The 1,153,433-nt window shown below is 33.6% G+C and overlaps 1 protein-coding gene across 4 annotated transcripts; it reads right to left on the bottom strand.

The window, feature by feature from the left end:
• Positions 1-226,057: 226,057 nt before the first annotated feature.
• LOC149415283 (uncharacterized) lies at positions 226,058-731,544 on the bottom strand. 4 transcript variants are annotated; one of them, XM_089642255.1, is made up of 5 exons: positions 545,251-545,311; positions 442,184-442,245; positions 388,754-388,813; positions 269,176-269,250; positions 226,058-229,431 (listed from the first exon to the last, which is right to left on the bottom strand). In XM_089642255.1, the coding sequence occupies exons 1-5, from the start codon at positions 545,252-545,254 to the stop codon at positions 228,298-228,300; spliced, it is 1,335 nt and encodes a 444-aa protein (XP_089498381.1). In that variant the 5' UTR covers positions 545,255-545,311; the 3' UTR covers positions 226,058-228,297. The 4 variants fall into 4 exon arrangements, with proteins under 4 accessions (XP_089498381.1, XP_089498380.1, XP_089498383.1 ...); XM_089642254.1 differs by lacking the exons at positions 442,184-442,245; positions 545,251-545,311 and adding an exon at positions 730,882-731,544; XM_089642257.1 differs by lacking the exons at positions 442,184-442,245; positions 545,251-545,311 and adding an exon at positions 513,616-513,655.
• Between the last annotated feature and the right edge of the window lie 421,889 nt (positions 731,545-1,153,433).

The following is a 1,153,433-nucleotide window of genomic DNA, read 5'->3' as shown; positions in this document are numbered from 1 at the left end:
ATATGAGTTGTGGACTGGCTCCAAACCGGATATAAGTCATATCAGAGTTTTCGGTAGCACTGTGATGGTCCATGTAGCTAAAGAAAAGCGAAAGAAGTGGGATAAGAAAACAACCAAATGTATTCTCATAGGATATCCAGATAATATAAAAGGATATAGGGTCTTCAATCCAAAAACAAGGAATGTAACGACTAGTAGAGATGTGATCATCATTGAGAAGGAATCAAAATCTGAAAATTTAATGGAAGTGCAAGGTCAGAATATTGATTCAGTGGGGGATAGTAAGGAACTTGATGATACAGAACAATGTGGTCAGAATGTTGATTCAGTGGGGGATAGTAAGGAACTTGATGATACAGAACAATGTGAAATTGAACCTGTGCCTAGTCAAGAACACTCAAGTTTCATGGACAGTTTTATAGATAATGATGAAACATATGTTCCCAGTGATTATGAAGATGCAGACAGTGAGAAAGAAAGCCCGCAGTGCCGACCTAACCGGGAGAGGAAGATTCCAGAGAGGTATGGGTTATCAAATCTGTGCGTTGACAGTGAAACATATGATAATGCGGCTGGTTTGTCTCTGCATGACGCTTTAAATGGACCAGAAAAAGAACAGTGGGAGTTGGCTATAACAGAAGAGTTGCAGTGTTTCAAAGACAATGATGCGTGGGAGATAAGTGATGCTCCAAAAGATGGAAGAGTTGTACAGTGCAAGTGGGTGCTTCGTAAAAAGTATGATAGTGAAAATAAAGTCCGCTTTCGTGCACGTTTAGTGGCAAAAGGTTTTTCACAAGTTGAAGGTGTGGACTTTACAGAAACATTTTCTCCCGTAGTGAGACATACTACATTAAGATTACTTTTTGCATTGTCAGTACAACTAAATTTGAAAACAACACATCTTGATGTAACAACGGCTTTCTTGAATGGTACACTTAAGGAAACTGTTTACATGAAAATACCAAAAGGTTTTTCTGAAAAAACACAAAATGGTCAAGTACTTAAATTAAAAAAGGCCATTTACGGGCTTAAACAATCATCAAGAGCTTGGTATAAAAAAGTAGATGAATGTTTGTTAAGCATAGGTTATATTAGATCTAAAATAGAACCATGTATGTATACAAAAATGAAAGATCAGTTTAAAACTATTGTCGCATTGTTTGTAGATGACTTTTTTGTTTTTTCAAATGATACTAATGAAACTAAGCATTTAAAGGATGTCTTAACAAGTCATTTCAAAATAAAAGATTTAGGAGAAATAAAGAAATGTCTGGGTGTTAACATAACTGTTAACAAATCTAAGCAAACAATAATATTAAGTCAGAAAGATTATATTGATCAGCTGTTGCATAAGTTTAATATGAGCCAAAGTAAACCTGCACAGACTCCAATGGAAACAAAGTTAAATGTGTCAAAAAATGAACATTGTGTTGGTAATTTTCCATATCAACAAATAATTGGATGTCTTATGTATTTAGCGGTTCTAACCAGACCGGACATTGCATATACGGTTGGTTTTTTAAGCCAATTTAATAATTGTTATTCCAAAGAACATTGTTCTTATGTAAAAAGGTTATTGAGATACCTAAAATGTACTAAAGATTATGGTTTAAAGTATTCCGCTAGTGGAAGCTCAATATTAAAAGGGTTTGTAGATGCTGATTGGGGCGGAAACATTATAGATAGGAGGTCATACACTGGAATTTGTTTTACTTTATCCGGTTGTGTTATATCTTGGGAAACAAAAAAACAGAATACTGTTGCACTATCTAGTAGTGAGGCTGAATATATGGCCATCACCGAAGCCTGCAAAGAAGCAATTTATTTGAGAAATTTACAATATGAAATAACTCAAAAAATGTATACTATTGATATTTTCAATGACAATCAGAGTGCGCAAAAGTTAACAGCAAATCCAGTTTTTCATAAGCGCACCAAACATATTGATATTAAATATCATTTTTGTAGAGAATGTGTAGCAAATAATATTGTAAATGTTAAGTATTTGCCAACAGCTGAAATGCCTGCTGATTTGTTCACCAAAAGTTTGGGTTCCACAAAACATTATGAATTTTTGGATAAACTAGGTGTGCAAATTGTTTAATTTAATTGTATTTATATTGTTAGTTATAGTGGGGGTGTTGAAATGATAACAACAATATAAGACTAGTGCTGCCATCTATGTATTTAATATGTAAACTTATATGAAATAAATGACAGTCTATTCTCCATCTTTGATCAAACAGCGTTTCATTACAAAAACATCAACTAGAGAGTTCACCTGCATCCAAACTATTTCTCACGAATTGACGAGATTCTAGTAGTAATCCTGTACCAGTTAGCAACATGACGAAGATAAATATCCTCAAGTCGAGCTTAAAAGGCAAATGAAATACCGTCTTTAAGAGTTAGAAAGTAACAACAAATATTAAATGTACCTACTATTTATTATTTATATACCATCATCGTGTTTCAATTTAAAACCATTCAAACCAAAATGCGCAGCATCCTCCATTTGCGTCTACAGTTTCTAGTAAGGCTGTATTCCTCTCTTGTTATGTGCTGCTGGTAGGTACCTAATAAATAAGATATTATTCGTTGACTGCACAGAGGCTTTGTCAAAGATGACAAAATGCCGAGGAATTCCAAAACAAGATAATCACGTGCTTGGTCAATAAATGTTTTCTAATTTATCCATACCAAACTAAAATATCTAACTAGGTATTATGGCAAACCGAAGGGATAAACCGATAGAAATGTGTTGTGGGCGTACCCGTGTGCCGAAGTTACTTCAATATTTCTTTACTTCTGCTGAAAATGATCAAACACTTTTAAATATCGAAGTTATTTCCTGAACTGAGTGCAAGATACTCACTGTATCGCCCGGTGAAAGAACACCATACAGAATCGAAAAGTTTGGTGACCAGATTGGAATAGCCAGGTACTGCCCAACCTTCCTCTTCCCCGTGTCTTTTCCTTCCCCGCTACCTTCAGCCTCACAACATACCGCAATAGGATATGTTCACAGTCAGAATTTTATGGTCGAAACAAGTAACGATATTGATGACATTTTTATGCTGATGAATAAATTTACAATGAGCCATTTTTTAATTTGTCGCCAAAATGGAATTTATGTAAATTTGACATTGTTGACGTCACGCCGACCGGCGTCGATGACAGACGTCTTACCAGCCAGTAGGTTTAACTACGTCATAATGACGTTGTAGCCAGTAAACCCTAGGAAATGCCTAGGAATGTGCGGTTTCAGATCGTTTTTAACATCAATATTTATGAATGAAAATAATTAAATTAACTACACATTTTTACTTCGATGATCAGAAACAGAACATTATCTTTGAGTCTTCTCACACATCCATTGTATATGAAAATACCCTTGACTCTTGTGATCGCGATGGTTTTCATTTAAAAAAGGAACAGATAATTCATATAATTGATGAGGCCGTTCCTTTGTTTCAAATCTACATAGATCAAATCTCTAGGAATATTATTTGTTCAGTGTTGCGGGTAGGTACTTAGTTGATTTCGAAGAGTTGCGATGTAACTTCTCTTTCTGTTACGTTGGTCATTTATGAGAGAGAGGGAGGTGTGACAAAGGATGTATCAGCGGAATTTGTGTACAGAGGAACAGTTCCTTATAACAAGGTGTGAAATATGAAGGTATTTCTTATGTCACGAAGCACACAATTAAACGATCCATCTTCTAACTCAAACCCTTCTCAGGAATAATTAATAACAGATAGAATTTTATATTCTCTTGGAAAAAGTGTCAACCAGACAACTATATAATTTTTGAATTATGGCGGAATGTGGCGACATTTAGTGGAAGGTTTTATCATCTTACTCTATTCCTGAAGTTGTAATATTTTTTGATGTTATTGGATAAATTTAAGGAAGTATATAAGATTTATCATTATACATGGTGTCTGGAAACTAGTGGTACAAACCGGAAAATGGTGAATCTACGTCATAATATTTGGAGTCGATTTTGTGGTAGATTTTTTTTTTATTTGAGTTTTTGTTTTCGAGTAAATCGGGCCCGAATTTATTTTTTTAGGTTAATTAAAAACGGTCACATAATGTCAGCTGTTTATTGTTTTTTTTTAATGCGGCTAAGCCAGACCCGGATCCAAAATTTTTTTGACTCTTTATTTGCTGAAAAAAAGAAGAAAGTAATTTTAAAAATTAAAATGATTAGGTAGGGTGAAATAATTGTAGTACCGACTATTTGAGGAAATCAAATATTTGGGCATTATAATAGACAATCGATTCAAATTTAACTCTAACTAATAATAAAATGGCAAAAATGGTTAATTTTTTAAGAAGAATAAGGAATCAATAAGATGTAAATAAAAGTAAATTAGTTAATAATAGTATGGTAACATCTCATTTAAATTACTGCTCTAGTGTCCTTTTCTTGTGCAATCAAACACAGATAAAGAAATTGCAAATAATTTAAAATAGAGGTATGCGAGCAGTATTGAATTGTAGTAGCTATTCTAAGATAATTATTATGCAGACAAAACTAGGAATGTTATGTGTGAGACAGCGAATAATTTACAATACTATAATATTTATATATAAGCTAAAAAATAAGATGCTCCCGAAATACATGATTAAGAATGTCAATTTTAATTTAGGAATACATGGCTACCCCACGAGAAACTGTGGAGATTTCAGACTTCCAAAAAAAATTTGTCGGGAACCCAAAATAATGTCCATTTTAAAGGTAAGTTTTTTAGATTCTCACGGCCAAAAGCATTTTTGTTGTTTGTTTTTGGGGTGTTATGCCGTGTTGCGCTAACTCCTTCTTTAGCCGACGTTTCGGACAGCGTTGCAGTGTCCATCATCAGGGCAGATCCGGTAGATCTTTTACATCTTCGGATCTACCGGATCTGCCCTGATGATGGATACTGCAACGCTATCCGAAACGTCGGCTAAAGAAGGAGTTAGCGCAACACGGCATAACACCCCAAAAACAAACAACAAAAATCCATTTTTAAGGATTTAATTTTTTTAACGATTTACCGATAGATGTTAAAGAAGCTAAAAGCCTTGCTGCTTTTTGTGGGTTATGCCTCAATACGATAAAGAATAAGTTTTACATGTACTGTAAAATGTCCTTAATTTTTTATTTTTATTTAAGTACATAAAACAGGCATGGTGCCCAAAAATTACATACATGGATGTTTAAATACATATTAATAACAAAATGAATAAGCTAAATATGCAGAAGTAAATAACAAATAAGAATGGGTAAAAGGTAAATACAAATATGTTCATAAACGATTTGTTTGTCATACCTGTACTGGTGAGACACTGATTAGGTAGGTACAATGTTACTTCTCTTTAAATAAAGGGCTTCATCACAATATCAGCTTAATATGATTAAAGGTAATACGTTTTTTTAAGTGTTTAAATTGGTTTAAATGTAATAGAAATAAGTTAAAAGTTTTATACTAGATATAAAAATGTTAATTTTTTTATATCTTACACTCTATAAAAACACACAAAAACATGCCTTATTAACAAAACTTAAATTTATCATGACGATACAATGAATTATCGTTGTAATGCAAAAATATTCGAATTTTCATGAACACGTGTTCCGACATCATGATAATATATTCGTAATTTACTAAAAGTTTATCAGGAAATCTGAAGGCTTTCAATCCCGTTTTCAACCGAAATTTATAATAATTTGAAGAGATTCTTAGTATATTAGCAATATTCATTTTTCTCCGTGTAGACATCTACTTTTGTAACAGAAGTGGCTTAAACAATTGCCAGCTTTTAATTGAAAACTGTCGTTTTACATACCTTCGATGTCCATTATATTTAAAAATATACCTATTATTAATGTATGTCTATTAGTCTGCATCAATTTTATGTTTATTTCCTTTAAAATGAAGAATGAAGTGATTTCTTAAAAAAGTTTAATAATTTAAACAGGTTATATAAAACTATATAACGGAGTTAAACCGGGACTAAGTTGCATTCAGTCAAATAGTTGTAAGTACCTACCTACGTCAAATTTTATTTTGATGTTTTCTTTCTTTCTAAAATTTGCATACCTGCTCATGCCCTCCCAGCCCGCTTGGTCCTCTCCGCGAGGATCAGAAAAATGGCCCATCAACTTCTTAATTGAATTCCTGTATCGATGGGCTAATTCAGCCCCAACCAAATCCTTACCAAGATGAATATCCGACCATTTGATACAGTCAAAAGAGCGCTATCTCTTCAATACATTGCGTTTAAATCCTTTGGATGCGACACTTATTAATTGAAGTATTAACTTGGACAGCGTGGGTCGGCCAGGGCTGTAATATCATGTATCAGAGTAGAAGGTACACTCAGTATCGCCCTGGTGAAGACCATTATTCAAGCGAGACGTTTCTTGAAATAACGTGTTTGATGACCAGATTTGAACAGCAAGATCCTTCCCCAACTTTCGCTTTTCTTTCCTTTCCTCACTTCCTCCAACGTGACAATACACCCCAGTAAATTGGGGATTTCATAATCTCACTGGCTTCAGGCAGATGGGAGCAGTACAGATGAAAAAATCATAAAACGAGCTTACAAAATATTGATTGTTTCAACCTTAATACTCATGTTAGTACAGATCATATTTGAAAATCTACAAAATATGAATTTTGCGCCTTTTTTAGTAACTACGGAAAAATAAACCCTTTTGATAATCGAGGCGAGATTGTATTGCGAAAATTCATTGAAAAAACTCCTCGAGTATTTCCATTTTGCAATAAAATCCAAATAAATGGAATATTACTGAACGTATCCGAAAATTTTTAACTGCTTTTGAAAGGTGATGTAATGCGTTTTCAGATTTTATTATAATTTTTAAAACATTAAAATAATGGTTGTAAACATGAAAATAAAATGGCTACGTTTATACGTTTTTTAATAAAGGCATGGCCGGCCCTATGCGGGCGCAATTGGAGCAGTCCGCTCCGGGCGCCGAATTGCCAAGGCGCTCATAATACCAAACACCTAACAGTCCTAACCAAAGATAATAGAATGTCCTTTCACATCGTCCTTGAGATTATTTTTCATAAAAACGGAGCTACACAGAAATACAAATCATCCGAAAATTATTGATTACAGTTATTACCAACCTAGGCGTCTAACAAGGGGCGGCAACAATTTCATCTTAAATATTATTTATCTTCTGAAAAGGATACAATTTAAGAGAAATTTCTTTAAAAATATATAAAAAAAATAATCTTGTATGATAATTGAATATATGTTGAAGTAATTCTGTCTCTTTTCTTTTAGTTATATTTTCTTCACCAGTCCCTATTGATAATCGTCTTGAAAATATTACCGGTAGATCCGTATAGTTAAAAACTTGGCTATTTACCACAGCCAAGGTATTAAACCGTTCTTAAGATCGGCATAACTATACTGACGCTGAACTGGCACATAAAAATATAATAATTGAGTGTAAAATATTGTTTGTGAGGCCCTGCAGTGGTAGGGTTTCAATTAGAATCGCAGATCATTGGAGAGATTTTATCTGGCGGGTCGCACTTAGTAACGCAGCTTCCCTCCTGCCTAAATCCCTCGCTGCTTGCGTTAAGATATACTGATAAGCGAAACGGTCATCCAATTCTAATCCAAAAACTAGCTGCATTTTTCACTCACAAATAATTTTTTCTTTGCAAGTGTCCTCGCTGTTCTTTTATTAAAAAAATCATTTTCGTGTCAATCAGTCAAATGGTGTACATATACAATACAATGATTTCAATATTTTGAAAAAATATTTTAAAGATAAATTATCAAAAAAATGAAAAGTAAATATTCTACTTAAGAAGCAATTTCTTCTCCAAATATAGTATAGGTACATAAGGGTGTATCGGCACTAACCCGACAAACTTTAACCAGCTATTCCTTAGCACATTTGGAGTAAAAAATGTTATGGGCACTTTGCTGTCCGGTAGCATTTTTTTTTTAAAACAAAAAAATTTAAAATTTCCACACTACATCACTGTCATTGGCATTGCGTTTCGTGTTCAACAGTTGTTATAAGCAAGTATGTCAAAAAGTTGTGATTGTAAGTGTGCGCCAATATAGGTACATACGTGCATTATTCAACGGAATTCGAATAAAATATTTGCCAGATGGGTTTTCAAATTTTGACAAAGGATAAAAGATAAAACAGTAGGTGGTGAAAATATGAATAGTAAATTTTTTATTAAAAAAACGTTACCGGACAGCAAAGTGCACATAAGATTTTTTACTCCAAATATGCTAAGGAATAGCTGATTAAAGTTTGTCGGGTACGTGCCGATACACCCTGTATTAATAAAAAATAATACTAATTGTCTTTATCCCATAAACTAATAACATCATATTTTTATTTATATATTATAGCTACTAGTAGTTAATTTTACTTACAATATTTTTTTCCTACTTCTCTTGATTCTATATGTATATCTACAATAACATAATGTACACTCCTCTTCCAACCACAAGCGAATGCTTCTCTGGAAGAGTAGTATTGAAGATTGTTATTGTAAATCGTAAACTTTATCACTTACATGTACTTTTTCCTTTAATAAAAAAAATAAAATAAAAAAATGGTGTCATTTGATTTCAAAATCAACGGGTTCCCCAAAAAAAATCTCTCAATGTACACAACCCACAGCCTATAACTATGTATAATAAAAAATCTCAATAATAATACTTCGGTATTTACTGTAACCAGTCTTTCCCGATCCGGCCCACCACGTAGTAGGTGGGCAAACGAATCCGCCGCCAAGACCTAGACAAACCTCACCCCATAAACCCGGGCACCCCTGATAAGTCACCAAACGTAGCGAACCATTTGGGGTTACCTATAGCAGAGGTGTTGGTTATCCAATAAATGGTTCCCGGGAGGCGGTACCCATACCCGCCTCACAACTTGAAAATAATGTTGATTTTGATTAATATGTTGCGTAATATTGCTTTAATATGCACCATAATAGTTTTATCGAAATAGTGTCAAATTTACATGTTTGTTTGTGTGTTGCTAAAATACGTACACAGAACACGTTAACTTCATAACATTATCCACTTAACATTGGCATGAAGTTCCACCACATTCCACCACAAACAATTTCACTGAGAACCTTTCCTTTACCACTCTTCCTACGACACGAACTAATTTAACATTGTTTAATATTCAAAATATCGTTATTTTTGCAAGAAAATCAAACACGTTAAGTGAATTAAGACCCTCAAAGGCGCGTGACAACACTCCCCTCGCGACTTTAAACACAAAAACATAATTCGTCAAAATTTTGGGAAAATTGGCCAAATTGAAATTTGTCAAGTTGACGTTGATTTGACGGCCTGATAGGAGTAATGTATGAGGATGTCAGTTGTCTCTAGGCCTGAGATTAATATATTCGTAATAGTTCAAATATTCGATACCGCCAGATACCAGCTGATATATCGATACCGAATCCACAATTTAAATAAATTTAAGAGACCAACGCCCCGGGAACCATTTATTGGATAACCAACACGCCTGCCTTAGGTCGCCCCACGTGGTTTGCTACGTTTGGTGACTTAGCAGGGGTGCCCGGGTTCATGGGGTGAGGTGTGTCTAGTTCTTCGAAGCGGATGTCCTCCACTCAGCATCCCCAAAGTTGGCATAGGCCCTGAGGTTTTTTCCCTCAGAGCCTAATGAAAAAAAAAACTTTATTAGTATTCCGATATATTCAATGTTCAGGGCGCCCGGAACACTCGTTCCGAAGCGTACGTGTATCAATTTAATTAATTAATGAAATTACCAAATAAAAATAATATTTTTTTATATCAACTGTCGGTAATTACATAGAGCCGAGGAACTCGTAATAAATTTTACAGCGCCTTTGAGGTGACAAAAAATATTGCGGCACTATACAAAGTATGCAATTATTATTATTATCGCTATATTGCTTCTAGTTCCAACGCCTGTTGCACCCCACGCTCTGAAATCTGATATTGTTCGGTATTATATTGATATTAATTTTGACCTATTTAAAATTCAGAGAGTAAAAAAGTAATCACGGGAGACCTTTTGAAGAATTGTACAAATAATCGGTGATAGTAAATAATAATACTCATAATTGGATGATTTACACAGCCCCGTTTTTGTTAAAATCACAACTACAAATTATTAAATTATTTTTGTTGGTATTAAGAAATTATTGAATCAAAAAAATATATTGTATCTAAAAACAATTATATCACTACAACAAGTAGGTACTGACGACGCTACATAACCGTTTTGATTAACATGTTTAGTTCAAAGCGTCGACAAAAACATATCTAATATCTGGAAACGGTGAATATATCATAATACCGGCAGACAAATAGTATATCAGTATTAGGCGATATCGCAAAAGAACAGGTCAACCCAGGTCTAGTGGTCTCGAGGGGTGTTTTAACTGTTTAGCCCTGACACATTATTTTTCCATGCTCGTATGTAATGTGCTTTTACCAAGTTGATCGTTTTTAATGAACCTTTTACATAAAATTAAAGGAAGTTCATTCTAAGCGATGAAGAGACAAGTTTCTAAAGTTTTGAACATATCATGTTATTAAATACTCATGTATTTTGTAAAAATTTATTATCCATGTTATCAATACATTTTTATCTATCTTCAAAATAACAGAAGTATAATGTAACTACGAGTATCTAATTGAATACCTACGATGATCTGAGCGTATCCAAATGTATCCGACACGTCTTTTGATTCCCTATTAATTTGAATTTTTTTAAAAGAAATTAAATTCTTTTTAAAATTTCAAGTGTTTTATTTAAAAAAGCACCGCTTCAAAAGGTGATAATTACCCGTAGCGAGCACTTTTAACTAGATGTTAAAATCTGTCTATTATTTAATAAGTGGCCCAAAAATACTCGTACTTCGTTTAATGACATTTAGAGCTCAGGTTTGAACATGTGACAGGTTACCTACATAGCGGGTTTTGTTTTCTGAGCGTGTTCAAGAAGTCAAATTTTTATTTACTCTGTGTAAGAAATATCCACTTGAACGTCTCTGGATATTACGATCTTACAAAACGTCAATTTGTAAATAGGGTACACACTGAAGACGAGCGACAAACGACAAAACCGGTGGATTTTTAAAAGCATTTAAAGTGTTATTTTTTTAATTTAAAAGAAATATACGTATTTCACTTTCTTAACTTAAAACACACAACTTTTTTCTATTATCTCTCACATCAGAGTATGTTTTCTGTGGCCATCGATTCAAAATTAAATGTGTTGAAAGTAATAAGGTTTTGTAGGTACTTATTTGAAAATTTTGTGAAAATGGATGGAATAAGTAGAAAAAAGTCATAGTGAAGGTTTTACATTAATTTTAGTATCAAAATAACCCAAACCCCTTCAATAATTTTAAAGTAACTTTGTGGGGCCATTTGAATTAAATTATAAAAACAAAATTTTGAAATCACAATATACACCTTAAATGTTTCAAAACCAATGTTTCTTTCTTTCACTATATATTTTTATAAGTTTGTGTATGCTCATTTGTCCATCTAATATTACGTTACTAGGTACCATAAGTTTATAAACATGTTGATATGTATTATCAAACAGTGGTTTAAACAATGTAAGTTATTATCATTTGACACCACATCTATCAATTTTATTCAATAAATACATTAACTCCTATTGTGGCTATTTTGAAATTGTTCGGATGATATTATTATTAGTGTTGTGAAAAAATCAATCTGTAATCTTCACTTGCCTTGACACGGGGATATCCCTAGCATGGCAGGTGAAACAATTTAAAAGTTTTTACTGTACAATTTTTTTGCATGAAATAAAAAAAGTCTGTTGTTTCATAATTGCACGATATTTTCATAAAATAATATGCAAAACTTTAATAATAATAATAACATGGCATTTATATAGCGCAGTTTAGTGTCATTTCACTTCAAGTGCGCTTAACTACTCGTATAACAAACTAAAAAAATGGTAATTCAGTATTAGTGGTTCTTAAAATTATTCCTACAGTGTGCCTTACCCAATACAGATCTAATATTATAACACTAAATATACTGTTTATACAAAGTGATGACAAAACTTAGAATAACAATAACAGCAGGACAGGACAAAACAATAATATTAAAACTAAAACATAATATAAAACAGGAGGCAGTTTGTGCTCAGAAATGAGAATTTTCTTGTGGGTAACATTAAAAATTAAGCACACGGAGAAAACTTGGATATATGTCCTCTCCGTGCATGGATAATGGATATATGTTTATTTTTTTATTAAAAAAATTGTACAATAATATACAATCAAATCATTTACCGTTCATCTCACTGGATCACTTCTGTATCTGGATTAGGTAGGTATTATTTTACCACATAAATGTTATGTAAATATATTATGTAGGTATAGTATTTCCATAACAGGGGAGATAGTTAAATTTGTATAAATAAACAGTTATTGTAATAGAAAATTTTAATATGTCCATATTTGAAAGTGTTGATTCGTTGTGGAATCCATTGTTATATTGTGGGTTAAAACGGTATATTATAAAATAAGTTTTTCAAATTGTTTATTTATTCTTGTATTTTACGCTGCGGGTGATGTGCTATTTGGTACCTACAAGAATATGCACAAAAAAAGCTACCCACTTTTTATTTGTTGTCATTACCTCTGATCGGTCAATAAATTACAAATTTGAAATAAATTCGCTTCTCAATCAGTTTCCTTTGAAAGTGGCCTGAGCAAATACGATTGTATTAGTTCGGAAATAACGTATTATGATTGTATTATTTAAAAATATTTTAGTTATATCTTTCAAGAATATTTCATAAATTGCGTTTGCAGCTTTATCGGTATATCCGTAATTTTAATCTTTATTCCGCCATCATCTGTAGTTTTTGATGGATTATTTATCTCTCGTACATCGACTGTATCGAGACAATCTGTCTTCTACGTGTTCCTTATTCAAAGAATACATTTCTGTTGGGAGGCTGGTGTGGATTCTGACGCCTCGAAAACCATTAATTGGATAACCAATACCTCTGCCATGGGTCACACCAGGTGGATTACTACGTTTGGTGACTTAGCAGGGGCGCCGGGGTTAATGGCGTGAGTTTTACAGGGCTGTCCACCATGTGCGTGACGGCTGAATCGGGAAAGGCCGGTTGACGTAGATCTTTTAACCTGCCCAGCCGAACTCTCTCGACCCATCGCCTTGCACTGCAGTGGGAGGGATGAATGCATACGTCCGTCACTCCTGGATACACTCATTGGGGATTCCTATCTGCCAATCGTACTTTTTTCCTTCCCGGAACTTACTCTCCTTCCTTTCCTTTAAAAGATCATCCACACAGCGTTCCCAAAGATAACAGTCAAGAATTAATATAAAAAGGAACCTTGTTAATGTGCTTCACTTTATCTTTTATAAATGTACATATAAAGGGTTTTCCAATGTTTGATTTTAGCTAAAGAACATTGTTAACGAAAACTTATTTAAATCTATTGTTAAATTGATTTATTCTACAGGGTTTTCCAATAAGAGGTGTTATTTTGAATAGCCCGCTATTTCGGTAGATGTTACTTTTGAAGCTGTATTTTTTTTACATTTGACAAGTAGAAACTACGCCATTAATAAAAATGTAACGATACACGCTTCAACAACGCATTGAAATTATTAAAATTCACTATAAAAATGGTGAAAATTTGGCAGAGACTTGCCATCTGATTGATCTGAAAAGTTTCCGGACCGTGTTATCTCTCGAAGAGGTGATCACAATTGGTCACCGAGATCTTGTGATTTAACACCTTGCGACTTCTTCCTTTGGAGACACGTGAAAGAGAAGGTCTACGCCAACATCCCAGCGTCGATTCAAGACCTCAAAGATGGAATTCGTAAGGTTATCGAGGACATAAGGCAGCCACTTTGCGAATTGGTTATGGAAAATTTCATGAAAAGGATATGGTCCTCTAGGCGTGGTCGTGGTGGTCATTTGACTGATTTTATTTTTCACTATTAACGGCATACCTTCTTCTTTATAATGAAATAAACATTCAATCATTTATATTAAAAAATGGCATTTTTCTTTGAATATCAAAATAAAACCTCTTATTGGAAAACCCTGTATATTTACATACATTTATCTTTTAAGTAATAATATATAATTATAAATTGGTATGTACCTACATAAGTGCTTCCATCTTACATTTATTCATCTTACTAATCTTAATAATGTAAAAAGGTATTTCTGCTTACGCCCAAAGATTAAGCTTTGGAACAATCCTAAAAATAACACGCTTTATTATTCAATCGGGTATAGATAGACCCCGCAAAAAGTAAAGAAAATACAAAGCAGTGGACTTGAACATAAAGCAAACACGTCGGGTAAAAACTAAATTGACTAAATCTGAACAAATATTAATAATTCTTACGAAATGACTCCTTGAAGACATGTGCGTGTTTACCATGCCATTTGGTTCACCATCTGTGGGTACGATGATAGTACAATATTTACAAGAGGCGATACCGTCAACGGTCAACAACCGTCAACTACAGTCAACTTAACGGCTGACGGTCAAACGGGACAAACTGTGTCGGGAACACCTCAAACATAAATATCCAAAACGGAAAGGGACTTCAAAGTCGGCGGTAAAACAATAAACGCGTGGTAATAAAAATAAAAATGTCACATTGACGACTTATTACAGGTAATAATTCACACGCGCGATTTAATGTCAGGCCAGGTTAAGAAAACATGGTCAAGAGGTGAGATTTATAAAAAATAAACAGAAAACACAACATAAAAGAGGTTATTTTAAATCTCAGATTACTTAGTACTCCACTGCACTCTTCTATTAGAAGCTTTCGGTTGTATCTAAGAGTTTGTACATCAATCATTGCAATGTAAAATATTATAGGTAATGACTAATGACTAATGATAATATTGAAGAGTATCTTTTATGACAGTTTTTTTAAAAATATTGTGGGCATACTGGGCATCATGACGTTTATGGAATGTTCACCACCAAGTATTCAGATAATATATTGTCACAATTAAATATTTGTTTTGCATGGAGAATACAGCAGCGCTGTATAATTTTCCAAAGTCTGATAATAATTCGCCAATTCAAAGGCTACGCAAACTTTTAATAATACAGTTCAATCGATGTTTTGTTTTGTTCCGCCACCACTCAAGTGTCTTTTTTAAATTTTTTTTTATTTATTCAGTGAATTTTATGAATTACAATTTTTGTGTACTTAATAACTCCCACACTAGGCTTATGCCCGTGTTATGGTAGTCATAATGCTATAAATTACAATAAAACCATATGTTGTAGTAAGAAAAAATAAAACATAATATAGAAGAAAAAAAAACATATTTAAGGAAAATATAAAACAAAATATATGTTTGTTATACATGCAAACATACATACATACACATATATAGATGCTCAGATATATATACATATACATACATACATAGACATACATATATGCATACATAAATACATTCATATATAAAAATATATATTTTTTATAATATTAATATATATTATTAATATATTTTTTATATACACATACATACATACACTGACATACATGCATGCATATATAAATACATTCATACACATCTATATATGAACACACACAAACGTAATGTGTATTCACATATATACATAAATATACAGATACATGGTTAATTTTATTATAATGGTTTAAAAGTTAGGAACTCATGTATTCTTTAAAAAAGGCTCGTCCCCTTTCAAATATCCAGTTTTGGACACGTATAATAAAAAGGGATATAGTATTAGTTGATTTTATGTCCCTGTCCAACGCGTTGTATATTTTAGGGGCACACTTTTTACGAGAGCGGACGTGTTTTAACCGCTCCAGTTTGTTTAATCCTTTCAGAAGGTTTCCCTTGTTAAGAGATCGCTGAAAAATGTTCAGCATCCGTGTTTTATATAGTGCTTACCTTCTTATTTCACGAAATGCGCGTAACTTCTACCGTTTAGCCGGAATTTGCAATTATTATAGCATTTTAAACCGATTAAATTTTTAAAGTGAACCTAGAACAAAGATTCTCAGTGCAGTCGAAGATTTTATACCTGACTCAAGTGTCAAGTGGTGTCGGGATTTACGGGACCTTTTCAACTGAGGATGTCTGCCTGGAGGACAGATAAGCATTATTTGGTTTAAAGTTTTTGTTTTTATTTTCTGTTTTTGTTTATGTATTTTGTTACAGATGACACACATAAACTTCACTTTGACTTTGGTTCAAGATTTTGCTTATGATAACCTGCGATAAGCGAGCCCTAAGGGTCTGAGACAGAGGTGTGAAATCGTCGGATCACGACAATAGAAAGAATTTTATTTTTTTATTTTTTTTGCTGGATTTTATTTAGGTATTGGAGCCAGGAAGGAGTCTGAAAGGGTCGAGAGGATGCACTAGGTGGCATGAAAGGCTGGGAGGTGACTGGAGAGACTAGGGTAGACTAGGATGAGGTGATTTTGCACAGCGGTGCTGCTAAGGTCTGTTATCTATGTGAGGATGTTGTGTCGGCGCTCTTTATTGGCAGCAGACACATGTCAGCGCTATATTAGCGGCGGACACATGCCTGAGCGGATGACGAGCCTCGTGCTGGCACAGTTGGTGGACGGGGTAGTCTCTCTCCCTGCAGCAGCTGGTACAGTTCCTTCGCTACCTAGGACTCTTGCAGCAGAGTCTCCATCTTCTGTCTTTGTCGAGCGTCACAGCGGTGCTGCCAAGGTTTGTTGTCTATGTGAGGATGTTGTGTCAGCGCTCTTTATTGGCAGCAGACACATGTCAGCGCTATATTGGCGGCAGACACATGCCTGAACGGATGACGAACCTCGTGCTGGCACAGTTGGTCTAAATAACAAATGTAGATCCTAGGAAATAAATTGTACAGCGCCCTTGAGGTGATTTTTCACAAAAACGGCGCTCTACAAATTATCCAATTATTATTATTATTATTATGATGAACCAGAATTGTCTTTGAGCGAATGTGGTTCTAGTTTTTGGGACCACGCATCGCAGATTTGATGAAAAGCGGGTGTTAACTTGGTGTTGAGGAGCCACTAGCAAGTCATTTTTTCGTATGTAGCATAAGCTTGTCTTAATGAATAGCTGGCGAATATCTAAGACCCTAATTTTAGTAAATAATATAATATAATTCTATTTTTTTTTCTTCATGTGCACATTTTATCTGTATTTTTATTTTTCTATAATCTGTAAATCACCCAATTGGGCATAATAAACGTTTTCTTAAGAGGAAGCTACAAGCCAAAAATGTGTATATTCTTGGTAAACCTTATATAGTAGGTATTAGGCATTAAAATCGCTTGACAAACGGAGTCTAGAAACGTTTGATTTCAAGTACAAAACTGGTTTTTATTTATTTTGTAAATAATTTAATATGAAAGCAAAAAAGTTAATCAACTGAAACTGTCAGAGATAATCTTTGCTATAATACTGTGTGTTATAAAAGTTGTTTCCTTTATGCGTTCATACATTTCTATTGAAAAAAATCTTTTTGTGATTTACATTTATATTTTTAGTTAAGTAATTTATTTTTTTTATTTGTATTGTACTCAAGCGAAACGATTGGAAAACTTTCAATTTATTTAAAGGATATTTTTGATATTCATAATGTACACCAATTCGTTATAAATATTAATCAAAATAGTGATTTGGCTTCGCCTTAATACAAACATGCTTTACAACAAACTACACATGCTTATTTATATAAATTCCTGTAACTACTTACATAGTACCTTATTTTGTACTTTTGTTATTATATGCAATTATTGAACTTCTTTGTACAACAGAGCTCTCTATGATAACTTGTATTGTACCTGCTTACATTGTTCATACTCAGTTTACTATGTTATGTACTATACACTTATTATTGTACTTCTGAAGTACTTATCTATAACAATGTAGACATATAAAAGCCTTCAAGACGTGAATAAATAAATAAATAAATAGATAACACCTACACTTTATATTAGCCGGGCGATTTTATCGGTCCTTAGTTTGTAATATTTCAATTTTTGATACCTACTGTCAATTCGTGGTGGAATTTTACAGTATGAAGTGATATACTGAAACAATTTAAAACTTTTTTCCACTTATTTTATTTGTTGACCGTTACCGGTTTCAGTTTATTATGGCTTCAGAATTATCTTCAGACTTGTACAATCATTCTTTAAACTATGGTTTATATACGCAAAATTTGAGCGAGGGGGTGGGACTTAACACAGATGGTATTCAACGATTTTATTACAGAAGATGGGAAAATCCATATAATTTTAATAAAATCATTGTATACAATCTCTGTGAACCCCCATCCCTTTCTCCAAATATTGTGTATATAAACCATAGTTTAAGGAATAATTGTACCAGTCTGAAGATGGCTATAACAAAGCTGAAACCGGTAACGATTAAAAAATAAAATAAATGGAAAAACTTTTAAATTGGTTCAGTATATCATTTCAATACATAGTTGTTTTTGTATTAAAGTATTAATTTCATTAGACGTTTCAATTATAATTAGTAGTTTTGTGAACCGTAGACCTAGCGTCCAAAAAATTATATTTCTATTTTTCTCTTATTTAATAAATCTAAACCAAAATTTCCTAGTGTTGTGTTCTCACAAACAGTTCTTCAACTCGTCGTGGAAGGAGATTATAAATAAATGGTTCTTTGTGATAAATCAGGGATTTATTGATACTTCGCGTATTACAATGGTGACTCGATACTCGACCTAACTAGAAGCTGGCTAATTGAGATCTGAAACAGTAAGTTTGTCTGGGAGCATTCTCTCTGGCCCTGGCGACTACTGGCCACTGGCTGCCATCTTGCGGACTTCCACGCAAGCTCTATGCACTGCCCTCTATGAGTGCATTTGTGAAGCTCTTACTTCCCAACACCTAGGAAATCATAAAATTTGTAAGTACGTACTTAAATACATACCTGCTGATAAACCACAAATATTTTTTTTTTCAGAATAGGAATATTTAAAATATTGTCCAAAAAACGTCACTATCTCAATGACAATAATAATATTTTTTCAGACAGTAGCAGCAGTAACACATGTGAAATATGGCGCTTACTCTATTTTTTCCATGCAATATATATTATATTTCCATATAAGAATATTTATTTTATTGCATACTTTTTTTTCTAGTTCTAATTCTTTTGAGTAAAACGAAAGAATTTTGAGAAAAAATATTATTTCATTTATACTGGCAGGTAGAATTAATCCCCGAAGTTAGCGCACTTAACCCTCGGACACGTATGTACGGACTATAAAGGGGGTGACAAATCACGTTTTAAGTTCAAAGAGTTTTATATAACTCGCATATGTTGCTCGCCCAAATTATGCGCGCATAATATAGCGTAATGTGTCTAAAGCTTAAAATTTGTCGAGCGATGAGAGATGTTGATGTGGATGATACTAATTGATAATATAATCAATCTAAAATAGACAAATAGTCTGGTTAGGTATTAAAAGAGGGATTTTTCAACCTCAGAAGGTCAGGACAGTTATTTTAGGCGGTTTAGTAAAATTTGTATCCTCGCATATAGAACTACGCTGATTGAAATGGGTAACTTTATCACAAATCAACTCCTAAATCAACACCGCTTGAAACATTTGATATTTTAAAAGATTCAAATGTTCGCGATGACATTAGTCAGCATAGATATACCACTCGTAGTTTGTTTTTAAAAAGAAAAAAGAAACACGTTGCTTTATTATAATCATAGACAATACCATATTGCTGACATTTAGGCTTACGACCTATACCTATACCAGCGATGGGCACAATCGATGAATCATCGGTGATTTACTCGATCTTTTTGACCATCGACATATTTCGGTTCATTGTCACGGACAAATCGATTCTTACAAAAATCATCAAACAGTCCAACACAATCGTTTTGAAACGTCATCGAACAAGGAATCGATTCTGTCAAAAATCATTCGAAACCACAGCCGTCACTTCATTGGTCAGAATTCATCGATTTAAAAGCAGTCATGTCATTGGTCAGAATTCTACGATTCCCAAATTCGAGATAACCCCCCTCCCCCACCTGAGACAAAAAACGCTGCCTCTGTCCGTAGCCACTGCTCCCGCTGAACTCCGAGTGATTAAATCGATTAATCATTCAATTCTTTTGATGTTTCGATTAAAATATTTCGATCATGTAAATCTAAATATCCTGCCCATCACTACTATATATACGGATTACGTTCCAAACCGCGCTTAGCCTGACATGCCAACCAAGCAGAGCTTAAAATTAACTGATTTACCTAAAATATATTATGAACCTAATTGTACTTTACATCGATAAAATTCACCCACGCAAGAATAACGAAGTATTTATATTAATTGTTAGCATAAGTTTCATGGTTTCCTGACAAGAGTCTTGTTCGGAATAGTTCTAGGTCTATATCTGGGTCTCCTGCTATCTCCGGGTCACGGTTTGGTACCGATCATAAGAGATTCCAGCCTCCCATAATATAATTTTGTTACTTCTTTAGTTACAGCAATTATTCTGCTTTCAACGGGGCATTGTTTGTTTTTGTGCTGCGGACTGACAGGCGCACGCCCCGGCAGGAGAGTTCAAGCGGATTAAATAATGTTAACTTTTCTCCAAGCCGAATTATTTTAATTTCATATTTAGGGATTTGTAGTGTGTAGTTTTTAAACTGGGAAGTTTTTATTGTGGCATCTGGGGAATGTGCGCAATATTAAGTCTTAAGAAATTTAATTCAGAAGGTGGTTTATTATAGGTTATAAATATACAAAGTTTTAAGAGATGACTCTGACTTACAACCAGTGATACTAACATTGTTTCGAAATGAGAATAGAATTTTGGTCTATGTTTGAAGAAAAATGTTTTTGTTGGTTGATCTCATCACGATATCCCGAACGTAAATCGTTTGGTTTGTTTAAGCTTAAACTCTTCAATTATACAATGCACCACTAACACAATTACCTGGAGCCAGATTACATGGAGATGAATAATGGACTTGCCGAACGTCACAGCGGTGCTGTCAAGGTCTGTTATCTATGTGAGGATATTGTGTCAGCACCTAATTAGCAGCAGACACATACCTGGACGGATGACGAACCTCGTGCTGGAACTGTTGGTGGACTCGGTGCACTCTTTCGCTACAGCAGCTGGTCCAGTTTTCTCACCACCTAGGATTTTTGCTGCAGAGTCTTCATCTTCTATCTTCGTGTCACCTGTTCCTGCACTTCATCATCTGTTCCTGTACTTCATTTTATTTAACTTTATTTTTGTAATATTTATGTTTTTTGCAATACCTGCATCAACTGTAAAGCGCCCCTGAGGTGATTTCCCACAAAAGCAGAGCTATAAGTAAATAAATATATGTGTCATTTTAAAGAAAAAGAACATTTTTCTTTCTATAAGACACTATAGAGTGATGTGAAGTAAAAAAAAAAACATTTTGTGGATAAAAAATTTATGTGAAATTTTTATAAACTACAACATACCAGAAGTTCATCATAAATTTTAATTGTTTTGTAGAATTGTGTGTTTATTGTTTTTAAATAAAAAATATTATTACAATTAGGGTTTTTATTTCGTTGTTGGTATAAAAAATTGCTGTCTCGATAACTTCTTGTATTATCTTTTATTTTATTTTTTTAAATATTTATGAATTTTTTTTTGTAACAGACTGTGTGTCCATTTACAATACATATGTAACATACATTACGTATTAATAAAAATAGAAACATACAATAATATTATAATTGGTAATGTATGGGATAATCATAATCTTCGACTTATTGATATGATTTATATTGTCAATTTTTGACTTAATTTATTGTAACTAGGTGTTTTTTAGGTATTTATTTTCTAGGTAATAATTCGAATATTTTTACAGTAATCGAAATAATTCGAATATTATTTTAGTAATCGCAATAATTCGAATATTTTCACAGTAATCGTAATAATTCGAATATTTTTACATTAATCGAAATAATTCGAATATTTTTACAGTAATCGTAATAATTCGAATATTATTTCAGTAATCGCAATAATTCGAATATTTTCACAGCCTTATATTTTCACAGACTAAAAATACAAGGCCAATTGAGTTAATTTAACTAATAGAATCCATATTGTTCTTCCCTGTGAAGTCGTCTTCTCCTGTCCAATAAACCGCCCTAAGCTCATGATGAAATCAAACATGAACAGGTTCAAAGAAAATACTATGCTGTTTCATCTTTCTTAATCTCTGACAACTTTAAATGCATTTGCTTAAGTTAAGACTTACGTAATTCAATACTTTGTTTGTATGAAAGCACTATGAAACAATACATGATTTACTATTATTTACACCGTTTGTTTTCATGAAACTTTATCTTTGATTCATTCTACACATGGTAGGAATACTGTCGGTTTTTCGTTTTGTTTTTTTAACATCAACTCAACACAGGAGGCCCAGAGGAATTTCATTAGGGCATAATGTCATCTCTGGGGGAGCTGTGTGGAGGGTCTTTTTGAGGAGAGGAAGGAGTTAACATGGTCTTTAAGAGACCCATGTTGGGAGGGAGGGAACGCAGATGCTGTTGAACTCAAGAACGAATCGTAGAAGCTACCGTGTACAAATGTTGGGCGCGCGTTTTGCGTGTTTCCCGATTATGCACCGGTGCCGAAGGGATCAATGACCCTAGTTACTTGGAGCATCTTCCATTGTAATACCGGTAGAACAAGGTCAACATAACAACCTGACGTCTGTCTTCTAAAGATTGCCTGTTAAGATAGGGTAATCTATCAAACGGACCGTACGTTTAAGTACTTGGCTTTTTAAGGTATAAAGGGAATCTATAATCTATAATTTAACACTTGATTAAGTTTACTTGACTTGTGTTAAAAATAAAACACGCTTGTGTTAACAAAAGAGATATTTTCAACGTTCATTTTTCCCAATTGTTTGTTGTATTTCATGGACAAAAAGTTAGATAATAATTTAGCTATAACGCCCGAAGCGAAGTAAAGTGAATCACGTCATTGTAGTGAAATTAGAGTTTGTTATTCGGTTTTGATATTATTGTAAATATAGAGTGCATTGTATTGCCACAGTAACCGTAAATTTCACTTGTATTATTCTGTATTCTGTACAATTAGTTACGGGGCTACCTATTTAGCTTTATTCGGAAACGAATTGACTCATTCATGGGAAAGAATTTAACGAAAAACATTATTGTGTCTATCTAGGAAATAGGTATGTATTATTTGGGTGAGACGAAAATATGGTCTAGATACCTTTGGCTTTAAATTATTTTTATGGTGAGATAAAAAGAAGTTCGAAAAAATACAACATAATAATATTGACTACTACAATATTATTTACTACTTACATACTAAAATTTGGACTTCACAACATTGAGACATAATCCACAAAAAACTGCAAGACTTTTAGTTTCCTTAACAATTACCGGGAGTTCATTGAACATTTTTAAACCTTTATAATAAATATTGTTTTGTGTTCCCGATAAATGTGTTTTAGGAAGCCTAAAATCGTTGTAGTTTCTCGTAGAATATAAATGAACTGTACTATTAATTCTAACATTCTTTGACATATAGTCAGGTAACATTTTATTTTTTAACTTATAAATAAACACTAAGGTATTATAAACTAATCGTTGCCACACACTTAAAAGATTGAGTGGTCGTTGCATGGTTTTTATTCTGGTGTACCTGCTACAACACAGTATTGACCTCAAGAGCAACAAAACAAACAAAAAAGGTTTTCTGAAGTTAATTAATTGTAAGGAACTAAATTTTAAAACAGTACCGGAATATTTTAATATTATATCATTAACTTTACTGCCTACTTTGCTAAAAATTTGGAAAGCTGCAGATTTTTTTTGCCATTCTTCTAATTATTTCATCGAATCTCTTCTTCTACTGTTCGGCTCTGGAACTCATCGCCTCGTCAACGCGTCTCCTCGTGTCCCTGGCATGGGTATCTAACACGGTCGATCCATAGCTGTAATTTTAATTTAATTAGCATAACACATTTAATTTCTTATCAGCAAATCAATAAAAGATGTTGAATTGTCTACTAATTTGTGTATAAGCTGCTTTCTAGTAACGTAGGTGCATATATAAGTTGCTATATTATACCTTTCTCTGGATTTTTTTATAATTTTGAAACAATCAAAAATGTAACTGGAAAACCAAGAAAGAAAACCGCTCTCGAGTTCTTAAAGTAATTATTTTGTATTCTTTTTTGTGACTAGCAGGCTGCACTGAAAATGCTCACTCAGGCCGCAAGTTCCCCACCCTGATGTAGAGAGTAGAGAAACGAAAGTTGTTCAAATATCACTAGTTTTTTGTTATGATTAGAGACCTTATTGACTAATTCACACCCTTGTTTTTGGCAAAAAGTAAATTCAAACTGCCAATGTATGACAAAGTTATTATTTCAATTTGAAATCTATTTGGTAAATATTTATGCTGCCCTTTAATGTTTAGGAATCGATAGTTTATGGATCTGCCAGTGTTGCTGTCGTATCACGATTTCCTATTTATTTCATATCAATTTAAGTTTGGATATCAACAGCGCAACTGTACAAAGAATTTCAATATAAAAGTTAAGCATATCGTTCCTATATTGATAAATTATCAATTTAAGAGGATTAATATTTAAAAGTTACAAAACCTACGATGTAAATAAAGTCGCGAGGTGAAAATAGTTGTGTTTATCCAGAATTTCCAGACAAATCTGTGAACATATCATAACGTCAGTTTATTACTATTAACTAAACAGTATAGCAGAAGGATATCTAATAATAAATCCACACTGCATTGACTATCCAAAAGCCGATTTCTTAGGACGGTGCTGAACAATTATTATTTGCAAGCCCTTGAAAAGTCGCTGCAGGACATATAAGCTCTTTATCATTAATAATTTAAGAATTGGGTTTAAATTATAAATTGTATATTTCAGTAACAATGTGAAAGCTTATGTGAACAGGCGTAGGCGAAAGCTCCGGAACAATATTTAGTAATGGTTCTGCTGGTGCACGTGGCAGTAGAGGGATAAACCCTTTAACCTTTGAATACGTGGGGAGATACGCACCCACTCAGATGTGCCAATCAAAGGCTTGCTTGAATCTCTTCATGGAATACTGTGGGGGTAATTAAGAAAATATAGAAGGTAAGACGATCATGCGATAGAAGTGGCTATATTATGCAAAAGTTGTAAAAAAATCTTTTATTATGGTATTTAAATAGTCTGGTGGTAAAGTGAAGTAACTTCGTGAGGTGATTCTACTAACAAAGTAATTCTACAAAACTCTGCATCGTACCTGATAAATTTGCCGAAGTGAAGAGTGGCAAAAGTCTGATTTAAAACATGTTATTTATTCCATTTACTGGAGGATAAAGATTCTGATATGAGTTTGACAAAATGATAACATGTTATCAGGTGTCTAGATTAATTTTTCCTTGGTTCGATTCCCAGTTGCAAACGCAAACTTTTTATTTTCTGTGTCTTGTTCCATTCCATGTTCCATAGTGTTCTAGAGTAGAAGATACTCTCAGTATCGCCTCGGTGTAAGACCACCATTCAGAATTGAGACGTGGCTTGAAATGGCTTTGGTCGTGTTTGATTACCAGATCTGAATAGCCAATACTTTCCCACATTCCTCTTTCCCCATCTCCTCTCCTTCCCCACTATCTTCATCCTCACAACACACCCCAATTGGGGATGCCATACTCTCACTTGGCAGTTGAGATAAATAATTGTCTTTAGATTTAAAATATATTATGTAATTTATCTCTACTGCTATCATGTGTAGAATTACCTCCCGAAGTAACTGCACTTTACCCCGGAACTTACATATAAAACTTTTTTATGTGAGTACGTTTTCAATATTATACAGTGGCTAATAAGTCTAATGACTAATGACTAATGAAATAACAACAGCTACCACCGACGCGTGACGTTTCAAATACGTATTATCTTTCTCAAAGCAAGTCCATTTCGTTAATTCCTAAGTCACTATGACAAGATAAAAGGCCACGTGCATGTTATAATATGAGATATCCTATTTCGCTACTTCATAGTTAACCAGCTTAGGTTTTTTCATCAAACAAATGGAGGAATTTACAGCTCGTAACTAAAATAGACTAGATACGTTGTATTATTACATACATACCTAGTTGTACAATTTAAAGTATTTCAAAGAGATCGCAACGAAATGAAATATAAATGGAAATATTATTGATGGAGAAATGCTTTGTTATAAAAACCATCTACGAAAAGGACAAAGACAACAAAAAAATTATGTAAAAACCATGTACGAAAAGGAAAATGACAGCAAAAATACCAAATTAATAAGTGTTTAATTAAGCATCGCAGTAAGGTTATAAAACCTTTTCGTCTCAAATTTCATACTGCTGCTCATATGGGCTTGACGAATTTCTGAAAAGTAGAAATATAAGAATAAGAAATTTCAAATAAAAGACTGCGTGAACTAAATTTGCACTTGTATTGAAAAACCCATATTTCATCGAGATGCGTAGCGAAAAGCGAACATTTGCGAATGGAGTCATATTTTCCTTCCTGTTTGTCTGCGGATTTTGGCTGAAAACATAATGTGAATAGTTGAACTTTTAGTTGAAATTGACCACACGCTGTCTAATTGTAATTAATCATCATTTATTCCTTATTAGAACAATACACCATCCAAAAAGATTTTTCAGAGTATTGGATACTCTCAGTATTTTTATTTTTATTTTCTAGATTCTTATTTGTCATGAAGTGGTGAATCATTTAAAATTATTGAATTTAAAGTTTTGACTAAACTAAACTAACTGGTATTTATAAAAACAGAACGGCGTCAATGCTCCTCACAATTTTTACCTCATATGGGTGTTTAAAATATAACCTGGCTATCATAGACTTAGAGGCCTTGTATTTTCTCGGTAGGAAAAAATATGTTACCTAAAAACCTTTCTAAAATTGCACGTCTTTCATCATCATATTCTTCATCCTCTGCACCACCAGCAACTGCGGTGATATACTACACACTTGTCTATTTGTGTTGTTAAGTTATGTTGGGATCGGGACTACTATTTAGAATCAAAACATTGCTTGAAATGGCTTCAACTGTGTGTGGTGACCAGATCTTAATAGCCAAGTACTTCCCAACCTAACTCCTCCCCATGTACCGAACCCAATTCCTAAAAACAAATTCCAATTAGGAAGGTTGAAAAAAAGGCAATTAAGTCTGCCTTAATCCACTACCGCAATGGATTGTGTAAATCTTTTAAATTAAATTTACAAACAAAATAATATAAATGATACAGGTAGGTATTGTAAACATATTACACGACTAAGAATTATTGAATTTTTAATTATCTGCCGTTAGTTTCATAAAAAATCATGGATAAAATATTAACCGGAGAGAGATTTGCATACATTTCAAAGATGACATGACGTGAAGTATAATGAAGTCTTCACGTGAATAAACAGTCATGAATATTAAAAATCTTTCAGGCAATTTTATATTTGTGAATACGATTATTTAAATATAATTATGTTTACAGTACGGATTATTTTTCGATTAATCTTAGGTGGTCCCGTATTTAAATACACACGATAATAATAACATTGACAGGTGAGCCTTTGAAGTCATTAATCATCATTTAGCATCAATCATGAAACGAAGTCAATAGAACTTCACACTTTTTGATGGCTTTTAGTAAGCACTTGATTTAACTTCGGATTCAGAAATATATTAACTATACTCGTAATGTATTCATTTGAAAAATTATTCACGATGAAGGGATTTTAATTGGTAATTGATTGTTTTTCTGACATATTAAGAATTAAAATGTAGTTACAAATACCCAAGCCAGAGTTTGCATAGCAGAGTACTCACAAATATGTATTCCTTGCAAACAGCATGTTTAAAACTGGTTTTTCATCAATGAAAAAAGTTCAATTTTAATTGAAAAGAGCACACTGTTAAAATTTAAAAATAAATTAACAATAATATAACCTTACAAAATCTTTTGTCCCCTTCTTGCTAAAGACAATAAGTAGACGTAAGCAAGACAATATGCTGTTTCTCAGTGACGTATCGCGAGCAACCCTATTAATTGACTTAACCAAGACACACAATCAAGTGTGTTTTCTTTGGGTAAACTCTATTTGTCCTAATTCAAAAATACTAATTTCGGTTGTGCATGACAATGTGTCCTGGGGAATACAGATATGTTTTGAATTTAAGTGTCATTTTCATAATTGGAACTGATTATTTAAACAAATCAGACAAGCGATAAAGTACCTACTTGTTATAATATTTTAACAGAAAATTATTTTAATTGTATTTTCAAAATTGGAGCTGATTTGTAAAGAAATCAGACTATCCCGTGATTTTTAAATACATAAAATGATAAGCGTAAAGCTTTAATTAGTTCATTTTATTTAAAAAATGCATTTGACCTTTCAGATTACTTTGCACTGATGAATAATACTGTTATTGTAATGCAGACTGCAGAGAGCACATGTTTCAATTTCCACGAGTCAGGATGATTGCGGTTGTATTATGTTGTGACTCGTGACCCTTGTCAGGATCATGACACGTGTAAACATTGCTTAAGTTCTTACAAATTAAGCCAATCTTTTTAAAACATGAAACAGTATAAGAAATACAAACATCGCTTGCATTTATAATTGTGGCTAAATAATACGTGCAAACTTCCAGCATGCTAGCAAAATTTTGATAGGTATGTAAAATTAAAATAAAGTTAATAAATATGTTAATATGTACAGGTAAATCATTTTGATGAGACACTTACTTTGATATAATGAATGGGTAAATTATATTTATTTATTAATAAGATAATTTTTGTTAGGAAGAATCATCCCGTAAAAACAAAGTTAACTATAATTCAACTGTTGCGTACCGATCGATTGGTACTTGACGAATGGACTTAATTTATAAAGAAACAATAATATTGAACAATCGTGTTTATCACAAGGAAAATAGGAGTGGGAAAAGGAGGCCTTTACCTTGTGAATGATCTTGCTTCTATTGGAAGTTCTGATGTAGGTCGTGAATGTTCTGTGGGCACTAAGTTTGTAAATGTACATTTAGTATTGTTTCAAAACACGAAATGTTTTTTGATCACTTACGATTATATTTATTCAATGTATGATGATTGGGGCTGATATGTACTGTTGTACGATAGTTATTATGAGCGGGCGACAAACATGCAATTAAATACAATAAAGACGAAAATAACATAAAAAACTAATGACACTTGCTTTTGGCATCTATTTTTTTAAATCTTCTTGCTTGCGTTTTTCTGAAATGGAATAAAAACAAGGGAGAGGGCAATTTAGGTAGGAACCATATATGGGATAACCATAAAAGTGTTTCAATAAAACAACTATTCTCAATTTTCGACCTAATTGCGCCATATCTTGGGCTGGTTAGAAACCAATTTCAAAGATTTTTTTGGTTTGACTGAGGATTGAACCTTCATCCCTAGGGACTGGCTCTTACACTGCTGTGAACATATTTTAAAACAAAATATCTTTTAAAACAAAAACATTGGATATCATATAAAAGTATACATTAGGTATCTACCTAACCAACAATATAATAAACCTTTATCGTTTGGCTGAATTCTTCACACCTTCAGTTTTAATGTTTAAAATTTGAGTTCATTGAACCATATTTCACCCATGACTAACTCTGAGCATAGGCAACCGATATTATAATGTTTAAAGTAATATTACCCACATAAATATTTAAACTTTTAGATTTCACAAAAGTAAAAATCTTGAAAACAAGAGTTTACACAAATTTCTGATGGAAACTAATATTATTTTTTAAACGTTGATAAAACTCGATACAATTTATCATTCTACGCTATTTAGGGTGTTTTCTTTGTTTGTTTTGTAAAAAAATTATAAATTTAGCAAATGCTCATGAAAATACCATCAATAAATAAAAAAATTAAACCATACACAAACGACGTTTTGACGACATATTAATATGATTCTATTTTACCCCCTCCTAAGTTAAAATGATTTATTACCGGTTAAACCAATTTACTGATAAAAATAAATGTGACAATAAATTTCATATTCTGTGTTTCAATCTATTGTCACAGTTATTTTTATCAGTAAATTGGTTTAACCGGTAATAAATCATTTTAACTTGGGAGGGGGTAAAATAGAATCATATTAATAAGTCGTCAAAACGTGGCTTAACCACAGTTTGAAAATGGCCTTGAAAGCCGAAACAGCTGTAACAATAACAAAACGAATAAAACACAAAAACAATAAATACATACACAGACGAACCCGAAATGTAACCTACGTGTGGCACATCGGATCATTCATAAATAAAATCAAAACCCTACAATACCCAATAACTTAAACAAAACTTCCATGTATTAGAGGGATATTTTTTTCATTTTCCTAATTGAATCACTGTACGAGCTTTCGTTTTATCAATGTCGGTAAGTATTATCAATCTTCCCGTTGTAAATCAATCAAAGTAATTCAGAAACTGCCGAAGTCTCGTCATCATTCCGTGGCTCAAAGCCCGGGTTCTTTCCCTACCCATTTTATGACTGCGCCACGGAGCCGTAAATAAATCAGACGTAAATGTCACTATTTAGTGTTTTTGGGCTGTGGGACGTTATCCCTTAGCTGGGAGGAACAATTACAACTTGTGGAGCTTTGAAGTAAATTGCACGAGATTGAAATACGCTGTAACGAACATGACCCTGTTATTTAATTCTATGAAAACATGTTGAGCGACCACCAATCAGAGACCAAAATTCGTTTCTTTTACTTAAACATTCTGTTTTCTGAAGCAATGTAAACTTTAAGTTCACCCTGACAATGTGAAATATTCCCACGAACAAAGTAATATTTCCTGGTCGACAACATACAACTATTTTTAGCTAGTCACTTATTTTTCATCCATGATGTCATGGTACTATTAAATTTTCGTGCAAAGTGGAAAACAATACAAGATGAACATAAAAATAACTGTGAACAATCACGGGTTACTATTATAATTCTAGGATTTGTGAAGATGAAAGTAAAAAAAAAATCCAAATAAATACACATTAATATTGTACCTACTTAATCGCGTGTCTAAATTGTTCCCAAAATCAATTTAAATTTTGAAAATTACTGTAAATCTCCCATTGAACCGGATTTACACACATACACAGAGACACACCACCGAATTTATTATTAAAACAATTAAATCAAAATCTTGTTTATCCCTTGAGCCTTTCTTTGCTGCCAGTGATACGAACAGAGATGTATTAACAATACAAGATCGTAGAGCTATTGTTTCTGTTACGAAATATGTTTATAATGTGTGAACGTTGAATGCCAGTATTTACGATTATTTCTAGGAGACTCCATTAAAGGGTTCAGCAAAAATGTGCACAAATCGTTGGCTTGTGACAAGAGCCACGAGGCATTATTTTGTAAAGGAGGCCATGCGATGATAATGACAATGGCAATGGATCAAAAATGACGAATTTTTAATTTGTAATAAATTTCATTATGTATAATTCAATAATAATAAAAACATTGTTTTCTTATTAAAAATAAAAAGACTTGTTTCCTTCCATTTTTACTTCCTTTAATAAAAATCAATTTTTCAGGATTCCCGTGACGGCTATTTATGTATATTTTTTTTAATTTTCCATAATTAACGATAATTCTCTGAAAAATTCCACCATATGAGAGACAGTAGACTTTTACGATCACACGACGTTGTTCATGTTTGTGGAAATGTAGCATTCTGATCTATAGAATCCTTTATTACCTTGCCTAACCTAACCACACTACCGTATGAAAAGAAAGAACACTAGTTAGTTCCTACGTTCGGTGACATTGAATGGTTCGCTGCGTTTGATGAGTTAGCAGGGGTGCAGGGTTCGCGGGGTGAGGTTAGTCTAGGTCTTGAAGGCGGATGCGTCTGCCCACTAGCTGCGTCTTTGGTCAGATCAAGGCTGGTTGAGGGAGACCCTTTGAACTCTCCAGCCAGACTCTACCGACCCATCGCTTTGCAAGCCACTCCTGGCCTTTACTGACCCTCAGATTTCTACCTTTTAATACCTCTTTCCCTCCCAGAACCTCCTCTCCTGTCTTTATATAAATACCCTCTACTCAGAGTCCCCAAATACGACATAAGCCCTGAGGGAAATTATTTTACTTTGTTGATTTTTCCCATTTAACCTATGTGGAGTTAATGTAAAAAAAGTTCCATAAAAACAAATTGGCAGAATGATTAACAAAGATAGTGGTTTTCAGAGTAATATTTTCTTATTTCTAAAAATTTTGGTCACAATTCTTTTCAATCTAAAATACGTCAGAAGGGAGTTTCCGATAAAAACAAAAACTGTGTAAGTTCATTTATTAACATTAGTAAAAAGAAGGTCGGTTAACGTGATCTCGATAGTTGAATACAATAATGAGACCATCCGAAATAAAAACAGACAAAACTGATCCTACCAATTCGAACATCCCCTGTTATCAAATGTCGAAGGATTCGATGAAACGAAGTGCAGTCAAATACTGTACGAAAGCTATTATCAAAAGTAAACCACTCACTAGATCCATATCTTCGGGATTTTTGAATAAAACAAATTGGACCAAAACAACTATAGATATGCCTATTGTACTGTATATTTTCTCCATAAATAGTTAAGTAATAACATAGATCACTGTAGAAATGTATTATAAGTTTGTACAGCGCCCTTGAGGTGTTTTTGCACAAAAACGGCGCTATACAAGTCATCCAATTATTATTATTATTATTATTATTAATATGACAGAAAACTTCTCATTCTATTATACTATACACCAATGAAAAACTATTAAAGTTTCTTCAATGGATTTTCAGAGTTTTTCATTGGTGGATATAGTTAGGCAATCATATGACGTCACAATATTCTGGTTCCAATTTTCAACTGCTAAAAGCAAAATAGACTAGGATTAGAACAGGACGGGAGGATTGGAGGCGAATGGTGAAGGACATTATTTTGTAAAGGAGGCCATGCGATGATAATGACAATGGCAATGGATCAAAAATGACGAATTTTTAATTTGTAATAAATTTCATTATGTATAATTCAATAATAATAAAAACATTGTTTTCTTATTAAAAATAAAAAGACTTGTTTCCTTCCATTTTTACTTCCTTTAATAAAAATCAATTTTTCAGGATTCCCGTGACGGCTATTTATGTATATTTTTTTTTAATTTTCCATAATTTGGGGGCTTCTCTGGTATTTTCTTTGTCTGCGACTGGGCCACAAGTGGTAGTGTTTTGCGGGGCTCTGGTTCCATAAAAATACAACCGTGGCTATACGCTAAGAAAAATACATGAATAATGGATAATGCATCAATCGTCGGTGCAGGGCTCTTGGAAAAAACACTGCCGTGTTCTGCACTTTTACTGCTGCAGTTAAGGACTAGCGCACTTGTTGGAATTAAACCCGAAGGCATTCTTTCTATTACCCCACTGAACAGATCAACCGACAGAAGCAGGTTGTGGGCATGTCCGTGTGTTATTTTTAAGCTAAATTTTTCCTTACTTTTCTAGTGAAATCGATAAAAATAGTTAGCAACCCAAACTCTCATCCCCTGACAGTTGATCCCTCGATAGTCGATCTCCCGGACAATTGATCCCCTGGATAGTTGATCCCCCAGATATTATCCCTTAAACACTTGATCACTTAGATAAAATATGGATTTGTATGTATTGAGTGTCCCTGCATAAAGCGTGTGTTAGTACATATACATATTTACACTCAATAACAAATATACAGTACATAACCAAAAAAAATAATTTCTCCTCGTTATTGCCGGATCTAAAGAGAAACAAAAGTAAAAGTTTATAATTAAATTTATACATATTCAATACCAACTTGGCAAGTTTTGTGGATCATTTAAAACATTTATTTCAACAATACTCCTAAACACATCATGTAAACCAACAAATAGCTGTAATTTTCTGTTTTTGTTTCTTGTGTTTGTATGACTTGTTGCATAGCTTTTATCAAATGTAATTTTATTCTTATTTTTTATGTTTGAAAGTATTTGTCAAATTAAAATTATACTACCAACCATGTAAAAGCCCTCTGGGCGTTAAATAAATAAAAAAAAAAAATTAAATAAATAAAAATATATGCACATTTTAAACAATAAAAATATATCTATGCAGTTTAATTCACTATCACAGAAGAAGAGGGACGAAACGCCCGAAGACTCTAAGGTAAATGTAGTGATTCTCGGTCCACTGGAATAAAACACCAGTTAAAATAATGAAATTAATTCATAACAGAGGCATGCGGTCTATATTGTGCTGTAGCAGATATACTAGGATACAAACAATGCAACGCCATCTCAATATGCTAAGTTTGGTGCAACGTTTAGTCTGTAATACCCTGGTATTTATTTATAAGTTAAAGAATAAGGATTTGTTTACAACGGTTATTTTAGTAGGTAATAGAATATTATTACAATAGTTATAGACTAGATATAAAATGTAAAAAAATTACAACCAAACAAACTCGGGGTATCAACTTTCTGGGGATCAACTGTCAGGGGATCAATTGTCGTGTTATATATTCGCGTGCCCTACTATAATTTTAAATATTGAAATTCTCATTGAACAGATAAATTATTTCCTTAATCTGCGTCACAAGGTCGATTATAACCTTGCGACATCAGTTATCTAATAAATCTTTGTATTATATCACATCTCTAGGGAAATTCCGCTCGGTGTTTTTACCCATTACTAACAGGACCAATTATAGCGGAAGACGCAAAATCCACGCAAGTTTACAATAAGCATATTAAATTTTTATCCTTTATAAAAGAGCTTTTGTAAGGAATCTATTTCTGTCTTATCAAAAACATGTTTCTCATTAGTAGAAGAAAATTAAAATATTTTACAAACTTGAATTGCAAATAGCAATTTTGAGCAGAAGACTAATATAAAGAACGTGAACTTTTTGTCTTTGATATTTTTATAATCCTGACATTATATGGGTTGACTTTTAACGAATATTTCAATATTATTAAACCAAGATCTCACGGTGCTAGAAAATCCCTCCAGCTCTCCGGTGCTGTGTACTCAGTAGATACACAGGGTACACATTTAGAATTTCATAATTTTTAAGACGAGACAATACCCTAAAAGAAACCCAGAATCGCAACGACGTAATTATGCGATACGTGGTGTAGTGTTTTGGACAGACCTGCGGTTGAATTTGCCCCATCAAATTTCTAAAATAAAGTGGGAATCTTAATGACATAAGTGATGAACTGGATGGACCTACGGTTGACTTTGCCCTAGCAGGTCTTAAAAATCGATCTTTCAGTGGGGTTTATTTCAATTTTTTGTGATGAACGTATTACTAAAACCTCAAATTTTTCTAGATGGAACCCTCGGGAAGTTACTAATACATAGTGTAAACAAAATTAAATCTGGTGCTTACCGTTAATTTTATAGTTTTAACACAGTTTTAAATGAAATATTTTAATGGTAAGGTCCTGTTTTAATACATCATAACAATAAAAATTAACTTACATCCGTAGGGATCCCTCTAGAAACATTTGAGATTTTAGTAATACGTTCATCAGAAGTAAATAAAATGTAAGCGTCGATCAAACCCCTCATTATTAGAGTCTTATGTCTCCTTAAGTTACGATACGATTGTACCACCCCATCCAGGCGCACTCCTGTCCCGGTGAGACCGGTACACGAGGGAGCACTGTTTTATTATGACTTGGAACGTGTGCTTTGAAGATTGAAAGGAGGTTGTAGTTTCATCGAACGGTATGCATGGCAACCTAATAAGGCAGAATGGAATATAGGATGGGTAGGAATAAAGAATTAATTGAGCGTTGGTTTTTGTTTCTGGCTTCCCATTTTTTTTTGCTACGAATTTCTGATTTTTTTAAATCATTTTCTTTCCTTTTAGATACTCTCAGTATCGCCTTGGTGTAAGACCACCATTCAGAATTGAAACGTTGCTAGAAATGGCTTTAGCCGTGTTTGATGACCCGATCGGATTAGTCAGGCACTTCCCCACCTTCCTCTTGTCATTTCCTTCCCCTCCCCACTACCTTCAGCCTCACAACATACCCCGATTTGGGATGCCATAGGCCATCTAACTTGCTCCAGATGGTTTGGAGCAGTTGGGACTCTTAACCCTTAATGATTCTTCTTTGTTCTTTGTGCTTCTTTTTACATCTTTTTGGCTCTTGGATTCTTTTCCTTTTTTTTCTTATTGCCTCTTTGTGCTTCTTCTGGTATCTTCCTGTTTATTATATTAAAAGTTGTAGTTTTTTTAGTTTATGTGTACCTACTAAAAAAACAAAATGGTTCCGACGAAAGATTATTTTTTATTTATTAAAATGTTTAACTGGTCGGGGCTATTCGGACTCCCCCTAATAAAATAAAAGAAAAATGAGGGTGGAAACATAAAAGCCGGAAAATCATTGAATAATTATTTCAGCACATTTTAACAGGTCCTACAGCTAGTTACGAGTTAAAACTAGGTTACTGTGTATTTACCAATTAAACTATGGTTCGTTAGTAACACAATTAAATTAGCCGACCGGTGAAGAATTTAAATAACAACTGTTCTCGGGATAGAACAAATATTACCTACCAGCAAATTAAAAAAAATTGCACATTTCAACATATCCTATTATTCTCATATTCTCGTGAAACTAATGGTCGTTTTCAATCTTAACGATTTCCGAAAAAAAAGACAAAACCTTCCTCACTTTAGCTGACCTATAAAGTATATGACTGAATATTGATAATAAATAGCCCAACAATTAATAAAAATATTTGAACACTTGCTTTATAAATTAAAAATACTTTATTTTCGGCTTTGACCGAGTTTCAAAACCATTTTATCTTTTAGAACAATTTGATAAATATAAAATACTAATAGTTCCATAAACAGTAGACCTTATAGAAACCAGTTGGAATTTAACTTAACCATTTGGAATGCATTTTATAATATAATACGTTGTCCTGCTACAGACCGCCTTCTACGTAGAGAAGTTAAAATTTGTGGTTGAATATATTTTTGGATGAGAAATCTGAAAAAAAAAACTCATAGACAATTTTATTTTTTTATCAGTTTAAAACTCTCCAATATTTCAAGCTGAAATCAACCATAAACATTCACAAAATTTCATTGAAATCGGTTGGGCGATTTCGGAGATTAGCGTGTACGAACACAGTGACACTTGATTTTTATATATTAAGATAAAACAAACAATTTTTTATTTGACTTGGGTATCCTAAAAATGCCTATCAAAACTTTGACATTGAGAGCTGAAAACATCGTTTACGTTGACTTAGAAAAGAATACAGAAAAAATAGCATTTTTCTCTGTTTCCCTCATTGCTCGAGAATTTTTTTATGATTCAGATTTTTTGTTTTAACGTTACCTACCTACCTACCTATTTCGGTACACATTTTTTAGAAATAATTTGTATGGCAAAAGCTTTAAGACTTCATAGGTCGCCAGTTCCTGCTAATATTAGAAAACTTTTTCGGGTTTGAGAAGCACTGAACTATTTATGGTGATTACAACCAATCGAAGAGTTTATTTCACAGTTGCGACAAATTGAGATTTAAGGGTGGTGAACTTTACTTTTCCAGGAAGAGCTAATTTGCAATAAACCCATGTTGATTAATTGTCTGCAGTACAAAAAATGTATTTTTTTACCTACTTATTAATATTTCTATTTTTGATTCCGACAGTTTGTTTCGATGTGTAAAAGCGTTCATCTAAAAATTCCCGTCTCTAAAGTAAAAATATCACAAGGCCAGAGCTATCAGTTGTTTTTTTAATAAGTTGGATTTATTTATAATAAACACATCAGATAGAGGATCAACATAAAACATTAGAAATAAATAACAACCGGCTCATAACGGTGTATAACAATATGTTTGAACAAAACTATGTATGTAAAACAACAAAAAAAACTAGAGACAATAAAGTTTGGGTCAAAACTGGAAAATACAGATACTTTTTTATGTCCACTTTAAAAAAATATATTTTTAAAAGAATTAGATGTCTGGATCTAATAATTAATTTGGTTCCATTTATTTTGATTTTTTTGCAAAGCGGTAATACTCCGACCTCAAGTCAAAATATGGCAGAGGCCTGAGGAGCTAGACTTCATAATTTCTTAATCTACTGACTACTAAAAGTTCAGTTCCTCTGATTAGAAGATTGCGCAGAAGTAAAGATTGCCACGATGATGGCCAACCTCCGGTTGGAGAAGGCACCAGGAAAAGAAGAAGCCGTGGATAATCGATATCGTAGATAGTCGAGTTGCATCTTCCAAAGTCCCGCCACCCGAGTTTATTATGTGGTGTTATGTGATGCAGTTTTGATTTAACGATGCAATAAATACGAGGCGGAGAGCGGTGCACTGGAAGCAGGCGATTGTTTCGATTATTCGTCTAATTAACGGCGGACCAGCTCGGGATGTATTAATGTGCCCATAAAATATACTCTCGTGTTTCTTAGCTAAACGACTGAGAACTGAAAACTGCATACGTGTAGTAATAATGTTATGTATGAGACTTGTAGCTAAACCATAAAACGGTGAGATTTTTTTACAGGTAATTGTGTTGCTTTTAACGGCTTTGGTTAAAGCATTAAATTTGTAATTATTATTGTTTTGTGAAAACCAACATCTCCTTCCAATGTTCTATTTGTGTTCGAGACCCAGTACCTCCGGGCGTCCCTGGTCTCTGCTACTTCAGTGGCCTCCGTCCACTGCAGGCTCAGACAAGGAAATAAAATTTATGAATAACCACGAACCAATAGAAAGTGTTTATCAATAAAAAATATTTGGATTGAACTTGGATTAATGACAAAGACATATTTAATGAAGCAAGGGTTTGCATGATGGCCAAGAATGCTCTTATTGAGATTAAAGAAACTTCTGTAAACGTGCAATTTAAAATATAGAATTCCTTTTTCTTCTGTATAGCATGTAAACCTAAAAACTAAATCGAACATTAACATTGAAAATAGAATCCTTTGACATGTAGAAGTTTAGGCGCATCCTCAATATTAGGTAACCAATTTGGAAGTATTTCATCGGTAGACCAACAATTGAAAAAGGAGGAACATTGCCATTTAATGTGGGGAAAACAGACTTCAAAATTCCATAAATCACAGAACTTAATAATAATATTTCATTTATATTAATTTTTGCAATAAACTTAATCTATGGAGATTCTTACGACCCATGGTCAATGTTCCATGATATTCGTGCACTGCATCCAGCAGCGGAAAACGTTCCCTCTGCTTCCCTTCCACACCACTTTGTTGGTTGCACATGAAAGTGGTAGGAAGTCGTCATTATTTTGCAATTTCGTATGCAAATCAATTGAAGGGATCAAATATTGCTGATATCCCCCGGGAATGTGAGACGCGGGACTGCGGGATTGAGAATCCAATAAGCGGTGTCATTCCTTCACTTATTTTAATAAATTAAGTATCATCGTTTGCCCGAATAATAAGCCGCCAACATAATTCCCTTTTTCAGATTCTGGTTAGCTGTTGTACAGGTAGGTCACCTTCCTCGCTAAAATGTGTAATTCTTCCCAGGGCATCCGGGAAGCAAAGCCTCGAGGAGATAAACGAATAAATGAGCCAGAATCAATCTGCCCAAAGAAAGGGCGGTGTATGAACGTCAGGACCTTTGAGTCTGCACTTAACTCGTCACTCACACAAAGCCAATTATTAGCGAGATTCCTTCAAAACTGGCCGGAGATTTATTACTCGGTCTGTACAGATCTTTAAACAAATGGCCCACCTCGGCATGAGGCAATTTAACGAGACGAGAGTAAATTGATTGTTATGATAAATAACGCCCACTACTCCTCGAGGTGATCATTCTTACAGTGTTAGCTCTCAAGCGAGAAGCGGTTTACCTAGGAGCTTACTTAGCGAGTTTAGTGAGGCTGTTACGTCTTGGAATAATTGCGTTGGCTTAGGTAATGGTGTCCCTTTTTAAAACGTTATAAAATAGATTCTTGAGTAAATGCAGTTTTTCTATCAAACAAGTAAATGTTGTAAAATTGTAGCTTTTCTTCTGTAGTTATTAATTATTATCGGTCACCATTTCAGATACCCGCTGGTCTTAGCGATATTACAAATTGGGATTTCCATATTCCCACTGACTTTGGGTAGTTGGAACTCTTGTGTCATAATCACATTTAAAAAAAAAAACTGAATAAATTAAATCATTCCAACCGTTATTTACTCTAAGGCCCAGTTGTTTCGCAGAAATTCACGTATGACAAAAATATCAAATGAAAGTTGAAAGGTTCCCGTTAAATGTCGATTCTAAGTTCGTTTCAGCTATTGAAAAAATTTTTAACAGCAGACGAGGGAATTTTTTTTTTTACATTAATTCCACTCAGGTCCATTTTTAGGGATGCTGTGTGGAGGGTCTTTTTAAAGAAAGGAAGTTGTGGGAAGGAACAAGGCATGTGGGTGGATCTAGGTATCGTTGTGTCCTGGAATGCCCATACATATTTTCCTCCAGCTGCGGCGCCAGGTGATAGGTCGAGAGTCCAGTTGGAGAGGTCAAAGTGCCCTAACCAGCCTCTCCTGATACGGCACGCCACACAGCTGGTAGGCACGCGCACCCTGAACAAAACTCACCTGTTGAACCCGGGAACCCCTGCTAAAAAACCAAACGTTGCGAACCACTTCACTGTAATGAGGTGACCTGTGGCAGAGGTGTTGGCCACTCAATAAACGATTCCCGGAGCGGCTGTACCCAAATCCACCTCCCAAATATATACTGTTAACATTGTCAGCTAATTACTATTGATATAAATGCGCATAAAATCGACGTTTAACGGAGACTTTCCAAATGTAAAAATAAACAAAATGGCGCTGAATGTCCATTTGATAACAATGTCACTTTTGAATTTCTGTAATGAGCTGGGCCTTAAAGTTATTTGCTGAATAGAGTAGCAATAATATTACTATTTGTATTTCTTCATGAAGATCATTTTTTTTTAATAATAGCGAGATGACGAAGAATGAAAGCAAAATGTAATCTTGTTCTCTGCTTCGATTTTCTACAAAGACATTAAAAACATAAAACTGTCCTTTCTCATAGCGCCATTTTAAGAGAAGAAACTTGCTAAAAGATTTCAAATATAATAACAATAATACTTAGTGAAGATTTAAAACGATATTACGAGATCTGATTTGTACCATACGAGACTTATATTATTTGATATATCTACCTATATTTCTCTACAAAAACAATTTGTCTAATAATATACAAGTTATTTACTCTTGACCGGACTCGCCGCAGGCTCTTTGCACAAAGAGGCAGGCAGGGCGTGCAATATGTACATTTCCCCCCACGCATTTCAACTAGTGCCAGCGAATGTAATGTGTGCTAAGTGAAAAATGAGCGATTGCAGAGAAAATACTTCATTTGAACATATGCATGGATTGCAGTTGGATGAATTCAGAAAGAAGGTTGTTAAAAATCACAAAATACCTAATTAAGACTCGATGATAAACGAAAATTCATAAAAAATACCAGTTATAAAGTGAAGGTGAACTGAGAAAAATAGCATTTATAAAATTAAGGTGGACTGTGAAAAGTATTATGACTTCATCTATCTAATATCTATATAAATAAATATTTAAATGTTCTAAAAGCCGTTAGACATTAGCGAAAAGTTTAGACGTTTCGTTTACTTTTGTTGCTTATGGAATTTTATTCAACTGGTGGATTTAATCATAAAGAACGAGCAGTATCGTGTCTTATCCGATTATTTTGCAGTAAAGCGGACATGTTATTTTATTCCTTTCATTTTCTAATAGTATATACCTTTCTAATATCTTTTATTTTATTTTTTACAAACTCTTAATGCCTTTTAGACATTTTATAAGCACTTCATTCTTCCTTATACTACTTTATTGTATATTATTACATATAATTTCTTACTTTGACTTAATACTATACTACAGATTGCTACTTATATTATATTTATATCTCTTTTTTTCATACTTTACATCACATATTTATATAACTTTAGATCACATATTTTTTGGTTGTCCCTCTCTAAACAAATATCCTCTCTTCTATCAAGCCTTATCTAAAATTGCCTCCCCTCCATTCAACATCTCATCTCTTCTAAGTCTGAACTCGACTCCAATTTTCATTATAATTTTGAAATTTGCCAATTTAAATAAAATTAATATTTAAATTCACCTTTCATTTCTCAATAATTTTAAATGATGGCCAAGAACACCCTTGAAGGGTGAAAGCCAGAAATAATAAGAAGAAAAAAAAACCTTACTACTATCTACTGATTATACCATTATACTTACATTTATATTGTTGCACTCCTTATGTTGGTGTACTATTCTCTGTAATTTGGTATGTGAATGGCACATGTTGTGCCGTATATGTGAAAATAAATAAATGTTTCAAAGGTATAGCTACCCATATAAATGACGTGTGAAAGGTATTTGCATTCACAGAAATTCAAGAGAGAAAAAGCTTTACAGATTTTTTAATTTGTGTTTTGTCCTTACATAACTGCTTCCAAACAATCAGATTTCTTCATTAAAGTTCATAGGTTTATTTTATCTTTTATAAAATGGTAGGAAAATTCTGGAGATAAGACAATAGAATTTTCAGGAAAATAAGTTCAGAACTTCAGTATTAATTATAAAGGTGGTAGTTACCGACAATCCAATGGAACTTTAATGTAAAAAACTTTCAAAAGCATTAATTTAATTTGTTTAAAAAAAGTAATAAATTTACATTCTTGTTCCAGTGGAGCGGTTCGCAAAAGAAGCCTGGTCTAGTGTCACAGGGTTGAAACGCATTCTCAAGTAAATGAAAACGTCACAATAATTTATATGAAAGTGGCCCGCCCCGCCCCGCTAGGCGCGAGGGTAGGCGGAGAACCCAGATTAAACACGCCATTAGTCCTGGAATGGTGGTCGTTAAAACAAGAAAGTGAGTAGATCATCGAGACGTTTTTTATGCTGATTCTAATTTCAGTTTTACAAGCTTATGTTTTTAAGGGATGCTAACTTTTACAGACAGATAATAGAAACAAAGAGGACGGGCATATGTATGATTATACATATGAAACGGTGTAATAGTGTTAAGGGACTTACTCTACTTACTCAAACCAGTGATTCCTGAAATTATTTGGAGTGAAAAAAGAAAATTAAATTTTAGTCTCCAGTGAATAAAAATTAATTTTTCATTTTTTTTTCAAAAACAAATTTTTATAAATCTACCACATATCGATCCTAGCTATCCAACACCTACTGATTTTTATGATTTTAGATGAAAAAAACTGTTAAAATTGACAACGGAGACTAACATTCAATTTCTACTATAAATAATATAAGAAATCACTGGTTAAAGTAAGTCAAGCACATACTTTAACACCCTGTATAGTGTCGCAAATATCGTTCACCTCTTAATAGATAATATATTCTGGAAGTTCCTTCCATATAGATTTTAATGTAAACCAATGTTGCCACTGATTTATTACCATTTGATTCTAGGCCATTTAGTACGCGTTCTGTCTCTCTTCTTGCCTGATATCGTATATCGTCATCCCATTTGAATTTCATAATGAAATACAATTCTGTACATGAAAACAGCAAAAAACGGCCAGAAGCACGTTCACGTTGAATTTCATATGTCGTATGTATTATTTTCATAATTAATTTCCTTAGTATTACTTACTTTCTGACCAGCGCTTCATCCACGCATCATGACCACCACGAGGACACGCAGCATCCTCACTGGTCTACGCAGCTCCCGCCCAACCGCCTACAAGGTCCGCCGCACCTTCGGCCTTCCCGTCAGCACTGGAGTATTGATTCCCTAGATCGCCAGTGCCTGACAGTCATCGAGTCCCGGTCACCAGCGCCCGGCGTCGACTCACTGACCCGCGCTTGACCAGCTACACAGCCAGCATCCGGTGAATACATCTGTCCAGCGTCAACTCTCGTTACGGCTACTCTGACTCAAATAAACACTGTGACCTTCACGACACCGCCTTTTATTTTGTGCCTCTCACCATTGATCCCCAAATGTTTAATACTTTTTGTACATTTCATACTTTTTACATTCTATACTTATTGCTTTGTAATTTCTATATGTTGTTGTACTTTCACTATTCATACATGTTAATGGCCCACGTTGTATAATAAATTTTTAAAAAGCATTTGCACATAGCGGCAGCTCTTTGTTTTTACCTGCACACCAAACGCATAACTTTCATTGGCTCCGCCGCGCCACCGCTCCGCTTTGATATTCGGAGCAATTTGCTTGTAGCTCGGAGACAGTCTGCACACTTTCATTCCACATCTCCCTTTGTTTCTCTTATCTAGGCATTTATCTTTGCTATAAATGTAAAAAATAAATTTCAAAATTCACACAACATAGGTTTTTATTAACGTTATTATCGGTAATTTGTCGACTTTGGTAACACACCCGCACCGAAAAATACATTAGCTTCTTTAAAGATATACTGTGAGTTTATTCATACCTAAAACATATTAAATAACAGAAAAAAAGTGTTTTCAATAATTTTTGGAGCAAACTTTGCGATTTTTCTATCGAGGCAATTTCATGTATTTACCGTTTCGTTATAGTATAGATATTATCTTAAAACATAACAATTTTTTTGGAACTTTAAAACTTAGACGCGGTAGAAATTGGGGATGCGGCGGCTTAAACAGCGCAAGTTGTGTTAGTGACATTGTGAAACTAACGGCGACAGTTTGTCGTATCGATTCTGCTTAGTTGTCGATATGACTGTGTTAGGCCACCAGGTTCGAGATATAGTTTGTAAGAATGTTAAACATCAACCGTTCCTTTCCGACACTGTAAAAGCCTGTCAACCAGCAAGGATTGGTTACGTATTATTTTTATCTTAGCGAAAGAGAACATAGCTATTTGAACTGTGCAAAAAAGGCAAGCCACCTGGTAACAGGACTTAATAAATATTAATATTACATACGGGAGTGATTCATACAGCGTTCAATAGTTTGGAAATTATTTCGTAAGGTGAAACTGCTGTCCTGAATACAACATTTGTATTGATATTTCATGCCTTTGTTTTCTATTAGCGAAGCCTATATTATTTCAAAGCACTTTTTAATATAATAACCTTCAGTTTCCCTGTGCTCTCAATGATACAACCAATAGTATTATTGATTTTAATTGCGGTAGTTTTGTTTGTCTGATAAAAACAAGATAAAAACGTAAGGACCTAATATTAAATATCTAATATCAGTTCTAAACAACTATAAAATGTAGGTTCTATTTGATTTACAAAGTTGTTTATAAATTTACAAGGCTCTCAATTTTTACACTAATTACAAGGATAATTAATAAATGAGTAAAATTGTAAGAAGGTTTTTAGACTACACAAATCATACAATATTAAATACATCGTTAAATTAACAGCTACTCATTAGTAATAAAACAGTGTAGATTAAATACGTTCCTAAGGAAGAACTTGGCAACGTTTTCATGATGCATTTTGCTATCGAGATAGTGCTGAATATTAAATTAGAACTTCTATAAATAATACAAATATTTTTCGTTTATTTATTTAAGAAACAAACAATCGTACAATAAAGATTCTTATAATCTAGACCAATAAAATTCCATTAAGTTAATTTATCGATTTAGTATTTGTATCTACACTATATATTACAAACCAAAAAATTAACATTATAAAAAAATAAATAATATTATAAACACGTAAAGAAATACAGTTTTCGCATGATGATACTCTTCAAAACCATAAAATAAACTACGGATTTCTAGTGATACTATAGTTTTCAATAAATAAGAGTATTTCAAGTTATTTTTATTTATTTATGAACGTTCGGGAAATCGACAGTTTACATTTATTTCAGTTTGTGCATAAGTATTATATGGAAAATAAACAATTATGGATTTCCTAATTGTGACTTTGCCTCTACTGAGACAGAATTATAAGGAATAAGTAAATTAAATTTGTAAGAAAGGAAAATGAATTCAAAAATTTATACAAAACCAAAGATTATATAAAACGAAAAATTTGCAAAGCAAAACATTTATCAATACATATGTAGCCATAGAGAGAGGTTATAGATAGACATCAAATCATAATAGAAATAGAGACATAACGTTATTCACAAACCATCAGAGAAATATTCTTTTATGGTCCTCTTGTATTTGGTAAGTACGCAACTGAAAATATCCACCTTGGATAATACGCTTTTGTAATTATTGTCTGTTCAGGCAGGAATTCTGCTCGTTTCAGTTCGTTTTGCATTGATCTACCCTGAACAGGACAGAGCGTGAAGAGCACGTTGTACGCGCAGATACATTGAATTGAATCTTATTTAGCAACTCTGGGCATTGAATATTATGTAAGTTACTTTATACAGGAATAGTGCATCCTTATGATGCCTCCGTACACTCAGTGAATCAATTTTAAAGTATGAAGTTGCCTCTGCATAATTATTAAATCTTACAAATGACTTGTAACAAAGATATTTTAGGAATTAGTTTTAAATTGCTTCGATTTTGTTTATGTGGATTTTGTAAAATGGAGACCAAACAACTGATGTAAACTCCAGATGACTTCGTACATAGACAAAGTAGAGTGGCTTAATGATATCGATGCTATTAACTATAAATAAGTCGTCCAATCTTTTGTTGTGTTCGGGGCAATTAAATGCAATATTTTCTAACAGATATGATGAATCAACAAGACAGTTCCCGATTTTGTATAAGAATAAGGCGTCAGAGATTTTTCTGCGTTTATATAAAGCTGTAGGGTCAAACCGATGATCACTAAAGCGATACGATATGTGTTTTATAAAATTGTTTTGGATATTTTAAAAACTATCAATGTATGTTTGATATTGAGGAATCCAAATAACCGAGACGAACTACAATTGTGACTTGTGACCTTACATATGACATATATAGCAGTATTAGTGTGTTTGCTACAGTGAAAGGCTTTGTAAAGCATATAATAATGCCCGATTGCTTATAATCTTTTTTTAATATTTTCAATATGAAACTTTTAAAAATTTAGAATCTAGTGGTACCTACTCCAAAATCTCTGATTGTTTACACTTATTGTAATGTCGTGACTCGTCGTGGATTAATTTTTAAGTAAAATTAATTTAATTATTTTTTACGTATAATGGTAATTACATAAAATTTGTCTGTATTTATATAAAGCTGATTGTTTTTGCAATATTGCCTAGTGTCGTAATTTAGTTGCTAGTCAATAAATTTATATAATTGAACAAAAGTAAAATAGGAAACAATAATGACTGATAACACGTTTCATGTCATTTAAATATAAAATACACAAGAGAGACCCTAGATGAGAGCTTTGTGGTACCCCTGAGGTGTCCCTAAAGGAGCAATTCTAATTTGTGACATGTAACCTTTTAAGGCAACAGCTTGATTTGTATTTTTGACATAAAAACAATAATATATACAAGCCCAGCTGGACGTGAAATTAAAAATAAATAAATAAGCAATAATATAATACATCAATGAAAAAACTCTTTTGAACGTATGCACGTTAGAAAGACAAATAGGTAAAAAGGTTTAGATTCAATCGGGATAAAAAATTGTTCTTCATTGGAGACGAATTCAGAAAAGAAATGTTGTTTACTTAGTACGCAGATCTCATTAGTTATCTCTAATTACTTCTGAGCTTCTCCAACTTGCCAAGTACAAGATTTTGTTATCTATTCAGCATAGAACAATCTTTTCTCTGTTAATTGATAGAAGTAATAGTAAGCGAAGATATTTGTTGCAAACATGAGTTAATAAACTTAATTCAGGAAATATTCTGTTTTTTTGTCTCAACATCCCCACTACTACACAGGCATTGGCGTGCGAATTTTAAGTGTCATCTGATCAAGTCAGTGCCATCGAGCAACGAAATTTTGAAAATAACAACACACAACTGATTTGCATAAGAATATTAAATAAAGAGAGTGATTAGACTATTTTAAACATTAACGATTATTTAACGACAGCACCGGCAAATTGGCGGTCGTGCGCCCAGGCCAGTTTTCTAGTCGGCCTTGTGTTGAAGTACCTTCTCCATAAAATTTTCAGTATGAATAAATATTTCGAAAAAAATAGGATTTTCAGCGCTTACCCAGGTAGTACCAGTAAATGTATATGTCTCATTTGAATATTTCGTTGAAATGTGGTTTGATAACCAATTCTTCAGAAATTTTCCTCAATAAAGTATTCCATCGCGAGTCACAAGATAAACACAATCTAAATATTAATTAGAATTTCTAGAAAAATATTTGAATTACATCCAAGGTAAATGCCGCCTATCCCGATTGCCCCGATTGCCCCGGGCGAGAGAGGGGCTGTATTTACAATATTTTCATTGGTCGTACTTTTGCCCGGGCTTACCCCTGTCTCCCCTATTTCTGACAATGTAAATAATTATATAATTTAGGCCTAATAGCTTTGCCAAAGGGGAGAGGCGGAAAAATCGAAAGGTGGACGACGACGGTAATCATAACTTTTTCACATTTAAACGATTTTAAATTTGACTTTCATTGCCGTTTCGCAAATCTCGCCGAACGGGAGGGGATGTTTATTTGAATTATTTCAAGGCCTATTATTTTAATTACGGAGATTCTTTGAACATTCCTTACAGTAATTTCGGAATGTTTAATTTCCAGAAATCGTTAAAATTTTCACAGCGATTTTAATTATGTGCCCTAGAGCTATGGAATGTTAATGACTGATTTTTAGAAAAATTGTACAGCAGCTTGGAGTTATTATTTTTCACGGCTGAAGAACATTTCAATAGCTTTTGAAATGGACACCTTTTATGTAAAATTCCATGCGAAGCTCATTACCACTGAAACAATTTATTGGTATGTTTCGTGATAATTCATTCAAACAAAATTTTTAATACTTTTGTAAATCGATGTTGGTGCTACTGTTTTCTATGATTCCACTTCGTCCAGCTTTGGACATAAACCTCCACCAACGCCCTGTTTTGTCAATGCTTAGCGTCATAAACTATCTGTAACTATCACTGAACACTCGAATCTCTACCTTAGAGAAAATTTAAAGGTAACCGATAGCATTCTTGTATAAAATCCTAAATATTGAAATAGACTTTCCTGTTAAACTTTATTACACCATCTAAATGTACCCGCCACACCAACTTATTTAACGCATTAAACAACAAAACAAACACTGCAGCAAGCTCACCAATTTCCCGTTTACTCCAAACATTCAATAATTCTTGCCCCAACTCAAATCTCAACACTTTTTTTGACTCCACACCATCATTTAAGAAAAAATACTAATAACTTAATCACTGCGCACTCATAATTCTCCATTACTTGACACAATTAAGACACAAGTTCATGTACACGTACAAATACACTTATACAACTCATAATTTAAAACAACGTTTATCTTTAGGTACCTCAAATCATTCCTTAGCTTGTTTAAACCTCTCCCGATAAAATGTATATTATCACTAAACAGATATTTCTTAGAGACATGTAATTGGTACCGATCATTGTAATTATTTCTAAAACCTTGTAAACTCTTTACCACTCAGTTCGTTCTCGGTACCTACTGTTTGATTCTAACATAAAACATAGTTTAAAAAAGTAAAATAAATTCATGAATCATCTCTTGGATATTCTCAATTTGCATACATTAATCATTCTTACATTACCTTTATTCGCCTTTTCCTTCCGGCTTGGCACATCACTTTCGAAACGCACAGTTTTTTTTAAAATTATTTATAACCAATAAATTAACATACATTTTTTTGGTATATTCCACCTCACTAGGCTGAGCCTGTTCCGTGGTGGCGGGAGTTTGATCTAATTTTAGATAATGCGAATTTATATAGAATCACAGATATAAAAAAAAAGATATATAGAAAAGATAAATAATTGGATAGATAAAAATTAAAAATAAAACATAAGAAATAATGCAGATACAAATAAATGAATGAGAACAAAAGAGAAAAATTCAGGCGTGGAGTGTGCTATAATTTATGGTATTGTAGATGTTATCTGTTCGCAGTATACAATGCCTTTGTTGACTATCCATGTGTGGATTTTGTGTCTTATATTTACACTTGTTGCCAGGTCTTTAATATCTTTTTCCATTAAGTTGAAAATTTTTGGGGGCAGATTATGAAAATGTCCTTGTCCATAGGTGGTATTTATCTTCGGGGTCATGTGTTGATGTCTGTTTCTTGTTCCGTAATTGTGTTGTATAGTATGATGGTTAAGTTTGTCTTTTTGGTAATATAGAGTTATAATTTTTATGTATAGTTGCTGTATGTTCAGTACGGTGAAGTCCTTAAATAACTGTATTTTCGAGAATCTGTAAGGTTTTTTTGTGATATTTATATTGCAGTTTTATTAGTACAACATTGTTGTTGTACCGTGACTCTTTTCTCTTTTTTTGATTTTATGAAGCATATCTCAATTTTATTCGGATTTAAAAAACCAAAAAATAAAACGCTTTTGTATGGAAAATGAGAAGTGATTTATAGTGTGTCGGCATGTAACTAATTTATTAATTTATTTAATATCAACGGTATAAATATACCATAAACAATGATAACATGTCACAGTTAAAAACGTAGAAATATTAAAAAAAAAAGAATTACAAATATATGTGGCATTTGATTGTGAAATGACATTAGAGAGTAAGTAAACAAGAGATACAAGTACATAAGTTTCTATAGTGCAAATAAGGTAGAATTAATTTAAATTAATATTGATTGAAAAGATTTGATAGCATAGCCCTCTTGTACCTACCTTGCGTGCAGTTAAATAGATCTGCCACATCTGCGTATCTATTACTAACTTCATGCAACCTAGGTACAAGCGAGTGTTTGGAATACTCAGTCCTGATATTGTTGCATTTAAACAATTTAATACCCGATGACGGAAATAGCTAGGCTTTCTAGAAGAAATCTCTAAAATTTAAAACTTCGTTTGTATTATCTCTTCCATCAAAGAATGTCTAACATCCCTTTGCCCCCATATTTATAAATTCTTTCTGTATTTTGAACTTGGTTCGAACGAAGAGTATTTTATACGTCATGGGTGATTCCACCCTGAAAACGCGACCTGTACAAACAGCGTGCGTCTCGTCGTATGAGGCAAGAGGAATAGCATGAAACAGATGAAGCATTTCACGATTACAATGTGTTCTGCGTTGGTCGCTCCGGGCATACGTCGTCAGACACTTGAGAAATGATCGTGCACGATTATAAAACTGGAAAAAACTTTAAAAAAAAATTCGTATTCAACATTCACACCATTTTTTTAATGAACAGTATCGGTAATTCGTCGAATTTTGTCAGCGCAGTTTGACATTTCAATGAATGTTGTCTTCGACTTACAGCTATTAAGTATAAAACCCAGCATAAAGCGGTTAATAATTTTAAATAAATATTGTACTTTTTTATGGAAAAAGAGGAGTGATTTGTACCTAGTGTGTTGGCAGGCAACTAATATTGCCCATTATTATTATTATTATTTAAAAAAAAACTGTTAGCAAATGCCTGAAATAATTCATTAAACCAGCAGAACCAACTCATTTGAATTTGACGTTTTCAAACTACAAACAATGTATATCTAATAGTATTATTGTCCCAGCGTCTGGACGATGTAGGCCCTGTGATTGGTCAAATTCAAATTGTGTTTAAATAAGACTTTAAAGATTAAGACACGATTTCATACTGAAATAGAATCGCCACATGTAATACGATATTTCTTCAAAAATATCGTTTTTGCTCATACTATTTTTGGATAATATCGAAGAAAATATGTTTCAGAAAGTTCATGATCCATTGGATTAATTACATTACAGTGAAAATTATCCACAATTACGTGATTACGTTTGACGTTTGACGAAAAAAGCACGCGTTCATTCAACATGGCCGATACGCGCCGCGTCAATAGATAGCCGACAGAGCGCTCCTCTGGCGGTGAAAGAACAAACCAAGGGGCTGGCGCGAATGTTTAAATATGCAAAATAAAAATATTTCTTCTGGAAGTTTATTTAAACTTTGCAATGGCATCTATAATATTATTATGCGATCGTCTGGACGGTCTGGGCCCTCTGATTTTTCGAATTCAAATAATTTGTTTTGGTTAAATTCCGCTAACTTGAAAATTAAGACCCAATTTCATACTAAAATAGGATCACCAGATTTCTTCAAAAACATCGTTTCTGCTCATATAATTTTTGGATAATATCGAAGAAAATATGTTTTAGAAAGTTCACAATCCATTGGATTAATTACGTCACAGTAAAAATTATCCACATTTACATTTTATATATTTGAAGAATCAAACATTCCAAGGTTCCTTAAAAGTGTCAATCACTCCTTTACCGGCCGCTGGGGTAGTTTCTCTATTGGCCGACAGAGCGCATAAGAGCGATATACAAATACGTACAACTTCATTTATTGAAACAACGGTAATTATTTACGTGAAACTACCGTTTTAATACGCATTTACAAATAAAACAAACATTTGATTCAACTTAATGACAATAAACAACAACTCTTTGCATGTACGATTTTGAAAAATATTGATATTTAATATTATTTACGTAAATAATAATTTCGCATTATTTTGACAGAACACCGATATGATATACGCGAAAGTATAGGCACTGCCAACCCAATAAAATAACATGAAAGACAATCGGAAGATAGAAACGCTTCGTTGATTGTAAAATTAGCCAACAAATCTCTAATCTGACATGTACTTATATGTATAATAAAACAATCATTTTGCCAGGTATAAATATTTATATAATATATATTAAGGTATTATTCGGAAACGCTGGACAAGGATAATACGAAATATTTTAAAGTAAAACCTTCGGATTTACCTTAATTAATATAGAAGGAATCTGAATGCATTCGGGAATTTTTGAATTTTAGCATTTTAATTTTTAATTACGTAAAATTAAAATTTGCTTTCGTTGTATTGGATGACAGCCGGAATAATTTCTATTGATGACATTTTATTTTTTTGGTATTCCTGATATGAGTGTCTAGAATTTTTACCATAATTTACTCTATGCAAATATTATTTTGGTATTTTGGTTTCTTTTACAAGTAAGGAAATATTTAAAAAAAGGTTATTATAGGTTAGGATAGGTTAGGTTGGGTTATGCTAGGTTAGGTTGGATTAGTATAGTTCAAGTTAGTTTATAGGTAAGGTTAGATTAAGTTGGATTATTATAGGTTAGGATAAGTCAGGTTATGTTAGGTTAGGTAACGTTAGTTTGGGTTATTATGGGTTAGGTTAGGTTGGGTTATTATAGGTTAGGTTGGATTTGTATAGGTTAGGTTAGGTTAGGATAGGTTAGGTTAGGATTGGTTCGGTTAGGTTAGGTTAGGTTAGGCTAGATTGGATTATTATAGGTTAGGTTAGGATATAGGTTAGGTTAGGTTGGATTATTATAGGTGAGGTAAGCTTAGGTCAGGTTAGATTATTATAGGTTAGGATAGGATATAGGTTAGGTTGGATTATTTTAGGTTAGGTTAGGACATAGGTTAGGTTGGATTATTATAGGTTAGACTGGATTATTATAGGTTAGGTTAGGTTATTATAGGTGAGGTTAAATAAAATAATAGTCAAATAAATCATTTGTGCTAAGTAGGCACTATTTTGCCGGAATATTGTATTACATTATATTTTTTTAATTTACGTTTTTCAATTGTCTCTAGCCGCTCATTTCAGGAATACCGACAAAAGAAAATGTTATCAACAGAAATTATTCAGGCTGTCATCCCATACAGCGAAAGCGAATTTTCATTTTAAGTAATTAAAAATTAAAAATTAAAAAGCTAAAATTAAAATTTTCCCAAATGCTGTTCGATTCCTTTTAAAGTAATTAAGGTAAATCAGAAGGTATTATTTAAAAATATTTCCTATTTTCCGTGTCCAGCGATTCCGAATATTTACCTATACTAATTTACCTTTAGCCATTTAGGCAATTATTCGGGAAAGGTAAAGTTTTACCCGAACAACTGTCATTCTTATTATGCCTAAACGCCTTCCTGTTCCGTGTTTTAACAATATATACTCACCCTCTCTCTGTGAATGACCTAATATCTACCTATTAATTGTAACTGTTGTTAGTATCACTTAAACTGGGCGAAGCCCAACCAGGTACCGCCCGCAGGGCCTAGCAGAAAAAAACCCGCGGAGCGGGTTTTTAACTGCTAGTTTATAGATAATACGCGCCAGTATTAAAATCGTGGAGTATTTTTTCCGGCTCCGGGCATGCCAGAGATATTGATAAACTACGGTTAACAACAAAGTTTGTCGTGTCTATTCTGCTTAGTTCTAAATATGGCCGTTATAGGCCCGGTAGTACACTTTACCTACAGGGTAACTCTTGTGAGATGCCCCATAAAACAAACAAAACAAGTAGACATATCCTCCATATTTCGTTCAGTCTCTCATTCTCGTCATACTCCGACGGAGCTTGGGTTTCACGTTAAACAAATATATTTAAAAAAAAACATCTGACAGCATAATTAACCCGTTCGCATTCAGCGGCGGCCACCTGCGCGCTTGCAATTGATAATTTGCATAAGCCTTTAACTGCGATGGGTCCATAGCCATAGACACTGCACCTACTCTACCTGCTACCTAGTATCTACCTTCTATCTATTTAATTTGTTTTAGTCTATGGTCGGGTCCGTATTGACTGTATTAGAGCGACCTGGGTAAATTAACTCTGGCTAAAAAAACTCGGATAACTTTGTGGTGAGGTTTATAAAATGTCAGAGCCGTACTGTGAAGCGTTTCCCTGTGTTATTTCATGTTTTATTTTTTGTGAATACTGTTCAAGAGTTCCAATTTAACGAAGCCAGCGGGACTATGGTATTCCCGAATAGGGTATGTTGTAGAACTGAAGGGAGTGGGGAATGCGAAGGTTGGGAAGAGTACCTGGCTGTTCAAATTTTGTCACCAAATACGGTGAAAGTCACGTCTAACTACGTTCAATTTCTAATAGTTCACCAGGGCGCACTCCGGTGATCGATTACTTTTATGTATTTATAGAAATACCTAACCTAGGTCTATATTTAGTTTATTTTTCTGCATTTGTTTACAACATGTTCTATGGTGAACGATTAGAATGTAAGCGAATAGAGCGATATCCTCACAATTAACAACATGTTCTATGGTGAACGATTAGAATACAAGCGAATCGAGCGATATTCTCACACTTCACAACATGTTCTATGGTTAACGATTAGAATACAAGCGAATCGAGCGATATTCTTACAACTTTTTACGGTTGGGTAAAATATTTAAACTAATTTAAAAGTATTATATCCGTTAAATCAATATTAAGTTTACATTCCGTAAACCAAAAAATAACTATAAATAAAACTATCGTGGTCAAAAACAAATTTATGTGTTTTAATTATAAATTATGATGAGCCACAAAGTGAATGCTTTTTACAATTACGCAAAAAATAACGATTTATTAAATGATTTTCAACACTTATGACTAATAGGTCATATTAAAATTAATTTTTTTTCCCCTGTAAAATGTCCTCCAAATCGTAAATGAACTCCTAGCCTGGATAACATAATACATTTATTTTGTAAAATAGTAATTGAAAAAAAAATTAAATGAAATTCCACCACGAAATATCATTATCAAAAATTTTAATGAACAAAAATATGACGTGATTAATGATTTTGATAACTTTTGGATACGATTTGAGATTTTCACGACCAAAAGTATTATAGTGATTTATTTTTATTAACACGGCATAATACCCTAAAAATAAATCACCATTGACAATTTTTTGTTTGTGAACAATGAATGATATACGGTGCCTTGGTGGTATTCCTCTTTCTAACCCACAGAAAGGACGAAATCCTGCATCAGCTACGGATTCCAGGTTTATGTATTCTGCCCCATAATTAAGGGTCGAGCGTGCCGTGGAATAATGTCCCGGTGTGGAAGGTGCAAGGGCGCCACTGGGAAGCTTGAGGCTTGGAGATTGATGCTTGAGGCTTGAAGCTTGAGGTTTGGATGCTCACCTTATTTTGTCCTAAGACTAAACTAGGCCAGGAAATATCAAGTTTTAAAGATCTTTTGAAAGCGTTCTTGGAAGTAAATACGTAATGGCGAAATATTCTTTGAAAAGGCAATATTTGACAGCAAAAAGGACGAATTGTGTCTCTATCTTTGTTGAAGGCAATTTTTTTTTCCAAATATAAATTAGTTATAAAATTTCTTTTTCCTTTTTTATGGCGACGAATAAAGCTAAAAAAAATATTTAAATAAACAGATACAGTTAAATAATGAATTAAGAATTTAGGGCACGACATAAAAATGTTAAGGTTAGTAGTATTTTCGACAGTGACAATAAAGAATAAGTAAAAACGATAGAAGATACTCAATAAGACATTATTTATGTATGCCCGTTTGTACGCATTTATATATCTTCTACGTCTGTCTCGTCACATCATAGGCATCGAAAAAACTCTTATAATTAAATATGAATAAATAAACATAATTAATTGAACTTTTAAAGTGGAAGATGAAAGTGTTAAATTATTTTGTAAAGTTCCTACCTAATGACATAGGAGTAACTCTGAAAATATGGTTTTAATTATATTTATTTATTAACTTTACAAAATACGGGTTTCGCTATAAATCTGTATAAATATTTTTTTTAATATTCATTGGTTCAAACTCTTAAATGTGTGAAAGTAAAATGATTGCATTGAAATTTTGACATAACATAACATAAAATTGCATACTCGTGTGTTTGTACGAGTATATACCTATATTATATAAATGTGACAGGTAAAAACATGATTTTTTTAATAACAGCGCAACCTGTTGGACTAACGTGCTTTAAAAAAAACGCCATCTGTTAGACGTAAAAGCAACGCGATTTTTTCTTTATCTGCACTCTGAGCTAGATATACTGTACCACAGTTAAGCGTGGCGGGGTACAGCTAGTTATGAATAGATTTTTGAATGCCAACATAGTTATAATGAGCCCGTTATTTATTTTTTAATTGAGATTTTTTTTGATACAATTAGGACCTTATCATAATAATAATAACACTAAATGTGAATTAATTTCGACGGCCTCCGTAGTCGAATGGTAAGAATCTTGACTTGAAATATGGAGGTCGCAGGTTTAAGCCAAGTCGTGTGCTAGTAAATTTTATTTAATTGATTTGTGTTATTTCACACATCACTCATTTAAAATAATATATTGTATATTTGTGGCACGTTCCAGAGTGGAAGGTACTTTCAGTATCGCCCTGGTATACGACCACCATTGTGAATTGAAACGTTGCTTGAAATGGCTTTGGCCGTGTTTGTATGGTGACCAGATCTGAACAACCAAGTAATTCCATACCTTCATCTTCCCTATCCAATTCCCCTCCTCACTAACTTCAGCCTCACAGCATATCCCAACTGGGGATGCCATATATCACTGGCTCCAGACGGTTGGGAGCAGTTGGGACTCTTGTGCGGTTTGACATAAAAAAAATAACAAAATAAATACAGTCAAGTAAATAAAACTATTAGATGGTGATATCAATAAAGCCAATGAAACGGCAGTGTCAGTTAGATAGAAAATGTAAAGGGTGCTTGAATAAGTCCCAGCTAGTTATAGAAATACGAAATTATTTGATCATTGAAGCGTATTTTAATTACTAATTTTTTTCAATCGATTGGTTCCCACAGTTTTTAACGGTTTGCATTTATAAACAAGCTTAAGAAATAAAACATCCTTAAAAGGTCTTGAATATAAATTGAAAATATCAGGGTTGCATAAACGAGCAGACGATAGTGCTGAATTAATATTACGGAGGGATAGAGAGCTCATTAGTGCCGAGATGACTAATGGGCCATTTCGCGATGAATAAAATATTTAAGTGGTGGAAAACTGGCCGTACATAACCGGGAGAGCAGATTCGGTGGGAGGTGGATATGATTAATGTAGTGCCGGTGATTCGTCCGGAAAAATAATAGGTTTTCACCGGCCGGGGCGGAAATGAAAGGAGGGAAATTGACCCGAAGGCACCCGATAAGCAAAGGCATGTCGGACGTTTGACCGTTCATAATGAAACCGATAATATGCCGGGATTATTTATTGATTCCCCCTCCGTGATGGTGCCCATATTGCCTTTGCTGGCTGTGACTGGAAGGTTTGAAGGGAGGTATATGCGTGTGAGTTGTGTAATGGATTGCTTATAACTCCGACCGATTCTTCTATAATAATAAAAAGAAATATTTTTCTAACTTTGCTGTAGAATATCGTAGTGCACTGTATGTACTGTAATCTCTAGCAGGACATACGTCAGTTCCATAAGAAGTTATGAGTTATTCTAATGGACGCAACTGGAAGGGAGCTCCCTACCCAGAAATCGGCTACCATCGGCTGCACTCGGAATCATTCGAGTACAACCGACATGCTATCTCTATCAAATGTGCAAGTACCGCCATCTTCCCTTAAATATTCATTAAATTGAAAATAATAACTTAGATCTACAAACTCTCGAAACTACAACTAAATAACACGATAAACGATTATTTCATAAATATAATATATTTATTATACTGTCACACTTTTGACTGAAGCCAGTGGACAATGGCATCCCCAATCGGGGTATTTTGTGATGCTGAAGCATATAAAAAAGAAGAACACAAGAGATTCCATGTTGACGTATTACTTGATCAAAAATTCATCATTCATTCGATCATTCTTTGCCTAAATTTCATATGCAGAGCTGTTTTGCATCATCGTTATGAAATTTAAATGGGATGACGATATACGAAGTCAAGCAAGTGTAAGAAAGACAGAACGTGTGCTAAATGGGTGATAACCAAAAGATACTTAGTAACGAATTAGTTTCCACTCAAATCTATATGGAAGGCATTTCTAGTGTGTATTATTTATTCAGTGGGCTGAAAAGAGTGGAAACAGGAGGAGATGGGCAAGAGAAAGGTTATTGACATGGTGTTTATTGGCTGTTTCGAGTCTCAATGGTAGTATCTTCCACCAGGGCAATACTCCGATTATCGCTATGGTGAGGAAAATAACGTTGAACACTAGAACGTTTAGCGACCGGATCTGAATAACCAGATGCTCTTCCTGGCCTTCCTTCAATCAAGCAATCTTTGAAAATTACGATACCAAGTTCCAATAGCAATATGTTTAAAAATAATACTTTTTTCTATGTAAAATTATTAGCGATAATATATTAATTAAATCAATGAACAATCCTCTTGACAGACTCCGTGGTCGAGGGGTAAGACAGAGTTTGCAGGTTCAAATCCCTGCGTGCGAAAGTTAATTTTATTTAGTTAATAATTAATTCATTAAAATATATATGATATATTTGAGACACATTCCACTGTGGAAAATACCGATGCTTGGTATGAATTTAGCCGTGTTTGATTACCAGATCTGAATAAACAGGTACTTTCCCATCTTCTTCCCATATTCACTAAATTGAGCCTTACAATATACCCCAATTGGGGATGCAATATTCTAATTAGCTTCAGATGGTTGGGAGCTGTTGCGAGTCATGTGCCATATTCACATTTCTAAAAAACTTGAAATTTATAGCCTGGATCTCCGAACGAAACGTATGACGGGCTGTCTCACAGAACTTTACCAATTCATCAAATTTCAAGGTTAATTTTCAAGTTCCGTGAAAGTTCTATTCAAGTTCTGTTATTATATCATTTATGTTGGCCATTTGGTTCACATAACTCAAATAAGAACAGAACTTCAATTACTATTCAATGAGCAATCAGCATTCTGCTTTTACGATCATATCTGATTCCAAAATAAGTTTAACAGTAATTGAGTTGTTTTGAATTTAAAATAAGTTCCTTTCTTCTCTCCAAATAAGAATCCAATTGAACTTTAAATTGGTTTATACAGGTATTAGTAGAATCGACGACACGTTTTGGAAGTTTTTTTTCCATGAATCCAATAAGTTCTTTTTCAAAGTATTTTTTTAAAAATCTTTTCTTTACTCTCTCTATTCGATCTATATTTATTATTTATAGATTTGTATAGCGTATTCCAGGAGAGGTCACTTGAATAGAACTTTAACCGAACTCGAATTGTTCAAATTCTGTCAAACAACCCATCCCCGTCCTTAGAGTGCAACTTTTACGCATTTTTTCTCAAATAGAGAGGGAACTATTACGAATTACGGTACAATAGTCATTTTTAAATAATTTTCAAATAACATCCAAGTCCAAAGACTCGCACGACCCCCTGTCACACTTACTCATTCATTTGTAAGTGCAACTTATTCATTAATATGCATTTTATCTCATGAATATGCAAAGTGTTCTCAAACATTTTTGTATAATTTCAATTTAAACGCTGGAGGGTTTTACCTGAAGCGCGGGGGCAGACGATCATTAATATTACCGATTCATTATTACAAAAAGGATGGCAAATATAAAAAGGCTCATTTTTTATTGAGATTTAAAATTATTATTTAGGTGGTTAAAATATATTATCTTTATTGCTTTAAGTGGGTGGCCCTTGGAAATTTCATTATTATAGTATATGCACAATATATCAAATTATGTAAACTAATAAATCGATGTATATTATTTATGATCTTCTGTTTATGGTGCTCTGATCTATTCCTACACGGTGTCCGATTATTCATAGTTAAAGCGGAAAACTGGAGATTTTACAATATCTACATCACAAAGAGATCCCAAAAAATATTTTTTTTATTATTTGAGTATTTAGATTTTTTTTCTTTTTTTTGGCAACTGAAGGGCTTCAAAATACTCGGAGTCGGATTTCGACGCATTTTAAAATATATGTTTTCGTTATGGTTATTTGTTACTGGTATTTAAGCAAATTTAAAAGAAAATTTGTAATGTGGGTATCACTGGGTGCTTACCCGTGCTGAGGTCCCAATTTACAATTTAAAAAAATACAATTTAATATGTTTCTTTTTGTAACATCTCATGTGTGCAAATAAAAATAATAATAAAAAAATAAAAATAATTATAGGCTGGTTAACCCCTAGCGATCTATTTTTTTCTAATTTGGCATAAAAATTTCCAACTTCGGTCTCGATTAACTTGAAAAGGAAAGATCAAACCAAAAAAGTTGTTCCACAAGTATAAGTTCTGAGAAACTCTGACTCATAGAAATCACGCCGTTTTAAAGCCACGGGAAAGGTGTCTTTCTCTACTAGATATCTTCCATCATCTCCTCCTGAATCAATTGAGTAATCAGTAATCATTTATTTACGTTGCTGAAATATTGTCCATTCTTTTACATGATGCATAACAACATTATAATTTTTTATCAAAACGCACGTGGCCTCCGATCCAAGACTAAAGAATTCTATCAAAACGTCCTGATCAACGAATTCGACATAATATTAATTAGCGAGACGTGGTTAGTTGACAGCATATCCGATGATGAGCTGTTTGATTGCCGGTATAACGTATATAGAAATGACAGAGATACTAATCGAACGGGTAAAACTAAAGGGGGTGGCGTTGTTATAGGTATAAAAAAAGACTTTAAAGTTCGATCTCAAAAGTCATGGACATCAGAAGCCGAGGATATTTGGATCTCACTATTACTAAGAAATTCAAAACATTGCATTTCAAATATTCATATTTGTTGCTCATACTTACCAGAAGTTAGTCCTAAGTTGTCTAATGCACAGCGTTTCTCTATTATCAATAGTCATACAACTACTATATCTGACTTAACTACTGAATTTCCAAATGACATTTTTCTAGTAATAGGCGATTATAATATGCCAAATGTGAGCTGGAACTCTACGTATCAGCCACGTAGTATTGACTTCTGTACCTCTACCCTCCTTAGTTGCCTTTCGTTTTCCAATTTAACACAGTATAACGAAATTTATAATACTCACGGACGCATTTTAGATCTCGTGCTTTGTAACACTGCAGTCATTGTCTCCGCGGCTGACTTGCCACTAGTAATCGAAGATGCACATCATAAATCTATTATAGTTGAACTAAATATTCCTCTCCCTGCTACCACCCTAAGACCCCAGACAGTCAAAATGTTCAATAAAGTTAACTACGAGGTAGTTAATGATGCTCTCAGAAACAATGATTGGTCCTCTGTCGTTAATGCACAGGACTTAGATGCTGCAGTGCATTATTTTTATGGTATTATTGATGCCCTGATAGATGATCTGGTTCCAAATAAAGTAATCAAATCAACCAAATTCCCAACATGGTATTCGGTGGCTTTAATTAACATAACTAAAGAAAAATTAAAGTTTTTTCGTGCCTGGAAACGGTACAAGAATCCTCTAGATTACCTATCTTTCTCAATACTTCGCAAAAGACAAAAGAAAATTTCTAGTCATACTCATAACGCCTACATTGCTCGATTGGAATCAGATATACAAAATAATGTTAAAAAAATATGGAATTATGTTAAGACGCAAAGAAAATCTCCGACTATACCAGAACATATGACCTATCATTCGACAACGGCACACGATAGCAAAGAAGTTACAGACTTATTCGCTGATTACTTCTCAACGGTCTTTAGAAATGAATTTCCAACACTCAATGATAATAATAAGGAAGATCCTCTGAACAACACATTAATATCCTCAATAAAAATAAATGAAGAAATCACCTAGAAATACCTTTCAAACATAGATATTAAAAAAGGACCAGGAATTGATAGGCTACCCGGAGTTTTTATACGCAACTGTAGTAAATATATCTGTCTTTCGGTTTGCGCCATCGATAAAAAATCATTGACAGAAGGAACGTTTCCCCTCAAGTGGAAATCAGCAGTAATCACACCCATCTATAAAACCGGTGATAAGCATGACGTTAAAAACTACCGTCCAATTTCCCAACTTCCTATTTTAAGCAAAGTTCTAGAAAAAATTGTCTTTGATCAATTATACTCGGCTATTTCCACAATAATTACACCGAATCAGCACGGATTCATGAGAGGTCGATCTACGACATCCAACCTGACCCTTTTCATTAACTTCTTGCATAGCAAGATGGATGACAAAGAGCAGGTTGATACTATGTATACAGACTTTTCTAAGGCTTTCGATCGCGTAATACACTCAATTCTTTTGAAAAAGCTTGTCTTATTTGGTATACACGGTGACCTATTTAGATGGATCAAATCTTACATTAGTAACCGTAATCAAGTAATCTTAATCAACGGCGTCTTCTCAAAATCTATCGAGGTAAAATCTGGTGTCCCCCAAGGGTCCCACCTAGGTCCGCTAATGTTCAACATTTATATAAATGACATTGGATCATGTTTTCGAAATTCCAATTATGTACTTTATGCCGATGATATGAAAATATTCAAAGTTATTCGTTCTCGGTGTGCGTTCGTTGCGTTAAGCGTTACAGAGTGACCTAGATAGGCTTTGCAAGTATTGTAAAGTTAACTGTCTAGATATAAACGTTTCTAAATGTCACACTATGACATTCACCAGATATAAACTCGTAATTAAGTACTCATATTCACTCAACAATGAACCTGTCATCTCTAAAACGGAATGTAAAGACCTCGGCGTTTACCTTGATAGCAAACTTATATTTAATAAGCACATTGACTCAATCGTTAATAGGTCATATAAAATGCTTGGTTTCGTGCTACGTGTAAGTAAAATATTCAGTAATCCGCGTACAATTGTAATGTTATATTTCGCATTAGTCAGAAGTACACTGGAATATGCATCGCCTATTTGGAATCCGCAATATAAACTTTACATAGATAGTATAGAACGAATCCAAAACAAATTTATAAAATATATTACCCACAGATTCAACAATAATTTTGAGTGTACATTTGAAACTTTGCAGCGAAGACGAGCAGTAGCTGACTCAATATTTATACACAGAATTTTAAACAATGAGATTGACTGTTCTGAACTTTTGTCCCTTATTAACTTTAACATACCTTTGAGACGTACACGGCATACAGTACTATTCCACACGCTAAATTATAAAACAAATGCAGCATCTAATTCGACAATTAACCGAGCTCTTCATACTCTAAATAATATTTGTATTAACTCTAACATTGACATTTTTTCGGATTCACTGCCCAAATTCAAACGTGGCATCATGTCAATAATTTAAAGAATTCAATGCGCATAGATACAGACACACACTCACAAACACTCACACACACATTACACACGTCACACACACACCTATAAACTACACAAGTCACCTGGTAATTAAGGAATAAACATACCACTTAGCAGACATTACAAGGAAACATATCATAGGTACACAACATGAAGTATCTTATTCTTGTATATTGTTTCATCTCTGTAAATTATGTACTGTTTGTTTCAATAATATAAAAAAAAAAAAAAAAATTCAAAATAATGGAAAGAAAACAGAAATGACAGCCAAAGGAAAACTCATTACACATGAGTAGAACACTGACAAAATATCGGAAGCAAAAATGTAAATATGTAATATATTGAAGATAATTTCAAGTCAAGGCTTGAACAAGGCTACATTTTAATAAATAATCTTTACTCACTTGAAAAATTTTATAAAACAAAAAATATTTTTGAGAGTTTTATGGAATCCATAGGTCATTTTTTTAAAGTGTTCACAAGTTTAGACTGTTTTTTGTATTTATATTTTTATAGTTAAGACTAGCGAAAATGTCCAAAATTAAGTGATATTTGTATGCAAGACAAGTAGCAGAGGCTCAATGGTGTTTGTAGAAGTTTGATCTTCCAATACGTTCCGGGAGGTATTGGTAATCAGGCACGTATCATGTAGTAACTAGTAACTAGGAACTAGCAGCTAGGTGTATTCTCAAAATTAGGGAAACTTGTGTCTGCACGTGACGCCACGCCGAAGTGTATTAGGTATTGGGCGGCACCTGGATCTAATTTCGAAGGTGTATAATGTAATCACCTGCTTCCAAAAAGAACGTGCGGAGACGTCGCAGGTTGCTGGGGATGTCAGCAGTGATCTGGAATATTGATCTCTAGCAAATTGGAGATTCTGCGTCACTTGAGACGTACTCTACAAGGTGTCAGAGGGAGCAACTTCGCGAGGTGATTCTACACGATAGTTCAACCATAAACGATCAATGAATTTTTTATAAATTCAAACCCTTTATAATACTTTTCGGGTTAAAAATATTTTCGTGCAATGTAAAAACTCTCGTTGATTATTATTGTATGTATGCAGTATTCATTGATACTGATCAGACAGTCGAGGGGTAAGGTTCTCAACTAGCTAGCTAGATGTCGCAGGTTAAAAACCCGGCGTGCGGTAAATTTTAAGAAACTTAATTGATCTGGAAATTCCATAGTGGAAGATACGTTCAGTATCGCCTTGGAGTAAGACCACGATTCAGAAATGAAACGTTGCTTGAAATGGCTTCGGTCGTGTTTGGTGACCAGATATGAATAGACAGGTACTTAGCCACCTTCTTTTTCCTTGTCTCATTCCCCTCCCAACTACCTTCAGCCTCACGACATACCCCAAGCGGGTATGCCATAGCCTTACTAGCTCCAAACGGTTGGGAGCAGTTGGGACTCTTGTGCGGTTTCACTTAACTTTTTTTTAGCACAATGGCGCCCTTCTCAGCATCCCCAAACACGCAGCAGGATATCTAGAAATCTTCAGGGCCTCGTGTGTGGAGTTGGTAAAAAAATAAGGGGTAAAAATAACTTTTTCAAAAAAGATATTTTATTGTTAGTTGTTTACAAAATATCGGACTATAAAAAACATAAATATATCTTTTTTTATAACATGTTAAAACTGAATTGAGAACTTTCTTGGCCGAGAGTACCTTTTCGCACCGATAAAACAAATTGTAAAACTTTTGTATGTGCCAGTCTTTCGAACTATAGTTTTGCTGTTACCTAAAAGTATTTAAACTCAATTGAGAAGTGTAATAAAAATATTGTTTGGAAATATAAAGAAACAACCAATAAATGTATTTCTTGTTTCGGATATAACCCTTAAGTGGTTATTTTTCTTTCTTTTATTAATAATTCATCCTTAATACAGATCTTCAGCTCTTAAATAAAAGAAAGATATGGATAGGGAATTATATCGACCCACCATAAATAATAAATACAAACATAATTCGAACAATAAACCAGTCGAATTCTCGAAACAATTCTTCATCCTAAAGCTCTAGTCACACTATCACGATTTTTTTTACATCTCAAGGGCATTAAAGAAAAATTATGTTCAATTACTTAATTGACGGCCTCTGCTAAAATCGTTGGTTAGAAACCCGGAGATCTAGATTAATTTGTGTCATTTCACAATTTATTAATTAAAATAATATATTATAATGTATTAGCCACACGTTCAAGAGTGAAAGATACTCTCGGTATTGCCCCGGTGAAAAATCATCATTCCGAATTGAAATCTTTCTTAAAATGCTTGGTGACCAGTTTTGAATAGCCAGGTTCTTCCCTTCCCCACTACCGTCAGGCTAACAAAGTACGCTAATTGGGGATGCTAAGGTGTGTGTCATGTGGTATTATCATGTTTGAAAATACATGTGACAATACAAGTATTTATTGTATTATGTCTAATCATAAATATAGTGGTACCGAGTATTAATGATAAAGGTAAGGTAAACATATATATAAAGATGTATTAAAAAAATCCTTTTGTATTAAGATTTTCTAGGCATTATGAATTAATTAAGGAATTTTTTATTTATTTAATTATTTTGCTCTTTTATGTATTTATTATACGCCCTAGTGGGCTTTTACACAATAATTTAGAAGCTATTTGTTTCAATGTAAATACTTAAAAATTAAAACAATAAATAAATTACAAATATAATGAAAAAAAATAAGTTGCGACAAAAACATAAAACAAAATACACATTTTGACCGAAAATAATAATCTTCACACGGGTAATTGAATTTGAAAGATTCAAAACAAAAAAAGAGTAGAAAATATGTACTTACGAGTACATGGGTCTAGAAAAATAAAAGTGGTGGAATAAACAACGTTTGTATTGACTAGTTTTAAAATAAAATAAAATATACTCGTACAAAGAATATTTATTTCCGAGGTAAAGTCTATGAATCGTGGTATTTTGATAAGCCAGGGTCCTGGTGTTGTTTAAATAGATTTTTTGGGTACATAGATATTGATTAATTGAAGCAATTAAGTGCTCAATTCAATGCTCCCACGGGGCTTTTACGTTGGGTACATGAAATAGTTTTTTTTTTTTGTACAAATTTTTACAAATAAACAATGGTTGCAAAAAATAAATACTTACATTACAATGGTTTACAATTAGATTTATTTGAATTATCAGAAATAATTTTGTGAGACTAAAAAAGTGTTTAGGCACGTTTTAAACTCCAAATTAATTACATGTTAAAAATGTCGATATTATTGTTTGTGTAATAATTGTTTGCTTAACTATGTAGGCGAGGAATTAGCGAGTTTGCTTCATAATTTGTTTGTGAACGGTGATATTGAAAAATATCCCTTTGCTTATTGAGTCCAATTGGTACTCTTATGTTGATTAGACTCAAGAGTTCGTAACAGTCGAGCTCCAAAGATACATGTTTTAGATATTATGTACGGGGGTAGACGGAGAGGGTGGAATGCCAGAATAAATGGCATATTATATTATAGACCTTCTTACTTCTTACTTAAAGTATGTTTGCATTACTGTGCATATTTTCTTAACGCCTCTACTTTCTGAAGAGATGAGACGAATAATGTTGAATTGGCTAGTTGAGTTATTATAAATACAATGTACACACAGCGAAGGGAGAGTGCAATTCAAATTTAAATATAGCTTATATTTAAGTTAAAAACTCACGAACAATCCTGGTAGGTACCCGTACCTGTTTATTGTGTTCCCTGAGTTGGTACAATGGGCAGGTACCTACCTGTGCTCCTAGCTCCTAGTAAAAGCAGTGATCTTATTTTTCAACGCGGGCAGCACTGAGCACCTCCGCGGCGCGGGAAGAGAGGTAAGTCTCTCGGCGGGAGAGCCATCTGTCAGGCGGATAGGAAATTAGATTGGGCCGCCATGTTGAAAACGGACGTAGGTCGTGTACTAATTTGTCATCACCGAGGGCGGCCCGGCGGGAATTCTACTCTGGGTACTGATAAGCCCAATCCAGACCAACAAAAAACCATCAAGCACAAAGACACATAGTAAAAAAGTTCACTCAATTCAACTGGAAATAATAACACAACCAATTGAGGCATTATTCCTTTTTTACTTGGGATATAAAATTAGGGGTGCGCTTTCTTATTGTCCAGATTGAGTTGCGCTATCAAAGTTGCATCGCAATTCCAAACTCAAAATGTAATCCCGGTTGGTTCTTTTCGTTGATTTTTTGTGGCGAATTAAGACATTTAAATGACTAGATCATTTGTGAAGTGTCAAGAAACGTAGCGGGAATTTGTGTGAAAACAACCCATCAAAAGGTTTATGTTTTTAATTTAATATTGTTATCTTTCTATATAGATTAAAATGTAAATGTACGTTGCATTCGAATACGCTTGTGTATTTATATATTGATGACACCTGTTACATGCTTTTAAATTTCACCTATGACAGGTACCTATTGTTGGAATTGTTGATATTGTTTTTCTTTCTGCACACACAGACTGAATCACAGCAACGCATGGAGGGGTACAGCTAGTAAGTAATATTATTTATGGAACTAAACAAATGTTTTGTACTTTAGGGGCCAATTTATTGATCGATGGCAAAATCATTAATCGGTATTTTTGTGCAGCAGAAATATATAATCTAGTTTAGTAGTTTTAGTTTAGAAGTCTGGCATTGAATTAATATAAAAATGAAAAGTTTCGTTACAATCTCGACAGATTGATGCACTCTCTCAGTAACGCCCTGAAATAGTTTCAGATGTGGTTTTTACCAGATCTGATTATCAAACCGTTTCAAGTGCGATTTTAAAATGACAACATGTCTGTTTGGCGAAGAATCCGAAGCTTGAGAATTTCAAGAAAAATAATTTTTGTGTTTTCTGGTGCATGTCGGGTAAAAGTTTTCATATTCTAAATTTTCTCAGAATGTATCAAAATTTCCGAATATTCAAAATTTACCCAGAATTTTACCTAATTTGGTAAAAGTATCAAATTTTCTTTAGATTCTTGTGCTTTTTCTCTTTTCCGTAAAATATATTTATCTCACTATTTTGTATTAAAAAAGGATCTAGATTATTTGAAAAAAACAATTCAATTTAGATCTATATCTAGGTCTAAAGAAGCTGAGTTGACAACACTGCTTATAAACTGTTTTGGTTATGACCGTTTTACATGACACATTTTTTCATCCAGTTTGTCAAATAGAGATGAAAAAAGGGACGTGTTCTATTTTGGTAGTTGGTATCGTAAGTGATGTGTGTTAGTCTTACCGATTTTCGTACAGTTTAAGATGGCAGACATTATTTGACGTCTGCCACCTATCACTGTTTTACGTAACTATATTATGTGAAAATGTTACATGTTTATTCAGTTTATATTTGATGATTTGACATTTTGTTTTGAGGAAACAAAATTTTGAACGTGTAAATCGAAACTTTTTCGTGTGGGTCCTGATATGGGTATTAATATAAAAAAAATATGGCTTATAGGGTGACCGGATAAATCATCACATCAAATAGGTTTAATTTTTTTTTCATCGTTTCTAATGACTTTATATCACTTTTTAAAAGTGTGTTGAATTGTCGCTGAGTTGAGTTATCATGGAACCGGGGCTAACTCCATACAGTCATAACATTCGTGTTTCCTTCCACTAGTCCCACAACACCCCACCGACGGGGACGCCATAGTCCCACTGCCTTTGGGCGATGTCAGACGCTATCAGATCTAGTAATTTACCATTAAACCAGTGCGAACAATGTTACCATTCTAAACGGCCATCTTTAAGTGTCACATTGAGAATAACATCCATTCGAGGACGAAGACGATTTGTAGTTAATGACTAAGGAGGTTGTTTCGCATAATCTGGCCTGTTAATGTGTCACATTAAAATGTGTAGTTCAGATTGTACTGTCATTCTGCGCTAAGTGTAGCCCTGAAACAGGGCTGTGAAACTTAAATACGGCTCTAACACCGAAGAGATATTTCCTAGAATTGCGATCTATGCCAATTTAAAAATAAATAAACAAAAACAATTTGCGTATTCGACCCCGAGGCCCCGAACAAACAAATGGAGTTGGTCATCTGATCTAGAAAGTATATCCATATTTGAAAATGTTTTACCAATTTCACACTTCTATCGGTTTACTGTACAGTAGTGTACAGTGGCTCTGACGCATAACTAAGAATATATATTATGGGGATCTATAAAAGCGAGTCGTGCCTATGAATATTAAACAGAAATAAAGCGGCATCTGTTTTATTTTGCCGAAGCAAATTTCCCTTTGCGATAGAACACTCTCGCGCTTTATGCGCTATATTCAGATCATTCTACTTATTTGCTCGACAATGAACGCGATAAATTTTCTCTAGTGTGTACGAGCCACCCCTGATTCTGCGATGCGTAGTATGTATCAGCTTTACGACCCGGTTTCGAAGGAATTTTAATATAAAATAATGTTAAATCAATCCGGCAACTTTCATTCATTGCTGAAGATCGTCACCCCCACTCCAATAAGGTTGCATCGTAATTTTTATTTTTATTTTATTGGAATGTAGCTGACGTGTACCTGGCATTGCTGTGGGTTATCAGTAAAAAAATATTTTTATAAAATTATAGGGTTACATTATTCAAACAAAAGACTTGTTGCAGGTTGTTCATTACTAATTTCAGATTGTTATTCCACTAACGTGTGTATCTACTATCTACACATACTTTTAACAAAATAATATGAGATATTTGTTTAGCTGTTTAGTTACAGATTGGTGGCGTAAAACAAAAATAACAATAATTTATTTAAGTGGAGATAAGAAATTTGTGTAATCGTACTTTATTATATTATTTATAATGTTATTACTTGTAAAATTTCGTTTAACTCAAATTATACTACACTTACAATTAAATAGTCGGATAAAACAAAATGTTTATGGCAAATACGAGATTTTTTTATCAGATTTTGTTTATTTCTTTTCATAGCCACAATCCACACGTGCAGACGCTCTCCAGGAGCAAAACGGAACAATAAAATATATTAAAAAAATTAAAAAACTTTTTTTTTAAAACTTCGTCACTGCATAGAAATATATAAACATTGACAGCTGGCAGGACTGATTCGAGCATTTCAGATTACCTGCCATTCTAGCAATATAAATCATTGAAAACCTGTTCGCTAAACCTATCATTGAGATGGATGATAGCTAACCTCCAATAGGGTCACCAGAAGATGGCTTTATTGAAAACTTTTTTTTTCTCTCCTGTCCCATTAAAATGTTAGTATTTTTTATGTTGCCCAATTTAGCCCTGCACTAGGAACCCCGTAGAGTTGGTAAATAGTAATTCTCGACATAGTACTTAACCCGTTGATTTTATTTGTTCATTTTGTTGTAGATCCTCCGAAGCTAGAGAATTAATTCTAAATGAGGCATGGCCTCCGCGGTGGATGAACCCTTTTCGTTTGTCTTAGACGAGTCCCAATATGCCACAGGTGTGGTAAATAATAATGCTCCAAAGTTAACTCATAATATTATATGTTAACCGACGATGGATACAGTTGAAATAAATACATTATTTTTTAAGATTTTGTATTCAGAGCAGTTGGTAGATGTACATGCTATGAGGAGACTAAAATATACAAATACAAGCCTTTTGTTGTTATAGTGTGACTGATGGAAAAGAGGAAACAAAGGAGATGGGAAGAGAAGGGTTTTTGTTCATTTAACTAACTAACTAACCATCACGCCGTTTCCCCGCAGGGGTAGGCAGAGAGGACGGACCGCCAAACAACTCGGTCTTTGCACACACTTCTTGCCTCATTCACATTCATACATCGTCTCATACATACTCTTCTATTATTCTGACTCTTGACATGGCCCGACTCGAGTATCTGATTCACTTGATCGTGCCATGTCTTCCTCGAGCGTCCCCGACTTCTGCTACCATTCGCATTTGCATCATATATAATTGCAAGCCATTAAACTATTATACGTATCTCTAGTAACAAGTCTAATTGAATATAACTCAGTAGTTTGGTCTCCATCTTATACAATTCACATTAACAACATTGAGCGAATACAAAAAAAATTTCTACGTTTTATAAATTTTAAATTAAATATCCCTGTCGAAGACTTAAAATACAATTTCTTATTAAATACTCTAAAAATACATACATTAGAAGATAGACGTAAAATAAACGATTTAACTTTCTTATTCAAAATACTTAACTCTAAATTCGACTGTTGTGAACTCCTGCAACTTATAAACATACATACACCCACAATAACAACACGACAAAATACAATATTCTACAGCAGCACACATAAGCGTAACTACATTGCCCACTCTCCGATACAACGACTTCACACCATGGGAAATCATTACTTGGGTGATGTTGACATATTCAATACCAACTTGGCAAGTTTTGTGGATCATTTAAAACATTTATTTCAACAATACTCCTAAACACATCATGTAAACCAACAAATAGCTGTAATTTTATGTTTTTGTTTTTTGTGTTTGTATAACTTGTTACATAGCTTTTATCAAATGTAATTTTATTCTTATTTTTTATGTTTGAAAGTATTTGTCAAATTAAAATTATACTACCAACCATGTAAAAGCCCTCTGGGCGTTAAATAAATAAATAAATAAAATATATCCTCCTTACACTCCTATCTTCGCTCATTCGCTCTACATGCCCAAACCATCTAAGCGTCCCTTTCTTAATCTTACTCATTACGCTTACATCAGCCTTGCACTCTTTGCGGATCTCCACATTCCTCACACGATCAAACATGGTTTTACCACACATACGCCTCAGGGATCTCATTTCAACAGCATTTAATCTACTTTCATCCTTTCTTTGCCAGTTCCATGCCTCACTTCCATACATCAAGGTAGGTACCAGCACTCCGTTGTGGACTGCTAACTTCGCTTCTTTGGACAATTTTATGTTAGCGCCAACGGCGTTCAGTCCTCTATTAACGGAATTACCTGCATTTACCTTTCTTTCAATATCTCTGTCAGCCTTCCCATCTCTCGTAAACATACTTCCTAAATACACAAACTCATCCACCTGCTCCAAGTATTCCTCATTCACAATTATATTGCACACTGTTTTCGTACTCTCTCTTTCAAACACCATTACTTTAGACTTACTTACATTCATCATTAACTCATTCTTCATGCATACTTCGTTCATCCTAGACACGAGAGACACGAGAGAACACGGATAAATTAATTTCGTCCAACACTTTAATTCTGAACTGTGATCCCTCATCAGAGCGATGCAAGATAAATAAGATAAAAAAATTTATGTTCCATCAACACGTAAGTCATTTCTGGTTCAGGCTGAAGACGCCAACTTCTTGAATGTCGCTTGGAAGGTCGAAACTAATATGCGAACAGCATGTTTGTGACAAAGGCAGAAAACCTGTTGGAATCTCTAAATTGGCCCAAAAACTTAGGCAGAGTTAAGATCTGAAGATTGTGCGTGAGAAGTCTTCGAAAATTTATTTGGTAAAGGTTAAACGTTTAGTCGTGGAATCCATACAGGACCGAAATGTATCGAACTCACCTAGTTAATAAATATCTCTTATTTCTAGTGTTGATCCAGATGATTGTCTTCGTTATATTGCCTTCACCAACAACTTTTTTCATAGACTAGTCAAAAATATAAGTATGGATATCAATTCAATTTGTTACGAGTGAATTCAGTCTGGAAGCGAATTCAAGCGAATGCAATCTCTGGTGTTCAATAATTTTACATTCGGTATCCTTGGGTCCTTTGGATCATAACTCAGTATCAAATCATAATAAATAAATAAATACCGTGAGGTTCAGAAGGAAACTTCTTTTCAGAGTTGGACTGGGGTTCAAAATTATCCATGAAAACAGCTCACTTCGGAATGCAAATACTAGCAACCTAGATGATTGTAAGTCATTGCCGGGGTCTAATGGGCTGTTTTTCGGGGCCAAGAACACCTGATTTAAATATAGGAAAGGGGTTTGGTTGCAATCAGTAATCAGTCAATGTAAACTGTAACATAGGAACATCGAAAAAACCGGGATCAAACGAAATACTAATCAATGAGACCAACGTTCTGTAAAAATTAGGAAACCTTCAAGGTGGTCAGTAAACACGTGCTGCAAATGAATGTGTGTTCCAAGGGTTCATTTATCTACAGTTCGTTTAGTATCAATTTGAGAAGCGGGTATGAGTACCGCCGACCCGGGAACTATTTATTGTATAACACCTAGCCCCAAGTGGTTCGCTGCGTTTGGCGACTTAGTAGGGGTGCCCGAGGTTCGTCCAGCTTTTTCCTCTCTGTTATTTTATCGTAACTACTATGTCGCAATCATTTTACGTAATGTCTTATGTCTTAAAACAAAGAAAAAATATCGGCGGAAGAATGACGCCAGATGCAGAAAATATGTCTATATTTTGGGAAATTCTGTAGTTCCATGGGAATTTCCGAATCGTGGTAAATTCTCATCACTGGGGGATTTTTGCAGTAGCCTATCGGGGCTAGTCCGCTCCTGTACGTAAACACCGCCAATGTGTCAGATGCGGCGTATTGTTACGCGGTAGGTACACCCACGCATTTGATTGGTTGGAGATTGGCTGTTCACGGTAGCCGAAGGCGCTGATTGAACAGTGAAGCAGTAAACACGGACCACGGACGGATGACTTTTGATAATAGCAAGCTATCTCGATACACACGAAAACTTGATTTATACAATATTTCGCCTGTCTGATAATTGTCTCTGGATGTTTTTTTTCTAATAACTAGGCAAGACCACGTTGTACCCAATTAGTTACATTTTATTTTGGTTTTTAATCAAATTATTCGTCTTCTTCCATTCAAGCACAATCACAAATGGTTAAAAACAGAACATCTAGGCTTATCTTGCCTTCCTTTTGCGAGAGCTTTTACTGTGCACACAGCCTTTCTTTTACTATGTGTTTGTTCTTTTAAATTTAGCTTTTAAGCAATCTCTAAAAAATGGTGGTTAAAACATTTGATTTTTCTCATGGTTTGCCTGAAGTATATTAAGCATGTGGTTTTACGGTTGATCAAATAAAAAAAAATACATTCGCAGAGCGCCTAGTAGATGTGAAAACTTTATTGAAGGAAGTGAAAATGAAAGTAACAAGTCTTTGTGTTTTTGATAATAAAACAATTATTTGATTATAATTAAAATATACACAAAGAAATATTTTATAAATTAAAAAAATCGTTATCATCAAAGATCCAATTCCAATTTTAATGAAATAGAACCAAGAATACCGCACAGAGTTTTGGCGGCCGGCGGAAAGACCCGAATAGTCACGAGGCTGGCCGAAAGAAGCATCCTCCCGTTTCACATCAAAATTACACAACAACTTAAGTAAAACCATGTTGTTGAAGTCTTATTTGTGGCAAATTATTAAGTTCGTGATTTTTCAACCTTATGCTTTCCCCAAGGAAAGACCAGTCGTTTCAATGATTTTATAAACTTTTCGCTCGGTAACCCGTAGGATATTGTGCGATAGAATAAATAATATACAAGATCCAGTCAGAAAACTGCACGGGTCTTTGAAACTTTTTACTTTGGAAGATGCCATCAACCTGAATTCTTAAAAATACAAATAATACAAACAAAATGGCATTTCAACAAAACAGCCAATGTGAAGTTAGCCACCAATGAGCTCACTTACAACTTATAATTGATGCATTTCCGGCCGAGGCGGTTATCTTGGAAACTTCCGGGATCAAGTTTGAACCGGAAGTTAGCGACTTATGATCGCAATTATTTACAGTGCACTCAGACCCGAAGAATGTTCTGGAAATAAAAGTTTTCAGTGCATCGCGAATCGATGAAACTTTTCGAATAATATGATTTTCAATACGCGAAAGGTGAAATACTACTGTTCAAATATGCAGCTGAAACTTTTTGCTATCTTCGTAAGACAATAACTACCGGTGTATCAGATTTTAACTGTCTTCAAAACTTCAAAATCATTTCAATTTAAAAATAACACTTTGACAGTTTTTTTGTGAAGTTTGTGTTGTTTGGCTAAAGTACAAAGGTTATCCATATAAAAACTGTTCTCTGTTTCTTCTCTGCGAATTTTTATTTCAACGATTTGTTAACAGGTTTCGAATTGAAATGAGGATCTACTCTATTTCAACTCAGTTTCAGAATACTTATTGAGGGAAATAATTATACCGAGTCAGTGAGATCTTTAATATATCACTTAAAAGATACAAAAGATTTTTGATAAGACAGTTCAGTTATGAATAGTAAATATATATATATATATATTTTTTTATTTTTTTTATTTTTTATTAATGCCCTTTTTCGGGGCTTTTACATGAGAATATTAAGAAATATACATTATTTATCGTACATAACTGAATTGCTTCATTAACAACATTTTATATTTGTTAAAAGATAAATTGAAGATGTCCACTAACTTGATGCAAATGTGAATGGTAGCAGAAGTCGGGGACGCCCGAGGAAGACATGGCACGACCAAGTGAATCAGATACTTGAGTCGGGCCATGTCAAGAGTCAGAACAATAGAAGAGTATGTATGAGACGATGTATGAATGTGAATGAGGCAAGGAGTGTGTGCCGACCGAGTTGTTTGGCGGTCCGTCCTCTCTGCCTACCCCTGCGAGGAAACGGCGTGATGGTTAGTTAGTTAGTCCACTAACTTGGTATAATTGTTTCCCTCCATTAGTAGTATTCTGGGCAAAGAGGAAAACATATGGTAGTTAGTCCCAGAATTTCTGCACTGAAATAGATCCCGACTTCTAGTATTATGTTGTGGAATCCAAAAGCTTTTCAATTCTAGCAATACCGGACTATCAACTAAATCATTTAGAATTTTATATAGAAATGCCAAGTCAGTAAAAATTCTTCTGTCTGACAATTCGAGCATATTCATATAATTTAACAGAGTGTTGTAGTTCAACATTGGACAACAGCTGGAATACCCATTTTAAAATTTATAAAACTTAAGAATTTGTTTTGTATTCTTTCAACAGCTTGTACATGTATATTATAATGTGGGTTCCAGACAGGAGAATTGTACTCAAGTTGACTTCTTACATAGGCAAAATATAACAATTTAATACACTTTATATTGTTAAAATTTCTGGTTAGCCTAGTTTTAAATCCCAACAATTTTAAGCCCTTATTAGAGATTTCTGTTATGTGGTTAACAAATGAAAGATTTGATTGTAAAGTGATGCCTAAGTCTTTGATTTGTGTTGATGTCTCAAGAGCATTGTTATCAATGTTGCAATCAAAAATCATTGGATTTTTTATTCAATAAAATCTAACTATTTGAAATTTTGAGATATTTAAGTAAAGTCTATTTTCATTACACCAAATTAATAATTTGTTGATATTGTCTTGAAGAATGTTGCAATGGTAAGTATTTTGAAAATGTACCTACTGTATTAACATATATTTTTTACGATTCACATAGTAAAAGAAAAAAAAGTGTTCAAAATACATGGAACCAGCCATAGATATCCAAATATCTATAGAACCCGTGGAATTTTGGCATCCGACTTGAAGCACATATTATTAACCAGGTACCTACGAATTATATTATTAGTAGGTGAAATAAAATACCAATAAATAAAATAAATATTAAGTTAAAGAACATACCAGTGAATAAATGTGATAATTTTTTTAATGTGTGATTTAGAAAAAAAACCTTGTAATAAATAATAAAAAAAAATTCCGGAGAATTTTTTTTTACCTCAAATGAGTTCAAGAATCGCTGGTTAGGTTTGTCCGATAACACCCTGAATACAAAAATATCGTGTTGTGCTTGGTCAAATAAAATAATTTTCAACGCCACTGACAAATTTCTTTTGACGCGTGTCTCAAAATAGTAAAACTGCCCCCTATTACCTTGTGATTTTCTCGGTAATGAATTGGTGCTTTACCGTTTTATGGATAAATAAATATTTATTTAACTTAAAATTTGATGGCTGGAACTAACCGCACACACAAAGCTTCTGGATTTATTGTATTCCAGTCCTACAAGCGGTTGCGTTGGCGGACCAGATCAAATAATGTTCGCGGGCCTTATAGGGTTCGCGGGTCGGATGTTCCCCGCCGCTGGACCCCAGTCGTCCTAAAAGGTGATAAATTATTTATTATTAAGATAAATTGGTTCTCAATTTTAATAATCATCTTATAGGCGGCATTTGCGCGGCCTTCTTCATACAAAACTGAAAAGTGGATTTTAGGACAAAATACCCAACCAAACATATTTAAATACCGGTAAGTTTTTAGATTCTCACGGCCAAAAGCATTTTTGTTAGATCCTGATTTTGTCCGGTAGATCCGAAGATGTGTCTTCGGATCTGCCCTGATGATGGACACTGCAACGCTGTCCGAAACGTCGGCTAAAGAAGGAGTTAGCGCAACACGGCATAACACCCCAAAAACAAACAACAAAAATATTTAAATACCTATTACGAATATAAATGCTATATTATTTACTTGTGATTTAAATTCTGAAATATAGGTGATAAAATAATTCTATTACAAAAGGTAATTTTGTATTAATTGTAAATATTAAAAGAATAATCTTCCACTAGCAGTTAAAAACCCGCTCCGCGGGTTTTTGTTGCTAGGCCCTGCGGGCGGCACTTCTTGCACGGCACTGATATTAACTGTTATGGTACCTAATATAATTTGCTCATAGGAGACTTGCAGTGCTTAAATACGTGTTACAACCGTCAATGTCTATAAGTTGAATCAATATCGTATAGTTTGTCACAACAATCAAAGATAGTTTATAACAAAGTTGACTGAAATAATAGATTATTACATATTGATTAATTGTACCCGTGTTTATGGATAAAAGGAGGGTAATTGTACGATGAGATTAACAGTCGGTTTAATTAAAAGGTGTAAATTTTACTCCAACTGGTGGTAATTCTTTACCAAAAACTTTTACTGTCTCTAATAAAGTTTAAAGTTAGAATATATATACACCTTCATCAGGAGAGTAAAAATCTATATATAATATAGCGCCCCTGAGGTGATATCTCACAAAAGCGGCGCTATGCAAATTGTCCAATTAATAAATAAATATAATGTTTACATTTTATTATGTACGTATGCATTGATATACAATGGAAATAGATAAAATAATGTTATCCTATTAAACTTTATTTTATTAAAAAACAAATAACTTTTTTAACATCACTTTATTATATACAACCAATACATGTTTCATGAACGAAGTATACACCGAAGTCAAAAATTAAATATAGATTACAATTGGAAAAAAGAAGTGGAAGGAGGGGGGAGGGGTAAGAGTAGGCTGGGTTTATAAGAATTAGGAATTACAATATGAAAGACCAGTTAAGTGGGAAAATATTTAAAAGAGAGTTTATAAAAAAAATTCTTGTTAATTATATCTACTTTTATAAACATGTTCTCTTATTTCTAAAATTTCGAAATTATTTATTTGTGATGCTTTATATGCTGTGTGAAGCATTTTAAGACCTGAAAAAAAAATTGCATAAAACAATATATTCATAAGACAAATAACATTTAATAACGGTTATTCTAATAAATTGAAAGTTGAAATACTAAATAAAAAATTAAACATATTCTCTTCAAACGGTATTTTTACCCTATTTCTTAAGATATAAATAAACAATCAGGATTAAAGCATCGCAAATAAATAATTTTTAAATTTTAGAAATTATAAAACATGTCAATATAAAATCAGATATAATTAATAAGCAAAAAAAATTATAAATAATAATGAAAAATGCCATTGCAAAGTTTAAATAAACTTCCAGAAGAAATCTTCTTATGAAACGCTTAATGGTCAAGTAATTATGCATATTTAAATATTCACGCCAGTTATTTGGTTAGTTTTTACACCGCCAGAGGTGCGTTCTGTGTCGGCCAGCTATTGCCGGCCATATTGAATGAACGCGTGCTTTTTTCGTCAAACGTCAAACGTAATCACGTAATTGTGGATAATTTTCACTGTAATTTAATTAATCCAATGGATTATAAACTTTCTAAAACATATTTTCTTCGATATTATCCAAAAATTATATGAGGAGAAACGATATTTTTGAAGAAATATCGTATTACATGTGGCGATTCTTTTTCAGTATGAAATCGTGTCTTAATTTTTAATGTCTTATTTTTTTTGTATCCAGTCGCCTGCAAACCGAAATGAACCTTACGGTTGCTTAAAATTGAGGGGCAGAATGGTATTTTTTGCCTGCAGACCCCCAATGCAGAATTTATCCGAATCACATAATATGAATTTGACCAATCAGAGGGCCTACATCGTCCAGACGCTGGGACAATAATACTATCAGATTACCTAAAGCTGGGTCCAGACATGTTCTTTTGTCCGTACCGTACCTCCGTTTCGTACCAGCGTCGCGATTCAAAAACTCTGGACGCATCATCTTTTGTCCGTACCGTACCTCCGTTTCGTATCCGCGTCGCGATCAAGAGCATCCATCTTCTTCTTCATATCGTCGACACCGCACTCCATTTCGAAAGACAGTTCCTCCCATGCATCTTGCTTTATATTTTTATTGTAATAATTCCTGTTTCCGGGATCCCACAGAACTTCCCTGGCCCTATATCCATCGATAAGCTTCACAATATTATAGTTATCCCACTGCATTTTTCACGCTGATTCGGGTAGTGACAGAGAACACGACCAATGCACGCCGCGAACACGTCCAGACTGGCGCAGACCCGTACCGTATCGCCTTTGAACGGGTCGAAAAACCGACTCGCGATGGATCGGAGCGTACCTCTATCCGTATCGAGACGCCGTACCACCGTACCGTACCGAACGGGCGTCCAAACTAGCGTTCTTGATCGCGACGCTGATACGAAACGGAGGTACGGTACGGAGAAAAGAACATGTCTGGACCCAGCTTAACGTTCGAAAATAATGAATAATAATATTAAAAATAAAACATAAAAAAAGATAATTTTTTTTAATTTATATTAGATAAATTCGTGTTCCAACGTTAATCGATTGTTTGTAATTTAAACATACGCTCATCAACATGTTTTTTTGAATAATTTTAGATATATTCTGTTTTTAAAATCCATGTAAAAGCCCGGCTGGGCGTGAAAACCGAATAAAATAAAACGAAATTGAATATTATTTTTTTAAATTAAAAAAATAGTTATTAGAGATGTTTCTAAAAATATTTATCATTAACTTCAAATAAGTTCCAAAGTTGCCTTTAAAATCTTGAAAAATGTAATCATTTAATGGACTCTATTTTATAATTTAAAACACAAATAAATAAAATAACACATATCCGTACTAGATGTTTGCAATGCGTTTGGATATTAAGAATATTTTTTAGTTTGGTTTTTGGTTCTGTATTTTGTCCTCAAATGCAAATTAATTTTTTTACGAAAAGGCCGTCCACTCCCTTACCCATGCATACCTTCAATACTTGAACCATTAACTTATACACAAGGATAGATTTCATTAAAGTCTGTAAACATTTGATGCAATGGTTTCATAATAACTCAACACAGTGACAATTCAACACATTTTTAAAAAGTGATATAAAGTCATTAGAAACGGTGAAATTTTTTTTTTTAACCTAACGTACTTAACCCAGTTAATAAAGTTTTTGTTTCATCACTTTCCATGACTTTATATAACTTTTTAAAGGTGTGATGAATTATCATTGTGATGATTTATCCGGTCACCGAATTTTATAACGTTCATTTATTTAGTTGGCCACACCTGTTAGCCATAGATAGATGGTAAAAATCTGATTTTGAAATAGCCAATGTATTTTATTTTGATTTTGGGTTGGTAGAAAGTTATAAAACTTATGTGGGGCACAATTAAAAAAAAAATAACAAATTGTTGGACTCTACCTGCCAGGACAGCTATAGACCGATGTCAATTGCCACCACCATCGCACGATTATTCGAACGTCTATTACTAAACAGGATCGGACCCAGTTTGGAAACTTATGACAACCAAATGGCACTCAAAAAGCAAACTGCTACGGATACTGCTATATTTACGGTAAAAAGAACCTTGGAATACTACAGGAATAAAAATACCACCTCATATGCATGTTTTTTAGACCTGAGCAAGGCCTTCGACAGGGTTCCTCAGCCATGGGCTAAACTCAGAGAAAGAGGCATATCATCGGAGGTCATATATATATTATATTCAGTAAACAAAACATAGTGACACAGAAAGCACATTCAATTTTACGCTCAACATTATTCTTCAGTTAAAAGTGTATTTAACAAGTGAAACTTACAATATAACAAGACATTAGGTGGATACAAGTTCTAATACAAATTTACAAGTTTTTAAAACTAAAACTAATCGAACATTGTTAATATTAATACTAGTTTGAAATTGATTTAAATTATTGTCGCCCAAGCTATTACCTACCGCGCGATTCGGCTGCTAGTACCAAGTACTTCAATTTAACTCTACCATAAATCCAGGCTGACCCATCTTCCACTTTTAAAAAAAAAAATTATATTTATATATAAACATTAAATATTATCATGGATTCTCAGGATTACATAAGTCTAGCGAGAAACGCAGTAGAGGCTTTAACAGAATTAATAATTGACCCAAGTACCAAACTAAACAAGGAGCAAATTGCCAAAATGGTTCCCAAAACCAACGCCATTCTAGGAACCATTGCACAGATGGCTGCTAAAATGGCTACTCTTGAGGGTGAACTCACAGCCAATAAAACATTAATAAACAAACCAAACTTTGAGTTCAATTCAATAGTTTCTACATGTGAAGCGGCCGACGAGCTCGAAGAGAGAAAAAACAGAGCTAAAAACCTTATAATAATAAATGTACCAGAAAGCTCAAAAGCAAACCAAATTGATAAAATCAAGGATGATAATCTACAAATAACTAAAATTCTGAACAAAATAGATAACAACATTGAATCAAACTCCATTAACACTTTCCGTCTTGGAGCACTGAGGCCTGATAAATCAAGACCCATAAAAGTTATCTTAAGAAGTTCGTCAGAGGCAATGAATATTCTCCGTAAAAAAAACTTTTGTTTAACCAACTCCCCTATCAAAATTTTTTCCGATCAAACACCAAACCAAAGGAAATACTTGTCGGACCTACGCCAAACAATGGAAAGTCGGATACAGGAGGGTGAAGTCGGGCTAACAATAAAATTTATCAATAACAAGCCGACATTAGTGAAGATTTATCCAAAAAACTCAAACCCATCAAAGGATACGGCCAAAACATCAGAGGCTGCCGTACCAAACTCTTAGAATTGCAAACTACTCTTCCATTACTCCAAAACATTGATGTATTTCTTCTAACTGAAACCTGGCTTGATCCTGATATTCATACTGAGGAACTTGGATTTTCATCTTACAACACCTACCGCCTTGATAGAAATCCAGCAACTAGTACCAAAACCAGAGGAGGAGGAGTTCTCATATCCATTTCAAAATCAATGCCATCCACTCGATTACTATGTAAACATTTAGACGTGGAACAGGTATTCGTATTATTAAAAAATAAATCAAGTAAAATTCTTCTGGGATGTGTCTACATTCCTCCTGGATCCAACATTACAGTCTACAGAAACCACATTGATGACGTCGAAACCTTTAAAAATAAATATCCGGATGCCAGAACAATTTTATTTGGCGACTATAATACCCCTAGCATTGATTGGACGAATAAAGACTCTTGTAACAACTTTAGCCTGCCAGAAAACGCTCGCGAATTAATTGATATGACAAACTTACTCTCGCTACATCAAGTCAATAAAGTCTACAATAACAATAATCGACTGTTGGATTTAGTGTTCTCCAGTGATCTCTCAATTCATGTTGATAAATCAGTTGACGAGCTCCTCCCCCTAGACTGCCACCACCCCGCTGTAAGCATAAACATTATGACAAGTAACTCACTAGACGACACAACTATTCTGCCTAACCTTACTTATAATTTTTCTAAGGCTGACTATCCTAACATGAAACATTATCTTGCTAATGAAGACTGGTCATTTCTTCACCTCAACAATAACAATAATATTAATCACAATATGGAATTGTTTTACACAATTATTAATAGGGCCATTGAAAAATATGTACCACTTTCACACTTCAAAGAAGCAAAGTTCCCAAAATGGTTCACTGGAGAGTTAATTAACTTAGTAATATGTAAAAAAATTGCCCACAAAAACTTTAAAGAATCGAAATCCCTAAGCGACTACAAGATATTTCAGAACTATAGATCTCAATGTAAAAAAATGTCTAAAATATCGTATATTAAATACATAAATGGAATCGAAAATTCTATACCTTCCAACATTCAGAACTTTTTTAATCATGTTAACTCTCTAAGAAAAAACAAACAAGGCTTACCCATCTCAATGCATTTCAAAGAACAGAGTAGTACTGATATGAAAGTAAAGGTTAACTATTTTGCTGACTATTTCAAAAGTGTTTATGACGAAGATATCCCAGACAATTACATCCCACCTTCATCCATTAACGAGACCATACATATCCCTGCCATACATATCAATATAAACGACGTTAAAACTAAGATTAAATCCCTAGACAAAAACAAGAAGGCCGGACCTGATAATGTGCATCCCAGTATCCTTATAAATTGTATTGATTTACTGGCTGAGCCGATTTGCTTATTGTTTAATCATTCCCTTGATACAGGTTGCTTCCCTAACATTTGGAAACGTTGTTATCTGACACCTATATTCAAAAAGGGCAATAAATGTGATATAACCAACTATAGACCAATATGTAAGCTATCCGTAATACCGAAACTTTTTGAAAAACTATTACTTGATAAAATTTCACCTTATATTAACCACCTCATTGTTCCGAATCAACATGGATTTTTGTCGGGCAGATCAACTTTGACAAATCTCTCATTATATGAAAACTATATATCCAACGCATTAGCTAATAGAACTCAAGTCGATTCCATATATACGGACTTTATTAAGGCATTTGACAAAGTTTGCCATAAAATTCTCCTCGTCAAACTATGTAAGCTCGGTATCGATGGAAAACTTTTAGACTGGTTCGCAAGCTATCTAACTGATAGAGTTCTACTAGTAAAAATCAATTCATTCCTTTCCAACCAATTTATAGCTACAAGTGGTGTACCGCAGGGGTCTCATTTAGGCCCAATATTGTTTTTACTGTTTATAAACGATATTGTTAATATATTTGATAACGATATAAATGTATTACTTTTTGCAGACGATTTAAAAATATTTAAAAAAGTAAAAACCGTAGAAGATTGTATCAGTCTACAAAATAACTTAAACAGGTTAGTTAATTGGTGCACTCTAAATAAACTATATCTCAATATAAATAAGTGCCATTCAATAAGATTTTACAAAATAAGTCAACCAATTATTTATTCATATGAACTTAATAACTCAACCCTTACCTTTGTTGAAGAAATTAATGACCTGGGCATCATTTTCGACTCTAAGTTAAACTTTATATCTCACATAAACTCAATTAACAATAAGGGAATGAAAATGCTTGGATTCATTCTTCGAAACTCCAGAGGCTTCAGAAATATTTCAACCTTGAAAATTTTGTATACATCTTTAGTTCGAAGTCAAGTCGAATATAACTCCTCGATCTGGTCCCCACATTATAAAATACATTCAGATTCAATAGAAAAAATTCAACACAAATTCCTAAGACACATTAACTTTAAACTCGGTATTCCCATTGAAATTATAAACTATAATTACTTAATGAAAAAATTAAATTTATTAAAACTCTCAGATCGAAGAATTATATCCGACTTAATATTTATGTTCAAAATTGTAAATGGTAGTGTAGACAGCCTTGATTTAATTAACCTCATTGAATTTCATGTACCCATAAGAGCTACTCGCTCTAAAACCCTCTTTAATTGTAACAATTCTAAGACTGAACATTTCAAACACTCGCTTGTACCTAGATTACATGAAATTAGTAATAGGTACGCAGATGTAGCGGATCTGTTTAACTGCACAGAAGCTAGGTACAAAAAAGTCTTAATATCATATCTTTTAAATCATGGCCAATAAAATGTAAGTCTACTCATACTTACGTAAAAAGTCAAATAAATATGTATATAAATGAACTGTCTGGGGCAACTGAGGAAACTTGGGTCAATAAAAATAGTCAATAAGGTGAACCAACGGCTTGATTGGCACTTAACTACTTTCAACCAAAACCTGAATATAAATGCAAACATTTTAGCTATTGTAATATATTATATCATGTATCTATACTATCATATATTTCAATCAATACTAATCTAACCTAGTCTACCTATAAGTTTTGCATGTACTTGTGTCTCTAACTTTTTATATCCATCTAGAGTTTCTGTTAATTGTATATTTTCTGATGTCACTGTTTATAATCTACTGTATATGGTATATTTTATACCGTTGATATTAAAATAAATAAATAAATAAATAAATAAATATATTCGACTCGTGGCACAGACAGCAGGAAAACCTAGTAAGATGGAAGGATGGTTTTTCCGAACCTTTCCTCCTAAAGAGTGGCGTCTTGCAGGGAAGATGCATATCACCGATACTGTTCAGTCTGTACATGGACAAACTGACTGAAAGGCTAAACAATGCAGGAGTAGGCTGCAACATTGGAGGACCGTGTCTGAATAACGTCAGTTATACGGAAGACATGGTCCTGATGGCACTTTCTATAAGGGGACTGCACATTCTTCTAAAAATCTTTGAGGAGTATGCTGAAGAAACAAATATTTTGTATAACCCCACTAAAACAGCTCTATTGGTCATAAGAAATGGGCAAGGCCCGAAAAAATATTCCTCCAGGAACGGTCTGAACTAACAGCTACCCTGAACGGTCTGAAATTGTAGGTGACCGAAGGAACTAAATACCTTAGATACATAATCACCAGTAATCTGATGGACAATGATGATATCGATAGACAAAGACGAGCTCTCAGCGTTAAAGCAAACATGCTCAGTAGAAGATTTCGCCTTTGCAGTACTGCTGTAAAAAGGACGCTCTTCCTTTCCTTCTGCGCAACGTTGTACACGTGCGAACTATGGGCAAACTACAAAAAGAGTAGTATAGAAAGACTACGGGTCCAATACAATAACGCTTTCCGCACAATGTTTTGTCTCCCCAGATACTGCAGCGCTTCCCCTATGTTCACGGAGGGGTTAGTTCCCGGATATGCAGCCCTTATTATATCCAGGGTGGCAAGAATGAGAGAAAGGGTAAGCAGCTCTGGAAATATCCTCACCATGGAAGTCCGTCTCACTCCATCCTCCAGCAATGACGCACACTGGAGAAAAATACTAGCGCCTAATATAGTCATGTCTCCCTAAAGGCTTCAAATTTCTATTATTTTTATCATTTTTATCTGTTTTATGTTCAATTCATCTGTTGTTTTGTTTTTTTCTTTTTCTGTTCTATTTTTTGTTTTTAATCTAATTTTTTGTATCTGTATATCGATTTTGTGGGTCTGCACTAACCTCCCCACATGAACAAAAATATATTATAGTGTACTTATAAGCACAAGCCCAAAGTAGGAATTTATAAATAAAAAAACAATACATGGTAGAAAGCTTATGTACAGGGTATTAAAGAACGTTCTGGACTATATACTTTGTTGATTCCTCACATTAATAAGAATATTCTGACAAATTAATGTTTTCTTATTTTTTTTTCAAAAACAAATAAGCAATTTCTTACACATGTCGTCACTCGCCAACTAACCCCCAAATCCTCACCGCAACCCCAACTGTCCAATACCTACAGATTTTTAAATTTTATTTGTTAAAAAAATTAAAATGTCGCCGGATACCACAATTTAATTTACATTTTTTACTCCAAAAATTTTCAAGAATCACTGGTTAAAGTACAACCTACCTTTGCACGGAGAAAAAAAAGTATTGCTAATTTATTAAGAATCTCTTTTAAATAATTGATAATCCGGTTAAAAACGGGATTGTAGGCCTTAATCAATGAATTAACAGGTTTCCTGATAAACTTTTACGTTACGTAGTACGTAAATTATCACGATCTTGGAACACGTATTCATGAAAATCCGAATACTGTACACAATACTCACAACAACAGATGCTATAGTTCCACGACCTATGACTATTGAGCGTTGTTAGCTTCGTTCAGACACACAACGGAACAAAAGAGAAAAACAAAGTGGACGAAATCATTTGAGACTATGTATTCGAGCCTTACCATCCAATGTACAAGAACACGGAGAAAAATGAGTAAGGCTTTTGTATCAAGATACTGTTAAAAATATGACTGCATGACCATTTCCTACTAAAATATTAGTCATTCGAATAAATATAATGGATGCGAAAATATTTTTATTTTGAAGAACACGTGTTCCGACTTCCTCAAAACATATTCGTGCTTTATTGATAGTTTATTATGAAATTTGTCAAATCATTCGTTATAGGCCTCAAGTCCCGTTTTTAACAGAAAAATTAATATTTTGACACAACTTTTTAATAAATTAACAATATTTCATTTCGGTAAGTTTTCACCGTGTATTTCTTTTTTACTCCTTGTGAACTCACTTTAATTTTTTTAAAGTTGTCTGAAAACGTCAGTCTTTTGAATAGTAAAGACCATTGTATTTAGTTACGAAACTGTTATTACCCTTATCAATTCGCGTGTACCGGTTGCAGATGCTGTCAATTCTTTCCAATGTCGCTGAGAAAAGGTGATGTAAATTTTTTTAAATCTGTAGTTCAGGGTGGCTCAATTTTCCGTCCTCTCAGTCTCCAAATCAGATTAAACGAGGGCTTTGAACGTCATGGCCGTAAATTTAATGAACTCAGCCAGGATACGGGTTACATTGTCGCCATTTTAGTGTGCCCGTTCCGTTCATACTTGATTACTCATTTGAGCTTTCGGTACCGCAGGGGCGCGCTGGAAAGCCTCCGGTGGAGTGAATATTAAATTTTAAACCTGAAAGTTACGTCGTTGAATGAAATGGGTTCATTATGACGTCACTAGTGTTAATTTTGTGGGAATTTTATGGAGAAAGCAGATAGTGTTCCTCGCCGCAAAACCGCGACGTGTGGGTATTACAGTTTGCACAGAGTTTCTTAACCGGTGTTCCGAGGAATAGTAGAGTTTCACTAAATAATTTACACGACAAGAATGTGAAAAATTTAAGAAAAGAAACAGTTTGGGTTTTTTTTACTAATTTACTGTTAAACAATATAAGTCCTGGATATGTGAAAACGGTTCATGATCGTTGATCTGTGTACAAAGACAAGAGCTGATATATAAAAGAGGTTAAGAACAAAGAGAACACAGCTTTTCACAATGCTGTCACACTTGTGTGTACCATTGAAAATCGCGGTACTGTTTTTTCTCGTTCTCTAATTCATGGTTGTTCCGTATTTTTGCATTTCTCCTATAGGAGTTTTGCCATCATCAGGGCGATATTCCCAATGGAGACTACACGGAGAAAACGAAATAATGTGAAATATTGTAAATTTATTAAAAATCTTGTTAAATTATTCGTTTTTCTGTTAAAAACGGGACTGGAGGCTTATAACGAATGATTTTAAAATCTCATAACAAACTCTAAGCAAAGGACGAATATGTTATGAGGATGTCGGAACACGCGTTCTTCCAAATAATAATAGCTTCGCATCTCGTCCATTATATTTATTCGGACAAGGATACCTGCGTGAACACGTGTTCAGATGTATTCTGTTTGAGTAATATTTTATTGGAAAATGATCATGCAATCCCATTTTAACACTATCTTGAAAAAAACTCATTTTTCTTCGTGTTTTCTTCAGTTCAACCGCCACGTCCAGTTTCGTAATGTTTGAACGAAGAGAAAAGTGCGGCGTCTTTCTCAACTATGGGTTCAATTAATGTAAAAATAACTCAAATAAATAAATAAAGTTTAAATAACTTAATCCTCCCCTTAATAGAGTATTTTCACCATTTTATTTTCCATTCTCGAAAAACATACGATAACGAAGGCATTTTTATGCTGAGAATAAATTTTTTAATAATTTAATATCAATTTAATTTTATTATTATGCCATTTTTAATTTGTCGCTAAAACAACATGTTCATTTTTGTTTTTGAATATGGCTTTGTTGACGTCACACGTCAACAAAGGCCAACGTCAGTGACTGTCGTCTCACCAGCCAGTAGCGTTTTCTAAGTAACAATGATTTTGTAGCCAGTTGGATCCGTTTCGGAATGTGTGGTCTTAGATCGTTTTTAAAATCAACGATTGTGAATGAAAATAATAAAAGCAGAAATTTTTAATTTTTAAAACTTTAAATATTCCGCACATTTTTATAGTTTCTGAAAATCCGCCATTACAATAAATTTGTTACACCTCAACATATTTTTCCAAGACGTTGAAGATTTTAGCTTGTGTTTATGTAAATTTGTACATACATCATATCAAATTTTGGCAATTTGATATATTGAATAGCATTACGTCATAATAACTAAAAAAAGTTATTGTCATTACTGTCTAGTATTTAATACGTTAAGTGAAATAACACGGAATTTCAAAAAAGTTACATTTTTTTATCAAAAGTATACGAATTTGAATGCACGCCCCTGAGCTTTCGCTGCCCGAAAGTTCAACCTTAAATTGTCGTGAACGATTTAACATCGTCTTTAGTGTCAGTGTTGTGTCACATTATTTTTTCCCGAGGATCGGGAGCCCGTAGCAGCCTCTCGCGGTTTAAGGATCTTATTTAAACTTTAAATACAAGGCATGTTTGCATGTGTAAGGCCGGGTATCCTCGTCCAACAAGGGGAATGCGCCAAACATTCGTCGAATATATTCGTCCATTGTTTGTCCGCTCGTACGGCGACGAAACATGGAAAAGTCAGTGGGAGAAATGTTAAAAGTGGAGGTTAAGTGAACAGAATGACTGAGTTAAGAACCAAAGTATAGTTTTTTCTTTATTTCACGTTTTTATTGTTGCCAGGAATGCTGCTAACTGCTAACGCGGCCAACTGTTACCGTTTTTACTGCATTCGGTTCGCTTTGGATACATTCTAGTCATCTTACGCTTTTTTCAACGCAATATTGAATTAAGTAGTCTTATATGCATAATGAGAAATTGCTGCATAATTTCAAGGTTTATAGAGCAAGACATCATTAAGCCTGCCACCCTACTGAGGTTTAACTTCATGTGTTTTATCTATCTCTGTCGCTTTGCATAAACATTCTTGCATTCCATGTACTATAAATATTTTGTTTGTCCTTAGTACGCATTCCCAAAATAACGCTTCTACTCTCGGGTTGATTGACTCTACATCTAGTCTAAAGTCATAAGATCTGTTTCATATAATTAAATAACAAGACATAAGAAAAATATATTTCTTGGTTGGGTAGCGTCAGGTAGAACAATTTTAGATCCGCTTGTGAAGGCCCAGAAATCCTTTATTAGAGTCATTTTGCATAAACCCTATAGTTACTAGCTCTACATAAAGTTTAATGTACTTTATGTTCGTCAAAATTAGGTAAAAAGGGTTATTATTCACGTACACAAAAATCTAGAAAATCTTGATAAAATTGATCATGATTCATGATTCACAAGAAATCACACCCGAAGGGATCTCGTGATCCCAGGTAGCAATACGCCAAAGTATCAAAAGTCGTTTATATATCTGGGACCGAAAGTATATAATAAAATCCCCCAAGAATTAAATATTAAAACATGCAAAATGTCCTTCATCGGTTCAATAATAACTAAATGGCTGATTGGCTTAGGGAGGGCGGAGTCTGAAAAACTATTAAATAACGTCACATAAAATTTTATATGGTTACTTATTAATTATTATAATATTATTTGGTCGGCTCATTTAGTAAAAACTTAAAAAAATATTCAATTTGGATAAAAACAAAATAATAAAAAAACGCTTTAATTTTACAGAATAAGTTTTTAGCAATTTTAACAGCATTTGGTTCCTTAGAATGGGCAATCTGCCCAGTTAGGAACTATTCATAATAACATCTGTACTTATTTTTAATATACCTATACAGTTATTGCAATGTGATTATTTTGTCATTTTTACTATATACATGTATCTAATGTAATGTAATAAATAAATAATAAAAAAAATACTTGGCTCGAGAATATTAGTTGTATATCTCACATCTTGAAAAATATCTATGCATCGTCATATTGAACATGATCATCACCATCATCATGGCGGTCATTAAATCCGGCGAAGATTTGCGTTCTGGATTTGTCCTCAGTCTTTCCCATCTGCTCCAATCCTCTTTTGCTCAGTCAGTATACAGGATGTTCCTAGCATACTTTAACAAATCACTATTTTCCACATAAAAAATAGTAGATATTTAACAGTTCAGGTCGGGCAGAGGGTTGACCGGTTACTCGGTTGAGTGACCAGTGATGAAATTGAAAGATTTTTAAACATTTTTTTAAATTCATCTTCGAAATTCCATTTAGGTTTATTTTTTATTGATCAGATACATCTCTTAAAAATCTTTGCACCTACCATTATTTTTTTATTAAAGTACTGTTTATTTTTTATTGTAGAATCCCAGATACAGACAGTAACTAATTATCAAGACAATGTAAAAAATTAAATGGAAAAATTTCCTGCATCCTAATTATTTCTCACAGATTAACATGAATGCACAAATAAATAATAAATGTTTAGAAATATTTTTTACATACACCGAGAAAAAATTTACAAATATTAGAAAATTGATTTACACGAAAACATGAGAGAAAGTGCACAATATCCATAATTAAACATTTACAAATTATTTTTGGGAAATCGAGAAAAAACATTGCCGTTACACAGAGAAACGACATGTACATAGTCTATAAGCTAAGTATGTCAAATTTGTTATTTTTTATGTATCAAAAAATATGACGGAATCCTTCAGGTTTTGATTTTGATTAAACAGTTCGCATATTTTACTGATTGGATCCCTAAAACCATCATTTGTGCGCGTCGGGCATTCCCCATAGGGGTATGTTAAGAGGTTGAAGAAGTGGGGAGGCGTATGAGATGGTGAAGAGGAATGTAGGAAAGAATGTAGAGACCCAATCCTGTCTGATTACGTCTAAAATGGATCCAAATGATAATCTAGTCTCCTTCAACGGAAGCAATCTTCCGAACAGGCCTTCCATTGATATGCTTGGTGTAACTATAAGTGACCAGCTCAGGTACGGGGGCTCCATCGAAGCCAGAGTAATGTTGGCCTCTCAGAAGCTGGGCGTACTGTACAGGGCCCGCAGATACTTTAATAGTACACAACTGCTCACCCTGTACAAATCGCAAGTGCGCCCTACTCTCGAATTTGGCAGCCATCTCTGGTCTGGAGCCCCAAAATACCTGAAAAAAACCCTTGACTCTGTGCAGAAACGGGCGGTCCGTTTGATAGATTCCCCAATCTTAACAAACGGACTGCAATCTTTAGAGCACAGGCGTCAGGTAGGTATGCTGTCCTTGTTCTATCGGTATTACAATGGAAGATGCTCTGAGGAACTAGCGTCATTGATCCCTTCGGCACCGGTGCGTAGTCGGGATACACGCCAAACGCGCGCCCAACATTTGTACACAGTTGACACTTGTCACATGAGAACGGGTCGCTTCTACGATTCGTTCTTAAGTTCAACAGCTCGGCTGTGGAACGAACTGCCGGCCTCTGTGTTTCCTCCCTCCTACAACATGGGACTCTTCAAGACCCATGTTCACTCCTTCCTCTCCAAAAAAGACCCTCCACACAGCATCCCCAAAGATGACCATAGGCCCCGAGGGAAATTATTTTCTTCAGGGCCTCCTGTGTGGAGTAAATATAAAAAAAAAGGAAAGTACCTGGTTATTCAGATCTGGTCACCAAAGACGGCTAAAACCATTTAAAGCAACGATTGGATTCTTGATAGTGGTCTTTCTCCAGGGCGATAATAATTACCACTACCGCTCTGAATGTCCTGCAAATATAATTTAACATGAATAAATTGTGAAATTTAATAAAACACAATTTAATAAATTTACTTGCGCACCTACCACCTCCGATTTTGTAGCCAAGGATCTTAACAACTCAACCACGGAGGCTGTTGAATAAGATACATAATGTAATGATGAACATGGCGCCCCTTGAGAGTGGTGTTATTTTTTTATCAGTGCCATTAGCTGAAACACTTTTATTTACAGCTTATTATTTTTTGGCGCATTAAAGCCATAAATCACCATAAAATACCAACTTTTAATACCTCTTGTTAAGTACCAGGAAGCAAACTAACTACATCGTACAAAACATGTCCCATTACACACGAGATGAGTACAGTTACTACCCCTGCTGCGAGCTTAGGGGATGATAAGAGGATTGGGAATGTTGGATATAAGATGCTGATAAGATGAGCTAAAAACTTATACAAAGGCCTTCATATTATTTTTAAAATGTAATAATTTCTTTTAGTGATATATTTTTGAAAGCATTATTTTTTGTATTGGTTTCACTAGATAAGTTCATACATTTATTTAAATTTACTAGCGATGGCGGTTGTAATGAAAATCCAGCAAGCACGGCGTCTTTTTATTAGATTGAAATGTATTCGAAACTTACTAAAAGTTTATCAGAAAACCTGATAGTCCATTCGTTAAAAGCTAGCAATCCCGTTTGTAACCAGATCACCAATAATACGAAGAGATTCTTTATAAATTGCAGTTCTCATTTTTCTCCACGTATAATGGCGACAATTTTACTGGACTAAAGTAATGAGGCTAATGTAAGTTCTTTAATAATGTAAAAGTTTTTCTGACCTTGAGATAGCCTCATGTGCCTATTTCAACTAGAAAACTAGCAATCTACTTCACCGACTAGTTCGCAGTAAGCAAGATCTCAAATGGCCACATTTCCTTTCGTTCAAATAGAATTTTTCTTAATGATATATTGAAACAAATTTTAAAACTTTTTTCCACTTATTTTAAATCTACATAATTAAAATAAAATTATTGTACACCATTCCTGTTAATCTTCACTCCTTCCCCCAAATGTTACGTATTTAAAATATAGTTAAAGAAATAATTGCACCAGTTTGAAGATGGCTACAAAAAGCTGAAACCGGTCACGGTCAAAAAATAAAATAAGTGGAAAAAAGTTTTAAATTTGTTTCAAAATATCATTATGATAAAATTCCACCACGAATTTTCAGTATCAATAGTAGAAGTTTTTTATTTACCAATTTATCGTTGAATACGATTAAATTCGTTTTTGATGTGTAAAAAAACGCTGGCTGTTTCGATAATGTATTTTATAATTATGATACATCATAGTTCTTTCGTATTTTGATGTATCAATTTTTTTTTATCTTCCCTTTTTCTTTTAACCATAAATCATGCATACATATGTAATCACACAAACCTTACTTTATTATGGTGGTACAACTTATATAAAAATAGATAATTACTCTATTTTGTGTAAATTATGTAATATTATTTTTTAATAAACATTTTTAAAAAATCAATGTCTGTTTTTTTGTGCGAAAGCAGCAAAAACGAATAATTTCACTGAAGTCATGGAATTTACGCAAATTGTTTATTCGGTGAAAATCAATTCAAATCTCGAGCAATTCTAATACATCTTTATTCAAAGCAATTAATTATATTAACATAAAGATGTTTTCTCTTATATGTGATTTAAATAAATTAATTAACCTTCGGATTGAGCGAACACACACATGAATTAATACCGTTCTCAGACGAGTATGTTTCTTTTGTCAGATCCATATTCCGTTCCCCTTCCAGTTTCATGCTCTATGGATGAAAGCAGTGTTAATTATCCTAAAATTGTCGTTAATTATAAACATAACGAGTCCTTGTAATATTCTGAAATAACTTTCATCGTATAGAATGCTTTAGTTAGTCTGGCGGAGAACTAAGCGAGTCCTTTAAGGCTGTATAACGTACCGATTTAGTAATGCCTGAGAGTTTCACCCAGGGAATTCGAGTACAGCCTTGTTTTTCAATCCAATCTTGGGATGTATGGAGAATTATTATTAAAATATATAATATTTTATATTCGCGAACTGTTTTACGTACATATTTTTGTTTTTTATTTTTATAATGGCTAATGTTAAACCAATTCCGCCTTTACAAAAGACCCAAATACTGACAGCCAAGATGGCCGCCAATTTAGTAAAAAATACTCATTTTGATAAAAGATATGCATTGTATCAGAAGCTACAATATCTACAATTGTGACGTCACCGACTGCACGTAGATATACATTTTTATATGTCCTAAATAGAGCAATGAGAATAATACTTAGGCGAAATACACTTTTAAAAGTAACTAAAATGTTAAAGGAACTGAATTTGCTAACAGTGAAAAAGATGCTGAATGCGATGATGTTAATACATGAAATAATAAATAACCTATTACCAAAATATTTTTCAAACAAAATTACATAGAACGAGGACATTCACCGACGTAACACAAGAACAATGAAATTAAGCTAGTAAAAAAGAACAAAGTCAATACACAAAACAGTTTACTGTACGAAGGAGTGCAATGTTATATAAGTCTGCATCAATTGATAGATTCAAGCTGGATTGTAGAAGTCATATTAATCAAAATAAAATGTAATAATTGTTAAAAAATGTAATCATTTATTGTAAACTCTGGCTAAAATAAAATTATTAAATAAAATATATATTTTATTTTGATACATGGCGATCCAATGATTTTTATAACTCATTTTGGATAACTTTCGTTTTCACTCTTAATATATTTTCACATGTTTGAAAAGTTATAATAATACACCTTCTCAGTGAGTACGAGAAGGTATTTTTTTAATTCGGTACCGACTTTTTTTTAAAATACAAAGATAAGTAGTTTATTAACAGTCCTCTTCACTAGGTATTCCTGTTCCGAGGCGGACTGTAGGCTGTTGTATGGGTGTTACATCATGTTTTCCTCATCTTCATGTATATTGATTACCACAAAATAATAACTCTTTGTTGATTGTAAGTTTTGCTGGTGTTACTTTTTTATGTGAATACCACAAAAGATTCAAACCGCTGCCAACCGTACAGTGGTATGGTATCCCCAATTGAGACTATGGTATCCCCAATTGAGACTATGGTATCCCCAATTGAGACTATGGTATCCCCAATTGAGACTATGTTATCCCCAATTGGGGAATTTTATGAGGCTGAAGGTAGTGGTGAGTAGAGGGAGATGGGGAGAGGAAGGTGGGGAGTACCTAGACATACAAATCTGGTCAACAAACATCGCCAAAGCTATTTCAAGCAACTTTTCATTTCTGAATGAAATATATCAACAGAAACGAATTGACAACCCCACCCTTCAGGAATACACTTAGTTTTATGATGTCGTGTTTACAACTGCTTACCTTTAAGTTAAGAATATTAAGAGCGGGTCTTATTAAAACATTCGCCTCGATGCGAATTTCCCCTTTTAAGCGAACAAATACGATTTTGTTCGAGAACATTCTCCGTTAAGTACAGAGTTTAGTCAGCGGGAAACTTAATGTGGGCGAGATGGGTCAGGAGTTGCGAAGGCCAAGACCTGCGAGTCTAATGGGATTTAACCAGAAACTCTTAGAAATTATTAAATATGTACATTCATCTAATTGATGAAGTAGATAATACTAACAAATCTAAACAAAACATGAAACAGAACAAGGCATAGAAATACAAAAAGGTAACGACCTCAACTGGGAAGCAAACCCAGGATCTCACGTCTTACCGGGACATTGTGATCTATTTATTAAACGTCATATTTGTCAATGTCATAATTCAAATTCAGAAATAACAATATTGTCTTGCAACTGTTTTTTCCATATTTTTAGCTGGTATATTTTTGAATGATTACAAAGTTGTAAAGAATTTGTTTGTAATCTAGATAGTGCCTCGGATAAAGATTACGATTTTTATTTATATGGGAGAAATTAGTTGAGGATAACATGGTGAATTCTTAATTTTAAATATGGGATCGACAAAAATGCCAAAAAATAATTAAGTCCCTGTTGACTTGAGTTGGTTAGAGTTACTTATTGCGTAGGAGATTGGAACAGGACGAGAGGGATCGTATCTGGACTCATAATGATGAAGGACCAAAGCTGATGGAAAGCATTTGTGGAAGAAGCCACATCTTAACCTGGGACTTACGAGTAGTACCCTAATAAGGAGTGTTTTGATAATTTATAACTGAAAACAGTAGATGCTGAAATGGAAGCTTTCTACAGGAAGATTCGGTTATAAATTATACACGAAAAAAATGAAAGCATGACATAAATAAACTAGATATGAAACAAAATTAATAAAACATGTAAAAAAAACATTAAATAAAATAGAAACTAAAACAATACCACATACATGACAAAAAATACATTACCAACACCACTAAAATAATTTGTAGAATTCAACAATTACTGGTGAAAATTATGCTTTATTCTATAAATGGACTCAGTAAGTATATCAATAGTACACCCAAACGTGTTTCCCAGATCATGCATCCTATTAATTAGTGAGTGTGTCTGTTAGCTGGTTGTGTATGTATTGCAGAAGAATGTTATATTTTGTCTTATGTTCCTAATCGGTAAGTGTAAAATTGATGACGATGGCAGGGCTGTCAATTAAGTTGTTAATGACTTAAGTTGATTGTATAATACTACAGGGTCTGACATAAAGAAAGAAGAGGACTTGAGTAAGATGGTAAAACACGAAGTTACGAATAGCAAAGGACATTATTAGCACCGTTCGTGGAGAAAGCCCAATCCCAACGAAGAATGTCTTGATTAATGTTTGATAGTGTTTTGAAAACGTCTTCATTAATCGTAACCCTACGAAACGTTTAGCTTTCCTGCCAATAGACTACCCGGGTACCCGGAGCACAGAAGCGGGTGCGGGTGGCGGGCTCATTCATTCTATTCCCGGGCGGCCCCGTCTCGCGAGTCACATTTTCAGCAAACATATTTTAAATTCTTAATTGATTTCTCGACTCGAACCAAGTTCTGCGACTTCATACGGGGTGGCCCATTCACACAGGAGTAATTAAAACAGGCGAAGTATATCCGAAAGTGCCCGTCACGTAAGTGTTCCGGAGATTTCGGCACGCCAAGTACCACGACGGAGTTTGACGAGAATTAAGAATTTTGTTAAATTGAAGACCTTTCGAGTGGAAGAAGGCACTCTTAAATAATTATTCGTTTGTCCTGGATTAATTAAAAAACATATTTAAAGCACATTTAAAAGGTGCACGCTTAAAGCTAACAAAGAAAAATCTAATCTTTGAACAGTGAAATAAAATCTTTTTTTGAGACGTGAACGGATATTTTGTGAGTGCTTTGGTTATATATTGAGACTTACGTAGACGTAGGAATTTTCTTTCCCTGCTACACATAGTCAGGTTTTGCTATTTTTTTGTTTGTTTTATCTGACATCTCACAAGAACGCCCCTGTCTGTACAGTGTAAAGGCAGGGTGACTATGTCGCCACCTGGTTGTGCAGCGTTGTGAGCCGGATTAAGGTAGGGGCTGTATAAATGGATTTATTACTGCGGGTATTGAAGGGGCCCGGATTATATGAAGGAGGAAAACAGATGCCTGTTAATCGTTCCACATACGAGCCGTTGTTCACAAAAACAAGTCGAAGAATCGGCCCATCCTCATAAAGCCAACATCAGCTCCTTATAGCAGGCTCCATTAAAATACCTGTATAACAGACTCAGCATACCCACAGTGCATTGGAGATGGCAATCGGTCTGTTAACAATGGATTGTCAATCATACGGACCGCCCTCCTTTGGACAGAATCATGTAGGTTTATCAAGTTTTGTGGGGCTCCAGCCCAGAGGTGGCTCCCAAATTCAATTATTGGGTGTACTTGAGATTTGTATAGGGTTAGCGGCTGATTACTACTGAATAATCTTTTAGCCCTATACAAGACAGATTTAATATGGAAATCATTGTTAAAGCGATGCACTACGTCGTGTAATATTTTGAATCGAGCCGCTATCAATAACACACCTTACGTAGATAGCGATACGGCTTAAATTCCCGCTTCACACCATCCGCCTGTTTTGATTTATGCAAGAAAAAAACATGGTCAAAAAGTGTCTTTTATTTTATTTTGTGGATGTTCAGGCACAAATATTTCAATGTTTTTCGATCATATTTAGAAATAACTTAATTTGCCACATTATACAAGAAAACCATAACCGAAAATGGGTTCGTAAGTAGGAGATTTCGAACTTTAAAGCAGTTTTCATAGGTCTATACACTATTTTTTTCTGGGCTTATAAAAAGACTTATCTAAAAAATACTCGATTATTTCAAAGGCCTGGATGTATTCTACTCGCAGTATTTCATTAAAGCATCTGAAACATTTCTAGGCGAACAAATTTTCAAACCAAAAACACATGATTTTAAATTACTACGTAGTGCATCGCCTTAACACATATTTATCACGACCGATTGTAAGCTATTTTTAAGGTTCATCTAACGTAACAATGAACATAGAAATCTAGACTTGGAAACACCAAACATATTTGAATTAATGCACTCCCGTTAATGCCTGCAAATTTGTAAGTTTCTACAAATATCTATATTTGTACAGCGCTATTGAGATGATTTTTCACGAAAACGTCGCTATATAAATTAGCCAAATATTATTTTTATAAAAGGTGTTTTTACTCTCCAAAGTCAAATGCAAGACGAGGTTATTGCTTGATCTCTCCGAAACAAACACTCTTATCCTAATGGTTTACCTAAAAAAATATTAAAAGCCACACAAAAATAAGTTTAAATTAGTAGAAAAATCATAAATAAGCTACATGGTTAAATGCTGTGCTTCTGAGAATTTGTTCTTTTTAAACTAAACTTAAAATTTTTTTTAAACTTAATAAACACAAAGCAAATAGTAGCTTTAGTTCACAGTTACCAGGGTTGCATTCGGGTCAGGAGAGTTAACTTCATAATTGAGTTCAGATATTAATTCTTGTAAATGCACAGCTTTAAGCCAAAACTTAAATACAGCTTCACTTCGTTAGCTGGAGCCGGTGATGCAACGAAGGCGTTGAAATTTATAGAATATACAATAACTAAGGAAATTCATTGTACAAACACAAATTTACCACTGGCACAATTTTCTGTGATAATTGTTTTGTGATTAAGTGTAAGAACAATGGATTATACTAGCACATTATGCAAAGTGACAACTCCGGAATCTAATCCGAAAAATAACCAATAATACTAATAAAAATAATTGGATAATTTACATATGTAGTAAGTAATAACTAACAAACTAACTATCTAACCGACACCACTTTCACGGAAAGGTAGGCAGAGAGAATGAACTGCCATACACCTCTATCCTGCCACATGCTCCTTACATCAGCTTTCCACATCATCGCATCCATACTCTACTGTTATTCCTAGTCTGAAATAACCCGATTCAAATATTATTTGCGTCATTTGGTAATAATATAATGCAAACAAGTTTTTTTAATGTTATAACCGCACAAGAGTCTTAACTGCTCCCAACTGTCCGAGCTAGTGAGAGTGATGGAAGAATAGCACCCCCGATTGGGGTATGTTGCGAGGCTGAAGGAATTGGGGAGGGGAAGGGGATGAGGATGTGAAAGGTGGAGAAATACCTGGCAATTCAGATCTGGTTACCAAACACGAGTGATAGAATGACGAATGTGATTAATGGTTGTCTATCACTAGGGCCATTGTAAGAGTTTATTCCCCTATTATGTACTTCAAATACACCACAAATTAAAAAATAATAATTTACCTACGCCGGGAATGTACCCGCGACCTCTAGATTTGTCATCGAGAGCCCTGTCAGAATAAATATAAATACGAGTTGATGAATTTATTACCAATGCTTTTTAAAGTTTAAGTAACCGGAATTATAAATTTTAAAGATAAATTATTTATTTAGTACAGTAAATTACATTACAAAGAACTTTTTTATCTTTTAAAGTTCTCAAAGAAATTCACAACTTAAACAAACAAAACAAAAGCATTAAAAAAAGTTCATCAGAATAATCAACAGACTACATTATAATCACATTACAAGTTCAGACAAAGCAAAGGATTTTCAAGTAAACGGTATTCCAGCAAGCCTTTTGGGCAAAGATAATAGTGTTTTATTCTGCTACTCAAATAAGTTTGTCTGGTAAAATGGTCTGCATCTTAAGACAAGGACCTGTACAAAAGCCCTCTCTGCGGAATAAATTATTTTTTTGATTTATAAAGTATACACAAAGGGTCTAATGATAAACATTCCGGCGGGAGAATTAACATTTTACCCAATGGGGTGTCGGGCATTTCGTTCCCGAAGGATATTTAACAGTATTTCATATATTGCTCCACCGTAAAGGATGCAGCGCAATGTTTAATAAAGTTAATTATATTAAAAAGGAGGAACCTGGAGTAAAGAACTCCAGTGAAAAAACTTATGACTCAAAAATATATATTCATACAGATCAACAAACGTCGATTCTGAATACATAAGTTTTATTATATATTATAATACGATGTATTTATAACGAATAAATTACAATCACATTAAAACGCATCGTTTGGTTGGTACAACTGAATCTGTTGATTCATCCCAAACAGTCAACGTGAATAATATATCTATGGTCTACGATATCCACACCAGGGTTGCCAATTCATTGAATTTACCAAAATTGCGGGGAATTTCTAAGATCTTTCAAGAATTGTTTTAATGCGGGGATTCCGGGAATCTCTTAATTATTCAACAATATTGAAAAATAATATTTACAACATTTGTGACAACGTACTATATTCGTTTACTTTGGCAAAAAATTTAAAAAAAGTCTATTTTTTTAGTGTTCTTAAATGTTAAGCGCGGGTTATCTTAAGAGTTAAAAATGTCTCCACGCCCATACAAAATACAGCGCCGGTTGATAAAAACGTAACCTTTTTGAGACTAGTGACTGATAACATCACTAGTCACGTCCATAGATTTGATGCGTTTTCCTGGAGACCCAAAAAATTAGAATTTTGAAAATCATTAAAAATAAATCTAACAATAAAAAATATATACCGGTAAATATAATCTGGTGAGGCGATGGAGTGTCAAAAACCTTCCCTTCAAGTGTCTCTGTGTTTTCTTACATATCTAATCTATCAATTGTCACACGTCCTCTATCTCTTTCCCCACGACATTATTTACACAAACGCTAAAGTGATTATATTTTATAACAAGTGAGCGCTATGATTGATGAAATGAATCAATTTTTGCCGTATAAAACGCCCTTCAGTTAATCTTTTTTTTACATAAACAACCTTGATTAATCTGAGGACATTATTCAATTCCTCCGGCACTTATTATATTCATACGTCAAGGCTGTCGAGTATTATACCCCGTCGTTACCTTGATCGACTTTTCTCGAGATCGATTACCCGAGAAGGTACTTTTTACAGGTCGATATTACTCCAACGGCACCTGTGATTGGAGAACTAAAGGTGGGAAATAAGTGGGTTATTGAATTACTCCAGCCACTGAAGTAACAAACATATAGAAGTGTATTGTAGGCTCGTCTCTTGTAGATGAAGTATAAGATTTTTGTTTCTTCGGCTGATATTGACCGTAAACTTCGAACTTCTAACTCAATTCTTTTTTTAAATAATTCTTTCGTGACATAGGTAATTCTTTTTGAAAAAATTCTATCTGGAAATAATCTGGAAGGTTTTGAAATAATTCTTACATGTAATAATAATTCTTCCTTGAAATAATTCTCTCTTGAAATAATGCTTTCTTGAAACAATGAAAAATAATTCTGTATCGAAATCTTTCTTTAAACAACTATCTGTTAAATAATTATTTCTTTAAATTATATAAAATAATAGGAGTCGAGAAAAATTCTGTGAACATCAGTATTCTTTAAAATCAATACGGATCACACTTCTTACAAATGTTTGAGCGCTGCAATTTTGATAAAGTTTGATTAGCTGGTGTGGTCTTAATAAAATTGAAACTATAAATTAGTATAACTATATATCATGTAATCTTTTTTTGTATAGCTAGTAGGGGGGTTGAGCCCACTAAGCCTAGGTATACCCGATGAATTTGTCCTTTCAGCTACTAACACTATCACTTCATCTCCTCTTCACCACATTCAGCCAAGCAACATTTCCTAAAATTGGAGTACCATAGTCCCAACGGCTCCATTTTATAAGACATGTTTTTTTGTTGTTGTATTTCTTCGTAATATAATTTTCTAAATATTCATTGAAAAAACTTGGGAACGTTTCCAAGACTTGTGATTAAAGACATTTTTGCTTTGGGTCTGGATATTAATAAAAGGTTTCATGGAAAAGGTTGGTATAGGACAATCTACCATGAACAATTAAATTAAAATACTTTGTCGGTCGGTAAACACAGGTTTTTATCGAGGTAAAGGGGCATTTAGCGAGAAATTTACTGCAGATATTAAAGGCATTATTAAAAACGTAATTATTTTTCGATACCGTAATATTGTTTAATATGCTGCTTCGAAATAAAGTTTGGCATATTTATGTCGTCCCAAAGACATTAGGTTTGTCAACACTGTGCAATTTGGATGCAAAACGTCATTAAACGCAGCTATTAAAAGCTCTGTGCCTCACGCAACCAGGTGAGGTAAATTTAAGTTAAAAAATACAAAGTTATGAAAATTATTCATATTCAAACTTTTTTCGAATAATTTCCACAGAAAAATATGGAAATGAATTATCATTTAATGCACATATCGTAACCATTACGTTACTAATGTTGTATTAAAGCCTTTTTGAAAAAGCTTTCACTCATTCCTCAGCAATACTTTATTTCTAAATATTAGAGGCATATTTTAAGGCAATGTGTATTATTGAACACAGTTTTTTTTAAATAAATTTATTCATTACAATGCCTGCATATTGTGTAGTTACTGCCAAAAGTTGGTAACTGAATTGTTTAGTTTTTGGAGTTAGCCTTGATTTTAGTGCTCATATTTGGGTTTCCTCTTATGTCGTTAAGTAGGTTTTTAGCTACTAATTTTTAAAAATAAAACTAATTAACTTTTTATAATTATTACTAAAAAAATATAGTAAAAGCACTTACAAATAAAGCGATTTTTGTTTTAAAAAAATAACATTCTAATGATTTATTTAAAATTAACATTAACATTGTTTCCCAAAATTTCGACTTAATGATAAAGATCAAACTTTAAAAATTGAATTTACTGCAAAATATGTTTTTGTAAGTTACCAACTTTTGGCAGTGACCCCACGATATGATTTACAGAGATGAAACATAATTTCTTGCATTGCCAGCTCAACGTTTTTAAGCATGCACCGTCTCGAGTCATGGAGCATTAAAATATTCATTTAAAACTTAAATAAAATCAAGACCTCATAATATTATTGTGTGATCCTATTGATGTACTTTATTTTTTTCAATGGAAAGTAAAAGTGTTGAAATCTTGGACAAAACCGGTGTGTAAAACTATTTAATTATCAAACAATATAATTTTGGTTGCATATACGAAAAATTCAAAAATACATTATTTATTCTGATTATAAATAGTACATATTATTCTTAAAATAGTTGGCGGTGTAATAATGGTCAGCATAGTTGCCGTTAAAGCAGTGTAATTTTTTTTGCTGCGCTAGTTGTACGTGAACCCGGCGTTGCTCGGTTTGAAGTAAAGTTTTGAAGTTATGAATTCTAGTGTACCTGAAAACTGTGTCTATTTTGAAGGTGGATATAATATTTTCTAAAGAATTGAAAAATTTACTTTTATAAGTTTTCTTTCGTTTTTGTCCAATTCTACCAATTACTACTATACACCACACTGTTAAAATTTAAAGCTACATTATATGGACTTTTATTCGACTTCATATCTTATTCCAATGCAGAGATAATGCGAGGTCAGCCTGGGCGTCCCCGATTTTTTTTACCATTCAAATCACTTTCTAAAAACTCCTGGCAATAATAAAAACTAACTTAGAAATTCTCAGCGTAATAGGGCCAGTAGTTTTTGAGTCTATAAGGGACAAACGAATAAACAAAAAAAAATATGTATGTATATAGAAGAGAGATTGTACTTGTATTGATTGTTACTATACTAAAGACGTGTTGTTTCCGAGAGTTTGAACATTTCTTCAAATTTCAAAGTTAATTTTCAAGTTGTGTTATTATATCAGTTATTTCAAATAACTGACCTATAATGATATATTAACATAACTTGAATAGGACATTCACAGAACCCGAAAATGAACGTTGAAATTTGATGAATTGTTCAAATTCTATGAAACAACCTATCCTAACAGTTCCTCAAGCTGGCCACATGACCTGAGATGGAGTGATAATAATTATTTGTATGGACTAACAATAAAGTTTCAATTTCCATGGTGAAACATGAACAATAAAAAATATGTGTAATCCTTTCTCTAATAGATATGAATATAATATACCCAAACGATAAATTTACATATTTTTTCGCATTTACGTACATGGCTTTGAGGTGATTTTGTACAAAAACGGCGCTATACAAATCGTCAAAATATTATTATTATTATTATATTTACTCTCATAAATCAAAAAATAAAAACCCAGAGTTCTTCGACCACAACGCCACGAAGGTCGCTTATTAATAATTTGTTAAATTCCATTAACGACTATCGTTTCCACCCGGGCAGCAGAAGGTGAAGGGGTAAGAGGAACACAAAATAAAATGAACTTTTATTATGTTCATTAACTTGGGCCACTTAAATGTCTGTAAGTTACTGAGCAGGGCATAACGAGCCCTAATTAACTCGGGACGGACGGGACAGGTCCTTTAACCGAGTGCTAGGGACCCGAGACACATGAAGTGAAGGAGATGCGACCATAATATAATGCACAATACAGGGACTGAAAGTATACCGGTAATATTCTCCAGACAGTAAAATATAGCATTCTAGAATAATTTTGTTGAATACGTAAGAAAAAGATCTGCTATAAACTCGACGAACTCGAGCAACTCTAATTTTTCTATGTGGAATTTTTAATATATAAAAATTCTGCCAGCGTATGTTTGTGCTCGCAAAACTCGAAAAGTAGTCAAACGATATCGTTTAGACTTTCAAAACTTTTTATTAGTGTCAGGAGTGTTTAGAGAGTGGTTTGAATGCTAGAAGAAGTCGGGGACGCCCGAGGAATACTTAACGCAATATCTCTCCACCGGAATGAGTTACGAAGTCGAATAAAAGTCGATATAATGTAGTTTTTTAACAGCATCATTTTGGTATACAGTAGTGAATGGTGGAAGAAGTTGGAGACGCCCGAGAAAAACATTAGCAATAGCATCATTGCGAGGTCCGCTAGAATGTTTATAAAGTTTGATTTGGCTTTGCCTCGTGAAAACTAGCCCAATTTGAAGTGTAAAGAGCTATCTGATTTTAAACCAAGACCGCCGACTACAGTACAGGCCTTAACGATTATTGAAGATACTTGTAGTGATGCTGATTTATATACCTTGTCAAAGATTCCCTATGAAGTTTTTCACACTGCTCAAAATAGTATCGGTTATCATTTTTATTGAAATTGTGGAGTTTCTGAAAATGACACTAGAAAATAAGCATTTAACCACTATGTGCTTTATGAATTTACTTTGAGAAGAAAATAATCGTCCTTAATAAACACCGAAAATAGTAAATATTACCCAGTAAAAAAATAAGTAAAGAGTAACTGAACATATGTGTCCCCCATATTAAATAAGTTAAGAGTAACTGTCCATATGTATGTACGGTATTAAATAAGTTAACAATCCATATGTGCGTATCATATTAAATAAGTTAAGAGTAACTGTCCATATGTATGTAAGGTATTAAATAAGTTAAGAGTAACTGTCCATATGTGTGTACGATATTAAATAAGTTAAGAGTAACTGTCCATTTTTATGTACGGTATTAAATAAGTTTAGAGTAACTGTCCATATGTATATACGATATTAAATAAGTTAAGAGTAACTGTCCATATGTGTGTACAATATTAAATAAGTTATGAGTAACTGTCCATTTTTATGTACGGTATTAAATAAGTTTAGAGTAACTGTCCATATGTATATACGATATTAAATAAGTTAAGAGTAACTGTCCATATGTATGTGGAGAATAACAATTTCGTTTGGATTTTGTTTCGAGAAATAGCAATGCAATCAAAAATAAACAACTGGACACAATTAGAGGCTGTCCGATTCTAAATTACATAAAAATGTATGCCTAGTCTGAAAAGCATTAAGTTTACATGCAAATGTTCCCGTTTATAGTGAATTTTATAAACTAGGACACATTCGTCAGGCAGGATAGGACGATTAGTAACGATGGAACAAGACCACCAAAGAGGCTTCTCTATAATAAGCCAACCAGCGAAGGAGTGGTGCTACCTAAACATAAGGTGGCTGGACATGTGGAGTCGAACCCATATCTTTGAGGCACAAGGAACCAAAGTGACAGCAGGAGACATGCAGAATGCAAAACTGCAGAACCTAGAGTGACCACGTTTATTTAGGGGCTTTAGGACCGGTGATTGAACACGATAAGTGGCGGTTCTGTTCTCATTGGGAGTTCAATCGAAAATCAAAAGAGAGGTGAAAAATTCCCTTCGACGTTGGTCTTTTCGACCTAGCAACAAAATAAGATTCGGCAATTCAACGTCTGTGCCTAAAAAATATAATGTCGTAAAAAAAAAGTTTTAATTGTGAAAATCAAAATTTACACAAGAAATTGTTATTTTTTCACAGAAAAATGTGTAACAGCAATTAAATTATTATATTAACTGCATGAAATATAATAATCGAACACTTGATAATCGATTAATAACATGAACGCAATGATATTTATACAAGTAAAATAATAAGCAACCTATTAACAAAACACTTTTCCAACAACTCTATATGCAACAAGGACATTCACTGCAGACATAAAACGAGGACGTACATTAAAATCGCGCTCAATAAAAAGGACACACAGTTTATTCTAAAGTATTAAATATGGAAACCACAAAAACTACAACAATTAAATAATTCCAAATAGATTGTAAGTAAGTTATATTTATTAATTTGTAAACATAAATGTACAAATAACTAAAATAGGCGGCAAGAAGTGTGTGCCAAGACTGAGTTGTTTGGCGGTCCGTCTTCTCTGCCTACCCTTGCGGTAAACGGCGTGATAGTTAGTTAGTTAGTGATGATGATGATAATTTTATCGTTCCTGCTGCAAAATTATGCTTTTTTATAATTATGAAGTGGAATGTTTTGAATACAATTTAAATTTAGTTCTATGGAAAACGGTTCCAATTAACGTAGGCGTACGCAGACGTAACGCGTTGAAATCAATTTGCTCGTTACGAGCAATTTCCCCGTCACGCGGTGACGCTCGACGTATTTTAGATTCCACGTAAAAACAAAGCTTTTGTAAACCAACCGCAAACCGTGAAGGGACAAGTAAATAATACCTTTTTACTCATTCATACAACATTAGTGCACTATTTTATTTATTTAATGAGAATGTAGCCATAAATAATGAACGTTTTTATTGACGTTAATTCCTTGGGCAGGATGTTTCGTAGGTTTTTTAACTATGCGTCGGCACTGAGAGCAAACAAACAAGCGAACATTTCGTGTTAATAAATCACTATAATGATATGCCCTCTGACGCCTGTATTTGTAAATTAAAAAGGGAAGCCGTAAAGGAACAGTCCATTATGATTGCTGGGCCGCTGGCGAGGGTCGTCATTTCAACAAACAATGGAAATAATATCTTCATCTTGTTGTTATTCTTCTTCAAACGAGGATTTTAGTAAGTTTATTCAATTTATCAAATCGGTGCTGCAGAAGTAATTTATCACAAAGACGGCTTTGTTTAAAGCTATCAAAATAGCCTCCGAGGGAGAAGAATGAGGCTGTACGGGGTAACAAATACACCATGAGAAATATTAATTAAGTGAATACGACTATATACAAATGTAGCGGAATTATAAGGGGACTTTTTTCTGTAACTTTTGTATTTCATTATAAGCCTAAGCCTAGTTTTGAACCCATGAAATTTTATTACAAAATCAAGTAGCTGTATAGTACGTTAGTGAACTGTATTTGCTGTTTAAGGTAACCTCTTCCGGTTAGCTTTTAGTCCGCGAAAAGCTTTTCAAGACTGTTGCAAAGCATCATTTGAAGAATCACAGTGGGCATCCAACGAATAAAAATTGTATTTAAGAATTTTATTATGTACAAAATATAAGGAACACCCAGGAAAGAATAATAAAACTGCAGGTATTTTCAATTCATTCGATCGTTTACTTGTTGGTTGTTCGAAGTTTTAATATGCGCAATATTGCGCAATATTAAACCATTTATTTCCTTTTTACGGCTGCTAAGTTATGATATTTATTATTCCCGGTAACTTGAACAAATACATCCATCGTTAAAGTATAATTTCTCACCCTCCAAGTAGATTGTTAAATGCCAGAAGAATAAAAAGAGACTTTAGAAGAATAATAAGCTAGTACCATATATTTCACGGGTAGATCAAACCAGGAGCTCAGCTGGATGGGAGGATAAACCGAGTCATTTCCGGCATACGTCACTTGTCGCCGGGCGAATTGCCCTTTCTGCGGGAATATTTGGATTCCGAGTAAGGCTGTCCATACAAATACAAAAACACCCCCTGCCCCTTATGCTCTCCCGGCAGCACTGGCTCTCCGGGATTATCGTATTTCCTCTTTTATCGAATTTTGTCGAATCCTCCGAGTCGGATGCTGGGGGAATGATTCATTGCCCCGCCGTGATTTATATCTGAGTGCTTTTTATAACACATTTATTTCACGGCTTCTGCTTTCCTAATACGTCAGTTTCAGAGTGGGTATAATGGAACGAAAAAATCAACTGAATAGAAAAAGTCTCTTTCATTACAGTCAGCGATATATTAAGGCAATACCCATTAAAACTAGATGGTTTCGTTCCCCGATTGTATTATGTTAAATTTACGATGAATTCATTCACGCAAAATCGAAAATGGACAAATGGAAGACAAAAGGAGCATTTTAGCTTAGCGAAATCAACTGTGTGTGACAAGGTTTAAGTATAGACAAGGTTTTTCTACATAACGTTGATATATCTGATGTAATCAAGTGTAAGTTCAACTAATGAAAACACTCACCCATATAACTTATAACATTCTGTTCGGTTCTGTCTATAATAGAGAATTAGTGTTATGTGGAAGTAGTTTTATTGGAAGAAGAAACGAGAAGCATGTTTTCTCATCTGAGTTGTGTGGTGGTCCATCACATCTGCCTACCGCTGCGACGTAATGGTGTGTGATTTGGTTAGATAATTTTGTCAGAATTTTAACTTAAGGCGATGCACTACGTAGTAATGCAAAATCATGTGTTTTTGATTTGAAAATTTGGTCGCCTAGAAATGTTTCAGATGCTTTAATTAAATAATGCGAGTAGAATAATATAATAATCGAGTATTTTTTAGATAAGTCTTTTTATAAGCCCAGAAAAAATAATTTATAAGGCCTATGAAAACTGCTTTAAACTTCAAAATCTCCTACTTACGAACCCATTTTCGGTTATGATTTTATTGTATAATGTGGCAAATTAAGTTATTTATAAAATTATCGAAAAACATTTAAATATTTATGCCTGAACATCCACAAAATAAAATAAAAGGCACTTTTTGGTCATGTTTTTTTCTTGCAAAAATCAAAACAGGTGGATGGTGTTAATTTAAACCTTATCGCCATCTACGCAAGGTGTGTTATTGATAGCGGCTCGATTCAAAATATTAAACGACGTAGTGCATCGCCTTAACCTAGATTTCATCGGGACCAATCATCGTCACAGTTTCTACAAGCAAAAGTATTTAATCATAAGAAATGGACACTTTTAAGAAAATTTGTCGAGTGAAAAATACTTTTAGAATTCAATTAGATCGAAAAATATATTAAAAAAATTATAAGTATGAATGTAAAATAAATTATTCATCTGTTTATCTTCTCACCCAATTGTTACCAGCCACGAAGTACAATTTAAACTATACCCATAACAAAGGCATAAAACATGTGCTTCTATTAAAATTCAACGCCCGGAGTGAGTTCAGGGCTGTGTAATATATGGCCGTAATTTTCTCAATGCCAGTGAAAATGCACAAAGAATTCCAATCCCTTTCCCGGCGCACAGGGTCCCACGAATGCAAAGGACTGCGTCAGCAAGTCGGGATGCTGTTTGGTGTTTTCTGCTTTCGGTCGTTCATCTTGTTGGATGTCATTTGTTTTTTTATCCATCCCCTCTGACGTCATTTCTGCCCTAGCCCCTTGATCCCTCCCCCACCGCACCTCCACTGCCTTCTCCTACTCGCCCCAACTTTCAGCATATTTCATGGCTGATACGACAAATCAGATTCTATAACTTATGGGAGGTTGACACACGAGTAAGATGGCACGAAGTCAAGATTGACGGTTCGCAGAAAAGTTTTCGGGTAAATATTATTATTAATTTGACAGGTGTTTTGAACGAACGGATTAAGATATTGTATTAAGTATCAGACATCCATAAAACACGTTTAACCATCAAAAATAAAATATTTTTTTATGTAACACCGAACAAGAATCTCATATTCTGGAGCCGGTTGTACTATGGCATCACAATTTCGGGAATTGTTACGAGGATCAAGTACCTGGCTATTCAGGTCTGGTGTCTAAATAGAGTTGGTCTTTATACATTTTCAGCAAATATACGTTCTGTATAAATTCTGAATGGTGCAGTGGTCGGAAAACAAGCTGATTCAGAAAAAAATACACTTTAGTTGGTAATCTACTTAGCTTCATTATATAAATTTTGAAAGTCAAACAATAAAATTTAAAGTTAATTATTTTTTTAGTTAATTAAATAAAATTTAAAGGTAAATTAAATAAAATTTAAAAGTTGTTTTAGTAAAATTAAAAGGTAAATAAAATAAAATAAATAATTAATAAAATTAAAGGTAAATGAAATAAAATTTTAAAGTTAACATAATAAATTTAAAAATTAACTAAATACATTTAAAAGTTAATTTTAAAAATATTTCAATATTCTGTAAGAATTTTAAAAAAGCTTATGTGTTCCCTCTATCTGTATCAAAGAATATTCCCGTTTTTCATGGAGGTTTTTTCAATCCGTCATATGAAACCCTTCACCACAGGGGTGGCTAAAGGGCTCTACTCATGGCGAGACATATTGCACGCATTTAGAAAGAAAACAAATTGATGAACTCTGGGTTTTATCAATTAATCAACCCAACCCAACCCTGGGAGATCTTAACTAGGGAGATAATAAAATAGGTGCGCAAGTTAAAACATTATAACAAAATGAACACTGTAGAAAAATTTACCCATAAATTAAAAAAAAAATGTTTGAAGTAAAATAACACTTATTTGTATGTTTTACTAACTTTGGTAAATACAATTTTTTTGGTATACTCGTATATAAAGAATACGAGTAGTTCTGAAAGTAGTAATCCTAGTGTCTAAAAAAGCATGTTTCTGATCTGCTTTTATTTAATAAATCAAAACCAATATTTCACCTAAAATCATAAGTTTTCTAAGTAGATACCTACTTAAAAAGGCTATGTACTTAATTAAAAACCATATATTTTACCTAACATTTGAATTTAATATATTTAATGTAACATTTAAATTTCATATATTTTATGTAATATTGGAATTTCATATATTTTATGTAACATTTGAATTTCATATAAGGAATTACACAATTTGTCAAGAGTAACGTCATCACCTTTTTTATTTATTTACTTTTATTCATTTTTTATTTGTTTTTTTTTCATTAACTCCACATAACATATGGAAAATAATTTCCACCAGGGCCTTTGTCATCTTTGGAGATGCTATGTGAGGGCTATTTTTGTGGGAAGGAAGGAGTTTTTTTTTGACATTTGTTCCAGGGCCTATGTCATCTTTGGATGTGCTATCTTGGGTCTTTTTAGGGAAAGAAGAAGTTCTGGAAAGGAAAAAGGTATAAGGGGTGGGTAGGGATCTTGGGTCCATGTGTCTAGGAGTGACAGATGTATGAATTCGTCCCTCCCACAGTGGTGCATGTGTCGAGTCGAGAGAGTCCGCCTTGAGAGGTCAAAAGGTCTTGCTGAACCAGGCTCTCCCAATGTGGCCCGCCACGTCGTAGGTGGGCAGATGCGTCCGCCGCCAAGACCTAGACGAACACTACTCCACGAACCCGGGTAGCCCTGATAAGTCACCAAACGTAGCGAACCACTTGGGGTGACCTATGGCAGAGGTGTTGGTTATCTAATAAATGGTTTCAGGGCGACGGTACCCATAGCCGTCTCACAAATTGAAACCAAGTGAAAAAGTGAACCTGGGTCTTAAAGAGACCCATGTTATAAGAGGGAGGAAACACAGAGGCCGCAAATCGTTCACCGTCAAACTGTTGAATTCAAGAACAAAACGTAGAAACAACTCTTCTCAATGACACTTTTGTTTTCAAATTCACGCAGGAAAAAATGTGACGATTTAACTTTTGAAAAGAAGAATCTTTACTGAACCACTAAAACGGCCACCATCTTGAATCAGAAACCATACGAAAAAACAAATTAACGGACAGACGAAATGCCAAACGGACGAGATAAAACAAGGTCTTCGCTGTGCTCAGTCAGTTAATATTTGATCAAATCTTTATTACTTTAATGAACAATCATTTACCTACTTTTAAGTCAATATAATAATTATAAAAAATGTTCGTGATTTCAGGTGTTCTCGTTTCCATTTGATGGAAATATTCATTTTGTAGTATTTATCCGGTTCAGTTTTCACAAGGAAACGGGTCATCATCAATATCCGCCAGTTTATTTATAATCATTTTTTCATTCGGAAAAAAAAACAAATAAATCAAATATTGCCAGGAATTCATTACAAAACTGTCACCGCCGACAGCAAAATATCATCGATTCATTCAATGTACAGTTTTATGAATTTTAAATCATTTGAAAAATAAGAATTATGGTTAATTCGGTTGAACATTCCATCATAATTATTTAAATCAGCTTTATTCACTTAAAATGTATTCAACAAACAGAGTTTATTTACGTATTTCCGGTTTTCGTGGTTAATTCGAAATTGGCTTAACAGGTGTCCCAACAAGAGCGCTAGATTTACATTTTTTTATGATAAATTTGTTTGCAATAAACAATTTATTTGCTGTCATCTGTTTCATATGTTCTGATTTTTTGAAACAGATCATTAACTATATTTTCGGAAATTTATTTATTGTTTTTCTTCTTCGGAAAAAATTACAGAACTTTTTTCCAAATCTTTCGGAAATTTAGGAATGTTTCTTTTATGAAAATTTCCTGGTAGTGTAATTACAAATGAGGATCAGAATTCAGCAGCAAGATCGTGTGATTTATCACCAAGTAACATCTGTGTATAATCATTTGTCGAATAAGTAATATGCTTAATTGAAAAATTTAATCATTTATAAAAATCTTTATTGGAATTTTTTACTTAATCTCTCAGTTAGTGTACACTTAACCTTGACAAACCTTCTTAACCAAGAATATACGTAATTACATGAAGTATCCAATTATTAATCAGGATTATATATTTTTCATTTATATCCCTTTTTATTGAGTGTCCAGACATAGGACTGAGACTTGCTGGAGATGTCCCACTAAGTACCGTCTCGTCTCGTTTGTTTGGACGCTCAGAGGTCACCCCAGACACTGGGGTCAACCGATTCCCAAAACGGTATCCAATAAGAGTGAAACGAGCCATTTGTAAATCGAACACCATTGAGAGGACCAGCACTGTTCACTTTTCACATAATTGACATATTTTTTGTTCTGGCTAATGATAAGAGAGGTAAATTATTACGGTTATTTGAGAATTGGTTATGTGTTTATACTAGAGTTTGCGAATTCCGCATCTATTTCAAATCCCTCGGGATAGAATTTAAAAATTTCTTGATCCCGCGGGATTTTTCAAGGGATATTAGATTAAAATAATGCTAGTATTTCACAAAAAAATTTCTTATCAATATTATTTGGTACCAGTAATATTATAAAAATATATTGAAAACAAAATCAGTAATTTAAGAATAAAAAATATAGAATATTCTTACTTATTACGTGAATCTATATATGCTCTATGGGATGTGTGGGATTCCGTAATATTATTATAATTATTATTATAACTGTCGTTGACAGGACTCTCCGCAGTCATTTAGTCATTCTAGATCAAGCACATAAGTCCAGCAGCGGAAACGCTCACTCTGCTTCCAAACGAGATTTTTTTTTAAAATTTTGTATTTATTTATTGAGTTAGTTTAAATTAAATTTTAGTTTGTGACGATGTAGATTTATCATGTTTTTAAAACTAATATTTTGCACACTACTAGTGACGTTAATTGGAAACTATAATTTGGTGGGACTGTCACTAAGAAGGTGTGTGCTAACTGAAAATATCTTCCTCTGATTCCCTCGTTCTCAAAAAGGGATATATTTTTCTTCAAAATCGATTACAGATATAATAATAATAATAATATTTGGATGATTTTCATAGCGCCGTTTTTGTGCAAAATCACCTCAAGAGCGATGTACAAGTATATAATACATTTCAACTATGATCTATGTTATTACTAACTATATATGGAGATAATACACAGTACAATACTTACCTGGTACCTACCACTTGAGATTAACACTTAATTAACATTAACTAATTGTTTATTAGCGAAATTTAGATACAGGATTTAGGACAAAATTGAATATAACTGGACTTCCTCTCAGGAATGGTATATTTAATTTAAGGGTATGACAGTTTAAAAAGGTAAGTTTTTAGTTTAGACCTGAATTCTGTTGGACTTGTTATGGATCTTAGTTCTGGAGGGAGTTTATTCCAAGCCATCGGTCCAGATACTCCGAAAGCGCGATCACCAAACTTGGTATTTGGCTTGCACTTAGGTTCCATCAGTCTGCCTACAGCTGATGATGTTGCTAATCTCAGACCAGTGTTTTCCGGGACGCATAGTTCAGAGATATTGGGTGGGGCTATCTTCTTTTCTTATCATCATTTTATATAAAAAGCACGTTTTTGATGTTAATTTTTAATTTTATCAATCACGCACATGAAAATCCCTACATTTCCGCGGGATTAAATACTTCTGATATTCCGCGGGATTGAGAGATGCGGGATTTGCGAGATTAAAATCCCCAATTAAGACGTAATGGCTTATTTGAGAATCAAGTTTCGTAAATTTATTTTAATGTGAGATACTGCACTTGTATAAGAGTTCAAACTGCGCAAAGTCAGTGGAACTACGTTTTTTTAAATGTGTGTACCGCACAAGAGACCCAACAGCTCTCAACATACTAGAGTCAGTGATTCTATGGCATTCTCAATTAAAGTATGTTGGGGATAAATGTAGCTGGGTGGGGAAGTACCTGACTACTCAAATTTAGTCCCCAAACATTTCAAGCAACTTTTCAATTCCGAATGGAGGTAAAAAACGAACTTCAACTACGAACGGTCCGCTATACACTATATTTGTGTGATTTTTAATTAAGTAATTGCTAAACAAGCACCTAATTAAAGCCATAGTAATAGTATTTGCTTCCCGACATTCGCCAGAGTTTCGACCAAATTAAAAATAAATTGAACAATAAATTGGATCAAACGGTGTGAAATCTTGAGAAGCGTGAATATTTCAACGGTTCATAGTTGGTGTTTTTTGCATTTTCGTTATCATTACAAAGATTTTGAACTTGAAATCTAAAATAAAAAAATATTAATATTACATCATTTTAATGAATATTTCACATTAATGATAACATTTTAATAAATGCTCCCTGGAAGGGATAGGAAAAACCGTAACATATTTCTTCACATCGGTATTTTCTATACAGTCTTTTAGCCTTAAAAATACTACGCGATAAAAAGAAATATCTGTTATATTTCACAATAATTGGAAAAATCACTCTGCCTTAATGGCGTTGTTGTGGCGAAAGCCTGGATTTCTGTAGATTTTCCTAATACAAAGAGATGAGCAATTTCCTATAAAAGATTAAATTAATATTAGTCTTTAGAAACGAGTATTGTTACCTACCATTTCTTCCGAGCGAGTGATTATTCGAACAGATGGGCGAGCTCGGACAAAACCACCTCAAGCTAGGCCAGGACAATGAATTTCTGTAAGATCCTGCCGTATTTGCTATTAATTAATTTTAAATAAACATATTTGAATTTCACTTCCCGACATCCTATTGAGCTGAAACTCGTTGTCGATGACAATTCATTCTATCGTGGTGGCAATCACGTACACACTCGTGGAGATGTGCGTATTTCTCTGAAATAGGGTGATATTACTGCAGTTAAGGCGATGCACTACGTCGTGTAATATTTTGAATCCAGCCGTCATCAATGACACTCCTTATGTAGATGGCGATAAGGCTTAAATTCCCGCTTAACACCATCAAGCTGTTTTGATTTAGGCAAGAAAAAAACATTGCCAAAAAGTGCCTTTTATTTTATTTTGTGGATGTTCAGGCATAAATACTAAAATGTTTTCCGAAAATTTTATAAAAAACTTAATTTTCCATATTATACAATAAAAACATAACCGAAAATGGGTTCGTAAGTAGGAAATTTTGAACTTTAAAGGAGTTTTCATATGCCTTATAAATTATTTTTTTCAGGGCTTATAAAAAGACTTATGTTTAAAATACTCGATTATTTCAAAGGCCAAGATGTATTATACTCGCGTTATTTATTTAAAGCATCTAAAACATTTCTAGGCGACCAAATTTTCAAACCAAAAACATATGATTTTACATTACCACGTATTGCATCGCCTTAATATACGAAAAAGTCAGTCCTACCTGATCGGCATTTGGCGAGGTTGGTTTGTTTGTTGGTTTATTTGGTTGGAGTTGTCAACTCCAGTTTATTTGTAAGTAGGTTTAATCCTCACCTCAAACATTTATTTTAAAATAGTTGTATTGTAATAGAAAATGTTTATTTTTACCGATTGATTTTTAAAAAATTTAAATATTTTTGTTAACAGAGCATGCAGAGAGAATATACCCGCTGAATAACAAAAGACAACGTACGGCAGGAAACAGGTATAAAAAAAAAAACCTTTTGGGTCAACTGTCCGGGGTATCAAGCGTCATTGAATGCTCTTCTCATATTGATGATGGGGGAGTTGTGACTTAACTCTGAAATGTTTAAAATCCATTCATTAACATTCCGAATTTTTTATTTTCATCCTACCTCTTTAACATTGACTTTAATAAAAATAATAAGAGTTTTTTCCAGAATTTGCAGGGTTAGTGCAATGTAATAAATTCCATATTTGAAAATAACAAACAAATAATAATAATAAGAATACACAGATAGGCCATACGGAATAGAAGTGAAAAATGTGTGCAAGAAGCCGTTTATGGGGGATATTTGAACATCTGGAATCATGGAATGAATCATCATGGAATCCATCCACGCAACCATGGCAGTGATGATAGTGTTATTTCATGGCCGTAGTCTGCGCCATAAGCTTTCCATATGGTGGCGGAGAAGCGCTCTGAAAGGGTGCACTCGTCCCTACAAGAACATTTCCGTAGCGCTGCAGTATCTCGGTAGGCGGAATAGTTGGCGATAAGCATTATTGTAAGCGACTTTTAGCTTATGCCTTTGGATGCAGGGTAATCTACCCACAATTCTGACGTGTACAGTGAATGCAGAATAGCTGCTATGACAGATATTGCTCTTCTTTGTTTTTCCACTTCCTCGATGTCTTTCAGGTCGTCTGTGATAATATATACTTTGACACAACTTCAGGTGAAAATCTGCCTCAACCTTTTATTAGTAATGATTGTTGCTTTGACATTTAGCTTTACTTCCGTTTTTCTACCTTCGGGCGATGGAAATAATACTTCTTGTTTCGAACTGTAGAAGACCGATAATAATAAAATATATTTCAAAGGATTAGTTCAAGAGTCACTCAAGTGAGAAAATGCTTTCATTTCTATTATTGTTATTATTATGACGAAGTTGAAATTCGGGATGTTTTTGGAATTCGGATAAGTTCGTGGAATTGAACTTTATTTGATCGTTTCTTTGAACTTTGAATAGATTTATTATTATTGTTAGATGATCTCAAATCTGACAAAGTGATATAACTTCGACAGTAGGAAATATTTTTTTTACACTTTGACGGGTGCGACTCTTTGATAACGACTTTGATAAACCAGAAGTTGCTTTACATTTTTATTTATTTTATTCACCGTTTACCGTGCTCATACCGCGCTATACGAAAACTTTACCGTAAGTTATTTTTTAATTAGTGCCCAAATAAAAAAGTTATGATATAATTCTTATTTTTGTATTGTTCACAAACCGTTCCGATAATCAATAACTTAATTTTTTTTTCTTTAACAATATTTTTAATTATTATTTTTTCCTACTGGGTCAGCTGTTCTATTAAAGATGTGATATCTGAGGGCGGCCATATTATTATTCGAACCCCTGCATTCCTCACAAAACTAAAGTTACAATTTTTTGGTAGTTTGCACCGATTTTTCAGAAAACTTTATCGGAATTTTTTTTTTCCTTCGATTATCACGAATAACGATTTAATGTTTCGCGATATGAGCGTGGAACATGCTGCATACACACTTTATTGCATTTATACGTCCATTTGGTCTTCAAACTTGAAAAAAGGCTAGAGGAAGATTGGAAACTATCTAACTATTCAGATCACTAACATAGCTAAAGTCATCTCTCAATTATTAAGTTCCTTCGCCGATTATGAACTTGCGAACTGCAGTTCGAGAGCTTAACGCTTTACTACGGTCCATCAACGTCATCGTATATCATAATTAGATATATTTTCTACGAGAACAACTTTACTAATTAGAATCACCTTTACTCCACTACATTATCATTTGAATGAACAATTTGATATTAGGAGGGACCTGAAAAATGAGTGCTATTTTTCTTACGGAAATCGCATTATTTTTGTGAAAAGTATTTTGCCCCAAAAGTGAAGTTTATGTTATCGTTTTGGTAAATTGCAGTAAAAAAAGGCAGAATGGCTTTTATAAAGTCTAAAGTTGATTCACATTTAATGACTATTCAAGCTCATCAAAACGTACAAATTAATATTTTTAATGCTTGATATTATTTTTTGCTTTGAAATGCCAATTTACCGTTTTGCCAATTTTATTCGTTACTATTTTTCTATTTTCTTCCTATTATTTGTAGTAATGTGTGAATTAATTCCTCTCGAAGAAGAATAGCGAAGCAGACGTATAGTGGGCAATACGAAGAAGAACCTGATTTATTTATCAGCTGGTAAACTCACATTACCTTATCGAGGAGGCCCCTAAATATAAATGGCCAGTCCACAATCTTTGAAGATGAAGTTGATTCAATTTCTCATCTGTACTTCATCATTTGCCGGCTGGAAACAATGTCGTTTGAAGAACTGAAATACGAAAAGATTCCAGAAGATAATGTGACGTGTATTGACTCTCAAATCTGTCTCGGTTAAACGGAATAAAACAGAAAACTCCGAGATATTATAATATTATAAAGACTATTGATAACGTTTTACATTCCTTGCTGAATGGGAAAGCGGGCACTTAATTCAATGAGGGTCTGCTTAACCCTTGATTACCAACCTTCTTTGTCAATTCGTCTTCTCGTTAAAGAATACTGATAAATATATGAATCCGACTAGATATTGCAAAAAATGTATATTTGGTATTTGATTATGGTATTCAATTTTACATACCGTTATAAGTGACAATTGATTACTCTTTCAATGAGTAATACAAGCTACAATGACTCGAATTTGTTCTGAACGAAGCCAAATTTATGTAAATACGACTCTAGACCCTGAAGTGTCCTTGCACAGCACAGTCCTTGTAATTATGAAGAATTAGTATTTATACACCAGTGAACATTAACGAAATTTCAGCAGAAAAAAAACTTCACTTCTGTTGAAACTTCAGGTTTTCACTTTTTGCTATGTAGGTAGTAAAGACACGAGATATATAAAAAATAAGTACACTAGTAATGCTAATGCCTTCCACGTAGATTTGAATGGAACCAATGGAGCCACTGACTAGTACTGTTTGGTTCTAGCGCATTTCTCTCTTAGATTTGCACTTTATACATAGTGCATCGTCATCCCATTTGAATTTCATAATAATGATGAAACAATGTTTTGTATTAAAAACTTAAGCAAGGAATAGACTCTGTGTCTCCTCCCTCCTACAACGTGGATTTCTACAAGACCCGTTTTCGCTCCTTTCTGTCATCAAAAAGACACCCCACATAGCATCCCCAAAGATGACATAGGTCCTAAGTGAAATTATTTTCCACAGGGTCTTCTGTGTGGATTTAATGTTTAAAAACTTAACCAACCATAACACAACCCAATAGAAAAATGCATGCATGAAAATTGAGGTCTTCATCTTATCATCTTATTTATTTATATACAGTTAATCCGATGTCCTAAAAAGGTGGACCAATATTAAGTAATGAGCACTAAATGAGGTTACAAAAAATTTATATAAACTGTCAATACATGAAGACAAATCCATAATAATTATTGTGTTTCGTTTCAGTGTAGTCGATTCGACGAGAATTTGTAAACTAGGGTTAAAATGAAGAAGTTATTGAAATATGTAGATATATTCAGTCGTGAAGCGGAGATTTAATAATATATATGTAATATATGCATTACACTCTAATATTTCAGAACATTCTTTGATTTTATGTATCGCCGACTCATTTTCCCGAGAGAATTACGCTCTTTACATTTCCGTAATAATGTTTATTCAGCGTTTAAAATAAACTATTTTATCAACCACACTATGGTCTTATATCTTACAAACAAGATATCGTCTATCTTTTATACAGATTCTTATCTTGTAGATAAACGAGATTCTCCGGCTTCTGCATCTCTCATACCACATTCTTACTCCGGGATAAATAATTTGCTAGATGGAGATTAACGTAGGTACCTATTCAAGCAGTTAGTTGCTTTGTTGGTAGGATATTCCTCGATAGCGTTAACACATGCAAATAGTATGTTTGCATTATTAAGTAAATATACAATAAATAAATAAACAGTGTAGACAGCGAATGTTGGGACGAGCACAATACTTTCACAGAAGAATTGCTTGCATTCAGCTTTCAAAGTTGTTATTCGGCTTCAGAAAAAATTAAATATTTTTTAATACAGTGAATCTAACACACTGTGAAAATCTTCACCATATAAATTGGCCCTACTTGCCCTTTCTCGGTAAAAATAATAAGTTTGCGTTAGCAAAATGCTATTTCTCAGTGGCATTGGGCGTGAGCTAGACAAAATTTTCAAAACTCACCTATTCAAAGACTTCACATACTCGGTAATAAGTATAGCTCAATTGATGTTTATCATCACCAATCAGTATACAAACTAAAATACAGTATACTAGAATGTTTGTAACAGATTCATATTTTTTTTTCAAACGCATATTTTATTGTTTCATTAACTAAGGTTTGTTTTGTAAAATTCCCAATCGGGCAAAATAAAGATTGATGATTACAAAGATGGTTTACAACAAACTGTAGTGTTTATCTTTATAATAATAATAACAAACTTACTTGTCTTGTGTGTATTACCTACTTACATTATTGTACTCTTGTAACTACACTATATTTATATAAACTTATCGAACTCATTGTCCAAATTCCAATAACACCGTAACTATATACTTGAATTGTATCTACTTAAGTACCTACCTATATCTGTTATATTTTTCTCAAGTTTATGTATTAGTTTAACCTATGTTCTGTAAAATATTCAACCGACGTACTTTGTACAATAAACTTTGCTTGCTTATGTTTACAAAATAACAACACCATAACAATAACCCTACACATTGTTATGTAAGCTCATACTCAATTTATTATGCTATGTAATTAAAATATTTTATAATGCTACTGAACAACAAAACCCATAATATGTATATGTAAAAGCCTTCTAGGCGTTAATAAAATGAAATAAATAAAATGCTATTTCTCAATGGTATTTGGCGTGAGCTAGACAAAATGTTATTTCTCAGTGGCATTGGGAGTGAGCTAGACAAAATGCTATTTCTCAATGGTATTTGGCGTGAGCTAGACAAAATGCTATTTTTCAATGGCATTTGAAGTGAGCTGGACAAATTGCTATTTTTCAGTGGCATTGGGCGTGAGCTAAACAAAATACTATTTCTCAATGGCATTTGGCGTTAGCTAGACAAAATGCTGTTTCTCAGTGACATTTAGCATGAGCTACACGAAATGTTATTTCTCAATGTCATTTGATATGAGGACATCACAGTAAGAAGTTTATTCATATGCACCAGTATGCAGAATCCAAATAACGCGTTATTTGATTCAACTCTGATTGAGTGACGTATACTAATATTGAGTGAATTGGACGAATAACGAATTCCTAATTCAAACGTGTGATGACGAAAAAATTAATTACTATTAAAAATTATTTTAATAGTAATAAGTAAAGGTGTTCTGACTGTCACACACATCTTACTTAGTTGTATTTTGTGCCCAAACCCACTCAATCGAATCAAATAATTAGGTAATTAGTGAAGCAAGTATGACATATGGCTGATGCAAATTTACAGCATATCTAATTAAAATAGAATTGAATGAAAATGAACTATATAAAGCACACATACGTTTATTCAAGCAAGTGCGAGAGGCGGTCAGAGAAGCATTATTTCTTTCGTGTACGTTAACACAGAGCAATTTCTCTATCTGTTCGGCTGAAATAAGATGTTCCATAAAGATGAGATCAAAGACGCGTTGAATTAAACATCTGAATTGAATGTGCACTTGTCTACATGTCTGCATGTAGCGGGTACACTAGTAGGAACTTTGTGTACTATTAGGTTGGCGAAGCGTTTTTTTGTTCGTTTGTTTTCTACTAAAGATGAAGCAGAATAATTAATTGCATTACTGCTTCTGTGAAAAATGTTATTAAATTTACTAACGGTGATAAAGCTGTGTTCGATGCTTGATAATTAACTTTAACTCCGTTTGAGAATTGTAATGAGTAGACATCGGAATAAAGGTTACACGTAAGAACAAAAAGGTTACACGTAAGACCAAAAAGGTTACACGTAAGACAAAAAGGTTACACGTAAGTATATATAGCATAAACGATTGATAGTACTTCGTGCTTAAAGATGATGAAGGACATGTGAAAAATATCCACGTTTAGTGCGAGGCATTTGACCCAGTAAGCCTTCGCAGGGTAATTATTTTTATAACTTAACCTTCTTAGGGGCGTCAGCATCGGTAAATCATTTCTGGACCTGGGAAGAAAATTAAGCCTGTTTTGGCGACCTTACAATTTTTGTTGCATAAAGAGTTTGTAACAAGGTGTTTGGATCCTTCTTCATTCTACATATATCATATATATACATATACGTAGCACCGAATTCAGCATTTATGCATTGATCATTGTGCAGTGGCCAGATTGCCACACGTACAACTTTTTGAGTCATATTTGTTGACAAACCTGCGATCTAATCACAAAACCTGAGAGTTAAAATCGGAGGAACAAACCATTTTTTTGCTCAGCAGCCCAGAGCAGTGTGCATATCACTCGGCTGAGGACCGACGAATCCGCTTGCTAGTTTCGTATCATATCTTTTTAAAATCTGGAGTATTCATTATTGAACCTTGAAAATCTAAACACGTCTTCCGATCCTGGACTTTTACTCACCTTAGTATTGTGGACAACATTCACAAAGCCATTCCAAAAGATGACGAATAATTTTAAAAATCAAGCTGAGATGATTTGCTGCCGGACTTCATCAACAACCTACGACTCATGCATCAAACAGAGGCACATTACATTTTCGTTGTAATATTTTTCATTATAAATCTTAAGCGGGTAACGCTTCTTTCATTCTGTGTACAAATCCCTGACCTTTACAGATAGATGCCAATATTTTGCATTGGAGTACAGATGGCTTTAATTTTTCTAAACTAAACAAAATACGCAGAACATTGGTTTGTATTTTCCATATAATTTTATTTTAAATTGTTGCCTCCTAATTCCACGGTAACGTGTTTGCTAGCAGTAGTAATAAAAATAACTATTTTCTAGTGTGCAGTAAAAGCTTGTGGGGAGTTTATAGCATTCTAGTAGTTCATATCGCCTTCTCGTAAGGTTGTAAAATTTTACGTTTTCTAAGATGAGATAAGGGGCAGTTGATATCTTTAATTGCAAATGGTCCAAAAATCTAACCATTTATCTGTGCTATTCCATTGGCGTTGAGATTTGAACAAATACTGCATTTTTGCGATGCATTCAAAATGGATTTTACGTTTCCCGACTCTTTTGTCTGAATCTTCATTTTTTTCCACAAAACTTTTGCGTTTATCATAGTTTAAAACATATGAGTCTAAACTACCCGGAGCCAATGGGACTATGACATCCCCAGATGGTGATATTGTGAGACTGAAAGTAACAGGTAGAAAAAGTAGATGGGGTAGGGGAAGGTTGGAAAGTGCCTGTATATTCAGATCTGGTGGATAAACACGACTAAATCCATTGATGTTGGTGATATTACACCAGGACTTAAGCTCTAAATACCTTTGAAGCTTTTGTTAATGAAAGATTTTTGATAGTTGAATTACTTTTACCAACAGTAAAAATTAATTTGGGCACATGGAGAAGCCCACAACATACTTCCATCAGTTCATTTGGTCAATGGTTCAGATCGATGCGCGTATTTTTAGCCAGCGTAGGTACTGAATAAATCATCCCGCAGGTATCAATCAGGCTCCGTTGATATATTGATAGTGGTAGGGTGTACATTGGTTGGTTTAATGAACAGGGGTGCATCCTGAATCGGTTCCTACCCTAACGAAGACGTGTTTTGTGTGGTTGCATTCACGCGAGATGGAGGCAGCTGTGCGTGTCGGTCTGATTGCTACACGAGATGAATGTGTGGGAGCATGGGTGTGCGGATGTATGTGTTAAGAACTACCTACCCTTACAACGTTGTTGGTAGGTAGTTATTTATACATTGCTAGCTAGCCACCTTTACATTTCATGAAGGTTCCCAGCAGTGCGACGAATTTATTGGTTTAGGTATCGCAACAAGAGTTGAGCAACCAAAGTACTCGCACATTTGCATTTAAATCCATCACAAACACATCATTCGTAAGCACTGGGCGGTATTATCAACTGGACACGAGTATTATTGATTATGTATAAGTAGATGTATAAAATACATACAGGTGTATCTCAAACTGATCGCATTCGCTTGCAATTGCTAATACCTACTTTTTTGATGACCGTTGTCATTCGCGGCAATCTCCTTGTGACTTTGATTAGTCTATGATAGTTGAAAACAATACTCACAATCACTGGCGGCTCGTGACTTTTTGTGTATTAGATTGCTTATATTACAATGTTTTTGTAGCTGAAAACGATGTATTTTTTCGGTTTAATTCGGTTTTTTGTGTTAAGATTTTCAGGAAATCTATGCGGCGCACGGTAAAACTGAAATTTTCCTGAAAATCTTCATACAAAATTTGGAATTTTCGAAAAAATTAAAAATTGATTTGGACTAAACAACATCAATGATGTCGAATTTTTCAAACTTAGAACTTTGTCATACTCAAAAGGCATGAGCTGCTACTGCTCACAATACCTCACCAACATGTCTATACCGTCCTCATACAGCGAAATTTCAGAGCGTTCAATTGAATTAAAAAAATAATAAATGTTTTTTCCATTGAAAATCCAAAAAAGTTATTATTTATTATCCGTGGCCTATTTCTATATTGAGACATTTTTTTGTACCATGACATTTTTGGAACGATGTTTTTATGTCGAGATTGTGATTTTCAAATATTTCATTGAAAATACAAACTTAACACAATATCAGCGTATTTCTATAAAATTCTTTTTCCTCGTCAAATGAGACAATATTTGAGTTGTTTATTTATGTAAATAGATGAAGAGCACAATAATTATTTTGACATGTCTCCGTGTATTAATAGACCATCGTTGTGATGGTTACAACTTAAGATAATCAATTGGTTGATTTTAAGATTTACCAAAAAAATCTCAGATTACACTAAAAATCTTTTTTATCTGTGCAAACGGGCTAGCGTCATTCTAACAGTGGCCAGTGTAGGGACTGACCTAAGTCACACTACAAGACAAAGTATCAAAAGATACATTTATATATGTACAATAATCTGTTAATAATATGACATTATTCAGGGTTCGGAAATGAAAAAACGTGCTTGGCTAGGCTGTCAAAACGGAAAGGTTTTATTATATATCATAGACAAGATAAGTACCTAAAGACATGGTATTTTGAGCATATGTATAACATTGAATCCAAATAGTAACAACTGATATTGTAAAGAAAGCAAAGCTTAAAATATTAAAGTAAGTACTTGTATATTTTATTATATATCATAGACAAGTTAAGTACCTAAAGACATGGTATTTTGAGCATATGTATAACATCGAATGTTTGCAAGCCACCCAGTGAGGCCTACATTACTGGAAAACTTAAAATGTAAAAAATATTGTACCAAATAAATAAATATAATTATTATTTTGTATTAGATTAGTCAGGGATGCCGTGGAACACGGGCACGATAAACTAAATCAATTTTTTGAATGCAGCCATTTAAAATAATCGTAATGAACCCGACGATGTATGAATGTAAATCAGTTTAAACAAATATCAAAAAAGATTATATTAATTTATTTTAGATATGATTGGTGAAAATCACGAATTTGCCTGACATGAGTTAGATTATTTCTATTCGGAACGGTCTGCATATTTAGTTCAAATGTTCCAAAACCAATCATTAATTTAACCATTGCTGTTGTTTATATCAAGAACTGATCTCATATGTTTATTTGCTGGAACTATATCATTTCATGATTAAATTGCACTATATCTGCATGCAAACTGACGTATCTATGCAATTTCTATAAATTACGTAATTAAAGTTCAATTTTGCATATATTTAAATCGACGCGTAGCGTATCGACCATTAAAATTCGGGAATAATGCAATGTTTTTATTTAAAGAAAAAAGCTAATTACGTTTCCGAGCAAAGCGAGTAATAATTTAATGCACACACACACAGTGTAATTACAGTCCGTTCAGCGACAATCAGGTAACAACGTGTTTTTCGGCCCGTGATTTAAATGATCCAGATCAGGTCTTGTTGCAAATCGGCAAACACACCAGGCGCGCATACATTTATATGAGATAAAAGTTTGAATTAATGATCGTAAATGCGCAGGTATGGTCATACAAGAGCGAATTCCCCATCTGGAAATTACTTTTGAATTTGCATACTAATGTCCAAGCAAGACATCGCGTGTCTCCTCGAACGGTCCAATCTCCGGGTAGGCTTTTGGACGTGTCATTATATCTTTTTATGCTAATACTTGGTTCGGCGTGGGCTTGCGCGTTGGATTAAAAATCGAGTGAGCATTTCGAATGATAGATTGATTTGGTTCGGGTTTTCACTCGTGTACTTCCCTTTTCAAACATCGTGAAATTAGGTATGTTTGAATAAGGTGATGAATCTGGGTTTGGGCGCCAACTTCATATCGTTTTTTGTTTATCCAAATATGTTAATATTGTGTTTGGTTATCCCTGACAAGCACTTTGTTTCATTTCCGAACCCTGAATATTGTCATATTATTAACAGATTATTGTACATATATCCATGTATCTTTTGATACTGAAATACTGTAATTAAGTGACAATTTCCTTGTAAAAGCCCAATGAATAATCAGTGGCATAGCTATGGTATTCACAAAGGGGGGGGGGTTCAAAGATAAGGAGGTGGGTGAGGTCGACGGCGGCAAGGGAAAAGGGGAGGGCGTGGAAAATGTAATGGAAGGTTGTTTGAGTCCTCTACTTACAACAACTTATCTTTTACATTACATTGATAAAATATAAAGTAATGTACCAATATCTACTATTTTCTTTTTTTCTTACACAATACCGAGGCCGATGGGAGAGGTGGTTGATCTCCATAAACCCCCGCTCACTTCGCCGTCTTGTCATATTATAATCTCCCGTTTCCCGATTCCCGATACGCCTTTCTCCGTCATCCGATGAAGGAACTTGTTTGTACTATCTTAATCAATCAAAAATACTAATTTCGGTTGTCTGTGCGTTAGTCTGGTTCAGTGAACATAAATTTGCTTTGGATTTAATTGTAATTTCTGAAATTGGAACTGACCTTGTGAAAAATTCACCTACCTATAATGCACATCATTATTAAGAAACATTTTTTTCTATTATATGTATATTTGAAATGTGTAATTCTTTTGTTTAAGTTTTTTACGGTTAATCTTGACATGTGAAGTCAGATTTCATGATTTTTAATGGGTCTACGCTTAAAGCATTATTTACTATTTAATTTGAGGTGCTCACTTGAAAGTTAAATTTCTGTTCGTCAAGCAAAATTATAATTTATTATATTACAAAGAATATTTAGAACTTTTTATTTTTTGTTATTTTTTTATTATTTATGAAGTTTAATTTGTAAGTATTTTGTTAATAAATTGAATAAAAATATTATTGAATATATTTCCTCTGTTTTTGAAAGGCGTTAGTTCTGAGACAAATATTTTATAAATAACACCTTCACAAATCCTATAATAATACACGGTGTCCGGAAACTCGTAGTACAAGCGGGAAACTGGAGAATCTACACCACATGGGGAACCCAAAAAAACATAAAGTTTTTTGATTTGAGCATTTTCAAAAAAAAAAAAAACCAAAAAAAAAATATTTTTCGGCTATTTTAGGGTTAAAGTTTTTTCTGGTGTTTAGGGTTGAATAACAGATGTTTTAACCCTGCAGAGCAGAAATATTTTATGATTACACCGGGTTAAATGAAGGGTGATTTCAAAATAATGCTTCAAATCCGAGTTTCTTCATTTGTTTTACTTTCAAATAGTTTTAATTAGTTAGGTACTTTGATCTTCAGTAATAATTTATAAGAATTTGATTAAAAAAAGAAAAAAAAAAAAAAAAAATCAACTTCAAACTCGATTTACTCGATAACGAAAGCTCAAATAAAAAAAAATATACTACAACATCGACTCCAAATGTGATGTAGATTCACCAGTTTCCCGCTTGTACTACGAGTTTCCGGACACCCTGTATAATTATAATGTTTTATATAATCCTGTATTTAACATTTATGTTATGACCTGACATTTATTTGTAATACTAAGATATCTTGTCTTAATATGACATCTTCAATTACACCAGAGCAAATTTTATAAAATAAAAAAATTCTAACTTGTAACGAGATTTTTTTTTGCTTTTATTTAAGTTTATTTAAAATTTATTTATTTTTTATTGTGTTTTCTCATTAGTGGTAAAGCTTAAAAGAGGAAACCCATAATTGGCTTTATTTTGAATTTATTAAACATGTAAAAACGGATAAAATGTGATCTGTCGATTTCCAAAAAATTTATAAATAAATTATATAATTATGATATCCCGTAATTTTTCACTGGTCTGCGCTAATATTTATAATAATCATAACGAATCTACCCTTATGGATATATATTCGCACTTCCTTGCTAGTATTATGGTTTTAAGTGGTTTTATATGGTTTCGCCACACATGCGTCTCAGGGATCTTATCACTACTACATTCAGTTTACTCATCTCTTACCATTTCTATTATACTCATCACGTATAATCTCACTCTTCTTACATGATGGTTTCAGTGCTTTCAAAAATTGTAAATTAGTATAAATACATAGTTTTTAATAAGGGGGAACCGTTAAAATGGCATCACGCACAAAGCAGATAATAAACCCATTCCTGCATTTGTAATTCCAAAAAATACGTTTGCAAATTATTAAAATCCGTGAAAATCTGAGAATCTCTAGCCGCAAAATCGCCATGTGATTGCATAAAGCCCTTTCGGTCAAGAAAGCTCTCCAGTCCGTGATCGTCGGTTAGGTTAGTTTAGGTTAGGTTAGGTTAGGTTGGGTCGTTGGGCGGCGACCACATCAGCGCAGCGTGAAACCACCTTCATTCACTTCCTACCTGTGGTATCGATTTCGGTTATTACTATTCTGCATAAAGGACGATCAGAACAGCTACCTGCTGACATATTGCAGCACGAGAAGAAAAACGGCACAAATCAAAATATCATTTTTTTAGGAAATTTTTGTTAACAATTAACATGACAACATTGGTATCTACTTTTGGTGCAGATACCATAATTACTTATATCAATAAACTTTTCTATAAAACATTCCTCCCAATATTTCTTCTAGAATTTAGAAGTTTTAGATTAACTTGGTTTTTATTTTAAATTTGATGTGATAATTTTTTTGTCATATTTCTAATTGGTCTGATTTTCAAAAAAAAAGAAATTTAGATGTACGCATATGTTTCCTTTTTCATTTTGACATCCGTTGTAAAATGTGACAATTTTTTTGACAACCACTGCCTTCGGTGGTAATCGATTGTACCGATAAATGCAATGACTAAATAAAATATCTCTCTTCAATTGATAAATGTTTGTAGTGAGATTCTAAGCCGAAAGAAACCTGATGTCACCAAACATAAGACTGACTGATGGAGAAACTGGTTAAAGGAGGCTCTTTGAACTCCATCGACCCATCGCCTTGTAAAGGATACGTCTTTCATACGTCCGTCACTCTTGGACACACTAATCTCCAGATTCCTACCAACCCCTCAAAAATGTTTCTTACATAGAACTTCCTCCACTTCCTTTCCTTAAAACAAACTACCACACAGCATCCCCATTTTATCAGGGACTCCTGAGCGGAGGCTAATGTAAAAACATCAAAGGTATTGAAGGAATTTCCTTCTTGTCTCTTTGGGTGTGACAACTTAGTGAACTATTATCGTCATGCAAAAAATACATAAATCTTCTTCTAATCTGCCAACCGCGAGTTGAACTAGATACTTTTTTTTCAAACAAGTATTTTTATAGTTACAGTATCAATAACTCAATTTTATTTTTTACTTACTCCGTTTTTCTTCCGAACCATACGATAATACAATACGTTTCAATATATCTATTGGTAATGGTAATTTGGTTAAGAACTTGAAGCTTGTGGTAGGTTATTAAATCCACCCCCGCCAAATTGTATATCTATTCAGAATCCGACCGGCTCACTGTAATCGACAGTTCTAACAGATTAGTTAATTCTGCGATTCAGATTTGTTACCGGTATTATGCTGATTACAATATGCATCATGGTTAGGTACTTTTTTTACTAAACACTAAATACCACAATATTTTTATAATCAAAAGTACGAAATGTATTTAGTAAGTTTCAAAAGGTAGTTTAACACTTTCATTTTGTATAATAAAATCCAATTTGTTTATGATTTTACATAAAACTTTGACTATAATTAACTCAAAATATTGATTATATTTTTTTCTGGAATGTGGCTAGGTAGACGCAATCCCACACATACCATAGAGAGTGTAAGTACATAATTTATAGGGTGATAAGGGACATATTTCACATACTTTAACCAGTGATTCTTGACATTATTTGCAGTACAAAAGTAAATGAAATTTTGGTCTCTGGTGACATTTTTTTGTTTTTTTAAAAAACAAAAAAAAACATCAAAACAGTCACCGGAGACCAATATTTTATTTACACTTTTCTCCAAAGAATGTCAAGTATTACTGGATAAAGTCAGTCAAGTACGTCCCTTAACAACCTTAGGTAAAACGCTTTATTACGATACCATTTCAAAAGTACCCAAAGGTGAGAGCTTAAGAAAATCAGAAGAGTAGAAATATTTCTGATAAAAAAACAGCAACACTTTAATTTTTATTGGAACAAATTTTTTGGTGATACTTTAATTTAGATTGCGGAAACATGGACACCAAGTATCAGAGTAAGAAGGGAATTAACGTCGTCGTTGAGGTATGTCGCATTAGGGAAGAATGTTTATGAAATCATGAAAAAGGAGTAGTACCAATCTATTGATTCTATAGAGCTTGTGGTCGTTAATGTAATTATCTATGTTCTTTGATGTTTTGGACAATTCGATCGACAAAACGGAAATTAAACCTAAAGATCTTGTGATTACTGCCAAAGGGGAAAGATCGCTGATTGGATGAACTAATCAAGTTTCGCCAATATCCGGAGTATTAGCGTCCAAAAGAATGTAAGAAAGAGCCTGGTTCATTGAGGAAATTTGTATTGCAATCACATCCTCAAATACAAGAGAACAACTACAGAAAATTTACAAAAAACAGTAGGAATGTAATCAACTGTGACGCAAGTAACTTTTTTAATTTTTATTTCATTGATGACCATTAAAGATATATGGTATAAAAGTGTATGTGTTTATTGATTTCCCAATCTTCATGTTTTTCGACTGTAGGATGTTGTTGGTGGTTACTTTATCATTTGTATGATTTTCTCATCTTCAAGTTAACTGAGCCATATTATTATTTTTTTTTCAATATATTTATCTCGGTGATATTTTTAATTTCATATGGAAAAGCATTATGTAATTTTTCAGCATGGACTTACTTAGTTTTTTTTGAAAATAAAAAAATTCGGATGTTAAGTAGATTTGAGTTTTTTTTTCTAGGAGTGTAGGTTTGTTGGTCAGTAAGATACTCATTTTTTCCCTTTAATGTTGAATAAAGCATTTTATTGGCAAAGTTTTATAATTCAGAAAACTTGGAGGTACAAAAAAATCATTTTAATCGATTTTATATGGTTTTTCTATTTTTCTTTTAGGATTATTTTTTTAAACATTGAAAACATACCATAATCTTAATTCGCAAGCACAAGCATGATGCCAAGTTGTAATATACCTTCTCAAAAAGACTAAGAACTAAAACAGATAATACATAATACTGGAAGAATTGCTGTTTATGGAGATTTTTTTTTAAATCATGAAATTTGGTAAGTCATTTGAATAATAGTAAAACTAGACAATGAAATTTTTAAGGTATTCGGATGCATAATCTTCTTTGTCATTCACTAAAATTTGGTCTAAACAATGACGCTCACGAGACATAAATACAATAAATTTATAACACGAAAGGCAACGTATCAAATAACAATGTGGGTTTTACAAAAATCCAGCGGTGGGGTAAACGAATTAAAAGGGATGAAAGATGGTAACGATACGGTTATAAAAAAAACATGCTCCGGATCGCCCACACATCTTGAGATGCATCTCCAGCTGAGATTTTTATAGGCCAGACATGCTGCTACAAGCAATGTGAAATAATGAAACCATATTTTTTTATAAAATACACCCATGCAGCGGTGCCCACACTACCAACTACCTTCCCATTCCGTACACGCATCGAGAATTTATAGCTCGAGGGTGTACTTTAACAAATAATATCTGAGGGCATGATACTAGTTGGTAGTCGTCTCCAAACACTTCGGTGTTATATTCAAAACTTCTGTTACCATGAGTAATCAGATTTCTCTTATTGCGAAGTATTTTGTACTTAGAAGTTAGACTTACCATTGATGAACTCAAAATATTGTAGTAAATACGGAGTACCTATATGCTTTTTTTAGTAGATTTTCACATTTGTTTTTATATTTGAAAAATGTTCTTCAAAAGCAAAGTAAAGTAATACAGCACCTTTGAGGTGATTTTTCACAAAACGGCGTTATACAAGTTATTAATTTATTATTATTATAAAGAAATAGAAAGAATTGTTGTTGATTCAAATTTAGAATAATGACGCGTTGTGGAAATGAGATTATATTGGAACTTTGGCTTTTTCATTTTTGGGGGATTGTTGTATTTATAAAACAACTATTAATTACATTATTATGCTAAAATTTAAATAATATTATTGGAATTAATCCCAGCTACATGAATGGGATGTGCAATTCAATTTATTCATATTGGCAGTAGAAAAAAAGGAACGCATAAAAAGGCCTACACAGTAAACAGCCAAAATCAATATCAAAAGAAAAAAAATAAATAGTGTGTAAAAATTAACAGATTATCAAATACATTAATTTAATTTTTCCGTGACGATGTGCGTGATGTGAAATATTCCTGAACAGTGTAATATATTGTAATGCGTAAAATTACTCATTACAATTTTCAAAATTGAAACCCATTGTGGGTACCAAACATTGAGGGATTATCAACGGTGCCAAGCGATAAAGTAGGCACTAAAATTATTTTATTTTAATGTTTATTACACTACGCGAAATGTGTATTTATTTCGTTTAAACTTTTTGACAAATCTAAATCTGAATCACCAATTATTTTTAATATTTACTAAAAGTGTTCATTCGAAAGGTTAATTTCAGGGCCTAAATCTTGAGGAAATATTTTATAAATAATTTCAGCTTTACAAACTCTACAATCCTTGTATATTAGCAAAATGTTAGAAATTTAGAGTTTAAATTTAAATACAGAATTAATGAAAATATGGAATAGGGAATAAAAGAGGTAATTTGTAGTTTTTTTCCTACAAATTAACAAAGAACAACTCTGGAAGACTCGTGTTAGGATTTGGTGCTCGGAACGTTATAAGCTTTGTTGTCGGGTGCATCCATTCAGCCATTGAGCCATTTAATAATTTGGTTAGGCAGCAAAGAGAAACTTGTAAAATCTTTTACTGTTTTTAAAATAACATTAAAAAACTTTAATTGTCACTTTATTATATTATAACGTGCAGGACAAATGTTAGAATTTCACAATAATTAGATAAGAATGGGTAGAAGAATATGGGAGATAGGATGGAGAGCAGGATATCTGTAAATTTTCTGGCTATTCCAGATCTTGTCATTAAATTTATTTCATACAATATTTGATGCAAAGCTAATATTTTTTTCCTTTTACGTAAGTTTGAAAGTAATCCATTTGGTCTTTGCCAAAAATCTTATGATTTTACATTTATTTTGACTTTTTTAAACCCACCTGTAATTTGAATTACCATTCTGCAACTAGGTGGCTAAAATAAGTGTAGTTACAGGAAAATATTCCGGAGAAAAAGTAATTACATGGAATTGTGTCAATTAATCAAAACAAACCGGTGTATTCCAAGCATGCAAATATAACGTTTATTTAATTTGGGCATTGCGAAAAACCCAATTTATCAAATGTTGATCTCCGCAATTTGTTTCGAATGTCATAAAAATAACTAAATATTCAAGAGGCCATTCATATGATTCGGTTCACCCAGAAATGCGCGCACGTTAAAATAATATTTTATATGACCCTCGTTTATCAAACAGATGAAAAGATAACTTTTACTCACCGGTAGCTGGTTACTTTAACTGGGGTACATAAGTACCCCACGCTGGAAAGTTAATATTAGAGGCAGGCGTGAAACGACGAAATGACTTCCGTCAAAACTGTCAGCGACTACTGTGGATTTAGAATCAGAAGAAAGTTTAGGATTTCAAGGAACTTTTAAGACGGTGGTGCACAACTTTTTTTAGGATTAGGGACAATAATTTCTCTATTAACCGCTTGTTCGCGGAACGCAACAGTCCTCCTCTGTGGCAGAGGGTTTTTTTAATTTTATTTTAAAGTGAAACTGCACAAGAGTCCCAACTGCTTCCAACCGTCTGGAGCCAGTGAGACTATGGAGTCCCCAATTAGGTTATGTTGTGAGACTGAAGGAAGTGGGGAAGGGAAGAAGATGGGGAAGGAGAGGGTGGGGAAGTACCTGACTATTCAGAACCAGCCCGCCACAAACAGACACTCTCCCTTATGTATTAGAAGAAGAAGATCACTGTACATTATCACATAGCAAAATTTCATCCCTTGTTGGTTGGGACTGTTATATACAAGAATTATGGATTTAATGGGAATAAAATAGAAGATTTCAGATAAGTAAGATTTTCGTTAGTCGTGCAGTCCAAAGCGTCGGGGTTCCCACCCTGTCATCGTTAGTTCAAGTTACGCTAATAATGATTATACGGGACGTGTTTACCTGTACAATAAAATACTGTAAATAATAAGCACCAGCACACATCAGTCCTCAACCTGGGTAATGATTTAAGTAAAACACCGTGAGGTGTTCCATCGAAACCATCATAATAAAAAGACGATTCAAATCAAAATTCACATTTTAATTACACGTATTTTACTGGTATACAGAACGTACAAAGGGATGTAGCTTATAGGTACTTCCTATTTCTTACAGCCAACCCAATTCACAAGAAATAGTTTTAGATGATCAGCATGATTGGCTAATTCAGTCGGTAACCAGGGAAAATTGGCCAGCCTCTAGGTTGTGAGCATCAATGGCTAATTCAGTTGGTAGCTAGGAAAAATTGGCCAGCCTCTAGGTTGTCAGCATCAACGGTTAATTCAGTTGGCAACCAGGAAAAATTGGCCGACCTCTAGGTTGTCAGCATCAATGGCTAATTCAGTCTGTAGCCAGGAGGAATTGGACAGCTTCTACGTTGTCAGCATCAGTGACCAGCAATCGGCAGCAGCAGAAATTGGTCAGTCTTTAGGCGATCAACAGCGGTGGCCAGTTCAGTCGGTAGCCAGCAGGAATTCAGCGGCGGCATGGTAATTTGATTATAAGGGCCGGCACACGGAGACGCCCCATTATTGTAATGATGACAGAAACGTCTGGCTCAGCTGATAGAGTGCTGGCAGTAAACAGCTCGTTGCACATAGTTGTAATTTTTTAAATGATTGTGCCTTGATAGAGGAACAGAAGCGAATACAGATTTCAATTGACACTCAGAAATTGTAAGAACAGATCGCGTTGTTACCGGCGGTTTCGCTATTCCTAGTTTTAAAACTTGAATGCTCCAATATTTTGATTTAATGGGCTATTTATAATATCTTCTACAAGCGTTTGTGTGACGTCAGCTTACAAAAACATGTTTTCGTTTTCAAAATGCATGTATTGTGGTGCGAATAATATTTCGCCAAGCAACAACTTTCGGCTTTGTCAATATTTTAATTTCGTTTTAGAAAATAGAGTTATTGAACTGTTTCATGTTCGATCTAGTCGATTTTGCGCCTGGTAACAGATTGATGCATTTTCCAACTGGTAAAATTTATGATTTGTAAAAAGGGGTTATCAAACTTGCAGGTGTACAACTTTAGCCGCAATTGATATTAAATGCAATAAAATCATTTTTCATGTTTGATATAAATGATGGTAGTGAAATATTATCAGCGGAGTGATAGAAATCTTTATTTTTTTTATTTAGTCAGTCAAGCATAGGAAATTAAAATAAGTTGCAAATTCTACAAAATAGAGCAAAGAGAACAAATACATGCGCGAACTAGATTAACAAAATTAATAAATAATCCTCTGCCAAAATACTTTTCAAACAAAATTATCTACAAAAAGGACCTTTACAAACATAATACATGAAAGTGCAACGAAATTAAGCTACCAAATAAAAGACATAGCCAACACACAAAATAGTTTAGTGAAACATAAAGTCTGCACCAATTGATAGATAAAAACTGAATTACAGGAGCCATATTTATAAATAATAAAAATGTTATAATGTATAAATATTATTAATAATTAAATTTTTATCGAATTTGTAAAATTCGATAAACGGAGGACTGAAAAAATAAATAAAATGAAAACAGGTTGCGCACCCCTATTTCAAGAAATAATCTGCTGACTTCTCCAAGGGGAAGTCTTGTTAATCTCATCGGCGTCGATCCCCTTTCTGACACTTTGACGGGAAGTTTGATCCCTGATGTATTCGATACTTCAGACTGGAAAAAATTAACTGTTTTATGAGGCCATGATTTAATTCAGCTGCCTGCGCTCGGAAGATGAATGATTACACGTGACAAATTATTTATTCTTGGTCTTCCTGCCTTACGCAGTGCGCACGTTGACGATTTTGGGTGGCGCATAATCAATTATTTAAATCACGGAGACTTTTTCGAATGATTTCTTGGAATGTGATTATTTTTTAACCAAACCGTGTATATAATTTTTTTATGCTTGAAATCTTGACGTGATGTAAATAATCATTGCAGGAAATTTCCCCTTTTAAGGCGATATAAAAGACTCTTATAACGGGGGTTTACTCGACGCTCACATTTTAATTATGTCTGATATACACGCTACAAGGTTCACAGAAAACTTATTAATCCCAAAAGCAAACAAAACTATATTTCAAAAAGGACGACACTACATGGCCATTAAAGAATATAACAACCTTCCACGTAGCATCAAACAAATAACCGACATACTTAAATTTAAATCATCACTAAAAACATTTCTTTTAAACAAATGTCACTACACCTTAAATGAATACCTTACATTAATTAAATATCTCTGTTTTTTATTTATTATTTACAAACATTTGTTAACATGTAATTGTTGGGTTATGTAAGATAATGTGTATTTGTTGGGTTAGCTGAAAGAAATATGATGTAACCTATAAGCTATACCCTTTGTACTCTTTGTACCCTTGTTTTTGTGCAATAAATATTTGATACATAAGGTATTACTAAAATTACAAATGTTTCTAGATGGATCCCCATGGATGTAAGTTCTTTATAATTAAGATTAATAAAAACAGTACCTTACTTAAAATTAGAACATTTTATGTAAAACGGTTTGAAAATTTTATAAAACGTTTTTCAACATAAAATTAGCGGTATTTTTTAGATGATGAATTAATAACTTCCCGAGGGATCCCTCTAGAAAAATTTGAGATTTTAGTTATACGTTTATCATATATAATTATAATAAAACCCACGGAATCATCGATTTTATTTGACTTGATAGGGCAAAGTTAACCGTAGGTCGGTCCATTACGCCGAGATATTATTTTTCCAAAACTTCATCACTTATGTTGTTAAGATTCCCATTTTATTTTTGAGATTTGATAGAGCAAATTCAACCCTAGGTCCGTCCAATACACCAGGGCCGCGCGTCGTATATTTTTATGCACGGCTGCTTCACTTACGTCGTTAAGATTCTGGCTTTATTTTAGGGTAATAATATCTGGTTTTAATTTGAATGAATGAATGTTAAATGCCTTATTATTTGGAAATTGACCTAGCAATGGAACGGTTAGTAGCAAAACAAAGTGGCAGTACAATTTTAAAAAAAATAGCACATAAACTGCCAAAAAATGTGCATAAAGATAATGTCGGTGGTACTAACGTAAGTTAAGTAAAATGGAGGAAGTTTTACACAGTAGAAAATAAAGGAAGTTGATGCGACAAAATTAGCTCAGTGGTCAGAGCAATGACCCTGCAACCTGCAAGGTACAAAAAAATTCAGAAAAATTAGTATTGCTATTTTATTGAGAATCTCTTAAAATTTTTGGTAATCCAGTTAAAAAGGGGATTGTAGGCCTCACGAATTAACAGGTTTCCTGATAAAATTCTAGTAAAATAAGAATATATTATCACAATTCTGGAAAACGTGTTCGTTAAAATCCAAATATTTTCTTCATTTTGACATGGTATAGATATTCTTTATTTACTAAAAGTTTATCACAAAACCTGCTAATTTATTCGTGGGGCCTGAATTAACAATAATTTAAAAAATACTTAATACATTATCCATACATATGTATATATCCATGAATCATTTTGTCTTTTGTGTTTTCACATTTTCCGTTTGAGAGTAATTAATATTGTTTTGAATTATTTAAAAAATGAGTTTATTGTGTTACTTCAATTGCATAAGTGATTCAGAAAGGGAAGCTTGGATGATTTGGGTATTTAGAGCGGATGCACGGTGAAAGGAGTGTCGGAGGAATTTTGGGGACGATCCTTGGATTGGGTTAGGTTCTATTCTGAATTGGTTATTAAATATGTTTCAATACTGTTTGGCGATTTCTCGCCTAGACAACACTGAAAGCATTTATATATATATATAAATTTTTAAAATTACATGGACATGAAAAAACCAAAATGTATTATTTATTTCTCTGACATTTGGTTTTTAAAATCTGCAACTCCTGGGAAGAGTCGAAAAAACTAATTGCTCTGCCATACCATATTTCTTTATAATCTGCTATACCCTACTGTGATAATAACCCCATGCTAAATCAGTTTTCTCTAAAAATAAATTATTTAGCCAGGTAAAATTGGTCGACTACTATTTTTGAAAGGGTGGGAGTAGTGGAAGGTTATATAGTACTTGGATATTTAGATCTAGTAACCAAATATAGATAAAGCCATTTCAAGCAACGTTTCAATGGTGGTCTTCCACGAGGGTAACACTGAGAGTATCAACCAAGTAGGTATCTTTCGTTTAAAACTACACCTAAGGATAAGCTTGTACAACTGGAAAGAAGATATTATAGTTTGACGATCCTATTTTTTTGCGTTTCCAAAAGTGACAAGTCGTAAGAGATATTCAGCGTTGCAACGGTAAGAATGATTTAATTTATGGTTAAATATTTTTTTTATATTCTGAATAAATTTTTTTGACAGGGTTTTACGTCAAGCTCGCTGCAGGAAGCCAAACAATCATTTGCATAACATAACGCAATACATGACAAATCATACCAATGCATTTGAATATATTCCATAAATCACCCACATTCAACAAATGTGTCTTGTTATTTGTTATTAGTACAAGTTAAACAGATAATAGATAGACCAGATCTCTTCATCATTTCTACGCTCCTGGCAATCTGTGATACCTTATAAGGGCGCTGCATGATTTTGGGATGAACGTAGGTGGTCTCTAACATTCAACTACAAATATGGGCGCCATGCCATGACTCTACTAAGTAATATAATACGATTTCCTTTGTTTATGGGATGCCACTGTGTAAAAGAAAAGTTATTCATTGCTCGTAAATAAAGAATTGATTACAGATTTCATGGATTACTCATAAATATGAAATAAATAAACTTTCACGTGGGAGGCTCTAATAATACAATAATATCTTTCGATAATGTTTGGGTGACAGCGTTTATTATTATGGCAATTGAACAGACATACAAGATGATTTTAACGATCAGAATTATGCGAGAGCCTTTGTGTTCTATGCTATCATTTACACGGATATAAATCTTTATCGTCGTAAATTCTTTTAAAACGTTATCGTAAAATGTGTGTCACGTGTAACGTACATAATATTATATCGACACACGGAATTTTAAGGCCTTCACACAACAAGGGGGTAACACATAAAACGTTCAAACAATTTGTTCGTTGAAATAATATATGGAGATATTTCGACTTGGGTGATCGTTTTGTTTAAGAGTGACTATAAACTAATAAAGTAATGATTGAAACAGTGTTGTTAAAAGAAAACATCTAAAGTCACACTTATAAAAACGAATAAATTCTTACCAAAAAACATTGATTTATTTATGTTGCTAATATCGCGCACACGTTGGAAGACGACTATTATATTTGCGGAGTTTATTGTGGAACCTGAAGTCATCGTCAAACATCTAATGATAATCCTGGTGACTTCAAAGGCACGGCTAATTAATGTTAAAATAATATGGTGAAATACAGGAGATACTTATAGTATCACAATGGAATTAGACCGTAGGTTCTGATTATACTTACAAGAAGAAGCTATGCAGATTATCTAAGTTTCAATTAAAAAAAATAGCACATAATAATAAACGTTTACACATGGCAGGTTTGAAGGTCAGTTACAATAGCTTAGTTACTATGATTAACATAATTGTGGGGTTTTATAATTCATTTGATTTGATTATAATGAATATTTTATATTACAAAAATATTTTAACATATCTAATCATTTTGTTAAACCCTTCAGGCTTCGGAAGGACATTACTAGCTACAAACATCATTTTGCATTAGAGGCTCTGAAGGACAGATCTGACCGTGGCGTCCATACATGTAAAAGTATTTTTTTTATCTTTAAAACGTTTTCTCTTCTAAAATGTATAAATACTTGATTTTTTCGTCAGTGGAAAGATAAAAACAAATCTTCTCAGTTTGTAGCGGATATTTAAAAATTAGTACGTGGATGAAATAAAAAAAAAATAATTGTAGGTTGAAAAAATATTTATAATTTTTTATTTAATAAACGACATAAAAGTGAGGTGACAGTTTTCTTACTAATTACCCACACAAAAGGAATCTGATTTATAAATATAGAATTCTCTCAAAATTATGGACGTTCCGAGTAATAATGTTCTTGTAAGTTTTTTGTTAACATTTTCGTGTTTGATATTAAAATTTTATTTTTTAGAAACATCAATGTTTATTTCAAATACAAAACCTTCTAAGATAATTTAATTTAGTTTCTAAAATGGTATCTTTTTAACGACAACTTCAAAAATAAGTAATGTAGCACATTTTAGATAACTCGGGAGCATTTCGAAATTCTATGAAATTTCACCATTTCGTTGGGACTTGTAGGTAAACATATTTGAAATCTTGAAGGGTTAAACTAAAAGAATTTATAAACTATATACAACACAAAATTCTTCCAAAACAAAATGACGTTAAATTGTTAAGGATCAAGAAATATATCAACGAATAATCATATACTTTTTCTATGCCTACTTGGCATAGAAAAACTATGCATATTTTGCCATATAATAGCAGTTAAAATAAATATTTGTTAAGGTCCATGAATCGCAAGACCCCAAGACGCAGAATCCAAGAACACTCCAGTGTTTTATTGCAATTAAACACCCCGTATAAGAGAAGTTCCTACACCTCGGAGTAATTTGCGATTCTGCCAACGATCGCACATGTGCAATAAATAAACAATAAGCAAAACCAAAGGAGAGCGGCTTTGTTTTGTTAAGCATTTGCACCTAAGTACTAAGTACCAGTCTGTGTTTCAACTGGACCTGATTGCACCGAGGTGTGGGCTTGTTCCTGGCGCTGGATGCATTGAACAATGTATCTACCTACATAATGTGCAGTTTGCAGTACTATGTGTCTCGAGTGCAGAGGTATCTTTGTATCCACAGTGCTTATATTAAGTGCAACAAAAAGCTCAGAGATCGTGAAGAGAAGTATCATGATTGTAACGAGATTATTTAATAAATTCAATTCAATTTCATGAATTTTGGTGCTTGTTTGGATGTGTATCAATTGGTTCGAGACTGGAACATACTCTTAGAATAGGTATACTTAATAGTACACTAGAATCATATTATCAAATCAGAGATTTCGGAAATACATTGTTCATCAATGAACAAACCAATAATCCTTAATGCAAGACACAATAATATTAAAAATTATCCCGCAAAAATAATGTTTTTTTTTTAACTCTAAATACATCAACTTTCAAATGTTTCTTAAAAATAAAAATAAGTATGACTGGGGATTGAACCCTCTTACCCAGAAATTGATTTCGACAACTCCACAAACCGAGCCAAATCTCGATTGGATAAGACCCACGTTTATTGCGTGTATTAACTGCTGTAATCTCATCTAATTTTAGAGAAATGCCTATATGTTCGCGTGTGTGCGTGATTTTATTTAATTTATTTATTTATCGTTTCTTTACATTGTATCTTTTTTTTAAAGTTAGAATTTTAATTTTTATTGCCATTAAAATAATTTTAATTTTGATTGCCACTATAATACTGAATGCATTGTTATCGACGAGTCTAACTGCCAAGTTTTAGCTCAATCGGATGGAGAAAAGTGGGTTAATTTACACTTCCAAGATTGGCATTAATTTATGAAAACAAAAGTTAAATTCAAATAGATGTAGGTTTTTAAAAACAAACAAGTTACAATACGAAGTGGGTGCAGTGAAAGAAGCTCTACATTATATAATATCATAAGACGATTATATATGATTATATACAACGATATTTATATATACTGCTAAATGAATATACTGGCGTAGCGTAAATATTGATTTTATTTCGACGTCGCTGTGACATAATATTAAAACGAATTGATCATTAATATTTTAGTTGAGACAGCAGTATCAAATAATAATTTTAGGTTAATAATGTTTTCTAACATTAATAATAGTATTCTGTGCATTGTTTGACAGTTTAAAAATGCTTTTGAAAGGTAAAATAGCTCCGACGTACTACACAAATAAAAATATTTAAAAATATTAAAAAGAGGATATTTGTTTAAAGAAGGACAACCAAAAAACATGTGGTCGAAATTTAAAATTGTGTTTTATAAATTAATTTGTTTTGTAGTATAATGCTATGTTTGATCAAATTTTATTATTTTAATGAGAAGCACTACAATTTTATGCAAAATAGTGTGCTTTTGGTTTAAAAAAATGTTGGCTTATAATGTATCAAGCCTATAAAAACTGCTAGAGTTCAAAATATCTTACTTGCGGTTATGGCTTTATTGTACGGTTACTATCGGTTATGGTTGTATTCAATAATGTGGCAAATTAAGTTCTTTAGAAAATGGTGGCGAAATATTTAAACATATTTGTAATAAGCATTTACTTTGTGGCTCGTCATAATTTACAATAAAAGATATAAATTTGTTTTAGACCACTTTAATTTTAATTGTACTCTACCGGTTTCGGAAGCACCCTTCCTTCGTCAGGAGAATATTAAAACTGATAGTTACACCGGTAGAGTACAATTAAAATTAAAGTGGTCTAAAACAAATTTATATCTTTTATAGTAAAATATTTAAACATTTGTGCCTGAACTTCCGTCAGTAAAATATAACACACTTTTTGGCGATTTTTTTTTCCATAAATAAAAACAGGCGGCTGATGTAAAGCGGGATTTCAAACCTTATCGCCATCGTTAGCGGCCCGTTTCCAAATGTGGTGCATCGCCTTAATATAAAGTTTTGTTATCGATGAAGATCGGTTCAGGAAGGCGTGGACGGAAGAAGAATTGAGAAGAGTGTAGGATACTGCAATCTGCAATCACCGAGCTCTCTAGCAATAATTGAAATGTAAATTACCCAAGTGTGAATCACAGCCAAGGGGTCCGTCGCGTGGGAGGCTGCTGGGAGATAAATGTCTCCGGTTCGAGGACTACGTATGATCAATGGCATCTAATTATCGGGTGTATCTAACGGTTAACGCTTGTTCAAAATGCCTCAAGCCTAGGTATTCGTATATCTCGACGGCACGGAGAAAATTGCCAAGTTGATTGTACATTAAATGGTTTCCCAAAGAACACAGAAATTTTAAGAGCAACAATATCAGAAAACACGCTTGCAGTGTACACTGGACAATGTGTACCTAAAGAAGAGATGCAGTTATAAGATATTTATTGAAAATAACTAGAGAGATGGTTACCGTCAAATATTCGTTTCTTCCACAAGCCTTCTGTATTTCTGCTTTATAAATAAAACAGTTTTTTTCGATACTTGAAATCTCTGTCGATCTCAAAACAGCTGCGTCAGCCCGTCTCATCTGTGGATCACTTCTGTTTCTCTTTACCAACGAAAAACACCGAAATACCAGAAACACATGTTTAACGTTGCGTCGTAAACGGAGAAAACTTTCTGATATGAAATCTCGTTAATTTATCAGAAATCTGGTCAAATTATTCGTTTCCCTGTTAAAAACGGTACTGTAGGCCTATAACGAAACGTTAATTTCATTACACACAATCATTAAAGCACGAATATGTCACGAGGAATTAGAAACACTTATTTTTAAAAATTATAAATTTTTTGCATCTCGTCCAACTATTTGTTCGGACAAGGCGACCTGCGTGGCAACTAGGAAATGGTCATGCAGTCATATTTTTAACAGTATCTTAATATAAAGCCGTACCTACTAATTTTTCTCCATCCATGTTAAAATATGATCTCTTTCGTCTATGCTCTATGCTAATGAGAATCGTTTGGATAGCAATTTTTCGCATAGTATTATCTGATTTGAATTCGAATAAAGATATGGCATTAATTTACCGTTTGGTATGCAAATAATAGAAATGTTGGATTCTGTATAAAATTTGCGTGTCATCTCTACAATGCCTTCAATAGTTTTTTTGTAATATTCATTAAAAAACGGTTTCAAACGTAAATATTAATGGGATTACCACATTTTTCACTTTATTTTCGTTCACGGATTCTACTTAATTAATGTCTTATTTATTAGTAAATTAAAATTTTTAACCATGTCAAAAAAATGTTTTCGAAATGAATTTTTGGCCCAATAAATGCTCAGTACTTTTTAATTGCGCTTTACTGAATACATAATATTAACAACTCGCAAACGAAAAAATTAAAATACTATCGAGCTCATACACAGTTCTCACAACCTTGTTGGGAACAACGCTCTTCCAATTGCACTACTGATACATAGATATGATTTGAGATTTTCACGGCCAAAATTATTAAAGTGATTTATTCTCCTTCATTAGCCAAAATTTCGGACAGCATTACAGTATCCATGTTATCCACTTAAATTTATTACCTATTAAAATTCTATCGTTTATATTCTTCTCACATTTATATTTATCAATTATTAACGCTATTCTTATAATGATTTTTCCATATTTTTTTTACAATGATTTCAAAATTCTTATTTGATTATATTTCTTATAAATTATATTTTTAATCTAGATTGTGTCTCAGATTACATCTTTTGACTTATCTAAAACCCAAGTATATTAAATTATTTTCCCGGTTCTAGACAGTTGTCAATATAACTATCGATGATTAAATAATATTAAAATGAGGTTTAATCGTAAATAACTTAATCCTGATAATTGAATTTGTTTGTTTACTTCCAAGCAGAACAAACAATTCTATCCGAAAGCGGTTGACATTAGGATCAAGTATAATACCTAGTACATTAAATAATATTTGTTATTTTCAACAATCGTTAATATTCCATTCGAACCCTCCTTTGCTTTCTGTTTCCCTTGTTCCTCATACATTGACTTTAAATAACATTGCACTTGAATTTTTTATTTAATTTTACTTACAATGCAGTAATTAAATCTTATTTGAAGAATAAAGATAACATATAAGTGACATTATTAGATAATCTCACTATGTCCTCTAAATCCAATTTAATAATTAATAAAAATCATATAATTTTTATTTTTTCAATAATTTATGCTAGACAAAAATTGTTCGCACATGCGGTGTTTGAAGTTACAATGCTTTCATTATTGTCAAATACATCAGATCATTTAAATAATTGTTACGTAAAGTAAATTTTGTATTCGGGAATACAAACTATAGTTGGAATGAGATGTATATTTATGCATAAAATATTGATGTTTGTCTAGTTGTTCGTGTAGGTACATGTAGATTTATTAAATGCAGGAGTTCACAACAATCGAATTTAGAGTTTAACAATTTTAATAAAACGTTAAGGTGGTTTAATATAATTTAAACAATTCATAAAATTTCATTATATCATTACAGGCCAGTTACTTGACAAAACTGAAATAATAACAGAACATGAAAAGAACTTTCACAGAACTTACAAATTAACTACGAAATTTGAAGAATTGTTCATATTCTATGAAACAACTCGTATTTTGTTTTTCGTCTGTTCTCTAAAGATGGAATATTTAAAATGTAGGTTATTTATATGATCTAAAAAGACGTATTCTATCTTATGAGTGTGTATTTTGTAGAAGTGCGACCAAACTATGGAGTTATGTTCTATTAGGCTTCTAACTAGAGATAGGTTCAACATATAATATTTTGTTGTTATTCGTTAACTGTCGACCTCTAAAATCTTTCACAAAATAATAACTAAGTATTTTAAACAGTTACTATGCCACGCTTCAATTTTAACGATCTAAGCAGTGCAATTGAATTTTTCGTCAGCTGTCATAGTTTCCTGGAGGAGTTGAAATCGTAGGGGCGGATTATAGGGCGGTCCTCGTGCTCTACTTACTCCGCTTTGTCCGCCCACCTTGCTGGAGTGAGAGGTAAAAAATATCTGAACTTAGATGGGCTGAAGACTCGAAGGTTGTGTATACTTTATGTATGTAGGTACTAACTTTAGGTAGGTACGGGTTGCATAGGTACTTACTTAGGTAGGTACCGGTTGAGTAGGTACTTACTTAGGTAGGTACCTGTTGAGTTAGTACTTACTTATGTAGGAATTTATTTAAGGTAGGTACCGGTTGCGTAAGTATTTATTTCAGGTAGGTATCGGTTGAGAAGGTACTTACTTTAGGTAGGTACAGGTTGAGTAGGTACTTACTTAAGTAGACATTTAATAGGTTGAGCTAAACGCTGTTAGGTATGTATACTATTAAATACCGTCATAACTAGGGCTCACAGTGATAAATGAACCGCATTTTTTTAACAAACCGTTTTTAGTCATTTTTCTAATAAAAAAAAACTGATTGATATAGATGTATATACACGGTGTCTAAAAACTCGTAGTCTAAGCGGGAAACTGGTAATTCTACATCTCCTAGTTTTTTTTACGATTTGAGCATTTAATTTTTTTCATTGTTTTGGCAAGTAAAAACCTTTTGGAGCCGGGGTCCTACAATTTTCCTTTTCATATGGGTCCAGATATAGTTCTCTTATGGGGATTGGTATGAAAAAAAACATCGTTTTTATAACACACATAAGAGAGTGGGGGAGGCGAAGGAGATTGGTATGAGGAAGGTTCTAAAATAATTGACTATTCAGATCTGGTCACAAAATACACTGCACGAAATGGCTTTAATATAAATTCAAACCATGTCAAGCAATGCTTCGATTCTAATTAGTGGACTTTCACCAGGGCGATACTTATAATCGGTTTTCGTTTATTTTGGTTTTGATCAAATAACCGAAAATCGGTTTCGGTTTTGGCAGCCCTAGTTATAATATGACTGTTACATGACTGTGCTAACGCTAAATTAAACCGAATTACTATTCATTATGAGCTATTAAGTTATATTATGTGAGATCATATTAGTACGAATAATAATAGCATACAGTTTTAAATAATGTTGAATTAGCATTGATATTTGAGGAACGGCGATTAACGGCAGTTTTACTGGTTCATTGATTCTTTGGGTTGTTTGTTATTTGTTGCCAAATTTCCCTCACACCGTTCTGCTGTCAATCAAATACATGTATATTGCTTTCAGAACAGTTTACACCTGGTGAGGTGGGTAATGCAAAACATACAATTAAATGATATAGAAAATTAATTATGGTGACTACAAACATGGTTTCTTCTATAGTTGCCAAATTCGTTGCGTCATTTTAATTGTATGAAAATAAAATACTTTGTATAAATAAATAAATTTATCAATTTTAATCAATAATAATCTACATGTTTCAAAGCCAATGGTTTTTTCGTCAGAACAATGAAAATTAATTATTTGTTAGTTACGTAATACATAACATAGAACTTTTCGTAATTTTGAGTCAATCAAAACTACTTTACTGCTCCCTTGTGAGATCGCAATAGAATATGCATCTCCTGTACGATGTATTCTATTTATACTTTTAACATATACCGCATGGAGAGAGTACAAAGGAAGTTTGGTAGATGTTAGAAGGTTAAGTTGAGACAATCTATAATTGATATTTTTTAATAAACATAAAAACATTTTTTTCGCAAAATTAAGTCTGTTACCGATGATCTACTGCTTCAAAAGGTTCTCAATACACTTAATAACTGGTGTACTGTCAATGATATGCACTTAAATGTTGAAACATTTTAAACTTCACTCGAAGTAAAGTTATAAAGAATTTGTCCTATGTCATTAATAACTAAAGTGTCTTCTATAAGAGATCTAGGAATTACTCTTGATTCTAAATTCATATTTGATTTACCCATTGATGAAATTAAGTCCAGATCACTTAAAATGATGGGATTTATTCACAGAATACGTAAACATTTCAAAGATCCTGTATCAATTCTAACCCTTTACTATGCCATTAGAAGTACGCTTGAATATGGAAGCACTATTTAGAATCCACACGATTGCAAGTATGAAAACATTATAGAATCGGTTAAAAAAATGCAAAGGCTATTATTATCTTTCAAATGTGGACTACATGACCATCTTAGATCATACGACGCACGTCGTGAATACTTTACGATTAATACACTTAAAATTAGAAGGCAATTGACTGACCTAATATGTTTGCATACAATTATTCACGGCCATCTTAATGCCTCATTATGTCTTAGCAATATTGAAACAAATGTCCCCAATTTCCCTTGTTTCCATTGTTTAAGACACCATAGCATTTTTCACCTGAATACATTCAAAAATAATATCGCCTATTTTAGCCCTCTGACCCAAATGTGTCGGCTGTATAATAAGATTGAGTGTGCTGAAGTAGATATTTTCGTCGATAATCTATGCAGATTCAAAAAAAATATTCTGCTGCTAAATAATATGATTGGATAATTATATTATGTATCACTGTAACTCTCGTGTCTCTCCTAGTATTATTTATCATTTTACTGAGCTTATGTTTTTATTAATGTTCCGACTTTATGTCCGGGTTAAATCTTCCCCAAAGGAAAAACTAAACCGTTGCACACACTTTTTCACAACTGATCATCTAGTCAATCTACATTATGTAAGTGCATTATATTAGCACAATAAATACAAAACAATACAAGAACAACACGTCAACTCACCAGAGATCAAATGGGAAAATAATTCACCGACCACAGATATTTTCATATCAGAGTGTTCGGCTCGGTAGAACTCCTAACTGGACCTATAAATCCTACTGACCCCTCAACATAAATATTTAAAAATCTTTCGTAATCCTAAATTATTTAAAATGACTGATTTTTGAATTTTTATATATAAATTCTTTGACAGATCTAATACGCCTAAATTTTGAATGATAGAGCTGGGTATAATAACAGGCAACATTTTCCGCTTACTGCGGTGGTACTAGGAGATTTTTAAATATTGTCAAGTTATTCGTAACCCGGGAATGTTTATCTTTCTTTAAAAACATATTTTATATATTTGGATGATTTGTATAACGCCGTTTTTGTGCAAAATCACCCCAAGGGAGCTGTAGTAATATATAATATATGTTATCACTTACTATAAGAATATAACGAGAAGCTATATTTCGTAACTGACCTATTGCAGATGGAATAATAAGATTTAATTCAAAACCCATAAATAAACCACAACACAAGATATGTTTTTTTTTTTTTTTTTTTTTTTTTTTTTTTTATATTTACTCCACACAGGAGGCCCTGAAGAAAATAATTTCCCTCGGGGCCTATGTCATCTTTGGGGATGCTGTGTGGAGTGTCTTTTTTTGGAGAGGAAGGAGTGAACATGGGTCTTGAAGAGTCCCATGTTGTAGGAGGGAGGAAACACAGAGGCCGGCAGTTCGTTCCACAGCCGAGCTGTTGAACTTAAGAACGAATCGTAGAAGCGACCCGTTCTCATGTGACAAGTGTCAACTGTGTACAAATGTTGGGCGCGCGTTTGGCGTGTATCCCGACTACGCACCGGTGCCGAAGGGATCAATGACGCTAGTTCCTCAGAGCATCTTCCATTGTAATACCGATATAACAAGGACAGCATACCTACTTGACGCCTGTGCTCTAAAGATTGCAGTCCGTTTGTTAAGATTGGGGAATCTATCAAACGGACCGCCCGTTTCTGCATAGAGTCAAGGGTTTTTTTCAGGTATTTTGGGGCTCCAGACCAGAGATGGCTGCCAAATTCGACAGTAGGGCGCACTTGCGATTTGTACAAGGTGAGCAGTTGTGTACTATTAAAGTATCTGCGGGCCCTGTACAGTACGCCCAGCTTCTGAGAGGCCAACTTTACTCTGGCTTCGATGGAGCCCCCGTACCTGAGCTGGTCACTTATAGTTACACCAAGCATATCAATGGAAGGCCTGTTCGGAAGATTGCTTCCGTTGAAGGAGACTAGATTATCATTTGGATCCCTTTTAGACGTAATCAGACAGGATTGGGTCTTTGAAACATTAAATTCGACGAGATTATTTTTACCCCAGGAGGAAATACTCTCGAGATAACCGTCCATTCTCTGCTTCAAAGCCCTCCGAGCCGTTGGAGTTTGTGTGCCCTTTGGGGGCTTGTCAAACAAAAAGCTATCATGAACTGTACTGTCATCCGCGTAACAATGAATCGGTGCACATGTCAAAAGGTCATTGATGTGCAACAAAAACAAAGTCGGAGACAGAACCGATCCCTGTGGGACGCCAGCATTTATGGAGTGCGAGGAAGAGGTGAAACCGTCAGCAACCGCCTGAATCGACCTATCCCTTAAAAAGTCAGCAATCCACGTACACAGGGATGCGGGAAGTCCGTAAGAATGCAATTTGTTGACAAGTCCTCGGTGCCAGACCCGGTCAAAGGCCTTGGATATGTCTAGTGCGACCGTTTGGGTCTCACCGTGACGTTCCAGGCACCGCCCCCGAACATGCGTCACATACGCGAGAAGATCACCGCACGAGCGGTTCCGCCGGAATCCGTATTGACGGTCGTTGATAATTTTGTTCTTCTCGAGGTATGTGAGCAGTTTGTCGTTTATCACACGTTCCATCACTTTGGACAGAACTGATGTGATCGCTATGGGGCGGTAGTTGGCCGGGTTGGAGCGGTCACCTTTCTTGGGAATAGGGTGAATGACCGCTTTTTTCCAACCAGAGGGCACAGTGCCACACTTCAGGGACATTTTGAAGAGCTTTGTCAAAACTGGAACTATTTCCGCAGCACACCTCTGCAATACCAGGGCAGGTATTCCATCAGGTCCACTAGCTTTGTTAACATCGAGCCCCCGTATGACGTGGAGTACATCCCGATGCCGGATCCTCAGCTTTTTCATATAGAAGCCGCAGTGAGGAACCGACGGCGGAACAGCACCCCCGTCGTCGAGGGTCGAGTTTTCCGCAAACATTTTCCCGAATAAGTTAGCCTTTTCGGTGGCGGTGTTTGCTAGTGAGCCGTCAGGTCTGGTAAGAGGTGGCAAACTGGGTTTGCAAAAATTTCGACCTATCTAGCCCGCAAGCGACCAGAATGCTCTGCTGCCATGCGGGCAGGCAGCCAGCTTTTTGCTGATCTGCAGGTCGTGTTCGAATTTTGACCTATTGATGATTCTCTTGCATTCCTTTGCCGATTTGTTGTATGCTGATCTGCTTTCGGGCGTTCGAGATGTGTTGTAGGCTCGGTAAGCCGCGTTTTTTCGTCGGACTGCTTCGGAGCATTGTCGACTGAACCACGGCTTTGAGCCCACACCAGTTTCTTTAGTAGTCGATTGTATGAAGCCATCCATCGCCGATTTGATGACTTCACCAATCTCCTGGGCACATCTTGAAGGGTCCGAAGTCCGAAAACAAACAGCTGACCACGGAAAAGCGTTGAAATGGGCCCGCATACCGAACCAATCTGCTGACCTATAGTGCCACACTTTTCTCCTCAGCCTCTCATTGGTTGGTCTGAGGCTAACGGGGATTGATGTCGTCACTAGGCAGTGGTCAGATGATCCCAGAGGCGCTGTGACGTCAATCTTATAACCGTGTGGCACAGTAGTTAAGAATAGGTCTAACAGATTGGAGCGGTGAGTCTGGACATCAGGAACCCTTGTAGGCTCCTGAACCAATTGCTCTAATCCGTAGCAAATGGCAAAGGATTCCGCCTGTCGGCCAGCCGAGTCCGTTGGGCCTGAGAACTTCAACCATGGTTCGTTATGAACGTTGAAGTCCCCCAGAACAATAAACTCGGCCGAAGGGTAGCGGGGCAAGAGATCATCAATAGTATCGCTCAAATGTTTGAAGAGCTCGGAAGTGTCTGATTCGCTATGGTTCGGTGAGCGGTATAGACATGCGTAGAATCTTGCCGTACTGGCAAGATTGACGCGCACCCACATTACGTCGAATCTGGAGTTTTCCAGACTCAATAGTCGCACACAGTTGACGTCAGCTCGACTATAGAGGCAGACTCCTCCTTTCAGTCGGAATTTGCTTGCGAGGGTAAAGCCCGGGCAGTCCAGATAGGAGGAGTCTGGCGGCTCGGCTATCTGAGTTTCGGATAGGAAAAGAAGGTTGGGACGTTGGGACAAAAGATGGTGATGGACGGAATTTAAATTTGTGTGCAGGCCGCGAATGTTGGCAAAATTTACCAACAGTTTTGGCCCGCACCGGGGACGCCTGCTACTCGCCGCTGTAACGATGTTAAAATTGTTGTGTTGTATGTTCATGAATTTTTTTTTTTTTTTTTATAAGGGTAGGAGGTGAAAGGAAAGGTCTGGAAAGGAAAGGTATGAGGGGTGGGTAGGAATCTGGGTTTCAGGCTGTCCAGGAGTGATGAGCGTTTGGTTCCAGCCCACCCACTGTGTTTTACGTTTACTCAAAAAATTTATGGGAAATTTAATGGAGCTTTGAGATATTTAGAAAAGGGTGAAATCCATTTTGTTATCTACCTATAACAGGCGGTTAAGAAGAATGAGATTTTATTACTCAAGAGCCTGAATTTATTTTTAATTTTTAAGGGTATTACGAATAAAATTATGGATAACAGGTGTTTAATATTGAAACAGTATATGATTATTCAACATGTTACGGGCAACTTGTGTGACTAATTTTAAATTTGGGAATGAAGGTGTTACAAATTCAAAACCAATGTTTTCAATCGCAATAAAAAAATTGTAATAAAAGATAACTATGTTACACTTAGAACACCCTACATCCTAATTCTGTAACTTTAAGAATGGAAGGCTGACAGAGATATTGAAAGAAGGGTAAATGCAGGTAATTCCGTTAATGGAGGACTGAACGCCGTTGGCGCTAACAAAAAATTGTCCAAAGAAGCGAAGTTAGCAGTCCACAACGGAGTGCTGGTACCTACCTTGATGTATGGAAGTGAGGCATGGAACTGGCAAAGAAAGGATGAAAGTAGATTAAATGCTGTTGAAATGAGATCCCTGAGGCGTATGTGTGGTGAAACCATGTTTGATCGTGTGAGGAATGTGGAAATCCGCAAAGAATGCAAGGCTGATGTAAGCGTAATGAGTAAGATTAAGAAAGGGACGCTTAGATGGTTTGGGCATGTAGAGTGAATGAGCGAAGATAGGAGTGTAAGGAGGATATATGATGCAAATGCGAATGGTAGCAGAAGTCGGGGACGCCCGAGGAAACATGGCACGATCAAGTGAATCAGATACTCGAGTCGGGCCATGTCAAGAGTCAGAATAATAGAAGAGTATGTATGAGACGATGTATTAATGTGAATGAGGCAAGAAGTGTGTGCCAAGACCGAGTTGTTTGGCGGTCCGTCCTCTCTGCCTACCCCTGCGGGGAAACGGCGTGATGGTTAGTTAGTTAGTTAGTTAAGAATGGGGGGCTGTTCTTGTCACTTCTAGCAGGATCGGTCCAACAATCCTTCGAGATCCAATCGATTCTTCTCCAATGTTTCATGTTCACGAACATGTGGTGATGCAACAGTCATTATTTCAGGCTTTTAACATATGACCTTGGCGATGTTTGATCCAAGATCAAGACGGAGAAATGACCTTCCACGTCCCAAAGCAGCATGGCATTCTTGAAATCCCACTTTCACAAAATGTTGGAAAAGAAATGAAAATACGACCTTTGTATTATGGATTGATGATTACCCAATCATTCCGGGTAGAATTTAACTCACCAGGCTATATAATACTCCGATTACTTCAGATTATGATTGTTCTTCCCAGGTGAACTGTCTTATGTCTTGTAAAAGATTTCGTTTTCTTTCTCACTGACATCTCCATAGATAAACTGGTGATACCAGTGCGTAAAAACACAAAGACAATTTACTGCCTGTGCATGTAGGTACCCTACATGGTTGCATAATTTATATGTAACAAACATTAAATGTCATGTTCAAATTATCATTTCCTTAGTTTAATCTTCTTCCAAAAAGTCTTAGCCGTAATGAAACAAGAACGAAAGAAAAAAGACATGGCAGAGATATTCAATTGTTATTAACACACATATGTCATTTGTTTTTTTTTATTCGTAATATTGTCGTCGTTGATAGTGCATCTTAAATTCAATCGTTTTAAATCTCATCCCCAAATTCAATATTGTTGTGAGTTGAATTTAGACAGAGTCGTGTTGAGGAAAAATAACATTGTGATTTTTACCTATAAACTGTAAGAAAATCCCATGCGATGAAAGAAAGCAACGGGACTCAAAAGAAACAGATATCATGAGGTAATGCTTACTTTCATCCCTCCTCGTGTTCCTAATGATTAACACAATTGAATGCACTTCTTTTTTTCATTCACATACAGTCCTTTCAAAAGCCATTTGGCATCAAACAACAGGGATTATGAAAAATCCGCCAGATGATGCTAATAACATTTGTTTCATTTCCTTGTTAATTTGAGTTGTGTTTCTTCAGGACATTCTTCCTCGTTAACATCCCCATCTATTCTCGGAATAAGAATGGAATGCGTGGAATTCCCAGCACATCTGTGCAGTTTTTATGTTGTGAAATATGATATTCAAGGATCTGCAGTCCCGTTGGAGACGTGGCTGGAGTATCGGATAATCCTCGCACCTTTGCGGTTATTTGTAGGTTGGGTTTAAATAACAAAAAAAGATTGAAGCATTAGCGTCATCTCTGTGCTAGTGAAATCTCAAATTTGATAGTTCTGTTGAAATGTTTTTTTTCTGTTCATTTTAAATAATTTATGGGTAACATGCGGCTGGAAAAATCAATATATCTCTGACAAAAAATTGTGAATATGATATATTTCTTCACATACCCAATGCCAAAGGAAGTTATGTGTCATTTGTCAACATAATAATATAATTATATTATCGAAGAAAGCAAACACTTTGTGGCTTGACATTATACAAAATGAAAAAGTTTTTTTGTTTTAAATGACTTTATTTTATTATATATGTCAGTATAATAAAATAGAGACGTATATAATAAAATAAAGTGGTTTAAAACAAAAAAACTTTTTCATTTTGTATTATAATTATATTTTTGAATTTTTTTACTGTGGAAACAAACAGTACATAATTAAATAGAGGACAATAGTTACAAAATTATACGAGTTAATACAATAGGTCGGTGGCCGAGTTGACAACGCGTTTGGGTCCCACCCAAGCGTAGTATGTTCAATTCCTCGGCTGGCTAAGTCCTCCATCACAACACAAGCAACATTTTAAGCTTACTGTTTAAGCAGGAGATTTTCAAATATTGTCAGGTTATTCGTAACCCGGGAATGTTTGTCTGTCTTTAAAAAAAATGGTATTAACGACATGTCGCTGACAAATGTATTTATTTGCAGCGGTCACAGTATGATGCAATTTGGGGTTATTAGTGGTTTTTTCTTCGTAATCTGACGGTCGAGGGGTAAGACACTCCACTAACAATCTGAAGGTCGCGGGATCAAATCCCGGTACGCGCAAGCAAATTTTATTTTATGTACTTGTTTACTTACACAATTTATTCATTTTAAATAAAATATAGCTTACTAACGGCACTTTCCAGAGTGGAAAATACAAAAAGACCACCATTCAGAATTGCTACTTTGCCTGAAATGGCTTTATCCGTGTTTGGTGACCAGATCTGAATAGCCAGGTTCTACCCCACCTTTTCCGTCTACTACCTCTCTTCACTCACTTCAGCCTCACACATATCTCAATCGGAGATGCCATAGTCTCACTGTCTGCAGATGATTCAGACTCTTGTGCGATATTCACATACATTTTTTTAAATTGAGGAGCCTTGGGATTGGAGCATTTTAGCATTATCGAAGTGATAGGTGTAAGAAATAAGGTCATTACCTTACTAAGTGGGACGAAGAAAACGTTAATTAATTTCTGGTAATATTTCCAGATTTCCCAATTGTCAGGTAGGTACGAAAAAAATGGAGTCTGCCTTAGTACACAATATAATAAAATCTTATGATTGTTAATTCTTATTTATGACTAACTATTTATAAGATGATTATTTCGGATCACATAAGAAAATTAAGCTTGGGACGATGAAGTGAAAATTAATATTTCTTATATTATTTTACTTTGTAATGAAACTTTCGCAGATAGAAAAAAATTACAAAGCAACATTATTATATTAAAATCAAAGTTGAGACGAAAAATTCTTGGACATCGTTCTTAATATTATTAATTTCATATTGATGAAAATAAATACTTACCAATTTCATATCAATTTTATTGACTCACCCATTGTCATGGGACAATGGGAGATATCTTTTGTTTGTGTGAAATTGTCTGTCTCCAGTTTCTTTCTAAATTTATAGAGGTAAAAAAAAGATGGAACGTTTTAAAAATCTTAATTGAAAAAAAAACAGCTTGCTTATGTTTGCGCTCGCAAAACTCTAAAACTACTCGATCAATATTGCTGATAATTTGTTTTTGTTAATCCCAGAAGTGTAGAGAGTGGTTCAAATTGTAGAAGATGTCTCGTGAATACCTAACGTAATATCTCTTCATCGGAATGAGTTATGGGGTCGAATTGAAGTCCATGTAATGTAGTTTTTTAACGGTAACATCGTAATTTACAATGGTGAAAGAAGGAGGAGACGCCGAAAGACATAAGCAATAGCGAAGCATTGCGCGGTTCACTAGTAACATATACTCGTACATTTTGGGGAAATAAACTGAAGGAAAAGGCAGCGGGCTGGACGAATTAATTTCAAATTTATTCTACCATTCGAGAGGGCTCCTGAGACAGCTCAATCCAAAGGCGCTATGGTTGCACTTTGAAGAAAATAGTAAAACATTTATAGTGGTGTGTCGGAATTTCAAGGGTTTTCTGATTACATTAGCGAAGAAAAGTTCTGAACTCTGTATCAGGAGGATTACATAGATGGGGGCATGAACCTTGCTCAAAGCTTGTAATTTATACCTGTTATGTCTGCCTTTACTTATTCAGACTTCCGAGTGTTGGGAACTCTTTAAAACAGTAAAAGGTTATTATTTTTTAATGATAAACTTAACGTTTATAAGACAAGGTTTTATGCATAGCATAAAGGATAACAAATAATACCACAAAAATAAAGTTGGTTGTTTACAGGTGAGAAAAAAAATAATAATCAGTAATTGTTGATTGAGGTACTAGTACATATTGAATAATTTGGCGGGTTGGAAATAAGCCGACATAGCTCAGTGGATACAGAGTACCTTACCGGACATCAGAAGGCACGGGTTCAATTCCCGTTGGCGGCATTTATTTTTACTCGGGAGATATTTTCAATTTGTATTAGTATTTCGGATGACTAATTATTGCTTATAATTTTTTGTTATCCTTTATAGTAAAAGGTTCTTTATATAAATGTGTTCATTTACGATACCTATCTGGATAGCTAGAACTGATCGTTACCCGAGGGTAGGTAAATCTCTGCTCCCCAGGAGCTTGCTCTCTGATAATATAATATCGCAAGTACCTGTTACACCCTAGCGACATCTTACGGACTCTGGCGTAAGCTTTATACATACCGCCATCTATCGATTAAGTACGCAAAAATCCTCCATATTTTATTGGAAAAGTCGAAAATAAGTTACGATCACTTCGAAAAAACAGCGTTAAATCCTAAATTGTTTAATAGACCTAACTGAATAGCGTTCAAAAAAATATCGCACTAAATTTTGCTGGACTCCCGAACCCTCTCGCTGTAAAGTTGACAACTCTGGGCGATTAAAACCATCGATTTTGTAATATTTTTTGCGCATAACCGTAATTCACGAAGGAATTCGGAAAGCGAACATTCCCGCTGAATGCTTTGTCACGAAACAGCAGTTGTTATCAACACGAGACCAATAAAATGCGAACGAAGCTTCCTGAAATTTTGTAAAAAGGTATCAACCATTCGTACAACCGATAAAACAAAACATTATAAAATAGAACAATGATATAACGCTTTCGGGACAAAACAGAATAGTTATGAAACAGCACAGTCATAAAATAGAACAGTGAAAAACAGAACAGTTATAAAACAGAACAGCGATAAACAGAACAGTGATAAACAAAACGGTGACAATTAAGAACAGTGATAAAACAACACAGTGGCAAAATCAAATCATCGATTTTGTTATATTTACATTAACACACAGGACGCCCTGAAAAATAATTCCCTCAGGACCTATTCCATCTTTGGGGATGTTGTATGAAGGGACTTTTTAGAGAAATAAAGTTCTGAGAAGGAAAAAGGTATGTGGGTGGGTAGGCGGGTAGGAATCTAAGGGTCAATGCTTCCAGGAGTGACGGAAGTATGAATCCATCCCTCCCACTTCGATACAAGGCGATAGGCCGAGAGAGAGCCCAGCTAGAAAAAACATAATAAATAACAGCTTTAAATTAGCACGGTGATAAAACAGAACACTGAAAGAAAGAAACTCTTAAGAACTGGAAAATGAATTGTTAGATTAGATATATCGAGCCACACAAACTAACTAAAACTGAACTTAAAAGTTTTATCGCTGTTCTGTTTTACCACTGTTTTGTTGATCTTGTTCTGTTTTATCGTGTTTCGGTTACCCAACCATTAATGTAAGTTATAAGTGATGGAAGTCGTACTCATGATCTTTTTACTCGTTTAACGATATGTTGCATCAACTTTTTATTAAATTTATGGCCTGTGAATCATGGTAAACTTGTACCCTTCGCCTTTGATTGCAGCAGTCGGTCGTTAAAACTATTGTTAAATCCGGTGAGTCTTGAAAATTAAATGAAAGTATTAAAGGATGTTGGGATACGCCATGTTTTCATTGGAGGTCGATACGCGGGTAAATTATAAGCGGGAAAATTATAAATTGCCGCGTAAACAAATAAACGCGCAGATCGCTATCGGAAGGGAACGCAATCAATTGTCGTTATTTATTGTTCAATAAGTGCATATTAATATTTCTGTGTTGGTGCGATATGAACGATTTATAGTCGTTTGTTGCCTTCATTACAATACATTATTATATACGCACATAATATAATGTTGATGTGATTTAAATTTTTTGTAGGCAGTGTTCAAGCTATTTTGCATATTACTGTTTTTTTGTGATGTAAGTAAATGAATTGTATTTTTCTTTAATCTTTAATCATAAGCTAGTAGGTAAGTACTTGCAAATACCATAGTATCTCTTGCAGGGATCTAATGCACTCCCGATGTAGAGCATAGATAGTTTAACCAAATCTTCATATCTATAAGAATATTTTACCATATTTAAGTACGTATTTAACGAAATTTAACTATATTCAACAATATTGAAGTATATTTAACTTTTCAGGCTAATTTGTTCGCTTTTGAAAACAGCTCATGGTATAGTAGAAATCGTTGTTCTGCCTTACTTTCAAGGTAAGAAATATGATCTAAACGGTGTTAGAAAGAAAACACACCACGCGCGGTATTAAAAAGTTAACCACAAAAAATTAAAACGAACACCTCTATCAAACCAAACGATAATGTTTATAATATAGTCTAATGAAATATGTGTTTTAAATCAGTAATTTTAATTCAGTGTCAAAACGTAAGATGGGACATTTTTTAGTTTTTGTATACGTTTAGAATTATTCCATTTATTTGGATCTCATTGCAAAGCGGAAACAGGTTTTAGGAGTTAACCATATTTTAGATCATACTAATATTTGGACAATATTTTGTACAAATATTAGTATATTTGTCAATTTGGACAATACTGTGTTAACTTGTATAACAACATTTTGTCCTATTTGTTTCATTTGGTTGAAATTTTTTTCCAATCAGACATCATTTTGTCTGTTTGGTCAATTTTAGGGGAAGTTTTCCGGCATTGCATTTTACCAAATGATTTTACCTTTGATCATATTTGACAATGTATACGGAAATTTTACTATACAATCAATTACCTGTGTCTACATTGGTTACGCACTGTTATTTGTAATTTGGGAGGCGTTTATGGGTACCGCCGCATCGGGAACCATTTATTGGATTACCAACAATAATAATAATAATAATTGGATAATTTGTAGAGCGCCGTTTTTGTGAAAAATCACCTCAAGGGCTCTGTACAATTTATTAACGTCTTCAATAATTAAATATTACAATTTGAGGTTTTACTCAATAAAGTTATTCCGAAAAATAAATATTCATTCTAGACTTGCAGAAAAGTCAATAGATGTCGCACATTAAAAAACAAAAAAAAATAAGATTAGGTTTATCTAAAAAGACGCTGTCTAGATTGCATTTAGTTCGGGTTGAATCTTGCGATCATACATAAAGATAGTTGCCAGTAAAAATGTGCGGTGAAAAAATGAAGACAATGTTGGTAGTTCTTATTCGAAGTGTGATACAGTTAAAAGTGACCGAGGGGGATAGGGTCCCATTAGCTCAGTGGTAGAGCGGTGTCCCGGCAAGACAAGGGTCCTGGGTTTGAGTCCTAGATGTGACCGTATCCTATTCTGATTTTTCTGTTTCAGATTTTCGTTTAGAAATCGCTAATATTGTCTTCAATAATTAAATATTACAATTTGAGGTTTTACTCAATAAAGTTATTCCGAAAAAAAAAAAAAAAAACAATTACTAATTTATTTATGTACTATTTCGGCTACAACTATTTTCCTCAACCTCTAATTTTATTCATTCAATCTCAAATAGTATTTCATTAAACACAATTATATAGTGGTAATGATGTGAAGCCAAAAAAAAATATTGTTTGATTTTCCTACTGAACACACGGTACGGTGAATATATACTGCAGCTGTTCTTCTTGCATATATTAAAAATGCCTTTCGATGCTGTCACATTTCCGTAATATTCAACATGTAAATGAAATATTCTCAAAATGTGGCCATAAATACATAAACGTTCGCAGGAGACAAACGGACTGGCAACACAATCGAAAATGCTTCAGTTTAACGTTATTTATTCTCTCTAATGGAGCCTGACTTATTGGCGGAAAAAATGCCACATGCAAGCCGGGATGGTAGTGAACCATAGACATATGAATATTAGTAGACCTGCCCTAAGTGATTAAAAGCGTATTATCCCCACTCCCCATACCGGTTCCATTGGAGCCGGCTGTGCTCGCGTATGGCCTCAAGTGAAATTTGAAAACGTGACGTCATCATTCTTGTGCGAACTATGGTCGAGGCATCATCGGTTCATTTTACGAAATAACGCGGCAAAATGTTGACTTGTACTATGAAAACTTGTAAAAATAGATGTGAAAAAGAGAATAAACCCTATTGTCGTATTACATTCCATATATAAGCATTATTTTACTTTATTTTAAGCATATTCACATCGTATAATATGAATCAGTTGTTACTATCACATCGAGAAACGTCTGGACGCGAAACACAAAGCTGGTTGGTTGCTGGGAAGTAAATTATGAACATTTATAAAAGTGTCTTAACTAAATACTTAAACGAAATATTCGACTCTGAAAATGAACCGAATTTTTTTGCCGAATTTGGACTTCGCAAATTTGTTCATAACGTGGCGAGTAATTTGCGCTCCCATGTAAAAATGTCTATTCATTCAAAAGCAGATTTTACTTTTAAGAAGTAAATGGTGATATTATAATGCGAGATGCCTATTTACTGTCAGATTGATTTATTGACGAATCACAGTCAGCTTCACTCCCTTCGTTCTTCAACAGTTGATTTTACCCCTCGCCATTATCTTCTCGTCTATTAATTCCTATGTCTGTGTAGTGAACAGAATATCATCATAAATATAGTATTATTGATAATAATATCATGAACTTAACGTACACCTACAGCCACCCTGGCCGGGATAAGAATGTGTATAGTATAGCATTTCCTAACATTGAATGTGGTATAATAAAAAGCTTGGTTAATTATTAATGTTGTGATACACTTTCTATGAGTGTCTTTTGAAAAATTAGTTAAATTTCGCTATTAGAATTGATATCGAAGAATCTCTTCAAATTATTGGTAATCCGGTTAAAAATGGGATTGCAGGCCGTTTTGTGTTCATGCACCAGCATTTGTGTGAATAATACATAATTATGAAATTAAACAATGCCAATGCTTTTCATTAAAACGTGTTTCGACATCGAGTTGATACATTGGTATTTTATTAAAAACTTATCAGGCAACCTGTAAATTCATTCTTTAAGGGCCTGCAATCCCGTTTTTAACCGGATAGTGAATAATTTAAAGAAATTCTTAATAACTTAGTGATAGGTACATGTTTTTCTCTGTACAGCGCTCGATAAAAGCGATGTTTAAGAGGAAGCTACAAGCCAAAAATGTGTATATTCTTGGTATTTATTTATTTATTTATTTGTTAAGACATACACAGTACAATTAGATACAATTAGATATTTTTAGTTATTACATAGTTGTAGTACCTATTACGTATGTCCATAAAATATCATTACGTAATTTCGCCTGAGATTGTTATAAAAGGAAGGAAGTGTGTGGATAAAAATAAAAATAATAAATAATAAATGAATTGAAAACAAGAATTATAATAAGCTCACGAATTGTAATTGACTGTTAATAAATAGGAGTTTTGAAAAATGATGTGAAAATATTTTTGAAATATGTCATGCTAAGAAATTTAATAAGTTAGTTTTGTATGTTAGAAAGGAATCACGAAAGATGTCTAAATGTAGTAATTTTTCGTAATGGGTGTATGTTGTGATTGCGCGAGTAATAACTGAATTGTTTGCTGCATTGGTATTGTTGGCTTCAATATGAAATAGTGTAGTGTGCCTGGTACGCCTCGTTGGAACATTTAAACCAATTACGGATAGCAATTCGGGACAATCTATTTTATTATTTAGCAGATTATGTAGAAACAACAGGTCTGACAATGTGCGTCTTTTTTGTAAAGTTAACATATTATTTGTAGTATTGTTGTATTTCTTGAGTAAATGTTTCGAAAATTTATTCTGTATACTTTCTACTAAATCTATGTATACCTTATATTGAGGATTCCATATTGTGGAAGCATACTCCAGTGGACTTCTGACCAATGAACAAAACAACATTTTCAGAGTTTTAGCACTTTTGAAAACTTTGCATATTCTTAATAAGAAACCTAGCATTCTGTAGGATTTTGAAATAATGTGTTCAATGTGCTTGTCAAAAATTAATTTGCTATCTAAGTAAACACCTAGATCTTTACACGTAGACATAGGTTGTAAAGGTTTGTTATTCAAGTTGTATGGATAGATGATTTTGTTTTTATTTCTAGTAAATTTAATCGAGTGACACTTAGATATGTTTAAGGACAATAAATTTGATTCACAGTATATGCACAAATTATCAAGATCGCTTTGCAATTCCATACAATCGGATAAACACTGTATAGCTTTATAAATTTTCATGTCATCCGCGTATAAAACAAAGTAACTATTTTTAAAGCAAACGTAAATGTCATTTATATAAATATTAAATAAGAGTGGTCCAAGATGCGACCCCTGGGGCACACCTGAGACGATTTCCGTTAAGCAAGATGCAAAACCATTGACAACCGTGATTTGGTGCCGATTATTGACGTATGATGCGATCCATCTATAGAGGTCACCGTGAATTCCTAGACCTAATAACTTTTGTAAAAGAATATAATGATTAACACGGTCAAATGCTTTAGAATAATCCGTATAAATGGCATCTACCTGGCATCGCATATCCATTTGAGCATGAAGAAAATTTGTAAAAAATGCCAGATTTGAAGTTGTGGAGCGATTTTTGATGAAGCCGTGTTGATTATTTAAGAGTGAGGGTGAGATAGTTGAATATAATTGATCGTAAACAATTTTTTCCAATACTTTACTTAGTATTGGTAATTTGGATATAGGTCGATAGTTCGAGACATCATTTTTACTGCCATTTTTATATATTGGGGTAATCAAGGCTGTTTTCCACTTGTCGGGAAATGTTCCTTCAGTTAACGACAGTTTGAAAATAGCAAAAATGGGGGGTGTCAATTGTTTACTACAATAATTTATGAAGATCCCTGGAAGTTGATCATCCCCTGGTCCCTTTTTGATATCAATGGACTTAAGGTATTTGAATGTGATGTCTTCATTGATCTCGATTGAGTTGATTATGTTATTTGAATTAGAGCAAAAACTGGCATTGCTTGTATGTGCAGGTTGAGCATTAGAAAATACAGATCCAAAATACTCAGAAAATAAGTTGGCTACTCCTCTACTGTCATTAGCAGTTTTTTCACCGTAAATCATATGATCAGGGATGGCAGGAGATTTTCTTTGAGAATTGACGTAGGACCATATTTTTTTAACATTATGCTGTATACCGGATTCTATCGTAGAAATGTAGGTTTTGTAAGCTGCTGAAGCGACTGTTTTTTGCCTTTTGCGAAGCAATGAAAATGAAAGATAATCAAGGGGGTTCCGATGGCGCTTCCATTTTCTAAAGAATTTTAATTTTTCGTTTGTTATTTTTATTAAGGCTGCCGTGTACCATAGTGGGTATTTTCCAGATTTTACAACTTTCTTAGGAATAAACACTTCGATAATCTGTTCAATTATAGCATAAAACGAATTTAACGCTGTATTTACATCCGGTGCATTTATAACGGTTGACCAGTCGGTTTCTTTCAGTCTCTCATTGATCTCTGCATAATCTGCTTTATGGAATAATTTTATTGTTCGAGGAGTTGAGAGGGTTGCAATAGTGGATGGAAATTCTAGTTCTACAATCAATGATTTATGATGAGCATCTTCTTTAACTAATGGGTGGTCGGCAAGCGACACATTAACTGAAGTGTTACAGAAGACGAGGTCCAGAATTCGACCGAATTTGTTAGGTAAATGGTTAAATTGGGTTAAATTCGCAAAAGATAAGCAGTTAAGTAACGCGAGTGCACATTGATCTCTATTACTTGGCATTTGTTGATTATTCCATTCGATATTGGGCATGTTATAGTCGTCAATGATTAAAAACTTGTCATTGGGAAAACGGATTGTTAAGTCAGAAATAGTATTGGTATGACTAGTAAATAATGCTAATCTTTCTGATGATGTTAATTTTGGACCGACGCTAGGTAAATACACGCAGCACATATGAATATTATAACAATGACGATTCGATTTTGATGTATTGACAGTTATCCAGATATCCTCAGCGTCTGATTTCCAAGAGCGGGGGGTAACAAAAAAATCTTTTTTAATTCCTATGAGTACGCCTCCGCCAGTTGATTTACTAGTGCGGTGTATATCTCTATCATTTCTGTAAACAGAATAGCGATTATCAAATAATTCCTCATCTCGGATACTATCAACCAACCAACTTTCCGTAATGAAGATCAAGTCATAATTATTGAGCAGTATATTTTGATGAAATTCCTGTGTTTTCGAGCGCAAACCTCTTGTATTTTGATAAAAAATTATTAATGAATCATGCATTGCGAATTTTCGGTAATTACATTATTATGTTCGGTTTCTGTAGAATATATTTGAAGAATATTATATTCTAGAGTTATGTTATTAGTCATGAGTCCACTGGGCTTAGCAAAGCACAACACACTATTATTATGAATTAAAGTGAGTGAGTATATTATAGAATGTAGTAGTGAGCAGTTAGTGTAATTATTAGCATGTGGGGTTAATGTAAAAAGGGTGATATTGAAAAAAATATGAAAAAAAATACGAAAAAAATAGTAGTTATCAGAGGATAGGTGGTTTAACATTGCAATGGTAGTTAGACAAGGTTTTTTAGCTGTAATTCGCATGAGACGTGTATGGGTGGTGATGTTTCGTTTTTCCGTAGGTAGATTTTTGCACTTCTTATCCATAAAAACTGATAGTTGTGTTCGTTTTTAAATGCTTTAGCGCACCTCAATATAGATTTATTCTTCCGCGTGAGATGGTCGTTGATGAAGATCCTCTGGTCAGCTCCAACCATCCCGATGGCCTTGGTAGTGATTCCTTTTCTTTTTTTGATGGCTGCGACGAATTCGTCCTTCTTCTTGCGGGAGGTGAATTTGGCGATTATGTTGCCCGAACGTCCATCTGTCGTGGCTTGTGTACGATATACGATGTACGTATACCTTATATCGTAGGTAATAGGCATTGAAATCGCTTGGCAAAAGGAGTCTAAAAACGTTCGAATTTAATCATTTTGTAAATAATTTTATAAGAAAGCAAAAAAGTTAATCAAGTGAAACTGTCTTGATAATCTTGGCCATAAAACTGTATTTTTTTTAAGTTGTTTCCTTTACGCGTTCATACATTTATTTTGAAAAAAATTGAAGCTTGCATTTATATTTTTTAATGAATAATTTATTTTTTATTTGTATTCTACTCAAGCGAAACGATAGGAAAACCTTCAATTTATCTAAAGCATATTTATTGGTATTCATAATGTACATCAATTCGTTGTAAAGATTAATCAATATAGTGATTTGGTATTAAGCTTCGCCTTAACGTGTAATATATACATTTTTGAAGTAATGGAGATTAGGAAAGAGAAAGAAAAATATTGTGCTTTCATTTAAGATGTCCCCTCTCCCTCTTATATGTTTCTTATGCCCTGCAATTATTTTAATATTTTGTTTTACGAAACCCTAAGGAAGATTGAGGCAGAACCGAAACAGGTTGAGTTATAAATTGATGTTTAGGCTCAAAAATGCGGTGTGCAAACAAAGTTATTAAAAATATACAACATTTTAAAGTTATATTTGACATTGTACCGTGTTCGGGGTGACATTTCACAAAAATTGCATTGAAAAATGTAACCAAACATTTTTATTACGTTCAGCAAGTTTAATTTGTGCAAAAATTACTTTCTCACATAAAACTCCAACAACCGTACAAAATTGAAACATCTCAGATGGTTGATTGAATTGAGATGTAATAAATATCAAACATTGATTCTTTAAAATTCTAACTGTTTCGATACATTCATGCAGAAGTAAGCAAACTACTTGGTAATCTTGATTTTCAGCATCATTACGCTTGACAGAATGTTGCGAGTTTTTCGCATTTCTCATTGAATTTATGCAAGGAAAGACGTATGCAAACAATGGCACAATGGTAGAACGAAAGCATCGATAATAATGTGTTTTAAATGATAATAAAGTAATATTCTTTGGCAATAAGGCTTTAATAAATAAATATGCTTAAGGCAGTTGTTTATCTTCGTTTAATTGGTTAAATGAGTTGATTGGCACTTAGAAATACCTTCCCGTCTAAAGAGATTTATGCTTAAGAACCTGTACCTACTAACTAATTTCTTCGTCATTTGTTACTCCTCGTTCTGTGGGTGATCTTTTACAGCTGGCAGAAAACAGCGGGATATTCGTGTTGACTATTTAAAACAAAAAAAGCAATTTGATGAATTTCGTATTTACAGGAGTTAATTTAATTTGATTCATTTTAATTTGTAATGTTATTTCAATCCTCCAACGCATATTTCAATCATCTAGATCTATTTTAGAAGATCATTATTAACACTGGGTACTTGTATGACCTGCAAAATAGACCCTCGTACCAGAAAATATTATACAATATTAAAAATTCGTATACTGCCAACAAAACTGTTTCACAAAATGACAAAAACAATATATTTGTGGCATAAATCTTTGGTAACAAAACATATTTGTAGGTACCATAGAATAAAAAAGAACTGAATCAATGAGATGGGGTATGTTTCGTGATTCAAAATTCTGGCAAATCTGGCCTTACATTTCCAATACAAAACTGTGTTACATCATCATTTTGAAATTCAAATGGGGTGGCGGTATGCGATGTCAGGCAAGAGAGACAGAGCGCGTGCTGAATAGGCTAGAACCAAAATGTGTTAAGCCACATTGGTTTCTAGTGTGTAATACATAATACTATTCAGTGTGGAAAAATAAAATCAAACATGTAAAACTTTTGATGTATTTTCATTAAATCGAGATTATTGTATACCTAGGCATTATCGGCAGATATTATGTTGGTTTCGAACATTATTTTTTAAAATTATTTATTTTTATGAATCATATCGTCGCCCTAGTTCTTAATTGTCGAAACGATCAAGTAGAAAATTGTTCAATTTCCAATATAAAAATTAAAATATAGAACCAAAAACGATAATTAGTCACTTTATTAAGAATTACACAAACTAATGTAACCTTTACTTTTACGAAAATGGTTTCATCTTAAACACCTTTTATAATTTATAATCATTAATTCAATGTTTGATACCCCTGATTTATTATATGTAATCTCTTTTCATACTCCAAGCAGGTCGGTTACAAGACAGTACCTACCATATTATGGTAGCAATTCTACATCAACGTCCCAATATCACACTCCTATGCGACGGATTCAACAGCTAGGAAACAAATACTACGATGTTGTTGATATATTTAGTACATATTTTATTTATAAATTATTTAAATGGCCTCCGTGTGGGGTTTAAGTTGCGAAAAAATTTTTGGCCGTAAAAATATCAAAACATATTCTTCCCCTGTAAAATTTGTCAATTGGTTGTTTGGACAAATATGAACTAGGGCGATGATAAGACGTTAAGAAGAATATTCCAATGCCATCATACATTTCTACATATGCCTAGTTTGATGGGTCGCAATTAGTGTTTTATCTTTTTTCTTACAAAAAAAAAATTAAAAAACTACGTTTTCTACGAAAATGTTATGTACCAATTACGTTAAATTTCACTACGTTATGTACGTAACCAGAAAGCGCCATTTCAATTGATACTATTCGTAATTCAAAAAACCAAGATAAAACCATTTAAAGTTTCTATTCCAGGACTATGAAAGGCGAGAGAACTGGCAGCAAAAATGTCGTTTTATTCCTGGGGACATGGATTTACATAAATATTTGTGGGTAAGAATGCAGCCCAATGATATGCATTTATGGTAATGGTCATGGGACATACGTACGAGCTTTGGAACGAAATACATGCTATGGGATATACAATAATAGTCCGTGTACATGCTTTGGGACTGACCTAACATGCGGGCGAAGGCGAGATTTTTCTATGCAAATCAGCCGGTGACTAGGCGAGATTGGTATAGTGACGAGAGGACATAGAGTACCCGGTTATATGACTGTATAACTCTGTTGACATATGGTTATATGAAGCATGTAACATACCCACCACAGACATAGGAATTAATAGACGAGAAGATAATGGCGAGGGGTAAAATCAACTGTTGAAGAACGAAGGGAGTAAGGCTGACTGTGATTCGTCAATAAATCAATCTGACAGTAAATAGGCATCTCGCATTATAATATCACCATTTACTTCTTAAAAGTAAAATCTGCTTTTGAATGAATAGACATTTTTACATGGGAGCGCAAATTACTCGCCACGTTATGAACAAATTTGCGAAGTCCAAATTCGGCAAAAAAATTCGGTTCTATTTTCAGAATCGAATATTTCGTTTAAGTATTTAGTTAAGACACTTTTATAAATGCTCATAATTTACTTCCCAGCAACCAACCAGCTTTGTGTTTCGCGTCCAGACGTTTCTCGATGTGATAGTATATGTTTCTAAAACTGATCTATATTATACGATGTGAATATGCTTAAAATAAAGTAAAATAATGCTTATATATGGAATGTAATACGACAATTGGGTTTATTCTCTTTTTCACATCTATTTTTACAAGTTTTCATAGTACAAGTCAACATTTTGCCATGTTATTTCGTAAAATGAACCGATGATGCCTCGACCATAGTTTGCACAAGAATGATGACGTCACGTTTTCAAATTTCACTTGAGGCCATACGCGAGTACAGCCGGCTCCAATGGAACCGATATGGGGAGTGGGGATAATACGCTTTTAATCACTTAGGGCAGGTCTACTAATATTCATATGTCTATGATACCCACAGACAGCGAGTCTTGACAATGTGAAATCATACTTGTATGTACATTGTGAAATGAAGACTAGTCAACCTCTCAAATCTCTGGACCAGTGTTCCAGTGTTTCTCAAACTTACATCATTCTCGTATCGCTTTTACAATAATATTTATTATTTAAATTAAAATAAAATAAATAACTTTCTACACAACACTGTTTAATTGAAATGTTTCAAAACCAATGGTTTCTTCGTTAGGATAAACATAATTTGCATCATGTGTTTATTTTGACGAAGAAACTATTGGTTTCGAAACCAGTCGATTATTTTGATTAAATAGTGGTGTATAAGTTATTAGTATTTTTTAAGTCAAAGGAAATATACACAATTCGTATATTTAAAATATCTTAATATTCTTGATTACTACTTATAGTTCAAGCGATGACCGTAAAAATCCCATCCCATAGGCCACATGAACCAAATTAATACTGGGCTTTAACCCCAAATAAGATTAGTTAAAAAAACGCATTCTTCCAGATTTCGGCCCGGGAGGAGTCCTGGAAAGCGACGACTTCCGGTGTCATTTTTGGGATGAAAATATCCGACGTGCCACATTACCAAAACTAACGGCAAAAGTTGAAGATACGAAGGTAAGTGATTGGTCATCCGTCATTTTCCTTACTTCCATACCTCATTTATTCCTACTCATTTTATCACCCAATTCCAGCAAAAATATCAATTCGATTTAATTATTTACAGTTCGTTTTTAAGTGCATCTGAAGCTGTAATTCGAAAGCAGTTGCCGATGCAACACACTAAAATTAAACAGAAAAAGTCGAGATTCAAACCCGCAACCCTTGAATCCGGCCAGAAGGATATGAATGATCCGAAACCACCGGACAAAAGAAAGGTATTGATAACTAATCAATTTATTCACAATTTGATTGTACATGTTTTTTTAACTAATCATTTCTGGTCTCAGAGATAAAGATCGTGTCATTTAAACAATCTATTAATTAAATCTATCGATTTTGACTCTCGTTCCATTACACTGTTTTGTGTTCTTTTTTAAAAGTGACCTCGTTTACCGCATCATTACCATTCGTAATTCAAATGAGCGAGGTATTGCTTTCGATTGTGTGCACCCAGCAAAAACATACTTCGGTTTTGTCTTGTGTCACGTTAGAGGCCACAACCCACTTTATGTTAGGTTACATATAATAATTTCTCACCTCCTCGGTATTACACACATCTGTGCACAAAATGCAACACGCAAGTTAACAGACATGTTGAGATCGTGGAACAAATGTACCTTTTGTTTCGGTTAAATGCGTGGGTAATGTTGCTCAGTGAGCCCACAAGGAACGCTCCTGTTCTGAAGTTTATGACTCAAGGTATTTTTTTTCTCGTGTTCACAAATTGTGTGTCAGGCTTAGAAATATACATGTATACACGCACAGATACGTACGATAAATCGATGTTCAGTAGTTCGACACGCCCAATAATATTTTTTTACCACTTTAAGCAATTATTACGTACAATAGAAACACTAGATCTCATGGTCAAAAACTTATCCAACAAATAACTACTAATACAACTTTTGGGCAAAAAAGCTTCTTATATCGTAGTATTAAACTCTACAATAAAATACCACTCTCACTCAAAAACCTCAACATTATAACATTTAAATCTCAAATAAAAAGCTGGATACTTAATATAGGGAGATCTGAAATAGAAAATATACTGATAGCAAACACAGACTAAAACAGAATCAACTGAACTATACCAAAAAAACACTATCTTACTTATTTTAAAATTATTCTAAAAAAAAAATTATACTTCATGATATATGTTCATAATTAAATTCATATGTAACTTTGTTGTGATATTAATTTTCTTATAATTAAATTATACATAATATGTAAATGAAATCCTCAGCACGGGAGATCCCAGTGAGGAGATCATTATATCTATTTTTTACAAAAAAATGATAATAAAACACTTATTATTATTATTAATTTAAACATGAATGTAACACTGAAATTATCAAAATATATCTGTCTGGCATTAATACTAACAGTACCACTGTTACGTTCAACAGCAGCCCAACATCATTTTGTATATTATAAAGGTATAAAATAATGATTATTTTAAAAATAATCTTCAAGACTCGCATTAATAAATCCCTTCCTACAGCCCTTTCCTTAACCTGCCTCATAACGCTGCCCAACCTCTAATACATCTGACTTTGCACTGTACAAACAGGGTAAAGGCACAAAGATATTTTTAATGATCATGCATATGCTTGTATATATTTATAGAACACTTATTCCAGTAAAATTATTCACAAATTTTTGTATTTTTCAAAATTGTTATTCGTGTTTCTCGTTTTATTATAGGTTTCCTTATATATCCTTCCTTAGATATTACTTTTAATTTATATTTTTTTCCATAAGCAATTACTTATGGAAAAAAATTACTAATAACGAGTTAATTAACAAACTCATTTAGTTATTATTTATATCCTGACGAAGTTTGATCTAAGCGAAACCGGTCGCTGTGAAAAATAATAAAAATTCATAGTTAAAACAAAGTGATTTAATTAAAAAAAAAAAAAATTTATAATTTTTATATTTATTATAATATTTGGTGTCACTCTATAATTATTCTAAAATATTAACGAGCACTCGTTTTCTGAGCACAAGCACCAGCTCATATTAGGAAAGAAGAATATTGCACAAAACTGTACATTGAAAACTGTTATTTTTGTGAAATATGTAATAAACATATTATTAACTGATGAAAATTAAAAAATATATATTTTAAGGCGTTTTTCCTGTAAAAATGTCACACATTTTTACTTCTGAAGTAGGTAGATACATAAAGCACAACCTCACATCTGAGTGTGCCGTAATTGTTTTAAAAATGGGTTTTGTCTTACAACATACTTAAAATTTCTACATATTATTATTTTCATTTTTTTATTTTTATTTACTTATTTCTGTAATATTTATGTTTTTAACAATAAATATACAATGTTTACAAGTGATACTGTTTTAATTTATACTACACTTCCATTAAAAGCACATTAAAGTCAAGCAGACATTACAAGGAAACATATCATAGGTACACAACTTAACAAGTATCTTATTCCTGTGTATTGTTTCAACTCTGTAAATCATGTACTGTTTGTTTTTATAATATAAAATAAAATAAAAGAAAACATTTGCTTGTGGATGGAAGAGGAAATGAACGAAAAAATGATATAACTAGGTTACAAAGTAAAAAAAAATACAAAATTAAAATCCATACAAATTATTGTATTTCAAAGGATTATGGAGGATGAATAGAGTATATTAGGATAATATGAGAGATTTTCAAGCGAAACTAATTATTTTATTGTTAACTCTATATATTATTTTTTCAACAATAAAAAAATATTTTTTGATATCTTATGACATCCTTTTGTATACCCAAATGATTTACCGATATGGATTAGATCAATAATGCTTGGTGCAATTAATATGAATTTCCAAACGTATTCTAAAAAAGTTATTTGATTTGTATTATATATCATTTAAGTGAGTTTTTAAAATTGAGTGATTTTATGTAGACATTTATGTGTTCTCTGAATATTTGTAATTTTATGTATCATCTATGTTTCAATAACTGTATTTTTGTAACGGTGTGGTTCTAACGTTAGTATATATAAATAAATAAAATGTATTAGGACCTCCTCAAATTATCTAATGTTGCGTATAAACAGGACAAAATTTGTGCCGAAATTATGTTTGTTTAAACGCACCTAATAGCTCGTTTTTTGTGGGTATCTGTGGTTGAAGACATGAAGTTAAGTCGAGTTATTATTGAAGTTGAAACTTAGAGTTGGTCAAAAGTAGCTTTTAACATAAGAAGCTTTTTGCATGAAAACATCATATATGAGTAACTTTCTTGGATAACTCTATAAAATTAAATCCGAATAACTAGATAATATTAACACCCTTCATGTATGTCATAGAACTTAGAAGAAGACAAACTAATTTAAAATTTTTTATGTATTATATTTTAAAGGGTTATTATTTATTATTGGAAAATATATACATAACGTTATAATAAATATTATTATTTCTTAAACCTCCCGTACACAACATGGTCAATGACGTAACTTAGCTTCTTTAGTATTTCTGTAATCTTTAAAATCATGGAAATAAGTTTTTACAACAGAATCATTAATTAAAAGAATATGTGCATTTTTAAACTAAAACATATTTCCAGGTTACGGAGAATCCGACAACATTTGATTTTCTCTTACCGCCATCATTATGGGCGGAAAATGTGGCTTGAGCAATGATGAACGATTTAACTGCGACACCTCGTATTTTGAAATGTCATCATTATTTGTTTTTGCAAATAACCCTAAAAAATTACATATAAAGCTAATGGCATTGCGACAGACATATACTTAGTTATTTATTTTTATTCATTTATTTATACAACCAAATAGTATAACACAATAAAATCATACGTCGTTCATCTCACTAGGCCATTCCTGCATTGAGATGCGCAGTTTTACAATCATAGTAAATAAAAAAATACTTAAAAAAAAATATTTTTCCTAAACTATTTGAAGGGTCACGCGTAAATAACTCAAATATTGCGGCAACGCTGGCGTGTTTTCTTGGGGTGGAAGGAATATTTCAGTCTTAGTAATGGGAAAGTTAACACCGAGGAGAGGTAACAGTGAAATTTTCAAGCTACAATAAATCTTTTCTCATTTATACAGTCTTGTTTAAAAATGGATTTTAGCCCGAAATACAACAAGACAGAGTTGTTCATGTTCAATGTTCAGTGATTTGCCAGTTTCTGAGTTAGCGAGTTACCATCTGTCACCAAGTCGGGGGAAATATGATGGGAGCGACATGACCTAACAATACCCGACCTGGTGCCGACATTGATTCTACTTTATTTATATCAAAAGTTATTCCAGAACAGCCCCATTTCAAATCGCAGACTATAAATGTCTTCAGGATGTAGCGCAGCGATGAAATTTATATAAATGAATTACGTTTTTTTTTAATCATTGACACCACTGAAGAGATATAGCGATAAAAGTGTGTTATGGACGTTTTGCCAATGAGAGGTTAGAAAATATCAAAATAAAATATTATATAAAATAGACTATACTCGTAGTAAAGAAATCTGTTAACAAGTCAGAAAAAGTTAAAAGAAGTGAGGTGGGCTGTACACAATGGAATAGCAATACTTTTATATCCTTGATATTAATGTATGAGCTCACCCATAGATGGCACTAGATGAGTCTATTAGGTTACCCATAGATGACGTTAGCTGTCGAGTATTGTAGAGACCGGATGAATAATAAATAACGTAGGAACCTCAAGGTCGGGGTCCATATTATTCCAATCGCATGCTAGTTAAAATATCAGAACCCATTGTTTTGTTGAAGCCGGAGTATTATTGAATAAGATCGTTTATGAGAAACCCCGGGGACAAAACAGATACCGACCCTGATCTATGTCAGTGCAGCATGGATCTGGCAAGTAGACTGAATGCTGAGGAAGGAAGAAAGTAGACTGAATGCTGCATAAAGGAATACCTGAAGCCTGTGTGTATAAAACCATGAAATCACAATTTTGGAGGAAAAAGCAGTACTAAAGTAATCAGTAGGTACATGGAGAAAACTTATTTTTTTTCCTGTCAAAAATAGGACTGCGGGCTATAACAAATGATTTGAAAGAGTTCCTAACAAAATATCAGTCAAAAGGAAATGTTTTGTGAGGACGGCGGAACACGTGTTCATACAAATACTGGCATTGATACTAACATACTTACATCAAAGCGTTCCGTCACGATATCTATAAGGAAAATAACACGTGTTCTCGATATATTCTGAATCACTAATATTTTATCAGGAGTTGGCATGCTGTCACTTTGATGTTTCACCACCTGTTTTAACAGAATAATTTTTCTCCGTGTACTCACCAATATATTGGTATTTTGTTAATTTATGTATGTCTATACAAATGAGTAAAAACAGAATTAAGTAATACAATTGTGATAAATTCTTTATTCTACGAAAAAAAACATTTTCAGATTTTACTAACCTTTGAATTTTCTCACCATCAACATTAAAGCACTTGTTTCCATAATTATTGCATTAATTAGTTTCGTGAAAAAGATCGCAATGAAAAGTTCAACAAGTTCTCTAAAGCTCTATTGGTTTTCCTGAATGTTTAAATCCGTGTATTTGTAGTCGACTTTGTCATAACTGGGTTTTGTCCAAACAGAGTCCGAGTAGGTTATTTGTTATAGTGATTCCAAGTTATGACTACCTTCAGTGAAAACTTGACGTCAAGAGTTATAATTTGAGGCCATCGGTAAATGCTTTTGAAACCATACTTTAAAAAATCTTAACAAGTTGGTTCATTCTAAACGATTTTTGTTTTATTTATAATGAACTCAACAGACAAAGGTAAACACAAACAAAAACTGCAAATAACAGACTAATAAAATAATACAATACCTAACCTTCTTACTAATAATCTCATGGGTTATATATAAGTTGTGTAAAATTGATTAAAAACACATTTATTAGTAAGGCTCTAAGCATGTAAAACAATACCTACAACTACAAAAATAAGAGACAGATTAAAAATTCTGGGTGCTATCGCTGAATATGTACGGTTTCTTGCCACTATGTTACCTACAGTGGACACATTCGCAAAAGAGTTTGAGAGAAGGTTAAGTGAGTTCTTTGGTAAGGAATATGGAAAGTTTCGGGGTTTCTTAGTAGACGGTGATGGACGTTTTGTTTTAAATTATTTAATTATTTAAAAAAGAAAATAACTAATATAAAAAACGGGAAAAGAGCCAATAAACTGCTTTTTAGTAGTTTGTCAAGGAATGCTTTTAACATTGAATAAAACGTATTTTACTTAGTTAGTTTTTAAGCGCGATATGTAGATAAACATTATAACTTATAAAATAAGTATACACACATATTATGCAATTCAAACAAATACATAATGACGTACACATAAACGCACATTATAAAACAATTATGTTAATTATTTTGATTGAGGCCTACATGGTTACCTATATTTCTTTAAATAAATTTGATCTCATTTTTGTCACGACGCACATAGGAGTATTTCGATGTGAAATCCGGTAAAAACTATTTTATGGTCGTTTTTATAATAAAACAACGTATTATTATATAATACAGTCTTTAATTAAATAAAAAAGTTCAAATATTTACTATAAAGCAATTTTTGATTATTTTCTTCAGTTTCAAAAACTCAAATTAAAAATATTTAATCGTACTCGTCATCTTCATCCTCTTCCTCCATATTTTCTAGGCTAACATCATCTTCTACATCTTCATCCTCTTCCTCCATATTTTCTAGGCTAACATCATCTTCTACATCTTCATCCTCTTCCTCCATATTTTCTAGGCTAACATCATCTTCTACATCTTCATCCTCTTCCTCCATATTTTCTAGGCTAACGTCATCTTCTTCATCATTTAATGTAGAAGGCAAAGATGACGGTGCAATCGCGACCATCAGTTTAAGCGCTTCACTCGAAAATGCTTTTTTCTTGGTTTGACTCTTGGGTCTAATGGAGCTCAAATAAGGATCGGAGCTTAGCAACAATCTATTAATAATGTCTCTATTATAGGTTTCTCTAGAAATTTTTCTTGCAAAATTAAGCCTATATCTTCTAGCCTTCTGATAATTGACCAATTGGTAAAATTGCATGGCTTATAACTTGGGACCCATGAACTAAAACTTTGTGAGTTGTAGGTGACATAGGGTGCCATATAATTCTACATACAATTTTGCAGTTTTGTTGGCATAGGTAGCAAACTTTTCGGTATCTATGCTAATTCCACTAGAAATCACTTCAAGGATTGTTCTGAATCGCTTGATGAGTTCTAAATTGATACTGGTTATTTGAGAAGATGTATCAGGGTCAGCAAAAAACCTTCGTGCTGTATTGCCATCATTAGTATTTCCAAATCCTGCTTTAGACACGTCTACGAGCAGTCCCATTCGTTCTCTGAAATCTTTTTGCACTCTTTCTTTCGTCTCTTTGACAGTTTTTTTTTGTTCTGGTGTACGCGCCTGCCATTTCTTTAGGGGGATTTTATAGGCGAGGTGGAGAAGGGACTCAAAAAATCGTATTCTGGCGTGGAGAACAGATAGTCCAAACTGCAAGGCTTCGACATTTACTTCTTGTACTTCCTTCAGCTTATTAAAATCTTTTGAAGTCTGTCCACAAATATAGCAGCGTATAGTTGAAAATGTGTCAGTAGCAGCATTGCATACCTTGCCATCAACCATTGTAAATAGTAGCTTATGATTTATTTTCACCAATCCACTGGAAGGTATATATATTTCTGTTTGTGACAATTTTTTTAATTGGTGATTAACATAAGCTATCTCCTCCTTAGTGAAATCTTTGGATTCACTTATAAATCTTATCCGAATCGGTCTACAGAATCGAACTGAAGATGGCGTCGGATTTTGCCAAATTAATTTCGTTTCGCCATTTACATTTACATTCAGTCGCAGAGGTACGAGGGAACTTTGAAATATATTAGCGTCACTATCTGAGCTATTTTGAAATCTCTGCTTAAACTGCGACTGCTGTGATCCATCACATCCCCATTTTGATATAAGTTCCAGGTTTTCTTTTTCATCGTTTCTTAATAACTCTATTACCTCCGCAAGGTACTTATATAGGCGAGATGCCGTATGATCCAGTAAACCTTGAACCTGAATTTCCATACACGTTTCAGTCACACGTATTGTTTCTTCCTTGGGGTATCTGTCCTTTTTTGCTTTTTGGATTAATGAGTAACATGGGTAGATACTCTTATTAGCATTATAAATTATTTCCCATCGCCTCCTCGTAAAGTCGCCTTCTACAAATATTGCCAATGCCTCTTGTGGTGTGTGCTTTTTCACATTTATTTGATTTTGGGATATAGAATAAGATTTGAGAATTTTTGATGTTCTTGTTGGCGTTGCTACAATCTCTTTTATCAATACTGAAGCATCAGTATTTCCAATAATGCGTTGACTGACTCCAGCTGCATAAACAAGTTCTTCAGGAGGTATTTGCTTCCGTATCTCACTGGTTTTTCGTCGTTTACTACGCTCACTTAAGTTTTCAAAAGATTTTGTTGGCCGATCCGTTTTAGGTCTACTTTCCTCGTTGAACTTTTCCAACTGAATAGAAGATGTGAGCCATGTATCATTTTTACGTAAAAAGCGCTCTTTATTCCGACCTGCTGCTTCCCATCTTTGCTTAAATTCAGTCTTAAAATATCTCAGGCTGCGACTCAAAATAAATCTTTTATCCTCAGGGCACTGGGTTATTTCAACTAACTTTGTTTCCAAAAACACTAACATTTCTTTAATTTTATTTGCTTTGCAGGCACACATGATGTCATGTAGACTCTTCTACTAAAATTAATGGTTGATCCAATATTATCTGAAAATAAAAAATAAAATTCATTAAAGCAAAATTTACCCACATTTTACTTTACCACTTTCAAATGATCGAAAACAAAAATGGTGCAAATATAAGCAGAATTTTTTTTTTGTATTCATTAGAGAATATCCTAGTAAACATATTAATCATAAAATAAAAGTTTGACAAGCCTCGACACATAATCAAAAACGTGATTATCTTAATATTTTTATACAATTCTTTTAATGTTTTCGGTTAATTTTGCTTAATTTTTTAAAACACTTTAATTCTACATAGAGTAGAAAATTGGCATGATAAAACATTCTACGTACCTTCTACTTCCATATTCGTAATAATTTTTTTCCACAATTTAGCACACCAAATCACAACTGCGACTACAAAATAATGAAAATAACGAATGCCGAGAACAAAGACGCGCGGTCCGCACAACGACTGGGTTCCGACTGCCTGCGCGAGAAAGGACGGCTAACTGAGTAACTAATGTATCACTCATTCATTGACCCGGTTATTAAGCTACAAAAAAGAGCGACTTTAATAGGTTTTTATTTAACTTCGTAAAATCGACTTTTGACCGGAGTTTTAATGAAAATACTCCTATCGCGACGTTCAGTTGAACTTTATAATATATATAGTCTTCTTATATATTAGTACTTCAGAATCCAACTGATGTGTGATACGCTTTTATTTTTGATTATTATGTTATTTATGTTTCGTAATCAGATCTATCACCTCTCGATGGTGCCACAGTCCCTGGTGCTCTGGTTAGTGAGGGTGATCACAAATTGTGTTCTAAATTAAATATTAAAGGTATATCTAATCTAAGATTCATATTATAAGGGGCACGCCACGTTTTTCTAGAAGGATAATTTTTTTTTAAATATTTTTAGAATATTTTATTATAATTTGATATAGAAGCAATTATTATTTTTTCAAACATTCGATCGTACTTGTATTTTAATTGAGTGTGGATTTGATATTATTTGTTGAGCACATTTGTTCTAAGAAATCTTGAATTCAGAATTTAAACTGATTCAATTTAGAAGTAGCTCTCTCTGACTGGCTGGATGTTGAATTGCGAGAGTTCAGAACCAGGAGAGCAGCGAACCGAACAGGCCAGCGCCTTGTGATGCCATATGTCGTCCGGGCAGAAATGTAACGCCTGAATAATTAATTATACTCGCCTTATTCGAAGTAGCAACTCATCCACCTGAAGTCGGAAAAGTCTTTGGCAAACATTGAATCAAATACCCACCGCTGGGTATGTGCTCCTGGAACTACTACTAACTATAATTCTATCTATATATGTTTTTATTGAAATCGAAACTCCTTTTCACCTTATATTAACATTCTCATGATAAATCCGTTACAAATTTTATTTATTTATTAAACGCCATAAAAGGCTTTTACAATAATGTGATACATGAGATTATAAGTACACAGTGAATAGGCGAATTACATTACATTGAATAACACAACAATATTTTAGTTAAAAGTTGTAACGATTTTGTGTAAACATTTATTTTTCTACACACTGTTGAATGATTTTCTCTTCCTCTCTTAAGCGTTATAAATTTACAAAGTTTTTATTTGTTTTTATATTCATGATTATTTTATCAGTAGGCATAGTTTTTTAAGGTGGTAATGGTTAAAATTATTTTTAAAAGCTTTAAGAACAGATATATTTTTTTAACTTAATAGTTAACTTAATGGTTGATGTTATCTGAAATAAATTAGCTTTACTCACATCGAATTGTGCGTACAAATTTTGTCTTAAAGTACCCATGTCTCTTTAATGGATTATTTATTAATTTCTAATAAAAATTTTAAAATCAAATATTGTGAAGTTGCGGTTAACAGCAATGTAATCAAAAAAATCGTGCCTAAATAGTAGTTTAACATTAAATTAAATCGTGTTTTAGACGAACGTCGTATCTTTTTGATATTAAAATTATTACTCGGCCGTTTTCTAAAGTAAATTGAATAAATCTCGATAATTTCGAATGAAGGTCATAAACTATGAAAGATTTGAATAGATAAATAAGAACGAAGGCCGAAAATTTGAGATGTCTTTGGAAGCAACGTTTAAAAAGTTTTCAATGATTTAAATCCTCGAGCCTGAAACCCACCACTATAAAGCTCCGCCACTATAAAGATCAAACAATCCGGATTTCATCAAGAATCTGACAAATACTTAATCTCAGAAGGGTCCCTTTAAGTTTGACAGAGCCAGATAGTTCACGAACTCACGGCTTTTGGAATGATGCCTAAAAGTGTTTGATCGGTGGTTGTGACAGCTCGTAAAGTTTACAGAAAGGAAAGGGGCTGGTTTTATACTATTTGCCATCTAAACTCTAAACGGAGACACTCGCCACGCAGTTGAATGCCAATTATCAAGGTTTTATTGTTACAACTTTCCAACTTTGGTAGCAGATAATTATCCTGCCAAAGCGAACCTTTAAGTGGGCCAAAGATCTGAAGCGCGCGAAAGACAAAAGTCCTAGAATTTGAATGAGTTAAGATTCACTTTGATCAATGAACATGTCTCGTTTGAAACAAAAACAATATCGCACCTAACCCGTTAAATACAGAAGTAAATGACGAAAATTGTATTAGATTTTTTTCGTGTAAACGAAACATCATCTCAGGCCTGCGATTCTGGAGTTAAACGATCAATCGTTTTCGTATGCGCCGTCTTCGAGTGAAAAACTACTAGTCGTCGCGACTAATTTTTTCGAATGTTTCAATTTTACGTATTCTTGAGCGTCGAACGGTCGAAGTTGGTAGAATAGATGATTATATTGGCACCCCTGTGAATATTGTCTATGTTCCTGATGTTTTTGGGATTTCTATGGTGTGACTGTCAAACAGACAACAGTTATTCATTATTCAAAACAGAAATGGCTGCGGGACATATTACAAATTGCCAAAAGCAACTCTTAATTGAGCTTGTAAGCTCTGATAAAGACTTAGTAAGTGGGAAATTTTCACCCACTTTTACATTTGCGGAATCCGTGCGGTAAAACAAAAATTGACAGCTAGACTAGATTTTGACAGCCAATTCCATAGAAACGCCAACAACCTACCACTCGCTGCCCTGTTTCTACTGGTTATACCCAGTAGTTGTTTTGTGGAATGACTTTTGACGTTTGGCGTTGAAGTATGTACCTTCGACCAATTTCGGGAATAGCAACGACGACCAACGTACGTACTTTCGACGGCGATTACGAGCGCCCTCGATTCAGGAATAGAGCCCCAGGGGCTAAGAATGAAAGCATAAAACTTATGCTGAAAGAGAAGATGAATGTAATCGATATCTGAATGTTCCCATTTGAATGAAGAATCGATACGCGCTATGGTATTCGAAATCGATCCGCCCTACGGCTATTTGAGATCGAAACGAATTCGCACCTACCTTTTCAAAAACAGAAGTAATAGGTAAACGTGTCATTTAAAATACTATTAACTTTTAGAATAATATTAAATAATATCATCTTACGAAGAAGATATATAGATATGTGCTGAAAAAGGGGTACATCGGTAATACAGACGGATTCGATTACCTGGCCAAAAAAATGAATAACGTTAAAAGTGATATTTATATCGATTAAAAAGATAACTGTCTCAAGAAAATGAAAGTTTTTTTTTAATTTTTGATGAGTTAAACAAGATAAAAATAATCTTACTGCGGACTCACAAACGTAGCGCATTTTTGCCAACAACATTTACTACATTAGGAATTGCGAGTTCTTGATGTATGTGTGAAATAGGTATTAAAATATATTGCACACACAAAAACAGCGCTACAACTACCCATCCATAGACTACTATTATGACATCCATCACTCTAGAAGTAATCTATTAGTTTCACTTACAGACAACCATGGCATCCCTTCCTCAAAGGAAATTTTCATACAGATATCCAAAATTTTTCAACATCATATGGAAATCGAAAAGTTCAAATTCTCTACTTAAATAAGTCAATGATTAACTCCTTGAATTAAAGAGAGTCAAAAGTGATATTCGATGGTCCAGTATTAAATTGAAAAAAGTCCAAATCTGTTGTTTTGGGATAATCAATATTTAATCAAAAATGCAAAATTCCAACTGTTTTTACTGAAATTTCTATATTTTATTGAAATGCACGGACACAATCGTCAATTTTAAACGGAGACAATTCGAAATAGATTTGTTTAAAACTGAGTACATACAAATATTTGGATATTTTAAAACAGGTTGGAGTCAAACATTCTTATTTATTTTGATGCTGTTTAAAACTGGGAAGGGCTGTGTTTGTTAAATCTTTTGATATCCATATCATAGTTTATGACTAACACTGGGCCATTGATTTGTTGACTGGTAGATAAATAATATTTTATTAATCACTTTATATATATACATACCAATCCATACTTGACGGCCTCGAGGCGATCCGGAGTTCACGGGTTCAAATCACACAATTGAATTGTAATTGATTAATTTGTGTTATTTTACAGTTTATTCGTTTAAAAAATAATAAATAGCATATTTGCGGCACGTTCCAGTGTGCAAGATACTCTCGGTATCGCCCTGGTGTAAGGCTGCCATTCAGAATAGAAACGCTGCAAGAAATGGCTTTAATCGTGTTTGATGACCATGTTTGTACAGCCAGGTACTTCTCCACCTACCTCTTCTCCATCTCCTTTGCCTCCTCGGTAACTTCAGCCTCACAACATACCCCAAATGGGAGTCTCACTGGCTGTATTCACACAAAATAAAATATATTTCGTTAATAGTATCATTAACCCTAAAAATATATCATTTCAAATTGTACTTTCTAAATTATTGTGACTTAGCCTTGCCAATATGACGAGTGTAAAACGAGAATTCTTCATAGTTGGACAGTCTTCGGTCATTAGGGTTTATTGAAGGAATAAATAAATAAAAAATATTAAATGAAAAGAAATCCGAGTATACCTCCAAATTCCTTTAGCAAAATCGATTATTTTAAATGAGAGCCTAGAAGTCGGTAGAGAGCAATCAGTGAGAATGATTGAGAAGAGAATTAAACGTATATGCTTCCAAGAACAGGGCAGCTCCGCACAATGACTGTCATCATTCATCCTCCCCTGGATTTAGCGGCGGAGCCTTCGCCCCCTAAGTGCACAAAGTCGTTTTCTTTAATTTCCTGACTGGCAAGTGCTTTCCCATCACCCTTATGTTTTATTGGCGCCTTTAAGCCCGGCGGAATAGGGGAGGTAATGGACGCGGCAAGGGTTAAAAGAGCGAAGTGTTAAAACACGGTTAAGATCGGGCTCCTTTATTATATGACTTCCTTATTACCAGCCAGCATGTGACTTGGAAGTCCCAGTAAAACAGCTACATAATATTTTTTTTGTTATTTGAATGTCAATTAATTATGTAAAATAAAAAATAAATCAGTTCCAACCCAAATCAACTCAAAATGCAATGCAAAGGCCAAACTTGAAGGCATTTACAACATCGGGGAATACGAGTCAAAATCGAAAGATTTGAAATTGTCGAGTGCGTGTTCAGGGTCGGACATTTTGGAATAATAATATAATTTGATCACACCTGTTGAGTGCAACCGGCAAAAAGCTAGTTCTATTTTAATTTATAGTTTAAAAATACCTACCATATTTGTTGTTTGTTTTTGGCGTGAAAATCTAAAAACTTACCTACCATATTAATCATTAATTAAACAACACTCAATTTGGGCGGCGGGTATGGGTACCGTCGCCCTCAAGGACAAAGACAATGAATGCCAAAACCGCTGAATAATATGGCGTGCGTCACTTTCACAGACTTTCCCACTTATATATATCGCTTGTAAGATCATAAAAACAAAAACAATTAAGTACAATTAATTAAACCCAAATGAAAAAAAATTGACGGCCGTATTACGAACAACATGTTTACCTTCTGGCCGGCTGCAAAGTTATCTGTGTCAAATTATACGTGGTACGAGAAAAAAATTTCGCATTCAAAATGTAATAATGAGTTCTCCCTCCATTGTCAAAGAAGCAGTATAACAAGTGAATTTAGCGCTAACATATTATTCTTATCATCCAATTACGCACAAGTCCACCTAGTTGCGTTGCTATTCCTAATGGTTTCGCAAAAATGCTGACATTTCAAACTAACGACACACATTTCAGGAGCGTTCTCTTTCATGTCGAGTAATTTGGTAGTTTTTACGCTGACTTTTATGCTCATCATACAAAAACCGGTATGATGTAATGAATATGAAAATTCAGAGACAGAGCGCCGCCCTAGGGAATTTAAAGCTTCGCTAAACTAGGCGCCTTGGGGCTGGCGTGCTAAACTTGAAGTGGAATAAATTACCGGAAAAAATATGCATCAATCACACTGTACACAAAGTATATACAACTTATTAAAATTTAACAAAAGATAGGATACATAACTCTTATCACTTTGTACATGAATTTCTATTTATTCGTGTATAATATGTAATTATAAAAATTATATTTTGGTTATGTTTGGTTTGAAATTATAATCTTTTGAATAAAGTAAATATCTTGATTTTTTATCCAGGCTACGATATGTTTTTTGAGAAAAATTGTAGATGGATTGATCAGTCAGTAATGGGCATACTGTTAAAAAGTTTGGTTGCGTAGTATTGAAAGTGTCTTTGTCCGTGTGTGGTATGTGTCATCGGAATTTTCAGTGTTTTATTTGTCGAGGACCTGGTTTTTATTATGGCTTTTGGTTTATTTTTGTAATATGAAGATTATTATGGATGAGGTGTAGGAGAGCAGTTTTGACGTAAAGTTGTCTTATTGACATGACGTCTAGTGTTTTGAAGATTTTGGTTTAGTCTGTGTAGAATGGTACTTGCAGTATGAGTTTTATAATTGCCTTTTGAACTTTTTGAATTGGGTCAATTGTTGTGTTTGTAGCGCTTCCCCAAGCTAATATTCCATAAGTGGCAATGGATTGACACAGTGCAAAATATATTGACCTGAGTATTGTTAGTGGGAAAATCTTTTAAACGGATTTTATTAGGTGCAAGACTCGTTTTAGTTTATTAGTGATGAAAGTAATGTGTTCAGTCCATTGTAAGTATGTATCAATAATAACTTCTAGGTATTTTATTGGTTTTACCCTTTCGATGTGTTCGCATTGATAATTGGATGATGTTTGTTTAAAGTCATGCAATCATGTAATGCAAAAACAGGTCTAAGTTAGAAGGAGGTTGACCTATGTAATTCTATGTGTTATGTATTTTGTTTTGACTGTGTTAACGGTAAGAGTATTTCTGTTTAGCCATTTTTTGACAATTGACAATCTTTTTTCAGCTGTTATGAATAAATCTTTCCATGTGGCTGCTTGACACAGAAGAACTGTATCATCAGCGAAGGTTTGGTGGTATCTTTTGTTTATATCCAGACAGAAACATTATATTTGATCATACTCATTATTTATTGTATTGATTTCTTGAATTCTATTTGAATCAAATATTTTCTTGATAAGAGTATAGTAGGTAGATAGTCAAATTTGATAGAAAAATAAATGTTAAAAAGGTTCCTCAAAGATAAGAACAATTATTTTTAGTGTGTATAGTTTAATTTTGGTACCCACAACTTATTTAGCTTCAAATTTGAGTTTGAATCGCGCACTAGTAACTAGTGCAGACATGAATAGTGTAGACGTGAATAGTGTAGACGTGAATAGTGTAGACATTAAAAGTGTAGACGTGAATAGTGTAGATGTGAATATTGTGGATGTGAATAGTGTAGATGCGAATAGTGTAAACGTGAATACTGTAGACGTAAATAGTGTAGACGCGAATAGTGTAGACGTGAATAGTTCAGACTTGAATAGTTTAGACGTCTAGTTTGAGAATACTAATAAATCAGTGGAATTAAAAAAAAATCACACGTTCATTGGGTCTCCTTTGATCTACTGCAAAATTAAAGGTGTCATTGTGTATACTATTTTTTTTTAAATGGGTATTGCCTGATTTTTCTTTGGTGTTGTGCAATAAATATTTTTATATAAAAAAAAACAGTAATGCACTAACTTAAAAGAATTCCGATGGCGTTTTTAGCTCTTCAAAAAATGATTCTGGCTTTCATAAATGTATCTACTTGCTCTTTTGCATAAATTTCAGCATTACGTTGAGCTGAAATAGCCTGAAAAAAACTCAATCTCATTCGTAGTGAGCGGAAATAGGCTCGCAGCTTTATGGGTAATTCTACCACCTCCCGTCGCTGAGGAGTTCGCTTGTTTTACTTGGAATTATTATGAGAGCAATAAAAATATTTCTAAATGGCAAATTCGCTGTGCGGTTCCCTCCCGCGACACTTTGAATATTAAATGTAAATGTTAAAGAGGAACGACTAATTTCTGGGTAATTTTAAAGTAGAGAGAAAGAAATAAGTTTTACTTGTCACCCTAGGGAGACTTTACTATTCCAAGATTTGTTTTCGAGGAGCAAGGAATTTTTTGATGCTCGTTTTGAAGTATAATCCTTTCTTGAGAACACAATTTATTCTTTTCGTGAAAATATTTTTGATTTTTTCGCGACTTTTGTCAGAATGTTATAGGCTTACCTTTTATTCTCAGTAGTAATATTACATTTAGATTACAATAAATGACAAATTATTTGTCTGAAGCGACAAAAACTTTCCACGGGTATGCTTCGTGAATTCTAGATTGGTTTTTCTTTCGGGAATCTAGATCAATGCAACTTTTTCACGTTGTAATAGGTTTCCCATTATAATACCCCTTATAGACCACTCAATTTGGTTGGTTCAACCGTTGTGGGTCAACCGCTGAGCGATGCATATAGACGTCGCAATGGTTATTTTAATTTTTTCAGTGGTTTCTCTGGGGAACACACGCAACATTCCTCCGACTTTATAAAAAATATTTACGAAAAATTGCGATCTCTCTATTAGAATCGTGAACTATTAATACAAAAAGAGAGAGACAAACGCGGGACACGAAAAGGCCTATAGGATCAGTCACGTTGCGCTACTAAACAAATTAAAATTTAACTTTTTACGGCTTTGTGAAAATGTCCAAAATTCTGCCAAAACTTCGCGTTCATTGGTAATGCATGGATTTTTATTCGTTAATGTACGCTCACAAACAACTGTGCACAACAACTCCCTAGGCAGACTGAGCAGATTCAACTCAACCAGATTGACAAAACCGCTCAACCAAATTGAATGGTCTGTAGGGAACATTACATAATATGAACTTCTAAAGCTCAATTAACTTCCCATAATTTACAGGTGTGATTTAAGAAGATTTGAATCTTAAAACCATTCTATGATTACTGAAAAACAACTGTTCAATACGATAAATCTAATGAGACTTTGATGAATTGATAGTTTTGTTATATTTTTGCTCGAAAGCATAAAGACACGCTTTGTCTGCCATCCTAATAAATACTACGAATGATTTATATTTAAAATCTAAACGGGTGGTAAAATTTATACTCATGACAAATTTCTTAGACTATAAGTCTCTTTAAAATTATCTCCACACATGAGGCCCTCCAGAAAACATTTCCATCATAACCTACGACATCTTTGGGGATGTCACTGGAGGTTCTTTTAAAAAAATAAAGGTGAATAAGTTTTGGGAAGGAAACTGGTGTAGGTAGGAATCTAGGGATCAGTATATCAAGGAGTGACGTACGGATGAATCTATTTCTCTTTCTGCGGTGCAAGGCGATTTGTTGATAGCGTTCTTTTGTACAGGTCAAAGGTTCTCCCTCAACCAGTATTTATCTATCCGGCCTGTCGTGGAGTAGGTGGGCAGGCGCATCCGTCGCCACAACCTTGACTCACCTCTGAACCCGGGCACCCCTGCTAAGTCTCCATACGTAGCAAACCAATTCGGATGACGTATGGCAGAGGTGTTGGTTATCCAATAAATGGTTCCTTGGCCGGCGTTACGTCATTATGTCCGCCTCCCAAAATTGATAACACGTCAAGTTCTATCAATAAAATGTACTGGAATTTTAAAGATTAAAGTGTTGGGCTTTTTGTCACTGAAAACCTTAATAATTTCCTAACACTTTTACACATAAAAATATTATTTGTATTGCTTGAGTTAGCAGACTACAAAGTGTTGTTTAGGGCCATTGTTAAGTGCTGGTCCTTAAGGCAACGCAGAAAGCGTTCAAAAATGGTTTGAAAGGGAGAAATGTAAATACGAATATTAGAGGGAGGGCATTAATATTAAAAAACGATAATAATTAAGCGAAAATAGTAAAAATATTTAATAAATAGAGCAAAAATCTCTCGAAAAATGCTTTGGTTGCGTTTAAAGATACAGAGTGATTTTTTTCATGCCTATAACATATTAAATAACAGAACAAAATGAGTTTTTAATAATTTTTGGATTTTAATTTTTCTCGAAAGTATTTCATATAATTAACGTTTCGGCATAACAAATGTATAGATATTATCTTCGAAAATAACATATATATTTTTCATGGAACTTAAAGTTTAAATAACTAAGCCTTGCAAAGACTCCATCACTCACATTCACATTAATGTATCGTCTCAATAATGAAACGTGAAATAATAATCTTCTTAAGAAATATGAAAATCATGAATCCTAAGCAAGGACTATTCTGAGTTGTAAACTAAAAGGGAATGTTTTAAAAGAACAATGTTTTGAAAAATAAAAATAAATTCTTACATAAGAGGAAGCTACAAGTCAAAAATGTGTTTATTCTTGGTATTCCTTATATTGTAGGTAATAGGCATTAAAATCGCTTAACAAACGGAGTCTAGAAACGTGCGATTTCAAGCACAAAACTGGTCTTTATTTATTTTGTAAATAATTTTATAAGAAAGGAAAAAAGTTGATCAAGTGAAACTGTCACAGATAATCTTAGCTATAATACTGTATATTTTAAAAGTGGTTTCCTTTACGCGTTCATACATTTCTATTGAAAAAAATCTTTTTTAGTTGTTAACAATTATATTTTCAATTGAGTAATTTATTTTTTTATTTGTATTCTACTCAAGCGAAACGATGGGAAAACGTTCAATTTATCTAAAACATATTTTTTGGTATTCACGATGTAAACCAATTCGTCATAAAAATGAATCAAAATAGTGATTTAGCATAAGCTTTCCCTTAATATAGAACATTTAGACCGTATTCTCTTAGATACTTTGGAGGATGGTATTTGAGGTTTACAAGTCATGTTTTATAAGTGGAAAGATTAGACTAGAAAAGGAGAAATGTGTTTATTGTTAGAGTTCGTTGGTGGTCACAGTGTGATCTCGGTCTCTTTAACCTTTAATACTCGTACTTCAGGTGGGAATGTATCTGAAACATTAATGAATAAGACGTCTGTCCTCTGTACCTTGTATACGCTCTATATAGTAACTGGCTACCTACTGTATCTCAGATCTGAGGACGGATTCTGTGTACATAATGTACTGGCTAAAAGCTTTTCTGTGAGAACGAAACAGAGAAACTTGAAAGAATAATGCTACCTTCAAGAGTAATGTTAGAAGGTGAAGTGTTTTAATATAAAGAACATATATTATTACAAAGTGAAAGATGAACCATATTATACATTTTATGTGAATATCGTTCTAGAGTGATTTCGAATGAAAGTGTATAAAAATTAACTAGTTTTCAAATAGTTATTTTCTCCCTGCAGATCACTTGATTGGAATATATGCTGAGAATGATAAGGATAAAAAAATTTCAATAAAATTAAAAAAAGGTTTCATGGAGAACAAAATTTAGTCGAAGAATTTCTGTTTCCTTTGAAAGATTTCAATCATTATTTTGCCCATCTGATAAATACACGAAGGAAAGAGATTATGTTAAGAGAGACTGACATTAATAATAAATATGAAAGAAAAGCATCTAGATTGAAAACATCTTGAGTTTTCTAATCAATGAAAAGAATTTTGTAAGAATAAATAATAAAAAAAATGTAATCGTATCTCCGCTATTTTTAAGGCATTCAAGAGCTAAAAGAGAACCGTACTTCAAATATACAACGTAACAGAAGAAATACGTAAGCTGGCTTGCCGACTAAATTACTGGCTTGCCTTTTGGCTAACTAACGATCTAATTAAATAAAATTGAAAACTTGTTTTTGCTTTGATATTTTGCTTGCAGTTTGGTCGTGGCTCGGCGACTATCAGCATGCTTCCATTCCATATCTCTCTATGCTTCTATTATCTATAATCGCAACGAAAATACAAAATTTAGACCCGTATTGTAAGCGTTCTCCCAAATAATTCGCATTTATCACCAGTTTTCATGACTCATTAAAATGAAGTAGACTAATTCATTAACGAATGTAACTTTAGATCAAGAATTCCTAACACCAGAAATGTTCCGAATCGAGAAGTTTGTGATACATTCGTCTGCAATAAACGTCATGCACGTATGCTCGTATGAGAACTGTTTTAATTAATCATGAAATTTACCGAAATTGCTCTGGACGGATGGATTCGCCCGAAGACGTGAAGCTAGAACCACGTTCAAACTTGCGGTTTATCCCGGGGATGTCAAACCTTGGCTCATGAGAGCGGCATCTCGCAAAGATTCGATCTCGTACCGCGGAGACGGGTTTAAGCGCATCACGGTGACTTGACTGATTGACCTCGATCTACATTGGTCTTACATGAGTTTCCTTGTACTAATTTACATACATATTAGCTTCATGTTCTGTTACAAGGGACACTTCGAAGACAAACAAGAACTTTCGTGTATCGTAGATTTTATTTATCGGATTTAAAATCTCGGATGCGGGCAGAGGTTAGATTGTTTGATTTGGTCTTTAATGTACAAATTATTTCGTTACAGCCTTGTGGAGTTTTAATTGTATTTACCATTTGGTCTAAATTAATAAAGTACCTTTTTAAAATGGTTATCACCTACTATTGCTATTAACATTAATGAAATGCAACGTCAAAGTAACGAAATGTATTTAAGTTCAAATAGTTTGTTGATATGTATTTTTTGATATGGACTTTTTTACATTAAATTATTTATCGCATGGTTTGTGAAGTTTTAGTTGTACATTTTCTAAATAAAGTACCTATTTCAAATGGTTGATAACAAGATACAATACCTGTTAAGACAAGTTACAATAAAACTTACTCTCAGGGAATCGATCATGGCACCTCCATGATTATGTCTTGTAAAATCATTTAAAAAAAATTGTTACTAGGGCAGTTCAGTTATGTGTAATTTTAGTAGTACAAATAAATAAGAATTTATACTTACTTCTGATGAGGTGAACTTTGTTCATGAAGCATGTAGAGGTTACATATATATTAAAGTGATGCAAACAAAGTTATTTGTGTTCTAATATATAAATAATGCCATCACAAAGTGATAAGCTTTCAGAAGAAATTGTCTTCGAAAAATTAATAAGAATGTCAGAAATGCCTTCCATGTAGATTATAATAGAAACTGATATCGCCACTAACTCGGTTCCTTTTGATTCTAGCCAGTTGTGCATGCGCTCTGTCTCTTTTACGTTTCCCTGATATTGTATATGATGAAATTCAGTTATGTATCTGTAATTTAAGCAAAGTATGGTCAGACTTTTGGATCTCGAAGCATCTTGACCGTCTAGTTATATTATATATAACTATTATTGTAATCAGGTATGGACTGGTGATGTCCTTCTTACCATCCTGCCACCTTATCTTAGGTCTCCCAACACTCTTTCCTCCTGTTTAAAATGAAAAAAACCTTATGGGGGTAAGCTTTATTATTCTGACCATAACTGCGTATTAATTTTTTTGTAGAATAAAACTCTTAATGAAAAAGTTCTTAGGCCATAAAAATAAACATAAAATGGTGTATGAAAGAAACTACTTTGCCTGTAAAACAACAGTAAACTCGCGTAATGTTATGTGGCGCAAAGAAAAGGAACGTTAGTACAGTAGAACATCGATATAACGGACTAGTGCGGGTTAGGGGAGTGTCCGTTAAACCCGAAATTTCGTTTCATTTCGAATTCTTATTAAACTAAGCAAATAAACCGCATATGAGACCAGTGAATTTTCTTTAAATGGATTGGAAGTTTTAATGAGATTCGAAAACTCAATTTTTTTCTAAAAATACGAGTACACTGCGTGTAAACAAAATCCTGTTTTTTTTTCTTTTGATATTCAGACACCCATTGAAGAGAGATGTTAAGTCCGATGTCGACACGTTTGCTTTCCGTAGTAAATACTGCCTGATATTTTTGGAACATTAACGAAGATTTATTTGAACATATATAATAATTAATACTTTTTTAAATGTTAACACTTGACCGGATATTTTGTCTGATATATCCGCAATCCGTTAAATCGAGGTTTCTTCTATCGATGTTTCACTGTACTCGTGAGTCCCCCGGGTGGTTAAGAGAAATTACTTACTTTTTTACAACCCTGCAAAGTGTAACTAATTATAAAAGCAAGCGTACACGCGTTTTAATTAAAAAATACGGTTATAAAGTCTAATTTTAGGAACTCGTATATAACACTTCTATGTTCCAGCAATTCAAAATTTGCTAATAGCCGTTGGCACTACGCCATATAATAATAATAATAATGTTATTACTTGATGATAATTTCGAGTTAACTTTGATTGTTGATGTACACGATACAACTTTTTGCAGGTTTAAAAATGGAGTTGTTTAATTTTATTTAAAAAAAAACTCTTGACCTTACCCGATTCAATCTTTACATACGATTCAAATGTCTTCCTGGGAAATCCCCGACTGCTCCTTATATAGACTTGTTGGTAATTAACCTGATCTACGTATACAAATAATCTAAGGGTTCATTTTTGTTTCGTTTCGCATGAATCAGTCTTACATTTACATCTGTATGTGGTTTTACCCCATACAAACTAAATCATTATTTATTGCTGTATATATATAAAACAATGATTTTTCATATAAGTCCTGACGTTGTCAGGACTTATATGAAAAATCATTGCTTTATCTAACGGCAACCATCTGCATTAATTGACAGTTACCATTAAAGAAAATAGCAAAGTCTTAAACTTAACCATATATCACTTGAAAGCATTTGCCTTTATTATTTCCGTCAATAATTATCAAAAATATATTTTATGTAAAATATTCTTAATTTAATGTAAAACAAAATAAACATGCAATATTTCCACCTAATTTAGTTACGTAAAACAATGTACCTAACACCATTCAGAAACAATACTCCTTTATATTCATGAATACAAAATAGTGTAAAAAACAATTAACGTTGATTAGGAACATTAAATCTCAAGGTGAAAACATATCCAACAAGCAACTATAAATACAAAATTTTGGAAAAAAAGCTTTGGTATACTGTGGTTCTACACTCTACAAAACAATCCCACACTCATTCAATACTCACAATAATATTATAATATTTAAATCTGAAATATACTGACACTAAATACAGAGAGAAACCGAAACCATTCAACTGCACTAAAACACTGTGTAATTTATTTACAATTACTTCAAAAACAAACACTATATAGTATACTTATAATAACTTCATATTATTCTTACTACCAAATTTTGCAGTTATCAATATAAGTGCAGTAAGACAAGGCATAATTAAAAAAAATATAAACCAGTGTAACAATAGTTGAACTAATTTATACTAGGCTTGTATAAGACCTGTCATAAATCGAAGGTGTCTATGATAATAGTCAGTAGTGAGTTTATTTTTACCAACTAAATTCTGAATTGTACTTGGAACAGCTGAGTAGGCATCGCAACTTGGCATTAAAAATTCTGGGCTGTCAGCGATTCAATGATACTTATGGTTAAGAAATAATAATTGTGACTTCCTCATTACATATTCGTGTTTTACTGATAGCTTTTTATGAAATTTTTCAGTTATAAGCTTTCAGTCCCTGTTTTAACAGGAAAAATAATAATTTGACCCGATTTTAAATAAATTAATAATATTTTATATCAATTAGTTTTCTATTTGTATTTTATCTGGCTGAAGAAAAATGGTTAATTAATTAGTGAAATCAGTATATTATCTAGCTTGCAAAAAATCATTTTCTGAAATCAATTATAGTCTTCTGATTTTTTTTTATAGTGAATACCTCACAAGAGTCCCAACTGCTCCCGTCTGGAGCCAGTGAGACTATGGCATCCCCAATTGGGGGATGTTGTGAGGCTGAAGGTAAGTGGGGAAAGGAAAGAGGAAGGTGGGGAAGTACCTGGCTATTCAGATCTAGTCACTAAACACGGCTAAAGCCATTTGGAGCAACGTTTCAATTCTGAATGGTGGTCTTACACCAGGGCGATACTGGTAGTATCTTCCACTCTGGAACGTGCCGCAAATATACTATAAATTATTTTAATTAATTAATTGTGAAATAACACAAATTAATCAAATAAAATTTATTTGCGCACGGCCGGGTTCGAACCCGCGACCTTCGGAATGGCAGTCCAATGCGTTACCACTGGACTATGCCGGCCGTCAAATGATGTCAATGATGTCAATCTATAATTATTATTTTTTTACAGTAGACAATAGACTGGCTTCAGATGTAAAAATAAATATTATACATAATATTCGTAAATTTTATAAATATTTTGTTTAATTATTTAATACATAATTTATAAGTACAGTGAGATATTAATAAATATCTCCTAAGCTCGTGCCTATATAAATACGTGTGTACGGTGGGTAAACGCAAACAGGTTGTGTTTTTATAATTTTATTGTTTGAATGCCTTTATGAAAAGCCTTAAGTAGGTTATTACCACAATAGGAACAGGAATTATGCAAACAGTATTCAATTTCATCAAAAATAATGTGTGCATGAAGCTATCTCTACAATAAAAAATATCATTTCGGATGAGAGAACTTAGCATTTTAAAATTCGAATACGCCATTTCTATATTTTCAATTCATGTATGAATTTATGTCGCCGTTCTTACAATAGTTGTTGATGAATGGTCAGAATAGTTGAGTTCCAAGCAGTTGATCAAAGTTCCTTTCTTGACCGTATCACCTTAAAAAAATATATTTATATATTAAGGTTTTCAATTTGAGAGGCGGGATTATAAAATAATAATTCCTCAAATATGAAAAGAAAACCAAAAATACCAATTCATCGTAGAAAATTGTATCAAATTTAATTTCGTGTACCTTATTAATACCTCATTAGTATAAAACCATATATTACACAAACCAAGTAATAAAATTATTCAAAAACCTAACTGGATAATTGAACAAATAATGGACATTAGAAAAATAACATATACTAACGAACTCTCAAATGCAACGCAAAAAAACACTTCAAAATTAATGTAAAAAGATATTAATATCATGCAAAAATCAACATTATCCAAAATTATCATGTGAACATTTCGAAAAATACCCTTTTCATGTATTAATTACATATAATGTGTACAATCCGCTACTCTACACAAAGAATGCTTAAAAGAGAAGCGCAATATTTCAATTGAATAATGTAATGTAAGTATCAATATTAAAACATACCTTTATTAAAAATACATCCACGGAGACTCGAGTGAGACGGAGTGGTTTATCCGACACAAATTTCTATCCTCTAGAAACTTTTCAGTTATATCTCCATGGCTTAGTTGAGAAAGATACCTGTGAATGTCTCTAAATGGTAAGAAACGATTGTATAATTAGGTTTCATGCCTTTGTTTACAATGGCCTATCTGCAGACTTATAATAGAAGGCTTAAGTGTGCAGTGATCGTGATATGAAGGTAAATAACTAACCAGATAGGATACTGAATATTTGAGATGCAATTTTCCCGTGACCGGAAGGGTGTTTGCGCGGACTTTTCTAAAAGCCCCTAATTTTGGGGGTGTCAGGGCTGAACTGGGGTACTAAATATTTTCCATCAATTTATCGAATACCGTAATTTAAAATAGCCCATAATGTGATGAATGGGTACATCACGTGACTATTTGAAATTAAGTGCACACTTTTATGATATTTTTTAATAATTATTTTACAATTTTAGCATTTTAAGAAGATTTGTAAAATATAAATATAAAAACTGATACATAATATTTTATTATTTCAAAACTAGGAGATCTTGTGCCAAGGAGAACCAGGTTTAGGATACAGGGCTTTCAGTGACGTTTTACTCTATCCGGGATACTGTACTACCACTGAACTGTTTTAACCAATCAAGTCATTTTATCAATCTTATACTTCTTGAAAACTATTTAATTTCCTTTTTTGATATTGGTATCCATCTTAAAAATAGTAAGCAAAGTTCCATTCGTAAACAAAATTTAAAAAACATGTATGGCGTCATGTTTCTTTTTTCTAAAGATTATAACATTATACTCGAGTAGCTAGTAATTTGTACATAATGTTTGTGTGTATAACTACTCACTGCGCCCGTGTTCAGCAAAGGGAATAACTGAGCACTGTTGGTAACACTGCTTCTTGTCATTTTGGTAAGCCTGCTAAACGCCATTTTATTCCTCGCCAATGTGCGCTATGGGCGGGAAAGAGAATATTTAAATACCCCTATTAGAACACCGTTTGTTTGGGGCGAGAGGTAATTTTCAATTATTCGCTTTAGATAGCAACACTATTCAGAGCACAGCTGGGATTAACTCCTTCCTTTGAACTCAAACACTCAACAAATGCTTTTTGAAATGTCTGTTTTTCGTTGAGTGAAAGGTACAACAATTACAACTCCGAGACGATAAGTAAATTGTTTATAAACTATAAATGGTACTCGTACAATGAAAAGAGGGCGACGATTACGCATACCGACCTTTTGTACGTCGGTTCGCGTCGTACATTCATCAAAGACTTACCATTATTTCATAGTCTTCGACCTACGTTCATTACATCTACTTGTACGACATTATTCTACAAAAATTCCAAAATAATATAAACTAAAACTCAAAATATATGTTTAAAATAGACAATAATCACAGAAAAAGGGTCAATATTACACATGTTCGGTATCCTTGAGGGAGGAGTAAATAAATCTCGAGTCTTGGGTTCACAACTGAAATCTGAAAAATCACCATACGTTACTCATCATCGTATTGTTCAAATAACGTTATTGCTTACAGTTAAAAACACTAAACAAAGTCAATAGAAGTGTGATGTATACTGATTTTTAATTAAACTGATGTCAAAAATTGACACGAGACATTACGAATCCTAGACCTCAGACTTGTATATTTTAAGATATTTGATCAATTGATTTTGAGATGACATTGACCTTTCTTCGGGCACACATATACTCAACACACTTTGTCAGTTTACTTTTTCAGTGGTTGCAAAATATAGAAAATATAAATAATAAATTAACATAATACTATAAATATAAAAGTATAGCATGTATCGGGATTATCCCCAATCGTTAACCTTTATTTTTCTACCTTTCCCTTTTACCTTCTTAATAAAACTAATATTTTTAACTGTGTATATTTAGATCAAGAAACTTTTTTGGCTTAACATTATTATTAACCTATATCCTTGTATTATAAAAATGTTTGACATATTAGGTATTTGTCAATAATACATCGAAACACTATTAAACTACATTTTGATTAAAAGAACAAATTTCAACGACAACAAACTTTCATTAATAGACCAGTTGGACAAGCATACAAAAAAAACGTAAAAACTCCGACGTTAAATACAAGCTTTGGATAAAGACACCACAAATACACATATAAAAGCATTCAACAAACTTTCACTCGATACAAAAATGAGGGAAACAAAAACATTTCAGATACAAAATTAAAAGATGAATTTAAGAATAAATACTACAAATATTTTGTAGCGTAAAATAACAAAACATGTGAACTTATACACAGTACACATATCATTATTTACAACCATAATTTATAAAATAGGATGTCCCGGGATAAAGTGCACAACTTAAGGATGTGGTTTTTTTAAATTTATTTTTTATTTTATGTAAAAAAAAAATAATTTTCACTTATTTAACTAGAAATAACTAATACATTACTGATTTATACATTGCATAATGATATTACTCACTTTCATTGTTTTGTTGACTAAACATAAAAGTGAACATTTTTTATGGTTCTACATAATAGTGCGTGAAAATGGTTCAAAATTTGGAAAAAAATTTCAACGTATTATGATAGTTTTCAGGTACAAAAGTTGAATTTTTTGTATGGAAAATATTATATTCTTCCATGGAAAAATATTTGTGTTTGGTAAAAAAACAATTGAATTTCTAAAAAGTTATAATTTTTTTACCTCTACCATCATGTAATCCTCCCGAAGTTTGTGTGCTCATATCAGTTTTATATTTCTTTATTTAAGTCTAACATTTTATATTTACTTTTTATAAAACATCATTAAATTGTAAAATGAAAGCCTCTGCACGGGTAAAACACCCAGTTAAGCCCACATAATCAAATAATGTTTTAAAATATGGACAGTTACTATTTATAATAAATATAATTTTAAAAGCTGTTCCTTACAAGCAAAAAAATAAATATTAGGTCGGAAAAAATAATTATTATCTGTCATAATATTATTAGTCGGGTTTTATTCATAAGTCACGGGTAAAAAGATTAAATTTCATATCTTTAATTTTATTTGGGTTATCTGACTAAATGTAAGGCGCTTCTCAGGTGGTTTTCACAAAGCAACAAAAAAGATGACCAGCCTTTCATTATTCTTATTGTGTGAGAGTTTAAATATGTAACACAATATCTGAATCGCGCTTTGAAGTATACAACATATCCAGTACTGTAAGTTTATGGAAATTCGCGAGCAATGCAAATAAAGCAGCAAGCCTGAAAAACACACGAGTGCTATAAACAATTTACTCCCAGTAATTAATAACATGTCAGGCTCCCCACTTACGTTATATTGAAGACATGACTGGCTTTGTTGTATGACGTATTTGATATATAACGGCCTTATGTTTTATATATTACACTGTAGGCAGTTGTCAGTAGGGATTGCAAATCCGGACACGTTCTGAAAAATCCGGATTTTAGCTTTTCTTGAAACTCGAAATCGGGATTAATCATTAATTTAATAAATTAAAATAGATTTTTTTCCATATTAGTACCTAGTAGAACACAATTTAGGGAACTCCCTTCAAATTTCACCATGCAATCTAATTAGGGTGCATAATCAAATTTGTTACTATATTTAGTTTAAATCAAAAGCCAAGAAGATACAAGTAGAGTCAAGAATAGACAAGAAGAGGAGAAAACAAACAAGAAATTATGAGAGGAGACAAAAAGAGGCGAGAAGAAGGAAACATAAAGATGAAATAAAAAACAATGCTCAAACGACTCCTTTATTCCTGCCCATCTTTAATTCCAATACCGGCTGATTAGTTTACCATGTATACCGATCGATACACCTCTAATCTCCTTTCCATCCTTACAGGACGTTATTCAAGTCCTAACAAATTAGTGTCCCGTGGCGTAACGGTCGCACCGGGACTAGAGTGTTCCTGGCTTGGTGGTAAAATCGTATCATATCGTATCCATAGAGCTACACAATTAGGGGCGCTATTGCGTACTATCTGGTCGAAAGGTATTCCACTAGTGGTACTCGTGACACACTGCGCGTAGACCGGATTTTGTAGTTTCCTGTCGGTCGGCGAGCAGTTGATCGGTAGATCATTGAGAGCGTTGAAGGATAAATTGTACTAATTGGACCGACAAAATTGAAACCCATTTTTCACTTTATGCCTAATCTAAATATAATACGTCAATGAACGTATCATATATTTAGTTTAACCCTTGATTTACAGGGTGACTTCATACATACACAATTTACCTGGTGGAGTCCCCAGGACTCCTGTAAATAAAATCGTTATTTTACATGAAATAAAACACCTTTTTAAATTAAATACTAGTTAAATTTGTTTATTATATATTTGGTTTTACAATGGCATAGGTTTTTACTTAAAATTATAGAATCACTGCCTTTTATTAAGGCGATGCACTACGTCGTGTAGTATTTTAAATTGAGCCGCTATCAATAACAACCCTTACGTAGATGGCGATAAGGTTTAAATTCCCGCTTAACACCATCTGCCTGTTTTGATTTATGCAAGAAAAAAACATGGCCAAAAAGTGCCTTTTATTTTATTTTGTGGATGTTCAGACATAAATATTTAAATTTTTTTCCATTATTTTATAAATAACTTAATTTGCCACATTATACAATAAAATCATAACCGAAAATGGGTTCGTAAGTAGGAGATTTTAAACTTTAAAGCAGTTTTCATAGGCCTTTACATAATTTTTTTCTGCGCTTATAAAAAGACTTTTCTGAAAAATACTCGATTGTTTCAAAAGCCAAGATATATTCTACTCGCAGTATTTAATTAAAGCATCTGAAACATTTCTAGGCGACCAAATTTTCAAAAAAAATGTGCAAGACCTTCCAGTCACGGTTGGTGACACAGTCATTGCTTATTTTTTTGTACAGCCAAGCACACAGGCTTAGTACAACTATGGCAAATATATACAGTTTTCCTTTTTAGACGCGGTGGACACAGGTGACAATACTTTCTCTCATTCCGGGGAAAAAAAAATACACTGCATAAAATACCGTAAATAGGCTAAAAATGTAACATTACTACCCCGGTGGAGTCCCACGAACTCTACTAGCGTGATTACTCACCTATCGGAGCCATGCACATCGACGTCCGCTCTCCTTCGCGTTTAGCGCACAACTTGTAATTCCAAAAACGTACGGTTTTATGAGCGCTGAAAGTGTTCAATGGAGTCCCAAGTCCCAAGGACCTACCGGGCAAATCAAGGGTTAAAACAAAACTATATTTTGTTATATTCCTTAATTAATATTCTTTGTCTTTCTTGGATTCCAATTTTTTCTGGCTAAATAATAAGCACGCGTACTAAATCTTGTATTTGTGCATCATATGAACATTAATTTGAATACCGGGTTACAGTTGTATCATAATGAATTTATTTTGAAATGAACGCTTGTTGAATATAACATGCTTATTTCCAACGTGCGTTGGATGTGATATTTCGCAGAGCATTGCTTTGCGTATGTATATATAATTTTAATTGCCAGAATATGAAAAATCTGGAATTCATACCTGAAAATTCGAATCCTGATTCAAATTGAAATTATTCCATTATCCGAATTTTTTGAAATTCGCACTATCCGAATTTCAAACTTTAGTGGCCAGTTGTGCAAGGCGGTACATTGCGTGCACAGAGAAACGAATTCAAAGGAAAACGCAGCTGGTAATTCGTCAGAGATGGTTGAAATGTGTACTTCAAAAACATGGATCTACCTTTCCAGTCTTACACGGAGGTTGCTCCTGGAGAATTGAGGCTTTGTTTTAAGGTTGTAGATCAGTCATATTGTACCTCGTGTGGTTTTGTGGTTAATGAAGAAGGCAACAACGTCTTTACAACGGTTTAAATTAACTTTAACGGTTAACTCATATTTCATTATGAATGCAGTACGTGATATGGCGAAATGATAAATGAAATCATAATGGACACACAATAAACAAAGACTTGAACAAAACTGGTAAGTATAGCAATACATTTACGGATTTATAATTACTTTAATCTAGGTACATCATAATGTGAACTTTGTGTAAGACACTGAAGAGATAAACCTATATAAATACGTTCTGAGTGTGTTGGTGTGCCCGAAGCAGGGAAAATTATTGTATTGCAAATGCTTGAAATTATTAAAATGAATTGATTCATCTATCGAAAATCTTTCTGAAAAAATTAATCACTTTAATTGAAATATCTGGTGCTCGAAAATAAAATCAGCTTACTAACTACTAGTCCTTTTTACAATAGTGCGCAAATTGTAGCCAGCAATTGTAACATTGTATTTGTTTCCAAAATATAATTTTTTTGCACTTCTAAGTGAGATACTTTTACAAATATGTTATAATTTACCCACCTCACTCATTTTTGTCGTCACTACGCCATGCAATTAAAAAACGAACATTCAGATCCTGCGTATAAAAGCCCTCCAATGTACATTGCCGCAAACCTTTGCCTTACTTTAGCGAACTTTGCTTTTCTGCACAGAGTCTAGTTATTTCTTTATGCGCTTTTCGGCGGTCAATATACCACTGATGTAGTAGTTTATTTACGTGGTTTGCCTCCAGCTCGTCGAAATGATATCCAGATTTCGCGTAAGGGAAGATACTTTCAGTGTCACTCTGTTGAACAGCCATTATTCAGAATCGACACGTTGCTTCAAATTATGTTGATTTGCAATTATGTATTGAACTATTACAAAAAGATTACATTGAACTTTTGAAATGGTCTCACGACTCTGGTTTAATTATAAATGCCAAAAAAACTAAATTGATACATATTAGATCACCCAATGCTAAGGCAAATATTATTACACCTGAAATAAAGACACACACTTCAAATTGCTTACATGTTGGTATTCCTGCAATATGTACATGTGAAAATATTGAGCTGGTCACAGAGTATGTATATTTAGGTATTATTATTGATTGTTTTTTCAAATGGGACTTACAAATAAATAAAGTATGTGAACGTCTGAGATCTATTGTTAATAGATTATATAAATTAAAATTCTATGTTCCAATACTTACACTTAGAGTAATTTATTTATCACTAGCTGAATCTATTATAAGGTATGGAATCACAGCTTGGGGGCTTTCATGTAAAACAAATATAAACCATGTTCAATCAGTTCAAAATTCACTAGTTAAATTATTAGCTCATAAAAGTTTATACGAACAAAGGCATAATGTTCCATACCTTTATCAGAATCTTAAAATTTTCTCAGTAAGATCAATTCTGTGGTATAAAATTATATTTCAGCATATGAATAGCCCTATATACATAAATAGACTGGACCACACTTACAATACTCGTTTTACGCTAAATGAAGGACTAATTGTACCTAAGCATTTAAACAAATATGGACAAAGAACACTGGACTACATGGTACCTAGTTGCTTAAATATGTTACCTGCTGAAATAAAAAAATGTACAAATGTAAAAACAAATATTATGTTGAAAAATTGGCTCGCTGAAAGAAATAGTTTGTATTAGAGTCTAATACAAACTATAGGTAGATACTATCACTGTTGTGTATATGTTTTTATATTTTTAAAACAAATTGTTATTTTTATTGTTATCACTGTTGTCATTAAGTAAAATAAGTTTTTATCTTTTTTAAATATGTTTTATGTGAAAAGTTGCCATCGACAAACTACTGAAAAGTAGTTTATTGGAACTTTTCTATTTTTTTCTGTATTTTTATTTTATTATTTACTGTAATATGTATTTTTTGTCTTGCTTTCTTTAAATAAAAAAAAAATAAAAATAAAAAAATGGCTTTATCTATGTTTAGCAACCAGATCTAAATTGATTCGTACTTCTTCATTTTGTTCTTCGCCATCTCCTTCCTCTCCCCACAATGTCCAGTCTCGCAACATACCGCAATTGGTAGGGCCGGCGCCTTGCGCGAATAAAATTTTGATGTGAAAACCAGTAGACGCCCAGGTAGGTAATTTGACTGTAATCAATAACATTCGGATGATTTGTATTAACGTGTAGTTCAGTTTATGCTAAAAAAACTTCTCAAGGGCTATGTTTTAGGAATGTTAGGTGTTGGGTATTATCAGCGCTTTGGCGCCTTGATAATTCGGCGCCCGGAGCAAACTGCACCAGGATATGACCGGCCCTGGCAATTGGGGATGCCATAGCCTCACTGGCTCCAGACGGTTGGAAGCAGTTGGGACTCTAAAAAATGAAGCCTATGATGTTAAATTTAGCTTCATTAACAAAATCGAATCCGTTACATACCTTTTCCCCGTCCGGTTTGAAAATTCCTGACAAGCCTCCGAGTAAAATGTTTTTCAAGGAAGAGGTAATAGAAAGAACAGACCGTCCTTACTTACACTTGTCACTTCGCTTCATTACCTGCCGAACCAAAAGTGTTACATATCCTTAAATTCACAGTTCGTGAGAAGTTTTCGGTTAGTCGAAAGTAAAGTTGTCGACCTCTACTCCTGTTATCATCACCTGTTTCACATCGTTAATTATTTTACAGCTGGATACTTATCGATGATATTTTGCGTCTCTTGGAAGCATAAAGCATTTTCTACATTTATGTTTCAGCATTACAGACTTTAAAAGAATCACCATATGCTGAAACTTGTGCCTGGTTCACACAATTGAAATTTTGATGTGATATTTGTATTCACAATAAACGAAAAGAAAACACGTTTAAATTAAAATTAATCGAAAAAGAATAACTATACTTGTAGTTTTGTGAACAGTTGTGGACCTCGCTTCAAAAAAAGAATGTTATAAATTTTCTCAGTCGCAACCAAAATTTTGTCTATTGTTTTGAAGGGCCGGTACATCCCGTGTTGTGGTTGTAGGAATCTAGGGGTCTCACTATGACGGGAGGGTCGTGCCGTTTTCGGTCGCTACCGGCGGGCCTTCCGGCCTCAATTTGCGACCTCTTAATGTGGGGCTACTCGAAGGAAAATGTTTTTAAACATCAGCCTCATACCTCAAGGATCAAATTCGGGAGGCAATCGCCGCTATACCCGTCGAGATCTGCCAAAATGCGGCTAAAAACCGCCTTTATCAATGTATCGTTGCTGGGGTCATAATCTTTCTGATATCATCTTCAGGATTTGATGCATAAAACGGCATAAAATAAAATAAATCCCATTTTTGTAAGTTTTTCCGTTTTTTTCATGTATCTGTAGAATACTGTAATTACCATATAATAATGTCTTTTTTGTACTAACTTCAGTAAAGTTCATAAGTTTTTTTTTACTTTCACATAATTATATGTATTTTATTTTTTTTCTTTGTTCATTTTTCATTTTTAGTGTTTAGTAAATGTAATATTCATGTTTTTGAAATAATGAATTGTTCAACGTCATCGTCATACTATTATCATTTAGACGCTATTTTATATGTGTACTTGCTTAAATATTATTACAATAACATTTCTGTGTTCTCTGTAATTAAAGAAATGTTTTTAAGAAACTAAGTTATAGAACAAACTCTACTATTAAAACTAGACTACAGTTTACATATGGCTTAGATCTGAAACTATTTTTCTTTTAAATTTCATTTAATGAATTATAAAATTCGTCCAAAGAAACGTCACTATCTGAACGACAATTTTTTTCTTAAACTTTATTCAAGAAGGAAAGAAGCATACGATTTCACATTTAAAAAAATAACCTTTATTGAATCATAGATAAAGTAAACCATCTTAACCAGTCATTCCCAATGTGGTCTATTATTATTGGGTAATTAGTGTCTTCTCTGAAATTCTCTTGTAGGCAAGCAGGTCTACCCTAAAATGAATGTGGTCTACGGGAAAAAGTTTGAGGACCTCTGATCTAGTTGAAGTAGGGCTTGTTTGAATTATAAAGTGAATGTAGCTGATTTTCTAAAATGGAAACGGAACGTACAAATACATTTACAGACAGACGAAATGCAAAACGGTCAGTTTAAAACAATTATTAAAAATCATCGTTTGGGGTTAAAAAGGGGACCTGAAGATGATGCGTGGGTCCTCAAATACTATATCAAGAGATATAGCGTATAATGTAGAAATCATCACCTATTTTTCTTGTTAAATACATAATCGAGCTAATTCAACTGTATGCAAATTTATATTATATATTATATGTGGGCTGTTAATGTGGTTTTCATAAATTCCATGCACGTCGTCTATCTGATTTTAAGGAAAACATATACATGGTATCCGGAAACCAGTGGTATAAGCTGGAAATTGGTGAATCTACAACACAAAGAGAACCCGAAAAGAATTTTTCGAATGCAGTATTTGTATATTAACTAAAGAGATATACAACTTTTGAAGCTGGGTTTACACTTCCACGCTATTTAATATACACTACACATCTGATATTACGAACCATTTTTATCGATAATTCGAACTAAAAAATCTAATATTTTTTTTAGAAACGTAAAGTGTTGTGGAAAATCGCTTTGTTAATATATCGATTCACGTGCAAGCGAAATAAATTAAATTAAATAATCCCAATCTAATAGAAAAAATAACGTTAAACGAGTCGATCGATTTTCAAATAAAAAACGGACTCACCCTTGAACCGACTAAAGTAAGCGCGTCGATCAACTTCATTGGCCCAACTAAAAAGTCAATCAACTTTATACAGAGAATATTCGTTTATATTTTTACTCCCATTCAACAATTGAACAACAAAAATCACGCCTCGTGAAAACGAGGCTTTACACAGCATAAAACATTGTACAATTTATGAAGGTACGGCAGTAAAAAGCTCATTTTGATTACATTTTTACGGGTAATATTATTTTCCGCCAACGCCTGTGACATTGAACCGGAGTGAAAAGTTGGGCACCCCTAATTCAGTTTGGAAAAACCTAATAACAAACAGTCTAAAGTAAAATATTGTATTATCCAGCTCAGGTTCCAGTGTAATTTAACTTTGCTGGAAAGCTGCTAGGGTAGCAGGAAAGATTAATTGTCCAAATTTTCAGGTGATTAATCCTGTAACCTAAACCCTTTCGACACCAACATTTATTTTTTCAGCAACACAGAGCCCTTGAATTGAATCCATCTCTGTCTTGCAGATTAAATTCAGCCTCCAAAGATTTTTAGATCTTTCGGGGTGTTTATTTTTATAGGAAATTGAGAAGCTGTAAAAACTAAGGTTTACTTTCGAAAATGAAAATGTACTTTTTCATACTTATTTTTTAAATTGGAAAATAAGATTAAGGGCAGGTTTTTATAAAAATGATTGTGTTACATAGACACTTCAAATACTTTTTAGCTTTCTCCAAATGTAAAGTAAACGTATTACCTAGTAATCTAAAACTTTCAGTTACCAACAACATTGAAATTCTTTAGCAGCTTCATTAACTAGTGACAATCTTTATTTGTAACTCTCTATCTCCATATATATCTTTTACAATGTATCTAAAATAATATTTTTTCATTAACTGTAAAATGAGTATTGTTGATTTACTAAAACTGATTAAAAACGGGATTGCAGGCCGATTCCTGTTAAACTTTCAGTTCATTCCTAATATATTGGAACACGTGTTCAAGCAGCTACATTTGTCTTGATACTATTCATTGAACACATGTGAAAATATTACTATTATTATAAACATGTGTTCCGACATCGCGATTAACTGAAAAATTATAAATCCTCGTCAAAGGCCTGCAATCCAGTGTTCAATTGGATTACGATTTATTTGAAGAGATTCTTAATATATTAGCAAAATTTATATAACAGTATTTTTTCTCCGTGTATCTAGTGTCTAATATGTTTAAAAACCTATCTACATTCTTCATTGAACTACCTTTCATATATTTTTTTCTTGCTAGAGCAATCCCAATGAGTTATTCATTCTAGGACGAGAGGAACTTACAATAAATACATAGATGGGAGTTAGTAGGTAAAATTTTACATGGGTATTTTGATATCAAAATTATAAGTTTCACATAAGAAACAGTACAAACATAGAAATATATCATAATTATAAGTTTCACATACAAAACAGTATACACATAGAAAAAGGGAGACAAAGTAGAAAAAAAATCATTTTAATTTTGCCATGTTGTCTTTCCCGAAACTAGTTTTATGAAACTCACTGGTAATAATATATTATAAATATATTAACATTTAAAAAACATGATAAAAAATTGTGAGTATAAAATATTTGAAAATCGCCCCTGAAATGTATGTAAAAATAATGATTTCAGGCAAAACTCAGAAAAAAAAAAATAGAAAACCAGATACATAAACGAATTTTATTTTAATAATGTAAATTACGTAAATTATTTTGTTATTATTGTTTTGGAACACGGAGAACTTCATGTGGCTTACAGCATCGATAATTATTTTCCTTATAAATATCTTCACACAGCATCCCCAAAGATAACAAAGAATAAAAAGTTAGCCTTAGACTATCTTAGGGTGTGATTATTGAATATTAAAGGGCGTACTAAAAATAAAAAAATGTCAATCAGCAAATCCTAATACCTACTGAAAATAGCTTCAAACTTAGCAATAATGCTGCTATAAAATAACGCCTGAAAATCCAAAAAATTCAGCGGGCCGAATTTATTCATTATAAAAACAAATATTTTGTTTGCGAGAAAATTGTAATTTTTTTGGGACAAGTTGCGATGAAGGATTGGCCTTAATCTAATTCGGTAAATGCTATATGACCTGACATGATGGATTATGCTTCCTCGGGCGAGCAATTATTGTGCCAGTAGGCTATAAGGCAAGGCAACACACCAGGAAGGAAGGATGTAAGAACATATATATTATGTGCATGGCTAAGGAAGCAGAGATCAATCTAGTGGAACGTGGAGAAATAATATGAAATTTGTTATTATGCCAAAATGAGATTTGGCTCATTGCGAGTGATTTAAGGAACGGCTGTACGTCCTTTAACTTACAAAACTTAATTTTGAATTTGAGTTCAAAATACCCAAACAAACTATTATTATTATTATGAACAGCAAATTTGGTTTTGGAGTCCCAAGTGCTCCCAACCGTATGAAAGCCGTGAGACTATGGCATCCACAATTGGGGCATGTTGTGATGCTGAAAGTATTGGCGAGGGGAAGGAGATAGGGAAAAAGAAGGCGGGGAAGAGGAAAGTAGGGAAGTGTCTATTCAGATCTGGTCACCAAATACGGCCAAAGCCATTTTCAATTCAGAATGACTATCTTACACCAGCGCCATACTTTGTCCACTCCGGATTATATCTAGTACTACTTTGGATATTGTGAGGTACTTTATTTATGTGTTTTTAATTATAAAATACAGACCACAAAAGAATTTGTTTTTTTATGATTTTAGGGGAATTTTGGCAATTATTTCATGTCAAGAACAATTACCGAAAAATAATATTACTCTACCTACTGTTTTAATAATGAAAAATAAAGCGTCGTAAAAAAAGACGTGTTTTTACTGAATTTTCAATTTATGTGCCTACTTACAGCAGATTTGTTTTCCGTAAATTGGTGGTTTGAAATTTAATTTTAGCTTACAAAAAACTTTATTTTTTATAATAATAATAATATTCGGATGATTTTTACAACTCCGTTTTTGTGCAAAATCATTTCATTTAATATTTTATATTTATATAATGCTAAGGATTTTTTTTAATAAATATCTTTAACACACAAAATAAATGCAAAAATAACTTGAAATATAGAACAATATTGCGAAATAGAATCTTTTAATGGCCTATGTGTATAAATGAAAAAATAAATAATTGAATTAGCTAATATCTGTGCTAACAGCTTTAGATTTTAAAAATTATCGTCCTAATAGGCCTCTGTGGTCGAGGTGTAAGGCTCTCGACTAGCAAGGTTTATTAAAATCAAAATTTATTATTTCACAAATTACTCATTAAAAAATATATGGTATATTTGTGGTACGTTCCAGAGTGGAAGATACTCTCAGTATTGCCCTGGTGTAAGACCACCATTCAGAATTGAAACTTTGCTTGAAATGGCTTTGGCCGTGTTTGGTGACCAGATCTAAATAGCCAGCTACTTCCCCATTTTTCTCTTCTCCTACCCACTACTTTCACCTCCACAACATACCCCAATTGGGGATGCCACAGTCAAATACTGCAATAGTTTCAATACGGTTCAAAAGTTAAAATGAGTATTTCTAATTCATTAAGAATCTCTTCAATTTTTTTGTAATCCGGTTTAAAAAGGGGTTGCAAGTTGCAAGCCCAGGTGTTCGGACACGTGTTCGGACATCGTGATAATATATTCTAAATTTACTAAAAGTTTATCAGAAAACCTGTTAATTCATTCGTTAAACGCCTGCAATCCCTTTTTAACCGGGTTACCAATAATTTTTAGAGATTCTTGAAAAATTTGCAGTATTCATTTTTCTCGTGTAGGTAGTAACTCCTTTATCGCTTGTCTGAATTTTTCACACAATCAGTGGAAATTTTGAAAATCCTGTACAGAAAAGTACAGACACCCAACCAAAATTAGTTGTTTATCATTCCTAAGGTGCACTTATCGATAGGTAGGTACACCAGGTAATAAAAATAGCTGCAGATGACTTTGACATGTGTATTTAAGCTTTAAGCTATAACCACCAGAGGCTACAAACACATTTCCAAATTAAACTCAGCTTAGACGAAAATCACCTCAATATTCTGAGACGAATCTTGACTTTGGTTGGACAGGGTTCTAACTTCACTTTAACTTGATCTGAGATATGAGGTGGAAAAGTTTGCGCATACAATTTCTCATAATCCAAAGCTACCAATCTCTGATTTTGAATTTTGTGTAAAGAATTTTAATTTATTTTATTTTAAAGGAATTTATTTAAATAAGATAACCATTTTAGAAAATACCTAAACGTGCAGAAGAACAATATATATATAAATATATATATTTATTTATATATATTTTTTTTAAATTTCTTTTATTTTCTAGATTTTTAAACATTAAAATTTTCAACTACCATACTAGACTAATGCCCGTGTTATGGTAGCCATACAAATTATACAACGTGAAAAAAAAATAGCAAAAAGTTTTAAAATAATATAAAGGTGGAAGATACAATATACATAAATATATATTTTAATTATTTTTTTTATATAGTTTTAGGAAGTCTTTAGAAATTCTTTAAAGAATTCTCGCCCCTTTCAAATATCCAACGATGAACACTATTTTTATATGCACCTAGCTAGGATATACTTTATTGCATAAGGTTCCTACTGCTTTTTTTGTTGTTTGTTTTTGGGGTGTTATGCCGTGTTGCGCTAACTCCTTTAGCCGACGTTTCGGACAGCGTTGCAGTGTCCATCATCAGGGCAGATCCGGTAGATCCGAAGATGTTCTAAAAACTAACCTAAAAACTTACCAGGTTCCTACTGCATTTTCCCAAATCCATTCCAAGTTAGGACCACGTCATATTTAAATATTTTCTTTTAAATTATGTTAAACTAAAAATTATGTTTAAATTCAACCTCAAAATATATATTTTTTAAATAGATCATTTTAAATCTTCTTTGGAAACATTGACACCGCAGAACATTGTAAGGCGAAATGCTATCTGCAACCCTATCCAACTAAAGTGACGAACTACACTACACCTCGTAACAACGATCAACTATCAGATACAACCAAAATAAGAATTGCAAAAGGTGATGTTAGAACCTTGTAAAATAAATGGAAGATTTAAAAATTAATGTTAGAACTGCGTCATGCAAGTATCTATGGAAGTACAAAACTGAAAAATATTTTGTTTGTAGAAATGAGCAAAATAAATGGTTTTACATCCAAAGGTTATTTTCGAAAAAAAAAATAGATAGTTGGAACCTTGTCCAACCATTGTGACGGAATGGCCCAAGCCATGCATACAAATTGACGTTTATTGAAAAATAATGATCTATTTCATTTGACCACCCACGCGTCAGAAACGTTTAACATTATGGCCACCATTAAAGAGATGAATCGCGGTCCAAAAAACCTTATTACTAGAGTTGAGAAGGCTGCTCATAATTATTATTAACTAGCTGACGTGTACCGGCGTTGCTCGGGGTTATGAGAGGCTTGTAGTAAAGTTTTGACGTTGTGAAGTATTGTGTACCTGAAAACTCGATCTATTCTTAAGGAGAAAGTAATATTATTCTAAAAAAATTAAAAGTTTACTTTTTATGATTTCTTGTTTCACTTAATCGTGCCACGTCTTTCTCGGGCGTACTCGACTTCCACCATTCACTACTGTATACCACATTGTTACTATTAAAAAAAACTACATTATACTATTTTTTCGACTCTGTATCTCATTCATTATACCACTGAAAACACTCTCGAAACACTCCTGACACTAATAAGAACCAACTTTGAAATTTTCAGTGAAATCTGTCCAGTAGTTTTTTATTAGATACGGAACAAACAAACAAGAATTTTTATATATAGACTAGAGAATTAACCTGGGCCTACATATTGTAGATAAACAATAAGAACCTATTCATATTAATGAGACGAGATAATAAATATAATTGATTACATTTTTAGGTACCTCTGCATAGGGACTCAAAGAGTTAAACCCTCAATAGTTAAGCAGGTACTTATGTTTATCTCGTAGGATATAGTTTTATTTTATTGGTTAACAATAAAACATGTAATAAGAAAGTTCTTATTGTCGGGTCTCTCGTATAACATTCTCAGTCCGTTTTCAACGATTACAAAACGAAATTATAATACCAAAAGACGGTAGTAAAAATAAAGCGCCATAGCATATGAAATAATAATGGCCGGTAAGGGAATATTTATTTGTTAACAAATCAATTTTTGAATAATTTCGTTGCCAATAATGTTTTTTAACTAAAACAAATAGCTATATACAACATATAAGAGAAGTTCTTTAATAAAATACTAACAAGGTGACATTATGTTTATACCTACTGTACCTAACAAAACCATTTTGTTTAATTTATTAAGAAAATATTTTATTTTAATTTAATGGAGAATTTAGATACAATTTAAAAATTAAAAATTTACAATGTGTTTTTCATAATCTGTTCTGCTCGATAAGATTGCCGAAAACATTTTTTAATGTGAAAACCGCATACGGAATTACTCCAACTGATCCCGACCATCTGGAGGCAGTGAGGTCAGCTGCTCTAAAACACTAAGCTACGTCGGCTTATTCCAAAAATTTCAAATAATTCAATAAGTACTACTATTTCGTTCTTCAATTTTTGCTTCTAACATTTTCAATTCAATTCCCATCGGCGGCATTTATTTTTAATCTGTATGGGAATTTCAGGCGAATAATTATTGCTTATAATAATTTGTTTGTCTTTGTGCGATACACAAAAAAAAACTTGTCTTATTCATCATCTACATAAATGTATAGTAAACATCTATTTTTATCTATCTACATCTATCAATATCTATATATTTCTCTCTATATCTATCTATATCGATCTATACCTATATGTGTCTATCTATATATATATATAAATAAAAATGTTCGATGTTCAAAATCTAAAGTCTCCCAAAGTTCTGACTAAAGACTGTCCGAAGCCTCTAGGACTATGGAATCTCCGATTGGGGTACGTTAGACTGAAGGAGAGGTAAAAAGAAAGGTTAGATAAAGGTCGGGAAGTTTTTCAGATTTGGTCACCAAATACGGCCAATGCCATTTCAAGCAGTTACTCGATTCGTAATAGTGGTAACCATTTGAGCGATACTGAGAGTATCTACCACACTGAAAATACTGTCAACATTGTCAACACTGTCAACACGGCAAATCACGCACGGTCACATTAAACCCCCAACGAAGTTTCTTGTTAAATTATTGGGTATCCATCACACACACTTCAAAAATGCCAATTTGTAATAACTATAGCTTACTACTGTATCTGAGGTTGGTAGGTAGGTTTCTGTAAATAAGTTCCCGACAAAAACCTTTCAATGCTTTTCTCCTGAAGAGTAATTGAACAGTGAACAGGCTGTTGTAATAACTAATAACGTATAGTGGTTTACTTTTGCTATGTTCGGCTGCCCTGGTAGAGAAACCCAGCTGATATTGGATTCGCTTGTCAGTTTCCTTCTTCAACTTTCAATCATTCCCACCCTACCGTCAACACAACCAACCAACCCTTCTTTCTCTTCCCCTCCTCCATCTCCCTTTTCTCTCTCTCTCCCTGTTCACACGTTTCTTAAATGCTTTGGTATATTCTAAAATAGGTTGTTTTACTGACAAGAGATTAATCGACAAAATTCACATGGTATGGAACGTTGGTATGGAATTTCTTGGAAACAGTAATGAAAAACTATAAAATAAATACGACAAGAAAGACTAAATTACTTTAAAACGTTATTTATTTTGCTTGCACTGCTGTTAAGGTTGTTTAACCGCCCGTCAAACTAGTGACCTAACTCTCATATTAAATCTTCGATTAAATCATAGATTGCGTAGAATAAAATAGTAAATCATAGAACACTTATACGTTTTCCTTCACCTTACAACATACCCTAAATCTGGGATTCCATAGCCCCACCGGCTCCGGGAATCTTCACCTGACCTTCCCCGGTATCCGGAGGGCAGAAGTCGGCAGGGTAAAGTGCCAACAGAACATTGAATTTAAATTAAATTTTGTTGTAAATTACATGAACCTAAAAAGTCCAGGATTTTGTATAAATGGCATTAAAGCCTTAACGTGAGGTGAAATTGCCCGGCAGCCAACTTGTATGACAAACTTTTGAAATGATTTATATGCAATGTGGTATTCTTGTAACTATTTTATTTCTTATTTGTAATAAAATTATAACACCTTAAAATTATATTAAGGTATTTGATAAGACAGTGAATAGGATGTTATTAAAAAAATTATGTAAATTTTGGCAAATTTCATAAGCCTCCCCCCTCACTCCGCTGCTTTAAAATTTATTCAAATAGAGTTCCGTCCGGGGTTATTAGGTCCATGCTAAATTAATTAATATTAGTAAATTACTAATATGACTTCTGCGCTTCTGATACCAATATAGTATGTAAGATTATTTGTATAAAAAAAGTATTTGCCAATAAAAATAAATTGTTTTTTATCATTACTGTGACAACTTTGCCTTCAAGCTCCTGTGTTCCTGTTAGATTGATTAAAGTATGAATGTATTCTAAGAAGAAATAAGATTTGGTATTTTATTTCTTATTTTTTATTTGATCGGTAAGTAGTGATTTATTTTTGACAGCCAGAAATCTCGTTTCTCAAACTAACTTGTTATTTTTTTTAATAATGTTGGTAGGTAGGTACTGAATCCAAGATTTAAAAAGCATTATATTTTCAGCTAACAGTATTGAAAGTTTTGCCCAAAAATATGCTAGACTTTACTGTACTCCTTTGAAACTAAAATAATTATTTCTCGAACTTAAAACAGTTCTAACCCTTTGACTGAAGTTTGAATACTTGGAAATAAAATATAGTTGTTTTCAGTAGATTCAAGATGAAAATTAAGTGTGACAAATTATATAAAATTATAACTGGAGCTTTAGGGAAGAAAAATCACTTGATTGTGTGGTTGTTCTCTTGGGGTGTTTGTTGTGACGCAACTATTAATCTTCCTTTAACATTGTCATTGCATTTTTCCCATCCTATTTTTACCTACAAGTAGCTATCATTGTCTGACTATACCCACGTGTGTGTGACATTTTACAACAGTAAAAGTGACTGTCAAACCAGTTTATTAATATCAATTAAGGGTAGAAGGCCTGTGCAGTGAACATATTCGGTTCCCTCAGTGTCTTTCGTATCCAACCTGGATGTTATGGAAGCTTTTGCGTGAAATCATACCATCATCATCTTTGAAGAACATCAAATGGGTAAGTCGGATTCCTTCCTTACTCCATGTTCCACCATCTCCAACCATAGTTGTATCAACTTCAAAGTTCACAATTAATATTTTACAGACTACTCTTGATTCGCCTATTGCGATCACATGGGGTATACCCGACTTCTACTTCCACTCGCTTGGGAATCATTATATCCCAACCAACTAAGCGTCCCTCACCATATTATCTCATCATATTTTTTAAAAGATTATGGAAATAATATTAGAGTAGTACATGTAATTCATAAAACGTTTATATATAAATAGTGTTGGTGAGTAGGTTCCTATGTATACAGGTTGTCCGGGGGTAAAGTGCGCTAACTATTCTTCGAAATTTGTATTTTCCCGTAAAAATATTTTTCCCTAGAAGAATATTTTTTTCCCATATTTGAATTGAAATTTTGAAAAAAAAACTTAAACGTATATTTAATTGCATGTAGAATCATACCCCGAAGTTAGAGCACTTTACTCCTAAACACCCTGTACATTGCCAATGTAATATTTACACTTTATCACTTGTATCAACCAACCAGCCTAATAAAATGATTGTTTTTTTAACAGTGGCTTAAACTTTTGGTGACTTAACAGGGGTGCCCACCAACAACATCGTTTTGGGAGGAATGTTTTCATACGTGCGTCGGTCGGTCACTCCTGGACACACCGACACCCTTTTTCCTATTCGTACCTTTTTCCTGTCTGAACTTCCTCTCCTTCCTTAAAAAACCCTCCACACAGAATCACAAAAGATGGCGGAAATTATTTGTATATCTCATATGTAAAAAAATATATTTTGATACCAATTTGATTGTTTTAATAATAATAATAGTGATATTATTCATTACAACAGAATTATAAAACAGATTTATTGCAGGTAGAGATATTCCTGTACCTTGGTTGTTATAGGGTTAAAGTTCTAAGCTTGAGCATTTCTTCCGCAAGGATGTTTCTCGCAAAGCATATTAAAAATGCTCGAGATATATTTCCTAAGAGTTTTATAACAAATTGCAGCTTTGTGGCCGTCTGGCGGTTCTCTTTGATCCCTCATCCCTCAAAATGTATGTGGGGTTCGTTCCGCAGCCCTCGTGGAATAAACCCGAGCTGACCAGCGGAGAGGGTCCTTAATCGAAACCATTTCTCAAATTAGTTTAGCCGAGTACGGCACTAGAGATCAAGATCAAACGGTAATCTTCGGTGGGACGAAGAAGGTATTGGATTTTTTAAAGATATATTCAATAAAACTCAATTGAGCGTGAATATAACGTCGGATCGGGGATTTTTTACCAAATTTAATTTGTAATCTCGAGTTAAGTCGGAAGGAAACAATACCTATTCACATTGATAGGGTCTTTCCCGAAGGGAAGTTTTTTAATCAGTTGAACAGATTACACATTTCAAAGATTCTGAAAATATATATTTTTCGATGCTTTCAAATATTGTCTTAAACTTATATGTACAGTTGCGTAAAATGAAAAGAAAAACGTTTTTTTCAAATGAGCTTCAATAACAAAAGGGGATCTTTCTAATAAGAGATGTTATTATTTCAACTTATTACTTACTTAGCTGACGTGTACCCGGCGTTGTTTGGGGTTATTAATGGTTCGGAGTACAGTTCTGAGGTTGTAAATTCTAATGGCGCGAATACATTCGCAGGCCGAAACCGCGAGCCGAGCGTTTCCGAATTGTGGGAAAGAAGCGAAGCAACAGCAAATGGTGCGGAATACCAAGTATTTATTTCACTGGATCGTACCATGTCTCTCCGACTTCTTGTAGCATTCACGTCCACGTCATACATTATCCTTTCCACTTTTCTTAGTTCATCACGTAACGCCTCGTTTTACCACAAATAATTATAGATTCATGTCTTCCTCGGCGTCCCCGACTTTTTTCTCCCATTCACTTCATATAGTATCATGATATCCACATTGTTACTGTTAAAAAAACTACACCATACAAATATATATATTCAATTCCACTGCCCTATTTCATTCCAGTGTAGAGACACAGAGTCTTCCTCGGGCGTCCCCGACTTCTTCTACAATTCAAACAATTATCTAAATTCCACTCTCCTGGCACTGATAAAAAAAAAAAAATTGAGAGTAGACGGTCCAGTAGTTTTTGAATCCATAAGGCACACCCGTAAGGATATAGGGCACACCCGTACGGACATGGAGCACACCCGGACGGACATAGGGCACACCCGTACGGACAATTAGCACACCCGTATGGACATAGGGCACACCCGCAAGGACATTGCCTTTTATTGGGTGCATGGGTTCGCTGCTTTGATGCGCCACAGAATAGCCGGGACGAGTCAGCGCTACCAGAGATCGGACAACACTCTTGTCCAGGCCGTTGCCCAGTGGCAGGGAGCGCCTCTACACCAGAGATGGAGAATTTCACTCAAGCCACCATAAAGTCATAATGTGCTCATCAATGTATTGATTTTTTATTTATTTTTTATTTCTTTATTCATTTTATTTTTAGGTATTAACTTAAATGTAAACTTTTATGGCAGGCAGAGCATTGCACACACCGCTCTGTCCAGCTGAAATAAACATTATAATAATTATTATTATTTATATAGATTTCTTTCTTCTCACTTTAAGTCGTTACGATTATTACAAATATTAATTAAGACAAGTGCCAATTCAGTTAATTAATCCGAAATGATGTAATTAAGGGATCTTGATGGGTACATTTCTCAATCCGAGATCCTTTCTTCTTCTGTACTTTCACCCTTTCTTTGTATTCCAGAGGAGTGTTTTGTCCACTGGATATAAATAAGGCCATTCTCTGAAGTTCTCACGGGTTCTTTGAAGGGGAATAAGAGGGGTTAGAAATATAGGACAATCTTTGAACACGGTCATTGGCTCAGAGTAAATTTGAATATTCAAATGAATGTTTTGTTTACGACGATTAGGTGAAATCCTCCAGGTAATTAAAAGGCGCCTCGTTGGCATCGTTAGGACATTAAAAATAATTCATCTCATAAAGGGCAATATTGTCATCCTTAGTCCCTCGGCTCTTTAAAAATATATACCTTCGGTTTCAACATTTCAGCTATCAATAATTATTTATGTGGTACTAGGATTTAAGAGTTCCACGTACATAATAAATGAATTATTATTATTAACCTACTCGTACCCTACATAAATTATTACAGTCGGTAAAGCTTCAGTTTTTTTATTCAACTCTCTTCTCTCTTTCCCCTGCATCACGAATCATGATATAATTTCGTAGGACCTACTTGTATCATTGGTTTTTCTTGGGTATGAAATATTCTTTATTAATGTTTAACCTTAGCATTGTGCCACTTAATAAGTAGGTACAAGAATAATAATGATTTACAAATAAAATACCAAACAATGCTCCATATAATTATGTGCAAACAGATACACTTAACTGACAAACCACTTCAGATAACCACTGTTTTATTACATACAATTTTTTCAATTTTATAATTTATAAAATAACAAAAATTAAACACATTCAATTTTCTTGAACACGCCGGGATTTTAACCGGCGACCTTCGATTTGCTATCGATTATGTTCATTTATATATCTGTGTAAGGTTTATGATTTTTCGTAAAGCAGTAGCTCGATGCATTTGAATACAGTGTATGAATTAATTTACATTTTTAGTATTTTTTATCTCTTCACATCTGTAAACGGTAATTACCGGCTAGCCCTTAACTAACCTAACCATTTACAGATGTGTGAAAAAGTGAAGAATACTTAAAAGTATCCATATAAAACGTTCTCGGGTTATTATTAAATAGATTATTACACTTTAAAATATTAAACCATTGTTGGCTTCGCCAATATTATTTATTGATCGATAAAACCGTTAAAGGAACTACTAATATGGTGTACTTTTCTAACTTGGATGATGGTCTGAAAACAACACAAAGGTACCAACTGCCCGAAGCGGATGGCACTAATGCGTTCCCAATTCTGGTGTTTTGTGGGGCGGAAGGTATTGAGAGGGGAAGGAGATAGGTACGGGGAAAATTGTAAAGTAATTGGCTAATCAGATCTGGTCACTAAACATGGCTAAAGCCATTTCTAGCAACATTTCGATTCTGAATGGCGGTCTTTCACCAGGCGATACTAAAAGTATCTACCACCCTGGACAAGTTGGTGTCCGTTACTAGTTCATTAGGTGGCTGTATGTACAGGGTTTTCCAATAAGAGGTGTTATTTTGATATTCAATCGTAAAAGATCAATGGTTTTGTTGCTTGTGTGGCACGTAGCGCCGTCTTGTTAAAAGTAAACGTTATCCAGATCAATACCATTCAATTTCAGCCATAAAAAATCATTAATCATCTCTCGATAGCGCAATCCATTCACCGTAACTGTTGCTCCAGCCTCATTTTCGAAAAATTAAGGTCCAATGACTCTGCCAAACCATAAACCGCACCAAACAGTCACACATTGAGGATAGAGAGGCTTCTCAACAATAACTCTTGGGTTTTCCGAGCCCCAGATGCGATAATTTTGCCTGTTGACGAAGCCACCGAGGTGGAAATGGGCCTCATCACTCAAGATGATTTGCATTTGATTCACTCAAGTGAATTTTAATAATTTCAATGCGTTGTTGAAGCGTGTATCGTTCCATTTTTATTAATGGCGTATTTTCTTCTTGTCAAATGTCAAAAAAACAGCTTCAAAAGTAACATCTACCGAAATAGCGGGCTATTCAAAATAACACCTCTTATTGGAAAATCCTGTACGTGGGTGTGTGTTTCTGAGTGTGTGTGTGTGTGTGTGTGAGGGTGTGTGTGTGTGTGTCAATGTGTGCGAGTGTGTGTGTGAGTGTGTGTGAAGGGTTTAGTCTTTCTCTTCCGTACTTCTCAATAAACATCGTCGAGTTTAATAAATTGTTAGGAAATGGAAATGAACATTGAAATGAAAAAGAAGTAATAATTTACCACTGATATATTGTAATTTATTCGTTACATTATTTGCAGTATTATCTTCCACGTAGCATTAAACTATATGTACAGTCACCCAACTTTAGATACAATACACTTAAACTATCATTAAATTATTAATTTTTAAGTCAAAAATATTAAATACATCCATCTCTGAAACATACAGAATGCAAATGAAAAAAGAATACAATTAAGCATTCAATTTGGAAATTTTAATAATCTTACTGTCTACTATTAAATTTGTAAGTAATTATTTTCAACACTCACGAAACCAGAAAAAACTTGATTTAATAAAGGTAAAATGATTAAAAAAACAATATTGTTGAAATAAATAATAAAAAAAAATACAAAAAATTTTCAAGATCATTATTAACTAAAAAAAATTATAAATACGAGTGAATACCTTCGTAACGCAGAAAAAATAGTTATGGAAGCAAATAATTGATTTGTTAAAAAATACTGTACATTCATTAATTAATGTATGAAAAATAGAGATATATTATGAAGCGAGCGTTCACACAATATTTTAGGTACAGATTTAATATATTTTTACTACGACTATACATACATTTATCAAAAAAGAAACGCATGCGTTTAATCATGCTTTTCCTAAAGGATTGACAGATAATCTACCAAAAAAGATTGATTGAATCGTATGATTAATAACGTTTAAAATGCTGGAAATTCTAAACAAATAGTTCAACAAATAATAATTTATAATCAATGATCATTTATTTGTTTTTATTTAAAGAATACATAATTTTTCAATGTCACTATCCTAAAAGAAAAAAAAATATATTAAATAATACGTAACAGGTTTAGCTATTAGACTAGTATTCTTTATACAAAACATTTACACGTGAAAATTAAAAGAAAACGTTGTAATTATGTGAAAAAAATATTTACATTAGGTCGAAAAATTAATATTTTTTAGCTTATTAATTTCTCTTGTGGTTTGATAGGGTTGTAATATAACCCATACAAACAGAAATTGTTGTTAAGCTGTTGAAATTCTAATAATATATTATTCAAGTTGTTCAAATAAAAAGAAAAAACAAAAAAATTTCTCTATTTCAAAAACCGTCAATTCTTTTCAACCATTAACACACTTGCAATTTTAAGAAATTAATGTTTAAATAACAACAGCACAAGTTGAATATGCACAGCAATGCATTTTAAAAGTTTAACAATATTAATTGTCGGGAGGCTTTTATTAAATTTGGAATGAAATGTACATATGTAGAACATCATTTTAAAACTAGTGCAGAGTTGTGTAGAGAAAACAGAAAAATAATCGCATGCTTTGTTATATTCTTTAAATGCATTAACAAATTTATTAAAAATGCAATATATTTTATTGAAATTTCACAAAAGCAAGTAAGCTTCCATAAATACAAATTTTCTCATTTATATCCTTAGCTTATTCTTTCAAATATTACAAAACTAATCAATACAAAGATTTGAAAATATTTTTACACAGCGACACGGGGTCCGACTCCTCCGATTTGATCTTAAAATATGGTAATATCACCTGTTACAAGTTCAAATTATTTTTCGCAACTTGTTGCAAACAAAAACATCACTTCACTTTAAAATTGTATTATTACTTAAATTATTTCGGGTCACTCAAAACCTTCAAATAATGTGAATGTATACGACTTGAGATAGGTAAATCATTTTACAAGCAGGGACGGTAATTTTTTCCTGTTTCCCGTTTATAAAATCTCGTTTATCCCACAAACTTATTTGTATTTATTTCTAGTCAAATTTGATCGTTCATTTTCAATTAGGTTGAAACACATTTTTTATATATTTTTTGGCTTGAATTGTTTCCATCTTTATAAAAGATGACCATCTTTCACTATGACGAAACATTGTACCTAATGCTTTAGTTCAAGTTATTCGTAAACAGTGTTTGAGTTACAAGCTTAATATTAAATAAAAACATTTATTTAAATAAACGAGCAGAATCGTTTTGTTTGGTCGTATATTTAAACTTCAATGTCAATTATACCACTTGTATAGACGAATGTTTCAGTCATTAAGGATAGTTCATTTTGGCTAAACAGAACGTGTTTTTGTTGGTTTTATCACTTTTTTTATAAAATAATGTTTATCTTTCTGAAGTTGGCTAACAACATATTAACTGCTTCACACGCGTGGCACGCGAACATTGTTTGTCCTTCCATTAGACCAAATGACAAAGTACCCACGCACGACGAATTGATGAAGAATACAAATGAACTTAAGAGCGTTTAGGAACTTTACACTGCCACATCATCCCTGTCGTCAAATAGCATCAGTGAACCATAGCTATGGCGTCAAACCTGAACCTCGGGGCGGCGCTCCTGGCGGGAGGGGTGCACCGGGCTCGTGGAGGCCGAGCACACTCCCCGGGACTTGTTGGGCATGTCCGACACCATGGTCAGGATGGGCTGGAACCCTTGCACCGGCAGGAAGTCCTCCACCAGCTTCCGACTCCGGATGCTCGTGTCTCCCACGTACACGTTCGTGCCGGGGAAAGTCCCCTGGCGCTTGCATCGGAAGGCCAAGAACACCAGAACTGCGACAAACAGCACGATAGCCGTGATGCATCCTAATATGAGCTCCATGTTTTGTCTGCTGCCGGCAATGTGTTCTCCTCTCATAGAGCTGACGATCACAGAATACAGATGATCCACCGTATCTTGGTCTTCCGCAGACCTCTTCCCTGAATCAGGAATAATTTTAACGTCCTCCATGCTTTCTGTAGAAACCTTCAGAGCTCTTCCAGTATCGAGGGTCATCATTTCAGATTTCTCGTTTTCGATGCCTGGCCTTCGAGATACGAGTTCAACTTGAATGTGGTAAATAGTGTCCGGCCACAGAGATAAAGTAACACAGGTAGAATCGGTGAAGAGGTTTCCTTTGAGTCCACCGCCATCGACCTCCCACGTGACTAGGTATACGCCCTTGTTGGTTCTTGGTTCCCAAGCAATTTCTCCAATCACAAGTACCTTCTGGTGAATCAAGGAAACTTCCTTTAGAGTCCACAACTGGTCGGCAGGATCTGTGATGAAGGTTTCGGGAGTAGTAGCCTTAATTTCAGTGTTGATCTTCTTCTTTTTCTTGAGAGAGAAGTCTTGTTTGTTGTAACTTTCGTCGGGGCTGTAGATGGTGACAAGACCTTGCGGATCAACCACGAGAACCCGGAGGAGAGCGCCACCACTGTTAGCGGGAACTCGGGTAGCCAGGTCGATGGTTTGGATGATTTGCCTCCAGGGGCCGTTGGCGGAGCGGCGCATGACAACGTAAACGAGGGGAGTGCGGGGTTGGGTGGCCGGTGGTGGCCAGCGAGCGAGGGCACCGGATACCCGAACCACCCCTTCCCCCTTGGTGTGGATGACAGGCTGGGACTGCTGTGCTCGGGTAGAAGCCTCCGCGTGGAATCGGCAGGCTTCTTGGCATCCAGGAAACTGTAAACAAGGAAATATAAAATATTAATATTTTGTAAAAAATACATACCTAAATTCAACCCGTTACAATGTATCAGGAACAAGATGTAAAAAGCGAGTAACTATCTGATAACGGGAACAAAAACCTTTAATTTTACATGAATTCCAAGAAGCGCAGTGATTTCATTCTTTCCGACAGTTGCTGTTTACGATCTCAGACGCGTTTAACACCACCCATTCAATTTAACGCGCGAATCGGGTGAAGAGCAATAAAACGGCGCTAAACAGAGGCGATAAAAGAGAGGAATCGGCTGCATACCAAGAAGAATCTGCAGCAGCATGACCGGACGATCTCCACTAGAATTGGAAATCAATATCACTTAATTGTTCGCTGCATGATGTAAACCTGGTAATAACCAAGCTGTAATACAACAGAAAACCATTTGGAAACAACACTCAAATTGAGATATTATTCCATAGAATTCTCTTTTATATTCCGTGATGTTAAAAACAGAAAAGAAAATCACCAATCACTTTTTATTCGTTACAAAATGTGAATACTTCACTGTTTAAGAGCTGCATTCAAAGCAGAGAAATCTAAGCTTTTACATTTCGAGAACCGTAGTTAATGTCTTCCTTATGAAAATATGAATAGGGCAACATAGAAAGTATCAGCAAAACACGTAAATGAAGCGTCCTACCGTTTTGAAAAGGTACAATTACGAGGCAAGAACTAAAGTATTAACCACAAGCACAATATATATACGTTCACCATTACACTAATTGCATTTAACCGCAACAATTTTCGGGCGATAAAGACGCAAAGGGACAAAATAATAATAACATCTCGCGCAATTTCATCGATATAATTGCCTTAATTATTCATAAACGCGCAGCGCAACTTACTTTCCTTTCGTCTTTCGGAATAATAATTTATCGTTAGCATGCAACGCTATGGTCGCGGGTTCGCCAGGCCCGGGGGCTAAATACCTTTTTTGATAATAATTACGGCTTCCAAGAGTACCTACCCTCTCAATGAAGCTGATCCCGCATGATGTTAAAATAATATTTTTTATTTTAAAATATAAAAAGCAAAAATAATTTTTTTTTAGAGATTTTGTAATTCCAACACAACTTTTTGATTTTGTAATTAAAATTCAATGTCTAATGTAATTTTTCTGCAGTGTTCATAGTTTGAGACGAAACACAACGTGGTAATGCAAATTCATCTGTTTTTGGTTTGAAAATTTGATGGCTAAGGACGGGTTGTTTCGGAGAATTTGAACAATTCATCAAATTTCAACGTTCATTTTCGGGTTCTGTGAAAGACTTATTCAAGTTCTGTTTTTATATCATTGTAGGCTAGTTGCTTGACAAAACTGAAATAAAAAAAATAACTTGAAAAAATCTTTCACAGAACTTGAAAATGAACGTTGAAATTTGATGAATTGTTGAGATTCTCCGAAACAACCCGTCCTTAGAAATATTTGAAAGTATCAGGCCTATACAAACTGCTTTAAATTTCAAAATGTCCTACTTATTAACCCATTTTCAGTTAAAATGTGGCAAATTTAGTTAGTTAAAAAATTATCGTAAAACATTTGAATCATAATTTAAGCCTGAACTTCGCAAAATAAAGTAAAAAGCACTGATGTTTTTTTCTGGCATAAAACAAAACTGGCGGCAGGTGTTAGCGGGAATTTAATCCTTATCGCCATCTACATAAGGAGTGTTATTGTTAACTAACCGATTCCAAATGTTACATGACGTTGTGCATCGCCATAAACAACGTTTAAATTAAATTGGCACAGTGTGAACATTATTGTCGTCGCGTATTCGCGTATTTTTAGGCGGAGTGTAGCGATAACGTCATATGTTTTCAAATCAGTTTATATTTTATATGGCGTGGGTTTCGATGAGGTTAGAATCACGTATATATGTGATTGGTTGATACTAAAAGATAATTAAAAAAATAAAATATGTATAAAGATTGTATTAAAAACCACAAATAAATAAATAATAATCATCCGGTCAATCAAAACGTTTAGATGTTTTGGTGATTAAATATTTTTTGAAGAACGTTACATTATTTTGTTTTCAAAAATGATGAGATTCATTTTATACAAAAAGGTGCCGATTTGAGGATTATCAGTTGTCATTATAATTACTGCCATAGCTAGTGACGTGGGTTCTGTTAACAGTATACAAATAAAAAATACGTACATAATATACAATATTCGCAGTCGGCGTTCTATAATATAGTTAGAAACATTTTTAAATAAATGTATTAATTTTTCAAATTTTATTATTTCATGAAATGATTTATTTTGTCGTTGTCAAAGCCCTGAAACGAATGCTTCCACATAGGATATATAATATAAGTTTGCGTTTTAAAAGTTAGCAAGTCACCACTGGTTACTGGAAGCACAAAAGTCTCGAATACCTTATAGATTAGTTTCAGTTCCTTTTATGTCTCAGACTCCTTGAGAATTTCATTCTGTCGCGGAAGTATGCAAGTATGGAGCAGTGAGATTACGCTTGAGAACTGTTAGACTCGTGGCTTTGCAAAAGGAGAAATCGTTTCTATTAATAGTGGAGGATGGGTTTAGGTATTTGATTTTGAAAGTTATTCGTTTTTGAAAAATTTGAGGAATCTCAAATTTGTAACTCAAAGGGAATTTTCTAGAACGATTTGATCTATTATGATATTATATAGGAGAAATGGGATATTGGAGAGAACCCTAGAGATTATGTTGTTACAAAAAGTTGACTCAAGAAAATACAATTTTTTTTTTTTTTATCACTAGTCATAATACCCTTTGTTCGAAATTTCGACACATTTCAGTTTGTATAGAACGCTAGACAAAATCTGTCTTATTTTTCAACAGTTAAATTGCTTTTAAAAGATTTAAAGCTCATGATGAAAAAGATGCTGCGAGCTGAAAATGTATGTGTTAACCTGTGTTCATCTGTATTTTAAAAATCAAATTTACAGTTAATTAAGAAAAGTTGTAAGAATTTCAAATCCCCATAGCTTATACTCAAAGAAAGACAAAGTAATTTTCCACTGTAAATAGTTATATAGATGATAAACCGAAACTTTATATGTAATAAAATGCCAACAGGCACAGCCGTGCTTGAGAAAGAAACTCAATAACGTTTCCCCACAAATTTACTAATTCCCAAAAGATTGGGTTTTGGTGCTTTTGTGATAAAAGAGAAAATTAATAAAATAAAGTCACTATTTCGTTATCCTCCCGGTAGCGGGTTTCGATACGCTCGGGGCGCAGGAGCGTGCAGAGGTTCAGTAATGACTACCCACGCTCTACACTCTGCTCGGAGCGCGCTGCCGGGGTTGTGCGGCGAGATACGGGAATACCTCCCACTGGACTTGGGCTCCTGGTGGCTCTCGTCCCAAAAATGTACCCGCAATTTGCTCGCGCAGGGGCGAGAAGAATACATCAGATAACGGGGATACATGAATAATTCGGAACAAATACTTAATTATTTCGTATCTTGATCGACCGATTTTAAACACACTCTTAATGCAGTTTAATAAATTTGTAAAGAAAATCTTGTTTGGAAAATAGACCCACCATTCAGCATCAAAACTTTGGTTGAAATGGCATCACACTATACCCAGCGAGACATCGTACGTAACGTCATCGTTCTAGCATCTTCTGACATTTTTTTTCAAACAAGACGCGTGAGAAGGAAAAGGACGAACGTCGGTGACGTTCGAACGAGCTCTGGTTAGGTCTAGTTTAGTTGTATTTTGTGACAAGCTTAATACTTCCCAGCCTTCCTATTCAAATTCAATAAAATATTTATTGCACAAAAATACGGAGTACAGAGGTTATAGCTTATAGGTTACATCCAATTTCTTCCAGCTAACCCAACAAATACACATTATATTACATAACCCAACAATTACATGTTAACAAATAAATGTAAATAAAAAATAAAAAAACAGAAGTATTTAATTTATGTAAGGTATTCATTTAAGATGTAGTGACATTTGTTTAAAAGAAATGTTTTTAGTGATGATTTAAATTTAAGTATGTCGGTTATTTGTTTGATGCTACGTGGAAGGTTATTATATACTTTAATGACCATTTAGTGTGGTCCTTTTTGAAATAAAGTTTTGTTTGCTTTTGGGATTAATAAGTTTTCTGTGAACCTTGTAGCGTGTTTATGTGTTAAGTTTTTTTGTGGGAACTTTTCTGGAGATGATCGAACTAACAGGCATAACTCCATTATATATATATGTCCGTCACTGTCAGAAGTTGGTCTAATTCTAATCTAATTCCTCATCTTTTTCCCCCCAACTCTGATTTCAGCCTTACAAAATACAACTATAGAGATGCATTTAAAAACATGACAGCAAGATATAATAGATACTGAGTCTATTCAAAAATACATAAAAACTAAAACTCTGAACCTGAGTTAACCATTTCGTAGCAACGGAGGAAATCTTAATCATATCGGACTAAATCGGATAACACGATTACGCTGTGTAATCTCTCGTCTCGGCAGTGTAACGTGTAACTAGGCCACCTTAACTCATATTCGCACTTTAACAAAATAATCGGGTTCGTTAAGAAGTCTTGTTTCAGACAGGCGAGATGCCCGGGATGTGGCACGGTACCCCGGGATACACCGGGATACCCCGAGAATCCCGGCATTTCAGGACCCAGGTGAGGCAGGCGAAGTAAGCCGGGCACACTTAACGAGAAAACTTTTGCTATTATTCCCCGACAAGGTGTGTTTGAATAAGGGTATCCCGCTGACACACTTTTTTTCAACCGCATCTTGTCCCGCCAAAGTTACACGAATGGATTATGCATTACGAAACTTTGATTAAAGAGAACTGGAAACTTTGTCCGTAGGTAATGCTCTTTTACAATATAAAATGAAACTGTCCAAGAATGGAGAGATTTTTCTAGCGAAATGAAACAATACAATTTAACAGGCAATAAAGATACTTATAATCGCGGTGTAAATATCGCGCGGCGCGTAAAGTTGGAATAATGAAAACCTTGACTTGTTACCACGGAATAGGTACGAGTCGTAGGCCAATAGCTCACGGGTGAACATGTCAGCGTCTTAATATCATTATACGATTTTAACCTTTTTGCTTTGAGAAATGTATACAAGACAAAATCAGAATTGCTTGACGTTGTTCAACTTTAGATTCCACTTAACTGCTCTGCCTTTCAAGCCTTAAACCGGGTTAGAGCCGGCTTAACTATACCAACACTATCCCCAATTAGAGTATGTTGTGATGCTGAATGGAGTGTGGGGAAGGGAAGGAAGATGCAGAGGAAGAAGGTTGGCAAGTACCTCGCTATTCAGATCTGGTCACTAAACATGACTAAATACACTTAAAGCGATGGTGGACTTTAATTTGGATATTGAGAGTATCTAGTTTCTACTTTAATTTAACATGATTGACAAATTTTCAATATACAATTTTGTGGAATGCTTTATAAATTCCTAACGTAAACTAATTTTTGTGGACAGGGATAGAGTTCTCGTTAAAATGGAAATAAAAAATTGTGCAAAGAAAAAAATGTTTAAACTAAGGAAGGATAAGTACACAGAAACATGAATAACAATTTTTAAATATTAAATTCTTAAATAATAAAATGAGAGTTTTGTAGATATTATTTTTTTATAAGATTATTACAAAATAGTTTTTTCTTGAATACTGCGTAATTTATCTCTGTGATGAGGATGATCATTGAATATTTTTATATACAACATTATGTTGGGCTACTAACTGCTGTGCATAACTGTGGTACCGTTAGTCCTCCAAATGGTGTTATTTCTAACACTAGTTTTTTTTATTTATGAATATAATGGTGGATTCTGAACTCTTCTCGAACGTCTCCGACTTCTTCCACAGTCCACTACTATACTATACAATATATACTATGTTACTATTGAAAATCTAAATTATATCACCTTTAATTCGACTCCGTATCTCATTCCAGTGCAGAGATACTGTATTAAGTATTCCTCGGGCGTCCCCGACTTCTTATACCATTCAAACCACTCTCTAAACACTCCTAGCACTAATAAAACAAACTTTGAAATTTTTTGCGATATCGGTAGACTACTTTTCGAGTTTCGCGAGCACAAACATATGCAGGCTGGATATTTATATATTAAGATATTGTAACTGAGATATTTGGAGTATTCAGTAATTTATAATTATATTATTACTTCCCATGCAATTCCCATGGAATGGGTGAATATCGTAAGTAATTTAGAATATTAGCAAAGCCTACCGCCGCTTGCCGCTCTGAGCAGGTTACGGGAGGCTTACGGGGAGACTTTGGCTACACAGGAAACCGGAAAGTGTGTCGGAAAATTAGCGCTAACCTAAACACAGCCACCGTTAACTGCTAACAAGGCTTTCGGAGCTCCCAGCTGAGAACATTGAGGAAATTAATAACCTCGCTGTACGAGATTACTATACATTCGGGGATGAGACACCGATGCAGAAATGTCACCTAGATAACCGTATAAATCAAAGCAGTATACATATTTCCTTTTCCGTATTCAATAAAAGGCAGTACTGCCTTGAAGCATGTACGAGTTTGTTACACCGATTCTCTTTCTAAACTCGTGTTCAATTCAAAGAGCGCTTCTTCCAATCGTGTACGGGTGTATAATTACCATGCGCAATGATTGAGCGCTTTACGGTTGGCATTGCAAACCCTTGGAATTGCAAATTCCTCACGATTGGAGGAGGCGCGCACGAGAATTGAACACGAGTTTAGAAAGAGAATTAGCGTAACAAACCCGTGCGTGTTTCAATACAGTTGCCTCCTATTGAACACGGAAAAGGAAATATGCAAGCAGTATCGTTAAAATTTAGATATTTGATCGATATTTAAATCCTTGTACCTAAACAAACTAATATCATGTCATCAAAAGATTCCCGTTTAAAGCCATTTATAGCAACAGTTCAATTCTGAATGGTGGTTTTACATTAGGGCGATACTGAGAGTACCTTCCACGTGAACTTGGAACGTGCCGCAAATATATTATTTTAAATGAGTAATTTTTAAAATACCATAGAATTTACCTGTGCACACCGGGAACCCGCAACCTCCAGCTTGCTAGTCGAGAACTTTACCCATTGACCACGGAGCCGTCATGATTTTTTGTGTCCGTGTATCCAAGTATATAAGTAAGTTGATTTTTTATTAGTTCCATTGAAATTAATCTCAAATCGGTAAAGATCACACTTCTAATTACTACGTGTTCAGTTGTGTGGGTGTTGCGGAATGCGTTTAAAAAAATAATTAAAGTTCCCTTTGTAATCTGCCTTTATCTTTGCCTTTATCTTTGCCTATAAGAAGTGCGTAGGTACTTATTATGAACGTAAGACGTTAATATTGATAAACTGAACAGTGAACAGTGCCTATAAAAGATGGCAGTTTCCGCCTTTACATTTTCACTTTAATATTACTCCCGACCGTAAAGATATTTCCAGAAATGATAATCCCAAATTAGCAACGTGCCTCGGGTTTTTAAGCGCCTTAAGGTATAATCTTGATATTTTTACGTCTTCTCGCTTTTTCGTCAATTCCGAAACAATGTTCCGTGAAATGGAAACGCCTAATTGAGTAAGCACGTATCCTAGAATCACCAAGTCCCACGAATATTTTTTGGCTTTTTCATGGATAATTATTTTTAATAGGCCACTTTTTCGAGTCCTGCGCTGTAGCTTTTTCAACCATAAAACCTTGGATGCTTTATTTAATTATCTCAGCGGTTCTTTCTATTATTACAGAAACACTCAACGGCCGAGTGACGTTCGAGCATTGTCTCTGTGAACTCAATTTAATTCACCGCAGAAAATTTTTATTCACATAATTAGGTACCAAGGTAAAAGTGAATGTGGGTAAATCTTCCAATATTCATGATAAAAGAACACCGAAAACAAAGCCAATCAAAGCTGGCTTACTTAATGAACACGATAAGATGGCTACTTCTATTCTTAGAATATGTACATATAATGAATTCATAGTATATTTGGGGCACGTTCCAGAGTCGATGACACACTCAGTATCCTCCCAGTGAAAGACCAAAATTCCGTTAGTTCTGATTTTTTTGGTGAGATGTTTATCATGTTGGCCCAATTAATGATCCAAGTTTCCGACCTCAAGTGTCGAACGTAACATCGTTAAAAATCGAAAAACCTCGAAATGTTATACCTTTCTTCGGTTTCTTCTTCAGGATCTTTAGCGATTTTAATCCTAAAGGAATAGTTTTTGATTTTTTTTTTTTATTTATTTATTAAATCTAAAAAATTACAGAATATATAATATATCATTAGTAAGTTTTTTCTAAGCGCCCTTGGGGTGATTTTCTCACGAAAACGGCGCTATATAAATAATCCAATCTTTATTATTATAAGTTGTATAGTTATATGTCAGTTAGAAACAACGAAATTTTTGAAAGAATAATGTTACAATAATACAGCAGTTTCTAATATAAGAAAAAAGTAGATATGAATATAAGAGTTTCATATAGAAATGGCATAATATACTATATTTTAGGTTGTGCATAACCTGCCTCACTAGGCAAACCTGTATTGAGGCAGAATTTTTAGTTAATTATTTCTCCATTTTGTCTATGGTTTGCTTATAAATGTTTAATATGGGTTCCCATACAGCAATCCATTATTTTAGGTAACATTATTGTTTACATATTGAATATACAAATACAGCAAGTTTAAGCACAATACATACTATAATAACTATGATACGATTATAACTATGTCACGTTTTCAAAGTAAACTAAATTTTCTAAAATTTGGGTTCATAACCATCTCTGTAGACCCATTTGTTTCCAAAACACAGCTTTTAAAAATTTACACATTTTTTCGAACTTAGAAATTTTTTGTGATGATTGGTACTGCCCATCCCTTTTTTTGGCAAATCTGTCCCCGCCCTATTCCTTTCATCATCACAGCATACCCCAATTGGGGATGCATTAGTCCCAATGACTCCAATAATTTGCGATGGTAAAAAAAATGTTTGAATATCAGAGAAACAAAAAAAGAGGAAAACTTAAACATTATACAGCTAACACTAAAATTAATTTACTAATATTGTCTTGGCAATCTCAACATATAAAAAATTGTACCTACCCAATAGATAGTTTTTAAGAAAACAAAAAAATGGCCAATTAAAAATAATAACTGCCCATAATCTTTTTACGGTGTTAATTAAGAAGTGATTATAAATTCTAGAATAGTAGAAACATAGTAAAAACTCGTTGCATTTAACACAAAATAGAATTGGAAATTACGCAGATACTTATTCTTTGTTATGTGCCGCGGGTTATTTAGGTGTGCATTCCTTTGAAAAAAGGCATTTTCAAACTCACGAGATTTCAAACAACATTAAAAATAATTTAGTTCGAACATGCGAATGGTAATAACTTCTGCACTAATTGACTTGAAAAATTTGTTTCTTTTACAAATTAGGTAGGTCTACTGCATAAAAGATGTTAAAAATTTACATGGGTTTCTTTTGAAATGCTTTAAAAATGCACTTACTGTAGGTACCTATACCATTTACTCGACTGAACGTGGAAAAGAATGCATTATAATATATTTAATATCGTTATGAACTTTAATTAGGAACAGGAAAATATTTATTATAAATTAATAACACACATATCGTTAAATAATATTAATATGTACATGGAGATTTCTAAAATATGACTAATTTATTATGAACTAGTGGACCCCACACTGCTTCGTTATTGGTAATGTCTAGTGGTTCGCTACGTTTGGTGACTAAGGAGACATTTGACCTCTCTAGCCGGACTCTCTCTCGACCTATCGCCTTGTACCGCAGTGGGAGGCGATAGGTCGAGACACATTGACTCCCCAGATTCTTACCCCTCATACCTTTTCCTTCACCCAACTTTCCCTGCTTTCTTTCCCTGAAAAGACCCTCCACACAGCATGCCTAAGGATGACATAGGCCCCGAGGGATTTTTCCTCAGGGCGTCCTGTGTATAGCAAATGTAAAAATATATATGATGTCATGAGTTATTTCTGTAGGATTATTAAATGTACCACAACATTATGCAAGTAAAATAAAAAAAATAACTTCTAACAGAGTTATAAAATGGCAAAATCAATATAACCATAATTCTTCAAACGCTTTCTTTGACACGTCAATGTAAAATGTACAAGTCCCGAAGCTTGTAGCAAACTAACACGTTGTGAATCGACTTCACGTAAATTCATAATAAAATAAGTGAGAAAGGTGTGGAAAATGTCAGGTTGGTGGAGGGACTCAATACACATCATTCACTTTGATGGATAACCCCCTGAACTGCATCGCACACTCCGCTGACTGGAACTTTCAGACGAAAATGTAATACTGAAAGGCGTGTTTCTAAATCGCTCCATCATACAGGTGTGACGCTTTTGGTTTCAGGATTAAAAACTTGACTGAAAGGATGGAAATTAATACCAGGCCTCTGCGCAAAATGATTTTAATGACAAATTTAAGAATTTTAAACAGAGATTCAGAATAATTTATGCTGAAATAATCATTTAAAACTGAAGAATTAAAACATGTTCTTAATGGTAATTTAATTATAGTCAGTAAAGAGTGCCGACGGGATGTTTTATTTTATCGCGAACAAGCTTTTACTGAAATGTGAGAGACGTTCGCAAGTATCGATAAAAATTCTACCAGGAGAGCATTATAAATGAGGAGGTGTTATATGCGCCTGGACCGAGCTGAGTGGTAAGAGAAACAAAAGGAAACGCTAGAAACTGCTGACGCGTGTGATTTAGGAAGCCAGGGCGCCGTCTGCAAGCCAGGCGATATATCGTACCGTAATATACACGTAGAACCGACCTCAGTCGGTACCTTTACAGCTGATCTATCGTTTACGATAACTATCAAGATGAATTAGTCATTCAACAGTTGAGCTATTAAATCGAAATGGAGATAGTAATTCCTTCATATTGATTCTGACTCAAGATTGCGTCAAAGCGAATGTGGAAAAGGAGAGGCAATTTATAAGAATCCATTTTCGAAAAACCCATTTCCTTCTTGAGTTTATTTTCAAATCTCACTCAAGGGGGACGAAAGGAGAAACGTGTAAAAAATTGCGCAATAAAATCCATTCTCCCCGTGATGGCTCTAGTATATAAACGATTGGAGAAAAATGTCTTCCCCTAGCAGTTAGTAGCTGCTGCACGGATGCAGTAAAGAAAGGGTAACTTTTATTGTGAAAAATAAATAATCTTCCAATGAATCAATCTCAGAGACTTTAACAAGGAAACGGGAGGAAAGTAACTGCACTCCCGCTGATCTTTTAAGCTCCCAACCTCCGTTTATTTGATCCCTCGCAGAATGTGGGAAATGGTGAAATGGGACGAATATTAAATACAAAAGTTACAGCTTTCCATAACGTATTACAACGGTTGCAATAAAGAAAATGCGAACTGAATACATTTCCATGCGGCCGAGGTAATAAAATATCAATTTATTGTTATTTTCGGAATGTTCTAGCCAGAAAAAATATGATAAGTCATTATTTTGTTCGAGTTTCTCTTCGCATTTAGTAAACCAAATAACACATTGGAAGCTCGGCTCAGTCGTCTGCAAGTCTAAGATTCGAATGAGTAGTGTCTTAGGCACGAATGTAAATAATAGATTGAATCCTGTGCTTTATTTTATCCGCTAAATGGCTACCAGCTCATTCGAAAGCTCTGCAAATACCACCATTCATCTGAGCCCGTTATTGTGCAATCTGAACTCAGCTGCACTCGCCAGCAGCACTTGCGCGAACGTCAGGGTGAAACATTTTCCGTGTATTATTCCAGCCCATTTTTCTTAGGAGTTCTCGACTGTAGAAGGTGTTTGCCGCAAAAAGGCACCGCCCACACACGAGGTTGTTTGCTGAATTTAAATCGAAAAGACTAGACTGTTTTTCTAGATTATTCCAAGTCATTTCCCGTCTATCCGATGATACACGACTACCGTTATACGCCCATAATGGAGATTCCAGTGCGAGTGGGTAGGATCGAAAATGTCGAATCGCATGGATTTTGTTTTATTTTATTTCACTAGCTCAACGTAAATAATGTTTGAGATCTTTTAATATCTACATGTTTTTATCTATTTAGGAAAACCAACAGATATTTTAAATATCAAACAATACAAGTAAAATCTAATGACAGATTTCCACATAAACATCAAATTATAACAAGAAACTAAAGGTGTATTTGCAAAAAATCAAAATTTTAAATATTAGATAAATAGTAAAATAAGATATGAGAACAAAAATACACTACACTAACAACAGCAATAATCACTAAATAATACGTACAACTAAACTGAACGAATCCTTATAAAATTGATGGTATGCAACTGATCAGGATTCGTAGCAACTACATGATAACTTGCGTATGTTATTAAAAATGATTTGATGTTAGCTAAGATATATTTTCTAAATGTTCTTGAATTACACGAAAATCAATGTTCTTAAATTACACGAAAATATGTCAATATTATAAAAGTTCTTATTAAATAACTTACGTGCTGTGATTATAAAAGCGTTTTGTTTGTTATTAGTAGAGCATTTATAAAGATGAAACATTGATTTATTTCTAGTTCTCGAGCTTGGGACTGAATCTAGACAAAATGGGCGAACAATCAATAAACCCATTGATAAATTAATGGAGATATATTATAATCTCACTTAATTATTCGCATATAGAACAAGATTCGGTAGGGAGGATAAGTTCGTAATTTTAGACATTGCCGACAAAACATGGGGAGTATTTTATTGTTTTATTTTTTATGTGACACCTCACAAGAGTGCCCCTGTATATACAGTGTAAAAGCAGAGGAGCTATATCGCCACCTGTTTAGGCAGCGTTGCGAGGCGGGTTAAGATAGGGGCAATAGGAACGGATTTGTTAATGCGGGTCTTAAAGAGGCCCGGATTATATCTCGTTCCATATACGAGAAAAATCAGAGTTATATTTATAAAAATGTGTTTCCCACTGTATTAGTGTATTTAGTATACTTAGTATTTTATTTGCACAATGTAGCCATGAGTAAGCAGTTCAAATGGACAAAGATAATATGAGTAGCAAGATGTCACGACTGGCCTTATGGAGGTACCGGCACGAGAAGCGGTAGTATTGGATACCAGGATGACACAGGGCAAAGAGTTAAAGCAAAGGTAAACAAAGCGGCACAGTACTAGTTAAACGAGGTATTAATTATCGAGGGCAGACACGGAGCCCATTGTACGGGAGAATGGAGAAATAACAACATTTCCGTGCACGCGGCTTCTCTGATAAAGATGCTCTCCTGTGAGTATGTAATATCTATTAAAAGCAAACAATTAAAAATTCAGATACCAAGATAATAAAATGATCGCCGAAGAAAAACTAATGATGACATTATATTTCTTTGATAACGAATTCGTAAAAAAAACAGACAATTCTTTCAAATTTGGTATTTGAATGCCATTCGATTCGTAGAAATTTTCTCCTAGTGTGTGGTTCATCCTCAGAATGTCGTATAGTTTTTTAAATGTTAGTTTTTGGACGGTATGTAACACCGCATCCAATGACAATACCGCGTACCTTAAGTATTGTGTCTTAAACAATTTATTTCATGTAATGTTTGCGGTATTGTATATTGAGCGGCGATGGACATGTACGCAGTTTCGAAAAATAATCTATTGAAATAACAACACCGCAAAAATTATGAATTCAGCAGAAATTCCAAGATATCGGAAACCTTGTGGCCAATAAAATAATAATATTGAATAAATGAACGGCTCTGCCATGAATTGAGTTGAGAAAATTTTCTCATCGCTTGCATCGCCTTATTAAATTAAACAGAAGCCCGCGAGAGTAGATACGCGGCGGATGCTGAAAACGAGTTTGAGATGAAATAATAGGGACTTATTGAATTGAGACATAAATATTCCTGTCGCAGGGGCAGAGGATTTACTGGACGCCATTGCGTGGATTGTGAATTGTTGGCTGAGCTTCGAACAATTAAACCTCTCCATCGCAACAGCTGCGGCAGATACCCAGAGCCTAGTGCTATCTGCAAGATGTCTAAACGGGTGTGTTACGTCTTGGTTGAGGAAGACCGCCGAGACATTATGCAAACCTGGTAGATCGATTTGCTTTGCAGGTTGATAAAAAAAATTATTAATTAAAAGTTATAAAACCGCGCAATTTATAAGAAACTGACGAGAGATAATTAAAAATTCGATTCGAAACTTCACTAATGAAATTTCTGAAAGTTTGCAAAGAATTTGCAATGGATCAGGAATTTATATTGATGTTTAATAGGAGGGCTTGGCGTGCCTGTTTCATTTCAAAACCGACTCCCCCCAATTCTGTCCATTAATGATGTTCGTCTTTATTGAATTCGTCAGAAAACACAGCTCTCTCAGAAAAATATTATATTTAATGAAAGTAAAAATGGGGAGCAAGCCAAGTTCTGTATACCAGACTTGCAACATTTTAATTTAATAAAAAGTGTCATAATTTGACGATTAAAAAAATTATATGATGAAACGTTTTAAAAATAATTGAGTGAATATAAATATTATTGGACAATTCTAACACAGCCGTTTAGTAAAAAAAACACAAAAAAACTTCACTTACTGAGAACTTCAATAGTTTTATCAATTTACTTTAAATTTAAAAAAAAAAATCAATATTTAATTTAAATTTTTAAAAAAATTCAATAGCTTGGGTATTGAATGTATAGCAAATATATGCAAAATTATACTATTTAAAAATTCGGAATCATCTCTAAGACCATCTTACTAGATATAAAACCACATTCGGATAAAGAGACTAGACTTATTTTGCAATAAAAACCCACAATATTCTTCCCTCAAATATAAAACGAATAGAAAAATTTTGCGATTCCAAATAAAGAATTAAAATCTGGCTGAAAGAGGTCAATGAAGAAACGACATAGAAGACAATTAAATATCTTGTCCGCCTCAGCGATGGACCCCCTAGTGAGGAGGACTAAGAAATACCACTACTCTACTTAAATACACTATAACATATTGAACGTACAATGTTTTATAAAGTCCCTAAAATAAAATAACTGAAGCCAACAATAATCGACAAAACTTTCAATATGTTCTGTTCCTTTAACACGCAAACAAATGAAGCATATAAAAATACGCCTTGCAGTTACAAAACGCACAGAAAAAAACCTTAAATGTTTTGAAATACCTTTACTATTTAATGCAGAACTTAATACAGTAAAAGCGAAAACAAATTAAGACTGCTACCTTTTGATACTTGATCAAGTTTTAATGAAGGAATATACATGTATTTAACAAAGTTTAGAATAAAGCAAGTCGAGTTACAGCTTAAGACAAAGCATCACACTTTCAGCACGAGTTGACTCTTCAAAAGAGGAAGCGAGTATTTATAGTCTCTGGGAGCTCTCAATTAGGAGTGGCCAATAAAGAATATAATAATTTATTGGCTAATTATAAATGGCTTTATTACGGCAGAGTTAGGGCAGGGGTCAGGACTAGGTCAGGAAAGATCACGACTGGGGACCCTTTAGTAAGGAAGGTATTTGTTTTGTATTCTATGGAAGTATAGAATATTGGCTTAACAAGTACGCACGTATAAAATATATTAAAGGATTATATTGCTTTTTACAAGGTTTTTAATTAAGCTAATAAAGTCAAATTAGCGACTTTCTGTTTATTGTTTTACTTTCGAAACAGTATCTATCATTTCAGCCGAGATGTAACATTCCAGTGCGACTCCAAGACGGGCCTATTAAATTGATCCTTTGTTCAAGAAAGAATTTCGACATTTCAAAAAGTTTGATCATATTCATAAGTTAGGAAAAATATGACATGCTTCGGGAACACGGACACGCCCACAGCACACTTCTACCGGCTTATCTTTTCAAATAATCTATTTGAATTTCGATATTGTATTCTTGAATTAACGAATAAATAAATGAATTAAATGGAATCTTTGAAGTGGAAATTAGCCCACTTTCCGACATCAGATCGAGCTAAAACTCGTCAGATAGACTCGTTGTTGATGATAATGCATTCTATCAACTTTTTGTGGCACTCACGGACAAACACGCACACACACGTGCATTTCTTTGAAATTGTATGACATCATACAAATTTTTACTGTAAATTTACGAAATAAATCTCGGTAGCATCCAATTAGGTAACAGAGCAGTTCACTCATTTTAGTGAGTCCCTGGGGAGAAAGGTTTAATCCTCAGTTAAAACAAAATTAAAAAGTGTATTTTTAAATACATCTAATAATAAAAATAGATATATTGTTGTAAAAAACAATATTTTTTAATGGTTATTTTTTTAATTAGCGAAGAATTTTGTTATTTCTGGATAAAATTTTAATAAAGAGTAGTAATGCCGCATGCTAAATTTGATACATTTAAGGCCTATACTAAGAAAAGCAATCTGGAAAGCAGAGCTCGGGAGGGTTATTAAATATGCAATGTAACCTCTGTTTTCCTTTATGAAAAGCCACGACCATTGTCTAGGAAACAGTATTTCGAAGTGGCCCGAAGCCTTCTGAAGTCCTGCCACAATGAAATACTGAACTAAGACTGAGAGCCTCAGACAAGGGCCACTGGACGGGTTAATGTTGAGGCGCTTTAGAAAGATCTTTTCTCAAAACTGGGAGCATTACCTAACCTACCTGGGGAAGTAAATACGTACCTAAGTTCAGGCCCACATACATAATAGATATACTTGCCTCTTGAACTAGCGAAGAACTTTAATAATTGTAAACATTATGAATAGCTGCTGGTCTTTCTTAAAAATTCAAAACGTGATGGAAAAAACTTGATATTTTCTTAAACACAATATTTTGTATCTAAGCATTGCTCGGTAAGTTCTGGCGTCATATTGCACAGCTTTTTCTGCCAGAAAATTCTAGCTCAATCAAATTATCTTTAGCTCACAGCTTAATTTTCATACGTGAAGCCTTGACATACCGATTAAAGTCAACAAAAATAAGTTCCATATTATTAATTCTCCACTACGAAATTTAGGTTTATGTTATAACTAAGAGGACTGAACTCGGGTTGACAAGCTGTGGACCAACCTAACCTTATTTTAAATATCTGAAGTTGGTAAATATTTTGCCGATCAATAGTGGCGGTGATAGAAAAAAGCGAAAATGGAAAAATTCCTCTGGGTGTGTAAAGCACGACGTTACCAGGAGTACATAGGTAAGGGAAGTAAAAATATTTAAATTCCTTTCACACGCCAGGATGTTGGGCCGTAGTAATTTAGCCCCGAGAGGTTGGCACCATCGAAAATTTATTGAGTATTCATCAAGTTACCGCGTGAACAGAAATTCCATCAGTAGTCCCGCCGAAAGTTTATCAAATTAAATATCTTTTGGCACTTCGGGGGAAGTTAGGAAGTAAGGAAGGGAAGAAGGTGGGTTTGGAAGACAATGGATTGATCATACATCACGTTGATTCGGAAAATACTTCGATAACTTCCGTAATATGCTGAAATAAGCGTAATACGCGAACGAGTGTTGTTGAGGCTGAAAGGAGTTATAGGGGAAGGATGTGCGGTAGAGGAAGGTGGGAAAGGTCACAAAACATAGCGAAAGTCATTTCAAGCGAAGTATCGATTATAAATTGTGGTCTTTCTGATAATGTCTACCATCACCACCAAAAATCACAAATTAAATTTCACTTCGGACGGGTTTTTTCGGAGAATTTGAACAATTCATCAAATTAGTACGTTCATTTTCGGGTTACATGAAAGTCCTATTCGAGTTATGTTATTAAATCATTATAGGCTAGTTGCTTGACAGAACTTAAATAATAACAGATCTTTCAGAGAATTTGAAAATTAACTTAAAAATTTGTAGAATTGTTCAAATTCTCCAAAACAAACCGTCCTAAAACTTGCTTAAAATCACCTACGTTCACTCTTAGTAGATTTTAACACCAGCTTGCGATTGAATTTTCATTTGTATTTTTTAACAATTGCAAACTATAAAAGATAAAAAATAGAGCCTTTTCTTATAATATTTCAAGCAAAATGGATATTGAAAAGCTTTGGAGCGATTGATGGCGGAAATTAAGCTACGAGCTGGAAAAAAATGTATTGACCAACGAATTTCATATTTTTTGCTTGGGATAAAAAAGAGTTTTCATTTAAAAGCCAAATAATAAAAAAGCAAAATAGTCAACTTTAAACCTTGTGACTTAATTCTTCGATTACCTAAGAAATCTCAAAATAAACACTTCTAAATAGATCTTCATAATTTGTGAGCATCGTACACGATGTGTTATTCGAAATACTCCATAAATGTTCCCAAGGACTCCCAATTCTGCCCCACGAAGGGTGGCGCGAAACGCGAAGAGGTGGATGAAAATTTCACAAGGAATGTTCATTCAATTCCGAGGGAAGAAAGTTAATTTAATTAATGCCCCCGCAGAGGTGTGGCGGAAGGCTTTGCAGAATGAATACCATTCTACAAGCCACCAGCTACAGGGAACCAGGGGCAAATATCAATTTAAGAGGTTCCGCACCGCTATTCACGTAGCAAATTGGAAAATTTCAATGTCGTGATAGCGCTAGCGAGCAATTAAAGCTTTGATTTATAACAAGGAAATTGAGTGTCAAAAAAGAGATATGTGAAAACGCGCCTGAATAAAGCTGTTTCAAGAGATATACTAATTTTAATAACAAAATTTAATTAATACATCTATACATCTTCAAGTCAAAGAAAAGAAAGAACAGAAAGGAAATTGTAAAGTAGTGGTTTTCACGTTTTGTAATTTATGTGATGTTTTATTGTAACAATTCCACATTGAATGCTTCAAATGTATGGAGAGCACACATAATATTTTTTTACTTCGAAATACTTTTGAACATTCTACCTTTTGAGATGCTCTAACTTCGATAAACGACGTAGTATGAAAAATAAATATCTAACATCCCTTCAATAAAAGGCTCCATAAATAACTCATCTTCATAAAAAAGTGAACAACCGACCTTTAACTTTCTAGGGACAGAAATAGATTAATGTCTACACTTTCATTGTAATGATAATCGATTGTTGAAAAATAAGAAAAGAACATATTATAAGAATTTTCGTCTAAAAACTGAATTAAAATTAAAAACAACAAAAAAACATATTTTATTAAACAAATGGTATTATTTCGACATTACTGTCACCCAACGTTTTTTGTCATTTAATATAAAAAAAAATTATAAATTGACAAGTTTCAAATTTTTTTTTCAAATTGCGGTTGAAACCTTTGGTTTCATAGAGATGGACATTTTAATTATTTTGTTATTTTAGATTTGAATACAAAGCGTGGTGTTTTCTCTTTCTAACGCCCTTTAAATCATGTTTCTCACCTTGACAGTAAGAGAGATATAAAGATTTCTATAAGAATATGAAAATACGCTTTGAAGTCTTGTTGTAATTATTTTTATTACAGATGTTTCTTTTTTGGCTATGTTATTACTTAATTGATTTCAAAAATGACTCCCTTTGCACAAAAATGACTCCCTTTGCAGATGTTACTAAATTGATTTAAAAAAATGACTCCCTTTGCACAAAAATGACTTCCTTAGGTCGATATTTGATAGTTCAGCATGGTAAGATAATATATACTTTTCATAAAAAAAAATTGTATATTTTCCGTTCGGTAATGATAGAGAAAAAATACAGCAAAATTGAGTGAAACGGAAAGGAATTGCAAGTTGATCTAGCGGAAGAAAGTCCGGGATAAAGAAAAAATAAAAATTTGAACAAAATTCGTAAAAGTTAAGTAAACAAGCTCTTTTAATCTTCAGATTAAAACTTCCGTCAAACGGAATCGGTGGGAAGGGAAAAGATTCCCTGTTTATGATAAATAGCCGAGAAAAATATTTGTACATTATTTGTCAATTTATTGTGGTAAATAAGTCCTATTTTGTTGCTTATAAAAACATATTAATGCTATCGAGATTTTGTAATCTAAACTATGAAAATATGACGGAATGTTAGTGTAAATTTTAAAAAATTCTATATAGTTGCCATTTACAACAAGGTTTTATTGCCATGGTATTGGGATGATGGAATAATGGCCACGACAGGTGAATTGCAGGACAACTATACAAACTCTTTATGTTTACCCACAGTAAGGTTATCTCGCTTTTATATCGTCTCTCTCATACAAAACTTCAGTCGAACGTTCATTACGTAAAATATTTTCCATGGATTACCAATCTGTAATATAATTTTGGCACATCAAGGTTTCAGTAAAGTTCAATATCTTAATCATATATTATTTGCCATTAACTCGGTGTAATGTTCCCATTAAGTTTTAAAGCGCGATGGTGTGAAATGTCTTACTTAAAATTAATGAAGAAATATATTAACAAGAACGGTCGGGGAAATGTTCTTACAATATTAGATACGGTTAATAGCGAAGGGAACTGTAATCTTGGCTCATATTATAACGTTTCGCATTTCTTAAAAAAATTATAATAATCCTTTTACCGAGAATTTATTTAATCAAAATATTACAAAACTTTTCATAATCATAATATGTTTTAGCCCTTTATGTAATGGCCTTATACATTTAAATGTAAATGTATCTGTGATCTTGGGATGGCGGGATAACAGTCAACACAACGTACATTGACACAATGTAGATGACATGTGATAAGAAGCTGGACACTGGACATCCTTACACGCTCATATACATGCATTGTTGTATCTCTATCATGTCGTCTCTTTCGTTACAATAATGAAAGAAAAGATTATACGACACTATTTTTACAGTAAGCAAATAAGGAGTAATTTTAAATGATTAGGGAGAGGAAAACGCGTGTTTGTTCGGTCTATGGAGCAATGTTCTACAGGTCTTCCTGGAATTAAATAATGCAGCTACTTGAGCTGCAATTTTTCTACTGAGCGTACAGAGGAAGGATTGATATTTGTTTTCTCAAGCCGTTTACCGGACAACTTATGGGTCCCATTACCGGTTCCGTTGTGAATCCGGGAAATGGAAACTACTCCGAGATTAGATCAATGCAGCGGAATACAGAATTATCTCTCATCATTAAATAGAATAAATACTTCAATGACCGCAGACATTCCTAGACTAGACATTGTTAATAATTACCATTTAAATAAATAGTTAAGTCACTAGGCATCTCTCATAATAGAGCCAATTTGAACGACGAAGAAATGCGTTGTAATAACTTATGAAAGATTTCTATTTTCCAAAGGTATTAAAGGAGACGTAAAACTATCAATCATTGCCACACCTTCCAACTGCTGAAATTCATCGGTGTCAAAATGTGTATGTTGTACAGATTGCAAAAGCGTCAAAAAACCCTTCACTCCTTTGTACGCTTAATAATGTTAAGGAAAGGTATCAGGAGACCAGCGGATTACGAGGGTGCGAGCGTACCGGTATCTCCGCAAGTACAATAACAATCCGGTTCATCAAACAGCTGAATCAATTCTGACATCCCTCGTCTCGCGCGGTGGCTTGTATAATGTACACCCACTCGAGGGTTCTGCGTTCCCGTTACTCAACATAATAAAATTGTATGAAAAATGGATTAATTTCCGCCTAGAGCTGAAAAGGTAGCGACATTTAAAGACGTTATACTGTGTGGCTATAAAATTTTTGTGGTTGGAATGGAACTACTCTTAACTTGGTGAAATTATTATTTATACATTGTATAATTAGCGTTTAAACCTACACATTATTGCGTTAATTTCTAATAAATGGCTGCAGAAAATGAAAGCCCCGCATTAAAGCATTTTATGAGCACTTCGTCATTTTGATAAAAAGGGCTATAAAACAGCATTTATCTTAACGGACCGTCCATTAGACCCGAGCGAACGTGTACGAATACAAAATGTAGTTCATTTCCATAAAGATAAAGCAGACGACACCATAACGGGCACTATTGGGGGATGAAATGTGCCCGGACGGCGGGGGGAGAGGGGTGGTGGCACCGTACAATACAAACACTTGTCGGCAACAATAAGACCAAGAAGAGAACTGATTGTGTTCAGGAGGGCTAACCACCTACCCAACCCTAGTTCCCAGTCCCCAGTGCCAGTACCTACCCTGGGGATCAAATTATCAGCGCTTCAACAGTACAACCCCAGTCGTAATGGAACAAGTAATGCTGTCATTCTAAGCATTCCTACGTCGGATGTTGGGCTACTGAAATATTATCATGTAGTCAAGTATGTGTCAAGTAGCCGCCGGAGTTAATATTAAGGTTTAATATGGGAATGGAAAGGAAGTTAGCACGGTGATTGGATTTATTCAATTAATCGAAACGACAAGTGAGCAGTGAGCAATGAGCGCTGCAGATTCTTGGCAGCTTTAGCAAGCTTTGGAAGTGAATTGATTATGAACCAATAAATTGGAAAGAAAATCCGACGCTGTAAAAAGGAATTTGAACTTCATTTTTTCTTCGCTTTTCCGATGGTAAAATGCCTTATCTCTCTCCGAAAGTCCTGACTAAGCTCTAGTGGGGTTGAAAAAATTTACATTCCAAGTTTTATTCAGTATCTCTATTGGGGCGTGGATTTTCGGAACGACACACCATTTTATTGCGAGAAAGAGATTTTATAAAGGATCAGACAAAACTTATCAGCCATCGAAGCCTTGATGGATTTGATAATGGTTCGAAAAGACAGCTTAGCTCCTTTATTTATGGTATCACTGACGTAGCTAAAATGGAAAATGGGATACAACTTGTTATATACCTTGTACGAGCTGCGAAAGAGGTTTAAATGGGATACAAATATGTCAGGGTGAGAGCTTAGTTCTATTGACCGCAAATGAGAATCTAATACCTAGAATATTGCGGATTATATTGAATTTAGGGAGAACGCTTTAAGGCGAATGATCCATCAATTCTCTGTGTAATCTTAGAGGATTTCATTCTTGAACATAAAATATACGATATAAAAGGTTTTATTTCGTATCTTTAATGTGTATCAGTACTTGTATTAAGGTTTATAAATAGGTGTTTTTAAAATCTTTGAATAATGTTTTTATGGGCGACGTTAAACTTTTCTAGCAGAATTTCTCGGAAACCGAAAAACCGGAGATAAAATGAAAGTCAATGGGATTCCTCCGAAAAGTTCAAGACGACCGTCACTAGGCATAATTAGTTTTAGTATGAAATATTTATGAAGCGGCTAAGAACGGCCGCCTTTCTTAGATTCGGCTACCTCTTCGAAATGAATTGTAAATATGCTCTCGGAATCTTCGGAATAAAGATGGCTTGAATTTTCACACAAAGGTTGTAAAATTAAATATACGAGACAAGGGTTGCAGAAAGCAGAAGGGAGCGGAGATGTGTCAATACAAGTAACCTGCTTCAGCAGCAAGAGAACAGTGTCAGACGATTACCCTTTACATTTTTTGTTACGTCGGAATTCTCTCTTACCTCGGAATATTTACTTTAAGAAGAGAATTTTCATAAAGCGCAAAGTGGTGTGAAAATTGGTTTTGTAAAATAAATATAAGAAAAAAATATGGCGACGCGGTAAAGCGTCTCAAATAATCACAGGGATTTTAGATTAAGAATTAACGCTGTATTAATTAAAAAGTACCTTTCATACATAAAACCCATTTTTACTACGAACATTTAGCTATACAACTCTGATGAACGTTTTGCAAGAAACTTTATTGGTACAGATTCCATATGGGTTGTCTTTCGTATTGATTTGTTATCGTGTCCAATTTTCATACCAATTTTCATCCAGATTGGCGCGCAATATCTGACAGCTGTCATTGTTTTGCTTAACTATTATTTTACGTTGGTTATCATATCATATGGAAATGTTTGCGTTTATTTCTTAATACATTTAGTTTTTAAACATTTTGTGAGAGATGCTTCCATATGATTTGTGGTTATGTATTTAAAGGAAATTTTTATGTCATTTAGACACTATTCCTGTGCCTAAATATCACTGTTATTATTATATTTTATCCTCTCGTGATCGCTTTTCATTTGGGGTTATTATATTACTTGATCTGTATTGTGTAAGGCGAATTTATGATAAAATTATTATTTATAGTATATTTCAGTTCGTTATAGTAAAGCACACTTAAAATGAAATAACACAAAACTGCGCCAATAAGAAAAAAAATTCTGATTTTATGACCGGGTTAAATCTTCCCCACAGGAAAAACTAAACCCTTCAACACACTTTTCCACAAATGATCATCTAGTCAATCTACATTATAAGCATAATAAATACAAAATAAAACAAAAACAACACGTCAAATCACCAGAGATCAATTATATAATATGATTGATCATATTATATAATTGATTATTATTATTATTAGGTACAGTTCCAAATTATTGACCGAATACTGTAATACAATTTTTTTTATTAATAATTGTGTAAGATTCTTGAGTCAGATCATATCAGAGTAACAGAAGAGAGTGTATGATTTGATATGTATGTATTTATATTTCATAAAATGACCTCATTACACTTTAAAAAAGTTTAAGGATTTGTGTGAAAGAGCAGCAGGGAAACATGAGGCGAGAGCGGTGTGTCAACAGGGGTGACCCGCTTCCGCCATCCAATGCGGAACTCGACACTAAGTGATGAAACTAGATTTGTTTACCTCCGCGAAAGAAAAATACTGCCTACTTACCCTCCGTAGAGTCAACACGAGACGCGGCAAACAGGACAAAGTCAGTAATGCGAAAGTTTCTATTTTGAGATTCAAAGTTAGAGATTTAAAGATTTTTACTCCACTTGATAACCCTATTTTACGTTGAAGGCAGTGGTTTTAATGGGATTTTATACTTCGCGTTGAAGACTGGTGATGTTATTTTTTGTTTTATGTGACTATTGCACGAGGACCCAACTGTCAAGGGCCAGTGGGACTATCGCATCCCGACTTGGGTTATATTGTGGGGATAAAGGGAGTGAAAATGGGAAGGATATGGGGGAGGGGAAGGTTGGAAAGTTCGCGGCTGTTCAGATCTGGTAAATTTATATATTGTAGATATTGGTGTTCTTTCTCCAGAGTGGTACTTAAGAATATCTAGAACTCTAAATGACATTCAGTAAAAAGGAAAAATATGTTTAAAATAATTAGAATAAAAATAACCCTTAATTATTGAATTGTCTTCAATAATTAAATATTACAATTTGGGGTTTTACTCAATAAAATTATTCCAAAAAATTAAAATAACCCTGTTCAGGAAGAAACGAAACCGGTTGGTTTTATATATTAAAAATATATACAAGAAAGTGGTATTAAAAAAAACTAACTTTCTTCAAATTGTCAGAATTATGTTTGTTACAAAGTGTTTGCCAGATGTGAGAAAATATAAATATGTTTATATGGTGTGGTGCAAGTAATGTTGGCGGTAGTTAGTCTGGTGGGTAAAACGACTAGCAGCCGAATGGAATGAGTTCGATACTCACGGGGCGAAAAGTTGGTACTAACATACTCCCTTTTCAGAAGAAAATATTCCATTGAAAATGTCTGTGCATGGGGTAATGATTCTATTGACTTAATTTTGAAATTGAAATGAGAATCACGATGGATAAAGCAAATAAACGAAAATCACAATGGATAATACTCAGAAATTGTATGTTTTATTAGAAAATCATACCAGGAAGTAAAATACTAGCGTTCACTGTAAAACTTTCCAAGAAGATATTAAAGTCATTCTAAGAACAACTTCCATTCGAGAACTTTGCATAAGAACCTCGATTAATTTTGAGAGATAGAATGCGATTTAAAATAAACAGTTAAACGGGGAAATTCACATAATGATGATGGTAACTACCAACTACAGCACTTCATGGGATTTAATACAGAGCCATGATAGACAATAAAGCAACTTAACTTCGCATTTTGATTACGACAATCATCATCAATGATTATACGTAATTCTATAAGACTATAAAATAAGCTGAAAAGCTATTCATACAAGTAGAACTAACCTTATTAAGGGACTATTATTTGATTTCCATTCACCGAATTACCACTGCAAAAAATCTTTGTATTTTTCAGCATATTCAAATAATTTCCCATAATTCAAAAATTTCGCAAGTCACACCAGCTTTCAGCTTTTGAACAAAGTATTCCCAAGCGATAAATCAACTTATCAAGTAGTAGCTTTCTGAAAATATCAATTTATATCGCATTGTTATATTACTAAACAACGTCTAAAATGATCGCATGCCTCCCGCAAAGTGTTAAGTGATTTTTTAAGGGAACTATTTCACCACTTCTTTTAATAAAAGAATTTCCGTCAACACTTTCCCTCCCGTTTCCGAGGAAATTCAGTACATTTGGAATTAATACATATTTATAAATACATTACAATAATAGAGTTTCGAGTGGAGAAGGGAGTGGGGAAGGTCCCGGGGCCGGAAGACGCAGTAGTAACGAGGCGGTTGTAATTTGGTATATTAAAATTCAAAGCGGCGCACCCCAAACTGACTTTCATTCCCCCCCTCCTTGAGAAAATCATTCGAAGGAAAAGAAAACAGAGTGCTGCAATGGATTCGAAGATTCCGAAAGTAACTCGATAAAAAGAACCCTAAAATTATTAGCATTAAAAAAAACTTTTTTTGTGACTAAAACGGGGTGTTTCGGGGGGTGCACTGTACTTTAATATGAATATTTTATTATATTTCAATACGAAATTGAGTCAAAAAAAAAAACTTTTTTTATGGTGGGACTATGGCATCCTATTTGGGTTAATTATTCTATTATTATTATATACTATTATTCTATTTTGAGGGGGTTAAAGCGGGAATAAATAAAGAGGAAGTTTCAAAGAACCTAGCAGAATAGATCTGATCACAAAACACGGCTAAATCTATTTCAATCTACTATTCGGTTTTGAATGATGATCTTCCACCAGGGAGAAAGCGAGAGCATTCACCACTTTTATATAATGAACTCGACCGCTGAAACAGCTGTGATGATTGTCATAATACAAAACTTAAGAATTAAAAACGTTGACAATAAATACATTAAATACACATTTACAAAAAGGGACGTGGGGAAGATGAATGAATAATAATTATTGTTTCATAAATTTTTAATTTTTTTAGTATTACAGCATCTTTTGTTTGTTTATTAGAGCAAAAAGTCTCAGGAAAAAGAAACTTTTTGATTCGCTCCTTTCATCCAATTTGCATTCACTTCAACAGTCACTCAGTCACTCGGTAGGGGTGCCGTTCCCATCCCTTTTATCCCCGAGCCTTCGAAACATAAAGGGGTGGTCCGCGCCGGCCCCTAGTCAAAAGAAAATGTTTTCGATATTATTTCTTAAGTAGATTCGAGCACTTTCGCCTTTTGAAGTGGTATCGAAAGATTATAAAGTTTTATGGGTGAACTTGATTTAGGGGACGTGAAATGGTTCCATTCAAACATAGGATATTTGGTCGCGATCGTGTTTAACATGCAAGACCATAGTCTTTCTGGGCAAGTTATTTTTTCACACTTCGGAAATCTTTAAAGTTTTTTTTAGCAACATTATGAATATGTGTATACATTTATAAGTCCGGTCTATCGAGTCGGCATCGCGTTTAGGTACCACAGTCGTGAGTTCAATTTCTCGGCTGACTATTCATCACGATACAAGCAACATTTTCCGTTATTGTGATGGTAGTCGGAGATTTTCAAATATTGTCAGGTTATTTGTAATTCATAAATACAATCTTCATCGCAAAAGATTTTTTAAAGTTATCCTAAAAATAAATCCTATTTTGGAAACCAGACAAAATTATCTCTGATATGTTTGGAGTTGAAATAAATACGAATATATCTAAATAATGTAATTTTATTATGAAACATAAAAGTACTGGCAAAAAAAATTACCGAAACATTTTGACTCAAAACGTCCATAATTTCGATATTTAGAAAACATATTTCTTTTCTGTGGGGAATCGATAAGATAACTGTCAGTATTTTTTTCATGACAAAATATAAATAATCTTTTAACTTTTAACCATCGACGAAAAAATCCCGCCAATTTGTAAACTTGGTCCATTTGTAGGATTTTATCCACGAAATCACATATCTATGCAAAAAAGATTTTTTTTTGCAATGGACGCTCCCATCCAGATCTGTCCTTCAGAGCCTCTAATGGAATAAGATGTTTGTGGCTAGTAATGTCCTTCCGAGGCTTGATGGGTTAAAAACACAGCACATTGGACGTTGTATGACTATGAAATTGCTTTTATTTTATTCCTCTTTACTCTTGATATTACATTTATTATACGATTAATAGCTTTAACATACACATATTTTATAGTAAAAGAGGGATATCTCTGCACCAAGGGTAGTAGTGTAGCTTACTTTGTGATGAATTGGAAGGCTTGCAATCTAGACAGCAAATCGAGGGTAGATCCGTAGCGGGAGCACAGAAGAGGGGAAGGGTAAACCACCCCACAGTTACAATACTGAAATGGTAGCTCCCATGTAGTCTGTTTATTAACTGCTTGGGATATTGGATGCATAAATTAGGTGACATGCTGTAAGCTATCGCGACATCGCGCTAGCACACCTTTGTTAGGCGAAATTCAAGCAAACTTGCTTCAATTAAAGGTTATATAACGGCTTTGATATGACCTTCAGCTCATAAAAGACAAAAAAAGTTGTCGAAACAAAAAATAAATAAAACGTGGTTTGGCATGCAAAACTGAGAATGTGACAAGTGAACAGATTCTTGAGGAGAGGTGTATCGGGCAGTAGATAGATGTACCTGAATAATAATTGAAATAATTTAGGAAATGAATATTTATCTGTTGTCACACATTTTTCGATGACGAAACAAATAAATTAAGAAACAACTGGCTGAATCAGGCCGTTATCCGACGACATTCGTGAAGTCTGTTTTTCATTTAGCAAATCCTTACCTAAGGTACCCCCAAAGAGGGAGCCAGCATTTAGTGTCCAGTATGTTACCAAAAGTATTTGGCATTCTGTGGATCGAATAATATTAAAACGAATATGGTAAAAAATATATAATATTGTCAAAGTTGTTGCAGAATTCGTTTTATTGAATGCGTGGGTAACTTACGAAATACAAAAGAAGTTGATGTTATTATTTTGGGACGAACGTAACAAAAAATAATTTGACACGTGTGTTATAATAGTACCCGTGTCCATAAAAAAGGTAGAATGACCTCCGTAACAAATGAAATATTTCTTAGGGTTGAAGGTTGTAAAGGGGAGAAGAGAGCGAGGGTGCATTGCAGAGTATAAAAGACATCGCAGTAGGAACAAAATAAGACAAACTGGAAAAAAGCTTAGATAGTGAAGATAAATAACGTATTACTTTCGATTTTAAATATACATTTCGCAGTACAGTAACATTTTTCAACTTTATTAAGGGTTTTTTTAACCCTCAGGCCTCTGTTATGTGTTTGTTTGGCTTCTCAATAAAATGCAAATAAATAGGATATTTCCGAAAACTAAAAACTGTTTTAGAAATGTGACGAAATATGAATTCAAATTTTATTATTAGAAATAAATAATTTAAAAAAATTTTAAATTAAAAGTTTTTTTAAATAAAACACACATTTTTGAAAATGGCTCACCTTAAGTCTTTTCATCTAAACACTGAACTGAAATTACTGACAAAGAAAAAAAATATTTTGTTAGACAAATGTATTATAAACATTAGTGCCACATGAATTTTTACGTAAAAATAAATAGTAAAAAATTCACAATGTTTCATATTTTTTCTCAAATTGCTGTCGAAACCTTTAATTTCATAGCAGAGTACATTTTAATTATTCTGTGGTTAATTTTTATATTTTAATATTTGGTGTTTTTTTCCTTTCTAACAACGTAAAGCAAACAAATTGACTTGACGGGTAGTAGTCGTTTGTTCCCAAAACCGAACAAATTAGCACGAGGAGTTAGGGAATACAAATATCGTCAGGCTATTGACTATTCGTAACCAGGAAAAAAAATTATTAGGCAAAGATAAAATTTGCAGCCATATACAATAGGAAAACCATTTTACTGTGTACGATCATTAAAAATCACAAGTAGTAATAAGTTAATCGTTAATTATTATTGTAATAAAAAGAAAATCATCAAAAGTGAAAGTAAATACTGAAAGGATTAATAGTTATCTCTGAGCGAGAATAGGAAATTCCTGAAGAGAATTGAAAGCTGAATAAAACAAAAATTAGTATAATCAAACAAAATCCAAGTGTAATAAAGGCAGACTAAAACTAATTAACAGATAACTTATAATTTATCGCTGCCAGGGGGTGGCGTAACATAATCTTTCAGCGGGGGAGAAATTCAAAAACCGCTTGATATATTTGAAATTCGAGCTGCCATTACTTCTTAGCAGCTGAAAGTATCTGAGCGGAGGGGTAGTCAATTTCCAAACATCCCCCAATTAATTTGAAGGGCGTTTTCTCGACGCCTCTTAGTGTCTAATTAGGCGTACCGAACATAGGAAGGGGTTGATTATTTTTTGAAGGCAATTCAAAGACAAAACTAGTATTGGCCGGATTTACTCGGCTCCGAGAACGAACGGTCTGGTGGATTTTTGGCCGCCTTTCGGCGCGATTCCGTAATTTTATTGTTTCGCTAAACACGTCTGCAGGTGGTTTTGGGAATTAATAATTTTAATGGTCATAAATATCGTGATTTATAAACGTAATCTGAAAACGAGATTAAGGCAAAAAAAAAGATATTTCAAATTTATCTAAAATTGTTATTCAATTCTTTAAAAAAATAGTTGTACTTGTTAATATAGAACGAAGATTTGTTTTCAGACGCTTCGTAATGGGGTGGGGGAACTAAAGTAAAACCACGAAACACACGGGAATCATTGCTTAATTTAAAACACTTTTAATTAAACGAACCGTTAAACGCGGAAGCTGTCGTTCGACATGAGAAGTGTTTTTTGTACTTTCATACTAAAGCTCGTCGATTTAGTTCGAGCCGTGAAGGAATTTCGCCCGGCATCAATTATGGGCGCTTTTTACTTGGCGGGCCTCCTTTCCTAATTAAGGCAGACGGTGAATTTCTCACATTCCATGTTCTAGCACCATCCCGGGTAATGGCGTTCTTCCATTGATCTGAACAGGAGAACTGCGGAGGGGGAGGGAGGGGGAGTGGGAGAGCGTGTTAACGTGTAATAGATGGCGCTAGATAAATTGCGAAGAAGGGTAGAAACAATTGTTGAGAGAAGGGACGATTAAGTAACGCCGCGCGATTAAAGTCGATTTGTTGGAGAATACAGATGAACTGCGAGGAATATGTGTTGTACGGATTTAGTGGTAGCATAATGAAGTGAAGGAGATAAATCCTGGACGATGTTCTTTAAAACACATTAAGTATTACACACTGAAAGGGTTTCGGAAAAGCTTGTAAGTTTAGAAAGCACCTAGTGAAAAGGATTCGGATCTAACGATAGCAAACACAATGAATATAGATAAAGAAAGGATTTTCATGGAAAAGAGTAAAGGAAACTTTCAGCGTGGGTACTTCTCAAATCAACGAATAAAGGAGGGGAGTTTTGAAGAGTTTTCCGAAGCTCGACTCTCAGGAGTCTAGGAAACACAGCCGATGAAAAAGTTGCGCTGCGTCTACTTTCTCTTGGCAAATACGATGCTGTCTCCTGTGTCCGTATAGAGATAGCTTGTTCAGTCCTTCAAATGGGAATAATAATTCAGCGTGACTGCCTTACAATTTAAATGGCGCCGGGCAGCCCAATTCATTCAGGTTCAATGGAATTCCTAATGGAGCGTTGACGCCATTACCGTTACCGGGCCAAGCTATCAGCTACAGCTACCAACTACCAGACGCCATCTATCGCCTGCCGCATTCATTTATTCCATTCGCTTTAATTTAAACATTGTAAATCTTACTTCTGTTCTGTTTCTTACTCGTCTCCTAAAGGACGGCTCTGAATATGGAATTTTCATAATGTAATTAAAAGGACCGGGCGTCTGCGCCGCCCGCAAACCCCGCTATAGGGAGAAAGCAATCTTTAAAACAAATAGCACAGCGAAAACCGTTTTTGAATATGAATGTTTATTTGATTCCGCAATTAAGATGGCGACGGGATGAAGATTTCAAAATTAAACTTGATTCATCAAAATCAAGCGAAGACTCAAACGCAATTCTCGCCCTGCAAATGAGCAGCCGGCCCAATGAGACACATTTATTCCGGTTGATTGATGCGTTTCAAAATGGACACAGACTTTCGAGAAAGCTTCGAAATTAATCAGAGTTGTTGGAAATTCTCAATTGCAAAGATTAATGAATTTCTCAAACAAAATTATTAAAAAAACTTTAAGAAGAAAGTCTGACATTTTATAGCTATCTACAGCGGTAAAAACAAAAAGAAACACTTTTATATGTGAATGCGGCAAAACAGCTCAAAACTGCTTCCAACTATCGGAAGCTCACGAGACTATGGCATCCCCAATTGGGGTACGATATAAGGAAGTATAAAAAGAAAGGTGATTTATTTTACATTAACTCCACACAGGAGGCACTAAGGAATATAATTTTACAAAATAATTTCATCTTTGGGGATGCTGTGCAAATTATCTTTTTGAGGAGAGAAAGAGTGAAGGGAGGGAATAAACGCATAAGCGGGCAAACCGCTCCACAACCGAGCTGTTGATCTCAAAAACTAGTTGTCGAAACGACAAATGTCAAACGTGTACAAATGGTCGCGTATTTGGTGTGTTTCCCAAATATGTACCAGTGCCGAAGGGTTCAATGGCGCTAGATCCTCGGAGCATAGTCCATTGAAATATCAGTAGGACACGGGCAGCACACCCACCTAATGCACGTGCTCTAAAGATTGGAATCCGTTTGTTAAGTTAGGGAAATCTATCAAACGAACCGCCCTTTTCTGCATAGTCAAGAGTTGACAAGTATTTTGTGACTCCTTACCATAGGTGACTGCCCAACTCAACAATGGGGTGGACTTATGATTTGTGCAGGGTCAGCAGTTGTGTACTAATAAAGTATCTGCGGGCCCTGTACAGTACGCCCAGCTTCTGACAGGCTAACCTGACTGTTCGATGCAGCCCACGTGTCTGAACTGGTCACTAAGAGTTACACCAAGCATATCAATGGAAGACATGATGGGATGATTGCTTCCGTTCTTTCCATCGGGGGAAGAGTATCTAAGTATTCGGGGCTGATAACTCAACACGGCTCAAGTAACGTTTCGATTCTGTATAGTGATCTTTGACGAGGGCGATACTGAGAGTATTTACCACTCTCGATGTTGAAAGATCATGAATTCATTAAGTACGTTATAATCCATTCGCTTTAAATACATCGTACTTAAGTAAACTAACAAAGGAACTGGAGTTGTTAAATCATTTACGGAATCCTGAATTTCATTTATGAAGGGAAAATCTGAGGAATTAGTGATGCTCGTCACTCCTTCATTGTATGTGAATATTCGCCGAAGAGATTTCTCCTCAAAGTGTTGGAATCTTAATTTTTAATGGGGAGATCTCTCAGTTTGTACATTCCCGCGTGGGCGTACTAGCGGGTTCACGAAGTGTTAACTTACTACTGTAAACGCTTTCCAAAACTGACAAAATGTTTTTAAGGGTTGGTTATCAGAAAAAAACAAATAATAAACTAAAAAATTTCTCAATATTAATTCAAATCGAAGTACATTTTAGTACTATTTTCGCAGAAACGATAATGATACGATTCGTGCAATAAAAAAAAACTATTGTCAAAGCTATTTCAGCTGAGAGATTTTCTAAAAATACGTCTCCGTGTTCTGATTCCCTATTAAAAATAAGCACTTGATTAAATTCTACAGAAAAAAACAATTTAATCAGAGCCGGAAAACTTTTCGTTTTAAATTCTGATAAATTTTAAATAGGGAAAATTTAATTTAACTTATTGGTACACGAAATATTAAAAAAATATTATGAAAGGAAATTACCAAGAATACATTTATGACACATTTATAATTATAAAAAAACTAATTTCGACTGTACTCATTCTATGATTCGCTTTAAATTTAAGTTTCATTTTCAAAATAGAAAATGCTTGTTTGAACAAACTTATTTAACTGTATTTTTCAAAATCATAATTATGAAATCCGTGATTTTTCATGGATATGCGCTAGCGTATAGATGATTTGTGATATTCAGTTTAAATGATTACTTTGGTTTTTACGTTCGGTTTTTCTAAAATGTTAATATGGCATAAAAGTTCCAATTGGTCCCTATTGTCCAGTGGGACTATGGCATCCTATTGTGAGGCTGGAGGTAGTGGGAAGGAAAGGAGACGAGGAGGAGGAAGCTTGGGAAGTTCCTGCCTATTCAGATTTGGTCACTAAATTTTACAGCTTCGTTCCGATTTTGAAAGGTGGGCGTTCACCAGGGCGATTCCGACAGTATCTACCAATTTTTCTCTCATACACCTATAAATAGACTACATCATTTTGGTAATAAATTTGGGAATATTGTAGACATGCTTAAAGATTCCGTATTAGTTATAAAAAGAAATCTTTTTAATCATTTTACTGAGATGTATGAATTCACAACTCCATAGAGAATACACTTTTGTTTTTATATGTATATGTTCCTTAATACGTATTTAGCTTTCCGTAATCCACACTATTAATTTGAATTTACCTTAATTTAATCAAAAATCATAATTTATTGTAAACTATGTAACACAACTGCATTACTTGTTAACTACGTTTGTAAAAGCCCATTAGGGCGTAAATAAATAAATAAATACATTTACGTATGTAAGTATATGATAAAGCCCAGGGATATTAAAATAACGGATATAGTAGAAATGTCGGTATAATAAATGAAGTTAGAAAACCAGAATTAAGAAACAAACGTGTTATTGAATGCTTTGCCGATGCCCACTTTCTTGAGCAAATACGAAAACCATCATTACTCAGATTCTTGGTCCTTTGAGAGCCCTGTGAGTTGAGCTAGAGAAATAATGTTTGAAGGATTAAATTGAACAAGTTCAGAAATAACAATGAAGCACTTGTTACGCTGAAATAAAACCATTTAACCTTGAACGCAGGAGGATCGGTTTAGGGTTTGGGGCGAGGAGGTACGGGTTGTTAATTTCGGAAATGGTGAAAATGTCGGGAGTGTGTTGTAATAACCCACATTGTGTTGGGTAAGGTTTGGTTTGTAGTATTAATCAGCGCTTTCAGACTTAATTTATTCAGGACAAGCTCTAAAATTCTCAGTCAGTTTACTACACACGAGTTCAGAGATATTATATTATTTTACATGACGTTCGGCTTCTTAAATAATTTACTTGTGAGCAATCTGTATAAGAGTTCCACCGACAGTTTGAGAATTTATAATAGAATAATAAAACGTGTCTAAATTTTATAGCATGTTTTGTAAAATATCTCCTCAAAGAACCCGTACATACACATAAAATAACAGAAAACTATTAGTGTAAGAACCTTAAAACAATGGGTATAATAGCCGGATAAAAAATAACAGAGGGTATAATAATGATTTTTAGGGTATTACACCTAAAAAATAAATCACTATAATACTTTTAGCCGTGAAAATCCCAAATCATATCGAACAGAAGATACATATATATTTTTTTAATATTTTCAGCTCATGTGGAAGTTAATTCAAAATTTAGGATTTGTTTCACCGAAAGCTTTTAACTAAATAATAATGATTGGATGATTTGTACAGCGCCGTTTTTGTGAAAATCGCCTCAAGGGCGATGTGCAAATATGTATATGGTTTGCTGTATCTTATTACTAACTATAAATTAGACGAACTATTATGAGAACTTACGACTGACAGATTTCATTCACCGGTGCGTCGATCGCTAGTGCAAAACTATATCGACGCCGTAAAGGCAAAAGGGTGTAAGCGACAATTTGGTAAAAAAAAGAGTTAATCATACAGTTTTGATTAGAATTTTTGTCTAATCAAAACTGTACGTTTAACTCATTTTTGACTAAATTGTCGCTTACGCCCTTTTGCCTTTCTGGCGTCGATATGTACAACGCCTTTGACCAATGAACGTGATGCTACATCAAATTGCACTATTATTTATTTATATTTTGTACGGGCAGATAATATACAGACCCATATTTACCTGGCAGGTCACTTGAGATTAACTTAGTACCTGGACTTGGTTTTGGTTCCATCAACGCTCCGATATCTGATTATTGTGATAATGTTCCAGATCTACGAGTTAATTAATATTATAACGTATCACAAACATGTAAAAATTTAGTGTTTTTGTAATTAATTAATATGTTTTAACCGTTGATAATCTATTTTTACAAGTCACAACAGTAGGACAATATCATTGGTTGTTAAATAGTGTAAGCCAGTGTTCCGCAAAGTGTGCTCCGCGGCACACTGGTGTGCCGTGGCCATTTGTAAGTGTGCCGCGAGTCCCGCGTCACTTCTCACAAAGTGCTCTGTAAATCGGTCTTTACTTTTCTGTGCGGCGCGGCGGCCGGAGGTGGCGTGGGTGGGACTCGATCGCTGCGAAGTGGCCGTGTGCTACGCCGCTACGCTACATTATCACGTGTGCTACACTACATAAGTGGGGTGCTATTGCTACATTATCACGTGATAGCGCACGAGCTATCGGGGTGCATGCGCGTGACAACATAACATTACGAATTACGACGGCGACGTTGCGCCCGCTTGTTTAGTAGTCATTCGTTAATGCTAGTGTTTGGTTGTGTCGTCGCCTGAGGACGATCGACGAAGAGATGCGAGCAGCGTTATCAACGATTGTTCCAAATTTTGATCGTCTGTGTTTAGTTAAACAGACTCACATTTCGCATTAAACATCTTTTCATGTTATATTGATTTTAATAATAAATATTAATAAAATATTGTTTTTGGTAAATTTTGGTTCGGAGTGGCCACGCTTACTACGAATAATTTTTAGAAAAAAACTTAAGATATGCCGTAATTACTATAAAAGGAAACTTTTTGGCTTGGTGGCGGCGGAAAAAGATGCATTTTAATTATCAATTGCGTAAAATTAAAATTCACTTCTCGAACCGATTTGGTGACAGTTCGCGGTCATTCTGTCACTGTTATGTGATAAATATCAATCATAATTACACAAACCCGGCTAGACAAACCCTGCTTTGCCAAACCCTGCTTTGCCAAACAAACCATTCAAAACCTGGGATGTTTTTTAAAATTATGATGACATGCAGCATTCGTAGTTTATCCTCAAAGTTCGCCGTTATTCGTAATAAGCCTAGCCAATCCTATCCAAAATTTACCTTGTTTTTTTTTCTTTGGTGTACCGGTAAAATTTCTTGATTAGTTAGGTGTACCGTGAACATAAAAAGTTTGCGGAACACTGGTGTAAGCTTACACAAGTAGTTTCACTTTCAAGCCAAAAGCAAATGCAAGAAACTTAGAGGCACAAACATTCAGCTGCAACAATGGTTTTGCGTATTCCTTTCAAATTGTTTCTTTTACAATATTTTGCATTGTTGAGTTCATGTTACTTGGCGTTGCAACAGCTATCCCTTGGCCAAAATGGTGTGACAACAAACATCCTTGGTACTGCTTGCTATTTTGTTTTGTTCGCCTTATAAGTCTCCAGTTGTAACATCGGAGACAGTAAGAAATAACACATATTTACAACACGAAGAGCTCTTAAGAGCCGACCGCGACATACGCAACGTTTCAATTAGAATTAATTGAAATATACATTAATAATTAAAGGAAACATGCCATTTGAATTGTACAAAGACGATTGTGTTACTGTCAATAGGAGCGCTTGCAAAATAAACATTTCAGTCCATAACAGCAATACAATTAGAAAATAAATAAAACTATGGATTGATTATTAACGGGAACACACTGAAAAAAAATTGCGAGATTTGTTGCGTAATAATGATTTGTGAAACTCGATAACTGTACAAATCAACACGATGACATTCTACACACCTTTAAAATTGATGTAAATTCATGAAAAGTGGTAAAAAAAAAACTAGATTAAATATATTAGATTTATAGGTTAGTTTTTTCATGACATTTAATGATTTTATATCACTTTTTGAAGGTGTCTTGAATTGTTATATGTTCAGTTAACCGTGAAACTCGCGTATCCCAGGTTGAAAGATACTCTCGATAGTCTCAGTATCGTCCTAGTGATAGAACACCATTCAGATTAGAGACTTAGCTTTAAAATAGCATAAGCTGGGTTTATTAACTGTAGTAGTACCTTACTGTTTTACTTGTTGTACTTCTTTTTCAGATAATTAGTGGAAGATCTATGAGTATTATTAATAATGGGTAGACTAATATAATAGAGTGTAGGTAGAAGATTGACACTGTTATACACGTTACGAGAAGGAAGTTTAAAAAAGCAGACAAACCCTTTTATACGCCGGCATAATCATGTTTCTCTTTCACAAACGAATTTTATACATTTAGACTCACGTTCATTACAGTAACCAATTCCAAATCTTCATCTTAACTATCTCTTACCCTTCCCCACTCACTCACAGCCTCACAACATACACCGATTGGGGATGCCGTGACTCTTGCCAGTTTGCACTTCACATAAGAAATATAATTTTTATGTTATCATTATTTTACACAATTAAACCGATTTAAAAATACAAAACAGTGAATTTATCCACGGAATTGTTCCAAGGGAAGTGCGCTGAACTTTAATTATTCAATACAATATTTGTACAAGTCTTCGTGTACCAACGAGCTTCGAGATTCTCATTAATATTACTTTAAAACTTCTTCTGTATAAAGCTCAATTTAAATGGGTCCGTTGATTGCATGGAATATCGCATGGGAAACCGAAGGAGATATATTATAATTTGGTAGATATATAACTGTGTTCGAATTATTTCAAACTACATTTGAATGGCCATCAAATTCCGTGTTAAATATGAAATTTAAGTTAAGCGCCGATTCTCGGCCCAATTCAGCGTTTGATCAAATTTTAAATACCATACAAACATGAAAGTTATACTTGAAAGACACGGAGAAAAATGAGTATTGCTATATTATAAAGAATTTCTTTAAAATATATGTAATCCCGTAAAAAAGGGATTGCAGGCCGTTTAATGATAAACTTTTAAGAAATTTCTAATATATCAGACACGTGATCATGCACCTGCATTTCCCTTGATACTATATGATTGCGAAAATATTCAGATTTTTATGAACAATAATACTATTTTCGTATTTTACTAAAAGTTTGTCAGGAAAACTATCAATTCATTCGTTAAGGACCTGCAATAACGTTTTCAACCGGATTACTAATAACTTGAAGAGATTATGAATATATTAGCAATACTAATTTTTCTCCGTGTAATTTGATCAAAGGTTGAAAGGGGCTGAGAATTTGAGTATAACGGGACCATTAAAGTGTCAAAAATCTAAAAAAAATTGAGATCGACGGGCAGTTCAACTCAAGTTATAAAATATTATGTTTTCATAAATGTTTTTGAGATTTGAGCAAAAGGTTGTCTGTACTCGTACACATATAAATTGCACTCTCGGTTTTCTTATTTACTATTTACCTGCTTTAAGATACTTTGATAATTAGGAATATAAATTTAAGCGAAAAACCGAGGAAAGTAAAGTAAACCTGTCGTAAATTGTGCTTCCCCAGCTACGTTGAAATGGCCATCTTAAATCTTAATTTAGAAGAATAATTAAGAGGAACTTACACAAATATCCTTTTCTTGGCACATCGAGCCCCACACTTGGAAGTTGGATTGCAGAAGTTCACAGTTCTCCCAACACTGAAAAGAAAAAAAATATTAACAACAAATAATCTACAATATACAATTTACTATCAAACAGAAAGAATCACAATTTGTGAGCAGCGCGCGGTAGATACGAGTGATGGATTCAGTCAGAAATACAATTCGAAATAATCGATTCAAATCTATTCGAATGAATTAGTAAGTTAATAGATTGGGGTTACTTTTCAGAATATTAAGATTCAAACAAAGATATTCAAAATACAATAAATAGGGTATGATTTGAGATTTTCACAGCCAAACGTACTACAGCGATTTATTTTTGGGGAATTATGCTGTGTTGTACTACCTCCTTCTTTAGCAAACGTTTCAGACAGCACTAGGCAAATGTGTAAAAAAAAGGTCGCAAAGGTCGTTATTGACTGAGCATAGCGAAGTCCTGTTTTAAATCAACGATTTGACATTTCATCTGTTTGTTATTTTTTTTGTTACGTTGCGGTTCCGGTTTAAGATAGGTACCAGTATCCGATAGGTACGACCAAAAGAAATAATAACTCTGAATAAAAAATGTAATTCTAAGGGAAATACTTATGTTAGATCATATCCTATTTTTATAAAAAAATATACAAACACATTATCTGGTAAGACGGTAAAATTTACAAAGACATAATTTTGTAAAAAACAAGTAAATTATTACGAAAATAAAATCAGCTGGCGTACGGCGTAAATTTTGTGTAAACAGGTAGTAAAATTTTGAGGAAATTTTGGTTTAGATTGAAAATAAGGGGAAAAAACATACTTTTTAAATGCGAGGTCAACTGTTCACAGAACTACTAGTATTAGAAATATATTAGGAAACAAATGTTTGGTGTGTACATACAACGAAAATTGAAAATTTATCGATTAAATTAGTAATAATTAATAATCGAATGAATCGAAATATTCGTAATTTTTGGCAGTCGCTATTGGGAGGGCTAAGGATATCTTTCAAATACGATAAATTTACAGGGGGGGGGGGGAAATCAAATTATTATTCTCAGAAACATCATTTGAATATCAGCACGCAAGGAGTTCAGAAGACAAACAGGGTAGATAACGGCTACCTTCTGCTTTTCGCTCATGGCGACACTAACGAGTGCTCCATATAAACTAGTATGTGCAGTATAAGTTCTCAAGATGGAGCTTCAACTCGTTTGTTCGGTTGAAACAAATTACATAATGGCGAACATAACTCGCGGCAATACTAATTTGTGAGCCCAATCTAGGCACAGAACAACGTACGCATGCAAATAAGATATTTGCAAACATAGAAAAGATCAACGTACAAAAAAAAGTTTTTTTGACTATAGATTTATTTTTATTATTAAATGAATTTGAAAATACATTTTGTTTTTGATTTGACTGAATCTCCCTTCTCGTGACTGGCTGCTAACAGATGTGAACTTTTAAAATAAATTTTAATACTGAAATTTTTTTTGGTTTGACCGAGGAGAGCTAAGACCGACATTTATTTCGTGTATTAACTGCTCTAATGCCACCCAACATCATAAAAATGCGTGTTTGTCCGCGTTTTCATGCGTAATTGCCACCAAAAGTTGATAGAATGCATTGTCGTGACATTATTATTACAATTTGATAAAAAGCTGAAACTCACCTATACAATCGGCGTTTAACGGGGAGCTATTATTAATTGTTTCAATAAAAGGTAAATTTACAATTCATTTTTGAAAATATGTTTTATTAAAAAAACTACATAAAATAGTTTCAAGAATCGATTTCCGATAATCCAGAGTATTAGGAGACGAGAAGTCGTTAGGAGGTAAGCCGGTGTTCTCTCGCAAATATAATTACCGGCTAACGGAAACCCAAGCCAGCGAGTACGAGGTACAAGGTACAAGCAGTATCCAAGGAGAGTAGGAGAGCAGCAAGTGATTGAGATTGAATTACGCAGTACAGGGTACAGTGTAAGGGCGAGCCACTAACTGTTTCTTGTTAACGAGCTAAACAAAAATAAGAGGAAAACAAAATGAATTAGACGTGGAAAATGTGTACTTTACACCGTGCACAGAGAACATGCGTCGAATTTATTAATGTAATGGGAAATTTATATCAATATATTCTGTTGTTTAAATCATAATTTACTGTCACTTAATAATGAAAAGACATTTGTAATTCCATTTGCAATCCATACAAATGATACTCCTAAAAATTTTAACATTGTCATACATAATAATACTAAAATTCACAGCCAAAACTATTGCAAATCAAACTGTACAGTACTAAAAACAACAAATAAAATTAAATATCTAGGAGTAATTATTGATAAAAATCTGAAATGGAAGGAACAAATATGTCAAGTAGTAAACAAAATTAGAAAATTAATATATATTTTTTTAAGAATTAGAAACTTTCTGTCGATAAAAAATCTATATTTAATTTACTATGCCTTAGTTCAATCCACTTTACAATACGCTATTATTAGTTGAGGATCCGCGTATAAATGTAACCTTCTTCCAATTGAAATTATACAAAGAACAATTATTAAAATTATATTAAAAAAACCCTTTGACTACCCAACAGAACGCCTGTTTGAAGAATTTCAAGTACCTACATTTAAAGACCTATATATTAAAAACTCACTAATCCAAATTATAAAAGAAAAAGATAAATATCAATTTTTAAATGAAAACAGAACGCGACTTAGACATGTTTTTCTATGCCCAAAACTAAATACGTCTTTTGCACAACATCATTATACTTACCAGGGAAGAACCTTTTTCAATCGTCTACCAGAAGAAATCAGAAGCATTAATGATAAAACCCAAATACTGCTCTCTGTAAAGAGACATTTTAAAAATATTCTGAAAAAAAAAACTACTGTCACTTAATTAATCTCACAAATATCCTTAGTTTTCCATAACTTCCTTTCTTTTTTTAAATTTATTATATTCATATATTATTATCCTTCACTATTATCAAAAAAAAATACTACAGCAAACATACATTTATGTACAATGAACTATTTAAGTATTAACTAACAACAACATTTATGTACACTCCCCTTCCATACACAAGCAAATGCTTTCAATGGAAGAGTAGTAAAAACACCCAAGATGTAAAAAAAAAAAAATATATATATATATTATACTATCCACTAACCATCGGGACATCTAATCAAAATCATTATATTGCTAAGTATTATTTATGTTAAGTAACCCGATCTGAATAGCGAGGTTCTTCCGATACAATGCACGTTCCCACATTCTCCTCACACATATTCTATAATGCCATCAGTATGTTAATAACCAAAAAATCTTTAAATAAAAAAATATTATTAAACTTTACACCTACTACATTGATCGTTCAAAAACACAATTCTTTCGAGATGCAACTGCTCGTTCATAGATGGCGCTAATTTAATTACATTAAAGTGTTTTTTCCTAAAATAATTTAATTTCAGCTATGAACGACCGCAGTTAAATAGCTGGGCTATGTAACGATTTTCCGGCATCTATGTAAGGGACTTATATTCCTTCTTACGGGACTTACTTCCTCTCCTCAAAAAGACCCTTTACACAGCATCCTCGAAATTATTTTCCGCATAGAATTAATATAACACAATTGTTAATGGACAATAAGTACAAAAACTGCGTAAACCGTGAATAATCTACATAAATTAAAATGTATGTCCATTTGTTTAAAATCTTAAATCTCCTAAAATTCTTTACCGATTGCTTAGAAATTTTAACACCACGTTGTACTCGAATATGCGTATATTTTTATGTACCTATATTATATAGATATCACCTGTCAAAAAAACAGCGTCATCTGTTTGACGTAAAAGCAACACGCGACGCAGCGACACACAGCGACGCGTGGCGGGGCACAGCTAGTTAAGGTAATATGTTTTCACTATGAAAAGTACATGTGTTTTGGACCACCCTGTATCAGGAACCCATGGCATAAGTTAAGAGGTAGCGCAATAACGGTTATCTTCGTTTTATTGAAAGTTGATGGATTGGAAAACGCCACTTTACAATCTGCGAAGTTACAAAATTAATGGTATGGCCGCTAGAATATGGCTACTGATTATATTCTTCTGGTCATAGGAAAGTAGCAGAGGTAATGTATTATTTTGCAGTGGCGTTCAAAAACATCACAAGTCAAAAAATGGTTATTGTGTTAAATACCAACCATTGAACGAAAAAATCAGTAACACAACACAGTGTCAGAAAAATGGTGAATCTAAATCACACAGAGAACCCAAAAACCATTTAATTTTCGATAAGAGCATTTTTTGGCTTTTTCCATATTTTTCAGCAATAAAGTGTTAAAAATATATTGAAGCTGGTCTACTCTTAGACGCATTTTGAAAAACATTAAAAATATCAATTTTGGACTCGAATTACTCGAAAGAGCTTTTTTTATATTTACTCCACACAGGAGGCCCTGAAGAAAATAATTTCCCTCGGGGCCTATGTCATCTTTGGGGATGCTGTGGAGAGCTCCAATCAAACAAAAATTACTCTCCGAAATCAACTCCAAATGTGATGCACATTTCCGGCCACAATACGTAATTTATTTATTTATTTATTGGACAATTTGTATAGCGCCGCTTTTGTGAGATATCACCTCAGGGGCGCTTTACAGTTGATGCAGGTATTACAAAAATATAAATATTACAAAAATAAACTGAATTTAAGTTAAGTAAAATGAAGTACAGAAGCAGGTGACACGAAGATAGAAGATGGAGACTCTGCAGCAAGAATCCCAGGTGGTTATAATGTTATATTTAGTAAACTTCAAAAAAATAGATGTTGAACAAGTGGCGAAAAATCTCTAAAAAGCTAGTGCACGCCACACACAGATGGAGAGAAATAATTTGTAGGTAAGTAGTCAATTTCCCTAAAATTTCCTTTTTTTAATATTGATTATTGGTATTTTTTTTAAATTTCTATAGCCTTAAATTTATTTTTATGGCAGCAGACAGGTTAGAAACCGGGTGGTCCGATGCGTCGGATTCCCACAAAGGGGTCGCGGATTCTTCTGCTTCTAACTAAGTGAGACATTGGCATCCCCAATTGGGCTGTGAATGTTGTGAGTCTGAATAAAATCGCGAAGAGATCTAGTCATCAAACACAGAATGGTATTATTTCACCGGGGCGATACTGACAGTATGTAACTACTACTGTATACATGTATATTATTCAGTATTTACTTTATATATGTATTACATTGTTAAGAATAAATATATACAGACAGGAATTGTTTTTAAAATTTATTTTCTGTAAATTTTTATTTTTGCAATAGCGACACTCGCGACACTCCCTCCTTATAGACGAGTTAATCTCAATTAGGGACCTCCCTAATTAATTAACAACTTGGAACATATATTATATACTTACCCTTATGCAGATCATTTGAAATAACATACTGCTGTACACTGTCATTGGACGATTGGTATATATACTTTTTGTATCAAATATACCAATCCTAAGAGAAAGTCCAGTTATATTCAATTTTTCAATTAAGTCCTAAACCCTGTATCTAAATTTCGCCAATAAACAAATAGATAATATTAATTAAGTGTTAATCTCAAGTGACCTACCAGGTAAGTATTGTACTGTATATTTTCTCCATAAATAGTTAAGTAATAACACTGTAGAAATGTATTATAAGTTTGTACAGCGCCCTTGAGGAGTTTTTGCACAAAAACGGCGCTATAAAAGTCATCCAGGTATTATTATTATTATTAATTTGTAATTTCCTTAATATTAACCCTCTGCCTGCTGTACACTTACTTATGTGCTTACTTACTTATATCAATATGTATTATTTGTTATCACTCTGTTAATAACAAAAAAAAATATATATACATATATGCAAATTCGGAGTTGGTATAATTTGGCGGGTAAAGATAGGGAAGAATATTGATTTCCGAGAGCGTAAGCCAAAATTTAAAAGGGTTTTGGCTGTCCGAGTAACACCGTTTATAACTGTTTGTTGTTTTTTAATGCCAGGGTTATTTAATCTTGCGATGTGAGCCAATCAAAACCGTAGATTTCACGCAGATAGAAGTGAAATTTAAATGTTTATGAGTCGAAATGTGTTATTATAAAGAGGAAATAAGTCACGGCACTAAATAAGTAAATCATAATTCCGCTGGCGTTAATAACAAGCCGTGAGTCAGAAGAAAAACAAAAGCTCTGGGTTTATGATATACCTGCCGCCGATAAATAACATCAGATGGAATAAATAGCGACGATGTGTTGTTGCTTTGAAAACTGAATTTTAACAAAACTAAAAAATATATTAAAAAAATTATAGTATCTCCACATAGGAGGCCCCGAGGAAAATAATTTCCTGTGTGTAAGGTCTTTTTGAGGATAGCAAGTAATGAATGCGGGTCTTGAAGAGTCCCATGTTGTAGGAGGGAGGAAACACAGAGGCCTGCAAATCGTTCCACAGCCAAGTTGTTGAACTCAAGAAAGAGTCGTAGAGGCAACCCGTTCTCGTGTGACAATTTTGTACATATGTCAGGCGCGTGTTTGGCGTGTTGCCAGACTATGAACCGGTGCTGAAGGGATACATAACGCTAGTTCTTTGGAGCATCTTCAATTGTAATACCGGTAGAACAAAGCAAACGCATGTGATAAATCTGTTTGATATGATAGGGGATCAATCAAACGGACGGACCGTTTCGGCACAGAGTTTCTTTCATGTATTTTGGGGCTCCAGAACGGAGGTTGCAGCTAAATTCAACAGTGGGCGCACTTGCAATTTTTAAAGGGTCAGCAGTTACGTATAAACCGTGTTCCACGCTCATTCCGCAAAACTTTAGGGTTATTGTTTATTTTATCTAAGAAATTTGTGTTTTGGTTATATTGTGAGGGTGGAATAGCAAAGGAGATGGGCTAGAGGAAGATTGGGTAGTAATTACCCTGAGGGCCTGTGACATTTTTTCGGCTACCGTGTGAAGGGTCTTTTTGAGGAAAAGGAGGAGTGAACAAGAAGAGACCCACGTTGTAGGAGGGATGAAACACAGCGACCGGAAAATCGTTCCATAGTCGATCTGTTGGACTTAAGGACGTTGTAGAAACGAACCGTTCTCACGCGATTAATGTCAACAACGACAAATTCCGTACGGTGGTTTTTTTACCGTGGGTATACTGAAAGCATCCAACTTGGTCCAAACTTACTATTTTCAGCTTAATTACTGTATCTGTGAAACAAACCACATGGCATAATAAACTATTTTTATTTGTGCACACCGGGTTGCCCAGAGAAAGCATAAAATACACTGTATTTTATTCGGCAACAACCAAATATGGTATCAAAAAGTTACCTCAAGGGCGCTTTTAAGAGAAAAAACAATATTGTTAAGTAAAGAAAGATTATAGAGTCATCTCAGACATTATTTTATATGGCCAATTATTCTGCTTCCTCTTCATTAATTCATCCTCACTAAATTACTAGGCGCGGACTAAAATTAATAACAAATGCGAAGAAGTAATAAATGGCGACCAGGCGGTAGGTGCGGGGAGAGGGGCAGAGGAAGGTTGATAAATATAATTGCAGTGCCGCGGCCCGCTAGATAAACTGCAACAGTGCGCGTCCGGGCAACGCCGGGCGGCATTAATCGAACGTAAACTTTGCATCGATAAAACAAACAGCGATGCATTTAACGCCCTTATGGGACCTATCATAATAACGTTTAACACTTTACCGAGGATGAGCCAACATTTTAAACATCGTTGCAAAATACACATAAATAAATTCGTGAAACTGAGCATTCAAATAATCGTATTCTTTATTAACTTGACTGTACATTTTAGAATTGTGTATACGAAAGTGGCGCCATCTGTTATTTTCAGAAAGTACTGTTTTTGAAATTAAATTTCTGAAGTTTTCGAACCGCGGCAGCGGGTTTTTTTATCTGCTAGTAAAAAATATTACATGTGATATACCTACAATTAGTCACTAAAGAGAGTGAAAATTGGAATTGTATTGTGGGCGTATCTAGTGTGTCCGAATAATATGTAAATTGGTGACATAAAATGACTTTCAAATCGGCATAGAACACACTTCCATGGTGTCTCTGTTTAGTTGTGGTAAAGTGGGAATGGCATTTTAAACTGAACCTATTTCATGTATTACGATACGATTGTACCTCCCCAGTCAGAAGCACTCCTGTCCCGGTGCGAAAGGTACACCAGGGGGCACTGATTTGTTAGGAATTGGAACACGTGCTCTGAGGATGGGAAAGAGTTTGGCTTTCAATCAGCCGGTATCTATGGCAACCTAATATGTGGAATTTATGATGAGATCCTGGTTTATCGTATCTTCATGTCTCTTTTAATCTCTTATAGTCTCTTCTTGGCTCTCTTTGCATCTTTTCGCCCCTTTATGGTCGTCTTGGCTCTTCTTGGCTCTTCTTGCATCTTATCGCCCCATATGGTCTTCTAGGCTCTTCTTGTTCTTCTAGTCTCTTCTAGTCATTCTTGTCTCTTTTAACTTATTTTGGGAATAATATTTAAAAAAAAAAACGATTGTTTAAACCCTTTCACAGTCTCCTCTTACCCCGCAAATGCCCGAAGGTACTGTGTGCGTTTTTAGACTCATGATTCAATTTGACAATAAACTTTTTGTGTTTTTTGTTTCATTCATCAGCATTCTATAACAAAAACAAAAAAAAATATTAAAACAGTCTCAGTAAGAGATCGTACGTGACGTCATTGTTCCAGAATATTTTGTATTTTTCGTTATCGTCATCTACATAAGGAATGTTATCGTTAGCGGCCCGCTTCCAAATGTTACAAGACGTGGTGCATCGCTTTAATGTGACTTCAAACGTGTCCAAGAGTGCCTTCTCGAAATCTGCGGACAATGTATTATCCAAATGGGTTGAAACGAAAGGGTTAAGTCCCGCCTGAGAATAAGGAACTATAAATATCTATAATGAAACGTTAGGGTGGGTTAGGAACGCAAGAGATAAATCTTTGTATCCTACGTGTTGGAGGCTGCGCAATGTCCCGCGATGGAAACTGCATATTATTATATCTTAACGTTTTCACTTTAAAACTTTACCGACGACATCGTACGAAGAAACTCGATTTGTTCTTGTAATTAATAATACATTTACAGGCCGCTATGTATCGGGAACACATCGGGGCTTAATTTAATTCTTCAAGCACGAGAAATAAGACGAAATTAACTAGTAGGTACGCGTATTGATTAGTAATGGTATTGAGTGTTTATGGCACCCAATTTAGAAAATAATTATGATTGCTGGTTACCTATCTGATGAACTTAGACTTAAGACGATAAACATCGAGTAACGATAATTGCGACACAACGAATAAATTGAATTAATTTCTAGGCAAAACCTATAATTACCTGGAATGTGATACTATTGTGTATCGAATTATTGTTTGCACATAGTGAAATATCTTCAGCAAATGTCGCCTGCATGTTATTAAAACGTGGATTTACGAATCTAAATTGCCGAGCTTAAACAATGATTTCCGACCGGGAAAACATAAACCATGTCAGATATGTTTTTAGTTCGAGATTCCGTCAAGTTCGTCGTGGAATCATCTTAAATTGTACGCGTGCGAAATACCAGGGAAACATTATGGAAGGTAAAAATAATAAACGGTTCGTGAGATGCAATTTGTTCGGCGTTCCTCATCCAGCGATCTTCGTGAAAGTCTGGTATTAGCCGTAACAAGTACCCGGGCAGCAGAAGGCCGGTAGAGGTAATATCATACCGCGGTGAGTTATTTGTTTGCGCTGAGAGATTTTATGCACTCCTGATCGGATAAGCGCGGTGGGAGGTGCGTAGATCTCCAAGAAGATCGCTAATTTGATAACGAGAAGAAAATTAAAATGTTAGAACGAATTAATTCAATTTAATAATGTTTGGAAAGGGTTTCTCCATGATTCAAATATATTTTCCGTGGTGTGATTATAATAATACCCAATAATGTGACAAATTACTTACACCTACTACGATAAGTAGATTGACATCTACTCTTTTTCATTTACTACGATACATAGATTCACATCTACTCCTTTTCCACGATCCGACAATAATGTTTATACCTATTTATATGATACTCATTGGTTTTTTTAATTTTAAATATGAAATGCTGTTTTTCTCTTTTTTGTATTGAGTGAAATGTCTGATATTTATGTTTTTGTCAAAAGGCTTATTGTTAATTGTTGCACACATTCGCACAAAGGGTTGGGAGAAGATTAAGATGATTCTTTGGAAAGGAATATGTGAAATTTCAGGGGTTCAGTAGAAGATGATAAATATCGAATTTGATTGTGGGCAAGAGGGAAGATTCTACATGGTTATTAATAATTTTGAAAATAAATATGATGTCATTGTTGTCACGACGTTAATTTTTAATGTTTCTAATTTGAAATATTCTAGAAGTTTATTACAGTCGGTAAAGCAGTGAGTAAAATCAAGTTATAAAGGATAATGCCAGAGTCTCGGGAGAGTTGTGTGTCAAACGATGTAAGACTGTGAATGAAACAAGAAAAGTGTGTCAAAACCAAATTCGCGGCGTTCCACTGTCTCTGCAACTGCGATGAAATTTCACGTGAGTCAGGTAAGTAGTTAATATTCTTATTTTTTTAAATTCTGTACAATATTATGGACGACCCTTTTGTAAAAATAAGTGGAAAATATTAAAAAGAAATACAAAAGTTTTTTAATGTAATATTCACATCAACGGGCTTATTTAAATTGAACTGTAATTTATCTGCCTACTCAAGGAGCAAGATAAATGGTACGTTTTTAATTATAATTTCAGTCAGAAATTGATACTAGAACGTTCACGTGGGCATGTAATGTACCATCTTATGCAGCAAGCAGGAAATTAAAAATAAATATCTAATTAATATGAACGCTGTTTGCTCATCATAAATTTTGAATTAATAAAGTATTTGACATCGAATGATAAATGTTATCGATTCTATCTCATTTTTCAAATGAAATGATATTCACGCAACGGCTATAAATCATTAGATGTTCCAATTATAAAAATAATGAGGTGGGATGAAGTCATAGATAAAATTGGCGGTAGACATGAAGAACAAAGGCGAGATTTACATCTCATTATAAATTAATAACAACCCGAATCAAGTACTTGTCCGTGTTCGTAAGTAAATATTACTAATCTAAAGCCGATTCAAATATAAAAGTGTCACCGGGATGTTAATCACTGTGACGGAGATCTGAAGACGATAACCGGTGACATTTTAAAAGAACTGATTAAAAAGAGAACCACACAACCCAAAAGGATTAAGAATAATTAATTTGAATATTTTAATTATTATGAGACATCTCTAAAAAGGCGAAGACATGAGTAAAAGGAAGCGGTCAAATAATTCAAATGCTAATATCTGTTCTGGTGTAATTTGCACAGCTTATAATCAACTAAACACAATTGCATAACGAGTTAATGAGCTTTAAAATGTTAACTTTACTTCTTTATCCTACATTTTTCTAAAGTCAGCGTTTCGTAAAAAAAGAGTACGTATCCATCTAAACTTTGTATAAATTATAACATATACCTAGAAGTTGTGTTTTGGATATCTAATAACATATTTAGTAGTGCACGTTGATGAGACAAACGTGGCATTATTTTGATAAATTTCCTCATACGATTGCATCATCAGTCATGTAGCCACACGGTGACTGTTTATTTCCAAGTTCATTACATGTAACTGGATCAAACTTCTTAGAATACATCAACTCTAATGGCCGTAGCTATGCTCCTATCTCTCATTTTAATCTGTCAACCGTCGGGGAGTTATTTGTTAATATTTTGTTATTATTAATGCATCTTCATAGATAACCTATGGCTTAAAGCCGCATACAAGCAGGTACCAGCTATGAGTCTATGTGAGAAAAGAATTCTCCCCTCAGGGATCAAGTATGTTTATAGGTTAAACAAATAACTGTAGGATAGAATGTCAGTCGGGCGACATTATTTACTGTGGGCAGAATGGAAAATGTGATCGATTTTAAAGACCCGACATTAAATGTTGTTGGTTAGTCATATGATCAACATTTCAGATTACCGAATGAACAGATATAGGTGTACCCGTATCCGCAACAATGAACAGTAATTAATAATATAAAAAAACGACAATTTGTAAAATTGACAGATCTACATAACAATCTAAGAAAAATACCGCTATACGATTGCCGAAACTTTTTTAGTACGCTCAATAAACTTTTGCGAGCTTTTTTGGAGAGAGTTTTTCGATTATTCTCTCAATTCTGTTCTTCTTATTTCTTACCAATGTTTTTTTTTATTGTGTAACGCACATCTCTTGAGGCTAGTTTTATACAAGTTTCAAATCAAATTCTGTCTTGAATGTTATTTCATTCTGACTGTCAACCGTGACAGTAACAGGCAGACATACGAGTTGTCAAACCGAGTGTCACAGACATCGAAGAATGTCAATCTATTGCTAGGAGATCTACTGGCGGGGAACAGGAGCACATGCGTCGGAGAAGATCGCCTTATAAAGAAATTATCATACATCTTTAATATATTTGGCATTTCGTTAATCTTATCCGGTAGCGGCTCGGCGTGAGTGGAAATCGGAGACACCGCGGAGGCGACCTTATTAGAATTTGAACTAGAAAAACACAATCAACGTCTTGAAGATTAACGTTATATAAAGTGGCTGTATGGACAGCTAAATTACAAACATAATAGCTTTACAAGCGTGTAGATACACATCTCTGTAAGTATTACGGTAAAACTACAACACAACATTACTTTATGGTACCATACTAACATTAAGTTATACTTTCGAAGCGCAAGTATTCTCGAGATAAAGTATTAAACGTAATTATTTCGTAAATTGTAAAGTGTAGCTTGATTAAAAGCATTAAATACTCGCATCTTCGCTGAAGAGCAAGTTGTTTCGAGGTTGGACCACTAAACATATTACATGCGCTTTCTTCACAGACAAACTTTACAACGTGAAGTTCCCATCTCAACCTGAACGTATCTAATAGGTATACAAGTTGGTTTATTCAAGTTCCTAAACTTTGATAGCTAACCATCATAAACAATTTAGTTCGCGCATGTGTATGACCGCGTCTAATTAAACCATTAATCTAAAGTGATGAATGGCTTTGCGCAGTCGAGGCTCGAAACGATTGCCTTGGCAGAATCTACCAACGTACAAGTACAGCCTACCTACCACCACCTACCTTCTGCGTTCCTATCCCAAACTATCAAAACGGGTAGTTTTTCTAATATTTTATAACATATTAGAGAGATTACCATCCCGTTTGTTTCAAATTAAACGCCGTTATAAGTTTTGGTTTGTAAGAATTCGAGAATTAAATAAATAATACGGATAATTTGCCAGTTCTAAAGAAATGCGTCTAAAAAAGCTTACCAACTCAATCGAATTAAACCTGATTTATTCATTAGGTGACTCGCAAATCAAGGTTTAAAAAAACATATCTTTTACTTCTTATGCACTTAAAATATTATAAATTTTAATTGATAATAATTTTAAAGCCATCGGATTAAATACATAAGGTGTCTATTATGCATATTGGGAAAAGGTAGGGATGTACCTACAACGGGAGACTTAAAAGTTAAAAGCTAATGGTTTATTTAAATTAATGAGATGGGAATGATAAAATAGTAATGTAACCAGAATAGAGCCAAATATATCCGTACAAAAAACCAGTCACCGCGGATTAGAGAATAAATAAAAAAAAAAAACGAAAACCAAATTAGATAAATGTCACCCGAGCAATGCAAGTCGAGCGTATATTAGGATACTAGACATGTTAGATTGTATTATAACGATAAGAGAGATACGAAGTTTTTTCAGTTCAAGTTTTCTTACTAGGCCATCTTAGTAAAACAGGCCCAGCCACAAAATGAGAAACAAATCTAAATGCATCTTTTAATCTGATCATATCAAATTACAAACTAGAAGAGTTTTGTCTCAATCCGAATAAAAGAGCAAAACCATGAACGATGTTTTAATTTAAAACAGAAAAAAACAGGTAGGTGAAAAAATAAAGCACTTTAAAACGTGATAACTTTAATCATTCAATAACAATAAATAGTTATTTTTCTTACGTAAATACCGCACAAGAGTCGCAACTTCTCACGACCTCTGTGGAATTATTGCATCTCCAATTCGGGTATTTTGTGAGATTGAAAAGAGTGGTGAAGAGAAGGTGATGGGGAAGAAGAAGGCTGAGAAATACCTGACGATTTGTCATCGACAAGGGTAAAACTCAAAAAACTACACACAAATTTTTTTTTTCAGACAATGATATTTTCCATTAAATGGTATCCATTAAATGACAATTTACAAAAAGCATAATAGAAAAAAAATAAAAAAAAATAATTCCCCACCCCTGATGTGCGACAGATCTTAAGTTATTTTTCTTATATTCATTATGTTGTTTATTTTTTATTATTTTGTTTACCTACATTAATAATTACATGTTATATACATCTTATATGGTTTGATTTTACCTTATCTATGTACCTACAGCTCTATATTTTCACAAGTCTTTTTAATGATTTTTCCTCTAAATTCCACAATCAATAGTGAAAATTTTCTTATTACAATTTCTTATAATTTTTTTTTGTAAAATATATTTTATGTGGAAACTTCAATGATTTACGCAACTACGAAAATATAAAATCTATCTAGTTGCGGGCGGGCGGCGTGGTTTTGATTTTTATGCAAATCTACAGTTATCAAATTTTGCAAACTAAAAATAAAAAGAAAAAACACAATATCTCGGGCCTGTATTCGAAAAATTCCGCGTAAGGCCCGATATTTGTTTTAAAACAAGTTTTAATTAGAAAAATGTACATAGAACTGTTTGTTTACCAAATAAAAAAAGGCCTAAGCCATTTCAAGCGAACGTATCGATAATGAAATGTGTTCTTTCACCAAGGTGATACTGAAAGTCTCTACCACCCTGGTATAATAAATAAATAGCAATAAAAAGGTTTAAAAAACACTGATGAAATTTGGTATTATATAACGGCTGTGTAAACAATGTTTTATCTTTGGATAATAAAATTGCATTTAAATTATTTTAAGCAACATGCAAATATGAACATAAAATTTAACGACGAAATAAAAAAGAGCTTTTCGAAAAATATCTATTTTGAAATTAATGCTCTCAAAGCATAGTTTTTGTCATTGACGTGTTCGATAGTCTGAATTATTGAAGACGGTGGTAAATTATTTTATTTGAATTGATAAACTTTATTGGACTTATAATTTGTCGATCTCCTCCGACATTGAGTTATAGTATCAAGGTTCAAAAAATCTGGAAGCCAACTATATTTTTTAATTCTAGCGGCGATATTTAATTAATCTTTTTAGTTGTATAATCCAAGTTTGGCGAAGCGAAATCTTTGGTCGCGATCAATACGTGACAAACGAAACGCTACCATAATAAATACATATTATTATTTGGATGCGAGGTATGAGATATAAATGATAGTTAAATCATTCTTATCTAACTAGTAGCGGATCGAAGATTAAAAGAATTTAAAGTATTTAATTATTTCCAATCCCAAAGACTAACTTCGTAGGTTGAGCTTAAGATATAATATGATTAAAGAGGATTTAATTTTGATTTTTTTTATTTATTTTATTTAATTTATTTATTTAACGCCCAGAGGGCTTTTACATGGTTGGTAGTATAATTTTAATTTGACAGATACTTTGAAACATAAAAAATAAGAATAAAATTACATTTGGTAAAAGCTATGCAACAAGTCATACAAACACAAGAAACAAAAAAAGAAAATTACAGCTATTTGTAGGTTTACATGATGTGTTTAGGAGTATTGTTGAAATAAATGTTTTAAATGATTCACAAAACTTGCCAAGTTCGTATTGAATATGTCAACATCACCCAAGTAATGATTTCACATGGTGTGAAGTCGTTGTATCGGAGAGTGGTCAATGTAATTACGCTTATGTGTGTTGCTGCAGAATATTGTATTTTGTCGTGTTGTTACTCTGGGTGTATGTATGTTTATAAGTTGCAGGAGTTCACAACAGTCGAATTTAAAGTTAAGTATTTTGAATAAGAACGTTAAATCGTTTATTTTACGTCTATCTTCTAATGTATGTATTTTTAGAGTATTTAATAAGAAATTGTATTTTAAGTCTTCGACAGGGATATTTAATTTAAAATTTATAAAACGTAGAAATTTTTTTTGTATTCGCTCAATGTTGTTAATGTGAATTTTGTAAGATGGAGACCAAACTACTGAGTTATATTCAATTAGACTTCTTACTAGAGATACGTATAATAGTTTAATGGCTTGAACATTTTATACATTTATTTTTCATGTTCATTCAAAAACGCAAAGATACATAATTTACAAAAAAATGTTGCAATGATTACTATGATGACATACTGATTTCATATAATATATAAGATGTTAGACGTTTTAGACCGGTCAGTGGTTGAGTGGGCATAGCGCTTGGGTCTCACCCGAGCGTCGCGTGTTCGATTCCTCGGCTGGCTAAGTCCTCCATCACAACACAAGCAACATTTTCGGCTTTCTGTGGTGGCAGTAGGAGATTTTCAAACATTGTTGGGTTATTCGTAACCCGGGAATGTTTGTCTTTCTTTAAAAAAAATTTAAAAAAAAAAAAAAATTAAAAAAATGTACCCTCATAAAATAGCTAAGCTTATATGTATGGGGATGTGTATTTTGTGTTTTTAGTGTGAAATTTAAAACCTTTTACACATTTGTAAAAAGCATTAACTTTATGGCTCGTCATAATTTATAATAAAAAAACATAAATTTGTTTTGACCACATTAAGTAACTTCATCGGGAGAATATTAAAAACGCAATTTTTAATATTCTCCTGATGATGGAAGGGGTCTTACGAAACAGGTAGAGTTTAAATAAATAAAAGTTGTATTTTAAATTGTTATAATCTTTCTTTATGGTGATGAACTAAATAAATTGACTCCAATATGTTCATAATTGAATTGCCAGTTATTCTGACATCGTCCATGAGTCCCAACTGCACGAAGCTAGTGGGACTTTGTGCACCCCCAATTGAAGGTGTTGAGGAAGGGAAGGAGATCGGGAAGAGGAAGGTGGGGAAAGTACCTGGGTATTCAGATCTGGTCACAAAAAACGGCCAAAGCTATTTGAAGCAATGTTTCAATTCTTAACGGTAGATTATTGTATACTGGATTATTCTTATAGCACCGTTTTCGCGAGAAAATCACATAAAGGGCTCTTTACAACTTAAAACCAATTTCCGCCTTTTTGCCAGGTGTGAGTGTGTGTATCTACGATCCAGGTTAGTTAGATAGCTAACAAAATAAGGAGTATTTTCATCTAATCATTTGCTTTTTACCTGTACCAATATTTTACCCTAGCACTGAAAATCTACCAGGAGCACACACGGATGAAGAGGTTTCACATAACCGATTAACCCACTCGTCTCTCGTCTCCCATCACTTGCGCTTGGAAGTCGTGAGCAGAGGAGAGAGATAATTTTACAGCCGCAAACCGCGGTGTATTGACATGTCAGTGGCAAGCACTTCCCTTCCTTAGATATTTCCTGTACACTGTACACGGGTTTCTGTGTGCATTGATTAATCTCAACATGTTTTCCTGGTACATTCGCGGTTTAAATTGGCAAGGATTAATTCAATTTGCGTTTAATGTACTATTTATTCAAATACGTAAGCTCTTCTCGCCGTACGAAACTCCAACCACATCCAATCTCATTCACATCATCGTTTAGAGTATAAAACAATCTTCTTTTCTCTGACTCTCGTCATAACCCGATTTAAGCATTCGATCTACTTGATAGTTCATTACTCATTACGCTTACATTGGCCTTTTATTCAATTCGTATTCCTTATTCGTAATCAATCGTAAACGATTTTTTAAAAAAAGGAGCAATAATGAAGGAGAAGGGGAAAATTAAGTTGTTATTTTGCAATTTCCATGTGGTATTTACAAGAGGAGAGGCGTATTTATCGTATCCATTAAAAGTACCGGGCATTTTCGTGCGATACTTGTGACAAATCTCCAAAATACCTGGTTCCAAAATACTCGCAAGCATTTTATACTAGGACTAAGTATTTATAACTTACAGGTATTTTCGATAGGCATTTTTAATAGGTACTTTTAACGGGTATTTTTAGTAGGTATTTTTAAAATAAAAAAATGTGGGGAATCTGTCGACAGGGAATTTTGTAGCCACAGCCCTCCCCGTGGATTTAAAAAATTACTGTGGAGAATCACATATTGAAATGTTTTTGTGCTGAATAACTTTTCACAGTAGAAATCCCCCCCCATGGATTTGAATAATTATTAGGGGAATCGTTGTGGACAGAAATTATCTGAGTACAGTTTAAAAAATTACTAATAATATTTATCTTCAGGTCGGTATAAAATATAAAATAGAGTATAAAATAAAATGAGTGTTTTGTAACCGGTACTTTTTTGTACTTGTACTCACTGTACACAGTAACGATAAGTACTCACAGGACCCACCTCTAGTATTTTGTAGTGAATATAATGATTGTCGGTTAGAATTCGAAGTAGAAGTCAGAATTCAATTCGCAGCCAGTTCTGCATTCTTCCCCAGACCGCAGTTCGTTAGTACGAAAAAAGGCCGCTGCAGCGCATGACATATCCACGTCCACGTGTCAGTTTCACGTGACATGTCATCCCGCCATGTTGGGTGGCTGCCACAGCCACGCCACGCGGAGTGGCAGGGCTCCACATCGAAACCAAAATTGGGTTCAATTTTAGAATTTCAAGCCGTTTTTGAGATGTAATAAAAATGATTTGGTTTTTGAGATGTAATAAAAAAGATTTGGTGACCGAAAATAAAACAGCACAGATGTAAAGGAACTGTCTTTCTTGTGCTTTCTTGGACAGTGCTTCTTCATAGTCTGATGTCCTCGACCATCGGGGGTTGACCATCATCAGGGCAATCTAGAGTGTAGCCCGGAACTGTACTCGTACTAATAATACATGATTCGAAATGTACTACGTTTCATATCAATCTTCCCAGGGAATATCAGTTTATCAATCTCATTTTATATATTTTTTGTAGGCGTATATGGGTACCGCCGCCTTGGGAATCATTTATTTGATAACCAACACTTCTGCCATAGATCAATTTGGAAGGCGGGTATATGTACCGCCGCCCCACGAACCATTTATTGGATAACCAACACCCTCGTCATAGGTCACCCCAACTGGTTTGCTGACTTTTTGTGAGGTTTTTGTGCGTCTGCCCACCAACTGCGTAGCGGGCCGGATAGGGAGAGACTGGTTGAGGGAGGCCTTTCGACCTCTTCAGCAGGACTCTCTATACCCATAGCCTTGCACCGCAGTTGAAAGGATGGAGTCATATATCCGTCACTCCTAGACACATTGACCACAAGATTCCTACCCACTCCTCATAACTTTGTTCATCTCAAAAATTCCCCCCTTCTTTTCACTAAAAAGACGCTCCACACAACATCCTTAAAGATGATACTTGATTCACTCAGGAAAACCATTTTCCTCAGGGCCTGTTGTTTGAATTTGACAGCCCTGATTTCGGGCGTCAGTGGTGCAGAACCGCACTAGCATTGCCTGCAATTTACTCTCATCCCGAAACCAACACCCCCCTTCCTGTATTAGCGAGCGGGTTTGCGCGCCCCTGTCCCCTGTCCCATCCCGTCACGTGGTCATCCGTGATGGTGTGACGTCACATGCATGGGCAGCGAGTTACGTCACGCGGGCCGGTGACGTCACTATGACCCAATGCATCCGACTGGCGCGGACAGTTATTATCTATATTCTATAATATATGCTGGAGAAATTGCAAAGTGTCCAATAATGACTAGACAGTAACTCTTCGCTTGTTTACAATAGGATTGCAATAATGAATAATTGAAAATGTGCCGCACTCTGAATTTATTAATACTGTCTGATTGTCTGATAGATATTTCCTAATGTAGATACCTATATTAAGTTCCATAGGGCGTTAATAAATAATAAATAAATAATGATAAAAATAAAATCAGACAAATCAAAACACTTTTAAAAATTGATATAAAGTCGTTAAAAGTTAAAAGTGTTGAAAAAAACTAGGTTAGGTTAGGATAAGTTGTTAGGCTAGTTTTTTTTCATCACTTTTAATTGCCTTATATTATGTTTTCTGGTTTGTTATGGAACCAATTCTAAAAATGGAAATATTAGATTATTAGTTTAAAAAACGTTAGTCTCCGGCCTTCTCAACATACTAATAAGTAATCAGAACCAGAACGGGTCGTTTTTAAGACTCGTTATTGTGTTCATAGCAGTGGAATGATACGTCAACCTCTGTGTTTCCTCCCTATAACAATATTGCCCCGTTTAAGACCAGGTTCACTCTTTCGTTTCCACTAAAGGATCCCACGAACAGCATGCCCAATGAAATGATTTGGATAAAGGCCTCATTAGTAGAGCTAACATAATGAAAAATAAAAAACCATTATTTATGCTGCATCATTACGTACATTTTAATAAAATTGGCTAGTCAAGTTTAGCAAGTATCAAAACCCACAATCAAACATGAGTTTTAATCAATATCCAGTCACTAAATTTATTCTTTCATTTTATCCTTCTTTATTTTTCCCGTCGGGGGTATGATGTCATAAACAAATTCCAAATCAACTGTAATATTGATTACCGTCTCCAGGTGAAACGAGTTCACCACAGAAGCTGCACGATATAGCTACCGATGTTTTTTTATCCAATCAATCAATACTTCAAGAGGATAAGCAGCGATGACGAAATAAAACATGAACTCATTTCACGATGCCCGGTGAGTTTGTAATGACTTATCAACATACATCAACTCGGGGTCAAATTGCTCGGATTTCAGGTATTTCATTATGAGTTTTTGTTCATAAATGCCTTCACAGAAGCTGAGAGCAAATTGGGAGACATTGAACGTTAGTGGAACTTTTTTAATAAACAGAACTTCAACAAATTAGTATTGCTTTTTTAAGCCGCCCATGTTGGATAATATTATCGTTTATGTTATGAGCGCTGTTGGACAGATGGCGCTAGTTCCCATAAAGTCACGAATAAACAAATTAATAATAAAAACTGAAACATAGCGATTTTCCTACGTTTTATTTTTTGTGAATACCGCACAACAGTCTCAGATATGATGTAGAAGAGAATGGAGTAGCTAAGGAGGTAGGAAAGGGGAAGTTTGGGAAGTATCTGGCTATTCAGATATGCAAAAGCTATTTCAAGCAAAGTTTCAATTATGAATGGTGATCTTAAACCAGGGCGATATTGAAAGTACATTTCTACCACGCTGAAGCTCTCTTTAAAGATAAGTAGCCAATCTGAATATAATTTCATTACAGGGCGAAATTTTTTAACCATTGCCACGTTATATTACTTAGATGAGACATGAAGTGAGAAAATAGGTTATTATATAACTTTTGTCCGTCCAATTAGACCGATTTGGCCTCTAATGCTCCCAACGCTCTACCGACCGACTGCTCGCCGATCGACAGGAAACTACAAAATCTGGACTACGTGTAGTGCGCACCGATTATCGCTTATAGTGCACGTTTTGACAAGATATTAGTATGTAATAGCTCCTCTAATTGTATAGCTCTACCGTTTTAAACTCTAAGCATTTGCCGATTGCGAAAAGCTAGCGATAAAAAAGTAAGCAATAATAGTAGTCTACAAATGTTATCAAAACAACAAATTAATGTAAGTTCCGAGTTACACGCAAAGCTTAGCGTAGGCGAGACAAAGCTCTACACGTTTCTTCTTGAAATCATTCCTGAAGATGGTTTTGCAATCCAAAGTCTGTTTCAGACGGGACAATAGGCTGGATCGATGAGGTTCGTGCGACTTTGTGATGTGAGCTTTCGCATTGTTCAGAGGGAAGGAAGAATACGCCACATTGTTCCAGAGGGAAGCTGGAGAAAGAATTGTTCTGGGAAAATGCATTGTTTCCTGAAATTGTGTGTACCCAATGACAATTCGAGTCGCCATTGTCACTATTTTTAGCTCCGATAAATAACATAAAAATCTGTTGACGCTGATGCAATCTCGCTCCGTCTGTTTTATACAGAAGGTGAATGAATGCAGATAAAGCAGAGTCTGTATAGAAATAGTAATAAAACGCTAAAACCACCGAAGAAAAAATCCAAAAAGTTAAATCTATGTCTGTCTAAATTAAAGAAAAAATAATTTCGTCAGTACACATAAGACCTTTTAATTCATTGCTCACAAAAATACCGGTGAATTGAACGAAGGAGAAAACTTACTGATATGAAACACTATTAATTTATTATAAATCTGATCAAATTATTCGTTTTCTTGTTAAAAATGGGACTGCGGGCCTAACGAAAGAATTGAGAGAGTTCGCAACAAAGTCTCAACCAAAAGCAAATTTAAAATACTTATATTGTAGCATTCCGTCAAAAATATCTATTTGGAAAAGAACATGTATTCTCGATATATTCTTAATTACTAATACCTTTTCAGGAAGTGAGTTGAGGAAAGAATATTTTTTTTAATTCGGGCAAACTGACACGCTCACAAATCACTTTTATTGATTTATCTCTTCAGTTACTAAAATTATCTGATATCCAGCTATCCCAAACGCAAAAGAGGAGAATTTTATTATTTGTAAAATATACCGCTAAAGTTTTTCACAGGTTGAATAAAAATAATTTGACGATATAATGTACAATTTATTTGGCAGATTTATATTCTATATCTAGCGCAGACCCGTGAAACATCACGGGATAGCGTGAATTCTTAAAAAATCAGTTCAAATTAAGAAAATAGCAAAAAAATATTATATGATATGTAGGGAGGTACTTCATCGCTTGTCTGAATTCTTCACACAATGTGTTCCAATTTTAGAAATGACACTTAAATTCAAAGAAAATTTTAATTACATAAGACAGTACACAACAAAATTAGTATATTTGATAATTTGATTATTTCGGAAAATCAAAATGCATTTTTGACCTTCAAAAGTATGACATGTGTCTGTTTCTTACTAGTATCTAAAATGTAAAGGTTTCAATAAATATAAATTAATAACAACATCAATTGAGACGAAATGTGACAGTCGATTTTGTTCTAATTTTGTACTTTTTTCTTTCGGGTCATATTTTTACAAAATTTTCACTGAACAACACGAGGAATGACCATACGCTTTGACTATGTAAACGCAATAACGCGGGTTACGGGTTCCTTGCGAATTAAAACTACGCTAAATAAATCTTAGTCCGTCGATGATCGTTCTTCAAAGCATTTTATAAATTCTATGATCTGAGGGTTCAACAAACAAACGAAACTTTGTGATTATGAAAATAAATATATTTTTTATGGTGGAATAACAAAATGAGCAAAACCTCAAATGAAATATTTAATCACTGAAGATTCAAACAAAAACCACGGAAAAATATTCAAACGCATCTAGAAATTAAACCCATAACCTCTTCCTTGCCGGAGAAGTGCTACGACCACAGAGCTAATTCGACCATATCAAACTGGGTTCAATTTCCAGATGCGAATGAATCTTTTTTCGTCTTTCCTGTTTCACACATTTTGTTTGAGAGCACAATATTGCCACAATGATTACAATTTTTTTAATTTTTTTATTCGTATTTGCATTCAATATGTATTTAAAAACTGAAATCGTCGCGTTAATTTAAGTCTGAAGAAGATAATAAACATCAATAATTTATTATGATATAAAAAGTTGGTCTATTTCTGTACCTTGTCCTTTCATCGTACACTAAATCTTTCTCTCGAGTCTTGAAAATACTCCACGTGTAAACCGATTTATTTACCTCCGAGAATAATTATTTAACAGTCCATTTCCATCAAGCTCGCGTCTCTAAATAATATAAATGAATTAATTTAATGTATATCCATAATGAACGAGTTACCCTTCCATTTCGCCTTTCAATTCCACAAATAAACACATATAAACCTGTCACCACCCTTATTTAAACTACACCAATAATTCACATAACTGTACGACTACTAAAAAGACTACGTATCTGAGAAGTTGTATAGGGTATATCTGTACGGTCAAGTTTTGTATACTAGTGTGAGAGGGTATTATAAATAATAATTTCTTCATATTATAATATGCAAACATCGGGAGGGTAGACTCGTGGCGCCAAGTAAGTGGAAGATTTGAGGAAGAAAAATGTTAATATCCCTCATATTGCTAACACTATTATATTTTCTTGTCAAATAGCAGGAGCGCAGAATATATCAGGGTAAAGAAAATCATATTTATTATGTTGAATAAAAAATGTTATTCTTCATTTGATAGGTGGACTTTTCTATTTATTTAAGGCAAATAATAATATTATACTTGAAAGTTTGTTATATATTTATTTGGTAATATAGAAACAAACGGTAGATATTGACAGTGATCAAACAAATTACAGATATTAAATATTTCAAGGTGGGTAAATATGATATATTTCCTTGTAATGTCTTATGTGTAGTATGTATATTCAGTAATTACCAGGTGACGGGTAGTGTATAGGTATTTGTGTGAGTATATGTGAGTGAGTGTGTGTATTTATGCGCATTGAACAGTTTATATTATTGACATGATGATACTTTTAAATTTGGGCAGTGAATCCGAAAAAATTACGATGTTAGAGTTTAGACAAATATTATTGAATGTATGAAAAGCGCGGTTAATTGGGAAATTAGATACTGCATTTGTTTTTTTGTATTGTTCACATAAGTTGAAGACGGTAGAAATTAAATAATATAATATTTTGTAAAAGGATTGAGAACAAAGTGAAAAAACTAAATAGATTTTAACCATTCAGAAAAATTAAAAGCTATTTTTTACTTGCGGTTTGCTGAAAAGTAATTTATGAAATGGATTGAGTTGATATTTTTATGCAATAAGTTCATCATTCATTAACTTGATTACGAATTCAAGGACTTCTTAATCAAGGTATTTTATTTTTGGGGTATTATGTCGTGTTGCGCTTACTCCTTCTTTAGCCAACGTTTCGGACTTACTATACCTAATTCTTTTGGCTGTGAAAATCTCAAATCATATCAGATATTAAGGTAATGATATATTAATATAATGAGATTTGGACGAGTTAATATTATAAAAAATTAAATTTTTCAAAACCTAAAACGGAATTTATTTTTTATTGAATCTTCTTACTTTGTAATTACATCTTCATTTTCAAAAGCGGATCTATAAAAAGCAATTGTGATTTTTTTATATAGTTTTACTTAAAATAGAACTATTACCTAAGGGCATGGTCATGGTAACTGCTTCTGATCTGTATTTCTATTTTATTTGAATTGTCATGGAAGAACCCGCTCCAGAATTAAAGCGCGTAATTTATTATAAATAACCAAAACATATCAAATTATTATCATTGTGTATTTGGGTGAATCCCCGCAGTCGGGTTTATTCGGGTCGCGCTTTAATATTAGTTAGTTCCACCCGGGAAGAGCGACACAATTAGATTTCCAATCCAGTTTACACCCTAAGCTCCTAATCCGTTTATTCAAATATAAATAGGAACCGGACCCCCCGATGCAAGATGGGATGCGGCACTCCTAATACATACCCCCTGCACCGGGCAAAGCGAATTTTACCAAAATAACATCAGTTATACTACTTTGTATGCATAACATAACACTATCAACCGTGCATAAAATTACTGTGATAGTTCGAGCTACAAGACATAGATTGCTATAGTGTAGATAGATCTTAAAGGTTATAGACGTATCCGACAGATGTCGGTAGTATAGGGTCGCCCCTCCATGATAGATACCGAGGTATCTTTCAGGTTTATTTAAAAAATCAGAGAGGTATTGAGAGCCTTATAAAGACGACGTTGGCCTCCAGGCGGTCCTGCACACCCGTTCTTGTTTATAAATGTTTTAAGTATAAAATAAAATACGGTGTTTAGTTGTAATGATTCATTCTCAACATTACGTGTTGTCTTGTCCCTAAAAACTCCGTTTCTTCCTTTCGATATTTCTCATAAACGACGCATGTAGGAGAAGAGAGTTTTGGAGAGAAAATTTCCGAGAGATATGCCTTTAAGTGTGCAAAATAAAATGCATGTTATTTTGAATGTGTGCGAGTGAGTGTATTAATTAACCTACTTTTAGGATTAAGTAACGAGAAGAAGATGTTAAGAATACATGTAATATTAAAGAAAAGATCATCGGATTATAATATACAACCGTTTTGTTTAAGATTAAAGGTATTTCTACATACTAGGAAAAGCTGAAATATACAGCTTGATACCAAGCTAGAGAAGTTGATTCAATCTGTTAGCCATAAGTTGATAATAGTTTGCCCAGTCTTTAGTTAGTAATAAGACAGAAGAGTGTAGAAATATATTTCATATTTTTACAGGTGATTATTCACAAAAACGGGGCTATACAAATCATCCAAATATTATTATTATTAAATTAGAAAATAAGAACGTGGAGAAAGTCACCGCTTGAACTGAGCGATTTGATTGCCTTCCAGATTTGAAACTCTATTTATAAATGCTGATCTTATTATGAATATAAATGAATAATTCTTCTCTGAAATAACATTAATATAACTGGAGTCATACAAAGTAGCATTCTATTAATACGCTATAGCAGACAGTTAAACCCAATTCTAATAATATTTAGAGCTAACCGAAGCCTTTGGAAATTCAAATTGAGGGCCACTGAGTCAACAAACGGATCGGATAGAAGAGGAGCCCGTTCAAATCCCTGGGAAGGAATTTATCGACTCGCGCACCATTAATATGCAAATCAGGGTCAGGACAAACCCATTTTGTACAAATGCTATTCAAAGTTTAAGTAAACACAAATCGAATAAGTAAGTAGGTGTTGGTCTACGCAGGATTGAATCAACTAGACGCCGAATTTACGAGCATTATACTGATTAAAATATTATGATTTCAGTCGTGCATACGTAAAAGTGGTACCGTTTGAATGCAGCTTGCTCGTTAGAAGTGATAATATGTTTTGTCTCAACTACGCGTTTATTAGAGTAACTTCCAATGACGACAAATAGTTAAAAACCTAAACGTTCGTAAGTGATATTTTTTCAAATTTAGAGCCGTGAGAAAATCGCATGTCAATCATATTAATTTGCAACAAATTAGCCACGTTTTCGATTTGATGGACGTTGATTGGGTTCCGCTATATATATCAAACTCTAAGGCGTTACCAAAACACCCAATTTCCAACCCTTAATCACAGGGGATGACACAATGAACGATGGGGTAAAAAACACGGCGCATTGAAAACCGGTGATCAACAAAACATCTGTACAAATAACATGGAGCTTTATCCGGACACGATCTGGTAACCCTGGTAAAAGTGCCTCAGGTTATGTAAGGGTATTATAGAAACGGTTGGACGCCCAACAAAAATACTTCCTCGCCTTTCTGTATCCCTGTTACAATCGCCTTTGACATCTGCCGAAAAAGCTGAGTCCCAAAAATTAACCCTTATTTATTTTAAAAGCTACTCTCCTAAAATACACCGCTCATAAACAATATTATTAAAATAACATCTTCAATAACTGCAAAATCACTTTATGTCATCATTTTAATTTTAATTAAATAAATAACTTGTAAACACCACCATATAATCAAAAAGGAACGACGTGTTTCGAAATCCATGGTTTCTTCGTCAGAATAAACGAACAAATTTATAATACGTCTATCGTGAGGAAGAAACCATAGGATTTAAAACAACCGAGAAATTAAAGCAGAATAGTTTAACTAGTCTTAGCTAGTAATAAAAAATCATTGTAGAAATAAGTTATATATTTATACAGCGCCCGTGATTTTTGAAATAGTGGAAATATTATTATTACTAAGCGTTGAAAGAAAAAAAATGCATCATACAGAGAAGAATCATTCCAACAAAAATAGCAAATTATAGAAGACGTATTGTAGACTTTATATTATAACGCCAATAACTTGAATAAAAAACTTTTTCTGTGTATTTTTAGACGTGCTTTCACTTTGATGATTTATTATCGTGAAAACATCATAGTTGTCATAATAGAGAGCTCACATGCGTCAAGTTGTTATACTTGCTAGTTAGAAGCTAATCAAAAACACTTTTAAAATTCAATATGCCAACTAAGCCTTCACACAAAAGAGTTCATGTGATTTTATTCTATTCAGTCCGTTATCGCCCGATACTATCGTTTATTTAATTCTACGAAGGGGAGAGCGTTCATTCAATCTCGAATAGAAACGTAAAAAATGAAATGTTAAATCCCTTCAATGCATTCAGTGAATGAGATTGCTGGTATTCTGGTAATAAGGCCTGGTGTATTGTAAAAATATCTCTTCATCATTTATGTGATCCTAATACTTCACTGACTTTGCATAACAAATAAAGAATATTAGGAAAATAATTAGGGATTTTACAAATCATATTTGTTCTATTATGAAGAGAAGAATCATTTTACTGTTACCCAGTTTTGTAGTGTTCGCCGTAATAATGTTATAACGGATAAAAATATAAAGATATTTTTAATATAAACTGCAAACTACATTATCGGATTTAATTCAAAAAACGGTTTGTTTATTTCGAAAACACATTATCGGATTTAATATATTCCTACTCAGCAGCGATTCGAAAAGTTTCATTGTCGCTTGAATAAAGGCGCAAGCTTACTGAAGCTTAGCAAAAAGAAACCTCGGACGAAAATTAACTTTGAAAATCTTTCGAAAGTTGCTCGCGAACAGCAGCACCCTCAAAGCAAAATGAGATTACACTTCTTTACAATTTAGGGGTGTATTTCATATTTTAGAAGGGTTAATTTGAACCGGGAACAATGTGGGGATTAAACCATTCTTATCTCCAACACGCGGCAAGCTTTTTGAATTTAAACAGCTTCAAACAAACGCAAAATGACCTGCAGATGACAGCCGAAAAATAATAAGAGTCGATGGAAAACGGGCAATGATTGATTTTATGAATATTGACAGGGTGCCCCAATACAGAATTTAAAAAAAAAATGTTGATCAAAAGCATTTTTAGACCACAGTACACAAAATTCCAATTTAAAACTTATGGATTTGGAACGAAAAAATCGTTTGTATTTGAAATTAGTTCTAGGTGGGAAACAAATGAATGGATGAACGAAAATAAATAATAAGAAGAATAAACCTGCGATGGTCACGTGGTGGCAGTATATTAATAAACAGAACCCAGCCCGGTACAGGGTCAAGCAGACGGCTTATGTGCTTCACTGGTCTGTATCAATTCATCAAAACAAACTGTGTAGATCCATCCATCACTGATAGACATATTTTTTGTAGACGTGAAAGAGCGTCGGTTTGTTTAGGTAATATGTTAATTCACAGACTTTTTCTCCTACCAAAGGCCAACATAATTTATAACGTACGTAAATAGTATTATACCTACTACATTACAAACAAAAAAGCGTATTACTTAACAAGACAGGAATGCCCATTTTCAATCTAATCACAATTCAAACTTTTATGTTTTTTTTTCGCCTTTCGGTTAAGTTATAATTGATTTTGTTTAAAGCTTTAATACACTCGTTCAACCAGGTTTAAAAGAAATCATCTGTTGTACAGATAAAATAAGGAAGCCAAATGATAAGCAAATCTTAAATCTTTAGAGTGCTACTCAAAACAAGACTTTGAGATAAAAACCACTTACCATAATATTGCAGGTTTATCACTGTAGATTTTAATTTGAAACAGTCTGAACGGATAAATGAATACAAATGGAAGAGATAAGAATATGATCCCATTAATGAGAGTTGATATATTTGCTTGGCAATACGTGTGACAGGTTGCTAATTAAAAATATGAATCTATGTTTGTTTGATTTATAGGTTTGTCGGATTCCCTTAGCTCAGCTTAAAATTTAGCATAGGCCATTTGTTATTTTACTCGTAGATGTTATTTCCTCGGGCAATGTTTTAATTGCAAAAGCTGTGTAAGGAAAAGGCAATAAACATTATTATTAGTAGCCCCAATACGAGAACATTACAACTAGAGCGTAGGTTTTTATTCTGTTTCCTATATTCCTCGAGACGAGGCGAAAAGATAAAGTATTTGAAGTAGAATTGTTCCCGTTAATCAGGAGAGCAGTCGGGCCGTGTCGGTATTCAATTTAACGATGCGCGGGTTAATGAGTTTCACTCACCGAATGGGGTTGATGATTTACAACGTCTTCTGCCCTGTTACCACAGTATTATTGACCGACGAACCTTTAATATTTGTTTATGCCCGCGAGCCAGGTACCATTATTAAAACATTCTGACGCGAGAACAGAATAGATAATTCACGAAATGAAGACACATAGTCCCTATGCAAAACAGGGTACAATTTTCACCTATCGGGAAAACAGAACTTGACAAGAGGATCTTAGAATAAGCTTTTGTAAATAGAATCGGGAGCAGGTAAGCACACAACACAACAATTTCCACTAAAGCGTTTCACCCCACGAGAGCGTTTAGGCAAAGGCGGCACCCAGGAGCTACCGGGAGCGCATAATATCGAGTTTCTGCAATACCTTCAGAGATAACGTAAGACGTCTTGATCAGTTTGGCGAATTCCAGACTAAGCTTAAGTAGCATTAGAATCTCTAAGGAAGTGCACAAATAGGGGAAACGAAGGTAGATACCAGGTTTACTCGGTTCAATAGTAAGGCACGGGGGATTACAATTGATTATAGCCGTATGCGCTATGTTAAAGGAATTTAACTAGAGTTATTTGTAACGGTACAAACATCTTAATTAGGCTCGATATACCTTTCTGAAGTGGGCTAAATTTGTAGATTAAGTACTCATACTAACAAAGATCATCCAAATGAGGAACTGTATCACAACAATAGTTAATTTAATTAAGTATTTATAAAATAGTTTTAAATGTTGTTGAATAGCATAGCAAACCTTCTAAGAAGAAAATATTTAAAAAAAAATACTAATAAGGCTTGTTACAAACTCAACACTTACGAGTACAACAACAACAACAACACGTTTCAATTGTTTTGTCCCTGGCGTATTGAAAAAGACACAACTTTAAGGCCTAATGGGCAAAAAGCCAGAACTACGAATGTGTAAATAAGGCGCTAATGATGTAGAATGCTTCCTGAAGACACCTACATTAAACAAGCAGTAAAATATGGCTTACCTTCCATAAATCGTTAACGTGGATGAAATCGCGCACTAACTTAGAAACAGCTAAGTCAAAGTTAATACATATTAGATGAAATATGTAGTATAATAACGTATTAACCCTTCAAGATCAACAAGTCAAGTAGGAGTAAGGTTGGCCCCATCGAACTGAGAAGATCCAGTTTAGTTTTACCCCAGGAATCTCTGAGGACGGTGCGGGGTAAAAGGGGAACCATTGTTCGGGGTTGTATTGGAAGGGTGGCGGAGGTAGGGATTATTAATTCCCTTTGTAAGTGGAGACGTTCATTTGATGTCCCGGTGCGGTGATTAATTATTACATTACCATCTCAGGCCGGCGGCTGTGACGTCAGATCGCGGGCGCAGGCATCAGAGGGTGACGGCTGGATTTAGGAATACGGCCACTTTATTGGGTAAGCGGGTTCTCTTGCTGTGAGCATGTTGAGATAGGTTATTTGCTAATTTAATTTTAGAAAATTCTGTGCGGGTTTAAATTTAAACTCACACTTTTAGGGGTAATCTTTGTCGTCATAAAGAGCAAATAAATATGTAATTTCTAAGCATTACAAATCAATAAATCCCTTTTATAGAAATTAAAGCTGAATCCATAACCGATTAAATTGATCGCAAAATTTTGATATGTTCCCAGTAAGCCACTTAACTGTTTTGTCTCCTTGAGATATACCTACATGATTACATTATACCTACTGAAATTAATAACACATTTATTTTGTTGAGATATACCTCCACGATTACATTATTACTACAGTAATTACTTACACATGTATTGTGTTTTATTTTACTTATAAGATTTATTTATTTTATTGATACGTTATTTAGAGAGTATATGTGGTTTTTTGTGATATTTCACCCTCCATGCTAGGGATGACCCTGTGTTATGGCGGGTGAATTTTACAGTTTGCGGACATAGAATCTATAATTACTATAATATAAAAAAGGAAAATAAGAAAAATGATGTATAGATAATTTGGGTTGCAAGAAGAGGATGGAGAAGTTAGAAAATTAATTATAAGAAGATGAAAAATTTGAGAAATTATTAGTAAATAGATCACACTAATTAATTATGTACATACACAATATACATGTACAATATCAACACGTATTTTATATATATTTATTAATAAAAGGCCTAGAATTTTCTGTGATATAAATCTTGAAAACATTGTAATTAGTTTGCAACAAAACCAGAATTCACTAGAATTCACAAGTCAATCTCAAGTCACACTTATGTATAGAAGATTACAGATACCATGATTAACAAATTAGTAGCAATATTCTTTTGATAGTAGATCCATTGAATGTACAAGCCGAGAGAATGACTTGAGGAATCCTAACAAAAGTGTTTGTTTAATTATGACTAGCAATGACTAGTAGCAATTATCTCAATCAAATTTGAGATGGCAAAGAAAATAATAATTGATAGTCGAGGCCGTTGAATGATATTATCAATAGATCCTATTGGGCTATTGGTTCAGCAGATTGAATGAGACATGGAGGCTGACTGCAGGTTAGATCGTGATAAAACACAAATGTAACTTATTGATTTTAAAGGTTGTAATAACAATGGTACAGTTAGTAATGGAATAACGATACTGCCGTGTTCTCGAGCGCGTTGCTTGGTCTCAGATTAGATGAGTAATCTCAAAAACAGGTAAGAACAATATATTTATTTAAATAGACTAAGTTACATTTTTTATCCGGTTTCGCCCAATTTTATTTTCCTTTATTGTTTATTGAATAAGTGATTGCAACACGAAGAAAAGTTATGTTACTAATTTATTGAGAATCTCTTCAAAATATTCGTAATCCTGTTAAAAACAGGACTGCAGGCCCTTAACGAATGAATTGATAGGTTTCATGTTAAACTTTGGAAATAAAAAAATAAGAATTTTCAAGGAAACGCAGGTGCATGAACACATGTTTCGATATACTCGGAAAGTACTCAAATTTAATAAGAAAACGGCATGATATCCCGTTTTTAACAGGATTGTAATAAATCAGCAATACCCATTTTTCACCGTAAAGCAATTATGACAGTCAAGTGGCCATTTCAGAACGTCGAACTCGAAATTTCAGGCACAAGATGACGTGCAAATTTCAGGTCGCCAGAGATCGCCGTTCGACAGTTTTTTGCTGCTTCAGACATCAGACAAATATTTTTTCTGCATAGTTAAAATGTAAATTGATGTAAACCACGGACTGAAAGGGTTAACTCCTTTATTTTCTATACTTTGCTGTGTTCTCATAAGGGCTCTATATTACTTACGCAATTCTCATTAAAAACATTTTATCTATTATCTAGCTACCCATAAGCATTTACTATGTACCTCATCTTCAACTTAAGGTAGTTACGTATATTTATACAAAATTATATATATATACATATTTTGTTAGCATTTCAATATTGAATTACGTTATACATGATTTCGTCGTTTAGTTTGTTATTCACACTTATTCTTAACTTCTATTTACGATACTTTGTTGTTTTACACGATAGTAAGGGCTCTTTATTACTTATGCAATTAACATTTCTCATATTACAGCTTGGATATTATAAGTTATACAATGTGAAAGCCGTAATGCGTTAATAATACAAAAAAATAAATAAATATAATAATAACATGGCATTTATATAGCGCAGTTTAGTGTCATTTCACTTCAAGTGCGCTTAACTACTCGTATAACAAACTTTAAAAAATGGTAATTCAGTATTAATAGTTCTTAAAATTAATCCTACAGTGTGCCTTACCCAATACAGATCTAATATTATAACACTAAATACACTGTTTAAACAAAATGATGACAAAACTTAGAATAACAATAACAGCAGGACAGGACAGAACACGAATATTAAAACTAAAACATAACATAAAACAGGAGTTAGTTTGTGCTCAGAAATGAGAATTTTCTGAGCAGACACTTTAAAAAATATAATTTAACGTATTATTAAAAAAGTACCTATATATGTTTTTGAAAACGAAAATACGAGTAGTAGATAAAACGCAAACATCACGTCCGTTTTTGCAATGCATCATTTAAAGTTCTGATTTATTTGCAGTCGAAAAATATGTACCCACGTTCATATCGCCAAACGGTTTCTAGCATCATTGTGAATTTAAAATAGGATTTCCCCAGATTATGGTTGGGGTTGCGATGGACCGATATCAGCGTGACGAGATAAATCCTTCCATCCGCGGAAGCCAAACCGAAAAATAAACTATTGTAAATAGAATTACTAACGATGACAATGACAACGCATGCGTGGGCGGAGAAATTCCACAAAAATCCCAAAATGGACAGATGTGGGAATATTTTATACCCGACAACAATAAACAACCGATCATCCATTAATAGTGACTAAACTGCAAACTTTTGAATGCGTTTTAAACACGGAGCGTGACTGTGAAATGTGCATTCATGCTTTTGTGTCAGTGTCTATTCATCCGATTCTCTGTAACTGGTAATTTGTCGTATTTTGTGTCAAATTACAAACAGGCGACTGACCGCCAATAATATGTGGAACTCCCGGCGAGCTCTGGGCGCCTCGGTAAATATGAATTATTGCGCATAGCGGATGATTTGATTATTCCAATGGGCAGATTAGTAGGTTTAACTTAGCACTTAATACGTACACAAAAGTAAGTTTGCTTGAGCAGAAATCTGTTTGTCAAAAGTAGCAAAAACTCACGAACGGTGTGATGTAGCTTTACGAAATTACGACAGAAATTTCTAGATGAACGCGATTATTTTTAGCTCGCTACGTCATTTATTTCAAGTTATTGCGATTTGAAGAATTAATTTAACTGTCAGGAAACTGGTTTAATATTATTCAATTAAAATGTTCAAAAGCTAAGTAGTAAATCTAAGTAAAAACATATAAAAACGGTTAATATATCGATAATCTCGCCTACTATAATAAAAAAAAAGATAATTCGGTAAAAATCTAAGATCATCAAATAAATAAAACTCTTATCTGAAAGCTTGTTTTCAAACCATTCAAAATGCACTAGGAGAAAGGGGATGTTTCTAATAAATCCCCAAAGAAACAAAATCCCTAAGATGCATTTGATTGAACGAAAGGGGAAAAGATAAAAATGTTCGAAAGCCAAAATAAGCCCTCAAATCAGATTCACAATCCTTTCATAGAAGGAATCATTTTAACCCGCTTAGTGTTTGATCAGTCAGGATAAAAATATAGAATATGATCACTAAATCAAAATGGAAACTGTTTAATAAAAGCATTTTTTCAATTTTGAAAGAATAATATACCATTTCAGAGACCCATAAGTAGGTAATAGATACTATTCTTAAGTTCAAAACTTTCCTACAATTCGTAACTGTTACACATCTCCTGTAAATATTTAAATACAAATTTTACTTTGTTTCATAGACATTGCTTAATCTAAGGGAATGGCAAATTTTAATGTAAATATAACTATAATCATAAGACGTTTTTGGGCTAAAATGGCTATTTAAAAAAATAACTTTTTATAGTGAATAGAAAAAGGTATTCTGCTACTGTTTATTTCGATACGCTTTTAAAAGAGAAATTTATTATATTCATACACACTAGTGAATACAATCTTTAACAAAACGAGTCTTATAAAATAATAGAAAACAAGCGACGACCCTTTCAATGGATACAGGATTTTGTTACATATTCTAAAATACACGAATACGTGTGATAATGTGCGAATATGTCGGCTGTGAATTTTGTAGAATTGTTAATTTTGGAGGATTGGAGCCGACTGAAAGTAATCATTCGCAGCCTGTTATGTGGGAATATCCTTGTATTATTTTTGTAAAACACAATTAGTGAGCCTAATTATTTAACCCAAAAGGATAAAGAGAGAACAAATTAAAACCTTAATTGCGGTGGGTGTTAGAATATTATACCGTGTTTTTTTGAGCTTGGTGAAAAAAATCGAAAAATTAAATACATGAATAAAATCTATAATTATTACAGACAAGCATGTATGTACATGCCATAAGGAATATACAGTCCTCATACAATAATTGGTAGGTATTAGGTAGAACCTATATACAAATAGTGTAAAAACACAAAGAGCTTTCATGTGCGGGCGACACAACGACCAGGCAACCAGGTGTTTAAGGGAGATATCGAAAAAAGCCGACAGAATTAATAGTCCCAACCCCCAACCCTCCTCCCTCAGCAGCGGGCGACTAGGGAGCTTTTATGTACGCCATTTCTACTGTACAAAGGGAATTATATTTATTTATGTTACTCTTAATTTTGGGATATTGGACTGCATTTGAAAGAAGAATATCAACAAATTAACGAAGGCATTATTTTTTCTAAAGTACAAGGATTATGGTTATGGTGGATTTTTATGAATCTTCTATGAAAGTTGTAGGTTCGATATAAACATAAGTACAATAATATTAATGAGTCTAGTTTTTGCACTGTTAATTCGTGGTGGAATTCCATTGTAATAGAATTAAAATTTAAAAAAAAAAAAAAAAAACTTTTTCACTTTGAACATACTCTTAAATTAACAATTTCACTTTAAACTTTTTAAAAGCAGCAAACACAGCAACACTGAAGAGACTATACAAGAAACTCAATCTGAAGCGACGGATGGCGACACAACACCTTTGGTTCAATCGTGAGTGTAAAAAACGAGGACTTTTACCAAAATACATCAACATCAAAACGAACACGAATAGCAGAGCAGCCACACTTGCAGTTGCAGCAGCCCAGAGGACTTGGACCACACAGGAGATGAAGAAGTGGTACAGCATCCGGGATAATGTCAGTACGTACTTATTTTACATACACACTGCTCTCACATCAAAATTACATCCAATAGAATTTGATTGCCTTTTTAACGAAACTACCCTTATGGTAAATAATAAAATACATGCAACATATCAGAAACAAATCGAAAAATTAAAGTATTGGACACAAAAACAATTAAAATCACCGACTAATGTTAATATAGAATTACCTCAAACAACTTTTTACGAAAAAGTAGTAAACACGTCCAAGGTACAGTTTAATGTAGATGAAATAAAAATGCTAGATAAAGGATTAAAACATTGCCCTGACTTACCAATTCACATAAAAGATTACGAGAATTTTGCATTAGACGTAGACATTGCAATTCCATCAGATTACGGTAAAAAATATTTATGTTCAAAAATAATAAAAAACGCTATAACTAATAGTAAGTTTTCAAGCGAAGCTCGTATAATAAAATCAATTAAAAATAAAATTAAAGAAAATAACTTAATTATTTCAAAAGCTGATAAGGGGAATAGCACTGTAATTCTACCAAAAAATATTTATATTGAAAAAGTCCAAAATGTGCTGGACTCTAGTGATGTAATTTTATTAAAAAAAGATCCCACCCCAAAATTTACCGCAGAAATAAATTCAATTCTTAGTACATGCCAAACACTCATTAAAGATAAATTCCAAAAATCCAACCTCACTGTCATGAACCCCCAATGCCCGCGGCTATATGGACAACCTAAAGTTCACAAATTAGATATACCAGTGAGACCAGTCGTAGGATATAACTCAGCACCAGCCTATAAGTTAGCAAAATACGCAAATAGAATCATTAAAAACACTTTAAATTTCAAACCAAAATATGGAATAAAAAATTCTTTGCAATTAATAGACCTCATCAAGGATATACATATACCAAACAACGCCTCTCTGGTGTCATTTGATGTTGTTAGTCTATTTACAAGCGTACCCACAGATGAATTAAAAATAATAATCAATAATTACATGGAGAAAATCAATTTAAATATAATAAAAAAGAGAGAAATTAATCAAGTAATAAATACGTGCATTGAACAAAACTATTTTAGATTTGATAATAAATTCTATTTACAATCAAAAGGGTTGGCCATGGGCAGTCCTATCTCACCAATATTAGCAGAGTTCATGATGGACCACTTAGAAGAAACCATCGAAAAGTTAAAATCATTTAAAAATGTTATTTTCTATCGGAGATATGTAGACGACATTTTGATCATATGGACCGGTACGCAGAGACAACTAGATATCTTCATCAAAGAAATAAATCAAATCAATAAGTCAATTCAATTCACGATGGAGATAGGAGGAGATAAAATCAACTTTTTAGATATAGGAATGAATATAGTTAATAACAAATTAGAATTTTCGATATACAGGAAACCGACATATAGCGATAATATTATTCACAGCTCCTCAAGACACCATATTTCACATAAATTGTCGGTATTCCATTCTTTAATCCATAGACTATTACATGTACCACTAAACGACATAAATTACAATAATGAATTAAAAGTTATCAAAACTATTGCAGAAAATAATGGTTACGATAGCATAATGATTGATAATCTAATAAAGAAGAAGAATAAAAAACTCACAGTAGCTTCAATTACATATGGCCTTACGCCGGACAAGGAAATAGAAACAAAACAATGGACTAAAATACCGTACCTTGGCAAAATATCAAATAAAATTTCAAAATTAATAGACAGTGATAAAAAATGTAAGACAGCCTTTTATAATGTAAATTCTTTGGGTAAAATATTTATAAACAATAAAGATAAAAGAGGTAATCTGGAAAACTCTGGAGTCTACCAGGTGAACTGCTCGAATTGCCCCGCGTATTACGTAGGACAAACAGGAAGAGCAGTATCAACCCGTATAAAAGAACATTTCGCTAGTTGGGTTAATCAAAAAGGAGATTTATCGAACGTTGCCTTGCATCTACTAGAAAACCAACATACCTTTGACAAAGATAGAGATGTAAAAATCCTTCATGTTTGCAACAAAGGACAAAAATTAGACAGATTAGAGTCACTAGAAATCAATCGCTTAACGAAGAAAATAGATCGTAAATATGTTATGAATAAACAGTTGGAACATAATGCTCAATCACCATTAATTTACCCATTATAATTCACTTAGAATAATTTTACTTCAGAGAGCAGTGGTATAATTTAAGTATGCAATTTAAAGATGTAATAACCCAAATATGTGGGGAACCCTAATAATAATTATTTAAGTGCTATCAATATTTGACAATAAGCCCTAAGCAACAAGGAGGGAATATCCCAACATTACAAAAATAAAATATCAGAAATCACAAACCTTTTTAATTATATAAATTCTTTTATATTCATATGAACTATAAATATCTACTTGCTTTGTAACATCATTCATAATTTGTAAAAATAAACTTTATAATTACCTAATGTACCCTAAATTAACAAAATAACTCATAATACCTACCTCAAATTAACAAAATAGAATCATTCATTATATATAAACAATGTTGTATACCCCTGCCTAAGTTTGTATAAAATCAGTAGCATAAGAGTTTCAACTACCAGTCTGAAAATGTCCGTAGTAGGATGAAACCGGTCCTGGTAATAATAAATAAGTGGAACAAAGTGAAAAGGTTTTTTTTTTAATTTTAATTCTATTACAATAATATTACATTGTAATATAGCCTATATACCAGGACACGAGCCTAGTATGGTGGTCGATAAAATCAAAATGATTTGAAATGTGAATTGCCAGCCTGAAGATGTCCATAATAGGACGAAACCGGTACTGATAAAATAAACAAGTGGAAATAAGTTAAAAAATGTTTTATTTTCTATTTTAATATATTTATTAGTTAAAATTTATTTCGGCATGCAAAAATTTGAACCTGTGACCTCTGGACTAGATTTTGGATCTTAACGACTCGAGCACTGAGTTCCACTGCCGCAAATATGAACATATATACTTTAATTTTAAATAATAATTATTACAATATTTTTTTCATAATTTAGTTTAACTACTAAAAATGACCAAACACCCGGTTTTTGTAAAATAATCAATTCAATCCATTCGCATTCATTAATATCCGTTTCAAATTAGACACTTTAATTTGTATTGTGTATTTTTCTTTTTTTAATGAATTCGTCTTTATCACCTTTAATAATCACTCAATGTAAAAAATACTGTTATTTTAAATAATTAATGGCATGTAAAAAACAAGGGGAAACAAATCAACTATTTGAATGTGCAGAAAACCGAGCAAACTATGCAAGAAGCTACCAGGATGGCATAAACACAAAGGATGACATAAAGCAGTTTACGTGAGCAAGTTAACATCTAATAGATCGGCTCGTAAATTACGCTTAGACCGACACGCCTCATGCGCACTGTCCCGCAGTCCGCAATCCCAGTCAGAAATCAGACACATATCTCGGATTATGTCGTCAGTTTCCGTGTCGGACAATTATTGTACGGCGCGATAGTGTATTAGGGCAGCGTAAAGTGGGATTTAGTTGCAGGTGTCCCCGCCACTGACGTCATGAAGGGCTGTAATTGTTGAGTTGCGAGCGACGTTAACGACCGGCAAACACGGCGGCATGCAAATCCCGCCAGCCCGTGTAAACAGGGCGCCTCAAAAACTAAACTGTGCCGAGTACCTTGCAGAATTGTGTGCTTGAATTTAGTCAAAAGCTTTATTCGTCTTTTCACGATAAGTAAGCTCGTGAATTAAGCTTAAAAAAGGCGAAGATTACATAATTTTCCCCGGGAGGAGAGCGGACGGACAGCCACATCACTTTGTCTTGGTAAACGGACAGTGCATCATTCATATTCATACATCGTCCCATACATGCTCGTCTATTATTTTGACTCTCTTCATTTCAAAAATAGATTGCATTTCCGTAAGAAATAAAATAAATAAATAATAAATACACTAGAGCTATTCAAAGGCTCTTTATTAAAAAAAAACTGTGTCAATAGATACTTTAATAGCTCAGCTGTAATCTCTCCCCCCTTTCGATATCAGAAAGATATGTTAAAAATTAACTTTCAGCAGTAGGACAATATCATCATATCACATGAAAGTTCTGAACTAAGAAGCATCGTTAATATCTAACTTGTTCCGTACTGTAGCCGACAGTGTTAAGATTGCTGATATTCAACCTCCGATAGAAAGAAAAAGATAAAAATAAATTAACAATGTAACCACTAGCATATTTATATTATATTGCATCGAATGTTGAGAGTAACCCTGCTAGACGCACGCCACGCTCATTTAAAGCCTCATACATGTCATCATCACTGTATCATTGCGGATAATAAAAAATATACACACTCAACGTTACAGAGTTCCTACGCTGCAGATGCTAAGGAAGGCACTTTCTCCAAAAGAGTGAATTGATCTACCTAACACAATGTTACTTAAGCAGCAATCTTAAGTACATAAATCTTCCTTAAAACACTAAAATTAGACATAAAAGTACCTTAACCATTGCGGCTATAAATAAAGAAGTTTCAAAAGGGTTGAGGGAGGTTATATACTGACAGGAGAGCAGACTGAGAGAGGGTCTCCCGCAGGGCGTTATTTGTCACTCCTGTTAAATGTTGTGCAATAATTCAAAGATTTATCGGGATCCCGGTAAGAAAGACCTCCTCGAGTTTTATGTGATCCTGTTCCTTACATCTTGGAAATATATTTAGTGCGCTCACAGGGAAGGTGAAAGGGCTCTCAAAAGATACTTAATGGGTGAAAAATAAATAAATAAACAAGTGATCGCCTAATATGATAAAACATTGAGGTAATAGAATGTTTATTTTTTCCGTAGAAAGCAATCGCATGTATGAATGTTGGATATTAAAAATAAAATAAGCGAAAACATGAGTTTTAAACATGTTTTGATAAAATTAAATGTTAAATAGATGAAGGATTATTTGAATATTAAGTTTTATTATTAATATTAGGTAAATAAAAGAACAGTTTAATTTTAAACAAGTTCTAACGGGATTATTAATGTCTATTGAACCAGCTATCATGCGTAATAACAATCACGGCAGAACTTGTTTATAAATATGCATTTTTTTTTAAATTCATAAATAAAATTATAAATATATAAACATAACAAAAAGTTAAAATTTAAATGGAGTTTTACAAAAGAAACTTAAAAACAATAAATAATGCATGTTTTTTTCTGTTTGAAATATATCCCAACCAACCTAGAAATGAGTAGGTACCCGTGATAAAATAACAAACAAAACCTCGAGAAAAATACGTAATAATATTAAAACTAGTATTATTTTAGATAATTTAAACATTTACCAGAAGTCGATAAGCAAGATGTAACTAATTATTTATTTACAAAGGTCGAACAAAACATCCGAAAAACAATACAGAAATTTACTTAAACATAAAAGTTTTAGTAAATTGAGTTTAAAGTCTGCGTAAGAAAGTATTATCAAAACTCAAAGCCATCCACTCGGAGCCTTAAACGATATCCAATCAATCATTGCGCTTGAAAGCAATTTGTCTCTGCTAAATGACTTAGCCCTCTATAGAAACGAGAGGAAATTTTAAATAAATTGTCGGTCGTCAAGGGAAATTCACTTTCGTTAATAGGCACAACGAGATACTGTATTGGATTAACTTACTAAAAGCCAAATGTACACAATTCAATATTTTTGAATGCTAATATATATATATATATATATATATATATATATACACTTTTTATTCTACTCTACTAACCAATCATCACGCCGTGGTGACGCAGGGATAGGCGTAGAGGGTGCTCCATGCTTCTCATTTATACAACGTATGGTTTTGAAATAAAGTCCAATAAGAGAAGTAAATTGAATAAACTGCGTGGGATGATTCCTGATATCTACTTATAGAATTGGTTAACAGTTAGTAACTGTCAAATTATAAAAAAAATATCTTTGGTTCAATTTAAAGCAGTAATTTATTACGTCAGCCATTTGAAGAAGCAATTAGGATATATTGGGCGATAAAATTGTCAAGATACGAGCTTCATATCAATAAAGTTATGTCATTTTTATTTTATTGCTCATCAAAATCGTCCATTACAGCAATAAAGTTTCGAATGACGGGGGGAATAAAAAATATCAACCTACGCCTATTTATACGATGTTGTCAACTTATTTGCATGCTTCATTAAAAAATGTTTTGTTAAAATTTTATACGCCGGTGATAAAAAGTGTAACTGTTAAATTTTGACAAACTTTCAGCACCTCAAATATGAAATTTCTTTTCTCAATTTTCTCATGATGAGTGACGTGGCAAATTCGTCATAGAGGCTTATTACGTAGAGTTCTAGTCCTAGTCGGTAGGTAAAAATAATCCCTTAAAATGTGAAATAAATTTGTGTAAATCGTTAAGATTGATTTTTACTAGACGCCTTTCGGAAATGTGCAAATACCTTTCATCTTTTCGATGAATCGCTCGAGCGTTAGAATCGCTTTGGTCGCAGGATCAAAGAGTTCCTCCCGCGGACGCGGGTCACATAATGGAAGAAAAGAAAGATAGTACAAACGTTAGTGGAAGGTAACGACCATAAACAGGCGCGGAGGTGTCGCCGGGGGTCATTGTTAAAAACAAGCCGGTCGGAAAATTTCTAGGGTGAATTACACGCACGCGTGCACCCTCCTGCGATCCTGGGATTTTCTTCAGACTCCAAGGCTTAGCACGGAATGGCTTAGACAGATAAGGTAGCCAAGCCACCCCAATCTGAGATTGTTGACTTTGTCTCGAACGCTACTCCAAGCTCAGCCTATTTGTGTGTTCATTAATAAATAGTCGTAAAATTTAATCAATTATTTCCGGGAATTTAAATAATTTATAAATTTGGTTAGATGATATGTCTTAACTTATGTACGCTTTCGGTAATCCTCAGAATCCCACGTTCATGGCGATATGAAACTTACCTGTAACAAAGAAAACAAAATATATTAGCTTAAGTATTCAAAGTGAGTAATTTAAAAATGATAAACACAAATTATATTGGTACACTGAACAGTAAATCAAGGCAGAAACTTTACTAGCCTACAGGAAACGCCGATGATTTAAATATACACGGAAAGAAAGAGTGTGGCTGATTTATTAAAATACGGTTAAAACGTGATTGCAATCGATTTCCTAGTAAAATATTAGTTAACTCAGAATATATCGGAATATGTGTTCACTCAGCTGTGCTTTTCCTGATAAATATAATGACGAAATGCGACAGTATTATATTTTTTTATGAACACGTGTTCTGCATCCTAATAACACATTCGTGTTTTACCGACAGTTTGTTAGGAAACCTGTCAATTCATTAGTTAAAGGCCTGCAGTCCCGTTTAGGGACCAGGAATACGAATAATTTTACAAGTTTTTTTTTAATAAATTACCTTTATTTTATAACCCGGGAGATGAAATTTTCCTTTAGATACGGAAAGTAAATGAGAATTTTTGCCTTTTTGTATCATTTTTGCTCTTTGTAGTATTATGAAAATTAAAATTCAGCTTTTTTTTATGCTCAAAAAGATTATTATTTTATTTTTAATATAATAACGGTATCAGGTCTTCAAACATATGCGAGTGCATAATCCACTATGCATATTATAACAAAGTCCAATTTGAATGTGTCCGAAGTCCGAATCTCATAAAGCTGGGTGTTCGCTTGCTTACCGTAAACTAAAGTAGGTGAGTGTGGATGTACGGTAGATAGTGGAGGTAGTATTATGGTAGGTATAAGCTCTGGGGAAATTGGTTGTGCGCCGGTGATTAGGGGATGGAGGGAGGGGGATGAAGAGATGAACAACCCGAACAAGCGGTCTGACACCCAACGCCAACGCAGGGATTATTGCAACATAAGTAACTATGTACTAATAATGCAGTATTTATGTATCTTTCTACTAATGTATACAAATGTGAACGCCTAATTGGGGTTTTATGTGTTTCACATGAGTTTCAAGCAGGTGGAAACATGTGGTTGTTCATCCAGAGAGGAAATGTGATGAGTGGAAGAAAAATAGGAAGTACCTGGGTATTAGGATGTTAGGGTAGCTAAATCCAACAACAAGCAAAGTATCGATTTTGAATTTTTATCAGTGTGATAATTTACTCGGGCGAGACCTCCTCTCAGTGCAACGAAATGCAAATACTTATTTAATATTTTAAAAATATTTATTTACACTTCGGCAAATGGTGTAAGGTATATTAATGAAATTTGTGGGTAGGTATTAGAAATACCAGGTGACTCTGTCTGTAAATCTTTTTTAATAAACTCTAGAACTTTTACTTTGAATTTAAGTGTTACTTTCAAAATGGCAAATAATTATTTGGAGAATTCATATAAGCGATTAAGTACCTTCCTATAGTAAAATATTTGGAATAGAAAATTATTTTGATTGCCATTTTCAAAATTGCAACTGATTTGTCAAGTATTCGAACTACCTGCGCTAGTATTACACTAAAAAGCATTAAAAACTTCAAACAGAAATGTATCAAACTCCTGAAAACTTCAAAATAATAATTAAATCTAGTTCTTTATCTAGTCAAGCGAAATTACTTCAAAGTGATAATATATTTTGAATAAAAAACGTATTAAATAGTAATTATAGAATGCGATTTGAAATGCCAGGACGTTTAAGTGGATAAAATACCAACAATGGAGAAGATTTCATTGCCTTTCGCATACAATTAGTCGCTGTAAGAAAGTTCCCATTTCATCTATGGAGCCAATCCCTCCCACAAAGGGCTGAGCCAGTGGGGCGGTGAGGAGATAATTATTTCCGAAATGAAAACTGAATTCACCCGCTATCAAAACAGTGAACCGCCCTCACAAAGGGTGCATCCGGAGTGATTCAGGCCCGCTGGAGCGTGGCGGGGAGGGTTATTGCTAAGGGAGGACGTTCCCGAGGTGGCTGCTACCCTGTTCCCTGTGCCCTGTGCCCTGTAGCCTATACCCTTACACTACCCTGTTCCTTTACCTACCAGTTGGCACCCGGCCGAAGGTCTAAGAAAGGGTTGCGGGATTTAGTTTACAGAAGCTCCAGTGTAAAGGGGATGCTAAGTTGGAGGTGACAGCGAAGCGATTACGTGAGATCAATCAAAGCATACAACTGAGAAAATTGAATCCTTTCAGACGAATTCCTGCATTTCCACGACTTCATTTTTTTTTCAACGAGAAGCTCTAGATATTTTCTAGTATTACTACTCAACGTTTTCTAGTAATATTATTTTACGGTATTTTCTACACAAAAATATTAAACGCTTTTATTACAAATAGGAGAATTCGTGTCGACTTCTGACTTCTTGATCTTATAGAATCATAGACCCGGATAGCTTTGCATTAAGAAAACCTCCGTTTAATTCACTTTTATTTGTTTAGAACTTTGCAAATGGAAAATTCACCTCTTATAATTAATAAGCTATTCGCCCAGGGTAGGGGGATAGGGGGGCGAGTTGGTAGCGCCATGAACTAGTGAGAGAAATGATTAAACAAAATCGCCAAGAAAGTCGTCGTTTTTCCTACAAAAGCAAACTTGCTAGCGCTATACCCTCTGAAACTCCGACCCGGGGCACTGCTTGAATTCTCCGAGAAAATTATTAATGTTAACCGAAATTGGTTTCTTTAAAAGAAATAAATTTCAAGAATTCGAGTAAGCAAGTACTAGTAGGGGAAAAAATAAATTGATATCGACTGAGCCAGAGGCAATATTACGACCGCCGAGGAATTAAGTTTCGTAAGTTCCAATAATCATTTTTAGTTGGACGGATGTCAAATTAAATGAACAATAAAGTAGAAAAACCGCACTCAGAGAGATTCAATTGCTTCTGAAGTTTAACGAGTGTAAAAATCTAATATTTCTACTAAAAACGGAATGTACACTTAATTAGAATCGCCGAATAAAGTACCAAACATTAATTTAACATAGAAACTTGTAGTCTTACAATTCAGACGCAGTCATTTAACACAAGTAAATGTATTATCTACCCTATTGAAGATAGTGCAAACGTTTTCCGTGGTAATTTTAATGGAAGACTTCCCAGCGCAACAGTACAACTACGCTACTATCTTGAATTTCCAATTTTCCGGTGTAGGAGATATTCACATTGGAAGTCAATTTTAGCGAACAATGATAGCGTAACGTACCCTCGAGACATATTTGAATAGCTCCATGTACTTTTGTAGGCCTGGTAGTTTCCTAAACTTTCGCTTGCTTCCGTAGCTTTGTCGATTTATATATATATTTAAACTGAAACAATATCTGCGAGTACGCAAAGCACTTAACGTAATTGGTTGCTCTCAATACTGTCTGTAATGATATTAAAACGTATACAGCCTTTGATACCAATCTAAAAAAATCGTATTATTTTTTGCAAGAAAAAAAACTCCAGACGTCAGGTGTTTTCCCCTTATGCATAAAAGAACATAGCCATGTGAGAGAAAAATCGGTTCCGAAAGCGATACAATAGTCAAAGAACATTCGTTTTTACGGTAACGTTTAAGTGAAAAAGGCAAAGAAGGTACTTTCGTTTGAGCTATTGGATGAAACTTGAACATAGTTTCCGTAATATATTCCGTATTGGAAACGGAAAATGGGAGATTTGAAACGATTCAAGGAAAACTGATGTGACAATACATATTTAAAAAATACCAGATGGTCTACAGTGAAGATTACTTACTATTCAGTATTTGTAAAGAGAAAAACATATTATACCTAAAATTTGAAAGCAAACTAAAGGGTAACTTTCGAAAACTGACTGAATTTTAAAAATAAATAATAATTAGTTTTTAAGCAACATGAACTTATTAAAAAAATATATTTGACGGAATAAATAAATTGAATTATAAATTCGAAGTAATAATTGAAAGTAATAATTGAAGTAATAATTTGTAAAGTAAGGACGCAAGGAACAGACATCAAGTTATGCAATTGTACCGTGATAAAGTAGCAGGAGAGCAGAAGGTAGTGGGGTTATGCCAAGTAGCTGCGAACCCTAGGGCCCTTGATCAAACATACGCGTGTGGTAACGACAGAGCCGGGGATAAAGATCTTCTGTGGAGTATGCGCTCCTGGTACTGATGTGTCTTATTAAGAGATCTTTAGGTAAGGACGCTTGGAAATGGAATACAATTATTATTTAAATCGAACACTCATTGTGCGGTTTAAATTCATTTGAAAGTTATAATAATAACGAAATTATACTGGAGATAACAATAATGTACACTACTTTTAACAAATGTACCGTAGGCAGTACACCTAGATGTAAAGATTTCTATAGCATATCTATCTACTAAACTGCTACTAAAGGTAAACTTGTTATTCTTGAAATGTAATAAGTGTATGAAAAACGTGTGCTGAAGGCATTTGCAGGCAAAATGTGAACATTCAAAAGGTCGCACCGGAAACAAAAAATTGCTTTCAGTTTGCATAATATTAAATATCACGAATCAAAAAGGAAGAACATTTTATATTATCTACATGTTCGGTGTTTGTGCATTTCACGCAAGAATAAAATGTCTTTAAAATCTGTGTTCAAAGAAATGTATACAGGGTGTATCGGCACTAACCCGACAAACTTTAACCAGCTATTCCTTAGCACATTTGGAGTAAAAAATGTTATGTACACTTTGCTGTCCGGTAACATTTTTTTTCTTTTAAAAACAAAAAATAAATAAAATTTCCACACTCCGCTACTGCCCACAGTATAGGGGTAAAATAATTGGCAACGCCGCGCTACTGTCATCTCTTTCACACATATTCTGTCTCAAGTCCCGTGTGGTTCCCGCCACCCCGTCTCGTATCAGTGGTCAGTGCTGTTTTGGGAGTTCGCATGTCATCAAGTTTCTAGTTTCGTTTTTGTTTTGTTATCTAAGTTTTTACTGTTGAAATATGCCCCTCAATTATCCACCTGCCGAGCAAGCAGATATTGTTTTTGTTTATGGATTTTGCAATGGAAATTCACGAGCAGCCGTAAGGGAGTATCGCATGAGGTTTCCTGGAAGACGCGTCCCACACCATGCTACCTTTGTCCAGGTTTGTACCCTATCAATTGTTTATTGAAACTATTTACATTCATTGATAATGCCAAAAAGCGCTTTTGAAATTTAAACTGGGAACATTAAAAACATAACAAGGGGCCACCAACTTTAAAAATGTAAATTGTACTTTAGGTGATTTGTGTTCAGTGGTCACTAAACGGCGTTTTAAAAAGTTAATTAATTTTAATCTCTAATAAATGCATCATTCACTGCAATTGAATTCACTCCCTTTCTCACCATGGGATTATTTAAATTACTTGAATTCAATTTCACCCCTGTGAATCCAAGATATCAACCGTACCTAGTTAAGAAAATTATAATTTAAAACACTTTGTTATACATTTTACTATAAAAAAATGAAATAAATGAAGAGAAAACGTAAGTTTTCTGATATGTGCCTAAAATAAGTGTTCTTTAAAAATAAAATGAGTGAAAAAGCCCGCGATTGTTTATTTGACATTATTACTGAGCTGAATAATAAAAGCAGTTGTTATTTGTTGTTTTGTTTCAGATGTATCAACAATTGCGTGACTGTGGCATCGGACGGATTGAAGGCGCCGGCGGAGGACACAACATCGTTCCTGTGGCAGTTGAGGAGAGAATCCTGAACTTAATTACCGAAGACCCCACGCTGTCCGTGCGTCGGGTCGCTCTGATGATAGGACACAGGGAACACATGGCGGTATGGAGAGTTCTGAAGAAGCACGGGCTCAAACCTTTTCACTATAGGCGCTGCCAAGGCCTCATGGAGAATGACCACTTTTCCAGAGTCGTGTACTGCAGAAGAATGCTGCATAATGTCATAAGAGATGCAGACTTCATGAAAAACATATTGTTTACCGACGAAGCACAGTTCACTAAAACAGGAGTGCTAAATGTGCACAACTTGCACCATTGGGCTGAACAAAACCCCAAGCTTGTTCGGGAGTCGTCGAGCCAGGACAGATTTTCCATCAACATGTGGGCAGGAATCCTGGGAAATCAAATACTCGGTCCAATCGAGTTGCCTCCCAGACTAAATGGACCGATGTATTTGGAGTTCTTACAAGTGCAACTGGGCGAGATTCTGGAAGATGTGAACCTCGAATTACTACGGAGAATGTGGTTCCAGCACGATGGAGCCCCACCACACTATTCGATTGCCGTGCGGAACTACTTGGATGTCGAGTTTCCTGGTCGTTGGATAGGCCGTGGAAGTCCGGCCATTGCTTGGCCACCAAGATCACCCGACCTGACCCCCCTGGATTACTACCTGTGGGGGGCTCTCAAGGAAAAAGTGTATGCTAAGCCAATAGCCTCAAGAGAGCAACTGCTCGAACGAGTGATGGAAGCCGCTGCAGAAATTAAAGCAAATCCTGCAAACTTAAATAATCAAAATATAACAAGACTACACGCTTGCATCGAAAATAATGGTAGTCACTTCGAACAAATGCTCCAATAAAAAAATTAACATAAACTACATGTCCGCATTTTCATTTATTATTTATTGGTAAAATTCTCACAATGTCATTCATTTACACATCAATATTACCTACATATCAATATTTAATAAAATCTGTAGAAGAGTATGCCCGTCGGCATTCAACAAGTTTTTCGACAAGTGTGTCGAAAAGCGTCTTCTCTCTTTCCTACACACTAAATATTAATGGTTAAAAATGAGACGACTGATGCTTGTAAGCGCGCCAATACGTAAAAACAACGAAACTCGAATAAGAATTGCCAGGTGGGTTTTTTAATCGCTTTAATCTGACTTTAAACAATAATTAAACACGTAAAAATTATTTAATATAATATTACAGTACAGTACTTTGAACCTTCGCAATAAATTTATTTGATTTTAAGTTTAGTTTGTAGAACTCCATTTCAATTTAGAGATTTTTTTTATTTTAACAGTCTTATTAAAAAATTTATAAAAACAGTGTGTTTATAAACAAGTTCTGCTAGTTGTAATTATTATTACGCGTGACAGCTGTTTCACCTTCTGACGGCATTATCAAACTTTGGTAAAGCCACTTACAGACGACGTAAGTGATAACTTTCTTTTTTTATTATTCTGGCTTTATTGATTTCCGAGTAAATTGTCGTAAATTATTATTTGCTAATCCCAATATTATTTGCTAATGCTAATAATTAAGTGAAATTTTAAACAATGCAATAATAGGATTATTGCATTGTTAATTTCACTTAATGTCGTTGGTATTTCCAACTGATGACTCAGGGGTTTATTTCCCTGAATAATTAAGTATTTTGGGGTCTAATTATTATGCATTTCATTACATCCGATAATTTAAACAATTTTTATGTTGAATTGGGGTAAGTTTTATGGCTAAGGGAAGGAGTGGAAGGTGAGGAAGTACCTGGATATTCAGATCTGGTCACCAAATACGGCTAGTCATTTCAAGCAACGTTTAAATTCTAAACCTGGATATTCAGATCTGGTCACCAAATACGGCTAGTCATTTCAAGCAACGTTTAAATTCTGAACCTGGATATTCAGATCTGGTCACCAAATACGGCTAGTCATTTCAAGTAACGTTTAAATTCTAAACCTGGATATTCAGATCTGGTCACCAAATACGGCTAGTCATTTCAAGCAACGTTTAAATTCTGAACCTGGATATTCAGATCTGGTCACCAAATACGGCTAGTCATTTCAAGCAACGTTTAAATTCTAAACCTGGATATTCAGATCTGGTCACCAAATACGGCTAGTCATTTCAAGCAACGTTTAAATTCTGAACCTGGATATTCAGATCTGGTCACCAAATACGGCTAGTCATTTCAAGCAACGTTTAAATTCTAAACCTGGATATTCAGATCTGGTCACCAAATACGGCTAGTCATTTCAAGCAACGTTTAAATTCTGAACCTGGATATTCAGATCTGGTCACCAAATACGGCTAGTCATTTCAAGCAACGTTTAAATTCTGAATTAATTAATCAATTTCGAAAAAGCGTGGGGTTAAGAATATTTTTTTTAAATTATAGTTGTAATTTATTGTCGATTTTTTAAAAAAATTGCGATATTTTAAATAAAATTTAATAATTATTGTTTAAATAAATTAGCAATCTGGCAGCATTCATTTGCAGGTGGTCAATCCAATGCAGTCATGACGTTTGTGTGAGTGCTTTCCTTTGTCTCAGTGTGTTGCGCAGCAGTTTTATATGAACCGTTTTTTGATTCATCGGGATTGTTTTTAAAACTATACATTCTTTGTACCTTCAAATTAGTGGAAATAAACTTAAGTGTGTCAAGCTGCTCGTTATATTCCGGTAATTCTGGAAGGCTTTTAACATAAGCAATAATATTCATAAATCACATTCCGCGAAGTTGTAAATAACTAAATTTATTAAAAAATATACGTTGTAGGATAGCCTAGCAAGTAACATTTTGACAGAGCACTTACGGTGATTTAAAAAACAACGGCGCTGTTCAAATAATCCAATTATTATTATTGATAAGTACCTAAGTGAGGAAAATTGTTTTTAAAAGTGCTCAGAATTATTGGACTTCGATTATAAATTCAGGAAATCTACTAATTAGTTTCTTAGTTTCAAAATTAGACTATTTAATACGTGAAACGCGTAAGAGGTGAAACCAAAGCATTCCAGAGGTGAAACAATTTAGATACAAAAATAAAACTGATGTGTACAATACAAGAAGACAATCAGTGATTCGCATACGAAAAATGTGAATAATCATTATTGTTAAATAAAATATTTCTTTTCTGGTACTGGATTATGTAATACGGGCTTCGTTCGCAGCAACACGCGAGAGTTGCGATGTTGCTTTCAAATTTTGACAAAGGATAAAACAGTGGTGACATGTGGTGAAAATATGTTTAATTAATTTTTTATTAAAAAAAAACGTTACCGGACAGCAAAGTGCACATAACATTTTTTACTCCAAATGTGCTAAGGAATAGCTGGTTAAAGTTTGTCGGGTTAGTGCCGATACACCCTGTATTGCCGAGAGCGAAATAATACTTCGCAAAGATAAAGATGACACCCAATTACACAAAAAGCTCCTGCCGAAAGAATATAGGACGAGAATTCAAGGAATCCAATTGAATTAATCGAGCCATTTCGGTGGAAAACATTGAAGACGTCCCAACCCTAACGTTTTCCAATCCAAGAAAATTGTGTTAATAACATGTGGGGTGCGTACCTACTTCGTCAGGTTAGGAGTGGGGTTATAGGGAGGGACGCTGAATGGTCTTTAAGTAAGGGAAAGTGGATTCGGTATCGGAAAGACATAGAAAGGATTCGATTAAATGTTTAAACGAGACGTTTTTGTTTACGAATGAATTGAAGGAAAGCCATTATACCGAGAGGCTCAAAATGATAGCCATTTATTTTTATTTATTGATCTGTGCTGAAAAATAGAAGAACGAAATATCGAGATATTTCTCAAGGAGAGAAAATGTCCGCATTGAACGACGGAGATATAGGTAATAAATAATCAGAGATCTTTAGTTTAAGGCAATAAAACCTTGAAGATCTTTTACATTACGTATTTTTAATATAAGTCAGTGGGAACATGGCAACCCCAATTATATACAACTCGACTATTGCTCCACATTTTAACTACTGCTCAATATTCTTTTCTTATGTAACATCAGACAGGAAAATAATTGTAAATCCCCAAAACAGAGAAATGAGAATAATACTTAGTAATAATAAAGACCAAACCTTGAAAGCGATGATATTTAAACATAAAATAAAAAAACAACCTATTACCAAAACACTTTTGACACAAAATGTATATACAAAAAGGACATTCACAAAGATAACGTAAGAACTTTTAATGAAATTTGGCTAACAAAAAGGGGCAAAGCCAATACACTAAACTTTTTACTGTAAAAAGAAATGCAATATTATAAGGCGCAACAAATATTGAAAGTCTTCAACAATTAATAGATTTAAGCTGGATTGTAGGAGCCATATTAATCAAAAGAAAATGTAATAAATAATGTAAGCATTAAAGTTAAAATAAATTAGAGCAATACTGTTTTGCTTACAAAATCTGTTCTGTCCCTGGAAAATGGGGAAATGCAATCCGACAGACACTCAATTACGAAAAGGCGTTAAATATTACTTGTGTTCTGATGGCCCGGATTTACCTTTAAAGGCTTTTGAATCGCAGAGCAGACAGGCAGGAGAATTTACGATCTTGTTGAAAACTCGACGCCTTGATTCGATCGGAAAAACTCCATCTTCCAAATTAAGATCTGGCGATATCGGGCGAAATAAATAGGGCAGCATAATCTCTCGGTCTACGGGCGCGGTTAGACCAAAGTAGTGGAAGATGGTAGAAAGTGGAGAAGGGGTAGGAAAAGCAAGAATGGAAAGGGGAAGTGGGGAATAGGGAGTATCGGAAGAGCAGAGTGAGATGAAGGAGGGAGGCAGAGGATCGGGGATAATCTCAGTTCAGCTAAATTTATTGCCTTTCTTTGTGATCGCAACAAGATGTTGTGTGGGTGGTTACTAACATACACATTATAATGTTATATTATGTTAAAGAGTTAAGACTAAATTATTTAATTATTGAAGAAAATATTAGCGATTCTTAAACGAAAATTTGAAACTGAAAAATCTGAAAAAAAACTACGGGCGCATCTTGGGTGTGAGCAGAGATGTGCAAAATGGGTACCCAAAACCATTTGAAATGCAAAATGGAAATGGGTCAAAACTTTTCCATTTGAAAATGCAAAATGCAAAATGGTTTTTAGAAAAGCATTTCAAATGCAAAATGCAAAATACCTATTTTCAAAATGCATTGAAAATGCAAAATGGTTTCTCAGGTTAAACAATCAAAATAATTTATAGAATTTTGAAACAATTTTGTCATTTAATAATGGACATCAATGTAGAACAAACATATTACATGATGGTAAATCCAAAAACACCACGACTACAGATTATGAAACCACAAAAAATTTGCGCGGGACTAATGTTGCCAATGTAAAAACATAGAAACTGCTATCTAACATTTAATATTACAGCTTCATGGCCCCATGTTCAGTATTTGAATCAGTATTTTTTGTAATGGTTTCACTCAATTGCCAGGGCTCCTACCAGGGAGCAACTTGACAAATGTAAATTATCTCTCGTAGCGAGGTTGAGGACCGACTGATATTTGGGGCTTATGAATAAAAGATGAGTGGAGATAGTAGGAAGAATGTTGCAAAAAAGCATTTAAAATGGAAAATGCATTGAGAAAAGCATTTAAAATGCAAAATGCAAAATGATTTTTAGAAAAGCATTTAAAATGCAAAATGGAAAATACCCATTTTGCATTTTGCATTTCCATTTGAAATGGATTTATTTGAAATAAAGCACATCTCTAGGTGTGAGGTATTATTTTCAATACTCATTAGATATTCCAAATATATTAAAATAAAATGTTCATCCCAGACTTTCAGAAAAAAGTCAATAGATGTCGCATATTGAAATTAAAATAGGATCTGAAAATACGAGTTGAATCTTGCGACCATACATAAAGATAGCAGCCAATAAAAAATGCGCGGTAAGAAAATAAAGATAATGTTGATAGTTATTATTCGAAGTATGATTCAGTAAAATATAACAGATTAGGACAGTTGGTAGAGCACTGTCCCGGCAAGACGAAGGTCCTGGGTTATGTCCCAGATGCGCCCGTATTTGTTTCAGATTTTTCTGTTTCAAATTTTTGTTTGAGAATCGTTAATATTATCTTCAGTAATAAAATATTACAATTTGAGGTTATACTCAATAAGGTATTTGAAAAAAAAAATTATATATTATTTTTAGTTCATCAAAAAATGGAAAATAATTTGGCCTAAATAAAATAATTGCAGTTGACATAGTTTTAGGACTGGTCCTTCGAGTGTGTTGCATACAGTGGAGTTGCAGTTTCGCGACACAATTTTTCGGTCCTTCAAGCCGGATGGTATATTATAGTTTTGAATAAGTTTGAAAAAAAAAAAATCACTGATGAAAATTACTGAAGGGATAAACCGGCATTGCTAAGTTAATGTTCATCTTATATTGATTGAAATTATTAATACATATAAAAACGGAATACGTTCTTCATGAATATTGGCGACACCAGTTTTCTTTGAAATCGGCATAGATCAAACTTTTGTGTATTTTTTTAAATTCAAATAATCACAAAAATGGTCAGGATGATAAGTTCGCAAAATTAAATATCTAAGTGAAAAAAATAAAAGAGCAAAGTAATTCACTTATAAAGCATATAATGTGAGATACAAAAATAGAATATTTATGTACATTTCTGGGAGACTTTCGAATGAGACAACATTTTCCACCCATTACCTTCGTTTCCCGCCGCAGAGTCTATGGGCTGCCGTTTGAATTAAGTACAAAAAATGGCCATAAATCACTTGGCCTACCCCCCCCCCCCCGAACCTACTAGATAGGAAGACCTAATAGATACGCCACTGAACTCACCGATAGGACCACGAGTGTATGTGCGGGGACGAATATATACATATATGAGCATTTATTTACTGTTTACATTTATTAAAGCATAAGCTACAGTATTCAAGAACTATATTTACATTGCATTACCGATATGTGAAGAGGGAGAACCTAGATAACTTGTGAAGAAGAACTGTGATAGACAAGAAAATAAACGAAAATAATAATAAATTAAAATAAAAATAAAAACTTTGTTTAATGTTGATAACGATAGCACACAAACGAGATGTTTCTCGAAATGATCGTTTCGTGAAACAAGCTACCGGCAAACCTCCTTCATTTAATCCACACGTCTGGAATATTATATTATATTCAAATGCATTCGAAAACTCCCTTTCTTAACCCGCCTCGTAATGTCTTCGACCTGGTGGGGATATCTGCGTAAAGACAAATTTAACTCAAAAGTTACATTTTTCAATAAATCGTAGATTCGCATCGAAAATTGTTTGACCAACACTAAAAGCATTGCAATAAACTTCTGGTAATGAACACAATAATATGTCGAACTTTCAGTTCTGTATTGGGGATGTACATTATGTACAATATTGAACACTGTACATTGCACAGGGAACGTATGTTCTTTATCGAATATTCGTTTTACTTTTGTGGGGCGGAAAAATGTCAAAGTGATTTACTTCGCCCAGCGAAGTTGCATTTACTAGAATAAGAAAATCGAGTGAAAAATATTATGGCTTGCAAAACACATATTCGTATATTCTGGAAATACAATTTTTATTACATTATTTTACGTATGATTAAAAAAAACCGTCATTTAAAAATGAATAAAATCTTATGCGATATAAACGCCCTGTGATTGGTTCTGACAAATCTTACACCGCTAGCTCACGGATCGGTGGGCCGCGTGCATTAGAATGCGGACAATTTTGTGTTAAGTTGAGTATAAGTCTGTTTCAATATTTTAAATAAACTCAAATAAAAGAATTACTGGAATTCCTTATTGGAAAAACTTTTTGACAAGATTTTGAAAAATAAAATAAAACGTGCTAAATCGAAAATCTACGGCGTAAATAAATCAGTTGGTTTAGTAATGCCCTTAATAATGACGAGATTGATGAAATTGTCAAAAAATGGTTTTACCCGTGTTTGGAGACAAGATCTAAATAGCCAGGTAGGTACTTCCAAACCTTCCTCCTCCCCATCTCCTTCTCTTCCCCTCTTCCTACAGCCTTTCAAAATATCCAAATCGGTGACGCTATAGAAGTGTTGTATTGGTAATTGCGTGTGGTATTCAAATCAAACAGAGAACTTAGAGAAGAGAAAAGACAGCAATATTCAAAAACGAAGACTTTGGTGAAATATAAAATGATTTTGTTTTGTATTTTACAACTCTTTTTAAAATAAGAATTATTAAATGATTAAAGAGCAACGATCGGCATATTTCTCAGAGCTTGTAGAAAATAAAGACAAATAAAAAAATATTCAAAATTACAAACAATAACTTTGGCTGAGATTTACGAATTTCTTTGTAAAGCTTATTTGAGCTTTATGTGGTTAAAGCTTTGTTTATCTCTCAATTATAATCAACATTGCACAGTCTCGGCTTGTTATATTTTCTTCCTTCATCTTTATTTGTATAGCTTATTATTGTGAGTCAGAACAATATAATGCAGGTGAATCAACGTACAGTTTTATGTTATGAATGCGAGGCAGGCGGGCATCAAAATAATACGCATGCACGTTATGGCATATGAAATTACAAGGTCGGGAGGTCGCGGACGGCGGTTGTTTAAATAAAGTCGAAACGAGGCAGGAAAATCCCTTAACCGTGAGAAGGCAGGGCCATCTTTTACAGAGCAAAAAACCTGTTTCTTTGCATCTGGAAAAACACCCAAAAGGTGAGTTTTTGTGTCGTGCAAGTATACGGCTTTTTCTTAGCTATGAAGCTTTTATGATTTTGTCACCCCAGCCAGTAGCGCTCCTACCCCGGTGAGACCAGTACACCAGGGGGAATTGTTTGGTTAAGACTTTTGTGCTCTGAGGATTGAATGGAGGTTGTAGTTTAATCGACCAATATACACGGGAACCTAATAAGCCACTATTGGAATTTAGGATGTGTAGGAATACAATAAATTGATTGAGCGTTGGTTTTGTTTCTCTCTTTCCGCTTCTTCTTGCTTCGAGTTTATGAAATTTTCTTCCCATTTTTTACTTATCTGGTCTTTTCTGGAGTATGCTTGGATATTTCTTCACTGTTTCAAACTTTTCTTGCTTTTTCCTACTCCTTCGCGATTCTTCTTAGTTCTCCTAAGTTTTTTTTGGCTTGTTGTCGCCTTTTTACCTCTTCTTGTTTTATCTTGTTTGTTATTTCTCATTTATTCATTGCTCTTCGTGTTACTTATCGGATTTTGTGTTGTTTTCTTGCATCAAAAAAATTAAAAGCTGTTTTGATGGCAATACCATTTTTTTCTATTGAATGTGTAACTTGTACAATATAAAAAAAAGTGTTGCAAAAAATAATTCTGATATTTTAAATCTACTGCTAGTGCTAATTGCAAACAGTAAATATTAAAAAAAGGTTATACGACTTCTGAATTATTTATTATAAATATTTTTTATTTTGACCAAAAATCGGAAAGCAGATAGTTGAATCAACATTTTGTTTAAAATGTGCTCTTTATGCGTACGAGGAAGTCAATGAAATTTTAATTAACCCTATCTCTAGGCTTTAAGAAATCACAATTTTTAGGAAATTAATTATTTGCAGGCAATATAAAGGGTTAAACCGCGGTCGGATTTTGAGAACCAAAGTAAGATAAGAGTTTTATAATTCGTTCGAAATAATCGATTAATAAAATTTACCATTGTCTTACTTCGTTGTAACGGTAAAACGTGTTTTATTCTACAACGTTGATAACGATGTTCAAAAATCTTCGTACATCTGTTCCAAGTACAGTGTCGCAGGTTTTCTGATTATAATAATTACAATTTTAAAGTACCTACAAGGCACGAAAACAGTAGGCAAAATAATTTCTTCTCAAAATAAGCAGCAATTTATTTTGTTATCAACATAAAGAAACATTATTTTCAATCTCATTGCTTTGTGGGAAGCGGAACTTGCCAACAGATAATAATAATAATAATTTTATATAAATACGAGGAAGGTATGAAAGATCAAACAAAACAGAACCTTTGTGAATCCGTTGGAATGAACGAAGACCACACAATATGCCTTTGTTACGGCATGCCAGATAATCCCTGAATTTTTAACCTAAATATTTAGTATCGTAAAAATTTATTTATCAATTTGCAGGTAATGATCGGATTATACCGGAAAATCTGCCTCCGTTCCACAACTCAAAGACACGAACGAGTCAAAAGGTCAAATCAAATACATGGGATGTTAAGTAAAAGGGTTGATTTATTTGTCTTTATTTACCAAGAGATTTCATATTGCCTGTGAGTTATGGGTAAATGTTCAAGACGGTAAAGCCAGGTTTTGATTGACGGATCACTCGCAAACCTCCGCAATTTCTTGTTGTCCTGGTAGTTATTTGGATTTTTATCGCTCGAAATTGCAATTGCATCGTTAAACCAATACTACTTCTTCTGACTGTTTGTGCATCATCCTGCATGTACTGGACTGCTAAAGATCAGCAATCAGCTGAGATAATTGCGTTTCGAGATTAAGCTCGAGATGATCGCTAACGGCATAATTTTTAAAATACGAGCATCAATTGGGAGTTAATTAAGCAGTTAGGCCAATTAAATAACAACGTTTAATTTGCTGATAAAATATATCATCGGTTATCGGATCGATCTTTAAAACGCCTAATTTTGGACAACACATATTTCTTGTGTTGGAGATTTAGTATCTAAACTTGTTTTCTGAACTTCAGAATTCTCCCCACTATTATTAGATATAAAAATGCCAAGCCATTCTGTGAAATGAGTATGGAATAAATTCAAACACGTTTTAGAGTTGCAATTATTAAAATAGAATCGGAATTTAGTCACTTTTTTAGGTCGATTCATAAGTGCGTAAAGTTTTTATTTTCTGAATAGCCAGGTTCATCCTAACCTTCACATTTTCCACCTCCTTGCCCTCCCATCTCCCTTCAGCTTCACAACATATATTGGGGCAAAGTTGACTCTTGTGGGACACCAATATAAAAAATATATATTTATATCTGGGTACAGGTAAATCAAATAAATTCTTGCTTGTGTAGGTGTACTGGATGGATCACAAAATAATAATATTTACCTATATAATGGGGAAATTCAAAATAAAAAATCATCACCGTACAAATAAAACATAAAATAAAAAGGTACCTACAATTGTCCTATGTTTTACAGCTAACCCAATTTTAAAAGTTATATCTTAATTTTATCGAGAAGCCGTGGACGTATTGAAAATTGACTTTGAACTATTTTTAAACATTTTAAAGAGATACACTTTTCCCAAGAGAAAAGTTTAATTATTAGTTTAGAAAAAAAAAAGATTTTTTACTAGAATACATCCCTTTTAAAATGCTTTCTAAAACTTAAAAAATATGTAGTTTCACTGATGATTGTACCTTCCTTCTCAGTAACTGGAATCAACAGCGCCAATTAACTGCGGTGATGTCATACGAATATCTCCGCATGTGGGTAGGTATTTATTCATTCTCGAAAACAAAAACTCCAATAGATGTATTAAAAAAAACTTTAATATTACATTATAGAAATAAATCAGGAGTCAACATTTAAGGCGATGTCATACGTAGTAATGCAAAATCATGCGTTTTTGGTTTGAAAATTTGGTCGCCTAGAAATGTTTCAGATGCTTTAATTAAATACTGCCAGTAGAATACATCTTGGCCTTTGAAATAAACGAGTGTTTTTTAGATAAGTCTTTTTAGAAGCCCGGAAAAAATAATGTATAAGGTCTATGAAAACTGCTTTAAAGTTCAAAATCTCCTACTTACGAACCCATTTTCGGTTATGATTTTATTGTATAATGTGGCAAATTAAGTTATTTATAAAATTATAGGAAAAAAAATAAATATCTATTCGTGAACATCCACAAAATAAAATAAAAGGCACTTTTTGGCCATGTTATTTTCTTGCATAAATCAAAACAGGAGGATGGTGTTAAGCGGTAATTTAAACCTTATCGCCATCTACGTAAGGGTTATTATTAATAGCGGCTCAATTTAAAATTTTACACGACGTAGTGCATCGCTTTAAATAAAATACTATGTACTTAGGTACTTGATTCAGGTGAAAATAATAATTTTCAATTTAATTATTATTTTATTGATAAATATAATAATTATTGATAAACGCAGTTATGTCCCCAGTATCTTTGGTGTGCATAAAAAACATAGGAACGCGCGTTCTGTAAAGATTTGTCTGTAAATATATCAACAAATTCTCGTAGATATGGTGTTGTGACGCTCTATAGCGGGATTAAAATATAAATATTATACTGGGAACGATGTAAAAGAAAATTACACCCGCTTTTCCACATCCCTTTCATAAAAATTAATGCGCGCTGTAACTTTTCCACATGAATGTTAAATTAAGTAGGCATCTCCTCAAATGACGGAAGGGAAAAACCTACATTATGTAGAGCGTACGTTTCGTTAAACTGTCCCAGATTTAGATACAATACTATTTTTGAGTCATAATTTAAAGGCCTACCATATTTTTATATTTATCTTTTTAAATTAAGAATTCTTTATTTTAAGATTGAAAAACTAGCATTATTGATATTTGAAGGATCTACAGATCATAGAATTGTTCACCTACACGGAGAGAAGTCGATGTTTGCCATCACGACAAATTAACAGGCCTTATTAATAAAACACCAATTTACCTTAATAATATATCAACGAAAAGAATTTTCGTAGTAATGCAAACATATTAGGATTTTCATGAACACGTGTTTCGATATGATAATATATTCTCAATTTACTAAAAGTTTATCAGGAAACCTGTTAATCCATTCGTAATTCCTACAATCCCTTTTTTAACCGGATGACAAATAATTTGAAGAGATTTTTAATAAATTAGCAATAGTCATTTTTCGCCGTGTAGAAATATCACAAAAAATAGCAGTAGTACACACCGCGTCTGGGTGGGACCCAAACGCGATGCCAACTTACGATGCCATCCTACGAGAAACTGCAACGATTTTAGGCTTCCTAAAACACACTTATCAGAAACACAAAACAATATTTATTATAAAGGTTTTAAAATGTTCAATGAACTCCCGGTAATTGTTAAGGAAGCTAAAAGTCTTGCAGTTTTTCGTGGATTATTTATTTATTTATTTATTATTATTATTACACGCCCTAATGGGCTTTTACACACCACAAAGTTTAATAGTAGAGTATCATAGTTATTATAGATTCTACAAAATTAAAACAATAAAGGAAGCATAATACAACGAAAAAAGAAAAAATATTAAATGTTACAACAAAAGCATATAATAAAATAAGATACATTAGTAAAAATGATAAGAAGTCTCACATAAATAGATATTCAAAATAAAATAATAATATAATATATTGCGGAAATTATAGATGTCTATTTTTGTCTATTATGTCTATTTATGTCTCAATGTTGTGAAATCTAAATTTTAGTATGTAAGAAGTAAATAATATTGTAGTAGTCATAGTAAATAATATATTAGGTATAAGATGTAAACTCTTATAACTAAATAAAATATACATTAGAAAAAAAAAACTTAACCACGACCGTTTTTTTTTATTTGGTACAATATTTTTTACATTTTAAGTTTTCCAGTAATGTAGGCCTCACTGGGTGGCTTGCCCGTGCTAAGGCCTTCATTTTATAATATGAAAATATAATATACATAATACATTTAAAGAGAAAATAATACATTTAAAATTTAAATTACATAATAATAAATTTAAAATAAAAAAATAATACATTGAAAATAATCTTGTGTGTTTGTGAGTGATGTGTGTTTATATTGGTTTTGTGTGTTACGTGTAGGTTTTATTTTTATTTTATGCTATGACATTTTGGTAATATTGTCTTTTTTGTTCTTTAATCCATTTTGTAATTTTGTGTGTGAATATATTTTTATCTTCCTCAATTTTAATTTCAAGTTTTACACTGTTGAAAGCTTTTATAGCATGGTATTGGTAGTGTCTTTGTCCAAAGCTTGAATTTACTGTCGGAGTTTTTATGTTTTCCTTGTACGCTTGTCTAACTGGTCTGTTAGTGTTATTTTGTGTACCTATGTTGAAATTAAATTTTTTTGTCAAAAATGTAGTTTAGTAGTGTTTTAACGTATAATTGGCGTATATCTAGTACGCTGTTGAATATTTGGTCTGTATCAGTCAGTCTATATTTTTTTAGTATTACCTTTAAGATCGTTTTCTGTGCGGTTTCTATGTAATTGATAGCCAAGTTTGTTGCCTCTCCCCAAGCAATAATTCCATATTCTATTATTGATTGGCAAAGTGCAAAATATATTGTTTTCAATTGTTTTATTTTATATATGTTTCTTATGTTTACGAAAATGTGTATTGTTTTGAGAAGTTTATTCGTGATTTGTTTGATGTGAGGTATCTTGATTGGATAGACATATCGTTTTGTTTCCGCAATTATTGAAATTTAAAAAAAAAAATTACGATTTATTTAGTTTCGTACGAAAGACCGTGTCTGCTTTCCGATTGCTCCTCCAAGAAAAAAAATAGAGCGAAAAAATAATCTGGCGAAATTTAACGATTTAATTGCCGTGTCGTAAAGTATGCAAATTTTAATGGCTTTTTTTTACCCGCCGCGACTCTTTCTGGTTATAATTTACTAGGGGGTATGTATTATATTTTTCGTACTTTTTTATGCCTGCCGCGGGTCGGTCTAGTTAAAAGGAGATTGTCACATCGTAAAAATGCGCAGAATATTATTAGGGAATTGTACGGGACGTACTACAACGTATGTGGCAGGCTTTTTATTTACACCCAGAAAATATGAAACGTGAAAATAAAGCTCGTTTTCGTACTTTTGCAATAATAATAATAATAACAATATGCAAAGGACAATTAAGTCGCTCCGCAAAAATACGAGTATATATTGTTAAAACAGAATAATTTTTTGAAAGCCAAGATTTTGAATGTAATATCCACAGGAGGCTCTGAAGTATCCCTCGTAGCATGCTTCCCAATCTTCCTCTCCCCATCTCCTTCCCACTCTCACCCTCATCAGCCTTAAATAATATAATGTCCAATTGGGGATACTATAGTTCCATTGGCTTCGCTCCGGACAGTTGGGACAGTTTTATGGTACTCTTACAGTAAAATATTATGCCATCTTTGAACATGCTGTGTGGAGTGTACTTTTACGGAATTTGTAGTGAACCAGGTCTTTAAATATGCCCATAATGAAGGAGGGAGCTAACAAATTACTCTGCAGCCACACTGAGAAAAATGACTATTGTGCTATTAAGAACTTATTCAAATTATTATTTGTATTCCGGTTGAAAAAGAGATTGCTGGCTTGAGAAACGAATTAACAGGTATCTCTTTTTAAAATTTTTAATATTTCGTCATCATACAAATGCGAATGCATTCGAGGCAAATGCGCGCGTATTTGCCTTCGTCATACAATTTTTTTAGGATTTTCGTTAACACGTGTTCCGACATTGTGATAATTTATTCGTAATTTGTTAAAACTTTATCGGGAAACCTGTTAATTCATCCGTAATTCTTGCGTTCCCGTTTTTAACTGGATTTCAAATAATTTAAAGAGGTTCGTAAGAAATTAGCAATGCTCATTTTTCTACGTGCAGGCTATTGAGCACAAAAACGAATTGTAAAATTGACCCGATTTTAAAATGGCTAAAGTTGAGCGTCTATAATGTATGTTGTGAGCACTTTCTATGGAATAAGCACAAAATTTTCACCTAAGAACGCAATGTAGATTATTTTATGTAAAAAAATTGGTTTTTCAGAAGGGAAACAAATTTGCCAAGCAGCTAATTGTAAAGTGAATGATAATTTGACTTTTAACATTTCAAACATTTTCCTCCCAATTTAAAAGCAGGCACTATAATTCAACGAAAATTTATTACCAAGTGATTCACTGCTTATTAAAATGCTCATCCGCGCAACAAATAAGCTGACGAATTTACAAGGCTCCTTAAAATAAATGTTTCTTATTACCCCGATAAAGCTCACGATTTGATCGCACTAAATCAATCACTTATTAACGACGAAATGTTCAGTTAAGAGTTTCGATATAAAAGGACAAAGTATTCACGACTCGAACTGCTCGTTAACAGTTCTACCAAGAAGGCTCCGTGATTCACATTCTGTTTACCACGAAAAGGCTAATATCATGCCAATTAAACGAAGTTCAAACCAAACGTGGAATTTCCTCCATTCTTTGATTTATGTGTATAACATTTTATAATTCTTAGAAACATCGAGTCAATCAGCTAGCATACTTTCAAGCATGAGCATTTTAACATCGCAGGTATTTTAACGACGATTAAAATACTCCTACTTAGCACTAAATCAAATTTGATTTAGTGTTCGTGATTCATTCCTCGAACAAAAGCCAACTTATTTGAGTAAGATCAATTTATTTTTCTGTGAAAAATAGATTAATCTGAAAAGGAAACATTCTCGAAACTAAATTGATTGATGTAACAAATATCAGGACGGGAGAACATGAATAAATATTCTAAGGATTATGGAGGTTCAACTGTTGAACAATATACGTAATATTTTGACTAAGAGGAATTTCAACAAAACAATCGAGCATTCCTTGGGGTAGCAAACAGGAAGCAAAATAAGCTCCTAAACTTGTATTTCCAAAAATATTTAGGTATACTTACCTATTTAAGATTATCCCCAGTCAGTAAACAAACGTGAACGGAGAAAAATGAGTAATGACGATTTACTAATAAAATATTAGTCATTCAGAATATATCTGCACAAGTGTTCACGCAGGTGGCCTTGTCCTAATAAATATAATGTACAAAAAATATATAATTTTAAAGAGCACGTGTTCCGACATCCTCTTAACATATTCGTGCTTTACTGATAGTGTGTTATGAAATCTTCCAATTCATTCGTTTAAGACCTACAGTCCCGTTTTTGACAGGAAACCAAATAAGGGATTTTTAATAAATTACCAATATTTTATATCAGTAAGTTTTCTCCGTCTACCTTATTCAGTGCCAGTACGTATTACAAAACATCAATACATCTCATGATATTCTGAAGGGGAAGGCAGAGTGGATGGAATGTCCTTAAGCGTAATTGTACCAGTTGTCATACATAGAATAAAGAAGAAAACTAGAAGTGCTTTTGATGTAAATTTGAATTGAGACAAATGTCATTGAATTAGTACCTTTTGGTTCTAGACCATTTAGCACGTAGTGTGTCTCTCTTACACTTGCCTGAAATTGTATATCGCCATCCCGTTTGAATTTCGTAATAATGGTGAAAAACAGTTTAGCATGGAAATGTACGCTTAAATTAGGCTTGTATTTGGATCACGAAACGCGCCCACAAATAACTTCCTGTGTTATTCTTTATTCTGTGTTGTCGTACGTCTCACGCACACAGTTCTGTTACCAGGACTCTTTAGTGCCTCAACCAACGATATTGATTTGCATCAACGTGCAATTTTATCCAGAGGCAACTCCGACTTATTTCGTCCACTTGCGCATCACATATTCTTCTTACACTCTGACATTTATAGCTCTAAATATCCTCACTATCAAAGCGCCCTTTCCTAATCTTGCAGTTCCAATAAGCTGGAAGTATAGGACAGAGCGTTTACCAATACGTAGATATTAATTTTTGGGGTAAATATTTGAAATAAATTACAATGCGTTTACGAAAGACAAGTGGATCACTTTGATGACATAATCTTGTGTAAGTAATGACTATGAAAATCCTTTTCGTTTTGAATAGGAATGAATTTGTGCTTAATTTAAAATGCAATATTTTATAAATTCCTGGCCATAAAAGTGGACACATCGCCGACCCGTGAAACATCAACAGTTTTGTGACCATGAAATGCCCTTTTAGATTTAAGATGCCATTATGGTTTTGTTTTTTTTTCTCCGGACGCACGGCGATTAAAACGTTCCCCTTTAAAATCAGCCAAGTGACGCAAGGACACACTGCCCTGACGAATTGGCCATTCGTCATACATGCTCTGGGTTCTTGATTATCGTTCTGCATACCTTATTTCTTATAAAAAGAACCTTATTATTTTATTTTTATACTTTCCGACACATTATTTGTTGATGTCAAAGTTTTTGAAAACAAATTTAACTGTTTTGAAAATAAAAATGGATCCATGTAAAAGACCTTGAGGAATACAAAGGGGATTATGTCATATTTGTGGAGGTTGTGTGGAGGATATTTTAAGTAAAATAAGGATTGAAACCTACATGTTGAAGAGATCGGTTGTAGGAGGAGGGAGGGACTAAAAAAGCCGGAAAATCATACTACGGTCGAACTGCTGAGCCTGAGCACTTTGCATTGAAAAGCTGGTAGAACAAACCTAGCATTTCCACCTGAGGTCTATATTATAAACACTATAATTCGTCCGCTCCAACAGAGGAATCCATTAAACGGATTGCTCGTTTCTGCAAAGAGCTAATCAGTGTAAGGATCAGAAAACAATTGTATATTAACATTATTATCAAACATCATTGCAAATGTATATGAAGTTATTATACACACGGATTTAATGTATTTTCACTTCATCAGAGATCAGCTTAAGCACGAGCTCGCTTTAAAGGAACATGTTTATAAAACAAAATCTTGCCATCTATTCATAGCTCCACGGACATTAAAATGGCGACGAATTGCCTATAAATCCCATTATAACAGTACGGTTTTATTTACGCAGGCGGCAATGCATCACAGGAGCGCCGATCGAACGGGGAGATAGCCCTAAAAGCTCGTACGTGAATACGGTCTCGAAAATTACACAAACAATGTCTAGGAATAACGAAAAAACAACCCACGAACAAAAAATAAACTAATTTTAATTTAAACGCAATACAACTAGGTTCACCTTTTAACTAAGTGTCAAAACTCACCACAAAATACTAGACATGTTAGGTGAACGTGTTATAAATTGGGTGATTTCTTGGAGTGAAGGTATTTTTATGGGTCCCCAGTGGGTTCAACCGCAGTGCAAGGGGAAATATTGTCACCCGGTATCTCTACGGCAGGGACCATAAAGAATAATTATGGGATCTCATTGATAAATTGAGAATGCCTGTAGATAGCATCGTTTTCCCCTTTCCGGGATATTACACAACATTGATAATAATTACAGGCTGGGCGCTCCTATGGTATTTCCTGACTAAAAGTTTGAGGAAGTGTTGCATTCGTACAGAATTCGGAAACCACAGAAATAGTCTGATGTCTATCTATCATTTCCAGGGAACATAAGGCATGCGGATCCAGATATAATTCTAAACGGAAACTAAAGGATGACGCAGCCAAATGCCGCGTAAATAAATCTCACAATGGAAGAAGCATGTATGAAACACATGCAGTTTTGAGACATTGTAGATAGATTTCATTGGAGTATAATTACTTAAAATAGTGACAAGTCTTCCGACTAACACGGCAGTTCTTGCGACGCGAGTGCCATTGGAAACTATTCATCATTGTCGGTTCCAATTTATCCTCGTGCTCCTTAGAAAATTCAATTTTTCACTCAGCGGGCACGCACAAAAACAAGACAAAACGAGACAATTGACAAATGATTCCATTTTTGAAAGTCTCGTTCCGACGCATCGGCTTAACGGTATTACCTACCGAAAACTATGGTCCTGCCACTGACAGTTTCTTTATAATGTCTCTTTCTGTTACACGCGTCGCTTAAAAGAAAGAGGGAGAGGTTACAATGGATCTACCAGCGGCAGCACGCTTCACAGTGTTGAACCGAGCTTTAAAGGATTTAAAGCGTCTCCATCTCTTTCCTGGTCGGTGGTCGGTGAGGTGACTAAAGAGAGAGGTGACAACATTTCCTTCAAGAATCTTCGAGTGGTTCGGATTTGGTGACTGGCGTTAATTTATTTACGAAAGGGCACACAGCTTTGGGCGGGAAGCACGAAGTCGAGACAAATTGCTGTGAATAATATAATGGCTAATCACTGAGAGACAAATGTTCCCTTCAAAGTGCAGTTAAAAATGTGAGTGGGGAGCAATGATCCTCTGATTCAGGGGCTAAGCCCAGATTTGTACAAACTGACGACAGAAAGTATATTTATGGATATGCTGTTCTCCGGGTAAACAAATTTCAACAAATCAAGCATAGCTTAGAGAAGCCGAAAGATAACTTGAAGAAGCCACGTTAAAAATAACACTTAGAAATTATGGTTTATTATGTAATTGATTGCACAATGAAGTTAACCCGACTGCAGGTAGAGTGTTAGAAGTTATGGTTTATTATGTAATTGATTGCACAATGAAGTTAACTCGACTGCAGGTAGAGTGTTAGAAACCATAAAACTGTTTTGTTTTAATCTATTGTCATTTCAATCTTTTATAGGTTTTCGTAATAATTAGCATAACGATTTATTTTCATTCTCCATAAATTAAATCTAATGAGAAGTAGTTGGGAAACAAATTGTATTTATATGTATTGTTAGAGGTTCAAATGGAATGCAAATTGACAGAAACAAACTCATATATTATCAGCTGCCCACAGTTCTGTCACAAATAAATAATGAACACGTCAGCAAAGTTGGATTTTAACAAAATAATTCACACAGAGAATTCGTGTTATCCTGATTCAGAGGCAGAAAAAACAATGAAACGGACCAAAACTGTTCGAAAAAATATAATATTATATTATTATACAAATAATATAATAATACGAAAAATGTGTAATTGTCGCCTTAAATAAAGAGTGATCATTCATGTTTAATATTTTATCTTAACGGCTTTGCAGGGGGAGCAAATGGAGGCCGATAAAAAACGATCCGAAATTTTAATTGGAAAATATAAGCCATGTGCATTGGAGATAGTGGAGGGAATGTAACTTAATGCAACATCTGTTTAGTATACTTGTCAAGTTATCATAAAAGATTCTCTGGAGTCATATTATGATAAATAGCAACATAAATAATATTACAACGACAAAGCTCATTAATATGTTTTTTATTAAATACTTAGAGTTTTAATCTTAAAAAAGACAAACGTTTTAAAGCCATTGTAAAAGAACTTTCAATTTATATCGAAAAGTAATTTTTGTTTGTATAAAATATTTTGACTACACTATCAAAACACAAATGGGTGTATGTAAATTTGGAGACACCTCACAAAATGTACCAGACTTTTTATTAGTTCTAAACAGTAGGTGTATCCTAAAGAGTGTGAACTTTCGTAGAAGCAAGCCCGCTGGCGAGAATACTCGGACGAGCCAAAATAGAACTTAAGTCAAAAAGAAAACGAAGTGTCTCATCTCTCTGGGAGATATAAATTTAATCAGTGTTGCAAAGTTTCACGGCGATTAAAACTTTGCGTCAGCTTCTGCGGAGAAATAATGTTAACAAGAAGTTATGTTTGTTTGGGGAGAGGAAAAAATGCGGAGAAAAGATAATTCTAAAAGTCCAGCCGTCACGTTCCTCCCAGCCGCCTCGGATTATCTCAAGCGGCGTCAAATGTTGCGTAAGATTAAATATTTATCAGACCGTACTACAAAAAATTACAAGCACAAGGAATTTGAAAAACAATGTACATATCAAAAGTAAATACAAAAAGGAATACTAACTATCATACGTTCCTCATTGCCCAGAATACCCATGGAAGAAAATAATAATACCGAGTCAGTGGACATCTTTAATATGGATTTTTTTTAAAAAGAAAGCAATCCACTTTGCTATAAACAACATAATCCTAAGAGAAAAATTAATGATGCAAACTCGTGAAAAGTTCTACATTACTTCAATGAATTCTACTGACAGCCCGGGAAAGAATTTCACAAAGGAGCGGACCTTTGGAAGTGAAAACTTTAAAATTTTGAAGTGTAAAAATTGTGATGACCAGAACGGAAAAGTGGCTATCATTTGGGATCACGCCTAAACTCCTCGACGGCGAGGAATTAACCTGACAGCTCTGGAAGTGGAGATTAATTTAACTTAACTGTTTGTCCCGCAGATTATCTCGGTCGGATGGGGGCGATCTGTCATTTCTTAGGTGATTAATTCACTTTTTAAAGAAAACTCCCGACTTTGAAAGGAGAGATTAAGAAGAATCCTTTGTCACTGGAAGTAGATGGCAGTTTTTGATCCCATAAATCAAGATTGATAATGGCCGGTGTGTTACTATTCCTCATTTTTTTTTCTTAAAAAACGCAAATGTCAATAATATAGAGTTATCTACATTTATTTAATATCCGTTAAAGGATATATTTTCTAAATCACAGTACGTGTGAGTATGCAATGCAAATCAAATATTGGAAACACACGAGAGAATTACACAGATTAACTGTCATTGAATATTTTGTAGGCAATCATTTATTTTTATTACTAAAATGTCAAATATGGACCGCTAGTATATCCCTAATGAATTCGTTTCCAGAATCATAAAATTACAAACAGAGAACCAACTCTCAAATCAAGTACATTTTAACATTTGTACAGGGAAATCAGTGATGTAAATAAATAATGTAAAACCACGAAAATGATAGGACCGGCCGAGTTTTTGGAATTGGCCACAAAAAAAATCTAATTTTTGACTCCAATCGTTCCAAAACATTTTTTTATTATCAATAGCAAAATGATACTTTGAATAAATGCGCAATGAAGCGAAAGGCACCATTCTTATCACCAATGAATTTGGTGAATTATTTCTGGATTTCAGGGTGATTTATACATGAATTAAAATATATTTATATATTTCGGCAGGGCTTCAGTACCATAAGGTCACGAACTGTCGCCCGGATAGGGCTAATCAATGTCGGTGCGCGAACATTGGGTACCTACGCAGTCTACAATGCGCATAAATTATTAATGACAAAAGGGGTCGCCGGAATAATCAGTTAATGGCCACATGCTGTGTTTGGATTGCCACTCCGGCCATTTTGTTTCACTCGTTCGCATTGTTCAATTACACTATGGTGCCATTGAATAAATAAAACGAACACGGGTCGATACAAAAGAGAGAATCGTAAAAATAATGGGCTATTAAAAAAGGAAAATCCTTCTTAGTTAATTTCCGAACACTTTATGCATTCTTATTCGAACAATTTTGAATAAATGAGAAAAACAAGGTGCACGTTCAGGGACCGAGATCGATAAGGGTGGTGATAATAATGCTTCATTGAATAATAATAAATTTTGATAACAAAATATCACCCCTTGGTTGCTGAAATACATTTAACTTACAGCGAATATGGTGCCGGATTTCAACATTTCACAAAATGCGACACTCTACCCCTAGGGTAAATGTATATTGCACATTGAACACACTGCAGTTAGGGGTGGCCATTTTGTATCAAATGGTGGCAGTGCACTTTGTTAATTACCCTGTCATAAGTACTTAAAAAGGTGTCATAGAAATTGATGAGGTTAAAACACACACTCCGCTTAATGCACTTTTCTTGTTAACTGCGTAATAACCGCGCTTTGGGGATGTGACGTCATCATAATGGATGCTGCAATATGAATTATCATAATGATTCGGCCCTGTAATGAGATTAGCACTGCACAATGAACCGAAGTAACACAAAATATTGCACATAATGCGCGTGAATTACGAGCTGTTATAATTTACACAAGCACGCAAAATTTCGATCACAATGAAAAGCTATCCCATTGAAAACTAGAAAGTTTTATTATATTATAGTCATTTGCTAGTATGGCAGCTAAATAAATCAAAACAACAACGCATTATTTTTGAGCATATTTATACTCTAGCGAAACTCGTAAAAGTAAAAAAAAAAACAGATTTCTGTCCAAGTGTCATATTTTCTTATTAGACTTCCAGGCCCCAAAAAGCAAATGAAGTTATGTGTTTACAAAGAATTTCGATATTAGAAAAATTTCAAACCATTTCATCTGAAGTAAGTGAGGTCCACACAGGTCCACAATACTGCGGGATTTAATCCAAATATACTTATATTTTTAAATTTATTTATTTGTCTATATAGAGTTTGATTATAAGTGCTTTTTCGATGTCTGTCTCAGTGGGAAATACCTGTGTCGAGACTGATGTTGCAGGTTTATAAATTAATAAAAAAATAATACTTAAATACAGTGGTAAATGTATTTTTACATTATTTTTTTATGGTTGATAGAATATTTTTTCCAATAAAAACAAAACAAACGGGAAATGTTAGTTCATCCAAAAATGCGAATAATATTATATTAGATTATTAATAATACTAGATACTAAGCATATAATCTAGTTTTTACGACTACATGACTCGATTTTATTGCATACTGGATTGAATCACTTAACTTAAAATAAATGGTATTTGCGGAAAACATATTTATAAATAATTTCTGTTGACCTATAGGTAAATAATTTCAATTGGTATTTCTTTCATCTAGATTTGAAGCGACTGTCGTTAGAGGTCTCAACTTGACCTTACCTCCCTTTAGTTTTATTTAGGTATAGTAATATATTATAAAACCCCACAACGACAGTAAAACCAGCTTAGTTTACGGCCAAACAAAAAAAAACGATTCATTGTTTTATACACGCAATAAATTAACGAAAAAGCTACACGGACCTTCGAGTTTACCTACTTGGCCAGTCTGGATACTTGAATCTAAATCTTTTAGATTGGATTAATTACATAAAAAAAAAAATTCGGATAACCTGTCAAATTGAAAACAATAGTTAAAGATATAAGCCGTACTAAAAAAAGTGGTGAAAATTTTATTCAATTCATAAACGACCGTGTATGTGAAAATCTTACCAATATAGAAACTAATATGATAGTTAATGTAAATATAATACACATTGGTTATCCAGCCAAAGAGGGTTGTTTATCAGTTGTATATAATTGAAATAAAAATAATTACTCGTCGAATTTCTGAACTTTTCCAATGTATTTTAAATATTCTATATATTTCTTAATTTTGAAGATGTCGTAAAAACAAAAATAATTTTCGAAACTAGGTAAAATCACCTTTTAGATTTTTGTATTTGAAATATATTTTAATATTTATAAATTGGAATATTTTAATTTCAAAGACGAAAAAAGGTGAAAAAAAAACCGGATATATTTTTACTCTCAACTTACTAAAATTGCAAATAATGCGAAATTTTGAAAACACATTCATTTTATTTAGGTAATCTGCAAGAAAACTGTCTAGTCACTTTTATTTCTTTTGTACAATAAAAAATAAAAATAAAAGATTGTAATAATTCCCAGAGAATAAACTAAAAAAAATGACATTTTGGATTCATTGTTTGAGCATAATAAGCGTTGATTTCTTTGATTTATATTTACCTACACATGCATAAGGCATTGATGTTATTAAAAAACATCACTTTCAAGGAATTCTTGTTAAATTCATGCGGTAGTAGTCAATTAAAAAATAATGTGACAGAAATAACTGAACTTTTTCAAGACGGGAGCCTCGTGACTCACTCAGCCAAAATGTAACGTCGCCAGTAAGTTAAAGACATTTTTTATTAGTAATAGTTCGAAACAGAAATTGTATAGTCTTAATTTAAAACACCGTTTAATGGTTGGGAAGTGCTTTTTATTAGTAAGGCTGAATATGATTATTACCGTTACAGTTTTACGTTGGCTGAACATCTTTTGAAGTTATTTATTATAGGTGTTCTATTACTAAAATGTCGATTTGTGATTCTTTTATTGGCGAGTTTTATAAATAATTTGAATACCCAAGTCCCCAAATAAATCACTTAAATAAAATGAAGATACAACGCAATGATTTATGCTAGGATTAAGGCTCGCTTGGGTCCCGTGTCAAACCCTTAAGTCAATGACAAATTTGTTCAGGTTCGTATAATTTAGGCAACACATATATTTATACCACCCACGAAATCAGATTTAGTAGAGCAATAATTTCAGTAAATAGTCCTAAAAACACGGGATGGTACAAATAATAATAATATTACCCCAAAGTAGATTTCACAATAAGTATCATACTTATTGTGAAATCCCTGGTGAAAGGCAACTATGATTTAAAATGTGGTTTGAAAAGGCTTTCGATATGTTTAGTGACACATCTGAGAAGCCATTTACAGGTACTATATCGAAACATTATTTTCGCTTCATTACTTCCTTCAGCCTTACAGTTATCCCCTAAACGTCGATGTCATAGTCAAACAGAATCCTGATAGCTGGGACTGAATTCTATTAATCATACATCTGCACTGCTATTGTAGTTAGCACAGTTAAGGTTTAGAAAAACAATAGTTATTAAAAATAAACATTATTGAACGCTTAAAAGCTTACATAGGAGAGGGACACTGGGATTAATTGTACCACTACCTATTAAACATTACAGTGCACCGAAGGAAAGCTTAATTTTTCTGTACTACAATTGTAGCTGTGTACAGTCAATGGGTTAAAAAAATTGAAATTAAAGAGAACCTTTTGATTAGAATGTTTTAAAGGAAGATTTAAGAAGTTTTCGTATTTCAAATTAAAATTTAATCACCGTAAAGGTTCTGATTATCGACAAAGGTAAAAATTAGAGGATGGTTCGGATCATTTCAAAACAAACCAGAAGCCTGCGGATAAAATATACAACAGGGGAGTTTTTTCATCAAGCACCTGTCGTAAAAAATGCAAATAAATCACATTTCTAACATGTCACTGACTTATCTGCATTCGCAAAGCCGGCGGTAACGGTTGTTTGTGCAGGAAAAAAGACGTCATAAAGGGTGAACAAGTCCGCCGCCGCCACTGTTGCGAATAATCCCTCAGTCGCGGCAAATCTATGAATATTTATTAAAGCTTCGGCGGGAACAGTTCTGTTTAATGGAACAATAATAATGGAAAGGATACTTTGCGGCGTTGGGATAAGGCCGTGACACGCCAAAGGGGTGCTAAATCTACCGTGCTATCAGAAAAGATATATTACTCTTTTAAAAAAAGAAAATTGACAGCAGCACGAAACAAAAAATTATCGAGTAGGCACAAAATATATATTTTTTTAAATTTGGGCAGCTTTATTGTGTTAGGTAAGCTTATTTTTGAGTGAGATTTTCAATGTGTTAATGCGAGGAGAGGCTACGCCTGCAGTGAACGGAAATTGCTGAATTAGCACAGGTTAGAAGGCTTCTCGAAGCAATGCTTCTCCGATCCTATTAGGACAAGGGAAGAAGATGATGGTCTTAATCGAATGTTGGAGGAGAGTTGACAGATGTCAAAACGGGATGTTAAGATTTTTCAGCCAGGGGTGACTTAATTTAACACAAATATGCCTTCGAGAAACTGGTAGTGGACGCTATTCTACGATATTAAGAACTCTTTGCCACCTCTTACCAGACCTGACGGCTCACTAGCAAACACCGCCACCGAAAAGGCAAACCTTTTAGGGAAAATGTTTGCGGAAAACTCGACCCTCGACGACGGGGGTGCTGTTCCGCCGTCGGTTCCTCACTGCGGCTTCTATATGAAAAAGCTGAGGATCCGGCATCGGGATGTACTCCACGTCATACGGGGGCTCGATGTTAACAAAGCTAGTGGACCTGATGGAATACCTGCCCTGGTATTGAAGAGGTGTGCTGCGGAAATAGTTCCAGTTTTGACAAAGCTCTTCAAAATGTCCCTGAAGTGTGGCACTGTGCCCTCTGGTTGGAAAAAAGCGGTAATTCACCCTATTCCCAAGAAAGGTGACCGCTCCAACCCGGCCAACTACCGCCCCATAGCGATCACATCAGTTCTGTCCAAAGTGATGGAACGTGTGATCAACGACAAACTGCTCACATACCTCGAGAAGAACAAAATTATCAACGACCGTCAATACGGATTCCGGCGGAACCGCTCGTGCGGTGATCTTCTCGCGTATGTGACGCATGTTCGCCAAACGGTCGCACTAGACATATCCAAGGCCTTTGACCGGGTCTGGCACCGAGGACTAGTCAACAAATTGCATTCTTACGGACTTCCCGCATCCCTGTGTACGTGGATTGCTGACTTTTTAAGGGATAGGTCGATTCAGGCGGTTGCTGACGGTTTCACCTCTTCCTCGCACTCCATAAATGCTGGCGTCCCACAGGGATCGGTTCTGTCTCCAACTTTGTTTTTGTTGCACATCAATGACCTTTTGACATGTGCACCGATTCATTGTTACGCGGATGACAGTACAGTTCATGATAGCTTTTTGTTTGACAAGCCCCCAAAGGGCACACAAACTCCAACGGCTCGGAGGGCTTTGAAGCAGAGAATGGACGGTTATCTCGAGAGTATTTCCTCCTGGGGTAAAAATAATCTCGTCGAATTTAATGTTTCAAAGACCCAATCCTGTCTGATTACGTCTAAAAGGGATCCAAATGATAATCTAGTCTCCTTCAACGGAAGCAATCTTCCGAACAGGCCTTCCATTGATATGCTTGGTGTAACTATAAGTGACCAGCTCAGGTACGGGGGCTCCATCGAAGCTAGAGTAAAGTTGGCCTCTCAGAAGCTGGGCGTACTGTACAGGGCCCGCAGATACTTTAATAGTACACAACTGCTCACCCTGTACAAATCGCAAGTGCGCCCTACTGTCGAATTTGGCAGCCATCTCTGGTCTGGAGCCCCAAAATACCTGAAAAAAACCCTTGACTCTGTGCAGAAACGGGCGGTCCGTTTGATAGATTCCCCAATCTTAACAAACGGACTGCAATCTTTAGAGCACAGGCGTCAGGTAGGTATGCTGTCCTTGTTCTATCGGTATTACAATGGAAGATGCTCTGAAGAACTAGCGTCATTGATCCCTTTGGCACCGGTGCGTAGTCGGGATACACGCCAAACGCGCGCCCAACATTTGTACACAGTTGACACTTGTCACATGAGAACGGGTCGCTTCTACGATTCGTTCTTAAGTTCAACAGCTCGGCTGTGGAACGAACTGCCGGCCTCTGTGTTTCCTCCCTCCTACAACATGGGACTCTTCAAGACCCATGTTCACTCCTTCCTCTCCACAAAAAGACCCTCCACACAGCATCCCCAAAGATGACATAGGCCCTGAGGGAAATTATTTTCTTCAGGGCCTCCTGTGTGGAGTAAATATAAAAAAAAAAAATAAAAAAAAAACTCATTTGTGCATAATGATATTAAAAGAAATAGCCAAATAAAATTTAGTTAACTGTCAAAAAAATATACTGCGTATTATGTGAAAAAGATACAGGGAATGGTGGAAACAATGGATAGACAAAATTGATTCCCATAAAGAAAGGTAAGACTTTGGTAACCAAAAATGTAGAATAGCGAAAAAAGTTAACATAGAAAACAAAAGTGAACATAGTATTGTTTAGTTGAGAAATAGAATTTCCAAGACAGTGATCATATCTGTGTTTTGTGAAATACGTATGTTATCGATTATCCTAGTAAAAATTCGTAAGCATGAAGTGCGTACGACGTTTTTTATACCTGTGATGCTCGAGCGGCCGTCTGAGGAAAGTTGCATATCACGTGACCACCTGTCACTCATGTCGGTTTTAAAAATCAAGTGACACTTTTATGAGGGCGTTCCTTTTGTCCCCCGCTGCAGGTTTAGTACCGGGGTGATTGTGCATTTATTGGGAGTTATCAATCATCCACAGGAAACAAGCACACACAATATATCGAGGCCTATTTAAAAGCCATTAAGCCTGAAACATGCAACGCACGTCGGTCAAACATATTCAATTGTTATGACTACAATAAATTGAAAGCTAAACGTAAATCTTTAAATCACCAAGTAATACACAAGTTAAAACAATGTACGGACGACGTGTTCGCGGACAAATCGTGATGTGAGTGGTTTTATTATAATCTAATAGTATAATGCAAAAGCTACTTCTTCTATCTAAATAAAAAATTAAACAGTGATCTCAAGCTTCAAGAATTGAAAAAAAAATCTTTTGTTTATTTTACCTTAACTTTGTCCGTTTGGATATTCTTTTTGAAAATAATTCAATTTTGTCCATTTCAATAAAATTTTGTTTACTTGCGAATATATTTCGTCCTTTGAGAAATCCGTGAATTTGGTAAAATTTTCTTCATCCGGACAAAACTTTATTGACTTGTAGAATTTACTTTGTCCTTTGGACATAATACCTACCTTTATTCCTACTTTCATCGATTTTTGGGAAAATTTTGTAAAAATTTTTGTCATAGTTGAAAAAATTTTCTCAACTGCCAAAATTAAATAAGCTATAATTTTGTAAAATTTTTGCCATAATTTAATGTAATAATTTAATATGGTTGTAAACAGTTAAAATAGGGACCTATGCTAAAATAATACTTAAATATTTCACAAAACGACGAAAATATTGAGCGGAGTAAATCCGTGTCACATTGGGTAGCATAAGTAATTCACGTGTTAACACACATAAATGGAGGCAAAACAAAGACAATTAAAACGAAAACAGTCATTACAAAGTTTAAATAAACGCTTCTAATGGCTTTCATTGAAATAAATTTAATTGGGGTCTGTCGAGAACCTACTGGCTCGCCCATTAAAACACATTTACAATAATTAATAAATGTTAAATTGTACTTAAATATCATGAGCTGGGAAACAAGGGATGCTTTGGCCGAATTCCGGGATAATTTCACGCTAATGTCAGCGTTTCGGGAATTTGGTCGGTAAAAATATTCGGATCTGGGTTATTTTATCCCGAATCAACACAGTTTTAAAATAACAACACGTGCGATGTATTATTTTCACTTAGAAATGTGCTAATAAAACAAAATGATGATTGGATGATTCTAAATCGTATGTACAGGGTTCATATTTAATTAATTTGGATCAAATTGTAGGAGATGGGAAACAATTAAGAAATATCGATAGCGAAGAAGTGGAATGTGGGCATGTCTCTTATGCCCGAGGTAAGGTCAATTTTATATCTTACTTTCTGTGAAATTCAAAACATTTTCAAATGTAAAAATAATCAATTTAATTTGCATGTCGGTGGCCACCAGTCGTAACTGTGTAATCCATTTTTCAATCAATCCAAACATGACTTAGTGAAATCAAAGAAGAGGAATTAAATAACATTATGGAAACAAACAAAAAAACGTTGTAGGAGCTTAGACAAGCAGTATTTATTTAAAACTTGTCCGCCTCAGCACAAGCAAATCTAGGAAGGAGGACTTAAGTATTAAGAATATCTTTTAACCTTATAAATCAAAACTCACCTTTTTTGACAGTCCTACATTTCATCATCGCAGTCTGCGACATTGTAAATAACTAAATGTGTAAAACAAATAAACAACTAAGTATTTGTAAGCTTTTTAAGCTCATTTCATAAAAATTTCAAGAGTCGTAAATTCTTCAGTCTTTTAAAAGAAACATCAATTCTACTTAAGCCAATAATCTTCTAATAAATTTAATAATAATATTAATGGAGGGCGAAACTAGCAAATTAAAAATGAATGTTAAGTGTTTTTACGTCATCTGCGTGCAAAGTAGTAAAATTTTAAATAAAAGTATGTTTATCCGAAGTGACCTGCCATGCAAATATGTTTTGCTGTATCTGTTTGTTTATAACAATGATGTTTTTTCTGAATCGGATTGAAGACAATAACATTAGACATAGTCTAGGAACTCTAGTAAATTGTCCAAATGTGATTTTCCACAAAAACGGGGCTATGTAAATTATCCAAATTATTGTTATTATTATAATTTGTTATTACATTAAAAAAATCACATCGCTAATATAGAAAACACTTTTGTGTATTTTCTGTTCAGTGGGAAATTGGTATTTTGAAATTGTGTCGAAGTAAATAAAACAACTCAAACCAAGTAAATCTAACATTTCGCAAAAGGGCCGAAATAAAGGAGATTTAAAGGGTTCATTTTACCTAAGGAATTATTGAGAACATTTAATCCCATACGAAATCTCTTTAGAAAGGGTCTTAGTTATCCTCTGGCCCGCGCGTACACTTTCATTATTTTTATTAGGCTAGTGGATTTATTTATGCTAATGTTGTGAAAATAATTCCGATGTACGCCCGGGGCTCCGCTAATTTCACGCAAGGGCGGGCCGCTGTTTTATTCAACAAAGGGGGGTTAAATAATGTTGATTCTGGACTACCCCTTCTCAAGGGTTGGGGCAGGCAACCCGGCCAGCCTGTACGCCACTGGAATGGCCACCTCACGTGCCCTGATAATACGAGAGACCACCTTTATCCTTTATGGAGATGTAATACAAACATGATAAAACACCGTTTAATTTCAGCAAGCGCAAAGGAAAGAGAAGCTCGCACGATTCGCAAAGATACCGAAGTTCCTAGCAGCAAAATGTGAATTTCAAGCCCCTTTCAATGAAGCTTTTTCACCACGATTATTATTATATTTTGCTCCCTGTGAGAATCAATGTTTTCGCAAAATAATTACATGCATAAATAACTAACTAACGAATAAATACTATGCCACTTAATTCAATATGAACACGGTCCTTGCTTCAATATCGCACACAATAATACGTACATTCTTCTTCATATGGTGGAGGTAAAAGAAGGATGATTAGGTTGTTCACTTATTCAGCTAGTCAACGGCATCGAAAGTCAATAGATTCAGAACCGATTTATCTATCTCCGAGAAACTGGTGAAGGGGACATTCTAATTTTTTTTTTTTTTTTTTTTTTTTTTTTTTTTTTAATTAATTAATTAATCTCACTTCATAAATATTCTTCGGTCATATACATAGAAAAATGAGAATTACTAATTTATTGGTAATCCGGTTAAAATGGGATTGCAGGCCTTTACCGAATGAATTAACAGGATTCCTTTTTTAGTACATTAAGAATATATTATCACGATGTCGGAACACGTATTCAAACCTCTTTAAATTATTGGTAATCTGGTAAAAAACAGGATTGCAGGCCGTTTGTGATAAACTTTTAGTAAATTTGTGTTATATATAGTGACGATATGCGGAAAAATTTGCATTTTTATGAACACGTGTTACGACATCGTGATAATTAATTCTTAATGTACTAAAAAAAGTAATCCTGTTAATTCATTTGTTATAGGCCTGCAATCCCGTTTTTAACCAGATTACCAGTAATTTGAAGATATTCTTAATAAATTAGCAATAATCATTTTTCTCCGTGTGTGAAAGCATTTTTTAGATGTGACTTCAATGTAATTGTATAATGAAATTCAGAAGATTTGTATTGTCCTCTAACTCTTAATTTGTGAGAAAAGCACAAAGGGCTTAAGTGAATGAGGAAAACTTGTGACGAAAAGCTACTAACGTACCGTTCCACCACCCGCCCACCTACCGGTCCTAGAGCTGAAATTCATGTACCATACGTTATATGGAATAAAGAAAAGCACGAGTTTATGTCTAAGTAAAGGAGCATTTACGCTCTAAAAGTCTATAACGGAAAGCTATTTTCTGTTTCCTTGCAAAGCGCCATTTTCACGACACATTTCCAGTTACTTTACAGATGAAAGAATTGAACATCTTCTCTTCATTTTAATACGCTTTAGGACTTGATGTGTAACTCGTTTCTCACGCGACAGCCCATGCTGCTTAGAACACATTTACTAAGAAATATTATTTATTGTTTTTGTTTTTATATGGAACAGTGCATGTCAATGAGGCGAAATTTCATAATAGATTGCCAGTTAATAGGATTCTTTTTAGTGTCAGAGTAGTTTTTTAAGCTATGGGAGATTTGAGACATCATTAAAAAGAAGAAAATTAAATTAAATTTACAAAAAACATCGTTTATTTCGACTGAGCATTTGACGTACTTGTTACATTTTAAACTATAAAAAATCCGTTGAATATACTGCATCTACGAAAGCAGTATGTAATGAAATGTCAATGAAAGTTGTTGGTTGGATATTTCTTGAAGACATGGCGAGATCAAGTCTATCAAATACTTGGTAATTCAGTTCATTTTAAGATTAAATTAATAGTATCAGAAACATGTAAAACATTAATAAAGATGTCGCGACCTGTCAATCTGTCACACGGAGAAAGACAAGTATTGCTAATCTCTTCGAATAATTGGAAATTCGGTCAAAAACGGGATTGCAGGCCATTTCCTGATAAAATTTTAGTAAAATACCAATGTTTTATCACGATCTCAAATTCATTCGTTAGGAGCCTGCAAACCCGTTTTAATTGAATTACCAATAATTTGAAGAGATTAGCAATAAATTGGCAATATATATTACGAAACAATATATCAGGATTTTTTCTCCGTGCAAATACTTCAAATTTGAGAGACAAACTGTTAAGTATTAAAAAATAAAGGAATGTAAATTCACACAGTGGATTGAACACAAACATAAAATCTGAAACATTGAATATTAAGTATTAAAATTCGTAATGTTAATGTCATTTTGGTTCATTTAACTTGACGTCTTTTGATGTGGATGTTCATACTGGTGTAACTACAATGATGGCGCCTCGACTTTTAAAGCATGTGCTTTCAAGATGAAGTTATTAAGAAATATAACATTTTTACGACCGAGTTACTCTGGAGCAAAAAACACCTCCCACAATGCTGGAAAAGATTTGTAAACTTGTTTTATTATATTGCGAGTATTTTTATATTTATATAAATAGTTTAGTACCAAATTATAAAAATGCTATTAAAAGATTTTACAAAAATAAAGTTACAGTTATATAGGAATTTAAGAAACGGACTTTTAGATGGTTTAAGACCGAGTTGTTTGGCGGTCCGTTTTCTCTGCCTACCTTTGCGGGGAAACGGCGTGATGGTTAGTTAGTTAGTTGGTTACACATACGTGCTAATATGCTATGTGGTCACATATTAGTGTACTAAGCTTGTAACTTACACTGTTTACAAAGGAAGTTACATAGATATATTCATTACAAGTTAAAATCAGTGATCGATAATATCTACCACAAAACATTAACGTAAAAACTGAAACTTAAAAAAAAAAAAAAAATACTTAATACTTAATAACTAAAATACTTTCTACCCGGAGAACGATTAATGATTCTTGTACTTTTTAAATTACTGAATAACTAACTTCATCGACTGCCCTCAAATGTGACGTGTTATAAATATTCATGTTCCTGTTAAATCTACTCGACTCCACCATATCGAGCCATAATCGGCAGAACAGCGTAAGCGACGTTTTTTGTCAAATTACGATTTTTAACGAAAGCCGTTCAATTTTACCTAATACGTATGCTACAAAAATATAACAGTTCTATCTTACGCCTGACGCTTTTTTGGTACCTGTGCCTTTTAGCGTATGAACTTCCTTACAAATCTTGTAGACGAGCAAAACAGCGCAACCGACGTCATTTGATAGCGTAAGCGACAATATGGTCGGTTACGTTCTTACGCCGAACGGTAGAGAATGTTCCAGTTTTGTCAGTTAGCGTCCATCGGATGACCGGAAAATCTGTTTAATTTAACGTTACGTATTTAAATATTAGCATAATTAGTTATATAATATTAATGTAATTACGTAGTAAAATGTCATTGTGTTATGAAGTAAACTAATACAAAATACTTTTCTTGTGCAGATGGCTCCAAAAACTCCAACGCGTAAGATGGTAGAAATAGCATTACAGTCTATAGCCAATACCTCTTCAGGTTCACCGATTATTCTGCCAAAGATAGATAGTGATTCAAGAAAGTCACCTACATTACCGAAACCTTTGACTACTGTTCGTCTAGTAGATTACACTGATAGCGAAAGTGATTCGATGGACATTCTGGAACCCACCGATAATAATTTAAGAACAATTTTATGTATTGACGAGGAGCCCCATAATCAGAAAATAGATGTTTGTGATGGGAACACTTCAGCAACAGCACATTTAAGTCCAATTGTTCAATTCTCCGATACTGAATTATGTTTAGATTTCGAACCATCTGAAGAGTCTTGGAAGCCTGATTCAGATGATGCAGATGCAGAAATGAGCGATGAAAGCTTACTTATTGGGAGTGTTAGTGATCCACATTTATCTGTTGGATATGCTGGGTTAAGGAAATCAAAATTAGTCCCAAAGAAAGTGCGAAGGAGAGGAGAAAAATGTACTGGACACCACAAAAGTGTTAAACCAAATCCGTGTCTAAATAAAAAAAATGTGGCAACAATTGTGCCATTCAATTCAGTGAAGAAGATCGCCTTAACATACATGCATTTTATTGGGGCATGGCCAGCAACCAGCGGCAGAAGGACTGGCTTCTTTTGTGTATAAACAAACAGCCAATCAAAAGAAAAAGGGCTAAAAATGATAGCAGAAGAAACACATCATATAAATATTTCATAAATTGGAACAAGAAAAGAGTTCAAGTCTGTCAGCAATTTATTTTGACAACTCTTGACATCGGGCAAATGACTATCAGGCATGCATGCAATAATATTTTAGAAAATAATTTTTCTAAAACCGATATGAGAGGAAAGCACGAACCATCCAATAAAACGGACCAAGAAAAAAAGGACATGGTAATAAAGTTTATTACACAATTGCCCGCTGTTCCATCTCACTACTGTCGAAATAAATCTTCGAAAAGATATCTTCCTGCCGATTTGCGTAATGTGAAAACTGTGTATAAAATATACATTGAAAATGTTAATTCATTAGATGAATCTGGGCATAGTAACATTGTGAGTCTGAATATTTTTAGAAAAATATTTAATACGAATTTCAACTTGGGTTTTCATTTACCTAAAAAGGACAAGTGTTCTTTATGTGAGAAAGTGAAAAATTTGTCCGGTGACGAGAAGCTTCAGCAAACTGAAATGGATATTTACAAAAGTCACCTCAGCGAAAAGGAAAAATGCAAAAAGATCTTCATTAATGATCAGGCTAAAAGCAAAAATGATAATGATATTTTGTGCGCAAGTTTTGACCTCGAGAAGGTGCTAACCACTCCCCATGGAGAAAGCGTAAATTTGTATTATAGTCGAAAATACGGAGATCAAGTATAGGGATCTTAAAGGTCTCTGCGAGAAAGGTATTATTCCTGAGAGGATGAGGCATGAATTTTTGGAACTGCCACATGGATACACAGTGGAAGATACCTTACCTGAATCCGACCAGGAAGACATGTGAATAGTTTTGAAAAATGTGGCTCAAACCAACAAACTTTTTCAAAAATTGCCGATATAAGTGCTATTATTAAAAAAATATATACGATGTATCTATTATGTTTATTATTTGTTAAAATATTTTTGTTTTATTTTTATAGTTTTTATAAAATAATATTTTTTCTTAATTTTCCCTGTAAAGTACAAGCAAGATAATTGAAAAAATATTACTTAAAAAATATATATGTTTTTTATTAGTAGTTACTTATGGCATATTGCATGATAAAAAATTTTTAAAAATCTACTCCAAATAGCGTAAGCGACATTTCAGAGGGAAAAAAATCTGTTAGGGTTACAGGCAAAACAGCGTTACCGCCACTATCTCGACAACTGGAGGCATTTAAATAAAAAGTATTTTGATTTCATACAGGCAGTAACCAAAGATTATTAATCTTGATTAACCTAAATCCTTTTTGGAATCAATTAAGAGAGTTAATTAAAAAAAACCTTCTCCTGTATAATTTACAAATTGTCGCTTACGCTGTTCTGCCGATTATGGCTCGATATTTTCCTCTGTGACAACCATAACACTAACTATTCATATCACTGCGATTTCACCGAACTGCTATGGTATTTAAAATAACACATTAAACTTTATACATTACACTCGCCACAGCGGCGGTGTGTGGACGTATACGTAAATACTTTCGTCTTTACAATATTAGAGTATTGTTACACCGTTACTAGAATTTTGCCGCGAGTGAGGTGACTGCGGTCACTAAACCCAACCCATTATGGATGTGCTACAAATAATTGAACATATTAAACTAGAAATCTCAAATATTTCTACCAAACAGGACTCCAAGGCCAAAACTAATCTGGAAACAAACATCAAACTTCTAGAAGAAAAATGGATGCACGAAAAAACTTCATTTCAAAACGAGATTGTTTCTCTGCAAACCAAACTTATAGAAAAATTAGAAAAAAAAATTGAAAATTCAAGTTATATGGAAAAAAAAACCTATGCAAGTCGACTAAAAGAAATCCCGGAATCGAAATATTCATTGATTATTAAAAGTGAAAATTCAAATATGACATCAGACGCAATAAAAGAACAAATTGTCAAAAAAATAAAAATAGCAAATTTAGGCATTGCAGTAAATGGAGTTCGTAAAGCCGCCCAAAATAAACTGATAATATCTTGCCCTACTAAAGTCCACGCAGAAAAATTGACGGATGAAATTAACAAAACGCTCAAAAAAAATATGGTTGCGGAAGAACTAAAAAAGAAAAACCCAAAAATTTTCATAAGAAATCTACAGGCAGATCTCACAGAAGAAGATATAATCGAGGCTTTAAAAACCCAAAATGAAGGTATCAAAGATATAATGGAAAATGATACAAAAAACACTGTAAAACTAATAAAAATGTTTAAACCTAAAGTACAAAATGGACTCACGAACTATATACTAGAAACCAGCGGAGCACTGAGGTCCTACCTCATTGAAAAGGAAAAAATCAATATAGGATTCAGCAGAGTACGAGTGGAAGATGCAAACCCCATGACGCAGTGCTACCACTGCTTGAAATTTGGACACACTGCACTGAAATGTTTGAGCAAAGACAAAAGCGCGACCTGCTTACATTGTGCTAAGGATCACGAATGGAAGGAATGCCCAAACAAAAACTCGGAAGAAACATGTAGCAACTGTATTTACCAAAACAATACTTTTAAGATGACCCTTAACACTAATCATAAAGCAAACAACACAAACTGCACTTACTTTAAAAAGATGATGCATGTTATGTTTGCACAAAGCTTGCAAGAGCTAACTGCAAAGTTAAGTATATGCTCACGCGTTGCCGGAATTCGATCATACACCCAGAGCGTGTAAACACACTAGTATATACGCATCTCGGCATGTCTACAATCGGGTGAACACCAATACATACACGTACATCCGCGATGTCTCCGACCTGATATTGGTCACGTAGGCCTATAAGTACCTACAACCAATCATATGGCTAAGATGCAAAACGTATCCTTATATGGGCATCGGCCAGGCACCTAAAATAGAGGTGGAAGGGACAAGCTTCCCCCCGCAAGCCGGCCCACGCTTCAGTTCCCCGACAGACGCGTAGCAACCAACATGTTCGAGACGAGTTCGTAATTAGCATTTTACCGCCAAAAGGCGCCCATAATATGGACCGGCGTGCATTCGTTTTATAATGTGCCGCGTCACTAGATTCAGTTTATCAATGTCAGGACAATCTTCAGCCAACCACACCGGCATGGATATGATTGTGTCATATCCGTGGGCCGCGGCCCGTGCTCTCACGGCCGCCCTTCGCAATGAGCCGCCCACGTGTTTCCAACAATGCTCCAGGCCGCCTCAGGCCGCTCCAGGCTGCTTCAGTGCCGCCCTTTGCCATGAGCCGCCCACCACTGCTCCAGGCTGCTTCTGTGCCGCCCTTTGCCATGAGCCGCCCACCACTGCTCCAGGCTGCTTCTGTGCCGCCCTTTGCCATGAGCCGCCCACCACTGCTCCAGGCTGCTTCTGTGCCGCCCTTCGCCATGAGCCGCCCACGTGTTTCCAACCATGCTCCAGGCCGCCTCAGGCCGCCCCAGGCCGCCTCTGTGCCCTCGTTTGCCGCCCTTTCGCCGTCAGCCGCCCACGCCGCTTATGCGCCGCCCTGTAGGAGTCGTATTCCCGCTCTTCATCAGCCTAGGCATTCCGCCTATGGCATCAGCATCATCGTTCACCGCATCCACCGTAAAGTACACGTGAGCTAATATTATACCTTTGTCAATCAGAGCCCTTAGAGTCAATAGATTGCTAGAAACAAGTCAGGCCTTAAAGAGCTATGTACCTTTTGTAGATCTGTTTGATAACCTGTATTACCTGTATTACCTGTACAATAAAAACTCATATCAAGAGACTTGTTTCATTTGGGAAATTGACTATATATAAATCCACACCCTGAAGATTGGAGTACAAGCTCAGCTTGTGTACTCACTCATATATAGCATATTACTTGGCTGGAATGCTAATGTAACAACTTATAACTATAAGTTACGTTAACAGGGCTAATGTAACATGCATATCGCGCAAAGTCGCATAGACTATGATTAGGTATGTTTATATGTATTATTATTCTAAAAAATCAATGCTTCTAACCAAAACTTTATTTAAATACTTAACATCTTCTTCTGATAAGCACAATAATGTATATCTTTTACTTCCGAAATATGAGTATCTCATATCTTTGATATTTTTTTCTTCTTTAAATATATTATATTCTAATTTATTGTCCGGTATCTATAGTGTTAACACGGGAGTATTGAAATGTATATTGATGTTAGTTTATCCTAGGTATACTCATACATGTAGAAAAAATATTTATTGTTGTCAATTATTTAACCAAAAACTTCTGAACAAAGCAAAAATCTAACTAGGAATATATTGGTAATGTTTACTTCCGTAAAAATATTTATACAATTTATTTGCCTTGATAAATCTTCACACTTGTTTATATACTATTGCCGCCTATTAAAATATTATTCAATATGGGTGATTTGAACGTAGATTTTGACACCTCTGAAATCGCTTATGAACGCACACAATGTTTTGAGAACTGGATTATCAAAAAACATGTTTCGGGAAATAATAATTTAACTGCAATCAACTTAAACATTCGATCCTTATCAAAATATTGGGATACGTTTCTTGTCGTTATCTCTAGCTCTCTAACTAATATTGATATAATCACGCTTTGTGAAACGTCGATTAATGAAAATAATATACATCTATACAAAATATTGGGTTTTACTTCTCATTACTTTTGTCGAAAAAACAAATCGGGAGGCGGGATTATTTTATATGTGAAAGATCACCTAACGTTTGAACAAATTAACATAATGCCAACTAAATTTGAATGTGTCTACGGAACTATTTCGGTCAAAAAACATAAACGTCTACATATATTGGCAATATACAGACCACCTAATTCAAATAAAAAAATATTTCTCGAAGAGCTAGATGTAATATTGGGAAATATTGAAATTAAAGAATCCGTTATGGTACTTGGGGATACGAACATAAACTTATTAAATCATCAGGAACCAATTGTAATGCAATATGAAAACATTATGGCTAAATTTGGATTTTTAAAATGTATTAATGACGTGACCCGTGAAGCCATACTGACTAACTATGTCACGGCTACATGTCTAGACCATATCTATGTAAGAGAGAGAGAGACAAATGAAATCAGCTCATGTGTATGTGAAACTATAATAGCGGATCACTACCTTATTGCAACAACGATGCGTTTCTCTACCTATGAGGCAGGTACCACCAATAAATCGCACCATACAAAATATACTGTAATATCGGAAAAAAAAGTCGACCTACTTATTGAAATCACTGATTGGAATGAAATACTAAACATAACGGAACCTTACTTAATTTATGAAGAAATTAAATCGAAATTCAAATATATTTACGAAAAAAGTACTGAAACAAAATCAAATACAAATAAACAGCGTAATAACCAAAAGGGCTGGATAAATTATAATCTCATTGAAAATATACAACTACGTGACACATTATGGAGGAAATGGAAAAACACGCCTAACAATAAAATATATGAAATCGAATTCAAGAAATACAGAAATAAACTAAATAAAAAAATATTAAACACAAAAAAAATATACTATTATAACAAATTTAAACATTGTTTCAAGGACATTAAAAAAACATGGAATGAAGTAAATCAAGTATTGGGTAGGAAAAATAAATCCGATTGTGATGAAGTAATATCTAAATATTTCTTAAATTCCCAAACTGCGGATGTGGTGGCAGAAAACTTTGCAAAATTCTTTGACGAAGGTGTAAATCAGTTATTGCACGAATGCAATGTTCGAGCGTCTGAGTTGAAGCAAGAACATTTGCAACATTCAATGTACCTACCAAGAGCTAATACAGAACAAACTGAATGCATTATCGGAAGAATGAAAAATTCAAAGACACCGGGCGTCGATCTAATTCGCAAGTATGATCTAAAAAAACATGTTAAATTATTTAGTCCTATAATTACTCACCTAATTAACAGAATTATTGACACAAGTCACATTCCAGCTGAACTAAAATGCAGCATCATAAGGCCCATTTTTAAAAATGGAGATCACACCGTAATAAATAATTATAGGCCTATTTCCTTATTACCCGCATTAGAAAAAATATTAGAAAAATATATATCTATAAATTTGGATAAATATTTAAATAATTTGGGCATTATTGATGAATGTCAGTATGGCTTCCAAAAACAAAAAAGCTGTGATAAACTGCTCGAAAAATTTTCCAATTATATAAATTCAGAGCTTAACTCAAAAAAACATGTACTAGTATTATTTATTGATTTCTCAAAAGCTTTCGATACACTCAGCCATACACAATTAATCAAGGTACTCGAAATCATAGGAATCCGTAGTAAACTCCTATCATTTTTCAAAAACTATTTAACAAATAGAAAAATGTATGTAAAGATTTTGAATGTAATTAGTAATTTTAGATTTATTAAATCAGGGGTGCCACAAGGGTCAATTTTAGGACCAAAATTATACATTATATATGTAATTGCCATGTCTAAACTTTTTAAAATAGCCCGTAGATTTATTTTTGCTGATGATACTGCATTAGTTGTCTCTAATGAAAACCCTGAAATAGCTATTCAAGAATTACAAATTGACTTTAACGAGCTACTTAAATAGTCTCATGATGTAGGATTAATTATTAATGTCAAAAAAACTAAATGCATGTATATAAGATCACCGAGCTTGAAAATGTGGAACTTACCTAAAATAACTGCACATAATTTTGATTGTATACATAAAAAAATGGATAATATTTGCTGCTGTGAAAAAATTGATTTTGCAAACGAATATACTTACCTTGGCATAATCGTAGACAATAACTTTAAATGGGACAAAAGTGTGATCAAAATTTGTAACCAACTCCGATGTTTGGCGAGTAATTTTTATAAATTAATATTTGTATTGCCTCGATGTACTCTCAAACTTATATATCATTCTATGGTCGAATCAATACTTAGATATGGAATTCGAACTTGGGGACACTCGAGTAATATTAATATTAAATACATTCAAAATCTTCAAACTGCTATAATTAAAAAAATTGTTAAACCTAGCATTTACAAACAAAGAAACAACTTAAAATTACTGTATGGCTCTGAGGGCCTACTCCCAATTAAAGGGCTTCTCTGGTTTATTATAATTATGGATAATGCGGGAGAAAATGCGTACAAAAAGCCATTGGTGCATAGTCACAAAACAAGATTTACTGAAAAAAAAGGCCTAAAAATTCCACTAATATCAAATAAGTATGGTAGCAGAACACTTGACTATTTGATACCTGTGATTTATAACAAATTTAACGAAAACTTTAACTTGAAAAATAATGAGGAACCTTGCCCTAAACTGACAAAAAAGTGGTTAATAAATGAACAAAACGTTTATCTATCCTAAACATTATATTTGGTATTTATATTTAAACTTAAGCTAATGTGTATTATGTTATAACATTAAATGGTAGAACCTACAGACAAGCTGATTGTCACAGCTTTGTGGGACTACCCATATCTTATATTGTATAAAATGTAACTATATTAAATTTAATAAATAAATAAAAAAATAAAAATAAAAAAAAATAAAAAAAAATTACATGAATTGAAAATTACACTTTCCATATTAATTATTAAACATTTTCCTCTTAGTTCAAATTAAATCTATAAAAGTGATTAATTAACAAGAAGAATAATATAATATATATGACAAGTAGAAGAATTATTAGAATTAATGATCAAGTGATTAAAATACTTTAGTGACATCGTGTCAAGAATCCGCATAACAGAAGAGTAAGTATGAATGTGAATAAAAAGGGACTATGTGCCTTTAGAAAGAGGGTTATTCGAGTCATGTTCTTTACCAATCCTGCGAAGAAATAGTGAGATGTAAAAATCTAAGATAATTAATCATGTTCACAAAAAATAACACCAAAAATTGGCAATCAAAAACAAATAAAAATATTTACTTGAAATATTTTCGCGCAAAGAATAATATGAAAATCATGTCGGGGTGGGTGGCAAAAACAAAGGCTGATTTAATTATAATCAGTAAATCTGCTGTTAATAAAATACGGGGAAAGAAAATAAAATATCACGTTATAATGACGCTGCAAAATTGTCTCAGAAATGTTCACGATGACAGAATAGTAAATACACCATACAATCTTGGAGGAGTTGACATATTTATTTTACCGAATACATGACTATGATGAATGAGGGATCGCACACTGCGACACAAGGAGTGTATTGCCACTGTGCCACCGTGCCAACTCGGAATTCTGTGTTGTGTTTATTTAAATGACACATTTCATGTGGTGGCAAATGAGAAAAATAAAAATAATATCCAATTCTCATAAATCTTGAAAAGATATTCTGCTATTAATTATGTTTGTTTTTCATTTGTAACGAGTAATGAGAAACTTCTGCGAAAAATATAATGACTTTAAACAAAATTGCACGATTCATTTTATTTAGTTTTAAGAGCTACAATATAATAGCTATGTACATGTAAATCATTGGATTACTGGATGGATTAAAAAATAATACAGTTTTTGTTAGGAAGCTGAAGAATGAAACAAAAGAAAAGAATAATTAAATTCTAAATTTAAATGGAATTGATAAACTTCTCTACGCGCCCTGTATCTTTGAGTATTTCCAGGTTAAGAGGGGACTGCAAACAGCTGTATCAAACAAGTTGCAATTATTATTTCTTTCAATACTATCTACGCTATCGGTATATATCGGTGTGCAAAAATTCATTCAAACATGTGTCCACTTTAAAATGATTTGCACGTACTCGTACATGTAAACAAAATTCGAACAATTGAACAATAGAAATTTGGGTAAAAATACTTAAGTTTGTGTATTGTAGTAAAAATGTTAGTCTGAGATATGGTATTTGTTCTTTTAAAAGTATACTGTGGAACGTTGTACGTAAAAGATACAATGTAATGTTTGAAGGACCTTAAGAAACAGATTTCCGAGTGTGGTATTGGTAGCAGTAGGATTCATGGGCAATAACCGGAACCGTTAACCGTCAAACTCATAATAGGCCTAATTCGGTCATCAAAGTAACGCTTCCATCGATATCTGCTAGTTCAAGGGTTCCCAAACTTTGTTTCATCACGACCTTTTACAATTTCAGTATTAAGTTCATTTAAATTTTTTTGTTTACATTTTACCCTCTCCTCCCAGAGATGCAGTGTTTTACTTAGGCAGTCTCTAACCGCCCGTGAAACACACAACATCTAAAATACATAACCTAACTTTATGATAGTGACTTAGGCTCGTAATAAACACTCACGTAAGTACCATGCAGCATTTATTTCGTATTTACCTCTTTTACCATCGTGAAAGTCCACCATTCAGAATCCAAACGTTGCTTGAAATGGCTTTATGAATTGGAAGGTACTATCTCTACTTCCTCTTCCTTATCTCCAACCACTCTCATCCTCACAACATACCCCAATTGACGATGCTATAGTCTCACTGGCTCTAGTTAGAAGGAAGCAGTTGGGAAAAATAAAAAATAAGTTTTAAGCATAAGTTCGATTTGGCCTTAAGGCGATGCACTAAGACGTGTAATATTTTAAATTGAGCCGCTATCAATAACAATCCTTACGTAGATGGCGATAAAGTTTAAATTCCCGCTTAACACCATCCGCTTGTTTTGATTTATGCAAGAAAATAACATGGCCAAAAAGTGCCTTTTATTTTATTTTGTGGATGTTCAGGCATAAACATTTAATTTTTTTCCTATCATTTTATAAATAATATAATTTTCCACATTATACAATAAAATTATAAGCGAAAATGGGTTCGTAAGTAGGAGATTTTGAACTTAAAAGCAGTTTTCATAGGCCTATACATTATTTTTTTCTGGGCTTATAAAAAGACTTATATAAAAAAATACTCGATTGTTTCAAAGGTCAAGATGTATTCTACTAGCAGTATTTAATTAAAGCATCTGACACATTTCTATCACATTTCTACCAAATTTTCAAACCAAAAACACATGATTTTGCATTACTACGTATGGCATCGCCTTAAACGCTCACCGACCGACAGCAAACTGAAAATTTGCTCTTCGGGCAGTGCGCACCGACTATTGTTAGTGGAACCAGGATTGAGTAAGCAATAGCGCCTCTAATTGTTAACTCTATGGTTTCAAATTGAAATACTTTCTGCGAATAAACGTTGGTCTCCTCAGATTGGGTGGCACCGAGCTAGGCAATATCTATCGTCCTAGGCCATAGGTATTTGCGTCACGTGTTTAAATTGGGACAAAGTTCCAATCGGCAAAGTGCCGGCCAGGAGAGCATATCAATAAGGCAAAATGGACGGAGAAAGAAACAAAAGATCCGCCAGATCCCAAGCGGGTCGCAAATCCGGACAACGGGCGCCGTATAAAAACGGCTGATTAATTCCGCGGCCTGCGGGCAATTTGACCGGGGAAAACGAAACGAAAAAACAAAAGTCGGCCGTGAATAAGATGAGGGAACGACACAGCAAACGGAACTGGCCAATTTGTTTTCGGCATCATAAAAATAAATCATAGCTGGCCAAGGCGTAAATCTCCTGGGTGGGAATAAAAAAAACAGGCCGCGTGATCGCGTTATGGTCTCACAGTCATTTCAATCATTCTCGGCGTGAAATTTAAATTAAAATTAATCCAAAGAGTGAAAATAGTAATACCGGACAAAATGGTCGTAAATGATAGTTTAAACATCTCTACAGTACAAACGGCGACATAAGAAGCCTAACAAGCGAACAACAGGTGTGTCAGTGAACTAAATCTGGAGAACTGCATTAACAATACTAACTTCGGTTGTCTGTGAAGATGTGCGTTAGTTATTCACACGTGAAATTTTTCACGTTCAATGAACTCAAATGTGATTTAAATTTATTTTTTTGTATTTCCTAATTGTTTCTGATTGTTCAGAAAAGCGATAAAGCAGGTAGGTAGCTACCTATTATCAGAAGTATTTAATTTATAGATATTAATTAATAATGATACATTTGAAATGTGGATATCTTCTATATTTTCTATTGATATGACTTAAATCATAAATTCCATTAAAACCTTGTCTAAGATTTGCATTTTTTATTTTAAAATTTTTGTTACCGTTATAACAGTTAATAAATACTAGTTAATAAAATAAATTTAAAAAAAACAAAAAATATTAAAAAAAGTGTAAAAAAAAATTCCACCAAGGCAAAGCCTGGGGGTGGGTGTTATAATAATTATTAACACACTTCTATGATTTAAGAATATTATACATGTTATTTTTAGTTATCCACAAATTCTAAATTTTCTAGAAAGAATAACATAAAACGGAATTTTAAGCTAGATAAAAATAAAAGATATAATTTTGTGTAGGAGTAAATACTGTGTTACATATGGTGACCGGATAACTCACCAAAGTGACAATTCAACAAACCTATAAAAAGTGTTATAAAGTCATTCAAAGTGATGAAACAAAAACTATGTTAAATGGGTTACATATTTTCATTCCATTGTAAGAATATTATGTAGGTACTTACTAAATACACAATTTGGCTGTCCTTAAACGGGAATCCTTCCCAGTTGGACAGACAAAGGTTCATTTTGTTTTGTATTGTTTGCAATTTATTTTTAAAATAAATAAATAAATTTAACTATTTAACCTAGTTTTTGTTTCATCACTTTTCATAACTTTATAACACTTTTTGTGTGTTGAATTGTCACTTCTACGAGTTATCATGGAACCATTACAGATATAGAGTAAAATAGATAATGCCCTCCATCATAACACAAACAATATTTTCTGCTTACTGTGGTGGTAGATTTTCAAATATTTTCAGGTTATTCGTAACCCCCGGTCTTTGATTTTAAGGAAAAAAAATCTTAAAAATATTATTTTTTCCAGTTGTCATTATTTCTTCTATTCCCTTTCTATCAACAAGCTGGATTCCCCGGCGTTGCCCGAGCCTCACGCATAATGATCATTCTCATTTTGAAGGTCAAGTGTTTAAAATTTCATTAACCTCGGAATAAAACTTCAAATCAAATCCACGCCGCCCGCAACAAACAGACACTATCCTTTATTTATTAGAAAAAAAAAATCATTTCATGTAACGTCCAAAAACAAATTAAATAAATATGGTTGTAAGTTGTAATATGGTTCAAATTGGCGCAACGGCATTACCTACCTACACACAAACACATAATTTACAAAACGAGAGCAACAACACGGCAAGGAGATACAAAATGGCCAATTCCACTTGTTTCGCCTTTCCGCCATACATACATAGGTACGAGCTTTTATTCCAAATTTATAACCCAACTGTTCTCAGTTGGGGCGGTCGGCACTTAGATTCAAACGGCTAAGTTTAATAGCCAGTACGGCCACCACAGGTTAAAACATCTCCTGTATACTAATGTTATCCTGGTATCCAAACATTTCTTTAATGGTTTCATTTTCGATATTTACAGCAGTAATTAAATTAATTACCTAAATTACATGGTACGAACACCAGAAAACATGTATGCACTGTAATTTCTTTGAGTCTTTTATGATGGCCTTTTATATTATGATATTACTATAATATTGGGATGACGGAATAATAGTCAAAAGATTGTAATGAACACAAAATGACAGGTGAAGAGCAACTGGACAACCTTTCACGCTCTTTTATACACACGGCGGTGGAAACTCGAAGTACAAGCGGGAAACTGGTGAAACTAGATCACTTTTGGAGTCAATTTCGTGGTATAACTTTTTTAATTGAGCTTTCGTTTTCGATTAAATCGAGTACGAAGTTGGAATTATATTCGAATCAAATTTGAAAAAATCGGTGGCTAGGGGTTAATATTAGCTGTTGAATGTCTTTTAAAATAGGTCATAAACCAATAACATTTTATAAAATGTGTTTTAAGATTCATTAATATCTCAGAGTGGTAATTCGAGTAGATGTGGGTGGTTGGTAGGTGGATGTAGGGAGGTTAGGGGGATGTAGGTGGTAGTCCCCGCCCACTGGATCTATAGCATGTTTCCTGCCGACAACCGAAATGCACTCGCACTTTGTCGGTCTACAAGACGTTAACATAAAATACACTTGATATGTGCTCTGAGAAAATGCACTCCGGAGAAATTACCACATACTTCGCGCGGTGCATTTTCTTAAAGAGCTAAGTTGCATTTAACGGCTTACAGTGCATCGGAAAATGGTCTCGTTGAAACTTCCACAAACTTAAGAGGTAGAGGACAAAACACTTAAATTTACAACTTCACTCAGTTTGAAACAATTTACGTGCATTCGTAAATGTACTTGCGCAGAATTTAATTTTAAGTTTTAGTTATAAAAGGAACATTAATTTAATATAACCCAACAGCAGCGACAACTAATCACTGGAAGTATTAGTTTTATGAGGCTCTCGTATCGCATATTGATTTGATCGCCGAGCGCATATAAGGCAAAAGGTAGAAAAAGAAGAGATGCAAAGGGCTTCGGGGTGAAATGAGAGTAAAAAGCTATCTATGTACGGTAAGGTAATGCGGATCTTACCAGGAGATAAGACGATGAGAGGAGGTACACACTACATAGTACACAAGTATCTGATGCGCCGTGGGAGGCGCGCCGGCCCGGCCAGGCCACATATCAGGGAGCATCGCGTTAGTCGGCAGAAGCTGCATTAGAGATCAATCTTTCCTATGGAATCTCTGCTATCCTGGTACCACACGAGAATAGAATGCAACTAGCATACCGTGAATAACTTCAAATGATAAATGGCTATTGATAATACAACTAAGTAGGTACGCATACAATATGTAGACCATAAACAACAAAGTTTAAAGCGATGTCATTTGTTTATCTTATTAATTAACAAAGTAATAACGAGGACTGAATCAAGCGATCAGCAGATAAGAATCTCAGCATCCGTTGAATGCCCTGAATATCCAGATAATTTTGATAAAACCTGATTTTTTGCATAAACCATGCAAATGCGCTTTTCGTGATCTCATTAATATCCATAAAACACGAAACGACCCGCCGTATTTACAAATGAAAATCAAAATGATCAGGAGCGCATAATTTCCATTCAATTAAATAAGGCAAACGGGCGATTACAGTCCACCGCGGCCGTCCACGGGTCCGAGATATTATGTACAACGTACAGTGTACACTACACCGACCAGTAGCAGTAGCCGATTGCGTAAAAATATATTACGCAAGCCAACGAGCTCGGCGGCGATATCTGGTAAATCACGATTTCCCTAGAATAAATTCGCATTTTAGCTCACAACTATTACAGCGGTTCCGAGTAATGCTGAGGAACTCCACAATCCAGATCTCGGTAATTTAAAATTGCAGGCCACGATGCTTGGAGCGAGTCCGCACACGATTTTGATATCGAAAATAAAAGCGCGGAGATTATGTATCGCCTCGGCTGTGTCCGCATAGGGAAGCACCTTCTTATTGGAGTGTTATTGAAAACACGAGCGGTCGTGTTATCAATGATAACCCCTCATGTATGCGAAGTGGCTCCACGAGGGCATTCGGAGTCCGAGCCAAAAGATCAGCCAAGCGCGGCGTGCACTTTACAATACAACTCTAGTACATTTGGTGAACACAGATAACGTGGCAAAAATGTAATCCCTTTGATTCCATTCTTTCATTCTAAGATTCGGGAACAAAGTTTCCATACTTCAGATGATGAATCCTAATTGTGTAGTAGGGAATGACACAAAAACATGATTGAGTATTTCACATAAGCGTGAAGACTGCAATTTATTACGACAGTAAAAGCGTGTGTTCGAGGCACTGATTGAATTCAAATGCAGTCGAGAGTTTTAGTTCAAGTTCAACTTTCCTTAAGCGTATTTCAAGCGTCTAGCTTCCTATAAATAAATCGATAAGAACTATGTATTTAGAACACAACATGGCATCAGCAGTTGGTTGCTTGAGGAATCGTGGTGGATATAAAACATGCGGCTGATTTCTGGATTTGATTAGAGATCATAGTTAAGAGAATACAACTTCCTCGTATCGCTGTCGTGATGTGTATTATCATGAATTGACAGTTATAATACCCGGACTTTTTCTAAAGTATTTATTGACAGATGGATAATGTGTCTTCGTGCTGCGATGAGACACTCTTAAGATCATCTGTGCTGAGATAAAACTAGAAAACATCTATCTGCATTATGAATCATGGATATTGATTTTTTACTTATATCAATGGATCTACCTAAGTATCGTATAAAAACTTGCAGTTATTTATGTATAAAATATATATTATATTTACAGACTTAATAAATGAAAATAGTGACTTACAAATCTGAAGTATTCTTGAACTTGTAAGGATGGGAGAACTTACCTGAAACAAATAAAAGAAAAATACATTAGTTAATAAGAAATAAAATTACTACAGGAAAACATGTACATAATACTTTGAAGGCCTCCGTGGTTGAGATCGCAGGTTCAAATCCGGCGTGCGCAAGTAAATCTTATTGGATAATTTGTGTTACGTCACAATTTTTTCATAAATAGTACATTTGCGGCACGTTCCAGGGAGGTAGTTCAGGTACCAGGTACTTCCCCATTACCGCTTCTTCATCTGCTTCCTCTCGCTACTACCTCCAGCTTCACAACATACACCACTTGGGGATTCCGTAGTCTCACTGACAGGGGGGGGGGCAGTAGGGGGATTGTTGTGCGGTACTCAGATTTAAAAAATATATATTTAAAACGACGTAACAGAATGATGATTTGACGGAATTAATTTTATGGGGAGATTCAAACATTTGTGGGGATTAAAAAAATAATAACGAAACAATTTGTTTGGAAATGGACTTAATCTAAGCGGGTGGCTGGCATCTCTGAGCCACCCCGCTAATCTGTAAATGCTATAAGTGGCATTTTTTCCAGATTTACAGCCTGCGAGATTACAGTTGTTTAGGGTGGTGACGAATAATATAAGATGATGAGGGCCTCCCCGCGTAAACGAAACATTTTTCAGGGAATATTCCGTTGACATGAATATAAATTCATGGTGCCGCCGACAAATTTTAAAAGGCATTATTTTGTTGAGAAAATGCGAAGAAGTTTTTGAGACAGCGGTGTATTATTGTATGTTCCTACCTTCGTTACTTATCCCTGTATTATTTAGTGTGTCGCGGGTTTCATTCTCTTATTAAACTGAACCAACCCGAGGCTTACCATGGTACATAATACGAATATTAGTTGATAAAGAAGGTATTCCGTATAATGATTGTAAATTACATTGTGAGAAGTGTTAACTTTAAGGATTTAAATTACAGTTGAAATAATGTAGTGTGAACAATGTGAACTATAGAAAAAACCTATCATCATTTAAGAAAAAACATTACAGGTAACTTTATCAATGCGCACTCACAATGCTCCACTACTGACCACAATTCGGACAGATAGGTTCACAGAGAGACTTGTCAAATCATCCTTTATCATTTACTAACTCCGCGCGGTAAAATGTATGTAATCACTCATATATTTAATAGAGACACGGTCATTGTAACAGATCCTTGTAATTATTTTTAAAACCCTGTAAATGTGTGATGTTTGTTTCTAAATAATTTTAGAAAAAAACCCGCAAATTGAAGCACTAACTACCACTCACACCCAAGTCCTCTATAACCCAGTATTATTAAAGTTCAAGAAAAAGCTCTGAATGAAAGAGTTCCATTAAATACTATTATCATTTTAAATATAAGTTAAGAAAACATTATTAGCCCAAAGTGGACGGCTCGGAATAGCGCCATTATCATTAAAGCATCAGGCGATTTGATACACAAGAATTCAGAATATAAACACGTTTGTGAATTTCTTGGTCTTCTCGTTCCACATTTTCGGCATTTTTACACCCATTTCACGCAGCGGCCGTATTTTTTTTATCTCTGGCGTATCTTTTTATCTTTTTGCCATTCTATTACTTCCCGCATTTCGCGGCGGTTTAATTCGGGATATTTATGATGAATTTTGCATTTTGGGGCTAATACGCCGCGGTGGCGCTCCAAAGGTTATTTTGTTATTTCCTCGGCTACTCCCCCGTCATAAGGAAAGGGCGAAAGAAAGTATAAATTAACGCTTTACGACTGGAGCACGAACAATATCTCGGGGAACTTTGTACTTCGTGGACGCAACGCCCAACGACTGTTAAACGAAATTCTCTTCTAAATGTGGAAACATTTTTTAAACACTTATTTTAGGGACAAAATATGATAAGCTAAGATATTTTTAAGCTCAAGGTGTACGAAGGGATCCAGCCATTGTTGGCAGGTCGGTTTTTTATGAATAAAAAATCTTAATGAAGGTTCGCATTACCATCACAATTATACTCATTCAACCGAAAGTCACCTTCAATATGCATAAAGACCTCTGACTTAGTAGGAATGCGTACAATCTGTAAAATAAACCTTTCCACCATTTTTAATATTATCCATGTCTGAAAAGATTGAGAGACATAACGTTTTGCGAACTATTTGTACTGAATCATTAAACATAAAAAGTTAATCAAGTATTATAATTGTATTTTAAAATAAGTAGAAGTAATTATTAATAAATTGCGCAATTTCATCAACCGCAATTTGAACATCAGTAACGAAATAAATTGCCCATACAGTTCTTGTTTTTAATCAAGCCTTAAAAACATAAAATGACGTAATTACAGGAAAATCTTTCCTCAAACGCCCTTTCGGTTAAAGTACCTACGTTGATGCAAAAAATCAGAAAAAAAATCGTTGCAACAACGCTGTTTGTGTACTGAGAACATAAGGCAGTTCTTATCAAATACGCAAAAATGAACATCGCTTCGGCGCTAAAAGGAGGTAAGAGCATTGAAGAAATATGGGGGTTGAGTCTTGCTGTTTGTTGCGATTTAATTATTTGTTGTTTTGCACTTAGTCTGGTTTTTAGTCATGACCATCGCGTGACACGGCGGGCATCATGAAGTGGTAGCAACCCAACCTACTACCACCGTACAATAACCAGGGGCACAAAGCACAGCACGGCGGTACCCGATACCCATACAACCACCCACACCATCACGTGCAGACACGTATCAAGTCAACTTGGTCGGTGTGAGAAGTCGTTGGTGGTCACCATGTGCCAGGAGCGAAGAAATGAGTCGGATAAAGAGGAATCGACGGGAATAACTAATGAAGAATAATTACTATTTTGCAACTCGTGCTGAAGGGTGACAACTTGCAAGTCACCTGTACAGAATATTGATAATCACTTTCTTGAGTCATGATAAATTAGCAACTAAATTAGATAGCTAAGCCAAACCTTTCAAAGAATAATTAATACCTAGTCCTTCTTTCTGCAATCCTGATATTAAATTTTTGTTATTCTCGTCTTGTCGGCTCTTCTTTAGTACATTTAAGATGCCTTAAATAATAAATTAATTCTTGATAGGTATGCGTAATAATATCATTCTTATCCCCAAATTTCAACACATAAATATTTAAAAATGCATAGTCTCATCTCTAATAAGCCTATTAAGTAAATAAAATGTGTGAGAATTTTCTCATCGGAGATTTCAACTGAAATTTGAATAATAAAGTGATCATTTGATACGTTGATCTCAGCCGGGGTTATTACAGCTATTAAACAAGAATTTGCATTTTGAAAGAGTTAATATAATCCACATAATTGACCATGAGCTTATCTGATTGTAATATTCTCTTTTTAATACGTTTGCAATAATAAATATGTATCAGAAATCTAAGAATAATTATTATTAAAATTGCTTTAACTATCAAGCTTTATTTTTTCTAGGTGTGATGTTGTTTTCTTGAAGAAATGCCAAGAATTGACTTCAAAAGATCAACTGATTGGGGTCTTGGAATGGAATAATAGAATATTTTTTTACATTGAGTGATTATTAAAGGTGATAAAGTCGTATTCATTAAATAAAGAAAAATACACAATAAAAATTAAAGTGTCTAGTTTGAAACGGATATCAATGAATGCGAATATTTTACAAAAACCGGGTGTTTGGTCATTTTTAGTTAAACTAAATTATCTGAATAAAATATTGTAATAATTATTATTTAAAATTAAAGTATATATGTTCATATTTGCGACAGTGGAACTCGAGTGCTCGAGTCGTTAAGATACAAAATCTAGTCTAGAGGTCACAGGTTCAAATTTTTTCATGCCGAAATAAATTTTAACTAATAAATATATGTTATTTTATATTCGTTTGCGAAATGACGACAACCGTGTTTGGTGGCTAAATCTGAACAGCTAGGTAGGTACTACCTACCCTATACTATATAATAACCAAACCTATACTAATAACTAAGGATGGGTTGTTTCATAGCATTTGAAAAATTCATCAAATTTCAACATTAATTATCCGGTTCTGTGAATGTCCTATTCAAGTTCTGTTATGCTACCACTATAGGCCAGTCACTTGACAGAACTGAAATAGTAACAGAACTTTAAAATTCACTTTGAAATTTGAAGAATTGTTCAAATTCTCTCAAACAACACGTCCTTTATATATAAGTTAAAAAAATAAAACGTTACAAGATTTACTATTGTTTGTACTGTTGTTCGTGGCTATCATACATGAAGATTTTACGATTTTAGGTTTCCTAATACAAATTTATACGAAACACAAAACAATATTTATAATAAAGGTTTTGAAATGTTCAATAAACTAACTTCCTTTAAATGTTAAGAATGCTAAAAGATTTGTAGTTTTTTGTGGTCGTTGTCTCAATGTTGTGTAGTTCAATTTTTTTCGTGTAATTTACATACTATAAGACATACATCATTTTACATATTATTATAGTTGTTTCAGAATGCTATATACAAATCATCCAAATATTATTATTATTAAGATGTACTGTACACTAGATATAAAATGTTACAATTTTAACATTTAAAATTAAAGCTAATAGACCCATAATCTACCCACTGGCTCCGGACAGCCAGAAGCAGTTTGTTGGTATCATTTAAAAAATAATTAAATGGCTCGAATTTGTGATAAATAATTTATGAATTTTAAAAAATGGCAAGGATACCCATATTTCAAAACAGACTTACTTGATCGTTCACAAATATGATCATTACTGGTTTTAGTGGATTCGTACCAAAAAATAAGAAACGGGAGTTCAGAACGAGCGAGGAGGTGTTTTTTGCAATCGCCCTAGCGCACACCACCGAAGACTTAGTTTTATTTTCTTTTTGCTGTGACTCTAGTACTAGTATGGTGCGCACCGAGCTTGTAAATCCGCTTTTTTCCTCGGGTACAAACCCATTGGTTTTTTAGCAATTACTGCCTCGGTTCCAGGGCTTTTTGGCTTGCTTAGTTTTAATGAACACTTGGACCGAATATGCCACCGAGCGGTCATGAATTTACCATCGCTATTATTACATGTTTGGTCTTTTTTACGAATAAGACCGATATTACGAGAGTCGATCAAAATGCAATGATGAAATAGTTGCGGTTCAGTCGTACAGACAAAAAGCTTAAATAAACAAAACCACATAGGTAAGCATATCATTTCATATCTACGCTGGCAAGTGCATGATTGGGTATCAGCAATATGCAAAATAATAATTGGATAAATTGTACAGCGCCGTTTAGTGAAAAATTACCTCAATAGGTGTAGAAAGGTACTTACCTACCAAAAGACTATATTTTTGGGAAAGGAAAATACTGTGATTACCTACTTTAGATTTTTCCACTTAACAATATTCAGTTTTGTAAGACAATTTTATAGTACAGTTGTGAAAAAAAAATTTAGCAAACGTTTTTGCCTAAGAATAAGAATAAAACTAGCAGGAAATTAAAGTTTTCCCCGGGAGTGTGTTAAGTAGGGTTTGACCCAGGGTACAAATAATAATAATTGTATAAACTTTGTTCGGTAGAACGCGCCAATCTAGGTTAGAATTAATCATCTAGAATGTTTATACTCAATAATCTCAGGTGTGAAAGTTCGCAACCAAGGTCGCGTGTCAGCATCATGATAGTTTCTTTTGATTTAGGATGGTATCTCAATGTACATAAATAAAAGGCGGTGCATAGATAGATATTACATGTATTAGAAACCTTTTGGACATTTTGCTGATGAGCCCTAGCTCAACAGATTAACATAATTATATAATTTTGACTTACCCCAAAGACCGACCAGTTTTTAGCTATCTGTATCTAAAACTATGGGAGAAGCGACGGAACGTCCCGCACACCCATTCGGCGGCGGACGTAACTCCGTAGAAGCGTGATCCGTCTTCTGGAAAGGTGGATATACTCCTCCTGGCCACATCCATGAACTCCAGCTATCTATAAGCGCGTAGCCGTTCCTGGGGATGCTGCAACCCATACATAGGGCTCTTTCTCGGCCCGTCGAACACGTGCGATGTCGGGATTCAAACTCCAGAAATCAAAAAGAACGAAGTTCCCGATTGACAGCCCTGCATGGCACAAAATATAAATCGCCTATGATCCAATCCTACGCAGGATTGGCCGTTACTTTACGGATTCCCGTTCAATCGTTTAACGGCGGTCGCGTGGTCCGTCCGTAACAACTTCCGTCCAGCGAGATCACTATTACCCACTTCGGGAATGGTTATTTTACGGTCACAAAAACGTTTACCGCCGTGCCCGTAAGCAAAATCGCACTCATCGGCGACAAAAAATAAGGAATTACATTCCGTACAATTAATTATTCAAAAACGAAAAGCACTGCGACCATCGTCTGTACAGTCTACGAACCCACCCGTTGACTGTCCAGCCAAGAAGTGTTTTGTTTTTCTGTTTCCGCCCGGTACAGATTTTAAATTTTAAATTATGATTCGAAATTTTACCAAAACCAATACCAGCGACAATCGCCCAGTTCCTAACTAGGTTAGAGAATCGGCGAGGATAAATGTGATGATGCAGAATAAATTAATGAATAAAATATTAAAACAAAAGGAGTCTAGCCCTGCATCATAACAAGTGGAAATAAAAATGATAAATATTATTTCATGTTATAGGTACAAGTATTTCAATTATTTGATATTGCACCCAATGCTCTAACATTGAACATAATATTGTTTGTATAGACGTGCTAGTTATGTTGATTACTTAGTTAAGAATAATAAGCATGATATGGAAAAATGACACGTAATTTTGGATGTACGTTGCCATACGTAGTTATCAGTTACTACTGACGGATTACATAATTCATATTTCTTCCATAAAGCATAAAATAAACGGCATGTAAAAATAGTCAACCAGAAATGTTGTCAAACAAAAATACACCAACGGTAATGGCGGATAAACAACGAAGATCTTGCTCCTAGGAGAAACATGTTTACCCCGACGAGATTAAAGGGGAATCATTTCACTCATCAAATATTGAAACAGTCACGGTGAGTGTATCGTTTACACAGAGAAAAGAAACCAATTTATTATTTACAGAGCAAAAAAAGGAATTAAATAAACACCGCCACGGAGAACTCTGTGATAGAGAGTAAATATTTTCAACTCTCAATTTTTGTTAGGGAAATTTTCCGGCGTGGAAAACCTCAATCATTTTGGGCGGTACCAACGGAAATTCACGGAATGAGTCGAACAGCCCACTCCCGTTAATATTCCGGTCGTTCCACTGGATTCCGGCCGCCCCAGACAGTTCCGGCCTAAACCGGACCATTCCGCAGTATTTGAGCCTATCCTGGACTGTTTTAGCCTATCTCGACTATGTTATTACCGCTGCGACCGCTTAGAAATGATAAGTCAAAAGGGATAAAAAAAATACTGTAATTGAAAAGTTGCGTCTGAAAATGAGGGGTGATTGATACAGAAGCGAGGGGAGTGGCAATGGAAATTCAAGAAATTATTAATGAAAACAGTACAAAGGCTTTGATAAATAAATACGCTTATTTAGTCACATTGCGAAAGAGGGAACAAAAAACGTAAAAAATGATAATTTGAACATCGAAATCATGATTTTTCTGGGGGTATTTACTGCTTGGCAAAGAGAGGTAGTTTTGATTATTAAAACGCAAATGTCTTGTACGTATTATTTATTTTCATCTTTATTATAAAACGTTTAATTTGAAATACGTATTATCTTCTATTTAACGATGCTTCACAGACTGTTGACATTTTCAACGTCACAAACCAATAGACAGTTTGTCTTGACGTTTATAGAGACTATTTTTTATGTATGTCGGAAAATAGCTCCTTAAATATATCCACGACTGCCTTTTGTTCATTTTCTGCAATTAATTCTACTATTTTATGATCTATAACTTATATTATCATCTGTCTATTTATAAAAAAGAAGAGCTTCTGCGAGTTTTTTTAATACAAATCTACAGTTTTATTCTAAGATTGATGACATTTTGCATAATTTAACTTCAAAACAAGAGGAAGGACACGGTACATGACATTTAGAAAAATCACCTCCATTTTCACACTTTTACCACCCTCTTAACGCAGAATTTTGACTTAATGAAAGAAAAATTACTGTCAACACATAATTTATAAAAAAAATAAATCCGGGACTTCATCTGGTAAAAGTATAAAATATGGAATTGAAATTGTAAAAAAATTTATAAGATCTAAATTATAAAATTTGAAAAAATTATTTTAGCTGACTTTAAAAAAACATTTGAATAAGCAACAAAAGCCTGGGATTCCAATCAGTTTTCAATTCTGATTCGTTTGTTGGATGTAGAAGGAGATCAAACGTCTCTTTCAATAACCTGCCAATAATTCTTGGTGCCATCCCCCACCCCCACCCCCACCCCCACCCCCACCCCCACCCCCACCCCCACCCCCACCCCCACACCCGCCACCACCACCCCTAACCCCACGAGAACCTGAAGATCCGCCCGATGAAGCCTCCCTCCTTAAAATGTAAAGGCAATTTTCACCTCCGTTGAGCGCGGTAATGATTTCTCGTGTCACCGACATAGCGCTGGCGGTCTTTTATGGCAATAGTGCTCGTCTCATCAAATATTATATGACATTATTGGGATAACTACAAAGTTGAGGTGCTGAGATGAGTTTTGAAAGCGCCTGAGACTGACTCCTCCAAGAAAATCTTTTGTAGATTTTTAAAGTTTGAATTGGTTGTCTCATTATAACTTCGAAGTGGATAGTATCATTCGCTACACAAATGCTACTTTCAGGTTAGTTTCACGTATTTTAATTTTTTTTATAGAATAAACGAATCCAGGGAAAGACACCAAAATGAAAGCTTAAAGTAAAAAAAATAAAACAAAAGAAGAAAAACTAAAAATAAATTAAAAAGTGAGTAGAAGAAAAAAAGGAATAGAAGAAGAAGAATGTCACGTAAAAGAGAATATCAATCAAATATGTATTTATTTAGTAACTATCGCCTTTCGCAGATTCGTGAAAAATCACGGGATATTTTAATTTCAATTTTGAAACAGACATTTAAAATAATTTTCTGTTAAAATATTAAATTGCTAAAGCAGTACCCGTGAAAAATCACAATACAGTTCCAATTTTTAAAATGATACTTAAATTCAAAGCAAACTTGATGAGACAGTAACGCACATTACAAACAACCTAAATTAGTGTGTCAGATAATAGGAAAGTATTAAAATTCTTTTCGGATTTTTTTCGGGTGCCTTATTATTATTTGCCCCGGGAAAATTTTTTAGTCACGTGACCATGCTTATTACTAAAATCTGAATACATATTATTAGTTTGATAAAATGTTTTGAATCATTGCAAAAATCTAGTCTTTTACATTTCTTAAGATACTACGCTATCGCACAGACGCTGCCAGAATACGTAACTTTAACATGCAGAGTGAATATTTCTAAGAGTGATTTTACGATTATCCCAGGTATATTACGAAAATCACACTTCGAGCCACCTCAGGAATTTTAATATTTTTTGAGGTAAATTTCCCGCGATTCTGACTGGCGTATTTTTTCCCTAAATAAAAAAAAAATACCAGAGATAATATTATTTTTTGCCATGAATGAAAATAAACGGGATAAAAAAATTGTATGTCATGTTGATATTTGGCTTGAAACATGATTTGCAAGAAAATAGGGTAGTAAAAACGACGTATTTAACTCGATAATGTTTATCTCACCACGTGACATCAGGAAGAAAGAGAAAAAGAATCATATTTCGTTTCACCTTTTAGTTTATGTTTGTGACAGATTTGTTGAACACTACCGGGGATATAATTTATATACACCTGTCCGCAAAACAAATGCAGTAATTGGGGGAAGAAGAAAAAGCCGGAGAAATGGCGGAAAAAAAGCAAAGGGAACATTCTCCCCATCTTTTTTTATTATATTTTTATTTTATATTTCCCCGAATCATTTTATCTGATCGTTAAATTAGCAGGCGCAGTGTTTTTGACAGTTTTCCTTAACGGTGTCTAGCGGCCGTTACAACGGGAGTTCTTTTTCTCGTCGTAACGACGTCGTTTTTCATGCAAGTCGCGATAAGTCATAGAATGATATCGTGGAGTTCTTCACTGTGAGATTCTTATCCATTTACATCACTCTTCTGATGGCTCGTGCTTCTTTCCGCTAAGGAGACATTTTCTGTTTTCATATTTCAGGGATATAAATGTACTATATTATGTGGAACATGGAGGCTTTCGACATTAATCAGCCCAATTCGCAAATGGGAGGCCGTCGATAAAGAGGGATGCAAGATTAAGAGCACTGTCTCGGGAACGTGCAAGGAATTCAAAATGAGCATATTTCAGCAATTTATCAGAGAAATGCGGTCAAAACAAAAAACATTTTTACATTGAGAGTTTTCGGGATATTTGTCAAAACGAATGAAGTGAGATAACGTCATATTCCGAATTCTATTCAAGATTTTTAGAAGAGAGAAAAACATCCATAATTTGATTTTTTACAACACATTCTGTGGATTAAACATCTTCTTCTTCTTTATGTGCCGTATCAGGTCCCCCCGACGTTGGCGATCACTCTAGAAAATGTCTCTTTGCCTTGCGCTGCTCGGAATAGCTCCTCCACACTTCTAATGCCGGTCCACTCTCGTATATTTCGCAGCCAAGACATTTGTCTCCTACCTTTTGGATTAAACATAAGCTTCCTAAATTAATATGAACTTAATGACCGCTTCTATCGTAGGCATTCTGAGAGTTAGGTTATATTATCAGATTAACAATATAATAGTGAGAGTGAGAAGGTTTTTTATTTAATTATTTTTTACATTAGCTACACTCTGAGGAAAATGATTTCACTAAGGGCCTATGCCATCTGTAAGGATGTTGTGTGGGTTTTTTTTAGGAAAGGGAGGAGAAAGGAAAAGAAGATCTGAAAAGGAAACTGATATGAGGGGTGGATAGGAATATGGGGGTTAGAGTGTCCAAGAGTAACGGACTTATGAAACTATTTCTCTAACTGCGGTGCAAGTCTCCCTCAAACACTGTCCATCAAATGTGGAAATTCGCAAAGAGTGCAAGGCTGATGTAAGCGTAGTGAGAGATTAAGAAAGGGACGCTTATATGGTTAAAGCATGTAGAGGGAATGAGCAAAGGAAGGAGTGTAAGGAGAATATATGCAAATGTGAATGGTAGGAGAAGTCGGGGACGCCCGAAGAAGACATGGCACGATCAAGTGAATCGATACTTGAGTCGGGTCATGTCAAGAGTCAGAGTAATAGAAGAGTATGTATGAATGTGAATGAGGCAAGAATTATGTGCCAAGACCGAGTTGTTTGGCGGTCCGTCCTCTCTGCCTACCTCTGCTGTGAAACGGTATGATGTAGTTAGTTAACAGTATCTCCCTTCGAAGGCATTATCAAAATGTAAAAATAAAAAATACCTAAATTAATTAGAACAAAAACGTATTACTGATAAATCTAAACGAAACATGAAAGTTAACGTTCGCATCTGGGAATCGAACCCAGGATCTCTGTCTTAACGCCTCAACCCACTCGACCATTGTGACATATTTTTTTTAGTCATTTTTGTGATCTCAATTTTTTTGTATGATTTGGATAGCGCCATTTTTGTGCAAAATCACCTCAAGGGCGCTGTACAAATATATAATACCTTTCTGCAGTGATCTAAGTAAGATCTTGTTCTATTTCGTGTTTCTTTTTATTATCTTCGTCTTCAATGATTAATATTAAAATGACGGATATAAACTTCAAAAGCTATAGTTTTTGGATACGTTTAGAAATATTCCATTTATTTTAATTTTATTGAGAAGCGGAACACACAAATTCTCTGACTATAGGAAAGCATCTTTAAGATAACAGTGAATAAGCCAGAGGTTTGAAGGGTTAAAAAAGTTATTCAAACAAAATCAATAAGATATTTTAGTCCAATATTTGACTCAACTCGTTTGTACGTCGTTTAAAAATGCTTGAACTACAAAGAAGAGTGACACGCTTGATTATAAGGTAGTAGTTAAATAACTTACAAATACAAAGGGTTATGACTTTGACGATCAACTAATTGGATATTACACAGCTGAGATATTTTAGAACTGGAATGTTTAGTGGCAGATATTTTCGAGACGGGGAACGAAATGGCCTGTTGCTATTCAAAGAGATGATGTCCCTGTCGTAAACTAGCGTGGTAGTTATTAAGTAATAATTTAGAAACGTGTTATTTGAAAGATGTCTGGAGATGTGACGTGAACTTTCTAACAAGTTGAATAGCTACAAGACACAAGACATATCATAGACCAATCATTCTTCATCTGGTGACCTCTCCAGACGGAGGTTGGTAATCATCATTGCACTCTTTTGATTCAATAAGTGTGGCTTCAATCACTACTATAATATCTTCCAATAATCCTCAGTTAGTTAATCACCTATTTCTAGCTACTCGTGATTTCGAATTATTAACTTTTGTATCAAGTATAATTTGTCTCATTTTGGCCAATCGATCAAGAATGGATCTCCGAATTCACCTATCCGGGGTATTTTGAGGACACGCCAATGTAACGTGCAACATTTGGAATCGAGCAGCTAACAATAACACTCCTTATATAGATGGCGATAAGGTTTAAATTCCTCCTCAACACCAGCCGCCTGTTTTGATTTATGCAAGAAAAACACATTGCCAAAAAGTGTGTTTTATTTTATTTTGCTTCGTCTTAATATAGACAGGTGAATAAATAAACCATTCTACAGCATTCTAATCATTCAGTCGCAATTTATTATTTTCACACGTCAATCGTTTGGCCTTTCTAGTGTTCTGATGGTGAGTGCATTGCTTGTAATTACATAAAGTGCTCCATGAAAATAGCACTGTTGATCACGCGAGACAGATACGAGATTATCTGCCATTGATTGACAACGTGAACGTTTCTCTTCTTGATTTATTTGAATTGGATTGACCCGAGGTGAACGAATATAATACCATTCAGTAGTACCTGCAGTGATTGCAAAAAAGGTAAACTAAACCTCAAAATAGATTTCTACTATCTAAAGAGGTAATGTCGGTGTTATCAGATTAAAAAAATAAAGTGCCGACTGTAAACTAGTGATGTACATAATCAGAAAACTGATTCAATTACGAAGTCATTCGAACGAATTTATTGTAAGATGCAATTAGAGAATATTGCATATAAAACTGGACAACTTTATCAAATTTAACGTATGCTACCATTCCAGATTTAGCTTCTCCCCCATACTATTGACCAATCCCATCTACTTAGACAACATTCAAATCCTCATTAACTTAAGCCCCCGCATTCCAAATTTCTACCGATTTATGACATAGGTAATTCTCTTGAACACTGTTTTTAAGTTCCTGAAAAAAATATCTGTTGTTTTTTAAGATAATCTCTATACATCTGTAGAGCCGAAACGGTAATTAAGTGAAATTACCTCAATTGAAAAAAATCGTCAAATTTTCTCCGAAAATTATTAAAACACATTTTGTTCTGTTATTTGACATGGTATATATATATATGAAAAAATCATAGAGTGTATTTAAATACAACTTAGGCATTTGTCAAGAAAGTTTTGATCTATTTTAAACGAGAAGCGTTTTATTAAATATTTTCACAATTTTCATTTAAATATTATCGTTTTTTAATATTAACTTAACATAAGTATTTAAATTTCACCCTTTCAAGTCATCTTCTTCTTCTTTTTGAAACCTGACTACGGAGCCTTAGTGACCCTTAAGTTACCTTAGTTCATTCTGAAAACTACTAAAAATAATAATAAATTTGCAACTACACAAGTTGCGTTATTATAAAATTGGTCGTTGTTTTTATGCAATCGCAAGGTAGACAACACAAATTTTAAAACGCCATTAATATTTAATTAATCATACTTTAAAGAAAAACGTTCGATTTGTTCTTCACAGTCCACAAACGAGAGTACAGTAGTTTAACAGTGTCGATTTTAATCGATCATTTTTGTAATCTCAAGCAGCGCGCGTGCACATTTCGAAAGCTAAATAATTTAACATGAAATCCTCACGAATATAGCATTAAGCATGCGCATTTAACATTCCCGGCTGTAAAGAGCATGCTAGCGGCTGGTTTTGCCATAAGGAGATGGTAGGTTCTGCAGGTTATGTACACACGTACATGTGTATCGGAATACCGCGAGACTTGTCGCACCTGAGAAGACAAATTCTTATGCCGCTCTCACGAGCTTTTGAATCTAGGCAAGCGAATAATATACTTTACACACGGTACATTGATATCTACAAATGGAGTGAACTTTTACGGATTTTTCTGAAAGAAAAGTTTTAAGGTGGATTTTCAAGTTTGGAACTTTTTTTCCAGGATATACTAACAAAACAACTCTACACTTTCTTTTGCTCTTCCTCCAATTATTTTTTCTTCAATTTTGGGAGTGCAATAGTCTCTCCGGCTCCGGGTAGTTCGCTGACTGACTAAATTAAGACGAGTCATTTCGTCCTTAAACCACGATCTCGTCAAATTTCATTTTTTTACTGTGGTATTTTATGCAATCGTCATACATATACCCCTCAATTATAAATTCCATGTACCTTAAATAAATAGTTGCGAATCAGCTGTGTAAAATTTAAAACACGTTTATTACTAAGGTCATAATTACTTTTTAAAAAATTAAAAATTTTAAGAAAATACTACTTTTGTAATTTAAGTTTAAATTTGTTACCATTTTCTTCTTATTTTATTTTATTTGTAATTCTCCAAAACAACTTCATTACTCCGTAAGTCAACTTTTATCTTTCTTTTTAAATGCTGTTTGGAATGCTTATCTTAGTTTTAAATGTTGGAAATGGATGCTAAATGTAAATATGTCTCAACGAAAGATGACAGAATACAAATAGTATTGTATTATCTTTGATCTCAACGATCGAAAGATGAAACAACCCGATCTATGAATACCTTACCTTAGAGGCTTCCAGGTAATAATCAGGTACTATATAATTAGTAGATTGAACGTAATAACGTCCAGTTTGTAGTCATCTCTATTTAAAGTCAGTTATGCTCGTAAGTATCCTTTCTCCGTCGATCGGAACATTGCAATACCGGCTTTAGAAGTCGGTGACAAATTGCCCTTCACAAAGCAATGCGAGGCGACCTAAGAATAGCAATTGGACTTTCACTGAATGAGCCTTGTCATAGCGAATTAAGATTGTTCAGAGGCGCTCAGATGTTAAGAGAACTCGCTTCTTGCCATGCCGTTTGACAGTTTAGTAATAGAGATATATGGTAGCAGACTGGAGACAATATATTGTTCTTTGGATAACAGGGATGGTTACTCAGAGGCAAGGAATTAAATCCGTCGGCAGCGGAATGCAATGAAGAACAGACATTTTAGATTCTAATAGCTTTGTAAATAATTCTAAGTTCAAAAATTCTCACAAATCTAAAACTAGATACGATACAATCGGTAAATTGGAAAGCGCATTTCTTAAATTACTATACTGATTTTTAAGTTCACCGCCCCAGCTTCAAAATTCCAGCCACAGTAATAATTATTCAATACTAGATGACGTTGCTCGACTTTCTCTACTTTCAATAAATATAATATCCATGAATATCCACCTTCCGGAAGAAACTCTCTCAATGATAGTGAAAACCCCATCAAACTCCGTTGCAAAGTAAAGAAGAACTAAGCGCATGAACAGACTTTATTTTATACTATTTAGAGATAACAATGTATTGTCACGATCACGAATTTACTATAAGTTTATCAGGAAACGGCCTGTAATCCCGTTTTTAGTTCATTATTATCTGGGATGATCCCGAACGATCCAGACTATTTCCGAACATTTCACAACATTCCATAATGTTCCAGGATGTTCTGGAATGTTGCGGGATGCTCTTGAATGTTCTGGACTGTTTTAGAAATTTCTAGAGGGCAAAACTTCCAGCCCTTATATCTTCAAATAAAAACGGGAACTTTTTTAATGGATGGGGGATAGAGGGCTGCCACACCATATAACTTACCCCTTGATCGTACTGGGACTCGTTTCTGAGTTTTAGCGGCACGCACATTGTACACTTAGCATAATTTAAATTGTGTGAAAAGCTTCACCTGAATTTTGTACGATATTAATCATGGTTAAAATATGTTTGCTGCTTTTATAAAATAAAATAAAAAGGAGTATTAATTTTGATTTTACTCCTAATTTTGTATGGTAAGGTTAAAAAACACCAAAGCACTGCTTAATATCTGAACAAGTAGTTGGCGTAAAAGTGCATACAAGGGAATATTAGCAATCAAAGACTTACTCTTCTAAATTCTTAAAACAATAAAGTATAGATCATAAAAAGAGGCCTTGCTTTCGCTTCGGCAGAAAAATCTTGTTATATAAATAAAAGTATGAAAGCTACTTATATGTAAAGACGTTCAGATGAGTCTAAACGTACCGGAGTTATTATTATTTTCTCTGAATATAACTTGTCACAATGGCACAGGCAACTAAAATAAAGGTGTTGTCATTCAGACTAGGAGACGAGATACGCAAAAGGAAAGATTGTCTACAAGAATCTGTGAATTCTGACAGGAAACAAAACATATTTCATAAATTAAACTGTAAATAGAATTTAAAAACACACATCGATGTATTAAATCCAGGCAAGAGGAATATTAAAAGCATGAAAGGTTTTAACCGCATTGTAATTAACATATAATAACAATATTTGGCTAATTTCCATTTTCTTGAAAAATCACCACAAGGGCGCTGTACAAATATATTTTAGATAATAAATACTGCTGGCTTATAACTAAGACTTATTTCTAGTAACTTAGACTAAGGCGCATAACTACTTACTTAAAACCAGTGACTTACATCTAAGACTTTTATCTGGTGACTTACGACTAAGGCCTATAACTACTGTCTTAATGACATATCTAAAGATATCCCACTATGCATTGGTAAACGCTCTTTCATTTGTGATATAATATACAAAGATAATAAGGAATTACAAATATCAGAGTAACTTCTTCGTAATAAACTATAATTGATTCGATTACTAAAATGTCACTGGAGTTACTCTTACATGTTTGCTACCTATAATGAGATTAAGCCTTTATTTTTGCTTCATGCAATACAAGACTCGTTCGCAAGAATATCATATTATATTGTGAAATGTGAGGGAATCATTACACCTGCTCTTACAATCTCGATTCGCAGAATATATTCGATAAAAGAAAAAAACAAATAAAAAGCAAAATAATGAGACGTTATGACGTTGGTTTCTGAGAGCAAATGTCTCCCAATTTTTCTTCAGATTGCAGTGGTACAAAAAATGTTTTTTTGCACAAGATAGGGGAATTTTTAGGGGTTAGAGGTGGGGATGGTGGAGGGAAAAGGTTGGAACATGTGGCCCAGGGCTGATAACGTATCATTTATATTCGGAGGGAAGAACTGCAATAAAAATGTTTTAGAGACAAACTGTGCTGTTGGGAGCAATGAAAATAACAAATGGATATCAGCGATAATAAAGAGATGGCACGTTTGATTTTTACAGCGGGTAACAACATACTGCATACACTCGTATCTTGCCTTCTAACAACATGCATATTGTATACTCTACGTTTCAAAATTAATTTTACCACGTGCAGGATTGCCATGAATAGCCTTATGAAGCATGAAGCATGAAGCCAGTTATCAATAAACTTCATATACAATACTGTAGGTTTATATGGACCGTAGAAAAAACATCAAAGCGATATCTAGTCGTTAGAAAGAAACTCTTGTAAAACGATTATGTTCGTTTTATTCAAACACTGAGCGTCCGAACATATTAAACGATTGAAAGGGAAACGATTAGTTTTTTTATATCTCGTCTTGTTAACAGATTTACACATCTGATTCAAATGAGTTTTAAAAATCAATGTATAACGCATAGTGCACGATAAACATAACTTGACAACAAGAGTGAATAAGTTAGAATGTTTATGGAGCAGGTTTTAAATTGTAGGTTCAACATGGAATAACAGATTGAAAGAATTTAAATCGTTCTATTCAAACTTGATAAAGTGCAAGGTAAATAAATAAACAACTCTTTGAGTGAGTGAGAAAAAGCGCAATAAAACTTTTTTATACTGGAGTATCATTGATTAGGAAGCCAGGGGTTCACGAGAGAACATAGGTACAATTCAAGGGAGGTTTTCACTCTACAAAAATAATAAATAAATCCACTCGGCAAACTACAGCGCAGAAAGCGGTCATCATCATATAAAGCGGATGTACTCACCATGAAACAGTCAGGCCCCTGCAGGCACATGGACTCCCCGCTGGGTCCGTCGTTGGAGAACTGAAACACCAGGAGACCAGAGGTTTATACGGGGAAACATTCACTTAAGTGCGAGGTTAGATAATGGTTGCGTAATGGAAATAACACAAGGAGACAGCGCAGCTTTTACCTCCTCAGATAACATGCTACCCGAGCATCGTGGCATCGTGGGCGTAACCATATAAAAAATAATCAAGCAGTGCAAAATAATAAAAAAAAGCAAGGTTAAGGGAAACGAATACAAATAATGCACCCTACGGTCTGGCAATTTAATTAATTAAGTATTAATTGTCATCATGAATGAATTGATAAATTATTCTGGCAATATAATTTGAGTGGAAACAGAGGAGTGTAAAAAGTGTGTGTGTTTCAGGTTGCATTGCTGTGATGTAACATTCAGAAGATTAAAGTAAGACGATACAAAGTTGATAAGACTAAAAGCAAAATACGTAACTCTGAAATCATGCAGCAATCGTTAATATCACTGGACTTACCATCATCCCCGGCACGTATGCATTGTAAATTGTTACCTAACCTTGTTGTGGGTAATTTATAGCCCGTTGTATAACTTGGCCTATAAACTCAATACATAAAATGCCTAGAATAATAAAATAAGTTTTGATACCGCAGGCGCCCCGGCCTTGGTAAATATATTTACATTCATTATAACAATAACAGAGAGAAGAGAGTTTCGCCCTTAATCCTTAATTTCATCGTAAAGGAGACCTATCCCACATTCGTGGACAGATAAATTTCCTTCCAGCGGCGAGGGTATTCCACATTAAATATCCTGCTGACACGTGGAGCCATGTTAATTACACATAAAAACACAAAACAAACACATTCTTACAAACGGCCGAAAGGGGCTCACTTGATTAAGTATTAACCACGCAGATGTATGGAATAATATTCCTTCTCGGCGATGAAATTTAATGATTCGTGTAAATGATTCATAAGAACTAATAACCCTCCACCATTATACTTCGTTTCTCTCAAAACATTTTTATCCTTCACTAATTAGTAGTCATATCTACAAGTTATGGCAGTCAGATGATGTTTAATGTGATTTATAAGATAGCTAAGTAGAAAAAGGCGTGAATGAATACATTTCCGATTGCGAAGCTATTTTTCCGCGAATAAATTAAACTGACCGTTATAAAACCGTATAATTTGAAAGCAATTAGAATTCAATAAGGCTTACGTAATTTGAAATGGGGGTGTGCAATAAGTGCCTGTCAAATGTAAAGCCAACGGATTTAATCACAGATTGATTTCTCAAAACAAACATTTGCCAATAAATTCGTTAATTTTGATGATATTGCACTGAAGAGTATAAGTGTATAAGAGGAGTACCTTTACGGAAGAGAGGTAAACTAGGTTTATTTATTTACCCGGTTCGGAATCCGACAAGGGCAAATAAAAGTTTAATTAACATAATTAATTGGGTACTTAATATAAAAAAACCTTGTGGACAATATTCCACGTTTGTCTTGGTGATATTTAAACGTGGTTTTAAACGACCATGTGCAAGAAGTGGCGGATATTTTTGTTATTATGCCATATTTCGCTTTCTCCTTTTATAACAAACATTTCGGACTCGTCACAAAAATTAGTTAAAATAATAATTTGGGCCGTGAAAATCTCAAATCTTTATCGAATTTAGCCACGTTTGATGACTAGATATGAATAGAGGGGTACTTCCTAACCTTCCTCTTCGCTTCTCTGTCCTCTCCTTAACTTCATTCAGCCTCACAAATTGGGATGTTTTATTTTTCCTATCTTCGTAATAAAAATAATTGTGCTTTTGTGTAAAAATCCCTCAAGGACGCTGTAAAATTAATTATGAGTTACTAGATTCTATTTAATTTTATTATTTACAAACAGATTCAGAAAACATATTTACCTGGCAGGTTAATTTAGATAAACACACTTATTTAACAGTTTACGACTTTGCACGCAAAGGAGACCATAGTAAAAACACTGGATATTGTTTTCATATTTGCTATTTAACCCTCCATTGTAATTGATATTACGTTTATTAGAAGATTAGTGGCAAAAGTACAATTGATATTTATTTTAAAAGACAGTGGATATGCAGTGGATTAGCAGTGGACCCCATATCATTTTTACAAATTACTCCTCGGCGGAAGATCGCGTGTTTATTGAGGAGGATGTCGATTTAATTTTTCCGTGTTGTGAATTACAGGCACTCTCGGCGCTTTACGTTGCCCATACACAGGCTATATCTAACTGGTAACTAACTAGGCACTAACTACCCATAAAGAACTGTACGAGCCAAAGCTTCAGCGAGCCGAGTCGCCGGGACTTAATTCATGTCCATGTTAAGATACGAATAATAGGCGTTACACCCTACATATTGTAAATAATGCACCTATACAGTTGGTACTAGCACGCACACGAAGGATTTTAACCAGCGATTCCTGGGCATATTTGGAGAAAAAATGTACAAGTCATTTCGCTGTTCGATGATATTATTTATTCTCAAATAAAAACAAAAAATATTTTTTTCCTTCACACATCGCCACTGGGTAGAGCCCCGCGGGTAACGTGATTCGCACTCCGTCTCGTTCCAGTAGCACAGTAACATACGGGACAAAGTTAGTATCACGTGATCCATTGGGCCGTATCAGTGCCGACGTGTGTCAGAAAAAATAATTTATTGTTTTTAATTGGAAAAAAAAACACGGAGACCAATGCCATCTACATTTTTACTCCAAATAAATTCTGGACTCACTGGTTTGTCTGTCGTGTACGTTCTGATACACCCTGTATAAAAATAATACCCGAAGATAACTAAATCTGGATACTAGTAAGCGCCTGCTTACGGATATAGAGAGTAAAACCCGATAATTTGTTAAGAGCTTAATATCGTTTTATCGCGTACTAAATAAAATAATCTGAGAAATATATTATCCGCGGCTGTAGATCATTAAGATTGTATGTAAAGGTAACAAGCTACAGTCATAGGCGAGGTAAACAATCACCATTGTTCAAAGTTCATACAGTTTTTGTTAATGTTATATCGCACAAGTGTCCCAACAGCTGGTGGGACTACGAAATCTAGTTTTTGTGATCTTTTTTAAGTTGGAAGGAACTGGGGAAGAGGTGGAAGTTGGAAACAACCTGGCTGTTCATAACTAGGCACCAAACATAGATAAAGCCGTTTCAAGTAACGCCTAGCACATTGATAGTATCTACCAATGTGGAGTAATGTGAAACAGAAGTCGTCAAATATTTTTTTTGTGTAAAAAAAAACTGAGTACAATATTTTGACTACCCATGACATAACGAACGTGTTTAATCAATAATAAACCCGATACAAACAGAAATAGACTACATTATTTGTTTTCATACCCAACCTTTCAAATAATGACGTTGATTGGCCTGATTTTGGAACCTCAAACCAATAAAGTTCACGCTCTAGTTAATCGAGATCGTGGGGAAGGGGGACATGGCCCTTTATTTTCTTTCAATTATCCCATCATTAGCATTGACGTATCAAAAACAAATAATAAAATTGAAATTGAATTGCAGTAACCGCTTGTTAAAATACCAACACACACGGATACCCCTCCCCATACCATGTCAATGCCCCCCTTAAGCACCGACTTGATTAAATAATATTGATTTCAATTTAAACAAATAAAAGGGAATTTTTCTGAAACATTTTAAAGGCTTTAGCAGTCCGTGCTAAATTCAAATGTAATTTTAAAAAAGTTTTCAGTTTGAGTCGTATTAGTCGCGCAAGTTAATTATTTCGTATATTTTAGCTGTGCATGAACGTTTATTTTAATTTATAAAAGTTTGAAATATTATTTAAAACACATCAAATTTTGTGAATTTGTTGCAGATTAAATATACAACAGCCGGTGAATTTGAGATTTCGGTGTAATATTTCAATTCGCCTTATTTAAAGAAACCTTTGTTTTTATTTAGCAACAACATAATCATACAATGTAACCTTAAACTTGCATATATTTAAATGTGTTAGGTTCCCTTAAACCCATTATAAAGTACAAGTAGTGTATAATTGAAGATGATGATACTAATAAATCTAAACGAAACATGAAACAGAACAAGACACAGAAAAATAAAATGGTAACAGTCTCAACTTGTTAACTCAAGTGTTAACTATTTTTTCCCGTATTTTTGGCGACTATCTTTTTAATGATCACAAATTTCTAAAGATTTGTTAGTAACCTAGATAGTGTCTCAGTTTAACATGTCCGATTTTGATATATATGGGAGACTTTTTGACTTTTTGTAAAAGTCTAAATAAATATTAATTTTTTTATTGGAACAATTTTTATTTAATAACTCTTAAAGTGTTATGTTCCAAATTATTTTCAGAAAATTTCTCGCTTCATTCGTGATCAATTTATGTTGTATCAGTCACTGTTGAATCGTTATTTGAATTTAAATACATTCAGAAAAAACTTTCTACAAGCTTCTCCCTGTAAAATGTATTTTTTAATAATATTCCGTTCCCTAAAGAAAAAGCTGAAGGATTTTAATTAAAATTGTAATGGGATTCATAATTTAAAAAGTTGTCATTGTAACAGATGGTTTACAGTTTACACAGAAGTTGGTGTTGAAACATGCAAGCAAGCACACGGTACACAGTTAGCGGGTGCAGGGCTATGAAGTTCGTGTTATGATCTTTCGTAAACAGCCCAAACTACCGTGTGTTATGTTCCTCGCACAGTGTGAATCGCACACGAGTGCCACCCAAGTGAATAAAGTGTTCCACAAACACTTCTCCCGAAAGCTTACTCTATCGCACATCTCCACAATGCGGTGCATATTTCTCAGTCGGTGTTGAAAGCTCGCAGATTCCGAACGATGCGCGATGGGAGATAATGCCGTAATCTCTCTTAGTTACGGTCTGGATATAATATTAACACGTGACAATGTGTCTATAGTCAGGATGCTGGGTGCTACTCCACACTCTACACACCACTACTGGTTCAGTTGGTAGTGGTAGTGGTAGTCGTCTGAGTTCCGCGAGTCACGTATCCTGGATACGTCATACGAGCAGCTGCAGAACACTCTAATTCGGATTTATATCCGAAGCAGCGTTGGAATTGAAATGTACATTTGTAGATTCTGGAGTATTCGTGCATTCGCAAGTGGAGCAACTAATTTTTTACAAGATTGATAATGTATCTTCACATTTGTTTTATCAAAAGTTGAATAAAACAAATTGATGCTCGAAAAATGTATTTATCCTCGAGTACCGTTCTAGTAGCGTTCCCTAAGAACGTAATATAAATTTTAATTATCATTATTTTGCCTACAAACGCGGGAGAACTTATCTGGAAGTTAATGTTTATATTCATATTAGTGAAATAGCCGAGCTGGAACATACACTCTCTACTTTACAGATAAGAAGCAGATAGGTACGCTTTATTTATTTCAGAAATAGCGGCAGGCTTTGCTTGTAATATTCCCTCCTAAAATATTCATAGTCCCGAGATAAATACAATTGATAAAGGAGTAAAACCGTTTCCATTAGTCTACGGAAGTATAAATGCGATTAGTTTTATAGAAAATAATTGGCTCCAATCAGAGAGCGCTATAGTAATCAAGTTTCCAATGGGAGTCGAGCGTAGACAAGAAAAGCGATCAGTGAATAATTTAAGTCATTGCCGGTCGGCTGGAGACGTCAACCGTAATTGGCTATTTTTCTAACTTCTAATTTCACCTAACGAAGTAAGTTTATTTCCCATTTCCCATGTAGATTCCAGATTGGGACTAGCTGAAAGCGAGTTTTAATTAGATGACATTTAGCCCCGAACGCAGCGCAAACTCGGGAACGAATCACATCACGAAGCGCATTATCATTAAGAGCGATGACGCTTTATGCCCGCCAAATACACTGTACCAGGTAAACTGTACTACTGCGGAATAGAGGCATCAGTGGTATTGACTAATGCCGCGAAATGACACGAATGTTCCCAACCAACTAGTACGGGAAACTTCACTCAGCTATGTTAATTTGTCCCGTTTGTGGGTGGGTGGGTGGATTCACTTAACGAAACCGGGCCCCAATTCATCACGAAAGCAACCGAACTCAGATGTATATATCTAATTACCAAACAAAACGACGTCCTCCGTGGTGGGGCTGTTAAGATCTTTGCTATGAATCCGGAGTGCGCGGGATATTTTATTTATTTTTAGTGTTATTGCAGATTTAATTCGTTACAAATAATATGTAGTGGATTTCATCATACTTTATAAAGTAACTAATAGAAAAAGACGGGGACGCCTGGGGAAGACATGAATCAAATGATCATTTGTAGTAAAATGAGGCGTACGAGATGAACGAAGAAAAAGGGATGTAAGGAGAATGTATGACGTAGAAGAGAATGGTAGAATATGTCGGGGTCTTCTTCATGCCTGATGAAGACATGGTACGATCAAGGGAAAAAACCTTCAAAGTAAGTAAGTTATTCAAATCTTTACAATAATATTATTTCAACCTTTACAATGCACACAGTTTTCAGATACAACAGACTTCACAAAACTTTACTCCGAACAATAATGTAGAGCAACACAGGGTTCACGTCAGCTAGTATTTGATAAAACGAAATTTATATTAAAAGAGTCTCCATAAAAGACTAATATCATATCATAAAAGAGAAAATTTTCGTAAAGCTTGACTCGGATGCTCACCCCCAGCATTGATTAAGGCTTGTAGGATTTTTCGTAAGCCCTCCGGCAAACAAAGGAGTAATCGTCGAGTGCGAGTTGCTCTTGTAAACAATGGGTAGAGCCGTGAGAAGGTGTGCAGATGACGAGGATTATGAGGGGAACAAGGAGGATGACCAGAATGTATTAGGAGCGCAGAATGTATTAGTGGAGAAGCACCATACTGCAAGCGGAGACAGACACAAGCACTAAATCAGCGGAATAAATCAAATGAATTATTGCAAATTTGTCAGAAAGGTACTATGTAGATAGAAGAAAGTCATGTTTCAGTCTGGATCAAAACAAAAGATACAATTTGTCAAAAACTTAAACACCATTTACATTACAAACAAAAATACTAATTTCGGTTGTGTCTGTCCTACGTAACTCTGTTAAAATGAAATAAGAATCATTTTCAAAATTGGAACTGTTTGTTTGAAGAATTCGGACAAGCGATAAAGTACTTACTTGTAATATGATATTTTAAACAGAATTTTATTAGAATTGTCATTTTCAAAATATGAACTGTTTTTTTAGGATTTGTCAGAACATCCCGTGATTTTTCATGGATCTGCGATAAAATAGCCTAATTACAATAAACATTACCAATACTTCAGCAAAGGTTAGTGAAGGAAACGACAAAGGATAAAAACCATTCACAGCGGGTAGCATAAATTCTTCACTCTACAATCCAAATATATACCATAATCTTTCGTGTATTATTCTTGCATTTCTGAAAACTTAATAGAAATAAATCAATGTAGTTTAAAACCAGATACAAATAGATTTAGCTAACTCAGTATTTATTCATAATGAATCTGTGAGTGACGAATATAAAAAAAAAACAAATGTGTGAAAGTAAGCAAAGTATGCAAATGTATGCAAGTTTTCTGGTATAGATAATCATGCATCGTTAGTTATATCATTAGTAGTGTGAAATAAAAAAAAATATAATTACTGTAGATATTATGGGCATCAATTATAATTATAAAAATAATCTTTTCAAATTCAGGCAAGCGGTGTAGTACATATTGAAATAAAAACAATTTATTTAATCTATATTTAAAAATTGTTAATTTTTTAGATTCTGTGGAAACGAAATTTGAAACGGTAGCAACAACTTGTAATACAATAATTTTACTAAGTTTTGGATGAATTCAGAAATAGACTATAACATTGTTCGTGTTATGCTACGTACCTATGTCACCAACTGCCGAACTAAACCTTAACATTTGGGAAAGGAACGAGATAACGACAAATGGCGTGAAACGCCTCTTTCAGTTGCTTCGTTCCTTTCCCGTAATTCGTGCCTCGGTTCGCGTTTCGGTTCGCAAATGTATACGTACTAAAAATAAACGAGACCTTTACAATGTGTCGACGGAATTAGGGATGTGTGTTGAAGGTTGTATAGTACGTGCTCAAAACGGCTTAAAGCAATCAATATTAAAATCATTGATTTGCAATAATTAGATCACAAGAAGTAGAAAGCATTAGCGCAATTTCCAATCTGATCGTTAACTAACACAATAATTCACAGGCATTAATATCCAGACCATATCTTCGTGATTAATGCTGAGTCATTAACTGCTAATTTCATACATTAAATCTCAATTTCAGATATTCCGCTAGGCGCCCATAAAAGGGTCACCGGAATTATCGTTTCCATAAACACGTCGCACTCGAAGCCATCAATGTTTTGACGCTTATTAATTTATCGCCGATGTGTTTCGATTAATCGCACGAAAATATTAACGAAACGGTCGGAAATACATTACCGAATCGATAATATACAATTGCCGGCCGTAAAATAACAATTACCTCAAAAACATACTGGCGGTGAATCTATCAATCAATCTGCATGTACATATTGGGTCAGTAAAATAATAATTACCTAAAAAATATTGGTTTTCAATCAAACAAACACGAAGAATGGACATATAATATAAAATCACAATTACCTAAATAATATTGGCGGTGAACAGTTAATGTAAATGTTTGTTTCGAATCACTAAATAATAATTACCTTAAACACGTCGATTGTGAATCAATCAATCGGATCAGTAAATTAACAACTTGGTTCGTCATCAATATTTTATTGCGAATCAATCGATCAAGACATTTGCATCGAGTCTGTAAAAAATGACAATTATATATATTTTAAATGGTTGCGAATCAATGAAATCCGTGCGGCTAGGATCTGTAATGGATATTTGCTTCATTCATTCCAGAAAAACAAAAATTACAAACAAAATGTCTGTGGTGAATCAATCAATAAGGATTTAAGAACCGGATCGGATCAGTAAAATAACGCATTCTTCTGGTACCCCTTCCTATCGGAGGTTATATATAATCAGGGCAGTTCTTTTGTGCTACATAAATTAACAAATATCTTTAAATTATTGGGGACGAACCAATTAATATCGGATCGGTAAAATAACAATTATCCAAAAAAGATCGGTGGTGAATCAATCAATCTGGATATATGGATCGGATGCATAACGCAGGCGGGAAACCCAGCGTACGGATGTTGATCCGGGAATACACGCGGTCGATCCGGGAATATACGAGGGCGTTCTGGAGTTGAAGATACTCTCAGCATCGCCCTGGTGTAAAACCACCATTCAGAATTGAAATGGCTTTAACCGTGTTTGGAGACCAGATCTGAAAACCGGGTACTCCCGAACCGTCCTCTTCCCCATCTCCTTCCTCTCCCCATCACTTTCAGCCTCAAAACTTACCCCAACTGGGGATGCCATAGTCTCACTGGCTCCAGAGGGGTTGGGAGCAGTTGGGGCTCTTGAGCCGTATTCACAATAAAAAAATAAGTTTGTGTTATTTAGGACAAGTCTAATTTCGTTCACTCAACACTCACAAATACATAGGAAACGATTAAGAACAAAGAATTACTTCACCGCACGCCTTTTTGACGTGTGCGTGTACACAGACCTTAAAATAATTACAAATCACTGAACAGATAATAAACAAACACCTTCTCTTTGAAACACAACTTTTAAAATTATCTTTGAAAAAAATCTTAAAAACTGAGAAGAATTTTGAAAAACTTTAAAAATAATATTCATAAATTATTTTAGAGAAACATTATTTCTTACATTGTTGTATTGAATCTGGCATTGTGGAATGATATAGCTTAAATGATAAAATTATATATAATATAACATTGGTATACCTACGCCCATGCAAAGCCACATCGCATGGTCTGGCTGCATTAAAAATGTCAGAATCGAAAATTATTATGACAAAGACCATCAATAACAATAAATAACATAATACGGGCGTCCCAGAACAATGGACGCGCTGTATCTATGTATCTCTCATATGACAATCGATATTATTTGATTTTAAAAATAAAACGCCATGCGGGAGGAAGAAGTTTGCGATATTTATTATATATTACGCACTGTTCGGATTTTTTTTTAACTTTAAGGGAAAGAAATATTTTTGGTTTAAAGCTTTAAAACACTGATGATATTAACGGATAAAATGTATATAGTATCAGACATCGAAAATCTTTCTTGATCAGATTATCAATTTGATTCGGCGACGACTGTTTGGGTTTACCAGTTTTTTTTTTTCAAATCATAATATAATATTTTTATTACAAAACATAGATATTAAAATAATTTCAACAGTAACAAAAAAATTTGTTTTCCAAAGCTACAAAATGGTTTAATAAATTATTTTTAAAAACACGTATATACACCAGCGGGTTTTATTTTTAGGATTTTTCTAGTTGAACAAAAGTAGTTTTATTTTGCAGCAATGAAAAATAGTATCCCATTGTTTAGAGCTCAAACCGCGACTATAAATTAAACCTCGATTGACGTAAATATAACAAGTGCATCAGGGATGTAGTGTGACATTTATACAATATAAAAATAAAACAATGCCTTTTAATCCGTGAAATGAGATACCCTTAACTTGTTAAACTTAATCTTTCCTTTGAGACTTTCAAACATTGTGTGAAACTGTGCCATAAACAACGGTGAATTTTATTGTAAGCCATACAGTATTAGTTGTCTATGTTTAAACTTTAAAATTGTTGGCAATCTGTCATTAAACCGGTGCAACTACCGACTGTAAAAATCCGGTTCAAATATTTGCCGAGTTTGGATAGATTTCCACCGGTTGGGTACATAACTTTTTTGCCTGTTTCCCCGTCCATCTTTTGTTCATCGTTCCACATTCGTGGTCCAATTTTTCCGCTTCCGAAATTACGCCGTGCAAGCCGGGAGGGAACTTTTTGAAATGATCGCTGTAAACTTTCGGCATCGGTAAGCAATTTGAAAAAAAATATAATAACCGCGATGTTACGTAATGTAAACCATGCGATTTATAAAATAATAAAGATATTAGGATAAAGACAAATACAATTAGAAAAATGCGTAGCGATTCATTTACCAAAGTAAAGGTTAATAACCAAGTGGAAAAGTTTTCAGATTCAATCCGTGTTAGGTTATTGATTCAACACGGCACAAGAAACATTTTCCGCTAATAATGATGGTAGTAGAAGGAGTTGAAATATTGTCAGGTTATTCGTAACATGGAAATATTTGGCTTTTTTTGTTACAAAATTGATGTAAAACCTGCTACTACTAAAACTGGTGTTGCTTAAAGGTCGTCCGAAGAGTAAATGGGCGACCAATTGGCGATCGTCCCACGACTTTGATTGATTTTTCATATTTGCATAATATAAAATATTTGAATGTTATATATTTTTAACAATTGAATTTAATAATTTACTTAATGAAGTCAGTTAATCACAACTGTAGAACCTGTATATTTTTTAATCAATTATTTATATCAAAAGGAAGCGTGTTTTTACCATAACCAATCTCTACAAACAATTAAACTAATGAAAAAGTCTGATTGCGTAATTAATTTTAGATGTGTAAGATTAATTGTTTGGTTTCATAAATAGCTTGCATAATATAAATTTGGAAAATATACATTTGGACCAAAAAATCACGTACCACATTTCTGGTATAGAAACCGTTAGTTCTATTCCGTGACTACATATATATTTCAATACAGGATGAGTTTGTAAAATTATAAACAATTATATAACTACTGTTAAGTTTAAAATATAATATAACTGAATTGCACCAGCAACATTTTTTGTATTTATTAAGTGATAAATTAAAGATGTCGACTGAAGAATCCACGTTATTACTATCCATTAGGATTGTGGGCAACGAGGAGTAGATACCATGGAAGTAAATCCTAGAATTTTTGCACTGAAAAAAATCCCGACTTTAATCTAGTTTTGGTCAAAACTTAAAAGTAACGGAATGGAAAGTTGAAATAACATTTTTGTGAAAATGCCCAAATCAACTATTTATTAAATAAGTTAAGCAAAATCCGTTTGGTCGTTATGAATTGAGGGCATGGAAATTGAGATCAAATTATCAATGCGTGGATCCCATGTATTAATCATATCAATGACAGATACATGATCGTGAGGTCTTTCCCATGAGAATATTATTAAAGTTAATTATTTTAACCCCGGTGTTATGATTCTCCTTTTAATCAAATGCAAGCGGCATCTACAAATAGAACATACCACATATAATATAACGCGGTTACAAATACTAATTACAGGGTAAATAAAATTTGAATAAAATGATACACTTAACTTTCCTCACAATGAAAAGCTGCGACAATGAATATTAAAACCCACTCATATACATTTCCACCTCACTTCAAACACTCGTTCTTTCATTAACGATTATTACGAAAGTATAAATGTGTACCTACGATTGTTCATATTCGATGATTCACCCGAACGACCACACAAATAAATATGTTTCACCTTAGAACAATAGCAAATTAAAATTGTAATTTATCGTTTTTAACTGACAGAACTGTGGTGAAATGCAGCCTTAAATCTGTGATTGTTTTGTGTAGAAGGTTATTTTGAAATGGATTCGTGTTGATCGTAAAACATAATTGTTTGGCGTGTATTATTCTAAAATAAAATGTAATCCTTCGTCCTAAATTGATAATCATTTCCATACATATTTAAAATTAATGTATTTTACCAACCCAAAAACAATGCTCAATTTAACGACAAGATCATTAAAGAATAACGTATTAGTTATTTACTAGTTACTACAAGGAGGAAACTTACTGATATAAAATCTTGCTAATTTATTAAAAATCTCTTCAAATTCTTTGCATTCCTGTTAAAAACGGAGACTGCAGGCCTTAAACCAATGAATTGATAAGTTTATTTTTAAACAGGTGCATGAACATGTGTTTCGATACATTCGTAAATTACTTACATTTTATTAGGAAGCGGATTGCTGTACCATTATTAACAAGATTTTAATAAATCAGCAATACTATTCTTTTCCGTATTCCTGGCCCGTGTTTAAAATGCACACATGGCGTCTGATTTTATTGTGAATTTCCCATTTCGAAGTTTCATAACTCTTGATGAAAGTAAATATTACGAGCAAAAAATGGTTGCTTTAAGGTAAATTTCATGACGATTCATTCAGGGGTTTTAATTTTTAGAGTCACGAATAATGTTGTATGGGTGTTTATTTGGTATGGATAATTGTTGATTTTAATTTAAAGTTGATGAAGTGGTTGAATCCACAAATAAATAAATAAAAGTTTTACGTAAACAGTATCCATTTGGAAAATTATGTAACGCCGACGTGATTTTCAATTACCAAATTGAAACACAAATTGAGTGGATCACTTTCAGGTACGTTGATAATTAAAATGCCACGGATTGGTGCAAAAATCTACATATTAAATGATATGCAACAGCAGATTCATTAAAATTAACCGACGAATTTAAATCAAAAATACTCACGACCTGATAAAAATACTAAAAAGTACAACAAATTATTATAAGCAATAATTAATCACCTGAAATACCAACATAAATTAAAAATATCTCCCGAGCAAAAATAAATGCCGCCGACGAGGATTGAACTCGCACCTTTCTGATTATCGGTCAGGTGCTCTAAAAAACTAAGCTACGTCAGCTCATTCCCAACCCGCCAAATAATAAAATATTTACTAGGATTTTATTCAACAATTATTGCTTATTACATTTGTTGACAAGTCAAAATATTTCACGAAGAAATCTAGATTTATTATGTCTCGACGCCATCTGTTTTCAATTAAAAACTAACAAAGCTTTCGTACAAAAAAAAACGGTGGTTTACAGGTGAAAAGGGGGAGTATCTAACACTCTGGAACGTACATAATTATTTTACATTAATTAAATGTGAAATAACACAATTTAATTTAAGACATTTTAGTACGAAAAATTGACTTATTCTTCCAAATTGGTAGATATGGATCACATTAGGGATTTTATACTGATTTTTTTTAGTTAGCAGTTAGCACAATATTGATTTGTGACAGCAATATTGATGTGGGTAAGCAAAATCTCGGCGCAAGTACAAATGTCCACGAGTCCAACGTCCAATGTTCCTATAAAACCTGCGCGGTGTGTTCACACTACCGCGTTACTTCGGATACACAAAAGACTTTGAGCGTGTCATACGGGAGGGAGACGTACTCTCATTTTGGGAGCAATCCGGCACAAACAAAGACCACTGTGTGTACTCAATGAACTATATTCTGTACTTATAGTACTCTCTACTCTGTATAGTGATCTCTATCCTGCACGTACCTCGCAGCGCGGATTCAAATGAATTTTTGTGGTATTTTGTGTGAAACCGTGCTCTTTTTTACACGAAGTTAGGAGAATTTAATGAACATTGCTGCTATTGCTGTAATGGCGGCCATTTTCATTCTTTTACTAGTAACGGACGCTGTTTTTGTTGTTGTTTGGCCACAATTCATTTCAAATGAAAATACTATGAATACTTAATCCCTCAGGCTTTTGGGAACAGCTAAAATAGTCTCATATAAATCGTTGTGTCTCCCTTCCTTGCATGATGAGAAATATTATATAAACAGTTTTAGAAAGAGAAAACACCACGCTTTATATTCAAATCAAAATAAAGAAGCCTGGTGAATTTTTTTGTTTATACGAAACTAATTAATAATTGTTTTTATATGAAACTAAAAAAAATGAGGTGACAGTAATATTTATAAAACATTTGTCTAATTAAATGTGTGTATGTTTTTTGCACTATCCGAATTTCAGATCAGTGTTTAGGCGAAAAAGAGTACCATTTATAAAACTTTTATGTTTGCATAACAAAAAATCATATTTAAATACCTATTAATAAAATTTGAAAGCGAATTTTATTACCTTTCAAAAAAAGTTTTTGTTTCAGAAATATTCTTATTATTTTGATTTTATTGCAACGTGAAAATACGCACAAATTCTGACAAAATAGGCCAGAGGCCTGAGGGGTTAATGGGTAATATTCGGAATAGTTTTAAGCCGGTAAAAAAGCTTTCATTGCAAGAATTATACAGGTTTTTTACCCGTTTAATGATCAGGTTCTTTCACACCTTCCTTTGTCCTATCTTTTTCCACCATCCACTCACTTCAGCGTTACATCAAACCCAAATAAATTATAACACCTTTCCATTAAATATTATTATTCAAATAATTATTGTTTATTTTTTATGAGAAAACATAGATACAGATATTAATTAAAAATACAACATAAAACATCAACTGGGGAACACGCCTGCATCACAAACATTTCTCCAATATATATTTTAAGAGATAAATATGCTATGCATAAAAAACCTTGCCTTATAAACATTAGTTTATCATAAAAAAAATAATGGTTATAAGAACATCTACAAATATTTTTTTTTATGGATAAATTTTAAAATAAAAAAATGTACAATGTTTATAAATAGAAGTTGACAAATAATTTTTAGAAAAAAAATCAAAAATTCAAAATTTTAAAAAGTATATACGAAGTATGTCAACGATTTTTTTTTAATATTTATATAAAGGGAAACAGCCATACTCTTTATCTTCCTGTTTGTATGAGCAAATTATTTACTTGTGTCGTATCACTACATCTAATATGTAACAGCTCATTAGGTCATTTGCAAAAAAATAAATATTACCGTCGAAAATTTCAACACTGTGTAAAACAATAAGTTTAAAAAACATTGTAACATTACATTAAGCATGTCGTTGTAGATGAGGTTTTGAAATAATTAAACCATTTTTTTTTAAATTGCGTTTTCAGATCTGAGCGGGCCCGCGTCAATTTCATGAACGCTTTTTCATAGCCACAAAAGTTCGATGAATAAAAATACATGCATATAAATGAGTTTTATTATTGGATTTCACCCATTCGAACAAAAAGAGGGGGATGAATACAAATTGGATCCGTCTCGAATTCAAGGGTGACAGTAAAGGGTAGAAATCTTCTCTGGACATTGGAAGTTAACAGACGTGTTGGACAGGGGGCGAGGGGCGATTGAAGGGGGGTCGGGGCGGGTGGTTTGGGCGAGGGTGAATTCGACAGGTTGGAGAGGGGCATTAATTGGAAAATGGATTAAATGGCCGATCATGCGGTTGAAAAGCTATTGACATTTTATATTAACAAAGGAGGTATGGATTGACAAATATTTGATTCACATACAAACATTGATAATCATCATAATAAAGGCTTAATAACATAAATAAATAACGTAATGTAATAAAACGAATTCGCAGAAAATACTGGCGGCAATTCCAGAAGAAAGGCACCCGCGATATATAAAAAGCTAACGCTATTAAAATCATCCATTTATTGTTATAGCATCCAGGAAAAGTTAGGATAGCGAGGCTGTGCTACGAGAGACTAGGCCTGCTATGCACGGAGGACTCTAAATTACGAAGACATGGACTACAGGAGGTGTCTTTTGATGAGTTCCCGTCCCGAAGGGGAAATAAATGGATGATGATGATGATGACGTAATGTCATCACACAAATATTTGTATATTAAATAATATAACAACATTACAGGTTACATAAAGTTGAATGATTTATGCAGCACAGCATATAAACTGCTGTTTGTAATTCGCAATCCTCGGTTATTCAAAACTCACTAAAATAAAAAATAATCTGGAATTAAAAAATATAACGTATTGATATTTATATCCCTCTTATTTCTGGTATATTCTCGTATAAAATATCGAGATTCTGGTATAAATAAACCTATTTGTGCCGGAGTCTCATATATTAATAGAGGTATTTATAATCGTATTTACAAACTCTTGTTAAGGGATATAAAAACAATCCATTCAAAACAAGCATTCAATATCAAAGTTTTTTTTTATCCAAGGGGTTGGCATTTTATCATTTGAATCAATCAACCCTTTCGGGCTGATTGCGTATGCGGAGTATATTTTCGGTTTCAAAATGCCCAATAAAGGTTTTCGCGGCAGTAAGTTAGCGCAAAGGCCTCTAATATTATACATGTTTACGTAGAAGGCTTCGAAAAGCGTCATACATCGACATAAGCTTTTAAACATTACTGCACTTAGCCTGGGAAAATGCTTTCAGCAGAAATAGGGTATTGCAGTAAATAAAAAAACGCATCTGGTAAATGGAGAAAATTCATTTTTGGAAACAGAATCGAAGTTGAAATTTGTGAATTATTGTACACGGCTTGAGACACCGAAATGGAGTAAAAAAGTGCAATGCAGATATTAATGTACCATACTGAGGTCGGGTTGTTTTACAGAATATAAACAATTCATCAATTATTTAAAGATTCTATTTAAGTACTGTTATTATATAATTATTGGTCAGTTGTTTCACAAAAGTGAAATAATAACAGAACTTCAAATCACCTTTGAATTTGATGAATTGTTCAAATTCTGTGAAACAACCCGTCCTTGATATTTTGTTGAATTCTTTTGCTTGAATTCTGGAGTCATGAAATTAGCACAACTTTTCTATCTGAGATTTTTTTGGTCAATGCAACCATTTTCAGCGCACCTCGTCATTATCATCATGATTTATGAAGCTTTGAAAATAATGTAAACAGGCAAGTTAAAACTCTGCAAATATTGAAAAAAATCCTATATTATTGTGAAATTTGAAAAATATTCAATTGTAAAAAAATTACTAAAACTCGAGGGAAGACGGATATTATCGAATTATTTAGGATACTTTTTTTCGCGAAAAAAATAACAATTCATAAATAACAGTCCAAAGGATTTTTGGATTTGAGCTGAATTCAGACTTTTCATGTCGAAAAGCTAATTCAAATCTTATTTTTGAGTATCTATTGCAAAATTTTCCCAGATCAGCAAGAACGTCCATAATCTGTTCCACAAGCAGCAACAAAGTTTTTTTTTCTTCCATATTGCAGTAAGTAATACGCCTCTACATCATTCAAAAAACAAACCGGATTTTGTTGAAAATCACCCAATCATAAAGTTGATTTCTTCTGGGAACCGAAATGTTATTTAAATTGATATCCGAAATGCGGTCTCTGCTTGCCGCAGCACAAGTAGCGACTTAATAACTCCAGACTCTCACAGACAGGTTCGAGAATCAACTATCGATATTTATATATTCAAATTATAAGATAAACACGTCGAATCTCCAAGACATCCTGATGTCTCGCTACTTAAAAGTAATTTGTCAGGTAGAAACCTACACCCGTACGCTAAACATCTTTAAATACGCGACTATTTATTCTAATTGGAATCGAGTGAAGATTTCAATAAAATATCGTTATAAATTGATTGTTTATGGTTATAACCATCGTTTTAAAATAGGCAAAGTTTAGTATTACAACATTAACGCAAAACCTTTCCGCAATCATTTTACTTCTTTATATAAATCACAAAATAAATTACAAACAGTTTTAAAACGTGGTAATTTAAAGATATTTAACCCTTCAGGCTCTAAAGGACATTACTAGCCACAAAAATCATATTCCATTATAACCTCTGAAGGACAAATCTGACCGGGCGTCAATACTTTATAAAAGTATTTTTATTTTTTTTTCTATAATGCGTCGATATGTGATATGTTCGTCATAGGAAAGATAAATAATTATTCTTTACAGTTTGTATCGAATATTCATACATTATTACATGAATATATATTTTTTGAATTGTCAAAGTGCATGATTACGAATTGGCGGCATTTTGAAAGTCAAGTAAATATTTTTATTTTTTTATTGTATAAACGGAATAAAAAGTGAAGAGAGTTTTAAAATAGTATTTATTTTAAGGACAACTTCAAAAATAAGTAAAATGTAGCACATTTTAGATATTTCGGGAGCATTCCGAAATTCTAAGAAAATTCACCATGTCGTTGGGACTTGTTGGTAAAAATATTTAAAATCCTGAAGGGTTAATTATACATTACTTTTAAACTAGGTGGTTTATACCGAAAGCGTTATAATTAATGACGTTGAAATCATTTAAATATAATTTTGTTTTGCAAATTGGAAAAACGTTAGTTAATAATGAAACATGATACGTCCAAGCACTAACACTTGTAGTGTTACTAATGAACCAAATAACAATAAATTTACAGAATGTTATAATATAACTTTGCCACCCAAGTGGTAATGGAAATGCTGACATTAAATAGTATATTTACAATGGACAAAAATGAATGTACATACCTCTACGTTAATGATATGCTATCATAAATAATTACACTTGTCTATGTCCACCCCAGCTACGGTTGAATGCGATAATGAAATGCAAACCGTTCAAATTGATGGGAAATCCCCCAGAGAAATCAAATATTCAAAACGGAATACGCTGTGAGCGCCGGAAGATTTTTTTTGTCTGTTTATATTTAGAGGCTATCATATAAATTTCTACCTACTTCTGTCTGAGGTATAGATCCTGCGTTTAAGGCTTTAGGGGTAGTCAGCGGGGTGAAAAATCTAGTAGGTACTATATTTTTTTTGCGACTAGTTCAATTTGTGATATAAAACAAATAATACAAAGTTATTAAACTATGTGTTAAATTTATTTGACAAAATTTTAAATATATATATTTACTGTAGATCAAATAATCGACACATTGAAAATCATAGTTACATGGTACTGACCTTACGGGCCGCGTAATATTTACACAACAGTAACACTGTAAGTTTAAACAGTCTAAACCCGATTGTTGTGGAAGCGATTTTAGGAAAGAAAAACAATTCATTGAGTTTCTAAACAAGGAGAGAAATAATACTTAATTGCTCTTCACCTGTATATTTTATGTTATTACGTTATATTAATAATGTTATTATATTGAGCTGTATTTATTATTTAGTAAATATATTTGTACAGCGCCCTTGGGTGATTTTTCACAAAAACGGGGCTATACAAATTAGCCAAATATTAAATATTATTATTATTGTTACACCCAATTACAAACATTGTGTAACAAACTATTTAGTTAAACACTGATCAGTTGCATTGTCTGTCACAAAATTGTATGGTAAAATTTAAATATAATAAATTTCGTATATAGTATTTAGACGTGCAAGTTCTAAATACTATAACACAAAGCCGCTATCCGCGTCTGTCTGTGCGCTTAGTTCTTCAAAACTACGCAACGGATTTTGGTAGGGTTTGCACTTTCATTTAGATAATTTATTCCGGATGGTTTGTATATATAATACATGTATATTATATCCATACAAAGTAGAGAAAAGTCGATGTTTTCTAATCAAGTCGTAAAAAAAATATTTTCGGGCACTTACATTCCTAACGCTGACTAAGGGGGTATTTCACTATGTCGGGCTAAATATCTGACTAGCTATCCGTTGGCTGGCTTTAAAGATCAGAATAACTTCGTTATTCAACGGCGACCGTTTCACCATTGTTTCCGAGCTTCCGGATAGATAACACTCGAAATAGTCTGGCAACATCGCAAAATGTTTGCAGTTACTCCATCTACTGCCACGGCTGTCATGCGTCACAGTCCGCACACCGCAAAGTGTGCATTTTTATGGTTATGTTATGTTGATTATCAGGTCATTTTAGATAGATTCGTGTCGAATTAATACATTGTTTCTTATTTTGAACACAATCAAATAATTCAGGATGGATCATACAAGCATTCAAATTCATTCAACAAAATTCGACTCACTTCTCCGCTGTCAAACTCGGAATGTTTTGACGCCATCTTTGATTCGAGGAATAGCGCCTAACGTGAGGTTCGAGCACTGATTAGTCAAATCGAACTTTAACCCGAGCGTTAGCGTTATTCAGATATAGTGAAAACGAAAAAATGACTAATCCGCGGATTAGTGCTTAGTCAGAACATAATCAGAGATAGTGAAATACCCCCTAAAAAACCTTATGAGATACATCAAAATAATGTACTACGGAATTGTATATCTTAAATAAGCTTACAGGTCCGAGATGGAATATGTGTATCTAAGGATAACCCCCAGCAAAGCCTCGTACACTTCAGCTAGTATTATCGTCTGATGTATATTAGTAGTTCGTCCGCGGGTCCCTTGCAAACAGCGCACTTTGGGTCTTATTCAGGCATTCTGAGTTAACATGCAAAATGCGAAATGGCGGGTGTGTCAACAGAAATGATTTCCGCATCAGCGGTTCTGAATTACTTTAGTAATGTTTCACAATGTGAAATATTTCGAGGGAGTGTTCTCTCTCCGCTCCCTGGCCGGTCCGCAAGGAATTGATTTCCACTTCGAATGTGTACGGAAATTTATATTATTTCGGCAGAGTCCTTTGTCAGTGTGAAGTGAGACATGTGAGTATGTGCGAAATAAGGACGCTACGAAATCCACGAGAAGATCAATTGCCTATTATTGGTAAGACTTATATAATAATAGAATCAAAATACTCACATTCCATGAGTAACTAAGAGTAGATCAAAATTTAGAAAAACATATTTTATAGAATACAGAAGAAAGAAGGTCTTTTGTATATTTTGTATACGCACTAGAACACTGAACAATACACGAAACTATCGGAAAAAGTATTTGAACCGTAACATTATTTTATTTATCTTGTATTCCCGAACAAAATAAATGTATATTTATTGGAGTATCCGACATTATCTACCTGATATCGTATCGGGTAGAAATGTTTATTGAAATGCGGGGATATATTCCACGTCTGCTCTATTACACAAAAGCAAATTGAGATATTTGGTAAATTTCCCGAAATAAGACAGCGGGAAAAAAAGTATAACGATATATTTGTAGAGCAGTTACAGAAGCCACTGTTCGTGAAACAAAAGGCATACGAGTGAAATACGCGTAAAAGCAACGCCTTCGTAAGATTTACGCGGCTCCCTTATTTCCAAAAGCAATGATGTCGATCTCCGTGGCCGCGATACTCGGTAAACTCGAGAAATAAGAAAATACGGGGAAGTGGAACAGTTCGCAGACTTCGGGAAGTGGGGAATTATTCCGGAGGGTGGAATAGAGCGAGGATACGCTCACCTTGATCCTGGCCCATAAAAAATCTCATCTGTACAGAAGAAATATAAAAAATGTAAACGGTCCTATATACTCGCCATGCTACCCTCACAAGCACGGGTCAGAGTGTTATAGCCAAAATCAACATTGTCAGATGCTTTTACGTGTTTAGTTCAAATGTTACTAATGTAATGACTGACTAAACTCTGTAAATCATCACCTCACTATTAAATTAAGAACTTGTAGGTAGGGTGAACAAATATCGAGAGAAATATTATTAAACGTTGTAAAAACTTGAGTTAAAAGAAAACTCAACCCTTCAGACCTCTGGCATATTCTGTCAGAAAGTCCACTTCAATAAAATCCACATAAACAGAATATTTTTGGACGTATCCGAAAACTTACAACTGTTTTTAAAGGTGATCAAATAAACATTCAAGTTTTGTTATTAGAAAGTAACATATAAGATTTGAAATGTTAAAAAATTTTGAGCGCAAAACTTATATTTTGATTTTATGTGTCTTGTTCTGTTTCGTTTAGGTTTATTCGTATTTTCTTTTTATTCAATGGTATATTACATTGATGGGTATAACCTTCAAAGTAAGTTAAAGAAAAAAAAAATCAAAAATCACAATCTTTTTTATAATCGCGATCGGAAACTTTGGTTTCACGGAGGAGTACATATTCATTTTTCTGTGGATAACTTTTCCTATACAGGCTTCCGTTTTCTCTCACAACACCATTTCTCACCCTGGTAGTAAGGGAGATACAACGACTTTTATGAGATCTTTATGAGCTGTTCCCAAAAGCGAACAAATTCGCGTGAGGGGTTAATAGTAAAGCGTCGATATAGCTATTGATATCAGAGCACAATTGTTTTATTTATCTAAGCTTCCCTGTGTGGCATTTAATCAGAATATTAATAAGGAATGGCATCATGGTTAGAGCGACATTCAAGAATTAGAATTATGATAATATTACCAATATATCTGTTTACGTAATATTACTCCCCAATCAATACATCTCTGTTAGTTGATTGAGAATAACCGGATTACGGACTAACATATCACAGAAGCAAACGATCTATGGATATATCTGCTATCTTGCCACAAAGCAAGATTAATAACACTATTCGGAATTAACATTTTCAATTTATAAGTTCTGATAGCAAACACTTTAGATGACAAAATTGTTAATTATCCCGCAGTAAAATAAATCCAGTTCAAACGGATTATATCATAGTATTTATTCGAATACATTATTCATAAAGTGGAGAGGTAGAACTGGTGCTATTATGACTCGATTACCATAAACAAATAATATTATTTAACTGGAAACTGGAAACAGGAAACTTGTCAAAGTGGAATCTGACGTGACTGGCACCGAATGGTCGCCGTCGTTAATATTACACGCAGAAACTACATTTGTGATAGTAATTAAAATGCTTAAATAAATAATGGATATTAACATTTAATCAAAATTTTGGTAAATTTTAGATCACTGACACAACTTCCCAACCAAAACAAATATCATTATTTAAATTGTGACGCTTCAAGTTTTCAGAAGACTATATTTTTGGGTGTATGGTTTCCATATATATATATTAATCGCTTGAAATTTTTCTGAAGTAGAATAAAGGGAAAATTAAACCTACAAAAAGACAAGAATATTGGTCTCCAACACCACTGTAGCATCCCACCTGAATTACTAAAAAGTATAATTTTTCTGAGCAGTAAAACAAGTTAAAAGAATAGAAATAATTCACAGCAGAGGCGTGAGTAATAAAATACAACACCGACTCAATAATCTAATTCTGTGGCAACGTTTAGTTTATAAAACCTTAGTACTTATTTATGAGTCAAAAAGTGCAGTCAGTGGATAGTTTTAGAATAGATACACAGTAGATATAAAATGAGAAATTTTATAACTACATAAAAAAAGAAGAAAAAATCTGGGGTGTCTGCTAGATGTTCTTTAAAATAAGGGCAATTTGCAGGTAAAAAATGTCCACATATCTCTAAATATTTAGCAGACTGTATAAGGCAGCCCATATCTAATAGCTAGGTGTAGGTATGTAGGTACTTTCGCTTCTGCACCGCGATATAAGCACTTAAAGCTTTCAACTTAAATAATTTATTCTCTCCGACGAAAGAACTTTTAATGCCTTCATTTTGAACACTTCAGCAGGCGTCACTTCCGAAGGGCCGTAGATTTATATAGTTCCGCCATTGTGTTTGAAAGCAGTTATGACTGCTATTTTAAAAATGCTAACTAAATAATAAACAATTATGAGAGCAATTAATGATCTGTAAACCGAGTTTATAAACAGTACAAATTCAAAAAATAAATGCCGCCGACGGAAATTGAACACGCAGCCTTCTGATTACCGGTCAGCTGCTTTATCATTGCGCTACGTTGGCGTATTCTTAACCCGTAAAATAATTTAATATGTACTAGAATTTTTCATTAGAAAATTATTGCTTATTAGATTTTTCACCTGAAAACAACCAGTTTTATTTTGGAGGAAAGGCTTTGTTAGTGCTGAATTTCCCTCTAGATGGCGTCGAGATATATTATACCCAAACAAAGATTTTTTTCAATTTTTATGGGTGATTCATGGTATTATGTATTGCTTTTCGTAAGTTGTTATCTTTTGTGCTATGCGTAAAAGCGTTGTCTATAAATATTAGTTTATCATTAAAATAAATAAATAAACTAATTTTGATATTATTGTGTCGTGGATACATTTCTTCCACAAGATACCGTGCGCTGCTTTGGTGATTTTTCTATACTTTTGAATTAGTTTCCGCCGTTTTTGTCTTTGACGACCAATTGCACATCTTCCCTCTGGAATTTGCGATTGCAAATTGTTCTACAGCCGTTCCACTGGGATCTTGAGCACATGTCCAACTCACTTTATGTGGAAATTTTCTAAAAAAAGTGGCAGGGTTTCAAAGCAGACCGCTTCTGATAGGGGAGATTCTAACATGGTTCCGTGGTGTAAATACCGCCACCCCTTATAAGAATGCCTGTACATGGATAAAGTCACGTAATTATAAAATACTAAAATGGTAGCAAATACCAAATACCCTGTAATATTAATAATATCTCAAATTTCTGACATTTTCCATATATTCTGATGCCAACATAATACACTAGCGCCTCCTAGCAGCATGTATTGTGCGCCTTCATTTTTTCATACATTTTAATGGATTTTATATGAAATATATTCTTTATTTTACGTAAATAAATTATGGAAATCAAAAAAGATTAAATAACCCACATTCACATACGACCTTTTTTTGCTCATATGTATGTAAAAAATATTAAAGCGGATATTAATTCTGTCTTTGCTGGTTCAGAAAAGTAATAAAACACTTATATAATTGTGAGATAATACATATGTATTGATAATACATTGTATAATAAATTTTTAACATGTAAAAATGTATTATATATCAATATATTTATTATATTGAATAATAAATTCAGAACATCAACATTGACCACGATTTATAACTTCAACTTGACTATAGAATTGCATAACAACTGAATTTACAGTAAAACTTTTATAATTGTATTTTTCATGGTATAATCCACTATTTACGTGATATATAACATTTTATTTGCTAGGATTTAACGAACTTGTATTAAATTTCACCAACTAACCAGTTAAATTTTTGGGACATTTTTCATCAAAAAATCATTGCCACCAATTACTAAATAAATTCAATTTGCCGCCATTGAAAGGAATGTCAAAGTCAATATGCCCCGCTATCTCCCTGTAGCGGCTAGAGTTGTTGATATTGCTACTATTTCACTGGAGTTGGGACACATTATTAATATTATAGGGTATTTTCAAATACCCACTTTTTTATTATTAGTGGTTTTACCAGAGCTTTAAAAAGAGCGTGATAAAAATACTAAGTTGATTCCCGAAGATTAGAATAAAATTTATGAATGAGGGAGTCACAGGGGGCATTGCTGTTGAATTCAGATTCTCGTTTGAGTTATATAATATGCTGCCCTCTAGTGATGGGAAATACCAAAATAATGTTTTCTATTTGTTCGATATTGGCCGAATATAATCGTTATTAAAAGTGGAAAGTTCTAATATCTTTATAACTCAGCGTTAGAAAAACGTATTATTTGTTTATAATTTATAATATTTTTTGATTAACAACACATAAATCATCTAAACTTTGCATTAAAAATAACTGTTGTCGCGACGTGCTTTAACATATCCTTAACAAATCTGACATCAGGGTATTTTCACTGTTTTTCTTTTGTTCTCGAAAAAAAAATTACGATACTGAAGGCAAATTTTATTTTATTTCTCGGTTGACTAAAATTTTTCCAATAACGATTTAAAGTGTGCCATTTTCGATTTGCCGCATGTTATTTTTATTTGTGAATTGAAACAACATGTTATTTTTATTTGTGAATTCGGCGGCGTTGACTTTACGCCGGGGGACATTGATGACAGTTGTCTTACCGGACAGCGTTTTCTATGTAAATGTTAAAATTACATATTTTTAGTACAATAATCATATTCAGAAAAAAAACACTAAATTTTCCACACATTTTGAACGGTATTTATAGTTAAATTACACCATTAATATTAGGGTAGCAACTGAATTCTTCTCTAGAAACTTCCAATGAACATGCAACCCAAATTCAAGGGGCTGTATTTCAATTTTATAACAGATATTGTTTTTAAAATAGAGCACTTTTGTGCGGCTACACAAGCACACATCGCGGCAATGGAGTGGAGATAGAAGTAAATTGCATGAGGTTGAATTAAATTACCAGAAATATAATAAATGCACCTAATAAAATAAGCTTGCCAAGGAATGTGAAGGGAAAATTTATTAACTTCATAGCCATTTCGTTATTGCAAATAGACGCAGTTGTGTTAACACAGATTTTTACTTCGGAGATTATTTATAGAAACTTAATATTAATTAAATAATGCAATAGCTATAAGAAAATTTGTTCGTATTGTTTTTACTCAAGGCAAGGTTCTAGGGTAGCAAGAAAATAATCATCATCATCAAACATACTAATTTCGGTTGTCTGTGCGTGCGTTAGTTAGTCCTGCGTGAAATCTAGTTTTTATTATTTTTTATTTTATTTATTAAAAGTATACAATACAGAATATAGTATATTATATAAAGCATTGTACTCCCAGGAGTTAATAAACTCATTGCGGGAATGATACGCATTACATGAAACATATAGCTGTATGTATTAAATGGACATATGATGGGACATACACAAAATTATTATTATTATTATTAGTTCATAAATTTGCTTTGAATTTAAGCATCATTTTCAATATTGGAATCGGTAGTGTAAAGAATTCAGACAAGCGATAAAGTACCTACTAAAAAAACAATATTATATTATTTAAAAAATTGGAACTGATTTGTCAAAAATCAAAAAAATTTGCTCATTTTTCACGGATTTACGCTTGTTGTTACCCTAGAGCTAAAATAAATAAAATAAAATTGTACTTAATAAAAGTAAATAAAAAAACTCTGTAAAGTAAATTAAAAATTTTTTGAAAAAAAGTTTCTTATTTAGTTTACACAATGATGTGAGCTAACTCAATATTAATACGTAAAAATGAATAAATTTCTTTCTGAACAAATTAAATACAGACCACAAAACGCATAACGTCCCTTAGCTTACAACACCGCTCAAGTCGAAAATTGGCGGTTTTCACATTTTAATGCCGATAGATAGAGCTGCTCATTGCGCGTCTAACCATTGGTCACATGATATAGATTTCAGTCAATTAGAAGCCTTCATTCAAAAACTAGTAACAGCGCGCAAGTCGGTTAGCCTCTCAACACCGCACAAGTCGTTAGTCTGTCATACATTTCTCGTAAGAGTACTTCGCGCTCCGTGATTATTATATTTTTATGTGAGTTTTATCGCTGAAAGGTATTTGCAAGATGTTTTAATAGAAGATTAAGAGGTAAGCTATATAATACAGTAATGTTTATTGATTATCACATAATATTCATATAGAAAGAAATCATTATTGAATATCTTCATTTACTTAAGCGGTGTTTACTAACCAGCTTTTTTAACTTGGGCGGTGTTTCAAAATGTATTTTATTTCTTTGAGGAAGCTCAATAATTGAAATACACTATGGATGGAGAAGAAATTGATTCATGGAGTTCAGGTGATGATGGTGTTTTGCAAGAAATCTAAACTCAGATCATGTGACAACATAACGAACAAAAGCGGCAATATTTATTTGAAAATTTCTGGAAGAACATGAACTGGGAGCAGCAAAGATCATTTATAATTTCTCGTGTTAATAAAGTACCAAAGAAAATTACAAAAAATCCAGAAATCATCCAAAAGAACTGATAGTCGAACTTACGTTTTCACGATTGATAATGTACGTCACCAAGTCTGTAAAAAAATGTTCTTGGCCACTCTTGATTGGCGCATTAAAGATTCGTTTATAAGATATTGGCTGACAAAAACAGACTGTGCCATGCCTCCAGATTTGTCTACTTCAACCAGTAACCGCAGAAATCCAGAGAAAATTGAAGACCACAAATATGTTGAAAAGTTTTCAGCAGGTCTTCCAAAGATGCCGTCGCATTACTGTCGTGCTAAAACATCACGAGAATACTTAGAACCAATTTTCTCGAACATGACACAGCTCTACCACACATATCAAGAGAATTGTGAGTTAGAGGGTGGAGAATGCCTTGGACGTAAATTATTTGACAAATTATTTTTGAAACTCAATCTGAGCCTATTCTACCCGAAGAAAGATCAATGTAACGATTGTTGCAGTCATAAAACTGGAAACATTACGGATGAAGAATACGCGCAACATGTTTTGAAGAAAGATCGAGCCAGGAGAGAGAAAGATACTGACAAAGATATTGCACAGTCCGGAGCTTGTCATGTATTCACACAGGATGTTGAATCGGTAAAATTGGCTCCGTATCTTCAAGCTAATGCAATTTATTATAAAACTAAATTATGCATCCATAATTTTACATTATACAATTTAGCAACTAAAGAAGTAATGTGTTATTGGTTCGACGAGACAAATAGCACACTTGAAGCCTTTGTTTTTGCTTCATGCTTAGTAGACTATCTAGAGAAAGTTTTGAGCCAGAAATTATTGCCTGTGATTTTATATTCCGATGGCTGTTGTGCTCAAAATCGCTATGTTACCTTAAGCAATGCTTTATTACGTTTAGCAAATTGAAAAAAATATTGTAATTACTCAAAAGTACCTGGTAAAAGGCCATACCCACATGGAATGTGATTCCGTACACAGTGCAATAGAGTGTAAATTAAAAGGTAAAGAAATTTACCTTCCACAACAATACATGGCTATTACTAAAACCGCTAGGAGTGATCCTATGCCTTACGAAGCTCGTTATTTGGACTATACCTTTTTTACCGTCTTTTCGAAAGAATTAATTTATAAATCTATACGGCCTTGTAAAAAAGCAGGTGACCCAGCCGTCACAGATTTACGTATGCTAGAATACAGACCAAATAGCACAATTTGGTATAAAATTGGTTTTGATGACGAGCTTCAGCCGTTACCACATCGTCCCACGCCAATTAAACAAATTAAACAAATAAATCACCTGCAGAAATTGTATGCAGCTAGAATACCAATTACAAATCGGAAGTATAAAGATTTGCAAGACCTAAAAAGTGTATTACCATCTAGTTGCCACTCTTTTTATGATGACCTTCCGCACAGCAATCGCTAAAGACTGCAACTAACTATTAGACTGGAGATTTCGAGTATATTTTTTTTATTTTTATAATTTTATTACTATTATATCTTGTTTAGTTGGAGTTTATTAAAGACTATGTTTTAAATATTTTCATGGTAAAATAAAAAAAGAAATAATAATAATTACACTTAAGTACGCTCTAAAGGTTCGTGTGTCAACAAATAACTTTAAGCAATTGATCTCAACAATGTAATTCTTAAGATTTAGGTTATAAATACCTATTTATAACGATTGTTAATTATTTTTGAAATATTTCTTGGTAAAAACTTTTCTTTGTAAATCATCTTTAATACCTTATTCCATAACATTTCCGCAAGCAACACCGCCTAAATCTAATAAAATATCAGTCAACACAGCTCAAGTCATAAAATAAAAGTTAAAATAAAGTAAAGTGTCAAAGTAAGTATAAATAATTATTTCTTAACCTCTAACTAGGGTATTTATTAAGTAATAACAGAAAAAATCCACCGATTTTTTAAAATAAACAGTTTTTTTCGTCTCCTGTAAAGTTGGTAAAAATGACTTATGCGGTGTTGTTAGCTAAGGGACGATAAGGTACCTACAAACTTAAAGCTGCTTTAATGAAAATGTACCGACATATTATATAGAAAAAAGGGGAATTTTCTTTTCTGTTCACCATTCATAAAACTAATATGCAAGTATTAGGAGAACATAAACTGCGGGGAGATTTAGACCTTCTTTATACGGTATTCTAAGTATTTATAGGGAGAAGAATGGGGCGAATTGCTCGCCCAAATCAAAGTAAAAATGTGCCTACTAAACGTTTAGCGTATTCTCAGAAGGTTAGTTTGTTTACCACCCTTTTGGCGTAGTTGCGTAAAATTATAATATTGTTCCTCGAGTTTCTTGACCGGTAAAGTTGTGGGGTTACTTAATGTGGTAAGTATGCAGTGGAATGTAATATGGACTACTACCGTAGTACCTCCTCCCAGTTTCTCTAAAATTGATATTTATGATAATGGTCGGAGCTTCTTTCTTCGGGAGGGAGTCGAGGGGTTGGGGTGGGCTACGGATAATATTGTCGGTGGCATTTCATTTTCACACTCGGTGGGGTACATTACGAGGGGTAATCCGATGGAGATACAAATTAAACTCGTATTGTGAGCAAGACGAAAATTATTGTGCGATGAAAACTGTAAAAATATATTAGGCTTGGAATACACGATCTGCAATTTATAAGCAGTGAATACTCGAAGTACACGGGGTGCTGTGTTGTTTTGAGATATGTGTTTCTAGTGTAGGAGAACTATAGAATCGCCAGTTAATAAATCAATTTCTCGTACTAGTTCGTGTATTCCTGTAAGACTTTTTTGCAGTGGGTATTTACTTAATTGACTGAGAGTAGCGAAGTCCTGTTTTGTCATTTCATCTCTCTTTCAATTTGTTTGTTTGTTGCGTGTACGGTATATCCTGTCAAGATGGTAGTTGTGGTGATAGCACCTTTTTATTCCGTCAAAGCGCACGAGCGTTGCGAGCTGTCAAGTCGGAGTAATCACCAATCCAAAAACGGCTTTTTAATCACTATAATGTTAAAATATGACTAAATGATCATTTCGTAGTAAAATATTAGTCATTCAGAATATATCTGTGGCGTAAGACGTATGACCGAATAAATAATCGGACGAGATGCGAACTTATTATTTTTTTAAGAACACGTATTCCGACTCCCTCATAACACATTCGTGCTGTACTGTTATTTTGTAATGAAATTCGTCAATTCAATCGTAACAGGCCTATAGTCACGTTTTTAAAAGGAAAACGAATATTTTTTCCAGATTTCACATCAGTAAGTTTTCTCTGTGCAGAACTTCTAGGATTTCAAGATAAAAAGTATGTAGGTACTCGAAAAGTAAGTGACCTTGAAAATCCAAAACTAGAATATAATAAACACTGTAACGGTTATTTATTTAATATAAGATGCTATTTATTTTCATACACCCGAATAAAATCACCATAATTTATTGCGTATTTAACCTTTTCATGAGATTCAAAGGAAGAACCATTAAATATTCATCAAAATATGGAAACCTTTCTCAACTTTGATCCCTCAGGGAAAGGGATTCAATAAAATATTTATTTGGACAAATAAGGTTGTACTGAATACATTAATAATGTAAGTCCTTCGCTAAATGTTACAGTCGGAGTAATTTCGTAAACACGTAGAAACTTAATGCTGATAACCGAATACACACTTACGGTTAGTAGATTCTACTCGGTGAATCTAGCGAATATTGTGACGAAATTTTACCTGAAACAAATAGAAAATATACATTAATGATAAGTTAGGGTAGTTCAGATAGAAAAAAAACATATGAAGAAATTGAAGGTTGATGATTAATTAAGATTAAGATTTAAAACTAACACTTTTTAGTTCTAAGATACCACCAAACTCTGGTGGAGTCTATCTATCACACTACGCGGGCTGCGTAGTGTGATAGATGATGGGTAAGTTAGATGCATTATTATCCCCGCAAATAACAAACTAAATAATGATAGCACAGACCCGAGAAAAATAGCGGGATATTAAAACTGTTTAATTTGTGAAACTTAAAGTTTATGTAAATAAAAAATCAGAAAAAGGAGAATCAATTCTGAAATTACAATAATCTTGTGTATTATCGACTCGGTGGTGGCCGAATATTATATTAGTTACTGTCTTATGGGTGAGGTTTTCGAAAGAAAGAGGCCCGTCAAGTATGGACATGTTTTAAATTAATTTAATTTTAAACATGTTTTGGGGAGGTAAAAGAGGTTACAGACCACCGGGACATGATTAATGCATGGTGGTTACATCAAATTTAATATAATCATCAAGGAAATGTTAACAACAAGACGTGTTTGCAAAGCACTAACATGTGATTCGTGCTGAAAACACCACCTTTATTTTGTACTCAGGATGTGATGTCAAAGCATGCAATATTGCTACTTTACAACCACACCTCGGCATACATCCATGCTACCATAGGCTTGGTTTCCAATGTTCAAGCACAAACACTTCTTTACTATTTTTATGCCGTGAGCTATTTGTGGTTCGACCTTCATATGAAGGTATCATTTCAACTAGTTGAGGATAGCGCTCGTCATCATAGAGCCTAGACATTCTAATCCTTATTAAATATCTACCATAAAACACATAAATAAATCGTTAACGTGGATAGCTTAATCAAATAGTCGTTAGTATCAGTAGATATTGGTTAGATACATTAACTCAGTTTCCCACCCGGCATGCCGCTTGAAGTCCCGAAAGCCCTTCTGGGCGGAAGAAGAGAGGTTCCTCTGATTACCTCTCACCCCAGAAGATAGGTGGAAATTTGAGTGGCTATCGGCCAACGTGGGGAATGCCCATCTCATACAGGATCCCACCGAGAGACAGCCTGGGTTCTCATTGCCTCGCAAAACCTGGTCCGCCATCAATAGGTTAAGGTGCTCCCATAGCCGCTGTGCCCACATGATGCACAGATGGGGCCTTAAAGAGTCGGCGATGTGTGAATGTGGTGCGGTGCAGACCACCGAACATGTGGTCAACTAATGCCCGCTCCATTCATTCCCCGGCGGGATTGATGAGGTTCACATGACGACGCCTGAGGCCCTAGAATGACTCGCAGACCTAGATATCCCCTTATGACCCCCCCCACCATACGAAAGAAGAAGAAGATAAAATAACTGATAATCGTTACTTTTGGATAATATCTAAGAATTCTAATTATCTATGCCCTCTAACTATCTACAGAAAAAAATGAGGAAATCATCAACGCGAAGATGAGGCCCACAAACATGAAGATGGAGAAATTATAAAAATGATGAAGTAAGTAATTATGAAGTAAGCACGACAAAAATAGTAAAATCTGTAATAAAACCGCGTCACGAGTGATAATAATAAACAAGAGATTCGTTGTCAAACATACATATCATCGATCACATTCCCCGCAGAGTCATTGCTCTCAGTCAGTTCAATATTATTCCGAACATAAAAAAATGATGTCAAACGCGTTACCGGCTCTTTTGTTATCCACTCATCTGACGTTGGTGTCAATAATATTGCGTTTACCATACAATGCCCTATGGGGCCACTCCTTCCCTTGGTGTTGGGCTCATGGGCGGGTACAAGGTTCGAAACAGCCTCGAAGGAAGGTAATGACTGCATCGTCTTGGAGCTGAATTCATTATGTTTGTGATGGGACCCTTTCGTAAGGGATTCAAAAATATATACACTCCATGAAATGTATTATTTACAAAACATTAAAGTAAACATGCTTTCAGGGGTTTTAACGCAGTAAAGTACATGTAATTACGTCACATACATTTCATGTATAATTATTGATAATTGTCGACCTCACAGACGATTTACAAAAGTAAAAAACTACATAACAAAGTTATGGCGAAGCTTAATGCTAAATCACAATTTTATAACGAATTGGTGTACTCCTGCAACTTATAAACATACATACACCCACAGTAACAACACGACAAAATACAATATTCTACAGCAGCACACATAAGCGTAACTACATTGCCCACTCTCCGATACAACAACTTCACACCATGGGAAATCATTACTTGGGTGATGTTGACATATTCAATACCAACTTGGCAAGTTTTGTGGATCATTTAAAACATTTATTTCAACAATACTTCTAAACACATCATGTAAACCTACAAATAGCTGTAATTTTCTGTTTTTGTTTCTTGTGTTTGTATGACTTGTTGCATAGCTTTTATCAAATGTAATTTTATTCTTATTTTTTATGTTTCAAAGTATCTGTCAAATTAAAATTATACTATCAACCATGTAAAAGCCTAAATTACATAAATTTATTTTAATTTAAATAAATTTAAATTAAATAAATAAATAAATTATGAATATCAAAAATATGTTTTAGATAAAATGAAGGTTTTCCTATCGTTTCACTTGAGTATAAATACAAATAATAAATAAATTACTCAATAAAAATGTTAATGTAAGCTACTAAAAAAATATTCTTTCAATAGAAATAGATGAACGTGTAAAAGAAACAACTTTTAAAAATACAGTATTATAGCTAAGATTATCTGTGACAGTTTCACTCGATTAACTTTTTTGCTTTCTTATAAAATTATTTACAAAATAAATAAAAACCAGTTTTGTGCTTGAAATCGAACATTTCTAGACTCCGTTTGTCAAGAGATTTTAATGTAGCTTCCTCTTGAAAAATCTTCACAAGGAATCGGTTTACATTTTGAATACCAAAAATGTGCTTTGGATAAATCAACGCATTTCCTATCGTTTCCTCTGGGTAGAATTAAAATAAAATTATTAATTACTTTATTCAAAATATAAGTGTAAGCTACCAAGAAAGCATTTTTTTCAATAGTTTCAAAATTTTTTTGAGTGCTTATGATTATCGAGCGTTTCTAGACTACATTTGCTATGAGATTATTTAAAGGCACACTGAGAATATACACATTTTTGGCATGTTGCTTCCCCTAAAATAATTTTTTGAATGATTCTGGTTTTCACCTTTACTGCAGCCTTCCAAAATACCGCAATGGAAGATACCGTAAACCCGCTGGCTACAGAGAGTTAACACAGAAAAACCATAAAATAATCCAGGTGTTTTACTAGAATTACAGAAAGTTGGATGCTATTACTATAAAGCTGTCTAAAACCCAAGTGATATATAGGTAATTTTGGAATAGACGCGTCATCATCGCATGTGTCCATTATCGAGTCATAATTTATCAAGAGCACTAAGCCAAGCGGTCCAGAAACCCAAGTACATAATTCCGCATAATCCGAGCACCGCTGCACTTGTGCACTCTGACAAGATGCACACCACATGCACTTATAGCGCATGCTCATGGCAGCAAGCAGCTAGCACCGCCCGAGCCAAATTTGCAAGAGCATGGCAGTAAACAATTTGGGAGATCTGGCACCCTGCCCTGGTTGTCAAGGGGCATCATAATTGCGGCTCTAACTCTTGACTTGCAACTAAAAGCCTTGCCTGAGAGGTCAAATAATAATAATAGTAATGAAGGTATGCACACGAAGAAACATGATAATTGCCGATTTATTAAAATCCTGTCAAAAACGTGATTGCAGTACATATGAATATCCTAATGAAATATTAGTACACATATCCATACCTAATGAAATATTGGTAGATATCCTAATGAAATATTAGTAGGTACATTCAGAATATATCGGAATACGTGTTCACGCCGCTGCGCTTATCCTGATAAATAAATTGACAAGATACGAAAATATTAGAGTTTTTATGAACACGTAATTCGAAATCCTTATAACAAATAAGTACTTTACTGATAGTTTTTTAGGATATCTGTCAATTCATTAGTTAAAGGCCTGCAGTTCCATTTTGACATGAGTACGAATAATTTGAAAAAATCTTTAATGAATTAACAATATTTTATATCAGTAAGTTTTCTCCGTGCAGTGGCAGTTCAATTCCATGTATTACTTAAATGACAATAATAACAACACATAAAATAAAATACAAGATTAAAGTATGCGAAATAACAAAAAGCCATTGGAAAACAATAGTTTATGTAGGATATTTGATGGCCTCCTGTCGTCTCCAGAGGGGGGAGGGCATCAAGGGGGACTATTTGCAGGCTGCCATTGCAGTAATGAGGGTATTCTTGGATTGGCGTATTCTTCTCAACTTCCCTTGCGGAGAAGCGCTAGGCTTCTCTGAAAGAGTGCACTCGTCCCAACGGAAACATTTTCGTAGCGCTGTAGTATTTCGGTAGGCGGAATAGTTGGCGATAGCATTAGTGTAGGTGCATTTAGCTTACGCTATTGAAATGGAGATTAATCTACGGTTCTGACGTAATAAAGTGACAATACTTATTTTGACGTTAGTGCTACAAAAGTGAAAACGCTTTGACAGCATAAAGGACTGCTAAAAAGGATATCGCTCGTATCTGTCTCTCTATATACTCAATGTCTTTGGGGTCGTATCTGTCTCACCATATTCTCAATGTCTTTCAGGTCTTATCTGTCTCTCCATATTCTCAATATCTTTCAGGTCTATCTGTCTCTCCATATTCTCAATATCTTTCAGGTCTATCTGTCTCTCCATATTCTCAATATCTTTCAGGTCTATCTGTCTCTCCATATTCTCAATATCTTTCAGGTCTTATCTGTCTCTCCATATTCTCAATATCTTTCAGGTCTATCTGTCTCTCCATATTCTCAATATCTTTCAGTTCGTTGATAATGATAATGTGGCTCAGGTATTTTACTCTATGAATCACATTCATTTTCTATACATCTAGATTATCCGATAATGCAATAAAATAAGGAATAATCAGTGCTGGTTTATGAGGAGGCGGTTAACAGTTTTATGTTTAATGACTCCGCAGCGCTTGCCAGTGATGTTGACGTTTAAAAGCTCTGATGGGATTTTTAATGTCTTCGTGCAGAGTTAAAATAACAGCTATGCAAAAACGCTATAAAAGTGCACCGTTCAATGCAAATAAAAATTTTGCATGCCAAGATTAAAAATAAGGTTGTAAAATCTTTTCGAAAAAATTTAGATGGAGAAATGAGACCAACTCTAAACTTTAAAGATATGATGGAATATTATGTAGATTATTGTTTTATGCTCATACCGCGAAATTTCTTTGGGAACCTAATATGTGATTATTAATTGAAATGTAAGTTGCAACGTATTTTTTATTGTTACCCCAACTTGTGACCGCGTGTCTTGCGCGTGACCTTAGTAAAGGCAAAAGGTAAGTACCTGATGCTATACTTTTAAATCAACATGACTGGTACGAAGGCAGTTCCGCGAAGTTTTTCTTGATTGCAGGCGATCTGCGAGTTAACAGGTCGGCACCTAATAAAGGAGAGGCGTTCCTAGAATCTATGCAGAATGTTGCCAACGCCAATACCTGCCTAAGTACCAATATAGATAGGTTGGTACTGCGCTAGTCAAACACGTGAACCAAGGCAGCCTGCTTGGGACGGGACATTCGGAAAGAACAATAATGCAAGTTAACAGAATAAATTTACATGCAAGTGGATTCCAAATAAAAATCGTACCAATAGGTGTATTTATACGACTATAGCGAATGTACGTAGGAACCTTTCTGAATTCATTGTAGAAGAAAATCAACCCGCAAACAAAGTTTTTTCTATAATTTATCAATTTTAAAACATCTTTTAAAACACGAAAAAAAAATGATTGACTGAGGATAGAACATTCCTACCCGATATCTATACCAACCTCCTGTAGGTTATTATTCACCATTTTCTTGTAATTGTTCCAAATTTCAAATAGTTTTCCAGGAAGTTGATGATTACGAAGAAGTAGGTACTGGATAAATTACATTCCGATAGAAACGAAGCATATTCTCATTTCAAGACCAAACACTTCCCCAAACTAGATATTCCACAGTTCCACTTGCTCCGTGCAGTTTAGACTCTTGCCTCATTTGATCAACGAATGATAGACTACGCACATTCGTCTTGATATTTTCATATAAATTGGTCAATATAAAGTTATGGCCCATACGTCAACGCCAGTGGTAATACCATTAAGATAACATTGTTAGCGGGACATTTGTTGGTTTGATAAGTCCTAGTTATTTATTGCGCTTAAATATTTAACATCACACCAGGCTGGCGGCAGGGAAGAACTCCTAATGAGTCATTGTTCGGGGCTGTCACTTCAGAAAGATACATTACAGGGTAAAACCTAAAAGCAAACATTGCAGGTTGCCGAAAATAGGGGTGGCGTGCACCCCCTCGGGCTGGGTACTGTTTGAACTGCGCGATTCTACATTTTCTTTTCAAACTTTTTTGCCTCATCTGTTTTATCTCAGTGAAAGATGGTAGCCTAACCTCTGACCTTTAACCTTTAATAATAAAAACTCTTTACCCTGTGTATAAAACGGGTCAGACTCTAATAAACATCCCTATCGCAAAGGATGGATTGAAATCTACGGTTAAATGTGGTAAAAGCATGTTTAAATATTGCAAAAAACGCACGATGATTTGAGGTAAATTTGATTATGTTTTCGTAAATTTTTCCAAAGTTTGGTTTATTTTGGAAATTGTTTGTCTATTTCGACAATATTTGAGGATATTTAAATATAATTTATACTTTAAAAAATATATATTACTATGAAGCTCTCAGATAGACAACTCGGCATTAGAACGACTTGCGGCTTTTGTATTTCAATCCTCGTTCATTGTTTCTTGAACACCCTGATTAACTCCATCATTTCCTTAAAATAACCAATGAGACAGCAATAAAATGCATTGAAATTATCAAAAGAATTCTAAAACCATAGGCATAAAAAAATACTGATTTGAAATACTACTTAAGGCTAACGACCTTCTAAAAAGATTACTTTTGTAAGGGTTATCGATAAAAACTTAGTACGTGTATATTTGAAATGGGCTTAATATTTTCTATTGATAAGGAAACATAATATCTAGCTTATCAACACAGAATAATTAAAATCCCAAGAAGTTTAATTTAGGCAAAGTGTTAAATTAACTTGAATGGATTGAAACATCGCTGCCTGAAATCTAATAACAGAACCATTGTAGGTTGGTGGGTCTTATTATTTGAAAAGTTTTGGAATCATAAAGGGGGAGTGGGGCTTTTTAGATCGGAGATCCACCCCAAATAGCTAATAAAAAGGAATTACACCGAGGGTGTTCCGCAAGGGTGTTCCGTAAGGCCTGTGCTATGTGTATGGATAGTGCCAATTGTACCCCGAAACACGTGCGCGTGTTTGATACGCTTACTTTTAGTACGGAAAGGATCCCCTATGTAAAAATATTAATATACCCAATGGCAAATAACACGCTTTTATTTATTGCAGCGATTTTTCTGCGTGCTTGAAGAAGTGGGTATAGCGCGAGCGTTTAAATTATTGATGATTGGCTAATGCGACATAAAAAATCTATGGTTGTTGCCAACGTGCTTCTAATAAAAAATAATTTATTATACCACACTAGCAGTAGAAAATTTTACGGCTTTTATTGAACAACTAGCGCAGATCAGTGAAAATAATTGGAAAATTAAAAAAAAAGGAAAGTAAAAAATTTATACACCAAAAAAAATTAAAATAAAAAAAAAATTGCCACGGCTGAGAATCGAATCCCGATCAACTGCTTGTAATGCAACTATGGCTGACCATTACACGAGCAAATAGTTTAAGAACGGCGGCATAAATTCATTATACATAATCTGTGGCAGTCAACTCTTAGATCAGCAACATCAGCAGCTGTAGGCAGACTGATGGAACCCAAGCGCAAGCCAAATACGTTTTATATATATTAAGTTTGGTGATTGCGCTTTCGGAGTATCTGGGCCGAAGGCTTGGAATAAACACCCTCCGGAACTAAGATCCATAACAAGTCCAACAGAATTCAGGTCTAAACTTAAAACTACCTTTTTGAGCTGTCCATACCCTTAAATTAAATATACCATTCCCGAGAGAAAGTCCAGTTATATCCAATTATCCAATTACGTCCTAAATCCTGTATCTGAATTTTGCAAATAAACAATTAGTTAATGTTTTAATTTAAGTTTTAAGTTTCTTTATTCATTGAATTGTTTGTTACATGCATTGAGGATTTTTCAACCACATTGCTAGGCACATGCCCGTTTTATGTTAATTAAGTAATAATCTCAATTGACCTACCAGATAAGTATTGTAGTATATAATATCTCCATATATAGTTAGTAATAACATAGATCATTGTAGAAATATATTATTTATTTGTACAGCGCCCTTGAGGTGATTTTGCACAAAAACGGCACGGTAAAAATCATCCAAATATTATTAGTATTATTATGTACTGAAATAACGATAAGAATTTATTTTCGAATTTTAGACTGTTAACGTACGTACCCACATCACAACCGAAATCATATGGTTTAATCTAATCAAAAGTAAGAAACAAACATATGTATATTTCTAAGCTTAATAGAAATGAACTTATGATCTTATATAATTGAGTTGACCAAGAAAACCACACAGTTGCATAAATTTCATGGCGCATGAGCTCACCGTTCTGATTTTTTTGCAGCACGGGAATATATATGTAAGATGACATATTTTGCAGGTACGCTAGTAAATAAAGTAAATTTCAATTGAATAATGTTTTATAGTAAATATTTATGAACAAAATATTTACTAGAGAATGAAGATATTATATAGAATATATTATTATTAATGTGATATAGTAAACCACTTGGAAATCGTTGGTTGCTGTTGTTTGGCAAAGTAGTTCAATAAAACCATCGACCTTGAACTAGATGTTATGAAATATGGCCGGATTTTCAAAACAAACTTTTGAAATCTGTATAAATGGATGTTATTGAAACATCCATAATCACGACTCACAAAAGCGCCACGGAGGAGAGATAGGATCGATCCTTTCAACTGAGGGAAGATTGACTTTATATCTTATGTACCGGGAGCACAGAAAGATCAAAGGGTAGGTACAGCAGGTGAAAATTGAAAAGCGTCCTGATTCGTATAGGCTTTGATGGCAACATTGTTTGTGTTTTCATCGCTTTACCGTAATAAATGCCAACAGCCACGAGAACACATTTAGATGTCGGGATTTCTAAACATAATAGGAGCCACGTGTAATAATTAATATTGTAATAAGAATATACTACTTAACTAATGTTTAAATGAAGATTGTTTAAAATAACAGGTGTCAGATGCTTAAATATAGGTAATACATTGGCACGTACTGAAGACAATGTAAAGTTTAAGGAAAGAATATCATGAAGTAAGGTATACAGAAAACAATGTATCTACAGTTTGAAATGAGGGAAGTTTGGAAATATTATTACAATAGATTCTAATTTGTCACGCAACATTAGAAGCACTAAGTATGAGTCGATCCAGGTAGGACATTTAAGGTGCCTCAGGACCCATTCAGCCGGCAGGGGTGAGCAAAGTTATGTAGCACCATTAGGCGGGAATTAGCCCCCACATCTTTCCGAGACCTTCTGCTGGATTCTGTTCCCCTAATACTGTGCGCCCGAAGCCTACTAAGGAGTCTAGAAGGAGCTTTCCTGTATTTACCATCGTGAAACTTAACTAAGCGGTAGCTTTTGCATTAATACACGCACAGAATAGCGTTACACAACTAAATTCATTAATTACAATTAATTTAATTTCAACCCCCCCGATTCTACTAAGAAGTTTCGTACGTGCGACAAAAAGACGATATTTTTACTACGGTGGCTTTCAGCATTAGCTGAGAGTCGTAAATAGTAATTAATTAAAGTAAGGAATAACTTCAACGATGCTTACCTACTGCCTCGTAATAAAACCTTTCATTTAACGGAAATAATTAACAACGCAGTTATTTGCAAAGTTTATGTTGCAAATAAGAAAATGCTTTTTTTTAAAGAAGTTTAGAGAAACTCCTTTCGGTATGAAGAATAACATGAAAATCAAAATTAAAATATACGTAACACCCATTACGGTGCGTTTTATGTTTTCTGAGGTTGTAATTATATCATTTGCGAGTAATAATTATGTAAATTGCGTAATAAACTTTGAAAGATATGGTTATCGCACTGTCTAGAAACAAACACGTTATATTAAAATTCTTTATTGGGGTTATAAATACTTTTATGAGATCTCATTACCTCTGCGTTAGGTGCGAAGTATATTTTACAAGCGATATTCTTACTCAATAATAACGTTATAACAAATAACCATAATGAAATGAAAATCCCCAGTACAGAAGGTTAAATCGTAATTCAAAGGAAAATTATTTTTATAGCTTAATGAATTATGATATTAATTATTGAAAGAATACATTTTAATTCCACACTACTCAATAGTAAAAAAATTTCAATAAAATCTCAAATATTTTTTGTTTCATTATCTATTTTTTTTTCCTCTCATTTATACGCCCAAATATTGAAAAAAAAATTGAAAACCATCACAAATAATAATTTGAGATGAAAAAAATATTTAGATATATTTTAAACATCAAATTTACCATATTAAATTATAATTTGTATATTCGTATGCTAAAGTACGCTGGAGATTTTGCTTCAAAATTTGATGACATACAAATAGGTTCTTATGCCTAGTAAATTAGTGTGTCAAGCAGGTACTCTTACATTGACGAGTCTCAAGAGTTCGCAATAGTCATGTTCCGAATTCACAATTTAAAAAAAATAAGCATAGGTCGCACGAAGACATCACGCAAAATTGGTTGAAACCGTGTTGGTAATTTTCAATAAAAATATTTTTAATGTGAATAGTGTACAAGAGTTCCAACTGCTCGTAGCCAGTGGGATTATGGCGTATCTACTGAAAATATAATACACCCAAAGGTGATGTAAATTCATGAAAAGTAAATAATAAAAAAATGGTTATTTATCAGGCTTTTAGGCTAGTTTTCGACAATATTATTTTCAGTTATCAATTTTATTGACTTGAATCACTTTTCAAAATAGTTTTGATTTATCATAGAATAGTAAGTATTACATTTTAAAAGGCTGCACAGCAATAATTTTAACAAAGTGTTTCTGAATAATTTCTCCTTGCAGATATACGAAAGTGACTCAGACTGGCTTGGAGTCTAAAAGATACTTATCACTGTCCAGCACCACAATAAATTCTACTTTTTTAGACATACATACCATCACACTACGTAAGAGGTGACCTATGATTCTTCAACATGAAAAAAGAAATAAATAAAAACTTTCGAATTTAACATTAACTATTTTAGATTAAAAAACTTAAATTGCGCCAGTCATGTATGCCAAGCATTCGCATTTATAATTTATCGCATTCCAATTTTACTTTTAATTCTTCTTTCTTAATTGAGGTCATCTAAGAGCCTGCAGAGATTTAATCGATTAATAACAATTGTAAATTATTATGAATTTGTGGACCTGAGCATTTAAGATATATTAAAGCATCATTTAAATGCCAAGGATAATGACAGGTCCGCAAAACATTCAGGTGATTTCGACTACATAATATAATTGACTATCAGAATGTAGATGGATTAAATATGCATTTTTGTATTACCTCAATCTCATCCATTGCGTTTGCCATTATAGAGGCATCAAGCGAGGCTACAATCAAACTGCACGGACTATTAAACCGTTTAAATTATCCGTGCGGTGTGAAAGTAGAAAAAAGCGATTTATTTATTTCTATGCACGTACATATTTACAGGTAAATCGATGATAAGTGCAAGTAATACAAAAAATGTTCTTAGTATAAAATATTGTATACAATGTAAAATAATCAGTAACTGTATGTAAATGGTTAAGTAGTAATGTTTTGTGAACACCTCACTAGGAAAACCTGTGGTGAGATGTTCGCATGTTGTAGATGACGGCCTCCGGGTCGAGGGTTGAGGGTTCAAATCCTGGCGTGCGCAAGTAAACTTTATTTTTGATAAAATTGTGTTATTTCATAATTTATTCATTTAAAATAATATATAGTATATTTATGGCACCTTCCAGAGTGGAAGATACTCTCGGTATTGCCTTGGTGTTTGTTTGACCACTATTCAGAATTGATACGTTGTTTGAAATGCTTCCTCTTCCCATCTCCTCTACTACATTCATCCTCACAACATACCCCAATTGGGGATGCCATATTCTCTCTGACTCCAGACGGTTTGGAGCAGTTGGGATCCTTGTGCGGTATTCAAATAATAAACTTGTACAGCGCCCTTGAGGTGATTTTGCACAAAAATGGCGCTATAAAAATCGTCAACATATTATTATTATTATTAAAGATAAAGCGCTATTAAATGTTATGGTAGTAGCGGTGACCGGATAAATCATCAAAATGATAATTCATCACATCTTTAAAAAGTTATATAAAGTCATGGAAAGTGATGAAACAAAAACTTTTTTTAACTGGGTTAAGTAGGTTAGGTTAGGTTAAAAAAAAAAATTTCATCGTTTTTAATGACTTTATAGCACTTTTTAAAGGTGTGTTGAATATCACTGTATTGAGTTATCATGGAACCGGTAGTAGCAGTAAAGTTAATAGCATATAGACGTAACAATTTTGCAAAAAGAAACGGATTTGCAGTACTGTTTGTCAACAGTGTCAACTTTATCAAACCTTTTAGTCAATATTATCAAACCAAACATAAGATGTAAAAGTGTGTAACAAACTAATAATCTATTGATAAATGAATGTTTTCGATGACGGGGGCGTAGAGAATAATTACCTAGTTTTTTAATTGAGTCTTAACGTGAGAACCGATGGAGGGACAAATCTGATCATTAAAACGGTTCTGAAAAGTGATGATGACTTTCGTATGCACAGCTTCGCACTAATATTTATTCATTGCCGATTTTACTTGTTTCTGTCATGGTTTCTTACAGATTAAAGGCGATGCATGGATGTTTGAGAAGCGAGTGTATTGTGTCGTGGCTAGGGGCGTGTGGCAAGATGGTAAAGACAAACCCACACGGTAACGACAATTCAATATGTTGGCAAATGGCTGACTTGGAATGCATTATTACCGCCGCAGTGACGGATAAATCGCTGCATGAGACAATAAATACCACGCGACCCGGAGCCAAGTAGACTAAAATAAAACAAAAGATTTAACCACTTTGAATCTAAACAGCTGTTTGACACGCGCACGAACTGACTTTGGCCTGATTTTTCTACTAATATGGCTGGCTGCATGGGGATTTTGAAATTCGTAGGTTTTGTGATATCAGAGGCAGAAATAGTCTTACAACTATGCTCAGTGTCACCCTGATGGAAGACCGCGATTCAGAAAGAATGAAAATGAGAAAGATTTGAATATCTTAGATGGGTTGGGTATGTAGGGGATGGACGAAATTTGGGAGGAATTTATTTATTGAATAATCAAAACCACTGTCATAGGTCATCCCAAGTAGTTCGCTGCGTTTGGTGACTTAGAAGGGGTTGCCACTTTCAGAGGGTAAGGTTTGTCTAGGTCTAGGCGGCGGATACGTTGAGGGAGGCCTGTTGACCTATCCAGTCCAGTGGGAGGGATGGGTTCGTACTTCCGTCACTCCTGGACACACTGACCCCCAGATTTCGACCCAGAACTTCCTCTCCTTCCTTTCCATAAAAAGAACCTCCACACAGAATCCCCAAAGAGGAAATTAAGCATTTTTTCCCTCAGGGCCTCCTGTGTGGATATAATGTAAAAAAAGTAAGGCATGACTTTGACAAGTGGATCAAATACTTCAGTCGGGTCATTTTGAGATTTAATACAACAGAATAGTACGTGTAAATCTAAATTAAGCAAAATTGAGTGTTGTACTACTGTTAGCATTTGTAACAGTGATCTGTCTATATTGTAAAATAGCGCGATGCTAATTATTATCTCCCACAATAACGGTAGTTTGCTCATATAAAATGTATTTGTATCTGAATGTATTTCACATCAAAGTCGCTGTGAATTTTAATGCGATCTCGTCAGGTGGTAATTACACATTATCGCTAAATAGCAATAAAAAAATCATTTTCATATTAAGTATCCGCCCACGCTCACCTGATAAGTCATCTGATCGAGCCAGCCCACCCACGGTATACTTCACTTCCCAATTAGCAGATTATTTTATATGGAGATAACATTCTCTGCGTTCACTGACCACTTGCGACACTCTGCAGGAATTTAATTAGAAATGGTGGCAATATACAATATTCTTATGTACATGTATATTTATAGATATGTGAGGTCTTTCCGCGGTACCAAACTGTAAGACTGTACCATCTCAGCCAAGAGCACTTCTGTTCGGATGCTACCGGTAAACTAGGGGACAGCAATTTGTTAGGAATTGAGATTGAGACAGGTGTATAAGCAATCTTGGACCAATATAGGAATAAAGAACCGAGATGGAAATTATTAACGGATTACATTAGCATTATTACCCAAGCAGTGTTTTTTCTTTTTTCTTTTAACATATTGGTTTCTCTGCTTCGTTCAAATAGACACATAATATAAAATTGGTTACGATATAGTCCAATACTATTATCAATATTCATTAATGGGTTATTATGCTATGCGGCGCTTCCTCCTTTTTTAGCCAAAGTTTCGCACAGCGTTACAGTGTTCAGCGTCCGTCATCATATAATTAAGGAGGCAATTGAAATTCACAAAAACCTCATTAATATCTTAATTGTTCTTGGTGTACGGTACTCGACGGTTACACTTAAACTAAACGCCGAAAACCACATTAATTTCACTGACACTGAAAATACTTACATACTAAAAACTCGGCTAAAAGAGGATTAATGCTTGCAGCACTATCACTTCTACAAACGTAAACAAACACTTAACCACAATCTACACATTTGCCCCGATGATGGACACTGTAACGCTGTCCGAAACGTTGGCTACAGATGGAGGAAGCGCAACACGGCAATTAATAACGATAAAATATTAAAATGATCCAAAATATTTTTACAAAACGGAGAAAACTTACTGATATGATATAATGTTAATTTGTTAAAAATCTAGTCAAATTATTCGTGTTCCAGATAAAAATGGGACTGCAGGCTTATAACTAACGAATTGAAAGAGTTCCTAACAAAGTATCAGTAAAAAGCGATTTTTTTATGAGGACGGCGGAACACGCGTCCATACAAATACTGATATTGTCGAATTCGGTCATGATATGACATGTGGAAGGAAAAGAACGCGTGTTCTCGATATATTCTGACTGACTAATATTTTATCAGGAAGTCGGCATGCTGTCACTCTTTTAACAGGATCATTTTTCTCCATACAGCAAAAGTCATTTCAAGCATCGTTTCCATTGTGAACGGTTGTCTTCCTCCAGGGCAATTCTAAGAGTATCTACCACAACTGATGTAAAATTATAATTCACAATGCGCCCTGTCTCTCATATGAAGATAATGATAATGACAGGTCTGAGCGGAGACAGCTTCGCCAATAGTGGGTGGAAGGACGGTTGTACGACAAAATGTTTACCGACATAATTACAGGTCGTGCATGCAAAGAGGGGTTAACGACTCGTGTGTTTATGGCCTTTTAAATTATAATTGAATAGTAATACTGCAATTTAAAATACTATGCAAGACTCGGATGATGACATAAATATACCAAAAACGGTAATGGGTTTGTGAATGTTAAGGCGTAGGTAAACATTGAGTAATTTTTAGTTGGTTTTGAGGTTAATGTTCAAAGTTGCACTGCAATTTCATATCTTGGTTCATACGTTGGTTTATAACGCTCACTTCAAAATCAAACAAATCGAGAACAGAAGGAAGAAATTACTCATCCGATTGGAACTTATTTTAGCATTTACATAATATGAGATCAGAAATAGAAAATAGTGACCGGATAACTCATAAAAAGGACATTTCAACACACCTTTAAAAAGTGATATAAAGTTTTGAAAAGTGATGTAACAAAAACGAGCTTAAATAGGTTACGTAGGTTAGGTTTATAGATTAGTTTTGTCATCGCTTTTAAGATGTCATGGAACATCGTTCCTTCATTCCCCCACACAACCTGTTGTCTGTCCATTACCTATCACTGTCTGATTTATTTATTGGACAATTTGTATAGCGCCGCTTTTGTCAGATATCCCCTCAGGGGCGCTTTACACTTGATGCTGGTATTACAAAAAAAAATAATATTACAAAAATAAATTTAAGTTAAAATGAAGTACAGGAAAAGGTGACAAAAAGATAGAAGATAGAGACTCTGCAGCAAGAATCCTAGGTGATAAAGAAACTCGACCAGATACTGGAGCAAGAGAGTCCACCGCGTCCACCAACAGTGCCAGCTGTTGCTAAAAGGAGCTGACACAATATCCTCCCATAGATAACAGACCTTGGCAGAACCGCTGATAGTGTGGAGTTCATTCCAGAGTGACCTTTTTTTACAATTGTATTAGTCAGTTTATAACGGAAACTTGTGCAGTGATCTACCAAATGCCATAATATTGATTCCTACAAAAAAGTGCAGTGAAAAAAGGGTAAGTCAGATTATCTCCCAATTTCAATGTTTACGGGGCTATTCTCGTAGTTGTGTCACTCTTTGATTAGTCAACCTTACGTATAAAAAAATATTGCGACCACAGAAATAATATTTGAAACCTTTAATAGAGAACTTCAAAGGCTATGTTACACGTGAGTTGACCTCGGCGTATTAAGCTGGAAGACTGGAAAATATTTTACCTAAAAATAGCGAGAAAGTGACCTTGAGGTTGAAAGGGTTGAAAAAACTGATAAAGTATGCCAAAAGTAGGCAAGTCATTAGTTAAAAGTTTAAGTGAATTGGGTTTATAATAACATGAAACTGATGCATTTAGCTCGGGTATTTGAACCTTTGCCTTTTGATCCCTAAAACAAGAATGCGGCACATTTCCGCGAAAGGGTTCATTATAATAACATTATCTAAGATTAATCATTCTAACTGGAATAATAGTACGCGATATGAATGAAGGCGGGTTATTATTAATAATATTAGACCAGGCATCATTAATTACACGCTAATTGAGAGGTTTTAAATGTATGTATTAAAATTATTTAGTAACATGTCACGGAGAACCAATGTACGTTTTGACGTTATTCACACACACATCAAAACATGGCTCTTCGAAGTTTCTTCCGTGTGTTTTTGCTTAGAAACTTTTCCATTGAAATGGCACAAACTAGTGATAATTAATTATGTTGGCCTTTCAGAAAGCGTTGCGTCGCCATGGTGGGATTTATTTTATTATTGGTCTTGGATGACTAGTTGCTAGTTGATTACATTTCCCTTTGATTGTGCCGATTAGTTTTGAAGATATCGTTAAATATGTTACGTAATGAATTGTCGGAAAAAAACGCGGATTAAAAGCCTTGTGAACAATAATTCAACACGTAACGAAATTGGGTACAAATCAAATTGCGTCTACATTTTTCTCCGTATGTCTACAATGCAAAGGTGTGACTAATCAAAGTACACAATCATCTAATGATTTTTTTGACCCGCATCCTATGGGATTTGGAGCGATTGAGAAATATATTCAATCATTAAATTTTTCACAAATAAGAATCAGATTTGTGCATTATCATTTCAATTTAAACATCGATGATGTGATTCTTCCTTAATAATAGTATGGCTTTAGAAAAACTAAATACGTATTATTATAATATATTAGATACCGTGTTGGTCTAAGATTAAACATTTAATCCAGATAAGATGCTTGCTCTATCTTATACATACAACAAAGATTGTTTTTCGTGGATCAAGAACTGTCGCTTCTATAAAATAACAGAAAATATTTCTGTTATTTTATAGAAGGATGACGGTAATTTATTTCTCCAGAAACAGTGTTTTATAAACAAGAGATTTTGCCTGAGGACCATAAGACATTGTGGTTCTACCGCTGAGAGCTTCGTTGTAATCTCTCCTCCTGTTAAATGCTTCTTTCGCTAGAAATATGGATAGGTTTCTGCAGAACTATTAGCGAAATGCCTTTGCCTGTTCAAAGAATTCAAAGCAATCAGCAAGCGTGTTCGACGATAATATATTTCACAGAGGCAAAACGTTGTCAGAATTGGACGGGATTTTCGACGATTTGTCTTTACCTACGCCCGCGGGGTCACGACATTCAGGATACACTTTACAAACAGGTACGTATGACTGTGCACCTGATTAACCTATAAAGTAAGGTCGTGTAAAGTGGAAACACAAATCCCGCACTGAGTAATTCATTCACAGGAGGGCATAATTCAGAACGGGTCATGCCCGACCTTCATCCAAACTTTCGTTTGTGATACAATAACATTGATACAGCGTAATTTTGATCGATGGGCAACGCCAAACAATCCTCGCGGCTGTCGACTGGCTTTTTCACAGTCGGGTCAGAGGTCGCGTTAGAAAGCCGACACGAGAAATATTATCGTGTGTGAATTATACTCGCCTTTTTTGTTTTATGTTCCGACAAGTTTGAAAGTAAACGGGCATGTTTGCGAATGGCGAGGTGACTAGCCAATAATCAACATGTTGAAATTGAGAGCTAAATTTTTTACGTTGTGAAATACTTTACGCGATTTCGAAATGTTTGCGGGATTCGTGTGAACATCGCGAGGCGATACAAATTAATTGTAGCTGGATCGTTATTGGAAATGAATCAAATATTTACAAAAAAATATAATTTACAAATATTATGAAATAGGCAGCAATGTGAAGCATTGGGTAACCTCACGTAAACCACTAATCGAATAAAGTTACTTCATACAAATGACCTATTCAGCAAAAGCAAGATCTTCCACATTTTTATTTTAGTTAATATCGTTATAAATAATTGATTTTAATGATTCCAACATAATTTAATTGTTGAAGCCTTAATACACGGAGAAAAATTACTAATATTGAATATTGCTTATTTATGAAAAAATCTATTCAAATTATTTGTAATCCATAATCCATGATGTCAGTATATATACGTGTTCATAAAGATTCTATTGTTTTCGTATTTCATCATTGCATATTATCAAGGCAAAATGCAGGTAAAAATACGTTTTTCGATATTTTAAGAAATTACTAAAAGTTTCTCAGGAAACGGCCTGCAAGCCTGTTTATACCGGATTACCAATAATTTGAAGAGATTTCAATTAATTAACCATACTCCTTTTTCTCAGTGTAAACAATTTTGAGAAGTCAAAGTGATAAATATGTTAATAAAATTAATCATTGCTCATTACTATTGACCAACAACTGCAGTTCATTAAATGTCTATGCTTATTATATTAGTGTGATAACATAATCATGCACACCTAATTGAAATATCGCTAGAAATTTACCAATAATACCTTTCACCAGCTCTCATACTATTAATTATATTGTAACATCAGATATAAAATGTATTAGTTAATTGTGAGTGCGTCCATGTAAACAAGCCAATACAATTAAATTAAATAACACGAATGATTGATTGATGTTTGACGAAAGTTTATGATGAAGTATTATAACAAAACGAAAACATTAAACACTACATTTGGACAGCATAATCAACTATTTGAAACAATATCTACTTAATTATTTAATTTGATGTTAATCAAACACCAAGGTGTGGGTACTGTCGTTATTACGTTGAAGGCTCATTAAAAGCCTTATTTAATACAAATAAAATAACATTAATCACAAAGAGGGCGTTTATAACAGCGATGAATTTATACTGAAATCAAAATTAGAATTAGGGAATCACTATTCAATTAAAAGTTTCAACGTACACTCGGATTAACGAGAAGTGTGTTATAATGAGATATTTATAACAAGTTTGTATTATTAATGGTTACATTGTTTAAAATAATATATTATAATAAAATATTGTTTAACATCGTTTCGAAAGGAGTGTTGGTGTAATAAATATAATAGCCAAGGTTGTTTTATTGATTAAAGGCAGGTTTCAACTCCCCTGTCATTTTTTATAATAATCGTGACTTCATAAACACACCATACTTTTCATAACCAACAGTTCTTCGAACAATGATACGATCTTTCAGCATTAAAATCATTAATGTGATTCTTTCCAAATAGCACCTCGTTAAACAAACGCAAATACCAGGTGATTAATATATATACCCAATACCTAAGAGTGTTTTATGATGGAAGTGGTTACAGCTGGAGCGACCAGGCAAACATAAAACATTTAGGTGAATGATTGCAGTCACGATCTGCGTCAATCATTTATGCAATGCTTCTGTAACGTACAAATTATATAGCTTTTTTATATTTCGAAAGTATGAATGTGCCTTCACTAAGTCAGAGGTTAGCCAATGTTTAGAGATTTGATCGGCACATGAATAGAACACATTACCAAATATAATAACATATCGGGTAAATAAAAATTAAATGCTTTCATAAGTTCATTCATGGATTGTTTCAGATATTTCAAATTAAATTAGTAATATTATTATTCATTGTTGAGATAAAACAAATTGATTTGGTGATATTTTTACAAATAAACAAGTGAGATCCACGATGCAGGTAAAAAACAATGCAATGCTCAAAAACAATGCATCATGAATATACAATAAAATGAATAAATTACAAATGCACATGGAAAGTTTTATAGAACGGGACCTTATCAAGGGCCCATAAAGCATAAAGAGCCTTTAAAGTAGAGATGGTCGTTACCAGATTGCTAAACGCGAACTTTAAGTAGAGCAGAAAGGCAGTGAAAAAGGCACTAGGAACATATGTTTACGCAGGAGAGAGCGGGGAAAAAAGGCCTACATTAATTCAAATAGACCAAGCGCTAGAGATAAGCCGAAGAATTACACACCAGGAATTAAAATAAAATGGTCTTCGCATACTATAATAACGCACGGGGAGCAGAAACGAGCTAGAGCTCTATAAATGGTTATCTATGGATCTCGGAGACCAAAGCACCGACCACAACACAGAACGGCGATATTCTATAGGGAATGTGTTCAGACGCTTATAAACCGTGTAAAATTACGACCATGTGAAGGAAATTTGCATTTGAGCATTCGTGATAATATGCTTAGATTGTTTCCAGTGATATATTATGTATTACTTACTTTCAAGTGCGCCACTTCGAGATCTGCCCTGTACTTATTTGTTATTATTAACTGGATCATACCTGTAACAAAAGAAAAATAAATTAGCAACGTTTACATTACTTTGAGCAACGAATCACCTGGGTGAATCGTCTATTTAATGAAATGAAGAGGATTGATTCAGAACAACAACAGTTAATAGGTAGATTGTATAATATTGGTATCCATATATTTAATGCATTAATCATGATTATTTGTGTCTCGGTCTGTAACACGATGGAGCCTCCCGCTACCAGGCAAACATGTCAATGGGAAGATGACAGATGCAGGATGCAACAGCGCGTATTCGGACGGTATCTGCGGCTAGGAGGGGGGAGGGGGGAATCGGGGGGCAGAGCGGGTACGGGCTGCCGGGTGGGACGCGAAATCGCGGTTAACTAAACGTACGACCTACTTCCTCTCATTAGTTCCCGGGAACATAGAATCCATTTGTTTTGCATTTACAAAATGACTCGAAATACTAATTCGCATCATAATTAATTAACTCTTCGGTTAGATTCTCTGTGATCATCATTAATACAGCAACTATTTTGGATGTCGCATTATTATAGAATTCATTGTTTTAGAATTTTAGTCCGATCGAATTGATGCTAATGTTAATTATTAATTAATCTGAATACATTCTGGTAATGACCGCATTAACAGACTTCATTACGCAAATAGCGAAAAGCTAATTATCCTGCCAAATTATTAGGGGTCTTGAATTATGGAGCTCGTTTGCAACAAATGCTCGAAGGATAGTGTTCCCGATAAACACAAAAAGCGTCCTGTCTGAACTGCCACCCGCTGCAGTAAATAACCAGATGACAACTCAGATAAAAAGTGTCACACAATCACCAAAAATCTCAAACTGCTTTCATACTCCAACAGCTATCGAATTCGGCAGCGCGCGTTTTATATTGCCGCATTATACGTGGAAGTCGCAATTGCTTTGTTCTTATTTTCAGCCACAATAAATATGGGATAGTAGCATTATTCCCGTACGAGAGAAGAAAGAAGAAGCGGCCAAAAGATTTCGGAGCCGACTTATGTTTGTTTATATGCGCGGGAAATAAAATATAAGTGACCGGGGCCAGAGAGCCGACATGCCACTGAAATAAACACTAAATGTCTCCCATTGAATGTAAATCAGGCATTCGGGTATTTATTTATATTATGTATGATACGGGAGCAACAACGTAAGTCGGCACTAAGCTCTAAATGCAATGGAAAGCTTCGGCACCCCGGACAAAATCGCTATTTCATTTCAAACTAATTCCCGAAACAAAACTTGAAACAAACATTTTTAGGAATTTATTTCTTATAAATGCAAATAAAAATGTACATGTCTAATATTTTAGGAACACAGTGAAATTTTTTTTTAACAAACTAAACATCTGTTTACTAATCATAGTTATTCAGGTAGGGGAGTAAGGTACCTACGTTTTTATTAGTGAGATACGTAAAGTTGAACACAGTAGAAACAGCTGTCACAGTGTAATTGCCTGAAGAGTTTACAAGATTACTTTTTTAATTCAAAATTTCCATTACTGTGTTCTATATTTTATACAGTTGATGTTTGATTTTAACCTGCTATACGAACAGACAGGTGAACTGACAATCATAATTACGATACCCGTTTAATATTATTTTGAAACAAAATGCCGTAAGCGGCTTATTGTACTGGGCACAGAAAGTTGCAGTAGTTTTACGTTCTGAAACCAAATGTTGATGTCGTTACAAAAGACCTAGTATCAAAAAGGGTTAATAAATTCTATTTCTGCGAAATACAAACCCATAGAAATATCTCCCACAGTACTGTGCGCATTGGTTCCGAAGCGAAATCTCCCAGCATTAAAGCCCTTGTCGCCAAAAGGGCTTTCGGAGAGAGCAATACAGATTGGTCCACGGTGGCAGCGTCACACCGGCCGGCCATTTGTGGTCGAAACCACCCAAATGAACGAACATCAGGCTATCCCATCCCTAATATTCAAGCAGCTTAAATCCTCGCACACATATCCGCTAAATAATTCAAACCAGTAGAAATATGCATGCTGATTCACAGAGACAAACGTTGGGACTATCTAATAATTGAACCTTTCTACTGTTCAGTAAAATCATCCAAGTTTTATTGTTAAGTAATTCTCTTTCACGAAAGCCTACCAACTTGAATTATTGTACGCCGCAAAAGGTTCCTCGTTCAAAAAGCGAATTGCGAAACAGTACCGAATTAGAGGACGCAATCAGTCAGAGCTTAACATACTCTCAAATTTATCGACATACGAATAAACTGTTAGTAAATTAAATAATGTTAGTTGATGAATAATTAACAACGGAATTCAAATTACATTATGGCGCTTTATAATGTTTGTTTAAAAGCTCAAAGCTTTCATTTTCGTCGGTAGTAAAACCAGGAGCGCAAAAACGGTAGGTTGAAATGTTTATTTGAATGCCACTGGACGCTCGCTTACTGTCGAACTGATAGATAAGTACTGCCACTGCCAGAAATGGTCAAGGGTTTCCGCATAATACCAAGTATCACGCCAGCCTACCATATTATACTGAATAATGTTTAATGATGTAAGTATGTTGCCCTGATACCTAATTCTGACATAATATAATATTCATAATGCTATCAACATCTGAAAGAGAAGATTTGTGTTATAAGGAGCGAGATAAGAATAAATTTCATGTATTAATGATTAAATGACATTCATTACGTAGAAAAGTATGTGTACAATACCAATGAATTTATAAAGAAGAAGCCTTAATGAAAAGATTTCTTGATAAGGGAACATAATGAAGAAAAAAGGAATGGTTTTTCGCGTTAATTTTCCTCAGCCTTTCATGTAATTCTGCGTTAGAGATAAAGGCGAAGGCCAACATTAACTGAAATGTTCATAGGGTTTGGGCTATTTCTCAAAGATAAACAAAAGGTGTGGTTAATCTAACGCGAGTGGGCGATAAAAAATCTTGAAATATACATGAAGAAGGTAGAAGGTCTACAAGGGAGGAAAAAGGTGAAAGCGGGGAAAAGTTCTAACGACGGCGGTAATGGAAATGAAAGAGATTAAGGATAGAGTAATTACTTCTTTTGTGGCGGGAACGCTTTTGTCCAAAATACGATGACAAAAATTGGGTCTGATCTTGACTGACTTTCATAATTTCGGAGACGCTAATTTTAAGTAACTACGTGCCTACCCAAAGGAAACTGTTCAGAAAAATGAAGCGTTTATTTCAGCTAAATTTATTTATAGTAAATCTTATGTTTCCATTTACGAAGGTACTAAGACGTTTTCATTTTCCACGGTTGTCACCGTGGAAAATGAAAACTAAGGTCTAAGGTGAAAATTAAGGTCTTAGTCGGACCTGTCAGAACATAAAGATTCATATGTAGGTACATATTTAAACACCCTTACGTGATAATCTACCTATCATTAATTATTTATTATAATCTTTAACACGATCGATTAAGATCTTAATATAGGGTGCAAAAATGAAAAATTTCCCAGAGAAGTAGAAAATGCTGAAATCACATTCCTGCTAGGGAGTCAACGTGGACACAAGTATCAGGAAATAAGAGGATAATAGGAAATGTAATACAAAGGATATCGCGTGGAAAGTCTCTATCGCAGGCATCACCGCCAGATGTCGCAAAAAACCAGAGTGGCTTTCGATGAGCCATTCCGAGCTAGCCACTTGAAAATGCAGCGCCACTTAAACGATCTCAAAATCCACCGGCATTTGTGCAGAGAATGGCCAGTGTATTATTATTTGTAAAGATGGTCCCCGAATGCAGTGGGAAAGTTTGGAGTGCGGTGACCACTGGAGCCCAAAATCTAGGCTAGGTAGAACCGGAGAAGAGTGGACGGCAGTACCGTGGTGAAGTGACTGCATGCACTATTAGAGTAAAGTGCAGCCATTATTGTCCGTGTCTCTGGCGATTAGCGTTACAGGCAAATGTGTTTGTGCAGGAGGATCAGCGGGAGGAAAAACAAGCTATATCCACCCATCAAAAGTAGTGCAATACATTATTAGCAAAGAGGAAGAAAAAACAATACAAGCTCGTGAAAATAAGATACATTGTATCTATTTTACCGTAATTAGAATGCTTTAAAACAGTCGATAGAGGAGAAATAATGAACAAAGAATTTGTTATAGTAGGTACACACCATCTTAATGTTAGTATAGTAGTAAAGTGAATAGTAAATGAATATAGGTAAACCATAATATTAGGATTCTGTAACCTTCTCAAATTATAGTAAATACTACGTATTTCGAAGATGATAACTTATTTCATAACTTCCGAAGGAATGTATCAGAATTAAATTAATAATTTAGTACAGTAGTTAACGTGTTCCTAAGTTCGGTGTAACGCAGGGACTCGGTACACTGCTAGTTAGTTGGTAAGATCTTACTCTGAACAAATATGAGATTCCCGTCGAATTTTGTATTCCGCCCTGCAAATCGAATTAGCTAATTATTCCCATGTTAACTGACAAAAGTGGCGCGTTCCCAACAAACAAATCAGTTAATTAATTAAACATAAGTAATTGAGTATTCAAGTGGCATACACGAGCGATCATACCGCGGGAGTTGCGTAGGCCGTTGATTATAAACAACGCGCAGACGTTATTTTGTTTAACAATAAATTACACAGGATCGCTTTAGATATACTACAACTCGGTTGAAACGATACATTTTCATGTATTTATTGCTGCTGAGAATGAATAGCATTATGTTTCACGTCGAGTGACTATCAGAACAAAACGTTATGTCAACTCCGTCTCCAAAGGGTGATAGATAGGCAATACTCCGAGCGGATTGGAGATGGAACTGTGTTTCTCGGTGTCGTCTTTTACTTGTATTTTGATATGATGTCTGTTCTTTGTTCCCACTTTATAATTTATCTGGATACGAGAGGAAAGAACGAAGATAGAACTTCGTGTAAAATGATACTTGAACATTTTGTAACAACAATAAAAAATACTTCGTCCCAAGAATGTGACATGACCTGTTGGCCTACACACGCAGACCTTTCGAGAGAATTCTTAAGTGCCCTTCCAAAAGTTGAAACTTTAAGAAAAGCAAACTTGCTGCGTTAAACTCTCAACGTAGCTTTTTAAAATTGGACAGGTGCCAATAAACATAAGGGGGGTTTTAGGACTAAGGCGATATTCTCGTTTTACTTGTCGTAAAATTTCAACTCCAGCAATCGATAAATCAGACGCAAGCAACACTCCAATTAACTTAACATTATATTTTAAAACAACTCTTCATCAACTTTGATCACTTCATCGGTTAATCTTTATCAACCTGCGCATGTTATTCAATTTTGATAATATGAAAATGAACACCGTAATGTAATATTTTTCCGTGCTGAGGATACCCGTTGTAAGCGATTCCGGTTCGGTCAATAATGATCATTGTGATATTTTTAGTAAAATATTGATTCAAAGGTACTTAACATCGAGACATACTTTATATACGACACGCCTTTATTCCGCACGTGAGCAAATAGCAAGAAACGAACAAAACAATAAATTGTAAGCTCGGATGCATACATAAAAGACAGTGCGATATTCTTTCGTTTTAACGAGCAAAGGGTTATGTCAACGCAACATCTGAACAAGGGTACTGTCCTCAAAAATTCCGCCGCATTGCGCCCGCATGAAAAATGTGTTATGTATATTGTCCCGGGTCCAGCTGAGGGCATAAATAACAATTCAAGTTGCATTGTTGGACCTCTGACTTATTCTCCGATGATTACATATAAAATATTGTGACTTGTGGCGTCACAGGCTCTACGGATGCGCGTGGTTCGGATTATTTATGTTGGCCCCTTGATTGAGAACACTTTATGTGATAGGTGTTGGGGATTACTTGTTCATACAATGCCAGGAGAGAAACAGCAAACTGCCGGCCGATGAAGTGTGGAGATGGGAGAAAAATTGCGCTAAAATGATTCACAGGAAAACCTAAAGAGTTATTTTGGTTTATGATTTTAATAACAGCAGTTGTCTAATTTTCTTGAAATATTAACACCAAGGCGTTTTACAACATCTTTGGTGTTCACATGCTGGATGGTGTTTAGAGCTATCAACGAAATGGCGCCACCGTATATTACTGAGCTATGCATTCCGGAAAATACTGGTCTAAGGCAGTCAAGTCTTAGATCAGCGAAATCATCTGCAATTGGAAGGTTGAAAGAGCCTAAGCGAAATCCGAACACTAAGTTTGGTGATCGTGCATTCGGAGTATCCGGCCCTAAGGCATGGAATAAACTTCCTATGGAATTGAGATGTATAACCAGCCCAACAGAATTTAGATCCAAACTAAAAACTCACTTTTTCAGACACTCATTTCCATAAATCCGTCATTCTATACAAATATTTTTTTTTTCATTTTTTATACTGTAATTGTTACATTATCTAGCGATTCCGTTTATTCAATTTTTCTATTAACTTGCCTACCAATGGACAATGGACAATATCAGCGGGAACATAACAAGTCAATCGGTTTAATTGTTGGCAGATGAATCATCTAAATGCGTTTAAGATTGACGATTGATTTTATTCATTAATTTCATTCATTTAACATATATATCCAGCTAACCATAAAACACCCTAATATAATGGAACTTCCTTCTTCTTCTGGCGTTAGTAAAATTAGATTGTTAATATTAATTTTGGTTGTAAGTTGCTAAATATGTAAATACTCGTATATATGTCGTTAAGATAGTAGTTATAGGCCTTAGTCGTAAGTCACTAGATATAAGTCTTAGAGATAAGTCAGTAGTTCTAGTATTAACTATTTAAGAAATATATTTGTACAGCGCCCTTGAGGTGATTTCTCACGAAAACGGCGCTATATAAATTAGCCAAATATTATTATTATTATTATTATCTTTGAACTAAAAATAAAATGTCTTTAAACACACACGGAGAAAACTTACTGATATAAAATACTGTTAATTTATTAAAAATCTATTCAAATTATTCGAACTAATATTAAAAACGGGAGTCCAGGCTTGTAACGAATGAATAGACTTAGTTCCTAACAAAGTATCAGTCAAAAGCGAATGTATTATGATGGCGGAACACGTGTCCATACAAATACCAATATTGTCGCATTCCATCACGGTATTTATTAGGAAAAAAATACTTATTTCAAAATATTCTGTATGATTAATATTTTATCAGGAAATTGGCATGCTATAATTTTTTTAACAGGATCATTTTTCTCCGTAATTAAGCTAATTTATTAAGAATCTTTTCACATTATTGTGAAATACACAAAAATTGAATTAACAGGTTTCCTGATAAACTTTTAGTAAATTGCGAATGGATCATGATGTCAGAAAACGGGCGAAAATCCGAATATTTTTGCATATCAACGAAATTTTTTTTTATCGACATGATATTTTACCAACGCACATCTATAAAACATTCTTAAAATTTTGTTTTATTTATTTATTTATTTATTAATCTTAAGTGATCTCACATCTTCGTGTGTGCTAATAGTTTTATAAACATATAAACATGTACATTGTTTGGCAAACATAATCTTTCTTTAAATATTTCACTAAAGTCACAAAAAAAAGAAACATTAATAATTGAGATAGACATATTTTCTTAATTCATTTTTGAACTTATTGATATTTTCTATCACAGCAATTTCCTTCGGGATTTTGTTATAGAGTTGAACGGCCTGGTACATCAGAGATTTTTGGGTGCTTGTTTTTTTTCTTGTTGGCAATCTAATTTGCTTAGAATTTCTCGTCCCGTGTCCGTGTATCTCGTTATTGTAATTTATTTTTCTTTTCAGTTCCTTAGACATTCCTTATTAATAAGGCCTGTTAATTTATCGTGGCGACAAACATTATTTCTCTCCGTGCAGCGTATCTACTATTCGGACATAAACGATAGGTAATCGGTATTCATATATTGGTGAACGTCGCGGACTGTAAAAATGTTCAGAATTGCGGCATTAACTTTTTTATTATTATTTTATTTATTGAGTTAGTCTATACAATATTTGAATATAAACAAGATAATATTTATTCAAATATTTTTACAATAAACATAACATTTCTTTTTAAAAAAAAACATTCTTCAGATTTCAGGCATTTCATCACACATCTTTAGTCCTTTGTACATTAGGCAGTTCTGTGATTTTGATTTCTTCATATGTGGCAAACTAATTTTATTTACATTTCTGGTTTTCATGCTGAAAATATTTTGGCTTTTGGTTGTTTATGGCTTAATGCACAAAAGCGGCGCTATAAAAATTATCCAATATTATTATTATTATTATTAAATAACAGTCTTCTTTTATTGGAATTCAATTTAGCTGCTCTCTCATTTGATTAATGCTTGCGTATTTGCCTTTTCCCAGTATACATCTCATTACTGCAACGGCATTTATGCCAGCCTTCCAAAATATCAAATTGACAAACTTCAATCAGTGTTTAATGCAGCAGCAAGGCTCATAACCGGGTTTCAAAATATTTGCACATTTCAGAACACCTTTGTAACCTTCACTGGCTCAAGTGAACTGAAAGAATCCAGTACAAACTGTGCTGGATGGTGTGTAAATCCATCAATGAAATGGCCCCACCCTACATCTCTGAACTATGCGTCCCGGATAACACTGGTCTGAGGCAGTCAACTCTTAGATCAGCAACATCATCAGCTGTAGACAGACTGATAGAACCTATGCGCAAGCCAAATACTTAGTTTGGGGATCGCGCTTTCCGAGTATCTGGGCCGAAGACTTGGAATAAACTCCCTCCGGAACTATCCATAACAAGGCCAACAGAATTCAGGTCTAAACTAAAAACTTACCCTTTTAAGCTGTCGTACCCTTAAATTAAATATACCATTCCTAAGAGAAAGTCCAGTTATATTCAATTTTCCAATTATGTCCTAAATCCTGTATCTAAATTTTGCCATTAAACAAATAGATAATGTTAATTAAGTGTTAATCCCAAGTGACCTACCAGGTAAGTATTGTACTGTATATTATCTCCATAAATAGTTAAGTAATAACATAGATCACTGTAAAAAGGTATTATAAGTTTGTACAGCGTCCTTGAGGTGATTTTGCACAAAAACGGTACTATACAAGTTATCCAATTATTATTATTATTATTATAGCTCTATTCTGTATAACATCTAGTTTGTTCAAATTTTCTTCACTGGCCAAATATAACATAGTAGAGCAATAATCTAAATGTGTAGCAACTATAGTTTTATAAACAAAATTTTAAAAGACTGAATGATCAAAATCTCAGGAAAAATTATATTATTTCATTTAGAAAGGTGAAGTGCTGATTTAACGTCGGCGAATCTATTAGCTATACTACTCTCTTTATTTAAAGTTAGGCTTTTTGAAGAATTGGGTTCTGAACTTCGCTGCGAATTGAGTACTTATTTAACAAGTTCACGTGGGTTGTTGTTTATTTTCTTTGAATCGTAAAATAACACTGAATAGGAAATAAAACTAATTAAATTGATTGACAGCATTGTTACAAAGCTATCGTACTTTGATATCTTGGCGTAACTGCGTGACTTGTAAAGCGTATTGTATCGTCGATGGCACGGCGGAAAGTGGTGACATTAATATGACGTTCGCATTGTTGGTTTGGACGTCGCCGAATAAATAACCCAACACGTTAAATTATTGTGGCCATTTCGTATCTATTGTCAAAGACTTTCCCGCTTTATTGTGGGAATTCGTGCACCAAAACCTACTGCAAGGATCGTGACAATAAAAGCATATGAACTCCTGCCTGTACTGCAAACAATAGAGGTGTCAAAAATAAGGATCGACGTAATTCTGACAAAAAAAACATTTGTAGTGGGCGTGATGTCTACTTACAAATACATCGCCACTACATTAACTATTTGGAATCACTTGAGTTTATTACGTAATTATAAATGTTCGATACAAGAATTATTCAGAAGGACTTTATGAGGAATTGAGAACTAGCAACACCATGTCCACCTAATAGATCGCTCAGCCTGAATGAATCTAGTTTCTGTGCGGGCAAGTGATTGGAGTCCGATGTGACATGTAAAGCGGTGTTGCCAGGAAATGAATGTTGCATGCGAGAAAAAATAAATTTAGTCGATTTATGTGGTTCTTTCTCAATTCCCTATACCTTTTTTTCATCCCTGTACGAAAATAAATACTTTCTACAAATAGGAAGAAATAATCACTCCTACGGGAAACAATAACATACTCAAAGAGCAGAATAAAAAGAACCCAATAACCTCCTCACAACCTGTAATAATAGCGCCGTTTTTGTGCGAAATCGCCTCAAAGGCGTTGTACAAATATATAACACATTTCTACAATGATCTATGTTATTACTAACTATAGACTAGTCAAACAATTATCAATTTATGTATGTCCAGATTGCATCCACCGGTTCGTCGATCACAAATACACAGCACAATGAATTTGATTGATGGACATGATGCTAGAATGTAAATTTGTTATTATTCTCATTTATTTCTATTTTGTACAGGCAGATAATATATTACCAACCTACAAACCTTAGTGTAAAACAATATACATTGTAACTCTAAGCTACAGACCTAAATTAAATAAATTTTAAGATATCATAGATTCAAAGTCTTAGAGCTCGTGATATTTATTACTACGAATAATTGGTTTATATGGAGAAAAATAAGTATTGTTAATTTATTAAGAATCTCTTCAAGTTATAAATTATCCGGTTAAAATGAGATTTCAGGCCCGAATAACAAATTAAAAAATGAATTAATAAGTTTCCGGATATACTTTTAGTAAAATGAGTTTATTTTATCACGTGTTCATAAAAATCCTTATATTTTCGTATATTGCATTAAATGTTATCAAGGCAAATGCAGCTGCATGAACACGAGTTCTGATATGAGGAATTTACTAAAAGGTTATCAGGAAACGGCCTGCAATCCCTTTTTAACCGGATTACCAATAATTTGAAGAGATTTTTAATCATAGCAATAAAAAATTTTCTCCGTGTATTTCACAAACCATATTTGTTTTCATTTTTACCTCTGTGAACAGCCCTGGAAGAGATATTTTATAAAAAGATTTTTTTTTTTTAATCTGAATTAAATAGGTGTTTTATATTTCAGAAGCCTAAATTAACCTTAATAAGTTTTTGGGGCATGTTTATCATCTGCAGGTAAAATTATGCGAAGCTGAAATGAAAACCAGAAAGTGTAAGGCTGTTAATAATTCCGCTCCCGGGTGAACACAAAGAAATCACACGTGAGCCTCCGACACAAAAACAAACCAAAGAAGTAGAAGCAAAAAACAATCGACAGGCGGAGACCAATCGAAAATCGTACCAAGTCGAGATTCCAGAACGCGCTAACAACGCTGATGAATTACTGTGATCACATTCTCTTCGCAACTTCTGAACAGAATCCTGTAAGCTTGGCGATGAGGGCGGTCTCGAATTTTTGGTCCAAAGATTCGTGAATACCACAGAGAGCTGCACACGTGATGGGATGAAATAAACGTAGCCGAGATAATTGGAAATTCAATAAAACTACTTCTAGAATATCTTACTACGACTACGATGTATTAACTCCGGTTGGTCGATGACTGGGCATTATTCTGTTATACAGTACGAATGTCGTATAGTGAGTTAGTAATGGCAATAAGTTTACTCTCGAAAATAGCATTGGAACGTTATTACAGAAAAATTGTCGACGCCAGTCAAAATGAAATACACTGCACACAAAATGACAAGTCGACCAAATACGTTTCTAAGGATTACTCCAGTTATGTCCTTAAGTGCATGCCGACACTGAAGTGTATCGAAGATTGTGCACCGTGTTGAAGTAAGTTCATGTACTTATATATAGGATATATGAAAACTGCAGAGAACGCTCAATTTAAAACAATTGACGTTACATCCAGGACTCACGACACTTTATCGTCGGTCCTTTTAGCGGGAGACATACCTTTGTTATTCGGAGACCGGCCATATCAACACTGTAAGGTATTTACAACGGTTTTCATCATTATAAATGCAATTCCGTACAGAAAAATAAACCTCCGTTCTTCAATGTGAGAATATTGAGCATTATTCACGTTCAAGTGTTTGAAATAACAAACACAATGTTTCAATTATAAATTCCAGCGCGACGACTCTATAAGAACTCTCGACGAATAGAATTCCCGCGAGAAATAATATTTTGATATCACACTCGAGAGAGCATTTAAGTGACCGAAACAAAAATATAGACGCACTCAGTTAAAAGTCAAGAGTCAAAATGAAAATTTAAAGAAAACAAACGACGGCACGTAGTGATGGATGATAAATAAATGGAGTGTCACTTGATAATCAGATATAAGTCTGATGTTTATATTAGCGTTACAGCTCTCATATGAAGATTCTTCTGAGAATTCGTCTTCGATTGGTCTTCTTAATAACTACTTCACTAACGAAGTGAGTAACCGTCTGCCGAGACAAGTGCCTAAATAACCAGGGACAAAGGCAACCACAAAACGTTCCGGATTCAAGTGGCCGCGGTTCAAAGATAGCGAACAAAGTCAGATGATTTTTTATTCCGTCTGTGGGTCCAAGTCCCAATAGAATAAATTAAACAATTTGTACGTATATTAAAAAGTTTGTTGACGTCTTGATGTCTTCGACATTCAAAACATGGGTTTTTGTGACAGTCGCCGAGTTAAGCAAGTTTTAGAAATGGTAAACATGTTGAACTTACTCGAAGAAAAAATAACTTTTAACAAACAACTTTTTGTCGGCTACAACCGGAAAATAATAATAATTGTTTATAATAAATCAATTCAATATCAAGAAAAACTAAAATAAATTAAACATTTCTCAAGTTTCAATACCAATCACAAGCTTTTTTTAAGATTTCAGACCGAGAAGGCAAAAGGTCTAACAGGATGCTTTATTCAAATTCGGTCGTGCTAACGCTCAAACAATTAAATGTTTGAATGTTTCGAAAGATTTGTATCTCCAGTTTGTATTTCAACCATTACGTCCAATCAATACATCAATCAAAAGATCAATCGAATGTAGAGTGACTTTATAGCAGCATTCCCATGCACAGTGGGCCCTGGGTGATTATGCATATATTGGACGAGACAAGAATTTAAAACTGTTTTAAAGCTTACGTGTTTATATGCAATGAAATCGTTTTTTATTAGACCATAAACGTTTAGAGTATTGTTGTAAGGTTAGAAAGATAAAATGTTTTCTTGTAACAACGAAATGCTTTAAATCATTAACTATTTCTTAACAGAGTTTTTTTACCCACAGTTAGTAGATAGGCGTTTAATAAAACTTTGCAACATGTTTTTTTTATCTACCTTTAAGATTTTTAAATAAAATCGTAGGCAGTTAACAAATTTCGAGTACTAACGGATTAATAAAAGAAAACTAACGCTTGCAATCATCCTACAAAGTTAGCGTTAATTATGGTTAGGTGGCACTTAGCTAATGTAAAAGTCCTCTGGGTTTTAAATAAATAAATAACATATTAAAAAAAAGTGATTTTGGGTTAGAATATATAGTTATAGTTAGTTATATTTAAAAAAGATGTGCGGTAGTAGATAAGTAACAAGTGATTTGTAATAGATGTAGGTATATGTTACAGTGGAAAACGGTTTTCAGTTATAATTAATAGTAAAATAGTTATATTATAACTAGATATTACTAGTAAAATCTAGTTTTAACTAGAGAAAAAGCTTTCTACAACATATGCAGGGCGTCCGAGGGTAAAGTGCGCTAAGTTCGGGAGATGATTCTAAATGATAGTAGAAGTAAAAAAGAAAAGTAACTTTTTTCGAAATTCCAACTTTTATTTTCCCATACAAACAATTTCACTTTTTTACGTAAATTGTATCGGAACAATCCCATTAAAGAATATTATCTATCCAAGAACAAATATATATTCTGAAGAAAAATGATAAATCGAAGGTAGCACTTGCTTTAATGTAAAGGTACAGATTCATTTGGCAGCGGCCGGAAGAGCGCCTTATTAGAGATCGCATTGAATTTTTAATAAGATCTCTTTGTAATATTCCAAAGGAACGCAAATATCGAGAAGCACGTTTGTCCGATCAACTCAAGAACAAACATATAGCTTATCAACTGGGCTTTATTTGAAAAAAATGAATGTATTGATGGATAAAAAGAAAAGAACACATTTCCGCGACAAAAAACTAAAAAAAAAAAAATGTATTTTACAAAATTATTTTAACCGTCTCGGATTGTTGGGCATCTGACATATTTTTTCCCGTTGTAAGAATAATAACAAAAAAAACGTCTGATAGACCTCCCCGCAAAGAAATATGTACCTACATGGACCCGAGAGATTTATCGAGCAGTTGATTCGCGAGTTCCCTCTGCTTTAACTTTTCGGATTTATTCGAAATCAATCTCAGTCACAATATTTTTTATGTCGTTTATTATTATTTATCTGAAATGCTTACTGGACGTACTAAAATATTGCATAAAATACATTTGCTACATAGAAAAGGATGCGCAAGTTTCATTAATAACTGAACAGGCTCATGGCTTGAGAGTTTTAACAACTGCAGCTTTAACAATTACAGCTATTAGACAAAAATGAATGTAACCTTACCTCAGGCTAATTTGTTCGCTTTTGGGCACAGCTCATATTTTTTCACATAGATCATTGTGTCTCCCTTACTCTCATGGTAAGAAATATGAACTAAGCGGCGTTAGACATACAAAACTTAGTGAATTTTTAATTCATCATTTTTATATGAAACTAACACAAAGTGATGTGAAATGATAATTATGTTTATGATACATTTATTTGTCTAATAAAAATAACATGTTTTCCAGTAATTTTAGTTCGGTAAAAATGTAAGGTAAGGCATTTTAAAAACTTTTTTATGATTTAACATTTAAATTTTTTTATTATTAATTTTGAAAGCGTATTAGCCCACATTTTAAAAACTATTGTTAGTTTTTGGATATATTTAGAATATTCAATTTTTTGGATTTTATTGCGAAGCGGAAATACTGACAACCTGACAATATATGCAAGAGCCGTGAGGGGTTTAGCTGTTATACCATACTGCCAATAAAGTAAATTTAGCATATACGTGAAAAAAAAGTTGCTATAATAGTTCAACTTCAAAGGCAGTCATCATATTTAATCAATAATAATAATTACTGCCGATGTTGATTGGAAGAGATTACACACTTTAAGTGTATGTTTATATTGAAGAAAGCTTTGAAGCATTTCAACGCCTACAAAATAATTAGTGAAGCTCATCCCGGATACAAAGCTTAACGCTGCTTTTGAATGTATAATTTATTTATATTGTAGTTTGAGTACTTAGCTCGTAATGAAGTCCGCTTCAAAGCCACAAATCAAATTAGTAAATACTGGTTTGTGTACATTATAGATGTTTGTTACTCCTGTCAAATCAGATAGATATTGAAAATGTTGTTTTCAATGCGGATTTATAATGCTTCCAGTTTCATATCACCAAGTTATTATCCCACGCTTTGGCAATGGTTGCATTTCACAATAATACTGTGCTCATTTAACTGAATATATTACTATTAATATTGTGGGTATTTAGCAATAGGTTTGAGATATGTATCTAATACTATAATACTAATGATCTAAAACGAGAATAATTTATGAGGTCGTTTAACTTTGCAGAACGTTTTAAACAGGTAGGTACAATACTAAGGTGTACAAATAATTTTCTGCAATTGGTTTCCGTTCTAGTTTTGCATACATTCAACTAAAAAACAGTATTGCAGAAATAATGCAACCGCGTACACAGTAATTTCATTTAAATAAATCAAGTATGCAAGAGGTTAATAAATAAGTTATTAATTGATTCATACATTGTTCAACAAAAGTATTAAGAAGAGGAAATCCATTAATAATAATAAATAACCAATTACACTTTACAAATAGTTTTACTCCATTTACTGTTAATAGTTAGTTTAACCTGGCATATGAAGAGTTCTGCTGAAAACGTTAGAACGTTTAGAAAATAATTATTAAATGATGAGCACATTGAAAAATAAAGACACGATTGGCCTTTATAAAGATATTAAATCCAAAAAATTCGGTATAAGTTAAAGCAAATAAAACTACTTAATACTAAAATACAATATGTTCAATGTGCTTTAAAATCATCAGACGTATGTATTTAAGTAAGTTATCTCTCCCAGGAAAAACAGAAAGCACTCAAGGCATAACCGTAAACATCGAGATCAAAAAATTGACATCATTATAGAATCCGATATAAAATACAATTAAGCGTCACTTTTTGGGAAGCTTGTGGTCAAGCACCCGTCCGAGAAGTCATCGAATTTAAAATAATGGATATTTGGATGGAAGTAGCGGCAGAATCGAGACTTCGGGGGTACCACAAGGCACAGTGTTGGGACTGGGTTTAACGTTCGGCAAATCGGGAAAGACCGGAGGCTGCTTTCGGAGTTATAAGATAAATATGTTCCATTAAATTTATTTATCACATTCCGCCCGCTGACCGCATTAGCATTTTACGCTTTTCTCTTCGGCCATTGTGAGATCAAGAAAAGGAAGGGAAATGTTAAATGCTTTTTTAAACTAATTTAATACAATTTGTTGGTTGTCGATATCACGATGATGAAGCAACCTTTTTTTTATTAAAATTTTAAAAAACGAGGTACTACACAGGTACAGGGATTTTGTAATAAAAATAACAATTGGATAATTGTTTGTAAAAAATCACCTCAAGGGCTCTGTACAGTATATTACAAGTTCTTGGTCTCGATCTAATGCTATTATTTACAAACAGATTCAGCAGAACATACTTACCTGGCAGGTTATTTCAGATAAATATTAAGATTTTTTGACAAAATCGCACCTCCTTCCACTATGGAAGGCACTCTGTTTTTTCGATAATTCTGAATTGAAATGTTGCTTGATATAGTGTCCATTTCTGTATAGCCAGCTAATGCTCAACTTGCCTCTTCCTTTTATTCTTCTCCAACTTATTAAAGCGTCACAACTCGCAACATCTCCAGAACAGAAAAGTCGCTCAACTGGCTCAGTTTCTTGCGTCATGTTTGGAACAAGCTAAAATTTGTATATATTTACTATATTGAAAATAAATCTCAGTTATATTCGTTAAATGGGATCATTATGATACAGACATCAAACTGTCAGAAACTTTAAATGAATTTACGTTAAATTCTAAACAATGAGTTACGATAATGAAAAGAGATTTCCAAGCAAAGAGTAATTACCCAGGTCTGGCAGAAAAGGTCCGTCCATCGTTAGAAATCCATTTTATCAATTGAAATGCCCCGTCACAGGGGAGAGAACCGGTTTCTCAATAAGCGAATTGTCGTTTACCCTTTGGTTGCAACTTGCAACTGCAGCTGATGCGATGAAAGAACCTGGACAGAACGCAGACGGAGACACACATTGTGAAACACGCAGGAAGAGCAATCTAATCAACGTAATCGCCGAGACGTGAAACGGTCGAAATATTAAAAATCTCCGAGGATCGAATAAAATGTCCCAGAAGGCAGTAATTCAGTAATTACCGTACTGCACTTATTGTTAAAAAGTTGAATTAATTACTCGATTCATCTATCTTGCCTCAAGGTTGCTGTGTCGTTTAAAAAACATATTTGTTATAATAATTTTTTTATCTTTATCAAAATTCAGTAATATTCAGTTTTTACAAAAAATCATATTTTCAATACGATTCACAGTATGTAGACAGGAATTATTTAAAAAATATATTAACCTCCTACATATTATATATTCATAGTAGGTGCTCCAAGTTTTCAAAATGATGTGTCTCATCTCTATTCGATAGCGGAATATCAGTCGCACCGGGATAACTGTAGGTACTCCTGACTGGATGGCACCATTGTAACGTACCGTAAATCACCTTTTGAAGAGTCGACCAAGCTGAAGGAAGATGGCTATTAGTTTTAAAAATAGATATTACTTTTTTTCATTGTTAATGGTTGAAAGCGTAGAGCAGTCTCGGCATTTCAATTACAGAAGATACAGAAATGCGGTTGGACATTCTGTGGTCAGAGGGTTAAGAGCGGCGACTCCCAACAAAGAAGCTCTGAAGTAAGAAGAGACCGTCCCTGCGGTACTGAGGGCAAACCACACGACAAAAAATATAATGGAAGCATGGAATAAAATAAAGAGTAGAGCCGAATGACAAGATTGAGACGTTCGGACAAGTTCGGCGGGCCCCGAGTCGCGGGTGATCCCATTGGCCGAGCCCCTGACATTCTTAGCCAATCGTAGATTTAATTAATTGACGGATAATCGCCATTAATCAAGGAGAAAACGCGGTTTGATTATTGATCGGACCGTAGTGGGTATATGCGACGTCGATCTCCAAGTGTTTGGCGGGTGATTGATTGTGAATGCGCACCGGAGACGTGTATATAAATTACAACGACAAAGGGAGAATTGAAAAACGGCGGCTAAATACAGAACGCTTTCAAACATATTGACCTATAATTAATTGAAAGGAAAATACAAAGCTCAGTCAAGGCAATCAACCACTGAGTGATGAATTGATTATTTTATGTATTTATTGTTCCAACAGCTACTACGGAGCGCGTAAAATATTATGTAGCGAACCAGAAAACACAAATGCCAAAAGCATTCTCGAGACCTTCATAAATCTCCCAGACTCACGAAATATAATAATTTCTTAATTGTGTAAACAGCTCATGATATTGAAACTGAATTGTATCAATCATAATCAAATTCCACATACTATCCTAATTCGTAGCAGTTTTCGGCAGCGGCCAGAGCCTAAAGTCGTGTGCACTGAACACGACAGGCGCTCCGCAAGGTCGACTGTTGGGTCTTATTCAATACTAAATAAAATAGAATTCAGTCATTCAATGACATACAGAATACCTCATGGACCACATATTATGACCAGATCACGAATTCGGTCAGGGAACCGGGACTGTTCTTTGAACCTTCATACTATATCATGACTTCACCGTTTAGAGTTTATAGAGTTTATAGAGCTTATCAGTTGGATGCTTTTCACTCTTTTGCAGCATAAGAGATCATCAAACTACGATGAATAAGAGGATGGAACTCGTTTAACACATGAATAAATTACATCTTTTAAACAGATGCAGTTAGATACATGAATATGCTGGAAGATGCCACATATTATATTACGTGCAATGAAGCCGATAGTTAGAGTAAGTCAAAGCAGAATAAAAATGGTACATGATATAATTTTGGGCCGCAGAATGGCATATGAAAATCCTATGCAATTATCCTGATGGAATGACTGAGTATTAACTGTATGGAGACTTCAGAGACTTTCCCTTTGAGTGCCCAACAAAGCTGTTATATTTTTTACATGAACAGACATAAAAAATGTTTATTTTAGTATCCTAGATATATCAACAAACAAGAAGATATAATTACTTTGAATTTGAATTTGTCAAACTTTTACGAAAGCCGATGATTTTTGACTGAACGTAGCGCAGTCCTGTTTTAATTCGACTATTTGGCAAATCATCAGTCTCTAAATGTGTTTGTTATGTTACGGTTTCGGTTGATGATGGGGTCCGGGTTGGATACTACATTATTTTATCCCGCTAAAATTCGCATGGTCATGGTTCCTACTACTGACAGGAATAGATTAAATGCATAAATTAAGTTGTTAAGCGCCCTTGAGGTGATTTTCTCACGAAAACGGGGCTATACAAATAATCCAATAATTATTATTATTAACGAATTATCAAATCGAAATAATCAATATTATGGTACCTACCGCCCTGAAGAAAGACTGACAAAGAATTGTCATTGCGATAGTGATCTTTCTTTGAAAAAATTGTATAATTCATTATTAGAAATTAAAAAAATTTAACTTAATATATGTATGGTTTATAATTAAGTAGGTGGATATTTAAGTACCTACGTATAAATCTTATGATTTCAGAGGAAATTTTAAATATGATTTATTAAATACGAGAAAATAGTAAACCAATACAACCACAGAAATAGTAATTAAAAATACACCAGGTTTACTACCGAGTTAATCGTTATATGAAAATGGTCGAATTCCTTCGAACGGTTTCCGCTTTTTTACTGCATAATCAAAATAATTAAGGTCTAAATCTAAAATAATCCAACTGTTAACTGAAAACTTGGCCGGGTCGTTGATTTGTCTACAACTGGCATCCTAGACAGCCAATCACGGTGGCTCCAATGTAATTTTATAAACTGCAGACAAGATAATAATGAGGCGACACGAGAAGTCGATGGGTATACTTGATGGTCGGGACTTTGTACGATTTAGCCTTATTTGAATTCTCTTATCCAAATAGGGGAACATTTTATACCCTGCTTAATTGTGGTAGATCACAAAGTAATGATTGTATACTGACCCTGACAATAGGCAATCGTGAAAGACTGCGAGAGAAACGATTTTAACATAATGAACTTTGTAAGAAAATAGATATTACTCACTGATAGAATGAAAACTGATAACAGCACATAACCAACCTTCTGAACTAACATTGCTGTATTCCTGATATACTACAAACATTTGAGTTTTATGCTACCGACAATTTAACAAGTGCGCGCAAGCACAGGACTTTAGCTGTTCCGATATGCAGAACTAACCTACCATTGGTAAGGCATGCCGCCCAGAAAAACAATTCTACTAGAAAATTACTTGTCCCATGGTACAGATAATGTTGAAATTTTTTTTTTTTTAAATTAAAAAAATCTTATTAATATCTTACTAAGTATAATATATGTCAATTATTGGTAAATATTTTTGTAAATGTATATTTAAAAATATATATTTCAAGCAGGATAGCAAGCTACAATGCCAGCGTTCTCTCCTGGCAAAATCCTGGCTTGGTGCAAGCTAAAGCGGTTTACACGATGCTAAGACATTTTAAGCCAGTATCATTGTAATAACAATAAGTAACAATAAGTCCTTTGGGAAAAAACACACTACATTAGCCTATCATGCACTAGTTTCGTAAACACAAATCAAGGATAGTAACTTTTATAATGGGGCACGCTACCTGCTCTCATAATAGACCCCATTCTATTAAACTATCCTGGCTTGAGATATTAGCCTATTGAATGCCTCACTAGTTTACTATGTTAAAAACAAAGCTAGTTACTAGCTTGCTAGATTACTTGTAAAGCTTGATGTCCTGGATTTAAATACTAGCATCGCGGGGCTCGGGCATTGCTTCTCCTGGTGTAAAATAAAGCAGAGTAATACTTAAGTTTTAAGTCGAGTGTGCATCACGGCATTAAAAGTTTTCAGTGAATAACCTTAGAAAAAGTAAAACTTTTATAGCATTACCTTTTCTTCGCGAATATCCCGGACGTTAAGCGCAAAATTAAAACGACCATTAAAAGAAGAAATGTATATTGCACAGAGTTTATCTGCTGTAGCAACAACAGTAAAGATGAGATAAAAGTTTAATAACAAGCTGCACATACAGAATGCAGTTAAATGGCTCCTCCGCACGTTAATCGCAATTAGAGTTAACGATGGGCAATGAACCGAGGTTCTTGATATGCAAGACATAGCATGGCTGTTTGCTGCTATGGTCTCTGGATATTTATGATTGCGCAGGATAGGTCTACATTGAGACCTGAGCACACGTGTACACGCATTTATCACACCTTCACTACGGCAGAAAACTATTCAGGCTCGGTATTTGTATGTATTAAATGAGCACTGTGGAAACCAGGTTTTAATTAATAAACGCGTAGTTAAACGGGCAAATTAAATACCAGCGCTGAGAATGAGAAACATTGTTATTATTTCAAAGAGTACGGAAATTGTTTATTAATAACTTCAGCAGATATTATTTGGAAGAGACTCTTGATGGGGCTATTTCCATGACTTGCTTAAATTCTTCAGTCAGTCATTTCTTTGAGGTTCATAACGGATTAGTTTTTACCTTGCCTTTAAATAAGGTGTACAGAGAGTGTTATATAAAGGCCAAATAGTGCAGCAATTTGTGTTTTAATGATCGCTGACGGTCTCTACGGGTTTTAATGAAATCTATAATTATCCATGAAATATCTTTAATACATTCTAATCAAAGCGTAAATCAATATCTGACATCATAAAGGAAAGTCAGATAAAAGGATAACGTTCTTGAATACTGTTCGCAGAATTATTTATTATTTTACCCAAAATAAGAACGATCTAGAGGAAATATATTATTCATTTAGAAAGGATCACATCCGTAGTCAGATTTCAAATAACGCCTAAGTGATTCGTTGTTTTTTTTTTTTAAATCAAATGTTGATATACTAGACGTTCAACTAATACATACAAGTCGTGAACGAAGATAGAAAGCCTTGAAAAATGTTTGTAAGGTCATCAAAAGATACTTTTGAATTTCCAAAAGGTCATGGATACAAATTCTTAACTTTCTGAATTAACCACAACCTATGAGCACAGTTTAGAGATAAGACAATTGACTACAACCTAGACCTTTAGAATACGATTGGAATACAAAATAACATTATCCTGTAAACGATGTTTGTAGCTGAGACGTTACCCACGAAACACTAGACTGTTCTCAGTATTGATCGTTATTTTAGATCGAGCAAGTTTAATCGGCAGGTGACTCAATACAACGGACTTCGGAACTCAAAGCATTTCAATTACAACAAAAATAAACAAAGGCAAATACAAGTTGATAATCACTCATCACAAAAATCAAAACAAAACTTCCGAACTAAGAGCGTCGGATGATCAATCTACATATTATTCTTGACTGGACACAATATTAAGCAATTAAAAAATAGTAATGAACTGTTAAAAATCAAACAACCAGAAAAGAGCATTCTCACCACAATTCTGCGGATTTTGTTTGTTTATTGACACTATAAAACGTAGTGTTTGTAGTGCAACGTTTTTCAAACTCTTTGTTATTGTTATTTTTTTTATTTATTTTAGAAAATACAGATAAACAAGACAATAAAAAACATAAATTGGAGAACTCTCCTGCATCCTAAATATTTCTCACGGATTAACATAACAGCTGTTAAAAATAATAATAATAAGCCTTTAAGTTAAATATATTTTACATACATTTAAGAGAAAACAAAACATTTAAATTTACAAATAAGAAAATTATCTTACGTGAACAAATGTGCGAAAGTACACAATAAGCGCACCTGAGGTGATATCTCACAAAAGCGGCGCTATACAAATTGTCCAATAAATAAATGTATTCATAAATTTTTATAAATGATTTTTAGAGAATAGAGGGAATATAATCAATTAATTCGTAAATACTACCTTCATACTCTAAGTAACGCCATTCGGTGAGTTTGAACACTTCTTGGGACACAATTGTGTCTTCGCCGGGGTAGTGAGTAATAAAATAGCTGTCTACGAAAGAGCTAGAATTTGTCTAAATATAAAAGTTAATATCTTTATCATATTTGTTAAATGCTTTTTCGTGGATCAAAAGTCAAACGAATTGAGGAAAAGGGCCGCGGTTAGAAGTCGATCCAAAAACAATAAAGCTTTTTCTTGAGTGCTCAAACAAACGTTTTATAATGAACGCCGTTTTTAAAAGGGGTCAGAAAAGGTTGACGGAATACAAGCGCTGCATCGTTTGCTTAAGACTAAACTAGAAAATAGTTGGAAATCTGTCTCAGGTTTCACAACAAAACATTTTACATGTGTTCTTCGAAGCAAGCGGAAACAAAGTTAAAAGTATTTTCATCTCTCGTACACATGTCATGCTCAAGTTCCAAACCGAATTAAACTGCAATTTAACAGTGCATAAAACGTTTGATATATAAAGGAAAATAACGTTGAATAATACAACATGTAGAATTTGTAACAAATAAACCCTTAAATTCTGAACGTTACTTGTAGGTCATTTGTCGGAGTAAAATAATACATTCGATGCTAACCTATGATTTTGTTGATTCTCCAATAAACCACCATAGAACTACATTAATTTTTAAACTGTCATTATTTAGATCAATAACTTTCATATCAGCTGTCGATCGCAGTTAGCTTTAAAGGCGATCTAAATTTGTCGATTACACTGCAAACTAATTTCAAATAAAGTACACTTCAGTAAAGTACACAGCCGAGCTTCTAAAAGCTTTAAATGGGTAAATGTCAAAGTGAGCAATAAAGTGTTATTATATTATAAGGCAAAGCGGTACAATGACGTCTTAGTTGTAAATAATGACGAAAACTTTGGCTAATAACAAGACTCGGTAAATTAATTCAATTAATACAATGATCAGGTAATTTCAAAGAAGCTTCTCTTTTAATGATGTTTGGCAAGAAATGGCAAACATTGTTCTAACATGGAGCCAAGTAAAGAGTTTGCATAAAGACAGTCAGATTTTGAAAATAAAATTTGAAGGTATAAAAATTTTGTAAAAAAGGTTTTCATTCATCGGTTGGTAACTATAACTATGTCCTTGCCTTTTGAAGGATGTTTACAAGAAATCGCTGAACCCTTAATGCAAGATATTTATAAAATGATTCAGCCACGTAAAAATGAAATAGGTGCGATCAAGAAAATGATGAATAAGATTAACAGGTAATTTTGTATAGAAACCATTTGGCTTGATCCTTTTGGAACATTGTCTAGCTACTTGATGCATTCCATGCCAGAATGGTATGGTAATCGCGCGCATTGATATATTTTTTGGAGTAATTTAATAAACAGCCTTGAAAGAGTAAATTCATAAGTAGGAAATAATAATTATTGATTGAAATGACGAACACAATACACTAACTTTTTTGTTCGTAATTTATTAAAAGCTTTCATTGGCATTTTGTTGAAATCTTTTTTAAATGAATTATTAAGATATTACATGTCCCTTTTGATATGGTTGAATGGGATAACAGACACGCAAATGGTATGCGGCAGCATGCACTTGTATTGAGTAGGTTCCGTAGAAGGCCGTGTTTTGTGCGGTGCTTCATGTAGCTTAGGGAACTCAATGGCCCAGAGAAAGGTATTCAAACGGGATGGACGTCACTTGTTGAATGTCCGGCAAACTCAAAGGAATATTAAACAGGCCATACTAACAATCATAAACACAACACCGACTCTTGCATTTAGCTTCAAATAATATATCCATAAAGAACATCACCCAACAAACCACAAGTAAAATAGCACAAGGAATACATTACCTCGATAGGCTTTCTTTGAAAACCACCGATAAGATCGCGACGCGTAATTAAAACGTGTAATTATGCTAATACAGCGCAGATTAAAATTTCAAATGCCGATTTTGCGGGGGGTAGGTATACAAATGCTAATGTCGTACGTGTCATATTAACACAAGCGGAGACAAACACGGGGGTACAGCGAGCTCTCAAAAATAACCGATTCCAGGAAACCAGGAGAGCGTAAGAGGCTGCGGGTCTCAGAAGATTGTCTAAATCTCATTTCGCCGAGCTTCCGACACTCATTAGAGAAACAACCGAAAGGTGTTGTTTAGAGGCGCGCGGTCCCGTTGGAATTAAGCTTTCACTCTGACTTGTATATAAAGCACTCCTGAACGTGATGCTATTCCAACCGGCCCGTTGCTGTAATGTATAATGCAACAAACAGCCGACACCTACACGTGGCAAGAGATTTCCGCACAAATAAAGGAACCTATTTATTGTGTCATTCAATTAACTTTTACGTGATAAAAACTTTAATATATTCTAAGCTAAAGGAGTAAACAATACTTTGTACTACGCGGGTGTCTCATTTGAACCCCTTATCTTGTCCAATGAAGAAGCCAAATAAGACGCCGAAGAAGAAAAACAATTTAAAGGTGAGAAAACACAAAATCTACATTAGGCAAACGCAATCAGCTGTCGGGATTAGTCGCGACTCTGAGTAGGTTTGTGTGTCAAAATATTCCTTAAGTAACACCAACTTATAGTATCCATATTACGGGTTACGGGACGCTTTAACATGTATTAAGTCTACACAGTACTGAAGGCTGAGAATCAAACTAAGCCGAAACATATTTTCATAGAACCTCGCGTTGAAGGCAGAATACAATAGAGACGCGTGCTCCACATACAAAATGGCTATTGGTAAAAGCAAGTACGTACTTAAACCTAACAGAATTTGGTTAACAAACTCAGAACACATTACGTTTAATTCCCCTGAATAATATATTGTAGCATCGAAAGGTTATATACAATAAGGAGGAAAACCACAACATATATTCTGTACGAAATCTGTTTTTCGATGTCAAATGTGTCGCATAAAACTGCGTGCAAAAAAGGGTACAATGCCGAGAGAAACCAAAGGATCAAGTGGTATGCTCTATGTTTTCTGGCCCTTTGTTGAGAAATAGGGGTTATCCTTAAATTATAGAATAAACAAACTTTTATATTTCACACGACACATGCGTGCCGCGTCATAGAAAAACTATCGCAATATCTGAAAGGGTTGGAAAAACTTTGATATTTTCTACGGAGTTTTGATATAACATAAAACAACGTCCGTACCCGATAGCTCGGTACGGGGTATAAAGAAATCTGTTACCCTAATAACTTTAAACGAAAAGCATCATTTATCAGGACAACATAAAATGAAAGGGGTCCCGGGGGGTAACGGTAGCGTGGCCTCCATTAGGGTTTATCGAAGCTTTTCAGGGGGCAGGCACGCGATGCGTGTCTTATGCCAGGCGCAACGAGTCCCATACTTCCCTGATTCATCTGGGGTCTTGCTTGAATAAATGAACATTATATTACCAGAAAAGTACTCAACAACTTCACATGTCGAAATTTTCTCACAGAGTACGAGGTACGCGAATCAGTGGATGTGCTTCATGAGCAGAAATTGAAATGTGGAGAGTTATAACGAAAACGTACGTGTGAAAACGTTCGTTTTCAATCGTGAGTGGTTGCGAATTGTCCACTCGTAACAACTTGTACTAAGCGAAATTATAAAATGTTACGAGGGTTAAATATGCTTTTAATACCAGGAAAGCATATAACGTAAGATGGTATCTTAAACAAAATACCTCGTGAACATTATTAAATAAAGCCCCGCGACATGTTGCTGACGGATGGTAGTCGAGGAATATTTATACATTTTTTTTGGTTCTACAACTCAAATATTGAAAGGAAAAAAGGCTACAAAAAGCACTACTACCGTACATAAAATGCTGAGTCAAGTCAAAGCTCCATGCTTGGGTTTTTTATCGGATCAAGCTAATTGATTCCATTACATACAAACCTCTCATCGAATAAAAACCCCAAAGGATGTTTGGGGTATATAATGTTTTGCTCGCTTTATTTGGAGTGGATTTAAGATAGATATATTACAGTGAAGGTAATATATATATATAAATAAAGATACGTATACTTTTCATTAAAATGCTTGAATTATAAAAAGCTCCTGGCTTCGTATCTTTTATTTGATATTTCGCAAACGCGCTTAAGTAATTTCTCTTCAAAAGCTTAATTTCTCCAACTTTATTATTTTCTCTCGTTCTTACTTTTGTGTTTGCTTTAAACGGCATTGTTCTTCAGGTATGAATTTCAAGAACAATGAGTCATATGAAACAATGAGAGCAATTATTAAATCAAGATGTGCCATTATTTAAATTACAATGGTGATCTGGGATAAAAATGTTACTCGTTAAACTTTATGGAGACTTAGAAACTTTCATTTATTCCCGCATTGAATTATAATGAAAATAGGCTTGATACAATGAAATTTATATTTAACAAAGATAGGTACTGGAAAAATGAAAGTCGAATCTCTGAACAAATGTCAGCACGCACCAAAAATGTATTTTCGGCAGCGAAACAAACGTTGTCAATGAAAAGAAACACCCTATAAATTTGTTTTCAATCTGAGAGGGACCCGACTTAGCTTAGTCCTTAGTTCCAAATTGCCAAAGGTCTGCGATACCCAAGTCTGAGTGAAGCTTATCGGGAGGTTGTTATCTTAGGTGCTTTTTACAGAAGGACCTGTAATTAGGCGAGTTTTCTTTGACTGCGGAGTGCGGAGTCTTGAAGCCTTGAAGTCCCCATAGTCAGCCGCCGTTTGATCTCCAGACCTCGTCAAGAATATAAACGAACTTAAGACCTCTCAACATGTGAAATACGATATAACGCTAAGTGGAATGGCGGGTTTGGCAATGTAAATGTTGGTCCTCAAGATTGGTACGGAACGATTGTCAAATCCGAATTCAAAAAAATACTAATATGCTACTGATAAAAAGCACTAAACTTAATTCATACAATAAAGTTTATTAAAGAGAAAATGTTATTGCTCTTGAAGGGAATTTAAATGAAATTGAAACAAAAACCAACCTTAAAGGTCTAGACAAGAAACCCGTACCAGTTTCTTCATTGTACGGAATTGATTGGGTATATTATCAGTTCCCAAGTGAAATGTTCGATACAGCCCATCCGGATGAAAAAACAGTATCTCATAGGAAATGATGAGACCGTAGATCCATCATAGTACACTGCCGATAATTATGCGATCAGTATCCAAGACGAGGAGAAATCGTTCCGATACGCCGGCCGTTCAGTTTCTCTGTCCACAGTCTCCATTGTAAATGACCACCGTTTTTCTGTACGGCTTCCGAACATGTCGGCGTACACACAAAGGCCCGAGATGACTCGACTTTATTCCAAATTCTAGATTCCCAACGCCTTGACGATAATTATTATTGAATTAGTGCTAGTGATACGCAGTATTCGGGGAATCCGACCAAATCAACTGGTACATTTTCATAGATGTTCGCGCTTCGAGTTATATTTTCTGCAAGTCAACAGATAAACTCCCGAGAACCCATCTGTTGAGTAATAATACAATGGAGGCAATTTTAATTAACGTTCTCACTTTAATGTACAATTTTATCGTACATTAAAGTTCTCACTTTATTGCAACAGTATACATAACTAGGTAGTATGGGTACTGAAGAAAAGTATTGCGTTTCTCACTCATCGAATTGGTCATGTTCATTATTGCGTACACAGTTTTATTTTAATTTAATTTAGAAGAATCCAGAAGTAGCTACTTTAGGGTAGTAATAAAATACAATCAGATGATAATGATTTCATAAATTGAATAAAGAATCAGAATCAAAGCATATGCAAATCCATTACGATCCCCAGAACCGAATAGAACCTATATTTATGAAGGAGTAGCAGTGAGCAAAAACAAAATGAGCATTGACGTGATTATTTAGCACTTAACAGATATTAAAAAATACTCCGGTATAATGAAACATAATAAACGAACCGCACGTATATTTGATATCATTAAATGCTTATTGGGAATTATACGTTGTACGTACTACGTGCATAATACCCAAGGGTAAGGTAATTAATAAGTAAATAAATAGGTATTCTACTGAAATTGACTCGGATTTACAAGTTCGTGTAAAATTGAGCTTTTATGATCGCCGTCGTCCAATGAATGGTCGTTCAATAAAAACAAGCGAAATAAATATTGAAATTTATTTTGAAAGCAAACAAAAACAGGAGCTCCTAAAGGGATAGGTATACAGAAAAAACAAGTAGGAGGGCATGTTTTTATGGCGCGCTTATCTCGCAAACAGAAGGAGTCAGTTGTCACTCGGAGTCACGACCCACGACCCGAGCAAAGGCGTCCGTGTGATATGGAGCTGACGTATATCCTCGCTCTCCTTTCGCCCTGGTATTTCGCTTTTTGTGCTTACATTATATTGCCTTATTTGGTTCACTTCACCCACTCTGTGTGGGGAATGAGAAATAGCGTTTCCCTTGTTCTCGTTGTAGTTGCGTAACGACACACATGATTTTATTCGTATAATATTATGTTACGGAAAAAACTGATTTTGTTTACAAAAGAATTCTATAAAATCCAACACAAAAGTGCATTGATAATGTCATGACTGAATTTATAAAGTCTGGGTTTGTTTATTCTCAAAACGAATAAAAAATGTAATACTCTGTTCGATTCTTCCGTACCATTAGACCGCAACTCCCACAGTTTCAGGTTTGTTTGCAGTGACTCATGTGGTGAAAACTGATATCGCAATGTTATTTGATACAGATTTATTTAATTCATCGAAAGAACTGAGCAAGATCTATTGAGCAGGGCTTGCTGATTCTAAACGCGATAGCTGTAATGATTTTGAAATGTTGTTGAAATTAATACTTCCCGATACCTCGATTTTGACGCTGGAATGGAAACTGCGTATTTATGGACATAGGCTACGAACGTAATAATGAAAGGATATTATGAACATACGTACCATTTACCATGAAACCAATTTTATTTAAATTGTCTTCGGAAAGGTTGGCATTTCTACGATATACCTAGTATAATTATAATGCGTTGAGTAATTTCAGCATTAATAGCGTAATGCTCAACCTAGCTAAGAGCGAATCTGGCATGAAATACTTGTTGCAAAAAGTTGATTGATAGCTTCTGCACATTTGCAACTGGACTTAAACATTCGCAATTTTCCTTTGGTCTTCATTCTTATTTCGCTCATTATCTTCTGACGGCAAATGTCTGGATGGTATCACGACACCATAAAAAGAGGCCAACACGATGGAGGCAGGGATGAAAAACCCTAAGAGAAAGTCTGTAAAAAGTGTCGTAAATCATTTTTAAAAATGTACCCAGAGAATAAATATTTTAGTTTGGTAGATGAAAAAACTAACTTGAACTCAACAAGATTTTGTTTGACAAAAGTGTGATTGGTGGCAACAGGTTATGTCAACTCACAGGTAAGCATGAACAGCAGAAGTAAATAAAATAACTTTGCTACAGTGAGAATCCTCGGACGCGGCAAAGTTTGCGGCGGACACAAGTTGTTCTTTGGGAATGTGAGAAGTTGGCAATCTCTGGACCAAGGAATCATTATAGTTCATTACTTCTTACTACGACACGGTGGCCAAAGATATCCCAACTATTTGACGCGGGACTTCTCACAAAGAACTTGCTGTCTTGGGATAATCAAAGACCTGCTTTCATTGGGTATTCGCGGGCACACCGACATGTTTCCTAAGCGCTAAAAAGCAATGATTGCGGAGTGATTAACTTTTTATATATATTTGATTCAGCGATCGTTACAATTAAATTCTCCATTCATTGTTTACCTGAAGAACTTGGGAATACTCAATGGCGCAAAGCTAAGAACTTACATAATGACATAACCTAATATTAAATAACGTAGACTATTTAATCTCTGACACTAAGGACATTGAATTCGATAGTTGAAAATAAAGCATGGTAGTAAATAAAGGGTCAAATTCCTGGCAGCTTTAATCAAATCCTTCTATGGCGGCACTTGATATTCTGAACCGAAAAAAGGGGTCCACACGCGATGTAATTTAAAAGTCGAAATATGTATACGGTTGACACCCTGGCGTATGTGACAAATTGTAAACATGGTCCCAATACGTCTTTGAGTCCGGGATTAAATCCTTTGTGATGCAAATCTCTTGCAGAGCCTTCAGACAGGGGCTTTTAATCACGATCAGTCTGGTTTCCTACAAAAATGCCCGCCTGTCCCCTGCCGCTGTATCCAAATATTATCACTTCAACCATTTTACATACTTGCACGTGATTGATTATAGGATATCAGTTGGTTAACTGGCATGATGATGTCGGCAATCTTTAAAATAATCAGGCGATTACTTATTCCTGACTTATCTTTATTTCAGAAGAATTACACGACCGTTGTTCAAGCCGACTCTGTTTCAATAGCAAAGTTAAAAATGTACTACGAAATATCCCCTATTTATGACATTCTCAAATTATCGTAACTACTTTGATTTGTAGGAGAAATAACCTTCTCGCGAGTTCTATGTTAAAATGGTACTAATAACAAATAATAGAATAGATAAAGTGGCATAAGGGTAAGAGTATGGTACCGAGTTAATTCCCCACAAAATCTACAAACAAAAACACACAATCCGTAGGTCGTGGGTTCAAATACCGGCGTGCGAAAGTAAATTTTATTTGTAGAATTTGTGTTATTTCACAATTTATCAATTCAAAGTGACATAGTATACTTGCGGTACGTTATAGAGTGGAAGACATTAATACCATTCAGAATTGAAACCTTGCTTGAAACGGCTTTAGCCTTGTTTGGTGACCAGATCTGAATTGCCTGGTATTTCATTAATTTCCTCTTCCCCATGACTTTCCCCTCCACACTACCTTCAGCATCACAACATATCCCAGTTGGGGATGCTATAGTCTCACTGGCTCCAGACGGTGAGGAGCAGTCGGAACTCTTGCGCGTAATTCACATTTAAAAAAATCAACAAATTCTCAAGAGCAAAGACGAACCAACTAAATGAAATCTAGATATAAATGTACTTCCTAATTTGTGCCTACCTAGAACGATTTGTGCAGGTTGATATTAGTGATATTCGAGGTAAGTAGATACTTACCAACTGATTTAAGATTACAATATGTTTGTTTATGATGTGTATTCAATTATAATATGTAATTTATTGTATTTGTTAATAAGAAAAATGTTAATTGTGTATTGCCAAGATCACCCCTAATGGGTGAAAGCCAAAATGAAGAATAATAAAATAAAAATTACAATATGTTGTTTTTTCAAGTATAAATTTGTTTGCTTTTGGTATTACACCTAGCTGGGCTTATACACTATTATTATGTTGTTAAAGTAGAACCTCGTAATACTAGAACCATCACACTTCACAGAGCATTTCACACTTGAGTGCAAGCATTCCAATTATCAGTCCTACATTAAAATAACGTAACCTATTTTTTCCGATGCATAATATTAATACCTATGCAAATGAAATAAAATCCAATATGCGGAAACCGAGTTAGCGTAGCGGACTTTGGCATGTAATGAAAAAATATGACTGTATGAACAAGCAACAGCGAGAAATGGAGTTAATTAATAATAGAAATAAATTATTTTAGATTCACATTGCTGATTATTTAGTAGACACCATAAAATATATAGACAAGCGAATCTAACATAGAAAACAACAACACATTGAGAAATTATTATTTTTTATTTTTATTTTATGTTATTTTATAGAAACAAACAGTACATGATTTACAGAGATGAAACAATATACAGGAATAAGATACTTCATGTTGTGTAACTATGATAGGTTTCCTTGTAATGTCTGCTAAGTGGTATGTTTATTCCTTAATTACCGGGTGACTTGTGTAGTTTATAGGTGTGTGTGACGTGTGTAATGTATGTGTGAGTGTTTGTGTGTGTCTGTATGTATGCGCATTGAATAGTTTAAATTATTGACATGATGCCACGTTTGAATTTGGGCAGTGAATCCGATAAAATGTCAATGTTAGAATTAAGATAAATATTATTTAGAGTATGAAGAGCTCGGTTAATTGTCGAATTAATGATAAACTAATGTTAAACTAATATTTACTAATGATATCAGCGGGAACACAACAAGTCGATCGGTTTAATTGTTGGCATATGAATCATCTAGATGCGTTTAAGATTGACGATTGATTTTATTCATTAATTCAACATATATATCCAGCTTACAATAAAAACACCATAATATAATAGAACTTCCTTCTTCTTCTGGCGTTAGTAAGATTAGATTGTTAATATTAATTTTAGTTGTAAGTTGCTAAATATGTAAATACTCGTATATATGTCCTTAAGTAGTAGTTATAGGCCTTAGTCGTAAGTTACTAGATATAAGTATTAGAGATAAGTCAGTAGTTCTAGTTTTAACTATTTAAGAAATATATTTGTACAGCGCCCTTGAGGTGATTTCTCACGAAAACGGCGCTATATAAATTAGCCAAATATTATTATTATATACTAATGTTTATAAGACTAGATTTTTTATGCATAGCACAAAGGGAAAAAAATATTATAAGCAATAATTTGTTATACATTGAAAGATGATTGTTATTTAAGTGTGTAATTATTACACAAGATATTACGGTTATTAGTTGACGGCCTCCGTGGACGGTGGGTAAGGCTATCGACTACCAAGCTGCATGTCGCGGATTCAAATCCCGACGTGTGCAACGTAATTTTATTTGATTCATTTGTCCAGAGAGGACGGACCTACAAACTACTCGGTCTTGGTACACACTTTCGTCATTCACATTTATACATACTCTTCTATTATTCTAACTCTTGACATGGCCCGACTCAAGTACCTGATTCATTTGATCGTGACATGTCTTCCTCGGGCGTCCCCGACTTCTGCTACCGTTCAGAATTGAAACGTTGCTTGAAATGGCTCTAGCCGTGTTTGGTGACCAGATCTGAATAGTAAGGTACTTACCTACTTCATCTTCCCCACCTCCTTCCCCTCTCGTTTTTATTAAATTAAATATTAAATTACCTTTTTAAGTTTGTTATTATAAAGCGCACTTGAAGTGAACTGACACTAAACTGCTCTATACAAAAGCTATGTTATTATTATTTTGTAAGAACGATATTTCTTGTAGAATTTCACGCCTGCTGAATGCAATATTATTTATTTAATTCTAACCTTTGTGAATTTATTACTTCCGTGATAATTATCATTACTCACCTGTGAATTAACAAATCGGTCCGCTTTTTAATTTCCTTGTAACAAGTGCCTTAGACAAACACGCGTGGAGTTGTTACAAATGAAACGGAGGAAAATAATCCGTCGGTTGCTTCATGACGTTAAAATGAAACTTGTGAATCAAACACTTAAACCTGTCCAGAGAAGCGTAAGAATTAGACTAGATAAAAACGGTCAAGTGATTGAAACCGGTTTTAAAGAATACATTCAAAATTACTCAATTTGAATTTCACAATACGTTGAAGAACTCTGGTCTCAGAGGGACATTACTAGCCACAAACATCATATTCCATTATAGCCGCTGAAGGACAGATCTGACCGGGGCGTCAATACATTATACAAGTATTTTTTTAATTTTTTTTTATAATGCTTAGATGTTTGATATGCTCGTCCTTGGAAAGATAAATAATTATTCTTTAAAGTTTGTATTAAATATTTATACATTATTATATGGATACAATTTTAAAAAAAATTGTCCAAATTGCATGATTACGATTTTCGGCATTTTTTCATTGACAGTTGAAGTTATATTTTTTTATTGTATAAACGGTATAAAAAATGAAGTGACAGTTTTATTAGTTATTACCTACACAAAAGGAACATGTTTTATAAATATAAAATTATTTCAAAATTATGGAATTTCCGAGTCAAAATGTCCTGCTAAGTTTTTTTGTTCGTGTTCATGTTTGATATTAAAAAAAATATTGTTTAGAAAGATAATTTTTTTTTTAAATGCAAATATTTCAAAGATAATTTTGTCTAGTTTCTAAAATAGTATTTATTTTAACGACAACTTCAACAATAAGTAGCATATTTTAGGTACCTAGGGATACATTCCGAAATTAAAAGAAAATTCACCATGTCATTGGGGCTCGTTAAAAATATTTAAAAACCTGAAGGGTTAAAAGCGATTGAAAAAATAAAATATAAACCTATCCTTCGTAACTTTTTATACAAGTTTTTATTTTATCACTTTTCATGACTTTATATCACTTTGTGAAGGTGTTCTGAATTATCATTTTGGTGTTATCCGGTCACCCAATAATACAGTGCTTCCGGTTGTTGCTTCCTGTATTTTTTATTTACTGTTATAAAACTTATTTTTTAAATTCGGTGACGTAAATTGAAAACACTCCAAGGAAAAAAATAACACTTTTCATAAAAGATTTTTTTAAAGTAGATCGGTAAGTTATGCTAACAGGTTTCAGAGTAAATGTACTAAAGGTTCTCGACGTGTAATATCACTAAATTAGTCAATGTAAGCTTCATGTTATTTTTTTATTATTAAACAATTATCGTGTATTTAGGAACCTACGTGATTCTTGCGCTGGACAAATGGTGCTAGAAATCAATGTTCCCAATTCAGTCTGACATATTTATGACCGGCAAATTGGAGAAAGTTTGAATAAGTCCATGAAAATTAAACAACTTTGGAATCTCGCGATGGCATTGAAGCTACATTATCGTGTTATCCAATGAAGAGACGTGTAAATAAAATGAGTCCAGTCGTCTGTTACAGACCCATAAATATCAATTACCATCGAAGGCAGGCATTTCGGAATGAAATATGACACCCCTAATTCAACCATAATATATACTTATTTATAGCTGGGTAGCCAGTGGAATCAATCAGGATGATTTGTGAGCGGAAGATGGGACAATGACCTTGGAGATTGAATAAGGTCCTCGGAGATTGAATACGTCTTCCATTACTGGTACGTAGAGAAAATACTATAAAATTAAGCATTAATGTTTTAGAATCTAAAAGTTGATTTAAACGGCTTTAGTTATTGCTAGGCACTTGGTAACCTAACCTAACGTTACGTAACTAAACCTTCAGATTTCTCTACTCTTTCCTCTCCCTTATTGCCTTTAGTTCCACAAAGTTCCCCAAATGGGGGAGCCGTAATTGTTGTAGAAGTATTATATATTACGGTATTATACCAAAAAACAAGGTCCACTGAAACTAGATTCATGAGATCCTTGAATGCATCTTGAGGAGGTGTTCATCTTTCACAGAAAATAGTAAATATAAATACAGTCCTTCATACTGAAACAGGGGAGCAGTGCAAGGATTCTTGACTGCACAAAGAGACACTTTAATAGCATCGCCAGCCACGAGTATCTGCGGATAACTACGAATACACAATGCAATAATACATACTCCTTAAGCTGAGGAGCGTTTAGCAAGTAGCTGCCAGCGGAACCACACACGTCGGCGATTGATAAAGGTCTGGATTAAGATGTCGCCGCTAGCGATTGATTTGAACACCAGACTTCCTCGTATAACAGCAGAATGCAATAATGGAGCTATCTAGAGTGAAAGACCAAGTCGAATTTTGAAAGCAACAACACCGCAAGTCGGGAGATTTGCTCGATGTCTTCCGGCATCTACTCCATATTATTAAAACACTATAAAAGGATTATTGAGGTTACCAACATAGAAGGAATGATCTAAATAACAATGAAGGTTCAAGTTTAGTTTGAAAGCGTTCAAGATAGATTTAAGATCTTAAGTCTTGTAAATAAGCAACCTCGCTCTCGGTACTTAATCGTATATGACTTCATTCTCTGAATCAACACACGGATTTATTCGTTTCACCACGCAACGCCTGGGTCGTCGGAATTCTTCTCAACCTTTAGTGATTGGCCAATGAGATTTATTAACTTTGTGGGGCTTTTTTGTGTAACTCCATTATCCCTCATTATTTACCCGCCTTAGCGGCGAATCAAAGAAAATGTAAGGATATTAATAAAAAAAATCAAGTCATACCCTATGCCCACACAATAAAACGAGTTTGAATCGTTTCAACAGTGGAGATATTACCGAGACATTAACATGAAATTACCCGGATAGCATAAACTGAAGTAGCTAATCTTCGTGTGCATGATTTGAAGGTGCGTGAGGGTTGGAGAAGTCAAAAGGTAACGCGAGGTTGCGTCATATTTCTAGGAAAGCAGGAGAATGCAGTGTATGCACTTTGAAAACTGCGCACTGAAAAGAAGCCAAAACGTGGTAATGTTTGCACTAGGTACACTCACCCGGAAGGCAAATGACGTGTCAGTACATTTATAATGTAATAAACGTAAGACGGCACACTTAGCACAGCGGGAAGCAAACCTGAACCAGAAGCCAACATTCTAATGACAGCTTTTAAACCAACAAACCTGATGAACAACAGCACGATATTCTAACTGATTGTCGATAATGGGATTACGTGTATGAAGAAGCAGACACTCTTAAGTGAGCATATCAATAAATAACCGTTCAGATAATAGGCCATCCTCTGTTCTGGGTTATTTATTCCCATCTTCATTAGTGCAACAGATAACAGCGACAAAACCACTCCAGCCAATTGGACTTCAAACACAAGCCAGATGGTGAAATTCACCCCCTTGTAAAAGAGACAGCACAATCTCTCAAAGCTTTAGAAATATTTTTAATTTACAAGAGCAGCCTTTTTACAAAAATACATAAACCATTGAAAATATCTGTCGCTAGCATGACGACAGACATTATAATAATAAAAAATACTCGTATATGCATTAAGGCTTTAAGTCAGAAATGTTACTAAACATCATTAAGAGGCACATCCAGCAAAAGAGAAGAATTTAGTGTAAAATTTAATTTTTTTAATGTAGCAACATGTTTGGTCGTTTCTGTGGGGTGCCGCATTTTTCCATTTTTGCTTGGCAATCCACTTGACGATTTTCAAGCTTTAGTGTCTGAAAGAAGCCGACGGAGTGGCGAAGAGAGATAGGTAAATCGATTTTTTTTGTACTACAACTGTAAGGGTTATGAAATAAGTTCCAAGGAGACGAGGCTTTTAGGACGATGGTATGTGTAGGCACGTACTCTTCAATTGATTGGAAAAAGTTCACAAACTTCGATACGTTACTTTTTATGAGTGAAAAGCGGTAAACTAAATATGTGATAAATAAGTTTTCTTCGCTTATTGTAGCTTCAAACAGAAAGCTATTTTTATCCTTCTAAAGTTATCTTTTTAACATCACTCAGTAAAATAGCTATTCTAAACTTTTAACAAACGTATATTAATCAATTGTAAGAGCATCCCGAGTCCAGAACGGGAGTCTTTTGCGAGAGATGACCTTAAATCACCTCGATATATTTCAGGTTTATTATTTAATTCAGGTTTGGAGTGCGTTCAGGGCTAATGTAAGTAATTAGTCAAATGGGTAGAAGATACCAGGCAGATATCCTGCGCCGACATCTCAATATGCGCTCCTGGTAACGGCAGCATTCTTAATATGGTGCTCCTTAATGGAGTCACTTAATCAACGGTGTTTTACGCACTCTCGTCTTCGGATAATATATTTGTCAATGTTTTTACATGTAAATGCAATTAAGAATCGGGAACAATGATAGGAAACCAAACTTACTGACTTCATTAACACTGTCAACTATTTAAAAATACATTATTAGATTTAGAAAACGCATTAAGTTTATTCATGAAGCAATTAACGTTGACCACGATTTATTGTTCATATTGAAATTTCAAGATATTTTACGGCTGTTCTTTAGATATTTAAGATATAAGTAAAACAAACGCCTATAATGTAAAAACGTCGTACATAAATCCATCTGAAAGACGGGAATTACTAGTGAAGCAACATTAAAATAATAGACTGAATTCCGATGCATAGAAAAAATCCCATCCCGATCATAAAAAACAAGGGACGAAGCGTCGCGAATCGATCTTAATTTGCAAGTCGTGAGCGTGCTTCAAGTTTGAGCATTCTGAATTTGAAGTGTAATTAACCCTAATAAAGAAATGTGAATATAAACATCATGGCAGACATGACGTCCGTGTCAAATGAATACAAATGGAAGAGAGTGCCATCATATAAGAAAGATTTATTGAGACGAGATATCAAAATGTTCTCCCAGAAGTAAGTGCCTAAGCGGACGGCTGACCACGACTCGGGGCTCGAGATTGACTTGGTTTCAAGCAAATTAACAAAAAAACCAAAGCTAATTGTGTTTGTTCCTTGAAGGCTGCTGGAAGAATCACAATGAAATACATGCACCATATTTATATATAGTTATCAAATCCATGTAGTTATCTTTATACACTGTATGGTGTGATTAGACACTTAGATTTTATCAGTTCTCTCGTGGCAAAACTAGCAAGCACATTGCCGTGTTTTTCTTTTAATCCCAGCAAAAAAGCTAACAATTATCGAGTAATATAGAATAGTAATGGATCAATTTACATGTGGTCGGCTAGCGGTATAGTTATGTACCGGGTCCATTTTACTATTGGCAAAATCACCATGTCGCTTTAGCGTCCATAAAAATATTCAAATTCACATTTAAAATGCCGGTGAATTAAAATCATAATATGGAAATGAATAACAAGCACATGTATTCAATCATTTTAAGTGTTTTTCAATTAACTTATTCCGACGGCTATAAAAGCATAAATATGCTACGAAATAAATCATAGAACCATTCCCGAAAAATACGGCGGTGAACGGAAAAACATAATATACTGTCAATTTAATAGTAACATATATCACAAATAATGATATAGTACACCACTCGATTGCTATTCTTGCTTTGTAGGGAAAAATTGAAGAGTCGTTAGTTCGAGCGCCTGAAGGTGATGCGACTAGAGGGAGCCGGGCAATAACTTAATGACCGCCCCGGTAATATGATTGCCTGATACATCCATCAGGTGTACTCACACGAGGAACGGTTACATTAAAACAGACAACAACTTAGATTATCGAAGATAGAAAAATCTCACCAAATTGGCTGCACAGCGCATTCCGCCGACACCTGACTTAGTGATAGTGAAGTTCTTACCTGTAACAAAACAAAACATAGGTTAGAAGTGATTGATTGCTTGCATATTATAACGATTTCGATAAAAGCAAACAGATAATATGAATACCATTAACCGAGATGATTATTTCAACCAGTTTTGCACAGTTCCTTAAGCGGTTCAGTCAATTATTAATACGCCGGGAAACTTGAAAAGCTATCATCAAGCTGATGAGTTTTGCTTCCTCTTACGTTTGTGTGCGTCATCATTATCAGTAAAAGGTTAATAATGCAAATAAAGATACCTTGCGCATGTCCAAAGAGCATTGGACGGAGTGTTATCTTAACGCATTGCTGGCTGCTTCCCTGGGAGGCCATTTATTTAGAAGTCACTTCTACAGAGAAGATAGACATACCGCTCTGCACTATAAATAAATGTAGATTGTCGCTAGTAAAATGCAATGGTTATGGAAGGATTTAGTTACTCAAGGCACAGTGCAGGACGTGAATTAATAATGGATCAACTCGAAGATAAAACAAGTATTCTCATTAGGATACAATTTTCTGCATTTTAATCAAGTGAAACATTAACGGTAGACACTTCAATGCATTCGCGGAGCTTTGCTGATTACATGTGTAATTTAATTGAATTACATATAATATCTTTGTACTTTTGTTGTTGAAGCTAGAAATATTTAATTCCAAAGAAGCAATTTAACATAACCATTAAAATCATACCAGAATTACCCAATTATACTATAATATCTTGCGAGACGAATGTGTTTTTGCGGTAATTTTTTTCGGAGCTCATTGAACTTTTCTGGATATCATTTCACCGGAGAGCATACAACAGAGGAGCAGAGTACGGACCGAGGTGAGATCTAAAATCAGAACCGGTTCGCGCTCGGTATGTGTAACGTTTTGCGATTATTTTATTATATTATGTTCAATTGCGCCTCGAATGCCCTCAATAGTAAACATCGATACATCTCGCTGTCTGAAATTGCAACGCATGCAATAAAATCACTCGAACATAAAACGAGCTCATAACGGTACGGGTGTTTCCTTATGAATTGATCGGCCGAACAATTTAGAGGCAAAATAGATATTGCTGATTGATAGTTGGTAGTTTGTAGCCCCTTTGAGGTTATGCTGAGTGCAGTCAAGTGCACATTTACATGGCTGTTGATTCAACAGGAAGGTTATTGAAATGATATGCAATAACTTGCTGCAGATCATACGATGATAATGCAGAATGATTACTCCAATGACAGTTTGATGCAACGACTTGGGTAAATCGCCGCTGATGGAAAATCAATGATGATATATATAGAACCTTACAGCTATACAAAATTAAACTCAAATTGCAAACTTTATTCCAAACAGTACTTACAATTGATTGCCAATAATAGGCTATGATTGCTTGATTACCTTTACAAGCGATGTGCTCGTTCTGATAAGTACTAATTCCAAGCATACGGAATGTCAGAAAAAAAAACTTTTACAATAAAGTAATAATTTTAGGGCGCCTTTGTGGGTGAAAAACCATATAAACTTAAAAATCCACAAAGGTTTAACTAAGAATTTTAATGACTTGCAATAAATCTATATATAGTAGGAAACGGCGCTCTACAAATTATCCAATTATTATTATTATTATTATTATATTATTGTGCCAAATTGTTGTTTCCTTCTTACATGGGTATCTTTAAGACCCATACACACTCCTTCCTTTCACACAGCATCCCCAAAGATGAAATAAACAATGAGAAAAAAATATCATGGCCTATGTAAGCCTAATCAAACATACTAATTTCAATTGACAGTAGCTATGAAATTTTTCTGAAATTTTTGAAATCTTGTTCAATGAACTCAAATTTGATTTAAATTTAAGTGTCATTACTTTCCATTCGTTCTGCGCTAGTAGAATATTTTAGTAAATGGCATCAATTCATTCATTTTTCGCTAGCAATCTGCACGTATGAGTCTTACCTACAAAGTAACAGCATTAAATGAAACAAATAAAAACTAAGATGTGCCTAGGTAGTAGGTAAGTATAGAGCTTGCGGTAGGCTCACAGAGATTATAAGTATAATTCTTAATTTCTTGGCGCATAAAGCCCATTTTTGTTTGCGCCTTGTAATGAGATGCCTAGGGCAGTCACAGTTGCAGCCAGGCTGTGCGCACTGCGCCCAATAAGCCAAATTGGTTTTTATGCCTGAAATTACTGTCGCTTGTGACTAACTAGTTATATTTAGTTCACTTAATATGCTCTCCGGCACTAAATGCAGTAAATGCACGTCCTACTGGCATATTATTATTATGATTTTGGCCCGATGTGTGGTTTGGTTTATGCACCCAACTGGGGCATAGTGTTTAGTTGTTTTATAAGAGCAGAAATCATTATTCTGTACGAGCATTTAGTTAAGCGCAATGTATTCCACAGAACATTGCAGTAGTACACCGCTGGGATTTAAAACCATATGAAATTTCTGGTGAAAATGTAATAATAATTTAACATTAAATTTAAATCTCATTCAAAAAATATAAATGTATAAAATACAAATAAATAAGAATAGTAACATATGTACATTCTAGCATCACGTTCATCAATCAAATGCATTGTACATATAGCTTTGTATTAGTGATCGATGAACCGGTGGATGCAATCTGCCATAAATTGATATTATTATATCACTAGTAAGGAGTCATGTAGAATACAATTCCACGGTTTGGTCCCCAAATTATGAGGTTCATTCACATGCGATTGAAAGAATCCAAAATAAATTTTTAAGATATGTAAATTTTAAAATGGGCATTTCTAGAGAAAACCTAAATTACGATAACGTACTTTGTTCATTAAATTTAATAAAATTATCTGATCGCAGAATCATTTCCGATTTAACCTGTTTGTATAAAATCATTAATTCAATGTTTGATACCCCTGATTTATTATATGTAATCTCTTTTCATACTCGAAGCAGGTCGGTTACAAGACAGTACCTACCATATTATTGTAATAATTCTATATCAAAGTCCCAATATCACACTCCTATGCGACGGATTCAACAGCTAGGAAACAAATACTCCGTTGTTGATATATTTAGTACATCAATTTCATTATATAAGCATACCTTATTGAAGTTTTTTGCATCAAGTAGGGGAATATTTTGATAAAGCTATTTAAATTGACAGTATTTTGCACGTTAACAGTATTTTATCGGCTGAAAGATAAAAAATATTTTGGATTTTTTATATTTATATTTTGTACACAGTATGTAACTGTGTGGATCAAATTCAACAATATTTTTTTATACATATATGTATTTTAAACAGTCATTTCCTGCACTATTTATGAGTATAATTTCTTAAATATTGTTATATATGTATGTAAAAGCCTTAATAGGCGTAAATAAATAAATATTAAAATATATTTTTACAGGGCCCTTGAGGTGATTCTTCACAAGATTAGCGCTGTACAATTCATCCAAATATAATAATAAAAATAGCATTTTATATATGTATCATATATTTTGTACAAATATATAATACATTTCTACAATTAGTTTTAAGTCACTACTTACAGGTGTAAATCTCTAGTTAATTGAACCATATTCGTAAGCCAGCCATATTTATTACTCAATACATATATTTGTACAGCAAATCTGGACTAAATTGAATTGAATGAATTATCGGAAAAAAAATTGATTAGATTTTTTTAAATTCGTCATAAAAGTAAATAAAAATACTCTGCACAAACCTTGAAGTTACAGAAAACATTATTATCTCCTAGTGAGGAGGGCTAAGAAAAAATCTATTATTTTTGTATTGATATGTTGTCTTCATAAAATGTCAAAATATGTAGTAATTAAAAAAAAATTTAAAAGTCATAAAGATAGCAATACCTAAGCCCAGATAAGAAATATCACTCCAAGGCCTATTGAGGATAATAAATGCAAGGAAATATGTTTGGCAAATGCTGTCTTGACAAAAAATATTAGAGCAATTGAAAGAAAATTATTATCCTATTATTTCTAAATCTCGATAAAAAGTCCTTCTTGCACAGGGCGGGAGCATCATCTGTTTAGAATAAACACGTAAATCATATCCTTTTTTTGATCACGACGGGATCTCGTTTCGGGTAGAAAAAACAGGCGGTTTTGTGTGAAGGGTCGTAATCATGTCAGGAGAGAGGTTATCACCACCAAAAGGATCCCGAGAAGGATAAAGGGTCTCTATTTCAAAAGTAAACGTGCTCCCAGCCCTAAAAAAATCATCTCGAAGATGCTCAACGTATCCTTAAAACAGGTATAAATTATTTAAGAGATTCATTTCTAAAATATTTATTAACAAAAGGCTCGACAAACATATCACTTGAGATCGAACAGGCACAAAACAAAATGTTAAACGAACACTTATTTGTATTTTTATGATGGGGCTTTTATATTTTTTATATTTACGATACATTTTTGTGTGGCCTTAATAATAAGACCATGGAGCGATTCACATTTAAATATTCAAAAAAATATTTACAAATTTACATAATTTGTTTATATTTTTACTTTAGGTAATATAGTACCATTAACATAGGTAATATAGTATTTAGGTAATATAGTAGCATTTAGGTAATATAGTACCATAAATATAGTACCATTAACATAGACGTAAAATAAATTAAATACAAATTGTATAGTGTGTAAATAAAGCGTATAAATATAACGAGGTTCGTGTTATGTCGGTTTCTCTTTACAGAAACATGCATGTTTGTCTTTCATTTGTGTATCACATTGAAGTCTGGCTCGATTTAACTCCAGAAATAATAATTAATGTCGCGTTAAATAACTTGGTATGTTAATGTTATGGCTAAGGGGCCCATAATTTTTCTAAGAGCGATAAATAGGGTTTACAAGTTTTTTAGTGAAGGACTCATACACAGCTCTCGTCTACGTATGCGCTCCTAATACCTTTTTAAAGAAACCGCTTCAAAAATTAAACATCCATATGAAGTGATGTTGGAGCCAAGGAGTATATAGCACCATATCTAGGTGTAATCAGCATAATATGGATTAATAGAATTTTTTATTTGAAACCGCAGACGAGTCCCAAATGCTCCCAACCGTCTGGAGACAGTAATACTATAGCATCTACAATAAGGGACAACTGAAGGTGGTGGGGAGGGGAAGGAGATAGGGTAGAGGAAGGTGGAGAAGTACCTGGAAATTCAGATCTGGTCACCAAACACGGGCAAAGCCATTTCAAGAAACGTTTCAGTTCTGAATGGCAGTCTTACACCAGTGCGATACTAAGAGTATCTTCCACTCTGGAACGTGTCACAAATATACTATATATTATTTTAAATGAGTAAATTGTGAAATAACACAAATTAATCAAATCCATTTTATTTAAGCACGCCGGGATTTGAACCCGGGACATCGAGAGCCTAACCCTCGACCTCGGAGGCCGTCAGAATGTATTATTAATTTTATAATGGGTTCATTATACAAATTGTTTTAAAAATAGTCCATTAAAATTTCTTCGAAAACCGTAATTTACTATGGAAAAATAACAATTTTGAAAGCTGAATAAACCGATGGCAAAATTTTTATCATTATCGACATATTTTCATAGAACGAAAGTTTTAAACATTGTGAATAAATTTAAAATGTATGTTTTTATGATAATAAAACCACGCTCGTGAAAAATCCCACGCTAAAACATCGATCAAAAGCCAATGTTTATTCAATTAAATTAAGTAAATAATGGTAAAAAAAACTAGTTTCACATCAACGTAGCCGGGTAAAAAATTAACAAAATCATTAATCAAATAAGCGATTTTACTTTGTATTAGATAAGAAAACTGTTTACAATACTTTTTTTGTTCGTTTTCGTTATTCATATAACTCATAATATATCTTTTTTTTTAAACATGATTTTTCACTACAAACTAAGCCCGTTTTATGATAGTCGAGTACATCCTAAGTATTCAATATATAGCATGTTGCTTTGTTAGTTAGTTCCCTAGCAAGGGAATAGCGAAGTTCGTTCCTGATATACGTCCTGGTTAACAACATTGCACCAATTGAAAATCTCCCTGTGAACCATTTGCAGGCACCGTCATGTTTTCCTAGTACATTTCCTAATAGAATAACGACCTTTCCTCGCCAACTTTAAAACAAATAAATCAACAGACAACTAACTTCTAGGAAACGCTTCCTTCGTACTTGTACTTGTACCAACAGTGAAACATCCCGTAGTATACCAGAGACCAGGGCTGCAATAGGATGAATCAGTATGATAAAAAAATGACTTAAAAAAAACACACTAACGAAATTTGTAGACTTTAGCAAACCTTTTAGACAAATGAGTAGATTAAGTGCAAGATATAGGTTTCCGACATTTCCATAAAATTTAAATACGGTGACCAGATAAATCATCAAAATGGTAATTCATCACAACTTTAAAAAGTTATATAAAGTCATGGAAAGTGATGAAACAAAAACTTCATTAACTGGGTTAAGAAGGTTAGGTTAGGTTGTGTTAAGTTAAAAAAAATAATTTCATCGTTTGACCTTAGAACGGGGTACCCCAGTAAGGACACATTATCTTATATTAAAAAAATTGTTAAATAAAAAAATAAAAATAAATAAAAATAAAAAAATGACTTTATATCACTTTTTAAAGGTGTGTTGAATTGTCATTGTGTTGAGTTATCATGGAACCTATAAATACATAAATGAGACAATGTTGGCATTTAATCGCACGTTGGAATTAAACTACTATCGGGCGGCTTCCTTGGTCGGTTGGGAAATGAAACAGAGGTCAAACACATATTTAAAGGACTTAAAAATAACTGCCAGCTATTCGAAGGAATTGCAGGGAGGCGTTTGTTAAATCTAGACTGAAGAAAGATGCAAAACCGATAAAACAGACAACAGATTTCAGACGAGCTAAAACATTGGTATTCTGGTAATTGCTTTAAATTAACTACAATCATCTCATCATAAATAGAAAGATTAATTTGAATTCAAGAAGTAAATTGAGAAGAAACAATAATCGAACTTCGGTTACATTTAATGAATGCATGTTAATACATGGAGTATGAATTTCCGCCCCGTGGTTGATGAGTGACGATGCTACCCTGTTGGTCTCTGATTTCTCATCTAATAATCGTGCAATGTTTGCCACTTGGACTACGTAGCGTAAAATATATAAATGGTTTGTTCCACGATTGCACATATTTCGCTACAAATCCTCCGACCGTGTCGGGTCACGACCGGAGCTAAAGGTGTCCGCGCTGGGACCAGCGAACACAGTTCGAGACCAAGTAAGGACATAAAGCAAAGCAATGCCATCTGCACTCTACGGGCCTACAAATGGCAAGCTTTGATCCTTACAGCGGGCGGACTTATGCCCCTCCATACTGCCTGTGCCTAGTGCTAGTGACTCCTTACAGGATTTATTGAATGCACGCTTTCAATTGGGATCCGACCTCCGACGTTATTAGATAAGGAGTCGCCAGGTTTAGGGGTGAGAGAGGGTATATTTGCTACTGGCGAAGTCCTAGCAAATTGACTTTCTATTTTAAGACGAGGAATGATCTTATTTGTGTATATGCTTGTGCATCGTAACGTTAACAACAGACAACTAGAATAGAAAATTATAAATAAAATGGCTTACATCGTTGTGGAGCAAGGTAAGCGTGGGTTTGTATTAATTTAAGTGATAAGGTATGCAAAGTTTTGCTACACATTCATTAGAATAACACGTACTGAAATGTTCAAGCAGTGTTCAAGACCCATAGAGAACTTTTCTTAAATCAATGACTTATATATAGATATAAGTGAAATAATTCTATATCTAGGTGCAACGTTGGATATTCGAAAGAGGACGAGTTTTTTCTAAAGAATACGTCGAGTTCCTAACAATTTTTTAAAAATTAAAAGTATTTCCGTATTGCCTTATGTTTTGTTATTTGTTTCCATAAAATATTATTTTCCTAGAGCACATAATAATCTGAATCATGTAAGACGGGCATGAGTTTAGTACGGTGATTGAGAAAATCATAAAAATTGTAATTTATAAAAAATAAAATAACAATATATTATGTAAAGAAGTGTGTCCATGGCGGCGTGGTTTTGTTTTTTAGACAAATCTACTGTTTTATTCTGATATTAATGCAATTTACGACTTTTTACGTGCGATTTCTAAAACACCACCCCACCCCCTTTACCCTCCCCACAAAGAAGAATTTTGAAACCCCGTATTATTAATAAATATGAGGAAAATTACAGCCTACATTAGTAAAGCACAGCAACGCCGGGTACTTCAGCTAGTATTTATATAATGATTGGTTAGGTTAGGTTAGGTGCTTTTTTGTCACGGTTTTACTTCATCACCGTTGTGTTTTATCACTGTTATGCTTTTTAATGTTATGTTTTATCACCGTAGAGCCCTGTAAATCTCTCCAAATAAATAACTACATCGAATCGCGATAAAAAACATTTCCATTCAGTACGAATCAACCTCCGTTTGAAGAACGCCGGTACAGTACTTCCTTATACAAAATTTGTTTTTCAAAACCTTTTCAAGACGGTACTACAAGAAAATGATGTGTTAGGAAAGGACAGTGAGTTTAAAGAGTATATACAGTTATGCATGAGGGAGACTAACTACAGAGTTCACTAAAGGGATTTAAAGAGAATGAAAGAAATAAAAGCGGTCCTTATCGTTTCCTGTCATCACCTTGTCATTGCTCCTCCGGTCGCGTGAGTGATGCAAAAGAAAAAAAGAAAAACACTCCCGACAAAATGCAGGTCCGACACGCAAATATGTCGTCTCTTACAACATCTTCTGTCAGTGTTACGCTTGTATCGGTCGCTCGAATCGCGCAGTCGCGGGACGGCCGATAAGTCCACTGGTCCGATCGGATTGACGTCTCATTTAAAAAATTCCCATCATCCTGTCAATCGGCAGACGGCGTCATTATTCAAATGTGCCCTTTCTGCATTGATGCATTGTCACGATGTCGCATCGCGTGTCGTGTATCGCTCACGTGGATTGAACCTAAAGTGCAACACGGCTGGTTATGTTATGAATGGGTATTGGTCACCAGTCTTGTTTTATTTTCTCAGTCTATTTGCCATCATGTTGCATTATTGTCGATGCGGTATATTCTCACGGACGTACATTGTCTCGGAGACAAACGTCCAATTTGAAATGACATGTTAATGCAAGTCTGTCGATTTATGTGAAGTTCTTGTACCATTTCTCAACAAAACCTTATTTCTTTAACATGCCACTTCTCAATCTGAATATAACAGTTGTGGTGGCTGGAGACATAGACAATGAAAAAATATATGAGTAATATTTAAATGGAAAAATGAAGTCATCATTGTGGTATAGGAGCGAACATTGCATTTGTCTTATTTATTTAGAGACATAAATAAAATATTTTATAAGCAGCGAGTAGGAAGTTACTGCACCGGAATACTGTTCAGTCTCGGGACATAAATCCTTTTAAAAACAACTTCAAATATTATTTGCATATTTATCTTTCATGGACATCCGTCTTGTAACCGTATTACACGGCACCCGTTTGCGAATTTATGCAAACGTATGCGATATCATGCATAGTGCTAAACGAATTCCTTTGCCGTTCTTTAAGTGCTGTTAATGTTAAACTGCTTTAAGTTTCCTTTCAAATGAGTTATTTCAATTGTGATTTATGTATATTTTACTTTACGTATATTATTATCGATTAGTTCTGGTTGCAAGGTGGCTGCAAACACCTGAGACTTGTAGACATAACAAATACAAGCACACAAAAACATGGAAATACTTGGTTGTTCCAACATAATCTTTGGTAAGATATGGCTTGATCGCGGTAACAACATTATCGTAACGACAAGGTCGAAATGTTCGGCTCAGGCAGTCCTTGAAACGCACCGTAATTTCACATTTATGTACACAATGTTCCAAACAGCCATCAGAAACTTGGAATGGAATCGAATCTTTTTAGTTCCCGGGTATTTTATTAAAGTCGCAAGAACCGATCACTTCGAGACGCCATTTATTCAACTCCAGCTTTTATGCTGCTCATCTGGTATAACCAAATACACGAGGGAGAGCCAGGCGAAAATAACGTTTATTGAGCGGGGAACAATGGCCGATTTTGTTTGGTGAACGTTCGGTTACTTAGGATTCACCCACTAAAAAGAAAAAAGTATCCCATTGCGGGTCCCAGTTGGACCAAGACGGCAGTTGTATGAGCAATACATAACCCACTTTTTCCCAGAGGAGAAATATGTGGATAACGCAGACATGTGTTCAAATATAACGGGATGTTGTACACAAATCGTAAAAAAATAACACCAAACTGTTGAAATAATAGACAGTACGTTTTGCTCTTTGGATGCTTTCATATTCTGGAAATATCTACACATTATTTTATTACACGAACGCTACGAATATGTATCGTTCTTACCTTTACAGAAATAACATTAAAATGTAATTTTTATTCATAGAATTTGATTACGGCGCTTTCGGGTTCCTCTCAAACTACGCTTCATTGCAGAATTGACAATTGATTGAGTTATTCATAAATTCAATTATTAATTGTATCTTAAGTTTTTCGGAATAACTTTATTGAGTAAAACCTCAAATTGTAATATTTAAATATTGAAGACAATATTAGTGATTTTTAAACGAAAATCTGAAACAGAAAAATCAGAAAAGGAAACGGTCACATCTGGGACTCGAACCCAGGACCCTTGTCTTTCCGGGACAATGCTCTACCAACTGCGCTAATGGGACCCTATCCTACTCGGTCACTTTTAACTGTATCATACTTCGAATAAGAACTACCAACATTGTCTTCATTTTTTCACCGCACATTTTTATTGGCAACTATCTTTATGTATGATCGCAAGATTCAACCCGAACTAAATGCAATCCAGACAGCGTCTTTTTAGATAAACCTATCTTATTTTTTATTTTTAATGTGCGACATCTGTTGACTTTTCTGCAAGTCTAGAATGAATATTAAGTTTTTCGGAATAACTTTATTGAGTAAAACCTCAAATTGTAATATTTAAATATTGAAGACAATATTAGTGTTTATTTATTAATTGTATCTTTCATATTGCAATATTCACATGGATAGTAAAATATTTTAAAAAGGCAAAGAATAGAAAATCTTATCTAATAATGATGTTAGTACTTACTGAATACGTAATGCCCATGTCTACGTAAAATATAATACATAATAATCTGAAAATAGAAATTACAAGTCTTGTTTCATCATTGAAAGGAAAGGGGGAAGCGAAGTAATATTGGCTTTCTTCTCTGGGAAAAGTCCGCGAGAGATAGCATCCCGGAGTATCAGGGGAACATAAATAAACAAGGATCTCACGTAAAGACTTTTCGTAAGAAAATGCGAGCCGGGCTAACATCTGTTACGGGTGGGCCCCTGGGCGTAGGGTTAATGTATAACCCTCCGCAGTAACTACACACACATAGAACACTAAGGTTGGAAGCTAAGTATCGATTAGTCTTTAACACCAACATTTTCACTTTGTTTTATTAGGCTTTACAAACACAATCCGATTCTCTTCAGGCCGATTTATCGGTGAACTATTCACACACTTTTCGTATGTAAGTGGCGTATTGATTTATATAAACTTGGCTTATAAATAGACGGTTAGGTGGAAGTTTACCTTCATGAAGGCAATAAAATGCTTTTTTGTTGTTATAAAACCAACCGGAAAACCGACAAAATAAAGTGGAACAAATTAGTTTCTGATAGTGCCTTATTTCACGGAAAAAATGAAAAGGTTTTTTTTGTTACCTACCTTTAGTTTCGTAGTCTGAATGGCATGTTTGCAAATACGGTTAATTTAAAAAATTCTTTCGGTGAGAAATGAAACCATTATAATCAGATAAAGAAGCGAGGGGAGCATAAATACAAGGCGGTTGTTAAAAAATTATATTGTTTCATTGAATTTAATATGCGATCAGGTTTTAATAGTATAATTATCTTTATTAACGAGCCCTGGTGAACGTAATAATATCAGGATAGCAGAAAAGGTAGAGCGGTCAGGCCATGTATGCAATTTCCAGTATCTTTCAAGTGGATAATGCATGGAGTATCGACCGAGGTCGGGCACCACACGAGTACCTACCCAGCTTCTATACACAGCACACAGAACACAGAACATCAGGAATTAATGTTTAGCGGACAGGAGTATTATAGTATGGCGTGAGTCTTCCATATTTCATGTGCTTTCTCACTCCTTCAAAACGTGGAAAGAAATAGTATAAGTGTGCCGTTAAAATTCTAAAACAGTCAAAATATTCACAACTGGAACATGCGATCCTGATAACTATTTCACTTAAATATCTATTTTAAATGACTTTTACAGCCATGAATAGCTTTCGTAACGTGGTAGTTTTATGGTTTTTTGCTGAAAAAGGTTAAAACTGACACTGAAACTAAGATTAACTACTCACAAATGAACTAAACACTATACAATTTCATCGCAAAATTTGTTAGAGAGGATGGGACGTCAAATAATAATAATAATAATAATACTTGGATGACTTGTATAGCGCCGTTTTTGTGCAAAAACACCTCAAGGGCGCTGTGCCATGTCTTGATACGCACGCGGTACTCATTCGCATTTAAGAAAATCTTAAGTTATTACGACCCTTTATTCAATTAAGTTGTTGATTTGGAATAGTGGTGTATTCTTCCGACTCCGACTTCCCCCATTCAGTTACACGTCAAATATTCCTCCAAACATCCTTTTCTCCGCCAATCCTAATTAGAAAGATTAATATACGATTAAGAAAAAAAAATTGCAGATAATCATCGATCTGTAGGTAATGTCTATAAACCAGCCATATTTAATGGCTTACATTGAATACTGAGCTAAATAATAAAGGGTCAATGATAGTACAAAAAAATAAAAATATCATAACGCAGAAAATTGCAGTTTGCTTACTAATGTGCAAAAAGCGGGGCTATATTCATTTGAGAGAGAGTTCCATTTGCGAGGTAAATAATAGCCGTCTGAGTATAATATTTTTTCATCAATCACTGCAAGTTCGCTATTATCGTTGCGTACTACGATCGGGGAATCACAACGTAAGTAGGCAGTTCCTACCTGCTTAATAGTATAACATCCACGTAATGACTAAATAAATGCAAGCACTGAACTTTCCCAGAAATAAAGAAGTATGGAGTCAGCAATGGTTAAAGGTTTTTGTAATTACTCGGATGGCCATTAACTTCAATGCAGGCATACTTTGATCACAATGTATTATTGGTAATACATTTGATCGCAATGTATTACCAATAATACATTGTAATCAAAGTATGCCTGCATTAACTTCAATGTAGGCATACTTTGATCACAAATTACTATCTGTAATACATGGTATTACCAATAATTGTGATTAAAGTGTGCCTGCATTAACTTCAATGTAGGCATACTTTGATCACAATGTATTATTTGAACTTTCTTTTATCCACTCAGGCTAATTTATTCGCTTTTAGAAATAACTCATATGGTCTCCCAGAAAAAGTTGTCTCCCTTACTGCCATGGTGAGAAATATAATCTAAACGATGGAAAGAGAAAAGAGAGAATTTTTTAAATATTTTTTTTTTATATGAAACGACAAAAAAGTGAGCTAGCTGAAAATAACGTTTGTAATACATTTGTCTAGTAAAATTCTTGTATGTTTCATATATTTCTTCTAAATAAGTAATTTTAGTTACAAAAAAACGTGAGTTAGGCCATTTTTAATATTTTTAGGTTTGCTTTATCAAAAAGTAACGCTGTTAGTTTGTGGACATTCTTTAATTCATAACAATGCACCTAGTACCTACTAGTATTGGCACAACTGTGTCTGGGACAAAATAAACTAATTTAGATTATGAACAGTGTTGGAAAGTGCAGTAAACATTTATTGACAAAATATCTTACCTCACGAAGACACAGTTGTATCGAAACGGTTTGGCGTATTGCGTGTTGATATAAATCAAAATGATGTACACAACGTTATAGTGTTTAGTAGTTAATTAAATTTAAAAGAAAGTTAATTCGAAACAGCAAAATAAATTGCTTTATTTTACTTGGAAGCAATGACTTTTACCAACGATACCTTAATAACGAAATAATGTCCGATTCGCGTCGGATATTAAGGTTTATCGTGTCGATTCAAGAGTTTTCCGATGGCGTGGCAAATCGGACACTTCCTACTGCGTGATATAATTAAAACTATTAACAGGTAGGTCAGGTGAGATGATCCAACAGGAGATCAGACGGGGGAACAGACTGCGCGGAAAATCGCTTCAATAAAACCCAGCGGGCGGTTCGCCTCAGAAACTCTAATACTTTTTGCCAACTTGATTTACTATTAATGATCCGCGCTGCAACCGTGGAATATTGAAACAATGGAGCTTTTTTACGAAATGCAATAAGCTTTTATAGACCGTCGAAGATGACGTTCATATTATCACTATAAGGCACACTTTATTAACAAGAAAAACCCTTTGTAAGCGTGAGCACCCATTGCGTATGTGAGCTGAATAAGAAATGTTGCATATTACCATCGGTGGATTATATGTAGACGAGATATGAAGCGATAAAAAAGGTGCCGCTTTTTTACCTCCAATTGACCTCCAACTCTCCCAAAGCTCTAACTAAAACTACCGAATCGGGTTTACGCGCACCGCTTATCGTGTTCTAATAGTGGAAGGAGTTTCGACGAGATATTAATTAATTGTAGCTCTACCTTATTTTTATTTTTATAAAAAATATTCTTTATCAAAAGCATTTTGTAATAGAAATAATATTTGGATGATTTTTATAGCGCCTTTTTTGTGCAAATCCACATCAATGGCGCTGTACAAAAATATGATACATTTCTAAAATGATCTATGTTATTGCTAAGTATGTATAGAGATAATATACAGTACCATACTTACCTGGTAGGTCACTTGAGATTAACAGTGTTTATTGTTTATTAGCGAAATTTAGATACGATTCGCACGCACAACACATAATTGGAAAATTGGTCATGATTGGACTTTCCAGTATTTATTTAAATAATATATATTTTATGTTTTTAAATGAGCGTGTTTAGGAAAGGAGAAGAAAATAATATGGTAAAGGCATATTTTCATACACTTTTAATAGCAAATTTACTAAACCTTCTTTGATTAAAAACTTACTACAGACGAGAAAGCTTGGCAAAAAACGCACACAAATAAAATACATTTTTGTATTAATAATAATATTATGTAGATAGGTACTTAGCCATGTCCTTACTAACCCTAAATGTATATTGTAACAAAGCTCCCAGAGAAAACTTTATTTAACTGCCATCAGAGTTCAGAATAAAGAAGGTAAAAGGAAGTAATGAAAAAAATAACACAATAAACACGCTCCAGGGAACAAATGGGTGAAGTCAAAGGCTGTCCTATTTCAAAAGTTCACGGGGACTTTTAAATTACAGGGAAAATATCGCGGCCGCTATAATTTGAAGTTTTACAAGGAACGATGTTAAAATACCCCGACTGTGTGGAAACACTGTAAAAATACTCCAAGAAACAAATAAAAAACCACATTTTTATTCAGATATACATGAATTTACGTTTATTATCAAGGGATAGCATTAAACACATTGAAAAAATGTTCAAATAATTAAATTATTATTATGTTTTTATTGTATAGTTTATAAGTCTTGAATATTTTTTCTCATCCCATGAATTTGTTATACAGAGGACTGCAAAATTATAGGACTCCTTTTACGGATGCCATTAAGTACTGTCCCTGAAAGTTTAGTGAGCAGAGGCGATTACAAGGCAGTATGTCATTACAATGCCCCAAGAACGGAAGGTGATCTTTGCTAAATAATAGACTTTATGCAATCGCCGACAACCAGGTTGTTCTTTAACTGAACCAATGGGTAATGGGTCGCTAGTTATAGGAGAACATGACAACCGATAATATGGAAAATTCGTAAACACTTTTTATTCTGTTATTCTATTTATGGGACTTCCGCCTTTTGTGACGATTTATTTCATAAAGGAAATCGTATTCAATCAATATACCGAAATTTAAACATTAATTTTTTTTTTAAATTTTTACACTGTACTTATATTTACAAAGAAGCTTTATTGAATAACTTATTGGACACCTCATACAAGCGAGATTGTAAATAAATTTAAAAAGGACAAACAAAAGGGAGCAATTTTATCGTTTTTCTTTTCTTTCTAGCTGGTTTTGAAAAGGATTTTTTTTACGTTTGTAATTTTTTTTATCGTTTTCTGAAAAAAAAATATGACAGGTTACTATGACTTTGCAAGCGTAATCTTGGAGGCACATGGAAAGGGTTGGTGACGGCAAGCAATGCATAAACTGACATACATGCTCGATGAACGAATACAAAAAGGAATGAACCAGTATGTAAAAAAGCTGACCATATCGTGATCAGTGATCAGCAAAACGAAACAATTATGGAACATTTTTAATAAGTGCCTAAAAGCTTTGCCGAATTCTTGACCGCAACGGGACGAGATTATTGTTCAGACTGGAATAAGAGCTTTAACAGGCAAATAACTTTTTTACACACAAGCTAATGATAATAAAAAATTGAGTAATTATACTGCTCTGTTTAAGAGATAAATTTAAGGTTTTACTCTTAATCAGACAGTGAGCAAACTAATACAAAAACTAACAAATTACGCAAATTCAAAAATAAAGCAATAAACCACAAAGATCATCGAAAATATTTTGTTTCTTGTGTCAATAACAAGAGTTTCATATTTGGTAAATTGTCCTGATTCGCAAGGAGGGTAAGGATCATAATATTCGCCGAATCCAAAATGTATTACTAGAAATCTTACGTGAAGATAAGCACAGAAATTTAGACACTGGCGATATCGCTGTGTGTTAAATATTGAAATAATTTAAGTTTTTTCCTCTGTTTAATTACCCTTCAAACTAACTAAGAAAATATATAATAGATAACACAAGTTATTTCAAAATATTATAATAAAATTTCAAACCTCGCCATCGACATTGAAAAGATTATATTATTGTTTTTTTTATTTTAAATTGTTCAAATTTAAAATCTCAAAACTACATAGTATTTTGACTTGTCTTGGTAGTGCATATTGTATAAATTCAGCGATGTCTTCGTCTCCACATGCGATGAAAGTGTTCGTTTCACACAACAAACACACACGTAACGTGTCTAAAAGTCCAGCGTGCATTAGAGTCTGTTTCCCTGACGGCACCAAGCGCAATGCATCTTGCATCGGACGTGCGAACTGCATTCACAGGCAGGTACCAGGCGCATCCAGTCCTAGGAGCGCAGGATGGGAAGGAGATACAGAGATACAGCCAGATAGGCTTGTATCAGATGCTTTCCCCAGATAGGTTATGAGATATAACCCGAGGCTGCTAAGCAGCGGATGTACGTCGGCCGTGTCTTAACGAATTTACGGGCGCTAAACGGACGAGGGAAGACAGAAAGGAATTAGCGGGGAATTTACGCGCATAGTTAAATAGAAGAAACGGGGATGTATGCAAAACACCTGACTTTGATTAATGATACCTTAACCCCTAGTGTGCCAAGAAATCAACCGTTTATTTGCTAGTAGCTCACAGCACCTTTCATCGAATCTATGCTATTTTGAACTTTAAAATATGCTCCGAGCATACTAAAATACGGTTTATTCGCTCGACAAGGAAATAATGTATCTTAATATCATTTTAGCTAGTCGTTTCGTCACTTGGAAAAGATGTTTGATTTATCTGTTAAAAAGCGCGTCGCAAAATCCCATGTCAAATGTCATAGTTCCGATTTTCAACAGTCGTAGTATTGTATTTCGTTAGGAAAAAAGCCTCATATGGAAAACGTAATAAAACTAAATAATATTTTCGGATGTCCTCATTGTGTATAATACAGAGTATCCTGACATACATACGATAGATATATTTTTTTTATAAATACATAAACATATTATCTGGTAAGATGGTAAAATTTACAAAAACATAATTTTACGAAAAACAAGTAAGTTATTACGAAAATAGTTTCAGCCATCGTACTGTGAGCGGGCGATTGGAATTTTACCCTTTCATTTTATTTTATTTTTTTATTAATTTTATTTTTTATTTTTTTATTTTTTATTAGGTACAATATTTTTTACAATTCAGGTTTTCCAGTAATGTAGGCCTCACTGGGTGGCTTGCCCGTGCTGAGGCCTTCATTTTATAATATGAAATATAAACTACATAATACATTTAATGAGAAAAATTTTACATTTAAAATTAAAAATACATAATAATATATTTAAAATTTAAAAAAAATAGTACATTGAAAATAATCTTGTGTGTTTGTGAGTAATGTGTGTTTATATTGGTTTTGTGTGTTACGTGAAGGTTTTATTTGTATTTTATGCTATGAAATTTTGGTAAAAAAATTTAAAAAATTCGAAGAGTTAAACAAGAAAGCAGCGAAAGGGATGATCCGTTTAACATTCACTATTCACTGAAGTATAATGGAATGTATTCCAGTTTATAAACTCTCACAGAAGAAGCAAGAAACGCTGATGGTGTTGAAATAATTGAACGGCATTTAACGATGGGGTGAGGTGGGGAGTGCTGCTACTAAAGATCGATAAAATTTGAGATATTTAGAATGGTCGAAATCAAATCGGGATGCAAGGTAAATTAATCACGTTTTAAGTATGGTAAAAAATTCAAAGGACAATGAACAAGTTGAATCACAGCATATCTTCACATCCTAATTACCCGGGACATTATGTGAGTGAACCTAAAATATGTCAAAACATTCCGCGTTTCTTCAGCCACGTTGGTAGATGCGTACACGAAAATATTTATAAGATCTGCAAAATGAACTGTTTATGAGAGATGGACAAATATCACAACGGAACATGCCAGGTTAGTTTGCTACGGCAAAGACGGTTCTAACACACTTGTATTCTATTTTTGTCAACTATTCAACTAAAGTATCGTCACTGCATATACAAGATGTTAAGGGACGTACTTGACTTACTTTAACCAGTGATTCCTGACATTATTTGAAGTAAAAATATCATTTTTTGAACCATAGAAAGTCAGTAGGAATTGAACAGCTAGGATCGATGTGAGGGGTTTGGCGGTTACACGGCTAAGTTACCATTGAGGACACGTGGACGGTTAAAAAAAACTATTAAAAAATAAGAATATGAAAATATTTTGAAAACAAAAACTGAAAACTTAAACATCGAGTCAGTAATCACCGCATACTATGGATACTCAATGATAAAATAAGGAATAGTTTTTTTTTGAGAAACTCAGTAAACGCCAAAGATGTTTTTCTCATCCAAAAGAGGTGCCTACGAAAAATTACAAACTCTGATCACCGGGATTCATGAGGACCAATTTTAAAAATTCTCAATCTTATGACAGTGACGGACATATATATAATGGAGTTATGCCTGTTAGGTCTATCATCTCCAGAAAAGTTGGCACAAATAAACACATAAACACGCTACAAGGTTCACAGAAAACTTATTAATCCCAAAAGCAAACAAAACTATATTTCAAAAAGGACCACACTACATGGCCATTAAAGTATATAACAACCTTCCACGTATCATCAAACAAATAACCGACATACTTAAATTTAAATCATCACTAAAAACGTTTCTTTTAAACAAATGTCACTACACCTTATGAAATGTCACTACACCTTATAATGTCACTACACCTTACATAAATTAAGTACCTCTGTTTTTTTTTATTATATTTTATTTACATACATTTGTTAACATGTAATTGTTGGGTTATGTAATATAATGCGTATTTGTTGGGTTAGCTGGAAGAAATAGGATGTAACCTAAAATCTATACCCTTTTTGCTCTGTATTTTTGTGCAGTAAATTTTTTATGAATTTTGAATTTTGAAAACTCACCAGAGACCAAAATTTCATTTACATTCTTTACTCAAAATAATATCAGGAATCACTGGTTGAAGTAAATTATGTACCTCCATATATAATGTAACCAATGTAACATTTTTAACATTCTGAGACAATCGAAAAGGTTTTAAAAAATAAACGCATTGGCTAGAATGATTTTTGTATTAATAATTATTACGAAAACTATTCTTTTTAGCACATATCCTTTTTTATATTAAAAAATAACATTATCTAATGTTTTTTGCACATATTTGTTTTATATTGACGTCAATAATCGAAAAATGTCATTTAAAAAATAATTGCGAAGTTCAGGAATTATAGCTATTTTTAATGATTAATGGGCGTATTATGCATCTTAAAAATATATAATTATGAAATTATTTTATGAAAATATTATATTGTTTCGTGTTTTGTTTAAAAAACGTAAATTAGTCAATTAAGTGTAGATTTTTCAACTAAATGCAGTTTTACGACATAACATATGGTATACCTTCACATGAATCAAACCCTCAAAACGGGAACCGATGCCTTATATTATCTAGGACCCGAAATGAAGAGCCCTTCAGTTATTAAATTCATAATCGAAACCTTGCTATGTCTCACGACAAACCAAATGGGGGGTGCAATATTTTAAAATATTTTAACGCGCAACTGCTGTCAACCACCCAGAGGCTGGCTTTGGGTCGCTGAGCGGTCGAGAGCAGTTAGTTGTGACTTTGTGCAGTTTTTACATTTAAATAATTTAACAAACCTAAAAAAATAAGTAAAAATGCAATTGATTGCATTTGCAGTGTTAGTAGGTAGCGTTAGTAAGTAAACTAGTGGGTCCTGTACATGATAAGACCTGTCATGCGAGGATTTAGAGGCACATTTTAATGAAATCGCCTTAACGACTGTGTTTTTCGATCCGACTTGGCATTCTACGGCCTAATTTAAGCCGGGGATATGCGACAGGAGCACAGAAGTCGACCCGGGGTTGAGCCAAATACCATTACGTAATTACATCGGTAAACGTCCGTTTTGTGCAAAAACACGGCGGCATTCCGCCGGGGAAGCTGCGCTCCGGAGAGGAATTATTGTACCGGGATTCGTCAAACGGAGGCTGATCCGTACTGAATGAAATTTTTTTAAAGCGATTAAATTGTAGTTACTTGTTTGTAGTTTTCCACGATAAAACAGAACGGTGGCGAAACAAAAGAGACGAAAAGCACCTAACCTAACCAATCGCTATATAACTACCAGCTGAAGTCCCCGGTGTTGCTCAGGAGTTACAGAGTTTTACGAAATCAAGTGTAGACAGTAATTTCCCTTACCCCGGCAAGGCCCTGGGTTCAAGTTCTAAATGAGAACATATCGTTTTCTGTTTCAAATTGTCTTCAATAATTAAATAGTAATTTTCGACTTATATTGAAAGTCAAGTGTGCAGAATTTCCTCAATCTCGGAGTAAAAATGTTGATGTTTTTCAAAAAACCAATCCACACCGGGACACTCTTTTTTATATAAATAAAGATTTTATATATGCTTTTTGTTTGGTGTTTTATTGGTGAAGTTGCACACAACATTGAACATACCTGTAATTTTGTATTAGTGATCGACGAACCGTTAATAATAGTTTGACTAGTCTATAGTTAGTAATAAGATAAATCATTGTAGAAATGTATTATATATTTGTACAGCTTCCTCGAGTTGATTTTGCACAAAAACGGTGCTGTAGAAAGAATCCATATTATTTTTTTCGTCTGTGTATCTATATTATTACAGGTTTTCCATGAAACTTATAGCAACATAAAGGGGTTGAAATGAATTAGATCGAGAAAACTTAAGAATTTGCATTCTGTATCTGAAGTTAGTTCCAAAGATAGTTTCGACTTTTGAATTTCGCAGTAAATGCACTCGAGTGTACGAGAATGCATGTAGAAGTTAGCCAAATGCAGTTTTCAGGCGCACGGGTATTGTAACCTTTGCGAGGAACGATTTGGGAACTACGTAAAGCAAAATAATTATGGCGGATATGTCTGTGTATTATTTTATAAGTCGTAGTTTGTTCTTTTAGGCAGATTTATACTTATGCCAATTACACAAGGTTAAACAATAAATTTGCCATATATTAATAGTTCAGCTGTGAAATGATTTGTCGGATTTTGAACTTCCTGCCTGCTGTCTCTTAAAAATCTAAGTTCACTCCTTCCCTTCCTTCAAAAATTTCTTAGAATATGAAATGCCGGCTGCTCGGAGTTATAAAATATTAATTACTTGGTTAAAAAAAATATAATTTAATCTTAAATTTGTGTATATCAAAAGAAAATAGAGTGTATTTATTAACATAGGTAAATACCTAATTTAATTTTTTTATATATTACGTCTAATGGAATTTTAAATAACGTACCAACCAGAAGTAGTATAGCAATTGAAGTAGTATAAAAGACGTGCAAAAACATGAGACAGATAAACACACTATGGGTTCAATCCTCCACTAGATAAGTACTCCAATGACGGAGGTTTAAGAAATTTTAATATTTTTATGTTATTATGAACCCGGGAATATTTGTCTTTTTAAAATTAGAAAAAGTAATACATACAAGATACAAGTATGTTGAGATTGTTGAGAAAGATAAGACAGAAAAAAGTGTGGCCATCTTTGAAGATGTTGTGGTTGCATTCCTTCATTGTTGTGTTGGTTTTCTAAAGTTGTTTGATCTTTGTTAAGGAGAGAGGGGACGCTGGGAATTTGTGTCGGAGCAGAGGACAGAGGGGAAAACGAAATAAGAATTCCGCCACAAAGTTTTATGCAAAACCGAGGTAAATAATCCAATACTAAATCGTTTGTATTGTTCTGTTTGAGGCGGGGTAAATGCAATCCAATTTCGCAAAGGTAGGGGATTCCTGAAGAACATTCCAATAACTTGCTAAAAGCTATCTACAAATCGAAACCCTTTCAAAATGTACAGCAAAAGAGATATAACTCGTTTTATAGTTTCGTCGGCACGATTCAAAAACGGATTTTTATGAAAAAATGTTGTAAAGTGCAAATTTGTTCAAATTATATACCAACAACCTTTAAAACATAGCAGAAATCTGATTAGCTAAAGCTGAAAAAGCTCTCAAATTTGGTTTCATGAAATTTGCACAGCTTTATCTGCGTGCAATTTATAGAGCAACATGACTATTTTAAGAACCCTACCCTATTTCCATCGTGAGATATTGAACTTAGAAACAAAATTAATTAATTCGCTTCATTTTTCAATAATGATTGTTTTAAAAGGGATGGAACAATTTTTTTTTTCGAAAGAAGCAAATACTTTCGAATGTGACATTATATATTAAATGAATTCCCTTCCATTTCATATCCCTCCTTTACTGTTTTGACTCCCTCTTTTCTATTTGTATCTTTTCTGTCACAAACTAGATGTCTTCTTATATATTTGTCTCTTTCTGCCATTGTATTTTCCTATGTATATAATATATATATATCTGTATGTAATGATATTTTATTTTTATTTATCAACATAAAGTTTTTTACGTGTATTTTTCGACATCTGTCTCACTGGGGTACACCTGTGTCGAGACAGACGTATTCAGATACTTAAAGAATATTTACAGGCATAACTAAATCAAAACACAAATTACAAAGTTGTATACAATTTAAACCACGGAGACAATAGATAGATAATAGAAAGTGTGGGTACAGGGACGACAATATTATAAATTTAAATGGAAAATAAATGCATTTAGTTAGAGGACGTACTTACAAAGGGGCTTTGTATATTATAATCTTTAAATAGTGTAGAAATAAAGTCGCTTTTGTGCCTTTAGTTCTTCTAAACTACGCTTGGGATTTTGATAGCGTTTTCACTATCATTTAGAGAATTTCTTCCGGAAGGTTTATACGAGTATATATGGAATATATGCATATTAGAAAGTAGAGAAAAGTCGCTGTTTTATAATCAAGTAGTAAAAAAATATTTACGGGCTCTTAAATTGCTAACGCTGACTAAACCTCATGAGATACATCAAAATAATGTACTACGGAATTGTGTATCATAAAAAGGACTACAGAAAAGTATGGGATGGTATATGTCTATCTTCTAAGGACAACTCCTAGCAACGCCAGGTACATGTCAGCTAGTTAGTTAATATAATAGCCCTGATGAAGCTTGAGTTAAGCGAAGCCTGGTTGGCTATCCGTTATTAATTCAATAAAAAAAGGATGTATTACAAAGTGTGGAATAAATAATGTTTAAACTAGAGCGAAACCGGCTTGTGGAGGTAGCAAATATAAAAAAAGGTTTCCTCTCGGAATAATGGGAGAGCAAACTACAAGAAAGTAGGTTCATGCACCACCACAACTATTCTATGAATGTTTTAGAATTTCCAGTAATTTAGAAAGCGCCTTGGAAATTTTGGGTCTTTACAGGAAGCCTACCTCTGGAAGAACCACTTTGTGGTTTTGGCAACTTGCAAAAGGAGTGACGGCATTAGATTATGAAGAGAGATTCACAAGACAGACAGCCTGCGGTAAAGGTGTAACGAGTTGAAACTACTCGCCCCGTTGTCAAGCGCTTGGAAGAACTAATTAACACAAGAAGCGTGCATTTGTGAACACAGCGACGGCCGGGTACATATTCATAGACCTCAGAGATTGCAAGCCAGTTCTAGGGGAATCGGACAACAGTCAGGAGGTGCGTCACGGAACGGATTCCAGAGAGATTTGCGCCATTAAAAACGTGAGCGATTGTCATCATGCTAATTAGATTTTACAAAATGGTTTACTTTAAATAATATAAATTTGTTCTTCACAAGATATTTGGGAAGAGCTGGCGCCCTACATAATCAAGCGGGTTTAATATTTGAGATGTGAAACTTATCCTTTTAATTTTTACTACCCGCAGATTAACATTTTAGTATTGTATCTTCGCATCACTAGTCAGATTTTGTTTAACGATCTGAACATGCCCTGATCTTAATAATGAACGTAGAGTCTCTTGCTATTTAACTTGATATTAATGTAATTTAATAGATGAGTATTTTGATAATTAAACTCAATAAATTTTGTACTCAGCATTCACGCAATTCTTTGATTTCTGATTCCCTTATTTAATATTGTGCAACACATGAGTTTTATGTTTACACACTTTTCAGAAATTACACACCAATAAATCTCGGTACATTTGACGCCCAACGGTACATTTGGCCTCCCAACGTGGTTTAAACCTAGTGATGTGTTATTTTGTGGGTAGGATGTAAATTTGTGCTCAATGTTTTTTAGTGTAGTTAAAAATCTCAAGTGTTAATCTTGCTAATTTGTGAATTTATGATGACAGTCGCTCGCGGTTTTGATGCTCCGGGGATCTGTTTCGTGATGATATTCCATTAAATAATCATTCTACAAGTTTTTTATATTTGAATGTCCCCTCTAGAACTCAAGCGCTCTGCGTTTTTCACTGTTTATTGACTTACAGTACGCTGTAGTCAAATTTTTTTTTTTGGTACGAGGCAAGATTATTGTCGTCGTGTATATTTGGTACATGTGCTAATTATTTATTTCATACCTACATAGCATAGTTTCTTCACGTCATGTCGGAACCGCAAATTGTTACGAGGAGTCATGCCAAGATTCAGGATTCTGTGACAATGCTGAATAAAAATGAAGCTTCGCCGGAGGGACAGGCGGAAACGCAATCCTCTTCCTACAAGTCATTCCCCGTGCACAAATGGAATCTGGTTTTTGACGGATCAACATGCGTACGCAATTTCATAGAACGTGTAGAAGAACTAGCAGATTCTCGTGGTGTAAGTACCAATAGTCTATTTTCTAGCGCGATTGAATTTTTCACAGGCGATGCTTTGAACTGGTTCAGGGTGAACCGTTTTACTTTTAATTCATGGGCAGAGATTGTTGCGGGTTTGAAGGAGGAGTTCGAACTCTTGGACCATGAGAAACGTCTAGTAGCTCAGTTAAGAACTACATGTCAAAAACCCAAAGAAAACTTGAGTCCATTTATAACTACAGTCTTACTATTGAATAATCGCCTCTGTAAGAAATTGCCGAAAGAGGAAATATTAGAAATTCTAATGTGTAACATGTTGCCAAGATACATAAATAAACTTTCTCTTACAGTAATAACTATTATAATCCTATATATGTAATCCTATGCAATAATAACTATTATAATCCTATTGTCAAAGAAATTAAAGGTATTTCATAACAACAATCAAAGCGCTCAAAACGTGAATTTCAGAGAACCAGTGAGATGTTTCCGCTGTGGTCAACCTGGTGTAAAGGCTCCTGACTGCAGATGCAAGTAACCGAAAGAAAACTAGCAGCCCGGGTTACCTGTGCAGTGGGCGAGGAGACGTCTTCTCTACTGTGCCGTGTGACTCCGGAGTGGTCTAATTGGCTTGCTGTCGTGGAGAAATTCTACCAGAACCTTAAATTTTGTTTGGGTAGGTCTTAACGTTTGATTTTCAATTTAAAATATAAAAATATTAGCCTGTATCTTACAGTGGGAATGTCACTTCATGCTTGGGAAGCCTCTGAAAGTGAATTTTTCTTTTACATTGCACATGTTTTTTAAATAAAACCGCTGAGGCTTTGTACAGCTCGTAAGGGTTGACTGTAAGGGTGGGGTTGATGTACATATTTACATCTTATGTCCATGGGGCATAGAGGGCCTGTAGCGTGTAGAAGTTTTTGCCTACATGAGACAGGGGAACTATGTGCTATGTGATATAGTGAAAGCAATTAGCTTTTGTTGCAATTTTTCTCGGGAGAAAAGTACTACATGCTTTTTAGCCTCTGAGAGTACATTTTCTTAAATGCCGCCATGCTTGTATAAGCCTCTGAGTGTGCACCTGATGAAATAGTAGATTGTGTTTGGCACTTTTTTTTTTTTGGAAGGTGATAATTTTTTAAAAATGGAAAATCATAACGTTAATTTCCTTGTGAGAGCGTGTTTTTGTTTTGTGTTTTCTTTTGTTTTTTTTAAAGTAAAGGATTAAATTGTCGTAAATTCAGTAATTCATACTATTTCCAGAATATAGAGGATTTGTTGGAAACTCATAAACAGTGTTTTTTATGGTTAGTTGTCCATTGATTTGATTTTTTTATAAATTTGGACTATTTTGGTCATTTCCCTTCTCTATTATAGAGGATTTATAGGAAACTTTCTTTTTGGATATCAAAGCAAAAATTTCTTCTCAATAAATTTAATAATGTAATATGCTTGCAGGTGCGTATTTTAATAATTTTATATATTTTTGTTTCCACTATGCGCAATAATGGAAGCGATTAAAAGATTCCATTTAACGTGAGAGCATGACTAAAACTTATGTTCTCACATTGAATGCAATTTTATATTTGTTTATGATGTTATTTTGTTTGTCCGTGTCCAGGTATTACTAATATATGTATTTTGCTATTTTTATACTTGTTCAGTGTGCAAGGGTGACCTACCCTTACCCTTACGCATTGAATGTGTGCATATGAATGTACATAATACTAAATTTTGTAAAATTATATATTCAAGTCATCAAATATTAAGTTTGGATGTGTATGAGTACATTGTACATCCGTTTGGGATTTTGATGATTTTCATATGTACTTTTATAATATTCATTTTGAAATGGTTATGTAATTAACTGTTTTCAAGATGCGCTTGCTAGTCCGAAATGGTGGGCGTATCTTCAAGATAGTTTATAGTAGAATACAGTTGGGTATTATGTTTCGTTGTCTTGTTCTGTTTCTTTGTCTTGTTCTGTTTCATTATGCTATTATTAATAAGTTTTTTATGCCCTTTGGGGATGTTACATACTATAAGCTGGAGAAATAGTGCATTTTCAATTGCATGTGGTACAATACCGTGCCTATATTTATCAAATTATTAATGTTAATTTGGGTTATCCCATTCATTAATCTATAGTATCAAATGAGTATGTATATTCCTTGCAGGATCTGCTGGATATTGGTTACAATTTTCTTATAATAGATTTAATGATTTATACTTAGTACTATTTATTATGTTGCTTTGAGTTAGAAGGCAAACCGAAGAGTTCATTAAGAATCTTTGGCATTGGGTTACTATTTTCATCACATGATAGCAATCAGATGCTTAGAATATCTATTTAGTAACTTTAGGAAGTTATGAAACCCAGCCAACGGTTTTCTATGTAATTTCTTTTGGTAGTGCTTATTTTATCCATTTGGGTTTTTTTTTTTTCTTTTTGGATTCACATTTTATGTTGTTTTTTTATCTCTACAAATTAGAATAAAGATAATTATAAATTAATTAAATAGAGAGATTTGAAATCCTCAACACAAAAAAAATGCATGTGGCATATGCCAACGTCGGTTTACTTTTAATTTTATTTTAAAGATAATAAAGCTTCCTTCTTCGGGTTGCGGGGGCCATTCTTGAGCTCGGAATGACCTCAACAAGTCGAACTAGCATTCGATAATTCAATCAATACCTTGTTCTTGATCGAATCATGGAATGTTAATTGGTTCTTTATTCTTAGAGATTTAAAAAATAGAATAAGAATAATTCAATTTTACTGCTAACTTCATCATCGGATTACATTTTAACTGAAAATTTAAATTTTGATTTATACTATACTACAATGGGGTATTACAGAATTTGTTTATTCACAAGCTAATTTATTTCTCAAATTTTATCAATATCAAAGACAAAACATATTTTCACTCAGATCTATGGGAAGGATAATAATGTTCATCTTCATATAGAAATCTTAATATCTATTTCATAGTTAAAAGCTTAAATTTTTAAACTTTGAAATAACTTGTTAGTAAAATTATAATAAAATTTATTTATAAAGATATTTAAAATATCATTCTATTTTAGAGGAGTGACATCTAGGTGGGCTGTTTTGAAACTTCAATTTATAACTTTATAACTAAACAATCAGTTCTAACTTAATTTTTTTTCTAATTTTCATCAGTAAACCATTTTATAGTATAGCTTAGTCTTCGCAACATCAAGAATTAACATCAACGTTAAATCGCAATCATCACTACAATTTCAAGACCTTAACATATACTGCCCGGTGGAATTCATTGCTGCTTTTGGCCAAAACAATTACAATCTACATGGAAGGAAGAACTTCATATTCATATGGACATCTTTATACAAAATGGACCTGTCATCTGCACTGGACAATATCAAGAAGACTATCAAAATTGAACTTCAACTTTCTTCTTCTACATTGATCTTCGGCTTTCATCTGTACACTCTTTGGATGCTCATCCCAGCAGTTTCAAAATTCATCATGGCCAGATTAGGAGGAGGAGTTTCGCCTTCATACAATCACCAAACAAACCTCTAAGCTGATAATCACCACTTCTGCCTTCAAGACCTGGACCCTGTACGTGACCTTCATATTGGATACAAATTACCTGGTTTCAAGGATACATTCTGAAATCAATTCTTCCAGAGCATATCACCTATTGGCATGATCAGCAAGCTTCCTGTCTTGAAATGTGTAAAGGCGCCAGGAGGGCCTCAAATTTCCTTGGAAATTTTTTTTTGGAGGGAAGGGAGTAATGTAACGAGTTGAAACTACTCGCCCCGTTGTCAAGCGCTTGGAAGAACTAATTAACACAAGAAGCGTGCATTTGTGAACACAGCGACGGCCGGGTACATATTCATAGACCTCAGAGATTGCAAGCCAGTTCTAGGGGAATCGGACAACAGTCAGGAGGTGCGTCACGGAACGGATTCCAGAGAGATTTGCGCCATTAAAAACGTGAGCGATTGTCATCATGCTAATTAGATTTTACAAAATGGTTTACTTTAAATAATATAAATTTGTTCTTCACAAGATATTTGGGAAGAGCTGGCGCCCTACATAATCAAGCGGGTTTAATATTTGAGATGTGAAACTTATCCTTTTAATTTTTACTACCCGCAGATTAACATTTTAGTATTGTATCTTCGCATCACTAGTCAGATTTTGTTTAACGATCTGAACATGCCCTGATCTTAATAATGAACGTAGAGTCTCTTGCTATTTAACTTGATATTAATGTAATTTAATAGATGAGTATTTTGATAATTAAACTCAATAAATTTTGTACTCAGCATTCACGCAATTCTTTGATTTCTGATTCCCTTATTTAATATTGTGCAACACATGAGTTTTATGTTTACACACTTTTCAGAAATTACACACCAATAAATCTCGGTACATTTGACGCCCAACGGTACAAAGGAGACCAAAGTGCACAAAGATGAAACCATCACAAAACTGGGCCAGATAAATTCACTGTAATAATTTAACCAAAGGCGATCAAAAATTACACTCAATACCAACTTAAAAATAGTAGAACCATAAATATACACCTATTCCTAAGTTTTTTTCCATGAAGGCGTGAAAGACCAAAGTGCACAAAGATGAAACCATCACAAAACTGGGCCAGATAAATTCACTGTAATAATTTAACCAAAGGCGATCAAAAATTACACTTAATACCAACTTAAAAATAGTAGAACCATAAATATACACCTATTCCTAAGTTTTTTTCCATGAAGGCGTCGTTAAGGCCCCGTAGTAAGCGTTCAAAAATAGTTTGAAAGAGAGATATGTAAAGACGAATGTTAGAGGCAGCGCGCTAATATAAAAAAAACGATAATAATTAAGCGAAAATGGTTAAAATATTAAATAAAACGCGACTCGTTTGAAATAGAGCAAAACTCTCGACAAATGCTTGATTTGCATTGAAAGATACACTGTGATTTTCTTTCATATCAATAACATATTAAATAACAGAACAAAACGTGTTTTCAATAATTTTCGGAGCTAACTCTGCGTTTTTTTTCTATCGAGAGAATTTCATATAATTAACGTTTCGGCATAACAAATGTATGGATTTTATCTTCAAAAATAGTTTTATTCTTATTTAAATTCTAAAACTTAAAGAGTTAACAAGAAACTCGATTGGTAGAAATTGGGTAAGCGGGTGCTTAATACCTACTTTCATTTGTGATTCGGATCTTAACATTTGTAATACGGTAATACATACCTACTCGCGGGGGCTTAATCATGATGGTGAAGTGAAGTATAGTGATTCAGGTATCCCCATAAGAGAAATTGTCTTTTACCTGAAAAAAAACCAAAGAAACACATTAAAATTTGGATGAAATGAATTAATATTCAGGAACTTAAGTTATTATTTATTTTTACGTATCTTTACCTTAGTTAGATGGGGTTCCAACTCCACTTTACCTTGTTCTGAAATATTAGGTGTCAAAGTTTGCAAAGACGATTTTTAATAATTTATTTACCGATTTTTGATTTTGGTGTTGAATCTTGAGTAAAGTATTTTAGTTTAATATTTTTTAGTAAAATATTTAAAATGGATATAGGTAGGATCTAACTACATTAACTACCATTTTAAAAACAGGGCCATGTTAATGTTAAATATTTTCCTTTAAAATATGTTAAATTAAAATCCTTTACATAAGAATGAACCTCAAAATTAGAAAATGTTAAACACATTATGATAAATTGCCTTTGCAAACACCTAAGAACATGGTAAGGCGAAGTTAGAACCCTTTCGAACTAACGTAACAAACTACACTGCGCCTCGTAAAAACGATCAACTGTCGGATCCAAACAAAATGGCAATTGCAAAAGGTTGAAAGTTATGTCAGAACTTTGTAAAATTAATGAAAGCTTTAAAAACTTGGTGTTAGAACTTCGTTATAAATATGTACGGAAATACAACACAGAGAGCTCTGATAGTTATTTTCGTTATAAATATGGTTAAATGAAATGGTTTTGCATTCAAAGGTTGAAACAATATGTCAGATAGAAACTTGTCTAGCTGAGGTGCCGATAACATATGCCATATGAACAAAAAGCATAAAAAACATTAGTTTAAAAATCACCTACAGACTTACCTACCTACTGTGCCGACAACAAATAGAAGTCACATGCATTAAACTAGTAGTTCTGTGAACAGTAGACCTTGCGTTCCAAAAACATGTTTCTAATTTTATTTTATTTAATAAATGAAAAACAAAATTACAACAATTTACTTAAATACCTACCAAATTAATTAATAAACAAGATATTCGAAGATCAATCACAATTGAACAAATAATATTTACTGAACCATTAAAACGACCTATCTTTAACCGAAACTTAACAAACATTTTCAGGAAGACGAAATGCAAACCACTAGTTAAATAGGCTAAATGTTCAGTCAACTAATTTCAAAATGTAGAAATAAATAAAAAAAAGCGCACAGATTATAAAAATACGAACCTAAATTTACCGACATAAATTGTTTCATCGAAAATAGATTATTTTTAGAAAAGTCTGGTATACAAAACAATAATTATTAAAAACATTCTACAAACCTATAGAATTATTTAGGTACTTTATTGATCACTTAATTATTGTTGGGCATTAAATTACTACAAAATCCCCAGGCATACGTTACACGAAAATAGCCGCTTTAAAACTAAAAACACTGATTTAATCCTAGGGAATTGTACGTTTTTAGCATTTTAGCATTACAAGTAATAGATACAGTACCGGACCGAGGTAGGATAATCGCATAAATTAGCGCGCCCTGGCGCGGGGTCATAAAATACACACGGAGAATTAAACAATACATCAAGGGACAAGACTGGAAACTCCATTACATGGAGAGACAATAAAGATCGAATATAGAGACACGCGAGTCGAGAGATGTGAGAGAGAATGGAGCGCGGACCCAGTGGGAAAACTTTAAACTTGTTGACGAAGAGAATATAATAAGCGAGATACAAGAGAATACGAGTATTCTCCATTAAAATTAGAAAGCAACTGACTGATCTATAATATTATATATTTGTATATTTTTTTCAATGTTCAATTCCCGTCGGTGGCAATTATTTTTACTTGGGAGATATTTTCAATTTGTATTGATATTACAGGCGACTAATTATTTCTTACAATAATTTATTAGGCAAAACTTGTTTAGTTTTAATAGCGTCACTGTTTATGAGTTGATTACTCCACATTGTCAATGCTATCACCTACTTGTCTTTACTGTCGATGTAATACCGCTTTAGGAATTTAGGTACAGCCAGACCAAACGGTCTAATAAATATCTTTGCCATTATGTCGTTTATTTTTTTTTACATAAATACAAAATTGTTCTATATATTCTATACCCGCTGTAAAATCTAGAACAATTCGAGGCTATTCATAAACATATGCAGAAGGTCGGAACAAAATTAAAGTATGTAAATATAAAAATGGAGCCTGACACAAAATGAAAAGCATTTGCAATTACTCTACGAAGGCCGAATATCTAATATTCTAATATGAAAGGTTTTTTCAGAAATCTTTTAATATTGTGAAGTAGTTTCGCCGAAGTCTTTCAGACAAGTTAATATTCATAAAATTTATTCTGCTTACGTAGGAATATACTTAAGAGTATTAAATAATAAATTTTTTAAAACTGGTCTCGTTTTTCTTTCACATTTATTTTACAAAAATAATGTGTTTCTTTTACTAGTATTCTGGACAGAAGTCGACAAATCATTAATATGTTAATTATCACATTGAATAAATAGTTCTATATGCTATTTGATGGGTTGGTGACGACCATGAATTAACATAATCATTACATAATAATTATTATTTAAAGTATGCATACACACAAGGACATAAATATGCATGATCATATTTATATCAGTCGTAGTTTTCATTTACTCCTAAATACCGTTTACGATGTTTAAGTAGACTCAAAAAAGAAAGACAGCAAGAATTGTTAAAATCAAACAATAAATTGAATGTTTTAATTTTATATAAAAATAATTATTGGATTAGGATCGTCTCTTAAAATAGGTGACTGAAAAACTCAAATAACTAATGAAAACGATTTTTTTAAATGAGATACTTCATGAATATATAATCTTACCGATATAAAAGTTATAATAATACTTTTATCCAACAGTGCGAAAGCTGCTCAAGTTATGTCTGTAAGCTTTAACTATCTTTTAGCATTTCGTATGCACAAGCTATAAAAGTCTTTAGAAGAAATAAGTAAAGGGTTGTTTAAATTAAGCAATAACTAGTTTCAGTCGAATAATGATAATTTTATGAATAGATCGTAGAAAGCGTGACCGATCGAACAGTTATTTTGATACTGAAACAGTGAACAGTGTGAACCTCGGTTAAGTCCCTTCGCTTCGCCCTCGCCCGGCCACGGCTAGTCTGACACGCCGTTTGTCTCGCGGTGTCACTTAGTGATTTACCGGCCGCGCAGAGCGGAGGGCTCAGGGCACCCCGGTACCGGGCGCCCAGATAGGGGCACGACAGTAAAGTGCTCGAACCGGCCCTGTTATACCTGCTGGATCACTAAAGCCGGACATGAAGTTTACGAATTTTGGTGAAATTGTTGCGTTACTTACAGAAAATTATTGTAAAATAGCTGATCACATTTTATGTGAAATTTATGAGCACGATCTCTCTTTCGAATACAGGACATAACAAATTTAATAGCTTAATTTTTATGCTTAATGAAGATACACAGCGTTTTTTGTGCTGCTAGGGGTAGGTACATTTAGGTATGCATAGAGTATGAAACTGTGTATACCCAAGAAAAGAAAATACATAAAATATTTTATGAAACCAATATAAGTAAATGTTTCATTGAACTTCGTTTGACTTACTTCACATTCATTGCGCAGATTTACAATATTTAATGATTTCTCTTCCTCATGAGTTAACTATTTCTAACAAGAGAGTTTTTAAAATCATATTATAACTTCTGCAGGTTCTAGAGGGTTAAAATCAAGAAGTAAATAATAACTTAGGGTACCTAAGTTCGTATACACAGTCTTGCAGATCTGTGATATGCACCAGTGAGTAAATAGTCCTCTTCCTGGACGATCCATTACGCTAGAAACAAGGAGAGCATCCGCGGTGAGGAGATAAATCAGGCGAGGGTCTTGTCAGGGCAGCGAGATGTCTCAGTTACCTGTCCAGTATATTTAACTCCTGTACTTCTGTACTCCTGTCCCTCGCTACCTTTGGCGTTAGAACTGTCAATTCCCTACACCATGGAACAAGATTTACGTGATCGGCTGAGGTTCACTTGAAAATGTACACAGAAACCAGTATTTCTATATTTGTGAGAAGCAAGAATAATTAACAATGTGGGGCGGTTGCTCGAATAAAGTCGGAAATTTACAAAACGTACGAAAATCATTAAATTGTTATTTTGGGGAAATCAATTATTTTGTTGATGCTGCGGCTAAACTCAGTACTGAAACCTCTCTTTCTGTTACATGCATCATTTATGAAAATTATGAGTGTAGTTTTGCTATAATTATTTATGAAAATACGAATTGATAACTCCATGCTTCAAAATCTGAGAGTCAACGATTCGAGTTTTACAAAATATATGCGAATTCTGAAGCGACCACTGAATTGAATATCCTCTAGCCAGTCAGTCCAGTCGGTTTGCATGAGAGTATTACCCTTATAAGGATCACGGTATTTGCACAGTTATTTAATGGAAATAGACTCAAGAATTCCAGTTTTCCCTCGGCCACCCCGAAACGGTCGTGGCGACCGTTTCCCTTACCTTTGACTCTAGAACAATGTATAAATTTCCGCAAACGGACCGATTTACCCCCGTCATTTGCCTTCAAAAAGGTTTCCGGGGATTGAAAGTGCGGGTCGGACCAAGATTTACTGTCCATTGCGTTCTTTGTTTTAAATCGGTTGACCCCTTGTCCAATTGCTTTGGAATCGCGTAATAATTAAATTTAAAAATGATGTATGCTCTACGTAACAGTGTCTTTATAGCATGAACGAGAGTTAAGTATTCACAGTATTGGCTAGAACTTTACCTTTGTGACATTAGGAAGAAGCAAAGACCTCATTCTAGACACATAAAAGATGGCCCACTCCATAACTGTCTCCTGCTTCTCGGTACCCCGTCATGATATTTATTAAATAAATTGTTTTGAGTGAAACCCAACGGGGGATCCTGGTAAAAACTAACAGCGTTGTAATAACATATACAACCATTTAATATGCTCAACACCGAGAATCGAATGTAGGTATATTTGTTTTTCAATTAGTTGATTGCGTAAGCGTGTCGATTAAATTTATCTCCTCAAGCGTCTGTTCTCTTTGATTCGGAATACCAGGAGAAGTGACTCGGCGAGGAGGTGAATGAGTTAAAAAATTGTCAGAGACGGAACATTTTCGGCTGAAAGACTATAAATCTCCTTCGACGTAGGAGGTAAAGGTGAAAAACTAAGATGCGTCATGGTTGCCGTAATTGGCTTATTCGTCAATAGCTCCCATGTGTGCACGGAGTACAAGGAATAGTTCTGAAGGGGCAATTAATTGATCCGCCGAGGATTGTTCGTCGGACGTCACTGGACGTGATTCAACTAAAATAATTAAAAGACATTGATGAATTCAAGTCAATGATTTTTATTCAATGCACCTTCACGTTTTTGCGCTTTATCGCTAAATAACAACATAATAATAATAACATTTTGATAAATGTTATAATTATTATAGCCCAATTGTCATCAAGAGTGCATCACAGACATCGATTTATAATTATGTAGGTGTAGTTTGCTGTGAAAAGTTTCTGACCAGTGTGATAAACTCTCCATATATTTGAAAAATTAGAAAATTCAAAATAAAACTTCTTCAAAAGTTGTAAAATTACTTTGTGGCGTCATTTTGATTATATATATATTTTTAACGGCAATATAAAGTAAAGTAAAAAAGATACAATACTAAGTAAAATAAAAATATAAAGTGATGTAGTTTGTTCTCAGTCCTCCTCAATAGGTATTCCTGTTCCGAGGCGGACTAGGGTTATTGTATTTGTGTTGATCATGATTTCCACATCTTCTAATTAGTTGGTTCCCACAAAATATAAAATAAACTAAGCAAAAAGTATTTATGTTTGTGGTCTGTAGGTTGCGTTGGGGTTACTTCATAAATTTAATGATTTCCTCATCTTCATGTTTAGTTAGCCATAATTTGATGTCTTTTTTAAACTTTTCTACATCCATGGTGTTTTTGATTTCAATAGGAAGGGCATTATATGATTTTATAGCATGGAAATAGTGGTTTTTCTGGCCGAAAGATGTATTTAATTTTGGAATGTTTAGTAGATTTGAGGATTTCGCCCTTGTAGTGTAGGTGTGTTGTTCAGCAAGGTACTCATATTTGAATGATAATAATAATAATATTTGGCTAATTTATATAGCGCCGTTTTCGTGAGAAATCACCTCAAGGGCGCTGTACAAATATATTTCTTAAATAGTTAATACTAGAACTACTGACTGATCTCTAAGACTTATATCTAGTGACTTATGACTAAGGCCTATAACTACTATCTTAACGACATATATACGAGTATTTACATATTTAGCAACTTACAACTAAAATTAATATTAATAATCTAATCTTACTAACGCCAAAAGAAGAAGGAAGTTCCATTATATTAGGGTGTTTTTATTGTTAGCTGGATATATATGTTAAATGAATGAAATTAATGAATAAAATCAATCGTCAATCTTAAACGCATTTAAATGAAACATTTTGTTTACACCACTTTTAATTAATAATAATCTACATGTTTCAAAGCCAATGGCTTCTCCTTCAGGATTAGTTAATTTGAATCATCATTATTATAAATTAAAATAGGTGTAAACAAAGTCTTTCATTTATATTTATAATCAAAATAAAACATTTAATATTATTGGATTTCGTTTCCATGGACTAGCTATAAAAAACAATGCATTCAACCCTATTACCTATTTACGGATAGCCAACTATCTGAATATGTGCATTTTGAGTTACGCTCGAAACATCATTGAATCAAAAAACCAATTTATACTCGTATCTAATATTTCTCTGGTAACGCGATCCACAATACAAAGTAAAACGTCATTACAAAATAAATACAAATTAACCGTGAAAGAGACAGGAGGAAAAATAATACACGGCGATTAATTTACATTTGATAAAGTGTTTTTCACCTTGCGAGGATAATCAATCACCGAGGAGCTCTCGATCAGACCACGGCACATATTATGAACAGCACGTACCAGGTACCAAGGAACTACGTTCAGCGGGAGGTAAGAAATGTTCCCGGGGCAGTCGGGTCCAACCGGAATCTCCACTGTTAAATACACTTAATCAATATTCCTAGCCGAACTTACCTATAACTCTCGCCTGAAGGATGGCATTAAAAATGCGTTTAAACACGCAATATAATTGGATATACGCCGTGTATTCTCTTAAACGGGCTAAATTAGTTTCTTGCAGCTTCGGTTAAGGTTTTAATTTAGTTTCGATATCGAGTATGTAAAGCACGTGGCACGACTTTAAAGCAGAGGGCGTGATCAAATTGGAAAAATAGCATCAAGACGAATCTATAACCCACTTGGATACGGAATGATTTAATAAGGAATGAATTATGTTCTCTTTGGCCTTCTATATACGCTATTAAAGTGTGTTGATGCCACCAGCACATTATAGATGCTAACAATGGAAAGAAATTGACAAATATTCTTAATGATAACTGCCCCATGAAGTTTATCCATTTTGGTGTTTACTGATAATTTTTTTTATTTAAATTTATTATTTAACCTGAAGGTCAAACCCTTTTTGAGGAAAATCAATCAATCAATCAATCAAAAATTTACTCTAAAGTGTTTCAAGTGCAAGCGATTCTGTTAGAAAAAATATGCTTTTTTCATGGCATACGGTTTTAATCGCATATCATAAAAATTCAATGCCAGCAGCGCATCAGCGGTTGTTGTGTCAATATTAACTTGGTCGTGAAAATCAGAAATTCCACACGGAGAAAACGTTCTGATATGAAATACTGCTAATTTATTAAAAATCTGGTAAATTTTTTTTCCGGTTAAAAATGGGACTGCAGACCTATAACGTTTGAATTGAAGGGTTCCCAACAAAATATCAGTCAAAAGCGAATGTTTTATGAGGACGGCGAAAAAAGTATTCATACAAATACAGATATTGCTATTGACATACTCACTCCGTCATGATATATATTAGGAAACGAACACATGTTCTCGATATATTCTATATATTTAGAAATTTGATATGCTGTCACTTTTGTAACACGATCATTTTTTCTCCATGCACGAGTAGGTACAAATAAAAACAAAAACATTATTTAAAAAAAAATATATATTATTTGTTGGATGAGAAAAGCCCTGATTTCGTAATTCACAACATCACAAAGAAGGACGTAAAATCAATATATTTTCAATCGAATCAGCCCAATCAACCGAAAGATACAAATGAAAAGACAACACGGCATAAAAGAAGTAAAGAAAGTTGAAAAGCTTACGCAGCTACCGCGAAATCTCCGTCGATAAATAATAAAATCGTAACAATCTCGTGCCGAGAATGGGGAAGGCCCTTTCAGGGAATCATTGAGGCAATCCATCACCGCAAATCTCCGATAGACATCTTTTTTCAAATCATTGAGCGTCGGATTTGCGTGCGGGTGTTTGCACGGTCGTCAAGGCTTTACATGCTGACTTATCCCTCTCAATGCGTTTTCTTAGAAGTCTGACTCCTAATAACAAGTACGCAGAAAGGATATCAAGGATCGCTTTCAAAACATTTTGGGGAAATAAGAAATGTAGGTAAATAAGAATGAATCTGTAGGTACCTCGCAAAGGGCCACAACAGATTATTATATCAAAATAAAAAATTTCCTCATAACTGAAGAACCATGGGCAGAAATTAAAATAAAGCTTTTTGCTTATTATTACTAATTTGCAAGATGTAGATGAGATTATTAAAAATCTGTCAAAATATAAAAATTATATTCCTTCATCACAAACGAAAATCCTAAATTTGAAAGATAATCTAAGATTGATTTAATGGCTTTCGTCACGAAATAGTTATATTTCCAGTGTGGGATTTTTCCTCGAGGTTATCTTGGCCTGTATTCGCGTGTTGACAATTCAGAAATGTTTATTATTCATTCCAATTCACCCTTATTTCTATAAAAGTCCCTCGAGGGTCTATCTTATACCGAGAAGGAGATTTATTATTACTGTACGTTTGTAAAATAAAGAAAACTTTTGAAAAATCGAAAAGCGAAACTTCGGAAGACAAATAACTAGAATTTATCATTTCCCTTCATTCATTCTTTCACTTTGGTAGGAATTTAAATATAGGACGCTACATTCCCTTTATTCCGTGTTTGATCAGTCGGGTCCATATTATGTTTGACATGTCGGACAAGGGAACGTCTTCTTTTCATTATATATTTGGGAATTATCTTTTACGATCCATTCTTTAGACCACTTAGAATATAGGGAGATACAATAATTTCACTTTTACGGCCGTAAGTAAATTTATCCCGGAATTATAACAATCACGAGCCTAACAGCATCCCAACCAACGAGATGTGAATACACAAAGGCTTGATTACAAGAAAGCCTCTTATTATTCTCTTTGGACGTAAAAAGCGATGATTTGAAATTTTCTGGACATAACGGCTTCGCAAAAAAGGGTTTATTAGCAATAAAGACGAAAAGTGGTCTCGATTCCAAAGCGTCAGAGCGATTATAGCCCTATGCGATATGTGCAATAAAATTACCATACAATCCACTTTGCGCCGTATTATTTCACTCGCATGGTGAACAATCAAACCAAATTAACGAAACACATTAAATAATGGCGAAAAATCTCCGCGCGTGCTAAGCCCCGGGCAACAATGGAGATTGTTGTCACGAAATAAAGCCTCGGAGAATGAAATAGGCCTGAAAGCTCCTTCCACGTAACACGGCCCACTGTTCACTGTTCACAGTTCACTGTTCACTGTTCAGTTCGGAGCAAGCCTCATTGTTTCAATAACAAGTGGCGGGCCATTAACCATAAAGTTTACTTTTTGCCAGGCCACACACTGGTCACAGTAGGACACGGTTATTTAATTAAATTGTAGTTTGACACCACATGTGCACGGGCTGGGCGGAACATCTTCGTAGCAAAACCTTTAGAACAAATTGGTGTTTTCTTACTGCTAATTGGGAAGCAATTTTAATTGGTAATTGATTAACTGGTGAAGGTTTTTATTCTGAAATTAATTAAAACCACACTCAAGATATAATGATAAAAAAATGTTTATATGCATTCCAAAAGGAGATGATAAGTTATACATAAAGAACAAGAATGATTTTCTCCATTATGTTCGTTTATTTGACAAAATGTAATAATACTACGATCCCGAAAATCAAACGTTTCTTGAAACAATGTGACACGAGCTAGATAAGTTGCAGGCAAGGAGCACAGAACAGAAGAAGAGGTACAGACAATAGAAGTGGCAGTCGCTTCATTAAAACTTGCAGTGATCCGCCTGCAAATTGTTTAAACAACATACTTTGTGAAGCGCACTTCCAAGCGCTGAGAAGATTCGGAACTGCATTAATGATGGCCGGTCAAAGTTAAAGTGGGTTCAAATTACAAAGGAAAGCGAGAGCCAAATATTTATAAAGTTTTGGAAAATGGAATACTTTATAAATCTAAATCGCGGTAGGTCCTGTTATTGAATCAACAATGAAATGAGAAAGTCGGAAAACGAAAAACACAATTCTGATGAAAAACAAAGATCGTAACCAAAACCAACAACATTTTAATTCCACAAAGAAAACGAAACATCGCCGAAAAAACACTGCCTCTGAATATGATATATTGTATAATTTCATCGCTGATGTAACAAAGATAAATTTATTTGCCCCGGGCAAATTTGCTCCCCGATTTGGCAAAAGGAAAATTATGATTTTTAAAGAAAGGCAATTTTCAAAATTTTTTATAAAATTTCGTGCGAATTAACGAACTCAATGAAAACTTTCTCATAGAAGATATATCCTCACGGGAATCGTTATTTTTTTGAAACCAATACCTGTGTAAATATTTGCTTAATTTTGTGTACATTATGTGAAAAACAAAGTTTATTGCCAGAAATACGATTAATTATTAAGCTTTAAGTAATTTTGAATTGAATAGTACATTTTGTAAATTGAATAACATAGGTAGGTAGTTACGCACGGCTAAATAGGCGTCAGAATTAAGTAATAAATAATTTATTACATGTATTTGAGAGCCTAATTTTACTTACATCAAAAATATGTTTTTATAAGTTGCTGAAGTTTCTTAAAAATGTGGTTCAAAAATGTTTTAAAAATACAGTACATACCTATTATATGAAGCCGTACAATGAATTCTTTATGTGGCTTTTTTGCCCGACCGGAAAATATGAAGGCTTACAGAATATTTCGTCAAACATCTTTCGAGTGTGTACACAGACCCGTAGGAAAAGCAGTTTTCAGGAACCTTCCCATTTCCTGACTCCTCCATCTTCTAGTATACTTCTGTGACCCCGGCAACTTGTGCCAGGGACATCGGGAGAGAACCATTTTTTGCTGCAAAATCCACTTTCGTGGATTCTCCAAGAAAGGAATAGTGTATTATTGTACTAGAAAAGTGTTCCCATTGTCTGGCGGAAATGAAATTTATATTTCTTTGTAAGACAGCCCGAGATATTCAATTATCTCCATGAAGGAAAATAAAACCTGAGGATCATACTAGGCACTTGTGTAAAATTAGGCTTAAATTTTTTTGTAATTACATGTACGTCACGTTATAGTAGGATTTCCGTCCGCAATGTAAGGTTTCAATTTATTAAAATGTCGTTTATTCATATTCTATCCGGTTAAAAACATATTGAAGTAGGTACAAAATACTTTAATATAAAGTACAAGAAAACAATATATTCCAAAGCTAGGGTTGCAGACAATAGTTGATTTATACGATTTTAACTAGATCGGACGTTGACCGGCACATTAGCTTGCCATTTGTCCAGCGGGGGTTGCCAGTTCGGTGGGCAAAACGCAGAAAATGTTGGTTCGTGGATACAAGCAGAACATCACGGGCCGGAAGATGGGGGAGCCGGCTCATCTCTTCCGGCAGCGGCGATATATCATCCGACGAAAAGGTCTCCTTTTATTATTATTGTCCGCACACAACCAACCGAGCACTCTCTCACACTGACTCTCGCTGTCGCCGTACACGTACAGTACAGTATACTCACAAAAAATACGTAAAAAGGCAAGTAAATTTCTGAAAGAATATTGCAGTGGCGACCAAAGACGGATTGCCGAGTGAATTTGGGTCACAACGTTGAGCACAAAGTTAAGCACATAATAATGAAACTAGAGAGCTGGATTGGGACATAGATATCAAACAGTGTCACGCGTACGTCGGTTGCGTGCGTGGATCACTTGCAGTAATATGTAGGTGAATAAATGAAGAGATGCAGTGCCACGCACTGCGTACGAGGATCATCGGTCCAGCTCGTCGGCGCTATGTTTTTGATCGACCAACGGTGCGCGTGACACTATGTGCAGCCTATGTGTTTTTTTTTTGTTTCATACTCCGAACATAATTGTGTAGCGTTTTCACGCTTATTATGCTACGACGCGTGTAAATGTCAGCGGCAGGACATTTCAACAACAGTTGAAGAGGTTCATTCAATATGCATGAATTACCATTACCCTCCCTGGTACGAGATACAAATGTATACATTGTATATTCTGCTCCCCGTCATGCTCAACCCATACTTTGTGTATCAGAACCACATAAGCGAGCGGCTGCCAGTCCGAAAGTCAATTCCCAATTCCCAGGATCGAAATCATTTTCGACATCCGATTTCGATAGAAAAAATACAACGCACGGCGACTCGGGTCGCAGAACAAATAATGATTAACACGAGATATTCCCATGTGAATCACTGGACACGAAACCAGAGATTCCGTTACGTGTTTAATGGATTATTTCATGATAATATCAAGTTTAGACCTTGAAAAGATTAAACAAAATAAGGTTAGATACGAAAATAAATTTAAAAGTATTAATTTCCCGATCGTGAAATGTAGTAATGAATAAATTCGAAAAAATGTACGTAGGAGTTTCTGATAAAAATAAAAAATAAAATTCCATTCAGACTGACATGAAACCGGAATTGGGATGTTTCGTGGTGAATTTTGTCAGGCAAACATACAAAAAAAATGTAGGTAGTATGTAGTCGGGTGGATGTGGTGGAATATTAAGAGCTTTGGGACCTTCATATTATTTATCTTTACGCGAGTAGGTATGCCTCCGAATGACTACCATTATGAAATTATGGAAGAATTTTGAAAATAAGTTTATGACATTTCCCTGAAACCAACAATTTACCTAATTTAAATCCTATTTATCTTTGGGTGGTGTTAGAAATGTATTGACTTAGTAGTCATATATGATGATGAAGTCAACTTAAATTTGTATAAATTAAAAATAAAAATAGCAAGTTAAAAATAATAATTAATATTTGTTTTTGGTACTGACAATTCGTGGTGGAATGCCACTATTATGATATAATGATTGGTTTATTTATATAGTGCCATTTTCTTGAGAAAATTACCTTACATACATATAACGAGGGTATACATACCCAATTTTCGGGTAGGGGTATGAGGGGTGCCTCACCAAAATTGTGTGTATATACACACCTTAGTTCAATAAAAATATATTTGGATGATTTGCATAGCGCCGTTTTTTTTTTAAATATCCTTAAGGGCGCTGTACAAAAATAAAAATCAGCGCTTTGAAGGTGATTTTCACAAAAACGGCTCTATATAAATTATTTAATTATTATAGTATATATAAATAATGCTCTCATTTTTAACTACAGACTAGACAAAATATCATCGTGTAATAATTAAGATGGCGAATGAAATCGGTAAAGGTCAATAATAGAAAAGTGGATAAAAGTTTTAAATTGTTGTCATAAAAAATTCTAATTAATATTTGTACTGAATTTTCTATCCAGTCATTTCAATTAGATGAATAAGGATATTCAATTAATTATTATTATTTGCAGTCATTAAAGATATGTTTTAGGGGAGTTGAAGGAAAGTTTAGGGGGAATTCCGAGGCGCTCATAGCGTGCAGGAGATGTGTGAATAATCCCGGTGCAGATAACGGGTTGGTTGCCTTTATCGAATTGCAAGTGCAATTATTCCTAGTCCCTGGAGGCGAGGGAGGCATAGGTGGATGTCGGATAGGTGAGGCAGGCTGGGCGGGTGTGAATCGATTATGCGAGCGCTTCGAGCATTTCCCCGATCGGATGTGAAACACAAAAGGTTTTCAATGCGACATCAAACCATTTTCCGAGGGCGGAATAACGGACGGCGCATCGGGGAATAGCGCGCGCAACTTTAACTGGGAAAAAAACGTTTGTTTTTTCCCCCGCTTTTTTCCGTGCGATATTTTTCCCGCGGATCGGGCGAAAGCTACCGAGTAATGGCTGGTCTCACTAAACGACATTTTGGGGTTTACTTTACTGAATTTCGCGCACTCCGACCTGTGAGTTTATTGCGTGTATTTAAAAAAATAAAAAACCTCCGCCCGATAAATGGAATGACCATTATTACGAGGGGGGGGATATGCTGATAAAAATGGGATTGAGATGATACCATAATAAGTTTGTTTAACATCCCTCGCAGTAAAGAACCACTCACTGGCGCTTAAGGCGATGCACCACATAGTGTCAAATTTTTAATCGAGCAATAACACACCTTACGTAGATGGCGATAAGGTTTAAATTCCCACTTAACATCATCCGCTTGTTTTGATTTATCCAAGAAGAAAACATCGCCAAAAAGAAGCGTTTATTTTATTTTGACGACGTTCAGGCACAAATATTTAAATGTATTAGGATAATTTAATAAATTACTTAATTTTCCACATTATGCGATAAAATTATAACCGAAAATGGTTTCGTACGTTGGAGACTTTTAACTTCAAAGCTTTTTTTATAGGCCTGAAACATTATTTTTTTCAGCGTTTATAAAAAGACTTATAAAAAAACACTCGATTATTTCAAAGACCAAGATGTGTTCTACTCGCATTATTTAATTAAAGCATCTAAAATATTTCTAAGCGATCAAATTTTCAACACAAATACACGTCTTTTTACATTGCTACGTAGTGCATCGCCCTTAACGATATTTGCCAATCGCGCGAAACTAAAATAGGTATTTATTATCTACTCTTTGTTGTGAAGGTAATACCGCAAGAATCACGTTGAAAACGATAAAGTGTGGACTAAAGTTTATGGAGATATAGTAAACATTTCGCCAATTTGTTTACCGCTGCAGACAATAATAATAATGGGCACATCATAACAGTTATTATTTACAGCCATACCAATAACTTCCTCGCAATGGTAAATAAAAGCAGGAGCGATCGTACAAAATTATTACCTATTACTATTATTGCACCGTATAATATATGCGAAGTAAGGTCGTTATTCTGAACTGTATTTTTATTAAAAGTAGGTAACAACAAAAATACGGCAAAGTTGAAAATACCATCATTTTACAAATATGTACTGCAATGCGAGCAAATAGAAAAGATTTTTTTTTCACTGGTGAAACCTATGAATATGTATATAGTAAAGTAAATTTAAATTAAGCTAAAAATATTGGATTTATTTTAAGATTTTTTTTTTAATATTACAACTTAAATAAAATTATACTCGTAGGTACATAAAATATACAATGACACACAAATAAAATAATACATTTCTAAGAAAAAAAAGCGCGGAGAATAATGATTAGGTATTGCGAATTCTCTTGGTAATCCGGTTAAAAACGTGATTGCAGGCCGTTTCCTGATAAACTTTTAGTAAATTTCTAATATACCTTTATCTAATATAACACATGTTCATGCCCGTGCACTTGCTTTAATAATATATAATGAAAAATGCGGAAGTATTTTCATGAACAAGTGTTCCGACATCGTGATAATATAGTTGTCATTTACTAAAAGTTTATCAGGAAATCAGGATTAATTCGTTAAGGCCTACATTACCGTTTTTAATTGAAAAAATATAAAACCAAAATCACTGCGGCTTTATGATAATATTCTGTTAGAAAGCTAAAATAATATTTGAGGAAATTATGAGCATTGGAAAACTTGTGAGCAATATACATTAATGTATATATTTATGTACAATATTATACATAAGATTATTGTATATATTTATGTACAATATTAAACATAAAATTAATGTATATATGTATGTACAATATGAAACGTAAGACCATACAATAAACAAACAAACAAGTTAATAAGAAAGGTTCGGGGAATCGCTCAAAAATATTCGCCTGAAGTTTAAGGAATAGTGTTGCCAACCAATCTGTATAAATTACGAATGATTTAATCTTTAATAATCCGAAAATGAATAACGTGTCAACACGTTAGGGCTGTGGGAAATATTTATTTGACACTATTTTATGAGATATTGCAAATTAGCGTTTGCACGCGTCTTGGAAGCGGAGGGATGGAATGTGAACTAAATACGCTCGAATACATACATCATTGCGTAATATATCGGCCGGTCAAAATTGAAATACAAATGGGTTTCCTGTGAAATGGAACTTTTAGGGTAAGGGACAATCAAAAGGGAGGAATCACAAAGGGCGTATGATCGAAGGAAAAAAGATAAATGGAACGAAAGATAAATTGGACAATATAACGCATCTGTCAATACACTGCGCAGGAATATCTGAACGGTAGGGTAATAATGCTTTGTGCAGCCCTAGATTTATATTATAAATCGCTTTTGGCAAATAATCGAACAGCGAAGGTTCGTTACATTTAGAAATACCCGTTCACATCACATTGGAACATATTGGAGGGGTGGGAAATTTTTTGAAAATATTTGACAAACAATCACGAAGCTGAAGTAATATTTCAATTTTTTTAATATTATATATGCTTTTAAAGTTATCTCCATTCTTTCCCTCGGGGTCTGCTTCATATTTGGGGATACAGTTTTATAATTGTGGATAATATTTTGGTCAACTACTTCACATGGCGCCTTTTTGTGATAAAAAAGCACGCCTAACGCGCGCCCAACGTATGTACACGGTTGACATTCTTCACTTCAACAGCTCGGCTGTTCCTCTCTCCTGTAACAATCCTTCATCTTCTCAAAAAGACCTCACCACACAGCATCTCCACAGATGACATAGGCCCTGAGGGAAATTATGTATGGCCTCCTGTGTGGAGTTAGTGTAAAAATAAATCAGCTGAATAAAACCATATTGTAGAAGAGAGGAAACACAGATGACTGAAACTCACGACTGACAAATATCAAGCGCGAATTATTACAAATCATCCAAATGGATAAAACTTTGTCTTACAATATTTTATCGTTATCATATTGTTATGCAATATTTTATCGTTATCATATTGTTATGCAAAATATTATCGTTATCATATTGTTATGCAATATTTTATCGTTATCATATTGTTATGCAAAATATTATCGTTATCATATTGTTATGCAATATTTTATCTTTATCATATTGTTATGCAAAAAAATATCGTTATCATATTTCTATGCAATATATTACCATATTTTTACAGATTTAACCATATTTCATCAAAATTTGAATGAACCTTTAAATTTGAGTTTATCAGAATTAAAATAGTACCTATCTAGAATTCAACTACCTAAAACAAAACGTGTGAGTTAATTGGCGTTACGTTAGTGTGTAGTGAAAAACCTGCGTTCATTTGAAAAAAAAGAGAATAATTTTTGGCGCTTTTCCGCTGCATCGTAATACCATTAGTAATGTCAATAAAAGGCCTTGCAAAAGAACAGCACTGCTTTTTCACCTGTTCCCGAAGCGTTAGCCGATAAAAGTTTACCATCAAACCACCGATGGAAATGTGTGTAGGTATCAATTGAAATAAAGGGATTCATTTTTTAGAACCATTATTGAGTAAACAAAGAGGATTTTTTCAAAATAATAGTGTTGATAATTCCAATGTCACACCTTCAGTATTTTTCATCTACGTAATGAAGCTATCAGAAGGCAGTTTTTTCACAAACTAACAAAAGCGTTTAAATATGTGGAATATTTAAGGTTTATTTTTCTGATTATGATTATCGTACAAAAGTAAGTAATTTTTATATTTATATTAATTATTATCGATTTCAAAACAAAACCTAAAAACGCACATTCCGATACGGTTCCAACTGGCTACTACGTCATTATGGCATAGAAACTGCCAATGGGGATGCCACTGTTCCATTGCTTCAGGACGGCTGGCGGCAGTTGGGACTCTTGTACAGTATTCACATAACCAAGATACCATGAACCATATAAGAAATGAAGCTATAACGTGAAGAAATGTGACGTGTAAAATTACGCCTAAGACGTAAGTTATAAGAAGAAAAAGGGAAATCCAATTTATTATTGATAGTCTCGCCTCATTCACCGATTTCAAACCCTGTCTGCTATTGTTTTTAACTATTCAGATGGTCAATCTTTGTAATCTTTAATCTTTACATCTTACATATTATTTCTTATTTGGATTAAACTAAATTGTTTTTGAATATAAAAAACATACACTTAGTAAGACACCACTTTATTTTTGAATTAATAACAATAGCCAACCGGGTTTCGCTTGTCCCAAGCTTCATCAGGACTAAATATCAACTAAAGCAAATTAGATACAGGCACATATAAATATAGGTAAATGAAAACAATGAGTGAAAGAGATACAAAACAGATAGAAAGAGATGCAAATAGAAAATGTGGAGACAAATTATTAAGGATGATGAGGAGGGTGGGGGGGAAGGAAATAACAGTTTCAGCGGCGGAATAAATTTAATATGGGACTATCAGATAAATTAATTTGGTTATTTATTATATTTAAATTATTATTAACTGCTTTTTTTATTTCAAGGGCTTCTAAGTTGTTTAATCTAATTCCAGATCCATTTTTATGCAATATTTTAGTTCCCGAGATTTTATCGAATGAATGATTAGATTCTATTAAATGATTTGCGAATTCTGAAAAGGCATTATTGTTTAAACATCGTAAATGTTCTTTTACTCTTAAGTTGACATTCCGGGCCGTTTTTCCGATATAAAAAGCAGAACAATCATTACAATTAAGTTTATATATGCCCGAGTGGCTTAGTTTGTCGTCTTTATCTTTAGTATTAATTAAGTATTTACCTAAATTATTATTAGTGTAAAAAGCGGGTTTTATTTCAGATGGGAATTTTTTAACGCTTAAAGAAGAAAAGTTATTTGTATACAGAACTCTACGCCATTGGAATGTTTGATTTATATTTATATTATTAGGGTTATAAGATTTGTTAAATAGGAATTTATTTGATGCTATTTGTTTCAATTTTTTATTAAGAATATTGTCTATTAATTTTGTATCATACCCGTTGTTTAAAGCGATTTGTTTAATGATGGATAATTCGTTGCAAAAATTATTATTATTCAACGGAACGGTAACCAATCTATGAATCATGGAGTGAAATGCTGAATGTTTGTGGGATATAGGATGGTTGGATGAATTGTGAATTGTAATATCAGTATACGTGGGCTTACGATAGATATTAAATTCAAATTTATTGTTAATTATACTTAAAGTTAGGTCTAGAAAATTCAAGGTTAAGTTTGTACCTAATTCTAAAGTGAATTGAATTTGGTTGTGAAAGGAGTTTAATATTTTAATATTTGTATGTTTTTTTCATTCAATATGTCACACCCCAAAGTATTTGCTTCCTTCGAAAATAAATTGTTTTTATAAGTACAAAGAAAACAAAATAAAAAAATCATATTTTAATTTTTGTCATTTCACCGTGGCAAAGTTGTCAAATAAAAGTGGTCACAATAATACAAAATAAAATGCTTGCAGAATTTATGTTTTTATATAACATTAAAAAATAATATAATAAAATAAATAATTAAGGTTCTGAGAATTAAACTTATTATTATTATCACTAAATAAATCTTTTTGTATGTCCCATATTCTAAAAAACATAAAAATAAGTGTTTTCTAAAATTGTACATGACCTACAATAATTGCATAAACATCATAAAACAGTCCCAAAGCGCAAAAGCTTTGCAGCGTTTGAAATTAACAATTTGTCACCTTTGACAACACAAAATTGTGCCTGGTATTTATTTCACTGTAGGCAGTGGAAAAACTGCGCCCGCGTAGAGAGCATAGAGTAGAGGGCAGAGGGTAAATGATAGAGAGTACGGGGTAGTTGTGCTAGTGCCGGAGTAGCAGGGGGTGAAGAGAGGACGCGTTGGCCGCTCAAACGCATTTGAGTTGGTAATGGGAAAAAATGCAAATAGCCTGCGAGGGCGCGGAATCCATCCCTCAGAGCAAATTGCGCTAACATTTTGATGTTTATTCGATAACCCAGCCCCGCTACACAAAACACGCCCGGCCCGTACCTACGGAGTGTTCCAAAGTTCCAATATTGGGAGGAATAGACATACCCATTATTAAGAGATGTTTTCAAACTTGTATATTGAAGGTAGAGAATGATGTTAGTTACAGAATTAACAAAAATTTGATAATAAGTTTAACAATAAATTGAAGGAAATTATATATCTAAGTTTTTTTAATATTTAATTTATTACGTAATATTGTGGATTGGGCCCTTCTACCTATCGTGATTTTTATTTTGAATGCATATTAGCAAATAAATTCGTGCGTAAAAACACGTTATAATAATGCATCGATGTATGTATACGAGAGTTTTAAATTTTACGATGTTTAAAAAATTTTACAATGTTTAGGAAATTTTGCAATACATTTTGAAAGGCAAGACGAAGTACAATTAATAGTACTTACTTTAAAAGATCATAACCAAAAACTAACCCTGTAAGTTGAAATATTAAAATAAGGTTTTTAGTTAATCAAAGAACTGTTTCTTTTAATTTTAACACGAAACTAGTAGTTTATTTCTCAACCATAATTATTTTGACGATAATTCTAGAGAAGTACTGCTGATCAGCCTTTTTTCATACAAAACTATATTAAAATGAGCAGGAATAGCCATGCTCTTACTATCCGCCATTTTGTAGAAAAGTCACGAAGAAATCTAAACGAAGGGAAATAACTAAAAAATTAAAAATAATTTTATGGGACACCCTGTAACGTTTAGGATCTCGTATGAGACAAATGTGTGTTTGTGTGGCCAGTGTTGGATAATGCTCTATTAACCAGAAAATTGCGCGTTTGATAGGAAAATAATTTCATATCTGACAGCAAAAATATACGGAGATTTTGAATATGGGAAATTTAATTAGGCCCGAAGCGATACTGCACCAGAAATATAAACAGGCTTTGATTGATTATTAAAACAGTATCTCCTGTTAAATGCCATTTAATGACCAATTGTTAAACCTGGAGTTCGTAATTGATTCCGAGATTATTTGACAAAATGACAATTCAACACACCTTTAAAAAGTGACACAGTCATTTAAAGTCATGGAATAACTAACCGACGTAAGTTATTGTTTCATCACTTTTCATGACTTTATATCACTTTTTAAAGGTGTGTTTTAATTATTTACTAATTCTTCATTAATTATTTTATTTTTTCCACGGTTTTGTTTTTCGCTAAACTTATCCTAACCGTGGAAAAAAAATAAATGAATGCAAACACTAACATTTTATAAATTGTATTGTGTAATTTGTAATCGTATGTTTTTAACAAACAACAAAAAATATTTATTCGCAAAACGCCAGTGAAAAAATAATTATGGGTGTCAAAATATTAAAAGATAATTTCTTTATCGAGAAATAGGTGCGTGATCAAACGTAATAAGCCTTATAATTTATTTATATTACCAAATATGAAAAAATCTTGAACGGCATAGAAAAGAAAACATTAACGTAATTATTATTGAATAATATATACTAAAATTAATTATTAATTAATAATTATTGAATAATATATAATAAATATATATAAAAGATTTTATCTATTTAAATAAAAAATGAATTTTTGTTTGTTTGTTTGCCCCAATAAACTCGAAAACTATTGGTCAGATTTAGCTGAAATTTTTAAAGTTTGTTCTTATTAGTGTCGGGAGTTTGAATGGAAGAGGAAGTCGGGACGCCTGTGGAACACTTAAAACATTATCTCCGCACAGGAATGAGTTATGGAGTCGAATAAAAGACGGTATAATGTAGTTTTTAACAGTAACAATATGGTATATAGTAGCGAATGGTAGAAAATGACCTAAACGCCCGAGGAAGACTAAAAACGCTTAATCTCTGCGCTGAAATGAGATACGTAGTCCATACAATGTAGTTTTTTAACAGTAACAATATGGTACAGAGAAGTGAACGATAAAAAGAGTCGGGGACGCCCGAAGAAGACATGAATTAGCTAATTATTTGTGGTAAAATTAGACGTGAATAATGAATGAAGAATGAGGTGTAAAGAGAATATATGACATGGATGTAATGGTTAAAGAAATCAAGAACAGCCGAGAGAGACATGGCACGATCAGGTGAATCCAATACTTATGTGTGGTAAAATGTGGCATTTGTGATGAATAAAGAAAGGGGTGTAAGGAAAATACATGACGTGGAAGTGAATGGCAGGAGAAGTCGAAGATGCCCGACGAAGACATCAGATGTTCAAGTGAAACATTAGTTCCTAAGAACGTTTTAAAAAAAGTTTTAACTTTATCATTTATTTAGTTTTATCTTCATTATGATTTCTAATATGGTTTCTATAATGATATGCATTTTTTAAATTGTTGTTTTACCATAATAATTTCCTTTTCTGTTATTATTACATAAATCATGTATGACTACCAATATACGGGCATGAACCTAGTATGGTAGTCGAGAAAATCACCAAAATTGTAATTTTTTTAGTTAATCAAATAAATTAAAAATAAAATTATTTTTTAGAATACAATAATGTTATTTCCACATTGAAAATGCTCCCAGTTTTCAGGTTTTCAAGAATTCACTACGGTTTACTACAAACGCAGGGTAGACGTCAGCTATAAATAAATTAGCATATTAAGTAAATCGAATTAACTAATCCTTTGGTTATTTGTCTTGAGGAAGGCATTATAATATTATGCGCCAATCAATATAGTTTATTTATATATTCATTGAAAAGGTCAGGTCTTTCAAAACTGCCTCAATAATAAATAATATATTTTAACAGGGGTTGATTTTTGATATAAGAATTCGTCAAACTTGAGACAGCGTTAATACCATTAACATTTGCAACATCGTTCCATCCCCTGAGACCTGTGGCAGGAGGGTGGTTCGGTTCTTCGAAATATCGGCGTGGCTAAAGTTCCGATATACTATATATATTTACAATATATATAAGGGTTGACTCGTGACATTGATTTATTCCTTCATCTAGCTGAATTTTCTGCACAGACTGCCAAATGAACTAGATACAATATCAGCCCCCTCGGTCCGATATTATTTATTCCCAATTGTTGCAGTTCTCCCTCATTGAATCGTGTGGACAAATCCCATTCAAGCGTATTTACGGGTCACCGTGTTCATACGATACTGTCGCATTGTTATTGGGGAGATATTGAAGTCGTTATTGTTGATTTTTATTTATTTTTAAGGGCGCCTACTGATTCCAGCATTTGATGATTTTTGGGTTTTTCTTCAGAGGGTTGTGATCCCATCACAGATGTTGCAATATAAATATGTTAATGAATTGGTCTCATAGGAAATCGCGAGCTTTGTTTACCATTGTTACTAACGAAACTAAATAACAAACCATAACGCCCTTTCTACGCAGGGGTAGGCAGAGAGGACGGACCGCCAAACAACTCTCTATTGACACACACTCCTTGCTTCATTCACATTTGCACATCGTCTTTTACATATTATTCTAATATTCTAACTCTTTCCATGACCCAACACAAGTTTCTGATTCACTTGATCACGCCATGTTTTCCTCTAGCGTCCTCGACTTCTTCCACCAGTATGTCCGTCATATTACACTCCTTTCTTCGTTCATTCGCTCTACAAGCCCAAACCATCTAAACGTCCCTTTCTTAATCTTATTCATTAAAATTACATCAGGCTAGCATTTGCAGACCTCCACATTTCTCACACGATCATACATGGTTTTACCAAACATACGCCTCAGGGGATCTTATTTCTACAGCATTCAGTCTTATACCATTTTGCGATATCATGACATATGATAATTACTTTAAAAAAAAATATTTATCAGAGTACATTATTTGGGGAATATCACAGTTTTCAGGAATTCGATATATGAGATAAATATTCTTTTGAAAGCAGGTTGAATCTGATTTATTGCCTCGTTATACAATACCCGAACCGCACAGATATTTGCTCCGCGTAAACCTAAACGGCAAGAATTTCGTGAAATCCCAAATGAAAAACGATCATAAAATACTTTTCATGTTGGCGACCAAAAAACAACCCAGTCCTCAAAGCTCGTCCCGTCATTGTCATAAAAGAGAATAATATGAAAAATCCTCAAATCCCCGAAAAACAGAATTTAAATTCGCTGCAAAAAAACGGAAGGAGATAATGTATGCATATTACGTATTCTTTATTTGAGGATATCAAAACATGTCAAATAAAAAATATAACTTACATTATTTTACGTTGCCAAATCTGATTAATGTTTCGTGAAGTTGTAGGATATTTGAGGGAACGTCATATCTGCGAAATTCCGGGAAATCTCGCGGGGAAATAATCGGATTCTGTTTTCTCGGCAACATGTTTAACGTCTTGGGAAAAGGAAAGGAAAAGGAGGCAGCGACCGAATGTTTTAATCAGTGGATTCCTCGTATCCTCCTTCCAACTCCCACACATCCCATTGAGAATTGATCCCTTAATCTTCATAGGCATTATTCACTGTTTGGCGTATTGTTAAGAAGATAAATGTTTTGTTTGGTTTGAAAGAGCCTTCATACGAATATAATCCCTGTGTGTAGGTTTGTCTCCCATTTTTATATAAGTCTGTTTTAGAATACTGAGGGGTATTCTTTAACATTTCGATAGTAAATGATAGCGGAAAGAACCGATTTAAGCGTAAATTATCCACGTCGCTCACTTCTATTTACTCTTATAAAACCAATCGAGTTTCCCGCTGTACTAAAACCCCTAAATAACCGGCTGAAAAGCCCGAACCTCGTTAGTGGACCCCAGACAGTTTTTGAAAGTTACATATGTATGCGTGGTACAGCGTGCCCGTCGGGGATTCGAACCCCAGCCCAGCATCGGAGCGGCTGGCGACTAACCCAATTACTCCCACGCCAAGCCAGTGGGGTCGCGCAAACCCCCCGGGGGTTGTTTGGCCACGTCCGAAACACCCCCAACACAGAGTCTACCGATGGATCCACTGAACATTCTGATGGAGCGTTCATACACGTTCAACTGGATTTGGCGGTATTACGAACACTGGAAAGGTTCCACAGATTTTTAAGCACTCCATTAGAAATGTTATTAATTTATTTGTAACTCGATATGAAGGAAAACGACCGAGGAAACTTTAAAGGGTAAAGGGGTAGAATTCGACTGGCAATGCAAAATTGATTATAATTAAAAGACACATAAGTAAAACTGTGAAATTTCCTAGTCACAGAATAGTAACTTACATAAAGAGAAAAATTAATACGATGTCATAAATCCGAACTTGTTTTCTTTAGACGCATTAACAGGATTAACCAAAATTAGTGATTGTAGTACATAATAAAAAAGAGCCCGTTCGCGTTGATTAAAGTCCCCCTGTGCTGCTTTGCCCCACACCGACAGGCTTCGGGCTCCGGGCTCCGGGCTGTGAGCTCTAGGCGCTCAGATGAACCGAATGACAGCGCACTGAGGTGCGTGCTGAATTTTAAACGGGGAATTAAGCGATGCCTACGACCGTATTGATTGGTTTGATTTCCCCTGTCGCTCCAGGGTTAACTTCCTAGTGGGGTGGGGTTTTTTTGTACAAGAATCTTTCCAGTAATCTAAAAAAAAACCGACGTAAGAGACATTGATGTAAATACGTCCCCAGCTTGACATACAAATCGCTGATCGCTGTACCCGAAGTCGTAAAGACCTGGATTTAATAATATATGTAAGTAAATCGATCCAGAAAAACTAGGGAATCAGAAACATCTACATAAATAATTCCATGAGTGATGTTATCTGTTTTATTTAAAGAAAAAAATCTCATCTTATGATGCGGCAATAAAGGGAACGATAAGTCAGAAAAGCGATCCACAGACTTCGCTACATTAATCATTTTCCACCGAAAATAAGACGATCTCAAATCGACTGTGAGATTGACGGGGAAAAGAGATTTATGATACGTAAATGTCTCATTACAGTCATTGAATTATCCTACTGAATTTGAAGGCATGAAAAGTATGAAATCATACGCTCGATTTTCCCATAATGGATACGCGTACACGAGTCTCTAGCAGAAACGGGCTCCCATGTTATATTCTCTGGTTTGGTTGAACACGTAGTGTGGGCGTAGTTATTGAGAAATATCATTTGTAACTAGGCCTCGCGAGATTATTGAAAATGACAGCCACTGGGCGCTGCTGCTAAGTAAGTGTTGTAGTTAATGGAATCTACAGAACTTTCACATTTAGGTCGAGAATTTAATTACAAATTCTAATTAACAAACATATTTCTCTTCAGTGAACAATACTTTTGTTTTCGAGTAACTATGAATCAAATATGACTTTCACTGTAGCACACAAAAACCAATTCTGCTATATATATGTATAATCATAAGTAAGTTCACAATTTGAGTGCGCGTCAGTCATTTTGGAATCCTCAATATCAAAGATACATTGATCTATTGAAAATATTCAAAACATGTTTTATAGAAATCTCTGATGCCTTATTCTTATACACAGTTGTGAACTTGTTGATTAATCATATCTGTTCGAAAAGATAGCATTTTTTCGCCCTGAATACAACATCAGATTGAACGACTTATTTAGAACACCACACTGTTAAACCAAATATGCGCGAAACTCTTTAATAGGACTTATCTGTAAAACTCACAATGCCGTACGAGATGTACACATTTTCAGCTGTAACTTGAAATCATATGAAAATCAGCTCACTAAACTGATAACATAAAAAACTTTTATTTTGTGAAAATCATACTATCATCATCCGTAGTTTATTTTATTGTTTTGAGCAGTATAATCTTACGAAAACTGTATTTTTTTAATAGTCAAAAATAATAATGTTTTATCTTTTTTCATTTGTTTTATATTTTGTATACATATGTAGGTACAAATACTAAATCAACATTTAACTTAATGGTCTAGACTCTAGAACATCGAATGCTTATTTTATATACTTTAATGTACGACTGTTTATTTTATTAATAAATTAAAAATAAGTGAGAAATTATTTTACCTTTTAAGTCCCAGTAACCCAACAACTTTCTGCCGAACAAGTCTTAGGAGTATTATTTTTGAAATTCGGCTCACCTGAAACAAGAAGAAAATACATAATTAAAATCACTGAAAGGGAGCAATCCGTTGATATATGCTTTTGGATCGCAGTATTTGAACAGGGCGGGAAATAAAAAAAAGAACCTACAGTCTGTTTTCCTATCAGATTCGTAGCTCCCTGCTGGAGGTTTAAAATCAGCTTCCATCTGGCGCCTAACTTACACGTTATAAATTTGCGATTCAAATTGCTGGATACTACCGAGAACTGTAAGCGATATGAAATTCAACGTAATATTTTTATTTGTGTTTGCCTTCGTGGAAAGCGCTCGGCAAAAATGTATAGCAAAACAAGAGACTCGAATTCTGTCCACGGACGAAGTTACTAACACAAGCTGTCCCTTTTTGGGAGAGAAAGCGAACAAACAAGAATAATTTACTCCCGCTACCCCTCCACAACCCGGGTAGCAGCAGTTTGCGAGGGTATGCCAATAATTAAGCGTGAGCGAAAAAATGCCGCTTAAAAATATTAAAATTATTAAACGGTTTGAAAATTTGTGGATAACAAACAAGCGATTCTTTCGTGAATAATACTTTTAGAGTTATGAGCTGTTTGGAACTCACTTATCAACATTAAAACTCTAGAAGTTGGAACCAAAAAGGTGCATGATTGGTTATTTATAAGAAATTAAAGAATATAATATATAAAGTAAATCAGTATTGAAATACTTGTTTTATTTTTACGAGTACAAAGGAGATTTTGTTTAATTTGAAATAGTGTTCATTAGATTTATTTCTTTTTTATTATAAACTGAGGAATGCCATGAAAAAACGAAACACAAATTTACCACCGATTGAGACGCGAGCAAAAGCCACCACTTTTAGTGGAGTTTCTTTTTTTACGAGAGCTTTAATCACCTCGCTTGCCCGAGAGCCAAGAGTGAATTCGAGAGGGCCCGACAAGCTCCCTCCTTGTTCAAAAATGTCGTAAACAAGGCAACGCCCGCGATTATCGCCCAGCTATATATTTGAATAAGCAAACAAAACCCTTTTCAGCTCTGCCTAATAAACAATAAGTTAGTTTAGCGATTCGGCCAGGAGCACAGCGGGCGACAAGAGGTTTGCCCAGTCGTTGTCCATAACGCTGCCACATGATAAATTTGCGATGCAAATTGATTCACACCACCCGGCGCAAAATGGACTAAAACTTCCGCGGATTCTAAATATCACAAGCTCAAATCGACTGAATGCCATTTGGCTATCCTACATGAAACAATTTTGAATAAATTTAACAATTTAATATATCTCTTCCGTTTGATTTATGATCGCGGTCAAAAAGCAAACGCCTTTTTTCAGTTCTGATATTTTTTTATCAGGAAAACAGGTTGAATGAGAAGATTAATATTGACATTGAATTAAATCCACGTAATATTAATGACTTTTTACGGGAGACACGAAATTGAATTTGCTGGCCCCAGATTTCAGTATCTCAGTTTGTTACGCCAAACAGAATCTTCCATGGTAAATATTTGCGATCCCAAATACGACTCGGAATAATAATAAATCACAATAGCGTTCGTAGCGGGACAGGGACTCGGTGCTGAGATTGTGTTCCTGTTGTTTGACACACAAAGAACGGTTCTAATGCGGCAAATTAATTATGGATAACGTGAAAACAGGCACCCAGAGAGGTATTTTTAACTTCAGCGAGAAGCCAGAACGCTTCAACGGATGGGACAAAGTATTTATTTACTCGAATGAAAACAAGATTCGCAAAATTTAACGCGGCACTTTTAAGGCTCCGTAGGAAGCGTTCACAATGAAGAAGAAGATTGTTTGAAAGGGAAATATGTAAATACGATTGTTAGAGTGTTAATAATAAAAAACGATGATAATTAAACGGAGATTGTAAAAATATTTAATGACACATTACTCGTTTAAAGTATAGCAAAAATTACGCGACAAATGCTTGTTCTCTCGACCAAAATATCGACAAGTTGTGTTTAAAATACACTATAAATTTTTTCATACCTTTAAAATATTAAATAACAGAACAAAATATGTTTTTAATAATTTTCGGATTGTACGATTTTTTTGTACGGAGGGAATCTCATGTAATTACCGTTTCAGTTTTACAAACACATTTTCGTTTCTTTATATTTGTCAAGCTATTTTTAATGCCTATTACCTATATTAGTGACGATATAATGGGGCGGACAGATTACGCTATACGCATCATGGCTTGGCCTATTTCAGCATATCGCTCGCCATACATTCCCATTGGGAATGTATGGCGATATGTGATTTGATTATGGGATTATGCGATTTCAGCGATATGTTGAAATAGGAATGGGAATCGACCAAGCCACGATAGTGTATCACGCTTATAGCGTGGTCTGTTACAGGCTTAAGGCACACTAAGAATATACCCATTTTTGGTTTGTGGTCTCAACTCTCAACAACAAGTATACCTAAGAAAGGTTTTTATAATATATTTTAGACTACGCTACAGAATTCATAAAAAAAACATAATAATTAAAGCGATTTAAAGACTTGATGGAGACGTGGTAACATACCATTGTATTTTTAAGAGGGAACCATTTAAATAATTATCTTCACCCGATCTACATATATTCTGGTTATTATTTGATGTGCGCGTACGAAAACAAAGGAATACACTAAAATATTTTCTCATCGCACCACATTTATTATTATGATGATTTTGACGAACGTAATGCCTCATTTGCATACAGGAATTACGATGTTCAAACATTAATTATCATAATCGCCGGATTCATCGGGATCATGTTATCATCATCATCATATGAGGGAATGCTAAATAGTTCATTTGATTATTTTTAAGCAGGTGGTTTAGAGCTAAACAGGGAAAAGTGCTTAACCTCTTGTCGACCGGAAATTCAGTTGATGTTTTTTATAAAGTCTACTTGATTAACATAAGTATCACAGTTCAACAAACTTACCGAGACGAATTAATCAGTCAAGCAACGTGTGGCCATACCATGAATGAACCATAACATTATAACATCCTTTCAGAATACTAGCAAGGACAATCATTTATGGTCCAATTTTAAGCCTTTATTGAGAATAATAATGAATTACATATTTCCATTAATATAACCAACTGAATTAAGACTAGATTTGAACATAAAATTCGTAGAATAGTGATCTGTACCGATTCGAAAGAAACTTGGCATCGCCAATAAAATATTTACACTAAACCTTTCGACTTTTATGGGCCTTCTTCCTGATACCTTGTCTAATCGAATGTTGGCTATCATCAGGGTACTATTTCCCTGAAGACTGCAGCCCGGAACAACGGAGGAACTGCATTAGTACTAGTCAGTTAAGTATCGAAGCCACTAGGCGTGACGTGACGTCTTTCATTTTACGTCTTCCATCATTGTTTAAATGTTCAGCGAAATAAATCATGCGGGTATATAATGTTCGGGGAGTCACGCAGTCAAGTAACATCAATCCTTTCTTTTTTCATGTTTTTCTGACACGTCACGTGTAAGATCGAATTTAGGGTCCCTAAACGTGCATAGACGTTATCGAACAAAACTCAGAGTGGAAAATATTGACAAGACTGAATAAGAACACGTAAAAAAGCACTATTAAACTACGATGTAAATTAATATACCATGCATAAGATGTAGACTGGACGTTATAGAAATTAATGAGATCCTGAGGTGAAGTTACGAGTGATAAAACCATGAATTACCGTGTTACAAATGAGAAGATCCGCATCATAAATGCAAGTAGGTATTAAGCACCTGAATACCCAATTTCTACCGATTTATAACAAGTTTCTTGTTAACTCTTCAAGTTTTTAAGTTCCATAAAAATATATGTAATTTTGTAAGATAATATATATACATTTATTATGCCGAAACGTTAATTATATGAAATTCCCTCGCTAGAAAAAAATCGCATAGTAAGCTCCGAAAATTATTTAAAACACGTTTTGTTCTGTTAATTAATATGTTATAGGCATGCAAAAAAATCACAATGTACTTTAAGTGCAACTTAAGTATTTGAATAAGGAGTCGCGAAACTGGGACTCCACTATATGAGTTGGTGTTAGAAGGTACTGCTGGGATAAGCTATACGCAACACACTCGAAGGACCAGTCCCAAAACTATGTCTGCTGCAATTATAATACAGGGGACAGTAAAATTTCTTCGCATCCGTGGAACTCGATGGACAGTATTCCTCAATATTTTAAATCTGGGCTTCTGGAACATGAGATAAGCCCAGATTGGAGGATACTAGAAAACAATAACTCACCCATCGCAGTTGGGGCCACAAAATATGCCAGCTTCCAGATGAATCACTAGTAATATGAATGATAAATTCACAAAAATACTCCGCGGTTACTTTACATTACATTACAATCCTTTTTGTCTGGGGTATTAATTTACACTGAGCTACAGTGAGCATACTGTCACCTTGAAATATATGTTTGACGTGTTCTTCTTCTTGCAACAATTATTCCGGTAGTGGTGACAATTAAGGATGCGTAAATTGGGTAGGTAGGACAATTGCGGGATTTGATATTGAGGTTTCCTATCTATAAAGGCTTTGCGAATACATGCCTACCTACACCCATATATACTGCCCGAACACCATGTATAGCTTTCATGAATAAACAAACTATGGTTAATAGCAGTTCTTGCAACCTTTCAAATGCTAAATTGATTTTCTTGTGTGCGGAGTTCAGTGGATAAACATTTTCAGACAGTAAACAACGCACAAGGCAGAGTACGGCAGACTGAATGGAAAATATTTGCACTACACTTTGAACATCATCAGGTTTAATCACCCGAAGTACACATTATAACGTTTTGATTGATTCAGAATTGATTACTCGGTATATTGGCGTACAAACTACAGTAATACAATCACTGCAGTTTGTACGCCAATATACATAATTGATTACTTGGTATATTGGCGTACAAACTACAGTAATACAATCACTGCAGTTTGTACGCCAATATACAGAATTGATTACTTGGTATATTGGCGTACAAATTACAGTAATACAATCACTGCAGTTTGTACGCCAATATACAGAATTGATTACTCGGTATATTGGCGTACAAACTGCAGTAATTTTGAAAAAGTCGCAAAATGAAAATTTTACAGGAGACGATAGAAAAATATATTTACAAATTCGTAAAATTAATTTTAAAAAATCTTTAAGTTTATGTAAGTGTGTTAATGATTTTTTTTTAAATTTTGATGTGTAAGGGATTGCAGTTGTATCATTATGAGAGATTTTATGTTTGAGCAATTTCATAAACGGACATAAACATAAGTTTATTAAAAAACAAAAAGTAATAATACAAATAATCCCATAAGAATTACATTAAAATAATTTTTGCAGTATTATAAAACTTTACTAAAAAAATGCTCTACTGAAATTTAAAGGAAAAAATTAATACCCTACTGATCAGCACACCAACACTACTAAGTGAATAAATTATTGTTCATTGCATTTCAGCGCCCTTGAGGTGATTTCTCACGAAAACGGCGCTATATAAATTAGCCAAATATTATTGCGGTTATAATTGTTCAATGTAAATATACTCTTACTGTGATGTGCGTTATGTCTCATCAAACCCATTACATCTTGTCGAAGTGATACGGCGGTCGACATCGACAAGTTAGTGGAAGGATCCTTATAGAAATGTTAATTAGCTTCGTTCAGAAACGTGTTTTGAATCCGCGTCAGCATATTTCGGCCGGTAAAAAACCTGTTACGAATTAATAAATCTCTTAGTTTTAATTTGAGATCAATCAAATGCGTTTAGTTCGGTTTTTGCGAGTGCATTAAATCAAATTGTTGCTGGTAGGATGATGGGTGGTTGGGACAACATCAAATGCTACCTGCTATAATATACAAGGTATCTGGAAACTCGTAGTACAACTGCTGAATCAACATCGCATTTGTAGTCGATTTTGTAATACTTTTTTTTTTAAATTTGAACATCGTTTTAGAGTAAATCAAGTTCTAAGTAGGATTTTTTTAAGTCAAATTGAAAAAAAAACGGTCACTACGTGGTTAATTAATATCGGCTGTATATACTCTTAACCAGAACATTCTAATATGATCGTTATTAGAAAAAAATGCGATGCGATTAATGCTTCAAAAAATATGTGAAAAAAAATCTGCATCGTATGAGTTAATAAAACTCTAGGTTCCAATAATATTTTTCTGTTTTATGCTCCGGCCTTCAACAGTTTAATGTGTTTTAAAATGCGTCGAAACGTAGATCCTGAACCAATAGTTTTTATTCCTTTAGTAGCGGAAAAAAAAGGAATACAAAAAAAAATGTCATCTCCACGTGGTGTAGATTCAACAGTTTTCTATGTGTGAAACGTGTTTCTGGACACCATGTATAAAAAAAAGTTATTCTTAGTTCTTGGCTAATTTAATCTCATCGGGGTACGCAGAGAGGATGATCCGCAACACAACACCGTCTTTGAACGCATTATTTATCTATATCATACATACTTTTTTACATTCATATACTCTTCTTTCTTCCTCCATACCCTGATCACAACTTAATTTTTCTTACAAATTTACTAGTCAATATTTGAAAGTTTCCTACTAACACACCAGTAAGCGGAAAATGTTGCTTGTGTCGTGATGGAGGACTTGGCCAGTCGAGGAATTGAATGTACGACACCTGGGTGGGACCCAAACGCGGTGCCAACTCAGCCACTGACCGGTCTGTACGGTACCTGTTGTTAAAGTTACGTAAGTCTTGTATTATGTTCATATATACACTACACCTCAGGAATCTCATTTCAGTTGCAATTCAAGTAAGAAGAAAGAAACACAGATGCCGGCAAATCGTTGCACAGCCGTGCTGTTAATGTTAAGAACGGGTCGTAAAAACAACCCGTTGTCAACTACATTTGAGTCTCAAATTATTGAATTTCTTAAATTTACCCATATTTATCTCATACTGAAATAACACGACTTTTACAAAATATTGTCTTTTATATTCATAATTCCTAATTTGTTAAGAGAATTATCATTCATACCAGCGCGCGGCGCATGTTTACATTGTACAGCCTGCAGGTTAAAATATCCGTGAATAGACACGGTGCGGCATGAGTATATAATCATCTTATGTGTTGCATGCTCCCTGTTTTGAAAGGTCGCTTATTATTTCTATGTTTGGATCAACGTCAATACAGTTTCTATATCAATTAATCACAGTGGGTTCGCGGAATAACCGTCTGCCAGCATCGGCGTAATCATTTACGTACGTAGAAAATAATCAAACTGACAAACATCGCCGAGACAGGCAGTGTCGAAGATCAGCGTGAGAATAAATTACCTCCTCGCTACTTATGTACTCCTGTCCTCTGCTTACCTTTCCTGGGAGATGGCGAATGAATGTCGAAATCCAAATAATAAATTACTGTCAATTTTAATAACTGATCAAGATTGGTTTGTTCTGATATTCTGTTATATCATTCATTGAATTCCATTTTTTTCACAGTTGCCCAAAAAAATGCCCAACAATATTAAGATGCACGCTGCATCCGCAATGGAAGATTTATGTAAACCAAACAACGTAATTAATTAATTCAAGGCATCACTGTATAATATGAAAATTCGTTTGCCCCCCTACCCACAGAATAACACAAACTCCCGCACTAACAATCGTTTAAATGAAAAAAGTTTTCCCAAACCCACTTTATAATTTTTTATTTCTTTTTAATGGATTACGTCTTTCTTCTCGCAGCGCTACATCAAACAAACGATAAAAAGTTCTTTCATCAAATACTCTGGCATTCTTTATGTTTCTTGTTCACCAAATGCGCCCCAAGAAAAGCATTCCATTCGGATATAAACAATTCATCATATTTCCCAAGATTTCTCAGAGAGTAATTATAGAATATTTAATGGAAGACAATTCAAATTAAAGCGGTCTTTGTTTAAACTAACTCAAGCTGAAATAATTGAAGAATAACTGGAGGCTCCATTTTCAGCCGCTGTTTAAACTTATTTATCTTTTGAAGAAGAAAGAGAAGCGCGTAAGCTCGCAGTCTGCACCGCTATTTACGCTCCATCGTTACATTTTTACCTCGGGAAATTATTCTTTCAGGGGAGCAAGTGCGTCGGGGTTCTTTTTGGAGTCGAGTTATGTCTTCTCTTTCTAATCTCCTCGCGCCGTGTCTCGTCTGCCCTCGCCCGTCTCGAGGGAGGGCTAATTCAGAGAGGGGATGAAAACACCCCAAACCCGCTATTCCTTCCAGGCATTTGTTCCAGCCGCATACTGCGTAGTCTCTTTCCCTCCGCCTAGAGAGTTGGATCTGCCGTCTTCCTTGAAGACATCGCCAAATTATAACTTCAAATTTGCGAGACCCGCAGAGTCTGAGCGGAATGCCGTATAAGCCACATCCCGTCTGCGGGAACTGCTGCCGAATTTCCGCCGATATTTTTTTATTTAACTTTTCAGGGGTGGAGCGTGAGTCATACTACACAGCGTATGAATCGGGAGGACCGAGCATTTCGGAATTCTTACTTTTGTGGAAGAATGCGTTTGATCTCTGGTAACGCAATACTTTAGAAATATTTTACTAAATACTTTCCCATTTCCACTAAGTCGAACCCTCTAACGTGATGCGGCCTAAGTGCAGTACGAACGAAGTTATACAACAGGAAACTTAAAATGGCTTTTAACAGAATCCCCACAATATCAAATTGATTTATATTCGCTTCCTGTGGGGTATTTCGTAGGAACTACGTTGAATGAAGACACAAGGAGTTAATTCGATCAAGTATGGATGTTTGATGGATCCCCGGAGACATCTTTAACTAATGAAAACGGCGAGGAGTTAACAGGAATACTAAATACATTTATCATCGGGAGGCCCAGAAACTCGTAAATATTCTAGTGAGGAGTGTTACAATCTAATATTCCACATTTAACATTGGCTGAGAGGGTTAGTGGAATATAATTGAGCGACTTATTTTTAATAAGTTAACTCATCTTTATATTATCGGGGTCAAATAATAAGTTGACAACTAAAGAGATAAGTTTTTTGGGGTAACCTCACAATAAAATATCAGTTTATTAAATTGTTTATAAAATAATATCGATAAACTAACGTAAAAGTTTTTTTACCACGGTACATCTATTTTAAAATGTATTTAAAAACATGAACAAATTGTTATGACTAAGATTTGAACGTTCCTACCCAGGAACTAGAGTCAACAACTCTATCAACCTCGCCAAATGCCGATCGGATAGGATCGACATTTATTTCTCAGAAAAATGCGTATATGTCCGAGTGTACCTAATTGCCGTAAACATTATACGTGAATATATTATAACTATATTACAAGGAAGAAATCCTCAAAACTATTGAACATCCCAAAATTAAATACGTCTTTTGGCCAGAAAAATCATCATTTCCATGCTACAAAACTATATAATGCCCTGCCAATTGAACTCAAAAACACAACGGAGACACAAAAATATAAAAACAACATCAAATTATGGCTAAGTAAACATGAAGATGAGGAAATCAATAAAATTATGAACTGAACAAATGTGAAGACAATTTTTTAAATTTTTTTTGTAGAAATTAACAAGGAAATCACGATCTACACCTATACAAAAACCTACAGTCCGCCTCGGAACAGGAATACCTAGTGAGGAGGACTGCGAATAATATACTTATCTTTGTAATTATAATTGTCGTTAATAAAAAAAAAAAAAAAAAAAAAAAAAAAAGAATGATTAGAATGCATTGTCATCGAGAACGAGTCTATCTCCGAGTTTTCGATATATATATATATCACCGAAAACAAAAGTGATAATTAAAATAGAGGAAATTAAAATTCCAAAAACGAACACATTGAAATGTGGTATATTCTTCTGAAAGGCCCCTTTAATTTGTAAAACAAACATAAACAATGTTTTATGGGAAAAAAACATGTTACCAAACGATTTACAACAAATCAATACTAAAAAAACACTATCCAACGAGGAGAACACCTGCCGCACTCCCGGAAACAATAACCATTCAAAAAAGGACAATAGTTTTATACCTAAATGGACACATACACCGGAAAAAACATTGGATAATAAAAAAACGAATTTAGCTTGGCAATTGGATTTAGTGTCGTAAACGACGGCCTCCGTGAATGAGTGGTTACAATCGTCGTCTTTGATTCCGGAGGTCGTGGGTTCAAATCGATACTCCCAGTATCGCCCTGCTGAACGACCACCATTCAGAATAGATAATTCTTGAAATGGTTTTAGCCGTGTTTGTGAGAAAAATGATTTATTAAAATCCTGTTGAAAACGGGATGGCACGATTTTTCCTCATAAATATAATAACGAAATGTGAATATATTAGAATTTTTGTGAACAGTTGTTCCGAAATCGTTGCAACACGTTTTTCACTTTTTATTTATGTGTGAAACCGCTCAAGAGTCTCAACTGCTCTCAAACGTCTGGAGCCAGTGACACTATGGCATCCCGAATTGGGGTATATTGTGAAGCTGAAGGTGGTGGGAAGGGAAGGAATAAATGTTCTAAAATAAATTTAAAAAATCAGATAATCTAATCAAGAAACTAGGCAAAGTATATTATTCTGCAACAATACTTCCGGGTCTAACTACCACACACATGCACCCATTTCTCGCATTATAAACTTTGAAACAAAATCAAAGTTTACCAGTATTTAAAAGACACATGTTTTTATGTAGCATGATATTATTTAAAAGCATCTCATAGGAGCAACATATTTTTTTTATATTCTACGTGTTAACTTGTAAATTATGTATTTTGAACCTGTATTATTATTTTGTATTATTTTAATGCAATCTGCAATTTTAAAACTGGTTTCTGATAAATAATGAAGATGTAAATGTCACTTTGTATCTACTATGTATTATGAAAAGTTTTTTCTTATTTAAACATTAAAATACTCATCATTTTCTCACTGTCTCATGCAGTAAAATATCTATAATGTAAAAACCTATCGGGCGTTTATAATAAATAAATAATTAAAAAGTAAAAAAAAATATTAACGACGACCTAATTGGAAAAGGAAGAAATAAATAGAAAATAATACATTTCAAAGCAAAGTAGGTAGAAACGAGATCCACTATCAGGATGAAACGGAACCAATTTGCTGCTAAACTAACTTTTGTGCTGAAAATTAAGTTATTTAATTAAATATTAGTTGTGTACGTTGTAAACAAAGATAACCACAACAAACAACAAAGTAGCTAGTCCAAGATCAACACCTGGTAAAGATCAGGACTGTATTGACTTGAATTATAAAATTCTATCCCAGCAGTGAGCCCTTGCGAATTTGAAGTACATAACAGAAACTATTTAGTTGGTCGGAACTTTGTACAAACACTTCGTCAACATTGGACCGGGAAGCAAACAATCAAACTTTCATCGCTTTGTAGAAGAAAAGCAAGCCCTTTCAAAATTAATGTTTTATGGTAAAATATATTTTAATTTTAGGAAATTATTATTATTTAATTTTTCGAAGAAAACTTCTTCTGACTGCTTTTCACTTTGTGATGGCATTATTTATTTTTTATTAAAACACAAATAACATTGTTTACATCACTTTATTTCGATAGATACACTTTATTGAGATTTTGTATCGAAATAAAGTGATGTAAACAATGTTATTTGTGTTTTAATAAAAAATATTATTATTTTATTCAATCACGCATCAAATTATTAATATGCTAGTCGTAGATACTTTCAGTAGCAGAGTGGTAGATACTTTCAGCAACAGAGTGATAAATACTTTCAGTAGCAGAGTGGTAGATACTTTCAGCAACAGAGTGATAAATACTTTCAGTAGCAGAGTGGTAGATGCTTTCAGCAACAGAGTGATAAATACTTTCAGTAGCAGAGTGGTAGATACTTTCAGCAAGAGAGTGATAAATACTTTCAGTAGCAGAGTGGTAGATACTTTAGCAACAGAGTGATAAATACTTTCAGTAGCAGAGTGGTAGATACTTTCAGCAACAGAGTGATAAATACTTTCAGTAGCAGAGTGGTAGATACTTTCAGCAACAGAGTGATAAATACTTTCAGTAGCAGAGTGGTAGATACTTTCAGCAACAGAGTGATAAATACTTTCAGTAGCAGAGTGGTAGATACTTTCAGCAACAGAGTGATAAATACTTTCAGTAGCAGAGTGGTAGATACTTTCAGCAACAGAGTGATAAATACTTTTAGTAGCAGAGTGGTAGATACTTTCAGCAACAGAGTGATAAATACTTTCAGTAGCAGAGTGGTAGATACTTTCAGCAACAGAGTGATAAATACTTTCAGTAGCAGAGTGGTAGATACTTTCAGCAACAGAGTGATAAATACTAAGACCACCATTCAGAATCGAAATGTTGCTTGAAATGGCTTAGCCGTGTTGTTGCTCAATATGTTGCCGCGATGGGTCCAATAATAATATGGGTTAACAATACATGTATTGGGTATTGATCATATAATACTAAATTATTGTTTTTAAGTTTGTTATAGTAAAGCGCACTTGAAGTGAAAGGACACTAATTTGCGCTTTATAAATGCCATGTTATAATTATTGTAGAAAATTTTAATTTCTCGCAACTCGCCGGAGAATCAGTAAAAATGAATATATTTAATTATTGAAGACAATATTAGCGATTCTTAAACGAAAACTTGAAATAAAAAAATCAGAAAAATATACTGGCACCGCTGCCCCGGCAGGGCGAGGGTTCTGGGTACAAGTCCTACATGTGACTATAATAATTAAATATTACAATTTGAGATTTTACTCACTAAGTTATTCCTAAAATAAATAATACAATACAATTTGAGGGATACCTTGTCTTGAAGCTGGACATCGTTTTACATAGTATATATACATTTATAATGAGATAATATTTGAGTAAGCTGTTTCATAAAAAAACGTGAACTCTAACCGAAATCAAATTTCTGTCCTCAAGAAAAATATTCCACGATTCTCGGAAAAAAAGTAACCAAAAAGAGTATGTGTAGGAAGCAAAATGGTTCTTTGCAATGAAAAAATTAGTGCTCGAGGCATATTCAGCCTTTTGTGCGTAAATATTTAATATGTAAGCATATTTTGTATTATACAAGCTTAGAAATCATCAAATTTGTAAACATTGTTAGAACGAGACTGTGATTTTTAATCTTAAAAATATTTTCAATTTAATGAACAGGTTTTTTTGAGATTTTCTAATCTTGGCTACATTTATCTTCAATTGAAGTTGGAAGAACAAGTGCCGGGGGCATAGTTAATGTTCAGATATTAAAATGTGTTTTCATTGCCGACAAAGGTATAAAATCTATGCGCTCCTCCACTTTTATAAAAGCTTTAGGCTGTTTATTGTACACTTTACGTCAAAAATGAGTGCGTATTTGAAAAAAGATCTCGAAGAAATTAGTGAAACAGTGTAGTGAAGAAATCACTTGTAGAATTCCTACTAACTGACAAGCACCGTAGGTCGTAGCTCGTAGCATCGTAATGCCCCAGCCGTATGATACTCCAGCGTATGGGCTACGATACGGTCACAGCGTGTATTGGGCTAAAGGCATACAGCGGGGGTTGATGGGTAAGCCGGGTGTAGGTGGGGTAGGTTCATTTTCCGGGCCGATACCTCCACAGGAATAATGGTTCTTCCGCCAATTATCACGAATCATTTGCTCTCGCGAGAGAGATGTACAGCACAGTGTGAAGGGTACAATGTATCGCAGCTACGAGGGGGGTACTCACTCGTGTCTATCCGTGGTACAAATGGCCCTGATAGTTAAAAAACATCAGTTCGTCCTTGTCAAAGCAATCTTTGGAAAAAAAGGAACTACGAAAAAACAAGTAAAGTGAATGCAATTTATTATTTTATATTCATTTGTGAATGGTGTAGTATGAAATATAATAACAATAATTATTACTGACAGCGCTATCGTGTTTAGCGTTTAATTTTCAATTTTATAAATGTTTACATATGTCGATCTAAGTAGAGTACTCCGTTCTAAAGCCAATTGTACATGGTTTTGTGTGTGAATTTAAAATTAATTCAGGTTTTTTTTCGTAACCATGTTTTTTTTCCTTAAATAATTTATTTACTCTTTTTTTACGCCCATGTGACTTTTACATTGGGTTATCAGAAATAATATATTGAAGCAAAGAAACAATGTTCATCATATTGGTATATTCATTTGCTAAAATATGTAGGCAAGGAATTGGAGAGATTGTTACATAATTTGTTTTTGAATGTTGACATTGAAATACAGTCTGCCTAGTTTGTCGAGTAGGTACGACCACACACGAGGCAAATCTACGGAGTCAATTCAAACGTCATTATTTTAAGTGTAAAATATATTTTTTGAAAAAAAAATCATAATATTAAATAGACTTGATGTAAATGATTATAGATTTGATTGAAATAAATCGAACCTCAGATAATTTCAAGGGCGCAACAAATTGATTGAGAGACACTGATCTTGTAATATTATATATAAAGATAGAGATAATGAATTATAATACGTCCGTTCTAAGCAGTAAATGAATAAACCATCCTAACATAAATGTCTATTTTTAACGCAGGCATCCGAGGGAACCAATTATTGAGTTAGGTGATTCCCGCATTGAGTGATATATTAGTGAGAGTTTAGTCGGGGCAATGAAGAAGTGTAATAAAAGCACATAGTTATATTTAAGTTATCGCGCTTCTTTATCAAGTTGAAGAATCTCACACATTAGTCGAGGCGCTGAAACCAGTTCTGTAATAATTAATTAAAGATATCTTATTACAACACCCCAATATAACCGCCGGTGTCGGAGGAATAAAACCATAACTTATAGAGGAATAGCCGCTACCTTATACGACTCTGGCTTCAATGAAAATTTCACACCCGCTGTCAGTTATTCAACTAACAATCGCAAACAACGCCAGGGAAGTTTATATATCTTATTTAATAAACTTTACAACGAATATCTTATCTGATCGTGTTGCTAATGTAACAATAGCATTGATATTTTAGACATTGTAAGGAGTAAGTGCTTATCAATTTAGGTATCGCCGCCCCGGGAACCATTGACCATAGTTCACGTAGTTCGGTACGTTTGGTGGTTTACCAGGGGTGTTTTCGGGATGCGCCTGCCCACCAACTGTGGGGGGTGCCAGATCGGGAGAGGCTGTTTTGGGGAGATCCTTTGATCGTCTCTCAGTACACTGATCCCTAGATTCTATACTTCCTCTCCTTCCTTCCTTTCCTTAAAAAATACTCTCTACACAACATTCCAAAAGATGAAATAGGCCCAGAGGAAAATCTCTTCATGTGGATTAATGTAAAAAAAAAGAGATGGAATGTTTAATAATAAAATAACACCATATGGATAAGTCTAGTAGTTAGGGATTGTGAATTTATTGAATAAGCAAAAAAAATGTTCGTTTGCAATCTTCAAAGGTACTTCCTCTCCTTCCTTTACTTAAAAAATACTCTCTACACAACATTCCAAAAGATGAAATAGGCCCAGAGGAAAATCTCTTCATGTGGATTAATGTAAAAAAAGAGATGGAATGTTTAATAATAAAATAACACCATATGGATAAGTCTAGTAGTTAGGGATTGTGAATTTGTTGAATAAGCATAAAAATGTTCGTTTGCAATCTTCAAAGGTGTTCTTGTATTCAGTTCTCAAGTAACCTGACAACCCATCAAGTATGAAAACGAGACTACTCAGTCCTACTGAAGGAACTTTAACTATTTTTTTTCATTAACTCTACAAATAATTTCTCTCAGGCCCTATGTCATTTGTGAAAATAGTATTTTTAAGGAGATGAAGTAGTAATCATGGGTCTTGAAGAGACCCATGTTGTAGGAGGGAGGAAACACACCAAATCGGCCGGCAAATCGTTCACCATCTAAAAACCATTCACTGATTTAAAAATGAATTTGTCAGTTATAATGTATGTTAATTGATAGTTCCTTGACTTCATAATTTGAACTGGTTTTCATTTAGGTAGAAAATATACTTACAAATTAATTCTTTTCATTATTTTCTAATTCAATGGTTATTAATTTTACAAGCAAAGGCGAATCAGTGCAATAAAATATAATGAGGATTCCACATACCACTGAATTTTATTATGAAGAAGTGTATCTCAACTCTAGTGGCAAAAAAAATGATACGTGGGAAGGTGGTAGGACATGTTTTCAACAAGTAGCGTGGTTATGTTATAGTGAGAAATAAAATCGTTATAAAGCCATGTACACTTATCCACATTATAAAGTTATATACACTTGTTCACATGAACACTCACACGTGCTTCTGATTAACAACATTTCATTTTGGCAATTAGTTCTATATTTCAGGAGAAGCAATAAGAGTATTTTATACAGTAGGCACTTCAAAGCTCAATTAACTGACAGTATTATTTTGTTACACCATTTAACTTAACAAGGGTGCCGGGTTCATCGGGTGAAGAGTGTTCAATTCTTGGGGGGATGCGCCTGCCCATCAGCTGCGTCGTACGTCCATCACTCCTTCGATTCCTAGATTCCTACCTAATCCTCATACCTTTTCCTTCAGAACTTCCTCGTTTTTCTTTAAAAGACCCTCCTCACAGCATTCCCAAATATGGGATATTTATTCCCATTGCCTGGGAAAAATATATTGCTCATGGGCCTCCTGTGTAGGGTTAATGTAAAAAAATTTTTTTAATAATAATTGCCCGCACGTTTTAATAATAATAACACCACAACGTAACCTTTATTTTTAATTCTTTCAATTTTGATATTTTGCTTAATCTTTCACAACATCTAACTAACTAACTAACCTTCATGCCATTTCCCCGCAGGGGTAGGCATAAAGGAAGGACCTCTAAACAACTGAGACTTGGCTCACGCTCAATAAACATAAAAACGGCCATAGAAATATAAATAATACTTTACGTCCTTTCGTATCCAAAACAAATTTATAAAATATATTACCTACAAATTCAATAATTAAAAAAAATTAAATTGACTGTACCGAACTTCTTTCTGTCCCTTATTAACTTAAACATACCTTTGAGACGTGCACGACATACAGTGCTATTCCACAAGCTTAATTATTAAATAAATGCAGCATCTAATTCGCCAATTAACCGAGCTCTTCATACTCTAAATAATATTTGTCTTAACTCTAACATTGACATTTTTTCGGATTCACTGCCCAAATTCAAACGTGGCATCATGTCAATAATTTAAACTATTCAATGCCACTACATACAGACACACACACACACACACACACACACAAACACTCAAACATACATTACACACGTCACACACACACTTATAAACTACACACATCACCTGGTAATTAAGGAATAAACATACCACTTAGCAGACGTTACAAGAAAACAAATCATAGGTACCCAACATGAAATATCTTATTCCTGTATATTGTTTCATATCTGTAAATCATTTGAGGTTTGTTTCTATAATAAAAAATAAAATAAAAATAAAAGAGTGCTTTTTTAAGATATTTTCTTCATAAAGCGTCCTTGTGATGCTACTTTTTTACTGTTCTGAATAATATGATATTATAAAACTTAGATGGGCGTTTGAAACAAGGAATACTTAAACAGAAGTAACAACTCAGTAAAGAAGCAATTTTAACATCATGGTAGAATTATTCAAGTCTATGTTAATATTATGTTATTGCAAGAGCACTGTATTATCTAATAACAGTTTTTTTGCATAACATGTTCTATTGCGACTGGTAGCGTATTATTATAAATAATAGAGATAATGTTTACAAACTGTCATTAGAATGACAGAACATATCAATTATAGAACATAAACCGAAATGGCCTAACCACAATATAATCGTAATGTGGTCGACATGTGAACTCAAATCATCCTTCTCTGATGTTTTCATGTACCAATTTTTTTATTATTAATATTAGACCCGATGATACTCTCAGTATCGCCCTGGTGTAAGACCACCATTCAGGCTTGAAACGTTGCTTTAAATGGCTTTAGCCGTGTTTGGTGACCAGATCTGAATAGCCAGGTACTCCATAACCTTCCTCTTCCCCGTCTCATTACCCTCCCACTACCTCCGCCTCACAACTTACCCCAATTGGGGATGCCAATAGAAGTGTATTATTCACATAAAAATATATATGCAGCTTAACAGATTCTTTATTTGGCTTTAAAATGAACTTAGATCAAAACAGGAAGGCTAACGATAAGGGTGAGTGTAACTAACTAACCATCACGCCTTTTTTCTGCAACGATAGGCATTTAAAAGACTAACACTCCTAACTTCATGCACAATTAATGATACTGTCACACCACGCTACACGCATAGAGCATTTTTTGATCGTGGCCTAAATCACCACATCGCTCGTCATAAAATCCCATACGGACCTGTCACACCAGACAGATGATGTTTTATAAGTGTGGGTGTGGCAATTATGAAATGTAGATATCTGCTAGCCAGATGATATTTAAAATTGATGCGATCAGTTATGAAGCTGCTGTGGTCGAGGCTGTCAGCTGTCAAGGAGACCGATCCCGTACAAATGTATAATATTCCGCGGCAGCTCCCTGATTGATCTCAACCCCTCTCCTGCTGTACGGCTAGCTTCGTGTGACACTACAACATATAATCTGTAAGGTCACGCCCAAAAAACACTTGATGAATAATGAATACGATTAATTATTCTTATCTCTAAAGAGAAATGCATGAATTTGGAGAGACACATTAATTTTTTAAATGCGTCACCTCACCGAAAATTGTTTTGTCGTGCGATTAATTCAATCTACAAAGGATACATGAAACATTTGTGGTGGTAAGAACCTTATCAAAGATGAGTCATCGTAGAAATATGTGAGAAAAGATAAACGCTTATTTCAATATTATAAAATTTTAGTTAAAAGCCTTTGCAATGCGATACAGACAGAAATATTAAAATTAAATTATAATACTACCCCGCAATGATTCGCTCTTGCAATCTTACTGTTGAAAAACTAAATTACATCGACTTTCATTCGACTCCGTATCTTATTCCAGTGTAGAGATATTGCGCAAAGTATTCCTCGGAAGTCCCCGACTTTTTTTACCAATCAAACCACTCTCTGAACACTCTTGGCACTAAAAAGAACAAACTTTGAAATTCTCAGCGATATCGGTCGACTTCTGTTCGTATTTTGCGAGCGCAAAAATACACAAGTTGAATTTTTATATATAAATTAATAATATAATCCGATATTTTAAAATAATAAATATATATTCATCGTGTCGTCTAACAGGCCGCAAAAATAGAATCGATTGGTCACAAAAAACCACCCCCGCAGAACAATACACAAATTCACATATAAGCTCAGTGGAAAAAACGAAACTCGTAAGGAATAATAGGAAAGGAGCTTCGTCATAAAGCTCTCGACTTGTTATAACGCAATTCCACATAACAAAGGCGTTTCGACGCCCGTTCGGGAAAGCGCGAACGAAACACACTAACGATAATAATCTGCCCGGAAAATAGGCCGCTGTAAGCCTTTTTGAGTGTGAAACTTCACAACAAAAATGAAAAACTTGAAAATCACAAACACACCGACATTATAATGCGTACAACCTTACAAGTGCGACGTTGTATTATTATTTCAGTTTTGCAACAGGGCATTATTTTATAATTATAAAAATAGATATTACTTAAGATTCTAAGGAGAAAAGTGCACCGAGCTTTGAGTTATTTATGAAAGTTTTTTTTGCAAATTTTTTAATTTTATTTAAAATAACCCATTTTATATTGTTATTATTTATTTCTGCAAGTATTTATTTTCAATTATTTCAATTTTTGTTTCGGTGTTCAAGGCCAGTTTAATCAAATCAGATTAATCAAATTATTTGATTTGACAGTTGGATATTGCCCCTAAACTTTTAAATATCTAAAATGGTTACTTGCAGATTTTAATATTTAAAATATTAAATTCTATTTACTTAACAATAATTTCTATTTTTAAAGATTTCATTAAGAGAGGGTCTGGTATCGCAACCAAAGTTGAATTGTACACAGATGTAACAAAAAATTTTAGCAGCACATTTAAACGTTGTATTTCTAATGAAAAATAAAAAATTGGACCAACTGTAAAAGTTTTTCAATACAATATGTAATACTTGTGGGGTTTTCTCGTTATTAACATTACCTTAGTAGATGGAAAAGGAGTGTTTCTTAGTGACGTTTCGTAATTGTCGGAAGTATAGTAATTTAAATAAATTTCGATTACTGTGTAATAATGACTAGCCATTTAATAAATAAAGATTCGAAATTTTAAAATTGGAAATTCATGTGTCATACGGCATATATTCTGGTCTAGTAATGTGTAATTTCTATCACCTAAGAAATTCTAAATATAAAGTACTATAGGATTAATATGTCTTATACTGATTTATAAATGTGGAAATTCTAACTATACAATTGTAAATGTTCTCCAAAATGCCCTGGAAAGGATCTCAGACTTGATGTCGTGATGTCCCGGAAGAAACCATTCATCTGTTCTGAATGCAAGTACTAATGTTATCCAAATTGACCCTGGTAATAAATTACATCTTTGCGATTCTTTCAAGGATAAAGAAACCATCCTGTCACTTCGAATTCAATCAACAATGTTCTCAAAATTTGTTTTGAAAGCATCGCCATTCCATTGTAAGAATATTATGTACTAAACACACAATTTGGCTGTCCTGAAACAGGAATCCTTCCCAGTTGGACAGACAAAAGTTCATTTTGTTTTGTATTGTTTGTGATTTATATATACGAGTATATAAAATAAATTTAAAAAAATGCTAAACACACAATCTTAAATCAGTGTTATTTAAGTTAAAATATTCAAATGAAAAAGTTTCACGCGACATATAAAATTAAATATCTTGATAATTACTTTATCAATTGAAAATCGGGCCAATCTCAATAACAACCCTCTGAGATTCGTATCAGGAGACCATGAAGGCGAGACATGTTAATTAACAGAGATCCGAATATGAAATAATTAGGGAACCTTCATCATTTAATGAATACTTGAGGCAAAATAGAAAGCTATTAATTACACGGTATAAACTGCATGTTCTCATCCTTGCAAAAGGAAGTATGGGTTTATTCAGTTTACTGTATATTATACAGTCGATCGGGTCAGCTTAAATTGTTGCAATTAAATCGAATGTTGGGTTAACACCATAAAAGTGAAGAAAACTAGTTAAATTTTATCATTGACGTAAACCTCTGTGTTTCCTCCCCCCTACAAAGTGGGTCTCTTCAAGACCCATGTTCACTCCTTCCTCTCCTTAAAAAGACCCTCCACACAGCCCCAGATATGCCATATGCGTGGAGTTAATGCAACAAAATTAACGTTATTTTGACGATCTTATTTTTCAAATTCAGAATTAACAATATTATCCTCAACGAATTTTTCCAATATTTTTGGCTGCTATCTTTTTGAATGGTTACAAAGTTGCAATGGTTACAAAAATGGTAACGTAGGTGGTATCTCGGGGCAATGTATCCGATTTGTATTTAGTATGGTACAACTAATGACTTTTTCTAAAAGTTTTATTGGAATAACTTTTGAAGGTTATGCCAATCAATGTAATATGTCATTGAAGAAGAAGATAATACTAATAATTCTAAGTGATTCATGAAACAGAAGGTAAGAGTCTTAACTGGGAATCGAACCCAGGATCTATGTATATAACATTGATGGGTTCTTCAATGTTTTTCCAGTTAAAATTAAGTATTATATATTTTATATACCTTAGTTTGTTTTTGAATATAAGAAAACAAATAATTCGAATTAGTTTTAACGCCAAGTCTCCGGAAGCCGTGAGCAATCGCAATTCAACAGATTTTGAAGAGATACTCCAAATTACGTGCGGCATTCCTCCGCAGTAATAAATAAACGTGAAAAGTTATGAAAATTCTTGGGAAGAACTAACTTTTGTAGCACGTTTTGGATGAAATATCACGGTGATTACACAAAAGCATGGAATAAAATTTACTTCAATCCGCTTTACATTCGTGTTAAGCATTTTCGGGCGTAATTCGTCCGTCATTATTTATATTTTTAATCTGTAACGGACCACGTGACACATGTTCGTTTTACAGTGTTGGTTATGCGATGGTAAGCGGAGCACATAACATATAACGGGTATTGCTAGATTGCTAGCTTCTAGCTTCTACACTCGCTGAGGCATAGCGTTACTAGGCTTACGCACGCGAATATAATATGCGGCAATAAGCGCACATGGTATGGCGGAATGAAGTTATAAATGTTGGCAGCGAGACTTTGACATCATAATCGCAATACGAAACTGTAGAAAATTGCCGGGGGATAACCGATTGAGACCCAAAACCCAGATACGGCTGCTTAAGTGTCGGGTACTGCAATTATTACAGGCAATAATGCGAAGGTTTTTCCTATATTGCTGCATATTCCCCTATAATGACGTTTCTACCAACTCCATTCCGATTCTAGCAATTGTAGCAAATGTAGCAGTTCTCTAGCACTTTTGGTTGGTGGGCGGGATTGAACCGGAATGATTTAAATATCCCGTGTTACATCCGCGCGATAATGGCGGACATAATGGGGTATTAGTACCTACACGATACCAAACACATGTTTGGTATTATTGTTATTATTACGAACACAGGATAAACAATGGAGAAAACCCGGGCACTAGATGTAAGTAATGGCGTATATTACAAAGCTTTGGGTGCTCCACATGAAGTGCGCATTCTCTTTTACAGCGAGAAATTCAACCAACCCTAGTTATTAAAATAAATTTTGAAAAAAACAGTTAATTTTTATGAAGGTTGCGATAAATTATGGAATTACAACATCATTTTATATCATTTTAACATTATTTTAAAAGTTGTTTGTTCAGAATAAAAACTACGTGGAAGGATCATTATTTTTTTAAATGGCTAAAACATATTTTGTCCGTGTAGCACACCAACATACGAGTGTTATAAAATTTTGTGAATTGAATTTGAAAAGCTTAACAATTTTACGTGTTATCTATTTCATTTTGTTTGGGCTGGAAAAGCCTTCTGAGAAGATATGTACCCCACCGGCACGTGATGTGACCATTAGCGATTGTATTTACAAGGGTGGCATGTTGTGTTAATGACAGAACCAGGAATTACTTTCAGGTTTTCTATTTGGGAAAGTATCATTTACTTCAATTTCAAACAGAACTAGGACGTTTTATTTGTCCTGATTGAATTCGACACGAGTTTCACGAAACCCAAAGGCTTAATAAGCATATTTGTAATGTTAATGCAATGCTGTTATAAAACCAGGCTTTAATTTATACAAAAATGCCTATTTTATAAAGGAAAACAAATACTAGAAATATATTGAAGATTTTTTTTTTATAAATGCAAAGGCTTCACTAATTAACTGAAGTCTGGATTAAAATAAATCTTACGTGGGTAGACGCTTATAGTCTACAAAGGAGATTTAATTTTACAATTTAATATCAGACTGTCTGCAAATAACTATTAAATATTAATCCATTTATTTAATCCATCTCTGGGGCGTGCGGGAGGCGTGGATTTTATTTTTATATAAATCTATAGTTTTAATCGGATATCGACGAAATTTTGCGTACTTGACTTTCAAAACGAGACGAAGGTCCCTGCCTAGATTTCTAAAACCTCTAAGTAAAGCCCTGGCAACACCGGGGACTTCGTCTAGTATAATATAATAAAACAATTGAAGAGGTTTGACTAAATTATTAATACTTTCAAAAGGTCACGATAGTTTTATTGGTCTTGCTTAGCATTTTGTTACAAAGGACAACACCTGGTTCACCCGCAGGGTTGTTATTTTTAATTTAAACCCTTTGTCCGTAGATAGGACCGCATTGAATTATCAAGTTAGTTCCCAAAACAATATTCGCTGAATTCATTCTTATTATTGCGGCAATAAATTTCTTCACCACGGTACGGACGGTAACATATTGTTATATCAACTTCGGATAGTTGAACAAAGTGTTTTAAGGCGATGCCATACGTAGTAATGCAAAATCATGTGTTTTTGGTTTGAAAATTTGAAATGTTTCAGATGCTTTAATTAAATACTGCGAGTAGAATACATCTTGGCCTTTGAAATAATCGAGTATTTTTTATATAAGTCTTTTTATAAGCCCAGAAAAAAATAATGTATAGGCCTATGAACACTGCTTTAAAGTTCAAAATCTCCTACTTACGAACCCATTTTCGGTTATGATTTTATTGTGTAATGTGGCAAATTAAGTTATTTATAAAATGATCGGAAAAAAATTAAATATTTATGCCTGAACATCGACAAAATAAAATAAAAGGCACTTTTTGGCCATGTTTTTATCTTGCATAAATCAAAACAGGCGGATGATGTTAAGCGGGAATTTAAACCTTATCGCCATCTACGTAAGGGTTGTTATTGATAGCGGCTCAATTTAAAATATTACATGACGTATTGCATCGCCTTAAAATAGTTTATTTAACCAGTTATTAAAGCTGTCATTAATTGCAGGTATGTCTTATTAGTGATCATTTTTTTATGTAGGTATAAAAAAAATTTCACCACGATCAGACGTTTATATATGTATTTAGTCAAAAAATAGTATAATACAATAAAATCATAGGCCGCTCATCTCAATGGGGAATTCCCCTTGTAGAGATGTGCACCTTTACGATAGTTAAAGTATATTTAAAAGAATACATACAAAAGGTATAAAATATAATTGAAAATATAAACCTACAAAAATAAACAATAGTGTTATTCGAACTAAAATTACAGCAGTACGTTTAAAATTGGTTCTTCCATTGTAAACTAAATAAGTATTACAAAGTATCTGTGGTGGCTTATCAGCCACAATCACATGAAATAAATACAACGTAATACAAGGAAAGTTGTATGCGTTTTAGGATCTTACCCGATAATACAGAACAGTGACAAAACAGAAAATTATTAAATAATAAGTTAGATTATTGATTCGTTTGTTCGTTTTACTCAATTTTCTTCTGTTCTGTTTTATAATGGAACTATTGGTTTAATTTTAGACATCTTTTATCTTGAAACATTTCTAATAAATAATTGATTAATAATTAATGAATCTTTAGATAGTATAAAACAACGCAGTCGCTATCCGCGACTGTCTGTTTGTGCGCTTAGTTCTTCTTAGCAACGAAACGTATTTTAATAGAGTTTTCACTATCATATATAATACATGAATATTATTTTTAAAGAAATTAGAGAAAAGTCGATGTTTTGTAATAAGTTGTAAAAATATATTTTTGGGCGCTTACATTAATAACGCTGGCTAAACCTTATGAGATACATCAAAATAGGAATTGAATATCTTGAAAATACCTCAAAACGTTACCCCAAACCATTTATAAGTCCCCGAGCAACGCGGCGTATACGTCAGCTAGTTCATAATGAGAATGATAAGATAGTTGAAGGTACAAGCAAATAGGAGATGAATAAACTTAAAAAAATGATAAAAAAGGAATAACGAATCAAAAGATGTGAGATTTTTCCACTTGATCTGAGGTGTTGACGGCCCTCCTCTACTCCTCTCAGCTCTCAGTATCGAGTGTTTGGAGTAACTCCATTCCGGGCAATCTATCCCCATTCCGGAGGGAACTTCAAATGGGCGGATTAATTAAAGTATAGGCGGGCGTCCAAGGGCGCCGCCCATTCTATCCGCCTAATAAATGATGATCCTCTGCGGGTGGAATATGAAATTAAGCTTTTATCAAATGTTAACTTTGTCTGCTCTTTAGGTTAAGCCATAATTTCCTATTTCAGAAGTATTTTAATGCCAACATAGTGTGATCATTTACGTCTCAAACCTAAGTCGGGAAGTGTAAAAGGGGTGGTTAAAATAAAACAAAATATTTAATTTCATAGACTTAAGTGTTCTGATTTTCTTTGTAAAATTTGAAGACTCCTACTAACATTTCATTTCAGTTCTATTATAGCCGTCAGTAGTTCGGAAGATATTATTAGTCGCCCTTTTGATTAAAAATAATAAAAAAATAAATATTTTTAACACCTACCAACGGCTAGGACAAAACATTATTATTTATGTAATGAAAATATTCGATTCTGTAATAAATAAACAGATTCGGAAGATTTTTTATGGAGTGAGAATTATAACGAAATTACAATTCTTCGAATGCTCGTACGTTTTGATTTCAATTATTTGGGAGCGTCGCGTCGGACCTCGGAGGCATAAAAAGGGAGATAATGATATGAAATAATAGGAGTTAAATCCATCAAAGGGTAACGCGAGATAGCCGAAAGGAATTTTTCGATAAGGTTGTCAGATATCTCTTCCCAAATACTTGTGTCGAGAGAAGAGCTTATGTACACATACATCGGGGATCCATGATCCGAAAGAGATTTCATTCTACATTTATAATTCTAAGGGAATGTGACAAAAAAGGGTCGGGTAATAAATTGACGTCTTCAAATGGGCAAGAGCCGACGAAAGTTTTTGGCGCTCAAAGATTCACGTCAAACTAGGGCAGCCCTTTCTCGGCTGCGTGAATTATCTCCAGGGTACGAAAGAAAGAGTGTAATTGAAATTCCAGCCTTATAAAATATAGCATTATAAATCTTTTAAAACATAGTAAATGTACGGGCATACTATAAAGTTAGATGGCTTTCTAAATAATGAAAAAATCCACATAATGTTCACATTTCACAGACATTTGAGCAGATTTAATATGCGAGAGGAATTTAGCGTATCGAAACTGTTTGACAAAAATAAAGGAATATTATAAATTCCTCATTTCAGTGCTCTGTTATAACTTCTTTCACTTTTTCAAAAGATACAGAAAGAGAGGTTACAGTGGAGTTTTCACCGTTAAGACAACACTCGAATTTAGATAGCTTGAAGTTGAATAACGAATTTAGGGCATCAAGATTTTAAAGAAATCATTATTTTCAGCTCATTCATTCAGTCTAGTTGAAATGTCAGAAAATGTATCGGCAACGAGAGCACATAAAATTAATCAAGTATTCCCACCATAAAGATATTTAACATGAGCTTTCAAGACAATTTATATATGCTTTGAAAGTTCATCAAAATCAATTTATATATATCACTTAGAGATTTGAGAAACATCAATTGGTTATGGGGAGTGAAAGAGTGTCCAATAATATATCGGATATCGAGAGCGCATAAAGTTAATCAGGTATTCCCACCGGCCGTCAGCGGCACGCAGCGCAGTAAGAGGCTAACCGCGATACGGTCCGGCCGGGCCGGGCATGTCGCGGACAGCCGCCCACCCGATTAACCAGCCCGCCGCAACTTCTGCTACCCTAGTAGGCCAAGCCTTATCTCATCTCCAATGTTCCACATCATTTATCTAAACAGAACAGTTGGTGAAACAGCGCATTTGGGAACGTTCCAAATAGGGAACAATACTCCAGACCCGCACACTCGGCTGGTTTTTTTAGATAAGAAATGAAAATAAGATTGAAAATATTGTGATTACTTCCGTATGTGATTCTGGCGGGAAATATGTGCAATCTCTCGAAAACTCGAAATGCTATAACTGAATGTTTTTTGTTCAATGTAATTTCGTCTATTTTACGTGCTAGCGTAAATAATGCAAGAAGGATCTTAGTGAAATGAACAAGATTAAGAAAAGGACAAATGGGTTGTCAAGATCCGAACAAAACATAAGAGTACAATTATGTATTTATTTAAAATTAACGGCATGTTAGTTATTCAGTCAGACGAACAGTTGATAGAACAATATAGAAATCAGAAAGAAAAGAAGAAAAAATGAAATTATAAGTACCTAAGTCAAAAAAAAAAACATACGTAAAAACGAGTTAGTGAAAGAAATGATTAGCAAAAACAGTTATGCAGTGACCTCGTTTAAATATGCATTGCTAAAATGTTTAAATAGTACAGCTTTATACTTCAATAGATGCATATTGAAAACATCAGCTAACAAAGCATAAGAGTTACCAATGTTGTGTAACCTATTTATAACAGAATTGTAGACTGAATCCGTAGTATAATTATCACAATAATACATACTGCGGATTTAGGGAACCTTGATCTAATGGTAGGAGCGTGAACGTGAATTATCATTGATATAACAGGGCTATCCAATTGATAAATTAGACTTTTATATGAAGATATATTATACCACAAAATTATCACTTAACTTCAACAATTTCAATGAACGTAATAAAAAATCATAATCTATTGATTCTAAAGGAATTTCAAGTAATAATTCGAATAGATCTAAAAAATTATATTGGACTCTTTCAGTGATATAAACGTGATTATAGACAGGTAATATTAATATATTAATGAAGTTGCATAATGGTGTAAGTACAAAAATAAATAAAATAGGGTAGTTCAATTCTTTTACCTTGATCATTGGTAGGTTTCTTTGTAACTGTAGAATCAAATTTACCTGAAACAGAAGGAAGGAAAAAAAGTTATATAAATATCGTGAGAAAGGTGACTAATATCATCATGGTAACATCGAACATTTCCAGGTGCATTCATCGAAAACCCCTAGCAATTTCGAAGTGTCTCGATAATTAAAATTCTTCGGTTCCCTCTAACCACCCTAATCTTAAGCCACCCAGTAGCATTATATCCTGTGAAAATCGAATGGTGATAGAAATTCTAACTCCACCCTGTAGCCGGTAGCTACCCTTCTCTCATTAGACCGAAATATCGTTGAGGTATTTTTATAGCCACCCAATAAAAGCAATCTTTAGGGGGTTAATTACTTCAATACTTTTAAAAGGTTAAATATCTAGCTTGGGAAAGGTACTGATAATTTATAATTGAACAGAAGGAATATGTATGAAGGTTGGAAGTTGTATTTCAAAATGCTGGTTCTCGGTAACAAAGTTAAGGTTTTAGGAGGGTGGTATTTTGCACTTCTTCTTCTTCTTTACATGTGCCCTTTTGAAATTGAAAATGTTTAAGTATATAGAATAACAAATATTGTACGAAATTGATCTATTTTTGGTAGAATTAGAGAGGAATCAAAAGGATTGGAAGAAAAGTTACAAAATTTACAATCAAGTTTTATTGTTTTATTTTTGATTACAAAATTGTTATATGCATTTTGTACTAACCTATATACGCGTTAGACGGTGACCGGATAAATCATCACAATGATAATTCATCACATCTTTAAAAAAATATATAAAGTCATGGAAAGTAATGAGACAAAAACTTTATTAACTGCGTTAAGTAGGTTAGGTTAGGTTAGGTTAAAAAAAATTCATCGTTTCTAATGACTTTATATCACTTTTTAAAAGTGTGTTGAATTGTCACTGTGTTGAGTTATCATGGAACCGTGTGAGACATGGTGTCACTACCGAACTTGCTCGTTGGAACGACTCCGAATCCAATACAATAACGCCTGTAGAGTTATATTTGGATACAGAATAAACAGCAGTGCATCGACAATGTTTACGGAACTAGGACTGAATGGATTAAATGGCCAGATGAGACACCAGGTCACTGGAGCCAGGATGCGGCTAATGGCCCCGACAACACGGTGGTGACAGCAGTCTAACAATACCAAGTGCCACTCCTGAGCCATCGCTGAGCCCGAGCTCACTGAAGACCACGTCCTATACAGGGTGTCCGGGGGTAAAGTGCGCTAACTTTGGGATTTTATCATATATGATGGTAGAAGTAAAAAAAATAAACAACTTTTTTTTCATTTCCAATGTATATTTTCACACAGAAGAACTCTCAGAACTTCCACCGGACAACCTGTACAATTATTCATTTATTTTTCTTTTTAGATTTACTTGTATTTCTTCAAATTCATTGTATTCACATATCTATTATGCAATCAGTACCTATGTATGACTATATGAGATATGTGGGATTGCATTAACCTCCCCACAAATTGGAATAAAAATTATTATTATCAAGATAATAACATAGGTATATTGATAGAAAGTGTTAATAATTAAATAAATAATATGCATTAGTTGCTATCGAGATTAGAATTTTCTATATTATTATAGAATATTCTCGTAAAAGAAAATCGCTTTCAATTTAACTAAATACACGATAAAAAAATAGGAATATTATGGAAAAATCTCATTAATGAGACACGATCACAGCTGTGATATTGTTTATATTTAATTTCTAAATGTGTAATTCCGAACAAAGAAGAAAGCAAATGAAGAAAGAAGAATAACAACTAGACAACGAAACAAGAAGAAAGAAGAAACGAGATTGGTTATTGTTCGGAGGGCACGTCCTAGCTACTGAGGCGGACGCGCGGTCGGCAGTAATGGCTGATCCCGACCCTTTCCAGCAATCACACCAGTAAGCAAACGAATAAAAAGCTATCAAGCCAGTGATACGTTAATCAGAATCTCCTGATAAATGTTTGTATCTTTTCTGCGTGTTGGTGTGTCTCACCAGCGATGGCTGCGCTCTACGTGACTTAATGATGCCGCTTGTCCGGCTGTACATACAATCATAAGAACGTCTACCCCCTCAGCCTTCTGCCACCATGGTGCCTGATACTCCTCTGTAATCATCCAGCGAGGATGCGACCACGTATGGCCGCCCAAATGTTATCAAACGAATTTCAGAAAGCCCGAATAACGTCCATTCTCGGAGAATTGTGGAATTTTGGGATACTAGCAATACCTATGTGATGTGAAATTTTGGAGATCAATTTCTATGTTCAAACAACAGATTTTATGTTACTTACAAGCGCGAACCCGTGAAAAAATACGGCATAGTCTGAATTCTTGATACCTGACGGCTCAGTTCCAATTTATTGACAGATCTATTAAGTACTCATCGCTTGTCTGAATTCTTCAAACAGCTGATTTTAAAAATAACACGTTAATTCAAAGCAAATTTGTAAACTAGATTTCATGCACGACTAACTAACGCACATCACATACGACCGAAATTAGTGTATTTGACCAGTAAAAAATCACGGAATAGTCTGAATTATAGACAAAATCAGTTCCAATTTTGAAAAAGGAGAAAAAATATTATATTTTAGGCAAGGCGAAATTTGAGAAAAAGATTTTAAATAATAGATTTCACGCGGGAATAATTTACGCAAGGAATAACTAACGCACACCACATACAAACCGAAATGATGATAACTTATTCCGTATTCCATCGAAAAAATGCAACATCAATATTGAAAACATATTTTTTTGTATAATGTAACCTCAAGAATGAGAATTAAATAATACTGTGGAAAAGAGAGTTACTATTTCCTACGGCGTTTTGCCTCAAATCTCATGGTATAAATGATGGGACAAGCTGGAAGTAATTGCTTTGATCTAGAAAAAAAAAACAGAAAAAGCCGTGCAAATTTCAAGATGCCAGATTCACCGTTCATGGGTGCTATAAAAATAATTTCTGATTTAAAGTTAAGATTGCCTTTAAAACTATTAGATTTTATACCCTCGTTGTATGAAATTAAACGAGGCGTTATAATATTCACTTCCAAACCAAAATATTAAGTTAATTAATAGTTATTTAAATTGAAAGGCTTAGAAGAAAAGCATTTGGCCGTGAAAAGCTTTAGTTTGTGGAGTAAAATATAATAAAAATTAAAAGATTAAAAATATTATATTCCGTTTTGTCTGCGCAATACAAAATACAGGATATCATTTTTTATGAAGTAAAATAATTTTGTTGTAGATCTGTGGAATTGGATATACGGATCGATATTTGAAATTTGTTTATTTTAATGGTCTCTGTAAAACATATATACACCAATATATTACAGAGTTAGAATTGTAACATTTAAAGGTTGAATGAGAAATGTATTTTAGATAAGGTAGTTACAATTCATATTCAGTGTAGTATATAGACTTCTAAATGTGTTGTTCATTGGTCAGAAGCCCGCTTGAGTATTCTTCCCACAGACATAGGAATTAATAGACGAGAAGATAATGGCGAGGGGTAAAATCAACTGTTGAAGAACGAAGGGGGTAAGGCTGGCTGTGATTCGTCAATAAATCAATCTGACAGTAAATAGGCATTTCGCATTATAATATCACCATTTACTTCTTAAAAGTTAAATCTGCTTTTGAATGAATAGACATTTTTACATGGGAGCGCAAATTACTCGCCACGTTATGAACAAATTTGCGAAGTCCAAATTCAGCAAAAAAATTCGGTTGTATTTTCAGAGTCGAATATTTCGTTTAAGTATTTAGTTAAGACACTTTTATAAATGTTCATAATTTACTTCCCAGTAACCAACCAGCTTTGTGTTTCGCGTCCAGACATGTTTCTACAACTGATCCATATAATACGGTGTGAATAAGCTTAAAATAAAGTAAAAAATGCTTATATATGGAATGTAATACGACAATTGGGTTTATTCTCTTTTTCACATCTATTTTTACAAGTTTTCATATCACAAGTCAACATTTTGCTGTGTTATTTCGTAAAATGAACCGATGATGCCTCGACCATAGTTCGCACAAGAATGATGACGTCACGTTTTCAAAATTCACTTGAGGCCATACGCGAGCACAGCCGGCTCCAATGGAACCGGTATGGGGAGTGGGGATAATACGCTTTTAATCACTTAGGGCAGGTCTACTAATATTCATATGTCTATGATTCTTCCACAGTTTGAAATCCTCAATTTAAGGTAAAAAGAATACTGATTTCATTTTCGCAACATTTACCCAAGAAATACAACAAAACTACAAATAATAATAGGTAAACTTTACAAAGATGTACATTTTCAGATATATTGTGTCTACAAAATATGCTAAATTTATTTAAATAAAATGTAAAATATTCGAGAATTCTTCACCGATTGCTTTGAAATTTTGAAACAACGTTGCATTCGAATGCGCGTATTACTATATTTCAAAATTCAAAAAATATTTAGTGCACAAAAATACAAAGTGTATAAGCTTATAGGTTACATCCTATTTCTTCCAGCTAACCCAACAAATACACATTATATTACATAACACAACAATTACATGTTGATAAATGTATGTAAATAAAAAAATAAAAAACAGAGGTATTTAATTTATGTAAGGTATTCATTTAAGGTGTAGTACATTTGTTTAAATGAAATGTTTTTAGTTATGATTTAAATTTAAGTATGTCGGTTATTTGTTTGATGCTACATGGAAGGTTGAAATTTAATGACCATTTAGTGTTGTCCGTTTTGAAATATAGTTTTGTTTACTTTTGGGATTAATAAGTTTTCTGTGAACCTATTATAAATATTAATCTATCATATATTATGTGAATATATTATAAATATGTCAACTGTGGCGGTTTTAAAAACATCCCCATCTGTTGGACGAAAAAGCAAGACGCGCAATCATTTCTCTATCGCAATTGAATTTCTATCCGTCATTGGTTTAAATGTTCCAGGCACACTACACTTTAATGCAGCAAATAACTAACCAATTACCTTTTTGCTAAAATGCAAAACTAATTCATTCGTTTTTTTGGCGTGAAATAAAACTGTTTGCACTTAAATTAAAATTAATATTTTATTTGTGAGCTTCGCGTATTAAATGTTTTTTTTCTTTCTCAGCACAAATTCTTCCTATTAAGTATGTTTTTATTATTATTACTCATAAATATGTCATTAATAAAATACAATTATCTACTTATAATTGAAATACCTAACAGGTACATTTTATACGTATAATTTAATATTTCGTACCTTATAACTATACTGTTAATGTCCAAATAAAAAATAAATAAATAAGCAACATTAAAGGTGCGTTTCCGCTTATGACAACTTTGGCCTGTCCAAAGGTAGGTATCGTTTCTCCAAAGTTCTGTCCAGTGTCCAGAAGTCTTGACTGATGCGGAATGAATATAAATTAATCACCTTCGCGCTTCGGGGAATTCATCCGCCTAACCGTAGTTTCCAATCACGGACGGTACCAATTTACTACAGCCAATCACTTTTGGACCACGTTGACATTTTGATTCTAAGCCACTGTCATTTAAATATCACGATGTCAATTTGGCATTGTCATAATTGTATTAGGGTTGTCAATTAAATAAGAATCGATGAGTCTGACAACACGCCAATGCTAAATAAGCAGTGAAAAATCAACATTTCAATATAATATAATAACGCTTTAAATGAAGGGAAACACTTGGTAAAATCTTAGTGCATTCTCGCATAGTTTTAAGTAGCAGCCTGCAGAGTGAATATTAGCCTGATGATAGCCAACCATCGATAGGGCAACAGAGAAGAGAAATGAATTGTGTTATTTGATGTGCCATGAAACTATCACAACTTTCTCTGTCTGGATTTCTAGGTTAGGTTAGGTACCATTTTATCTCGTACGTCATTTTCATCATAAATTTCCAATTCATGGTGTCCGGAGACAAGTGGTACAAGCGGGAAACTGATAAATCTACACCATATTTGGGATCTGTTTTGAGGCATACATATTTTTAGTTTTAGCTTTCATTTACGAGAAAATCGAGTCCGAAGTTACAATTTTTCAGGTGAATTTGAAAAAAAAAAACTATTGCTACGGGGTTAAAATATACGGGGTTTTCCAATAAGATGTGTTATTTTGAATAGCCCGCTATTTCGGTAGATGTTACTTTTGAAGCTGTCATTTTTTGACATTTGACAAGTAGAAACTACGCCATTAATAAAAATGGAACGATACACGCTTCAACAACGCATTGAAATCATTGAAATTCACTTGAATGAATCAAATGCAAATCATCTTGAGTGATGAGGCCCATTTCCACCTCGCTGGCTTCGTCAACAAGCAAAATTGTCGCATCCGGGGCTCGGAAAACCCAAGAGTTATTGATGAAAAGCCTCTCTATCTTCAACGTGTGACTGTTTGGTGCGGTTTATGGTTCGGCGGAGTCATTGGACCTTACTTTTTCGAAAATGAGTCTGGAGCAACAGTAACGGCGAATGGATCGCAATCGAGAGATGATTAATGATTTTTTATGGCCGGAATTGGATGGTATTGATCTGAACAACGTTTACTTTCAACAAGACGGCGCTACGTGCCACAAAAGCAACGAAACCATTGATCTTTTACGATTGAATATCAAAATAACACCTCTTATTGGAAAACCCTGTACTATCAGTTGTATATTGTCTTTTAAAATGCGTCAAAGCATATATCGGTCTCTAATAGTATACACTGTAGATTTCTCAGTTGATCGCTTGTACCATTAGTTTCCGGACACCGCGTATAATGTAAAAAAAAGATAAATGCTCAGTATTCTTAAATTCATGTCGGGCGAAGCCGAATAGTAACTACAGCTAGTAATATATCGTATGAAGTTCTCACGAACTTGAAATATTTAAAAATAATTGAAACCATCTCGCGTAGGTACCGTGCGGAGATCTCCTTCGTAACACATTTTGACGGCGTAATTTCAATAAATTTGAATAAACAATACTCCAACCGAATGTGAAAGTGGGATGCTTTCGATGGGAAACTGGAGGCTTAAAGAATACTACCTTTTGAGATATAAAGCGACATAAGACGATGATTAAAAATTCAGTTCGGACCGAATATCCCCCTGGGTTCGGCTCGTATATCAAATGGACTGTGGCTCCATTTCGTAGGAGATGCAATAAACCAACCCACAGGCCGTGGCCCGAGCCCGGGGGCTTCTCTAATGTTTCTGTTTTATAGTTGGGGACGTAGCCACAAAAATTTGGGTTATGTTTATGTCCCTTAAATAAAACGGAGTATGGTGTCACTCCAAAGGCCTCTGAGGTCGCCCAGTTTCACTTTGTTAGAAAGTAGTATTGATTTCAGAAATAGGGAACATTTCACAAATACTGGAAAATTACATCAAAATGAAATGAAATAAGGTTTCGTTCGAACAAACAATAAGTGGTGTTCCTATTATATTAATGATATATGTACATTTATTATTCGTTTTTACTTTCGTAGATGGTTAAATGTTTAACAAAAAGTCATATTAATCTTTAAAACATATATTTTGTGTGCACAATCTAAAAATCTTGATCAGCGAAATATATATTTTCAAGGTGAGTAAAGATGTGTTTATCTAAAAACCCACAAGAAATAACGAAAAGTAAAACGGGATACAGAAAGTACACGCTGTGATTTATTCCAGTTTTTATATTTTTCTCGTACAAATAACACAGAAAACACAAAACAACGCTTTCATTTGATTAAAACAAAATAAAGCCCCTGATTTATAGTACGCAATAAAATGATCTAAGTTAACGGAAATATTACACGAGAAAAATAAATATAAGAAAATCCCTCGATAAATCCTGCCTCAGACAAAATAACGTATATGTTTTGAGATAAATAATATCTTGCAAACTTGCATCCCTTAAAAATATCCTTCACCTTTTCCTTTTTAGATTCGATACAGTATTTACGTGCCCCAGACTCAGCAAAAAGGTAGGAATACAACAGAAAGGGGAGAGACTCCAGAAAAAGTAACGCGAGGGTGAAAGGCTCGTTACTGGAAACAAGAAATATTTTGCTTTTAGGTGCTAAATTCGGAGGCTTTCCTCCCCTCGGAAGACGTCTAAACAAAGGCGCTAACTTAGTTATGCATATGAATTTTATTATGGTATTATGGCGGGGGAAACGGGTAACAATTTGGGCGCTTTCCATAATGTATATGTTTAGTCAGCGAGTGTTGGGCGGAGAAATAAGAATTCGCGAGGGGATCCCCTTTGAAGGCTGTTCCTACGTACCTACGTCCCACGCCTTACATGCCCTACACGCCCCGCACCGCTCAAAGGCGATGCTCGACGCCCGACGCTCTACGTTCTACGTCTCCGGATAAAGTTTAGCTCTAAAAGCCCTCTCCACTGGATTGTCTGATGATGAATAAAATGGGATACGATAGATAAATCATTTGTGATTTCCGAGGAATTTTACTCATACATTCGCTAAATTAATGGCAAAAAATGTTGGAGCAGCAAGAACATAAAATCTAACGATGAAATTAATAGATTTATATAAGTACAAGAAAACTTATTTATATTTTATTAGCATGCGAAAAATCATGGGATATTATAAATGTAGGATTTGTGAAGCTTAAAGTAATTATAAAAAATATATTTGACTATCTTGTGAAGAAATTTAAATGATATTACAAAAATACAAGACACGTTACACTGCTTAAGGATAGTCATTCAAAGAATATGTGTGTAGAATTGAAATAGTTATATGAACGGCTTGCTAAGGTATTATACATTTAAAAAAACAAGACATTTACAATAAAATATTATTAATTAATAAAATAATTTTGGTACCTAGTATATTGCTTAATGACTTAATGCTTTTCAGTTCCGATTTTGATAAAAAAAATACGGATTACGTAGAAAAAAGTAGGAGTATTTCACATTACGCATGGCACCGACAGCGGAATTTTTTATATTTAATTAAAAGAATCGATAAACTCTCCAGGCGAATCTGTTATAATTAGATAAAATCATTTTTAGTCATTAACCTGCTTTGATTAATCAGAAAGACCTTCCTTAATGAAGGCTGGGTATAATTGTGACACCTATTTTTTTCCGATGATCAAATATCTGTAAGGATTACTTCAAAGAAAGTGATGAAAGTCTCGTGCAAAAGAAAAATGTTTCAGAAATCTTACAATTTTCTCTGACTAAAGGCCATGCAATTAACGCCGGAGGTCGGGCCGGTTTGTTCATGTAAGTTCTGCTAAAGAGATGGTCTTACCAGGTATTTTTCATAGAAGAAGAAGATTGAACAAAATATTTTCGGTCGTATTAAAACAGTCTGAACCCTTTGAGACCTAATACCAATTCAAATGAATATTTCGTTACTACTAATCTTGTATTTTTTTAATTTTTTTTATTTATTTATCTATATAAAGTTTTTTATAAGTGGTTTTTCGATGCCTGTCTCACTAGGGTAAACCTGTGTCGAGACAGACATAAAAATCTTGATAAAAATGTATATACGTTATGTAACTGTAATGTATTTATTTTGTGTTATTATTATCTTTAAAAGATATTAATAACTGCACAATTAAGATAGTTTTGAGAGTTAGTCATAGATGGCGGTGCTTGCACTGTTGGGTCCCGAATGGTTCCGACTGCACCCGAGGGTAGCCGATCATAGGTCGGAAGCTCATACTGAACTGACTCTTACTGAACGGACCTGTATCTGGTAAGAATTTTATTGGGCTTATCTACCACAGTTAAAACCTCCTGTAATCTTGACCCAATCAATAAATTATTGGAGACTCTCATACTCAATATATTAAAAACGGAGTGAGAACACTTACACTAGTCATCCTAGACATTACAGTGATCAAGAAATACATTTTTTTTTTTTTTTTTTTTTTAGTTTTTTTTATTAGTAAAAAAAAAAGATACACGAATTACATAATATTACAATTACATAATATAATTACACAATATAGTAGGTTATTAATTACATAATATAAGTATTCGATGTACCCCCATAAATAAGCAGGGCTTGTGTGTATGGGGGTGTTGTTATATTTGTTTATATTTGGTACGATTCAGTTCAACTGTTCGGAATACTTTTCAAGGTGGCTTTTGAATTCGTTTATATTTGCATTCATGTTTCTAATTTTTTCTGGTAATGAGTTAAAAAATTTAACTCCGAGATATTCATGGTTGAACTGTCCTATTGTTTTTTTACATTTAGGAGTAGGAAGTATTGACGTTTGTCTAAGATTTCTGTTATTTTTAAAGGGTGCAATTTTATTTTGAATACAGTTTTTATAAATTTGTAATGTTGCATGGTAGAAGTATAATGCACTTAATTTTCTGACCTTAAATTGTTTGAATAAAAGTTCGGACGAATATGAATAGGGTTTTTTTAATATGGTTTTTATTATTAGTTTTTGTGATATGTAAATTGTTTGTGTTTGATTTTTATATGTACCGCCCCAGCCTATAATGCCGTATTGTATAATTGATTGACAGAAAGCGAAGTATATGGTTCTAAGTAATTTTTCGTTTAAAATATTTCTTAAACATCTAAATATATATGTTAGTTTCCTTATTCTGTTGTTCAGAATATTTATATGTGGGGACCATTTTAAACGCTGGTCTATTGTTATGCCTAGGTACTTAATATCGGTCTTGCTTTCTATGTTTGTGCATAACATATTGCATTTGTGGTTTTCTGTATTTTTCACAGAGTGGATAATTATGTTTATTTCTTTAGGTGTTTCTTGTTTTTTAATGAAAAATGGTAAATAATAAGTTTTTTTAGAGTTTAAAGTCAACAGGTTTTCATCAAACCATAATTTTAGTTCATTGATATCTGGATTTGCCATGTTATTTAGTTCTGACCAGGTGTTTGCTTTTAGTAGTAGGACTGTATCGTCAGCGTAAGAGACAATGTCTCCATATTTGGAAATATTGAATATATCATTGACATATATAATAAATAACAATGGTCCCAAAACCGTGCCTTGGGGTATTGAAAAGTCGCTATATTTTGAATCGCTGACTTGATTGAGTAATTTTACTTGTTGAGGTCTTTTATATAAATAACTAGTTATCCATGCTAAGACTTTTCCACTAATCCCTACTGATTTTAATTTACTTATTAATTTTTTATGTGATATGCTGTCGAAAGCTTTTTTGAGGTCTATAAATATGCCAAGACATTTTTTATCGGAATCTAGGGCCGTATATAAATAGTTGGTTATTTTTGCTATCGCGTCGTGAGTACTTGTATTTTTTTTGAATCCGAATTGGTTATAATTAATTATTTTATTTTCTTCTAAGAATGTCCAAATTTGTTTTTTTACAATTTTTTCATATATTTTTGATATATTCGAGAGAAGTGAAATCGGGCGATAATTTTGTGGATCTTTACGACAGTCTGTTTTATAAATGGGGGTTATAATTGCTCTTTTATAGTTATTGGGAAATTCGCCATTTGCTAGACTTAGGTTTATTATATGTGTTATGGGGTGAATTAAGTATTCTTTCATCGATTTTATTGTTTTAGTATCTATGTTATCAAAGCCGGGGGCAGAATCTCCTTTTAGTTTCGAAATAGTTCTGTCAATGTCGATTTCTGTGACTGGGTGAAATTTATTAATTTGACATTGTGTTATTTGTTGTGGATTAGATATATTGGTCTTATTTATGGATTTTGCTAGGTTTTTTCCCACGTTATTAAAATAGTTATTTAAAATATTACAACATTTTTTTGTGTCATTTTGTACGTTATATATTATTTCCCCATCTGAGATTTCTGATATGTGCTTATATTTTTTCTTTTTATTTATTATTTCATTTATTGTTGACCATATTTTTTTATTATTGTCTTTAGCTTCTGTTATAATTTTTGAGTAGTAGTCGTTTTTCGTTTTCCTTATTAGTGTAGTTAGTATATTTTTATACTTTTTATAGTATAATACAATTTTATTGTTAACTAGTGGCCTTTGTGTTATTTTATAAAGTTTATTTTTTTTCCTAGTGGCTTTTATTAATCCTAGAGTAATCCAAGGTTTAATTTTTCTTGTTTTTGAGTTGGGGACGATTTGTTTTTTTTTTGTTGATTCTAAAACGTGTTTATTTTAAGTGTTTTCAAACAGTAATGCACTTTGGTTGGCGCATTTATTTATTAAAATTTCTTCCCATTTTTCAGTTTTTAGTGATTTTTCTAATAATTTGTAGTCTATTTGAGAATATGGAAGATATAATTTGGGTTTTGTATTTAGTTTTCTATTTGTATCATGTAGTATAAGACACGCGTAGTGATCAGTTATATTAGTTTTCCACACAGTAGATTTAATATTTTTTATTTCATTCAAATGTATATTACACCAGATGTGATCTATGCATGATGGCGTTTGGTTTTTAATTTGTCTAGTGTTATTATTAATAAAAGATTTAAAATTGAGGTGTGTCATCATGTTTATGAAATTATTTTTTTCAATTGAGTGATGGTTTGCAGAAATATTTATATTGAAATCACCACAAACAAAAGTAAGTATTCTCGGTAATTTGCTAAGATATTCACATAGTTCGTATGTAAAGTTGATTATGTTTGATTTGTGCGTTCTGTACACTGTTAAAATTCTGTATAGTTTATTTTTTAATTTTATATCTATTTTTAGACAGTTTACATATTGTATATAAATTTCTTCAATGTCAGTAATTTCACACTCATCATTAACAAATATAATTAATCCACTATTTTTGTTAATCGGTCTTGTTGTAGCGATGCCTTTGTAGTTTGGTAGCGCATTTATGTATTGATTGTCATTACAGTGCGTTTCCGTTCACACTATGCAGGTGGGTGATGTATGCAGATCATTAATATTTATCAAGAATTCATCTAGGTTTTTTGCTATGCTTCGGATGTTCATATGTAATATTAAGAATGGGTTATTGTTTGTAATACACCATTTATTGACTTCCGTAATATTTTGACATATTTCTTCGGTTATTTTGTATTTTTCGTCAATTTGTTTTATTATTAAATCGGCCATTTTTAATTGTAATCAATTTTTTCTTGAGCGAAGGCAAGCATTTTCATCCTGTGTTTACATTTTTCGCTATTTGATTTGTGGTCTGTTGTATTTGAGGTTTTGAATTTTAAATTAAGTTCTGTGCAATTTATGCATTTTGGTGTTTCGTTTTTACTGTTGCAGTCTTTAATGTTGTGCTCACCCGCACAATGAAGGCATTTTGGTTTGTTGGGAAGTTGAAGACAACGCACTGCTGTGTGCCCATATTTTTGGCAATGGTAACACTGCATTAGAGCACTAGAGAGCATTAGAGATATTGCACATATCCGGAAAGAAAAATAATATCAACCATAAAAATAATTGGCAATGAGATTAAATCCAATTTGACTACTATTTCTGGTAATTAAAATAAAAAACTTCTCTTTTATATTCAAATGTAAAATAAAGCAAACCATCAACAAGAATCTGTGAACATAGTGTTATTGCGGATTGGATCGACTGTGACTTAATCAAATAAGCAATTCACAACGTTTTCGTAGAACTAATAATGTCACAAGCGTTAATAAGAAAGGAAAGTGTGTGAACACAATCCTAAGAGCCGCGATAGAAAATATACGATTTATTTCATCCACTTTTCTTCTTCCCCTGAAGACGAATTGAGGTTTTATTTAATATATATTTCTCGTCGCTTATTCTCGGATCGACTTCTACTATAAATAAAACTACGACTAAAAGTACTGTACAAACTGAATACGTTTCGCCGTGAAAGTCTGGTAAACTGTAGTTACAAAATTGTTGAAATATATTTACGTAGAATTTGCATCAAACGCATTACGTTCCTGAGATATGAAACACACAGAGAGCAAGACGTTCACATTTCAAGGGAATATCGGCTCAAATGCTCCAAAGTTCGTCGTTTAACCTGATAAAACAAACTCAACATGCTTTCTTAATCTAATCTCGGGGAAAATTTAATATCCAGAATTAGCGAACACTCTAAGCCAGCATCGTGTTAGTTACCTATATTATATATTTACTTTGTTATATCGCAGAGTAGCTTGGCAGACTCAGGAAGAAACTTCTCTTTGAACCGAACACGGGCGTAGAATCAATTTATAACGAGACTTACCTTCTTGCTCGCTAATTTATTCTTGTTTTAATCTGTGTCTTAGTTTCCAGATGGTCCGTTGCATAACGGAAAAACACATTTCTCATCTCGGAATATGGACGGACGATTATGTTTACAACTTTTAGTAATATAAATCGTATTCTGCTTTCATAATATCATATATTTTCCATTATGTAAAGGGTGCCGCGCAGATAAGACAGCCGTGTCATGAAATGGCGACTTATGTAATTTAACGAATTCAATTCTAAAACTTTGGAATACTACATTATATTATGTAATCCTTGTAAAAAACTTAATGCGTAGGTACATTTAAACCAAGAAATTACTTTCACAATTTCCGCATTAACGGGAGTTGGGCAAGAACGTGGAGAAAAATGAGTATTGCTGATTTATTAAAAATCTCTTCAAGTTATTCCCAATCAAGTTAAAAACGGGATTGCGGGCCCTTAAGGAATGAATTGATAGGTTTCCTAGTAAAATACGAATGTATTATCACGATGTCGGTCACGTGTTCATAAAAATCCTAATATTTTCATCATTATATATTATCATATGTAGGTGTATGAACATGTGTTCCGATATATTAGGAATTTATTAAAAAAAATTCAGGAAATGGCCTGCAATCCCATTTTTTACCGGATTACCAATAATTTGAAGGTTTTTTTTAATAAATTGGCAATACTCACCATTCTCTGTGTAGCACGACTGACCATTCGATTAATAGGATTCCAATATTATAGAATGGAATCTGTGGTTGGGAAAAATAAACAGATGGCATGCTCAAATGAGATGGATTTACGGCCTAAAAAAAGAACAGAAGAGAAGAATCGAAGAACACTAGAGACATACAAGTGAGGTCTACTTAAAAAGCTAGACGCCAAAAGACTTACAAGAATATGATGTCAATCCGACCACTTAAATAAATATATCGCTAACTTAATTTATTAAATAAATTAGGAAGAAAGATATTCACAGCACGTCACTGGACGTGAGGGGTATCTTGTATCAAAGTAGATACATATTCTCAACTCAGCAAAACACCGGGGTTTACTCAAATCTCTAGGTGCCGTGGCACGTAGGCACTAGGCAACAGGCATTATAGGCGGTAGCCACCTACCCCTATTTCATTTTCTCTACCAATTTACAGAAAACTTAATTCCAAGTTTCTGAACGTAGTAATCAACGGATAATATAGTGCCGTTTTAGTGAAAAATCACCTCAAGGGCGTTCCACAATTAGTCAAATGCCCAAAGAAAGTTAAAAGCTAAGAAATTAAATCCAAAAATAATCAATCTTACAAACTACCAGCTTAATCTAGGAACTAATAATTTAGAACTTGTGACTTACAACTAATGACTTAAATACGTAGAAACTAAAAGCTTCGCTTTTAACGTATTAATCAACTTAGCTAAGTTCATGAATATGTTTTACACCTGATAACTTAGGTATAACTATTAGATTTGAACTATTGCTATTAAGTCAAAGCTTATTTATTCGTACATTACTAAGGTACATTAACATAGGAAATAAAATAACAGGAAGTACATAGTTATTGTATAATAACTATTGACAATTGAGAATATTTATAACAACTGTAAATATTTAAAATATGAGATGTTTAAGTGATATTAAGTCTAGTTAGGTCGATATTAGTTCCTAGAGATAACCCGTTCCGAGGAACCAAATGATCCAGTTATGCACTGTGTATTATTATTATGAACAATTTAAGTATCACTATTTAAAAAAAAAATCAGACTCCCTTCTACCCAAGCCAACTAACCACTTTGTTATAAATAAACCGATGTATTATGTTTTGCAGCAATTAATGATTATTTTTGGTGTGATTCTGTTTTATATTTTAGATCCCAGATACGTCTTTTGATACTTTGCCGGATAACTTTTCGAGTCCGGGAGAACCTCCCGGCGTGACTTCCTGTGACGCATTTATTTAAGATCTATTTTCAAAGGTTTGTGTAGGTTTTAACACATTGCTTAAAAGGTACAAGTATAATGTTTTACACCCTTAATATTAATGATTTCCGCAGTAATTCTAGCTTCGTTCATACAAGTTCGTTTGAAAAGAGGCTTGAAATAAAAATATGGTAACTCCATAAAATCTGATGAAATAAGTTGATATTCTTGATAATCTGAAACCCCGGAGAAAAAGACCACGAACCGCCACCGTTCATCTAATAATTTATTAATAAGTAAGTAGTATATTAAAATACGTGCTTATTTTAATGATAATACTATCAAAGAGGTCTCACTTAGATTTTAAATGTAAACTGAAGAGGATTTATATTCAAAAACGACAATATTAAAGAATGTGACCTCGCAAAAAAAATGATGTGGGCTCTTTTAGTAATAAATTTTAATTATGGCAACAAAAATCATCAAAAACACATTTGAAAAATGAGTAACTTATTATTTTTTCATTAAATTATTCTAAAATTGGTAAAATATATATGCTACCAGGTATAATTAATACAAGCAGAGGAGTATCTATATATATATATATATATATATAAGAAGCTGTTTATTTTCGTGAAGGTTACTAAGACCTACCATCGTACCATTAATACATTTCAGGATTTTACATTAAAAAATATCTTTCTTCAACTCCCGCTGGTTGAATTAATTACGCGAGCATCAATGCTTTAAGTTCTTGATATTTTAAGTACTATAACAAGAAGATGTGAAGTATGTTTAATGTCTCTTAGCTGCTGTAAATAACAACCAATAAAATGAGTGCTAATTAATAGTGGTTTGTTTAGATCATTTTCACTCCAATACAAAAAAACAAACAATATTACACAAGAAAACGTGAACAAAATGTAATCAAATTATTATGTATATGAAAATGAAATATTTTGTATTCACCACTTTTAATCAATAATAGTTTACATGTTTCAAAGTCAGAGGCTTCTTGGTCAGGATAATGAAAATTAACCAATTTAAAAGTGGTGTATACAAAGTATTTCATTTTCATATAAATAAATACTCGTACTTTGTACACACCACTTTTAAATTCGTCAATTTTCATTATCCTGGCGAAGAATCCATTGACTATGAAACATGTAAATTATTATTGATTAAAAGTCGTGTATACAAAGTATTTAATTTTCATATAATTAAAATGACGCCACAAATTAATTTTGCAACTATTGAAGAAATTGTGATTATGTAATCATTGATTAATAACAAAATTACCTATATCGATCCAAATTCTCGATGTGTAGATTATATAATGCCGTAGATTGTGATGATATAGACATATTTATAAACAAACCTCGTATATTTAAAAAAAAGTGCTAATTGTATTAGCTTTAAGCTAATATGATTGTAATGGAAAATATTATGTCATGGTAAATAGAAGTATTTAAATGAAAATTATGTAATTGCATTATTTTTTTCTTTCTTTCTTCTCTTTCTCGGTACTATAATACTTAATATGTTTTACTTGTAAATCGTGATTAAGTGTTCATTATCAGTATGACATCTGCTCTGATGATGGACAATGTTGGCTAAAGAATGAGGACGTCCAAAACGGCACACAAAACCAAGAATCAATCACGACAGTTTATGTTTGTTCCTAATAAATCAGGTATATTTTAGCAGCGTAAATAATTGCGGGTACCTAAACGGGCGTGATAAAAACGAGAAAATTATACGTTTGCTGGAAATTGGGGAAAATACCTAAAAGAAACCCTGGTAAATTGTGAATGGGAAAACAGAGAAAAGCAAAACAAAGGAGATACAAGAGTACGCGCCGTCTGAATCAATTTTATATGCGATTATTTTCATTACCTCTCATCTAAATTTTTGTGGTAGATCCGGAGAACAGAAAATAAAGGAGATCGACCGATAAATAAAACGACACTTTCGGAATACGCACGACTCGATATCAGCGAGGAAACCGTAATGGATGGCTGTGCGTAATAAAGTTTCAACCCAATCTCACTCATGGCTAGTGATGTGCACCCGGGAATATTTCAGGAGATTCTCTACAAATTCTGGAATTTATTTATTTTACTAAGAACGTTATTCTAAGTGACGTTAGACGAGACATAGTACAATCCATTATTGGAATGGCAGTAATTCAGTGCCTTTCATTGTATTTAACCGTGATATCATCACTAATCGGCCGGCTGCAAATATTAAATTTTTGACAACTTACAATATCTTCGATACTCTTCAATCTTAAAGTTCTATACTCAGTTCGCTCTACTTAATACGATACAATTGTAAATAACAAGAAATTTCGCCGTGAGACAACTTCACTAGGTATTTGACATTTAGCGAAAAAAAATCGGGAATTTTGGGAAAATTTCCTGGAATTTACCCATCACTACTCATAGCGTTTCCCTACAAGATGGAACTTTATTCGACGAAGAAACAAAATTATAAAAATAGAAAGAAAAATCTAAAGGAATTGTTTAACCGGACACATAAAATAATATATGGCTTGTTATTCAAATACTAGCTGTGTCCCTGGAATGGTAAACCCATAAAAATATCTTATTACATTTGAGTCAGAAACTAAATCACATGGTTCTAGCAAAGCCCGTACAGGAATATCGCACACTTTATCTGTTTCGTTTTATATTCCCCTGATCGAAAATTTTCTTCTTAGTGTAGTTTATACATCGCGTATTTTGCCTATCCGGTGAGACGCCATAAAAATATTGGCATACTCAAAAATATGCATAAAAAGGTCTCGCGATAAGACGCCAAAGCTTTCGTTACGATTTCCCGTTATTGGCATGAACGAAATTTATTTTCGCAACGTCGAATAAGGACGATAAAAATATTTTTACTACCATGGTTCCTATTTCAATTAAATTACATTATTTTCCGTTATCGCCGCGCGGAAGGGTGTAAAATATTTCGTTTTATCACCTGCGAATTTCAGGGGAACGATTAAATTAAAATTCAAAAGTAATTAATTTAATGAGGAACTACCGAAACGGGTGTTTATTTTAATATGTTCCTGTTAGTGTTATGTCTTCCTGAAAACAAATTTTGCTATTAAATTAGTAGGTATATTCGAGGTGGTTATGTATTTGTATTCAATACATGTACCTAATTATCTTAAATTAGAACATTACTTTATAAAAGCATAAAATTATTCCAATTCTACCATTAATATTCATAGGGCGATACAAAGCCATTCGGCGCACCATGCTTTCGAGTCACGCCATGCTGGTTTGCTAAAACAGTTCATATAGTGGGAAACAGAAGACATGCAATAGCACAACAGATAACGACAATGTATTAAACATTAACTTCGGTACTTATATTTAAACAAAACTGATATAAAGATTGTATGCGTAGATTGATAAATAATTTAATTAGAAAAACAATCTTGCTAACCGTAATTTTGGATAATAATCTGAAATCACATTGCCTTTTAGTAAATATGTATAAAAGTCTGCCGTCAGTAAAATAATGTAAGAAAGAAGTTCAGGGGAAAGGGTTACCCTCGAAGTTTTGCATGTAAAGTTAAGTCATTAAAATAAGCGGGCTTCTTTGGGGCCGTTACCAGTTAAATTCGGGCAATTTGAGTATCACATCAAAGATTTACCACAATTTTACTTGTATTTTAAAATCAGTGCACGTGTTGAATCATAACCAAAAAAAAACTAAATAAAAAAATTTCAAAATGCGGCACTGAAAAATGAGACATAAAATACGGAGGTTTATAAAGTTTAAAATAATAATTAACACTACAATGAGCAATTGATGAAATTCTCAAAGGAAGGATGATAAAAGATAATATAAAGTTTTTAAAGGGGATCAACTGAGCGTCTTAAGTTAACCCATCGGCTTTTGTTCTCCCGTAATCACAATGAAGAAAGCTTTGGGAAGAAAATTCTCCCATGAAAGACTTCGGTTAATGTTAAACATTGATAACATTGACAAAAGCTCGCGAAAGCGACGGCTTCTTTGTGATAAAAGGCTCAACTTTATTGCATTTTATATTCGGTCTTGTATTAATAATTTATTGCGAACTTTATTATGAAAAAAAAATTGTTTGAATAATAAATAAAATTTGTAAATGAAAATCTTTACTATACGTAAATTAAACACTTTATTTACACCCCTTTAATTAATAATAATTTACATGTTTCAAAGTCAACGGTTCTTCGTCAGTATAATTAAAATTAACGAATTTTAAAAATAGATAATTATAGACAAATAATAAGTAGTCAAAATGACGCAACAAAGTAATTTTACAACTATTGAAGAAAAGCTTCATTTCTTACCAAATTCAAGTATTTTCAGCGAGATTTTTTCACTTACCTGAAACAAGATAAAAAAACATGTTAGGAAATGAAAACAGTGTACAAAAATAATACATACCTATATATTAATAAAGATTTATTACATCTTAAACATAACATACGTTTCATTTATGTTTATGTTAGCGAGGCTGATTTATTATACAGGTAGGAATGTCATTTTCAAAGATACTTTTAAAAACATTTAAGAATTGTGAAAATAAATTGTTATTAATGCTTTCTACAAATATATTTTTGAGCACAAATATATTTTTGAGCACAAATTATTAATTGGTGTGTTGTTATCTTCTCTCCGAGGCCACAAATCACTATTGGATGTATTGTTATGGAAATTTAAGCATTAATCCTGAAAATGTATTCAATGCGGAAATCTTATTATGTGATGTAGGTAAATTAGCAACGATGTTGACAATTCGTTTAGGTTTTTGTGATACCTTAGTAAAATTTATAAGCATAAATTTAGTGTCATGAATACAAAATTTAATGACATTAATCATGTACGAATAGTTTTTTTTTGATATGTTACGACACGAATAACACGAATTAAATAATTTTACATAGGTACATCAAATTATATTACATTGTAAACATTGAAAACGGTAAGATTTTGTATTCCACAGACCACAGCGGTTGTCATATTTCATATTTTTTTAATGTGAAACAATAGTTTGAACTTCTTGGAGTCAGTGCAACTATGGCAAATACCATTTGGGGAATGTAGTGAGGCTGAAGTAAGTATCAATTGAGTTCCTAAGAAAAATTGAAAACCTGCAGCACACGCGTGAAACGAGGAAAATAAATCAAATAAAACAGCACCCCCTCAGAAAAAAAAAACCAAGTCAAAAGTCATTGATGAACGAAACAATGAAGATGTTTGGCAAATTAGCGAAGAAATTAAAATAGATGATTAAATTAGATTAAAATTAAAATTACGAAATTGTGTTATTAATTAATACAAATTTAGTGTTTTATATAAATTTATAATGATTGTATTAGGACATAATTAATTATGTATATATTTAAAAACCATAAATAAATTATGATTATGGTTCGTGAATGGATAGGTATGTCTGCTGACAAAGTTACATATAAACACGAAGTCCACGCTCGGCAGACGTGAAAATTATAAGAACCAAAAAATAACACCCAAAATGACGATTGCATGAAAAAAAGAAACACTTTGAGCAAATTTTTGCAATAAAAAACGAATGGAACAAAAAAGAGAGTTGAAAACCGAGTTGTGTCAGTGGCAGGACCAAATCTGTATTTCGGTGGGAATCAAATTATACGAATCCTGTCAAAATATCATCAAATGTCCATCTCCGTCCTCATTCAGACGCGAAGACGAATGGCGAAGGATATTACAAACAGATACATTTGTCCCGCGTCTTAATCCCGTAATTTGTTTCTTTTGCTAACGATAATTGTGCCCCTCGTGAGGCCGTTAGCGTTCCCTCTGATAGCCGCATTAGCCTCTTCCATGTCCTGCTTATAATACAAGTTAACTCGAATGTAATACGTAGTTACGCGTTTATTTCCTCGCGTGATGAATTACGGCTAACCGTGACAAATAATGTCGGAGGGCTCAAAACGGCCCGCTTTACTTTGTCAGAAGCTCGAATCTTTTTTCTTCTCGTCATTTATCTTCTACTGGTACAACCGATTCGGACGTTACAAAATATTTAGGCATCAAAAGCAGAGGTTTTATTTGTAAGCCTAATTGGGTGTTCTTTTTCAAATGAAAGTGCTACTTAAGACTGGTCCAAAACAACAGCGTCGACACGACTCTCGGCGGCAAAATTTTGGTTTGATTTGTCTGTATTTGTCAAAACAGAACTTAAAAATATCGTTTTCACAATACTGTGGCTTTAGATCTACATAATACGAAACGTGTTAAATACATATCTCAGAAGACTAGTTGGAAAACTTTTTAAAATGAATCCCTGCATAACGAAAAACTAAGAATTATCATAGGTAAATTACACGAAATGGTAAAAATTGAATACTTAGCCCATAATTACAAATTCAACACGTAGGTATCATATTATGACTCAAGATCGCAGAATATAATCAGGGACAAAACCAGCAAAAACATTGTGCACTTTAATCATTCTCGTCCTTCTTTCTTCGTCCATGTGAAGGGAAATTATTATAATAATAAGCTTTGTATTATCAGCAAGCAGCTTGTACGGTTAGACTTAATAGGCAATAGACACAAGAACGTTCCCAGGAAGACAGAAAATGACGGGACGATTAAACCGACAACACAGCCTAAGAGGAAGCCACTGTCGTTTGTCACGATAGTTGCTGCCTCGTAATGAGTGGGAAATAAGAGGCGGTATTGTAAAACGAAGCATTAACGTTGTATTAATCTGTTTTTTCATGTTCTCCTGATGACCCAGACGGACTTTGTGATCAAATGAGTACAAAAAATCGTCAAATCATCTCCGCCATTGTTGTCATATCTTTTATGATCTAACATCTAAATTGTCAAATCGTGAGAAGGCAATAAAACAGTATTCTATTTTACACGGTGCCGATTTAACCTTAAAAGAGATACGGTGATGAACAACTAGATGTAGAGATTTGATATAAAATGGAATCCGGACTTTTGAGCGTGAAGAATAAATAATGTGGCTTATTAAAATTAATATTTTACTTTTCCCAAGAAGGTCTCATTACTGCGGTTTGCTTCCGACACAGATGGTGGATTTACTCGTTAAAATATTCACAATGTGTTGAGCGAAAATACAATAAATTCAATATTACTTGCCTAAATTGAGTAGCGCCGTTTTTGTGAATAAATATCTTATTAAAACGAAGCACAAAATAAATTATTATAATAGTAAGAATGGAAAGAAACTACAATTATTGGTATTATCATATTATATCAACACACACTTTGTATTAACCACTTATATTGTATACGCCATATTTTAAACAAAATATTTAAGGTAAATTGTTTTCTATCGTGTTAATTTCCAGCACCGTCAAAATTCCAAGTATTGGGTGCTGGGGTATATGAAATAATAATTGTTCCCGGGCTCCACTACGATAGATTTCAAGGATGCTACAAAGTTAGCAAATTTTGGAGCACATTGTCAATTATTTTCTATCACCTGCTACACAGCACAGCTCGCGTCTAATGGGAATTTAATGGAATACTTCGAAAAACATTTGCGGGTGGCCGTCGTTATAAAAACTTTATGGATCAAAGAAGAAATATTAAAAGGCAGTTTCACCAACTTTTTAATAGTATAGAAGATTTACAGAATTTCATGTCTAGTATGGACGAAGTATGTTATAATATGCATAAAAGTAGTGCAAAGTTATGGTGTTTGCAATAATTCAAGAGATATAGTACCTACATACAAAATCACCACCATTTTCACCATTCACAAATGCATTTGTGAATGGTGAAAACTTGGAGAAATTGGATGAGTTTGTGTATCTGGGAAGAATGTTGGATATTGGAAGAGCGAACTCAGAAAACTCCATTAATGGAGGACTGAACGCTTTAGGCGCCAATAAAACGTTGTGCAAAGAAGCGAGGCTAGCAGTCCACAAAGGAGTGCTGATACCAGCCCTGAAGTATTACAATGAGGCAAGGAACTATTTCTTAAAGTGAATAAAAATCTAAATAACTCTAGGTATAACATATCTTCTCAGATCTGCAGATCTACACAGAAGCGCACGAGGTTATTATTATGTAAGCATTTCGTTAATAAAGTGATGGGTCTATCAGCGAAGGCCTCCGGCTATATCTACAATGATTCCAAGCCAGTTGCTATATAATTATTTGTAGTAATTTAAATAATTGTTCTTCTTTCAAAGATATCATTAATAACGCGCAGTAAAATTGTACTTACCTTGCCTTTGAAAATAATCAAGTAAAGATTTACAGCTCAGTAATTGGAAATATTTTCATTTTATTATTTCGTGGTAGGATGGTGGTAATGAAAAGATTATCCCAAGACGAAGCAAATCTTAACATTTTGTACTGACATCAATAATTTATTGATAAATTTGGGTAAATGTTTAACTTACATTTGACGATGTTAAAGATAGATTAAATCAGGTTTGATTAGGTTAGTTATATGTTCAGATATATTATTAAATTTTCTAAAATAGTCTGCGATCACCATGTTCGTTGTTCGATGTTCGTTGTTGACCTATTTTGAGGATCTAAATATAAACATGATATGTATCAGGATCACATAATGGTAGGCAATCATACCCGATTTATAATAATAACAGGGTGTCCTATAATAGTTTGTATTTCCACCCAAGAGGGAATTTGCGAATCTGAACGTTTATACCGACGATCCATGTAATTTTGAATCGCCGCACACTTATGATCCTTGTTTTTCGGGGCAATCACTTGCCAGGTATCTCATCAATCGATACGTTTTATAATAAAATTTACAAATTATTTGATAATGGTGGGCAACCAAGAATTTAGTTAGGTTTATCTTAAGATATACAAATCCAGCCTGAGTATGTTTGCGCTCGCAAAACTCAAAAAGTAGTCGACCAATAACGCTGAAAATTTCAAAGTTTGTTGATATTAGTACCAGGAGTGTTGAGAGAGCGGTTAGAGGGGTAGAAAAAGTCGGGGACGCCCGAGGAATACATAATCAATATCTCTGCACCGGAATGAGATACAGAGTCGAATTAAAGTCAATTTAATGTAGTTTTTTAACGATAACATTGTGGTATATACAGTAGTGAATGGTGGTAGAAGTCGAGGATGCCCGAGAGAGACATTAGCAATAACGAAGCATTGCGGGGTTCACTAGTTTTATATAAAATTCTTTCGTCTCGTCATTATACTCTACGAAATTTTTACTATTAATTAAAAAAAAGCTACAAATGCTCTTGAACGATGAGCTCTGGCACCATAAAATGAAAATATTTTAAGCATGTAATTTCAATCCTATCACGAGCTACGGAGCATTAAAATATCATATCAATATGGCTACGTGAAAAATGACAAATGTTCATGTATTATTGTGTTCTTTTTTTCGTGCATTTTATTCAATTATGTCATACGAAAAAGAGAGTGCTACGCTCCGGCAAAGTCGGACTGTAAAGCTATAACAATATTAAATCAAACTAATGAAAGTCATTGCTTTTTTACAAAGAGTTAGTAATCCAAGATACGAAAAAATTCAAAGGAATTTAAAAATTAAAGGCTCATAAATATATTTAATTTGGGTGCTAGAAACTTAAAACCTACCCCCGTAAATGATCATCGTGCCTATCCAAAAGAAACCCTGGATGAAGCCAGACGTTTATTGCAATTAGTCCTTTTGTAGACCAAATTTGTCCGTTTTTATTTTTCAGTGTGGCGACGCTTAAAAAACGCTTACGGCAGCCACATTAATGGGACGACTGTTTTTTGTCATAATTATCGAGGAATTAGATTCGAACGAAAATGGGGGAATTTTTGTGATAAAAGCGTACGAACCCGACGGCGGTTTTTCTAAACTGTTAAAAAGCAAAAAAAATAATTACATGAAATTGACATACATACACCAGTAAGCTTCATGATTACACCTAGTATTGCATTGAATGTTCTATTTTTTTTACAAGTACAAAAACAGCGCTATAACATGATCATAAATAACGGAGATATACTTTATGAAATCACATGTAATTTTCGCACTAACCCGCAATACGTCAGTATTTTGCCTCATTAACTGTTTCCTTGTTGTGTATCGTACAACCGAGATATAATGAGGTCATTACAAGAGTGATACATACTCCAGTATCACCCTAATGAAACGCAAAAATTCAGAAATTAAACGTTTGTTATAGCCTTGTTTAGTCACAAGATCTGAATAGTCAGGTACTTCCAAACCTTCCTCTTACTCATCTCCTTCCATTCCCCACTCTCTTCAGCCTCAAAACTTACCCCACTTAAGAATGCCGTAGTCCCAGTGGCTCCTGACAGGGTATAGCAGCAATTGGAACATTACTGTATTCGCATAAAAATTAAAATAAATCGAGATTGCGCAATAAACGTTTTGTAATGTACAGGCACATTATTTGAGGACACTTTTAAAATTTACATATTTGTGAACAACCATAGAATCGAAAACAAGTTTGGAACACTCGCCCGCAGTCCGCTCTTACCCTGCAAATGCCTAAAGTACTGGGTACATTGCGACTTTTGTCAATTCCATTTAAATTTACACTCGCTATTCAATTCGACCACATTATTTTTAAGTTTTTCTATTTCATTCTTCAGGCTTCCAAACGAAAGATTATTAAATTAAATCAAGATTATCCACTACACCACCATAAAAGCATGTGCATCATTATAATGATTCACTTGTTCCTTGCATTTTGTGTTCCAATTATGTCCGCTTCTAAATTTCTCTAATAAACAGTGTTAATCTCAAATGACCTCTCAGGTCAGTATAGTACTGTATATTATAAGAATAGAAATAATAATATATATATACTCGTACATTCTAACGTAGCACCACGTTCATTGGTCAAGTGCATTGTATATATAGTTTTGTATAAGTATCGACAAACCGGTGGATGCAATCTATTATCTTTTATTTTCGAAGGAAGCAAATACTTTGGGGTGTGACATATTGAATGAAAAAAACATACACTTAGTAAGACACCACTTTATTTTTGAATCAATAACGGTAGCCAACCGGGTTTCGCTTCTCCCAAGCTTCATCAGGGCTAAATACCAACTAAAGCTAATAAGATACCAGCACATATATATAGGTAAATGAAAACAATGAGTGAAAGAGATACAAAACAGATAGAAAGAGATGCAAAATAGAAAAGGTGGAGACAAATTATTAAGGACGATAAGTTAAATTAAATTAAATTTAAATATTATAAATAACCAAATTGATTTATCTGATCCCATATTAAATTTATTCCGCCGCTGAAACTGTTCTTTCCTTCCCCCCCCCCTCCCTCCTCCTCGTCCTTAATAATTTGTTTCCACCTTTTCTATTTTGCATCTCTTTCTATCTGTTTTGTATCTCTTTCACTCATTGTTTTCATTTATCTATATATATGTGCCTGTATCTAATTAGCTTTAGTTGATATTTAGCCCTGATGAAGCTTTGGACAAGCGAAACCCGGTTGGCTATCGTTATTGATTCAAAAATAAAGTGGTGTCTTACCAAGTGTATGTTTTTTTCATTCAATGTTATCTTTTAGTTTAGTTTATCTAGTCTGTAGTTAGTAATAAGATGTGCTTGCAGTGATTTTACATCGCTATGCAAATATTATGATTATCATCTTACAACACAGATTTAACGAGATCATTCTAGGTAGATGGATGTGATTTCTTGGACATATTCTTCGCTCTGTTCAATCATTACATAATTATGAGACAAACTGGTTCATTATACCCGTTAATAAAGTCACGCACCTTATCACGGAAAGACATTAACGGACTTCCGCTAAGATTTGTCAGAAATATTTTCCAAATCTACATCAATTTATGTCGAATGCTCTTAGAAGCGGCCCATTTAGATAACTGAATCACATTATTTATACAAAAGATAAGAATTAATTTTAATTAGCCATAATAATATATTTTACCGTGTCTGTGGATTTCTAATTGAGATAATAAATTAATATATGTACAAGGAAATCATAAAAGTCTGCTACGTTTCCTGCTTTTGCGATAAACAGGCATCCGAAATAGAGTTGGAAATATTAATGTCTGAAAACTATAAAATAACAATTACTCCTTAAAAGTTAATTGCTGAGGGGAAATGAGCGTTCAGGTGGATCCACGGTTACGTTTGAACTTATTTTTAAATTTAGAGGGAAGCTACAAAAACATAAATAAAAAGTTTCCTGAAAGAGTTTCGTAATAAAATAAAGGTTCCCGTCATAACACTTTTATGCGCCAGTAAAAATATTAAGACACGGTGTTGTGTTGTGAGTTTTCGGCACAGTAAAAAACTTAAAGTTCAATGATTAAAAAAGCTCAATAATAAAGTACATTGTTTCTTTGTCTTCATTTTTGTTATTTAGTGCTAATGAAAACCATATAAACAATAGATATAAAAATTCTGTTCTTTAAAACTCTCTCACATTTCATGACAGTCAAATCAACGATCAGCGTCATTTTTGATAGATTTTTCTAGTCATGGATTTTTGCATTTATAAACTATTTCCGTTAAATGGCGATTCTCAGCCCGTTTAAACTTTTGGTCAAAATTTTGTTTCAAAAACTAAATTTCAATTTGATCACAATTTCATCAAAAGCTTAAACGGACTGAGAAACTAAAATCCAAACTCAAATAATCGAAACTCGTAATAGACTTTGGAACACCATAATATAATATATTTATATACAGAAGAATATCTGTGACTGTTGATTTGATTTGTACACAAATCTACTTTTTTATTCCGCGACTGATTGAACATATATATACTTGGCAATATAAAAACTCTATGTAAACCCTGGTTCTCGTCGCAGACTTCTGCTAGCATTGATATAAAATTACAAAATTGTGAATCAATATTAGAAACGGTAGTGTAAGTATGTATGAGATTCTTTCTTGCGTGTATTTATTTCAGATTAATTTGAGAAACGTTCTCCGGAGGCATGGCTGGCTGAGCCAATGCATTAAAAGGGTAATAAATCAAGCATTTGGGCTTCCATCTAATGCTCTAATGCGGCTAAGAACCAAAGACCCCGACTTAAATGTCGTTAGTCACGTTGCCGGACCGCTGCGTTACAAAATTGTCCCCTCGGTTACCTAATCGGGAACAGAAGGAAATGATGAATGTCCTAATACTGATTGCGCTATGATAAAATCAACCCCAACAAAAAGCCTAAATACTTAATGATATTTTACGTTTCACATAGGTAAGTTACCACCTGCATTATAAAACTAGGTATTGATAAAAACTATAAAGAATAGCAATCGGTTGGACACGCTGTAGAAAAATCTGTAAGGTCGGAAGATGCATAAAAAAAGAGAAGAATAAGACAGATTATCTTTTAAATTTAAATTTGTATTACGTACACTAATATTCAATATCAATACTATGTATTGGCAAAACTTCGCTCATAGCCAAGTCTTGTAGGAGCATTGTATTATTATCTATATCACACGAAAATTTGTATTAGGTACACTAATATTCAATAGCAATACTATGTATTTGCAAAACTTCTGGTTTCGCTCATACCTAAGTCTTGTAGGACCATTGTATTATTATCTATATCACACGAAAATTTGTATTAGGTACACTAATATTCAATAGCAATACTATGTATTTGCAAAACTTCTGGTTTCGCTCATACCTAAGTCTTGTAGGACCATTGTATTATTATCTATTTAACTCGAAAATTTGTATTAGGTACACTAATAGGCAATAGCAATATTATGTATTTGTAAACTTCTGGCTTCACTCATGCACAAGTCTTGTTGGGGCATTGTATTATTAGCTATATAACTCGAAAATTTGTATTAGGTACACTAATCGGCAATAGTAATATTATGTATTTGTAAACTTCTGGCTTCATGCACAAATCTTGTTGGGGCATTGTATTATTATCTATATCACTAGAAAATTTGTATTAGGTACACTAATATTCAATAGCAATGTTATGTATTTGTAAACTTCTAGCTTCACTCATGCACTAGTCTTGTTGGGGTATTTCATTATTATCTATACCATACGAAAGTTTGTATTTGTGTACAATAATAAAATAGCCAATAGCCATATTACGTATTTGTAGACTTCTGGTTTCGCTCATACCCATGTTTTGTTGGAGCATTGTATTATTATCTATATCATACGAAAATTTGTATAAGTGACTGAAGAAGTGCTAATAGTCAAAAGCAATATTATGTATTTGTAAACATGTGGTTTCGCTCATACCCAAGTCTTGATGGGGCACTGTTTTATTATCTACACCAAACGAAAATATCTAAAGATTGAAAATTGGTTATTTTTTTCTAATACACACATTATTTTACTATGTCAAATCAGAGTGACAGCTTTCTACGAAATTGGTATTGATATATTTAGGCGGATTTTGGATTATAATGTGTATTAAATATGAATTATGAAAGCGTATTTCGCGTTGCTAAGCGCTCCAAAGTCCATACAGATATTGATCGATTGTGTATAAATCGTAATACAATTAATCCCAACACAAGTATTTTCTGGGAAATATATAATTTAATACCAGGTTATCCGTAAATAAATTATAACGATAGATATCAAATTCGACCGTAACAGCCTTTGTATGATTATATGCGATTAATTTTCGTTTAATTTCAAATGAGGACCTCCGATAGATAAATGCTAATTATCAAAATGATAGGAATTAAAGCAAAACGCGAACAAGGGCGATTTTGGTTAGTTATTTATTTTAACTGCTTTGGGGTTTGCGTTAGTAGTAGTGCTTGGGGGTAATCGGGAACGAAGAACGGCAACTGGGCCCGGGGGACCATAAATTATAGAAAGGCAGGTATTCTGTTGGGTTGGGGTGGGCAATTATCACTTGACCGGACAGGTTACTGCCCAAATGACCCAATGTACAAGGCCTACCCTGGACTACTTAGAGAAAGGCTTCTCTTCTCTCTCGGATTTTTATAAGAATCTTGTGTAGAATCAACGCAGCCTACCAAGTTATTATTAAAACACGAAATTAACTAAATAATAGTAAGATTTTTAAAAGTATTACCTATCTGACTTTGTGATGAAACATTATTTTTGTGAATCACACTAATTTTGTATACATAAAATTATCCTAATACTACATAAGTATTGTACTAACTTCGCTTTAAATACATAGCTTATTCAATAACCTACATAATAGCAATTATGATAATTTATTTTGAATTCGTATTAAAGGGTCCTCTTCGTACTTAAAATTACATCCTCACATTCGATGTTCCCATAGTTAAATACTACCTAACATAAACTACCTAACATACCCCATCAAAATTAACATTTTAAATAGCATGCTATAAATATGGTAAAGTTTGATAGTACATATTATTATTGTAAGTACAGAGTCTTAAAAGATGATCTATAATTATTAAAGTCTCAAACCAATAGCAGTTTTACAAAAATACAAATTTCTATAAACCTATATATTTCCTACTTACCCATATAATTATAAAATTCAATCAGGATTAAAAAGTATTAATGTGAGTAAAGCAATACGATTTGATGTTATAAAAGTGTTTTGTATTGCATACATGCGAGTAGCCTACAATACCTCCGCCTTGCTGAAGAAACGCAAGGATCCCAAAAACTATCAGCATAAGTTCATAAGGTTTCAGGCTACAATTCTGTTATAAATAGATTACTCATCATTGGTAACTCTTTTGCCATGTTAGCTGATGTTTTTAAAATGCCTCAATTGAAGTATAAAGCTCTAGAAACTTTTTAAAACATTGTAGCAGTACATTTTTAACGAGGTCACTAGGTACATAACAAGATTTTTGTAACTGTTTCGTCTTCATTTATTTCACTAACTTTGCACTCATTTTTCGTTGGTCATAATTGTTCTTTGTGTTCTTCTTTATATATTGTACTATGACTATCAATAACTAACTCTTATGCTATGTTAACTGATGTTTTTAATATACCTCTATTGAAGTATAAATCTGTAGAAACTTTTAATGCATTTTAGCAGTGCACTTTTTAACAAGGTCACTGCATAACAGGTTTTTTATTATTGTTTCGTCGTCATTTATTTCACTAACTTTGTTTTCATTTTTCTCTCATAATTGTTCTTTGTGTTCTTCTTTAAATATTGTACTATGACTGTCAATAACTATCATGTATGTAGCCGTTAATTCTAAGTAAATAACAAATTCTAGAGGAAGGAAATACGAAACTTTAGTTTTGTTTAGTTGGTTGATATATTAACAATACGATAAAAGTATTAGACGAAATAGTTTCGGATGACAAATAAACACATCAAATTAAAAGGCTAACTAACTAACTAACTAACTAACCATCACGCCGTTTCCCCGCAGGGGTAGGCAGAGAGGACGGACCGCCAAACAACTCGGTCTTGGCACACACTCCTTGCCTCATTCACATTCATACATCGTCTCATACATACTCTTCTATTGTTCTGACTCTTGACATGGCCCGACTCAAGTATCTGATTCACTTGGTCGTGCCATGTCTTCCTCGGGCGTCCCCGACTTCTGCTACCATTCACATTTGCATCGTATATTCTCCTTACACTCCTTTCTTCACTCATTCGCTCTACATGCCAAAACCATCTAAGCGTCCCTTTCTTGATCTTACTCATTACGCTTACATCAGCCTTGCACTCTTTGCAGATACCCACATTCCTCACACGATCATACATGGTTTTACCACACATACGCCTCAGGGATCTCATTTCAACAGCATTCAATCTACTTTCATCCTTTCTTTGCCAGTTCCATGCCTCACTTCCATACATCAGGGTAGGTAGTAGGTACCAGCACTCCATTGTGGACTGCTAACTTCGCTTATTCGCTTCGCTAAATTAAAAGGCGAGTTTGATATACCTGCATATGCCTAAAAGAATTATCTAGCGCTATAACTATTTTGATTCCTATTACTAAATGAATAACGTTTCACTTGAATAATTTTCTAATTAATTCCCCAATAGAAACGTTTTAAGATTTCTAGATAGAAAAATACATTAAAGAATCTCTCTACGTGTATATTGATATTTGGTTCCATTAAAAATTCAATCCTCGCAGCATTTCGGGTCACCAAAATGATATTTATTAGATTGCTCGGTCTAAATGCCGTTTCAATCCTACGCCGGAATGATCAATTCCACAGAATTAAAATAATTTCATAATATTTTACAAACTCCGGATAAACTTACGGTGTTTTGATGGTATTTCCATTTAAGAGTGAATTTACGGTGCCACGATTTTGGGTGTTTTATTGTAAAGGTTTTTCGGATATTAGACAGGGCAAGATATATTGTATTTAAATTCCAATTGTTATATCATTAATTTATAAAATACATATTATTTAAATGCTAATTTTAGTTTTTTGTTTACTTTCAATTGACGGACTACGGCATCGGCCAGCATTTAGATAACAGGTGTAAAAGGTTCCATAAACTCCGTTTAAGGCGCTGAAAGCTACGACACATAATTATAGAAAGATACGTTGAATCTGAGCTCTCAGCAGCAGTATCACGATGGCAAGCGTTAACTTGAAGGTAATTTATTGACTTTATTACATAACGTGAAAAATTATGGTATATTATAATTGGTAGATTTTTAAATCTGAAAGCATTTATAAAAAAAAATATTTGCCTTAGGAAAATAGTTTTAATCAGAAATTAGCATTTCGAATGAACACAGTAAGTAAACTTGAAAAAATATGACATCCGTCAAAAATTTAAACAAAAGAAATACACATTTCAAATATAGAAATATTAATCAAGAAAATTATTTTGTGGAATCGTTCCGACAGTCATTTTCAATTTTGAAAATCAAAGCAAATCCCAGCTATGGAGGTCACAGAACACGGAGACACACCACCGAAATTATTATTTTTTATAACAAGTTTTACCAATTAATAATAAATATACTAATGTTTAATCACTTTCTTTATATCTTAGCTGATAGTATAGTATTTCATTAAATAAAAATTAAATTAAATATAAAAAAATTACAGATTTGGGTGAAAATTATTTATTAACATAATATCATAAAAAATGCGTGGTATTAAAAAACATTTTTTTGAATAACGTGGTGTTATATTGACCATCTGAAAATTTACGTGCTTGATTGCCAGCTCTGTGCTATTGTAATATTTTATTTTAGAATAGGGCTTTGGTGGAAATATTCCATATAAAGTCGGATTACTGTCATCGAGGAAAGAGAAACTTTTGTGTGGCTCCCACCGCACTGGTTAATACCAAGCGGACCCGAGATAAATCCGTACAATCTTTGAAAATATCACCTAATAGATACGTCATCTAAGATTGCTTTGGAGGAGTTCGCTGTAGTTTAAAATTAGTGGCTAAACAAAACCGATTGAGTTATTAACCTTTTGACGCTCACGTCCGCGGTGTCTGGACAGCACAGTGATCTATCAGTAATTATTATGCTATTCGTTAATTACACATTGATTTGCTAAATAACACACGCATCGCACTTCTTCTCCACTCGGGAATGTCGAAGCTACATCGCAAAGTGTAACGAGTAACAAAAAATGTCTGGAGGAATTATAGTCAACGCCAAATTATCTATACAAATCGAAACAAAAACTATCACCAAATTGATAAAGACAAATACGTATACTTTCTACAATTTAAAATTAAACTATTCATCGTTATCGATTTTCGCATTATTATTTCCTATTTTAAGTATAAATTTTTGTAATAAATTATTATAAGCAATAATTAGTCGCGTGTAATATCAACACAAATCGAAAATGTTTCCCGATTAAAAATAAATGCCGCCGAAGGGAATTCTGATGTCCGGTCAGACGCTCTGGACTTCTGAGCAACGTCGACTTATTTCCAACCGACCAAATAATTCAATATGTACTAATACTTCAATCAACAATCAAGGCAACTTATTATTGCTTATAATAATTTATTATCTTTTGTGCTATGCATAAAAACCTTGTCTTATAAACACTAGTTTATCAATAAATTTTTTTTTTGTTTTTTGTATTTTTATTATCTTAAGTTTATTTTTAAAGAGTGTTTTAATGCTATTTTAAGGGTTGACAATAAAATTATGGGTTTAAAATATTTGTATAAAGTTGTTTTATTGAATTAAGTTTAAATATTCCTACAACAAAATATGTCAAATTAAGATGCTGTGTAACCACCGCTGTGCGACCGCAAGCGGTATTCCGGAAGACTATGGAAGGTTAAAAATGAAGGAAATTTTGCGAGCACAAACATACGCAGACTGAATTTTAAAAAAATATATATTTATGGTGATAAAGGATTTTTTACGACTATTGTTTTAGGAAGAAACTTATTTATTGTCGCCCTCTTTTATCATCAGGGCAATCTTCATTCAGCAGAATAAAGCCTGTAAAAGCAGAACTGTACTCCTACCAGTCACAGAGGTTTCGAAGGCGTCTGCATGGTCAAATGCGTGGTATTCCTCTGTTTACTAAATTCCCTGCCATTGCTCAGGCAAAATTTTCCGCTTAAGGCGATGCACTACGTCTTGTAATATTTTAAATTGAGCGGCTATCAATAACAACCCTTACGTAGATAGCGATAAGGTTTAAATTCCCGCTTAACAGCCTGTTTTGATTTATGCAAGAAAAAAACATTGCTTAAAAGTGCCTTTTATTTTATTTTGTGGATATTCAGGCATATATATTTATTTTTTTTTCGATTTTTTTATAGATAACTTAATTTGCCACATTATACAATAAAATCATAACCGAAAATGAGTTCGTAAGTAGGACATTTTGAACTTTAAAGCTGTTTTCATAGGCCTTATACATTATTTTTTTCTGGGCTTATAAAAAGACTTATCTAAAAAATACTCGATTATTTCAAAGGCCAAGATGTATTATACTCGCAGTATTTAATTAAAGCATCTGAAACATTTCTAGGTGACCGAATTTTCAAACCAAAAACACATGATTTTGCATTACTACGTATGGCATCGCCTTAACGTGATATTACGTATTATTATTTATACGTAACCCGGTAGAGTTTGCCTTTAAGGAAGAATGCAGGAACGTTTTGTTTTAATCTTTCAGAGACAGAATTGAATGAATAATCGCAGCGCAGGTTGTTCCTTTAAGCTACATTGGTCGCGTCCAAAAGCAAAACCGTCGCGGTTGCGATTTCCAAAGTGACATTACACGTACGCTACGAACAAAACAAAATACCCGGAGAGCAAGCAGGAAAGGTACAGAGATATCCGTACAAAATATAATCATTTATATTCAAAAAATGCTCCTGCGCTCGGAGATAACAACAGCATTCAGCTGGCGCTATTGGGAAAAACGCGGGCGTGATTCCAAAAGCGATTATGCCCCGCTCAGCCTCATTCAAAAACGTGACATTTACCCTACCACCGCGGATTTTCCTAGGATTATTCATAGGAATACACCCGGTTTACCCACTCTCGGAATAACGCTGAGCGGTTTCGTCATATAGGAAAAGAGATGAGCCTCATACGTAACAAATTCAGTTTAAATAGAAATATTTACGGAGCCCCAGCTAAAAGAGATTGTTGTCAAATTTCATACACGGATTTGAATATTTATGGTGGCATGGCGTGCAATGGAATCGGATTGAATTTTCATCTAAAGTGCTTCCAACGACTTCCAACGATTCAACTAAGTAAATTGAAAAATATATCAAATTGGTAAATATTTATAAATACAACATACACGAAGAATTCAACCGTTTAAGTACATAAAATCTTTCTATTGTCTGTGGCGGGCATACTTTTTTCGGAGGTTGATGACATTTTGCACACTCGACCTAGAGGAAGGTCACTGAGTAAATCTGATTTTTTTTAAACTCTATGAAAAACCGGACAACACCGGAGACTACACTATAGTGCACCCATGTAACCTCTTATTCATTAATTAGCCTTTTTTATTTTATTTATTCAGTGTTTTTAATGGTTTTTACAGTTTTTAGGTGTTTTAAAACCACTAAGCTTTTTTATTTATCTGTTGTACAATCACTTTTCACAGTGTACTGAATATCTGATGTACTGTAAAATGTACCAATACCAATTAATATAGTTTAATTCATAAAATTTCGTTAAAACTAAGTAGTGTTAGAATTTATACAACGATTTTCACGATGGTTTTAGGGCAGTTTATAGATAAGCAAAGAAAGTTTAATTTTAACATGAATGGAAAAAAATAATAAAAATTTTATCCTCTTGTTCTTAGTTTTAGTAAAAGTTTTTAAAAAGGTAAATAAATCTCGAGACGGGTTAAATATTTATAGAAATAAAAAATAAATAAAAAGTATATGTTGTTTTCATGAAAGATCATCTTGTGAGTTCCACCCTTCGCCCGTATACATTATTTATGGCATAAAATGAGTTGCTGCAAGTTTTTATCGCACACAGAGCCTTATCGGTCGCGCAAATCTGACTCCGATTGAAAAGGATGCCTTCCTGGTACAAAACGCCATAGAGAAGGCAATCTTGCCTGCTAGACGATAAAGGAAAGTAAGAAAGTTCCGGAGGCGAAGGGGTAAAAATGTGTCAAGTAGGACTTGTAGAGATTTGAACCCTTCAGTCCTGCCAACCCCCACAACCACCATGCAGGAAATAAAATAAAGCATTTTTATTCCAACTACTATAAAATTTATTATGCAGTTTATGGAAGCAATTTATATTCAATTCGTACCAACTCTCATAATGCAATATTGAGACACAAAACATGTAGCACAAAAATATAAATAATACTTCTATGAAATTAAGTTTTTTTAGCAAATTATTTGCGAAAGAAGCAGTAAAACAAGTAACAGTTTTTAAGCGGTGAGTTCTGGTGTAGTGATTTTTCGACAGCTACATCTACCCGAAATTTCTCCGCCAACGTAAATAATTTCAGCTCGCCTCGTTATTTCCATTATTAACTATTGAGCTTTGAAATACTCTCATGAAGCAACTTCTTTCCAACGGTTATAAATTAAGACAAGATGCCATATTGAAAACTATCTACATGTGAAACCACTATCGACCGGTAAAATAAAAACTAATATAACTCTTAGGCCCCAGACAAGTCAATGATATTGATAATCGACAACGCAATTCTATCGGTTTTACATTGTGTTTTTTTTTTCAAATTATTCAATAAATGGTGTTAAAACTCGAACAAAGTTGGCATATTAAAAATTCTTAGAAATTATTTTTTAATGTTCAATAGTATTCAGAGCTTTATGAAGTAACTGCAGTAAAAAGGTTAAATGCTCAGAATTCAATTAGTGCCATCTCTGTGTAATTATCTAACGTCTACTGGCGGCCTCGAGCCCCGTGCAATCTGTATGTATGTTCACCTGCGGGGAAAAGTGAACGGTTTAATTTATAACAAATTATATAATCACCCTGAGAGTAATCACTCTTTTAACCTTTCGTTTGACTCCTTTCTAAAAACTTTAACTGGCTAAGTGATAATTTTAATGATCGCCGTAAAAAGATAATCAATAAAGACGACTTGGAAATATGAAGACAAATGAAAAAGGAAATACATAATGTTAAAACGCATCACAGGTGTAATGTTCTTTGTTAATGTTCAAGTTTAACAATTACTGGACGTAAAACAATGGTGGTGTCTAACATGATCTTTAATTGGTTAACACAACGAAATACGTATCAGCGACGCAGCGATGGGACTTTTAGTATTATATTTACAATCCTGATTATTGGAGTACATTGAGAAGTTGTAAAGAGAGCGGAGAGAAAAATACGGTGAAGATTAAGGTTGGAAAGTACTTGGCTATTCAGATCTCGTCACCAAACACGTCTAAAGCAAATTCAAGCAAAGTTTCCATTCTGAAGGGTGGTCTTACATCAGGGCTATACTGAGTGTGTCGCGTATGGAGAGTGCCGCAAGTATTTTTTTTATTTATTTACTGTTTCGTTACATTGTATCTTTTTTACGTTAGAATTTTTTAATTCACTAGGACAATCCTGTGTTGAGGTTAATAATTTTACAAAATAATAAAAATAAAAAGTAGCACAAAAATTACATATTAAGACAACAATATTATTACATTAAAGTTTCTACGAATTGGGTACCTACATGGTATCTATTAATCTAATTCCAGCCAATTCATTACAGTATAATGTAGTAAACATGTAGGGTGACCTATATAAAATAATAAATTGTATACCATTATATTATTATTATTTTTAATTGATAAATTGTGAAATAACACAAATTCGATGCATAGAAAAATAGATGCAAAATGCAGCTTATATTGCAATGCCGAAGAACTAAATATATCATCAATCAAGGCCACCTACCTATTTATACCTACACAGGTATTATTTTTAATTAAAATTTTCTCTCATGAATACGTCAATTGAGGACAGTCGAAAGGTAAAATGATGGAATACATGAACAATTTTATTTACGACCTATATCAAATCGTCTTGTATTCAATAATTTATATTGTACCCTCAGCTTCTAATATGGGGGCTATCAAGACATAAAACGATATAAATGTTAATTCATACCCAGCAGCTAGGAGCTACACAGATAATAAATAAACTGCCCTTTCTAATGCCCTAATTAGGATTTTTGATTTGTGGTACCTACATACGTGTACAACACAAAACAAAAAAAAAACGAGAAGACAGAAACATGTTTTTTTACTATCTATCTATATATATAGGAACAAAATTAATTTTTTTAACTTTTTTACTGTTAACAAAATTTATAAATGTGGAAAAGTGTGTGTTTTTTAATTACAATATATTTTTGTTATGTTTTTTTATGGACAAATTCCTACAGATTTGTCTCCGGTATTTTACCGGTAAGTGCTTTAAAAAATTCACCAATATAATGACTCACGCTATTGTTTTATTTGAATTCGAGATACAAAATTTACAAATTCAAAAATTCAAAAAATTTATTCGCCCAAGTGTATTTGAATTTGAGATATCTACAAAATTTACCCAAATGATAATCCAGAGGAGGAAAAGTGGTAATATGATAAAGGAAGCAGCTACAAGTCACAAGAAGAGACCGGTGCATTACAGACATTATCGAGAAATAAAATTTAACTAAAGTAACCAACAAAATGATTACATAGTGTTATGTTTATATTAAAGAAAAGTAGAAGATTTTTTTTGTATTTGTTGGGCATTTTAACTATGTAACAATTTTTAAATATTTTATTTTTATTTTTTTTATTTGACAATGTACATTTGTTACTTAAATTTTGTTTACTTTGCTAACGATTTCGACACAGTTTTATTTGTTCTCCGTTCACCGTTTCCTTCGTTTAAAAGAACACACTGAAAAAAATACATAATTCAAATTCGGACAACGTAGGTGTAGACTGTTTTTCGCAAGATATAAAAGGCTGTTTTTCAGTGACGTTTCGCAAGTGCATCACCATCGGAAGTGAATAGATATTATGCACCAATAAGTGCAATTGTAAGTGAATAGGTATTGTTTGTGCGTCTGAAAGTAGAGAAAAACTTAAAATTAACTCAAAATTAAAATTAAGTTCTACAATTTAAACATGATATGATAAAAAAGGCTTAATATTGACTTACCTCCCGACTTGACAGCATAATCAAAGCTTTTGTCATTAATAGACTTATACCCCCTTTGACACACGTTCGGCGCTAAATCCTTTCCACTCTGTCTAGATTTCATCGAAACCGTCAGTATTGCGCATAAAATTTCAACAGAGTTCATCAGAGATTGTTAGCCGTTTCTCACTGTCCAGGACTCTGGACGTAGGAAGGAAATAATTGCTCTAGGCTCGGTAAATAAGAGAGCCCTCATTGCAAAAGGATTAAAGCAATTATAAAATTATTAAATTCAAACAATTTTTTTTAAAGCCTGAAAACCTATTTTTCTGATCTTTTTTACGTAGATGGTACTTTTCTTATTTTTGATATAAAAAATCATATTCAAAGCTCTGTAGCTCATGATTCTCACAATTTTTCAAATTACCTATCGCGCAGAAAATATGTGTGTTAAACACCGAATTCCCGACCGAAAAATTGTGAAAATTTCATGCCACCTGAGCTCACAGTTAGAGAGTGTTAGCAGCTGTGAGAGGACACGATTCAGCTTAATTTTCATGAAATGTTTAATTTCCCCTATTTTCTTCAAGCTTTTAATGGGTGATGGAGGTAGGTACATAGGTGCTTAATTACGTATTTAAAAATCTACATCCTACCCAACGTAGGTGTAACTCTAATACGACAGATAATATACGACAGATAAGATACGACAGATAAGATACGACAGACAGAATAGACATTACACATAACGAATTTCACCCTCTTAAGTTGAAATAATAATAATATCATACGTATTGACTCAATTTAACATTCGTATCTTTAGATAATGTAAACGTAATAATATCTGTGCATTACATCTGGTACGACGTGCTGCCTATTTTGTAGAGTACGTTCATCGTACATATATTATAACACGGTAAAAACCCGATAATAGTGGTAACCGGCAATTAGTAACATTACTAATTGCCGCCATAAATCCTTCGGGAGGGAGAGGGAGGTGATGGGGTAGGGTGGCCAAAACACAATCGCCATGTTTGTCAGGTCACACCGAAGTGCATACTGAAAATTTAATGATACCCAACACACCGAGTTAAAAGGGATTAGCAATTTTATAATTGTTATATTTAGAAATATTTTTTAAATATATTAAGCAATTATTTTTGATTATAATATCCTTAAGTAGGGTTTTCAAATTTTTATTTTCAAAAAGAAAGACAAACATTCTCGGGTTACGAATAACCTGACAGTATTTGAAAATCTCCTACTACCACCACAGTAAGTGGAAAATGTTGCTTGTTGCTTGTGTTGTGCTGGAGGAGCCAGCCGAGGAATTGAACACACTACGTCTGGGTGGGACAAAATGCGATGCCAACTCAGCTACTGACCGATCGATTGATTCAGGATAATACATAAGTGCTAGGTGTCCTCACGTAGCATAACGTAATCTAACATAACCTAACCAAACTTAACTTTAATATAATATAAAAGTTTCAAATTTCAGATAATAAGTTTGTGCTACGTATCCGCATGTAACGTAACGTTACCTAACCGAAGACAGCTAACTTAACCTAACATAAACTAACTGAACTTAACTAAACCTAAACGCTTATAAATAATGCTAACCGATTATCAAAAAACATAAAAACGATATAATTCTAAAATATTTCGATTAACAAAACATTTATTGTATACTAAATATGCTCAAAATTAAACGTAAAAAGAGATATGATTTTGTATTTCGAGAAAAGGATATCGTAAGTGTCTCTTTTTACTCGGTGGATTAAAATAAGCTTTAAAGTTGCTGGCTGGTTGATTAGTCGATCTCTGTGACTTACGATGGCATCGTAGTAACGATTCATGTGAATTTACCTTTATCTTGAAGCACAGGTGTGAACCAACAGCACTGTACACATACTACATAGGCTTTACAACACCAGTTAACAACGCTGTAATAATATGCATATTGAATAGGAACGCAAGTACTCTGCTCTTTTAATGGTTTATTCAAGTTACTTACATACTAACTGGGGGTAGGTGCTTTTGTTAATTTCTCAAGTCAGTCTCAATTGCTCCCAACTATCTGAAAATGTTGTTTTCCCAATGTTGTCTAGCTGGAGGGAGTGGAAGGGAAGGAGATGGGGAAAAGGAAGTAACAGGTCTGGTCACCAAACACGGCTATAGCCATTTCAATTAATATTTTGACATATAATGTGATACATTATTGTTTGACAAAATCAAATGAAGCTATTTTAGGTCATCATTCGATGTTCCTTCGGATAAATGTTTCAGGAAACTATAATTAACCCTTATTACTTTAATCTATAATGCCTTATGTGACCCTGGTACGCGGCTCACATCCCAAGTTATCCCTTCAAAGCCCAATATAATGAAGTCGGTCAATTAACACACAACCTAATAATCTGTATGCTGATATCCTGATAAGACCTATTTTAGTTGGGAGATTATTACCACTTATATTAAAGAGTGTTCTTGATTGAATGTCAAAGAAGAAATAATTTTCAATCAATAAACGTAATTATTTAGTAAATTTAGTTCCTTGTTGGTTTGTATCAAACAATTAAGCAAATAGTCAGTCAGATCTAACGCTTTCATTAAGGACGAGTTTGTATTGTATGTCAAATGTAAATATGGGCATGTAAATACTGAGGTGTTTCGGTTTATTATATGCATAGCCTACTGAAAGGTTTTAGTATAACAACATCAAACGGTACACGCAGCCCTTTGAAATTGGTGGGTAACGTTTGGACAATAGAACTATGTGAAAGTACGAATGACGAGCTTTAATCTCATCAAGGAACGGCGGAATATAATTTAATTCTCGAAAATCGGGTTAGGTTATGTTCCCTGATCGCGTCAATTACCAGGGCAGAATGACGACGGGCGGGTAATTCATCGGTAAACCAATTCATGTGACAGTCGCGTGTATTGCTACAATACGGGTCTCACTAATTTGTCCTTTAACCGCCGCAGTGCCTGTTTGCCTAATAACACCACCCCTTCACAGCGTCAACTGACTGAATTCTACTTTATTTCAGCCAAATTAAATGGTGGTAAGTGAACCGCTGCCCGCTTCTGCTCGCCGGGTCAATTGTTATTCAAAATTGAGACCAGTGATGGTCTCGTGAGTAATGTACACTAATTATAAGGTACGAGATTCAAATCCGTATCTGGCATGCGCTGCCCACAGGTTCGTTTGCTTTAATAGGAGAAAGTTAAGGAAACCGCTGAAATTACTATATTTCCCGCTTAGAATAGATTGAGCATTTACCAACTAGTTTTAATGACTCACCTACAACTTTGAGCGAGCCTGTATTTAAACTGAAAATATTTAAAATCTTGGCACAGAAGATAACAATAAAATTAAATTAACCACCCGTCTATAAACAGACAATGCCTAGTGAGGTGAATTATTACTACCTCAATTAAAAGTCAAATACCAAATAGTCAAACTATAATCGATAGCTGTTAAGATGTAAGCGGATAACTAAAAGTAGGTTATGAAAAAAATTGTCGAAAAATTATACATGACATTATTATATTATCCGACATTGATTCACGCCGGCAATCAAATCAGAAAGAATACGCATCATTAAATATTCAACAGTTGTTTAAGATGAAATATGTAAATTTGCGCAGAATCAATAAGGCGTTCGTTTAAAAACTCGTTAAGCGTAAAAGCTCGCCATTCAAAAATAATGTCGAATATTTATTTACAGTCATTTCACAAAACCAAAATGAGCAATAAAAATAAGTTTATTACACGAGCGACAGAACAAGTGGCATCTGCACCGTTCGGGTTCATATCTCGATTATACATTCAAGGGCCGGCACGTTTTTATTCTGGTATCGAATAAGAATGCATAGCGGGCATTCTGTAATAGCCAGCCACCGCGCCGGTTATTTATTGGCTTACCGCTTGCTTTCCTCGGCCCCTGTGAACCGGCCAGTGTTCTCGGGCGTCAGATGTCAGATGACGCCAACCCGCTTTACGGTGCTGCGCTCCTGATCGCTGATCACTCGCACCAATTAATTTTCACGTCTTTGACGATCTACATGGCAGAGCTGTAAAAGCTCATTGGTTCTGGACCATCAGCATATTGAATAATTCAGACTTTCCGGTTTTCAAAAATCGACACTTTCCCGTGTATTTTAGACGACTTGAAGGTTTATTTTGGCCAACCGCTGAATTTCGTATTATATAATATTTGGCAAAATACAGACAGGACATGTTTTACGAAAATCGACCAATCTGCCCTGCATTTTATAAGACGTAAGAATCTATTTTGGCGAACCAGGAGACTCACTTGAATTTGTACTCCCAAAATCTTCACGGTGATAGGTACCACCATTCAGAATTGTAAAATTGTTTTAAATAAGCTTTTTAGGTGAATATCGCATAAGATTCCCAACTGTCTGAAACACAGTAGGACTACGGCACCCCCTATTGGGGCTGAAAAAAGTAGGGAAGGGAATAAAATGGAAAGTGAAAATCCTAATACTCCTTATCTTCAGTTTCAACCTCGACCTCACAATATACTCTACATAAAAAAGGACTCCATAGTTATAGTGGATAAAAACTCTATTTAAAAATAATGTTAATAAAAAAAACATGTTTTCCTAATAATTAGGCAGACCTATAACTATTTAATAATTTATTAGACACTTGATTTTGTACGTAGTGAAATCACTTGGTACCTATAAAAGCAAAGAAAGGGGCCAGACAGCTTTAAGCCAGTGGAATTACTTATAAAAAGCTTGTAACTTCTTCCCATCAGTCTTTAATTAAAGCCAAAACACGCATGTTCTGGGTCTCGGACCCCTGTTGTACATGATGTCCGCATAGAACCTACTGAATTAATATCGACAGAGAAACACCTCTCTTTTCTCAGTGATCGATCAGCAGATTCCATCATTCCGAGCTCCTTATACGGAAGCAACTTAACCTTAATTATTTTATAATTTAATTTAAGATTAAGCCAGGTATCGAGCAAGAGAACAACACGCCTTTCGCGAGGTGTTCGTTTTTTTCACAAACAGGCGTGAACAAAATATGATGCAACTTTAATAAGCGCTGTACTTTACCTCTTTACAGGTCCAACAAATAACATTTACTTAACTAACTTTATATTGACGCCCTACCGATGCCTTGTATTGCTAATTGGAATTAACATTACGACATATAATTGCATTATACCTCACTCACCTACCTGTTTTCAATAATCTATATTATAACTTTCTTCGATACTTATTTGTTATATAATAAATACTTATACTTTTACTGATTTGCAAACATATTTTACTCACATTATCAATTAAAATGTTGACAGCATGTCGCTAATAAAATTAAATAGAAAAAACAATGTTGCTTTACTATAACAAACTTGCTTAAATAATGCACGTGATTATCCAGTAAATTAAAACCCCTCACCTTCCCTTACCGGCCAATGATGTGGGAACGGGACAGTACGTACCATTGGTAAAAGTGGGCTGGCTAAGACGAAAAAAGTCATATTGGTTTTTTACTCTAAAAACTCTGAAATCGCTCGTTGAAGTCTGTAGGGTACATTTTGTTAAACCAAGTTGTATACAGCAACGTGTTTACTATGGGTAATCTAATTCTCGCTCTCCGAATTGAAATATGACAGAAACAAAAACGTGTTTAAACAAAACCTGACCAAAAATGACCAACAATCGGTATCTTTATACGCCATCAAATACCTAAAAAATGCAAATTAGTTATTGTCTCACCTTTAATCAGATAAGCACGTAAAATAAACAGCATTAACTAGTTTGAAGTATTAATACTAAAATGTTAATAGCAACCATGAGCCATCACATAATATCATTGTTAACTGACACCTTACAGTGGAAGCCTGCTGCTTTGAGTCATAAATTTACTTAACGAAACCAGAAAGAGAATTATACCTGGGGTTTAGATGAATTAGAAGAGAAGATAGGTTACTAATACAACGCGAGTGGTTTCACTGAACTAGGTCCAGTGGACATACTTGAAATTTAGTGCGTTTAGTATCGCACATAAGTTCGTTGGTCAGACAAGCTGTCTCCAACTGCCACGAACACGTCGATCTTGGTTCTTTTTTGTGAAAAAAAAACCTTCCAGTGCTTTTGAGAGGTGCACAAATCATTATCGAGCAAAAACCAAATCTGATGGAATTTCTTTCCATTCGTATATGCTCAAAAATTACTTATTATTTCAATAAATACAATTATTCACATTGATTTTTGTTACATGCTCGCCCGTCAGTGGGCCGTCGCATACAGAAACTACGGGCGTCGGTAATAATATAGCTGTTTCACCCGTACACACATATTATTTGAATGGCTATTTCTTTCTAATGCGTTCCGTTGCATGCTAGACAGGCATGTGTAGATATTTCATCTATTCACGCATCGTTATTGGCTATTATTTTCTTATGCATTTCGTTATTTCGCTTTTCATCTAGAAACTGGAACGTGCTATATTTTTTGTTCGATTAGTATGAACATAACCCGTCTTTGTATTTATGTCATTGACCTGAAGCCTTGTTATTACTGTTACCTGTTACAACTTGGGTCATTTTTAAATCAAGATTAAAATTAGCTCACGATAATTACGCACCTATCATTAAGCAGGTACTACTGAGATTGTGGATATTTTAAAAATTAAAATAGGGATAAAGTCGAGATTTATGGCCTTTAAGTGGTGTTTTACAAGTTCTGGTACATCCTAAAATAAATTATTTTAAATTCACTCTCTCAATTTCACGTGGTAAAGTAATATAAATTACATTTTATCACAAAAGGTTGAACAACGTTTCCAGAATATAAATGAAATATGAGTGGAAGTTTTTAATGGTTCAAAATGTGACAAATAATTATTACAAAGCTAATTTACACGCAAATGTAACCATTTGAAAACATCACGTAATCTAGATACTGAATGTTGAGTGAATACTGTAAAAATACCTACAATACAAAAATATAAAATATTTTACAATACGATTCGATTGTACCACCCCAGCATGTACTGGTGAGACCGGTACACCAAGGAGCACTGTTTTGTTAGGACTTGGAACACGTGCTCGGAGGAAGGAGTTTGAAGTTTAATCGACCGGTATACATGGCAATCTAATAAGCCAATATAAGAATTTAGGATGGGCCGGAATAAAGGAATTGATTGAGCGTTATTGTTTCTTCTTTACGTCTTCCTTCTTCTTGTCACTTCTTACATTTCCTTGCTTCTTTTTGTTTCTTCCTTTTTCATGGCTCTACTTGGCTCTTCTTGCTTCTTCTTGGCTTTTCTCACATATTTTATGTATACTCTCTTCCATTCTTGGCTCGTTACAAAAATATAAATTATTTTGTATAAAAAAGTTTAAAATTCGGCCAATGAGTCAAACATTACCCACTGTTATTGGAAAGCAAGTAAAAATATTAAATTTGCATATGAGCCAAGGAATAATAAATGTAACAAAGAAGACTAACCACCCTTATACAACAATGAGGGAATTTATGGAGACGTGCTTTATTTGAGGATTATTCTCAATGTTAAAAGTTCTTATAGTAAAAATGGAAGAATTTCTAGCGGACGTCCAAAGACCGGATCTCCTGTAAGGATACACTATCTAGCAGAGGCACGTGGTAAGACTTTAATTCACCTCCTTGAGAAATCCTTTCGGGATAAAGAAGAGTTTTGTTCACTTTTCTCCCGGAGGTATCATTTTGCTCTTTACGCGAGTTACTTACTCCGTGTATAAACGTCAAGCGTAAATCCTTGCGCAGGAAACTCCGCTCACGGAAGAGATGGCAATCAAACCTACAGAATAGAGAATTATTATTTTCTAAGGATTTCAAACGCAAGAACGAAAAAGTGCCGTAATACCTGGAGAAGCCACAGTTGGTAACTAGTAATAACTCTACAATTGAATCTTGATTTCCCATTCAATAAATCATCGAACATTTGATACCATCACTCACCGCGTCCGGAATCAAAAACACACTTCGGCGGTTTATATTTTAAAGCAATTAATTAGATGCTCGAATATTGAAGCAGGATTATTAATGGTTTGTCTCATTGTAAGGCTGTTTGTTTTGTATTCCCATTGAAACAAATTCTAACACATTAATCAAACACGTGGCACGTAGGTACCTAAAAAGTGTCGCAATAACCCCGTGGGATAATGATTTAAGGTGTAAATGAGGCTCGTTTGTTAATATGAAATATTTTTTTTTTTTTTGAAATTGTAAATATATTTTTAATTTTTCATTGATAGAATATCAATAAAATTCAAATAATATGAAACAAATAACTATATCGAAAAAAAAGGTTGAATAACTAGACCTGTACATAAACAATCCGCGGTAATAATTTGCCAACCAATTTTGTGCTATCGAAACCTCTTTATACGACCTCGAATTTCGTGAAAATTATCAGCAATACTGGCGCAGACCCGTGAAAAATCACGGGATATTATAGTAGGTAATCGAAAGATTTGTGAAGCTGAAAGAATTTATAAAATATTTTCCTCTGGGTTATTGCCATTCAAAAACAAATTTTGTTAATTTTCTTTTTAATATTCAATGAAAAAGAAAATTTCATTTTTTTGTTCACAAATAAGAGAGATCTAAAAAACTGAAAATCTTTTAGACTGTATATTATCTTTATAGTTATCTAATAGATGGTTTTAATAAAATGTCATCTCTGTACAAATGATGTGTGTCTTGAGGTTACTTTCACGAAAACGGCGTTATCCAATTACTAAATCTGTCAAAAGTTTAAACAAAATAAATACACAATTAATTACGTTTTTAACAATAAATATCATTAATTTTCTGATTATAGCCTTCTTTATTGCTTCAATTCACACAATCAGTTCCAATATTGAAATATTCATTGCAAATTTGAGTTCATCGAACACGAATAATTTTACGCTGGAATATTTCACTTTACGCACCGACAGCTGAAATTAGTATTTTTGAAAAGAGGATTGTTTCAATAATTGGTATTTAAATTAATCGCAAAGCTAAGTTAATTAAGCTTTTTAAATTAAACAAAAATAAGAATAACCAGAGATTTTTCCCCGGATTCTCATTCTCATGTCTTGCATACTAATGTAATTTGAAAACAGTCCCCACGAAATCCTTTTGTATTCTTTTAGCAAAGCTTTGAGATTATTGTAAAGATCCACTTGCATCAGTATGCAAATGTGTATTCGGAGATGGATTCATGGCGGTGTCGGGGGAATAAAATCAATTATTGTCCCGGTAAATAGCTGACGAAGTAATTGGCAGAGAAATGGACAGTAAGATACGACGTCATTGTATTAGGGATGTTGGCTTATAGGCCAGCGAGGAAACGCACTGATCGATGCAGCTAATGAATTGGGAGGCCCTCGTATAACTGATTTGATAGGCATCTCCATTGTGTAATGGGATATAGAATTGCAAATTCTGTTTTTATTGGAGGCCTGTTAACTCAGTGTCAATCAAGAGTTACTACTGGCCATTGAAACTCTGATGAAGCCACGCAGATTCCTAATTAGAAATTTTGAATTTTAATTGAAAAGATATATGGCAGTGAGGCATGGATAAGGACATTGAAAAGGGTAAGTGTAGGAAGACTGAAGCGAAGCCAGATAGCATACAAACCTTGGTGTAGGGCAGTGAGGTATTATAGGATATGAGATTTGGATAACCTCTGCCATAGGTCACCCAATTGGTGAGGTACGTTTGGTTCATGGGGTGAGGTTTGTCTAGGACTTTTTAGGCGACTTCTGATTATCTTCTGCATGGTGGTCTGGGTCGGGAGAGCCTTTGACCTCTCCAACCGGACTCCGACCTATTGCCTTACTACCCATTGGAGAGATTTTTTTACATTAGCTCCACACGGGAGGCCCTGAAGAAAAAAAAAACGCTCAGGGTCTATGTCATCTTTTGGGATGCTAGATGGTTTATCTTTTTATGGAAAGGAGAGGAAGTTCTGTTAAGGAAAAAGGTATGGAGGGTGGGTAGGAATCTAGGGACGTGTGAATCTATTGCTCCCACTGCGGTATAAGGCGATGGGTCGAGAGAGTTCGGATGGAGAGTTCAAAATGTCCCACCAACCAGTCTCTCCCAATTTACGCATCTTATTCCATAAACCCAGGCACCCCTGCTAAGTCACCAAACGGAGCGAATCACTTGGGATGACCTATGTCAGGGGTGTTCATAATCCTATAAATGGTTACCGGGGCGGCGGTACCCATGCCCTCTTTTCAAATTGAGATGAATTCATACGTCCGTCACTCCTAGACACACTGACCCCCAGATTCCAATCCACCATTTCCTCTCACCTGTTTTCTTCCCAGAACTTCCCCGCCTTAAAAAAACCATCCACACAGCATCCCCAAAGATGACAGGTCCTGGGATATATGATTTTTCTTAGGGCCTCCTGTGCGGAGACTACGTTTAAAAAAGTAAGGCATGAAATAGGATGATACATCTGAGGCGTATATTTGGTAAAACTATATGAATGACTGATTTACAAATGTAGAGACCCGGAAATCATGTAAGGGGCCGTTCAAGTATTACGTAAGCAGATTTATTACAATTATTTACCCCCTCTTCCCCCTTGTCATCAAAAGTGTAAAAAATGTGTGGGTTGCCAATGTGTAAAAAAAAATAACTACTGCTGAGCAGTGCTGACGTGATCACTATCTCGACCCCCCACCCCCACATGTCATCAAAAATAAGCAAAGCAAAAACCCCCCTGCCCCCCTATAGTGCTTACATAATACTTGAACGGCCCCTAATGAGAAAGATTAAGAAATGGACACATGAAGCAAATGAACCGAGAAAGGAGCACATATGACACGAAAGTGAATGTTAGGAGAAATCAGCAATGCCCGAAAAAGACACGACCAAGTGAATCTAATACTTATATCGGATCAAGAGTCATAATAACAGAATTATGTATGAGACAACGCATTGAAGCAAGTAACGTGTGCAAGAGTTGTATGGCGGTCTACCTTCTCTGCCTATCCCGATAGATAAACGCGTGATGGTTAATACTTAATTAATGAATACGATACAGACCAAACTCATACCATCCTGCCTATAGGGGGAAAATAATCATCGCTGATCGAAAAGATGTATGTTGCAAAGCGACAGAATTAGAAGCCATTAAATTGTGTTCATATTGCGATGCTTTGTTTCTCATTATATTTAGTGACAAGCATAAATTATTAAACTCATTCGGTGTAGGTAATTATTATAATGGTTAGAAGAAGCTACAGCGGCTGGTGAGAAAATTGGTAATATTTAATCAAAGGCGCCTTTTTGCCAGATATTATTGAATAGAAAGGGAAATTAACTACATGTGAAAGTTTTAAAGCGGGAACGTGCTGCAAGTACCTGTACTATATATGTTATTTTTAATAAATTTATAATTTAAGATTGCTAGTTCAATGCTGTGTTCAAGTTGATTGACATGTTTTTTGCATGCTATGTTCAAGTTGTTATATCATACATTTATTGACTGAGCGTTTTTTTTAACTCGACCTTTTTGTATTTTGTCTGTCTGTAAATTTGTTTTGACGTTTCGTTTCTATTTCAAGGTGGTCGTTTTAATGGTTCAAAAAACATATTTTTTCCTACTTATCTTGAATTTGCGCATTTTTCAATATTATGATACCTACCGGCCTGAAGAAATGGAAAAAGAATTACTGTATACATATAATAAGTCTCAAATAAAAAAGTAAGATAGAAAATAAATGTTTATAATTAAGTAGTTAGGTATTTAGTATCTTCTTACAAATCTTATGATTTCAGAGGAAATTTTGGTTTTGATTTAATTAGAATTTATAAAACTCTTGTCACGTTAAAATCAATATATAGCGAATTTAATAAAAATATGTCGTTATAGCTCCACTTAACTATATTATGAAATAATTATACAGGTAGGTGATCTTTGCCCTGTACGACGGTAGGTACCGACAATGCCCGACACTAAAAAAATAATTGAATATCAGGCTACTTCGGTTGGAATCCATCTTGTAATTTGAAAATCGAGCCCGGGGCTGGTTGAAGCAATCCGCAAGTCATTTCCCTTATGAACTGAATATGTTCCGAGTTAACTGAACAAACATTGTGCCCGGGCGAACGTCTTTTATTGCTTATTTTTACCCCGCACCACATTGCCTCGAAAAGGTGAGTTGAAATAATGAAAGGAATAAAAATAATTGTTTAAGTAAATACGTTTATCGTTGCTTAGTCGACTTCGGAGTCTGCTAAACAAGTTGGGTATTAATTCTGCTTACTCTTGCTCATTTTAAGCAAATAACTTTTTGCGAGAAAGCCGGGCATTTTCAATGGATGGAAAGGAATTTTATTAAAGTTACATTCATAAATTTTTCTTCAATTGTAATAATAACAATACCCGACATTTGCATAATGGTGAACAATGCAAAGTAACAATTTTTAATAGTGTTTTTTGTTTTTGTTTTAGTGAAACTAAGGCATTATAAATATTATGCAAAAACAATTATTACGCCATAGATATTTGGTTAAAGCTAATTTCATTTATTCTAATCTTTTATAAAACATCTATCTACAATTAGAATTAAGAATTAATATAATCAGGCTAGGTTCAAGTAAGTTATTCGTATAATTGTGTATAAAAACGCGTTAAAAAGCGCACCATCGCAAATTAAATTTGAACAACAAATTCAAAACGTTTCGCTCGCTCTAATGTAAACGAATAACTATTTTTTAAACTAAATTATACCTTGCAGGAAAAAATATGGGATTTATGAGGAATTGCACAAATTATGGTTGAAATTAAGGTATGGATAAAAATTACATGAAAAACACTTAAAGATTTATTATGTGGGTCTTCAAGTTCTCATCATGACTCCAGGTTTTACGCCTTTATTATGATCTCTCAAATTCCCTTGTTTCGAATAAAGTAACAATATTTGAATTTCTATAGTTCTCATCACGACTCCGGGTTTAACGTGTTTATTATGATCTCCTATATTCCCTTGTTACGAATAAAGAAACAATATTTGAATTCCTATAGTTCTCATCATGACTCCGGGTTTAACGTGTTTATTATCTCCCATATTCCCTTGTTACGAATAAAGTAAAAATATTTGAATTCCTATAGTTCCTGTACTTCTCTTCATGACTCCGGGTTTGACGTCTATATTATGATCTCCCACATTCCCTTGTTACGAATAACCTAACAATATTTGAATTCCTATAACTACCATCCCGATAAGCTTAAAAATTTGCTTAAACATTAATAATAATGTTGTAATTTTTAATTACAACATTATTATCAACATATAATTAAATACAATACAAATTATTATGAGCAATAATTACCCGAACAAATTGAAAATATCTTCCGAGAAAAAATAAATGCTGCCGACGGGAATTGAACCCACAGCCTTCTGATTGCGGGTCAGCTGCTCAACACTCAAGTTACGTCGAAATAATTATTGCTTATATAATTTGTTATCCTTTGTGCTGTATATAGAAACCTTGTCTTATAAACATTAGTTTATCAAAAATAAAACAAAAATACAACACAATTTCAAAGCGTGGATGCATATATACTTTAAATATATTCGAGCCATTGAGTTTTTTGTGATTGATATTATAATTTTCTGGAGTTGTTCATTCCAACCCCTTTTGTGCCCAAAAAAACGAAATCCAAAAGTAGACTACAGTAGCCCCGGTCTCTTGATCCATTTCAGGGAAGGTTCTGTTCTGCTGGTGGGTACGAGACTCGCATTAAACCCGATTTACTGCGGTTACCGTAAAGTCATTAAATCTATATTTTTTTATACCCGCATCATCTCCGGCCTTTTGTTTTCTCATATATTGATCTTCCATTTCACCCAACTACTATTAACACAATAGGTGCGTTTTCGAAGTTAAAAAAATACAGGCCGTCGGCGAAACGCAATTTTATGTAGTTTATAGTGGCTAACGACCCGATTTTCAGTTGTATATTTCCGAAACTTTTATCTCATTGCAGAAAATAAAACAATACGGTGTTTTGTCTAATTTTTATACAGAAATTCACACTTCAAAGCTTAATAACTCGAGATTGAAATGACGTAGAGAGTTGAAAATAATTGCGTTGACAATAATTCTAGACAGAGCAAGCTGTGCAAATTTAATGATGCAACTACTCACCGTTTGGGAGAAATATCACCAATAGATTTTTTGCCATATGTGTATATTGGGTATTATATTTGTTTGGAACTGTTAGAAGGAGTGAAATTAATTTTAAAATACTTGCATAAACGAAGGAAAATCAATCTTTGTCTCACGATAAATTAACATGCCCTTTATTAATAAACCAACAATTTAAAAATGTTTTATCGATTTTCCTTGATAAATAAAATAAACAGATTAACATTAACACATGTTTCGACATCATGACAGTATATCCGTAATTTATTGTCATGATAAAGTTTACCAGGAAATTCTGATAATTGTTATTCGGCAACGTCCTGTTAAAAGCCTGCAATTCCGTTTTTATTCATATTTATCGTTTCATTTGAAAAAGATTCTTAATAATTTAGCTATTATTTTTTTCTAGTGTAGGTAGGTCCAATCTGTTGTAATGCCAAATTTAAGTAAAATTACAACTAAACCTTTGGAGATACCTCGCAAAGGGGCAATTAATTGAATCCAATCCGTTCGTAACCCGCTAATAATAATAAAGAAGCCATTTAACGACACGGCGTACAAAAGAATGAAAGTATACCGCGGGACGGTATCAGGCAGTCATAAAGAGCGAGCAGGTAAACTCCTCATTGTCTCTGGCGACGATGACGATGACGATTCAGATTTGGAAAGACAGGCAGCAGTGAGCAGAGGGCAGTGGCGGCGGGGAACCGTTGATTGGAACACGGGTGGCGGGGCCAATAGCCGCCCGCCATTAGGTACCTGTAATTAATTTGGTACCCAGGTAGATTTGGTAGGTACCCAGCTAACCTATCTACCGGTTGATTCGCAGCCTGATCTGATACGTACCGGCTGATTTAGTATCGCAGTCACTGAAATGATAAAGCGACAGAAGTAACCTAACCAGTGGCAGTGCATGGCTTATCTGATTGGGAGTTCAATGAGATTTAAAAATTGAGAAAAAATAACTTACGTATAAATCCTATATTATCCATAGTCAAATATATTTTTCCATGCACTGAGAAAAATTACTAATATTGAATATTGCTCTTTATAAAGAATCTCTTCAAATTATTCGTGATTTACAACTAAGACTTTTAACTAATGACTTAAAACTATACATATGACCGAGTGGGTGTTTACACAAAATTTGAAGAATCTTAATAAATTAGCAATACTTATTTTTCTACGTATAGGAACAATGAGTCGAGAAGTTTTATTTAAAATATCAACATTACTTGATTTTCTTATTTTTCTTTTTCATATCATAGTAATGTATAGATTTTGTTCAAACTGTAAAATTCACCCACAGGGTCATCCCTAGCATGGAGGGTGAAATATCACAAAAACCATATGTACCCTCTAAGTCTTGTATTAATAAAATAAATCAATTATGGCGGTATTGTGTAAATACCCACTCGGTCATAAAATATGTATAGTTTTAAGTTATTAGTTAAAAGTCTTAGTTGTAAATCACTCGACATTAATCTTAGTTCTAAGGCAAAAGTAATAAGTTATAAGTCTCTTGAGGTGATTTTCTCACGAAAACGGCGCTATACAAATAATCCAATCATTAGTATTATTAGTTTACTCTCAAATCAGTCAAGATCTCTTTTGGGTAAACCCATTCGTATCTAGATTTATCTTTTTTAAAGTGCCGCTCAGTTTTTTTTTCTGTTTCAGTGTTCAAGATAATTGGCCCCTTTCGCAGAGATGTTAAAACTGATGGCTAAATGACAAGTGCACTAGAACATTTAATTGCCCGTTGTTGTTAATCCAGTTTAACTATCTGTAAAGCGACGTCATGGCGCGCAGAAGAACTAAACATTTCTCGGAACCGAGTCGTGGCCGATTAGATTTGATGTTTCCATTCGGCTTTATCCCGATATCGGATCCCGTGCAAGCGCCAACGTGTGGCGGGCCATCAACAATTAAAGTTGATAACCTCTGAACACCTTTTCCCAGAAGTGTGATAGATAATTTCAACTAAACAAAAGTTCTTCTAAATGTAGGTTCTTATTTTGTGATGACATAATCAATAAATTAAGTTCAAATTATTATGTGTACATACGAAATCCACACGTTTCAAGAACATTGTTTTCTTCAGTACGACGAGTCGTATACTAAATTTATTTGAAGATTTACATCGAGAGTGGTTATAGGGCGCAGGCAGGAGGGGGGGGGGGTGATGGGGAAGAAGAAGGTGGCTATTCATATCTGGTCACCAAACATGGCTAAAGTTCAGATTCAAATTTAAAAAAATATTTATTGCACAAAAATATAGAGTACAAAGGGTATAGGATTTAAGCAACGTTTCAAACAGGGCGATACTGAGAGTATTTTGCACTCTGGAACATGCCGCAAGTTCACTATACATACAAATTGTGAAATATTACTAATTCGGATTGAGAAGATTGAGAGCCTTTCTCTCTGCCACGGAGGTCATCAAGATGTTTCATTAATTTACTAGAAGTAAGGAAAGATTGAGCTTACTTAGGTAGAAGTTCTACTACAGCACGGAAATTTTGAAGATAATCATTTTAAATCAACTAATTCAAATAAAGCAGCACGTTTGAGGCACTCAACAAATGGTACCAGGTAGTAATAACCACTGAGAGGTCAATCGACATGGTATGTTTACAAATTGGTCACACACGCTCCGAAGTAGCGGGAAACCAAAGTAAAAACGACATCATTTTCTCATAATTTATTTGTTCGTCAGTACAACGTTTTGAAACGTCAACTTAACGATTGAGTTTTTTATTTATTTAAAATGTGTGACTGATATTTGATAACCTCAGCATTCCTTTAACTATACACGTTTATAATAAAAAGTTATTTGTAATAATATCACTTACTATAAAAAAAATACAGACAAAACGACTTTACCCATGGTTAGTGACTAGTTCTGAAAGTGCACCATATGCTTCCTCATCTCCTTCCCTTCACAACATACCCCAATAAGGGATGCCTCGGTTCCACACGGGGAAAAACTTATTGAGAATCTATTCAAATTATTCGTAATCCAGTTAAAAACGGGACTGCAGGCAAAGATGTTTGTGTTAAACTTTTAGTAAGAGAGGAATGTATTATTGTGATCTAGGAACACAATAATACATTCCTAAAAATAAAAAAAAGTGTTCCTAAAAATAATAATATTTACGCATTTCGTCATTATATACGCATTATCAAAGCATGGTGCAGGTCCGTGAACACGTGTTCCGATGTATTAGGATTCTACTACAAGTTTAATAGGTAACGGCCTGAAATCCCATATATAACCATATTAAAAATAATTTGAAGAGATTTTTAATATATCAGCAATACTTATTTTTCTCCGTGCAGTGACTGCGGGAAGTTAGGACTCTTATGCTGTAATAAAATGGTTGACTAATCTACATATTTAACAACCGTTCTAATGCAGCAAGGTACTGTTCTCGAAACTCTACATTGATTCAAATGGAGTATAAATATAGAGTTAAACTGATTTTGAAATACGCAATTTACCACATTTTCCCGGAGGCTCTATATTAGTGGAATAGAAAGACAATTGAAAAAGCTCGTTTCTATGTAAAACCATATCATCAGGTGTATTTGATGTCATCAATTGTGCACAGAACCCAATATTAGCTTTTACTCAAGTGATTGTCGGCATAAATACACTTCAGTTTTCCTCCGTATGTAGGTATTAGGGCGTAATAAGTACAGGAGAGGTGTGTTTACGAATTGGTCACACGAGCGGCGTCCGCGACGCACAAACTAAAACATTGTAATAAGATATTACTGCAAGCGCAAGGCTGTGGGACCGGAGACCTGCAGTGCCCTTCTGCCTTCTGTTATCCGGGAACCGACTCCCGCCTGCAATAAACACTTTGAGAAACGCCATTTTCCAACCGCGAACAGTATTTAAAAATACCACAATTTCCAGTAGGTGTAAAGTTTAACAGAGTTTAAACCAAACATGCAACCTGGTGAACGAACATTCGCAGTATTAACAAAACTTTTGCAGGTGTTAAAACTAAAGCCATACCGGCAATTCGTGATTGTGATGTTTAGGTATCGTAAGTGGAGTGATTCGGATACAGTACCTATACAGATGCATTATTTGCATACAGCATGTTTCAAACTTGTTATTTGAGTAAGGAAAGAAAATTCCAGCGAAAATAAATATATTTTTTTAAATTGCTAATATTCTAGTATTAGTTCTTAGTCGAAGTATGATACAGTTTAATTGTTTAACATGGAAGTCGAATTAGCTCAGTGGTAGAGCAAAGCCCCGGCAAGGCTCAGGTCGCTGCGATTCGACCATAACTTTATTGTTTAAAATTTTCGTTTTAGAGTGGCAAATATTGTCTTCAATGATTAAATATTATAATTTGAGGTTGAACTCATTAAGTTATTCCAAAAACAAAAACAAAAATACTTTTTCGTCTGGAGATAAAACACTAAACTTATCGCTTAACTATTACATAATTTACAGTAACACTCAGTGTTTCTTTCGAATCATCTGAGCGAGTAAACGATTAGTTTTTATTCGTGCATAATAATTAGTGACTGTCATGAATAATACATATCAAAAGCCAACGTCACATTTCAACGTCACAAATCTCTAAAGAAACTTAACCGAAAACCCGTTTGATCTATCAGAGAGGAAACGGCTAATTACCGGCGTCAAATGCGTTATTCATATGGTAATAGAATATTCTTACTTTCGTCGAATTAAGTCATCTTTACCGACATCGATACGACATCAATCTCAGATAGGATGGCTTTATCTGCTGAACGTAATTATTGCAACGTGCCTTCCTTCGCAAAGGCATAAATCAATCTCTTTGCAATGTGTTTCCCTGACATTTAGTGCAAACACAAGGCCCATCAATCAGACAGTTCAATCACAAACGTTAACCTAACATCCTCGGGCTTATTCCTTTTGTTCATAGATCAAATGTACCAGGCAATTAGAAAACCGTAAGAGTAATCAGATCCAACCTGAATTAAACCGGCGTTATTTAAACAAAAGTACGGACAATTAAATACATGGTCTTATTCAGATCATTATAAAGAGGAAATTCATTTATCTCAATGGGTTCCTAACGTCAAATAACGTTAAAAATGAATTCTGAACTGTTTTGTTATTATTAATCGAAATAGATTGAAAAAATGAAAAAAAAATTCTCCCCTTAGTATTGTGTTACTACCGTTCGAATTCCATTATAAAAACGTATTAAAAGCTCATAATTAATAAAAGGTACAATATTATAAAAAAAACGAACGAGATAGATGGGGTAGTTTATCAAATAGAATACGTGTAAGGAGGATGGATATATCATATTAGTAAGGGTTGAGTGGATATGCCAAAATGGTAAGTAGGCGGCTGGCTTGATAAATGTGGAGTTTTTTCTTCATTATTTTTTTTGGGATCCGCAATAACGCTCTGTGACTGTGAGCCTCCATTAGGCCTAGAGTTTTTCACAGGGGGAAATAATGCATCGTAGGCGAATACTAATGATACTTCGTAGCTTATGCGATATTTCATTTAGTTTCTAGACAATTAGACACTAGAATTCGCAAAAATCTACATTTTAAAATTAATTAATTGGATGGTTTGTCACCATAGCTTTATTTTCCGATGGCATAAAAACATCCTGTCTACTTAACACACGTATAAATCAAATTGTTTTTAGTTTATAACTTCCCGAGAGTTCAAAGTATAAACAAGAAATATATATATATTTAAATCTTCAATACAAATTTGCCGCTAACTTTTAAAAAACATTTGCGAAGAGATTATATTGATTTATTGCGATATAAATAACTGAAGTTTCTATATAAATGGTTGATTAATATTAGATAATACCAACAACCAAAAACAATGAATCAAGCAAATATATACTTGTTTAAATGCAATATTTCAATGCCAACATATAGGTATAAATTACTCGAGGTTCAAAAACATAGATATATCACAATGAACAAAATAATATCAGTGGAAAAAAATTAAAAAACATCCAAATGACCAAAAAGGTGGCATGTATTTGAGAGTCGTGTCCTCTAGTCCCAGGTCCCAGATCGTATCAGCGGAGATGGAATTCAAATGAATGCCACCTACGAGCCGTCATCGTATAAGATAGTGTTGGAGATTAAGCCTTAATTATTGTAAAGAAATATTGTTAAGAAACGAAAAAAGCTTGAGCAAACAGAGAGAAAAAATAATGATTTATGAACGACATAAACAATCGATTACTATTACCAAATGCTGCACGGGGTTTCCATACTACAAAATGTAGATTTTTGCGACTCATTTACATAAATTATTCAAAATACACCTACCAAAGAACAAATAAAAATATGAAAAATAGTATGTATTATTTGTAAATAACGTTTCAATATTTACCATCGGAGTGTGCTATTATTCGCGGAATAATATCTATTTATGATTGCTTGCTAGTTCATTTAGCCATTCAGGCCCCTGGTATGTTGATCGTTATATTTTCTAAAGATGCTGTCAGAAAGTCTGAGAATTTGTGTGTATTTTCGCTTCTTAATAAAATCCAAATAGATGGGATATTTTTGAACGTATCAAAAAACTAAAAACTGTTTTGCAAAGGTGATAAAATACGCTTTCAAATTTTATTTTTTATTCAAAACAAACATATAGATTATTAAATCAAAAACAAACAAAAAAATTAATCGCTCACCTTGCCTTTTTTCGTCTAAGCACTGAACTAAAATTAAAAAAACTGATATAGAAAAAAAAAATCATTTTTTATTAAACACCTCACTTTTATATCGTTTCATTTATAGTTTAAGTATTCTGTGGTTAACTCTTCAAGCCTCATATTTTGACAGAAGGACCAAGTATGTCCGCTTTATTATTAAAATTATTAATTAAAAAAATTATGTAGTAACTGTCTAGATTTGAATATAAAGCGTCTTGTTTTCTCTCTCTAATACCGTTTAGATCATATTTCTCACCGTGACATTACGGGAGATACAGATTTCTATGAGAACATGTACGTTGTTTCCAAAAACTTAACTAACAAGAAAAAGTTAACTTCTATATTTGAATACAAAGTTTGGTATTTTTTCTTTCTAACACCATTTAGTTCATATTTCTAACTATGACTGCAAAGGGAGTCACAAAAATTTATATGAGATCATATTATGAGCTGTTCCGAAAAGCGAACGAATTGACTCTGCGTGTAATAGCTGTTTGTTACCAAAACCAAACAAATTAACCTGAAGAGTCGACAATATTTCAGCATAATTTCCATCTAATACGATATTTAATAACACAAAAACTCTTTTATTTTCCGTGAATTGAAACGAAGAGAACGTGGAGAACCTATTAATAACAGCTAATATTGTACTGTACAGGCGTATTAAATGTGACAAGATATTGAGCTAAAAGAAGTGAATTATAAAGTTTGCCTTTAATTTGACTACATATTGGGTCAAAGATCCCGCCAAAGCAAAATCCCATAACTTTTCACTAAATGATTCGGAGATTGTTATCAAGTTGAATGGTTGTCATTAGGCCATTACGCATTCACAAAGAATCTAATGTGTTCGTTAATAAAACGGCTACGAAACGATCAAATTCGGAACGGAATCGCAAATAAATATCACATTATTTACATTTTACGATGCACCTTTAAATTTTTATCGAGATTACAACAGAATTTATAGTCTCTGAAATCAATAGAACCAAGTTCGCACCAAAACGGGTGGCATGTTTTGGAAGAAATAGTTTTTATCTATAATGTGTTTTAGAGAAACGGTTGCCTTGTATCTCTTAATGGGTAGATATCGACTGAAATGGCGGTGGCCAAACGAACTTTTCGATAATGGACTCGGAATAGATGTTTCGATGGAGTCACTTTAAATCTTCGTTGACAATAAATTCAATTAACTTAAGGACGGCTAGTGTTGTAATCTATTTTAAACAAAATAAATAACCATCATTTAATCAAAAAGGATCGATATAATTTAAAACCAATGGTTTCTTGGTCAGGATAAATAGAATATCATACTTTTATCAAAAGTCCTAACTTTATAAAAAAGGTATCCCGTATTTAAAAAAAATCGGATATTTGTTTATCAGAGAAACTATCTAAGTTACTTACAAATTCTTTAGAAATTTGTAATCATTCAAAAAGATAGCAGCCAAAAATATGTGAAAAATTCTTTGCAAAATAATATTGTAAATTCTGAATTTCAAATATGAGGTCTACAAAAATTGCGTCTAATAATAAGGTCTCAATTGAGTAGTTAACGACGTTGTGTAGATAAGACAGAGATCCTGGGTTTGATTCCCATTTGATATCGTTTTCTTTGTATTTTTCTGTATCTTGTTCTGTTTCGTTTTAACTTGTTGGTATTATCTTCTTTAATGATGCATAATTCTAATTTTTAATCTATTTTTAGTGGAAGATTCATTTTGTATTATTTACCTATTTTTTAATTGGATTTCAATCTTATTCTATAAGAATTATGTATTGTTTAAATCTACAATTGGCAGGTTTTCTCCTGAAAATTATTTCGTAAAGTATCTTGAATTAAGACTAGGGCTTAGAAATGATTGATACATTCATATCAGTGCTAATAAAATAAATGAAAAACGAAGGAAGAGAAGATTTGATATGAAGAGATCTGATCTGGACATTAAAATAAGTGGTCGGGATGTTCTTGCAGATCCGAATGCATTTGGACTTTGGATGTGTAGGATTATTTTGAAACCCTTGAGTAGCTCCGACAAGTGCAATAAATCATTGCAATACAGAGATAGCCGTCTTACTTCACGACTCAATCGAAAGTTGAAGTAGGTTCGATTATTGGGAACGAGCGGAGTTTTCATCAATTCCTCGGGTACTTATTCTGTACGAAGCTCGATAAATAATTCTTGCGCGAATTTCAGTCGTGACTCACGAATATTTTCATAGTTTCTGCTAAAACTAATGTCTAACAACCAGCAAGTGGTGGAAGTTAACTTTGTTTTATCAACCCATATAGTGAATATTCCAGTCATCTTTCAGACCGAGTTAGGTCGGGCACTGCGTCGGGCCCGAAACAATCTAATTTATTAGCCTCGCGTGCAATGGCTACAGTTAGAATAACGACATTTTATTTATAAACGGAATGGCTTCCGGGCGAAACTTACGCGGACAAAGTTGAATATTATACTCCCTTCGAACTGTTGGTATCCTGATACGAAGGGACAAGTATGTTTTTGCATAAATTACGGTCATTATTCTGACGGCAAAACTATCGGAGCTTGGCTGCGCCTACCAGTCTCTCTCCTTCTCGAGTCTGCGCTCCGGGCACTTTAAATGAATACATACATATTAAGAATAGGTCCAGCAAATTCATCTCGTACGGGCTGCTGTGTTTACTCTATATTTTATATTATCAGCAGTAACTTATCATTTTCCGATGATGGTCAACATTTCAAACATCCTTAAAATGATAATCATATGCGTTCAGTAGTAATTTACAAAAAGCAACCGCATAAAATTTGCACGTACTAAGGTGGTCTATGAAAAGTTTATTTTCTATAGATTATAAAATACAGTGTACGTTACCGAGATCAGCAATCATCCGTCCTGGGTGAAGATTGGCTTTTAAAGGTGTGGTTCTTACCTGAAAAGAAAGAAAAAACAACTGGTTAATATTCAGAAAAACAAAAGCAGCATTGCTGGTAGGCCTCTATAGTACAGTAATTGGTACATCTGAAAACTATAGGAGCGTGATAGTTCTACGAATGATTTTCAGTACCGCGTACATTAATCAATGTTAAATGTACGTTTCGCAACGGGCATACTTTTCATCGCAATGTGACATTACCATTGTAAATTTGTTATTGTCACTTTTTTGTGGCGTGAGCAGAAACGAAATTTCATGCGCCTGCTCTCTCATGATTTATTTTTTTTTGTACAAAGAAATTACAACAATAGCGACACACTTATAGCTCGCTCGACATGTATTAATGGCGTGGGCGGATCCCCGATACATTATTTGCATCACATTTTTGTTTGATGCGATTCTACGAACCTATTGTTACGAGATGAGAGGAGTCTTGTTCCGAGGCGTTTAATGCACGTATAGAACATCAACCTACGACTAGGCTATCATTAGAAAGCTGTCATTGGATACGGAATAAACAACACTATCAATTAATAGTGAAACCGAGAAATTACTGAATCGCCTCGCTTGGAGCTCGGAGCCCCCCTGTAAAATACCAGCTAACGACCGCTGTATATTGTATAAATGTCGAGCGAGAAATTATCTTGATACCTTCATCGAGGGAGTGTTTGCCTTCGCAATAGATGAATTAATATTCGAATAAAACAAAGTTTCCGTCATCGGTTTGCTCAAGACTTATAAATCAAACCACCGCCCATTGACATTTCACCGCGGCATTTGCCAACTGCAAATATTGAAACGAACAAGCCAAACAAAATCTCGCGGCCCGCAAATTCCACAAAGCTAAATACTAATAGGAACGCATTACCAGCTCTTAAGTTCTGCGGTTTATCCCATATCGAATAGTTATATTGCTCCAGTGTAGTGGTCAGGTAGTACAATGTACTGCAGGTAAAGGCTACGGGTAACAGCTAGAGGTACACTGAGACTGTAGCAGGTTCCAGGGAACCAGGCGAACATAGGAGCAAGGCTGCAGGGTGCGTGATGTGTTTACCTGCGCTTCATGTCAGATAGTGAGGTCAAATCTCGGTTGCGGTGTAGTAAATTTGTACGGAAATACGTGATGTAATTCACTTCGAACAGCGTATCATCGTGTACCTCTTTTTCATTTATGATTCCCTTATCCAGATTAAATATAGATAGTTTAATTCAAAGTGCACATTATATAATCCCCTTCTCTTCCGATGTTTAAAAGCGTGATTAATAGAATTAAATGGATTATTAAGCAAATCCTTAAAAAAATTATTATGAAATGTTTGCTCCGATGAAAAATAATTTTAATACAGCTGGTATGAAGAACTTTGCGGGGCACGCGATGACAAAGCAGAAAGTCCTATTATATAAATTACCTTCTTCATTTACAAGTTAAATTAAAAAGTTAATCCCCAACAACGCCAAAGTCTCACACCCTGAACTTATTGTGCAATCTAGAGAAAGAAAGCTAAGAATAAACGTTCCTTCAACAAAACAAAGTGGACGGACGGAGAAGGCGGTTCATGTTATCCGGGCGACAGAAAATAAAGGATTCAACTATATTTCATTAATCGTAATTGTGATGGATCACCACCCCTACGGGGTTGCGACAGTTTTAAGGACGGAGATGTTTCCATAGGATAAATGAACCATGACTATACAACACCGTCAACAGTGTTTTACCCGACAGGCTCGAGGAATGAGCGGATTAATAAAATTAATGGAATTCGAACAATGAGAACGGCTAACAAGCAGACAATCATTTACTTCTATAAGAAGATGGTAACTAGGTACTAATATTATTCAAGGTTGTTTTGATTACAATCAATTTCAGCAGAGTTTGAATACCTAACCACCCATAATTTTGACTAAACCCGCCTTGCCAATAGAGAGAAATGAAGACACATGTGGGTATTTAGAACGATACGTCCAATTCAATTTCAGTGACGTGACAGCAAATTAATTGTGAGGGATTGATGGGAGACTTGCCAATACGTACTCCGATACGTGACTGTATAGACACGCCAGCATTATAGATTAGACTCGTCTGCGGGGTTATCTTAGAGAGAGAGAGAGAGTGTTCCTAGGCATTTGGCCAAGTAAAATAAACCAAAATCAGAAAAAAAGTTCCTGAACTTAAACAATTAGGGTGCCTTAACTATTCATTAGAATCAGGCTGAACAAAAAGTGGGAACGACTTAATCTTAACCAATTGGTATGCAAAACCAGACTGAGCACTAAAGCAACAGTTTTATAAAGCCGTCCAACATTTACGTGCCTAGAATTCGCCCGGGTTCAAATTATCACAACACGCCATGAACACGGCTCGCAAGAACGAAGGACAAATTTACTACACTTAAAAAAATATATTGATGCGTATTGAACACGGGCATTTAATAGCAAACTCCATGAATGGCTGGGTCCAAGGAGAAGGAACAGAATAAAGAAGAGATGTTAATGTTTGTGACACGAGTCGCCAACATCTCATGCCGGCACTGATTGGATTTCTTGGAACAAATTAAGAGAGAAATATAAAGCTATTAATTAAGATGCACGCATGCGTGGGAACAACACCCCGGCGGTTTCAACGCGAAAAGGGTGATTATTAGACGAACCATTTGGGGTTATGCTTTTGCTTGCAATTATTGAAATCATCTATTGTTATGATTTTTTTCCCAGACTCGGACCCAGATTCCGGTAAATGATTAAAATTAATGATCTGTCTACCAGACTTTAACTCTTAGCGAGCTTGTAAAAGAATTAAACCAATTATACAATATTGGTTGTGTCGGATCTGTTCTTCAATATTCATGTCAATGTTGTCTTCGCTATTAAACTGTCAGCTTTTGGGCCATTAAGGCTTCGAATAATAGTCTCCATCAGCGAAAACGGATGGCTAATTAAGATAATTACGGGTAGTGCATTTCCGACAGTTGCATGTTCAGATAAATGGTAGTGTATGATTTACGTAATCTGGTAAATTGGTCGAGACTATCTGGCCCACAAGAAAAAAGAGAACGTACCACCCTACGAGAACTCATCGACATACCAGCTTATAATAGTAATGAGGACAGTAATTGCATGTTCCGCGACAATGTTGTACCGGCAGAACCATTATATTTTTTTCAAAGTGACTAGCCAAGCATAACAAACAACCAGAAACAACACAATAAAAAGGAGTATGATGGAGTCAGCGTAAAAAAATAAGCCAATTTGTTTAAAAGACAATATGTATCATGTTTCGTAAAGGAAAATGTAAATGATTAACGAATACTTAAACCCGCAGATAATACATAGAAACAATGGGAGATATGTCGTGGAATCGTGCCGAGTTACACACGTTATAGTGCGTAGATCAGATTTGCAGTAGTATGGGTGAACGATGTTGGCGACACGCATTTTCAAACTAATAACGGTTCGAGGTTAATTTCTGTTTTCTATGTGTAGATCGGACTTCGCTGTCGCTTCAATATAATATAATTGTTGGTGAGTTTACTTAGGTTTTCAATTAGTGTTCGCTGTCTGCCTTTAACAACAAGCCCAAAGGTTCTCAACAGCCCTTCAATAAGCTACTCTGTTAGTTGGTATCTGTTATTTATTGGATACTGTCAGGGTTTATTTATGATTTATGAACGGATGGGTCTCAGATGGATGAAATTCATACTGACAATGTAAATGAACATGACAGACTTTGCATTGAGTTAAGGCACGCTCGACATAAAGAACTGGAAGGATTTTCGCCAGTTATGCGAATATCGATGAAACAAATTGGCAATGTAATATATTATAATATTTACATAAATTTAACCTTCAGGGATGTTATTAGTTATCGACTAGGGGTTCGGAAGTTGACGTATATGCGAATTAAGGTTCGAGGGTTGTGTATTTAATACAACTTCTTATTATTCGTTATTTTTTCAAATCAATTAACATGTTGATTAGGAATTAGCAATTGTTCATAATGATGTTCAATAAACTGTTGTAATAATGGCGCAAAGAGGATAGAAAAAATGTAGAGCTTTGCATAAAGGAGATATTATAAATGTGGCGTGCAACGTCAAAAAGCCAATTGGGATGATTCTCCTGTTTACATGTATTGTTGACAAAGAATAATCGCGGACCATAAAGTTTTTCCACCATCAAATGCCAGGAGCGCAGAATTTCCGAGTGATATATGAATCCGAGCGCGATGCCCGATGTATACAGGGTGTATCGGCACTAACCCGACAAACTTTAACCAGCTATTCCTTAGCACATTTGGAGTAAAAAATGTTATGTACACTTTGCTGTCCGGTAACATTTTTTTTCTTTTAAAAACAAAAAATAAATAAAATTTCCACACTCCGCTACTGCCCACAGTATAGGGGTAAAATAATTGGCAACGCCGCGCTACTGTCATCTCTTTCACACATATTCTGTCTCAAGTCCCGTGTGGTTCCCGCCACCCCGTCTCGTATCAGTGGTCAGTGCTGTTTTGGGAGTTCGCATGTCATCAAGTTTCTAGTTTCGTTTTTGTTTTGTTATCTAAGTTTTTACTGTTGAAATATGCCCCTCAATTATCCACCTGCCGAGCAAGCAGATATTGTTTTTGTTTATGGATTTTGCAATGGAAATTCACGAGCAGCCGTAAGGGAGTATCGCATGAGGTTTCCTGGAAGACGCGTCCCACACCATGCTACCTTTGTCCAGGTTTGTACCCTATCAATTGTTTATTGAAACTATTTACATTCATTGATAATGCCAAAAAGCGCTTTTGAAATTTAAACTGGGAACATTAAAAACATAACAAGGGGCCACCAACTTTAAAAATGTAAATTGTACTTTAGGTGATTTGTGTTCAGTGGTCACTAAACGGCGTTTTAAAAAGTTAATTAATTTTAATCTCTAATAAATGCATCATTCACTGCAATTGAATTCACTCCCTTTCTCACCATGGGATTATTTAAATTACTTGAATTCAATTTCACCCCTGTGAATCCAAGATATCAACCGTACCTAGTTAAGAAAATTATAATTTAAAACACTTTGTTATACATTTTACTATAAAAAAATGAAATAAATGAAGAGAAAACGTAAGTTTTCTGATATGTGCCTAAAATAAGTGTTCTTTAAAAATAAAATGAGTGAAAAAGCCCGCGATTGTTTATTTGACATTATTACTGAGCTGAATAATAAAAGCAGTTGTTATTTGTTGTTTTGTTTCAGATGTATCAACAATTGCGTGACTGTGGCATCGGACGGATTGAAGGCGCCGGCGGAGGACACAACATCGTTCCTGTGGCAGTTGAGGAGAGAATCCTGAACTTAATTACCGAAGACCCCACGCTGTCCGTGCGTCGGGTCGCTCTGATGATAGGACACAGGGAACACATGGCGGTATGGAGAGTTCTGAAGAAGCACGGGCTCAAACCTTTTCACTATAGGCGCTGCCAAGGCCTCATGGAGAATGACCACTTTTCCAGAGTCGTGTACTGCAGAAGAATGCTGCATAATGTCATAAGAGATGCAGACTTCATGAAAAACATATTGTTTACCGACGAAGCACAGTTCACTAAAACAGGAGTGCTAAATGTGCACAACTTGCACCATTGGGCTGAACAAAACCCCAAGCTTGTTCGGGAGTCGTCGAGCCAGGACAGATTTTCCATCAACATGTGGGCAGGAATCCTGGGAAATCAAATACTCGGTCCAATCGAGTTGCCTCCCAGACTAAATGGACCGATGTATTTGGAGTTCTTACAAGTGCAACTGGGCGAGATTCTGGAAGATGTGAACCTCGAATTACTACGGAGAATGTGGTTCCAGCACGATGGAGCCCCACCACACTATTCGATTGCCGTGCGGAACTACTTGGATGTCGAGTTTCCTGGTCGTTGGATAGGCCGTGGAAGTCCGGCCATTGCTTGGCCACCAAGATCACCCGACCTGACCCCCCTGGATTACTACCTGTGGGGGGCTCTCAAGGAAAAAGTGTATGCTAAGCCAATAGCCTCAAGAGAGCAACTGCTCGAACGAGTGATGGAAGCCGCTGCAGAAATTAAAGCAAATCCTGCAAACTTAAATAATCAAAATATAACAAGACTACACGCTTGCATCGAAAATAATGGTAGTCACTTCGAACAAATGCTCCAATAAAAAAATTAACATAAACTACATGTCCGCATTTTCATTTATTATTTATTGGTAAAATTCTCACAATGTCATTCATTTACACATCAATATTACCTACATATCAATATTTAATAAAATCTGTAGAAGAGTATGCCCGTCGGCATTCAACAAGTTTTTCGACAAGTGTGTCGAAAAGCGTCTTCTCTCTTTCCTACACACTAAATATTAATGGTTAAAAATGAGACGACTGATGCTTGTAAGCGCGCCAATACGTAAAAACAACGAAACTCGAATAAGAATTGCCAGGTGGGTTTTTTAATCGCTTTAATCTGACTTTAAACAATAATTAAACACGTAAAAATTATTTAATATAATATTACAGTACAGTACTTTGAACCTTCGCAATAAATTTATTTGATTTTAAGTTTAGTTTGTAGAACTCCATTTCAATTTAGAGATTTTTTTTATTTTAACAGTCTTATTAAAAAATTTATAAAAACAGTGTGTTTATAAACAAGTTCTGCTAGTTGTAATTATTATTACGCGTGACAGCTGTTTCACCTTCTGACGGCATTATCAAACTTTGGTAAAGCCACTTACAGACGACGTAAGTGATAACTTTCTTTTTTTATTATTCTGGCTTTATTGATTTCCGAGTAAATTGTCGTAAATTATTATTTGCTAATCCCAATATTATTTGCTAATGCTAATAATTAAGTGAAATTTTAAACAATGCAATAATAGGATTATTGCATTGTTAATTTCACTTAATGTCGTTGGTATTTCCAACTGATGACTCAGGGGTTTATTTCCCTGAATAATTAAGTATTTTGGGGTCTAATTATTATGCATTTCATTACATCCGATAATTTAAACAATTTTTATGTTGAATTGGGGTAAGTTTTATGGCTAAGGGAAGGAGTGGAAGGTGAGGAAGTACCTGGATATTCAGATCTGGTCACCAAATACGGCTAGTCATTTCAAGCAACGTTTAAATTCTAAACCTGGATATTCAGATCTGGTCACCAAATACGGCTAGTCATTTCAAGCAACGTTTAAATTCTGAACCTGGATATTCAGATCTGGTCACCAAATACGGCTAGTCATTTCAAGTAACGTTTAAATTCTAAACCTGGATATTCAGATCTGGTCACCAAATACGGCTAGTCATTTCAAGCAACGTTTAAATTCTGAACCTGGATATTCAGATCTGGTCACCAAATACGGCTAGTCATTTCAAGCAACGTTTAAATTCTAAACCTGGATATTCAGATCTGGTCACCAAATACGGCTAGTCATTTCAAGCAACGTTTAAATTCTGAACCTGGATATTCAGATCTGGTCACCAAATACGGCTAGTCATTTCAAGCAACGTTTAAATTCTAAACCTGGATATTCAGATCTGGTCACCAAATACGGCTAGTCATTTCAAGCAACGTTTAAATTCTGAACCTGGATATTCAGATCTGGTCACCAAATACGGCTAGTCATTTCAAGCAACGTTTAAATTCTGAATTAATTAATCAATTACGAAAAAGCGTGGGGTTAAGAATATTTTTTTTAAATTATAGTTGTAATTTATTGTCGATTTTTAAAAAAAATTGCGATATTTTAAATAAAATTTAATAATTATTGTTTAAATAAATTAGCAATCTGGCAGCATTCATTTGCAGGTGGTCAATCCAATGCAGTCATGACGTTTGTGTGAGTGCTTTCCTTTGTCTCAGTGTGTTGCGCAGCAGTTTTATATGAACCGTTTTTTGATTCATCGGGATTGTTTTTAAAACTATACATTCTTTGTACCTTCAAATTAGTGGAAATAAACTTAAGTGTGTCAAGCTGCTCGTTATATTCCGGTAATTCTGGAAGGCTTTTAACATAAGCAATAATATTCATAAATCACATTCCGCGAAGTTGTAAATAACTAAATTTATTAAAAAATATACGTTGTAGGATAGCCTAGCAAGTAACATTTTGACAGAGCACTTACGGTGATTTAAAAAACAACGGCGCTGTTCAAATAATCCAATTATTATTATTGATAAGTACCTAAGTGAGGAAAATTGTTTTTAAAAGTGCTCAGAATTATTGGACTTCGATTATAAATTCAGGAAATCTACTAATTAGTTTCTTAGTTTCAAAATTAGACTATTTAATACGTGAAACGCGTAAGAGGTGAAACCAAAGCATTCCAGAGGTGAAACAATTTAGATACAAAAATAAAACTGATGTGTACAATACAAGAAGACAATCAGTGATTCGCATACGAAAAATGTGAATAATCATTATTGTTAAATAAAATATTTCTTTTCTGGTACTGGATTATGTAATACGGGCTTCGTTCGCAGCAACACGCGAGAGTTGCGATGTTGCTTTCAAATTTTGACAAAGGATAAAACAGTGGTGACATGTGGTGAAAATATGTTTAATTAATTTTTTATTAAAAAAAAACGTTACCGGACAGCAAAGTGCACATAACATTTTTTACTCCAAATGTGCTAAGGAATAGCTGGTTAAAGTTTGTCGGGTTAGTGCCGATACACCCTGTATATGTCACGTTTGTAATCTATAAAAATGAAAAATGATCGTCGACCTCGTGTGCCGTTCTGCTCTCCTGATCCAGAGCAGGTAATTGCGGAGATAAGGACGCTGCATTATGCATCCATCATCTGCAACCGAACAACGTGTACACTCAATTATGATGTTTAGGTATCGAGCACCGATGCTCGTGGTAAAATCGATTGAGAAATTGGATGAGGATCTATAATCGTTTTCCTACTGCTCTTTAATATTGATCTTGTCTAGAATTATTAATGTTCACAGAGGAATTCAATCCAAACATCGACATGACAAGATACAATGTATACATATTTTTATATTATTTTATTTTACACACTTTACAGATAGATATAAGGCAAAAAAATCCCGATAAACTACGTTTTAGCTGTTTGTCTAAGAGGTTCTTTACATCATAAATCTTATTATAGTGAGTTTACAGTTACATTTTTACAATTATATAAAACAAAAAATTAAAAAATTTACAGAAATATAAGCAAAAGAAAATTACGAAAAAATAAATAACAATTTTAAGAAGTCTTTAGAATAATATACCATGTAAGCTAATACAAATTAATTATTTCTGTAAGCCAAGTCTTCAGTAAGTTCACCAATTGTTTTTGGGAACAGTTTTTAATTTCAGCAGCTACTCATTACATATTAAAACAACTGGGAATCATATAGTTTAACGTTCTTTGCACATATTTATTTGTATGCTTAGGTACAATAAGTCCATCATTAAAGTTAAAACGAGTATTATGATTGTGTTCTAGCCTTTTTATATATAAAGGGTTATTTATGTGCTAAAACATAATTTTGTACCACAGAATTGCTCTCACTGAAAGAATTTTGAGACTCTAATAGAAGTATGGAATATTATGCCTTTCTTTGTATAATTTTTTTTTTATTGGAACAAAAATTTGGAATGATGCAAAATATAAAATGGAATGTTAAATGAAACGGAAACGGAATACATTTTTTCGTGAAATATATTCTCGTTAACTATAACATTGTTATTATAAATATAATAGTCAACAAGAAGAGCTTAGCATGGGGATTGCATAATTGACCAAGGTTCTCTGTTTCCTTTACAAGTTTGGTTTACAGCTAACACGGGAATATGTGATCAGATAGAGCACGTTTTGTTGACATTGTTGTCTGTCGTACTCGAATATTCAAGGGCTGGACTGTGCTAAGCTGGTAAACAATAATATTTGTACAATACCCATCCTATATACATAGGTAGACTATAGCGTTATTTTCCGTGAGAATTCACCAGAAGGGCGGAAAGCCAGGATCTATCTACGATTTAAGAATTATATATGGAAATTTTCTTTTAAGTGCCTTAATTGGAGCTTTGAGGCATGATATACCACGAGTTACAACCCACCACATCCACTTTATTGTGATAAATTAGACCGGAGTCAACTTATGCGACTGGATTGAAGTAGGTACAAATTCCACGTAACTGATCCAGAAAGCGAGTACCACACCAACGCGAGATGTACGTCTCGTTATAATGACGAAGATTGGACATAATATTATTATGTAACCTGCATGGAACTCGATCTTCACAATGTTTATACCAGTTTCCAATTCCGGACGAGTTATAAAACATTTTAACTATCAGCATCAAATGAAGAAGTTCGTTCATCGGAGATTCAACGGAGCTTGAAATGGATCCTCGGAGCTTTTACATTAGTACTATGGGTCATTGTACCTCGGAAATTAGAGGGAAGTAGGATGCAATTCCTGCAGACGAGACAAATTTTTGCTGTGAAAATCTTTTACAAATCACAATTTAGTATCTATGATTTACGGCCTTATAAAACACAGAAGACGCATAATGATGGAGAATTTTATGGATACCTTATAATTAAACGAGGCTTTTTCAATATTCTCTTTCGGAGTGTCGCATATATCAAATTCCACAAGTAGGGGGCTCACTCACGACCAATAAAAGTCATAAAAGTTTTTATTAATGCTTCGCATAAAATACTCTAAAATACAGGAATTGATAATTTAATCACAGTGTCAGAAGAGAATTATATCTAGAACCGGTATTCACACGGAAAGCCGGAGATGATGGGTGTAGGCGGAGCCGTCCCAAACCAGAACAATTTTTCAGAAGTAGATTTGATAATTTAATGGCTTTCAGATAACATTTAATAGCCATCGATCTGAATTGTAAGTAAGCAAAAAGCGTGGTTTTTCTAGCACCTGTTTTGCAATGGCCAGCCGGGCTGATAAACAATTTTAGATAATTTTTAATTTATATTCATGTTCGTAATCATCGGAATCGTAAACATCCAAAGTTCGGTTAATTCCAGCTTAGCTTGGTTCCGCAGTCCTATACCTTCATCGTCATCATCATCATCGCGAGATTCAAATATGATGTTGGCTTTGATTGCTTTTATAAAAACAGTACTTAAAAATGGCATTTCGTTTTGACACAATTTATGACTGTGAACTCGCTCCTTATTTCGAACGAAGTTTAATCGGTTTTGTAACGGGTTATATCGGAGCCCACACAGCACTTGCATAATTCAATTATGTTTCATACTTTTGTTTGTTTAAACGCTCGTCGTGATCAAGTATTTCTATGTACGAGTTAATTTAATAGGATACCAAATGTTATGTAAAACAACTATGAAAAAAATATGTTTTCGGAAATGACTAGCAAAAGCCGTGTCTCCTGCGACCGATTCCAAAGCATTACTTCAAACATTGGCTCAAACATTCTAAAAGGGGGCGTTCCCATAAACATTTTTGTTCGAAAACGCAATGTTTGTGTTTTCCGTGACCGATGGAAAACATTCTCCGCGCATTCGAAACGGGGGAGGCAGGGAAGAATATTATTTAATTTTTTGACAGCCACCGCGCGGTGCGGTCTGTCAAGCATAAATCGTACGATTTTTTGAGGTTATGTTCTCTGAGCGAACATAATAATTATGAGTTTAATAAATTGTAAATAAATTATGTCAAATGGAATTTTTTCTATCACGAACTCACCAAACAAACCTCCGGAACAATTTTTGAGAGTTGCTCTTTTGAGATTCTTAAGCGTACAACAGGCTTGTATTTGAATCCCCAGTTGCGAGAAATCGTAATGTGACACCAAGTGAAATGGTGTCACATTACGCAACTTCGCTACTTTGTTCTTATTTTTACTATCTAGCTGAATAAATAAACTAATTCTTAGATTTCACTTACTGAGATGCAGAAGGAATTACCTAAACCAAATCTATTTCAATTCCTGAAATAAATAAAAATAATCGAGGTCGAAGATATTATGTACGATCGAACCCGCGATCTGCGATCGCTAAAACCGCAAGAATGTCTTCCTAATCAGAACTCATCTTGACAGTTGACAGCAAAATATTGTGATCGTATACGTCTTCCTCATCAGACATCTATAACCTAATGACACAATGCCTATGGTCACGTCCACGGAGCACCAATGTTTCAACGAAGGGAGGAGACGGAATGTGGATGAAAACAAAAAAGTTCGCGCTAATGTTTGAGGTAATGTTTGTGGAAACGGTCGGAAAAACCCCGCCTAAGATGGTACCTAAAACTAAAAATAAATAATACTGCAAGAAAAACAAATAATTTAAAAGGCTATCTTTTTTCTATTACATATAATGTATAGATACCATATGGAAATAGATAATAATATATAGAATTTATCGAATTAGCTTAAAAAAAATAGTCGTGCTTATTACTCAAACTCTCAAGTCTTAACAAAAATTATGTGCACTCTGATGTAAAGAAATGAAATGATTAAATTTGAAATACTTTTGACAGAAATTTATGGGTCACAGTAACAGCGCTTTTTCAGTTTGCTGCGACATTTACACTGTGTTATGGAGCTTCGAAATATCCATCTTATCGTCAAAAATACGACATGTTGGTCATTTATTTAATGTTACATTATTATTATTATGTTATCAGTAACTAGTTGAATCGTGAATTATTTTAACGTACTATAACTATAGCACTTCCCCACCTTCCTCATTCCCTTCCCCACTTACCTTCAGCCTCACAACATCCCCCAATTGGGGATGCCATAGTCTCACTGGCTCCAGACGGGAGCAGTTGGGACTCTTGTGAGGTATTCACTATAAAAAAATAAAAAAAAGCAGAACCGTGTTGAAAAATCGAGTAATTATATAGTGAGAATTACAGGGACGAAATGTTTTCATAAAGTGACACAAAAAACATTCTAATGTTCGCGTTTTTTTTCCGTATAATTTGTCCCGAGGTGAAGTTGATGTATCCACAAAGAAACAAATGGCGCTGAGGTTAAAGAAGACGTAAAACACCTCTTTATTCGAAGCGTTCTCAGATGAGGGTTTTTAATGAGTACGGAGGAAAATTGATTGTGTAACGGGTTCCGTTTCAATTTAGAAATAATCAAAGAAACGAATGCATCAGCGTTGATGAGAGCTGGGGAAATAATACACCTTTTTAGTTCTCACAATTATCGCAATGATGAAAATAAACTCTATAATATACCTACACTATTTTCCTCCTAATAAATGACTTACCACTATGTATAATAACAAAGGATTTTTGCGAAATAAAAACTCTTAATTGGTATTTTAATGGATGATTAAGGTAAATAAAATGAAATCCATTTGTATGAAAACAGCAAAATATAATTATCAAATGAAAAATTTTTCAGAAATTATATTTTCACAATTTTTCCGACAGGTGTTTCTAAATGCTGCGATTATAAGATCGCAGTCATTTTTTATAATTAGCTATAAAGATTCGAAAAATCTATTTCACTTAAAAAAAAATTTCCCTTGAGGGGAAGCTTGATGCTATATCACTATTTTGATTAATCTTTATAACGAATTGGTGTATATTATGAATACCAAAAAATATGCTTTAGATAAATTGAAGGTTGTACTATCGCTTCTCTTGAGTAGAATACAAACAAAAAATTACTCGGTAAAAAATGTAAATGTAAACTACAAAAAAAAACATTTTTTCGATATAAATGTATGAACGCACAAAGGAAACAACTTTAAAAAATACAGTGTTATAGCTATGATTATTTGTGACAGTTTCACTTGATTAACTATTTTGCTTTATTATAAAATTATTTACAAAATAAATAAAAAACAGTTTTGTGCTTGAAATCGAACGTTTCTAGATTCCGTTTGTCAAGCCATTTTAATGCCTATTACCTACAATATAAGGTATATCAAGAATATACACATTTCTGGCTTGTAGCTTCCTCTTAATACCGCTAAAGAGCCGCAACTACTCCCAACCGTTGTAGTGGTGTAGATAGTGCGGAAGGGAAGGAGATAGTGGATAAATACCTGACTATTCATATCTGGTCACCAAACACGACTAAAGCCATTTCAAGCAACGTTTCAATTCTGAATGGCGGTCTTACACTGAGACGATTATGAGAGTATTTTCCACTCTGGAATGTTCGGCAAATATTTATTTATTTATTTATTATTATTACACGCCCTAATGGGCTTTTACACACTACGAAGTTTAATAGTAGAGTATCACAGTTATTATAGATTCTACAAAATTAAAACAATAAAGGAAACATAATACAACGAAAAAACAAAAGCATATAATAAAATAAGATACATTAGTAAAAATAATAAGAAGTCTCACATAAATAGATATTCAAAATAAAAATAAAAATATATATATTGCGGAAATTATAGATTTCTATTTGTGTCTCGATCTATAAAAGAATTGAAATAAACAAAATTTATATTGATTATTTTTAATAAAAACACATAAATTTGTTTTTGAACTATCGTGGTCAAAAACAAATTTATGTGTTTTTATTATAAATTATGATGAGCCACAAAGTGAATGCTTTTTACAATTACGATTATTTTTAAGATGAAATATATCTCCCAGATCAGAGTATTTATTTCCGAGACTGTGAAGTCTTGGAATCGGGGAATTTTGATAAGACAGTTTCCTGGTGTTGTAAAATTAAAAGGGTAGTAAATTTCGGCAAGATCTTTTGGGTATGTGGATGCTGATTAATTGGAGTAACTCAGGACAGTCAATTTTGTAATGAAGTATTTTATGTAGTACTATTAAATCTGTGTTTATTCTTCTTTCAGAAAGTTTTAATAGGGACAATTTATCTAGTAAGTAGTTATAATCAATGTTTTCTACAGGAATATAAAAACAATATAAAAAAATATATAAACTTTTATTAATTAAATTGTGAAATAAGACAAATCAATCAAATAAAATTTACTCGAGCACGCCAGGATTTGAACCCACCACATCCGGATTGCTAGTTGAGAACCTTACCCCACGACCACGGAGGCCGTCAAAAAGAAGTAAAATAATTTTTTTCATGTTTTCAATAAGGAAGAAGTACTCGAAATTACTTTACATTTAGTAATTGTTATATATATTTCAAAGGGGTAGGTATTTCAGAATACATTATTAATTAAGTTATTCTTCTACACATAAGGCTAATAACCATTAATGTATGGTAAAAGGTTGTTTATCATTAGTGTAAAATTTAAAACACCTTTTAGTAAGGGGACAAGTAAAAGTGACAAGAATTGACAGAGCTCATAGAAAATAAAAAGAGTTTAAAGATTTTAGAATCTCATAGGATTTAACTTTATGTTTTCCTTCGTTGGCTGTTCAAGAAAAATACAAAAAATACCAACCCTTCAGCCCGATCCTAATGAAGCCTACAATTAGTATGGGGCTAGTTTACTTACCCAGTCCAAAAAACATCCCGTAGGGGCACAATTAACCTAAAGCGTGTAATTATTTGTACAGGCGTGAGGATCGGGTTAAAGGCAAAAAGCGGGTGGCTTCAAAAATGCCCCCTTTTCAATCATTTTTAACCTACTTTCTCCAAAGGAGTCTCTTTCGTCCCTGGAGTTGTAAGAAAAGCTTTATTAGCAACAAAACATTTAGATCATTTCTTCTTTGCGAGCTTTCTAGAGTCTAACATTAACCTCAAATATCATTGTTAGGTTAATAATAATTGATGTTACCGACCAATACAATCAACATTAACTCTAAAGTAGAAACTTTTTTTTGTCAGTTTGAAACTCCTAAAACTATCGAACGGTGAGCTCTAGCGTCATGAAACTTGCAAGCTTTATCTGTATTTGATTTAGAATGCAACACAACTATTTTAAGGTCACTATGTCATATCCATCTTGAGCTATAGAACATTTAGAAAAAAACTAATTAAAAGTAAAAATAATTCAGAATGTCGGACGAAACCAGTTAGTAAAGCTAGCGAGTAATAATCTTGACGCCATGATATGTAACACACCCCATTAATTCTTTTGCCGCTCGAGAGCGGGTCCAAACGCCCACGGGGTAATTTGGGACCATGTTAACGTTAAGGGTTACTTCGGTAATAACTTCACGATCTAATTCCCGGTAGCCCTCCGAGTAATGATTAGTACGCATGTAAAAATACGCACCAGACAAAATATTTAAATCGTATGATCACGATCCTTATTGTCCGTGTAAATTGAGCCGAGAAAACGTGATACCTATTGTTAGAAGTTGCTTCAATGTTTATTTACATCAAAATGTAATAATTTAGGTGAATCCTGGCTCATAGATATTACTAGTTTATTAGTCTAGGCTTACCGCTGATAATTGCGATGTAAGCCCTTCACGTAACGGGCATTTCTTATAAACGAGTGTTTCTCATAAATGGCTTTTTCTCATAAACAACTATTTCCCGTAGGCGACTCATAATAAGCGTATCTCTCTCTTTCTCAAATGGTTATTTCTCATAAACGATATTTCTTATAACTTGCCTTTCTCATCACTAACAATTTCTCAGATGTGACACTGGTAAAATACAGTTTCTCATAAACGACCATTCTGGTTTTATTTTTCTTGAAAAGAAAGACATTCCCGGGTTACGAATTACCGGACGTTATTTGAAAATTTCCTACTACCACCACAGTAAGCAGAAAATGAAAATGTTGCTTGTATCGTAGAATTGATATAACACTTCGGTGGGAACCACATGCTCAGCACTGATTCTTTCTCATCAATGATTTTTTCTCAACAACCTTGCTTTTAAGAAGGACTTTTTCTTATAAATGACTCCTTTTTATACACAACTCTTTACGTATACCTGTTTTTTAATGGCAATATGAATGAAAAAATCATTCTGAAACCAGATAAGTAATAATCGGCGACGGTGAATTGATATCCCGAAGTTCATAATTTACCACGGTTTAAATTGAACCAAGTTTTTTTTATACAAATTGCGCATTACAGACACAAATAAACGGCGTCTTTTATTCCGGACGAGCGATAGGAATTCGAAATTGTGAAACTAGTCGCGCGACATTAAGAAAACCTCTGCAGTATGGCGCTTGGCAACCAAACAACCTACTTACCCCGGGAACTTACAGCGAAAGCTTTTAGAGAAATAGCTGTCACTTCATCGGGAGGTTTACATCTGATCCATTATGCTCGAGTGAAAAAGCCAACCGAATTGAATATTTGATTTAGAGCAAATCTGCAAATGTATTAGTCAGGAAAAAACTTATTATTGACATCTCCACGAAATTTAACCCGGAAAATTAAAAAAAAATTCAATGATCAATCTTCAATAAAAGCGTTCAAACTTACCCCCTTTTCAAGTGTTCATTACTTCCCCGCTCGTCCCTAGTGAAGTCGGATCTCAAATCGTTATTTGCATAATCGAACAAGTTCTGCAGTAGTTCGTTAGCGAAGACCTTCTAACATTAAAACGATTCGATTTATTTTGGTTTTTTTTCATTCTTTCTTGATTATGTAATAAATCATAGACCGTAAAATTTATAATAACACAATTTAAATCGAAACAATGAGAACAAAACGGATTAAAAATATTACGCATTGCTTTATTCAAGGGAGGATTCCATTAGTTTCATTTTGTGAATTTTAATTTAAAACCTGTACTTAACACATCAATTTTAGGAAGGTGGCTACTTTTTTCAATCAAAATTCAGGTACATTTGAATATTAAGTGTGTGATAAAAAAATCTAAATTACAAAGCGCTTTAAAAATCATTTTGCTGTATTCTCACACATTCTCTGCATAATCCAACCATACATAATAGAAAATTGTTACAATTATAAAATATTAATGTGTTTTACGCAATTAGTTGTTCTCTCCATTTGGATACGAAATTGTAACTAGAAAATATATTCTAACTAACAGCAAATTAAAGCGGAGCTCTATATATAAATATATTATGGATGATTGTCGTAATATAATCAAAGTTACAAAATAGTGGTACATTTTGTTCAATTTCTCGGTTTTATAGTACTTTTGCAAACGAGACTTATTGTTGGATTACCTACATTTTTTCATGTTACATATATAATTAATATCTCTGTACTATACTGCGCCCCTGAGGTGATATCTCACAAAAGCGGCGCTATACAAATTGTCCAAATATTATTATTATTATTATACTTACACAGAGAAGTTCATCACAAACGTAGAAAACTTACTGATATTAAATTCTGTTAATTTATTAAAAATCTGGACCTTCAACAAATGAATTAACATTCATAATAAAGTATCAGTTAAATCGAATGTTTTATGAGGACGACGGAACACGTGTTCATAGAAATAGTGATATTAATATTGACATAATGATATTGTCGAATTCCGTTATGATATTTATTAGGAAAATAACACGTGTTCTTGATATATTCTGAATGAGTAATATCACTTTTTAACAGGATAATTTTTATCTGTGTCTTGTACATATACAAATTAAATAGATAACATGCATTTAAAGCACATGCTATCCTCAAAAGTGAAATGACACAAAAAATTGTAGGTATATTTTTTCAGAATGAACGATTTTAATTATGTTTAAAATTTAATATGATCATTAAATTTGTGTGTTTGACATTTCGTGGTAATTTTATGTAAACTATTATTGTCGCGTTTATGAGGTCCTTTTTGGGATTTGGTGTCGTTTATTTTATGTGTCAAGAGGTTTGTTTACATCTTATTCGTATTCATATTGCGGATGTTTTATTTAATATTTGTGTAGTGAGTTATAATTAGAGATGACCGAATTATTAAGTACTGTCCCTATTATGTTTATAAAAGCGACAGAAGATTCAATTTATCAACAATAGTGGTCTGTAAAACAATATAGAATATACAGCAGATAAAATATAATTATGATAAGTAAGTACCTGAAAATACAAAACGTTCAAAGCGAGCTTTACAATACTCCAAGGCTTGGGTTCTGTCGTGTAACTCAAGCCTGGACATAGTTTGAATTTTCAACCCTAAAAGGCCAAACGGCGGCGTTACAACGCCCGTAATAACGCCGTTAAAATAAGAGCAGGAGACCAGGGACACCTAACGGCGGAGGTACGTATTGAAGGACTCTACAACATGAGTAGCAAAATAACTTGCGAGTTATATTATTGAACAATGTGCATACAGCGTTTAACTCTATCTAGTATATTTTAGGATACTTTAGTAAATATGGGGAATAAATAGGAAAAAAACTTAATAAGGTAACTCATTCTGCATACATACTTCGTCGATACACTGCATGAGAGACTAGACGTATGTATGTTGTACATTTTCTTGTAGATTTGTTAGAAATCAGCACCGCATAGTAACCATTCTTTTAGATTGCTCATTTTCGCACCCAAGCCCACACATTTCAAGTTTTATACACAACATAGTAAAATGAAAAGGTGCAAAGCATAAACACGTTAGATATCAATGGATTGATTGAAAACAACTATATCATAAATGTTATAAGTGACATATGAACATAAAATCACAAAATTTATACAATCTTATTGTATAAAACACTTTCTCAGAATAGACAATTTGAAAATTATGTATGAGCGAGTAAAAATAACTTGGTATTTAAAATACTTCTAGAAACTAGAAACATTCAAGCAATAGAAACTTTTAGAAAACGACAAATAAAACCTTTCTAGAAAAGCATCAATTTTATTTACGTAGAAGCCACAAAAGTTTTTGCGAAATCCAATTTGATTTATTTCTGGTTTCCAGATAAAAAAAATTCTAACAAACTGACAGCAGTTTAAACCAGTTGTATAAAACAAGTCTTCCAAAATAAAGATTGATTTCCTTGTGAAATTCTATTAATTTGGTTTCCCGAGAGGCGCTGTTTTTTTCTATCAATTTTAACAGAAAGTGCTTGAAAGAAGAATGATTAATTTTCTGAGCATAATTGGTCAAAGTAAATTTATGCGTGTTCACACCATAAAGCTACCACTTAAGTTTATAATATATTTTCTCACCAGGTTTGAAAAGAATTATTCACCGGAGAAGGTATGAGTATTACGTTCGCATCTAATGATTATATATATTTAAACTTTGATCTACTTTAAACGTGGATATTTCATAGTTTCCTGGGTTATGAAGCACATCATGGGTCAGGAAATCCAATCGCGCAGCGCGATCTGCTCCGTTTATAGCTATATTTGTGTGCGTGCCTTTATGTAACTGTGATTTGAATTCTATTGCACCTATTATTGTGCCCGTTGCACTTATTGCACTATTTCCCCACGGTCGACTCGATGCCAATATCACAAAGCTATCCGGAACCATTGTACCATTCACACACCTGTAGTGCACTTTGGTTCGACGCCGGGCTAAGGGTGCAATTTCAGGTATTTCCCGTTGAAAGTGCGCTTAAACACAATAATGCATTTTATTCAAGTTTTATGACCTCGTTTTTCCAGATTGCTCCACACACGTTCGTAAAAAAGGCGTGCAATGGTCATTATCTAAGCTTCAAGAGATGGGGGAAGAGAATTAACATAAAAAACCTTTGAAATGGCAATCGAAAAAATTCACTTTGTTTTTTTTTTTTTTTTTTTTTTTTTTTTTTTTTTTTTTTTTTTTTTTTTTTTTTTTTTTATATATACAATAATATTATTATTGGGTTTATAAAAACAGTTTATTTTTAAACAAGTTCTGCTGTGTAATTATTATTACGCGTGACAGCTGTTTCGCCCTCTGAAGGCATTATCAAACTGTGGGTAGCCCACTTACAGACGATAAATTTATATTATTTCTAGGTAGGTATTTTAATTTCATTTACTGATTTCTTAATTGATTTCTAAGTAAAATATCAAAAATTATTAATGGTTATTACCCCAGCAAAGTTTCCCCAATTAGTGTAATGTTTAAATTTGACTGAATGTCTTTATGTTAGTTATTCCCAAACGATGACTCATAGGGTTATTTTAATAGCATAATTAAGTACTTCATAGTGCACTCATATTTGCATTAGGTTTGAAGATATCTAGTAGGGGTGAACGAATTATATTTGTTTGTTCATTAATTAGAATAGCTTTTGGATTATTAGAGTTTTTGTTAATTTCTAACTGTTCTAAAAGATTCAGTTTACGGCCTTTATTTTGTATGTGTAACGGAGTTGGTTTATTATTATCATTAAGTGAGTGATTTTCATCTAGGAGATGTTTGGCAAATTGAGATTGTATTTTATTATTATTTTTAAAAGATCTTATATGTTCTTTAAACCTAGTGTTAAAGGACCGGCCCGTTTGTCCAACATAAACAGCGTTGCATTCGTCACACTGGAGTTTATAAATGCCACTATTTTGTAATTTGAGTACCTTACTTTTTGAGTTTTTAAGAGATGATCCTAAGTTGTTATTTGTGCGGAAGGCAATATCTAAACCACACTTTTTGAGGACTTTGGCAATTTTATTAGATGTCTGTCCGATGAATTCTAAACACCCGAATTTATTATTCGTCTTATTATTAGTCGTTGGGTAAATTAATTTAAGGTTATTTTTGTGTTTGTTATTATTAATTATTTTTTCAATGTCTCTACCCTTGAAGCCATTATTTTTAGCAATAGTTAGGATTGTATTTTTTTCCTTCTCGTATGCTTTCTTGTCAAGTGGGATATTAGTAAGCCTATGTACCATTGAGTGGTAGGCAGATAATTTATGTGACCATGGGTGTAAAGATTTATAATTAATGGTCGTATCTGTAAACGTAGGCTTACGGAAAATTTCAAACGTATGTTTATTATTTTCTCTACCGATAGTTAGGTCTAAAAAATTAATTTTATTATTACACTCTCTTTCAACCTCTCTTAAACGAATCTAATATAAACCCAGTTACTAAAAAAGACTTATTCGATCTATTTAAAATTTGTGTTGAAACTAACTACTTTGAGTTTAATGATAAATTCTATCAACAAAACGACGGATTACCAATGGGATCGCCCCTCAGTCCACTTCTTGCAGAAATATTCATGGATTACATTGAAAAACAAATTTTAAATTCAATCTTTAGCAAACACATAATATACTATGTTCGTTATGTTGACGACATTTTGGTCTGTTGGAAAGGTACCAACAGACAATTAGATCTTTTTGTCACATTTGCTAACTCCATCAACCGTAAAATCTGCTTTACGGTTGAAAGAGAGTGTAATAATAAAATTAATTTTTTAGACCTAACTATCGGTAGAGAAAATAATAAACATACGTTTGAAATTTTCCGTAAGCCTACGTTTACAGATACGACCATTAATTATAAATCTTTACACCCATGGTCACATAAATTATCTGCCTACCACTCAATGGTACATAGGCTTACTAATATCCCACTTGACAAGAAAGCATACGAGAAGGAAAAAAATACAATCCTAACTATTGCTAAAAATAATGGCTTCAAGGGTAGAGACATTGAAAAAATAATTAATAATAACAAACACAAAAATAACCTTAAATTAATTTACCCAACGACTAATAATAAGACGAATAATAAATTCGGGTGTTTAGAATTCATCGGACAGACATCTAATAAAATTGCCAAAGTCCTCAAAAAGTGTGGTTTAGATATTGCCTTCCGCACAAATAACAACTTAGGATCATCTCTTAAAAACTCAAAAAGTAAGGTACTCAAATTACAAAATAGTGGCATTTATAAACTCCAGTGTGACGAATGCAACGCTGTTTATGTTGGACAAACGGGCCGGTCCTTTAACACTAGGTTTAAAGAACATATAAGATCTTTTAAAAATAATAATAAAATACAATCTCAATTTGCCAAACATCTCCTAGATGAAAATCACTCACTTAATGATAATAATAAACCAACTCCGTTACACATACAAAATAAAGGCCGTAAACTGAATCTTTTAGAACAGTTAGAAATTAACAAAAACTCTAATAATCCAAAAGCTATTCTAATTAATGAACAAACAAATATAATTCGTTCACCCCTACTAGATATCTTCAAACCTAATGCAAATATGAGTGCACTATGAAGTACTTAATTATGCTATTAAAATAACCCTATGAGTCATCGTTTGGGAATAACTAACATAAAGACATTCAGTCAAATTTAAACATTACACTAATTGGGGAAACTTTGCTGGGGTAATAACCATTAATAATTTTTGATATTTTACTTAGAAATCAATTAAGAAATCAGTAAATGAAATTAAAATACCTACCTAGAAATAATATAAATTTATCGTCTGTAAGTGGGCTACCCACAGTTTGATAATGCCTTCAGAGGGCGAAACAGCTGTCACGCGTAATAATAATTACACAGCAGAACTTGTTTAAAAATAAACTGTTTTTATAAACCCAATAATAATATTATTGTATATATAAAAAATAAAAAAATAAAATGGAGTTCTACAAATTAAACTTAATAACAATAAATAAATTCACTTTGGTTTTGAAACTACGAACACTATACCTTTTTGAATCTTGAATAATATTTAAACAGCATTCATAAAATCATTTGTTACGTTCCGGTTCCGGTTCAAGAAGGTAGCAGTGTTGGATGTTACATTTTTATCACACCAGAGTTCTCGTGATCGTGGTTCCTACAACGAACTGTCAAATCGGAATAATCAATATAATGGTACATGGTTAAAATTTGAAAAAAGAATTGTCATTGAGACTGTGACATTTCTTTTGACAAATTGTATAGTATCTAATTGGAAATTAAAAAAAATATTATGTAAATATTTATGATTTAGGTATTATCAGATAGTTATGTTTTTTGATTTATTATACAAGAGAAAATTTTGGACGCGATGTGTAGATACTGTTCACAAAACTACTCATACTAGTAAGATTTGGATGATTTGTAAAGCGCTGGAAAAATGTATTGCAAGTTTTATCGTATTTACATTTGATTTGACAAATTTTGGCATAATACTTATAGTATATCTCGTGATAGTACATTTTTGTATATTATTCATAATCTATCTTCTCTTTGTATCTTCTTTGCATCAAATGTGTTTCAAATAATAATATAATAAACTCCACATCAACACGTTACGTCTCAATCTGACATGACGTAATAAAATCATATTTACGAGAGCGAAACAGACATCCCACGTGCCGCCTCTGTCTGACTTATTAGCGGGTACTTGTCGACTGGGTAAGGTCAGTCCTAAAGGTTAATTGTATGTACATTAACCACCAAGTCCGTTCTATTTCACTGATAAAATTATTGTAACCGTTATCCGAGCATCAAACAAAACAATATTAATTCCTCTCCGTGTAAATTCTATGGAGATATTCTCGAGAAATAATAAACAAGGGATTAGCAAGTAAAAGAGATCCGAAGCATTCAGTATAATCAGAGGACCAACCAACTTAAAGTAGTATTTCGACGCCGGAAAGGCAAAAGGGCGTAAGCGACAATTTATTTAAAAATGAGGTAATCATACAGCTTTGATTAGAATTTTGGTCTAATCAATTCTGTATATTTAACTCAATTTTGACTAAATTGAAGCTTACGCCCCTTTTCCTTTCCGGCGTCGATTTCTTAGCCATATTTGAGTTTGTACAGCGCCCTTGAGGTTATTTTGCACAAAAACGGCGCTATACAAGTCATCCAATTATTATTATTTTATTATTAGGTCCCACTTCAACTTTTTAATAATAAACGCACTTCCAAAGAAAAAAAATATTTTTTCAGCACCAAAAGGAAACAGGTTGTTTTTGACAGTTGCGATTTTTAACAAAAAAGTAACAATTATTAAGCTTTAATGATTTGCGCATTGCTCCACAAAACATTAAAAATGCCCACTTTGAGAAACACTGACTTATAGATCGGTGTAAATTATACTTCGTAGATAACCAAATAGCTTCTTGTATATTCTATGGTAGATTCGACCTGGTTTCGATCGAATAACATTCTTAACGCTTATATTATGAAAAATATATGGAAAAGGCAATACTTTTTATTTAAGAGTCCCAGCTGCTTCCCACCATCGGGAGACAGTAGGACTATGTTAGTTGGGGTAAATTGTGAGGCTGAGGGGTGTGGGGAGATGAGAAGGATGAAGGTTGAGATTTGTCTGGTTATTCAGATATGTTTACCAAACACGAAACAAAAGGCATTTTAAGCAGCTTTTTCTAGAAGTATTTATATATTAAATAGTAGGTAGTATCTACCAAAGAAAATGACAGAGAGCGAATTCTCTAAAATAGAGCAATGAGAATATTTTAAATTAACAAAAATGTTAAAGGAACTAAATTGGCCAACAGTGAAAAAGATGCTGACCTTGAAAAAGATGATATTTATACATAAAATAATCAACAACCTATTACAAAAGTACTTGTCTAATAAAATTATGCACAACATGGACATTCACAGACATAATACAAGGATGAGCAATGAAATTAGGCTACCAAAAAAGAACAAAGCCAATACACAAAATAGTTTACCATACCAAAGGAATGCAATATTATAATGCGCTGCCAGATCTTAAAGTCTGCAACAATTGATAGATTCAAGCTGAATTGTATGAACCATATTTATCGAAAGAAAATGTAATAAATAGTAAAAATGTATGTATGTAATTAATAACAAATAAGATTTATGTAAAAATGGATGAACAAATGGCGAAAATAAAATGATTAAATAAAATATCAATCTGTAAATAATAATAATAATAACATTTGGCTCAAAGATATTAGAAGAACGAGATATGCTATGTTGGCCGCCGGACCATAGCCGGAGTACTACCTAATTAGGGTACTTTGGACGGTATCGGGACGTGTACGCACAGAAATCTGTTCTATGTATTAGTGCGGATACCTTAGCGCAAGCGAAGGTGTGCAGTAGTATTGGTGAACAAAACCGGCGACACTCGGCAAAACAATTCCACTCAGTACGAACTGCGCATAGCACATCTCGTTCTTCTAATATCTTTGATTTGGCTAATTTATATAGCGTTGTTTTCGTGAAAAATCACCTCAAGGGCAGGCATTGTACAAATATATTTCTTAAATAATAATACTAGAACTACTGACTTAAAACTAGTGACTTACGACTAAGGCATATAACTACTATCTTAATGACATATATATTAACAAATGTAAAAACATACAACTAACATTAACATTAACAACCTAATTTTACTAGTGCCAGAAGAAGAAGTTCTATAATATTGGGAGTTTTTATAATTAATTTTAGAACACGGGTGCAAAATGTGCCCAATGTTTTAGCTGGATATATATCTATATATATATATATATAGATCTTTACCGTATTTAGATGATTCATCTGCCAACAATTAAACTGACTGACGTGCTAGGTATGTTCCCGCTGATACTGTCCATTGTCCATTGGTAGGCAAGTCAATAGATTTTTGACTTGCCTACCTTGATCATAAGTAGTTGAACGAGATCGCTAGAGACTTCATGTGTGTGATACGGTATAACGAAAAGTAAAAAAATGCAATATTTGGATAGAATGACGGATTTATGAAAATACCGCTATAATAATGTAGTACCCATGCATCTCAAATAATAAACCTTGTTATATTTCTTTAACAAAACGATACACCAATAAAGAGGAAATATTTTTTAATACCTGACAATCGCATGAGTATCAATATTCGGATAAGAAAGCCAATGATCTGTTGGTCTCGTCCAACAGAATAAATTTCACAATGGGAGCGTTTCAACATTCAGCATTCTATAATTACCTCAACTGAAACTGGGGACAATAGACTTGAGGATGTAATTTCCTCGCTTTGGTCTTTAATAAGGCCATTGAAAGATATCCGAAAGATTTGAAACGTTTATGTTTTACACAATCGTTTTATTACGAACACGTTAGCGCCATTACTTGAATATCTTCTGTTCCAGCACACCAAAGAATTTCAGGGGCGTAATTGCTGTAAAGTTGGTGATTTGTATTATAAATTCAGAAAGCAGAATGACAATTTTTATTATAGTTTATATGTATAACAACTAATACAAGAAATACGTTTTTTTAATAAATAAATAAATAATAAGGTTTCAATGATATGGAAACTCAGTGACACGAATAAAACATAATGGCAATAAATAAATAAAAATTTTGCATCGAAAATTTTTAATAATTCAAGATTTGACTGCCCTGACGCTAAAAATTTGATGTAATTACATGTACCTTAAAAGAATACTATTTTGAATATTTCACAACTATAACTTCTTGTTCAATTCTGTTTTGGAGAGAATAAGTAGAATAAGCTATGATCAAAGCCAAATTAGTTCAGTACTTTTTAGTTAAGTAACGAGATTTCATAATTTATTCATATGCTAATATATTTTCAATTTCCTTATTACTCGTATATAACTTCAAGGGTTATTTGAAGTTAGTGTGATAATAACTTAATAAAATCTTTTTTATTTATGTTATACAGTTGTTTTCAATTTAATTTGTAATCTACAATAAAATATATATATTTTTTTTTAGACCACTTTAATTTTAATTGCACTCTACCGGTTTCGGAAGCACCCTTCTTTCGTCAAGAGAATATTAAAACTAACCTCCTAATATTCTCCTGACGAAGGAAGGGTGCTTCCGAAACCGATAGAGTGCAATTCAAATTAAAGTGGTCTAAAACAAATTTATATCTTTTATTGTAAATTATGACGAGCCACAAAGTAAATGCTTATTACAAATATGTAATTTGTAAACGTTTGTGTAAAAGCCCGTTATTGCGTTAATGAATGCATTTATTAATTATTATAGATTTCATTGGCCTGTTTTGGAATAGGATTAGAGAAGTCTTACGAAAACAAATTGTTTAATTAGAAATAACAGGTCAAAAATAATAAACCGCTGTTTCATAAGATAAAAGCACGAATTATAAAAAAGCTCGTATGTCGCTTATAATTTGGATTCAAAGTTTTGTAGTCCATGATAAAATTGAACAAAAGCCTCTCATGTCCTTATTACGTGGCGTTGTTTTTATTTTCATTTGGATGTCGTCGCTATGACGTCACACTGACACATGTGCTCGTGATAAAAAATGTCCCCCAGTAAGAAAAAATCATACAATACACCACTACAAGCGAACACAATACGCGTATGTACGATCAATTTTATGGGGCTTCTTATATTATGTATAAAGGGTTAAAATCACTGAGTTTTGCACTTCGCTACACACAAATACCTAGATATTTTTAATAATACGTATAGTTGTGTTATTTTTGTGTAGATTTTATGTTGGTGTGTGTACGCTGTTGATACGTGGCTCGGATGGTGCTTTGAAAGTTCAAACATGGTCGCTATAAAAACAAAAAGAGAGGTAAAATGTGGTTGGTCGGATCGAAACGGGGTGAGTTTAAAATAAAATTGTAAAATACCAATATGCTGTCGTGCTTACAGGGGCGTGTTTTGTATCCGAAGGTACCACCGCGGTCATAATAAAAACAATAAGGGACTTGACGTACAGCACATGTGAAGAATTCATTAGTAGCAGTAATTACTTTACATGTATTAGTGCATCATATATTCCTCACTCACACTTGATGCTTTTATCACCATCTGTATCATTTTCTTTGATGGTGGGTGATTTACAACGGAATATTGCTGCGTTTCCTTACTGTGTTGGTGTATGGTTTTGTGTGTAGTGGTATATTATTTATCTTGCGTGCCTGTCTCATTGTCTTCGGAGATAACCGTTATTGTGCAAAATGATAATCATTAAGGTTGGAAAGTGTACAATGACAGGTCTAATATTTCTTACCCGGAATGAATATATAAATATGATTCTGTTTATCTTTCACGGTGCTTACCTTATGATAAGAACCCTTACAGCTCGTAGTGCTTTGCTAAATAAACCATTTAGATAGTGGAAATATGGTTTATAGTTAATACCTACACTAATAAACAATTAAGATATACAATCAAAGATAATGTTTAGTATTATTATTTTTTCGGAATAACTTTTATTAAGTAAAACCTCAAATTGTAATATTTAAATATTGAAGAATAATATTGAAAATCACTAATATTGTTTTCAATATTTAAATATTATAATGTTTAGTATCAAAATTCTATACTAAATATAATTTTTTCTGTTTATATAGGATACACCACCGCGAAATTTTATATTTTCAAATGATAAGCTGTGCTTTTACAGAGCATTCTTTTCGTGTGTGGTGTATATAATAAAATTACATAGTGTCTAGGAAATTATAATTGTACAGCGTCCTTGGGGTGATTTTTCACAAACACGACGCTACGCAATTATTCAACGATTATTATCATTATGGTGGAGACGCGAATATGAATGGTAGAAGATATCGGGGACGCCCGAGGAATACATGGTACGATCAAGTGTACCAGATACTTAAGTCGGGCCATGTCAAGAGTCGGAATAACATAATAGTATTATGAAACGATGTATGAATGTAAATGAGGCAAGGAGTGTGTGCAAAGACCGAGTTTTTTGGCGGTTCGTCCTCTCTGCCTACCCCTGCATGATGGTTAGTTAGTTAGGTAGATAAAAAAAAATTGTAGTCACTTTTACAAAGCTTATAATTTAACACAATATAGGTACCTACTTCTAAGACAATACACAAAGAATTTAAGATACTTCAAAGCTTTATAAAGGAATATATTCACATTTTAATTTCGATCTAAAAGTTAGATAATAGGCATCATTATGATCATTTTATTTTTTTTAAAAGCAAAAAATCTCAAGAACGAAAATAATAAACAATTTTTCAATAGGCAGTTAAAATACTCAATATGAACTTGAAGAAAATTATCAATTTCGTTAACAAAATAAGTGTGCATTAAGTAAGTAAGGAAAAAAGACATTTTTTGAAAAAATGAAATGTTAATAACTTATCAAATACATAACACGATAATATAATATTGTATGGAGATAAAATATGATCCAACATTTTTTTTTATATAGGTATTCAATAATATTATTATATGATTTATAAAAACAGTTTATTTTTAAACAAGTTCTGCTGTGTAGTTATTACTACGCGTGACAGCTGTTTCGCCCTCTGAAGGAATTATTAATTAATAATTACACAGCAAAACTGAAATCTAATAATAATATTATTGAATACATAAAAAATAAAAAATTAAAATGGAGTTCTACAATTTAAACTTGATAACAATAAATAAATGATCCAACATCACCGAGTAAACATCTAGGTGTAAAAATGTAATCTCCGTTCATTAATAATAAATTTCCTTTGGGTTTTAATTACAGCAAGATGAACGTTCGGCAAAATCATTTGAAGCATTCTCACGTTAGCTTACTCCAGCAGACAATACATCACCGGTCATAGCCATAGCGATCGGTTAATTATAAAAGAAATTATATTTATTTATTTGCCTCGCTTATAGAATGATCTTTCATCACGCGACGGTGTAAGCCGTGGAGGTAAGGAAGATATCGAACAATTATTATATTTAACCAATGGAGGTACACAGTTAGGTTGATAAAATAGATCCATTCTTTGAGAATCTTGAGACAATCTTCATGCTTAATTTCTAGAAGATAATTTGATTAATTGAACAAGTAGGTACTTTTAAACTTTTTTTTTTTTTTAAATAAGATTTCAATCTTAAAATAAGTGAACAAAAATATTATAACCTCTGATGCAGAATAACCGATAAGATGTTGTGTATTATTATGTGTTATCATATTATATAGCTTGTGTTTATGTAGTTAGAATGTAAAATATTTATACAGGGTTTTCCAATAAGAGGTATTATTTTGAATAGCCCGCTATTTCGGTAGATGTTACTTTTGAAGATGTCATTTTTTGACATTTGACAAGTAGAAACTACGTCATTTATAAAAATGGAACGATACACGCTTCAACAACGCATTGAAATTATTAAAATTCACTTGAGTGAATCAAATGCAAATCATCTTGAGTGATGAGGCCCATTTACAACTCGGTGGCTTCGTCAGCAAGCAAAATTTTCTCATCTGGGGCTCGGAAAACCCAAGAGTTATTGTTGAAAAGCCTCTCTATCCTCAACGTGTGACTGTTTGGTGCGGTTTATGGTCCGGCGGAGTCATTGGACCTTACTTTTTCGAAAATGAGGCTGGAGCAACAGTTACGGTGAATGGATTGCGCTATCGAGAGATGATAATGATTTTTTATGGCCGGAATAGGATGGTATTGATCTGGACAACGTTTACTTTCAACAAGACGGCACTACGTGCCACACAAGCAACGAAACCATTGATCTTTTACGATTGAATATCAAAATAACTCTTCTTATTGGAAAACCCTGTATTTATTTAACTGTAATAAACAAATTAAAAAACGAAGTTTTTACGACCCAGGCTCAAAAAAACCACAAATGGGCCTTAATGAAATAAATTGATTTCAATATTTATTTAACATTTTGTTTTGCAATGAACATTTGTTACTTTCATTGACTATCGTTTTTTATAAATAAATTAAAATTATAAACATCGTTAAAATTAATACCGGTCATTTCGCGGTATGAGCGTTAAAGTAACACAAGGAAAAGAGAATGGTAAGAGATAGATGCCTAACTTTTGATCTGACCAAAGGAGGAACGGTAAAAAAGCGACAATGTTACTATCAAAGCACAGGAGAAACTAAGAAAGAGAGAGATAAAATCAAAAGATATATCAAGAATCAATTAAAATCGCGAGAGATCAAACAGTCAACAGGGAACAACCAAACACAACCAGACCAGTGATTCAAGTAAGATAATAGGACTTTGATTGCTAGAGGTAGAGATTCTCATTAAACGTGTTGACTCAGGGAATGAATTCCGAGCAAGCAACAATTACACTTTAATTGAACGTAATCCCAGTTTTTAAGCCCATTGAAATTATGGACTTATTTGAAATCATGTTAATTACAAACAAGCCGAGTGTTCAAGAACAACCGATTTTACATTGATTGAAACGTGAATACCTTATAATTAATAATGGGCTTAATTTAAAAAGCTTGGTTTTTTTACAACTTTACCCTTTACCCTCAAACGGTGAACTTTATGTTAATGGAAATTACTCAACCTTTTCTATCTGCATTTTCAAGATCACCGCAATTATTTTAACATAGAAATGTCCTTTCTATCCTGATCTATGAAGCTTAGAAATATATAACAAATGTGGTTTAATGGTTTAAAAAATGTCAAGACACCATTTGTTCCTAGTTGCTGAAAATGAAAAAAAATGAGTGTTCTTGAAAGTTTTTTAATGATAAACTTTTGTTTATAAGACAATGTGTTTTATGCATGGCAAAAAGGATAATAAATTATTATAAGCAATAATTACTCGCTTGAAATATCCATTCAAATTCTCCCGAGTAAAAATAAATGCCGCCGACGGAAATTGAACCCGCACCTTCTGATTGCCGGTCAGGTGCTCTGAACCACTAAGCTACGTCAGCTAATTCCCAACCTTCCACTTAATTCAATATGTACCAGTATTTCAATTTAATTTATTTTATTTTATTTAATCGGAAGGTGAGAATCAAACAGTTTTTATCTAGCCATTCGAACCAATAACACTTTTTTAAAAAAATCACAAATAATCTCGATAAAATAATTTAAGACCTCACTGGAAACGACAGGTAGCATTATTATTATTATATCAAATTGATGTCTAATTGGGAGTTGAAACTAGCGCTCTTTGTAGAAATTAACAAGCGAAATAATTAAAACAACACGATCTTCGTGCATTTTGCATTACGGAGGTGGCAAACCGCCATCTCTCAGGTTAATTAGCGCCAACCACATGCAGCGGGTATTCTTCTTATTGCCTACGCACAATGTTACCTGGTGTAAAAGGACACGAGGATCCCGAGGATTTTGGAGGTTTAAGAACTAATGAGAAGGAAACAAACTTACTTGAATGGCTGTAAAAGCATTGCTGTCCGATAATTCTATGTGAATATTGAACACCAATGTTTTGTAAGGGTCGCAATTATAAATATCAAAATGCACAAATAATTTCAAGTCAAGTCTCCCATTTTGTCTTTTGTGTGGAAGAATGTTTAATCAAATGGAAACTATACTAAACCTGTAGAATGGGTAGTAAATCCTTGCACTTAAAACACCACTAAATGGCCCAAAACTGACTTTACTTCAGTTTATGAGGTTGTTTTACAAAATAGGCTTTAATTTAGGATGGGGTGCGGTGACAACTACGTAAAAAAATTATCCAATTATATGTATCATTTTCAAATATATGGTGGTTTAAAGCAAAATCCATATTCTCGAACGGGACCCTACTTTCACCAGCGTGTTAATATGTTTTGTATATTATTTTGATATCAACACGTTTAAGTTATTGACGACATTTGAAATAATTTTGTTGTTGTTTGTTTTCAAAGTTTTAAGTCTCTTATACCTTTTATGTACTACCTTCGTCTACCCCTGTCTTCGTTTGGTACGTGTTAAGAATGTTCATAAAAAATATTATAAACCTTCAATACTGCCAGTACAATAAACACAAATAAAGCTTACCGTAGGAAACCGTACAAAGCAAACTTTAAAAAAACGAGGAAAATTCTTTATAGCACTTTAATATGGAATCCGCTTCCGCTGAAAACCGCCATTCTGGTGTTAAACACTTTTAACTTACGCGTTTACCAGTATAAGTTCCACCGTATTCCTACAGTAAGTTTCATTGTTTGTGTACCAGCAAATACAGGGTGTAACAGCACTTACCTGAATGATTTTAACCTGTGATTTCATATTTGAAGTTAAAAAAGTAGATGTCATTTTGCTGTTCGGTGAAGTGCGGTCTCCATTAAATAGTTGGGTACAGACTAGCGGGTTACGTGATAAACTCTCCATCTCGTTCCTGCAGAACGGTCAGATGAGACAGCACTTATCACGTGATACATTGCGACGCGTAAAAAAATCATCGGATAACAAAATTACGTAATTATTTTTGATTTTAAATATGCTCAGGAATCGCTGGATAATCCTTCGCGTACGTTCTGTTACACCCTGCATACTACACATTCACCTGAACTAAGGCGCAGCAGCTAGAACTTGTAATTTTGTTTCTGCAAAATAGCGGCAACCAAGTAAATACCTTAGTGCCATTGGACTCGGTCAGAGAAGTTTCTCGTATTAAAGTAATTGAAAAATACCGTCCTAGACTTTCTAGAATAAGATTAGTTCGCGGTAGTGGCGCATATTGAAATGCCCAACGGTGGGGCATAGCATTACTGCATAACTTGGGTACGGAACAAACAACTTAGCCAGTTGCATTAGCTGCGTTACGTGCTGTAAATATTTAATTAAAACTAAAACACGTAGTTTTACGTAAATATTTAAACAGTCATGTTCGTACTGATTTTGGTTTTAATTGAACTTAATAATCATAATTACCAAAAAGACTTTATCGTGTAAAAACGTACATGAATAAAGAGAAAAAAAAATTATAAATGGCAGAAATATAAAATAATGAATATAAATTCAAATATCGTAAAAATTTATAAATTCCTAATTTTATTAAGTTTTCAGTTTGTTGCCATGTTGCTGCCTTCGATGTGATATTTGACGCGTCCGTTTGCTTATCTGTAATTACATAATTGTATATTAAAATTGTTATTTAATTAACTTATAAACTCTAACTTAACCGAACCTAACCTAACCCGAAGTGATGAAATTATCAGAATCGACATCGGTACTGAACGATTTGTTCAGTGAGATCTAAACTGTAACTCCTTCCCTTCCTTAAAGATAAACTGACACAGCATCCCTAAAGATGACATCGCTCTTCCTAAACTCAACTCATTCAGATGGGTGACTCTATATCGTAAAGGCGATTTAATTTAATAAAATATTTAGTTATAACATTATCATACGTAGATATCGAAACATATGTGCATTTATATACATTGATTAATTAAATTGAAATGAAGATCATTACTATACAGACAACGATAATATTTTCCAAATTGTATTATTGTGAGTGAAAAAGAAAATTAACCTTTCGCTCGCAACAACAACAAAAAATGGTCGACTTATATTTTCTTCGCTAATTATCGTCCATTTGTGCCGCAGTCCGCATTACACTGGCGAGGAATTAACACGCATTGAAACTTCTGCTTGAAAAAATATTAATAAAACCATTTCAGGCAATAATATCTCTTGTGAAGTGCCGCCCAGAGACCCACAATTAAAGCTCCATTGAATCCGATCATGTTGGGATCTTGTATATTTATTTTCGCTGGCAATATTGCTGCTTTTATATTGCCTCTCAATCACAGTCTCCAAGTCAAATTAGGGCAAATAAACGCAAGAGACATAACAAATACATAATATTATTCATATTATATTATGCCTCGGGCGTTTTCATATTATGAAAGATGTTTCAAACTTTTTATAGACAGCTTTTCGTCTCGAGCTTAAAAAACATTTTATTGAATTTCCTAAGATTATTTGAGATAATTAATTGAACTAATGCTAGGTTAGGTAAGTTTTTTAGATTTTCACGGCCAAACGCATTTTTGTTGTTTGTTTTTGGGGTGTTATGCCGTGTTGCGCTAACTCCTTCTTTAGCCGACGTTTCGGACAGCGTTGCAGTGTCCATCATCAGGGCAGATCCGGTAGATCCGAAGATGTGTAATTGTTGGTTGTCGAGTTTGTGCTTATTTACTTATATAAACCATAGATTTATTAGATAAACCATAATAGTGAAAATTAATTAATTTAAAAATTAATTAACTCAGAAGGGAACGGGTGCAATTCCCGTCGGCGGCATTTATTTTTTTCTCTGAAGATTTTTTCAATTTACATTTGTGTTTTAGGCTAATAATTATTTCTTATAATAAATTTTAAAATGTTGAAAAATAAATATAATTTCAAATGTCGATCCTTTTTGATTAAGGCGATGCCATACGTAGTAATTCAAAATCATGTGTTTTGGTTTGAAAATTTGGTCGCCTAGAAATGTTTCAGATGCTTTAATTAAATACTACGAGTAAAATACATCTTGGCCTTTGAAATAATCGAGTATTTTTTAGATACCTTTTTTTATAAGCCCAGAAAAAAATAATGTATAAGGCCTATGAAAACTGCTTTAAAGTTCAAAATCTCCTACTTACGAACCCACTTTCGGTTATGATTTTATTGTATAATGTGTCAAATTAAGTTATTTATAAAATAGTCGAAAAAAAAATATTTATGCCTGAACATCCTCAAAATAGGCACTTTATGACAATGTTTTTTTCTTGCCTAAATCAAAACAGGCGGATAGTGTTAAGCGGGAATTTAAACCTTATCGCCATCTACGTTAGGGTTGTTATTGATGGCGGCTCAATTTAAAATATTACACGACGTAGTGCATCGCCTTAAGAGTAGTGTATACAAAGTATTTTTTCATATAATTAAAATGACACCACAAAGTAATTTTACAATTATTGAAGAAGTGGTTTTAATTTGTTGCAAATTACATTTAGATGGACTTTTTTACTCCGCGGTTGCATATTGTGTTACTACCAGGAGAACAATAATAAAAAGAGTACTATCAAATGACTGATCCTATAATAACAAAAAAAAAATATATACTACCTTGTTTGAAAGTGCTATTAAATTTTCAGGTTTGCAGGTATTGTTTTAATGTTTCTGGTGGATATTTGGTTTCACTTATCTCGCGTGGGTGATGGTCCGACACCATTCGTGATCTATGAGCCGAAGAGTTGAAATAATAAGAGGCTGAAGTGAGTTATGGCCTGACACTCTGCCTCCGGTGGCAGGACTGTGTGGGATAAACGCGCAGCAATATAAACGTTCATTAAATGCAATGATAATTAACGAGCTTTGGCAATGCAGGCAATATTATAATACAATATACATCTATTATATATTGTGTGGAGTGATTAAAACACGAAAAAGAATATGTTACATACATTCGTGAAATAAAAAAAACGAGCAAAATCATGTGTCTTTGGTTTGAAAATTTTCGAAAAATCGCTTAGGAATCTTTTAAGACGATTTAATTAAATACTGCGAATCGAACGCATCTTGGTCTATGAAATAATCGAGTTGTTTTTATTTCAGGCTTATAAAAACTGCTTGACAGCTCAAAATCTCCTACTTTAGAACCCCGTTTGGGTTATGGTTTTATTTTATAATATGGCAAATTAAGTTCTATAGAAAATGTTCGTAAAAACACGTGTTTTTTTCTTGGATAATTCAAAACAGGCGGCTGGCGTATAAAGAGGGAATTTAAACCTTACCGTTATCTACATAATGAGTGTTATTGTTAGCGGCCCAATTCCAAATGTTTAATGACGTTGTGCCTCGCCTTAAGAGGAACGGTTGCTCGGCCATTTTCATACAAAACTCATATTTGGTTTGAAACCAGAATACCCAACAAAATGAATAATATTTCTTTTTTCAAAATGTATAGCAACTATCTAGTACGGATATGTAATATTTTATTTATTTTGTTTTAAATCATGAAATAAAGATCATTAAAAAAATCGTTCTAGAATGTTTCCATCTCATACAAGACGTGTGAGAAGGAACAGGACGATTTTCGATGACGTACGATATGAATGACCTGGTCTCTCAATTACATTTATCATAGGAATGCATTTTATCCACACAGATATACAGGTATGGTTACTGATTACATTCACAGGTATTAGGTATTACAAACCATTTTCTGAGATTATTTTTTAATGACAAACAAATGTTTACAAGACTAGGTTTTTTGTGCATAGCACAAAGGATAAAAAAATATTATAAGTAATAATTAGTTGCAAATAAAGTTGGTTGCAGGTAAAAAAAATATAAAAGCTGTAATTATTGATTGAAGTACTAGTACATTTTGAATTATTTGGCGGGTTGGGAATAACCGACGTAGCTCAATGGTCCAGAGCACCCGACCTGACGTTATAAGGTTCCCGTCAGCGGCATTTATTTTTACTCTGGAGATATTTTCAATTTGTATGGATATTTCAGGAGACTAATTATTGCATATAATAATTTGTTACACTTTTCTTCAAAACGGTTTACTAACGTTTTAAACCGTTGTTTTAATGACATTAATTTTTACAGGCACAGCATTTTAAATGTGAAGTAGATACAGCCAGATATTGCTTCATCCCATGCAATTAAATAATCTTGTCAATTCTTCTACACATGTGAGAAACAATATCAAAGGTGATGTAACCGGCCAATTAATGGGAAATAAATACACGGCCGCATGTCTGTAAATCTCTTTAGAATAATGTGCTTTATATTCATGAACTTGTGCGACCTGATATTGTCAGCGTGTTTGCCGGAATTTTTCCTTTGAACTTTGGAAGAATTATTTATTCCATATTATTAAGCACTACACATTTGCTTGTCCAGTTTGGTAAGAACATCTAGCTTCATTTAGGGCAGTCCGCCAATATCACTCCCAATTAACTGACTAATACTGTTTTTTTTAATTTTCGGGTTCCCTCATCTATCGTACGTTGGCTATCATGAGGGCAAACTTCACCTTGCAGGATACAGCTTGGTGCAACTCTGAGGAACTAATTAAGACCTACTAGGTAGGTATGGTACTGTATATTATCTGCATGTACATAGTATAAATAAATAAGAATAATAACATATGTACATTCTAGCATCACGTTCATCAATCAAATGCACTGCACATATAGCTTTGTAGTAGTTATCAACGAACCGGTGGATGCAATCTGTTGGCAATAAATTAATAATAGTTTGAGTAGTCTATAGTTAGTAATGAGATAGATCATTGTAGAAAATTACTACATATTTGAGGTGATTTTACACAAAATCGACGCTATATAAATCATCCAAATATTATTATAACACTTGTACTCGCAGTCGCGTAGATATCAGTCATAAAATTCGGCATCTTCCTTTGCTGTTTTTAATTAATTGAGCCTTAGAAGGCATTAATTAAGGGGTTCTGAATAATTAAATAAGTACAAAAATTACCCAGCTAACATTACAGTGCAAAGTTAACAGTATTTAATACTTGCTAATTACGCCGAGGGTTTTTACAAAACCTCTCGACGGAAACCGCGAATTTGTTCTCGCAACAAATTATCTCCCTCCTTGTCACGCGAGTTCCGTTGACATGATCAAGATGTTCTCAATTAATTAAATTGAAAGTATTAATTAAAACAATATGAAGAGATAGCCGCCTAATTATTACCATGGTAAGAAGATGGTTATCGACTCTATTATCAAATAAGGTAATCTGAGACGAGGTCCAGAAGTATATACTTATTATTTCACATAGAACTTTGGAAATAAATCTAAACCTTTTAAATGAATTTAAGGATAATGCTATGTGGAGATATATTGTAACGAAAAATCCACAATCGCGTTATTTGTTTACTAAAAATACGGATAATTGTGCTGTTGCCAGTGGAAGTCTTTTGTTTAAAATCTACTTTTACTTTTACATAAGGATGTTGTGTTGTATAACCAACAAGGATAAGACTATTTATATGAAATATTGTCAATTTATTAAAAATCAGGTCGAATTATTCGCTTTCCTGTTAAACTCCTTTAAGGAATGATTTGACAAATTTATTAAAAATAACTATTAGTAAAGCACGAATATGTTATGATGAATGAAGTTGGAACACGCTTTCTTCAAAATAATAATATTTTCGCATCTCTTTCATTATATTTATTTCGACAAGGCTATCAGCGTGAACTCGTGTTCAAATAGATTCTGAATGACTAATATTTTATTAGGAAATGGTAATGCAGTCACATTTATAACAGTATATTTATACAAAAAAGCCGTACTCACTTTGTCTGTGCAGCATAGGCCTCCTAATCTTGATCCCTTGATCTTGCAGGCTTATTATAAAGCTGCCAACGTAATTCATTATCTCACATCCTTGCTACATATCCTACCAAATAAATCATCCCAGTTTTGTGAATATTACCATTGGCTAACATTAAAGTTTTAAATGTTTTCGATTGTCACTTATTTGACTGAACGGGTGGTTCATAAGGTGGTGGACTTCTAATCATATCTTTATCTTCCCAGCGGCTTCGTAGAAAAAACCAATATCCGAACCATTTCTTTATTCGCTCTAGAAGGGAGATAACGAGATTTCTGTTGCTGCTCAGTCGGTATTGGGTCCAGCCAGCTTCACGCCCGTCATCCCACGCGCATTGCTTAATTAATACAATTCCGTGCAGAGAGCTACTGTACCGACCCAACGGCGCAATGAGATTACGATAACTAGATGTAATACGAGAGACGAAGACTTAGCAAAACGCGTGATACAGGCATTCATCGATATTTCAAAAGATAACAAAATTATCTGCTTATATAGAATAATTTATGACAAGAAATCCAACTGCAATAAAATAATGCATGTCTTTGCATTTTGTACAAAGGATTTTACTCAAGGATTCATTGCGATATTGGGACGACGGTAAAATAGTCAAGAAACTGCATTTAACACAATGTACCGACTAGGAATACAAGATAAAATGCAACAATATTCTGCAATACATACACAACCAACTATCAGACACGCTCACTAACCAATATGATGCATGATCTGGGCGACAACTTTGGGGTACTATTGATAGATATTGATTCCATTTATACAATTAAGCGTATTTTGTAGAATCATACAAATTAGAGAAGCGTTGGCAATGTAGTCTTAATGATTTCTCTTACATGTAATGTTGTTTATTTATGTATTTTATTTTATATTACTGTTTTACACGTTTTAATAATATTGTTTCAAATTTAGTTGATAAGTTTGACGTTATTTCATTCTTTAAAAACTTTGTGTAAAATTTTCGACAGCTCACTAGGTATATTCTGTTCTTAAAATCCATGTAAAAGTCCAGCTGGGCGTAAAAACAAATAAATAGATATATTTTAAAATTATTGAAAGATAATATAAATAAATAGAGAGAAAGAGAGAGTACGAAAACAGTGTGCAATATAGTTGTGAATGAAGAATACTTGGAGCAGGTGGATGGGTTTGTGTATTTAGGAAGTATGTTTACGAGAGATGGGAAGGCTGACAGAGATATTGAAAGAAGGTAAATGCAGGTAATTCCGTTAATGGAGGACTGAACGCTGTTGGCGCTAGCAAAAAATTGTCCAAAGAAGCGAAGTTAGCAGTCCACAACGGAGTGCTGGTACCTACCTTAATGTATGGAAGTGAGGCATGGAACTGGCAAAGAAAGGATGAAAGTAGATTGAATACTGTTGAAATAAGATCCCTGAGGCGTAGGTGTGGTAAAACCATGTTTGATCGTCTGAGGAATGTGGAGATCCGCAAAGAGTGCAAGGCTGAGGTAAGCGTAATGAGTAAGATTAAGAAAGGGACGCTTAGATGGTTTGGGCATGTAGAGCGAATGAGCGAAGATAGGAGTGTAAGGAGGATATATGATGCAAATGCGAATGGTAGAAGAAGTCGGGGACGCCCGAGGAAGACATGGCACGATCAAGTGAATCAGATACTCGAGTCGGGCCATGTCAAGAGTCAGAATAATAGAAGAGTATGTATGAGACGATGCATGAATGTGAATGAGGCAAGAAGTGTGTGCCAAGACCGAGTTGTTTGGCGGTCCGTCCTCTCTGCCTACCCCTGCGGGAAAACGGCGTGATGGTTAGTTAGTTAGTTAAATAGAGACCGGACATAGCTACTACTAAATAGAAAATACATACTTATTTTGTTCTTCTGTATTATAATATGTCTACATTAGTATATATCTTTCATACCATCTCTCTCACACAAGTCAATGTTTATTACACAAAATAAATTTACTTTTTCAAGTCACCACAAGATTACGTATCAATAGCAGTAAAATCCAAATATTTTTTTGCGTCTAGAAAGAGATGGAATGGATGGACACGGGAAATCTTTTAAACATAATATGTAACAAACAGATTTGTTTCAGAGGCCTTTTCCTGATTAAATAAGCAAAAAGGAAACCTTAAATTATACAAATAGTTTCCTAAACCAACCGCTTTACTCCAATTTTCATCTGAGATTTTCATTCGGAGAAAGGCAGTAAACGTATACAATGTTCGCTTATGCGAAGAGGTAATATTTCCGGTCGGCCCTAAAGAAAGAAAAGTCCGCTTACTATTCACTAACGATTTTACCTTCCTAGCGCGTCTGCTCTCCTGGTATCAGTTTTACTAAAACAACTTATGACAACGCCCCATCTGCATACAAATCGCGTATTAGTTCCGGGAGCAAGCTAACGATAGTCCATAGATAAAAGCGTAAAAAGTTCTCCCACAAACCGTTCCAAAGAAAATATATAAAACACCTCCTCGTTACATCTAGATTCCTTTCACAAAAGTGAGGATTATTCGAATTTAATGACGTTCATATTTAATTTGAATATAACGAATAGAGATAAAAAGACCACATTAGATTGTTTTGAAAGTCAATTAAAAACGTTTTCCAAGTAACATTTATATTCAATCTATTGGAGTAATTAAGCGAGAGGAGAGCAGTGGGCGGAATTTAACTAACGAATTTCGTGTAAGGTTTTATTGTCACATAAATTGTATACAGAATTTTCGAGTGTTGCCATCACGATTTAGTAACCAGCGAGCCTTTAACATTAATTACACTTTAGGCGCATTATGTCTATTTACTTTTCAATTTGAATCGAATGTATTTAGTGAAATCTCTGTTGAGAACGAATCAAATAACGTCGAGTATTTTTTAATGAGTCATTAATTGTTGTGTTGGCGTTTAATAATGAGAATAACGTAATAACATCACATAAAAATAGTACTTACTTATACAATATTGATGATTGTTATCGTAAAAATGAAAAAAAATAAAAGTACGTATTTGTAGGAGGGAGCCGTTTTAGAGCTCTGCGCGGATAGAATATAAATTGACATCCAGGTGCTGTTGGGAACTGCGCGGAATCATTAATTCCTTACTCTCATTGGAAAATAGTATTCCATTATACCCATGACACCGTTCCAGAATTCAGGTTATCAGAAACAAACTAAGCATTTCAGTTTTTTTTTATTTACTTACCCAAGGATCCTGAAGCCACATCAAACCGTTCGGTGAAATTAGGTTTATTGTATTTACCTGGAACAAATTTAAAAAATAATCAGGCCAAAATAACTAATAACAAAATAACTAATAACAAAGAAACTATATTAGGTATGTAGAAAGGTTGATAAGGACATTGAATGAAGGGTGAATGTAGAAAAAATATGGTGGAAGCGAGGATAGCAGTTCATAATGTGGTTCTGATACCAACCCTGATGTATGAAAGGATTGACATTGAGACAGGGGACTGTCAGAATGCTGTAGAAATGATATCCCTGAGACCAATGCGTAGTTGACCGAAAAATAAGGTTTGAAAACAAAGTAACTTAAAATAATAAGAATACTAGGAGTACGTATACCTTATCGAAGAGTTAAAAATGGGCTAAATCCAACAGTAGAAAAATTTAACGGAATCGAAAGAAAGAATAATGAAAAATTGTCGAATTTATTTGGGAATAAATAACCAAAATCCATTATAGAGATTATTTTTTTAAAGTTTTTATGCTATTTTTCTCTTCATCCTTCTGTAGCTAACGTTTCGAATAACGTCACAGTGTCCATCACCAGAGCAGGTATGTAGATTTTGTGTTTATGTATGTAGAAGTAATTCCGTGTTGCAAGCATCAATCCTCTTAGGACCGGTATTTCAGTATAATAATTAGAAAATTAATGTGGTTTTCGGAGTTTAGTTTTGATGTAACCGTCAATTATCGGATATCAAAATTAACAAATTGAAATACCAGGAGCACATATTGGCGAAAGGTTAAAATTACTAATAACAAAGTGAGAAAGATGAGAATAATCAATATATGTCGTAAAAGATGTGGTAGGTATCGCAAACACAACGTTTGATCAAATTCAAGAAAGATTTGAGAATAAAGAACCATAATCACATAATTAAAATACCAGGAGCACACCTTGGCTAAGAGTTATAAATGTGATAAAGCAAATCACAGAATAATTGAACGGAATAAAGGGATGTAGGGCACGCCAGGCGTCGGGCGCTCGATGACACGATCACGCAGCCCATCAGTTTGATCCAGCGCTCACCGACCATAGTCTGTAGAGAGTCCGTCCCACTGGGTACGAAAATAATTTACCGTGAAATCACTAAATCAGTATGCTAGTGACTTACTCGATCCGGTCGGAAAGTTATTAAAAGTCATGAATATAGAATACGCTAGACTGAACTTCGTTGCAGCAAAAATGACCCAACTGTTAAATTAAAATATATATATAATTGTTCATTGCTTTATTCACTTGTATAAACTAACTATTTTCTAAATTTTTCATTGATGGTGTTTGTTTTGTTTTTGCTTCTGTGTGAAGGGGGTATAGGGGTGAATTTTGAAATCTCATGTATACAGAGACCTTTCTTTTGTTTAGAAAGTAAAGTGTGCAAAATTTCATCAATCTCATTTTATTTTATATATATGGATAAATTTCTACAATACGTAGTCAGTTAAGAATAGAATTTTACGCAACTGTATTCGAACCAGAACTGTTATTAAATGATTATTTTCCACTACACAGGGCAGTAATTAGTTAAGATTGTTTTAACTTCTGATTAAAATTAATAAAAAAATAACGCAGACGGATACATAAATCGTTGATTGTTTGATTCGTTATAAATCAATTTGGTTTGGTAGCAAACTGGTGACCTAGTGATGGGGTTATCTAGTGCTTTCGATGTCAATGCAAAAAGCAGATGTAATTACGTTTTTCGTTCCGTTTTCCTTCAAACCTGACCGCCATTACGGCACCCGCGGCGACCTCCATCCAATTATATTAAAGAAAATAAAAAAAATGGCCGAACAAGGATTATGCTTATCGCACCCAAAAGGCTAGTTTTTTTCCTCTGCCACCAGGATTGCAGAATTACAACTGAGCAAAAAAAAGTAAAATCTAACAGAAACGAGAAAATTTTATGTATTATTTATGTGTGTTTCGTTGTATGACAGAATCTTAAGTGCAATATTCTGCGGGATTTGTGTTTTGGGTTAGAAAAGTTCAAAAACTCTTGTTTTCAATTTTTTTTTTTTTTTTTTTTAATGTTCTTTATTCAGTTAAGTTTATATATTACAGTAAACGGGTAAATTTTTGGCCACCACACTAGGCACATGCCCGTGTTGTAGTGGTCAATTTTATGTTAAGTATAATAATACAAATTAAAAATAAGTTGAATGAAAACAAAATAATATAAAAATAAAATAAAATAATTTATACATCTAAAACAAGTATGAAGTATAAAGGAATTAAAAATAATGCAAAATATCTACATAAGTTTAAGATATATGAATATAAAAAATAGGTGTGGAAAACAGAAAAATTTAAAATAATATAAAAAGTATATCAAAGAAAATACGTATTATTGAATTAAAAATAATACAAGGAGCATGTATCAAAAAAAGAAAAAATACAAGTACATTTGTGTGATTAAAATAGAATTAAAAATGTAGTAAAAATACAAGTACATTAAGTACAAGTGTATTTCTAAAAAAAGAATACAAATACAATATAAAATCAAAGAAAGTACTATTTGGTAAGAAAGTAGGGATAAGTTATATCTTGATGAGCGATTTGCATGTGCGTGTTATGGTAACATAGGTGTATAGATATATATCGGCAATTTTTTGTGTAAATCCACGTTTGAGCTACGGCTAAGGATATGTACACAAATGTGGAATTATTGTCACAATATTTTTCGTAATAAATACTAGAGTATAAGAAACATATCAGTGGTGGTAAATATATTTTTTTTAATGATGAATATGAAAAAGAAATATATTGTTTAGTAATATACAAGTTATTTAAATTATTTACTGGTGATATAGGTTCATATGTTCCTTAAAGAAATTTCGCCCCTTTTCAGATATCCATTTATGCACACCGGTTGCAAAGTGAGTAAGTGTTTTTGATGTTTTGATGTCGTTTTTTAACGTGTTGAATATTTTAGGTGCGATGTATGAGTATTGCCTTTGTGAAAAAGTGGTTTTTGTTACAGGAATTATGCATTTTCCGTGCTTTGAGTAGCGTGTATGTATGTCCGTTTGTGTAGAGTTTATCAATCCATTTTTCCAGATATGGATAAGAGCTATCTTGATATACAGTTGGCGAATATCAAGGGCTGTGAGTTTCTTGAAGAGTGGCTCTGATGGATGAGAGGGGGAACATTTGAAGATGACCCTTAGCAAAAGTTTTTGAACGGTCACTAGAGGGTAGAGGATGGATGCTGCACAACCTCCCCATCCTATAATACCATACGTTGCTATCGATTGAAATAGAGCAAAATATACAGTTCTTAGAGTGTTTATATCAAGGATTGATCGTAGAGAATAAAAAATATGGCATAACTTACGGAGTCTCTTAGTTATGGAGTTAATATGGGCCTCCCAGCGTAATTGGTTATCTATAATGACTCCTAGGTATTTTATTTCATTTGATGGTTTAAGATTTGGGCATGAGCAGCAATTATTGGGTGATAGTGGGGATGTGTTTAGATTTTGTGAGCAAGTGTGAATGATTAATTTGGGAAGGTTTTCTGGGAGTGTGAATTTACGGATTGAAAAGTGTATGCATTGTGTTTTTTGTACATTTAGGGTGAGGAGGTTGGAGTCTAGCCATTTTTTAATTTTGTTAATACCATAATTTGCCTTCTCTATTGATGTCTTCCATGTTTTGCTAGTGAATATGATAACCGTATCATCAGCAAAAGATATTATATTGCCATCAATGTCCAGTTTCAATAGTGAGTTCATATATATGAGAAATAGGAGCGGACCTAGAACACTTCCTTGGGGCACACCGTAGGAGATAGATAGACATTTACTTCTATATGCTCGGTTTGAGTGAATAACAGTTGTTTGCGATCTTTGTGTAAGGTAGCCTTTAAACCAATTTAGGGCAGTACCTTCTATCCCAATCTGTTGCAGTTTTTTTAGGAGAATGTGATGTGAAATAGTATCAAAGGCTTTAGATAAGTCTAGAAAGACAGCAAGAGGTTTATTACCCTTATCAAGGTTATCGGATATCAGTTTGGTGAAGGTTGCAATTGCATCATCAGTACTACGGTTTTTGCGAAAGCCATACTGGTTATTTGAAAGGATTTTATTTTCCTCAAGGTACTTAACCAGTTTTAGTTTTACTATTTTTTCAATGATTTTGGAGATTGTACTCAGTAAAGATATTGGCCTGTAACTATTTCGGGAAGATCTGTCACCTGATTTGTAAATAGGGATAATTGAGGCATGTTTAAGAGAGTTTGGGAATATACCGGATTGGAGGCTAAGGTTTATAATATGCTCTAGAGGCTTGGCTATAAGTATTTTTAAATGTTTTGTAAGTTTAGTAGAGATTTCATCTATTCCTGTTGAGTGAGTATTTTTTAAAGTTGATATGATTTCTATAATTTCTAATTCTGTGGTGGGGGTGAAAAGGAAAGGACTATATCTCAGGGGAGTCAGGGATATTTCGTTTGCAAGTTCATGTTCCGAAACACTATTTTTTGCCAGGATAAGATTGGAAAGGTTAGAACCAATTGTGGTGAAAAACTCATTGAAATGATCTGCGATTTTTTCAGATTCATTACCTGTGTTTGTTAGTAATTGACCATCAACGTTTATCTTGTTTATAGGTGTTGTCGTTACTTTAGTGTAAGATATGTCTTTAATGATATTCCATATTTTTTTTTTGTCATTCTCTGCGTTATTTATTTGTTTTTTGTAGTAATCTTCTCTGGCCTTTAAAGTAATTTTTTTGCACACATTTCTGTATTTCTTGTAGAACAGGTGAGATTCATAGTCGTTGGGATTTTTTTTGCAGAGTGCGTGGAGTTTATCGCGCTTACGAATACAGTGTAGGATACCAAAAGTTATCCACGGCTTAAGTTTAGAATCATGGTGTTTAGTTTTGTGAGTTTTGTCTGATGTAGCGTTGGTTAGATGGATATGTAGTGTGTCAACAAGAGATTTGCAGGCCAGACTGGGATCACTCTGTTTGTAAACATTTAACCAAGTTTCCTGAGAGACCAGGTCATAAAGTGTATTGTAAGATATTTTCTTTTGTGTGATTACGTGTTGCGGTGGTTTATGTATTTTATGAGACAGAGATGTTATGGTAGCGTAGTGGTCTGTGACAGTGCATTGGTATACAAGAGATCTGTTTTTTAATTTACATTTTGAAAATACATGATCAATACAACTCACCGACGAGCCAGATATCCTGGTAGGTGCTGTAATGGCTGGGACGAATCCTTGTAGTGTTAGTAGGTTTATATATTCATTGACTTGAGGATGTGTGCAATTAATTATATTTATATTGAGATCACCGATAATAAGGATATTGTCACAATTTTTCACACATGATAGAGATTGATTAAGTGAGTTTAGAAATGGGGTTATGTTAGATGTGCTTGGTGATCGATATATAGAAAATATAGTTACATGGTTATCTATTTCAATTTTGAGACAATTAGAGTCGTTGATTATGATTTCGTTCACTGAGTGAGATATATGATTTTTGAGGAATACGATAACTCCCTCGTTCTGTGTTAGGTTATTCTGTGTATTGTAGTGTGTGTAGTTTGTTATGTTTTTTGGAATGTAATTTTCATTGATCCAGCATTCACTTAAAATGAGTATGTCAAAGTCTGAATTTAGATCTGTGAGAACTAACAATAGTTCGTTGAAGTTACGGTTTATGCTTCTGATATTCATAGAGAAAATTTTTAGGGCAGGTTGAGTTAATATTTTTTGGACTTCGAGAGGACTGTTTGTCTCTGTACATGGAATTATGGACAAATTGTCCAATTGATCAACTATTTCTTCCATTTTTAGTGTTTGTATAAAGCATAGTAAGTTGTAATGGTTTTGATGCAATTACAATAACACATTTTTTACATGATAAGAAAACTAGATTACTGGAAAGAGGTGATTGTATTAAGTTATTTGATCGATTAAAAACAATGATGGGGTACATGCTTTTGTTAAATGTCTTTGGGCTAGAAAAATCCAATAATATGTTTTTTGTAACAGATAGTATCAAGTAATATATAGATGAATATATAATAATATACAGGAGAATCAAGTAAAATAAAAGTATACCAAAGGATGAAAATTGATTATAAGTTATTTGGTGAGGGAGATAAAAGGTTTTTGGTTTTTTCATTGATAAGTATAACGGGCGTCCCAACGTCTTTGCGTACATATACTTGTCCCCCTCTGGTCCAGGCAAACTTAAAAATATTGTCTCGTGTAGCCTTACGTGCAAGAAACCAATGATGTTTAGCTCGAAATGTCAAGTGTTCATTGATATAAATCTGGGAGCTCTTTCCTGCCATTCCTATGATATTTGTGTTTAATTTATCCTCCCGATTTGCAGATCGCTTGTTAAATGTTTTTATGTCATTTAAGAAGATGTCACGGTCATCGTTTGTTTTGAATCTGAGGATTATTGGCCGTTGTAAATCCTTGTTGGTTTTTTGTCCAGTACGGTAGGCTGCTTCCACGTTTTTCACTTCTGTTCCGGCATTTGTAATTTTTTGGATATTGAAAACAACATTTTTTAAGTCTTCTCCGCTTATTTCCGGGATTCCTCGTATTTCTACGTTTTTCGACCTGTTTTCCCTGTCTAAATTTTCAAATTGTCCTTCTATTAGCTCCAAGCGCGCTTCAAGATCACAGTTTTTTTTTTCAAGTTTTTTGTTTATATTCTCGAGTTCGTGGACTCGAAGTAGAATATCCTCGTATTGTTTACTCATTGCTGAGATTGTGGCGAGAATTTGGGTGTTTTGGTCGAGTATTGCGTTTTGTTTTAATAGTAGTTCATTGTCCAAAGTTGAGGCACCGCTGGCAGTGACATTAAAAGCCGGAGTGTCAGATAGGCATTTCTTGCATTTAATTTGGGCGCGTCGCTCCTTAGTGAGTCGACGGTATGAGGTCTCTGCCACTCCGCTGCAGTGCAAATGGAATATTCCCTTGCACACGGCGCAGGTAAATACGGACTCATCGGAGAGAGTGGGTTCTGAACAGGCATTGCAATTATTCATGTTGTGATTATGTGGTTAGTTAGGTGGTAAAGTTTTCCTTGCGCCTGTTGGCAGGCAAAATTCGTAACACGAGTGATAAATTTTGAGTCGTAGTGAAGACCGCTAAAGAACTAAATTCACTTTTATATTGGGTTAGTAAATGATCCAATGTGCACTAAAAACTTTGATTTCTATTATTTATAAAAAAAAAAATATATATATATATATTATTTTGATGTTTATAAACACTGTCACCATCTACTGGGCAATAGTTGAATTAAAAATATTTTCCTTCGCAAGTTTGCAAGCGTTGCCATCTATTGATTCGTAGGCGTAACTCAGTTTATTTTATAAATTTTATGTATGTAGGTATTTACTGACATCTATTGACTAGTAGATTAAATATGCCATATGTAGGTAGTGCATCCAAATAATATGTTAAAATCTCGGTTTTTTAATTTTTTGTAATGAGTTTCTATTAAGAATGCGATTCAGTACATACATAAAATTAGTTCCAGAATTTCCGCCGCACTATGATGCACAGATACACAAGTTATATAATGTTTACATTAAACTTTTGCGCTTTATTTCACTATTTTATACGGAGCAAAATTATACTTGACGTCTGTCATTGACTTTGTTTTGTGTCTGTTCAATGTTTTTGTTTTGTTCTGAAAAATAATAAGATTCCTTCAAAAAGGCGTGGGAGATACTCTCACTAAAGATCACAATTCGGAATCGAATTGTTGCTTTTATCTGCTTAGTAGTTTAGTATCAGATCTGAATAGTCAGTAATTCCCATCCCAACCCATTCTTTATATCCTTCCCCTCTTCTACCCTAATTGGGTACACCATAGTCACACTGGCCCAGAACAGTTTTGTTGTATTCACGTAAAAATATATCACTTTTTATTATTAACAACCTGTACCCCGAAACGGGTTGCTGTGGCTCAGTCGGTTTATGCAGATAGAGAAACAATATATTTATAACATGCTATTTAAAAAAAAAATCTTTGTCCAACAGATTGCGCTGTTTATCCAAAAAGCATGTTTTTACCTGTCGCAGGTGACTTCTATTTGATATAGGTATATAAAAACACACGCGTATTCGAATGCAAAGTTATGTCAAAATTTCATAGCAATCATTGAAGAACTTTCGGAGATTTAAGATTTTGAACAAACGAACATTTACATTTTTATTTATATGGATAGTCTATATGTCTAGATAGACTAACGCAGAGCCATGAAAAATCATGGGATATTATAATTGAAGGATTGATACTTTTGTGAAAAATCAGGGGATATTGCAATAATTGCAAAATTCATGTTAGCTGAAAGTCTCTTAAGAGGAACCTACATGCCAAAAAGATGTATATTCTTAGTTTACCTTATATTGTAGGTAATAGGCTTTAAAATCACTTGACAAACGGAGTCTGGAAACGTTCGATTTGAATAAAAAAAGTGGTTTTTATTTATTTTGTAAATAATTACAAGAAATCAAAAAAATCAATCAAATGAAACTGTCACAGATAATTTTAGCTATAAAACTGTATTTTTTTAGTAGTTTATATTTATATTTTTTATTTGTATTCTACTCAAGCGAAGCGATAATATGACTTTCAATTTTTCTAAAGCATATTTTTTGGTATTCACAATGTAGACCAATTCGTTATAAAAGATTAATCATAATAGTGATTTAGCATTAAGCTTCGCCCTAATCTGACTTTAGTTTACTAGCCTAAGAAAATAAAACAAAATAAATTTTAAACGTAAAAAATACTGAATTAAAATAACTTTCTGGTGAAAAAATATTATATTACTTCTGAATTATTAATACATAATTTCCAATTTTTGAAAATGGAATTAACTTTACTAATTTTTAAGTGTGTAGGTAATTTATCGTCCGATCGAATTCTCGTCAAATCAATTTCCAATTTTGTAAATAATAAATTAAAATATATTGTATTATAAACTTTATTGCTTGTCTGAATTCTTGACATAATCACTTCCATTTTTAAAAATGACCCTTATATTCAGAACACTTCCGAGTTTATTGAACCAGAGTTGCAATCACAGACCCAAAACCGATATATATTTGTTTGATGATCTTGACCATACATTAAAATTGTTATTGTATACCGTTGAATCTATTTCCAAATATTCTCGAGGACCTGGCATAAGCGTCTTCATTAGTTTTCCATTCTTGTATGGTAAATAACAGATTCCCCCAACAAAGGTCTCGAAAAGAAATCTTCGGAGCGAACATTTGGTCTACAATCGCAATGGCGCGATCGGCTGACGAATCTCTACGTATTCTTTTCGAACTATGAACGTAAAGGTTTATCCCGTTTCTTTGTCTACCCAAATTTCGTATTCATATCACGAGATTTAACCCCGGAGGGTAAGCAATAACGATGCGTCCATCTCTAGTACATTCGTCATCTTGTTCTCCACATGTAACGTGTACGTGTACGTGGTTGGCTGCAGAAAGGTTATGCTGAAGAAGGTGCAAGGAATAAGGAATGAATTGTTCTTGGAAGGCTCAAATCCTAAACAAACTCAAACATTTACGATGGATGGCTCCCGTTTGATTGTTTAGTAGCTGAGTAGACAAATGCGTCGGATTAACGCTCATACGTCATGGGTTTAACAGGGTGTTCTCAGTGTTTTTTTTTTCTATTTTTGAAAAATTTTAAGAAAGAAATAAAGATAATGTTGGCATTTTATTTTATTTTTATCGTTTTTAGCGTTTTCTACGTCATAATGACGTTGTAGGCAGTGTAAACTGTTTAAGAATTCGCGACTTATCTTTCTTTTTAAAACCAATAATTTATGAGCGAAAATGTTTCATAGGGAACATTTTTCTATTAATGTTTCATAGGGAACAACAGAAAATAATATGCGTTGATCCATAAAAAAACTCTTCCTTTTGAATATATTTCCACGAAATTCCAATATTTTTATACCTATTCGTATAAGAATACTCAATCCCGAATAATAAATTATTGTTCGTCTATAAAAATCGGTCCGGCCATTTCTGTTTTCATTTGGTTAAGAGATGATCATCTCTAATAGAATATTCATGTAAAACTCTCCACTGGAAGGCAAACAACTACGAGATGAATGCTATCGACCGGTCAGCTGTAATATTAATATTTTTTTATTCCTCTGTACGCGACCGCGAGCCGCAGCATCCAAAGCTCTTTTCTAAGGTTCCCAAACACGCCCACAAAAAAGGAGTAAGATAAAAAAGATAAATTGAAATCTGTGCAAAGTTGGTAGATTTATACGAGGTAGAATTAAAAATGGCAGATTTATACGAGGTGGAATAAAAATTGGTAGATTTATACGAGGTGGAATTAAAAATTAGTAGTCGGCAAATTAAGCGATTTAATTTCGTAACAAATTTGTGATAAATGAAAAAATGATTTGTTATTTTTATCTCCAGAAAGCAAATCAAAATGTAGATGAAACGTTTGTTAAAAAAATTGCTTACTTTGGGCTAACGAAGACGCCAACAAACATTGATGTATTATGTTTAGATGAGACATGAAGCGAAAAAATAGATTCCACTTTTTTTATCATCAGTTGACCTCCAACGCTCCTAACGCTCTATCTAAAACTAACGAATCTGGTCTACGCGCACCGCTTATCGCGTTTTAGTAGAACATATTTAGACGAGATATTAGCAATAGCGCCTCTAATTGTATAGATCTTTGCTAAAAACAAAGTGGTAAATACACTGTTTGACTTAATACTTTCAAATAAAATTTCTCATTGAAAGTAAATTTCATTACAAATGTAATCTCCTCGCAACAATCCGTAAAGAATGTTAAAGCGCGAAAGCGCATGCGAAATAAGAAAGTGATTAATGTTCAGTTTTAAATTTTAAGACACAACTGTGATAGAAAGTTTGATAAGAAATTTGATTGGAATGCAGACATTCAGATGTTCGTCCATCTTCCATTATTACCGAGCCTGATAAGTCTGTTTGTTGATCCGATCAGATAATACAAATGACACAGATAACATCGGATTCCTAGACGAGTTGAGAAACAGTGTGCTTTATATCTGTAGGTACCATACAGAGGCAAACATGTACCGAGAGACGCGCGCTCTTAGGAATTACTGTAAATCAAAGACAAAAAACAACACCGAAAAGTAATTGAAGAATTGTCCGGCGCAAACATTCGAATGATCTTCAAAGAAATAAATGTGGGTAAATCAATTCGGACGGAACAGAAAGGCGCTCTTCTGTTTGACACTCCCTCCTTTGTCCCTTTTAATCAAGATTCAATCAAATATTCAAAGCTACGAGTACCGAAGGAGCCGGAAAAAAACACACCAAAAATCTAGACGCAAGTTTATCGCAGTTCGGGAGCTTTGGGCCACTATTTCTCGTCATTTCCGTGAGCTTTTTTGCGATAAAAAGTTGTTTTGCTTTCCGCTACCGGAGACGTCAATAACCGGCGAATGTCTAGAACAACAAACAACCCACCAGTTATTCTGGAATCGCTTTCCAAGAAGTATTTACAAAATTAATATAAATATCTACATAATGATAATAAACAAACCATCAATCTTCGAGGATGCCATTAGATTTGCAAAGATAATAACCACAAACGTTTATTTTTCAAAACATACTATTAAAGCCGTGAAGTTCTATGAAAGTTTGCTTTTTTAACCTGTCCAACATGACAGATTCCATTTAAACTGATAAAGCCTTTACTAACTTCGATTAGCTTTCAAAAGCCGATACAGTTGATTCAAGGAACTTTATCGACCAAACCACCGCCTATGATTGTACCCCTTCAATAAAACTTATTAAATTTATTCGGTACAGGATACATTCAAAATAGCTTCCATTATATCACAATTAGGTTACAGTTCATATTGTGTGAATTCATGTATTTTTTTGCCGGCAGAACGTGTCAAAACGTTGGTACATTTTACAATACACTTGGCCACGGATTTGAGAGCGACCACGATTGTCCGACGGTGAAAAAGCACATTTGTTTGTTCAATATCACAGTTTACAGGTTGGGAATAAATAGATCAGTCATGCAAAGTATAAAGACACGCAAAAAATGAAAATTGGCAAACTGTTCAGCGGATGAATCATTTAAATGGATAACGGTTTAAATATTTTCAGAAGCGGCTGTCAAATTATAAGTCACGTGATTTGAGCGATTTCCAATTTGTTTGTCAGAGCTCTCATGTCAACATAAAATTATTCTTTGAAAAGAATTCGGAGATGATTGGGGGAAATTTTATCCAAGAATCTGTGAAAAATTTAGGGTCGTGAGCCAATATACTAGTTAACCTCAGAAAGCTTAAAATGTGTAAGTTGTGTAATGTCGCAACTGTCTGAGTTTTAACAGAAAAGAAAATGGAAGTAATCAGATGCGTGTAACTTTGTAGACATATTAGAGTATTCATTGAAAATAATTCAAAACACGCGTTGTTTACCAGAGAATACATTGTTTAAGTTGTTGTCGTACGATGTTGCAACGATCTCGCTTCTATAATCAATCAAGCTATAAGGCACAGGAAAAATTAACTATAAAATAAAGGAGTAAATGCAAGCAATCAGACACGTGTATATTAAATCGATCGCTTTTCTGTAAATAATGATCATGAATGATGCCATCAGATGCAATAGGCTGCCATCAGAGCTGTACCATTATCACAATCATCCATGTACATTTAACTTTTTGACCACATACTGTATCGGGAGACCAGAAATCACCGCAGATGACATTGATTGTATCTGTCTAAAGCCGAGTCTTATCCGGAGAAACGTTGATTACTCGCGTAGATTGCCCGGGCTAACTCGAGCCCGGGCAATCTACCAAGTTGTGGGATACCCATTCCGGTTTCTGAGGGACCTCAGATCTGTGCATGCATATTTTAGAGACAAAAAACCATGTTATTCAAATGATCATTATAAAAGAAATCTAAAAACACTTTGTTTTCGTGCAGTAGAATATGACAAGTTGATGGACGGGATATTATACAGTAGGTAGTAGAGTGTTACACTTTAAGTTATTTACTTGTATTATTAGATATACTGGCGTAGGTACTAGATATTATAATGTAAGTTTATGGAAAGAACACATCTGAACATGGACAATTGCTGCAGAATGATCATAAAAAAGTACTAAATTATATATTCATTCATGTTCTCCATAAAAAGGTTATTCGCAAAATATTACGGAGATTTATTGGAAGGTTGGTACTTAATCGCTTGTCAGAATTCTCAATAGATCAGTTCCAATTTTGGAAATGATAATTAAAATAATTTCATGATATTTTATTTTTTATTTATTTTTTAATATCAACGGTATAAAATATACCATATACAGTAAATTATAAACAGTGACATCATAAAATATACAATTAACAGAAACTCTAGATGGATATAAAAATTTAGAGATACAAGTACATGCAAAACTTATAGGTAGATTAAATATATTATATTATAGGTAGAAAGGTACTTTATTGTTTGTCTGAATTCTTGACAAGATCAGTTCAAATTTTGAAGATGACATTAGTATTTTTTATTAATATTTGAACACAAAGAAACTGATGAAAAAGAATCGCTAACGTTACATAACTTAAAATTGTAAACACTCTTTAAATAACACAAAGTTTTTTAAATGTATACCACACAAGAAAATGATTTCAGGTATGTTGTGATGTGATGATGAAGGAAATGCGAAAGGAAGGAGACGGGAAAGAGGAGGGTTGGAAAATACCTGGGTATTAACAATTCTTAACGGTGGTCTTTCAACAGGGCGATATTGAGAGTAACTTCCTCAATAGATTATGAACCAGGGATATGTTGCTATCGAACTTGGGAAATTGACGACGAATAAATAATCCGATTATTCATCCGGGTGTTAAGTGACGTAAACTGATTAACTAAACCAGTGATTCCTGAGGTATTTGAAGTTAAAAAATGTTAATCAAATAAAAACTTTTTTTTTAAATCAATAGGTATTGGAGTTAGGATTGGTTAGAGAGGTTGGGCCATTACTCGGCTGAGGGAACATTTACAAAATGTGCAAGAAATATTTCTAAAAAAAAAACAACAAAAATATCACCGGACACCAAACTTTCGTTTCCATGTTTTACTCCAAATAATGTTAAAAATCTGTGGTAAACTGGTAAGTCCGGTACGTCTCCAATCTGTATATAACTTTATAACTGTTTTGATGCTATCGTCCATATTTCATCTGATTCTGTGCATTAAAAAAACATTCCAAGTTGATACTTTGTTGAAGTAATAATTATATGTTCGTGTTATCATGCTTCCTGTCATGCACCTGACAAACCATGTTCACTGGTGGGATAGATATTATAATAAACATGTTAAACCATAATATAATAATCATTTATTAATCTATTTCATTATAAAAAACATTGCCAATCGTTTTATGATTTTACTAACATTTGATATTAACGGGATAATCTGAAATCTTGATAAATCAATTCCAATTTTAAAAATGACAATTATAATAATTATCTTTTAAAATATTATATTAGGTATACGTAGGTACTTTTATCACTTGTCTGAATTCCTTACCCAATCTTTCAAACTTCAAAACTTTACCGGTTCTTTTTGAAAATAACAGAGGGCGCTATTTCCGCTTACAACAATCCTAAACTGTGCAGTCATTAGATTATAATACTCAGATTTGAAAATTGCACATAAATTTACAGCAAATCCGAGTTCATTGAATCAGAGATATAATTACTCACAACCGAAATGAGCATGTTTTATGATTACTTTCGATATTGAATTACCTAATAAACAAGCCTGTATCGGAAAAATTCAATATTAATAATAATTTTTAATAAATGGGTAAGTGGCCTTATCAAAATTTGATAATTCCAGGAAGGTGAAACACCTGCATAGTAATAATTACATCGCAGAAATTGTTTAAAAATAAACTTTTTTTTAATATTAATTAAATAAAAATATATTTTTTAAATAAATATGGCAGTATTTAAACGAACTTCGGGAGAACAGTGGATACGTACGTTACTCTCAGAAAGAGTAGAACTTGATTTACACTATAATAAAGTTGCATCGAATCATGTGGATGCATCGTGTGTAGACCTACCTACTTAACAAAATAAATCGATAGACGTGTTTATTCATAGGCTTTGACTTTTTTGTTTAGTTAATTAGTTTTATCACAATTCTAGGGATTTTGTATACACTGATTATAAAACTACGCGGATAAAAATTATCCTGTTAAATAAGTGTGCATTCCAAGTTCTTGATAAAATATTAGTCATTCAGAATAAATCTACAACACGTGCTCTTTTCCTAATACATATCATGACGGAATGCGACAATATCAGTGTATGTATCAATACGTGTTCCACCGTCCTCATAAAACACTCGCTTTTGACCGGTACATTGCTAGGAACTTTTTAATTCATTCGTTGTAGGCCTGCAGTCCCATTTTTAACAGGTAAACGAATAATTTGACCAGATTTTGAATAAATTAAATTTCATATCAGTATGTTTTCTCCGTGTATGCTGTGATAGAGGAGATGTGATGCATGAATCTATGCATCTGACTGCAACAGACTGTCAGGTCTGCAACTGTTGTTACTACAGGAACAGGGACCTGAGCCATGTGCCGATGATGTTTGAGCCGTTCGGGGATTGAGTAATTGACCGGCTGCACGCGACTATCCGTGCTCCGTGGTGACATCGCGAAACAAGGGATCAAGCTCATACTACCGTGCACAACTATACTGATGTATGTGTCGGTAAGGACGGCGTGGGAAGCGAAAACGTTACATTTGAAAAATCACAGCCTGTAAAAGTAGGCATTATTAGTGATTTTCACGTCAAAACCTTGCAGTAACTTTTGAATGGATTAATGGTAGAAATTTTCTATACAGTGTCCGGAAACTAGTGGACAAGCGGGAAAACCACACAATCAACTTTAGATGTAGATTCAACAGTATTACGGAAAGGATGTAGGAAGATGTGACACTACAGTCATGTCCCGTCAAGAGAATAATACCTATAAGATTGAAGATTTAAGAAAATGTATTCATGTGAATGAAGCAAACTGTGTTAGCACTGTGACTGTGTGTGACGTTCCATTATTTCTGCCTATCTCTGCAGGGAAATCGCCTGAATGTTATTTAGCTATTGACATTTTTTTCTTGCATGTAGAACTGACTAAAACGTCAATAATTGAATAGATCACTAACAATCTCAGACATGCATGCCTCAAAGCTCCCCTTTTACCTAAAATTAGGGGAAATATATTCAATTTGTTAGGGGTGGCAAGGGGCCAGGCAGTTGGTTCTAGTTATTGAAAAGGCAAATCAATTTCAGTAACATTTCCTGTTATAAAAACACAAACAAGTTACTTTGTTTTTACTACAAATATACTCGTATTATTGTTAGTTTTAATCGATTCATCCACTTAGAACTGTTTTGTATAAAACATAGTACTTAAGAAGTTAGCATCGTCATAAACTTAAACCGACAGTAATAAAGTACGGATACAAGTGCCATCCATTGTTATCTCTCTGAAAGAGAACAAATTTCATGTGAATGTAAACAAAGGGTACCATGGCGTAATAAAGTGCTACGGATAGAGGAAAGTTGATGGAATAATGATTCACCATCTCCATACGTCGCGATTGTTTCCCGCCGGTGATACGGCTTGAGACGTCACGTCACGGGCGAGCGGGCCCAAGGAGGAGATGAAACGATGCGATGGCTGGTTGATGGACCAGGGATGCAGGGGAACGATGAATATTATGATTACATACATGAATCTGTTTTTCTTCCTTCAACGCTTCCCAACCGGGTGGCGACATAGTTGCCCTGTGTTTACATTGAACAGACCGGGGCGCTTTGTTGGGAGGTTCCACATAAAAAAATGTCTAGAAACCAGTGGTAAAATGATAAATCTACGTTGCATAAACGATTAAAAAAAATTTTTTCATTTTCAAACGTTACGTTTTTTTCTGAAACTTTAGGATTAATAAACTATTGGGACCAGGTCTACGCTGCTATGTAATATAAACAACATAATATACCAAACTGCTGATAGTGATCTGATGAAGAAAACTGTAAACCACAAAATCAGACTGCAAATGTGATGTAGATTCCCCGTTTTTCCGCTTATACCACTATTTTTGATACCGGCCACCAGATGTCGGTAAAGTGTGTAGATAAAATATTATTATCTAGTTTTAAGGTATTTCCGTAGGTGGCGGTACTTACGCCACATTACAGCGCCGTTGTAGTGATTTTTCACAAATCATCCAAATATTATTATTATTATTATGACAGAGATAGCACGTCGGTTGTACCCGAATGGTTACGAATACAGTCGATGCTAGCCGATCTCAAGGTAGCTCACTTCCAGTTGCTTTCCTCGTTAGAATAATTTTCTACATCGTTTTCCACAAGTCTAATAAGTGTTGATTGATGTAATGAAAAATGTATCTAAAACTCGTGATCATCACAATATTTTGTTTAAAAGAAAATGTAAAGGAAAACAAAGTATTTTTTTTAAACAAGACTTAAGTAATAGCAAAAAATGATCGTATCCTCCACAAGATAAATTATTAGTAAGTACCATTGCTTTTTGTTGGAAAAAAAAGGCTGAAGTTGGAAGGGAAAATCAAACATGAATTTTGAAAGAAGATTTAAGTATCGCCAAGAGATTTGAATATATTCCACAATACAAATAATGAGTTAGTAATGAATTGTAAAATGGAGAACTTGTGTAAAGCTTGTATATTTCGACCATTGCAACACATCCTCCACAAATAACTCGTCGACAGTTGAAGCCAGTCGAGCTGACGTCGGCATTCGAAGCAGGCCCTTTACGGCGCAAGCAATCGACGAATTATTCCGTGTCGCGGGACCGGCCAGGGAGCAAATTGCGGAAGAATAAGACACTATCAATCCAACAAGCAGCCAGCCGACCTCCGGCCAGATGGGGGGAGGGAAGGGCGGAGACATCATTTTCCATTGTTTTTGCTGAGTAAAGATGTTTTTTTTTCTCCCAGGATCGAGATGAGATAAATCTTAGGAAGGATGTTATAAAAAAAAACGTAATAAATTGATATTTTTCTAGATTTTTTTATTGTTTATTATAGTTAAATAAATATTAATCTAGTTCGATTTTGAACTAACAACGTAATTCAAAGTAAATTTGTATAACAACAATAACTCATCTATAGTTTTAATTTCATTTTTTTATACGATTTTCCGCTTTGGGACTATTGGTAAGGAGTGTAAATATGTACACCCTCATGGTCTATGCGTCTTTTACCACTTTCAATCTTTACTGTATTAGTGTATAATTTATTATGTTGTCTTGGATAGTGTTCGTGTTCTTGTGACGTTTTTACAAATGTTGTGTTCGTGTGTCCGTTTTATATTTTGTAGGTTAAAAGGCTTATGTTATATTCGACTACAGGTACTATCTGGGCGTCTTTCTAATAAGTTGATTCATCAACCTAACCTAACTGTAACTATAAGATAATTCGATCTACTCGTGTCTTCAAAGATTCACGTACAGTTGTAAAAAATATCAAAGCTCATTATTCAATTATTTATTTGTTAGTGAACCTCATTGAAAGCAATAAAAAATATTTTACTATATCCATGTTAAAGAAATCTCACTACCATGAATTGACTGATTTGATGTAAGATCTACTTTTGCCCTCAAAAGCTTAAATTTTAAAGTAAAAAAGGTATAAAAGTCTTCGTCGGATAAAGATAATGGCCGATAATGATCTGAAGGATGAACGATTCAAGTATAACATTCTTTAAACTTTATAGAATAAAGTTTCCTTAAAGGTTCGATAAATCACGAAGTATTGTGAGAAGGATTTTTCTTTATCTTTAGTTAGCTAGAAAGTTTACTATCCATGAAAATATTGACGTATGTGCTTCCTAAAAAAACATATTTTACCTCGAGAGAGAAGATCCCTTGCGATTTACTGAAGCATCAAAAAAATATGCTTGATAAACACATATTATTATGAAATTTGTGTACCTACGCGAGATCGCTGAATTTCATACATAATACATTGAAAGGCAAAAATAACCCCTTTTATACGTAATATTTCGGCACAAAGACAAAACTATCCTGACTTTTGTAAATATTGTAATGTACGCTTTTTCGTTGATGGTGGGTTTTTATTTATCTTGCTTCCCTCGCAATAAATTACAGTAAACCAACAAGAGGAAGAAGAAAGGAAAAGCCTTAGGAATACATCAACTTGAAAGGCGGTAATGATTTTTCAGGCCCAGTTGGAACTTTTTTGTCAAAATACCTTAGTAAACAAAAAAGGAATAAGATTTAAGAGTCATAGTTTTATCTTTATTGCAAACAATGGTAATTTTCTTTATTACTTTGACTTATTTCACTTCAAAGCACAATGCAAAAAAATGTTATGGGATTTGTGAAAAATACATTTTCTCACACAAGTATAATGCTATTTTATATAAAAAACAATATACATAATATTATTATTCAATTTTTATTGGAATACCTTTTTAAGTTTATAAACATCAATTTAAATCATTGAAGAAGATAATAATAATAAATCTGAAGAAAACATGAAACAGAACAAGACACAGAAAAATAAAAAAGGTAATGGTCTCATCTGGGAATCGAACTCAGGATATCTGTATTGAGGATAACGCCTCTAACAAATCACCACAGAGATCCTGGTTTTCATGTTTTGTTAGATTTATTAGTATATCTCCTTCTTCAATACCGTTATTTTGTTGCGCTTATACAGAATTATGTCGTGTATTATCTATATACCTATCTTTCTATCAATTTATACAAAGAATAATGCCTGTGTTTTTGCACACTTGACCTTCAAAACTTAACTCTTATAATTTATTTTTTTAGATCACTAAATTCAAAGGTGACAATGTGACCGTAAATAGGTACTTTTATAGATAATTTCTATGCATTCAACGATTAACCTGTTAAGTCAAAAAAAAAATAATAATTTGGTATAATTTTGATGTATTTTAATCTTACTTTTAATACTTTTATTACTGTTTTCTTTAAAATATATTTTTGTCAATAACTTTAATAGCTATTTTTATTTTTAATATGGTTTCTATGATAACGTGTATTTTTTAATTTTTGTTTTACCGTAACATGTCATTTTCACTTATGTTTTATTATTTGTTCTACAATATATTATTTTGTTATGCTTAAATAAATCACGTACGACTACCATAATACGGGCTTGATCCTAATATGGTAGTTGGTAGTTGAGAAAATCACCATATTTGTAATCTTTTAAAATTTATTTAAAAAATATCAAAATGAAGAACAATGTCCACATCTAATTTCGAAAAAATCTGCATAAAGGCCGGGCAATGCCGGGGACTTCAGCTAGTAGTAGCTAGACTACAGGTAGTAAAAGCATAAAGGATAAGTTCCGTCAGAAAGGTCTTGTACCTACCCTTTAAGGTTGAAGATGAAAAGAGAACAGGGTCCAAACTGGTTCATCATCCTTTTCATAGGCGATCTTCCAATCCTTCAACCTTTTAGAATGCGGGAACATCTTTGTTAATGCGAGGCTTATTATAAAATCAATTTCCAGTGTCCATTGTGCATCAGATGGCGGCAGTTTGTCCAACCTTTAGTTAGTCCGTGGAGGAAGAAGCAAAGATAAGGGTCAGGAAAGGCCGTACTAGGTAGAGTAGGAAACCAAAGGGGACAATTAAAAAAATTAATCAATAATTCACAACTAATGCATAAAAAACAAATGGACATTAAACACAAATATACAAGATGCTTTTTTTTCATCCAGTTTACAAATGGATAGTCATTTCATGTGGATTATTTTAGTGCCGATTTTCGGGCATTTTAACTTCATCATTTTGTCGTTTGTTTCCTATTATACTTAAATAATTAATAAAAAGACAGTAACATGTGTTCATTGTTCATTGGAAGGTGTAATACTTGTTATTGATGATGTGTTTACGGTAACGGCAAAAGCAAATGACATATGATTTTATGTGATCTATGGTTACGCTCAAGGTGCTGCTATTTTTTGACGATTTAGTACCGTTCAAAATATTATTTTTCTCTAATGGCAATTATCTACATGAAATGAAGTATAAAAGTATTGATTGTGTGAAACATGTTTCATATAGGTCCCGATATCAGATTTTTTTCTGTTGATTTTTAATATTTTTAGGCCACAAAGGGAAAAAACAAAACAAAAAAATAATAATAGATCCCAGTCCAAGCAAAAGAGCCGATTACATTTACGGTATTTGTAGCTGGAATATAGAATATAGGAAAATAACATAAAATAGAAGAAATATCCTTCAAAGCATTACGCAAAATGCGGGGTGATTTGTTTCACAAAATCAAGAGATATTACATTTTTTCATCATGTTCCTGAGGAAGAACTCTGGAATTGAAAGAGTTATTAGTATTAGGTGCAGGCTTACCGCTAATAGCTTCATTATAACAAATATGTTTCCGGGGATCTCTCAAAGACACAAGCAAATACGTAACTTTTGAATCGATATGAATATAATAATAATAAAAATAACAACCTTTAAATGGGGCATTCTTAGAAGTGAAATAAAATAAGAAAGTTGTGAGTTAAATATGCCAAGTCATCCAAAAATATAAAATTTCATTGAAGAAGGATACATAATATTTGTCATCATTAAAAATTTACAACAAGGAGAAAAGGTTGAGTTTACTAGTTTTTATTTCGTGAGAACTTATTTACTGACCCCTTTCTACCTTTCGCAAACAGAATTTGTTAAGACACGTTTTAAAATAGCAAAGCTATTCTAGAAAGGTCTGTTAATAGAAGAGTGCCAAAGCTTGCCAATACAACAGAATTGATCAATGAAGATCAAACATCAATAATGAATGCCACCATTACATGAATTAATTAAATCAATGACCAGTCAATAGCCGAGTGGTAGTGAGTTCAATTCCTCGGATGGCTAAGTCCTCTATGTGACACAAGCAACATTTTCAGCTCATTGTGGTGGTAGTAGGTGTTTTTTAAATTATTGTCTTGTAAGATATATGTATACATTGCTTATCCAGCCAAAGAGGATCGATTATCCTTTGTATAAACTTGAAATAATAATAATAATTTCTCATCAATTTTCGGAGTTTTTCTTAGGTATTTAAATATTATACACAGACATAGGAATTAATAGACGAGAAGATAATGGCGAGGGGTAAAATCAACTGTTGAAGAACGAAGGGGGTAAGGCTGACTGTGATTCGTCAATAAATCAATCTGACAGTAAATAGGCATCTCGCATTATAATATCACCATTTAGTTCTTAAAAGTAAAATCTGCTTTTGAATGAAAAGACATTTTTACATGGGAGCGCAAATTACTCGCCACGTTATGAACTAATTTGCGAAGTCCAAATTCGGCAAAGTAAGGCAGCTTCTATTTTCAGAGTCGTAGTTAGTTTCAGAGTATTTAGTTAAGACACTTTTACAAATGTTTCATAATTTACTTACCCCAGTAAACAACGATGAGCACACTTGAGAATCGCTACATTGTGATGTGATAGTATATGTTTCTAAAACTGATCCATATAATACGGTGTGAATAAGCTTAAAATAAAGTAAAATAATGCTTACTTATGGAATGTAATACGACAATTGGGTTTATTCTCTTTTTCACATCTATTTTTACAAGTTTTCATATCACAAGTCAACATTTTGCAGTTTTATTTCGTAAAATGAACCGATGATGCCTCGACCATAGTTCGCACAAGAATGATGACGTCACGTTTTCAAATTTCACTTGAGGCCATACGCGAGCACAGCCGGCTCCAATGGAACCGGTATGGGGAGTGGGGATAATACGCTTTTAATCACTTAGGGCAGGTCTACTAATATTCATATGTCTATGATATTATATATTTCTTCATTTTGAAGATGTCGTAAAAACAAAATACATTTTAAAAACCAGATATAATTACGTTTTTGATTTTTGTATTTGAAATATACTCGTTGTACGGGACCCAGTTAGTGAAGCCCGCACAAATACTGCAAATTCAATAGGGCACCGGCACACATTGACACCTTGATCTGAGAGTTTTGCAGGGGCAGTAGGAAAACATTAAATTAAATAAGTATTACTTTCCTGAGTACTCTCGGATGAGAAGTGACTGTTTGTACCAGTTACTTCTCTATTTATTGGACAAAATTATACATTAAATCTCACACATGTTCAATGAGAGTAATTAGCGATCACCCTTATCTCTTCACTGTGTTGAACAAAACAAAACATTAGTTTTTAAATGTATGGTGGCGCCGAAAATCCATTAATATTAACTATAGCAGTCGCACATTAAGGAGGTGGGATAAGCATTGAGGCGTGGAATAATATTATAGTATCATATTTATTTTGACTTACATATAGATATCTTAATGGTTTTATCCAAAATATTAAGGACATCATAAAAACTTGAGATCTTGTTATCTCATAATTACTTTGGCTCTGTACGTCCGATATACTCGTACTTTAATATTTAAAAAGTGCGATACTTGAATTTAAAACATGAAAAAAGTTGAAGACCCCAAACGAAAATTTTAAAACTCATTCCTTTTATTCAGAGAAACAAACGCCAACTCAGCCAACGTTGCCAGCTCTTTTGCAGCCAAGTAAAGACATTTTTTTATTAGTAAGAGTTCGAAACAGAATTTATTTAATGTGTAACTGAAACACCGTTAGAAAGTGTTTTTTTATTGGTAAGACTGTTTAGACATTATTATTTTATTCACCTACTTTATCGTTTACGGTGTGTGTAAGTTGTAGACATTGAAGATAGGTCAAGAACCTTTCTCAACGTCACCAAGGGTCAAACGGGAGGAGATAAAACAGACGAGGAAGCTGGGTACAGAGCAAATAATAGAGATTATGCTTGTCTTTCGTTAAAAAACCTACTGCAGACCTTGAGATAAATGGTTAGGAATCTGGGAGTCAGTAAGTCCAGGAGTGACGGACGTATGAATCCATCCCTTCTACTGCGGTGCAAGGCGATGTTCCGAGAGAGTATTGTTGTATAGGTCAAAGGGTCTTCCTCAACCAGTCCCTCCGGATCCGGCCTGCCGCGCAGTTGGGTGGACAGACGCATCCGCCGACAAGACCCGAATAAACCTCACCTCATGAACCCGGGCAACCCTGCTAAGTCACCTAACGTAGCGAAATTGGGGTGACCTATGGCAGAGGTGTAGGTTATCTCAAAATGGCCTCATAAATTGCATGCAAATTGCATTTTGTCTTATTTTTGACGGGCAAGGGAATATTTTATAGATTCCTATCTCACGATGGGGGGATCGACATTGCGAACTGAAAATAGCTGCGTCAATCTAGGCAAAAAAAGTTATACAAATTTCCTGATTCCATAGGTCATCGTGTAATTTTGGCGGATTGGTAAGATGAGAGGAATACTTCTAATATAATCATGCGTTTTAAAGAAACGTACTACCCTGTTTAGTTAAGAGGTTAGGTTAGGTTAGGTTGCACTTGGAATAATTTTCAATACCTAACTGACTAAACATCACGCTGTTTAACTGCGGGAGTAGGCAGATACCGCCAAACAATTCGGTCTCGTAATACACCCTTTGCTTCATTTACATTCATACATCGCCTTACACATCCCTTCTGTTATTCAAACTCTTGATATGTCCTGACTAAATTGTTTATTTCAGGTGATTGTGCCATGTTTTTCACAGGCGTACCCAAGTTCTTAAATAATAGATATCACATTATCTTCGCGCAAATAATAAATTCCACATAAATATCATATCGACAAGGAAAAAAATGACTATTGCTAATTTATTAATAATCTAAGTTGGTAATTCCGGTTGAAAACTGACCCACGAATAAAGAGGTTTCCTGATAAAACTAAAAAATTCGAATATTTTTGAATTATAACGAAAATTAACATCAAGACAAAACATTCTTAAATTGATGTTTTATTGATAAGGATTGTTAATTTATCGTGAAGGCAAAAATGGATTTCTCTCCGTGTAGATCAGTTAAGATCGCACATAAGTATCGAGCCCTTAGATAATAATAATAAACGAAATAATTTCCAGATTTCTATAAAAAGTTGATGTCCCCTTTATATTTATAGAGACATCAATCATGTGAAGCTGTATTCTAAGTTCTATGGTTCATAGTACCAGCGCTAATGGTTGTATCAATCTGTACCCGATGCGCGCTGGAGCCAAACTGCCAACATAAAATTACTATAACGTCACGCCTAATTTCTGATACATACGTTGTGTTAATGCATTTACATCAGATATACAGTTAGATGATGTAACTATAGCTTGACATGCTTATCTTTGCAGTCTATGGCTTTGCTACCAGTGCTATTCGCAAAGGCGAATGTGTTCGGTTAATTTCAGAGTTCAAAGAAAGTAAAAAAATTCGTTAACAAATTTTTTTTTTTTTAATTATTATCTTATTATTAAATAATATTAATAACTAGTAAATTCAAACCATACGTGTTTTTATGACCGAGTGAATATTTACTATATTCTTCACAAATGCAACAACAAATATTAACTCTGTAAAAAGTAGGAAAAAAACTATAAATTTTATTAATACAATAATAATAGTTTTGTAAACGATTGCAAAAATTATAGAAAACAGAAAATATTAACAATTATTATATATTTTAATAATAGAAAATATGCCAAGGTACGCAGTTCCAAAACAAAACACGATTCTTCAGATAAGAGATAAGGCACCACACCACGGTAAAGAATATTTTTCGTATGAATCCTTTCATAGGTGTGTTATGAATTCCGCACGTATGAGGTTTGTACCTACAGTATAAATTATATTTTTTTTTTTTTTTTTTTTTTTTATTATTGAACATTATAAATGATAACAATATGCAGACTTATAAATAATTTGTTCATTATTATTCTATTTCTCCATAAGTTGAGCTCCAGGAGCTCGTGTTTATGGGAGGAGTCTTTACATTTAGTTCTAATGATTTTTTAAACAATAATCAAAAACTTTTGAAATAAATACAAACATAATATTAACATAGGTACACAAATTAGAAAATTGTTTTTTTAAAGATAATTAAAATAATTCATCTTTTTACAGATTAAGTAAGCGTGAGGAAATTAAGGGTACAATATATCAAGAAAAATTTAGAAAAGTAGTTTTTTTTTAAAGACAATCAAATTAATATATATTTTTTACAGATTGAGTAAGTGTAAGAAAATTAGGGGTACAATATATCATTATCCAATTTTAGGGACTTAATTAACTTTTTGAATTGTTCATAATTCACAGTTTCGGTTACACTAATTTTATTTTTGGACAATAATATATTGTACCATCTCACACCTAAATACGAATAGTGGTGCTGAGCCGTGGTCGTTCTAAGCATAGGAATGGCTATTAAGCCATTTGTTTTGAATCTATTGCTTATGCTATCTGAGGGGTGAATTTTATAAATAAAATATTCTTTATAAATTTGATATAAGGCGATTCTCTTATACAATTCTGTTATAGATGGTACATTAAATTCCTGAAATATCTCTAAAGTAGGGGAGTCATATGGTTTTCTAAGGATGATTTTTATAATTATTCTTTGAATTGTAATTATGGGCTGTAAAGAAGCCTTAAAAGCCCCTCCCCACCCAATAATCCCGTACTGCAATAAGGACTGAATTAATGCATAATAGACAATTTTGATAGTTTTCTTATTTAAAATATTTCGTATATTATAGAAAATATAGATAAGTTTTCTTATTCTTTCAACAGTGAGATTAATATGGTCTTTCCATTTAACATTTTTATCTATTAAGATACCAAGATATTTTATATTGGATTTATGATTTAGTTTCGCGCAGTCCGTATTACATGTACCGTCATTTACACAGTTTTTAGAATGAATTGTTATGTTAATTAGGTTATTTGGCACATCTTCTTGTAGAGTGAAAGGAATACAATATGTTTTTTCTGTGTTAAGTGATAATAAATTGCCATCGAACCAATTTTTTATAACCTTCATATCCTGATTCGCTGCATTGGTAATTTCGTTCCATGTCTTTTTTTCGATAATTATTGCAGTGTCGTCAGCAAAGGATATAAGTTTACCATTAAGTGATAATTTAAACATATGGTTAACGTAAATTATAAATAAAATTGGTCCAATAACAGTCCCTTGGGGAATTCCAAATTCTAAAGTTTCATCTACGCTAAGTGAGTTATTAAGTTTTACTTTTTGGTTTCTTTGAGTTAGATAGCTTTGCAGCCAATACCTTACCTTACCAATAATACCGATATCATTTAATTTATTAATTAGTTTTGTATGGGAGATACTATCAAAAGCCTTACGTAAATCAATGAAAATGCCAAGGCATTTATTTTTTTTATCTAATGCACGGTATATAGTTGAAGTTAGTTCTGCAATGGCATCATGAGTGCCTAGTTTCTCTCTAAATCCAAATTGGCTAGGACTAATTATTTTATTATTTTCAATATAGTATAAAAGTTGCTTTTTTACGATCTTTTCGAAAATTTTTGCAATGTTTGAGACAACAGATATGGGTCGATAGTTTGATATTTCTTCAGGGCTGCCAGATTTAAAAACGGGTGTTACAATAGATTTTTTATAAACAGAGGGGAATATTCCACTATTTAAACTAATATTTATAATGTGTGTAATTGGAATTAATAATTCATTATAATTTTTCAACATTTCTACTGTGACTCCATCAAACCCTGGTGCAGATGCACCTTTTAATTCACTTATAATATTTTTTATGTCATCTGTTGTTACCGGTTTGAAAACTGACAGATTATTTTGTTTGTGACAGTCCTTTTCAAAATTATCTATTTTATAATTTTCATCAATCCGTGTAGCTAAATTTTGTCCGACGTTAGCGAAATATTTATTGAAGGCATTAGCACATTTTGTCGGTTCCATTAGGGCATTAATAGAATTTTTTCCGATATTAATTTTTTTAATTTGAGTTTTTTTGTTTTTTCTACTATTTATTTCATTTATTGTTTTCCATATATGTTTTACATTTTGTTTAGCCACATCAATTTCATTTTTGTAAAAGTTTTCTTTAGTTGTTTTTAGTAAACAGGTTAATTTGTTCCTAAATTTTTTATAATCTGTGTATATTTTTTTATCTAAGGGAAATTTCTTTGTTAAGCGATATAACTCTTCTTTTTTTCTAATAGACACGATTAAGCCATGTGAAATCCATGGTTTTATTTTTTTGAATTTTGATTAAATTTTTATGGTTTTAATATCTGTTGATGCTGTAATATAATTGCATAGTATATTATCAAAAATATTTGCGCATGTTTCAGCACATGTTGATTCTAATACGGAACGCCATGTTTCTGTTTTTATTTTTAGGCTTAATTTATGATGGTTTAGTGAATTTTTTGTAAAGGTATTGCATTTTGAATCAATATAATTATTAATATTAAGTTTTTGTATATAGATGCAAGTGTGATGATCAGTAATATTATTTTTTAATATTATCGTGTGTAATTTGTCGGTATCTTTAGTGTTACTCCATATGTGGTCGATACAAGATGGACGTTGACCCGTAATTTCTCTAGTATATTTATTTATACACAATATGAAATTCATTTCCGTCATATAATTGATAAATTCAGTTTTTATTCTGTTTCTATTTTCGTTTGAAACATCTATGTTGAAATCGCCGATTATTGTTATGTTCTGTTTATTTTTTTTTGATAAGATAATGCTTCTCAATTCATCCATAAATGTGTACTCGTTTGATCCGTGTGTTCGGTAAATTGCAATAATATTAAAACACATTTTATTTACATTTAGATTAATATCTAAGCAATTAACTCGCTGCATAGGTACTTCTTCCACTGCGATGTTTGAATAGCAAGATTTAACAAATACAACAATACCACTATTTCTATTAATAGCACAAGATGTTGCGAAGTAGGTATATTCTGGTATGCAAAATTTATTGTATACGTTGGTGAATGCTTCCGTTAAAACTATAACGTCCGGTTTATGATTTAGTAAATTAATTGAGAGTAAAAATTCATTGAAATTTTGTTTCATTGATCTGATATTTAAATGGAGTACAGAGAATGAATTTGTTATTTTATCCACGATTTTATTACAATCTTTTAAAGTATGACAAATATATTCTGAAATATTAAGCGTTTTATCTAATTCCTCAGTGAAGAAATTATATTTCTTTATTTATGAAATTAAATTTATGCATGTATACAGATAAATAGAATGAGGACTTATTGGCATATGTCCGATGCGAACAGCTAACTGGATAATGGCAACCTCTAGTATCCTTATTTAGGTCAATTATACGCAATTATAACGTCAAACAGATGTACTTATTTAATGGCATTTGAGAGCCAATTTACACGCAGTTAATCATTATCAATTATCGTGAAATTTAATGATCACTAGCTGATCTTCCCGGTGTTGCCCGGGCTTTATTCAGAATTTTTCGAAATCAGATGTAGACAGTCACTTTCGATTTCAATCAAAATACTGCTATAGGGGGGTAGGTTAAGGGAATGGGGTTGGTTTTTTTTAATTCTCGTGTAGACAGTGACTTTCATCTTGTTTTGTACATCGGAATAAAACTGTAGATTTGTATACAAATCAAATCCACGCCACCCGAACGCCCTCCACAAACAGACAATCAACTTTATATAATAGATGATGTCGAACTGCAACTAAATTGTGACGAAAATTATTACGTAACAATATGTTAAAAAGGGAATGAAATTTATCAGAAAGTAATAACATAAAGGTTTGGATTCAAATAATGTCAGCAAAATATGCACTCAAAAAATGACATGAACATTTTGTATTTTTGTATTAATCTACATAACATCTAGTTGTACTACCTAAACCTAACATCTGAAAAATGGAGTATGTTAAAATAATAAAAGCACGAGAAAAAGAAAAGCTATTGATAAACGGCAGGTATGAAGTTTGTTTCGATAGTTCTGTGGTTACGTTAAGTTATCATAAAATTAATCTCTACAATATTCATACTGGCAAAAATTCTAATTTCGTTTGTGTGTCTGACCTTCGTTATTCTGGTTCAACGAACCCTAGAACTGGAACTGTGTATATTTCAATTCAGAAAAGCAACATAGTACCTACCTATGGTTTAATATTTTTAACAGAAAACAAATAATAAATGCCATTTCTTAATTGCAACTTATTTGTCAAGAATTAAAACTATCACGTAATTTTTTACGGATTTACTGCGCTAGTGATATCATGTATGAATCATTATATTTTAAGAATATAAATTTAAATTAAAACCACAGCTTTAGATAAACTTTATCAGTGATTAGATTGATTAACTGCTAGGCACCTACGCGAAACTCGGTATTAAAGAAACCTTTGCAAAATTTTAATAACATGAAAACAAAGTTGCTTTCTTCATAATTAAGTTATATTTTTGAAAAGTGCGCGATCAAATCGTCGACTGTGATTTTTCTTTTATGTTTTAGTGGCCATTTTTTTCGTGTCGTTACACCCGAGTCCTTTCGTCTTAATTTCTTTTGAGCGATAACTTCACGGGCCCTCGGGCGAATTTCGCAGGGAGGGAAATGGGAGTAAGATGGGGTCGAGAAACCTCCCCCTCAGTTAACCTTCCGCCTTCAAGTGAACCCATCGCAAAAAATAAACCCATCCCTAGAATATCACCACCTGACCCTTGTTGAATTCTCTAAAACATTTTCAGAAAGCTTCATTTAAACTTTTGTGTTGTTTTAAGGAGAAAATATATGTAGTTATTCTTTCATCTATTCAAATTCTGCATATTTTTACAGGGTATTTTTGGTATATTATTCTAGTTAAATCATTTAAAATTCTATACCGTTTCAAAAGGGGATAATTTAATTTAATTATTCCGCGATTTTGGATTTTAATTTTGAAAACTTTAGATATATTATACAAATAATATTTTTGTATAATATAGGTATTATTTACTTAAATTAAATTGCGAAGACAATATGTTTATCCAATCGATGCGTGTAACATTAGTAAGTAAAAAGTAAATCTGGGTTTAGAGTAACCTTAGTAAATAAAAAGTAAATCTGAGTTCAGGGTAACCTTAGTACCTAAGTAAAAAGTAAATCTGAGTTTAGGGTAATCTTAGTAAGTAAAAAGTAAATCTGGGTTTAGGGTAACCTTAGTAAGTAAAAAGTAAATCTGTGTTTTCAGGACCATTTTAACCTGTAAAATAATGAGTACCTAGAATTTCACGCTAGGGGCTCAAAACACAGTATATTGTTTAACACTAATTTTCTCTTTTATTAATAAATCTAAACTATTTGTAAGTAGGTACAGAAAAACTTACAAATATAAACCGTGTAAGCTGTGTAGCATTTTTAAAATTTAACGAGTTATATAATTTGTCTAAAGAAATGACACTATTCATTAAGGAGGGCCGTGAAAATAATTTTCCTCTGGGCCTATGTCATCTTTGGGGATGCTGCGTGGAGTTTTTTTTAAGGAAAGGAAGGCGAGGAAGATCTGGGAAGGAAAAAGGTATGAAGTGTGATTAGGAATCTGAGGGTCAGTGTTTCCAGGAGAGACGGACGTTTGGGATCACCCCTTACTCAAATCAAACTTTAAAAGATCTCTCTCAACAGTCCCTCAAAATCCGGACCGCCACATTGCAGGTGGGCAAACGCATCCGCAGCCAAGTCCTAGACAATCTCACACCATGAACCCGGGCACCCCTGCTAAGTCACTAAACTTAGCGATTGGAGTAACTTATGGCAGAGGTGTTGGTTATACAATAAATGGTTGCCGGGGCAGCAGTGCCCATACCCGCCTTCCAAATTTAAAACAAAGATTCTATAATATGTACATATATTTTTATAGTCTAACTAACTAACTAACCATCACGCCGTTTCCCCGCAGGGGTAGGCAGAGAGGACGGACCGCCAAACAACTCGGTATTGGCACACACTTCTTGCCTCATTCACATTAATACATCGTCTCATACATACTCTTCTATTATTCTGACTCTTGACATGGCCCGACTCGAGTATCTGATTCACTTGATCGTGCCATGTCTTCCTCGGGCATCCCCGACTTCTGCTACCATTCGCATTTGCGTCATATATCCTCCATACACTCCTATCTTTGCTCATTTTCTCTACATGCCCAAACCATCTAACCTTCCCTTTCTTAATCTTACTCATTACGCTTACATCAGCCTTGCACCTACCTTACATAGTCTTTACACCTATATACATATATAACTAAAATTGAACGGTAAAAATGAGATAAATTAATGTTATTATTTATTGTCCATGGGTATTTAAAGACAAACGTTACCATAATAAGAAACATCGCACTTTAGTTCCTACAGTTTCTGTGCACAGATGATATGAACCGGTTAAATAACTTGTCGTTGACTCTACTCACAAGTTCAATAGCAGAGCCCCGTGTTATTACAGGATGGTATAACTAACAATAATATTTCGTCAACGTGTGTTACGGCTCCGGGGTTGAACTATTTACCCTTTTCAAGCCGTGTGCTTAGTTTCACATGGCTGAAATAATAAGTGTAAATAATGTTATAAACGTGGGTCGTGGGTGCTGAGCAGTTGCATCATGGTTAATTATATTGACCGCTTCTTTGCTTTGTTCCTTTATTCAACATACTTCCCCTAGGAATAATAGTTTTTTAAATGGCTCCAGCCATGTCTGATGTACAGATCTGACTAGCCAGGTACTTCTCCCACTTTCCTCTATCACTTCTCCCTCCCCTTCACCTTAACTTCAGCCCTACAACTTACCCTAATTTGCGATGCAATAGTCTCACTGGCTTTAGACAGTTAAGAGCAGTTGTGACTCTTGCACCGTAGTCACAGAAAAATATAATATAACATTGCAAGACGCAAAGTTAAAGTGCTTTATGTAACTATAGATATAGCAGTTTATATATTTGTAGAAAAGATATTTATGTTTTTAATAACACCACAGATAACAAAATAAACTGCTAAAAAGTTTATTAGATTGAATTGACTGAAGTTGTATTACGATGGCGTACTTTAATACGAGTACATTTATTTTTAGGCAGGTGGCCAAGTTAACCAGAAATGATTTAAGAATGAGCACAAAAGCGTCAATATAGAATATTTAATCTCAAGTTCTGATTTCAGGCAACTTGTCCTTGATTTGAAAAAGCCGAATTAAACAACCGACTTGTTTTGAGTGTCAGGAGAATTATGGTCCTTGTTCAATTACGAACATTTTTTACAGCGTGATTATAGTTTTTACTTAGGTACTCGACACGTAGATAAATGTAATTGGTTCGATCGGCTGTTTTCAATTACAAAATAATTGTTTATGTAACACAAAATAATGCTATAAACATGACATGTGTATTGTATTGTACATGTACACATGCGCGCCATCTGCGAACGTATTATTATTTGTGGTTGTGGTCGCAGGTTGCAGGATTGACTTTGACGTAAGTCAGTCTCAATTCTGTACTCAGTATTCTGCGGCAATAAGTACCGCCACAAGTTGGCAATGCGGTGAGCCGACAAATATTTCCCCTACTATTTAATTAAACGCAAAAAACATAAAAACCATTCCATCCTTCACATTGCTAAAGTCACAAAAGCTCCGGGAGCTTTTATGAATCAACTGAAGTTTTCCTCGGACCCTCGTAATTCGACTACGGACTTATTCGACCGGAAACGTTGTAACAAATTACGCCTAAGTATTTTTTGCCTAGACCTGAGCTTTCGGAGCAGAGAGGCAGCAAATGCTTCGCGAGATCAAAAGCTCGGGCATCAAAAAGCTAAACTGGGAATCACTTGTTGTGTAACGGGCGTAAGAATAACGACTAAGTAGTTTTTTCACCGAGTTTTCGGACCCGTCCATTTAACGGCCCTGCTTCTTTCTTCCAAATATCCGGACTTTCGAATAAATGATTCACAAAGAAGTTCACCCTTGAGTATTCAATTAAACTTCGTTTTCTGTGAAGTAGAATCAAGGTTGTTTGTTTTTTTACTTACAGGACCCAGTGAGTATGTAATTTCTTTGTCAGACGAGTAAATGAAAGACGCCATTTCCCCAAACCATTTTAAAAAATCAACCTTTTCTATGTAAATAGGATAAAATAACTCGAATATACACCACTACAGCAATCTAAACTAAAATGTTCAAATGACAATAAGTATAAAACAGTTTTGTAAAAATATAATCAGATGAAGGTCAATCAATATCACAATTAAGGCAATAATCATACTCGTACATCCAACGGTAATCGTCGCATTCATCAAAGCAAATTTACAAACGACTGTACGATTTCCTTCTGTAATTATATTTTTAAAGGTGTTTGAAATATAGAATCCTACATTACGTAATTGCTGGCCATTATCCTTCTTCCGCCTTTCGAGGGTCCTTTTCACTGAAGTTCTTCAGTGGGCCAGGTATACCGGCTCTGTTATGCAATGACGGGCCCGAATTCATGAGATTTAAAGGCCCGGGTAATTTGGGGCCCGGGCCTAGGCAGGTATTAGCCGAATCGAGGCTCAATTTAAATTGATCACTTATTCCGTAAAAAAACAACTGAGTTAATTGTTTCGGGCACCAAAGTTATAAACCGCCTACGCTTAACTTGAGAAAACCTATTTTATTGTGTATATAATTAGTTGCGTTCTGGATAATTTCATTTACGTAATTGAGTTCCAAATGTGAATTAGGCCTAAAAAACAGTAGGTATCTACTTTGACGCCAAATTACTAAACATCTTAAGGAATTAGTCAAATTCAACTAATAAACATTTTGAATGGAATAAATGAATTAACTGTACACGCTTTACTATTAAAAATATGTAATGGCTTGCGTAAATGTATGAAAAATTCCTGTATACCTTCTTAATTAAATTCTGCCTGTACACTGTTCGTACATATTTATGCGCCCCAACGTTATGTAACGGCTGCACTTGACGTGAATAGAGAGTAGTTCTGAGTAGCTTCACTGATATTAATACACGGTGAGTATTAAATATCGACAGACAAAAATATTCTTCCCTCCCCGGGGCGTGAAATAAATTCATAGCTAAAGGGATGCTGGAACGCCATTAATCTCTTTCCTATGACGGCAAGCCAATATGAGGAGGACGTGGGTTAAAATTGCAGTTAATTTGAACCAATATGTCAGTGGGGTTGTTGGAAACTCTGCACGTGGCGCGGTTTAATATAATATATGCAGCGCTGCATACAGTATGCAGCTACAGGCTATAGCATGCAGCACACCACGCTTGCACGCTGTTGGATGTTTGTACACTGAGGGAACAGGCATTGTTTCATGTCTGAGATGTTGGGGAAATGAGTCAGTTAATAAGTGCTCGCGGCCTGAGTGAGTGAACTGTCGAGAACGTTTGAGAACTGACAAGAAAGACGACCAAGACTTGCAAGTGGAATTGAGACGGATTTATATAAGAAAAATAAATATTAGTTATCAACAAACGTACTCGTTATTATTGTGCTTGCAGACAGCAGCCAAGACCGGGAGGCAATCAATTTCCTTCATCAACCAATCTGATAAGAGATACTTCGATAAGAAATTTCCCGCAGGTAACTGAACTCATGACATCACGAGACACGAACCGATAGCTTTAAACTCCTCTTTGAGCCGGTTGGATTCGTTGAACTCTTCCCAATTTATTATCTCGTATCTCGTGATGTTTTGAAAAATGATGGCGTCTGAAAATTTCTATTTAATTTTATTTCGTCGCTGGTAAATAAACTACCCTGAACGGGGTGGATCTAATATACCTATTATTAAAGTGAACAAATAAAATGTTGTTGGAAGCGTTATGCGTTCTCAGTGTTCTCACCGAGGAATAAGATGTCTGAGGCGGAATTGAAGAATTGAAAGCTTGTGTCATTTTCGCTGACAAGTAAGAAATTCCTCGCATTCTGTCCTCTGCGCTCGGACAGAAACACAATAATGTCGGCAACAGAAATTCTCTTCCATTTGTCTCGAATCACTCAGCGGGGATATTCTGGATGCAAATATATGCGCATCATTGGTCGTTTTCGGCCAGACCTGGTACAAGCCGCCTCGACTTATCGCCCCATCTGTCAACGGGTTTCACAAACGAAAACACCAAGTGAGTAAAGAGTAATAGTACCTCTGTACGAGTGTAGCCGGGTCGGTAGGTAGGATATAACTTTGCATCAGAATGTGTTGTGACTGTGAAATAACTCGCTCACCCGTTGAGAACGGCAGCACGCGGCTACTTGGCGACAATTTTACTGCTGAGACTCGACAGAGAAATTGAAAATTTGCTGCAATGTTAAATTACGTCCACTGGAACTTAAAATACCTTTACATTTGTGCTTGATATGAAGGAAAGCAATTTCGCTAAATTTCTTAAAACGAAAGAATGGCGAAATAAGCTGTTTTTTTATCATCGAACAGAGACAAAGGAACAAGTTGTACGATTTTCAAAACAATGTCGGATTTTTAAATTAATTTCCCGAGAAAGTCATCAAGTCGACGCGACGTGGAGCGCGGACGAGATCCGACATAAACTCGTAATGGCGTCTCGTCAATTTGTAAAACCAAAGCACTAATGACGATCATAATATTTTCGGGGATTTCAGCCTCTTAATCTCCGGGAGGTCGCGGTCCATTTAGCCGTTATGAAAGTTGGCGGATGAGGAGAACTCCACGTCTATTTTGGTTTGGGCTATTAAATCCCAAGCCGACCGAGGTGGAGCGTTACCTGTTAATTGCGCGGTTATAAACGCGGCCGAGATAAATCTACACTAGCGAGCTCACCACCACTACCAACCTCTCTTGCTGCTTCTGCGAATGTCACATTTCAGATAAGGGGGAAAACGGAGGAAGTCAACGGGAGATAGCATCAGTGAAATTATTATCAGGAGGACAGGATTGCGAGGAGATACGGACCGACTGAAATGCAATAGAGACCCATTGTCAACGAGGAAGTATTATTTCAATTAATTGACACGCAACGGAAATTCTCGTTAAATTTACCCATCTAAGTTGACACACATATTAACTAGTAATTCTTGAAGAAACAGTGAACAGACGAATATCTTTTGGACAATACTAAAATAAAGTCGGAATCTCAATGAAGAAGTCATGCATAAAAATATGCAATGCGCGGCCCGGCGCAATAGATGGACCCTATGGTCGACTTTACCCTGGCAGGCCTAGAAAATTGATCTTTCCGTGGGGTTTATTTAAATTATTTCTGAAGAATGTATCACTAAAATTAAATTACTAATCCATAGCCTAGAAAAATAAAATATACATATATAAATTTTCAAACCGTTTTACATAAAATATTTTTTATATTAAATTACTGTTTTTATTAATCTTAAATATAAATAAGTTGCATATACATATAGGGATCCGTCTAAATTTCTAAATATATATTGTATATTATGGTTACGAATTCGAAATTAATTAAAATATGAGCTTCGAGTCTTGTGTCGCCTTAAGAACTAGAAAAAAAAACTAAAAAACTGAACTAGAATAAAAACTATTAAATAAAAACAGACCTAAACATAACTTTAAAACCTACTTCTTATAATAGATTAATTGGCCTACAAAATTCGCGGTGTACGATAATTTATTGTACGATTCGTGAAGCCGAAAGCATTTAAAAAAAAAATTGTTTAAGGCTTATTGACTTTCGAATGAATACCATTATTAAACTTAAAAAATTGCAGTGTCTGTCAAAAATTGAAGCAAAAGAAATACAAATAAAATTTTTGAATTATTAAAATAAAATAATTTTGGTAGGTATTTGAATCAGAATTACACAGAGGCTAACGAAATAATTATTTTTAATTAATATTATGTATCTTTTACTATACAAAAATACACTTTGAATTACTTACATTTTAATACGTGGAAAACGTTCGTTATGAAAATAATGAAAGATAAATAAATACTCGTATTATGACGGAATAATATTGATTTTCATGTTGTATTTCGCTATTATTTGTACTAGGCAAGCAGAAAAGCAAACAGCCGCGTCATACTTTAAGATCGTGTATCCGTCAATATGTGCCGATAGCCATCGATCCACTCATCTCTTCTGCACTCCGGCTATTTGAACAAATATTTTTTGCAAACACTTCCCGACAGGACGGACGGATTTCAACGCGAAGGACCATCACATCCCACAATAATAATAGTAGTTCAGGATTTTTTTCAAACATTCTGAGGCAACATGACACTTCGAGGGGATGAAAAAATGGCCCATCAAGATGAAATGCTAAGATTCTCGACTACCTGAGGCTCGACAAAAAATTAAGGACGCGCGGCCGGAGTCTCTATCTCCGGCAAATCTCTTCTTCTGTGAAACGCTGGTATCAGGGGATCAGGAGTTTCAAAGAGTCCTGGCTTTATGGCTGCCCGTAATCTGTGGTAGTAGCGTTTGCCGTCATTATAATAATATATGACTTAACCTTACGCGGAATCATAATGAATTCTTGCCGTACGCATACAAAGTTGAATTTTCTACTATGTACCCGCATTTGTAAGAAACGCTCAGGGCGTGATAAAAATACTACATACTACTTTTCGTTTTGTAAAATGAATGTATGTAACAATTTGGGTGTATTATAGCACAGGTTAAGTACCATTCTTATTAAACTGTTTGATGTTTAAACGATTTTTCTTCCACAGCCCTGGGGCTTAATATTTTTTTGTTTTTTTTACTCATCCGGTGTTTCACAAATGTAGTGTGTTGAAATCATAATAAATTGCTTTATCAGTTGTTTGTATAAGGTTAAAAATAATTGCCGGAATAGCAAAACTGAATCATTTCACATTTGTCAACTACAGCGAACAGTTAAATCTACCTACCAGCATAATTTTGACGTTGCTTCGTTCCTTTACCATAAGTTGAGGTTCGGCCAGTTCGACTCGCGTATGTATACCATGTAAGATTTCGAATTTTTCATTTTATTTCGACTCAAATTTTTCATTACTTTTGAAATTGATTAAAACATTTCCAACTATTGAAATTCTTTCTAGAACATAATCACCATCATCATTAAAAATTCTAATTTCGGTTATGGGCCTGTCTATGATTGTAACTCTTGTTCAATGAACTCGGATTTGTATTGAATTAAAGTGCCTCTTTTTAAAATTGAAACTGATTATGTTAAGAAATCAGACAATCAATAAAGTACCTACCTACTAACAGTGTTATGTTTTTTTACCAGAATATTATTTTAATTCTATATTTGAAATGTGTATTTCTTTCATGTAGAGACAGATTTTGTGATTTTTCAAGGATCTGTGCCTATTTATTAAATAGAATTATGTCCAGTTGTTTCGCAGAAATTACAATGTAACATTGTGATCAAATAGCCATTTAGCACCATTTTTTTAAAGTTGTAATTTGATAGAAAGCTGAAACGCACCTAGAATCGACGTTTAACCTTCCAAATGTCAAAAAATAAAATGGAGCTGCATGGTCATTAGATGACAATGTTACATTTGAATTTCTACGAAACAACTGCGCCTTACTGAAGGTGGTGTCGCGAAGCTGCGACTCCACTATATATTTTAAAGGTGGTGTGATATGCCACACGCCCAAAGGACCAGTCCCAAACTACTCCGAATGATAGGTATGGGACGATATATGCATCCGACAAACCCGATGGACAGTGCAATAATCAAAGGTATAAATCTGGGCTTCTGGAGCACAAGATAAGCCCAGATTGGAATGCAGGAAAGATGGACTCACCCGTTGATGACTATCACACGTCTCCAGGAGTATTAGTTGATTTCACTTCACAAAATATATGTATATTCGCCCTGTCTGATATTAATTATCAATCCGAACTCTGATAAGCAACTGACACACTTGTCAGATTTTACATGTGTCGCAACAATATTTTTAATATGGTGACATTTTGGGATGGGTAAAAGGGTAGGTAGGACATTTGCAGGATTTGGTATTGACATTACACTTGTCCATAGCCTGTGGATGCATACCTAACAATCCCATATATATTGCGCGAACATTCTCCCGGCGTTGAAAGTACCTTCCGAAATTTTAAGTACTTTCAAATAAAGTAAAAGTTAAATGTAAAACGAAAGATGAAATATAAATTTTCTTATCAATACGCTATTAATATTGCAAAGTTAAAACGAAAATTTATAAAATAATGAAATAAAGAAATAATAATTATTGTGTAGGCAAAGGACACAATTTTACGACTGGTCGTTTAAAGTTCCCGGAAGGGGTCCTTACGCGTGCGACACGAACCACTCCGTCTTTACCAGGGAACACCTCCTCAACAACACCCACCGGCCAATAAAGTGGAGGCGCATCCTCTTGATGCACCAATACTATGGTACCTACTAGAATGTTATTCGCGGGACTATTCCATTTTTTTCTCATCTGCAGAGAGTGAAGATACTCTATATGCCACTTCTTCCAATAAGATTGAACGAGGTGGTCCAAAAGCTCTTTCCTTTTCAGTAGACTAATGCATTCATTAGTCAAATCATAAGCAGGTAGATGCTGAATCGGGGTAGACATCAGAAAATGAGCCGGAGTAAGAGCTTCTGGATAATGAGAACTGCTTAGTAAACATAATGGCCGTGAATTAAGTACAGCCTCTATTTGTGTCAGAACTGTGAGAAGCTCTTCATAACATAAAAGTTGAGTACCCACAACCCTATACAGATGCGATTTAATGCATTTAATATTTGACTCCCATAATCCTCCAAAGTGAGGAGCGCGGGGTGGAATCGTCTTCCATTCAATTCTCCGAATGTTAAATTCATTGCGAAGAACTTCTTTAGTTGAATTTGCCTCTAAAAAATTATACAAGTCATCCAGACAATTCTTTGCGCCTATGAAATTTGTCGCATTGTCACTGTACATACACGAAACCGGTCCGCGTCTGGATAGAAAACGCTTAAATGCGTTTAAAAAATTGTCCGTGCTTAGATCTGATACCACTTCCATATGTATAGCCTTCGTTGTTAAACAAATAAATAGACATATATATGCCTTTTGACTTTTTACCCCACGACGCCTAGAAAGGGTTATATTTATTGGTCCGGCAAAATCTACACCCGTATGTGTAAATGCCTTTGCTTCCTGAACTCTAGCTGTAGGTAAATCTGCCATTAGCGGTATAATATTAGAAGGTGCAGTTTTAAAACAGAAATTACAAGCATGTACTCTTTTGCGTATTAGATTTCTCCCCGATAAGATCCAATAACGCTGTCTAATTATTGACATAAGGAGATGTGCACCAGTATGACAATTCACACGATGGTGAAAGTCTATAATTATATCGACAATATGATCCTGTCTTGGCAGAAGTACTGGATGTTTGTTTTCAAAAGGTATATTCGCGTTTGTTAATCTACCACCTATACGTAACAAGCCATTATGATCTAAGAACGGGTTTAGTTTTCGGATTGAAGGTGAGCATAATTTATCCCTCTGTATTAATTGTATATCGGCACTAAAATACCTATTCTGTAAAGCTTTTAATACATTCATTTCAGCAATGTTTAATTCCGTGGAACTTATAACTGTTGAGCGTGATAACTTTCGCATAAATCGTAAAATATATACCACAATTCTCAGCAATTTTGGCCATGAGGAAATTTTTAAAGCGAGATTATATATCGGAGAATTTTCCTCTATTGACGTTATCGTAAATGTATGCGATTTTTTCAATTCCAAAGTATTCTCCTCCTCTCGTGAGGGGGAAAATCTTTCGACAGGCCACTCGGATACTGGGTTCGCAGCCCAGGGCGGACCGTGCCACCAAAGAGAATGATCGACCAGCTGAGCAGGCAGTAGTCCTCGTGATAAACAATCACTAGGATTGGTAACGCCATCTATGTGATAAAAATGTTTCGCGGGTAAATTTCCCTGAATTTCACTAACTCGATTAGCTACAAAAGTTTGCCACCGGTGCGGGGACGAGTGAATCCAAGAAAGTGCTATTTTTGAATCTGAAAAAGCAAATATATCGTTTATCGAAACGCGATTTCTATAAGTATCTATAATAGATCTAACGAGTCTAGATAAAATAAGCGCAGCGCATAATTCCAATTGAGCGAGCGACACTGTTTTCAGAGGGGCCACCTTGGATTTAGAACATATCAAATTCATTGTAGTGTTGCCACCCTTATCCGTTACATGAAGGTATATTACACAACCGTACGCTTTCATACTCGCATCTGCGAAGGCGATAATATTTATCGTGCAGTCCTCCTTTACTCCCAAATATCGAGGTAAATTTAAATTAGAAAGCATCGGTAATTCTTCCTTGAATTTGACATATCTATTAACAATACTTTGGGGTAGTTCTTCGTCCCATCCTACTTTCTCTAACCACAGCTCTTGTAAAAGTAATTTGGCATATAAAATTACCGGAGCAACCAAACCTAATACATCGAATAAACGAGCTATTGTGGAAAGAATTGATCTTTTACATATAGTTTTTTCCTCCGTCGGACATATCATAAATCGAAAACAATCAGATATCGGATCCCATTTTAATCCTAAAATGCTACATTTATCCGAAAAATCCATTGTCGCGCGGTGCGACTCTGGTAATTGGGCCAGTAAATGAGGAGAATTACTCGACCATTTGACTAATTCAAATCCTCCACACTTGAACATCGCCATTAAATCTGTAGCCAAAGTGATGCCTTCACTTATAGTATTTACAGAATATACAAAATCGTCCATATATAAATCATTAATTGCAACTTCCGCCGCTTTCGGATAACGATTTCTTTCATCGCTCGCTAGCTGCCGTATAGTTCGCATTGCTAGAAATGGTGAACAGTTCAAACCAAACGCGAGTGAATTAAATTGATAAACTCCAATTTGTTCATCTTTGTGAAATCTATAGAGAATTTTTTGATATTTTCGATGGCTTTCCGTTACCATTATACGTAGATACATTTGCTTAACATCTGCGGTTAATGCTACAGCGAATAAGCGAAATTTAATTAAAAGTGTAAATAAATTAGATTGCAAATTTGGACCTGTATACAAAATATCATTAAGTGATAACCCTGAACTGGTCTTTGTACTTGCATCTAATACAACACGAGTTTTAGTTGTTGATTTATCTTTACGAATTATTGCGTGATGAGGAATGAAATATCCCTCATCAATATTAGATGAAGACGGAACTTCAACCCTCATATATCCCTTTTCCAGATATTCAGAAACTACTTCATTATAACTGCAATGCAATTCTGGCGACGTATTAAATTTCCGTTTTAAATATTCATATCGACGCTGCGCGACACGGCGCGAATCACCTAAATTATTAGGATCTATCTTAAACGGTAAAGATACAATATACCTTCCCGATTCATCCCGTTGGACTGACTCGAGGTACATTTTTTCACATTCTGCATCTTCAGCACTCATCAACGACTTAATAGGCATGTCTTCCATTGTCCAAAACTTGGATAACGCATTATATACATCTACATTGGTTATGGGGCCGAACGTCCACGAAACCTCCGGCGTACACGTAGGTATTTCACCCATTACAATATACCCGAATACTGTCTGTATAGCCGGTGGTGCATTCGTATTATGTTTAGATAAAACCTTATTCCCCAGCAGAATATATGGAAATAACTGTGCACCTAATAAGATATCAACATCGGATGGAACGTTCCAGGATTCATCCGCTAAGTTTAAACCCACTAAATGCTCACATGACTTTGTGTCAACATGTTGTGTAGGAAGCTTATCAGTTATTTTATCGACAACTAATAGACTAATTTTATAAGTATCTTCTGAAACGCGGGATTTAATTTTTAACGCAACGTGTCCCAATATTGGTGTCTCTACTGAACCAACACTTTTAACTACTGAATTATTTAAAGGAATTATTTTAAGATTTAATTCATTACAAGTGTTTAAACTGATTAAATTTTGTTGCGAGGCGCAATCAATTAAACACCTTACGGTTACTTGATTATTTTTATTGTCATAAGCAAATAACTGCGCGGTTGACAGTAGTACATTCGTAGCTATATTACCCGCAGAAAAATTATTATAATGTTTATTATTACGCGCTATTAATGTAATGGCTTCGTTTTTCGATTGACTTTCAGTATTCACCGTGCTCTCAAAATGCAGAGCGGTGTGATGTCGTTTTTTACAAATTCTACAATCCGATTTAGATGGACATTTCACAGTTTTATGTTTATCGCTTAAGCAGTTTACACATAAATTATTTAATTTCACAAACTGAAAGCGAGCATTTGGTCTTAATTCGTTAAATTGTTCACATTTAAACAATTCAACATGATCAGAATGATTACATTTCCGACACCTGTTACGATTATTATTACTTGACTTCGGTTCGACCACAGCGAATGAATGCGTAACTTTGTTTTTATTATTAACAACTTTATTATCATTTTGCCCAGTTCGTTCTAGGATTTTAACATGCGACCGAATGTATTCTATTAAATCGGTATATGTAGGTATAGCTTTCTCCCGTATAGACATTTCGAAATTTTGCACCAACTGTATATCTAATTTTTTCAGTGCAACATGTAATATTATAAAATCGGTTAGGTCATCAATACCTAATTCCTTGAGTGCAGCTATGGAAGACGCAAACCGTTCAATAAAATTATTTAACTCATTTGGGTTACTAGGTGCCAATAATTTTAAATTCAAAATATTGTTCAGATAAAAGGTACCTAGCACGCGTTTGTCCTGATATTTCTTTTCGAGAGCTTCCCAAATTAAAAAATAATTTTGTTCGTTCGGAAGTATTCCCGCAAAAACTGATAACGCCTTTCCTTGGAGTTTCCCTATCAGATATTGCATCTTCTGCGACGTATTCAAATTTTCATTTGAGTGAATGTTTAATTTAAAAGCTTCATAAAATATCGACCAATTCTCTTGATTACCATCGAACGATGGCATCTCGATCGGTGGGAGCTTAATTAATGGTGAATTATTTAATTTCTGTCGATCACGTGATGAATCTTGCTTTGCTATAATGCTTTCGCGTATAGAAACTACAAAACAGTACTTATTTTCGAATTTACTCCATAAATCGAAATTCATATTGTAATTTGAATCCTTTTTCAACTGAAGTGTATGAAATTCATCACACAACGTATTAAATTGTGCATAATATGTAGCTATATTAACCGTTTGTTTAACAAAATCCTCCGAACTTCTCGTCTCCCTGTCCGCAATACTTTTCCCTTTCTCATATAATTCATTAACACGATTATGCATCAAATTAATCTTCGATTCTAGTAACTTGATTTTAATATCCTGAGTACTATCGCTAGTCGCCATGATTAATTGTATGTAGGAATTTAAACACAACAATAATTACAAATGCAACCTAGTACATACAAATTAACAAGTATAAAGAGGAAATAATATTTATTTATAACTTTAAATATGTTAATTTTAAATACCCCGTTGGTAATCCGGCTCGAAAGAACCAAAAATGGTGTCGCGAAGCTGCGACTCCACTATATATTTTAAAGGTGGTGTGATATGCCACACGCCCAAAGGACCAGTCCCAAACTACTCCGAATGATAGGTATGGGACGATATATGCATCCGACAAACCCGATGGACAGTGCAATAATCAAAGGTATAAATCTGGGCTTCTGGAGCACAAGATAAGCCCAGATTGGAATGCAGGAAAGATGGACTCACCCGTTGATGACTATCACACGTCTCCAGGAGTATTAGTTGATTTCACTTCACAAAATATATGTATATTCGCCCTGTCTGATATTAATTATCAATCCGAACTCTGATAAGCAACTGACACACTTGTCAGATTTTACATGTGTCGCAACAATATTTTTAATATGGTGACATTTTGGGATGGGTAAAAGGGTAGGTAGGACATTTGCAGGATTTGGTATTGACATTACACTTGTCCATAGCCTGTGGATGCATACCTAACAATCCCATATATATTGCGCGAACAGAAGGTGTTTATTCAAAAGGTTAATTACGGATAGACTCTCAAACTAGTCAACAATAAATTAAAATTGTATTTTAAAGAAAATTGATTATTTATGTTTTTGAAAGGCACGGATCTCGAGGCAAATATTATAATGTACCATGATTTTCATAGGTCTGTGCTAGTATAATACAATAAATCAAATAAGTTCGCAACTGAAAATATCCACCTTGGATATTTTCAGTTGCGAACTTACCAATTACAAAAGGTCCATAAAAGAATATTTCTCTGATGGTTTGTGAATAATGTTATGTCTCTATTGTTTATATTTCTATTATGATTTAATTTATATCTACAACCTCTCTCCATTGCTATAAACGTATTGATAATTTTTTTTTTGTAAATTTTTCGTTTTATATAATCTTTTGTTTTGTATAAATTTTTGAATTCAATTTCCTTTCTTACAAATTTAATTATGAACTTATTCCTTATTATGCTATCTCAGTAGATGTAAAGTCACAATGGGGAAATCCATAATTGGTTTTATTTTGGCTATATAATACTTATGTACAAACTGAAATAAAAACTGTAAACTGTCGATTTCCCGAAAATTAATAAATAAAAAAATGGGAATACAAAGGGAAATTAATTTTTGTATAAAATCGGTATCAGATCACCTATGTAAATATGTTTACTGTATTATGTTTGTACATAATTAGATAAGGCCTAGCAAGTGATATTTTTACAGCGCCCTTAAGGTGATTTTTCTCAAAAACGCTGCTATGAAAATTATCCAATCATTATTTTTACTTCACTGCTTGTGTTTTAAACGGTTCCATGATAACTCAACACTGTGACAATTCAACACACTTTTAAAAAGTGATATAAAGTCATTAGAAACGATGAAAATTTTTTTAAAACTAACCTAACCTAACCTACTTAACCCAGTTAATAAAGTTTTTGTTTCATCACTTTACATGACTTTATATAACTTTTTAAAGATGTGATGAATTATCATTTTGATGAGTTATCCGGTCACCGTTTTAAACAACCTTTTTTGCTTCTAAACAAAAACATATTTTTTTATTTATTCATTTAATACATAATATATTAAACATTTTAATTTATAATATTGTTACAATAATACATAGTAAAAATGGTACACGAACAAAATACTTAAATATACAGGGTGTATCGGCACGTACCCGATAAACTTTAACCAGCTATTCCTTAGCATATTTGGAGTAAAAAATCTTATGTGCACTTTGCTGTCCGGTAACGTTTTTTTTTAATAAAAAATTTACTATTCATATTTTCACCACATGTCACCACTGTTTTATCCTTTGTCAAAGTTTGAAAACCCATCTGGCAAATATTTTATTCGAATTCCGTTGAATAATGCACGTGTGTACCTATATTGGCGCACTTTTACAATCACAACGAAATGGCACGGCACCATTCGTCTCATTTTTAACTATTATTATTTAGTGTGTGCGAAAGAGCGAAGACGCTTTTTGACATACTTGCTTATAACAGCTGTTGAACACGAAACGCAATGCCAATGACAGTGATGTAGTGTGGAAATTTTTTTTTTTTTGTTTTTAATTGAAAAAAAATGCTACCGGACAGCAAAGTGCCGATAACATTTTTTACTCCAAATGTGCTAAGAAATAGCTGGTTAAAGTTTGTCGGGTTAGTGCCGATACACTCTGTATATATTTTAGTATTTCTACACCATTGCACTAGCTCAAACTGCTTGTTGTAGAATAAAAAGATTATTTTGTTGATATTAGAACCAGTGTGTCCGTGTTTTGTATTCAAAATTCGGCCCCAAAAAGCATTTTAGTATCAGGAAAACAGAAGAGATGACGGATCTCAAAGACTGGGACAATGCAGGAGAAGATGGGTAGATGCGTGAGGCAGATAAGCTTGCATAGAGAACACAGCGTCTTTCGTTACGTGAATAGATGAATGTTTAGTGAAAGATGAAACCTGTGAGGAATCATGGGAGAGTCCGACGTGAATATGTTTTCATTTTCACAGTTATTATGTAGCTTTATTACCGGCACAGAAAGGCTTCTACAATGCATTCCTATGTAGTAGCCGTCTTCAACCAAAACCTCCTAGATCACAAGGCCGGGACACTCATTCAAAGCAGCCTCCTAACTTGTATGAGATTCTTTCAATTTAATTTTTTTATTCAATTTATTCTTATTTATTAAAACATTTTTAAATGTTTTGGGTAATTTAAAAACAAAAAAAAAACATTTTTGGAGGTTCCCATACAAGTTAGGATTCACTGTACCGGCATTGTGATCTAGGAGGTTTTGATTCAACCAAGTTTTTACCTGTCTTACTGAAATTGAACAGTTGAAAAACATGAAACGCAGGCGCCGTATCTTGTGGAAATGACGTTGCAAGTTGGAATAGCTGCGTTGGCCTTGAAATTCCATATAGAAAAATGTATGCAAATTTCATTCCACCAGAGCTGGCTATTCAAGAGATATTACTGAGGTATACACACATTAATTATTGCTTTTAAAATTTAATGGACTATATACTATATATGGACTATTATACTACTCAGTAGTTTGGTCTCCCTCTTACAAAATTCACATTAATAACATTGAGCGAATACAAAAAAAATTTCTGCGTTTTATAAATTTTAAATTAAATATCCCACTAGAAGACTTACAATATCATTTCTTATTAAACACTCTAAAAATACACACATTGGAAGACAGGCGTAAAATAAACGACTTAACTTTTTTATTCAAGATTCTAAACTCTAAATTCGACTGTTGCGAACTTCTGCAACTCATAAACTTACGAATACCTACAATAACAACACGACAAAATACACTATTCCACTGCAACACACATAAGCGCAATTACATTGCGAACTCCCCAATACAACGGTTTCACACTATGGGAAACCAATACTTAGGTGATGTCGATATATTTAATATTAACTTTGCGAATTTTGTGGATTATGTAAAAGACCTATTTCAATACTATTCCTAAATGGAAGTTATATTTTTGTAAACCAGTCAAATCGCTGTATTTTTTAATTTATGTTCTTGTTATTTTTAATTTTGTTTCTCGCATATACTTATGTAATTTTATTTTTATTATTTCTTTCTTTTCTTTCTTATGTTTCAAAACTGTCATTAAATTTGTACCACCCACATGTAAAAGCCCTCTGGGCGTTAAATAAATAAATAAATATAGCTACAAGTTTTAGGAGGTATTTTAATTTTACCGTCCCTTTAAAATATATATTGAATTTATTTATTTATAAAGTTCGAGTATTCTATTAACCTACAAGGAGAAAAATGACTATTGTCAATCTATTAAGAATCTCTTCAAATTATTGGTAATTCCGGTTAAAAACAGGATTGCAGGCGATACAATCGAATTAGTAGATTTCCTGATAAACTTATAGTAAAGTACGAATATATTATGATGACGTCGGAATACGATATACATATAAAAATCAATTCAATTTGAAATTCCGAATATTTTTGCATATGGTCATGATCAAGGCACATCGCCAGGCGTTTTTTTCCATACGAAAAGTAGCTTTATATCGGATAAGCCGAGTTTTCTACCCATTTCGAGAATTTATTTGTTTATTTATTTAATATACGTTATCCAATGGATAAGCTTTAAAGAGGATGGTGAAAAACCCCCTAAAGCTTGTATATATATAGTCCATCAAATTTTTAAAGCAGTAATCAAGTAAAACAGAAAAATATTTATTATTATTCGTTTATTTTCTACGTAGGAATCAAAGAAACGTTAAAGGATTTAAATTTCCCTTAATTTACGCAGCACAAATACACACATGAGACGAGAAAAAGAAATTAACTAAGACTCCCCTTCAGAATAAAAACCCATAATCAAAAGTCGTACATGTACGGAGCAATGAAGATATTTTTGCGAATTACCAGAAGAAATAAAATTAGAAGAAAACATAAAGAAATTTAAACTTACATTACGAAAATATGTGATTGTTTTACTCCAGAAAATGTTATTTTTTTAAATACATATATATATATATTTGGACGTAGATAACTAAGTACGTATTTAAAATATTACAAATAAAATTGTAGTAATAGAATTATTCATCTTATTTACAGGAAAAGAAATGATAAAATGCTGAGGGTAAAAATACCCACACACGGTCTGAAATATCAAAGAGAAATAATGCTGTTATTATCACTCCAAGCCAACGTTTTTTTTCCAATTATTATTTGAGTGAAAAACTTCCGAGTGCCTAAGCGTGTAAGCTCGTGATAGAAAGATCGTTATTCCTCTTTAAGATGACATCTTTGAGAACAGACTCCTTATAGGTTAAAGGCACTGCGCAATCTCTTCAAAATCTATATGAGATTGGTCGATGGAGCGAACGCTTCGGGCTTCGTTATTTTTACAATCCAACGATTTCATCCTAGGATTTGTCCTATGACAAGGATGCTGCACACATAATAAGATGATCGATATATCAAACCATATTCAAGGATTATGTTTCTACTTACATGGGTGAGGCTTTAAGTTATACGGGATATCTTTAATATGGAATCTAATAATAAACCCTTTTCCTTCTTTGTCCGGCTCGAAGGACCATTTTTTTTAATAATCTGCAGGTAAACATTGTTTTATAATTTCTGCTTTGATGGGTGAAAATTTGAACATGGAACCATAATTTTCTTGTTTCAAATAGTTCCATTGTGAATTAACTGTTTAAAAATCAGATATAATATAAACTGCATTTATTTATAAAATAATACATCTGACTCAATAATCTCCACAAATAGATATAGACTACAAAATTTAAAAAAAAAAGACTAAATAAAAAATTCAAAAATTTTGGAAATGTTATTATTTTTTCTCGCAAGTGATTCTATGAATCCGCAGGTTTTTGCGGTTATTTCTACGACACATCCTTGTGGGCAGCTGTCAGCGAATCTAGGATAAGGAAGTTGAGTTTTAAACAGATGAACGATATATTATCTCACGAGGATGCGAGCCATATGTTTTTGCTACTCCATGACAAAATCTCACGATTAAGACAGACATTATTTATCTCAGAGACCGACGCAAAAATGTAAAATTGCGAAATTCGAAATATCATTAGAAAAAATTTAAATCTAAAAAGAACAACTTATGAAATTAAAGTTCAGATAGACATTATTAGAATAAATAATTTAAAACTATGAATAAAGTATTTATATACCTAATTTGGCAATCTTTATTAAAAATATACTTGGGTAAGAGCTACTTTTGATGGGTTCAAAAAAGTGGCACAACTTGTGAAATAAGTCAAATAGATATCATTAGAACAAATTTAAAACGGTTTCACTCGATCCATCTGTCAAAGTATGAAAAAAATATATGTAAAAATGACATTTCTCAGTAGAAAAGTTTTAAACTTTGAAATAATGTTCGGTAAATATTTAAAAAATTAAAAAAATTTTATTTTGATTTATTTTGTGGACAATTTTTGTACAAGATTCAGACATCCTACATAGTTAAATCAACCGAAAGTGTACACAGAAATGCCTATCACAGATTTACCACTTTGATTGACCAAAGACTACAGAAGGAATTTGTAATAATAAAATATATATACAAGGTGTGTGTAAGGTATTTAAAAAAAAAATTTCACGTATAAACTGATATATCGCGCATGATAAAAAAAACAACTATGAAAAAATCAAATAAAACCTATGTGAAAAATAAATAATATTGAAATGCCCGCATTATAACCAACTGTAGGCACAATATTGGAATATTGTGACAGGATACGATAAAAGATAGCCGTCGGCAATTAAACGTCAACAAATTTTTCGCATGCCGACAGACATTATAACTGACTGTACTTTTTGCTGAAATCATTTGAAACTAATTTGCCATGGAGATATCTCTTATTGCCATACTTATAAAAACATTTAAAACAATGGAACGAAATTGAGGACGTAAAACAATATTAATTTGTTTTCGGAACAAAGCCGAAAACAAACAAACAAAAAAATCTGTCGGAGACAGATTTTTTTTCTTCTGAAATCGTTTAAAACTCGTGTGCTCTAAGTACTTACACACGAAAAAAAAAAACATTAAAATGAGAGAAAATACTGATGATAAAAAGGTTTAGTAAAATATGATGACACCGCAAATATCTGCCGTTGACTGAAAATGCCTATTTTTTTAATAAATCTGAGTTCTTTTAACAAAATTATTTTATCGCCAACATTATTTGCTACAAGTTATAAATTTGAAATCAGTGGAAATAAATCCTTTTATATCTGTTCAAACGTTGGTAAAGAATTACATTGGCATGTAGTTGACAATATTTTTAGTATTTACCAGGTAAATTTATGATAATTATTTTGGAAAGCATCTATAATACAGCAGACCAATATTTACCTCGGACGAGCGACGGAAGTAAGTATTAACCCAATGAAAACGATTCATAATAATTTTATTGTACAATTTATTATAATATTGGCTGAACGAATTTGAGTTTTAATTCATCACGTGACTTAATTTGGGTAAACTTTCTCATCAATTTTAAAATAATAATACTAAATGCGTTATTATCTTCCTTTTTGTAACAAATAGATGGGATCAATGGGATCTCTCGTGCTGAGGATTTCATTTACATTTTATTAACATTTAAAAGTATCAATAATATGAAGAAATTATAAATATTTTATATAGTGTTTTTATTTTTAAGAAATAATTATAAATATTATTACATCGTGTTTTTTGGTGCAGTTGAAAGGTTTCGGATTCAGTCAGTATTTGGTATTAATTTTTATTTGAGATCTCAAATTTATAATGTTGTTGTGATTTTTGAATGAGAGTGGGATTTTGTTGTAAAGTTTAGTACCAAAGTATGCATCCAAAGACTAGCCTTTATAGATAGATGGCTAAATTTAGTGATTGACGCAAGGAAACAATTCATTTTTTTTAAAAGGGTACTTTTCCACAGTATGGAGATTTATTACAATTCTAAAAAAAATACTGGCGAACGATTTCAAAATTACGTATATTATAGAATCGTTACATTGGCCGAAATTACCTACAGCAATAAAGGGGCTTAAAAAATTAATTTAATGACGTACCTTTAAAAACACAGGATACAGTGATTTATAAAAATGTTTTTAGAGTAAACCGATCATAGTTTGAAACCACGAATTTCAGTGCGCCATTATTTATGCACGGAGTTGACATTATTTGCAATTACACAGGAAATTTTGAACGTTGTTTACCTTCGGGTTTAAAGCGCTTTTGCCATTGTTTGAACTAGCAATCCGATTTGTTTAAAAATAGCTATGTAAATACCTAATCTATTTCTCATTATTTACAATTATTTCCGTTTCCACCCGTAAGCGGTGACAGTATACCTAAGATGTTATACTTTTGGGTATATAGTTGAAGTTTATCTCTTTCCGATCAAGAATATATAAAGTTCAATACAATAGGAACTTCCAGGCAATAGGCACTGCCTACCGAAAGCAAATATTAAATCAACGGAATAAGAAAGGTAGTCGAAGTCGTGTTTTGATTTTTATCGGTCGAATGATTAACCTTTCTTAGGGCACACGAGGCAGGCCATTCCGTGACAGTGCCCAAAAACCACGTGAAATTATAATAAAACAATAAATTAAGCTTTGTTTATTGGTAGGTAGGTACTAGCCGGATTAGAACACCAAACTAAAGTAGTTTTGCTCGGTAGGTAATGGACGCAAAAACAGTTGACACGACAGTTCAACATGTTTATATATTTCAGATTGTGTAAGTTTTAAATAAATTGAGTTTGTCTTTTACCTTTTGCAAACATGTAGCTCTGCATTGCGCGACCCTCAGAGGTGAAGACACCTCCTGTTCTGCTGAAACTGCTACCAGGAGCACAGCCAGGAAGACGGGTAACATGACCCGTGTCATATCCATGGTCAAAGTTGTTCAATCACAGTTAGATCATCCAAACTACCCTCTCAGAGACAGGTTCACTTCTTAGATCGATATTAAAAACTTGGAATCTTTTCACTCGGAGTTAGATAGGTATCCTTTATTCTAAATCCACTTCACTTTGTATTGTGCCCCTCGACAAGCTCGGAAACACAACAATAATCCGAACAAAACAAAAAAAACTTAAAAAAAACCAGCACAAATAAACAAACTGAATCGAAACAATATTTATGTATAAAATAATATATAAAACGAAAGCGCTCTCCGGTGTGTTGAATTAAACATAAATCCGTATAGGGCCGGGAACCACTTTTAAAAAAATAATCACGTTTTTTTTTTTCTTTTTATCAAATTAAAATTGTTTAAATGAGTAATTTTTCGGAATGAAGCTCAAACACGGCGAGATGCGACGTGCTCGGGGAATGGTATAACATCGCGAGAATATGTATCTCGAATGCTTCGTAGATTTGCGGATGTCGAAGTACTTTAGCGAGAGCTTACGGCGATAACCTCCCTCTACGGCGGCTTTTATTCGACTGACGTCCGGATAAACTGAGACTAGCTTCAGCCCGCTCGGCGCGACGTCCCGCTCTCTCTCCGCCATCTCGCTCTACGACGGTACCTACCTCGACAGACTACAGTGCGCTCACAAAGCGGGCAGCAGACACGAAACACGAAAGCCATTTAGAAGCGCGGTTACAGTAGCACAAGCACAGATCCACTTTTTATTGTCTTATACTATTTTAAAGCAGGAATCATAATGTTATTACGATAGCAATAAAATGTACGTAGGTAATGGTGGAGACGCGATCGAACGCTCGCCGTATCGTTATGTTAATTGAAACTCATTTCTAGATCATTCCAATCATTGCAGTCTCCGGTTCGATGGACAGATCCCGCCATGATTTATCGGCGGCAAAATATTACGTATAAATCATACGGGCAAAAAATATGCCAACGGATCAAGGAACGAAGGTCACTTATTATTTTATTGCGTTTTTTTAGCGCGGGTAATAATACTAATAATGTACCTACTGGAAAAAATGAATTATGGAGGACAATCTTACTTGGCAATACTGCTATAGAAATCTGCCAAGACATGAATTCATTCAATCTTGTATATTTTTTGAGAGGAATTATTTTGCGATGAATGTTTTCTGCGTTCAGACAAAGCTTCGTTATATTTCTCATTTTTAAAATTCAATTAGGTACCTACTTGACTCCATGGAATGTACCTACTTACTAGCTACTCACTATTGCCTTGAAGTAGGAAGTTGAGGTCACAATGTCTTCTAGGCTTGTCCTTCACTAAAATATCGTATTTTCAATCAACTTCATCAAAAATCGTTTTTCCGTTTAACACTATTTCTCTCCTCTATCTCCATATAAAATTTTCGTATGTTAACTCCATTAAAAAATAAAATCACCCTTCATTTCTCCACAGGAAAAGGCATGTATAGTATTACTGCCAAATAAAATTGACGTATCCACATCACGACCGATGTTAATTTTGACGTATCTGCATCATGCCCTATGTTCATTTAGACGTATCTGCATCGTGACCTATCTTAATATTGACGTATGCACATCACAACCTATGTTAATTTTGACGTATCTGCATCATGCCCAATTTAAATTTAGACGTATCTGCATCATGATCGATGTGTATTTTGACGTATCTGCATCGTGACCTATGTTAATTTTGACGTATCGGCAACATGACCTATGTCAATTTCAACGTATCTGCACCATAACCTATGTTCATTTTGACGTATCCGTAATTTCACCTATAATAATAATACTTGGATGACTTGTATAGCGCCGTTTTTGTGCAAAAACACCTCAAGGGCTATGTTAATTGTGACGTATCCGCATTACCCATGTTAATTTTAACGTATTTGCATAGTGACCCATGTTAATTTTGTCGTATCGGCATCATGACTTAATATGTTAATTTTGACGTATCGGCATCATGACTTAATATGTTAATTTTGACGTATCGGCATCATGACTTAATATGTAAATTTTGACGTATCGGCATCATGACTCAGTATGTTAATTTTGGCGTATCGGCATCATGACTTAATATGTTAATTTTGACGTATCGGCATCATGACTTAGTATGTTAATTTTGGCGTATCGGCATCATGACTTAATATGTTAATTTTGACGTATCGGCATCATGACTTAATATGTAAATTTTGACGTATCGGCATCATGACTTAGTATGTTAATTTTGGCGTATCGGCATCATGACTTAATATGTTAATTTCGACGTATCGGCATCATGACCTAAATTAATTTTGACGTATCTACATCATGACTTATGGTAATGTAATCATAATATTTGTATTTCATCAAATTCATCAGATTTAAGGCATGTACATTTTTTATTTAATACATTGTTTGTATTTTGCTTTATACATTAAAATAAAAAGACCTAACCTCTAGCTAGGATTTGCACACACAAGCGACTCGATGCTAGGTAGACTTTTTTGAAATATTTGTGAATTTTGGAATGGTTTCCAATGTCGACGGAACTATAGTCTTTCTTCTGCCGGCGGTAAGAAAAAAAAGCATTATCTTTATATTTACACGACAAGTAGGCACAATTAGGTTACATATTTGTGTTGTTATTTGTTAAATCTACACAGAGAAAACATATGGAAATAAAATATTATTCAAGTATTAAAAATCTGGTTTATTTATTCCCTTTCCTGTTAAAAACGGGACTGCAGGTATTTAACGAAGGTATTGACAGATTTCATAACAAACTAGTAAAGCAGGCCTATATGGAAATCAGAAAACGTGTTCTTAAAAATTATAATGTTTTCGCGTTTAGTCCACGGATACGTGTTCAGATATATTCTGAAAATGTAATTATCCGTTTTATTTTTCTTCCATATAAATAATAATATTCGTTTATATCGTCCATACCTTTCGTTTCCTAACAGTTACTTTCAATTTGATTAAATACCATTAATAAACTTCAAATTCGTCATTTATTTTAAGTCATTGTCATATATAAAGCAATCATCTCTAATGGACGAGTGCGAGCAAGTGTCAAGCAATACTTGAACATTAATGCAGACACCGAATATATTACTACGGCAGCAAATGATTTTGTTTGCTCTTATCTCTAAAAAAATCTGTAAAAGCCTTTTCAGGCGCATATATATTTGTGAATAACTAAATAAATTTTTGTTGAACAATCTGCAAAGTAATACACATACACAATAAAATAGTATAAAACAAAGTCCTTATCCGCGTCTGACTGTTTGTGCGCTTAGTTCTCCTAAACTAACGGCCGTTGTTCCCAACTTTTCGAAGGATCAATCTCAGACTCCGATCAGCCAAGCAATTTGTTCAATAACATTCGATTCGCCTGTTTCCAAACAGCTTTACCATTGATTATCCTAAGTGGCCCCGCCCACTTTCATAGACAATAAAATTACATCAAAGTAAAAACTTTCAATGTTAAATTTATATTGATGAATTAATTATTGTGTTTATTATTAATGCATTTAATTTTTTTACATAAACCGATATTTTATATATTATTTACCTGGCGTATGTAATAGGTTAAAAATAAAGTATGTGCTTGACTTTAATGCCATCGTGTCTTGGCGTCGCGAATATTTTTCACTCTGTCGACACTTTTCATAAATAGTCATTTACTGAGGCAGGCTTAATCCAGTAGTTTGCCTTCCTTATATTGGTAGATCGCTCAGTCGTCACCTTTCCGTAGGAAAGAGCGTAGTTGTGCTCTTGAGCAGTGTTGAGCCAAAATTTCGGCTTAACTGTTGATCAGTAGGATTGGGAACAGCGGCTGTAAGCAACGGATTTTGATAGGGTTTTCATCATCATTTAGAAAATTCCTTCCTGAAGGATTATGTATATAATACACGCATATTTTATTTATATAAATTAGAGAAATGTCGAGCAACGCCGGGTTAATAATTATTTGGTGCCTAAATTTAAGATGCTCCGGTTGCCTTTGACCGGATGAGTGGCTTAGGTAAAACCCTATCAAAATCCAAACTAATAATTATTATCTTCATTGAAAGATATAAGATGTATTATTAATTGATGGTCTTTATGTATTGATCTCTAACACTTTCCAGTAGCCTTGTTAGCATCGTGGAAATCGTTATAACGGCGTTCCTGTTTTGGCAGAAAGCCTTGTGGAGATGATCGGAACAGGGACGATATTATTATATACAACAGGAAATAACAATTTGCAAATAGAGTAGGGGCGCCGAAACGTCCCCGATGAAAAGTCCTCTTGGGCAGAAGGAAACCGCCGAAACCACCCCGCTCTAACTTTCACCAACACTACCACCCCCCCCCCCCCCAGGGGTGTCTTAGGGGGTTTATTATACATATTATGATATTACACGGAGAAAACTTAAGGATAAAAAATTACAAAATCTCTCTAAATTATTCGTATTGAGGTTATAAACGGGATTGCAGGCACTTAATGAATGAATCGACAGTTTTCCTGATAAACTTTTAGTAAAATATTTAGTATTAAAATATTAAAATATTTGTTAGTACTGTCCACGATGTTGGAACACGTGTTCATAATTATCCTAAAATTTTTACATTTCGTCATTATGTATTACTAAAACAAACGCAGGTGCATTAACAAGTGTTCCGATATCATTACGAATTAACTAATAGTTTATCAGTAAGCGGCCTGCAGTCTCGTTTCTAACCGGATTACCGATAAATTGAAGAGATTTTCAATAAATCACTAAAACTCATATTTCTCCGTGTATCATTAGAACTCATTAAATTGATTACTATCTGAACTAAATTATTTTAAATAATAAGTATTTATGTACCTTTGTAAATATATTACTTATGTAAATATATTACAAAGTAATTTAAATATGTAAATATATGCCTTACAAAGCTAGAAAAATAATAAATCTTGTTTAGTACTAAGTACCTACTGGAAAATTTCTTAAAAAGTTTATTTTATGGGGCTGACAGATTACGCTATAAGCTTTATGGCTTGGCCTATTTCAGCATATCGCTCGCCATACAATAATAATGGGAATGTATGGCAAGTGATATTTTGAAATAGGCCAAGCCACAAGAATATGGCGTGGTCTGTCACAGACTTTATGCACAGATTAAACGAGGTTTATTAATATTTAGAATTATTGAAGATAACATTAGCAACTCTACAACGAAAAATCAGAAAATTATTTTGTCGCACCTTGGAATTGAACCCAGGACCTCAGCATTGCTCTACCACTGAGCTAATCCGACCTTATCCCCTACGGTCATATTTAACTGTATCATATTTCGATTAAGAACTCCCGATATTGTCATATTGGCTGCTATCTTTATGTAGGATTGCAAGATAAATGTTATCTAGATAGTGACTTCGATAAATACAGGGTGTATCGGCACGTACCCGACAAACTTTAACCAGCTATTCCTTAGCACATTTCGAGTAAAAAATGTTATGGGCACTTTGCTGTCCGGTAATATTTTTTTTTAATAAAAATTTACTATTCATATTTTCACCTCATGTCACCAATGTTTTATCATTTGTCAAAGTTTGAAAACCCGTCTGGCAATATTTTGTTCGAGTTTCGTTGAATAATGTACGTACGTACCTACGTTGGCGCGCTTTTACAATCACAACGAAATGGCACATTCGTCTCATTTTTAACTATTATTATTTAGTGTGTACGAAAGAGCGAAGACACTTTTTGACACACTTGCTAATAACAGCTGTTGAACACGAGAAACAATGCAAATGACAGTGACGGAGTGTGGATTTTTTATTTGTTTTTTGTTTTTAATGGAAAAAAATGTTACCGGACAGCAAAGCACCCATAACATTTTTTGCTCCAAATGTGCTGAGGAATAGCTGGATAAAGTTTGTCGGGTACTTGCCGATACACCCTGTATATCAATTTTTACTGTAATGTTCGACATCTATTGATTTTTTCTACAAGTCATAAAAACACAGATGGCTTCATAACTTCTTTGGATATCCCTATATAACCCACAAGTACTTACCTACTGTAAAAAATAGCACATGAGCGCAAAAACATATAATTATTGAAGCGACAATGTTATTCAGATCGAAGATAAAGCATTTTGAACGTGGTCTATACGGACACACACTTACAGAATTCAAAAACGGAGAAGTGGACTATTTAAAGTATCTGAACTTAAATATTTAACAGAAAAGCCTTTGTAATTGAAAATTAGTATCCTTGAATTTGATATTACCTGTTTCAGAAATATTATAATCCAAAAATCGGTTACCCCTTAATTAAATCTTCGGTGATTAATGCCCAACCTTTTTACCAAAAATCTTATTATCATTCTACTCTTTTCTCACAATTTATTGTGACTTTAAAACAAGGTGAACTGCAGTGTTTACTGCTAATTGAATCAGTCATGATATTTATAAATATATTTGATCCATCCAACCTACTTTATAAGGAATTTTATTAACCACTTAATGCTTTTGAACGAGAGATTTGCGCAAATCTTTTCTTCCGTTTCAACTTATTGAAAACTTCACAAAAATATTTTGTAAGTACATATAATATTGCAATAATTACTGATTAATTGCATTTTTTACGACTTTTACTATTATTTATATATTAACATTGATTACAATTTTCGTATTGCATTTTTTACGACTTTTTCTATTATTGAATATTATTTATATATTTACGATTAGACCTACAAACAGATGTGTTGTCAAGAAAACGCATTCGAATGGAGAGTCGTTATTGGTGTGCAAATTGTGAAGTTGGTCTCTGTTTTTTTTAATTTTTTATTATTTAATAAATGTTTATATGTTACATTTTTAGACATTTTTTTAACTACCATACTAGGCTAATGCCCGTGTTTGGAGCCGTGTTTCGAAATATACCACACAAAATCAAATTTTTAATTTTTTTACTTTTTTATTATTATATGGTACTATAGCTATTATTATTCTATTTTTAAATTATTATGTTTAGATTTTTTTATTGTTTTTATTGAAGTGAAACTTCTTTACGCGCGTTATGCATTTTCGAGAACCGGAGTAAAACCGACTCATGACCGTCACGAAAAACCGTGATCATTTCGCTATAGGAGCCTAGCTAATATTATATACCTAGTTTAGGTCACTCTCCAAACTCAGCTTCGCGGTCTAGAGGCAGAGCGCCCGACTATCGTCGTGAAGAACCGAGGTTCGATCCCCGCTTTAACTATTTTTTTTTCTTTTTGTGATTTTTTTAATACGAGGAAAAGTGATAAAATGCTCTCGTGCTGCGACTTTTAGATATTTTGACTATGACTATGACTATGATATTTTGGTAGAAATATAGCTTACAAATCGAGCCGGTAGAGTCGCTCGGTATTTTGATCAATTATTTTTATTTTGAATCATTAAAATTACTAATCAAGGCCGGTAACGCGACTAATTGGGTGACAAGTTTTTTTAGTAAAAAACACAGCCGTAAGTGAGTTTTTCAAAATTTTGAATTTTTTTTCAAATTCAGACTCCATACGGGTATGCGAATGTTAAAACACGATAGATCTTTTCCAAAACGGACAAATATACGGAAATATTTTGAAAAACGACAGATATGACTTCACACTGCCGATATATCTTCGATTCGACCCTATATAAAGCGTTAACGAGACGTTATGTGATATTATTCATTTGCCGTGTTTGAAAACGAAAATATGTCAAGTCAATTGAGGAGTACACTTTGTATACGCGGTTCTCGCCGCGCGAGATACTTCTCCTCGCGGTCTAGAGGCAGAGCGTTCGACACTCGTTATGCAGGACCCGGGTTCGAATCCCATATTTTTATAACTTTTAATTTTTTTATCACATGCTACTTATAAATATGTCAATAGACAGAAAAAAAGAGAGAATGAAATGAAAAGAGAGAGAGAAGAATACTAAAAGTTTCACTTCCGTCGTGCGTAGGCTTGCCAAACACTGTATTTTTTTATTAAAGTTAGTCTAGTTTTATTTTTTGAATATGTTAAGTTTTTTTACATTTTTTATTGCTTCTGTTTTGTTTTTTTTTTGAACTCGTCAATTTTAAATTATGTTAACTCTTTAAATAAAAAATAAAATAACCTGATGTTTTTAGTTTTATTTGTGCTTGAAAAACGAGTATTAAGTGGTTTGTGTATAAATCAGCTGTATATCATTCATTTTTTATCAACATCAAATTTTGCAGAAAGAACACAACAGATCCGTGCCACTAGAATTGGCTTCACATTGAACTTTGTGATTTTTGATCAAATAAACTATGTATATCAGTCTTTACTTAATCTTCCAGATCATATCAAATCTTCCAATTCCTTGGTTAAATTTAAAAAGATTATTTATATTACTCAGAATGTGTCGACAGAGGAATGCCAAAATATTTTTCTCCCTTTTCCTTCCTTGAGTATGTAAGTCCCATTTGATAAAAACAAATTATCATCCTAGTTGTCCATATTTATTTTGTATCTGCAAATGTGAATGGTAGTAGAAGTCGGAGACGCCCTAGGAAGACAGGACACGACCAAGAGAATCAAATACTTGAGTCGGGCCATGTCAGAATAATAGAAGAGTATGTATATATAGAATAATAGAAGAGTATGTATGCGACGATGTATGAATGTGAATGAGGCAAGGAGTGTGTGCCAAAACCGAGTTGTTTGGCGCTCCGTCCTCTCTGCCTACCCCTGCGGGGAAACGGCGTGATGGTTAGTTAGTTATTTCTTCTTTGATTTGTTTATGGTTCAAATAGTATTACAATATTTTGTCAAAGTACCCATTTGTTAATATTTTAATTTAATAATTTAAATTAATTTGTAACTAGCTGAACTCCCCGGCGTTGTTCGGGCTTCACACAGACAGTGACCGTGCTCTTGTTTTGCAGGTCAAGTCTGCAATTTTTCATAAACTTCGAAATATATTGCTTTTCTCAAATTTATAAAATTTTAACCTCTATACAGGCTTATTCTTAGTTAGAGGTTGATTTGTACGTATGTTTTGTGTGATTTATGTACAGTGAAAAGCAATAAATAAATCAATTATTTATTCTGTGGTAGAGAAGCAGGGTTACCCTCGTTTCTTGGGAAGCGTTCTATCCTCTTATCATTTTCATGATATTTCGAATTTCAGACCCATCCTTAGATTGTAAAAACGAGTATTTCTCGCTGTCATTCTTATGCTATAAATTCTTCAACTTCATCGAGTTTTTATACTAAATCAAAAGTTGATGCAGGTACTGAATCTGTACTTTCAATTAATTGCCAGGTTCGACTTATTTGACGGCTTGTCATATTGTCAGTGATGAAAACCACCTGTCCCGCCCCAAGAATCGGAAGCATACTGTAGGTATACAAGATGATAAAAAGTTGAATCGTTTGTTCGGAAAAAATATCTTCCAAGGACAAAAATTTTTGAATGGGAAAAACATTGGAATTTAAAAAAAAAAATTTTTTGTTTTTCACTTCTACCATCATAATATAAAGTCACCTCCCGAAGGTAGTGCACTTAACCCCCGGACACCTTTACCTACATAAAGTATGAATAATCCCGAAATGCGATAATTTATGGCCTTTCCTGTTAATTTTTTAACTTTTACAGAAGCCCCTCTATTTCTTGAGAGTTAAAAAATCGCAGATAATTGAACATTTTTAGACATATTTATGCTTATGTTATGATGCTTGCTCAAATGAACAAATTGTACTTTTTGCATCGGAACAATACGTATTACGTAAGCCGAATTTCAACATTTTGACATTGTACTAATTTTTTTTTTTTTAATATGCTTCTCCAAAAAAGTTGCGACGTTTGAATTGTTGTATAAACCAGCAACTGCTGTCCTTTTTTCGTTTGTAGATCTTCTCGTATCAGATAATGCTGTGGCAGGAAGAGCAATTATTAATAGAAGTTACCGACCCACACTACCTACTATTCAACTATATCGTACGTTTTAAAAAGTTTATTTCTACTCATTTATCACATAGGAATTGAAAACGGCTACGGCCAATAAAGAGATCAATAGTAGAGTGTCATGAGCGTGTCTGATTCATTATGAATTAGGCGTACATTCTGTTGTCTAGAAGTAGTAACTTTAGATAACTCACTGATTTTTTGGTTGTCCATCTATAAACACATATATCTTTTCTTCTAACAAGACTGATCTAAAATTGCCTCCACTCCATTCAACATATTTTCTTTTCTATATGTGAACTCGACACCAATCTTCCTATACAATTTTGAATTTTAGCCATTTAAACAAATTATTAGATAATTTCATCTTTCATCTCTCCATAATTTGAAACGATGGTCTAGAACGCCCTTAAAGGGTGACAGCCAGAAACATTAAAAAAAAACATTTACACGAAACAATATGATTTTCAGCGGGTGTTTTTAGAAGTACTTTTTAACCACTGACAGTTTATCGATGTATATTTAGTTAAAACTCCGGAAGTAAAGTAAAATAGAAAAAATAATTTCTGCCAGTGTACACAAGGCCCAAAAATATTAAAAGTTCGCGAAAATGCTATCAAAGGCCTTGACAGCGATATTTCATGCTGGTTCGGTAATCAATATAACCGCCAACAGCGGGTTTAGTGTTAAATATAAATATTTTTCCAACGTGTTACTAAAAATAGTAAAAACTAACAGAGGGTCATGACTTGAAAGGCGTGCAGTTGGTTTGCGATCCCTTTTACGGACTATGACATATTTTCCAGTGTCATTTTTAAGCTAATTTTTACCCCTGTTGCGGTTAAAATTAAGCCGGAAAATTGTAATTAAACATATTTCAGCATATTAAACAAACGTTATATATAATTATTGATGCTTTAAAGTTTTGTTGGTAGCCTTTTGTAAAGAAATAGGCTTGAATCAGGTAATTTCAAAATTTTCAAAATTAGTTTCTGACTTCAAAATAAATGGTAGTTCATTTTTTTTAAATACATATATTTTACGTCACCGGGTAGTAAAAAGATTGATACTTTAGGAATGAACTGTAAACATTTAAAAATATTTATTTTACAAAACGAGCTAGGTCTGAAATGGTGTCCGCGTTTTTAGTAGATATTTTTATTGCATGATTTATTTAGCGCTTTGTTTATTAATTACATTTCAATATTTCTACCTGTCAAGTTATCTTTTTAGATTGCACATAATTTGACATAGCTTTCAAATGAAATTCGTTTTCGCTTACAGGTTTGGAAATAATTATAATATTTTTAATTTTTGATAGTGAGGAAAAAATCTGAAATCTGTATACTTTGAAATATACACACTGTCTGAGAGGGTTAAGACCGTTACAAGTACTTAGAAGATTAGCCTAGGGCCGCAAATATTAATCATTTATAAAGTTTGGAAGAAAAGTAATGTTTTTATGCATTTCGCGTGTTAAGATAAAGTCATTACCGCCATTATGAGGAGCAAATCGGAAACTAATTTTACATTTACAATCACAATCGTTGTTAATGGCTTTATCCATGTTTTTATTTATTTATTAATAAACGCCCTTTTTGTATTTTTTTTTGTAAAATTATTAGATTTGAATAATGTCTATTCCTGCTTCCATTTACCTCACCCTACTTTATTCTATACTATTACATTACTGACATATTCATCATAATATCTTTTAGAAAGGATTGAATTTCGTTGCCCTGGGTATCGATTCTCCAATCCAGGCCGCTCGCAACCGCAATCTCGTCGAAGTTACATAACGTCCAAAGTCATTCTACTCGAACGACGAGTGGGTCGAATCACTCGTTGTTCGAGCGGAGTGACTTCATAGAGAATCGAGACCCAGAAAGCCACATCAGATCGAATGATATTATATATTTTATTATCTAACCGGCTTCGTGTCTTTTTCTCTCTCTTTATTTATAAGTGTTTGTATACAGTCGAAAAATTGTGTATATAATTATATGTATGTAATACCTGTTAATTTATTAAATATACTGCTTTGATAAGTGCAATGTATTAACACAATGAGGAAATCTATAATTAGGTCTCTTTATAACAATAGATGCCACTGGCGGTTCTAGCGCGACGAGGCTGTTAATTTTGGAATAGGGTATTTTTTTAGTCACAACCATATTTATCTATTCATTTCATCAAAATAGGGGGAAACCCATTAGCGAGCAAATGGTTTCATCAACGCAGGTTACCCCATATTTTAGTAGGCACGTACCCCAAGTAGGTGGGTTCCTACGCACTCGCCGGCATTGTCTTACCGGTTTGCTTCTCGCATTACCTTAAAAATGCGTGCATTTCTGTCGCTTCCCGATCCGTCCTCTCTCTCCCACCATCCTGTTTCTCTTTAAAAAAACGCTGGTGGGGGATATGGCATTCCCCTATTGGTGGGACGGATCCAAGGGTTGACAGACCCTTGCGTAAGGCGGCTGTACGCGATGCCAAGTACCTACTTGGTACAGCTTTACTTCACACATACGCACTCGCGCTTATGTGCTGCTGATCCTTGAAGAATGCTTGAAGGACCCCGGCGACGCCCCTCGCGGTCCTTGACTGGTGTACGTACATAAAAATGAAAGGGTGATTTGAATGTGATGACGCGATGACGGTGAAAATGCTTAAACAAAACAGCGAAAACTGAAAGCATGGAATTAAAATAAAACTCATTCGCATTCTTAAGAAAGTTTATTAATACGACCTATTTTATGAATTTCATCGCCTTTTCCTATTTTTCGATAGTCTCTCTAATATTAAAACCAGCTGTGTGAACTTCATGGACTTTACCATTCTATTTTTCAAAAATATGATTGTATTTTAAACCGTGACATAATACAAAAAGTAAGTGATCCTACAGGGATAGCAATATTATAAATGTATATGGAAAAGTTAAGATAAAATAGTTAATGAAATAATAAATGGAAGTTAACATAAGCAGTATAACCTAAGATAACATTTATAACAATATTTCTTTACATTAAATGACAGAGGTCAATCAGTATCTAGTTGAAGTACATACTTAAAAATGGGTTTTTATAAAAATTTTGATCTTGGATCTGTCTTGGCTAATGATCCAAGACTTGGGTGTCTGTTTTATATTTAGCTTTGCTGAAGAGATAGTCCGATAGAAGTTAGCTGTGGGCGTGTCCGTGAATATGAAGTACTCACTTCTGGTGAAATTGGTTAAACATTTTCCAAAATACGAATTCTTCTTGAACGGATAATCGATTCCATTGATCCGTCTGCGGCCTAGGAGTCAAAAGTTCTTATGTGATGGTACTACATATTCGTATCATGATACTCTTTGTATCGTTGTGTTAAAATTAGTATTGCTAATTCAGTGGCAACCCTCGCATGACGGGTAAAATTATACAAAAAATGTAACTTTTTTTTAAATGAATAAGTTATTTTTTAAATTTTGAAAATCTTCGAATTTTTCGTTATCCTGTTAAAAACGGGAATTCAGGTCCTCAGTGAATGAATTGATAGGTTTCCTGATAAATTATTAGTAAAATACCAATGACCTAGATACCTACTTATACTGGTCGGTATCTCAAACTAAATATTTGATGAAAAATTTCCTGCTGTTTCTGCTTTTTCATACTTTTCTTAGCAAAATTCAAGTTGTGGTATTTACGTAATGTTTAGAATCTCTTCTAATTATTCGCTTTCCGGTTAAAAATGGGATTGCAGGAACTCAACGAATGAATCGACAGGTTTCCTGTTAAACTTTTAGTAGAAGAGGATTTTTTTACCACGATGTTGGAACACGCGTTCATAAAACATTTTCTCATTTCGTCATTATATAAGAAAAACAAAGGTACATGAACACATGATCAGATATTATTACGAAATTACTAAGAGTTTATCAGAAAGCGGTCTGCAGTCTCGTTTTTGACCGGATAGTTAATAGTTTAGAGAGATACATAATTTTATTTTTATTTTATTTTATTTTTTTAAAGAAAGACAAACATTGCCCGGTTACGAATAACCTGACAATATTTGAAAATCTCCTATTACCACCACAGTAAGCTGAAAATGTTGCTTGTGTTGTGATGGAGGACTTAGCCAGCCGAGGAATTGAACACACTACGCCCGAGTGGGACCCAAGCGCGATGTCAACTCGGCCACCGACCGGTCGAATAAATCAGTAAAATTTTAAATTTAAATTTAAAAATTTTTTGAAAGAAAGACAAACATTCCCGGGTTACGAATAACCCAACAATGTTTGAAAATCTCCTACTACCACCACAGAAAGCCGAAAATGTTGCTTGTGTTGTGATGGAGGACTTAGCCAGTCGAGGAATCGAACACGCGACGCTCGGGTGAGACCCAAGCGCTATGCCCACTCAACCACTGACCGGTCTTTGACTCATTTTTCTCCTTGGAAAATCAATTGTTTCCCTCAGAACCTCCTGTAGAAGGAAGTACCTAAGTAGGAGTGAAATATAAAAAAAAATACCATATTTGGGAGTGTCATAGTACCTGCCTACCAATGGATTTCGGAATTAGGAATCTTCATTAGCCACATCAGTTTTCATTCAAATTCTTCACACTTCTTGGAATTACCCTTTCAGTGTTTATTTTTCTACAGACAGTATATGAAGGTTGCACGGAACATTACCTTAGAACGAACCGTAAAACTACGCCTACGAGGAGACTAGATTGGGATAAATCTAGAATCTGGAAGAATGCACCATTAATCTTGCCGACGCCATTTACGCCAAATGAAGAAAATTTAATCTCTTTTACTGTCTGCTAACTGGTCGGGCTGAGGAATCGCTGCCAGGGCAACATAAATACACGAGAGAAGATGTTGACTTTGTACATTGTACGTGCCAACAGTTCCATTCACTAACTACGAGATACAAAGATACACAGGTTTCTTTCAATTCCAGTGCACAACAATTTCACAAATTACTTTCAGCTATCACTCACTTTCAACAGGCATATTTATTTATAAATACATGATATAGACATTTACAGATTATATATGAAATTACCACTTTAGGCACTAGCACCACAAATGAATGTTGACGGGGTAAAAAACAACATTGTTTGATCATTTTTAGATATGTATATTTTTTGATACGAGATTTAGCAATAAATTAATGTGGTTTTTGGCGTTTAGTTTTGATCTAGTCGTGAATTACCAGACACCTAGAGAACTGTCAAGTTTAGCGCCGTTTTCGTTACACGGAGAAAACTTACTGATATGAAATATTGTTCATTTATTAAAATTATTGGTAAAATTATTCGCTATTTTTAGCAGTTAAAATCCATGGTAAGGAATATTCAAGTTTCAGTCAACAATTTTTTTTATATCTAAATAAAAATAATGTTTTATTTAGATTTAAAAACTACATTTTTTTGTAAATAATCGTGCTTTTAAGATCGTTTAAAAATAAATATTTAAATAAATTAAACTTCTAGTTGTACCCTAACAAAAACTATATAAGAAGTTATTTTCCTTTAAATTATGCGTGCGGAAGTTACAAAGTGCAGGTCATAATCAGGTGTAAAATAGGTACTTCACAGTACCTATTTTACACCTGATACATTTTAATTATCATGTTTCATCCAGTAAATTCTACGCTTTACACGACCTGTAATTTTTTTCATAAGAAATGAGGTCATGTTGCCTTTTAGTAAAATATGTTGCCTTGAAATTTATCAAATAAATTTAGCTTTTAGCTTAGCTGTCTGAACTCTATACTACAATTTTTTTTTAAATATTTTACTCGCCTCATTCGTTGACTGCAAAGATCTGGTTTAATGTGCAACAGTATTTTTAGCTATATGGACCGTTTCAAAATACAAACTTCTTAAAAATTTTGTTGCCACATAAAGTATCCAATTTGAAGTCGATAGAAATTAAAATAACCTTTTTGTGTAGGTGCCTTTGTTTTATGTGTGCTACTGGAGCTGCTCTCTTCTTGTAGACTAGACAAAGGGCTTCAGTAGAGTAGGTTCATAATACACATGCGCTCCAGAGCCGGATTTAAAACATTTTAAGTCCAAACGTTAAAATCAAACGTAAGTATTACTTCAACTTCAAATATAGATGACTTCAGATGAAAAATATCAAAAGATTAGGAAATTGAACAAAATCAAAAGTACTTAAGCATTTAAAAAAAATCATTTTGCAGACTTCACAATTTTTTTCATATTTAAATGATAGCTTGCCTCAATAGATCGATAGTGGATGTTTTTACGAGGAGAACAACTGTGATTCATCAATAATGTACCTACTTACAAAAATATGTAAAGGTTGTTCATTCTTTTAACCCTAGATAGCTAACATTCGTCAAAATGACGAGCATCAAATGCTTTTTTTTCAAACATTCGTCAAAATGACGAGCATCAAACTTTGTGGCTGCTGTGCCTACTCGTGCTCATAGCGGGTTTTTTTATGATAAGTATATAAAATATATATTTTGATAAGTTTTTTTGTTTGTTTAGAACTGAGTACTCGTCATTTTGACAAATGGTTAGTTCAATGGTTTTGTACAACTTGCGCCAAAAAATATTCGATTATCGTCGTTTATCTACATCTTTACTCTCCACGATGTCAAAGAAAAAAGGCATTTTTCCATTTATAGTTATAAAATTAGTGTTGAAAGGTGAAATTAAATTGGAAGGATGAATTTTTTCAAAAAAGGAGTGCCAATTTAGATATTTTTTTTTACACTTCATATGCTTCACACAGGAGGCCTTTGCATCTTTGCGGATGCTATGTGGAGGATTTTTTTAAAGAAAGGAAGGAGAGTAAGATTGAGAAAGGAACATGCATTAGGGGTGGATAGGAATCTGGGGGCAGTGTGTCCAGGAGTGAAAGGATATTTTAATTCACCATTTCCACTGCGGTGCAAGGATCGAGAGAGTCCTGTTGAAGATATAAAAAAAACTCACTCAACCAGTCTCTCTGAATCCGGCCTGCCACGCAGTTAAGATGTAGACAATCTTTACCCCTTGAACCCGGGCATCCCTGCTAAACCGCCAAACGTAGCGAACTACTTGGGGTGACCTACGGGTAGATATGCGATTTAGTACTTAAAATTTGAAAAAAGAAATGTTTTAATCTTCTGTAAATTATAACCTCATGATTCGTTATTTCTCTAAATAAATAATTAAAAACATCACTTCAAAAAATATTTTACTTATTTATTTATCAACGCCCTACTGGGCTTTAACATAAAGATCATAAAATAAATTTAAGGCGGAGCACTACGTCGTGTAATAATTTAAATTGAGCCGCTATCAATAACAACCCTTACGATAAACCTTGGCGATAAGGTTTAAATTCCCGCTTAACACCATCCGCCTGTTTTGATTTATGCAAGAAAAAAACATGGCCAAAAAGTGCATTTTATTTTATTTTGTGGATGTTCAGGCATAAATATTTTTTTTTCGATCATTTTATAAATAACTTAATTTGCCACATTATACAATCAAATCATAACCGAAAATGGGTTCGTAAGTAGGAAATTTTGAACTTTAAAGAAGTTTTCATAGGCCTTTACATGATTTTTTTCTGGGCTTATAAAAAGACTTATCTAAAAAATACTCGTTCATTTCAAAGGCCAAGATGTATTCTACTCGCAGTATTTAATTAAAGCATCTGAAATATTTCTAGGCTACCAAATTTTCAAACCAAAACCACATGATTTTGCATTACTACGTATGGCATTGCCTTAAAACAAAAGTATAACATACATTTTAAAAGAGATAAAAAAAATATATGTGGCCAAAATTTTAGCTTATGTAAGCTATGAAGGGATAACAAATGGTGCATTTTTGGGTTGTCACACCTCCGAGCCACAGGTTTATCATATCAGTAAAACCTTAGAGGGATCGTTAGGTTTTAGTAAACAAATGTGCATTACTCGATCCATGTGCAATATGCACCTTTGGCCGATCCGGCGCTGGCCGCCAAAAGAGACCGGAGATTCCAGTCACGATCTTCCCCCGCTGATAAAAAGCTTATCATAAATAAATGAAATCGCATTATACGCCGCGATTCTGATAGTCATCCTTTTGTTTTGGCCGTATTATTCCGCGTGTAATGCGAAACGACACCTACGGGACGCATTTATCGAAGGGGCCGCGACTGAAATGCCCTGGCAGGAGCGCTAAATAAATTGGACTCAAATGTCCGACCATTATTCCTGACAGTCATTTAAGGAAAGAGTGTTTACACTGAAAAGATTTCCCGATAGAAGTGTGTTGTGGGGGTGTCCGAGTCTGTGAAGTGGAAACGGTTCAAGACTAAAAGTCGCGAGATTCAAGTAAATTTTATTAATTACATTTTGCGTTATTTCACTTATAATTAATATTAAGGCGATGCCATACGTAGTAATGCAAAATCATGTGTTTTTGGTTTGAAAATTTGGTCGCCTGGAAATTTTTCAGATGCTTTAATTAAATACTGCGAGTAGAATACATCTTGGCCTTTGAAATAATCGAGTATTTTTTAGATAAGTCTTTTTATAAGCCCAGAAAAAAATAATGTATTGGCCTATGAAAACTGCTTTAAAGTTCGAAATCTCCTACTTACGAACCCATTTTCGGTTATGATTTTATTGTATAATGCGGCAAATTAAGTTATTTATAAAATGATCAAAAAAAAAAAATATATTAATGCCGGAACATCCACAAATCCACAAAATAAAATAAAAGGCACTTTTTGGCCATGTTTTTTTCTTGCATAAATCAAAACAGGCGGATTGTGTTAAGCGGGAATTTAAACCTTATCGCCATCTACGGGTTGTTATTGATAGCGGCTCAATTTAAAATATTACACGACGTAGTGTATCGTCTTAAAGAATTTACACAGGGTCCGGAAAAGGCAATAAAGCGGGAAACTTGTGAAACTACATCGCATTTAGAGTCAATTTTTGTAGTATATTTTTTTTAAATAAGCTGCCGCAAAATTTGAATTTGTTAGAAATACTCGTATCTAAAAACAACCATATTGGGTTCTCTATGTGATGTACATTCATCATTTTCCCACTAATAGAGCGGGTTTCGGAACACCGTGTATAGTACTTAAATACTACACCGTGTATAGTACTGAAATACTACCATTCAGGATCGAAATGGCTTTAGCAGTGTTCGATGACCAAATCTGAATAGACAGGTGATTCCCAACATTCCTCTTGCTCACCTCCTTCTCATCTTCACTACTTTTAGCCTCACAACATAACCCAATTAGGAATGTCATATCCCAATGGCTTCGGCCAATGGGAAGTAGTTTAGGGACTTTTATACGGTATTCGCATTAAATAAGGAAACATTTTGAACTGTCTGCAAATTCTTTCGTTGGTAGATTTTTAATTTCATTAGTCTGTCCGGGCTAGATAGTTGAAAATTTTTATGTAATTTGATGAAATCGGTTTTCTTTGAAAGATCTAGGTCATTTAAAGGTGTAATAAATATAACACATTCTAGAAATTACTTGTTCACTGTTTGTAAGCGAAGTCGACAATGCGCCGGTAAGCAAGGTGGCAATTGGATCGCACGCGAGAAGGACTCGAGACATCAGAGAAATTTATGCCTCAATTATTAAAAACAACTAGAGCTTTACATCTATGTCAACCTTTTTAAATATAAGAGACGCAAAGGGAACCGTAGGAAACTAAGTTTTTAATATTATGTAGGGACTTCAAAATATTTGTGAGATTATTTCCCGTCCCGTAAAAAATCTCGGGATATTATAATTGTAGGATTTTTGAAGCTTTTTTTTAATTTTGAAATGTGTGGAACCGCACAAGAGTCTCAACAGCTCACAACCGTCTAGAGGCCGTAAGACTATGGCACCCCTAATCGGGGTATGTTGTGGGGCTGAAGGGATTTGGGGGGAGCACATGGGAGTGGAGGAAAGTTGGGAATTACCTGGCTATTGAGATCTGGTTGATAAAAACACGGCCAAAGCCATTTCAAGCAACGTTTTGACATCTCCCGCAGGACTCTCTTGCCAGGAACCATTGCTTGCACCGCGATGGGAGGGATGGATTCATACGTCCATGAGTCCTGGCACACTGCACCCTGATTCCTACCCACCCCTTGTACCTTTTTCCTTCCCTAAACATCCTCTCTATCATTTCCCTTAAAAGATTTTTAACATGAAAACTACCTTAAAACGTCGGAATTTAGAAAAAATTACCTCCCGAAGTTAGTACACATTTTCTCCGAACAAATTGAATAATTCCAACTGAATGCAAAATGCATGGATGTAAAGAATTACTTCAAAGTTATACATTATTATCAATGGTAACCGGCAAACACACAATAGGAATATGAGTGTGTTCCTTAACTTACCTGCTTCCTTAACATATTTAAGTATAGGGTGTCCCGTACAGAGAACGTACCTACCTGTTGACTACAGTACTACAATGAGAGAGAGAACAAAGCGGGGCATTATGCAGGTAATCTCCTGCGAAATACAAAGCAAAATGAAACATCCTATATCACAAAGTGTGCTACTTTATAATCCGTTTCGTGAAATTAAAGTGCCTTTTTAAAGTTGTATTTTAGAAACGAAAGCATCTGATTTTAAAAGTTACATTTCTAATCCCAGAGTATGCTGATACAATGGACCGCCATAGAACTCTGTCTTGACACACACACTTTGCATCATTCACATTCAAATGTCGGATCAATTATACATCCGCTTCTACATTACATAATCTATTTATATAATGACTGTGGCGGGCGGGCGGCGTATTTCATTTTTCGTGTTCAAAAACAGGCAGTACTAGTGTTTAGAAAGAATTAGCGTAATAAACCCGTGCGTGTTTCAAGGCCGTACTGCCTCCTATTGAACACGGAAAAGGAAATTCGCGGGCGGTCGCTAAGCGGACTACAGTTTTATTCCGATATTGATGAAATTTTGCACACTTGACCTTCAAAACAAGATGAAGGTCACTGTCTACATTCGATTTAAAAAAAAAACTCTGCATAAAGCCAGGGCAACAACCGTAACTTCAGCTAATACATAATAAATTGAAAAGGAAAATAATTGAGTAAAAATGATTAAAAAATAATTATTTATTTTGACATTATTAGTGATAATATATAGATTACGGAGGATGTGACAAGGCAAAACTACAAAAGAGCCCTTCGGAATGGTTTGGAGACGTAGAGCGAATGGACGGAGTAAAAGTCGGGGAAGCCCAAGGAAGACATGGCTCGATCGAGCTTTCATTCGGATAGGTAACAGCTAATTATGTACCTACATACCGTATGCGACAATTTATAATATGAATGAATTTTGTCAAGACAAAACATACATTTAGCTTTTCACTATCTGGCTATCTGTAAGTATACAAAATTCAAATAATTATTTATTTGTTTCATATTAATTCAATATTTGTATAGGAGGGGAGGAAAGAGAGGAAAAAGAGGAAGATCTGAAGGAAAAACTTATGAAGGGTGGGTAGGAATCCAGGTGCCACCAAGACCTAGACAATCCTCACCCCATGAACACGGGCACCCCTCCTAGGTAACCAAATGTAGCGAATCACTTGGGGTGACCTATGGCAGAGGTCTTGGTTAACCAATGTACAGCTCCTGGAGAGGTGGTACCCATCCCCGCCTCATTAATTGAAAATTTATTTTAGTGAATCCAATAATTTTATTAATTACCATTACATTTATATCATCATAACATAGCCTTGTGTTAAACAAATTAAATCTTGAAGTCTATGAATCTAAAAATGTCTAACTTTTAAGAAAGGGGATTTGAACGATAGAACATTGGTACCACTTTTAATCACGGTCTTCCTTCACAAGCACATTTAGAACTTCAATTACCTAAGCATAATTGTTGTCTTGCAAAAAATATAGGCAGGTACTTCACTGAAAATGGTGAAAATACATAATTTCTACTACCTACTGATTTAGGTATATTTTTGATATTTTATCGGACTTCTGGCTTAATTTTTACACTGAGAGGTACTAAAGAAGTTTGGTGGTTGATGGTTGGATTTTAAGAGGAAATTTAATGGGAAATCTCGAAGGGTGCGAATATAATTTATGATCTTCGTAAGATCAATGTGAAAACTTTTATTTAAAAATTATTAAGATTTTTTTAGGTAGCTCGGCAATGTTACATAAGAGAGTTGCCTTATTTCTCCCTTCGTTATTGGAAAACTTCCAATTTATAATACCTACAGAGATCCGCTTCATCACGTCAATAATTTATTATTAATAATATGTTACGAAACCAAAAGCTGAGACCGCATCATTTTGAGTATGTTATAAAAGCGTATGACTGCTATGTTCTTCTTCTTTACCATTGTACTTTCCGAGCTTATAACGTATATCGTAGTACATATTATTTCAATTTATATTCTGCCCACAAGAATATTTTTTCTACTACAAATAAATAAGAAATTTGCTTAATGATTGATCTCGATATCACAACAGTAAAATTCATAAAATGTTTCGATTACCAACAGTAATCACCACAGTAAGAATCATCATTGTTACGACTACCAACAGCAATCACCGCAGTAAAAATCATCAAATGTTACCACTGCCAACAACAATCACCGCATTAAGAATCATCAAATGTTACGACTACCAACAGCAATCACCAAAGTAAGAATCATCAAATGTTACGACAACCAACAGCAATCACCACAGTAAGAATCATCAAGTGTATCGACTACTAACAGCAATCACCACAGTAAGAATCATCAAATGTATCGACTACCAACAGCAATCACCACAGTAAGATTCATAAAATGTTACGACTACCAACACCAATCACCACAGTAAGAATCATCAAGTGTATCGACTACTAACAGCAATCACCACAGTAAGAATCATCAAATGTATCGACTACCAACAGCAATCACCACAGTAAGATTCATAAAATGTTACGACTACCAACACCAATCACCACAGTAAGAATCATCAAATGTTACGACTACCGTCACAACATTAACATTTAATAAACATTTTAACATTTTCACTAACAGGTCGTCAATTTCGAATTTCGTGACATTCGTCACATCAAATTTTATTCATCAAATGGTGTAATTTGTATGGTTTCCGGGAGCGTAACATAAAATTTAGGTTCAATTAAATATAATACATATTATACCAAATATAGGCCAGTTAATAGTAGATCAACTCGGCTCGTTTTGGCTGTTGATCGACATTTTGATTAGCATAAAGCATTACGGTTATTGGACTAAAAAACTCAATTTTTATAAATTTAATATCATACATCCTCTCCATTGAAAGACAAATACTTTAAGAGTTATGCGAATTTGAGTTGAAACAACCCATAAATGTATATTATATATTATTTTTTATATAACGCGACGGGGCTTCCTAAAAATTCGCATAAATATTTTAGTCGTACCATAAAAAACAATAATGTCTCTTTTGATGTACAATAATAGTATTCTTCAAATTCAAATCTTAAAAAGACTGCACATAAAAATAAAGTCATTGTTGAAATAAAATAAAATGTATTGAACAATGCGCAGCTGGTGAATATGCAAATACTTAAATTCATTACCTACTAATTCACGACACATGAAATAAATAGACAAACAAAAATTAACAGAATTTCGAAAATAAAAAATGAGTTATAGGTAGTTCTTTTCTTAAATTTTTTAACGATTTTTTCGCCAGTAAAAAATTAGCTATAGTTATTTTTTTTACATTATCCCCACACAGGATATCATCTTTGAGGATTCTGTGTGGAAGGTCTTCTTAAGAAAAGGAAGGATAAGAAGTTCTGGTAAGGAAAGAGGTATGATGAGTGCGTCGGAATCTAGGAATCTAGTGTGTCCAGGAGTGACCGACGTATGTGTCTATCCCTCCCGCTGCTGCGCAAGTCGATGGGTCAAGAGAGACCAGTTAAAGAGGTCAAAGGGTCTGCCAAAAACAGCCTCTCATACCAGTTCATAATGTATTGTATACTGACAAAAGTATATCTTTCACAGAATTACACTGAATGCACAAAATAATGTAATATCAAGTCGTTCCAATAATTAAAAATTATTTAAAAAAAAAACATATTGATTTTCTTTCTTTATTCCACTACTACTATAAAACAAAGAATAATATAATAAATGCGATGTGGGCATATTTCGTCCGATGGGACGTAAATTTTTTGCCGTATATTCACTCGCAAGCATGTCTGGGCTAGCACCACGTTACAGGCCGAGCACAAGCATTTCATGACGTCCTAGGTCGAGCGATGAACATAATATGTGAATGCATGTCTATCCACTCGTACAAAAATGCTCCTGCGACGTTATGCTTGGCCGGACGTGTCGATACGTGAATACTGGGCTTAAGAGACAAAGCGCGTGCTAAATAATGGGCTAGAACAAAAATGTAGGTTCCTACTAAGTATGTGTCGACATCGGTATCCATTCAAATCTATGCAGAAGGCATTGTACGTGGCGCTGGCTACTACTAACAATTATGCGAAGACGATCAATTTTCGCTTGTACTCAATCATCACCACTGCAAGTTGAAGTAATAAGCTACAATATTAAAAATTATAATATATAACGCAGTAATTTGTTTTTCAATAATAAATGCAAAATATTTCATTTTAATCATTTCGAAGGTCCCAAGACTTAATTTTTAATTTTAAAGGATATGCCTTCAAGGATACGAATATATAGAAATAAAATAAAATTTTAACACTCCAAAAGGCAATGTTGTATGTCGTAAACCAGCTTTTAAATTTATTGCGAATCTCGTTAAAAAAACTATCACACCTGCATGTCGCGCGAGACATTTTGTTTTTATGTTTAAACGCGAAGAATTTATCGAGAATGAATTAATTACGCTAAAAAAATATACCAAAACTCGGAAGATAGGAGGCATTAAAACTTCAAATTAAGAACTACCAGAAAATATGAGTAAATTGTCTCTATTTTGTCTGATTAGTATGCGAAGTCCACGCTACATCACGAATACACTCCCGCTGTGCGCTGCGATAAAAATTGTTTTGTTTTTAATTAAATTCAAGCCGATTTCGGTTCATTTTGCTCCAGCAATACGGAGATGCTGTGTTGGCAATACAAATATTATAATTCCCCGACGTTAAAATGAATTTATTTGAAGGCATTTGCATATTTATGACAATTTTTTTATGTACTTCTCCTTAATATGCAATTTAAATTACCTTGTCGTAAATTGGATAATTTTTTGTTTCGATAAATTTGGATGGTCTTACCTACTTTCCTACCGATTCGGTGAGCATAAATGAATAAATAGTGTTTTTTTAGAATTTTTAACATTTATTTATTTTTAATAGTGGGATGATCAGATCGAGTTGTATTATATTCAGTTAGTTGATTTACCCATTCCAGATTCCTTTAGCATTTCGCATTAAAAACTATGTGTCTTGCACCGAATATTCCAGAATTAAAATGCCACCAAGTTAAAAGAAATGTAATATACATACCATTGAATATATAAATAACAGTGGATTTTTTTTTATATAACCCTGATTAAGGTTCAGGGTCAAATGAAATCGGTTGGTTTTATATGTATATTCAAAATAAACAATAAAGTAGTATTAAAAACGAAGTTATTTTATTCTAATTATTGTTATATAATATACTATTTAATTTGAAGGTACCGCCAAAAAGGTCCAATTGCCCGGAGCCAGTGGAACTATGGGATCCTCATTTGGAGTATTTTGTGAGACTGAAGGAATATGGCAGAGGTGAAGATTAGAACTTCTAGGGGGAAGACGGTATAAGGAAACTGATTATTTACCTCCTTCGTCGTACACGTCACATTATTACCAACGACTCTAGACCCTCCAGTGTCCCTGCATACAGCGATTGTATGTATATATATTTACACTCAATAATAAATATACAGTACACAAAAAAAATCTCCTTGTTATTGCCGGATCTAAAGAGAACAAAATAGAAAAAAGTTTATAATTAAATTTATATATACAGCTAGGGCAGTTTAACTCACTATCACAGAGCTGTCCCTTCATGAATACGCGTTATAATTAGCCTAATAGCAAACTAATCAAACGATTACCAGTTAAAACCAACAAAAATCTTAATTGAAGAAGAGAGTAGAAACTCCTGAAGACTCGAAGTGAAATATAGTGATTCTCGGTTTACTAGAAGGAGAGACATCAGACTCGTACAAAAAATAATTATTCACGCTCATAACCTGGGGAAGGCGCCAGTGGGTTATCTGATTGCAGGGTCAGGGTCTATCCATCCCCCTAAAAAGGGAGAAATATAAATTAAAAAAACAATCTCTACGGTATATCCATTTAGAGCAAGTACGCAGATATTTTATGCAGTCAAAATATTAGGTACACCGCGTGACCGCGGCAGCACCCATTAAGCTTGCACTCATTCGACGACCGGTGCTAGTATATCGACTATCCAGTTCTAGTATCCAGACATCCGATATTTATGCAACATAGTTACATCCACAATGTATAGCAATAGGTATCAGTAACAGTATCCGGGCGAAACGTAGAACATTGAAAGAGCACGTCTAGTTTGAAGCACCCTTCCGTATCAGTTTAGTCTAGCCAAAAGTAATACACTCCGACCTCCTTATCCCCGGAACAATGCACATCTCTCCCGTCTTTAATCTTTTCCGACAGCAGACTTTGCTCAGTGCATTCCCGGTACTGTACGTTCAGTAGCGTGCAGCTCATATAGGCTGAAAATCTGTGCTTACCTTAAAATTTCCGATATATATATACAGTTTTTTATAAATTTTAGAACTTATGATGTCGTAAAAATTCTACATAGATAATAGCAAATTTATCGACTATTTTGGTTGATAGTTCGAGAAATGTTCAGTTTTTGTTTAACATTCTGTAACTTTAGTGATAATTTTAGAATTTGTATAAAATTTCCCGATTTAAAAAAATTATGTCTTTTAAAAATTCGGTATGATTGAGACTGGAGTCAACTTCGTTAACAACTGAATCATATCCCGATAGGGTAGGATCGACACATATTTCGTAAATTTACTGCTCTATATCATCCGATTTCAGAGAAATGCGTATATGTCCGCGCGTGTGTGTGCATGATTGCCACCAGTTGATAGAATACATTGTCATCGACAACGAGTCTATCTGCTGAGTTTCAGCTCGTGACTTGATTTTCGCTTTTAAGAGTTTCATTCATTCGTTGAAGAAATCAATAGTGAAATTCAAATAGATGTATTTTAATATTGATATATAGTGAATCGCAACAACTGATAGGGCTTTCGCCGAAACAAGTGCTTTTTTTTCTAAAAAGTTTTGGTGTTCATGAAAAAAAAAACAATTTGAAAATCTACAGCCCATCCTTGGTCAAGGGGCAAAGCACGCCATACTGCACTTTGTATTACGTATCCTTCCTTGCTCATGTACTTCTGATCTCAAAATACTACCTCTGCATTAAAGAGTAGGTACTTTCTGTTATTTATTTGCAAGCAAATCAGCAATGCAAATTCAAAATCATGGTGGGATACACATATATCCATCTACACCTATAATAATACGTTCAATATAAATACAAAAAATCGCAATTCAGCGTGGGAGGAAGCTGTTAAATCCTAAATTTATTCGATCAGCTATAAAGTTCATCTGAGATGAGCAATAAAAATTAAATTTATTTGAATACATTTATTATATTGTTTGAACTTGTAATAAATTCACTGTTTTCCATACAAATGATATCATTTTTAGGATAAACCCATAGAACCGCGTTTCAAGATTTACTGCATTCCGTTATAGGTGTTTTATTCACAGGAAGAAGAGATTGATCGCTTGCTAAACATTCTACCATATGTTATGTAGTTAATGTTTATGTGTGAACTCAATATTCACCCATTGTCTTGAAATGTCAAGTTAGTATATTTTGCCCTGCGGAAGGAACGGTTGTTCCGAAACTAGCATATATAAAAAAATATATCATTAAACCAAAATAATACCTCAAAAAAAGTACTCGATATGGATACATTAAAAAATAAATTAGAATCGGAAAATTGGATAGAATTATTTCAATCTAATGATGTCAATGTTTGTTGTAAAATATTTGAAGAAAAAATTTCCAAATGCATAAATGACTCATCAAATAATATAATACCCAAATCCAAACTATCTAAATTCAAACCTATAAAACCATGGATTACTCACGGTTTAATAGTATCTGTACGACATAAGCAAGCTCTATACAAATTGACTACTCAACAACCAAATAATAAAAGTTTCCTCAATCATTTTAAAGCATATAAAAACAAACTTTCTTATATTATAAAACATAGAAAAGAAAGTTATTATACACATAAGTTGGATCAGGCTGAAAATGATAGTAAAAGAGTATGGACGGTGATAAATGAAATAATTGACCAAAAAAATACAGGAATAATGAAATCAGTGCTATTAATCATGATAACTCGAAAACATGTTGTAAAGAAAACCCATCAAAAGCTGCAAATATATTTAACACCTATTTTGCAAACGTAGGGAAAAATCTAGCCAATCTTATACATATTGACTCAAATATAACATCTCCAGACTGTAATATTGATGCTGAAAAAAAATGGCAACATTTGAAATCACCACAGAGGACAAAATAGTTTCTATTATAACTGATATGAAAAGAGGTTCTACTCCGGGCTTTGATGCAATTGCAGTAGATATTTTAAAAAACATTAAAAAACTAATTTCCAAACCATTAATGCATATAATAAATACAAGTTTTCAAAGCGGAGTATTCCCATCAGTTTACAAACAAACTACCATTACTCCAATATTTAAATCAGGTAATCCAGAAGAAGTAAACAATTACCGACCCATATCAGTCATCTCAAATATAGCAAAAATTTTTGAAAAAATAGTTAAAGAAAGAATGTGCCAATTTATAAAATGCAATGGTATAATTAATGAAAACCAGTTCGGTTTTATGGAAGGGAGAAGCACACAGGATGCAATTGCAAAATTGAGTAGCCTAGTATATAATGCTTTAGATAAATCATTAAAATGCCTTGGAATTTTCATAGATCTCAAAAAAGCATTTGATAGCATATCACATGACAAACTTATAAGTAAATTAAGAAACATTGGATTAAATGGTACAGCTCTAGAATGGGTAAAAAGTTACTTTTCCAAACGACTTCAAGTCGTAAAAATTAACAATGTGTTTAGCTTGCCAAAAACGAGTGAATTCGGCATACCGCAAGGTACAGTTCTGGGTCCGTTACTGTTTATCATCTATGTTAATGACATATTCATACAAAAACTAAACGGGAAAATAATATCGTATGCTGATGACACTGTCATAATAATCGAAGGTACGGATTGGAATACTGTTAATAACTTGGCAAATGCTGATATTAATATACTGAAAATTTGGTTCGATAAAAATCTTCTCTCCCTAAACACAGAAAAAACAAAATTTATCCCATTTTTAATCAATAAATTTAAATCAGAACCAGATTTAAACATTATAATACACCAACACAAATGTGAAATAATCAATCTGACAGTATATAGGCATCTCGTATTATAATATCACCATTTAGTTCTTAAAAGTAAAATCTGCTTTTGAATGAATAGACATTTTTACACGGGAGCGCAAATTACTCGCCACGTTATGAACAAATTTGCGAAGTCCAAATTCGGCAAAAAAAAATTTCTTCTATTTTCAGAGTCGAATATTTTGTTTACGTATTTAGTTAAGACACTTTTATAAGTGTTCATAATTTACTTCCCAGTAACAACGATGCGCACACTTGAGAATCGCCACATTCGACCAATGTTGGAGGGTTGTCACAACCGTTCTGTTCCTATTAATAATAAAATATTGAAATCTTTAAGAAAATATATAACATTTCACTTTTAAGAAGATAATAGAAAAGTAAAACAACTAAAAAAAACAAATGAAATTATATACACACAGTTTTTACCAGCGATTCCTAAGAGTATTTGGAGTAAAAATTTGGACATCATTTTGCCTTCCGATGACACTTTTTCAATTAAAAACAAAAAACATGATTTTCTATCACACATCGCCACTCGGTATAACCTAGCGCATTACGTGATATGCACTCCTTCTCGTTCCAGCAGTACCGTACATACGAAACAAGCGCGTACCTAACACGTGGTACCTAAAGCGCAAAAGGCGAAGGCACATCCCTGATTCTTATACAAACGGCTTTTGTATTTTGCGTCCAGATGTATCTCGATGTGATAGTATATGTTTCTACAACTGATTCATATTATACGACGTGAATAAGCTTAAAATGATGGAATGTAATACGACAATTGGGTTTATTCTCTTTTTCACATCTATTTTTACAAGTTTTCATATCACAAGCCACTATTTTGCCGTGTTATTTCATAAAATGCCTCGACCATAGCTCGACGCTAGTTCGAACAAGAATGATGACGTCACATTCTCAAGATTCACGGGAAGCCATACGCGAGCCCAGCCGGCTCCAATGGAACCGGTATGGGGAGTGGGGAATAATACGCTTTTAATCACTTAGGGCAGGTCTACTAATATTCATATGTATATGGTATAAACCTACAACTAAACTGAACAGATGTTCATAAAATGAGTCACTTGTAACTGGACAGGGTTCATATCAACAACATGATAATTTGCAGTATGTTATTAATTATTATTTAATAATAGCTAAGGTATCTTTTTTAAATGTTCCAAAACTACACGAAAATATGTCAATATAATTAAAATACTCATTGTATAGGGTACAAGCTCTGAATATAAAAGCGTTTTTTCTGAGATTAGTAGAACATTTTTGAATATGAAAAACTGATTTATCTCTAGTTCTAAAGCTTGGGACTCTAAAACTAATCTCAGACAAAAGGGGCGAATAATCAATAAGGCCATTGATAATTTTGTAGAGATATATTATATCTGCGGAGTCTCTTCTAGTTTTTAATGGCTTTAGTCCATAATATTCCATCGAGTTAATGTGTTAAGTCTTCCCCGGTCGTCCCTGACTTTTTCTACCATTAACACACTCTCTAAACACTCCTGACACTAATAAAAACAAAATTTGAAATGTTCAGCGAAATCGGTCCAGTACTTTTTTAGTCAATTATTTGAAATTATTTCTATACATACCTACATTACAGTGTCTACCAAATTATTTAAATTTGTATATAATATAAATGTATTTAAAACTGTTTTTAATATGGTGCTTGTTTTATGCTGGGTGTAAACGTAGGTTTGGGTAGGTGACACTGTGGTGGGTAATGTTTTTATTTATTTTATTTATTTATAAAGTAAATATAAACAATTTTTGTACAAAATTAAGGTAGTCCCACAAAACTGTCATATGGCAGCTTGTCTGTAGGTTCTACCAATTAAAAATTCTACTAAAAACAAGTTATACATATAGGTAGATACATCAAAAAAATTCAAGGATACATGAAATTTCCATACATTAGCCATAGCTTTACCATTTTAGGGCATAGTCTCTCATTTTTTTCATATTTAAGATTTTATTGATTTTATTGAAAATCACTGGAATTACATATTGGAGAATACGGCTTCCATATTTATGTAATATTCGAGGAGTTTTTAGACCCTTTCCTTCTTTAAATTGTGTATTAAGTTATCCTTCTTTAAGTCATGTATCAAAAAATATGTAAACATTAATTCATGTATCAAATACGTCTGTCTCGACACAGGTTTATCCTAGTGAGACAGACATCGAAAAAAAAACCTGTAAAAAAACTTTATATTGATAATAAAAAAAAAAAAAAAAATCTTGTGTTATGTTTGTGTACCAGTAGGTGTTTGTATGAGCTTTCCCCCATGTTATCCATAATAATAGTGACCAAAGGAGACCTTTTATTGTAAGTAGGCTCTCTGATCCATATAGTACTTTTAAGTTATGTCTCTGATTGTAAATATTAGATGTGACAATATTTTTTACTATGGCGGTTTTTAAATTTTGAATATATTTAATGTAAATAGTGCTTGCGTGTCCCCAAGTTCGAATTCCGTATCTTAGGATGGATTCGACCATAGAAAAAAATGTAATGTTATATGTTTCGTGACCTTACTAGGACAACCTGTGTTGAGGTGTTTACGTGGTTATGATGAAGTGGTACAAGTATGTAAGTGTATTGATTTAATTTTCTTACATAAATGTAAGTTGGGTTTTTTTTAATGGTTATTGTACATTGATGTTTAAAAATAAGGAATATATATAAATAAACACAAGTATACATACTTGTGTTTAATAATATGAATAATACCGATATTTTAAAACGCTTTGATAAATTTCAACCGAGGTGAGGAAAAGTTTTTGTTATGCACTCTGACACACCCACAACATTTTATAATGTCAAATAATATTTGCTGGTACGATGCTCGGTTAACAGAATACGGCTTCGCTTTTTTTATGGTTACGGGTTACGAATTACTGACGTTACAGAATAAGTTTTGTCTTTTGCTAAGGTCATTAGTGTAAATATAAGGTTTAATAGCATTTTGATAGTTAATGTCAATAAAAAAAGGAGTTACTTCGATGGCTTTGTTTCATCACAGGAGTTCGAGGTAATTATATACCTGGTAAAAACGTTCCCCGTCAAAATTTCCCCATTTGAAATGTTCCCCGTCAAAATATCCATAGTTAAAATTTTCTCTGTCAAAATGTTCCTAATAATAATTATATTCCTTGCCAAAATGTTCTCAATTAGAAACAGGTAAATGTAATTATATTTGCAGTCAGTTAACGGACTCAGCGTGTCCTAACCTAATAAAACCAAATCGATTGTGTGACTACTAATTAGTAACATTTTGGTAGGAAACATTTTGACGTGGGACATTTTTACTGGGAATATTTGAACGGAAAACATTATTACCGGCCATGCATTACAGGTCTTGTCTCTCCTTGCATAGCTTCTGCGTTTTGTATGCACGGATTTATCTGGAGAACCAACTGGACGCCTTCCCTTGCGATTGTCGTTGTATTGCCATCCGAGCAGATGTACAAACCGGTGACCGGATAAATCATCACATCTTTAAAAAGTTATACAAAGTCATGGAAAGTGATGAAATAAAAACTTTATTAACTGGGTTAAGTAGGTAAGGTTATGTTAAAAAAAAAAATTTCATCGTTTCTAATGACTTTTTAAAAGGGTGTTGAATTGTCACTGTGTTGAGTTATCATGGAACCGTACAAACCACCTCAAATATGATTTTTCTATGGAGATTACTATTGTTTCCATTACATACTACTACATTACGGTCTACTACCGCTACCCACTCAAGAATTTCATTTCGACAACCTCAGACCCTGGAAAGAACTTTACCATTAAGGATATTTTTATATCCATACGAAAGGATGAGACAACACACTGTCACTGATTTAAATATTACACACAGTTATGCTATTGAATACCAAGCTCTACAAATCTGTAGAGAATACACCAAAAAATACAATCAAATAAAAAGTTTCAGTCTGGATCAAAACAAAAGTTACACATTTTACGAGAATCTCAAACCTAACATAACGCAATACCATTTACATCGGATTATAATTATATTTTTTTATTCATCAATCATAATAATTTCAACTGTCGGTGATGTGCGTTGAAATTAACTGAAATTTGATTTGAATGGAAGTGTGTTCTTCAAAATTGAAGCTGATTGCTTGAAGAATTCAGGCAAGCGATAAAGATACAATATTCTAAGCAGAAATTACTTTAATTGCCTTTTTCAAAATTTTGAATGATTTGTCGAGGATTTAGTTTATCTACTGATTTTTCATGGGTCTTGGCTGGTATTGAATATTAATATATTTTTTTATCCTTGTGAAGTAAGTAATACGCAGCATACATTTAAAAGACCGGTCCTGTGCAGGCGCAATTGAAGCAGTCCTCTCCGGGCGCCTACTAAGGTTTTATAAGTGCGCCGTATAGCTCAGGGTCAGCTCTGTACATTATAAACACCTCAGTACAGGTTTTTTTAGTGAGGTGTTCACGAACCCCCGAGTACACCCTAATCCCACCTTACACTTCACCCTCCACAATATATCATCCAGTTACCATGTAATATTCTTTGATTTATCCTCAATAATATAACTGTAAACAGAAAAGAAAAAAATGTGGAATATATGTGGAAGTCTGCTTCATTGGCTGCGCTAAAAAATGTATCAAAAAGAAATACCGTATCAAATCATGAAAAGGTGCTGTGTTGAAAGTGAGTAAGTAGTAAGAGAATGGATAGCCGTATATCATAAGTATTCATGTCAGAACTGTACATTATCTAGCTCTAGTATAGAATTTAATTAATTCAATATTTCCTTTTAACACTTACGCATCTTTACCGCTATTCCCGTGCATATATCATCGAGATTAAACCCGGCATAATACAATATCGTACGAATGAACTAGAAATAAACCCTCCGTAAAACGCGTTAAAGCAATAAATAACGCAAAAAAATTATTCCCGAGGGAAAATTACTCCAACGGGAATATTACGCACTTAGTTTTCAGTAAATTTCTTTCCTTTGATACCTGAGAGCGAGTTGTGAAGGTAAGAAAATTAAATCCATAAATATCTAACTTTGGAGGACAAATTTTCGGAAGGCGCTGGGAGCAGATACGATTTTTTAAATCCTCTTTTTAACTTTGCACGGCTTTCGACATTCTGAATAGATTTATAATTTAGGATTACATCAATTACTACCCCCGGATTAATAAATGGTAAATTAAAATTTACCGGTGAATACACAAAGCTTTTTATGCCCAACTTTCAAAATTTTAAACTTAATAATAAATACCAACTTATATTCCTTGAAGTTGTGTTTTTGGTTGAAGGTTTTTAATCAATCGTGGAGTCTGCAATCATTTTGCAAGCACAAATCTCCCAAAAAATATTTAGTAAGTCTCATGTTTATATATTTATATAGAGAAAATTGTCTGTGGCAGGCGGGTGGCGTGGATTTAATTTTTATACGAATTAAACAAGATTTAAATACTGAAGACAATATTAGTGATTTTTTCAAACGAAAATCTGAAACAGAAAAATCAGAAAAGGAAACGGTCACATCTGGGACTCGAACCCAGGACCCTTGTCTTTCCGGGACAATGCTCTACCAACTGCGCTAATGGGACCCTACCCTACAGTTGGTAGAGCATTGTCCCGGAAAGACAAGGGTCCTGGGTTCGAGTCCCAGATGTGACCGTTTCCTTTTCTGATTTTTCTGTTTCAGATTTTCGTTTGAAAAAATCACTAATATTGTCTTCAGTATTTAAATATTATAATTTGAGGTTTTACTCAATAAGTTATTCCGAAAAATAATAAACAAGATTTGTTCGTTATAATTAATCTATACGCGGGTTCGAAACAAAAACTTTTATTCAAAAGGAAAAAAAAATAATAATCAAGAACAGTTACACGGCAAGTTATCTCCGACTACACGAATGATAAAGAATTCCTCTAGGCACTTTTTCAAACATACTGAAAGGGACAATACATCTGGCTATCAGTTATCAGGTATTGAGCCTAGGACTTCTTAACTCTTTGAAAAAACTGGGAAAGAACTCTCTTTAAAACCTCGCTGGAAGGGATGATAGATTTCGCTACCAGTATCAGGTCTTGAGCCTACGACCGGCTTGAGATCTCGGCTTGGTTTAAGGCCGTGCACTCGCTTATACAGGGTGTATCGGCACTAACCCGACAAACTTTAACCAGCTATTCCTTAGCACATTTGGAGTAAAAAATGTTATGTGCACTTTGCTGTCCGGTAACGTTTTTTTTTAATAAAAAATTAATTAAACATATTTTCACCACATGTCACCACTGTTTTATCCTTTGTCAAAATTTGAAAGCAACATCGCAACTCTCGCGTGTTGCTGCGAACGAAGCCCGTATTACATAATCCAGTACCAGAAAAGAAATATTTTATTTAACAATAATGATTATTCACATTTTTCGTATGCGAATCACTGATTGTCTTCTTGTATTGTACACATCAGTTTTATTTTTGTATCTAAATTGTTTCACCTCTGGAATGCTTTGGTTTCACCTCTTACGCGTTTCACGTATTAAATAGTCTAATTTTGAAACTAAGAAACTAATTAGTAGATTTCCTGAATTTATAATCGAAGTCCAATAATTCTGAGCACTTTTAAAAACAATTTTCCTCACTTAGGTACTTATCAATAATAATAATTGGATTATTTGAACAGCGCCGTTGTTTTTTAAATCACCGTAAGTGCTCTGTCAAAATGTTACTTGCTAGGCTATCCTACAACGTATATTTTTTAATAAATTTAGTTATTTACAACTTCGCGGAATGTGATTTATGAATATTATTGCTTATGTTAAAAGCCTTCCAGAATTACCGGAATATAACGAGCAGCTTGACACACTTAAGTTTATTTCCACTAATTTGAAGGTACAAAGAATGTATAGTTTTAAAAACAATCCCGATGAATCAAAAAACGGTTCATATAAAACTGCTGCGCAACACACTGAGACAAAGGAAAGCACTCACACAAACGTCATGACTGCATTGGATTGACCACCTGCAAATGAATGCTGCCAGATTGCTAATTTATTTAAACAATAATTATTAAATTTTATTTAAAATATCGCAATTTTTTTAAAAAATCGACAATAAATTACAACTATAATTTAAAAAAAATATTCTTAACCCCACGCTTTTTCGTAATTGATTAATTAATTCAGAATTTAAACGTTGCTTGAAATGACTAGCCGTATTTGGTGACCAGATCTGAATATCCAGGTTCAGAATTTAAACGTTGCTTGAAATGACTAGCCGTATTTGGTGACCAGATCTGAATATCCAGGTTTAGAATTTAAACGTTGCTTGAAATGACTAGCCGTATTTGGTGACCAGATCTGAATATCCAGGTTCAGAATTTAAACGTTGCTTGAAATGACTAGCCGTATTTGGTGACCAGATCTGAATATCCAGGTTTAGAATTTAAACGTTGCTTGAAATGACTAGCCGTATTTGGTGACCAGATCTGAATATCCAGGTTCAGAATTTAAACGTTGCTTGAAATGACTAGCCGTATTTGGTGACCAGATCTGAATATCCAGGTTTAGAATTTAAACGTTACTTGAAATGACTAGCCGTATTTGGTGACCAGATCTGAATATCCAGGTTCAGAATTTAAACGTTGCTTGAAATGACTAGCCGTATTTGGTGACCAGATCTGAATATCCAGGTTTAGAATTTAAACGTTGCTTGAAATGACTAGCCGTATTTGGTGACCAGATCTGAATATCCAGGTACTTCCTCACCTTCCACTCCTTCCCTTAGCCATAAAACTTACCCCAATTCAACATAAAAATTGTTTAAATTATCGGATGTAATGAAATGCATAATAATTAGACCCCAAAATACTTAATTATTCAGGGAAATAAACCCCTGAGTCATCAGTTGGAAATACCAACGACATTAAGTGAAATTAACAATGCAATAATCCTATTATTGCATTGTTTAAAATTTCACTTAATTATTAGCATTAGCAAATAATATTGGGATTAGCAAATAATAATTTACGACAATTTACTCGGAAATCAATAAAGCCAGAATAATAAAAAAAGAAAGTTATCACTTACGTCGTCTGTAAGTGGCTTTACCAAAGTTTGATAATGCCGTCAGAAGGTGAAACAGCTGTCACGCGTAATAATAATTACAACTAGCAGAACTTGTTTATAAACACACTGTTTTTATAAATTTTTTAATAAGACTGTTAAAATAAAAAAAATCTCTAAATTGAAATGGAGTTCTACAAACTAAACTTAAAATCAAATAAATTTATTGCGAAGGTTCAAAGTACTGTACTGTAATATTATATTAAATAATTTTTACGTGTTTAATTATTGTTTAAAGTCAGATTAAAGCGATTAAAAAACCCACCTGGCAATTCTTATTCGAGTTTCGTTGTTTTTACGTATTGGCGCGCTTACAAGCATCAGTCGTCTCATTTTTAACCATTAATATTTAGTGTGTAGGAAAGAGAGAAGACGCTTTTCGACACACTTGTCGAAAAACTTGTTGAATGCCGACGGGCATACTCTTCTACAGATTTTATTAAATATTGATATGTAGGTAATATTGATGTGTAAATGAATGACATTGTGAGAATTTTACCAATAAATAATAAATGAAAATGCGGACATGTAGTTTATGTTAATTTTTTTATTGGAGCATTTGTTCGAAGTGACTACCATTATTTTCGATGCAAGCGTGTAGTCTTGTTATATTTTGATTATTTAAGTTTGCAGGATTTGCTTTAATTTCTGCAGCGGCTTCCATCACTCGTTCGAGCAGTTGCTCTCTTGAGGCTATTGGCTTAGCATACACTTTTTCCTTGAGAGCCCCCCACAGGTAGTAATCCAGGGGGGTCAGGTCGGGTGATCTTGGTGGCCAAGCAATGGCCGGACTTCCACGGCCTATCCAACGACCAGGAAACTCGACATCCAAGTAGTTCCGCACGGCAATCGAATAGTGTGGTGGGGCTCCATCGTGCTGGAACCACATTCTCCGTAGTAATTCGAGGTTCACATCTTCCAGAATCTCGCCCAGTTGCACTTGTAAGAACTCCAAATACATCGGTCCATTTAGTCTGGGAGGCAACTCGATTGGACCGAGTATTTGATTTCCCAGGATTCCTGCCCACATGTTGATGGAAAATCTGTCCTGGCTCGACGACTCCCGAACAAGCTTGGGGTTTTGTTCAGCCCAATGGTGCAAGTTGTGCACATTTAGCACTCCTGTTTTAGTGAACTGTGCTTCGTCGGTAAACAATATGTTTTTCATGAAGTCTGCATCTCTTATGACATTATGCAGCATTCTTCTGCAGTACACGACTCTGGAAAAGTGGTCATTCTCCATGAGGCCTTGGCAGCGCCTATAGTGAAAAGGTTTGAGCCCGTGCTTCTTCAGAACTCTCCATACCGCCATGTGTTCCCTGTGTCCTATCATCAGAGCGACCCGACGCACGGACAGCGTGGGGTCTTCGGTAATTAAGTTCAGGATTCTCTCCTCAACTGCCACAGGAACGATGTTGTGTCCTCCGCCGGCGCCTTCAATCCGTCCGATGCCACAGTCACGCAATTGTTGATACATCTGAAACAAAACAACAAATAACAACTGCTTTTATTATTCAGCTCAGTAATAATGTCAAATAAACAATCGCGGGCTTTTTCACTCATTTTATTTTTAAAGAACACTTATTTTAGGCACATATCAGAAAACTTACGTTTTCTCTTCATTTATTTCATTTTTTTATAGTAAAATGTATAACAAAGTGTTTTAAATTATAATTTTCTTAACTAGGTACGGTTGATATCTTGGATTCACAGGGGTGAAATTGAATTCAAGTAATTTAAATAATCCCATGGTGAGAAAGGGAGTGAATTCAATTGCAGTGAATGATGCATTTATTAGAGATTAAAATTAATTAACTTTTTAAAACGCCGTTTAGTGACCACTGAACACAAATCACCTAAAGTACAATTTACATTTTTAAAGTTGGTGGCCCCTTGTTATGTTTTTAATGTTCCCAGTTTAAATTTCAAAAGCGCTTTTTGGCATTATCAATGAATGTAAATAGTTTCAATAAACAATTGATAGGGTACAAACCTGGACAAAGGTAGCATGGTGTGGGACGCGTCTTCCAGGAAACCTCATGCGATACTCCCTTACGGCTGCTCGTGAATTTCCATTGCAAAATCCATAAACAAAAACAATATCTGCTTGCTCGGCAGGTGGATAATTGAGGGGCATATTTCAACAGTAAAAATTTAGATAACAAAACAAAAACGAAACTAGAAACTTGATGACATGCGAACTCCCAAAACAGCACTGACCACTGATACGAGACGGGGTGGCGGGAACCACACGGGACTTGAGACAGAATATGTGTGAAAGAGATGACAGTAGCGCGGCGTTGCCAATTATTTTACCCCTATACTGTGGGCAGTAGCGGAGTGTGGAAATTTTATTTATTTTTTGTTTTTAAAAGAAAAAAAATGCTACCGGACAGCAAAGTGCCGATAACATTTTTTACTCCAAATGTGCTAAGGAATAGCTGGTTAAAGTTTGTCGGGTTAGTGCCGATACACCCTGTATAGGCCGCCCGTGACGAGCGAGTAATTGGTAAACTGTGAGCCGTATACTCAAAAAAGATCTATGATGAACTCCGTTTCTAGATAAGAATAACGTATTAGGTGTAAGCAAAAATGTATTCGGGCTCTTACAGTTTTTCTCGTTAAAATCGAAAGCTTTTTACCGAGACTGATGAAATTTTGCACATTTGACTTTCAAAACAACAGAAAGGTTACCATTGGCATGAAATTTTGATAAACTGTGTATTAAGCCCTGGCAACACAGGGGATTTCATCTAGAAATCAATATAAAAAAAATATTTACCAAAGCCCTTGGAATTTTAACAAGTAGATTGGCGTTCAAAAATATTTCTTATTTGTTATTTCTGGCTTTGGCACCGAACTGTGTACCAACAATAAGGTGCAGTGTCTTGTCTTATTTTAAGTCAGTTTAGTGGCTATTTCGTGCTGCGTTGCTCGTGATGGAAAAATTACGTTTGTGAGGGTGAAAAAGATGCATTTACCTAAGTATCCCAGATATAGAAAAAGTCAAGTAAATTTAAGGACGTCAGAGCCTGCCATTAAATATTTTTTGTTGGTTCACCACTTTTTGATTGTTTTATTCATTTTAATTAAAACTAAAATCCAAAACTTACAGCTGGTAAAGAAAAAAATAATATCGAAACATGTCGTAGAAGCAACGCATGCAAATAAACTCGTTTTAATTTACGTTTGAATTAAAAGAGACGATTGGTAACTGAGACAATAGGTCCAGTAGACATATTAGTGATTTAGTGAGTTTAGTATTGCTCGTAAGTTCTTTGCTAGACAAGCTGTCGCCAGATGCTCCAAACAAGTCGGACTGGTTTCTTTTTTTGTGAAAAAGTGCATTCCTGTGATTTTGAGATATGCAAAACTATTCTCGTGCGATGAAGTTTCTTTCCAATTATTCACGTATAATTAAAATTATAGTTATTTAAGACTTTTGGCTACCCCAAACCAGTGTGTCAAAATAAAATAAAATGAGATAGCGAACGCAGAAACACATAAGTGTAGGCAGGACAACCATAGTGATAATACAGCTATTTCATCCGTACGCACAATTTTCTTGAATTGCTATCCTTTTTTATGCATTTCGTTTCTTGCTTGATACTAGAAATGCCAGCGTTATTGTATTACTATTTTATCCGCGCACCAAAATAATTTCTTCTCTAATGACAACTGTAAAGCAAAGATTTTTCAAGTAGGTTGCTATAAAGTTTCCATATGGGATAAAAAAAGTATCTCGTTAAACGCCCATAAGTCTCCACTCCTTCTCTGTACGAACAACATTTTTCGATGATTGGAGAAGGAAGATTTAAAATATTGTCAGGTTTTTCGTAATTTTGGGTATCATTCATTTTAGGTAATTGAAATTCAGTTTGTTTTCCATGCAATTTTAAAAGCAAAATTCCTTTCGAGTAATCACAATTGTCTGCACTCAACACTGTGGTAAATAGATCTGCGCGGCTCTCGTAGAAGCTAACTGGGGTAAAAATAGAACAGTGAGCGCTAAATTGATTAGTGAGTCGTTATGGTCAAAGGCATCGTTTGCGGCCGGTTCTTATGGGAACATTGGGAACCCACACGGCGTAGGCGGCACATGAAAGACTTAACTGAAATGTACTGCATAGAGATGTGTCGTTCATGAACGAGTCGCGCAATTCAGTTAGCTCTTTTTGATGAGCTGTATTTGTACGACTCACGGTAAACCGTACCACGGCTCAATTGAACGGTCTCTTTTTATAAAGAGATATTTTCTAAAAATCAGCCATTATTTTTTGTGAGATATCACCTCAGGGGCGCTTATACTAAGTGTTGTCTGTTGGGTTTCTCGTCACAAGACTATCCTATAGACAGAAGTACAACAAGTACGCAACATAAGATTGGGTTCTTCTTTAATGTATCAGCCAGTGAATTCCAAAACATTCCTTGGACAACGGAGTGTTTTTTATAAAGCTCCTTTGCTTTATAATATGCTTATTGAAAATATAAAAAAAACACAGGTTGGTTAAATCTATTCAATAAAATGGTCGAAAATTACATACTAGCCATATGGTTGCTTTTGTCCAAAACACCGTAAAAACCACATATTCGATATAATCCATCTATGTATTTATTATGTGTTTTACTTATTTGATTAAATATAATTGTATAGCTGCTCATTTCAACACAAGAATTCCCTTGTAAGATGAGCGGCGGTGGATTCTATTGTAGTGTACAGTGAATAAATGTAATGAATAGTGAATAAATAAATAAATAAATTGTTATTAGATACTCAGAGACATAAACAGCTTCTGACAGTTTTTTTTGTATTTCTTGGGCATTAACTATGTGACAATTTATAGACATTTTTATTTTTTTGAGTTTTTTTCCAATGTACATTTGTTTACTTTGCTACCGGTTTCGACACAACCGTGTCATTTAACTAGCAATCTTGAAACCGGTAGCAAAGTAAACAAAACTTAAGTGACAAATATACATTGGAAAAAAAAAGCCAAATAAAAAAATGGCTTCTTCACCTACTAAATTCACAGCATCTTACTTTTCTCGTGGTACGAGACGGAGTACCGGTACTAGGAGTCATCTGATCATTCATATTCACATTCATTGGGGAGCTGTATCGGGGGAACCGTAACGTGTGAATCGTATCGGGCGAGCACAACATGCTCATTGCTCACACGCTCTGAGCTCACGACTCCCGTTCAATTGAGCCGTCGTTCAATTAAGCCGTCGTTCAATTGAGTCGACTCTTTGATCGTACGAAAATATTAAGCTGGTACCGCGACTCCCGCTCTTAATAAAATGAGTCATGATCCATCACTAGTACTGAAACACTTCTGTAGTTTTGTGGGGAAACACTCAAAAGGAGCGGGATTGCCAATATCGCAGTTACAGAGGACGAGGACTTCAAAGGATTGATATAAAAGCTACGTTTTTGCATGGGGCTTAAATACAGCTTTGTATAAAATTTTACTAAGGAATAATGCTATCATAAATAATACCAATTTCAACTGTTTGTTTATCTGTCTGTGGAACTGTATTTCAATGATGTCGGATTTGCTTTGAATTTAAGTGTCGTTTTCAAACTTTGTCAGATTATGTGAAGAATTGCCTGTGTGAAGTATCTACGTAATATCTAGATTATAAAATTATAATTTTGTATAATATAATATTTTAACAGGATTTAATTCATATTCCTTTCTCACAAATTTTTATTTACTTATTCCATATTGTGCTGTCTCAGTAGAGGTAAAGTCACGAGGAGGAAATCCATAATTGGTTTTATTTTGGCTAAATAATACTTATGTACAAACTGATTGAATGTAAACGTGAATGCAAAGTGATTTCCCGAAAATTAATAAATTAGTCAAGAATTTAGAATATCCGTGATTTTTCATTTTGCACTAATTGCATACTAGTTTTTGATAAATGTATCTAGATCGTGTTTTGATGAAATTGTGTTCAATTACCAGGCGAACATTGTAAGTATAATGAACGTAAGATTGTACAATGATCGTGGACGAATGTACTAGTACATAGAACAAATACTACAGCATGAAAAAATTCGCCAGGTAATCTAAAAAAATCCAACCATAACAAAGTATAAGCTGAAACAAATAATATATGATGTAATGAAAAAAGTATCTATAGTTGAAAACTTCTTAAATTACTTAACTACTAACCTAACTAACTAACTTAACTTCTGACTTACTAACTTCTGCTCTATTTATTACTTAACATTTGTTTTAGATTTTTTTTGGATTCTTAAAATTTTACCTGACTATTTCATACTGATGTTGGCTGAAATACGACTCATAAAATATTTACATCTCAATATCCTTTTAATGTAAGTTATATTAAAAATAATGGGTTGTCTCAGTTCAACGGAAGCACCTTTCCAAATAATATTAGGCAGCCAGGAGATATCTTTTTGGTCATATTCCATCTTATCAACTTTTTACCATATCACAAGTGTTCAATAGCGGTGCTACGAGGAGTTTCAATAATAATAAATAATAACAGACAGTGAATTTATATAGCGCTATTTTGTAATAGTTCAAGTGCACTAAAATAGTCAATCATACCCAAAGGTGACTGAAAAATGGGCTGTAAAGTCAAACTGCTGTCTTTGTAGGTTGTAGATACAACAAAATAGAACACAACTTGTTATTTAATGGCAGAGGTGCTCTCATTTTATTCATCGCGAAACAAAGTGCGTAATCACGTGACCCGATATTCTGTATAATAGTAAGTTACGACGTGTAATGTTTTTGTTTTTCATTGAAAAACAATATTATAAGATATCAAAATGACATCTACGCTTTTACTCCAAATATGCTGAGGAATCGTAGGTTAAAATCCTTCGGGTAGGTGTTGTTACACCCTGTATATAAGGTATAATTTAGGACAAAATAGAACACCTCCAGCTCTTCACTTCTATTATAAAAGTCTCACTTTGTGACTGGGTATAGGTGCTATCGTTATATTTTAAAATGTGTAGGTCAATAATTTCCCTCGTGGCTTCGTGTGTTCAGTTAACGAAAAAAAACTCAATAAAATACTCATTCTCTAACGGCTCAGAAGCTTCGATTTTAAAAAAATACTATCACAAACTCAGCCTAACAAAATTTGAAAGCTCTTGCAATGCAGTTTTGTCGCTTCTCATGATTCATTCTCTATCCAGCTTCCCAGGCACTACATGTAGTCATACAAAGCTCATCACTTATTCTGAAGGCACCGGCATCTTCTGAGAGGTCCCTGTTTGCATACCGAACTAATGTTACGGAGGCCTTATGCACCATCTTTAATGAAATGCAAATGGATTATGAATTGCCGTCACTTGAATAGGTAGTAGGTACCTGACTACTATTTATCTTAAGCAACAGATCGTAGCGGATGTAAAAAAATATTGTAATTTTGAAATGTAAAGCAATCTGTGCTAATTGAAAATTATGTTTAAAAATATTCTGATCGCTGAATACCTGAAGAAAGTGAATATGTGCACGAGGGATGAAATGGCTTGAGCAGAGGCGCGCTTTCAATATAGGCACATAAGCACTGCCTACCCTACATTATATAATAATATTTAAATGTATATATTATGGCAAGAAATCAATTTAAACATCCCAGAATGGCAGCGCCCGCGTCATGCTTGTAATGTGTCAAAAGCAGGAACTAAGTATGCAAAATGACGCACCTGTCATATAAAAATCTGAACCGTATTATATACAAAAATGTTCAAATGTGTACGAAAAAAGGCGGTGCCTTTCAGTACAAATCACAAATATAGCAATCAATGCCATCTGATAGTATCTACCTGTATTAATTATATCGAAAAGATGGCCGTAATATTATGTTGGCTTTTGTGGTGATTTATTTAGGGAGTTGCGTTACCTCCTTCTTTAGCCAGTGATCACACATCTGCCTTGATGATGAACACTATGATGCTGTCCGAAACCTTGGCAAAAGAAGGAGGTAGCGCAACAGGGCATAATACCGTAAAATAAATTACTATAATTCTTGAGGCCGTGAAAATCTCAAATCAATATTTCATTAAAATAGAGAAATTTTATATTTTATCCGTAACTTGGCTTATGGCATGCATGGCAAGCGATTATTTGAATTCTTGATGTGGCTGTGATCTCAATCGAACATCGGATAAAGCCAGCAGCTTAGCCGTTCAGGAAAACCTTAGCATGCCTGTGTTAATTTTTTTTTAAATGTTAAACAATATGACTGCCTACCCTGATTAAAAACTGTGTACGCCACTGCTTAAAAGTAGTGACAAGACTAAATAGGATCATTTGATTATAATTTGCATGTTTTATAACCTTGTTGATTTCGCACTTCCTAATATAAAAAAAAAATAATAAGTCAAATGATAACGCAAAGATGAACCATTAAACCATGTCAAGCATCAGGCACACTTTTCGAAGTATTAAAAATATTTTTAATTAACCCAGAAGAATACGCGTAGAAATTTAAAATGATACTCCAATATCGCGTTTAAACTCATTGGCATTACTTCTTCTAACATAGCAAACTTATTTTGTGGCACCATTTTAATAGAAATTAATAAAATACTTCGTTGGCATTATTTTCGAATAATTTTCCACGTTTTGCTCATATTTCACATCACTTCAAAATAGAGTTACGGAGTAATTAATGAGTTGCATATTTTAAAGTGTTTCTGTGATCAATTTTAACGAACAAACATATTGCATCAGTCATTACGGTAAGTTAATAATATTGATATGTATGAATGTCTGCAAATGATCAAAGTTTCGATTAAAACTGTTGACGCAGTTTGTACATTCATCTGTGTTTCGGTTATTTGATTCTGTCAATTGGTTGATATGAAACCTTTTATATTGTATTTAACCTGCGAAATGATTTGCGGTCAACCTTGTTGACTTATTTGCTGCATGGATTTTGAAATTTATTACAGAGTTTTGCAATGATAAACCAATGGCTTAGAGGTAAGAGCTATTGCTGATAATTAAAAAAAAGTTTTTTTTAAGCGAAAATCATTTATTTTTAATTTTCGACCCAGATGCGCCAGCTAGCTGGTAGCCAATTTCAAAGAAAAAATATATTGTTTTTTTTGATTGGAGGATTGAACCTTCCTCCCAAGGGACTGGTTCTTAACTGCTGTGCACATGTAAAATGTCTCATAAAACTTTGTAAATAAATATTTGGAAGATGAAGGTTTTGTACTTGGCTGTTCAGATCTGGCCACTAAACAATGCTAAAACAATTTCAGGTAGCTTTTCGATTCTGAATTGTAGAGAACAGGTAATAAATAATAAGTAGTTAAACGAAAAACAGCTTCGTTGTAATCCAGTTATTTTGAATAGGTCATTTTATTAACTAAACTATTTTAATCACATTATATAATAGACTGGTCGGTGGCCGAGTTGTCTACGCGTTTGGGTCCCACCCAGGCGTAGTGTGTTCAATTCCTCGTTTGGCTAAGTCTCCCATCACAACACAAGCAAAATTTTCAGCTTACTGTGGTGGTAGTAGGAGATTTTCAAATATTGTCAGGTTATTTGTAACCCGGGAATGTTTGTCTTTCTTTTTTAATTTGTTTAAAAAAAGACATTATTTATAATCAAACATGATGTTTAAGTCTGGATAAAAAGGCACAGAAGCTCAGTGGTTAGATTATTATCCCGGTTAGATAGAGGTTCTGGGATCGATCCCCACTTGCGACAGTTACCTTTTTTATTTTCTGTATCTTTTCAGTTTGATTTATTAATATTATCTTCTTCAATGATTAAATAATAGTACCTGTTCGCATTTATTTATGTAAATTATAATATACAATGTGGATTGAGATTTGTTTACTGGACAATTTGTAGAGCGCCGCTTTTGTGAGATATCACCTCAGGGGCGTATTATACAGGGTGTATCGGCACTAACCCGACAAACTTTAACCAGCTATTCCTTAGCACATTTGGAGTAAAAAATGTTATGGGCACTTTGCTGTCCGGTAGCATTTTTTTTTACAATTAAAAACAAACAAAAAATAAAATTTCCACACTACATCACTGTCATTGGCATTGCGTTTCGTGTTCAACAGCTGTTATAAGCAAGTATGTCAAAAAGCGTCTTCGTTCTTTCGCACACACTAAATAATAATAGTTAAAAATGAGACGAATGGTGCCGTGCCATTTCGTTGTGATTGTAAAAGTGCGCCAATATAGGTACAAACGTGCATTATTCAACGAAATTCGAATAAAATATTTGCCAGATGGGTTTTCAAACTTTGACAAATTATAAAACAGTGGTGACATGTGGTGAAAATATGAATACTAAATTTTTTATTAAAAAAAACGTTACCGGACAGCAAAGTGCACATAAGATTTTTTACTCCAAATATGCTAAGGAATAGCTGGTTAAAGTTTGTCGGGTACGTGCTGATACACCCTGTATACATAGACAATTATTAACTATTAACTTTCAACACTGGCAATTTCTAGAATTTGCAACACAGGGACGCATGCGCGTACCACCAAATCAGCTAGTGTATTTGGAAAGTTCTCGTTGAAATTAAATATTACAAAAATATTTATCTCACTTTTTGCTAATGATCTCAAAATTTTTACAATTTTTTAAAAAATGTATCATTTTTATATTCTTCAAGAGAATATCAACAAATTGTTTATTTGCAGCAATGAAAACAGATTTTACTTAAGCATCTCAAAATGATTGAGATATTGATTATAGATGGAGATAACTTGAAATATTAACATAAATTATAGACTTTGGCATCACTTTTTAATCAAATTTTTCATTTGTCAACCTCATAATGGAAATATCTAACACGGACTTTTGTAAGTAAGACATTTGTGTTGCGATATATAACTAGGTTAACTAATAATTTCTACAAAATTAAGTGTATTAAACTGTTATATTTTGCCTTTTTATAAGTTAACTTTAGTAAAATTCTGCCGTCTGGAACACATATTACAATATTCACTCTTTTAAATGAAATGAATATGCTTAAATTGTCTGACAGAATGATTTTCACTGACTTAGTATCTAAATAAAATTATAAATTATGCAATTGATAGACCAGAATAGCTTGCATTGAAAAGCTTTCGGATTCCACTGCGTAATATTAAAAGTCAGGATTTATTTCAGTGTGGAAATTCTAGCACTAACTACCATATGTATTACTCATTGCCCAGAATATTTATGGAGGGATAAAATAAACAAAATTAATAAAATCAATTAAATAAATAAAATAGTAAAAAAAATATATAATAAACGATCTACCAAGTTTTGAAAAAACCGCTTTGTAATTCATGTGTTAAATAAAATCAAACAATAGTAAGTAGTAAGTAGTAAGTAGTAAGTAGTAAGTAGTAAGTAGTAAGTAGTAAGTAGTAAGTAGTAAGTAGTAAGTAGTAAGTAGTAAGTAGTAAGTAGTAAGTAGTAAGTAGTAAGTAGTAAGTAGTAAGTAGTAAGTAGTAAGTAGTAAGTAGTAAGTAGTAAGTAGTAAGTAGTAAGTAGTAAGTAGTAAGTAGTAAGTAGTAAGTAGTAAGTAGTAAGTAGTAAGTAGTAAGTAGTAAGTAGTAAGTAGTAAGTAGTAAGTAGTAAGTAATAAGTAGTAAGTAGTAAGTAGTAAGTAGTAAGTAGTAAGTAGTAAGTAGTAAGTAGTAAGTAGTAAGTAGTAAGTAGTAAGTAGTAAGTAGTAAGTAGTAGGTAGTAAGTAGTAAGTAGTAAGTAGTAAGTAGTAAGTAGTAAGTAGTAAGTAGTAAGTAGTAAGTAGTAAGTAGTAAGTAGTAAGTAGTAAGTAGTAAGTAGTATAGTAAGTAGTAAGTAGTAAGTAGTAAGTAGTAAGTAGTAAGTAGTAAGTAGTAAGTAGTAAGTAGTAAGTAGTAAGTAGTAAGTAGTAAGTAGTAAGTAGTAAGTAGTAAGTAGTAAGTAGTAAGTAGTAAGTAGTAAGTAGTAAGTAGTAAGTAGTAAGTAGTAAGTAGTAAGTAGTAAGTAGTAAGTAGTAAGTAGTAAGTAGTAAGTAGTAAGTAGTAAGTAGTAAGTAGTAAGTAGTAAGTAGTAAGTAGTAAGTAGTAAGTAGTAAGTAGTAGGTAGTAAGTAGTAAGTAGTAAGTAGTAAGTAGTAAGTAGTAAGTAGTAAGTAGTAAGTAGTAAGTAGTAAGTAGTAAGTAGTAAGTAGTAAGTAGTAAGTAGTAAGTAGTATAGTAAGTAGTAAGTAGTAAGTAGTAAGTAGTAAGTAGTAAGTAGTAAGTAGTAAGTAGTAAGTAGTAAGTAGTAAGTAGTAAGTAGTAAGTAGTAAGTAGTAAGTAGTAAGTAGTAAGTAGTAAGTAGTAAGTAGTAAGTAGTAAGTATTAACCGCATGATCCGCTGATCTTCGATATTGGTGACCCCGACGTGATTTGAACACACAACTTTCTGATCTGGAGTAAAAAGAAATAACATTGGCCTAGTAACGCCAATTGTAATTATCTGAATTGTAACTTTACTTGTTAAAATAAATGATTAACAGCATTTAGGTAGGCAGTAGGCACCGCTTTTATGAGTTTGAGTTCTTCTTGAATTACCAAAGAGAAAGGACATAATTGAATTATTATTTACTTTATAATGTAACGCGGATTACTAATTACGAAAAGGATTTTGCTCACAATAAATTACCATAGTTGATTTAAGTATTTTCTTTGGGAGACTTTGTGTCTCGCAAACAATAATAATTGGTAAGAGAAAAAGTTAAGGACATAATTAAAAACTTTTAACGAATTCTTTGAAGAGTTTCTAATTAATGCTTAGCGCATTTATTTTGCCTCGGAGATTAAGTATTTACAAAGTACACAGAGGAAGAAGGAAAACTTTGGCAAAAATTTGAAATCTTTATGAAAAATTTACGAGCATTAGATCATCTGAATGAAGTTTAAAAACTGATTTTCCTCAAAGCGAAAGTTCTCAAAGAGTTAGCATACCACTTCTCGATTTGCTTAATTCACTTTTTAAAATTTTATTTTACTTCCTAAAGAGGTAGGTACCTAATGTATGTAATGTACCTGAGTTACGTAATGTTCCCTACCTACTAGGTAACATTACTCTATTTAAATTTTTTATGAATATTATAATCCCGATTTTGAATTAGATAATTAAACATAAATCTGTTAGAATATTATAGGTAGGTACATACTTAATCGCTTGTCTGGTTTATTATTTACACAAGTTGTTCTAATTTTGAAAATGACTCTTAAATTCAAAGGATATTTGAGTTTATTGAACCAGATTTCACATTTCACGGAGCAATATTTCACGGGAACCACGAATAGACAACTGAAATTAGTACGTTTGATATTATCAAACATACTTATTTCGATGTCTGTTGTGTGCGTTATTCACGTTCAATGAATTCAAATTTTCTTTGAATTTGAATGTCATTTTAAAAATTATAACTGCGTCTGAGAAGATTAATTCAGACAAGCGATAAGTGGGTACCCACCAATAATGTAATATTTTAGCAGAAAATTAATTTTATTTTCTTTTCAAAACATCCCGTGATTTTTCAAGGTTCTGCGTTTTAAAAACAATTTAACAAAACTTCCGCACGTCTGAACGAACTTTATTACAGTTATGATACAGCTGATCACAATTAGATTAACAAAACAGTACGAGAAAGGAAGGCCGTTCAAATGTCGAAAATTCTCTAAGCCGATGATTCTAAAATGTATTCTAAACGCAAAGAAGTTTTAAACACATCAATCTTACAACGATTAATTTAACAATCAAGTAACAGCAGTGTATGTAATTAATTAACATCAAAAAACATGTATTGCATATTTACCCTTATAGAGATCTTTGAAATAAGATATTGTTTTACACCGTTATTGGAAAAAAAATCGAAAAGTGTACCAGACAGTGACACAATAAAAATACAAAAAATTGCCAAACTCGATTTTTTTTTTAAATTTATTTATTACTTGTAAATTAATTAACATTATAAATGATGACAATATGCAGACTTATACATATAATTTTTTCGTTATTATTCTACTACTCCATAATTTGAGCTCCAGGAGCTCGTGTTTATGGGAGGAGTATTTACCTTTAGTTCTAATGATTTTTTAAACAATAATCAATTTTTTTATATAAATACAAACATAATATTAACATAGGTACACAAATTAGAAAAATGTGTTTTTAAAGATAATTTAAATAATATATATTTTTACAGATTAAGTAAGCGTGAGGAAATTAAGGGTACAATATATCAGGTAAACAAATTAGAAAAATAATTTTTTTAAGACAATTAAATTAATATATATATTTTTTTAATATATAATTAATATATATATTTTTTTGTTTGCTTCACATTGATAACTCGCGTGCTATGTTAGCTGATGTTTTAATATGCCTCTATTGATATTTAAATCTGTACTGATTGAACATTTAAGCAGTGCAAATTTTAACGAGGTCACTGTACGTAACAGGTTTTTAGTTTTGTTTCTTCTTCTTTCTTTTAATAATTTCGTATTAATTTATATTATTTACTATTCCATTTTCCTGTTAAATCTCATTAGATTTAATGCATGTAAATGGCACTTATGCCTTTAATTCTAAATAAATAAATATCTTCAATTGACTAATCATTTAACGTTAAACTTTTTAACGCTAAATTCTAAATAATATTCCGGTATTTCTAGAAGCACCGGTATTTTTTTGGTAAAACCGCGTTCTATGACCGAGTATTGTAGATTTACGATCGCGATCGATACTGCAAATTGCACCGAGTGCAGTTTGTATGCAGAAAGGTGCAGCGCATGTACAATCGTATAGCAAATGTGAATGGGCTTCATGAGACTTCATGCTCGCCTTAAATAATTTAATACATATCGAATCAGAATTAATTGTGCAGCCTCCGGCGGTCAGTTCAGCCAAGGAGACTCAGCAGAATTTAAAAGGCAGATATTTTTTTTGCCTTTTCTGGCATCCTTGAATATACGAGCAAAACCATTCTAATGAACGGAATGGAATCATTTCGTAGCTAATTAAGGAATAATGGTGTGTTGATTAAAAAATATTTTTGTAAATGTGTTTTGTAGTTCAGTTGTACCACAAATTTTATTTATTGTGCCATAAAAATAATTTTTAAATTTTTAACTTCAACCACAATTATTACCGTGTTGTTTTTAATAAGCGTGAAAATTATGTGCGATCTTCATGCAAATGTGCATATTTACTATTATTAGCGTTTGGGCATATTTAGCATTATTTCGTGGTTACGATATTTTTAATTAAAATGAATTACTGGTGGTACATTTTAATAAGCCTTTAAATTATTGTTATGAGCTATACTCATGTGTATTTAAAAATGGTTTTAATTCAAATTAAAATTGATAAAATATTACAAAATTTTATAAGTTGTTTAAATATTATCTTTTTTTCAGGGTTTGGAAATCATTTCATTAACACCGATCATTGGTACTAAATAAGAACGTAGAGGTTAAAATTCTTTTCCGAATGATATGGGCAAACAAAATCATTATCTTCTTTGGAAATTCCAAAATGTTTAATTATTATATAATATTGAAATACAAGTAAAATTTGTCTTTTAATCATATTCTATTCATATTTCCAGTAAACCGTTCTGTTATCTCTGTAATCCTCATAATTAACTTGTCATCTTCATTAGCCTCCCATTCCAACATCTAAATTCTATAATAATTATATATATATATAATATAACCAAAGAGTTATAACTAGCGATTCCTGATACCATTTCGCTACACAACGATATATTTTTTTCAATAAAAAAGTTTCTATTACACGTCGCTACTGGTCACAAGCAACGGGATCACGTGATAGAGCACTCTCTCTTTTGTTACCGTGCTTCTAGAACGAGACGAAGTGCGTACCACGTGACCCGTGCCTGCTGCACCCAACCACTCAGTGGCGATGTGTGATGGAATAATAAACATTTTTCGTTTTTAATTGAAAAAATGTCGTTGGACAGTAAAATTATTACATTTGTGACTCCAAATATGCTCAGGAATTGTTTGTTATAATCTTTGCTGTTACACTCTGTATATATATATATTTAAATATTACATTAAAAACACTACACAGAAAAAACTTATTTTCAATTTTTTTTGGTTATTAATCATCTCACTAGGATGAGCCACGAAGTGGTAGAAATTAAATTTCATTTAATTATCATAAAATTTAAGAAAACGAAAAAAAAATGTTCATAAAAAGTGTATAAAGTATATCTGACGGTATTTCGTATCTTATGTTACCTATTTTGACATCCTTAAACAAAATAATTTTTAATAAATTTTTTTTTGATCCATCAATTTTTTTATTTTTTTTTTTATTTTTTTTATATTAACTCCACACAGGAGGCCCTGAAGAAAATAATTTCCCTCAGGGTCTATGTCATCTTTGAGGATGCTGTGTGGAGGGTCTTTTTGTGGAGAGGAAGGAGTGAACGTTGTAGGAGGGAGGAAACACAGAGGCCGGCAGTTCGTTCCACAGCCGAGCTGTTGAACTTAAGAACGAATCGTAGAAGCAACCCGTTCTCATGTGACAAATGTCAACCGTGTACAAATGTTGGGCGCGCGTTTGGCGTGTATCCCGACTACGCACCGGTGCCGAAGGGATCAATGACGCTAGTTCCTCAGAGCATCTTCCATTGTAATACCGATAGAACAAGGACAGCATACCTACCTTACGCCTGTGCTCTAAAGATTGCAGTCCGTTTGTTAAGATTGGGGAATCTATCAAACGGACCGCCCGTTTTTGCACAGAGTCAAGGGGTTTTTTCAGGTATTTAGGGGCTCCGGACCAGAGATGGCTGCCAAATTCGACAGTAGGGCGCACTAATTCGACAGTAGGGCGCACTGTCGAATTATCTATTACACCACTACACAAGCAAGAGCCGCTTAAAAAAGATTTAACTGTATTTACTTATTATTAAAAAAACATGCATATATTTTTTGACGAAAATATAACATTAATGCCCATTTGCTTGACTGTACTCCCTGTACACCAGAAAGTCCGGCCCGGGGTCATATAACTTCGTGCATACTGTTTGAGCGCGCCTAATATTTCATACGCTCAACCAACATGTGAACGACGGTTTTATTACACACTGATTCAATAAAGAATCAAGTCTCAGCGCTCAGAGACTGATTGCTCCTCGCCCATAGTAGGAGGATTATACAAGTGCGGATGCAGCAATAAGATCGTTGTTAGTGAACTTCCAGGATAACTTATTAATAAGATTAATTGATTTAATATTTTAATAAGAACCTCATACGTACTTACCCACTCTTGAACGATGTGCACGTCAAATAATCGCTCCACAAAAATTAAGTCCTCAAAATACATACATAACTAAATTTTTTTTAATTTTTTTTTTATTCTAGATAAAAGAAAATTACATTTTTCACTTATTTAACTAGAAATAACAAATACATTAGGTACACATAAATATATTACACAACGATATTATTCACTTTCATTGTTTTATTGATTGAGCATAAAACCGAACAATTTTTTTTTAAATGTACCTACACTGTTTTCATTTTTAATTTCGTCTGGGAGGCAATTATATATGTTGCTCCCCTCGTAACCAATGGATTGCTTGCCATAATGAGTATGTATGGTGTTTAAATGTATTTTATCGTGTTGCCGTGTAAAGTGTGTGTGTACTTGGGACGTTTTAGTGAGTTCTGTATTTGTATGTATTAGTTTTTTATTTATTTTGTAAATAAGGAGACATGTATTATATTCATATAATTTTCTTAATTTTAATAGCTTTGTTTCCTTGTATAATTTTTTTATTGATGTTCTAGGTTCGAAATGAAATAGCTTTTCGATTACTTTGTTTTGTGTTACCTGTAGTTCATTTAAATATGTTTTACATGCGTCAAGTAGTTACAATCAAGTAGTTTAAATGTGAGTGTACGAGGCTATAATATAGACCTTTTTTAATTTTAATTTTTTTAAACTTAATGGATTCATCATTAAATAAACAACATTTGTTGAAGCCATTCAAAATAGGAACTCATTTTGGTAAAAAATAAATTTGTTCATATAAAAAATAAAAATCCGTTTTTACCAAAAGCTTTTTTAAGCTTTTCTATTCATTCTCTTTGTCGTGTAAAAAAATCAAAGTCTATCCAAAGGCCTAGGTTTCATATTTTAATTATATAATTATATAAATACCATATTTGTTTTAATTAGTAGCTAAGTGACAAATGCGCAGGGTTCCCACTCAGATGTCGTGGGATCTACTCGTATACCTCTTGAAGAATATATATCCACTGTGGTAATTTATTTAATCTAATCATGTATGCTGTCATAAAGATTTACGTGATTTAAAATGAATGTGATAAATTATATTATTTGTAAAAAATGCACGAAATAGCTTTAGCAGTGTTTGGTAATGATATATGATTTGCCAGATACTTCCCCACCTTTCTCTTGCCAATCTCCTTTCCCTCCCCTCTGCTTCCAACCTCAGAATGTACCACAATTGGGAATGCCACATTCTTACTGGCTGCAGACGAATGTTGTAAGATTGCATTTATGATAAATCAATTAATAAAAAATTGAAAATTTTTATCAGAAATATGGTTTATCCTTCATTTTTTCCCCATCCTCCATTTCTTAATTCCTTTAGCGTCGAAACTTCTCCAAAACTGGGGGTGCGATGTTCACCCATCATCAGGGCAATTGAAACTCTCTGATACTAGTCAGATAGTGGGCGTAGTAAGATAGGTACCTACAGCTTATTCGAACTATCAACCTTCAAACTAGAACGGTAAGGGAATAACTTAAATTTTTGTATACACGTTGCCCGGAAACTCAGTACAAGTCAGAAGCTGGTGCATCTATATCACGTAGAGAACCAAAAAAACTTATTTTCTTCCGATCTGAGCATTTCAATGAACTTTTTTTATGTTAAACCGCGCAAGAGCTCCAACTGCTTCCAACCGTCTGGAGCCAGTGAGACTATATTATCCCCAATAGGGGTATGTTGTATGGCTGAAGGTAGTGGCGAGGGGAAGTTAGGGAAAATATAAAGGATCTATGAGGAAGATGATAAAGAACCTGGTTATTCAGATCTGGTCACCAAATACGGACGAAGCCATTTCAAGCAACAATAATAATAATAATAATAATAATTGGATAATTTGTAGAGCGCCGTTTTTGTGAAAAATCACCTCAAGGGCGCTGTACAATTTATTTCCTAGGATCACATTTGTTATTTAGACCAACTGTGCCAACACGAGGTTCGTCATCCGTTCAGGTATGTGTCTGCCGCCAATATAGCGCTGCCATGTGTCTGCTGCCAATAAAGAGCGCTGACACAACATCCTCACATAGATAACAAACCTTGGCAGCACCGCTGTGATGTTCGACGAAGACAGAAGATGGAGACTCTGCTGCAAAAATCCTAGGTAGCGAAGGAACTGTACCAGCTGCTGCTGCGAGAGAGACTACCCCGTCCACCAACTGTGCCAGCACGAGGTTCGTCATCCGTTCAGGTATGTGTCCGCTGCTAATATAGCGCTGACATGTGTCTGCTGCCAATAAAGAGCGCTGACACAATATACTCACACAGACAACAGACCTTGGCAGCACCGCTGTGACGCTCGACGGTTACAAATCGTATTGGTGGTCTTACATCAGGGCGATATTTAGCATATATTCCACTTTGAAACGTGCCGCAAATATAGTAAATATTATTTAGAACTAGTAAATTATGAAATAAGACAAATAAATCAAGTATTTTTTTATTGCGCACATCGGGGATTTGAACCCGTGACCTCTGGCTTGCTAGTCGAAAGCCTTACCCCTCGACTACGGAGACCATAGAGACCACTAAGATCACGGAGACCACGGAGACCACGGAGATCACGGAGATCACGGAGATCACGGAGACCACGGAGATCACGGAGATCACGGAGACCACGGAAATCACGGAGATCACGGAGATCACGGAGACCACGGAGATCACGGAGACCACAGAGACCACGAAGACGAATACGTATTTCGAAATTTTTTCCCATTTTTTCGACAACTTAAAAGGGTTGAAAAACGTTTAAGCCGGATTAACGCTTCGATTAAATTTGTTGCGTGAAACATCAAATAAGTGTGGTTTGCAATTCGGAACCGTTGATTTTTGATAACAAATATGAATATTTATATTATAGTATTCTTATAGTATTCTTCCGTCTTTTTAAGTCTTTCAAGTGGACGGGTTCAAGTGGATTGAAATTCTAAACCCATTGGATGTTCGTATGAAGATTTGTTAAATTATCAGAAAATTATTGGTCTAACCGAAATTGCTAACAATGTATCTGATAAATGTTCATTGTTATGTGATTGCGCATTTGTATGTGAGTTATAATATCGATGTTCTCTGGCCCCATGTCAACGATTTACTAAAAACATTTAAATTTTGGGATGAAATGATAGTCATCAATCTTCACTACGTATATACCAAAAAAATAGATTTATACACACTATTATTTTAATAATAACAGTAGGAACAAATATTTATTTCGAAATTTAGTATACGTTGAAGAAAAATATCAGAATTTTTAATTTGTCAGTGCCGTGGCAAACATACTTTTGAATATACCGTAAAGTACGCCATATGCTTTTAAAACTTTATTTATACAAATATGTATCAGTAAACACAAAAGTATTTTGAGAATGTAATAAATATGCATTATTTTAAATAATAAGTAGTTAGTGAGCAGTTTAAACAAATCAGAATATATATAATTAATATCAAACGTTAATCGTTTTTGATAACTTTTTTCTACAACGCTATATTATAATATTTTTAATCATTTCAAACAGTCGACGCACAAACGAAAGATGTGAAACAGAAAAACCAGAAAAAGATTCAGTCGCATCTAGGAATTGAACCCGGACCTCTTAATATACTTCGACTAAGAGTATATTACATCAAAAACTTAATGTATGATTGCAAGATGCTACCCGATCTAAATGCAATCTAGATAGATTGTTGGATAAAAGTATCCATTTTCGGGTAAAATCTTGTTGTAGCTCATATATAAAGATAGCGGCCAAAAAAAATTGAGTAAAGAAAATGAAGGTAATGTTGGCAGCACTAAAAGCCTAAGCATGATACGGTTAAAAATTAAGTAAAAGTGGTCAGAGCACTTCCCGGCAAGGAAGAGGCCTTGGGTTCAATTCCCAAATGCAACTGAATCTTTTTCTTCTAAATATTTTCTTCAATGATTGAATATTACAATTTGAGGTTTTTAATCAAGTTATTATTGAAGCTTAAGTGAGAGTTACTTGTAAGTTTCATGTTATGCCCAACTGTTTTTTCTAACATGAAAATATTTGCCAGTGATTTTCTGATAATTCTGTCAGTAAATTCCCCAAAAACTGCGCCAGCAACAACATTTCGCACCTCCGGTGCTAAACTGTCACTTATGCAAGTTTTGTCAAAATTGATCTAAGTATGAGAAAAAATAACTAATGTACCTCTTTAATTTGTGTGTCATCGTCGTTTGTGTAGTGCGTATAATTTCCGCGTGAGGGTAGTTATGTCGTTATGGTTTTGGTGCAAATCAAACCTCCACTGGGAGAAACAACGTTTCATTGGTTAGTTGCGCGCGGCACCCCGCACGAATAGCAGCAAATAGCAGTCTCCTGGAGCTACAACGCCACTAAGGTAATTGTGACAATTCATTTTTATGATTTTGGAGCAATAACAACACTTAAGTTGGTTGTGACATGAAATAATAAAGATACTTGTGTACGTTTGACCGGTCAGTGGTTGAGTGGGCATAGCGCTTGGGTCTCACCCGAGCGTCGCGTGTTCGATTCCTCGGCTGGCTAAGTCCTATAATTCAACCAAGAGGAAAAAAAATACGCGGAAGTAGAGGCAACGCCCAAAGAATAGATGACATTCCCTTCAAGCAAGCATACACTTCAAAAATACCAATTACAGAACGCAAAAAGCGTGATTTATTGCAATTAGTGGAGGCAAATATCATACCAAGATACTATGAAAGTTTCTATAATGATCTCATTTAAGTTTTTGTGCTTCTAACATTCTATAAAGTCACATTTCCACTTGCAGGGAAAACAAGTTTATTGAAACCACATCGTTAAAGACTCCCTGATTTTCCTGGGAATGTGACAATAAATTTAAGGTTTTTGTTTTTTTAAGAGTACCCAATTAGTACAAAATTAATGCTAATTAAAATAATAATAATAAGTAAAAGAAATTGTATTTGTTTGATACTGTTGTTAATTGCGTAATTATAGTATTTAAATAGGAACCATACGTGACCAATGACTGATTTAATATGAAACGTCGCTGAAAACCGTTCGTAAAATGGTAAGAAGACTGAGATTAAAAAGTCTGATTAATAGTAAAGTTCTATATGTAGAATTAAGAAAGTTTGTTATACTGCTTTGATATTTTAATTAATAAAACTTTAGAAAAGTATGATATCGTGTTTTGATTGTTATGACATAATTGCCTGGTAAATTGTTTTCTAGTGCCATAATGTCACTTCTGGGAGGGTTGTAAATTTAAAATGTTTATATTTTTTTATTACAAAGTTGTGAGACGTTTGATTTTACTTTGATATGAAGTTTAAAGTTGTAGTTTAAATAATTACCAGTTCATTTTTTAGACAAGAAGAACTATACATTATAATAGGATGTCGAATTTTCAAACGCTTCTCCTGAAAAATTACATTATTTGCATAAGTGACAGTTTAGCACAGGAGGTGCGATTTTATGGCCAACTGCTAGTATTGGCGGAATCTGAATAATGGATCCATCGATTGAAATCAAACTCGTCAGAAAACACGAGAAGTTTGCCCTTCTGTCAATTTTTCGTAAATAATCTAAAATTCTTTTTAATGGGTTGATTCAATATTTTAATTTTACGTGGATTTACATAACAAATAAGACAATAATTTTGTTCAAAATGAGCGCACTTTAATAATCAGTAATTTCTAGGTCACTGAACAGATAATCAATAGATGTTTGATCTGAACTGATTTGAAACGAAACGGTTGTCTTCAATTTTCCCAAACACCATCGTTTCAAAAAAAAATTCGCCAGTCCTAAAGTGTCCTAAATTCTCTAGTGTTTTAAAAGAAATATCAACTCTTCCTTTGCCACTAATCTTTTATTAAATGTAATATCAGTAATGGAGGATAAATAGCAAATATAAAATCAATGTCCACTGTTTTTATTATACAGTGCCCTGCAGGCAAAGTCGTAAACTTTTAAATAAAAGTGTGTTTTAATGAAGTGACCTGCCAAGTAAGTATGTTTTCTGTATCTACTTGTAAATAATATTCATGTATCTCTGAATTTGCTTGTAAATAATAATAAAATAAGATAGAGCCTAGGAATTATAAATTGTACAGCGCCCTTGAGGTAATTTTTCACAAAAGTTACAAATCAACATGATAAAATTGATAAGTTTGGTGTTGGAGAAAGAATTGCGATATTTGTAATTGATTGGTGAATTTCTTCAGAAGTAAGGACAAATTAAATTTATTTCAAACAAATATACACGCCCATGACACATTTCCATCGATTAATAACTAAGTTTTTACATTTGATACATTCCGCTTGCAGTTGGTTCAAATAGTAACAAATAAATTGGAAATCAATAGTCGACGACGCGCTTTTATTTATTTATTATGTACAATCTGTCTTATATTGCTCGCATTTAATTACGTCTAATTTTAATAAACTTTCCACGAGGGAACGATGATTGAAAGGACCAGCAGAGGGAGGATATTTTGGGTAACGGATAGTTCACGATACCAGTTCCTGATCATTATTTCGGTACTGCAAAGAAGAGTTTTAAATTTTATTTTACTCTGAGTATCTTCCATACTTACTAGGTGTAGGACTGACAGGACACATTATTATAACACTCATAAGAGTGGTTTATTTTACTAACATATATACATAAAAGCATATCTGCCGTTGGTGATATTTTACTAGTGATAGAGAGCATGGGTTAACTTGAAACTAAAGTCAAATTCTAAGCATTTTGTTTTCGAATTTATGTTGAGTAATTCGGGAACTGTTTTTGATGTTTTCATTTCTCAACTTAATACGAATTGTTTTACCGACTTTCTCATAAATGCGGCAACTTGTCACCAGATTGAAGTTTTTCTGAATTTCTGATGGCATTTATTTTATGAAAAAAGTTTTTTAGTACGGTATAATGTTTCTTCCGAACATTACACTTCGGGGACGATTCCCTTTGATGAGAAAAGAAAAACTCTTTTAATTTCGTCATCGCGGACGAGAAGAGATCAAACTTCGCGAAATGAAACCAATACAATATACAAAAATTTCCCAGGGGAGCAGGAAACCAGGGCGGTGGATCGTGACACAAAGTCGATCCAAGAAGTTTCACTTTGTATTATGATTGTTTGGCAAGAAAGTTTACCCCTTCACCTCCCTCGCTTCCTGCTACTCTTGTAGTCGCCTCGCCCCGTATGCGCTCCCATTCCAAATTAATTCAGTCCAAGTTGAATAATGATTTTTACCGAAACTTCCAAATGAAATAGATCTTCGGTTATGAAAAAGTGACCGGGAAAGTTTATCAAATAAATAATATAAGTTTATAGACGAGGGGGTATATATTGGTATATAATAATAAGCTTACAATTTCTCATAAATATGTAACGGATACATACAAGTTTACGACGTAGTTTAATTTCCATGTAAATGTGTTTAAGATAGATTGTTATTTCCGGAAAAATATTAATATACCGATTCAAAATATTCTAAACATTTTAGTGTAATTTAAAGATTGTTGTTAGGTATGTCTTCATAATTAATATATACAGAGGCGGATTTGCAGTCTTGGCCGCCCTAGGCCCCAGACCATGTAGCCACCCCTTTCTCAGTATCCATCATATTGACCAGGAGTATCCAAACTTTTCAGTAAGTTCCAAATTGGAAAGTATGGCGAGCGATATGCTGAAATAAGCCATCCCACGCATATTATAGCTCTGTGTGTGAACACGCTATTATGCATAACAATACCTAACGCGGTTCAGTCACTAGCGCAACTGAATCACGGTAAGGATTGGAAATACGCGAGCGGGCGAGCGACGGAGCATGATAGGTGAGGCGAGGGCGGCTGCGGGGCGTGGGGGCGCGCTGTGTGCTGTGTGTGAACACGCTCTTGCATATCGCTATTTCGTACGTAGAATATTTAGGTACTTAGGAAGTAATTTCTTGTTATCATCTGTGACTTTTTTGTCACGATTGGCCGCCCCTAATATCTGGCCGCCCTAGGCCCGGGCCTACATAGGCCTAAGGGCAAATCCACCTCTGAATATATAACAAAATCGATAATTTATCTGGATGTCAAAAAAGTTTTGTTGCTATGAGGTGATATATTGACGGCCTCGGTAGTTGAGGGATGACGTTCTCAATTAGCTAGCTGAAGGTTGCGGGTTCAAATCCAGGCGAGGGTGATAAAAATATTTGATTAAATTGTGTTATTTGATAAATAATATGTAGTGTTTTGCAACATGTTCCAGAGTGTAAGATGCGCTCATTTTCGCCCTGGTGTAAGATCACCATTCATAATTTAAACGTTTGCTTGAAATGGCTCCATCCGTGTTTGGTGATGAGATATGAATAGCTAGGTACTTCCCAACCTTCCTCTTCTCTATCTTCATCCCCACCCAACTACGTTCAGCCTCACAAAATACCCCAATTGAGGATGCCATTGAATTGATGCACTCACTGGCCACTGACGGTTGAGAGCAGTTGGGACTTTTTTGCGGTTTCTCATAAAAAATAAATGTATCCATATATATTAAATTTAAAAATGGCGGTAAAAATTTTCCCAAGAAAATAAACTATTTAAAAAATTCTTACGTCTCTGCCATATTTAGAAAAAATACTAATTCAATTTTTTAATCCAAATTTCGGAGCTAATAAATGCTTATTAGGACATATTATGCTGTGAGAAGTTAGACATTCCGTCAAACTTTAAATTAATTTAGTGAACGCGAATTTAACGTATAGCATAAAAAATGCTCAAAGCTCAAAACTTTTTTTAATGAAAAAAGTTTGTCTTTGTATTCTTGTCCCAAGATGTATTTTACTAAGGGAGCATGTGTCCCTCAGAGGCGAAACAAAATAAAAAAGATGTCTTGAACAGATGGCCTGTCATACATTTACTTTAATTGGCTTTTGATATTTTATAGATTTGAATTTTTAATGCGCTTCAATTATTTCTTAAGGCATTGAAGACAATCTTTGAAATTGTATTTATTTACTATGTCTTTTTTATACAGGGTGTTAAGGGACGTACTTGATTACTTTAACCAGTGATCCCTGACATTATTTGGACAAAAAAATGTAAACGAAATTTTGGTCTCCGACGATTTTCTATGATTTTGGTTGAAAAAATAATATACAAAAAGTATCACCCGAGACAAAAATTTCATATATATTTTTTACTCTAAATAATGTTAGAAATCACTGGTTAAAGTAAGACAAGTACAACTTTTAACACCCTGTAAATCTTCTTGAAGCTAAATGTAGGTATTTTTTCGTTTCTAGTTATTTTGCATTTCTTTTTAAGAGCACCGATAGAAACATCGTGTAAACTTGGCACAAGATCATTTAATTTAACATCTGATAAAATGATACGTTTGATTAAATAACGATAACGTAACAGAACGAGAAGAATGAATTGTGTTATCTGTGAATATATTATAATACTAGGTATCTACCGACATAACTTTTGTTGCTCATAAAAAAGCTCGTAAACATGCAATCAAATAAAAATACTGGGTAATAAAAAAAATCCAATGTGGGATCAAAAATCGTATTTTATTGTGAAAATAATCACACGATTGGTTTTGTTTTTTTTTTTCACATTGTTTCGTGAAATAAAACATAAAACGGACTAATAAATCACATGTGACGTTTTTCCATGTAACAGAATGATGAGAAATCTAATTAATTGGTATTTTTTTATACGCAGTTTATTTATTCAATAAAATAATTAATCAAACGTCTGACGTTATTCTAATTAACTTTTGTTAATTGGCATTTATGATTTACTGATAATTGTAAGGAAGTGTTTTTTGGTGATCATGTGATAATAGCTAGTATGAAGGGGTTTAGTTTTTTAATTAAGCAAAGAAACATCTTAATTGGCTCATTTTAATGTAGTTATTTCTGGAAACGGATAAAGCTTTGGAACGTTTTTTTTATGCGCCTGAACATACGTTTGAATTAAACTTTGTGGAATTGATTCATTTGCATACTAATGTGTACCAAATGTCATTTGTTGCACATGCATGAGGAAAGTGGCAGGTATCTAAGTAATCTAGTGGATGGATTATCAGATAGGTAGGTAAATTGAAGGCCTCCGTGGTTGAAGGGTAAGGCTCTCGACTAGCAATCCGAAGGTCATGTGTTTAAATATCGGCGTGCGCCATTAAATTTAATTTGACGATTATTTTTATTTTTTCTCAATTTATTCATTAAGAATAATATATGGTATACCTACTTGCGACACGTTCCAGAGTGGAAGATACTCTCAGTATCGCCCTGGTGTAAGGCCACCATTCAGAATTGAACCGTTGCTTTTCGCGTTCGTTTATCCGCACAAATCAGTCGCTTGCTGAAAGAGTAATAGAATGTTAATTCCTCACAAGAGTCCTAACTGCTCCCAACAGTTTGAAGCCAGTGAGACTATGTTATATCTCTCATTGGGGAATTTTTTAAGGCTAAAAGTAGTGCTGAGAGGGGAGGGGATGAGGTAGAGTAAGGTGGATAAGTACCTGACTATTCCTTTATTATATTTACATTTAACTTTTTTATTCTGTGAATACCTCCGGAGAGACCACGGAAATCCCAATTGTTCGGGGTCTGTTGTGAGACTGAAGGTAGCGGGGAGAGGAAGGATATGGGGTAGAGGAAGGTGAGGACTATTTAGAAATTATCACCAAACACGGCTAAAGCCATTTCAAGCAAGGTTTTACATATTTTTTATAAATTAATGAATTGTGAAATAAAAGAAATGAATCAAATAAGATTTTGAACTTTGGGATTGCTAGTCAACAGCCTTATCCCTCGACAAGTCTTGTGTTGAGCATAAAAACCGCAACTTCGTAGCATTTTAATTGAAAAAGAAGTGTACATACGCCAAAGTTGTATAAAAATATATATAGCCTGATTTTGACAGTTAGGCACAACAAAATATATTCCTCCACCAAGTTTCCTATTATGGTGATATCTCGTCTACGTTTGAAGGCGATAAAAAAACCCAACAACGTGATAAACATAACGAGTAAAAACACGTCATAACTTTGTAACCAGAATGTCGTTTAAAAAAATCATGTTTTCATTCGGATTTTAAGCGGCGTAATCAACCCGAAATTTATATGTGTCGCGCCGTTCATATTGTGCGCTCCCGACAAATTTATTAAGATCAAATGTGAAAAACACTGCCGAAGAATAGGCGTTTATGACGTCGTAACTCGGCGGGTACAAAGCATGATAAGGTTCACTTTATCGTCATCATCCTCTTCACCCGTCTTCCCTCGGTCGTTACCAGCGAGCCAAAGCTCTCTAAGTGAAATTTAGACTTATTGTGATAAGTGCGTAAATCAATTCGAGTCGGGGAATCATTTTGGAATAAGTAATGCGTTCAATTTTCTTTCTACAATGGAAGAAGGCCTTTCAATTACGTAATTCAACACTATTTTCTATAACGTAGGTACCTACCTACATAAAATATTGTGAATTAAAATCATTATTTAGAGCTTCACCATCTAAATGCTTTTTTTTAAATACCCACAAGTCTAATTTTTTGGTATCTCCTTTGACAGTCTTGATCAATTCATAAGTAGATGAGTGTACGCATGATTAGTCAGCTGTATTAAAATATATTTAAATAAAAATATGATGCATCCCCAATTGCGATATGTTTTGAGGCTAAAGGTAGTAGATAGGGAAAGGAAATGGGGAAGAAGAAGGTGGGGAAGTACCTGACTATTCAGATCTTGTCAACAAACATGGCTAAAAACCGTTTAAAGTAACGTTTCAATTCTGAATAGTTGTCTTACACCAGGGCGATACTGCTAGTATCTTCCACTCCGGAACGTGTCGAAAATATGCAAAATATTATCTTAAATGAGAAAATTGTTAAATAAAACAAAATTAATCAAATTAAATTTTCTTGCGCGCGCCGGGATTTGAACCCGCTACCTTCGGCTTGCTAGTCGAAACACTTACCTCTTTACCACGGAGGTCGTCGTTGTAAAAAATAACTGAATTATTTAGGTGTTAGATATTAGTAAAAAGGACCCGCATTAATTTCTTGATTTTGCGTTTATTTTACAGCAATTTATTACAATTTTTATGATTAATTTTCAAAAAAAAATTTCAACATTATAATAAAATTATAATCCTTTTTTTGTTTCAATCTTCTACTTTCATAGTTGAATTATATGGTTGAAAAATTCTGATTTTTTTTTCGGCCATATTGTCATTTTAATAATGTTTTGTAAAGAAAAACTTAGCTAACAACCACCCTGTAAGGTGCCACCCCAACTATGGCGTTTATTACCTAGTGAAATAGGCGATACGTCATTACTGTAATTAAATGTAATATGTTTTAAAATAATGAAATAAATAAAATTACTCCGCTTGTATAATTATTTCAAGGCACACATCTTAACCCGCAATGACTGTCTCGAAGAACCCTTAACATTTCTTCACCTTGCAAAACTTTCAATTTTTATTGATTTCAAACAATCCACCAGACACTATTGTTCGACGCAATCAAAGTTCTTGAACAACTGAAAGTTTACTTGGACGGCGTCGACTGTTTCCTCTATCGTCTTTCAGACCTCATCAACAATAAAACTTTGTTTCCTTGGTTTTTGGTATTTGCATCAGGTAAAACTTATAATATTTAAAACTAAAACACGTTCAACATAGTAAGTCACCAATGAAAAACTTTTATGGAGTTCGAGATTTGCTGTTAAAATGCATGCTGCGCCAATGTATAAGGAAGGTTGCAAAGTAAAGACTTGTATTTTTTTAAATTTAGTTTAATGATTGACAATGCTGATTATGGCATCAACTAGTATGGTGAACAAACGTCAAGCTTTCACCATGATCTGGGTAGAAAGATGCTGAGTGAGAACGCACTTCTGAATATAATGACTTATCTATTGCCGTCTCACTCTAATACTACCTTTTTAACAGTAGCTTCACACAGGAGGTCCTGAGGAAAATAATTTCTCATCTTTGGGGATGCTGTGTGGAGAGTCTTTTCAAAGACGGAAGGAGAGAAAGCCCAGGAAAGGAAACAGGTTTGAGTGGTGGGAAGGAATCTCGATATCAGTGGTTCCAGGAGTGACGGAAGTATGAATCAATCCTTCCAACCGTTGTGCAAGGTGATTGGGTCAAGAGAGTCCTGCTGGAGAGGTCGAATGGTCTCCCTAAACTAATATTTCTTGGTAAATGGGGAGACACGTCCGTCGCCAAGACCTGTGGAAAAGCATTCACCATGAAACTGGCCACCCCTGCTTCGTCACAAAATGTGGCAAATCATTTGGGGCGACCTACGGCAAAGGTGCTGGTTATCCAATAAATGATTTCCGGGGCGACGGCGGCGGTACCCACACCCGCCTCCCAAATTGCTTTTTGCTACTTAAACTAACTAAATGAATTTCTAATCCCACACCATCCCTAATGAAGATTAAATTAAATGTACTGGTAATGAAATCCCAGGGTTGCATGTGTTCTTAAATAATGTACAAGTCAAAGGATACAAAAAAAATTTAAAATTTTATTAGTCTCTTAGACAAATAATACAAAGAGATTCAAGGTACACAAAAGACACAAAGAGAGTCAAGTCACAAGTGACACATAATATAATTAGCTCAAGAAAAGTTTGATATTTTTGAAAAATAGCCGAACTTTTTTTCTGAATATGTTTAAACTATCGACAAAAATGTTTATTTCAGCACACTATTCATTTATTTATTCCTTTCTCACGAATTAAAATAACTTATTCCATACTATGCTGTCTCAGTTAAAGTCACAAGGAGGAAATCCATAATTGATTTTATTTTACTATATAATACTTACGTACAAACTGATTAAATGTAAACTGTCGATTTCCCGAAAATGAATAAATAAATAAATAAATAATCTATCTTATACTATAGTGTAGTCAACAAATTTGGGTCTAATGGCTAAAATAGGCGATATTATCTCATAATATTTTTGTTGTATTTGAACTTAACTAACATTTTATCAATTAATTAACGGTGCTTTTCTTTTAAATATTTTTATAGAATTGGGTATTTTCAAGAGTCAAGACAATAGAAAACGGTGTATGGATCCGATTGAAGTATTAGTTCAAAAAGCACAATGTATGAAATAACGTGACCGTTAGCTAGTTATATATTATTATTTTTCAAAATTATTCACAACGCTGTTGACAATGACTACCTTCTGGAAAATGTTCATTTGCACATATTCAACATCCCTCACTCTAAAACTAACTACGCACAACATTAATTTTTCAGGAAGACATACACAAAATATGATAATATATTTTCAGACGCCAATATTTTCCATTTGCATATTGGAGAAAATTAAGTCAAATTGTTAACTATGTACCCTCTTCCCCTGCTGTGTGTAAGATATCTAAGATTTCTCAGTTATTTTTATTAGGTGTTTTTATGTTTTTCTCTTTATTTATGTGTTTCTGTATGTAACATGAATTTTATGTAGAAATGTCACAAAATTGTAAAACTGTTTGTTTCCCCAATACACTAAAATAAAATAAAAAATATATAGTTACTACAAACTTTTTGTCTTTTAAATTTTCACTTAGGTCATTTGTTCAGGCCGGAGACGCGGTAAGGCTATTCGTGGCTTCATTATCATAACACGTAAAGTGGCATGGCTCTCCGCGTGTTAACCTAGTTTTACGATGGGCGGAATGCCCCTCTACAGCTTTGAGCGCCCTACCACCCCGCCCTACGCCACCGCCTCAATCCCGTCTCAGCGCCTTGACGATACAAGTTTTACTCAGTAGTCCCTGTCGCAGGGGGTGAGATTCAGAGTAAGGGTGGAAAGTGTCGTTTTCCGAGCTTTGATGCAACAAGCTAAGGATGCTACTATATCCAATATCTTGAGTTGATCTCATGCTTGCTCCCTGAAACCACGGAGAAAGCCAACGAGGAAACATGGTCTTATTTGAAACATTTCTTGAATGTTGTTACATAATAGTCTTGAATATGGTAAACCAGTTGCATTCACAATGATTGTGTGATTCCCTTGTCGCAGTCAGTAGGAATATTGGCACGAAATTAGGGTCAATTTATTGTTGTAAGTTTTGTTATTGAATTTGTTTACGTTTAAATAATATAAATTACCAAGATTACCCAATTTATATTCCAGACAAATATTAATGTAATAATAATATGTTAATGATTTGCATAGCGCCTTTTTTTGGAAAATCACATCAAAAGCGCTGTAAGTCGCCACACTTTCTCAATTTGAAATATACTCGTATGTATGTCACTGCTCTGAGTTTACAAATAATTGTTGTGGGCTGCAGTGTGCAGGGTGAAGATCGTGTCGATAATATTGCCTATCTTCGATATATGATGTCTCCAGAAGAAAGATGAATTATTGGTTTATATTTAGCATATACTTATTTTGATGGAAAATAAACAGTAAAAATTATTGTGGGAAACTTAATTTAATTTATAATGAAAAATAATTTTCAAATTTTCGTATTTCTTTTTTCTTATGTGAATACCACAAAAAAGTTCTTATTGCTTCGGGAAAGAAAAGAGATAGGTAACAGGAATCTGAGTCAGATATGGTGATCTCATGACAACGGAGGCCGTCGAAACATCACATTTACGAAGAACTGTAAAAAAACAACAAATTCATAAAAAGGTTGTTTTCCGTAATACTGGTAAGGTCGGTACTTACTTATTAGGTTGCCTATTATTCCTTGGTAAGAAGATCATGAAAGTTCAGGTTAAGTAAGATTTTTCGTGCCGTTTAAATAATATAGTTTGGCTAAAATAAAACATTGCATTTATTTGGCTAGCTTCCATTCGAATATCCCAGGGGTCAAGGATGGAATATGAAATACCAACATAATTGGTAAAGATACAATTGAAACATTTTCTACTTACTACTCGCATGTTGCAATACAAGACACTTTTGTAATATCATATTTTATTGTTTTATTCACTTGTAAATATAATTTTAGAATCCTGAGTTTTAGGGTTACGCCAACGCAAACTGAGTGTTATTAAAATATCTCACTCTTTTGGTTTATTATCTGGAATAGAGTGAGTTATCGTTAATATAAGCGAGTCAAATTCCATCTCTGATTCGTGGTCGGTAATACAGTAAGTAACTTAGCGCCATGGACATTTAAATTAATAAACGAGCCAATTAGGCAAAGAGGAACAAACCAACTTGCGCCGAGGGCGGGAGGCGGCGTGACCGCAACAAATTTCGGTGATTTGTCAATAAATTAATCTGTCAGTATACAAGCAACTCGCATTGTAATGTCACTAAAATCTCGAAAGTAAAAATTGCTTGCGATTTACTAGTTCCTTTTACAATGGCGCGCAAGTTGATGGCTGCGTAAAAAACTTAACTACATATCCCAAATCGGGTAAATAAAAGATCGGGTTTTTTTCCAAAAAATAACAATTTGTTACACTACTTAGTTAGACACTTTTACAAATGTGTTATAATTTACCCACCTCACACAATTTGAGCTTCGCTACGCCTGGCGATTCGTTTAAGAAAAATTATTCAGATCCTGCGCAGAACTTTGCCTTACTTTAGCGAACTTAATTTTTCTGCGGCATGGTCTTGTTATTTAAATGTGCGTTCTTCGGTGGTCAATATACGACTGATTTCATATTGCAATCAAAGCATTCTGGAACCCTCCTGGTGCAAAAATATGATCACGTGGTTTGCCTCCAGCTTGTCGAAATGATACCCATATTTCATATTAGGGTGAATCTATCAATTTGGGATGTTTATGCTTAGCATCTATAATAGAAATTTGAATTAAGTATATTTATTTGAAGAGTATTTTGGTATATCTGCTATTCGTTTGAGAATTGACAATTGGCAAATTTCATAGCAAACTATCAGTAAAGCATGAATACGTCACGAGGAAGTCGGAACACGTGTTCTTAAAAATTATAATATTCTTGCATCTCGTCCATTATATTTATTTGGACAAGGCCACCTGCGTGAACACGTATTTAGATATATTCTGAATGACTTATATTTTATTATTTAGTAACAATTTTTAACAGTATTTTGTTAAGAAAACCGTACTCATTTCGTGCAGAACACACTACCATCGTTTCATCTCTTCAATGACGCTTTAATGGTACAAGTAATAATTCCTCCTGACACATATTAAGTTTAATGAATTCCTTTGACACGAGGAATATAAGGCAAATAGTGACAAGCCTGCTACATGCGACCTACAGAGTACAGAGTATAAGTGCCCGTGGAGAAGGGCAAAAGAGACGGACGTAGGGCACATACGCCACGCATGTGCCGCGGAACAGGGCATGAATATTTATGGTCCGGCAGTCCTTAGTCAGGCAATTTCCATACAAGATTTTTCAACGATATGTGCCAAGCGCCATATGTCAACCCGCTTCTGTGGAAAAAAGTTCCAGTGTTATATGGCTATCCGAATCCAGTGAAAATTTAAAAAATCTTTCACAATGTAGAATCTTTCGGTTTTGAAACCTTTTTTCAGACGTCGCGTATTCTTCAAACTAGTTAAGTTCTCCATCATTGCACAAGCAATATTTTTCGTTTTTTTACTAAAGGGATTTACGTACTGGTAGCAGTATTTTTCTGGTCTAATTAATTTTTTTTTTGATTCGCCATATCTATAAATACCGACTAGCGCAGACCCGCTAAAAATCACGGTACAGTCTTGTAACGTATTGATGTTAACAGGTTATAGAATACTGGGCCCTCAATCTCCAGTATTCTATCGAGGATAGGGATCTGGTATTATCTCTATTAAAAGTCGTAGATTCTGATATACGGAGGTTGTTTTAATGGAATATAATATACTGACAATAATAGTAACAAGTGGCCTAAAGGCCGTCTAGCGAGAGAATGCCTTCGCGCCAGCCGACGATGTCATACAAGGCCTGTAGTAGCGTTCGGTTGTCTTCGGTAGAACCCGAAGCTAAACGAGCGCAAACACCAAACACTACACCTTCCCTCCTTCAATTCTGAAGCTACTTACAAACCAACATAAATATTTCACATATATCTAAATCACAACATAGATATTCATTTTATATTACATTTGGTTTTAACAATGATTCTTAAAGATAGACAACTTAGAAATTTAAAATATTAAGCACCAAACACGATTAAATCATCAATTGAAGTTATTACATTTGCTAACAAATAATCCTAAGACTAATAACCGCGGTGCCTGGGTCAAGTTGCCCCGTTTCCTCTGGAAGATGTAGGTGTCTCGCGTCTTGGCCGCAATCTCCCCGACCATGGTCTCTGTTGCCGGGCCTGTGTCTGCTCCGACACCACCTCCTCTGCCGCCAACCTGAAATCAGGAGGAAAACCAGTGAATCCACGCAATAAGGTTGAAGTCTCTAACTCATGAGGCTCATTCCTCGAAATTTCAGACGCGGGATGCTGTGCACTATTGCCATCTTCCTTCCGGCTCTCTGACACTTCCCTCATTTGATCAACATGTCTCTTCCATGTCACATCTGTGTTCCCTATCTTAATAATATAAACTTTTTTACCTAGCTTCCTAGAGACTACTCCCTTAGCCCAAACTACTTTATTATCCTGACGATAATCTTTTGTTAAACACTTTTGTCCAACTTTAAAAACCCTGGTTTTAACCCCTTTGTAAAACTTAACCTGATCAGATTGAGCTTTAGAAATGTTAACGTTTGCTTGCTTGACTTTTTCCGAAAACTCATCACCATTTTTCACTGGAATTAAATTGTCGAAAGTAGAACGCAGCCTCCTTCCTAATAACAGTACCGCTGGTTCAATACCTGTCGAGCAATGCAAAGAATTTCTATAGTCCATTAAAAAATTTAATAACTTGACATTAAAATTTAGTGGGAATTTACCGTTTACTAACAGTTTCTTGAGGAACGTTTCCGAAGTTTTAACAGCGTTTTCCGCCAATCCGTTTGATTGGGGGTGTTTCGCAGGAGGAGTCATAAGCTTAATATTGTTCTCCTTTAAGAACCCTCTAAATTCCTCACTTGTAAAAACTGAGCCATTGTTAGACACAATAAACTCAGGGTTGCCAAAATTTGAAAAAATTTTCCTCAATTCCAACATCGTATGAGTTGAATCTGCCTTCTGTACTTCAATACAGTCCAACCATTTCGAGAGTGAGTCACACACCACGAGGAACATCTTCCCCGCTAAAGGCCCACAGTAATCTACGTGTACCCTACTCCAAGCTTTACCTGGATTTGGCCAAACCGCCAATTGACTTTTTGGTGCTGACTGTTTTGACAACGCACAATCTGAACATGATTGAACGACTTTCTCCAAGTCATTGTTCAGAGTTGTCCACCAAAAATATGCTCTAGCTATTCCCTTCATTTTAACAATACCAAGATGTGACCTGTGTAATGAATCTAACACTTGCTTTTGGAGAGAAAAAGGTATAACTATTCTGTGTTGCAAAAACAAACAATCTCCTACGATAGAAAGTTCGTTCCTTTTTAGCCAATATTTCCATATACTGCTATCACGATTTACTCGTTTGGGCCAGCCCTGCCGCAAATACCTAAATACCAGCTGTAATTCGCTGTCCGCTGCGGTGGCTACCACAACTGCTTGAAAATTTACATGCTCACAATTTTCAATAAAACAGATTTTGTCCTTGATTGATGAAACCGAATTATTCATCACAGGAACTATCTTCAGATTAAAAATCTCCATAAAATCCCTACCCACTATCAATTCCGTGCCATTAACCACAACAGTAAATAATAAATTATTTTTAAGATTATTGTATTCTACGGTAAAACAGGCACTGCCTACAAGATTAAGTGGTTTGCCATCGTATCCTGATAAAGTACGCTTATCTGGTGACAATGTTACATTTCTAAAATAACGATTGAAAATAAAATCCGGCATGACCGACATGCTTGCCCCTGAATCAATCATAGCAGCACATTTCACTTCGTTAATTACCACATTAGCCCTAAACGGATTAATGTATGAAATACTATTATTCTGGGATTGTTCAAAAATCGGATTAACCTTGTTATTCCTACAAAATTTCTTCAAATGCCCTACCTTGTGACAATTAAAACATTTTGCGTTCTTGAATTTACAATATTTTTCTACATGATATTCACCGCAAATCGTACATTTTTTATTCCTCGGTTCGGGGCTCTTTGAACGAGATAACCTTGAAAAACCTTGAGTTTCTCCCAAACGCGACGAATGTCTCCCGGGCGAATTTGAACGATTCGAAATGGCATTCACATCCGAATTCCCTGCGGAAAATTCAGATTTAATTTCTGGAACCAGATTGTCTAAAACTGAAACCGTTATTGCTAACTCTTCCATCTTGTTAAATGTTAATTTAGTTCCCTCTAGAAAAATTTTCTCCTTAGCCCGGCCTGGTAAAATACCGATTGCAAAGGCATCCGCTAAGCTTTCTGGCAAGCGCGTTCCAAATTCGCAAAAAGAAGATAAACCCCTTAGACGGACCGCGAAATCTCTAACCGATTCCCCATGCGATTGCTTGGCTTGATAAAATTTTTCTCGTTCCCTGAATACCGATCGCGGTCTGGAACAATGTTTCTCAATTAATTCTATTAACTGATCAAATGCCACGTCTGTAACTTTAGCAGGGAAACATAAGTTGATCAAAAGAGTTAATGTCTCCGCTTCCAGAAGATTCAGCAAATGAGCGCGTTTCTGTGAAGCATCTAACTTAGTCGTTTTAATGTCATCACGAATTAGAAGGAACTGTTCTAACCTCAAGCGGAATAGACTCCAATCTCCATTAACGTGGGAGAACCTGGAAATTCCGCCCGATTCCATGATTGCAACGACAACAACACAAAAAAAAAAAAAACCCACCCGGCAACAGTAACACCTTCCAGAAACAAACAAGAAACAAGACAACCTGACTCCAGGAACCGGCGCCGATGCAGTCCAGCGCCCAGCCGCTTCCCGGAATTCGAAATCTTCTTCTTCTGTAAAACTTGTCTGGTCTTTGTTACCCAGGGCCACCGATCTGGTCTTTGTTACCCAGGACCACCGATCTGGTCTTTGTTACCCAGGACCACGTGGTTATTTATTCTTCGCTGGATTCTTCGTCTGGTCTTTGTTACCCAGAACCACGAAATTATTGATTCTTCGCTGGATTCTTCGTCTGGTCTTTGTTACCCAGAGCCACGTTATTTACTTCCAATTGTCCTTATTATGCCCAGTTTATCTCCATTTATTGTCACCTCGACAATAAAATCCCGGAGATTTTTTTCGCAAGTCACTGGTGTGAAATAATCCGACTTGCCGGCAATCCGAAAAACTGTTTCCGTATACTCCTTTTTAAGCTGCGCCACTGTAACGTATTGATGTTAACAGGTTATAGAATACTGGGCCCTCAATCTCCAGTATTCTATCGAGGATAGGGATCTGGTATTATCTCTATTAAAAGTCGTAGATTCTGATATACGGAGGTTGTTTTAATGGAATATAATATACTGACAATAATAGTAACAAGTGGCCTAAAGGCCGTCTAGCGAGAGAATGCCTTCGCGCCAGCCGACGATGTCATACAAGGCCTGTAGTAGCGTTCGGTTGTCTTCGGTAGAACCCGAAGCTAAACGAGCGCAAACACCAAACACTACAAGTCTGAATTCTCGACAAATCAGTTTACCAATTTTGAAAATAGCCGTTAAAATAACTAACCTTTAAGAATGCAAGAGTACTCTATACTTAGTTACTTCATCGCTTGTATAAATTTTCAAAATAATCAGTTTTTCTTTTCCGAATTACACTTAAATTCAAAGCAAAGTTGAGTTCATTGAACTAGATTTAATAAACGAAGAACTAATCTGTGATTACCACACAAGACTCCCTAGAAACTTACCCGATCCATTGGGAATATTTATCATACCCGTTTGAAGTATGTTATAAGGCAGAAGTGAGTGTGGTTGGTTAGAAGGAGTTGGGAAAGATGAAGGTAGGGAACTACCTGGCTATTCCCAGAACGATGCTGACACCATCTACCATTCTGGTAAATTTTGAAAATAAGTAGTTTCTTTTGACCTAGTAATTGCAAGACATTAAAAGCATTGCTTATTTCAGTAGTCGGGAGATTTTAGCCAAACATTTTTACAAAAAATTTCTGCTTTACATTCGAGATAAAAAAAAAACTTAATAAGAAGGTTGTAGTCACCTAGATCGTGTATTTGGAACGACAAGGTTCCATCTGCCATTTGCTAAGCCAAGATATTCATGTTAAAAGTTTAAATCCGAATAAAATACTAAAATGACATTTATGTACGTAAAAGTGAAAATGAAGAACGTATTGTAATTGAATTTTCTTTATGTGTAAGAACATTCTGTGCAAAATCAGGTGGCAGTTTTATCAAAAGTCAAGATAATTTTATTAATATAAGTTATATACTTAAGGTGATTTTTCACTAAAACGTCGCTTTATAAATTATCCAATTATTTTATATATAAAATATATATTATTCAGTTCTTCATAAATTGATTTTTTTTTCACACTTTCGTGCAAATTGGCAGAAGGAACCATGTTGTCCCAAGTGAATGATACTATTTTGCTCCAATCATATTTTATCTACAGCCGACTAAACTAAATTGCCCGTAAAGTTTTCAAATTAATTTACATATTTATTTATTGTTAAAAAAACAGCGAATCCAAAAATTTCTCAAAATTTAAATTTAATGACATATAATTTTGATTTAATCCAACAAACTTTGAAAATGATGGAATTTATTTTAAGATTATCTAATGATTTTTACAATATATATTGCATGTCACTAGTGAGGAGTCACATGGAGTATAATTCCACAGTTTGTTTTCCAAATGATGAAGTTCATTCACACAAGATTGAAAGAATACAAAATAAATTCTTAAGATATGTAAATTTTGGAGTAGGTGTATTCTTGAAGAATGTCTAGATAACGGCTACCTTCTTTACTCATTAATTTTATTAAAATTATAGGAACAAGGTATTATGTCTGTAAAAACCCAACGGGCGTTCAATAAATAAATACATACAAAAATTAAAAAAAATAAACAGCATTTAAAATTTTTTTTTTTTTTTTAATAAATTTAAAATAAATCAAATTTAATAATGTTATAATAATTATAAAGTTCTGCAAGTATTTCTGTTATTTTTACAGTTTTTTAATGTGACAGCTGTTTCGGCTTTTGAGGCCATTATCAAACTGTGGATATGTCCACACGTATCCACATGTAAATAAACAGCATGCTTCTGGCACGTTCCAGAGTGGAAAATACTCTCAGCATTGCCGTGGTATAACACCAACATTAAGAATTAAAACATTGCTTGAAATGGTTATAGCCGTGTTTGACCAGATCCTGATAACCAAGAATTCCCTGCCTTCTTCTTCCCCATTTCCTTCTCTCTGCACTACCTTCAGCCTCAAGAAAAGCCCCAATTGGGAATTCCGTAGTCTCACTGGATCCAAACGATTGGGAGCAGTTGGGACTCTTGGTATTCATATAAAAAAGTTATGACAATAACCAATTAATCACCGTTTATTGTAACATTTTTGTCCGTTGATAATTATTTTTGGTCCATGTCAATACGTACTAATGATCAGTATATTTAAAGTTATGTACTGAGGAAGAAACCATTGGTTTTGAAACGTGTTTATATATTTTTTTAATCAAATAGTCGTGTGAACAAAGCTTGTAATTTTTTCGTTTAGTAAAAATGAAGTTATACAGAACTAAGTTACTCGTAAATTGCAAATGACGCCATGTTGTTCTAAAAAAGTGATTTTTATTTAAAAATAAAGACATTGTCGCATAATTGGACATATTTTAGATGGGTTTCGAAAAGAAAAAGAACATGAGAATTTTTATGCAATAAAGTGAATTTTCGTCCAAATGCCAGATGGAACCTGGTTGTTGTAAGGGAACGAAATTGCGTCGCAACGAAGCACGCTAGGTGAATCTGTGATAAAACTGATTTATGATGCGAAAGTAGACGGTGGAGGGAGTCGATGTCGTCCAAAGAAAAGCTCTCATGACAAAGTGAAACACATTTTGAAAACGAGACGTGACGTGTCGCGTGGGGTGGTTTAAATGACTCCCTCGGGTTAGCAGGGAGGTACGAATGCGGTTGTAGCGTATCTATTAGGTCGGGAAAGCTTATAGCGTTTTATCACCTCTGTATATTGCCTACTGTCTAGCGTCTGATGTTGTGTTGAGGTCAGCGTATAAAGCTAACAAGGGATGAAAAGTAAACAAGGATAGGAAAACAAGGTAGAAACCTACCAAATATAAAGGGTGTTAAGGGACGTACCTGACTTCCTTTAACCATTTCAATATTGTTGATAAAAACATTATAAAATTAGGCATTGGAATGCTGGGGTTGGGTGGGGGATTGGCGGTTATTCTGCGGAGTGCCCAGTGACAAAATGTGTAAAACGTTTAAAAAAATTACAAAAAAATGTCACCGGAGACCAAATAAAATTATTAAAAATGATATTTTAATCAAAATAATGTCAGGAATTGCTGGTTAATGTATGTCAGGTAACATCCTGCAAAAAATGATCAATAATTATATATTTTTCTTTTGTTTATTAAAAAAATCGTCGGTCTAACAGAGAACGATTCGAGAAATCCAGTGTAATTCTATTTAACGCACTTCAGTGAAATACGTACCAGAATGCTGATACTTTCAGTACCACCCTGGTGAAATACCACTGTTCAATAACGAACCGTTACTTGAAATGGTTTTAGCTCTGTTTGGTGACAAAACAGACCAGCAAACTACCCCTTCTTATCTCTTTTCGCTTCTCCACTTCCTTCATCCTAACAAGTAACTAACTATCAATTTATAATTTTCTTATTTTATCACGCCTTGAAGGCTTTTACATGTATACATGTATGTTATAGGTACGTTCTTCAGGCGTACAATAATAAGTGTATAGTACAATACACAATAAACTATGACCTGCTTATATCACAATATGAGTATGAATGATATAAGCAGGTATAATACAAATTGTCATACAGAGTTAGTTATGTTATACAAAAGAGTTCAATAATTGTATATAATAACAAGAGTACAAGAGTAATTACAGAGAGTAGTTACAGAGCAATGTATAGTAACTATGTTCATATTTAAATAAATAAGAATGAACAGTTTGTTATAAAACATGCTTGTATTCAGCGAACCTTTTTTTACGTGTTTTACATAACATAGCTGAATTAATAAATAATATTAGTAACTAATAATAATAACTAATCACGGGAGTGAGGTGACTCCCTCCGAAAAAGGGCGCTATAGTATTTCAATTACAATAATTTATTATTGAATAAAAAGGCGTGAATATAAATGTATAGCTAAAAAACGGCTGACACATTTTTGGAAACAATTTTAATCAGAATTTTGAAAGACTATGTTGCGTATAGTTAACCCGCTGAGGAAATTCGAAACCGTTACTTTGAATTGTTTGTCAGATAAATCTTTATCCACCGGCCATCGTTTCCTGGTCGCTACCTTTTTGTGTCATTTTTCATTTTATGCGTCCATTACTTGCCGCCATTTTTCCCGACATCTTTGTACGGCCGAATCGTATTATAAAACGCCGTTTGAATATCTGCCGGAATAAACGTATGGGTGGAAAAAACGGAAAAGCATAAAAAACGTAGGATTCTATCTCTATGTAAATTAACTCGGCCACTGACTGGCTCGCTCGCACACACGGTGAAGTATATTCCGTCTTCCCTCTCCTCGTGTCAAGGATCTAAGTTCATGTAGAAAAAAATGTGATAGAATATATGAAGTTACGTTTGTGTTTGAAACTAGTTTGTCCACATATACTCGTATTTTATATTTATTGATTTATTAATTTTAAGGAAATCGACAGTTTATATTTAATCAGTTTGTACATCAGTATTATATAGCCAAAATAAAACCAATTATGAATTTCCTCCTTGTGACTTTACCTTTACTAGTTACATAATATGGAATAAGTAAATTAAATTTGTAAGAAAGGAATACGAATTAAAAAATTTATACAAAAAAACGATTATATAAAAAGAAAAATTTACAAAACAATACATTTATAGCCATGGAGAGATGTTGTAGATATAAATTAAATCATAATGGAGATATAAACATTATTCCCAAACCATCAGAGAAATATTCTTTCATGGACCTCCTGTATTTGGTAAGTTCGCAACTGAAAATATCAACCTTGGATAATACGCTATTGTAATTATTGCATAATCTGTTCAGGCAAGAATTCTGCTAATACTTTCAGATAAGTAGTCTCTTTCATAAAATAGTTGATACATGAATAAATTTGTAAGCATGTTTTTGTCTAGGAGATAAATTTACTAACAAAAAATGTGGGAGAAAAGTGAGGTTATGCGTGTTTTTTTTTAAATCTAGTTCTTCACAAATACATGGTGACACTTATACAAAAGTACCGACTCTCCTCCCATGTTAATAGTTAATTTAATCAAAACGTTTTAGATTCTATACAATTGCTTGAAAAAAATATGGGATGGAATATGTGATTTTATGTATGTGTTTGTAATAAATATTATTCATCCAAAGTTTCTACCTAATTCCTTCGCATATACATTACTTACAATTATGTATTATTATGTTATGAATTTTTCTGACCGTTATATAGGCATATATTCTATTCCATAATAAAGTTGTTGCTTATGAGGAAACAGTGTTGGAGTCGCGAATCTTGACAAATATCAATTTGTGGTTTTATTGTGAAATCTGCACTCTATGTTTGACACTTATATTGGGGTAGATGTGGTTAATAGTTATTATTGAAAATGGATTCAGACTTTCCCCTGCAAATTGGCATATATCTTGTTGCCAATCGATTTTGTGGCCTTGAGGAACGCTGCGAGTGATCACTTCACAAACATCTGTAATAGACTTGATATTACAACGCACTGAGGGAATATGTTCACTGCACAGGTTTTTTTATCAGACTAGTCATGTAAAATACATGCTTGCAATATCACTGATGTAGGTACTCCACACTGTAAGACAGGAACAGGAATTAGGTGAAGTCAATGCCGTGTATTACCGTAAAAGTGTATTACCGTTTTTTCATTAATTTTAGAATGAATGAATTTCATGAATGTTAGAGAACTGAGTTCTTGAACATATTATGGTAGAGAATGTGTGAGGTTGTGTGTATATTTATGTATACAAATAAGTTCCATGCGTGAGTTGGTTGCTAAATACAAAAACTTTCGTTAAACTTTTTTGATTCAATTCAACAAGTTAATTCGTTTTAAAGAGGCATTATTTTAAATAACCTCAAATCAAATACTCAATAATTGGGTTAAAATCTTCAATATTTTGGGTTTAAATCTTCAAGATTTTCGATTTTAATCCTCAATATTTTGGGTTTAAATCATCGATATTTTAGGTTCAAATCCAAAATATTTTTGGTCTATATCCTCGCTATTTCGGGTTTTCCTCAATATGTTGGTACAAATCTACAATATTTTGGGTTTAAATTTTTAATAAGTAAAGAAGAACCATAAAAATCAAATTATCAAGACGGCTGTATCAGCGAATATTTTCAAACATCCTAAATATTTTATTATCATTTTTATATTACCTTCTTCTTCCCCATTCAATTATGTACAAAATTTTTATAGGTACCAGGGAGACGTAACAAAGTTTTGACCTTAAAAAACATGTAAAACCACCGTTAGCTCTAATGGTAATGTGATTTGGTATACATGTTTGATTCTCCATAACAGATATTTATATTTTATTTCCTTCAGTCACAGCAGTAAAAAGCTATAAAACGGGATCAATATCACAAGGAAAAAATACATTTATTGTTTATGGCCGTTTAATACGAATTGCGAAACTTTTTTCGATGTCGATATTATTGAAGAGAGATATTTTTGTCCATTTTTCAATTTAAGCCTTTCTACTTGGCTGGATGCGAGTTTTAAACACCTTTCCTGCAATGATTTAAAAAAAGTTCTCTAGCTCATGATGGAAATAGTTTTGCGTGCTTTAAGCCCCCGCTTTCCCAATTTCTACCGATATTTAACACATTTCTGTTTAACTCGTTAATTTTTTAACTTAAAAAAAAAGTTATTTTTGAAGATAATATCTGCCGAAATATTATAATGCCGAAACGGTAATAATATGAAATTCCCTCGATAGAAAAATATCGCAAATCGTTTATTTTGTTATTTTATATGTTATAGATAACACAGTGTATCTTTAAATTCAAACTAAAGCTTTTGTCGAGAGCTTTTGCTGTATTTCAAACGAGTGGTGTTTTATTAAATATTTTCAACATTTTCGCTGAATTATTATCGTTTTTTAATGTAAGAAATATTCTAACTAACATTCGTATTAACATATCTCCCTTAATCTTTATCAAAACAAATTTTTCATGAAACCTCAGCCAACAGATCGAAAATGAAAAATTGATACGCTCTGTAGCTCATGATGAAAATGGTTTGAAAATAGTTACGTTGACCAAAAAACTCTAGACAAAAAAATCTCTGTAAATTTCATCGTACGTTGCTCATCCATCAAGAGTTTATGTGCTACAGGCTATCTGTCTTTAAAAAAAATCATGTATTTCGTCTGTCTGTAAATTTGTTTGTGTGTTCTGTATATGGTCAATCTTATCAAGGTGGTAGCCGTGTTTTATAGTGCTTTTTTACTCCGCCTGGGCGCATGAGCGTGGCGACTGTTGCTGCGTGCTGTCAAGTCAGAGTAAGTCAAGTCTACGCTACTGTTTACAGAACTACAATATAAATATGATGAAATTATTTCCAACAAATTTTCAAGTCACTCATCTTGACACAGGACTGCCCTAGTGAGATGAATGGCTTCCGTTTTTCTTTTAGCTTGAATAAATAAATAAAAAAATCTTTTTAACTACTATATTAATAGATGGTTTTTGAGGATAGACTAATTTATCTTTCACGCTTTCGGAGGTCAATCTAAGAATGCCATACTGAAGGATTTCTGTTAAGTATTTACAAATGGTCATAAAAAACGCGTTTATCAGGATTTATGTGATAATTAAATTAAATGACAACATCGTAGCGAGGAAAATGGAGTGATGCCAAGACTAAATCACCTAATAAAATAACGGTAATTATATCAACGCCCGACTCCTCACTGTTCTGGCTTATGTGCGTTACAAGGCTGGGAGTTTTCTACGTTGGTTGGTAGGAATGATGAAGTAAATGTATCACATTGTTTAATGGATGCAGCTATTTGAAGATAGTTCACCTACGGAGGCAAATCCAAGATGGCCGTTTACAATATTTTAGATGAACAACTATGATTTTCACTATTCATTCGTTTTAACGACAATTATTTATTTATTTATTTAGAATTTACGGCACAAGTGCCATTTACATACAAAGTTTTTATTTTATTTTTTTACATATACATAGTGCAGTATTAAATGTTGATGAGACAAATTAAAGAATTAAATTAAGTTAAAACATAAAAAATAAAATAACAGTAAAGAAAGAAGCAATGATAATATCCTGTTATGTAGTGACCTCATTAAAATAAGTGGCGTTAAAACGTGTTATTAGTGCAGCTTTATACTTTACTAGGGGAATATTAAACAATCTATTTATAACTGAGTTATATCCTGAGACTGTGGTATAATTGTCACAATAACACAGGCCTGCGACCAAATTGCTTTCTTTAAAATAATGGGTGATTCTTATGTATTTTAGTGCGCTGAGTTCAGAAATGCCCCCAGTTTTTTTCCAGGACGTAAGAATTTTCCGCAAAATGCATTTTTCTGCGGGATTGCCTACCTTACGGCGTATATTTATGAATATGCCGAAAAAAGTTGTTTTTCCTATTCGGCTTTATAGTTTTATATCAGAAACTATGAAATATGATAAAAAATAGTATATTTAACAGTATTAGTCAGCGTATGAATCATGGAAACCCAGTAGAAAGGTGTCTTGCTTAGTGACTAAGATGGTAAAGCCTGGATTTTCCCATTGTCCTATATATACCCCTCGTTGTCCTTCGATTTGTTCATTTCAATTTAAACATACTTAAAGTGTCTTTCAAAAATGTATTCAAGAGCTTGTGTTAATAATCCTCATAGTTTCTGTTACATTTGTGGCGAACTTGTTTTAAAAAAACAAACTCGAAGTATTACGGAGTTTATTAAAAACCTGTAGTTTGCCTATTTTGGTGTGAAGATCGGAGATCAAGAAAAATCTTGGGCCCCTCATGGAGTGTTTTCAGGCTATGTTGAAGGACTTCGCAAGTGGTCTAAAGGAAAGGCGAAATCTTTTCGTTTTGGGGTGCCTATGATTTGGAGAGAGCCGAGAAACCACGGTGATGACTGCTACTTTTGTTCTTGCAACATACAAAGGTATAATTCAAAAAACAAACATGCAATCTGCACTTCGACCTGTGCCTCATGGACCCGGTATTCCAGTACCAAGGACGATGGGATGTGAATATGATGGGAGACTATTGTTGGATGCTCCATAGAGAACTTGCAGACATCCCACACAAACGGAAAAGCTCAAAATGGAGTTTTGAGGGAAAAAGATGTAGATATTATAAAGAATTATAAATCCTCAATGTATATACATATTATTTTTATCAAATTGTATTTAAAAATGTAAATAAACCACTAGTAATATATATTTATTTTTCATTTCAAAAAGCATATATATACATATATGTACTGCGGGTTTTGCATAACTTTCATTTTCATTTTGCGGAAAATCCCTACGTGATGGAGAAAAACTGAGGGCATATTTGGACTCAGCGCACCAAAATACATACGATTCACCCATTACGGTGAAAAAACTATCAAAAAGTGTCAATTTGCAGGCCTGTGTAATACATACTAGAGGACCTTGATCTAATGGTAGGTATATGAAATTGAATCAACATTAATATGTCAGGGCTATCCATCTGATAATTTATAATTTTGTATAAAAATATAAGATCAAAAAGTATATAAAAATATAAGATCAGGTGACCAAATTGTAGAGTTGTATTATAGAATACTTCTAACGAGAGATGTGAACAGAATTTTTAATGTGTTGATATTTGGTCAGTGGTTGAGTGGGCATAGCGCTTGGGTCTCACCCGAGCGTCGCGTGTTCGATTCCTCGGCTGGCTAAGTCCTCCATCACAACACAAGCAACATTTTCGGCTTTCTGTGGTGGTAGTAGGAGATTTTCAAACATTGTTGGGTTATTCGTAACCTGGGAATGTTTGTCTTTCTAATAAAAAAAAAAAAAATAGTAAAATTTTTTTAAAATCCTTGGAAATTCTTACTATAAAACCTAACATTTTCATAGCCCTGTTAACGATGGAAGTTATGTGAGATACAAAGCAGAGTTTCTGATCAAACATTATGCCTAGGTCAAGTATTTCGATTACATTGATTAAGTCAACATTACACGATGAATAATTATACATTATTGGGTGTTTGATTTTGTGGAACCTCATAACTTGGCATTTGTTAATATCAGAATCATTTTGTTTTCATCACTTCAGCAATTGACATGATCAAATTAAATAATTCAGATAAATATCGATAAACACGGAGAAAAATGAGATAAAACGGGATGACCGGCCTTTTTCTATTAAACTTTGAGTAAATTCCCAATAAATCGGTTCATGTGTTCATGCACCTACATTTATCTTGATAATATACAATGACGAAATGCGACAATATTAGAATTTTTATGATCGCGTGTTCCGACATCGCCATAACACATTCGTGTTTTACTGAAAGTTTATTACGAAACCTTTAATTGTTTTTTACCAAATTACGAATAATTTGAAGAGATTCTTAATTATTTATCAATATTTCATATCAGTAAGTTTTGCACTACGAATTCACTAAAAGCATAAGTTGCGCTTGATACATCGTCATGAACTTTTACAATACAATACTTGTATATAATACAATGTTCGTATAATACAATACTTGTATAGTACAATACTTATAACACAATACGTATAATACTCAACTAACTAACTAACCATCACGCCGTTTCCCCGTAGGGGGAGGCAGAGAGGACGGACTGCCAAACAACTCAGTCTTGGCACACACTCCTTGCCTCATTCACATTCATACATCGTCTCATATATACTATTCTAATATTCTGACTCTTGACATGGCCCGACTTAAGTATCTGATTCACTTGGCCGTCTTCCTAGGGCGGCTCCGATTTTTGCTACCATTCAAATAATACAAAATGAAAAAGTTTTTTTTTTAAACCACTTTCTTTTATTATATACCGGTTCGACCGGTCGACGTATATAATAAAATAAAGTGGTGTAAAACAAAAAAACATTTTCATTTTGTATAATGTCAAGCCAAAAAGTGTTTGCTTTCTTCGATAATTCTAATAATACTTGTCCAGTCCTAAAACGGGAAACCTTCCATATAATGTAATGTGGGTATCTTTTCAAAATAAATAAATAAAAAAGTACAATTCTTGTATAATACAATACTTGGATATTTCACTACTTTGTCTTTTAATTGATCAAAAGTGCAACACTTTAAACAATCATCGTTTACACCACAATGTTTGATTAACACCTTATGTTCCTAGATACATTAACTACCTATGCTATTTAATTTACTATACCAACCAGAATTTGTAATTCACTCGATCGTGCCATGTCTTTCTAGAATGTCCCCGAATTGCTATATCATTCACTTTAGCTTCCTTCAATATAATATTAATTTATAAAAATACGAAACTAAATCTGTAGGCAAAATCCCAGTAGCAGACGCAGCCGTCCCCGTACAGTCTGCGCATTCTCAATAATCCAGTCTTCCAAGTTGACAGGTGTTGCTTGTCTAGAATCTACAATAATTCGTTTGTTTTTCGCTTTGAATTTAGAATGCGTATTACTAAATAGCTGGCTCGCTATTGGTCGGCCCGCCCGGTAGGCCGTGACAAACGCCCGTTCTATTTTTGAACGGACCACTCCGACGAGTTCCCAGGTTTGAAAACAATCCGCGGCGGTTTTTTCATTGTTTAGAGTACGCAGTATGATTATTTAATGTTTTTTTTCACGCAGTATGATTTGTTAGTGATTTTTTTTCTGCGCGGCTAAGCGAACGACACGCCCCTCCGTATCGGAGCAGAGATCGAGTATTTTAATTAGCAGATATTCCTTCATTACGCGCTGCAGTGGTGATATAGAAAATATAAAGGATATGTGTATGAATAGAGTGGAGCGCTGACGTTGGTTGAGGAAATTTCAGATACAAATTTACGCCTAGTTTAATTAAAGCTGAAATTAATATTTTAACTTCATCCTTCACCTTAACTGCACTGTTTATGGGGGGCTTATGATCATATAAGCCTAACTACAAAAACTGGTGTTTTGAGTTATGTTTGGTTTCGGCAATGCCATAATCATTTTTATAAGTGACACGATCCTCCACCTCGCACATACAAACGTTTAAGAGATTTAACGGTTTGGCATATTAAAAGGTTAATATTAAGGGCTAAGGGAGGAATCTAACTTATGATCTCTGTCTTACAGGGATAACGTCATTTTGAACCTTCTTAATATGGTTCCATGCTAACTCAACACAGTGAATATTCAACACACCTTTAAAAAGTGATCATTAAAAACGATGAAAAAATTATTTTTTAACCTAACCTAACCTAACCTACTTAACCCAGTTAATAAAGTTTGTGTTTCATCACTTTCTATGACTTTATATAACTTTTTAAAGATGTGATGAATTATTATTTTGATGATTTATTCCTTCACCAGTTAATGTATATACAATAATTGAGTTTCTTTATACAACAGAACTCTCTATGATAACTTGTATTGTACCTGATTATATCAATTGTGTCATGTACCATACTCTTATTATTGAACTCCTGAACAATTTACCTATAACAATATATACATGTAAAAGCCAATTGAATTAATTATATTTCAACCATTTTTCTGTAAATATATTTCAACCATTCATCAGTTAGTATATTTCAACCATTCCTCTGTAAGTATATTTCAACCATTCCTATGTAAATATATTTAAACCATTCATCTGTAAGCACATTTCAACCATTCCTGTGTAAGTATATTTCAACCATTTCTCTGTAAATATATTTTAATCATTCATCAGTTAGTATATTTCAACCATTCCTCTGTAAGTATATTTCAACCATTCCTCTGTAAATATATTTAAATCATTCATCTGTTAGCACATTTCAACCATTCCTGTGTAAGTATATTTCTACCATTCCCCTGTTAATATATTTAAACCATTTATCTGTAAGCACATTTCAACCATTCATTTGTAAGTATATTTCAACCATTTCTATGTAAATATATTTCAACGATTCATCAGTGAGTATATTTCAACCATTCTTCTGTAAGTATATTTCAACTATTCCTTTGTAAATATATTTAAATCATTCATCTGTTAGCACATTTCAACCATTCCTGCGTAAGTATATTTCTACCATTCCTCTGTAAATATATTTCAACCATTCCTCTGTAAGTATATTTCTACAATTCCTCTGTAAGTTTAGTTCAACCATTCCTCTGTAAGTGTATTTAAATCATTTTCTGAATCCTCCACACTTATTTTATCAAAGTGTAAGGTACAAAGAGATTGAATCATTAACTTCAATGATATGAGGTTTCATGACTGAATCGTGTTTCATTTTCAGTACCTTTTATTAATAATTTTGCTCGAAATACCGTTGAACGAAAATGCATTGTGTTCATAATTAATCAACAGTAAATACTTCGTTAAGCGCCGTGAGTTGCATTTGATGAACAAAGCAATTACTTAATTAGCCCTAATTAAAATAGCGGTGTATTTGCTCACACTAAATAAATAAAGTTCTTGTAAAGAAAGGTTAAATTTCGCTGACAGTTTCTCTCACCAAGTGTTGTGGAGTTAAAACTTTTAAGATACCAACTAAATGGAATTATTTATTGCTCCATTGTGTGATTAGAATCCGAGCTGAACCGTGTTACATAAAGTATTTCTAACAAGGTTTGTGGATTCTTATAAATACTTTATATCTATGGTTTCAGTGTGTGGCACCTCCAATATTTATAAATTGTGCATTGGTCAGATTGCCAACCCTGGAATTTTTTGGGTCACATTGGTTTCCAAACCTGCGATAAACACAAAACATGCGTGTTGAAATCGAAGCAGTAACTCATTCCTTGTTCAACGACCCATAGCTGTGGGAGCACTTTTGACTGGGGACCGACAGATGCGTTCGATAATTTCGTCATCATATTTTATTTAAAACTGGAAAATCCAAATAAATCTTCCGATCTGGATCAAATCTTGGGGACAACTTTCACAAGTCCATTCTAAAACTAAAAACCAGAATATTTGTCTAAATCAAGCTGAGATGCGACAAAACCAAGCAAACCACTTATTTTAGCCAGACAGTTTAAATCTAGGATGCAATATTTTTCAATATAAATCTTAAGTACGTAACGCCTCTTTTCATTGTGTCTACAAAAATTCATCCTTTACAGATCAGATTCTACTATTTTGCATTGGAGTACTCACGGTTTTATTTTAGCTAATCTCAACAAAATACTCAGAACATTAATCCCACTTGCACAACCGTTTTAATCAAATATTTAGAATGTCTTTCTCAGATGAGAAAAATACATTTAGTCTGATAAATTAAATATAAACCATATTTATGCGGGTTTTTTCATCCATTTCAGCGCCTTTGAAGTGATTTTTCACAAAAACGGCGCTCAAATTATCCAATTATAGTTATTATTGTTACAAAAAAGTTTATTTGCCGAAATTCAGATTTTGTCGGCATCATACTGGTGTAAGATAATCATTCGAAATTGAAACTTGACTTGAAATTACGTGAATAGAACTAAACAGGAAGATCGTGGGGCCTTCGGAACCAACGGGGAGTGTACCTACTCTTCCCCCATAGGGCCTTCGCTGAACCATGGAGGAGTGGAGAGGTGAGATGAGACCCTCTTCCCGAGTGGGACCTTTAAAGAAATAAGGAGGAGTGGAGAAGAGAGTTGAGGCCACGTCCTTGAACTCTTCCCTTGTGGGGCCTACAGGCAACCAAAGAGGAATGGAGAGGAGAGATAAGGCTCTCTTCCCTTGTGGGACCTTCCGGGAACCAAGGGATTGGAGAGGAGAGATGAGGCCTGGGAAGACATACTGTAGAACCAGAAGACATATATCCAATGACAACCCTGGTAAGCTTTATAAAAGGGACCGGGTGACAATTAAAGGAATGAGGTAAAATGGGAGATAAAATAAAAACAAAATAAAAAAATAGCAATCTACCTATTTCCCAACCTTCCTCCTTCCAATCTGTCCTTTTCCCAGTGGCTCCGGGCAGTTTGGAATTCTTGTGCAGAATTCGTAAGAGTGTAAGTATGAATTTACAAGAACAATTATTATTTTTGAATGTGAATACCAGCATTAAAAAAATAATAATTGTACTCGTAATACATATATACATTTTAGCCGTATGGATCTTTTGATACTATGGAAACCCCAATTAGAATATGTTGTGATGCTGAAGGTAGTGGGGAGAAGAAGTTGATGGGAAAGAGAAAGGCTAGGAAGGACCTGGCTATTCAGATCTGGTTACTAAATTCGGCTAAAGCCATTTTCCAAAGCTGAACGGTGGTCTTTCAACATGGCGATACTGAAATGATCTCAAACAATCTCAAATATTTATAATGAATTAATTGTGAAACCAAATAAAATTTACATATGCGCGCCGGGATCCTAACTCCTCGACCACTGAGGCCGTATATTTTATTAACAATAGATTGAGCGAGACTTTTGGTGGACTGGGCAATTCTAAAGGGGCGGCGCAGTGATGACTTTAGCTATGTTTAGTGATCTGATTTCTTGTGATACGCGGAATCACAATAATACAATACAGCGCCCTTGAGGTGATTTTTCACAAAAACGGCGCTCTACAAATTATCCAATTATTATAATTATTATTATTATTAAACAGGAATAAGTTAGCCTGAAGTTTCGAGCCGTAGTTAATGGAAGTGATGAACCAGAAGTAAGTTGGAATTGCTACGAAGTAAAAATATTTCCGGTTTCTAAAAAGAGAGATTTCCGAAAACTTGTTTGTGATTTAGAATTTTTTGCGCAATAGGACTTGAGCGTAGGTACCTACCAGGACCCACGGATGCGTGAAACGAACGTGATTCTTAGAATTCTGTAGATTCCATAAGTTTATTGTGAAAAATGAACAAATAATTTTGTATTTATTTAAAGAGCTTTGAAAATCCTAAATTTTTTTAGCGAAATCTAAGGGAGAATATTTTTTATTTTCATAAATTTCATTATTGTTTATATATGTTTCATTTCAGGTATTTTAAAGTATTTTATTTTTGCGTGATATTTGTTTCTCCCGGAATTTTAATTACAAAAAACACAATGCTTTCTTCAAATATGAAATACAATTTTAATAGATGTTTATTTATTATTTTACTGAACGACAGATTAATAATCAAATACACAATACAATCTTCTCATTGTGACATTCATAACGTCTACGAAGATAATCATACAAAAAGCCTGAAGGCTATTTAAAGAGGTATTAAATAATCTACTTTTCAGAAATTTCATTCCACAGCAACATTCTAACGTCATGCTATGTTGTACTAGAATATCTGTTCTGCCGTGTGGTATCTTGAACAAGTCATGACAACGACTACGGCTGAAGTTTTTGGGCACGTAAAAGCCATAACATTCCAAGAGGAATGGACTCTCAATAGAGTTTTGAATTTTATTAATATTTTTCTTATAATCGCCATCGGAATATATGCGTAGTACAATTATTTTTTCAACTCATTAGTCCTACATTTTAATGCCTTTAACAGAAAAAAATGTAGCATAAAAAAATATATTCATCCTAGACTTGCATAAAAAGTCAATATATGTCGCACATAAAAAATATATATTTATCTAAGACACTGTTTAGATTGCATTTAGTTCGAGTTGAATCTTGCGATTATACGTAAAGATAGCAACCATAACAATGTGCGGTGAGAAAATGAAAACAATGTTGGTAGTTCATATTCGAAGTATGATACAATTAAATATGACCGAAGGAGATATGGTCCCATTAGCTCAGTTGGTAGAGCGGTGCACTGGCAGGCAATGATCTTAGGTTCGAATCCTAGATGTGATCGTATCTTTTTCTGATTTTTCTATTTCAAATTTTCGTTTAGGAATCGCTAATATTGACTTAAATAATTTAAAATATTATAATTTTAACTTGAAACACGGGCTATTTTTCATTCAATGTTCTGCTCGAGATCCCGACCAGTAAACGTAGTTATGTGGGTACGGACCAGTCCATGTAAAAGGGGGCCTAATATATTTTATTGTTCTTTCTCGGCCTTTACGACTGGGATTTATTTCGCATAATAAAATGCGGACATGCACCGAATCAAGTTTATTTTAGAGCCCCTTAATGAAATATTAACCATTAGGCTTACCTACATCTGCACGAAGTTCACTTGGTTGGTCAAAGTAATTTATTAACGTACGACTTTTCAAAATACTAATATAATATGCCGTTTTCATATCAAATACCGTAAATTTTTGTACTTACCTTAATATATTTAATACTACAATTACCATAATACACCCACATCATTATACCATTTTTACAGTCTAACTGAACTAGTTAAAATGGCTAGGTTAAGTCCATTAAACTTTAATAATGGAAGTTTATCGATTCAAAAGCTGTTATTTAGTTATGTAAGCACATGAGGAAAAATTACTAATATTGAATATTGCTAATTTATTAAGAATTTCTTAAAATTATTCGTAATTCGGTTAAAAATAAGACACAATATTTTATTATTTTTAAAATTTACGGGCGGAATTTACTTATCACCAAACATCACCAAACACAGCTAAAACCATTTCAAGAAACTTTTCATTTCTGAATGGTTGTGATACACCAGGGTGATATTGGGAGTATGTTCCACTCCTTTACGTGTCGCAAATATACATGGTAAATTTTATTTTGAACTTAAAAATTAATTAAACATAAATTTAACAAATAAAATTTACTTGCTCACTCCGGGATTTGAACCCGTTACCTCCGCTTGTAAGTCCCACCCAGGCGCAGTGCGTTCAATTCCTCGGCTGGTCAAATCCTCCATCACAACACAAGCAACATTTTCCGCTTAATAACCATTTAATCTTTTGTTTTTGCTACAAGAATTTTTTTAGATTTTACCAAACATATTTATATTCTTTTTCTTGGGCCCTTTTTTGGTGTTCCAATGCAGATTTTTATAGTTCTATGTCAATGCCTCAGTTAGGTACTAAATGTATTTGGCTCATTCTCCCTTGATTTTTTTATGGGATCACTATGTTTAGTAGCTAACACGGTGTGTACTTTTTTGTTGGCATTTGGTTTTGAAGTTGTGATTTTGAATGTGTCCTCTGGTGTCGTGGTAATTGATAAATAGCTTATAGCGAAAAAGTCTAATTAGGCTTCACAAAATTCTCTAAATGGGCATGTCATAGTTCCACTGAATCTGGTCATTCGGTATCTTGTACGGAACAACAAATAATAGTTATTAGTGTTATATACTACTTTTGTTTAGTTTAAAAAATTGAAAACATTAAGATCATAATCTCAACTTCTACACAATTCTTTTTTTAATACGAAATAAAACTTGCTGTTGGTTAGGTTAGCTACCAAAGTAAAGCTTAAAAAATAGAACAAACTAAACTGCAGTTGTAAACTCTAACTCCACTTGAGCGATGAGTTTTCAGTGTTCGATTTGGCCATACGATTTAATTAACATCATTCTTCTAAATATTAATATGGAGACATATGAACTGCTAAACGCGGTTTAAAGCCAATCAATTAACATAAATTTCACAATTTATCCTATTTTTTTAGGTTCTATTTAAATTTGGCACATTATGGCAAGCGATCGCTCAAGACTTTTTGCAAACTATATGCCAAAAAAGTGGTTATGAGATTTTATTTTTGCAAACTTGCCACATGCCAAAAATGTGGTGGTGAGATTTTATTTTCGCAAACTTGCCATCTGCCAAAAAAGTGGTTATGAGATTTTATTTTCACAAACTTGCCATATGCCAAAAAAGTGGTTATGAGATTTTATTTTCACAAACTTGCCACATGCCAAAAAAGTGGTTATGAGATTTTATTTTTGCAAACTTGCCACATGCCAAAAAAGTGGCTATGAGATTTTATTTTTGCAAACTTGCCACATGCCAAAAAAGTGGCTATGAGATTTTATTTTTGCAAACTTGCCACATGCCAAAAAAGTGGCTATGAGATTTTATTTTTGCAAACTTGCCACATGCCAAAAAAGTGGCTATGAGATTTTATTTTTGCAAACTTGCCACATGCCAAAAAAGTGGCTATGAGATTTTATTTTTGCAAACTTGCCACATGCCAAAAAAGTGGTTATGAGATTTTATTTTTGCAAACTTGCCACATGCCAAAAAAGTGGTTATGATATTTTATTTTTCAAGACCTTTTGAATCCACAGTATTAAGTATCCGATCAACCTATTAGTGCAGTTCACATGACGTTAATTCGCTCGCCGAGATAACACACATCCATGCATTAAATCCTTATTGTCATAGTGCTGAGCGTTCTGTTGTTACCTCTCTTTCTGATACATGAATCGTTTACGAGAAAGAAGTAGAACTTGAAACAGAGCTTTCAGCGGTAAGTATATTCAACTTACGACGAGCATCCATTACGCGGGCACTAAAGCCAATAAAGAACAAAATAAAGAACTGCACAATAAAAGAACAAAATTCAGAACCAAGTAAGGGACAAAATACAGGACATAATAAAAATAAAGGATTTTTCCTGTCATATTATGCGTCTCCTGGCTGTCGTGACTTAAGTAGGATGCAAACATTCAAAGTTTACATTGCCTCCTTGTTCTGCAAAGCCTCCCTCGGGATTTTTTGACGTGAAATCCAAACAAAACCATGAATGAGATTAAGTCCCTTGTCTCCGGATCAAATTACCTTCTAGATTGTGCTGTCTCTATTCAAGTCCACTGTAAGAATGCCCTCGTAATAGGGATCGTTTGAAAGTTCGGACAAAACATATTTCGGCAAATAAAATCACAGATACCGTAGTATACCTACTTGTTGTTTTGTACGGAATAATCTAGATACCGTAGTATGGGGTCACTTTTAAATTGCGGATATATACGTGCATATGCGTTTTTTTTCTGGCAACCTGGATACACTTCGAAAATAAGTGTCAAATTATTTGGTTTACAGTTATATTCAAACGTATTGGTTGTTGAATTATTGCGAAGCTACTTTTTTAGATATTTTTAGATTTTTTTTAGGTTTTAAATATTTTTTATTCAGATAAAATATAAATTTATAAAATCCTCAACACTTTTCGTTTCGTGTCATTTATATTGTAATTTTTTTGGGATTGGCGTATTGTTGTAACACGCTTATTAAAATAGTAAATGTGTCAAAGTCACCCCACTCCGAAAGGTGATTGATCACCATGTTATTATTTTTTTCTTACTCATCAAACACATTTACAATTTGTTTCAATGAATTACATAAAATTTTTCAAAACGAATGATTTAAAAAAAAGTTATTTAGTTTGAATGTTGAAATTAAATTCAAGTCGCCCCATTTAACGGAAACTGACATCTAACCCAAAAAGTAGATTATTTATGAATTAAACCCACGATCTTAGATTAAAAATACTAAAATAAGCTAATTTGCTTGATACATATTTTTCAATACGCATCTTATATGCAAGAAAAAATAATTCAATTCTAGGGTGTCTTGAGGAATGCGGGGAATAAAATTACTCGCTACAATTATTTATTAATAATATCAAGATATAAAGAGAAAAAAATATTTTTTTAAATATTTTGTTAAGATTTTCCATAACTCTACGAATTGTTGACTCTATAACCTACGTTGTCTCTGCTACTTTTTGTATATTGTCTGTGTGAAATTATGTTACCTATCCCTTACAACTTACCGACTAGGAATACAAGACAAAATGTAACATTTTTTTCAACATGTGCACTTCAAATGATTGATGATGATGAAACTCTCAGATAAACTTACTAACCAATAAGACGCATGATCTGGGAAACAAGTTTGGGGGTCGAATTGATATACTTACCGACTCCATTTATAGAATTAGCTCTTTGATAAATCCTACAAAATTATCTTAGAATGTGTAATGTAACTTTAGAGATTTTTCTTATAGGGTTTTTTTGTTTCTATTTTATTTTATGTTAGTGTTACGTGTTTTGCCAATGTTGTTATAAATGTAGTTTATAAGTTTTAAATAATTTTCGATAGCTCATGTTCTGTTCTTAAAATCTTTGTAAAATCCAGGCAAACAGCCGGACCAACCTGTCTTAAATAAATATCATTGCCAATATTAAGTCTCATTTATCATTTATACACACAAATATAACGGAAAACATTTGAAAAAAAATAGGTTTCTGTTCATTTAGTCATTTTGATTCCATTCAAATCGGTCATAATACAACATGAATAAATTGGCCGTTGCCTGTTCCAAATATCCGGCATTCGGGCCCGGGCAGCAGAAAGAAGGCAGAAGAAAGAAGAAGAGGGATGAATAAGAAAGAAGCTGGGACTCGAAACGTCAGCGGTTAATTGCCCGGCTGCATTTCGGCGGACACTATAAAGAGTTTAAACAGCCGCAGTGTCCGCCAATCTTCATTCTCCAATCCATCCATGTAAGTCCGGGTACAGCGTACAGCCTTACAGCGGTGCCGACACTTGAGACGCGACGCCCGCAGAGGGAGGCTCGGGAACTCAGACTGCAGATGGACTGCTCGATCATTTGCTTTATTTGGAGGCTTTGAACGTTTGATTTTAATTAAGCTTAGATTTTTCGTTCCAACTAGGGAATGCAATCCCGGTATACCGGGATCCCTAAATACCGAGATCCCGCAGACATTTAGCGGGACTAATCTCGGTCGAAAATTTTGCGGGATCCCGTTGGACTGGCAGGATTACAGACCTTCAATTCACTTACAATGCGCTATTGACTATTGTGCCAACCAGCGTGGAAGCTGAACGAGCTTTTTCAGCCGCTGGCTACCTTGTGTCCAATATCAGAAGCCGTTTATCAGATGACACAACTAATACTTTAACTTTGTTACGAAGCTATTTCCAAAATAATGTTTAATTAAACTTATGATGCTCATTGTACAAGAATATTGTTTATCGCGTGAACGTTATTATTTAAATTTAAGTTTCAGTTCAGTTTCAGTTTCAGTGCCGGCAATCCGGGCGTTTATTTTATTTTCATTTGTGTATATAGATTTCTTTTACCCACCTCACTAGACAAGTCTGTTCCGAGGCGGGTATGTTATGTAAATTTATGTCTTATCTTATTCTTTGCCAATTTATGACTTAAACTTTACCCATGTCTAACTAAAGGTATACCTATTAATAAATCATTTAAAATGTCCCAAAGAACTTGTTTTATTATAGGTAGGTATAAATTTAAAACTCTAAAAACAAGGTTGGTAGATCGAGGTATTAGGTCTTTATTATACGATTGATTAGATATCTAAGTCCACTCTGCTGGATCCCGCAAATACCTGGATCCAGCGGGACTAAGATTGTTCAGTCCCGCAAATACCTGGATTGACATTTTCGTGGGGGATTGCATTCCCTAGTTCCAACACATATTTGGTCTTATTACACGGAGAAAAAATACTGATAAAAAATATTGCTAATTTGTTTAAAAATATTTGTAATCGAAAAACATTTAGTAAAATACCAATGTATTATAACGATATCGGAACTCATGTTAATACAAATTTTATCATTCGTCATCATATATTTTCAAGATAAACGCAGGTTCATGAACATGTGTTTCGATATTATTATGAATTAGTTTACCAATAATTTGAAGAGATTCTTAATAAATTTACAACACTCAAATTTCTCCGTGTAACGGCCCTCCAAGCTTGCCATCAATATATTTTAAGATTATCATGAATAGGAGATTTTAGTTAAAAGCAGCTATATTAATAGTATCGCACAAGAGTTCCAATTGCTCCTAGCCGTCTAGAGTCAGTGAGATTATGGGATCCCCAATTGGGGTATGTTGTGGGAGGTGATGAGGAAGTACCTGACTATTCAGATCTGGTCATCGAGCACGGCTACAGACATTTCAACGTTTTGATTCTGAATGGTGGTAAAGACCATTAAAGAATACTGATAATATCTACCACCCTGGAACGTGCCGCAAATATATTATAAAGCACGGGAGATCCGTGCGAGGATATCATTATATCCATTTGTTACAAAAAAAGATAGTAAAACACCTATTATTATAAAACGTTAATTATTTTAAATGATAACCACTTAATCACGGAGGCCGTTAATATAAGGCTTTTAAATATCTATGTAGTTGTTTGTGCGTAAAATAAAACAAGATACGTCGTTATTTTATTGTTTGATCTCTATTGTTCATAAATTGTAGGTAAGCCACACAATTTTTAAAATTGTTCAACAATAATTTTCAAAATAGAATGTTGAAATCTTGGACTCCTACTTGGAGTACCTACCTGACTTGTTAATATTAATTAGCGGCCTTCCTCGCTTGCGACCAAATTCTTGTAAAGTATTACATTCTCTAAGATTTAATCTAAAATTAAAACGAGAATGCACTTATACTACACCAATACCTGACTAATATATTCATTGAAGAAATAGGGGACACCTCAGGAAATCTTGACCCGGATTCAAATAATACTAAATATAAATTAATCGAGGAGTCTAGGTTTGACTTTGCATCCTTCTGCAGTGGGTACGTTGCGTGATACGTATATAAATGTTGAATAATGATTTCCTTGATTTTCCAAAGTATATTTTCATAATAATATTATGCAGATACCTATCAATGTCACTTTGTTCAGAATCTAGTAAATTAAAACCTTAATATTTTCATTGAAAGTTTTAATCTTTAAGACAACTTTAACATTCTGATTTCAATAAACTTGATTACATACGCCTGCGCAGCAATTTAATTAAAAACATAATATTTACGTCAACTTTTAACATAATGAAAAGCGATGTGTTTGTATTGTTAAGTCTTAAAGTTTTTCGTTTTGCGTCACATCGCATGACGATGTATTAATAATGACGCCAAGTTAAATACGGTTATATTATGGCAATATTATGATCTTATTATTTATAATACATCTCGCTGCATCGAATAGGGCAGGCGATAAAGATCCCAGATTGGCTTAAGACAAATTACAAAGGACGATAATTCATAGGAAGGCTTTAACCTTTAAGCTATACGGTTAACCATTGTTCAATGGCACAACAAAAGTAAACACGAACGGAACAGAATCATACGTTTAATATTAAACATCTATTCCGGGTTCAATAGGCGATACTGAATGTCGTGGGCAATATTGTAAACACAAGGAAGATGGCAAAAAGCCTTAATGGAGGCTTCGACATGAGGAGATGGGGAGGCATATAGAACCTCCTCGGTGCTTTACCAAACAAATTCGCTTATCGAAGTCGATATTTCAATTATTGTTTTATGTCTTTGTTGAGAGAGATAGCGGAATTTAAAATTTCAAGATGAATAGATAATATCTACAAGTTGTAACATCAATTTATTCTTAGCATTCATAATGTGAATGTCATCTCATTTCATAGTATTATCAAACATACTAATTGTGATACGCGTTAGTTATTCCTGTGTGAAATCTGGTTCAATGAGCTCAAATTCGCCTTGAATTAAGGTTTTAAGTGCCATTTCCAAAATTGGAATTGATAATTTGAAGAATTCATTTCATTTATAAGAATTCAAGCATTTTATAATATTCCTACAAATAGGAATTTAGTATCTTACTTTTTAAATAGTCTGAGTTTTATTTGTATCATCGTGTAGTAGATAATTGCTAAACAGCACTGTAAACAACATAAAAAATATATAAATTAAGTTTCCGTGATAACTCAACACAGTGATAAATCAACACACTTTAAAATAGTGATATAAATTCATTAGAAACGATGAAAGAGGTTAGGTTAGGTTGAAATTTTTTTTTCAACCTAACCTAACCTACATAACTCAGTTAATAAAATTTATGTTTCATCACTTTATATAACTTTTTAAAGATGTGATGAATTATCATTTATCCGGTTACCATAAATTAATATGCACCTTGTTCTAACTTGTTGATTATAATGAATAAAAAATTCGGTATACCATGATTCAAATTACTGAAATTTAATCTGAAAATGCATTCATTGTTACGGAAAAGTTGTGTTAATTTCATTATGGCAGAACACACCTTCTCACAGATTTCACCACTTCAGAAAATTAGAAATCCACATTATGTTCTAGTTTACTGTTTGGTGTTGTGTGCTTTTTGCCAAGTGATAATTTCTTCAGTCCAATATAGATTTTTAGCAGAAATAAAAATTGACATTTCTTAGAGGTTCTGTGTTTCCAACAACCGAATTCTAATCGCTTTTACTCTGTGTTTAGTTTTATCTACTTTAATCTATGTGAGCAGAAAGAACAAGGTAAAATCTATTATCAAAACTAGTTGTAAAAGACACATCACATGTTTAATTTCCTAGAAGGTTGTTAAAGCTCAAAAATATATACGAGCTCACAGTTCCAGAATTATACTTTCTTCAAGGAGGTGACAGATTATGCTGTAAGTTCAAAGCGTTTTATATAACTCCATATTGCTCGCCATACAATCTCCCATACAGGCCTGTCACACCTAAAAATATGATGTGTTATAAGTGTGGGCGTGGCGACCATGTGCGCTGTGATCTGTAAGCCAGGATATATTTAAAAATTAATCCACCTCCTCTCCTACCTACGGCAGGAGAAGGGGTCAGAACAATTTAATTACGCGGCTGTCATCTGTCAAAGAGACAGATATCATTCGAATAAATGATATTCGGCGGCAGTTACCCAATTGATCTGACCCCCTCTACTGAGTAAGATTATAGCGTTTTGTGTCACCCCAACATATAATTCGCATGTGCCACGTCCAAATTATGCGCGCATAATATAGCGTAATCTGTCTAAGGTAAAGATCTCTTTATTTATTTTCTCGTTCTACTTGCATAATATATTGACGAATGGATGTAAATGGTCTGCTTTTTACGATTTTACCATCAAAGAAGTCCTATCGAATTAATTTTGAATTTGTCTCAAGTCTGACATGACCAGCTAACAATTTCTGCGCCCCGGGGAACAATCTTTCAAAGCTCCCTTCGCATTTTAATTACTTCTTTCGCTACCTCATACCAACAAACTCATCTGTTATTCATAGAGTTTAATTAAAATAATAAACTAAAAAAAAGTTACCTGCTTGGAATAAAATCCATTTTTATTTATAATTGTAATGTAATTTGTCACAATTAATCTGATTTTTACAAAATTTGTGTGGTATTACATTTCAACTGCCAGAGATAGTGGGGACTTTGGCATTTCGAATGGGGTATTTAAAAAATGATATACTGTTAAAAATGAAATAACGATTTAAAACTGCACATTCCGAAATGATTCCAACTGGCTACAACGTCAATATGACATAGAAAACGCCAATATCTGTAAGACGGCTGTCACTAACGTTGACAGTCAAGAATAAAACATGTCGTTTTCGCTACAAATCGAAAAAGGCACTTATTAAATCGTTTTTTAAACTATTAGTCGACACATTAAATACATGAAAAAAAAGTGAACATACAATTTTGGGGTAATATTGTGAGGCAGGCGGTTAGGAAGGTTTGAAATTATATTCCTAATACGGCTAAAGCAATTCCAAGTAACAATTATGAGAAAACATTTTTCCTTAACGTAATATTCACTAGCTCCTCAGGCCTTAGCCATATTCTGTCAGACGGTCGGAGTATATGCGCTTTGCAATAAAATCCAAATAAATAGAATATTTATGAACGTATCCGAAAACTAAAAACTGTTTTTGAAAGGTGATGAAATACCCTCTCTTATTTTATTATTAGATATAAACATATTTTTTTCGAAATATTTTAATGCAAATATAAAAAAAATGATCTCTTTAAATTTTTTGTAACTAAAATTAATGATACCGAAAAAAATTAAAACACAAATGTACTACAAAAATTATTGTCACTTCACTATTTGTCGTTTCATATGAAAAAAATAGGTCTCATAAGTTTATTTCAAATTGCGGTCGTTACCTTTGGTTTCATAATGGTGCACATTTTAATACTAACGTGGTTAACTTCGTATTTTCTCTTTCTAACACAGTTTAGATCATATTTCTCCCTACTACAATAAGGAAGACACAAAGATTTCTGTTTGATGATAAAAGTTCCCTAAAGCGAAAAAATTACCCTGAAGGGTTTGAAATGCATTTCATATCAATTTGAATAATAACCAATATTGCCACTGACTTATTACCTTTTGGATCACGAATTCTTGTACATTGTATTCTTGTTTATTTTCTGACGAGCTTCAATATATTATCCAGAAATGCAGTGTAGTTACATTTACAAGATCCAAAGATACATTTCTATTCCCTTATCACATTAATAAAAATATATTAACACGCAAAAACGAGATTCGTGACCTTGGGGTGATCTTCGAAGCAAACCTCTCTTTCAAATCCCACATATATGACATTGTCTCCCACGCCAACAAAATGCTTGGATTTGTTCTTCGTAATGCGAGATCATTTACTAATGGAATTGCAATACGGAGAACATATGAAGCACTTGTCCGCAGCATCCTGGAATACAGCTCCATTATTTGGGCCCCTTCTGAACAAAACCATATCTTAGAAATAGAAAAAGTACAGGTTTATGCGTTACCTGTATATGAGGGAATATACATACTATCCATTCCTATATCCATCCTTGTTCTTAACAGGAATGCTCGATTTCAATACATTAGAAGCCCGCAGAAAAATATTTTTAGGCAAACACTTTTTTAAGTTAATCTCTGGTACAATACACAATCCGCCTATGTTTTTTAACTTTTATGTCCCTAACAATTATACTCGAGGGAGATCCTATGCACTCTTATATGTTTCGAAAGCGAGGACTTCTGCCTATCAGAACGCGCCAATAAACAGAGCGACTCAACTGCTTAACGATTCTGCATTAGCCATCGACATTTTCAATGTCACCTACAGACAATTCAGTAACTATCTTATAACACATGTGAAAAAATAGTAAAACTGCCTGTGTAAAACTTTTAATATGTAATCTTCTCCATGATATATTGGTGTATAACCGTTTCATGGAGAACATGAAAAAAATAACAAAATACAATTTCATAATGGAATTCCACATGGGATTTATTGTCATTCTTTAAAAAAAATACATATATATAAGTAGACTTTTAAATTAATATTGATAGAGTATCCTTCTTGTACCTACATTCCGTGTGGTTAAATAGATCCGCCACATCTGCGTATCTATTACTAACTTCATGTAATCTGAGTACAAACGAGTGTTTGAAATGCTCACTCCTGATAGTGGTACATTTAAACAGGATGTTGTTTAAACTGTGGATTTTTATAAAAATCAAAGCCAAACCACCCGCCCATCAGACAACTCGTCTATCTTTAGGTATATTATTGGTACAATACCTAAAAACCACTACATGTCAGATTCAAGTACCAGGGTAGTTTAATTAACACAAATAAACAATATATTACTCAGCACCTACTCATACCTGCCACACGGTATTTTATTGATCAAAGTAATTTATCTCGAATTAATAAAGTTAATTTTGTTTGAACCTGCGGTTGGTACAGTACAAACCAGCGTAGTTCTGAGATTCAGATACCAGGGTAAGAGAAGTAGTGAAGAAGTAGTAGACATGCCTTGCGCAGCCACCCACGGTGCTCCGATACAGCCTCGAGGTAAAACAGAAGCAGATAATGAGTAACGAGTAGGTACAAGAAAGGTACTATTATTAATAACACCGAGAGGAATAAAACCTCTGAAGGTTTCGATTAGGTTTGCATGTTCGAGATGTTCATGTACAGATCATTTATGGGCAGTAGCAACTGAGTTATGTGTTAAATAATTTTATTTATTAATTCACGTGTTGCTACCTGGCTTTTCTAGAATACTCTTTTTTATTAATCAACAAATCAAAAATATTAATAAAAAATAATAAGAAACAGACAGTTGATTAAAATTTTTAACAATCAGAGTAACAATGAATTTGAAATTTACTAAATGAAAACATATCCGTTTTCCTAAAAATTCAGACAAATTAAGTTAAATACAATTTCGTATTACCTTTCCTCACAGTTTATGCTATTTAACAATTCCTAATAAAAACACAAATTAATTAATAGATTATTTAAAATAATATTCTCAAGGAAATGTACGTTAACGTCATTCAGTTTTGTACACAACGAAGTCCTATAAATTAGTGTTGCCCGAAACCAGTGGGATTATGGAATCTTACATTGAGGTATGTTTTATGCCGAGTTCACACGAGGACATTATGGAAGACAATATAATATTGTTCTCTCCCGGCACCATGAATAGCCTCGGCGCGCAGGACAGGACAATGAACATTACAACAATTCGACTGTAGTTCTAACGCGGAACGCTGCTTAAATGGAAACACGATGACGCGCGTCACGTGTGAGTTCGCGAAAAATATTAGAAAAAATTATACAAAATTGTATTGTTCGATTTACGTGAAAATTTTAAGCCTTTACTAATTTAATTTTTTACAATTTTAATTTTTATTGAGAGCGCCGAGAGCCGAGATACATAAGAGTTGTCCTTCTGGTTTGTCCAAGCGCGTTTAAATGCGGACTCGCGGCCGGGCGAGGTATTCGGGGTGGGAAATGGTCCTGTCTAGATAACCTGAATGTCTATCTCTAGATAATGTCTTAGTTCATTGTCCTGTCCTCCAAACTTCTGTTCCCACTACAAGACAATGGGTCTGGAGCTGGGACAATACAATATTGTCCTGTCTTCGTGTGAATTAAGCATTTAGCAATTTTAGTTTCATTATGTTTTTTTTGTATAATTATATTTTGTTTTCGTTTACTGTGTTATATTACAATATTTTTTACATTTAATTTATATATTCTATGTATAATATGGAGCTCGTGGGATTGCACCACCCTCCCCAAGATCTGGAATAAACAAGAAAAAAAAATTATGATGGCATTGAGGTGGGGAAATATATTTGAGAGATGAAGGTTAAAGAGTAACAGATTAGACACATCTAATCACCAAACATGGTGAATTCCAATTATGCAACCATTACCATTCGCACTATATCAGTGTTTAACAAAAAAGATTATATTGTTGACCTTTTTGAAGTGGGAAAAACAACACATAAAACAGACGTATCACCTAAATTACATACAATAATAGATTAACCTATTTTGTTGCTGTTCTATTTATTTACTTTTGAAACACTACCCCGGGGATTCAAAACATCCTGTGTCCTTAGGAATAAGAAAACTCTGTTTTGTATTCAAACAACAATTCCTTTGTTGTACGGCAAACGGTTTTCGAGCGAGTACAGCCTTGACTTACATTCGAGTCGATAAATCTGACCAAAATTCTAATAAAATAAACTTAAATAAGCCTTGAAGTTTACGGTTTTGTTTAGATGGAAGACGTATGAATAGGATCTCACTCCTTTATAAGAAGCTTTCTAATAAAAGGTTATTTTAAGAGTAATAAACATAATGGTAATGGTAAATTTACTGATCGCTGTTTATTGTCTGTATTTTTCTCATGGAACTTGAAACGATTTAAATATTATTGTAGATTACGAAATTTGTTGGTCGATTTTTGTTTTTTTATAAGAAGTTTTCGATTTGGGAGGCGGGTATGGGTACCGCCGCCCCGGTAACCTAATACCCCTGCCATAGGTCATACCAGGGGGTTGATTACGATTGGTTCATGGAGCGTGGAATGCGTTTGCTCACCTACTGAGAGAGACTGGTAGATGGAGACCTTTTGACTTTTCCATCCAGACTCTCTCGACCTATCGCCTTGCACCGCAGCGAGAGGGATGGATTCACACATCCGTCACTCCTGGGCACATTGACGACCAGATTTCTTCCCAGAACTTCTCCTCTCTTTTCTATCCATAAAAAGACCCTCCACACAGCATCCCAAAAGATGACATAGGCCTTAAGGGATTTTTTCCTCTGTGTATCTTGTGTGGAGCTAATGTAATGTAAATAAATAGCTAATTTTCGAAAAAGCAGTAGAAGTTGGCGAAGATTATGTTTGAAAAGATATATTTATCTAAGTAAGATTTATGTGAATCTTGCGAAATGGCGGGATGCTGGATGGTAGATAGTAGATTTCTCGGATGTGAAAAATAAATTGATAACTATATGTACAAAAGATAACGTGTTTCTGAGGGCTATTACTTGAACGGCGCCATATCAACATTATTCATTATCCACGACATTTTTACGTACCGATTACCAAATTTATGAGTAAGAAAAATGAATTATTAACCAGGAGCACAGAAGATAAATATGGTGTTAATTAGGTAGCTACCATTTGTAAGGTGGGACAGGCTAACGGCCTGTGCTCTGTGTCGATATTAATCCCTGCGACACATCTCGCGTGCCGATAGCTAGCGTGAGGATATCATGAACTGTCATTTCCCCGGCAACCAAGACGTGGACATTCTGTCAGATGAGACATTTGTGTAATTAAATTAATTAATGCAGGTATCTTGCATGTCGGAACAGAGTTAGAACTTTGTGATATGTTACGCCATTGCATGGCATCTAGACATTAGAATCAAATCTATTACTTCTTAAAACACGACGCTACTCGCTTAAGTTTTTTTTTCCGGTGGAACTTATAGAGCCCTTTTTTTTTTTTTTTTTTTTTTTTTTTTTTTTTATTGTTATTAAGTTTAATTTGTAGAACTCCATTTTATTTTTTTATTTTTTATATATACAATAATATTATTATTGGGTTTATAAAAACAGTTTATTTTTAAACAAGTTCTGCTGTGTAATTATTATTACGCGTGACAGCTGTTTCGCCCTCTGAAGGCATTATCATTAACAGTTTGATAATGCCTTCAGAGGGCGAAACAGCTGTCACGCGTAATAATAATTACACAGCAGAACTTGTTTAAAAATAAACTGTTTTTATAAACCCAATAATAATATTATTGTATATATAAAAAATAAAAAAATTATAGAGCCCTGTTTGAGTGATAATAATTTTAAATCTTTCTACGCACTTCGATGCTATCCAAGAGGAAGTCAAAACATCCATTTGCTTCTTCATTTTCAATTCACATTACATTAGATACAGATTTTTTGTAATCCATCGCATTACACCGTACAGGGAGAAAAATGACTATTGCTAATTTATTTAGATCTTGTCAAATTATTGATAATTCCGGTTTATAACGGGATTGCAGGCATAACGAATGAATTAACAGGTTTCTTGATAAACTTTTATTAAATTACGAATATATTGTCATGTTCATGAAATACCGAATAGTTCATTCAATCAATTCATGGTCCTCGAATAATACAATTCGAGATAGCGTTGAAAATTTCCGTCAATAAGTAAAAAACGGCTTAAGTCGTACCCTATCTAATATGAAAGTCTAGATAAATTTTATGAATGCCGTCGTAAAAGTTGTTTACTTGGGACGTACCTTTCAACATAATTGAAATTCGAGTTTGTTAGTAAATGTTTTAAATTTCTTCAAAGTTTCGTGACGTATCACTGACCATAAAATATTACATCAAAACCAAGTTTAATTTTGTAACCAAACGACCTTATTTGTTAAGAATGTTTGCGACGCCCTTAGATTCAACGGGCTTATTCTGAAAACCGATTTTGACATATCACAGAAAAGCCTTTAGTTACTAAATAAATACACGTAACCAAAAAGCTTAGGTAGTAAGTCTGTTCCAACTACTTCCAATAGTGTGGAGCCGGTGGAACTCTGATATGCACTTAATGTGTTTTCACAAAATTTTCATGATTTAAATTTTCGTGATGCATTGTTATTTCATTTCTACGTTGACTAAATTCTATTAAAATGGGTCATTTTTGATTTGCTTTAAGCGTGTTGACTTCACGCTGACCAGGATGAGTTATGTACCTTTTTGGAACCGTTTAGAAATGTGTTGTTTTTTAACGTTTTTAAAATCCATAATTACAAATGAAAAAAACAAAATTACACAATTTTAGTTTGATGATCAGAATCAGTAAATAAAGTATAAATCTTCCACACATTTTCAATGGTATCCATAGTTTATGAAAATACTCTATTTGAGGAATGTAGTGAGATTAAAGGATGTTGATGAGTGTAATGAAAACTTTAAGAGTAATTTATGTTGTGAGGCTGAAAAGAGCGGTAAAAGGAAGGATATGGTTAAGAGAAAGGTTGGTAAGTACCAGGGCAATCAGATCTGGTCGCCAAACATGCATAAAGTCATTTCAAGTTACGTTTCGGTTCTGAATTATGGTATTTTACCAGTGCGATACTGAGAGTATTTACAATTTTAAAATATGCATCTGGCGTGATGAAATGATTTCAGGTAAAGAAAAAACAAGTTGATAAACTGATCACCACCCTCGACTTTAGAATACAACCTCAGATAGGGTAGTATTTGAGGAGAGGGTAAATTAATGACTTGCCATTGACAAAATCCTTTGGTTTTCATAATTAAGTTTGTTCGTCGCTTGTAAAAAGCTCCGACTTGCCGCCAATTTACAACGTCTATTGATTGGACGCTTTAATGAGGGCAAATTTGTCTTGTTCACGTTTAATAGACCGCAAATTTATCGATGCTTTTTGTATACACCCTAATTTAATTAATTGACACAATTTCGTGTTCGACGGTTAATTGACGACCAAAGCAGCTTTAGAGGGAGGAACTTTGTATAGAAAACGCCTGTAAGTCGTACAAATAATACGTGGATTTTTTTTATTAAAGCACTTGTAAGAAATACTTAATTTATGATAAAAAGTGACTTCATTTGAAACTGATTTATAAATGATACGCAAGTAAGCACATATTCCGTTTATTTTATAAAAAAATATTTCGTGCGTCATTATCTTTGACAACTTTCCCTGTAGGTATAGTTGTAAGAGCTTTAGATCTTAGATTATGCATGTCTTATTATTGTTCTTCAAAGGTGTTTTCTAAAATCTCTATAAAAATTGTTTAAAGGCAACAGTTTTAGCTTTGCTTATAACACTGGTCGACATTTATTTTTTTTAGTGCAGTCCCTTAAGCATAGCAAATTTTTTTTATATGTATTTAGTATCCATAAACACGAAATGAAATATAAAAAAAAATTTATAGGTCAGTTTTTTTATTATTTAATAATGTTTTTTACATAATTCTTAGATAGTATGACGGGTACTTACTTAACAAAATTTCAAAACTTATTCAATTTATTTATTTTTGTTCCTAATTTGCGCTTGTGAGTATCTTGAGAGTCTCTCTGCAGGGTCCAGCAATGATCTGCTATCATAGGTGGACTTCACTTTCCTTGGTATCGCTTTTCCCTAGCCGCAATGTCCTGGTGAAATCGTTCGCCGTGCTCATCACTGACATCTCCCATATTTTCTGGGAAAAAATTCAAATGAGAGTGAAGGAAGTGTATTTTTAGTGACATGTTACATCCCATATTTTTATAGGCCATGAGCATTTCAGATACAATGCTGATATTATAGTCTTCACTTTTATGACTTCCAAGAAAGTTCTCGACAACATTCTTGAAGGCTGACCAAGCAGCTAGCTCGACTGGTCTCAAAACTGTTATAAAATTCGGATCAGTCAAGACCTCCCTTATTTGTGGTCCCACGAATATTCCCTCTTTAATTTTTGCGTCGCTGATCTTAGGAAACTTTTGCTTTAAGTAAATCATGCCATTTCCATCCTTAGAAAAGCCCTTTAAAAATTTTTTCATAACCCAATTTAATGTGTAAGGGTGAAAGTACGATATCTTTAGATTTTACTAAGGGAGCATATTGAACATTCTTCGTGCCAGGTTTAAGGTGCTTTCTAGTAGGCCAGTCCTTGATCTTTCCTGTCTCTGCTGTCCCACTCGCACAGAAAACAACAATACTTTGTGTATCCCGGTTGCAGAGGACTGTACTAGGAAGTAGGAGCCCTATTGCTTTTAGATCACCACATATTTTCCATTCGTATTTTAAATATTTAATTTTTGTTAACATCAGCTTCATGTTGTCATAGTTCTTTTTCATGTTTGTGACATTAAAATGACATTCGAGTCTAGTTTTTCCATATTATAAAAAAAAAATCAATGATAACTCACGAATAAATATGAATTAATACACATTTTAGTAAAACTTAAAACCCATTAAAACCTGACGTGATAGAAAAAAAACTAATCACATATCTGAATTCAACGTGAAATTTTTCAGATTTGGTTACTTTCGTTAAAAAGGGACAAAAAATGTGTTGACTAGTGTTATTAATCAAATAGTTAAGCACTCTATAGCATTCCTATGAAAAATGTACCATATTTTTGTTGTTTGTTTTTGGGGTGTTAAATGTTAAGGTGTTTAATGTACCATATTTTTACTATCTCCAAGCAGAGAATCTGTGAACTAAAAAAATAGTTTAACACATGTTTCTCACCATGTTATTAAATAAATGTGCCATAGTCGCGTAGACCATCAACTCATGGGTTTGAGTATAATTGTAATAATCTAGGCAGGTATGTGACTATGTGAATTATAGGTACTCGCAAATGTGACTTACGGTTTTTGGTGAGCGCTCGTCTGGTAGAGGAATTTACAGGCACCCGGAGAGGATTGCACTAATTATCACGCCTAGTATAAAGAAACATTGAACTGATGATAATTCCGGCTAAGATTCGAAGTTTCACATCGGTTCTGTCCACGGTATATGTTATTGACAACTGTCATTCCAGAAGAATAATATAAAATAATATGCAATAATGTACAACTAGTAAGTTGCCAATTAAATTATACTTTTATTTATTTTACAGTTAATTAATTCAATTATAATATTTTAAAAAAAACATTTCATTACACATGTAAATTGTGCAAAATATTATATATCGTTTAAAGTAAAAATGATGTAGGTATTACTAATGTAAAAGATTTATATACATGATGTTAAGATAAGTACTTGATTTCCCTAAATACCCTGATATTATTTAAAGCAAAAAAGTTAAAGAAATTTCGGTCTCATCTGACATTTTTGATTTTTTTTCAAAAAACATAGAAAATCTGTAGGAATTTGATAGCTGGATCTATGTGAGGGGTCGGTTGGTTACTCGGCTGGTTACATGTGGAAGAATTTTTTTTAAATAATTAAAAAAAAAAAAATTACAAAAATGATTAAAACATAAAAGTCACCTGAGACCAATTTTAATTACATTTTTTACTCCAAATAATGTCAGGAATCACTAGTTAAAGTAAGTCAAGTACGTCCCTTAACACAATATAACATTCGTGAAAACGTCAATAGGGAACATCTGCTGAAGTGTTTGCGTTTTTTATTTTTAAATATTGCTGAGAATTGATTTTGAAATGAAAATGTTATTTTGTTATCTTTGATTTTATGTTATTTAGTTGCTAAAAAAATCTGTACCTTTTTTTTATCCAGATCGAAACATTATATTTGATTATTATTACAAGTGTTGGTGAATTCTATGTGGGTTGTTTCAATGATGTAGGCACATGATTACAACGTTTAATTGATTGGACCTTAAACGTCTTTTTCTGTGGGTGGTATATTTTTTTGGATATTAAGGATTGTTAGTTTTTGAAGATTTTGTTATTATTGTTAATCGAGATTTTAAGGGAAAATGTAGATTGGATTTGTAAAAATGATGATTGCAAATTTATCGTAAATTAGTTACAGTGATATACTTTAATAATGATGTCTTATTCTTTACAAAGTTTTTCACTATCTCGACCCAAATACTTTAGTCTTTCACTCTCTGAGCTTTCGATATCACTTCATTCCACTTTCCTTGGATGCAAATAAATAAGATATTATCTAACAATGGAGCCCGTATAAGAAATATGCAGCCACATTGAAAGGAATGGATGCACTTAACCTGCCGTTTTGACTATGCACTAAATTTAACTGAAGAGCTTGTTCAACAAACAGACCAACACTCAAGCGTCTAACTATGTTGCTTTTGAACAGAATACAGCCTTGACGAAGACGCAAAACCTCGCTTGCAAAAACACCAACATTTTTATAACATTGATCTGGGGTGAGGAACTTTTAGACTCACGGGAAACAATTATTATATTTGTTTATAACCACGAATTTTAATTTATTTCATTATTTATAATCGATCGGTTTCGCTTAATACTTAGCATTTTCAGAGTATAAAATCAAACTAATCTAAAATACAATGTGTGTGTGTTTATATATTAAAAAAGTGAGACAAAACATAACATGAGATAAAATTTACTTAAAATCTAACATAGTAAAAGAGAAAAAGAAAGTACACAGATAATGTAAATAATGAGATAAATATTATATCTAACAGATAAAACGTGACGCAGGTGATTAAGGGTTACTGGGAATTTTATTAGTTTGTGGGAAATATTTTTGAATTTGGATTTTGGTTTTAACGACCTTTTTCATTTCGAGAGCTTCTAAATTATTTAGCCCTTTGACATGACTTTTTTGGTGTAGAATTCTAGATTGAAGTGTTTTCTGCCCGATGTTACAGATAGGTAGCTGGTGTCCATTAGGGTTTTAAACTAAACGTCTCGCTCTGCACATTTAAGTGTCTCGGCATTGGTTTCACTTTAAAATACATATTTTATTCACCAAACTGATACCTGGATTGATATCAAAGTAATTACAAAGCAAAAATACAAAAATACGTTTTGGACATTTCCTTTGATGTGGTGCTAGAGATAGTCTTAAGGCTGGAAATACTGCTAGTAACTATGGTAATATGTATGCGATTGAATGAAGAGGTGTAGCCCCACGCGCTGGTTACGAGGAACATCGGTCCAGCTCGTCAATGGTACATCGTCAGTCAACCCGTGAAATTCGCTGTTGATATTTTCTGGACGAAGAATATATTCACCACACGGATGAACGGATCAGGTAAAGACTTCAAAAGTGACAAAGACTTCAGTAGTAACAGAGCACGCCGCAGGGTACAAGGAGAAATAGACAAGCTTCTTCAAGACAGTGATCATCACACGATGATCATGATCTTTAGTCACGAGGTAAGGTCCATGTTCCAAGATTCAAGCGGTTTCTTCTTTTATCCACAACACAATAAAGCGGTAAATTAAATTGTCGATGATTTATTGTTTTCATCGACGGTTAGTTTTGCATTGTAAAGTAGGCATTTGTCAATGTCAGCGGTACGAATATTTGGTAAGAAATTAACGTTAAATATATTTTTATTATCCACATAATTGTTCAGTTTTGCGTCGCGTTACTTGCCGCTATTTTGAATAATGGCAGCAATCATCGAAGAAGGCTAAGATTTATGTATTTCTCCAACGAATTTACATATCATTTATCTACGAGCTTAGACCGCTTTAAAGTGGTTAAATTGTTTGTTTGGAAGTAAATTGATTTTATGCGGATAATATTCGATGTAAATTACGCTGGAGAAACAAAAATGGGTTGTGTTTGAGTTTGAATGACGTAGGTTATTCTATTGTATCACATCATTTGATTACACTAACATAGATCAAGGAAAAAATATAATGGAAAAAATGTATCATAGGTGACAAGCCGAATTAATATTTTGAACATTAAAATAAGGAGTCATTACATCAAAGGTACGATGACTAAAACGACCACTCATTCCTAAAAAGAATATTGAAAAAAAACTGTTGATTGATATTGCTATTATTTTAATAATAGACAAAGAAAAAATGAATACTTTCTTTGAAAGGAAAAAAACTAAAAGAAGGATCCTGATTTATAACGTTAAACTGAAGTTCAAATTTCCTTTGGTATAGGTAGAAACTACGTATTCATTTTACATGTTCTGGATGATATTATTAAGTATATAAATATTAATCGGAAATAAACAGTATAACGAAATCTTTTAATCAATATTTAATGAAGAAAAAACTCTTACTAAAAAATCTTCGGCGTCTTAAAATTGATCGTTTTTCCTGTGATTTTCCAAAAACAAGGTATATTTTTAAATAGTTACATGTTACTTCCATCATGAGCTATAGAGCATTGCATTTTTACTCAAACCCCACCAGAAATAAGACAGTATAATGATAATGAAGCTAGTTTATGCATTAGTTAGTAATTTATATCTAATGGTTAGTATTTGAGATGAGAAAGCGTCGGGTCCCCACCCAGGAATCACCAGATTCAACCCCCTGGTAACAATAATCCTCTGTCATTGGACGAACAACATTTTCCACCTTATAATGAAAGAGAATTAAATTATGTCAGGTCTGGGTAAAATTTGTCTTAAAAAAATGGTAGAAAAATAAGACAATCTGCGATGTACACTCGGCGTCACAAAAATTGCACATTTTCAAGCCAATACATCTAAACCATACAATATTGATTATCAACTGAAATTACATTTAACGTCCTTTTATCAGACAATAATTTCATCTCATAAAAGATACAAATTTTCCAAGTACGGGATGTTAAAAAAATTTCCACATATAATGCCACAACTTGTCATCTTCCTGGGCTATTAAAAGAGCAGTTTCAGTTAAATGTAGGTCATTCACTATTCGAGCATTAAAGAGGACACACGTGAATAATTAGCGTTAAAAAAAACTCCTAAAATGGTGGCACTACTGCAATCAGGGATGCGACAGTGTGATGTTGCTCGGCAACTAAACTTAAGCCGTTTTACCGTTTGACGGTTTTTTTTTTAACGTCAACGTCATATTAATTTTGTAATTTAAGAACAGATGAAGCAAAAATAACAATTTTATATGAGTCAGAAGCCCCGGTAATATACATGGCAAAAAATGCAAGACCCTTTCATGAAATAAATGTATTAATGTTTTTTTTACGTACGATGTTCGCCAAAATCACTGTTCATTCGTTGATACGACTGCATTTCCACTGCAAAGAACATTTACTCAAAGCGAAGACGATACACCTGTTTGTAACTGATGCATCAGTTGAAAGGTAAGTGCATATAATGCAACGGGTTTCCTATACCTACACTATACTCGATACGCTGCAGGTCTGTAAGTGCAGCTTACGGTCTAAGCTCTAACTTGTGTGGGGGTTAAGATATAAGGTAGACAGTGATTCTGTTGTTCGTGACGGTGTGGTCTTGACCGACGAATAAATGTTTTCTCACAAGCTAACGATTTTTAAAATAAAATTTTAAGTTACATTCCGAAACACTGTATAATAAATAATATTTATTCAATTTACGCACGAAAACTAAGACGTTTGGAGCAATATTACTGTCTTCATTTGATATGAATAACACACAAGAGTCCCAACTGCCCGCACTACCAGTGGAACTACGACACTCTCAATTGGATAATTCCAGAATCTATGAATACTGTTAAAATTATACGGAATATTAAATGCTTATTTTTAAGACTTTGAACATCGAATTTTTTAATATTTTCATTCGAAATCATTGAACTTAAAATCGAACTAAAACTCTAGATTTCTAAATGGTTTGTACTGGCTACAACGTCACGATGATGTCAAAAATATTACTGGCTTTTGCTACTTATACATCCTCGAGCTGAACTGCAGAACTAAACCTCAACTTATAGGAAAGAAACGAAGCATTAGCAAATGGCGAAAAATGCCGCTTGCAGTTGATTCATTCCTTTCCCGTAATTCGTGGTACGGTTCGCGTTTCGGTTCGCCAATATATACGTACCTTAAGATGGTTGTCAGCGAAGTTGGCTGGCGTGACGTCAACAATGCCATATTCACAATCCAAAACGAACATGACGTTTTGGCGAAAATCAAAAATGGCACATTTTAAGTCAATATAAAAATATCATCATTACAATTTTTTTTTGTTTTTTTCCGATGGTAAAAAATATCGGTTCCATGATAACTCAACACAGTGACAATTCAACACACTTACAGTGATATAAAGTCATTAGAAACGATGAAAAAAAAATTTTTTTTAACCTAAACTAACCTAACCTAACCTACTTAACACAGTTAATAAAGTGTTTGTTTCATAACTTTCCATGACTTTATATAACTTTTTAAAGATGTGATGAATTATCATTATGATGATTTATCCGGTCACCAAAATATCAGTGAAAATACCCTGCTGAGGATAACATAGGTAGTTGTGACTCATGTCTGATTTTGTTTTCCTATGAGAACATTAACTTAAGGATATGATGCAATAAAACCCCTGAAAAAAATAAATTTTATATGTTCGTTAATAAAAGAAATTATTTGATAAAAAAAGTTTAATTCTAAACAAAATAAATGTAGCGAATGAAAACACACGAGACTTATAACATGACTTAACCGATTATTCAAACGTAATTGTCACGTATCCCGTTGGTTGGCAATGTTGCCATGCATAAAATACCTGTTTCAATATGCATGTACGAGCGAGAAATTGAGAGGTTAAATCCGATTTGTGTTGCCATTACGAATAAAGTCGTGATTCGGTGACCCACTGTCGCTGGGAAATTAATGGCTATGATTATGATGAATGCCCGAATAGCTTGATCGTGGCGTGGAACAAATTGCGCCCCTGGATGTTTGCATTTGGTTTAATATTCATGTTTAATTCTGTTGGCATTTATTTTGGTTATTACTATAGCTACCTTTAAGAGCGCGCTTTTGTAACGTGAATTCGCTAAATTAAGGTAAAGAAGAAAATTTAAATATTTCAGTCGTAATAGGGTATTTTCAAAAACTATTAAATAATAGTTTTAAAGTTCATCTTACTAAAAAAATGTAATTTTAATATTTTCATTCATAATTATTGATTTCAAAAACGATCTATCACCGTGCATTTCCAAATGGTTCCAACTGGCTACAACGTCATTGCGGCGCAATAACCGCAGTTTTCTTGCAAGACGGCTGTCACGAACGTCCATCGGCGTGACTTCAACGCCGCCGAATTTGTGTGAATATTATCGCCAATTTAGGTGGATTGTTGGCTGGATGATTCTGCGTTTCTCCAATCCGCAGAATCAAAGGTTGCGTGGTTATTCTCGGTGTTTAAAATCAGAATTCGAATATTTCAAATTTAGTTTTATTTTTACAAACTCACGATACAGTAATTTAACAAAAGCAGAGCGCGTACGTTAGACGGGATTTAGGGCTAAACCGGCGGCCGAGACGTCTTGAGAGATAATGAATTATTTGCCGCGCGAGGCATCTTGCGCGAAGTTACAATGATACCAGTCGCATGTGAATGTAGGGAAAAGTAAACTTTATAAGTTAAAAGTTAACACATAAAACATAACACATAAATAACATATCTGCCCTGATGATGGACACTGCAATGCTGTCCGAAACGTTGGCTAAAGAAGGAGTTAGTGCAACACGGCATAACACCCAAAAACAAATAATAAAAATACTTTTGGCAGTGAAAATCTTAAATCATATTTCTCTATAAGTTGCCCTACAATTTATTCGTCAACATCAAAATAAAATTAAGATACCTTCATTATCGTAACATATTTTTCTTCACCTTTTAAGAAAATTTATGGAATACCCCAATAAAGAACTCATTTGAAAATTAATTAATTTATTGCATCTAAATATAGCAATATACAAAATCAACCTCACTAGGACTAAACCTGCATCGAGGTTAACAATTTACATTTGAGTGAAGCAAACATACTCATTTTTTTTATAATTTTTTTTTATAGTGAATACCTCACAAGAGTCCCAACTGCTCCCGTATGGAGCCAGTGAGACTATGGCATCCCCAATTGGGGGATGTTGTGAGGCTGAAGGTAAGTGGGGAAGGGAAAGAGGAAGGTGGGGAAGTACCTGGCTATTCAGATCTAGTCACTAAACACGGCTAAAGCCATTTTGAGCAACGTTTCAATTCTGAATGGTGGTCCTACACCAGGGCGATACTGGTAGTATCTTCCACTCTGTGTCATATATTCGCATAACACATATATTCGATTCAAATTAATATGTATATATGTATCAGCACTTAAACGAAGGATTTTAACCAGCGTACCAGAGTTAAATGGAAGTAAAATATGTCATTTTGCTGGCCGATGCTCTATTTAAAAAAAATCAATCACACAACGCAATGGATCACACGATTAGACGTTCTACCTCGTCTGTACGGTTATGCAGAAACGAGACGTAGTGTCGTAACACGTGATGCGCTAGGTTGGCCCAGTAACCGTCTTATAAAAATATTTTTTTGTTTTTGTCTTTAATTGAAACAATAATCATCGGACGCGATAATTTTTTTTCCCCAAATATGCTTACGGTATACAAAATACTTTAGATACATGCTGATACATCCTGCACATACGGTTGTTCAAAAAACCTAACAGATTATAACACCCCTGACGTCATTCGACTCTGGATTACAGCTCCTATGCTGAACATTCTGGAGAGATTGACAACTATTATTGTGACGTCATTCGATTCAAAATCGAATAGAATTTTTAAATCTTTTGTATATTTAACTGAGAAAAAATTATAAAAAAATTTCGTTTTCAAGGCAGACTCATATTATTGGGTTAGTATTACGGCTAGTAAAATCTCTCAAAACTATTCTCCTAATTATGTTTTCCGTGAATTATTTGAGTTTTATTCCTTTTTTAGCGAACGTTCTGGACAGCGTTACGGTGTCCGTATTGTCCATCATCGTGGCAAATGTTGTGACACTGTAACGTTCCTCAAAATATTGGGTAAAGAAGGATGCAGTACGGATGGCATAATAAACCCTAAATTAATCACGCTACTATTTAAACATAATAACTGTGCATTAAATAAAACAGCTTTTTAAATTTTTTTATATTATTTGATAAATCTATGACGATGTGCGGTAAATACCGTCTAGGAGCACAGACACGAGAAGAGATAATAGTATTATTATAAAGCATCAAGCATAGGTCGGTTGATCTCGCCGATTTACACTTTACACGGGCTCCATCCGTGCGGCCTTTTCAGTAATAATGAGAGAGCGTGAGCGGCGCGCGGAGTGGGTGTGCGGAAAATGGCTCAAATTGCACGGAAATCACTTCATTTGTTTACCCCATCATTGTATGCCCCCCTGGTACTCGCGAGAGTACATAGCGTGAAATTAATAAAGATTCTGAAAATAATCGAATTAAATTTAATACGTATACTGTTTAAAGTGAAATAAAATCTTTAAAAATATATTATTTTTTATAATAAACTAGTGCAGACCCGTGAAAAATCACGGGATATTATAATTGGAGGATTTGTGAAGCAGAGTAGTAAGTATATATGTCATGCCTTTCAAAAATAAAAATGTGTTGCCAATTTTCTTTATAATGTAATAATAATTTTTATCAACAAAATGAAGAGAATCGCATTTGATTCACCTTTCGAATGAATACTTTTAGTAAATCTAACTTTCTTGAAAAGAAAATGTATCAATTATATTAATATTACTTTACTTATAAACCTTAACGTTTTAGTAGATATTAACCGTAAGAAATTTATCGAAATACAATGAATTGCCGGAGTTCCTAACAAAGTGTCAGTAAAAGTTAATGGTTTATGAGGACGGCGGAACACGTGTTCGAACAAATACGGATATTGATACTGTCGCACTCCGCCATCATATTTATTGGGAAAAGAACACGTGTTCTCTAGTTGGATTCATTGGCTGCACTTAGCAGGTCATATGTTTTCATATTAACATTTTGAGGAATACTATAATATAGGAATTGTGTATATATATATACAATCAATCGCTCCCGGCTTTAAAACACCGTCAAGTACCTACCAGATTTTTTGAAAACATTCTTGACAGATATGCAGAACCTTAACTATTGAAAATTAAATACAAAATCGTTTTCGGTAATATTTTTACATTATTTACGTAGCATTAATTTTAAAATTATTACCACCAAGGGTTATCTTTAAATTGCCGATAATAACAATATATGCACAAGCTTTCAACGTGCATCGGTCTTCAACAAGCGGCATAGTGATGAATATTCATAGTCAACATGTTCTCCCGGTCCCCCAAGCAATAATACCTCGGGGGCAGGTTGAACGTTATGCAAAATTGGTCTCTTAGAGACGACTGCCAACAGAGTGATACGTGGAATGAAGAACGATAGCGCGCGATATGAATATAAAAAACCTCGCAGGATTAATTCATTAAATATGTAGAGGGCATCCCGAGCCAGGGAAGTTAAATTCGCATATCAGCAATGTTCTTAATTTCTGAATAATAATGGTATTAGTTATTACCCTCTTGTCCAAATTTATTACCTTTTGCGTGGATATTTCTAAAAAAACACATATCTTTAATTTTTATCTGTAAATGTGTGACGAACAAAAGACAACAATTTCTCATAAACGTCTGGAGGCAGTGAGACGATGGCATCTCCAGTAAGGGTGTGTTGCGAGGCTGAAGGTAGTAGGGAAGGGAAGGAGTTGGGAAAAAATATGTGGGAAAGTTTCTGGCTATTCAAATCTGGTCATTAAACACATATAAAGCCATTTCAAACAACGTTTCAATTCTTAATGGTGGTCTTACCCCAATCGGAGAAAAACTTTCTGATAGAAAAAAATTGCTGATATAATAAGTTAAATTAAATATTTATTATATCATTAAAACGTGTTCCGACATCGTGATAATATTTTCGAAATTTATTAAAAGCTTATCAGCAAACATTTGAATTTTTCTTTAGGCATGCAATCGAGTTTTTAACCGAATTACCAATAGCAATTAGCAATATTCATTTTTCTACCTGCATATACATAACAAAAAATGAAGTTTCACTTTTCATACTTGTATGTTCATGACACATGTCGTGCCGTAAAATTACATGAAAATTATTAATTGAAAAAATATAGCTTTGTTTGAACCACTATATTTTTAACAACAAACGGTTTCGGAAAAATCGTTCACATCTTAGATAATATAAATATGTTCCGATTCACAGCCCGTTCTATCTCCTCCCCCCACTCTTCACTAATCCCTGGTCACGCCTCCACCCAAACTTTCACACTCTGTTATATGATCAACCATACATAAATAACCATCAATGTAAAGTGTATGGTTGTTTCAAAATTTAAAAAATATTTTCGTATGGAGGTATATATTGTACTCTGATAAAAGAACGGTTGTTCCGAAACTGGTCGGCAAAAGGTGTTGGTTTAAACAAAATTAAAATGTTGCGTTTAATTATAATGGATGGCTAAGAAGTTCATACACAGCTACATTCAAAATTGTATGAAAATAAATAAATTGAGAAGTTTATTAAACATTATTTAAAAACTTTTTCGATTACTAATAGCTATCATTAGGTTAGTTGGTCGCGCGGTCCGAAGCATCGGTTTCCCACTCAGGCGTCGCTGTTTAATCTTCTTCTAGCTAAGTACTCTGTCGTTGCACAAATAATCAAATCCAATCAAATTGTTGATAATCTTAAAATGGAATGTTTTTAAAATATTTTCAGGATAAAAGTTGGCCTTTTTAAAAAAAGGAAATTAAATAAAGATGCCGAGTTTAAAATTAATACACTCCCGCTTTTCCCAGCATGCGTCATACGCTTTAGAACATTCACATGAAGCTAACGTCCTTTATAGTCCTGTAAGATGTGCAAAATTAACAGCGTACTGAATATTTCATTACAGCCCCCAGTAAAACTGTAACAACGCCGCGGTATGTGCAAGCGCGGGAGCGGCGCAGCACCCCCTGCCTCTACCCAGCACCCTGCCTACCCACAGTTAGTGCCACCCCACGCGGGAGGCTGATAGTGCTCACTGCTCACTGCTAGGGGTAGGTAATAGAAAATATTTAAACCATGGGTGGATTGGGGATGTTTTCATCCACCCTTCCGCCTACTCCGGCGCTTAATAGGCAATACTTAATCCCAAGGGCAAAGTGCGCCGGTGTGTTTCTTAACGATTAAACTACAATTTAAAATTTAACGTAGTTTAAAAAAAATAAATTACTTCTGTGTACGAGTATGTTCAAAATCAGTAGTTTGATTTAAGTGGAAGCCATGACAGTACCCTTAAGAACGCCATCGATTGAAATTTTGACATAAGATCAAAAGTTTTGACATACTAAATGTACAACAAATATAAGCCAAAAATATTCTATAAGTATCCATTACACTATGTAATTCGAAAAAAATTACATGAAAAAAACATTCGAAGTTATAAAAGAACATTCGCAATATTATGCATCAAACTCCACAACATCCTTCCCCTAGATAGAAAACCAATATAAAAGTATAATGTGTTCAGTTAAAACTTTAAAAAAAAACGCTAAAAAGCACACAGAAGACGCACCTCAATAAATTTAATATAATATCCTTAGTCCGCCTAAGCACAGGAGTCCCTTTAAAATAGGTAGGACTAAGAAATACATTTTTTTTACTTAAATTCATTATGATATTTTCTATGTTCACATATTTTTATGTAGCCACAAAAAAAAATTGAAATATATGTAAATCTTTATCGAAGGGTATATTTCCAATAGATAGTGCAGAGGCGATTTACAAAGATACCAAGAACTTTGAAAGACAGGCAATATGAATAAAGACTTAACTAACTAAAATACTAACTTTACAAGAAATAAGAGAAAAAGGTGATTTGGTTGAGACTTTCATAATTTTATCTGGACTTTATAGTTGCACGGTTATTCAAGAAATCTTCACCACCAAAGAAAATACAAATCTCTGTGGGCACTCAAAAATACGAATAAAACACATTTTGTATCTAATCCTAGGAAACACTTCCTTGCGAACAGATTATCAGAAGTACGGAACAAACATTCACAGCGTGTCAATGATGATATTAACATAGATCAATTTAAACCTTGATTGGATTTTCAATTGGAGAGAAGAAGGGATTTACTTATTTTAAAATTTAAATAAACACAATTACTGTTTAGCTTATTATGAAAACAGGAACAATCATATCAGCATCATACTGCCTGCTCATTAAACAATAAAAAATAAAAAAAACTCATTTAAAAAAAAAATCTTATCCGGTTTTTTACAACATAAATAAATCTGTTCCAAGTGTCAGCATATAACTACATTACCTTTGTATGTATGACCGATTCAATTCCTACAATATTACTATTAGGCAGTTCGGTAACTTTTAGATGAAATTTTCAAATATCATCAAGTTATTAGAGAAATAAAAGCTTTAAGAGCAAGCTACATACCAAAAATGTGTATAATCTTGGTATACCTTATATTGAAGGTAATAGGCGTTAAAATTGCTTGACAAACGGCGTCTAGAAACGTTCGATTTCAAGCGCAAAACTATTTTATATTTATTTTGTAAATAATTTTATGAGAAAGCAAAAAAGTTAATCAAGTGAAATTGTCACAGATAATCTTAGCTACTATACTGTATTTTTTAAAAGTTGTTTTCTTCACACGTTCATAAATTTATATTGAATTTTTTTTTTTTAGTAGTATAGATTATATTTTTTATTGAGTAATTTGTTATTTTATTTGTATTCTACTCAAGCGAAACGATAAGAAAACCTTCAGTTTATCTAAAGCAATTTTTTTGTTATTCTTAATGAACACCATTTCGTTATAAAGATTAATCAAAATAGTGATTTAGCATTAAGCTTCGCCTAGTAATATACAAGAAGAAAAAACACTCCCTTAGCATTACATAAGAAGTTTAAAAACGTTGATTGTTCCATCCAAGTTCTAAGAATTTCTTGTGTGTTGATCATTACATTAAATTAATATTTTTTTGTAACGTTTGGAAAAACACCGAGAGTTTTTTTTCTACTATAATTATGTGCTGTAAATGTTTCGGAAACAAGATGGTATTGGATCTATCAAAAATAAATGGAATATGTTAATATAACATTAAATTACTTTACTCTGACAGAAACGCTATAAGCGCGCTACATTAATAATACGAATAATTTTCAATTAACCCCTTTCCCTTATTTATTAGAATAAGTTTGTTTCTCTTTGGTGCCCCAGCACTGTACATCTCACGATTAAATATGCAGAGGGGGGGTCGAAGATGCAAAAGGAAGGTATGGAGTGGGTTCGAAGTACAGAGGTGGGGCACAATACTGTATCATCCGAAATAATGTAAGCCATTAGGGAATACTGCGCCGCTGATAGCTTTACACATTAAAACGTCATACTTAATGGGTATACATACTTGTAATACAACAGCGCTATTTAACAGTAATGCCAGTAACAGTAAATGCCTTTGTATTAATAAGGAAACACGATGCCCGTAGCTTATAGTTATTTACTGTGTGCAAATATTAGGATGTCTGTAAATACCAGGTGGTGCATTTCTGTATTTTATTATTTATTCATTTCCATGGAAAATTATGTGTTTTCGGTGATCAGGAAACTATTATTAAATAAATAGAGTTGAATTTTGAGAGCATAAGTTTTAATTTTGAAAATAGTTATCCCAATCATCGAAATTTTTTTTCCGATTTATTTTTGAAAATATTTTGGAAATAGTTATCCCAAGCCTTTTTTTAACCCATTTTTTTCGATTTATTCTTGTTAATTTTTGAAAATAGTTATCCCAAGCCTCTTTCGCTCTCTCAAAATTTTTTTCCGATTAATTTTTGTTATTAAACAATTTAATAACACTACACAAAGATAATTTATGTCGTCTCATCTTGATTTTAACAATTCATTAATTTATTTCTTGATTTTTTATTTATTTACTAAACTTGTTTATGGACATAATGAATTAATTAAATGAAGGCCTCGAGAAAAATAAACTTAATTTTATATATAAAAATATATATTTTTTTAAGAAAGAAAAACATTCTCTTGTTATTAATAACCTGACAATATTTGAAAATCTATTACTACCACCTTTACACATTAACGCAACGATATAAATCAAAATTTATGATCTGTGGAAAACGAGTGACTACAAAAAAAGAGAAATATTGGTGATGCTTTGAAAGAAGTGTTTGAAGTGACATATCTGGGAGTGTGGACCCCAAACTTTTTCTCAAAACTCAAAACACAAAAAAATTATAAAAAAATACTATTGGGAGAATAAGTACATTCTTAAACACAGTCTCCAGTAAAAATAAATACAACGCAATCGCTTTACCACACCTTAATTACTGTGGCAGCATTATATTCTTAGCCAATAATGATTAATAAACCAAATGACAATACTACAAAATAGAGCTATGAGAAATACACTGAAGAAAAATAGATATATCTATAAGAAAATCACGGAAATGTTGAATGAATTTAATATCTTGTCATTAAAACAAATTATTCACTTCCATAGTTTACTTTAATAATAATTATAATAATAATATTTGGATGATTTATATAGCGCTGTTTTTGTGCAAAATCACCTTAAGGTCGTTGTACAAATATATAATACATTTCTACAATGATCTATGTTATTACTAACTAATTATGGAGATAATATACAGATTAATTTACAAAATAATCAATGGCCACACATCAATTGAATTTCCAAGAAATTTTTTAAGCCCGCAGCACAAAAACATACATGCAATGAAGAAAAGAAATTAAATAAGACTCTTATCCAGAAAAAAACCCCGCGTCAAAACTCGTTGATGTATGGAACAATGAAGACATTTAGCAAATTAACATACGAAATAAAATTAGAAGAAAACAAATTTTAACATAACATTATGAAAATGTGCCATTGATTTATTCTAAAAAATATTTTCTTAATAAAACACGTATATTTCTAAGGACATAAATAACTATGTACCTATTTAAAATTCCACAAATAAATAAATAATAATAACTCAGCTCTTTAAAAAAATCTGGCATATCGTCACTGGTAATTTAGCTGAATAACCGCTAAACCCCTACCTGACCAGACTCTCCAAAACTTAATATTTTTAGTTGGAGAAAACAAAGTCACTGGAGACCAAAATGTTATTCACATTTTTTATTTCAAATAAGATCGGAAATAATATCCAGTTTATAATGTATATTGGATGAATTCCGTAAAATCAACTAATTTTCAACCCATTTATGCTAAAATTTTCATAAGGCACACTTTAACACTTCTCAAGACTTAACAACGTCTTCATAAAAGGTAAGGTCTTCATAAAAAGTACGAAGTTCGCAAATGAGAATGCGATAGTAAGCCGTACATTGTTTTAGGGCGAAACCTTGGCACGTTAAATTCTCAGACTTGTACCGTTAAATATCAGGAGCGCAGACACCTCGGGGAGAAATAAATTTGTTATGAAGGAAATGCCTCGGCAAGTACATCCAGGACTTGAGATGGGATCGGGCGCAGTGTCTAACAGAAATATTCGGCGAAGACAAAGGGACTATTTTCTTATCTCCTGGTAGCACGATAGTGATGAATCGTGAAAACGAGACTTGTTTACTAAGTTTTGAGCCAAAAAGTCTTACCCAACCAACACAAATTAAATAACAAGAAATATTTATATCAATAAAACAACTCGTGGATTTTTCTTAAACGAATAATTTGTGTTTCATGTGTATATAAATCACTTGTCACTGTGTTTCCCTACATAGAAGACGGTCTGTGACAAGACGATATGGAAATATTTAAAAAAAAAAATAGTTGTCAAATAACACAAATTAAACAAATAAATTTTAACTATTGAATTCAATATTTGAGACTCTGAAACAAAAATTTAAAAGGGAAAATCAAAAAAAGGTTCGGTCGCATCTAGGAATTAAACCCAGGACCTCAGTCTTGCCGTGCCATTGCTTTATCACTGAGCCAATTCGACTCTATCACCATCGGTCATATTTAAGTTAATCACACTTTAACTAAGAACTACAAACATTTTCTTCACTATCTTAACGCATATTTTTATTGGCAGCTATCTTTATGTTTGATTGCAAGATTCTTACCCAAATAAATGCAATCTAGATAGTGTCTTTGATAAATGAATCCATTTTTATTTTAATGTGCGACATCTATTGAATTTTTTCCAAAACAAAGATAAAATAGAGCTTTCTCCTGGCAAATGGCAAACAATACATTTCTATCGATTATCTCTTCTGTATATATTTTATTTACTAACCAACCCGTTTAATGGCCTCCAAGCGCATATTTTTTTCAATCAATTGAATACATAAAAAGAATAAAGTCATTAACATGCCAGTGTCATTCCTCCAGTATCTATATTAGTGTGGTCAGTAATGGTCAGTTGTTTAACCTTCATGAGTTTTGAAATTCGATATCAAGTGTTATTTTCCAATAATTATTGTCGTGAGTGGGCTCGAGTGGCCCATTAACTCAATTAGCTTCTATAAACCCATTCTCTCGAAGCTCTCAATAAAAGTTTCCAGACGTTTAAAGAAGAATTATCATCAATAATTCACCATAGATGGTTGGTTGCATAGGTTTTATAAAGAAATACGATATATTAACAGGCATATACATGCTTTCATAGTGTCCACCTACTGTTTTTGTGTCATATTCCTTTTAATGATATTGTAGAGGTGGTCCAAATCATTAGGTAGCTACGAAAACCTATTAAAGTGCCATAAGAAATTTAATATTTTGAAAACGGTTTATTTGGATATCTCTGTAAATATATTATCATAAAATAGACTTAAATACGTCAATTTGAAGTGTAGACAATTATTATGAAAAAAATTTAAATCTTGTTGGAATCACCATTTTTAAAAAACAATCACAAAATTTCGGACTAGTTTCGTTACTTTACGGTATTTTTTTCTTCTACATTTCTTCTTTTTTTCTTAACTTTCCAACTTACTTCTTATCAATGGTGTATCACAGGGGTACGAGCCCTCCTCATTTCTTTAAAAAATCACACATTTCTCAAATTGGAAACGCTATTGTTTTGGCTCGGAGAAAATGTGCAACACACACGTAAATCTGTTTAAGGGGGTATTTGCAAAAACCGAAATAATATTTCGGGGCGGAGAGGAATGAAGTATGTTGGAACGGGGAACACGCGGCGACGTGCTGTGGTCAACTCAGTTCGAACAGAGCAGCGATGAAATCCACTAGATGGTACCCATGAGTAAGGTTTCAACATGAAACGCTTAATAATGAGCGTCTTTCAAATAAAGTTTATTAAGTTGAGTATGCATTTTTTAGGTAAATTTCGATAGAAGAATTGCAGAAGGAGCTCATGATTTTATGAGATTTAGATGAGATTATCAGATTTCTATCAAACTTGTTTGATAAATTATCGATACTATCAACTACACTGCTAGACGGTAAGCAGTACCTTATGACTCGTAACCGACGTGTTCTTCATTGACAGATGTCAAAACAATACGGTATTTATTTTCATAATATCTGATCATAGTTATATCTGAATATATTGGCAAGATAAATAAAATATCGGTCATTTTCAATATTTATTATTATTTTTTGCAAAAAAGTTATATAAAACAAATAATTATGTAATGTAAAAAGCATAAGATTAAATATTTTATATAAAGGCCATCATTTATTATTTTATCAGTTATTATTTTATCAGTTATTTTAATAGTAAAAATAATTTACATAATAATTTACTAGATGTCATTACAAAACAAATCAATAATATAATCGTTCCCAATCAGCACGGCTTTATCACAGATAGAAACACTTTAAGTAACTTAATCATTTATGAAAATTATGTAACTGATTCCCTTATCCACAAGCATCGGGTGGATTCGATATACACTAATTTTTCCAAAACTTTTGATATAGTTAGGAGACATATTCTTGTGTATAAACTAAGTCTTTTGGGCATTAAAGGAACCTTATTGATCTGGATCAACAGTTATCTTAGTAAAAGAAAGCTTTATGTTAAAATAAATTCTGTAGAATCTTACATCTTCGAATCCATATGTGAATTTTCCCAAGGATCTCACCTCGGACCAACTCTGTTTTTATTATTTATCGCCCTTGAGGTGATTTTTCACAAAAACGGCGCTCTACAAATTATCCAATTATTATTATTATTAAATGACATTGTTGGTGTATTTAAAGATGTACAAGTTCTGCTCTTCGCTGATGATTTGAAAATATATAGAATGATACGTACTATAGAGGATTGCCATATTTTGCAATCTAATTTGGATAAATTGTAAATTGTATCATTGGTGTGTGATCAACTAATTATTTCTCAATATTCAAAAGTGCCAAGTTATTCGTTTTCGTAAAATCCAAAGTCATGTTACTTATGAATACTCTTTAAATAATGTACTATTGACATCAGTCGCTCAGATCAGCGACTTGGGGGTTATATTTGATGAAAAGTTAACATTTACTCTGCATGCAAATGATATAACAAAGAAAGCTATAAAAATGCTTGGTTTCATGGCGAGTGGTTTCAAGTCACTTGAATGTTTGAAAACATTGTACACTTCTTTAGTAAGAAACCAGGTAGAGTATAATTCGCCTATTTGATCTCCATTGTATAAAACGCTTTCTGACAATATAGAAAGGGTACAGCACATATTTTATACAGGAATAGTGCATCCTTATGATGCCTCCGTACGCTCAAGTATGAAGCTGCCTCTGCATAATTATTAAATCTTACAAATGACTTGTAACAATAACATTAATATAAAAAACTAAAAAAAAATATTCAATCAACTAGCATTTCGTCGAAATCTAAACGACGCTTTCCTAATTGACGTTCTTTACATACTATTGCGTCTAAGATATATGAAGGATCACGAACATTCATAGACCTTGTGACTCGAGGATCGATAAGCTCGGGAAGAATGCAATCCATTTAAAAATTGGTTAATTTAATAAGCATTTTTTCTTCCCAGAACTTGTCATCTCGAAGTATACTCTCAACTTTTAGAGGGAAGTGTGAGCCAGTCCAAACGGCAAAAATGCAATGACTTTTCTTACTAATGTGTAATTGGCCCTGCACCTGGAAATACCAATCGTGATTTTGGTTTACGCGATATTTTTCGTTGTCTAATTTCCAAAACGTTATTTTTTTTCAATTGCGTCTTCAACAGACATACTCTTTGCAGAAGATGGGCATTTAATTTCGACGATACAGTTATTACCGGACAGACCATCAGGTGTAGCTCCAAAAAAACAATGTTCAGGGTCTATAAATAAGCCATTCTGTTCAATAGTTATGGACTCTTGTTCACATAACTGCCGAATTGCGATTGGCTCATTTATTTTCCCATATTTAATTGATTCAATATTTTGCAAAGAACCTCCATATAGTAAAGTTTTAACTAATGGCGCACAACTTATCATTCTTCTCTTACAAATCTTACCAAACCACGACGCTGTTAAAAGATTTCGACGCCTTTCTAACCATTCCCCACTCTCAGACTGTAAAATGATTTCCTTTTCAATTCACCGACGTTCTGGGGAAGAACATTGAAAAACTGCCTTTTTGCAGCATCAAATGATATATTATCCATATCCGGCTTTTGACATGCATCGCCATATTCGGAATCTGGTTTTAATGAATTTAGTGTTTTATTATTTTTTTTGTTTTGTACTTATAATTTTGGTTACTAAGTTTTCTACGTTTATTTGCTTCAAAACTTTTCAAGACATTTCGCGGGCTGCTATCAAAAACCGTTTTATGGAGAACATAATGTGGCCGTTTTGTATTAAACGCAACAACAGATGCTTCGCACCTCCCAGTATAAGACTGTTTTGTTGAAAAATTTATTCTTTTCCCACCTATCATTTTGGCGACAACGCTGTTATATGATTCCGCAATATTGCTATCAACGTTATATATTATGCTGCGGGAATTTGAAGCTAAACGCGAATAAAGTTGGGAGAGTTTGGAAAATAAGTTGCACAATTTTAAATCTTGAATGTAGTTTTTCTCATCCACATGCTTACAGTAATAGTCGTCACAGGTAGCGTGGTCGCCAAACACATGTTTAATGCTATTTAGAATATCTTTATTTAAATTCCCGACTTTGGTATCCATCAAACAATTTTCTGAAATCCTATATTTAATAGCAGATGTGATTGATCTACGCAAGCGGAGTAATCTTTCAATGATAATTTTGCGTAATCGTATAGGCGTATAGGGTACTGGGTATCTAATGAAAGTAAACTGATTTTAGTTATATAATTACGTAGAAGGTGATTCCGACATTCGATTTTCTCTACGGTTATATTTGAATAGGGTCGAGCTTCTAATATTTTCTTATATGTACTACAATCGCCATCTGCTATTAACTTGGAATATATCAATCCGTGTGTGGCTAATGAGCTTTTAAATCCTTGAACAATTATTTCGGATTCCGCCGCTTGAAGAGCCTACGTAATTCTTATAGCACTTATGTTCGGGTGGGGTCACGCTTTTATTTGAGGCCCGAGTGCAAGTCATACAAAACTTATTCTTGACACCCATATACAAAACTTTCTTTGTCCTATATCCAATAATTACAGCTGCGCCAGATAAAGCAGCATATTTTGTCTTATAAGATCTTTTAGACCAACACCCATCTGCCACAACTGTAATCATTGGAACCCCATCCCTGTTAACATCACCGGCAATTTGGGCTAACGTAGCCTCCTCTTTGGCGGCTTCTGCCATCGTCTTAACCTTAGTACGGTCCCACCATTCACACGCCCTTTCATTTGATTTGCTGTACTGTCTGTTACTCATACAAGGGATCCCTGCTACTGCCGTTAGTTCTTTTAGGTTAGAATAGCCAGATCCAATACTTACAATTCCAGAAACCATTGAATCAGTAACATTCATATCATCTTTCACGTCTTCGCAGGTAAAAATACTAAATTTGTTCTTGCACATATTACAAATAAATGTCAATACTGAATTAAACCTGATTGCTTCTCTTCAACTATCTCCAAGTTAGATAATGTACACTCATAAAGAGAGTTGTGGTGCTGCGAAATTTTGTTTAATTGATTTTTTTTTAAATGTATAACTACTATTCTTCTTCCTTCCAGAATAACGGGTTTCTTCTTTTCCTGTGTAAACAAAACTTTTACTTTATTTACGTCAATTGAAAATAACATGTATTTGAAATTCTTTTAAGATAAATTATTGTTACAACTAATATAACTGTATAATTAGAAATTTATGTAAAAGCACAGTAGGGCGTGAATAAATAAAACTAGGAATACGATTCTAGTGAAGGGGCACTCTCTAATATTCTGTGCCGCTGGTAGTCAGCCAGCTGGCCAAGTGTTGCATAAAACGAGATTTATAGTAAAAAAGTCAACTTGGGCTAGAAATGATACATAATAACATAACGACTAGCCTTTAGTGTGATCTCTTTTCTCATGTGCCTACACATTTACGTATTTATTTTTTGTAAAATGAAACGTGCTCTCACGCCGAACTCACCTCGGTTACTGAAGGTAAATAACTTGCGTTGTGATTTATATAATGCGGTGATACAAGGAACAATATCTTGGTATTAAAAAACTGTTTTTATTTATTTAAGCATTGTTTTAATTATTTTCTAAATAATTTTATTTTCTCATCGTTTAGACGACATTGACGTGGTGATAATGTATTTATTTAAAATTCTTCTGCATTTAGAATTAAAGGATATAATCGAACTTAAAGCTATTTTTAGAGGTTCTGTAAATATTTTTTTACGCAATTGTTTTAAACATTTTAAAGCGTTTTGATTTCTCATTGTTTAGAAGAATAAATTATCTGTTCAAAACATAATATTATTTTCTTATAAACAATATGGAAATTTATAAAAAACTGCGTCAAAAACCGCAATTATGCTGCGCTTGCGGTAACATCCCCTTAACGTAATAATAATCAAAATTACATTATTTAATGATGAGTTCACCTACCGAAACTCCGCAGGCTCATTTTTTCGGCTTTGGGAACAGCTCAAATTATGGTATTATAGAAATCGTTATCTCCCTTAGCGCTTATACTCAGAAATATGAACTAAACGGTGTTAGACAGAAAAAAGACCATGTTTTATATTTAATAAAGAAGTTAACCACAGAATAATTAAAATACGAGTATACAGTATACACCTCCATGAAACCAAAGATCCTAACCGCAGTTTGAGAAAAATGTAATAAACTTTGTGAATTTTTTACTAATTATTTCTATATAAAAACGACTAAAAAGCGGGGTAGCCTAATTTTTATTATACATTTGTCCAATAAAATACTTTTTTTTTTCGTTATCAGTAATTTAAGTTCAGTTTTTAGATGAAAAAAAGTAAGGTGAGCCATTTTTATAACCATCGTTTGATATTTCATAAATTATAAATTGACTTTCTAATAATAAAATTTAAAACTGTATTTGTAAGTTTTTAGTTACACTCAGAAATATCTCATTTATTTTGATGCTATCGAGAAGCGGAAATACACACACGTCCTCTGAATTTCTGACAGCATCTTTCAGAAATGTAACAGTATTTAAGAGGCCTGAAAGGTTAGAGTAGTTACTCGTTTAGGACAAATAACGTGATTTCTGTGATGAAACCTCTTAGTTACATGATCTCTTTTACGTTGTGATAATCTTCATTCATCAAATTTATTGCGCCATTAGTTTCTATTTAGGACTTTCGGCATTCTCGAAATAACAAAGGGCTTCAGACTTTACGACCCAACAAATTTGACTGTAGGTAGCCAAATAGTTTTAAGGTCCTGCGATTAGATCCCGAGTTCAGGGGTACCCAACCATGTTGTTTCATCTGTAAATCGCATAATTCACTGAACAATGCGTCGTTCACCATGGAAAGCTACTGAGCTTTAAAAAAATTAAAAAATCGAGTCGATGAAAACGACAAAGTTTTTATGATATTTATTTATTTACGGCACAAGTAAATTTAAATACAGAATAAAATATTTTTTACCAAGGAAGAGTTGGACTATACTGTGTAAACCTACTAATAACATGATACAATAAAAAAATACAATTTGGTTATAGCATAGCAAACAAAATGTTAATAACTATTTTCAAAAGATATTTGAAATGCTTATTTGTAAGTGCTACTAAAAATATCTGCATGCTTGGTGGTTAAGCATCATAATATATAATTCATTTTTGTTTCAGTTAGTTTATAATTTCCTAATATTTTAAAGCATTATATTAAAAATTGTGTTTCATGTCTTTATGTATTTATAATGTGCACTAATCTGGAAAGTACTTACCCGAAATCATGACAAATGGTTTTAGTATATGCTTCAAAAATAGAACTACTTGTCACCATGCTTTTTCGGTGGCAAGTAGTTGTTATCACTTAATGTTGTTTAAAATTTAGCATCTGCATGTTTGAATAATTTTCTTCTCACAAATTGATTAACGTGCCACATGATAATAGAACAGTTTGATGCGCATATTGCATGGGCCAGACGAAACCCTTACTATTGCAGGAAGGGATATACTATTTAAGACCCTCCACACAGCATCCCCAAAGATGACATAGGCCCTGAGGGAAATTATTTTCTTCAGGGCCTCCTGTGTGGAGTTAATATAAAAAAGGTATCTAGGACAGGTTATTGCACGTTTTTACTATACGTTTAGGCAATTCTTGACCATAATCTTTCATTTTTTAGCTAATAATCAATTCGTAGCCCGTCAGCGTTTGGACGAATTTCCGTGACCCCCATTCTTAATGACTGATCAAAGAACCCAACTTCAGTCAGGATATAAATATTTTTTGAAATATTGATGGATGTATGTACATATTGTACATTTTAAGAATGAACTGAGTGTATGAAATTCGGTTGATAGAAATTATATACGAAGACCAATTTCAAGGGAGACTAAAGATAATTATTTGAAACTTTGAGCTTGAACAATTTTAAGTACTATTATTAATATTTAAATAACTCCTTTACATTCATAAATACAAAACACAAAAACACTATATATCTCTGGGTCAAAAACTTATCCAAGAAGCAACTACAAGTACAAAATTTCATCAAAAAAACTTCCTATGCTATAGTACTAAACAATGCCACAAAATCTAACTCTTATTCAATACTCCCAGCAATATTATAAAATCTCAAATGTGAAGCTGGATATAAAATATACGGAGATCAGAAATAGAAAATATACTGATACCAAATACATACTGAAACTGAAACCATTCAACTGCATTAAAAAAACACGTAATATATTTACATTTATTTCAGAAAAAACACAGAATAAATACCACATAATACATTTGTAATTACTTCAAAATTTACATACTACCAAATGATAATAATATGCTTTTTAAATCACCAGCACGGGAGATCCCAATAAGAATATAATTATCTCTATTTATTCAAAATGCTTATTTTTATTATTATTATTACATTATTATACTTTGCGACAAGACTCTACAACATTCTTCCAGACAGCATAAAACAATGTCATTCACAATAAAATTTCAAAGATAATGTAAAAATTTGGATCAAAAATAAGAATAGGGCCTTCACCGGTGCATTCACCCAAATTCGCAGTTATTGAAGTCACCACATTATTGAGCGAATACATCTTAATACAAGTATAGGTATGTTCAAAGGTATTAGGAACTAACACGAAAAATTCTGCCTCAACACAGGCTAGCCTAGTGAGGCGGTATTTGAGAAACCTCAACTGTACTTTTATTTTCTTTTTACCCTTACAATATTATGTTTGTATTTTTCTGTTAATTTTATAACCCTAAATATAAAAGTTACAAATCAATGTACACCATAATATGTATGTATTGTTGTAATGTGTAAACTTTCCTAAAAAAAGATATTATTATTATTATGATAATTCAGTGAAAAATTTAATACATATTTTAAAACCCTGTGTGTTTTGTAATGACACATTTTATATTCTTTGGTTTTGAGATATTGCCGTCTTTTAAAATTGTTAACAAAATGAAATGTATTTTTATGGGTCGATGATCAATTGTTACGAACCCATTATTTAGTCCTATGACTGCTTATCAGAGGTTCATAAACTGGGACAGTGGCAAAACACAAGAAGTCCATTAGGGGCCTAAAACGGAAGTATTTTGACCATAGATAATTATAATCTCAAATACCTTTCGCCAAAATTCAGAGTGGTGACATGTGCATTGTGCATTGCACAATGTCAGGTGTGAGGGAAGAAACAGAATCTATGGCAGATGTTTTACCGGTAATGTTAAGGGAAAATCTCTGTAATGGGGGCCTCAGCACAGAAAAGCACCCAGTGAGGCACACATTATAAAATAATGTTTTGAAAATCAGCCATTTAACCAGATTAGAACCATTATTATTAACTATTTTTGTATCCACATTGCTGTTTGAAATCTCCCTAGCTACTTGTACTCCCTTTAAATCACGCACGGAGAAAATATACTAATATTAAAAATTACTAATTTATTAAGAATTTCTATAATTAATTCGTAATCCGATTAAAAACGGGATTGCAGGCACCTAACGAATGAATTGATAGATTTCCCTATAATTTTTTTTTAAATATAATGTCGGACCACGTGTAATAATAATTGTAATATTTCCACATTTCGTCATTGAATATTATCATCTCAAACGCAGGTTCAAGAACCTGTGCTCCGACATATTGGGAATTTACTTAAAAGTTTATCAGGAAACTACTTGCAATCCTATTTATAACCGAATTTCCAATAATTTGAAGAGATTTTTAATAATGTAAAAATGGGACACTGTACACATGAATTTTATTTAATAATAATCTACATGTGTCAAACGCAATGGTTTCTTCGTCGGGATTTAGAAAATTAACATTTATGCGTATTTAGCATAAAACTTATCAAATACAATGATTTTTAATTGGAAAAAGGTTAATAGTAAGACGCAACAAAGCAGAAATACACAAGGGTAACGGTGACCTCTCATAGGCTCTTTCGCGATTTGAGTATAAAAATAGTCAATCTGTCGACTGCTTTACAGTCCTGGAAGCGCGACCTCCAAATTAAGCCAGTGTTATCGCTAAGTGAGCTTCACTCTTCAAAATAGTCCAATCACACTGTTTATTATCCTTTCAGTGAAACTAAACGTAAATCAGCAGTAACAAAGAGTATCAACAACAACCCCCGCCACTTGCAAACTGTCGTTGCGCGATGGCACTGACTTGATCACGTGACCCTTAGACATCTACCGCGCGCTAAGGCATGTACTGTAGTCGGCCTAAACAATTGAACTACTGTGCTAATTGAAGCGGTTTGATTAGCGGAAGACATCGCTTTTGGAGCATAAAAAAGTACCGACATGAGATCTTCATTATTCAAGGATAATATATTTAAAGGTTCATATCTGAGACATCTTTACATAATTTAGTTTTGGTTCTGTTTAAAGCTCTGATAAAGATTTCTGCATGTTATTATTAGAGAGTTGTTACAACATGCATAATGCGTAAAAAAGCTTAATTTGCATAATATATTTCGCAAATTGTGCCAAGAAGCGTTTAAATATTAGCATATCTCTTCTGATAATGGTAATGGGTTGTGTGTAATTTAGTTCCCGAGTACCAATTCAAAATAAATTATTCAACGCAATGTGAACCAAAATTATCATCCTACTGTATTTACGCGGGTAGGTAATTCAACTTTTTAAATTGTGTATGCTTTTTTAAAATTGTGTAAATTGTTTTTCGATTATTATAAACTATTTATAATAATCGAAAAAATAAGTAATTTGTCTATAATAAGTTTTTTTTACCTTAATTCCACACAGGAGGCACTAAGTAAAATAATTTCCCTCTAGGCCTATGTCATCTTTAGGGATGATTTGTGGGTTTTTTTTAAGGAAAGGAAGGATAGGAAAGAGAGGAAGGAGAGAAAGATCTGGGAAGGAAAAAGGTACGAGGGGTGGGTAGGAACCTGAGGGTCAGTGTGTACAGGAAAGAAGGAGCTCATCCCACAGTAGGTGAGTAGAAGTTCCCGCCGCCAAGACCTTGATAATCTTCACCCCATGAACCCGGGTATCCCTGCTAAGTCATCAAATATAGCGAACCACGTGGAATGACCTACGGCAGATAAATGGTTTGCGCGGCGGCTGTACCCATACCCGCCTTCCAAATTGAAAAAAAAAGTTTATAAGTGTTTTCAAAAGAAATGTTATTCCCTGGATTTTACTAATTAATGTTTGCCGAGTAATTAAAATAATTTCTCATCACACAATGAAATTTTGACAATTTAAAAGGAAACTCATGTAGAGGTAGCACACGACCTTGTGCGATGCGTGACAGCTTAGTACTAAAACTATGACAAAAAAAGCACTACAATTGACGTACTTTTTGCTTGCCACTTCGAGATTTCTACAGATGTCTGTACACATTGTAACGTCATTGACTATAGAATTATTTTATTCATTGGAATTCTTTATTTCAATCTAATGAATCCTTTACTTTTTGAGAAACGCGTCTCTACACCAAGGAGAAGTCTGTACAATTATTACGCGGTTCTTCTAACAAACCACTACAGCGGAAGTAACGTCAGAATAACGAATGACGACGTCTTTGTCAGAACAGCTTGCGCCGCGAAATAATTATTTTACATGCTGTTATTTTCACTGAATGCTTCTTGAGTCCTAGTACAGTATACACCCGAATGGTGCATACATATTGAGGAAACGTATTAAAATATTATGTTATTATTTCAGAGAGCTCAAATAGAATTGGAGCGATTCAAATTGGTGTAGGATCAAACACGTTACACGAAATCTAATTTTGAAAAGTCAATTGAAATACGGAACCTCAAAAGATAACCGGGAAAAAAGCATCGATTAGTAGTTACCTAAATTAACACATGTTTTCAGTATTTAAAATAAAAGCCCAAAAAAAAACGTCATGAAAAATTGTTTATTATTTTTACGCAATTTTCAAAACGTTTATACAAACACATCTTTATGATCATAATTATTTCGCTCTCGGTCTGCTGTTTTATAAAATAAAATAGATTTTGAAATTAGACTTTTTAAACGATAAGTGGAAACTTCAAATGAATAACCGCTGTTACTAGGCATGTAAGTAACGCCTCTGAGATGTTATCCAAGAAATTGCATTGCCACTCGCCGCAAACGTAAAGCTACGTTTACACTAGATAGTTGCGCGTGAGGTTTAAAATTGAATAGCCTTAAAATGTGTACCCTTCACCCCCCTTTTTCCCCTTGTCCCCTTTCCTTGACCCGGGCCCAAAGACAAGGAGCATTGTTATCGTTGCATTTGGTCCGCGAACATTCGTGTTTTTGTGAATACCCGCATATGTTGAACTCGGCTGTGACTGTTTTTTGGAGCATCACAATCGTCCAGCGAAACGTTTTTTTACCCGCCGCAGTGAATGTCACTGTTTTGTTTTGTGTTAAGTGAGCGAATGTTAAAAGGGAATTGCCCTTAATTGTATGCAAGCTGATAAGTGTAAAGAACCAGCGGTTTATGGAGGACGAGACCAGGGTAAGTCTTTGGCCTTTCCCAATCATTTCCTCTTGCAAACACTAAGGCAAATTCAATTCGTTTTGTTTGTCTTAGTCTTTATCGCACCACCGCATTCAACCCCCGCACAATTGCGAACGAAAGATTTGCGCACCACTACTAGACAATTAAAAAAAAAACTCCTTTAGAACGAGTAATAATCACCCCAGAGCGCAGAATACGTGTATAAGCAAAATTAATTTTACTTTCAAAACATAGGTACCTTCCAACAAATACTAAAAAGAGACGTGAAAAAAATGTACAGACACATATTTTTTTTAATTTAAAGAGTGTATGTCTTTATTGCATCGTTTTTAATTTTCACTGCAGCGAGGAAATTAGCAACAAAGTAAACATTCTTCCCTTTGTCTTTCGCCAAGGTTTTTAGTTTCTCATTTTTATTTAAGCTTTTAACAAAGACTGCTGGCGGCTGTCATGATTGCTGATCCTCAAAGGCGTTAAAATAAAGCTTTTAAAAGTGCACGGGATTCTTCTCCTTGCTTTGATTATTGCAGGAGCAAATTAAAATAATAAAAAATAATTTTGTTCTTTGAACATTATACATAGGTTCATGTTGCAAAATGTATTACCTTTCAAGGTAGTTCATTGAAGTTTTGAGTGCTGATCCCTTAAGGTTTTTACTTTTAGAAAGTTTTTTTAATCGTCTTCCCAATTCACGATCCAAAAAAACAATAGGTTAATTAAGTATACGTACCTACCTATTATTTTAAGTTGATGTAGCTGAATGGTTAGAGCAGCTGACCAGCAATCAGAAGGCAGTGGGTTCAATTTCCTTCCGAGACATTTATTATTTCTCGGGAGATTTTTTCATTTGCACGGGTATTTCAGGCGAATAATTATTGTTCAGTGATAATTTACTACCCTTTGTGCTATGTATAAAAACTATTTATAATATATATATATATATATATATATTTATAATAAAGGTCTCTTTGAATTATTGGTCATCCGGGTAAAAACGGGATTACAGACCGTTTTCTGATAAAACTTAAGCGAATTCCTAATATATCGTAACACGTGTTCAGTTCATGCACTTCCATTTGCCTTGATAATATACAGTGACGAAATACGAAAATAGTAAATTTTTTACTGACATCGTGTTAATAGATTAGTATTTTACCGAATGTTAATTAGGAAACCTGTCAATTCCCTCGTAAAGGGCCTACAATCCCTTTGTTGTATACCGGATTACGAATAATTCGAAGAAATTCTACAAAAAAATCCAAACACCAGAGACCTGCTTATATGTTTTAATCCTTTATTATTAAGCAAACTATGTTATTTTATTATTATTATCATTCTTATAATTCGGCCAAGCAAACATCAGTTTACTTTATTTTTTTACCAATTTAATTTTTAACAGGAATTCCCCTGTCGTTGGACAGTCAAAACATTTTACAAATGTATTATGTTATATCCTGTGCTAAATAAATAAATTTAAAAAAATAAGCCAAACATATTTTTCCGATTTTAAAACATACTATTTATGTACTTTCAGTATTGCCCTGGCGAATTCTTCCATTCACAGTCGACCAACCCTTTCTTTTCTCTACCCCCATTTTAGTGATGCCATAGTCTCACTGGCTTTGGACAGTTTTGGAACTCTGACACTTGTGCGGTATTCGTGTAAAAAAAGGACCGGTAAAGACAAATTGCTTAAATCATGCACACTATGGGTAGGTACATAGACATAGAGTCGTGTAATTTCTATACCCGCTATATCAAATTTCATTGATTTGGAGAAAACCGCAAAAAACTGTCACATCTCTAGCGTACATAAGTAAATGCATTAAAATTTTTTATATAATGAATTGGAGTAATAAAATTTCGAAAAGCATTTATTTTTCTATATATGTCTAGCAATAATTAAGTAATTTCGATAAATAAAATGGATATAGCGGATTTTGATACTCACTTCGTGATTTTGCAAGTCAACTGAGGCGACATGGCGGGTTTAGAAACTCACGCGTAGATCATTTTGACACACGACGTGGCGTCAGAGCGGCGGCCATATTGTATTTTGGCAAAATAACTGCTTGTGATTCGTTGAATCCGATATAGCGGGTTTTGATAGTGACTTTCTGTATGATATAGCGGATTTGGTTTCTCACTCGCAGTTTTAACATGGTTTTTGGTCATGATAAGGAGGGTTTTGAAACTCAATTTTAGGCTCTTCTTGTTGCTCGCAAAAATGTGAACAAGATGTCATACTCAGATCATTTTGTCAAAAAATCGGATATAGCGGGTATAGAAATTATAGGATTCAATTATCTACATACTATTTCTATCGGCTTACAGTGAATGCACGGCATACATTTTTGAGCAACACGTTTCTATGAAATTTTAAAATCTTCAAAACAATGCATCTTGCGATACGCGAGTCATTTGAACACGTAAGTAACATTTATGAAAGAATATTGACTTGAATAACAAGGAATCAACATGTTTTTATTATTCAGGGGGAAAACTAATTACATGGTTCCAAGTTTAAAAATGATATTGAATACAGCAGTAAGTCATGGGTGAAAAGACGGATGCATTTAATATTAATTTTACCAATTTCTTCCGTAGCTCTAAGTGCTCCGCTCCTTAACATTATTTTCTCCCATAACGTCATTAGGTCGTTATGTCATTAGCATACATAATAACCCGGAATAATCAATAACAACTGACGAGTATAACGAATTTGCCAAGTGATTACGCTGGAACAAGGGGGTAACGAGACACTGATTAAGCTATTGTAGTCCCTCAGGTCTCGGCCAATTACCCACCAATACACTGAGATGGATCTCTGATTAGGACCATTTTCCTGTGCGCTCGTACGTGACGAATCTTAAATTATTTGAGTGCCACCTAAAATTACGAAATGGAATTGGTTCCATTTATGAACACATTGTGACGGAGGCGCCGATATTACTTTTTCCCATTTATGAACAGGGATAAAAGATTCCATTTATAAAAGAGTGTCTTCAATAATATAAAAATGACACTTTTGCTCTGACAAAGGAGATTTTTATCGGTTCGTCAAATGTGGAGGAATTACATTTGAGTTGACAATTCAACGGAAAATTTCTTCTCTAATTGGTTTGACGATGTGAGCGACACAATACGGACATAGCCAGATGGTAGAGGATCGACTGAAATAAGACGTAATAGAGATTTCCAACAATATAAAAAGTCGCCGTTTTTTAATAATTTCTTTGGTGAAAGTTGGCCGAATAAATATTATAACTGAAGTTAAATTAAAACACAGAATAATTATAAAATGTGTAAAACCAAAAATGTATGCTAACAAGTCAAAGACCGATAGGTGACCGATGAACATTTGAAATTTCTAATATTAACTTTGGTAGAATATTTTGCGATGCAATTTTTACTCTTATACTTTCAAAAATTTACAAAGAACGAAATCTTTCGCTAGTAAACTTTTATTGATTTAATATTTTACTTCATGAATGGAGCCCATATTATGCTGTATAAATACTTTTGAAAAATAATTTATCGGCGAGGAATAATGTGATAGTTAATTGCTGCTGTTATGCCGGTTCGTGACCGGAGGGGACCCAGCAGCAGCGTTTGGGGCGCATTGGATGCCCTCTCCAGCCGGACTCTCCCAGCCTATCGCCTAGCACCGCAGTGGGTGGGCTGGAACCAAACGCTCATCACTCCTGGACAGCCTGAACCCCATATTCCTACCCACCCCTCATACCTTTCCATTCCAGACCTTCCTTTCACTTCATACCCTTAAAAACAAAAAAAAAAACAAAAAAAAAACAAAAAAAAAAAATAAAATCATGAATATACATAAAAACAAACTTAACATCTTTACAGCGGCGAGTAGCAGGCGTCCCCGGTGCGGGCCAAAACTGTTGGTAAATTTTGCCAACATTCGCGGCCTGCACACAAATTTAAATTCCGTCCATCACCATCTTTTGTCCCAACGTCCCAACCTTCTTTTCCTATCCGAAACTCAGATAGCCGAGCCGCCAGACTCCTCCTATCTGGACTGCCCGGGCTTTACCCTCGCAAGCAAATTCCGACTGAAAGGAGGAGTCTGCCTCTATAGTCGAGCTGACGTCAACTGTGTGCGACTATTGAGTCTGGAAAACTCCAGATTCGACGTAATGTGGGTGCGCGTCAATCTTGCCAGTACGGCAAGATTCTACGCATGTCTATACCGCTCACCGAACCATAGCGAATCAGACACTTCCGAGCTCTTCAAACATTTGAGCGATACTATTGATGATCTCTTGCCCCGCTACCCTTCGGCCGAGTTTGTTGTTCTGGGGGACTTCAACGTTCATAACGAACCATGGTTGAAGTTCTCAGGCCCAACGGACTCGGCTGGCCGACAGGCGGAATCCTTTGCCATTTGCTACGGATTAGAGCAATTGGTTCAGGAGCCTACAAGGGTTCCTGATGTCCAGACTCACCGCTCCAATCTGTTAGACCTATTCTTAACTACTGTGCCACACGGTTATAAGATTGACGTCACAGCGCCTCTGGGATCATCTGACCACTGCCTAGTGACGACATCAATCCCCGTTAGTCTCAGACCAACCAATGAGAGGCTGAGGAAAAAAGTGTGGCACTATAGGTCAGCAGATTGGTTCGGTATGCGGGCCCATTTCAATGCTTTTCCGTGGTCAGCTGTTTGTTTTCGGACTTCGGACCCTTCAAGATGTGCCCAGGAGATTGGTGAAGTCATCAATTCGGCGATGGATGGCTTCATACAATCGACTACTAAAGAAACTGGTGTGGGCTCAAAGCCGTGGTTCAGTCGACAATGCTCCGAAGCAGTTCGACAAAAAAACGCGGCTTACCAAGCCTACAACACATCTCGAACACCCGAAAGCAGATCAGCATACAACAAATCGGCAAAGGAATGCAAGAGAATCATCAATAGGTCAAAATTCGAACACGACCTGCAGATCAGCAAAAAGCTGGCTGCCTGCCCGCATGGCAGCAGAGCATTCTGGTCGCTTGCGGGCTCAATAGGTCGAAATTTTTGCAAACCCAGTTTGCCACCTCTTACCAGACCTGACGGCTCACTAGCAAACACCGCCACCGAAAAGGCAAACCTTTTAGGGAAAATGTTTGCGGAAAACTCGACCCTCGACGACGGGGGTGCTGTTCCGCCGTCGGTTCCTCACTGCGGCTTCTATATGAAAAAGCTGAGGATCCGGCATCGGGATGTACTCCACGTCATACGGGGGCTCGATGTTAACAAAGCTAGTGGACCTGATGGAATACCTGCCCTGGTATTGCAGAGGTGTGCTGCGGAAATAGTTCCAGTTTTGACAAAGCTCTTCAAAATGTCCCTGAAGTGTGGCACTGTGCCCTCTGGTTGGAAAAAAGCGGTAATTCACCCTATTCCCAAGAAAGGTGACCGCTCCAACCCGGCCAACTACCGCCCCATAGCGATCACATCAGTTCTGTCCAAAGTGATGGAACGTGTGATCAACGACAAACTGCTCACATACCTCGAGAAGAACAAAATTATCAACGACCGTCAATACGGATTCCGGCGGAACCGCTCGTGCGGTGATCTTCTCGCGTATGTGACGCATGTTTGGGGGCGGTGCCTGGAACGTCACGGTGAGACCCAAACGGTCGCACTAGACATATCCAAGGCCTTTGACCGGGTCTGGCACCGAGGACTTGTCAACAAATTGCATTCTTACGGACTTCCCGCATCCCTGTGTACGTGGATTGCTGACTTTTTAAGGGATAGGTCTATTCAGGCGGTTGCTGACGGTTTCACCTCTTCCTCGCACTCCATAAATGCTGGCGTCCCACAGGGATCGGTTCTGTCTCCAACTTTGTTTTTGTTGCACATCAATGACCTTTTGACATGTGCACCGATTCATTGTTACGCGGATGACAGTACAGTTCATGATAGCTTTTTGTTTGACAAGCCCCCAAAGGGCACACAAACTCCAACGGCTCGGAGGGCTTTGAAGCAGAGAATGGACGGTTATCTCGAGAGAATTTCCTCCTGGGGTAAAAATAATCTCGTCGAATTTAATGTTTCAAAGACCCAATCCTGTCTGATTACGTCTAAAAGGGATCCAAATGATAATCTAGTCTCCTTCAACGGAAGCAATCTTCCGAACAGGCCTTCCATTGATATGCTTGGTGTAACTATAAGTGACCAGCTCAGGTACGGGAGCTCCATCGAAGCTAGAGTAAAGTTGGCCTCTCAGAAGCTGGGCGTACTGTACAGGGCCCGCAGATACTTTAATAGTACACAACTGCTCACCCTGTACAAATCGCAAGTGCGCCCTACTGTCGAATTTGGCAGCCATCTCTGGTCTGGAGCCCCAAAATACCTGAAAAAAACCCTTGACTCTGTGCAGAAACGGGCGGTCCGTTTGATAGATTCCCCAATCTTAACAAACGGACTGCAATCTTTAGAGCACAGGCGTCAGGTAGGTATGCTGTCCTTGTTCTATCGGTATTACAATGGAAGATGCTCTGAAGAACTAGCGTCATTGATCCCTTCGGCACCGGTGCGTAGTCGGGATACACGCCAAACGCGCGCCCAACATTTGTACACAGTTGACACTTGTTACATGAGAACGGGTCGCTTCTACGATTCGTTCTTAAGTTTAACAGCTCGGCTGTGGAACGAACTGCCGGCCTCTGTGTTTCCTCCCTCCTACAACATGGGACTCTTCAAGACCCATGTTCACTCCTTCCTCTCCACAAAAAGACCCTCCACACAGCATCCCCAAAGATGACATAGGCCCTGAGGGAAATTATTTTCTTCAGGGCCTCCTGTGTGGAGTAAATATAAAAAAAAAAAAAAAAAAATAATAATTTAATCGATGTAACATTTTTAAAATTTAGTATAACGAACACAAGTTCCAGGAAATCGTAGATTAAATTTATAATTCCTCAGTATGTTGATCTAATTTATAATTTTAGTTAATTATTATGAACAATCATTGTTAGTCTGAAACACCCATACAAATTAATCTACTTAATAGATTATTGTTGAATTATTTTTTTATTTTTTTTATTTTTTTATTGTTTAACTTATAACATTGTTACATTGTACATAAAATAAGTTAAAAATAAGTAATAGTGTAAAACATATGTTGTTGAATTTCTACTCCAATGAAGAGTGCTAGCTCTTGAGCTTGGCGTAGGAGTTATTTGACAATTATTTCATGTTTATATCAGTAATTAACATTATTACAGTACAATAAATATAAACTTAAAAGAGGATTGTGACGTTAATTTTGGTTGAAACATGAATTGAAGTTATAACATTTGATAGGTGATATTAATTTTTTTTAAAGATAAATTTGACCTTCTTTTTGAATAAAATAAAATCTGGTATTTTTTTCACTTCTTCGGGAAGACTATTAAAATATATTATGCCTTTGTAAATGTAGTTATTGTGCATTTGTTGTGTTGAAAATAGAGGAATTTGGATGTTAAAATTATGCCTTAAGGATGAGTTAAATTTAAGTTTTTTTACTACAGTTTCTTTATATATTTGTAATATTGCATCTTTTTTATAGAGGTCTTCAATTTTTGGTACTTCGAAAATTTTGAACAATGATGCTGAAGAGAAAGTTGGTTTTTTTTCAAAATTACTTTGATAATTAGTTTTTGTACCACTTTAACGGCCCTCGCTACTAAATGTTTCTAGCGCGAATTCGAATATCTAACTCGCTGCACCTGGCAGCTGGCCGGTGCGTTCCATTCAATACAAGACACGCACAGAGCAAAACAAATTATTATTAATTAAAGATATTGTGATTATGAAAATTATGTTAAAATATATTTTAGAATGTAATGCAATATTACAATAGCTTGATTCATGGAGGAGGTTCTCAGTAACAACATTTAATATAACTTTTTATTTGGATTTTTTTTTTGATAAATACAATTATAAAGAGTTACAAAAGGCTTCCCTTTGTTCCAGCCTGGTTTCGCAGTGCGGCGGGGCACTGTTAATACTAAATTGTATAGTTTAATTTGAGGTCACGGGTTCAAAAGCCGGCGAGGACAAAACAAATTTAATTTAATTTATATAAGTATGTCATATTATAGAATTAAAATAAATTTTATATAGTTACATATAATGAATCTGTACCTCGTTCAAAAGTGGAAGATACGTTCAGTATCACCCTGGTGAGAGACCATAATTCAGGATTGAAAGTTGCTTGAGAACGGCGTAGATATGTTTAGTGACTAGATCTGAATAGCCTGGAACTTTCCAACCCCCCATCTTCCCTATCTCTAAAAATGTAGACCACATACATAAGGAATATAAATGAAATTTCTTTTCAGGACACTTCAATGAAAATGTTATTGATCTTCTTAAAAATTCTTACATGTTTTGGTTTTAACTGAAACCAATTTTACTTTACTTCTTTTCGGTATTATGCACTTTGAATTACTCAGGATTTATAATAGGCATGCAGCGATTATGTCCAGGATCAATTAATTCGGGTAGCATGCAAAAATTGTAAAAGCGATTCAGCTGTTCAACCATATTAGTCTGCCGAAATTCGTCATCCCGTAAAATTTTTTCGATTTTTATCCGAGTTCAGTCCATACAACAAACTTACAAATAGCTTTTTTTGTTACATGTAATTGGCCCTGAACCTGGTAAAACCAATCGTGAGATGTATTTACCAGAATTTCTCCATTTTTGCTAACATAATTTTTTTGGATTTTACTGCTTCTTATATGAGCATGCTGCGTGCTGCGAAAGGACATTTAATTTCAATCAAGGTGTATTCAGAAGAAATTCCATCTGGTGTCGCACCCATATACGGATACTCTTCATGTATGAAAAGACCACATTTTTCTATGGTAATGCTTTCTAGTTCTGCAAGCTCCTTCAGGACATTGTATTCATGTTTGACTTTGACTTTGGACAATACCCTCAACACTACATCACTTGTTCCTGTATTCTCTCTGAAACCAAACTGATTGCTAGAGAGTATATTATATGTTTCTAAGAATGATACCAATCTCGACATAGCTAATCTCTCTATTACTTTTGAAAGAGTATTGAGTAAGAATATAGGTCTGTAATTATTAACATCTAGACGATCTCCATATTTAAAAAGGGGAATTACTTTAGCTTTCTTACAATGAGAAGGGAACATCCCACTCTCGAAGCTAATACAGTGTTTTCCAATAAGAGGTGTTATTTTGAATAGCCCGCTATTTCGGTAGATGTTACTTTTGAAGCTGTCATTTTTTTACATTTGACAAGTAGAAACAACGCCATTAATAAAATGGAACGATACACGCTTCAACAACGCATTGAACTTATTAAAATTCACTTGAGTGAATCAAATGCAAATCATTTTGAGTGATGAGGCCCATTTCCACCTCGGTGGCTTCGTCAACACGCAAAATCGTCGCATCTGAGGCTCGAAAAACCCAAGAGTTATTGTTAAAAAGCCTCTTTACACTCAACGTGTGACTGTTTGGTGCGGTTTATGGTCCGGCGGAGTCATTGGACCTTACTTTTTTGAAAATGAGGCTGGAGCAACAGAATGGACAACAGTGAATGGACTGCGCTACTGAAAAAAAATTAATGATGTTTTATGGCCGGAATCGGATGGTATTAATCTGGACAACGTTTACTTTCAACAAGACGGCGCTACGTGCCACACAAGCAACGAAACCATTGATATTTTACGATTAAATATCAAAATTACACCTCTTATTGGAAAACTCCTGTATTTACAAGGTGAGATATGAGACAAGCTAATTCGGATACATGCATTTTATACACCATAACACTTAAAGAATCAATACCGCACGAGAAAGACATTTTTAAATCATTTATCACATTTGTGACTTCAGAAATGCTAGTTGGTTTAAAATAAAAATTGTCCCCTGTAACGTGAAGTTCAGATTTAAAATCATTCACCAGACACATCTCAATAGTTTTATTAGCACTGCACAAATTACTAGCGAAGCTTGGACCAATGTCACTGAAGAAGTAATTTATATGATTAGTAATTATATTTGGACTCTCTTCTATTGAAGTAATAATACTATTAATTTTCAATTTTTTAAGGTAGTTTGTTTCTTTAGTTGTTTAGTGACTAGATCTGAATAGCCAGGAACTTTCCAACCCTCCTTTTCCCTATTTCTAAAAATGTGGACTACATACATTAGGAATATAAATGAAATTTCTTCTGAAGACACTTCAATGAAATAAAATGTTATTGATTTCTTCGAAACAATTCCTTTTTACATGTTTTGGTTTTAGCTGAAACCAATTTTACTTTGTTTCTTTTCGCTATTATGCACTTTTCTAAATACTCAGGATTTCTAATAGGCATGCAGCGATTGTGTCGAGGATCAATTAATTCGGGTAGCATGCAAAAATTGTAAAAGCGTTTCTTGACATTATCAAGCTCGAAGTCATATTGGGTACGTAATTAGTGTCGCCAGTATCCCGTTTGCAAAAGTATGCCCGTTCCTTGCATAGTGAGTGGTCTCCAAATACATGTTTTGAACCATTCAATATATCCAAATAAAACTGTTTTATTTTTCCTAATTCAAAGTCTTCCGGTACGTTATTGCACAACGTACAGCCGTTCTCAGGCGTAAAATACGGCTTGACACAATCTTCCTCAATGCTAAGGGATACTTCTAACAGTGATTTAAGTTTTTTGCAATAATTTCGAAGTAAGTGATTTCGGCATTCGATCTTTTCGACTGAAACATTTTTATACGATGTGCTTCTTTTATTTTATTGTAAGTGCTGGAATATTTTATATACTTTTATATTTTAAAAACATCAAATTGTTTATTACTATATTTATTAGAAACCCGAAAAAAAGTTAACAATAAATTAATTCTTAATAATATGAAATTGTTTATTACCTAGAAACCCGAAAAAATGTTAACAATATATTAATTCTTAATAATATTAAATTGTTTATTACCTAGAAACCCAAAAAAATGTTAACAATAAATTGATTCTTAATAATACTATTTGACACTACACAGCTTCGACGGAAACGCACAGATGAAACATAAAAAAAGGCGACACACTATTATAGTCCCTACGCGCAACGCATAGAGTGGAATATTATTGAAACGTCTCATGGAAGTGTAATAATTACGCGGAATTTCGAACTTTGAAAAAATATTGACACGACGGACCGTAGAAAGCGTGCATTCACGGCCACCTCATAGAGCCGAATGAGTAGGAGAATTCTTCGATGTTCATTATATAGTATTTAACGAAAATAAATTGTTAGTAAAAACATATATCTCGACAGAAAAATGTATTTATGATAGCCTAGCGTAGCTACATTATCGATATTTTGACGATTAATAACTTAGATTGTCGTTTGAATCTGACAATTCATGATTCTTCATACAACGATTGAGATCGCTAGTAAGGAAGGCCCTTAACAGAGCTTAAAAATTTTTCATATGCACCTCCCCACCCAATGATTCCATACTGAAGTAATGATTGGACTAGTGCGTAATAGACTTTTTTCAGGTTGTTTATCTTGAGAACATTTCTTAATCTAATGAATATATAGATACATTTTCTAATGCGTTTAACAAGTTCACATATGTGTCTGTTCCATTTCATATGTTGGTCTACAATTACACCGAGGTATTTTATTTCAGTTGTTTGGTTTAGTATGGTACATGATTCATTACAAACATATTTGTTACATTTTTTGTTGTGTATTATTATATGAATGTTGGGGTTAGTTTTGAATTTATTTATTGTGAATGGTATATAAACTGTTTTTTTTGCGTTAATTGTAAGTAGATTTGTATCGAACCAGTTTTTTAGGATTTGGATGTCATTATTTGCATTTTCATTTACAATTTTCCAGTCATTACCCTTAATTATGATAATTGTATCATCTGCGTAAGATATAACTGTTCCACTGAGGTTTTGTTTGAAAATATCGTTTACGTACATGATAAAAAGTAAAGGACCCAAAACAGTACCTTGTGGTATCCCAAAATCACTTGTGAGTGGTAGACTAGATGCGTGATTAATTTTTACAACTTGTGTTCTTTGGTGAAGATAACTTTTTAGCCAACTTAATGCTGTGTCATTAAAACCTACGATCTTTAATTTTTGTATTAGTTTGACATGAGATATGCTGTCGAAGGCTTTTTGGAGATCAACAAAAATACCAACACATTTTAATGATTTGTCTAAAGCGTCTTGTATGGTACTAGATAATTTAGCAATGGCGTCTTTTGTGCTTTTGTTTTCCATGAATCCAAACTGATTTTCGTGAATTATATTATTAATCTTTATGAACTGAGTTATTCTTTTTTTGGCAATTTTTTCAAATATTTTTGCAATGTTTGATAGTAAAGAAATAGGGCGGTAATTGGTTGGTTCTTCCGGATTGCCGGTTTTAAATATTGGTATAATTACAGATTGTTTGTACATGGATGGAAAAACTCCGCTTTGAAAACTTGTATTGATTATATGAGTTAATGGTTTTGATACTTGTGATTTTATACATTTCAGTGTTTGTATTGTGACCCCATCAAAACCAGGGGCAGAACCTCCTTTCATACCTGTAATAATTTGTTCAATTTCTTCTGGTGTTGTTGGTTGAAATAATTCAAATTTATGCTCATTATTTACTGTAGTATTTGGGTCATTTGGGGTAAGGCCTTGTTGGATTTTTTTAGCGAGGTTTTTTCCTACATTAGCAAAAAAATTGTTAAATACATTTGCGGCTTCTAGAGGTTTATCTTTACAGCAGATTTTTGAATCATTATGATTTACATTGTTTATTGTTTTATTTTTTAAATGTTTTTTATCGACAATTTCATTTATGATGGACCAAATCCTTTTACTGTCATTTCCAGATAATTCAAGTTTTTGTTTGTAGTAGTCATCTTTTGTGTTTTTTATTAGATATGTAAGTTTTTTTTTATAAGCTTTGAAATGTTTTTGTAATGTTATATTTTCCGGTTGTTTTGTATATTGTTTGTAGAGTGTTTCTTTGTGTCTAATTGAGATGATTAATCCGTGAGTTATCCATGGTTTGATTGGCTTTAGTTTTGAAGATGTTTTGTTAGATTTAATATTTCTACAAGCATTTATGTGAAAACTCAGTTTTTTATCAAATATTTTGCAGCATTCTTCTACATCGTTACATTGATATATTTCTTGCCATTCTTTTTCGTTACTTAATATTTTAGTGAGAGAATTTATATTAATACTATAGTTGTATTTATCAGTATTATTAACGGCCGTTGTGGTTGGTAATGAGAGGTTTTGATGTTTGTAGTCATATTTAAATATACATGCAAAATGATCCGTTACAGATGTTTTAATTACCGCAGATGATATATTTTGTATATCTTTGGTGTTTGTGAATATGTGATCGATACAAGATGGTCGTTGTCCGATAATGTTTCTGGTGTATGAATTTATACATGAAATGTAATTTAATTCTGCCAACATATTTAAATAGTTATCTTTATCGTTAGAGGAGTAGTCATTAGCGATATTTAAGTTAATATCTCCGATGAGTATTGTTTTTTTGTTTCTATGATGTTGTAATATTTTTTTTAATTCTTCTATGTATGTGGTTATAGCAGAAGAGTGTGTCCGATAAATAGCAATGATATTAAATGAATAATTCATAAAATTTATCTCCAAGTTTAATAAATTGACATTATTCACCATTATTTCATTTACACTTGTGACAGCGTAAATATTTGATACAAATATGGCGACGCCGCTATTTCTGTTAATTTTATATTTTGTTGCATAGTACGAGTAACCCGGTATATTATAATTAATTTCACTCGATGAATGCGTTTCTGATAGTATTATACAGTCAAGTCTATTTAATTGTTTAATAGTTATTAGAAATTCTTCGAAATTTTTTTCCAAAGATCTAACGTTATTATTTGTTAATGTTTTAAATACCTTGCATTTTACTATATACTTCCATTTTGTTCTATTTTCTTTCGTCTAAACTATATCTTTAAGTACATTTCATATAGTATCCTTTTGTTTTCACGAAAAAAAAGTCCATGTAATATGTAATATTCACTAACAATTATGTACTGCCGCCACGGATGAAACCAAAGTATCCTCCTTGAGTACCTGAAGGACGATGATGTGTTTTTACTTATGATGACATAATAACACTTTCCTAATACATGCGAACACCTCTGTAAAGTTTCTGTAACTTATGTAAACTGTATATAAAAAATAATAAGAATTAAAAAAAAAAAAAAAAAATCCTTCGAGAAAAAATAAATGCCGCCGATGGGAATTGAATCCACAGCCTTCTGATTGCCGTTCAGCTGCGCTTCCCATTACGCTACGTCGGCATATTTTAAAATACTTTTATATTTCTTGTGCTATGCATAAAAACCTCGTCGTAAACATAAATATATCATTAAAAATAAAATTAGTTGAGTATTCAAATCATTCACGAAAATGGTTAAAAAATCATGCCTCAGCACAAATCTCAATCCATTTTACAAATTAATAACGGCATCCACTCATCGAAATTAGGCCCTTGTGTTCTGAATTGAAGAATTCATTTTTATAAGTGGTACATCGGTACAGTGGTACAATGGTATAGTTATAAATTGGTACATTGGTTGGTATTGTTATACATTGGTACTACGTTGGTGGGTAGGTCAGCTTGGGTGAAGGGTCCTCTCGTGACGAGAGGCTGCATGGTCATTTCGCTCGGACCTTTTACAATTTGATTAAAAAATTTAATTAACGGACTTCTGGCCATCGGACGAGGGTCGATTTTCAAATGACAATTATTTTATTATTACTTCGGGTCCTCTTGGTGGACATTTGATTTAGTAACGGTCTTAATTGTTTGAATAAATGAAATGCGTCTTTTTAAAATAAATTTATTTGTATGATGATTTTTTTTTCATTATTTCCACACAGGTGGCCCTGAGGAAATAATTTGTCTCGGGCTTATATAATCTTTGGGGATGCAGTGTGGAGAGGTTTTTTAAGGAGATGAAGGAGAGGAAGATCTTGGAAGGAAAAAGGTACGATGGGTGGATAGGAATGATAAGGAGTGACGGACGTTTGAATTCAACCCTTCCACTGCGGTGCATGGCGACGGGTCGAGAGAGTCACGTTGGAGATGTAAAATGATCTCTCTCAACTAGTCTCTCCAAATCCGGCCCGCCAAGGGGAAGGTGGGCAGATGCATCCGCCGCCAAAACCTTCACAATCCTCACCCAACGAACCCGGGCACCCCTGCTAAGTCACAAAACGTAGCGAACCACTTAGGGTGATCTGTAGAAGAGGTGTTGGTTATCCAATGAATGGTGGCCGGGGTGGCGGAACGCATACCCGCCTCCATAACAGCAAGGATTATTGTCATTATTATTATGAAGAAAATGGTTTACGTTACATTAAGTTTCACTTACACCCATAAAAATACATTTAATGTGTGTGCTCATGCATCAAAAGTAATAATATATTAAATATACCCACAAAGTTGATTCATTTACCTGAGACGTCTTACTTTTCAATAGTCATAGATGACGTGTTTTTTCGGTTCATTAAATTTAGTAAATGGCCTCTCCGGGTAATAAGCTATCTATAATCTATTACCGACTCCTACTCGTTCTCCTTGCCTTCCCTAATACGATAGTTAATGTGACACGCCACGTGGTGCGATCGTTGGATTGATTGCATCCTCGATTTTGATAAATATGCGGTTCATAAGGGATTTATACGTTGTTCGGAGAACTAGAACAAAGGTAAATTAGTGTGGGTAAGTCTTATTCATGTTGAATATTTAAATGCTTGATATATTTTGTCCATTTACTTAAATGGTAACCGCCTAACCCAACACAATAACAATTCAACACACTTTTAGAAAGTTATATATTGTCATGAAAAGTGATCAAACAAAAACTAGGTAAAATGTGCTGCGTAGGTTAGGTATGAAGGTGAGTTTTTTCACCGTTTTTTCATGAATTACATTACATAACTTTTTAAAGTTGTCTTGAATTGCCATCGTGTTAAGTTATAATAGAACCATTAATAATTTTTAAAAGATATTTGATGTCATTTTAGTCACGACGTTATTTTGACAATCATTAAATGAATTTTGAAATTTTGGACAATGGTTTATACCTATCACATTTATAAAGATGTTCACACAAAAAGAATAATCTTAAAAATATCCTGATGTCAAAACTAACATTGGAGGGGCACCACCACTTTCCTAATGATGGTATAGAAAAAAGGTTCCCAACCTTTATGTAATCTATAGCACATTCTAAAATATCGGTAAGGTGGCGGGCACCAGCTATTTTTAATCGACAAACTCGGGGCAGCAATCGCAATCAAAATGACAACAACGCGGTTCCAGGCGGGGATGCTATTTGCACATCACTCCTTGTACACGCCGAAAACCCGAAGTGAGCCGATGATCGCCGACTACTGTCAGTTTGGCTGTCGGGGCCATGCTTATTGCTTTCACTGACAGACAGAGCTGGCAAAGCCATGTGCCATGTGTTTTGGCGCCTTTGGCGTTCATCGGCTCAGTTCGTGGCGTTCGTTCACTTCGAGTTTTCTGCGTGTACAAGGAGTGATGTGCAAATAGAACTCTCCGTTCCAGCCTAGCGTGAAGAGTGAAGTCTGGTTGCGACAAGTACTGTCAGCAAAGGAACCACTCATACATACAATATCGTAAACATAAACCTAGGCACTCAAAAAAAATAAAACTCTAACAAATAAATAAGAATAATTCACATTTTTAATTGTGAAAAAATTATTTCACTGTCAAATAGTGGCGGGCACATACAAATCGTTCTGCGGGCGGCATGGTGCCCGCGGGCACGGGGTCGGGAACCCCTGGTATAGAGGATACTAATTGTTTACTTCCTTCAATGTACACCTCAAAACAATATTATTTAAATAAAACGAAGTTACATTTATTTATTGCCTGCACTCAGGGTTTATTAGTACATTTACATATTTACATTCAATAACAATTATACAGTACATATAAAAGTAAAAACAAAATTTAAATAATTTCTCCTTGTTATTACCGGATTTAAAAAGAAACAAACATTAAATTTATATTCACATTTTGAAAATCACAGGGCTGTCCCATGTTGAATACGTCTTATAATTAGTCTGGAATCGAAAAAATCAAATGATTACTCCCTAAAAAAACCAACTTCATTAGTTTCGATATCTGTTTACTGGAAAAGTAACTTTTCCGGTAAATAGGGTCAGCGGACATAGAACATAACCTACGCCCCATGTTTTAATCTCCCCCTATCTGGTATATCGGGACTTGGTCGGCTAAGCCATGGCTTAGCAACTATGTAACTTCCTGAATATTGTATCCCATACCTGGGGAACCTGCAGAACTACTCGTAACTAACTACTATTTACTTAGCTAATGGCTAGCGACAAACTTTGTTAGCGTTAAAAAAGGTTTTTATTTTAACTAGTTTGTGACAAATCAGAATTTGCTTGTAAATTGTAAATATGAGCATTTTAATTATTTCTCTGTTGAGAGACAATCAGTATTTTTCAGCTACCAGAGTAACCTAGTTACAAATTTATTTTTTTACTATTTTGTTTCCTATTTACGTAGGTTCTTTGAATTGCAGAATACTAAAATTATTGTTGTCTGTATTGAAAATAAATAATATAAATCACTTTTCGTTATTAAGGAGATTCAGGTGACATCGTAATTTTTAACAATGCATATATTTAAAAACATTATTATTATTATTTGATAGATGATTTCAAATTGAGGTTGATTTTTAAGGAGGTACATCTTTCCCAAGATATTAAATTCCTCTCGTTTTAAAAGATAATTTGACCGAAATCTAAAGTAGATAATCTATGCAGTTGTGCGTTAAATACTCATTTGGTGCGTTGTAGTGAACATTAAGTAAACATTGAAGATGTGTACTGAAGAATTCACGTTATCACCCTCTTGGTAAAGGAAGGACGGAGGGACAATTTTTTATAATAATAATTATTTTTATTTCTTGCTAGAGCAATCCCGATGAGTTACAAAACTCATTGTGGTACGAGAGGAACTTACAATACATAAATGGGAGTTAATAGTTACATTGGTATTTTGATATCAAAATTATAAGTTTCACATACGAAACATTACAAAAAGAGAAATATATCGTGATTATAAGTTTCACATTCAAAACAGTACACAAATAGAAAAAGGGAGGTTAAGTAGAACAAACAAGTAGAAACAAAAAAGGAAACAGACGGGGATATACACATAAGCAAAGAGCCAAGGTAGGAATTTAGAAGAAGGTACCAACTAATACATTGGTAAAAATAGATTATGCTCGATTACAAATACAGGGGATAGAAAAAGAGAGAGAAGCAAACAAAACAAAGTAGGTAAGTACAATGAGGAGTACATATTGTGGGATAAGTTAGTCATAGAATTTCGGCACTGCAAAAAAAATCGATTTCCAGTAATCTGGTGTTAGTGGAAACTTATACATAAAAGATAAAAGTAAAGAAATGGAAGTATAAAAATTATAAAACTTGTACAAAATTTTGCAAAAATGCACCAATTTACGGATTTACAGCCCTTTTTCTACATTAATTTGAATTTAATTGTTATACAAATAATGTCTGAAAAATTAATTAAGTTTACAAAAACTGAAGCCATCTCCTGTGGCGGTTCGTGGATTCTTTTTACTGGTAGTTAAGAAATTCAGGAAAAGATATATTTAATCAAAATGTATTTAATCGTGTTGTCTTTCGTCGAATCGTCAATTACAGCGGCAGTCACATAACTTAAGAAAATTTGTTGAGAAGGGTACCTGTTATAATGTCAACACTTTAAACTCGACATTACTAGATATCTAATATTTTAGATGTTTTCTCCAGCGGTCATTGTCTAATGACCACTAAATGTAAAATTTCTAATTGGCATTTGCCGAAATATTCGTTTCTTTTCATTAGCGTCTTATCTGAAAAAAAGGTTGAAATTTAAATACAAAAACAAAATAATAGGTACATAAAAATATTTTTAGTAAATTTTCCCATCTTTCTCAGTGGGGGTTCACCGTACAAACGCACTTTAGAAAAATCCGCCACTGGTTGTCTCTAATTGATTGATTAACAAAAAAAATTAAAGTTAACAAAATCAACTCTTTCTAATCTGATTGCCTTGCGGTGGTTCGTGGTTCAAACAATTCAATTTAAAACCGAATCAATTAGAAATTATCTTGACCGCATACCCTGACAACAAGAGTTGAATAAATCCACAGCAGACAAATCAGATGACCTGAACCGTAATTGAAACGAGATTGTATCCATGTATTTTTATGTTTACCCGCAGCTTTATTCTCGGGCAGTATTGCGTCCGGCAGATAAGGGTGTGTTTTTTTTAAACTTTGCATCGGAATTCCAATGACAATGTATTTCGGTACTAGTATCATAATACATATTTGTTCGATGTAATATGAAAAAAAATGGAAATACAAAATTATGGCTGCGATTTGAGTAAATTGAAGTTTTGTGAAATTTGTTGGTGTAGTTTTGTATGTTGGCTGATTTTATGGGAAGAGTTTTAACCGTTTAAAATTTGTGGGATTACGGAATTTGAATTGAATTAAATGATTGGGTAATGTCGTGATACTGAAGAAAGTACGTGATGAAAATGAGTTTTGCTGATTTATTAAAATCCAGTTAAAAACGGAATTGCAGGCCGTTCCCTATTAAACTTTTATTACATTCCCAATACATCGGAATACGTGTTCATGCACCTACATTGATGAAATGTGAAAATATTAGATTAGTTATGGATACGACACGTATATCATATTCGTGTTTTACTGAAAGATTATTAGGAAACCTATCAATACATGAGTAATAGGCCTGCAATCCAGTTTTTAACCTGATAACGAATAATTTTTCATAATTTAGTAAGTTTTCTCCGTGTAGGGCTCTCCACTGGGAGAGGAAGGAAATGAGAAAGCGGAAGGTTGGAAAGTATCCGGCAATTCGGATGGGATTTTCATTCAACAAAGCGATTTAAAGAGGAACTTACAATATGCAAATTAATATTTGAAGGTACCTACTATACCTTCTTTTATTCTGTTTATAATAATCATAAAGATTATCAAATTACCAGCGCAGACCCGCGATAGTCACGAAACGTGACTTTACTTGTCAATATTAACACTAAGGACGGGTTGTTTCGGAGAATTTGAACAATTCTTCAAATTTCAAAGTTCTGTGAAAGATTTTTTCAAGTTCTGTTATCATTTCAGTTCTGTCAAACAACTAGTCAATAATGATAAAATAACAGAACTTGAATTAGACTTTCACAGAACCCGAAAATGAGCGTTGAAATTTGATCATTTGTTCAAATTCTCCGAAACAACCCGTCCTAAGAAATTTAAATAAAAGACATTTACATTTCAAATATAGAATTCAAATAATATTTGGTTAAAAATATTAGAATGCTTTTATGAGCTTTATTTTTTGTTTAAATTCTCGAGAAGTTCCAATTTTGAAAATGATACGTACAAACAAAACAAATCACAGAACACAACCGCAATGAGCATGTTTGATTGTTGCCGAATTGATTTTCAAATACGAACAATTTTTTTTGTATTTTTTTGTATTAGGCAATTCACCCTAAAAAGAGTGCTATGTGAATACGAACAATTCATAAAGATGAGAATGAATCAAATAATTGAATCGGGTCATGTCAAGAGTCATAAAAATCACATCGTATAAAATAATATATAAACTATAAAAGAATCAGCCGATGGATGAATTTGTGTTACTTCAGAATATAATCATGTAAAATAATATAAAGTATACTTGAGGCACGTTCCAAAGTGGAAGATACTCTTGGTATCACCGTTGTGTAAGACCAACATCCATGATTAAAACGTTGCTTTAAATGGCTTTAGCCGTGTTTGGTGAACAGATCTTTGCCGGGTGCTTTCCCACCTTCTTCTTGCCCATCTCCTTCTCCTATTCACTACATTCAGCCTCAAAACATACCCCGATCGGGGATGTCATAGCCTCTCTTGCTCCAGATGCTTGGGAGCAGTTCGTTCTCTTGTGCGGTATTCACATTAAAAAAAAATAAACATAGGTCAGAATAATCTCGTTCTATCAAAACCCTATTTTTATCATATTCGCATTGATTACCACATGGTCTGGATATAAAAAAAAAAAACCGGTTAAACACACAACAAGCTTGTTTTTTCCTGCGGATTTTAGTAAGTAGTTTACTAGCGACCTACAAAATAAGAGAAACATCGTTACTTCGTTGTGTGGGATACTTTAGATTCATTCAACCCTAGAAAATCTACGTACTACGTTTTGGGTAGGTACCTAATGCCGGGGCGAGCTTTCGGCGTCCGGGCGCAGTTTCGCCGTTTCCCCGCGGAGTAGATTACCTGCACAAAACGCCCTAACGAATCCGGCGCTCCAAGTTATTTATTGCCGGTGCAAGGAGGTTTGCAATACCCCGCAATAGAAACTACCTCCCCACATACACAACATACACTATTCACACTGTCCAGAAAATACCACAACGTGTGAACATTTATTGAAAATAAAAATAATGTTCATAAAAAAAATATACATCCGGGACTTTTATTGCCGATAAAAAAAGTCAATAGATGTCAAATGGATATATTACTTAAGCAAGACACTATCTAGAAAAATATTACAATCATACATAAATCTAGCAGCCAATAAACATATGCGTTAAGAAAATTAATATGAAGTTGGTAGTTCTTAGTCGAAGTATGGTACAGCTAAATATGAATGGGATATTATGGGATTAGCTCAGTGGCAGAACAGAGTTCTTTGATGGTGATTCTGAGATCCTGGGCTCAATTTCTGGTTGTTCTGTTTCAAATTTTCTTTTGATAGTCCCTTATATTGCCTCAAATGATTTAATATTATAACTTGAGGTTATTCATCATTAATTTATTAAAAAAAAAATATATATATATATATTTTTCGGCTCAAGAAAAAATTTTGATATTTGAAAATGTTTGATCAATTTCAACAGAAATAAGCTATAAAGTTAAGGTTAATTTGGACGCACGGACACGCCCACACCATAGCGGTTTCTCCGATTGTATTGTCTGGTGTGGTCGAAGAAAAGTAAATTATTTCCATTACTTCGAGTTAAAATGTACGATGTTTTTCAAACATCGAAATTCTTTCTTTAGAATCAATTCCACACGGAGAAAAATGACTATTGCTAATTAGAATCTATTCAAAATATTTGTAATTTCAGTTGATAACGGGATTGCAGGCCTTACGAATGAATTACCAGGTCTCCTGAAAAACTTTTAGTAAATTAAGAATAAATTATTATTGATGAAAATCCTCATATTTTTGCATTACTATCAAAATTTCTTGTATCGTCATTATATATAATTAAGGCAAATTAATAAAACATTTTTAAAACGATATTTTATTAAGAAGACCCGTTAATTTATCGTGAGAGTAATTTACTTGTCTGGTACCAAATAGTCGAATATATAATGGTCACACTTCTAGAGATTTACTTGTTCAGTGCGGAAACAAACACACATATAATATTATACACTTCACAGTTTACCAATGTACGTGTAGATATGTTTCCTTTCCGTGATGAATTATTATGTTTGTATTGTATGATTTTTTTAAACGTTAGTCGACTGAATGTAGGTCACTTTGAAAATGAGATTAAACGCTTTAAATTATATTTTTTGTTCGTTTAAATGTCACTACTTGCTCTTTGTTGGTTTTTTTTGCTCTGTCAACAAGCTGCATTAAATATTTTAAATTTCACACAAAATTTTATGGGAAGCAGAATTTTATATAGTGGTAATAATTTATGCAAATAATTTAAATGCAGGCAGAAGTTTGACTGTATGAAGCAGCATACACCTGTCGAACAGTGAGTACTGGCATAGTTAAGTTTGCAAAGATTTTTGGATCAGAAATTTATAGACCAACGCAATTATTTACTGCTCGTATGTTCATCGATCATCAGGTTTAAAAAAATATTAATTTGACTTGAAATTGTTTGCATCCTTTTTCTAAAATTTAATATGAGAAGAATATCCAATATTATAAATTTTTGCACTCGGGCAAAGCAGGTTAGTATGTATGTTTATATATTATATGTCCTGTTTGCAATAATATATGCAGCATTTTCATATTTCTCTTCAAAGTTAATAAATTATAAACGTAATACACTTCATTTTTTACTGTTATTTTCTTATGGTGAGGTCTACACCATAGAACTATGTAATATCCATACTCTTAGGTCTACACTATTTTTTAAAATATTTATATACGGTATCCGGAAACTCGTAGTACAATTGGAAAACTGGCGAATCTGAATCTACATCACCTGGTTAATCCAAAAAAAACTATGTACTTTTGAAATGAGCAATTTGATTAAAAACAACTTTTTTTTTCGGTGACTCAAGTGTTAAAAAAACTTTTGGTAGTGGAACCTCGCTTAGAAGACATTAAACACGTAATGTTAACCCCCCAGTGACAGTTTTTTCAAATTTGATATAATAATTTCAACTTCCGAATCGATTTACTCGAAACAAAAGCTCAAATAATTAAAAAAAACTTATGCCACAAAATCGACTCCAAAGCAGATTCAAGTTTTTCTCGCTTGTATTGTATGTATTTTAACTTTTTCAATATTGGTGGCTTAGAGCGCTAGAATTTTTTTGTTTTTATATTTATTAAAAAGTATGAAAATACCATGGAAATAGAGTGATTTATATGATTCCATGATAAATATATTTCCATTGGTTTTCGTTAAATAAAGTCTAGTAGGTAATATGTCTACTAATAATGCTAATCGCTAACTATTCCACCTACCGAGATATTGCAGCGCTCCGGAAATGTTGGAAAGGACAAGTGTACTCTTTCACAGCACTTCTCCGCCCCGCATGTGACGCTCATGGCGCAAATTACTTCAATCGAATAATAGAATCATCACAGCAAGTTGCCTGGATGGAGTCCCCCCTGTTGGCCCTCTGGAGACGGGAAATGGTCAAATATCCTTTATAAACCAATACTTGCATACATTTTTTTCTGTTCTTCTCATTTCACCGAATTTAATGTTCTTATTATTTGAATGATTTCTAAATATTGAATGTATTACATATCCACTAACCCTGCGTACATTCTGTAATAAACTATTAATATTATGTACATTCAGTTTAAACGAAAATTGGAGATATGTTACACTGATTTTAGCTCTAAAATCTAAGCTATATATACATATATATAAGGTTTTGACTAAATTATTATTTAGTACATATTACACTAAGGAAATAGATTAAGTAAGTTTAACTAGAACGCTAAGAGTTACATTTACCCGGATCGCAGAAATGTGTGGAGGTCGGTAATACTGGTAACGGATTATATTGGCGGTCGCCTTTCTCAGGCGATTCCATACTGGGAAGAAATAAATATCACCCCTTTGCGAAATATTTCACCTCCTTTAGGATTTGGTCCCGATCCCGGGCGGGCGATGCAGCCAACAAAGCGACAGAAATAAATTGGAATTTTTGGCTATGCAATACCTGGATCCATTGGATATATTATTCGAGCATATTGGATGTACTATGCGAATGCAGCAAATATATTAGGTGGACTAAGATCCGGTTTAAAAATATGGATTTTGCACGGTGAATGCAGGAGATTTACTTAGCTTTCTGAAGCTTTTATTGGGACGTAAATTGAACACACTTGCGCCCACTTGCAAATTTATACTCTCTATTATTCCCTTTGAACTCAAATAAATAATACCTCTATAAGCTACTATTCAAGTTGTTGATGACAATTTAATGTTCATTGTAAATAAATGAAAAGAAAATTTGAAAACGACACAATAATGTATTGTAAGTAGGTACCTATAATGTGGCTTGTCAGAGTCCTTCACACAGTAAGTTTCAATTTTGAAAATGAATTAATATTAATTATGAGCCAAACAAATTTGAGTTCATTGAACCAGATTTACGTATGATACGTAAGACAGATACAAAACCGAAATCGATATTTTTGATGGATAATATTTCAACGCTTGCTTTAATTATTTTCACTCAATCAGTTCTAATTTTGAAAATGACACTTAAATTCTAAGTTAAGTTGATTTGTTTAATATGGTATTTATAAGACATTTTTGAGTTTGCTTTGTTCGTTTTATGTGATTTAATGCTCTTGAACTCCACCCTTTTATCGCATATACCAAATTAATGTATCATTATATTTTTTAGGTTCCATGAATCTGTAAATCACAGTGGAGTTTATTATCCAATCGATTCCACTTTATTTAAAATTATATTGACATTTGAAACCTTTTACTAAAAACATTTTTTCAATTTTGAGAACGGAATATCGTGAGATATGAAATTCTTCCGACTTCCTATTCTCTCAGCTTAACTCTGCGGGTCACTGTGTGACTGTATATACGAAACGATTTTTATCCGTGTGCAAATAGGTTCAGCGGCAAAAAAATACGAAGAGGACGGCATTCCTGTGGACCATGTATGTAGTAAGTAATATTTCATACGACCAAACAAACCGGTACTTGTATTCGGTAGTGTAGTAGCTTGTCACGTTTTTGAGATTAGTCGCATACCATGTTATTATATTAGGTAATTATTCGTGGTAGCTAATAGATACCTTCCCGGCTGGGCGGGCAGAGTATTTCTGATTAGTTTTGCCAGCAATGGGCAATGGGCGATGGATGTTTCGAACCACACAGATACTTTTAGAAAGGTAGCCAATAAGATTACAATGTTTTTTAATACTGAATAAATGCATTTCATTGCTCAGATAGATAATCCCAGGCAAATACATTTGCTTTTATTTATGTGAGTAATATGTTTATTATTTTGTTGTTGTTTTCATTATCTACGTAATACTGGCATTAACCTTGTTTGGTAAATAAAAAAAAACTTGCATCACGCATGATATTTTAAACAAGGATATTGTATTTTAGCCTTGTAGTCAGTGAGATCATATTGTTTATCTAAATAATGATGATTACCTATATAATTCGATAAGTGATGTAAAATATTGTAGGATTTAACCGGGATATGATTTTAACTAGCGATAACTGATAATATTTTAAGAATGTAGATATCATTTTATTGTCCCGATGATATTTTTTTTCAATTGCTTAATTAAAATATATTCTGGTTACGCTACCACACGTCGCAACGGATCACGTGATACGGCTCATCTCAACTGTACGGTGTTATTGGAACAAGATGGAGAACGCATCACGTGACCTGCTAGGCTCTACCCAGTGGCGACGTGTGATAAAAGTTTTTTTTTTCAAAATTTTATGTGAAAAAAATTCAACGTAGAGTAAAATTACATCTACATTTTTACTCCAAAAATGCTCAGGAATCGCTAGTCACAATCCTGTCTGTAAATTCTGACACAGTTTTCATATGTCTATAAAAAAATAATAGAAGGAAGAATAATCTGATCATATGCCAATGGAAAAAAAAGAACTTTTTGTTAAAGCACAGTATACTTCAACATATAAAATGGTTGATTAGTAAATAAATAAAAGACAAACCGAAAGAAGTAAAATACTGGCGACATTACTCGTATTAAGTAATTTTCATAAATATTTTTTTTATGAAGGACAAAGCTTCAATAAAAGCATGATAATTTAGCAATTTTACTTACTCCCTTACCAGTTTTAAAGCAACTTTTTCCGTTCAATGAACAATATTATGAAATCAAACAAGTTTTTCCCCAACAAGGAAAAACACGTAGGTAACTTTGATTCAGAAAGAATTAAATAAAACCAATTTTACCATAAAGTTTGCCATTCCAATTCGTAAAGGAAAATGTATGAAAGGTAATATTTTTATACCATCGACTACGTTCAATTTTTCACAGTCGAAATTTTAACATTCGTAAATGCAAAGCAATATTGAACGTACGTTCATAAATACAAATTGATCTAAAGATATATAATATCTGGTCTTTTATTAAAGATGGAGAGAGATCAAGCGGTTCAATAAATTACACTGTGACATATAATACACACAGAGTTTATAGTATATTGCCGATGTTGAAAGGAATGTCTCTATTAAAAAGCCATATTGGTTTTCCCACTCTGTTCAGACCTTAATTATTTTTCCAGTGATGAGTTGAAAGCACTGGTAGGGAAGCATAATCCACATTTCATGGTATATATTATGAACGCTTGGTTTCAATCGTATTGATTCTAGGTTGCGGTGAGTTCTGTCTTAGTGGATTTTTGTTCAATAGTTGAATACGTTTCATTTTAAAAGTAGAGAGATGCCATAAAAAATGTTATGCTACAAAATTATATGATGCCCTTACAAGTGAATTGAATAGAATTTTTTATGAAGATAAAAAGTTTAGAAATAATATCAAAATTTGACTAAGTTAACATAAATATGAGAAAATCTTAAAAGTTATAAAATAACACCAATATAATAACCTACAAACTTAAAATTAAAGAAGTCGACACAAATGAAAATGAAGTCTAAAATTATAAAGATGATGAAATCAACAAACACGAAGATGATGAATTCATGATGTAACGCCAACACAGCAACCTACAGTCCACATCGGAACAGGAATTTCTAGGGAGGAGGATTGTGAATATGTCATGTATTTTAAAAAGTTATTACTTAAAAAAAAACCTTTTTCATTCCAATGTTTAAAAATTAGAAAGCAAAAAATTAAGAACTATAGAGCCAAGATAATGAAAAATAGAAAGAAAATAATTAATGGGTGCTGCAAACCTACAACATGTTCATTTATATAAGAATAAATTTCTTGAATAATGAATTTCGCTGATCTCTTGTGATGTGCTTAATTTTTTTAATGCAAGAAAAAAAAAACGGTGTGTGGAAAAATATTAAGTAAGAAGCTAAAATTATCGATTTTATGAAAATGTTTTTTATCTGGTTTGTACTTGTTGCACTTTCATTAATCTGGTTTGATGGTTTCAAATGAAAATCTACTCATATTTACGCCGGTAGGTATGCTATCATTTTGTTTCACATTAAACATTTTCTGCAGTGTTGTCAAACTCTTCTTTTCTAAAATGTGCTTAAATAACAGTTTTACGCTTAGATTGTGACATAAAAATAGTTAAATCACATATTCGCACTGACTTAGGTCGTTAAAAATAATTTGTCTCTTGACCACGAAGAGATAAAACATGGATAGAAGTGACTTATTTGCACACGAAGTAATATCAATTTTATCTTACTTCCATGTAACTTTGGCACATCAATTTCCTTTTATATCGGTCTGCATTACACTTCTAGGTATTTTCTTTTCAATGCTACGGATAAAAGTTATTCTGCGACTTCGTGAAATGTCCTTGAGGTGACATTTCACAAAAATGATAATAAACTGGTTTATTTTTATTTCTTCGTGTTGTGTATGATTTATTACAATTACTGGGAACGTAGATACTCAAGTATACCTGAATACAATGTATTGTATTCATACTGAAGCCACCGCGCTAATGTATTATTAATTTCCCCCTATATAGAAAGACGCAGAACCTTCGCACTGCACTTAACTGCATTCACGAAGACATCATGTTGAAATCACGCCAAAATTCAGAATAAAATAAACTGCACAAGTTTTAACGATCTCATGGTGTAGTTTGGTGGGTCGAACCAGTTTTAGGAAGGTTTTCTGAAACTGCACCTACGTGATGTTAGTCCCTTTGTTTTGACTTTCGCGGTAAGTTGTACGTGAACGGTCTTTTTAACACCGCGCGTAAAGAAAGATAAGCAATAAAATACGATTTTTATGTTTGAAAATTGAAGAAAATTTGATCAAAAGTTGAAACGTGCCGGGAATCGAAGTTTTTTAACTGGGGCCGTTCAAATATGAAAATTTCAAAAAGCGTTGATTTGGTGATTAAATGTGAGGGTGTTTTGAATACCCTGAAATAAATTTTGTATTCAAACCCGTGACCTTTGGGTTCGAAAATATGATTCGTCGACTTGCAAAACCTGCTCTGAGATTTAAAAAAATCTGTATCTTGAAATAATTTTAATATGTATTTTTATTTATTCAGTTTTTTGGTTATTACAATTAATAGGCATGTTAAGACCAGCTAGGCACATGACCGTGTTTTGATGGTTGATTACTGTTCTAGAGTTCTTTTCTCGTGCAATCAAACACAGTTAAAGAAACTGCAAATAATTCAAAATAGAGGCATGCGAGCAATATTGAATTGTAGTAGGTATTCTAAGATAATTATCATGCAGAAAAAACTGCAAATGTTAAGTGTGAGACAGCGAATAATTTACAATACCTTAATATTTATATTTAAGCTAAAAGACAAGATTTTTTATTTTTTTTTTAAAAGAAAGACAATCATTCCCGGGTTACGAATAACCTGACAATATTTGAAAATCTCCTACTACCACCATAGTAAGCTGAAAATGTTGCTTGTGTTGTGATGGAGGACTTAGCCAGCCGAGGAATTGAACACACTACGCCTGGGTGGGTCCCAAACGCGATGTCAACTCGGCTCCCGAAATACATGTTTAAGAATGTAAATTTTAATTTCACAATACATGGCTCCCCCACGAGTAACTGTGGAGTTAGACTTCCAAAAAGAAATTTTTTGGGAACCCAAAATAATCTTTATTTTAAAAGATTTAAGATTGCCAATGAACTACCGACAGTTTTTAAAGAAACTAAAAGCCTTGCTGCGTTTCGTGGGTTATGCCTAAATTCTATAAAAAATAAGTTGTAGATGTATTTTAAAGTATCCTTAATGTCATAGAAATAAATTGTTTAAAGGTTTATAATAGATTTTAATAATAATAATAGTAATAATAATACTTGGATGACTTGTATAGCGCCGTTTTTGTGCAAAAACACCTCAAGGGCGCTGTACAAACTTATAATACATTTCTACAGTAATCTATGTTATTACTTAACTATTTATGGAGAAAATATACAGTACAATACTTACCTGGTAGGACACTTGAGATTAAAACTTAATTAAAATTATCTAATTGTTTATTGGCGAAATTTAGATACAGGATTTAGGACTGTATTAAAATGTAATTTTTTATAACCAAATAAAAACACACAAAAACAATAAAAAATGCCAGGTTTGAAATTATAAATACTTATATAATACATTATTCTTTTCATATAAAGCAAAAAATATTAATTATTTTCGATTTACTTTAAGCACTTTTTGAGCGGGTTTTTCAAGTGGACGCTACATATATCCCGCTTCAACACGGAGATCGTTGTCATAATTAGTAGCCAGGTTGTTCTACTTAACCTCCTTCTTTCACATTTCCACTTTTTCCCTCCCCACACTTTCCCGCCTCACAAAATACTTCAGGAGGGGATACCATAATTCCACTGGCTCTGGACAGTAGAGAGCAGTTGGGTTTTTGTTCAATTATAAAATAAAATTATTATTTAATACATTTTAAACCCAATTATTTAATACATTTATCAATTAAACGTTGACCATGAGGTTATCTCGTACAACGAAATTTAAGATATACACGGAGAAAAATGAGTAGGTAATGCTGATTTATTGAAAGTCTCTTCAATTATTAGTCATCCTTGACTGTAAGCCGATTCCTCATTAAATGTTTCTAACCTGCGTTGGGCTCAATAATATATCAGGATGAAATGTTTAAATTACTTGTATGAACACGTGACAAAACATTGTTATTTTACTTAAAGTTTTTAGGATACCAATCAATTTATTAGTTAATGGCCTACAATCCCGTTTTTAACAGGAATACCAATAATTTGAAGATATTTTAAATAAATTAGCAATATTTTTATCAGGAAGTTTTCTCCTTGTATTAATAAGAGCATGTAAGATATAACTTATCAGAATGTTGACAATCTTCCCGGCCGGCTGGTAAGCGTGTGACTTCACGATTCATACAATGACTGGCAAGACAATATATATAATAAGCGCACAGTAATAAATTCCTGTGACTTGAATGCTCATAATTCACAAATTAGTCATTTTAGGAGACATTGAAAACCTAATTTCTTAAAATTCTTTATTAACTCTTTGAAGACGTTTTCATCAAATTAAACAATATAACGATTTTTTGATGTGTGATTGTTATAGTGTTAGTAGCCTATTCCAAGTACTCAGATAGAGGTGTATATATTGTTTATATACGTGAGGATGCGTCATATGGGTATATGTATACATGTGTTGTTATATGTATATAGGTATGTCTGCTGCTATATACACATGTGTGCTTGCATGCACACATATTAAAAATTATATATATAATTATGTACATTTTTACAATCTAATGCTAATTTACTTCTTTCTCCTTTCTAATTTCTATCTTCTACTTTTTATTACAAATTTCCAAAATTTTAGCTTCATCTATAGTTACTAATTTCATATGTTTACACTAGATTTCATATTTCATACAAAGTAATTACACTCAATTGGTCACCATGAAACAGGCAGCCGCCTAGTATGGTGATTCATTATATCTACTTTATGTAAATTTCAAAACAATGTAACATGTATTAAATAAATAAAATAAATCAATTGTCTTCCCAGTCCAGATCGAAGCGACACAATACATAAACTTTGGTGAAGAGGTTTAATGGTGAAGAGGAAGCTGGTATTCAGATCTGGTCACCAAACACGGCCAAAGCAATTCAAGCAACGTTTCAATTCTGAATGGTGATCTTACACCAAGGTGATACTGAAACGGAACGTGCAGCAAGTATACTATAATATTATCCAAGTTCATTTATCGTAAGAGAATTAAAATAATTTATTTTACACGACGATATTTTATCAAGCTGAATAAAGACGTTCACGACATACGAGGAATAAATCCATAAATTAAATACATTAACTATTGGAGTGTAAAATAACTAAATTTCCATGATCATTGAACCGTGCAATCATGTAAATTTCATTTTTACAATAATAAGACGACCTATGGTATGTATTTCACGAGGGGAACCCTTTATGGTAACAGTTCTGAACATGAAATTTAAAAAAAATGGTCAGAATTTTGGATCACCAAACACGCCCAAATGACGTTTTTCGTGTACATCTTTATTATATGGCTTAGAAGCTCAATTCATTGGAAAACTTTTCATGGTCGTGTAAAAAAGAGATATTTTCGCTAATCTGGTATGAGTGTAATTCCTCAAGGTTAATAGGGGCTGCAGCCTGCAGGGTCAATTTTGTCCTGATGATTCCAAACTAATTTTTGCAGCCAATGCTTGTAAAGCCGCGTACTCACAGGCGTGCTGTAACTGTAACCGTTGCAGACATGTTGCATCTTGATGACTACATCACTGTAACCGTAACGGCGTTACAATTTATAGAACTATTCAAAATATTTACCATTGCAACATTCTTCAAGAAAATATCAACAAATTATTAATTTGGTGTAATGAAAAGAAACGTTACTTAAATATATCAAAATGTCAAATAATAAATCCAATGTTTTTTGATTACAACATTGATAACAATGCTCTTGAGATAATAACACAAATCAAAGACTTATCGCATTACGCATCACTTTTCAATCAAATCTTTCATTTGTTAACCACATAACAGAAATCTCTAATAAGAGCTTGAAAATGTTGGGATTTATAACTAGGCTAACCAGAAATTTTAACAATATAAAATGTATTAAATTGTTATATTTTGCCTATGTAAGAAGTCAACTTGAGTACAATTCTCCTGTCTGAAACCCACATTATAATATGCATGTACAGAACTGTGGAAAGAATAAAAAACAAATTCTTACGTTTTATAAATTTTAAAATGGGTATTCCAGCAATTATGTTGAACTACAACACTCTGTTAAATTATATGAATATGCTCAAATTGTCAGACAGAAGAATTTTTACTGACTTAGTATTTCTATATAAAATTCTAAATGATTTAGTTGGTAGTCCGGTATTGCTAGAATTGATAAGCTTCCGAATTCCACAAAGTAATACTAGAAGTCAGGATTTATTTCAGTGCCGAAATTCTGGGACTAACTACCATATATGTATTCCTCTTTGCCCAGAATACTAATGGAACGAAACAATTATACCAAGTTAGTGGACAGCTTAAATTTATCTTTAAACAAATATAAAATGTTATTAATGAAGCAATTCAGTTATTTACAAAAAATAATGTATATTTCTTAATATTCATATGTAAAAGCCCCGAAAAGGGGCGTTAATTAATAAATAAATAAATTAAAACCGGGACAAAAACAGACAACCATCGGCTCGCGAGGCAGGTACACACCATGATTTTTGGTAACGGTTACTTGCAGATGAGTACGAGGCTAAAAAGGATATAAATGAACATTATATTTATTATTTTTAAATGTATTCAGGTGGAACATTCTAAGGCGTCTTAAACAATGACAATTGGGAACATTTATATCAATATTGTTGAGACATAATATTGTTTCAAAATAGCAGTGAATTATTTTTTTGTAAACATTGTAGATTAGTCAATTGCCTTCTAATTATAAGTGTACTAATCTTGAAATATTTTGATTTAGTATTTAAGTACTTTGGTCTTCTATGCCTAGATTATCGAATACCAGTGTCATTTCACCATGTGGCGTGATGTTTTTTCAAATAAGTCAACCCTTTACAAGAAATCATATAATTAAAATATTATCTCGTATTCAAAATTTTTATACAAATTTATTCGAGAAACTTTATTCGGAGTAATAATGTGTTTCATTGTACGCTATCCGCCCACTGAATCAGACGGAATACATTCAATGTAAATGCGGATTATTTGTAATTTATAAGAGTTTAATTCGTGGAGACGTATTTTATTTGGTAAATTAGCATAATGTCTACATTGCATACAGGTACAATGACTATAAAGTTCGTCACCTGGACATTATTCAAAGTGATTCCTATAGATGTTATATTCCGATGACGGAATAACTAAGCAGATGATACTTTGTTGTGTGGTGATGTTTTAAAAACAAGGAATACGTTACTATATTTATAACAACAGTGTCTTTGTGAGCATAAATCTAAACTAACAAACATACTAATTTTAGATATCTGTGCCATGTGAAATGTCCCCGCGTAATGTAATATTTCTTTGATGGGCGGACATAAGAGTATAACTGCAAAAGTGTAACTTTTTAGGAGAGCAAAAAAACATTATTATGAACCCAATTATCTCAAGTATTTTAAGTTAGTTTAATAGGCACAAAGTTGTTTATTTATTTTTTGAGTACTGGTGTAACTATACTGTTAATACCATTGATGCCGGCATACACAAGACACATTTTCTCATATAAATCGTTAAATGGTCAAAAATGCAGTTATACTGTTATGTCCGCCCATCAAAGATTTACGTTCAATGAACAAATTTCAATTTTGAAAATTGGAATAGATTGTTGAGATTGGAATAGTGCGGTAAAGTAATAACCGATTTGAAAAAAAATCTGTTTAAATTTTTGATCGCTCTAAATCTGAATCTTATGTTTTTAACGTTTACTGACGGTGTTCATTCACAGGGCGAATTTTTGATCGATATAATTAATATTATTATTTTTGATGACATTTTTGTTTTATTTTTCGTACATTTTTTACTAAAATTATGTTTATTTTTGTCTACCGGTATCGACACAACCGTGTCATTAACTTTTCTTTTTTGAATTTAAATTTAATGTTATTATTATATTAGGTTTACGGTTCCATGCTAAATCAACACAATGACTATTCAACACACCTTTAAAAAGTGATATAAAATCATTAAAAATTATGAAAAAAAATAAAATTTTAACCTTACCTAACATAACCTAACCTAACCTACTTATTCCAGTTAATAAAGTTTTGGTTTCATCACTTTACATGACTTTAAATGATGTAATTGTAAAACTGCACATCTTGATACAGGAATGCCCTAATGATATGTGCAGATCATGTTTTTTATGTCAAAAACTGTTTTTTGAATAAATAAATAAATATTAATACTTTCAGCTTATCCAGTGATTTTTCACGGGTCAACGCTAGTATTATATAAAATCCATGTTATTAGTGTGAGAAATAAATTTTATTTAATGGTTATTGCAAAAGTTTCTTATCACAACCCCAATTTCTTTCTTCTTTTTGGAGGTTATATATTTTCGCAGGTTGTTAAGACAAAATTACCACACGTACTAATATCACGCTGCCAGAATTCTGCAAGGACAAAATACACAGGGACAAAATTACGTGTGGAGAGAAATACACTAAGTGAAATTACACGCGTCAATATAATATAACCCAACCTAACCAAATTTTAGACTTTTTTTTGACCAATATTAAACAATTTCAGTAAAGTAATTTTAGTACACAGGCGAAATATTCTCCATGTGTAATTTCGTCGATATATAATTTCGTCGATATGTAATTTTGTCTATATGTAATTTCGTCGATATGTAATTTTGTCAAAATGTAATTTCGTCAATACGTAATTTCATCGATATGTAATTTCTTCGATATGTAATTTCGTCGATATGTAGGTAATTTCGTCGATATGCAATTTCGTCGATATGTAATTTCGTCGATATGTAATTTAGTCGATATGTAATTTTGTCGATATGTAATTTCGATCATGTATAATTCTGTCCGTGTGTAAATAAAATTTATTGATGCAGGTCATGACTCGCACCCTTGAGTCACAGGTTCGTAGTCTAAGACCTTACCTTTCGACCACGGAGACCCTTGCGCTTGGACTGATTATATATTGTATAATTATAGCTTATTATTTTTTTATTTAATTTCATCGACACGCTTCATCTTCTAGAGATCAATCGCATGTAAAATCCCCCTCACTCACAGACCATCATTCATTCCTTCAGACGGTTTATTGTCAACCACGATAGAGCTCTAACTAACGCTGTAATATTAGACAATTAATTTAAGATTAACCAAATACCGGCAGTTTATCTTTGCTCAGTTTGATGTGTTTATTAAAAATCCTAATTAATTATGATGATTTAATCCCTATCTACGAGTGTGTATATTTTATCGTAGCCCATAAAATACCGGCTTAAGTATTTCACCAAAGTTGAATTTCGGGGTATGAAATCAAATTTTATTCCCTTAGTTGATGCTCCCCGTCAACGTTGATAATAGATTAGGAATTATTGGATTTGCAGTTTTCCCGTGTCTCACTTACATTTTATTTACTAGCGGACTTGAACTCGGCGTTGCTGGGGGTTATTTAAAGGAGATAGACATATACCATCAAGGAATTTTCTGTAGGCCTTTATAAGATAAACAGTTACGCACTACATTATTTTGATGTACCTCATAAGATTTAGACAGCGTAGTGACCGGAAATATATTTTTACGACTTTATTATAAAACATCGACTTTTCTCTATTTTCTATAAATATAATAATCACGTATTATATATGTAAACCTTTCGGAAGAAATTTTATAATTGATAACGAAAACTTTATCAAAATTCAGTGCGTAGTTTAGAAGAACTAAGCGCACAAACCGACAGACGCGGATCACGACTTTACTTTATACTATTTAGAGATTGAATATTAATCGCGTTCAAAATTATGACCGTTTTGGTAGTAGGTAGGTAGCGAAAAAAGATGCATATTCTTTGTATCAGAGGGATGAGTAAATAGATCTTAAATATTGGTAGCCAAGCAAACTCGCCAGACAGGGCAACACTTTGACAAGGATAAGCAATATGCGTCAATCTTGCGGATTATTACCCGTAAATACGATATTATTGACGGAAATACCGTACCGGTAAGAAATTACAGTAAAAACAATACTTTTTATTTCGCATACTATTATAGTGAAGATCAGCAAATTATTTTTGTACGAGGATTCTGAACAAGGGTACCAACTGCTAGTCGAGCCACGGCTTCCCCAATTGGGGTAGAAGATATTGGAGAGGTTAAGGAGATGGGGAAATAGAAGATTAGGAAGTGTACCTAGCTATTCATATCTGGCTACCAAACACAGCTAAAACCCCACAATAAAGGTTTATTGTAAAGTTGCAAAGGAAATTTATAATATTTGCATTTAAAACATTTTAACTTTCATCGTTATTAATTTCAGGGCAAATATGTTTATTTTGGTGAAGAGTGTGTATATTTATGTAGAAGTGACATCGTCTTGTAAACGTTAAATGTGGTTTTATGCGTTTAGTTTTGGTGTAGCCGTCTTATACCGAGTATCAATAACTATTAGGTTTATACCGTCGGGTCGTCCATATTATTACATCTGTACAATTTTTTTGCCTTTTTACTTGCCTCCATAGTTATGGATGCTCGTTACGTTTTGGGCTTTCCCAGCTTTTTAGGCACAAATTCAAAGTAATGAGAGGTTTCAATGAAGTGCTCAGCTATGATGATGGATACATTAAAGATGTCCGAAACGATGGCTAAAGAAAAAGGAAGCGCAACCAGGCATAGCAACTCAAAAGTAATCAGTATAAATCTTTTGGCCATTTTCACCATTCAGAATCAAAACATAACAAAACACCTTCTCCAAAAAATAAAGTAGATTTCTCGCGTCCATCCACTCCTCTATGTCGATTCTTCTCAACATTAATTTAATTGTGAGCTCTATGATTCCAATGATTTCGGGTTTAATGACATGCATAAAGTTGGTAGAAGCAATGCTTTTTGCCAATTGCAATCACATCACAAAAACGACATTTAAAATACCATATGACCGTGCATAAATCTTCCGGCCCTTCCGGAAATGAAGGTTGATTGAACGACTGTACTTGAATACCGCCCTGCACTCATAAAGATGTTTGCATTTTTCCTGATTTATAAACCCCATTTGGAGCGAAATTGCTCCATGAATGCAATTACACGAAGGCGAACGACGATAAAAATGTATTTCACGAATAAACTCAGTATAATCGCACAGGTACGCAAGAACTTTTGAAAATATCAAATTAACGTTCTCTACTTTTTAAAATTTTACTTTGAATACTGCTAAATGAATAATAATTACACTGCTAAAGTCCATTACAATCTAAGAAAATGGCTTTTAGTCTTTGTATTGTATTGCTAATTGAAATTTACATAACGGCTTATAATTTTGTAATACCTCATGTGCCTACCTATATCTATGATGCTATTGATGTGATTATTCATATGTATTTATTTGCTATACAATGCTTATACTTTTATTTTTTATTACAAGCACCCGCTAAAAAAATATACAAATACTGATATTTATATTTATACTACTAGCTGTACCCCGCTTTTTTGTTTGGTTCAGGACCGGCCCAGGCTATTCTGTTAATTTATCATCATAATTAATATACACAAACCGTTTGAAAATGTACCGTGTTATTACATATCGTGTCACAAATGCAGGTTTGACAGATTATAAAGAAAAAAAACACAAAGGTTTGTATTTTGATACGAACGATTAAGGATTGGTTACTTTTAGCTTATGAAAATAATGGTCGAGTGACAGATTTAAAAATATATATATACAGAAAATAATAACTTCATACTAACTAATCTAATTAAACTAACTGTAAAAAAAAAATAAACCAAAATATCAACCACAACGATATGCAAAAAATCATTGAACTGAATGATTGGAACCTAATCAATGTGTTCACAATTATTGTAATGGGTTCCATGATAACTCAACTCATTAGAAACGATGAAAAAAATTTTTTTTTTTAACCTAGCCTTACCTAACCTAACCTACTTAACCCAGTTAATAAAGTTATTTTTCATCACTTTCAATGACTTTATATAACTTTTTAATGATGTGATGAATTATCATTGTGATGATTTATCCGGTCACCGTTGTAATGGTAGCGAGCTTAATAGCTGGTATTTATTTGTTTCCACTAAAAAGTTCCAATTTCCAATAAAAAAAACTCGGTTACTACCTCAAAGTTTCTTTTAACCAACGTGGTTCGATCACAATATTTAGAAAACTATTTTGTTTCGATTAAAAGCATTTTTCGATTAACACCACCGTCGAATATATCCATGGCTTCTGCTCACTACTTACCACAAAACAAACGCATAATAAAATATTTGTATTGAAAATCATTCAACATCATCCTACCTTTCATAAGGCATCATTAATCAAAATCACTACTGAGTGAACATCTCATTTGTCTACCTGCCTTATACGAGTATTTAAATTAAACGAAAAACTTTTTCGTATGCCTTCAACAAGAAGAATTCACATATTTTTTTAACAATTATTTATTTTTTATTTTATTTGAATAACAAATTATGAATACCTCCATGACTCTGAGCCCGAAGGTCGTGGGTTAAATTCTCGGCGTGGACAAAAAAATACTTAAATTATATGTATTTTTTCACAGATAGAAAACAAAAAATGAATACATGCTATATTGTATTATATTCATATAGTCGGTGTCTGGAAACTATTGATACAAGCAGGAAATTGGTGAATCCACGACATAAGGAGAACCCAAATCTATGTTTTTTCTTCTATCAAATTTTTTCAGCTATTAAAAGGTTAAAAGCTATTGGAGCTGCGTCTGGGCTTCAACGAATTTGAAAAGTCAATTACCTGCTGATGCAACCACGTAGTGAATTATTATATTGAATTTACTTTACTCGAAAAGGGAGGCCAAAACTTAAAAATTAAAATCGACTGCAAATATTATGTAAATTCATCAGTTTTTCATTTGTACCACTAGTTTCCGGACGCCATTTAAATAATATAAAATATACCTTCAGAAACGCCCTGGTGATAGTCACCAGAATCGAAGTTTTGGCGTTGCTTGAAATAAAAATACTTCATTTTCACAGCATTTTTTTGATATATCTATAAAGGACGTCCAGTCCTAATAACTTAATTTTTTCCATGTTTGATGACGTGTTCAGAATAGTTAGGTATTTGCGAATCTTCACAATCCTTTTCTCCAGCCTCAGCAGAGACGACAGACAGAAAAAAACTAACTGATATGAAATACTGTTAATTTATTAAAAATCTGGTTAAATTATTCGTTTTCCTGTTAAAATTGGGACTATAACTATGACTATGTCAGGAAAGAACACGTATTCTTGATATATTCTACATGATTAATATTTAACAGGAAGTTTGGATGCTATCAATTTTTTGACAGGATCATTTTTCTCCGTGCAGTTCCACTGGTTTCGGGCAAATGGGACTAATCAACTAATAAAATTATACAGGAAGTAAAAAACAAAATCCAGGATGATTTTTGTAAGCATTTCAGAATGATATCACAACAACAAGAATAAACAAGTAAGGTTTTTATATCGTGATTTCAAGTTGTAGGTACTTGCATATTACTGTAACAAAACATTCATATAGCCTCCTCAATTTGCATTGATTATTTGTTTGTGAATTTGATGGAAGATGAGATCCATTGTTTTGCAAAGAAGAATGGACGAAGTTGAATTTTATGGAGAGCAGTCGATGAATTTCAACTGATCTGTGATACCATGATATGAATTACACGAGATTGGTTCTTACGTTACAAAATAAGACATTTTTCATAACCTTGTCAGGCAAGTTGAAGATTGTGCAGGTCTTATGGTTTATTAACATAAAAAAGGTTACATTTCATTATTTTTTTTCAAACTATAATAATTGTAACATTTCCTTCTTATAATAATAACATGTAATTTTGTATCTATTTTTAATAGGTGTACCGCCTTAAAAATATAAACTTGCGTATGCGTGCGAGTACCTACGAGTCTATATTTTCAATATTTTAGATTTGAAAAGAAATTTGCGAAACGTTAATATAAAAACCCATACAATATTTTTTACAAATCGTTTTGACTTTTAAAGAGTTGAGACTTTGGTTTAAGTACCGTATCGGACTGTTAACCTAACAAAAAAGGGTTGTTCCAGATCTCGTATAGACGAGGGGTTGTTTACATTGAGATTTAATTCATTAGCTATCGTATGATGCTGGCACTCATCCTTTACGAATCATTTAAAGGTTCTATTCTTGATTTTGTTTACATTGTTTATATCGGCATTTTATGAATCTCAGATCTCGTCGTTCATGATTAGATAATACATGGTTTTAACACACAAACGCCTCAGGGATATCATATAATAATTATACGCAGTGTGTAGATCACCAATAAAATGTATTCTAAAACTTGACTTTTGATAGGATTGCTACTATTTTTAAAATATATTTTTTATATTTTTAATTAGTGATCATTTGATGGCTCTCGACCGGCAACAGAGGTTACGGGCTTAAATTGCGGCGTGCGCAAGTAAATTTTATTTCATAAATTGTGTTTGCGACATGTTCCACAGTAGAAGATAGTCTGAGTATCGCCCTGGTGTTCGACCATCATTCAGTTGCTTGAAATGGCTTTAGCCGTGTTTGGTGATCATATTTGTATAAATTAGCCAGGAACTTCCCCACCTTCCTCATCTCGATCTCCTATCCCTCCCTTCTACCTTCAGCCACACAAAATACCCCTATTGGGGAAACCATAAGGTTCCATAAGGTTGGGAGCAGTTAGGACCTTGCTAAGGATATCTTTTTTTTGGCGCAGGTCCTATCTTGTACAATCAATATAGCTGCATTTCACACACAATGGATTGAAAGGTCGCAATTTATCGACGAATTTTACATAAGCACTAGTAAAGCGTACGAAGACATTTAAAGATTTAAATAATCCAGCAATTACGTGTAATGTAGGCACTGAGTGATATCTGCACTGGCTCTCGTGTCTCATGCCCCGTGTCTCATTTCTCATGCCGGACGATAGTGTCGGCATATGTCCGAGCTTCGTGTCCGCATTTTGATTGAAGTTGTAGATTCGTTCTCGAGGACATCAGGCATGAGGCGACCGGACAAGAGAATTATTAATGGCATCTTATCGATTGGAAATATGCACGCGTTTTATCGATGAATTTTGCATTAAATGGTAGGTCTGACTGTAAAATATTAAAAATTGTAAAATTTGACAAAATAGTTTATTATGGTTAAAATTAGGTAAATATTTAAAAAAAATGGTACTGTTGTCGAAGTGAACAAACCGATTGCCCAAATGGACATTTATGAAGAACGAAAATTCGCAAACCTCGTGACCCAAGAACCCCATTATATTTGATAAAATAATTTAATTAATTTTCGTTTTTCAGACAAATTGCGGTCATTAGACAAACATAATAATAATAAAAAACACCCAAAAATATCCTCAGATTCCCCAGATATCCACAAAATTTAATGCACATAGGTAGCCTTGTATCCTAATATCCTTTGATATTCATTCAAGGAAACACTGTCAAAGGGGACGAAAATTTCGCCTGAATGGACAAAATATTGTTTAAATAAACAAAAAAAAATCACAAATATTCTCAAATATCCATAAATATTCACCATCCATAAAATCTTAATATCCTTAAATTTCCATCCGAGTGTCGCAGCTCTTCATCACCCTTTGAACGATCTTTTAATTTAATTTAGATAAAAAAATTATTTTGTTTTATCACTATCCAATAATATTTTAAATTAATTTTAATTTTGGTTTTTTCTTGAATTATAATAATTGTATTAATCTACCCATCTTGCTGAGTTAAAATAATCAAATATTCAAAAATTTCCAAAAAAATCAATTTTCACTTTCCTTCTAGTACCGCTTTCCCATACCCCAAAGTGGAAATATCCGATTTAAATGTATTACTACATACACAGCAGGCTAATGGGGTATTCTCATATACTTTGAAATCGTTAAATCGGAGAATTAAAGTTTATTTTATTTTCACAATTATTGATTTCATTAACGATCTAAAACACCATATTTCTAAAACGGTTCCAACTGGCTACAACTTCATTACGACATGGAAAACTCCACAGTCTGGTAAGACGGCTGTCACCAACAGAATTTTCGAATAAAAACGAAGAGCAGCAAATCGAAAATGGCACAAATTAAATCAATATAAAAAATGTATTTGTCAACACAATAATATAAAGAAAACTTTTAAGAAAGTAAAAAACAGTGAAAGTACCCTGTTTTCTAATATTTAACTTAATATTTTTTTTAATATTTATTTTAGAATTTATTTTTGAAGTATTTTTGTAGTATATTACCTATTAATACATGTGTATCAGACATTATACTTGAATATAATACGATGAGAGTGATTCAAAAATATCAAATTGGCTTAAAAAGTTCCCCACGCCTGCTTCACAAAAGGGCACGTGGTACTAACCATAAATTCTGCAACGTAATTACGTGATAAATCTTCCTCAAGGGTTTGCGGAAAAATTACGAGATAAAATATGAGAATTATATAAGTAACTAAGCGCAGATCCCGGTTTAATTTATTTTATTTGTAATGAACTACGCGGGGTCATGCTGAAAATACAAATGTTTAATTTCAAACGTGGCATATTAAATAGGTTGTACACGAATGCTTAAATTATTTCGGTGAAATAAGGTCGTATTTTTATTCACAAAAAACAAACGAATGTTGAAAACGTAATGTAAAAACGTTGTCAAATACACAGTTCTGTATTAATATCTAATTATGTTTGCAATTTCAGTTTTTACGTTAAATATAACATTTTTTTCAATCTAATGTTATAATTACAAATATTATATACTAAAGCTAACCACCCAACTTAACATTAAATCTTTTTACTGTGGAAGTAGGCAGTGTGAAATAAATAATACTACCCAGCTCTTGGCACACACTCCTTACTTCTTTTACCATCATACACAAGTTTCTGGTATTTTGACAACAGACCCAATTTGTTTATTTGATTTAATTGATAATGCCATGATTTCTTGTGTCCCCAACTTTTTAGAACATATTCTACCTGCTTGTTCTATATGAGATTAGAAAACATTGGTTTCAAAGGTAAGGAGCTTCAACTAATAACTACGAGTAACAGAACACAACAAGTCAGAATTATTCACCTTACTATCCACTTCCGATTAAATATGGAGTTCCACAAGGAAACATGCTACGGCCCGTTCTATTAATAATTTACATAAATGTACTATGCAACATGGAAATTGATGGAGAAATTGTTGGTTATAGGGACAATACAGTTTTATTATTCATATCTAAAGATTGCAATAAGGTGTATAAGGTAAATAGGCACATTAAAAACACACAATGTATAGACACCAAAATCTGCGATTACCCTACATTACCAAATGATATAATAAAAAATTGATAGAACCATATATTTATTTGGCACTCATTTATCCACTCATCCATTATATACAAATAAACAACCTTAGCGTCCCACTTTTAATCTGTTTCATTACTTTTGTGATATAGTCAACACAATCTCAAATCTACTGGTACATAATAAAAATATTCGTTTTCATTTTCGGCGAACTTCTTTGAGTTCACAATACATAGGGGGTATTTCACTATGTCGGGCTAAATATCTGACTAGCTAGCCGTTGGCTGGCTTTAAAGATCAGAATAACTTCGTTATTCGACGGCGACCGTTTCACCATTGTTGCCGAGCTTCCGGATAGATAACACTCGAAATAGTCTGGCAACATCGCAAAATGTTTGCAGTTACCCAATCTACTACAACGGCTGTCATGTTTTGCCGCAATGTCTATGGAATGCTAACGTCAACGCCAATTGACAAGTTTCCCGCCACACCGCAAAGTGTGCATTTTTTTTGGTTATGTTATGTTGATTATCAGGTAATTTTAGATAGATTCGTGTCGAATTAATACATTGTTTCTTATTTTGAACACAATCAAATAATTCAGGATGGATCATACAAGCATTCAAATTCATTAGAGCTCTTAAAACTCGCGGCCTTTGCATCGCCGCCCTTTCACCTGCTTCTGTAAATCAAAAACCTCGGTATCCATAATAATTCGCAACAAAATTCGACTCACTTCTCCGCTGTCAAACTCGAAATGTTTTGACGCCTTCTTTGATTCGAGGAATAGCGCCTAACGTGAGGTTCGAGCACTGATTAGTCAAATTGAACTTTAACCCGAGCGTTAGCGTTATTCAGATATGGTGAAAACGAAAAAATGACTTATCCGCGGATTAGTGCTTAGTCAGAACATAATCAGAGATAGTGAAATACCCCCTTAGTCTATTTACCAGCATGAAGTACCTAATACAAATATCTTTTATTATTTAAAAAATGTGTTTCTACACTGTTATGCACGTGTATATTAAAAAAAATGGCATACGTACGGGGTAGAATTTTCATACTTGTCATAAATAATTCAGGCAGAGTGGAAGAACAAAGCGCGTCCTACCGTGAATTCTAATTGGTTGGTTCTAGGAGCCACGTGTTAGGTGTTCACGGCTAATTATTTTCCCGCCAAAATAACAAACCACGCGCTGTTTTCGGTTCTAATTAACTGAACTACAAAATGGTGTACACTTTCAAAGGCTGCTTTTTACAAGAACAACATTAACGGTGTCACTGCAACGGAAAGCCTGGATGCTTTTTCACGTTGTTTCGGATTTTGAAAGATTTTGCGTTTTGTTTGTTGGCAAAACCTTAATGCAAATAATTTGATTGTCATAAAATATATGCAAAGCGTAATTAGACCAATAAAAAACAAACGTACTTTTCCTCTTGTTTCGCTTCCTGAAAGTGGAACGATGAACTACCCAGAATCAAGATTAGAAATATACATATATGTTTTTTGGATGAAAACGTAAATACAAGTGTTGTTTTTTTTTTTTTTTTTTAGTAATGTACAATAAATACTTACCGTTAAATAACGGTATACAATAATTCGTTTTATGCATTTATTTACGCCCTAATGGACTTTAAATAAAATAAATATAAGTGACGTTTACAGTTATGTAAATTAATTATTGAACGTAGTAACAATAGTAAAGCAAGTACATAGTACTGATTTATAAAACAAGAAAATTGTTTGATAAATATTTATGCCGAAGCTTTTCTATATTGTTGGAATGTAATTTACATAATGTGGGTCAGTTATTGGATTAAAGCAATTATTATGTAAAACAACAACAACAATAATAACAACATCATCATCAACAACAACAACAATAACAACAACAACAACATCAAAAACAACCAAAAAATAAAATAAAAACAACACCAACAACGACGACGATGACAGTTACGACAACAACAACAACAACAGAAATAACAAAACAACAATAACAAAAACAATAATGTTTGAATTCGTGTGATATAAAATCGTAAATCGTTATCCTATTTGAATTAAATAATGATGTCAAAACAGAGTTCTGTATTTGAAATTTGTAGTCCAGCTGGCCAGACTTCACGATCACGCCTACATTGCATTTCTTTGGTCCGAAAAGATTATGATTGCAATAATACATAAAAATTTCGACTTTAAAATCCCAGTTGCAGCGACATAATATTTTATCAAATAACTGGCAATAACCTACATAATGTATTGTGAATTTTTCTAATGGTTTTGATTACTTAGGCACATGATATTACTTTATATATAAATATACTAACCCATTTGCTGTATTTAAGTGCCGTAACGTTTATTGGTAATAGGTACTAGCTGCACAGAGCTAGATATTCTCTCACATTTCGAGCGAAGAAAAATTAAGTCTTTGTTTAAAATAATACTTCCTTGCTAATTTACAAACTTTTTACCTTAAAGCAGTTCTTAAAGAAAACGGAAAAAAACACAGAGAATAATAATTATCAGCTCTTTGGGAGAGAACATTTTTTAAATTGTCTCTTACCCGGAACTATGAGAATTGCACTTTCAAGCAATATTTACGGGTTTTCTAGGATTTTACAGAAAAAATACCGTATCTGGAGCGGAAAACTGCACAGCGCAGTGGTTTATTAACATTTTAGTGTATTTTTCTCAGTATTTTAATAAACATTGCGAATAAAAATTCTGCATTGTATTTTGTAGAAAATTTTTTTATGGTATTTGTTTGGTGAATAGGAAAATTTAAAAAATCGATGTAGTTTGTGTAACGTTGTGGGAAAATAAAAAAAAAAATGTTAGAAAACCTATAAACATGTTTTATTTAAAATTTTGTGATACCTTTTTATACACACGAAGGTATTATTTTAGGTTCTGGTATTACAATTTTGTGATACCTGTTTATACACTTGAAAGTATTATTTTAGGTTCTGATGTTACAGTTTTGTGATACCTGTTAATAATCTGAAAGTATTATTTTAGGTTCTGATGTTACAATTTTGTGATACCTGTTTATACACATGAAGATATTATTTTAGGTTATGGTGTTAAAGTTTTGTGATACCTGTTTATACACATGAAGATATTATTTTAGGTTATGGTGTTAAAGTTTTGTGATACCTGTTTATACACATGAAGATATTATTTTAGGTTATGGTTTTAAAGTTTTGTGATACCTGTTTATACACATGAAGATATTATTTTAGGTTATGGTGTTAAAGTTTTTTGATACCTGTTTCTACACGTGAAGGGATTATTATAGGTTCTAATATTACAGTTATCACGCAAAACTACACGGTTATGTCATATTGGGTTAGGTTAAGCCAAGTTTGTAATGACAGGAAGGGAGAAAATTAACAAAGGCAGTCTTCCTCTAGCAGTTAATGAAGTATAGTTTTGAACAAACAATATAACTCTATAGTAATATATTTTGCAATGTTTGCAACGTTTCGGATAGCATTACAGTGTTCATAATAAGGACAGATGTTCTATAATAAATTACTATAATACTTCAAGCCGTGAAAATCTCAAATCACAACAAACAATATAACGTTTATTATAGCAGACAAAAAAAACGTGGAGTGCTTACTGAAAATTGGCTGTCGTAAAAAAATATGTGTTTTCGAAGAGATTTTTTTGGATATAAATTTAATTATATTTACGACACAAATATATATGAAACTCATCACAATACGTTAAGCTTCCCGTTATTACTTACATTATTATTCCTATTCTTATAAATTCACCATATCTTCAATTGAAGACTTTTACATGAAACCAATCGAAGCGAACCGAGGCCAATCTTAGGACGGGTTGTTTCGGAGAATTTGAACAATTCATCAAATTTCAACGTTCATTTTCAAGTTCTGTGAAAGATTTTTCAAGATCTGTTTTTATTTCAGTTTTGTCAAGCAACTAGCCTACAATGATATAATAACAGAACTTGAATAAATCTTTCACAGAACCCGAAAATGAACGTTGAAATTTGATGAAATGTTCAAATTCTCCGAAACAACCCGTCCTTATTATTTTTGAACGAAAATAAAATAAAATGTTTTTATACAAATAATGTTTAAGTATGCAAATATTTTTTCCCCGCATAAAGAGATTTATCTAGTGGGATGAAAATTATTTTGAAATTATCCAAGAAAAAATATTTTTCTTCCTGGTGTTTTTTTCTATGAATTTCATTCATTCATTTTTTCTACTTTTATAATAATTTTTTATTTTATTCTTGGACTTATATAATTTCCACTTGAACGATATCCCGTTCGTATATTGGCGCCGAAACCAAATTGTTTCATTAGTTACCGAGAAGGCCGTGCTCGCGAAAGAGAATTGCCATTTTCTCCGCCATTTCGGTTGCCAAAACAAAGTTATTACATTAAAATGCATATTTCGGCAAGACCCCGGCAACACCGACTCTCTCTGCATTTTGTAATATTTTATTTTTCATTTGCTAGAGATGAATTGTATTAGAGAAAATGCTTATTTTAAAGTGTAATAAAATGAAGAATGCGTTTTTTTGTCCTGATCACGTAGTCATATAATAAACCAAATTTCCTGTAGAATAAAGCTGTCCCGTAACATATAGCTGTCCCGTAACATATAGCTGTCCCGTCACATAAAGCTGTCGCGTAACATAAAAGCAGTCCCGTAATTTAGAGCTGTCCCGTAACATAAAGCTGTCCCATATGACTAAACTGAAAACATCTTATTAACTATTTAATACAGTGTAACTGAGCACGACGCGCGTCGCCAAATGCACGTCTTTGACACCAATAGTCTCCAATTGTCATCAAAGAGCACGCACGTTCCAAATTTAAACCGAATGCACTTTGGCATTCAACTTAAAACATTCCGCCAAATGCAACAGAACAACGAGCTTTGCTAAAACAACCAATAAGGGATAATTCCCACCACTCAAGATACTTCAAATAATGTGAGAGGCACTTTGTGAAAATGTACAAATGGTGTACTTAAAATGATGAATTGTTTATTGGGAGAGTTAGAGCTTTTGGTGTGGAGCTTTCATATAACTTGGTACAAGCATTACGCATCATTCAGTAATTATTATTATTATTGTCTTCGCTATTCATGAATAATGATCGTAGACTAGCGAGTTAATCCTGGGACGTGCTGTAGTAAAAATAACATTCCACCGTCTCTCGGCCAAGTGAATGCGAAGCTGAATGGGTTCGGAATGTGCCAAGGATTTGCCTTGTGATGGGACTTGGGTGGAAGTTTCACTGACGACTGACTGTTGCGCGGGTTTATTAATTATTTCTTAACAGTGAGACAACAATAATACCGCTGTACAGAAACACGCTGTGAATTTCGTTCCTGTTTAAAATCAAACAAGTAAATATTCTAAACGTATTTGACAAAAAATAGTGCACTAATATATACGGAATTGCAGTAGCAGTGTAGTAAAGAAGTGTCAAGCTGTACTAGTACATCTGTAATAACCTAAATCCGAATTTTTGAAAAAAAAGTTTTCTCTCAAAACATTTGATAAACAGCGATTTACTCGGTAATAGGCCAGTGTTGAACTCAGTTTGTGTGTGTGTGTGTGTACGTGCTACGACGTTCGACCGCCGACCAACATCGTCCACGCAGGGCCGCTAAACCTTTTACCGCTCTACATTTCGAAGCAGTACCATGGACACCAGTGACACCTTTTCTTTCATCTCTGCGGCAAACCAAATTATAAATTCCTTACAAAATACTATAATGGACCCAAGCAATAAGTTTACAAAAGAACAAATGGGGAAATTGTCACCAAAACTCACAGAACTGCTAGGGAATATAAGCCTTGTTGCTACCAAAATGGGCTTTCTGGAGAATAATCAACCTGCTGATATAAAAAAACAAAAAAATATAAAAAACAAGTACAGTATCTTAATTACTCCAAAAAATAAAGATACATCAACAGAAATACAAAATAAAATTCAAAGGCACTTTAAAACCAGCCAATTAGGAATATGCATTGAAGGCATTAAAAAAATCTCCCAAAATCGAATTGTAATCGATTGTGTTAATAAAGAAGACGCTAAAAAACTACAAACTTTAATTACTAAAGATCTACATGATATTGACTGCAAAGAATTAACAAAGAAAAAACCAACAATGATATTCAAGGGAATTTTCAACGACTTTATCAAAGAAGATTTTACTGACGATATCTTGAACAAAAATGAGGATATCAAAATTGTAACGCAAGAAACAGAAAAAAATTCTATTTTTAACATAAAAGCAATAATTAAAAACAAATACAATGACACCGCTAACTACATAGTAGAAGTAGACAGCACAACCAGGAAGATTCTATTAAATAAAGAAAAAATAAACATTGGCTACCAGCGAGTTACGGTTGGCGACGCCTGCCCAGTAATACAATGCTACTTCTGTCTACGTTACGGACATACATCAAGAAACTGCAACCAGAAAGAGAAAAACAATTCGCCTTCCTGCTCGCACTGTGGAGCTGCTCACTTGTTCAAAGAATGTGCCTCAACAAATCAACCGAGGTGTGTAAACTGCACTTTTCAAAATGAGAGATTTCAACTGTCATTTCCTACCAATCATAATGCGAATGATAAAACCAACTGTTTATATTATAAAAAAATGCTGGCATTCGCACAACAGAAAATTGAATACTAATTTGGATTCAAGGTATATTTTTCATAGTAACTCATGTTTATTGTCAATATATTATGCATGTACCTGCACTTTCAAAATTTTAAAAATTAATAATGCTATGACATATTCTTTAAAAAAACATGATGTTCCCTATCAATCTCCAGTATATAAAACAAGTATACTTACTATTAAAACTGAAAATTCTAAGAAATATTCAAAAATGATACTAACAATTAAAAAAAAAATGTCCATAATCAAACGAACTGTCAATATTACAAAAAAATACTTGCTCTCACGGAACAAAAACTGGAATATTGTTATAAATTTTAAAGATGTCTATAAAAATATTTCATATCTATTCTCAATGTCTTACAAATACGCATGTACTTTTGAATATCCACAAGCTATAAAAAATAATAATAATATAGTCTATACATTAAAAAACCGACAAATCTTTCATCATTCTACATACTTTAAAGTCAGGATATATGTATTTAAAACCAAAAAATTTAAATCATTCTCTATATATAAGATAAAAAACCTAAATATTTTCTTCATGATAACACATCTCTACTTACTACACTTTTATGTTTATTTTTACAATTCATTACATCTACGTTCTACATTTGTATATTCCTACCAGAAAATAGAAAATACAATAACAATCCACAACTGCATTTATCGAATGCTAGTAAATTACAGAATACTAAAGTCTAATTATAGATATATTAATTTGTCAAAATTATTATTATATACATTACTAATCCATATATCATGCTGCCAATATTCTATATGCAATAAATCTCTACACTATATGTTCACTTGTACTATTGATATATTCTTACAAACGCTTTTTTTTATTGTAATTATTATAAAAAGAAGAACGAATCAAATTAATTATTGCTGTCAATTAAACAAACACTCACTATGTCTCCGAGTATTATCTAAACATAAAATAAATCTTATAGAAAAAATCAAAACCTACAATTTTAGATATGAACTGAAATCGAGCAAGAATAGTGTTACACTAATTATGAGCATTATTACTTATTCATTTACTCGTAGAATTTTATATACATATTTTATCACACCTAAATAAATACAATGGAAAATTTTAACTTAAGCGAAATTGATAAAAATCTAAATATAGAAGAATACGTATGTGAAGCAGCCAGTGAATGCAATAAGATCTATGACAATATAATAAATAGACTAACAATCTTGCACCTAAACATTAGAAGTATAAATAAAAACATGGATGAACTTTTGGTATCCCTAAATACATTATGTTCACAGCCAGATTTCATAATACTATCCGAGGCGCACATACATGCAAACATAAATATACCAATCATCCCAAACTACAAAAATTACAATACAAATTATCAGATTAATAAAAATAGTGGAATTGTAGTATACGCTAAAGAAAAATTTACTGATATCAATATTACCGAAATACACATATGCAAAGCAAACTGTTTGTCATTAAATTTTGTTTTAAATAATATGCCATTCAATATAATCGCAATATATCGAACACACAGTTCTGATGTACCTTTATTTATAGAAGAATTAAAAAAAATACTATGTAACAAAAACCATCTAAATTGTATCGTAATAGGTGATTTAAATATTAATATTGGTCCTAATAACCACTGTAAAAATAAATTAGATTATATAAATGCTATGAATGAAATGAACTTTATATCATGTGTAAATAATTTCACAAGAGAATTTGCAAACCAATCGCCATCATGCCTGGACCACATATGGAGCAATATTAAACACACAGAAAAAATTAAATCTATTATATGGAAAAATGATATAACAGATCACCATACAAATATTTTTATTTATGATTTCAATAAAAACTTAGGATTATATGACTCTAGAAAAAATATTAACATAATTTCCAAATTGAACAATGTAAAATTAAACAATAAATTAAGTAACGAATCTTGGTCCTCAATACTAAATTGCCAAAACCCAGACATGTGCGCAAACTTCTTTGAAGAAACTTTAAATGCTCATATCGCAGACTGTACAACCTTTATAAATAATCAACCAAGTTCTAAATTAAGGCAAATCAAACCATGGATTACGCAGGGATTACTCATATCTATCCGGAAAAAAGAAAAACTTTTCATAGACACAAAAAAAAACCCTACCAGTAGCCAAGTAAAAAACGAATACAAAATATTCCGGAACAAACTCATTAAAATTATCAAAGACACAAAAGAAAAATATTACAGGGAGAAAATAATCCTCACAAAAGAAAACCCTAAAAAAACATGGAACACTATAAATGAAATAATGAATAAAAATAATAAAAATAAGTCTACAATAAATGTCATAAACAATAATGGAACTAACATAAATGCTATCCGTGAACCAAAAATGTGCGCAAATATTTTCAACAAATTTTTCGCTACCGTCGGTCAAAAACTTGCATATAAAATTGACCAAAATTATCAACCTGATGACATACATGAAGATAAAATAACAAATAGCAATCTTTCAAATTTTAAACCGACTTCAGAAAAAAATATTGAAAACATAATACAATCACTTAAAAATGGTAGTGCGCCAGGATACGACGGTATAACTACAGAAATCTTGAAAAAATACTGCAATTTTCTAACCAAACCGATTACGCATATAATTAATGTAAGTACTAAATACGGAATATTCCCGTCTAACTACAAAAAAGCCATTATAATCCCAGTATATAAATCCGGAGATCCAAAAGAAGTAAACAATTACCGCCCAATATCCTTATTATCCAACATTGCAAAAATACACGAAAAAGTAATAAAAAAACAAATTACTGATTATACAGATAACCAAAAAAGTATTAACCCTAGTCAATACGGTTTTAGAGATAAACTTAGCACACAAGACGCAATTGCAGAATTAACTAAGATTATTTACAAAACATTAGATAGAGGCAAAAAATGCTTAAGTATATTCATTGACCTCAGTAAAGCTTTTGATAGTGTCTCACATTCAAAATTAATTAATAAAGTAAATAATATAGGAATTACTGGCAAAGCTAAAACATGGTTAAAAAGTTATCTCTATCAAAGAACTCAACAGGTTAAAGTAAACAACGAATTAAGTGAAATAGAAAATATAGATTTTGGAATTCCACAAGGAACTGTTTTGGGACCTTTACTTTTTATAATATATGTTAATGAACTTTTTCAACTCCCAATCATTGGAAACATCATATCTTACGCAGATGATACAGTTATAACTATTGAAGGAAATTCATGGAATGAGGTCGTAGTATCAGCTAATAATGCAATAAATATCGTTAAACTATGGTTTGACGAAAATTTATTGACACTGAATGTCGAAAAAACCCATTTTATACCTTATAGCCTAACAGGGAATAACTCAAATGTAAATCTAAACATAAAAATTCACGAAAGAAATTGCCTCCTTAAATTCGCACCCTGTAATTCAAACTGTATAAACATTAGTAGTAAAAAAGAAATAAAATATCTTGGAATAATTATTGATAATAACATTAAATGGAAAAGTCAAATAAATTCCACAGTAGACAGAATGAGAAAACTAATCTATATATTTTTTAGACTAAGAAATATTGTATCATTAAAAATACTAAAAGATATTTATTATGCATTGGCGCACTCTGTCCTACAATATGGAATCGTGGCTTGGGGGGGTGCATATAAATCATCCCTACTCCCACTGGAAACTATTCAAAAAATACTAATAAAAATCATCTTAAAAAAGCCATATTACTACCCAACTATAAATGTTTTTCAAGATTTCCCGGTTCCCCCACTTACAAAAATTTATGACAAAATTGCACTTCTACAAATACATAAAGATTTCTTTAGTAAAAATAATTTACCACAATTGAATATTAGCAAAAGAATAATATCTGTTGGAGGACTAACCGTGCCACTAGCACGAACCACAACAGCACAACATCACTATATATTCAAGGGTGTAAAATTATTTAATAAATTACCCCTTGATATACGATCGGAAGAAAACTACGAAAAATATAAAAAAAAAATTAAATTAAAATACTCTTGTACCACCTCATAACTTTACTTATTGTTTAGAAATATGTTTTTGCCTTTTAAATTCTTTGAATCATTTATTAACTAACCTATATTTTTATTACTTTTATTGTTATTTTTTGTGTTATTTTTTGTTTTATTACTAATATTTTTTGTTTAATTTAAACAAATGTAAAAATATTTTTGTTGTCCTCTCCTAAACACAAGCAGCTGCTTTATTAGGAGAGTGATTGATATATTTTTGTTTATATTGTTAAAAAAATTGTAACCTTGTTTATATGTTTCAATAAATAAAAAAAAAAAAAAAAAAAAAAAAAAAAAAGCTCGTTACGGGGCGAATTGCAAAAAGACTCGAAGGCGATAAGGCTGACAGATAGACAGAAGACGGGGAATTAGTACTTTAGCGAGTTGAGTACTGCTTTTAGGAATATTTTTGTTGGCTTCTGTTTTGTATTTTGCACGAGCTAAATAAAATGCTTCTACTTGTTGTAAAATTGAACCTTCAAACTTTTTCATAGTATTTAAATCATTTTTGTCGGAGGTGATGATAAAAATTTTAATTGTCTTAGTCTGCCAAAGTAGGTACTAACGTTTGTGCACCAATCCCGATTAAGTGAAGGTTATCAATAATATATATATATATAATATATATATAATATATATATATATATATATATATATATATATATATATATATATATATTATATAACAACAACCCCATACACACAAGCCCTGCTTATTTATGGGGGTACATGAAATACTAGTATTATGTAATTAATAACTGTACTATATTGTGTAATTATATTATGTAATTGTTATATTATGTAATTCGTGTATCTTTTTTTTTACTAATAAAAAAAAAAAATATATATATATATATATATATATATTTTTATTTTTATGATACAACTCCCTTTGTGCTGTTTTTGCTACATGTCAACAAATAGTGTGAATGTTATTAAAGCACTCAATAAAGCGTTAATATTCCAATCAAATTAAAATTATTGCTTCATTATATGATTTTGTATAAGTTTCCAGGAAACATTCGAGCGTTTGAGGCCCCTGCCCTCCTTTCTCCGATTCCCGGCTTTTAGGAAGTTTTCCTAAGAAATTGCACTGCATCATTCAATGGAAAAGCGAAGAGTCCTAAGGGCTCAAGTTCAATTTAAAACTCCTCCAGAGCCCGCGGGAAGGAAAATGCATTCACGAATTTTTATTTTTTGCTGGTATCTTCTCAAAACGGAATTCTTCAGATGGAATGATTATCCATAATGGGTTAGTTGCATGCAATTTTGTTTTGTTTTCGTATTTTTTATAACATAAAAGAAAAAAAACAATTAAAAGTAATACATAATACCAATGCGATACATACAAACAACCGTACCTCATAAAATTGTCCGATTTTTTTTTGGTCACCGCTTTTATTTTTGTAATTTATTTTATTTAATCTCAGATTTATTTTATTTCAAACGACAACTACCTTTCACACAGAATCCCCAAAGATGACATAGGCTCTGAGAGAAATTATTTTCCTCAAGGCCTTCTGTGTGTTAATGTAAAAAAAAGTTTATATTATTTTTTTATTGAATATTATAAAATTTAAGATAGGGGCCTCAGCACAGGCAGCACGGGGACGTTGAGAATTTATCGACATTATCGATAAATATTTTATCGATCGACCGTGCTGGATACCTAGGCATCCTTATCCTGAGTCACTTAGTAGCTTCCGTCCATTGCAGACCCAGCCATTTCTCGCGCAGCCTGTGGAGTTGCTTAAATAAACCATGTAATTAGTAGGTATCTACTTATAGTACGAGAGCCCACGACCAAAATTTTTGTCTCATAGCAATACGGCCAAAACCGCATCAAATCGATAGATACGATTATCCTGAACTCGAAAATACCAATATCAGACATTTTCCGCGTAGCGTTTGATCTGACCGAATTTTCAAAATTGTCAAAGAATTTTACCGAACTGCATCATAGCAATATGTCTGATTTGCAGACTGTAGTTGAATGATAGTTCTGAGATACCGGAAACATATTTTTCAGACGTTAGTGGTGTAGCGCAAACCCGTAAAATCACTTTAAAAAATTTAAAATGAGACAAAAAAAATGTCTCATAGCAATACGTCTAAAAATCTTTTTTATTAGTAAATTTTGGTTATTTGATGCGAACAAAACAATTTTCAGACGGAAATGTGAACGCATTAAATTTTGAGACCGTTTTGAAAATGTTAACAAATTTTACCGATCGGTATCATAGCAATATGTCTGAAAATTGTTGGACATGATAAAATAAGTTGTCCACATGTGGAAAAAATTTATATCAGACAAATTAAGTGTAGCACCTTCTCTATCAGACAACTTTTCGATACTCAGATATCATTTAAAAATCGTATTGAGGCATCTTGAATTTTCTGTTACAAACCAATGAATACGTTGCGACCCTGAATTTATTAGATGATAATTAACAAAGAATTTACCCGAAACCGTAACATTGAAGTTGAAGGACTGAAATAAATCGCACAAAAGGAAACTGGGATGAAGTTGAAAAAAAAACGGTTTATTCAAAGTTACAAAATATTCTCGTATTCAATCGCTGTCGGATTCAGAATCGTCGTCTTCGAAATCACTCTCGACGTCGCTCGGGAGATCTTCAACGTCCTCTTCTGTAAAATAAACATCGTTAGTGAAAATCACGAACTTATTTATGAAATTAACAGCAAAAGCCATGTAAACTGTACCTGTTGTGGATGATGATTTGTCGTCCAAAATAACGTTGCTCAACTCAGGTAGTTGGTTGCCAGAGAACCACGAAAACTGAAATCGTCCCTCGTCTTCATACCATCCGCAATCTGCAGGGTTCAGTTCGGTTGGCGTTTTGGTATGAGCGTTGCTCCAGACTTGTGCAATATATTTTGTTCGTAATAAATGTTTCTCCAATTCAAAAGAAATAAGTAATGACATCTGTCATCTGTCAAAGTACATATTACATATATTATTACATATAGACAAGGGAGATTCTTGAATATCTATGAAGGCTGTAAATTTAAAAAAAACATTTAACAGAGGCGTCGGCCAGGCGACTCCGAAACGTTATTTTCGTTTTTGGGAGTATATGCTACACTTAAAGTGTCTGAAAACAGGTTTTTGGTAATCATGGCAGCAATACGAAAAGTTGAAAAAAAAAATTATCCGTATTGCTATGATACAGGTCGGCTAAATTTGTTGACATTTTCAAAAATGCGCTCAGGCTATATGCTACGCGCAAAATGTCTGAAAACAAACTTTTTCGTAATACAATTATAAAATCTATGTACATTTTCACTATCAGACGTATTGCTATAATACCGACTGTCTTTTTTTTGACACAGTAGAAATGGCCTCCCACGCAGTTGCTACACTTTCGACCGTTACTACACACCTAGTCGGGTTCAGAAGCATACAATCTAACGATTTTATAGGGTTTTTGCCGTATTGCTATGAGACATGGTTTTGGTCGTGGGCTCTCGTACTATTATGGATTATTTTTCTCATTATATTAGGTTAGTTCACTTAGTGATAAACTAATCAGAATCTGGTGAACCTTCATAAAACTGAGCTATGTATATTGACTGTAATAATTAGATATTTTATAATTTAAAAAATATTTATAATTTGTTTTTACGCTCAGCTGGGCTATTACGTGGATTATAATATGAACAAAATATACCTAATGAGCTGTAGAAAATAATACTCATTGTTTTTAAAGCATTAAATAACATTAATAAACTAAACATGTAACAATATGTAAATGGTACCTATACATTTGTGAACCGAAACGCGAACCGAGTCACGAATTACTGGAAAGGAACGAAGTAACTACAAGCGGCGTTTCGCGCCATTTGCGGTTTCTTAGTTTCTTTCCAATAAGTTGAGGTTCATATGAACAACATGCAACAAAAAGACAAATCATGTCTAAATTATCCCCAAAATTGTTGCCTCGATCATGCATTCTATTGGTTAGTGAGTGTGTCTGAGTTTGTTGTGTATGTATTGCAGAAGAATGTTACATTTTGTCTTGTGTTCCTGTCGGTACATAGAATTTCATAGTGACGACGATGGCAGGGCGGTCAATCAAGTTGTTAATACAGGGTGCGCCAGAGAAACTTACTTATTTTAAAAAATTCCCGACCGTTGAGTTGGGCGAGTAGAGGAGCGAGAGGGGGCGCATCTGGAGGAGGACGTCCCCAAGTTTGTTTCCCATTCTCGTCAATTGCCATTATGCTGTGGTCTAGAGAGCAGCGGGCATGAATTTGCTGCGACAACATTTCCCCAACCGCCTCATCTCTCTCCGAGACGATCTCCCATGGCCGGCGCGCTCTCCGGATTTGACTCCATGTGATTTTTTTTATGGGGTTATTTGAAATCCCTTGTTTATGTCGATCGACCACAGACCATAGATCACCTGAAGAACAACATTCCTGATGCTATTGCCAATATTCCGATTGATATGCTGAGAAGAGTGGACGAAAACTTCAAAAAACGACTTAACCAGTGTATGCGCGATGAGGGTCGCCATTTAAAAGATGTAATTTTTAAAACAGTATAAAAAAAAACTTGGTACATTGCATTTTCAAATAAAAAAAGAATTACAACAATAACTACAGTGCTTTTGTTTTTATTGAACTTTCAAATAAGTAAGTTTCTCTGGCGCACCCTGTAATAACAGTTCATAAAAGCTCAATAATAACAGTTCATAATAACAGTTCATAATAACAGTTCATAAATTCTCAATAATAACAGTTCATAATAACAGTTCATAATAACAGTTCATAAATTCTCAATAATAACAGTTCATAATAACAGTTAATAATAACAGTTCATAATAACAGTTAATAATAACAGTTCATAATAACAGTTAATAATAACAGTTCATAATAACAGTTAATAATAACAGTTCATAAAAGCTCAATTAAAGTAAAATTGTACATAACCAAAAAATAAAATTATAGCTAATCAAACAAGACACGATTCTTTAAAACTCCTGTAAAATCTTCAGCAACAAATAAATATTTTCTCAAGTAGTTCCTTGAGAAGTTCTGAGAAGCCCAGAGGCCGGCAGCCCAGCGGAACCGGTCGCGGTATGAATGGAGCATCATTAGGATCGACTCCGGGCGGCAAATTACCGCCCCCGCCCGCGCCCCCGCCCGCGCCCCCGCCCGTCCGGCCGCCCGCCAGTTGCGCCCCTGGAAAATAAAATGTCATGGGGATGGGACGTGATTTTTATTTTAATAAAGAAACTTGGATTTCAATACTGATTGCGTATTATAGAGCGTGGTTTGTTGAGATTTGAACTGACATTGTGATGGTAAATTGGGAGAACCTAACTAAATTTAATGTTCAGGTTTTTTAAGGTTTAGTATTTTAAGATCCTTTAAAGATCTTTTTAAGATCCCTATATATCACTGAAATAATATACACCCGATGCTTTGCAGTTTTTATAAAAAAAATACACAGGTTGATAAAAATGATACAGGTGTTAATTTAGAATAAAACATGGATGAACATTTCTCATTTGGATTAATTTCATAAGAGATTAATATTTTACACTGAGAATTATTAACTTCGACGAGTTATTTTTTATGACTCTAATCCATTTAGAGGCATCAATAAAATAATATTAGTTATGCGTCTTGGAAGAATGATTATGAATTTGAAGGCCTCCGTGGACGAAGGTCGACTAGCAAGCCGGAGGTCGCGGGTTCAAATCAAGACGAGAACAGGTAAATTTTATTTGATTAATTTGTGTTATTTCACAATTTACTTATTTAAAGTACATTTGCGGCACATTCCAGAGTGTAAGACTACCATACAGAAAATTGAAATGTTGCTTGCAATGGATTTGGCCGTATTGGTGACCAGATCAGAATACTTTCCCACCTTCGTCTTTCACAACTCCTTCCCATCCCTTCTACCTTCAGCCTCACAACATAATCCAATTGAGGATGCCATAGTATCACTTTCTCCAGATCCTTGGGAGCAGTTGGGACTCTTGTACGGTGATCGCATAAAAAATAATTAAGAAAGTCTAATGTCTAAATTACTAAAACCTCAAATTATAATATTTTATCATTAAATACAATATTAATTGAATTTGGCTAAGGGTGGTGGGGAGGGGAAGGAGATGGCAAAAAGGATGGCGCTGAAGTACCTGGCTGTTCAGATCTGGTCACCGATTTTCTAAGCGACGTTTCAATTCAGAATGGTGGTCTTACATCAGGGCGACACTGAGAGTTTTACGACCTTACGATTAAATTGTGATAAAACAAAAAACAATCAACTAAATTTAATTGCTTATCGGCTTGCTAGACTACGTAGGACGTCAATACTATAGCGTTGATCCTTTAACTCTTCAAATACAAACTACAAATTCCCTATCAATCTCAGTATTAAATAATTACTAGGTCTTTAACAAACCTAACCCTTAACATCCCAATAAAACACTCCACCCGCGGACAAAGATCCTTTAAGTACTATTCCATTAAACTGTATAACTATGAAGAAATAACCTGCTGATAATTCACCAACACATAAAATAACCTGCTGATAATTCACCAACACAGAAAATAACCTGCTGATAATTCACCAACACACAAAATAACCTGCTGATAATTCACTAACACACAAAATAACCTGCTGATAATTCACCAACACACAAAATAACCTGCTGATAATTCACCAACACACAAAATAACCTGCTGATAATTCACCAATACACAAAATGACCTGCTGATAATTCACCAATACACAAAATAACCTGCTGATAATTCACCAACACACAAAATAAATTATAAAAAAAAGATAACAGTTCTAGCACGTAGATCATTATTCTATACTTACCTGCATTAATTATCATCTGCTTTTGTTTGGTTTTATTATATTTTCGTCTTTACTGTATCATACTAGGTATACTAAGTATACTTCATGTAGAATCTTTTTCTTTTCACTAGATTGTTACTATATTGTGTCCATGTAACATTATGATGTCGCTATAACTGCTGCACCTAATTTGTGTACAATACTGCCGCCATGGGTGGAACCACATTATCATCTTTGAGGATCTCAATGACGAAGCTGTGATTTTACTTGTGACGGCATAATAACACTTTTCCCAAAACACGTGAAAACCTCAGCATAAGTTCTCCTGGCGATGTTTTCCTAAAACATTACAACCGATACTGATACTGACAATAGTGATAATTATCATTTTTTGTACAACTGGTTGTGTTCCGTCACGCCGATTGCTTTTGACAGGCCGTGTGCTAACCAATAGTATGGTCAGAATTTGAACTGTGTAGTTTAAATTCACACACGTCAGCTATAACCACGGAGTGCCGTGAGCCGCACAATCGCACAAAAACGTTCGTTCTGTCAAAACCAATGTGTATACTATCGCCGGTTATTTATCGGAATAATCCCTTAAACGTATTTTATCGCATTCCAATTCAAAATAACGGGTGCTACCGTACAACGATCACCGTTCCAGTGCTAACAGATAATTCTCGAGATGCAGATTTCTTTCGCCACCACCGGCAAGCTGACTGAATTTACCTTACAAATTGTGTTTTCGCATTCGCCTGTCATAAGCCATAGGCTTTATCCACCACGATTAATGTTACAGAGAGACTTTGGCAATACAGTGAAAATATTTTGAAAAAGGATTCTAATGCCACAGAGAACGACGGAGTTTCGCAATATCTGAAACAAACGCCAACGAGATTTGGCATCGTCATCATTTCTTTGTTGAAGCGCTTCGTTTATTGCACTTTTGATTATTCGATTATAATTATCTCTGGTAAAACGAAACAATTTAAACAAATCAAGTGGAAAGACAAAAGTCATCGTTTTTCAGATTTCATTTCCGTGAAAAATAAATCTATTTTGATAACTGTAACACAGTACCTTCCTGTTTTTTTTTTTTACAAATAAAAAATTAAGCCGCCTGAATGACCATTCAACTTATGATAATGTCAAGATATTTTATATCATCAAAATGATAATTCATCACATTCTTAAAAAGTTATAGAAAGTCACGGAAAGTGATGTAACAAAAACTTTATTAACTGGGTTAAGTAGGTTAGGTTAGGTTTTGTTTAATTTTTTTTTCATCGTTTTTAATGTCTTTATATCACTTTTTAAAGGTGTGTTGAATAGTCACTGTGTTGAGTTATCATGGAACCGAAAATAACATATCAGTACAATAAACACTTGTCATTTTACAAACGTAATACAGAAACATATAAGTTATATTAAGAACTAATTATTTCTGCTTTGAAGTAAGACGGAGAGGTTTTAAATAATATATCGAAAAAGACTATTTATAAATAGGCAGTTCGGTGAAATCGCTCTAGAGGTGGGTGATATGAATAGTTAGTGCTATGGTTGGAAAATATGTTGGAGTCGAGTAGATTTAACACCGCTTGAGATAAGACAATACCTTAAAATAAAGAAATAATCGTCAGAATGTCTTAAATGAAACAGCCGTGCACAAAAATATTCGACGCGCGGCCCCGGTGTATTGGACAGACCTGTGGTTGAATTTGCCCTAGCAAATCTCCAAAATAAAGTGGCAATTTTAAGAACATAAGTCGTGTAAAAACAATTTGCGACTCGCGGACCGTCGTGGACGGGCCTATTACTAACGTATTATTAAAATCTCAAGTTTTTCTGGAAAGATCCCTCGGAAAGTTACTAATTCATGGCTAATAAAATTGGCGGTAAGCTGTTGCTTACCGCTAATTTTGTAGTTGGAAACCTTTTTTTAAATTTTAAATTGTTTTACATAACATGTTGTAATAGTAAGGTCCTGTTTTTATTAATTAATAAATAACTTACATTCATCCGTTGGGATCTCTCTAGATACATTTGAGATTTTAGTAATACGTTCATCAGAAATCCTTAAAATGTAAGCGTCGAGCAAACCCCCGTTATTATCTTATGTCGCCTTAGAGGGTAGTCTATAAAGTTATTAAGTATTAAAAAAAGTAAAAAAAATTCTCGTATATTAATACTCGTAGTTCACTGGTAGAAAGTAGCGGTAGTTTTAGATTAGACGCTAATGTTTTGTAGCGGATATAAAAATATACCTAAAATGTAGGAACTGTTTTAAAGGGTTCCATGATAACTCAACACAGTGACAATTCAACACACTTTTAAAAAGTGATATAAAGTCATTAGAAACAATTAAAAAAAAATTTCACCTAACCTAACCTACTTAACCCAGTTAATAAAGTTTTTGTTTCATCACTTTCCATGACTTTATAATTACTTTTTAAAGATGTGATGAATTATCATTGTGATGATTTATCCGGTCACCATTTTAAAGAATATAATCACACCATTTGAATCGACATAATTATTTAATCGACTGTGCGATTTGCAAGAAATGCATTTTATGATTTTTTCTGAATCGATTCAATTTGGTTTGCAAGTTCTTCTAATATCTTTGGTTTGCAAGTAATGCATAAATGGAGATCTAACACTTGACGCACACTCTACATGGCTTCGTACGTAAGAAAAGTATAATTGTTTGATCATGACAATGTTAGTAAAATCTTTTGTATTTCTTATTATGAAACCAAGCATTTTAATTGATTTGAGATTTGATTAATATGACTTACCAGTAGGTAAAAACATATCCCAAGAAAATATTTATAATGCTCCACTTACAAAGCAGAAGAAAATATTTCTAAACTAAACGTTGTATCCATCACGTTTTCCATGGACAGCCATAAAAAGAAGTGAATATTAATCACGAATACCTGAAAAATTAATGGTAACACGATTTTCCCCATTACGTCGAATAGAACAATGGCCGACGAGCCTTGAATTTAAAACATACGAGTATAGTGTGAACTGTCATAGCGGCACAGTAATGAGCAATACACTTAATGGAATTCGTTACGCAAATGTGTTTCATGGGCTAAATCACACACCTAACAGGGCTGGACAAAATGCATTCAATTGCAATATTATCTACCAGACAAATAACTTTACTGTATTATAAAATTTATTTGTCTAGTAGATAATATTTATCTGCAATATTATTTACTCGACAAATAAATTTCATAATACAGTAAAGTTATTTGTCTAGTAGATAATATTGCAAAATGCATTCGATTGCAATATTATCGACTAGACAAATAACTTTACTGTATTATAAAGTTTATCACTTTTATAACCTAATTAACGAAAAATGAAACCTCCTTTTATTGATACAATAATATTAAGTGTTTTCAAATATTGTGATAATTTGGGCCTCACGGGATAATTTGCCCATGTTGAGGCCGCCATTTTAACAAAATTCAATAAAAAGTAAAATGAAATAATAAAATAAAATAAAACTGAGATTAAATAAAAGAAATTATTTGAGGAGTGTGCCTCACTGGGCGCTTTGCCCTTGCGGAGGCCCCCTTTTTGCAGAGGCCCCCGTTTCAGGCAGTAAAAAGATAAAATGAAATAATAAATAGAAATAAAACTGAGATGAAATAAAATAAAATACAGCAATAAAGGCGGTAACCTAAAGAAATATTAATTAAAAATGGCAAATATAATGAACTACGGTTGAATATAATAATGAAGTTTATATTGTAATGGAATTGTGTTTTAGGTAAATATGTTTTGATTTTTAACGTAATATTTTTTTTTGTAATATTTACTTTTTTGTTTAACTGATTTTGGAAGAGAATGATGTCAAAACACGGGTTAATGAAAATCTATATGAATATTTTGCGTTCCGTCTTGATATATTTATTATCAGGGAAAATCGCCTTGCATTTGCATTGATGATATATTCGTCATTTGGTAAAAGTTTATCAGGAGACCTGTTAATTCATTTGCAAGGCCTACAATCCCGGTTTTTTAACCGGAATTACAAGTAATTTGTAGAGATTCTTAATAAAGGACCGATGGTAATTTTTTTCCCGTTTAGCATCAGTTGATCACTGATAATAAATTAGTAATAGCTGATTGGTAGTTTTGGAGAAGCAAATAAAACAGCTATGTGGGGTTGTTCCGCCATTATTTTATTCCATCGCCAAAGCTCCTTGTCTTCGTTGACTCTTTGGCACCAAAACATATTTTTATAAATGGGATATACGACATGAAGTCATGAACCAGAGAGCCTGAAGGTATTTGCGGTGACGGGCAACGTTCCAGAAAATTTCGCAATTTCCTGCCCTGTAACCAACTGAGGTATTCAGTTTTGTGGGTCAACCAAAACACATTCTTAGGCCTATCCAAGAACTGATTTGTTCAGTGGAGTTACTATTTTTAATTCAGACAATGGAAGACTTTGTACATCATTCATTTACTCAACACAATGACAATCAACTCACTTTTAAAACGTGAAAAAATACAGTGTGTGGCAAGCCTACGCACGACGGAAGTGAAACTTTTAGTATTCTTCTCTCTCTCTCTTTTCATTTCATTCTCTCTTTTTATAACAATATAACAAATCGAATAAACAACAATCAATTACGTATTTCACTCGTATTACACTCACCGCGCAGTACACGAAGCAAGCAGCTGATGCCTGGCGTGGCGTCGTTGGCTAGAGAGAGAGGAAAAGAGAGAAGAGAGAGAGAGAGAGAACGTTCGTCAGTGGCTACCTCACCTCAGTAAGCAACTACGGTGAGAGAGCGACAGTGAACGGTGAGCGGTGGTGGGGGTCTCGTACCCCCACCACCAAATGATCACTGTTTTTCGTGACGGTCATGAGTCAGTTTTACTCCGGTCCTCGAAAATGCACGACGCGCGTAAATAAGTTTCACTTCAATAAAGTAATTAAGACTGATAAAAAACTAACCTAACCTAGTTTTTGTTACATCACTTTTCATGACTTTATATCACTTTTTAAAGATCTGTTGATTTGTAAATTTTACGAGTTATCCGGTCACCCTCCGGAGCAGTTGAGCCTCGGGTACCTTTAACTCTGCATTTACCTGTCTTTTTGCATGTGTATTTTATGTATAGAATTTTAAATTTGATAAAATCTGGTTCAGCTTTATCTATGCAATTATTAATTATCCATAAAGCATCCCTGGCCCGGCCACAGAGCCGGAACAGAAAAAAACAGAACAGTCTCGCTAAGCGCCGCTAACGAATGCTTTGTTATGAAATGTGCAACGATTGCAAGCGGGGACAATGCAATCAGTGCAGTGCAGTGGTTTGTTTTAAACATAATGAGACGCAGCAGGCCAGTGCCTGTGCCACGTGCGTCATCCCAGCCCCGCGGCAGTGACGTCAGACCGCCATTCTTTTTATTGTGGCTTTATTATTATTGTTGTTACATGTAGTTTTGAATTGTTGTCGCAATTTAATATCACTTGCATTAATTGAAAAGTGATTTGGGTTCGATTGTCAACTACGTGATTTTTAAGATTTATCTATTTTTTCTTTCACGGACAATTTTTTTGTCGTGTCCAATGCTCTTTTTATTTAAGATATTCGTGATCTCGGAACAACCCTTAATATTAAACTACAATATAACCTTCATATACATCAAATCACAAATAAACCTGCTAAAATGTTAGGCTTCATCATAAGAAACACAAAACTTTTTATTAGCATCGATATCGTTAAGCAACTCTACTTTGCCTATGTACTAAGTCATTTTGAATTTGCATCAGTTGTTTGGTCTCCATTTTACCATCCACATAAACAAAATCGAAGCAATTCATAACAAATTCCTAAAATATCTTTGTTAAAAGTCATTTTTAAGATTTAATAATTATGCAGAGGCAGCTTTATACTTTAAAATTGATTCACTGAGTGTACGGAGGCATCATAAGGATGCACTATTCCTGTATACATAATATTAGTAAACAATAATATTCAATGCCCAGAGTTGCTAAACAAGATTCCATTCAATGTACCTGCGCGTTCAACACGCTCTTGTGTCCTGTTAAGGGTTGATCAATGCAAAACGAATTCTGAGCAGAATTCTCGCCTGAACAGACTATACAATAATTACAATACCGTATTATCCAAGGTTGATATTTTCATATTTTCAGTTGCCAACTTACCAAATACAAGAAGTCCATTAAATAATATTTCTCTGATGGTTTGTGAATAATATTTCAATTTCCGTTGGCGGCATTTATTTTTACTCGGGAGATATTTTCAATTTGTATTAGTATTTCGGATGACTAATTATTGCTTGTAATTATTTAATAATATTTATGTCTCTATTGTTTATATCTCTATTTTGATTCTATTTATATCTACAACCTCTCTCCACGGCTATAAATGTATTGTTTTTTAAATTAATTTTATTATAATCTTTTGTTTTGTATAAATTTTTAAATTCATATACCTTTCTTCCAACTTTAATTTACTTACACCATATTATCCTGTCTCAGTAGAGGTAAAGTCATAAGGAGGAAATCCATAATTGGTTTTATTTTGGCAATATAATACTTATGTACAAAGTGATTAAATGTAAACTGTCAAATTCACCTAAATAAATAAATAATTAAAAGTACTCCCACATGCTTACATAATAAAATAACTCAATATGATGATTTCTGCTGTTAAAATTTAATATTTTTTCTTTTGTGTCATGTTTTTGTAGTTATGCTTTACTTCAGACGGTAAAAATTATACAGGGTGTCCGGGGGTAAAGTGCGCTAACTTGGAGAGGTGATTCTACATGCTGGTAGCAGTAAAAAAGATGAATAACTTTTTTCGAAATTCCAGTGTCTTCATTTTCACACACAAAAATATTTTGAATATTTATAATCAAAACAATTCATCCTTTTTTACCTAAAAAACTGTATTAAGACGTTAGAATTTCAACAAATTGATTCATCTATTTTATTTCTAAAATCATATAGAATCATCCCCCAAAGTTAGCGCACTTTACCCCGGGCACCCTATATACATATTACAATACAGTGTCCAATAATTAAGTAATTAATTCAATGATTTAGGAACATTTGTTATGTGTAAAATATAAAATAATATATTTTATTAAGTTGGATATTGTTTAAGGCTTCTGAAGTTAAGTATGGAGTACTCAATCATTACTCAACGAACAAATCTTGTGTTTGTCTTCTTAATATTTTTTGTTTTGATCTCTTATCAATTTTTAAAGCCATTATCAAACTGTCTTATACAAAAAATACTATTTGATGTAGGCTCTTTATAATGTGATGAAAAGTTAATGGATTTTAAAGAATTAAAAACGATCTTAAAAATACATATGGATTATTTCTCTCGCGCCATAATAGAAATAATAAATTTAAAACTGTAATAATTTAAATTAAAAACTCGGCTACAGACGAATAATAAAATTATCGGACTTAAGATAACATTTACTTAACGGCCTTCGCTATTAAATGTTTCTAGCTCGAATTCGAATATCGAACTCGCTGCACCAGCAGCTGGCAGGTGCGTTCCATTCAAAATCAAGACACGCACAGAGCAAAACAATTTATTATTAATTAAAGATATTGTGATTATGAAAATTATGTTAAAATATGTTTTAGAATGTAATGCAATATAACGATAGCTTGATTCATGGAGGAGGTTCTCAGTAACAACATTTAATATAACTTTTTATTTGGAACTTTTTTTGATACATACATAGATGAGATGTATTACTATGTGTACCATTGTACCCATACAAAGGTACACATAGTAATACATAAAGAGTGATAAAAGGCTTGGCCTTTGTTCCAGCCTGGTTTCGCAGTGCGGCCGGGCACTGTTAATACTAAATTGTCTAGTTTGATTTGAGGTCACGGATTCAAAACAAATTTAATTATATTATATGAGTATATCATATTGTAGAATCAATTTTTTTTATATAGGTACATATAATGAATCTGTACCTCGTTCCAAAGTGGAAGATACGTTCAGTATCACCCTGGTGAGAGACCATAATTCAGAATTGAAAGTTGCTTGAGAACGGCGTAGATATATTTAGTGAATAGATCTGAATACTGAATAGCCAGGAACTTTCCAACCCCCCTCTTCCCTGTCTCTTATGTGGACTACATACATTAGGAATATAAATAAAATTTCTTTTGAAGACCCTTCAATGAAATAAAATGTTGATTGATTTCTTATTAACAATTCCTTCTTACATGTTTTGGTTTTAGCTGAAACTAATTTTACTTTACTTCTTTTCGGTATTATGCACTTTTCTAAATACTCAGGATTTCAAATAGGCATGCAGCGATTATGTCGAGGATCAATTAATTCGGGTAGCATGCAAGTTTCCAAAAGGTATTTTTTTGGATTATACTGCTTCATATATGAGCATGCTGCGAAAGGATATTTAATTTCAATCACGGTGTCTTCAGAAGAAATTCCATCTGGGGTCGCACCCATATACGGACACTCTTCATCTATGAAAAGACCACACTTTTCTATGGTAATGCTTTTTAGTCCTGCAAACTCCTTCAGGACACTGTATTCATGTTTTTGTCCGTGTCGAATTGAAGGAATATTTGATAAGGATTGCTGATACAGTATATTTTTGACTAATGGAGCGCAACTGATATTTTCCGCCGTTTGCACACTTTTCCAAACCACGATGCCGTAATCATATTGCGGCGCATCTCGATCTACTTTCCACTAGATGCTTGATGTACTGTCGCCTTTTCAATTGCTTGCCTATCTTTGGCTTTGGTAAAAAGCCTTTAAAAAAATCATCTTTGGCTGCCTCATACGATGCTTGGTCCATATCAGGTTTTTCTGCATTGGAACCATAATGCTGATCTTTTGCTGGAGCGAGCTGCAGGGTTTTCCTTTTCTTTTTTTTACTTAATACTTGTTGATTATTTTTCTGCAATCTTTTTAATTCTAATTTCTTTATGAGTTTTCCGGGACTATTACCATTTCAAATTTATGCAAAGAATAGTGTGGACGATTGGTGTTGAACGCCACTACTGCTGCAGCGCACCTTCCATTGTAGGACCGTTTTAGAAAATAGTTGATACGCTTTTCGCCAACAAATTTAGCCACAACATTATTATAACACTCCACATTTTTGCTGTCTACATCATGTATTAAACTTCGAGCATTAGATGCCAAAAGTCGAACGTGCTGCATGATTCTGGACATTATCAAGCTCGAAATCATATTGGGTACGTAATTAGTGTCGCCAGTATTCCGTTTGCAAAAGTATGCCCGTTCCTTGCATAGTGAGTGGTCTCCAAATACATGTTTTGGACCATTCAATATATCCAAATAAAAGTGTTTTATTTTTCCTCTTGACCACAATTCATAGCCTTCCGGTACGTTATTGCACAACGTACAGCCGTTCTCAGGCGTAAAATACGGCTTGACACAATCTTCCTCAATTCTAAGGGATACTTTGTATCTTCTGACAGTGATCTAAGTTTTTTGCAATAATTTCGAAGTAAGTGATTTCGGCATTCGATCTTTTCGACTGAAACATTTTTATACGATGTGCTTCTTTTATTTTATTGTAAAAGCTGGAATATTTTATACACTTTTATATTTTAAAAACATCAAATTGTTTATTACTATATTTATTAGAAACCCGAAAAAAGTTAACAATAAATTAATTCTTAATAATATCAAATTGTTTATTACCTAGAAACCCGAAAAAATGTTAACAATATATTAATTCTTAATAATATCAAGTTGTTTATTACCTAGAAACCCAAAAAAATGTTAACAATAAATTAATTCTTAATAATACTATTTGACACTACACAGCTTCGACGGAAACGCACAGATGAAACATAAAAAAAGGCGACACACTATTATAGTCCCTACGCGCAACGCTTAGAGTGGAATATTGTTGAAACGTCACATGGAAGTGTAATAATTACGCGGAATTTCTAACTTTGAAAAAAGATTGACACGACGGACCGTAGAAAGCGTGCATTCACGGCCACCTCATAGAGCCGAATGAGTAGGAGAATTCTTAGATGTTCATTATATAGTATTTAACGAAAATAAATTGTTAGTAAAAACATATATCTCGGCAGAAAAATGTATTTATGATAGCCTAGCGTGACTACATTATCGATATTTTGACGATTAATAACTTAGATTGTCGCTTGAATCTGACAATTCATGATTCTCCATACAACGATTGAGATCGCTAGTAAGGAAGGCCCTTAAGCGAGGAAAAAATGGAAGCGTTTGAAAGGATTTTTTTCTATTTTGATGACAAAGTTTCAGAAAAAACTGTTCATGTTTTAGAAATATTCTTTAATTTTCATAAATGTACGTAGCGTGTATGTAAGAATTATATTTGAAAATATTTTGTCTATATTCTCGTCTGTCTAACGTCATCATTAATAGTGAGTTAGAAACTTAATTCAAATAAGGTTTAAAGATATCTTACTCAGTTAACAAGTTTCGAAATACGTGTTGACTCATTGACTTAAGTAATAAGCTGCTCAGGTGCAGTATTACAAGTTATTATTACCCAATGATCCTTATGCGAAATGTGCTTAATTCCTAGAAATAAATAAGTAGATATTATTATGAGATACCTGCTAACACAATACATATCAGTGGGCCCACAGTTAGACTCAATTCACCACTGTAAGTGATTTTAAATCGTGACGCTTGCCTAAATTATTTTGCAAGATAATTTATTAACTAAGTAAATTATTCAATCTTCTAATAACAATTAACAGCAGAGTTTGGTATACAATGACAAACGCTTCACCTCTCCCCGACCTATTTGCCATTGAATTACACAAACTATTCTCTGTGAGATAATGCCAAGTGATTACTTCAATTAACTCGATTGGTCAGCGTTTAGTCGGATCGCAGGCGGTCAATGGCAGACCAACGGATCACGTGAACACCTCGCTCCATTCAACACTACTAGCCAAGCCGCTACCACAACCTCCATAGTTCTACATCTACAGCCTCTTGGCACTTATCACCCCCTACTAGATATTATACATTGTACAATGACAGGGTGATGACGTCATTATGGGGTTATTGTCGTTCCTAGTATCTAGATCTAGCTTGAAATTCAATGCTCGAGTTTGACCATTGTGTGGGTGTAATTGAAATACCTATGAATTATACTCGTTACAGAAGAAGGTGTTTGTTTAGGTCACAATGAAGTGGTTTACATAACATAAACTGATTCACAAAACAACTACAAATAGTACCTATTTAGAAAATTAATATCTTAAGATTAATACAATGTAATTTTAATTTCTCAAATGGTCAATGGTGGCACAAACAAAACAATTAAATTAATTGTAAAATATTGTATGCTTTCATAAGATTATCCGACAAGAAAAAAATAAAGTGTGTGCCAAGCCTACGCACGACGGAAGTGAAACTTTTAGTATTCTTCTCTCTCTCTTTTCATTTCATATTATTATTATTCAGAATGCTGTACATTATAGTTTTAAAAAGCATAAATTTATTTATTGGCGTGTTGTTAACAAATGAATGTTTAACTAGATTCCTAATATTGACATATTTATAGTAGCATGTGATAAAAAAAATTAAAAGTTATAAAAATATGGGATTCGAACCCGGGTCCTGCATAACGAGTGTCGAACGCTCTGCCTCTAGACCACGAGGAGAAGTATCTCGCGCGGCGAGAACCGCGTATACAACGTGTATTCCTATCACATAACGTCTCGTTAACCCTTTATATAGGGTCGAATCGAAGATATATCGGCAGTGTGAAGTCATATCTGTCGTTTTTCAAAATATTTCCGTGTATTTGTCCGTTTTGGAAAAGATCTATCGTGTTTTAGCAGTCTCATACCCGTATGGAGTCTGAATTTGAAAAACATTTCTAAATTTTGAAAAACTCACTTACGGCTGTGTTTTTTATCACTTGAGCATTTTATCACTTTTCCTCGTAAAAAAAAAATCACAAAAAGAAAAAAATATATATTTAAAGCGGGGATCGAACCTCGGTTCTTCACGACGAGAGTCGGGCGCTCTGCCTCTAGACGGCGAAGCTGAGTTTGGAGAGTGACCTAAACTAGGTATATAATATTAGCTAGGCTCCTATAGCTAAATGATCACGGTTTTTCGTGACGGTCATGAGTCGGTTTTACTCCGCTCCTCGAAAATGCATAACGCGCGTAAAGAAGTTTCACTTCAAAACTATCTTTATGATACAATGTGAGGCAGGTGGATTTATTGATGATGATAGAAAAGGAAACACAGTATGTAAATTATTTTGAGTTTCTTTGAACTAAAGGTATGTTACATAGAAATAACTTTTTCACTACCGCAGAAAAGTTCACTGGGATTATCTCATCTGTCATCCTCAATCTAGGTGTATGATTTTATGCATAAGGAACAGTGAGGAGACGAGAATGGTTGAGAATTCCACGGCCTTTCAGATCTGGTCACTAAACACAGCGAATTCAATTTTTAAAAGTTTTAAATATGAATGGTGGCCTTTCACCCGGGGGTCTAGCACAGTGAAATCGATAACTTTACATATCGGATCAATAGGCATAACTACTGATGATTTGTTACCAATTTTCCGAACCCGGTCGTGCTGTTGATAGCCCGACCGATATTGATAACGCAATAAATAAGAAATCGATAAAAGCTGGCGACACTGCAGGTAGTGTCTATGAATTGACATTCCGATGAATTAACAGTTCGCATTCGCTTTTTGTCATTATAAAGGCAGTTAATTAGTGAATTAAGACTTTATTCAAAAACAATGTAGCGTCATTGGCCCATTCAACTCGCAGCGTGTACGTCTTCTTTTAATTGTAAAAATTTAGTTAGTTCAACTCTGTCCTTTAATAAGAGAGCGATTTTGAATAAAAAACAATATTATTCAAAAAAGATATGTATTTGATCCTATGGATGCTGCGCTAAAATTTATTTACTGGCCTTCGAAACATTTCTTATCAATCGATGACCGTGCTCGCAAATATCGCTAACTTACCATAGATGACGAATTTAGTCAATATCGTTTTGCAAAATGGCGTCATTGATCGTAAGTGCTAGACTTCCTGGAGGATGCTGAGAGTATCTACAATCTAGGACATCCTACATATTTTGTATATGCTAAATTATTATTATTTTATGGTGATAGGCAATGAATATCAAAAGCTGGGTGCACTGTTAAGGGCCCGCAGGTACTCGAATATTACACTGATAAATCTGTAGAAATTGCAAATCGCCCCGTGGTTGAATTTAGCAGTCACCTCTGGCCTGGAGCCCCAAAATACACGAAAAATCCTTGGCTGTGCAGAAACGGGCGGTCAGTTCGTCAATGGTTTGATATAATCTTCCATTTTAACAGACGGATTGCAATATTTAGAGCAGAGGCGTCCGGTGAGAATGCTTTCCTCATTCTACCGGTATTTCAGTGGACGATGCTCTTATGAACTATCATCAGTGGTCCCTTCGGCAGTAGTGCATAGTCGGGAAACATACCAAACGCGCGCCTAACTTTTTTACACGATTGGCATTTGTCGCATGAAAATTTCACTCTTTCCTTTCCTCAAAAAGATTCCACACAGCATCCCCAAAGATGAAATATGCCCTGAGGGAAATTATTTCCCTTAGAGTCTCCTGCGTGGTGTTAACGTAAATCAGAAAAATTATAACGTGATTTAGATCATATTAAAGCGTTGCTGCTGTCATATTATATATTGTCTTTCCTTCCTCTTTTAATCCCATTTTCAGCTTTTTCAGTGAAAACATTAGGCATAACATCAGAATAAATACCACATGCAAAGCCGGTTGATAAAATAAAAAAGGTGTGATTTTCGTCAAAGTCATTCCATTCGAACAACGAGTGGTTCGAACCACCTTCGATGACGTTTGGCGTATGTAAGTATGAATGTACTTTCTACGAGACTCAAGAATAAGAACGTCGACCAATGTATGTTTTTTCAACGGCGATTGCGAGTATCCTGGGATCCGAGAATCGATACCCTGGGCGGTTTAAAGTCCAGGCGGTCTACGACCACCAGAATAATATATTTTCGAAAGCTCACACGATTACAGCTCGCATGTACCGTAAAGGAAACTATACGACTGCCTCGAGTGCAGTTCGCGGAAGATTGTAAATTTTTATTACGCCGTTGACTGTTGACCATAGTGCTTTATTGACTAAAAAAATACGTTTACATAATTTCGTGGTGGTCTGGTTTCGACTTGTTACTTGTTAAGTAAAATATTAAATAATAAACAATATTGAATTAAAATACTATCCTAAATATTAGTCCGCATTCACTTTGTAGCACTAAAAAGGGAGTAAATTAATTAATTAGGTCTTTATTCACAAACTTGTTATGAGAATTCTTTTGCTTCGAGAAAAAGTTTTTTCTCGAAGCCTTGTAAGGCTGAAGGGAGTAGGAAAGGAAAGGAGATGGAAAAGAGGTAGGTTGGGTTAGGTTATTCAGATCCGATCACCGTGACATGAATAAAGCCATTTGAGCAACGCTTCTATTCTGAATTTAATTTAAAAATATTAGTTTTACCACGAAAGCAAAAGTTCAAAACTAAACTAAACCTGTAGGTACGGCTTACACATAAAGATTATTTTTTTAATATTAAAGATTACGTACCCAGACAAAGTTGTTTTCGAGAACTGACCAGTCATATATCAAAAAAAATCGTAATTGTTTAATATATTTAGGTAAACACGATCATGCCGCATTGCGAAATCGTAAAGCGTACAGTACTAAATTTGATTATTAGGTACTAAAATAAACCATACACAAGGTAATGTTATACATATAAAGCAATATTTTATTAGTGATATTAAAAATAACACTAGGTAATAATAAATAATCAAAAACCATTTGCAATGCATTAAATGAAACTTGGAAGTTTTCTATTGATTTATAAAAAAGTAAATATTGATTAAAAAAAAATTACGTGTAATAGAATTATATTATTTTTGTGTTGAATTCGTAGAACTCCATTTAATTCCTTTAAATTTAAAACTAATCTAATTTAATAATATTTTTTATGTATTTTTTTAATATCGTGACAGATGTTTCGACATTAAAGGGCATTTTCAAACAGTGGGTTTGCATTTTTTCTAGATTCTTATTTTCCATGAAGTGGTGAAGCATTTAAATTTAATGAATTTAAAGTTAACGTAACAACAAAATTTAAAAAAAATGTTGTCATGTGCATCTCACAATTTTTACTTCATTTGGGTGTTTTAACAAAATTTTATATGGCTATTAAAGGCTTCGATTTCTTATTTTTCCTATTAAAAACCCCAAATAAACTTGCATTTTTCCCCTCATAATGATTTCAGATTTGTCTTAAACATTTTATAATGACATGAATACTTTTTAAGTCAATTTTTAATAACCCGGGAAAATTAATTTTAAAATATTGACATATCCATGGATAATTTGAAGGAATTTTGTTGGTTAGGTTTCTTGAAAACGGCAAGGAGCGGAAAATATATCAGTTTTTATTGATTATTTAATAGGGTTATAGAGATTAGATATTTATATTACCAGTAGAAACATGAATATAAAAGTCCAGTTTAGGTTAAGAGTTCCTGTTTAGTTCGTTTCGCTGGTAAGTTATTCATCGGATTTTGGCGCAGAATGGGGAGAGGTGGGCAGGTGGACTGGTCGGGGTAGTGCGCACCTAACGGGCGGCGCTGGTTGACCTGTGGTGGTCAGATGTGACCGTAAACTAATTTATCGCTGTTTTATGTCACCCTGGTTGAGCGAGCCTTAGTTACTCTGGATCCTGGGTTGCTGCAGTCCATGTTTTGTAACTTTGACTTGAGATTTATTCTTAAATTCTTTTCTGCCAGAAAATACCAATATAATTTTTATTGTGGACAAGGCTGCGTGGAGAGCGAACACCGATGTATCGAACACCCGTGATGCTTGGTACCTCCAGTGCATTGGTTATCTTTCTTTATTTCTCCTGCCTTGATAGTGACCATGAGGTTCTTCAAATTGGAGTCCTCAGTTTGGATAGCAATGTTTATTATTATTTTTTTAGTTATTAACGCCCTACTATCAATTAAATTGTAAACAACAGTATAAAGAACCCTTCAAATGAAGGTATAAATAATGAAAAAAATATACAGATATTGTGAATACTTAAGCATATTTGCATAAATCATTATACTAGTTATTTAAAACAATGCTGAACTATTGTGGTTTAAAATGTGTCAACATTTAAATCTATTATCAGCGACATCTATTACTTCATTTCCCATATGTGTCCAAAGTATCTTAACTCTTCAGGACTCCGGCATATTGTCCGCTACATTTCATAAAGATGCTGTCAGGAAGTTGTGTGTATTTCAGCTTATAAATAAAATCTAAAAAAATCCAATAACTGAAAATATCCGAAAACTAAAAACTGTTTTTGAAAGGTGATAAAAATCGTCTTTAAAAATTATTATTAGAAATAAAAATTTAATTCATTATATAAAAATGATAAAAAAAATAAAAAATGACTTACAATAGTTTTTTTGCCGAAAACACTTAACTCAAATTACAGAAACATATTTTATTAGACAAAGGTATTATAAACATTACTGCTTCCTCACTTTTGTATTGTTTTATACAGAGTAATTATTAGATAAGAAATTTTTCAAATGGGTGAACATTTTAATTATTCTCTGGTTAACATTTACATTTTACATAAAGCTTAGGACGGGTTGTTTCGGAGAATTTGAACAATTCATCAAATTTCAACGTTCATTTTCGGGTTCTGTGAAAGATTTATTCAAGTTCTGTTATTATATCAATGTAGGCTAGTTGCTTGACAAAACTGAAATAAAAACAGAACTTGAAAAAATCTTTCACAGAACTTGAAAATGAACGTTGAAATTTGATGAATTGTTCAAATTCTCCGAAACAACCCATCCTTAGTGTTTTTTTAACAACGTTTAGCTCTCTAAGTACGACGGTAAGGGAGACACAACGATTTCTATGAGCCTTACGTAAGAGCTGTTTGTTCCAAAAACTGAACAATTAGCCTGATGAATTAAAACGCCCTGTAGGCCGACAGTTGATAGCCTATGGTGGATGTGAAGCTTATCAAGAATGGATATAATATTAGTGCATATCAAACTAGTTTAAATTATATTATTTCAGTGTGCTTACAACAAAAGACCAGTAGTTTAACACAATGTCTGAAGTTTTAAAAATGATCTACGCCTCTAAATATGTCCCAAATCAAGCTTTTATAAATAGCTGTTTTAACATAACTTTTTTTTGTCCATCATCTCCTCAAGGAACATGTTTTGATAGCAAAGATATTATAATACAAGTAGATAAGCTACAAGCGGCGTGCCCCAGGGCTCACATCCAGGACCCATTAATTTTAACATATTTATAAATGACGTTACAAATGTATTTACACGTGTCTTTATTTTGATGTTCGCAGATGATATGAAAATTTACCGAATTATTGTCAGTATTAATGACTACTTATTATTACAATCAAATCTCATTAGCTTTTCTAATTTGTGTATCCTAAATAAATAAACCCTTAATGTAAAAAAGTGTCAAGTCATGAGATTTTATAGGAAAAAAAAACCCTTTGATTTTCACATACTGTATGAACAATCAAGTCTTAGTATCTGTACCCAAAATAACAGACCTAAGGATAATATTTGACACCAAATTAACATTTATCTCCCGCATTAACAATATAACCACTAAAGCGATGCAAATATTAGGTTTCATATTAAGAACTTCAAAAGATTTCAAAAATTTAAAAACTTTAAAAATATTGTATTCACCCATTGTCAGAAGCCATTTAGAATTCAACTCAACCATTTGGAATCCATTTTAAAATATTCATGAAAAATCTGTCAAGCGAATCCAACATAAATTTTTATGAAACATAAATTATAGATTAGGAATTCCCATTGAAAACATTAACTACACCTCACTGTTGAAAGTCATGGGTATTGCCACATTAAAAGAAAGAATAATATGTTCTGATCTATTTTTTCTTTATAAAATTGTAAATAACATGTTTGACTCCCCTGAACTCCTTAGGCTGATTGACTTTCATGTGACTAGTAGAATGGTTTGTCAGAAGGTACCTTACCATTGTAACATTGCAGGTACCAAAACAGAAATAAATTCAGTAATGAACCGACTGCACAGTGCAGGGAATAAATATCACATGAACAACAACGATGAATGTCTATCAGCCTATAAAAACAACGTTTTTAAATCTATATGTCTGTCTTGATAGCTTTGTAATGTTTATAAATTTTCAATGTATCTAAATTTTTAGAATTGTGCATCCTATAGTTTATTCTGTTTGTTGCTTTTAAGTTAATATTTTTATACTCGGTACAGATTTTAATTGTTATATCTCTTTTACTCTCTGATTATATCAAATGTATTTTTAATTTTATCTTATGTAAAAGCCCTAATTGGGCGTGCACATATAAATAAATAAATAAAAGTATTTTTACCATGGAACCGTATGTAGCCGATTTTGTTAACCAATACTATTGAACGCCTTCGCTTACGCTAAAGTGTCCGCCCCTTCCCATACCTACACCAGTGTCTACAAGTTCTGACAGTGTTCATCATCAATACTTTCACATGAGGACGGGAAGGGAGTGCAAAACACAAATCTGTATAAAAATCGACATTTCTTGTATTCTATTATCTTTGGTTGATGGCATTTTTTTTCCAAGAGAGTTATATTTTTTACTAGCGTATAGTATCCTACCACCCGATGGTATAGTATTTTGTTTTTTGAGAAGCTTTGCGTATGTTTTATTGGTTAACAAAATTTCTGCAACGGTTCTAAAACCCGGACCTTACAAGTGTTATTATACTATAGTAGCTAAGAGTTGACGTGGTCATGTCTAGGAGAGTCCATAAAACGTGTTGAGTATGTTATTACTCAGTAGGTGCCCGTAAGTTTTCCTCTTTTAATGGGTATCTTTTAGTGGAATTATTTTCTTGAGACATTTATTGACGATTTTTATTGGTGAAATAAAAATGATTACAATCTATTTTGTGGTAACTTATGGATAAGTTATAAATAACATTAATTTACCCACTACACCAAGAAAAAACAATTGAGAAATAAAACGCCTAAAACAACCATTTTTCGTTTATTGTGTTCCACTAGAAATAATTATATAAGGTGAAACGATGAAAATTTGGAAGAATCGAAGATTCGAAGAGAATCGCCTCTCAAAGTTTGTGTACATGTACATCACTTTCGGACATCCTAAGCATTACGCGTTATTTGAAATCACCAATATCGATAGACTTTTCACGGCGAGTACTTAAATTATTAAAAAACTTGTAAAATGATTAGTTTTGCTGTTAAAAACGAGACTGGATGCCTATAATGAATGAATTGTCAAATATCATAACAAAATAACGGTACAGCACAAACATGTTATGAGGTAGTCTTAAAATAATAAAAAAAATCGCATTTCGTCCGTTATATTTATTTGGACAAGACAACCATTTCAGATATATTCTGAATGACTAATATTTTATTAGGAAATTATCACACAGTCAAATTTTTAACAGGATAGTGATAAAAAACTAATTTTTCAGACTTCGCAGCCTTCCACTTTCTTGATTTTCTGTTTGTACAGGTGCATGAGATATTTTTCGAAGATCAATGCTGTTAATCGCTGAATACACAAATTTCGCCTTGGTTCCCCATCATAATACATTTAACTGTTCTTACATTTATTTTTTATGTTAATTAATTAGTTCAAAATAGTCTCAACTCACATCTACATATGTAGAACCCATTAATCTACGCAAGAATGCCAATTACATAACTAAGCACGCTTATAAAATAGTCTCAACTCTTATCTACATATGTAGAACCCATTAATCTACGCAAGAATGCCAATTACATAACTAAGCACGCTTATAAAATTTCCGAAATAATCCTCTCGAAGACGCCCCCTGCAATCCAGTGCAGCGCCACATCCGCTTCCGCTTCCGTTGGCCCGGCCGGCACCGGAAGTGACGCGATCGCCCGCCTCGGACGCGCCAATTATAAATTCACAAGTGGCGGGAAAGCGTCTAATTGGCCGATTTTACACTGTTCCATGGCTTTGTTTGCTGTACCCTGCTCCAGTTTCCCCCTCTCCCCCCTCTTCGTTACCCATCCCTCCGCCCGCAGTTATTCTATGACTATTTGGAATGGTAATTTGCACCTAAACTCTGGCAACGAAAAAATCCTGTAATAAAAATACAAATTAGCCGCTCGGCTGTAGACAATGTTAACTGACTAATTCTTAAATTTTGAAATTTTCAACTTTATGTTTTGCGATGTAGCATTTTGAATGTGGGGGATACATAAAAAATAGCATAATTCGTAAAAAAATAAAGAGTCGTTTTCATTTTTTAATAAACCTTTTTTTATATAGCGGAACAAAGTTATGCTCATAACAGTAATATAATTTGACACCAAAATGTTTGTTACCATCATTTACATCAACATAATAACAAATTTATATGATTGATAAGTGCAACAGAAAAAAAAACTAGCATTGCTAAAGTATATTGAAAGTGAAACTAACGTTAGTTCAAAATCGATATAATTTTTCATCCACGATTAATCTGGATCCTAGTGAATCACAGAAGATGTAATCGAATGATAACACGACATTCTATGAAATAAAAACATTTTCAAATGTAATCAATGGTAATAGGTAAACAATGGTATGTGCATGTAGATATTGTAGATACCATTAAACGCCTTTTAAGTCAATCACAGTTGTAAATGAAAACACTTTACATGAATCAGGTTAGGGATGAATCGAAATATTATCGTAGTCAAATCTTCACTACTTGAATAGATTGCTTTATTGTTTTCGGCGTAAAACATGTTATCATTGTCAAAATAATCCACAGAATTAAAAATCACTTCATCTATTAATCGTGATGACACAGAAAGTGTTATTTCTCGGCCATCCACCATTTGTATCACTTACCATTCTTTATGTCAATAAGTATACCAGATACCATTGCTAGTATATTGCCTACACCCAAGCAGCTCAAATATTATTTTAAGCTAAAGGTATGTAATAATTACTTTCAATATGGTTTTACGTTTTTCATAAATATGGTCATATAAAGAGTTTGTTCGGCATATAAATTTGGTTTTACATAGCTTAGGAATGCAATTTAAAATCTCTTGTACCATTCCTCGTAAAACTATTTATTTTTCTATTATGGTCAGAAATATAATATAAACAGAGTTAGAAAGAGAGAACAGCAAGGTTTCTCTTTGCATTTAAAAGTTTACCATAGGCGCTCCAGTGTATTACACCGGCTTTATATTAACGGTTAACAAAAAATATACTAACGATTAATAAAAAACTGTAAATAAAAAACCGCTTTCAGTTCTATCGGTCAAGGTTTGTCAATTTTTACACAATTATTTCCATGTATATATTCTTATAGCTGCAAAAATTCAAAGTGTATGCATCCTAGCTACGAAAATGTGGAATACAAACAAGGTTTTCTACTTCAAAGTTCTCTCTCTTCAACGCATTCATTGTTGCAACCACACATAGATTATTACACACAACTCAAATACTTCATACATGCTTCTTAACTAACTAAAAGTGTTGTTAAATTAACTTGTTCATGTAAAAGCACTCACGAAATTAATCACCGTTTCCAGAGATTCCACTCTTGAGAAGTATTATATAGTTTACAGTACATTTCCAGTAACAAAGTAAAATCTCAAATCAAGAACTATTTTGTATTACACGTAACTAAGTTACCTACATGCTATTAGTTGGTCATTAGGCGTGTCGGAAGTACCTACTTAACACGTGCTGTTTATTGTCCTTTGTTGTAAGTTGTCGGCACTTCTGGTACTGCCGAAGCCCTGTGGTGAACCCGACCAACAGTTTCTAGAAGCATAACTTTGCACCACAAACGGCCCACGTCAAATGAGTATTTGACGATGTCCCGACTCTGGATATTGCCAAGTGCAGGATCTGTGAGAAAGCTTAAGATTGGCTAATTGGATTGGTGAAAGGTAACGATGTTGGATTGAACGGGTAATACTGTGCAGGTGATAATAAGGAAAACGATTCGTTTAACTTTGTTAGAAGTCAGTGCTTATTTTTAGGGTATGATACCGTATTACGCTTCCTTCCTTTTTAGCACACGTTTCGAACAGCGTTGCAGTGTCCAAAATCTTCCCTAAAGCTGTCCGAAAGTTTGGCTAAGGAAGGAGGAAGCGTAACACGGCGTAATACCCAAAAATAAATCATGAAAAAATTTCTTGTTTATTATTTTTCAACTTACAACAAATCTTTAAGTTAGGTGAACACTGATGTAAATTCACAAAACAACTGACGAAACATGTATTTCGACACGGTTCGAATGTTTCAGGTTTTTCATAATCTAGGAATGTTTGTCTTTATTTAAAAAAAAATATATATTTTAAAATATAGGGTTTCAAATGACAATTTGTGGTCTCGAATGGCTGACCAAGAAGTGCAACGGATTGAATAAGCGGCGAAGGTTTGTCTTTACTTTACCAATTACGATTTTGGTATTTTATTTATCTTGGCACGGGCCCCTACGATACCTGAACTCCAGACCGGCTGCCAATACTACTCCAGCGGTCGAAACGTCACCAAGAATCTGTTGCCAAATGATTTGAATAAATACTTCTCGTTAAAAGTCCTGAATTTGAAAATTCCCTTGCTTTGAGGATGCGTTTTTTCCAGTGTTATGATATTGTTTTTCGTCCATTTTCCATCACGTTCCTGTTTGTTTGGAATAATCTTCGTACATTATGATTATTTGTAAATATTTATTTCTCCTTGCTTACAGCAATGGTAGAATTGTGATTTATAAAGAAATAACGTAAGTACAAACATTGATTACGTAGGTTAAGGGTAAGAGTAACGTTCGCTATAATCCATGCATTCATAGATGGCGTTAATTTAATTATTTTATGAAAATTTACTGTTTACAAATTATGCTTCAAAACATTAAGACGAATTGTTTGTTTACGCCCGTACTTTCATGGAATCCTCAATTATGGTATGTTGTAAGGCTGAAGGTAGAGAGGTTATGAAAGAGATGGGGAAAAGGAAAGTGAGGGAGTACCTAACTATTCAGATTTGCTTACTAAATTATTAAAGACTAATTACTAAATTACTAAAGCCATTTCAATTAACGTTTTAATTCTGAATTGTGGTCTTATAGCAAGGCAAATATCTTCCACTATGGAATGTTCCACAAGTATACTATATATATATTATTTTAAATGAATAAATTGTGAAATAACATAAATTCATCAAATAAAATTTACTTGCGCACGCAAGCCCTCTATGAAAAAAAAATTAAAAATACATTTTTTTAGCAGTGCTATTTGGTAATCTTTTTCCACATTATGTTCTTGTTACAAAATGATTTCAATTAAAAATTATTTCCATCCTGAAAAATACTAAAACCGTAATGTAACAGCATGCTGATTGCTACCAAAAAACATATACGAGTATATTTTCACACGTGATTAAGTTCGGCTTAATAGTTTCATCTTCCCAATAATACTCTCAATACCATAAAATATGGGCACGAATAATAATAATATTTTAAAGACAACACAAGTTCCCGTATATCAGCTGTGGCGAAGGAAACAAAACAGTTAACGACTCGAGTGAAAAGTGAAGTAATCAGGAAGCTATAAAACGTTTAATGCGTCCATTAGAAGCCCAAATAATGGGGTTCCCAATCCGCGGCCAAAATGGCCTCACATGGGAGGACGTCCAATTAACGGAATGTAAATGAGCCTTTATTAATTTAAAAAAATAGGGACAAAGAATTTTAAAATCATATTAACAGACTTCGTATAATGCGTTTTTGTTTACTTTCAAATGCTGTTTATTTCTAACGAATTTGACATATTATGTAGGCCAGTTAAAGGCTGCTCAAAAAATCCACCAGTAAAATATTGTTTTTTAAATCTAATTTTTTTTGTTTTGTATCAGAAACCTTTCTACCAAGGAATTGGAGTCAACTACAATACCAACTTCGCTAATGCCGATCGTGTAGAACCGTCATTTGTTTAGTATATTAACTGCTGTAAGGTCATCAGATTTTAGAAGAATAGGTATTTATGTGTCCGCGTATGTGTACACAATTATCGCCTAAAAGTTGATAGAATGCATTGTCTTCGACAATCGAGTTTGAGCTCGATCCGATGTCGTAGAATTATTTAAGAGGAAGCTACAAGCCAAAATTGTGTGCATTCTTGGTATACCTTATATCGTAGGTAATATGCATTAAAATCGCTTGATAAACGGAGTCTAGAAACGTTCATTTTAAGCACTATACTGGTTTTTATTTATTTTGTATAAAATTTTATAATAAAGCAAACAAGTTAATCAAGTAAAACTGTCACAGATAATCTTAGCTATAATACTGTTTTTTAAAGTTGTTTCCTTTATGCGTTCATACATTTCCACTGAGAAAATATATTTTTAGTAGTTTAAATTTATATTTTTGTTGAGTAATTTATTTTTTATTTGCGTTCCACTCAAGCGAAATGATAGTAAAACCTACAATTCATCTAAAGCATATATTTTGTTTTTCATAATGTACAGAACAATTCGTAATAAAGATTAATCAAAATAACGATTTGGCATTAATCTATGCTTTAATTTCCGCTTCCAAGATTTGTATTCATTCATAACCGAAAACAATAGTAAAATTTAAATGGACGTATTTAAAAAAACATAAAACTATCATCTTTTTTTTCCTATGTAAATATTAGCGAATTAAATTTATTAATTACCAAGTAGTTCGTATTTCTTGTGAATAAATATAAAAACCAATTTAATTATTGAAGACACTTATTTTTATAAGCAATAATTGTTCGCCTGAAACACTCATCCACATTGAAAAAATCTCCTGATAAAAAATACATGACGCCAACGGGACAAGTTGTCCCGTTGGCGTCATGTATTTTTTATCAGGAGATTTTTTCAATGTGGATGAGTGTTTCAGGCGAACAATTATTGCTTATAAAAATAATTGTTATCCTTTGTGCTATGCATAAATAAAATCTTGTCTTTAAAAACATTAATTTATCAAAAAAATAATAATTGAAGACACTATTATCAATTTCTAAACGAATATTTTAAATAGAAAAATCAGAAAAGAATAATTGTCTTTAGTAATTAAATATTACAATTTGAGGTTTAACGCACTATATCATTCCAAAAAATAAAAATTGTAACAAATTATTAAATTTTTATTATATGGCATCGTTACTTTCGTTAAATTTATCACATAAATCTCAAAACTCAATCATTCATATTAAACTTTTGTATGGGTGGTTTGCAAAGCAGTAAAACAATATTTTATATGAGGTTTGTAACTTTTCGTTTGAACCCAAAACTTTTCTTTTTAAATTGCCATATATCTACCAATTTAAGAACAAGGACAATTTCACAGAACTTCCTAAATGATTATTTTATTATTTTATACCCAGATCAGCTGTCCTAAAATTCGATATCACAGACCACTACCCAACCTTTTTCGGTCACAGTAAATTAAATTTTCATCATACAACTAAAGAACAACAAGTGGAAAAAAATAAAATTAACTACCAAACACTAAACAATTCTCTAAAAAAAGAAACTTGGAACCAAGTTTTATCCAATGATGACCCAAATCAATCACTGAATACATTCTATTCTATATTAAATAATAATATCAAAAATAGTCTAGAATTAACACGAACACCTAAAAGAAAACATAAAAAAATTAAACCATGGATCACGCGTGGACTGATAATTGCAAGTCAACACAGGAACAAACTGTACAAAACTTACAAAAACCATGAGAATTACTGTATGGTAAAAGGTGTACCATCTAATGGAAATTTACGTCAGCAATACATAATCTATAGAAATTTTTTTAATATTCTTATGAAGAAATGTAAACAAGAATACTATGCAAACCAATTGCAAAAAGCTGATAATGATTCTAAAAAAACATGGCAAGTCATAAATGAAATAACGAATAGAACACACAAAATAAAAAGATTTCCCGAAAAAATTGTAACAGACGATAAAATAGTCATAACGGATGTAGGAAAAATCGCAAATAAATTCAATGATTTCTTTACAAACGTTGCCGCAGATTTAATAAATAATAATCCCTCATTTCAAAACAGTATACATAAATCAACCCAAATAGACATACCCACCCCCGAATATACTCCTAATTTATCTCAATTTAAACGGATAACTGAATCTGAAATTATAAAACACATTGACAATCTTAAAACAAATACAGCCAATGGTCCAGATGAATTAAGCTGTATCACAATCAAGTCTATTAAACAACACATTTCTATGCCCTTACAACACATTTTTAATTCCTGCCTTGAAAAAAACATTTTCCCAAATGCATTTAAACTCTCAATTATTGTACCCATACATAAATCTGGATCGATCTCTAAACTTGACAACTACAGACCAATATCGCTGATATCCCAACTTGCAAAGATATTAGAAAAAATCATAAAGATACAAGTACTAGAGTTTCTAGAATCTAATACACTCTTGTCACCACACCAATATGGTTTCAGATCAGGTCTTAGTACTGATGATGCTTTATTTAATCTAACAAAAAAATTATACACCAATCTAGATTCAAATATGAAAAGTTTAACAATATTCTTAGACCTAAAAAAGGCTTTTGATACCGTCAATCATAATAAACTGCTTGGAAAACTTAATAATATGGGAATCAAAAACAATTGTCTGTCACTTTTAACAAATTATTTACTTGATCGCAGACAATCCACAAAAATTGGCGTAAATATTAGTAAACCAGCATCTATGAGACATGGGGTTCCACAAGGAACAGTTATAGGTCCGCTTTTGTTTCTAATTTATATTAATGACCTATGTAATATTAGTATTCCGGGAAAACTTTTCTCGTATGCTGATGATACTGCAATCACAGTTCATGGTAAATCCTGGGACGAGGTCTCTAAAAATGCAAATAAGTGCACAATTATTGTCAAAGAATGGCTCAATCAAAACCTTCTAACTCTGAACTGTGAAAAAACTATATATATTCCTTTTTATAATACCAAAAAAGCGGCACCCTTAACTCATCTAAGTATAAGGTTTCACAAAAATACTTGCAATCCTGTCCTATGCACTAACTGTACAGAAATGAAATCGGGGAATACAGTTAAATATTTAGGAATTATAATAGACAGCCAACTCAAATGGACAAATCATGTAGAAAAGCTTGTAAATAAACTTAGATATTTAACTTATATTTTTAAACGTTTAAATAACATAGTAGATATCAAAAGAATCAAATTGGTGTATCATGCATTGGTGCAATCATCAGTATCTTATGGAATAATTGCATGGGGGGGGATTTATAACACCCATATTAAGCCACTAGAAATAACACAAAAACTAATACTAAAAATAATGTTGCATAAAGATATGACCTACCCCTCCTTGCAATTATTCGAAGAGGCTAAATTGTTAGAGATAAGAAAAATTTACTGTACACAATGTTTAAAATATATATTTGCTCGAAATTTTCTTTTTATAAAAAATGAAAATCGGTCTAGTAATAGGGTAAATAATGTATTTAAAGTTCCACTGTGCAAAACAAGGCTTGCGCAAAGACATGCTTATTTTATTACACCAAAAATTTATAATGCACTCTATACCAATACAGAAATCAAATGTGAAAATATATCATCCTACAGGAAACATATAAATGTAATAAAGTCTTGGATAAATACCATAGATATTAATATTTACCTGCTGTAACATCTGATCTTAATCTCTATTAACTTTTAACAAATCCTTATTAACTTTTATTTTTCATATTTAATCCCGTAAATACAGTAAATAATGATTTTACTATAAATATTTTCATTCTTTTCTTTTCAATTTTCTACAAAGATAAAATATGTATATTTAGAGTAATTTTAACTGAACTGCCTTAAAGAAACACAAGTATACCCACGAACTGGCGATGCCTATGTGGGATTTTTTTGCTATCATACATTTATGCATATTATTATTTTTATGTATATGCTGTTTATGAACTCGTGTGTGTGTACGTGTATTGTGTGTGTATGTTATGTATGGTGTGTAATACACTATATATGTATACATATGTGCATGTGTACATATACTTTTCTGTAATTCGCATTGTTTCTTTCTTTTTTTTAATATGTATGTAAAAAACATAATTTGTATTTTAAAACCATGTATGTAACAAAAAAAAAAAAAATAAAAAAAATAAAAAAAAAATTCAATCTAAATTCAATAAATTAAGGCAAGAAAGCTGTACTAGTCTTGCAAACCATAAATGTCTGTCTATTTGGGATAACTAGGCAAAAGGAACGCACATACTTGTATCCAACTAATATGGTTGTACTGATAATATATTGGTGTATTCGTTTATTTAAATTTAAAGTATTGAGCACACATAGTAAAGTTCAACAAAATATTTATTTTGGCGGAGTGATGTTATTTAGGCTCTTTATCAAAATGTAAGTATTTTTATATGTAAGATTTGGTTGATTGATAAGGTAGAGTTAACTCTTTTCCTAACCTCAGGTTCCTCTACATTACCAGTTACCTCTAAATTACCAGGTTCCTCTACATTACTAGGTTCCTCTACATTACCAGGTGCCTCTACATTACCAGGTTCCTCTACATTACTAGGTTCCTCTATATTACCATGTACCTATACATTACCAGGTATCTCTACATTACTAGGTTCTTCTACATTACCAGGTACCTCTACATTACCAAGTACCTCTACATTACCAGATACCTCTACCCATTGTTTTAGTATTTATTGTCTAATTTAAAAAATATATAATAATTGTAATTCTTTTCGATCCGACCGGTTACAAAATATACGAGTATACAAGAATGAAAGCGGAATAAAGTTTAAAAACTGTGTTTTATTAATTGACCTTGAATTATTTTAATGTGGTTGTGTGTGCGTAGGAAGGAAAATAAAATATTAATCACGATTTACATTTGTTGTTTATTGTCATTAAGTTTAATTTGAAGAACTCCATTTTAATTTTATGCATTTAATAACATTATTATTAAATTTACAAAAAACAAGTAATTTATAAACAAGTTCTTGCTGTGTATTTATTATTAAGCGTGACATCTGTCGTTTTTAAACAGCTGTCACGCTTAATACTAATTACACAGCAGAACTTGTTTTAAATTACCTGTTTTTTAATGTAAATTTAATAATAATATTTTGAAACTGTTTTTTTTTGTAAATAGAATAATAATGTTATAGAATGTATAAAAACAACATAAGTAAAATTTTATAGTACCTATTGTAGTTTTTTTTTATTTTTAAAACTGATCATTTCTGTTAAGCACCTAACCTACCTAAAACAACACGAGTAATTTTCTTGTTTTTTAATATTTTTCAGGTTCCAGCGGTTTGTCAAACTATTGGTCGACCTGTATGTACACTGTACATTCAACGTTTGGTTATTTCTGGAACCTCTATCAAATGAAAATAAATAATGTGACTTTAATATATATTTGAAATACAAATAAATTATTATTAAATTATTTGTTTTACTAACAGGTTTTGCACTATAATAGATTTATTCTTTTGAGTTGAGATAATATGTAAATAATTCCTTAAAGTACTATGAATATTTCACTACTAGTATTACACACGGTCAGAATTAGGTACATATGACGTGTTAGTAGCACGGCATGCTAGTCAATGGACACATTTGCAATCCTGGTGTTTTGGAACGTGTTACGCTTTATGTCCGCGATAACTTCACGAGAAGTAGGCAGCACACGCCATTCATTTTTTTAAGACTCAGGACCAAAATACAGAAGACCATGTCTTCGTGGAGTATGACTTAGTCTTAATCCACCTTCCTCCCGAGGTAGACATTTTTCAGTTAAACTTCCTGATTGTAATAAATATTTTTTTAACACAGGGCTGCGTCACAACTGATATAATAATAATATATTTTTACCCAACCTGGCTCTATTTTTTTGACGTGTGTAATTCATGTAGTAACAGATAAAATTAGTATAATTTTCCATGTGTAATTTCATCAATGTTTAAATACGTGCTATGTAATTCTGGTGACATTACTAAAATTATCTTTGATACATAACCTTTTGCAGAGAGGCCAGCTACTGTTTATGGGAGATTAAGACGGGCTTAAAATAGTATTAGTAAAAGAATACAATGCTCTCACATTTGCCCAAACGAAGATAGATAAAATAAACAAGTCCACTAAACGGGCCAGCCAGTTGACAGATAGTAAAGGCTACCTGAATTATTACCCCCCTTGGAGATAGCAGCGGTGAACTAGGTCTGAGTCCCTTTTACCTTTAAATTATCACCTCGTTAACGGGCCGGTGACTATATCCATTAAGGAGACATTTTAACGATTGCCCTCTATCGATCTGGGTTAAAACTAGAAGCGATTAAATGTCACGCATCGATTAAAGAACGCATGCTTGATGCGTCTTCCTCGGAATTTGGTTTATTAAATAATACGGGAAACTGGTTTCGTAAATTGGAGTCTTCTTTCGTTGGGTGACAAGCGTGAATGATAAATGATTTAATTGGACAAATATATTTAAATAATTTATTTGACGGCGTCCTTTGTAAAGTTTCAAGAAGATTTAACTATCGGTAGAAAAATTCTATTCTAGAATAAACGCAACCTTGACGATATATAATTTTGTGTCGTCACTTGAATGTTCATTTTCTAACTTGCGAGTTGTCTCAATTATTCATCAAGTGCATGTCTACTTTAAGGACAGGTTGTTTACCGGAATTTTAAAAGTTCATCAAATTTAAAGTTATTGTGAAACAACCCGTCCTAAGAAATTGTTTTCCAGAAGGAAAATTAAATACCTACTACTGGTTATAATGATTATCTCGGTCAGCTGTTCTCTTGTTCTATTTGAATTGTGAGATTAGCCATTTTTGCTATCATTACGCAACAGAAAAGCTACCATTTGATTTTGGAATAAAAATTTCTTTTTAAAAAACTCAGTAGGTACCTACCTTTTTTGAAAACCTAATTAAATCTTATTATTATTAACTGAAGTGTGGTATTTAAGTTCAAATTTTACAGATTATCACAACAACTTATCTTACACGTGAAATTCTAAACCTTCTAATATTGCCTTTAATTATTTCAGTCTACCTTAGTCTGTCACGCCATTACCATTGGTATAAAATATACTAGGTTACATTTCATTGGAACCTCTGATATGAATTAAAAATTAAAATGATTAGAAAAAACGCAATAAACACATTCTACAACAATTAGTTTGTAAATGTACGCTTATAGCCAATTAAAAAAAATTATATAATTATGTGGAAACGTAATTCATCAACAGTAAAATTTACGTGATTAATTTTTGGGGTATTATACAACGTTGCGCTACCACCTTCTCTACGTTATAGTGTTATATAGCGTTACAGTGTCGACCATCATCAGCATAAATTTACTATTTTTGACATTCACCAGGTTTTCTTAAGTAGGTACGAATTTGTGGTATTTTTTTGCTCCCTCCATTGTCTTTCGACAACTAGTAAGAATATTAATTTCTAAATTTTTTGTCCCCAGTGATGAAAGAAAAAAATCTTCTTGACTAGGAATGAATTCGGCGATTGATTGAATCGCACCGTTAAGATCGAAATAATCACATAATATTACGAAAATATTAGAAAAAAAAACATTTAAACGTGATAAATGAACATATCATTATAATCGGTGACTTTTGTTCAAGTTCTCTTTTATGAAGATTCGATGAAAATCAAGAATGTTTTATTTATTTTAAATGATAATATTTTTCACCGCTCATACCCCCCTTGTCCATCTTATATCGTATTATATCAAAGCCCATACCTAATTTCTTACGCTTTCCAGGCCTTATACTCTAAGGAACTACGTGTTAATCCATTGGCTTATCTTTAGCGAAACAAATCTCAGATAACCAGTTCCATCTGTTACGTTTTCATTTACGTACAGCCATTTAAAAGTTTCAATAAATATCGCGGAGTTATGTAAGCTAGGCTTAAAGTTATCTCCCACAGGCAAACTAAGTACTTATTCTAAGTGAATTATATCATTATTACTCTGAAAAAAAGAAGTTTTTGTAATATTAACTGCGAGGCAATATATTATACGATTTTATGGCCATCGCGATAAAAAAAAGCCATGAAGATAGGTTTTGATCAATAGTTTGTTACGAAACTCCTAAAAAATGATCGTTTGAGATTGTTTTCATGTAGGTACTGAAGAAAAATATAGAGTTTTCGGTTCAAGAATTGACAATTTGATCATCATTGCTCTTTTTCACCAAACTAATAAAAGTCACTAAAACTCTCCAAACTAAAGAGATTTTCTTTCCCCATGTACTACATATTATTTGATATGACCCCTTTTTCTGCTTATATGATCCTTTTCCACGTTTCTATTACCACATTTTTCGTTTTGCCTACAAAATATTCACGTTTCAACTTTTACAATCTAATACACATTCTTATATATCAATGCTCTTTACAATAACATTTATTACACAAGTCAAGAATTCTATTAGTATCCAAAAAAAGAATAAAAATCATGCCAAAGTATTTTTCACTGCGTCATATCGCAATTGCAAGCTTATTACTCAATGTCACAGCGAATACATTTAACACCATCATTACGCAATACGAAAATATTCTCCAACCATTCAGAATTGAAACTTTGCTTTAACCGTATTTGTTGACCAGATCTGAATAACCAGATACTCTCCCACCTTCCACTTCTATATCTCTTGCCCCTCTCTCCTCATATCTCAAAATACTCCAATTGGAGATGCCATAGTCTCACTGGCTTCAGATGGTTGGGACTCTTGTGCGGTTTTCATATTTATATTATCTCGGAGGTAATGAAATTTTCTCATTTTTTCTACCTCGTATTTCTAGTTTGCGAAGATAATTGCATGATGACATAATGTTAAGCTTTAAAATATAGATATAGTCTATAAAGTTCAAAGATTCAAAAATGTTAAACATGTGAAACATAGTCCATAAAGTTAACGGATTCCAAAATGTTAAGCACGTGAAACGTAGTCCATAAAGTTAAAGGATTCCAAAATGTTAGCCAAGCGAAACGTAGTGCGTAAAGTTAAAGGATTACAAAATGTTAAACACGCGAAACGTAGTCTTTAAAGTTAAAGGCTTCCAAAATGTTAAACATGCGAAACGTTGTCTATAAACTTAAAGGGTTCCAAAATGCTAAGCACGCGAAACGTTTTCCACAAACTTAAAGGATTCCAAAATGTTAGCCAAGCTTAACGTAGTCCATAAAATTAAAGTATTCCAAAATGTTAACTACGCCAAACGTATCCAATAAAGTTAAAGGATTCCAAAATTCTTTATGACAAAATTTTCTCCATAATATTTTGGATGGCAAAAATGATATTACAAAATAACCAAACTTCGTCTATATTGGGGAATTTTCAGCAATTGGAAAACTTTTCTTTACCCCCAGCCAATAATACATAACCTTCGTATTTATTTTCAGGCTGCTGTATTTTAAAAGCATTAGTTTTTTTCAAAACAAAACATTCAGATATTATTTAAGTGCGGAAGCAAGGGTAGAACCTACCCCTGAAAGCACTGTAGATTCGCGAGAATTTATTTGCAAATAAATTAAAGGACAAACACCAGAGCCGGCCACATTTTCATGAAACAACATTTATTACAAAGTACAAGTACCTAGCTACCAATGGCCCTAGCAGGCCAGACATGAAACTTTGTGCCTGTTTATCTGATGAACCGTAAACTGTGTCAGTGTGCTAAAACCAGAGGCGTCCCGTCACCCGGTGAAAATAATTTCTATACCTACGTCATCTAAGGGGATATTGTGTGGAGGGAAGGTAAAAGGTATGTAGAATGGGTAGGAATCAAGGCGTCAGTGAGTATTTGAATGAATGTGAATTCATCCCTCCAACTGCGGTGCAAGGCGAGAGATCAAAATGTCTCAATCAACCAGTCTCTCCTGATCTGGCTCGCTGTGCAGTTGGTGAGCAGACGCATCCGCCACCAAGACCTAGACAAACCTCACACCATGAATTCGGGCACCCCTGCAAAGTCACCAAACCTAGCGAATCACCTGGGGTGACTTATGGATTAGGTATTGACTCCCGTAAAATCGATTGTTTTATTTTTAAATATATAAATATTTTAACTTTTCCACTTCGGGGGTAAATTTCGAATTTCATTCGAATTGATAAGTTTTCTTAAAATGGCTTTAGCCGTGTTTGCTGACCAGATCTGAATAGACAAGTACTCCCCACCTTTTTTACTTTTTTACCATCTCCTTCCCATCTCTACTATATTCAGCCTCACAACATACCCCGATTGGGGATATTATAGTCTCACTGGCTCCAGACGGTTGGGAGCAGTTGGGAATCTTGCGCGGTATTAACACTTATAAAATAAGACTTTAAAATAATCATTTACCATTAGAAGACAACCATTTTGTGTATTATATTTTTTCTGAATGAATAATTTATACAAACTTGGACCAAGCAGGGTAGTCATTGCATGTATAATAATAAGTTTTTTTCATTATTTCAGCGTGTTTATATTGGTGGAAAATAACAAATGTGTCTCTAAATAAAATAAAAAGTAACCGGACTATAAAATTTTCACCTCGCACCAGAATCTATTTCACTCAATAATGACAGATGCGTTTACTACTACGCTACGGTGCGGTCAAATGGCGGCAATGTACACGACACGTCTCTGGTCACCACTAATTTTATTGAGCATATTCTTCATAACCTCTGTGCTACTGGTACTTAAAAATATTTTTAAAAACCATGGGCTAGTATTTTTTGTTTGTTTATGTAGTACGCTAGAGTCCGGACCCGGAATCACGTTTATTTATGGAATATGTTTCCGGCGCAGAGAAAAGCAAAGCTAAAGAGAAGTACGAATAAGTTAATAAACAATCTAAGCTCACGAAGGTTTCAATAATTAATTAATAATTAAAATGAATTAATTATTGAAAACATTGTAAGATAATATTTTTGTAGGAAAAATTGGAACTGAAAGATCAGAAAATACGGTAAAAAATATGGACATGAACGCAGGACCTTTGCCTTGCCGGGGCGCTGCTTATCAACTGAGCTTATGGGACCCTAAACCATTTGGTCATATTTAACTTTATCAAACATCAAGTAAGTACTAACATTATCTTCAGTTTCTCAAACAAACCTTTATTGGCTGCTATCTTTATGTATCTTATATGTATGACGTTAAATATAACCGAAGGATATGCCACTAGCTCAATTAGTAGAGGAGCGCCCCGGCAAGACGGAGGTCCTTGGTACGAGTCCTAAATCGACGGCATCTTTTTCTGATTTTTCTGTTTCAAATTTTCTTTTTTAAAAATATTGTCTTAAGAAATTAAATATTTTAATTTGAGGTTTTACTCATTGAGTTATTAAAAAAAATTAAATCATTTACTCAGGATAAAGTTGGTACAGATTAAGTGCTCGTAGTTCTATAGGAAGAGTATTTCTGCTTTTCACTTCTCTAAATCCAATATTATAAGTCAACTAACTTACAAATTGTAGTTTGGTGGAGTAGGTAAATAATATTTTTTTAAATTAGGTACTTTATAAAAAGAATAAAAATAATCCATCCAACTTCCATCTATGACTAAAACCTTCTGAATGGCTTGAAATATATCAATTGATAGGTTCATTCACTATAGAAATGGTTGATACCAAATGGGTTGTCACTGCGTTTCCAGTTACCGGAGACCGATGTGGAGCCGCTTCTTTATTCAGTTTCTCGTTATTCCAACAGAATATAGTTAAAAAATTAACCGGTTCCCCAGAGAAATGATATCGACGGTTCCAGCGAAAGCATAGTGACCGGTTCCTTGTTAATGGGGTAGGGATTTTGGCCATCTCTAATCCAGTACTACACGCGCGAAAAAAATCAAAAATCGCGTCGATGTATATATTCCAATATAGAAAGGTTTTTCACCATGAGTATAAAATTCGCAAAAGAATCCGCATTACTAGATTTTCTGCCTCGAGTACGTCGAGGGATACAATGCTTATGCAATATTTTTCAGTTGTTGGCACGATTTATGCAGCAATATTGTCTTTAAAAAGTAATATGTATGTTAATATTTATTTAATAAAACCACGGGACGGTTGCGGGCAAACACATAAGCGTATGATTGCAAGTGGAATATGCCCCATATTTCCTAAACTGCACAAAGTATTATGCTAAGGACGCGTAAAAATCTGAAATATTGGTTCAATCCAGCCCAACCCGCACTCTAAAAACTGCTCCCATGAATAATTTTGGTCAACCATATAAAACGGGGAAGGTCATTTGAGGAACACATATTCCAAGGGTTGACGTATATACAATTTTGGTAAGTTTAGAGTGTGTAGGGAAGTCCCTGTGTATCTAGAAATATTTATACTGACCCAATTTGACTATCGAAATAATCGAGACTACATTTTTTTAAAATTGAATGTAAATATAATTGAATGTAATGTAATACCAGAAATTGTGATTTATTTCAGTGCAGAAATTCTGGTACAAACTACCATATGTATTCCTCATTGCTCAGAATACTTATGGGGGGAAATAATTTTACTCAGTGTCAGAGTCAGTGGACACTGGACATCCTTTAATTTATCACTTAACAAATACAAAAGATTGTTACTGAGACAGTTCAGTTATGTAAGATAAATATGCACCGTATTAATATATAACTGGCAGTCAAAAACCCGCTCCGTGGGTTTTTTTCTGCTAGGCCCTTCTGGCGGCACTTAGTTGGGCTTCGCCCATTTTAAGTGATATTAACAACAGTTACATTTAATAGATAGATATTAGGGCATTCATAGAGAGAGGGTGAGTATATATATTGTTGAAAAACGGAACAGGAAGGATTTAATTAATAATAACATGCTAAATTTACGCATAATAAGAATGAAAATTGTTTGAATAAATGAAATTTTACTTATTTGTGATGGATTATTTCAAATGAAACACTATTATTGACTACATGTCTACAACTGATATTAACTGTTATCGTACCTAATATAATTAGCTCATAGGAGACTTGCAGTGCTTAAATATGTGTTACAACCGTCAATGTCTATAAGTTGAATCAATATCGTATAGTTTGTCACAATTAAAGATAGTTATAACAAAGTTGACTTAAATAATAGATTATTACATATTGATTAATTGTACCCGTGTTTATTAATAAAAGGAGTGTAATTGTGCGATGAGATTAGCCAGCAGTCGGTTTAATTAAAAGGTGTTAATTTTACTCCAACTGGTGGTAATTCTTTACCTACAACTGTTACTGTATCTAATGAAGTTTAAAGTTAGATTATATTTATATACAACTTCATCAGGCGAGTAAAAATCTTTATATAAAGGTAGATTATTACAACATAGCGCCCCTGAGGTGATATCTCACAAAAGCGGCGCAATGAAAATTGTCCAATAAATAAATAAATATAATGTTTACATTTTATTGTGTATACACCGAAGTCAAAAATTTAATATAGATTGCAATTGGAAAGAAAAAGTGGAAGGAGGGGGGAGAGGTAAGAGTAGGCTGGGTTTATAAGAATTAGGAATTACAATATCGTTAGATGGGAAAGACCAGTTAAAAGGGAAAATATTTAAAAGAGAGTTTATAAAATAATTCTTGTTAATTATATGTGCTTTTATATTAACATGTTTCCTAATTTCTAAAATTTCAAAATTATTTACCGTGAAATATTTTACGATCTGAAAAAAACAAATAGCATATAACCATAAAACAATATATTTATTTTAAGACAAATAGCATTTAATAACGGTTATTCTAATAAATTGATAGTTGAAATACTAAATAAAAAAATTTAACATATTCTCTTCAAACGGTATTTCTAAAGATAAAAATAAACAATGGCGTAGAATTCTGTTTGTGGATAACGATACTTCTAAAATTATATATAAAAACAATCCTGGTACTGTTCAACTGGCGTTTTACACTAATAACAATGAAGAAATATATTCTTAATAATAAAGATAGCAAAATTCAAACAAAAAAATCAGGAGTTTAAAAACTCAATTGGGATGATTGTGATTTCTTTTACAAAGGTAGAACCAATGGAAACTTTGAAGTCAGAACTAAAAAATATTGCAGGGCTCTAAATGAAAATAGTGAATCTGAGTTTGCAAATCATCTTTTGAATAATGATCACACTTTCGATAAAAATTCAGGTCTTAAAATACTTCACTCAGGATATAAAGCATCGCAAATAAATAATTTTGAAATTTTAGAAATAAGAAAACATGTATATATAAAATCAGATATAATTAATAAGCCAAAAAAAATATAAAAAATAATGAAAAATGTCATTACGCTTGTTAATGGTCAAGTAGTCAAGTATTGTGAGCTGCATATTTAAATATTCGCGCCAGTCATTTGGTTCGTTTTTATACCGCCAGAGGTGCGCTCTGTCGGCCATCTATAGCCGTGCATATCGGCCATATTGAAGGAACGCGTGATTTTTTATAAACGTCAAACATAATCACGTAACTGTGGATAATTTTCATTGTAATGTAATTAATCCAATGGATTATGAACTTTCTAAAACATATTTTCTTCGATATTATCCAATAATTATATGAGCAGAAACGATGCTTTTGAAGAAATCTGGTGATCCTATTTTAGTATGAAATCGGGTCTTACTTTTCAAGTTAGCGGAATTTACCCGAAACAGACAATTTGAATTTGACCAATCAGAGGGCCTACATCGTCCAGACGATCGCATAATAATACTATCAGATTTTTATTATTCATATGTTAAAACCCCTAGAAATGGGGTTGATAAAGTAATAAAAATCATTAGGTGCAATAAATACAGCATGTTGTTAAATTGACTTTTACATATATACAAATATATGCATATTTTATACAATATATTCACATCCAGGATGTCCCAGACATCAACGTTATCCATTGAAGGACTGATTTAAGTAATAGGTACAAAAACATATTGGCATTGTATTGTATTGGTAATAATACGTTTTAAGGGAAAATCAAGACCTTAAATGCAAGCCTAATTTTTTTATTGTTGTAATAAATAAAACACATGTTTGTCTAAAGTAGCGAATACTATGGAAAGTACTTAATTATAGCTAACCCAGCTATTATATTCTTAGGTAGGAAACGTCATTTTCGTTTCACGGCGTTTAAATATATATATATTTTTTTTTTTTTTTTTTTTTTTTTATTATTGTACGACAGACAGGTAAGTCCAATTATGGTACAATTTTATAAAAACTAACAATACATGTACATATATTTTTTAAAACATGGTATAGTGATATTAAACACATCTATATCCGCTGGTAGGGCATTTAGTAAGGTCATACCTCTTGTCATGCTATGTCGGGCAATGACATCTGTCCGACCCTGCGGTATACAGAATAGGTCGTGGCTACGATTTCGACAGTATTTATCAGGAACGAATAATCCACAGCATGACAGGAGATATGGGCAATCGATAAGGTTTTTTAGTAACTTTAACTTTACTGCAACAAAGAAGAAAAACATGTTATGAGTTCTTTTCTTCCATATTTTCCAGCCAAACAAAGTTCAAAGCCCAGAGTTCAATACTCAAAGCCAAAATCTTAAGGCTAAAGATTCAAAGATCAAAGTTCAAAATTTAGTAAGTAAAGTAATTACTCTCGCTATGTACTGAGAGAGTTATCTACGTAGAGATTTTGTATGTCTCTACCTGTGTCCCAAACAATTCAAGACAATTGTTCTATAAAAAAAGAATCTTTGTAGATAAGAGTAGAAATATTTTGAGCCAAAATTATCCCAGAATAACCAAGGCAACAAAAATATCTTTTCCATAAGTTTATAAAAGATTTCATGTTCAAAAGCGAGAAATTTCAGTGTTTCAAATTTCAGGACTGGAGCGTTATTTGCTTTCACGAGTGTCCGTGCGCGACAAGTGGTTTGCATCGAGTCCGCATCCGACGCGCCCCGGATATGTAATCAGTCGGTAGTTGTAGGTAAGTAGATTCTACGTAGGGCGAGTATTGGGGCAGGGCGGGAAGGCTGTATGGTGGAGGCGGGGGCGGGCTGAATTTCCGGCCGAGTCCCGCCGCCCCAAAATTAGCACTAGACCTCGTCATATTTGAAATCATTCACGTGGACGGAAGATGAATACAAATATGAAATGTGCGCCTCGGAATTGGATTGGAATTGGTGGTTGGAGTGGAAACTACTGCAAAAAAGTCTAACTCTACAGGGACGGAAAAATAGACGAAAATAGCTTCGAAAATGTTTCGATGGATACTTTAAGAACCTATGAATATTATCATGAATGTATTAGTTTTCTGTGTTTGTAACTTTAATTTTATTTATATTATTTTAATAGCTGTTTACACTAGGTACAAATTCCAGTAAAAGTACAGGGTTTTCGAATAAGATGTGTTATTTTGATATTCAATCGCAAAAGATCAATGGTTTCGTTGCTTGTGTGGCACGTAGCGCCGTCTTGTTGAAAGTAAACTTTGTCCAGATCAATACCATCCAATTCCGACCATAAAAAAATCATTTATCATTTCTCGATAGCGCAATCCATTCACCGAGACTGTTGCTCCAGCCTCATTTTCAAAAAAGTAAGGTCCAATGACTCCGCCGGACCATAAACCGCACCAAACAGACACACGTTGAGGATAAAGAGACTTTTCAACAATAACTCTTGGGTTTTCCGAGCCCCAGATGCGAAAATTTCTCTTGTTGACGAAGCCGCCGAGGTGGAAATGGGCCTCATCATTCAAGATGATTTGCATTTGATTCACTCAAGTGAACTCAAGTTTTAATAATTTCAATGCGTTGTTGAAGCGTATATCCTTGTCAAATGTCAAAAAATGACAGCTTCAAAAGTAACATCCACCGAAATAGTGGGCTCTTCAAAATAACACCTCTTATTGGAAAATCTTTAATTAAATTAAACATACAAGCCATTAATTACAAAAAAAGGAAACCTTTTTCTAAGGAAATGTTATTATTTTTTTATTTTTTATATTTACTCTACACAGGAGGCCCTGAAGAAAATAATTTCCCTCAGGGCCTATGTCATCTTTGAGGATGCTGTGTGGAGGGTCTTTTTGTGGAGAGGAAGGAGTGAACATGGGTCTTGAAGAGTCCCATGTTGTAGGAGGGAGGAAACACAGAGGCCGGCAGTTCGTTCCACAGCCGAGCTGTTGAACTTAAGAACGAATCGTAGAAGCGACCCGTTCTCATGTGACAAGTGTCAACTGTGTACAAATGTTGGGCGCGCGTTTGGCGTGTATCCCGACTACGCACCGGTGCCGAAGGGATCAATGACGCTAGTTCCTCAGAGCATCTTCCATTGTAATACCGATAGAACAAGGACAGCATACCTACCTGACGCCTGTGCTCTAAAGATTGCAGTCCGTTTGTTAAGATTGGGGAATCTATCAAACGGACCGCCCGTTTCTGCACAGAGTCAAGGGTTTTTTTCAGGTATTTTGGGGCTCCAGACCAGAGATGGCTGCCAAATTCGACAGTAGGGCGCACTTGCGATTTGTACAGGGTGAGCAGTTGTGTACTATTAAAGTATCTGCGGGCCCTGTACAGTACGCCCAGCTTCTGAGAGGCCAACTTTACTCTGGCTTCGATGGAGCCCCCGTACCTGAGCTAGTCACTTATAGTTACACCAAGCATATCAATGGAAGGCCTGTTCGGAAGATTGCTTCCGTTGAAGGAGACTAGATTATCATTTGGATCCCTTTTAGACGTAATCAGACAGGATTGGGTCTTTGAAACATTAAATTCGACGAGATTATTTTTACCTCAGGAGGAAATACTCTCGAGATAACCGTCCATTCTCTGCTTCAAAGCCCTCCGAGCCGTTGGAGTTTGTGTGCCCTTTGGGGGCTTGTCAAACAAAAAGATATCATGAACTGTACTGTCATCCGCGTAACAATGAATCGGTGCACATGTCAAAAGGTCATTGATGTGCAACAAAAACAAAGTCGGAGACAGAACCGATCCCTGTGGGACGCCAGCATTTATGGAGTGCGAGGAAGAGGTGAAACCGTCAGCAACCGCCTGAATCGACCTATCCCTTAAAAGGTCAGCAATCCACGTACACAGGGATGCGGGAAGTCCGTAAGAATGCAATTTGTTGACAAGTCCTCGGTGCCAGACCCGGTCAAAGGCCTTGGATATGTCTAGTGCGACCGTTTGGGTCTCATCGTGACGTTCCAGGCACCGCCCCCAAACATGCGTCACATACGCGAGAATATCACCGCACGAGCGGTTCCGCCGGAATCCGTATTGACGGTCGTTGATAATTTTGTTCTTCTCGAGGTATGTGAGCAGTTTGTCGTTGATCACACGTTCCATCACTTTGGACAGAACTGATGTGATCGCTATGGGGCGGTAGTTGGCCGGGTTGGAGCGTCACCTTTCTTGGGAATAGGGTGAATGACCGCTTTTTTCCAACCAGAGGGCACAGTGCCACACTTCAGGGACATTTTGAAGAGCTTTGTCAAAACTGGAACTATTTCCGCAGCACACCTCTGCAATACCAGGGCAGGTATTCCATCAGGTCCACTAGCTTTGTTAACATCGAGCCCCCGTATGACGTGGAGTACATCCCGATGCCGGATCCTCAGCTTTTTCATATAGAAGCCGCAGTGAGGAACCGACGGCGGAACAGCACCTCCGTCGTCGAGGGTCGAGTTTTCCGCAAACATTTTCCCTAATAAGTTAGCCTTTTCGGTGGCGGTGTTTGCTAGTAAGCCGTCAGGTCTGATAAGAGGTGGCAAACTGGGTTTTCAAAAATTTCGACCTATTGAGCCCGCAAGCGACCAGAATGCTCTGCTGCCATGCGGGCAGGCAGCCAGCTTTTTGCTGATCCGCAGGTCGTGTTCGAATTTTGACCTATTGATGATTTTCTTGCATTCCTTTGCCGATTTGTTGTATGTTGATCTGCTTTCGGGCGTTCGAGATGTGTTGTAGGCTCGGTAAGCCACGTTTTTTCGTCGAACTGCTTCGGAGCATTGTCGACTGAACCACGGCTTTGAGCCCACCCCAGTTTCTTTAGTAGTCGATTGTATGAAGCCATCCATCGCCGATTTGATGACTTCACCAATCTCCTGGGCACATCTTGAAGGGTCCGAAGTCCGAAAACAAACAGCTGACCACGGAAAAGCATTGAAATGGGCCCGCATACCGAACCAATCTGCTGACCTATAGTGCCACATTTTTCTCCTCAGCCTCTCATTGGTTGGTCTGAGGCTAACGGGGATTGATGTCGTCACTAGGCAGTGGTCAGATGATCCCAGAGGCGCTGTGACGTCAATCTTATAACCGTGTGGCACAGTAGTTAAGAATAGGTCTAACAGATTGGAGCGGTGAGTCTGGACATCAGGAACCCTTGTAGGCTCCTGAACCAATTGCTCTAATCCGTAGCAAATGGCAAAGGATTCCGCCTGTCGGCCAGCCGAGTCCGTTGGGCCTGAGAACTTCAACCATGGTTCGTTATGAACGTTGAAGTCCCCCAGAACAACAAACTCGGCCGAAGGGTAGCGGGGCAAGAGATCATCAATAGTATCGCTCAAATGTTTGAAGAGTTATGCTTTCTATATACGAAATCCAAATTGAAGATCTTAAAATTATCCATCTACCTCGGAGAGTCGATTGAATTAGGGCCGATATTTCAGTACTTTCAATAATGTTAAGTGTTGGATTCGCTTATCAGGGAATCTATCCGATAGTAAATTGACGAACGTAAATATCTCTCAAGCAACTGAAATACCGGCTCTTAAGATGCACATTAAAATCTGGGAATTGTGGTTCAATCCATCGTTTAAATTAGTAAGCGCTTAAATATTGAACATTTGAAATATTTACTAAGTAATTAATCAGTTTACAAGTGTAATAATGTATGTTAACAACAATAATCAAAAAACTGTTTTTCAAAGTTTTGATTTTTTAATCTCTGTCTTTTAAAGAAGCGGTCGATGTGTTTAAAAGAGGAGCGACAATCAGGATGAAAAATATTTCAAATTTGTAATTAATTATGATTTAAGGAAATAAGTATGATCTTCAAAATATATGTAAATAAACAAATTAAAAATTTATATTCATTGAGAAAATTTCATTGATGTGTAATTTTTATATTAATTGCTTTTAATAGGCATTCACCGTCTTTGATGGTTCTGATATTTTCTGGTAGGCTGTTGAGCAAAGTAAGGAGAATATATGACGCAAATGCGGAACAGCAGAAGTCGGTGACACCTGAGAAAGACGTGACACAATCAAGTGAATCATATACTTCAGTCGGGCCATGTCAAGAGTAGGAATTATAGAAGAGTATGTATGAATGTGAATGAGGCAAAAAATGTATTCCAAGACCGAGTTGTTTAGCGGTCCGTCCTCTATGCCTACCCCTGCGGAGAAACAGCGTGATGGTTAGTTAGTTAGTTTTTTCCCTAGCAATATATAATGATGTTGTGCAAATGAGGTGTTACATTTTTTGTTTAAAATTTATGATCTTCAGTTAAAAAACTGTGGTTTAATTTTTTTTCAATTATTTGAATTATTATGTTTTCTCAGACAACACCATTAAATCTTGTTCGTTTACTTTCAGGGCATGCATTTTAAAAACGTAACATATGAATTTCGAAAATTAATTTAACATTTATATACACCGATGCTTCTTTTGTTGACATTTTTGTTTTTGTTTTTCGTACATTTGTTACTAAAATTTTGTTTATTTTTGTCTACCGGTCTCGAAACGACCGTGTCTTAATTTTTTTTGTGTTTAAATTTAATGTTATTATTATATTTAGTTTACATATATGTATTTTTAAATGATATAATTGTAAAGCTGCACATCTTGATACAGGAATGCCCTAGTGAGATGTGCAGATTTTGTTTTTTATGTTAAAAACTGTTTTTTAATAAATAAATAAAAATACACATTTGCAAGTACCTAAACTTTTTGTTCTGCAATTACCTACCGGAGGAAACATGTTGTGTACAACATGAATGTAACCCAGTCGAACTTTATGGTAAAAATCGTGTTCATATTTACAAGAAGTATTGAGTTCTCTCAATTCTGCCTGGAGTTGGAAAATGTAAATTTAAACGTGAACATGATGTAGACCAGGTATCTGACATTACCTTATTAAGATTTTAAAATGTAAGGATTCAAAATCAGTAAAAACAAGACTTGTGTTTTCATTTCAAACAGCAATTTGTACGTTTATGACATTAAAGAATTGTGGAATACATCGGTTATTTTATGGACTAACAGAGGTACTTAGATGTGTTGGAGACTTCTTTCAAACCGATTTACTTTTGTATTCATTAAATACACATACTAAAATTTGACTTATCGTTTTTTTTTTTTCGTTTTCGTTTTCGGAAATGATTGATTTCGAATCTTGGATGCCGAAATTAACCCAATTCCCGACATCCGATCGAGCTGAAACTCGGCACATAGACTCGTTATCGATGATAATGCATTGTCTAGGTTTTTAGTGGCAATCACGTACAAACACGCAGACATAAACACATTTCTCTGAAATCAAATGACATACAGCAGTTAATTTGTGAAATAAATGTCGGTCCTACCCGATCGGCATTTGGTGAGAGTTTTTGACCCCAGTTCCTGCGTATGAAGGTTCGATCCTCAGTCATACTATTTCTTAATGTTTCAGTAGACTATTTAAAATATATGTATTATAGTAAATAAATTAAACAACGTTGAACTGCGGTTTGTCAGTAGGTTAGTTTAACAATGTTATTTATAATAATGCATTAAAATTCAATAATTCGAACTCGCACAAGAAAGAGAAGAGTTTTCCATTTATTATGTATAAAATGATAGCTAACTAACTAACCATCACGCCGTTTCCCCGCAGAGGTAGGTAGAGAGAACGGACCGCCAAACAACTCGGTCTTGGCACACACTACTTGACTCATTCACATTCATACATCGTCTCATACATACTCTTCTATTGTTCTGACTCTTGACATGGCCCGACTCAAGTATCTGATTCACTTGGTCGTGCCATGTCTTCCTCGGGCGTCCCCGACTTCTGCTACCATTCAAATTTGCATCGTATATTCTCCTTACACTCCTTTCTTCGCTCATTTGCTCTATATGCCCAAACCATTGATTAATTGGTAAAATGGGGGTAGTAAAATTGCTCAATCTCTAAAAATTGATGTAAACTAAAATAATCTATTCGAAAGTTCCTCGCATCAGCTTTCTCCCTCTCAGATATTATTTAAAAGTATCTTTTTAATTATAAAAAAGTTAAATTTAACACGAATTTAAACTTGACTAGTTCATAGAGCGTAAATAACTTCATAATACTGCATTATTAAGTCAAACGACTGAATTCTTAAGTCAAACTACTGCATTCTTAAGTCAAAATATCGAATACTGCATTATTAAGTAAAAATGTAAAAAATACTGCATTATTAAGTCAAAATGTGAAAATTCCTATTTAACCTTTTTTGCCAGTACGCCCATGATAATACAGGGTTTTCCAATAAGAGGTGTTATTTTGAATAGCCCGCTATTACGATAGATGTTACTTTTGAAGCTGTCATTTTTTGATATTTGACAAGTAGAAACTACGCCATTAATAAAAATGGAACGATACACGCTTTCACAACGCATTTAAATTATTAAAATTTACTTAAGTGAATCTAATGCAAATCATCTTGAGTGATTGCCCATTTCCACCTCGGTGGCTCTGTCAACAAGCAAAATTGTCGCATCTGGGGTTCGAAAACCGAAGAGTTATTGTTGAAAAGCCTCTTTACCCTCAACGTGTGACTGTTTGGTGCGATTTATGGTCCGGTGGAGTCATTGGACCTTACTTTTTCGAAAATGAGGCTTGATTAACAGTTAAGGTGAATGGATTGCGCTATCGAGAAATGATTCATGATTTTTTATGGCCGGAATTGGATGGTATTGATCTGGGCAACGTTTACTTTCAACAAAACTTGATCTTTTACGATTGAATATCAAAATAACACCTCTTATTGGAAAACCCTGTAGTATGAGGAATATGGTACAGAAAAAAACAGCAGTTTGTTAGAATGGTAACAAGTCGTAACAAAGATTTGAACAAAATGAATGTATTGTGTAAAAAAACAAATTATTTTATCCATGTGTAATTACGTGCTTCCTTTTGAAAATAAATTCTTTCATGAGCAATTTCAAATCGTACTTATTATAATCAACCTTCCAAATAGCATCAGCCCCTCGATAGCAAATGCTTCGCGTTCTCCAAATTCAAAGATGACAAGCAAACAGACGTCGGAACGCGCCTAGCGATGGCATACTTAGTTATCCCCATAATATCATGTCTGGACCAAAAAAACACCATGGAATGGAATAAGCAAACAAATAAACCACATCACATACAGGTAACAAAACCAAGGCGAAATGTCATGTTAAAATAATTGGTCGATTTAAACGTCAGCGAGGACTAAGCACATTTATTGAATTAAACAAGAAACAACCAAAAAATATAACATGTTCTGGACATGGGAGTAAACTGAAATTTCGCTTTGTTATTCAATGAATTAAAATAATAATTATTAACTTAACAGAATATCAACCAATGACATTCGCACAGCAAATGGAGTCAATAAATTGAATGCACCGCCCTAAGTATTATTTTTTTGGTTTGAACAGTACAATGAAAATCAAAAAGTTGTAAAATTTCAAAAAAACAATATATTATACTACCCTGTTTTGTTGTTGTACGTACTTAACGAACTAAAAAATAATAATATATCCGTAAGTATTGTGAATTTTTGTAAAATCATTATTTTACTTCAAAAAATAAATGCAAACTCACATTGAACGTCAATTTAATTTAAGGCGATGCACTACGTAGTGTAATATTTTGAATCGAGCCGCCATCGATAACAGACCTTACGTAGATGGCGATAAGGCTTAAATTTCCGCTTACTACCATCCAGCTGTTTTGATTTATGCAAGAAAAAAACATGGCCAAAAAGTGCCTTTTATTTTATTTTGTGGATGTTCGGCACAAATATTTAATTGTTTTTCGATCATTTTATAAATAACTTAATTTGCTACATTATACAATAAAACCAATATCGAAAATGGGTTCGTAAGTAGGAAATTTTGAACTTAAAGACAGTTTTCATAGGCTTTATAAATTATATTTTTCTCTACTTATAAAAAGACTTATGTAAAAAATACTCGATTATTTCAAAGACCAAGATGTATTATACTCGCGGTATTTATTTAAAACATCTGAAATATTTATAGGCGACCAAATTTTCAAACCAAAAACACATGATTTAACATTACTACGTAGTGCATCGCCTTAAATAAAATAAACTACTTTGCATTTTCTTATATTTAATAAAAATATTCGATATGTTTAAAACCAATGGTTTCTTCATCAGAATAAACGTATAATATACATGTTATAAAAATTACTATCGTTTATCCTGATGCAGAAACCATTGGTTTTGAAACATGTCGACTTTTTTGATTAAATAGTGGAGTACACACTTTTTTCATTTAAATCACAATTTTACGCAAAATATTTAGCTCTAAAAATATATGACGTAAAGATCGGTGACATATTTTATTTTTACATCTGCGTATAGGATGTCTTTAGGGAAATAATTTAAAAAAAAAATAGAAGTATAAAGGTATGAGGGATAGTGCGTTCTGGAGTGGTAGTGTGTTAAATCGATGGGTCAAGAGAGTCCGGCTGAAGAGATCAAAGGGTCTCCTTTAACTGACTTGTCTCGGTCTAGCCCGCCAGTTGAATCCGCCCCCAACCCAACCTGGACAAACTTCACCCCATGAACACCGATCACCCATGGTACTTCACCAAACGTAGCAAACAACTTAGGGTGACATATGGCAGATGTGCTGGTTATCCAATGAATGTCTCTCGGGACGACAGTGGTACCCATACCCACCTCCCAAATTTAACATTCTGTGACTCCATCCTAAAATACCTACTTCTGCAATAGTTTTTTAACATCTTTCCAATATCAACATTAAAACATCATTATTCCGGTACGGAATACAAATACTTGTAAAATATTAAATTTTGTTTTAAACAATCTTCCCTCTTTTCAAATATGTATTACAAAAAAGTAGAGCACGCACGCGCATACAAAGCAGGTTTAAATTAATTAAAATACCGTCTTGCTACGGACTGACTGATCTAGAGGATCGTGTGTTTTTGCATTGGACATGCATTGTTTGAATTCGTGAAATGAGTCCAGTCAAAATAAAATGAATCGATGAATAATAATTTATTGGCGATTTGATTTAATGTTCCGACCGATTTAATGGACAGATAATCAAAATATAATGCGTTTAAAATTGAGATAAAATGTGTTGTTAATTTATATGTTAGTAGGTAGTAGTTATGATTTGTTCGCACTCGAGTAATCTACATTTCACATTTGTTTTTAAATCTCATTTTAATCAATCTTTAAAAATTACAATACAAAAATCATTTAAAAATATGTTTTCCTTAGAAATTTTCCTTATTTGAAATCACGATGAGATTCTTGTTTATTTAAAGTCAGTTACGTTTAACATTCTACAATAATTATTCACAATGAGGTCCCCGGCGTTATCCGGGCTTTATACAGAATAATTCTATATTTGATGTAAGAAGTAATTTTCCTCTTATTTTGAACGTCAAGTGTGCAAAATTTCATCACGAAGTATCAATATTCTAGTTTAAAGGGTGGGAAAAGGAGCGGGGAAGGGGGATTTTTAGAAATCTCATGTAGATACCTTGTTTGATACACACCTCTTTTGAAGGTCGAATGCGCATATTTTCAGTATTCAGTAATAAAACTGTACCTAGATTTGATTTGATTGAAATTTTCACCGCCAAACATTAAAATGATTTATTTAGGAATGGTGGACACTAGAATACTGTCCGAAATGTTGGCTACAGAAGGAGGTAGCGCAACACGGCAAAAAACCCCAAAAATAAATCACTATAGTATCTAGATTTGTTTAAAAAATGAACACATAAACCAACCATGGGGATGCTTTTTGTAAACAATGTTGAATTGGATATTTACAAAAAATATATCTAACAAATTGATTTTCGATATTGTAGTAGCATAATGGATTCAGAGTTTTTGGGAAGATTCTTTATTGGGAAAACGGATCTGTTCAAGCAGATTTTTTTAATAAATGTGTGGCTTTCACTTTTCAAGGGTATTCTGGGCCAACATTTCCATTTATGAAGAGAGTGAAGGTAAATTTAATTTTTTTTTTTTTAAATTGGCAAATTTCAAAAGTTTATGGAAGATTGAAGTAGTCTTTAGACTAAGAAGGGATGAGATGTTGCAGTTATGGGAGGAAATTGTAGATAAAGCTTGCTGGAAGATAGGATATTTGTTTAGAGAGGGATAGCCACAAAAATTGTAATCTAAAGTTTCTACTTCTACGCCACAGAAGGTACAGTCAAGCATGCGAGTTTTAAAACTGTGAGAATCCCTAATCCGCAATCAAATAAGTGAGGAAATTTATTTTTTGGAGAAATGGGTGAATGGTGAAACAACGGTTTTGATGGGTCCTTTGTTTAGATTGACTAGCAATGTGCCAATACTCTGACCAAACATTGCGGGATCTTCTTTGAAAAAAAATTCAGATATGGGAATGTGTTTTACGATGGTAACAATGGTGTTGGATGCTTCTTTTTTGGAAAGAATTTTGACATATCATTACTCACGATGCCAAAATGTACAGGAATCCAAATCAGAGTTACGGTTTTATCAGAGTTTTGAATGGAGGCAATATAAGCATTCGAATAAGACATAAAAAGTGATCGTCAGAATTGATTTTGAAAGAACTAAGAGAGTCAGAGAGAGAGCAAGCAAATGTTTAAAACTATTTTTTTTATTATATATTTGAGATATTCAGTAATTGCAATGCAATGGGTTGAAAATATTGAAAATTAGTTAGAAATTGATTGAAATATTTTGTCGTATATTAAACTTCCTTAGTTAATAAAATTGAAGTGATCCTTTAAGGTTATAGTGATTTTATCCCCGAATCAATGAATTATTTACACCTCCATTATTTTCCAAATGGTGTTTCCCACCTGGTGGGCTTTGAGAGTATACAATACGTAATTGTCAGGATCACTCTGTTAACGTCCGAGCACGTCCTGAGTGGTTTAGTTTTGTTTGGGTCGTGCTCTCTGATGCTCTACGTTAGTGTAGATGTCCAATTTTCCGAAGTCGTAGGTTCACGACGTGTGGTCAGCATCCAGTAGCGGTGCACGGGTGAAATGCAAGATCAATTAAAGGAGAGAACAGAAGTACCCACATTAGAAGAATATGCTACCGTCAAAATAAATTGTATCGAATGCCCGTTACAGTTAATGCGTTTGAGAGTGAATATTTACAAAGTTAATCACTACAAACGCGCATCCAACATTTGTATACAGTTCACATTTGTCACATGAGAAGTGGTCGTTTCTACGATTCATTCTTGAGTTCAATTTTTTGGCTATGGAATGATTTTCCGACCTGTATTTCCTCCCTGCTATCATGTAATATACGTTAATAATGGTTTATAATCTTAAACATTACATGCTCCCTAAATATTTGCAATTAATATTATCTACCAATAAAATGATAATAATTATCCTACGAGAAATCACCGAGATTTTAGGCTGCTCAAAACTAAACTTACATGCACACGAGAAAGCTCGTTTTATAAATTTGTTATAATAACCTACCAAAAGCCTTAAATGAAGGCATAAATCTTGGCAATTTTAGTATGATATATGCCATATATGTAATTTTTTAATGATTTTTATACCAAGGTACCTACCTAGGTAATTTGAATAAAATAAAGTAACTGAAATGCAGATTCACTACCCTAAAAAAAAAATTTTCCTACAGATTTTCTGTTTTCATTTCTAATTAATATTATCTAAATGCTATAATATGACGGTGTTCATATACGGGGGTATATAAAACAAAGAAAAACTTGCTTTTTATTACATAAAAAAGTCGTAAACGATGTAAAAGGGTGGTTAGGTTTTAATTAAAAATCTTTCGCAACTTTAATATTTCACTAATGTAAAAAATACTTATTTAATAATTTTCATCAGTCAGAAAGTTCTTAGATCGATTTGGCGAAAAGAAGAGACTTACAGTTTCCTTCGTAATTTTGAATCCTGGAATTTTCTTACTTTCGTTGGAAGGATCAACATGTGTTGACCAGTGACCACAACAAACTGATATAAGACGGACATTTCACATTACTTACATAAAATCCAACTAAACTAACCGAAAAGAATGCATCAGAGGATGCAAAGTACGAAAGATAAAATAAGCGATGCATGAAATTGTATTAAAAATTACTAGTATGAACATCCCAAGATTTCTCTACCAAGACCAGAACCCCGAGGACTCTCATCCGGGTATGTAAATCTACTTCAAAACCACTACTACAGTACTAGTGGGGTAGGTAGATATAATATTATGTGCATGTATTTTCTGAATATCTTTATTCAAGCGGTTTGTGAGACCAAATACGTTTTTGAAAAGCTTTCGTACGGCGCGTACATACGGTGCTGCTCGAAAGTCTGGAGACACAAAACTGACGACACTTTTCAGAAATATTAAATTTTGTTTCTAGCTGAGATTTTCACGGCCAAAGGTATCATTGTGTTAACTTTTTGGTTATTATGTCGTTTTGCTCTTCCTTCTTCCTAAACCACGTTTCTGGCAGTGGTACAATGTCCCTAATCAGAGCGAATGTGAAGTTTGTGTTGAAGTGTGTATTATGTGTGTAAAAAAGATACCGTGTTGCGCGCAATTTCAGTATAGTAATCGGTTTAGTTAATGTGGTTTTCGGCGTTTAGTTTTGTACCGAAAATTGTTGCTTAGCCCCATTGTCTATTGAGCAGAGAACCGACTAAGCTGAGGTCCTGAGTTCGATTCCTAGATGCAACCTTATCTTTTTTTTTATTTTTCTATTTAAAATTTTGTCTGAGAGTCGATAATATTGTCTTAAATGATTGAGGTTTTACTGATTAAGTTATTCCAAAAAAAATAAAATATTTATTTTAATTATTGTTCGATAGACTAAACTTCCATTTAAAGTACAAGATTTCATATTTTAACATTCTTAATATAATTAGTAAGGCACAAGAAAGTTTTATGGTTATTTAAAGAGCAATCAAATATATCTACTGCTATAGAATTTTCATTTAACCTGTCATGAAAATCAACCTGGCATTATTCCCCCTGTCATGCTATGCTATGCTAGGAAATCTAGAGGTCAAATACGGTTGATCGGAATAGCCATATGTTAATACGATATTGACTAAATTCGTCATTTATCGTCAGCTAGCAATATTTGCGAGCACGGTCAACGATTGATAAGAAATGTTCTGACAGCCGATGGACAAATATACACATATTTTTTTAATAACTTCGTTTGTTATGCAATATTACTGGGTTATTGACGAACGGAGTTGAACTAACGAAGCTCTTAGAAACGAAAGAAGTCGTATACGCGGCGATTTGAATCTGTTAGGGCCAGTAACGCTACATTAAAAAATATATTATATACCAAAAAACACTATCTTACTTATTTTAAAATTACTTAAAAAAAATACTACATTATACTTTGTTGTAGTATTAATTTCTTATAATTAAATTATAATATGTAAATGACATCCTCAGCACGGGAGATCCCAGTGAGGATATCATTATATCTATGTGTTAATAAGAAAAGAAGACAATAAATCATTATTATTATTACTATTATTATTATTATTAGTTCAAGCGTGAAAAAACAAAAATTTCACATAAAAAGCTTTGAATAAAGACCATTAACTAATCAACTCCTTTTTAGCATCAACAAGTAAATGCGGACTGCTAATACATATTAAGGTGAGTATTTCAATTCAACATTGTAAATTTATTAGTATTTTTACGTAGCTGTTTGACGTTTTACGTTTCGAAAAGTCAATTCGTATACAATACCTCCGGTGTTGCCAACGTATGTCGACTTATTATTTATTGCGATCTCAACATCGGTCTGGCTATCATCAGCGCGACTGTGCTCGGGATATCGGTATAAAATAGTTACGCAAAAGCCATTTAAAGGAATTTTTCAATTCTGAGCAGTTGTCTTACACAAAGGCGATACTGGGAGTATATTTCACTTTAGTTAAAACAGAACTTCGCTACGACTTCTTCAAACAGAAGAACAATGCCTAAACTGAAGGGTTTACTATGCCAAAGATAGATTTGTTATTTTGAAAAATAAATTTTCACATTTTTTCACATTGCCAGGTGTTACAAGACTTACGAGCGTTATTTCAGAATAAACGGAATATATTTGAGTATAAATGAAAATCTTGGGAAAAGCAAAGAAAACGAGTGGAGGACCCGGCCCCAGAGTCGCTTCTCTTTGTTCAATCAAAAGCAGCGGATGGCTCGGATTGGGACTTCGCGGTTTGTGAACTTCTCTCTTAAATAAATTTGCCGTTCCGATGTCTTGAATACTTTGTTGTTCTCTGCCGAAGTCACGGAGAGTCGGGTGCTCTTTCATATTTTCAGAGCGCTAGTCGTAAAATTAAAAAAAATATGTATTTTTTTAAATGAATAACTAATTGAGTTAAACCTCAAATCGTAAATTTAATACAATATTAAATAGAAAATACAATTTCCAGTTACAACCGAAACTTTTTCTGTGTTTTATGTTTCAAATCTTTCGTTTAAGAGTGGTTAGTTAATATTGTATTAAATGATTAACCATTAAAATTTGATGTTTTACTCAATAAGTTATTCCACACGGAGAAAAATAGGTATTGATGTTGATTTATTAAAAATATCTTCAAGTGGGATTGCAGGCGGCTTCCTGATAAACTTTTTGTAAATACTCGTACGTAATAGTATCAAATACTCGTGTTCATGAACTTGCGTTTGTCTTAATAATAATATGTAATAACTCTTGATGTAAATGCGACAATGTTAGGATTTTTACTAACATGAATAGGAATACGAAAAATTTGAAGAGATTCTTAATAAATTAAATTTTTTATCATGAAGTTTTCTCCGTGCACTACAAACATTTTGAAATAATCGTTGACTTGGAAAAAGTCAATGGATGTTGCTTAATAAAATTAAAATCTATGTGTATATCCAGGACGCTACCTAGATTGCAATTTAATTAGGGTACTATCAATCATACATATCAATGCAGCCAAAAAATATGTTAAAAGAATGTTGGTAGTTCTTAGTATAGTCGAATTAGCTCAATTGTTGGAGCAATGCCCCGGGAAATCAGAGGTCCTGGGATCAATTTCCAAATGCGACCGAAAATTTTTGTCTATTTTGTTTAACATTTTTTTTGAAACAGTGGAGAAACAGAGTAAAAGTAACAATTTGTAAGTTAATTTTTTTTTCTTGGATGTAACTTACAGGGTTAAGATTGCCCTGATGATAGCCAACCTTTGATATTAGAAGGCGCCAGAAGATGAAAACATTTCTAAGAAATGCAACGGAGAAGACTACTCTTTTAAAATATTTGAAGATTAACGAAAAACCCTGCAACGGTTGGAGTAATTGGAAAATTCTTGGAAATCCTGGCAAGACCAAGGCAAATTATTTGGAGCAACATCAGTAGATAAAAAAACTTTAAAGTGGGTCGAACTCGCTGGTGAAAGCGGAAAACTGTAACAAAGTCATTTCACTCGTTTTATAGAATACTAAAATTTTGACAAATTATTATAAGCCTGAAAGACGCATTCAAAATGAAAAAATCTCCCAAACTATAATAAATATCGCCGACAAGAATTGAAATTAAATTGATATTGAATTCGGGGATTTTGGAATATAGTGACGTATCTTAATGGCTAAAGCAGATGACTGGCAATCAGAAGGATGCGGGTTCAATTTGCCGTCGGCAGCAATTATTAACTATATATTTACTCGGCTAGCTAAGTCCTCCATTACAACGCAAGCAACATTTTCAGCTTACTGTGGCGGTAGTAGGAGATTTTCAAATATTGTCAGGTTATTCGTAACGCGGGAATGTTTGTCTTTCTTTTTAAAAAAAAAAAAAAAAGTTTTTTTTAATTTTTTTTTTTAAGAGAAGTTTTATAAAGAGAACTAACAACCTAAAAACCTATTTTGTGCATGTTCACTTAACCCCGGACTTAAATAGTTGTCTACATTAGATATTTAAGTATATGAAACCATATGTTGTTTTTAAGAGCCTTTGCATGAGACGGAATTCGACAACTTTACCGACATTTTATGAAGATATTTTTATTGTATTATAGCGATATATTTTTGGGGTATTATGCTCCTATAATAAACGCTTCGGATAACGTTACAGTCCATCTTCCATCAATCTGCCACTTAATAATGTTTTGTGATTCAATCACCTCAAGGACACGCTAGGTTGTTTATTTTAACACAAACACATGTACAAAAATAATTTGCTATTTTTTCCTTTTAAGTACGAAGGCTATACCGTTGCAAGGAAACGAATAAATACGGTAAAGATGAACTTAGATAATATATCGTAAGGTTACTGCAAAAAGTTGGTAACTTACAAAAACGTGTTTTGGAGTAAACTCAATTTTAAAATTTGATCTACATTTTAAAGTCTTGGTTTTGCCTAAAATAATGTTATTTTATTTTTATTTTTTTTTGTCTAAAAATTACATACAATGTTATTTATACCCGCTAAGCTACTTGCAAGTAGCTTGTCAGCAGGAGATTAGTTGCACATAGAATACTAGTACAATACATAAATGAAATAATCATCAACGCTTTAGCGTAGTAATACATACATATCTACAAAAACCAAAAAAAATAAAAATTGTGTAATACTTTAAAGTTGAAAATACAGAAGTTGATGTTAAGTTACGAACTTTTGGCAGTAACCACATGATATGTACTTTAATTAGAGTTGTGTTCCTTATAAATGGGTTCAGAGTAAAAAAAGTATTCTTCCCCAATCATGTTGCGGTATTTTGTAATGTTTTTAAAGAATAATACACCTTTGTGACGGAAACTTCTACATTTCGAACCGAGGAGCAGCAACTCAGGGAATAATGCAAAGTTGTTCCGCACCAGAAGTCGCTCACTATCTTTCCTCAAAGATTCGGAAATCTTATGCTTCGTATTTATTTACTTCCATTTCGTTCTCTTCTCGTGGCACTACTCCTTTCTCTACCCTTTTCAATGCTATTTACTCCCATCTCTTACTCCTTGCTTCTGTTTGAGTGATAGTATCCGTGTATAACGTATAGTCAGCCGAGACATTCAAATTTCTGCCTTTTATGTATTTACTCTCGGCAAATTTACAGTCGTACAAATATGACGAGAACCGACTTCTTAGTAACATTCTCGTTGTCTTTCACGTAAATCGAAGCAATTCAAAACAAATTCCTAACATATGCTTGTTACAAGTCATTTGTAAGATTTAATAATTATGCAGAAGCAGCTTCATACGGAGGCATCATAAGGATGCACTATTCCTGTAAAAGTAGCTAAATAAGATTAATTTCAATGTACCTGTGCGTTCAACACGCTCTTCTGTCCTGTTAAGGGTGGATCAATGCAAAACGAATTCTAAGCAGAATTCTCGTCTAAACAGACCATGCGATAATTATAATAGCGTACTATCCAGGGTGGATATTTTCAGTTGCAAACATACCAAATACAAGAGGTCCATAAAAGAATATTTCTCTGATGGTTTGTGAGTAATGTCATGTTTCTATTGTTTATATTTCTATAATGATTTTATTTATATCCACAACCTCTCTCCATGGCTATAAATGTTTTGTTTTGTATATTTTTAGTTTTATGGACTATGTTATATGTTTATGGACTTTTATGGACTATGGTTACCACTGGACTATGACGGCCGGGATAGTCCAGTGGTAACGCATTGGACTGCCATTCCGAAGGTCGCGGGTTCGAACCCGGCGTGCGCAAATAAATTTTATTTGATTATTTGTGTTATTTCACAATTAATTAATTAAAATAATATAAAGTATATTTGCGGCACGTTCCAGAGTGGAAGATACTACCAGTATCGCCCTGGTGTGAGACCACCATTCAGAATTGAAACGTTGCTCCAAATGGCTTTAGCCGTGTTTAGTGACTAGATCTGAATAGCCAGGTACTTCCCCACCTTCCTCTTTCCCTTCCCCACTTACCTTCAGCCTCACAACATCCCCCAATTGGGGATGCCATAGTCTCACTGGCTCCAGACGGGAGCAGCTGGGACTCTTGTGAGGTATACACTATAAAAAAAAAAATATAGTCTTTTGTTTTGTATAAATTTTTAAATTCATATTTTGTCTCAGTAGAGGTAAAGTCACAAGTAGGAAATCCATAATTGGTTTTATTTTGACTATATAATACTTATTTACAAACCGAAATAAATGTAAACTGCCGATTTCCCGAAAATTAATAAATAAATAAGGAATAATGTTTAGTTAATTTTATATATTTTAATCATTTATGGAAACGTTTTAGTTTGACGCACAACTGAAACGTTCTTGAGAAGATTTTTACGGAAATCTCAAAAAAAATTATTAAATATGCATTCAGATATCTTTATCGATTGATAGGTAGTACGCCCTTCTTAAAAATAGCTTTATCGATATTTAGTAGCTTAATCTAAATGACATTAAAATAAATTTAAAGAGCTGGAAATTTCCCACTTCGTTTTGCCCTCTTCTGTGTCATTATTCCCCACAATTTTCTGTTGTGATACAATAATAATTAAGTGGAACAGTAATAAAAAGGAAGAATTTACTTTAAAATTAAAAAAAAAAACTCATGGAGAAAAATGCTTTCCTTAATTTTAATTATTGCTGAGTTATTCTTTTAACTATATTCCGTGCAGTTGAACACATCAACAATTTCTCCGAAATTGTTACCAACTCCATGCAATCTATGTACAGATGAGTATCTAAATGACTCAATCCTGATATTATTGCTGAATTAAAAATAACTTTTAATCGAAAAGTTCTAGTTGGTTTTTTGAAGGTGATAAGACTTATTAAATCAGGGTTGTCTATAAATCCATTAGTATTTTTTTAAATAAAAGTCAAATCGGAAACAATTCATCCATCTAAGAGTTTTGATAATTTTACTTATTTTATCAAGTGGTTGTAATTTATAGTTTCTATTGATAGACCGAGTTTATAGTTAATAAATCTTAGAATTTTTTTCAATGGAATCGGAGTGGATTCAAAAGTGAGGGGACCTGATAAAATAATTATATTTGACTTCAAACTAAAGAAGAATACAAGATTTTTAAAGCCTCGGGTATTGCGCAGAAAGCCAAGCATTTTTAATCCTGTGTTAATGTGTTGATCTGCGAAACAAAATTAAATTAGGTACGCGCTTTTTCTTAGATTACACGTAGTCGGTAATGTATTTGCAGAACTTGTTGACGTGTTTAGTTGCACAGGATTAAGACACAAGGAGGGTATCATAATAACACATTATCAGTTTAATCAATGTGATCTTCGTCTATATCATACTCGTATGTTAAATTATTCATGTTCATTTTTTCATCACTAATTCAATCCCATTGTTCGTACGACCACCTGTATCGCTATAATATTGAGTGTCTTATATGGTATAGCTTATTTGGACGAATACAAACTAATAAATATCCTATTGGTGGTGCTATAGTCCCATCACTACTCTTATACTATACTTGTGATATTTTTGCACTAAACAATCTTCTTTGATGATTAATTTGATGTAGATTCATCGTAAGTTTCGTAAATATTCGAGTATTTGAAATGTTTGAACATCGCACAGTTTTCAATATGACAATAATTAAAGTCCGATTCACATACTGTTTAGTATCGTGGGAAGATCATTTTACATTTATTATTATTTCAATGTAATTTTTGTTTCAATCGCTTTAGTTTAATTCAGCATGTGACTTCAATTTCGTAGTAGAATTAACTCATCGTAAACGTAAATATACATAGACAATCGATAGTGCAAATCATGTTTATACCTTATTTTACCGGTATTTCAAAGGAAGTTGCTCCGAGAAACAAGTATCATTGATTCCTTCGGCAACAAATAAATTTTTGACATTTGTCTTATCGGCTCAATATGATTTCATGTTCACTCCTTCTTTTCATTAAAAATACCCTCCTCACAGCATCCCCAAAGATGACATGGGCACTGAGTGAAATTATTTTTATCAGGGCCTCTTGTGTGTAGTTAATTTTTTCTATGGTTTTCGTATGTCTAACTTTATAAATAATCTCAACACAATCCATATTCTGCTCTACGAAAATAACTAGAAATTAAAAGCTTCATAACTTACCGTAACAAGATAAAAAGCCATGACAGAACATTTAATGTATCAGAAACAAAGGTGTTAAAATCCGTCTGCTCTAATCTTCTCGGTTTACGCACATTATTACCAAAATAGACACGGCAGAATATACGACGTTGGCGCAATCACATAATATCTCTTTTAGAACAAACATAAATATCAATTTCTTAAAATTGTGAAAAAGGTTGACAACCAATTTCAAATAGCGGTGAAGGAGATAGTTTATTTGTGTCACGTTTCTTTAAATCTTAAATAAATATACCGATATCAAACCAGAATGCTCCAAAAGTAGAAGCGTTCTGGTGTCATCTGGAACCGTCATCTCTTTTGCATCACATTCTTTATAAAAGGTCACCTTCGACTTCACCCCAATCCCAACCCCAACCAAGGATTCTCCAAATTTTCATGCCGTTATAAAAAATATTTTTTGAATTTTCGAACAAATAATATCCTAATATTAACATTAAAGGGAAGAAATAAAGCATTGAATCAGTAATGGATTTAACTTAAGGCGAAGCTTAGTGCCGAATCACTATTTTGATTAATCTTTAAAACGAATTGGTGTATATTATGAATACCAAAAAATATGTTTTAGATAAATTGAAGGTTTTCCTATAGTTTTGCTTGATTAGAATACAAATAAAAAAATAAATTATCAATAAAAAATATAAATTTAAACGAAAAAAATTTTTTTTTTGCAAATAGAAATTTATGAACGCATAAAGGAAACCAGTTTTAAAAATTACAGTATTATAGCTAAGATTATCTTTGACAGTTTCACTTGATTAACTCTTTTGCTTTCTTATAAAATTATTTACAAAATAAATAAAACCAGTTTTGTGCTTGAAATCGAACGTTTATAGACTCCGTTTGTCAAGCGATATACACATTTTTGGATTGTAGCTTCTTCTTAACCTAGCCCTAATAATCTATGCCTTTATTAAAGAAAAAAGTTGCTGTGTATTATATGCGTATACGTGTTGGGAAACTACAAGTTGTTCTACAAGCGGAAAACTGGTGAAACTAATTCGAGTAGGTTTGTGGTATAACATTTTTCGTTTTCGACTAACTCTTTTTAAGTACTAACTTTATTTTTTAGTTCAAATTTAAAAATAATCGGTCGAGTAACTAACTGTCCTGAGTACTGGTACCGTAGTAAGTAATTGTCAGCTGTTTATTGTCTTTTAAATGGATCTGAAGCCATTTCATAAGAAATTAAGATTTCCTGGATGGGGAATGCCTTTATCTTCAACCAATAATCATCTGATTTTTCATATTAAATATGAAACAAGCAGCGCAACACATTTTATGCTGGTAGTCACGATCTTCCTTGTGTCACGTTGCCCTTACACAACAAGAACTCAAATCATCTATTATTTTATTTAACTATTTATTTTTGCCCACGCAGTCAGCAAAAGACAGTAGGCTGTGTACACAGCCTTTTGTTAATATTTCTGTAATATAGCCTGAAACACGGAACAGAGTTCACGAAGGGTTTAGTTACCCCGAATGTATATTTGGTAAGTACCTACAGGAGATGAGGAAGGGTCCTTCGTCCTGCGTCCCCCTCTAACCCTATCTACTCCAGGCTCCATTTGCCACGTACGGTGAGCACGCGGACTTGGAATATAAAAAGGACATTGGTCCGTGATAAAACTAGATTATTCCGGCGTACAAGATGGACGCTTTATTATTTGAATTTAGAAAAGAACGACCCTTTTTTGAATATTATATACTGCGGAGTTATTTTATAAATACGAAATTTATTCTAGAAAAAAGTGTGCACCGTCTGGGTCTATCATTTTATAGGTAGATAGTGAAAATTAGATTGCTCTACGTACAAGAAATTTAAAACTGATACACTTTTGCAGCATTATATAAAGTATAATCGTTCCTAGAACGGTGACGAACGTGAGTTGAAGAAAAATGCACTATTCACAAACATTTAAGTTTATTTTTTATTTTTTTATATTAACTCCACACAGGAGGCCCTGAAGAAAATAATTTCCCTCAGGGTCTATGTCATCTTTGGGGATGCTGTGTGGAGGGTCTTTTTGTGGAGAGGAAGGAGTGAACATGGGTCTTGAAGAGTCCCATGTTGTAGGAGGGAGGAAACAAAGAGGCCGGCAGTTCGTTCCACAGCCGAGCTGTTGAACTTAAGAACGAATCGTAGAAGCGACCCGTTCTCATGTGACAAATGTCAACTGTGTACAAATGTCGGGCGCGCGTTTGGCGTGTATCCCGACTATGCACCGGTGCCGAAGGGATCAATGACGCTAGTTCCTCAGAGCATCTTCCATTGTAATACCGATAGAACAAGGACAGCATACCTACCTGACGCCTGTGCTCTAAAGATTGCAGTCCGTTTGTTAAGATTGGGGAATCTATCAAACGGACCGCCCGTTTCTGCACAGAGTCAAGGGTTTTTTCCGGTATTTAGGGGCTCCGGACCAGAGATGGCTGCCAAATTCGACAGTAGGGCGCACTTGTGATTTGTACAGGGTCAGCAGTTGTGTATTGTTAAAGTATCTGCGGGCCCTGTACAGTACAACTGCAAGTGCACCTTAACCCGCAATAATATTTTATTTCTGAACTTTTGACTACGTTTGACTATGGCATCCCCAATTGGTGTATGTTGTGAGGCTGGAGGTTGTGGTTGCTATTCAGATCTAGTCACCAAACACGGCTAAAGCCATGTCAAGCAACGTTTCAATTCTCAATGGTGTTCTTACACTAGGGTGATACGGAGAGTAATATTACTCTCTGGAATTCCATATGGAATTACAACTATTTTCAGCTCACGCAGTTCTTTCAGCAGCGAAAATTGTGAATCAAAAATATAATTTAAAAGACAAAATGCCGTACTATAATTTTTTTAATTTTTCTTTTGTCAATTGGGCGAAAGCGGGTACGTAAGGATTGGTTTACGATGACAAAATTGAGTGTTTGATTAAAATCTGACGTATCTAAGAGTAGGTACTTATGTAATATAATAAATGCACATACTTGTTTTGTTCCATTAGAATATTTCTTACTTTGTTTAGTTGATTTGTAGAAAATAAAAAAATTCCTATTTTATAAATATATTATCAATCAAAATCAACGATTGACTATCTGAATTATTTATTAAGTCCGGTAAAATTTAAATGACTTGTTACTATGTAGGTTGCGATGTACAAAACAAATATTGCTTGAGTAAAGTCATGGCTGTTATTAAACTAACTGTTAACCATTGAAAAAGATATTTGAGAATGGTCATCCAGAACAAGGTTAACATAAAAAATCAAAATCTCAATTACAGATGTTAATAATGTGCTAAAATAATGACACCCTAAACGTCCAACATGCACCTACATAATATAGATTTTATTTGATACAGATTATTTGACAAACGTAAGAGCATTAATTTTTTAAATATTTTCCTAATGGAAATTAAATAACCAACTTTCGTCTTTGGATGTCTTAACCGCTTGAGCAACAGCTGCCAAAATTAGGGTATCACCGCTCATGCTCTTGAGAGATAGCTATCGAACTTAGGGTATCACCGCTCATGCTCTTGAGGGATAGCTATCGAACTTAGGGTATCACCGCTCATGCTCTTGAGAGATAGCTATCGAACTTAGGGTATCACCGCTCATGCTCTTGAGAGATAGCTATCGAACTTAGGGTATCACCGCTCATGCTCTTGAGAGATAGCTATCGAACTTAGGGTATCACCGCTCATGCTCTTGAGCGATAGCTATCAAAATTAGGGTATTACCGCTCATGCTCTTAAGCGATAGCTATCAAAAATAGGGATCACCGCTCACGCTCTTGACCGATAGCTATAAAAATTTGGATTGCTGTAGATAGGTGAATATGGGTTATGAATAGGGTTAAGTAAATTTAACGTGTTATCTTCTTAATGACTTCAAAATTTATGACACTGGCACGAGTGAAGTTCCGCGGAGTTGTTCCATGCTGCAGCTTGTAGGTTGAAAATCGCCTTGATGATAGCTAACGGGAGATGGATCAAGAAGAAGAAGTGAGATGGAAAAATATTTTTTTGTTGTTGTTTTGATTTTAAGAAAAATATCATCGGACAGTAAAATGAAATCTATGTTTTTACTCCAAATAAGGTATCCGCTGATACACCCTGTATGGGTAGGTAGTACGAACATGCCTGAACGAATAATTTTTTTACATTTTGATAATTTAAAAATCATACAAAAAAAACTATTTACATTTTAGCCCCTTCAAAGAAATTCACTTTCATCAAACAATTGAAGCCATTTAGTTTTGATGATATTGCCTCAATAAGTTCAAGTACTTCTAAAATACCAGTCTTTCGAAAAAAAGTTTTACATTCTGAGTAATATATTATTCCCGGCAAGCAATTGGTAATTAATTAATTTTGATAAAATTAAAATGACCTTAGCACCACGCAACAGAAGTTGAAGTTCAGTTATTACTTTTAAATATAACTATATAAAACCGCACAAGTGTCCCAACAGCTCCCAACGTCTGGAGCCAGTGATACTATGGCATCTCCTATTGGGGTATGTTGTGTGACTAATGGTAGTGGGGAGGGATAAGCGATGGGAAGAGGAAGGTGGAACCTGAATATTTAGATCTGGTCTCCAAACACGGCTAAAGCTATTTCAAGCAACGTTTTAAATAATGAATGGTGTTCTTACACAGGGCGATACTGAGAATATTTTCCACTCGGGAACTTGCCAAAAATATATCAAATATTATTTTGTAAAAAAATATTAAATTGTAAAATAACACAAATTAATGAAATAAAGTATTTGAACCCGTGACTTCCGGATTGCTAGTCGAGAGCCCAACCCCTCGACAACGGAAGCCGTCGCTTGATGAAATGTTGCAAAATGGAAGCTTTCTGTTCCGTGAGGACCCATCAGCTAATCACTGCTACCGTGAATAGATGAATCCCAACAAACAGCAGGAATACCGCACGGATCGCTAGAATTTTGGGTCAAGATACAAATGACATGAAAGCAGTGACCAGCGATGGGTAGCCTAATTTCGGGTTCACAGATCGAAACCCGAACCGTACAATCCATTGTTATGTTTAAACAATGATAGAATTCAATCAGGCCTCTGAAACAAACAACAATCGCTGTAATTGTATTTTGAAAGACAATAAATTAAATGTATTTGAGAATAAATTAAACGTATTTTCGTAGAAAGCAATCACTGTGATTTGAATTTTAATTCAGAATAAAATAATCAATTTATGTGAATTACCAAAGCAAATATAAAAAATCAGGCCAATAAATCATTATCAACTAAAAATAATTTCAATTTATTATTACTTTTTTTTTCTTTTCTTTATTCGTAAAATATATTTGAATAGAGTTTTTTACATGCTTTTCGACTACCACACTATACACATGTCCGTATTATGGTAGTCGAGATATTACTATTATATTACTATTTGAAGTAAGTATTACTTTGGTTTTATAAATTTAAATAGAATAGGTGGATAGTTTAAAACTATAGCTATGCGTTAAATACCAATTTAAGTAGCAATTATTTGATTGCTGATTGTAATTTTGTTTTGGTCAATCAGAGTTTGAAAATAAGTAATAACCAAATAAATAAATGAACGTACTAAAACTTTAGTCAAAAGATCATGTCAACCACTGCAATACTACTGGCATGTCAATTATTTTAAACGATTTGTTCAATTCTAATAGTAAACTAATAAATAATTTATTTATTTACTAGCTGTACCCCGCCACGCGTTGTTGTGTCACGGGTCTGTCTGTGCAGATAGAAAAAGAATAACGCTTGCTGCTTTTGAGTTCAGCTGTAGAAACTGTTAAAAAAAACATGTCATACCGTTGTAATACCGATAGAAAAAGTACAGTTAATTTTTTTATTAATTAAACAGTCTGAAATGTCTATAAATTTTACTCCCCAGACTATCGACATAGTATTGATAGTATTTTTTTTTAATTTTCTTTGTACAATTCTGCTATATATTCTAATACTTTTTTTTGACAAAACCTGAATGAAATATTTTGTCTTATTATTAAATTTAATAAATAAACTAGGAATAAAAGCCTGTGTTGGGGTTAAGAATTTACACATTTGAGAGAAGTAATATAATAATCAATATATACATAAAAACAAAAAAAAAATACTAATAAAAAGAGGAAAAAAACGTGTTACGTGAGTGGATAGTTGTAATTGAAAATCAGAATATGAAAAGGTAATAATGATTTAAAAAGTGTTAAGATCGCTTAGCTTGAAATTAAATACAACGAAGATATAATAATGCACTGAATACAATGTGTTTTGGGCGTGTCTGTGTGTACAAAGCAAATTAAATTTTTCTCACTTTAAAGAAATTGATTACAAAATTTCACATCAAAATCAATTCGAAATCAAAATCCTTTTTGAACATGTTTACAATTTTGCTGGTACGTTCTCAAGTGACAAATTAATGTCATCCGTGTACTTATGCCATCTGTTGGGCGCGCGTTTGGCATGTTTCCAGACTCTGCACCTGTACCGAAGGAATCAATGATGCGGAACATCTTCCATTTTAATATCAGTAGAATAGGACAGCTAACCTACCTGACGCCTGTGCTCTAAGAATTCCGATCCGTTTGTTAAGAGATTAGAATTTATCATATTTATGGACCGCATGTTTCTGCACATTTTCTAGGGTTAAATAATTGGCCTTATAAGTGTTCTTTTAATTAGGCATAGATCAGCCTTTTTTGAGTTACCTGTTCAGTTGTTGTAACAAATTTTATGAAACTAGTTTGTTGTTTTGGTGAATCACGACCAAAAGTTAGAATTATAAAAATAAACATGAAACTAATGTTTGTAAAGTGTAAGTGTAAAGGCAAAGTTAAAGTTGAGACCGCGGCCCTCATATTCCAAACCGCTGCCCTAACGAGTCGGTCCCATCAAACGGCCGGGCCCGCATACCAATCGAAGGGACGATAACTTATCTTCAGTTTGTAAACTAACTTATGAACGACCGTTTGATCTGAGAGACAATGTCACCGTGGGTCTTCGGGACCCGAATTGGAGTCAAGCTAAAGGCAGTAAACTTGTCAATTATGTATTGTGTCCAAGTTGTTGCGTGGTGGGAAATGAATCAGATTGGACATATGGTAGGAATGATTACTGTAATAATATTTAACTCTTCGGTAAGCAATATTTTTGCTATTTACACAATTTCTCCTCTTAACTCATGAATTTAATACATTTTTTGGCCAGAAAAACCTTTAATTTCATTTAATAAAATTATGTTGTGCTCTTCCACATAAAATTAATAACATCATGGATATAAATAAGTGTAAAACAACACGAAGATGAGGAAATCATAACAAATATGAAGAAATTCCAACACAACAAGTTTTAATTAATAACATGAAGATGAGGTATACCAACTTAAAGATGAGAAAGTCAACAAACATGAAGATGAGGTAAAAAAATTGGAGATGAGAAAAAAAAGTAATCTACTTGATGATAAGGAAATCAACAAATACAGTTAAAACGTGAAGATGGGGAAGTCAAAAAAATAATAAGGTCTGCAAACTTCAAGATGAGCAAATCAACAAACACAGTGAAAAAATGAAGATGAGGTCAAAAAACATGAATATGAGTAAATCAACAAATACAGTCAACAATAATGAAGATGAGGAAAAGAATATGAATTTAAGGAAATCAACCCACTTAAAAATGATGAAATAATTAAAATGATGAATTAACACCAACACAACAACCTGCAGTCCGTCTCGGAGCAGGAATCCCTAGTAAGGGGTTTGTGAATATACCTACAACTATAAGATCTCTTTAATATTCATTAATAAAATTAAAATAAATCATACCTAGGATTAAAGAACAAATTATTTTCTTCCTTAATTTTGAATCGCTTAAAAAATCAACGCGTGACGCCCATTTTTACAAACACAATTGGCATTCCTCGAAAGAAACTTGATTTTCTAATATAGGTAGATCAAATCACCGTCTGGTTTTGTGCGCACATTTCTTTCAAGCCCTTTCAGTATCTTACTATGTAGGGCCTAGATTTGGACAGCCGGAATTCGCTTTTTGCTCGTTTTGAATGCTTCAGTTTCTAGACCACCGAAAACAAAAGAGAACTATTTCTCATATTATATTTTGTTGTTTGTCATGGTGAAATTTAATCATGCACCTATATATTTTGACATCTGTACTTACATATTGTAATGTCATATACATCGTTATGGCATGTATGTTGTTTGAGATTATTTAAAATACTGGCAAAATCCCAAAGGAGCTTTGAAATTTAAGAGGTACCTACTTTTTATTTAACTTTTTACAGTGATTAGGCTGAAATTAAAAAAAAATATACCATGCACTAGTGAAACATTTGATTCTAAGCTAATATATAATATTAACTATATCCCGAGTAAATCAGGCCTCCAAAAAGTTGGGCGTCTTGTACAGGGCTAGGAGATTCTTCAACAGTGACCAGCTGCTGACCCTGTACAAGTCTCAAGTCCGCCCAACTATTGAATTTGGGAGCCACCTTTGGGCTGGCGCCCCAAAATACTTAACTCTTAAACCCTACCTGGGGTACTGGAGTACCCCCCTGGTGTTTAAAATATCAACAATTTTAACAATATTGCACTGTTGCAAAAATCGCTCTAGCTAATCTACTCTCGATAATTGGCGCGTAAGTACGTCAGGAAGCCGTCACTGCCCGGCAAGTGCATTCGCGTCCACAGGTGTTCCGGGGTACCCCAGTACCCCGTGGTAGGAATACTGTTAATTCTTCCTTCCAGTTATACTTGAATTACTGAAGGTGTTTTTCGACATCTCTCTGGTAAGTTTACACATTATTTATGATTAACTTTACTTTGTGATAATGGTTATGGAGTACAGTTTTGATAAGGAGGGCCTGCGCCCAATAACGAGACATTCATGGACTAATAATGTGTTATGAATGTAATGACAGTGTATGCAGTGTAATGAGGTGTCTGTATTGTTTTCAAATATGGCATCCCAGACTCGAAGTCTTGGGGGGGGAGGGTTAAATTGCAGCTGCTTTGTTGGTATCTGATGACGAAGAGCTCAACCTAGGAGAAGATTCAGAAGATGAGCCCGACGGTGTTATCGAGGATTTCCGGGACCATTCTGAAGTTGCACCTCGTGAAGACAGTGATCAAGATAGTGTGGAAGGAGATGAAGAGTATTTAGTGCATGACAATTACTGGGTTGGTATAAATGAAGACGGTAAGCGCTTGGTTGATTTTCCATTAGTTATGTATGGAAAAAGTCATAATAATCGACAAAAGTGGACTGGTGTTAAGCCTTCTCGCTCAAGAATGCCTCGCCGCAATATTTTGTTGAACCCACCTATTAACGTCTTAACAGAAACCTGACATGTGACAATTGGTTCACGTCTATACCCACAGCCAAGAAGTTACTGGAAAAAGTTATAACATTAGAACTGTAAAGAAGAATAAACGAGAAAATTTTCCTGTTTTCTTGGACACTAAAAATCGAGAGAGATGCACATCAATGTTTGCCTACGACGGACTTCTCACACTTTTGTCGTATTGTCCTCTGAAGTCAGCTAAAAAGAAAATTGTAATCATGCTGTCCACCATGCATGACAGCCCTGAAAAGGATAATGAAGTGTACCTTCCAGAAATAATACATTTCTATAATAAAACCAAATGCGGGGTGGATGTGTTCGACCAACTTTGTAAGAAATACTCGACGTCCAGGAACGTCAAAAGGTGGCCCATGTGTCTCTTTTACGGGTTGCAAAATACCGTTATTGTCAACTCTTGGGTCTTATTCAAGCTGTTAACTAACATTGATGAAGAGAAAATAACCAAGCGGTGTAAATTTCTTAAGAGTTTGTCAATGGCACTCATAAAGCCTCATATGAGAGCAAAATTACAATAGCAAAGTTTACCCCGGGATATCAGAGAAACTATACGTGCAGTCTTGAATATTCATAGTGAAGATCATAGGCCGGTCCCTAATAATCTCAAACCTGGTCGCTGCTGTTTTTGTCCGCGCACAAAGGACAGAAAATCTCGATCTGTCTGTAACACTTGTCGCCGCCATATTTGTGTTGACCATCAATACAAAATCTGTCCTCCATGTAACGACAAAAATGTCTATTAGTTTTTATTAATAAATTTTATTGTCTTTTCTTATTACTTTGCCATAATAAAAATCATATTTTAAAAAATATCAAAGACTTTCATTTTATTCATTCTTTTTGCGCGGGGTACTGCAGTACCCCGTGGTAGGAATAATTACATTCCCAGAGTGGTAGGGTTTAAGAGTTAATAAACCTGCTTGAATCTGTGCAAAGGAGAGCGATCCGTCTGATTGACAATCCGTTGTTAACAGACCGATTGCCTTCTCTAATGCATAGACGCAATGTAGGCATACTGTGTCTGTTCTACAGGTATTTCAATGGAGCCTGCTCCAAAGAGCTAGCAGCATTCATTCCTCACGTGCACGAAACTCGACGGACACGAACTGAACACCCGTTCACGGTTGACGTTGGCTTCATGAGAACGGGCCGTTTTTACGACTAGTTTTTGTGTAAGTCGGCTCGTATGTGGAACGAGCTACCGGTATCTGTTTTTCCTCCCTCCTATAATCCGAGCCTCTTCAAGGCCCGCATTAACAAATCCCTTCCTACAGCCCCTACCTTATTCCGCCTCACAATGCCGCCCAACCGGGTGGTGACATAGTTCCCCTGTCTGTACACTGCACAGGCAGGGACACTCTTGTGAGGTGTCACATAAAAAATAATAAAAAAAATCGTTGCTATTTATAATTTCATGAGCTAGATGACAAAATACTACCTTTGAGTTTAAAAAACTAATATCCATTTTTTAAAAAGAATACCTTGTTGTTGTTTCATTCTTAAACTTTAAGAACCCACAAATCTACTATGTATTTCTATAATTTCCCTGTACTTTAAGTACATTGAAGTTTTTTTAACCAATACCAATTTCATAAATATCTGGCCTCTTTCAAAAGTGTTCTAGTTAAAATTGTTAAAACTGTGAACAGTCAATGTAATGTAAATGTTTTTGTAAACATATCAACCAGTAAAAAAAGTATTTTTGACTATAGTTTATCTATTTTAAATTTTCGACGTAGTTACGCCATCTCTTGGGCCGGCTAGTTGCTAATTTGGATGTATTATTTTCTATTTTTTTGTTTTGGTTTGAGTGAGGATTAAAACTTCCTCCCCAGTGACTGTAATCAACAGCTGTAAATTTTTAAATATAATTTATTCGATTTTCATAAAAATTTGCAAATGTCCTCATGTACATGATTTCCACCAAATAATGAGTTGAAAGAATGCATAGTCATTGAAAATAAGTCCATCTTCTAGTATCAGTTCGTTTGGATGTCAGGAAGTGAGTTAATTTTCACTTCCAATATTTTGTATTCATTAATTTCCGAAAACAAAAGTAAAATTCAAATAGAAGAAAAAAAAACATAATTCGACCAGAAATTATCTTTTTTAAAGTAAAATCATTACTTACATTAATATCCATAAAAGATTTTTTGTTTCTTCATTGTTTTGTTGTTATCTCCTTCTTCTTGTTGTTTCAACATTCAAAATAAAGTTCGCAGGCGTTGAGCACTAATATATCATAATTAAATAATTTTACAAGTAAGCGCCCAAACAAAATACAAGCAGAAGGGATATTAATTTTGCACAGACGAAGTTACTCCCATTTTACCCCACTTTTGAAGGAATCTAATTAAAAGTTTGGCATAGGCTGTATAGGCACAGACTTCAGACAGAACACGGTAAAGGCACTTTTCGGGACATGGCCCCATCCCAAAAACATAGAAACGCATTCGGAAGTTTGGCCGCGAGGTACCCGAAGATCAACGAAGATAAATGATAAGAAAACAATGGGGTGTCTGCGATTTTTCATTTAACGTACTACCGAACAAATTGCCACAGCCAAATAAGTATTATAATTTATTGGGAAAACTTATTTTATATGTTAACGGTAGGCATCTATTTGTACTACGTAGCTACGGTTCATTATTAAAGGAAGATGGATTCTGTCATATTAAAAACAGTAATAAATTAGATACCTACTATAATAGTAGGCATCACAGAAAAACGTTAACTAAATGTCAGCTATCAAAAAATTTGCAGAATTTTATAGTTTGATTGTTTTTCCAATTAGTTTTTCTGAGTAGCCCCATCCAGAAGGAGCCCAAACTCACCTTGCTGCCAAAACGGTAAATATAAATTAAATTAGTTTTTCAGCCTTAATTAACGTTAAAATCTTCATCCTTAAATAGCATAATGTTTTTAATAATAAGCGAACTCACATAATAAGTAAATAAATCCAATAAGACGAATGTGACCGTGCAAAACTCTGAAAAATCAGGTTGCTTTTAGTGAGCTTCAATCTTAAGCCCTAGCCCTCTTGAACACTTTTTTCAAAGTTTTTAAGTTCCTAAAAAGATGTGTTATTTTTGAAGATAATATCTATACATTTGTAAAGCAGGAACGGTAAATATATGAATTTCCCCTGATTAAAAACACATTTTTTTCTGTTATTTAACATGTTAGGTATGAAAAAATTGACAGTGTATCCTTTAAATTCAACTTAAGCATTTGTCAAGAGATATTTTGCTCTATTTTAAACAAGTCGTGTTTTATTATATATTTTCACAATTTTCGCTGAATTATTATCGTATTTTTATATTAGCGCGCTTCCTCTAACATTCGTACTTGCATATTTTCATAACCTTATACTTTTTCTTTTTGATTGCTTTCTACGGAGCCTTAAGTCATGCCTGAGTTGAAGACGGCGACGTTGTTTAGTTTTGTAGGTTTGTCAGCCCAAAAATGAACTCGTAATACCTTTGAAAAACAACTCTTGTGTCTGCTGTTGCGGGAGATGTCTATTAATTATTCCTTTTGGTCAGAGATGGATCGATGATCGATGGAATGGTTGGCGAAAGGGTTCTGTACGCTGTTCCATTGCGATGGAATTTTCGGGAAATATTTGCGTAACTCTATCGATAGATTTTGCAAGTGGCATTTTATGGCAGATTTTACGCCAAAGGAGTCATATCCGTTCAAGATACCTCACTATTCCCTGAGGGTACGGATACCACTAGTTGGTAACTATTGCTATAGGTCAATAAAACTTTTATCAACTCACAACTTCAGTTAAAAATTTCTTGAGTTAGCTATTAATATTCATATTTACTGCCGATGAGATATTCTATGAAGCTGTAAATATAAAGCATTTGATTACATATTATTCAATTGTTTAATGAGAAAAAAGTCTAAAAGTAGTTCTTATCACTCCACTGTAAGGTGATAAGCATAATTGATTTTACATTATCTATTACCATAGGTATATATTGAAGCTTCGTTTCTTAATAATTTATATAAATATCCCCTAAGGAATAAATACTATGCTCATATTTTTAAATCTTTTGTAGTCAGATCTGCTGATTTTAATGAAAATTTAAGACGACGTAGTTCTATTTCTGTTTGTACACTGGGGTTAAAGCCCTGACATTCTTTATGAAGTGCTGCATTTTCAAAGGAGACCTTTGAATGTGGTGGATATGCAAAAAGCCCTCTAGACAAAAGTGCAGACGGGACCTCACCACGAGGGCAAACACTTTAACTAGATTTTTGGCATACCTACTCTAACAAGATTTGAGAAAATGTCGAGATATGCTTTTTATGTTAAGTTGATGGCAGAGCGTTTGACGATAACGTATAACAAGTGTAATACTATGTCGTTACTATGGGTATGGAAAGTTTTTTAATTTATAAAAATAATCTTAAGAAAGTTCTATTTAACGATTTTTTTTATATATAATAATAATAATAATAAGAAGAATTTATTCCAGAATGTAAACAGGTGTAGTGCAATGCAATACATTCCATATTTTAAATAATATTCATGATTCGCGTAAGAAAAATAATAATAATACATGCTGAAACAAGACCTTTTTTATATTAACTCCACACAGGAGGCCCTGAAGAAAATAATTTCCCTCAGGGCCCATGTCATCTTTGGGGATGCTATGTGGAGTGTCTTTTTATGGAGGGGAAGGAGTGAACATGGGTCTTGAAGAGTCCCATATTGTAGGAGGGAGGAAACACAGAGACCTGCAATGCCATCCCAAGCCAAGCTGTAAGCTACCGTGCTAAGACTGAATGGAATTGGGAAACAGTATCGTGAACGGTGTCTCCGAGATATAGGGTTGCATCTAAGAGTATTTAGACTATACCCGAGCACTTAGCTGGGGTGGACCTCTTATTCCCTAGATACTCGTGAGACCGAAAAATGGACCGTTCGAACAAATTACTGAACCCAGGGTTGGTGAGAGGAGAGCTGCGGTCAACTTCGTGAACTCTTTCTTCGCGGGGCCTTCAGGGAACACAAATAAAGAGAGCCTTCATATGGGAAAACCCTTACCACTACCGAATACGCGGGAAATCAGGGACCCTCACGGGAACTGGAAACGTACTCAAAGCAATAAGGTAAAATGGTAGATAGCACAATGGGCCCATGACCTGGGTGCTCGTGGGAACTGTTCGTGTTCGTAGTAATAGTAATGATATAAAAAAATTAAAAATGAGTTATACAAATTGAACTTGATAGTAATAAATTTAAGATAGTTTGGTTACGCCAATACGCATTTATTTACACATACATCTTATGCACACATATATAAATACCTTCGACCACTGTACTTTGAAGGTACACCCACCCTGTCCCACCCCGGTATAGGTGACTTATGGTCACCCCTTCGGAGCTCTCGCATGAATCTAATTTTTTTGAATAAACGGCTCTACAATTTATATAAATGAAGCTAGGTCTTCAATGTCCCCGCATACGGTGTTATGAAGCGGTATGCAAGCGCTTACAAGTACTAAACTAAGGACAACACAGAAAAATAAACAACAAAACAATCAAGTTCAAGTGTCAGGCAGATAGTTGGTGGAGGGGACCCACACTCCAGTACCTGTAAACACATAAAAGCGACCACTGTACTGAGATAGTATTTTTGTTCCTTTGTCCTACCTTCCTATCCATTCCTGCACCTTTCTGTGCAAATAGTAGTCAGTCTGTTACAATAAGCCGCATAGCTCAATATAAAAAAAAACTGCATCCACTCTCATCTCGCCTACCTTATTAAATTTTCATCTGTGCCAATATCGTCGAAACCGTTATGTGTTCAGTGCCATTGCTGTGAGAAGAATAAATAGGAAGAAAACGAGTACCCTTGTTCCTAATGGTGAGTCCTTCCTTCCAAACAATATATTATTGTCTCATATGCAGTGGTAATTACACTAACATTCAAGGTCTTTCGACAAACATTTTTTACACTCCTAAAACAACATAACATAACATATTTTACACACCAAAGTTCTTGATATTTTTTTAACTACAAAACTAACTACGAACAAAGTGTTAGTTGTACTACTCTTAAGATAAGTTTATCTACATTTTTTACAATTTTTAAGATTAATTTTTTTAAAGTGCACTTATCTTATGAATAATTTTACCATTGAGATTGCCAGTTATGTCCACATTCCTATCATTAAAATAATTCAAATAAAAACCGTCGTCAAATCGTGCAAACAAAATATCTGCTGTCACCAGCCTCTCGTTTATCCGTCCAAAATCTTAAAAAATATTTGCATTCCTATCAGCATAACATAAAAACATTTTTTACTTCTGCGGCCCGCTATTGAATCTGTCCCGTCCATCTTAATTCGCATTGACAGCGGGCAATCGATTGATGGCAGTTGTAAAGTTATTGGAGATTGATTTCTCGGAAGCTTTAATTACAATCTGCATACAAGAGCCGTCCCCTGATACTTATCATTGGGATTGTACCGGGAGCGCATAAAAGAAGATGGATCAACATGATCCTCAGATTCAAGATTCAAGTGCATGTTTACATGAATCGGAAAACGGAAACAACGTGTAAATACCAATATTTTGCAAGGTTACCTACCCACTCACAATACATTTTGTACTTGGTTCCCTAATTATTTTTAATAGTATTGATTATTGACCACATTCGAAGAATCCCAAAACAAACCTGTTTTATCTACCATGAATCTCTTTCTTTCTAGACTTCCTTTTCAAGCTTCATGTATGACTTCATCCAAGTTAATTCAAGCTGATTTGATTAACTTGAATATTTTTCTTCGTAGAAAAGTTGCAAGTATGGTGGCACACGTAGGACATACAAAGACCCTTCTTCCACAAATATACGCACCGGTACTCATGTTGTGTTCTCAAGTTGAACAAAGTCATACACACGCTACTAAAATCACGACTCGCTTCGCGTAGTCAAATAATTGTTGAATTCTCGTGACTTCAAAACCAAAATGCTTTCTGAAAACAACAACCCCACTTACAACTAAACAGTTGGTGAAGCTGTTATGGTCTTATCATCATTATTTGTTGACTGATTTATTCATAGCATTTAATTCAAAGTATACGAATTATTAGAAAATGTCTATCACATGTGACACCATATTTTAAGTCTCGACAAATCATAAAAGTACCCACGACCTCGTCTGGCTGGACGCGGGAGACTATGCAAATGTCGGCAACGTGTGTCCGTGAAGGTACAAACCTCCACGCACACGTTGTCCGGTAGTTGAAAAGATATTTGCTCAAAAACCGACTTTCACATCAAATACTGGCGGCAATGGTATTACGACTGGTTGGCCGCCCCTGGCAAAGATGGAAAAAGTAACCCGCAGGCTGTGCGAGGAGAGGGTGGGTCTGCAGTGGACGTAGGCGGGATAGGGACTGCCAGATGCGTCTTTGGGGTTTCCAACCTGATTAGGACAAGGGGGAAAATATGAGATGTGCATAAATGTCTTTCATTTCAATTCTGCCTCCTGATAAAAATATGAATAATATAATAATTATGCTTATTTAAAACCAATTTATAAAACATCTTACCTCCAAATTCAACAATAACTTTGAAAGTACATTTAAATATTTGCAGAAAAAGCGAGTAGGCTGATTTAAAATGTATACATAGAATTTTAAATAATAACATCGACTGAACTGAACTTCTGTACTAATTATTTTAAACATATTTTTGACGTACACGACAAACATCGCTATTCCACACGCTTAATTACAAAACAAAAGCAACATCTAATTTGACAATTAACCGCTCTTCATACATTTAATCATATTTGCCTTAACTCTCACATCGAAACTTTTTCGGATTCACTGCTTAAATTTAAAAGTAGCATCATGTTAATGATATAAGCTGTTTAATGTGCATACATATACACACACAAACACTCACACATAACACACACTTACACACTACACACGTCACCCGGTAATTACTGAAAATAAATACCACCTATAAGACATTACAAGGAAACATATAATGGGTACACGCCTTCAAATATTTAATTTCTGTAAATTGTATTCTTACTGTAACCAATAAATTAATACATAATTGTATTTTCTGTCAATATAAAACTCGCCTTCTTGTTATTTCGTCATGCAAAGAATAATCTTTCGAGAATTAATCATTTAACCAATATCACCACGATCTTTCAAAAGTTTTTTGGAAGACTAATCCAATTTGAGGTGTTTTAAAACGAGGTGAGTATGTTGGTATCATCGTAGGTGTCCAAATTTTTTAAATTCGAAAGTAAACAAGTGAAGTAAAGGTTCAGCAAACAAATCAGGCTTTTTACGTTATCTTGTCAAGTGAATTGTGTTTATTTCTGCTTCACATTATTTTCGTAAAGTTACCTGTGTTCTCGTTCGACGTTTTGTCATACACCCACGTCACATGCTTACAGTTTTTCCAATGAATATATTATCAAGTTCGAGTGGTACGTATTTTTTGTACCTATTGATTTTAAATTTTACATGTCTGTCAAAGTTCTCAAGAACAATTATTTTAGTTTATTTGTCGGACCCGGTCGGAACGAAAAAATTCTTTCTATGCCAATCTTAAATATGGTGATTTTCGAACTTCCGTTGAAATCATTTCGACAGTTCCACCCCACTTTAGGCAACCAGTTTTACATGAAAATCCCTTCTCTGGTTGCTTTACCAAGAATTAAAATAAGATAGAGACCTTAAGACAAGTCACACATTACGTTATACGCATTAACGCTTATTTGGGCGTGGCCTTTACAAATTTTATTATGTTGATGTGTCATACTAGGCATTAATCTTCCTCTCCCTATGGCAGGAGAGGGGGTCAGATCAATTGTGGAGCTGCCGCGGAATATCATTTCTTAGTACGGGATCGGCAGTTCCCTAAATTGATCTGGGAGTCGCACCATTTTCAAATATCACATGGCTAACAGATCACGGCATACAATCATCGCCACGCCCACACTTATAACATGTCGTCTGTCAGCTGACAGGTCGGTATGAAATTGTATGGCGAGCGGTATGGTGATGTAGGATGCTGACACGTTATGCCATACGCATCAAAGCGTGCGTATGGCATAACGTGTCAGCATTGTAATACAAATATATATAAATATATATATATTTTTTTTTTAAAAGAAAGACCAACATTCCCAGGTTACGAATAACCCAACAATGTTTGAAAATCTCCTACTACCACCACAGAAAGCCGAAAATGTTGCTTGTGTTGTGATGGAGGACTTAGCCAGCCGAGGAATCGAACACGCGACGCTCGGGTGAGACCCAAGCGCTATGCCCACTCAACCACTGACATTGGTATGTATGAAAATGTCATTAAATAAAAATGAAGCAGTACACAATTACTTTCTGATACCAAACCTAGTTATTGGCAATTAAATAACATCCTTCGAAAGAAAGAATAAAGCATATCCTTGGGGTGCATGTGTGACAAAATATTAAGTAAGGTCGGCTGAGTTGGAATCGCGCCTGGGTCACACCACGATGCAGTGAGTTAAATTATTCAACTGGTTAAGTCCTCCATTTTAACATAAGCAACTTTTTTCCAATTACTGTATGGTAGTAGAAGATTTAAAAATATTGTGACGTTATTTACCTGGGAATATTTGTCCTTCTTTGTTTTTTTATAATTTAAAAAAAAACCGGTAGCACTGTGACTGACAATGGTTTGAACATGTAGAAATGATAAATTGATACTGGAGTGTTAGGAGAATAAAGAAAAGAACGGAAAAATAAATCACTGAGGATGCAAAAAGTACGAACTATTCGTGAAACAACACAATACGGTGTAAAAATATAATTGATGCACGGAGTGTCGTGTGACGTTCCATTCTCTCTGCCTACCCCAGCTATGAAATGGCATGCCGGTTAGTTAGTTGGCTAATGGACAAATTATGTTTACAAATTATTATAAGCAATAATTAGTCGCCTGAAATGTCAATACAAATTGAAAATATCTCCCGAGTAAAAGTAAATGCTGCCGACGGGAATTGAACCCGCACTTTCTGATGTCCGGTCATGTGCTCTGGACCACTAATCTACGTCGGCTTATTTCCAACACGCCAAATAATATATACTAGTACTTCAATCGACAATTGCTGCTTATTATATTCTGGTCTTAATATATTGCTTACAATAATTTGTTATCCTTTGTGTTATGCATAAAGAGCCTTGTCTTATAAACATTAGTTTATCATTAAAAAATATATTTTTTATATGGTATGCGACTCACAGCTATTCTAAATTGAGATCAGGTCATCGTTAAGATAATCGTCAACGTTATTTATTTCTCCAGATATAAATTAGGAACACGTAGAAATGAGTATTGATAATTTATTAAATATTTCTTAACTTATTTTAGTAAATTCGTAATATGACGAAATGAGAAATTATTAAAAAAAATTTAAACACGTAACGATAATACATTCGTATTTTAGTGAAAGTTTTTTAAAAAACCTATCAATTCATTCGTTAAGGGCCTGCAATCCCGTTGTTTGCCAGATACCGATAATTTGAAGAGATTCTTAATAAATTATTAATATCCAATATTACATAATAGCAGGTACATGGCAATATATTTACTGTGTTGTTTACGTAATATGACGAAATGAGAAAATATTTGTATTTTTATGAACACGTGTTACATAACGATAACACATTCCCATTTTACTGAAAGTTTATAAGGAAACATATCAATAAATTCGTTAAGGGCCTAAAATCCCTTTTTTGCCAGATTACCAATAATTTGAAGAGACTCTTAATAAATTATCAATATCCAATATTACATAATAGCAGGTACATAGTAAGGCAATAGATTTACTGTGTTGATTGAAAGGAAAGATAAACGAAACAAGACAATTGATTTCAACTAAACAGGTTGTATGGAGCATCTCTTGTGTCAACATCAAGTAATCTTTCCTTTGAGAAAAAGCAATGAAAAAAAACGTCACGCTAACAACAAGTAATAGGACGGCCAATCAATTAAGGAGTTTTGTACGAAGGCAATTTATTAAGGAGATGTCCCCGAAAACAGGATAACAGAGGTTGACAAGAGATAAAGGGGTCCAATCAATGCTAATTAACAGCTTAATCAGTGCGTGATGAAAGGATTGACGTTCAAAAGCTCTTTCGTAAGAGGAAACCGACGCCACAGATCCTCGTTTATTTTATGTTGTTCGGGAACCCAATTGAACGTCTTTGCTGTAATTGTCCTAATGATCGATTCAAATATACAGAAAGACGTAAAATTGATGAGAGCGATTGACTTGAAACACACTTCTTTTATAGATAAAATACGGTGGCAAAACCTCTATTGAAAAAAGGAAACATACAAAATACAACATAGATAATCTTTTTTTATTGTAATATAAGGAATATAGATACATAAATATTTTACAATATTACATTTTAATTCATCATTGGTTATGTATACCTTATCAAAAAATAGGAGTTCTTGTGGCTGATAAGGGAGCCACGATTCTTACATAAGTTTAATGTTATAATAATATTTTTGTATAGAACATTGATTTTTCAATTGAATGTTTGATTTAATTTTTTTTCGATTTTATTTTTATTTTGTTAATTTGTTTTGATTGGTTGACAATACAGCGCAGTTCAGAAGGGAGATTATTGTCAATTTTTTATGGCTAGGTAAATATAATGGTTTTGCATTTGTGTTTTTTTAAAATTAGGTGTTATAAATTTATTTCCATTTCTCATTAGTTTGTAAAATTCTTGGTATTCTTTGTTATTTTTTCTTTGCACATTTTTATAATGGAAACTTGCTTAAATATGTCATTTACATTTGGTACTGGAAACAATTTAAATAGTGATTCTGTTGAGAAGGTAGATTTTTTTTTACGACGATTCTTTGTGAAACTTTTACAGAGTTTAGATTGGTTTTATAGGATCCTCCCCAGCCTATGATTCCGTAGATAAGCAAATAGTGGACAAGGGCATAGTACATATTTTAGATTATTTTCACATTTAAAACATTTCTTAACCTAACAATTATATGTTTATATACATTTCCTCATTCTCTTTACTAGCTCTGAAATGTGGCTGTTTCACTATAGGTTTTGATCAATGATCACACCGATACTTTAAATATTTTTTTTTCTTTCCATTAGATAATTACGAAGGTACATTCCACGCATTTAATTTCGAAATTTCATTGAAGTAAAGTTATTAAAAGCTTTCAAAGAAAGAAAATAAAACAAAGCATCATATTAACGGGAAAGCGATGTTTGAATAAACAAATTTCTTTTCGAAGAATTGTGATATTTATCCAAAGGGCTTTCTTAGAAGGTTACTTCAGACTAGCGATGGGTCATGTCTCATTTTATTATAAGCCACCGTACCAGATTAATAATTTCGTACGGCTAAAATAGTCGAGTCTCATTTGAACGGGAGCCGTGAGCTCAGAGCGTGTGAGCAATGAGAATATTAACGATATTTGTTCAGTCATCACACATTCGCTGTATTTACTATTTGCAGATGACTTGAAACTATATCGCTCAATAAAAAACCATCTTGACTGTATTCTCCTTCAACGTGACATTGACTGCGTCTCAAACTGGGCCAAAATAAATGGCTTGACCTTCAGTACACCCAAGTGCAATATCGTCTCGTATACAAGATCAAAGAAACCGCATGTATTTGAATATACAATCAATGAAATTATTCTCCAACACCTAAACCAAATCAAAGATTTAGGAGTTATTTACGACAGCAAACTAACTTTTCACCAATACATCGATGATTTAATAAGCAGAACATACAGGCTTCTCGGCTTTGTAATTTGAAACTCATATCCGTTTCGTAACACAAAAACACTGACGTTAATATATAACACACTAGTCCTAAGTGTACTCGAATCAAACTTGATCATCTGGGCTCCAAATGAATTAACATACACGCATTGAAAGAGTCCATAAATTTTTTTTAAGGTTTTTATTCTCGCGGCTCTATGGACGTTACCCTTGGCTTTACCCATCGATTTATATATTAGGCATCACCAATTACCACTCCCTAGAGACACGTAGAGGTATTGCTTTGCTTAAATATTTTTTCTAACTAATAAACGGTCACTTATCTAATAATGAGATACTGGCACAATTAAATTTTTTTGTACCAGAGTCTCACTCTCGAGTACGTCATCACAATCTTCTATAAAGTAGAGCAAGCCGCACTAATTTATTTATGAACTCACCTGTGGGGAGAGCTACGTGCTTTTTGAATGCGGTAGATAAAAAAATAGATTTATTTTTGTGTCCTATAGCGCATTTGCGAGATTTTTGGCATTGTATATATACTGCATAAATGGTACAATTATAACGTCTTAGGCTTTATTACCTGTAATTGTTATAAATAAATGTACAAATTATAAAAATAAATAAATACTGTGATCGCCCTATATATGGCTTCCCCACTATTGCTCCCCGTCATGATCGTGCGAATCTTGGTATCGGTACGCCGCCTCGTACCACGAGTAAAATAAATTATACTGGATGTTGTCCGCCCAAGACTGTACATTTAGAACGCCAGGTTCAAACCGTGTCTTCAGCTATATAGAATGCTCCTTTACGGTCGATAGTGATGATAGTAGTTCGTTTTGAAGATGATTGGAGAAGGACTGCCTCCCGCACCCGGTGCTTGGTGAATGTTGAGTACTGGGTGTGTTTCGTCTCTGCTCGCTTCTGGCGTTTTGCGGTTGCCTAACAGGGCCGGCTGGTATTGAAGAGGTAAACACGAGAACATTTGGAGTGACTTAGCGAGGTGAGGCAGGTGGTGGTCAGGAGTCACTTCTTGAAGTAGTAAAAACACTTGTGTATAAAGATGAACATAAAGATACTAGGTAACTACCTAGTATCTTTATGTTCATAGATACATATGTCCAAGTCCAAATGTAGGACTGTTAGAAACCGTTCATGTCTCTGAGTATGTAACAACAGAATTGCATAATTTTATTGATGTTATTTTTCTAAAACATCTCCTGATGAAAAGAGTAACCGTTCAATTGATCAGTGGTACGGTTAACCGGGAGTCACACGGCTTATCAAAAAGAACTAGCTCAATTGTGCGACTCACTAATGAACGACGTGTTAATTTGGTTAATTACACATCGTGTATTAATTTGATGTTCTTTTCACTTCGAGGTTATTAAATTTGTCGCAAAGAATCAATGATAACTTTAATTTATTATAATCCGGAAACGTTTAATATCTATCTGCTCATATACATTATATAATTCAGCCAAAAATTGAGTAGAAAACAAAATAATGTAACGTATTAATTATTAGTGATTTGGATTATTGTGGTAAAGGCTTTCTTCTTGAATTTGTTGTGATTTCTGTGTTAAATTGTTAAACAAGAGTATCACTTAATTAAGTAGTTAAAATATCCGATATTACGATAATAAACACACATCAGTTAGATTTATATAATTAATAAAGATTCCCCAGGGTCATCCACATTTAATTTTAAATTTTATTTTAGTTGGCACTAGAACTGATTTTTAGTAAAAGAGGAATTTATTATTTATTTATTGACGCCCTATTAGGCTTTGACAATAAGATTATAAATTAAATTAAAAACAATAGTAACTTAAACTTAACAAATATCAGTTTAAAATAATCACAATAAAACAAAAATAGATACGTAAATAAAATTAAGCATGAAATACAACTTACTTGATACGTAGCAAGCTAGCTGAAGCAACGCTTGAAATAAAAAAGGTACGATTTTTTTTAAATTATTACGATATGTAGTTATTGACATTTCCTAAAACGTGGTGGAATAATTTGGATTTTTAATTTGATTTTATGGTTTCTTTCATAATCTAGCTAGGGCTTATAACAATACCCTTTCATGTTTCTAAATAACTAGTACTGCGGCTCATTTGGCCTTATTAATTCTTTATCAGCTACATCTATTATTTCATTGCCAAGTCAGTGAATCCTTTCTATGACAGAATTCAACACAAAGTTATTGTTGCGAAACAGTATGTTCCATCTAGTATGTATGCTTCGTATGTAATGACAAAAAATTATGGCATCAGGGAAAATTAATGGCATAATGAATTAATTATTTTATTATTTATCAACAACAATTTTTTATGTTTTTTTTCCAACAGTTCAAAAATATAGTGAGTTCCATAAAACGTCTTTAAAGTTTTAAGAGGGCATTAAAATGAATATCTAACGAACGCAGAAACTTTTACTATTTGTAATAGGAAACATGATTATAATTTTAAATGTGCCGAGTTTTCAAAACCCTGAGTTGTCAGCTAGGGAGTTAGGTTGCATGTAACTGCTCGTACGAAGGCAGCTTAAAGTTTGATCATATTGAAAGAGTGTGCATAACTTTAAAGCACGTAGTTATTTCAGTTAGTCTTCCATACGAATTTTTCCTTCAGCTTTACAAAGTGACTTTTACAAACCCTTAAAGATTTAACATTACATACTCGTAGTTCATATGCAAGTTTTGAAATAAATATGTTATTGAATCGTATTAGCAATAAAACTACTAAAATATTTGTATTTGCGCTAGCGTGATTATGATTTTATTATATTAAAAAATATTTAAACGGTTTTCGGGTTCCATTTTCTTGAAAAATATTTTTGCTGTTTTTCTTTGAAAGGTTTGCGCATAACGGGCCTAACTGACCATACCTAATAATGGGATTAAGACGTTAAATGTTGAAGGGTTGAAGAAAGTTTTGGCAGTAAAAGTGTGGGTAATAAACATAATTATTATTGGAATGAAAACAAAGTTTTACGTTTAAAACCAATTTACTTAAGTTGTACACATCAACCGGTTTCGGTTGATCTCAACCTTAATCAGGACAATTTGTATTTTATTGCCCCGATGAAAGTTGAGATCAAGCGAAACCGGTCGACGTGTATACTTTTGAAAAAGTTATTTGTTTTAAACAAATAACTTTTTACTTTCTATTATTTCAAGCCCCAAAGTGTTTGCTTTCTTCGATAATAATATTTTTTATTGCCGAATCAATAAATATTTCAATGGCGAATTATATTTCAGTGATACTCGGATCAGAATTTAAAACAACGTATGTTAATTATTACTTTAGGGAAATCAACAGATTACAATGTGTGTGTCATTAATTCATGTGTAGTTTACGTAACCGAGAAACCAATTATAGATTTCCTCAATATACTACTGTATTATGTATCTAAAAATGTAAACACTACTTACAACAACCATAAAATATTATGCCATTATAACAAATGTTATTTATGTTCTATACTTTCATACTATTTTTATATTCTACTGTATTCTTCCATACTTCCTTATATTACTATATAGTCATTTAGGTACATTATTTAAGTTCTACTTTCATACTATTTTCACGTTATTTATGTTCTATACTTTCATACTATTTTTATATTCTACTGTATTCTTCCATACTTACTTATATTACTATGTAGTTATTTAGGTACATTATTTAAGTTCTACTTTCATACTATTTTCACGTTATTTATGTTCTATACTTTAATACTGTTTTTATATTCTACTGTATTCTTCCATACTTACTTATATTACTATATAGTCATTTACATTATTTTATGTTCTTAAATATTCTTTAATAATATGTTATTTTATATTCTTTTATATTCTTTCATATTCTTTATGTTAATGTATAGAAAATCGACCACCTTAACACGGGCATGTGCCTAGCATGGTGGTTGAAAAATCCTCAATGCATGTAAAAAATTCATACCAATTTATTCATTAATTTTTTAATTCTGTCGAGAAATATGGTGAGGATATTGAAGGGGGGTATTGTAACCCTAATTCTAGTTCAATGAACTCTAGAACTATATTTGCTGTGAATTTAAGTGTCGTTTTCAAATCCGAGTCAGATGTATGAAGAGTAACTCTTATTCAGACAAGCGATAGAGTTGGTACAAAAAAGTGGTTATTAAAAGGTTCGGTTAAGTTCGGGTTTTACCGAACTTAACCGAACGCGACCTACCGTCACCTGTTATATTGTCGTGTTCGCCAAGAGAGTACGATTCATTCGCTAGACGGCCTTTGGGCAACATCTTACTTGCATTGTTATAGTATTATATTCCAAATAAACCAGCTTCCCTGTACTAAGTACTTACGTGTATTCAGTGTTTATACCAGATCCTTTCCTCATATAATACTGGAGATAAATGGCCCAGTATTCTACTCGTAAGAAGATATCGTACAATAACGATACGTTACACCTACCAATAGAAAATTATATATTTTTTTGTCATGTTTAAATTTATTACCACAATTTCTATTCGTTCTGTTGTGGGGCCACTTTAATGTAGATAGTAAGTGAATAATGAAAGCAAACAATATTACTTTTTCAAAACTTGGGTAAACCAATTATAATTTACGGCATTATTATTTAATACGTAAACTTGAGTCGTTATCTGAACTCTGAATCAGAGCCGTCATGTATGATGTGTGTTTGAATCCAATAATTGTTCACAAACACGTTAGCAGGTGCATTTTCACAAGCACAATTCACGTTGCAGGGAAATGGGAAATTTCTCTGCTGACATTTAGTATCATCGGTTCGGCTCGGCCGGTTCAGCACGTCCGTTTCAGAGCCGATTTATTTGTTATTCACAAATTGCAGCCGTGATAAAATAATGATATGTTTTTACAACGGACAGTCAGGAAATATTAATATTGTTTTGTTTACAATTCAGCAGTCGCATGATGAAAATATTCCATATTTTCACCTTTACCAATCACTAAATGTATTTAATGACAATGAGGTCAGGCACCGGGTTACAAGTTAGAGGTTGGATATTTTTTTAGAGCAACAACTGCATGGCCTCTTTCATACAAAATTTAAGTTGGGATTTGAGGCCAAAATACTTGGCCCAATTTAATAATATGTTTTTAATCAAAAGGTATAGCAAATATCTAGTACGCGTATTTGCTACTTCATTTATTTGTGTTTTAAATTATAAAATATATGCAATTAAAGAATTCGATATTTCATGATTTTAGAGTCAATTTTGACAAGTTTTTGTTAGCCAATAGTAATAATCATAAAATATAATCATATCAAATCTACTTTGAAAATGTAAGGAAATATTAGATAAATAAACCAATCATTGTGATTAGGGCGTTTTGTGTTTCAACGTAAATCACTCGTTTGTAATTTTTTGTTCTCCACCTCCTTTTCTCCTCACTATCTTCAAACATAATCATAGTTTCTATTATTACCATATTTTGTATTCTCGTAACACACCCCAATTTGTGATGTCATAGTCGCACCGTCTTAACACTGTTGGGATCGGTTGGGACTCTTGTGCGGTATTGGCATTAAAAAATTATTATCGTCAAAACACATATTCACTCTTTTTCTTCCCTACGAAAATCCTCTGCACAGCATCCTTGAATGATTCTACACCTTAAAACTACATTTTACTTAACATTGTAATCCAGTACAGTTGAAATATGTGTCACTGGACACACCTTGTCCATGTACCCGCTTTGTAACAACTTCATTATTCAATGAATAAATGGTTTATAAACCAAACATTTGACAAATATTTGTAAGGATATTATATTAATGTATATAAAAATAATAGCACGTACATAATCGTAATTGAAAGTCATAGAAAGAAGAAAGACAAACAAAAATTGTAAGGTTATACAAGTAAAAAAGACAAAATAATGAACGTTACTATAAAGTATTAACTTGTCATTAGACAGAAATGAAAAAAAAAGTAAAACATAACCAAAAAAACCTATTATACTAAAATATTTAAATATTTGCAGCTTTATACTTCAAGAGAGCATATTAAAAACATCAACCAACAAAGCATAAGATTTCACAATGGTGTGTAATCTATTTATGAATTTTAGCCTGAAACTGTATAATTGTTACAATAATTCATCCTAGTGAATAATATTAAATACTATTACATTATTTTAGTCAAAATATTGCATAAATTGATGCTGAATTGGTTTTAATTGAGCGTTTGCTGAAGCAGCATGGCTAAATCAGAACTCCTGAACCGGTATCTCCGAACCTACGTTCCTGATAGGGTTAACTTCCCACCCTCACTGCAGCGTAAAGTACACAGGCGTGGCGTGCAAGTCCGAGTTATGGAGACGCGGCAAATGATTCACTAACAGAGAAAATGTTATCAAATAACAGCAAATATTATGTTTGACCCAGTTAGAATCAGCCGCCCAAGTTTTGCCTCATAACCTTGGTGACAACATTACAATAGTTACAGAGAAATTGGACGTATTTATTAGGCAAACTAGGACTGTCTTTGCTACCGTAGCCTGAAGGGCTAAACTAATATTAGTCAAATTGTATCAATTGTGAGATGTTAGTCAAGTTAATATTAACTACACGAACCATTTAAAGTTTTGAAAACATGCATAATGAATATTTCTTGTTAAAGAGACGAGTACAAATAGTATGTACTTCTAGGTATTCAAGAACTTTCTTTTGGTCTCTTCCTACGCAGAGAAAATTTACTGATAAAAAATATTGCAATATATTACAAATCTGGCTAAATTATTTTTATTCCTGTTAAAAACGGGAATGCAGGCTTTTAACGAATATATTTTTTAAAAACTATCAGTAAAACACGAATGTGTTTTTATTTTAATTTAAAATCATTAGTTTTCAGAACAATCTCAGGCGAAATTAGATAATGATACTTTATGGACATACGTAATAGGTACTAAAACTAATAATAAGTAATAACGAAAAATATCCTTAACTTTATCTTATTGTATTGTGTATGTCTTAATAAATAAATATAGGACGTCAGGAAACGTAATCATAAAAATATTATTTCCTTCGATCAAGAAAACTGCAGCTGTAGGAACACGTGTTCCGATATATTTTGAATGGACTAATATTTTATCAGGAAATGGCTTGCCTTCATATTTTTAACAGGTTTTTAAAAAATCGCCCATACTCATTATTCTTCGTGTATCTGGGAGTTTTTTCAGTCGACATGCTTTAAGAATGTGAAGATAAAATATTAGTAATGTGGTGTTACATTATGAATGTTACGAAGGTTTATGAACCAGCAAACCTGCTAAACGCTAAAAACCATACATGCATCGTGTTTACTTAAAATAATGTCGGTTATCTTTGATCGGAAATGATTATACAAAAAAGTTGTGTATGCTTACATTGTTCATTTTATTTATCTATCTAACTATTCATTCTTTATCTATAAATATATTGATCTATATAATTTACCATCAGCATTAATATACAGTAGTGCAGACCAGTAAAAAAACACGGGATATTATAATAAATATTAATTAATTATAAGACTAATAAAATAATATCTAAATGTGGGTACATTATTAATCACGTTGTTACAATCAGTTTGAACTTTTAAAATCACACCTAAATTCAAATCAAATACAATTTTAGAGTTCATTGAACCAGACTTACAGACAGACACAAACTGAAATTAGTATTTTTGATTATATATTGTACCTTCTGAATATATTTTTAAATGTTTTAATTTTTAGCAATGTCAATAAAGAAAGAAAAAAACAAGAAATATTTTGTGACTAAACCAAAAGAAAAATCATGGCATTAGCATTCCAATTCAAAAATTCTGATTTTTCATAATTTTCTTAAAATACAATAAGGGTGTCCGGTGGTAAAGTACATAAAATTCGGGGAGTGATTCTAAATGCTATCGATTCTACATTTTACTTCTGCAAATAAATAAAAAAGATGAATTACTTACATATAGAAATTACGTTGTTTTTTTTTCCCATACGAAAATATTTTTCCGTATTACAAGATTCTTTTTCCATACAGCAATTTAAATTTTTTTACTTTAAAATTACCATAAAACGTTCAAATTTCTAAAAAAATTTTGTACGTTTTTTTTTACTAAAAATCACTTCTAGAAGTTTTTACACCTACCCCCTGATATCTTGCATAATGTCACACAAAAAGGTTGGTGTTTTATATGGAATACAATAATTTCTCACATTCAGTAAGCATGACATTCATCACGAGGGGAGTGGTGAGGTGGCTGGGGGAGGGGTAGGTAGGAAGGTACCGTTGCTAGTTTTAAAGCTTTCAGTTTTATGTGCAAAGTTTCAGTTCGTCTACGGGTGCTTCCGTTGTCTATGCGGAAAATGAGTTGAGTAATGCGCTCTGCACCGGATTCTTGCGTTAAAGTATTCATTCTGAAAGAAGGGGGCCGATTCGGAAAAAAACTATACACAATAATAAAATATTATGAAATCATTTAAGAAGATAACATCAAAAAATCTCAATGAAAACACGAAAGAGATAAAGATGCAGAAAATTATAGTAAAAAGTGACGGTCGCAACTGCGACAAGTCTGTAATTGGTTAACAGAAACATTTTGTTTATTGTTTTTGTGTTTAATTCGTAGAACTCCATTTAATTTTTTTATAAATTTAATTTAGATTAAATTTGATAATATTATTATTAAGTTCTGCAAGTGTTTTAGTTTTTTATTATTGTGACAGCTGTTTCGGCTTACAAGGCCATTTTCAAACTGTGGTTAGTCCACATTGAGACGACGTATTTATACTATTTCAAATGTAAATATTGAAGGTGCATACATTGATTTATTACTGGTTACACCGATGACCTGATCTATTGTTGGTTAAACCAATCTATGTTTTCCCCTCAGTAAATGGTAATGAGTTCTTAATTATTTACTAATGACTTTATTGCTATGAATTATTTGGGTGCATTATACTGCTTGGGTTTTGTGAAAATACTGAGAAGTGGTGAGTAAATTTTTTTCCGTACTTTATTAATTAGTGTTAAATTTGGGTCATTCGTTCGTTTATTGATTTCTTATTGTTCAAGTAAATTTAATCTAATGCCCTTTTTTTCTATATGCAATGGTTTAGGACCCTTGTTGTTAAGTGGGGTATGATTATTCACCAAGAGATGTTCTGCGAATTTTGAGGATGTGTTTTTATTATTATAACATCGTATATGTTCTTTGAATCTAGTTGAGAATGCCCTCCCCGTTTGTCCGATGTAAGTGTTCTTTATTAATTAGTGTAGAAATCAATAAACGAACGAATGACCCAAATTTAACACTAATTAATAAAGTACGGAAAATAATTTACTCACCACTTCTCAGTATTTTCACAAAACCCAAGCAGTATAATGCACCCAAATAATTCATAGCAATAAAGTCATTAGTAAATAATTAAGAACTCATTACCATTTACTGAGGGGAAAACATAGATTGGTTTAACCAACAATAGATCAGGTCATCGGTGTAACCAGTAATAAATCAATGTATGCACCTTCAATATTTACATTTGAAATAGTATAAATACGTCGTCTCATTGTGGACTAACCACAGTTTGAAAATGGCCTTGTAAGCCGAAACAGCTGTCACAATAATAAAAAACTGAAACACTTGCAGAACTTAATAATAATATTATCAAATTTAATCTAAATTAAATTTATTAAAAGAAAAAAAAAAAAAAAAACATTTTGTTTCTAATACATTGAATTTTCATTATAGAGCAGTGTCTGTCAAACTGTGTGTCGTAAGAAGTCTCAGGTGTGCCGCGAAGGAAGAAGCATCAATACTGTTCATTTTAAATAATTCCAATTCATTTTAAATTTCTTCAATTTTAAATCATCATCTTTACACTCAAATAAATATTTGTTACATTCTTTCATGGTTGTCGACGCAACACAGGGATATCGTTTGGCTGGTATATACGCACCCGACGAGTGTGAGCGAGTGAGCACGCACACCCGCTGTGTTGCACACCATGCAATGATTTGGTTAGTTCGACTTTGATTTAGTAACGTGGTGGCCTGACACTTACCTACGCGTCATGAACCGAACACAATTTTGATTTTATTTTAATTAAATTACATTATTTCTAAAATTTTACAATTACAGGAAAATTTTAATTAGAGCAGAAAAAAAATCTCAAAGCTCGATTGCTTCCCAGATTTTCACGCTTCCTCAAAAAAAGCCAGAAGCGCAAAGAACATTAGAACTCCTTTCTACATCATTTTCCAAAAAGTTTCCATCACTTAATTAACAAATGTACTAGTGAATTATTAATCCATTCGCAAGATTCTACGGTACACACCTGAGGAAACAGAGGAGGAAAATTTAGTAGATCTTAAAAACGGTCCTGAAGTCTCATTTTCTATGTTAGAGTTGTCAGCATTTTAGATATTGCTTTGGAATCGATATCCTCGCTAAGCAGCAATTTAATCTCTGTTGCCATTCGGATGGTAGTATCTTTGCGAATTTCGTTTTTAACGCTCGTGGATATAAAAAAAAAACAGAGTGGTCAGTAGATTGAGTAGAGGAGTTAGTTAGGAGTGTTTTTTTTTACCTAATTTAGAGCCGCGTTTTACTTTTTAAGACTTTTTTTTGGTGTGCCACGGAATATATCCCGTTCACCAGTGTGCCGTGAAGTAAAAAAGTATGGCAAACACTAGACTTTCAGAAATATATAAAAAAATGTTAAATAGTCCAAGACGCTATCTAGGCTGTTAAAATATTTGGGTAAGAACTTTTCAATTACACTAAAAAGATGGTAGCCAAAAGTATGGAAAATAATAATAAAATTGAAGGTAATGCAAACAATTAAAAAACGGGAGATAGAATGGCGAATTTAATTAGGTGACAGTAGCTCATTTGGTAAACTGGCCAGTCCAGGTAAGAGCAGAAAATTTGGGTTCGCACCCCAATTGCAACCGTGACCTTTTTATTTGCTGTCTGTTAGAACTGTGATTTGCTTTGATTTTCAAAATTGAAACTGATTTTGGGAAGCGATAAAGAAGGTAATAAAATTATTTTATCAACCAATATTTATTTATTTGAAATGTGTATTTGTTTCGTTTGAATGTTTTGACATATTTCGTAATTTCTCAAGTTCACTAACATTCTAACATTAAAATTTGTGATAATCTTTTTTTATAAATATTTCCTCTATGTGATTTTTCACTGCTCTTCGCCAATACATAATTCCATAGAAAACTACATAAAGAATCGACTCCTTGAACTATTTTTACTTTTAAAATGTAATAAGCTCGTTGTCAGAAAAGACAAATAAATAAACTGTCCATTATTTTTATGCGTAGTAAATACTCCTCCTCGGTTCTGACTATTGTGATGTATGATTAATTGCAATATTTTTAGAGAGATAAAAAATAAATGCATTGAATTTGAGTGTTTCGTTGATGTTTGCAGTACAGTTTTCAGAAATGCATTTATGAGAGTGGAAGTTACTCTCAGTATCACTTTGGTGAAATGCCAACATTCAGAATCAACACGTTAAAACGGCTCTAACCGTGCGTGGTGACCAGATCTGAACGGACAGGTATCTCCTCACCTTCCCCTACCACATCTTCTTACTTTCCTCTCTCATTTCGGCCTCACAACACACCCGACAGGGGCAGTCATAGTCCCATTGGCTTTGGACATTCTGGAGCAGTTGGGACAGCAGTTGCTGTGCGGTAAATTATTATGGTATTACATTTTTTTTTAAATGGCGCAATGGTTATTTGTAATTTTTATTAGCATATTATATCGCAACTCATGTTAGAGTTCATGGTTGCGCCTGTTTGGTACCTACTTAGTATTAATTTGTTTCATACGTAGTTGAATTACCCAAAATACGCGTTTATGTTCTAATTCCAAATCCGATTTCCTGAAACCCCTAACAACTAAAGATAAACCTCAGTATGAGAAAAGGCGTGCTTATTGACGAACGCATCGCAAATAGTCGAATATCACACTCATGTTCCACTGGTGAACTAGCCGTATTTGCAAAACCCGCAAACAAATCATATCGTGCATCCGTCGCAGTCAATCTATGTCCATATGTGTTTTGGAGGCTAGTTGTATTTAGGAACAACTTTTTCTTTTTAACTTTATTTGAAGGTTTTACCCACCAATGTAATATATCGTTGAAGAAGAAGATAACACTAATAAACCTAAATAAAACATGAAATAGGACGGTCACTAGGAATCGAATCCAGGATCTCTTGTCTTACCGGGACAGAGGTCTTAACCGATATAACCATTGGGACCTATTTATTAAACGTCTTATTTGTCGATCTATCTTTTAATTACTGTTATCTTCTTCTTGATTGACAGTTATATTTATTTATGTGCATGCTGTGACCAACAAAAGAAGAGGCTGAGAAAAAAGAAGCTGATCAAGGTAAGTCTGTGGCATTTCCACTCCCTTCCATTTTCCTTGCATTATTAGGCAGCTCAATATTACTGTTTTAATCACACCCCCAAAAACAACAGAAATTATTGAATGAGGGCAACCAGTTCGAATCCAATATTATTTAAAAAACACAACTTTTCATATTTTCAAATATATATTCATGGCCTTGTATGTACTTTTTTTGTTTTCTATTTTTCGATAAGTATTTAATTTTTAGTTTTACTGAATATATATTCAAATAGTTATGGTAACATTTAGTTAACGCTTTTAGATTGTATATCGTATCACTTTTCGTTTGTGTGTTTTGTTATTATAGAATTAATAATAATAGTATTATAGACAGACCTAATTTACTCAGCCTAGTTATTAATTATCTATCATTTACTTACTAGAACCATTCGAACCAAAATTTACAACAATTATATCGGACATTAGATATTTAGATTTTCCATACACAAGCAAATGCTTTCAATGGAAGAGTAGTAAAAAGACCCAATATGTAAAATGAATTATGTACCATGTAAACATATTATTAAAAATAAAAAATAATTACAAAAAAAAAAAAAGTTATTTGCTTGTACCTAGACTGCAGCTATTTTTAGCTATTTTTATAACATTAGTTCCAGACAGGAGGCCATGAGGAAAAAAATCCCTCAGAGCCTGTGTCATCTTTAGAGATGCTGTGTGGAGGGTCTTTTTAGAGAAAGGAAAGGAAGGACAGAAAGTTCTTGGAATGAAAAATGTATGACGTAAGAATCGGGGGGTTAATATGTCCAGGAGGGACGGACGTATGCATCTATCCCTCTCACTGCGGCGCAAGGCAATGGGTCGAGAGAGTCCGGCTGGAGAGGTCAAAAAGTCTTCCTCAACCAGTCTCTCCTGATTCGACCCGCCCCGCCGTAGGTAGACAAACACATCCGCCGCCAACACCTAGAATAACCTAATCCCATGAACCCGGGCACCCCTGCTAAGTCGTGAAGGGGTGTTGGTTATTCAATAAATGGTTCCCGGGGTGGCGGTACCCATATACGCCTCCCGAAACTCTTGGAGAAATAGCAAATTTCCAACTGCACGAAATTCAGTAACAAGAAGGCTATAATAACATACCTTGATTATTAATGTAAGCGTGTGTTCTTTGTACTTTAAATAGCAAATTTGAATTCATGATTTCTGTTTCACCGTATTACTATGTATATTTCACATTTCTGTAAAAGCCTGTATGGTCATACAATATAATCTAAAAAAAGTTGATACAGTTTGAATACTACTGAAAATAGCAATGTACTTTATCTAGAAAAGATCTTTTGCTACCTCTAGTTTAATTCTGAGATTTGTCTCTAAGAAGGGACGTGTCTCAACCTTTTATTTTCTCTTCTAATATGGACCCTTATCTCGACCTTCCAGAGCATGCACGTCCTTCGCCCTGGGTGGGTACTTCTAGCCGCAAGTTCAAAGGCCACTGATGAGATAAGCCGATGAAAGTGTGTTGTGAGAGTGTCAGTGGACCGGAAGTAGGCTCAAATTTTCCTTACTTGTGAAAATGATATTACATTTTAAAAACAGTTTACCAAATCCGAAGCCATGATTTTTGCATAAATGCAACTGCATTATAAGGTCAAACTATATAACTATAAACGGAAAAATATGTATGGAAATAACACAGAAAGAAAAAAATTGTCATGTATCTGAGATGAGATTAACCGCATCATGAAGATTTGCTCTGAATGGCAATTATGCATAATTTTGATTCAGATCAAAACCAAACAACTACTGCCAGAGGCGGCACCATGATCTGATACGCTTACCATATGGCAGTTATTGTGCTGCTAACAAACATGTAGTTATCGTGATGTCTTCAATATAAACCATGAAATTTTTTAAAGTTTTCTTTTTTATTTTCAATAAAGTTATTATTCAATTTAAAAAAAAAACAGGTTCTTTGCAGGAATTTTCTAAAAACATGTAAAAAAGTGTCTTAATTCATATCATACTTGATGTCGCATAACTTTTACATTGAAATAAAGCACCACTTTCTGTTTATTGTTCATGTATGTAGTAAATGAACATCTTCCGTTATACAATTCGAAAAATACATTTGTACTGAAATTATTTTTCTGTCTGGGGTTTAGAAAAGACTTTTTTCAACATTTCAAATTATTATATTTCACACTACTAAAGATTATTGGTTCAGTGTCATATGTTCACGGGGAAGACGATTATTAGCACAGAGCGCCAATTCCTAGTGTCAAAGGAATGACAGGAAAACTTGAGTGGATATGTTAGTTTGGTTACTATGTAGGTTCTGTGGAATGTTTCGCAAGGAACTTGTTACGCGAAACCACGTTTTGAGCTGGCTTCAATGTGGCAATGTAGAGGTTTTCTTAGAAGGAACATCATTCCATATAGAATCTAACTTAGTACATACTACGTCGAAATTCAGGAGCAATGGCGGATCATATTCCTTGACCTTCTAACCCGTAACAATTAGCAGCATGAGATTATGTTTGCTGGCATTGATTACTCATGTATGCCAAGCAGGAGAAGATAGAGGTGTTTTACAGTAAACGCAGTGTATCTGGTGTCAAGATGTGTTGGATATCATAGAATTATTGGAAGCGAAATCCAGTACAAAACTATGTAAGAGCTTTATACAAAGAGATACATAAATTCCAAAAATCAATCTTTGCAGTAAAAATTAAGCATATTAAAATAACGAAAAACGTAACAATACCTCTAGACTTGTAATTGTCTCACAAAATTAAGATAAAAAATGGCAGGTAAGAAACATTCTTATGTTTCCAGTAAATTATTAATTAGAACGTTGTTCGTGTATCCATGACAAATATAGACATTCAACACATATATTGTACGAACGAAATAAACTATAGTATTTGTATTCGCAAGTTGCGTCAAATACTACCCCGAGGCCGGTCAGAGTGATTAGACTATTTTAATCAGTGAACTTAGCCACATCACTGATTTTTTTAAAATTTGTCTGTTGCGCATCCAGACCTGTACTCTAGTCGTCCTTGCATTTATTCTTAAGAGGAAGCTACAAGCCAAAAAATGTGTATATTCTTGGTATACCTTATATTGTAGGTAATAGGCATTAAAATCGCTTGACAAACGGAGTCTAGAAACGTTCAATTTCAAGCACAAAACTGATTTTTATTTATTTTATAAATAATTTTATAAGAAAGCAAAAAAATAATCAAGTAAAACTATCACAGATAATCTTAGATATAATACTGTATTTTTAAAAATGTTGCTCCATTTACGCCTTCATACATTTTTTTCGAAAAAATATTTTTGTTAGTAGTTTACATTTATATTTTTTATTGAGTAATTTATTTTTTTATTTGTACTCAAGCGAAGCGATAGAAAAACCTTCAAAATAAAAAGTATATTTTTTCGTATTCATAGTGTACAAAAGATTAATCAAACTAGTGATTTAGCATTAAGTTTCGCCTTAAGACTCAAATCTTCGGGCGGAAAACAATTGTCTTATATATAATAATCGATAATAATAAGTAAATTGCGTGTATATACAAACCAAATGTTATTCCTTAACTTATACTAGTAATTGTGAAATAATTTAAAATACTTTCTCGTAACACACAAGGGTATTTTTGCACTTTTTCTTTGCTTAGAGATAGCACCTGACAGTTTCGAACTAAAACCATGAAATTGACCCAATATTCATACTTTTTGCTTGTCACTTTGAGATTTCTATATACGTCACTTCTTCACACCTTTCAATTAAAAAAACATCGCTTTTACTGCTTATTGTATATGTAATAGCAAGTATTCGAAAGACTTCGAAACCCATTCATTATCACGTAGATATTATTTTGCTGACCAATGGCATTTTTCCAGCAGCACCATACGTACGATGCTGAGCGCATATCACAAGCGTATGGGAGTGTGGTCATTGTGATGGTCAAAAATATTTTTTGTTTTTAATTGAAAATGATATCTACATTTTTTACCCCAAGTATGATCATTAATAGTTTGTAAAAGTCTTTCGTGGATGTGCTGATACACTATTTATACAGCCCGAATAATATTATAACGAAACTCTTGGTGTTGCGAAAAATACTACGTATTTATTGCATTATTTAGGCTTTTATTTATTTATTTGATATTATAGAAAAAACATTACATAAAAACAGTGATGGAACAATTTACAGGAATTAGATATTTCATCATGGGTACCTATGATATGTTTCCTTGTAATGTCTAGTAAGTGGTATGTATATTCCTTAATTACCAAATGACGTGTGTAGTATTTGGTGGGTGTGTAATGTATGTGTGAGTGTGTGTATATATATTCGTATTGAACAGATTATATTATTGACATGATGCAACGTTTGAATTTGTGAAATTGGTACATTTTACATGTACAAAGATACTAATTGCCCCGAGGCAGTGTATCCCCTATTGAAATATGTTGAAGAGGAGAAGATGGAGAGATGATGATTGGAATACACCTGGATATTCAGATCTGGTCACTAAACATGGATAATGCCATTTTAAACATTTCAAGCAACTTTTCGCATCTGAATGGTGGTTTTTCAGTAGAGTGACGCAGAGTATCTAATATCTGTTTTCTTTTAGCAATTAAACATGAAACTAATATTTTTGGATTCACGTTGATGCCAAGTTATCGATCAACCTAAAATAAATTTATAACCATTCCAATAATAATTCTATAATTCAAAGTTTTATTATCTTATTTTTCTGTAACAAATAGAGCAAATGATCTCCCGTGCTAAGGATTTAATTTATATTTTACAATTATATGAATTCATTATATAAAAATAAATAATATTTTTTTAAATTGTATTAAAATTATGTAGAGTTTTTAGTGCAGTTTTGTGGTTTCGGTTTCAGTCCGTATTTGGTGTCTTTATATTTTCTTTTTCTGATGAACTTGAACTTTACACCTTGCATTTTATTTGAGAATTCAAAATTATGACCTTGTTGTGATTTTTGAATGAGAGTGAGAATTTATTGTTTTTATATGTGTACCATGATACATTTTTTTCCAAGTAATGTACTTGTCATTATTTGTTAATTATAATTAGTTTATTAGTTTTGTAATTATTTGTTTGTGTTTTGGATTAAATAATATAAAGGAGTTTTGTTTTAGAAATGAGTTATTTAATTAAAATATTTAACAAAGTTAAATATTTTATCAAAACTGACAAAAAATATAAACAAATAATTTTTCTTCACTTGTTTCTCGTTTCGGTGATCAGCATTACGAATATTTTCTGACTATTTATTTTGTATAATATGTCATTTCTGCCTTCCCCACATTTAAGTTATCTACGTGTCAAAGCCACACGGTGCTGGAACTTTCTTCGGACCTACCTTTACCTACACGTCTTCTATTCTTTTTGTTTCACTTTGCGTTTGCCTTTTCCCAGTCCGTGCTTCCAGAATCTAGATTCTTCCGTATGTGTCTGCGCGCAGGGAACACCCTTCAAAATATATAAGTATCAGTGATTTGAAAACGAAATAACTAAGTGTATATTAAAGGTAAACTATTTATTTATACACGAAAAAAAGCAAAAACCTCAGTATCTTTTAAAATTACTCAGATAATTTCTATATTAATTCTCGATGTCATACGGCAAACTTCTAAGTAAAAATCGAAGCTGAATATTAGGAGTCAAGGTCGCAATTACTGCGCGGATTTTCTTTCTTAAGTTGCAGAACTCAGATTTTTTCTGCGTAAATAACGTAAATAGATAGCCCCATAACAAAAAATCTAAAGAAGTTAGATCGGGACTTCAAGGTGGTCACAAAATAGCAGGACGAAGCGCCGCCCACCTACAACATTTAAGTGCAACAAGCTCTCAACAATAGATTATTTGGCCGTTGGACTGGTAGAAATGCTTCTGAAGCCCGTTTGTGTAAAGACATCTGAAATTCAAATATATCCAATACACAAATAAAAATAATTAATCAAAATACCGAGCGACTCTACCGGCTCGATTTGTAAGCTATATTTCGACCAAAATATCATATAGGTACCGTAAAGTAAATAAAATTTAAATTTACAAATTTATCTAATTTTTTACTACATTATTACAAATCGTTGATAAAAAAATTAAAAGTTATAAAACTATGGGATTCGAACCCGGGTCCTGCATAACGAGTGTCGACCGCTCTGCCTCTAGACCGCGGTTATTACGTATTCGACCAAAATATGGTAGTCAAAATATCTAAAAGTCACAGCACGAGAGCATTTTATCACTTTAAAAAAAATTATTATCAAAAAAAATCACAAAAAGAAAAAAAAAATAGTTAAAGCGGGGATCGAACCTCAGTTTTTCACGACGACAATCGGGCGCTCTGCCTCTAGACCGCGAAGTTGAGTTTGGAGAGTGACCTAAAGTAGGTATATAATATTGGCTAGGCTCCTATAGCGAAATGATCACGGTTTTTCATGACGGTCATGAGTTGGTTTTACTCCGGTCCTCGAAATTGCATAGCGCGCGTAAAGAAGTTTCACTTCAAAAATTACAGTGAATAAATTTTTTGTGTTATTTAACCCGCCATGCTACCATGTTTAGTAAAAATTAGCGGACGGCCTGTGTGGTCGAGGTGTAAGGCTCTCAACTAAAAGTTCAGAGGACGCGGGTACTCAAATTCTGGCGCGCGTGTTCTAGTTAATTTAGTTTATTTAATTTGCCCTTGTGGAATGCCACCATTCAGAATTTGAATGTTGCTTGAAATGGTTTTGGCCATGTTTGACGACCAAATCTGAATATAGGGAATATTTATTTACTTCAATATACCTCAAAGGGTATGCTATAGTCTCACTGGCTCCAGACGGTTTGAAAAACATGAAGAGTTTACGAAAACAGATTGAAAATAGTGACGAATAACGCAATACGAATTAATTCCAAAATATGGCTTTACCGAAATTACTTTTTTAATATGAAATAATATTAATATAATTTCAAAAGAACATGTCAGTTTATGCGGAACTATTTTTCAAGCGCGATGGTGTGCCGTTATTTACCAATATCCAATTCCCGGTATTCTAAACAAAACATTTCAGAGATGTTTTATTCAAAGTCGTTTTCCTTCCACAATTTCAAAATATAACAAGGCTTTGAACGGATTGTCAAAAACTACCTCCCGTAGAACGCGTAAAATGTACTTCGGTCGAAGCTGTCAATACGAATTTATTTTTGTATGCCGCTAGGTCTAACGCTTTTCGTGGCGCCGCCGCACGAAGGCGGGAAAATGCATTCCACATTCAAAATTTGAACAAATGTGACAGGTGCGTTATTTTACATTTAGCATGGTATTGGCGGCCGTAACGCTTTTGTAAATTAATACCTCAAATATAAAACATGGGACGCATAATAACGAATTTGGTATCGCGTTCCGAATAAGTGTTGATTTTCCGAATAAATGAATTGCCCAAACCATTTCGTGAATATTACAACGCGGATAACGCTTTCATTGAAAATTAATTAAACCTTTCCTACTATTATTTGACGGCATCGATTTGTATTATTTCGAGATAAACAAATAATATATTTTCAGCGGAATAATGCTTTCAAAATACGGTGAAAATATTAGTGAAACGTTTTGTTTGAAACAATTGCGAGAATTGTTCTGATATTTGGTAATCTCTTCGTACAGCTGATTCATAATAACTCTAATTAAAAATGAAATATTTTGTGCTTAGGTTATATATAATTTTATTTTAAATCTAAAAAACGAATATTAATCATATAAGTTAAATACATTTCAAAATCGTTTTGTAGTTTTTTTTATTATTAATAATTTCCACTAATTTACACAGAAATCAATTATGGCATTAGTAATAAAAATAATAGCAATAAATCAAAATAATTCTCATTATAAATTGGTACCCATGTGGGAGGAATATAAATGGATCGTCTTTAACTTCACCACAATTTGATAATGTTTTCAAAAAGTGAAACAGCTCTCAAGCACAATAATAATTACACAAAGGACCTTGTTTATTAATAAACTTATTTTTTGTAAATAAAATATTTTGAATTAAATTATTTAAATTATTTTTAACAGAAAAAGGGTTTAAAATTTAAAAAAATATACACAAATTAAACCTGATAACAATAAATAAAAACCGTTTTTCTCTTCAAGCCTCTTGCATATTGATCGTAATATTTCTTAAAGATTTTGTCAGAAAGACGAAAAATTTTTGCATTTCCGCTTTTCAATAAAATCGGATGTTTTCGAAGGAATGTATTGCAAAAATTAAAAACTAGTAATAAACCCACGATTTTTGAAATATTAAAGTTGTCAAATCACACACAAAGGTATTTCGTATAAACACTGAATTAAAAATACTGTTTACAAAAAATGACATATTTTGTCTCTACAGAAATGTATTACAAAAACATTTCAGCCAACATTAAATATTCAAATAAAAATAATAAATGGAATATTCAGATATATTTGAATGTATGAGCGGGAGCACACAGAGAGCGGTCAGAGTTCTGCGTTCTAGTGACCGTTGACCGCTCAAGAGTTCCAAAGCACACAAGCGGCGTTCAAATTCTCGCGTTCTAGTTTTGTTTGGGTCTTTGCATATGCAACATGTCACTAGAAAGTTCATCATCCGATGAAAAATTATTTCTCTTGTGGAGCTTAGCAGCTTCTAAAAAGAAAAGGAAGTATTAGGTGCACCCAATCAACACAACGCGAGAAGAATAAGGCGAATTTACTAATAATAAAATTTACTTAAAATTTAAATTTACTAGTAGCAATTTCAAACCAAGCTTCGGCTTTTTTGTCGCGGTTTTTATAATTTACATCACTTAAATCGTATAATAAACTTCTTTCCCTAACCAATTCAATTAACTTTGCCGTGTTTGTAACCTCAGACATCGCGGCGTTCTGGCGTTCTCTGCCTCGGCGGGAAAAGAACTCTTAGAGCGGGAGCACACAGAGAGCGGTCAGGAGTTCCGAGTTCCGAGTTCCGCGTTCGGCATTCATTAGAATGTACTGATCATAGACATATGAATATTAGTAGACCTGCCCTAAGTGATTAAAAGCGTATTATCCCCACTCCCCATAAACACGGATAAGTTAATTGAATTGGTAAGGGAAAGGAGTTTATTATACGATTTAAGTTATGTAAATTATTTATTCGTTTATTTTGTTATCATTTATAAATATTCTAATGTCTTTTCTTATCCTTAATAAATAAATACATACCTTAAAAATACAGCCAGCCTTTCTTTTGATGAAACACAGTTCCTGCAGTTAGTATTTTGTTTTTCGATATTGGGTTGAATGATGTTATACAATTCATTAAAACTATTAATCGACATTCGAAAATAAATTTAGAATCGCTGTTAATCTTTAAGGAAATCCTGAAAAATACTAGTAAATTCGCCTTGTTCTTCTCGCGTTGTGTTGATTAGGTGCTCTCAATACTTCCTTTTCTTTTTAGAAGCTGCTAAGCTCCACAAGAGCAATAATTCTTCATCGGATGATGAACTTTTTAGTGACATGTTGCATATGCAAAGACCCAAACGAAACTAGAACGCGAGAATTTGAATGCCGCTTGTGTGCTTTGGAACTCTTGAGCGGTCAACGGTCACTAGAACGCAGAACTCTGACCGCTCTCTGTGTGCTCCCGCTCTTAGAACGAGACGTTCCGTTTTGACCGCCGCGGTCTGACTGCCCGCTGTGTGCGTTGTTGTAGCGTGGTATTTTTTCACTCCAACACCGTTTAGATCATTGTTTTAACCATGACAGTAAGGGAAACGTAACGATTTTTATGAGAGCATATCCACTCGAGCGATTGGTGTCATAAGTACACATTTCCTCAAAATATTAATATTGAAATACATGATGCTGCTACAACGGTTTAAAACCAATGAAAAAAACTCAGATTTCACCGTTTATCCTGTATTTTTAGGTTCTATAAATTTTTCACATTCTGGCAAGCGAGCGCTCAAGACGTTTTTGAAAACTTGGCAGATTATGCCAAATATCACCACTAAGCTGTTCCAAAAAGCAAATAAAATGACTCTACGGGTTAGAGATGTTTGTATAAAAAACCAAAAAAATCAGCCCGATGAGTTAAGTGCATGATAAAAAAACTGTTAAGCTTTTGCAGCACACATAAAAGAAAACATGCTTTTATTCATTCCCTGAAAATGAAAAATTGTAGAAAGAAAATTAGAAAATCATACATACCTAGTTTTGTTTTTCTTGGTTAATAGATGACCCGCACATGTTCAGTAAAATTTTTGATATTTATGTATTGATGAAGATAATCTCATTATCTTTAAACCATCACTGTAATGGTCCTTACAGTAACCCATGAAAGTATTTTAGATCATTTACGGGCCAATAAAAAAACAATTTAATAGTGTAAATAAGTTCAAGGAATATAAAAAACCAGCAGAACCAGCACGTAGAGCCATTCTTGCAATTACTGTAATAATCATAAATTTGTTTCTTCTAAACTGCATCTAGTCTAGTCTAGTCAATCTACTCGTCATAACTCGGAAAAAAATAGTGTTTCTAATATAGAAAATCTTCCAATTATTGGAAATCCGATTAAAAACGGGATTGCAAGCCCTTGAAAATGAACTAGTACGTTTTTTATGTTTACTTTTAGTAAAATACAAATACATTATCCCGATGTCGGAAAACGTGTTCATAAAAATCCTAATATTTTGGCATTTCGACACCAAGGCAAATGCAAGTGCATGAACTGAACAAGTGTTTCAATATATTATGAATTTATTTAAAGTTTATCGAGAAATGGATAACAATCTTGTATATAACCAAACTACAAATAATTTAAAGCGATTCTTTCATAAATTATTAAAACACATTTTTCTCCGTGTAGAAATGAAAAAAAAACCTGAAGGTCGATAAACAAGTGAAAATCTAAATTAAACCACCGTATTGTCGTTTCCCTTAATATTAAGTAAAAGTCCACGACTTCTCATTGAACCGGTCACTTTGTTCAAAAACACGTTTCCAGAGAGGTTGCGAGTCAGCCATTACTACCCTCGGGAGGAATATAATTTCAAAGAAATCCCCAAAGCCGTTCGAAATTTCCCCTTGAATTTCGTCGCCATAAAACAGGTCTCAACTGCAAATGAAGAATTAACTTAATGGCGGGATCTCCCGCAAAGGGTCGCCCACCCTCTGACCTGACCCTCCACCCCCACACCCAGTACCTTAAGGGATGCTACGCGTATTACTTTTGATACTCCGATTTATCTGTAAAAAAGTGTAAAAAGAACTAAGTACTATAGGGTAAGTACAGAACTTACCCGTGTGCACGTGTCGTACTTTTAGAGCACGTAATACTCATTTTTGTGGTTCGTTAAATTTTTTTACCTAGCTACGTAGAGTCTGAACCACTTCTTAAATTAGTCTTAATAAGTACTAGTTTTTTGGTTTCATTGGACGACGCCGCATTTCATGACTTCTTATTACATGACTGGTATGATTACAGTTCAGCAGAGAAGCTCTTGGCTGTAGACTACAATGCGAATATTAATCTGATGATTAACAACATCGAATAGGATAGGCTACCTGAAGAAGAAATTTACCTACTGGTTTTCAAGAAATTTTTTAAACAAAAGTTGTTGAATTATGATCTAATAAATGTAATATCAATAGTAATGTAGTCAACAACTAATGCAAAGCTTGCGATGTGCATTGTTTTTTTTAATATAGTTTCTTCTGGGTGAAAAGTCGTATCTTCTCCCAGTACTTTCTAGTAAAAGTGTGTTTATCTGAAGAGAAGGAAGGAAACTTACCAAGACAGACTTTTTTCTGTATCCGTAAATAATTAGATAGAGCCTAATATAGGAAGAAACCGAGATAATATAGGAAGTTATATTTGTACAGCGCCCTTGAGGTGATTTATCACGAAAACGGCACTAGGTGTACAAGTTATCTAATTATTATTATTTGTAATTATCTAAAATAAGCCTTCGGCGAATTGTTTATTTAACTAAAATATCTTTTATGTGGTATTATGAAGCAAACTGAACATCAGTTTTGTCAAGTTGCGTTAAAAATCATTTTTTTAAATGTCCCCTAAAAAGTTGTGGCAAAGTATTTGGTTTTTATTAAAATTCATCTCACTAACTTTTCGAATCGACTACTATTTTACGGACGTGTACCTTCTTACGGCACGTATACATTTGCAAAACGATTGGCGAGCCGAGCCACGAATTTTGGCGCTTTGTGCCATTTGGGGTTGCTTCGTTCAATTTCCATAAGCTGAGGCTCAGCTCTGCAGTGAACTGAAGCTCGCGTGTGTATACGTAGCATTAGATGATCCCCAAATCTAATGTGTTTGTGGGCTCTTGTAAAAAACTATAATGAATAAATAAACAAAAAAAGTGTTTACGTTTTTGCCTTCCACAGGTTTATTAACAAAGACAATGTCAGCAATACAAGTTGTATGTAATAAATTATAATAAAAATGATTCCATATGGGTAGTTTTTTTATGTGATTAACAGAATAAATGGTTATGTGGTGAAGGTATATGTATTAATATTGTAAAACTGATGGCAGGTTATTAATGTAAATATATTGAAAGCGTAACCTTTATAAATTATTTCGCCAACCCTGCTGTAAGGGATGGCCAAATGTCAGGCTTTATTCTTGATAAAATGGAACAATGCTAATTCTCATGTGGCGAGTATATCCGAAGTCCTTTATCTTGACGGCTTTGGGGGGAAGGAGTTGGTTCAATCCTAGGCAGGGGTGCTCAAAAGAGGGTGGCATTTTGGAACAAATGTTATGAGACTGTTAAATTGTTGATAATTTTTGACAAAGATTTTGTTAATCATAAGTATGAAAATTATGCCTGAAACACTCAAGTTTATCAAAAATGTATCTACCCATCCTACGTTTAAATTTTATTTTGATCGCTACAAATACAAAGATTAACCGATTAAAATCAAATTTTCTACAAATACAATTATTTTATTGTCAATTAATTGATTATTGCGTCAATAATTCGAACGGTTTTTGTAATTAATTTTTTAATTTTTTTTTTAATATTTAAAAAGAAAGACAAACATTCCCAGGTTACGAATAACCCAACAATGTTTGAAAATCTCCTACTACCACCACAGAAAGCCGAAAATGAAATTATGCACCTACGACTTTATTCTACGACAAAAAATGTGAAATATTTATCAAATACGACAATTTACGCTGGGGGTTCATTGAGTGTGTTTTATTGTATATAATAGATACCATGATTTACATGCGTTTTGTGCACATATTTTTTTATCGTAGGTATATGTCGTATACGATTTTTTAATTTGGAGAGTAAAAATATTTTGATATCGAAAGTTCTGTAATATCGACTGAAATAAAGTATTTTTAATAAATATCGTGAGTTTATTCAATTTTGTAACATTAACGGATAAAAAGAATAGTGAAAATATTCGGAAATGCCACATCGGAGAAATTAACACAATTTAAGATTCGGAATAAGTATTATGTTCATAATCATTGTTCAAATGAAAGTAAAAATAATAAAACATGTATTTTGAGAACTTGGAATAATGTCACTGCTACGGATATTTATCATTTTGAATTGGTTAAATATATATTTAAAAAAAGGATCAGCTTTTTGGCGACAAGTGTTTGTCACACCTAAAATAAAATAGTTACTACTAGATAGTTTATTGTTTTATTTAAATTTATTTTCGATGGATCATTAAAATTAATATACAATTGGAATTTTTACTCCTATTTTTTTTTGTCCAGTGGCATTTCTGTAAAAAATGAGTAAAATTACAAAAGTCCGTATGCTTCTATTATATACTTCTTTATATGGTTTACAATCTGTCTTAGCCAACTTGTCCGTACAGTAGACCATACGAATGTAAAGGGCGTAAATAAATTTTTTCCTGTTGTTTTTTTTTTAATAATTATTTTTTTATTTATTAATTTTCGGAAATCGTCAGTTTAAATTTATTTAAGTTTGTACGTAAGTATTATATAGCCAAAATAAAACCAATTACACATTTCCTCCTTGTGACCTTACCTCTACTGAGACATAAAAAGGAATAAGTAAATTAAATTTGTAAGAAAGGAATATGAATTAAAAAAATTATACAAAAGAAAAGATTATATAAAAAGAAAAATTTACAAAACAAAACATTAATAGCCATGGAGAGAGTTAAAATTATGCGGATTCCCTCTGTGCGTCATTTGTTGATTAATCAAACTTCCCATGAATGTCCATTGATCCATTCGATTAATTAAGCCACGAAATAGATTTGTTAGTATTTTCTTCTTCTTCTTCTTCAATGAAATATTATTTTAACCAAAATCTACTTATTATTTTATCCTTCTTATATATCTTACTTTTACATCCTTCTAGAGCTTGATTATATCTTATATTTCTGATGTCATTGTACAATTTAATGCCATATTTAATAAATAAATTTTTAGTATTTCCTTACGCATGTATTTACTGTTACATCCAATTATTATTATTTATTGTATATTTTCACCGTTGATATTAAATATGTAATATAATGAGTATCTATCTAATTAAAAGGGGGATAATCCATCATCTGGTTACTTATATTTTGTCTCTTACCTAAAATTCAATTATGTGTTATTTGGTGAGTTTTAAGAAGTGTTGGTATCTTCTAAAAGGGCTAATGGCAAACGGCTCGCCTTCCACTTGTTCGCACATCATTATCGGCGTAGTCTCGTAGAGAGTATGTCGTAGCGGTTTGGACTAACTATCATAACTCGGTGTCCCTATGGCGCCGTAGCTCGCGGCGAACAAAGGGCTCGGGTAGGGAATAATGGCCAGAATTAAGATACAAAAGGGCCACCGTTTTATAACTGGAAGAGTGCCTGCAAGGGACAGGTAAATGCATACTTTATATTTATTCATTTTTATATTGTTGAACAGTTTGATGAAAAGTTTTGATTCATTTTCTGGCGGCTTAAAAATAATTGCTTTGCAAGGGAATTTTTAAGGGGTCCAGCTTGCTGGTTTAAAACCGAAAATTTGCTTGTAAATCAAGGTTTTTTAAACATATTACTAGTTACCCAGCTGATTGGTATAACCCAACTGCTCTCAATCGTCTAGAGCCAGTGAGACCATGGCAGTCCCAATCGGAGTATGTTGTGAGGCTGGAGATAGTGGGAAGAGGAAGGTATAGAAATACCTGACTATTCAGATCTGGTCACCAAACACGGCTTAAACCATATCGAGCAACATTTTAACTCTGGATGGTGGTCTTATAGCATGGCGATACTAAAAGTATCTTCCAATCTGGAACATGCCACAAGTATGTGACAAAATCTCAATAGCCAGGTATTCCCAACCCTCATCTTTCCCATCTCCATTACTTTCAGCCTGATACATACACCAATCAGGGATGCCATAGTCCCACTGGCTTCAGATAGTTGCGAGCAGTTGGGACTCAAGACAATGGGAATGAAACAACCTTTCAACGTTTGTATACATTTGCTCAGAACAACGTCAATTAACTTTGATTTGACAGGTTAAGCGTTCGATTCCCGCTACAGTGTACGTGTAAGCGCGTTTCTTCACAAAATATTAATTCAGTTCTATATCTGATATCTTTGTTGGTGTGGTGATTTTTTAAAATTATTCTTAATAGACTATAGAAAAACTACCATTTTTTTAAACAACATGAATGAACAAATTATAAATAAAAAGGCCCTTATTGAATTAGTTACTGACTCGGAAAAGAATTTATTTATTTTCACATGATTTACCCATTTTACTTTTTCCATTCTTGAATGAACAATAGAGTCTTTCCAGGAACTCGTTACAATCTCTCGAATTTAAATTTGTTTTATTTCCACAAATAAATAACACTGCCTTTCGAAGAAGATTGAAAAAGGCATTTCATCTATTTAGCTTTTCTTTTGTCTGGCTTTTTTCAAACACCCTTTACATTTATTCTTTTGATGTGCAAAAGCATCACAATTTGTCAGATGGTACACTTTTGAAATGCGTAAAAAGGATATCCCTTTCCGGAAAATATGTTTATCTTTGAGCAAAGGGGCGCAGGAACCTTTATTCGAGTCCAAAAATGTAGGTAACGGCCTGGGCCTATTCTCATATCCATGCTAATGCAAGCCTTGTTCGCAAAAGTTTGAAACATTCTGTATATAAATACGACAGCAAGCCTGGATAGGGAAGAATCATTTCATTATAAATATCCACCATGATTCTGAAACAAGTGAAATATCTGAATTCTGACTTTCTAAGTAAACCTTGGTTTTTTGCGGGCTTCAGCATGGTGCACCCAGTGAGGTTCACATTACCAAATAATATATTTTAAATGCTTCTAATGTATCAATAAATAAATAAAAGGTTGAAGAAATATATGTGCTCCGCAAAGTTTCATTGAGCTAATGAAATGATAATTATTAAGAAAATAAATTTTAATTTGCGAAAAGTTTTCAATGATAATATGGTTATTTGGATAAAATCATTCCTTCATGAAATTGATAACTCTCAGTTTGAAATTTATAACGAGATTCATACAAGAATCAAGCCAATGCTAATAATTCAGAATTTTCACTTTTCATATAATAAATTTTCAACACCGAAAATTCTTGGAAATGTGATTGGCACCGATGTATAAGAAAAACTTTGTCTATAATTTGTATCTTACGTATACTTTTACTCATCTCGCGTGACCGTGGTTCCTGCTACACACTGTCAAACCGGAATAATCAACATTATGGTACCTACCGGCCTGAGGAAGGTTTGAAAAAAAAGAATTCCCGTTATTGAGATAATGACATTTCTTTGGATAAGTTTTATAATTCCTTATTTTAAAGTTTAAAAAAATGTTACGAAAAATATTTATGGTTCATTAATAAAATTACGATGTGGGTATTTATATTCCTACTTGCAAATCTTATGATTTCCGAGGAATTGGTTTTGATTTACGAAAAAAAAGTTATAAATTGATTATTTGGACGCGGTCTACTGTTCACAGAACAACTAGTTTAAATTTTGGTTGTACAGCTTACAGTTTTTACACTCCATTTCCAACTGACGTATTTCTAATAATCTACTCCTGTAGGTTTTATTCGGCTCCCAAACCACCCTTAAGACGTCGTGTAGCTTCCACCCCCACCCTTGAAATCGTGAAAATTTCTGGAAACAATAATGGAAGCTGGAAGATGTCTTGTAGGCCCGGGGCACATCTGTATAACCATCAGTCCTACAACGAATAGTTTTAGAACTTCTAGTGATTTTTGATGTTCCGTTCGAAGTTTACATGACTAAGTTCTGATTCTGACAAGCTTTCAAATATCTGTATTATTATTATTTCATTATAATAATCACTAAGTTTGAAATTGTTCGAAGACGAACCCTTGTCTCGCAAACCAAATTATGAAATAACAAATACATACAAATCTTGAAGGGCTTGTTTCTCACTAAAATCTTGTGATAATCACGACAACGGCATCGGAAAAAGTCAAGCTAGATGTCTCCTTGCATGATATAAAATTGACGATTACGTCATTTTGCGATATTGTGCGGAGTAAATATGGGTCTTGAAGAGAGGGAGGAAATACAGAAGCCGGAAAATCGTTCCAAAGCCGAGCAATTACACTTAAAAACCAGTTGTAGAAACTACCCGTACAAAACGACAACTGTGACAAATATACAAAAATGTAGGTTGCGTGTATCGCATGTTTTCCGATTATGTACCGGTACCTAAGGGATCAATGACGCTAGTTTCTCGGAGAATCTCCTATTGAAAAATAGAACAAGGACACTATTCCCACCTGACGCCTGTGTTCTAAAGACTGAAATCCGTTTGTAGAGAATCTATCAAACGGAACACCCATTTCGCACACAGTCAAATTCCTTTTAAAGATATTTGCAAATTTCTTTAATAATTTTTTCACAAAACAACCTTTTGCTTAGAATACTTTTTTTCACAAAGTTGCACAATAATTTTAAACATTCTTGATATCCGAGTTTATTTCTCAAAACTGTGAAACTTTATTCGAAAAGAGCTGAATAATCTTACTCTTTGATAAATTTAATATTGGTTACATAATTTGACCTTGATATAATAAGGTCAAACATTGTTCAGGGCTCATGGCATCGAGACCGCATCGAGTGTATGGACGATTCAATATAATATGCTGCTGGTATTTCTATTGCAATTATGCTCCGAATTCCAGGCATGAATATCTTTCGAAGATGTCTCTAGAATGCAAGATGCAATAATTGAACTACTGGTAATAATATCATGTGCTTTGGTGAATATTATGCACATTGCCATTTCAGTCCTTAAAAAATTACAAAAAAATAAAATTCACGCCCCACATAAAATTTACTCATAATACTTGACTACTGTTTGGAGACAGTGCGACTATAGCATCCCTAATTGGAGTACGTTACGAGGCTGAAGGTAGTGGGGACGACAAGGAAATGGGGAAGAGAAAGGTGGGGGGGAATACCTGGCTATTCAAATCAGGTCACCAAACACGTATTTTATTATTTGGAAGAAGCAAAACACTATTTTGAAATGCTCAGATCGATTTAAAAAAAAAAAATTTTTAGGTTTTCTATGTGATTTAGATTGGCACATTGCGCCTGATACCGTGAAAACAAAAAGTGTACATATTGTAGCCTAACTGTACATGACTCGTATAAATTCTTGTACACATAAATAAGACAATACAAATGATGACATTCTCTTCGCACCGAGAAGTGGTTGGTCCATGGTTGGTTAGCGTCTCAGCCTCCCGAGGGATGAGTGTTTCCAATTCGCATCACGTTTGACACTGGAAAACAGGAGGCTGTTTTAATTTCCCACAGGGAACAGCCGTACTCAAAGGGCTGTGGGAGTTGACATGCCGAACTCTTCAAGCTGTATTATCATTCTGTTAAATTTATCAACTAAGTATGGTTCTTCTGGGATTGACTGAAAGAATCATCGCTTAGGACGGGTTGTTTCAGAGAATTTGTAGTTCTTTTATTATTTCAGTTCTGTAAAGCAACTGGGCCATATTGATATACTAATAGAAGTTCAACAGATCTTGGAAATTAAGTTGAAAAATTGATGAATATTTCAAATTCTTTGAAACTACCCGTCTTTGCTGTATAAATTCTGGTTCATACCTTACTGTGTAATCGACAAACGAAAATAAATGTTTTGTTAATACAAGTTCTTTGAGTCTTTTGTCTTAACTTTTAGAAATTTAGAAAATGCTAATAATTATTATTTTTAAAGCGTTGTTTTTGTGAAAAACCACTTCAAAGGTGCAAGCAGAAGATACAATAAAAAAAACATTACACTTTGCAGTTGCGATTTTATCTTCGTTAACTGTTATTATTCATATTACGTTTATTATAAGATTAGTTGCAAAACTGTGGTTGATATTTATTTCAAATATAAATATTTGTGTTGAATTTTGAGACTGGAGAATTTTTTATAATTATTAATTCTATTTAGATATAAATACGAAATTTTCTAAAGTTATTTTGGTACACATTTAAACACGAGGTTACTCAATTTATGTGGCCGCGAACGAAATTCCGTTTTTTTTTTTAAATTTATGATGGAATTGGATTGGATTGTCTTGGTCGTATTTGCGTGTATTTCATTGTTTTTGTAGGATTTTCGAAATTTACAAAGTTTACGACAAACAAACGAATACGATATTATTAAGAAAAACCACGGCAGCCACTCGAGCGATTGGTGTTCATATATTTATACATTTATACCATACTATTTAATTAATATCATTCCTCAAAATATTAATAGTGAAACATATGAAGTGCTTATCATGGTTTAAAGCTAATGAATCCACCTATATTTCGCCATCCATCCCACATTTTTAGCATCTATAAATTTAGAACATTATGGGCAAGCGATCGCTTAAACGTTTTTTGCAAACTTGGCATAATATGCCAAAAATCGCTCCAGTGGGTAGGAAGATTTGTTCAACTCGGTTGATTATTTTTTGTAGGTAGTAAAGAAAATTTGCACAATAGTTATAGAAATATGTGAAGTAAGTTAATATTAAATAAAGAAATTTCTACCGATTTTTTTACCAATTTATTTATAAGTACATGTAACATGATCAATACATTTATTTAGAGAAGATACATTAGAGCACCATACTAGGCAGCTGTCTGTTTCATGGTGACCAATGGAGGAATAGTTAGTTGGAATATAATATATTCGGAGTTTTTGCAACAAACGATTTTATTTTTACTCCTACAGAATAGTGTATTTCTGACGAGTTGGACCATCCAAGACTGTGGAATTAAGAAGAATGAGGAGGTTTCAAATGAACACTCCAAACAATATCCAACACGATAACGTAAATGGCCATCTTAATCTGAAGCTAAATGCTTTAAGAGTCTTTGCAAAATTTGCGAAACGTTTATGAAGATTTTTTATCGATGTCTTAGCGTTAAAAAGGGTGAATCACTTTTTTTCATCCCCCATACTGGAGGCCCCTAGAAAAATAATTTTCCTCTTTGTATATGTCTTTTATGAGGATGCTGTCTTTTTAAAGGAATTAAGGATAGGAAATTCTGTGAAGAAAAAAGCTGTGAGGGGTGGGTTATCTGGGAGGCAGTATGTCCTGGAGTGACGGACTATAAATCCACCTTCCCACTGCAATGCAATGCGATGGGTCTAGATAGTCCGACTGAAGACATCAAAAAGTGTCTCCCTTAACTAGCTTTACCTGATCCCACCTGTCACGCAGATGCATCCGCCGTCAAGACATAGACAAATCTCACTGTGAACCAGGGCACCCTTGCTAAGTTATCAAACTTAGCGAACCACTTGGGGTGACCAATGGAAGAGTTATTGGTTATCCAGTAAATAGTTCCCAAGGCGGCGGTACCCATCCCGCATCCCATATTGGAATCAATTTTTTGACTTCTACATTAAATATGCCACGATTCCATCAATCTAGAGCACCTGACATAGCGTAGAATTCAAATAGGGACCTTTTAAAGTACGTTCTGGTACCTAAAAAAAATTACAAAAAAGCTGAACCCTCAGAATTATTTTAAAATTTGTCTCGACTGACGATTTTTGGATTTTTTTGTTGCCGCTGGAAAATGGGATTTTCTAATATGTTTTCCTTGCCGCTGGGAAAAATGACCAGGCCTTTCTTCTGAGATTGAATTTTTCAATCAAACCTCAGTTAATTCAAAAATAGTTTTAGTGTTTTTAACACAAGGCTGCACCGCCACTGATAGAATCAGTAATTGATTCATGTGTGTGTGTTATTAATTATAAATGTTTTAAAATGTTACTGGAATTTATTTATTTATTTCACAGTGAATAATAAATATATATCGCAATAATTGAAAGATGTAATTTGAGATTGTCACGGCAAAAAGTATTAAAGTGATTTATTTTTGGGGTACTATGCCGTGTTATGACGAGGTTAAGCTCAATTGTTATAGCACCTCATCCATCTTAAATTATAATGCATTTCCAGCTCTTAGGAGATTTGAGTTAACGACATCATATCTACTTACATAAGAACACACTTCACCACAATTTTTACGTATCTGCCCTGATGATTGATATTGGCTAAAGAAGGACGTAGCGCAACACGGCATAATACCCCAACAATAAATCGCTACAATAATTACAAGTTTAGAGGTGTTGTTATTCTAGTGGGTTGCTGTAATGATTGCTTGTTTCCACTCCTTCAGGAAGTTGCCTTCTTCGAATGACATTTTGAATAGCAAGGAGAGATGGTAAGACAAATAAGGACAGCATTTTATATAAAGATATGTTAAATAATAATAAAATAAATTCAATCGAGAATTGCGTCCACTTAACACTTGGTATATACTACAGTCGCATACATTCACTAAATCTCACCATCCTCCACAATGTTTGCTGTGCTTTTAAGACTTTTTTAAACTTAATCCGATTAGCATTTGGCTAAGCAAGACTGATAAAAAACGTTTCGGGCGTGGATGGGATTTGGCGGAATTTAGGGGGTTAGGTTTTGCGTTAATAGGAATTTATCAAAGACTTTGCAGAGACAGTTAAAGTCGAAAAATTCATGGGATTTAAAATAAAAGCTATGGAAATCTGGAAATGATAAAAAATCAAAATTTCTCTTACTTTACCGAGGGTATTTTGGGGAACCTAGTTGGACTGTTTTATTATATTTTGTATTGAAGGATTTATTTTATTTTAATACAAACCATGTGCCATTAACATAAATATAAAGTTACAAGTATAAAGTGAAAAAACTATAGAATAATTAAAAATGTATGAGCATAGGTGCAAAAAGTATAAAATAATTATAAATTTACATTTTTAAAGGTAGGTAATACATGTTTAAAGTAAGAAAAAAACGTTATTAATAATTCAGTATTAAGTATTAATGAAATTACATTTTTTTTTATAAAATAGCAAAAATAGTAAAATAAACACAAAAAAATAAGATAATATAATATGTTTAGGAAATGAGATTAAAAGAATTTGTCATTCTCAAACTATAAAAATATTAGCATTTATTATTTCGGCTACTGGCATTATACCTAGATCTCTCATTCAAAATTTAGGCGTATTAGATCTGTCAATTTATATTTAAAAATGCAAATATCAATCATTTTAAATACATGTAGGATTATGAAAGATTTTTTTAAATATTTATGGATCAGTAGGGTTTACAGGTCCAGTTAAGAGTTCTACCGAGCCGAACCCTCTCATATGAAAATATCCGGAGTCGGTGAATTATTTTCCCATTTGAACTCTGGTGAGTTGACGCGTTGTTCTTATATTTTTTTTGTATTTATTATGCTTATATAATGCACTTGCATAATGTAGATTGACTAGTTGATCATTTGTGGAAAAGTGTGTGGAAGGGTTTAGTTTTTCATATGGGGAAGATTTAACCTGGACATAAAGTCGGAAAAATAATATAAATCCATAATAGAATTTAACCATGACGCCAAATTATACAAATCCAAAAATAACCTAAATTATTGTAACAAATTACAGGATAACTTAAAAAATAAATAATTAATCGTAATTCATAGTTTTTTCTGTAAGTTATAGTAATGAATTAATAGTACGTAATAATGTGTTGTAGGCGTATGTGTGTCCCAAAAGTACTCAATTATGCTTACTTACGAAATTGATAAAATAACTTCGAATATCGAAATTTTTCTTGAAAAAATAATCAATTTTATGATGCCTAGGAGTAGAATATTATTTGGATCGCATTGGGTATTATTAAAAACAATAATTGATTCATTTTTATGGCTCCATATGTATGTAAAATCTCCTCAAATGTAGGTAGATACTATCTATTTAACTGTAATAGCATCCTTGCAATACCTCTCACATGCATTTGTATATTTATATATAGCATTATTAGCCTTATATAAAATACACGTTACAGATAAAACAAACACTATTGTATAATATCAGCGATAATGCAAAATACTAGATTAACCCCTAATAGAAAAAACACTGCTTCCACTGCAGATAAAATGCGAAAAAACAGTAATAGATTTGATTCAACGCGGATACTAACATAGCGCCGAGAGCATCCGATCCCATATGGCCAGGGGTCGCTAAGCGGATCAGGAGTAGCCAATTAACTGGTCTTAAGGGCTCAGGGCGAAGCTTCTGAATAATGGCGCCAAATACAGCTTCGACATCCGGAATTCTTGCGTTGTTTGGTCGCTATACCAAAATGCAAGAGATTTGTTGAATTATCAGATTTATGATGATCTATTATGCCTAGCTTTATCGATAAATCTAAAAACAGAGGTTGTGGATTTGTTTCATAATGATATGTAAAATTTGTTGACTTTTGACTTGAAAATTGCACATTTTAGCGTTTGTCTTGTGATCCCGATTATGCTGTTAGTTTACAAAGTTTTATGCTTAAAAGGCTTTATTATTTTATCTTTTCCGATTTTATGTCCGGGTTAAATCTTCCCCATAGGAAACTAAACTAAACCCTTCCACACACTTTTTCACAAATGATCATCTAGTCAATCAACATTATGCAAGTGCATTATATAAGCAAAATAAATACAAAACAATTCAAGAACAACACGTCAACTCACCAGAGATCAAATGGGGAAATAATTCACCGATAGAACTCCTAACAGGGCCTATAAATCCTACTGATCCCTCAACATAAATATTTAAAAAATCTTTCTTTATCCTACATGTATTTAAAATGACTGATTTTTGTATTTTTACATATAAATTTTTTGAAAGATCTAATACGCCTTAATTTTTAATGAGAGAGTTAGGTATAATGCCAGTAGCCGAAATAACGAATGGTAATATTTTTATAGTCTGAGAATGCCAAATTCTTTTTATCTCATTTATTATTATTATTTACTGACTTAAGATTATATCCATCAATGAAATATATCATTGAAGAAGATAATACTAACAAATCTAAAAGAAACATGAAACAGAACAAGCTATAGAAAAATAAAAAAAGGTAACGTTCTCAAGTGCGAACCGTACCCAGGATCTCTGTCTTTCCGGGACAACGCCTCTAATCACTCGGCCGTTGGGACCTAATTATTATACTTCATTTTTATCGATCTTATGTTTCTATTTCAAAATAAAAAAATTATTTTCAACTAATTTTTTTGAATAGCTGCTAAAATCGACCATCCTTAGCCAGCAGCTATCTTAAAAATACCAGTAAAGCCATTTTTTAAGCCTTCAAAGTACCTAAATCAACTGACCCCCTGAATAGCTTTGATTGACTGCAGCAGTTGATTCTTCATTTTTTCTAATCACCGCTCTATTTACGAGTATAATATAGTTTGACAATTTATTTGGACATCGACATTTTTGATTCGTTCCACTACCTTTATATTGTGAAATATACATTGTCCCCGAGCGGCTATTTATAAAGTGCTGTTGAAACTATATTCTTGTTCATTATTTGAATATTTCTGAAGAAGAATAAAGAGAGAAAATAACGTTAGTTAAGACGAACAATGAATGGCAGGTTTTATAAACCTTTTGATCTCGAACTCGGAAAATTAAAAGCTATGGTACTACCAGCGCAGATCCTAGAAGAATCAAGGTACTCGTATATGATAATTCTAATTAATTCCATTGCTAAATTTTTTTTTTTAAATTTTGAAAACAAAAATTCTAAAATAATTTTGTTTTATAAATATTATATTATAGATAGGTACTCAATTGCACAAGCTTTGAAAATGATTTCGGTAAGTGATGAGATTCAAGTCGTAATCGTTACTTAAATTATATAGTCTTCGTAAATGATTTTGCACAAAAAAATGCTCTATTACGGTTGTCACCTTTACTGAAATGGTATATGATTTTTAAATGATTTTGCACAAATTAAATACTCTATTACTGTCGTAACCGTAACTGAAATAATATAAGCTTCGAAAATGATTTTTCACAAACAAAGTCTGCTCTATTACGGCTGTAACGGTAACTGAAATGATTTAAACTTCCTAAATGATTTTGCACAAACAAAAGCTGCTCTATTACGGTCGTCACCGTTAGTGAAATGGTATAGGCTTTTTAAATGATTTTGCACAAACAAAAACTACTCTATTACGATCATAATAGTATAGGCTTTGTAAATAAGCAGTCAGTGAAAAAACTCCGCAGACAACATGAATTGAATTTGTATGGCATTAAAATAATCATACCGAAGAATCTTTAAAAAAATTGTTGCAATTAAGATCAACATCATAATTTTTCGAATAACAAGCGTAGATACTTATATTTTTAAATACGTTTTCCTTCATTTTTATGAATTCTCGTGGGAACCAAGAGGAAGCATAATAACTTTCGAGTTTATTAATGCGTTAAATTAATGTTAATTCAAAGAAATGTTGAAAAAATAACATTTTGATATTCTTTAACAATCAAGTGCTTACCTAATTGTTAATATTACGTCATCATTATTACAAACATTATTTTGCTAGACCAGAAATTTAATGAGTTGTTACAATTTGTTTAAAATTGATATTTATGATTAAGTCTGCAAATATTATGAAAGCTTTAGTTAAATAATTGCATCAGCTTTACCAAGCTCAAAAAATAACACATATTAAAACATAATATTTAATTATTAATCGCTTGGTGACCAGGGGCGGTTAGCGACCGCTGAGTTGCGCAAGTAAGATTTTCAATTTAAAAATTTGTTCAAGAAAATAAGCGTGAATTAAATTTACATAGGCGATTGATCGATTAAATTAATAGAAACGCTCACAAAGAAAATCAATTTACGGCGGGCGCTCTCTCGCGGACACCGCCCGCAATGGCCTCAAACTGCCACGCCATAGACACCGACCAGCAAACCAACCTACCAATCTACTAGCCTGCTAAGTCATCACTTTTTTCAGTTAAACTAGGACCGAAGTTAGTCACTTTAATAAATATAAGTAATATTTTTAAATAATAATAAAAAAATAATACCATAACATTATTCATTGATTAAAAAAAAACGGATCATAAACTATTTCTCATATAATTATTTATCCTCTATTTCCATCATTATAGTTCATAATTAGAGGACCACGTGGACTTTTGCTCTAACCTATGTCTATACATATTATAAAAGTAAGTGTACACCGTGCGTGCTGCTAAAACTCAGAAACGAGTCCTGGTACAATCAAGGGAGATATGGTGTGTTAGTGTCCTCTATCCCCCATCCATGAAAAAGGTTCCCGTTTTCACCCGAAGGGCGTGCTTTTGAAGATATACATAATATATTTAAAATAGTTAATAGTGGTCGAGGGGTAAAGCTCACGACTAGCAATCGATTCAAATCCCGGTTTGCGCAAGTATATTTAATGTGTGTTATTTTACAACTTATTAATTTTAAATTATATATTTGTGGCTCGTTCCAAAGTGGAAGATACTCTCAGTATCTCCCTAGTGTGTGACCAACATTCAGAATTGAAATTTTGCTTTACATGGCTTTAGACGTATTTGGTGACCAGATGTTAATAACCAGGTTCTTTTACATCTTCACATCTCCTTCCCATTTTCTGTACCTTCAACCTCATAAAAATGGGATGCTATAGTATCACTGGCTCCGGACGGTTGGGAGTAGTTGGCACTCTTGTGCGGATCTTAAATTCACATTAAAAAATATTGTGTAAAAACAAACTTTTTACATATTCGACCGGACCGAATTTACCTTATGACGGTCATCTTCAGACTGGTCAATTTAATTTTACCCTGTGGCAGATCTTTGTCAAGAATGGGTATTATTATTTCTCGTCTATTCCATTGATCTTTTTTTTATTTTTAATATATACTTGCTTCTTAATGTGTAACCATAAGAAAGATTGTAAGTGGAACTAAATAGGTTTATTTTATAAATCATTTAATTAATTCATTACATTTATTTATCAACAATCATAAAAAATAAAAATAAATTACCAAATCTATGAGTCATAAGGTGAAACTGGTCCGGCCATTTAAAAAAAGTGAAAAGAGTGATAAAAATGGAATTCAACCATGAATTATTATGGGTTTAAAAATTAGAAATAATCATAGATTAAAAAATAACAACACGTCATTATTTAATGGAAATTTTGAATATTGACGCCCAATAAGAAGATGAAAGAGAAATGCAGAAAAAGGAAATAGAGGCTTTTTTACTACAAAATACTGGTCTCTCGACCCATTCACGTGGGTCACGAGAGAAATTATATTCCTCAGGGCCTCCTGTATGGGACTAATGTACAACAATATCATTCAAAAAATTGATTTTTTATTTGAATATTTTTTACAATTTTTTTGTTCTTTGATTATGAATCTCACTAGTCCATCCCTGTGTTTCAGTAGCAATCACATTTTTTGTGTTTAGCTTCATGCGGTCTAGTCCCGCGGAGCCGAATTACAACCAAACTACTGAATCAGGCCGGTGGTAAAATAATTATTTTGATATCTAAATTTCAATGACGGAAACAGCTACGATATTGGTCATCTGACACCGGACTGAGAAGAAATAATCAATCTACTGCTCATGTCATTATATTTCATAGATAACTACTGGACCAAACATAATTGGAAGCGGAAGATAAATTTTGTTCACTGCAGCTAATCGAATCAAAGGCGAACGGAACAAAAACGAAAATCAGTCTAGTGAGTTTTAGTACAATTCTTTCAACTGGTGTATCAGTGCTAATTAATTATTGTAGTAGAATAATTAGATCTTGATTATTTGTGATACACAAATACAAAAAGTCTTCAATATATTTATTAATAAAAGTGTATTTTAAAAAACCCTCCCCACGGACAAATTCTTAACTGCTTTGAACTTTTAAAATGAATTCAAAACATAAAAAAAAGTTTGAACCTTCCTTCCCAGGGACTGGAGTCAATTGTGCTAAAACTGAACCAAATCCCGATTGGGTAGGAATGACATTTATTTTGTATATTAACTCCTGTAATGTCATCCAATTACAGAGAAATTCGGATAAGCCCTAGTGTGTATACGTACTGCTACCTAGTCGATAGAATACACTGTCATCGACAACGAGTCTATATGCCGAGTTTCAGCTCGATCGTGATTTAATATCCACTTTAAAGGTTTCACACTCAATCGGCATTCATTCACGAAAACAAAAATGAATAAAAACAGTTCATATCGTAAATTAATAATTAATTAAATAATCGAAATTCATTAAAATATTTTGTTAATCTGGGAAATATTAAAATACGCGGATAAACATTTAAACATACCTTTAATGAATTAAGTAACGTTGAGTGATTCGCAGGATGTTTTCCAACGTGAGATGAGGATGATACATTAAAACATCATGCATATTATCATGTACGTGTCTGTAGGTGGCTTTATATTACGGACAAGGAATTCTTTAATCCATCGTTTCTCAAACTTTTTAGAGTCGCGATCCCCTTAAAAGCCAAAAAATATAGTAAAACCTCACAATCTCCTGACTTAAGATATATTTCAATATTTTAAATTACTTACATTTTATTTGAGACTCACAAACTAATTCAAATATCGGCTGACAAAACTCTACTTCTATATTTTGTTGTCTCAAGATTTATCTAGTTAAGTTTTGGCTTGTTGAATATGGGAGTTTAGTATTTATTTATTGGACAATTTGTATAGCGCCGCTTTTGTGAGATTCACCTCAGGGGCGCTTTACAGTTGATGCAGGTTTTACAAAAAATATAAATATTACAAAAATAAAGTGAAGTTAAGTTAAGTAAAATGAGGTATAGGAACAGGTAATCCGAAGATATAAGATGGAGACTCTGCAGCAAGAATCCTAGGTGGTGAGGAAACTGGTCCAGCTGCTGCAGCAAAAGAGTCCATCGCGTCCGCCAACAGTGCCAGCACGAGGTTCGTCATCCGTCCAGGTATGTGTCTGCTGCTAACAAAGCGCTGACACAATATCCTCTCACAGATACCAGACCTTGGCAGCACTGCTGTGACGTTAGACGAAGATATAAAATGGAGAATCTGCAGCAAGAATCATTGGTGGTGAAGAAACTGGATCAGCTGCTGCAGCGAAAGAGTCCACCGCATCCACCGACAGTGCCAGCACGAGGTTCGTCATCCGTCCAGGTGTGTATCTGCTGCTAATAAAGCACTGACACCTCACATAGATAAGAGACCCTGGCATCTCTGCTGTGATATTCATCTCCATGTAAACATGTTTCTGGTCATTGTTGAAGTGGTGCATTCTGCCCGGTCGGGATAAAGCGACGGTCGGGATAATAAATTACCCTGGGCTTAGCAAAATACTTGCCTTCAGAGTTTCCGAGAATTACGAATTCACTTTTAAAACACTGCACTCAAATCACATATTATAAAGTTCTAATAACTGGTTGTTAAGTTTATTTATATTTTAGTTAAGATGTTGTTTGATTGATTTTAAAAATAAAGGAAAGGAAAAGGATTTTGCCTCATTTCCCTTGAAAATACAAAAAAAACACAAAGCGGTTGGAAGACGCGTTAGGACGCGTCCGGCTGCCACGAAGAGCGCTTATAACGGATGCTTTGAAAATATTAATCTCATTTGCCACTTCTTAATTGTTCTAAAAAAGCTCCTCGTCTATGGTGACTTTATAATACCCAAATCTTCTATAATCACTAAATAATTAATTAACTTATTTGTATTTCAAACCACGATCAAAGTTCACGGAGAAAAATGAGTATTGCTGATTTATTAAAATCCTGTTAAAAACGGGACGGCAGGTCGTTTCCTAATACATTTTGCATTTGTTCTGGTATCATATAATGACGAAATGCGAAAATATTACAATTTTTATGAACACGTGTTCCGGCATCGCGACAACACATTCGTGTTTTACTGAAAGTTTATTACGAAACCCGAAAGTTTAAAGAAATTCTTATTAAATTATGAATATTTTATGTCAGTTAGTTTTCTCCGTGTATAGAAAACTGTGACTTATTTGTTAGACAAATTGCGTCCCCCAGGTTGAGAAACGATGCTTTAATCCGATGACATTTTTTGAAATGTCATTGAAAGGATCCAAATCAAAATTTTCGGTTATTTGTTTATCACGCAAACTATTTAATATCTATCAAAATATATTGAAGAGAATTTCTATACAAATTACAGTGTACGTTTGTCCATTTAAAAATATGATGTTTTTTATTAAAATCATTAATTAATGCACAAACGATCGTATTTCATGACAAAAATCAATATTCACAGTATTGAAAAAATATACAAGCTCATCGTAAAATATTTCTGATACAATTGCAAAATCAGGCGATCAGATAAACAGTTTAAAAAACCATTTGGAAATTTGTTCGTTTGGAAACGGCGAGTAATGTTTTACTCAATGTTTTTGTTTTGATATTGTGCATCCTCTTTTGTTTGGTGGGTTTGTAATATTTTTCGCTATTACAAAGTTACAAACTACAGTAGAACCAGCTTAATCGTGGCGACCAGCCATCGCTCACATGAGCATATTTATAACGCATAATATCGTCGTTAACATTAATAATAAAGGTTAACGTTAATAATGTCGTTATTGCTTTCAGAGGTATAGAGAAAATTGAGAATAATAATAGTTTTCATGTTATATTACATTTACATGAGAATAATAATTTGTTTTTATCATAATAATAACCATCAACATAATATATTTAGAATAAATTTTTATTCTGTTGCATTGGTGACCGGACAAATCATCGAAATGATAATTCATCACATCTTTAAAAAGTTATATAAAGTCATGGAAAGTGATGAAACAAAAACTTAATTAACTAGGTTAAGTAGGTTAGGTTAGGTTTAAAATTTTTTTTCATAGTTTATAATGACTTTTTAAAGGTGTGTTGAATTGTTACTGTGTTGAGTTATCATGGAACCGTTGCATTTACTCTGCGCAGGAGGCCTTGTGGAAAATAATTCCCAACAAGGCCTACGTCATCTTTGGGGATGCTGACTTTCCGAGACAGATTATCTTTACACTTCCTGAGCCCAGGTCATTTTTGGGAATGCTGTGTGGAGGGTCTCTCTAAGAAGAGGAATGAATTAACATAAGCCTTGAAGAGACCCATATTGTAGAAGGGAGGAAACACACAGACCGGCAAATCGTTCCACAACCGAGTTATTCTGATGTTCTCATGTAACTGTGTACATATGTTGGGAGCAATTTTGGCGTATTTTCCGATCGGTGCTGAAGGGATCAATGACGTTAGTTCTTCGGAGCATCTTTCAATGTAATACTTTGTCCATTTACTTCTGCGATAAGCATATATTTTTCAGAGATTCCTATCCGTAAGCTCTCATTTGCGTTCAAATCATCTAACCCCTGCCGTTTTGTCGATGATGTTTAGCCGAAAAAGTGCTTCCCACTATTCCTCTAACCCATTTTCAGCCCCTACCTAATCTAACCCAACTATCTACGGCTTCACAAAATACCATATAAAATATAATTATCAATTGATATGTACCATAGTCACACCGGCTCCGGGCAGTTAGAACTCTTATAATGCTGTATTTAGACAAAACTTGCTGTATAGTATTTGGCTGTAGGTAAACATCGAAGATATACGAATATATACGAGTATATATGTATAAATATTCGTTGCTTTTATATTGATTATTAACTGCCTTTTATAGCTATTACAACCGACTCCTAACAAAAACATTTTAGGATTAGTGGTAATACCCAATTCGTGCGTTGAAGCTTACGTGTGGGATTTATTTTTTTATTATTATTATGTATTTATCTCCGATCACAAGGTGAATGCATCATCATCATTTCAATGACATAACCATAAAATCAATCATCGAAATGATAATAATATATTGTGTTCTGAAACGGCCAGGGGACCATAACAACCGAAGGTGTCACATCCGATGACAGGATAATTTAAAAAGCTAATCTTGATAAGTATATAAATAATGAATAGGTATTTGTCACCCGATCTCTCTCACACATATTAATTTACATTTAAACCCGTATTTAATAAATCTGAAGACAACGTAGAATTTACGAATAAGTAAATAAAATATGGCGTGCAATAAAAATGGCAAAATTGTACTAACTACGTTTTATAAAATTAAATTAAATATCCCTTCCGAAGATCTTAAATACAATTTCTTATTAAATACCTACTCTAAAAATACATACATTAGAAGATAAACGTAAAATAAACGATTTAACGTTCTTATTCAAAATACTTAACTCTAAATTCGACAGCTGTGAACTCCTGCAACTTATAAACATACATACACCCACAGTAACAACACGACAAAATACAATATTCTACAGAAGCACACATAAGCGTAACTACATTGCCCACTCTCCGATACAACGACTTCACACCATGGGAAATCATTACTTGGGTGATGTTGACATATTCAATACCAACTTGGCAAGTTTTGTGGATCATTTAAAACATTTATTTCAACAATACTCCTAAACACATCATGTAAACCTACAAATAGCTGTAATTTTCTGTTTTTGTTTCTTGTGTTTGTATGACTTGTTGCATAGCTTTTATCAAATGTAATTTTATTCTTATTTTTTATGTTTCAAAGTATCTGTCAAATTAAAATTATACAACCAACCATAGAAAAGCCCTCTGGGCGTTAAATAAATAAAAAAATAAAATAAATAAATAATCGAGTCATTTCTTAACAGGGGTACGTACTCAAAGAAGCTGGAGTGCTACACAATTGTTTATGTATATTTTTTGCTTTATTCACATTCATATATATTCTTTTATTTTATTAATCCTGCACTAAACATCAACCTATTTCAGTTTTTTTCCTTCTAATTTTTTCATTTGTTCACATTTGTTGTTTGTAATCAGGTATATTACATAATTTTGAAATATTTGTTTGTTTATTTATTTGTTTATTTATTTCACGCCTATTAAGGCTTTTACATACATATATATAAAAAATATTTACGAAATTATACATGAAAATAGTGCAGGAAACGACTATTAAAACAATTGCAGAAAAATAAATATAAAGTCAAAATATCACTCAACTTGATTTGATCTACACAGAATGCAGGCACAACATATAAAAAATCCAAAATATTTTTTTCTATTTCAGTTGACAAAATTATTATATGTTAGTCAAATCAAATTAAATACCTTTATTCAAATATTCCACTACTCGATGAAAAAAAAAACTTCAATAGGGTATGCTTATATATTGAAATTGATGTACTAAATATATCAACAACATCTGAGTATTTGTTTCCTAGCTGTTGAATCCGTCGCATAGGAGTATGATATTGGGACGTTGACATAGAATTGCTACAATAATATGGTAGGTACTGTCTTGAAACCGACCTGCTTGGAGTATGAAAAGAGATTACATATAATAAATCAGGGGTATCAAACATTGAATTAATGATTTTATACAAACAGGTTAAATCGGAAATAATTCTGCGATCAGATAATTTTATTAAATTTAATGAACAAAGTAAGTTATCGTAATTTAGGTTTTCTCTAGGAATGCCCATTTTGAAATTTACATATCTTAAAAATTTATTTTGGATTCTTTCAATCGCATGTGAATGAACCTCATAATTTGGGGACCAAACCGTGGAATTGTATTCTACATGACTCCTTACTAGTGACATATATAATGTTTTTACAGTATTTACATTATTGAAATCACTAGATACCCTTAAAATAAATCCCAACATTTTCAAAGCTTTATTGGTTATTATTTCAATATGCTTGATAAAGTTAAGTTTCGTGTCAAACCAAATACCTAAGTCATTAATTTCCGAGACAGATACTAACGACATGTTGTTAATGGAATAATCAAAAAATATTGGATACTTTATTCGATGAAACCTCATAATTTGACATTTGCTTATGTTAAGTTGCAAGCGGTTATCACGACACCATATAATTAATCTTGACAAGTTATTTGACAATATATGGCAATCGTTAATGTTTCTGATTGCTTTGAATAATTTCAGGTCGTCTGCAAACATTAACACTTGAACATCATTGAAAATATACAATACATCATTGACAAATAATAAAAACAGGATTGGTCCTAAGTGTGATCCCTGGGGAACACCACTCGTAGCAGTGAATTTGTATGAAAATGTGCCATCAATTTTAACAGCCAGTAATCTGTCGGTCAAGTAACTATTAAACCACTTATATAGTGAACCACCTATACCGAATTTATGGAGTTTATTCAGCAATAACTCATGATTGACTTTATCGAACGCCTTGCTAAAATCGGTATAAATAGAGTCAACTTGACATTTACTAGACATGGAATCAGATATATAGTTTTGATAGGTTAACAAGTTAGTAAGGGTAGATTTTCCAGTAGAGAAACCATGTTGCTTAGGAGAAATGACGTGGTTTAATCGGAAAATAACTTTTTTAAGAAGAATTTTTTCAAAAACTTTAGGAATTGTTGATAAAAGGCACACCGGTCTGTAATTAATCACCTCGTGTTTATCGCCTTTTTTAAAAATAGGCGTAAGAAAGCTGAATTTCCATTTAGTAGGAAAACATCCTGTTCGTAAAGACTGATTAAACAGCAAATATAAAGGATACGCCAGATTGGTAGCACAATTATTCAAAAATACAGGAGGTATTTTATCTGGTCCACCACTTTTGCTTTGATCTAGTAATTTTAGTTCAGTCAATATATCATTATATTCTATGTGGATAAAAGATAAATTAAGATTATGATCAGTAGTAAAATTTGATACTGTACTAGCAGAAACTGGTGTCTCACATTCATAAACGCTTTTAAAAAAATCAGCAAAAAGGTCAGCGATACTTTTAGTGTCTTTGGCCTTTTTACCTGCATATTCCAAGTTGGCGGGTATACCAAAGTTGTTATTTTTCATTGATTTTGCATAGTTCCAAAAATACTTTACATTATGATTTATTGAAGTTTCAACATTATTAATAAAAGAATTGTAGCACATTTTTGATAAGATTTTACAATCTTTTCTAACGTTTTTAAATTCAATATAATTTGATAAAGACCTGTCTTCTTTATATTTCTTATGTAAAACTTTTTTAAGGGCAGTTAATTGAACAAGTTCTTTGTTGAACCATCTCGGATATTTTGATTCTTTAAAATGAATGCGTGGGATGAGATCTGTAATAATTTTATCCAGCAAGTAATAAAAAGATTCAATATTTTGATTAATATCGCCTTCATTAAGAAATGACCAATCTTCCTTGTGGAGACGATCATTTATGTCCCGATAATTCGCATTTTTAAAGTTATACGTAGGAATTGAATTATTTTGATTGCCTTCTTTAGTACAAGAGATAAGTATTGCTAGTGGGGGATGGTGGTTGTCTATCGGAAGAATAGACTCTAATGATTCATTTATAATAACGTTGCTTTCATTTGACAAAACTAGATCAAGAACACGATTATTAATATTACGTACATGGTTATATTGGGTTAAATTAAAAAGTAAAGACATATCTAGAATTACTCGTTCGCAGGCGGTTGCTGGTATTGAATTAAAATTACTGTCTAAAACGTTGAAATTGCAATTAGGTAAATTATAATCACCGCAAATAATTATTTGATGATTTGGATATTTTGTTTTTACTAACTCAACATCTTCACAGTGTTTTTTATAGATTGATATGTTGGCATTAGGAGGAATATAAACAGTTCCAATAATAGTTTTCTTGAAATCACCACTTAACAATACGAACAATTGTTCCACATCAGTATTTTTGATTTTGAGTGCTTTCGAAGTAATATTTTTGCGGACCGCTATCAGGACACCACCTCCTCTTGTATTGGAGCTGGTATTCTGACTCCGGTCTGCTCGGTGGACATGGTGCCTATGTAGTCCTAGCTCCGCTGAGAAGATTGATGATGTTAGCCATGTTTCAGTGAGTATGATGACATCATTTGAGAAAGATGGAGCATTTACTCTGAACTCCTTTAATTTTGTTCTGATGCCCCTGACGTTCTGGTAGTAGATGAGGCGTTTATATGGCTGGAGTTTTTTGGTTGAACATTGATAATTTTAGGTGAGTTGTTAATATATTTTATGGTTAAATTATTTTCTCCCTTATTTTTCCGGTTTTCTAACTCCTTCCATACATTTTGAATTTCTTGGCGCTGAACCCATGTTAAGTCTTTTTTGGTTTTAATACTGAAATTTTTGTAGTCTATCGCCTTTTTTTGAAGAACCAGTTTCACTTGATGTTGATCTGACAGTTCAATCTTGATCGGACGTATTTTATCCATTTCTTTTTTACCTAAACGGAACATTTTTATTTCAGAGGTATCAACATTTTCAACTTTGCTTAGAATACTCAAAACTTTGTTCTTATCCTCCCTCATGCAGTCAGTTTGAGTACCAGTTGAGCACTCAGGTACATTAAACATTATAATATTCTTAGAACGTAATTTTCTCTCCTCCATTTCCGCTAGTGTTTCGCAAATTCCAGGTAGGTCTTGTATGGTGTTAGGTAGAGGTTGGACCTGAGGTGGCTTCTGTTGTGAGATGTTTGTATAGGCCTTCAGCTCTCCTTCCAGGAAGCCCACTTTCGCACCAACAACACTAATATTCCCCAAAAGTTCCGAAAGTTTAGGAGTTAATTTAGCCATTTGCTCTTTGGTAAATTTATTCGATGGATCCATAATGGTACTGTTCATAGAGTTTATTATATTACTTGCCATCGTAATAAAATGGTAGGGATCACACGAATCCATAATTAGTAGATCGAAGCAGAAATATAAAATATGAAAAAGTTTAGCTGCCCTGATCACGTACTCGGGATAGTATGCGTAAATGTGAAGGTAACTTTACTTACACACACACTAGAAGCAAGTGCGAACTAACGAATCGACAGTTCGATTGACAGATTTATAATTATTTTGTTTTTGATATATCTTTTAACTGCGAGATTGGAATCACTTGGAATTCTATCACTACACTAAAACTCGATTTGCACTTGTAATTTAGTACTTCCTATACGCACAGGTATAAAATTAAGTATTCTTATTTATGTTTTAAACTGGAGCAGAAACAAAACCGTGCACTGTTTACATGTAGTATTGTTCAAATGAAATATAAAATATTGTAAAGATATTTTTCTTTTGCTACATTTTATGTGAATACCGCACAAGAGACCCAACTGCTCCCTATCGTCTGGAGCCAACGGCATCCTCAACTAGGGTATGTTGTGAGGCTGAAGAGTAGTGGTGAGAGTAAGTAGATGGGGAAGAGGAAGATGGGGGGAAGTACCGGCTGTTACAGATCTGATCACCAAATATGGCTGAAGCCATTTCAATTCTGAATCTTACACCAGGACGATATTGAAAGTATCTGCCACCGGGAACGTGCCATTAGTATAATACTTTCATAAGATTTCTTACAATTAAACTGATTGATCAGTTTTGTAAGATCTAAGTAAGAGAAAATAATGCACAAATAAAAAAAACTGAATAAACACACATATAAAAAAAAAAATATATATGAATAAATTGCTGAAAAAAAACATTATCTCCTCGAGGCTCATGTCATCCTTGGGGATGGTGGGAGGACTGACTTGAGGATAGGAAGGATCGAACTTGAATCTTGAGAAGACTAATGATGTGGGAGGAATGAAACACAGAGGATTTCAAATCGTTCCACAGCGGAGCTGTGGAACTAGTTGCAGAAACGACCCGTTCTCGTGTGACTAGTATAAAAAAGACAGCATTCCTAAACCATATAGGCGAGAAATTGTTGAGTTACTACATACTTTGTTTGTGAATAGTGACATTAAAATAGATTCAATGCCTAGTGTGTCAAGTTGGTACTCTTAAATTGACAAGACTAAGCATAGGTCACTTATCCTACACGTGTATGTATTTGTAAGGTATTTAAACAAAAGTGAATTAAATTTGTTCAAAGAGGATAATTAGTGAATTTTTGAAATCTCAAAAAAAATATATTTTTAATTTTTGATAAATAGAAAATTCCACGACGTAATAGTGCTATTTGAATGAATTAATTTCCAAAGAGTATCTCCGAAGGTGAAGGCAGAGATGTCGGGTACCCATTTGTTTCTGTTCTGGACTAGGTCCAGCTGGCGTCTTCTTGCCCTGCCAAGTTCAAGAAGTGTTTGGCTACTAATTTGCTGGTAAGCGCATACAATAAATTTAATAGATGGCTTTGCTAACTCCCTTGAACAATAAATTTAAGCTCGAAATTGTATTTATGCTGTACTTAGTGCACAAATAGATGCATTTTGTCTTAAGGCGATGCCATACGTAGTAATGCAAAATCATGGTTTTTGGTTTGAAAATTTGGTGGCCTAGAAATGTTTCAAATTCTTTAATTAAATACTGCGAGTAGAATACATCTTGGCCTTTGAAATAATCGAGTATTTTTTTATATAAGTCTTTTTATAAGCCCAGAAAAAAATAATGTAAAGGCCTATGAAAACTGCTTTAAAGAAAATCTTCTACTTACGAACCCATTTTCGGTTATGATTGTATTGTATAATGTGGCAAATTAATTTATTTTTAAAATGATCGAAAAAAAATTAATATTTATGCCTGAACATCCACAAAATAAAATAAAAGGCACTTTTTGGCCATGTTTTTTTCTTGCATAAATCAAAACAGGCGGATGGTGTTAAGCGGGAATTTAAACCCTATCGCCATCTACGTAAGGGTTGTTAGTGATAGCGGCTCATTTTAAAATATTACACGACGTAGTGCATCGCCTTAAACTGCATTATTATTGCATAAAAATAAATAATATTTCAACGTGTTTCTTTTTATAACATTAGCTGCAAACAGGAGGCTCTGAAGAAAATAATTACCCTTAGGCTGGTGTCATCTTTGGGGGTGCTGTGAGGTGAGTATTTTTTAAAGAAAGAAAGGAGAGGAAGTAGAGAGCAAGGCGATGAGTCGAGAGAGTCCTGCTGGAGAGGTAAAAAGACCTCCCTCAACCAATCTCTGCAAATCTGGCCCGCTACACAGTACAGACCTAGACAATCCTCACCCCATGAACCCAGGCACCGCCTGTCCTATAGCAACGGTTTTTTTACTATCCAATAAATGGTTCCCGGGGTGGCGGTATCCGTTTTGTTCCAGGCTTGAAAAATGTATCAAATATTTTTATAAGTAATAATAAATAAACACAAAATCAATTTCATCGGCCTATCTAGGGCCTAGGAGTCATAAGGTAGGCTTTATTTAGCATCGATTTATCACACTTCCATGTTATTTTGTTTCAGTGGTTTTATGAAGAAAAAAAAGTTGTTTTTAATATACTATGTGAACATAGTACAAGAGAACCGACTACAGACGATTGTCTGGAACGGAATGTATGAGGCTAAAGGGAATGAAGAAGGGAAGAAGAAGATTGGGAAGAATCTTGCTATTCATATCTGACCACCAAACCCGTCTTAAATGTTACCATTAACCGTCCGTTCAATCCACCCCCCCCACTCTTCACTAATCCCTAGTCTGGCCTCCACCCCACTTCAACACCTAATATATGTTCTCCCTTAAAAAAATTGTAATATTGAGTGTGAAATATATTTTGTCCTGAAAGGAACGATTGTTTTGAAACCGGTCAGCGTTAATATCAAAATTATAGTTGTTAAAAAAAAGTAATATTTTAATTAAATAAATCTTTTCCTTCCACGCTTAAATTGTAAAATACGGAACCAAGTCACTTATTACGATGGGAATTTCGTCACAAAACTCCCCTGTTCAGGTTAGATGAACACGAACACCTCGTTTCAAAGGATATTTTTGCGTCTAAAGGTTGAAATTAAACTTTTCACAATTTAACCCTTCAACCTTCCAGGACGTCTGGACATTTTACTGAGCACATTTTTGTTTGAAATTATTTTGTGTTATTTCGCATTTTTCATATTTAATGCTTGAAGAGATTGTGTGCCATGTTTTAGATGTAAACTAGATTTTTGTTTTAATAAAATATATCTATTGATCCCAAAGAAACCAAGATGGTTAGAAAAAACAGTAAAATACAATGCGGTGTCAAGCCATAATCTGAGAAGAATGGACGTATCTTTCTTAGAACTTCATACAAACGCTAACATTAGACGGACTGATTATGATGACAGTTTAAATTTTAATTAATTTTTTGATTAATGCACATTGAAATTTAAGATAAAGATTCACGGTAAAAACTATTATCGTGATTATTTTTATGTTATTAGTACATATTGCGTTTCCTCCTACAGAGTCCATCGTGTAACTTCGTGATTCTTTTTGACTTGTAAATGAAAGTATTTTTTATCACGCTTTTCTCCTGCGTGTAAATATTATTTGCAGTTAAAAATCAAAAAATAAAAATTTATTTTTATTTCCCATGAGGAAGTCAAGTATATATTTTGCCTTGAGAAAGAAAAGGTTGTTCCGGAACAGCGTTTATTAAAAAATAAATATATATGATTAAAAAAAAATACATTGATTAATTAATGAATGTAATTGTATTTATTTTGGTGCTTATTAAATGTTTCTTTGTTTCATCTAGATTATTATTCTTGAATTGTACTCATTTAGCTTTTCTATTCGTTTTATATCTGGGGAAATAATGTTGTTGAGTTTAGTTGTTGGCATTTAATATTTGGATAAAAGTAATTTCTTTGTCCGAATGTGGTATTAAAATAATAATGTTTTTTTTAATATCACTTTGTTTCGATCTAGTTTGATGGATCGCGGTCTAGAAGAGGATTTCGTATTTTTGATTTATATCTCTTTTTACACTGTTTCCGTTGAATAAACAAATTTATTTAATTGTTTTCTAAGTTTTTTTTACAACAGTACCCACTCGAATAATTTAATACATATTATATTGTTTACCGAAGTGAAACGGTAAAAGTTTCTCCCAGACCCGCCCAGAGGGTTAGCCTTTAACTTTTTACTTTGGTTCACGGTCCGCCCCGGTGGCGGAGGCGGTGAGCGGATGGATGGATGTTCACGGATCAAATCCTGGTTCAGTCTCCGGGATTAAAGAAGCTCTCTTTAATCTCGGTTTAATACCGCCCGGATTAACCGTGACTCCGTTCCGATAGTCTGGGGCAGGGGCAGGAGTACTCCGCGAGTCCTGCAATAAATAAAAATTCTGTTTTTGTAAAATAAATTTAAAAAATAGTTGACACTGAAAATTTTTTCAATATTGTAAAAATTTCTGTACACATATTATCTGCCTGAACGTAGTATTAACATTTGGTTATTTTTTAAGCAGCATTACGCTCATTTGTCAAATGCAAGATAAACGTACATGCACTCCTCATGTTTTGACGAAATTGTGTCTGATGGTGCAGACGCATCAAGCTATAGGCATTAAAGCGTTTTTGGGCGTGGCCTACATCACCATATCACTAGTTATACGATCCCATACAGGCTAGTCACACCTGACCGGACTGTGTTATTTCGCGGCAGCTCCCCAATTGAACTGACCCTCGTTCTACCGTAGGGGGAGGAAGATTATAGCGTACTGTGACACTTCAACGTATAATCAGCATAGGCCACGCCCAAAAAAGCTTTGATTCGTATAGCTCTGTCACTAGCATGACGATTATTCGACGAATTTTTGTTTAAAACCAAACAACTGCAATATATCAATGTATATTTATTAAGATAAATGCTAGAAATATGATAATAGGACTCAAAAGTATTAACCATTTGAATGGCAGCAAATAAGTGAAAAAGAAGAGCCATTAAAAAAGGTTTAGGTCCGCTAGTTTCCAATACACAATGTTTATAATTTATGTACCTATTGAGAACAGTAACAGTCTTATTAAAATCGTTGGAAAATTTTTATTCAATTGATAAACGACCGTGTTTGTGAAAACCTTACTAATTGAAACATAAAATAGAAACCAACATACAATAGTTCATGGAAAGATACGTAAGCTGTACACATTGCTTATCTCGTCAAAAGGGTAGTTTATCTGTTATATAAACTTATAGTAATAATAATTTCTCATAATTTTCAGGTATATTAAAGGACGGGTTGTATCACAGAATTTGAACGAATCTTCAAATTTCTAAGTTCATCATCAAGTTCTAATTATGTTATGTTATTATAAGTTGCTTTACAGGCTTTAAATAAATAATGTATTTAAAAACGCATTCAAATGAAAAATGTCATAATATTTTTAAAATAATCAAATTTTATTGAATTATCCAGTCAAGAAAAAGATATCTAGGTAGGTAAGCTTAAGAAAATAGCACTGCAATAATCTACATAATGGTTGTTAAGAAACGTACCTACCCGACTTACTTTAATCGGTGATTCCAGAGGTTATTCTTTGGTTATTCCTATTTAAAAAAATGATCAATTAATTTTTTTGTTCAAGTAACAACATTGAAAAAATCAAGAGGTATGGGACAGTTAGGGTTGGGGTGGGGGGTTGGCAGTTACTGCCCAACAGTTGGAATTTTGAGTTTGTTCTTAAAGATTTATTTTTTATCCAAATGATATCAGGAATCACTGGTTAAAGTCAGTCGTGTATGTCTCTTAACACCCTATGAATTTATTGTTAGTAATTTTTGTGTCTCTTTTTAGAGGAAGGTTTTGGGTTCCTACCGCCAATTCATCCCTTCCAGTGACTTTTGTCAACGTTGTGAATTTAAATTTGATAAAAAGGTTTCCAGAAAAGCTTGACTGAGTGAAAAGGGATGAACAGTGAAAGTTTTAATTGTGTTCGTTCTAATGTAGCCCATTTTTTATGAATCCAGTCTGGAAACTTTTATGGCGTTTTAGGGGAATTAACGTTAATTGACTTTGTGGACGACGAACCTTTTTCGTGAGATAATTAGATTTTTCAAAGTCTATCTTGCGTTATGTCGAATTGCGATTTCGACTATTGTATCAAATTCTATAATTTTTCAAAGGTACATGTAAAACGTATCAATATTCCAATTGTATTAAAAATACAAAATTTCTTTACTACACTGCATCTATTTTTTTTTATTTGAACATTTCAATGACTTAGAGCTTAAATATACTGTATCTCCATCAATCATAATATTGAGAGTTTGCAAACATCGAGACATGAGATTTTGTGTTAAATAAATTTTCTGATCGATAGTATAGTTTCTGTATATGGTGTAAATACAATATTTAGGATATGTACTTTCGTTTATCATACAGATAAATATTTTTGTTAAGCATATACAATCTCTGTTCTCATAAAAACATTGTCTGGAGGATTTGCAATATATTTCATTTGTTAACATCTTTGTGATGGGAGGTTTAGGAGATGCAACGTTTGAACCCTAACAAATAAACGATCTTTAGTACATTTCAATCCTTTAACCAAAAATTAGAGAAACAATATTTTGAATTTAAGCCATCGATTTGAAAAACACCGCATGTACCAAATATCACCTTATTTAGCAAAAATTAAAAAGGTATTTTGAATCTCCAGAGCCCATGATGGAAATAGCGTTGTAAGCCAAAATTTATTTTTAACAAGAAATGAAAATTAATTAAATAACAGATTGTTTACTGTGTATTTTATTAGTTTTGCTCGTAGAAAATACTCGCAGTGTCGCCCTGGCGTAAGACCACCATTCAGAATTTAAAAATTCCTTAAAATGGCTTCTTCCGTGTTTGGTGACCAGATCTGAATAGCCAGGTACTTTCCCACCTCCCCTTCATCTCCACCCCTCCCCACTTTCTTAAGCCTCACAATATACCCCGCTTCGGGATGCCATCGTTTCACTGGCTCCAGATGGTTGGCACACTTGTGCGGTATTCACATATAAAAAAATGATATAATTCAGACATAATTTAATAATTTACATCAAATCACGAAAAATGTTGCTGATCTAAATATTATTCGTGAATATTCTTTCTCAATCGTTCTGCGGCAATTGTCCTAGTTCTGATTTTTTTAAACTTTATATAAACTTTCAGCTTCGCAAATTCTACAAAATTGCAATGTCTCAAGAATTTTTACTGGTAAAAAATAATAATATAATTAAAAATAAAGATGATAATTTTTTTTTTTAAATTTTGAAATGAAAAATTATTGGATTACTTCCATAAAAGGGAAAAATAAACAGACTTCGCCCATATACCAGATTTGCTGACCCCCTAAAAGAACCACTGGGAGAGTAAAAAAGTATCAACAAATGATGGAGACATTTTAGAGAAGCCAGAATAAAGTTTAAAAAAATTATTTTCGGATTTTTAAAGTTTGATAACGGATCAAAAGATGAATAATTTTGATAAAGCCCCAGATTTTTAATATTTTTCAATATAAAAATTGAAAACTTAACGTTAACTAATTATATAGCGTAATATTATCAGTAGCGCCCCCTACAGATATCCGACTATAAAGTATCCTGGAATAACAAAGTTCCATCTGATATTTTGGAAAAAAATGTCTTTTTGCATCAATTATATTTTTTTTTAGTTCTCTCGAAAACCATACATAAGAAAACGTTCAAGTTATATGTTAGTTCACAGATAATTATTAAGACCTTTTCAGAAGGCGTAAAAGCTATCATACGTAATTATAATTACACAGCAGAACTGTGAAGAAGCTGTTTTTTAAATTGAATAATAATATGAATTTTATTTATGGTAACATTTTCTTACAAAGTTACCTGCATCATATATCAATCCTGATACATAAATGAATTAAAAGAAAAAAATGGTTAAATTAATGACAAATTTTAGTTTTTTTTTTTTTATTTTGTATATATTTTCTTTTAACGTTATTTCCTCTCGTAATTGTCGCCCTCATTTTTTTTAAAGAATTTACTTATTTGATTTCTTTTCTCGTCACAAGTGTGTGCTAATTTTTCTCAGAATTGTGCAATAAATTTCTATTTAAAAGACAGTAAATATATTTTTCAAAACCACAAGGTTTCATTTTAAATTTACGAGCCTCTTAGATCTATCATTTTGCAAATTTTAAAATTAAAATATTTTTGAACATCATTGTTTCATTTGCTTTGTATTTGAACGGAGAAAATAAATAAAAAGTGAAATTAATGAAAAAGTGAATATGCAGCAACTTATTGTTGTCGAATTACATTTATAAACATTCTTTGAAAAAAAGGCATTTAGAAATAAAAATAATAATCAGAAATAACCCTGTTTCTTTGAGTGTAGCTGATTTGATATGACGTGAGATTTTCAACCCCAAGGCGAGGTATTATAGTGATTTATTTTATTTATTTACAACATGATGTCTCCGGATTTCCTACTAATACCGATTCACCAAAAAACAAAAATAACGGTTTTGGTGCATCGGTATTAGTGGTAAATCCGGAGACATCATGTTGTTTATTTATTTACAACATGATATCTCCGGATTTCCTACTAATACCGATGCACCAAAACCGTTATTTTTTTAATATTATTTATATTTTTATTACTAGTTTTACTACATACTCGTATATGTATGTCATTGTAACATTGTATATATTTTATGTTCTTATTTATATTCTGTTATCACCTTGATACGGGCACTTGCCTAGTTTGGGGTATTTAATAAAATAGTATTTGTGGGGTATTACGACTGTTGAGTTACTTCCTTCTTTAGCCAATGTTTTGTTTCAGCATTTCAGTGTGCACATCAGATTATGGACATTGTAATACTATCCGAAACGTTTTCTAAAGAAGGAGATAAAAGCGTAACACAGCATAATACCACAAAAATGTATCACTAAAAGATTTCGTCTGTTTTTTGGCTAAGGTTACGTTTTACTATGTAATGTTAACATACATAAAAATAGTTCGATAATTACAGCAAGTTCATTTTAAGTTACTTTCAATTTTTCATAAATTTTCATTTTATTAATTTAATCGCGATTGAAATTTTGTACCTCAATTTCTCGAATGACAGATAGAACCTTGTTGTCCCAAGGGCACGATAACTTATTTAACGATAAAAACCTTACTTTATAACCACAACCGGCACAGGATCTCGGTTCAATAACTCGGACCGTTCTCAGGTAGATCGATTATATTATTTACCGACCAATTTCTGACCGAGCATCGTTAGGGACCGGATAATTCGGCCGAGGTTATGTTCTAGAGCGCAATTTTTTCGTGATTGGGGTCCATCTTGCGGTGGGCTTAGGAAATAAATAATAAAAACAAAAGCCCAATATCGTGGCCGGTATGTCGGCCGTAGATACAGTCTGTCAAAAAAGTCTAGAAATATAATAAAATGGACCTTTGCATGGATTTTTTTCTTCTCATTACTTAAAAAAAAAGCAGATTAAAATAAGGTTACGATTGACTTCCGATTCGGACTAGTTTTGTATTTACAGGAAGATTTTCATTTAGTATCTTATAACCCAAAAGATCCATTGTTGTCTTATTTTAATGTATCTGAGTAGGCCCCCAGTTAAACTTAAAATATATCATACTGATTCGCTGTCCAATTTTTTCCCGAATATTACTTTTGCATTTTTTGTATGGACAAATCAACGGTAGGTATTTTGTTTTAATTTTTTATTGGCGATTATTTATAATTAGTTTTTAGGTGATTGTAGGTACTTAGACAGATAAAGCAAACACAAATTTTAACTTGAATTTAAAATATTGATTTTATTTTGGAGCTAAAATATTAGGGAAATTTCGCTATGTTTAATTATTTTTTTCACACATTTATAGGTATTTCTCTTTTTTGTCAAAACTCCAAATTTACGTATTCTTTTTACATAAAGATGGCATTTTGCAAATGAATTAATTTTTCTTATCATGTCTAACAGTTAATTGAACGTGCATTTAAATATGTTAATAATATATTGATGCCAAGTGATTTTCATTTAAAACTGTTATACGAAAACAAGTTTTTGTAGCAATTTCTCGCTGTGAAAAAGCTCTTTGATGTTCCAAACACCATTTGATGTTAATTAAATTGAACATCTCAGACCATATTGGTTTTTTTTAAAATTGCATTATGTTCCTTTGAAATATTTGTTATTTGTTTATAAACTTTTGTTGTCATTTAAACCAATTTAACGATGGCGGCGCTCTTATTTTTTCTACACTTTCCTAACAGAGTGTAGCTTATTCTGCCTTGGATAGCTTTCGGTTTCCGCTCGAATTAGGAACAATATGGGAACCTGTTTTTGAGATGTAGAGTGATCTTGGTGGGGTCTGAATCGATTTGAATTTAGATTAGAGAGCAGTTTTTTGTTGTTGTGTAGAAATGAAATGTAGTGCAATTTGATTTCAGTATTTTAAACAAACATTTTCAGTTTGAATTGGTGATTAAATGTGTGCAATTTTCAATACGGTCTTAACTCCGAGAGACTTTTTTAGGTAAAAATAAGTAATAAGGACATAATATCAAACATCTAAGAAGTAGCCAAAAAGATTTCAAAATGAATGCAATGCTTGCAGGTACCTAAACAATCTTAAATTATTGATGAATGTCGGTAATACATGTATGTACAAAGCGGATGAAACCAAAAAGTGAGAGACGTCCCCGAAAGTGTTGCACATTGCAAGATCTACTGAAACGCTTGTTTGATCTTGACAAGAACAAACAACAAGACGCGTGAGTGCTAGATACTCCTAGTATTGCCCTAGTGAGAAAACCATTTAATATCTAGTCGTTTGAAACGGATTGTACAGGATTTTCCAATAAGAGGTGTTATTTTAAATAGCCCGCTATTTAGGTAGATGTTACTTTTGAAGCTGTTATTTTTTGACATTTGACAAGTAGAAACTACGTTATTAATAAAAATCGAACAAAAAAAGCTTCAACAACGCATTGAAATTATTAAAATTCACTTGAGTGCATCAAATGCAAATCATCTTGAGTGATGAGGCCCATTTTCACTTCGGTGGCTTCGTCAACAAGCAAAATTGTCGCATCTAGGGCTCGGAAAACCCAAGAGTTATTGTTGAAAAGCCTCTCTATTCTCAACGTGTGACTGTTTGGTGCGGTTTATGGTCCGGCGGAGTCATTATACCTTATTTTTTTGAAAATGACACTGGAGCAACAGTTACGGTGAATGGATTGCGCTATCGAGAGATAATTAATGATTTTTTATGGCCGAAATTGGATAATATTAATCTGGACAACGTTTACTTTCAACAAGACGGCGTTACGTGCCATATAAGCAACGAAACCATTGATCTTTTACGATTGAATATCAAAATAACACCTCTTATTGGAAAAACTGTATATCTGAGATAGGTATTTCCCAACCTTTCTCGTTCCCATATCCATTCTATTTAGCCTCACAACAAACCCCAATGGGGTATTTTCACAAGCTTTGAATATATCTTATAAATGTATGGTAGATTTAAAGTCATTCATCAAATTCTGAAAACTATAAAAATTTTAATGTGTAGATTTAATATTTTCATTAAAAAAATATTGTTTTTAAAACGATCTTAAGAGGAAACTACAAGCCAAAAAAGTGTGTATTCTTGGTATACCTTATATTGTAGGTAATATGCATTATAATCGCTTGACAAAGGCAGTCTAGAAACGTTCGATTTCAAGCACAAAACTGGTAATTATTTATTTTGTAAATAATTTTATAATAAAGCAAAAAAGTAAATCAAGTGAACCTGTCACAGATAATCTTAGATGTAATACTGTATTTTTTAAGTTGTTTCCTTTACGCGTTCATACATTTCTATTGAAAAAATGTTTTTTTTTAGTAGTTTACATTTATATTTTTTATTGAGTAATTTATTTTTTATTATATTCTACTCAAGCGAAACGGTAGGAAAACTTTCAATTTATCTAAAGCATATTTTTTGGTATTCATAGTGTACACCAATTCGTTATAAAGATTAATCAAAATAGTGATTTAACATTAAGCTTCGCCTAAACCGCACATTACTAAACGTTCCTAACTGAATAGCGTTATTATGATGTAGAAAAAGGCGAAAAAGACTGGTAATACGGCTATGACTGACATCAACAAAGCCAATTTGAATAAATGTAAGATATATTGGCGGCACGTTCCAGAGTGGAAGATACTCTCAGTATCGCCCTGGTGTAAGACCACCATTCAGAATTGAAACGTTGCTTGAAACAGGTATAGCCGTATTTAGTGACCAGGTCTGAAAAGCCAGGTACTTTCCCACTATTCTCTTCACTATCTCCTTCCACTCATACAACCACTACCTTCAACCTCACAACATACCCCAATTGGGAATGCCAAATTCTTAGTGGTTCCGATTTTTTTGGAGCAGTTGGGACTCTTGTGCGGTACCGACATTAAAAAAAATCTCACGAACAAAAACGAAAACGTCTTTTTGGAGGCCGCGGCAACAAAAAAGTCAAATTTTAAATCGCGATAGAAGATATTTCTAGATATAATAATATTTTTCTACTTAAAAATTATAAACAAAGTCATTGTAATAATTTCCTTCTTTAAATTTTTCTAAATAAACTATTCAACGGCCTCCACAAGCTCCCAATGGGAAAATGATGTGAGGTTGAAGGTAGTAGGGAAGGGGGAGGAGAAAGTAAGAGGAAGGTTTTTAGAATACCTGGCTATTCAGATCTGCTCACCAAACACAGCTAAAGCCATTTTTTTCTTTTTTTTATTATATTTATTATATAAGTACATTTTTGTTTATTTGTTACAATATATGATCAAATATTTCAGGACCCCTCTTCCATAGAAGCATTAGCTTGTGGCTGGAAGAGGAGTGTACATACTGTACATTGTTTTATTACAATAAGTAAGTAATTAAAAATAAAATCATTTTAAATTTATTTGAAGTGAGTTATTCTTAAGATTAATTCAATTGGAAACATTTTTATTTTTTGTAAGTTTGTCTTTAAAATATTTTTTCACAGTGTTTATTATTTGGATGTTATCATTATCATTATTATTTTTTACCATTGCAAGCAGCGTTTCAATTATGTATGCTGGTCTTACGCCAGGGCGATACTGAGAGTAGCTTTTACTCTGGTGTAAGACCTCCATTCAGAATTGAAACTTTGCTTGAAATGGCTTTTTGATACATAGCCCAATTAGCGATGCCATAGTCTCACTTCCTCTTAACAGTTAGGACTATTGTGTTGTATTTACATTTAAAAAAAAATTACCAAAGAAGTTTTACTTTTCTGGTGCTCTACAATTAAATCAGGGAGTCAACGCTGAAAAAATCTTATAATTTTTTAAATTTATTTTATACATTGTATGTTGTCATGATGACGTAAAGCCATTACATTCGTATCTTTGAGGGTATATTTTCTGGTATCTGAAGGACCATTAATAATCATCTCATTTTTGCACTATTCACAAATACAGGCATTGTCATCAACTTCATTATAATTATTAGTTAGGTAACAAGATATTTCCTAATAAACTAGATACAAATTGTAATCGAATTCCATCGAGCGACCATTTAGAAATATTATAACTATAATTTGGATATTGCGTCAATGGTTTATTTAAAAGTTTACAACTTTGCACGTAGAGACCACTACAGTAAAAACAATGGATATTAATTTTATTTTTGCTATTTTATCCTCCATCAAAAGGTGGCTAAAGGCGAGTTAACATTTTTTTTGTCATTCTAAGACTGGAGAATTTAGGACTGAAAAAGTCTTATGAAATGACCTTAAAAAGCTCACAAATTTTTAGTTGTTAACATTTTTTACAAATTTAGTTTTTTACAATGTCGCGGATTGTGAAGGTGAAAGGTTTCTGTATTTATAGATATGACTGTTTGAACAGGTGAGTTTTAGGTTTAGCTCTGAATTCTGTCGAGTCTGTGATCATCCTTAAAACATAGAGAACTCCATTCTAGACAGGCCTTGCTGTCAATCATATTTTTTATATTTTTCAGTCATGTGATAATGTAGACAAAATTAATTTTAGAATTAAGGTAAGTTTCATTTCATTTTGTTTTTTGTGAATGCCGAAAAAAAAATTCGGAGTTAGTGTGACTTTGGAATCCCGAAATGAGTTATTTTGTGAGGCTTAAAGTATTGAGGAAGGAATGGAAGTACGTGCAATTTTAGTTCTGGTCACTAAACAGGGGTAAAACCGTTTCAAGCAAGTTTAGATTCTAAATTATGGCCCTTTACCGCACCTGAACTGAAGTTATGTATTTATTTATTGAACGCTCGTATGTTTTTTACAAACATGATACATGTGGAACAATAATAAGGTAATTGGAGTACGTACACATAAAACAAGTATTACAAAAATAACAGTAGATGCTTAAAATTACAGAAATGCATATAAGATTCATTCAGAACTAATTATCGTTGCTTTCATGGAGGATGGATAGGTTTTGAAAATGTCGATGTATTGGCAGTTCGGTGAAATCGCGCTAGTGGTGAATAATATAAAGGTAAGGGTTGTCAAAGTGGTAAATATTGTGGAGTCGAAACTGATATGTATAGCACTCAATATTTGAAGGCGATCTATGAAGTTATTCAATAATTTGATAACGAGATCGAATTTATTTCGATCTTCGTATCTGCGCATTCTATAATTATTTATTTAGTTACTAACGGCCATCGTCCAAATTAAAAAATAATAACACGAATAAAGTAAAATGAAAAATACAAGAGTAGACAAAGGTACATGAGAGCAAATACATATGGTAGATATAATATAAGAAAATAAAGTCAAGAATACGCCGTGGGTCAGGACCACAGCACACTTATAATATTCCGTCACTTGTTTAGCGACTGGCAAAAATCATTCAGACTTATCCCAAAAAAGTTAAGGTTTTGACTTGAGTTGACCAGTCTACACATTCTGGACAATGGTGAATAATATCCATAATTTGTCGAATGATGGTTGAGGAAGAGCAGTTCTTTATTTCTGAGTCTTGACTCTGAGAGGATATTGAAGGGAATGAGTTGCAGTAGAGTAGGTGAATCAATAATCCCATTTATAATTTTGAAGTAGCAAATGAGGTCATTTCTTTCCCGATGGACTTCCAAAGGAGAGAGGTTTAGAGTTAGTTCAATTTCATCATATGAGTATTTGCCTTTTTCTAATCCTAGCCTTCTAGCAATCCCTCTTAAGAACCGATGTTGAACAGATTCAATGCGTCGAATGTGGACAGCATAAAAAGGAGACCAAATAACACAAGCATATTCAAGATGGGGGCGAACCAAGGAGCAGTAAAGAGTTATATTTTTATACAATGATCTTACCCGATCTGTAATGAAATGAGGTCATTTGATTTATAAACGACATAAATAACTATTGTCTCTTTTGGTATTACTTATTCTGTTTGTAATATCGCACGTCATGAGTCGCAAAGCGACTATGGATTCCCAATTGGAAATGTTTTGTTGCTGAAAGTAGTGGGGAAAAGACCTTGCTATTCAGATGTTAAAACTGGTTCCATGATAACTCAACACAGTGACAATTCAACACACATTTAAAAAGTGATATAAAGTCATTAGAAATTATGAAAAAAATTTAAACCTAACCTAACCTATTTAACCCAATTAATAAAGTTTTTGTTTCATCACTTTCTATGACTTTATATAACTTTTTAAAGATGAATTAACATTTTGATGATTTATCCGGTCACCGTTAAAACTATTTCTGGCACCAGTGCGATACTGGATGTAGAACTCATTTAGAATCTTGATTAACGCATTTCAAAAAGTTGTCATGATTTGACCCAACTCAGTGTAAAATTAAAACAGATTAATTGTCATTTCTCTTAATCCGATTCATGAGTTGGGTTTACGGATCATATTCCAGCCAGTGACATCCAAATTTTAAAAACTGTCACTAAAAATTATACCTTTCTGTTCCAGTCTTGTCAACAAAACGTTTTTAAAGCGACTCTTAACGGCATTGACCGAACCAAAGTTCAAGATGAAAAAAAAACTAACTGCAGATTTTATGCAAACGTTGAATGTTGAATAATAAAGCGATTGTAAGATTAATTATGTATTGATAATGTATTTGGAGAGAAATGCTGGGTCCATCGTTCATTTTTTGATCTCTAGTAGAAAAAACGTAATCCAACACTTAGATATTCAACACATTCAATTAATTAGAGTTTTTTTCAATCGACTTCGTATTATAAATGATATGTTGATTCGTGTGGGTTCAAAGACAGATGCACTATTAATCACTCGTTTTTCTCGAATTCATCAATCATATTATTAGTCAATCGTATGTAAATATACCTCCGTTATACTTTTTGCTTGCATGTTTAAACAGATATATCCGACACATTCAGATATTGGCTCGAACCGACTTTGCCATTGGCATGGAATACACTAGATGTAATAACAAAATTATACATACCTAGTAGGTACATACGTACTAACCGATATTGTCAAAATGTATTTACTGACACTCGTTATTCGAAATAGTGCTTCTTATTTAAAAAAAAATGATAAGAAATTTTAGTGTATGTAGATAAATATTTGTAGTTTCAATACAGATCCTGTTATTAATTAATGTAGCAGCATCCTATTCTTATCCAACGACGGTTTAATGAAACAAATGACAATTCTACAAAATAGAGCAATGAGAACCATATTGAAGAAAAATAGATACTCAAAAATTAGGAACATGTTGAAGGAGTTAAATATCTTGTCATTTTAACAAATTATTTACTTTAATACCATATTTTTAATCTACAAGATAATCAATGGCTATACGTCTAGTGAATTCCTAAGAAAAATTGATAAACTACAGAACAAACACACACATGAGACGAGGAAAAGAAATGAATTGAGACTCCCCTTCAGGAAAAAAACACAGAGTCAAAAGTCATTGATGTACGGAGCGTCGAAGATATTTGGAGAGCTACCAGAAGAAATAAAATCAGAAGAAAACTTAACAACATTTAAAATTAAATTAAGAAAATATGTGATTGATTCATTTTAAATGTGTTACTATAATTATATGTATATGTAAATAAGGATTGTATTAGGACATAGATAACTATGTACCTACTTAAAATACCACAGTAAACAATAAACAATAAGCTCAACAAATGCCCTTGGAGTGTGTAGATTTAAGTTATTGATATTAATTTAATTTGTTTTAACATATCTCCATAGGTGGCAGTAGTAACGCCACATGACAGAGACAAAAAGTCGGCCATACCCGAATGTTTATGAGTAGAGCCGATGCTAGCCGACTTTCAGGCGAGCAGCTCAGTACCAGTTCCCTCCTTCAACAGAATTACTTAGAGCCTCCTATAGGACGTACATAAGTCCTGCTAGATATTTATTGTAAATATCTCACAATAATAATACTCGTAATCTCAGACGCACCAAAGTATAATTATAATCTCACGATCATCTCCAGTGTATTGCTTATTAGAAAAGAATTATCATTACACTACAGCAACCAGAAAAATTACGTATTGTCTCACTTTGTAATTATATTAATATATGAAATTGCTGTCATAAAAATGTAGTTGCGCTAAACATTATTCACAAAAATTCTATATTGAAAAAGGTGTGCAAATTTCATTATCCGGGCTTACCGTTTGAAGTTTTTGAGAGACTAAAGAGATAAATTTTAGCATTTTTTTTAACTTCTAAAACCAATCTTGTGTTTTTTTCTGCGCTCATCAGTCTGAGTCTTTAAAAGCATATTTTAGATAACGTTGCGTGGGTGTGAAAAATAATTCGTGTAAGTACTTGGCATGAAAAAATCAATTGTTATTCGGAAGATTGAAGATGTTATATTATTCTTTATTGATTATCATTTCCACCGAATGAATCATAAAGGCCAGAATTACAATGCAATCGAGAAACGAATGAATATTTATGATTCGATTTGATTAAAAACGAAACGAAATTCATTACTAATTTATGCTTCATAATTGAATTCAGAATAAAATATTTGATTATAATCCGGACCTCTGATTAATTGGAAGTCTTTGATCTGCTGAGGAGACATTTTGTTTTATTTAAATTTGTCGATAAAAAAGGACAAGTTTCAATCATAAAAATGTTAATTGATTAAATTGTCTTCTCTCATTTTATATTCGATAAATAACTTCATGACAGTGCTCAGATAACTAACTAATACCAAAGATTGAAAAGTAATCATGATATTTTTTAAATCAATAATCCGTAGTTTGTTAGGAATTAGGGAGGAATTTTTCGTACAATAAATAAATAAATTTAAAACATAACTACTTTATTTATTTTGTTTTAAATTTAAATTAACTTGTGAGTTTATGATGACTATATAATAATATCATATATATTTTTTAATGTTGCTCTAATAAGTATACGAATATGAGGAAATATAAAATAAATACACAAATAATAGATAATTTAATAAAATACTTTGTTTTATAATCTTTATAGCCCCATATTTAATCTGTTTCCCACAATCCATTCCACTCCAAAAAATTATATATATGTTTCACTGTGTTTTCTTATGCCCTTAAAATTTATTGTTATATGTTTAATTCTTGTAAAAATTATTATTTTCTGTAATTTGTTATTACGTAAACTATAGCGTTTTTTCATTACTACATCCATATATTGTTTTCTCCCTCACACATATCAATTAGCAATTTGTTCTTCTCTTTGATGTATTTTGTCTCTGTCTTTTAAATACTCTTACTTTTGTATATTATATTCTGTCTCCCTCTGTCCTCCTATATATAAGCCCATTTTCTGTAAGAGTTTTTAGTTTTTAGTTAACATCCTGATGAAGCGAAATTGGTAGATGTGATAATAAAAAATTAAGTGGTTATTAAACAAAGTATTTTATTTGATTATAGAATGTCTAATCACAAAGTAATTGCTTCCTACGAAAAAACAAATAATAGATTTATACACGCGAGTATAACATTTATAAAAAAAGTACAAGAACACTACACCGGACAACATAATAAATTATGCATTAATCCGGAAAAGTCTGAAAGTGGTAAAAGAAGCAATATGTACATTTAAAATCGCTTTTCCGATGCCTGAATACGGAGAATCCTATAAACAAATTTAAAAGAAAAACTGTTTAGTCTTACGATAAGTTAACAAAATTATAACATACTGTAATATTGAAATTTTTAAAAGATTTTACAATAAAATTACTAAACATAACTGTGAGATAAGAATAATTATATATTTACCGGGTTTTAAGGGATGTAGTTGTTTTTCTTTAACCAGAGATTCCTGAGAGTAAAAATTTTAATGTAATTTTGGTCACGGGTGACTTTTAAATGTTTTTTTTTAATTATAAATTTTTTATTCCTCATGTCGTCGATGGTCACTCAACCGAGTAACTGCTTGACTCCTCACCCATAAGAGGCCCTACCCTAACTGTCCAATACCAACAAATTTTTAATATTTAACGAAATAAATTTTAAAAAATTGCAAAGTTTTATAAATGTATTGGTATTTATTTAGAGTGAAATAAGTTCTTAAATACAGTAGTATGGACAAATACCTATAAACATTTTAGATACCGAGAGGGTACAGTAAATATGGTCTATAAAAATGAGGGTGATCTTTCCGTATAAATTATTTATATTGACGGCATCAAGTTCCAGAGCATGATTATTTGACGTGTAGCTTTCCCTAATAAGTTAAATATTCATGGCCACATCTGCGGGCTTAAATATTGAATGCGTAACCCCTAGGGAATCATTCTGCTTCTCTTCTATTTACTTACACCAAAATCTTAACAGATTAAGCTCGGGTTAGACTAATGTGGGCTTTGAAAATTACAGATTTTGGTGAAAAAACTTTCTGCATAGAAGAAATCGTTTAATCAGTAAACTATATGTTGTTTCGAAATATCAAAACAAAAAATTGGGCTGCTCGATATAGCTGTTGATTAATCCAATTTTAGACATGTTCAACTATTTTTTTATGTGATACCTTACTATAGCTTTGCGCCGTATAATTTGATGTTCTTATAATTGAATGTTTTTTGTTTAATATTAGTACGCACGTAAATATACCTACTTAAAATTTTTAAATATGTGATAATAATTAGACCGAGTGGTTAGAGGCGTTGTCCCCGTAAAACAAATATCCTCGGTTCGATTCCATGTTGAAACCATTATATTTTTATTGATATATTCAAAAATAGAGTTTGAATAAATGAACTGATTCATTTTCGTTGATTTACTTCTAGCTCGTGTTACAAATATATTTTCCATATTTCATAATATAAAAATATTCATGTAGATAAATATATAGCCACAAATATTGTACGAAAATAATTTCTACACTCATTATTATATATATACTAGTAAATAAATGTAAAGCCACAAATTATATACAAAAATTATTTATATATTGTATAGTGTAGAAATATTCAAGTAGATACATATATAGCCACAAATACTTTACAAAAATAATTTCTATATTGTGTAGTATAGAAATATCAAAGTAAATAAATATATAGCCACAAATACTATACAAATTTATTTCCATATTGTATAGTATAGAAATATCAAAGTAAATAAATATAAAGCCGCAAATACTATGCAAAAATAATTTCTATATTGTATAGTATAGCCACACGTTATTACACCATTCCACCAAATCCTGCCTGGATAACATGCTATATCTACTTGAATATTTAATGTAATAACATTATCTGCCGCGGAATTCGCCGCCCCTTCACCGGCAATTCTCCCTATCACTCTTTTCTCCCCAGGGATGACATTTTTTGCGATCCTGTATAATAATGATAATATTACAATACAATTTTTTCAGCAAAGCCCTTTGAGATATCTTTAAACGTATTTTATAGCTAACGGTAATGTTTCATGATAAAATTTAATAATGTGCCTTAGTAGATATGCAAATCAATACATTTTAAAAATTACTGTGGACGGGTGTTTTTTTATGATAAAATTTATTATTTAAGTAACCTATATTACTCAAATTTTCTGAAAATAATACTGTAATATTTGAAAAAATGTCGTTAACCGAAATCCTTTCTTGTACATATAAACAATTTCAATGGTTTGGATTAGAAAGGTCTTATATAACATGGAAACATTTCGTTTCTGTAAAATTGGTAATGCAATTAACGGCCTCCGTGGTTGTGTGGTTAAGATCCTCGGTTACGAATCCGGAAGTCGCAAGTAAAAATCCCGGCATCCGCAAGAAAATTTTATTTGATTAATTTGTATTATTTATCTATTTATTAATTTAAAATGATGTGAAATGCATGTTCCAGAGATGTAGATACACTGAGAAAAATGAGTATTGTGGGTTTATTTAAAATCTCTTCAAATTATTGGTAATCTGCAGGCCGCTTCCCGATAAACTTTTATAAAATTCGTAATAATATCGGAACACGTGCTCATGCACCTGCGTTTGTCTTAATAATACATAATGACGACATTCTAAGATGTATGAACACGTGTTCTGACACCGTGTCAAAGCTTCTTTATTTTACTAAAAGTTTATCGAGATACTTATCAATTCATTCTAAAATGGCCTGCACCCCGTTTTAACCGGATTTCGTATAGTTAGAAGAGATTCTCAATGAATTACAATATTTTTTATCTTTAATTTTTCATCGGGTACTTTCAGTATTAGTACAGTTTTAGCCTTATTTCGTGACCAGATCTGAATAACCAGGTATTTTCCCACTTACCTCTCCTAAATCTTCTTTCCATGCCCATTACCTTATCCTCATGATATAACCAAATTGGGAATGCCGTAGACTCACTGACTCCAGACGGTTGGAAGTAGTTGGGACTCTTGTGCGATACTCTAAAAATCGGAAACACTACTATTAATTTTTTGTTCAGTGGTAAAAGTGGTAGAAATTTTTAAACTTTAAACTAACAATGTGTAAATATCTTTGCTGCTACACCGAAAATAATGGTAACTTCATCTCCTTTTTTCAGTAAGATGCAAGTTTTTTTGCACCCTACATATTAAGGGCTTTACTAGATTTCGGAATATAATACTGCCATCTCTCCACGGAATGCCGAAGCTCCGTCTTGAATAAATTTACAATTCAAATGTCATATTTCACGGTACTGTTCCCGGAACCCGTGTCTCCCGGAATAATTGAGTTATTTGAATTAAATTTTTATTTCCTTTTCGAAACCAAAAAGTAAAACTGTAAGTAGGAGAGACACCAATTAAAATTTTCACTCTTTTTCTTCTTCTTTGATGTTCAATATTGATTTGCATGTTAAACGTGCATTCGAAAATGTTCCAAGTCTTGAAATAAAATTTTCTTTGATATCAGTGAATGAAATTAGCATAATGAATGCTGTTAGTATTCACAATGTCCCGCTATAGAAAAGGATTTATTATTGTGTACAATGCAAAATCATTTACAAATTAATTTAAATACTAAGCATGCTTATTTATTGATGGCTATCATATTACTTTACTGACAGGAACAAGCGTTAATTATGTAATAGAGGGCAATTTATAATCAAGTTAATAAATTACCGACAAGTTTTTGATTTGAGCGCTCAAGACCTCTTCTACCCGTAATTTCCTAACTGCTGTACATTCTCCTGGTACGGCTTTATTATCATATATTTTTTTAACTTAACAGAAGCATTTTACATAAACCGCTTTTAGGTTTAAACGCTCAACGTGTTTAACCATTATAACAAATCATAATCCATTTTACTATGACAAAGAACTTAAAACCGGTGAGTTAAAACTAATAATTTAAGTCTAATAACATAAGTGTTGGTTATTTCAAATCAGTTCTCATAATTTTGGGTGTATAATAAAACCTCTTCACTTACTTCTTCCTCCTTCGTCACTCTTTGGATGAGAGTCTCGATCTTTTATTCAGTAATTTGAACAACAGAAGGAGGATAATAGATAGAGATCGATTCCGTCTCCTACTAAAAGTTCTTCCCTCTAAAATCTACAAGATGATTCGATCCTTTCTATTTACAGTACCCCGTTTGATGCTATCAATTTTATCCCTAACGTAATAACTTCTGACTTCCAGACGAAAATTTTAACTATCCCGCAGCCAAGTTCTGAAGTAGGTAGTACCCACAATTACTATCCTCCTTATATTAGCGTAAATACTTGACATATTATTTTAGTATTTTATGTATTTCTGCGCAAATATGAAAGTTAACATTAATAATATAATTGACTGAATAATTGGAATTTCTATAATTTAAAAACCAAAAAGGCATAAAAATGCATGTGGTCGTCAGACGACCCACTTGGTTACAAACGTTTTGTTTGGCATATTGGCTTGTCAAGAGTTAACATCCCCTAAAAACCTTCAAAATTATGAGAAACATTTTAAAAATATATGTCTTCAAAGTTTCCTGGATTTTTTCTCATACACACAGATGGTTGCAAATCTGATCACAGAGAATGTGGCGCATCATATTCCCGAATTAATATATTAACGAATAAATCTATCTTATAAATTGACTTAAGAAATTTTCGCATTTACTGCAGAATGCTTTGCCATTGAACAAGCTTTAATTCAAATCCAGCTTCTCAATATTCGTTGAACCTTACTGTGCATTCTGTAAGTGGAGTATCAAATTTTTTCTTTAATATCGTTCGTTGTCCAGGAGAGTATTTTATTTGTAATATTAAAAAACCTCAATTCTTAAAACCAATCTAAGTTTGAGACAATATTGGTTTGGGTGCCTGGCCATCTAGGAATTGAGGGAAACGAGAAGCTGATTCTTTCGCCAAAGAGTCTCTGGTTCTATTTCTTTAGATTTTAGAATTTCTGTCTGTGACGTCTTCTCTATTCTTGAATCCAACATGTCTTGTTCCTCGGAAGAAAATTGGACGAATACGAAAACACGAATTGGATCTTTTTATGCTGGAATACAAAATCAAATTCCAAGAAAATCCAAAATATTTATTTTCCACATATCAAAAATGAGAATTTGCCACTGTTTTATTGTAGTTAATTTGTTTAAAATACTATAAATAATAAGTAGATATTTCATTCTGCCAGAGTGGTGTGGAGGATGAGATTCTTAAAAATGTGTTCCTCAATTGTAAAAAGCATTTTTCTAATGAAAATCACCCACCAGTCTCCCCTTAGTATTCCGTATTTGCTATCTCTCAACAACTCTCGCGTATGTTCAATTATGTATAAGTTCTATTTTTGAGACCGATAATTCGTGGTGGAATTCCATTATAATATATTATAATAAAACAAATAAAAAACTTTATTCCACTTAATTTTATTTTGACCGTAACCGGTTTCAGCTCGTCAAAGCCATCTTCAGACTGGTACATAAAATTCTTAGTCTACGGTTTATATACACAACATATGGGGGAGGGGGGAGAGGGGTAGTTTATAGGGTTTTAATCAATTTTATTTGTTACTAAGTCGTTTAAGATTGTGGGATTTCTAAATATTTGGTAATTCCAGTAAGCTAATTACCTTGGGTTTGTAGCTCATTTCAATATTTATTAGGGAAAAAACCTCACAGGTAATATGCATTATTAATGACCTAATTTTATTGTCAAATCATTATTTATGATGGGATTATATTTGCTTTTTGAAAAGATACTTGTTTACATTTGAGAAATTATTATAGGAATTAAGAAAGTAGGGACTTAGCAACTGATACTAATAGCTAGGATACTAATAGCTGATACTAATACCTATGAGGTTTTTTCCCTAATAAATATTGAAATGAGCTACAAACCCAAGGTAATTAGCTTACTGGAATTACCAAATATTTAGAAATCCCACAATCTTAAACGACTTAGTAACAAATAAAATTGATTAAAACCCTATAAACTACCCCTCTCCCCCCTCCCCCATATGTTGTGTATATAAACCGTAGACTAAGAATTTTATGTACCAGTCTGAAGATTGCTTTGACGAGCTGAAACCGGTTACGGTCAAAATAAAATTAAGTGGAATAAAGTTTTTTATTTGTTTTATTATAATATATGTATAAGTTCATAGATTTAAATGACTTTAATATATGATATGTTCTGTCTCCTTATAGATAATCCACAAATGGTTTAACCATATATCTTAACTCTAAAGCCACAAAGCACTATTTTTAGGGTGAGTTGCGTAATACAAAAAAAACAGACCAGAAACCTCAATGCTGGAAACAATTAAATTCTACTGCCAAATGGGAGTTTTCTACGAGGGAAGTTTTGCAATTTAACTGAAAAAAATGTGCTCTCGTGCGTCGGGAATTCAATCCGATAGTGCACACATATTAAGGGAAGGAAGTTTACTAATTTCATCCCCGTTAGCTGTTAGCCACTTTCCAACAACCTGAAAAGCTCTCTCGGAGATGCGCGGTCTTAAAAATGTCCTTAACTCCGCTCGAACTTGGCCATTAGTTGGGTAAAGTCGGCGAACCTATATGGATAACTTGACGTAGCTAGCAGTTAGTACATACGTGTATGTGTACTATGTGTCTAATGGACTAATCTGGTACGTGTAAAGTAAATGTTTATGTGGTATATCTAAATATTATTAACTAAATTACTACACCAGGTTACCGTGGGATTAGATTATAATTAATATTGAAAATACAAGTATTTTGTCAAGGTTAGCAAAAATAAAGCCTCGAGTACTCCAATTAAAAATATCTCAGTTTGATTTCCACAAATATTCCTCTTGTCAGTTTCATAATGACCTAGTCAATGTGTTCCTCAAGACCAGTAAAAATCCATGATTGGAAGATGTATTTAGATTTTCATGGTCAAGGATGAATACTCAAGATTTAAATTAGCGAGCGGATTCATCGGTCCCCAGCCAAGGGTCCCGCAACTCTGGACAGTTGAACAAATAATGGTTTGTTAGGCCGTTGGGCCGATTTCAACTATCAGATTTTTTGACTGGATCGCAGTTTTGGAAACCGTTGTGACTCAAAAAATTCCAGGGTTAGCAATTTGACCAATGCACAGTGGTCAATACCTAAAATTGGAGGTACCGCAAACCAAAACCATATATATAATGTATGTTAACGTATAGATACATCTTGTCAATTTTTTTTAATGTACCAACCATTTAAATTTGATCGGAAATGTTATATTTGTCAGCGTTAAAAAAAGGTATAATGTGGAGGCTAGATAATGAAATAGTTATTAACAATGGGTAGGTTACTTGCTACAGTGTATTGTACATGTATTACAGTGGTGTATACGCGTTTTACGCGTATGTGTCTTATGGAAGAACACACATCATTTAGTGTGTGAGTATTACAATAATGTATGTGTGGGTATAACTGCTAACAAAATACTACCTTCAAGTGCGCCTAAGTCTGGTGTATTGTAGGGTGGGCCATCAAACCTTTTTTTTATATTTCGATACGTTAGGAATCATAAAATTTACGCATTTGAATACTGATAACGTTAAATAAACTTTATAAATCACTTTGGGTCCTCTACCAGAGACCAAATGGGTAAAAAATAGTAATTTTCTTTTTATAAACCTAATAAAACTACTTCAAATCGATGACTTAGAGTTAAAATATTGTAACTCCAATTGTCATTGAAAATGAGCTAAGAACTGAAATGTACCAAAGATGTCCAATATTTTTGCGTTTTTAAATTGTATCTCTTAAATTTAATATCCCAAAGATATAAACATGTTAAAATATATCGTAAATCCTTCAGGCAATTTTTTTGTGAATTATATCTGAGAAATGATATATTTTATCTTAATGCTAAACGAAAGTCCATTCGAAAATTCATTTTTTACATCGGATGGAATTAAAAACTTATATTTAACTTGATAAACTTATTTTTAAATCACATAGTCGAATTATCGAGGAATGCAAACTTTAAATTTCAGTTTTGTCATTATTATGATTTATGGAGATACAATATTTCAAATCTAAGCCATCAATACAGTAATTATGTCTTTTTGAATAACTACTTTCTTTCCGAGCAGCCTGGAATTTTAAGCAAAATATAGAAAAATATTAGCAAAACCTATCGTTTGTCACACTCAAGTCAAGAAGTATATAATATTATATTTATTATTTATTAATTTGGTACATTATTTTTTACAATTTATGTTTTCTAGTAATGTAGGCTTCACTGGGTGGCTTGCCCGTGCTGAGGCCTTCATTTTATAATATGAAAATATAATCTACATATTATTTAAAGAAAAAATAATACATTTAAAAATAAAATAATACATTTAAAAAGAAAATAATACATTTGAAATTAAAAATACGAAAAACATAATAATACATTTAAAATTAAAAAATAATATAATGAAAATAATCTTGTGTGTTTGTGAGTGATGTATTTTTATTTTATGCTATGAAATTTTGGTAATATTGTCTTTTTTGTTCTTTAATCCATTTTGTAATTTTGTGTGTGAATTTATTTTTACTTTCTTCAATTTTAATTTCAATTTTAATACTGTTGAAAGCTTTTATAGCATGGTATTGGTAGTGTCTTTGTCCAAAGCTTGAATTTACTGTCAGAGTTTTTATGTTTTCTTTGTACGCTTGTCTAACTGGTCTGTTATTGTTATTTTGTGTATGTTGAAATTTTTTTTTTGTCAAAAATGTAGTTTAGTAGTGTTTTAACGTATAATTGGCGTATATCTAGTACGTCACAGCTGTTGAATATTTGGTCTGTATCGGTCAGTCTATGTTTTTTTAGTATTATCTTTAAGATCGTTTTCTGTGCGGTTTCTAAGTAATTGATAGCCGAGTTTGTTGCTCATCCCCAAGCAATAATTCCATATTCTATTATTGATTGGCAAAGCGCAAAATATATTGTTTTCAATTGTTTTATTTTATATACGTTTCTTATGTTTAGGAAAATGTGTATTGTTTTGAGAAGTTTATTTGTGATTTGTTTGATGTGAGGTATCCATCTAAGGTTATGGTCAATTACGATTCCTAGATACTTTATTTGTTTTGTTTTTTCTAGAGGAGGGCAATCGCAGATGTTGGTGTTTAAACATTCGTGTATTTTTATGGTGTTTGTGTTGTTTTTTGGCTGTCCCGTGCTATTTATACTGTATGTTGTGAATTTTGTCTTTGATATGTTAAGTGTAAGTATGTTTGAGTCTAGCCATGTTTTCACTTGCGAGATTCCCAAATTCGCTATGTTATATACATTATTCCAATCCTTAGATTTGAAAAGTAAAACTGTGTCATCAGTATATATTATTATATATACATATTATATTATGATGATAAACAAAAATCAACCAGTAAAAACAAAGTTTATTTGACTTTATTAGAACAATTTTAAATGTCTTTTAAAACTTAAATATATTTTGTTTTACTTAGGATTTACATTACTATCGATTATTCAGATTAAATTAATATCGTACATTAACTGTTGTTACGGCATCCGATTTCAGAGACATGCGTATAAAGTCACGTATGTGTACGTGATTGCGACCAAGTTGATGGATGCATTGCCAGCGACAACGAGTCTATCTGTCGAGTTTCAGCTCGATCGGAAGTCGGGAAGTGAGTTAATTTCAGCTTTTAAGATATGCATTCATTCATTCCCGAAAAAAACCATAGTTCAAATAGACGTATTTTATTGAAAAAAAAACTCAATATCCATGTATTTCTCAAAATCACTATACTTACCACACATCCAAACCTCAGTAGAGGACAAAAGTACTAGGTATTAACTGAAGTTTCATATACTAAGACGATGATTTCTTCTAAATAAACACATATATATATATATTTTTTTTTAATACCTATTGAAGATTATTATTTAATTATTGAAGATAATACTAGCGATCCTCAAACTAAAATTTGAAACAGAAAAATCATAAAAAAATACACAGTCGCATCTAGGACTTGAACCCAGGGGAGGATCCTGAGTTCAAGTACTAGATGCAACTGTACATTTTTCTGCTTTCTCTGTTTAAAATTTTCATTTGAGAATCGCTAATATTATCTACAACAAACAATTAAAAATTCTTTCATATGATGACCCACCCTATTGCACCTACGCTAGTGTGTATAAAACAAGTTAGTGACGGGACCCACCAATCAATACGTTTGACAGATTCAATCGGTTCGAGAATAACTTCTTAAGTGATGACTTAACTTGGAAGCAAATTGAAAATGGCGGATTGAGTACTGGTTTTAATCGAATTCTTTTCATATAATTGACGTCGGAGACTCGTAGGCAGAGAGGCTAACCTTAAGGTTTTTTTTCTTGTTGGGTTTGATGAGTTTCTTCTCTTTACATACAATGGAAGTAAGAGTTTTTTTTAGATATTTCGTTTATGTAGCGTGTTCTTTTTAAATTGTTTGATTAAAAAAGAATTGGCACTTGAACCTCCTTATTCCCTTTTTTCAACGTTACAAAATATTACATTTTATATACCTAACCCAGTTTGACTAAGGATTGTACCTTCATTTCCAGGGACTTGAGTCAACCGCGCTAAAAACCTTGTCAAATGCAAATTGGGTAGGACCGTATTTATTTCATATAATAACTGCTGTAATGTCATCCGATTTTAGAAAAATTCGTATATTTACCTGTGCGTGTATATGATTGCTCATAGTTCATAGATGTTTAACATCTGAGTTACAGCTGGATCGGATGTCAGGAAGTGGGTAAGTTTCCTTCCAAGAAAAAAAAAAAAAAATATATATATATATATATATATATTTTTTTAAATTTTATAACAATATTTTTTTCTTTTGAAGGTTATAATATATCATTTAAGAAGAAGATAATACTAAAAAATCTAAGCGAAACACGAAATAGAACAAGACACAGAAGTATGAAAAAATAGCGTTCTTAAATTTTTTTTTTTTTTTTTTATTTATTAAAAGTATACAATACAGAATATAGTATATTATATAAAGCATTGTACTCCCAGGAGTTAATAAACTCATTGCGGGAATGATACGCATTACATGAAACATATAGTTGTATGTATTAAATGGACATATGATGGGACATACACAACATTATTATTTCAGATAGTCATTAATAAGTTGAAGTTTGAGCATGTTAGTTTGGGTCTTTTTACATTGACTTGCACATTTGATCTCGTTGGGTAGTTGATTATATTTTGTGTGAGCTATGTATTCTAGGGATCTTAGTCCATATTTTGTTGATTTGATTTTTGGTATATGAAGTTTGTTGTGATTTCTTGTGTTGTGGTGGTGTACGTCGCAATTGTAATAGAGTGTAGTGTTGGAATGTGCCGAGTGTTGAATTACTTGTAATATAGTTTTCGTTATTTCAAAAGTGGGAATGGTATTAAAAGGAAGTATTTGGGTGTTTCTGTAGATGTCTTTGACATGTGTGTCCCAAGGTAGACTGAAAATATTTCGCAGGGCTCTATTTTGGACGACTTGGACTTCTGAAATCATTTTTTTTGTAGCAAATCCCCAGATTCCGGCGAGATATATTAGATGTGAGTGAATCATAGCATGGTAAATCGATTTTAATAGAGAGGGAGGAAGTAACCCGCGAAGTCTATATAAAACACCAGTTATAGGAGTAATTTTGGATAGAACATGTTTAAATTGGTGATTCCATGAGAGTTGTGAATCAATGAAAAGGCCAAGATATTTTGTAACATCAACCCTTTCAAGGCGGTTATTATCAAGACTTATATTAAGACTTACATTTTTTTTTATTTGCAAACAGTATGTAATGTGTTTTTTTTATGTTTAGGCTAAGTTTGTTTAATCGCAGCCAGTTTGCCAGGCAAGCTATATCCCTTTCCATTTCCTTTTCAAGTTCGTTTAAATCATTATTGTGATAAAGAATCACTGTGTCATCTGCATAGAGTTGTATTGTACCCTTAAGTCCCCATTTAGCAATATCATTTATGTATATTAAAAATAGCAATGGTCCAAGTACGGAGCCCTGAGGCACGCCACATTTTATCGTTCCCATGCTGCTTGTCCCTTTTCCAACAAAGGTCTGACAGTGTCGATTAGAGAGGTAGCTACACAGTAACTTCAGGGGAGTGCCTACTATGCCTAGGTGTTCTAGCTTCTTTAGTAGTATCCCATGGTCAACCGTATCGAATGCCTTTTTTAAATCTACAAATAAGCCTGCAGCATGCTTACCCTGGTCTATATGCTTTTGGAGGGCGTATACAAAATCGAAGGCAGCACATTTTGTGTTAGATTGGTTTCTGAATCCATACTGTTGGGATGCGAGTAAATTGTTTGATAAGAGATATTTAGTGAGCCTAAGCTTAATAACCTTTTCAAAAACTTTAGAGACGACAGATAGGATGGATATAGGACGATAATTAGAAGGATTTTTTTTGCAATCATCTTTGTAAATCGGAATTATTTTTGCTATCTTTAGTTGATCTGGGAAGATTCCACTATCCAGGGATTGATTAATAAGAAAAACAAGATGGTCAGCTAATATATCTTTGCAAAAGTTCAGGTACACTGGTGTAATTCCATCTAAACCTGGAGATGCATTAGACTTTAGTTGAGAGATGATACTGAGAACTTCTGTTTTATTTGTTTTGGCCATGTATAAGGACTGGATTGCTTTTTGATCCGTGTTTATAGTGATAGAATCATCTGGATATGATGCAATTGTGGCTGCTAAGTTTTCCCCAACTGATATAAAGAAGTTGTTAAAAGTTGAAGCTATCTGTGTTGGGCATGTTATTTCTTCATTCTTAATGAGAAGACATTCAATTTCATCTTTCTGGGGTGTCGAGCTATTTGTTAGAATTGCATTTATTATTTTCCATGTCTGTCGCGGATTACGCAGGTTTTCTTTAAATATAGTCGTGTAGTATTTGGTTTTAGCATATCTTCTATAGTTGGTAACTTGATTTCTTGTTTTATTTCTCAGTGCTGTGAATATAATATATCACTTTGCTGATTTTTTTTCCAGAGTTTAAACGCATTGTTGCGCTGTTTGATAAGTGCATTTAATTTTGCATCAAACCAAGGAGTATTACCCCTCCGTTGGTCTCCTATGCGTAACTCAGATTTATGTTGGGATGATTTTATTGCTGTTTTGATGTATTCATTAAAATTATTATAGTTTTCATTGGCATTACTGGTGGTTTCGTGTGGAAAGTTGTGGGATTCTAAATATGTTTTTAACATGTTTTTATCGGTTTTGGTGTTGTTTGAAAAAGAATGTATTCTATTATTAGTGTGATGTTTCAAGCTGTTTTGGTAATCTAATATCAAAATGTTATAATCACTTAGGTAGGCATCTATATTTGCAGTAGTTGAGGAAATATTTTGTCTGTTTGAGATGATATGGTCTATTAGAGAAGTAGAGGTATCTGTTACTCGTGTAGGATAGGATGTGTTGCATATGAAACAGTTGTATGAGTCTAGCGTGTTGATGTACTTAAGAGATGTATTATTTTTTTGAAGAATGTCAATGTTGAAGTCACCAAAGATAAGGGTATCATTTCTACAGTTATTTAAAATAGATTCAAGATACATTAAGAATTCGTTAATGTTTGAGGTAGGCTTTCTGTATATAACATAAATATTTAACGGTTTAAAATTTCTATTACGGATATTAATTCCTAAGAAAGAATTTTCACTACAATGTTTTTCGATAGTTGTAGCATTTAGTGAATGGTGTGTGTAGAGAATCACCCCTCCTCCTCTTTCATTGGTGCGAGACGCAAATTTGCTTTGGTAGCCGTCGATGTTGAAGAAGCACTCCTCACCATCTTCCAACCAGGTTTCGGCTATTGCAAGTACGTGTACAGTGGGTTTGATGCTCTTTAAAGTTTCTTCAATCTCGTCAATTTTATTTCTGATACTTCTCGCGTTAAGATACATTATTCGAAGGCTATTTTTTATTGGCTTATAGTCTTCAATTTTCTCATATTTGTATTCATTTATACTGGCCTGGGTCCCGGATGCTGTAGTTACAGTTGAGTTAGCCATAGTCAACTCTCTCCATTGTGCGTGACATCATTATGGCACGGTAAGGGCAGTCCCTATCGTTTGATCTGTGTTTTGGTGCCTCAATTTTGCCTTTGGCCATTTTAAAGCAGTTCCAGCAACGGAATTCTTCTTTTTGTTCCTTTTTTGTGCAGTCAGATGATTTGTGTTCACCAGCACAGTGTAGACAACGATCTTTTGATTCAGTACATCTCGCGGCGGAGTGACCGTATCCCATGCATTTATAACACTGCATGATTGGGCAGCTGTCTTCGACTCGGACTCGTTGGAAACCTATATTTATTCTTTCTTGTTTTAACATAGCTGAGTGTACTTCTTTTTTGACGATCAGAATAACATTTCGTAGCCTATCATTTTTCCTGTTGTTTGTGAATCTTAGAATTTTAATAGCTTCCTTATCATTTCCAGTGGCTTCGTAGATAGTATCATTTTGTTGCAAAATCATGTCTAATATTTCGGAATCTTGTGTTTCTTTTTCGATCCCCTTCAAGATAACATTAGGTCTAAGACGTTTGCCCTCATGAGCAACCAAGTTACCATTGGTCAGCCCTGGAATTGCTGTTAGGATCTTCTGTGCATCTGACTTTTTAGGGCAGGTAATTATGACCTTGTTATTTTTGGCCTTTGACATACCACTGACACCCACTCTGAGGTCGGCTGGCTTGATAATATCCTTTATTGTTGAGGTGATGGATTCTGACGTCGCTTCTTGGTCTGATGACGACACTATTACGGCATGTCTGGTGCGATCTCCTCGATTCCCTACTGCCGAGGCGTAACTGAGTACGGGTTCTTTTTGAGAGTTGGCGCAGAAAGCTGACATTTCCCTACAGTGTCTTTCTTCCATCTTCAGTTGACATTCTACATTCTGCACCTTGGTTTCAAGTAATTCGACTTCCAGAGCATGAAGTTGTTTTCCCAGTGTGGCTCCTTTCTCAATTATCTCCAGCAAAGATGAGATTATTGTGTCGCGGACTTCTTTGGTTATGTTATTTTTGAGAGGCTCGGCTGCTTTCAGTGCCAGAGTGGCAATTTGAACAATATTCATGGCTGTCTCGGACTGTTTCGTTTTCTGGAGAGAAATATATTGGGGGATTTTAACAGAAGTCAGAATCGGTTTGGTTTTGAGAGGAGGAATTTTGTCTTCGTTGATAGATGGAAGCGCTGGACTGGACTCGTGTGTTATTGGTGAGGATCTTTTAGTAGAGGAGAATGTTGTTGCGGTGGTGGTAGAAAGAGCAGAGTTGGTGTTAGTGGGGATTGACGCTTGTTTATTAGTCTTAATTTCCTTCTTTTGTCGTTTGTCCATAACTTTTCTGCTTTCGGCTCGGGTTTGTCTTGGGGACTTAACTAGTTCTGGACTGCTAATGCTCCGGATTATCGGTGACCTCGGCGTGGTTCCCGATTTTTTAAAAGGATCTTTAGCCCCTGGGGGGGTACACGGGGGATCTGCCATTTAAAGTTTATTTTAATGTTTACATGTCACTAAGAGTTGTATTGTATTTATTGTAATGTCCTGTTTTTTTTTTCACTTGTATATTTATTTTATATTTATGGAAAAAAATGGTTAAAAAACGGTAATTATTTATTTGGAATTAATGGGGTTCGAACTGTCGTTCTTCGAAACTCGGCGCTAACGCGTTCGCCTCTAGTCCAAATTCCACTGTTGTTATACCGTCAAATAATAAATTATTATAATAATAGTGTCAGCACTTGGGATTTTTAAGAATTTATTTAAAATTACTTTAATATGTGTTTTTCGCTTTTGGAATAGATAACGCCTATTTGTCTGCAATCGGACTAGCACTTTATTTGTATAGTGGGAATTGGCAGAGATACGCCTGTTTTCCGCAAATCGGCTAGCACTGGTAAAAGGTAAACAAAGTGAGCTCACTTTCAACCAATCGTCATGCAGCTACTTAAACTACCCGGTTTTAACAATATTATTGTTATTCGCTAGAATATCACTTGTAAATATTGCACTTGTAATATTTTCCGATGGAATACCGAGAGGATAAAAGAACACCGTTATAGCCCGCACAAAACTGCACTTATTTTCAAATTTGTATGTTCGAATTCACTTTTTTTACACACTTTCGGTTGATTATCGTAAGAGCATTTAATAGGCCACTTGCATGGATTTTGTACACATTCCTTTCTTCAGCTTGCTACAGCTTTGCACTGTCACTGTTAATAGCGTTTTATGTCGCATAAATCTGTTTTTTAGCAAATATTTCACTATTTTTTAATGGAGCAGTATAAAAGATGACATCTGTCATTGACAACCATAGACAACTTTATTAAATTAAATTAAATTAAATTCCAACGTTTTCTAGTTAAAAAAAAGTTGAATTACTTGCATGGAAAATATATTTTTTATGAAAAAATGAGTAGAATATTATCTAATAAATAAAATAAAAATTAAAAAATGTATTTGTGCCCTCCTCTTAGATTACAATGCTCAAATAAATGATTATCATTTTTTAAAGGTTAATGTATATTAGTTGTTTGACACGAAATACAAAATACCTTCCTAAATATTATGAATAATAATAATAATAATACTTGGATGACTTTTATGGCGCCGTTTTTGTGCAAAAACACCTCAAGGGCGCTGTAAAAACTTATAATACATTTCTACAGTGTTATTACTTAACTATTTGTGGAGAAAATATACAGTACAATACTTACCTGGTAGGTCACTTGAGATTAACACTTGATTAACATTATCTAATTGTTTATTGGTGAAATTTAGATACAGGATTTAGGACTTAATTGAAAAATTGAAAAATTGAAGAGAGTTATTTTCTATACATACCACTAAATTAAATAACTCCGTTTATTTGTTAACGTTCACAGACCCATGTTAACACACAAACTTTCTTAATTAAACGAGGAAAATTTTTCCCTAAGAAGGAAGCGTTAAATTATTTACGTCAGAAATTAACTTTTACGAAGCCCAGGTGGCAAAAACTACAGTTAGCTCTGGTCACACTATCTGTACTTTCCTAACGACGTTACCAAGTTGTAACTCGTAAGGAGTGCCGAGGGAATGATTTCTCTCAGAACTGACCTCTGGTTATATTATACTTCCTAAGATACGACTAAAACTCATAGTAGTTACTATTACTTTGTAACTTAACCTTAATAAAATATTATTTTAAAACCAAGCACATTTCTCTTTTTTTTAATTCTAAGCTTCCATGTATATGTACTGTGTATATTCGTAAAAGTGTCCTGTTATCCATACTGTAACTGTTCAGTATTCGATCAATTTTGTGATTATCCCAACATTTCAGTTCCTGCCCAATTTTCCTTTTCTCTTGTTTTTTTCCATTCCTGAAATTCTAACATTAAAAAAAAGCAAGAATAAGAACAACGCAAGTGTACTTTTTTATGTTTGAATACTCGTCGCCGCATATAATTGCATAATATTGTACATCATTAATCCCGCAAAATTGTGTACATTACCATCCCCAAGTAAAAATACATAATATATTGCCGTGTGGTGATTACAAAACATTTAATTTTGTGAAAACAGCGGTGATAGATGCATATCTATTAATATAAACTATTAATAGTGCTCACGAAACCTTCCAGAAAACCCCAAAACTTCCAAAAAGATAAACAATCATTCACAAGGTAAATAACTCCTTTTCCTCACTCCTAATTTTTCTTATGATAAGAAACACGGTCGCTTGATCCTTTATATTAGTAGTTATTTACAGTCCATTCAAGTACCATTCAAACAAAATTTCAATTTCCCTGTAAAAGCCCAAATGGACGTTAGTAAATAAATGTGGTGAAATTGCGTAAAATTTTGCTTAAAAGTAGTTATAATACTATGGTCAAATATTGTGAAAGAATGGTCAAATTTTGTAAGACAGTATGGTAAAGCATTCGATAAAATATGGCACAAAAATTTAATTTTGAAGACGAACATCCATTCATCTGTCGAAAAAAAACCTGTTTTAAAATTTACAAAGAGATTAGTTTTCAATAGATTCGTTTCTCTCCCCATTAAAACCTCTCGCAAACTCATTTCACCGAACGCTTTGTTCGCAACTCAGTTCCGCATCCGAGCAGTGTTTTTCAACATACATTAGTGCCTTAAACCGTCAGGTCTTATGATCCCACCCGCTCCAGGAACTTAGTTTGTCTGATTGAATCATCAAAACAACCAGTGAATTTCCGCAAATTGTTTCGCCCGGCATAACGCTGAAGTTTATCAATGCTTTCGGAGGGAGGAAGTGGTCGGAATCTTTATTGCCTAAGTTAGTTGCTTCCGGTTCACGGGAAATGAATTAAACGCCACTGTTTCACTGGCACATGGACACAGAACAAAGCCATGGATTAATTAAACATCTAAGCTTTTTAATTAAGATTCGTGAATAAATATTCTTTGCAGAAACACTTTTTATGTTCAACTTTTAGAGGAATTTCTTTGTCTTTCATTACAAGGCACCTGTAAGAAAATTTTCTATAGTGCTTAATTATTATGAATCTAATTTATTTTTTTATTTTCGCATAAAAATGAATATGGGTTCAATGGCTTCATTTTAGTTAAAACATAACAGCAGTATTCATTAAAATTTATTTTCTTAAGATAATAAACCTTGATATACCATGTAGCCTAAACTTGAGTGAAGTCAATGAAGCTATTTATTCTTCAATAATTTCAAAATAACAATTTAATATTCGAATTGAAATATATGTTTTTTTCGTCATGATTAATATTTATAATGTTCTTCTTGACGTTTTTGAAACATCTCGATCCTTTTTGATTAAATATATAGTATACAAGTTATTTATTTTGTTTAAAAAATTTACTATAAAAAAATTGTTGTTTGATAAATTAAAATTTTGCAACCCCCTTATGAATAAAAATAACAACAAATTTATCAAATAAATACATATATGAATCACAATTGAATCAATTCGATATTAGTTTTTGTTTTTTTGGTATAGGTCAAGCATTTTTAATGTAGTATATGAAATAAGTGGACGTAGTAAAGAATGTAAGAAGAAAGGAAAGTGAATGATTAGGAAGTATGTGGCTCTTTAGTTCTAGTCACTGAACATAGCTAAACCATTTTCAAACGTATCGATTCTGAATGATGGTCTCTCTCATCAAATATATCAATAAAGTATTTAATTGAATTCCACCTAAAAATGAATTTTAAAAAATTACATCAGTCCTACAATAAAAAATTAAATAAGAATTTTCGGTTAGCACTAGCAAAGCTATCACCAAATAACATACCAAAGGAAAAAACACATTCTCTGTTCGCAAGAACATCCCCCTTAACCATTATCTGAACCGCTTCCTCCCAAATTTTGGAACAATTCCTTGAATCGGTGGGAGTTATGTACTAATACCGGATCACGTCTTTATCAGGAAACTTTCCCCACAACACGAGAAAAGGATAACTTTTTCAGTTAGATTCCACAGAATCCATTCCTTATTCTTCCCAATGGCGATTTCCACAGCTCCATAGTTCCACAATCAACCAACTTTGGAGGGCCACTAACTATTTATTCGGAACTACACGTTGATTATGTAAAAGTGGATGTCAAAGTTTTACAATGAATTCAAAATACTATTGCTATTGCAAGATAAAAATTTATAATAAAAAATAACATTCGATCTTTTATACGTCAAGTTATGTTAATGAAATTAACTCGAATGGGCGTTGAGTTTTTATTCTCACGAAAAATAATTTAAAAATATTAATGTTAGTTTTAAAACCGAGACAAATAATCTTTTTAACTAAACGTTTAATGACAATATTAGAAATACTTCTATGACGGTAGATTCTTTGATGCATTGGAAAACTCTTTTAAAATATTTCCCTTAAATCAGAAATCCTTTTGTCCCGTATAAAATCAAAATTAGGAAAGCAGGAGGTCTACCCAAAACAGAAAAAATTCGGAACATGGTCTAAGGGACAAAAAAGTTTGAGGATTTCTGATTTAGAGAAACGATTTTAGAAGAAAATGCATAAAATAATCTACCGTCATAGAAACATTTCTAATATTATCGTGAAACGTTTTGTTAAAAAGATTATTTATCTATATATATATACCTGTGGATTTTTTCTGGATTTGTTCCAGCATATTTATGTACTAAGTTTGGTGCGGAGTTCACACAACACTTGATTCTTATAATGCCATCGAAGATGACTATCATTTCATCTGCGTCATTAAATTGCTTATATGTGAAATAATTCACAGAAAGTAATCAAAATTAAGAAGCAAATTTCAGGTTCTGCCACAAAGTTTGTGATCCGTAACACATAACAGTAACACATCCTCTCTATTTCTTTTGCTCACAAAACTCAACTGTTGTATTTGTTTTAGGGCAGGGAGGGAACACGTCTCAGTTTGTCTATTCCAAAAAATAAATTGACTTAGCGGAAACAATCAGAGAAACTTTTAGGCAATTCGTGTTTTGTGCGAACACTTGACAAAAACCTGCTGGTTGTCAGCACAGCACTCAAAGGAAAATCAAACTTTGCTTTGTTCGACGAAAAAACAATGAAACTCATTTCAACGGATTTCTTTTTCACCTTAAATCAAACAAAAAAAATGGATGCCTAAGTAAACTTGCTTCTTCTTAAAGAAGGTCCTTTTTATATTCAATACAAATTACATAAAATTCTAAAACTCTTCAAATAAATTTTTCTTGTGGTTCTATTTTAGACATATTTCCAGTAAATCGTTCTGTTCTTCCAAGAAATCCCTCAACTACTCCTTCCCTTTTGCTGATCTCCCATATCTGTCATTATTCTTATAAGTAGTTTTAATATTATCCCGATAAAGGAAGGGTATTTCTGAAAACAGTTGAGTGAAAAGTGCTCAAAAATCAACTGTTTATATTGTAAATTATGACAAAATAAATGCTTTTAGTACAAATCACAAATATACAAATTCTATAAACATATCACATTTTTTGAATTTATTTCAATGGTTGAATAGTAGAATGGTATGCGTTGTAATGCTGATATTATGCTAAAGTAAATGCATCGATCACCAGTGTTATTATATGGTTTAGAAGGTACTTGAGCTTTGGTGAATTGTACGGAAGCACTTCCAAGCTTCTTTTATATTATCCAACTGTAACAGTCAATCGTTTATAGACTCTAGAGTGTAGAAGTTTGATTTGGGATATTATATGTTGTAAGAAAGTACCCTCGTAAGGCTACCAGTTGTTCTCGTTAATAGGCAGGTCGATCAAGAAAAATGTTGCCAAGATTTTCAAAAATCCCAGTCTTAAAATTTTGCGAGAATACTGCGTTTTGGAACAAGAATTCTGGATGGGCAAGAGACAAACTTTTTTTTTTTATGTCACCTAACCTTACAGTATCTTCTTTGAATATGTTGTGAGGAGGGAGTATTCATAGAAAGGAAGCAGTGAATTTCGGCATTGAAGAGATTCATGTTGTTGAAAGAAAGAATAAAAAACTGGCAAATCATTTCACAACCAAGCTATTTCCAAAAACGTTAAAAGTTTGTGATGCATTCTACAAATTTTTCATATTTATTTTCTCAACCATCCAAATTTGTTTTGTATTATTGTAGACATATCAGGGTAGCGATTTTAATCATAGTTAATCACCCATATATTATATTTAGTAAAATACACGATCAATTTATGTACGTAATAATAAAATATCTGCAATCCTTTCTCTGCGGAATTCCAAAGATTTATTCGGTGTTTAAAAACACAGTCAATATTTGCATATCTGGGGCCCATAGGCCGACATAATACAACCAATCAGTGAGAATCTTTGCATGAAATTGCACAAAGTCGTGATCTGTTCGTTATATATTCCCGTAGCCCGGGGGTGACAATATAATAATCTCAGTTTTTACAGTCATGCGCAGGCGGAGCTCTTAGGTCAAACTTTTGCTTTCTAAGAATATCACAATCGCGCGTGCAAGGTGAATCAATACAAAATAGAATTAGAATCTATTAGTGTTCACTTAATCGTTTACTTTTCTTGATATTCGCTAATTCTACTATTTCCTTACTTATTTATTTGCGAGAAATCCTATCTACTATCTCCGAAACTCCGACTATCTCCGAAAAAGTCGTTATCACGTTCATAATCACGTAAATTCAACGATAAAAATGAACTTTTTATTGCAATTATTTTAGATGGAATTCACTTTTAGTCGATGTCCCCTCTTCCTGTTTAATGTTTCCCATGCAATGTAATTATTTAATCATTTTAGCATGTTTTTTTTTGAAACCCTGCATGGAGAGAAATCGATTTTTATTAAATGTGAATTAACAGGCCTTATTAACAAAACATCAATTTAAGAATGTTTTATCGATTTGTCTTGATCATGCGATACAAAGAATATTCGGATGTTCATGTACACGTGTTCCGAGGTCTTGATAATATATTGGAAATTTCCTAAACGTTTATTAGCAAACCTGTCAATTTATCGTGAGGCTCGCAAGCTATCTCGTTTTTAACCGGAATTACAAATAATTTGAAGAGATTCTTAATAAATTAGCAATAGTCATTTTTCTACATGTGACCTTCGTAGCAATGGTATTTATTGATTTCTGAATGTCTGTATTATTGACAGATAACAAGTGCCATCTTTGTATAATGACTCAAACTAATATCTAGGATATCTACCATTTGTTTGTTAAAAGGTTTTATTTTAATAATATGAACATTTTGTTTATTTGCACCTGACGGGAATCTAATCCGTGACCTCGTGTTCCAAAACGATCGCTGTACCTCGCGGCTTAAAAGCCCGTCGCATTAACTCAAATGATGGCCTAAACATCGATATGAAATTTTACAAGAATGTCTAATCGGAGGTTTATAGTTTTAAATATGCGGATGAATATGAAATCCGGTGATTTACTGACAAAAGGGATAAGGTAAAATCATGAGCTATTAATCAACCCGTCTAGCTCTAAATATATTATCATATCCTCGGTGATGGAAGATTTAAATGATGATGTGTGCATGAAAATAAGTGAAATATCAGTATTTTTTTATGATTTGTATTTGTATTGTGATTTACGAGTTTATAGGTACTGTTAAATTGTTTTGCTTAAAATGATTATTTAGATCGACAAACATCCGCATGTCAGGTAGATAAGAAATGTTTAATTTATAATACTACCATCAATATTAGTGTAAAATGTTGCTTGTGCAATAATGGAGGACATATTCAGCATAAATTACACCTGCGATGATTTGGATGACTCTAATAATGGGAGTGTGTTGAGGCTCACATTTTAATTCATTCCAACGAATTCGTAACGATTATGTATATTTTTTTACTACATAGACCGAAACCTACGGATGAAAGTTATTTTGAAAATTTTATAAAACATTTTTCAATTATAAAATTAGTGGTAAGCATAAGATTTTATTTTTAAACGATGAATTAGTAACTTCCCAAGGTATTCGTCTAGAAACATCTGAGATTTTAGTAATACGTTCAACAGAACTAATTTAATAAACCCCACGGAAATAATTTTTTTTATAGATTTGCTAGAACAAATTCAACTGTAGGTATGTCTAAAAGACCAGAGCTGCGCGTCGCATATTTGTGTGCATTGCTTCTTCACTTACGTCGTTAAGATTCCGACTTTATTTTAGAGTACTGTCCAGTCGTAACATGAACAAGTTTTATCCTTAAAAATAATTGTAAACATTTTTAAATTTAAACACGTTGAAATAGAAATACAATGATTAGTGTATCCCATTAAAAACGGACACCTTTAGCCATGTGTGACGATGTCAGATAATGTAAGCACATACTCTGCCAATCAATAATAGAATATGGAATTATTGCTTGGGGAGGAGCAACAAACTCGGCTATCAATTACATAGAAACCGCACAGAAAACGATCTTAAAGGTAATACTAAAAAAACATAGACAGACTGATACAGACCAAATATTCAACAGCTTTGACGTACTAGATATACGTCAATTATACGTTAAAACACTACTAAACTACATTTTTGACAAAAAAAAAAAAATTTCAAAATACAAAAAATAACACTAACAGACCAGTTAGACAAGCGTAGAAAGAAAACATAAAAACTCCGACAATAAATTCAAGCTTTGGACAAAGACACTACCAATACCACGCTATAAAAGCTTTCAACAGTCTAAAAATTGAAATTAAAATTGAGGAAAATAAAAATAAATTCACACACAAAATTACAAAATGAATTAAAGAACAAAAAAGACAATATTACCAAAATTACATAGCATAAAATAAAAATAAAACCTACACGTACACACAAAACCAATATAAACACACATCACTCACAAACACACGAGATTATATATTAAATGTATTATTTCATCTTATATTGTAGATTGTATTTAGATTATATTTTCATATTATAAAATGAAGGCCTAAGCACGGGCAAGCCACCCAGTGAGGCCAACATTACTGGAAAACTTTGAAATGTAAAAAATATTGTACCAAAAAAAAAAAAAATGAAAGCATTAATCGTGTGCAACGGATGTCAACCACAGATTAATAACCTAAAGACTAATGACCTTGAGAGATCTGCCAGCTGGGAATGGGTCAGAACCATCAAGAATCAGCCGAGAAAAACTGGAGGCAAATACCACGTTTGTTCAAAATATATTTTTGATCAATGCACGGAGAAAAATGAGTATTAATTATAAGGAATCTCTTCATATTATTTGTAATCCAGTCAAAGACGGGATTGCTTAGCGAATGAAACGATCAGAGATGTGCTTTATTTCAAATGGAAATGCAAAATGCAAAATGGGTATTTTCCATTTTGCATTTTAAATGCTTTTCTAAAAACATTTTGCATTTTGCATTTTAAATGCTTTTTTGCAACATTCTTCCTACTATCTCCACTCATCTTTTTTTCATAAGTCCCAAATATCAGTCGGTCCTCAACCTCGCTATGAGAGATAATTTACATTTGTCAAGTTGCTCCCTGGTAGGAGCCCTGGCAATTGAGTGATACCATTACAAAAAATATTGATTCAAATATTGAACATGGGGCCATGACGCTGTAATATTAAATGTTAGATAGCAGTTTCTATGTTTTTACGTTGGCAACATTAGTCCCGCGCAAATTTTTGTGGTTTCATAATCTGTAGTCGTGGTGTTTTTGGATTTACCATCATGTAATATGTTTGTTCTACATCGATTTCCATTATTAAATGACAAAATTGTTTAAAAAATCTATAATTATTTTAATTGTTTGACCTGAGAAACCATTTTGCATTTTCAGTGCATTTTGAAAATAGGTATTTTGCATTTTGCATTTGAAATGCTTTTCTAAAAACCATTTTGCATTTTGCATTTTCAAATGGAAAAATTTTGACCCATTTCCATTTTGCATTTCAAATGGTTTTGGGTACCCATTTTGCACATCTCTGGAAACGATAGATCTCCTGATAAAATTTTTGTAGAATATCAATGTATTATCACAATGTCGGAATACGTGTTCTTGAAAATCTTATCATTTTCGCATATCGTCATTACATATTATCAAAAAAACGCAGGTGCATGAACACTTTTTTTCGATATATTATGAATTTACTAAACGGTCTGCAATTCCGTTTTTAACCGGATTATTATTTAAAGAGATTCTTAATAAATTAGCAATAGGTACTCATTTTTCTCCGTGTACGGTCATTCTTCTTCCGAGTTGGATTGGTATATTTTTTTTATTTGATTACATGTCTGCAGCAGATGAGAAATTTAGATATCAGAGGTTTCGTATGTGTTACTCCACGGGAACACTCGGACCTGCACCTGACAATGGCATGTTTGTGATTGCTTATCCTTTAAAAAGATTCCTCTGTAGTTATATAATCTTATAATTCACGGAAAAAATGGCATTTGTGAACCGTCTACCAAAAGCATGCATTTATCTGTATATTATTACACATGTTCTAGTGTTATTGATTACTGTTATAAATCCTTCAAGTTTTTTCCCCGCCCCTTCTATAAGGTTTTGAGAATTATTAAAGGTGAATCAATAAATTGTGACCTACAAACCGATACCAATATAGCTCGGCGTTATTCTTGTTTCACTTAATTAAATCTATAATCAATTTTTATCGGTATTTGAGAGAAAATGATACACGAAAAGGGTGGATCGGAAATAGCGTGATTAATCAAATACTAAATAATACTAGTAATATTAATGGTGAAGATTATTGCCGAATATGCAATTTGGATAGCTTACACATAGGTTTTTTAAAACTTTGACTTAGCACAAGAGGAAATAAAAATATCTCAGGGCCTGTGACATCTTTGGGGATGTTGTGTGAAGGATCTTGTTAGGTAAAGAAAGGAGAGAAAGTTCTGGGAACAAAAAAGGTGGGTAGGTATCTGGGTCAATGTATCCAGGAGTGACGGACGCATGAAATCATCCCTCCCTCTGCGGTGCAAGACGATGTGTCGAGAGAGAGTTCGGCTGGATAAGTCAACACGTCTCCCTTAACAAGTCTCTCCCGATCCGATCCGGCACACAGTAGGTGGGCATACGGATCTGCCTCCAAGACCTAGACAAACCTCACACCATCAAACCGGGCACCTCTGCTAAGTCACCATACGTTGCAAACCACCTTAAGTGATCAGGAGTGTTGGTTACCCGCCTCCAAATTCGATTGAGATATTGCAACAAGAATACTCGTAAGGTTGCATTGCTTGGATTTAGCATGTTTTAAATTTGTTATTCTTAAAAAAATTATTATTTCCAGAAAAAAATTAAGTAAAGTTTATAAAAATATATCACAATATAAACTTTCCGAATATTCAAATTTGATTATCGTTTATAAAAACTTGATATTCCAAATTCCGTTAATATAACAAAATGTAGGTTTAAGAAAGACAAAAAACAGTTTTCGCAGAAACGCTTGGCAAGGACATTTTCGTCGGAAGGGTTTACAGAACCACCAATATACACAATTCTTGTTTTTTGTGTTGGAGTCAACTCTAACCGAATATAAGTTCTTTTAATTGTAAATATTATCAATATTGTAGTATTTAATCGCAAACGTTATCTGTGTATTCTTCTTCTTCTTTATGTGCCGTATCAGGTCCCCTGACGTTGGCAATCACTCTAGAAAATGTCTCTTTGTGTTGCGCTGCCCGGAATAGCTCCTCCACACTTCTAATGCCGGTCCACTCTCGTATATTTCGCAGCCAAGACATTTGTCTCCTACCAGGCCCCCTGTGACCCTCTATCTTGTATTAACACTATATATTTTTCATACGAACTTCGTTAAATCTATGTAGTCCAAAATTGCTCAAACCATTTCATAGAATTTTCATGTCAGTTCGTATAATAACATAATATAGTCTTATCATAGCGTGATGATATAAGGTAGACTTTGAATAAATTAATCACTATGCTAAAAATATAATGATATAGTCTGGTCAGGATCTTTATTGGAAAGATGATGAACTATTGCAGTAATTATTATTGGGTGCATGCTAGCCATCTAATTTGAATGAATAACCATTTGCCTTTGAAAGGCCCTTACTGGAAATCTAAATTACATACTTGGGCAGTGATGTTTAAAGCTTTGAAGGTAAGAATAGGTTTTGAAGGTTGTAAATTTTCTTGCAAATTCATGCTGATGTTTTCTATTTATTTATTAGAAAGGGAGTATCTAACCTTGGTGCAACCTTCTCGACAATTTGGTTAATCGTAAAACCTTATTTTAATATGCAATCATTGAATAAAATAATAATATTAATAACTGTAAATGAAAATATGAAACAGACAAAAATAAATTTAAAAAAAACGGTTGCAGCGAGGACCTGAATCCAGATCCTCTTGAACTGACTTACCGTTACTGGAGTATCTTCCCTCTAAGACTGTTGAAAAAAAAATTTTGACTGATGATAGAACTTTCCTACCCAGGAACTGGATTCAATAACTCTATGAACCTCGCCAAATGCAATAATCATATTTATAAAAAATAGAAAGAAAATGGTGAATTATTCTCCGAAAACTATTTAGAATAGATAGGTAAGTACTTACTAGTATTAAAACATAAAGCTAGTTCCTAAACAAATTGATTTCTGGAACTCGACTGATAGGATTATGCCGCCTGATAATTAATTCGTTAATATATGCAAAACTCGGCCTGCACCGGTACATATTAGTATTCGAATTATCCTCCGATTTCCGGAGCTTCGAATACGCTTAATTTGATAACCGATCGGCGGAATAACAATTATTACATATTAATTGAAACCATTTGATAAGGTATAGTAGGTGAAAACGTGACAGGTGAATGATGATGTAATTGCCAAGCGGTAGATGCTCTCAAAATACCACGACTCGGTGAAAGGCTTCATACTATGAAAAGAAATGTTGCTCGAAATGGCAAAATATCTGTTTAGTTATCAGATTTAATTAGAGAAGTACATACTTCCCAACCTTCCTCTTATAATAATAATATTTGGATGATTTGGTCCAAAATAATACAATACTTTTTTACAATTTCTTATTATTATTTACCTTACTTTATTACTAACTATTATCAATTATGGCAGATGGCATCCACCGGTTCGTTGATCATTAATACAAAACCATATGTACAATGGATTTGATTAATGAACGTGATCCTAGAATGTTTTTTGATAAAATTTATACAAATATAATTTTTTGTATTTTTTTGAATTTTTATTTTATTTTGTTATTTATCATTTTTTTTATAAAGTTTTACAGATATTTTTCGATATCTGTCCCACTAGGATATACCTGTTTCCAGACAGACGTATTTTATACATAAATTAGTGTTTACATATTATTTGATACATACAATATTTTATTACATTAAATGACAGAGGTTAATCAGCATTTAGTTGGAATATATACTTATAAAGGGGTTTTTATAATTTTTTTGTTTATTTGTTATTATTATTATTATTTTTGTTGTTTGTTAGAGAAATTTAGACACAGTTCGCACACACAGGACACAATTGGAAAATTACGACACGATTGGAATTTCAGATATTTATTTTAATAAAATGTATTCATGTTCTTTAATGAGCGTGTTTCAGAAAGGAAAAGCAAATTTTATGCTTGGCGGCACTACGAGGTTTTGATCAGCATTCAATTTCCTAAATGTGATTAGTCCCTCGGTATAAGACGGATTTAGAATAATGTAAATTCAATAAGAAAAGTTTGATTAGGATGGATGTGATTAGGCAATACAAGAATGCTACTCTCAGGCAGGTATATTTAATTTAAGGGTAATGAGCCAGAGCTTAAAATGGTAAGTTTTAGGTTTAGATCTAAATTCTGTTGGATTTGTTATGGATGGTATGACAGAGGTAGTTTATCCCAAGCCTCCGGTCCAGATTTGGCTTGCGCTCAGATTGCATCAGTCTTTCTATGACTGATGATGTTGCTGATCTAAGAGTCGACTGCCTCAGACCAGTATTTTCCGGGACGCATAATTCAGAGAAATAGGGTGGTGCCATTTCATTGATGGAATTAAACACCATCCAGCACAATTTGTACTGGATTCTTTCAAGCTACTTGAGCCAGTGAAGGTTACGAAGGCGACCTGAAATATGCGAGTATTTAGATACCCCGGTTATGAGCCTTGCTGCTGCATTAAACACTGATTGAAGTTTGTCAATTTAATATTTTGAAGGCTGGCATAAATGCCGTTACAGTAATCATTCAATCTTCTACATTTTTTCCATTCCTTAATCACTTCAAATAATAAATTCAAAAGAATAAATTCCACTATTGGGAGCAGTTTTTACCCATGTGCGGTGTTAACATTAAACAAAGAAGAAATATTGAAATTAAATAAAATTCTCTTTTCGATATCACATAATTCCATAGCATCGCTGCATCAGATTCTTAGCGAAAATTTCTCCTTTCGTTAAGTCACTATTAAGAAATAATCTCGGTTGTCATTAATTTTTCGAAGAGATTTGTTGTTTTTTTAACGTATACCAAAATGAATTGAAGAAAATGAAAAACACTTAATACTAAAAATGGACATACGCAAATAAAAGATGAAATTATTTAATTAAAAATATAATACTTCTTGTGCGATTGTTTTGTCGCCTACCGATTATTCTTATTACAATTTTAATACAAATATTTGATATTGTCCATGGTAAACAAAGCGTGGTGTTACATGTTTCTAATACTCCTTAAATTATATATCTCACCGTAATACAAAATGAGATATAAATACTTTTATGTGTCCGTTTAGTTTGTACAGTAAAGAGCACAAAAAACTACTGCTATCGAAATAATATGTACTAAATGTCACAAAAATATTCGAGGTGTTAAAGAATTCTAGACCATTTATTTACAATAGCTTTGTTTTTCTCCTTGAATCATATTAACCATGTACTTTTTCTTGGTATAGTTTAATAATAAAAATAATAATTATAATTGTTTATTCCAGAATATGTTTAAAAGATATATGATCTAGAGCACCAAAGTATGCATAATATGAACTCTTTTTTGTAATTTGATCCATCTTTTTGTTATATGGGTATGAATTTTTGATAAGTACTCAGTAAAGGAGTTGTTTTGTGCTGTTGAAATTGGTCCCATTGTGTGGACGAGATAACAGGTACCAGGTACGCAGAAAGTAAAGAAGGTCTCTGTAATGGAGGTAAATAATAGGTAGGAGTTGTTATTGTTGTGATAATAATCCTACGTGGAACATCCGCACGCACCTTATGTTAGGTTAGGTTTGCACGCATTGGTGCATTTAGTGGGTCAGGTTGTAAAACTAGGGTTCGTAAGATTTGTTTAGTCACTAAAATATCAAATAGATATTGTAGTAGGCGGTGCGATGTGTACTTGATAGTATTAGCAAACACTTATTCAATTTTGACTATATAACTCCAAATAAAATGTATAATGAAACATGTGAAATTTCGTAAGTTGTAACTAGTACCTCGGTAATTAGACATCGCTTCCAAAAAAGTGTTTTTCTATTTTTCTCTTATTTAGAAAATTAAAAAAATCAAAAAAGAAAGCCATTACTGAATCAATGAAACGGCCACCACCTTGAAATAAAAATGTTTTTTCTTTTGAAATTTAACGTAGGTATTATTTTTTTTTTCTTAACATGACTTTCTATTTCATTTTTTAGTAGAGTTCAGTCCACAGTACGGAGCAGGTAGATCGATGGAACCTCTATTTTGGGAAATGAGAATTAAGGAAGTGATGTTGTAAAGTACCTGGCTATTTAGATTTGATCATCAAACATAGTCAAAACTATTCACAGTCTACAAAGGAGAGGTCGTAACTTACCAGTGAGGCATGGAACTGGCAGAGGAAGGATGCGAGTAGACGGTAGTAGAGGCGCACGTATGGTAAAAAGCACGGCGATCGAGTGAGAAACGAGATTCACAAAAAAGGAAAGCGTAATAAATAATGTTAAGAAAGAGACGCATAGATAGTTTGAGCAAGTAGTGCGAATGAACGAAAAGAGGAGTTTAAAGATAATTATGACGCTAATGTGAATGGTAGAAGTCGGGGACGCCCGAAGAAAACATTGCACGATCAAGTGAACCAAATACTTGAGTCGTGCCATGTCAAGAGTCAGAATAACAGAATAACAGAATAATCAGAATGAGAAAATGTATGCATATGAATTAGGCAAGGAGTCTTATCAATTGTCAAGACCAACTTGTTTGGCGGTCCATTATTTCTGCCTACTCCTGCGGAAACTTCGTAAGTCCAATTTTCACGAATCGTAAACACATTATTTTACAGATTTAAGTTATTTGTAATTATAATCTTCTCCAGTTTTGGAAGCGCATGTACCTATCCCGTCTGCTGCACGCGAAATGAATAACTTCATACATATAATTTTTAAGTAAACTCAAGAACAGTTTAACGGCAAAAAATGAGAATAATCGTTTCCAACCCTGAATGTTATTATGTTCTTAAATTTAAACTCCTTATTACATTATGACGCCGGAGGCTAAATTACAACAAAACGGACCCAAACCCAAGAGTATAAAGGTTTTAAACAAGAAACCTACAGGCAGTAGGATACCACATAGCAAAAAAAACTTACAATAATAGGCCAATGAATTAGAAAATTTGGGTCTTTTTACTCGTGGTCTTTATTTTGCTTGGAGCCATTAGGTTCTGATTGAGGGTGGGGTATAATGTAATTCGCCTTAGGACAATTTTAGATGTTTTGAAATTGTTCGGATGATTTGGTCTAAGAGCTATTACTGCTTTTGTATTTCATGCCGAAAGTTTTGATTCCATTTTGTTTATAATCGAAGGAAACAGATGCATCGAAGCTGAAAAGGTTGTTTGAATGTTGGATTTAAAAATTCTTTTAGAAAAATTTACTCTTGTTTTTTTTCATTTGTGAGAACTTTTTCCAATAGATTAATTGTTTTTTATTTCTGCAGATTTATGAATAATCGTCATTACAACACTAAGAATGAAAATATGTTAATACTTTTTCTTTGACAATGGTGTTTTTTGTCTTTTGATGTTGAATGAAAACCCTTAATACAAAAAAAAATGAAAGACAAAAATTAAAGTTAGGGCGTTTCAAACCGTATCACATTTGATGACATAAAATTAATGATCAGCGTAATTTTTTTAATATACGTACCCATAAAAGTAGATTTAAAATTACAAGGCAGGTTATAAAAAATGCATTTTTTAACAAAACTGCTCAATAACAAAACTCAATAAAAAAATGTTCTCTCATATTTGAAATAGGGAGCGCCATTATAGTTTATAAGGTAGGTAAACAATTTCATTATTTTAAATTTGGCCTCCGTGGTCAAGGGGTAAGGCTCTCGACTAGCAGATGGAAGCCACGGTTTCAGATCCCGGCGTGCGCAAGTAAATTTTATTTGATTGGTTCGTGTTATTTCAAAATTTAATCATCAAAAATAATATAAGGTATATTTGCGCTCCTCAATCCTTCAGCCCCACAACATATCACAATTGGGGATGCCATAGTCTCACTCGCTTCACGCGGTTAGGACTCTTATGCGGCGTTTCACATAAAAAAACAAAATGATATACTGAAAACACAACAGTTACTAAACTTAAAGAAACGGAAGAAATAGAAATAAAAAGAAAAATAGATATGTTGTAGAAATAAACGTAAAATTAATAAATTTACAATAGGGTATGAAGGTGATAACATATAGAACGTCCCTAGAGAACATAGAACGGCCCCGTTAAACTATTTCTCAGACTGTTTTGATTTGTGCAGTTGTCGTGTTGAAAATTTGATCAAAAGCTAAAACGGACCGACGAAAGGCGTTTAAAAGGAGCGGTTCAAATGTTAAAAAACTCATAATGGCGCTGATCGACGATTTTATGGTCCGTCAATGTGATGAAGTTTGAAATACGCCAACCTAAGAAATCATTCGCAACGAGTATATTCGACATAACTTCTGATTATAATCGTATTATATTATGGTAATATTGGTGAAAGCGGCCATCGGGGTTGGGGCTTCCGTAATTTCATCAACCTGTTTCACGCGCGTAATTTCTGAGACTGAATTCCAGGAATACTGCAGGGCATTGCACTTATCCTCTCGTTAAATCGCTTGTCGATTTTATCAAAAAATAATAGAGTTTAGAAAGAAAAAAAATGATTTTTTATTTAATCAAATGTTGACTTTTTCAATCTAGTTTTTGATCTCCGTCAGAAAATAATTCCTTAATCTAAATTTGCAAAGATCGCAAATGCCCGTTGAGTGATTGGCTCAACGGCATTTATTTCAATGCTTTTGTTCTTTAACAGTGAAAACTAGTTTGAGCTTTTTAAGTCATTAGATTTGCCATCTCTCTGGATATAATTTTTAAGTAAGTGTTATTCTTTTTAATTTTTATATGAATACATTCTTACATTAATAAATAAGCATTTGTTCAAGCGTTAAAGAAATAAGATAAAAATAGAAAAAAAAACAAGAGAACATATTTTAGGTACCTACTTGTTCCGCATTTTCTTGTTTTTAATATTGTGAATTGTTCACAAATAATCCAAACGAATGAACGTAGGGCAAAATTGTGCAATTAATACACTTTGCCTAGTATAAAAATAAAAATATTTTTTTCAAATGTGAATATTTATTACGAAACAAAATGGACCCTTATAATACAAATAGTTAGGTTAGGTTAAGTAAGTTTGGGTAAAGTTAGGTGAGGTGTGTTTTTTATTAATTTTTCTACTTTTTTGGTGTTGTCTGTAAAAAATAATATCAAGGTAAGACAAAGCGTATTTTACAAAACTTTGAACGGATGTTAGTGTATTTGATATCCTGACGAAAAAGTTGTACTCCAGTAATAATACGTATCACATTAATTTCATATGACCGGAAAGAAGATCTAAAACTAAATAGTTATTCTTGAAATTAATCACAAGCTGAGGCCGTTCGGAATTCAAACATTTACCGTGCTCTATTATTAACAAAAAAGCCTGTCATTATTTTCCAATTTGGTAATAGTGTTGCCCGGTATAAATCCCAATTATTTGTCCTCTGTGAATTAGGGTTGCCATAATGATACGTCTCCAGACTTGCTTCTGTCCACCTGACAAATTATCTCGAGACAGGGCTGTCGCATTGCATAGTATTTATTTCATGGGAAATACCAGGAAAAGATATGATGTTTTTAAAAACTTAAAACAGGTAAATTAAGTATCAAAATATGAAGATTCAAAGAAAAATAATCACTTGCGAATACTTAAAAATTGTCGAAACATGTGAGTATTTCATCATCATCTTCATACGCTATATCCGCATGATAAAGTATTATTTTCGATTAATTTATTTATAAATTCGTTATTCTATTGATTTATTTACTATAAGTATACTAGCTATCGAGAGGATGATAAAATACACTATAACTCAAATATATCTACTTGAGAGGTACACTTAAAAAAATAGTTCTTTATTCTATCTATGCCAATCTCCAACGCAACAATGGAATCACCGAATCAAATAATTCGTTCAACAATTACCTAATCATTAACGTGTTGATGAAAAAAGGAAAGTAGTGTTGTTCCATGTTCATTGTTATTACGTAAAATAAATAAATAATCAACTTGAAACATCTAATTTCGTGATGAAAAGTTCTGTGATTCTCGGTAAATTTTCGGCAATTTCTAGATTTTCAAAAAAAACTTTATCACTCCTGGAGTTGTTTCTAGCTGCAGTCTTCAGAATAAAGATTACACTGATGAAAGCCAACTTCTGATAGGAGAGAACAACTAAAAAAAATAACTACGGGATGGTCAAACTAACACACAATACTTACAAATTAAAAGTAGATCAAATCCCTTCTATACATATCATTAAAGATTTAACCAAATTATTAACTGTAAATTTGTTAACAGACAGAATCGTTAAAATCTACGTTTAAATAACTAAGTATGATTTCAACATGTTGTATTTGTGGCATTTATTTATTTTATTTATTGAGTTTCATCCAATAAAACACGACTTGAGAAACAATAGACATGACAGAAGAGAACGGTAACTGTAAACTACCTGCTCTTGAATATAACAATGACAAATTTCACAAACATTAAGAAGATTATATCTGGACCAGGGTTTTATGGAATCCATGATATAAGCAATACCATGTTTTTTTAGTTTGATATAGACCTGACGATGGTAAGGAAAAAGTAGATATACATATAAATTTCTTAGTACTGTTTCAATCCATAGTAACACATTTTCAATATCGAGCACATTGCGTTTTTTTTAAATAAAATGTTTACAAGTTTATGGCTTATCAGGTCGTTTGGTCTGTAATCCAAGATAGGCGGATTGTCCGTTCTAAGAAACCAAGTACTCCAGATAAAGTAAAAAGTTACTTTTCAAATTCTGTAATGGTTTTATTTAAGTTCTGTTATTATATCATTATTGGACAATTGTTTCACATAACTACAAACCTATAGATCTTTCGTAGAACTTAAAAGTTAACTTTGAAATTTGATGAACTGTTCAAATTCTGCAAAACATCTGCCCCTTAGACAATCAATATCTATAATATATCAACAATGTTTAAAAGTATCAATGGATATATGATAGCCTTTGTCAAAAATATAAAAAATAAACACTTTCGATCCCAGCTTTCACAAATTTTATGAGAAGATAACCACAGCGGTAACCGGTAGTTACAATACATCAATAAAAAGGGTGGTTTTTTTCAATTTTCGTAATTCCAGTTGTGAAAACCATTCAAGCAAATCGATGTGAAAAAATGTAATAACCGTAGATTCAGTCATATGCTTTCAGGGGATCTAAACCTTTGTGCATACTTTTTCTAGTACTTTTATGGCTTTTGCTAGAATTAATATAAAATTTATCGGTCGTTAAACCTTTATTCAAGTTAATGTCGGGGAAATATTATTAATGTTTTATTATTTACCCTTGCCAATGTCATAGGAGAAAAACGCTCGTTAGCTCTTTACCATTCAATTGATTTTGAGCCACTGTAAAAAAGGTATATTTTCCTTAAGAGAAAGCTACAAGCCAAAAGTGTGTATATTCTTGGTATACCTTATATTGTAGGTAATAGGCATTAAAATAGCTAGACAAACGGAGTCTAGAAAGTTCGATTTCAAGCAAAAAACTGTTTTTTTATTTATTTTGTAAATAATTTTATAAGAAAGCCAAAAAGTTATTCAAAAGAAACTGTCACAGATAATCTTAACCATAATAATGTATTTTTTTAAGTTATTTCCGCTTTGTTTATGCTTTCATAGATTTCTATTGGAAAAATATTTTTTTTATTAGTTTACATTTATATTTTTGGTTGATTGATTTATTTTTTATTTGTATTCTACTCAAGCAAAATGATATAAAAACCTTCAATTTATCTAAAACATATTTTTTGGTGTGCATAATATACACCAATTCGTTATAAAGATTAATCAAAATAGTGATTTGGCATTTAGCTTCGCCTTATCAATAATTTGCTCTCATTTGGATACAGGTGATGATGGTGATACATTCATGGGGGAGCCATTTTCAGCCATTCAATATAACATTCCTTGGGATAACAAGGTTCTATACATCATTTTGGCCAAGATTGAATTTTTGCACAATGTTTCTAAGTATTTTTTTCTCGTTAAAACGCTATCTTAAATATATTTTTAAAAAAAAAAAAATTATTTTAAATCTTATATAAATATATCGATAATGCAAATAAGTTTTATTCAATATAAATAGATACTTACTTTTATAGAATGAAAAACTTACATTTGCTATTTTAAAGCAACAAAGTGATTTAAAAAACATTATTTTTAGAACAACAAGGTACCACTTGGAAAATTTATCGCAAATTTAGTTCTATCTGGGATAGATAAACTATTTTTGAAGCAACATGGTTCCATTTGCATTGTAATTAAAGCTCATTCGCTAGGATTAGCAAGGTTCTATTTGCCAGTTGCGTGAAACTGAGAAAACGAATGAAAAATGGCAATTAAAAAAATTACACAGTGTATTATAAACGAATTATCTTTCGGTTTAAACACATTATATCAAAAAAACATTATATCTAGCCAAAAAAACTAAGTAAAATAATCAAATAGTTTAACCTTGTTGCTCTGAGTTTAGCTGATTTTCAAAACAACAAGATTCTATTCATTTTGTAGAGTTTTATGGCTAAATGCCACCTTATTTTATTCAATATTCAAATTGTTAACATTAATATACCACAAATTATTATAAGCATTAATTACACGCCTGAAATATTCATACAAATTGAAAATATCTCCATAGAGTAAAAATAAATGCCGCCGACGGGAATTGAACGCGGGTTCACCTTCTGATGTCCGGTCAGGTGCTCTGGATCACAGATCTACGTCGGCTTATTCCCAACCCGCCAAATAATTCAATATGTACAAGTACTTCAATCGACAATTACTGCATATTATATTTTTTTCACCTATAAACAACCAAATTATTATTTTTGTTGGAAAAGCTTTGTTAGTGTTGAATTTCCCACTAGATGGCGTCGAGATATATCATATCTACATTTGACGGTGAAATATTTATTTATACTCGGGAGATATTTTTCAATTTGTATGGCTATTTCAGGCGAGTAATTAATGCTTATAATAATTTGTTATCGTTTGGGCTATGCATAAAAACATGTCTTATAAACATTAGTTTATCATTAAAAATACATATATACCAGTTTCACACAATTGACACATAGACCCTTGTTGTTCTAAGGGAACTATAATCCGGAGTGGACAATCGTAAAAACATGTACTTCATGGTTCAAACCTGTCCCTTATTCCTATAACCATTTTATGTAATATTTAGATATATGCGCAGCAATTTTGACTTATTAATCGCAATTCTTTTTGTTAATTACCTAAGACTTTATCGAATTTTGGACCGTGTGATGAATAATGGCTAACTTTTTTGATTACTTTTTTATGAAAAAGTGTAACGTTTAACATTTTCGGGTATCGTTTTGACTTGAGCAATCATTCACACAACTCTTATTATTATCCGCTCAAATTAAGTATCAGAAAGACGCTGGTTAATGCTATATTTCATTTTGATTAACCCAATTCAGAATTGTCTACGTGTCCAGGGAGTTCTTAGCAATAGATTTTCATATTTGTCGGTTATTATCGTTTTGTCTTTCTGAAGGTCCAAGTTATACCATAATAAACAATTTCTAACCCTGTACAAATCGAAAGTGCGACCCACCGTTGAATTTGTCAACCATCTCTGGTCTGGAACCAAAAAATACCTGAAAAAAATGCTTGACTCAGTGCAGAAACGAGCGCTCCGTTTGATAGATTCCCTATCTTAATAGGCAATCTTTATATCACAGGCTTCAGGTAGTTATTGTGACGTTGTTCCATTTGTATTACGATGGAAGATGATCTGAGGAACTAGCGTAATTGATCACTTAACGGGAAATATTTATCGGGAAACACACCGAAAACGCGCCTTACATATGTACAAGGTTGAAATTTATCACATGAAAACGGGACGCTTCTACGACTCGTTCTTGAGTTCAACAGCTCAGCTGTGGAATTATTTGCCAGCCTCTGTGTTTCCTCCCTCCTACAACGTGGGTCTCTTTAAGACTCTTTAAATTATTTTCATAATGGCCTCCTGTGTGGAGTAAACGTAAAAAAAAGACGATGAGAGACAGAGATTAGGGACAACCGCACCTCTATAAACACGATTTAGGTATTTTTGTGATGTTTGTAAAGCAAAACCAACAGCTTGCTATTATTATCGTAATAATTATAAGCAATAATTAGTCGCCAGAAATATCAAAACAAATTGAAAATATCTCCAGAGTAAAAATAAATGTCGCCAACTGGAATTGAACCCGTACCTTCTGATTTCCGGTCAGGTGCTCTAAACCACTGAGCTATGTCGGCTATTTCCAACCCGCCAAATAATTTAATATGTAATAGTACCTCAATCAACGATTACCGCTTATTATATTTTTTTCACCTGTTAACAACCAACTTTATATTTGTAGGAAAGGATTTGTTAGTTTTAAATTTCCCACTAGATGGTGTCGAGACATATTATATCTACATTTGTTGGCGAAATATTTTGACTTATCAAATATTATCATTAAAAATAATTATTTTTGTAATTTAAACTATGGCTCAACCTTTTTTTCTTATTTTTGTTGAGCACCCTTGAGATGTAATTTAAAAAAAAATCTTCTATGAAAATTCGTCGGTCACTGATTGGTTTTTCCAAACAATGATCACGTGGCTTAGGCATCATTTTTCAATGTATTCACAGATATAATTTCATTCATCATTTTTCAATGTATTGACAAATGAGGATTGCCTTCCCTTAATATCTACCTCAAACCTTACTTCAAGGCTTAGATTTCTCTAGTCTCTGGTATTGACTCTAGTCTAGGTAGATAAAAAACGTGTTCTGTCTCTAGGTCGTTCAAAATTTCAAAGGCATCATCTTGTGTGGAGATTATAACATTTATCGATTTACTTGAATTTGGTCGGATCACTGTTATTTCTAAGTTCGAGGATTGTACTTTAAATTTTAAAGATCTAAGAGATTTTTCTAGTCTGGCTTTTTTGTTGTTAAGAAGGACGAGTAAGGTGAAAATATGCGATCGACGACTCGAAGGTTAAATAAAAAATTTTCCGATGTTTATTTTTTCTCAGACTTGTTTTCACGAAAAGGTCTTTTTCAGATTGAAAATAAATACAATAGAAGATAAATAAATTGTTCATATTGTTAAAATGGCTAACTCCTTTTTTGTGTTGTTGACTAGAAATTATATTTTTTACCATAAAAATAATTTTGACGTAAAAATTCCGATTATTTTGAAACTATTGACTTTTGTATTGGCAAATGATGAAAATTGATTATATACATCGTGATTATACAATCGTATTTTACTAAAAGTTTATTCCTCAAGCGACTGCAGTCCCCTTTTTAACCGCATTACGAATAATCTGAAGAGATTCTTAATAAATAATATTCTTCTTTTGATTCCCATATTTATATTACCATAAATATTTATTTTTTTAGATAAAAACATATTTACTGTTAGTAAAACAAGGACAAAGGATTTTTCTCTTTCCTCTTATCAAGAATTGACAAAAGCTGTCCTATAAAATATGTTGAAAAACTTTTGCATGAAATATAAAAATATATGTTATTACTAAAAACAATATTAGTGATTCTCAAATGAAAATTTGAAACAGAAAAAGATACTGTCGCATTAAGAACAGCGATCCGGCAAGGCCAAATCCTGGCTTTATGTCATAGATGCGACCGTATTTTTTTATTTTTCTATTGAGAATCGCTTATATTGTATTCAATAATTAAATATTACAATTTGAGAATTTACTCATTGAGTTTTCCAAAAATAAAACTATATTATTTGAATTTGGGGGCCAACAAAAGGTTGTCGACCCTTTTATATTTCACTGGCGGTCATTGGTTTTTAGATCTCTAATAGAATATCCAGGGGTCGTTACAATTGATTTTCCATCTGAAGTGGAGGTTAGAGATGTAATGAGGGTTCTGGGCATACCAAAGCTATGTGGCACCGAAAGGCTACTTCACGATCGCTGCTGGATAAAACGCTCACATTTTAGCAACAGCATTTTCACAAAAAAGCCTAGAAACTAACCCAAAACAAAACACATTACGTTCCTAGTTATGATTTGTCCCTTTTTGCGAGTTATGTTTAAATTACTTTCCGATCGTCGTCGGGATTTGCGGACAAGATTTAATCCGATTTTTACAACCACCTTTTATTACGTTCTATCGAATATTTCCATATGGCTTTATGGTTTTATAAAACGATTTAGCCGACCACTGCTTCGGAATAGCCGACCTGTTTGGTATCAGTTTTACAACTTGCTTTTTATGTGACTCTATGTGGATTGAACTGTAAAATATATCACGAATTCTAATGCATACTTTCGACATTACATTATGCTTATCAATATATGGCATTATTTTCTAAACGCTCCTTTTTACAATTTCTCATATTATCTTCAGTTGTCTATTACATAAAGTTGATTGTCACAGGCGGGTGGACGGCGAGGATTTGATTTGTATATAAATCTACAGTTTTATTCCGAGGATGACGAAAATTTTCTCATTTTTAAAACTATGTGTGAAACCCGAGCAACGTCGGAAAGTTCAGTTAGTACTCAATAAAACAAATGCCAGAACGCGTGTGTATTTATCCAAAAGTCTGAGGGTTTGTTTTTGTTTAACTTTTTTGTTTTTGTTTTGTTTAACTATTTTTTTACCATCATTATGAAATTTAAATGGGATGGCGATATACGATGTTAGGCAAGTGTAAGAGAGATAAAGCGCGTGTTATGTATATATTAAATAGGCTAGAACCAAAAGGTACTAAGTCAGCGGAAACATTTGTTTCTATTCAAATTTCATTATTCATTCTATTGTGTAAACACACTCTTACTTACCAAAATTTACTAAAAAAAATGAACTTTATTACGTACAAAAAAAAACTTTACCTAATTTTTTTATTCACACACAAAACTAGGTATGTACAATGTGACCTTAAAACGGAGTACCCCAGAAAAGTAACATTTGTTTCGAGATTTGTAAGAAAATAAATAAACAATCACAAAGCAAACTTACTTAATTCTGCAAGTTTCAAAATGTAACTTACATTCTGCTCTTAATCTCTTCATATACACCCTTTAGCAATAAAAATTAATTGAGAAGTATAAAATTAGTTCATTTTTATCGGCGAAAATGTCTACTTCAGCACACTCTACCTTATTATATCGTCGACACATTTGGGACAGAGGGCATAAATGTTTTAATGTTTTAAGTATATGTATACATAGTTGTAGATGTACCTACTTACTGACCATGAGGATAAAATTAGTGAACTTTAGTTTTTACTAAAGACTTCATCTAATTAATTAAATTACAATTCTTCTGAATTAAAAAAACAAACCCACAGATATTATTGATTCATATGATAATGGATGCAAAACAAAATATCTGTACTTGTAAAAGAAATGCCCCGTTGGGAAAATTTACTGATAAATATTATTCATGAAAATGCCAGCATTTGAATTCAACATGTCCGCTATGATGTAAAGGGGCAGACCCAATCCTTCACGTGGCTCCATTTATCACAAGAAGCGGTCTGTGCTCTGTATCATCCGCACACATAACTAACTTATTAGCTTTCATAAATTATAACGGCATGAATGTTCAAATATTTCAAGTATATTTCGTTACATGGAGAGTCTTATTAGATTAAATAAATTTTATGATTATAATAGCAACAGAATATTTATTGTAAGAATTGAAAATTGTTAAAGAGCGTAAATAGGGACGGGTTGTTTCATAGACAAATTTAGAATATCTGTTACATGATGATATATTATAACAAAACTTGTTAAACAGAAATTTACTTCGAAATTTGATGCATTTTTTAATTTTTTTTTTGGGAGGTGGGTACAGGTACCGTACCGCCGCCCCGGGAATCATTTATTGGATAACCAGCACCTTTGCCAACCTTAGTGGTTTGCTGCATTTGCTGACTCAACTGCGTTGCAGGCCAGATCACGAGAGACTGGTTGAGGGAGTTCCTTTGACCTTTCCAACAGAACTCTCTCGGAACATCACCTTACACTGCAATGGGAGGGATAGACTCATTCGTCAGTCACTTGTGCATACACTGACCCCCATATTCCTACCCACCTCTCATACCTTTTTTCCCCTTTTACTCTCCTTCCTCTCATTCCTCTCCTTAAAAAACCCTGCACACAACATCCACAAAGATGACATTAGCCCTGAATGAAATTATTTTTCTCAGTGCCTACTGTGTGGAGCTAATGTAAAAGAATAAGTTCAAAATTCTGTAAAACAACTTATCCTAACTGTATTATAGTCTACTAAAAGCAAAAACAAATTGTCGAAGCCTGTGGCAGAATTTCTTTAGTTCACGTGAAATTGAGAAAAAGCTCCTCGATTTCTACTATTCATTCTATTTACAATCTGAGATAAACATTTTTTCTGTCTTTGGCTAAATTGACAACATCATGATATTTTTTCCTAAAATCTAAAGTCACGTGGTTACCTATATCGAAAGATCACGTAGCGAAAGTTAAAATTGCTCAGCAAAAGTTTTACAATAAATAAATTAAATATAATTTTTTATTCACTAGATTAGATCCTTGGAATCCGTGAGCTTAGTTTAATGTAATTTATTCAGCTTTCCATCATAAATTTCTTGGTTAAGATCTGTATTTTCGTTTATCTACAGTGAACTAAAAAGCTTCAAAATGTGCAATTAAATAGAAAAAACGACGTGTGTTTTGATCCATACTTTTCACAATGATAACTTAATTTTTACTGCTTGGAATAAGAATACAAAATTATATATTTAAAATTTATTATCTTGTGTTATTTACAGAAAAAGGTACAGGTTTTGTAGCTTTAAGCTCCTCATGAAACACAGCCCTTTACCGGAATAATAGTGATATGAAACTCATCAGGCTATTTCTTGTAACAATTTAGCTGCAGGATTGTCTGAAGCGAGAGTCCTACCTCCATCCCCAATAAATCGTTCGTTTTAAATTTTTGATTGAGGCGCAATTAGGGCTCCCTCCTCTTGATTTATTGCCATGGATTGAAGTTGTGTTGTTCGAGGATCAGGGGTACAGAATAATACCGAGATTCTTCCACTAGAGCGCATTCTTTTCAAACATTTGATGATGACTTGTTGAGAAAACTGTTGATCAAATTTATATGAAATTGAGAAATAATTGCATGTGCGTAAAAATCCATTACGAAGGGTTGTTTCTCACAAAACTGAATATTTGATTCAAGAAGTCATTTTGTGTTGGATTGGAAAAAAAACGCCAAAAGGGGAATGGTTAGGTTAGATTGATAGTTATTGTTTAGCATCCCAAATTTTGTATTAAAATTCGATATATTTTTTTCTAAACAAAATACAATTTAATGTTAGAAACCAACTTATTTATAAAAAAATCTGCAAATGCGAATAAACAAAAGTAAAGAAATTCTAGAAGAGTGACTAACACAAAAAGTACAGAGCTGGTAGTTGTGTGTACCTAATTTATTCAAATGTCTAATTAACGATTATTTCTATGGAGTCAATCGTCATTCGATTATGAGCGTATATATTCAATATTCTGCGTATATATTCAATAATATATATATGCAAAAAGCCAACTCGAATTTTTGATTAGTGAACTAAATTGTTGTCACGGAATGGCGAATGGAATAGAATTGTATGCATTCGTTTTCTAGAACCAGAATTCTATTGAAAACAAAAGCCACCAAATGAAGGGCTGGTGGTTGGTAAGATCTCTCGTCAGGAGTTCGTTGAGTTTGTTCGTGGTTGGAACGATTCGGGCGACATTGACAGCTGCCAAACCCCCTTCCTAATATTTCACACTGATATTGCAAGGAATGTAGACTGACGGTAAAAACCTGCAAATCTAACCAGACTAAAGTATCTTCTAAAGAATGTTTGTAAACCCTGTTTGTCCAGGAAGTAAGAACGCATAAATTAGCATTATTAAAAATTGTTATTACCTTAAAATATTCACACTCTTTCTTTATATGAAAATTATGCGGGAACCCAAATTATAATCCACTTTCCGTCTTATTAGACGTCTCAAACACTTATTTTTTCAATATAAATAATGATAATGAATGTGAATATAATGTTAAATTACACATTAGGTACGTACGTCGTGGAGGACTAGAAGATTAATTATATTCATGGCCATTAAATTAAACGGTTGAAATTATTAATAATTTAAGTATAAAATTTTATAATTCATCAATGGAAACCATTAATTGGTTAATCCAAGCGGATCACTATGTTTGATGACTTAGCAGTGGTTCCCGGGCTCATGGGGTGATGTTTGTCCTGGTCTTTGCGGCGGATGTGTCTACCCACTAACAGCCTGCTCGGGAGAGGCCAGTAGAGGGAGACCTTCGACCTCTCCAGCCGGACTCTCTCAACCCATTGCCTTGATTCATACATCCGTCACTCAAAGATACATTGACTCCCATATTCCAACCAACCCCTCATAACTTTCTCCTTTATTTCCTCAAAAAGATCCTCCACGCAGCAACGACATGGGCCACCTGTGTGGAGCTATTAATAAAACTATAAAAATACCTAAGTAGAAAATTATCAATGAGATACCGAACTTTATAAGTTTAAAAAAATACGGTTACCTTCTTGCAGTTTTACAATGATGATGTCAAAAGAATTAGAAAATGTATTTATATATTTATAAGACTTAGAAATATTCTTAGACTAGAAAACCTAAAAAGAGTGTACTATGCAATTGTACAATCTATATTACAATATGGTATTATTGGCTGGGGAGGAACATATAACAATATATTAAATCCACTTAAAATAGTTCAAAGATTGATAATTAAAGTAATATTGAAAAAACCATCCAAATTTTCTACCGAGATTCTCTTTTCAATATTCAACGTACCCACAATAGACAATATATATAAAAAATATTCAATTCTACAAATTTATAAAGAAATACAGTTAAATAACTTACAATTCAATTCATCAGCAAGATATCAAAAAACTATCAAAATCCCAAAACTCAATACAAAGCACACACAAAATACCTATCTCTATCTAGGTATAACATATTTTAACATCCTTCCATTATATCTAAAAAATATTGAAGATATTCAGGAATTTAAAATAAAATTAAAAAATTACCTAAAACTACTATAAAAGTCCATATCTTACTCTTATTATTATTTCCTTCAAATCTTGAAACTGTATTATTGATAAATCTTGCCTATTTCTTACTTATCCCTTTGGTTTTGAAAAAATATTATTTACTTACTTACATGATTCCATATAATTGAGCTAGGATTCACTCACCAAACACAAGAGCCTCGTCTCTTTATGGTGAGGAAAAGCTATTATTATTCACCTTTATAACACTGTATAATATGTATAAATTGTATATTTATTGTAAAAAACATACAAATATTAAATAAATAAAAAAAAAATAAAAAAATAAATGATGATGTTGATTCCAAATATTAGGAACTTCTTTTAACTAATTATACACTTTGGATTATGTAATTGTAGGTTAATGTATTGAAGTCTATTGCCTTTGAAAGTCTTCTTTAGGAGGCGAGGCTGGTTTAACACCCTACCAATAACTACCAATCATGTTTGATTTAAAGGACGGTTGAAAACAGAGTTTACTCCTTCAGCCAAATCTACAAACTCCTATGGAAACGTCGGCTTTTTTTTCTCAGACCAATGTTCATATTTTTGTTTCTCTGAAAGTAAGTTCATGAAAAACTTATACGTAAACTCCAAAATGTAAGAACCATAAATCAAGCTATGTAAATGCTACATACTGGTAAAACTTTCGGTTCACGAGGGTTATTTTATTATTAAGCATGAAATGATTTATCACAGACAAACCCATTATTATCAGGGCTTAAAATTTGAAGTTCACACATTGTTTTGAAGGGATCAGTCCTTGGTTAAAAGAAAATGTTATCATGTACCTACGTTTTGAGTTGATTTCATTTAACACAGGATATTATAATTGTAGTGTTTACAATCAATTAAAACACATAATTTAATATTGATATTTAAACTTGAAGGTGGTGAGCGAACACGGCAGGAGTCAGGAATAGAATTAATCAGTTTGGGCTAGCTCGGCCCGTTGCAGTGCTGGAGACTGGTGTCAAACATCACGTCTGCTATTGGTGAACGAGTCGCCAGTAGAAAGTACTTTAATGTGAGATTGTTGCTATTTTGCTTCACACGAAATTATCGATAAGTTATGAAAGATTTATTAAACATTTCGAGTTTGCTTCTCGGGTACATATATATATAACATCATTTTTGCAGACACATGATGCATGACTCAAGAATCGTGAGGATTCAAACAAATAAAAAAATCACTACATTCAACTTCATTGTTTGAGCAATCAAATACCAACGAAAAAGAATATCATTGCCAATTGCCTATTATTTAGAATCCAGCCCTCTCTGTTGAATAACAGAAGATTATTTAAAATGTACGTAAGTACCTACACAAAATAATATTTAGAGAAAACTGATCATATTTTATAATAATTCTCCAGCAGCTGTTAGATATTAAATGATATCTTTCAGGTTCCACACAAATAATTTCCGATGTGCATTGCATCCAGTTTGACCAAATCACCTAATGCTTGGCCATTTGCCCCTGCACTGATAACAAGTGGAATTGCTGCAGCCCTTCTGAAATGGGTCTTTTGAATGACCATCGATTTACATTGCACGTAGGTACTGTTGGCTGAATAAGTTATGACCTCTCACAGATAATGATTTAACTATTTAAAAATTGTGAGGAACGTGTTTTAATATTTGTTTTATTTGCCATGACACTACGACGCTCATGATTGGTATTTGACGTTGACAATTGAAAAATAAAATGATTACTGTAAAAAAATACACTGATTTAGCCAACACAAGAAAATTAGACTACCAACGACAAGTGACAATCCGACTATTCCTAAAATTGTTGCTGGTCAAGCAGTAGAAGGTTTTGTCGAGATTTTAATGAAAATTACAATATCCTAGAAGTTCCACTAAAAAAAGCATGCTTTGGTGATGAACTATAAACAGCTGATTGGAACGGTATTATTTCATAAAACTTTCAAATGAAGGCTACATTGAATTCGCATATTATAGTAAAGGTACATAATTTCATATTTCAATTCATCCGTTTTACATTTCGTCTGCTTGTGAATTTGCTTGTACGTTTCGTTTCCGGTTAAAGGTAGTTACCGTTTTAAAAGTTCAGTAAAGGTGCTTTTTTTCAAATTTGAAATGATCATAGGTATATATTTTGACAATTATTTTACAAGCAATAATTATTCGAATGACGCCATGACGATCGAACCAATGATCGAATGACGAATGAGCCAATGATCGAATGACGAATGACGCCAACGGGACTCTTCGAGTCCCGTTGGCAACATGTATCTTTTATCAGGAGATTTTTCAATGTGGATGAGTGTTTCAGGCGAATAATTATTGCTTGTAAAATAATTGTTACCCTTTGTGCTATGCATAAAAAATCTTGTCTTAAAAACATTAGTTTACCAAAAAAATAATAAATATATATTTTGATTTTCTTATTCGCATTTCTTCATTATTATGGTGGGTAGGGACCTATCTGCCAGAAGAATGATTGAAAAAAATAATTGTGGTTGATATAGTGACGTTTCTTTGGACAAATTCTTTATTTAAAACAAGTTCAAAAGGTTTTCATTAAATAAACCATAAATAATGCTGGTAGGTATTTAAGTACCTACTTTGGTTTACCCAAAAAATTGGTTTTGATTTGTTAAATAAGAGAAAATTAGAAACGCGCCTTTTTTGGACAGAACTACTAGTAATATAGTATCAAATACATTAAGAGCAGAAGTCACCACCAGTTCGATGGACAGTTGGGCAGCAGCCAGTGGTAGGCACTAGGCACCAGGTACTGGAAGCAGGTAGGTACTAGGTACAGGACCCACGGGCGGATGCGGTGAGCGCCCGTTGCAATCATCACCCGGCCGGCCGCAGAGGACTAAAGCTCCGCCAAAAGCTGCACATATTATTATGGCAAATATTAGTCCTGGAAATATTATAATAGTGTTTCATGGTAACGAACTTGTTGGTAAGTATGTAATTAAAGAGTAGAATAAATGCTAAGTTTCCTTTAATCCTAAATGTTTTTTTAATGGACTGGAATATTCGATTATTACTCGGAATTGTGGTCTGAATTGAAAGCAACGAGGAAACCTGCAAAATGTACCGATTTTGGATTTGTTATCAGAATAGAAAGTAATGACAAAATCTCAGTTAAATAAAATTTGTGGAAAAATCATCATTCTTACGGGCATAAATGCAAGGCTTGGGGTCGAACTTTGAAAGCCATTTTCTCAAGCTCCATGCCTCCAAACCGAATGAAAGCTTGGATACGTATTCAGAATATTTGGTTAATATTTTTAACACACATTTAAAAAAAAACTTCCCGGAGTCGAAATGTGAATATCGCACAAAAGTCTTAACTGCACCGAGATAGTGGGACTATCACATCCTCGATTAGGAGTGGTGTGAGGCTGAAACGGGAAGTAAATGTGACTATTCAAATCTGTTCACTAAGCACGGCTAAATCCGTTTCACGTAACGTTTCAATTCTTAATGGTTATCTTAGACCAGTGTGATTCTCAGAGCATCTACCACTCTTTATGTTTATAATGTGCTATATATTATTTTATGTGGATTTTAATGAGATAAAACGATCAAAATAATTATATTTTAACTGCCTACGCAAGCGCCGGCAGGGTAAAAGAAGCCCCCAATAGAAATCGAAACATCGATAAAGCTTTAAGCTGATTTTGATAACCTGATCTGAATAGTCAGGTAGGTAATACATCAACTTCCGTCTCAAAGGCTTCGGGTGATGGAATTCTTGTATCATACTCATTATACAGTGGAAATTGCACTGCCTTATCATAAATAGCACCGCTGACTTTATGATCAATTCCTCTTGTCACTTTTATTGAAATGTCTTCGGACGCGCCGATACGGTCTGTAAAATCTGCAGAAGGAAAACCATTTATCGAAATCAATTAGATTCAACTTTGCAGGAAGAAGCCAACCCATTTTTGTAAGATAAGAGGAAGAGAAAAAAATTACTACAAAATTCTTTTCAAAATTATAAATACCCATGAATAATCTTCCCTTTCAAAAATCAATATGAATCACCGTCCACTAAGAATCCCCGAATCTTTCCTCGACTCGAAACTTTCTCCATATTCCTTTCCAAATAACCAACTTAAACTTCTCTCAACCTCTTGTGCAAATTAGACGACTATAATATAACATCCACTGTATTGATAAAACAAGATTCCAGATAGCGTTTGGAACATTACATAACTTCTTGTTTTCAATTGTCTTCATTTGAGACACACTTTATTGTCTTTAATTTTGTTGTTGTTATTGATATTTTCCATACTAATGGTTTTATTTAAATAAAACTTTAAAAAAAAGAAAAGGTTAAAGAACACTACACAAAATCGCACACAAATGTAAAAAAAAAATCATCAAAAATAGTGATCAAGAGATATCTGAATATGGAATCCCGCAAGGTACGGTACTCGGTCCTAGATTATTTTTAAATATTTATAATTTTACTACACCGCTATGGAACGGTTAGAATTTATTCTTTGTACTTTATATATTAACCGTTTATCTGTTGTGGACATTAGAAATAATAAAAATAATAAGAGCACTACTCAATTTTTTTTCTGGTGTCTCTCCTATACCTTATCTGGAAAAAAACTTCACCTTCACCCTGCAGGCTCTGGGATAGTTTGGTTTAGTTAATAGAAGAGTATGTATCACAAAAATAGACTTAGAATATTTTATCCCAAAGCGAATGATAGAAATTACTTTGCAATTTGAAACTTATATAGAAATACTAGAAATTCAAGACCTATGCAATTTCATGATGCTAGAGGTCGTAACTAAGATAAAGATTCACGGTTGAATATAGGATTAAAATATCTAAGGATTTTAAGTTTAACCTTTTTTTGAATTGTTGTGTTATTTATTTTCAATATTCCGAAACTGTGGCTTGGATCTTTTCATTCAAACTGCTTCCAATTGATAAATAATAATATCGACCGGTGGATTACCGCGATGAGAAATGTTTACGTGTTCGATTTGTGCGGATGATTGAAATAGTTGAGCACGTCCCGCGTTGGTCGGAGGATGTCTTTAATGGTCTTTAGTGGAAGCAGCAGGCTGGAACGGGCAGGTAGTTGTGGCTGATGCTACTATAGCCAGAAGAAGGCAGGTGTGACTTCTCATCACCAATTCAAGGAAGAACCACAACGAATAACTATATACTGTTAGGTTTGATTTTTCTGCTGGTTTAATGTACCGTCAAACCACTGTTGTTGACCGTCATAATACCAGTAAATTTGTGGCTTTTCGGAGAGTGGGGCAATAATAATATTTAATTATTGAATAAAAACATAATATTAAAATAAAAAGTAAATTAAATATGAAACCGAACAAGACACAGAAAATAAAAAAAATGGTAACGGTCCCAACTGGAAATTGAGCCGATGACCTATGTCTTATCGAAACAACTCTTTTAACCTTTTTTGTTATTTGTTTTTGGGATGTTATGCCGTCACACACATCTGCCCTGATGATGGACACAGTAACGATGTCCGAAACGTTTGCTTAAGAAGGGGTTAGCGCAACACGGCATAACACCCCAAAAACAAATAACCAAAATACTTTTTGCCGTGAAAATCTTAAATCATAACGCTTTTAACAATTCATCATATCTATTACCACAATTCTCATTTTTTTTACTGCTATCGTTGCATGATTACAAAGTTCTACCTGATATGTGTTTTTAATATAGATAGTGTCTTGGATATATTATAAAGATTTTTAAGGGATACCTAATGAGTTTTCTACAAGTCTAGGATTAATACTTAATTTATCTTTTGATGATTATTTTTTTATTAATTTTCGGTATATCTGCAGTCTCAACATTATATCATTTTGTAGCTATATACTAATCAATTAATGATTTTATTTTGGCTATATACTAAACAGAATGCACAAACTGATAATATGTTAACTGTCGATTCAATAGTTATTCCAATAAATTAAATACAGACTAGTAGAAAATTCAATAGCTGTCTCATATAAAATGAATGGTTGATAGAATATATTATATAAAGATTTAATAATAATATAAATAAATTAAACAATTTATATTAAATTATGTTCTTCTTGTGACTATACCTCTAATAAGACAACATATATTATCAATACTGGATTTTATTTTTATTTTAGTTTCATGCATCGTTAAAATTTTTTAACATTATCTTCTTCTAAATTGAAATAAAATATTACATTGATTGGTAAAACCCCCAAAAATTATTCCAACAATTCAAAAAATAAAAATATTGGTGATATTAAATATTATAGGTGTATCTAAGCGTATACAAAGCAGGAATGCTTTTGGCAACTTTCAACCACGATCCACACGATTGACCAAATTCGTCGAAATTCTATCGAAAATACTTGATGCTGATATTAATACTACCGAAACAAACATAATCTAACATAACCTTCATTTAACTTTTAATTTATATCGATTAACCAAAAATCACTACGCTATCAAAAGGCGATATGGTTGGAATGCCATTCAACCATGTCTCAGTATAGACGCCTTGCTTTATCCACTTTCACACATACCCACCCATCTGTTATTCTGCCTATTCCATCCCCTGACTTAACCATTTGATTGTCCCAATCGTGCTTAGTCTTTCTGGGTTGTCCTCAATTTTACTTCCATTATTTTGCAAGTTATTGTATTTATCGCCAGTGTGATCCCGTTTCAATTCAAGTTTATGGTAAATTAATCAATATTTTTTATTTCTTAAAATGTATGTATATATATTTACGAGACGACGAATAAGAATCATTTGATTTGTCTTTAAGTACGCTGTTACATGATGCTACGTTATATAAGCTGTTTGCAAATTTTTGTAGGTAAGTGAAAAAATGAAGCGGAGATATTTTGATGATTTACAAAGCAAGTAGAACATGTACCGTATGAAAAAAGAAATGGTATCAATGCAGCAAGAAAAACAAAATAATGAAGATGTTAAAGGCAACCTCTTTGGTCGTAATACCAACCATCAGACCAAGCTTTCTGCATAGTTCCCTTTGCTCACTCACAACAAGAACTCGATAGCGGCTCTTTAGTCGAGGAAAAGAAACTTTCAACATTCATTTAAGTTTCAACCATATGATCAGGAAATAACAAAATAATTATACTATTATATATTATATTATAAATTATGGAATATTTCTAGATATTTTTCTTTTAAATTATTACTGTTGCCGAGCGACTGTGAGGTTGAAGGCAGTGAGGAGGGGAAGGAGATGGCAAAGAAGAATATGGTGAAGTACCTGGCTATTCAGATCTGGTCACCAAACACGGCCAATGAATTCTGAATGGTGATCTTATACAAGGACGATGCTGAGAGTATCTTTCACTCTGGAACGTGCCCCAATTATGCTATATATTATTTTAAATGAGTAGTTTGTGAAATAACACAAATCAATCCAATAAAATTTATTTGAACCCGTGACCTCTGGCCTACTAGCCTTACCCTTCGACCACGGAGGCCGTCATAGGCCGACTGTTTCATTACAAAGTACAGTAATTTATTCACAGTCCTCCTCACTAGGGATTCCAGTTCCGAGGCTGACTATTAGTACTTACGATGGTGTTAAATCATGATTTTTCTCATTTTATGTTAATTGATTTCCACATCTTCATATAAGTTGATATCCACATTTGTTGATATCCTCAACTTCATGTTTGTCGATTTCCACATCTTCATGTTAGTGGTTATCCTCATCTTCATGTTTGTTGATTTCCACATCTTCGCGTTAGTCGATATCCACATCTTCAAATTTGTTGATATCCTCAACTTTAAGTTTGTCAATTTCCACATTTTCATATTTGTGGTTATCTTTATCATCATTTTATTTGATTTCCACATCTTCATGTTAGTTGATATCCACATCTTCACGTTTGTGGTTATCCTCATCTTCAAGTTTGTCGATTTCCACATATTTCAATTTGTTGATATCTTCTTCTTCACGTTTCTTGATATCCTCATTTTCATCATTATGTGTAAATATATAATTTTTTTAGGTGATTTTAAAAATATATTTTTTTACCGAATTTAATCGGTCGATCCGGATGCAGCAGAACTTAAATAGAACAAATTCTAGAACATGTGATACAACTTATAAAAAAATGTACTGTATTATAATTCTTAACTCAAAACCAATCATAATCCTATTGTGTATTTAACAAGTAAAAATTATTATAATATCTTTCAAAGGTGTGCAGCTAAAGAAGTATAATTATTATAGCAGATTACAAATTGAATAAAGTTTTTTTTAATTTATTTATTAAGTGGTGAATTTTGTATTTAAACTCCCGGTGACTCTTTTTTTATTAATAGATGTAGTGTACCCGGCGTTGTTCGGGTGATGAATGGTTTGGAGTAAGGTTTTGAGGTTGTGAATTCTAGTGTACCTGAAAACTGGGAATATTTTTATGATGGAAATAATAGTATTCTAACTAACTAACCATCACGCCGTTTCCCGCAGGGGTACGCAGAGAGGAAAGACCGCCAAACAGCTCGGTATTGGCACAAACTCTTTGCCTTATTCACATTCATGCATCGTCTCATACATACTTTTTTATTTTTCTAACTTTTGACATGGCCCGACACAAGTATCTGATTTACTTGGTCGTACCATTTTTCCTCAGGCGTCCCAAATTCGACTACCATTCACATTTGCATCATATATTCTCCTTACACTCGTTTCTTCGATCATTCGCTCTACATGCCCAAACCATCTAAGCGTCCCTTTCTTAATCTTACTCATTACGCTTACATCAGCCTTGCACTCTTTGCGAATCTCCGAATTTCTCACACGGTCATTCATGGTTTTACCACACATACGCCTCAGGGATATCATTTCTACATTCAGCATTCAGTCTACATTCATCCTTTCTCTGCCAATTCTATGACTCACTTCCATACATCAGGGTAGGTACCAGCACTCCGTTGTGGACTGCTAATTTCGCTTCTTTGAACATTTTTTTGCTAGCGCCAACTGCGTTCAGTCCTCCATCAATGAAGTTACCTGCATTTACCATTCTTTCAATATCTCTGTCAGCCTTTCAATCTCGCGTAAACATACTCCCTAAATACACAAACTCATCCACCTGCTCCAAGTAGTATTCTAAAGAATCGAAAAGCTTACTTTTTATAAGTTTACATATGTTTCCTTGATCGCGCCATGTCTTCCTCGGGCGTCCCCGATTTCTATCATTCACTGCTGTATAACATGTTTTAATATTAAAAATAAACTACATTATATCGAGTTTTATTCGACGCCGTATCTCATTCTAGTTATCTAGAGATAATGTGTTAAGTCTTCCTGGGTCATCTTCGAATTTTTATACCTTCACTACTGTATACAGCATTGTTACTGTTAAAACAAATACATTATAGCCCAGTCAATGAAGGGAAAAAAAGACCCAATGTCGGAACTAATTCCCCGGAAGCTGAATTTTTCACAGATGTTAGAAGACCTTTAGACATGTATTTTTACAAAAGTCCCCGACTTTCCCCCTTGTGCTTCCTTCCCCACCCCCCCTTGAATATATTTTTCAAAGCCTTTCGGAATACGCTAATATCTCCTTAATGGTTTTATAAAATCAGATTATTTATTTTTTGTTTAGTTTCTTATTAGTTATTCTAAAAAATTGTATTCTCTCATTTTTGCAAGAAAAGCTATACAATCTCTACATTTTATTAGTAAAGGAAAAATATCAGTTTTTAAAATAGTATTTCAGAATATATTTGCACATAACTTTTTTCTGAGCCTGTTAACGAAAAAAAATAAATCAACAAAACTTGTAGACAATATTTCTAACTATAAAATAATGTATATAATGATGGGTTTTAATTTATAATAAGGCACCTAGGCTGTCAATAAGGAGCACGGCGCGCGGCGGCTCGAACGCGCAGCGGTTCGCGGCGCAGCGAGAAATTACAAAAACCTTAGGAAAGTAATGATTAATTCATGTGTTTGCTTTTTTTATAACAAATTCATCTAAATTTGAAGAGTTTTATTGTTATTTACCAGTTTTAGTTCGGAGGGGAGGGGGGAATATAAATATTTTCCCCTGCCCAATGAAGCGCTTTCATTATCCACCAACCGCCGTGCCCCGGTCTGGCTAAACAGTCATATTATGTTGTATGATTGTTTGTAACTTATTATTTAAATAAAAGTATGTGGGAAATTTACGAGAATCAGTTTACGCGTCCTCAACAGTAACCCAGATGCTCCAGGGACATGAATATTCTTGGGCAAACAGAGCCTACACTTTAACAGCAGCGTCTCTTGTCTACGTAATGAGAGAAGAATACCGAGATATTGATGGGAAATTAAAACAAATAGAAAATATGTATCAAGATTTTACGTGTTATGTGAAAAAAAGATATGGAGGAGGTTAATAATGATGACAATCTAAAAGAGACGATTCCATATACTGAAGCAAGTGAAGACAGGATTAAGGAATCATCGAGTAGGAGTTCCAAGTTGTGGCTTTACCTTCTACATTGCAAGAATATAAACTATTCACTGAAAATGGGTACTTTACAATAAGAAGAAGCGACAGATATTGGTCCGGTACGTGGACGGACATGATCATCGAGCAGTCTCTTATGCAACCAATGAAGTCAGTAGGAGGTTTGACACATGGGCGTGGAATCACTGACAGCGCTTTGTCAAAGTGGAAACTTGGAACCACTTACTGCGTGAAAGTGCAACAGAGCATTGAAGAATTCATCGGAATAGAATTTAATTTTACTGAACAGCATGTTGAGCTGCTCGAATCACGGAAGAAAAGGGATTAGCTAGATATAGGAAAATATATATCATGGCTAAGACAGCACAGCCCGTTCACCAAGCTCTTGGGGGAGCTGGTGTCTTTATCTTCAGGGTTTATTTCGGATAATAGTGTCAATTGTGATAACGCTTATGAGGTGGGCCTGGCAGCTATGCAAAAAATGAAAGGATGTTATTTTGGAGATATATGACTGAAAAGGAAAGACATGGTGACTACCCAGCAAGATTCAAATCCGCAACTGTTAGGACGAGACAAGCTGCAGTAAACCCCCAGCAGCTATTTAACAGAATACTGTGCATTAGTGATAGTCCTAGCAAGCTTTAGACCTACTTAGGAAATGAATTGGCTTCAAGACCCCTTCTATTTTTGATGAAGTCTCCCTTCGTAAAGGAACAAAATCATGTATGGCGAAAGTATTTGTCGAAAGTATTCATGACGAAGTTGATTTGGAAAATGCTGCAATAGTCATCGATGGGGGATACCTCCTACACTCTGTTGTTTGGCAAACTTAAACTACTTACGGAGACATCATTAAATCATACTCACGTTTCGTCCATACTAAATTTGGAAAACATTCTATTGTCGTTTTCGATGGATACCCTGAAGAACCAACTGTAAAATATGAAGAGCAAAGACGAAGGTCGGCTAACAACTCATCGTGCGATATTGAATTAAACTGCACTACACGTTGTTTGACTAAGAAGGAAGCTTTCTTATCTAACAAGAAAAACAACAAAAATAATGATTGAAGCACTGTGTCATAAATTTAGTGAATCTGGTTTGTAAACAGTCACGGCCGCAGGTGATGCCGATATTGACATTGTACTAACCGGTATCGAACAACTCAACATCTTCTCAAAAGTGATTGTTGTTGGCACGGATAGTGATCTTTTGGTATTACTTGTAAGTCTTGCTCCTGAAGGAAAATCTATTTTTTTTCTGTAAAGATGTTGGTGGAAAGCCACCTTCAAGAACTTTCTACATCATAGAGAAACCTATAATGTTACGTAAAGATATTCGAAAACACATGCTATTTACCCATGCCATTACGGGCTGTGATACGACCCTATCTTTATATGGGTTAGGAAAGATAAAAGTTGTTGACATGATGAAAAACAATCCCGAAGCAAAACACGCAGCTGAGGCATTTCTGGAAAAAGTTGCAACTGAAGAGAACTTGTGGCAAAATGGGGAAAAATTCGCTCTCGCCATGTATGGTCTTGGTAGCTACTCTAATTGAAACGAAGCTCGATACTATAAGTTTACCAGACTAACGACAAAATCAGCTTTTAAAACTAAATTTGACTTGGCAAAACTACCACCGACTTCAGAATCGTGTCATCAACATTTGTTGAGAGTTTATTTGCAAGTACAGTTTAGGTTAGGAAACAAACTAAACCCTATAAACTGGGGATGGAGGTATGAAAATTTAAATGAAAATGGTGGAAAAAAGAAATTTTTTAAATCATTTGCTCCTGATGACCTTGTTTCTATGGTGTACTGTTCCTGCAAGTCTGGATGTGGAAATTACTGTAGCTGCAGAAAATCTGGATTTACCTGCTCTGCCATGTGCTATAACCGTAACGGATTATCATGTCTGAACACACTCTAGTTTGACGAATAAATGGAAGACTCTCTTGACTAAAATATTATTTAAATATTTGCCTAATTTTGTCATAGATAATATTGATAAGTATATAATATAATTTACAAACCGTTTTTTCATTATAATATTTTTTGAGGTATATTTTAAGAAGCTTGTTTGAAAGTAAACCATTTTAGATCTATGCACTATTTTAAGTGATTTGTTGTTTCGGTATTTTATTGTTGATAGGTGCACATAATAAAACAAGTGAGAATTTCCACAAAAGATCTTTCAGAACTTCGCCATAACATAAGGTCTGCAATATTTTAATGTTGCGATAGGGCTATATATTTTTGGCTTATTTAAATAATAAGTTACAAACAATCATACAATATAATATGACTGTTTAGCCAGACCGGGGCACGGCGGTTGGTTGATAATGAAAGCGCTTCATTGGGCAGGGGAAAATATTTATATTCCCCCCCTCCCCTCCGAACTAAAACTGGTAAATAACAATAAAACTCTTCAACGTTAGATGGATTTGTTATAAAAAAAAGCAAACACATGAATTAATCATTACTTTCTAAGGTTTTTGTAATTTCTCGCTGCGCCGCGAACCGCTGCGCCCTCGAGCCGCCGCGCGCCGTGCTCCTTATTAACAGCCTACGTGCTTTATTATAAATTAAAACCCATCATTATATACATCATTTTATAGCTAGAAATATTGTCTACAAGTTTTGTTGATTTTTTTTTTTCGTTAACAGGCTCAGAAAAAAGTTATGTGCATATATATTCTGAAATACTATTTTAAGAACTGATATTTTTCCTTTACTAATAAATTGTAGAGATTGTATAGCTTTTCTTGCAAAAATGAAAAAATATTATTTTTTAGAGTAGTTAATAAGAAACTAAACAAAAAATAAATAATCTGATTTTATAAAACCATTAAGTAGATATTAGCGTATTCCGAAAGGCTTTGAAAAATATATTCAAGGGGGGGTGGGGAAGGAAGCACAAAGGGGAAAGTCGGGGACTTTTGTAAAAATACATGTCTAAAAGTCTTCTAACATCTGTGAAAAATTCAGCTTCCGGGGAATTAGTTCCGACACAAAACCTTCATTGACTGGGCTATTATGTCGACTTTTATTCGTTTGCGTATTCCAGTGCAGAGATAATGTGTAAAGACATCCTGGGGCGTCCCAGACTTCTTCTACTAATCAAACCACTACTATCTCTAAACACTCCTGACACTAATAAGAACAAACTTTTAAATTTTAAGCAAAATCGGTCCAGTAGTTTTGAGTCTATAGGGGACAAACAGATAAACATTAACTAATATATATAGATAGAAGATATTTTGAAAACAAAAATATATTAAAAAGAAACATCAAACAAACCACTCTCTAAACACTACTGACCTGAAATTTACAGCAAAATTTTTCGAGTAGTTTTTGAGTCTATGAAGAACAAACAAAGAAACATTCATTTTTATATATTTATTAAATTGTGATTATTTTTATTGTGTCCGGGATCACCCTGTCGACCGAGACGAACGCAAACCAAAGCCCGTGAGAGCCGATCAAATCGTCTGGTAATAATCCCGCAATATACATTTAATAAGAATATTACAGAACACTTATCTAGGAGCGGAGAAACGCTATTAAGGTGGAGAATTATTTCACGACTTGTTTTTTACAGGGAATCGAGAAATACAATGTTTAGTACGTATTCATGTTGTAATATTGCCGTTTGCAGTTTACGGAAAGTTAACTTTGTTGTTCTGTAATGTATTACATACTTGATACCTTGTTAATAAAAATATTTCGTGTATAATAATTCGTACATATTTTTTTATGAATATATCTCAGAGCTGGCCCGATTCAGTGGAAATATGGCTCTATCAATTGGGGTGTGTTATATGGCTGAATGATTTGGTAAAGGGAATATGTGGTAAAGGAAGGTTGAGATAAAAATAATTTTTTAAAATACCGGATCCGTGTGTCCGAAGTAAAATGAATGTATCTATAACTTTTAAACATCCAGGCCTCCGTGGTTGGAGTACTTACGATCCTTGACTATAAAACACTGGTCGAAGCTTCAAATTTCGGCGTGTGCAAGTTATTTTTACAATTAATTATTAGAAATAAAATAGAGTATATTTGCGGCATTTTCCAGAGTGGAAGATACCCTAAATATCAATATCGGGTAGCACGGTCAGAATATGATTCCGACAGTCTGTAGACAAAAGCCACCGTTTTTGGCGTGGCCTCCAAGTTGTTGGATACGTTGTCATTGTAGATATACTTTTTATATTCATAGTGTCGTTCGTTATAAATAAAATAACTGACTTATTAATGAATTGAGATGATCTAACTAAACTCTAAGAATTGAAAAAAATCGTGTACACGATCCGTAGACTTTATTAATTCATGTAAGACGCGGATCAAATGATTTTAAAAGTACATGCGGACTGCCAATGTATACTAAAGTTGTTATTTCAATTCAACATCGTCAATTTATTAGTATTTTTAACTCTTACATACCCGTCTGACGTTTTTGTTGCTAGCACATGTCACCTCATTGCATTATTAATATGGTTATGGCTATCAATGGCGTGACCGTGCTAGGGAAATAATTGTTAAATTAACGGTAGGCATACCCCTACAGATCAGATACTGTAAAGTTACCGATTTCACTGTGTTAGACCCCAGAACTAAATAGATAGATACGAGTACTTTCCTTTTTTGAAGAGAAACTTCTTTACGCGCGTTATGCATTTTCGAGAACCGGAGTAAAACCGACTCATGACCGTCACGAAAAACCGTGATCATTTCGCTATAGGAACCTAGCTAATATTATATACCTAGTTTAGGTCATTCTCCAAACTCAGCTTCGCGGTCTAAAGGCAGGGCGCCCGACTGCCGTCGTGAAGAACCGAGGTTCAATCCCCGCTTTGACTATTTTTTTTCTTCTTTTTGTGATTTTTTTTAATACGAGGAAAAGTGATAAAATGCTCTCGTGCTGCGACTTTTAGATATTTTGACTATATGATATTTTGGTCGAAATATAGCTTACAAATCGAGCCGGTAGAGTCACTCGGTATTTTGATTAATTATTTTTATTTTGAATTATTAAAATTACTAATCAAGGCCGATAACGCGACTAATTACCCTCGCAGACGTGCGTGACAAGTTTTTTTAGAAAAAAACACGGCCGTAAGTGAGTTTTTCAAAATTTAGAAATGTTTTTCAAATTCAGACTCCATACGGGTATGAGACTGTTAAAACACGATAGATCTTTTCCAAAACGGACAATTATACGGAAATATTTTGAAAAAAAAACAGATATGACTTCACACTGCCGATATATCTTCGATTCAACCCTATATAAAGCGTTAACGAGACGTTATGTGATATTATTCATTTGCCGTGTTTGAAAATGAAAATTTGCCCGGGACAAGTCAATTGAGGAGTACACGTTGTATACGCGGTTCTCGTCGCGCGAGATACCTCTCCTCGCGGTCTAGAGGCAGAGCGTTCGACACTTGTTATGCAGGACCCGGGTTCGAATCCCATATTTTTATAATTTTTATTTTTTTTTATCACATGCTACTTATAAATATGTCAACAGACAGAAAAAAGAGAGAATGAAATGAAAAGAGAGAGAGAAGAATACTAAAAGTTTCACTTCCGTCGTGCGTAGGCTTGCCAAACACTGTATTTTTTTTTCTACACTTTCCTCTTCCTCATTTCTTTCCTCTCCCCGCCGCCATTACCCTCACAACACACCCCAATAGAGGATTCCATAGTATTACTGGCTCTAGGCGGTTTCTAGCAGTTGGAACTCTTGTGCAATATTCATATAAAAAAAGAAAACGTGTTCAAATACCGGAATTCTTTCATGAACATAAAACCGATTTCATTGAAGTTTCTGAGGCCCCAGAGATGAGATGAACGGTATTATATTTTTTATCTGATCTATACGGATTTGAAAAGATCACAGTTTCGGGGATTTAAAAAAAAATGTAAGTAAGGAAGGTTTCATGACCCCCCTACCTTTATATTGAGGTCCAGAGCAATGGGGGTGCAATCCCCTGTCGTGTTGGATGCAAAACTCATCTATCAAGTCTCACACCACAACCAACAACCCTCACCTCTCTGCAATCTATTCAACCCTTGGCCGTGTCCCCGTTCAGTTTAGAACGTAGTATTCCAATTCGCATAGCTAAAGCTCTAACGTATGAACAATCTGTAAAAAATATGTATAGCAAATAGCTAACGAAAATAAAAAATGTTTACATGGTTCAATTAATTAAGTTAAGTGAATACAATTTAATATAAAACAAAAACCACCACACAGTGGCTACGGTAAAACATGATGCGGTCATGGACCAGCGAAGCTGATTTCAAATTTTGAAACATTATTTCTCCATTAGTTTCGATGGAAATGCATACATTGCAATCATACAGTATCGTGGTATTATTTCATTTACAGCTAATTAAGTTACGATCACACCGCAGTGAGCCCTCAACTATTTTACATTTAACTTTGCGCTTTTAACAAACCATAATGCGACATTGACCCATAATCTGTGCAGGAATAGATATAATCCAAACCTCTGTTATAGCGTAAATTTAATTATTAAAAAATGTTGAATAAACCATATTTATTAAATAAGTTAAATTAAAAATGAGGCATTTCATTTTTAGGAAAAAGAAATATTTTGGTTATGTTTGTTATTTGTTTTTGGGGTATTATGCCGTGTTGCGCTAACTCCTTCTTTAGCCAACGTTTCGGACAGCATTGCAGTGTCCATCATCAGGGCAGATGTCTGCCCTGATGATGGACACTGCAATGCTGTCCGAAACGTTGGCTAAAGAAGGAGTTAGCGCAACACGGCATAATACCCCAAAAACAAATAACAAAAATACTTTTGGCCGTGAAAATCTTAAATCATATTTTGGTTATGATTTGAGATTTTCACGACCAGAATTATTATATATTATTATTATTTATTTTTGGGGTATTATGCCGTGTTGCGCTTTCTTCTTCTTGAGCCAACGTTTCGGACATTATTAAAGTTTCCATCATCAAGGCAGATGTGTGATGTGTACAGAAGAAGGTAGCGACGACGGCACGACGGCATAGTACCACAAAAATAATTATTTGGTCTAAAAGTATCATTATTTGATATTATATACAAGGTGTCAGGGGGGAAAGGTAAACCATCTTCGGAAAATGATTCTACAAGATGTTTAGCACAAAAATAAAAATAAAAAACCTATTTGGTAATTCCAACGTGTTACGTCTCATCTCTTCTATGTCTGAATTCAACTCAGATATTCCATATACTTTAGAATTTTGGTAATTTGAACAAAATTAATAAAATAATAAATATTGGACAATTTTTATAGCGCCGCTTTTGTGAGTTATCACCGCAGGGGCGCTTTAAAGTTGATGTAGGTATTAAAAATATATAAATATTACCAAAATAAAGTGAAGTTAAGTAAAGTAAAATGAAGAACATGAACAGGTGACATGAAGATGGAAGATGGAGACTCTGCAGCAAGAATCCTAGGTGGTGAAGGAGCTGTTCCAGCTGCAGCAGCGAGAGAGACTACCGCGTCCACCAACAGTGCCAGCACGAGGTTCGTCATCCGTTCAGGTATGTGTCTGCTGCTAATATAGCGCTGACATGTGTCTGTTGCTAATAAAGCGCTGACACAATATCCTCACATAGATAACAGACTTTGGCAGCACCCCTGTGACGTTCGACGAAGATAGAAGATGGAGACTCTGCTGCAAGAATCCTAGGTGGTGAAGGAACTGTACCAGCTGCTGCAGCGAGAGAGACTACCGCGTCCACCAACAGTGCCAGCACGAGGTTCGTCTATATACATTCACAAATCCTCCCTCGATAAATTGAAATGAAGGCCTAAAACACCTCCGAAAGGTAAAAGCCAGAAACATTTTAACAAAAAAATATATTTCAGGTAATTTAATTGAATTGTTGTTGGTAGAGAAAATAAAAAAAAAAACCTTAAAAAAAATTGTTTGAAAAAAAATCATTTTCAATTCATTTTTGACCCACTTTCTGAAGTAAGTGCACTTTACCTCCAGACACTTTGAATAATTTAATGTCATTCCAAACCTAAATGAATGCTTTCTATAGAAATATATAGTCCAGTCAGTGGGGAGTTTTACCTTGCAAAAGGTTAGGTAGTAGCGATTTTGATATATGTTGTTAAGATTGGGACTCTAAGGAAAAAAAAAAGTTTTCGACCTTGGGAGGGTCGAGCTCGACCCGCCATCTTGGATTGAAGGTGCCAAAATTTGTTTTTTTCAAAATAATTGTGAAGTGGTCGTTTTTACAACCAAATTGTTCAAGGCAAACTTAAAGACAACTAAATTACCTACAATTTTTGTGGAAAGTTTTTTTTTGTAAGTCTAATAGGTAACGAGTTACAGTGGCGGAAATGTGAATATTTTTCTAAAAAATGATGAAATACCCAACTTTGTAATTTTTTCGGGTTATTCATTACATAATTATAATAATTTTGTTAACTCATTTCCACACCACCATGAGGTAGAGAACATGGCGCATTTTTTATTGTTGTATCGCCAGTAGGTCTACTCTACAGATATACCAGCGATGGTAGATTTCGAAATTATGTTACATTGCTATGAATTATGTTACTATAAATTATGTTACTTAATAACAGTCTTCGTCATCAATGTCATCATCTAACTCATTGCCTGTGATACTGAGATTCTGGGCTTCCATTGACAAAATCTCTTCTTCTTCGTCCTCGACATCGATGTGAACCTCTGGCGAATTTCGGCATGTTTGACCATTACAGCACCCACATACAATAGAACACTTCAATCCAGCTTTCCTGCAGCTACATGCAACGCCGCATCCTTTTTTACAATTGCATGAAATAAATTTTAATAAAGTCTCGGGTGCTGGTTTCTTTGTCATTCTTACTGGAACAAGCCCGTTTGTGTCACGTTTCCAGCCCCAGTTTTCTGGATTTTTTTGGATTCCATACCATTTTTGGACTTGATGGTACGTTCTAAATGCATGGTACCGTGCAGCGTCGTTCGTTGGTGGCAAAGAGGCAAGATTGAATTTGCTTTTTGTTGTCGACTTTGCGAAACGTTTGTAGCGGACTTCTTCCAAGGTTTCCTTATCCATGTCACCCCCGTACAAAGCAACAAGAAAGCGTTTTCCTGCAACTGCTATGTCTTCTGGTGTTGCATCATGTTGTTTGAAGATTCCTATCATGGCATTGAGTCTTGTGTCGTTTTGCACAAGCGAACAAAATTTTGTTTTTCCTTGGTTGAAGAAGGACGATGTTGTATCATAGCCGCTAAAGGCATGGAGAAACAGAATATTCTCATCCGCCTCTTTGTATTTCACACTATTCGCGGAATACAGTCTTTCAAAAGTTTTGCCTCTCCCGGGTTTGCGAAGATATATACTACTTTTGGGTGGTGCTAATGCTGTCAGCAGAACTAGGAGATCAACGTCTTCGCCAATAATGAAAACAGCGTCATATGATGAACACAAGAAAATTGCAGTATTGACAATCAACTCATCAGCATCTTCTTCAGCCTGCTTAACTGTAAAATCATCCTGTATAAATTGCTTTGTAGGCATCGAAATCAGACGGACTATGTTATTTTCATTGGCTAAAAATCGTTCTTGTGAAACTTGAACTGGCATTGTTTCGTTGAAAAGAACATCTGCAGACATGTGCTTCTTCAATCGGCGAAGTCTTTCTGCGGTTATCGTATTTTTTTCACCATCATCAAGCGCATATCCATCGAAAACAATGACTGCATGTGATCCATAGTGATTTCTTACATAGTGAACGTACTTCTCGCAAATTGACCCAAAATAATCATTCCGATTCCATACAACTTTATGTAAAAGATATCCTCCATCCACAACATTAATTTTGCTACCTTCAAGTTGCACGCCTTCTGGAAGTTGTTCGAAAACACCATAAAATGATGATTTCGTACCTTTGCGCATTCCTTCTTCAGTGAAAAGCGACAAAGAAAATGGGTCGAGTTCGAATTTAAGGAAATCCTTCAATTCTTCGTCGGATTTCTTCACAATACACATTCTCTGGAACAACATTAGCGGGTTGATGGAAATAGTTGTTTCGCCGACCTTGATGCTTTTGTTGACTGCTACTAATGGAATAACTTTGTCCTTACGTTTAAATTTTATATATTCAAAAATTTCAGACGTGGTAACCATGTTCGATATCCTCTCGGTACCTATTTCTCTGGATAAATGTCAATAAATCTTTTCATCCCCGACAATTCCAGTACTGATAGAAAGAAGTGAATTGATTTCGGGGAAGGGACAATGCTGAGAAAACCAATCCAACAGCTTTATCAAGTCTTGATCGTATCGAGTGATACGGGGAGTGACCGAGCATCCAGGCAACGTCCTGTAACCAGGACTCAATTAGTGTTGCCAAGTCAGCTGTAGACTAGGATCCCACTATAACAAATCAACGTCATCGAGCACACGGATGATGCTATATAATTATATTGTAACTTAGAAATACGTTAAAATGATATTGTGTAATATGTTCGTACAAAATTCATCAAGAAAACTGGAGTTTTACAATTTTTTGTCAAAATTTTCTTCTTTCAACCGCTGTAACTCGTTACCTATTAGACTTACAAAAAAAAACTTTCCACAAAAAATGTAGGTAATTTAGTTGTCTTTAAGTTTGCCTTTAACAAATTGGTTGTAAAATCAACCACTTCATAATTATTTTGAAAAAACCAAATTTTGGCACCTTCAATCCAAGATGGCGGATCGAGCTCGACCCCCCCAAGGTCGAAAACTTTTTTTTTTCTTTAGAGTCCCAATCTTAACAACATATGTGAAAATCGCTACTACCTAACCTTTTGCAAGGTGGAGCCCTTTTTTATCCCCCACTGACTGGACTAATAGTATCACGTTACATAATGCTTACTGTAGAACAATAATACAAGGTATTAGGCTTTTGTTTCGATATTACGATAAAGCACCACTTCCCAAAATGTAAGATTTGTTGTTTCTAATTAATAAACTATCATTCATCTCTAAATAGTATAAAATAAGATTGCAATCCGAATCTATCTGTTAATGCGCTTAGTTCTTCTAAACTATAGGTGAGGTTTTTTACTATCATTTAGAGAATTTTCTTCCGGGAGGCTTATATATAAAATATTCACAATATTTATAGAAAGTAGAGAAAAGGCGATGTTTTGTAAAAAAAATAGATAACAGTCACAACTAGGAACAGAACCCAGAATCTCTTGTCTTTCTGGACAGTCTATTAATTACATCATCATTGGGACCTATTTATTAAACGTCATATTTGTCGATCGTATTTCAAAATCAGAATTAACAATATTATCTTGAAAGTAATATTTTCCCATATTTAATAAATTAATTGGTTAATTTTCATTATCCTGACAACAGAAGCCATTGGCATTGAAACATGTAAATTATTATTGATTATCGGTGGTTTATAAAAAGTATCATTTTCATATAATAATAATAATTACTATTATTAACATTCTTGAAACCGTCAACGGGTCGTGGATTTCCATTGCAAAATATAACTGAAGCCAATTGAAAGATGTCTGAGCACAACAGGTTTTATTAAAACTTTTGTAACTACAACGAAAAACCATATTTACGATATCACGAGGACCTGCCATACTCAATTTATGAAAAGTTTAAAATCAATTAATAACGATCACGAGCTATAATGGTCCATGGTGCATAACAAAATAAAAAGCACGAATAAAGCACAGTAAAAAAGATGTACCTTTTAACTTTCTTTAGCCTTAAATATGAATGTCAAATGCAAGTTATTACTATTCCGGGCAGCGCAAGACAAAGAGACATTTTCTAGAGTGATCGCCAA

Source organism: Hesperophylax consimilis, chromosome 18, assembly GCF_061612785.1.
Source record: "Hesperophylax consimilis isolate HC1 chromosome 18, BYU_Hcon_1.0, whole genome shotgun sequence".
NCBI classification, from domain to species: Eukaryota; Metazoa; Arthropoda; class Insecta; order Trichoptera; family Limnephilidae; genus Hesperophylax; species Hesperophylax consimilis.
This window is presented reverse-complemented; position numbering and strand designations above follow the sequence as displayed.

What these genes read in the sequence shown, in the direction of transcription:
- LOC149415283 (XM_089642254.1), bottom strand. Translation starts at nt 731,004, where the DNA reads ATGGATATGACACGGGTCATGTTACCCGTCTTCCTGGCTGTGCTCCTG. An exon ending in AGGGGCCTGACTGTTTCATG is followed by an intron (nt 269,251 to 388,753) that starts GTGAGTACATCC and finishes TTTTCTTTTCAG; the next exon opens with TGTTGGGAGAACTGTGAACT. An exon ending in GCCAAGAAAAGGATATTTGT is followed by an intron (nt 229,432 to 269,175) that starts GTAAGTTCCTCT and finishes CCTTGTTTACAG; the next exon opens with TTTCCTGGATGCCAAGAAGC.